Source organism: Elephas maximus, chromosome 14 (genome assembly GCF_024166365.1).
Source record: "Elephas maximus indicus isolate mEleMax1 chromosome 14, mEleMax1 primary haplotype, whole genome shotgun sequence".
NCBI classification, from domain to species: Eukaryota; Metazoa; Chordata; class Mammalia; order Proboscidea; family Elephantidae; genus Elephas; species Elephas maximus.
In genome coordinates this window covers 36,777,267-37,930,699 of record NC_064832.1, presented here as the reverse complement: position 1 = coordinate 37,930,699, position 1,153,433 = coordinate 36,777,267, and the positions used below count along the sequence as shown (strand labels likewise).

General features: G+C 40.2%; 4 protein-coding genes across 22 annotated transcripts; 2 read left to right on the top strand and 2 right to left on the bottom strand.

Annotated features, from left to right (window-relative positions):
* The first annotated feature begins 20,533 nt into the window (after nt 1–20,533).
* Nucleotides 20,534–112,734, top strand: DNAJC15 (DnaJ heat shock protein family (Hsp40) member C15). Its single transcript, XM_049852956.1, has 6 exons — nt 20,534–20,684; nt 52,518–52,569; nt 54,811–54,884; nt 69,992–70,068; nt 75,953–76,023; nt 103,756–112,734. The coding sequence occupies exons 1-6, from the start codon at nt 20,580–20,582 to the stop codon at nt 103,824–103,826; spliced, it is 450 nt and encodes a 149-aa protein (XP_049708913.1). The 5' UTR covers nt 20,534–20,579; the 3' UTR covers nt 103,827–112,734.
* Nucleotides 112,735–239,460: 126,726 nt separating this feature from the next.
* ENOX1 (ecto-NOX disulfide-thiol exchanger 1) lies at nt 239,461–988,996 on the bottom strand. Of its 6 annotated transcripts, XM_049852937.1 has the most exons (18): nt 988,868–988,996; nt 986,106–986,304; nt 831,191–831,256; nt 594,294–594,437; nt 497,735–497,878; nt 496,754–496,891; nt 433,100–433,273; nt 431,651–431,857; nt 427,554–427,787; nt 416,152–416,364; nt 388,985–389,091; nt 384,626–384,743; nt 354,379–354,563; nt 321,505–321,612; nt 312,933–312,989; nt 278,090–278,192; nt 250,322–250,407; nt 239,461–240,294 (listed from the first exon to the last, which is right to left on the bottom strand). In XM_049852937.1, the coding sequence occupies exons 5-18, from the start codon at nt 497,745–497,747 to the stop codon at nt 240,163–240,165; spliced, it is 1,875 nt and encodes a 624-aa protein (XP_049708894.1). In that variant the 5' UTR covers nt 497,748–497,878; nt 594,294–594,437; nt 831,191–831,256; nt 986,106–986,304; nt 988,868–988,996; the 3' UTR covers nt 239,461–240,162. The 6 variants fall into 6 exon arrangements, with proteins under 6 accessions (XP_049708894.1, XP_049708895.1, XP_049708896.1 ...); XM_049852938.1 differs by lacking the exon at nt 986,106–986,304; XM_049852939.1 differs by lacking the exons at nt 831,191–831,256; nt 986,106–986,304; nt 988,868–988,996 and adding an exon at nt 720,110–721,131.
* Nucleotides 988,997–1,001,419: 12,423 nt separating this feature from the next.
* On the bottom strand, nt 1,001,420–1,133,405 carry CCDC122 (coiled-coil domain containing 122). 12 transcript variants are annotated; one of them, XR_007513048.1, is made up of 7 exons: nt 1,116,914–1,118,078; nt 1,116,302–1,116,402; nt 1,105,910–1,106,308; nt 1,105,013–1,105,129; nt 1,007,944–1,008,212; nt 1,004,245–1,004,330; nt 1,001,420–1,002,157 (listed from the first exon to the last, which is right to left on the bottom strand). XR_007513048.1 is itself a non-coding variant. In XM_049852946.1 (6 exons), the coding sequence occupies exons 2-6, from the start codon at nt 1,116,957–1,116,959 to the stop codon at nt 1,069,396–1,069,398; spliced, it is 870 nt and encodes a 289-aa protein (XP_049708903.1). In that variant the 5' UTR covers nt 1,116,960–1,117,008; nt 1,133,323–1,133,405; the 3' UTR covers nt 1,068,980–1,069,395. The 12 variants fall into 12 exon arrangements, 10 of the variants coding, with proteins under 10 accessions (XP_049708909.1, XP_049708910.1, XP_049708908.1 ...); XR_007513047.1 differs by lacking the exon at nt 1,001,420–1,002,157 and having other exon boundaries at nt 1,002,857–1,004,330; XM_049852946.1 differs by lacking the exons at nt 1,001,420–1,002,157; nt 1,004,245–1,004,330; nt 1,007,944–1,008,212 and adding exons at nt 1,068,980–1,069,602; nt 1,133,323–1,133,405 and having other exon boundaries at nt 1,116,914–1,117,008.
* LACC1 (laccase domain containing 1) lies at nt 1,133,374–1,147,562 on the top strand. Of its 3 annotated transcripts, none has more exons than XM_049852943.1 (7): nt 1,133,374–1,133,674; nt 1,135,070–1,135,685; nt 1,138,911–1,139,089; nt 1,140,083–1,140,248; nt 1,141,405–1,141,630; nt 1,142,694–1,142,854; nt 1,144,585–1,147,562. In XM_049852943.1, exons 2-6 carry the CDS (start codon nt 1,135,124–1,135,126, stop codon nt 1,142,851–1,142,853), a joined length of 1,293 nt encoding a protein of 430 aa, XP_049708900.1. In that variant the 5' UTR covers nt 1,133,374–1,133,674; nt 1,135,070–1,135,123; the 3' UTR covers nt 1,142,854; nt 1,144,585–1,147,562. The 3 variants fall into 3 exon arrangements, with proteins under 3 accessions (XP_049708900.1, XP_049708901.1, XP_049708899.1); XM_049852944.1 differs by having other exon boundaries at nt 1,133,374–1,133,679; XM_049852942.1 differs by having other exon boundaries at nt 1,133,374–1,133,747.
* The last annotated feature ends 5,871 nt before the right edge of the window (nt 1,147,563–1,153,433 follow it).

The window sequence follows — 1,153,433 nt, the reverse complement described above, 5'->3', positions numbered from 1 at the left end:
ATCAGTAGGTGGAAAATATGGCCTTGGTGATAGAAATGATACCAGAGATCACATAGAATTTTGCAAGACCAATGACTTCCTCACTGCAAATACCTTTTTTCAACAATATAAACAGCGACTACACACATGGATCTCACTGGATGGAATACACAGTAATCAAATCAACTACGTCTGTGGAAAGAGATAATGGAGACACTCTGTATCATCAGAACAAGGCCGGGGCTGACTGTGGAACACACCACCAACTGCTTGTATGTAAGTTCAAGTTGAAACTGAAGAAAATTAAAACAGGTCCACTAGAGCCAAAATACAATCTTGAGTATATTCTACCTGAGTTTAGAGACCATCTCAAGAATAGATTTGACACGTTGAACACTAATGACTGAAGACCAGACGAGTTGTGGGATGACATCAAGGGCATCATATTTGAAGAAAGAAAAAGATCATTAAAAAGACAGGAAAGAAAGAAAAAACAAAATACATGTCAGATGTGACTCTGAAACTTGCTTTGAACATACAACAGCTAAAGCAGAAGGAAGCAATGATGAAGTAAACAAGCTGAACAGATTTCAAAGGATGGATCAAGAAGACAAAGTATTACAATGGAACTTGCAAAGACCTGGTGTAAGAAAACCAAAAGGGGGGAACATGCTTGGCATTTCTCCAACTGGAAGAACTGAAGAAAAAATTCAAGCCTTGAGTTGTAATATTGAGGAATCCTGTGGGTAAAATATTGAACCGCGCAGGAAGAATCAAAAGATGTCACTATACCAAAAATAATTGATTCACATTCAGTCATTTCAGGAGGTACCATATGATCAAGAACTGATGGTACTGAAGGAAGAAGTCCAAGCTGCGCTGAAGACATTGGCAAAAAACAAGGCTCCAGGAATTGACAGAATACCAATTGAGACATTACAACAAATGAATACAATGCTGGAAGCACTCACTGATCTGTGCCAAGAAATTTGGACGACAGCTACTTGGCCAACCAACTGGAAAAAGATCCATATTTGTGCCCATTACAAAAAAATGTGATTCAACAGAATGTGGAAATTATTGAACAATGTCATTAATATCACAGGCAAGTAAAATTTTGCTGAAGATCATTCAAAAGCAGTTGCAGCAGTACATCAACAGGGAACTGCCAGAAATTCAAGCTGCATTCAGAAGAGCATGTGGAAGGAGGGATATCACTGCTGATGTCAGATGGATCTTGGCTGAAAGCAGAGAATACCAGAAAGATGTTTACCTGTGTTTTATTGACTACACAATGGCATTCGATTGTGTAGATCATAACAGATTATGGATAACACTGAGAAGAATGGGAATTCTAGAACACTTAATTGGGCTCATGACGAACCTGTACGTACACCAAGAGGCGGTCGTTTGAACAGAACGAGGGGATACTACATGGTTTAAGAAATCAAAGAAGTATCGCAGTGGACAAATGTGCAGCAAAAGACCTCTTTAAAGTGTGAAAAAATCAAAGATGTCATTTGGAGGAATAAAGCGCACCTGACCCAAGCCATAGTTATTTTCAGTTGCCTCATATGCATGCGAAAGCTGCACGATGAATAAGGAAGATCAAAGATGAATCGATGACTTTGAATTATGGTGTTAGAGAATAATATTGAATATACCATGGACTGCCAGATGGACAAACAAATCTGTCTTGAAAGAAGTACAGCCAGAGTGCTCCTTTAGAAGCAAGGATGGCAAGACTTTGTCTCCAATACTTTGGACAAATGATCAGGAGGGATCAGTCGCTGGAGAAGGACATCATGCTTGGTAAAGTAAAGGGTCAGGTAAAAAGAGGAAAACCTTAAACAAGATGGATTGACACAGTGGCTGCAACAATGGGCTCAAGTATAGCAACGACCGTGAGGATGGCGCAGGATCAGGCAGTGTGTTCTGTTGTACGTAGGGTTGCTATGAGTCATAACCGGCTCAACGGCACCTCACAACAACGAGGTTTTTTTGTTTGTTTGTTTTGGTCATAAAGGTTCTCAATGGAAAACTTACTTGTTGAAAATTCTAAAAAGTTATGCTTCCTTAAATATGATTCTTCAGCAGAAAATTAGGTTAATTCAATAGACTTAGGACAGTGCTTTTTTTCTCTAACAAACATGAGTAAAACTCATCTAATACTTGACATTTCCTAATTTTAAGTGCATATGCATTGTGACAATTTCATATTTAGAAATTCTTCAACTTTCTACCATTTAATTATGGAATGCTACAATTGTAAGTCACTTGACATTCGTGCAAGAAACATTTATTGAATAGTCGCCATTTACCATTCACCATGTTAGCCCCTGGAGCTACAGTGGGGAGCAGACAGAACCTTGAACCTTGTTATTCTGGTGCCATGTTTAAGATCTTTTAAGCTTCTCATTTTAGACATGAGGAAAGAAAAGCTTAGAGAAGTCAAGTGATTTACCAGCATTGTGTAACACATTAGTGGCAGAACCAGAACTTGAGTTTAGGTCTTCTGAGTTCAAGCCTAGATTTTCACTTTTTGGCAGATGATTATGGCAAGATAAATTTTTTGACAAAATTCAGAATTTGAAATATTTTTCATTTATTAAAATATTGTCAATGAGCAGCTGTGTATTATTTTCCCAAACCAGAACTGTTATGTCAGCGTTTCTAAATCTATCAGAATCAACATCAATAAACACCTTAACACTCTGATGTTCCTCTCTATAATTACAGGATCAAATGATCTCAACAATGACAGTGCTTTATATAACTTGTTAAAATTTAGGGAATAGCAACAGTGCTAAATTTAGATTAAAATGCCTTTTCTTTAACAGTGTTAAAATAGTGATTTTTCTTATGTTGTAGTACAAAAAAATTCTGTTTAAGAATGGAAAGCTTCACATTTTTCCCTGTTTTCCTGATGGCAATGTTACCGTCGCTTGGGAAATGAAGGATGCAGAAATGCCTTGAATACTATTTCCTGTTCTCTAGTTTTTTTTTTTTTTTTTAGTAGGTAGCTGAGTTTTCTTGTTTGTAAATTGAAATCTGAGGAGCAGGTAGCAGGCCCCAACTCTGGGTTCTAACATTTACACATAGCTGTCACAAGATCCCTGCTGGCTGAGGAGACAAAGGAATTTCCCTAACTCTGGGGAAATGTCTGAAGTCTCTGTTGGTGGCACTGACAGGGAGATCCCCTGAAGGGTTTCTCTAGCTGCAGTTACCTTCCCCATGAATCAAGCAGAGAGACTCTTAGGGCACTGCCCCTCTTTCTACCTAACACTGTGCCGTTTCCACAAATGCCCCTCTTAAGGAGCCCCTACAACTCCTAATTGTTCTGATGGAGACCCCGACACACTCTCTGATAACCAAAAGGTTGGAGGTTCAAGTGCACCCAGAGGCACCTCTGAAGAAAGGCCTAGCCCTCTACTTATGAAACACCAGTCATTGAAAAACCTATGGAGCACAGTTCTACTCTGACACACACGAGGTTTCCATAAGTCAGAATCGACTCAATGGCAACTGCTTAATTGTTCTGATGTTTTAATTCTAAGCCAACTCTTGTGAGCATTTGCGGTCTTTTGTAAGTATCACCAGGTATGCAAGAGAAGACGTGTGGAGGAGAAAAAGTCATGGTGGACAAAGGCAGAGAACCTGAACTTGAGACCTGGCAGAGCCATTTAAGAGTTTTGTCACCTGAAGCAGTCACTAAAACTCTCTGAGCATTGGTTTCTTCATTTATAAGATGGAAATATTAATCATCATAACACCACCATTTGTGAGGGTCAAATGAGATAACACGTGTAAAGGTGGTTCATAAATTGCACCTTGATGCAGTATACATGGAAGTTATTATTTCTGAGCTGCCAATGCAAGAGCATTATATATGTTTTCTAATAATACTTAAATTTGTCCTCATAGAGTTCTTAACTTCGGACCCAGCGGCTCTTGGCTTTCAATTGCTGAAACATTACAGAGCTTTATCCTTAGTGTGTATTATCTCAAAATCCCTTTCAGAATAGAAATAAAGCAGTATTTATAGTTTTACCTAGTTTAAATGCCTGGCACAGAAGAAGTACAGTCTCCAGGGAAGCTGACTCTGTTGGCTTAACTGGAAAGCACTGAGTATTCTATCAACATTGTGTGACACTGTTATATACTTAATATCTTCTGGAAGCTGACAAGAGTTCTATTTCTATGGATAAATCCTAGGGCTCTCTGACTTGACTTGACATGAAGAAGGACACATATGAGGAATTCCCATAGCCTCTAAATGCTTCCTGGATTGTGATTTGGGGTTGGGATTCCTCACAGACACATTAAGTTAGAGTTCAAGGTTCTTCTGAATAGTCCTCAGCACCCACCAAGTATATGGCTCCTCATTTCTTCTCCAGGCAGCTTCTCCTTGAGATTCCAATAAAGCAATCCCTGACAAAGGGAAGGTGATGAAAATGGTTGAGATGATGAAGCTACATACGGACTGAAGGAAATGAGTGATTCCTTTGTTACCTACCAAGGGTTTGCTTCTCAAGCTTCAGGCTTTGTCAGATAGACCTGTGTTTACACATTGGCTCCACTACTTATGCCTGAGTGACTTTGGGCAAATTACTGAACATCTCAAGGGCCTCTAGTTTCTTCAACTATAAAATAGGAAAAATAATCATAGGAACTACTGAATAGTATTATTGTACACACAGATATGTGTTGTTGTTAGGTGCCACCGAGTCAGTTCCAACTCATAGCAGCTCTACGTACAACAGAACAAAACACTGCCCAGTCCTGCCCCATCCTCATGATCGTTGCTACGCTTGAGCCCATTGTTGCAGCCACTATGTACATCCATCTTGTCGAGGGTCTTCCTCTTTTTCACTGACCCTCCACTTTACCGAGCATGATGTCCTTCTCCAAGGACTAGTGCCTCATGATAATATGTCCAAAGTATGTGAGACAAAGTCTCATCATTCTTGCTCCTAAGGAGGATTAAATATGTACAACACGTTTAATATCATGCATTAAACGTTTTTGTTGTTGTTGACTGCTGTACTGCTGTGTCAGCCCTGACTCATGGTAACCCCACGCACGACATAACTCAACATTGCCTGGCCCTGCACCAGCCCCATGATTGGTTGCAAATTGTGATCCATAGGTTTTTTTATCGGCTGCTTTTTGGAAGTATATGGCCAGAACTTTCTTCCTAGCCTAAGTCTGCAAGCTACACTGAAACCTGTTCAGCATTCCTGGTGGCTGCGCACGAGGTGCATTGGCCAGGAATCAAACCCCTGTCTCCTACACAGAAGGGGAGAATTCTACCATTGTACCACCAGTGCCTCAAGCATCAAACATAGTATACTCAAATAAATGTTGTGATCATTATTATTTAAACTCTCATAAAACTCTGCAGCCAAGGTTGAGAACCTCCATTCTAGGTGAAGAACATTCTGGTTAATAAGTCATCATTATCAGCACCTTTAGAAGTAGCTGTTTGATTTTTGTTCAGAAAGACACTAAAGGGAAGTTACTAAACTGTGACAGAATGACAGCTCGGAAGGCTGAAAAATAGCCAAAAGATAGCGAAAAGTCTTGAAAATACATTTGAAAATGCTTTCAAGTGGGTCATTTCTCAGAACAGTAGGCTAAGACCACAAGAATATGCCCAGGCAGAACTACAGTTTGGATGTGTTTGTGCTTTGTAATAGAGTAGGTATTACAGGGCGTAGCAGAAGATTCATAAGCTGGTCTGTTAGGGAAAGAGAATGACATATGTACACAGAGCGTACTAAAACACAGGCTACGGCGCAGAATTTAATATCTGACACTTTTTCAGAAGAATCTGGAAAATGTAAGGACATAAAAACTGTGTACCGATGTAAGAATTTCTTACTGTTTAGACAGTGCTTTCGGAATTCCTTCCAAGCACACTTCCTGTGTGTCTGCTTGTCAGGGCATAGCCCTATTTTGATCCAATGCAGGTGACCCTGAAAAGGTCACCCTGTTCTTATGGCTGGAGGGCAGGAACATCACATCTCTGAGATGGATTTTGTGGCGCAGTATTATGAAAAACGTAAGTATTTTGAAGAGCAAACCCATGTCACCCTAGTCCCTCTTGGTCTCAATAAATTGACACAACTGTAATGGAGGGAGAGCGAATGAAATGCTAGAGGAGTATGGCTTGTACTATACCAGCAGGCTCACGTTAGGTTAAGACAATCCAGATGACTTTGTCTCACTGACTTTGTAGGTTCACACTGAATCTAAACACAAAAACAAAGCTGAGTCCCAAACAAATACACAAGGTTTTATATATCCTTGATGTGTTTGTCTGCAAGGTTTTTTTTCTGAAGCAAAAGGCCTTGGATCATCATGCTTTTGTTCCCTTAGGGTGGATTTAATCCAAGAAAAATGTGCTTCTGGGTTACAGAATGCTAAGGTTGAGTTTTAAACCCACCAGGAAAATAAATGGAGCAATCAAATGGATCCTGGTATAAATTGTCATAGATGCATTCATTCTTGGGTACCATCAACAATCTGTGCTTCAAACCAGATGTTTAATTCTGGCCAGAATGCTGCACTGTTCTAAAGAGCTGACACTGGTGTTTTAGGAATTTTAATCCAGAAAGTTCCATATATTGTCTCTTTTTCTTCAAAACTACAAGGCCTTGAGCAAATTACTTGACTTCTCTGAACCTCAGATTCTGCCTCTATCAAACCTCTCCTATCCATTTGCTTTCACTTATTCTTAGGGCCGTGTGTGATCATTCCACGTGGGGAATTAGGCAATGCTTTTGATAGTTATTATTGAATAAGTTAATAATTGTGTACTCAATAATCTGGATCTACAAATGGCATTATTGCATAGGTTAGCGAGAGAGTGACATTTTTATACATAATGAAAATGTTCTCTGTAGAAAAGTTTATAGGTTAAAGAGAAATTTTACATTATTATCTCATTTATCTTGCTAGAAACTGTGAAGAATAGAATGTTTTTTCTCAATTTAAAGATGAAATAATTATTTCAGGATAATTTCAGAATTTATCCAAGGTAAAAAGACAATATCTATACCTGTATCAATATCTATGTGTATATAATTTTTTTTATATATATGTATATATACATTCACTTTTCACTTTCAGCAAGCAAGCTTGTGTAATCTGCATATCACAAGTTGTTAATGAGTCTTCCTCCAATGCTGATGCCCCGTTCTTCTTCATCCAGTTCAGCTTCTCAGATTATTTGCTCAGCATGCAGGTCGAATAAGTACGATAAAAGGATACAACCCTGACACACACCTTTCCTGATTTTAAACCATGCACTATTCCCTTGCTCTATTTAAATGACTGCCTCTTGGCCTATGTACAGGTTCCTCCTGAGCACAATTAAGTGTTCTGGAATTCCCATTCTTCCCAATGTTATCCATACTTTGCTATGATCCACGCAGTTGAGTGTCTTTGCATAGTCAATAAAACACAGGTAAATATCTTTCTGGTATTCTCTGCTTTCAGCCAAGATCCACTGACATCAGCAAGGATATCCATTGTTCCTTGTCCTCTTCTGAATCAGGGTTGAATTTCTGGCAGTTTCCTAGCAATGTACTGCTGCAATCACTTTCGAATGTCAGTTTGTTGTACTGTTGTGGCTTGCATGTTGCTGTGATACTGGAAGTTTTTCCACGGGTATTTTAAATATCAGCAGGGTCACTCTTGGATGACAGTTTTCAGTGGAGCTTCCAGACTAAGACAGACTAGGAAGAAGGACCTGACAGTCTACATCTGAAAAAATTGGCCGGTGAAAACTTTATGAATAGCATTGGAACATTTTCTGATATAGTGCCACAAGATAAGCCCCTCAGGTTGGAAGGCACTCTAAATATGACTTGGGAAGAGTTGCCTCCTCGAAGTAGAGTTGACTTTAGCGATGTGGATGGAGTCAAGTTTCAAGACCTTCATTTGCTAATGTGGTACGACTCCAAATGAGAAGAAACAGCTGCAAACATCCATTAATAATAGGAACATGGAATGTACGAAGTATGACTCTAAGAAAATTGGAAGTTGTCAAAAATGAAATGGAATGCATCCAGATCGATATCCTAGACATTAGTGAACTGAAATGCATTGGTCCATATGGTCATATGGTCTACTGTGCCAGGAATGACAAATTGAAGAGGAATAGCTTAGCGTTCATCATCAAAAAGAACATTTCAAGACCTGAAATACAATACTGTCAGTGAAAGGATAATATCCATATGCTACAAGGAAGACTAGTTAATATGACTATTATTTAAATTTATGCACCAAAGATGAGGAAATTGAAAATTTTTACCAACTGCCACATTCTGAAATTGATCAAACATGCAACTGAGATACATTGATAATTACTGGTGACTGGAAGGCAAAAGTTGGAAACGAAGGATTGATAGTTGGAAAATATGGCCTTGGTGATAGAAATGACACTGGAGATCACAAGATAGAATTCTGTAAGACCAAAGACTTTTTCACTGCAAATATCTTTTTTTCAACAACATAAACACACATGGACCTCACTGGATGGAAAACACAGGAACCAAATCAACTACATCTGTGGAAAGAGACAATGGAAAAGCTCAATAGATAGTGTAGTAGGCTGAGTTATAAAGGTGCCCTCCCCAAGATTCTTGTCTCCTGGTTATTTAATCACTAATGTCGGTACTGCTGTGAAGGGATATTGCAGATGTAATTAAAGTTCTAACTCAGTCAACCTTAATCTAAGCAAGGCCCAGTCAGGTGAGTCCTTTAAAAGCAGAGAGTTTTCTCCATTTGGGAGCAGAAGGGGAAGCCAGAGAGATTTGAAGCACAAGAATTTGACCAGCCATTGCTGGCTTGAAGAAGGAGGGGGTGCATAACTGGCAGGGAATGCAGGCAGCCTCTGGAAGATCAGAGAAGCCTCTGGCTGGCAGCCAGAAAGAAAATGGTGACCTCAGTCCAACACCCACAAGGATTGGACTGCCCGTGGTAGCAGCTGTGCCGGCCAAGTTACCACTGGCTTCAGGTTCCTCCAAAGGATTTGTATTTAAGTTCTTTTTTTCTTAACCATCATTTTAGAGGCTCATTCTTCTCTCTCAATAAATGGTGGGTAGGTACCACTTCCTACTTTAACAACGTTATTGCTGTTGTCAATATGACAGTGGTTTCCTGAGTACCACTGTCCACACCATTGTATTAGACATTCTGATGCCATTCTGGATGAGGAGTAAGATGCCTGCTTTCAAACCACCTTTTTATGATGTACTAAGTATGGAAGGAAACCCTGGTGGCATAGTGGTTAAGTGCTATGGCTGCTAACCAAAAGGTCAGCAGTTCGAATCTGCCAGGCGCTCCTTGGAAACTCTATGGGGCAGTTCTGCTCTGTCCTATAGGGTCGCTATGAGTCGGAATCAACTCGACGGCAGTGGGTTTGGTTTTGGGTTTGGTTAAGTATGGAAGGAGGAGCCTGGGTGGCACAAGCAGTTTGTGATAGGCTGCTAACCTAAAGGTTGGCTGTTTGAACCCACTCAGCGACTCCCTGGGGAACCGCTTCTGTACAGATTACAGCCAAGAAAACCCTATGGAGCTGTTCTACTCTAACACATGGAGTCGCCTTGAGTCTAGAGCCAACTCAAGAGCAGTTATCAACAAGAAGTATGGAAGAATTACAACCTAAATAGATAACTATTATTTTGCCTGACACTCTTCTTTAGAATCTGATAGATCCTTTCATCCACTTTTGAGATTTCTTTACAAACAGCCCATATGTCTATTATGAGCTTATCTTTCACACATTTTTTTTTTTTTTTTTCTCCTTTTGGGACAGAGAGAGAAAAGGCAAGGGCTGGATTTGGGAAGATGCAAAACAGAATAAATTTTAATTATAAAAAAACAGGTAATACACAGAACTTGTTTTGCTATCTAATAAAAAAAAGACCTTCCCTCTCAACGATAAATTTGGCTGAGAGACAAGGACAAAATAATTACATATTCACCTCAGTCTTTCAATAAAAGCAGAAAGAGCTTTCCATTTCAAATTTGTTTTGTTTTGTACCACATGTGGGTTAATTAGATAAAACCATGTCATGTGCCAGATTCAATCAGCCTGAAAATAATCAGAAAACTGGGTTTGGCATTGTTTATGCTGCTTTGGCTCTGATAGACAAAAGCATAAAATGTAAATTGGCTCTAGAATGTAACATGTGTGTACCGGTGCCAGCTTCTCTTTCATGGGATTATCTCTAGCTGGCGCCTGAGCAGCAGCTGCCACTCTGGGTGACCATTAGACAAACCTACGTGATGCATTGACCCATTTCCCACGATCAGACAGTGGACACCTCCATGAAGAGCTCTTATTTTTACTGCCTTTGACATAGGCCACAGCTAGCTTGCCAACAATTGGCAGCGAGTCAGCTGAAAATACATGTGGAAGTTAAAACATGAAAACACATTTTCATTTAGCTTTTCCCTTAGTGACTTCCTTTAGGTTTGTCTTGTTTTTTAATCTCCTGCAAGATTTGAAATAAAATCCAGAAACCACTCATCAGTTGTATTTCCTCACTGCAGGTAGTTCAGTGAAATATCATTAAAGGGGAACAAGTTAGAGCATTTCACTGTCTTCCTTCTTTAAGATGGTGTTAACAATTGAATTGTCTCCCCTAAAAAGAAATATGGAATTCCTAACCCCTGTACCTGTAAATAGGACCCTGTTTGGAAATTGGAGTTTTCTCTTGTTATGTTCATGAGGTCATACTCTGGTATGGTGGTAGAGTGAGCCCTAAACTTAATCCCTTCTGAGTAGTGTCTTTTAAAAAGTGCAGAACATAGGCACACACGGGGAGACAGACGCCATGTGAGAACCTGTCTAGCCTCCCTGGCAGACACCAGGACCTCAGAGAAAGGCTCACAGAAGAAATTGGCATAGTTGAGGCACTGATTTGGACATTTAAATAAATTTCTGTTCTTTAAAACCACTGACTTTGTGGTATTTTTTATTATGGCAGCATTAGGGAGCTAAGACATATAGAGTTCCAAGGGATGAACATTTTAGCAAATACTCAAGCAATCATAGACAAATAGTCATTTTAAAAACCTTATCATTGATGACAAAATCCCAGTTTTCCCTTCTCTTTGTGCTATCTAAATTGACATCAGTACATAGGGGAGTAAGATTACACATTGCTTTCCTTAGACTTTCTTTAAGAATATTAATAACCAAGACTGTGGGATGGGTGGTGGGCACTACCGTTGCCAGGTTTAAACCCCAGGTTCTGCTCGGTGCAACTTGTCTCAGCCAATAAAAGAGAGACTGAGGTGGGGGAGTAGAAAGGCACCTTTATTTTGTTGTACAAAGAAAGGAGCAGTCGAGGCTGCTACCACCAAGACTGGTCAGCAAGTGTGAGGGGGAAGATTACTTTTAAGGGGTTTACAAGTAGGAAGTTCATACACGTTACATCAGCAACATTCTTCATCATACTGTGCAGGTACGTAAAACTTTATGCGTCGCGTGTTCAGAAGATGGTGGTTAAACTCCATTCAGAGGCGAGGCAGGGAAATTACTACATATGAGGTATTTAATTAGCTAAAAGGTTATCCTGAGTGTCAACGTGACACCTAAACCAGTTTCTGCCAGTTTCCTCTAGTTTGGGGCAGCAGTTAAGGAGAGAGGAACCAGTATTTTAATGTAAAGCTACAGGACAGATGGGCCAAGCAAAGGATCCAGTATTTTAATGCAAAGTTATGGGGTCTCCCAAGCAAGCTGCTCTAGGCAGTGGAATTTTCTACAGCCTGGGGACCTCTGTCTTCACTATGAAAAAAACTCCTCTTGTTCAGGTCACCAGTGATCACCCAGGTGCCAAATGCAATGGGCACATTTTAGTCCTTATCTTACCTGATTTATCTGTGAGCACCTGGCATTCCTCACTATTTCATCCTGTATAAAACTTCCTTTGTTTCCATGGCTCCACTCCCTCCTGGTTCTCCTTCTATCTAGCTAGCTTCTTATTTGAAGTTTCCTTCCCACCCCTTCCACCCCTGCCTACCCCCACCGTCACAGGGTCTAATCCTTACTCCCTTTCTTTTTCCCAGCTCAGTAGTTACCAATGGCAGAAATCTAAGAATCACCTGGGATTCTTTGTTTTCCTTATCCCTGCTATCGGATTAATCCCAAGTCTTCTTGATGCTATCTCTTTACCATCTAGTTCACCCCCTGGATCAGTTAGAACACTTCAGTTGCAAGTACAGAAAATCTAAATAAATCCTGGCTTAAAAATAAGGTTACTGGTTTCCTCAAGTCAATGGCATGAAAAAAGGCAGGGGAAGGGGTTTTTCTTGATTAAATGGGACTAATGAGACATGGGAGATCTGGTGGTGCAGTGGTTAAGTGGTACAGTTGCTAACCAAAAGGTTGGCAGTTTGAATCCACCAAGCCACTCCTTGGAAACCCTATGGGACAGTTCTACTCTATCCTTTAGGGTTGCTATGGGTTGGAATGGACTCGACAGCAACAGGTTTGGTTCAATGGGTTTAATGAGACATAACCATCAACAGCTATGTGTGGACTTCGTATTTTGATAAATAAACCATCTATTAAAAAGTTTTGTAAAATCAGGGAAATTTAAATATGAATTATTAGATAACACAGATGTTATTGATAGTTTTAGTTAGGTGTCACAATGGGGTGGATATGTTAGAAAATACCCATATTTACCAAGGATGCATACATACTGAAATATTTAGGGTGAAATGACATGATGTCTGGATTTGCTTCAAAATACTTTAATAAAAAAAGGAAATAGATGACGCAATTGGGCAGAATCTTAACAATTGTTTAATCTCGGTTTTGGGGATGTGAGAGTTCATTATACTATTTCTAATTTTTAAAATGTTTACATTTTTAAATACAAAATTAAAGAAAAAATTAGAAGGACTTCAAGTGAAGTTCCATGTAGTGGTTAAACAGTATCATCGAGGATCCAGTTTTTTGTTTTTTTTTTAAATCTTTTTGGGGCTTTCAGTGGCTGCTGCTTCTAATGGTAGGGGGTTATGTGTCCCAATTAGCTGCAACAGTCTCGTTACACCCATTTGATGGCGCTATCTTCCATTCTCAAATGTGACTTGGTTTTGGATGATAAATTAAATGATCATTCAACCCACTGCTGTCAAATGACTGTCAAACACAATAAGGCTGTCATGTTTCTTTGTTTATATTCACTAAAGAGAGAAGATGCTTTCCCAGAAAAAAAAAAAAAAAAAGCACCCAGCAAACCTTTCCTCTAATCCCAAAGCCCTGGAAAGGTAACGAGCTCATCAGTGAAACAAACACCATGGCCACAGTGATGAGATGTATTGGATGGTTTAGGTCAGTCAAGGCCCAATCTGGGAGTAGGAACCTGTTGGGATGGGCTACGAACTACTGAACGTGGGGAGGCGACCAGTAAAGGTCCACTATATATCTCCTAGGAGGCCTTATGGCACAACAGTTAAGTTCTCAGCTCCTAATCAAAAAGTTAGCGGTTCAAACCCACCCAGAAGCTCCACCTGGAAAACCTGTGGCAGTCTTACTCCATCACATGAGGTCACTATGAGTCAAAATCGAAATGAGACATGACGAGACCTAACAACAACATATATCTCCTGAGGTCCCTGGGTGGTGTAAACAGTTTATACTCAGATACTAGCTAGAAGGATGGTGGTTTGAACCCATCCAATAGCACCGGTGAAGAAAGGTCTAATGACCTGCTTCCATAAAGATTATAGCCTAGAAAATCCTTTGGAGCTTAATTCTACTGTGTAACACATAGGGTCACCATGAGTCAAAATCAACTCCACTGCAATGGGTTTGACTTTTGCTCATACATCACCTTACCATCCCCCCTGCCATTGCCCTAGTTTAGGCCTCAACCTCTCTATTCCAACTATTGCAAGAACCTTCTTGCTGGTCTCCCCTACTCAGTCTTAGCCCATCAATCCCAACTGTTATCAGCATGATCTTCTTAGCATGCACATCTGATCATGTCAGTACTACATTCAACATTTTTTTTATATCTTGCTTGCACCTATAAGATATAGTGTAAATGCCTTTTTATATAATGCTATTCAATATCTGAAATTTGTCTATCTACCTTTATCCATTTTCATCCTCTTCTTTATGCTTTAAGCTTTAGCAAAACCAAATTCCTTGTAGTACTGTTCATAGGCAATGCTTTCCCATATCTTGTTTCCCCAAGCCTGCCTCATTCTTATCAACCCAGCAAATTTGTCTTCATCTTCCTTATGTTCAGCATGAGTGACAGCTTCTTTGACTCCTTCCCACAGGCATTTCAGACCCCTTCTCCTTGGTGCCCACTGCATTTTGTTACAGAGTAGAGCCCTCTTTTATGATCAGACCAGGATAGTGGTTGATGAGTTAATTGAAAACCAACTAAATCTGGGAATCATAACAATAGCTATCTATACTTAAAATGTTTTTCTAATATCACATGTAAATTAGCATTTCTTAACCTTTCTTTAATTTTTACCCTTCCAAGGAAATTTTTTAGACTTCCCCCTCTAAATACATCCCCCACCCCATGTAAATTTAATACCAAAGTTTGAATTTTAATCAATATATACTGTATATTTATGTACTCTGTGACTCTGTCCACCACCCATCTGTCAGTTTGTCACACTGTGGTGGTTTGTGTGTTACCGTGATGCTGGAAGCTATGCCACTGGGATTTCAAATACCAGAAAGGGAACCCATGGTGGACAAATTTCAGCAGAGCTTCTAGACCAAGAAAGACTAAGAAGAAAGGCCTGAAGATCTACTTCTGAAAATCATCCAGTGAACACCTTATGGATCACAACAGAATATCGCCCAATGCAGTGCTGGAAGATGAGCCCTCTAGGTTGGAAGGTGTTCAAAATGCACAGTGGCCACAACAGTGGACTTGAGCATACCAATGATTGTAGAGATGGTGCAGGATCGGTTAAATGTTTTACTTCATTGTGCACGGGGTCAAAGGCAACTATCAACAAAGCAACGTGAACCTGTGGGCCAAGGCCCTTTATTTGCACGTGGGTCCTCTGATTCAGTTCTGCCTTGTATTCCATACTGATAATCCACCCTCTGTGGTTTCTAATTTAGGTTTATTTAAAATGAAGGGAAGGAGCTCTGGTGGCACAGTGGTTAAGTGCTCTCCGCTGCTAACTAAAAGATCAGCAGGTTCAAACTCACCCAGCAGCTCTACAGGAGAAAAGACCAGGCGATCTGCACCCATAAAGAAACTCTGTGGGGCACTTCTGCTCTGTCCTATAGGGTTGCTGTGAGTTGGAATGAACAGGACGGCACACAACAACAACAAAATGAAGAGGGGATGAGACATTTTTAAAGTAAACTGAGTGTAGACTCACATTCTATTTTTGTGATATTCTTCCCTTGCCCACATTAGATAGATTAAACCCCTCCCCCTCCCCACACACACACTTGGAGTTTATCACTGTGCCACCAGGGCTCCATTTTATCACTAAGGAATGTTTAATCAAATTTTATAATTTCAAAGGCAAAACAACCACTTAGGGATCAAACACAACTGCTCAGGAGGAAGCAGTGGAAACAAGAAGGAAATATACAGGGAAACAAATAGATGAAAGAGGCGAGGTAAATAAACAGTAACTAACACTTCTTCGATAAAACTTACCACTTACCAAGAACTGTTCTAAGAGTTTTACATATATCGGCTCACTTAATCTTCTCAGAGCTATTATTACTCCCACTTTACTGATGAGGAAACTGAGGCACAAGAAATTTTTAAAACACTTTTACTGACATTTCTAAGATGTATTACCAACATCTGACTTTCGTTCACAAAATCTATTGTGCATAATGTAATCTGTCTTTGAAGTAGTATAAAAAACCCCCAAACCAAAAAGCCCTAAAACTCATAGTTTCATATCTATACAATGAAACCTGTGAGAGCCAGAACCTCATTGGGACTGCCTTGTTCTTCCCAATTCCACGAGTTTTCCACCTTTGGCAGGGTGCAGTCTTACCACTTTTCTGTCACTCTCTATTAGCAGAAAATATTTGAGTTTCCATTCTCTGACAAGTTTCTGCCTTACCCAGGTTCTGGCTTTCACAGTTTTTACTGTATCAATGCCTATCTGTATTAGCTTTTTATTCCTGCCATAAAAAATTACCACAAACTTAGTGCTTTAAACAGCACCCTTTATCAGCTCACAGTTCTGTAGGTCAGAATTCCAAGGGACTCAGCAGGGTTCCATGCTCAGGGTATGACAAGAGTGAAATCAAGGTATAGGCTGGACTGGGCTCTTATCTGGAGGCTCTGGGAAAAAAAACACTTCCAAACTCATTTAGGTTGTAGGCAGAATTTAGTTCCTTGTGGGTGCAGGACTGAGGTCACCATTTTCTTCCTGGCTGCCAGCGAGAGGCTACTCTGAGCTTCTAGAAAAAAAACCCCCAAAAAAGGGTTTTTTTGAGGCTGCCTGAATTCCCTGCCAGGCATGTATGTGGCTCCTCCTTCAAGCCAGCAATGGCTGGTCAAATCCTTGTGTTTCAAATCTCTCTGGCTTCCCCTTCTGCTCCCAGCTGGAGAAAACTCTCTGCTTTTAAAGGACTCACCTGATTGGGCCATGCTTAGATTAAGGTCGACTGAATTAGAATCTTAATTACATCTGCAAAATTCCTTCAGGGCAGTATTGACATCAGTGTTTGACTGAATAACCAGGAGACAGGAATCTTGGGGAGGATATCTTTAGAATTCAGCCTGCTACCCCATTGAGGTCTAGTTGATTCCGACTCATAGTTACCCCATAGGACAGAGTAGAGCTACCCCATAGAGTTTCCGAGGAGTGGCTGGTGGATTTGAACTGCTGACCTTTTAGTTAACAGCTGAGCTCTTAACCACCGCCATTAGCCTACTACACTATTTACTAAATGGATCAACAGATAACTACATGGCTAGTTAGATATAGAAATAGATATGCAGGTCGTCCTTGACTTGTGACATGTTGGAGTTACAACGAACTACACGTAAAACCACCCGTTTTTTATGATTTGTGTATTTTTTTATGTATTAAAATATATTTGTAAGTTGCTATGTTTCCAACCTCCAGAGACAAAGATCGGATTTATAGATACTGATAATAAAAGGCTGTAATAATGAAAACTAAAAATAAAATGAGGTGATTGACTTATGTTACTACCAAACTTTCCACCAAACCTCCACCAAACTTTGTCTGATGATCCCAGTTAACAGTGGCCACTCCCTCCCATATATACCAACAACACTGGTCATACTTCTTTTCAAAAGTGCATTGCACACATTGCTTCCATATCTTTTTTTTTTATATGATTCTTACAACTTCCCTGAGTTAGGATGCTGGGTGGAAGTTACTCCCCTTTTTTACAGATAAGGAGACGTTTGGAGGAGCTAATGGAAGTGCTCGAGGACAAAGCCTAAGAAATTGTGGAGCATACATCAGAGCTCAGATCTCTTCCATCCTCCTCGTCCTTATGCTGCTTACATTCATGTGGTGTGTGCATGTGCTCACTTTCTGGTATATATTATTACCACTCTATGTCAGTGTTACCTTCCCTACCAGGCTGTAAATTCCTCCAGGCCCTAACCCCTTAAAACAAAAAAAACAAAAACAAAAACAAAAAAACAAACAAACAAAAAAACCCATTGCCATAGAGTTGATTCTGACTCATAGCAACCCTATAGGACGGAGTAGAAATGCCCCATAGAGTTTCCAAGGAGAGCCTGGTGGATTCGAACTGCCAACCTTTTCGTTAGCAGCCAGCTGTAGCTCTTAACCATTATGCCACCAGGGTTTCCCTAACCCGTTAGGCATGTTAAAAATATGAACTAAAAGGATCTAATAGAGGTGGCACAAACAGACATACGCACATCTATGCTCATGGCAGAGCTATTCTCAAGAGCAAAAAGATGGAAACAACCCAACTGTCCACTAAAGGATGAATGGATAAGTAAAATGTGGTACGTACATACAATGGAATACTACTCAGCTATAAAGAAGAATGAGATCCTGAAACACCTGGAGGACATTATGTTGAGCAAAATACATTAATCAGACAGAAAAACAAATATTGTATGTTCTTACTTTTATGACATTACATTAATAGGTAAACATACAGAAACTAATGCTCATTAGTGATGTGGGGGTGAGGAGAAGTACTCCATAGGTGGTAGTCACTTTCTGTTTATAGAAATGGGATAAGTGGCAATGAATATGGGTAAAGTTTGCACAGCATGACTGATGTAACTGATGTCAATAAGCTGTACACAGGGAAAAGGGATAAATGGGCAAATGCCAGGTTGTGTATGGTTTTGCAGCAATAATAACAAAAAACGGGGGCTACAGATATTAATACTAATTACACATAACCAGTCAGCTCATGGGATTAGCTCTCTTGGTTTGGGGGCTTAGGGCCATGGTCTAGTGGGACAATCCAGTCAATTGGCATAGTATAGTTCTTAAAATACACGTTTTTCCTCCCAATATGACGAGTAGTGTTTGTGGTCTTAAAAGCTTACTGGCAGCCCTCTAAAATACAACTATTGGTCTTTATTCATCTGGAATAAAAAAGAAAGAAGAAAATTCAAGAATCAGAGAAGGAACCAGAACATAGGACTAATTGTCTGCATGAGCCACTGCCTCCTCCACTCTGAGACCAGAAGAATTAGATGGTGCCTGGCTACCACTACTGAACATTCTGATCAGGAGCACAAAAGTGTGGGATAGAACTTCAGATTCTTAAAGAATCCAGACTTACTGGATCTGTTGAGGCTGGAGGAGTCCTCGAGACTATGGCCCTGAGTTGCTCTTCAAACCTTGAATTGAAACTATCTCCAGTCACCCTAAAACTACATAACAGTTTAGCCCAAAAAGTAAAGATTGTCACCCTTGAGCACTGTGTTACTTAGAAAAAAAAACTATATAAGACCAAAGAGCCAACAGTTACTTTAAACATAGATGAGGAGGTTAAGGGGCAGGGAGATTAAGCAAAGGGAAGTGAAACAACTAGAACAGAAATAACAAGAATGTTGACACAACGTGAAGAATTTAGCCAATGTCACTGATCGTTATTATATCTAGAAACTATGGAATGGGAGTGGGTTTTGCTGTGTATATTTACACCAAAAATGAAATTAAATATTAAAAAATATGAGCTAAATGAATAAATTAGTGGACACTAAAATTTTTAAATTCAGAAATAGGAAAAATAATCACAGATTTTCCTTTTATTGTAAGCTGCTTTCCCAATGGGTATAAAGGGCAAAAGAGCTGTAGAGTTCGTACAGGTGTTAGAAAACACAAAATGGGCTTCATTTGTTGGTTAAGTTTTGCTTCAAAGCCTTGTCTTATCAAAAAAAAAAAAAAAGTGGCACTTTATATATCCGAGTCAGTACAAAACCATTTGTGGGGAGTGAGATTTACTTACTTGCTTGCAAGTTTGTTCTTTGTAATTTCATCTTAAATATAGCCCTGGTGGCACAGTGCTTAAGAGTTCAGGCTACTAACCAAAAGGCTGGCAGTTCTAATTCACCAGCTGCTGGGTTTCCACTGTGTCCTATATATAGGGTTGCTATGAGTCACAATCAACCGGACCACAGCTGGTTACAGCCATTCATATGGGGTGGGGAAGTACTAAGCAAATTGCCTTGTCCATTGCTCTCATGCGGTGAGAGCAAAGCAACTGTCTCATCTATATCTCTCCTGGTTTGGGAGAATTTCTGCATTAAACAGAAGTGTGTACCGTAGTTGGGGATGGGAAGAAAGCCTGGAAGGGTCAAGAACCCTCAGGGACTGCAGCTGGATTCTCTGAGCTTCTCCTGGTTGGGGATTTTGAGATTTAGAGATGTGAGATTAAGTTCTCCACTGCTAACCCAAAGGTTGGCAATTTGAACCCACCCAGGCGATCTGCTCCCATAAAGATTACAGCCCAGAAAACTCTATGGGGCAGTTCTACTCTGTCACATGGGGTTGCTATGAGTCCGAATGGACTGGATGGTACACAACATCAACAGGGGAAACCTTGGGAGGGGACCAGGGCCCACCACACCTACTCCGGGGGCCTGGACTGGCTTTGGACCTGCTAATCTGAAACAAAAACAAGAAAATTCTACATGTCCTAGCAGCCTGGGATCTGACCCTTGGTTTTAATGGCACAAGCTGTCCAGAGCAGAGGTGGGAACAGAACCCCCCCGAGCTTCCCCTGCACAGTGGGTGCCCAAACCAAAACTCCTTGCAGTGGAGTGGATTCCGACTCACAGCGGCCCTGTAGGACGGAGGAGAACCGACCCATAGACTTTCTAAGGCTGTCATCTTCACGGCAGCAGATTGTCACATTTTCCTCTCGCTGAGCGGTTGATAGGTTCAAACAACCGACCCTTTGTTTAGCAGTGAGCGCCTTAATGACTGCATCACAAGGGCTCCTCTACAGCGGGTCCAACGCCTACAGTGGGTGCAACACCCGCTACCGCCGTGAGATGAACGCGCCCTAACTAGTTTGTCCCTGAGGCCACCTCGTAGGCGGCGTCGCGGCGCTGAGCGTCTCCCTGGGCCGCTTTGCCATGGCCGCCCGTGGTGGCGTCCTCCCCGCCGGCGAGGGACTGCGCTATGCCGAGTACTCGCCGCCCTCCGCCAGACAGCCAGACGCCGACGTCGACCGGGGACTGGTGAGTCCTGCCGGCGGCCCCCGCCGCTTCTGGCCCCGCAAGGCCGGAACACGCTGCCTAACAGTCCGCCCGCCCAGCGGTGCCTCTCGGAGCCCCCGCCCAGTGCCTTTCTCACCCCAAGTCCCCCTGCGGTCCTCCAACCTTTGTCCTCCCTCGTTCTTTCAGTGTCTTTGCCTCGTCACTGACTCGTGTGCTCGACGTTGACTTAATAGGTGTGGCACATACAGCAGGTCAGAGCGTCCCTGCTCCCCTCAAGGAGCTTTCAGTCTTTCCGGGGAGACAGACGAGAAAACAGGCAATTGCACATACAGATGATGAGTGCTATGATGGATTCTCTAATCACATAGGAAGGGACCCCAGACCAGGCTTTGGTGGGTGTGCTGGGTTGGGGGTGGCTTATTGGGGAAGCGGTGGTTGAACTAAGACCTGAAGAATTGAGCGGGGAAGTTAACTCTGTGAATAGCAAAAAAGTGTTTCAGGCACCGTAGTACTATCTACAAGGTCACAGGTCAAAGAAACATGGCCCAGTGGGAGATTGCAAGTGGTTTATGCGGGTTGAAACGTAGAGCTGGGAAAAGGAAATGTCCAGTAGACATTTTCAGTAGTCACATTAAGAAAAAAAAGGAACAGGTAGAATTAATTCTAATGATGCATTTGCTTTAACCCAGTATATCCACCGTAATGCCAGTTCAATTTGTAATCAATATTAAAAAATATTAACGAGAGATTTTACCTTTTTTTAATTCTTTGAAATCGATGTGTATTTTGCACTTAAAGCACATCTCAGTTTCACTTAAAGCACACACTCATTTCAAGTGCTCAGTTACATGTGGCTAGTGGCTACCGTACTGATCAGCACACTTCTGAAAGGTAAACAGGGACAAGATCTGAAGTTTTTTGTAAACCGCCTGCAGGAGCTGGGATATCCTGAGGGCAGTGGCACCATTTTGATAAGATTTGGGCAGAAGCGTGACAGATTGGGCGCTCACGCCATACGTAAGTGGAGAAAGTCTGGAAAGAGATGGCTGTTTTGTCCCTGTTTCACTCCACATTCCATGCTACTCCAGCCCACAGTGATAGCCAGCCTTTAAATGCACAGCATTTATTTCCCATACCATTTGTTTATTAATCATACACTATCTTGTGACAGCTTTTGTCATGACCTGTCATTTTTCCAGCTTTGTTCTATGTTTTCTAAGAGCCAAAAACCAAACCCGTTGCCATCGAGTCAATTCCAACTCATAGTGACCCTATAGGACAGAGTAGAACTGCCCCATAGAGTTTCCATGGAGCACCTGGTGGATTCCAACTGCTGACCTTTTGGTTATCAGCTGCGGCTCTTAACCACTGCACCACCAGGGTTTCCTTTCTAAGAGCAGAGACTGGATATTTACTTCTCGTAAACAATTTGCCTGATAGTACTCAATTCTCATCAGTTGGTTGGCTGATAAGTATTTCTGCAGCAATCAGCTTACCTGAGAAGGTTTCAGAAAGCAGTTGAGCTTTTATTCTACAAACATATCTTGAATGCCAGGCACCATCCTAGAACTTTGTGATACATAAGTGAGCAAAATAGATAAAAGTTTGAAGTAGAAAACTCTTTGAGCTCTTACTGTGTCTGATTCATTCCTTACCAAAACCTTGTGAAGAAGCTCCGTCTCAATCCTCACTTAAGAAATGAGGAAACTGAGATTTGGAAAGTGGTAAGAAAGTTGTCCGCGATCATTCCCCTAATACGTGGCAGGCTAGGATTTCAGATCCTACACTCTTTGTACTATGCCTTGCTGACTCCTCAGAAATAAGATTTTTTAGAATAAGGTATTCGTTCTGTGATGTAGATAGAATAGAGATTAGTTCTGTAAAGTGGGATCTCCTTATAGAAAGTTGTAAAAATCTCAGTATCAGGTTGATTTACAAGTACGAGGCAGCTCTGTAGCATTTGAAGATAGAAGTAATATTAGTAATTTTTACATCTGTAGGTATTTTTTTACTTAAAAGAGGGTACATATAGAACCCAAGGTACTAGTTTAGAGGCATCTTGAATAATCAGGCACGTAAAGGCTAAAGTGTAGGTTAATGGTTCTCAACCCTGTGCAACCCTGCCCCCCATTTTTTTTGTTGTGCTTTAAGTGAAAGTTTACAATCCAAGTCAGTTTGTCATACAAAAACTTACACGCATATTGTTATGTGACCCTAGTTGCTCTCCCTGCAATGTGACAGCACACTTCTTCTCTCCACCCTGTATTTACCATGTCCATTCAACCAGCTCCTGTCCCCCTCTGCCTTCTCATCTCGCCTCCAGACAGGAGCTGCCCCATAGTTGCATGTGTCTACTTGAGCTAAGAAACACACTCCTCACCAGTATCATTTTATGTCTTATAGTCCAGTCTAGTCTTTGTCTGAAGAGTTGGCTTCCAGAGTGGTTTTAGTTTTGGGCTAACACAGTGTCTGGTGGCTGTGACCTCTGGGGTCCCTCCAGTCTCAGTCAGACCATTAAGTCTGGTGTTTTTGCTAGAATTTGAGGTCTGCATCTCACTTTTCTCCTGCTCCATCAGGGATTCTCTGTTGTGTTCCCTGTCAGGGCAGTCATTGGTGGTAGCCAGGCACCATCTAGTTCTTCCTGTCTCGGGCTGGTGGAGTCTCAGGTTTATGTGGCCCTTTCTTTCTCTCAGGCTCATATTTTCCTTGTATCTTTGGTGTTCTTCATTCTCCTTTGCTCCAGGTGGGTTGAGACCAATTGATGCATCTTAGATGGCTGCTTGCTAGCTTTTAAGACCTCAGGTGTCACTCACCAAAGTGGGATGCAGGACGTTTTCTTAATACACTTTGTTATGCCAGTTGGCAGAGATGTCCCCTGAAACTATGGTCCCCAGACCTCTGCTCCTACTGCTCTGTACCTTGAAGTGTTTGGTTATATTCAGGAAACTTCTTAGCTTTTGGTTTAGTCCATTTGTGCTGATTTCCCCTGTATTGTCCTTCCCTTCAACTAAAATAATTCTTGTCTATTATCTAATTAGTGAATAACCATCTCCCTCCCTCCCTTCCTACCCTCCTAACTATCAAAGAATGTTTTCTTCTGTGTTTAAACCTTTTCTTGAGTTCTTATAATAGTGGTCTCATACAATATTTGTCCTTTTGCAACTAATTTCACTCAGCATAATGCCTTCCAGATTCCTCCATGTTATGAAATGTTTCATGGATTCATCATTGTTCTTTCTTGTTGTGTAGTATTATGTTGTGTGAATATACCATAATTTGTTTACCAATTCGTCTGTTGAAGGGCACCTTGGTTGTTTCCATCTTTTTGCTATTGTAAACAGTGCTGCAGTGAACATCGGTGTGCATATATCTATTTGTATGAAGGCTGTTATTTCTCTAGGATATATTCCAAAGAGTGGGATTGCTGGATTGTGTGATAGTTTTATTTCTAGCTTTCTAAAGAAGCACCAAATCGATTTCCAAAGTGGTTGTACCATTTTACATTCCCACCAGCAGTGTGTGAGTGTTGCAGTCTCTCCACAGCCTCTCCAACATTTATTATTTTGTGTTTTTTGGATTAATGCCTGCCTTGTTGGAGTGAAATGGAATCTCATTGTAGTTTTGATTTGCATTTCTGTAATGGCTAATGATGGTGAGCATTTCCTTATGTATCTGTTAGCTGCCTGAATGTCTTCTTTGGTGCAGTGTCTGTTCATATCCTTTGCCCATTTTTTAATTGGGTTACTTGTCTTTTTGTTGTTGAGGTTTTGCAGTATCTTACAGATTGTAGAGATTAGACACTGACTGGATTTGTCATAGCCAAAATTTTTTTCCCAGTCTGTAGGTTGTCTTTTTACTCTTTTGGTCAAGTCCTTGGACGAGCATAAGTGTTTGATTTTTAGGAGCTCCCAGTTATCTAGTTTCTCTTCTGGTGTTTGTGCATTGTTAGTAATGTTTTGTGTACTGTTTATGCCATGTAGTAGGACCCCTAATCTTGTCCCTATTTTTTCTTCTATGATCTTTATCATTTTAGATTTTATATTTAGGTCTCTGATCCATTTTGAGTTAGTTTTTGTGCCAGTGCCCCCATTTTTAAGCAAATATTTTGTAATGTTGCGTGTATTATCCTGAAATGAGATTCATAGGCAATATAATCTATCCGTAAGTATAATTAAAAAAAAAAAAAGTGTAATGCTCTAATTGTAACATAGGTGAGATATTTTATTAGAAAACGTATCTGCTGCTTAAATATGTAAATGCTCAGACACGACTGCATTAGAAGGCATAATGAAGCAATCATTTGCTGGCATATTTGCACCAATACAGAGAATCACTGTGAATGTAACAGCTGCAAATGCAGACTGATTTCAGGTGTATTATATTGGTAATTCAAGGCATTGTCATCAACAAAGTGATTTTTTCAAAATGGTGAACGATTTTCAGTAAAGTTCTAAAACAAAGTAGAATCTGCTCTCAATTTACATGGTTAGTTGCACTTCTGGAAAATTCGGTCTATACTAAAACAGTTTAAAAGGATGTATTTTATATATAATAAGCTCTAGACTACGATAACCATAAACGGATTTTTACCTACCTAATATCCACCCAGGGAGCCCTGGTGGGGCAGTGGTTCAGTGCTAGGCTGCTAACTGAAAGGTCAGGTTAAAGGGCTCGGCTGCTAACCGAAAGGTCAGCGGTTGAAATTCACTAGCTGATCTGCAGGAGAAAAATATGGCAGCCTGCTTCCGTAAAGATTTGTAGCCTTGGAAACCCTATGGGGCAGTTCTGCTGTGTCCTGTGGGATCACTATGAGTCAGAATTGATTTGATGGCAACGGGTTTTATGACGCCAATGGGCAGTATCCACTCAAATCTTTGAAAGTCTTCAGGAATGCAGACAGTCTTTGCAGGATTGTCCCGTACGTTTTAGGACTAGTAGGATCGGTAGTCCCCATCTACCAAAAAAGCTGCCCTCCCTCCCCTCCAAACTATTGTGACAACCAAAAAGGTCCTCACAAATTTCTAAATGTTTAAGGGCCCGTTCTGCTTTTGCTGGGAATCATTGGTTCAGGCAGTGACCAATGCTGAGGTAGAAAGTAGAGCTGATGATAACTTCGGGGAACCTGGAAGTACTGAAAGTGATGGGAAGCTGACAAAGAGTAAATGTTAGGAAAGGAAAAAATGGCATAGGTTTGGGACACATTTGGTAATCATAGTGAAAATAGTAGAAAATAAAATGTGTTGAGTTGAAAAAATATTTTTCATAACATTTTTGAATAAGATGGAATTTAAGATTCATGAAATGTGTATTTACAGCTGTACGTATATGTTAAATGATTCTCTTCTTGTCAGATAAACGTCCCTTTAGAGACTAAAAATTATCCTTTACTAGTCTGCTAAACAAATTAGAAAGATGAAGATAAAGTACTGGTAGTACTTTAAATAAAATAGCATTTTACAATTAACTGTTTAATAATCAGAGGTCATGTTCAAACTTTGCTTTAGCAAAACTGGTTTTCGTGGAAAAGTAGAAAAATACCCTTGAAGTTAGGATGAGAACGATATCAAGTTTTAAAAGTTTGAGCAAAACTTAATTTGTATCAAGTGTTAGCCTTTTTGTTTCCAGTACTTTTCTGAAAAGCGTAACTCTTAGTGCTATTAGTATACTGTAGTGTATTAAAAAAAAAAAATACCCACCACCCAACCAACCCGTTGTCGTCAAATTGATTCCAACTCATAGCTACCCTATAGGACAAAGTAGAGTTGCCCCGTAGGGTTTCCAAAGAGCGGCTGGTGGATTCAAACTGCCAGCATTTTGGTTAGCAGCCAAATACTTAACCACTGGACTAAACAAACCTAGTATGTGAAAGCTAAAACCTATCAAAAATGTAAAGTAGTAAGCCTTCCAAAACCAACCCAAACCGAGTGCCATTGAGTCGATTCCGACTCATAGCGACCCTATAGGACAGAGTAGAACTGCCCCATAGAGTTTCCAAGGAGTGCCTGGTGGATTTGAACTGCTGACCTTTTGGTTAGCAGCCATAGCACTTAACCACTATGCCGCCAGCATTTCTAGCAAGCCTTCATTCATTACCAAAAAATAAGAGATTATTTCTACTACTTTTAAACTGCAATTTGATTTTAAACATGTTTTGACATACCCTGAAGCTTTCCTGGGCAATCACATGGATTATGTATTATATATCTACATTTTTGTCTAATCCTTTCCTTGCTATTGTATGTATCATAATAGGGGGCTAAAATGTAAGCTCCATGGGCAGGGATTTTGTTTGTTCTCTGATACGTATTTCCAACATTTATAATGGTACCTTATATGTGGTAAGCATTCCAGTAATAAATTGTTGAGCAAATAAATATTGTCCCGGAAATGGAAAGGATTGAGAAGAACTATTATCTCTGTGAATGGAGTCAATGAGAATTTCCAGTTGTCTGCTAATGAGTCCTACAAATAAAACCGCAACATTCAGCTTATCTAAAATCTAGCTCATTGTATTCTCGCCCCAAACTGCTGATTTTCGTCTTGTTTTCCTTGTCTGGAATAATGCCACCATGAACTACACTTTCTCCTTTATTTCCAACATTAAGTCAATCAATCACTTATCCTGGTCCCTGTAATTTCTTTCCCTCTCTCCCTTCTCACTGCTATTCTCTTCGACTTTATCATCTCTTTCCTGGCCTATTGTAATAGCCTTTTAAATTTTTTGTTATTTTTTTGTGTGGTCAGTATATATATAACAAAACTTTAATCATTTCAGCATTTTTTTTTACATGAACAATTTAGTGACATTAATTATGTTCGTCTTGTGCAAACATCACTACTATCTGTTTCCAGATTTTTCTGTCACCCTTAACAGAAATTCTGTGCCCCCTAAATAATGACTCCCTCTTCCCCCTCTCTTTCCACCCGTGGTAAACACTAATAAACTTTGGTTTCTATACATTTGTCTATTCTAGATATTTCTTATAAGTGGGATCATTCCATGTTTGTCCTTTTGTGATTGATTTATTTCTTTCAACATAATGTATTCCAGTTTTATCCTTGATAATGGCGTAGTATGTATCAAGACTTCGTTTCATTTTATTGCTGGATAACCTTGTATGTATGTATGTAATAGCTTTTTAATAGGTCTGTGCTTTTGGTACTTTACCCTTTCCAAATTTCACAGTTGTTTTCTTACAATGCAGACCTAATAATGGTACCATCCCTTTTTATAAATTTACTACGTTCCAAACTTTAGTCAGGGTGGCATACAGGGCTCTTTGTGAACTGCCTTCCCAGCCACATTTTCCACCCCTGCACTGTACTATTCCCTGTGCTGTAGTTACATTGGCTTTCTCATATTCCCCTCATGAAATTTCATACTTCTGTGGCTTTACTATAGTTTTCTCGTCCGTATGAAATTCCCTGCCTTCTGTGCCTGGCAGACTTCTCAGCTTGCTCATGTGAAGTTTTCCCTGACCCTGGATCACCTTCCCTGGCAGAATAAAGTTGTTTCATCCTATTTATTCCCTTACAAAGTTGTACAAGTTTTTATTATAGTATTTATTAAAATATGTGAAAATTATTTTTCCAAAGAACAAAGAAAAATGAAGAAACTCTGAGAATGATGTGGGATATAATCAAAAGCAAAAATTTGCAAGTAATTGGAGTTCCAGAACAGGGGGAGAAAACAGAAAACACAGAGAGGATCATTGAAGAATTGCTGACAGAAAACTTCCCTAATATCCTGAATGATGAAAAGCTGACCATACAAGAAGCTCAACAAACCCCATATAGTATAGACCCCAAAAGAAAATTACCAAGGCACATCATAATCACACTCACTAAAACCAAAGACAGAGAAAGAATCCCCAGAGCAGCTTGAGACAAACAAAAAGTCACATACAGAGGAGAAACAATAAGACTAAGCTCTGATTACTCGGCAGAAACCATGCAGGCAAGAAGGCAATGGGATGATGTATATAAAAAATTGAAGGAAAAAAAATTGCCAGCCAAGAATAATATGTCCTGCAGAACGTTTCTTCAAATGTGATGGTGAAATTAGGACATTTCCAGATAAACAGAAATTAAGGGAATATGTAAAAACCAACCAGAGTTTCAAGAAGTATTAAAGGGAGTCCTTTGGTTTGAGATCAGACAACAGCCTGAATCTGGGACACAAGATCATACCAGCCAGATACCAACCTAGAAAATGAACTCTTAAGGACTGTTCAAAACCAAAGGATTTACACCATGTAAATGACAGCAACGTCAGAACAATAAAAGAGGGAATAAATCGTGTAAGTATAGAACTTTCTAATGGAGAGGAAGGCAAGGCGATGTCAAGTAATAATAGACTGGTACAAACCTAGGAAGATAAGAGTAAATTTTAAGGTAACCATAAAGAAAGTTAACAAACCTCATGAAAATAAAGAAGAAAAACACAGTCTCAGTAAAACAAAAGGAAAAAAAAAAAAAGAATCCACAAACAAAAGGAATTCAGCACAAGAAAATAAGAGAAGCAAAGAAAACATTAGCACCCCTCCAAAAAAAGCACTACAAAATGACAGCAAAAAACATATCTATCAGTAATTTACACTGAACATAAATGCCTAAATGAACCCATAAAGAGACAGAGAGTGACCAAATGGATGAAAAAAAAAACAGGATCCATCAATATGCTGTCTACAAGAGACACACCTTAGAAACAGACGTAAATTTATTAAAAACCAAGGGATGGAAAAAAATACGCGAACAGCTACCAAAAAAGAGCAGGAGTGGCAATGCTAATCTCAGATAAAAGACTTTAAAACAAAATCCACCATAAAAGACAAAGAAGGGCACTATATAATGATTAAAGGGACTATCCATCATGAAGACTCAACCACAATAAACATCTGTGCACCCAGTGACAGGGCTCCAAAATACATAAACTCTAACATCACTGAAAAGAGAAATTGACAGTTCCACAATATAGTAGGAGACTTAACGTATTACTCTCAGTAAAAGACAGAACATCTAGAAAGAAACTCAACAAAAATATAGATCTAAAGGCCACAGTTAGCCAACTTGAACTCATAGACATGTATACAATACTCGATCCAACAGCTGCAAAGTACACATTTTTTTCCAACACACATGAATGTTCTCTGGAATAGACCACATATTAGGCCACAGAGCAACCCTCAACAAAATCCGAAACGGTGAGATAATACAAAGTATCTTCTCTGACCACAATGCCATCAAACTAGAAATTAACAACAGGAAGAGCAAGGAAAAAAAATCAATTACATAGAAGCTCAGTACTGAAGTCACTCCTGAGGTTCACCCTTTAGCCAAAGATTAGACAGGCCCATGAAACAAAACGAGATGAAAGGGGCACACCAGGCCTGGGACAGGAACTAGAAGGCAGGAGGGGACAGGAAAGCTGGTTAATAGGGAACCCAAGGTCAAGAAGGGAGAGTGTTGACATGTTGTGGGGTTGTTAACCAGTGTCATAAAACAATATGTTTACTAACTGTTTAATGAGAAGCTAGTTAGTTCTGTAAACCTTCATCTAAAAAAAAAGAGAAAAGAAAATTATTTTTTCCCTGTTTGTGTAAGCACCTAGGCTGTGAACTCCTCAGGGGCAGGGACCTTATTATGTTTTTGTGATCAGCATGTTAATTGGTACATTGTAATCATGTAATTGTTGATCATTGTTATTAAATGAACAGCTATTACTATTCTAATACTGATATACATACTTTTTCTGTAGTGTTTCCCTTGTATGTTAGCCTCTCGGGGGAACAGGGGTCTGTGCCTGTCTTGCTCGCTACTCTTTCCCCTTAACTTAACATACTTGGCATATTGGCAGATGCTTGTATGTTTAGGTGGTAATGCTAAGTAAAGATTTGCTGAATGAGCGAATAGTCTCTGTCTTCCCTTTCTCCATCACAAATACAACCCCTGTTTTTGAGAGGGAAGAATAATTTTTTTCCTTCTTAATTTTCTTTTGGTCCAACTATCTTCAACTCAAATGTTGTAGTCTCAAGACAGAAGTTTTAGCATTTTATAACACTTCCAGGCAATTTATATTTATCTAGAAGGTAATTTACTGCTTATGGTGTTTTGAAGAATAAAATACCTTAGGGACTTTATAAAGAATTCCGATACCTTTTTTTTTTTCCCAGCAGTAGTAGCTATAATGGAGTGAGCTGTTTTCCAGTTGTTTGAAATTCTTTGATTCATGATAGTGGAAAGCATTTAAAATATTTTTTTTCTCTGTTTCTTTCTTTTTTTTTTTTTTCTGGTGGATATTTGAAACTTAGGTTATGGTAAGAGATACCTGACTTTTGGCTCACTTGTTCATTTCCTGGCATTATTTCAATAATGTTTTTTCTCCTTTTTAAAATATATTTTATAACTAAAATTATATTGTTTATAGTCAGGGATGAAATTTTAAGGATATTCATTCTCTGTACTTCCAACATAGTAGCAGGCACGTGGTCGCTATTCAGTAAATATTTGTCAAATAACTAATGAATGGAACAACTGGATGGGACAAGAATAGAGAAATGTTAGAGACTGATGAACTCACAGCCTTAAGGAATGAATAGGAGTCAAATAAACAAGACTATCCCTCTGACTTTTTTAGCGGTGAAGAGAGGTCTAAATAAAAGCATCTAATAAAGGTTTTGTGTATTCAGACTATACATAATACTCTGATGTCTTCCGGTGTACTTTTCGAAGTTTTGGTCATTTTCCTGCTTATCCATGCCTCCAGTAACACAGGCAGTCTCCAACGTAGACATCACCTGTTGTTAAAGCTTATTAATTCAAAGCAATTTAATAGATTTCTTTTTGGAAACACAGTATATGGAAGCTATATTTTGGGGTATGAATAAATCTGGATTGTCCCCCAAGGACAGAGATCAGCAAACTTTTTCTGTAAATATTTTAGGCTTTAAAGGCCATTTGGTCCCTGTCACAACTACTGAACTCTGCTGTTAGAGCAGAAGCAGCATAGGCAGCGAATACATGCGGCTGTGTTTCAGTAAAACTGCATTTACAGAAACAGTGGAGGGGCACGTTTAGCCTGTGCGTCACAGTTTGCGGGCCCCTGCTCCAGGAGGCAAGTTGGGTCAAATCTAAATAATCAATTCATGACATACTCATATTAAGTGTTTTCATTTATTTGTTTAGTCAGCCATTGATTTAACACATATTTATAGAGCCAACTTTATTAGGTAAGGTCCTGGGGTGAGGTGCTGTAGCGGATACAAAAATGAATCAGACGTGAATTTTGTCCTCAAGGAACTTGTTCAGCCCCTTAGATTGGGAACTTCCCATCAGGAATTGTGTCTGGTTCACTTTGATAACCACCTCTAGGGTCTACCACAGCAGAAACAGATTGTAGATACTTCATAAAATTTTTTTTTAATGGATAAGTGGATGAAGAACTAGAGTACAAGCTATAGGTGTCACAGGTATATGGATAAAGTGCATGAGTTTAAAGGAACTATGCATTTTTTCTAGTTTGGAAAATTGGAGAAAACTTTGCAGAAAAGTGAGTGAGAAGGGGAAAATATATGGAAAAATTAAAAAGATGAAAAAATGTTAGGGTGAAAAATTCAGAAGACAGGAAGGTAACACAAATGAGTGAGGGGCCTGGATAAATGCATAGTTTGTCTGAGGGATGATGATTTATAGCAAAATGGAGAAAACACTTTGAATTGCTCAAGGGCGGCAGTTATTACTTACCTTTGTAGATAATTGGAATAAACCAGTATTACCAGATACTTGATTTTTCAAGAGAAGCCAGAAAGAGAAAAACAAGTTTTCCTAAATTGTATCAAGAAAAAAAAAAAAAAAAAAAAATATATATATATATATAAAGAAAATTGGGGTAAAATTATGGGTTGTCCTGAATGCCAGGTTAAGGAGTATGGACCATATTCTGTAGGCAGTTGAGGTTTTGTAAGAACTGTGTAGTCAGTGGCGGGCTTCAGGAAGATGAAGCCTAGAGCAGTGTTTAAGAAGAGTAGAGGATAAGGACAGAGGAGGGCAAGGCCAGTTAAGATTGCATTACAGAGGGCAGTACCGTGGGAGTATAGAGGAGGTGATGGCAGCAGTAATAGTGACTGCGGGTAAAATGTTTTGTGTCAGGCGTTATGCTAATGCCTTAAATACATGCACTTATTTTGTCTGTATAATAATCCTGTGAGATATAGATACTACTTTAACCCCCACTTATAGATTAATAAATTGAGGGCTAAAGCAATGAAAAAAACTGCCCAAAGGCACTCAGTTGGTGAGGGTGTGAATCCCAGAGATACTCTTTCTTGTCTCTGTGCCTTTATTCAAAATGTCCTCTTTCTTTACCCCTCTTTCCTGTTCAGTCTTTCTAACTGTATCAGTCAAGATCTAAATTATATAAATTTATATAAATAAAAGACGAATTGTATAAAACAAAATTTAATGGAGTGAATTGGTTACATAGATAATGGTGTTGTTGAGAAGCCAAACAGGGAGTAGTGAGGCAATGGAGAGGTTAGGAACACCAGCAGACCACTACCACTCCTAGGGCTGGAGGGCCAAAGGAAAGAATTGGTGTTTTCAAAACCACTCCATATTAACCAGAACCACGAGGGCCTGTTCAGTGGGTTGCTGGAGCTGTCGGGGGACATCTGCTGCTACGGAAGGCAGATAGGAAAGAAGAGGAGTACGCTGGTCTCTCCCTCTTTCCAATCTCCCAACCTCCCACCATGGCATCCCATTGGTCAGACTAAACTTGGAACTAGCTAATACAGGAGCCTACAGGACGTAGCCCATGTTCCAACAGAGCAGAGAAGGGAAGTGGATTTGGTGAATGCGGACAGACCTGGGACCAACACACTAACTGCTATTTTCAGCTGGAGGATGATTTGAATTCCACTGATACTGAGAAATTTGAAAGCAGAGGTTCATAAAAACTGTTAAAAAACACTATTGTAAATGGCAGGTATTCCCTTATCCAATACAAGTCTATTTAGCCTATCAAACCAAACCAAACCAAACAAACGAGTTGCCATCCGTTGAATCCAACTCATAGCAACCCCATGTGTGTCACAGTAGAACTGTACTCTATACGGTTTTCAGTGACTGATTTTTCAGAAGTAGATTGCCAGACTCTTCTTCTGAGGTGCCTTTGGGTGGACTTGAACCTCCAACCTTTCGGTTAACAGCTGAGACTCTTTATACTACTCAGGGACTCCACGTAGCCAACAGTGACAAGGAAATAATAGTATTTCATGGAACTTTGTTTTCACTGTCTAAATATTACTCCAGTGCTATCAGGGATTAAATAAACATTTTTAGCTTTTCTGAGAATCTAATCACCAGGTATAACATTTTTTTTTCTTTTATATATGCTTCATTTTTTAGGATAGATTTACAGGAAAATTGAGAACATAGTACACAGAACTCCCATGTGCCCAAACCCAGCTTCCCCTATTATTGACCTTTTGTATCAGTATGGAACATACAATTAATGCTCATATGTTATTAGTAAAGTTCATACTTTACTTACACTGCCTCTCGTATTTAGATATGAGACACTGATGAAGTCCAGCCCCAAAGAAATGATTTATAGTCTTCATTTTGTGATAATTCTTAGGGTCTTCAGATGCTTCGAGATTTGTTTAAACGTTCTTAAACTCCAAAGCACAGTTAATTTTATTTCACCTTAACTCAGAAAGGAAGGAAATAATACTGTGTAATGAAATTTAAGCTCTAAGTATTACCACTCTAAAAATATAAGAGATTGCTGCCTTGTGGTAAGGGAGTACAGATGCTTGGCAAAGCATGGCAGGTAAGGTGCACATCAGATGTAAGCAAAAACAAGTAAGGGCTTCTTGCCAGGGGCTTCAAAGTTAATATAGGAAAAGCTTGTTTGTAGGCATACACTGTAGGGAGGAACCTTGCTAGAGACAAAACAATCAATTTTATGATCAGGCTGCAAAATTAAGTACAAAGAAAAAAGGGGAGATACCAAAGATCAGTGCAATTGTTTTTATTGAAGAGTGCTAGGAAGAATTTGTTTCTAAACTTTATTTAAAAGGAGACAGGCCAGAGGTTCTGAAGTTTATTAAACTCTTCTGACCTGGTGGGATCTTCCTAGGATTTTTGTTTTTTTAATAACCTTTATTGTTTTTCCCTGACTTTTTAAAGAAATAATTCCATAATATTGTATAGTAGTTATAATAGCTATTATTTCTTGGATATGTAATTACATATCAAATACTAGGTCATACATATGAATTTCCTAGTTTACAAAAATTCATACCAAGGAAGTAGGTTTAGTTATTATCCTCATTTTGCAGATGAGAAAACATTATTATGTAACTTAAGTAACTTGTCCGGAGTCATGGAGCTGCCAAGTAAGACAGTTAAAATACAAACCATATTTTTTTGGTTCCGAAGTCCATGATCCTAAGACTTTTTTTTAGTGGTAACAGGTAGGTATCTATATATAAGAATATATAACTACTGTTAATGTTTTGGTTTATTTAATTCTTTTTTTTCTTTCTGTGTTTATGCTGTACAATTCTATTTTATAACCTGCTGTTATTCTCCACATAAAATACGGTCTCTACATTTCTCAGTAATATATTGTTGATCCATATTATTGGATATTCTATAATTTAATTGTTCCCCTATTATTGGGCATTCAAATTGTTTCCTTTTTTATATTATAGATAATGCAGTGATGAATATTCTTATATATAAATTTTTATGTACTTCTTATGATAAATTTTTTGAATTATAGTTACCAAGCCTAAGAATATGACCATATTTAAGGCTGTTTATACCTATTTTGAAATTACCTTTGAGACAGATTGTACCAATTTGAATTCCCAGTGTCAGTTCATGAGATTACCCATTTCATCACCCCTTTGGCAACCTGTAAGGCTTTTGCATTTTTGAGTAAATTGTTAAAAACATCTATTCTGGAGGTGTGACAGATTGCTACACAATCATAGCCGTATCAAACTGGCATGTTTTTACTAAATGTAGGATTTTTGAAAATACAACTTCTTAGGGGAGGAGGAGGGGAGATTCAATTTTCTCAAATAGAGAATTATAAGGAGTGAGGATACCCAAGGGCCAGTGCTAAAATATACTTTGACAATATAATTAATTAAATGACACTTCTCTATTAGGGACAGGGACATGTCATCTTCACACGAAGGATGGTGAAATAGAAGAGTGGGGTCATATTAGAGTCATTGAGGATAGTGGGGATAGGACTCAGGGACCCCAGTCCCCTTACTCAGAGCCTGCAGCTTCAGTGGAGGGTGAGCTTATTTTGAGAAAGTGTAATGGTACAGATATAGGGTAGGGGCCAGCTCGGAAGAAAAATGTGTAAGGGTAGGCAGAAGTTTCTTATAGCTGGACTAGAGTTGAATGCCCACTGAAATCATCTTTCAGCCTCTCACCTTTAGGTCCTTCTCCTCGCCATTGACTTAGTAAATTTGAATAAACATTGAAAGGTATACTGTGAGAGCTCGAACTTGATGGGACTGCCTTGTTTTTCCGGGTCTTGCAAAATTTTTCGCCTTTGACAGGGTGAAGTATTAACACTATTCTGTTGCTCTCTATTAGTGGAAAATATTTGTGTTTTCCTTCTCTGACAGATGTCTGCCTTATACAGGTTCTGGATTTTGCAGGTTTTATTGTACAGTGTGGTTAAGTGCTTGACTACTGACTGAAAGGTTGGTGGTTCGAATCCACTTAGTGACTCCATGGGAAAAAGATGTGGCAGTCTGCTCCCGTAAAGATTACAGCCTTGGAAACCCTTTGGGGGAGTTGTACTCTGTCCTGTAGGGTCACTATGAGTCATACTGGACTCGATAGCAACTGTACAATAGAGCTAGCGTCTCAAAATGAAAGCTGAGTGAAAGTTTTTTTTTATTTTTTAAGTTTAATTACTATATTATAATTTTACACACTTAGAGTTTTATAGTTAATTCATCCTTCTTTCTAAGTAATATGCCTGAATAAATGGCTAACACATACCTAATCAGCAAAATCTATATACTAGATTATTCTCAGCAAACTGGCTATTTCATTATAATTGTATAAAGCCGCGGATCTTAACTCCGGTATCCCTACACATTGTTAACACAAGAAAGGTGTGGGGCTATAGCCATGTGTCTTTACATGTAGTCTTGATCAGATTTTATCTATACTGTGGCTCTGTTAATCTGACTGTTAAAATCTGGGCCTTAAAATGTGTCTTGGTTATCTTGTGGTACTACAACAGAAATAACCACAAGTGGATGGCTTTAACAAAGAGTTTATTCTCTCACAGTTCAGGACGCTAGAAGTTCGAATCCAGGGTGCCCGCTCCAGGGGAAGGCTTCCTTTCTCCATCAGCTCTGGGGGAAGGTCCTCTTCATCAATCTTCCCCTGGTCTAGGAGTTTCTCAGTGCAGGGACCCCAGGCCCAAAGGACGCACCCCCCTCTTGGTTCTTCATTCTTGGTGGTAGGAGGTCCCTTTATCTCTGCTGGATTCTTTCTTTTATATCTCAAAAGAGCTTGACTCAAAATACAAGCTAATCTTGCAGATTGGGTCCTACCTCATTAACATAACTGACACTAATCCTGCCTCATTAACATCATAGAGGTAGGATTTACAACACATAGGAAAATCACATCAGATGACAAAATGGTGGACAGTTACACAATACTGGGAATCATGACTTAGCCAAGTTGACACGTATTTTTGGGAGGACACAATTCAACCAATAACAGAATGGAACTGTCAGACATGTCAGCATTTGAAAATCACTGGCAAGTAGTATTAATGTACACTTATTCCTCCAAGAAATATTTCTGGCTAACAATTTAATAAATCTAAAAGGGATTAAAAAAAAACATTGCCATCAAGTCAATTCCGACTCATAGTGACCCTGCAGAACAGAGTAGAACTACCCCATAGGGTTTCCAAGGAGTGCCTGGTGGGTTTGAACTGCCGAGCTTTTGGTTAGCAGCCAAACTCTTAACTACTAAGTCACCAGGGTTTAGATAAATGTATGGAGAAATAAAATACTAAAAGCCAACTTAGATGTTTTGGAGAACATACAGGTTTGTTTTGAGGTTGAGCATCTGTTCGTAATAATCTTGGTAAGGGCATCCAACTGACCTATGTCTCTACCCCTAGCACAGTGTAGTAGGCACTCAGATAAAATGTTTGAGTGTTGGATTAAGTAGTGAATAATGAATGAGGCAAAGGATATGTCTGAAGTCACTATTTTGTGGTCCTGAAACACAGCAGGTGTCATTGGGTTGAAGAATTTAAACCTGATTTGGGAAACTTCTGATGAACCTAGGGCTTCCAAGTGCTCTCTGAGGCATTTAGGACTAGGTTGATATTGGGCAAGCCTTTCTGGCAGCCACATTTATTCACATTTTAGGTTAACAAGTGCAAGGAAAGCTTCTTGTGTTATTTGGAGAAAGTGGAGATGAGGTTCACTTTAGTGGGTCACTGAGTAAATGCAAAAGAGTGCTTAAAAGCTTATTAAGAAATCATTATGTATCGCAAGGATTTAAATTTGAGGTGTTTGTTAATTATACAGTGGAACAGAGAAGTACAGGGCTTTGTTTCTTATCATGTTTGGTTTTTGGTTCTGTTATTGTTTGGTTTTTTGCTTTTTTGTTTTGTTTTGCCTGCGTTTTCAGAGAAATTAAGTGACTTAAAAACAGTGAATAGAATTGTAAACTTTACCTCTCCTTTTTACTGTACTTAATGTAAGGTTTTCATGGGAATTAGGCTTTTGAGAGAAGCTCAAATATATTTGCTTTAGCAATGGAACAATAATTGTAAAGGCTACGGATATTAATGTGGATTGGCCCAATTTAGATGCAAAAGTCTTCAAAGTTCATAGCTGGCTTGAAGATTTCAGGGTAGGATAATTGTAAAAATTGTCATCCTAATATCATTTTCTTCTGTTTGCTAGTTTATTGAATATAAATTCCCCTTTGCATATTTTGAGCTGCAGGTGTAATACCTCTCTTCCCATGTCCCACTGATTCGGCCGCAGTCTCTCTTTTTCCCTCTCTTTTCTCTCTTCCACTGCTGTTGTTCAAAGGGATTTCATTGTAGAAATTGAACCAAATAATAAGGCACCAGAACAGAGTTCAGCAGAAAGTGGTTTGCTTGTGATTGACCCATGAGAATTGAGTCACTACAAGATCACAGAGACGACTTTGAGACACCAGGCTCATTCTTCTTTTCCACTAGTAGATGAGACCTCTTCGTTCCTCCCCCGCCAACCCCTCAGCATTCTGGATTCACGTATAATGAGAGATTATGATTTTGTAATGATGCTATTTAGTGTGTGCATAAGAATTTTTTTCAGCCAGGCTTAGCAGTCTCTGTAGTAACTATCCCACCATTTTGAAACCAATCTCAATGATTTCCTTGAGAATTGCTGTCTGTTGGTTTCTGCAGTGCTGATTATGCATATGACTAGAAATTTTTAAGTCCAAAATATTCACGCATTTTGTGTGGTCAAGGGGAATGGCAGAGGAAACTATGCTTTTTGGCATTTTTGACAATTACAATCCAAAGTTGTCATGAATTTAAAAAATTTAAATAACATTGGCCAGTATCCCGTAAGTATTGATTTAGGAAATAATATAGGAGTCATTATTCCCTGTCCTTGAGCATAGAGAATGTAACCCAGCTGGAGCTGGGTTCACAAGGACTCACAAGGACACATCGACTGGGCCCTGAGGTATAAAGACAATAAACCAAAAAAAACCCACTGCCGTCGAGTCGATTCTGACTCATAGCAACCCTATATGACAGAGTAGAACTGCCCCGTAGTTTCCAAGGAGCACCTGGTGGATTCGAACTGCTGACCATTTGCTTAGCAGCCGTAGCACTAAACCACTACGCCACCAGGGTTTCCATAAAGACGATAACTAAAATAATCTTGGAAAATATCTTTTAGGGAACCTTTCACATAAGCCAGAACACAAGACTTTCCACTCTTATCTTTTTTCTATTAACATTTAGTGAATAGAAATTTGTTGGACCAATGAAGACCCTCCTGTCGTTACTGAAACCTGTACCAGTGATTGTTGAGAGGGACAATTCGAAATGTAGGATCACAGTTTCTAGCCAATCTGTGAAAAGGTGAAGCTTTCAGTGGTTTTGCCCGTTCTGTAGTGTTAACATATACTAATAACTCTGTAATGTTCTTTGGACTTGGGCAGACATGGCTCTAGCAACATGCTTATCCACTTCCCACTTTTGTCTTTTATAATATATGCCAAATAAAACTTTCTTTTTGCTTTGCTAAACTTTGTAATGTGTTCTACCCTACAACCGTATGTAATGTGCATATATATGTCTTTGTTTCCCACAGTGACCATGATGCGATTGCTAAAAACTTAATTTCCAAATTTGGCGTGAGTAGAATAGCTTAGGTTTTCTGTTTTCCTTATACAGACTGCTGTTTCCAAACACCAGTCTGGACCAGTTGTAAAAGAATGTGTTGGTAGAATTTCTAAGTGATTTGTAACTGATTTAATGTTGGTCTACATATGTTCACTTATTTATAGAGAGACTAGCTTGTTCAAGTAGAAGCGTGTGCTAGCTAATTTTGTGTAGCAGATACGTCTATGTTTACATCTATATATCTCTTCAAGAATTTATTTGGATCTCCTGCAGGCCTTTTGTAGAAAATGCTCACTATTTTTCTAAACCAGATAAATGTAAATCTTCAAAGAAAATGTTTCAGAACTAAAACTTACCCAAGGCAGCCTTGTGGATATTTTGTTAAAAAGGCAAAAACACACCCATACCCCTGTCGTTTGACCTCCACATTTGCCGTCTGCTGTCTTCTAAATGGAAACCCTGGTGGCATAGTGGTTAAGTGCTATGGCTGCTAACCAAGAGGTTGGCAGTTCAAATCCGCCAGGCACTCCTTGGAAACTCTATGGGGCAGTTCTACTCTGTCCTGTAGGGTCACTATGAGTCAGAATCGACTCGACGGCAGTGGGTTTGGTTTCGGTTTGGTCTCCTAAATGTATATGACAACTATGGCAGTTTTAGCCTAGGCCAGACTACAGGTTATAAACATGCCTTTCTTTTTAAATCGCATCTCCTGATTTGTTTTCAGCACATATTATAATTTTCCTGATCAAGTCCGAGAAGTACTAGCAACATTTCTCTGGTGTCTCTAAAACTCACGGCGTACTGTGATGTCTGTCTAGTCGCATGAGCAGTTTTAGACATTTCACCTGGTTGTCGTCTAGCTGGTAGGTAGTGACCGTGCTTCTGCCTCTAACATTGTGCCTCATTCACCATGTTGCTTTTAAATTGTCTTTTCAGTGTTATTTTTGTTGTTCTGTTATTGGCAATTTAGTTTTAAAGCATCATTGTTTAAAAAGTGTTCAAAATAAAAATGGAAGTACATCTTCATGCTTGCCACTAGATCAAATATGGTGTTGCATATATAAAAGAAACAAAAGTAGATAGTCTTAGCACGAGGATATGATACTGAAGTTTAAGTAAATGTGAAATAGCAGAGTGATAAAGCATATGTGATGAAGTTTTCTACAGTAATAAAATGGAAAAGATGGTGCTGAAATTCTCTGGTATTTACACAATTGTGCTAAACAAACCTTGGGCAATTTAAAAGCCCAAGTATGTTTTAGATTTTATTTTACTTTTAAAAATTAAGGTCAAATAAAGGTAGGGTCGAGAGTTCTGTGTGAACTGCTTGCTCAGACTTGAGATTGATTTTCCCACTCTCGTACTTCCTGTTTTCCACATTTGGAATTACCAGCTGCTTTTTGCTGCTTTTTTTTGAGTCAGTTCCAACTCATCGCGATCCCGTGTGTGTCAGAGTAGAACTGTGCTCCGTAGGGTTGTCCTTGGCTGATTTTTCAGAAGTAGTTCTCCAGTCCTTTCTTCAGAGGTGCCTCTGGATGGACCCTAAGCTCCAACCTTCCAGTGAGCAGCTCAGTGCATTCATCGTTGCACCACCCAAGGACTCCGCATTTGGCGTTAGTTTGTTTTCTTAGTGTGAATCATTTCAATTTTGTCAGGGGTGGAAGGAAGAGCCTTTGTTTTAGAGCTCTCTACATTTGTGTCTGAAAAGAAATACCAAGGAGTTTTAGTGAATAAAAAAATAACATCAGGTAATGCCAAAACCCACTGCGGTCGAGTCAATTCTGGCTCATAGTGACGCTGTAGGACAGAGTAGAACTGCCCATAGGGTTTTCAAGAAGCGCCTGGTGGATTCGAACTGCTGACCTTTTGGTTAGCAGCCCTAGTCTTAACCACTACACCACCAGGGTTTCTGATATTAGGTAATAGGTAAGTATTTTTTTCTAGGAAACAAATCTTATTCTGGACCAATTGAGGTTGTAATTGAGTTGTTACTTAATTGTTTATAGATGTAACAGTCTTAGTATTTCCATTTGGAATTTTATTGGTGGGAATTTTATCTTTATGTCAGAGTATAAATGGTTGTTCAGGATACTTGATATTTTTTTCAAATTTCAAGTTGATTTTAACTCACCAATAAAATATTTTTATTTCCTTATTAATTGCTTATGCTCAGAAAATATAAACTGATTTTAAGATCAAATGAATTAAAATACAATTAAAGAAGTAAATAAGATACAACCCCCTTCCAATAAGGAATTTTAATTCCAATAGAGAAATGGGTTTTTGATTATACTTTGTCCTCTCAGTATGTATAATTAAGAGTTGATTGCATAGTTTTTGGTCACTTATTGAGCATCTTTATTGGCTCCAGTGATCTACCTATTTGGTTTAGTTTTTGTTGTTTTTAAGGTTTGCTAGGCCTTGTGTGTGTGTGTGTGTGTGTCTTTTAAATAAAGTTAGTGTTTAGAAATCGAGGTTTATTCTGGCATCAATATTGTTGAATGAATAAAAATTGAAATATATATGGCAGGTCTTTTGGTGTGATCTAAGATCTCAAAGGTGAATGAGACACCCTCCTTGGTCTTTTTTCATAAGAGTTCATATGATGTTGGAGCTTGTGAACTGAAGGGTTTCAGGGAAACCCATGAATCCCCGCAAATGATGTGCAAAAAGTTTATAGTGTACATATATTTGTGTTTTTCTTAGGAGATGGTCCATAGATTTCATCACATTTTTAAAAGTCTTTTGATACCCAGAAGAGGCTAAAGGGGACAGAACACATCTAACCATAATTTACTAATAAGGATAAAAATGAAGATCTTTGGAAGTTCGAAGTAAGAGGAGATTAGCATAGAATAACCATTGGGGGCCCATCATGTTCACAATCTTACATAGGACCCATTTGATACAGGCCTGTCTAGGGCTAGGACGTCACGAGTCAGAATCAACCTCACGGCAACTGGTATATGTCTAGGTCTGTCAGTTTGTTGTACTGTGGTGGGTTGCATGGTGCTGTGATGCTGGAAGCTATGCCACCAGTATTTCTAATACTAGCAGGGTCACCCATGGTAGGTTTCAGTAAAGCTTCTAGACTAAGACATACTGGGAAGAATGGCCTGGTGATCTACTTGCAAAAATTAGCCAATGAAAGCCTTATGGATCAAACTATAGCCTGGCTCAGAATTGTTTAGCATATTTTTAGGGAGGGGCAAATACTGGACCTAGGCCTTGTCATTGTGGCTGCTGACATCTTGTTGGTTTATAACTATTTACTAAATATTAAAAGAGAAAGAGTGGCTTTTATGCCCTGTTTATGTGAATGTCTCCCTAAAAGATTTTTTTTCTTCCCTCGGATTGTCTTAGCTATTGTCTTTATACCTCAGGGACAAGCTGATGTGTCTTTATGAGTCTTTGTGAGTCCAGCTCCAACTGGGCAGAGAATAATGGCTCCAATAAAAAAATATCATCTCCTAAATCATTCTTTTCTTTTGATCTGTGATTGGAGATATTAATACCTAGACTTAGTCAAGCCCTTAGATGGTGGCCGTGGCAGGCTCTTTAAACTCACGGTGCTGGTTTTTTCTACTGGATACCATCTGGTTCTGGACCATGTAGTTCTTCACCAGGATCTTAAGTAAGAGGAACGTTCCCATCAGTGGCATTGCCAAAGTGAGTAGACTCAATGTGCATTAACACTTTAGCCTGAGTTTTTTTTAAGTATGTAAGACAATAGAAGATAAATTTTATTATGCCTAATCCTACCAGGATACAGACTAAGAATATTATGATCCCTTGCAGTAGTGTTCTAGCCCCATGTACTTATTGCTGATGGTAACCAACCAGATAAATCTGGTGTTTGTAAGGGTATTACAGTGTGTAACCAAGCAGCTTGCTGTTTAATTCTGTGTGTATCTTCTACTTCTCCTGTGTTATTTATCAAATTGCAATAAGAGGTATTTGCTACAGCACAGACTATACTTTCTTGGGCTAATAAAAAATCTAAGGATATTTTGTTATCTCATGTCACCTTGGCTAATGAAGTCAGAGATTACTGTTACGGTTTTATAACTCTAGCAACTTCATGTGCTATTTGCCCCACAGTGATTGACTAATTTCTTAAAGATTTCTCCAATTTAGCTATACCATAACTAGGAATTAAAGCTATCAAACATACCCTGAGTGTTGGACCAATGGGTTTCTTTTTGACTCTCGTTTTATGGTGTGTGGAACAGTTTAACATTACCTTTTCAATATTTGGGAATCCCTGGTGGCATAGTGGTTATGTGCTATGGCTGCCAACCAAAAGGTTGGCAGTTCAAATCCACCAGGTGCTCCTTGGAAACCCTAGGGGGCAGTTCTACCCTGTCCCATACGGTCACTATGAGTCAGAATTGACTCGACAGCAGCAGGTTTGGTTTTTGTTTTCTTTTGTTTCAATATTTGCTAGCAATCATTACTGTGAATATATAAAAGTAATCTTAAAATTCTCAAAGTATGTTGCCTTATGCATTCACCAGGAGTCTATACAAGAGATTGGCCATGTAAACTCACTGTCAGTTGGAAAGGGCTAGAGGAAACAGAAGGTATAGAAAAATTCATGTGTGACAACTAGATTTTCATTAGAGAATACATGATTAACAAGATAATACAGGATGAAACTCGCCTGTGGGAGGTCTTCAGTTTACTGTTTAAAACATACTAAGTGTTCTTCTTGAGGGCAAGCTGCCCCTCCTTGGTCTACCTATTAACAGTTATGGGTTACTTTCTCAGAAGCAGAAGTGTTACAAAACTGTATAAGAGAAGAACTTACAATTCAAGAATCACAATATCTAAACCCATTAGTTAAATAACTTAGGAGAAAGGAAAATGGTTTCTTATATCCCGAAAGTAGGGCCTTAAAACATCAGTAGTATTCCCACATAAAAACCATAGTATTCCTTTACTCAGTTTTATGTAGGCAGTTTCTGTTGCACATGACCCTGGATCAGCCACAGTCTGTGAACCCATCAGCTTCTACATAAGAGTTTTGGAAATTGATTCAGCCTAGTCACAGTTCTTTTCATAAGTCTAATATAGTCCATATTTTGGGCAAACGTTTTCAGCAAATCCGTGAAGTAGAAACTTATCTGCAGATGACAAAGCTTAATATGGCCATGATTAATTTATAAAAATAATACTTTTATAGTGAAAGACCTGATAGAAATTAATTACAAGCATAATGTAAAGGTCAAATAAAATCAATTAAAAAAAACTTTAGTTAAAAAATTACTAAATATGACCATTAATCATATTTTAAAGACCTTCAGATAAATAATACCTAATAATCTTGAGGCATAACACCATATAGTGAGGATATACCAAGAGTATACCAAGATTATCAAGTCTCTGAATACTGAAGAGTAGGAAAAAAAAAACGTTCATGGGTAAATGATGTGAATTCCCCAAACCATTGGCTTTGATAAAGCTGTGACCAAGGTAGCAATGAAGAAATAATAATAAAACTGTGACATAATATTATGTGTGTGCTGTCTAATATTAGGCAAAAACACAAGAGGAAATACTTACACATTTTAACCCAAAAAGAATCAGGTGTTTCTCTTGAGTTTGACAGTACGTTCCATGTAGTTTATTAAACTTTTTCACACTTATCCTTTATAAAAGTTTTTTGTGGCTTTCCATGAAGTTTCAAAGTTATCAGAAGTTTGTTATAGGTCACTATGAAGTGAAACAATACTTAAAAACCTTAGTTTATTTATTTATTTCTAAAGCCACTACCTGGCTTGGTCTTCCACTCAGGAATCTTATTTTAATGAGAGAGGCCAAACCTGCCTTCAAGGCAGATTACACAAAGAATAAATTAACCCTTCAACTCACAAATCAAATTTTGTTATTTTAACAGTGAGAAACCCAGTTATTTGTTTTGTGTGCTATTTGACATTAAAGCTCTTAAAAATCTCATAAATTAAACTTTAGCCAGACAGATAAAATTTTTGACCATATAAAAGTATTTTTTAAACCTCTTAAAAATTTTATTTGTTGCGTATCTCTTATAGCGAATCCCTTTAAAATGGCAAAAATGAACAGACTTATTAGCAAACTTAAATATATATACTTCCTCTTGTGGCATAAAAAGCCAAAGTATATGAACTTAAGTTATGACAGGTATCTATTAATTTAATATCTGTAAGTTACCTAAAAGTTCTTAGAAATTATTTTAAGCCTGTATACTATAAAACATAATTGTAGTTGAAATAAAGCCTGTTTAAATATTCTAATTTCATTTTCTGGCTAGGTTTGGAAACAGTTTCCCAGGGCATTTCAGGTGTGTCTCATTGTCATTTCTTTTTTTGGGGGGGGAGCTTTTTAAAGTTCCCCTACGATAGGGAGAACTTGTTTACGGTTGCTGTATGATTGGAATTCACTCAGTTTCTGATGGCTTTTGTAGTAAGCCTCCTGGAGCCATATGACCTTGGAGACTAGGGACCAGGGAGGCCTGATGATGCCCCAACCTCCCTATTTTTGACTCCTGGTGGAAGACAAGGATAGGCTGTTCTGATTCATTTACATATTGTTAAATTGATCTAGGCATTTTGAAAGGCTTTTTTATCTGCCCAGTAAATACCAAAGCTCTTTAGCAATTTTGTAAATGAATCCATCAATTCTTGGCTAAGGAGACTGGGGGCTCGGGGGAGGAGGTGTCTGATCTTGCCATGCCCTCATTCTCTTGACTCATGGAGGACAAGATTGGGTCCTCACAATTCATTTACATATGTTTAAGTTGGCCTAGGTATTTTGAAAGGCTGTTTACCCAGTAAATACCAAAGCCTTTAGCCATTTTGTAAATAAATCATCAATTCTTGGCTATCCCTTTTTTTTTACCCCTAGGCTTGTCCTATGTCTCCTTTTACCCACTCTGAAACTACCAGTTTTAAGACAAAATTATACTTTATCCCTAAATAAAACACATTTTTCTTATATCATCTAGCTTAAGTTACTAAGAAAGGTTTTGCTTTTAAGATTGACTTAAATTTTTTCAGCGTAGCTACTAAAAATCTAAATCATAAGACAGTTTTTCAGGGATGAGGAGTGAATTGAGGTTCTAAGACAGCCTTACAAAAAACAGCAATTCTCGGCCATAGCCTCCAGCCTGATACAAGACAGAAACTTAGACATAATGCCCTTGACCAGAAGCAAGCTCTCAGAACAAAAAGAGACAGAAAGACCACATAAACTCACAGAACAATGCTACACAAAACAAAGATATGGGGATTCTAGTTTCTTAAAGTATATATAAATATGAACCCCAAACCAGTGTCTTGGTAGCGGGAGGGAAATGCAGGCTCATTTATCAAAGATGTGAAGCTCTAAGGTTCAAGGTTTTAGTTTCTTTCTTTTTGACCTTGATTCATTCTGCAGGCTAGAGACCTAGTCTCCTATTTTAGATCTTAAATATACTAGTTCTTCCAATAGGAAAGTACTTTAATGTAGCTACTGATGATTTTAATTTTTTTTAATTAATTTTTATTAAGCTTCAAGTGAACATTTACCATTCCAATCAGTCTGTCACATGTAAGTTTACATACATCTTACTCCCTTCTCCCACTTGCTCTCCTCCTATTGAGTCAGCCCTTTCAGTCTCTCGTTTCGTGCCAATTTTGCCGTCTTCTCTCTTTCTCTATCTTCCCATCCCCCCTCCAGTCAAGAGTTGCCAACACACTCTCCACTGTCCACCTGATTTAATTAGCTCACTCTTCATCAGCATCTCTCTCCCCCTGCCGCTGACCAGTCCTTTTCATGCCTGATGAATTGTCTTCGGGGATGGTTCCTGTCCTGTGCCATCAGAAGGTCTGGGGAGCATTGTCTCCGGGATTCCTCTAGTCGCAGTCATACCATTAAGTATGGTCTTTTTATGAGAATTTGGGGTCTGTATTCCATTGGTCTCCTGCTCCCTCAGGAGTTGTCTGTTGTGCTCCCTGACAGGGCAGACATCGATTGTGGCCGGGCACCAACTAGTTCTTCTGGTCTCAGGATAATGTAGGTCTCTGGTTCATGTGGCCCTTTCTGTCTCTTGGGTTCTTAGTTGTCGTGTGACCTTGGTGTTCTTCCTTTGCCTTTGCTCCAGGTGGGTTGAGACCAATTGATGTATCTTAGATGGCCGCTTGTTGGCATTTAGGACCCCAGACGCCACATTTCAAAGTGGGATGCAGAATGTTTTCATAATAGAATTGTTTTGCCCCTTGACTTAGAAGTCCCCTCAAACCATGTTCCCCAGACCCCAGACCCTGCTCCGCTGACATTTGAAGCTTTCATTTTATCCCGGAAACCTCTTTGCTTTTAGTCCAGTCCAATTAGACTGACCTTCCTTGTATTGAGTGTTGTCTTTCCCTTCATGATTTTAATTTTAACATTGTGATTCTTCATTGAGAAACTGTATCATAAAACAAGTACAGAGCTGCGACTTCTCCCTGAGAATTTGGCAAAACAGAGCGCTATTTTCCAGGTTTTCTCTGAGCCAAAAAAAAGAAACCTAATGAATGCTGTGGGGTGTGTACAGTGTTTCGCTTAGACCAGTGTATACCTTCGTTGCGCCAAGAGTTTCCTTGCAGGTGGCAGGCAGCCTAGTGCCCTAGCCTGTCTCATGACTACATTACCCTGTCATGGCAGTCTTTAATACTCATGATAGGTGCTGGCAACCACCCTAATGGCTTTTACTGGTTGACTCATGCCCGAATTTTTGTGGCTTATAGTACCAGGGTGGCGTAGCAGTTAAGTGCTACAGCCACTAACCAAGAGGTTGGCAGTTCAAATCCTCCAGGTGCTCCTTGGAAACTCTATAGGGCAGTTCTACTCAGCCCTATAGGGTCACTATGAGTCAGAATTGACTCGACGGCAGTGGGTTTGGTTTTTGGTTTTATAGTGGCTCATAGTTCTTTGAAAATAGAATTACCTCTTTAATGTTTCAAATGCCCAAATCCGGACCTAAACTGCAGTTCACCAGGATTACTAGATATCACTTTTAAACAATCAAGCAAAAATATAAGAAATATTCTCCTTAATCAAACAACTGGTTTTACCAAACAAAACTTAAGAAAACTTGAGAAAAAGAACAAAAAGAATAAGCAAAGGCTTGTCTTCCAAGAGCATTCACCCCAGTGGTGTCGAAGGGACAGGAGTGCAAATGCTCTGGTCCAGAAGTCAGGACCTTTCTTTTTACTGGCTTCTGCTCTGCAGCCCAGGTCTTCTCGAGGCCGACTGGCTTCATGGTTTTAGAAACCCTGCAACAACTACACCATTAATTCTTGTAGGGTGGAAACACCACTAAGTTTAGTAAAGTAGACAGAAAGGTCTTATTTGGCATATATTTAAAGAGGCAAAAGTAGGAATGGGACAAGCGTGCTGCCAGAGCCATGTCTGTCCAAGTCTCTGTTCCCAGTTCTTGAGGATGCATCTTAGCGGGCCACATTCCGGGATCCCTTGAACATTCCCCATTCCCTGGATATACACACTTAGCCACACAACCTAATCCGGTGCACCACCTTAACAGGTACCTGAGTCTTTTATGCCCTCATCAGTCAGTTCCTCCCAGTTCTTGGGACTCTTCTAAGGTGGTACTTAGGCACTTACCAAACAATCCAGGCGTCTTTTGTGTCTCCCACAGAGCCATCATTTGGGTCCCAGGGGGATCAGCTTTCAGAGCTGCTTCAAGGTCTCCAAGAGAAATCTCTTGGTGGCACACCAGACATTGGGGCCGGTCTTTTCTGATCCACCTCAGGAATACAGCAGATGGTTCTTGGCTGGGTCGCCAGAAATTTTACTGGGTGAAAACCCAGGTTCTTGTTCGGCATGACTCATATCCGCCAGTAAATGAGATACCAAGGTGAGAGACAGGAAGGGCACCTTTATTTAGTTGTACAAGGAAAAGGAGTCAGTCAGAGCTGCTGCTGCCAAGACTGCTTCTCAAAAGCAGATAGGCAAGTTACTTTTAAAGGGGGTTTTACAAGTAAAAAGTTCATACAAATTACCTCAGCAACATTCTTAATCATACTACACAGGCACAATGGGGTTTACATAAAAGCAGAATTCAAATGTGAAGCTGGGGGGAAGGAAGCCAGCCAGAGAAAATAGGATTTTTAATACAGTACTGTTGGGGCTGCCTCATTTCTTGTGAGGCACTTGTGGGTGGACTTGAACCTCTGACCTTTCAGTTAGATATCAAATGTATTAACCATTTGCACCACCCAGGGTCTCCTGAAACGTCCTTAAAGTGAACCAAGACTGTTGTTGCTAGATTTATCTAGTCGATTCTGACTCATGGCGATCCCATGTGTGCAGGATAAAACCATTCCATAAGGTTTTCAAGGCTATGACCTTTCAGGATCAGATCACCTGGGCTGTCTTCCGAGGTGCTTCGGAGTGGGTTTGAGCCACCAACCTTTTGGCTAGTCATCTCGCGCTTAACCTTTTGCGCCACCCAGGGATCAATTAAGGTTAAAGTTGTAACTTAGAAAGCTCAAAATATATAGCATCAGGGAGGTTCTAGAAAATGGCAAAAATCTATGTACCTGAACAAAGCGTCTTTAAATTACCACTTACCTCTCCTCTGTCCTGAAATAATTAAGGCTGCCAGCCTGAAGGAAACCTTGAACACTATTTGCTTCTCCAGGTGGCTAGCTTTAGGCTTTCCCTCCTCTGCCAAGAAGTGAATCTTGAATTACTGAAGTGTCCTAGTGTCATTGCCTGGGGAAGAGGTGTGTTTTAGACCTGAAATAGGGAAGGAGAAGCCTAGATAAACACTCTCTAAGAGATCTGTAAGGTTAAACCAGTTGCTGTTTAGTAAATTCCAATCACAGCAACCCCATGTGTGTCAGAGTAGAACTGTAGTCCATAAGGTTTTTTTTTTCAGTGAATGATTTTTCAGAAGTAGGCCACCAGGCCTTTCTTCTGAGGCACCTGGGTAGACTCAAACCTCCAACCTTTTGGTTGGCAGCTAAGCATATTAACCATTGGCATCACCCAGGGACTCCAAGAGAGAGTTACTGGATATTAAAGTTAGAGCATCTTCATGCAGCTGCCCCTTCTGACCTGATGTTTCTCATCATAGAGCTACACCTTGAAGGTTTGGGGCTTTAATTTCCGAAGACTGGGAGCATATTCTCGTTCAGAACTTGAAGACTGACAGCTGAAGGTTTTTTAGTTTAGCATTCCTTGAGTCTCAACCTCTATCTTATGATGTCTGCACCAATGGGAAATGAATCCATTTTGTTTCCTAGGAGAGATTAGTCTAGCTCTTTTTAAATTTATGCTGGCTCTTACGGGTTTACCTCTCTCACCACTAATCAATCAGACAAAAACATTTCCGTGGTAACTCTCAATTCTGTATCCTTCAGAATTAGTTTTGACTGCAAGTGACTGAAAACCAAAAATAATATTGGCTTAGGAAGATACATTTGTTTTTATCTCGTGTAAATAGAGGCAGCTTCATGATCATTGGGTGCCTTTTATCTCATTGTTCCTCCTTCTTTACCCAAGACGACTGTTCCAGGTATAATTTCTGCATTCCAGCCAGCTGACAGGAGGAATGGAAAAGAAGTGCACCCCCACCCTACCTTTAAGGGCTTTTCAGAAGTTGTCCATACCACTCTGCTCACTTTCTGTAAGCCAGCACTAGTTGATGTTAACCATACCACATCTCAGGGAGGGTTGGAAATGCATGTCTGGCTAAAAATATAAATTCTGAATACTATAGTAGAAAATGAGAACAGGGATTAGGACACAACTGTTGGTATGTTCCACATAAACCTTTTTCTGTTATGACTTAAATATTTTCCTGTGATGTTTAAGAAAAACGCAGAATAATATGAAGTATATAGCCAATTTTAAATGATTTTATCAGGATGATAAATTCTTGGCTCTTTAAAAAAAATTTACATTGGTCTTGAAGGGTAGAAATAAACTAGCTTTTAAATTATATATCATTTTTACTAATTTTTGGAAATTTGACTTCTTAAACATGAATGTGAGGTTTTATTAAATTTTTAACTATGGAAAATGCCATTGAGCATAAAAAATACGGAGGAGGAAATATGTGCCTTTTATCTTTACAGAAGATAAAAATATTAAATCCTCAAATTATGAATAGTCTATAGAAAACATTTTAGCAGCAGGTAATATAAAAGCTCTTAGTTGAATGAATTCAAATATATGGAAATTAAATGAAAATCTAGAATTATCTTAGTTCACTAAAAATTAGCTGATACAGTGAGCAACAGATATAATACCTTCAACCTTGCAGATTTTTTGAAGTTCTATTCTTCACAGCAGAGCTTGAAGAAAATGTAGTATTTAACATACTTATTATTAAAAGTGATTTACCTTTAAAACTCAGTGTGTAATGCTGTGAGTGATAGTCATTTTTTCCTCCACAGGCAAGAAGTTTGATAGCTGTAGGACTGGGTGTTGCAGCCTTTGCGTTTGCAGGTGAGATAAATAAAGAATATATATCAATAAATGTTGCAGGAGAAATATTTCTAAGTAGCTTTCATAGTAATCCATGAGCAGTCCCTTATTTGCTAAGGTTTTTGGTTTTAAGATATTATAAAAAAAAAAAAAAAGATATTATACATTCCCATTTTTTCTACCATTTATAGTCACTGAGCATTTGTCAATATAGCAAAATCTAGATAAATTTTGTAGTGAAGAAAATGAATGATGCAAAAAGTGAGGAAAACTAGCTCCAATAATCGTTAATTTTTTTTTTTTAGTTTGAGTTACAGTATACTGTTAAAAAAAATCTTTAATATGAAACAATATAAGTGATATGGGACTTATTCTCCCATATTTACTTTTTCTTGCAGATATGTTTACACATCTTCTGTCATTTCTTTCTGATGAGCGTAGCAGTTCCCTGTACTGTATATATTACTTCATCTTTTAACATATTTGTGTAATTTCTTCGATAAACCCAGAATTTCTTTCACTGCGTAATTTACCTTTTTAGAAAGCATAGTTTAAAGATTAAAAGGAAAACTGCTATATATTTCAGTCATTAACTTAACGTTTTAAATTATATAGCTATTCCCTAGTTAAATGTTTATCTGAGAGCATCTCCCTATTAAAGGTTTATTTTCTTACTTTGACGTTTGTGTTTCTAAGTTCCATGGATTTGACCTTGTCAGTTGGATCTTCTTTTTAGGTGAAGCTACATTCCATTATGGTTGTATGGACTTTAGTAAGATCCAGTAGGAAAATGGGACATAAAGAGTTTTTTAGTTTGTTTTGTTTCCTATGATATTTAATTTCACAAAATTTTCATTTTAAAGAACTTTAACAGTAAGAACGTCAAAGTAAAGAAGGTCAGTGGTTCAAATTTCCTTGATTTCTCTGCCATCAGGATATTGTGTCTCATTAAAAAACTATAGTTAACTAATTCCCAAAGATTCATGACAAGAATGTCATTTCTAGAAAGGAATTCTAACAAGCTTGTCCATAAATATAAGACAATTTTTGTTTTAATTATTATAGCAGAGTAGGCATAGTTACTAGAAATTCATATTAAGATTTTCATTTTAAATTAGAGAATGCTGTACTTTTTCCAAGGTTGTCATTCTAAAATGAGTATAACTGGTCTGTGTACACTGTATAGATCATACTGTTGGCACATTCATATTACAAAGTAGAATATTTACAGGCAGATTTCTTCCAGAGCCAAAGACGATTGAATACTAGTGTTTAGGAGAAAGTACGCCTAGACTGGTTGGACCTAGGCCTTCCGGTCTATGGCTAAATTAAGCTTAAAGATGTCACTTCTTCAAGCATTTCACTGCTTTTTTCCACTGGGACAAGAGGTCACTTAACTGCCTCTTTTTGATTTTGAAAAAATTTGAGATAATTGAAAAGGTACATGTTATACTGTTGTGAAATCAAATGAAAGATTACATCTGTATGATAAGAGATTTGGAAAGTGAGGGTTTCACCTTTATTTAACTTTACTTAGTGTCTCCTGGATTTCAAGAGCTTTTTTCTTCATCCTTAGGTTGGTTACTTCACATTTTCCTATTTCTAGCATCCTGTTTTGGTATCGATTCGTAGTTGTCAGGAATCAGGGGTGTTGTAATTCTTAGCATGGCTAAGAAAGGAAAGCACTAAAATAAAATAAGTTTTTAGATAGAGTAGTCATCCTCAGTGGAAAAATTGGTAATTGGGATCTTTAGTAAATATTTCCTATGTAACTGAATTTTTACTTTAAAAGTAACCCCATTAAATTTCTTCTATATTGTGCAGATGATGAGCAGTATTGGTCTTCTCTATGTATATCAAAGTGATTACCAGCTTAAAAGCAATGTTAATTAATTATTTTAGACTCATAAGCATCTTTATAAAGGGATTTTATCAATAGTTGTGAAGAACGTACTAGAATGTTAACTTTTGTGATATAAAACATTGAATGTCAGATACTACATAAATGCTGAAAATTTCTAATTGATCATGAACTAGAACTTGATAAATGTAATAGCTATGATAATGGTGTTAAAATGAAATCCTTTCCTACATTCACTAAATTAGAAATTTAAAAAATATGTCCTGGTAAATTAAAAAAATATTTATTGAAATAACATGTGTAAATTAAACTATTAATAAATACCGTGGTAATCACCTTAGGGGTATTGATTTGAATTTGATTATAGAAAATGTGTTTGCTTTTTTCCTTTTACTGTTTAGGTCGCTGTGCATTTCAGATCTGGAAACCTCTAGAACAAGTAATCACAGAAACTGCAAAGAAGATTTCAAATCCTGTAAGTTAAAGGTGGCTTTAGTGGGAAGCTTATTTTTATTTTTTTATATGGTGTATTTGACAGTAACTCAAGAAAATGTCTTGGGTTTTCTAACCCTCTTTGTTTATAGAAGTTTACTTCCTTCTAGGCTTCGAAGCCAGAAACCCTGGTGGAGTAGTGGTTAAGTGCTACGGCTGCTAACCAAAGGGACAGCAGTTCGAATCCGCCAGGTGCTCCTTGGAAACTCTACTCTGGCCTATAGGGTCGCTATGAGTCGGAATCGACTCGATAGCACTGGGTTTCATTTTGTTTTTTGGTAGGGCTTCGAACCATAATTTTTTCCATTCCAGTTATTGTTCCGGTTCACCAAAATTTTAAGAATTTGGTTCTGTGAAGTTTTGCTTCATCAACCATGACTAAACCAATTTGAACCTGTTTTTTACTCTGATCTAAAATTTATATTCTGCAAATGGATAACCTGGAGCAACTTCATCTGAAGAAATATGGCTAACAAATTTGTTCCTTATATTGCAAATAATACTGCATTTTTATATTAACTCAAATTATGTTCATTCCATGATTTTGTAATTAGTTTTAAAAGTAGCATATTAAACTGTTTCTTTCTACACGTTCATTAATAGTTAAATCTAAAGTGACAGTGATGTTCAGTTTTAATCACCGTCTCAGAAAAATTCAGTACAAAGAAAAACACGATATAAAATATATTTTGTTTTAAGTTCTATTTTTTAAATATACTAAAATTAACTGCAGCACTGAGTCACTTTAAAAAGAGTATTGTGAAAAAAAAATTCCTAATATACTGTATAAATATTAAATCGAAGATATGAAATACTTTTTTAATAGGAAATCTTCAACTTAATACTATAAAATACTCTGAAAACAAAACTAATTTTGATGTAGGTGACATTTTAGTACTAACACTGGATTGTTGTTATTGTTGTTAGGTGCCGTTGAGTCAGTTCTGAACTGCCCCACAGGGCTTCCAAGGAGCAGCTGGTGGATTTGAACTGCCAACCTTTTGGTTATTAACACTTAATAGTCATGCAAAATTGATAAGAATTTATTAATGAAATAGTAGAAATACAAAGTATGCTATCATACCTAATAACATCAATAAATAAAACCAGAGTACAATATTTCATACTTTAATATTCATCCCAGTTCTAAGCTGAAGAATTGCCAAACATTACTTAAAGTAAACATTTTATTACAAATATAGATTTAATTCATACACAATTTTACAGTTCATTTAGAAAACTGATCATTGCAATAAAGCATAATTACACCTAATTAAAAGAACATCATCTAATATTTTTTCATTTAAGCTAGCCCTGCTGTCTCACAAGATGAATTTCAAACCTGAGAAAGCTCTCTCAACACTGATCTGAGAAGCTAGTGCACTCAAGACTACCATAGCAGTTTCATATAACTGGGGATATTGTGAATGGTTTTCTTCCCAAAACTCAAGAATAGTTTTTTTCTCCCAACTCTTTGTACACCATCAAAGCTTGTTTATACAGAGTCAATATTAACAGTACAGCCGTTTGATCTCAATTTAACTTTTTTTCCATTTTGAGAGATAATTCCATCTCATCAACATCATCATTTGAAACGAGTGTTTTCTGAATTGCTGTCCTTTGTTACACTCTCAGTATTGCCCCTTTTCAGATTTTCTATCATTTCCCAAATGCTTTTTTAATGTAATAATGGCCTTCACTTTACGTTCAGAATTAATTAGAATTTGATAATGAGGATCTAGATAAACTGCTCCTAATACGCTATCATTTTCAATATTAACTTTACCCCTAACATTAAGTTTTTCAGTCAGTGTATTTCCAGAGGTATTATTAAGAGTTCTTAATTTTAGCTTAGTGTCCACCCACATACCAAAAACATCACTGATGATTAATTGCTCACATTGCAATCTTACTGTAACTTTTTTTAAAGGTTTTTAAGTTTCCAAAATTAATTTGACATATGCCTATTTGTCGTTAGAAAAGTCATATTTCATATTATTGCCAGCTAATACATCACAGAGATTTTTGGGTCCTATTAAGGCTTCTAATATGATGTTTTTTACGGGTTCATCTTGTTGGACAATCCAATACAGTTTTCCTTAAATTATTTTCCTAAAATTTGGTAGATAGTATCAGAATACGAAGTATTCGAACGTGTTCACAACACTCTCTTAGAATCTCTTTCAATTCAGCATCCTTTATTTCATCTTTAATAACAAATTGTAGTGTGCATGCCTCACACTTGGTACCAGTCTTTTTTTAAGGAACTTTGTTGCTTTCATCACACTTTGCGATGGTTAATGTCTGCAAGTCAGAGTGCAGTAAGAGCCTTCAAAACTGTCATTTTGCCCTGACATTTGCCATTGGGTTTCACTATCATTTCTGAGCAAATCAACAAATTTAATTGTATTAGAGCCATTTTGTGTGGTTACTAAATAAATATTGTGCTTCTTTAAAATTTGATAGACTTTTTTTTTTTTTTTATGTACAGACCTGTGTGTCTTTCTTTTAGTTCTTTCATTCCCGCCATGTCAACAGATGTATCTTACCATCTTGTGCAAACAGAATGTTAATTCCTAGAACTGACCAATTCAATCTACTGGCAACATCCACTTTTAAAGAGAATATTTGTTTTTCTAGACTACTACTAATTTTGGTGCTAAGTTTTAAGAACAAGTGAAGTATCATTTCCCTCATACTCCCTTAGTCTATTGAAAAATTTTGAACAATTGAACCTATAATTGAATTTAAAATTTTATGGAATACTGCATATTTAACTAACTCAAATGAACAACCATTAACAGTAACTAATTTAACACATGCATCAACAATTGTTTGTTTATCTAACTCCACCTTAAGGCATTCTGGAACAGCGAACTCGTCTAATGTCTTTTGTTGCTTATTCAGGACACTTTTGACACTTTCTTCAATCTTCTTTGTCTTCTTGCTTTGCACTGCATTGTATTCATCCATATGGTGATACTTCAGGTGCCTGTCTAAATTTCTTACGTGATCTCCAACCATATATGTGTTGCACATTTTACATGTGCTTTTATTTTCAACCTTTTCATACTTGCAAAATTCCCAACATCGAATTGCTTTGGTTTGTCCCATACTAGAATTCAAGGGATAAGAAATAATATTAACAATAGGGCATGTTTTATAGTCACTGTATTACATTAGAGTAAAAGTAAGTCTTAGACTTTGATAACATAAAGAGAATAGAATGCATAAATACATTTATAGCAATGAATTAGAGCCAGTACGTATTAAAATGTTTCTAGCCATGTATCATCAGTATATTAGAGAAACTGGAATAACTTCAGTTTTACTTTCTCAGGGTTTGCTGATTTTTCCATTCAAAGTTCCACTTTACAACATTCCTGTACATTTATCCAGCACCTTTTGAAGAAAAATTTCACTTTATAATGATGCCATCAAGTTGCTTTCAGTGAAATAATGGTATATCACAATTGAAACATTAATTTTCTTCCTGCTAGTTGCTGATGCTTGTTAACATTTTGATTTGTGAGATAAATATAAAATTTAAACATATAAGTACAAACAATTAGTAAGTGCGCTGTGCTGATTTTTTCACAGCAACATGTAAAATTGGCATAGCGGTGCTTATGAAAATACCTCATGGAGGAATGACACAGTTGGCAAACAAATGTAGAAGGCGCGTGTTATTTCTGTAAAGATACAGTACATTTAAATCAAGATTGAATATAAGAATGGACTCACCAAAAAATTATATGCTATTTTCTATTTCTTGAATTTAAATATCACACTTAAAAAATGTGACTAATGTAAGTTTAAAATGTTTATACTCACCTGACAAATTCCCGTTCATATGAAACTGTTGAGAACTAGATGCAGTAACAACCAGCTCTTCCAGATTCCTGACTGCAAGGGTTCTCAGTCTTGGAACGGTTCTCACGCCTGTGGCAGGCGCAGCTCACGTTATTGTGAGAGAGGCCAGGCAGTGAGCAGACACAGTGAGCTCCGACTGGCCTGTGAATCGTCTCATGAAACAGCAGTCATCGCCTCTAGTTGTGGCTGTGCAGCCTCACTTGCTGAAGCAATGAACTAGGCTCCTAGCGGCCCTGTGCCGGAGAAGCTTTCAGCCTACATGGGTACCAAATGCAAAATCAGACATAAATGGTCCAGTGATCTTGCTTACTACTTAAAAATTATCACTGAACTGAAAATAGCAGAGCAAAAAAAAACAATGGTTTTCGATTTCAGTTCCGGTTCAGAAAAACATGTTTTTTATTCAGATTTCAGTTTCACTCTGGTGAAAATTTCAGGTTTTTTTTCGATTTTGGTTTTCCATTTTGTTCCGGTTCAAAGCCCTGCTTCCTTCATTATATCATCATGGATTTTGTCTAATTTATTGATTTAGTTTCTTTTAAGTTTTTTGATCATGTTATTTTTATATCTAACCATATTCCTGGGTTTAACATCTAATTATTATACTCCTTTTAGTAGCATTACATCCAATTTGAGGTAGCTTATTTTCCCTTTTTAAATATAATGTTTGCAAAAGCTAATTTCATTCATTTATTCAATAAACATTTAGTGAGGGTTCACCATGTAATAAACCCTGTGCCCAGAACTGGGGATAGATGGTGAGCAAAACAGACATGGTCCCTGCGCTGATGGAATTCACCCAAGAGTTTATTTCATCTTGAAATTTGAAACTTGTCTCCGTGTACCCCCATCTCAAATATAGTTTCACGACAGGATTCCAACCATGAAAACCCTGTAGTGCTTACACCTTCATCTGCCAGCATTATAGCTAGGGCTAATGAGCTGAATGTAAGTAAAGAATGAATGATAGCAGGTATTTAAAAAGTTATAGTATGGTGAGCTGTGGTTTGTGACCACTGAAGACAATACAAAGAAAATTTACCAAAGCAATGCAGCATGAACATGGACTTCTAGGAACTAGAAGCAGATTTGCTTGCAACAATTTGTGATTGAATGGCTCATTTTAGCAAAGACGTTACAGGCTTGTGCGGTTTAGTTAGCCATGCACAATGACAGTTCTTTCAAAGCATGACATACTGACAAATAATTAAACCTAGGTTCAAAAAAATGCCAGTGATTTTGCATGCCTGTGATTAGAGGGAGCATATGTTTATTTTTGCTTTCCTATTTGTATTTTATTTGCTAAAATATTGATAGATATCAGCATTCATTCAGTAAATATTCATTGAGCACCTAGGACATGCCAGTCACTATTGTCGGCAGTGGAATATAGTCATGGACAAGACAAAGACATTGCCCTCTAGGAGCTTACGTTTTACTGGAGACAGACAATAAACAAAGATATGTAATATCTAGAAGTGTTGAGTACGTTCAAGAAACTAAACCGGGGTACGAAGTTAAAGAATAATGGCAGAGAAGGATCTCCATATTAGGTGGGTCAGAGAAGGCCTCTCTGCAGAGAGGGGGGAGCAGACCACCTAAGCATCTGAAGGGAGACCTTTCCAGGCAGTGGTAACACTGACTACAAAGACCCGGAGGTAGAAGTGAGCTTAGCATGTTCAAGGAACAGCAAGAGGAACTCCAGTGGAGTGTGTGAAGGGAATAGTGATAGCTTGGGGTCAGATCAGATAGAGCCTAATGGGCTGTGATAAAAACTTCAAATTTTACTCTCAGTGTGATGGGAATCCTTTGGAAGATTTTGAGCAGGGAGGCAATGTGATTGACATTTTAGATTATAACTGCTTGCTGTATAGAGTACAACTAGAGTGAACCAGAGTAGAAGCTGTGACACCAGTTAACAGAGTATTGAGATAGTCTATGTAGTAGATGCTGATGGCTTGAAATAGAGTAATTATGGTGGAAATTGTGAACTGGTTCTTTAAATCAGTGTTATTTATGTCTTTCCATAGTTTATAAATAATAAATAGGCACTGTGATTGTCACTAAATCACTGTTGCTCAAAAGAGAATGTTCAACACTCAGGCACCAGCAGGCTCTCCATTTTTTAAAAAACTTGATTTACTGCTAAGTCTTGGCATCTTTTTTGTTTTTAAATCTCACTTTTCTTTTTCTCGTACCGTTTTTGTTTTGCTAGAATACTGGCTAGGGTAATTTTTCATATGCAGTGCATGGATGGTAAATGTTTTAAGTTCTTCTGTGTTAAATTACTTATTTTGCTCTTGCTATTAATTAATCATTAGCTGCTGATGCCTTGAAATCTGGGGGACCCCAGTAGTGGAGGTGTACAAAAGTCTCTGCTGAGACCAAGAATTTCAATGCCTGTGTTGCTGCACACTCACAGCTGTATTTTCTGGTGTTACTATTATTCTTATTTCTCAGTAGGCAACCTGTTGTTTTTAGTTTTCTTTTCTTTTTTTTAGATCCCTGGAAGATTTTATGCTCTTTTTCTTTCTATTATCCATGTTCTGAAATTTCACAAGAACTCTTAGTGAGCCCTATTCGAAAATTGTCTTTTTAGTTTTGTAAGCCTTACAGTTTTTCTATAATTATTTTTTCCCTCCATTAGCTCTCGTCTCTGCATCTGGGACTTACATTAGAGAGACATTGGACTTCTGAGTCTGTCCTCTATGTCTCTTGACATTTTGTTGCTTACTTTCCATCTCCTTACTCTACATTCTACACTATTTCCACAGTTTATTTTTCAGATCATCTGGTTAGCCTTTAGCAATGGCCATTTTACTCTTCAGTCCATGTACTGAATTTTTTGCATCAGTAATTTTTTAATTCCTAAGAAGTCTTGTTTCTTTTTCATAACAACTTGTTCTTTTATGGACACAATATCCTTTTAAATATCTCTATAAGGCACTAATGAAAATTTTTTAGGTTCTCTTCTGCTTTCTCTCTTCCCTTCAACACCAATTGTTATTTGTTCATCTTGTTTCTTTTGGTTTTTTTTCCATGATACTGAGTTTTTCAAGTGTCTGATCATCCTTGGTTGTTGGTTTATACTTATAAGAACTAAGTTGATTAATATAAGTAATGCCCTTGGTTTTCCTCACCAGGTGGGTAGGCTTGCTTCAACAATTTATTTGAATGGAAGAGTTGACAGTGGGCCTCAAATACGTAGGTAAATTATGTCAATAGGCATGTCTTCCAAAGCAAGAAGCCTAGAAGCAGGCTTGGACCTCTGAAGTTTGGAAAAGGTTGAATACTATGTATATTCTACTCTTTGTCATTGTCACCCCTTTCCTCCTACATCTGCCCTTCTGGGTTCTAAAATGGGATCTGCTGGTACTCCCCTTTGCTTCTCTTGGGTTCCAACACCCACAATAAGATGCATCCTCAGGCATATGACTTTCTTAGCCTGAGAGCAGAAGTGGCAGATGCCTCACCCTTTATGCTCCGTATTAGTGGAGTAGGGCTGATCTGTCACAGCTGTTTTGGTTTAATTAATTACCTCATATTACTTTTTGAATTTGTTGACTCTGAATTTAGTGTTTTCTTCTTGGTTCCCTCGCAAGGTCTTCTTCTTTCATCCGATGTTTGGGACTGCTGTGATTTTTCTGTGAATCCACTCGTACCTGTCTTCAGTCTTCCAGGATTTCTTTAAACTATCTCCTCTGCTACATGTCCCATTTCTTGTTATCTAGGCCTATTGTGGATTTTTCTTGTTTAGAATATCTTTTTTCTCATTTCAAAAGCACTTTGGAAAGCAAAAGACCTTTGTTATTCAGTGTGCTGTTTGAACCAGTATTCTTTTGCTTGTTAATGCATTAATGTATAGTATTGACTCTACTGGAAATCCTGGTGGTATAGTGGTTAAGTGCTACAGCTGCTAACCAAGAGGTCAGCAGTTTAAATCCCCCAGGCTCTCCTTGGAAACTCTGTGGGGGCAGTTCTACTCTGTCCTATAGGGTCGCTATGAGTCGGTATCAACTTGACGGCAGTGGGTTTGGTTTGTTTTGTTTTTTTAATTGACTCTACTAATGTTTAATTACCCTTATTTTTTTCTTTCTATCTTGTGGAAAAAAATGAGTCATTCTTCTTCGCTTGAAGCTCTTGTCTGTTTGTAAATTTGTCCTTTTATCTGAGTATAATTTTTAAAAGTTGGACTCCCAATTGTTTTATAGTCAAGTGGAATTCATGGAAATAACACTAATTGAGAAAAACATCTTTCTGTGGCTCTATAAATGAAACAGGCTATTATGAATAATAAAAGTTTCAGAATGATATAATCCTTCTCTGCTTGTGTAAAAATAGCATGGGGGCAGCGTCTGACCTCCTCTAACTTCACGAGGAGGGAGGAGAATCAAGATCAACAGCTCAAGCTTGACTCCAGTGAGGCAGAGATCAGACATGCCTCCAACCTTTTTACCAGTTCTGACACCAACCATCCCTCCCATGGCACTCGTCTACTTCTCTTTTGGGATCGTAGTTTGTTGCAATGGCCACACTCACAGGCAATACTCACGATTATGGAGTTTATTAGGGAAGTAACAGGTTATAATTCAGGTGCAGGAATGCTCAGGATACAGTTCTTAGATCAGGACAGCCTCTCCTCAGCTGTGCCTGCAGGCACGCCTCTTTCTGACCCTCAGCCCCTTAGCCTCTTCACCCCATGGCTAGGGCTCTGCACTCTTTGAACAAGTGTTACAAAACTCTTTTAGCTCTGCAGATAAGTGCCCAGAGGCACCCCATTCTACCAGTGAGACTTGTGCCTGAAGGCACTCAGCTTTCTTGCTCCCTGGGCCAGGAAACCCCACTATAGCCATCTGTCACTAGTCTCCTGGGTTCCTGCCATCTCATGCCACCGTCTCTCACTGTCTTCTGTGTTACAGCTCCTTTGTCTCCTGGATCTAAGAAGTTCTCAGCTCAGGGATCCCAGGTCCAAAGGATGCACTCCACTCCTGGCTCTTCTTTGATGGTAGTGTTGAGATCCTCACTTCCTGCCTCAGGGGTGACAGATTTTAAGCCTAGCAGGATGGCAGAATTGATCAGTTCTATTATAAGGGTTCCATATACCTTATTTGCATGGCCTCACCCCCACAAGGCTGCCATGCACCTTATTTACATTATCAGCAAGCTAGCCAATCCCTTTGATGGGCCATAAGCACCTCATTTGCATAGTCCTATCCTGTCATTTGGTGGGAGTTACAAAGACTATGGCTAGGATGGCCATATTAAGTAATTTACTGCATTGTAGTTGTCTGGAAGACTTCCATGTTTCAAGCTATTGACTTGGGTTATTTCATGGCACTATAGCCATTAAGGAGGCCCGGTGGTACAGTGGTTAAAGCAATGAACTGCTAACTGAAAGGTTGGTGGTTCGAAACCTCCAGTGGCTTCTAGGAGAAAGTTGTAGCAATCTGCTTCTGTAGAGATTTACAACCATGGAAACCCTATGGGGTCACTATGAGTTGGAATTGACTCAAAGGCAGTGGGTTTGCTCTGGGTATAGGGTTGCTATGAGTCAGAATTGACTTGACGACAATGGGTTTTTATAGCAGTTAAAGGATCCCTGGTGATGCAGTGATTTAAACACTTGGCTACTAACCAAAAGGTTGTCAGTTTGAATCTACCACCTGCTCCATGGGAGAAAGATGTGACAGTCTGCTTCTGTAAAGATTTATAGCCTTGGAAACCTTATGGGGCAATTCTGTTCTGTCCTTAGTGTCACTGTGAGTTGGAATCAACTCGACAGCAACGTGTTTGATTTTGGTTTATAGTAGTTAATGCTAATTTTAGGAGGAAAATAATTTTGGATTCTGTGCTGTAGGGTCACTGTGGGTTGCTATGAGTTGGAACCGACTTGACGGCAACAGGTTTGGTTTTTTATTGGTTGTGCTTTATACATACTTTATGAATAGAATAATACAGAATAATGTGTAAGGTCCAGGGTGTGTTTCAAATAGAGTATCATGAAAAGTAACATGAAACTAGCGGAATCCTACTTTTTCTGTTCTTGGAAATCTTATGAGAAAAAAAATATAACTTATCTACTGCATGTATTTATGATAGAGTTGTTCCTTAGAGTAATCTCATTGTCTTGGTTCTAAACATTTTCTTTGACCCCTCCCCCCTCCACAGTGTTGGCCAGAAATGGTCTGCTTTGCCTTATGTATGTATTTATTAATATAAGACAACATTGCTATATTATTTGCAAAGCCTATGAGTTGGAACCAACTTGATGGCATACAACAAAATGAAACAAAGTTACACTTTATTTTTTTATTTAATTTTTTTCAGAAGGAGGGCATAGAATTATAGTTTTGTGCTTGCTCATGACACAAATACTCATTTAAACAGAATAACAGATTAAAATGCTGTGATACAGACAATTTTGTTCTACTTAATGTTGTTGTTTTTGTTAGGTGCCGTTGAGTTGGTTCCAACTCATAGCAACCCCATGTGCAACAGAATGAAACTGCCAGGTTCTACACCATCCTCACAAATTGTTGTTAGGTTTGAACTCATTGTTGTACTCACTGTGTCAATCCATCTCATTGAGGGTCTTCCTCTTTTTCGCTACCTTCTATTTTACCAAGCATGATGTCCTTCTGCAGGGACTGATCCCTCCTGATAACATGTCCAAAGTATGTGAGACCAAGTCTTTCTGTCCTCACTTCCAGGGAGCAGTCTGGCTATATTTCTTCCAAGATAAACTTGTTCATTCTCCTGGCAATCCATGCTGTATATTCATATTCTTTGCCAACACCGTAATTCAAAGGCGTCAGTTCATCTTTGGTCTTCCTAATACACTCTCCAGCTTTCAGGTGCATATGAGGCGACTGAAAATATCATGGCTTAGGTCAGGCAGGCCTTAGCCCTCAAAGTGACATCTTTGCTTTTTTAACACTTTAAAGAGGTCTTTTACAGCAGATTTGTCCATTGCAACATTGCATTTGATTTTTTGACTGCTGCTTCCATGGGCGTTGATTATGGATCCACGTAAAATGAAATCCTTGACAATGTCTATCTTTTCACTGTTTATCATGGAGTTGTTTATTGGTCCAGTTGTAAGGATTTTTGTTTTCTTTATGTTGAGGTGTAATCCATACTGAAGGCTACAGTCTTTGATATTTATCAGTAAATACCTCAAGTCCTTTTCACTTTCAGCAAGCAAAGTTGTGTTATCTGCATATCGCAGGTATTAACGAGTCTCACAGCAATCCTGATGCCATGTTCCTCTTTGTATAGTCCAGCTCCTTGGATTATTTGCTGAGTGTACAGACAATAAGTATGGTGAAAGGCTACAACCCTGACACACACCTTTCTTGATTTTAATCTGTGTAGTATCCCCTTGCTCTGTTCGAATGACTGCCTCTTGGTCTACGTACAGGTTCCACATGAGGACAATTAAGTGGTCTGGAATTCCCATTCTTTGCAATGTTACCTGTAATTTGTTATGATCCACACTGTCAAATGCCTTTGCATAGTCAATAAAATACAGGTGGTTGAGTAGTTAAGTACAATGAGCAATTTTATTATTTTCCCTTTTTCTGTTTTCCCATTTATAGCCCCCAAGTATTAATTACATTTCTGTCCTCAAAAAATATATACTTCTTTCAGGACAGTTGTGATGACTGCATATGTACAAATTGACTTACTTATAAGTAGGTCAATATTTTAGGGTATGAGCCTTTTTCAGATACTAGATTTTAAGTAGGCTTTTTTTTGAGGTTCCTTTTCCACCTGGGAAAACTGAAAGTAAAATAAAATTGCTCAGATACAATACTTGTTTTTCAAGTTAATGAGCTTTGTGACTGTAGCTGGAATGACAGTTCATGAAACATAATCAATTTACCTTGTTTATTATGCTGAAAGGTCAAAATTTGGGAGCTTCATAAGATAAACAAAGACCCATAGAAGTGTTTTATTTTCTGAAGAAAGAATCACTCTATGCATTTATCTCAATATGAGTTAAAAACAAAAAGCAACACAGCAAATGTGCTTCTGTAAAAATGAGTACACCTGATTAAGTCAGTGATGCTTCTATTTTGCCAGGACAGTCAACTAACCATGTTTCATTTGGGGAGGAAGGTAGGCATCTGGCAAAAATTCTGTCTTCTGAGAGAAACCTTAAAACCAGCTGCTCTTTTCTTTGTTAAATCCTTTGTTGAGTGTCCCACTCATTTCCCAATGTGTTTATCTATGTGCATATTAAGAAAGATATAAAATATGTCCAAGTTAAAACATTTACTTAAACAACTTTAGTCACAAATTTCGGGTAGAGGTGTTGCTTTTTGTGTGTGTGTTTTGATTTCTCACTAGGTTGTCAATAACTGAAACCTGGAATAGTACATCCTGTTCCTCAGTACGGGTCCACATTAACAGATTGCCATGTATATAGGGAAGGACAGAATTTGACCTGTGTCACTTGAAAAGTACCTGGCACCTAGTAGGTGCTGAAAGGTTGCTGAATGATTTAATTGCCAGAGAATTATTACAAGTAGAAATTTATGACAAGCTGTTTAGAGAGAACCACATATGTAAATAATCAGATATGGCTCTCTGAGACTTGTTTTTTAAGCCCTGGTAATTTTCTTGGTTTCTTCTATTTATTCCTTCTTTTTTTTTTTTTTTTTTTTAAATAATTACACAATGTATTCATCGTTGAAAATTTAGGAAGTAAAAATAAGCATAAAGAAGAAAACAGATCAGTCATAAGCCCACCACCCAAAAATGACATTTTGGTGTGTATACTTTCAGGTTTTACCTTATGCACATACAATTTTTCCTTCCAAAAACGTTGGTTCATTTTTTAGAAACATGTACGCATGTAATCGTAGAGGAATTATTTTCCCTTCTAAAAATTGAGTTCGAACATCGGTATTTCTCCTGAAAAAAGGTTGTCTTTACTTGCCGTCTCCCATTTCCCTCTCTCTGTTAACTCTTGAACCCACTCTAGTCACACTCTGATTCTGACCTCACTGCTGTTGTCAACCCCAAAAACAACCCAGTGCCGTCGAGTCGATTCTGACTCACCTATCAAAGTCATTGTTAATTCCATTTTGCTGAATTCAGAGGTCTGTTCTCAAGTCACATTTCACACATGACCTAGCAGAAGCATTTGCATTCACTTTTTATTTCTTCCCTTTTGGCTCTGGTTTTCCTCCACCTCACTACCAGGCATTCTCAGTCTCCTTTACTACTGATTCCTCATCAGTGCTATGCCACTGAACTTTGCAATAAGGAATCCTAGTGGTCCAGTGTTAAGTGCTCCGCTGCTAACCGAAAGGTTAGGACTCCACAAGGGAAAGATGTGTCTGTCTTCTTTCTTGAAACCCTGTGGGGCAGTTCTACTCTGTCCTGTAGGGTCACTATGAGTCGGAATCGACTTGGTGGCAGTGGGTTTGGTTTGGGTTTAAACCTGGCAATTCTCTAGGGCTCAGTCCTTGGCTTCTTATCTACATTCACTCCATAGGCATTCTCATTTAGTCTCATGGCTGTAAATATTATCTGAACCCTGGTAGAGTAGTGGTTAAGAGTTCAGCTGCTAACCAAAAGGTCAGCAGTTCGAATCCACCAGGCACTCCTTGGGAACCCTATGGGGTAGTTCTGCTCTGTCCTGTAGGGTCACTATGAGTCAGAATTGACTCGATGGCAAGGAACTTGGGTTTTTTTTTTTGGATACGCTGATGATTCATTAATGTTACATCCAGGTCAGACTTTTTCTCCTCATAGATATTTAATAGACATTTCAAACTCAGTATGTCCAAAACCAGTCTCCTGATATCTGTTACCCACAAGAAACAAACAACTGCTTCTTCCCTACTCAGTTAATGACAGGTTGGCAGTTTAGGTCAGAAACCTCGAAGTCGTTTGCACAGCTTGGGTTCTCCAGAACGCAGACCTAGACAAAGTTTAGTGAGCTGTAGGTTTATTAAGGAGTGCTTTTAGATCAACAGCTCTGGAAAGGAAAAGGAAAGGTTGGTGGAGGGAGAAGTGAGGCTGTAATGCAGCCTTGTCAAAGGCCTCAGCCAACCCCATGAAGAGCTCTCAAGTTAGGATGGCTTATTGTGTTGGTCCTGAGTTGGGGCAAGGAGCCTCATGATTAAATGGCATCACCTAGGAAGTGAGTATAGATAAGGCCAAAGACTGAACACTAGAGAACCACAATGTTTATACCATCATGTCAACCTGTCATAAATTTGGGCTGCCAGGGAAGAGGGCATGGCCTTGACTTTCTTCAGCCAAGGTAGTGCCCAAACATCTGCTTACTGAGAGGTCTCTGCCAGCAGCAGTCCCATGTCTGGGGAATAAGTCCTTTACGCCTGAAGGGGAATCTGGGCAACACATAACAGTGTCCACTACATTATTCTTAACTTCTCTCTTTTGTCATATTCCTGTATTCAATCCATCAAGCAAATGTTAGCACTGCTTTCAAAATATATTCAGAATCTGACTACTTATCACCACTTTCTTTGCTACCATTATCTCTTGCCCAGATCTCTATAATGTCCTCCTAACAGATCTCCTGCTTCCACCCTTGCACCCTTCTTTGTGTTTTCCACACGGTACATAGAGTAATCCTATCAAAACAAAGTCACATTATACCCCAGTTCTCTGGCTTCTCTTCTCACTGAGGATGAAACCCCAAATCTTTCCATGGCTTACAAAGCCTAACACAGCCTAGCCCCTGTCACCCTCTAATGCGCTCTCCTCCTTGCTCATGCCTCTCCAGCCACATTTCCTCACCTGCCTGTCTGCTGTCTTGACTTCCTCCCCACTTTGCCAACTCCTCTCCTTCTTTTCTCTGTCAGCCAGTCTAATAGGTAGATAGAAGTTAGCCGTGTCAACATTAAATAACTTGGTCAAGGTTATGCAGTGAGAAAATTACTGCAGAGCTTGGAAAAACTAGAAGCATTTTGCTTCTAGTGATCTCTTTTGTTCCTTGAGTTATATCTCAGTGTAGAAAAATTAATGTATTTTGAAATAAAAAAAATAATGTTTTTAAAGTGTTCATCTCAGTCATAATTTCTTGAAAAGAATCATTGTTTTGTGCTTTTTTCCTCCCACGATTTCAAGTTGACTTCTGGTAAAATGCATTACTCTTGTGCAGCTATGTGATGGGACTGAGGTCATGGCACCTCATGCATGGAACTAATTATTTCTTGATCTTTCTCTCTTGTACAGAGCCTTTCATCCTACTATAAAGGAGGATTTGAACAGAAAATGAGTAGGAGAGAAGCCAGTCTTATTTTAGGTGTAAGGTAGGTGTGTTGTGTGAGTAGTATTTTTGTTCTGTGGCCAAGCTGGTCCTGAGAAGGAGAAAATGGAATGGTAAGATTATCCTTATATTTAAGATAAGGCGTAGGAGGGAAAGGAGGAAATACCAAGTGTTTACAGTTTAAAACCTCAAATCTAAGTAAGAGAGTACTCCACTTGCCTGAAAAAAATTAGGCAAACTTGTGATGTATCTTTTATTCCTTGACAAGGAGCCGTTATGTTTGAATACTGAAGTTTCAAGTTAGTCAATCAAAATACTCCTTTCTGGACTCATTTTAGTAATATATGTATCGTCTTTTCAGTTATAAGACCTGTTTGACACTTCTTTTCTGGTTCCACAGTTTGACATCTAGCATGTTTTACTGCACTTGTTTCACTTCGTATCCGTTTATCGTCTAACTTTGGATGGTATGGGAGAAAGTTAATAAATGACCTTGTGTGATTGTTGTGTGCTATTATTTAACACTTAACGTTGAGAGTATTTCCCCTACCAGCAGCTATATTCATTTGTTTCCCTGACCTTCCCTTAGAGACTACTTCTAATTTTTGTGAGGGTTGGTGATAGCGTGTTGTTGGTAACAAAGCTTCAGGTGATTTAATCGACACAATTCAGTGGAATAGACCATAAAGTCCTATATTTACATCATTTTTTTTTAAGTCTCTTGTAGTTCAGGAGGTTTTTCTAAGCCAAAGCACTTATTATTTCTTCTTCTTTTTATTATTATTATTTTACTGTGTTTTTGGTGAAAGTGTACACAGGAAATTAGGTTCTCATTTAACAATTTCTATACATATTGTTCAGTAACATTGGTTACATCTGTCACAACATATCAGCATTCTTGTTGTTTCCAGTTTGGTTGTTCTGTTTCCACTAACCCAGCTCCCCTGTCCTCCCTAGCCTTCTCATCTTTGGTCTAGGGTAAATGTTAACTATTTCGTTTCATCTAGACGATTATTTGGAGGAGCAGAGTACTCACGGGTGATATTATTTATTCTGTGGGCCAATCTATCATTTAAAGCACTTATTATTTCTGATGACCTAGGGAGAAAAAGCAAAAAAGTTGGGGAGGAGGCTCAGTTTAGTTTGCTCTATCTTTCTAAGGAGAGATGAGCTCTCCTTTTATTGGAGAAGAGAAAACAGAGAATGATTTGAAGCAGAGGAACCACATTAGGGAGTTAGGTTGCTAACTGTTCCTGGCTTAATATTATTCAGAATGAATTCTTTTCCTTGAACTTTCATTGAACTCCAGTAACATCCCATTCATTTTCTTTAAATGTGAATATGAAACACATTATAAAACCAAATGCAGATGTTTTTGAATATATCATTTAATATCACCCAAGCCACTCCGGTTGTTAGGAGAGAGAATTAGGAGTTGACTGTATTTTTGAGTTCTTTTAAAATATGCAGTTATAAAGTCTGATCCTGTTGAACTAGAGGCTGTACAAGATTCACAGGGAAAATAGGTGAATTCAGATGTTAAGACAGACTCTCACATCAAGTGGATCTGAGTACAGATACCACTTTTACCACCTGAGTGTGACCTGAGTTTCATCATTTGTGAAATACAAATAATATTTGTTTCTGCTCTGTAGGGTTCTTGTGAAAATTAAATTATATAATGCTTATGAAATTCTTAAACCAACACATTGTACTTAGTAACTGCTTAATAGATGTCAGCTTAGTAAAGCAGATCCTTACCCCGATTCTGTTGCTCAGGCACTGTATGATCTTGGTCAAGTTTTTTTTAGCTTTCCTACACTTCAGTTTCTTTGATTTTAAACTGGGATTAATAATACCTGCTTTGTTGGAATAACGTAGGAATGACATGATACCTTTTTATAAAAGTGTCTACCAAGTAACCAGGACCCCTGGTGGCACAGCAATTAAGAGCTTGGCTGCTAACCAAAAGGACAGCAGTTCAAATCCATCAGCTGCTCCTTGTAAACCCTATAGGGCAGCTCTGCTGTGTCCTACAGGTTTGCTATGAATCGGGTGTCGACCCAGCGGCAATGGTTATGGGTTTTACCAAGTAACAGGGGCTAAATAAATGTTGTTCTGCTTTCTTGCCATGTCTCATGAAAACAGATGACAAATATTTGCCACTAAAGCTTTAAACAGAAAGGTAAAACTTAAATGTTTTCCTTTAGCCCTTTTGCTAGTCAGGCAGTGTTGATTATGATAAGGCATTTTAAGATGTAACTATTTCATTGCTATGGTTCCATTTTCTGTGATGACTTAATGTAAACTACAAGACTGGGACAAGTAGATAAAAGCAAAATGGAACTGACTCTGCCCTATTAAAGAAAAATACTGTGTACTGTTCTTAAATGCGATATGTAAGAATGATTCTATACATTCTTATGCATTGCATTTAATGGCGATTGTTTGCTAAGATGCGTGTTTGAGTCTTTGCTTTATGATTTTCCTTCCAAGAGGATAGTTTTATGAACTATAATTCTTGTCTATAACAGAAAACCTAAAATATTTTATTCAGCTGTCCGGGAGAAATATTATTATACCTGGTATTTTCTAAGTGATGCATATTAGTGATTTTCAGACTTTCTAAAAACTTTTGTGAAACTCTGTATTTAAACAAAATGTTATTCAAAAGGCCCGTAGTAAAAATGTGGAACCAAAACAGCTGTGTGCCAAGAGGTTGGGGGACACCACTCAGTTCCACACGCCTGCTTCCTCACTCCTAACTAAATGTACCCTACGGAGCACAGCTTGAAACCCCTGCTTTAGGAACCATAACACTTAAAGTTACATTTTCAATTTCATGGTGAAACTGTATATGGTGGAGGTATATCACAGCTACATTTAATCTTTACATGAAGCTTAGAACTAGGATTCTCCTATCTTGTCTAATCTTTACAATAAACAAATCTATTAAAATGTATTCAGGTCATAGAGACCTAATAGAGCAATAACAAAAAAGGAATAAAACCCCCACTCATCACCAAAGCTTACCACTAGGAGCCTGAAGGTGATTATCTTAAAGGCAAAATGTCTTGAATGCCCATACTTATGTATACGAACCTTCCTTGTGTCTCTTACTTGTTCAGTGTTTGGCCAACTTCAGTGTACATAATGCTTAATGGAGTTTTATGTACAAAACCATGTGTGCTGTTTTTTATGGCAATGTAAATGATTTTCAGGGATCATTTCGACTGAAGTTAATTTTCAGATTTTGCTTTGTTTGCTGAATTGGAACTTAATATCCAATATAAGATGCAACTCTGCTGAATATCCTCCATCCCCCAAAGATCTTGTACAACAGGAAACTTGAATTTTTCTACACTCGTGTCTTCATTGTCTAGTAGGCCACATTTGATTAGCTTTATGAAGTAAGATTTTTAAAGCCCCTGGTTGGGTTTTTTTTTTTTTTAACTTTAAAATGTTTTGCAATACAATAATCCTTTAATAATCCTTTATAGTCTTAGTGTTTACTAATATAGAGTCTTTGTTCTTTCAAGGAGTTGACCTTTCATAGCCACTTTTTTGGGAAGGCTGTATAAAATGCAAAAAAAAAAACCCAAACCAAACCCACTGCTGTTGAGTTGATTCCAACTCACAGTGACCCTATAGGACAGAGTAGAACTGCCCCCATAGAGTTTCCAAAGATCAGCAGCCTGGTGGATTTGAACCACCTACCTTTTGGTTAGCAGCCATATCTCTTAACCACTATGCCACCAGGGTTTCCCGTATAAAATGCATTAGGTATCTATTGCATATACAATGCTGGATACTATTTTAAGATACAAATCATGGCTTCTTCCCCCTAAGTGACTTAGAATCTGCCCAAGGAGACATGTCAACATACAGAACCACTAGAAAAAGTAACTGATAAAGGAAAGAAGTGCTACAGAGCACCAAAAAAAAGGAAAGATAAGTGTAGTTTAGCCACAGGAAATTCAATCGTATTGGAATTTTTCTAAGTAATATGTTGTGCTCTTTATTTCTTAATAGGCAGTTAATATAGTACCCTTAGCCCTGGTACAGAGTTTCATGGTTACTTCCTCAGATTTCAGTAGTCTTTCTAATCAGTCTTTGTGATCTCTTCTAAGAGATACCTACAAGAGACAGTAAGTTTGAAATGATCCTCCAAAGACTACTTAGTCAAAGGGGATACTCTTAAGTCCTTATATTTAGAGGGTAAAAAAAAAACCCGTATTCATTTTATTCATGGAAATATTTTATGTGCCTGTTCAGCATTTGATAGTACATGTTAACATGCTTGGTAATCTCTTGTTTACAGATTGGAAGTAACAAGTAATTAGCAAGGAACTGCTAGAGACTGGAATACTGGCAGAATCAAGGATTGTCAACTGATAGAGAAGAACTTAAAATGGAGAGCCATTCCAGGGACATTTAGTAAAAGAGCAGGAAACCTCTGCAGACCTTGAGAGTGTCTATGCACTTAAATAGTATCCTTAATGATCCTTTTGAGTCATTGAAGAAATGTTAAAATCAATTCATACTCCATTTTTTAAAAGTATGAAATATGCAATACATTTTCATAAAAATGCATTGTATTTATAATAATTATATGCTAAGACACTCGAATCCTTTAATTTATATTATCTAATTTATCCTTAAAGTAATCCTGAAGGGTAGGTTTTATTATGTCCATTCTACATACAAGAAAATTAGAACTCAGAGAGTTTAAGTGGGACAAAGTTTCCTACCTAATGAGTGGTAGAATCAGGATTTTGAACCCAAATCTGAATATACACTAAAAATACATTCTTTTAGCTACTACAGTATATGGTTTGACTCTTGGAAATTAAATTATTTGGAGCCTCACACAACCACCATTTACCGTGAGTCAGCTATTGTTATCTCTGGTAAGACCTAGAACAGCCAAGTAATTTATAGAAGAGCTATTAGTAGCAATATTAGTGTTTTGTTCTTGTTAGTGTTGTTAATTTTTTTCCCCCCTTATCTAGAAAATGTACTCATGAGAAACATTTCCAATAGTGGATAAATAAGGTTTTACCAAAATAATTTTAGGATTCTTTAACTTTCTCCTTCGATTTTTGTTTAGAGCATAAGCTATTGAAACAGCCAGGCTATTCCAGCAGGTTTCCCACAAAGCTAAATTAATTATGAGATGAGGGATTTTGAGATCTTGTGTTGAAAGATCATACTAATAAAAGCTGACTGTTACTGTGCACTTGCTGTATGCCAGGCACTGCTCAAGCACTTTGTAGGCATTAGTTCATTTAATCCTTACAACAGCTGCACAAGGAGTATGTTGTTAGCCCCATTTTGCAGTGAGGAAACTGACTCAAAAAGAGGTAAAATAATTAGAGCAAGGTTAACCAAAACCAGAAACCCAAACTCATTGCCAAAGAGTCGATTCCAACTCATAGAGACCCTATAGGACAGGGTAAAACTGCCCCATGGGGTTTCCAAGGCTGTAATCTTTACGGAAGCAGGCTACCAGATCTTTCTCCCGCTGAGCGGCTGGTGGGTGTGAACCACTGACCTTTCAAAACCAGGCAGCCTAGCTCTGGAGTCCAGATACCTATCTGCTATGCTATATATACTGCCTTCCCCCCAAATAACTGAAAGCATAAGTTTCTATAGTCTGCAGAGTGTGACTTACCTATTCTATATATTGTGCTTTATTTTCTTTTTTAAATTGATTGAGAATAAGAACTAGCATTACAGAGGTCTGAACGAAAAGAAAAATACACGCAGCATTGAATCAGTGATTTATTTTTTCTGAAAAGCTGTAATTTCATATGTGTCCACAAGATGGTGAAATTTTCATTAGTTTTTAATTTCTTGAAACTCAAAACTGTTAATTTATAATCTGCATTTGGCACTATTTATTGTAAGCACTTTTATTTTTACAGCCCATCTGCTGACAAGGCCAAGATTAGAACAGCCCACAGGAGAATCATGATTTTGAACCACCCAGACAAAGGTGGGTGGAATTCCTATTTCTCATACTGTGTGGACCAGAATATGCTCTGAATTCCTTTCAGTTTACTTAAACTCATCATAAATGATATGTAGTGGAGATAGAAGGTTATGTGCCTCAAGTATTGTGATTTTTCTTCATGAATAAATGAGCCTTTCGATTGGAATTCAGTGACCCAAGAAGTGGTAGATTTGTATTATCAGTTTTTGAGGACTTAGTTGCTGGTCTTTTTATAAATAAGTACCTGAACTCTGAGGTTCCTAGCATTTTGCCTGAGTAAGAGAAAACATGAGTTGTGGACTCTGTATAAACCGATTTGGGCATCATGAATTATATCTGTTTAACCTTAAACATAAAAGCACAGCCTTAGAAGATATGTTCTAAATCTCTGAATGTAATATATCATAGATGATTCTGAATTTTATAATTCTGTTCTGGAAGGCTCTGAGACTGAGCCATTTGTTTTTAACTGGCCAGGTTTTTAATGTAAATTCATCTTACAGAAAGACAATTATAACTTTAACTACATTACAGCTGCTTGAGAGAGAAAGCCCATATGTTCCTTACTGTTTCTGCTTTAAATAACAGATGGTGGAAAGTTGCATTGTATTTCAGAAGTCAGAGTGGGGAAGGGGAGTAAAGGGTTTCCTGGGTTCTTATTTATGGGCTTTCAGTTTTCCAATTATCTTTGAAAAGAATTAAAAACAAATTTCGATTCCTACCCATCTACACTGACACCAAAATAAGCCATTCTTTTTTTCAGTACTTACTATAAAAATTCTTCTCACTAAACATCATCTCCCTTGGTTTTTGCACTTGCTGTTCTTTAGTATGAATAAACTCTGAAAAGAGGTCTCGCTTCAAATTTCTAAACAGCTTCAACAGTCACTGACAGAACCACTCAGCTAATTTATTTTGTGTTGTAGGCTTTCAGAGTAATTGACTTAAAAAGAAAGGTGCTTCCTTTAAACCCTGTGTGTGCGAAACAGCCTCTTTCCCTTCTGGGTCAAGTGTATGCCCTGCTCTGATGGATTGCAGCAGGATCAAGCACTCGTGTCTTTCAGATGACTGACAAGTTGTTGACTATGCCTGCTAGCAGGAAGGAAGACTCAAGAGGATATGTATTTTTAGAAACCCTTTTTAGTAATATAAAAATGTTTGTGTATCTTATGACCTGGTAATATTTACATAATTACATGATTTATTCTGATACAGTGTATTTATCAGGGCTAGGCTTGTTGACTACGTATAAGCCAACCGGTACCCTCCTGTCTGGCCGTATTTGGGTAGCAGGGTGTGAGGGAATGGACCTGGGAGTTGGAAGCCAGCGTTTTTCTCTGGCTTCTGCCTTCCAGCTAGAGTGTGGCCATGAGCGTTCCCTTAACCTCTCCAGTTTTATCCCTTAACCTCTCAGTTTTTTCATTTACAGAATAAAGGGCATTATTTCTAAAGTCCTTTTTGGTTACATGATTTAATGTAGAATCTTTGTTATGTGCCTATTCAGAAGAATCTCTGTTTTTATTCAGATCACATTTTTAATTTAAGAAAGATGCTCTTAATCTTTTTGGATTATTGAAACTTCTAAGAATGTGGTACAGACTGTGGACACTTTCTCCGTATGATTGCTTATTCACCCACGATTTTAAAAAATTTGCAGTTTCAGAGAGTTCATAGACTTTCTGAAACCCACCCGTAGACTCATAGTTAAGAGCCCCTGCTCTAGTGGGAGCCTAGTGAATTAAGGACTGTTGTAACTAATGGAGGAAAGAATTATTGTATGATGGAGTTGGGAGACGATAGCTCATAAATCTGGAAATTGTCTCCTGAGAAGGACGATTTTATTTTTAAATGAGAAGATACTAGATTTGTAACAGAAATGCTCATTGTCCTTAGAGAGAGAAAGGTAGGGTATTTGTGGACGTAGAGAATGGAGAGCTCTTAATTTTGCCTCCTCTTTTAATTCTTCACCATATTTGCTTTCTCCAGGTCAACATTGGATGTTCCCAAGTGATGGCAAAAATTTAAATCTTATACTCATTGCTTCCGAAATTCATGAGTATGTTCTTCCATCCTTTTCCTGTTGGTTTTGCTACCAGCTGGTAGAATAAATTTCGAACTTTATATGTGCGATCAGCTATAATTTGTTCAACATTTCATTATCAACTTGTTCAAAGAAAGTGGTATCAGAAAACTAGGTGTGGGAAATGGCTGAAAATAATTTTTTGTAACTAATATTAAATGAGCATTCAGATGTGTTCGGATAAAAAGTAAAAATTGCTCTTTCAGTTTAGTGAGATGAAAGGTTAATGAAGTAAACATATCTCAGGTCCTTGATCTCATGCTTTCGGACTAGTATCTTTTAGATTGCTGCCTTTCTCAAATGGCTGCAGAATGAGGTTAGGCGTTATGAAATCAATAGTTTGATATTAATGCCCAGTGAGTATAGAAGGGAGGACAAACCAGGTAAATCTAAAACACTGTGGAGCCTCAGAGATTTCCTACAGGTTATCTAATCCAGCACTACTCAAAGTGCAGTTTGTCAGTACCAGCCCATGGTCTGCCACCAGCGTGCAACTAGTTAAAAGCAGAAATGGAACAGAAGTATTTAGAAACCTTTAAGTTACTGTGATGTCAAAAGGTGTGATACTCCAGTATTTTGTAAAAGTATTGACCCACCACAGGTTGGAAATTAAAAATAGTGCTTTGCCACTATGGTTTGAGAAGCACTCATTCTATCAGTGCTTATCCCTAAACCTAAAGGACTCTTTGTGCCCCATCATGTGGAAAAATGGCTTTTTAGCTCTCCTTAAAGATTTTTTGTGAGGCATTGGTGGTTCACTGACAGAATTCTCACCTCCCATGCAGGAGACCCGGGTTCTAGTCCTGGCCAAGGTACCTCATGCACAGCCAGCACTCATGCGTCAGCAGAGGTTTGCATGTTGCTATGATGCTGAATAGGTTTCAGCGGAGCTGCCAGACTAAGACTAGGAAAAAAGGCGTGGCAATCTACTTCTGAAAATCAGCCAACGAAAACCCTATGGATGACAACATTCCGATCCACCAACAATCGTGGAGATGGTTCAGGACCAGGCCACCATGAGTTGTGGGTCAACTAGAGGCGGCTAACAAAACACCAAAGATGTCCAGTGATGGAGAGCTTCCTGCTTTGCACTGTCAGTCAGCTCTAGCTGCTTAGAAAGTTCTTCCTTACATTCCACTGACATTTGTCCGCCTTTCAATTTATGCCCCCTCAGTAAACATACAGTACTTGCAGTCTCTTTTAATAGTATTTAAAATGAAATTATATTAAATATTGGGATTAAAAACAAGTCAAAGTAATTATACTGTTGAATGAATTTTCTCTAATTACTCTCACTGTAGAAGATGCTAAATTTGACATAAAGCCTTGGTAGTAATATATATGCCTGTTCATATCCTTTGCCCATTTTTTAATTGGGTTATTTATCTTTTGGTTGTTGAGGTATTGAAATATTCTATAGATTTTTAGAGATTAGACTTGTCAGATTTTTCAAAGCCAAATTTTTTTTCTCAGTCTGTAGGTTCTCTTTCTACTCTTTTGGTGAAGTCTTCTGATGAGTATAAGTGTTTAATTTTCAGGAGCACCCAGTTATCTGGTTTCTTTTCTGGTGTTTGTGCATTATTAGTTATGGTTTATATTGCATTTATGCCATGTTTAGGCCCCCTAGTGTTGTCCCGAATTTTACTTCCACAGTCTTTATCATTTTAGGTTTTATATTTAGGTCTTTGATGCATTTCGAGTTAGATTTTGTGTATGGTGTGAGGTATGGGTCCTGTTTCATTTTTTTTGCAGATGGACATACAGATTTGCCAGCACCTTTTGTTAAAGAGATGGTCATTTCTCCATTTAATGGACTTTGATCCTTTGTCAAAGATTAGCTGACCATAGGTGGATAGATTGACGTCTGGATTCTCGATTCTGTTCCATTGGTCAATGTGTTTGTCCTTGTACCAGTACCAGGCTGTTTTGACCATCGAGGCTGTATAGTAGGTTCTGAGATCAGGTAGTATGAGGCCTCCTTTTTTATTTTTTTTCCCATAATGCATTGCTCATCTGAGGCCTCTTTCCATATAAAGTTGGTGATTAGTTTTTCCATCTTATTAAAAAATGCTGCTGGTATTTGAATTGTAATTGCATTATATTTGTAGATCACTTTGGGTAGGAAGAATTTGGTATGTATTTTGAGGTGAAACCCAGTCATGTGTCAAGTCCCATTTCCAAGCCCTTCTTTTTCAACTGGATCCTAGCCCTTTGAGTCTCCAATTTTTATGAATCCAGCCTGTGAGACTGCCAGAAGCCCTACCATTAGCAGCAGCCTTTTCCCTTGGTCTTTTACCCATACCTTCAATCTCTTGCCCATACCAAAATCAGCAAAAACCTTACGAGAAAGGGCAGTTGCAGAATATCATCTCACCTGTCTGGTTTTCTTCCTGTTGTGGATTAATTGTGGCCTCCAAAAACATATATTGAAGTCTAATCCCTGTACCTGTGAATGTGACCTTTTTAGGAGAAATAGAGTTTTTCTTTTATTATTAAGTCAAATGAGATCATATTGGAGTGAGGTGGATCCTAATTCAAATCCCTGCTGAGTGGTGTCTTATGAAATGGGAAAACAGACATAGAGATAGGGCACACATGGGGAAGACACTGTATGAGGATACCCGTACGAGCTAAGGAATGCCAAGAAATGCCCAGGGCTACCAGACGCTGTAGGAGATACAGAAGCGTCTTCCCCTAGAGAGGAGAAAGCATGGTCATGCCAATGCCCTTAATTTGGATTTCCAGCCTCCAGAAGTGTGGGAAAATAAATTTCTGTTTTTTAAAGCCACTCAATTTGTGATATTTTGTTATTGCAGCCCTAGGCAATTAAGACATTCCCCTTCCAGGATCTTGGACCTTCAAGTTCTGGTTTCTCAGCAGTTTCATGATAACTTAAAACAGATGTTGTTTCGTTGTTGTTAATTTGTTTTTAATTTTGTCTGGCTTTGCTGGTTGTTTTAAGTGTGAGCACTGATCTCCAACAAGCTACTCCATCATAACTAGAAGTAGAAATGGGAAGGGTTACTTTTGATGCAATATGACAGATTAATTCACTGATCATTTAGGAGGCTGATAACGGTAATCTAAGTGAGAAAAAATGGTGACCTAGTCCAGGTTGGAAGTAGTGAAAAGGGAGACAAGAAAGTGAATTTAAGATATATTTTGGAGACAAAATCAATAGTTCTTACAAATTGATTTCATATGGGAAAAGAAAGAAATCAAGGACTTATCCCAGTCAAAGAATTAGGTGGATAATGGAGCAAGTTACTGAGACGGATATGATTTGGAGGAAGGAGGTGGATTGTGAACAGGTTTGGGAGAAAAATTAAGAGCACCTTCTTAACATATTAAACTTTGAAGTATTAATCTTGAAGTACCCAGGACATAATCAAATATGAAGATAGGAAATTGGATAAATGAATCTAGAGCTCATAGGAGTTAACTGGACTTAGTAATTTGAGAGCCATCAAGTTAAGATAGTGATGAAAGCATCTGAAGAGGCTGTGGAGTGAGAAAGTATAGATAGAAATAAGGAGGAGAAAAATCCCAGGGTCCAGTGCTAAGGAACTCAAATATTTATAGATCTAGTTAAAAAAAGTTGCTGGCGAGTTGATTCTGACTCATGGCAGCAACCCAGTGTGTGTCAGAGTAGAACTGTGCTCCACAGGGTTTTCAATGGCTGGTTTTTTGGAAGTAGATCACCAGGATTTTCATTTGAGGTGCCTCTGGGTGGACTTGAATCTCTAACCTTTTGGTTAGCAGCCAAGTGCGTTAACTGTTTACGCTACCCACGGATTACATAGTTCAAGTTCGAGAAGAAAAAATCAAAGGAGACAAGCAGGAAAATAAAGAGAGAATAGTGTATAGAAGCTAAGACAGGAATATATTTAAAGAAACCAAATGATAACTTTGCTGAAAGCTGCTGTGAGAACTATTAAGATGAGAACAGAGAGGAGGTTCCATAGAATTTTGGAAGACTTTGATGACCTTTAGAAACAGTTTTAACGGGTAGTGGGTTGAGGAGTGAAAGGAATTATGAGGAAATAGAGTTAGCTTATACAGACAACTTTTTTGAGATGTTTTGTGATGAAGACTAGAAAAGAAATAGAAAAGTAGCTGGAATAAGGGGATGTGGTATCTAGAGAGTGTTGTTTTTGTTTTCTTTTCACTTTTTTTACTTTCTTAATATGGGAATTGTTGAGCAGGTTATGTGTCAGTGGAAATGATTAACTGGAGAGATTGATAATTTAGATGTCCATTTCCTCACCATTTGTCTTCTGGGTGGCCTTGTCACTGCTTTGACCAATAGTATGTAGCAGAAGTGACATTGCGTCAGCTCTGTGCCTAGGCCTCAAGAGGCCTTTCAGCTTCTGGTCTTACCCTCTTAGAACCCTGAGACCACCATGTGAAGAAGACTGGGCTAGCATCCCGGAGGATGAAAGAGGAAGTGGAGAAAGAGACAGCCATCTCACTTGAGGTCCCAGTGAGACTATCCTGGGCCGCCCAGCCCTATCTGACCTGACCCAGATCAGAAGAATCACCCAGCCAATCCACAGAATAGTGAGAAGTTAAAAATTGTTACTGTTTTAAGTCACTAAGTTTTGGGGTGGTTTGTTATGCAGCAAAGGCTGGTATAGAAAATATTCCATGATGATAAGTGCTTTAAAAAAAACTAAAGCAGAGTAGGGTGTATAGAGATTGACAGCTGGAGGTGGGGACGGTTGCATTTTTACATACAGCGATCTTAGAAACCCACTGTAAGGAGATAATATTTGAGCAGAGACCTAAAGGAGTGAGTCAGGGAAAAGCCTGAGGAAGGAGTATTTTGGGCAGAAGGAAAACTAAGTGAGTGCGTGGGCCCTGAAATGAGAACACGTTTGTGTGCTTCTGGAATTTTAAGGAGCACAGTGAGGAAGAGGAGGGTGGTGGGAAATGTGATTGAGAGGAAGCCTGAGGCCAAGTGATGGAGTAACTTGTAAACTATTATAAGAACTTAGGGTTTTATTTTTAAGTGTTACAGGAATGATATTACCTGATTTACAGTATTAGGAAGACTACATTGGTAGCAATGGAGAAAATTGGGTGTCGAGGGTGGAAGCAAGGAAGTTAGAAAAAATAGTAGTAGTTTGAGAGAGAATGAGAATTGATTTGGACTTGGGTTTTTGTAGTGAAGAAGATAAAGAGTAGTCTAACTCAGGATGTATTTTGAAGGTAAAGCTAACGTGGCTGATGGATTGGGGGTAAGAAAATAGAAAGATGATTGCTAGGTTTTTGGCCAAAGCAATGGTTGAAAGAACACAAGAAACGTTGGCATAGTGAGAAACGTAGAGGGGATCTCTGCAACATCACGTAGTCTAAATGCAGCATGTGTATGTGAAGCTCCTCTTTCATACCTTCAGGAGGACAGTATTATCGTCCCTGAGAAAAAACCACAAGTAGTGAAGCTTTGGCCTGTGTAAGGAAGACTAGTTTTAGAGTTGGAGCCCTCTTAATTCGCCTTTACAAGAGGTCAGTCAACTAATAATTATTGAGTACCTACTGAGAACCGAGAGAGAGCCCTGGTGGCACAGTGGTTAAGTGCTCGGCTGCTAACCGAAAGGCTAGTGGTTTGAACTCACTATTGGCTCTCCAGGAGAAAGATGTGGCAGTCTGTTTCTGTAAAGATTTACAACCTTGGAAACCCTATGGGGCAGTTCTACTCTGTCTACCGGGTCACTGTGAGTCAGAATCGACTCAGTGTCAACAGCTTTGGTTTTTTACTAGCTGACTCAGGAGCTTTGGTGGTGTAGTGGTTAAGAGCTAAGGCTGCTAACCAAAAGGTTGGCAGTTCGAATCCACGAGCCACTTCTTGGAAACCCTATGGGGCAGTTCTATTCTGCCCTGAAGGGTTACTATAAGTCGGGATCGACTTGATGGCAGTGGGTTTAGTTTTTTGGACTGAGAGCCAGGCTGTGTTCTAGGCACTAGGGCTATGGTAACAGAAAAAGCGATGTTCAGACAGAAGCAGTGAAAGTGATTTGAGACTAAAAATTGCTGGAAGACAAGTTGGTAGTGATGTCATAGGAGATACTCATTTATTGGGTAAAGGGTAGAATCCTTTAGGATGTTTTCAACTTTAGGTTGTTGTGATTCTCTAATGATCTGATAAACTAAGACTACAGTAAAAGTATTCTTTAGGTCCTCAATAATCTGACCCCACATGGGATTTTAATATATTTCTTTTAAGGCAGATGGGTGGCATGTTAAGAACCCTTCAAATCAGCAGGTGACAGTCATTCTTACTTTTGTCTTACATATTTGGGATGTGGACATCGATAAGCTGTAATGAGAGTTAAGGAATATAAAAACAGCTGTGATAAGATCTGTCAAACAATACTATCAGAAACACCCAAGGATAAAAAAGGAGCTTGTTCTTCTTACTCCCCAGGTTGGTGTGCTAATTATTAAACTCACATTAATAAAGTATGGTTAACTTTGAACAATCACTAATTGCAAAATATTTGCACAATTTCTCTTGTGCTGGTCAGGACCTTTTATCCAGACATTTTGAGGAAAAGTTTCATTTATTTTTAAAGCACCCACTCATAATACACTTGTTTACCTGTTTTCTTTATCTCTGGAATGGTTTTGCTCCTATGAAGCTCATTCTCGATGCAGGGAAATAATAAAATAGTGACTAATCACTGTTCCACCTCCTCATACTAGGCATGTGTCTTGAGTCCCATCTGTGTACTCAGAGCTGTGTTGAGAACACAGAGGTCTAAGACATGGTTGCTCTCGAAAGGATTTATTATCTAATGATTGTATATAGCCTTTCAGAGATAAATCACCAAGGATTGGCTTCAGTCTTCTCAATAATGAAGGGGACCTGGGAAAAAATTAGGGGCTTGAAGAAAGGAGAAAAGGCTTGCAACAACCATATGTTTAATATGGTAGGAATTTAATAAACAAAAAATCCTATAAACAAAATTGACAGGCGGTGTGGTATGGTGGTAAGAATGCAGGCTCTGGAGCCAGGCCTCCTCGGGATCCTGGCTCCACCCCATAGTAACTTTGTGGCTGACGTTTGGGCAAGCCTATCAGTTTTGTTTAAACTTTTTCTTTGATTCAGCTTCTTTATGTAATAAAAATAAGAATTGAGCTATTATAAGGAGTGGTTGGAAGAATCAAATGAAATAGTATATTAGAACAATGCTCAGTAACTATCCTGACCATCAGGATCATAATCATAGGTTTGCTGAGCCCCGGTGGTTTTGGGACAGCATGAATTTGTAGTGTCATTAGACTGTATGGAGGTCATTGGGATATATCTTCAGTATTAGTTTTTCAATATACTTAAAAATTGAAAAATATATTCATAACAGTATACAAATTACAAGTATGGAACTAATAAATTGTCATAAAGTGAACCCATTCATCCAGCCAGCGCCCAGATTAAGAAACAGAATGAATCCACCACCCCAAAAGCTCTCCTCATATACCGTTCCAGTCACTACCTCAACCCCAGAAGTAACTACCGTCCTGACTTCTATCACCATAGATTAGTTTTGCCTGTTTTTGAACTTTTTATAAATGGAATCATATAATGTATATATAATTTCTGTATTTGTCTTCTTTCACTTATCATTATCTGTGAGATTTCATTCGTGTAACACTGAATTCTGTAGTATTCATTCATTCATCTTTATCACTGTACAGTATTCTGTAGTACGAATGTACTACCGTTTCTCCATTTTTTCTGTCGAGTTGTCTGTCTTTTTCTTACTGACTTTGGGAACACCAGATATTCTGATATTCTGGCTGTGTGTCCTTTGTATTGCAGACATCATCCATCACTCTCTGGTTTGCTTTTGCATATTCTTAATGGTGTCTGTTCATGAAGAGAAATTTTTAATTTTCATAAAAGAGCCCTTGTGGTGTAGTGGTTAAGTGCTCGGCTCTAACCCAAAGGTTAGCAGTTTGAACCCACCTCCTTCTGCAGGAGAAAGAGGTGGCAACCTGCTCCTGTAAAAATTACAGCCTTGGAAACCCCAGGGAGCTGTTGTTGTTGTTGTTCTGCTATCAGGTTGCTTTGAGTCAGAGTCTACTCGACGGCAGTGGTTTCGGTGGGTTTGGTACAGGCAAACTTATCGGATTTTTCCTTTATACTTAGCGCTTTTTATGTTCTTTTTAAGAAGTCTTTGCCTGTATTTGAGGTCATGAAAATCTCAAGTTCATGAAGATAATTTCTAGAACCTTTATTATTTTATACAATTATCTATAATAATCCGAAATTGACTTTTGCATATGGCATGAGATGGGGTAAAGTTTCCTTTTATAAATTAGGTAGGTAGGTAGATAATAGATACATAAACAGGTAGATATCCAACTGGTTCAGCACTGTTTATTGAAAAGGTAAGCCTGTCCCTTGTTGTTGTTAGTTGCTGTCAGTCGATTCCAACTCATGGCAACCTCATGTGTTACAGAGTAGAACTGCTCCATAGGGTTTCTTGGCTGTAATCTTAATGGAAGCAGATTGCCAGACCTTTTCTTCAGTGGTACCGCTGGGTGGGTTTGAACCACCAACCTTCAGGTTAGCAGTCAAGCACAAATTGTTGGCACAACATCCTGTGCCTATAGTGTTACTCTTGTCATAAATCAAGAAACCAGATATTTATGGGAATGTTTCTGGATTCTCTCTCTTATTGGTCAGTTCTTTATGTTTGTACCAATACCACACTGTTTTGATTTGTGTAGCTTTATAACATGTCTTTATTTCTGGTAGTCCTTCTAACTTTTTTATTATTTAAGACTTCTGGCTATTTTTTACCCTTTGCATTTTCATATAAATCTTGTTCATTTGAATGTGCATGTGCACACACACACACACACATTCACAACCAAACCTCCTGGGGTTCTGATTGGGATTGCTATGAATCTATATACCTATTTGGGCTGAATTGACATCTTTATGTTATTGAATTTTTCAATCCATGAACAAGACATGTCCTTCCATTTATTAGGTCCTTTTTAATTTAGTTCAATAAGGTTTTACATGTTTTGTGATCTTTTACATGTTTTTGTTAAATTTATTCCTAGTATTTTTTAAATGCTTTTATAAATTGTGTTTAAAAGTTTTTTATTTCATAATTATTTATTGTTAATACATAGAATATTGATTTTTGTGTAATGATCTTGTATCCAGCAACTTGTTAAATTCATTTAGTAATTCTAAGATTCTGTCTTCAGAGCCTTTCGAATTTTCTACATACTCAGTGATATGATTTATGAAAAATTAGTTTCTTTCTTTGCCTTCCAGTCTTTGTATCTTTTTTATTTGGGAGGGGAAAACCAACAAAAAAACCCAGTGCCGTTGAGTCGATTCCAACTCATTTGGGGCAGGATGGGGAGGCTAATTACAATGACTGGAGCTTCAAATATGATGTTAAATATGAGTGATGGTAGTAGTAATCTTTTTGGTTGTTGTTACTGATTTCAGAGTCACAGGTACCAACATTTTACTACTAAATTATGATGTTCGATGTACTGTATTTTTACACAAATAATGCACATCTTCTACATTTGTTTGCCAACCATACCCTTCCCCCACAAGGTATTTTCATATAGCAGTGCTTATGAAATTTTTTTTTACACATTGCTGTAAAAAAAAAAAAAGCATAGTATGCTTATGAAAATTCCTCCGGGGTAGGGTGCAGTGGTAAAACAAATGTAGAAGTTGCGTGTTAATTGCATTAAAATAGAGTATTTTTTGAAAACTTCTATTTACATCGAAGGTTCTTTGTATCCTTATTTTACTAAGCATTTGATTATGAATGTGTGTTAAGTTTTCTGTGATGTTGAGATGATTATCTTTCTCTTTTATTAATGTGAAGTACATTAATTAAATATTAAAGCTAAGCTTTCATTTCTGAAATAAACCTAATTTAGTCATGATGTTTACCCTGATATTATAAGTTAATATTTTGCTTGTTTTTGTTCTTATTTTCATGAGAGATATGGGGACCTGTAGTTTTCCTTTCTTATGATATATTTGTCAGGCTTTGTTATCAGTGTTATGCTGCCCTCATAAAAAGAGTTGGGATATGTTCCCTTTTTTTCTGTTTTCTGGAATACTTTCTGTAAGATTGGTGTTATTTTTTCTGTAAGAATTTGGATGAATTCACTGGCCAGGATTTTCCTTTGTGGGAAGGTTTTTACTTATAAATTCAATTTCACAAATAAATGTAAGACTCTTGATTTTCCATTTCTTCTTGTGTCAGTTTTGATAATTTTTCTAGGAATTTCTGTATTTAGTCTAAATTTTACATGCCTTGGCATAAAGTGTATTAGTTTTGTTTTTTTTTTTAAGAAAAGTAACCTTGCACTTTGTTGATTCTCTCTATTGGATGCTTGCTTATGGTTTCATTAATATCTCTTCTTATATTTATGGTTTCTTTCTACTTTTTTTGTTTAATTTCCTTCTCTTTTTTCTAACACCTTGGGATGAATATTGAGATCATTGATTTTCTGCCCTTTTTTTCCATATATACGTTTACTGAGATAAATTTATATTTCTGACTTTAAATGTGTCATATTGTCATTACCATTTAGTTTGAAGTTTTTTCTAATTTCTTTTGTGATATTTTCATTGATGCATGAGTTATTTAGAAGTGTATTGGTTGATTTCCAAACAATTGGGATCCTCTAGATGTGTTTGTTGTTGATTTCTAGTTTAATTCCACTACAGTCAGATAACACTCTATATCAATACTTCTCAAACTACCTGTGGTAGACTTTTGTAAAATACAGTAGAAATTAATTTACTAGAAAAAAAAGAAATTAAAAAACATAGAGCATCCATGCTCCAATTGTTTATTATTAGACTCTACAAACTTAACATTACTCTATCAAACTACTATAATATTTTCCAAATACTTTTTCTTAATCTGTATCATCTAGTTGTTGTCCAGTAACAGTTGTAAACCAGCACTGGCCCATGGACCACACCTGAAGTCGCATTGCTCACTGTGATTTTAACATTTGAAGTTTATTCAGACTTGCTTGTGGCCAGTTTTGGTAAATGTTCTGTGTGTACTTTGAAGAAGGTATATTGGGAAGTTGTTGGGTGGAATGTCTTATATATGACAATTAGATCAAATCTGTTAATCACGTTTGTCAACTTTTCGATGTTCTTACTGTTTCTTCTTGCCTAATTGTGGATTACTGAGAGAGGTATATTAAAATCTCCCACAATGATTGCGAGTTTGTCTATTTTTCCTTTTAGTTTTGTCAATTTTTACTTTATATATTTTGAGGCTATAAAAATTATTATTTTTTAATAGGTATATTAAAATCAACAATTTCTTTGTTTACCAGTGGATTGACACTTTTAACATAAAATTTCTATCTCTAGTATTGCATTTTACCTGAAAGTGTACTTCATTTGATAATTCATATAGCAATGCCAGCTTTATTTTTCATTAGTATTTGTATAATATGTATTTTCTATTCTATTTAAGTAATCCTCTTATAACCAAAATACAGCTTACCTATTATATTACACACAATAAAATACACCTATTTTAATAGCACAGTTCACTGAACTTTGACAGTCATGTAACCACTAACATAATTAGGACAGAACATTTCCATCAGCTCAAAAATTCCTTGGTGCCCCTTCCCAGTCATTGCCAATCCCTGCCCCCAATTTGGGAGCCCTGGTGGTGTAGTATAAACCCTGATGGCATAGTGATTAATAGTTTAGCTGCTAACCAAAAGGTCGGCAGTTCAAATCCACCAGACGCTCCTTGGAAACCCTGTGGGTCAGTTCTGCTGTGTCCTGTAGGATCGCTATGACAGCAATGGGTTTGGGTTTTTTTTTTTTGGTTTTGTGATGTAGTGGTTAAGAGCTTGGCTGCTAACCAAAGGGTGGGCAATTTGAATCCATCAGCTGCTCCTTGGACACCCTATGGGGCAGTTCTACTCTGTCCTATGGGGTTGCTCTGAGTCAGAACCAACTCGACAGCACCTAATAACAACAGCAACACCCCCAAGTTGAGCAATCACCATTCTACTTTCTGTCACTATAGACTAGATATGCCTTTTCTAGAGACTCATAGAAAGGATTGTGTAGTGTTATGGATTGAATTATGTCTCCCAAAAATGTGTTATAAATCCTAACCTCTATGCCTGTGGTTATGATCCCATTTGTGAATGGATTGTCTTTGTTATGTTAATGAGGCAAGATCAGTGTAGGGTGTATCTCGAGTCAGTCTCTTTTGAGATGTAAAAGAGATTAAACAAGAAAGCAGGCAAGTGGAGATGGGGAAAGACAGATGCCAAACCATATAAAGATCACCCAGAAGCAGAAGCTCAGAAGAGAAAAGGATCTTCCTCCAGAGCTGACAGAGAGAGAAAGCCTTCCCCCAGAGCTGATATCCTCAATTCAGACTTACAGCCTCCTAAACTGTGGGAAAATAGATTTCTACTTGTTAAAGCCACCCACTCGTGGTATTTCTGTTATAGCTGCACTAGATAACTAAGACATACAATATATCATGTATATACTATTTTGTGTCTTGTGGGCCCTGGTGGCACAGTGGTTAAAGGGCTTGGGTGCTAACCAAAAGGTCAGCAATTCAAATCCACCAGCCACTCCTTAGAAAGCCTAAGGGGCAGTTCTGCTCTGTCCTATAGGGTAGCTATGAATCAGAGTCAACTCGATAGCAACAGGTTATTTTCTGTCTGGCTTCTTCCACTGAGCATATTTTTTAAGTTCATGCTGATGTATGTGTTGGTAAATGTTCTTTTTTTATTGCTGAGTATTATTATTCTCCTCTATAGGTACAGCACAATTTGTTTCTATGTTCACCTGTCAAACATTTGGGCTGTTTCTAGTTTGGGACTATTATGAGTAAAGCTGCCGTGAACATTCACTTTGAAGCCACTGTGTGAACATATGTTTTCATTTCTCTTGGATAAATACCTATGAATAGAATTGCTGGGTCATATGGTAAATGGATGTTTAAACTCTTAAGAAACTGTCAAACTTTTTTCCAAAGTGTCTGTACCATCTTGCATTTCCACCAGCAACATACGATAGATCCTACTGCCCCACATCCTCACTAACACTTTCTATTCTGGCCCTTGTAAATTTAGCCATTCATGTGGGTATATAGTAGGATTTCATTCTTTTTTTAATTTTCATTTTCCTAATGACACAAGCTATTGAGCATCTTTCGTATGAGTATTGATCATTCATATGTCTTCCTTTGTGAGATGTCTGTTCCAATAGTTTGGACATTTTTTTTATTGGTTGTTTATCTTTTCATTATTGAATTGTGGAAATTTGTTACATATTATATAGGCAAGTCTTTTGACAAATATGTGTTATGAATATTTTCTCCCATTCTGTGACTTAAATATATTGTGAACCTCACAAAACATGGTTAACCTTTTGCTTTAAACAATTATCTTCTAAAAGATTTCTTAATGAGGAATAAATGCTTTATGTTTACCTACATATTTCCCATTCTGGTGCTTTTGCTTCCTTAGTGCAGACCCAAGCTTCCATCTGGTATCATTTTTCTTCAGCCCGAAGAACTTCCTTTAACATTTCTTGTAGTGAAGGAAGATCTAATTTTGATAAATTCTTTAAGTTTTTATCCTTAATCTTCATTTCTGAAGGATATCTTCTCTGTATATGGAATTCTAGGTAGGCAAGGTTTTTTTCTTTCAGTACTTTAAAGATACATTTCATTGCTTTCTGTCTTGCCATTTTTATCTTTGTTTCTCTATATAAAAAGTTTTTCTAATTGCCAGTTAGCATTTCTTTTTAATCACTAGTTTTTAGCAGTTTTTTGGACATATATTTTGGTGTGTGTATTTATCTTGTTTGTGATCTGATGAGCTTCTTGGAGCTCTGGCTTTATATTTTCATCAAATTGAAAAATTATTTAGCCATTATTTCTTTAAAAAATTTTGTGTTCCTGCCCCAATTTGAATTAAACTGTTTGATATGTTGCTTCATTTGTCTGGTAATTTTTATTGGCTTCTGGACATAATTGAACACAATTTTGTTGTATTATTTAAAGAACACTGGATTTTGTTCTCACAGTCCGTGAAGTTACTTGTAGATGAGCCTGATCCTTTTCAGACTTGTTTTTAATCTTCATTAGCGTGGGTCTACAGTAGCATCTGTTCTTGAACTTTGGAACCTTTTTCTGCAACTAAGATGAGCTCCTCTTGGGATTCTGTTGAATGCCTGAGTTTTTCAAAACTACGTTTCATACTTTCAATGTTGGGAACCTGAACAAAGTTGGGAACTTTTTTTTTTTTTCCACATGTGGCTGTCCAGTTGTTCTAGCATCATTTGTAGAAAAAAACTGTTCTTTTTCCATTGAATTGCCTTAGATCAGTTGACTGTGTTTACGTGCATCTGTTTCTGGGCCCTGGTCACTTTGAGTTGAAATTGACCCAGTGGCAATGGGTTTGTTTTTTTTTTAATTCTGTTCCATTGATCTGTTTGTCAATTCTTTTACCAAACCACACTGTCTCGACTACTGTAGCTTTATAGTAAGTATTGAAGTCAGATACTGTCAGTCCTCTGACTTTGTTCTTCTTCAATATTGTGTTGGCTAATATGGGCTTTTTGTCTTTCTGTGGTGGCATAGTGGTTAAGAGTTATGGCGGCTAACCTGAAGATCGGCCATTCAAATCCACCAGCTGCTCCTTGGAAACCCTGTTGGGACAGTTCTACTCTGTCCTGTAGGGTCACTGTGAGTCAGAATTGACTCGACGGCAGTGGGTTTAGTTTTTTGGTTTACATAAACTCTTGAATTAGTTTGTCGATATCCAGAAATTTAACTTTCGGGGATTTTGATATAGATTAAGTTGGGAAAACATGACATCTTAACAATATTGTGTCTTCCTTTCTATGAACTGGACTATCTCTCCATTTATTTTGATGGTTGATTTATTTCATCAGAGGTTCATAATTTTCCTCATATATACATACTTGATTAGATTTATAATTGTTTTGTTTTAGTGCTAATGTAAATAGTATTGTGGGGTTTTTTTATTGTATTTTTTTTAACATACTTTATGTTTTAGAGCAGTTTTAGGTGTACAGAAAATTACACAGAAAAGATGATTTCCACATACCAGTCTCCCCCAGCACACAGTTTCTTACGTTATTATCATCTTGTATTAGTGTGGTACATTTGTTGTAAGTGATGAACCAATATCAACACATTAATTACAGGCCATAGTTTACATTAGGATTCACTCTTTGCGTTGTAGGGTTCTGTGGGTTTTGACAAATGCATAATGTCATGTATCCACCATTACAGTATTGTGAAGAATAGTTTCACTGTCCTTAAAATGTTCTGTGCTTCAACTTTTCATCCATCCCCTCCTCCTCCTGAACCCCTGGCAAAGACTGATCCTTTTTAATGTTTCTATAGTTTCATCTCTTCCAAATGTCATACAGTTGGAATCATTCAGTGTGTGACTTTTTCAGACTGTCTGCTATCACTTAGCAATATGCACTTGGGATTTCTCCTGTCTTTTTTGTAGCTTGATGGCTCAATTATTTTATCAAATTCTATTTGTTCATTGGTGGTACACAGGAAAGCAATTGACTTTTGTGTTCTGCAGCCTGGCTGTAATTGCGCATTAGTTCCAGGAGATTTTTTGTTGATTCTTTTGGATTTTTAACATAGATGATCATATCACCTGGGAAAAAAGACAATTTTATTTTTTCCTTCCCAATATGTATACCTCATCATATCCTTTTCTTGTTGCGTTAGCTAGAACTTCTAGTACGATGTTGAATAGGTCTCACAGGGGAGACCTTGCCTTGTTCCAAATCATACGGGGAATACATCTAGTTTTTTGCTAGTAAATGTTAACGATAGGTTTTTTTGTAGGTATTCTTTATCAAGTTGAGAAAGTTTCACTCTGTTCCTAGTTTTCTGAAAATTTTTATCATGAATTGGTTGGATTTTGTCAAATGCTTTTTCTGCATATATTAATATGATCTTATTATTTTTGTTTTTTAGCCTGTTGATGTAATGGATTACATTAATTGATTTTGTAATATTCAACCAGCCCTGCAAACCTGCAATAAATCTCACTTGGTCTTGGTGTATAATTCTTTTTATACATTGTTGGATTCAATTTACTAATATTTTGTTGAGAATTTTTGCGTCTATGTTCATGATAGGTATTGGTCTGTAGTTTTCCTTTCTTGTAATGTCTTTATTTGATTTTGGTATTATGGTAATGTTGGCCTACAATGAATTAGGAGCTGTCCTCTTGAATCTATTTTTGTGGAAGATTGTAGAGGGTGGGTATCATTTCTTTCTTAAATTTTGGTAGAATTTTCCAGTGAAGTCATCTGGGCCTGGTGTTTTCTGTTTTGAAATGTTATTATTGATTCAGTTTCTTAAATGCATATAGGTCTATCCAGATGATCTGTTTCTCCTTGTGTGAGTTTTCGTAGATTTTGTCTTTCAAAGATAGTATATTGTATCTTTAAAGAATTGGGTCTATTTCATCTAAGTTATCAAATTTGTGGGCATAACATTCCCTTATTATTCATTTGATGTCTATGGGATCAGTAGTGATGGCCCCTCTTTCATTTCTAATATTAATTTGTATCTTTTCTCTGTCCCTCTCTTTTTTTTTGTTAACCTGACTAGGGCTTTATCAATTTTATTGATCTTTTCAAAGAACCAGCGTTTGGTTTCATGGATTCTTTTTTTAATTGATTTCTTATTTTCAGTTTGATTGGTTTCTGCTCTACTTTTTAATATTTTTTTTCTTCTGCCTACTTTAGATTTCATTTGCTTTTCCTTTTCTAGTTTCCTAAAGTGTAAGCTTAGATTATTAATTTTAGGTATTTTTTATTTTCTAATATATACATCGAATGCTATCACTTCCCCTCTAAGTAGGATGTTTTACTGCATCTTACCAATTTGGATAAGTTGTACTTTCATTTAGTTCAAAATATTTTTTAATTCCTCTTGAGACTTATGTTTTGACCCATGTGTTATTTAGAAAAATGTTGTTTAATCTCCAGATATTTTGGAATTTTCCAGATATCTTTCTGCTATTGATTTTCAGTTTAATTGAAGAGTAGCCTGAGCGCATTCATTTAAATTTGTTAGAGTTTATTTTAAGGCCCAGAATGTGGTCTATTTTGGTGAGTGTTCCATGTGAGCTTGAGAAAACTATGTATTCTGCTGGCATTGGATTAAGTTTTCTATAAGTGCCCATTAGATTCAGTTGATTGATGGTGCTGTTCAATTCCACTATGTCTTTGCTAGTTTTCTGCCTGTTAGATTTGTCAATTACCGATAGATGGGTGGTGTTGAAGTCTCCAAATATAATAGTGAATTTGTTTATTTTTCTTTGCAGTTCTATCAGATTTGCCTCACATATTTTGATGCTCTGCTGTTAGGTACATACACTGAATATGAATACGTCTTCTTGGAGAATTGACCCCTTTATCCCTGATAATTTTCCTTGCTCTGAAGTTAGCTTTGTCTGAAATTAATATAGCTACTTCAACTTTATTGTGGTTAGTGTTAGCATGACTTATCTTTCTCCATTTCCTTTACTTTTAGTCTATATGTGTGTTTATATTTAAAGTGGGATCCTTATAGATACATATAGTTTTGTTTTGTTTTTTAATCCAGTTCGACATTTTCTGTCTTTCATTGGTATATTTAGACTACTCATGCTTAAAGTGATTCCTAATATAGTTGGCTTAATGGCTACCATATCTATAATGTTTTCTCTTTACTACTGTTGTTCTTTCTTTTTCTTTTTTCTACCTTCTGGTTTTAGCTGAACGTTTTATGTAATTCCATTTTCTCTTCTCTGTTAGCATATCATTTATGCTTCCTTTTTATATTTTTATTTGTTGCTCTAGAGTTTGCATTATACATTTACAACCAATTTGATTCCATTTTCAAATAACCATACACCACTTTAGAAGGTACCTTATAATAGAGTATTCCCAATTCCTCCCTCCTATGCCTTATAATATAGCCCTTATACTATAGTTCAGCTGCCAACCAAAAGGTCAGCAGTTTGAATCCAACAGCTGCTCTTTGAAATCCCTATGGGGAAGTTCTACTTTGTCCTATAGGGTTGCTATGAGTTGGCATCGACTAGATGGCAACAGGTTTGGTTTGGGGGTTTTTTATCCCTTTTAACATTTCTGTCATTCATTTCCCTTATCCATATACTATAATCCCTTGATATATTGTTGCTACAGTTATTTTGAACAAACTGTTATCTGTTAGATACATTAAGAAAAAAAAATTTTTTATCTTCATTTATTCGTTCTCTAACACCCTTACTTCATGTAGATTCAAATTTCTGGCCTATATGATTTTCCTTTTCTTTAAAGAACTTCTTTTAATGTTTCTTGAAGTTAGTTCTACTGAAAACAAATTCCCTCAATTTTTGTTTGTCTAAGGATATCTGAGACAAATAATATTGTATATATCATACACTGCAAGATGAATAAACAAATCTGCCTTGGAAGAAGTACAGCCAGAATGCTCCGTAGAAGACGAGGATGGTGAGACTTTGCCTGACATACTTTGGATATGTTATCGGGAAGGATCAGTGCCTGGAGAAGGACATCAAGCTTGATAAAGTAGAGAGTGAAAAAGAGGAAGACCCTCAATGAGATGGATCAACACAGTGGCTGCAATAATGGGCTCAGACATAGCAGCGATTGAGGATGGTGCAGGAACGGGCAGTGTTTCGTTCTGTTGTACATAGGGTTGCTATGAGTCAGAACTGACTTGACACCTAACAACAACAAGAAAAGAATCTGTATTTCTCCTTCACTTTTGAATAATCAAAAGCTGGATACAGAATTTTAGGCTAGTAGTTTTTTTTTTTTTCTTTCAACATGTGAGATATTTTACTCCACTTTCTTCTTGCTTGCATGTTTTCTGAAGAGAATCTGTAATGTAATTCTTATCTTGTTCATCTATAGATAAGATGTTTTTTTCTTCTGGCTTCTTTCAAGATTTTCTCTGTCTTTGATTTTCTGCAGTTTAAATACAGTATGCCTAGGTGTAGATTTTTTGGGTATTTATCCTGTTTGATGTTCTCAGAGTTTCCCAGGTCTCTGCTATTGGTGTCTGCTATTAATTTTGGACATTTAAAGCCATTATTCCTTCAAATATTTCTTCTGGTCCTTTCTCTCTCTCTTCTTTTCTAGTATTCTCGTTTCATATATATCTTTTGTAATTATCCCACAGTTCTTCAATATTCTGTTCTGGTTTTTTTTATGTTGTTGTTGCCCTTCCATTCTCCATGCGTTTCAATTTGGGACATTTCTATTGCCATATCTTCTAAATCACTGATTTTTTTTTTCCTTCTTGGGGTTGTCATTTGCCATCAAGTTGATTCTGACTCATAGTGACCCTAAAGACACAGTATAACTGCCCTATATGGTTTTCTTAGCTGTAATCTTTTTGTTGTTGTTGTTGAGAATATACATAGCAAAACATACACCAATTCAACAGTTTCTACACATACAATTCAGTGACACTGATCACATTCTTTGAGTTGTGCAACTATTCTCACGCTCTTTTTCTGAGTTGTTCCTCCCCCATTAACATAAGCTCACTGTCCCCTAAGGTTCCTACCTAATCATTCCAGTTGCTGTTGTCACTTTGATCCCATAGAGTTCTTAAAAGAACATAATGCTAAAGACAGACCTTTTTTTTACTAATTAAGCTAAACTGTTGTTCAGTTTTAAGATGATTTCACAGGACATTTTTGGTTTAAGGTTTAAAGATTATCTCAGGGCAATAGTTCCAGGGGTTCATCCACCCTCCATAGCTGCAGAAAGTCTAGAGTCTGTGAAAACTTGAAATTCTGTTCTGCATTCCCTCTTTTGAGCAGAATTCTTCTATGGAAATCTTTGATCAAAGTGTTCAGTAATGGTAGTCAGGCACGATCCAGTTCTCCTGGTCTCATGGCAAAGGAGGCAGTTGTTCATGGAGACAATTAGCCACACATTCCATATCCTCTTCCTATTCCTGACTCTCCTTCCTTTGTTGTTCCAGATGAATAGAGACCAATCGTTGTGCCTTGGATGGCCACTTGGAAGCTTGTAAGACCCCACACACTATGCAGTGCACTAGGAGGTAGAACAGAGCAGTAGACATTAGGCCAGTTAACTGGCATGTTCCATGAAACCATGACCCTAAACCTCCAGACCAAGGAATGAAATCTCATGAGGCTTTTGGTTGTACATAAGCAGCCTTGTAGCTACTCTTTTTTTTTTTTTTTTTGCGTTGGTGTAAATACTTCTATCACACAACTTTTGCCAAGCACTTAACTGCTGCACCACCAAACCCCCAAAAAAGCCAAACCTGTTGCTGCCGAGTCAATTCTGACTTGTAGCACCATCAGGGCCCCTTTACTGATGAGCCCATCGAAGCCATTCTTCATTACTGTTACAGCGTTTTTGATTTCTAACCTTTTCTTCTGATTATTTCTTAGGGTTTCTATCTGCTTACATTACCCATCTGTTCTTGTGTGTTTTCCACTTTTCCCATTTAGAGCCCTTAGCATATTAATCAGAGTTACGTGACAGAGATTTGGGAATTAACCAAAATTTCTGATCTGGTGATTCCAAAATCTCTGTCATATCTGAGTCTTGTTCTGATGTTTCTTTTGACTCTTCAGGCATATCAGGTAAAAGGATCTGAGGTAAATCATTCTTTAGTGCGTGGCTGGGAGTATAGGGTCGCTATGAGTCAGAATCGACTCGACTGCACTGGGTTTGGTTTTTCTTGTTTTTTAGGAGTTACACTGTGTTTACTGCTTGCTGTAGCTGGAGGTATCAAAAGCTAAAATTCCCTTATTTTCCTTATTTTTGTCTACTTTGTTAGCTTTGGTAAAGTGTAAGGGAAAGGGAAACATTCTGTAATCTTAGAATTAGGTCTCAGTCTAGTGAGCCTGCCCCCTGGGCTGTGACCTTCACAAATACTTAACTTTTCTCCCCCTTTATGCAAGATAGGAAGACTAGAGGGGGCTGGAATTGGGTATTTCTCATTTCTCTTACCCCAGGTTGTGTAAGCTCTGGTAAAACAGTTTATCTTGAGAGCAAAGCTCTGTTAAGAACAGAATGCTCTGCACATATATCAGAACGGTTACTTTTCCCTTCTTCCTGTTAGAAGTGGGAGGGATTTTTCTATACTCCTCAACCTGGGAACTTGATGAGGCTCCTAGGTTCAATAATTTAATACTCATGAAAGTTATGCCCCCCACCACTGGGTTCCCAGGACATTTTCTCTTTCCTACCAGTTTCAGGCTCCAGTGGGCTTCTGCTCCTAGTGAGTTTTGATTCTCTGTATTTGCCTATCTCTCAACTTTTTGGGGTATGACCTCAATTCTCTGATAATTCTAAGAAGCCTCACTGATTTTCAACTTGTTCAGTTTTTTTCTTGGTGTGAGGACAAAAGCGACAACTTCCAGGCTGTTTATAGGTTGAGTCAGAAACTGGAATTCTCGTTTTTCTTTTAGTGTAGTCTTCTGGAGAGGAATTTTCTGTTTTGTTTTCATTTTTAAAGGGTGTATTCACTGGATATAGAATTCCAGGTTGGTAATCATTTTTTCAGCCCTTTGAAAATGTTATTTCATTGTTTTTTTTGCTTCCAATCCTTCCTGTTGAGAAGTCAGCTGACAGTTACATTGTTTCTCCTTGGAAGCTAGTGTATCTGGCTGTTTTAAAATTATCTTTGTCTTTAGTTTTCTTTTTTTTTCTATTTATTAGTATTATTTACTGTGCTTTAGATGAAGGTTTACAGAGCAAATTAGTTTCTTATTAAAGAATTAATCCACGTTTTGTGACATTGGTTGCCAACCCCATGGTATGTCAACACTCCCCTTTTGTCTTTAGTTTTCTGTACTTCTTCTGTGGTGTGCCTAAGCATATTTGTCTTTGTCTTTATACTGCTTGGATTATGTAATTCTTCTTGATACTATGAATTGATGTTTTTCATCAGTTTTGTGAAATTCTCCGCCACCACTTCCTCAAATACTGCTTTTGTCCAAGTTTACCATCCCTCTCTTTTGTGGCCATCAATTACACATACATTAGACTTTTTGTCCATATCCTATATATTATACTCTTTTCAGTATTTTATCTACTTGTTTCTTGCCATGTTTCAGTTTTTATATCTTCTATTGAGTTGTTTTCCATTCTTGAACCCTTTCTTCAGTAGTGTCTAATGTACTGTTCAACTTATCTATTGATTTTTTAGTATTACGCATTATATTTATTTCTAGAACTTCAGTTTGATTGTTTAATAGCTTCTAGTTCTTAGATATTAAAGGTGTTTTAAAGTTTGTGATTGACAGCTCCAATATTCCCAATATCAGCTTTTTTATGTTATTTTTGCTGTTGGTCTTATCTTTTGCTCAGCCTGATAATCTTCTTTGTATTGAATACCAAATGTGGGAAAAAAAAATTAATAGGCTCTTCATCAAAGAAGATTCAGCCCTGAACACCAATTTTTTTCTCTCCTACCTCTGAGCCATAGTTTGCTGCTTCTTGACATAGGGCCTGTGCTATGTGAGAATCAGTAAATTCTTTGAGTGGGAAAGTAGTGGAGAACATTGGGCTCATTTTAACACATTTTTTTTATCTATAGGATCTTGGCCGCCAAGACTTGGCTGACTTAGTAGACCTCCATTGCTTTCACACTTATATCCTTGTATTTAATTCAGCTGCTCTATTTGGTGTCGTGGGAGGGTTGGTCTGAAATATATTAGGTCACGACAGCCAGAAACAGAAGAGCTCCAGTGATATTTAATAGAAGTGCAAAGAGATGTCAAGGGTGAGAGTGAGTGTTCTAGTGGAATGGAATCCAGGTGATTTGCCCAAGACAATTCAGAGGTATTGACAAGTTCAAGAGCATGTTGCTTCCATTAAACATAGTATTAAAAAAAAAAAAAAAAAACTGTTGCCGTCAAGTCGGTTCTGACTCATAATGACCCTCTAAGACAGAGTAGAACTGCCCCATAGGGTTTCCAAGGAGATGTTGGTGGGTTCAAACCACCAGCATTTCAGTTAGCAGCTGAGCTCTTAGCAACTGTGCCACCAGGGCTCCAAACATAGTATATGAGTCCTATGTTGTTTTATCAATCAAGACTCAGTGCCAGAAACTAGATATTTGAAACAGGAGAATATTTGATACAGGGTTAAAAAAAAAAAAGGGGGGGCTTGCAAATTGCTGGCAGGCCTGAAGGAGTAAGTTCTAGACTTGGCTGATCTGTCAGTGGAGCTACTGCCTCATAGATGCCACTGAAATTGTACCAGAAGCGCAGAGCTGATTCCACCATCTCACTACAGTCTTGCTTGCTAGCAGCAGTAACAAAGAAGCCTAGCCTTTCTCTCACTTCATCCTTCTAAATTCCGTAAGATTTCCTGTAATTGATGGAACCTACCTGTGGAATCAAACACTACTTGAAGGGAATATAGGAATTGTCGTTTTTGGCTTAGGAACTTTTCCAAATATTTTTCAAATGTGAGTAGAATGGAAATCATAAGAGCCAATTCACAGTTTACATCATACTCATATGGTACCCTGGCGGCGCAGTGGTTAAGTGCTCAGCTGCTAACCAAAATGCTGGTGGTTCGAACCCACCATCCTCTCTGTGGAAGAAAGATGTGGCAGTCTGCTTCCGAAAAGATTACAGCCTTGGAAACCCTACAGGGCAGTTCTTCCCTGTCCTGTAGGGTCACTGTGAATAGGAATCTACTCGACAGCAATGGGTTTTTTGGTTTTATCATACCCATAAATTTAAAATCCAGTCCAATCTAACTTAAAGAGGATGAATGGTAGAGAATTATTCTTAACAAACTAATATTTTTTCTCTAACATTTCCCTTAATAAATACAATGTTTAATAAGACTTTCTATCTTCTGTGTCTTTGATTTTTTTTCCAGTTGCTAAATGAGTATATTATGACCTGTGACTTAAATATCCATGTTTATCAATCAATTAATGGTTATGCTTGGGTTTAATTAATATTTTAATATTTGTTGGGGACATATAAAATGCCTGGCATTACCTTGGTAACTCTAAAAATTTAATGAGCAGTTTACCTTGATGGATATTACCTAATTCCAAGATCATTTTTAGAGGTAATCATGAAATCAACATATTTCATAACTAAGTGCAAACGTAAGCGTTTCATCAACTTTATTTGTAATTCTTATCATGTATTCAGGGATACTTTATGACATACTCCATGGGTGTTTACAGTAATTCAGATCTTGATAAGAAAATGTCAGTGGTATCATCAAGAGCAAAAAGCTAACTATGGCTTTCTGCAGCATTGCCCTTTCTACTGCACTGTGTTGATCTGGCTTTCTGCTTTCCTTTTCTCCATAGGTAATATGATATCAATAAAGGGCTTAAATAAAATCAGGATAATTTATCTAATACTCCCCAGGTGCCTTTTGGTGTGTTGTAAGCTACTGAGACCTTGTGATGTTTTCACTGCTATGTGATGATTTGCATTCAAGGGAAAATAAAAAATAAAAACAAACACAGAGAGACTGGAGAACTATAATGTGATTGTTAGCCCAAGCATTAAGCAATGACAGTATTCAGGACCAAAAGTTAGAATCCATATGATGTTTAAATAGCTTTAATGTGACAGTTTGGGGCTAGTATTTTTGTATGTCAAATAGGCTTTGTTTGTGGTTTACAATGATTCTGCATGTGAAATTCGCCTCAGTTTTCTTCTTACTGTTTGCATTAGAAAGAATTCATTACAAAGAAAAGAAGTGAATTTTATTTCAGACCAAAAAAAACCCCATTGTTGTCAAGTTGACTCCAACTCATAGTGACCCTGTAGGACAGAGTAGAACTGCCCCATAGGGTTTCCAAGGAGTGGCTGGTGGATTCGAACTGCTGTCCTATTTGGTTAGCAGCTGAGCTCTTAACCACTGCACCACCAGGGTTCTACAAGACTATGCTCTGTAAATATTATAATAGGATCATTTCAGAGAACAGAGGGCACTTCCTTTAATATTATTTTTATTACCCCTCAATTATTAGTTTATTCATCTGTATTAATAAACATGCTTGTTAGAAACTGGATATTACATAGTTGCCTTTCTTAACAGGTGTTTTATTTTTGTCCAGACGTAAGGTTTGAGAAGACTCTGAAAGTTGGCCTGGATTGATGATTCCTTTACAAAGATACCCTCCTTCACAGATGAATGAACGTTCATCCCCCTTTTTTAAAAAGTCTTAGGAAAAGAGATTTTATAACCAGCCACTGAATTTCAGAAAATTCTCTAGTCAGATGTTTGAATGGTGAATGTGTGACCAGTGAAATGTTTGAATTTTTTTTTTCCCAAAATATTCCTGATGATAACTTTCTTTCAGTATTTTCTTCAGAAATGTTCTTTGATCATTGGAAGTCTGCAGTGCTTCACTAAGCAAGTTTAACTTATGCTGTTTTGATTTCCAGTCAGCTTGTCATTTGTCAGAGGATGAATGGGTGGAAAAATATCAGAGAATTATAGTTAAGAGTGTTTTTCTGTATTTGAGATTTTAAAACTTGTCAATAATGAGGTGTCTTTTAATCCATTTACTTTTTCTTTTTCCTCTCAGGTGGATCACCTTACTTAGCAACCAAAATAAATGAAGCAAAAGACTTGCTAGAATCAAGCACCAAACATTAATTGATGCTCAAGAACAACTATGAAGGAAAAATAAGAGGGGAACTTAAAAAAAAAAGTCCTGCAAATTATACCACAGCCTTCATAATCTTCATACGTAGATCACAATCATTTCTTCCACTGTTAAGCTATTTGACAATAAAAGATCAATAGTCATACTTTTCATTATATCTTTGAAGACCAAACCAAAACCCACTGCCATCGCATTGACCTCAAACCATATCAACAGGACACAGTAGAACTGCACCATAGGGCTTCCAAGAAGGGGCTAGTGGATTTGAACTGCTGGCCTTTTGGTTAGCAGCCGTACGCGTAACCAGTGCGCCATCTTTAAAGAAACCCCTTGAAATTCTATAAGTGATCTTTTTTCCTTATTTTCTTCCTTTCACAGTGATATTTATACATTTTAAGATTTTTGTTGTTAGCCCTAAATTTCCTTCCAAAACACACATAAGAGTACAAAAAGTATGAACAGCAGAAGTGCAGTTGGGTTTTGTGTGCAACATTTTCTTACCATTTATATTTACACTCTCATATATGTCTCTTGTTTCCTCAGAGGAATTGGGATTCTGCCTATATGAGGTTCTTTAAATGTTTTGAGACCAACATTAGCTGCCACCTTACAGGGAAATCATCTGAAACTTACTGGGATTTGTTAGTCAGCGGTTAGGACTTGTTAAAGAACCCTGTTCGCTCTGACACCCTATAGCTGAAGCACGAGAACATGAGGACCTACTAAAATGATTAAAGATTTAGTAAACAAGCCCTATGAGGAAAGGCGGAAAAGAGCTGGGAGAAGTCTGAGGGGTTTGCAATTAATTATAACCTGCCAGTACTGTATATTCAAGTATTTATTCTACAGATACGTATTGAGCACCTAAGATATATCAGGCACTGTAGCGGGTCCTCTGAGAGTTGCAGTCATGGACCAGGCATGGATCCTGACCCACAGGACTTACATTTAGAGGAAAGATAAATCACAGAACTAATGGCTGCTATCACAGAGGTACAGGTGATATGCTAAGGAAGTTGCAAAGAAGAAAGAATATTTTGAGCTAGTGCATCAGGGAAGTCTTCGTGGAATAAGCGGCATAGAGCTGGGCTTTAAAACAATTAATATGACATGCTGTACAACTGGTAAGTCAGTGTTATGTCCTGAGATCAGAAGCAGCAGAAACAGGTCTATCTAATTAATATGATTGGAGTGCAGTGTTTCTCAAAAGCAAGAGATGGACAGATGACCTCAAAGGGCCAGCCTGGGATTTACACTGCAGTAAATTAATTTCTCAAAGCAGCCCCTGGTCATCATCACTTGACAATTCCAAAAGTGAGAAAACGGATTCAGATACAGAGTACCAGCATCATCCCCCAGTATTCCTTTAGGAATCCTGGGTTCATTCAGTCAAAATGACCTACTGTATTTCATTTACCTTCGAAAACATTTTTAAATATTCTGTATGTTTCTTCCAACTTATGGCATCCAGTAGTTCAGGCCTTCTCTGCCATGGCATGGCTGAAGCGGTGGGCCGGATGCGTCTTTGTTGTGGGGGCTCTCTGTGCGTTGCAGGATAATGAGCAGCATCCCTGGCCTCTACCCCCACCCCGACTTGTGACAAGCTGGGAAGCAAAAACTGTCTCCCAGACGTTGCCAACTGTCCTCTTGAGGGGCAAAATCGTCCCCAGTTGAGAACCACTACTGTAAAGATTCAATTAACATTTGTTTTCTTTTGGTATATAAAACAATGGTCTGATTTAAAATTGATCAAATCTTGGCGTCAATAAAATATGAGTCTTGCTTTAAAACACCCATGTATGTCCCAAGTTCTCCTGCTTCAGTATTTTTCATTTTTTGTTGGCTTTCATCCCTCTACCTAGAATGCCCTCTTAACCCTCAGATCTCCACATGTCCAAAGGCAAGGCATACTTCAAGGCCAAGCTAACATGTGTCGCTCCTTTTCTAGTGCTTCCAGCAAAAGTAATATGAATTGTCAGCTCTTTGAAGGCAGGGAGCAGTGTCTCCTTCACTGATAAATTGGCACCCAATAAATATCTGTTAATGAATAAACTCCCATAGCATTTTACTCCTCACATACGGTACTCATAACTTGGTACCTTGTGAAACAACTGTTTATGTACATGCCTTATTTCTCCTACTAAAGTGCAGGAACCTGCAGAGCAAGGATCTTTCATTTATTTCACCTTGGTATGGTGCACTCGTACATAGTAGACATCAAGCTGTAGGTGCTAAGAAAATGCTTTTTTTGGAGTACTATGCTTCAAAAAATGTTAAGGCTAATTTGGAAAGTTGGGCCACCCCAAAACACCTTTTAATTGACATAATCTATATTGTATTTGTGAGAACTTGAGTCAGCATTAGCTTAGAATTTCCTTCTTAGAAATAGACTTCATTCCTGTTTTCTTGCTAAGCCTCAGAGTCAGAGAGATCTGGTTTGGAGTATTTTCCTCCTAGTTCCATGATCTTGGGCAGTTACTTAATCTGTAAGTCTACAATTGCCTTGTCCATGTTGTTGTTGTTGTTAGTTGCTGCTGAGTTTGTTCTCACTCATAAGGACCCTGTGTACAATGGAATGAGACGCTGCCCAGTCCTGCGCCATCCTCACAATCACTGCTATGCTTGAGCCCACAGAGGCTCACCTTCCAGCACCATATCAAACGGTCTTCCACTGCTATTCATAAGGTTTTTACTGACCAATTTTTTCAGAAGTAAACTGCTAGGTCCTTCTTCCTAGTCTCTCTCAGTCTGGAAGCTCTGCTGAAACCTCTCCACCATGGGTGACCCTGCTGGTGCATCACAGCAACATATAAGCCACCAGAGTTCGACAAAGTGACAGGTGGTGGGCTTTGTCTATAAAACAAGGAAAATAATGATCTAAGGCTTGCTGTGAGGAATAAGGATGTGTAAAGCACTGAGGCACACAGGAAATGATTAAAAAAATATAACTATTACTTTCACTGCCTCAATTAATTTTAAGTCTTTTAGGATACTTTGAATTTGGGTTTGAAGTATTTCCAGTAATCATTTATTTTGCTTTCGAGTCTTCAATTTGGGCAGAAGTGGTAGGGAAGATGTGTATTCTGTGCAGCATCAGCTGGGACCACCTCACTGGCGTTGATTCTTCTTTGGTCCTCCTTATTCACTGTCCAGCTTTCACATGCATATGAGGCAACTGAAAACACCATGCCTCGGGTCAAGCACACCTTAGTCCTCAAAGTGGCATCTTTGCTTTTTAACACTTTAAAGAGGTCTTTTCCAGCAGATTTGCCCAATACAACGTGTCTTTTGATTTCTTGACTGCTGCTTCCATGGGCGTTGATTGTGAATCCAAGTAAAATGAAATCCTTGACAACTTCAGTCTTTTCTCTGTTTATCACGATGTTGCTTATCAGTCCAGTTGTGAGGATTTTTGTTTTTTTTAAGTTAAGGTGTAATCCATACTGAAGGCTGTAGTCTTTGATCATCATTAGTAAGTGCTTCAAGTCCTCTTCACTTTCAGCAAGCAGGTTGTTAATGAGTTTTCCTCCAATCCTGATGCCCCGTTCTTCAAATAGCCCACCTCAGATTATTTGCTCAGCATACAGATTGAATAAACATGTGAAAGGATACAAACCTGACGCATACCTTCCTTGACTTTAAACCATGCAGTATCCCCTTGTTCTATTCGAACGACTGCCTCTTGATCTGTGTACAAGTTCCTCATGAGCACAATTAAGTGTTCTGGAATTCCCATTTTTCCCAATGTTATCCATAATTTATTATGATCCACACAGTCAAATGCCTTTGCATAGTCAATAAAGCACAGGTAAACATCTTTCTGGTTTTTTCTCCCTTCAGCCAGGATCCATCTGACATCAGCAATGATATCCATGGTCTCTTCTGAATCCGGCTTAAACTTCTGGTAATTCCCTGTTGATGTATCCCTACAACCGCTTTTGAATGATCTTCAGCAAAATTATACTTGCATATGATATTAATGATATTTTTTGGTAAATTTGCATTATCTCTCCAGCTGCCTTTGAAATCTCCTGTTTAGCTCTTTCACATCATCATTTCTTCCATTCACTTTAGCAACTCGACATTCAGAAGCAACTTTCAGAGTCCCTTCTGGTATCCGTTTTGGTCTTTTCTTTCTTTCCTCTCTTTTTAATGACCTTTTGCTTTCTTCATGTATGATGTCCTTGATGTCATTCCACAACTTGTCTGGTCTTTGGTCGTTAGTGCTCAATGTGTCAAATCTATTCCTGAGATGGTCTCTACATTCAGGTGGATACACTCAAGGTCGTACTTTGGCTCTCGTGGACTCATTCTAATTTTCTTCAGTTTCACCTTGAACTTGCATATGAGCAATTGATAGTCTGTTCCACAGTCAGCCCTTGGCCCTGTTCTAATGATAAAATATATATATAGTCTTTAACAAAGATAACTTTTTGGGAGGTAGGGGTGGTGATCCTTTTGAGTGAGCAAATGGTAAGAGTTGTATTACTGGGCCACTTGTGATCACCCAGCAGGGTTATCGGAAATAAAGTATTTTATCCATGTGCAGAAATCCTTTGGTTGTTGTGGGGAAGCTTCCACAAAGAAAAGAGCTTTTAATGACTTCTACATCTGGCAATTAAGGTAATTCAATGACATTTGTAGAAGATTAATCCTCCAGGCCCTTAATGTCAGAAATCCGAAGCTTCTCCAACTCAGCCAACTGCGTGTGCACCATAGACGCTCCAGTAAGAAGTTAAATATATAAATGGGCCAGCTCATTTTGCACAGTGGGAACCATGCGGTCCACCGTCACTCTCCACCTCGCCCAGCAGTCATCTCACAGAGAAGGGCCTTTGGCTACAAGGAGCATCAGATGGGAGTGAGTAAATGTGTCAGCATCATCCCTCCTTTCTAATGGAAAAGCAACCCAAGAGCATGTCCTATTACCACTAGATCAGTATCCTCTAATTGTCACAAACATTCCATAAATTATAAGCCCAAATTTTATTTAGGTGGAGTTATAAACATTAAGAAAGTAGAATTTTGTTAGTGTAATTTGTTAGCTAGAAAAGCAACGAAGGTTCTCTGGACTTATTTTTATAGGTGGAATCTAAATGATCTGGATTGTTGCCCACCAGCAAAATTGCATGGTAGACAAAGAAAATGTTCCTTTTAATGATTTTTATGAGCTATTTTTTTTTAAGTAGCTATTGTTCCCAGCTGAGTGCTCTTTTCCTTTTTTTATTGTTGCTGAGCAAAAGAATTTATAAAAAGCTTACTTTTTTATTAAAAACCCTGCTCAATTGAAATGCAAGTTCATTAGGTACTGTTCATTTCTCTTCCTGCCATAATAACCCTTTCCCCCTCTGCTTCATTCAACAGTGCCTGGCCAGCAGCACTGGTCAACATTTTAAGTCTGAGCAGACTATTATGTAGACACAAATATGCAATCTCCAGCATCAAGAGGGAGTTTCATTTCATATGGGCAGAATATGATCACTCAGGCTAGATTTTGGCCATAAATCTCAAATTAGTACCTGAACTTGGAAGGAGAAAATTAAATCAGCAGTGACAAACTTAGATTTTGACGAGATGAAAATCACGTTGCAATACTGGTTCAAGATTGACATCTACTAAGTTATAGTGCTAAAAACCAGGAAATTGATAACAGTTCATTTTTATAAATCCACTAATATTTGAAGAATAATATCTACTGTTTGTTGAGCACCTTATCCCAAGCATTTTACCTACATTATCCCTTTTAATTTTCATAGCAACCCTAAGAGATAGGTACTATTATTATCTCTATTTTACAGATGGGGAAAAAAAAGGCTCACAGTTCAGGAGCCTCTCCAAGATTACATAGCTAATAAGTGGTGGGACTAGGATCCAAATGCAATTGGGTTTGACTCTGAAGCACATGTTCTTTCCTTTTCCATTATATTGCACTAATTCTAAATATGTGGGAATCATTGTAGAATGACGGGGGCTTGCATGAGTCTTGGGTCATCCTTTGGTTGCTGTGAACTTGGCTTACACGTGTAAAAATAGGTTTATAGAGAGCCAGTATCCCTGGGAGCCTGTGATCTTGATCCACTGCACATAGCAAAGGTCTAGCTTGTAAAATTTAGGAGTATGGGTTTTTCTGACTCAGAGTGGGGACGAAAAACGCTTTGATGAGATTTTATTTGAAACTTTTATGGGCAAGAGCTTTCAAGAACATCCAGAGTGAAGTTCAGAAGACAACTCAAGAGGATGAAGCAGCAGAGTCTTGGGAGAGAAATAAAGAAATAGCTCAATATATTAAAGATAAGAGCAAGAAGGCTGAGTTTGTTGGGAGGGACAGAGAGGCAATGAAAAAAAAGGGGGGGGGGTTAAAAAAGGAGGCAACCAAAACAAGAAGAAATAACTTGTAGCATTTCAAAAGGAACTGCAGCGCTTTAGTAGAATTTTTGAGAATTGTTTCTCACTGTTTATTCCCAATGGTGGACTGGATTATTTGTCCCTGACCATAAATTCCAAAATCTTATTTGCAGTGGTTGTGTATGTGAATTTTAGAATCTGAGGTGCTGGCATGTCTGAATTAGGTGACTTCAGACCTAAAATTAAAAACTCCATTCTGAATTAAACTTTAGGTTTTCATTTCTACTCTTCTAAGAAAGCATTCAACTTTTTATCAAACTTTTATAGCTTGAAAAACAAAAATGCCATGCTTGTTAAGAATATTTATGCAGCTGGCTTCAGAGGAGATGCTTTACTGATAACCTTAAATGAAGTTAGAACCTATAAATAACTTTATAGCCAGGATAAGTATATATCAAGCCTTACCCCATTCTGTCTCCCAAATTAATTTTCACTTTTCGGGATTTTTCCACTGCAATCTGTTAGTTTTTGTAAATTGGTAACTACATAGAATCTAAAGTTTGTTAAAACAAGGAGACAGATTGCAGCTGTAAAAGTCCTGACTCAGTAACATAAAGAGTGCAGAGATTAGGGCTTTAACTTATGTAAATAAACTTGCTATCCTAACTCTGAATTCCAGGGCCCTATCTCACTTCCCCTTGGAGCACTGGTGGCTCAGTGGTTGAGAGCCTTGGCTGCTAACCAAAGGGTCAGCAGTTCAAATCCACCAGCCACTCTTTGGAAACCCTATGGGGCAGTTCTGCTCTGTCTTATAGGGTCACTATGAGTCAGAACCCACTCAACTGGCAATGAGTTTGGTTTTTGGGTTATCTCACTTCCCCGTAGATGGATGGGCAATGTTTACATTTCAAAAGACTTTAGATTTAGAGCTGATTTAATCTTTACATTTCAAACACCCCAATTAAGCTTGACTCAGCTTGCAAACCATCACTAAAACCCCACACCAAGAATGTTTATACATTTCCCTTTAGATATATTGCCTTAGTCAGATTGTATCAAGAATAAGAGATTTGTGTTAGGCTAGAAATTGGTGTTAAGAAAGTTTATAGTTTAACCACCCCTTGTAAATTTTCCATCCTTCTCCTAAAATTGCTTTGATGTGAACTTGTTTGCATTTGTTTACTCTGCCTGTTAAATACCCCACTATTCTGTCTGTAAAGCAGAACACATACTCAAGCCTGTTTGAATACCACATGTCCTTTACCTTGGAATGAAATTATTCCTTCAATAAAATTTTTGTTTTTATTTCTATCGGAGCGTTGGTCCAGTGTTTCCACTAGGACAGTGGTCCAGCAGAAAACAGTAGAAACTTAGCTGTCAATATAAGAATGTGTCTGAGTATCACTTAACTCTCTATGCATTAAGCAGCTCTAATCTAATGGTAAGGACATTCCATATGCCTATATGTCACAGGATGATTTGCTTTTCCTTTTTAAGAATGCATTACCCAGGTTGGGGGAGTTAATATAGAGTACTCTTGACACTGGAACAGATTGAGGCTTATCTGGGCAAATTTTGCCTTCCCACCTCTGATAGTGTCTATTCCACTCAGCTCCTCCTGCTGATGTATCTTGTATTCCAACTCCTGAAAATAAATGTCAAACAGCAAGTTTAAAGAGAGGGCATGTCTATTTAAACTGAAAACAAACACTGATTTGCCACTTAAGTGTGAAACTGTCAATATTCAGGGGTTTTAGCAGGGGTTCAGGTGAGGGGGACTGACTGGAGAAGGTTTCTAACTACTCATGAGTTGGTTACTCCTAGTGGACTTGTGAGTTCTTTGAACATTAAAAAGACAAAAACCAAACCCAGTGCCATTGAGTTGATTCTGACTCATAGCAACCCTATAGGACAGAGTAGAACTGCCCCATAGAGTTTCCAAACAGTGCCTGGTGGATTTGAACTGCCAACCCTTTTGTTAGCAGGCATAGCACTTAACCACTGCGCCACCGGGGCTTCCCTTTGTGTGTGTGTGTGTGTGCTTTGAACATTAGATACACTTAAATGTAAAAAGGAAAGGGCATTCCAAAGCCAACTCAGTGATCTTTGTATTTATCTGCTCTTTGGGATTATTGGTGCCTTTTCTCTTTGCTTCTATGAGTGTGAATTATCAAGAGTTGGTTTTAGAAATGTTTACGTTTTGGCTTCCCTGCCTCTGGAGTAGCATTAAAATTATCTAATAATGTTTTTCCTCTGGTGGTGGGATGTGAGATGATGTTTGCATAGTCAGTCTCTCTGTGGCTGTCCTGGAATACTGTATAGTGCAATGTTGCTGAAAGAGCAGCATGTATACACACAGCCATGTGACCTTCCCTAATTAACCCCACCCAGATCTAATGTATGCATTATTCCTCTACTCAGTACTTATGTATTCCGTTTTCATTAAATTCCGTTCCATTTTATCCTCACTGCATACTATGTACTCGGGCTTTTCTCCTCTTGTAAACAGATTATTTTTGGAAAAAAAAAAATCCAATTGTGAAAATACGGATATACCAAAAATAAACTAAATAAAAACTGTTCTGTTTGTATTGCTTTAAAGATAGTAAAGAATAAACTGTAAGATGCTTTTATCTATCTAGTTTTCCCAATACAGGTAAAATGTGATTTGCCAAAATTGAATTTACACTCAATTTTTTGGTTGTATGACTCTTGAAGAAAAGATGCTTACCTTCTGTGTACATAACTTCATTTACATTGTGAGCCCTCCTATAGGCATTGTTTTTATTTCTTTATACACCCTCTAGTTCTTTGTGAACGATCAGCCAAGTTGTCCCTCAGGACACATTATGGATTAGTTCACTTCTAAAGGAAACGACTGGAAACCGAAATCATAGGCAGGTGAATCTTCTCAGAGAGAAGCCATTAATGAATGGATTTTCACCTTTCTTATGCCAAAATAAGCAAGGGGAAAAAATAGAAATCAGTCTAACAATACCTTAAAACGGATTTTTTGTATTTATCTTATAATGCAAATATTAAAGAAAAGTGCCTGGTTCCTTGGTTTGTTTATTTCTTGCCTCAGGTATTTTCATATCCATTTTTGTCCTGCAGCACTTGTGACTGCATAAGAATGGTAGACACAGGCCTTGGTGATAGAAATGCTGACACAACTAAACTGTCACCCCAGAATGGATTATTGAATATGTTTGCACAAATGCCTGAGTCTCAGTGTAAGTGGAGAATAAGGCCACTGTTGAGTTTTCAACTTCTAACAGAAGAGTACAGATAGAGGGCACCCTTTCATTGTCCTCCCCAATTGTCCTGCACTCAATCACACATACACACATGCACACACACGCACACTGCCCCATGAGAGAATCGTATCATCGTAATCTTCTCTTCAAGGCCAGTTAGGCATTCCGTGGGTTCAGTGCACGTTGCAGTCTCTTAACTGGCCTGGGAGCATCTCATGCTGACATGAGGCACCACTGTGTGATCTATTTTCAAATCAGTAGAAGGAGGACTGGCAGTGTTGGGCTAACATAACATAAGGGGTCTGTCTGTCTAGCATAAAATGGGAGTTTGGATTCTGTTTTGTCAGGGGAGGAACATGTTTTACACAGCAGTCTGGTGAATTAAGAACAATATACAGAATTGCACAGCGGATGCATTATATTTGACTGTTGATGGAATTTCTGTATGGAACATTAATTTTCTGTACAGACATAATTGAGTACATATTACCATGATATGAAAACTGTAAGAATACATATGGTTTGTGGGATGTTAAATTTTAAGAAATTTAACGAAGGGGAAAATCAGAGAAAACCCGAAAAGAGATGCAACTGATGGAATTATTCATTTGAATATTTTGCTCAAAATATACCCGAAGTGGCCACCCGTACATACACTCTATGTAGAAATCCAAAAACACGTCTTAATCATCTAGTGCTGCTACAACAGAAATACCACAAGTGGATGGTTTTAACAAAGAAAAATTTATTTCCTCATGGTAAAGCAGGCTTGTCCAAATTCAGGGTGTCAGCTCCAGGGGAAGGCTTTCTCTCTCTGTTGGCTCTGGAGGAAGGTCCTTCTCATCAATCTTCCCCTGGGGTAGGAGCTTCTCTGTGGAGGAACCCTGGGTCCAAAGGTAGCACTCTGCTCCTGGCACTGCTTTCTTGGTGATATGAGGTCCCCCTGTCTCTCTGCTCACTTCTCTCTTTTATATCTTAAAAGAGATTGACTCAAGACACAATCCAGTCTTGTAGATTGACTCCCACCTCATTAACATAACTGCCACCTATCCCACCTCATTAACATCATAGAAGTAGGATTTACAACACATGGGAAAAATCACATCAGATGACAAAATGGTGGACAAACACACAATATTAAGAATCATAGCCTCGCCAAATTGATACACATTTTTCGGGGACACAATTCAATCCATGACAACACGTATATGAGTTTAATGTTACTATCTTCCTTTTGGGATCAATTTTTTTAGTAGAGTAAGAATGCCCAAACGACCATTCCTGGGGTCTGGTGTATGGCTCAGTAATGCTATCAGTTTGTTGAAGCTCTTACCCTTGAACTCTGAATCAAGTCTCTGGTGTCAGCAGGTCTGAAGGCCTTTTGTATTTAATAATGTCAAGGGAGTCGTGTTTTTCCTCAAAGCCTGGCTGACAGCTACTCCTGGGGAAAGGCTGCACAATCTGGCAGACAGATCTGTCAAATGTCGAAACTGACCAGAAATATCTAAAGCCATGAACACCTAGTTAGTGGAGGTCAACAGCCGGGCAGGCAGTAATTGTTTAGTGCCGCATTCACTAGCGTTAGTGGGAATTAACATGGTATAAAATAGCTTTAGGGGACAAATTGATCGGCCAAGAGGTTTAAAGATTTTTAGTGTTCAGGTTACTGACAAGGATCCCGAGTTTCTAGATTAAATGATGAGATGCATGGCAGCTGATTCCTGGCTTTCTTTTAGGGGTTTATGTGCCCCTCTCATCCCCCAACAGCTAGCATTTCTTGTTCTCAAGGCTGCATGACCTAAGACTGAGCTCTGATCTTTGCTGGAGTTACAAATTCAGGATGGCTGTGAAAGTGTTTCTTCTCCTAAAGAGCCTCTTTGCCTTTGTCCTCTCCTTCTCCTGACCTTTTTTCGCTTTTGGATGAGGTGGATCTGCCATCAGCCTGCTAGACACCCATTGCACTGGGGCCCGGGGGTGTGATTCCAGCTGGGTCAGCCCTCCACGTGCTCTGGGTCCACAATGCAGCTTCCCAGTCTGCCTGCCCTTGCTCTCTTCTCCTGGAATACCACCCAGCCAGCTGCCCACAGGTACGCAGTATGCTCTTGGCTACTAACCAAAAGGTTGGCAGTTTAAATCCACTCAGAGGCTCCTGGGAAGAAAAGCCTGGCGATCTGCTTCCATAGATTACAGCCCGTGGGGCAGTTCCACTCTGTGATAGATGGGTTTGCCATGAGTCGAAATCAACTAGATGGCAACAGATTTGTTTGTGTCTGGTATACCTGCCCACAGAGTTGGTGAGATGAGTAAAAATGGAATTGGAAGTAATGAGGAGAAATGTCAGTTTTTCAAGGTGTTATTCATATTTTTTTCCCGAGGCATAGTAATATTGATTTTTCAGCCAAGAACCATTCTGTATTTCCATGGAATCACTGGAGGGCTGAACCCTTCTCTTTTGTAAATAGGTTAGGTACCTCACCCACAGCCTAACAGCACAGAATTAAAAGTTGGTATTTTTTATCTCCAGTTCCAGGCTTGAATCTTCCACCTCCATTTTGCAGGTGGCTGAGAAATCTTCTGTTTGTTTTAATCTGTGTTAGATAATAACACTGCATTATTTTAAGTTTTTATCTCAGTTTTGGATACAATTATGTCACCAAAAATATGTTCATCAATTTGGCTAGGCCATGATCCCCACTATTTTGTGATAGTCCACCATTTTGTCATCTGATGTGATTTTCCTAGGTGTTATAAATCCTACTTCTATGATGTTAATGAGGTGGGACAGGTGGCAGTTATGTTAATGAGGTGGGAGTCAATCTACAAGACTGGATTGTGTCTTGAGTCAATCTCTTTTGAGATATAAAAGAGAGATGTGAGCAGAGAGACAGGGGGACCTCATACCACCAAGAGAGCAGTGACTGGAGCAGAGTGCTACCTTTGGACCCAGGGTTCCTCCACAGAGAAGCTCCTAGCCCAGGGGAATACTGATGAGAAGGACCTTCCTCCAGAGCCAACAGAGAAAGCCTTCACCTGGAGCTGAAACCCTGAATTTGGACTTCTAGCCTACTTTACCATAAGGAAGTAAATTTTTCTTTGTTAAAGTCATCCACTTATGGTATTTCTTTTATAGCAGCACTAGATGACTAAGACATGTGTCTTCACATTTCTACATAGGGTGTATGTAGGGAATGGCCACTTCAGGTACATTCTGAGCAAAATATTCAAATGAATAATTCCATCAGTTGCATCTCTTCTCAGGTTTTCTCTGATTTTCTCCTTCATTAAATAGCCAACGCCGAGCACACACTCCACTGTGCATAGAATGCCCTATACAGGCTCCCTGTTGCAAACCTACTGCACTAATGGATCTAAAACATTCTTTTGTAACCCAGCCAGTCAGGTGACTGACTATACCTTGAAGCCAATTAGTAATTTTCACAGAGCCAGGTGCAAAGCTGCCAGGTAACATCCGTAAGTGACCTACATTGTCTGATGGAATCTACATATGTTCAGCTCTCTATGAAGATGTTTTCCACTTGACACAGAGCTATCTTTGTTCTTGCTCTCCACCCACTCCATTAAGCAGACACACCTAAGCATGCTGACAATCTGATCTGCTTTCCAAGGAGGATGGTGCCTACTATTTCTCTTTGTGGTGCTAATATTTATGTGAGTGTTTATGATGATGCCTTTTGGGAAACTATGGGGTTTTTTGGGTATCCAAAAGTGCTTTTGGGTGGAAGGAGAAGGGGGGCAACGAATCTTTGTGTTATTATCAAGGCATTTTCCAATAATACTGCATTTCTAACCTAAATTATCCAATAAAGTTTATTTGAAGATTTTGCGGGGTTTTTTTTTTTTTTTAATATATTTAAGGAATGCAATTTTTCTCAAAGAAAGAAGACACCTGAGTTTCTGGATCCCTGAGGACTGAAGACTTGGGCTGTAATATCCTAGTGCTACAGCTATGTGGCTCCAGGCAGGATGCAGCCTTCTCTGGGCCATGGGGATTGGACGTGCTCTAATGGGCATACAGCCTGTAGAAGTAGTGCACGCCTCAAGAGTCAGACCTCAGTTTAAATCCCTGACCCACTTTCTATTAGCAGAGTGATCTTGTGGAAATTTTCTAACCTCTCTTTTGGTTTTCTGATCCAAAAAAACAAAAAAAAGGGCATAATAATACCGACCTCAGAGGGTTGTTTGAAGAGGTTAGTGCTCCTTAGAAGTGAGGCTGGTGAGACTTGTCTTGCTTACTTTGGACACATCATCAGGAAAGATCAATTGCTAGAAAAGGATGTAATTGGTAAAACAGAAGGTCAGAGAAAAGGGAAGCCCTCAGTGAGGTGGACTGACGTGATGGCCAGAACAATGGACTTAAACACACCAACGATCATGATGATGGCACAGGGCTGGGCAACTTTTTTTTCCATTATACATGAGGTTGCCGTAAGTTGGAGCCAAGAAGATGGCAACTAACAACAACAATTTCATAGACGTGAATGCACACTGTAGCTTTTCCAAAAATTTCCTTATTACTATCTTTTTGGCTTTACTTTTTTTTTTTTAATTCAATTATTATACAACTATTACAACAATAAATAGATTTCATTTTTAATGAATGAACAACAGATTACCAATAAGTCTAACATCAACTGTTTTCTTTTTTCTGGGGCCCCTTCCAGTGCATCTCCATAAAGACCTTTAGGAATCTGTCTTACAGAAAATGCCCGTGGACAAATATGCATACCTCTAGCTCGGCAATACATTTACAATGAAATTTGAACATTTTTACTACAATAAATAACTGTCTATTGGCACTTGTGCCTGAACAAGAATATTTGTTTAGGGGAGAGTGCTGACACATTGCAGGGATTGGGAGCCAATGTCACAAAAAAAATTTGTATATAAATTTTTGAGTGAGAAACTAATTTGCACTGTAACCTTTCATCTAAAGCACAATAATAATAAAAAAAAATTTTTTGATTAAAGCTGAAAACTTTATCCAAGAGCACTTAGAGAAAAAAAAAAAGTCCTTTGATCAGGCTTATGGCAAAACAAGGTGTAATAATATTAAGAGCTGTCAATGATTGAGGGCCTGAATTTTGTGCCCAACACTCTTACACGTTATCTATTTAATTCTTACTGGGTTGCTGTTATTTTTATGCCCATTTCACCCACGAAGAGGGGGCTCAAGAGGCTACATGCTTTTTGTAGAAGCACACAGTCAGGATGGTATAGATTTGTATCTGCTCTCCGGTCATCTAACCGACAGTCTGTCTTCTCCTTCCTTTGCTGCCTCCGAGGGAGGAGCCCCAGGCTAGCACAAAACTTTCTCTCTTGAAATTCCTAGCCTACAAGCTTGAAAAGTTCGCTCATGGTGTACAGTGGACGCTGGGTAATTTATTAAGTCTCCTCGGGATAGTCATTTATTCCCCTATGATCACAATCCAAGGACCTCCCTGCCTTTCTGGACATCTGTCACCTGTCATGTTACATTTCGGAAGCCAGAGGAGGCACTCAGTGAAACGAATAGGAGGCACTTTTCTGACAAATAGATCGGAAGCTGGAGATGGAGCTGGAGCTGGAAAAGATCCTGCAGATCTTCAAGCCTCCTTTAGGCAGGGCCTGATAGATTTCTAGATCAGTGACATTTTTAAGCACTTGATTACAGCAAAGAGGTTAAACGCTGTGAGTTAAAAGAGAAAAAGTCAGGTCTGGGGGTTAGAGAGAATGTGGCCAATTTTATGTCACCTCCATGGGGAAGCAGCAGGAGTTTAAGAACTCATGTGGGTTCAAATTCTGGCTCATATACTTACTTGCTATGTGACTTTGGACAAGTGACTTAAACTTTATGAGCCTCAGTTCGTTATCTGTGAAATGGGGATAATATCACCCACTTCACAGGACTTTGCATGTAAAACATCAAACACAGTGCCTGGTGCCTAGATGGCGCTCCACTCCTGCATGGGTAATTGATTTTCTTTCTCTAAACCAGTGGGTATGTACTTTGGCTGTTCCTTAGAATCAGCTAAGGAATGCCCAGTCAGCAACCAGATCATTAACATCAGACTTCTGGGGTGGGACCCAGACAAGAGTATTTTTTTTTTCTTTCCATTTTTTTATTGTGGTGAAAATATGCACAACAAAACATTTGCCAATTCAACAATTTTTACATGTCTAATTCAATGACATTGATTACAGCCTTCATGTTATGCAACCATTCTTGCTATCCTTTTTCCAATTCATTCTACCACCATTAACATAAACTCCATGTCCCCTAAGCAAAAACTCCCCATTTCTCCCTACTCTCTCCCCTGGTAACAACTGATAATCTTTGGTTTCTATATATTTGCTTATTTCATATAAGTGAGATTATACAGTATTTGTCCTTTTGTGACTTACTTATTTCGTTGAACATGATGTTTTCAAGGCTCTTCCATGTTGTGGCGTAGATCAGGACTTCATTTCTTTTTACAGCTGAGTAGTATTCCATTGTGTGTATGCATCACATTTTGTTTCTCTACTCATCTGTTGATAATCATTTGTGCTGTTTCTACCTTCTGGCTATCATGTAAAGTGCTGCAATGAACACTGGTGTACAGGCTTCTGTTTGTAGTCCTGTCTTTGCTTCTTCTGGGTATATACCTATGATAGGGATTCCTGGGTCATGTGGTTGTTCTATGTTGTTCAACCTTTTGAGGAGCCACTAAGCTGTTTTCCGTGATGGCTGTACCATTTAACAACAGTATTTTTTAAAGCTCTTCAGGTGGTTCCAGTGTTCAGCAAAGGCTGAGCATCCCTGGACTCAGCGCAGGCTGAGTCTCTCCTCACACACACAGATAGGAGTGTTTGCACAGCTGTGTGGGAGTCCGGCTCTGCAACACAGCAGGGTTTGGGTCTCGGGGCAGTGTCAGAGGGGATCAGCTCTCCACAGGGCCAAAGTTAGGGTCATCACCCTGGGACCTCTTCTTCCCCTGCGCAATTTTCATCCAAGTGAAAACAGCTTTAAATGGTAAGGGGCAGTGAGTTTACGATAATGGTGGTGGAATAATTTGGAAAAGGATAGCGAGAATGGTAGCAAAACTTGAATAATATAACTAATATCACTGAATTGTATACGTACCAATCGTCAAAATGGTGTATCTTTGGCTGTGTATACTTTTCACAAAAATTGGAAAAAAAAAAAATTTTTTTAAATAGTATTGGAGAACAGCCTGGAGAGGAAAAGTCTCCTCGGGTGGTACAAACAGTTTTTGCTCAACTACTAACATAAAGGTTGGCAGTTCAAACCCACCCAACAGCTCCATGGGGAAAAGGCCTGGTGATCCTGCTTGAAGATTACAGCCAAGAAAGCCCCAGGGAGCAGTTCTACTCTGTAACACATGGAGTCACCATGAGTCAGAATTGACTAGAAGGCAAGAGGTTTGGGTTTTGGGTTTGCTGGAGAGGAGGCATGTCCAAAGCAGGCAGCTTAAGGAGAATATAGCAAAGGGAGATGTTGAGGGCAAGCCTATATCGGCAGGTCCTCACCACAAAGGCACTCTAATTTTCAGTACAAAATGCTCACGCTAGCTTCTCTTTCTCCCGCCAGGAGCTGAGTATCGACAGACTCATCACTTTGAATACCAAACTCGTTGCCATCGAGTCGATTCCAACTCACAGCAACCCTATAGGACAGAGTAGAACTGCCCCATATGGCTTCCCAGGAACATGTGGTGGATTTGAACTGCTGACCCTTTTGGTTAGCAGCCGTAGCTCTTAACCACTATGCCACCAGAGTTTCCATTCACTTTGAATAGGATTCCCCAAATCATTAATGGGAGATGCAATGTGATCCAAGAGCAAGCAGCATCAGTATCTGCCAGGAAGCCGGTCAGAAATGCAGAATCTCAGGCCCCACCCCAGACCTACTGAATCAGACTCTCTGGGGGTGGGACCTAGGAATGTGCATTTTAACAAGCTTCTCAAGTGATTCATATGCTCATTAACGATTGAGAAGCAGTGCTATAGTGAAAACAGAACACACTTCAGGGGCAAAAAAGCTTCTGAGTTTCAACCCTGGCTCTATTACTTCCTAACTGTGTGATCTTTGGAAATGACTTAACTTCTCTCAAATTTTGTTCCTTGTGTGTAAATTGAGGATTAAAATATTTACCTTAATACTGAACCTCCAAGAGAATTGCAGATGGAATTCAGTGGGTCTACGGACTTGGATAGGGAAAAGAGTCCCTTTTTACTTTCACTAATCTCTGGCAGAAATTTAGCATTTTCTTCAGTCATTAATTTAAGCAACAAAGCACAGTAGTATTAGCAATCTGTGATTCTGTCACCAAAAGAAATCACAGATATATTCATATCACATTACAGTTGTTACAGATATCTCTAAATATCATTTATATTTACCTACTTAAAAGAAAAAAAAATAAGGCCACACATCCATGGTCAACTGATTTTTGACAAGAGTGCTAAGTCCATTCAATGGGGAAAGAAGAGTCTCTTCATAAGTGGTACTGGGAAAATTGGATTTCCACATGCAGAAAAATGAAACAGGATCCATGCCTCACACCATAGACAAAAACAAATCCAAAATGGATTAAGGACCTAAATGTGTAAACTAAAACCATCAAATTCTTAGAAGAAAAAGCAAGGGCAACACTGTCAGGCCTAGCTTTTAACAATGGATTATCTAATATAACAACTAAAGCACAAACAGCAAAAGACAAAATAAATAAATTGGGTCTCATAAATATCAAAAACTTCTGTTCATCAAAAGTCCTTGCCAAAAAAAGTGAAAAGACAAGCTACGGACTGGGAGAATATCTTTGGAAACCATATATCCAAGAAGACTCAAATAACCAAAATATATATGGAACTTCAACAACTTAACAACAAAAAGACAAAGAATCCAATCATAAAATGGGCAAAGGACTTGAATACACATTTCACCAAAGACGATGTTTGAATGGCCACCAAACACATGAAAAGATGTTCAAAATCATTAGCCATCAGAGAGATGCCTTTTTACTCCCACTAGGATAGCCAATAAACAACAACAACAACAACAAAAACAGAAATAACAAATGTTGGCTAGGATGTGGGGAAATTGGGACCCTTAGTGCTGGTAGGAATGGAAAATGGTACAGCCGTTGTGGAAAACAGAGTGGTGGTTCCTCAAAAAACTATAAATAGAACTACCATATGACCTAGCAATTCTACGCCTAGGTATAAACCCAAAAGACTTGAAAGCAGAAACTGAGAGACTTGTACACCAATGTTCACTGCAGCACTATTCACAATAGCTGAAAGACGGAAACCTAAATGCCCACCAACAGATAGGTGGATAAACAAAATGTGGTACATACATACAATGGAATACTAAGCCAGTAGGAGAAATGAAGTCTTGATACATGCTACAATATGGATGGAGTTGGAAGACAATATGCTAAGTGAAATAAGTCAATCACGAAAGGACAAATATTGTATGACCTCACTTATATAACCAAACCAAACCTGTTACCATCAAGTAGATTCTGACTCATAACAGCCCTATAAGACAGAGTAGGACTGCCCTATAGGGTTTCCAAAGTTGGTGAATTCGAACAGCCAAGCCAAGCTCTTAACCACTGAACCACCAGGGCTCACATTAATATAAAAAGACAAGAAAAGGCAAAGGTTTTGTAATCTGCTGTGATTTTTCAATGTGTTGTAATCCTACCTCTACGATGTTAATGAGGCAGGATTAGAGGCAGTTATGTTAATGAAGCAGGACTCATCTACAAGATTAGTTTATGTCTTAAGTTAATCTCTTTTTAGATATATAAGAGAGAACCAAGCAGAGAGACAGGGAGACTTCATACCACCAAGAAACAAGAGCCAGGAGAATAGGGTGTCCTTTGGACTCGGAGTCCCTGTCCTGAGAAGCTCCTAGACCAGGGCAAGATTGATGACAAGGACCCTCCCCCAGAGCCGACAAGGACCCTCCCCCAGAGCCAACAAGGAGAGAAGGCGTTCCCCTGCAGCTGGCACCCTGAGTTTGGACTTCTAGCCTCCTAGACCATGAGAGAATAAATTTCTCTTTGTTAAATCATCCACTTGTGGTATTTCTGTTATAGCAGCACTAGATAACTAAGACATATATTTACGACGACGACAAAAAAAGTAAAAAGTAGCTACTGAGGCTGCTTATGTACAACCAGAAACCTCATGGGATTTGGTTCCTTGGTTTGGAGGTTTAGGGTCATGGTTTCATGGGACATCCCAGTTAACTGGCCTAGTGAACATGTTTAGTGCTTCTGTTCTACCTCCTAGTTCAATGCATAGTGCCTGGGGTCTTAAAAGCTTGCAAGAACCATTGGTCTCTATTCATATGGAACAACAGAGGAAGAAGGAGAGTCAGGAATAGGAGGAAGATATGGAATGTATGGCTAACTGCCTCCATGAACAACTGCCTACTTTGCCGTGAGACCAGAAGAACTGAATGGTGTGTGGCTACCATTACTGAATATTTTGATCAAAGATTTCATAGATGAATCCTGATCAAAAGAGGGAAAATCCAAAACAGAATTCCAAATTATCATGGACTCCAGACTTCTTGGAGTCATAAAGGTTGGAAGAACTCCTGAAACTATTGCCCTGAAATAATCTTTAAATCTTAAACCAAAAATACCCCCTGAAGTTTTCTTAAAACCAAACAATAGTTTAACTGAACTAGTAAAAAATGTCTGCCTTGAGCAGTATGCTCTTTTACGAACTATCTATATGGGATCAAAGTGACAACAGCAACAGGGAAGATGAGATAGGAACCTTAGGAGGCAGTGAATTTACATTAATGAGGGAAGAACAACTCAGAAAAGGAGGGTGAGAATGCTTATACAACTAGAAGAATGTAATCAATGTCATTAAATGGTACATGTAGAAACTGTTGAATCGTATGTTTTATTGTGTACATTCCCAACAAAAACAACAAAATAAAATTATTTAAAAAAAATTTAGGAGCCTGGTGGTGCAATAGTTAAGTGCTCGGCTGCTAACTGAAAGGTCAGTGGTTTGAATCCACCAGCCTTGGGAGGAAGATCTGGTGATCTGTCTCAGTAAAGATTAAAGCCTAGGAAGCTCAATGGGGCAGTTCTACTCTGTCATATAGGTTGCTGTGAGTCAGAATCGGCTCCAGAGCATCCAACAACAACTTCAAAATTGTGGTAATTTTTAGACTTGCTGCTAAATTTGATATTTAATGAATTAATAATGAAGCACACATATTACTATACAAGTGATTTGTTTTTATTTTATGAAAACTATATTTTTTTTATATTTTAAACTAATTGATTTCCTTTATAGTTCTTTTTTTTATTGTATACATTGAGCAAATCTGCTGCAAAAGACCTCTTCTAAAGTGTTAAAAAGCAAAGATGTCACTTTGAGGACTAGAGTGCACCTGACCCAAGCCATGGGATTTTCAGTTGCCTCATTTGCATGCAAAAGCTAGACAGTGAACAAAGAGGATCAAAGTAGAATTGATGGCTTTGAATTATGGTATTGGCGAAGAACAGTGAATATACCATGGACTGCCAGAAGAATGAACAAATGTCTTGGAAGAAGTACAGCCAGAATGCTCTTTGGAATCCAGGATGGCAAATCTTTGTCACACATACTTTGGACATGTTATCAGAAGGGACCAGTCCCTGGAGGACATCATGCTTGGTAAAGTAGAGGGTCAGCAAAAAAGGAAAGACCCTTCAATGAGATGGTTTGACACAGTGGCTGCAACAATGGGCTCAAACATAGCAACAATTATGAGGATGGTTTCGTTCTGTTGTACATATAGGGTTGCTATGAGACAGAACCAACTCAATGGCACCTAACAACAACAATATGGCCTTGTGACACAAAAAGTTTAAGAAATCTCTTGTTATGGATTGAATTGTGTCCCTGCAAAATATGTGTTGTAAATCCTAACCGCGATACCTGTGGTTATAATCCCCCTTGGGAATGGGTTTTCTTTATTATGTTAATGAGGCAGTATTAGTGTAGGGTGTGTCTTAAGTCAACCTTTTTTGATATATAAAAAGAGCACATTGAGCAAGCAACCAAGCAGAGATGGGGGAAGACAGATGCCATGCCACATGAAATCTCCAAGGAACCAAGAAATAGGAGCTGAAAGGAGACAAAAACCTTCCCCCAGAGCCAAGAGAGACAGAACATCTTCCCCGAGAGCTGGCGCCCTGAATTCAGACTTCTAGCCTCCCAAAATGTGAGAAAATAAATTTCTGTTTATTAAAGCCTCCCACTTGTGGTATTTCTGTTATACCAGCACTAGGTAACTAAGACAGCCCTCCGGCTTACAATTGTGACGATTAAATGACAGAATCCAATGTACCTAACATGCAGCAGACATGAACGACGGTGCCCTGATCATCCTCCTCAGTATCCTCATGCCTTGCCTTGTCCTAAACAGAGACCAAGGACCCTCTAGTCCTTTCTGGACACGCATCTGAATGCACACTGTGTCTAGTCAACTTTCCCTGCAGGCATTTTTTTAATAATCCCAGCTTTATTGAATGAGTTGTCTTTTATTGCGTGCTTGTTCTGTGCCAGAGAGTTGAAGTAAGTTGTCCAGAACCACACAGCCAGCAAATGGGAAAGCTAACGTTCAGCCTCCTAGTCTAGGTCCTTCCACGACGCTAGACGTACTTCTGAGAGGGCTCAAGAAACCCAGATGTAGACAGACTGAGAGCTCCTGCATCGTTCTGGTTTGAGAACATGACAGAGGTGATGGGAGCTGAATCAGTGTACTACGACCTTAGTTCTTCTACATTCATTAAGCATTTAAGCGCTTACTATGATCCTGGCTACAGCCACTGAATGGTACAAACAGTTAAGTGCTAGGCTGCTACCCGAAAGGTTGGAGGTTCAAGTCCACTCAGAGGTGCCTCATAAGAGAAGCCTGGCAATCTACTGAAAAATCAACCGTTGCAAATCCTACGGAGTACAGTTCTACTCTGACACACATGAGGTCACCATGGGTCAGGGTCAACTCTACAGCAACTGTTTTTTGTTTGTTTGTATTTATTGGTTTTTTATGGCTCTGGCCCTGTGCTCGTCACCGAGAATACCTAGCTACGTAGGTCAGAAGCCCTGTCTCTAAGGAGACATCGTGTATCCTGGAAGCTGGGACAGGAGGTAGAGACACAACAAGGCTACTCCGTACACTTGTGTGCAATATGAAGTCCACCTGGCCTCATGTACTTTTGATTATGCTCCTCCGTGGTACACTTTTTTTTTTAATTGTACTTTAGATGAAGGTTTACAGAGCAAATTAGTTTTTCATTAAACAATTAATACTCATATTGTTTTGTGACATTGGTTGCCAACCCCCTGACATGTCAACACTCTCCTCTTCTTGACCTTCAGTTCCCCGTTACCGTCTTTCCTGTCCCCTCCTGCCTTCTTGTCCTTGCCCCTGGGCTGGTGTGCCCATTTAGTCTCATTTTGTTTTATGGGCCTGTCTAATCTTTGGTTGAAGAGTGAACCTCAGGAGTGACTTCAGCACTGAGATAAAAGGGTGTCCAGGGCCACACTCGCAGGGTTTCCTTTTGCCAGACTCTGTCAGGCCAGTAAGTCTGGTCATTTCTGGTGAGTTGGAATTTTGTTCTACATTTTTCTCCAGCTCTGTGGGGACCCTCTACTGTGATCCCTGCCACAGCAGTCAGTGGTGGCAGCCGGGAACCATCTAGTTATACTGACCTCAGTCTGGTGGAGGCGTTGTAGTTGTGGTACCTTAGTCCTTTGGACTAATCCTTCCCTTGTGCATTTGGTTTTCTTCATTCCCCCTTGCTCAGACGGGGTGGGGCCAGTGGAGTATCTCACATGGCCACTCACAATGTGTGCATTTCTTTTTGTTCGATTATGTCCCCTATTACAAGGCTCCTGGCCTAGAGCTCTGGGTCCTGAGGGATTTTTGTTTCATTATGGACACCCTGAAAGGTGATGTATCTAGGCTAAGGTAACCAGTACTACTTCCTTGGGCACAGACCATTTGGGGTAGCACTAGGGCGCCTGGGTTGGGAGGGAAAGAATAACATTTATGTGTGCTTACTGAGTGCCATGCTGGTCCAATTCCTGGCCAGTGCGTCTCAAGAGCGGACACTGAGACAGACAGAGCATCAGGCTGGCTGAGCATCAGACTGGCTCAATACTCCTAATCTAAGCCTCACACAAGCTACACCGCCCCTCCCCTCCTATGGGTTGTTAAAATGTATTCCCCTCTGAGTAAATAACCTTTTCTTACATTTTGTCAGCAGCAGGTAAATGGCAACTTCCTCAGGGTTGTTTTTCGGGTTCCCTGCCCAGTGCGGAGCTTGCCAGCATTCCAGAGTGAGTCCTGTTCGACGCCGGCAGCCTGCGTGACAGACTCCACCTTCCCTCCGACAGCCCTTGGGTAGGTGGAGGGGGGTTCCATCTTGAGTTCTGGGTTCGTGCGCATCTGATTTCCATAATCCCTCCCCTTCTCTTGGAAATCCCCACCCACTTCATGAATAAAGATAATACCCCCCACCCCCACCCTAAAACCTTTATAAGGCCTGGGAGCTCCTTTGTTCAGAGAGACTGGAGGCTCCCAGACCCAACCCAGTGCCATCGAGTCGATTCCCTAGTATAGGCATAAGCCCCCTCCGTCTTTCCCACAGGAGCCACTGCCTTTTCTCTCTGCCGCTAATAAAGATAAAGCTTTGTTCCTGTGGAACTTCTGAGCCTCTCCTGGTCATGCTTGGTCTGGAGAAGGCAAGGACCTAGGCAGAACTTAGTTTTGAACTGGGAAGTCTTAACCTGCCACAACACTACCCGCCTGTCAGTGGAGACTTGCAGGCTGATATGATGCTGAACAGGCTTCAGTGAAACTTCCAGAATAAAACAAACTGGAAAGAAAGGCCTGGCGATCTACTTCCAAAAATCAGCCGGTGAAAACCCTATGGAATAGTGGTGGTCCAATCCCCAGCCGATCATGGGGATGGCACAGGACAGGGTAGAGTTTTGTTCTGTTGTGCGTCGGGTTGCCATGAGTCAGGGCTGACTGGACAGCAGCTAACAACAACTGAGTGCCAAGTACTCTGAATTTTACATGCCATTTTAACATCTAATTTTTAGTACATATCAAGGTAAATGGGTTCACACCAATTTCACAGACAAGAAAACCGAGTTGTGGAGAGGTTAAGTGACTCACCTAAGATCATTCAGCTAATAAGAAGGATCAGAGTTGGCATCCAACCCTGGGTCTGTCTGCCTGACACCCAAGGCCAGGTTGTTTAAATCACAGTATGTCACCTCAAACAGAAGACACCAGCCCAGGAAAGAGGAGCCCCAGCTCTCAGAGCCCTGGTGAACCCCCCACCTTACCAGTGGGCCCCACTGCCACACTGCCACCTCCCCATAAAGCCCATCAGAATGATGATCAAATCGTCAGATATCTAGCTGGCACAAACGGTTAAGCACTTGGCTACTAACCAAAAGGTCAGTGGTTTGAATCCACCCACAGGCACCTTTCAAAAAAGTCCTGCTGATCTACTCCCCAAAAACCACAGCCTTTGAAAGCCCTGTGAAGCACAGTTCTACTCTGATACACATGGGGTCACCATGAATTGGAATCGGCTCAACAGCATCTTTTTTTTTTTTCCTTCAGTCTCAGTCGCAGTAGGGACTTTGAAACATTCCACCTTCACTCTTGCCCAGAAGAGCCTTGGTCTCACACAGGGTTTTCAGGCCTCAGACTTGTAGACCATCAAGTGCCACTTGACCCCGTCTGTATCTCACGTCACTGTGACCTGGCCATTTTGCTCAGCTGATGAGAATATCATATGGGCTTGAATCAATAGCTTTTCTGCCACCCAAGAGATTGCACCTATTGCTTTCTTCCTTATCTGTGTGGTCTTTCATTCTATCAGACAGGGAAATTAAATTGGCCTGGCACCATTTACTCTCCAGAAAGCTACTTTGGCTGTTAAATCCACCAAAGAGGGTGGGTTTGTTTGGTGCATCTCTGCCTGTGAGTGAGCAGGCCTTTTCAGAGCTGCCCACGGTAAACTGGAAGCCTGCTCCTCGGAGCCAGGTCCACCTGTCGAGGGGCCCCGAGCCAAATGTGCAGATGGAATCTAAGTGGGGACAACGAAGCCTCTTAATTTAACCCCCGAGTCCTCTCCAGCTCTGCTCCGGGAACGCTGGAAATAGGAAAAGTGCAGGAAAACATCCAGGAGGCTCGTGTGCTAAAAACTCACCTCCAGGATGCAGAAGCGACTGTTTTGAGACAGAGCTGAAAATCAAAATTAAATATTAGCTTTGCTCACATTGCCCGGAAGGTCCTTCCTTGCCTGTTCTCTGCGTGAATGAACGTCTCCCTCCTCATCCCCTGGAGATCACCTCCTCTCCGGAGCGTTCCTCAGAACAGCCCTCCGGGACCTCCCCAAACCAAACTCACTGGTGCCATCTTTGTGCCTCCTAGGCACTTTGAATCTCCTGGCATAGTTATGGTCTGAAGTGATTATGTATTTTTATTTTGTCTTGCTGCAGTAAAGAGTTAAGGTGGATACAAACATACAATTAAAATTTGAAATATACCACCTACTTCAAAGCAGGTGACAAAGAGAAATAAGGGCTAGAAAGGTGAGAAAAAACAAAGAATGATGTTTGTGAGTAAAATACATAGAGTCTTCTGGAGCTCCAGGGTTGTGCAAATGGTTAACACACTTGGCTGCTAGCTAAAAGACTGGAGGTTCCCATTCACCCAGAAGTGCCTCAGAAGAAAAGGCTGGTGATCTGCTGAAAAATCAACCATTGAAAACCCTGTGGGACACGGTTCTACACTGATGCCCATGGGGTCACCATAAGTCAGGGTCAACTCGATGGCAACTGGTTTCTCTGGAGTCTTCTACCTGGGCTTTTGGTGGTCATGGCTTGGGCTCTAATTTTCTAGCAGCCATCCCAAAACCATGCCACTCGGGTCCTTGATTCATGCTGTTTATGGTGGGTAAGGAGAAGCTCAGCATTTCCAGTAACTGAGGCCTAAGAGGAACTTTTCTCACGGTGTAATGAGGACTCTGGAGGGGTCATGAACAATGTCCTCAACGACACACATAGAGAGAACATAATCTGTTCCATGGGGCGGTGTCACACAGTATCCTTTAATGTCCATCTCACCAAAGGGCACTTCAGGGAAAGCAGTTCTATAGGGTGAATGAGACAACAGGATTTGCCTGTACAGTTTTCTGTTGTTGTTCATTAGCTGCTGTTGAATCGGCCCCAACTCATGATGACTCCATGCACCACAGAACAAAATGCTGCAGAGTCTTGTGCCAAACCCTTGATAAGTTGCAGATCATACCATTGTGATGCATAGGGTTTTCTTTGACTGATACTTGGAATTAGATTGCCAGGCCTTTCTTCCTAGTCTGTCTTAGTTTGGACACTCCACAGAAACCTTTTCAGCATCGTAGCAACATTCAAGCCTCCACTGACAGATGGGTGGTGACTGTGAATGAGGTGCCTTGGCTGGGAATTGAACCAGGTATCCCACATGGAAGGTGAGAGCTGTACCACTGAACCACCAATGCCTCCCATAGTTTTGTATTAAACTGGATCAATTCAAGAACAGACTTTCTTGAATCTAGAGGAACTGCAAATCTTGCTCGTTTCCATGGAGATGTGGGTAAATGTGTGGTAATTGTGAATGAATATTCATTCTTTTCATCACTGAGCATCTGAACCAACTTCCTATGTTTGTGGAATCCCCAAACCTAAGATAGATCCTGCCTCCCACTGTAGAAGCTGAAAGTGGCAGCTACTTGCTTGACCAACCTCCTTTGCTGGGAGCAGGTGGACAGATATCATAGGGACCACCAACCAGACCTACAACCCCAGAGTTATGATGATGACAAAGGTGCTGGAGGATGGCCACCCCCACCTTCAGTTCTAAGTTCTATTTATTTATTATTTATTTATGGTAATTATACAGGGTCTTGGAGCCCTGGTAGTGCAGTGGTTAAGAGCTATGGCTGCTAACGAAAAGGTCAGCAGTTCAAATCCACCAGCCACTCTTTGGAAACCCTAAGGGGCAGTTCTACTCTGTTCTATAGGGTTGCTATGAGTCAGAACCAACTCCACGGCAGTTGGTCATCATTACCCATTTCCATCACCTTTAACAGATGCTCAGTGTCCTCTAAGCAATGACTCTCCCTTCCCCCTGCCTCCTGCCAAGAAACGCCTTTCTAGGGCAGCACTGGTGGCCACACTGACCAGTGGCATCCAGTGGCCAGTGCTAGCAGTGTCACTACTTTAAACTAGGTGGCCTCGCACTCAACTCTGGCCACTGTTCTGGCTGCTAAAGCCCTGAGCCTGGTTCTTCTGCCCTCCTGGTGATTCCATGCTCCTCTCAATATCCTTGTAATGAATTCATTTTCTGCTTAAATCAGCCTCAGTTGGTTTCGGTTTCTTGCAAGAAGGAACCTGCCTGGTGCATGCAGCTGTTCTTCTCCACCCACCCACCACCTCCCACCCACATGCAGAGCATAAGGAAAGTCAAGCTGATGTGAAAATCGAGGTTGCTTAAGGACATAGCCAGGTCTGTAAGTAAGAGTCCTTAAGACGGCATGATTAGAAAATCTTCTAGGCCCTGCAGCACAGGCCCAATGCTGACACAAGTGGAATCCCAAAGCCTAGTATTGCGCTGACCAATGTGGTAACCAGTAGCCACATGTGGCTGTTTAAATTTAAGTTAATTAAAACTAAATACAATGAAAAATTCATTTCCCCAGTTGCAGTAGCCACATTTCAAGTGCTCAATAGCCACAGAACCTAGTGGCTACAATGCTGGATATCACTGATATGATATGAAATACTTCCGTCACTGCAGAAAGTTCCATTGGATAACACTGGTCTAGAACCTCGAAATTCCAGGCTGAAATCATTGTCTTGTGTAACACTATAAGGTGTTTCCAGCAGCCAACAAATGAGTCCCTGGGTTGTACAAACAGTTAACTTCTGAACTACTAACAGAAAGGTTGGCAGTTTGAACCTACCCAAAGGTGCCTTGGAAGAAAGGCATGGGGATCTACTTCTCCAAAACCAGCCATTAAAATCCCTATGGAGCACAGTTCCACTCTGACACACATGGGGTGGCCAAGAGTAGGAGTCAACTCCATGGTCACAGGTTTGGTTTTATTGGAGTTTTATGCCCCTTCATCCTGGCGTGTGTCTGCTGGGACCACTAACCACTGGGTGTACCTGTGAGAAACGCAAAGGCAAGGACGGCCAGGTTACCCTCCTGCATCTTCTTCTTGTTTGTATCCTGTGTACTGCTTTTTTTGCCTTTAAAAAAGTAACCAGAAAAACCAGTATAGCTTGGGGCCTGGGGGAAGTCTCTGGGTCCTGGCAGCTCAAGTCCCTCTGCCCACAGAGCCATGTCCCTGTGCCAAGTCTCCATTTTGTGCTACCAGCAGGACGCTGACAACCCTCTCAGGCTTTTTTATGCTTCTTGGTTTAGGTCATAAGGACTTGGAGTGATTATTTTTTTTTTTTGTCCAATTCCAGGTCTGTCATCTTTGCAAATGATTTTGCACATTACAGCAAAATCCTCTCAAAACAGGAACACTCTCACAAAGCACTATTGCAAGAAACCAAAAGCGACCTACAAGTGGGAAAACATACCATTCTCATGGATAGGAAGACTTAACATTGTGAAAATGTCAGCTCTACCCAAAGTGATATGCAGAAATAATGCGATCCCCATCCAAATACCAACAACATTCTTTAATGAGATGGAAAATCACCTATTTCATATTGAAAGGAAGGGGGCCCCAGATAAATAAAGCATTATTGAAGAAAAAGAACAATGTAGGAGGCCCCACACTACCTGATCTCCGAACCTACTATACAGCCATGGTAGTCAAAACAGGTACAACAACAGACACATAGATCAGTGCAACAGAATTGAAAACCCAGATGTAAATCCATCCACTTATGTATGATCAGCTGGGAAATCCTGGTGGTGTAGTGGTTGAGAGCTATGGCTGCTAACCAAAACTCAGCAGTTCAAATCCACCAGGCGCTCCTTGGAAACTTTGTGGGGTAGTTCTACTCTGTCCTTTAGGGTCACTGTAACTTGGAATCAACTAGATGGCAAGAGCTTTTTTTTTTTTTTTTTTTATGGTCGGCTGATCTTTGAGAAAGGATCAAAGTCTGTTGGTGGAACAGGATGGGGCCTACACATCAGAAAATGGATTCTCTTTCTCTACACTTGAGATAAAGATTTATTTCCCTCTTTTTAGCCCTTTCTCCTAAAGAGAAATAGTGTATGCGGGGTCCTGCCTGTAAAAACTTTAGTGGAAGAAATCATGTCGCAATGCTTGCTTGCAAAACAAACGTTCAAACACCATATGCAAATGACATAACTTTGCTTGAAACGTTTACTGACGAAGATCAAAGACAGCAGCCTTTAGTGCGGATTATACTTCAACATCATAAAAAAAATCCTCACAAGTGGACCAATAAACAACATCATGATAAATGGAGAAAAGATTGAAGTTGCCAAGGATTTCATTTTACTTGAATCCACAATCAACACTCATGGAAGCAGCAGTCGAGAAATCAAAAGATGCATTGCATTGGGCAAATCTGCTGCAAAGGACCTCTTTAAAGTGTTAGAAAGCAAAGATGTCATCTTGAGGACTAAGGTGCGCGTGACCCAAACCATGGTATTTTCAGTTGCCTCGTATACATGCAAAAGCCAGACAACAAATAAGGAAGACCGAAGAAGAATTGATGCCTTTGAATTATGGTGTTAGCAAAGAATATTGAATATACAATGGACTGTCAGAAGGACGAACAAATCTGTCTTAGAAGAAGTACAGCCGGAATACTTCTTAGAAGCAAGGATGACAGTACTTTGTCTCATGTACTTTGGAGGGACCAGTCCCTGGAGAAGTGCATCATGTCTGGTAAAGTAGAGGGTCAGTGAAAGAGAAGAAGACCCTCAACAAGATGGATTGACACAGTGGCTACAACAAAGGGCTCAAGCAATGATTGTAAGCAGGACCGGCTAGTGTTTCTTTGTCTTCTATGTAGGGTCGCTATGAGTGGCACGGACTTGATGGCACCTAACAACAACAGCAACTGTTAACATGAGTAGGACAACTGACAATAAATTATTTCAATTAAAGTATTGCACTTTATTTTACCCCTTTCATATCTTTTTTTTTTTTTTTATCTCACTCTTCATTTCTCAGAATAACCCTTCTATCAGAGAGGTGGTATTATCGTCATCTCTGTTAAAAATGAGAACTAAGGTTCAGAAAGATGAAATGACTTGCCTGCTGCCACAGAGCAAGCTTAATTGCACGAGGAACCAGAATACTCATCCTCTCTAGAGGATGAGGAGTCCCTAGGTGGTGCAGAGGTAACATACACAGCTGCTAACTGAATACTTGGTGATTCAAGTCTACCCAGAGGTTCCTTAGAAGAAAGGTCTGGCAATCTACTTCCAAAACATCAGCCACTGAAAACCCTTTGGAGCACAGTTCTACTCGAACCACACTGGGTCGCCATGAGCTGGGGTTGCCATGAGTCAGGGTCAACTCGACAGCAGTTGGTTTTTTCTAGACCATGAGTTTCCCTTGTTCCCCTCCAGGCCCCTGGCAGCGCTAGGACTCTATCATCCCCACCAGAAATCCCAAAGTTACCAGAGATAGTCCATGTGGCTTTGCAGTGCAGGTGTCCTTTATAAATCAGCATACCCAGACTGTGTGCGCATATGCTCACACTCACACACAGTCTCCAGGCTAAACAGCCATTCAGAGATCTAATCACGTTCTCAGTCTTAGTCCAAAGCAATGCATCTCGTGGCAAAGAAGCAAAAGCTAAGGCAGAAACCCTGGTGACAGAAGGAACTCTCTGAGGGTTCGCTGGAATAAATCACTCAAATACTTGGGTTTCTACAAAAGCAGCAAAACGTAATTCCTGGTATGACAGTGGGATAAACAAAATGTAATCTACAGCGTTGTCCTAGCTCATCCACATTTTATCTTCATTTTCCATGTAAGCAATTGAAAAGAAATTGCAGAGACCTTCCGGAGCATTTTCTTATTTGGATCCGATTTTAACCAGAACATGGAATATTTCCTACTGAAGACAAGTGCATTGTTGCTGTAAACGCAGACGAACTTCAAGGTGAAGTAACTCCCCTGTATAATCCCGAATGCAAATGTTAAAGCTACTCAACAATTTTCCCCTTGCAGCTGCCCATTTTATCTCTTGCAAAACTAGTAATGATACAAGCAGTTGATTATGGTTTACAATAGCAATAAACCTCTCAGAATTGGTTGTTTCCAAAATAAATAGCCATTCTGTTAAATGTTAAATAACAAGTCATAAGCTGCTGAAAACAACCAATTTCTTGTGGATTATTGCCTGAATAAATTTCAGCAGGAACCGCAGATCATTAAGCTGTGAAAGGCACAGATCAAGACCACTGAAATCTTGAAGAAATCAGTCTTTAGTCAATCGACTAATCCATGAAAAGGAACTCTCACTTTACAAACCAAATCACACTACATATTTCAACCTATTCTTTGGGCTCTTCCTTTGTTGGTCATGGTTTAGCTCCGTTTTTGCCAAAATATTCTCATCCTTTGTTAGAGATTAAAGAAAACCTAGCATGGTGGTTAAGGTCCTGGGTGGCGCAAATGGTTCGTGCTCTACTACTAACCTAAAGGTTGGCGGTTCAAATCCACCCAGCAGTGCTGGGGAAGAAAGGCCTGGTGATCTGCTTCTGTGAAGATTACAGCCAAGAAAACCTTATAGAGCTCAATTCTACTCTGTAACACGTGGGGTCGCCATGAGTTGGAATCGACTCGACTGCAACTAGTTTGGTTTTTCTTTCCCTTTTTCGGTTTAGCTTGGTGGTTAAGCCACCCCCTTCTAAAACCATGCAGTTTCACTCAGCTGCATCATATAAGCACCGCATTTAAAGTCTACAGTATTTCAATTGATAAAACACAGACCTGTCCACCAAGTTAAACATTTGAGTCAAAGCTCAGTGGCAAATGTATCCAAACGGCAGCTCTAAATAGAGGCTGTTCTTGCACAAGGAGCCAGCTTCATCGGGGTGATTGACAGGAGATTCCTCACCATAGCAACCAGGGTTATCTCTCTAGAATAACAGCATTAACCTCCTTCATAACCAGTTTTTCATCCTTCAGTCTAAAAGGCAGTTGCAAGCATCCTGTCTGATCCTTTATTTTTGTTTTTGAATGAACATTTAGTGCTCATATAAAAATAGGACAAGATGCAGGAAAACCAAATTAACTTCGAATTCCTCCTGAAAAAAAGCATTACAATGGATCTTGTCGGCAGAACAGTTAAAGGGCAGGAATGGTCCTTGTCTCTTATGAGCACAAGACGATGGCAGAGACATTTCTACTCACCCACTGCCTCTGAAATAGCCTACTGCATTGATTTGCTTTGTGCTGGCATGGGGGGAGGGGGAGGAATTTTTTTCAGAATTTATTTCTGTCTCATTCTTTGACCACACGCGCGCACACACAACACACACACGCACGCACACACACACCCCTTAGCTGAAGTCAGGTGCAAAGCAAGGAATGGTATTATTGGAAAAAATATGCATATTCAATTACATTTCTGAAAGAAATTGCTAAGTGGGTCCCAAACCACCTCCTCTGTCTTACATCTAGTGTCCTGTGGCAGAGTAGACACTAGTGTCTGGAAATGTCACTGAGGCATCTCACCACTCCCTCGCAGAGATGCAGTGCTAATGCTCTGAGCCTGACACCCAACATCACTCTCTGAAAGCGACAAGAGTGACACTGCAGCCGAAGAACGGGGACTGTGACCGTGAAAGACAGACTGCAAGTCAGGACAGACCTGGCTGGTTCAGGCTCTCCCTGTCTCTTATCCAATCTCGGATCATTTCCCACTGGAGCAACTTAATTGCAACGGCTACCTCAAAGGCTGAGCGATCTTTTTTGAGGCTTCTGTGTCATTCAAGGTGAACAGTCTTGAGACTGAAGGCCTGAGTTGTAGCCTTGGGAAACTTCAGTCCACTGCTGAGGAAAGAGACTGGAGGCAAAGAAAAAAGGTGCCACCTGGGACAAAGCAAGAAGAATCTGGGGATATGATCTTTAAAAAGAGCAAAATGATGTGTGGACAAGGAGCCCTGGTGGTGCAATGGTTAAGCACTTGGCTGCTGGCCCAAAGGTTGGCGGTTCGAACCTACCCAGCAGCTACGCAGGAGAAAGACCTGGTGATCTGCTCCCGCAAAGATTACAGTTTAGAAAACCCTATAGGGCAGTTCTACTCTGTCATACAGGGTTGCTATGAGTCGGAATTGACTTGATGGCACACAACAATGTGTGATCTGAAAGGGAGAAGGTAATGATCCAGCAGAACAGGTCCCGGGGAATCTCTGACGTGATAGAGTTTAAGCAAAGAGACTAATCATGACAAAAAGTATGACAAATAGATTACTGTGAAGCAATTTTGTACTAAGTCTGGAACGAGGAAAAACTCTGAGACCCCATCGTTGGACACAAACACTGTCTGCCTCCTCAGGTTCCCTGATAGCCACCTTGTTTCCAGAGGCGCTGCCTACCTTGCCCACCCCCCACCAAAAGCGTTGTTACCAAGCTCTGGAGCTACCTAGAATCCAGGTCAAAGCCCCAAGCCTGAGTGACCCTACAGCCCCACACGCCAAGCATATTTACTCCAGGTTATCCCTCCACTCCAGGATTTGGATAAAATTCCCCAACTAAGACAGGGAGCAAAGGCCCTGAGATTGTAGGGTGCCTATTTGAGAAAATAGCGAAGAGACTGGTGTGGTTAGAGGAGAAGAAAGTTAAAAAAAAAAAAAAAGACTATACTATCAGGGAGGTAACATGGGTTTGAGTGCGGAACCTAGACACTTATTAAGACAAGGAACAGAGGGGCCCCCAAATCTGCAAAGTAAAAAGAAATAGTCCAGGGCGCAGAAACAAAGTCATTCCCCAGAACAATGGGGCAGGGTATCTAAAAATAGCCCGCAAACTTCTTTAAAAGTGCCTTTCAGAAGCAGCTGGAAAAAAACAGGCCCAGGGACACTCACTGAACATCCACCTGTGACCGCTGTGTGACCTTCCACCGGGGCAGTGAGGGGCTACAGCCCCAGGTGGGTAATCAAACCCAGGGAGCGAGAGACTGCGCAGGCGCGACATCCCATAATAAGTCCTGCTAGGAATCCCAGAGGCCTCCAGGGCAGGAGCCATTTTGGAAAGCTGCTGTGCAGGCACCTTTGTTAACATATCCCTGCCTGTGTCTATGAATAAACATGAACCTTTTCCCGCCCAAGAGCTTTTAAAAACTTGGGCCAGTCTTTTGTTCTGGGAGATGAGGGTAAGCATTGCTTTTAGGCCCTCCCTGTCTGCGCTTGCAAGCCTCTTCAATAAAGCTTTGCTGGTATGGAAAACTACTTGACTTACCTGCTCATTCTTGACCAGTGGGAGGCAAGAACCTTATTCCAGTAACACAACCAGGAGCGTGGGATTTCTGGGCAGCTCTTGAGGGACCAGATGACACCCAGAAGACTAGGGTGTTGACTTCTCGGGTGGTGATCCCTGACTCAGGTACTGGAGATGGAGAGTCCCTTCTCTCTCCACTCTGAGGTACGATTTCTCCTTGCAATTCTGCAGACATTTCACGTGCTGAGTGAACACACCACAGAGCAGCCTGGGTCTCCTGGCTTGCTCACCAAGAAGCTTGTCCAGGGCACATCATTGCCTAACACTGCTTCTCATCTCTCCATGCTTTTCTTCCCCTTCCCCTCCTCATCCTCATCTCTCTAAGGTTCTGCCTCCCAGATAAAGTCATCATTGTTGTTACTGTCATCAAGTCAGCCCTGACTCATGGCGACCCCATATACAACAGAACAAAATGTTGCCTGGTCCTGAGCCATCTTCACCATCAGGTCATTGCTATGCTTGAGTCCATGATTGTGGCCACTCTGTATTTTCAGTGCCTTCCAACCTAGGGTGCTCATCTTCTAGCACTATATTGGACAATATTCTGTTGTGATTCATAGAGTTTTCATAGACTGAATTTTGAAAGTAGCTTGCTAGGTCTTTCTTCCTAGTCTGTCTTAGTCTGGAAGGTCCACTGAAACCTGTCCACCATGGGTGACTCTGGTATTTGAAATACTAGTGGCATAGCCTCCAGCATCACAGCAACATGCAAGACACCACAATAGGACAAACTGACAGACAGGTGGTGGCCCAAATAAAGTGGCAGCAATTTAATCCTTTACTCTGGATTTGTATAGAGGATTGGGGTTAAGAAAACTACATGAGCCACACTCAGGGCTTCTCCCTGCTTCTCACCGTGGCAATGTTCTCTAAACAGTGTTTTCAGGCAAAGGAATGGGTAGTGAAAGGCAGGGCCCTTCCTTTGAAGTGGTCCAAAGACTCTCCCCTTCTTTTGCTAAGTGATCCCTGACTTTACAGCCCCATCTTGAAGTTGCGTGTTTCCTGAAAGCTGAGGTTTGAGGAAGGGTTCTTTAATTGCCTTTAAAAAGCGGTGTGGTGGGCCTTTATCCCCTAATCAACAAAGGGCTTGAACAGGTAGAAAATTAAGTCTCCTTGTATCTAGGATATTTGCAACTAGTTTCTCCAAAAACAGGAAAGAAACTTCTTTTAATAGTAAAAACAAACACAAAGTCATTACCAGGACAATAGCAACAACAGCCCATGCTATCAGATTGAGGAGACCTAATACCTACTGTGGGGGCATTGGTGATTCAGAGGTAGAAGTCTCACCCTCCATGGGGGAGGCCTGGGTTTGATTCCCAGTCAATGCACCTCATGCACAGCCATCACCCAGCTGTCAGTGGATACCTCCATGTTGTTCTGGTGGTGAACAGGTTTCAGAGGAGCTTCCAGACTAAGACAGACTAGGAAGAAAGGTCTGGCCATCTACTTCTGAAAATTAGCCAATGAAAACCCTATGGATCACAAACGCTCAATCTGCAACTGATCATGGAGCTGGTGCAGGACTGGGCAGCGTCTTTTTTTCCGTTGTACACAGAGTAACCACGAGTTAACTGCAGCTGACAATTATAACAGCCACGCTACCATGAAAACTCACAGAGCCAGCCTTGCCTTCCCTGGCTGAGAAGAAGGCAAGCTGGTGCATTTTCCTTCCCCTCTCAACGCCTTCCTCACGAACCCTTGCTGAACGCTCTACCTTGTGTTAATATTTCATTATTTGTCGGTGTGTTGCTTTATTCATACGTCTCCACCAGCCACCTTCTGATCTCTCTGTCTGTGTGGAGTCTGTGCCTGGTTGATTGCAGCGACTGCTAATGAAGCTAGAGTCAGGGTTCCATCCCCAGGGGGGCCAGTTAACCTCACTGTGCTCCATCTAGCGCCTGAGGCTCCGCCCCACCCGCTCCAGCTGTAACTGCGTGGGTGCCACTGGCTGAAGGGCGCCCTGTGGGGAAGAGGGTAGAAGGTTCAATGTCAGTTTCCACCTCTACTGGAGAAATAGCAACAGCCAGCAGTGAGTTCTTTCTCTGCAAAGGGCAATACTGCTTTTTTCCATAATTACCTATTTTATCCAAGGTTAAGTGCTCCTATTAACCTAAAGGCTGGCGATTCGCACCCAGCCTGCACTTCCTTGGGAGAAAGACCTGGAGATCTGCCCTTTTAAACCCTGGGATGTAGTTGGACTGTCACATGAGCTTGCTGGGTTGGAACTGGCTTGAAGGCACTTAACCACCACACCACCTATTTAATCCTCTCTGAGGTGTGTGTTAAGGATTAAATTGTGTCCCTCCAAAATATGTGCTGGAATTCTAACCCCTTTGCCTGGGAACAGAGTTTCCTTTGTCATGTTAGTGAGGCCATATCAGTGTAGGCTGTGTCCTAATCGCTTTTGTGATATAAAAAGAGCAGAGTAGGCATTTTTTTTAGGCATAGGGACAACCAAGCAGTCACAGTTGTCACATCAGGGGAAGGCAGACACTATAAAGAGACAACGGAGGCACCTGTACCTACAAGCTCCAAGAATTGCTGACAACTCGAAGCTGAAATAGGAGCCCTGGTGGCACAATGGTTAAGTGCTCAGCTGCAAATGGCAAGTCTGCAGTTCAAACCTGCCAGCCGTTCTTCGAGAGAAAAGACCTGGTGATCTGCTCCCATAAAAATTAACAGCCTAGAAAACCCTATGGGGAAGTTCTACTCTGTCACATGGGGCCACTGTGAGTAGGAATTGACTTGATGACACCTAAGAACAACAGAAGCTGAGATAGCCAAGAAGGGACCTCGCCCCAGAGCCACACTCTGAATTTGGACTTCTAGGCTTCTGAACTGTGAGGAAATAAATTTCTGCCCTTTATTTCTTTTATACAGCACTAACAAAGACAGTGTGTTTTAAATTTTTTTTCCTTTCAATCAATCAATAAGTATTTACCAAGCACCTGTTGTATGCAAAGTATGTTGGGAAATGCAAAGAGGGATACATCACATTCTTGTCTGTCAATTCCCTCACACATACGTTCCTCATTCCCCAGAACACATGGTCTCCTGGGGAGACAGATATGTGAACATCAGAATATCAGTTGATAGAGTTACTAATTTTTGTATAAAGTTTCGCAAAAATATGCAAGAAAAAAATCGTTTATTTGCTGAACAAATATTTATCAAGTGCCTGTTGCCCTGGTGGCACAGTGGTTAAGTGAGTTCAAATCTACCAGTTGCTCTTTGGAAACCCGACAAGGCAGTTCTACTCTGTCCTATGGGGTCACTATGGGTCAGAATCAACTCGACAGCAACAAGTTTGTTTTTTTTTTTGTATTATATCTTGTCCCTGGGTGGTGCAAATGGTTAATGTGATCAGCTGCTAACTGAAAGGTTGGTGGTTCAGGTAGAAGAAAGGCCTGGCAATCTATGTCCAAAAACCCTACGGAGTGGGATTCTACTCTGACACACACGAGGTGTCCATGAGTCAAGGTTGACTCCGTGACAGCTGGTAACAGCATTAACACATTCGTCTCACTTCCACTGAACCCAGCATTGCCAGGCTGCAGGTGTGACTGGGGAGACAAAGTGCCCAGGTACTGGGGTGACATGAAAAGAGTGGTGTGAACATCTGCTGGCTGCCCCCACCCCACACCCTACCCCATCCACATACAGTCCTGGGAGTCATAGATGATCCCATGGTGGGAGCCCACACAATGACTGCGATCACATTGTCCCCCAGCCAGGCCGGTGGGGGCTCAGAGCAGATACAGAAAAGAGAACAACTGTGTCATGTCTTGTACTGTAGCACTGTAGACATCAGTTCACACCTGCCACGGAAACGCACAATTGACCCGAAACGCACAATTGTCCAGCAATGCAATCCAAGGGCAAGTGAGGGATGGAGGAAGCAAACTTGCCCTGGGTTCTAAGCAGGAAAGGGGCTAATGGGGGGCACCGGGAACAGGTAATTACAGAACACGTGGAGGTTGTTGTCGTTGGTGATGCCACTGAATCAGCTCTTACTCATAGTGACGTTATGTGTAACACAACAAAACATTGCCCGGTCTTGTGCCATCCACACGATAGTAGGTATGTTTGAGCCCTTTGTTGTAGCCACTGTGTCAATCCATCTTGCTGAAGGTCTTCCTCTTTTTTGCTAACTCTCTACTGTGCCAAGCATGATATCCTTCTCCAAAGACTGGTCCCTCCTGATAACATGTCCAAAGTAAGCAAGACAAGATCTTGCCACCCTTGCTTCTAAGAAGCATTCTGGCTGTACTTCCCCAAGGACAGGTTTGCTCATTCTTCTTGGAGGAGGAGGTCAGATTTGAGCACAGGTGGAATTTGGGCTTGTGAAAAGGAGCAGGGGTCTTGTTAGTGTGAGGAACAGTAGGAATTCTGGGACATGTTCAGGGCCACGAAGTGGACTGTCTAGACTAGAATGGAGTATCATGTCGGGAAAGAGTAGGAAAAGGGCTGGCAAACACTGGGGCAGGAAGTCCTGGGAGGCCAGGCAGAGAAGTTTGGGCTTTTCCTGAGGGCAGCCTTCTGCTTTGAATGGCAAGGTTGTAGCAGGTGGAACCATGTCTGTTTCCTTTATGTATGTTGTGGATTGAATTGTGTGTCCCCCAAGTATGTGTTGAATTCCTGGCCCTTGTACTTGTCGATGTGACCCTATTTGGAAAGAGAATCAATAGACAGTCCAGAAGCACAAGGTGGGCTGGAAGACAAGCTGCTACCTGGAGCCAGTATTGATCCTGCGAGCAGGCTGTCAGTACACCCAGCAGGCAGCTGAAGCAGGATGCTGTCGGCAGCCTTGCCTTTCATGGGGACGACTTCTCAGATTTTCCTCAAAGCCAGAGGGCTCAGAGGGAAGGCCTCTCACTAACGTACTTTCCTTTCACTAACGTCAGGCCTTGGGGAGCTGCATGACATTCTTTTTTTAATGCAAAGTTTTGGGGAAAAAGGACCACATTACTGTTATCTCCTTTGAGTCTCTCTCTTAAATGTGGTCCCTTACTCAGTTCAAGAACTGAAGCACAAAATATAAAAAATAGTAAAAGTTGTTTTATATTGAAAGTCCAAAATAGTAGAGAACACATTGTATACATTATGGTAGAAGACTCAGGTGGTATAAACAGTTAATGCGCCCAGTTGCTAACTGAAAGGTTAGTAGTTCAAGTCTACCCAGAGGTGGAAGAAAGGCCTGGCAATCTGTCTTTGAAAAATCAGCCATTGAAATTGCCCTTGATTGCTCATCAAAAAATTCAAGTCTACCCAGACTTGCCTCAGAAGAAAGGCCTGATGGCTGCTTCTGAAAAATCAGCCACTGGAAACCGAAAGAGCATAGTTTTACTCTGACACACATGGGGGTGCCATGAGTCCGGGCCAGCTCAGTGACAACTGGTGTGGTAGTGGGTACACCGATGGAGTCTCAGGAGAAGGAAGAAGCCAATGACGGAGGCTGAGAGATGACAGACCGGCTTGGGCCCTACATTCTCACAAAAGCTTCTTAGAAAAATCACCCTGTATATGTGCTTTTTTTTTTTCTTTTTTTATTTAAGGTTTGCTTTTATTTATTTATTTATTATTGTGCTTTAGGTGAAAGTTTAAAGCTCAAGTTAATTTCTCATACAAAAATTTATACACATATTGTTGTATGACATTAGTTGTGATCTCTATAATGTGACCCCCTTTCCACCCAGGGTTTCTTTTTTGGTTCCTTTGGGATTCCCCCCACCCCCTGCTCTATTTTTTTTTGTGTGTGTGTTTTAAGCGAAAGTTTACAGTTCAAGTTAGTTTCTCCTTGTACACACATTGTTATGTGACCCTAGTTGCTCTCCCTATAATGTGACAGCACACTTCTCCTTTCCTCCCTGGGTTTTCTGTGTCCATTCAGCCAGCTCCTGTCCTCTCTGCCTTCTCATCTTGCCTTCAGACAGGAGCTGCCCTTTTAATCGCCTGTATCCACTTGAGCTAAGAAGCTCACACTTCACAAGTGTCACTTTATGTCTTACAGTCCAGTCTAATCTTTGTCGGAAGAGTTGGCTTTGGGAATGGTTTTAGTTTTGGGCTAACAGAGGGCCCGGAGGCCATGTCTTCTGGGGTCTCTCCAGTCACGGTCAGATCTTTAAGTCTGGTCTTTCTACTAGAATTTGAGTTCTGCAGCCCACTTTTCCCCCGCTCTGTCAAGGAGTTTCTGTTGTGTTCCCTGTCATAGCAGTTGTTGGTGGTAGCCAGGCACCATCTAGTTCTTACGGTCTCAGGCTGATGGAGTCTCTGGTTTATGTGGCCCTTTCTGTCTTTTGGGCTCATATTTTCCTTGTATCTTTGGTGTTCTTCATTCTTCTTTGCTCCGGGTGGGTTGGGACCAATTGATGGCTGTCTGCTAGTTTTTAAGACCCCAGATGCCATTCACCAAAGTGGGAAGCAGAACATTTTCTTAATAAACTTTGTTATGCCAATTGACCTAGATATCCCCTGAAACTGTGGTCCCTAGGCCCCTGCCCCTGCTATTCTGTCCCTCAATGTGTTTGGTTGTGTTCAGAAAACTTCTTAGCTTTTTAGTTTAGTCTAGTTGTGTTGACTTTCCCCATATTGTGTGTTGTCCTTTCCTTCACCTAAGATAATTCTTGTCTGCTATGTAGTTAGTGAATACTCCCTCCCTTCCCTTGTAACCATCAAAGAATGTTTTCTTCTGTGTTTAAACGTTTTCTTGAGTTCTTGCAATAGTGGTCTTACACAATATTTGTCTTTTTGTGACTGACTAATTTCATTCGGCCTAATGCCTTCCAGATTCATCCATATTATGTTTCATGAATTCATCATTGTTTTTTATCATTTTGTGGTATTCCATTGTGTGAATATACCATAATTTCTTTATCCATTTGTCCATTGATGGACATTTATGTTGTTTCCATGTTTTTGCTATTGTGAAAGGTGCTGCGATGAACATGAGTGTGCATGTATTTATTCGTGTGAAGGCTCTTATTTTTCTAGGATATATTCCAAGGAGTGAGATTGGAGCCTATGGTAGTTCTATTTTTAGCTTTTTAAGGAAACACCAAATCTATTTCCAAAGCGGTTGTACCATTTTACATTCCCACCAGCAGTGTATAGATGTTCCAGTCTCTCCAACATTTATTATTTTGTGTTTTTTGGATTAATGCCAGCCTTGCTGGAGTGAGATGGAATCTCATTGTAGTTTTGATTTGGATTTCTCTAATGGCTAATGATCTTGAGCATTTCCTAATGTATCTGTTAGTCGCCTGAATGTCTTCATTGGTGAGGTGCCTGTTCATATCCTTTGCCCATTTTTTAATTGGGTTATTTGTGGTTTTTGTTGTCTAGGTTTTGCAGTATCTTGTAGATTTTAGAGATTTGATGCTGATCAGATTTGTCGTAGCCAAAATTTTTTTTCCCAGTTCGTAGGTTGTCTATTTACTCTTTTGGTGAAATCTTTGGATGAGCATGTTTGATTTTTAGGAGCTCCCAGTTATCTAGTTTCTCTTCTGGTACTTATGCATTGTTGGTAATGTTTGTATTCTGTTTATGCCATGTATTAGGGCTTCTAGCAATGTCCATGTTTTTTCTTCCATGATCTTTATTGTTTTGGATTTTATGTCTTTGATCCATTTTGAGTTAGTTTTTATGCATGGTGTGAGGTATGGGTCTTGTTTCATTTTTTTTTGCAGACAGACATCCGTTTGTGCCAGCACCATTTGTTAAAGAGACTGTCTTTTCTCCAGTTATGGACCTTGGGCCTTTGTCAAATATCAGTTGCTCATAAGTAGATGAATTTACGTCTGGAATCTAAATTCTGTTCCATTTTTCTATGTGTCTGTTGTTGTACCAGTACCAGGCTGTTTTGACTACTCTGGCAGTATAATAGGCTCTAAAATCAGGTAGAGTGAAGCCTCTCACTTTGTTCTTCTTCTTCAGTAATGCTTTACTTATCTGGGGCCTCTTCCCTTTCCATATGAAGTTTGTGATTTGTTTCTCCATCTCATTAAAAAATGCCATTGGAATTTGGATTGGGATTGCATTGTATCTATAGATCGATTTGGGTAGAATAGACATTTTCACAATGATGAGTCTTCCTATCCATGAGCAAGGTATGTTTTTCTACTTATGTAGGTCTCTTTTGGTTTTTTGCAGTAGCGTCTTGTAGCTTTCTTTGTATAGGTCTTTTATATCTCTGGTTCAATTTATTCCTAAGTATTTTATATTCTTGAGGGCTATTGTAAATGCTATTGATTGGTGATTTCCTCTTGGATGTTCTCTTTGTTGATGTAGAGGAATCCAACTGCTTTTTGTATTTTATCTTGTATCTCAATACTTTGCTGAAATCTTCTGTTAGTTCCAGTAGTTTTCTTGCGGATTCTTTAGGGTTTTCTGTGTATAAGATCATAAGCCAAAAAAAAAAAAAACCAAACCCAGTACCGTTGAGTTGATTCTGACTAATAGTGACCCTATAGGACAGAGTAGAACTGTCCCATAGAGTTTCCAAGGAGCACCTGGCGGATTCAAATTGCCGACCCTTTGGTTAGCAGCTGTAGCACTTAACCACTACGCCACCAGGGTTTCCCGTATAAGATCATATCATCTGCAAATAGAGATACTTTTATTTCTTCCTTACGAATTTGGATGCCCATTCATTTCTTTTTCCGGTCTAATTGCTCTGGCTAGGACCTCTAGCACAAGGTTGAATAAGGGTGGTGATAAAGGGCATCCTTGTCTGGTTCCCGTTCTCGAGGGGAATGCTTTCAGACTCGCTCCATTTAGAATGATGTTGGCTGCACCTTGGAAACTCTATGGGGCAATTCTACTCTGTCCTATAGGGTCGCTATGAGTCAGAATTGACTCGACGGCACTGGGACTGGGTTGGGTTGGCTTTGTATAAATGCCCTTTATTACTTTGAGGAAGTTTCCTTCTATTCCTATTTTGCTGAGAGTTTTTATCATGAATGGGTATTGGACTTTGTCAAATGCCTTTTCTACATCAATTGATAAGATCATGTGGTTTTTGTCTTATGTGATTTTTACATTGATTGTTTTTCTAATGTTAAGCCATCCCTGCATACCTGGTATGAATCCCACTTGATCATGGTGATTTTTTTTTTTTTAATATTTTGTTGAATTCTATTGGCTAGAATTTTGTTGAGGATTTTTGTGTCTATGTTCTTGAGGGATGTTGGTCTGTAATTTTCTTTTTCGTGGTGTCTTTACCTGGCTTCATAGAATGAGTTTGGGAGTATACCATCCTTTTCTGTGCTCTGAAATACCTTTAGTAGCAGTGGTGTTAATGCTTCTCCAAAAGTTTGGTAGAATTCTCCAGTGAAGCCATTAGGGCCAGGGCTTTTTTTTCCGTTGGGAGTTTTTTGATTACCTTTTCAATCTCTTCTTTTGTTATAGGTTTATTTAGTTGTTCTACATCTGTTTGTGTTAGTTTAGGTAAGTAGTATATTTCTAGAAATTTGTCCATTTCCTCTAGGTTTTCAAATTTGTTGGAGTACAATTTTTCATAGTATTCTGTTATGATTCTTTTAATTTCAGTTGGGTCTGTTGTGATATCGTCCATCTCATTTCTTATTCAGGTGATTTGCTTCCTCTCTCCTGTTTTTCTTTTGACAGTTTGGCCAATGGTTTATCAATTTTGTTAACCTTTTCAAAGAATGAGCTTTTGGTCTTGTTAACTCTTTCAATTGTTTTTCTGTTCTCTATTTCATTTACTTCTGCTCTAATTTTTATTATTTGCTTTCTTCTGGTGCCTGAGGGTTTCTTTTGTTGTTCTCTTTCTATGTGTTCAAGTTGTAGGGATAATTTTTGATTTTGGCCCTTTCTTCTTTTTGGATGTGTGCGTTTATTGCTATAAATTGACCTCTGAGCACTGCTTTAGCCTTGTCCTAAAGGTTCTGATAGGACGTGTTTTCATTCTCATTTGATTCTATGAATTTCTTTATTCTGTCCTTAATTTCTTTTATAATCCAATTGTTTTTGAGCAAAGTGTTGCTCAGTTTCCAAATGTTTGATTTTTTTCCCTGTTTTTTCTGTTACTGATTTCTAGATTTGTGACTTTATGGTCAGAGAAGATGCTTTGTAATAATTCGATGCTTTGGATTCTGTTAAGGCTTGCTTAACGGCCTAATATGTGGTCTGTTCTGGAGGGTGTTCCATGTGTGTTGGAAAAGAAAGCATAGTTGGCTGCTGTTGGGTAGAGCGTTCTGCATATGTCTATGAGGTCAAGTTGGTTGACTGTGACATTTAGATCTTCTGTGTCTTTACTGAGCTTTTTTCTAGATGTTCTGTCCTTCACCAAAAGTGGTATGTTGAAGTCTCCTACTATTATTGTGGAGCTGTCTCTGTCTCTTTTCAATGCTGTTAGAGTTTGTTTTATGTATTTTGGAGCCCTGTTGTTGGGTGTGTAAATATTTATTATGGTTATGTCTCCTTGGTTTATTGACCTTTAATCATTATATAGTGTCCTTCTTTATCCTTTGTGGTGGATTTAACTTTAAAGTCTATTTTATCAGAAATTAATATTGCCACTCCTGCTCTTTTTTGATTGTTCTTTGCTTGATATATATATATATATATATATTTTTTTTCCATCCTTTGAGTTTTAGTTTATTTGTGTCTTTAAGTCTAAGGTTTGTCTTTTGTAGGCAGCATTTTTTTTTTTTATATAGACTGATCGTGTTTTTTAATCCATTCTGCCACTCTCTGTCTCTTTATTGGTTCATTTAGTCCATTTACATTCAGCATAATTATTGAAAAGTGTGAGTTCAGTGCTGTCATTTTGATGTCTTTTTTTGTGTGTTGTTGACAGTTACTTTGTTCCACTTAATGTTCTGTGCTGAGCTGTTTTTCTTTATGTATTTTCTTTTCATCTTTTTCATTGTTGTTGATTTTGTATTTGCTGAAGTCTTTATGTTTTTCTTGTTTTTTTATTTTGATGTGTAGCATCGTTAGTTTCCTTTGTGGTTACCTTAATATTTATCCCTATTTTTCTAGTTTAAACCAATCTTTTATTTCTTTATATTGTCTCGACTTCCTCTCCATATGAAAGATCTATGACTTCATTTTTTTTTAGTCCTTCTTTTTTGTTTTAAGGTCATTTTTTACATATTGATGTTTCTGTTTCCCTATTTTCAGTGTTTTAGTTTTGATTTATTTTTTCTACCTTGGGTTTCTTGTGTTCATTCAATCATTTCTGTCCCTTCCTGCATTCTCATCCTGCCTCCGGACAGGAGCTGCTCATTTGGTCTTGTGTATCTGCTTGATACTCTTCACTAGTATTATTTTATGTTTTATAGTCCAGTCTAATTTTTGTCGGAAGAGTAGGCTTTGAGAATGGGTTTAGTTCTTTGTTAACAGAGCATCTGGGGGCCATGATTCTGGGGGTTCTTCCAATCTCAGTGAGACCATTAAGTCTGGTCTTTTTATGGGAATTTGAGTTCTGCTCCACCCTTTTCTCCCACTCCATCAGGGACTCTCTGTTGAATTCTCTGTCAGGGAGGTCTTTGATGGTAGCCAGGCACCATCTAGTTCTTCTAGTCTCAGGCTGATGGAGTCTCTGGTTTATGTGGCCCTTTAGTCTCTTGGGCTAATATTTTCCTTGTGTCTTTAAAAAAAAACGGGTGTCATTTATTTTCCTTTGCTCCAAGTGGATTGGGACCAATTGATGTATTTTAGATGGCCGCTTGCTAGTTTTTAAGACCCCAGACAGCACTCACCAAGCTGCGATGCAGAACAAAAAATCACCCTACTTTTAAGAAAAAATAAGAAGAGCACCAAAAAACCAAACCAGTTTCTGTTGAGTCAACCCCAACTCATGGCAACACTATGTGTGTCAGAGTAGATCTCTGGTCCATAGGATTTCCCATGGATGAGTTTTCAGAAGCAGATCACCAGGCCTTTCTTCTGAGGCACCTCTGGGTAGACAAACTTTTCACTGGGCAATTGAGCACTTAACCATTTGCACCACCCAGGGACTCCAAAGAAGAGCACACGTCCCCACATATCTCCTTCGAGGAAGTAGGTAGGCAACGTTTCCCATGATTCTGCTTCCAGGAGGAAACATGCGGATAGAGGGAAATATGTGACTCTTTTCCTCCTCTGGGCCTTTAAGGATGAATAGTCTGTGAGTTAATGGTTGATGCCGGGGGCAGACATTGGTTGAGATCACTGGATGACTTCTGAGCATACCTACCCAAACCCCAAACTCTTTGGAAGTCTGTAACAGCATTTAAGCAGTTTCGATTTTTGTGTTCTCCTGCAGGTTTGAGACTGTTTCAGGGGTTTTATGACTAACGGTGATTGCCCTGTCATATTAATTCATCTCACACAGGCTGTTTTTCTTACAGGTCCTATCCGGGGCAAAGATGACTGAGACAGAAACCTGTGCTTGTTCTTGCCGACAGGGTTACATTTGGGCTGTGTTTCCTCTGCACAAGAAGAAAGCCTGAACCGCACTGTACTACTGCCTGGAGGGCACGTCACGAGCTGAGTTTGCCTCTTTCCTGTTCATCCTTTTATTGTTTTTGTTACCTTACCTATTTCAGTGATGTCAGGATTTTTTAAGACTCCACCTTGGGGGCTGCTCGAGAAATGGCCTGTGTTAGCACTGGTGATGCCTTGATGGTTTTATGCATATAAATAAGCCTGGCTGTTTATTGATCCCATGGAATGAGAAACCAAATGGAAGATGCTGGCTGTGAGAAATATAACCCTGGACCAGCTGAAGTCATTTGTCTGCCTTCCCTGTCGAAGGAAGCGTATTTAAAATTCCTCACCTGGGAGGAATTTCTTGGAAAGAATATTTCATGCAAATGAATATACTTCTTGGACTTGAATTGCAATTTGGATTAGAAGAAATAAGCTCGTTATGTCTGGACATGCATTTTGTTAGAGGCCATTTTGAGAACAAAGGCAAGGGATTCTTTTTAAATTTTTTTTTATTGTGGTAAAAATATTTGTAACAAACTATTTGCCAATTCAGCAATTTTTATGTGTACAATCCAGTGACATTGATTACATTCATCATGTTGTGCAACCATTGCCCACTGTCTTTTTCCAAATTATCAAGGAATTCTTGAATAGCTTATGTGTTCTCTAAATCTTGGAGTCGATTTTTTGAATGTATTTTACTTCACATCCCATATGAGAGGTTTGAAGTGTGGACTGCTGGTAAAGTAGAGTAGAACGTTGCCGTTGAGTCTATTCTGACTTATAGCGACCCTATAAGACAGAGTAGAACTACCCCATAGGGTTTCCAAGGAGCAGCTGGTGGATTCAAACTGCCGACCTTTGGTTAACCACTTTGGACTACTGATACTATTGATTTAATGCTGTATGTTGCTAGAGAGGAGGCCCCAGCAAAGTTTGGAATTTTAAAATAAAGTGTAAAAATATGCTAGAAGGAAATGCAGAACAGCTCTCAATTCCCGTCTTGAGAGCCTTATGGATAGTTACTGGAAGACAAAAAAAAGACCCAAAATTAAAGTCAGCAATTTACATTTTGTACACATTTTAAATTTGGGAGAAGGTTAAATACTCTTCCTGAGGTTTTGTTCTGTTGTTTAAACTAGACTGGGTCTGTGGAATACATCCTCTAAGGAATGCTGAAGAAGCTTTGAACCAAGATTTTCAGTTTCTACTATTAGAGTTTTTGGGGGCACCAAATGTGCCAAAACTTTCTTTCTTTCTCACAACCTGCTGCTTCTAATGGCCTGAGTGTAGAAGGCAGCCACTGAGAGAGCAGCGTTTGAGGGCCTTGCTACAGAACGGCTTTTGGCACCTCCTCTGCTACGGACCCTGTGGGTACTTGGCTATGTGTCTGTCATAGTCATGTCCTTTGCCAAAGATGGATGAGGGAGCGTGACTGCAGAAACCGTAGAAATTAAAAAAATATTATCAACAGAGAGTTTTTGAGAAATTGCCATTCATTAACTGACCCAGAGAGGCAAGGCTGTTTTTAATCTCCAGGCACACACTCGGCACACCAGCTGCAGGAAGTCAGGACTGGCTGGCCTTGCTCTCCTAATGCATCCCATCCATATCAATGACAGTCTGCCCTAAAACCAGCTATCAGCAACTCTTTGATTTCTACCCGAGAGGAGAGTGGATTAGAGCCATCCTTCGAACATGCTGGAGTCCCTGGGTGGGGTAAAAGGTTAACATGCTTGGCTGGTAACCAAAAGAATGGAGGTTCCAGTCCACCCAGGGGTACCTTGGAACAAAGCGCTGGTGATCTACCTCCAAAATGATCAGCCACTGAAAACCCTATGGAGCACGGCTCTACTCTATAACACATGAGGTCACCATGAGTCAGAATCATCTTGTAGGCAACTGTTTTTTTTTAACATGCTAATGTGCATATAAATCACCTAAGGGTCTTGTAAAATCCAGATCTCGTAAAAATGCAGATTTGGGTTCAGTAGGTTTGGGGTGGGGCCTGAGATCCTTTTCTAACAAGCTTCCCCGTGATACCCATGCTGCAGGTCCAGGATCTGCCTTCTCCCCCAATCCTGGGAATAGAAAACCCTCCCTCTTTCTGGTGTCAGTAAGGACTGAGCCGAGTGCCTCCTTCAGGATCTAACTGAGCTTTGGCTACAAGGCTTTGCAACACAAGGGAAGAGACCAAGGAGCTGCATGAAACGCCCTTGGGGAGGAGTAGAGTTTTCTGAGCTAGACTGGAAAGGGAGCTATATGGGAGAAATCGGGTATTGGCCAGAGAGAGGAAGGAAGACCCAGAAGGAAGGTCTCTGTGGGAAGCCCCCTATACCACCACATTTCAAAGACTCAATTCTGTGAGTCCTTGTTGCTATGATACAACTCAGTGGTTAGATGAAATACAATTAGGACTTCTATATCTCCCTCATGGTATTGCTACTTTGAGATTTCACTCCACCCTTCAATAAAGAACTTTTCCTGCTCCATCATCACCCTCTGTCTGATATACCATGGCAGGTATAACCAGCTTAATCAGCAAGTTGGACACAATGCGGTACCCACAGGAAGCCACTTTAGTTTCTCTTACCACTGTCTTTCAATGCCATTCTTCCCTGTTCTTGGATAGTATCTAAAGCAGAGCACATAGCGTTTCTGGTTACTTCCAGGTAATAATGCACATTCTCATTTTCAGATAGCGAACACTACAAAACCGTCTAATATCAAAACTACAATCTTTCACTCTATTGAAAGTGTCTCTCCTCCCTCTAGCTCAGGCTAGACTCGGGCTCAGAAATCTGTAGGGAAGGAAGATATAACCAGTTCCTTCACTCTGCTCCTTCCATCCTCTCCCCCTCCCTACCTGCCCCAGGTTCAGGCTGGACATGGAGTGGGGAAAACAGCAGTAAAGGGGTGTGTCTTAGTCTGGGTTCTCTAGAGGAACAAAACCAGTGAAACGTTTATAGATAGATAGAGATTTACTTCAACGAAATGGCTGACACAATTGTGAGGGCTGGCAAGTCCCAACTCCGGGAATCAGATGACAGGCTGATGACTTCCGCTGGCTCACGTGGTTGTATGGGCTGACGAACCCAAAATCTGCAGGTCAGGCTGACAGGCCAGAGGTCTCTGCTGGCTTACGGGGCTGTGGGGGTTGGCAAATCCACAATCTACAGGTCAGGCTGCAGGCTGAGGGTCCCTACTGGCTTACATCCCAGGAACTCAGCTCAGATGCTAAGATTGCAGGTTCGGAAAGAGAGCGAGCTTTGCCAGAACATTCGTTTATATCATGGATGCAGGCCACACCCCCAAGGCAACTCCTCTTCCACCTGATTGGCTGGCTGCTCATATCAGATCACAAAATGGAAGGTGATACATAGCGCCTGCCAAACTACTGAGAATTATAGCCTAGGCAAGTTGACACACAACATTCACCATCACAGGGTGAGAAGATCTTCTCCAGAGCTGTTGAAATCCGGCATTAGGGCCCTCTGTGGGCTAGAGTTCTAGCTTAGCTGTCTGCTAGTTCCCTGAGGTAAAGTCAACAAGTGCATGTACTAAGAAATGACTACAGCACGGTTCTGGATGCTATGGGAAATAAAAACAATCAAAATAATTCTCATAGGTAACTCTTCAGAGTTTGCAAAGTGATTTTTTCATTCTTACCTCGTAAGTTGCCCTCCCTCAGGAAAGTTCTACAGCTCCAAGCCTGAAAGCAGGTCCAGCCTGGAAGATGAGTACACAGTTCTCTAGTTCACATATGGAACCTCGCTGCCCTGCAGTCACCTGGCCAAGAAGTCTGCTCAGGACAGACTCACTCACACCTTTTTGCTCAAAAGATACGGACAACTGGGCAGCTGTTGGAAATGACACTTACTAACACTACTAAATGGAGCCCTGGTGGTGCAGTGGTTAAGAGCTCAGCTGCTAACCAAAAGGTCAGCAGTTCAAATCCACCAGCCACTCCTTGGAAACCCTATGGGGCAGTTCTGCTCTGCCCTATAGGGTTGCTAGGAGTTGGAACTGACTCTATGGCACCTAACAACAACAACGACACTACTAAGCAACTGAAACTATTAAAAATGTCAAGCGTTCTTGGTAAGAACTGGTTGGATAATATCTAAAAAGTGCATCCTAGGGCTCAGAAGAAGTCCCTGGGTGCTGCAAATGGGTAAGTGCAAAACTACTAACTGAAAGGTTGGCAGTTTAAACCCACCCAGAGGCACCTAGGAAGACAGGCCTGGCAATCTACTTCCAAAAGTTCGTAGCCTTGAAAACCCTGTGGAGCAGAAGGGGGAAAATGCGGAACAGAATTTCAAATGCTCATGGACTCCAGACTTCCTGGAGCCATAAAGGTTGGTGAACCCTTGAAAACTATTGTCCTGAAGTAATAAAAAATATCCCCTGAAGGCTTCTTAAAACCAAACTACAGTTTAGCTTAACTAGTAAAAAATATCTGTCTTGAGTATTACGCTCTTTTAAGAACTACCTACATGGGATCAAACTGACAACAGCGACTAGAAAGGTTAGATAGGAACCATAAGGGGCAGTGAGTTTGTGGTAATAGGAGAGGAACAACTCAGAAAAGGCGGGTGAGAATGGTTGTACAACTTAACGAATGTGATCTTGCCACTGTATCATACATGTAGAAATTGTTGAATTGGTGGATGTTTTGCTATGTATGTTCTTGACAACAAAATAAATAAAATTTTAAAAATTAAAAAAAAAAAAAAAAACCTATGGAGCAGTTCTACTCTGCATGGGGTTGCCATGTGTCAGAACTGCCCTGATGGCAACTAATAACAACAACACCTGGGCTCAGAATAAGACACCATGGGGAGAAGAAAGAAGGAAATAGAGAAGAGGGGTCCATGCTCCCCAGTGCTTGGGTGTCAAAGGCCCTGGCTGTTTCTTGTAGGGCTGGCCTGACGTTCATGGGATGGACACCTGACTGGGACCCTGTGGCATGGTTGCTTCCTGACCAGGTGTGCAGTGTGGATTATGTCCTTGCCTTCGGTCCGCGCACAGAGTAAGAATGAAACCTTCATGCCGTGCTTTCGTTCACGTGGGGGCACCACGTTTTGAAAATCCCTCTCACAGCCCTTGTTGCAGAATTGCTATTGCGTTTAATCATGAGCACATGTGATCTCTCTGCACCTTGGAAGCTTTTAAGGTTCCCTAGAGCCCACTGCCTCACACGGAACACAACGCCTGCCAGTAAATGTTGGCTGAATGAACAAATTTTAGGGCTTTAGATTTTAATGATGCATTAAATACAAACAAAATATAAGAATTAACAAGGGAAAAATGCCTGCCTGGATTGGTCTGCTTGTGTTTTATTCAGAACAACATCACATAATTCCATTTAGGATTTGCATAAATGAACGATCGTGCCATAATTTGAAACCCAATTCAGTTGGCTTCCCTCTCCCGCATGAATGAAACAAAACAAAAATCTTCACCTCGTCTGTATGGTAAAGAGGATCGTTACCTTGACGAAGTCACGGGCCCTGGTCTTTAAAAGCCTCACAGCCTCTCAGCATCTTTGCTGGTTTCTCACTGGAGCTGAAATGGCTGCCGTGGGACCCAGCCTGCTAGTGAGATTTACATTATTTGAGATTTAAAGCAAACACTATTTCAAAACGAGCAGTAACTTCAACAATTGACTGAAGTTAATGCCCCAAGACGGAATCTCAGGTCATCAATTTAACCTACCTGGTTCTTAATCGCTGGGAAATAACTGGCATCTGGATGAAGGCTGTACATCTCAGGGGCCACAACAGAGGGTCCCAGTGCCTTGGAAAAGATTTGTGATGTTAATCTCTTTGGGCCTTTATTTCTTCATGCATTCCTTTCTGAATAGCAATTTAGCAGATACTCAATTGAGAAGAACAATTGTGTGTGTGTGTGTGTGTGCATGTGTGTATGTGTGTGTATGCATGCACGTGTGTGTGCACATGTGCACACATGTTCCTGCCTGAACCAGGACAACCAGAGGTAAAGAACTGGGGCAGATTCCTCTTGCAAACATGTAAAGGAGGATGTGGACAGACTATAAGGGTTACAAGAGAAAGAAAATCCTGATTAATTATCGAATTCCAATTCCTTCAATAATTTTGTCTCTCTTTTCACGATCCGTTATTTTTCATACTTTAAGATTCTGGTGCCATTTGGTGTATCATTTCCTTATTTAAATGAGATAAGCTGTGGCACTTGGGGTACTTTTATTTTTTCCAAAAAAAAAAAAAAGAAACCTGTGAAAGCCAAAACCTGTGTAAGGTGGAAACTTGTCAGAGAAGGAAAGCTCAAACATTTTCCACTAATAGACAGCGATAGAAAAGCGGTAAGACTGCACTCTGTCAAAGGTGAGACCCAGAAAAACAAGGCAGTCCCATCAAGTCCAGCTCTCACAAGTTTACACAGCACATTAGGCTCCCATTTAACAATTTCTACACAAATTATGCAGTAATACCGGTTACATTTTTCACACTGTGTCATCATTCTCATTCATTGTGTTCCAGTTGTACCATTTCCAGTACTCTAGGAAAAAAAAAAAAATTTTTTTTTTTTTTTTTAGTTCCCCTGCCCCCTTACTGGGGAACTTTTTTGCTCCTAATAGACCCCAGGCCTTTCAACATCATTTTTTTAATCCAAGAGCACATTTTATTCAATCCAGCTTTAATTCAGTCCAATAAATATGGGGTGATTTCATGCCCCATGTGAGGCCCAGTGTTTGACAGTTGACTACAAAGTTGAGGAAGATACGGCACCAGCTAGCAAGGAGCTTACACCTGGGGAAAGAACAGGTGCATTAGGTGCAGCAGGACCCCTGCATTTCCTGTCCTTAGGGTGAGGTTTGCCCATCCTCAGAGGGCAAGCAAGAGGTTAAGTCATGCTGCCTCCCAAATGTAGGGTCTTTTCTAATATGTCCTGAGTCACAAGTCTCTTGTTCACAGCAGATTCAACAGGTGGTCTCAGAAGTAATCCACCCAAAAGGTTGGGCCAAGGCCACCCTGTGTTTCAACCCCTCCAAACCCAGTGCTTCAGACTACAGTGTAGATGCACAGAATTGTTTAAGTTAAATTCATTGGTTTCAAGGTTTTATTGGGTTTTAACCAATCCAGGGGTGGATGTAAGTTGCCACTTTGAGGGAACAAAAGGGTGGGATCTACTTTATTGTGGGTGCAGCCAGTGCTCAGTGACGTGAGTACAGGGCTCCTGGGCAACTCTAGAGAGGAAGATCAGGGTGCATCTGGGCCAGAAGTTACCTTCATACTCACTCCTAAGAACTGAAGCTACATGGCTCCCAGCAAAGAGCCTAGCTGACTTCCCTGTTGAATCACAGATGGAGGATCAGGAACCAAGAGGGCAGAGACCTGGCTGGACCCTTAATAGCAGGCTTGCCTGGTTAATGATAGAGCCAGGAGCCTGGAAACATGGGGGACCCATTACGCATCACATCGGGGTGGATGTGGGCCAAGAAAGCAAGGGAGAGACTAGGCTGGTTCCCCACTTTTAAGGCCAAGTGACCCCACCTTCTGGTATGTGATCCTGGGAATTCCTGCCTACCTGTATGTATCCAAACCAAAAGCATTGCTGTGGAGCTGATTCTGACTCATACCAACCCTACAGGACAGAGTAGACCTGCCCCACAGGGTTTCCGAGAAGCAGCCGGTGGATTCCAACTGCTGATCTTTCAGTCAGCAGCCTGAGCTCTTAACTACTGTGCCACTAGGGCCCCCTAGGCACATCAGTCAGGCCAATTACCCCTCTTCCTTTGGGAAAGGGAGGAGAGGGAGAGAAAGGGGACCAAAATTTCATTCCAAAATGCCTTTCAGATCCTGGGGTGGAAATCCCCTCTTCTTGGTGAAAATGTGTGTGTGTACGCTGGGTAGGGAGACATCTAGGAACGCCCCTGGCATACAGGCAAGACAAACAACCACCAGACAAATCACCCGAGAGTATTTTCCAGCATGTAGGGAGAATCAGAGGAGTCCTTGGTTAGTGCAAACAATAATCATAGTCAACTTCTAACAAAAAAGGTTGGAGGTTTGAGTTCACCCAGAGGCACCTCAGAAGAAAGGCTTGGTGACCTACTTCTGAAAAATCAGCCATTGAAAACCCTATGGAGTGCAGTTCTACTCTAACACCCGTGGGGAAGCCATGAGTCAGAATCGACTCAATGGCAACTGGTAGGAAGGATCAGAGACGAAATTCTAGGTAGCAACCCCTTCCGCACTCCCACTAGACTTGGACCTGCATAAGGAAGTTGTCCCCACAGATGCTTCCCCTGTCCTGGATTTGAATTTCTTTCCTCTGGTCATCCTCCTTGCAGCTACCTTCTCACATTTCTCTGTGCAGGGACCCCACGCCCACTCTGGGAAAATGCCATGCCTCTCCAAGGGTTTCTTGAGGGTCGTGTAACCTGAGCTTCGGGGGCAAGTACAATGAGGTTTCTGCTCAGCCATCACAGCTGCTGGACAGGGGTGGGCTGAGGGCTCCTGACGTGGCAGGCGCATCACCTTACTGGTCATCGATGAAGTAGCTCACCTAGCAAGACAAGCACAGATTGTCCTCAGAGACAGCACAGACAATCCTACACGGAGAAGCAGGTGTTTTCCTAACGTGCCTGCTGTCGACCTTGCCTCTTAGGAACAGGAGACCCTTCATTGCTGAGCCGAGAAGCATTTGATTCTCCTTTGCCCCTCCTGGGCCCAGCTGGCTGAGGAGGCCGCCAGGAGATGCTCCTGTTGATGCAGAGGGAGGCATGATCCCAGGACCGGGGCCCTGCTTCTGGCCAAATTGTTTTGATCTGGGTCTTTCACTGATCAAAGCAGGCAGGAAGGAGACCCATTAACTCACCCCACCACAGACCTGTAGAAAAATGAGCTTATTCATGGGAGAGAAGGATAAGGGCCCCATGGGAAGTACACAGAAGCTTTTGAAGGGTTTAGAAGACTGAGAAGCTGGAACCTAGGCAGGCAGCAGAGGGTGAGGCCTGGAGGCCCATCTTGAGGTACTGGGGCAGGAGGCCCAGGCAGAGAGCACCGCGGGAGCAGGGGCCTGCAGGGAACACAGCAAACGCAGCGCAGGTTTGGGAAAAACAAGGCCAGGGACCAGCAGAATGCAAAGGACTGAAGCCAGGAGAGACGGCGCTGAGTTGTGGAAGCTGTCTGTAGGAAATGGGCCAACCAAAGCAGCACTTTCAACAGATAAATCCCGTAATGTCATGTAGGAGGGATCAGAGGATAGAACGACAGGGAGAAGGGGACAAGGTAGGACGATGCTGCTGCTGCTGCTCCTGATGATAGCAATAGTTTCAGGGGCTCATCCAGCCCCCATGGCTCTAGAAAGCCTGGCTTCTCTTACAATCCTTTACGCAGAACCCACAGGGGTGTCTAACTAACATAAAGAGTTTAAGGCAGGCAGCCTCAGGGCCCAGCCCTTCTAAGAGACACCTGCGCTGACTTTTCGCCTCCTACACCAAGCAAAATAAGCTGCCCTTACTTTTGAAATTGTCCTTGACGAGATAACCACAGAATGGGCCATAGATGGCCTCAGCCTGCCTCAGTCATCACAGATGTAACATGATCATTTGTGCATGTCCGTATTAACCTCCTAGGAACCTCTGGGTGGCACAAACTGTTAAGTGCCTGACTACTAACCACAAGGTTACAGGTTCGAATCCACCCAGAGGTGCCTCTACTTCCAAAAAACATCAGCCATTCAAAACCCTATGGAGCACAATTCTACTCTGACACACGTGGAGTCGCCGTGAGTCAGAATTGACTCCACGGCAACTGGTTTGGTTTTTATATTCGTTTCCTAGGGTTGCTACAACAAATTACCACACACGGGCGGCTTCGACCACCAATTTATTCTCTCATAATTCTGGAGGCCTGAAGTCGGAAATCCGCATCACTGGGCTGAAAGTAAGGTGTCGGTAGGGCTGCGCTCCCTCCGGAGGCTCTAGGGAAAGATCCATTCCTTGCCTCTTCCAGCTTCTAGTGGTTGCCAGCCATCCTTGGCTTGCGGTGCCATCACTTCAATCTTCAAGGCCAGCGTCTTCAGTTCCCTCTGTGCTCGGTCTTCACATGGGCTTCTCTGTGTGTCTGTATCAAATCTCCCTCTGCCCCCTTTTGTAACAACACTTGTAATAGCATTTAGGGCCCAACCGGATAATCCAAGACCTCTAGATTCTCAACATAATCACATCCGCAAACACCTTCTCTCCACAGAAGGTGACATTCACGGGTTCCAGGGATTAGGACCTGAGATCTTTGGGGACCACTCTGTAGCCTACTTTAATGTCTCTCTCCCTCCACTTGCTCCATGGAGGAAAACTGCTGTACCCCAAGTGCCTAGTACTGTGCCTGGCACATAGAAAATACTCAACTGTCATTTACTGAATGAGTAAATAAATGAATATAGTCAAGCATGTTTTATTTGAAAAGTTTTTTCATTATATGTTCATAATTTAATAACAATACGCCATACTGTTCTAACTTCTATAACAATAAAATAGCTTTGCTATGACAGTTATCTTACATAAATGAAAACACGATTTAATGAAATGGTACTTTATGAGCTTTAGGCAAAGCAAACGTTTGAATTATCTTGTTTAAATTAAATGGCTCTTTTGTGTTCAATAGTAAGCATCACTAAGTGTGTCTATCTTACTAATACAGTGGCATCATTACATTCTAAATTATACAATTTAATTATACATAACTTGAATTTTCAGCTGAAATATTGTTGAGGTACAAGCATGACCTTTTAATATACTCATTTGTGTTTTTTTTTCAAACGACATGTGCTCAAAAAAATGAACACAGTCTTAAGTTTTCAATTGGTTAAATAAATCCTTGAGAAATGGACAAGCCCAGCTCTAACCCTCGCTTTGCCACTTACTTGCTATGTGAACTAGTTGAGCACTAAAAGATTCGCTCTACCAAATGGGGCTCTTGAGAAGAGTCAGGTGAGATCAGATAAGCACCTACCATGTGCACCTTGGCTGTCAGTCAGCAGTAGCTACCTGTTCCATTTTCCCTTCACACAAATATGCTGGGGGGCGGGGGCAGATATTCTACTTTAAAAACCAAAACCATTGCTGTTGAGTTCACTCCGACTCACAGCTACTCTATAGGACAAAGTGGAACTGTCCTAATAGGGTTTCCAGGGAGCTGATGGTGAATTCGAACTGTGACCCTTTGGTCAATAGCTAAGCTCTTAACCACTGCACCACCAGGGCTCCATATTCTATTTAGATCTGGTAAATAACTTCTCACACCCATACATACCATACATAAACACACTGCCCTAAAATATACAAGCAGGATAACACAAAGTGCTAACCTTCCAGCATGAGCTCTGTTCACTGCCTTTTCCATCACACTGTGCCCTGAGAAATTGGCCCCAGCTGTGTTCTGGATTGTGTTGCCTCTGCCAAAGCAATGGTTGTTGTTAGCTCATGCCTACGCCTGGTGACCCCAAGTAAAACACTGCCTGGTCCTCCGCCATCTTCACAATCGTTGGTATGCTTGAGTGTATTGTGGTGGCACTGTACTTTGCCTTCCAACCTACAGGCTCATCTTCTGGCACTATATTGGACAATATTCTGAGCTGTGATCCACTGAGTTTCCATTAGCTAATTTGGAAGTAGATCACCAGGCTCTTCCTTCTTTTTTAAATTTTATTGCTTTAGGTGAAAGTGTACAGTGCAAATTGGTTTTTCATTCAAAAACTTTATACACAAATTGTTTTGTGACATTGGTTGCAATCCCCAGAGTGTGGCAGAGCTCTCCCCCTTTCCCTTACTACCCTAGGTTCTCAGTGTCCATTCGTCTAGGTTTCCTGTTGCTTCCTGCCTCCTTCTTTGCTTTTGAGCAGGTGTTGCCCATTTGGTCTTGTATACTCCATTGAACTAAGAAGAACGTTCCTCACGTGTGTTATTGCTTGTTTTATAGGCCTGTCTAATCTTTGGCTGAGAAGTGGAATTTTGGGAGTGGCTTCAGTTCTGAGTTAGCAGGGTGTCCAGGCTTTTCTTTCTAGTCTGTTTTATTCTGGAAACTCCATTGAGATCTGTTCACTGTGAGTGACCCTGCTGGTATTTGAAATACCAGTGATGTAGTTTCTGGCACCATAACAACACACAAGCCGTACAAACTGACAGATGGGTGGTGGGACACAGCCATTAAGACGGAGGAAGAGAAGGAGTTAAGTTGAAACTTTCCTCAGAAAGGACGTCCTCCTTGAGCATTGGGTGGTTATGAAAGAGCCTCATACCACAGTTCAAGCCAGAGGGGCTGCAAAAGGGAAGGACGAGGCTGTTACCAGAACTGCCCAAGGTACAGGTTGAGAGAGAAGGGGGCTGAAGGATGGTGGCAACCAAGTTTTCTTCAAAACAAAATGGGCTAAGTATGGGGTAAGATTTTTGGAACATGAAAAAAGGGGCCAGCTTACCCATCTGACTGAGCAGACGGTGGTGCCAGGAGTCACAGAGTGTATGTCTCAGCAAAGTGGAGGGTTTCTTCCTTTTTTCCTGCAGTTTCTCTTATTTTGACTCCCTTTTTATTTCACAGAATCTGAGATTTGGGGGAATCCCTGGGTGGTGCAAATGGTTAAGTGTTCAGCTGCTAACTGAAAGGTTGGAAGCCCAAGTCTACCCAGAGGCACCTCGGAAGAAAGGCCTGGCAATCTACTTCCCAAAAATTGGCCATCGAAACCCTGTGGCACACAGTTCTATTCTGACCCACATGGGGTCACCATAAGTCAGATGGTGAATGGAAAATTTATTTCATAGAGTCGGAGATGTGGAGGAGTCCTTAGAGATAATGTGGCTCAACCTCCTTGTGCATGTAGGAATCTGCTTTACAACATTCCCAACAGATGGCCATCCTTTGTGCTGTTGCCTTTGGTTCTACTTTATTTTCTTTAGTAATCAGTTTTTATAGACCACTGTTAAGAGTTTATTGTTCACGTCCCCATGATAATGGCTCTCTATCTTAACTGTCTTTATGTGTGTGTCCCATATCAGATTAGGCCCTGGGACTTTCTGCTCTCTGGTGGCTGCCAAATGTTAGCAGGGGCAGAAAAGACTTCTTGACTTCTCAGTCAAGACTCCTGGAGGGATTCAGCGCCAGGGAATGTGGAGGGAAGGGTAGGAATGATTGAAAAGAGATCCACTAGCTTGACAAAGGTCTTTCTGATCTCTAGCATTTTCTTTAATAACACGAATAGAGAATTTTCTGCTTATAAAAGTAACCCAGGTTCAAAGAAGAATTTTAGGAACACACACACACACACTCATACACAAAGCACAAGAAATTACCGATAATTCTACTACAGAGATTAAATACATAATAAGTATTTGGGAATCCTGGAATTGTACTAGGTCCCTGGGTGGCGCAAACGGTTAACCGTCAGCTACTAACGGAAGGGTTGGTAGTTCGAACCCGCCCAGCAGTCTGCAGAAGAAAGACCTGGTGATCTGCTTCAGAAAGATTACAGCCAAGAAAGCTCTGTGGGACAATTCTACTCTGTAACACAGGAGGTCACCATCAGTCGGGGTCAACTTGACAGCAACGGGTTTGGCTTTTACGGTTTTGGGGTTGTACTGTTCATTCGGTTTTACATTGTGAGCATTTTCTATGTTATTATGCATTCTTCAGGGGGTCCATAGTGGTTAAAGCGCTAGGCTGCTAACTGAAAAGTCGATGGTTCAAACCCACCAGCCACTCTGCAGGACAAAGATATGGCAGCCTGCTTCCGTAAAGATTACAGTCTCAGAAATCCTATGGGGCAGTTCTCTGTCCTACAGTGTCGCCATGAGTTGGAACTGACTCAACGGTAAAGGGTTGGGATGTGTCTTCCACAGTGTAATTCTTAATTATGAGTAATACTCTATTGTATAGATGTGGAATTATTTACTTACCCAGCCCCTTACCTCTTGCTTCCTTATGCTGGTCAGGAAAGCTGCCTCTGGCATAAATGCTTCTTAATCTGCCTTGACTTTCATCCAGACACATAAATGCTTGTCCCAGTGCATTTGGATGGGATGATACAATTACATTGTGTTTCCTGGGAGCAATCACAGTGGTGCTGCCGAGTCCATCTTTGGGCTTTGTGAAGATGATGTGTTAATTACACTCTGTCAAGCCACACACTGCTATTCCCCAAGCCTCTCTTGGTAAGCACGTTCAGTTGTGTTTCATGCTGCAAGTGAGAGTAAGTCTAAATGGTCCCTTTAAATCCGCTGCCAACTTTGGCTGTATTGCCTTGCCATATTCAGGGCCCAGGTGATGGTAGGGCCAGCAGTCTCAGCCTGTGTTGGACCAGAATGGGCTGCAGCAGCCTCACTCCCAGCCTCATAGTCCCTGAGAGCCGGCCCAGGCCAAATGGTGGTACCAGGCAGGCAGTGCTTCTCACACACCTTCACGTCCATCCCCATCTGGCTCTCTGCTGCCCCTAATTCAAACTGGGCATTATGCTGCCCTGTTTTTGCTGCTGAGAAGTGGCAGCTGGGAGCTTGGCCACCAGAGCCTGAAAGCAGAAGGCAAATACTTGGAATGGAATCCCAGGGGCACCTCCATGACCTGATGCTCTGGCTTTGGGAAGGACATAAAGAGTCAGGACTTCTACAGTAACATAATCTTGGTGTAATCTAGAGCTGACTGCCTTTCTGCCCCGGAAGGGTACATACACCCCAACACTTTAAAAGAAGTGCTGGACCTATAAGACTGCACCTGCTGGTTTGAGCTCAGAGTTCCCATATCTCTAACTCATTGGGTTCCAACTTCATGGTGTCCAAGAGGTCAAACGTGGCTCCTGGGCTCTGACCCTTCTTGATTTTAATCATCTCCACTGCCTCTTTACCTAGATCCACATCCTGGATCTTGTCATCCTCTTACCTCATCTTGTTTTTCTCCGCACCCTCTGCTAAATAACACTGCTGATTTCACTAAGGGTCCTCAGTACTAGACTATGAGTTTTGTGTAAAAGAATGTCCTTCTTCTCTCCTTTGTGGATGCACTTTGTTACTTATACCTTAAACAGTACTGTTTGTGCCCATATCTCATAATGGCATTGGCAATGGTGAGGTTACTGGGTGGCTTTGGATGTAGTGGACACAGACAAGCCGCAGCCAGAGCAGGAAAGGAAGACAAGGGAAGACACCATGTGTAGTTGGCTATGGTAGCTATTGATTTTGGTTGCCCACTCTCTTTCTCCTAGCAACAGACTTTGTCTCCTAGCTGCAGAAATGGACCCCAGACACAGGCCTAGCAAATTCTGTTGTTAGCTGCTGTCAAGCCAACTCTGACTCATGATGACCTTACGTACAAGAGAACAAACATTGCCCGGTCCTACATCATCCTCATGATTGCTGACAAGTTTGAGTCCATCGTTACAGTTATTATGCCAATCCATCTCACTGAAGGTCTTCCACACCTCCCTTGACGCTCTTTTTCACCAAACATGGTGTCCTCTTTCAGCAATTGATCCCTTCTTATGACATGCCCAAAGCAAGAGAGTCAGACAATGCCCTGTTGTGGTCCATAAAGTTCTCATTGGCTAATTTTTGGAAGTAGATCAACAGTCCTTTTTTTCTAGTCTGTCTTTGTTGGAAGATATGATGAAACTGTCCATCATGGGTGACCCTGCTGGTATTTGAAATACCAGTGGTATAGCTCCCAGCATCACTGCAACACACAAGTCACCACGGTATAGCAAACTGACAGACGGGTGGTAAAGTTAATCACAGTGCCCCATTTTCCCAGACACAATGCTTAGTCCAGGGATGGGCATGAGACCACACAGAGCTAATCAGAATCTCTTCCTGTGATTGATTCACAGATGGTGGGAGTGAGGTCTTTCTTGCCATTGGGTTTGCTAAGCAAAGGCTGCTGGCAGTCATGTTCTCTGCCAAGTGGAAGAGAAGAGAAAGTGAAGCCAGAACATGAAGAAGAGCAATGACAAGCAGAAATGAGAGACAGAAAGAGAAGAGGCATTATGGGGCACCGAGCCCTGGCTTCAGTTCTGGAGGCTCTGGTCCCCTCCACTGGTACTTCAGTTACGTGACAGTCCTTAGCATCTTTCACAGCAATGGAAGTCCATCATTGTCTCGTCTTGCTTATGCTGGTTTGTGATGATGGGCTTGTGACACACATGGCCAAAAGGGCCCTGCCTAATAATGCACTTTCTGATGCTAGCAGATGCCAGTTTGAATTGTGAGTACAGATGAGACATCCCTCTAGGCACTCCCAGAAATAACTTGAGGACGCTTTGAGGAGGACCAGTTTTCTGCAAACAAACAGAATGAGGCCTCCTGCCATAAAAATTCAGATTATAAAAGGGAAGTGTGCCCTCGTTTTATAATCATAGGCTGGTGAAGCCAGGAATACGTAGGCTAAGTTGTTGTTGTTGTGTGCCACTGATGCTATCTCGACTCACAGAGACCCCTTGTGACAGAGTAGAACTGCCCCATAGGGTTTCCTGGGCTGTAATCTTTGCGGAAGCAGATTGCTGGGTCTTTTCTCCTGAGGAGCCTCTGGTGTGTTCAAACACCAACCTTTCGGTTAGCAGCAGAGTGCTTAACCATTGTACCACCAGGGCTCCTTACGTGGGATATACCCGCACAAAATTCCAGCAAATCTCTTACCCAAGTGGCTCCTGTGGACCCCTATGCCCTGCAGCCCCAACCCATCAAACATCTCAGAGGCATGAGATCACACAGACTCTAGCCAATACATCCTCCACCTCACCCATCACTCTTCTCTACAGAGAGAAGGTTCTGAGAGACAAAGGTGAGGTTTTAGCAGTCAGATGAATGTAGGGGTTGAGGGGGAAGAAGAAATTGAGGGTAATATCAAGTCTTAAGTTTGGGGAAGCAGGTGTTTGGTGATGTCATTAACCTTGATAAAAATCTATTAAGGGGAGAGCAGGTATGGGGAAGAGATAATGCCAACATGGTGAGTTAGAAGGGAAGTGTCAGAAGAGAAGTGGGAAGAGAGAGAGAGGAAGGAAAAATGAGAGATTGGAGACAAGGAGGCAAAGGGACCAGAGAGTCTTAGAGAAGCTCGGGGGGGCCGCTGTCATCCACAGCTGATGATAGGTCACATGCGAGGGATACAGACAGGTCTCTGGGTCCACTGGAGAGATAAATATGCTCAGCAGGGTGACTATTTTAGTTTCCTAGTGCTGTTGTAACAGAAATTCCACAAGTACTTAGCTTTAAATAACAGAAATTTATTTTCTCACATTTCTGGAAGCTAAAGGTCCAAATCAGGGTCTTGGCTGTGTTGGTTCCTTCCATATAGGTAGTCCTGGGCACTCCTTGATTCCTTGGCTTGTAGATGACCCTCACATGGTCTTATGGACTAAACTGTGTCCCTCCAAAATACGTGTTGTAAATCCTAACCACAGAATGTGGAAATTATCACACAATATCAGTAATATCACGTGCAAGTAAAATTTTGCTGAAGATAATTCAAGAACGGTTGCAACAGTACATCTAAGGGAACTGCCAGAAATTCAAGTGGATTCAGAACAGGAGTTGGAATGAGGGATATCATTACTGATGCGAGATCAATCTCGACTGAAAGTAGAGAGCACCAGAAAGATGTTTAAAAAAAAAAAAAAAAACAAATCCGCCATCAAGTTTATTCCATCTCATAGCAACCCTATAGGACAGAGTAGAATTGCCCCCATAGGGTTTCCAAGATTCCATAGGAACCCAAGGTAGATTCAAACCACTGAGGGTTTGGTTAGCAGCTTAGCTCCTAACTACTGCACCACTAGGGCTCCGGAAAGAAGGTTACCTGTGCTTTATCGACGATCCAAAGGCGTTTGACAGTGTGGATCATAACAAATTATGGATAATATCATGAAGAATAGGAATTCCAGAACACTTAATTGTGCTCATGCAGAACCCATACATAGGCCAAGAGGCAGTTATTCGAGCAAAAAAAGGGAACACGGCATGGTTTAAAATCAGGAAAGGTGTGCGTCAGGGTTGTATCTTTTCACCATACTTATTAAATCTGTATGCTGAGCAAATAATCCAAGAAATTGGACTATATGAGGAAGAATGCAGCGTCAGGACTGATGAAAGACTCATTAACAACCTGTGATATGCAGATGACATGGTCTTCTTGCTGAAAGCGAAGAAAACTTGAAGCACTTACTAATGAAGATCAAAGCCCACAGCCTTCAGTATGGATTACATCTCAATACAAAGAAAACAAAAATCCTTACAACTGGACCAGTGAGCAACATCATGACAAACAGAGAAAATATCAAAGTTGTCAAGGATTTTGTTTTACTTGGATCCACAAGCATTGTCCATGGAAACAGCAGTCAAGAAATCAAACATATTGCGTTGGTCAAATCTGCTCAAAAGACCTCTTTCAAGTGTTAAAAACCAAAGATGTCACTTCGAGGACTAAGGTGCACCTGACCCAAACCATGGGATTTTCAGTCACCTCATACACATGCAAAAACTGGACAATAAATAAGGAAGACCAAAGGACTGATGCACGCGAATTGTCATGTTGCTGAAGGGTACTGAATATATTAGAGACTGCCAGAAAAATGAACAAATTTGTCTTGGAAGAATTCAGGGCTTCCAGCCAGTTCGTTCTGGTTCAAACCCCTGCTGAGAATTTGCACATCCACCCTGCCCCCAAAACAAAAACAAAAAACTAAACCCATTGCCCTCAGGTCGATTCCTACTCATAGTGACCCTATAGGACAGAGTAGAACTGTCCCATAGAGTTTCCAAGATATATTAAATCAGAATCTACAGTTTAACAAGATCCCCAGATGAATCTTAACGTATAATAAATTTTGAGAACCACAGCTCTATACTAATGATTCTCATAATTGGTCCCTAACCAACAGCATTAGCATCACCTGGGAACTTGTTAGAAATGCAAATTTTCAGCAAGAGTTCAAACCGGAACGAACCAATTGGATGCCCTGGAAGAAGTACAGTCTGAGTGCACATTAGAAGAGAGGATGGTAAGACTTCATCTCACGTACCTTGGACGGTTATTAGGAGGGACCAGTCCCTAGAGAAGGACATCATGCTTGGTAAAGTAGATGGTCAGCAAAAAAGAGGAAGACCTCAACAAGACTGGCTAACACAGTTGCTGCAACAATGGGCTGAAGCATAACAATGATTGTGAGGATGGCACAGGACAGGGCAGTGTTTCATTCTGTTGTACATAGGGTTTCTATGAGTCAGAACCAACTTGAGGGCACCTAAAAACAACAACATACCTGTGGTTATAATCCCATTTGAGAATGAGTTTCTTGTTATGTTAATGAGGCAGAATTAGCATAGGTTGTGTCTTAAGTCAATCTCCTTTGAGATATAAAAAAGGACATTAAGCAAGGAAACAATGAAGCAAGCAAAGATAGGCAAGATAGAAGCCACACCACACGATCACCAAGGAGACAAGATGTAGCAGCTGAAAAGGACCTACCCCAAGAGTCGACAGTTAGAGGAATCCTACCCCCACAGCCAGCGCCCTGAATTCAGACTTCTAGCCTCGTAACGGTGAGGAAATAAATTTATGTTTGTTAAAGCCACCCACTTGTGGTATTTCTATTACAGCAGCACTAGATGACTAAGACACATGGTGTCTGTCTTCCCCTGTGTGTGTGCAGGTCTCTGTGTCTAACCTACTTTTTTTAAACTCAGAGGTGATTAGATTTAGAACCCACCCTACTTGGGTTTGACCTAATTAACTTAACAAAGAAAGCTCTATTTCCAAACAGGAGTACCTCCGTAGGTATGAGGGTTAGGATTCCAATACATATTTTGGGGGGTGAGGGGGAGGGGCACAATTTAATCTGTAAAAGTGACCAACTGTCCCAGTTTGCCCATGCCTGGGACATTCAGTGCTAAAACTGGAACAATACCAGAAAGCCAGGACATCGGGCCATCTTGCCTCAGCACCAGCAGTTACTTTAGAACTGAGGGGTGGGGAGAAGGCAGAGCTGAGGCTGAATGGGCTGGAGGGGTGAGCAGGAGTTAAAAAATGCTTGTTTTTTTCTTAATTTTATTGTGCTTTAGGTAAAAGTTTACAGCTAAAGCTAGTTTCTCAATCAAAAATTTATACACATATTGTTTTGTGACATTGTTTGCAATTCCCAGTATGTAACAGCACCCTGGGGTCCCTGTGACCATTCATCCATTTCTTGTCATTCCTGCCTTCTCATCTTGCTTTTGAGCAGAAGCTGGCCATTTGGTCTCCTCCTATATTTGCTTGAACAAAGAAGCACGCGTGTTATTGTTTGTTTTATAGGCCTGTCTAATCTTTGTTTGAAAAGTGGACTTCAGGAGTGCTTTCAGTTCTGGCTTAGAGTGTCTGCGGGCCATGTTTTTCAGGGCTTCCTCCAGTTTCTGTCAGACAAGTAAGTCTGGTCTTTTTTTGTGAATTTGAATTTTGTTCTACATTTTTCTCCTGCTCTGTCTAGGACTCTCTGTTGTGATCTCTGTCAGAATGCTCAGTGGTGGTAGACGGGCATCATCTACTTCTTCTGGGCTCAGGCATGTGGAGGATCTGTTTCATGTGGTCCTTTAGCTCTTTGAGATAATATTTTCCTCGTGTCTTAAGACCAATAGATGTATCTTAGATGGCTGCCCCCAAGCTTTTAATACCCCAGATGCTACTTAACAAAGTAGGTTGTAGAACATTTTCTTTATGAACTATGTTATGCCAATTAATCTAGATGTCCCCTGAGAGTATGGTCACCAGCCTTCAGGCCCAGCAACTGGATCCCTCAAGGTGTTTGATGGTGTCTAGGAAACTTCTATGACCTTGCCTTTGTCAAGTTGTACTGATTTCCCCTATATTGTGTGTCATCTTTCCCTTCACCAAACTTGACACTTGTCTACTATCTAGTTAGTGATTTCTTCTAGTTTTTAAAATTTGTTCAAGTACACTTTTTTTTTTTATAGTATTCTGTTATGATCGTTTTTATTTCAGTTGGATCTGTTGTGATATCACCCAGTTCATTTCTTATTCAGGTTTTTTACTTCCTGTCCTGTTTTTGTCAGTTTGGCCAAAGTTTTATTGATTTTGTTGATCTTTTCAAAGAGATAACTTTTGGTCTTGTTGATTCTTTCTGTTGTTTTTCTGTTCTCTATTTTATTTGTTTCTGCTCCAATCTCTATTATTTCCTTTCTTCTGGTGCCTGAGGTCTTCTTTTGCTGCTACGTGTTCAAGTTTAGGGTTAAAGTTTTGATTTTGGCCCTTTCTTTTTGATGTGTGTGTTTATTGTCATAAATTGATCTCTAAGTATTGCTTTTGCTGTGTCTCGAAGGTGTTGGTAAGATGTGTTTTCATTCTAATTTGATTCTATGTTTTTTAATTTCATCCTTGATTTCTTCTATTACCTGGTAGTTTTTAAGCAAGGTATTGTTCAGTTTCCATGTATTTGATTTTTTTTTCCTTGCTATTTCTGTTATTGATTTCTACTTTTATGGCATTATAATCAGAGAAGATCCTTTGTATTGTTTCAATGATTTGGATTTTGTTAAGACTTGTTTTGTGGTTTAAAATATGGTCTATTCTGGAGAATGTTCCATGTGCATTGGAAAAGAACGTATACTTTGTTGCTGTTGGGTGAAGTGTTCTGTATATGTCTATGAGGTTGAGTTGGTTGATTGTGGCATTTAGATCTTCTGTATCTTTTTTGAGTTTCTCGCTAGATGTTCTGTCCTACACCAAAAGTGGTGTGCTGTAGTCTCCTACTATTATTCTGGAATAGTTTATTTCTCTTTTCAATGCTGTTAGAATTTGTTTTCTGTATTTAGGAGCCCTATCATTGGGTGCGTATGTATTTATTATGGTTATGTCTTCCTGGTGATTGATCTTTAATCATTATATAGTGCCCTTCCTATTTTTATGGTGGATTTTTCTTTAAAGTCTATTTTATCAGAGATTAGTATTGCTACGCCTGCACTTTTTTGGTTATTGTTTGCTTGATATATTTTTATCCAACCTTTGAACTTTAGTTTGTCTATGTGCTTGTGTCTAAGGTGTGTCTCTTGTAGAAAGCATACAGATGGATCACATTTTTTAAAATCTATTCTGCTACCTTCTGTTTCTTTACTGGTGCATTTATATTCAGTGTAATTATTGATAAGTATGAGGTTACTGCTGTCATTTTGTTGCATTTATGTGTGTGGGGGGGGGTTGATGGTTTCTTTGTTCCACGTAATTTTCTGCGCTGAGATCTTTTTGTTTATGAACTTTCTTTTCATTATTGTTGATTTTGTGTTTACTGAGGATGACTTTCTTCTTTTTCATTCTGATGGGTAGGTTTGTTAGTTTCCTTTGAGATTACCTTGACATTTACCTTTATTTTCCTAAGTTGAAACCAGTCTTTTATCTCTTGATATTGCCTTGACTATCTCTCCACATGGAAGTTCTATAACTACACTATTTATTCCATCTTTTTTGTTTTGATGTTGTTGTTGTTTACATATTGACATCGCTGGTTCCCTATTTACACTCTTTTAGCTTTGTTTTATTTTTGAGAATTCCCTATCTGGGTTGGTATCTGGTTGATCTGTCCTGTGTCCTAGTCATGAATTGTTGTCTGATATTGTTGGTTCTCTAACCAGAGGACTCCCTTTAATATTTCTTGTAAATTTGGTCTGGTTTACATATTCACTTAATTTCTGCTTATCTGGAGATGTCCTAATTTTGCCATCGTATTTTTCTGGATGTATAATTATTGGCAGTTTTTTACTTCAAGACTTGATATATGTCATTCCATTGCCTTCTTGGTTTCTGATGAGTTATCAGAGCTTTGTGTTACTGGTTCTCCTTTGTAGGTGGCTTTTTGTTTTTTTGTTTTTCCCTATCCGTTCTCAGGATTCTTTCTTTGTCTTTGGTTTTTGCTAAGTTTGATTATGATTTGTCTTAGTAACTCTCTTTTGGGGTCTATCCTGTATGGGGTTTGTTGTGCTTCTTGGATGGATATCTTCTCTGTTTCATGATACCAGGGAAGGTTTCTGCCAGCAAACCTGTAACAATTCTCTCTGCATTTTCCATTGTCTGCTCTGGTTCTGGAACTCTGATCACACGTAACTTTTTCCCCTTGATAGTGTCCCACATAATTCTTAGGCTTTCTTCATTTTTTAAAAAAATTTTTCCTCAAACAAATTGCTGTCAAGGGATTTGTCTTCAGTCTCACTAATTCTGTCTTCCATTGTCTCAATTCTGCTCCTATGTCCTTGTATTGAGTTGTTTAATTCTGAAATTTTGTTGTTACTTTTTTGGCCCACCTCCTTAAGAAATGGTTTGACTGTTAAGCCTGTGGTGTGATTGTGGCTCTGCTGTGGTTGTGGTGTGTTTCTTTTGACAATTCCACTACACTGAGAATTTTCTTGGTTAGGACGTGGACTTGGGTTTTCAGACCAAAGTAAATTCTTTGTGTAAAGTCAGCATGATGCTTAGCAGCCTGACACCACAGAACAACCAAATTATTGGAGATTAAAGTGTCCCTCAAATGCAATGAATATCACTCTGACCCTTCTTGTCTGGCAGAACACTTGGGGGCACACTATTTAAATGGACCCAATTTTGAAAGTTCACCTATCTCTATGTGATCTCTATCTTGCTCGGCCTTCAGAGTGCCTATCTTCAAAGCATTCAGTTCTAGGCAAAAGCTTTGATTTTTCCTTAAAAAGAAATTCTCAGGATGTCTGGCTTCACGTATGATTTCATTATTCTTGGTTGCTGCTCCTCTTTCCACTTTTGATCTGTAGTTTATGGAATATGTGCACAAGGAGGCTCTCTTTTCCATAAACTGATTTCTTTACCCTCTCAGTCCAGAATAACTTCCCATTTATTCCTCTGATAAAGTGTTGATGCTGTGAGCCAGCATAGGTTAAATCTATCATTTTGCAAACATAGCACTAGACTCTTATCCTGCCTAGATCAGCAACCAGATCACTGTCAGTGCCCCCTCAATGGTTTGCTGATGATGAACGGCAAAGGGACCTGTGGACTTTTCCATGGCCATCAAACCTGGAGAGAGAATCTCTTCTGAGAACAATTCACAAAGTCTATCAGCAGTTTCTCAAGTTTATTATTAGCTTGACGAGTAGCCCTAATAGTGCAGTGGTTAAAGCAATTGGCTGCTAATCAAAAGGTTGGCAGTTCAAATCCACCGGCTGCTGTGCAGGTGAAAGATGTGGCAGTCTGCTTCAGAAAAGATTACAGCCTTGGAAACCACATGGGGCGGGTCTTCTCTGTTCTGTAAGGTCACTATGAGCCAGAATCAACTTGGCCGCAACAGGTTTGGTTTGGTTTTAATTAAGGTAGTTAAGCAAATAATCTCAGCCTGACCCTGGACACCCTTTCAGCTCAGTAATGAAGTCATTCCTGAGGTTCAAATTTCAGCCAAAGATTGGATAGGCCTATAAAACAAAACAAGACTAAAGGGGCAAACCAGCCCAGGGGCAAAGATTAGAAGGCAGGAGGGGACAGAAAAGCTGGTAATAGGGAACCCAAAGTTGAGAAGGGAGAGTGTTGACATGTCGTGGAGTTGTTACCCAATGTCACAAAACAATATGTGTACTAACTCTTTAATGAGAAACTAGTTTGTTCTGTAAACCTTCATCTAAAGTACAAAAAAAAAAAGAGATCACGAAGCAGATCAGGCAAAACTCAGAACAAGCCAAGGAGCACACAGACAAAGCCATAGAGGAACTTAAGAAGATTAGAGAAGGAAAAAATAATAATCTCAGCCTTACCTCACTAATACCAAAACCAGTTGCCATCAAGTTGGCTTCAACTCATGGTGACTCGGTTTGTATCAGAGTAGGACTGTACCCCCTAGGGTTTCCAGTGGGTGATTATCGGAAGTAGATCACCAGGCTTTTCTTTCGAGGCACCTCTGGGTGGACTCGAACTTCCAAACTTTTGGTTAACAACCAAGAACTTTAGCCAATTACACCACCCAGGAACATTTTGAAAAGATGCCCCCCCCCAAAAAAGCCACTTAATTAAAATGCTTTAAAGGCTTCCTGTCTTTCTGTGGATGAAGACTAGTATCGTTAACCTGACTTCTAGGGACCCTGCCTCTCTCTCCAATTTTGTCTCGTCCTAGGCTCCCCTTCCCCTTCTGCTCTCAGCCCTACTCACTGTCTCTTAATTCCTCAGATGTGACACTCTCCCTTCTGCTACTTCCTCTAAGTTGAATGTTCTTCACTCTCCCATCACCTGGTTGTCTCCTACTCATCCCTCTCTTGTCATCTCAATCATCATGTTCTTGGTGAAGCTTTTCCTGACCAACCCTATGTTCCAGCCACCTACTCTCTTCCCAGGCTAGGTTACAGTCCTTTATTAGCCTTCAAAGGACTGCTACCAAGTCAACATAGGCTGGTATGTGACCATAGCAAGAACCAACAAATTCTCAGAGATAGATGAATGAGCATCCACTGAGCTTAAGATATTCACCTTCTAGGGCTCAATACAAAAATAACACACTCACTTTTAGGAACTCACAAGTGTAAGTGTTGTTGTTGTTGTTGTTAGGTACTGTTGAGTTGGTTCCGACTCATAGCGACCCTATGAACCACAGAACGAAACACTGGTCCTGCTCCATCCTTACAACCGCTGTTATGCTTGAGCCCATTGTTGCAGCCATTGGGTTAATCCACCTCGTTGAGGGTCTTCCTCTTTTCTGCTGACCCTGTACTTTACCAAACATGATGTCCTTCTCCAGGGACTGATCTTTCCTGACAGCATGTCCAAAGTATATAAGATGCAGTCTTGCCACCCTTGCTTCTAAAGAGCATTCTGGTTGTATTTCTTCCAAGACAGATTTGTTCTTGGTCATTGGCAGTCCATGGTATATTCAATATTCTTCGCCAACACCCAAATTCAAAGGCGCCAAATCTTCTTTGGTCTTTCTTATTCACTGTCCAGCTTTCACATGCATATGACGTGATTGAAAATACCATGGCTTGGATCAGGCGCACCTTAGCCTTCAAGGTGACATCTTTGCTTTTCAACACTTTAAAGAGGCCCTTTGCAGCAGATTTACCCAATGCAATGCGTCTTTTGATTTCTTGACTGCTGCTTCCATGGCTGTTGATTGTGGATCCAAGTAAAATGAAATCCTTGACAGCTTCAATCTTTTCTCTGTTTATCATGATATTGCTTATTGGTCCGGTTGTGAGGATTTTTGTTTTCTTTATGTTGAGGTGCAATCCATACTGAAGGCTGTGGTCTTTGATCTTTGTCAGCAACTGCTTCAAGTCCTCTTCACTTTGAGCAAGCAAGATTGTGTCATCTGCATAACGCAAGTTGTTAATGAGTCTTCCTCCAATCCTGATGCTTCGTTCTTCTTCATATAGTCCAGCTTGCCGGGTTATTTGCTCAGCATACAGATTGAATAGGTATGGTGAAAGGATACAACCCTGATGCACACCTTTCCTGACTTTAAACCACTCAGTATCCCCTTGTCCCATTCAAACAAATGCCTCTATTAAGAGCTCTAGAATTCCCATTCTTCCCAATGTTATCCATAATTTTTCAAGAACCGCACGGTCGAATGCTTTTGTATAGTCAATAAAACACAGTTAAACATCCTTCTGGTATTCTCTGCTTTCAGCCAGGATCTATCTGACATCAGCAATGATATCCATGGTTCCATGTCCTCTTCTGAATCTGGTCTGAATTTCTGGCAGTTCCTTGTTGATATACTGATGCAGCGGCTTTTGAATGATCTTCAGCAAAATTTTCCTTGCGTGTGATATTAATAATATTGTTTAATAATTTTCGCATTTGGTTGGATCACCTTTCTTGGGAATAGCCATAAATATGGATCCCTTCCAGTTGGTTGGCCAGGTAGCTGTCTTCCAAATTTCTTGGCATAGACAAGTGAGCACTTCTGGTGCTTCATCCGTTTGTTGAAACACCTCAATTGATATTCCATCAATTCCTGGAACCTTGTTTTTCACCAATACCTTCAGTGCAGCTTGGGCTTCTTCTCTCTCAGTACCATCGGTTCCTGATCATATGCTACCTCTTGAAATGGTTGAACGCTGACTAATTCTTTTTGGTATAATGACTCTGTGTATTCCTTCCAACTTCTTTTGATGCTTCCTGCATCATTTAATATTTTCCCCATAGATTCCTTCACTATTGCAACTTGAGGCTTGAATTTTTTCTTCAGTTCTTTCAGCTTGAGAAACTCTGAGTGTGTTCTTTCTTTTGGTTTTCTATCGCCAACTCTTTGCACATGTCATTATAATACTTAGGCTTCTCGAGCTGCCCTTTGAAATCTTCAGTTCTTTTACTTTATCATTTCTTCCTTTTCCTTTAGCTGCTCAACGTTCAAAAACAAGTTTCAGAGTCTCCTCTGACACCCATCGTGGCCTTTTCTTTCTTTCTTTCCTCTCTTTTCAATGACCTCTTGCTTTCTTCATGTATGATATCCTTGATGTCATTCCACAACTCATCTGTTCTTCAGTCATTAGTGTTCAATGTGTCAAATCTATTCTTGAGATGGTCTCTAAATTCAGGTGGGATGTACTCAAAGCTGTGTTTTGGCTCTCGTGGACTTGCTCTGATTTTCTTCAGTTTCAACTTGAACTTGCATATCATCAGTTGATGATCTGTTCCACAGTCTGCCCCTGGCTTTATTCTGACTGTTGATATTGAGCTTTTCCATTGTCTCTTTCCATAGATGCAGTCGATTTGACTCCTGTGTATTCCATCTGGTTAGGTCCACGTGTTTATGTTGGTTAAAAAAAGGTATTTTTAATAAAGAAGTCGTTGGTCTTGCAAAATTCTTTTGTTCGATCTCTAGCACCATTTCTATCACCTAGGCCATATTTTCCAACTACCAATCCCTCTTCTTTGTCTCCAACTTTCACATTCCAATCACCAGGAATTGTCAATGTCTGTCAGTTTGCCGTACTGTGGGGGCTTGTGTATTGCTGTGATGCTGGAAACTATTCCACCGGTATTCAGTTACCAGCAGGGTCACCCAAGGAGGACAGGTTTCAGCTGAGCTTCCAGACTAAGACAGACTAGGAAGAAGGATCCAGCAGTCTACTTCTGAAAAGCATTAGCCAGTGAAAACCTTATGAATAGCAGCAGAACATTGTCTGATATAGTGCTGGAAGATAAGCCCCCCAGGATGGAAGGCACTCAAAAGATGACTGGGGAAGAGCTGCCTCCTCAAAGTAGAGTCGACCTTAATGACGTGGATGGAGTAAAGCTTTCGGGACCTTCATTTGCTGATGTGGCATGACTCAAAATGGGAAGAAACAGCTGCAAACATCCATTAATAATCGGAACCTGAAACATATGAAGTATGAATCTAGGAAAATTGGAAATCATCAAAAATGAAATGGAATGCATAAACATCGATATCCTAGGCATTAGTGAGCTGAAATGGACTGGTACTGGCCATTTTGAATCAGACAATCATATAGTCTACTATGCTGGGAATGACAACTTGAAGAGGAATGGTGTTGCATTCATTGTGAAAAAGAACATTTCAAGATCTATCCTGAAGTACCACACTGTCAGTGATAGGATAATATCCATAGGCCTACAAGGAAAACCAGTTGATACAACTATTATGCAAATTTACCAACCACTAAGGCCAAGATGAAGAAACTCAAGATTTTTATCAGCTTCTGCAGTCTGAAATTGATAGACCATGCTGTCAAGATGCACTGATAATTACAAATGTATGTATGCACCTCTTTTATGGCTCCAAGGTCGCTGAGTGGTACAAATGGTTTGTACTGACTACTAAGTAAAGAGTCAGAGTTGACTCTACGGCAATGGGTTTGGTTTTTTTTTTTGGGGTACTAACCTAAAAGTTGGTGGTTCAAACTCTCCCAGAGGTGTCATCGGGGCGGGGGGGGGGGGGTGGTGGTGGAAAAAAAAAGATCAGGCCATCTGCTTTCATAAAGATTACAGCCAAGAAAACCCTATGGAGCACGGTTTTATTCTGTAACACGTAAGGTTTCCATGATTTGGAATCAACTTGATGGCAATAGGTTTTTTTTTTTTTTTTTTTTTATGGCTCTCTATACTCTTTGTAAGGAGCACTGGTGGTGCAGTGGTTAAGTGCTCAGCTGCTAACTAAAAGGTTAGTGGCTCAAATCCACCAACCAAATATGTGGCAGCCTGCTTCTGTAAAGCTCTACTCTGTTCCATAGGGTCACTCTGAGTTAGAATCTACTCGACAGCAACAGGTTATACTTTGTGTAACACAATTATTTATATCCATGTCTTATCTGTATTTCTAGATTGTAAGCTCCTTGAGACAGGCAGCTGTTGCGGCTATTTCACCTTCGAGTCTCTCACAATGCCTAATTGTTCACTTACAGATAACAGATGCTCAATAAAGTTTATTGAATCTATACATGATTAATGTTCAAATGGCCATAGAAAGCTTTTTCTTTTTTTATGTATTTGTGAGAAACAAGAATGTTCATCCCCTCCCAACAAAAATATTGTTAGGAATCTTCATTTCCAAAGGCTTTGTTAATGTAATTGAAAAGCAAAGAAGGTTATATAAATATGTATAAGTCTGTGATGTTTTTGATCCCATAAAGAGTCAATGCTAATGAATTCAATTTAATCAAGTTCAGCAAATATTGTGCTCCTATGATGCCCAAGACTCATAGTGTGTCCAGAGAAAGTCTCATTTCAATGGGACAATTGGGATAAAATATCTAAACACATTTGAGCTCCCACATGTGACCTCAGCAGTCAGAAAGCAATTCTCCTGTTTTTGGACTGTAGCCATTTATTTATTCATTCATTCAACAGAACTTTATTGGACACCCATTAGATACGGTCATGACAGCTCTGGATTAGATATTTTGGAAGGAAGGACTGCCTATTTGGAATTAAAAGTTCAGTAGATTAGGCACTTTACAGAGAGCAAGAGACATGGGGTCAATTTCCCAGCCCTGGGCACAGTGGTTAAGAGCTCACCTGCTAACCAAAAGGCCATCAGTTCGAATACACCAGCTATGCCTTGAAAACCCTATGGGGCAGTTCTGCTTTGTCCTATAGGGTTGCTATGAATTAGAATTGACTCAACGACAAGGGGTTTGGTTTTTGGTGCTCTGTCACTAAGGCAAAATGAGCACAACAAGTCACCCCATGGCTCTTGAACTTAGTTTGTTATCTGTAAAATGAGGGTATTAAGCTGAATGATTTCTATCTTAGTTATCTAGTCCTGCTATAACAGCAATGTGGGTGGCTTTAACAAACAAATTTATTTTCTCACGGTTAGGAGCTGTCTTAGTTATTTAGCGCTGCTATAACAGAAATAGCACAAGTGAGCGGCTTTAAAAGACAGAAATTTAGCTTCTTGTAGTTTAGGAGGCCAGAAGTCTGAATTCAGGGCGTCACCTCTAGGGGAAGGCTTTCTCTCTCTATCAGCTCTGGTGGAAGGTCCTTGTTCCTTGGTTCCCTGGTGATCTTCACGTGATGTGGCATCTATCTGCCACTATCTCTGCTTGCTTCTCTATGCCTAATTTGCTCTTTTTATATCTCAAAGGTGATTGGCCAAAAACACAGCCTCCACTGATATGACCTCTAAACATAGCAAAGAAAACCCATTCCCAAATGGAGTTATAACCACATGCATATGGGTTAGGATTTATAACACATATTTTTTTTTTGGGGGGGGGTGGGCACAGTTCAATCCATAGCAATGTCTAAGTAATATTAGGAATTAGAAAATTATTGTGCTAGTGGCTCTCGCCAGTCTGTAGAGCCACTTGGCAAGAGGGTATAATGACACTTTAAATCTATACGGTCCTGTCCCTTCTCATGGTGGGGGAATACAGGAGCAAAGTTAGGCTAACCGTTTAAAGGATGAATTTGCGGGGGTTGGTATTTTTTAGTGATGCAATGGTTTTTCACTAATGGAATGGATGTTGAATCATTGGAGGTTTTTTATTATTTGAAGAAAATGAGGTGCCAATTGCAAGTGGGTTGTATTGGTCCCATGTTCTATGAAGTACATCACAAATGCAGTACATATAGGTCCCATGGCCTAGGAAGTCCATCACACTTCCTGGTTACTCATAAGCCATAAAATATCTTATTTAACGTTTCAAAAATACACACGGAATATTAAATAAGAATATTGCGACACATAATCGTTATCAGTTTGCGTTTGAGTGAAAGTTTAGAAAACATGGGGTGACATGTAAAGGCACTTTGTACTTTGTGCACATTGCTGTTCAAGTTTCCTTCTTCTAAGGGCTGCTTTCTCTGCATCACTTCTGCTTGTCTTGGTCAGGAGATGCTCTCCAGCATTGCTAAACTGGACATCGTTTCACATCCCGCTGGCTCCAGGCTTTCTCCTGGCAACATAAGAGGGTCTTCCTCTGCTTTTGCTTTCTTGGGCTACAGCAAGCTGTCTCATGAGAGCAATCCTGAAGGACAGTAGGTCACATTTGCCTCTCTTGTTACATTTCCACGTTACAAAACTGTTTATAATGGCCATGTCAGTAAGGAAATACAGCAATCGATGTCATCATTTGCTAGATTGTCTTCTGATTGCATACCTTTCATGCATCTGGTCAAAGCTGTTCACTCCTCCCCTAACTGCACTATATTGTTTGACTGCATTCGTATACTGAGGAGGAGCCGTCTTTGTTCTTCCTTTTGACAGTAGTGATGTCCTCTGGATTGTGGAACATGGACGAAACTGTCACAGGTTTATTGCCGACACACATCCCTTCATAAGAAACTTAGATTTCCTTCACTGTAAATTATCTTTACTCCTCAGCATTTCTGGCAGTCCCTTTTAAGTTGGCCGCACTGTGCTCACAGCAAGCAGTTCCTGTCATGCATGGTTTTCATCAATCAGTAGGAGGTTAAAGAATTGTTGAAGGCAATGAGCCTATCGGAATGACTGTATGAATTACATAGTCCAATCACAACAGTCTTACTGAGGGAGAGCAATGAATCATCGTCCATGACTTTTTTCCCAAAATATATTTCAAAGTTACTTACAAAGCCCATCTTTGAGTCCATGTACTAATCTACTGGTAATGGCCCTCGAATGGCACCTTGCTTTCCTCAACTGCCGTGGTACCTGATGGCATAACATCTCCTTTAGACATCTATTGAGAGCATTGATAACAGGGCACAGTTTGTGAAGCTGGTTGTAGCCAGGTTGTCCTTTGGTCAAGTCTGTTGAATTGTCATTGCAATGCATGTTCTGGGTTAGTTTCTTGAGTCATGCTTTAGTCATCAATCTTGGAATGGGAGTACTAACAAAGGGCGGGTCACTGGACCAATACAGTTCAGTCTCAGCAAGATGCATACACTCATCATTACATGCACAACAATGAATGTCTTCATGTCCTCTACAGTTGTAGGGTTCCAGTCTTTACACTTCTCCTGGTTGCATGCAGATTCATTAGTTACTTTAAGATTTCCAACATCTCTTCTGTAAAGACAGACAAGAAATAATCAACTTTAGTTTCTTCATGTGTCAATTCCTCATGAACTTTGGGATCTTGCTCAAGAGAGTTCATTATCCATTCAAAAAAGGAGACATCTTTGCCCTTCAGTTTCTTCTTGTTGATCCCTTTCTCCTGCGTTGTTGGCTGACTCATCATCTTCTGATACTATTTCACTATTTTGTGATGACATCAACAACAAACTTTAGATTTCCCTAGGAGGGATAGTCTCCTCTGAGGTCCCTTATTCACAGTCCATCTCAGGGTCTTCCCCACTGTCCGCTTTTGTCAGCATCATCCTCAGAATCATTAGCATTGCTTGACAGAGAAAACAATTGCTCTAGAATTTCTTCAGGCATGACTGTACGCCCGTAATAAGCCATTTCTGAAAAAGAGGAGTGGGTTAGGAAAGAATGATAACAGGGCCAGCAAAAAAAAAAAAAAAAAAAAAAAACCTTCCCTGGTGGCAAATGAAAGTGGAAACAAATATCTTAGGCTGGGTTTTCCAGAAAAGCAAAACCAGTGAAACATATACGTAAAGAAAGAGATTTACCTCAAGGAAATGGCTCATGAGCTTGTGGAGGCTGGCAAGTCCCAAATCCTTGGGTCAGGCATCAGGATGGAGGCTTCTCTTGACTCATGGGGTTGCAGGATCTGAGGAGCCCACAATCAACAGGACAGATGATAGGCTGTTGGCACAAGTCCCAAGAACTGAGGTCACATGACGATAGCCCAATAAAGAAGCTGGAGAGAGTGAACCTTGCTGAAACAGCTATTTATATACTAGAGGAAGGCCAAGCCCCCAAGGTAACTCCCCTTTCAACTGTTTGGCAGCTCATAGCAGACCTCATCATGGAGGTGATTGTATCATAACAGATGTCATTAGGAAGGCAAGCACTTTATTGAAAAAAAGTCATCAGGGAGGTGACTAATGCAAGCAGGCCACATCAGTCCCATGTTCCATGAAGCACATCACACATGTGATACATATCAGCCCCACGGCCCAGGTAGTGCATCACAAACTGTTTTCACCCAAAATATAACTCACTTATTTGAATATTTCCACATGCCAGTAACTGTACCTTCCCAGTAACACAAAGTAAATAGTAAACATATTTGCAAGCATTATCCCGCTGTACGGAAGCCAAAAGACACAGAATTTTCACATAATCACTCCTCTGAGAAGCATCCCCTCATACAAATGGCTCTCAACACTCGAATGTGGCGCAGACCAACTTCTTTGTCTTTAGGCAGTTATACCAGTATCCACTGTGATGGCAGAACATGCTAAAGTGGCTCTAATGCTTGTCAATAAACTTCCAGGGCAGGAAAATGTTAACAGAGCCCATGAAAGGGCAGCAGGTCCTCTCCCAATACCAGGGGCCGAGTCTTGCTGCTGTGCTCTGGTTACCTCCATCACTTAAAGCCTGGAAAAACACCCCGAGATCTATCATCCTTTTGGCTCTAATGTGTACAACTGGATATTATATTAGCATTTTTAATTGAACGGTGATTTGGGTTTTGACAACATGCAAGTGGAGAAATATTTCTTGACTACTGATTATGAAACTTTTTATAAATAAAGCTTTGTAATGTTATTTTAATTTCTTCTCTAATGTTTTATATGATATATATGAAAATATATTTAATTTAAAAATGTTTTGGTTGGATGTAAATAGATAACTGTTATGGATTGAATTGAATCCCCAAAAATGTATGGCAATGGAAGGTCTGCTCAATTGGACTGGACCAAAAGCAAAGAAGTTTCCGGGATAAAACGAATGCTTCAAAGGTCAGCGGAGCAAGGGCGGGGGTTTGGGAACCATGGTTTAAGGGGACTTCTAAGTCAATTGGCAAAATAATTCTATTATGAAAACATTCTGCATCCCACTTTGAAATGTGGCATCTGGGGTCTTAAAGGCTAACAAGCGGCCATCTAAGATGCATCAATTGGTCTCAACCCACCTGGAGCAAAGGATAATGAAGAACACCAAGGTCACACGACAACTAAGAGCCCAAGAGACAGAAAGGGCCACATGAACCAGAGACCTACATCATCCTGAGACCAGAAGAATTAGTTGGTGCCCGGCCACAATCGATGACTGCCCTGACAGGGAGCACAATAGAGAACCCCTGAGGGAGCAGGAGATCAGTGGGATGCAGACCCCAAATTCTCATAAAAAGACCATACTTAATGGTCTGACTGAGACTAGAGGAATCCCGGCGGTCATGGTCCCCAAACCTTCTGTTGGCACAGGACAGGAACCATCCCCGAAGACAACTCATCAGACATGAAAGGGACTGGACAGTGGGTAGGAGAGAGATGCTGATGAAGAGTGAGCTAATGATATCAGGTGGACACTTGAGACTGTGTTGGCATCTCCTGTCTGGAGGGGGGATGGGAGGATAGAGAGAGTTGGAAGCTGGCAAAATTGTCATGAAAGGAGAGACTGGAAGGGCTGACTCTTTAGGGGGAAAGCAAGTGGGAGTATGGAGTAAGATGTATATAAACTTATATGTGACAGACTGACTTGATTTGTAAACGTTCACTTGAAGCTCAATAAAAGTTAATAAAAAAAATTGGATACCAAAAAAAAAAAAATGTATGTCAATTTGGCTAGGCAATGATTCCCAGTATTATGTGATTGTCCACCATTTTGTCATCTGATGTGATTTTTCTATGTATTGTAACTCCTACCTCTAGGATGTTAATAAGGCAGGAGTAGAGGCAGTTATGTTAATGATTCAGGACTGTCTAAAAGATTAGGTTATATCTTGAGCTAATCTCTTTTGAGATATAAAAGCAGAGAGACTGGGGGACCTCCTACCACCAAGCAAGAAGAGCCAGGAGGGGCGTGCATCCTTTGGACTCAAGGTGCCTGCGCTGAGAAACCCCTAGTCCAGGAGAAGATTGAGGACAAGGACCTTCCTCCAGAGCCGACAGGGAGAGAAAGCCTTCCCCTAGAGCTGACACCATGAATTTGGACTTCTAGCCTACTAGACTGTGAGAGAATAAACCTCTGTCTGTTGAAACCATTCACTTGTGGTATTTCTCTTATAGCAGCACTAGATAACTAAGACAATTGAAATTAACTAGACACTGTGGCTGCTTGAGAGAGATCTGAGATTGGATCAGTTAGCATGCGCTCAGTTACAGGTAAGCGCAAACCCAATCAGCAATGACTGAAATCATAAGGACATTTGTTGTTTCTCCAACAAGATGTCTGAGGAAGAGTGGTTCCAGGGGTCAGGGCCTGGATTAGTATCTCTGCCATCTTCTTGCTTTCTCATAGTCATAAGGTGGCTTCTATAGCTCCAGATATCAAATTCTCATGTGACTGTAACCATAGAAAGGAAGCAAAATGCTAGCTAGGGCAGCAGAAGAGATCTCTCCCTGTGTACCTCCCTCCTTTGATTAGAAAAAAAAAAAAAAAGTCCTTCTCCTTCCTAGAAGTCTCTCCAACAGACTTCCCCTTTGTCTGAGTAGCAAAGGAGGTTGACAAAGCAAATATCTGTTATTGTAGTTTTAAACCTCTCCTGTGGAAAGAATAGAAGGGCTGAGCAGATTGAGCATGTCTGTGGATGGCCTACCAAAAGGGTCTACCAGGGTCCATTGCTTTGGCCATGTACCATCTGTAGACATTGTTCCTCCTCATATGCCTTGTAGGTGGAACACTCTCACCCATTGTCTGAGGGAGAACAACACTGTTCTTATTTACTCAACAAGAAGTCTGGACATAGGTAGTTCAAGGCATTTCCATATATCAAGGCAGCAGGTTGTCATCTCGTCCAGATTTGGGCCTTCTTCTCATGGTCCCAAAATAGCTGCCACAGCTCCAGGCAGTATATCCTCACCTAACCATGTCCAAAGGCAGAAAAGAAGGTCACATAAGAGTGTTTTTCTTATGTGCCTCCCTCCTTCCCAGGGGCCCCCAACAGAGTTCTGTGAATACCACCTTCAGTTGCAAAGGAGGCTTGGAAAATGAGCTTCTAGCATTTTCATTTTTTATAGTGGGAGGAGGGCGAGGAAGAAGGGGATTTGGAGCATAGCCAGACAGCAGTGTTTGCCATGGGATCATGCCTATTGATCTTAGTCCTTCAATCTCCCACTTGGAAATATATAAGCCATCTGTTTTCCCTTCCTGCCGAGTAGTAGGTTATGAATAATTTATGCTGTCAGAGCCCAGAGAGTCCTTAAAACAAACTACTGTCAATCCAAGGCCCTCAATTCATTAAATCCGTATTAGTTTCTATTGCTCATTTGATGGCATCTGATTGTTCCCTAGGATGGGAAGTACTGGTAGGATAGAAGAAACGGAGATTACTTCAAATCTATCCTAACCTACCCCCTACCCCCAGTGATGAATAATCATGAGACCCCAGGTACTCCAGTCATTCCTGGGTAACCAGTGAGCTGAGGGTACAAGCACAGGGCAAGGGATATATTAATTTCCTAGGGCTGCCATAATAAATTATCACCACGTGGTTGGCTAAAGACATCAGAAATTTATTGTCTCATAGTTCTGGAAGCTGGGAGTCTCAAATCAGGGTTTCAACAGGGCTATACTTTCTCTGAAGGCTCTAGGGGAAGATCCTTTCTTGTCTCATGGAAAGTTTCCCTCATTTTCGCTGACCCTCTACCAAACTCATGCCCTTTTCTAGTGATTGGTGTTTCTTGCCGACATGTCCAAAGTAAGTGAGCTGAAGACTCACCATCCTGTGAATCTGTGGTGATGACTCAAAGAATCATTGCAAGTAAAGCATTTAAGAGCAGTGCCAAGCACAGTGTTACCACTAGCTCTGCCCCATGAGAAGGAAAGATCCCCTGGTAGAATTTACGTTTCTTCTTGTAACTGCTGGCTCTGAATTTCCACTGCAGCTAAAAGGGTCCAGTTCCAGGGACTATCTTGTCACTTCATGCTCTCCGATTCTTTCTGCATGCAAACCACACTCAGTGCCATCTTGATTCTTCCACTCCTCCACATACCTCCAACCTACAAAACTGGGTGTGCAGAAGGCTTCCTGAAGTTTTCGGGCAATGAGAGGAATTTTTAACACAGTGCTACACAGTTTAGGGGGCTCTGGGTGGCACAAACAGTCAAGTGCTTAACTACTAGCTAGAACGCACCCAGAGGTGCCTCGAAAGAAAGGTCTGGTGATCTGCTTTCGAAAGGTCGCAGCCTTGAAAACCCTACAGAGCAGTTCTACTTTGCACACATGGAGTCGCCATGAATTAGAATCAACTTGATGGCAACTGACAACAAAAACAACAAAACACAATTTAGATTTAAATATGATTCCCAGTTCTTAAAAGTCTTTAGGACCCTACGGTCCCCAGCTACTTGTCCCCCCTGCCCCCCCCTTTCCTGATTGTCTCTTTCCCTACCTGTCACCTTTCCTCCAGGGCACCACTGGGTGGGTTTGAACCGCCCAGTGGTTAGTAGTGGGGTGTAAACCATCTGCACCACCCAGGGACCTGCCTTTGTTTTTTCTCTGTCTCTTTAGAGTTAGATACTTGGGGTTTTACCTTTTGTGCCTAAAATTCTTAGTATTTTCTTAAGCAAAGATAGTTCTGTCCTAAGAGGAATTTAAGTTGCAGTTTTTCCAAATAACAAAACATCCACTTCTGTGTATGTTAAAGATGACAGCTAATTGTGATGATAAAACACAGGGAACAGATAGTCTGACAAGCAAGCTTATGGGCCATTTAAATGGGAACTAATAATAAAACGACAACTAACGACTATCATTAGCATGGGTTTGACAGTTTACAAAGCACTTTCAAATTCCTTATTGTCTCATTTGAAAGAATTTCCTTTTTTTTTGTTTGGGCCTGGACCAAAATCCAAACCAAAGCCATTGCCATTGAGTCCATTCCGACTCATAGCGACCTTACAGGACAGAGTAGAACTGCTCCATAGGGTTTCCAAGGAGCGGCTAGTGGATTTGAACTGCTAACGTTTTTGTTAGCAGCTGTAGCATATAGCTAGAGCTTTGTACCGGAGAAGAGGGCAGTGGTGGTGCAGTGGTGGCTCAGTGGTAGAATTCTTGCCTCCCATGTAGGAGACCTGGGTTTGATTCCTGGCCAATGTACTTCATGTGCAGCCACCATCCCTCTATCACCGGAGGCTTGCATGTTGCCACGATACTGAGTAGGTTTCAGCGGAGCTCCCAAACTAAGACAGACAAAGAGGAGAGACCTGGTAATTTATTTTCAAAAATCTGCCAGTGAAAACCCTGTGGATCACAATGATCCCATCTGCAACTGATCATGAGGATGGCACAGGACTGGGCAGCATTTCGTTCTGTTGTGCATGAGGTCACCAGGAGTTGGGGGCTGACTGGATGGTAGATAACAACAAAGCCAGAGAAGACACACACATACACACGTGTGTGCACAGCTCTCTGCTTTGGGAGGCTCTGCAATGCTTATGTAAAGCTCCATGAGGGGCAAGCCCTCAGATCAATCTATAGAGAAAGTCATTGGTACAGTACCTATTGATCCCAAGCTCTGGGCTTGAAAACCCTAACACAATGGGCCACCAGAACAAGACATGGCCTTGTTCTCAGTGGATATTGGGTTTCTAAAAATGCAGACAAAGGAAAGATGGATTCATCTTCCTTGGGGATTACTGGGTCCTTTCTCAGTATGTCTGGAAGAGGGGTCCTGATGAATCACACTCCACATCCATGGTTCAAGCAGCAGAAATCTGAAACTTGAACCAAGATTTAAGTACTTCCATGCACACAGCCTTTCATCTTTAAGGACCAATTCACAGTGTACGTTTTATACATCTTTATAGGATCATGTAGTCATTCCTGGATCATTGTTTCTTAGCCAGTGGAGGGTGGAGTGACACATAAGTGACTGTGTTCGACGGAGAGCCTGGTTTGACACATATTCACATATTTCATTGGGGGAGACCGTAAACATCTTCCACACACGTGTCTGGATAGCTGTGTGATGCTTCATTTTGGAAAGCAGCAATAACAACTTCGTCATTAAGCAACAGAGAGGCTAATGTGTCAGTTGGCCTAGTGGAGAAAACAAACAAGGATTATCTTGTCAAGTCATAAAGTGGATTGTGCTTTTGCTCCAGTCCCTGGCTTCTGGGTTCCACAGTTCAAGGACTTGATAATAACCTGTGGTTGGAACTTATGGTTTCTACCACCTCAGTTATTTCACCAGCATCCTGTCTGCCATGACTGTGAGGGGCAATATGTTTCTGCTAGAAGCCCATGGCTTGGTACAGTCATAGCCTGGGTCTTTTCACAGTGTTCCTGAATCGCTGCTGAAATGGAGCACTGTGACCTGGTCAGGCATGTCCCTAAGGCTCTTTGCCACCTGTCATAGCTTTTAACACACTGCATTGTAATTGTCCAATCACTTCTTGGTCTCTGTTGCTAGATCAAAAACTGTGAAGACAAGGACTGTGTCCTGTTTATCTCCATATATCCAGCATCTGGAGTCACTAGGGGTGTAAATGATTAAGCACTCAGCTGCTAACCAAAAGGTTGATGGTCGAGTCCACCCAGAGGTTTTTCTGAAGAAAGGCGTGGTGATCTAATTCCATAAAATCAACCATTGAAAACTCCATGGAGCACGGCTCTACTCTGACACACATGGGGTTGCCATGAGTCAGAGTTGATGCAAGGATGACTTTTTTTTTTTTTAATTCAGCATTTAACACAATGTCCAGACTATGGTAACTGATCAATAGGTTTGTTGACTGAATGAATGAATGACCCTGTCATTCAAAATGAGTTTTTTTAACAGAATGATTACTCTCTAATTTCCTCTGATTACTTTATGTCTCTTGCATTGCATGTAGGTAATGAATATAGAGAACATTTACACATTATTTACTTACTTTCTGCCTCAGTAGACATGGCAATGAATAATTCCATCATAAAATGAAATAACAGTTCAAAGTAAAGTACAATGGGTTGGAAGCATGGGAGAGGGGATGCCTACACTTGTCCTGAGGTCAGACTTGATGGGGGGTATGAGCATCTTCAGCTGGCAGTGGGTCTCAGCCCCTTTCCAGGAGGAGTTTGAAAGGTAGGTGGCAGTGCTTATCAATATTAGGGAAAACTGGTGACACTTCATAGGTGGGGCTCAAGGTTGCTAAACATCCTGTAACATGACAGTCAATCTCCTATGATGAAGAATTTTCTGCCCAAAATGCCACTGATACCCGTCATGGATTGAATTGTGTCCTCCCAAAATATCTGTCAAGTTGGCTAGGTCATGATTCCCTTGTATGATTGTGTGGTTGTCTACCACTTTATCTTCTGACTTGATTTCCCTACATGTTGTAAATCCTATCACAATGATGTAATAAGATGGATTACTGGCAATTATACTGATGAAGTTTACGAGATTAGGTAGTGTCTTGGCCAATCTCTTCTGAGATACAAAAGAGAGAAGTGAACAGAGAGACATGGGGACCTCATACCACCAAGAAAGTAGTGCCAGGAACAGAGCATGTCCTTTGGACCGGAGATTCCTGCACAGAGATGCTCCCAGACCAAGAGAAGACTGATGATGAGGACCCTCCTCCAGAGCTGACAGAGAGAAAAGATCTTCCCCTGGAGCCAGTGCCCTGAATTCGGACTTCTAACTTACTGGACTATGAAAGAATAAACTTCTCTTTGTTAAAGCTGTCCACTTGTGGTATTTCTGTTACAGCAGCACTAGATGACTAAGACAATGCCCAAAATAAAAGTGACCTTTTATATTGTAAATCTGTTTAATTTCTGGATATGATGTTTCTTCCCTTCCTCCACCTCCTTTATCCTTCAATTCTTCCCTTCATTCCTTCATCCCTTCCTTCCTCCCTCCTTCCTTCCTGCCTTCCCCATTCCTTTCTCCCTTTCCTTCCCTCTCCCTCTTCTTTCTCCCTCCTTCCTCCCTTCCTCCCTTCCTCCCTTCCTCCCTTCCTCCCTTCCTCCCTTCCTCCCTTCCTCCCTTCCTCCCTTCCTCCCTTCCTCCCTTCCTCCCTTCCTTCCTTTCCTTCCTCCCTTCCTCCCTCCCTCCCTCCCTTCCTTCCTTCCTTCCTGTCTTCTTTTATTTCTTTTCTCCTTCCTCCCTTAGAATATTTATTGAGCTTCTACTGGTGGGAAAGCATGGTGAGGGTTATGAAGATGAATCAGACAGACTTTGCCTCAGGGATCATCACAGTCACGCAGGGGAAGATATGACATGTGCTTAAACAATGATAGAACAGAGCAGAAAGTAATAAGTGGAAGGGAAGTAAAGGCAAAGTATTACAGAGGCTCAGAGGAGGGAGAGAGGTATCTGATGTTTTCAATGAAATGCTTCTTTTAACTCAATACTTGATCATGTTTTATAGAGCTTGCTCGGCTGCTAATCAAAAGGTTGGTGGTTCGAACTCACCCAGCAGCTCCATGGGAGAAAAACCTGGCAATCTGCTCACATAAAGATTACAGCTGAGAAAGCCCTATTGAGCAGTTCTGCCCTGTCACCTGGGGTCACCATGAGTTGGAATCGATTCCATGGCACCCAACAACAGTTTACAAAGGCCTCTAATACATACAAGTAGTCCTGATTTACATATCCCAGTTATGATGAGCGGCCTTATGACTGTCTGGGTTTTTTTTTTTTTTTTTTTTTTTTGTACCTCTTATCTTTATTAATATGTACTACTTACAATGTTGCAGCACATAATTTGCTGATGTCATAATATCTATAAGTTTATATGTTATGTTTTCAACCCCCAAAGACAAATAAAGATCAAATTTATAAAGATACTGATAGTACTGATAATAAAAGGCAATAATAATGAAAACTTTTAAAAAATGAGGTATTCGGCTTATGTTAGAACACTTGACGGTGTCCTCAGAACCACTTGATGGTGTCGGCAGAAGGGAACCTTGTCATAAGTTGGGAGTTACTGTAGAGTACAACCTGTGAAAGCGGAATCTGTGTACAGCAGAAACCCGCCAGAGAAGGAAAACTCAAATATTTCCCAGTAAAACGAGCAAGAGAACAGTGATAAGACTGTACCCTGTCAAAAGCGGAAAGCTTTTGAGACCCAGAAAAACGAGGCAGTCCTGTCAAATTTCAGCTCTCACAGGTTTCACCGTATATGGATTCTGGTTTATATTAATCCTCATGATAATCCTATAAAGGCATTATTTTTGTTCTTGGATTTAGTCCTTTCAGCTTCTCACTTCCTTCGGTGTGGCCAGCAGGCCAGCCCTGCAGCTGTGCCCTCCCCTCTTAGCTGGTTTGGCCAATGGGGAGCCTCGGGAGATTGTGGCTTCTCCAATAAGCAGCAAGTTGCTGCTACTCCTGTGGGGCTCCACCTCCCACCAGATAGGCAGCTGTGCCCAGGCTCCAAAGCTCAGCCCCCTACCCTTTCTTTTCCAGCTGAAGGTCCCCTCTTCCTACCGTCCCCTTCCACTTACTCCATCATCTGGGTAAGTAACCCTTTGCAATAAATTCCCTCAGTCGTAAGTACTTGAAGGGAATTTTGTTTTCCTAATTAGTCCCTAATTAGTAGGAAAGCCTTATTAGGAACATTTAAGAGACAAGGAGAGAGTTCGGTGACTTTCCCAAGGTCAACAGGGATAATAGGCAGAACCCGGGTCCATTCATCTCCTGACTCCAAATCCAGGCCTTTATCTACTACCTCGTGCTGCTTCCATGGAGACAACAGCAATGAAGAGTAATATAAAGACCTTTCCAAGATTATATGAAAGCCATAGCAGATTGTTGTGTTTCTTCCTGCATGCTTTTAAGTTTGAAAGGGCTTTAAGCTTGTGTGATGTGGCTTTTGTTTTGATTTGTTCTGGGAAAAAGTTAATATGTTAGCTAGATTAGGGAAATGCCACCTAAGAGCCTTTGGATAGTAGCCTGACATTTGACAAAGTCTCTCATGACTTCTGGTGGAACAATGTATGCCAGTATGGTCACGTGGGTTAGTAAATGACAGGTGTAAGATAACAAGCAGTTCTCATGGTACTTCATGCTGTAATGTCTCAAAATATTGTTATGGTTATCTCAGCTTAGAAAGAGGAAGAGTCAAAGTCATATTGAAAATGTGTTGGGTTTAGAAATGTTTCTATAAGCATATGAATCCGAGATAAATATATACAGGTACTACACCCTGCCTGCAAGAATGTTTTAATTCCTAAATGTCACTAAATTACTAAATGTTAGCGAGTAATCGCAAGGATCCCTGGTGGTACAGTGGTTAAGCATTAGGCTGCTAACCAGAAGATTGGATGTTAAAACCCACCAGCCACTCCATGGGAGAAAGATGTGGCAGTCTGCTTCCCTAAAGATCACAGACTTGGAAACCTTATGGGGCAGTTCTACTCTGTCCTATAGTGTCGCTGTGAGTCGGAATCAACTCAATGGCTACAATCACTAAGTCAGTTGAGTTAATAATAATAATGAATAATAATATTATAATTATATAATATTTATTTATATTAATAATAATATTTATAATAATAATAATAATGAAGGCTTTATGAGGGTGAACCTGTTTTGAAGTAAGGGCCTTGGGAACACAGGCCAGTGAGGAGGTGGTCCTGGGGAAGTAGATAGGAGGTGCCTCTGTAAGAAGGCTGAGCTGGGGGAGTGGGGAGGTGGGGGAGGGATGCGGCTTTCTCACATGGCACCTAGACTTGACTCTTATTTCTCCTATAAAACAAGTAAATAAAAATGGGAGCCCAGAAGCCTCAAGTCACAGCCCAGGAATGGTCACTTACCATTATACCGGTCACCAGCCAAAGCTATTCTGCCTTGACAGCAGGGGTAGGGGTAGGGGGAATAGGAGGAAGGGCGATTGGTGGTGCTGGTTCCTTCTGTGTGCAACAGAGAAAATGTCCCAGGAAAGTCATAAATCAACGCTGGACTGAGACAAGATGAGAATTAAACTTCTGTTGTGTTACGTTGCTCAGATGTGAGGGTTTATTACCGCAGTATAGCCTAATTTCTGTACAAAGACTTTGGAAGGAGATTGTGATGGTTAACTTTATGTGTCATCTTTGCTAGTCCATGGTTTCCCGTTGTTTGGTCAAACACTAGTTTAGTTGCTGTTATAGAGTAGTTACATGTGGTTAAATCAGTTGGCGTTAAGTACAGCAGATTACCTTCCTAATGTAATATAATATAAAATGTAATGTATCAATTGAATGCCTTAAGAGTATAAAGGGCATTCCCCTAGGGTGTAGACTGCCTCCAGACGTAAATGGATATTTTGACAGAACTATGACCTCATTCTTCCCATTGCCTGACTACAGATCTTGGGATGCAGGCCTGTAGGGGGTCTCAAGCCTGTCATCTGACCTACAGATTTTGGACTTGCCAGCCCACTTTAAAGTGTTAAAAAAGCAAGATATCAATTTGAGTATTTGCAATTAGCACATATGCATGGGAAAGCTGGACAATGAATACGGAAGATCGAAGAAGAATTGATGCCTTCGAATTATGGTGCTGGCAAAGAATATTGAATATACCATGGACTTCCAGAAGAACAAATGAATCTGTCTTGGAGGATGTACAGCCAGAGTGCTCCTCAGAAGTGAGGATGGTGAGATTTTATCTCACTTACTTTGGGCATGTTATCAGGAGGGACCAGTCCCTGGAGAAGGACATCATGCTTGGAAAAGCAGAGGGTCAGTGAAAGAGAAGACACTCGATGAGAGGGATTGACACCATGGCTGAGTTCAAGCATATCAATGATTATGAGGATGGCTCAAACATAGCAATGATTGTGAGGATGGTACATGCCTGGGCAGTGTTTGGTTCTGTTGTACATAGGGTTGCTATGAGTCGGATCTGACTGGACACGTATAACAACAACAGCCCACTACAACTGTATAACCAACTCTTTAAAATAAACCTCTTCCTCTGCTTTCTCTCTCTATCATCCTAATCTATCTTTCTTTTTTCAAAGTGAGATATATATCTTACTAGTTCTGTTTCTCTAGAGGACCCTAAGACAAGCACTAATCAATGAACTGCTGCTAGTTACCTAGAAAAATGTGTACAGTGGTGTAGGACGAGGCCCTACTCTCTGTTAATGACCCGTATATGTATAGTGTGGATCCACATATCTTTAAATAGTTTTTCTCTGTCAACTAATGAGGCTGAGCATCTTCTCAGATGTTTACTAGTCATTTGGATATGCGTTGGTAGGAAGTGTCTGTTAATATTCTTTGGCCGTTTAATCAATTTTTTGATTTTTTTCAAATTCTTTTTACCATCTGATTATGAGCTTCTTGTAGGTTACATGTGTTGTGGATGTCTTCTCTCACTTTGTGTTTTGCCTTTTCACTCTCTCGATGGTGTCTTTTGACAAATATAAGTTTCTAATTTTAAAATATTCCTATTTATCAATTTTTGCATGCTTAGTACTTTTGTGTACTGTTTAAGAATATCTGTCTACCCCAAAATCATGTAGATGTCCTCCCGTGTTCTGGAAATTTTATCACGTTATCTTTAGCATTCGGATATATAGCCCACAAGGAATTCATTTTTGTGTGTGTGGTGTGAGTAGGAGTCAGGTTTTATTATTTTCTATGTGTATCCTACCACCCTTGCCCCATTTGTTGGAAAGCCCGGCCTTTCCCCAGGTACTGTAGTGTCACCTTTGTCATAAATCAAGTGTCCTTACAGATGCAGGTCTATCTCTGGACTCTCTATCCTACTCCATTGGTTTGTTTTTCTAGCTTAGCTCCAATACCACTCTCTTTTAATTTTAAAATACATTTTGATATCCAGGAGAGTAGTATGCTAATATTTTTGCTCTTCAATATTATATTGATTTTTGTTCTTTTATTTCCATATAAATTTTAGAATCACCTTGTAAATTTCCACAATAACAACTGCAAAAAACCTAAAGGGAGTTTGTTTTGGATTGCATTGAATTAGTAAATAAAATTAGATAAATTGACATCTTGGTAATATTGAGTCTCCAATATGTATATATGTTATATCCCTCAATTTGTTTAAGTATTCTTTAATTTATTGCAGTAGTATCTTATAGTTTTCTATGTAGAGGTCTTACATATCTTTTTAAAAAGATTTTTCAAACATATTTGATGTTTTTGGATGTTATAGCAAATGGATTCCATTTTAAAATTTTATTTTCAAATCATTTTTGCTGGTATAAAGAAATGCGATTAATTGGTATATATTTACCATGGATCTAGTGGCCTTATAAAATCTTATAAATACAAATGTTAGTTATTTATACAAATACCAGTTTATAGGAGTTTTATAGTTGGTCACTTTGGACATTGTACGTATATAATCATGCATTCTGAAGAGCAAGGGTGAAGAGATAGAAAGAAGTAAAAACGTTGTTCTGTTTTTTTCCGTCTTCAATCCTTATATATTTATTTCTCTTTCTGGCCTTATTGTAGTGGCTAGGACCTCTAAAAAAAAACTCGAGTACGATATAAATATAAGTTGGTGATAGTAGGCATCCTTGATTTATTCCAAATCAGAGGATAAAAGCTTTTAACATTTACCATGAACTGTGATGATTTGTACACATTTTGATAGCTACTTTTTAATGAAGGATATTTTATTTTTGTTAAGATTCTTTTTTTTTTGGTCAGAGGATATTTAATTTCTATATTTGATGAGATGATTACATTTTTTCTTTTAGTCCCTTAATGTAGTAAAATAAATTTTTAAAAATATTAAATGAAACTTTTATTTTTATATTAAAATATTTAATATATTTTATATTTATATTAAAACCAAGTCGATCATTTTTATATTTTGCTAAATGTGATTTGGTAAAAATTTGTGTAGGATTTTGTATCTATGTAAATGAGAGAGCTGGACCTTTAATTTTCTTTATTTTTATATTCCTGGTAGAGTCTGGTTTCAGTGTTATGCTGTTTTCATAAAATAAAGAAGTATTTCTTCTTTTAACACGCTACAGAAGAATTGTTAGTCGGGCAGGCTCTTTTTCTTTTTTAAGATCTCCTAGACTGTTTGGGACTGCTTGTAAAGGCATATAAATTTGAAAATTGCTTTTCAATTTCTGAAAAGAAGGCTGTTGGAATTTTGATTACTATTGTGTTTATCTATAAGTTGCTTTGGGTAGTATTGATATCTTAAAAGTATTAAGTCTTCAATCCATTAACATGAATGTCTTTTCATTTATTTAGGTCTTTAACTTATTTCAGCAATCTTTTATAGTTTTCGGTATACAAATCTCTCACCTTCCTGATTAAATTTATTCCTAGGTATTTTATTCTTTTAGTTGCTATTATAAATGGATTTGTTTTCTTAATTTCCTTTTTGGTTTGCTTATTGCTGGTGTACAGAAACTCAACTGATTTTTGTGTGTTGACTTTGTACCTTGCAACTTTGCCGAATTAATTTATTATTCTAGGAGCTGATTTGCTTTAGCTACTCGAATTTCAAAAGCAAATGTCAGCAAACAGAAGAAATGACAAAGTAAAAGCAGAAGACTTCAAAGGGCAGCTCCAGAAGACAAAGTAAAGTGTTATGATGACATGTGCAAAGACCTGGAGTTAGAAAGCCAAGAGGGAAGAACACACTTGGTATTTCTCAAGCTGAAAGAACTGAAGAAAAAATGCAATCTTTGAGTTGCAATATTGAAGGATTCTCTGGGAAAATATTGAATGACACTGGAAGCATCAAAAGAAGATGGAAGAAATACACAGAGTCACTATACCAAAAAGAATTAGTTGACATGCAACCATTTCAGGAGGTAGCATATGATCAGAAACAGATGGTACTGAAAAAAGAAGTCCAAGCTGCACTGAAGGCATTGGAGAAAAATAAGGCCTCTGGAATTGACAGAATACCAATTGAGATGTTTCAACAAACAGATACAGCACTGGAAGTGCTCACCCATTTATGCCAAGAAATTTGGAAGACAACTACCTGGCCAACTGACTGGAAAAGATCCATATATATGCCTATTCCAAAGAAAGGTGACCCAACTGAATGCTGAAATTATCAAACAATATCATTAATATCACAGACAAGTAAAATTTTGCTGAAGATTTTTCAAAAGCAGCTGTAGCAGTACATCAACAGGGAACTGCCAGAAATTCAGGCCAGATTTAGAAGAGGACATGGAACGAAGGATATCACTGCTGATGTCAGATGGATCCTGGCTGAAAGCAGAGAATACCAGAAAGATGTTTACCTGTGTTTTATTGACTATGCAAAGGCATTTGACTGTGTGGATCATAACAAATTATGGAAGACATTGCAAAGAATGAGAATTCCAGAACACTGAATTGTGCTCATGAGGAATCTATACATAGATCAAGAGGCAGTTGTTCAAACAGAACAAGGGGATGTTTCGTGGTATAAAGTCAGGAAAGGTGTGTGTCAGGGTTGTATCCTTTCACCATACTTATTCAATTTGTATGCCAAGAAAATAACCTGGGAAGCTGGACTATATGAAGAAGAACAGGGCACAAGAATTGGAGGAAGAATCATTAAGAACCTGCATTATGCAAATGACACACCCTTGCTTGCTGAAAGTGAAGAGGACATGGAGTACTTACTGATGAAGATCAAAGACCACAGCCTTCAGTATGGATTACAACTCAATATACAGAAAACAGAAATCCCCACAACTAGACCAGTAAGCAACATCATGATAAATGGAGAAAAAAGATTGAAGCTGTCAAGGATTTTATTTTACTTGGATCCACAATCAACACCCATGGAAGCAGCAGTCAAGAAATCAAAAGCTGCATTGCACTGGGCAAATCTACTGCAAAAGACCACTTTAAAGTGTTAAAAAGCAAAGATGTCACCTTGAAGATTAAGGTGTGCCTAACCCAAGCCATGATGTTTTCAGTTGCCTCATATGCATGCAAAAGCTGGACAATGAGTAAGGAAGACCAAAGAATTGGCGCCTTTGAATTATGCTGTTGGTGAAGAATATTGAACATACCACAGACTGCCAAAAGAACAATTACAGCCAGAGTGCTCCTTAGAAGCAAGGATGGCGAGACTATGTCTCATGTTTTTTGGTATCAGGGTAATACTGGACTCATAGAATGAGTTAGAAGGTGGGGCAGTCTGCTTCCATAAAGATTATGGCCTTGAAAACCCCATGGGGGCAGCTCTACTCTGTCCTATAGGGTTGCCATGAGTCGGAATTGACTTGATGGCAATAGGTTTTTTTTTTTAATAATTTTTATTGTGCTTTAAGTGAAAGTTTACTAATCAACTCAGTCTATCACACAAAAACCCATATATACCTTGCTACACACTCCCAGTTACTCTCCCCTAATGAGACAGCCCACTCTCTCCCTCCACTCTCTCTTTTTGTGTCCATTTCGCCAGCTTCTAACCCCCTCCACCCTCTCATCTCCCCTCCAGGCAGGAGATGCCAACATAGTCTCAAGTGTCCATCTGATCCAAGAAGCTCACTCCTCACCAGCATCCCTCTCCAACACATTGTCCAGTCCAATCCATGTCTGAAGAGTTGGCTTTGGGAATGGTTCCTGTCCTGGGCCAACAGAAGGTCTGGGGGCCATGACCACCAGGGTCCTTCCAGTCTCAGTCAGACCATTAAGTCTGGTCTTATGAGAATTTGGGGTCTGCATCCCACTGCTCTCTTGCTCCCTCAGGGGTTCTCTTTTGTATTCCCTGTCAGGGCAGTCATCGGTTGTAGCCGGGTACCATCTAGTTCTTCTGGTCTCAGGATGATGTAGTTCTGGTTCATGTGGCCCTTTCTGTCTCTTGGGCTTGTAATCGCCTTGTGTCCTTGGTGTTCTTCATTCTTCTTTGATCCAGGTGGGTTGAGACCAATTGATGCATCTTAGATGGCTGCTTTCTAGCATTTAAGACCCCAGATGCCACTCTTCAAAGTGGGATCCAGAATGTTTTCTTAATAGATTTTATTATGCCAATTGACTTAGATGTCCCCTGAAACCATGGTCCCCAGACCCCTTCCCCTGCTACACTGGCCTTCGGATTTTTTCTTTTAACCAATAAAAGGAAGGATTTATTTGTCATATTGCTATTTTGTGTATGTTGGTGTGTGTCTGATACCTTCCTTGTTCCTCATTTCCTCCATTTTTTAGGTATTTTATTTGTGGTTATCATGAGTATTATGTTTAACATCTTGTTGTTGCTATGTGCCATCGAGTTGATTCTGATTCATAGCAGCAACTCTGTGTATAACAGGATGAAACTCTGCATGGGCCTGCACCATCCTCACAATTGTTATGCATAAGCCCATTGTTCCAGCCACTGTGTCAATCCATGTCATTGAGGCTCTTCTTCTTTTTCACTGACCCTCTACTTTACCAAGTATAATGTCCTTCTCCAGGGACTGATCCCTCCTGACAACAAGTCCAAAGCATGTGAGACATAGTCTCACCATCCTTGCTTCTAAGGAGCATTCTGGTTGTACTTCTTCCAAAACAGATTTTTTTGTTTTTTTGGCAGTCTGTGGCATATTCAATATTCTTCTCCAACACCACAATTCAAAGACGTCAGTTCTTTTTTGGTCTTCCTTATTCAACGTCCAGCTTTCACATGCATGGGAGGCGATTGAAAACACCATGGTTTGGGTCAGGCACACCTTAGTCTTTAAGGTGACATCTTTGCTTTTCAACACTTTAAACAGGTCTTTTACAGCAGATTTGCCCAATGCAATGCGTCTTTTGATTTCTCAACTGCTGCTTCCATGGGTGTTGATTGTGGATCCAAGTAAAATGAAATCCTTGACAGCTTCAATCATTTTTCTCCATTTATCATGATGTTGCTTATTGGTCCAGTTGTGAGGATTTTTGTTTTCTTTATGTTGAGGTGTAATCCATACTGAAGGCTGTGGTTTTTGATCTTCGTTAGTAAGTGCTTCAAGTCCTGTTCATTTTCAGCAAGCAAGGTTGTGTCATCTGCATAACATAAGTCATTAATGAGTCTTAACTTTATAGTAAAAACATTTTAAATGGATACCAACTTAATGTCAGTAACTTACAAAACCTCTATTCCTATTCCTCTTTCCCCTTTCCCATTTATGTTGCTGTTATCACTATTACATCTTTATACATCATGTGCCCTGTAACATAAATTTATTTTATGCATTTGCCATTATGAAGCATGAAGGACATAACTAGAATTATCAGCCAAAAACACCATAAAACTACCTTATATTTGCCATGAAATTACCTTTACTGGAAGTCTTTTCTCCTATGGACAGCTTCAAGTTACCATCTGGCATCTTTTCCTTTCCAGCTGAAGGACTATAAACTAAGTGTTCAATTATCAGGGAAAAAATTAAAGTATGATACATTTATAATATAGAATAATATGTGGCAATTCAAAAAATCATGTTTTAAAAAACCAATGTGAGACAAGAAAAGAGATGTCAGAGGAAAGTAGAGTATTACACATACCATGTAGTATGATTCCAGTTTGTTAAAAAAGATACATGTGCTGAGATAAAATGCTAGAAAGATATGTAACAATTTTAATGTATTTAACTCTGGATGGTGAGATTAAGATTTTTTAAAAATTTTTCCTCTTTTTAAATTTTTGTGCTTCTGAACATTTTTTATATCAAGTATGTACTAATTTTATAATCAAGAAAAAAGTTACTGGCTTCCGGCCAACATGGCACCATAGACAGAAGCACCACACTGTCCCTCCACAGCAAAGACCCGAAAAACTAAATAAAACAGAGACAAATGTCATTCCTGGAACCTGAAGTGCCAAATGGAGAGACAGAGAGCTCAGGCAAACACCAAATGGAATAAGAAACTAACAGAGGACGGAGAGAGAGGAGAGGTATGTGCGGAGGGCCCCATCAGCTAATGCAGCATGGCTCTGCCATCTTGGACTCCAGTCAGGGATCAACAGACAGGGAGCACAGGAAAGCAGCTTCGTGGAACTCCCAGCAGGAGACAGAGCACCCGGTAACCAGCAATACATGCTTTCTCACCCCCCTTCCTCTCCATGCTGCTTTACCTCTGAGCTTCCTGGCTGGCTGCAGTGGCTCTGCTGGCCGGAAGTGCAGCATCCATGCCACTTGGATTCGCTGCACCCACGTCAGAGATCAGCAGACAGGGAGTATGGGAAAGCAGCTTCTTGAAGTTCCCAGCAGGAGACACAGCACCCAGTAACAAGTGATATACGCTTTCCTAGTCCCCCATCTTTTCCCCTTGGTCGCCTTTGGCCTTCCTCCGCTTCCTGCTAGCTGCAGTCTCTTGGCCAGAAGGCAACTGCTTTGGCCTCTGGCTGCTTGGATTCACCCTGCCCACAATGGCTGGGCCCCTGAGCTGGTATTGGTTCTTCCATCTCTTCTGGTTTCTTCTGTGCCTCCTACCACCTCCCCCTCCTTTCTCTGGAACACATGGATCCATGTGCCATCCTTGCTTCTTCTTGAAAGGTTGTGAAGCCAGCGCGACTGGAGAACCACGCCCCTGGCCTGTGACACCACACACGTGGGATCCCTGGGGCTTTTTTTTGTTTTGCTTGTTTGTTTTCTTTTTCTTTTGGCAGCTTGGGACCCCCTTCTAGCTGGACTGCACCGCATGGCTTAGGAGCCACTCCCCGAATCTGCACAGCCTCATAGGTGGGATCCCTGGGGGCATCTCTTTTTTCTTCTTTCTTTTGTCTCTTTTTCCCTTTCTCTCTGTCTTCATTTCTCAGTTCTCATCTCTCTACACTTATCTTCTTTTCCTGTCTCCTGAATACCTGGTACTGTGTGACATCTATACTCCCTCTAGCCAGACTATACTGGGCAGCCAGGGAGCCAGCTCCCCGGTCTTAGCAGCCCCACCAGTGGGACTATGGGGCTCCGGGGGGCTTTTCTGTTCTTTTCTACTTTTCCAAATTTTTATCTAGTTATTTTTTTTCTTCCTTTTCCCCTTTCTCTATTTCATGGTTTCTCATCTCTCCACTCCAACAGCAAGCTCCCTCAGCACTCTTTTTTTCTCTTTCTTTGTTTGCTTGTTTGTTTTTGGCTCCTGTTTTTCTCTCCTCTGTCTCTTCTTTCCCATACACCTATTTGCTCCACACATCACAACCTCCCCGCTCTTTCCTGTGTACCTGTACCATGCACTGAACATCACACCTCTGAGCAGCACAGACACTGACTACTGGAACCTGCCCAGCACTGATTCCTTGCCTGCCCTGTCTGCCCTAGTACGTGCCATAAACAACCCACCCCAGCCCTTTCCCTTCAGCTGGACCTCCTCTGCTGCACCGTAGCTTAATGACTGGACTTGCCCCTTGGATAAGGAGATGGAAAGTGTTGAGCAAACAGCAGATGAGCAAACAACAAAGAATGCAGAGCCCGCCTGCTGAGACATAACCAAATAAAAAAGCAGGACGAAACAAACAAATCTACAATCAACAAACAAAGAAAATAACTACTGAATGTCCTGAAGAGAGCAAACAATATCAAAACATATTAAAAAAACAGGACAGGATGGGTCCAGTAGGTGTCCAAAATAAAATACCAGATGACTTTCCAGTAGAAGAAAAGGCACCAGAACTACCCGACAGGGAATTCAGATCTCTAATATTCAGAGCAATCCAACAGCTGAAGCAAAAAACAGACAAAAATGAGGAAAAAATAGACAAATTTTTGGAAAAGGCAGACAAACTCATGGAAAAAAAAATACAGACAAAAAATGGAACAATTCAGGAAAGTAATACAGGAACAAAATGCCAAAATAAATTCACAACTAAAAATCATACAAAAACAACAACTAGAAATCCAAAAGATAAACAACAAGATTTCAGAAATGGATAGTGTCATCAAAGGGCTGAGGAGCAGGTTTGAAACGATGGAAGACAGAATCAGTGAAATCGAAGACAAATGCCGCTTGGCTACAACTCTGAGGAAAAATCAGAAAAAAGAATGAAGAAAAATGAAGAAACCCTGAGAATTATGTGGGATACAATCAAAAGCAAAAACTTCCGAGTGATAGGAATTTCAGAACGGGGGAGAAAATGGAAAACACAAAGAGAATCATTGAAGAATTGCTGACAGAAAACTTCCCTAATATCAAGAAAGATGAAAAGCTGACCATCCAAGAAGCTCAACAAACCCCATATAGGATAGACCCCAAAAGAAAAACACCAGTGCATATCATAATCACATTCACAAAAACCAAAGACAAAGAAAAAATCCTGCCAGCAGCTCAAGAAAAACAAAGTCACATACAGAGGGGAAACAATAAGACTAAGCTCTGATTATTCAGCAGAGGCCACGCAGGTAAGAAGGCAATGGGATGACATATATAAAACCTTGGAAGAAAAAAATTGCCAACCAAGAATAATATATCTTGCAAAACCTTTGTTCAAATACGATGGTGAAATTAGGTCATTTCCAGATAAACAAATTAAGGGAATATGTAAAAACCAAACCAATCTTACAAGAATTATTAAAGGGAGTCCTTCAGCCCGAGAACGAACAACGTAAGACCACAACCTGAATCTAGGACACGAAATTGTACCAACTAGATACCAACCTGGGAAATGAACTCTAAAGGAGTATCTAAAACTAAAACACTTGCAATAGGGAACCAGAGAGGTTAATCTGTAAATGACAACAATGTGAGAACAATAAAAGAGGGAATAAACGGGGCAGATATACAACTTTCTAATGGAGAAGAAGACAAGGCGATACCAAGTAATAACAGACTAGATCAAACCTAAGAAGATAAGGGCTAATTTCAAGGTAACCACAAAGAAAGTTAACAAACCTGCTTATCAAAATAAAGAAGAAAAACAAAGTCTCAATAAAAACAAAATCTACAAAAACAAAAGAAATGAAAAAGAAATCCACAAACAAAAGGAACTCAGCACAAGGGAGTAACAGGAACAAAGAAAACATTAGATGAATTTGTGAAGCAGCTCATAACATGGATGCATCTGGAATACATTATGCTAAGTGAAATAAGTCAATCACAGAAGGACAAATACCGTATGAGACCATGTAAAAACTCATGAAAAGGTCTACATAAAAAAAGAAACAATATTTGATGGTTATGAGGGAGGGGGTAGGGTAAGGATGGAAAAACACTTTATAGACAAAAGAAAATGTTGTACATTCTACTTCGGTGAGTAGTGTCTGGGGTCTTAAAAGCCTGTGAGTGGCTATCTAGGATACTCCACTGGTCTCACCCCTTCGGGAGCAAGGAAGAATAAAGAAAGCTAAAGACACAAGGGAAAGATTAGTCCAAAGGACTGATGGACCACATCTACCACAGCCTCCACCAGACTAAGTCCATTACAACTAGATGGTGCCCGACTACCACCACTGGCTGTTCTGACAGGGATCACAACAGAGGATCCTGGACAGAGCTGGAGAAAAACGTAGAACAAAATTCTAACTCAAAAAGAAAGACCAGACTTGCTGGCCTGACAGAGGCTAGAGAAACCCTGAGAGTATGGCCCCTGGACACTCCTTCAGCTCAGTAATGAAGTCACTCCTGAGGTTCACCCTTCAGGCAAAGATTGAACAGGTCCATGGAACAAAACAAGACTAAAGGGGTGCAGCAGCCCTGGGGCAGGGGCTGGAAGCCAGGAGGGAACAGGACAGCTGGTAATAGGGAACTCAGGGTTGAGAAGGGAGAGCGTTGACATGTTGTGGGGTTGTTAACCAATGTCATACAACAATGGGTGTACTAACTGTTTGGTGAGAAACTAGTTTGTTCTGTAAACCTTCATCTAAAGTTCAATTAAAAATAAAATAAAATAAATAAAAAGAAAAAAGTTACCAAGAAAGTCAAGCTCATCGGTAATCCAATGGGTCATTTAGGCCATTCCTTTTAACACAGAGTCTTTAGTAAGCTAAAGACTCGTTATGTTTTTAGAGATTCATTTCGTGTATTTCCCATGAAGAGGGTGAAATGAAGACACTTGCAGGAGGTTGCTGGGAGATGACATTGAGTACCTTCATGATGTTCAGCAAGCAATCCGCTCCAATCTCTAGTTTTCTTTTCATAGTTGGCAAAAATTTCTGCCTTTGCAGACTTGTTGTCTTCTGAGTCTAATAGATGGAATCAATACTTCTTTATTTACACAACTGCAACAAATTTACAAAAAAAAAAAAAAAAGGTCTTTTCCCTAGTGAAAGGTATGTATCCGATTGGATTTTATTAACTTAAAATTTTGGATGCGGATAAAATGAATTGTTTTGTTTTAAAGGCATCCGGCTAGTACTAGGAGAATTTTCCTCATGAACTTTCTAATTGGTTTTCACAAAAGCCAGTTTATTCCCCCGTTCTTTATAGTCTTTATAGAGCAGGTCATTTATACAGGGATATTATCTTCAGAGAGGGCGGCTGAAGTGAGGAATTGCATTACATCTCCGTACGGAATGTTTCATTTCACATTCTTGCATTCATCTTTAACTGGTTTCTCATATCTGACCTCCTGTTGTCTTTGAAATGCCAAGGAACTAATCTTCCTCCCTTGCGCCACTCCAACACACCATGTCCTTCCCCAGCTGACTTTCAGAAAACTGGCAACCTTCTTTTGTTTATTGTTTCAGAAATGGATGGTTTGGGAACTGTCCAAAGTTTTTCATTGCTTATTTTGGCTAATAATTTTCCTAATGTGCCAAGTACCCTGAATTCTGCCCCAATTCAGTGAAATGGTGCATTTGCATGTTTCACCTCTGACCTGCAAGAGTACGGCCTTATTGGTACAGCTAGGGGGTGTGCTACCCTCAACTGTCGCCCAAAAGCATATTTCAATTTTATTTGAAAGTTTTTTTATGTGTATTCCCCCAAAACACCTTAGCTGGAAATCAAATTTTATTTTAGAGCTTTATACAGACGAATGTCTCTTTCTTGCTTCCTGTACACCAATAAAATTGTGTATTTCATTTTAACCTCAATCTGCCTGTGTTTAAAATATAAAACTGAGGTTAAGGGCTTTCACTGCTAGCAACCCTACCTGGACATCTCAATTTCTTTTATTAGCCCTGCAGCTCAACCCTGCCATACAGGCCAGCCTATCCTGTTAATCCTTACTTGCAAAAATATCAGAATCATTTATGAGCTAAAGTTTGTTTTAGCATTTTAATTTTCACAGCCTTTACAGTGTTATTTCAGTCTGCTTGGTTGCTGGTGCTCATACTGGTTCCTGCTGGTCCTGCCCCAGAGGCCTGAAGGGGTTTTCTAGGCCTGACTGCAAAGGCAGGGTGTCTCTGGTGTGGAATGGGTGTGGGGGGACCCCCCTACCTGTGTTCCCTCTGGGCCAGGAGGAGAGTCTTGGGCTTCAAGTTTAAGACTGGCCACTGCAGAACCTGGATTTCTCTTGCTAACTCCTCCACCTGCCTCTATATCTCTTGGGGGAAAAGGAGGATATTAGGTCCATGGGAAAGGAGAGCGCCTCCCCTAGATGCTGTGTCTTGAAGGGCTCCTCATTGATCCCCCTTGATGGTGGTGTCAGCTCACCCGATGTTGTCTGATGGACTCTCTTCTGATGGGGAAGAAGAAACCTACCTGGGTGGCCTTCTGTAGCCAAGTTGGGAGTCTTGGGTTTGGATGACCTTCCTCTGTTGGGTTAGGGTTGCAAGATGCCCCTCCACTGTGTTGTTCCGCTGGTTCGAGGGTCCCAAACTAGCTTGCCTTCTTCTTGCAGCCTTTCAGAGTTCTCCGGCTGTTTCTTGCACCATTTCTAGGGTCCATAGTTGTGCTTTGGAAATTCCTGTGTGGTGGAAATGGCTAATGAATGGTGGTTCCAGTCCATCCAGAGGCACCTTGGAAGAAAGGCCTGGCAATCTACTTCCAAAGAGTTAGTCACTGAAAATCCTATGGAGCACAGTTATATACTCCAACACTCATGGGGTCACCTTTAGTCAGCATTCACTTGTGGCAACTAACAACAGCAAACCACACTCAAAGGGGAGAGGAGTATCCACATGCAAGGATCATTGCGGGTCATTCTGAGATTTCTCCTTGACAAACCCCTTCCACTGCATATCACAGGATGGGAGAATATTCCTGGCATCAGAAGTGATGCCTGATAGAGGACCAGGCTACCTGTTGTACCTGGGAGACAGTCTCCCAGTTAATGTTATGGATTGAATTGTGTCCCCCCGAAAAAGTGTGTCAACTTGGCTAGACTACGATTCCCAGTATTGTGTGATTGTCCACCATTTTGTCATCTGATGTGATTTTCTTATGTGTTGTAAATCCTACCTCTATGACGTTAATGAGGCAGGATTATAGGCAGTTATGTTAATGGGCAGGACTCAACCTATAAGATTAGGTTGTATCTTGAGTCAATCTCTTTTGAGATATGAAAGAGAGAAGCTAGCAGAGAGGAGAGGGACCTCATGCCACCAAGAAAGAAAGCTAGGACAGAGCACATCATTTGGACCTGGTGTTCCTGTGCTGAGATGTTCCTAGATCAGGGGAAAATTGATGACAAGGACATTCCCCCAGAGCTGACAGAGAGAGAAAGCCTTGCTCTGGAGCTGGTGCCCTGAATTCAGACTTCTAGCCTCCTAAACTGTGAGGGAATATATCTCTCTTTGTTAAAGCCGTCCACTGTTGGTATTTCTGTTATAGCAGCACTAGATAATCAAGACAGTTATTTAGTGCTGCTGTAACAGAAATACCACAAGTGGATGCCTTCAAAGAACAGAAAGTTATTTTCTCACCATTTAGGAGTCTAGAAGTCTGAATTCAGGGCATTGGCTCTTGTGGAAGAACCTTATTGCTTTCAGCTTCTGTCGCCCCAGTTATTTGGTGATCTTGTTGTGGCATCTATCTTCCCCTGTTTGTGCTCCCTTGTCTCTGTGCCTACGCTGCCCCTTAGAACTCAGAAGTGATTCAGTGTAGGACACACCCTGCACTGGTATAGTCTCATTAACAAAAGAGAGAAACCTGTTCGTGAATGGAATTGCATCCACAGGTATAGAGCTGGGAAGCTGGAGAATGGGCTACGGGAGCTTTATTAAGTCCTATGGTTTGAAACATGGAAGTTAATTATGTGTCAGTCTGCTTCCGCAAAGATTTACAGCCTTGCAAACCCTAGGGGGCAGTTATATACTCTGTCCTGTAGGGTTGCTGTGAGTTGGAATCAAGTCAACAACAGTGGGTTTGGTCTGGTATGAGTAGGAATCGAATTGAATGCACCCAACAACAACAATAAATTCCTTGAATACCAACAATCATGATGATGGTACAGGACAAGGCAACGCTTCCTTCTAGTATACATAAAGTCACTATGAGTCAGAGGTGACTTAATGGCATCTAACAAGAACAACACATTTCTTGAGCATAGGGATGAAATTTTCCTTGCTCACTGTTTGTTGTCTCTGCTTCTGGAATGTCCAAAACATCTTTTGGGAGGACACAATTCACCCCAAAACAGAGACCAATAGTAGGATGGGTGAGGACCACTCTGCCCTGAGGAATTCTGGAGAGAAATGCCATACTCTGGAGTGGTCGTACCCTTTGCGCCTGGTAGGCCAGTGGCACTAGCAGGAATCGACTTGTTTGTGGGCGCATGAGGGCTACCCCATAGAAACTTCCAGAAAGACTGGAGAGGGCAAAGTGAAGAATTTCCAGTGGGCTGTTGATTCTGAAGCAGGAGATGGAGGCCGCAGACTACAGAAATACGAGTTTAAGTTGTTACTGTTCAGGTAGATATGTTTGTTTGCACAGGATTGTGGTAAGAGCTCTGGAAATTTCCCCCCGGTCAGGGCAGATGGTAGTAACTCAATCCGATGAGGCCCTAAAGGTCTGAGGTATGACCTTTCTATGGCCTTCTTCTTTCAGTTTCAAGATCATAAACCTGGTAAGTAGCTAAGCCAGAATTCAACCACAGGCTGTCCAGCTCAGAAGCTTGTGGAAGTGTGTGGCACACTCACTGTGAGTTGTCACTCCCCGGACCATTACTGCCTGACCACACAGCTCCTTTCTGCTGAGACACGGGCTGCTGCAGGGTCACCAACACTCTGCTCCCAGCCACACTGCCAATTAAACAGTCTTGAAATGAAATCTAGGGCAGGATTCTTTTCTCATCCCTGGACCACACTATCCCTCCAATCCCAACCATCCCAGAAACAGAAAGATTTCTGCCTCCTTTTTACTCTAGCTGCAAAATTGCCCATTGTAAATCGTAGAGGGGCACCTTGGCTCCCTCTCTTGTGTGCTTTTAGTTGAATCTGATTTGGGGAAGGAAAGTGAATTGAAATCTTTTATACCTTTTCTAGGGCTATTACTCAAACCTACATGAATTCTGGGATTCTCCTACTCTAGCATTCTCTTTTCCTAAGCGTTTCACTGATTTAAATGAATGGGAAAGGTATTAAAAGGATTAAATAGCAGGAATGTAGGCCCAAAGAGAACATACTAAAGCTAGTTGTGCTATTTAACCTTCTTAGAAGGAACTGATGATGTTAACATTGAGAGGTTATGCTCTTTTCTCACAGAGAACAGGGCAGCTTTAGGTGAGCTGTCAGGAACCTCAAGCTAATGGAAGTTACTGGAAGCTCTGTAATCCATTGCTAAGAGAGGCAGAGGGCAAAGGGATTCTTGAATGATGCTGCAGCTTTGTTTGGACTGGGAAGCTGGAGGAGGGGTTACTGGAGCCCTTCTTTAGTCCTGTGGATTGAAACGTGGAGTTTTCCGTTTTTTTATTTAATGTTCATGTCTATAGGATGGATCCATGAGCCTCTGAATAGTACAAATGGTTAAGAACTCAGTTACTAACCAAAAAAATTGGCTATTTCAGCCCACCCAGAGATGCCTCAGAAGAAAGACCTGGTGATCTGCTTCCAAAAGGTTACTGCCTTGAAAAACCTATGGGGCAGTGCTACTCTGCAAACATGGGGTCACCATGAGTCAGAATCGACTTGATGGCAAGGGGAAGGATGGGTCTAAGATGTAACCAGCTCACATGCTAGAGATCAGGTATTTCTTTCCAGGTATTTACAGGTTAGACAAATGATATATACAGAAAACTATGACTCAACCTAAAAAACAGTAAAGAACCATTACCTTTAAGTTGGCCTTGCAGTGGCCCATGATCTTACGAGTGCCTACTCTGCCACTGCTTTTCAGGATCTGAGTGGAAGCCACACCGGCCTCAGGCTTTCAGTTCTCAAGACACCTGTGTTGATTTAAACTGAATATAACGTATTCAAGTTAAGGTAGTTAATTACCTGGACTGGCCTCCCCATGACAACCAAGCATTGACTGGCCATGGAAAAAAAAGTCTCAAGTATCTGTCCTGGCCCTTTACCCTTTTTTGGAGTTTCCTTTCCTTCCCCTGTACTTCTTCCTCTTTCCCCTTTTCTTCTCTTCCTTTCTTTCTACCTCCTTCCCTCTGTGTCTCCATCTTAGTTTATAGGGTTTTTTTTTTTTTTTTTTTCCCTCTGTGACTCTTTTATCCTTTCTTTTCCTGTTTCTCTCTTCTCTTCCTCTCTTCTCTGTGCCATGTAAGGTGTATAGGTTATTAACTGCACAAGGGAATCTCTGGGCAGTGCAAAAGGTTAACACATTCAGCTGCTAACCAAAAGGTTGGAGGTTCCAGTCCACCCAGAGGCTCCTCAGATGAAAGTCCTTGTCATCTACCTCTGAAAAATCAGTCATTGAAAATCTTAAGGAGCACAGTCCTAGTCTGACACACATGGGGTCACCACAAGTCAAAATTGACTTGACAGTAACTAACCGTAGTAGCAACTGCATAAGAACAACTTGCTAAGAGGAGGAAGGAGGGCAGAACCCCAGCTGATGCTCTGCTCACTGTGGTGGGAGCTCTGGCATGGGGGATTGTCTGAATAGAGGGGGCACCTTTCCCTAACTTACATAAAAGCATTTTTTGGGGGCTAAAAATAAATAAATAAATAAAAAATTTTGCCCTGCGTCCCTCCCTTGCTCCTTTACTCCTTCCTTCCCTCCCTCCTTTTCTTCCCTAAGATCTCCCGGCGGGGAAGCAGTCACTTTGTATTTTGCTCTTGACTCAGGCTTCCTCTGAACCTCAAGAATCTGCCTCCTCTGCTCTCCGTCTCCCACCTGCTCGTCAAACGTGTGCAGGTTGGAATTGCATTTGAAGCAGAAATATACATCAGAAAAGTGCTTCTGCAATGCTCTGCTGCTTTCATCTTTTATCTGCTGGTCCTTTGTTTTTGTTGAGGCTCTTTTGAGTAGAAGATAACCTTTCAATCCTTTGCCTTAGATTTTTAATTCTAATTTTTTCTTCTTGGTTGTCTGTATAACTAAACCCTCCTAAGCTCTTGTTGAGCCACTGGTAATGAAAGTGGTATTTATTTAACGGTGGTGTTTGTTCTGTAATCTTTGACTGGAAATGTTGAGAATGGATGCCCTTCCTTCTGCAAGCTGCCTGACAACCAGAGAACTGTGAACTTAAGTTCAATTTGTGAGAATATGCTTGAGATTGAGGCCCATTTCTAATTTTCCTTTGCATCTGTAGTGCATATCACATTATTGTAGAGCTATCACACAATAAGGAGCCCTGGTGGTACAGTGGCTAAGAGCTACGGCTGCCAACCAAAGGTTGGCAGTTCGAATCCACCAGCCGCTCCTTGGAAACCCAAGGGGCAGTTCTACTCTGTCCTATAGAGTTGCTATGAGTTGGAATCAACAGCAACAGGTTTAGTTTGCTTTTTTATAATAATGAGTTATAATAACACCCATTGCTGCCAAGTCAATTCCAACTCTTAGTGACCGTGTAGGACAGGGTAGAACTGCCCCGTCGGGCTACCAAGGTTGTAATCCTTCTGGAGCAGACTCTACATCCTTCTCCTGCAGAGTGGCTGGTGAGTTTGAACCGCTGACCTTTCAGTTAGCAGCCGAGTGCTCAATCACTGCACCACCAGGGCTCCTTATCACATACTAAGCATTCGTAAAGACTGTTGAGTGCCTGAATGAAGGAGTGAGTGAATAAATCCTCCTCTACTCGCAGCTGCCTAGGAGACGCTCACCTGAGTGCTGGACGCAGCCATTCCAAATCTGTGTCAAGTCTACTCATGTAACCACTTGCCATCACGTCTGTTCCAACTCCTGGTGACCCCATGTGTGTCAGAGTAGAACTGCACTCCATAGGGTTTTCACGACTGATTTTTTGATAGTAGATCTTCAGGCTTTTCTTCTGAGGTGCCTCCGGGTGAATTCAAACCTCTAAACTTTCGGTTAGCTGCCAAGCGCATTAACTGTACCACCCAGGGACTCTGACCCTCACATAACAGCTGGCGATACCTGTGTTAGGCTCTTAAGAAGTGGAAGAAACAGGAACGTGCAAAGGTTAACTCAGCTGAAAAAATAAGGTAGATAGAGGAAGTAAGGGAGGTTGGAGGCCAACTCAGTAGCTCATGGAAGGGCACTCGGGTCAGGAGAGCAGGAGAGATTGTTCTCTGATCTGCTGCTCTACTGCTGTGGTGACACAGTGGTTTTCCACCCTGTACTGCTGGATGGACTGGCTTCTTGCTGTCTTTCAACCCCACAGCTTCTGCTGTTGTCTGGTCTCAGAGTCAGCTTCTGGAGCTCTCCTTTCTGATGGCTCTCTCTGTAGGTCCCACAGTTTAGCTTTCCAAGAGAGGCTTTGACAGGGCTGTCAGCCATACCCCACCAGAGGCCCCACGGTGGGTCAGAGCCCTTGGGCCAGGGTGCATCCGGTACCCAAACCAAAAATCAAACCTGTTGCCATCAAGTCTATTCCAACTCGTAGCAAGCCCCGGAGTAGAACTGCCCCATAAAGTTTCCAAGGGGCGCCTGTGGATTTGAGCTGCCGACCTTTTGGTTAGCAGCCATAGCTCTTAACCACTACACCACCAGAGTTTCCATCGAGTACAGTGCCCTGAATATGGCGAGCCCCTCACACAGGGAATGTGGGAGCAGACATTTGGGGCTTCCCAGAAGTGGTCAGGGTGCATGGCGGCAGAATCGCCGCTGTCTCTTGAGTGTCTAACCTGAATGCTTTTTAAGATTAAAGTCATAACTTGGTGACTCATTTAGTGTTCTTTGTCTCGGGGGATAATTTTATATCAAACCAGTTGCCATTGAGCTGCTTTTGATTCATGGTGACCCCATGTGTTGCACAGTGGACTGTGCTGCATAGGGATTTCAAGGCTGTTACATTTTTGGACAGAAACCCTGCTGGCGTAGTGGTTAAGTGCTACGGCTGCTCACCAAAAGATCAGCAGTTCGAATCTGCCAGGCGCTCCTTGGAAACTCTATGGGGCAGTTCTACTCTGCCCTATAGGGTCACTATGAGTCAGAATCGACTCAACAGCAGTGGGTTTGGTTTTGGTTTACATTTTGGAAGCAGATCGCCAGCCCTTTCTTCCAAGGCAGCTCTAGGTGGGTTCAAACCATCAACCTGCCTTTTGGTTAGCAGTTGAGTGCTTAGTCATTTGTGCCACCCACGAGCTCCATTTTTATGATTTAAGACAAATAAGACAAAAACAGCCCATTGTCGTCGGGTTGATTCCAACTCCTGGCAACCCCATGTGTTACAGAGTAGAACTGCTCCATAGGGTTTTCTTGGGTGTAATCTTTATGGAGGTAGTTTTCCAGGCCTTTCTTCCACAGAGCTGCTGGGTGGGTTTGAACCACCAACTTTTAGGTTAGCAGTCAGTTGCAAACCAACATACAAATCCGGTGGGGTTGTCGGTACGAGAACATTGGAGCCTGTTGACCAGTAGAGGGAGCACCTCCAACTCTGTCAGCCACTGGCAACTCACAGGGCATAGATCCCAGCTCTCCTTGGTTCACAGCTGTTTTTACTGTACTGTGTGCTGTCTCATGTCACTGATGCACAAGGCTGACAAAAGGTGCTAGGGGAAAACCTGCTGCCGTGGAGTCAATTCCAACTTATAGTGACCCTATAGTACAGAGTAGAACTGCCCCATAGTGTTTCCAAGGAGCAGGTGGTGGATTCGATTTGCTGGCCTTTCGATTAGCAGCCGAGCTCTTAACCACTACACCACCAGGGCTCCAAAGGTGCTAGAGGTGCCTCAAAAGTGCCAAGGAAGAGTGTCACCCCGAAGTGAGCTAGGGAAGTTTGAGTCATCCTCAAGAAAATGGTTGAAAGATCAAATTAGGCCACAAAGGAATGGCAGAAATCCTTAGACCTTATGACAGAAGACTGTCATACAACTCACCGCAGCCTGGGAGGACAGACCAAGGATTGTATGTAGCTGGAAGAAATGAGGGGTGAAGCTTGCCAAATTTCAGGGGATTTGATGGGAACAATCGCCATCTCTGTAAGGACTCCACTGTATTTTTATGTAAATAACGTACCCGTTCTACATTTTTTTCCGTTTTTGCCAATGGTGCCCTCCACCTGCTAGGTAATAATTTTTTTTTTTTACAGCAACATGTAAAAAAATTAGCATAGCATATGAAAATACCTGGGGGGTGGGGGTAAGGGCATGGTTGGCAAAAAAACATAAAACGGTCGAATTATTTGCATAAAAATTCAGTATGTACCGATGACTATAAGGTAAGGCACTGATTCAGCTGGTACTGTCATTTGGGGGCATGCATTCTCACCACCCTCCATGCGATCACCAAGAAATGAACAGAAGACATTAACCAGGAGCAGAGCCCCAATCTTGCCCTAATCCTCACACATCTGGTGCTCGCTGGCATTTTCTCTGCCAGCTGGAGGGAGGACTGGGCTTGAAGCTGTTCTCTTGTTCCAGATGAGCATGGCCAGACATGCAGATACTGTTTCCCCTTTGGGGACTTGGCATCCAGCCCAAGCCTCCTGCCTGGGATATGGGGTGGGGGTAGGGTGGAGGGAGACTGCCCAGGTCATTGTCCTTGTCCCTCTCCATCTCGCCCTCTAAGCTGCAGACTCAGGCGCTGGTGCCATCAATCTAGCACATTTCATAAACAGTAAATTCATTTTAAAAACCTGCTGCTGAGCAGCCATCTGTCTCCATTTTTGTCAATCTGCTATGATAACAATGCTTCTGTACTGTGGGGTCGTCTCTCAACAAAGACTCTGTGATCCGAAGGCGAGCATGTTAAACTCGGAGACAAGAGCTATGGGCCGACTGACAGCATTTCCACCCACCGGCCTTTCATCACTGGAGCCCAGAATTTAAATCTTGCTTTTGACCCAAGGTGATGATATTGATGGTGTCTACGTTGTGCTGTGCTTGATTTATTGTCTTTAAGATTACAGTATTCCGACATGCTGACTTATTTACTTATTAGGTAGGAAGAAGCAGACACGTATTAGCATCTGAGTATTGCTGGTGGATAAACTGAGGCACAGCGGAGCTAAGCGCCCCAGGTCAGATATCAAAGGAGGAGAACTGGGAATGTGTTTTTAAGCTATGGTCTCTCTCCTAATCCCCCGAGCCGTACCCCTTTATGTATGCCTTGTACCAGTTAAGCATTTCACAAAATCACTTCACATGGACGGTTTGCTCTCTGGAGGCCAGCCTCAGCATAGCAAAGAGAATTGGAATCAGCTCCGAGCTGAGTTGTAAGGAGAAGCCGACACCTGGATTCCAAGCCAGTTTTTAATACATAACATCCTTCCATGTATTCTTTTTGCACACACAGGACCTCTTGCCACTAGTCATTTTTATTAGGAAGAAAGCCTATTAAACAAAACCAGAAAAACCTCAACAACATAAAACCTACGAAACCAAGCCAAGGATGCAGGCAGCACCAGGAGGGATTGTCGGCAGTGGAACTACCCTCCTGCAAATGAAGCTTGTTAAACTTATGCTCAATCCTGACGAGCTCGCCTCTAGATGGAATGATTTACAAGAGCGCAAAGCATATTTTCCTGTGCTTACCACCTACTGATAGAGAGCTGCCAGTGGTGACCTTATGTACAACAGAGTGGAACGCTGCCTGGTCCTGCGTCATCTTCATGATTGCCAGTGTGCTTGAATCCATTGTTGTGGCCGCTATGCCAATCCATCTCACCAAGGGTCTCCCTCGCCCTCGTTGGCCCCCTACTTCACCAAACGTTGAAGTCCTCATCCAGAGATCGACCCCTCCTGATGACATGTGCAAAGCAAGTGAGTCAGACAATGTTCTGTTATTACCTGTAAGGTTTTCATATCCCTTTATCAGAAGTAGTTTGCCAACCCTTTCTTCCTTATCACCCATGAATACCCTTAAAAGCAATTTTGGATGATAGAGGAAGGGGACGTATTTTCATAGTTCTTCAGGGTCCCATTATTTTGAGGCGGTGATACACCTTATCTGTTAACACAGAGATTTATCTAAAGCAAGTCAGATCTAATCTGCAAACCAGGAGTCAGGAAGGAAGTCATTCTGTTGTGATCACTCCTAGAGCTTCCTGAGTTATTACTCCCCTCCACCTTCCTTTGAGGAAAGTGTTTGGCTCCACACATTCCCTCTAGTCTCTGGGTTAATCCTCTTTGTGACTTTCCCCAGGCTTTGTCCTTGTTTTTGATACCTTGAGCACAACACCTGCTTCCTGCTGGAACTGAAGGAGCCAACTTCCCTACAATCAATTGGTGGATGCCAAGAATAATACTCTAGTTCTTTGGTGTATTAATTTCCTAGGATTAGTGTAACAAAGTACCCCAAAGTGGGTGGCTTAAAACAAGAGAAATTTATTCTCTCACAGGTCTGGAGGCCCGAAGTCTGAAATCAAGGTGTCTGCAGAGCCAGTACCTTCTGGAGGCTCTGAGGGAGAATCTGTTCCATGCCTGTCCCCTAGCTTCTCCTGGATGCTGGCAACCCCTGGAATTTCTTGGCTCATAGGTGCATCACCCCAATCTGCCTTCATCTTCACAGTACCTTCTCCCCTCTGTGTTTCATCTCCCTTCTCTTCTCAGGACACTTCTCACTGGCTTTAGGGCCCACCCTAATCCAGGATGATCTCACCTTGAGATCCTTAACTTAATTACATCTGCAAAGACCCTTTTTCCAAACAAGGTCACATTCATAGGTAGACATACCTTTTAGGGGCTACCATTCAGTTCACTGGACTTGGTTAATATCAAACTCCCTTATCCCTTTTTCTTCAAAGGACTTGCAGGTCATTAAAGCATTCTGGAGCTCTCTCAGCTCTGCCTCTGCCTGTGTGACCTTGGGCAAGTTGCCAGCATCTCTATGCCTGACTTTCAACTGTTAAATAGGAATAAAAAGAGTACCTGTTCCTAGGTTGTTATGAGGATTAAATGAGGATGTGCCTACCACTCAGCACACACTGTGTGTTTATTACATTAAATTATCATTGCAGTCTATTGACTAGGCATATAAAGATGTTTTATGTGTGTAACAGGTGAGGAGGGTTGGGGGAAATGTGGATGTACTTTGTGGTGTTTCTGAATTATTGTTTTTAGTTAATCTGAAGCAACATGGTTGGTGTGGTGGTGAAGAAAAGAGCGTGTGCATTGGAGCTAGGTAAACCTGCCTTTGGATTCTGGTTCTCTCATCTACTAGCTTTATGCTTTGAAATTCAGAACTTTTTAACACTTATAGTCTAGTCTGGCCCTATATGGGTGGAGGTCATAGGAAATGGGCTTAGATGGGTCCACAAAGAGAACTAACCCTGAAGAGGGAAGCAATTGGGGGATGCAGGCTTTGGTGTGCCACCCAGGTTGCCCACCACTGGGAAGCAAATCTTCTGAATGGGACCCCATGTCATGCCACTGAAATATGCCCTGTTATTGCTACCAGAATTTCCCCAAATTGCTCAAGAATGATGGCTTTAAAAACTTGAGAATGGGTTCTCCACTGGAAGTCAAATGAGGAGCTGTAAAACCTGATGAGCAGAACAGCAAAAGGAATTGGGGTGGAAGGCAAGTGGACAAGAAAGAAAAAACAAAGGCTGCTGAGTGGGAGTTTTAAATGTGAACTGCTGTTGACAGGCCCCAACTGGGCACAGGGACAGGGGCTTGGAGGAAAGCTGGCACCCCAGGGATGTTACTTGGTGGTGGGGGTGGGGGTCAGTTATTAACAAAAATATTGGTACTATTTTTTCTCACACTCCAGACCAGTAATTCTTGGCCAAGGGCAATTTTGGCCCCCAGGGGACATTTTATAATGTTTGGGGTGATTTTTTGATTGTCACAATTGGGGTGGCTGGAGGAAGGAGGGCTGTTGTCACCTAGTGGGAATCTAACCCAGTAACCTAGTGCCTTCAGGTCAATTCCGACTCATAGCGACCCTATAGGACAGAGTAGAACTGCCCCATAGAGTTTCCAGGGAACGCCTGGTGGATTCGAACTGCCAACCCTTTGGTTAGCAGTGGTAGCACTCAACCAGTACACCACCAGGGTTTCCAGTGGGGATCTAGTTCTGTTAAACATCGCACAATGCACAGAATAGCTCCAACAGGAATAATTGTCTATCCCAAAATATCAGTAGTGCCAAGGTGAGAAACCCTGCTCCAGAATCCTCTCTGCCCTAAAGACCAGTGTCACCGGAAACAATTCTAGTGCGTACACTGCTTTTTGTAAGAGAACGGAAGTCTCAAATGTATTTTGGATGTTTCCTCCAACACAAAGAACTGCATTGAATGCCTGGTGGGGTGCTGTGGGTGCTGTCTCATCCATACCAGATATTAGATCATTGTCGTGGGCAAATTCCCTCTTTAGATGATCGGGTTGAAAATGATTTTGAGATAAGTTCACCTCATTGCCTCAGCATGATGATGATAATGGAAAGTCAAGACGGAGTCCATCAGAGCACAAAATGGCTTTCCTGGAAAATAAAGCAACTTTGACTCTGCTTTTCAGTTGGCGTATTTTCTTTGATGTGGCCTCCTATTTCTTCGCGTTTCATCTCCGCGGTTAGAGTATAAGCTCAGAGTGGCCAAGGGCTGTGGGCTCTCCTTTTCTTGGGCTGCCCACTACTCCTAACAAAGTGCAGGCCCGTGAGAAAGAAATGTTTAAGAAAAGTCGCCATCTTAGCACAGTCCAACAGGCTGACAACCTGAAAAAAATCAGGACAGGAAGCAGAAACGGTCCTTGATGATGAGTGTTCTAAAATTAGAGTCTACGGTGCAGGTATTGTACTTCCTCAGAATACTAATACACCCTCCCTGGGATACATCATCGAGATTTCGCTGGAAAATTAGAAAGGGCAAGGGAACAGTTTCAGGCTAGAGGTGTATTCTGAATATCTTAAGTGATTGAAACAAATTTAAAAATGAATTTGTTATGTTTAGCACCAGCTTTATGACAAGGCAGAAAGTTTTTGGTCATTTTTACTGTAGCAGGCGGGGGAAGCCTCAGAGGATACCTGTGTCTGTAAGAGCTGTCTACCAAAAGATTTTCCACATTCTTCAATCTGCAAACATAGAGAACGTCGCTCCCAATCTACGCTGTTTAAGAGAGGCTGTGATCTGCTCAAGAGCGCTTCAGCAGTACCTGTGGAGTTGGCTCCGACTCATGGCAACCCCGTGTGTGTCAGAGTACCACTGTACTTTATAGGGTTTTCAAATGGCTGGTATTTTGGGAGTAGCTCTCCAGGCCATTCTTCCAAGGAGCCTCTGAGTGGACTTGAACCTCCAACTTTCTGTTAGCAGCTAAATGCATTAAATGTTTGTACCACCTAGGGGCTCCCAAGAGCACTTAGTCAACGGTAAAACAAAAAAACAAAAAACCCAGTGCTGTCGAGTCGATTCCAACTCACAGCGACCCTATGGGACAGAGCAGAACTGCCCCATAGAGTTTCCAAGGAGCGCCTGGTCAATGGTAAAGCCAGAAATAAAGCTGCTTTTTCAACTACCAGAATATCACCCTGTGCTAATTTTCCAGCCAGTTCCATAGAGTTTGACGTTCCACCCTGGACAGCTAGCAACGTGAAAGACTTATAGGTGTATGGAATTAAGTAGGTCTGGGTGTGCATCCCAAGATTGTGATTCCTTTCTGTGGGGCTTGCTTAACTTTCTGACTCTCAGTTTTCTCATCTGGGAGTAGAGAATATAGTAACTGTTAGCTGTTTGGAAACCCTGGTGGCATAGTGGTTAAGAGCTATGGCTGCTAACGAAAAGGTTGGCAGCTTGAATCCAGCAGGCACTCATCGGAAATCCTACAGAGCAGTTCTACTCTGTCCTTTAGGGTCACTGTGAGTTGCATTCGACTCGAGGTCAACGGGTTTGTTTGTTTTCGGTTAGAAGTATATTTATCTGAGCCAAGAAATCTTCTGTCATGAATTGAATTGTGTCCCCCCAAAATATGTGTTGAAATTCTAGCCTCTATTATGAGCCCTGGTGGTACAGTGGTTAAGAGCTTGGCTGCTAACCAAAAGGTCAGCAGTTTGAATCCACCAGTCACTCCTTGGAAACCCTATGGGACAGTTCTACTCTGTACTATAGGGTTGCTGTGATTCGGAATTGACTCAATGGCAGTGAGTTTTTTCCAGGTAGGGTGGGTCCTAAACCTTCTGAGTTATAAAAAGAGCAGAATAGATACAGAGACACACAGGGAAAAGACAGATGGTGGAGATGCATCTACAAGCTTGAGAACACCAAGGAATGGCAGCTACGAGAAACTGAAATAGACAAGGAAGGACCTTCCCTTAGAGCCAAGCTCTGAATTCAGACTTCTAGCCTCCTCCTGAGCTATGAGAAAATAAATTTCTGTTCTTTAAAGCCTCCCACTTGTGGCATTTTTTGATACAGTAGCACTAGGACACTAAGGCAAGTTCCTTATTGTAATGCAAATATTACAAGGAGTTTTCATAACTTAGACTAGTATTTCTCAGACTGTGCTTCAGGGGTCATTTGTTCTGCAAGATGTATTAATACGTTCTCTGTGAAAAAGTGTTTCATAGTTAAGGCAGTGTAGTTAAACAAACATAAACAAATATAGGAATTCTGAGCATTTAGTTATTGAATTTATATGGTGAGTCACCAAGAGGATTTAAGAAGTAGCAGTTCACAAATTTGTATGACCACAGGACGCTTTTTCAGTAGAACATCAGACAACATCTTGAGATATTAGTTTCCATGGAAAACAGCTTGGGAATTATTGTAGGTCGATTGCACTGATGGCCCCACCCCTTGTTTCTGGGCTTAGCCATGTGACCTAGTTTGGCCAATCAGTGGTTCACAGGTGTGATACAAGCAGAGGCTCGAAATGTTCTTACACCTTGCATCTTGCTCTCGTCCTCCTTCATGGTAACATGAGAACATGCTAGGGCTAACCTGCTGGAAGGATGAGAGGGGCATGTGGGGGACAGTGGAATTGTCACAGCTGAGGTACTTAAGACTAGCTAGCCTCAAGGCAACAATCAGTCAACTGCCAGCTACCTCCCAAACATGCAAGTGAGCGCAACCAAAATCAGGAGAGCTTCCCGTCTTAATTCACAAACCTGCATATGTTAAATAAATGATTGTTGTTTTAAGCCACTGGATTTTGGGTGGTCTGTTAAGCAGCAATATGTGTAGCAATAGAAAACTGATACTGAAATTAGAATGGAAATGGGTAGAGAAGTGGAATGTCTGAGCTGTGGTCGCAATTATTCATTTGCTTCCCACATGTAAAATATACTTACCCCTCCAAAAACTCTGAAAGTTCTCATCACAACAAAAACCTCGAGGTCCAGTATCTCAAGATGTGTGTCTGGTCTGAATGTGGCTCCTTGGATGCAATTCATTTGGACTGAAGACTTATGAGTAAAAAAGACAAGACAGTTTCCATCCAAACCTAATATACTAAGAAAGAATAGGATAATTGTAGTAGATAATCACATTTAAAAAGAGGAAGGATGGACAGCACATAAAAGTTCATAGAAATTCTGAGATCTAGCTCTGCAAATGTTGCCAGGACCTCATAGTCCAGAGGAGGGGAATGTTCCTTGATTAGGCCCCAGATCAGCAACTTTGAAGCGACTCTCTAGCCCATTGTTCTTTATGACCCTTTACTCCACTCTCTGAAATGCCTTTATTTTTTCAACCTCCCTTGGCCACCTCTGTGTCCTTTGAGCAACTTTCCAGCCTTCTTTCTGCTTATAGAATTTGAGGACTCAGAGGTCACTTGATATTTTGGATAGTCTCAGTTTTCTTTAGTATAAACTGGTGAGCCTTTTGTCAATATAGCACCCTCAAAATTTTTGCAAGTTTCTTATAAATATGATGAGACAAAAACAATACCCCAACCCTTTTAGAGCTAGGTCTTTCCCTAGACCTAATCATTATTTTTGGACAATTCAGGTTGCTGTGGGTCAATGCTGTTGAGATTCTCAATATCCCTTTTGTCTAGTTTAGAAGGTCTGCCATGTTCTGCCTTATTTCATTCAGAGGTCTTAATAAAAGGTATTAAAGCTAAGTCTCAGATTGGATCCTTGCCCTAGGCTGTACCTTACTTTGATAATCTTTTGCTGGCTGGAAAGACTAGAGATGAGAAATAATTTTATTTTCCAACCAAGAAGTCCTGGTCCCTTTATAAAAAACCAAAAAGCCAAACCAGTTGCCGTCAGGTTGATTCTGACTTGTGGCTACACCATACGTGCAGGGTAGAGCTGTACTCCGTAGTGTTTTCAAGGCTATGACCTTTGGAGGCAGATCACCTGGCCTTTCTTCTGAGGGGCCTCTGGTTGAGATCTAATTGCCAACCCTTGTGAGTAGTTGAGCGCTTAACCGTTTGCACCACCAGGTATTCTGCTCCCTTTATAAACCCTCAAAACCAAACTTAACTGCCATTGAGTCGATTCCAACTCATAGCAACCCTATAGGACAGAGTAGAACTGCCCTATAGGGTTTCCGAGGCTGTAAATCTTTACGAAAGCAGACTGACACATCTTCTATGCAGCAAGCGGTGGGCTCAAATGGCCAACCTTTTGATTAGCAGCCAAGCACTTAACTGCTGTGCCATCAGCGCTCTTTTTGGTCCCTTTATAGTCCCCATATATTTGCTTGGAGCCCTGGTGGTGCAGTGGTTAAGAGCCTGGCTGCTAACCCAAAGGTTAGCAGTTCAAATCCACCAGCCACTCCTTAGAAACCCTATGGAGAAGTTCTACTCTGTCCTATAGAGTCACTATGAGTCAGAATCTACTCAATGGCAAAGGGTATTTGTTTAGGAACTGGTCATTTATTTCTTTAACCCTTCTATATCTTGTAGAACTTCATCACTATACAGCTTGTAAGAGCAACTGACACTATCGGCATTCTGCCTGGAGTGTTGTTGCTCAAATCTGAAAGTTTATTAAGTACATTTCCTATCTTCTGAATTACCGCAGGTGACAGTTTTACCAAGTATTTTTGCCACTACATAACCTATGCTGCCATTTTCCCAGCCTCTATAGCAGTTTCCTGATCACTTTCCCAGCCTCTGCCCACTGCCTGCCCAATGCCACATTTTAAAAATTTTTGTTATAATAGTACCCTACTTCTAAATGAAAATTTCTGTGTCAGTTATCTATTACCCCAAATAATGCTGCATAACAAGCCACACCAAAACTTATTGGCTTAAAACAGCCATTTATTTAGCTCATAGTTTTTCAGATCAACAATTGAGGCTGAGTTGTGTTCTTTTGGGGGATCAGCTAGCTGTTGGCTGATCTTGGATGACCTTGGCTGGGGCCACTCAGGTCAGCCACATGTGTCATCCATCCTCCAGTTGGCTAGTCCAACTGTTGTCACAGGGGCATCAGAGTGCAAGAGTGTGAAGACCCAATTGTGCAAGAGGGCAAGCAGAAACGTGCTTGTATTTTCAAGCTTCTGCTTATCTTTCATTGGCTAAAGCAGGGTAAACAATTGAGTCCGGAGCTGGAGTGGGACAAAGTTACAGGGCAAGAGGTGTGGATATAGATAGGCCATTATCTGGGGCTGTTAATAATATCCATCTTCCTTTGGAACTGCTTCCACAGAAATAGAAGAATTACTGAGTCGGGACCCTGCCCCAGTGGCTCCCTGGATCACAGGTCTCTGATGCCCTCAAGGGGTAGCTATCTCAGTTCTTTGCCTTTCTTGACTCTTCCATAAATTTGTTTGAAATCCATTCATATTTCCTGAAAATATCATCTTTTCAAGTAAGTTTCATATGTTTATTACCTACAGGTTTGAGTGGCACCTTCTTTTATTTAGCCTAAGCCCTTGGCTGCTAACAGAAAGGTTTACAGTTAGAACCCACAAGCTGTTCGATGGGAGAAAGATATGGGAGTTCGTGTCCGTAAAGATTACAGCCTTGGAAACCCTGTAGGCAGTTCTACTCTGTCCTATAGGGTTGCTATGAGTTGGAACCTACTCGACAGCTACGGGTTTGGTTTTTTGAATGAGCTATAGGGTCGCTAGGAGTTGGAATCGACTCAACGGCACTGGGTATTTTTTTTTGGAGTGTCTTAGGCTGGGTTCTCTAGAGAAGCAAAACCAGTAAAGTGTGTAAATACATATAGAGAGAAATTTATATCAAGGAAATGGCTCACATGGTTGTAGAGGCTGGCATGTCCCAAGTCTGTGGGTCAGGGTAGTGGCTTCTCCTGATTCATGTAGCCACAGGGGCTAACAAACCCAAGATGGACAGGTCAGAGAGCAGGGCTCTTGCTAACAGGCTAGGAAGATCCACAAATCCCAAGAACAGCAGGCAAGACCGCAGGTAAGTTGCTAGCTCAAGTCCCAAGAACCGGAGGTAAGATAAACAGGAGCCAGCTGCAGGATCCAGAGTGAACAAAAGCCCACGAGCCTTGCCAGAATGTCTGTTTATACTTGTCCAAGGAAACTCTCTTTCAGCTGAATGGCTACTCAGCATATCCCATCATGGAGGTGATCACATTATATCAAATCTCATCATGGAAGTGATACCAACATCAAACAACTATTAAACCACTGAGAATCATGGCCCAGCCAAGTTCACACACAACCTAAACCATCACAATCTCATTGCTGTTCTTGTTGTTAGCTGTCATGGAGTCAGCCCCCAGCTCATGGCAACCCTATGCACGATGCGATTGAATCACTGTGATCCATAGGCTTTTCACTGGCTGCCTTTTTGGAAGTAGATCACAGGCCTTTCTTCCAAGTCTGTCTTTGTCTGGAAATTCTGCTGAAATCTGTTGAGCATCACAGCAACAAGCAAGCCTTCACTAACAGTTAAATTGTCTGGGATTGAACCCAGGTCTCCCACATGGAGAGTGAGAATTCTACCACTGAACTGCCACTGCCTCTAAAGATCCCACTGGGAAGATGAACAACTGATAGAAATAGAGGGAGGAGAGGGAAGAATCTGAGGGGGCCAAAAAGATTGCCAAAAGCAAAGGTGTTTGTGTTTCAGTGAAGCTGTGAATATGTGTAAATGGGGCTACCTGGGTGTACATTTGCATTGCGTGTTACAAGTGAAGTGTGTTTAAGTGACTTTTTATTGTGTGACTGTGTGATTATGTATCTGTATAGGTATGTATCACGGTATGTCTATATGCATGGTGGTGGTGGTATTCCTTCCCAGCTGATTTAAAAAAAAATACTAGTGCCCTCGACCTGATAAATCAATGAGCCAGCTAGATGAGTAACTCACAGGACAAAGCCCTGTGGGAAAAGAAGGAAATAAGAAACAGGGCAGTAAAAAGAGTTATAAAACAAGGCAGGAGCTGGGGGCTCTTTGCTCTCCTGCACCCCGCCCTATACTTCCAAGTTTGAGAAAATCCAAATGGCAGGGATGAGCATTTCTTCACGTCTCCCCACTCCGCCTGAGACCTGGGTGCTGGAGAAATATGGATAAAACATCCATGTTGCTTTTCTGTAACATAATGAGAAACAGAGAAGACAAAAGATAGCTTTTTACCCTTCAGTTTTCCTACCAAAATGTCCCACCCTTATTGGAGATAGCCAACCAGGGAGAAGATATCTAGCCCCTTCTCTTTCCCAAGAGTGGGTTGTTCTATTTCCTCTCAAATATTTTATACATAAGAAAACATACCAGGTTTGTCTTTGCCAAGACTCTTTTCCAAGAGATCTGGTATGAGTTAGGAACTTGACTGGTTATTCATCTGTTTCATGAATCCTTAAAATGTCATGGGGAGGCTGTGGGAATCGGGGGTTCTTCGAAGTCTGGGTTCTAGTTGCACGCTGTCCACAAGGCTGTTGGGACTGTGGGTGTGTGATAGATTTCCCCTTGTGCTGCATTAAAGCATTTGTTGTTCCAGGGAAGAATTAGTCAGCTGCTTTCCCTTGATATGCTAGTGGTGACCTCTGAGGGGAAATACTTCTCAGTTGGTAGGGGACGGTGAGGCCATGAGACTGAAAACTTTTACTTGAAGAGTTCTGTAATATTAAGACAACCTAGTGGGATCCAGTCACTGGATAAAATGACAAAATGACAGTGAGAAAGGTGTTCTTATTACCCCCATTTCAGAGATTTAGTCTCAAAGAGATGAATAGCATGCCCCAGATCACTCCACTGGGCTGATTCCAGAGCTGTGCAGGACTGTACTGCCTAGGAGGCAGTGGTAGGAGTCTCACCTTACACGCAGGAGACCCGGTTTCGATTCCTGGCTGATGCACCTCATGCACCTCAGCCACCACCCATCTGTCAGTGGAGGCTTGGGTGTTGCTATGATGTTCAAAAGGTTTCAGCAGAGATTCCAGACTAAGATGGACTAGGAAGAAAGGCCTAGCAATCTACTTCTGAAAATCAGCCAGTGAAAACCCTGTGGATCTCAACAGTTGGATCCAAAAGTGATCATGGGGATGGCAAAGAACTGGGCAGCAATAAGTTGCCTCATGCCTGGGGTCAAGTCAGGGGCTGACTCAAAGGCAGCTGGCAATAACATATTGCCTCTATGATCACATGATCTACTCCTTCCAGGACCAAAAGGCTGGAAGCTTCATTTATAAGCCCCCAGAGGTAGTGCAGTAGCAATACCAAATACTTGACTACAGGAGGCACAGTCAAGATTTAGATGCCCGTCCACTACTGACCACAGTGAACCAAAGGCTCTGTTCCCTTTATCTGCTCAAGAACAGATAATGAAGCCCATGCAAAATGCTACTCAGTCATTGTTCAGCCTTGTTGTTGTTAGGTGCCCTTGAGCTGATTCCGACTCATAGCAACCCTACATACAACGGAACGAAATACCGCCCAGTCTGGCACCATCCTCGCAATTATTGCTATGTTTGAGCCCATTGTTGCAGCCACTGTGTTAATCCATCTCCTTGGGGGCCTTTCTCTTTTCTGCTGACTCTCTACCTTACCAAGCATGATGTCTTTCTTCAGGGACTGGACCCTCCTGATAATATATCCAAAGTACAAGAGATGAAGTCATGTCATTCTCACTTCCAAGGGGCACACTAGCTACACTTCTCCTGAAACAGACTTATTTGTTTTTCTGGCAGTCCATGGTTTACTCAATATTCTCTGCCAACACCGTAATTCAAAGGCATTGATTCTTCAGTCTTATTGTTGTGCAGCTTTCACATGCATATGAGGCGATTGAAAATATCATGGCTTGGGTCAGGTACACCTTAGACCTCAAAGTGACATCTTTACTTTTTAACACGTTAAAGGTCTTTTGTAGCAGATTTGCCCAATGCAGTATGTCTTTTGATTTCTTGACTGCTACTTCCATTGGCATTGATTGTGGATCCAAGTGAAATGAAATCCTTGACAACTTCAATCTTTTTTCTGTTTATCGGGATGTTGCTTATTGGTCCAGTTGTGAGGATTTTTGTTTTCTTTAAATTAAAGTGTAATCCATACTGAAGGCTGTAGTCTTTGATCTTCATCAGTAAGTGCCTCAAGCCCTCTTCACTTTCGGCAAGCAAGGTTGTGTCATCTGCGTGTTGCCTATGAGTCTTCCTCCAATCCTGATTCTGCTTTTTTCTTCATATAATTCAGCTTCTTGGAATATTTGCTCAGTATACAAATTGAATAAGTATGGCAAAAGGATACAACCCTGACACACACCTTTCCTGATTTTAAACCACCCAGTGTCCCCTTGTTCTGTCTGAACGACTGCCTCTTGGTCTATGTACAGGTTCCTCATGAGCACAATTAAGTTTTCTAGAATTCCCATTCTTTGCAATGTTGTCCAAAATTTGTTATGATCCACACAGTCGAAATCCTTTGCATAGTCAATGAAACACAGGTAAACATATTTCACTCATCGGAATCGACTCGACGGCATTGGGTTTTGGGTTTTAAACATATTTCTGGTATTCTTGGCTTTCAGCCAAGATCTGTCTGACATCAGCAGTGATATCCCTCTTTCCACATGCTCTTCTGAATGTGGCTTCAATTTCTGGCAGTTCCCTGTTGATGTACCACTGCAACCGTTTTTGAATTATCTTCAGCAAAATTTTACTTGTGTATGATATTAATGATATTGTTCAGTAATTTCCACATTCAGCTGGATCACCTTTCTTTGGAATGGGCACAAATATAGATCTCTTCCAGTCAGTTGGCCAGATAGCTGTCTTCCAAATTTCTTGACATAAACGAGAGAGCACCTCCAGTGCTGCATCTGTTTTTTGACACATCTCAATTGGTATTCCGTCAGTTCCTGTAGCCTTATTTTTTGCAAATGCCTTCAATGCAGCTTGAACTTCTTTTCTTCAGTACCATCAGTTCTTGATCATATGCTACCTCCTGAAATGGTAGAACATCAACCAATTCCTTATCATACGGTGACTCTGTATTCCTTCCATTTTCTTTTGATGCTTCCTGTGTCATTCTATGTTTTACCCTGTAGAATCCTTCAAAATCGCAACTTGAGGCTTCAATTTTTTCTTTGATTCTTTCAGCTTGAGAAAAACCGAGCATCTTCTTCCCTTTTGGTTTTCTAACTCCAGGTCTTTGCACATTTCATTGTAATACATTACTTTGTCTTCTTGAGCTGCCCTTTGAAATATTCTGTTCAGCTCTTTTACTTCATCATTTCTTCCATTTGCTTTAGCTACCTGATGTTCAAGAGCAAGTTTCAGAGTCTCTTCTGACACCCATTTTTGTCTTTTTTTCCCTGTCTTTTAAATGACCTTTTGCTTTTTTCATTATGATGTTCTTGATGTCATCCCATTACTTGTCTGATTAGTGCTCAATGAGTCAAATCTATTCTGTGATGGTCTCCAAATTCAGGCAGTATATACTCAAGATTGTATTTTGGTTCTTGTGGACTTGTTTTAATTTTCTTCAGCTTCATCTTGAACTTGGTCTATTTCACAGTCAGCTCCTGGCCTTGTTCTGACTAATAATATTGAGCTTTTCCATCTTTTCTTTCCATAGATATTGTCAATTTGATTACTGTTTCTATCCAGTGAGGTCCATGTGTATTGTTGTAGTTCATGTTGTTGAAAAAGGTATTTGCAATGAATTAGTTACTGGTCTTGCAAAATTCTATCATGTGATCTCCAGCGTTGGTTCTATCACCAAGGCCATATTTTCCAACTACTGATCCATCTTGTTTCCAATTTTTACATTCCAATCACAAATAATTATCAATGCATCTTGATTGCATGTTTGATCAATTTCAGACTGCAGAAGGTGGTAAAAATCTTCAATTCCCATAAGCCACAACAGTATGAGTGAACTAACAGATGCAGGGTGGTTGCTCAGCCTTAGGAAGTGACAATTATCCTTACTACGAATTCATAGCACTTCATATTTGCAACTTGATTTAGTGTGATTGTAAGCCATAAAAATGATGTGTGATATTCTGATTTGTTGTAACAATCAATGTCTGTCTAATAAATAACTCATGGTGGTTTTTATATATTATCTCCACCTGAAGACAGTGTTTGACTTCCTAGCCCATACTTTATATTCTGTCTCAAAAATACTAGAAAAAAATTCTCACTTATCCATAAACATATTCAAAAGCAAAAGAGTTATTTATTGATGAGGGCCACAAATTGACCAATTTTTATCTCTTTCTTCTTAAAAGAAGAATGCTTTCCAAAATGAGATTGCTACCAGGTGTAGTGGATTACATAGCTCTAGCTAAGATATGAAAAGGAGATGAAATGGAATATTCTGGTTTCTGATTCTTCCTATCCTTATCTACACATAGCTCTTCTTAAATGAACTTGACAGCGCTGTGGGCTGATATTAAGATAGACTGCTTTAGTAAACAAGAAAAAGGGTTTCACTCCCCACAATAGCAAATGAGCTTCATAATAGAAATTTCTTTGTGCAAGAGAAGATATTACAATTTTCAACACACAATAAATATATTTGCTAGACCAAAAATAATGCATTTCATTATGTGCAATGCACTTTGTATTGTATATTAACCAATTTTTTGCTCTGTACAGAAAAGTACAATTTTCTACTGTAAAATGTCTGCAATTTATTTTTATGATTTTTTTTTCCCCATGAAGCAAGAACATTCCATTGCATAGTCCTGTACCAATAAATATACATTATGTAAGAGGTGAAGTGTGCAGTGCAAACATCTGAGCTTTATTGTTTGGGTATCTGTACTGCTCTGAGAGCAGGCAGGCAGAGTTAAAATTTTGGACCAGAGCACAGCTAATTTTATTAACACAACAAGCCTGTAATTACTAGATTTACCAGAGTCCTTTACTTTGATACTCTCAGCAACTATAATAGATGCTTATGTTGTCTAAAATAATACGATTGCATGTTCCGACTACAAATATAATTTTCCCTGACGACATTTCTGCTGGGTTAAAAAAAGCATAATTAATACTGTATTTAATCCTTGAATACTGCATACCTAGCTGACCATCACTCATAATGGCAGTTGCCCAGAGCCATATAGTTTCCTCACATTTGAATGTATTTGACCCTAATTATTGTTTGTTGGAAAGATACCAAATAAATAGAACAGGAGCTACAACAGAGAATCCAGGCTCTCCATTTCTGAGGGCTACCGTGGCAAGTGACTGCTCATCTGACTACCAGAGCTGCAAAAGTCTTTGCAGGTTAGGGAATTACAACTCTCTTCCTTATGTCAGTCTTACATGTGAACATATTTAGTTGACGATTTCTGGGGATGACACTTGTGTTATATTTATTTTATTCTTATATTTGTTGTTGTTGTTAGTTGGTGTTGAGTTGGCTCCCAACTCATGATGACCTCATGCAAAAAGCAACAAGTTGCTCCCAGTCCTGTGCCATCCCCATGTTTGGTTGTGGATTGGACATGGTGATCCACAGGGTTTTCATTGGCTGATTTTCAAAAATAGATTGCCAGGTCTTTCTTCCTAGTCCACCTTGGTCTGGAAGCTCTGCTGAAACCTGTTCAGCATCATGGAAACACACGTCTCCACTGACAGATGGGTGGTGGCTGTGCATGAGACACATTGGCCAAAAATCGAATCTGAGTCTCCCACATGGAAGGCAAGAGTTGTAGCATTGAACCATTATTGCCTGTCATTCCTTATATTAAGAAATATATTAGTGGCTTTATCTGTAAGGTCAGGGATAGGCTGAAAGCAGGGAAGGGGTTGTCTACGTTGCTTGGGTTGACTTATCTAAAGTATTATTTTTGAAGAAATCTGCCTTCAGCCTGCCTGGCCCTGTGTTAGGTGCTGTTCCTGGCCTATCTTATTTAATCATCACAACAACCCCATGAAACAGGCAGTAACATTGCATATTATAAATCTAAGGGAGCCCTGTGGTGCAACGGTGAAGTGCTCAGCTGCTAACCGAGAGGTGGGAGGTTCCAACCCACCAGCTGCTCTGCAGGAAAAAGACCTAGCAATCTGTTCCGATACAGATTACAGGCTTGGAAACCTTATGGGGCAGTTTTACTCTGTCATATAGGGTCTCTATGAGTCAGAATTGACTAGACGTCACACAACAACAACTACATTATAAATCTGGAACTGGCACCTCATTGTGGCTAAGTAACGGGCCGTCACCGAGCCGGTGAACGATGAGGCAGGGACTCCACTCCAACAGCCTCTCCTATCGTTTCCTATACAGTATCAGACATTTACAAACTCTTGAAATCCAGGAAAAGGGGGAAAAATCCACTTGAAAGCAGAAGAGAAAATTTGGAGGTGGTAGAAGTAGAGACCCAATATTCTTAGCCATCTAATATATAAACACATTCACTAGAACTTGTTGACTCTGAAGTGTTTACCCTTGGTGTACTACATACAAAAGCATAGTCTATTTAGGTACTAATGGCAGACTGTCTGAGTATACACATGAAACTTTTTAGCATGTGATATAAAGTGAGCCAAGTATAAGATTTTAGGAATCTGAAATCTCTTTATTTTCTCAGTTTATGAGACAAAACCATGGGTATTAATGCTTAGAGTTCTTCAGAATAAACTACCTTTTATTGAGTTCTCCAAACAAACACAGCAGTTATTTTTAGAAAGATATATATATACACATACACACATATATATATATAAAGATTCACAGTAAAACATCCCCAAATCCTCACCAAGGAGGAGGGACCCATTACATATTATATTTTGTTAGGTGGATATTTATTTAGTCAGTCTCATTTTTTACACCGTTACTACCAACTCTTTCTACTTCTGTTAATTCATTTTAACATTTTGGATGAAAATGACAGGTTAAGCCAGATGGAAACAAGCTTCCCTGTAGTCTCAAAGGTTGTTTCTGATTTGGTATTTAACAATAATAAAAATATTTAAGTATTTTCAAAGATAGACCGATGACTTTTCCTCGCCGCAATAGGTGAAAGATACCTAAGCCAGCAAGAAGATACAAGTGCTTCCAAGATCTTATAGCTGAGATACAGGAAGTGCTAGCCTGTGTTACTGGACCAAATGCCTGAGTATGTTCTCAATGAACAACTTTAGAAAGTTTCTGTCCAAGCTCTTCCTTCATGCATTTGGTTCATTTATTCAGCAAATATTTATTTAAAAGTCACGATACGTCAGGTTCTGAGGGAGTAGGGAAACAAATAAGAGGTGTCCTTACTAAGGAATTCCAGGACTAAAAGGGACAGCTACATACACAAATGGTGAAAGTACAGGGGGAGGGCCATAGCAGAAATATAATGAATAGTAGTGAGGGGCATTGGTGGTTACCTGGGATCGATTCCTGCCAGTGTACCCCATCAGTGGAGGTTTGAATTTTGCTATGATGCTGAACAGGTTTCAGCAGAGCTTCCAGGCTAAGACAGACTAGGAAGAAAGTCCTGGCAATTTACTTCTGCAAATCACTCAGTGAAAACCCTATAGGTCACAATGGTCCGATGCACAGCTGATAATGGTGATGGCCCAGGACCAAGCAGCATAGGGTCTCTGTGAGTTCGGGGCTGACTTGACAGCTAATGACAACAGCAAGAGCACAGGAGAAGGGGTTCTTGAGGGAATCAGGGTTTCATCGACAAGTTGATAATTGAGCTGGTTTTGAAGTTTGAGTGAAAATGGGGTTGCTTATTTTGTATTTTAATCATATGCTATACAAACTGCTTACATTTTCTGCCTTGGAATCTTGGATCTAAAAGGTATTTGCAGACTTTTCAAATATTTGGTAGTATTATTCCCTTGTGTATTTATAAGCAAACCAGTCCCTGGAGGGGAAAAAAAAATCTTGGTTTGTTCTCTGTCCTGTTTTCTAAATATTTATAAGCAAAACAACTTTCAGAAAGAATTCACAGTAGTCATGCTCCAGCCTGGCAAAGAGCTTGTAATCTAACTGGGAGATAAGGCAAGGACAGCAGGTGGAAGTGCCTTAGGAAACACCCAGCTTGGATGTCCTGGCTGTGTTGAGGCAGGAGACACAACCTGTTCTGAGCATGGAGAAAGGGCTCACAGAGAACGGGCTATTTGCGTTTTCTTCTTGAGGTTGTATAGAATTGGAGAGAAAGATATGAGCCAAGGCAGTGTCTTAATTACCTAGTGCTGCCGTAGCAGGATACCATTTAAGTGAGTGGTTTCAAAGAACTGAAATTTATTTTCTCACAGTGTAGGAGGCTAGAAGTCTGAATTCAGGACACAGACTCTAGGGAGAGGGTCTCTCTCTGTTGGCTCTGGGGCAAGATCTTTGTCTCTTTCAGCTTCTCAAGCGCCAGCGTTCCTCAGTTCCTTGGCCATCTTCATGTGGCATTCATCTACCCTCAATGCGTGCTCATTTGTCTCTGTGTCTAGTTTTCTCTTTATATCACTCAGAAGTGATTCTGTTTAGGACACACCATACACCAATATGGCCTCACTAACATAGAAAAGAAAACCCTATTCCCAAATGGAATTACATCCACAGGTATAGGGGTTAGAATTCCAAGACATATTTTGGGGGGACACAATTCAATCCATAACAGACAGCAAGGCAAAAAATATTAGTTGTGTTCAGGGAAGCAGTGAAAAAGCAAGCTAGAAAGGTTGGTTGGGGCCAGGTTCCGAGGATCTCCAAACCTTCTATGTTCCACTTACTCTCAGGATCCAAGAATCATAGTGATTTGATATCGGGTAGATTTGGAAGAGGTGTCCCTGGGCGGTGCAAATGGTTAATGTACTTGGCTGCTAACTGAAAGGAGGTGCCTCTGAAGAAAGACTTTGGGATCTACTTCCGAAAAATCAGCCACTGAAAATCCTATCGAGCATAGTTCTACCCCCGCCCCACACACGGGGTTCCCATGAGTTGGAGTGGACTTGATGGCAACTGGTAGATTTGAGAGAGAAAAGCTTAAAGACTCTCCACACCTCTCTCTCTAAAAAAAGCATGGTGGAGAAAACAGAAAAACAACTGCAGTTATATACGGGCACTGGATGGCTACTGGGCTCACAGATGGGGTGGGAATAGATGGAACTAGAAGCATGACATAGTGAAAAGAGGAACATATTTTTGAGTTGGTCAGCCTTAGGTTCAAATCTTAGATTCAAAATTTACTGACTGTGCAAACTCGGCCAAAGTATTCTGTGACACAAGGTGACAGTCTATCACCGTACAGGGGTATCACAAAGGCTACAGAGGATGGGGTGACAGACATCTGTAGACTCCAGATGGCCCTCACAGCCACCAATGTTAGTTCCTTTCCCCAGGTGATGCCTAAAGTCCCAGCTGAACTTGAGAATTTTTTTCTTTTGTCTAAAAATAATTCACTTCATTGAAGTCAAAATACATGATTAATACTAATTATCTAGTCAAGTAATAAAATTCACTTAAAAAAAAAAAAATCACAGCCAAAATGTGTTCTCCTAGTGCAGAAGCGTATCTCAGGGAATTGTCTCAAATATTTTTGGAAGCTGCATTAACATTTTAGTCTTCTGAATTGCCACCCAGGGTCCAAAACTGTGTGTTTAGGAAAAGGTGCTGTCCTGCCAGATCTCACATGAGATGCCTCCAATTCTTCTTCCTGATCGCACAACAGCTCTGTGTGAGTGCAGCGCTCTGAGCTAGGGTTTAATGCTGTACGGTGTAGCTGGGTGCTAAAATGGCTACCCGGTGATGCTGGAAAGTACGAATGCACATTTGAGGACATCTACTGTGATTTCCACTAGAAATATTCTAAGTTGGGGTGCCTTCCCTTGGGTGGCTTTTAGACTTTATGATTTGTCACTAGCCACTCTACTGAATTCTTTCTTCTAATTGTTTTTCAGGTGATCCTCTTAGTATCCTACTTGACACTAACATTACCCGCAAATGATGTGTGTTCTTCTTTCCAACTGCTCTATCTCTTGTGTCTCCTGACTTAGAGAGAAATTTTGTCAGCGTGAGAGTGGTAGTGGGCATCTATAGACGGCAATGGAAAGGCCTCTAGGGTTTTGTCATTTAATATGATATTAGCATTTAATTTGAATTCCATGGCACCCCTGCCACATTTTTCTTGTCATCTGGCTCCCATTATCCACACACTTTAGGAAAAAGGTCTCTTTTCCATTAAAATCTGAGCTCATTAGGGAGAGGGTCCTTTCTTATTTATCACATCAGCATCAAGCCTGAACATAACACAGAAGTAGATATTTATGGGAAATACAAATATCTTCATTTAGCGGGTCTTAAAAAAAAAAAAAAAATTTTTTTTTTTTTTTTTTTTAGTAAGAATAACCCAATGACAGGAATATCCACTATGAAATTAGGATACCTTTTTGGAATTTCAAAGAACATCCACTGTTCAGTTGTTTTCTTAAAAAATTATCAATTTACAATTAATATCTTGAATACTTGTCTTTTTCTGTGATTCTTCTGTAAGAAAGCAAGAAGGGGACACAATTTTAACCTACATTCTACTTGTAATTAAAAGGGAAAGCCCAAATTCTTTCTAAATTGTAGGTTCAAATGTGAATTCTTTAAGTCCTTTCCTAATTTGCATATTTTCCAGCAAACATGCAAATAAATAAATCCAGGAGTTAATAAATGAACGAATTGGCTACACCGTAACTACCCAAGAGGACACAAAAGAAAGGCGGCATTTATATTGGTTGTATTTGGATGCTAGGTCTGGGTAATTTTAAACAGTATCTTCTCTAATGTATAATCTTTCATCGTACTTTCTACTCCAGAATTTTTATATACTACTGTTTGAGATAAATTTGTCTCTTAATGTCAATCTCATGCATTTAATCATTTAAAAATGGTAGGATATGGGTGGGAATGAATAATGAGGAAAAGATCTTTCAAGAAAGGAGTAAAACAAAAAAATCAAAGAACAATTTGCAAATGTAATATGGTAGAAGTCATATTTATTGAAAAAAATTAATATCTTTGCTATAAAATTTGTAACAGGAGTATTTACTGAATGTTTATTTTGATGCATAAACTTGAATGTTCCATACCAAGTACAAGACAGTAGCACTAGCTTTTCCTTTATTTACATTTTATGAAAATTGTTATGCAGTCCATGTTAAAAGAACTTATGATGGAGAATTGTTACATTAGAAAAATAATATTCTTGATAAAGCATTCTCAAGGAGTCCAATCACATTTTCTGCCTCTTCAGTAAGGCAGAAGTCCCTGGAATGGCATATAACTTAATTTACAAAATACAATAACTGTTCAGACAGGTATTCAAGTTTCCTTTTGGTATGATTTTTTTTTCCCTAACTGTAAAATTACTTTTTTTTTTTTGTACTAAAACAGAAAGATAAACTTTCAGGAAAATGCCACTTAATGATTTCAGCTATACATTACATATACAACTCCGTAGCCTAGCAACAACCCTTTCTACACCATCATTCACTTTAAATATTTTGCTTGGTGAGCTATTTTCAAATGTAGCATCTTTGAAGGTTTTTGCCATCATTATGACTGTTTGGTTTTCATAGGAAACAGATCTGTCACAGTATGAAGCTTTGTTGAAGGAACTGGTACACGATTACATTTCCACTCACGAGACAACGCCACAGATGGAACTAGAGTCAAGCTTTAATGGCACCGCAAGGCTCCGCGCTGGACCGGCCCTCAGACTGCACAGCCCTGGCTGCTGTCTGACGGTTTCATTTCCAGAGGGTTTTTTTTTTTTTTGCTCTTCACAGTTAGGGAGTTTTAATTCCTTCAAAGGCACACAACTTCCACCTTTTTTCCAGCGTTGCTCCTACGCCTGTGAATTCCTGTTTAAACATGCGTGGCAGCCTCATCAGAAGCATTTCGATCTCGTTTGCAGATATCTGTTGGAAAGAAAGAGAAATTGCTTTTGGAAAAGGAAGTCATCTTGCCCACAGAAGGGAGGCCAGGGGTGGGTAAGGATATGCTTTCCCCGTGAGACAAACAACATTTAGTTTTCTACTTGGCTGCCAACTAATGTCCTTATAGAAGGAGCATGAGTTAAGCGCTGGGAGTGTCTCACCTGCCCCCTGAGCAGCTGGTGGGGTGGGGCGTGAGATGAGGGTGGGAAAAGTATATCGCCCATTGTAGGTAGGATGGCCAGCCTACCCTGGTGAGTTGAGGGCTCAGAGCAAATTCATCCCAGCTTCTGGAAAGCTACTGGTCCCCTCACCCTCAGCCATGAAGGGCAGCACTTTGATCTAACTCAGGAGGAGTTGAGGGATTTCTTGCTACCTAGCTTCTTTCTCCTGCAATAAAAGTCTTTACATCCAATCATAAAATCCATATTTATTTCTAATACAATTTTTTCCATTTCCCTGTTTTTCTTTATTGCATGAACTTTTACATCAGTAATTACTTAATTATAAATAAAGAACAAATCAACGACAATCGTGTTCTAACACAGCCTTTGCTCTTGTTTTCCTCCTAATCCACGTGTGTGCATGGGACTCATGGAGGAGGGTGGGGAGGATTCTGGGATTTGGGGTCTGACATGGCTGTTTAAATCCTGGATCTACTGTTGTTGAGAACTAAATGGCCCCTAGCAAGATAAGCAGTCTCTCTAAGCCTCAGCAAATGGGAATGACAACATTTAATAAGGATGTTGTGAAAATTACCGGTTTAGCAGATTTGGGCACACAGAAATACTCAATGAAGTGGAGCTATAATTATTTTTCGTGGTGTAACCACTGTGTACATTTCCTTTTACAGTCTACATTTTACATTCGACACTATTAAGATTCATTTTAAAAAGACACCAAATAGCCAGGAAGTCAAACCAAGTGTTCCTTTCATGTTCGCATGTAAAAGATTTCACGAGATATATTCAATATTCCCAGGTCTGTGAAGGACAAACTTTCATTGAGTAGGGGCAGTCCTGAAAGTTGAAAAAAAAAAAGTATTCTAAATTTTTTATGTGAATTATTTTGAAATCTAAATGCATTTTACCATAAGACAGTGTTAGAAGGATTACTAGATTCCCCAGTGAACCCGCAGAAGCCTATTTATCAGACGATTCAAAGTTCACCGTAAGGTCAAAAAGTTCATTTTCTTTCAAAGAGCATGTGGGAAGCCCTTGCAGCAGCTTCCTCATTTCATTCTTCATTCGCACAACAGTCCCAGGAGACACGCGGGGCAGATCGAACCTGATGGCGCTGCAGGAGGGTGCCTGTTTCACCAAAGGTGGAGGAGCGCTGGCGAGGAACTCGCCACCTGTGGGTTCTGAGAGCCCCCATGATTGTCCCTGCTGCGGGCAGAGAACCAGGGTGCAATGCTTGGTTTCTAAATACCAGACACCGGGGGCACTTTTTTAAATGAACAAAGATTCTTCAGCCTCTTCTCTGGAGATTCTGATTCAGCCTGTCTGGGGTACCCCAGGTAATTCTTATGATCCAGTGTATTTGGGTTAAGAAGAGGCATAAATCAGACTGGCTTGGATGCCTGGATTTTAATCTGGGCTAGGCTTCTTACTAGCTGTAGGGCCTTGGGTAGGTTACTTAGTATCTCTAATTCTCAGTTCCTTCATGTTTATAACAGAAATAATAACCTCTCACTGTAATAGTGGGGGGATTATATGTAAAATATAACACGGTACCTAGCACATAATGAGCTTTCTATATATATACAGACTCATTGCCATTGAGTTGACTCCGACTCATGGCGACCCCTTGTGTTACAGAGTAGAACTGCTCCATATGACTTCCTTGGCAGGTGCTCTGGGAAACTGTGTGGACCAGTTCTACTCTGTCCTGTAGGGTCGCTATGAGTCGGAATCGACACGAAGGCAGTGGGTTTGGTTAATCTTTACAGAAGCAGATTGCCAACGCTTTCTTTTGTGGCTTCACTTGGTAGGCTTGAACCGCCAACCTTTAGGTTAGTAGTCAAGCACAAACTGTGCCATCCAGGAACACAGACACACACACAGATGGTAATACGGATAGAAGATGACACTGTAGTATCAAATTTTTGTGCTAGGTGGGTCAAGCTCTGTGTTCATGAGCCAAAGGAGGTAAGTACAGAGTGGTACTTGGTTAAGTCAAGTTTTAACTCTGACTTGGTCCGGGAGGCAGTTTTTCTTAAGCTTTATGAGGCCAAGCTGACCCCTTAACCAGCCTTTTTTCCTCTGGAGGAGGCTCTGATGTGTCCCTGGGCCAGAAGACAGCAAACTAATCTAGGCCGGGCTCCAATCCCCAGGCAAATCAAGGGACACCCTGGGTGAGCTGTCCTTCCCCAGACCAAGTGGAGGCCACAGAGAAGGAGACGGCTATCAGCCAGCCCACCATATCCTTGTGTCCTATATAACTGTCACTGCCCTGGGAAATGTAGGGGAAGAGGCCTGTGCTATTAGTTAGGAAGGGAGAAAAGGCAGTGAAATAAATATCCGAAGTTGAGATGACGTCTTTGTAGGAGACCAGCTGGGGTCAGTCAGGAACCACATCTAGGAGCCCACAGGGGACAGTAAACATTCTCATGGCTCACAATTACTAAGAGACTTTCCCTGTCAGACTCTTTGGAAAACACTTCATTTAATTCTCGCAATAATTGCTTAAGATAGGGAATAGTTTATAAGGAGGGACCAGAAGCCCAGAGAGAGTAAGTCCCTGTGCAGGGTAACAGAGGCAGGCAGTGTGGAGCTGGGGTTCAGATCCAGGCAGTCTGGCCATGGCGCCATCGGGAAGGGGTGCCGACCTCCCTGGGTGGCAGAGGGTGGAGTGAGAAGCGGAAACCATCCTCCTAATCACAGCCTTTCTGCTCAGAGGTGGGTGCCACCAGAGGGGGGGAGGAGGAGGGGCATGGACAGGGGGCAGAGCTTTTCTGTGGTGAATAATGTTTTTACAATGATACCAACATTAACGTCAAAAAACCCTGAAAACTCCCAATTCAATAACTCGTACAAGTTCATATGCTAATGCGTGAACAATTCTTCGCAACAACAACCAAATCATTGTGAATCTTGGACAGCATGCGTTGAGGAGTAGCAACATCTTGTCCATGGTGTCTTTTTGACCTGAGCCTGGAAGAAGAAGGCTTATAGGAGGAGAGAAGGTAGCTACCCCTTACTGAGTCCTCTCCTGGGCCCAGGCACTAAGCAAGCAAAGCCAATTAAACAAGCAAACAAACCTCTGGACTCAAAAGATTTGAATTCCAGTCATGGGACAGCCATTAACCAGCTTCACTGTCTTGTGTAAGTTACTTAACCTCTCTGGGCCTGTTTTCTCATTTCAGGGCAAGGGAATTGGAAGGAGACTTATTGAACATTATGAGGACTTGGGTTCCAGTACTGGCCCCATGGTGTATTAGCATGGTCTTTGGGCAAGTCATTTTAACTTTATCTGTGTGGCAAAGATCTCAAAATGAGAGAACGTGATAAGTCTATTGTGTCCTTTAAAACACTAAACAAATGACAGCCAGCACTTAGTCACACTTGCTGTGTGCTGGGGACCATTCTGAATGTAGAGTAACTCACCTACTCCTCATGGCAACCAATAAAAACCCATTTTACAGATGGTGAAACTGAGGCACAGAGATGTTAAATTAGTCACCCAAAGTCACACAGGTAAAAAGTAGTAAAATTTAACATCCTTTGTTTGAATGGCCAATTGGTCATACCAGAGATTATGACAGCCAGAAATTGGTATCATGCAAATTAACATACCAGTTGGCTGCTGATTGGTAGTGATTCTAACGTAAAGATATAGACAGCATGAACAAAGATATGTCATAAGTACTGAATAGGCCACTTCAAAAGAAATCCTATCTAAAATATGCACTTAATAAGACTCTCAGCTAAATTCTGGAAAACTTCCTTAATGATATTTCTCTCTCATGCCAGAGAAAGGTCAAGGAGAAATTGCTTTCAGGTTATTTTGATGGCTTTTAAACCTTTGCCCACCCTGACAAAATAACCTTTATGACATCTTACACTTTGGGATTTTCAGCTTCAGATTGAAGAGAAAATTCAATCTGTCCCTCCTTTTCACCCTATGGTCAAGGAGTTTTTACTTTACAAATATCTTCATTTACTCTTAATTCTATTTCTTTTCTTCCTTATAAATCATTTGTCAGCTCTTGTAATTTTACCTTCAGAATATTCTTTACCAGTCATTTCTTGGTCTTGAGAACTGGAAGAGTCATGGAGTCATCATATAAGACAAAGCACCCAGGCCCTGCTGGCCCAGCTCAGAAAGAAATGTGTTCATTTATTCATCAGCATGCAGGGCCCCCTCCCATGAAACAATTCAGAATCACTTCCGGGGTCAGGGATTCTTCCCACGCTCCCATTCTGGGAAGGGCTGTAACTTGCCCAGCTGCTGAGTGGAGTCACTAGAATTTGGACCAGGGTTTCTGACACCAAAACCAGACCTACTTTCACAGCACTTGAGTTCCGTGTCTCAGGGATATTATGAGAGAACCAAATACCTGTGGCTAAGGGAATTCTGCATGGTATTACCATCCAGGGTAGAGGTAGGAGCTGTGTAACTATGGAATTTTTTTTCCGTACACCATGCATTTGGTGCTCTAGAAAGTGGTGGTGGTGGTGGGGTGTTGTCATAAACCCTCTTCCCTAGTTGGCCTCTGTTCTGGGAAATTAGCCTGTGTATTTTCCATTCTTGATGTTGTCTGTGGATGCCCCCAACCGTTTGGTTTAAACTTCTCAAAGGTCTAAAACTTACTCTTTTAGGAAGGATTGATTTGCTATAATAATAATTAAAAAAGGACAAAAATAGAGACAGATGGGAAGGAATAAATGGTTGGTGTCACCAGGGGTTTGTTAACATCACAGAGGAAATTTATGAGACCTGCTTGTTTTCTTTTCTGTTTTGCTGACCATGGTCCAAGCCCACTGCCCCGCCCCCACACCCTTGCCCAGCCTCTAATAAGCACAGGTACAAATTAACACAAGCGGATATAAATCAATTTTATTATGGTGATGTTTGGCTTGGTGTCCCATACCAGTCAGGCAGGGAAAGCCAGGTGAGGAGGTGCTGAGTTTGGCTTCGGCTGTGTCAAGGCTGGAAGGTCAGGGAAGGCAAGTACAAAACTGGATTTCCTTTCACAAGGTAAGATGACTTCTAGTCTACTATACATATCTGACTCTTCTGTTCATTCTTGGTATCTCTGGGCAGAGCACAGTGCCAGCACACAGATGCCTTACAAGAAACATTGCAGAGAGGAATACAGGATGTAGGTGGGGAGTGAGGGAGAGAAAGGGGTAGACAGGAAGGGAGGCAGGGATGAAGGGAGGGAAGAAGAAAAAGAAGGAAAGAAGATAAAGAGATGTAAGGATTAGGAGGAGACAAGGAAGAAACTGGAAGGAGGAGGAATAGAGAGGAAGGGAACGAAGGAAGGAGAAGAAAATGAGGAAGATAAAGGGAATGAAACAAAAAGAAAAGGAAGGAACTGGAAGGAAAACGAGGTGAAGGACTAGGAGAAAGAGAAGAAACAGGGCAATGTCAGGGAAAGCATCCCAGAAGGAGGCCACGAGAATAACCATGGACCTGTGGATACCTTATTGTTAATCAGAACTCTCTCATAGGCCTCACCTTTTTTCCAAATCCTATCTCACTAAATATCTGTAATGCCCAATTTAGCACTTTATCTGATTCTCAAGGGGTCTCAGGGATATTAATATTTATTATGCTATTGCCCCAGCTGGACTTGTACAGAGCAGATACAAGAATGCTCTGGCCAGTCTCTGCTTTTCCCTGGTGCCTGGGTCCCTGGAAACCGCATAAACTTCTACTGCTGTGGGCGAACAACTTCTTAAAAGTTCTCTATGTAGATAAATGGAGAGCATTGTTACCACCACTGTCATATGCTTTCCAGAGGTGCCATAATATCTAAAAACATATTCATTATAGCCTGTCTAAGCCACAGAAAACTCAATCCACTCATTCATTAACACATTCTGACAGATGGCTGTTAGAAGAATAGCAGAATATAATAGTATTAAAGACAATTCAGGTAGGCAATCTTACAAACACTACTCAGAATGTTTTACCCACCTTCACCCCCCAGCTATGGTCTGGGAAAGAGCTGGAGAATGGTGTGTAATTACGGCAGGGTTTGAACTGATGAGATGTTTTGAGTTTCTATTTATAGAGGCAGATTTTAGGTCAGAAATACAAATGGTGTGCCCTCTGCTGGGAAGTCCACACACGTCCCTGAGCACCCAAGCCCATCACCAAACTGTGGTCTCATGCCAAAAGGGCAGGTCTCTCAACACTGGTTTTTAGAACCAAATCTCTTGCTCTACTGGCATTGGGCAGAGGCTGCACGTATGTAGACAGGGCGGCCAAAGAGACTTGGAAAACTGGGTTTTAGTCTCCTAAAGCATGCATAATTTGGAGGAAAAGCAAAGGAAGCCCTCCTCTTTGCTAAATTAGAAAATATTTATCTGTTAGTGTTCAACTCAAACGTGACCTCTGTGCTGCTCAAGGCTGCTTAGGGCTAGCAGGAGAGAGGGTTTGAAGGGCTCTGGGGCTGATGTGGGGGATTCTATACATTAGTCAGGAACCATTTTCAAGATGGTATGGCTTATCCTGGAGCCCTGGTGGCACAGTGGTTAAGCACTTGGCTGGTAACCAAAAGGTTAGTGGTTTAAACCCACCAGCTGCACCTAGGGAGTAAGATGTGGCTGTCTGCTTCTGTAAAGATTACAGCCTTAGAAACCCTATGAGGCAGTTCTACTCTGTCCTATATGGTCACTATGAGTCAGAATCACTCAACGGCAGTGGGTTTTGGTGGTGGCTTATCTTAAAGAGTTCCCGTGCCCGTGTGTGGGGCGCCATTTTTGACTCAGCAGAAGAGGATTCAGGGAGCTATTTTTCGCCCTTCCCCTGTCCTCCTTCCCCTGAAAGAATATTTCTGAACTGTCATATGTTTCTGATACAAGAGAGCTAAGTGAATAAGAGAGGGTGGTTTAGAAGAGGCCAAGAAAAGTATGAAAATATCATTTCCAAAAGCAAGAATAATATTTAACTGGAAAATGGCCTATTATTGGGCTACAAGATTTTAGGGGTGCCATATGCAATTTACACACACAGCATAAATTAATTCCTGTCTCTTTTTCCATTCCTAGTCATGCTCATAGCCATATGTGGCCTTTGGGGAAATCCTCATAAAACAGCTACATTCATTACAGAGCTGGGGTTGAGCCTGCTCTCTTTGCTCTCGTTGGCGCTGGGCAGAATCTAAATGTTATTTTACAAAAATTGTGGTAATGGTGATGCTGTCCGATCTGTGCTATTCTAAGTGGAATATTTTTTTGTTTTTTTACCCATCCTACTGGAATCAGAAAGCCTCTGTGCTGTGGAAGCAGGGCAAAGTCCACTGCCTTAATGCAACATTAACCAAAACTCTGTGGGGGGCCCATGACCCACAGTTCACTCTGATTAACCAGAGGCAGGCGCCCCAGGCTGGCTGACTGCAGAGCCTCAGCATCAACAGGCTGTCTGTGGCTCCAGGATTATAAGCCTTCCGGCAGCTGATGGGGGACAAGGCCCTGGTGGATACTTAGAGGGCAAAACCCTCGTTACTTTGTTTTCCGCTGAGAGCCCTGAGGAGATGGGATTCCAGCATAAAGCAGTAATTTGCTGTCCAGATTAAAAAGTCTAAATATTCTCTCAGCCTCACGGGGATAGGAAAAATATATGGTCCAATCCCTGACACACACCAGTTTTAATTAGAACACTTTTCAGAATTATTTTTACTCCAGGTATGAGGAAAACTTGACAGCTGTACTGGGTATTTCATTCACGTGGAGACCCTCCGTATTTCCTCTGTGAGGGAATACTGCCTGCATCATCTTCTAACATAAAAGCACCACTCGGAGATGAGATGGAATCCCTCTTGACTGAATCCCTTCTGGAGAGACCTATCACCTTGCGGCTAGAGATGAGGTGTGTGAATTCTCTCTCCTCAGGGACTACCTAGACTACCTCCTAAGAGACTCCTCATCTGAGCAAGTAAGTGATGATACTCTGTCCTGAGGACAAGAATAGAGCAAGAACTTTCTCCCCACACAGATAAGTCAATACATCATTTAATAGGCGCCCATGGGGTGGGCGGGGGGGGGGGTGTTTTCTCTCTTTCTCTCACATACACACACTGACTCACATACATACACTCACACTCATATATACACACCCACACTGTCTCTTTCTCACACACACACACCCGTACACTCATACATACTCATACATACACACCCACCCACACCACACACATACCCACACACCACACACCCACACACCACCAAACCCCACATACACACACTCTCCATAGATGTGTGAGTCTTCAACCTACACTGACAAAACAGAGGAGAAGGAGTACAGGAATTCTAGAATAAATAACAAGTGGATTCTTTGGCCATTTCAGCTCATACTAAAAAACAACTGCTTCTCAACAAAGGCTTCCCACTTGGGGTTTCCAGAGAGGGGAGGAAAGAAATGTCAACAGTAAAAGGGGAGGATAATAGCAACAATAGGAATCATTTCTTTATGGCTTATTCTATGCCAGACACATTGGTTCAAGCAGTATTCCATTTAGTCCTCCAGGCAAAGGCAGCAGGGATACTAAGGAAGAATTATATTGGTGCAGGAGAGAAACAAAGACACCCTTCAAAGCTTCATTCCTTTAATCTGAGCTAACAGGAGCATTTTCTATTATCCCCCTATCCATGTGAGGGGGGCCACAGAGAAGACAATAATATGATCCTCAATTTCAAGAATCTCATAACTCCTTTCTCTCTGGTTGGTTTTCCCTACCACCAGCTGTGAGAGAATAAAAGGGCATGAATCTCTACAATTGAAAAACACTTTTTGTTCCAGATGATTTCTCTCGGAGGAGAAGTATCAGATCCAATTCAAAGGTCAAGCATTTCTGGGCTCTTGTATAGTAAGATTATTTGAATCAAAATAATAACATGGTATAGTAATTTAATCGATGCTAACCACTGAAAATTTAGGATGACTTTTCTGTGGGTATTCAGGGTCATCGCACTGCTGGCCATGGGTCTGGTTCCTATAAATTCCATGCACTCTGCTGTGCTCCGTGGAGGAGTTTCTTACTTATTTTCATCTTCCTTCTTCACAGAAAATGTAGCCAGCTCCTCTGTGACAGGCCTGGCTCCTCTCTTCTGCTCTGTGTCCACCCCCTTCCTGAGGCAATACTTGTCAATGACATCACTTTAATTCAATAAAAAAAAATAGGACCCCCTTATTGCTCACTCACACTTGGCAAATAAATTGAGCCCTTCTCTGTTGGCACATAAATACAGCAATGGACTAGGAACATAGCTAATCTGCAGATGAGAAAAACTGAGCCTCAGAGAAATGAGGAGAGATGCCCTGACTCTGGGTGTGACCCGTGAGGGGCACAGCCAAGGTTAACTGCACTTCACATTTTTTTCCATTTCGAGAGTGCTGCTGAAAAACAACCACTAATACAGTTTTCTTGAGAGTCATATCAGACCTTTAAGTTATCTGAGGTGGTTTTTCCCCTATTGTGTGAAGTCCTTCACATAGCCTCCTGTGAGAACGTGGTCTAACAATAATACTCCACTAGCCACCCTGACCTGATTTCTACCTTGTTTGGGGAGCTTCCAGGCCAACCTGCAATTTTAAATCCCTCATAAGCTTTTCAAAGTAATTTGGCATCTGCAGAAAATCACTGTCATTAGACAACTGCTTTTCTTTCTACAAAGACAAAAACAAGTGGAAAGAAGAGAACTATCTGCCAAAAACTGGGGACCTGATAACCCCCTCCCTATCACGTCCCTAATGCTGCTCACGCTGAGCCCACCTGCAGCCGGCAATCACAGCATGCTAAATTTCAGCAACCAAAGTCTGCAAGAGAAAAGTCATTTACCTTGGAGTCCAGCTGCTGCATGTACGACCACAGATATTCTATATTGGCTCCAAAAGGATGGACGTGAAGAAACGTCGATATGATGCCTGAATTAAAAAGACAAACGCTGGGGGTTATTTAGAGGCAAATCAGACTCTCAAATAATCATCTACCCTAACGGCTGTTTTGTCAGGCTGAGTTACAGTTCTGCTCTTTCTGACAGTGCTCAACAAACACTAGATAACAGTATATTCTGGCAAACACAACACTTTATCTCCTGGAATGATAGTAGTTAGCGAAACTAGACTCCAAGATAATACATAGGTGAATAAAGGTATTTCTAAACAAAGACTCCTGAAAGGATTTCAACTGCCAATTTTATGCTTGATTTACCAATACAAAATTGCAGTTATTGGAAGGATAAAATTATCTCTTTTCTTTTCCTCAGCGGACTTTGCAGTGTGGAAATGGCTCACACAGCTGTGTCAGAAATCACATTGCCTCAAATTTTCCTGATAATTGCAGTTGCTAATTATGAAAAGTGTTTAATCCATATTTCCCCTAACTGCCACTGAAGGAAGCACAAATCCTTCCTGGAGCATTGGCTCTCGGCCCCCAGATGTTGTTTAAGGGGTGCCAGCTCGCTCACGGTGTCTCTCTGCTGTAATTTACAAGATCATTTTAAAAGGTCTGAGAATGGATGGTGTGGCTGGCATCTGATGATAAATCATAATGCTTTTCCATCGTGGAAATCAACCATCAACACTATACTGACAAATGAGAAGCCGGGCACTGGTGTCAGGGCTGCAGTAAACAGCATTGCCTTCTGGCTCCTTTATCCAGAATCAAAGTAGTACCAGTATGGACACCGACTCCATGGACTGAGTGCTGCTGTATGTTAAGAAGCTACGTTCAGCCTGACATTTTTAGTTCTCTTTTAAAAACCAGTTTCAAGATGAATTAAATCAGCGGATAAGGCCTCACATTCCATTGACTCTGAGGTATGAGCTTCGATGCTTGAGAGCCAAGGGTCAGAGGGGAAGACCCACGCCTGAGAGGAAACCGTACCAGGGAGCATACCATTCTTGCATCAGGTCATCCCAGGAAGCACAGGGTGACTGTGGATTGATCTGCTACAGGGTTCGATGCCACCCCCCTCTCCTGGGTGTTGCTTGGGATGCTCTGAGACTAGTGTCAGTTTGAGCAAAATTCCCCAGTTCATCCTCAGGCCCAGGACAGAGAACCGAGGGGCCCAGGCAAGCGGCTATCAAAGGCTTGTCCTCACACAATTGCTTTATGAAGTTTTTATTGGTTTACAGTGAAACGAGGAAGACAGAAGCAATTTATTACGTTTCTCCATAAAGCCAAAATCTCGAGACTGACCTCTTTTCCCAGAGACATAAAGAACTACCATTTTATTCTGTGATTATGTCCTTTCTATTTGTTGTTGCTCCTGCTGAAATGTCCTTTCTTTTATGAAATGATGACGACAGTAGAAGGTAATGGTGGCAGTTTTAATATCTTGCAATAGCAAAATAGCCACATTTAATATACTAAATGGCACTGTGTTGTCCCTTTCTCCCCACCCCACCCTATAAAGACCTCTCTTGATTTATTTTTAATTTTATAGGCGTGGCAACAATTGCCCTGTGTATGAAATTCTTAAATATGGTGAGATGGCACTGTAAGTAATTCTCTTACTAATCAAAGTTAAAATAAATGTGCCTATGAGTGATTTAGTTAAAAATACACAAGAAGAGAAGTATGTAAGAAAGTGTCCCTTCATTTGCATTCCTGGAGTGGGAAAGGGGGGTAGAATGGAATCTAGCCAACAGAGAATTGCCTTCCTTAGGAGGGTAAGGGGGCTTTGCCTCGTGGCCCTGGAGCTGAGGACAAGTGGTATGATGCCCACCACTTTCCACAGAAAGCCACAAACAAAAGGCAGGCAGGTCCCTCACTGTGCCTACAAGGAGGTAGGCAGGGTAGGGGAGAAGGAATAGTCAACTTTGGCTCTGTGAGAAGGTGGTATTTCTAGTGAGAAGCGTTTTCATTTCCTCCCCGCCAGGGCTCTCACAGGGAGGGGAGGAGGTGCTCCAAGAAAATCACTCATAGCGACTGCAGGGGGTGCTGCAAGCAGGGGAGCCCAGCATTCCTTTCCTGGCTGGATGCCTGCAACAGACTTTGGGATCTGGGCCTGCATGTACCCGGGCACAGGGGAGAGACAGCAGGGCTGAGACAGAGCAGCAGTGATGGTAGAGGCTTGTGAGTTTCCTACTGGGCAAGAGGGCATCTCAGAAGGCAGATGGGTTTGAGCAAACCACCCCAGGGGCCCCAGCAGAGGGAGAAAAACAACACTTTTCCCATGAATATCCCAGTGGACTGAGACTCTTCAGCATTTCTCTGGTAACCTATTATCTACCCCATACACAACAGAACAAGATACAGCCTGTTTCTGCACCATCCCCATGATTGTTTGTTGTGCATTGTGATCCACAGGGTTTTCACTGGATGATTTTCAAAAGTAAATTGCTAGGTTTTTCTTCCTAGGAAACCCTGGTGGCATAGTGGTTAAGAGCTACGGCTGCTAACAAAAGGTCAGCAGTTCGAATCCACCAGGCGGTCCTTGGAAACCGCGTGGGGCAGTTCTACTCTGTTCTATAGGGTCACTATGAGTTGGAGTCGACTCGGTGGCAATGGGTTTTTGGTTTCTTCCTAGTCCATCTTAGTCTGGAAGCTCTGCTGAAGCCTGTTCAGCATCATACCAAGGATAATGCATGCCCATGGGAGCATGCTGTGAATTTAAATGTATTTAGTAGAATGAGTTGGAGGAGGATGCTGGAACAGGAAATTCAGGCGTACCAGAAATGGAAGGACCTGGGGGGCTGCCCCTGTGATGTTAGCATCTCTCTGTGCATATGTCCTTGCTCCCCCACTGCTGCTGTCCTTCCGCGCAGTCCTGGCTCTGGACCCCAGGGGACTTGGCCCTTAGTCTTTGCATGTTCTGGTTCAATACCAGGAACAAAGTACACACTCGCAATAAATGTGTACTGAACGAAATATTCTCTAGAACTGAGAATAGCCAGTAAATGTGTTTAAAATTTACAGATCAAAGGGATAAGCAAGAACCTTAAACATTTCTACCAGTACTAACAATGATGCTACAATACTCTTTCAAAAACCAGGGAACTTGGGGGCATTGTTCACTGGTGACTCCTGCTGCTATCCCATCCTGTGTGGATTCAGAGGAATCTGAGGGTTTGGGTCATGAAAAATTTTGCTGAAATTATTTTGTCCATAAAACTAAGGGGGGAAGTGCTCTTATCTACCCAGGGATGATTTCTGACACCTTTTGAAAATTAAATTAGAATCCTCACATAGATTCGAGTGTTTTTCCTTTTGAGGGTGTTCAGAACCATCTCAGTGGTAGCTGGTATTAACAGGCTGTGAACTCTTCTTTACAAAAGTTTAGCAGCTGCCACTAGATACAAGCTAGGGAGCTAACTAAAGGTTTCCCAAGCTTTTCCTATAGATGACAGCAGGGTATTCAGTGTTGGTAGAGGCGTAGCAGAAATGGGCAGCACTAGTCCTCATTCTTGCAGGTGCCCTGCCCTTCCTCCTGCCCACTCTCACCCTTCCCCTACACACCCCTGGCAGCAGCGCAGAAGCATCAGTCCCGCCACCTGAGAAAACAGAGCTTCTAGGCTCTGTTTTTGGATCAGATTCATTTTGGGGAAGCTTCTTACATAAACAAATAAGCCTCTTTGTAGCTACTTTAGAAGAACTGGAATATCCTCTGGGAATGGAAAAAGGATAGCTGCAACTCAAAATCTAATTAAAAGTGCTACACACACAGAAAATTGAGACTGTTTTATGGTCCTTTGAGAGGGACCTAAAGACTTCATAAAAGGAACATTAGTGATTGAAGGTGGAGAACTTAACCATAACTATACTGGTGGGTCTCCAAAGAAATTGATTCAATGACGGGTTTTGGCAGTTCCATGGAGAAGCAGAAGGTCTCCATGTATAAAACTGGGTTTTTTAAACACTGGAGAATACAACGGGGTATAGCTAATTTTAAAAAAGTAAAAGAAAATGGAGGTTGTCAGTATTATCGGGCTCTTTTTGCTCATCTCAGGGCCTTAAAAACTACTTTGGAATGATACACTAACCAGCTCTGTACAACCTGTGGCAGATCCCCTATAGGAAAGTCTATTTAAATAGGCTTAACGATTGTGAAGATGGCATAGGACCGGGCAGTGCTTCCTTCTTTTTTACATAGGGTTGCTATGAGTCTGAACCGACTCAACAATTCCTAACAACAACGAAAAACGCCATCTGAACTTTTCCCATCAAAATCATCTGGTTTATTCTCATTTTTGGACCTCACTAAAACCAAGGGGGACAGGATCTAAATTAACCAATAATGGTAGATTTTTTTACCGCTCCCTTTACTCTTCTTTGGTCAAATATTTACTCGGCACCGGTTAGGTACCAAAGTGCGAAGGATACGGAATTGTACAACAAAGACATGGTTCCTGCTCTCATGGAACTTATATTCTAGTTGAGTGACACAGATGATAAACAAAAAGTTAAGAATGACGGGGATATTTTTCAGATTGTGGCAAATGCAATGAAGAAAATAAGACAGGTAATAGGATAGAACGGAGAATACCCCTGAGCCTGGTGGGGTGCTACTTTATTTTGGTAAGTAAAATGAAGGTCTCTATGAAAATAAATTTCCCTGAGTGTCAGCTGAGAAATTGGCCACAGAAAGCCTGGGGGAAGATTATTCCACGGGCAGGCAACAGATAGTGCAAAGGCCCAGAAGTGGAAATTAGCTGGTGGAAACGAATATGGATGGCAAGTGCTACAACATGAGTTCAGAGGGAGGTGGGGGGGCACATCATGTAGGGCTCTGGATCTCAGAGTAAGGAGTTTGGATTACATTCCAAATGTAGTAGAATTCCAATACGGGGGTTCTAAGCAGGGGAGATGTCATAGTATAACATCTGAATCACATTTTTAAAATCTCAGTTTAGCTGCTGTGTGGAGAATAGACAAAGGGAAACCAGGAAGACCAGTTAGAAGCATATGCACAAGACCTGAAGTGGTAAACAGTGGTCTGGACCAGGATGATAACTGTGGACACCAAAGGCAGAGTTGATGGACTGCATGTAAGAGGCAAAGGCTAGGAAAGAATTAAGGAGGACTCCTTAGTTTTTGGCTTGAGCATTTTCTCATCTGAGGATACTGGGGAGGAACATGTTATCGCAAAGAAAAGGGTGGAATCAAGAGTTCTGTTTGTACCTTATTAAATCTGAGATGCCTGATACCATCTAAGTGGAGATATCAAATGGCCCTTGGAGAAAGTATAAATTTGGAAGTCAAGGGCAACAAGAAGGGATTTGAATCCAAACTACTCAATCAGATTATCTAGGTACAGAAGAAAAGAGGCCTCATGACTGAGCCCTGAAGAGCCCCCAAATTTAGAGGTCAAGCTAAGAAAAACTCAAAAGGAATCCGAGAGGGAGTGACCAATGGGAAAGAGTGGCATCATGACAGCCAAGGGAAGAAAGTATTTCCAGAAGGTGTGAGTGGTTAACCTGTAAAGTGTGGCTGACAGATGAGGGAGCTGAGGAACTAGCAATACGAAGTTCTCTGGTGGCAATGACAAGAACAGTTTCAGTCTGAAGGTGGAAGCCAGACTGGAGTGGGCTGAAGAGAGATGGGAGGAAAGGAAATGGAGACTGAGTTTAGACAGTGCTTTGGAGATGTTATGCTTTAGAAAAGGAGCAGGGAAATGGGCTATAGTTGAAAAAACTCAGGGGGTCAAGACAGGTTTTCCTTTTCTTTTGAAGGTATAGGATAATAGAATCCATGTTTATACATTGATGGGTATGATCTTCTACTTACATAGAAGCTCACTGTCTAAGGGATGATGCAGTTTTTACAATAGTCCTTAGAGATAATGTAGTATTGAGTTGAAAAAGACCATGTAATCAAACCTCCTCACTTTATACAATGTGAGGAATTAGGTCCATAGAGGATAAGTGACTTGCCCTCGATTACCCAGGGTATCAAATGTCTCAATCTATTAAAAACTCATGTGAGCTTCCCCTGTCATAGCTGCTTTAGAAATCATTAGGTGCTAGTTGGTTTGTCACATGGCTAATACATCCTACTTTCATCTTTTGTCCTATGAATTCCTATTTAGAAAATGATATTGGTTGTCTGATGAGAAAAAAATACTAATTTGTATATTCGGTTTGGTCTGTGCATTGCTCTGAGTTCAATGAGAAATGGAATTCTACTGGAATATGCTCCCTTTCCTCAGGCTGCCTGGAGTTTTCATTCCAAACTCTCTGCATCAAGAGATTTCACTTTCCCTACATCCACATGTGTTGATAGTCTCCCATGAAAGTTCAAAAAACCCTTTGGGGCTATAAGCTCACTCAGTGGGGTGAATGGGCACCCTGGGGAACTCCAGAAACCTCAACTATGAGAATGAAGCTGTATCTCTAGACACAGTCATATCTTACTGGGTACTGTCAGAGGCCTGACCATAAACCAGCCTGAAATATTCTTCTTCATGCTGCAGCCTATATGGAAGCTCCATTGATACTGAACTTCAGAGACAGCAGGGGGTATACTCTGTGAAATCTGGGTCTGTTACTAAACCACAAGAGGACAATTCTCTGTGGGAAGCTACAGAGTGATGAAACATTTATGGGAAGTGGAGGGAGGCAAGACTATGAGTGGGTGGTGGAAGACTCATCAAACACTTGTGGTCTGGGCTGATGGTTCTCAGTGCCTTGGGATTCTGAAAAGCTCTGAACAATTTTGTCCACTTATTTGGTGAGTATAATCCTTGATCTTGTATGTACAAGTGGTTATTATTATTATTTTTAATATCTAACTCTCTTTCTGTCTTATTTTTTCAACTATTGTGTGTTTTAGCCTTTTAATAAATTGTTCCTTCTAGTTGAAATACCTTCGACAATTCCCTTGTCTATCCAGAGAAACCCTATGCATCCTTTAGGACCCAGCTCAACTGTCCTTTCTTCTGACAAGGAAATCTGTAGCATAAATAGCTCCTTCTCTGAGTTTCTGATTTTAGTACAAAGCATATTTTATTGTAATTAATTGCTTTCTTTTTCACAAGTTTAGGGAAAAATTAGATTGACACAATAGCCACAACAATAGGCTGAAACATACCAACAGCCATGAAGATGGCACAGGACTGGGCAATGTTTCGTTCTGTTGTACATAAGGGTGCCATGAGTTGAGTCAAGTAGATGGCAGCTAACAACAATGGGGTACTTAAGGGACGAGATTATCTTAACATCATCAGATGACAGAGATCTTGGTATACAGCTAGCCAATATTTCTCAAAACATGGTCCCAAAAGTGCCTGCGTCAGTATCATCTGGGATGTTAGTTTTAAAATGAACCTAATCGGCCGGCATTAGTCCAAAAAACACAAAATAATAAATGTTGGAGATGTTGTGGAGAGACTGGAATACTTATACACTGCTGGTGGGAATGTAAAATGGTACAACCACTTTGGAAATAGATTTGGTGCTTCCTTAAAAAGCTACAAATAGAACTACCATATGGTCCAGCAATCCCACTCCTTGGAATACATCCTAGAGAAATAAGAGCCCTCACATGAATAAATATACACACACCCATGTTCATTGCAGCACTGTTTATAATAGCAAAAAGATGGAAGCAACCAAGGTGCCCATCAACGGGATAAACGGATAAACAAATTATGGTATATTCACACAATGGAATACTACGCAATGATAAAGAACAACGATGAATCCATGAAGCATCTCGTAACGTGGAAGAATCTGGAAGGCATTATTCTGAGTGAAAGTCATCTCAAAAGAACAAATATTGTATGAGACCACTATTATAAAAACTTAAGAAAAGGTTTAAACACAGAAGAAAACATTCTTTGATGGTTACGAGGGTGAAGAGGGAGGGAGAAGGGTATTCACTAATTAGAGAGTAGACAAGAATTATTTTAGGTGAAGGGAAGGACAGCAAATAATACAGGGGAACTCAGCACAACTGGACTAAACCAAAAGCAATTTTCTAAATACAACCAAACACTTCAAGGGACAGAGTAGTAGGGGTGGGGGTCTGGGGACCATGGTTTCAGGAGACATCTAGGTCAATTGGCACAACAACGTATATTAAGAAAACGTTCTGCATCCCACTTTGGTGAGTGGCGTCTGGGGTCTTAAAAGGTAGCAAGTGGCCATTTAAGATACATCAATTGGTCTCAACCCACCTGGAGTAAAAGAGAATGAAGAACACCAAAGACACAAGGAAAATATGGGCCCAAGAGACAGAAAGGGCCACATAAACCAGAGACTCCATCAGCCTGAGACTGGAAGAACTAGAAGGTGCCCAGTTACCACCAATGACTGCCCTGATGGGGCAGGAGAAAAGTGGGATGTAGACCTCAAATTCTATTAAAAAGACCAGACTTAATGGTCTGACTGAGACTGGAGGGACCCCAGAGGTCATGGCCCCCAAACTCCCTGTTAGCCCAAAACTAAAACCATTCTCGATGCTAATTCTTCAAAGATTAGATTGGACTATAAGACATAAAATGATACTGGTGAGGAGTGTGCTTCTTAGCTCAAGTAGACACATGAAACTGTGTGGGCAGCTCCTGTCTGGAGGAGAGATGAGAAGGCAGAGGGGGACAGCAGCTGATTGAATGAACATGGGAAATACAGGGTGGAGAGGAGTGTGCTGTCACATTGTAGGGAGAGCAACTAGGATCACATAACAATGTGTGTATATGTTTTTGTATGAGAAACTGACTTGAATTGTAAACTTTTACTTAAAGCACAATAGAAAAAAAAGGGCGGCGCGGTGTGGGGGAAATGAACAGAATTTCTGTTTGTGGAACCAAGGAGTCTGCCTTTTAAACAGGCTGCCCAGGTGATTCTTTCTCTGAAAGAAGGTTGATAATTCTTATAGTAGGCTCTTGACAAATGTTTGTTGATTTATTGATATGGACATTTTTGCCTTGGAAACAAGATTTAGGTCAATGATTCATTCTTTATGGTCAGTAGTTTTCAGAAAGGAATGCTCTCCCCAGATTACTTTCCTCAGGTGCAGCCTAAATATAGCCTCAGCTCTCTTCACTGAAAACACCAAGAAGTCGCCAGTCAACCTTCTTTACATGCATTTCTCTACATTCCATTGATCTTATTCCTAATATGCATGCATTTTTGGGAACATTCCAATTGAGAGATAGACTAGCTGTGTGCATGTGTGTGAGATGGTGACAGTGATGGACATGTAGTCAGGGGAGGGCTTAAAGTAACAACTCACATTGATTTGCAGAGATGTCAAGATGATACTGAAAGAAGTTTACTTGATCATTAAGAATTTAAGAACAACAGACATATAAAGAACACTCCTCCCAAAAGCAGCACAGTACACATCCTTCTCCAATGCACATCGATCACTGTCCAGAATAGACTATATTTTAGGCCACAGAGCAAGCATGAAAAAACACAAAAACATGGAAATAATAGGAAGCATCTTCGCAGATCACAACACTATAAAATTTGAAATCAATAACAGAGAGAACAAGAAAAAAATCAAATACATGGAAACTACATAACACCTTGCTTAAAAACCACTTGGTAACAAGAAATTAGAAACAAAATAAAAAATTCCTAAATCAAACAAGAATGAAAACACAACGTACCAAATCCTTTGGGACATAGCAAAAGCAGTGCTCAGAGGAGAATTTATAGCAATAAATGCACACATTGAAAAAAGAAGAAAGGGCCAAATCAATAGCTTAATTCTACAACTTGAACAAATAGAAAAAGAGCAGCAAAAAAAGCCATGGTAACCAGAAGAAAGGAAATAATAAAGATTAGAGCAAAAATAAATCAAATAGAAAAACAACAGAAAGAATCAATAAGACTAAAAGTTGGTCGTTTGAAAGGATCAATAAAAATGACAAACCACTGGTGAAACTGACAAAGGAAAAGAATGAGAAGATGCAAATAACCAAAATAAGAAATGAGATGGGTGACATTACAACAGAACCAACTGAGATAAAAAGATTATAACAGAATATTATGAAAAATTATACTCCAACAAATTTGAAAACCTAGAAGAAATGGAAAGATTTCTAGAAACACACTATCTACCTACACTAACACAAACTGAGGTAAAAAATTTGAACAGACCCATAACAAAAGAAGAAATTGAAGAGGTCTTAAAAAAAACTCTCCCTCCAAAAAAGTCACAGCCCAGACAGCTTCACTGGAGAATTCTACCAAACATTCAGGGAAGAGTTGACACCAGTTCTACTCAAACTGTTCCAGAACATAGAAAAGGAAGAAATACTCCCTATTTCATTCTATGAAGCCAGCATAACCCTGATACCAAAGCCAGGCAAAGACAACAGCTAAAAGAGAAAATTATGGGCCAACATCCCTCATGAATGTTGATGCAAAAATTCTCAACAAAATTGTAGCCAACAGAATTCAACAGTACATCAAAAAAATAATACATCATGACCAAGTGTGATTCATACCAGGGATATGAGAATGGTACAACATTAGAAAATCAAATAGCATAGTTCACCACATAAACAAAACAAAGGAAAAGAATCACATGATCATTTCAACAGATTCAAAGAAGGCATTTGACAAAATCCAACACCCTTTCCGGATAAAAACTCTCAGCAAAATTGGAACAGAAGGGAAATTCCTCAACATAATTAAGGGCATATATACAAAACCAACAGCCAACATTATTCTCAGTGGAGAAAGACTGAAATCATTCTCTTTGATAACTGGAACCAGACAAGAATGCCCTTTATCACCATCCTTATTTAATATTGTATTGGAAGCTCTAGCTAGAGCAATAAGTCAAGAAAGGGAAATAATGGGCATCCAAATTGGTAAGGAAGAAGTAAAACGATCCATGTTTGCAGATGACATGATCCTATACACAGAAAATCCCAGATTCCACAAGAAAGTTACTGCAACTAATAGAAGGCTTTAGCAATGTGGCAAGGTACAAGATCAACATACAAAAATCAGTTGGATTCCTCTACACTAACAAAGAGAACTTTGAAAAGGAAATCAGGAAAACATCAGCATTTACAATAGTCCCCACAAAAGATAAAATACTGAGGCGGGGCCAAGATGGCTGACTAGGTAGAAGCTACTGCGAATCCATCTTGCAACAAAGACTTGGAAAAACAAGTGAATTGATCACATACATGACAATCTATGAACCCTGACCATCAAACACAGAACTAAGGAGTTGACCTGAGTGACAGGGGAGCAAAAAGCCGTGCCCTGAAGCAGCGACCACTTCTGGAACTGGCGCCCCACACCACAGCCTTGAGCCCTCCTGGTTCCCTGGTGCCAGAGTGGTGGGGTAAGCACAGGACACAGCCCTATACCCTAATCCCCTGGAGTAACCTTCATACAGACTCAACCAGTGCAAGCAGGCTGCACGCTGACGTGGCTGACAAGAGAATGAGCAACCACGGGGAAGCAGCGACTGTTTTCGGAGCCTGAAGCCAGCGTCCCAGCCAGAAAACCTTGGCGCCGGGCTTTGGACTAAACGCAGAGGAGCTGAGCACGGTTTCCTGCGATGGCGCAAGCACGGGACACAGCCTTAGCCCTCTGAAGTAACCTCGGCGGAAACCCAGCCAGTGCATACAGGCTGCACAATGACACAGCTGACAGGAGAAGAAATCACCGGGAAGCAGCGACTGGTTTTGGTGCCTGGAGTGCGCCATCCCAGCCAGAAAACCTTGGTGCTGGCCTTTGGACTAGGAGTGGAGGAGCTGATCACGGCTTCCTGAGATGGTGCAAATACAGAAGTAGGCCTGACACTCAGGGGCAATCTCGACCGAGCTAGTGCACACAGGCTATACGCCCCTCTGGAATCTCAGATAAAACAGTCATCACCAAGCAAGATAAGTAACTTTGTCTATATTGCTGTGCACTACTCTCTCCTACCTATCTGAGCCCTCCCCTCTCTGCCCCAGGTGGCTTCATTAACATTGGAATTTCCTGGGCCAGGGAATGAAGTGCTCTGTGTTTTTTTTTTCTTTTTTCTTTTTCCTAATCCATTCTCCTGGCCTCAGAGAAGCAGTAATTAACAACCTGGGGGGGAAAATCCTTCCATGACTTCCCAAAACTGCAATAAAAATACAGAACCAACTCCAGCCAAGCATATGAGATCCACAGTCTTTGGCTTTCATCTCTACAGGGAACAAGGTGGCTATTATAATGCAAAGGCAATTCTGATAGAGATCTGACTGTAATTGTTTTAGCAGAGCAGTGGAAAGACGAGTTTTCAAGGTCTGATACCTCTCTACCTATTAAACAGAGCCCTCACTGATCCACTGCGGGAAACTGAGGGCTGAAGCTCCACCCAAACCACCTAGCCACCTGCTAAATGGGTCTGAGGATAGTGACGCCTACCAATCTTTAGAGGTACAAGCACTGGGTGCCTAAGGTACAGCTGCAGAGCCCACCCACCAAAGTGCTCTAGGAATAGAGACACACCTACCTCACTGGCACGTGGGGAAAGCTGTCAGCATCCAACCCTCCTTGGAGTGTGATCCCCTGCCGCTACTAGAATCTGGGGAACACAACTATCACCACTACTCCTCTAAGTTAATAGGTGACAGTCTACACCACACACTTGGTGACCCAAAATCAGATCACCTAAGCTGATTCTACTCAAGAATAGTGAATGGACTCTTAGGCTTATTTATGTGGTAACAGCTCAAACCAGCTGGTAATAGGACATAAGTGATTCAAAGGCTACAACAATCAAGACAGTGCAATCTAGTAGCCCATCTGGGTATACTGAAACAAAACAAAAGAAGAAGATAAGACTCAGTGAGCAAATATACAATAAATCACTATAATATCTTATAGATGGCTCGGAGACAGCAGTCAATATCAAATCACATAAAGAAGCAGACCATGCTTGCTTTTACAATTCCCCAATATAAGAATCAAAATCTTTCCCAAATGAAGATACAACCCTGGAATTGCCAGATGCAGAATACAAAAAACTAATATACAGAATGCTTCAAGACATCAGGGATGACCTCAGAAATGAAATAAGGCAATCTACAGAAAAAGCCAAGGAACACACTGATAAAGTAGTTGAAGAAATCAAAAAGATTATTCAAGAACATAGTGGAAAAATTAATAAGCTGCAAGAATCCATAGAAAGACACCATTCAGAAATCCAAAAGATTAACAGTAAAATTACAGAATTAGACAACTCGATAGGAAATCAGAGGAGCAGAATCGAGGAACTGGCATGCAGAATGGGGGAGTAGGAGGATAAGACAATTGACACCAATATAGTTGAAGAAAAATCAGATAAAAGAATTAAAAAAAATGAAGAAACCCTAAGAATCATGTGGGACTCTATCAAGAAGAATAACTTGCGTCTGATTGGAGTTCCAGAACAGGGTGGGATAACAGAAAATACAGAGAGAATATGTGAAGATCTGTTGGCAGAAAACTTCCCTGGCATCATGAAAGATGAAAGGATATGTATCCAAGATGCTCACTGAACCCCACACAAGATTGATCCAAAAAGAAAATCACAAAGGCATATTATCATCAAACTTGCCAAAACCAAAGATAAAGAGAAAATTTTAAAAGCAGCCAGGGATAAAAGAAAAGTCACCTACAAAGGAGAATCAATAAGAATAAGTTCAGACTATAAACCATGTGGCCAAGAAGGCAATGGGATGACATATATAGAGCACTGAAGGAGAAAAAATGCCAGCGAAGAATCATATATCCAGCAAAACTCTCTCTCAAATATGAAGGTGAAATTAAAACATTTACAGATAAACACAAGCTTAGAGAATTTGCAAAAACCAAGCTAAAGCTACAAGGATTACTAAAGGCAATTCTTTGGTCAGAAAATCAGTATCAGATACCAACACAATACAAGGTCACAGAACAGAACATCCTGATATCAACTCAAATAGGGAAATCACAAAAACAAAATAAGATTAATTTAAAAAAGAAAAAAAATGCTCAAAACAGGGAATCATTGAAGTCATTATGTAAAAGATTACAAGGCGATATAGGATGATACAAGTTAGGTTTTTACTTAGAAAAATAGAGGTAAATATTAAGGTAACCACAAAGAGGTCTAACAATTCCATACTTCAAAATAAAAACCAAGAAAAACATAATGACTCAGCAAAAATAAATTCAACTACTATAAAAATGAGGAACACACAATTTACAAAGAAAAACTTCTCAGCACAAAAAAGTAAGTAGAAAAATGAAATTGTCAGCAACACACACAAAAGGGCATCAACATGACAGCTCTAAACTCATATAATTACGCTGAATGTAAATGGACTAAATGCACCAATAAAGAGACAGAGAGTCTCAGACTGGATAAAAAAACACAATCCATTCATATGCTACCTACAAGAGACACACCTTAGACTTAGAGACACAAACTAAAACTCAAAGGACGGAAAAAATATATCAAGCAAACAACAATCAAAAAAGAGCAGGAGTGGCAATATTAATTTCTGACAAAATAGACTTTAAAGTTAAATCCACCAAAAGGATAAAGAAGGACACTACATAATGATTAAAAGAACAATTTACCAGAAAGATATAACCATAGTACATATTTAAGCACCCAATGATAGGGCTGCAAGATACAAAAAACAAACTTTAACAGAATTGAAAAGTGAGATAGACACCTCCACAATTATAGTAGGAGACTTCAACACACCACTTTCGGAGAAGGATAGGACTTCCAGGAAGAAGCTCAATAGAGACATGGAAGATCTAATTGCTACAATCAACCAACTTGACCTCACAGACTTATACAGAACACTCCACCCAACAGCTGCAAAGTATAATTTTTTTTTCTACCGCACATGGAACATTCTCTAGAATAGATCACATATTAGGTCATAAAGCAAACCTTCACAGAATCCAAAATGTTAAAATATTACAAAGCATCTTCTCAGACCAAAAGGCCATAAAAGTAGAAATCAATAACAGAAAAATCAGGGAAAAGAAATCAAATACTTGGAAACTGAACAATACCCTGCTCAAAAAAGACTGGGTTATGGAAGACATTAAGGAGGGAATAAAGAAATTCATAGAATGCAATGAGAATGAAAACACTTCCTATCAAAACCTCTGGGACACAGTAAAAGCAGTGCTCAGAGGTCAATTTATATTGATAAATGCACACATACATAAAGAAGAAAGGGCCCAAATCAGAGAACTGTCCCTACAACTTGAACAAATAGAAAGAGAACAACAAAAGAATCCATCAGGCATCAGAAGAAAACAAATAATAAAAATTAGAGCAGAATTAAGTGAATTAGAGAACAGAAAAACAATTGAAAGAATTAACAAAGCCAAAAGCTGGTTCTTTGAAAAAATTAACAAAACTGATAAACCATTGGCCAGACTGACTAAAGAAATACTGGAAAGGAAACAAATAACCCAAATAAGAAATGAGATGGGCCATATCACAACGGACCCAACTGAAATTAAAAGAATCATGTCAGATTACTATGAAAAATTATACTCTAATAAATTTGAAAACCTAGAAGAAATGAATGAATTCCTAGAAACACACTACCTACCTAAACTAACACAATCAGAAGTAGAACAACTAAATAGACCCATAACAAAAAAAGATTGAAAAGGTAATCAAAAAACTCCCAACAAAAAAAAAGCCCTGGCCCGGACAGCTTCATTGCAGAGTTCTACCAAACTTTCAGAGAAGAGTTAACACCACTACTACTAAAGGTATTTCAAAGCATAGAAAAGGATGGAATACTACCTAACTCATTCTATGAAGCCAGAATATTCCTGATACCAAAACCAGGTAAACCAGGTAAAACCAGGTAAAGACACCACAAAAAAAGGAAATTACAGAGCTATATGGTTTTTTTTTTTTTTTATCCCTCATGAACATAGATGTAAAAATCCTCAACAAAATCCTAGCCAACAGAATTCAACAACATATCAAAAAAATAATCCACTATAACCAAGTGGGATTTATACTAGGTATTTTTTTTTTTTTATGTAAGGTTGGTTCAATATTAGAAAAACAATTAAAACCACATGATCTTATCAATCAATGCAGAAAAGGCATTTGACAAAGTCCAACACCCGTTCATGATAAAAACTCTCAGTAAAATAGGAATAGAAGGAAAATTCCTCAACATAATAAAGGGCATTTATACAAAGCCAACAGCCAACATCTCCCTAAATGGAGAGAGCCTGAAAGCATTTCCCTTGAGAACGGGAACCAGACAAGGATGCCCTTTATCGTCGCTCTTATTCAACATTGTGCTGGAGGTCCTAGCCAGAGCATTAGGCTAGACAAAGAAATAAAGGGCATCCGGACTGGCAAGGAAGAAGTCAAATTGTCTCTATTTGCAGATGACATGATCTTATACACAGAAAACCCTAAGGAATCCTCCAGAAAACTACTGAAAGTAATAGAAGAGTTCGGTAGAGTTTCAGGTTACAAGATAAACATACAAAAATCACTTGGATTCCTCTATATCAACAAAAAGAACATCAAAGAGGAAATCACCAAATCAATACCATTCACAGTAGCCCCCAAGAAGATAAAACACTTAGGAATAAATCTTACCAAAGATGTAAAAGACCTATACAAAGAAAACTACAAAGTACTACTGCAAGAAACTAAAAGGAACCTACATAAGTGGAAAAACATACCTTGCTCATGGATAGAAGGACTTAACATAGTAAAAATGTCTATTCTACCAAAAGCCATCTATATATACAATGCACTTCTGATCCCAAATTCCAATGACATTTTTTAATGTGATGGAGAAACAAATCACCAACTTCATATGGAAGGGAAAGAAGCCCCGGATAAGTAAAGCATTATTGAAAAAGAAGAAGAAAGTGGGAGGGCTCACTCTACCTGATTTTAGAATCTATTATACAGCCACAGTAGTCAAAACAGCCTGGTACTGGTACAACAGGCGTATAGACCAATGGAACAGAATTGAAAACCCAGATATAAACCCATCCACACATGAGCAGCTTATACTTAACAAAGGCCCAATGTCAGTTAATTGGGCAAAAGATAGTTTTTTTAACAAATGGTCCTGCCATAACTGGATACCCATTTGCAAAAAAAAAACAAAAAAAAAGAAACAGGACCCATACCTCACACCATGCACAAAAACTAACTCCAAATGGATCAAAGGCCTAAACATAAAGACTAAAACGATAAAGATCATGGAAGAAAAAATAGGGACATTAGGAGCCCTAATACAAGGCATAAACAGAATACAAAACATTACTAAAAATAACAACGAGAAACCAGATACCTGGGAGTTCCTAAAAATCAAACACCTATGCTCATCTAAAGACTTCACCAAAAGATTAAAAAGACCACCTACAGATTGGGAAAAAATTTTCAGCTATGACATCTCCAACCAGCACCTGATCTCTAAAATCTATATGATTCTGTTAAAACTCAACCACAAAAAGACAAACAACCCAATCAAAAAGTGGGCAAAGGATATGAACATGCACTTCACTAAAGAAGATATTCAGGTGGCTAACAGATACATGAGGAAATGCTCTCAATCATTAGCCATTAGAGAAATGCAAATTAAAGCTATGATGAGATTCCACCTCACTCCAACAAGGCTGGCATTAATCCAAAAAACACAAAATAGTAAATGTTGGAGAGGCTGTGGAGAGAGTGGAACACTTAGACACTGCTGGTGGGGATGTAAAATGGTACAACCACTTTGGAAATTGATCTGGCATTTCCTTAAAAAGCTAGAAATAGAACTACCATACGATCCAGCAATCCTACTCCTTGGAATATATACTAGAGAAATAAGAGCCTTAACACGAACAGATATATGCACACCCATGTTTACTGCAGCACTGTTTACAATAGCAAAAAGATGGAAGCAACCAAGGTGTACAATGGATGAATGGATAAATAAATTATGGTATATTCACACAATGGAATACTATGCATCGATAAAGAACAATGATGAATCTGTGAAACATTTCATAACATGGAGGAACCTGGAAGGCATTAAGCTGAGTGGAATTAGTCAGATGCAAAAGAACAAATATTGTATAAGACCATTATTATAAGATCTTGAGAAATAGTTTAAACCGAGAACACATTCTTTTGTGGTTACGAGAGGGGAGAGGGAAGCAGAGTGGGAGAGGGTTATTTACTGATTAGATAGTGGATAAGAACTACTTTAGGTGAAGGGAAGGACAACACTCAATACAGGGGAGGTCAGCACAACTGGACTAAACCAAAAGCAAAGAAGTTTCCTGAATAAACTGAATGCTTTAAAGGTCAGCGGAGCAAGGGCGGTGGCTTGGGGACTATGGCTTCAGGGGACATCTAAGTCAATTGGCAAAATAAAAACTATTAATATTCCGCATCCCACTTTGAAGTGTGGCATCTGGGGTCTTAAACGCTAACAAGGGGCCATCAAAGATGCATCAATGAGTCTCAACCCACCTGGATCAAAGGAAAACGAAGGACACCAAGGACACAAGGTAATTATAAGCCCAAGAGACAGAAAGGACTACACGAACTAGAGACTACATCATCCTGAGACCAGAAGAACTAGATGGTGCCCGGCCACAACCGATGATTGCCTGGACAGGGAGCACAACAGGGAGCCCCTGAGGGAGCAGGAGAACAGTGGGATGCAGACCCCAAATTCTCATAAAAAGACCAGACTTAATGGTCTGACTAAGACTAGAAGCATCCCGGTGGTCATGGCCCCCAAACCTTCTACTGGCCCAGGACAGGAACCATTCCTGAAGCCAACTCATCAGACATGGATTGGACTGGACAATGGGTTGGAGAGAGATGCTGATGAGGAGTGAGCTACTTGCATCAGGTGGACACTTGAGACTATGTTGACATCTCCTGTCTGGAGGGGAGATGGGAGGGTAGAGGGGGTTAGAAACTGGCAAAATGGTCACGAAAGGAGATGCTGGAAGGAAGGAGCGGGCTGACTCATTAGGGGGAGAGTAAGCGGGAGTATGCACTAAGGTGTGTATAAGTTTGTATGTAAGAGACTGAGTTGATCTGTAAACTTTCACTTAGAGCACAATAAATATTATTTAAAAAAAAAAAAGAATTCTCATTTGCAAGGTGAAAACTATTGTTTTTGTCCCAGCCTTAAGTTTAACTAACACAAACATAACTTTAAGACACAGCCTCAACAGCGCCTGGAACCATGTATGTGAATATTCTGGATCGATTGAATAAAAATCATTCATTTTACTTCCCTAGCTTTGTTTCTATGCTAACCGAACAGTCTTCTGATTATATATTCTGACCAATGGAAGAGAATTGAGAATGCGGCTGTAAATCCATCCACCTACGGTCATCTGATCTTTGACAAGGGCCCAAATTCCACCAAATGGGAAAAAGAGTGTCTTTTTAACAAATGGTACTGGCAAAACTGGATGTCCATCAGCAAAAAAATGAAACAGAACTCATATCTCACACTATATACAAAAACTAATTCAAAACCGATCAAAGACCTAAATATAAAACCAAAAACTATAAATATCATAGAAGAAAAAAAATAGGATCAACACTAGAGGCCCTAATACATAGCATTAACAGGATACGAACCATAATGACAACACACAAACCCCAGAAGATAAGCTAGATAACAGGGATCTTCCAAAAATTAAACACTTACGCTCATCAAAAGGCTTCACCAAAAGAGTAAAAAGAGAACTTACAGACTGGGAAAAAATGTTTGGCTATGACAAATCTGACAAAGGTCTACTCTCTAAAATCTTCAGGAAAATCCAATACCTCTACAACAAAATGACAAATAATTCAATTAAAAAATGGGAAAAGGAAATGAACAGACACTTCACCAAAGACATTCAGCAGGCTAACAGACACATGTGGAAATGCTCAAGATCACTAGCCGTTACAGAAACACAAATCAAAACCACAATGAGATACCATTTCATAGTGGCATTACTGGCACGAATTAATAAAACAGAAAATAACAAATGTTAGAGAGACTGTGGGGAGATTGGAACACTTATGCACTGCTGATGGGAATGCAAAATGGTACAACCATTTTGGAAAATGGTATGGCACTTCCTTAGAAAGCTAGAAATAGAAATACCGCATGATCTAGCAATCCCATTCCTAGGAATATCCTAGAGAAATAAGAGCCACAGGAATAGACATATGCAAACCTATGTTCACTGCAGCGTTGTTCAAAAAAGCAAAAAGATGGAAACAATCTAGACGCCCATCAACAGATGAATGGATAAACAAACTGTGGTACATACACACAATAGAGTATTACACAACGATAAAAAACAATGATGAATCTGCGAAGCATCTCACAACATGGATGAATCTGGAAGGCATTATGCTGAGTGAAATAAGTCAGTCACAAAAGAACAAATATTGTATGAGACCACAACTGTAAGAACTCATAAAAAGTTTACACACAAAAAGAAACAATCTTTGATGGTTAGGAGGGAGGGAAGAGGTGGGGATGAAAAAATACTAAATAGATAATAGAAAAAAAGTGGTAAATTTGGTGAAGGGTAAAACAGTACACAATACTGGAGAAGCCACCCCAACTTGTACAAGACAAGGTCATGGAAGCTGCACAGGCACATCCAAACTCCCTGAGGGACCAAATTCCTAGGTTGAGGACTGTGTGGACCATGGTCTCAGGGAACATCTAGCTTAACTGGCATAACATAGTTCATAAAGAAAATGTTCTACATTCTACTTTGATGAGTAATGTCTGGGGTCTTAAAAGCTTCTGAGTGGCCATCTGAAAAACTTCACTGGCCTCACCCTGTCTGGAGAAATGGAGAATGAAGAAAAACAAAGACACAGGGGACAGATTAGTCCAAAGGACTAATTGACCACAACTACCACAACCTCCACCAGACTGAGTCCAGCACACCTAGATGGTGCCTTGCTACCACCACTGGACTGGCTCTGACAGGGATCACAATAAAGGGTCCCAGACCAAGCTGGAGAGAAATGCAGAACAAAGTTCTGACTCACAAAAAAAGACCAGACTTACTGGCCTGACAGAGACTGGAGAAATCCCAAGATTTTTTTATGGCCCCTGGACACCCTTTTAGCTCAGTAATGAAGTCACTCCTGAGGTTCACCTTTTAGCCAAAGATTAGGCCCCAAAGATTAGACAGGCCCATAAAACATAAAACAAAATGAGACTAAAGGGGCACAACAGCCCAGGGGCAAGGACTAGAAGGCAGGAGGGGACAGGAAAGCTGGTAATAGGGAACCCAAGGTCGAGAAGGGGGAGTGTTGACATGTCGTGGGGTTGGTAACCAACGTCACAGAACAATATATGTACTAATTGTTTAATGAGAAGCTAGTTTGTTCTGTAAACCTTCATCTAAAGTACAATTAAAAAAAATGGGCGAAGGACATGAACAGGCTCTTCACCAAAGAAGACATTCATGTGGCTAACAAACACATGGAGAGGTACTCAAAATCATTACTCATTAGAGAGATGCAAATCAAAACTACAATAAGATACCATCACACTCCAGCAATAATGGCACTGATCAAAAAAGCGGAAAACAACAAATGCTGACAAGGCTGTATAGAGATTGGAGGTCTTATACACTGCTGGTGGGAATGTAAAATTATACAACCACTATGGAAAATGGTATGGTGCTTCCTTAAGAAGCTAGAAATAGAGGCACCATATGATCCAGCGATCCAACTCTTAGGTATATATCCTAGAGAAATAAGAGCTGTGACATTAATAGACTCTCACCACATGTTCATTGCAGCATTATTCAATCGCAAAAAGATGGAAACAACCTAAGTGCCTATCAATGGATGAAGGGGTAAACAAATTGTGGTACATACACACTATGGAATACTACACAACAATAAAGAATAATGATGAATCTGCAAAACATCTCACAACATGGATGAATGTGGAAGACATTACACTGAGTGAAATAAGTCGGTCACAAAAAGACAAATATTGTATTAGACCGTTATTATAAAAAGTCAAGAAAAGGTTTGCACACAGAAACATTCTTTGATGGTTGCCATTAATGGGAAGGGGAGGGAAAATCACTAAGTAGATAGTAGATACGTGTCAATTTTGGTGAAGGGAAAGGCAATACACAACATGGGGGAATATCAGCAGCACAATGTGGCCAAGGCAAAGAAAGACACTGAGAGAAACACAAGAATAAAAGGCAACTACAATAAATAGTATAACATATACAATCCTGTAACAACAAACAATAATTTACAAGTGGTTACCCAGGTAGATATTTATGCTAAATAGGTGTGGGGGGTCATACAGGAATACACCCATGTGCATACCTAGGTGTGATTGTGGATATTTCTACATAACATATTTTATGTGCTGCACGTATATTCAGGAAACCCTGGTGGCGGAGTGGTTAAGTGCTACGGCTACTAATCAAAAGGTCAGCAGTTCAAATCCACCAGGTGCTCCTTGGAAACTCTATGGGGGGCAGTTCTACTCTGTCCTGTGGTGTTGGTATGAGTCGGAATCGACTCGACAGAAGTGAGTTTGGTTTTTTTTGGTTTGCATGTATATTCATAGAAATAATAGAGTACACAAGGGGCACAGTTATGGAAACTTCTTAGACATAATCGAACACCTCACAGGACCGAGTTACTGGACTTGAAGGCTAAGGACGATAGTGCCGGGGGACATACAGATCAATTGGCATAACACAGTTCATAAAGACAAAGTTCTACATCCTACTTTGGTGAGTAGGGTCTGGGATCTTAAAAGCTTGTGAATGGCCATCTAAGATACAACGATTTGTCTCTTCCAGTCTAGAGCAAAGGAGAGTGAAGAAAACCAAAGATTCAAGGAAGCAATTAGTCCAAAGGACTAATGGCCCACCTAAACCACAGCCTCCTCTAGCCTGAGACCAGAAGAGCTAGGTGATGCCCGGCTACCACTATCACAACCGCTCTCGCCAGGAACACAATAGAAGGACCTGGTTAGAGTGGGAGAAAAACATAGGACAAAATTCAAATTCATAAAAAAGACCAGACATACTGGTTTGATAGAGTCTGGAGGAACCCCTGAGACTACAGCCCTAAGATACCCTTCTAACTTGGAATGGAAGTCACTCCTGGAAATTACTTTTCAGCCAAGTAATCACAAAAAACAAAACCAAACCCAGTGCCGTCGAGTCGATTCCGACTCGTAACGACCCTATAGACAGAGTAGAACTGCCCCATAGAGTTTCCAAGGAGCGCCTGGCGGATTTGAACTGTCAACCCTTTGGTTAGCAGCTGTAGCACTTAACCACTACACCACCAGGGTTTCCAGCCAAATAAAATAAACAATAATACCTGTGAGGAATGTGCTCCTTAGAACGATCAACTATTTGAGACCAAAAGGGCAACATTTGTCCAAAAGCAAAGATGAGAATGGAGGAAGAGGCAGAGAAACTGGACGAATGGCAACAGGGAACACAGGGTAGAAATGGGGAGAGTGCTGACACATTGCGGAAATTGCAACCAATGTCAGGGAAACTAATTTGCTGTGTAAACTTTCACCTAAAGCATAATAAAATGTTCAAAGCAAACAAAAAACAAGTTTGAGAACAGTTCTTAGGGACCAGAGAGATTTTGAACAAGTGTGACTTTATATGTAGTCAAAGTTCTTGAGGCAGTTGCTGACTATTGCTGCATGGGATTTAAAATGATGAGTAGCATTGGTAAGGTGCCAATCATAGTTTCTGGGATTGGAAATCTATTGTGATAGCATTAAGAAAGCAAGAGAAGATGGAGTGATACAGACCCAGAATTATACCAGCAACATCTCAGAGTTATTAACCTATCACTAAAAATTTGAACCATTTTCCTTTATTAAAATACCCAGTGGTTTTCAGCCAAACACAGTTCCAGAGCTTTGGTTCTAAACAAAAAGTATTGCCTCATTATATCCTACATAACTTCACTGCATGCCAAATCCAACATGTGGGCCACATGTGAAATGAATTAGGAGTTCTGACATAGACACTGGGCATTGTCAAGCTGACCTAACATGTGTTTACTCTAGAGTTATGAGACATAAAATACTACCCTGCAATGCTTCATGGAAATCAAGTTCTTTTAGATTCTATTATATGTCAACCAATCTTCACAAGGATTGATTGCAAAATAAATAACCTAGAAATGACAATAATAAAGTACTTCCAGTTGAGTTGAAACCGAGCACCCAATCCCTGTTAATTGTCAAGAAGAAAATTTGGCAGAATGGTTGAACTCCCATTGATCCTGTGTGGTAGATACTCAACTTATATGCCTTGTAATAAAGACTCCAATTTTATAAATCATCATGAAAACGTCTGAAAAGAATCCATTCTTTTGCCCAGATAAATCAGTGTTGCAAAAAATCACAAATAACCAGGATTGTTCATTGTTTAGGACGTTCTAGTATCAGTTCTCCACAGATGGAATCCATTTGAATAGTTCATTTCTCTCTCCCCTTCCCTCTCAGGCAATCAAGATTTGCACCAACATTTATGTGCCCCAAGAAGGTGCTGGGACATTGGAATAAATTGACATATAGCATATACTGTGGACACCCAGATATGATGAAGATTTTGCCAATTAGAATTTCCAGGTTGAAGGAGATTTTTCTGCTGTGTTCCTGGCCTTCTAGACTGACTTAGAGCAGGCCCACTGTATCCTCTGGTTCAATTATTTCAAAGGCAGGTTTTAGGGTAATGTATCAGAAGTCCAGGGGACTCCCAGAATAATTCCACCTACAGGACCTCTTACTGTACAATTCAGAACAGGAGCGTCCGACACCTGCTTTCTCTCTGTAACCTGGTCCAGGGCAGTTTTGGAACAACATTCTGCCTCCACCACAGTTCACATCTAGATTTCAGAAACTGCAGGAGAGACCTTTACGATCCTAATATTCAGGTATGTACAAAGTATAAATGGCCGAACTCAATTAGCAGAGAGGTGCATTTCCAGGCAGGAATAGCTGCATCCTTTGGAAGGGTCCATTTTGCCAGTCTTGGAAACTCTTCTCCACCGTGGCATTCTTTGAGAAGATTATTCCCTCACTGACTACAAAAGAGTATCAGAACACAGGTACTATGGAGATGGATTTGGGCAGGAGGTCACACCTGTAGTAAAACTTTCATTAAGTTGTGTAAAATACGGAGAAAATAGAAGGGATAACAGAGAAGTGAAGGGAAAAACTAAACTCCTAGGTTTATTTTAATAGAAGACTTAAATCTCCAGTCCCCCATCTATCTAAACATTTTCATATATTCTTTCCAAATGACCGTCACCCCGTTTCTCTTACACAACCCTGAACTCCAAATGCTAATACAGCTAGACTGGTTCAAATGACCAACAGCGAGGGAGAAAGTTGGTTGTACCTACATTTTATTGAAGATCCTTCACTTACTAGAAATATTTTAGTATCTAATGTAATTAATGCCTTAGTATCTAATTTTAGTAGTAATACTTTTCTATCTAATACACATGGATTAGCTAATTTCATTATTTTTTCTAAGTCTGAAGACCTCAGCAGAAGTGACATGTTATAATTGTCACCCTTCTATCTGCTGTCATTAGCCTACAGTGTGTAAAACATATCATCTTTTAAATTTGGAGGTAGCTGATTAGAAATATATACATACCCACATAAAAAACCAAAAAATCCATTGCAGTTGGGTTGATTCCAACTCATAGCGACCCCACAGGACAGAGTAGAACTGCCCCATAGGGTTTCCAAGGAGCGGCTGGTGGATTCAAACTGCCGACCTTTTGGTTAGGAGCTATAGCTCTTAACCACAGCGCTGCATATATATACATACATACTTACATATATATATGTATATAACTTCATAGCTATTTAAGAAACATTCTAAATGAACTGTGTTTTTTCTAAGAAGAATGTAAAAGGAGATTCGATCTGCATTGGGAGGAAGGAAATAAAGAAACTGGAGAACCTCTCCCATTAAAAAAAAAAAACTTCAGGTGGCCTGCGTTACTCACGGTTAAAGAGGGAAAGTTTTCTGCAATCATTATGTGCTTGTTCATACCCTAAAAGCATTACGGGTGAAATCACACCTTTGTCGTACTGGGGGAAAGAAAAGCAGCTGTCAGAGTTTGATGCATTTTCCAGTAGAAGAAGAAACCAGATACCAACTACACATGGGTTCAGTGTGGGTTCCTGGAACTGACAGCACATCAGGACATCTTATGAGGCTTGTGCGTGGCATGTTATTACAGTTGTATATCATCAGAGAGAAGAAAATAATTGCCTTTCCTTAGGGCATCGCTGTGTTGATGTCATATTCAATAACCCTGTAGTTGAAAAATCTATATATGATGGATGGAGTTTGGACTATCTTTTGAATTTAATTCCTTCTGTGCCAGCTTCTAAAGGCCCTGGTGTACCTGTCATTTTGAGAGGAGAGCATGCAGTATTTAGAAAATGCAACCAGGTGCTCCTCCTGCTAGATAACTAACTCTGGAAAAACCATTTGTCTAACAGTTACGATGGCCTCATTCTTCACTCTTAACCATGCCACGGAGGAGCCGGTCTGAACTCGGAACCCCACACTGGGGGCAGTGCTCGGAGCAGCTGAAATCGATGCTGTGCGTCCAGAGTGATGTGTGGCTTCCCCTCTTCCAGGTTTGAGGGCTTCAGAGACGGAGACAGCAGCCTCTAAGGTGGGGTCGCAGGCACTTCAGCAACACAGCCTCACCAAGAACCTTCCCGTGAAGACAGTACAGTACTACTTTTGCATCCGCTGATGATGACTATAGAGAGAACATTTAGAGCTTTGGCTCTGATCCAGACCAAAAAGAAGCCAACCTAGATGCATTTTTAGGGGAACAGCAACTGCCTTCCTTCTTCTCTCTCTTTCCTTATGGCCAGTATGTTTTATCTGCTTTGGGTAATGGATCCAAATTTGGGCAGGGAAGTCTGGATTAGACTGTCATGCATTATATTAGCATTGTAACCCAGATGCCCCTATATCATCAGCATTAAGGTCTGACCTTGGGACTCACCTTAGAATTTGACTCCCTGCGTGGTGCAAACGGTTAAGCACTCAGCTGTTAGCCTGAAAGGTTCAAGGTTCAAGTCTACCTAGAGGCGCTTTGGAAAAAAGGCCTGGTGATCCATTTTAGGAAAACCAGCCATTGAAAATCCTGTAGAGCACAGCTCTACTCTAAAACACATGGGGTCAACATGAGTTGGAGTCAGCTCGATGGTCACTGGTTTACTGGTTTAAGGGGGTTAGAGATTAATCTCAGGTTCGATGCTGCTTTGGACATGGGGATGTATCCTGGTCTGGGACTTTATAACTGGACCCAACCTGGCCTCAGGCTGAAAGTGACATTTCCAGATTTTAAAATTTAGGTTTGTAATATGTAAGATGCAAATTAACCTGTCTTTTGAGCTCAGTTTTATGTCAGACAACCAACTAATACATAGTCAAAGAAGACCAGAACCTCATTAGTATTTACTTCACTAATTTGAAATATATGTAATAACCTGAACGAAGTCAATCTTGCCTCTGAGCAGAAGGTAAAGCCTTTTTAATTGTTAACAAGTTGGAGGTGAATTACTTAAATATTATTTAAGTAAATTACCTACAAATTATTTAAGAGAACAGATTAGGAAAACAATTTCCTTACCTATTAGCAGAGCTTCTTTCTCTGATTTTAAACCTTGGCTTCTTTTCTCAATATTGCTCTCTCGGTCTTGGTTGACCAGTGCAACCGTCAACACATTGATTTCCTATAAAGTTAAAAAACAAAAATCATATATGCGCTTATGTAGGTTCTGTGTATTTCCATAAAGCCTGCCAGGTCTCTTGAACTCACCCTATAAAGGAGGTCATCACTTCCATTTATAACAGAGGACTGACTCTTTTAAACAACTGATCTATTGGTCCAACAGAAGAAAAGTAATTCTAAAATTTAGGCTCCTAGCAACTACTCCCAGCAAGCTAAGTAATTCTCCGTACAAGTCACAAATTTGGCACACATTATCTTAGATTTTTGTCCATGTTTTGATTAAACTCTGCTAGCAAAAACCATATTTGACTGGAGCTAGCACTGCTTTAATATGTTTTATTTCAAATACGAATGGAGATTATTCTGGAAAAGCATACAGCTGACTGATGGTAATACTATCCTAGTAATTTGTGTGAGTGTATGAGGAGCAGGGCCTATTGGAAGGTGAGATGGAATTGGTGTTAGCAGGTATGGATGCTTATACACAACTGCAATAGGTAGATAAAGCCAAGATTGGGAAATTCTTTTCTTTCAGAAACTAAAAATGAAGAATTGTATAACAAGCCAGCGACACAGGAAACACTGAGGCTAGACTGTTTTTAGATCTTTCTGTGGTCTTCTTAAATTTAAAAACAGAGACAAAGATTTAATTCGTATCCTTCCAGACTTGATGTTGGGACTCAAATTGGACAATGATTTTAGTACAAAGTCAAATTTAATAATCAGAGACCTGCACACTAGAAAGAGTAAAGCCACAGAATCCTTGAGGATTCTGGAAGGCAGAAGCTCATCAAAGATGGGTCTGAAAGAATGATTAATATCATGAGCAAAGAGTTAAGGATGTTGTTTTCATCAGATGTTGGGAAATCTTCTGCGAGAATAAAGGATGGGGAGATCAGGCAAAGTGGACAAAAAATAATTGCGGAGGCAGGTGTTACTAGGGCTGGAACTAGTTATGGGATAGATGTTTAGGTAGTTTATACACAGTAGCAAAACTGGTCAGATATAAGAAATTTTGGGGCTCATGTTGAACATGTAAAGAGCACAAATCCCATCTGAAGGTATCTGAATAAAACTATGCACACAGTGAACGTCAATCAAAATAGATCTGTGGACTGAACTTGACCTATGGGTTGTTGTTGTTGTTAGTTGCCATTTAGTCAGCTCCTACTCATGGTGACTCCAGGTAAAACAGAATGAAACGTTGCCTAGTCTTATGCCATCTTCACGATCATTGGTATGCTCTAGTCTATGACCTGTGGGGTACTACTTAGTAAATCAGGGGAACTTAGAAACTTCTAGGAGAGAAGGCTCTTCCGACGAATTGTGGTTGAAATATTTGGAGAGCATGTTGGAAGCTCCTCTAAGGGTAAGAATTATCAGCTGAAGATTGAGTGATCAAGACTGAGAAAGAGGTGAAGACGGTAAGGTACTGAACTGAAGGAAGTACAGTTATCTGATGAGCGATCAGAGGGAAGATCCTGGTTCACCAGAGGGTATCAACTGGGGCCTGACGTTTATGATTAGAGTGTGGCCATGAGGACATGGGTCAGATGGAGTTGGAGCTAGCCCAATGGAAACACAATGCAGAACTTTAAAACAGAAAAAACTCAAAAGTTTGTGTACATAGGATTAGAACATTTTATAAAGAGTAATTACAAGGAAAGGACTAGGAATTCCTTCTGTGATGGAAGAGCATGTGGTATTTTCAGAGAGGGACGGTGTGTACTGTTCATCGTTCTGTGCTAGTAGGGTCAAGGAGCCTGTGGAGTTCTGCCAGTTGTGTTCTAAGGACAAATGGGCTCTGCAGGGACATGACACTGACCCTCCAAGGCTGGGCTGGTAAGATTGGGGAGCAGAGTACAGGCTGGGCCTCTATAAAGGCTTCCCAACAAACACAAGGGGTTTAGGAAGAAAGGGAATGGAAGAACATTAAGTAGGATGATGATTATATCACTTATTAAAAATATAAATAATGAACCCAAGAGATGAGTAGAAACAGAGTCTATAAGATAGGGTGATCTGTTCACTGCCTGGATGATAATTGAGGCCAAATGAAATTCCTCACAAGAGTTTAGGAGACAACAGGCCCAAATTAATTGCCAAGGCTGAGTGGTATCCTGGGGCCATAGTACAGTCGAGGATGGCAGGTTTAGTAAGGGAGATGGACCACAGAGGGCAGGCAGCATGTAAGGAGCCAGCACGGAATGGCAATGGAAGGGTATACAGAGACCATCCAAGAATGCTGTCAGGCATTTGTCCCCATGTCGATGGTTGAAGTCATAAAGAAAGGGGGACATTGACCAGGGCCCCAGTAACTGCTGCTGAATCAACGATGTCTACAAGAGTCAGATATTGCCTGTTGCTGTGATGATGTTTTAGGGTTAGGCAAATTAAGAATGGAAATAATAGAGTTTCTAAAACCACTTTTCTAAGGAAATATTTCTTGGGATTGAATATTGTAGCCTTTGCTCTGCTGACCACAAATGGTGTACTCTTACACGGTCATCAGCAGTGACTCTGGAATGAGACACACCTCTCTGAAAGGCTCCTACCACAACCCAGAAGTCCTGGGCTGGACAAAAACCTAAGGCTTGGCAGACACATCAGCCTCTAGATACTTCTGTGAGTTCTGTCCAGGTTGGAGATGGTGCTGCTTTCCTGACTTTTCTAGGACGGAGAAGAAGAACTATGCAGAAAAATGGTACAAGACTGGATGTAGCTTATCAAGCAAGCTCCAAGGAGTGCTTTCATATTATAACAAACAGACATAGGGAATCTCTAAGACAGGAAATATCATTTCCATGACAGTAAAAGGTATGTCCAAGTATACTAACTAAACACTTGGGTCTATAATATCATTTAGTGGAATGGACTAACTTGTGGCCTCTCGAAAGAGTTACCACTAAGTGCCTTGGAGTGTAAGTCTACCTTGGGCATGACATAATCTCTGCCTCTTGCTGGCAATGTCACAGTTGATGAGATGGGTACACTCTCATGTAATACAGTTGTTTCCAAAGACAAATAAAAATTATAGTTAATATGGATGTGTTTTAAGGGCTATAAGGCAGGATAGTAATTTCAGATAGTCACTTTATGTGCTATGCTTTACTCTTTGCCCACTACAACAAAAGGGGGAGTGTTTTACTTACTAATGAATCATGGGTTCCTTAGAAAATAAGGTTAACTAGAATTGGCTATATTCATAAAAGTGTTGTTCAACTGAATAAGAGAATTAAAATTATTGGTATTCTGCAAGTTTGGGGTAGTCTATAAATTATAAATTATTAATTAGATAAAAGCAATACCTGTCCTCTCTCCCCATGTTTTTTACTTAGTGTCTACAGTCTACATTATCATCCAGTGTTGGTTTAAAGAGCTCCATCATCAGACTGGCGAAAAGGAAAGGAACACACACAAGAGAACGTAGAATAATCACCCAAGCCAAATCTTTGTTGTAGTTAAGCTAAGCCTGTTTTTACCTTCAGCCACCCAATAAATATTTATACCACATACATATATTATGTGCCTAGGAATGTGAAGTTTTTAGGGATAGTGAGTCCAAAGTGGCAGGGATCAGAAAAAAATTCTTATAAAAGATCTATAAGAAAGCTTATAGGACAAGATGGAGCGGGAGAAGTAGGTAGATCATAGTAAGGAATATGGATTTTATTTGGAAGGCTTAACTTGTGAATAGTTTCAGTAAAGGAGTTATACAAACAAATCTACATCTTAAGATATTTGTTTGGAGGCAACTGAAACTTGAGGCAAGGACTCCAGGTAGGAGTCTTTTAGTTTATCTTTTGATGATGAGGGTCAAATCCAAGACAATGGTGTACAGAGTACAAACTTCAGAGATATTTAGGAGATGGAATTTAAAAAAATCTGGTGAACCAGTAGATGAGAAACATACTGAGGATGCCTTGGTGAAAAGGAAAATAGGGAAAGAAGCAAAGTATGGGATATGATGATGAATTCAGTTTTGGAAATGTTGAGCTTAAGGTTTCTCTGACATAATCTTGTCAAGACATCTGGAAGTAGGATGTACAGGTTATGAACTTAGAAGCAAGGCCCTGGCAGACTTATATGGTCCATTTATCAGGTTTGTGTTTGCAGCAAGCAATCCAGTGTCTCTTTTGGGACACAGGGAAGGCTTGCTTATTGCTTGATATAGAGAGATGGATTTCCCAGGCTCAGTGACTCTTTCCTATAACGCAACCCACTGCATGCGTAGGCTTCCACTTGGGCCCTCTGTGTTGTCCCCTGTGGGATCCAACACAAACATGATGCTTATGCTGCTTGCTGTCTTCTGAGTAATAAGGGCCCTTTGTCTCTGACCCAGGAGTCTTATATCTCCTGCTAACACTCATGAAACTGTAACAGATTAATTTATTAGATTGAAAGTAGGATAAAATCACATTCCAGATTCTTTTAACCTCTACTTAATGGAATTCACCAATCCCTGAGCTCTAAGTTTTCCCAAAACCTTATATAGTATTAGCAGTTTGCTCCACTTGGAGAGATTGTGCCTGACTGCAATAGTTTTCCCTTATGTAAGTAAGCAATAAAAATTCACCTTTGTGTCCTTTATTTCAGGTATTGAGTGATCTGATGATCAGACAGTTAAGGAGGTTCCACTAATATTATTTTGAGGACCCTTCTTTGGCAGCATTTCAGGGAACTCTCAGACCAACAAGTACACTTACTAGGCCCTTTCCGCCTAAATTCAACGTGTCCATCTGATTTGCTGCCATTATGTCAGCCTCAACAACAGTATGATCTCTGGCTGGTTTCACTGAACTCTTGTTGCTGAATTTATTTTGTTATCCTAGCATTTTTAAGGCTATTAGATCTAGGTCTTTGTATAAAGTAATTAGACCTCTGATTTCTAGGTACACAATTTGTAAATATTTTTGTTTAATCTGTTTTTTTTTCCTGCTGCTTGCTTTGCTTTTGCTCTTTTTCATCATTCATGTAGTCTTATCTCTCATTTTAACAAGACTTCACAGAAACATTAAGCCTACTCTGTTTTCTTGGCTTTCACGACACCATCCTGTGCTGGCTTTTCCTCTTCCTACTCTAACTGCTCCTTCTGTCTCCTTTGCCAGATTTTTTTTTTTTTCTACCTGGCCTTGAAATATTGACATTCTTCAAGCCTTGGACCCAGGCCCTCTTCTTGTATTTCTTTATGTCAGGGCTTGTCAAACTACTGCCCTGTGACTGAACCCATGAGGTAAGAATGAATTTTGTATTTCTAAATGGCTGAAAAATCAAAAGCATAATATTATGTGACATATGAGGGAAAAACAGTCTCACATGTTTTTGTTTCCAATTATTAGTCCTCAAGGTCACCTTGAATTGAATTGGAGACTTAACAGGCCTGTATCACCACTTATCCTCTGTGGAGCACTCCCTGCTTTGAGAAAATGCTTTAGCAGATCATTGTATTAAACAGGCTATATTTTTTTTTTTTATACAGACTAAAGTCCTTAACAGGAAGTGCTTATCGAGCAGAAAGACAAATCCATGGAAAAGTTCAAGGATTCTATTTAGATACACAAAATATAGGTTCAATTCCAAAAAAAAAATGGATGGTAATCAAGTTGTGAGGAGTCCCTAGGTGGTGCAAATGGTTAGTACACTTGGTTGCTAACTGAAAGGTTGGAGGTTCAAGTTTACCCAGAGCTGACTTGGAAGAAAGGCCTGGGGATCTACTTCCAAAAAAATCAGCCATTAAAACCCCATGGAGCACAGTTCTACTCTGATACACAGAGTCTTCATGAGCCTGAATCAACTCAATATCAACCTGTTTTTTTTTTTTAAGTCAAGTTGTCAGATTCATGTGGATAAGTCTGGTGCAGTCAAGGTGGCTGTGGGGTAGCACATGACAAAACCTCAAATGGATATTTGCTAAAACCCTCCATGGAAACAATTCATCGCAGAAAAAACAACTTGACCATGGTATCAAACACCCTTGTTGTTTTTGTAAGCTGCCATCGAGTCGACTCTGACCCATGCTGACCCCTGTGTGCAGAATAGAATTGCTCCACAGAGTTTTCAAGGCTGTGACCTTTCAGAAGCAGATGGCTGGGCTTGTCTTCTGAGGCACCTCTGAGTGGGTTTGAACCACCAACCTTTCGCTAGTAGTCGAGTGCTTAACCATTTGCGCCACCCAAAGACTCCTCAAACACCCTTAGAAAAACATTTTCAAGGATATCAGAGGAAATAGCCAGTTTATGCTTCATCTCTAACTCTGGAAAAAACAATTAAGGCTGGAACCAGGCTCTACAGAATATTTTCTGGATGGGTTAAAACATTTCTTTGTTAAAAAGCTATGATACAAATTCCGGAGCCTAAAAAAATATTAGATTTTATATTCTTTACCTAGGACACTCTAATTTATCTATTTAATATTTGAGGAAAACATTTTACTGGAACACTGAATCTTAAATTATGGAAGTCGTTGCCCCTTGCTTAATTAAAAATTGCATTGTTCTTATTACCCTCCAAAATCCCTGAAAAGTGGAAGGTATCTTATCAGAATAGGAAAGTTTCATCATTAGGAACATTGAACAGAGCTTCTCCAGAGGGCCTCTAAAAGCAGTTTGTCCATGGAAGTTGTCTGCTGACCCAAGGTCCTTGGAACAAGTTGATGACTGTACCATGTATACAGCTTTCTCCCCAGACCATAAGTACACGGTACTCCTAGGTGCCTGAAATCACTGATTGTCATTCTCTCCTTTGACTACTTCATCATATTGTTCCTATTTACAGTTTAAGGTTATATACTTCTGACTTAGCCTGTAATTTTCCCTTACTAAATATAATACTTGCTTAATTTCTAAGCTTTACTAGGGACAATCACTACTCTATTTCTATAGTTCTCCTAAGTTATTGTTATCACGACCAATTTAAACAACTTTTGAATATATTTTGTGGGATTAATAGTTAGACCAGTCTAAGTATATGTATTCCAAAAACCCTCAATTAACTATATTTTCTTAGAAAGAGTCCACAGGGATAAAACCTTTCCTGGAAAAAATAATAGTAGAACCAACTTCTGAGGATGGTAACTCCATCCACAGGAGTTTCGTAACTGGAGGTAGTCATCAAAAATTTATACCTAACTTTGGATGACAGAATAAGTAATACAGCCCTTACTCTGGGAACACAACAAACCTTTCTTAGCCTAAGTACATACAGAAAATAGGAAAGCCTTGGATTTTCTTTTCGTCAACAAGGGTAAATCTGCACCACTGTGAATACTTAAATGTGCACATGGACTACTAATACGAAATGGAATAACCTATGCTTAAACTAAAAGGAATGGCAATATGGCTAAATAGCCAGGAAATGTAGGGAGTTGTTTTGGACTTGTTTTCCTGGGCTACCTTGGGCAATGGATTCTAGTACCTTCTTATAATAGTTTGTTATACTGGTTTGTCTCACTGTTGTTGGATGTTTGTTGTCCAGAGTCTTAAATAGTTCTACATAGCCACTGCCCCTGTGGATGATTCAATAAATGATTCAAGGACCAAAAAAGACAAAATCATGCAGATCAAGTCTTGAATTAAAAATGAGCTTTCTGGAAAATAAAACCTCATCTTCACAGAAAATATCTGGACAAACCTTGACAGTATCTTTTGCAGCTTTGACTGAGGGAAGGCAAAAAGGGAGTGATTGCTTAGGATTGAAAAGTCAATGGATGGTGATGATGTGGAAGCAACCGAGAGCTTTCATAACGCGGGGTATGAGGTGGGAGAGACTTGAGCGTGTTTCTTTTACATTCTCAGTGAATGTGGCCCCAATGAGCAGGAGACCTCGGGAAAGCCTCTAACCTCATTCAGTAGAAAGGATGCTACTTTCTTTCTGAAAGGAGGCCAGGAGGTAAACAAGGATGGATATGGATTAGTATAGAAAGCACTGCGTAAGGGACATGAAGTTAAGGGTTTCTGGATGATAGTCTTCATTTTGTCTATGCAAAGTCACTTATGGAAACTAAAGAGGCTTAATAAACAAGTGTGGCTTTAGAAGTTTTGAAGAAATAAGAGGTAGGTAACAGGAAGAACATAGTAAGATTTCCAGAGAGGCAGTCCCACAGATTAGCGGACAGTAGAACCCATGAATTGGTGAGGGCAGCAATCCATAATCTGTATGATCTTCCTCCAGAATCATCCAGCAGTCTGGATGTAGGAGAAGAAATATTGCTCTAGGACTGGATGTGGTGGTGATGGTGAGTTAGGGGACATATTTTATCATACCTAACCTTCAAACGGAGTCCCTTGGTGGTACAAATGGGTAATGTGTTTGGCTGTTAGCCAAAAGGTTAGAGGTTTGAGTTCATCCAGAGGTACCTCAAAAGAAAGGCCTGATGATCTACTTCCAAAAAATCAGCCACTGAAAACTCTATGGAGCACAGTTCTACTCTGAAACACATGGGGTCACCATGAGTTAGAGTCTACTCGACAGCGATTGGTTTGGTTAACCTTCAAAGGGGCAAAGGTATGAGGAAATTGCAAACAATGCTAACTGAAAGAAAGTAATTGAAGTAAAAGACCATGAAGGAAGAAAGTGGAACAAGAGAGTGGCTTATTGATAAAAAGGACACAGACGAGTTGGGGACTGGTGGTTTCAACCATAGCAAAGAACTAGTTCTAGTAGGAATGAGAGCGGGGTAGCTGGAACTAGGGTTGGTGATAGGGGAATGTTTAGATTCAAAATTTGAGATCTAGAACACTTATGGGATAAGAATGTCTATAACGTAGCCATGAGATTCAGAAACTGAAGCAGAGTGGAGGTGAAAGACACGAGAGATGAGAAGGCTATAGGACAATTGACCAGCAGCCACAGGAATTGTGATTTCAAGGAAATGCAGAAGAATCTAAAATTCTGAAGACCATTTATCATGTGATCACATTAAAATCCTTTATCCTGATAGATCTAATGTGCCCTGAAAAAGGATGTGCCTGCTAGATGTTCTGGAAAAAATGTTTCAGATGCTCAGAGATCAGATTGCAAACTGGAAGTGGATAAGTATGGGCAAGGGTGGGAGGTGAATAAGGTTACTGAGGAAAAATTGCTAATGGTATACACAAAATATACAGCAGGAAGGAAACATTAGGATGGAAATCAAGAGCTTCCTCACAGTGAGATCTACTGGATTATGAAATAGTCTTCCAGGGAAATGGTGAAAACATCATTGACTTGTGACAGTAACAAGCACGCCACAGTAGAAAGTATACAACAGGTAACAAGGCGTCACTGGGAAGAGAATGAATAGGACTATCTAACAAACCTTTTCTTCATCTACCTTTTAAGTTCAATTTCTGTGATATTTAGAAGGAATCACTAGAGCGTTCGAGTAGAGGTAGGTTTTCAACAATTAGAAGATAGATCACAGAGATTTTTCAGATTTCTTAAAGTATTAGTTATTTGAAGTCAGAAATTTCCCCTCTAGAGTCTTCATCAATTAAAAAAAATTACCTTGAGAAATTACCAGAGAAGATGTGACATCAAGTCAATGTCTTCAGAAGCTTTCCAGTGACTCATAGGAAAAAGTCAGAAGTCACCACCTGGCATTTTGTGGTCAGTTCTACCAAAACAGCCTCTTCCTTTATATGCTATGTCCAGTTATGTTCTCAAAAAGCCTTCTTCTCCCTTTTCTTAGCCACTGGTTACATTTTTATGTACAGCAAGTTTAGAAAACTCTTTTTCAATAATTTACTGAGCTAGAATTGTGCTTTGTTTTTTGCTTTTGTTCCTCCCCAACCTCTAAGTACCAAGAATATGACTTCTCCTTTTATTACTGCTTTATTTCATTAGTCCTGTGGCCTTATCTTTAGTGATGTTGTCTTTTTATTGCAAAGTTCTTGAGTACAAGGTGTACACATCCACTGTGTCTACTACTCACTACCCAAAATCTCAGCTTTCTCATCAAGAAACTACCCTCTGAAAGATTTTCAGTGACCCTCTTCTTGCCAAATAGTATTTTCTTACTATGTGATACTTGACACCATTGATCAAATCCTCTTAAACCATCTACCTTACTTGCTTCTAATACACAAGAGGTTCTGGTCTTCTTCCTTGTAAATTTTGCTTTGTCATCATCAGCTTTTTCTTTCCTCTGCCTGCCCAGTGTACTGGAGAAGAAGGTTACTCTTGTTCTCTTCTTATATTCTAAGTTTGGTACTCGCCAAGGTTCAATCCCCGGTTTTTCTTCTTTATCCCTCTTTTTCAGAGTTTTTTAATTCTTCTGGGTTCAACTATCATCAAACTTGATTCTTTAAGCTTTTGCTCCTTATCATCCACTGACCACTGAGCTTATCTACTTGAATTTACCATTGTCCAATTCAAATTCAAAATGTATTTGATGGAAATTCAAAGTGATGGAAGAGACACTAGGTACTCAAGTTTTAACCTTGGCTCTTCCTCCAACAACTGGTTGACCTCGGGCAAGTTACTCAACATCTTCAAGTCTCAGATCACTAGTCTAAAAATGAGGAAGAAGACCAGGACCTCTTGTGTATTAGAAGCAAGTAAGGTAGATGGTTTAAAACGAGTTGATCAATGGTGTCAAGTAATGGTGTCATCTCTAAATAATGCTCCTTGGAGCCCCATCAGTTCTACAGAAGAACATAAGCTTCATTTAAATAAATGTTCTTACAACAACAACAACAACAAAAAAGGAGCTGAATCCAAATTCTTCCTGATATGGTGTGTCTAAAATTCTATACTTCTATGTCTAAAACCCAATTCACGTCACCTCTCAAACTGCATTCTCTTCTAACTTTTCTATTCCTATTAGTAGCACCATCAATCTTCCACTTGCAGGGGTTCGAAACCTTCATCTGATCTTTGATTCATTCTCTCTTATACCCTAAGTGCCTTTCTCACAATCATTGCTGTATTTGAGCCCATTGTTGGAGCCACTGTGCCAATGCATCCCCTTGAGGGTCTTCTTCTTTTTTGCTGACCCTCTACTTTACCAAACATGATGTCCTTTTTGAGAGGCCAGTCTCTCCTGATAACATGCCCAAAGTACATGAGACGCAGTCTCGCCATCCTTGCCTCTAAGGAGCATTCTGGCTGTACTTCTTTCAACACAGATTTGTTCATCCTTCTGGCAGTCCATGGTATATTCTTCACAAATGCCATAATTCAAATGTATCAACTCTTCTTCAGTCTTCCTTATTCCTCATCCAGCTTTCATGTGCATATGAAGTGATTGAAAATACCACAGCTTGGGTCAGGTGCACCTTAGTCTTCCAGGTGACATCTTTGCTTTTTAACACTTTAAAGAAGTTTTTTGCAGAGATTTGCCCAACATGATACATTGTTTGACTTCTTGACTGCTGCTTCCATGGCCATTGACTGTGGATCCAAGTAAAATGAAATCCGTGACAACTTCAATCTTTTCTCCATTTATCGTGATGTTGCTTAAAGGTCCAGTTATGAGGATTTTTGTATTCTTTATGTTGAGGTGTAATCCATACCTAAGGCTGTGGTCTTTGATCTTCATCAGTAAATGCCTCAAGGTATCTTTGCTTTCAGCAAGCAAGGCTGTGTCATCTGCATATTGCAGGTTGTTAATCCTGATGCCAAGTTCTTCTTCATACAGACCAGCTTTTCAGGTTATTTGCTCAGTATACAGATTGAATATGTATAACGAAAGGAAACAACCGTGTCGCACACCTTTCCTGATTCAAGTGCTTTTAAGGAAGGTCAGTGGTTTGAACCCACCAGCTGCTCAGTGGGTGAAAGACCTGCTGATCTGCTCCCATAAAGATTACAGTCTAGAAAATCCTACAGCATGGCTCTATTCTGTCCTGCAAGGTCACCATGAATCGGAACCGACTTGACGGCAATGAGTTTAGGTTTTTATAGGTCACTTTCAACTTGTCAATGTCTGTTTTAAATCTTCAGATGCTTTCCAAAAACCCATGGGAAAAAGTCAGACATAACTGCCAAAATCCTATCCCCATTATATGTATGTCCGTCCAGTGAGGTTCTTAGAAAGCCCTCTCCTCCCTTTTCCTCGCCATGTCTTATTTACATCTTCATGCACAGCACAAGTCTCACATCTCTCAGAGGCATTTACCCCAGGCCACTTATAAGTCTGTCTTACCTGGATGCATTTTCTATGCCATTTATGTGGCTATTGACCATTATACATTTGGATAGAACTCACTTTCACCTGTGTTTGTTTCCTCAACAAAGCCGCTGACTTCCTAGGGCAGTCACCATATCCAAGTAAGGGAGGTGGCATGGCTGAGCAGAAACTGTTCTAATTCTGTCACCACTATTTACTTACCAGATAACTTTAGATAGGGCTTCCCTTTAAGCCTTAACTTTCTCTTACGTAAAACATGGATAATACCCTATGGCCATCCCCCAGGGTTGCTGTGAGGCCCAAATGTCACATGTGAGAAAGTGTTTTTGAAAGCTATAAAGGTGTAGGGATATATTGTGTCATTATTACTATGTCATTACTCACTTTTATTACTCACAGGATTGACTGGATACAGAACAGGTGCTTAATACACACCTGGGGAGCAGAATCCACCCAAGAATTAGGTACAGGATCTTGATTGCAGTCACATTAAAATAGGTATGCAAAAATGGGAACCACAGTTGTGCTCAAACAGTGCATATTTTCTGTTTTCTAAATTTTCTATGGCCATGTGATTATATTGTTAGCCTTATAATTAAAAAAGGAATAAAAAGAAACCAAAGAAATACAGGTGTCATTTTAAAGGCCTTATGTAAGCACAGCCAATAGCTGAATACTTCATTAAATAACTCAGTAAGTCACCCTCTCCCCTCTGCCACACACCCTAAATGCGGAGACCACCACCGTGTGACTTCCCCGATGGCCCTCCAAGGACTGTCTACTAGAGCAAGGTGAGTGGAGTAGTTGACAAGACCTTCATGGCAAAGGTTCACCATGTCACCTCTCACTTTGCCAATACCAACCACAAGGCTCTCATTCCTTCTCTGCCCTCCTTGTTCCACGGCCTTTTTTTGCTGTTTGCTCCCAGGCCCTCATCTTAAACATCATCTTCATGAGCTCTGGGGACCCTCAGACCACAGTCCACACGCCAATCTGCTACTTCTTGTCCTTTATTCACATCCTTTCAAAGTACCAAAAGCAATCTACCAAATGATATGTCCTCTCCATTAACCTTCAAGATATGCCTCTTAAGATCAGAGCTGTGATTGGGGGAGAAAGAAGTATGGAAATACCTCTCATACTTTCCTTTTATGAGCCAGTGACTAGTACATAGCAGGTGCCCAATGGCTGATCAACGAAGGGATGACCTATAGGCCTGGTAGTGTGGAAAAAAATGATGGCTTTGGAAATAAGACTTCAGTTCTGACTGCCACTGACTTGCTGTATTCTCTTTTTTTCTATTTTCAAAAAGAGGGATTTGATGTAGGTGATCTCTACAGTGCCTTCCTGATCTAAAATTTTATGCTTTCTCTGTGTCCTTTTCCCTGACTTGAAATTTCCCTCCAGATAAAGGCAGTCAATTTGGTACAGATAATATGTATTTATCCTGGATTTTTGATGCCAATAAGAATTAGAGAGAAAAGAGAAAGCAGAGGGACAAAAACAGTAGAAAAGGGATGACAGGAACCAGTGGTGAGTAAGCTTCAGAAGTCCTCATGTTTCCAGGAAAATGGAGTGTCCACCAATCCCCCGAGAGTGAGCAGGATCTCAGGAATTTTCTGTGGGTGAGAGATACTGAGGCTTAACTAACCTAAGTTTGACACTGCCAGTCCCCAGGGTCACAGGCTTCCACCCACCTGTGCCCTCTCCCAGCAGCCTGTGGTGTTCAGGGCCTACACAAGGGAGGCCTCAGAGGCCCAAAAGGCTTCAGAGTCAGAGAGATAACTTGAAAGCAGACACGAAGGGCCCTGCCCTCAGGCAGGATGCGGCGATTCATCACAATGCAGCCACATTTTACACGCTGAGATGTTCCACCTCATTGGTGCTCAATTGCTGGACTTGGAGCACAGGCCTTATGTCTTGAGACAACTCCAAGAATGGAGTTTTCTAAGATTTCCAATTGCAAAGATTAAAACAGGTGAGGACTCGTTACAGGTCATTAAAAGGATCTTTTAAAGAAAGACAGGTGAAAACTCAGTGTGGTTTAGGTGCCAGAGATATCCATATACAGTATTTCTCCTAGTTGCCTCCTGTTTAGGGCATCTTATCTTAACAAATTAAGGAGCTCCGGTGGTGCCGTGGTTAAGCGCTTGGCTGCTAACCAGAAATTTGGAGGTTTGAACCCACCACTGCTCTGAGGGAGAAAGACGTGGCAGTCTACTTCCAAAAAGATTTACAGCCTAGGAAACCCTACGGGACAGTTCTGCTCTGCCCTTCTGGGTCACTATGAGTCAGAAACGACTTGACGGCAACATGTTTCGTGTTTAATTAACAAATATTTATATGGTATCGACAATGCGCACTTTGCAAATGTGAATTCATTTAATATTCACAACAACTCTAGGTCAGCACTTGTGCATACCCACATTACAGATGAGGAAAACAAAGTACAGAGAGACTAACGGCTTGCTTGAGGTCACACAACTAGTAAGAAGTAAACTTGAGATTTGAACCAATGCTGACTGGCTCCAGAGTCTTAACCACTATGGTAGGGTACCTCTCTTGAATGCCTTCCTGGTACCTTTTACCATCCCTGGTGATTGAAAAACGCTTGTGGAATGAATGTCCAGTGGCTGCGGAGCACTGGGACCGAATCCCATTCTGAGGGATGCCGACAGACCCAGCTCATTCAGGAGCCAGCAGGTCCTCAGGCAGGCCTGACAGGCAGTGTTTCCCGCAAGCCATGGAAGCAAGCAGGGAGGCAAGGCAGGAAACAAGTGGGGAGGCAAGGGAGGAAGCCTCCTAGGCACCAGCCAAGATGTAGCTTCAGCAGAGACGGCCTGGTTGCCAGCTGCTGTTAGGTGGCTAAGTGTGACTTGCTGTAGCCGTGGTCTGCATAACAGGGAAGGATTTCTAAGGCAGAGTGCTGGGGTCAGTGCCAGTGAAGAACAAGATGGACACACATAAATCTCCGGGTTTGGCAGACGAGGGCATGTGACAGAGGAAAGCCACACTCCAGAAAGACCAAGTGTGGAGCATGAGTGGTGTGGGTTGAGAAGGCGAAGAGGAGGGGGCAGCGGGAGCCCAGCCAAACCCCCAAGTATGTGGGGGTAAAGTGGAACCACTGAGGTGATGGAGAAAGGGAGGGAAAGGGGTACAGTCATTCTGAAGGGAGAAGGGAGATTCTGTATGTGAAACAGAATCTTCACATACAGGAAAGACCTAAAAACATTAAACAAGTCTGGATGACGGGCAGAGTAATGATGCTAGAATTGGATATTGTGAAGAATTAGAAGTACTGGCTTATGAGGAAGACTTGTGCTTCAGAAATGTTGGATCTGAGGTATTGGAAAGGCAGCTGGAAGTAAGGGACACGAGCTGAGGGGAGAGTTTGGGTAGGGAGTGCCCCTTCCCAGCCTTCTCAGGATCCCTGCATGGTCCCAGAAGAAGTAGTAACAGTGGTTCCTTTCACCCTCCAAGTGTCCCTGTTTAGACTTAAAACTGTGGGATTCCACCCCCTCCCCTCCAAATCAGTTACTGTCGAATCCACTCCAACTCATGGTGACTCCGTGTGTGTCAAAGCAGAACTGTGCTCCATCTGGTTTTCAGCAGCTTATTTTTTTGGAAGTAGATCACCAGGCCTTCCTTCCGAGGTATCTCTGGGTGAACTCCAACTTCCAACCTTTCAACAGAAGCAGCTGAACACATCCACTGTTTACACCACCTGGGACTCCAATTACATGATCACTTTACCTATAATCATTTCTCTGCACAGCAACAATGTCCCACACACCCTGTACATAGTAAATGGGCAACCAGTATTTTTTGAAAGTATGAAGACCCTTAGTGATACTTGTCGAATTATGTTGAATGAATGTGTTACTATGTAGAGAGGATGAACTTCCAGGAAGAAACTGACTTGCAGTCATAAGGATTTAGTCAGTACTCTTGGCTTAGAGTAAATTACAAGAAGTCATTGAGGAATATGTACAGTATATGGTAAAGAAACAATACAAACAACGACAAAAAGCACAACAGTAATATAACAACTTTGAGTATTGTTATGGATTGAATTGTTACCCCCAAAATATGTGTTGTAAATCCTAACCTTTCTGCCTGTGGTCCTAATCCCATTTGGGAATGGGTTGTCTTTGTTACAATAATGAGGCAGGATTAGTGGAGGATATGTCTTGAGTCAATCATTCTGAGATATAAAAGATATTAAACAAGCAGAAATGGGGGGAGGTAGAAGCCAAGCATCATGGAGGAACTAGGGAACAAAAGCTAAGAGACAAGGACCTTCCCCCTGAGCCGACAGAGAGAAAAAGCCTTCCCCTAGAGCCGGAGCCCTGAATTCTGACTTCTAGCTTCCTAAACTGTGAGAAAATAAATTTCTGTTTGTTAAAGCCACCCACTTGTGGTATTCTGTCACAGCAGCGTCAGAGAGCAGCACTAGATAACTAAGACAGGTATTCTACATTACCTTGGTCTTCAGTGCGTTCGTTGTAGCATTGTTTTAAAGTAAAATACTGTATAGCTTAGACTAAAGAAGGTAAAGATTTAATTGTTAGTTTGTATCTATTATTATTTTATATTTTTTCAATATGTTCATAATTTAAATATTAACATATATTTTGGAGACCAAACTATCAGCCTTTCCTTTCTATAGAGAGGAGACATTTCTTCAGCTCACTTTAATTCTGAATAGTAAATTTTATCGGTTTTCTCATTACAAATATGTGTGTGAGAGTCTATATGTATGTGTATATTCACTGCAGAAAACTGAAAAAATTCAGATGAGCAAAAACAAAATAAAATTATTTGAAATTCTACTACCCAGACAGAAGCACTATTACCATTCAGACATTTACCTTTTATGTCTTATATATAACCCCCTCTCTCTATATACATACATACACACATATATATCATACAATAAATATGTCATGGGGATATATGTGTATATATATATTTGTCTTTGCCTTGTTCATAGCAGACTTTTAAAAATATATTTATTGTGGTGAAATATATATAACAAAATATTTGCCATTTGAACCATTTTTTTAGATGTACAATTCAGTGACATTAATTACGGAAGCCATGTGCAATATTTTTGTGGTTTACTTTCTTTGAAAAATAAGATTATGCCACATATACTTCTAATAGTAGAAGAGAGACTTTCTGATAGGAAAGGGTAATTTCAATTTCTTAAATGTTTCCCATTAAATACTGAGAGCATTGCTGCCGCCTGTATCATAACTTGGTTATGGCCATCACAGTTCAGCCACGCTTTAACTGTGGTCTCCAACTGGCAATTCAATGGCTTTCTTTGGCCTACTGCTGTGACAGCCATATTAAATAAAAATGATCTAAAAGAGAGAGAGAGAAAAAACCTTTTGTATTTCAATGATTCCATTCATTGTTTAAATGCTAGATTGTGGTATTTTATTTCTAGTTTTACCATATGCCACTGTAGACTTTACCAGATGAAAAACTACACAGGGTATCAAAAATAGCTGTGTTTTTCTCTTCAATATGTAAAAAATGCAACCCACACTGTTATATCTACCCAAGTCCATACCCCTCAGAGCTGAAAACATACTGACATGAAAAATCTCCTCAACCAGTAAAAATGGAGCAGCAAACAGAAGAAACTAAAGTGAAATACTTTTAAATGTATGTATGTGCATCCAAAACTAGTCTGTTTGATGTATCTTGTATGATGCTGACTCTATTGCTGGTGAAGATTAATTGCATTATGGTGCTCTTGGCATGTTATTTTCTCAGACCATTTCTCAGTATGACATTTCTTATTTTTCTCCACTACAAAGCACCCGCTATCATAATTTTCACCTGCTGAGTTTACGTTACTAATGATAATATAAAAATTTAAGAGTTTTTTTGACCTTTATAGTGGTAAATTAGGTCATGGGGAATAGATACAGTGCCATCTGATAAATGGGAAAGAGAGGCATTTGATTATAATTAAAATAAAATTTAATTTCACAGGTTTGCCTAGCACAGTGTGAGATCTTGCTAAACATTACATGGTCCTCCTAAGCCCATATAAACCCAAATCCAACTCTCTCTCCTCACTGCCTTTCTGTACAAGCCATACACGAGAAATAGCCCAAGAACTAAGTGCTCTGGATTGCTCATGTATGGTGCATGATGGATGTAGAATTTGAGGTCCTCTGAGGAATAAAAATAAATGAATAAATTACATGAAAACAGTGATGATGGAAATATTAAGAATGAGCCCTTATTGAATGTTTACTAGGTGCCAGGTTCTGGTACTGTCATTATCCTCATTTTACAGACGAAAAAACTAAGGCACAAATAAGGCAAGTAGCTTTCTTACGTTTACGAAGCTGGCTTCAGACTCCAGAGCCTGCAGTCTGCTGTGACTCTGTGCTACATCTCAGGGATCCACAACTCGTCCACTTTGTCCAAGTCCCTAATCCTACACTGAGCCTTTTCCCTTACTGAGAAGACAGAAGCCAACCTTCTGTGATTTACCTTTTCGGCTGTATGATATCTCCTCAATGGGCTATGTGCTCCTGGAGCACAGTGACTACGTGGTGACCCGTGTACACTCCCAACAGAGGGCACTGTGTCTGCAACGCTGTGCGACCCAGCTCATGGACTGGGGTGGACAGACTAGGAATGGCTTGTTGTCGGTCTACCTATCTCTTGTGTGCCCTCCAAAGTCATGTGATTCCTTATGAGCCAGAGTCTGGCAACAAATGTATTTATTCTTCTGGGGGGTTGAGAAGCAGCAAAGTTCAATATTTAGACTAAATAAGGTATCTGGACACCTCAGTTCGGTATTATTTGCTTGGAATTTATTGAGCCCCTACCACTCTTTCATTCACCAAGTATTTATTCTTCATCTACTATATGACAAAAAGTCCTGGTGGCGCAGTGGTTAAGCACTCAGCTGCTAACCGAAAGGTTGGTGGTCTGAATCCACTAGCCGCTCTGTGGAAGAAAGATGTGGCAGTCTGCTTCCATAAAGATAACAGCCTTGGAAACCCTATGGGAAAGTTATACTCTCTGTCCTTAGGGTTGCTATGAGTCGGAATCAACTCGAAGGCAAAGGGTGCTTGCTATATGACCGGCTTTGAGCTAGACAATGGGATTCGAAGATGAATAATAATGGATTCTGTCCTCAAAAACTTGAAGTTAACTGGAATGAAATGTGCTTATCTCCAAGATCAGGTCGCCTGCAGATAATACAGAGAAGGGAGTGTTTGCCTCTCTCAACTAACTGGGCCAAACTGATTCACAGAGCGCTCTGAGACTGTTGGAATTTCTACATCAATTCAACTATCAGTTGGTAAAGAGTATAAATGTATTACAAAGGTACCTCACCTGCACAGGTTCATTACTGTGTTAGGTCCTGTAAAGGATACAAATTCCCTGCCCTTAAGGAACTTACACTTGAGCTGGGGAGATAAACCAGTTGCATTTGTGTCAATTCCAACTCATGGCAACCCCATGTGTGTCAGAGTAGAACTATGCTCCATAGAGTTTTCAATGGCTGATTTTTTTTTTCAAAAGCTGATCACCAGGCCTTTCTTCCAAGGCATCTCTTGGTAGACTCAAACTTCCAACCCTTTGGTTAGCAGCCAAGCATGTTAACCATTTGCACCACCCAGGGACTCTGGATGGGGAGATTGTCCCATCGTAATTGGGTTGTTCAAAATACTTGTAAGGATGATAAATACTGTGGGAATTTAGAGAAGACGGTAATTGATTTGGGCTGGGTTACTTGAGTAAGATCCCAGTAAATGGGAATTAAGCTGGCCTTGAAAACAGGTGAGATTTGCATTGCTGGCAAAAATGATGGCATGATAGCTGAAAGACAGCTCAACTATCAATAAAAAATTTAATTATTTTCAATTTTTAATGACTGTGCCCCTAGCTGAACCAGACTTGTTGACTAAACCCATTTATTCAGGATACCAGGCCAACAGTTATTCCGTTCTTGCTGAGGGGAAGGATTTAAATATTATTATATAGAATATAAGGAACAATATATAAACTGAAAGTTGTGAGACATCTGTGTTATGCAAGTGTGCACGCCTGCACGTGTATGTACGCATGTATGCGTGTGTCGAGAGAGGGGCAGGGAATTACCCTTATACAGGTATCGGGCTTTATACAGATGGCACTTGCAGACCTTTCACACAGTTTCAAGCAATGTTTCTCAAAGTTGGCATGGAAAGAAATTGCCTGTGCAAATTGCATTCTGAAGTCTCATAAACATAAGTAGCTCATCAGCATACCCTGAACAGTCTGGAAATTGTCCAGACAAAGAAAGTCATTTGGTAATCTAATGGGGAAGCTGACATAAAAATAAAAAAGGACAGCGATGAAGTTCATCACAGCCACCACCTCGCTCCACTACAAGGGCAATCTCGGGACTGAAAGGCTGAGGCCTAGCGGATTTTCTTGGAAAAAAAGAAATTAAATGAACAGAAATCTGAAAAAAAAAAAAAACTATTAAGTGTTCTATGGCTGATGAGTTTTCTAGGGGAAGCTGCAGAGTTTTTGGAGAATGGCTGCTGTATACCTGGCCAGTCACTGCCTGCAAGTCTCTCAGTGGCTCTCCAGATGTTTATAAGCAGGCTGCTGCCAAAAGAGGGGGGCAGGCAGAGAACTCCCTGCTCCAACGTCTGCACAGCTAAGAACTGCAAGCTCATTTATTTCAGGAGAATCTCTGTCTTTCTAGAGAACACCTGACTTTAAAATATAACAAAGTATGTCAATGGCTCTTCCTCTGGGCAACGGTTTTCACTCCAAGTTCAGCTTCTGCTCTCCCTGAATTAGGAATACATGGAGGGTATCTCAGTCTCTTAGTACTGCTGTAACATAAATACCACAGGGGGGTGGCTTTAACGAACAGAAATTTATTCTCTCACAGTTTAGGAGTCCGAATTCAGGGTGCCGACTCCAGGGGAAGGCTTTCTCTGGGGGAAGGTCTTTGTCTCTTTTCAGTTTCTGTTCCTCAGTTCCTTGGCAATCTTCACGTGGTGTGCATCTCCCCCTGTGCTTCTCTCTCTATGCCTAATCCGCTCTTTTTATATCTCAAAGGCGGTTGGTTTAAGACATACCCTACACTGATACGGTCTCATTAACAAAGAAAGTCCTATTCCCAAATGGGATTGCATCCACAGATACAGGGATTTAGGATTTACAACACATGCTTTTTTTGGGGGCGCAACTCAATTCCTAACAGAGGGTATTCACACTGAGGTGCAATTTGTGAAGTCCTGAAATTTCACAAGATCCTAAGTTAGAATTAAGCCACAGGTGCGAGCTTTGCCACCTTCTTGGAGGTTTGATGGTAATGCCCAGTTACAGGAGGCTGCAAATGGGAGGGATGGCCACCTGGGCGAGCAGCTTGCATGGGTGTCTTTCTGGGCACAGTGGGGAGATCAGAAAGGAGGGAGGTGAAGCTGTGGTTGGTGGGAGTGAGCTTACAGCCAGGGATGAGTCTCACCCATTAGGCCCCTGAGAGGGAAGGGAGAGGATGGGGGAGAGGAGTCTTTAACAGGGTTGGGCAGAGTTTTGAAGCTGGCAGGATTAGGACACACTTCATTTTGCCGTAGGTACTCTACACATATTTATTTCCAAGTCCAACCTTTGTTGCTCCTGCAGGAAGCTCACCAATATTTTATATGCAGATCAACATCAGGACTCTAGCTTCAATCACAAGTGCCTTATTTTTGGATAAACTTTTCATTAAGGGTGTGTATTCACGCCAACCACACACACACCTCTGGTGAAGGTGGGTGTCACCACCAGAACTGGGCGTGGGGGCTGGCCATGTGAAGGTGAAGCCTGTTGTTCTGCTTCTGCCATGGTTGGTGGAGAAACGCTGATGGGCAGTAGGGACTGATGAAAGTTAGGAAAACCCTTCCTGTTACAGTCTTTCCCTCCCTTCTCTCCCTTTTTTTCTCCTCCCCACTTTTCCACCTACTTTTCTTCTTTGTATGTATTTCCTCAGAGAAATGCCACAGCTCAATAGAGTTATGCAGCAACATGATGGATGAGGTCTGGAAATGAACAAGCTATCCCAGGAAAGCCAGGAGGCGCTGAGCAGGGAATACACGAGCAAGACCAGAGCTCCAGATGGTGAGTCTACCCGGCCCTTGCCCAGGACTGGTTGGTTTATTTTAGTCCTCTTTCCTTCAGGCCTCTGGTGTGCTTAGGAGAAACTAAGAGATAGATTGCAGCTGTTGAGTAGATACTGACTTATGGTGACCTTATGTGCAACCAAACAAAACATTGCCTAGTCCTGTGTCATCCTCATAATTGCTGGCATGTTCAAGTCCATCCTTGCGGCTACTGTGCCAGTCCCTCTCACCAAAGGTCTCCCTCCCTGGCCCTCTACTTCACCAAATGTGAAGTCCTCTTCCAGAGATTGATCCCTCCTGACGATGTGTCCAAAGCAAGAAAATTGGACAGTGTTCTGTTGTGATCCAGAAGGTTTTCACTGGCTGATTTTCAGAAGGAGAACATCAGGCCTTTCCTCCCAGTTTGCCTTTGTCTGGAAGCTCCACTGAAACCTGTCTACCATGGGTGACCCTGCTGGTATTTGAAATACCAGTGGCATAGCTTCTAGGATTCCAGCAACACGCAATCTATCACAGTAGGACAAACTGACAGATGGGTGGTGCAGGAGAAATTAGGGGTGTGGACATCATTGCAGGACATTTGATATTTTTAATAATATAAACAAAAGTATAGAAGCTCAGTGGCTCCTGAGGAACATAAATTCTGCTCTTCTACATTATTTTATGAAGTACACACAATCCATTTGAATGCAAATACTCTTGGGTCTCTCCTGTTGAGGAGCTGAATCCTTTCCATGTGGGAGTATGCAAACATTATTAATGGCTGTTTATTTTGTCACTTGCCATGTGGGAGATGAAGTTTCACCTTTTTGAAGAAACTGTGGATCTCCTTGTATCCCCAAGTCCCAATCAAATGCAAAAACTTCCCCATCTTAAAAGTGTTTAAGTGGTGGATGAATTAACCAACATGTGTTAAATAACATTCATTGCATACTATCCATAAAATCAAAACAAATAATATTTAAAGTCTCATGGCAAGGACTAATGAAATATATCTGCAGCATGAAATATTAAGCAGTCACTAAAAATCACATTAAAAAAATTCTACTTAATGGCATAGGAAAATGCTCATGATTTAAAAGAAAAAATGTAGACTGTAAAACTGCCCATATTATATGCTAAAAGCCTGGTAGAAACACATATTTGTCCACATAGGCAAAGATAAAGGAAACACAAAGAACCAGAAACACTAATTTCTGAGTGGTGAGATTGCAGATGATTATTTTTGGCTTATATGTTTCTGTATTTTCCAAAATTTCTGCAAAAAGAAAATGGCACTTTTAAGATAAGAGTATTTGTGTGCATTTACATGTATGTGTATTGGGTCTATCAAAGTCACCAATATTCCGTTCTGAACCATTGCTTTTGCTTTGCCACCAGATAGGAGTATCACACTTAACCTTTCTGAAAGCATACATCAGTCTTCAAAATAGTTAACTTTCAGAGTTCGGACCACGGTTTCAGCTATATAGGTATCCATGTCCATGTCAGATGATTTCACACAGAGATGAAATTTATGTTTCCTTTGCTCGTTTTTCTCTAACCCAGTCTGGAGGAAGAAGGTATTTTACTTCTCTAAATCCAACATGTCCACTTTATTAAACAGGTACTAATCCTGTTGCATGCTCCCAAATCCACTCATGGCCAAACAAGTACTACCGGCTCCTGTCCTTACAAAAAGGACAAACTCTAGCCACATGCTCCAGTTGTGGAAACACAATGGTGTTAGCTTAGTAAAGAAATTTCTTTTGAGTATTTACTGGAAACAAGGTTTAAGAGCCCTAAACTTGGGGCAGGCAAGCTTCTGCCTACTTTTGGTGGCAAATTCCCAACCCTTCCTTGGAGTTCTGCACATGTCAGAATAGCAGTGTACACAGTAGGATCTCTTCCAGTCATCCCTCCTTTTCAAGGGCGCTGGGTTGGGACATGTGTGGGTTTTTTTTTTTTTTTTTTGGATGGATTATGGTTTGCCAGCAGATGGGAGAAAATGAGGTTAATTCACAGCAGAAAAATGGTAACCTCGCTAGAAGAAGGAAGTTGCACTGGGGGTTGCTGCTGTGTGCTGTTGAGTCGATTCCGACTCATAGTGACCCTATATGACAGAGTGGAACTACCCTGTAGGGTTTCCTAGGTTATTATCTTTACAGCAACAGATCATATGGAGCCACTGGTGGGTTTGAAGTGAGGTTTGAGCTGCCAACCTTTCAGTTACCATCCAAGCGTTTAACCATTGTGTACTGAGGGTTAGGAGGGGGGATGTACCGTTGTTGCTAGCTGCTGTTGACTCAGCTCTGACTTAAGGCAACCTGATGTGTATAACAGAACAAAATGTTGCTCGGTCCTGTGCCCTCGTCAGGATCATCGGTGTGTTTGAGTCTGCTGTTGTGGCTACCGTGTCAGTCCATCTCATTGAAGGTTTCCCTTGTTTTCGCTGACCCTCTGCTTTACTGAACGTGATGTTCTTTTCTAGTGAATGGTCTTTCCTGATGACGTATCTAAAGTGAATAAGAAGTCTTTCCTTCCTTGCTGCTAAGGAGCACTGTAGTTGTATTCCTTGTAAGAATGATTTGTTTGTTCTTCATAGAGGGTGTGAATGATGAATCAGAAGGAAAAAAGCAATAATGCTACAGGAAGCGTAACCTGAGGAGATGGCCAGGCTCTGGGTGCGAGTGTTTCAGATGTGAATAGGGTAGCATATTACAGGGTAGAAGAAATATTAGACCCATGAAAGCCATTCCCCCTGCCCCTACCACTTGTCAATATGGATTTCAAGCTTCTACAGAGCAAGGGCAACATCAGGCATCTACAGATGTGGGTTACTCTCTCCCTGAAGGGAAGATAAAATGGCCGCTACTTGCTTTCCAGGTGGGCTCTTCAAGGGTCTAAAAGTTCTCTATGTACCCACAAATCAGACCCGACACCCACCAGACTCCTCTCTCCACAGAGCCAATCCTTCTGATAAAGGTCTTGTTTCTGGAGAGTTCCTGGACACATGTAAATAAATGATCATGAACCCATTACTCTCCACTGTGATATTGACCAGAAGGCAGAGAGTGTGCCCGATGAAATGAAGAAAGGACAAGCACATTTTGAAAAGGGTAGCCCACACGGAGAGGGACTCAGCTCCATGTGGGGCAAGAATCACATCTGTATTCCCACCAATGGGTCTCCTGAACCCAGCATAACGCCTACTGTGCAGAAGGCTGGAGCGATAATAATACCTGACATACACTGATCATGTCAATAGTGCTAAGAAATGCTCACAACAACCCTTTGAGGTAGGTGCAAGTATTATCCTTGTTTTAGGGGTGAGACAAATGGAGGCAAAGCCGGGTTGAAACCAGGCCGTCTGGCTTCAGGGTCTGTTCTTAACCACTACACTCTGCTGCCTCCCTCAGGGGATGGCTGTTGATTTACTGAATAAAAAGGGGAGGGCAGGCTGTGTTAGAACACAAACTGAGGGCATGAGATGACAGGCCGTGAGGAGACAGCTGAAAGAACTGTGACATCTTTAGGCTGACACTCCAGCTCTGCTCTGCTTAGTCCTTGTTGGATCAGAGGCTTATTTTCCCTTTGATAGAGCCCACGGGAAAAAACGGAAGACCCTCAATGAGACGGATTGAACAGTGGCTGCAACAATGGGCTCAAACATAGCAAAGACTGTGAGGATGGCGTGGTTTTGTTCTGTTATACCTAGGGCTGACATGAGTCAGAGCCGCTGGATGGCATCTAATGACAACAAGATTAGGCAGCGAGTCCCTGGGTGGTGTAAATGGTTAACATGCTTGGGTGCTAACCAAAAGGATGAAGGTTTGACTCCATCAAGAGGCACCTTGGAAGAAAGGCCTGGTGACCTACTTCCGAAAAATCAGCAACTGACAACCTACGGAGTGCAGTCTACTTTGACACACATGAAGTTGCATCAGTTGGGGTCGACAGCAACTGGTTTTATAAGACCAGGTAGCAAGTCATGATGGGAGGAAAGAGCATGAATTTCCTCTAAGGGAAGACTTTGAGTATCTGATCCCATTTCCCTGCAGGTTTTTCCTCTTTCTCTCTCACCTTGTTTCATGTGCCAGTATGTGTTATCTTTCATGCTTAGCTTCCTAAAGGTTGAACATCCCTTTCTGAAACTAGGTAAAGAACTTAGCTCTTGCTGAGGTTCCCATACATACATCATTAAAATACATAGTTAACAATAGCTTTCTGCTAGGTTGTGCTAAACTTGAAGAATGTTCTTCTCCCAGTATCTCTTCTACACGCTCCTAACATCTTTACTCTGACAGATTTAAAGACAAGCCTGAAGATTTACTTTCTTATGGAGGCAATATGAAAAACCGGAAGTCTTTTTTCTTTTGTTTTTCTGCTTTATTGTTGGGTGGGAAGGTTGTTCTGTTTGACAGTGGTAACCTTCAGGATCACAAATTAAACCTCTTTACAGACTGCAGATGGTTTTGTTAACCCTAGCGTGTGAGCCTGAATTGTGCAAAGAGAGGGTGTGGGGTAGCAGCTTTCCTCTAAGAGAAACGAGGATGAGAGGAAAGATAATTCATGCAGACCTTTTAGCCAAAACCATTCCCTATACACTGCAGGCTTGAGCTGCCACTGTGTTTGACTTCACCGATTTGTTCATTTCTTCCATCCTTCCTGTTCACTCCACTTTCTTATCAAACTTACACACGTTCGGATCGGAGGAGGTGATACCTCTGGGAGAAAGGCCATCAAACAAGATGCACGATGAAAACAGGGCATCTCAACTTAAGACTTTGGTATATGTTACAGGTAATTACCAGGGGTTCAGGCGAGTTATTTGGCAGGTCTAGGGATCAGCAGACAGCTAAGCATCAGAGGTCAAAAGAAAATTCATAGCTTTGCTTTCAGGAAAGAAAATTGGGTCTGGAATAACTGATACCGCTAAAGGAACTGGGATGAAGGCTAGTACTAAACTTGGGTACACTTAAGAGGTTGGACTGCCCAACTGTCATTAATATACCAGTTCCAAGGTCAAAGAAAAATCTATTTAAGATAAGTAAGTGCAGTAGTCTCGGTGAGCAATGCCTTTGCAGCTGGCCTCGGTTTCTGGTCATAACGATTTTAAATTAGCCTTTGGAAAACTTCTCATGGGTATGAGCTTGCAGAAGATCTTGTGATACGTGGACAAACCGAAAACCAAATCACCTGCTGTTGAGTTGATTCCAACTCAAGGCGACCCCATGTGTGTCAGGGTAGAACTGCTCCATAGGGTTTTCAATGGCTGTGACCTTTTGGAAGCAGATCATCAGGTCTTTCTTCCAAGGGGCTTCTGGGTGGTTTTGAACTGCCAACCTTTAGGTTAGTAGCTGAGCAGTTAACAGTTTGTGCTACCCAGGGACTCCTGATACAGACATAAGGGTTATGCTTTTTAAGAATGTATCTGTTTTGGGATCTTAAGGATACAGTTACCCCTTGGTATCCATGGGGGATTGGTTCCAGGACCTTGCGGATACCAAAATCCATAGATACTCAAGTCCCTTATGTAAAATGGCATAGAATTTGCACATAACCTACACACATCCTCAACTATACTTTAAATCATCTCTAGATTACTTATAATACGTAGTACAATGTAAATGCTACGTAAATAGTTGTGAAATGCTATCCCTTTTAGGCTCTGAGGGATTGGTTTGACTACTTAACTGCTTTTCAGGAGCTATTTCCCCACAGAAACAGAGTACACACAACACAAGAAGCAAAGGAATGAGACGCCTGGCGAACAATGCTCGAATGATGAGTGCTGGAGAGAGACTGAGGATCTGAGAGATGGCGGAGGCTACAGCAGGGTATGCCCATGCATCACTTCGTTTGTGTGCATTTAGTATAGTGCTCGGTGTGGCAAAGTCAAGTTTTGCTTTTTGGAGCCTTTTTTTCAAATATTTTCAGTCTGAGGTTGGCTGAGTCCATGGATGTGGAATCCACGAATACAGATGCCAGACTGTACCAGAAAAGGTGTTGGTCAGATACTGCTGTAGCTCAATACAGTGTAAAACAATAAAAAAAGTCATAGTAACAGATGAAATCTAGGTGTGGCTAGTATCGCATCAACTAGGAGACTCTTGAGACGTAAGAAAGGAGCTAGTATACTGCAAGACTCGACATGCCTCACAGTGGAACCCTTCAGGACAGCTAACAGGTACCACCACGCAGAGGTACATCTGCTGCACTAACATTCCAAATGCCTAGCAATTCCAGAAGTCTGCAGCTCTATGCCAGCCTTCACGACACAGCTATGAATATACAGAATCCCCCAGCAACAAATAGGAGAGATGCAGACCAAAATTTATGGGCCTGTTAATTACAGCATTGTTTATAATAGTAAAAAAACGGGAAGTTTAGCACCTAACACATAGGAGAGTGGTTCAATTATTTCATACCTACATCATGCAGCCATTACGAATCGTGTCTGAGGAATATTTGGTGACAGAAAAAATACTTATTGTTTAAATGAGAAATCAAAAAGGTGCAAAACTGAAGACAATATGATAACATTTATTTATTCATTTTTTTATGGGCTTTTCCCTCTGGTCATGCACCCGTACCTGACCAGAAATAACTAACATAAAGTGTAAATAGTGGTATCTCAGAGTAATGAGATACTAGGTTATTTTTCTTTACCACCAGCAGCGCTGATCATGCAGTAGTTAAGTACTTGGCTGCTAACTGAAAAGTCAGGGGTTCAACCCAACAGCTGCTCCACTGGAGAAAGATGTAGCAGTCTACTTCTGTAAAGACTGTGTTATTGTTGTTGTTGTTAGGTGCTGTCAACTTAGGTTCCGACTCATAGAGACTCCATGCACAACAGAACGAAACGCTGCCCCGTCCTTTGCCATCCTCACAATCGTCACTATGTTTGAGCCCACTGTTGCAGCCACTGTGTCAGTCCATATCGTTGACGGTCTTCCTCTTTTTTGCTGACTTTCTACTTTACCCAGCATGATGTCTTCTCCAGAGACTGGCCCCTCCTGATAACATATCCAAAGTATGTGAGTAGGAAGTCTCACCATTTTCCCTTCTAAGGAGCATTCTGGCTGTACTTCTTCCAAGATAGATGTCATGGATTGAATCACGTCCCCCCAAAAAATGCACGTATCAGTTTGGCTAGGCCACGATTCCCGGTACTGTGTGATTTCCTAAATGTTGTAAATCCTACCTCTATGATGTTAATGAGGGAGGATGCGTGGCAGTTGTGTTAATAAGGCAGGACTCAATCTACAAGATTATATTGTGTCTTGAAGCAATGTCTTGAGATATAAAAGAAAGAAGCGATCAGAGAGGCAGGGGACCTTATACCGCCAAGAAAGCAGTGCCAGGAGCAGAGTGCCTCCTTTGGACCTGGGGTGCCTGTGCAGAGAAACTCCTAGCCTGTGGGAAGATTGATGAGAAGGCTGACAGAGAGAGAAAGGCTTCCCCTGGAGCTGACACCTGGAATTTGGACTTTTAGCCTACTTCACTATGGTATTTCTGTTATAGCAGCACTAGATAACTAAGACAACAGATTTATTTTTTCTTCTGGAAGTCCATATTCAACATTCTTTGCCAATACGGTAATTCAAATGCATCTATTCTTTTTTGGTCTTCCTTATTCATTGTCCAGCTTCCACATGCATATGGGGCAACTGAAAATACCATGGCTTGGGTCAGGCGCACCTTGGTTCTCAAAGTGATATCTTTGCTTTTTAACACTTTAAAAAGGCCTTTTGCAGCAGATTTGCCCAATGTAATATGTTGTTCGATTTCTTGACTGCTGCCTCCATGGGTGTTGATTGTGGATCCAAGTAAAATGAAATCCTTGACAACTTTAATTCCGTTTATCATGATGTTGGTTATTGGTCCAGCTATGAGAATTTTTGTTTCCCCTATGCTGAGGTGTAACTCATACTAAAGGCTGTAGTCTTTCATCTCCCTCAGTAAGTGCTTCAAGTCCTCTTCACTTTCAGCAAGCAAGGTTGTGTTATCTGCATATCACAGGCTGTTAATGAGCCTTCCTCCAATCCTGATGCTGTGTTCTTCTTCATAAAGTCCAGCTTCTCAGATTATTTGCTCAGCACACAGAATGAATAAGTATGGTGAAAGGATACAACCCTGGCACACACCTTTTCTGATTTTAAACCATCCCTGAAGATTACAGCCTTGGAAACCCTATGGGGGCAGTTCTACTCTGTCCTACAGGGTCACTACAGCAGCAGATAAGTAAATATGCTCTTTTCTGTAATTTTTGAGATTCATCCCAACTTTTTCTTTTTACTTGTATAATCAGATACATTGTTTTTAAAAAGCAATTGTCAGCCCTCACAAGAATACCCAGATAAGCCAACATCAATCCCCTGTATAATTATTATTATTAAATGGTAATATATAAAATTCCTATACTCACTTGTAAACAGTTATACTGAAAATAAATCCATACATCTCAGTCAATACCTCTGGGCCAGGGGCTTTAAACCTTGGGATCTATATTAAAATTCATCCTGCCCAAGTACTGCCTGCTGTATTAAACACTAGGGACGCATGCAGAGGGAATTAACGCTTATTGAGTATGTACTCTGGGTCAGATGCTCAGGTACATGGTTTCACTTAACAGACTGACAGACTGACAGATGAGGAGACAGAAGTTCTGAAAGGTCAAATGACTTGCCCTGGCACACAGTGAGGCAGGGATCAATATGGATTTCCAGCCCTGTCAGTCTGGTTTGGAAGCCTGGTCTCTTCTGACTACTACAGGGCTGTGTGGAAACTTCAGGTGAGACACAGACTTCATTTCAGACATTTAAAAATATCTTTGCAAAATATTTAGCTAGAGCTCCTGACAGGTGGCCAAAATAACTGATGGTTATTTCTTTTCTTTCACATAACCCTAGTGCTGGTACTAGGAAAATTCCCAGAAAAAGACTATACTGTAGACAGGAAAGAGAAGGACAAGTAAATAACCTACCTACTGGAAACCCTCTAAAAAAGCTGGCAGAGAGTGTAGTAACTAGCCTAGCCCTCTGCCCAGCGAGGGAAGTGGCCACCACCGGTGAAGGGCAAGCACTCCCAGGTTCTCTCATTCCACAGATATCTCCCCACCTCTGGTAAGGTGGTGATGCTCTTCACCTTTACTTGGCCTGAACCCCATCTCTTAACAGTCATTTCTTTGAGTTGATTGGAGAGGCCACATCATGGACTCTGGAGAGATACCTTTAAAAGCTAAAAGTGTTACTTGAGAAGGGACAAAGACCTCAGAGATTATTATCTCTTTGCACTGTTTCCATTTAATAACAAATGCCTTTCAGCATCCACTGCCTGTCTGTCAGCTTCTTGTACTATGGTGGCTTACATGTTTGCGTGATGCTGGGAGCTATGCCACTGGCATTTCAAATACCAGCAGGGTCACTTAAAGTAGCCAGGTTTCAGTGGAGCTTAGACGAAGACACACTAGCAAGAAAGGCCCAGTGATCTACTTCCAAAAACTAGCCAGTAAAAACCTTATGGATCATAATAGAACATTTGCTTTGGACATGTCATCAGGAGGGATCCATAGCTAGAGAAGGACATGATGTTTGGTGAAGCACAGGGCCAGTGAGGGCGAGGGAGTCCGTTGGTGAGATGGATTGGCACAATAGCTGCAACAATGGACTTGAATATGCTGGTGATTGTGAGAGTAATACAGGACCAGGTAACATTGTACATAAGCTTGTTATTGCTTAGAGTCCACTCAATGGCGCCTATGTATCTATCTACCTTTTAACATTTATGAAACAAGGGCCTATAAGCTAGACATTGTGCTAGGGTTCTCTATGTGCATTATGTAATTTATCCAATCAGCAGATAAGTTTATAATAGTAACATCTTAGTCAGAACCTCACAATAACGAAGTAGTTCTGCAGCTTTTGCTTCTCACAACAAGCCTTAAGGGAAAAAAGGTAAGTAATAACATCCCCACTTTACAGAAGAGGAAATTGAGGCACACTGACACTTCATCTCACTGGATCAGCCAGCAGCCTCCTAGGAAGGCACAGAGGGATTAACCTGAGGGGAAAGGAAAGGATTTGGCTCACAGATTGGTAGTAATGTGTCCCTGGAAGACAGGACTGGGGTGAAGTGTTTTAGGGTAAGAATGGGGATAATAAGGTAGTGGAGTGGAAAGACAAACTCTACTTATATCACAATACTGTCTATGGAGAACTTTGTACGAACAGCCCCAACCTTCGACTTTCTAAATCCTATCATTCTTTGAAACCAAACCCAAATCCCATAGATCCAGGAAGCCTTTCCTGACTACCTAGCACAAAGGAACCACACTAACATTATCTGAAAGTTTTCACAGAGATCCCTGGGTGGCACAAATGGTTTGTGCTCAACTATTAACCCAAAGGCCAGTGGTTCAAACCCACCCAGCGATGCTACAGAAGAAAGTCCTGGCATTCTGCTTCCAAAAAGATTACAGCCAAGAAAACCCTATGGATCAGTTCTACTCTGTATCACTTGGAGTCGCCATGAGTTGGAATCAACTCAACGGCAACGGGAGGATTTTAGTGCATTACAATAATATGATGAGTCTTTGAGGAAAGTGAAGCTCAGGGAGGTTAAGACACGGTTAATAAGTGGCAAAGTCCAGAGTTTAAACTGTATCACATTCCAGCTTCCTCAGCTTCCTCTACACTTATCACATCCTCTTACACATTGCCCATACATTCCTTTTTCCCTTAGCTTGGTCATAAATTCCCTGAGGGTAGACATCAAGTCTTATATTTTTTATATTCCACACCCTGCCACACACCCACAGAGCACTTGGCAGAGCACCATGTGCCTCATAGGTTCTCAATAAACAGCACATGTTAAATACCTGCTTGATAGGAACAGTAATTATGAAGAGGGTTTTCTTGTGCCCCGAATGTCAGGCTTTCTGCTGTATATAATTAAAACAAGGGTGAACATGAAATGTATAATTTCTCCTAGCTCTAGTTTAATCAGGCATTCATTACCATGTCTGATTCTGTGTTATGTGAAAAGAACTGCTTTGTAAGCATTTTCTATATGAGGGTAATCATATACATACAGATATCAGAGAGATTAAAAAAAAATACAGATAAACTAAAATCATCAAGCATGAAAAGAAACAATGATCTTCATGATATAATATTCCATCTGAGGTTAAAGAACTTCCCAGTGGAGGCTTGCTAGTTGCTATGATGCTAACCAGGCTTCAGCAGAGCTTCTAGACTAAGGTGGACTAGGAAGAAAGGCCGGGTGATCTACTTCTGAAAATCAGCCAATGAAAACCCTATGGATCACATGGTCCAACCCATGTCTACTTGTGGGGATGGCACAGGACTGGGCAGCATTTAGTTCCATTGTGCATGTGGTCACCACGAGTCAGGGGCCAACTCAACGGTAGCTAACAACAACCACCATTATATTCTACCAAGGGTCTATCTGGGTCAGAAAAAGAAGAGAGATATAGTGTCACAGCCTATTCTTGGGGAAAGAGATTTCTCTGAGACCCTTTTTCAGCATGTCAATCATTTCATCACCATCTTCACTGGCAGGAAAACATTATGTATATGTGTATGTGTATGTGTATGTGTATGTGTATGTGTATGTGTATGTGTATGTGTATGTGTATGTGTATGTGTATGTGTATGTGTATGTGTATGTGTATGTGTATGTGTATGTGTATGTGTATGTGTATGTGTATGTGTATGTGTATGTGTATGTGTATGTGTATGTATATAAAACCTGCAAAAGCTGGAAACTGTGTAAGGCAGAAACCTGTCAGAGAAGGAAAACTCAAATATTTTCCGCCAAAATGAGTGATAAAAACATGGTAAGACTGCACCCTGTCAAAGACAGAAAACTAGACAGACCCGGAAAAATGAGGCAGTCCCATCGAGTTCCAGCTCTCACAGGTTTCACTGTACAGCTTATCACTCTGTGAGATCTTGCTCCATTTGCCCTTCCAGGACATCATTCCTTTTCAGCTTTGGAAGTATCAAGGGCTCAAACAAAGTCCCTGAGATTAGAATTTTTGATTATAGGGATTGACTCGAGTACTTCTCAATTGACATTTGGTAACCTAAGCTAACAATACCCTGTTGCCTTTGAGTCAGTTCTGACTCATGGTGACTCCATGTGTGTCGGAGTAGAACTGTGCTCCACAGGGTTTTCAATGGCTGTAATCTTATGGAAGCAGATCACCAGGCCTTTCTTCCACAGCACTGCTAGGTGGATTCAAACCACCAACCTTTCTATTGGTAGGCATGTGCAAATCATTCGTGCCACCCAGGGACCTAAGCTAATGACAGCAGTGGTATATGCCATACTTTATTGCTAAACTATAAGCAATAATCTTAATAAGCCACTGAGAGGCAGGGCCTCTGATTTCCTTTATACTCTAAATAAAGCACCACTCCCCACGGGCATCTGACCAACATCAAATAAGAAAAGCAAATGCCAGGTCTGTGGTACCTACATTTGTGTCCTCGTGGCTGTGGCCATTGGTCTCAACCGATTCCTTGGTACCTTTGAGCTGCAAAGTTTAAGAAAAAAAAAAAAACACAGAAAAAGCAAATGAATAAGCAAGCATATCTATTAAGTGTATATCATCTTGTTAACTCTGATTTATCTGAGGTTGCACTTTATAAAACTTCCTACGAGGAAAACCAGATGGAGCATATCATTCTAACAGGTCTTTTTGAAACCAGTTTGAGACCAATATTTTATGAAGCTTGATGGCTGGCAAAAAATAAATGGATCCCGGTCATTATTTTTTAAATAATAAGATTAGAAAGCAGTTCTATAGGCATAAAAGGTATAAAATTGGCTCTTAAGAATAATAAATGATTTCATTTCCTCGTCATGTAATTTAAACTCTGCAGCGTTTGCAAGTTGCCACCAGCTAAATGGTGTTGTAGTAATGATCACTCATGAATGATGTGTTCTCGGCTGTTTCCTGTGCTGCAGTGCTACTGTACGTGTCTTCCGTTAGAACGGATCTGAATGACCGCCATTGTTTCCGGAGGCCAGTTGCTTCTTTTTGTAGAGAAGGCATTGGGAAGCCAGCTCCTTGGCCACCGAAGCATTAGAAGAAACACCGCTTCTCAAATGAGATTTTGAACAGTGAACATCAGGAAACACTACTCTGTCTCACAAGGCTTAAAAGTAAGCAGTTATCGGAAGATTCCAGAAAACCTTTCATTGGCATTTTATCCTAGCCCGACTCAAAACAGTTACTTGGAGACAGAGAGTGAGGGCAAAGAGCATGCAAGCCCTCCAGCTGCTTGCTGGTATTTCTCCCTGGCTTATGACATTTGGGAAGTGGCACCTCCTCAGTCATATTTTTTATGCCAAATATAAAGTACTCATGGCGGGAAATAAATACTTAAAGTTTGACAGAAAATAAATGCACATATACCATCAATATGTTTGATTTGGAACATTGGCTCTTTCTGGCTATCTGTGCATGTTAAAACAAAAGCTTCTTTAGCTTTTCAAGGGAACCTCTAACTCTCAGCAAGAAGGGCGCAGCTCCCCGTGCCAGGAGAGGGGCTTTGCCCAAGAAATGGTAACGTGAGGGGACTGAGTAGGGGCAGCTGTTTGTAAACCAAAGACGCCTCAGCTCATTTTCACATCACTCCCAACCCAAAAACTCGTTGCCAACGAGTCAATTCTGACTCACAGTGACCCTACAGGATATAGTAGAACTGCCCCATAGGGTTTCCAAGGCTTTACAGAAACAGACTGCCACATCTTTTTCCTGCAGAGCAGCTGGTGGGTTTGAATTGCCGACATTTAGGTTAGCAGCTGAGTGCTTAACCACTGTACCACCAGGGCTCCTTTTACATCATTCCACCCCACTGTTCTTCAGGACAACACACGTCACTGCTGTGTGCACACAGACCAGATGCAAGGGAGCTTGGGCACATGAGGAGTACATGAAATACAGAGTGCCGCAGAGTGGCGGGGACACCGTCTGTTATCACAGGGCACAAAAGGACTCAAAACCCTCTGGTTTTCTGCCTCAGGTTTTCCTATCTTAGGTGTTCCCATCTTCTCCCTCTTCATCAGCACCCTCTGCTCATCCCATAGGAGGCCCTATAACTTGTACTTCAGTGAGTCAGAGTGGGGTTAGCTCAGAAAGTTTTGTAATTTTTCAGCAGAGGTAAAGCCATGATTTAGTTAAAGCCTCTTCCACCTGACTGGTTCACTGCCATAAACATGTGTTACTCTCCTTCCTCCTTTTAAATAAACTCCGGTCTTCCCACTCTATGTTTCCCCTTATCTCTGCCCTCTCTTTCTCTGTCACTCACTTGCTCTCACACCACTGTCTACTGTCTTGTTTACCGTTCTGCTCTCTTCCTCAGAACTGCCGGAGCAAACCTGCCTCCTCCAGCCTGCCCTCTCCTTACAGCGAAAGCTCCAGGCCAGCCCCTGCTTTGCCCCTAACTGGCATGCTCCCTGTTCTCCTCTCCTCTGGCTGCTCTGGGGAGCCCAGACAGCTGCCCCTCTCCCCCAGATGTTGTTGTTGTTAGCTGCTGCCAAGTCAGCCTCTGACTCATGATGACCCCAACCACAACATGACCAGACCATTGTGATGAACAGGGTTTTCACTGGCTGATTTTCAGAAGCAGATCACCAGCCTTTCTTCCTAGTCTTAGTCTGGAAACTCCACTGAAACCTGTTCAGCATCATAGCAACATGCAAGCCTCTGTTGGCAGACGAGTGGTGGCTGCGCATGAGTTGCGTTGGCTGGGACTCAAACCTGAGTCTCCCACATTGGAAGCAAGAATTCCACCACTGAACCACCACTGGCCTTGTCCCCCAAATAGAGGGGATGAATATCTTAACTTATGATACCTGCATTTGTGAATCAGCTCCAGATGTAGGAAGCTACCACTATGTAAAGGAAATAAAAGGCAGGAGCTAGAGGGGCCTGAAGGGACTGAGAGAAGCAGCCATGTTATTAAAAGGGGAAGCTGGGAACATCGTGGAGGGCTTGAGGAATGGGCCTGTCCTCCCTGGAGCGGGTGGGCTGAATGATCATTGTTTAGTCAGGATTCCCATCAAGTGACAGTCGCTTTGAACAGCACGGGAGACCTCAAGGAGAAGGGTATAGTCTGCCTTAGTCTGGAAGCTCCACTGAAACCTGTGGCTGTGACTGTGTGGATAACAGCAAGACCCTCTGCCCGTGAAGTGATCACTTAGGCCAGTGGCCCCATGACTGTACAACTCAGGATCTCCAGGGGTGAGGCCGTTTGTTTAGGCTGCGTCTATGCAAGCAATCAAGAAGTGTTTATGTAAGTAGTTTTCCAGTTCAAGTAGCCATCCAGACAACTCCAACCCATGGCGATCTCACCTGTAGAACTGTGCTCCACAGGGTTTGCAACAGCTGATTTTTACCAGGCCTTTCTTCTGAGACACCTCTGGGTAGGCTCAAACTTCCAACCTTTTGGTTAGCAGCAAAGTGCATTAAGTGTTTGCATCACTCAGGGACTCCGCACAGGTAGTCGCTCTTCACAAATCCAAGGAGAGCCTCATAAGGCAACACTCATGGAGGGAAGAGGAGTGTTGTTAAACACATGTGTGTGGGTGGCTGACTGCAGGGGCATGGAAGGAACACACATGTTACATGCTCCCAGCTGCAAGGAGGAGCAGGTGACAGAGTCTGATGGTGGCGAGAGAACCCAAACGCACTTGGCGATCCCTTAGACTTACACCTTCTCAGTGCTTTTGCTTGAAAAGAACCATCCCATTTAAATTAGCACTGCAGTTTTAAAACTGCTTTCTTCTCAGAATGTTTCCTAGGTCTTTAATGATTTTAGTTGTTCTGAATCCTCTTCATGTTATCCTCTTTTTTTTTTAAGCAATGGAGAGTGGAGTGTGACGTTTCACCAACACCTGTGTGTGCACTTTGCTCTTTAAAAATGCATGCCATAAGAAGAAATCCATCAAAACTTTCTGCAAAGCTCAGAACCCATTTTTATGACTGGGGCTTGGAATTCAAATAATAATAAAGGATTTAGGTCATTTAGAGAAAAGAGAAATTCACCTCTCCCACCTCAGTTAAAGTTATCTAAAAGAAAAAATTCAGGGAGTGAGGGAGCATAAAACAAAAAAAATCTCGGAGATGTGTCTGTTTGATCATGAGCAAACTGAGACCACATCAGCTCTACTTTGTTGGGTGTCTTTTAAGGATATAAAGGAGGAGAGGACAGTGATTTTCCGTACCCTAGGTGATCAAGGAGCTATGGTGGCACAACAGTTAAATGCTTGACTGCTAACTGAAAGGTTGGTGGCTTGAATCCACCAGCAGCTCCATGGGAGAATGACTGGTGATCTGCTTCCCTCCAGATTACAGGCCAAAAAAACCCTATAACCACCACCCCCAGAAAAACAAAAAAAACCCAAACATGCTGCTGTTGAGTCAATTCCAACTCATAGTAAGTCTATATGGGGCAGTTCTATTCTGTCACATGGGGCTGCTGTGAGTTGGAATTGCATTGATGGCACCCAACAACAACAACAAGTTGTTGACGAGATGGTAGGTCATTGTGAATTTGAGTCAATTCGTCTGTCAGTTTGTCATACTGTGGTGGCTTGCATGTTCCTGTGATGCTGGAAGCTATGCCATTGGTATTTCAAATACAAGCAGGGTTACCCATGGTGGACAGGTTTCAGTGGGGCTTTCAGACTGACACAAACTAGGAAGAAGAACCTAGAGATCCACTTAAGAAAAAACTGTCCACTGAAAACCATAAAAATAGCAGCAAAACATTGTCTGATACTGTGCTGAAATATGAGCCCCTCAGGTTGGAAGGCACTCAAAATACAACTGGAAAGAGCTGCCTCCTCAAAGTAGAGTCAATGTAGATGGAGACAAGCTTTCAGGACTTTCATTTGCTGATGTGGCGTGACTTGAAATGAGAAGAAACAGCTGCAAACGTCCATTAATAATCAAAATGTGGAATGTATGAAGTATGAATCTAGAAATATTGGAAGCTGTCAAAAATGAAATGAAAAGCTTGAAGATCAATATCCTAGGTGTTAGTGACTGAAATGGACAGGTGTTGGTCATTCTGAATTGGACAACAATATGGTCTACTATGCTGGGAATGACAAACTGAAGGGGAATGGAATTGCATTCATCATCAAAAAGAACGTTTCAAGATCTATCCTGATGTATAAGGCTATCAGTGATAGGATAATATCCATAGTTCCACAAAGAAGACCAATTAATATGAATATTATTCAAATTTATACATCAATGACTAATGCCAAAGATGAAGAAACTGAAGATTTTTACCAACTTCTGGAGTCTGAAATTAATCAAACATGCAATCAAGATACATTGATAATTACTAGTGATTGAAATGTAAAAGCTTGCAACAGAGAAGAAGGATCAGTGGTTGGAAAACATGGCCTTGGTGTTAGAAACAATGCCAGAGATTGTATGTCAGAATTTTGCAAGACCAGTGACCTATTCATTGGAAATATCTTTTTTCAACAACGTAAACGGTAACTATATATGTGGACCTCACCAGATGGAATCAAAATCAACTACATCTGTGGAAAGAGATGATGGAGAAACTCAGTATCATCAGAACAAGGCCAAGGGCTGACTGCAGAACAAACCATTAATTACTCATACGCAAGTTGAAGTTGAAACTGAAGATAATTTTAAAAAGTTCACAAGAGCCAAAGTATGATCTTGAGTATATTCCACCTGAATTTAGAGACCATCTCAAGGACAGATGTGATGCACTGAACACTTATGATCAAAGACCAGATGAGTTCTGGAATGACATCAAGGACATCATACATGAAGAAAGCAAAAGGTCACTAAAAAGACAGAAGAGAAAGAAAAGAGCAAAATGGAAGTCAGAAGAGACTCAAACTTGCTCTTGAATGTAGAATAGTTAAAGTGAATGAAAGGAATGATGAAGTAAAAGAGCTAAACAAAAGATTTTAAAGATGGCTTGAGAAGACAAAGAAATGCATTATAATGAAATGTGCAAAGACCTGGAGTTAGAAAACCAAAAGGGAAGAACAGACCTGGTATTTCTCAAGCTGAAAGGACGGAAGAAAAAATTCAGGCCCTGAGTTGTAATACTGAACGGTTATATGGGCAAAAAACTAAATGATGTAGGAAGCATCAAAAGAAGACGGAAAGAATACAGAATCACTGTACCAAAAAGAATTGGTGAGCCTTCAACCATTTCAAGAGGTAGCATATGATCAAGAACTGATGGTACTGAAGAAAGAAGTCCAAGCTTCACTGAAGGCATTGGTGAAAAACAAGACTCCAGGAATTGACAGAATATCAATTGAGATGTTTCAACAAACAGATGCAGCACTGGCAGTGCTCACTTGTCTATGCCAAGACCATCCGACTGAAAGAGATTCATATATGTGCCCACTCCAAAGACAGGTGATCCAACAGAATGAGGCAGTTATTGAACAATATCATTATTATTAAATGCAAGTAAAATTTTGCTGAAGATAATTCAAAAATGGTTGCAGCAGTACACCAACAGCAGCGAATTGCCAGAAGTTTAAGCCGGATTCAGAAGAGAACAGGGAACAAGTGATATCATTGCTGATTCAGATGGATCTTGGCTGAAAGCAGAAAATACCAGAAAGATGTTTACCTGTGTTTTACTGACTATGCAAATGCATTCAACTGTGTGTGTCATAGTAAATTATGGATAACATTGTGAAGAATGGAAATTCCAGAACACTTAATTGTGCGCATTAGGAGTCTCTATATAGACCGAGAGGCAGTTGTTTGAACAGAACAAGGGGACACTGTGTGGTTTAAAATTTGGAAAGGTGTGTGCCAGGGTTGTATCCTTTCACCATACTTATTTAATCTGTATGCTGAGTAAATAATTGGAGAAGCTGGACTGTATGAAAAATATTGAGGCTACCAGGATTCGAAGACAACTCAGTAACAATCTGTGATGTGCAGATGACATAACCTTGCTTGCTGAAAGTGATGAAGACTTGAACCACTGACGAAGATCAAAGACTACAGCCTCCAATATGGATTACGTATCAACATAAAGAAAACAAAAATCCTCACAAATGGACCGATAAACAACATCATGATAAATGGAGAAAATGGTGAAGTTGTCAAGGATTTCCTTTCACTTAGATCCACAATCGATGCCCATGGAAGGAAACCAAATCAACAAACCAAACCAACAAACCAAACCCGCTGCCACTGAGTTAATTTGGACTCATAGCGACCTTATAGGACAGAGTAGAACTGCCCCACAGGGTTTCTAAGGCTGGTGGATTTGAACTGCCAGCCTTTTGGTTAGCAGCCAAGCTCTTAAGCACTGCATCATCAGGGCTCTCCCATGGAAGCAGCAGTCAAGAAATCAAACAATGTATTGCACTGGGCAAATCTGCTGCAAAAAAGACAAAAGCAAAGATGCCATTTTCAGGACTAAGGTGTGCCTGACCCAAGTCATGGTATTTTCAAATGCCTCATATGCATGTGAAAGCTGGACAATGAATACGAAGGACTGAAGAAGAACTGATGCCTTTGAATTATGGTGTTGGTGAAGAATATTGAATATACCACGGACTGACGGAAGAACAAACAAATCTTTCTTGGAAGAAGTACAGCAAGAATACTTCTTAGAATCAAGGACGGTGAGACTTTGTCTCATGTACTTTGGACAGGTTATCAGGAGGGACCACTCCCTGGAGAAGAACATCATGCTTGGTAAGGTAAAAGGCCAGGGAAAAAGAGGAAGACCCTCAATGAGATGGACTGACACAGTGGTTGCAACAATGGGCTCAAACACAGCAATGATTCTGACATGGCGCAGGACGGAGCAGTGTTTTGTTTTGTCATACATAGGGTCACTACGACAGCACCTAACAACATATTTTCAGCTCAGTCTAATTTACTCCACGTCACACAGACTCCGCTTCAGCGTGAGTTAGTGAATCTATATTTATCATATAAAGATAATGGTTAATTTTATAAAGCATTTTCCTTCAAAGTTGTACAAAGTTTATAAGATCCCTAATATCCTCACATCCCTCACAAATCATCAGCACTTAGAAATTTAGGGACGGGTATGTACGTAAACCTACATTTTCTTGACTTCAGACTTTTAAAAAATAAAACCTATGTGGTAAAGTGATTCACAGTTGACTTAGCCATGCTCTCTTTACTTCAGATTTTTTAAACTTCACTTTTTTGGTTATATTTGTATAAACTGCCTTTTTATAAACTATTTTGTGTGAGTAAAAAAATTCAAAATGACCTAAATTTGATTACCCCAAAGGGCTGGGGTTGCTATTTGTGACTTTTTCCCCTCCTAATTACCATTTTTTCATTACCCTTTACTCCACCCTTGGCTGCAAACAAAGGGCAGAGTCAGGAAAGCTCACGGCTCTCCTGGCTCCTGCCGCTGGGGCAGGGTTTAGAGTTTACCCTGCTGCCGAGTGATCCATCTTTCCTCGCCGTAAGACAACACCTTCAAATCCACTTATCAATGTCAGGCCACACTTTAGTATCAAAGCCAGAACGAAACGATCAGATTTACAAACCTCATGTAACAGTTTCGTTGCTTGCCATGGTTAGATAAGTGCCCTGATACCCAGCGAAGAGATTTTTTTAATGTCATCATGAATCAGTTGTTCTTCGTATGTCTGCAGGAGAACCGGGGGCTATGCTAAACACATTGTCCTCACTATTAGGCTTAAGGGGAAGCTGTCTGCTTACTTTGAAATATATCTGCATTGCCAACATTTTAAAACTTTATCAAAATTCATTTGTCTTCAGGAAGAAATGTTTGCACATTGCTGGCAGTTGGGATAGTCTAAACAGGGACAGGAGTGAACACAGAGAGGCCGGGAATGAGATCGTAAGTTCTACACACCAACGCTGCTAGGGGACTTGACAGGGTACAGGCTAATGATGCTGCAGATTGCCTTCAGTCATGTTCGCAGATGGGAAGCACGGGGGAGGTGTGCATCGGGGCATTTGAATTTATTCATAAATCAGAGCGGTTTCAGCCACTCACCTGTTCCTGGAGAACTTTAAGTAGTGCCTGTGTGTGGGACTGCTCTTCTTTTGCTTGCTCCAGTTCTGACTTTTTGTTGTTTAGCTCCTCCTGGATGGTCAGCAATTGCTGTGAAAATCAAAGGAGATTTAGGATAAGTAGGATCGGAGGCCAGATGACTGGAAAATGTCCAAAATATCCAGTCAAAATTATGAGAAGAGATTTACCTATCTTAAAGTTTAGTCCAGACTTCAATTGAAAAATATTTTTTTGTGTGTGTTTTCTCCCTCACTTAGCAGTGTAATGAGGTCCCTGGGTGGTGCAAACAGCTTGCACTTGACTACTAACCGAAAGGTTGGTGGTTCAAGCTCACCCGGCAGTGCCCTGGAAGAAAGAACTGGCTATCTGCTTCATAATGATCACGGTCAAGAAAACCCTCTGGAGCAGCTCTACTCTGTATCACACAGGGTCGCTATGAGCTGGAACTGACTCGAGGGCGATAGGGAAGATTTTCACATGTTTTTGCTCATTACTACATCATGATGAGTTTGGGAGGCAGGCTTTGGTGTCCATGTTACAAATGAGGAAAATGAAACTCAGGGAGATCAAGTAATGTCATGTTGACCCAATTAATAAGTTGCAATGTCCGGAGTTCAAACTACATTACGTCACAGCTGCCTCATCACGGGCATCGACTCAGTGGCAACGGGTTTGATTTAGCAGTTGAGTTTGCTTGGCAGTGTGGTGAGCACTGCAATTTATGACACATTAGGGAGCCGTTTGTGATACTGACGCGCAAAAGTTGTTAGAGCGTTTGTGAAGACACCAGTATGTTCCTTTGACCAAATGCATATTTGTAAAAAAAATATAGTGTTTGTATAAATATATAGTGTTAATAAACAACATATTGATGGATCAAGGAATTAAATAATACTTAAAAAAAAAAAACAAAACCCTTAACATGATGAGTCAGCTTGTCACAACTACTTCATTTTACACACGACAGTGAAGGACCTTTACAGTAGCTCCGTGAAGCTCCTCTACCAAGTGGCTGGGACCACAGGTGTTCCTTTTTCCTTTTTCTGTTATGACGGTGATGTTTTATTAGATCAGCAGGACTGAAGCCCAAACTGCAACCAGTGTATCGGCCGAGAAAATTACTGATATAAGCTGCCAAAACACTAAGCTATGGCCTACGCTGTTATTTTTAAGCCAGGCCACTGAAGGGATTTTTGTAAGCCTTGAGCCCTGCCCTATCGGCTGTAACTCATCTGGAGGCTTACCTTGTCTGCCAAATGCCCAGTGCTGCCCGCCACTAATTCATCTGGAGCATGGTTATTTGTTAATATACACACAGGCAGAGAATACATTCGCGAGCTTCCAAGCAGGCCCTGGGAACAGTTATGTTTATTCACATCTCGACAACAAACAATGGGTTTGTAGGGGCAGAAGTGCATTTCTTCCGCTCCTGGACATAGAAAATCCTGCACTAATGCGATGACAATGTTTGTGCATTCCTGCCACAAAGGTAGCTGTTTCCAACAGCAAGGCTGCTTCTTCCGGCCCTTAACGAGCTGCCTGGCCAGTTCTTAACCACCAAGCTCTGAATAAACACTGGAACTGGGTTGCTGATGCTTCAGTCTACCAATAAGGAGCACCGATGGTGCAGTGGTTAAGCACTTGGCTGCTAACTGAAAGGTTGGTGGTTCAAACCCAACAGCAGCTCCATGGGAGAAAAGACCTGGTGATCTGCTTCCATAAAACTTACAGCCTTGGAAACCCCATGGGGCAGTTCTACTATGTCCAATAGGTTTGCTATGAGTTGGAATCAACTTGAAGGCACAGAACAATAACAAAACTTACCTGTTGGAAGGATTAGGTTAAATTTTCAAAAGGGGTATAGGAAGTACTCAGAAAACCATACTGTCCTTTCCCTTTAGGCTTGCTTATTCTGACCCTAATCTGGTTGTTGCTGTTCTTATTTGTGCCTGACAAGTGAGTTGAGTTGGCTCCTGACTGATGGAGGCCCCATGCACAATGGGATCAGACCATTTTGATCCACTGGGGCTGATTTTTCAGTAGATTCCCAGGCTTTTCTTCCTAGTCTTCCTTAGTATATGGAAGCTCTGCTAAAACATGTTCAGCATCATATCGATGTGCAAATCTGGTACTGGGTATATATTTAAGAACCTACTTTGTCCCCCTGGCATAAACAGAGTTTTTCTTGCACTTTTCTAAAAAACTCAGTGCCTCCTATTTCACTACTTGCCATATCATAATTGTGTCTGAGGTAATACGCACAGCCCGTGTTGGCTCCTAGAAGAGATGTTCGGATTTAATTGTGCATCGATTGATTAAAGTACAGAAGCCAGGGAGTCTGTGTTGTGCTTTGGCACAAGGACAAGTTTCTAAAATGACTGTGTGCAAAGAATGGGGAATGACCCTGCTCCTTCATTCTTACTTAGGACTGGCCCAGAACAGTTCCAGAGGGATCTGGTGCCCTGCCTTAGGTGATGCAAAATGAATTTTTACCTCATCAGGCTATTTCAAACCCAATCTTTAAGTCTCTTTTTAAAACGAGCCAAATGAAGGATAGAAAATTGTCTTCAAACGTAGGTACCATTTTTACTCACTGCAGCGCTTGAGGTAGTAAAAATTAGAAACACCTGGTGCCCAAGAGAAGCGACCAACCAAAACCAGAGGAGGAGGGTGGTTAAACGAATGATGCAGCGTCTGCAGAGTGAATGGGACCCTCTGGAGCCATTCAAGACGGAGTTGCAGAAACGTCTTTGGACATAAGAGAAGGTCACAATACACCTTCAATGTTCAGTGAAAAAGAGGCTGAGGTTACAAAAGAGTATATCTAATTTTGCAACATATCCCCAGAGAAGGAACGGGATACTGTCTTTGGGTTAGTGGGTTTCTGCATGCCTTTCTGTTAGTTTTGCTTATAATTTTCTGGTATATTTGTAAGGACCATGCACTGCTTTAGTAATGAGAAAAAAAATTAAGCCCTTGTGATGCAATGGTTAAGCACTCGGCTGCTAACTGAAAAGTTGGCTGTTATTACCAACACTGAGAATAAATACGTGGGAAAGTGAGAACTCCATTGAAGGCTTCCATTTCATCCACACATTTACAGCTCTTCTTCATTCTGTTAACACACACACAATGTTCCCTTGACCTTACTTCCCATTTCAGTTTCCTTCCTATCTCACTGTTCCTTGGAATTACTTTTTAAACAAAATGTCTTCTCTCTCACCACCCTCCTGCCCCCATATTCTACTCCCTTCTCTCCTCACGCATAGACAATCATTTTAATGGTTTAATGCATTTTTATTTGGATATGTTTTTCCAAAATATATACTGTTGCCATATATTTTTATGTAAATGATATTGTGTCGTATTTCTTACTGTTATCTATGTTTTTACTAATCATTATGTTTTTAAGATCCATCCATATTGCTACGTATGTATTTAATCTATTGCTTCTGATGTCTGCATAATACTCTGTGGCGTGTGTCCACCTAATTTTACCTAATCCATTCTCCAAGAGCAGGCCACTTGGATTAGCTCTAATCCTCCCTGCCCTACACAAGGCAGCCATGGAGCCTGGTAGTGCATGTTCCTTATAGACATGGTGGAAAATTTTCCTGGGATGCATATCCAGTGGTGGGACTATGGAATTAGTGCCTAAGGAGTTAATTTCCCAAATCTTTCCTACAGAATGGTGTACCAGGTTACCCACCGACCAGTGGAAGAGAAGAGTTGCTCTGTCCCACATCCATACTAACCTTTGAACACTTCTGCACTTCTGTGCATCATATCTGTGATTTTAAGCATCATATCATATTCTTGCTAGTCACTGGGGTTTATTCCTACTTTTTGAAAGAACAGTCAAGGGCAATGGCTCTTAATTCTGGCTGCCCATTAGTATTATCTGGGGGAGCTTTTCAAGAATACTGATTCCTGGGCCCTACACAAGACTAACTCAATATCTAGGGACAGGACCCAGGTACCAATATATATTTTGTAAAACCTTCACAGGTAATTCTAATGTGTAATTGGGGATAAAAACCACCATGTCCTTTAATGCTTAATTAATCCTTAGTCTACTGCAATGTGACTTCAACCCCCAGTACTGCACTCACACTGTTCTCACTAAAGTCACCAAGGCTTTTCTAATTGCCAGCCAGTGTTCCAGTTTGGTGCCTGTCTGCTCACTATGTGCTCTCTCTAGGGCGTCCTCCTCATACCCACGGCATCAACTACACATCTCATGTGCTTTTGCTTCACACCCTGACTTCATAGCCCCACTTTGCTCCTTCTGCTCACTAAACCCTTAACTTACTGTTTTCACTACCCTCACAAACTCTCTGCCCAACCCCGTCTTCTCTCCATCCCATCCTCACTGTCAGCTAAGGCTACCATCTTCTCTCTCCTGGGTGTTGCCTATTCCACCTGTCATGCACCCCACATTCCTGACAGAGTTGACCACGTAAGTATGAAACACTCGCATGCTGAAAATATTCTATTCGTTTCCCAGCCCCTACAGTTTAAAATCCAAACACTGAACTCCTCATCTTTCCCCCAGACACATCAAGTTCTTTCATAACTGGATGCCAAGTTCACTACCCAGAATTCTGCCTGGAAGATTCCTACACATTCTTTAAGCCCCAATTCAAATGTTGCTCTTGGGACAATATCAACCCAGATGATGTCTTTGTGCAAAAAGGAAAGAGCTCCATCCTCCACTCAGACATAACCCTGCATCAGGGTGCATGCTTGGAGAGCAGAGTATGTGCTTAATTCCATTTCTACTCACTGCTCTGGCCAGGTGCCCTTACCCAGGGCAGAACCTGCACAACTATGTATAACTGGGTACTTCCTCAATGAGGATGTCTTCCAATCACTCAAGCAAAGGTAGTTCTTCTACCTTCCGTGTTCCCAAAGCACTTGATACAGTAGGAAGTACATGCGTTACAAAAGAGATCCGTTCCTAAGTCCGTCTGTAAGTCAAATTTGTAGGTAAGTCAGGGCAGGTACATACATTTCCTATTTGGCGTCAGTCAGTCAAATGTTGGTCTTACTAAATAGTATATATTTTACTTTTCTATGCATATAAAACAGTTGGAGACCCTGGTGGCGTAGTGGCTAAGTGCTACGGCTGTTAACCAAGAGGTTGGCAGTTTGAATCCGCCAGGTGCTCCTTGGAAACTCGACAGGGCAGTTCTACTCTGTCCTATAGGGTAGCTATGTGTTGGAATCAACTCGACGGCAGTGGGTTTCGTTTTTTGGTTTTTGGTAAAGAACAGTTAAAAAACACTACCAAACCATACAATGTTTCCATAAGCATCACAAAGTAGTGTGTGCAATCGTTATTATGAACTATTGTATTTAGCTCAAAATTTTAACATTAGGCTTCATCGCAGTCCATTCTTAAGTATGAGTAGCCCATAGGTTTGTAACCCGGGGACTGCCTATATATTACATTTTACATCCATCTGCCCAGTAGACTACATTGACCAATGGTAGAGTCAATGATTAGGTTATCTCCAACACAGACTAGGTGTAGAATGAATGCCTGATGGCTCCTCCACTTCTATGGGATTAAACCATGATCTAGAAAGAAAAAGATCTGAGGATCTATCACTGGGCAAGTTATTGTTCTAGGCATACGGATATATAAAATGTTCAAAGGAAAAGTGCACTTCCTTTAAGACATTTTGACTCATTACTCTCGCAGTTCCAGATATGCTCCTTAATCTAAAGAGGATTATTTCTTAAAAGACTAAGGCCAGGCAATCAATGAATTTAAAATTGTGTGATTTCTTCCCCACATCTCACAAAAAAAAAAAAAAAAAAGGAACAAAATTGCCACTTAAAAAAAAAAAAATCCAGTGCCGTCGAGTTGATTCCGACTCACAGCGACCCTGCAGGACACAGTAGAACTGCCCCATAGAGTTTCCAAGGAGCGCCTTGTGGATTCGAACTGCCGACCCTTTGGCTAGCAGCTGTAGCACTTAATCACTACACCACCAAGGTTAAAATCAAGATCCCTAGACTGTGTTCTGCATTCTATAAAAATAATGCTTTCTTTTGTTTATAAAATATAAACTCACAAATCTAATACTTATGGATTCAAAACAGTGGTGATTTGAAACTGCTGTTTTTCATTTGACTAGATGCTCTATAAAAACAATGAGCTAGTTCACAACTAGATAGTTTGAGACTTTCTGGTCCTTTTTCCCATGAAATTTATAAGACCGTATGATATTCTTTCTAGCTTGAATTTTTTAAGTAGCAAAGTGCCTCAATTACAGAAGTTCACGGGCAGCTAGGACTTAATCAGGAGAGTCTCTTGGCTGGATTGGCTGACGACAGCGTAATTTTAATTTAACATTTGAGAGTATGGCATTCAACAGATGCACTATTACATTTTTTTGGTGGTTACAATTGAATATGTTCCAATTAGACAATTATCCGTATGCCAATCAAGCGGAAATGCTCTGGCGGATACCAGGCAGGTAAATAAATGCCATACCTGACATATCTTGACATTTCCAGGCCATTGATTTAATAGGATCATTTGTAATGCTCTTTGGGGAGGCAGACTTTGGTGTGTAATGGGTCTTTCTCTCTGACAAATTCAAAGAGCATTACAAATGTTATTTGGAGCCCTGGAATAAGTGAGGCCACATTTCCATTTTTACAGATTGGAAAAGCACAGGCACACAGAGGTTAAGTCATGTATCCAAGGCCAGGCTGTCTGAGAGAGGCCAACCACTTGCACAACTCAATTTCCCTGCCTCCAACTGTGGTTTCTACCCAGACAACCACACTGCACTGTCAATTTGACATGGAAATCAGGACATGCCAAACTTAAAGTCCTCATAGCAATGGCTTCTACCTAGGCACTCAGCATTTTTACTTACGAGCCAGACTGTTAGAGACCTGTATGCTTCTGTGAGTGCTGTGGTGGATTTAACTTTTCTTTAAAAATGTAACCCCTTCCTTGTCTTTTTTCCTTACATTTTGTAATTTTGTGACCAGGGTGAACAACAGATTATATACTCTTAGGTTTCATGAAAAGTCAAGCACTATGGTGCAAAACTAAAACCAAACCTTTCGCCTCTGAATTGCTTCTGACTCATAGCGACCCTATAGGAGAGAGTAGAACTGCCCCTTAGAGTTTCCGAGGCTGTAATCTTTACAGAAGCAGACTGCCGCATCTTTCTCCCATGCAGCAGCTGGTGGGTTCAAACTTTCGGTTAGCTGCTGAGCACTTAACCATTGTACCACCAGGCCCCATATGAAATGCGCCAGCAACACCTAGTTGCAAGCTGACACTCTCAGAACTGTGGTAACTCAGGAGCCTCTGGCAGGGCTGGTGGCATCTGGGAAATGAAGGTGGCGGTTGGCACAAAATAAAGAGGACTCCTCAACAGAACACTGATTCTGTGTTTTCAGTGGTGGTGTTGGGGGGGGTGACTTTTCTATATTTAGGTTGGTGGCTGGTCAGGGGAATTCAGGCCATGGGCTAGGTATGTACTGATCATGACTGATACCCCCACAAACAAACACACACGTTTTCTCTTTTTCCTCCTCCCCCTCTCTTCAGGATTTCCCCAGTGCTTTGTTCTAGGTTCAGTTCTTTAAAACGAGCTGTTAATTTCCATCTGTTCATTCATTCATACTCTGATTTATAGCAGAGTATGATGGTGGAATAATACTTTTTTAACTGAGTCACAAGAGCAAATGCACTTTACATCGACGCCCCATGGGGTCAGATATGCCCAGACTGTTATGCATCCCTAAGGGCATGACGCCCAGGGACCTTCCGAGGAGAATTCTTCATGGTGAGTATAATGTGTCTGAATGGATCAGTCCCAGAGGTTGTGCTGTTTCAGTACCTGGTCTACATGGCAATGCACACCAGCATTCAGGTCGACTCGGTCTGTGCACCTTGGGTCCAACTTCATTTCTGATTTCTCTGAACATTCCAGCATGGAATCTGAACATCACCTGTGGCCACCTCTACCAGCCCCTCATCACCCTGTCCTGCTAGAGGTCCTGAGATGTGGTTGCACCCCCAAGTCCCCTCGCTTGCTACCCAAACACTCAGTTTACTGCTTCTTTTTTCCCCAGGGCTTTCCAGACCCTGCCGCTCCATCCTGTTCTGCTTCTCACTGACTTCAGAGCAGTTAGGCCTCAGGTCATGCTGCTGCCTTTGACCTGTGGCTGCTTCACATCTAACAGGCGAATCCTCAGCCACCCCCTCCACCCACCCCCAACTGTTAGGGAACGTTTGAGATGTAAAAAATGAAGTGCACAGCTAAAAAGTGGAAAAGCCTACTTGTCCATCAACAGATGAATGGATAAACAAAATGTGGTACAAATATGCAATGTACTGTTACTTAGCCATGAGAGAAGTGAAGTTCTGATATGTGCCACAACATGGATGAACCTTGAAAATATCATGCTGGGTGAAGTCAGTCCGTCACAAAGGACAAATACTGTATGATCCCACCTATATGAAATATCGGAGCCCTGGTGGTGCAGTGGTTAAGAGCTCAGCTGCTAATCAAAAGGTGGCAGTTCAAATTCACCAGTCGCTCCTTAGAAACTCTGTGGGGCAGTTCTACTTTGTCCTGTAAGTTGCTATGAGTTGGAGTCAACGGCAACGGGTATTTTTGTTTTTTTTTTAATGAAATATCTAGAACAGGTAAGCGTATAGAGATCAAAGTTTATTAGTGGTTACCAGGGGTAGGAAGGGGGGGACACAACGGCTAGGGGACACTGAGCTTCTGTTAGATGACGGAACATTCCGGGGATGCTTAATGGTGATGGCTGAACAATATGATGAACATATTTAATGTCACTGACCTGTACTTGTGAAAATGTGTTCAATTGGCAAATGTTTTGTTACACATATATTTACCACGTTAAAAAAAAAAAAAATCGGTGCACAGTATCACAACCTGAGGGTGAGGCTTTGCTGAAATGCAAACACATCTAACAGTATTCCCCTCAAAGGAGAGAAGCCCAGCTCAGGGGCAGGATAATCATTTACCTCCTGGTTCCTACAAACTGCACTTATCTCTTCAGGAAAAAAAAAAAAAAAAAGATGGAATTGAACTAGCTCGCATTTTCTTGCCTCGTGGAGTGGTAAGACTACTCGAGATCTGTTCTACTTTAAAATGTCATCTGCTTCCACTTGCAGATGAAACTGCACTTCAATTTATATCAAGGTGCGAGGGCGACCAAGCCTGTGGTCCAGTGTATCAATCGTGGAGCCTCCCTCTCTGCCTCCAGCAAGGTGACCCATGGGGAGAAACATCTATGGGTGAGAACTCTACCATTCAGATGACAGATAACAGCAACACTGGATCATAGAAATGAAATTGTGCTCGCAGCCTAATATCCTATTACACCAGGCTATACATATTTAATTCCTTGGGTCTTTCCTCATAAATCAATTCCTCCAGGCCCTTAATCTCGTCAATATCTTTTCTGATATTGAATTTTAAATGCCATTCTCATTGCTAGGCAGAAAGGCAATCTCTTCCTCGGATGGGATCAGGCTTCATTTACAGCCCAGAGATGCCTGGAGCAAGGGGCCATTCACTGACCCTGCTGTTAACGATCCTAAAGGCAGCCAGAGGCTGTCACCCAACGAGCAGACCCACTGGTCTCCTCTGTTAGAGGTCAAGGCCATGACCCTAGATCCTGCAAATCGGTACCCTGGGAGCCGGGGACAGCCAGGGAGGCTGGCTGAGAAAGCAGGCACTAGTGTTTTCAAGGGCCTGGCTATACAAGGCAGTGCCTGGGACATGAGCACATGCCGACTCCCCAGGTCAGTGCTCTCTGGCACAAAGTCCCTTCTCTGAAAGTGCCATTAGGGGTCTGAACAAAAGGATTGGCACGGGTGTGCATACATTCCAGAACGATCTCTCAGGTGTGGTGACGGGAGGGCACAGACTGTGCATTCTCCAAGGGGGGGCAGTGAGCAACCCCAGAGGGCAGGGGGTCAGAGCTGAATGCTTCATGTTCCCAGGGTTGGCCTATGATGCAGTGGGGCTTGCCTTGCTGTAGAACCCCAAAACAAAAACTAAACAAAAACCCAGTTGCTGTGGCATCACTTCTGACTCACTGTGGCCCTGTATGTGTCAGAGTAGAACTGTGCTCCACTGGGTTTTCAATGGCTGATTTTTTGGAAGTAGATTGCCGGGTCTTTCTTCCGAGGTGCCTCTGGATGGACTTGAACCTCCAGCCTTTCTTGCTATAGAGGAAAGGGAAATCCATGAATCCTTTCACCCATGCAAAATTTCCAGAGGGAAGCAGGAGTGATTTTTGTAGGACCTCAGGAGTGATGGAGAGGTTGAGGAACCATGGGAACCAGTGAGAGGCGGATGTGAGGGCCCAGGTCAGCAGGTGGTGGTGCACCAGGGGGAGGCTGTGGGAGCCATTGCCCCAGTGTAGGAAACAAACTTGTGCATCGCACAGAATTTAAAAACATTGGTAAAACCGAAGAAATGTCCAACTCCTTTTTATCATCACGATGCACTATCAATCCTAAATAAAATCAGTGATAAAATACTCCTCCCTGATAAGAATTTTTTGTTGATACAAATTCTAAACAATTGCTACCATTACTGTTAAGATTTAATAATATGTATGTAATCGCAAATGGTTAACTACTAACTGAAAGGTTGGTGGTTTGAACCCCCCCAGAGGCACCTTGTAAGAAAGCCCTGGCAATCTCCTTCCAAAAGGTCACAGCCTTGCAAACCCTATGGAGCACAGTTCTACTCTTCACACGTGGGGTCGCCACGAGTGGGAATCGATTCGATGGCAACTGGTTGGTTTAATAATCTTCAAATTAGTACACTTTCATAACTTACCCTTTAATAAAGGTATTGTACATGGAAGCTAATTTGGCAAAGTTGAAGATACAGTAAAACCTGTGAAAGTCAAAACGTGTGTGAGGCAGAAACCTGTCAGAGAAAGAAAACCCTAATATCTTCCACTAACAGAGAGGACAGAGAAGTGGTAAGACTGCACCCTGCCAAAGGCAGAAAACTTGTGAGATCCGGAAAAGCAACGCAGTCCTGTCGAGTTCCAGCTCTCACAGGTTTCACTGTACTGTATCTAGTTTGCCATTTATCTCCCTCCTTCACTGCGTGCACGCGCGCACACACACACACACACACACACGGGCTCAGCTACACATATTTGTTTTGATTCAGAATTACCTGAGCTTACTTCAGGAACGATTAGTGCCTCCGGCCCCTGTAGCACTACACATATTCCCACATTTATACAGTAGATTCAAAATAAACAACGATAGGACAGTTATTGCAAAGTCTGAGGACTAGAACTTGAGTTACTTCCATTCATCGGAAGGGACCACCTAGAGCTTTTATATTGAAATCAGTGAAACCGAGTGAGATCCGTGAATTGTATTATTATCTTTTTTTGGGGGGGGGAGTGCAAATGGTAGCTCATACATAAAATATTTCACTGAATTTTGAATATTTTAAAAACTGAAATACATTCTTCTTTTTAAATTGCTAATTGTTTGCTTAAAAACTAAAGAACCAATCAAGAAAGTGTTACATCAGTGGTACAATTAGTAGTTGCCTAAATTGTGCCTTTTCCAGACGTTCTGGTTTTATTCAAATTCAGTTTATTATTTATTAGACAGCTGTTTGCACAAAATATTACACTAATTAATCAAAGGAGCAAAAGTTAAACTGCCAGGTACACAAAAAGTGATTCAGCAGATGGTTGTGCTTTTTTCCTTGTTTCGTACTATAATATTTATTTATTTTTTTACTGGCATGAACGTATGTGAAGTTCAGCATAAGAAAAATTTCACGGTCTGCTTTTCTTTCCTGACCATTATTATTGTTCTTTTTTTTTTCATGATTATTACTGTTAAAAATCTTGTCATTCACAGGAGGCATACGTTTAAATATTGATCCGCTCTGGGTGCCCAATTACATAAGGCCACCACAGCGGCCCATCCAGCTCTGGAGAGGGAAATTATGACATTGGCCTGTTGGGTGGGGCAAGGGGCAGTTGTTTTATCCTGCCTGGTTTTTGCTTCCTTTACTTGAATATGATCCTGGGAGGGACTTGCATGAAAGGCCAATATCTTTTGGCATTCTTTTTTTTTTTTTTTTATAATCCATTAGCGTTAGTAGCCATAGTGCACGCTATCCTGATAAGCCAACGTCATATGGAAAGACATATACCCAGGGACTGGCCAAAAGGCAAAAAATAAGCCACATGTCAGCATTTCAAAGGTTAGCATGGTTAGCTCTACTATTGATTTGCTGTGTGACCTTGAGCAATTCACTTCAGTGCTCTGGGCTCTTCATTTCCCCAAGATTCCCACCTTCACAACTGTCTCATGAAGAATATGTAATTTGTAGAGCAACCCACCAGTTCATTTCTTGGAAACTGAACAGAGGAAAAGCAAATGGAAAACTGGTTTGGAGGACTTCAAAACCTGTTTTCTCTTCTTCAGATGATTTTTCTATAGTGTGATTTGTAGGGTCATCTCAGCCTCCCCTTTTTCATTTTCTTCACATGTTAAATAAAGATCACGATACTTAACTGTGGGATATTGTGAGACCAAAGAACATCCACTAAGTATGTGAGGTGCCTGGAATGGCAAAGGGTACCAAGTTAAATGAGAGTGCTATCATTATCCTCTTTGCAAAAATGGAGAGACTAAAACTCAGCAAGGTCAAGTGACTTTTAACTTACATGAGCTGGCAGCACTGGTGGATTAATACCCAGAGAGAAAGGTCTGTTGTTCAGCCCCGCCCTAGCCATGCTGGGCTGCTTTCCTTCAGCCTAGTTTTCAAAACACAGGGCCAGCCAACTTGAATTAACACCATTCATGCAATTTACAAGAGGTGTCAAATGCCTTGCAGAAGTAGGAATACGTAACAGTGATATCCTCTCCACTGCCTTTGCTGGCAATTTTGCTGCAAATCATAATCCAATTTGCTGGGATTTATTTATTCTTATCACTTTTTTGCAATTATATGAGGTGGCCATCACCCCAGCCCCTGGGCACATGTACAGCTGTTAGTGTAGAAATTTAAATATTAACATGCTTTCTAGCCAGGTTGGCCCATTTACTTCAATCAAACAAGGACCTGATTGAACAGCTGGGCCTTGCACTATACCCCAAAGGCCAGCAGAGATTTGTTCTTTCTTCGCATGGTTTATGACCTAATCATGATCAGAGCTTACAGCTAGAAAACCCTTTATGGGTGTCTTGTGGCCAAAATCCTGGGGCCACTTTTGGAGGAGGTTCTAGCAAAGTAATCTGGCCTTCATTCCGTTTATTCACTGCAGAGCTAAACCCCAGCTCCTATTAGCATTATTAACAATAGATATTACCACCATCGCTGACCTCTGTGCTTGCAGTTTTAGGAAAGCAGTTTCGATTTAATGGTTATGGAATAAAAACATGTGTTGGAGTCTTGAGAGCTTTCAGTTGAATACTACTGGTGAAAAAGTTGTAATGAGATAACATGTTTTGCAGATAACTGAAGAGAGAAAATATAGCTGAAAGTTTGATCTCTAAACCAGCTACAGATGTAGTTGGATGGATGGAAGCCCTTGTCTGTTATGGGCCTAGAAGATCCTCATCACCTATGCTACTTAACTCCTGATAACTGTAGAACTTTCGTGAAGCTAATCAAATGATTATAATTTTCCCAATTTTTCTTTGTTAATACAAGTTGACATTTTTATCATGACTGGGAAAATAATACATCTAGGGGCAGGAAGGAGTCCTTGGTTGGAGCAAATGGTTAAGCCCTCAGCTATTTACTGAAAGGTTAGTGGTTTGAATTCACCCAGAGTTGCCTTGGAAGGAAGGCTTGGATATCTCCTTCCCAAAAAACCACCACTGAAAACTCTATGGTTCACCACAAGTCAGAGTGAACTTGACGTCAACTGGCTTGGTTTAAGGGCAGGGAGAGGAAAGAAGAGTAAGCCCTGACCTCAGCACTATGAATCTTTAGGTGGCTCTGGAACAAGCTTCGGAAAGGAGTGGGTACCTTCATCTATCACAGAGGAACTGTGAGAGAGAGGAAGTCTGCTCCTTCCTTCGAAACTTTCCAACTTATCTGAATACATTTAGGCTGGTTTGGAACCTCACATTTTAGGACTTTCAGAGTAACTTGAACCTCCTGGAGAGCTCCAAGTTTCACCTGTCCCTATTCCAGGGCCAAACCCTGGGAAGATGATAGATGAAGGCCACAGCTGACAAAAGAAATTTTCCTGAGAGCCTTTTAACCGTCGACAGGGGGCCCCTGGGGCAGCTACTTTGTCACTGGACTAGCTCAGGCTTGTCCTGTCTTTGTACAGCAGACTCTCTTTAAGGAAAAATAACATCATCGACAACAACAACAGAAAACCTCCACAAATACTCCCATTGTTAAGTCAGTACCCACATAGTCTCAATATCTGGGGCTGAGATCTATCCAGTAAAATAAAACACAGTACCACCCATCTTGCACAGAAACCAAAAGGCACACAGAAAATTCCCATCTTAAACCAATCTCCGCTGCTTCGGAAACATGAAACACGGGAAGCGTTAAAGAAGTGAGCTGAATTTCTCAGATCTTTCAAATACATGGTGTCAGCATGGCCATGAATGCTAACAACGGGAAAGGCTCCTGAGATAGAAAACTAATAGAAATTAGAGCTGTGGCTTCACAATTTCACTATCGATCTACCCTGTGATGAAACTCTCCTCCAGCCTTAGCAATCCCCTCCACCTTAGATGTGTGACTGCACGCATTTCAACATCAGATGTTAGAAGTATACCTACATCCTTTTAATGACAATTTCAACCACAAGTTTTACTGAAATCAGCTGATAGCCCAGTTCCTAATATGATGGCACAGAAGACGCCATCATCCATGATATATGGTTCCTTAAATTTGCTTTCACACGCAAGTAAAATTTTGCTGAAGGTAATTCAGAAGCAGTTGCAGCAGTAGTATATCGACAGGGAACTGCCAGAAACTCAACCTGGATTCAGGAGTGGGTGTGGAACCAGGGATATCATTGCTGATGTCAGATGGACCCTGGCTGAAAGCAGAGGATACCAGAAAGATGTTTACCTGTGTTTTATTGACTATGCAAAGGCATTTAACTGTGTGGATCTTAATAAATTATGGATAACATCGCAAAGAATGGGAATTCCAGAATGCTTAACTGGGCTTATGAGGAACCTGTACATAAACCAAGAGGCAGCTGTTCAACAGAACAATGGGATAATGCATGATTTAAATTCAGGAAAGGTGTGCATCAGGGTTGTATCCTTTCACCATACTTATTCAATTTGTATGTTGAGCAAATAATCCGAAAAGCTGGGCTATATGAGGAAGATTGGGGCATCAGAATTGGAGAAATACTCATTAACAATCTGTGGATGATAAAACCTAGCTTGCTGAAAGTGATAAGGACTTGAAGCACTTACTAATGAAGTAAGTTCAAAGACCACAGCCTTCAGTATGGATTACACCTCAACATACAGAAAACAAAAATCCTCACGACTGGACCAATGAGCAACATCATGATAAACCGAGAAAATACTGAAGTTGTCAAGGATCTCATTTTACTTGAATTCATATTTAATGCCCATGGAAGCAGCAGTCAAGAAATCAAAGGACATAGTGCACTGGACAAATATGCTGCAAAAGACCCCTAAAGTGTTAAAAAGCAAAGATGCCACTTTGAAGACTAAGGTGCCCCGACCCAAGCCATGGTATTTTCAGTCACCTCATATGCATGTGAAAGGGGGACAATGAATAAAGAAGACTGAAGAAGAACTGATGCCTTTGTTGGTGAAAAATATTGAATATACTATGACTTATGGACTGCCAGAAGAATGAACAAATCTGTCTTAGAAGTACAGCCAGGATGCTCATTGGAAGTAAGGATAGAGAGCCTTGGTCTCATGTACTTTGGATATGTTATCAGGAGCGACCAGTACCTGGAGAAGGACATCATGCTTGGTGAAAGATAGAGAGGCTCAGGGAAAAAGAGGAATACCCTCAACGAGATGGATTGATACAATGCGTACAACAATGGGCTCAAACACAGAAATTACTGTAAGGAGGCACACAATCAGGCGGTGTTGCATTCTGTTGTACACAGGGTCGCTATGAGTCAAAACCAACTTGACGGCACCTAACGACAAGTCTGCTTTCTGGAAACAGGAAATAACACCAAGGTTGATGTTGATGACTTTTAATCTTTCAAAGAGAAAGAACAGGTGAAGCCACATTTTTAAAGTTTGCTCGTACTTGGTGCAGCAATCCGTTTTTACTTCTAGATGACAATTTTAACATGTAAATCACAATACAAATCAAGTGATATAAAACAGCTGCAGTCTAGTCCATGTGATTGTATCAGGGGAATTATAAACTCATTCCCATTGCCTTCTAGTTGATTTCGACTCACAGTAACCCTATATGACAGAGTAGAACTGCCCCCATAGTGTTTACAAGGAGCGCCTGGTGGATTTGAACTGCCGACCTTTTGGTTAGTAGCCAAATTTTTAACCACTGTGCCACCAGGGAGATTATAGTGGGATTAATCTGGGAGGATTAAAAAAATTTTACTTGCTTTGGCACTGACTTCACTGTGGATGACTGTTTTCAGGTTAAAAAGCTTTCTGCTATATTCTAAATTGTTAATTTTTTTTCCCCTTTGGTTGTTTGCTTTTAGTTTTAAATCCAGAATAGATGTCCCGTAACTATTGAAATGATTAGCTTATTCTCACTGAATGTGTTAATGGGTATATTACACTAACAAACTTTTCTAATGTTGAACCAACCTTGCATTCCTGGAATAAACCCCTCTGGGTAGTTTATAACTTTCCAGAATAATTTTTTTTTTTTTTTAAAGTCATAAATCTAAGTGAGACTGGTCTGTAATTTTCCTTTTTTTAAAAAGTTGACCTTGCCCTATTTCAGTACTGTGTATCTTACCCTTATAAATGAGTTAGGAAGCGTTTCCTCCTTTTCTATTTTTTTGAATGACTTTATAAAAGATTGGTATAATCTTCCTTGAATATTTATTGAGCTTGCCTGTAAAAACCATGCTGGGTCTGTTTGCTTTGATGTAAGATTTTAAACTACTAATTCATTTTTTTTTTTAATGAGACCATTTGAATTTTTAATTTTTTCCTTATTCAGTTTTGATAAGGTATTTTTTTTCCTATAGGAATTTGCCTATATACCACCTAAGTTTAAAAATTTGCCATAAAGTTATTCCTGATATTCTCATATTATCGCCTTAGTCTCTGTTGCATCTGTAGCTATAATTCATTTTCATTTTTAATATTTTTATTAGAATCTTTTTTTCATTATCAGTATTGCCAAAGATTTTCCATTTTATTAATCTTTTCAAAGAAACAATATTTGGCTTTGTTGATCCTTTCTACTGTATAGTTTGCTACTTCAGCAATATCTATCCTTATCTTTATTTCCCCTTCTTTGTGTTTACCCTGTTGTTCCTGTTTTAACAGGAGCTAGTTTTTTTAGATGCTTAGCTTGTTTTCAGTTTTCCCTAAGATAAACATTTAAAGTTTTGCTTTTCCTCTAAGTTGTTTTAGTTACAGAAGTCTTCTTGCTTAGTGCAAAGGTGTTGATATGCTGTATTTTAATTATTAATTCATTCTAAGAATTTTTAATTTATAATTGATTTCTTTTTGGACCCTTGGTTTTAGAAGTATGTTTTTAAATTCATAAATACACGGAATTTTTTTTTAGTTTTCCTTTTTGACACTGATCGCCAGTAATTGTGTTGTGATCAGAAAATGATACCAGTCCTTTGAAATTTGTTGAGATTTGCTTTAAGGCCATGTATGGAATTAATTTTTTTATTTGCTCCAGGTATACCTGAAAGGTAAAGTCTTCTGTACATGTCCTGTAGACCAAGCTTGTAGTGGCTGAGTTCCGTGCAGAGGCTTCATCAATTACAATCATCTTCTAGGGTCACCAAAAGAGTAGGGTAGGCATGTTCTTCTAAAGTCTCAATTCGCGACATGATCTTACTTTGAACATTAGCAAAAAGAACCAGAAAGAAATTTTGAACACCATACTGACTGGTTTGGGGGCTGCTCCCCTGCCCTTTCTAAGCCTTGCTTCCTTGATAGGTATGGTACGAATAAAAGTGTCATCACTGCCCAGGGCTCATTTAAGGCTCTTCAAGCATTTCATCCAAATCCACTGCTGTTGAATGGATTTCAACTCATGGTGACACCACAGGACAGAGCAGAACTGCCCCATAGGGTTTCCAAGGAGCGGCTGGGGAGTTTGAACTGCCGACCTTTTGGTTAACAGCCAAGCTCTTAACCACTGTCGCACCAGGGCTCTCTTAAAGCATTTGGAGGGTAGAAAAGTGCTGTTGGAATAGAAACATTTGCGAATACACAAACGCACCCAGCATAAATTAAAATACTATGGGCTGATTCCTGAAGCCGCAGTCATTCCTTCAGAGACCCTGGGCAACGCTGGTTGCACTAGATGAGGTCATTGCCAATAGTTTCCTTAGGATCCTTAATATCAGCTGGGAACATTCAGGACCTCTTATGGCAGAAGGACTTGGTCAATCCTCGCACTTCAGCAAAGTCTTCTGAGAATGCCAGTCCTACTCAGTCAATGAGATGAGAGTATTACATATTTGGGCATGAGCACATCAGGCAGCAGGGACTAGGAGTCAGGAAAATTGCTTTAGACTTTTCAGCCACTGAGAGCAAAATGTGCAGTGACCCAACAACTTGTTCTTTTCTTTAGTCAGATATTTATTGGATCTGAACTACTAAATTAGCCATAGAAGACTGGTCTTAAGTGCCCAAATTAATTTCCCTTCCATTTGATATCAGAAGAAAAAAGAAAACAACATTTATCTAGGATTTGGGGAAAAATCATAGTGCCTATGTCATTTTTCAGAAGGCTAGAAGATAGATATAAATACAAAGAAAAGATTCTCAGAACACAAACAAGTACGAGGAGGCAGAGTAAGCAGCTGACGCCCGGGAATCAAGAGCCGTGGACTGTGGGAGGTAGAACTGGGGTGGGGGCTGGTGGGCTTGGCTCAGGGACCTAACCTCTCTATCTGATTAAAACTGTGAAATAAATAGGCTGTTCCAGGTACTCACTAAAGTCCCTCCCAGCTTTAATATTCTATATTTTGCACTGCTCTTGCTCTAACAATAGTGGTAAAATGAGCCCACGTCCACTCCAAATTTTATACCTAAAGCAAAATTCTCATGATGTTCTCATTCTCCCTTGCCTTTTTACTGGCCACGTAGTTAAAGAGAAGCATGGGTTTCACATCAGAAATGGCCAGCAAATTGTGGACTCAAAACCAAGCAAGGCAATCACCAGCTGGGCAGGAAAGCAGAGTGAAAAGACCTGCCTAATCAAGCAGGACCCAGGCACCCATGAGGAAAGATTGAGCCTGGGAGTTCTCCTTAGGGATCTGGAAATTCTAGGAAATCAGTCTGAGCTCGTATTATAAGAGGAGGAGGGACAAAACTCTACACCATGAACCTTTTTTTAAATATCTTCTCCCCAAATGATAAATAGGAGGATTACGGGGGGCGGGGGAGGGAGTTATATTGTAAAGAGAATCTCAGCATGACGGCTGTTTCATGGACTCTACAGTCAGGCCATCACCAAACCCTTCCTGAAATAAATTGTGAGCAGCACTGAAGACGTACAAACCACCAGGAAAGAAAATATAAACTCAGAAGAAAACAAGACAAGATGTGCCAAAAATTAGTGACGGACAAAACTGTGAAGTACCTCTGTGTTTAAACAGTTAAAAAACATGCAATGCGCTGGATCAATAAATGATTTCAGATAAAATGTAGATTTTGGGGTGAAAATATACTGCAAATGACAGTCTTCATAGCTGCCAATGAAACCCACTCAGACTGAATAAATGACATCTAACTTTTTTTTTTTTTTTAACTTAAATTAGGAGCCCTGGTGGCACAGCGGTTGAAGCGATTGACTGCTAACTGAAAGGCTGGTGGTTCAAAACCACCAGGGGCTCTGTGAAAGAAAGATGTGGTAGTCTGCTTCCACAGAGTAGCGATTTACAGCCTTGGAAACCCTATGGGGTTGCTATGAGTGGGAACTGACCCAACGGCAGTGGGTAGCTTAAATTAAGGTGGTGGTAGGGCATGATCAAAGGAATGCAGCTGTGAGCTGGGGCAGAAAAATGAGTCAAGAAAACAAAACCCATTGCCATCGAGTTGACTCCGACTCATAGTAACCCTATAGGACAGAGTAGAACTGCCCCATAGGGTTTCCAAGGAGTGGCTAGTAGATTTGAACTGCCGACCTTTTGGTTAGCAGCCGTAGCCCTTAACCACTGTGCCACCAGGGATCCAAGAAAACAAAAGGAAGAAGAAAAAGGTGATAATAAAGTTTGAAAAGTCAATGTGCTGGTTATTCATTTATGCTGTTTTTGTTAGGTGTGGTTGAGTTGATTCGGGCTCATAGTGACCCCATGTGACAGAGCAGAACTGCCCCATGGGGTGGATTGGCAGGTCTTTCGCCCATGGATCCGGATCCGGATCTGCTGGGCAGGTTCAAACCAGGGCTTCAAACCTATTAGTTTGGGTTCCAACGCCTGCTGAGAATTTGCATTTCTAACAAGTTCCCAGGCGATGCTAATGCTGCTGGTTAAGGACCAATTCTGAGAACCACTAGAAGAGGGGTGGGAGGGATCCTCAAAATTTATTATACATAAGAATCACCTGGGGATCTTGTTAAAAATGTAGATTCTGATTCACTGTATCTGGGGTGGAAATGCAAATTTTCAGCAGGGGTTCAAACTGGAATGAACTGGTTCGAAGCCCTGGTTTCAAACCTCCAACCTTTGGGTTAGCAGCTGAGTGCTTAACCAGTTCATTTATAAATTATTCATTAAAAAGCACTATTTATAACACCCTTTCCTTGGAAACCTACCACCAAAGTTCTGATATGCTTTCTCCTTTTCTATCTTCCCCAGTACTTTCAGAAAATAAGGTTGTCGTGGCTATTTACTAAATGTGTGTGTGTGTGTGTGTGTGAGAGAGAGAGAGAGGGAGAGAGACAGGGAAGAATCAGAAAGGACCAGCACCTGACAGGTAATTACCAAACAGGAAGCTGCATCCACATAAGAACACCCTGATGCAGGAGCTTTTCACTGGTCAACTGAGTAAACTGGGGGGTCTTTGAAGAGGGGAGAACCAGACTGGGCAATAACTTTAACTTTCCCTTGATGACTATCAGGATGCTTTGTTAAACAGAGGAGAAAACAGAGTCTTTAACTAACCATCCAACATCTTGGAAAAGAATTCCCAATTCCACACTCTGGTTACAATTCCAGAAACTTTACCTGACTACGTTTGGCCACTCCATTAGTCAATATTTAAAAACGAGTAACCCTGTATGTTTATGTGCACACAGAAAAAAGACAGAAAGGATATATGTAAATGTTATCAGTAGTTCTATTTGGGTAGTGACACTCTAAGTGATTTATGTTTCCTTTTATATGCTGCTTCTAGGTCTCCAAGTTTCCTGAGCTGAGCATGCAGTATATTCTTTTTTAAGAAGGAAAAATAAAACGGAAATTTAAATGAAAACCTAGGCTCAGGAAAACTCCAACTCCCACCTATGCTTTGCTTCCTTCCTGTTTATTCTCTCACTCAGAGAGGATTGTTTTTCTCTGACTCATTCTTCCCCTTTCTTGGTTTCCTTGTTGTATTCCTTTGCCCCCACCCTATTTCTCCCTGCCGTCCTGTCCTTTCTGATGAGAAGGAAATTGGCCGGCCTTCCTAGTCCTGACTCTTCTCCTAAGCAGCTGCAAGTAGAAAGCCCACAGCCCAATTTGAGAGACAGCTAATTACATCAGTCTGGCCGCAGGCGTGACACCTGCTGTATGCGGGCAGCAATGTGTGCTGCCGGGTTCAGGGCTTCAGCGTGAGGGGAGCTGCTGCTTTGCACTGCCAGGCTATAAAGAAATGAAGTCAAGGCCAGACCACAAGGACTCATTTTAGCATCCATGGCTCTAGGCAGAGATGACAACGGTCCAACACAGAAGAAGGCCAGTTTGTCTGCAGGAAAAGTCTGTTTTGATTTACTGCATTTAAGGAAAAACCTGCTTCACTATAAATCTGGTCCTCATGGTGTGATGTCGCCTGTAAGGCAAGAGGCAATTTCCAAAAGAGGTGGTGAAGGGGAAAGGGGAAGGTCATTCAAAGCTCATCCAACGAGTGCCGCGCAGACTGCTGGGAAAAGCAGAGTTCCTTGCTCCCAGGAATGGCCGCAAGTCTATCTCAGGTTCTGTATTTCCCACCGCAGATGTCTGGGAGAGCAGCGAACAACAGAAGCCAAGCGATTTTAATGGTCTGCAGGTCAATCCCGTGTTCCTACCCCTGGCTCCTACATTGATTCGTCTGCTAGCCTCATTAGTTTTAGAAGGAATGATTGCTAATGACGGTGCATTTGATGATCACATTAATTAATGGCAGAGCAGGATAACTAAGGATGAGCTGAAGCCTCCCAGAGTTAAGTTTTATTAGGTTTCTCTTTCCCTTCCCAGAAGTGTGGAGATTTATTTTCACAGTTCAGATTTAATGAATAAAAGCCGCATGTATGCCTTTTTTTTTTTTTGCTAGCTTAACTCTGTGTTAATGCAAAGACCAAATTAGGGGCTATGACATGAGAGGCAGAAAACAGGCAACGTGATGTGCCGATCGTCTGTTTAGCAATCTGAAAGTGCGTGAAGCCGACAGCTTCTGATCTTATGATTGTCGCGGCTCTGAAGCACCACTTTCAGAGTGCACTTTAGAAAAGTTCTGAGATAATGGGGAAGACACAGGGGCTGCGGTCAGACAGACGTGGGTTGGAGTTCTCACTGTAACAGGTACATGCTGTGCCTTGGGCAAGTCGCTTGACATCTCTAGGTCTCAATCCCTTACCAGAAAAACTGGGATAGGAATGTGCTCCTGAATTGCTGGGAGGGTTAAATGAGACAAATAACATGAAGGCGCTTCCGTGAGCCCACTGTAGAGACTGGGCCTTCTGCTGTCAGAGACATGGGAACAGCAGCACAGGCCACACCAGAACCAGGGAATCTAGGTCTGCGTTGTCCAGACTGACTCTGTGAATCCAGAGTCTTCTCTTCAACTTCTACATCCCTTCATATTTCTGCCTGGAAAATGGCAATCACAGGTACTTCATAATGAATTATAATGTTAGTGACAGTTTGCATTTGTATTACAATTTTCCAAATGTGCTCACAGACATGATCTCATTCTAATAAACCCTTACTGAGGTCGGCAGGCCCTGTTCTCCAGAGGGAAGAACCCGAGGTTCAGACAGGCTGATCTCTGCAAGTTGTGCAGAAAACAGATGACCTCAGGCTGGAGCCACCTCTTCCTTCTAATAGTTCAGTGTTTTCATTTTATTGTGCAAAAGTTTGGCATGAATACAGCTTACCTTCTTCCTCATCTTATGGCCCTTGGCTAATGAAAATAGCAAGACACCCAGGGGCCTATTCTCTCTTAAAACTGCTCAAAAGCCAAGGGAGTTTTCCTCTCCGTTATCCCCTCATTTAGTCTTGTATCCCTAAGGCTTACTTTGGTCCAAAGTGCTTTGAAAACTCCCCAACTCCTTAACAGATGTCAGGTGTGATCATTTCAAACAGGTAGAACACTAGAATGTAAAGACCTGGGCCAGGAATTGGAGCAATGGCTTCTATTGCTGGTTCCAAATGTACCCAATAATCCCATAGTCTCACACTGAGGTGGGACATAGACCTGCCTTGTATGTGCCAAGGAATGCAACCTGCAAATATTGGAAAATGCACACGCAGCCAAGCAGGGGCTCTACAAATGACTTGAGCAGTCCAATGAGAGGTGTCCCTGAATTACTAATGAGGAGTATCATCACATGGGCTGCTATTCTAATGCACCACCCTGGGGGTAGTTTTCTGAAGAATGGGTAGAAAACGAAATTACAGTAAAACCTGTGAAAGCCGGAACCTGTGTACGACAACAACCTGTTAGAGAAAGAAAACTCAAATATTTTCCACTAATAGTGATAGGAAAGTAGTAAGACTGCACCCTGTCAAAGGCAGAAAACTTCTGAGACCCAGAACAAGAAGGCAGTCCCGCCAAGTTCGGGCTCTCACAGGTTTCACTGCACAAGCTGTGGGTCAGTGAAATGAAAAGAATGGGATGGGCTCAAAATTTGGCAGCTCTTGCAAACCTTTGTGTTCAGTCACTGAAGCTTTTTAAAGCCATATTATGTGAGAGATGCATGTGTTTTATAATTTTTCAGAACCTAGTAAATGCCAGTGTCTTTTAGTATGTATATCAGCCATGTCTGGAGCATTGTCTTTTGTTTAGAAAGAAACAAATCTCATCTGGGTAGTTGAAATGGAATCAGATAAACATGATGTTTGTCTCTCCAGCCGTACCTTGTAAAGACTCCAGCTTTTTACATGTGCATACGAGTGTGCCTTTAAACAAACACATATTTTCACCTTTTTTACACTCAAGGCTTTCCCACTTGTGCTTAAAAGTCTAAAAGATAGCCCCTTTCTCTACACTGTAATAATGTGATTTTCTTGCTCTACCTAGTGATGCCAAATTATTTTCTGCACTGCCGTGGAATGGTTTCTATATTAAAGCATTATGATAACATTGCTGAAAGTGTCATCCTGAATGAGGCAACATCAGATCCTCATGTTTATGGCATTTCTTCCAACTGAACATTTCTGAGGTTCATGAGCCCTTCACAGAAGGAAGATGCTTCTAATATACTGCAATTTACATTTCCAACTAATCAAACTGTAGTTTTTTCATATTGTACCTCTAGTTCATTCATCTAAATATTTCATGAAAGCTCTTATAATTTGTCATTGTGATAATGCTGAATTTCTTTTTTAACGGAGATTTCCTTTTTTCTTCTCTGCTTGTGCTATTTTCTTTTCCTTTTGACGGTAGAGGAAGGGCTGTTTGTTCTTTCCAGTGCATCTCCCATTATCTCTGAGCAGCCTTCTCGTCCTTCTGTCTGGGACAGCCTCTATTCTTCTGTTCTTTGCACATCCATCTGTCTGGTTTCACTTCCCTGCCTCCTCCTCTCTTCCAGGACAAGGAAACAGAAATACAGCAGAGAACAACTATTTCTCTCTTTATTCTATTATTTCAGCCTCTTCACGTCACCTTTTCCTGACTACCTGTCTCTTCTCTCTCTTCTAAAACCTTCTATCCTGCGCATTTGCCTCTTCTTCCTGAGGCAGCTGTCTTTACTCCAGAATCTGCTGCCTTGAGTTCCCATGCTCCTTCCTCTTAGGCATTCACTAAGATTTGCTTCCTGTTCATTCCTTTCCTATATGTTTCTAGAATAATTTGCAGTATTCTTCCCTTCTTCACCCTTCGCTCCCCTGGTCCCACGCTAACCAAGAATTCAAGGGCTGGATTAAAGTTAAGGGCCTCTGAAACAGGTTTCTGTTCAAGATGTCAGGTGCAGTACCTGCATTTTTTTCTTTCCTTTCTCCAGGGACTCAATTTAAATATCTGTCAATGAATAAACCTATAAGAGGAAAGAGAATAGGGAGGGAATTCCTAGTATATGAAAGATTCTGGAGTTGTGGGATCCCCAACCCTCCTGAAAATGAAGCCTGCCAGTCCATGAGGCCTGCGCTGGTACACCGAGCTCTTGTCAGCCGCTGCATGGGAGCAAGACTCAGCAGTGGACAAGACCTGGACCTACAGCTATGAGGAAATCCACACCAGCTTCCCAGAATGGAAATGGGAGATGCGCTGGGGAGAACCAACCCTCCAATCCTAAGTATAAACAGATTGCCAAGCATCATCACACACACAATGAAACCTACAGCACAAAAGAGACAGACTGAGAGAGAGAAACCAATCAACCAATCCTGGAATAAACAGAAATGATTCAAGGAACAAAAGAAAACTAACGAAATTGTAATTAGTATTCTCAAAGAGATCTGAAAAGATACTGCAACCATAAAATACGGATTCGACTACATGGAAAGATAATAGTGAGACAACAAAATAAGCTTTTGAGATAAAATTACTATTAAATAAAACTTCAGTAGAAAAGCCTTGTGAGAAAAGCCAGAAGATAAAGTTAAAACAGAAAATAAGAGAAAAACGATAAGTGGCATAGGGCACCAACCTAGTAAGTCCATTATCTGATCTACTATTTCCGAAAGAAAACATAGAAAAAATCAAAGTGAAAGTCCTGTTAACACTCGTGTTCTTTGTCTGCCATAGATTTCCCCAGTTTTCAGTCAGTGCTATCTTTAATGTCTATTCAGAGCAGTGGTCCTGCTGGGTTTTCACAACTTTCAAGTAAGAAGTTTTTGAGAAATTTGTTAAAAATTCTCTAAAATTTCCTTGAAAAGTTGTTTTTGCCTGTCTTTCTGTAGTATTTTATAATCACCAAAGCACCACTGTCACCACCACAGTTACCATCCCTACCACACAATCGCCACCACTACCACAGTCACCATCATACCACAGTCCCCTTCACCACCCCAGCTACCTTCACCATCACAGCCACCATCACTACCACAGTCACATCACCACCACAATTATCACCACTACAGCCATTATCATTACCACAGCCACCATCACCACCACAGCCACCACCGTCACAGCCACCACCGTCACAGCCACCTTCACCACCACAGTCACCTTCACCACCACTGTCACATCACCACAGCCACCACCGCCACAGTCAGCTTCACCACCACAGTCACATCACCACAGCCACCACCGCCACAGTCAGCTTCACCACCACAGTCACATCACCACCAGTCACCTTCACCACCACAGTCCCCTTCACCACCAGTCACCTTCACCACCACAGCCATTATCACCACCACAGTCACCATCACCACCAGTCACCTTCACCACCAGTCACCTTCACCACCACAGCCATTATCACCACCACAGTCACCATCACCACCAGTCACCTTCACCACCACAGTCACCTTCACCACCACAGCCATTATCACCACCACAGTCACCATCACCACCAGTCACCTTCACCACCACAGCTACCTTCATGACCAAAGCCACCTTCACCACCACAGTCACCATCACCACCACAGCCACCATCACCACCACAGACACCATCACCATCATAGTCACATCAGTACCACAATCATCACCACCACAGCCACCATCACCACCACAGCCACTATCACTACCACAGTAACCTTCACCACCACAGTCACCTTCACCACCAAAGCCACCTTCACCGCCACAGCTGCCTTCACCGCCACAGCTGCCTTCACCGCCACAGCCACTATCACTGCCACAGTCACCATCACCGCCACAGTCGCCATCACCACCATAGCCACCATTACTGCCAGTCGCCCTCACCACCACAGACACCATCACCATCATACTCACATCAGCACCACAATCATCACCACCACAGCCACTATCACCACCACAGTCACCTTCACCACCACAGTCACCTTCACCACCAAAGCCACCTTCACCGCCACGGCCACCTTCACCGCCACAGTCACCATCCCTACCACATAATCGCCAACATCACCACAGCTACCTTCACCATTTCCCATGGCACCACACCTGCTGCCCTTACTATTATCTTGACTTATACATATGTTAGACTCCAACAGATGTGAATCAGGGGGAGGAACTGAACCCAAGCTTTTTTTAAATCTCTAAAAAAAAAGTACTTACTAAGCAATTGAATAATTTAAACAAGATGACAAAAGACATGCTTACCTTACTTAAGTGATCGGATACACTCCCTGATGTGTTAATTTAAAAGCACATTCATGTCACTAAATTGGACACGTGAAAAACGTTAAATTAGCAAAAGTTGTGATATATATAGATTGATAGATTTACAACCCTAAAAATAACCATACATTCATTCATTAACATATATTCCAAAGACCAACTCTTGACCCATGTATGGTAAAACTAACAAAGGTTACTTCATATTTTAGGAAAGTAATAATGTTTCTCTGTGTTCTACAAAATTAGTTTAAATTAGTGAGATTTTACATTACTTATGCAGAAAATCACACATATGTTGTGCTTTGAAAATAAGGAGAAAAACACTTGTTACTTTGTTTCTAAAATGGTGCTGATCACAATAATTCTCTTTTTCCCTATTTAGTTCTGGTCTTCCCTTGCTGAAAGTTGTCAGGAGAGCTGACTAGCCCTGGTTCTTAAAAATGTCAAGCCAATAGTGTCTGGGAGCCACTGTTCTACACGGGCCAAAGGTCTACTGGCCTAGAGCAGTTGGTCTTCAGACTAGATTTGCTAGCACTATTTAAAGGCATTGGCTTAAAGTATTTATGAAGGAACCTTCTGACATAATCATCAGTCACACACAGTTTTATGATCAGCATGGTCAGTTATCTGAATATTTATTAGTCCTATCAGAATACAATTTACAGAAGGCTTGGAAAAACAGTCCTGATTTTTAAATTGGTTATTTTAAACTATGACATATTCAGCCATCCTCACAACTGAGAATTGGAAATGTTGTTGAAATTTCCATATGGATAAAGCCACAATGAGATACCGTTGCACTCCTATTAGAGTGACTACGAAAGGCAAAACAAGAGAAAACAAACTGACCGTACCAAGTGCCGACCCAGGAGGACACACAACACCTGGACTTGTCTACCTGTGCTGTGAAGAATGTAAAATGTACAGATACTTTGAAGAACAGTTTGGCAGTTTCTGACGCAATTAAAAACACCATATGACCCAGCAATCCTACTCCTAGGTATTTACTCAAGAGGCATGAAAAAAAAATTTTCTAAACACACAAAAACCTGTAAGCTATTGTTGATAGCAAGTTTATTTATAATCGTCCCAAACTGGAAAGAACCCAAATGTCCATTAACTGGTGATTAGGTGAACAGACTATGGTACTTCCTTACAATGGGCTACTACTCAGCATAAAAATAAATGAACTGCTGGTACATACAACAACATGGATGCATCTCAAAGTCCTTATGCTCAGTGAGAGAAGCCAGCCTCAGAAGGTTACGTGCCGGGTGATCCCATTTATACAATATTCAGGAAAGGTGAGAAAGTAAAAGGTGGAAAACAGATCAGTGGTTGCTGGGGGTGGGACTGACTAAAAAAGTGGCATGAGAGGGGACATTTTGAGGTGAGGGGGTTGTTTTATATATTGACTGCAGTAGTGGTTACGTACATAATTGTACACGTTTGTCAACATTCATAGAACTGGACACCAAAAAAGACTGCACACTACAGTCTGTAAATTTTACTTGAATAAAGCTAACAAAAAAATTCAGTGTGGTAGTGTGAAGATGAATGAGTTTAAGATCTGTATATTCTTTATGTGTGTACTTTGTGAAGATAGAAATGAAAGTCAACAATCTCGCTACCCCCTGTGGCAGAGAGGTTAACTTCACCGCCAGCTGAAGATCAGGTAAAGGCTAGCATGTTACCATGGATACAAGTTTTTATTCCCTTTTGTGTGCAACTTCTAATATTAACCTGGTGGCGTAACGGCACAGTGGTTAAAGCTCTTAGCTGCTAACTGGAAGGTTGGCGGTTGGAGCCCACCAGCCACTCCTTGGGAGAAGGACATGGCCATGGATACAAGCTTTTTATGTGAAACCTCTAGTATTAAATTGTGACTCACATGCAATGCAGGGATAAACTCAGAAATGTCTAGACAAAGTCACCCAAGGGTTTTCAATTTTAGAAACCCTGCCTGTAACATTTACTTCATGAACACATGTAGAACAGTGTGACATCAGTGAAGATATCCTGGAGGGATTAAAAGAAAAAGGGGTAGAAACTTTCTGGCTAAACTTGAAGGCAACTCTAAAAAGAGTTCACTAGTCTTTTTTTTAGTCCTAAGGCCATTAAAGCTTTTTATTTTCTTGTGTTAGTTACAGAAATAATTTCCCAAACCCAGATTGACTGCTAAAACGATGACATATGTAGTCCAACCTTGCCACCCCACCCCCGCCCCCCAAGGACCTTCACCTGAGACTGGTTTTTTGATTTGCGAAATGGACGGTGAGCAGACTGAAAGTAGATTTTTAAAATCAGGAGAATCCTTGGCGGCAGGACTCCAATTAAAAAAAAAAATATATATATATATATATATATTTTAGCAGGTTATTTATTTAAAATGATGTTAAGGTGAAAACATATGACTCTTAAAACACATAATTTTTAAAAGTATATTAAGGTAAATTTCCTACTGATAAGGATATTCTGAAAACGTATGGGAAGCTCAAAGAATGAATACTTCCTTTCAGAGGGACGTAACTCAGGTGGTGCTTTGTGCCCACCGTTCCTTTGTGGACCACCTGTAAGGCTACTCGACTTCACCTGGGCTGACAGTATCTCCTCTTGGGTGTACTTCTCCATGACTAACTCCTTACCTCCTCTGACTTCTTTCGGATTTGAACTTCAGCAGTATGAGAAGGTTTTATATACTCTTAGAACCAGTTGCCACCGAACTGATTCTGTCTCATAGTGACTCCATGGTGCAAACAGTTAATGTGTTCAACTGCTGACCGAAAGTTTGGAGGTTCAAGTCCACCCAGAAGTGTTCAGAACAAAGGCCTGGTGATCTCCTTCCCAAAAATCAGCCATCGAAAACCGTATGGAGCAGAGTCCTACTCTGACACCCACGGGGTTGCCATGAGTTGGAGTCAGCTGGATGGCAACTCTTTTTTATTCACCCTTAAAGCAATTAGGGTGATTTTTTTTTTTTTCTGAAGGAAAAAAGGGCTCATTGCAGGAGATATGACATAGTAGCTTATGGACCAGGTCTGCTATCATGGTCTTTGGGAAAATCAGAAGACTCTCTTTCTGACAAGGGTGCCGACAGATACCCAGTGTTGGGGCATATGAACAACCCCAGGGGCCTCACACACAAGCTGTCACAGCGGTTTCCAAGTGCAGGGACCTGAGCAATGACTGTAGTAGCATTCTCCTGGCTGGCTCTGTCCTCTGAATTGCACTCACATATCTAACACACGCTGTGAACATTGACTAGTTAAAGACTCAAAGCCCAGACTCAAAAATTGCTTTAAAATGACAGAAGATGTTTACTACATAATGTTTGTGGCATGGTCATTAACTTCTTCATATCCCAATCCATGATTTCTTTTATATTCCTCCTCCTTGATTGTTTTTCCTTTCTTGGCTAACGCTTCTGTGAGTTACCTCTAATCATTAAGATACTTTTGGAGGTGATTTGTGCTTAGAGAGCAGTCAAAGTGGATGGGGGAATTGACAAAACTCCCCTACTCACTACATACTTTAATTTCCCATCATCCTACCTGTATTTCCCTTGTCTAATAAAAGCAATCCTTTTTCAAAATATATTGGTTGGATTTGTGTACTCAGAGAGGAAACAAAAACAAAAGACCCATGTGTGATGATGACCATTTATGTCACGTTATTCTAACACCAAATGCCCAAAACACCTTAAAATGTTGTTTGCTGCCATCGAGTTGGCCCCCAATTCATGGCAACCCCATGCACAACAGAATGAAACACTGCCCAGTCCTGCACCATCCCTGTTTCGGTTGTCGGTTAAACTACTGTGATCCATAGGATTTTCACTGACTGATTTTAGGAAGTAGATTGCTTCCTAGTCCGTCTTAGTCTGGAAGCTCTGCTGAAACCTGTTCATCATCATAACTAAAAAACAAACCCATTGCCATCGAGTTGATTCCAACTCATAGCGACTCTATAGGGCAGAGTAGAACTGCCCTCATAGAGTTTCCAAGACTGTAAATCCTTATAGAAGCAGACTGCTACATCTTTCTCTTGCAGAGCAGGGTTGGCGGGTTTGAACCACTGACCTTTTGGTTAGTAGCCAAGCCCTTAACCACTGCACCACCAGGACTTCTGTTCAGCATCATAGCAACATGGACTCCTCCACCGAAAGCTGAGCAGTGGCTGCACGTGAGATGCATCGGCCGGAAACTGAACCTAGGTCTCCTGTACCGAAGGCAGGAATTCTCCCGCTGCCCTCACACCTGAAGAATATCACGTATCAACCGATGACTTCAGATATAAATCCAGCTACGAATCTCTGATGCTCCTCCCCCATTGCCAGTGCTCAGGTTTCCCGTCCTTGGTCCCCCATGTCCCACATTTCTTCCTCCGTCAGAGCCCACAGCTTTTCTCCTTTCCAAAAATTGCCATAAACACACATCTTTAAATTCAGTGTGCTAGGATGACGTCTGGCCCTTTGACGAAGCACAACTATTGATCTGCTCCTAAGCGGTCTACCTCCAAAGACTCTGGGGCTTCATTCAGTACGTCAAGAAACATTTCTTAAATACGTAGTGTGTTCATAAAAGCACACTAGATCCTAAGTATAATTTGGAAAAAGATGAAGCAATAGAGTTTACATTTACAATGTCTTTGAAAACAAATACACAAACTTGCACACATCGGTAAAATCAGCCAGCATGCTTGTAGTCTAAAAGTTCCAAGATTTCAAACACCAGCATCATGATTGGCAAGAACTTTCTGACCATTTGCCACGAAGCTGAGCTTTACACACAACTGTTCAATCTCCTAAATTCCGTTTCCTTTATTTCCTACCTCAAGTGGGTATTTCTTCAACTTATTTCTGTAGCTTGGCTTTTCTCTAGTTTATATCCTTCCACAAACAGTCGTTGCCATATTTTCTCTCCTATCAACTTAACTTTGTGATTTTCACTTCTCCTCCTCCACCCTTCCCAGCCAATGGCTGCCATCTCCCTTCACACACACTCCCTGTCTGTGAAACCTTAGCTCGGTACCTGCTGCATGCCTTGCATGGTTTGCTGCAGGAACTGTAGCTGCTGGTCCTTGGTGACGTTTTCTTCCGTTCGAAAAAGCTGTTCTTTTTCTTGTTTCAGCAGCTCCACCTCGTTCCGGTAGGCATCCAGCTGCCAACGGAGACTGTCGTTCTCCTCTTTAAGGGCGTAGGCCTGGGCAGCTAAGGCTGAAGGACAGACAGAGCGGTTCAAGTAAGTTACCTGCTTGCACACAAAGGGGCTAAGATTGAGAGAGCCTTCTGTGCGGCTGGTTTAGTGGTTAAGAGCTCAGCTGTTAACCAAAAGGCTGGAAGTTGGAATCCACCAGATGTTCCTTGGAAACCCTGTGGGGCAGTTCTACTCTTTCTTATAGGGTCACTATGATTCAGAATGGACTCAACAGCAATAGGTTTTTTTTTTTTTTGTCTTTGGGAAAAAAATCTCTGGTTGTTGCAAACAGTTAACACGTTTGGCTGCTAACTGAAAGGTTGGTGGTTCGAGTCCATCCAAGGGCTCCTTGGAAGACAGGCCTGGCTATCTACTTCTGAAATATTGGCCACTGAAAACCCTATGCAGCACAATTCTACTGATACAAATGGGGTTGCCATGAGCTGGAATTGACTGGATGGCAACTGGTGTGGGAAAAGGAGTCTCTCACCCAACTTCTTATTGTTGGTAACACCTCAGAAACAAAGCCAAAGTGCATTACTTTAGGGATGTTTATTTTGCAGTCGGTGGGCATCATTTCTTTTGGAATTCGTATCTATTTTTTGTCCTAACTTATCTATGCATGTTTCTTGAGGGCACAAGGATTGATTCCTTCTAAATTCTTGCTCCTGACCTCTCCCCCAAGCCTAGCACCTCATCAGAAATCGATACATGTTGCTAGGTGACAATGACATGCAAAATCACAGGCAACAGTCCCATCTAGCACATTACCATTCTTGCCCTTTCTACAGGATTGCTCAGCTCCTTGGGGTACTGCTTTCTTTCCAATAATCAGCAATTCCACAGGGGGAGGCAGGCTGCAGCATCCCAGGGGACGGAGGCACTCATACACACACCATTCCTCCTGCCCGCTGCTGGGACCAGCTGCACAGATTGTTTTCTCTAACTCCTCATCAGAATGGTAACCTACTTTCATATGTTTCACCAAGAGATTAAAGCTCTTTTTCCCTCCAAGGCTGACTGGTTACTCTAATACTCCTTCCTGAGACCTAAAATGCTCTCTGCCTGGATTCAGAGGTCACCCGCACCTCCATCTTACTTATTGAGAAGCCGAGACACCTCGGGGGCTTATGCAGCCTCAAGGCTTCAGAACCAGCTGAAACTGAGTAAGAAAGGAGCGGGTGGCAAAAAGCCAGAGCGAGGGTGGAGACTCATTCCTCTAGTTTCCAGCTTACTGCTTAGCGGTGGCCTCCAACAATAAGACCAGCTGGCTGAGCACTCACTGTGTAGCAGACACTGCACAGGACCTCTGTATGAACTAACTCAGTCTGCCCATCAAGCCCATGATGTAATTGCTATTCTCACCTCCATCCTTACAAACAAGGAACATGCCTATGTTCACAGGGTAAGTAGCACAAACCAAGCCAAGACACCAAACCCACTGCTGTTGAGTCGAATTCAACTCACAGTAACCCTATGTGTTACAGACTAGAACTGCTCCATAGGGTTTTCGTGGCTGTAATCTTTACGTAAGCAGATCACCAGGCCCTTCTCCTGTGGAGCCTCTGGGTGGGTTCGTACCGCCAGCCTACAGGTTAGTAGTCGAGCACAAACCATTTGTGCCACCCAGCTGGTCCTCAAACCCAGCTCTGGAGTCTTTGCTCTCAACCACTGCTTTATTGTGCGGCTACAGATACGTTTAATTCCCACCAGACGGTTCAAAACCATTCTCTCCCTTTCCTACCAATTTCCCATACTCTCTTCCCACTCTCACCAGGAAATTTATTCTCTACTTTTATAAGCAAGCAAAAAAATAAAAGGAAAAAAAAAAGTTCGTCATCTTAAACTTTTCAAAGACGTAACTTCTGGTACATAAGGGGCCTGGGCCTGGTGTGGTACCCATCAGACAGCTGGCTTTCAGCACACGCTGATTTCCGCACCCCAAGTCCCTGTGGCAGGGGCCAGGTCTAGGCCAGCCTCCTGGACGTTGCCACTGCCTGTTACAGTAAATGATGGTCGGTTTTCAGCGAGGTGCCCTGAGAGCTCACTGAGTTCTCTTCTCCAATATCAAACACCAAATGATGTTAATAACAGTCTTACAGTTGAGTGTTTTATGATGTTCCACTTTGCTAAATGATAATCTATGAATAGTACACACTAAAATATTAATCAAACAACATGCACTTAACCAGAAAATTCCCTACCACAAACCATTAGGGATCCATTAGTCAACAAGCATTTACTGCATACTTACTCTGTGCCCAGGCCTGTCTGGGCATCTTGGATCACAAAAAAGAGAAGACAAGAATACGTCTCTTCTCTCAGGAGCTTAAAATCAAATTATGATGGACACATTTGCAAGGAGACTAGCCTACTCAAAGGGATAAAGAACAGCATGATGTCTAACATATAATAAGCACTCAATAGATGTTGGTTAGATGAGTAAATACAGGAGAAATTTAGTGTCAAGTACATGGCAAGGGCACGCATCCTCTAGGAGTACAGAAAAGAGAAAGAAAAATGCAGGCTCAGATAATCAAACAAGGCTTTGAAGGATGAATAGGAATCTCCATCAGGGGCAAGGGCATAAACAAAAGCCCAGAGATGCGAACTGATGACAGAACAGTTTTGGGGCAGGAAGGAGAAGCCCGACCCGAAAGGCAAGTGTCCGATGATGAGAGAGTGCGGAGGCTGTGGAGTCGGGCTGAAGAGTTGGGCTCAATGGGGCGGCCAACTGAGAACCACTGAAGGTTCTTGGGCAGCGGAAGGACATGATAAAATTGGCGATTTAGGAAGATTAGTTGGGCAATGGCGCATGGAATGAACTGGAGGCAGAAGAGAATGAATAAAGGCAATTTTATTTGGTGTATATGCGTGTGCAAAACCAAGAAGCTGCCAATTTTATAGTTCTCAAGGACTTACTCATAAAATCAGAAATGACTTCAGGTAGACCTGTAGACCTGGGAGCGTGAACTACTGCTTTTACTAGTTTGCCGCCCAGCTTCAGGTCTTGGCCACACCTTGAGGATAGATCAGCTCCTCACAGCTCAGTTTACCAAGCCATAAGGAAATGGTTCTGAGGCATCATTTGAGAGAGGGATGTTGTAATAGGGCAAAATTACGGAAAATGCAAATGATGGAAAAAGTGTTGGCACTACACTAGCACGTCAGTACATTTAGTAGCATTCAAAGACACTTAAGTCATTTCCTTAGGAAGCTCTATTTGGCCCTTTTTCAATTCAGAGTGGCATTTTTATTATCATAACTGATAGCAGGTGTTTGCGAAGAAATCGATTAGTATGCAGGGATGGAAATTACATTTTCCAAATGAATTGCATAGTCTGCAAGATATGCTGAAATCTGTGTAGCAAAACGTAAGCCGCCATAAAGCATGTGCCAGCAACATTACTTAAATAAATTATCCAAGCACAAATACACACAGGCAAGTCCACCCTCCATTATTTGGGGGTGCTCTTACAAGCGTATGGAATTGTACTACTGACAGTTCTTACTCTTGGCGCAGCCGAGTGACCACTGTGCCTGCCAAGCAGGGTACAATGCTGTTTGCATTGCTGGAGCAGGAATGTGCTGTAGCAGACAAAAAAACAACAGCTGTAACTGCCCCCCCCCAAATTAATACCATAGCCAATCCCATCAACATTTTTATAATTGGGGCAGATAACTGATTCACATTCCCGATTAAATGATTTCAAGCTTGATATTTACAAAAAATTTTTTTGGTTACTTATGTGGCAGCAGAGTGGTTATCTTCTAAACGGTGAGAAATTGTGTATTGACTCCACTTAATTTCAGGCCACCTGTTTGTAAACAGTATTCAGCAGCACCCTGCAGCCCTGGGTCTACCCCATAGGCAAGGCTTCCTGGGAGAGGCTGGATTAGGTTTCTTGGACCAAAGCTCTAAAAGAAACAACATCCTGATAACTGCTGACTTAATATAACGTCTCAGGGTATTACAAATTCGGGAAATTGAAAGGTCAACTATTGGTTTCTCCCTTTCCCCCCTTAGTTTTTTCGTGGATGTTGTATTAAATGAAACTGTTTTGGAAAACGTGAAATCGAGCTTGCATGATAAAATTTACCCTTGAAAGACTGCACGACAAATCCACTATTCAAACAAGTATAAAGATTAAACCACAGCATATATTTGTTCGTGAGAATCCCCGAGGAGAGTGCTGTGCTCCAATAAATAGAATATTTAGCTACGAGCCACCACATGTGGATAACCAATTAAAAAAAAAAAGAAGAATATAATATACTTTAAGCATAAGCTATACTGAACACAATTAAATGTTTCTTTTGTAATTTTAAAGACAATTCTGAATCTAGCTGGTGCCTCTGGATTATCATTAATTAATTCACCAATCAACTGTTTATTGAGAAACCACATGGAAGGGGTTATGGAATACCTGAGAAGGCCACTGCATGCCATATACTTGCTCGGTACCTTGGAAAAATTCTGGTTACTAGAATTTTCTGATTGGATCAAACATGAAATAACAACATTGAAAAAACTGTTCTAAAAGAGATTAAATTGCTTTAAAAAAATTAGCACTAGACTACTAAAACTACCAAAAATGATAGTAGTGTATGAAAATTGATCCAAAGATTAAATTGCACTGTGGAAGGCAAGGTTTAAAGCTATTAGAGCACCTTGACCAAACTCCACATAAACCATTATTCTTTACATTAATTATGGTCAAAGTGACCTCCTACCCTGTCTCTTGTATTACTTACTGTGTTTCCATGGGAACAGATAATGATGTGCTTAACTTCTTTAAGTAAATAATCTGAGGAAAGCCTTGAAATCTCCCTCTTACCAGCCTGAGCCAGCCTCAGAAAAATAATTAGCACTATATGAAAAAATGTAAGTTATTTTGGGTTATGTCCCAGAAAGCTGACAGCATGTTAATATCTTTTTTATGCTCAGGCAAGATGTAACCAAATAATAAAACACTTTAACATATTGTTTCTAACAATATCCGGATTTCTCAAGAACTGCTGGTCTTTGGGGAGCTCTGTGTTTAACATTCTGTCTTCACCTTGCCAGATGTCCCCCTGGAAGGCGGAGACGATGGTGCTGACCATTGTAGGATGATTGTACATTTTCCTCCCCCACACAAATGAAGTCTTCTTCAAGGATTTCCTCTCCAGCTGCCCAGACAGATAGCTGTGCTGATAGGTTCAGGACAGAAGATGAAGGACTGGGCTTGAGGCTTGCGAGACATGGCCACAATACCTGTGTGCTTTCACCAGCTCCCTCCTCCTCCATAACTGTGTCTTCCCAGCCCCTGTGAGACCCGAGCACTTGGAGACTCTCCCCAGGTTCCGTCTGCCTCCCTGCATTCAAAATCTTCTTACTGCCTGTCTGGGGTCTCCAGTGGCCATGGCGCCTATTCTGTGACAGAGACACCAGCTGTGTACCAAAACTCATGCTTCCCTTTTTGCACAGTGTGGCGCTGTTTCTGGGAGTTGACTGTGCTTGGGCTGTCTGTGACCGTGGCTGCTATTGTGTGCATCGATTCCGGCTCATGTCAACCTCTGAGCAGAAGTTCCACATAGCATTTTCTTGGCTGTAATCTCTATGGAAGCGGACTGCCAGGTCTTTCTCCCCCAGAGCTGCTGAATGGGTTCGAACCATCAACCTTTTGGTTATCAGCTGAGTGCTTAACCGTTACAGCACCAGGGTTTCTTTGTCTTGTGACTGGTTCTCACCACTGGATGTGTGCCTTCTGCCCAATCTCGCACTCTCTGCTGCTGGACACAGGGAACTCTGTGTCACAAGATTGGAACAAGCCTGGGTCTCAGATTTATCAGGTGGAGGAAGGCTGCCCATGGACCAAGAATGTCTGCCTTGGACTGTTGAACGCCAGAGAAATAAACTTTTATTGTTGTTGTTATTAAGCCAGTGAAAATTTGGGGTTTATTTGTATAGCATCTGGTTTTACTTTAACCCAGAGTTTGCCAAACTGGCCTACATCAGAATCTCCTGTCAGAACACATGCTCCTGGGCCCTGTCTTCGGAGCTGCCAGTGCAGTATGTCTCAGGTGGGCCTGAGAATTTGCATTCTTACAAGTTCCCAGGTGCTGCTGGTGCCGGAACCCCATTTTGAGAACCACTGCACGTTCTATCATGTGGCTGTGAACTGAGGTGCTTGCTGGGATGAACACTTCTGAAGGAACCATGTGCTTGGCTTTTCATACTGTTTCATACCTTGGCCTTCTCTTGTGTGACCCTCAGCCCCATACTCTGCATCTGTGGAGGCAGTCCTGTCCCATCCCCGGACCCGTGCCCTAACCCCATGCCCTGAGCACCTCTTTTTGGGGTTAGAGGGACATTTGGGCAAAAGGTACAGTTGTTACACTTTTTTCTGTCTCCAAATAATGGTAGCAGCAGCAGCATCAGTAGACTACCAAGAAACAAAAACCCTGTTGCCGTTGCATCAATTCTGACGCATAGTGACCCTATAGGACAGAGTAGGACTGCCCCATAGGGTTTCCAAGGAGCACCTGGTGGATCTGACCTGCCAACCTTTTGGTTAGCAGCGGTAGCACTTAACCGCCAGGGTTTCCTTAGTGGAATAGTAATATCTAATCATTTTTGAGCATTATTATGTGCCAGGAGAAGTCCATGGGTGAGGCAAACACTACTAACCGAAAGATCGGTGGTTTGAACCTACCCAGAAGTGCCTCAGGAGAAAGGCCTGACAATCTGCTTTTGAAAGGTCACAGCCATGAAAACTCTGGGGCAGTTCTACTCTGAACACACGAGGTCGCTGTGAGTCAGAATCAACTTGATGGCAACTGGTTTGGTATGTGCCAGGCACTGTGCTAAGCATATTATATACTCAATCTCTTTTTAGCCTCACAAAAACATGATATAATAAATACATACTGTGCAGTGAATTACTTAATATGATCCTTCTAGCCATAGTCTTTGTGACTCCCACAAAATGATTGGGTGGGATTATGCAAATAAGATGTGTGTGTTATAAATCCTAGCCTCTATGCCTGTGGTTATGGTCCCATTCGGGAGTGAGTTGCATGTTATGTTAAGTCAGGATTAGGGTGGATGTATCTTAGTAGAGGGTGTGGCTCAAGTCACCACTCCTAGTACCCTTATTCAAATCATACCCTTACTTGAGTCACACATTTTTATCTTACAAGAGATAAAGGAGAGAAAAGCAAGCAAGAGGACAGACTACCACTAAGAAGAGCTAGGAGTGGCGCTTTGGACCTGGGATCTCTGTGCTGAGAACCTCTTAGAACTAGGAGACAGAGAGCAGCAGTGCCAGAGATGGTGCAAGACAGCGAGAAGTGGCAGCAAGCACAGCAGAGAAACCGGCAGCAGCAGAACCAGGAGACCAGCTGGAGAAGGTGCAGTGGGCTTCCTGGCCACAGAGTTGGGGGCTACAGTGAGCATGCCGACCCACGGAGAGCTTAGGGCCTTTTGGCAGGAGGCTTCCTGGCAGAGTGGAGTGCCTCCAGGCACTTGTCGGTGGAGCCAGGCTCGCAGAATCACAGAGTGAGAAAGCTGAGTGCCTTTGGATCGAAGCTTATCGGCAGAGTGGGTGCCCCGGGCACTTAGTGGTGGAGCTAAAGAGATCTGTAATACTTGCAGGAGCAGGGCAGAGGCTGGCCCAAGGGGCCAACAGCCTCTGTTTTTTTTTTTTTTTACTTCCTGTGGCATAGTGGTTAAGAGCTATGGCTGCTAACCAAAAGATCGGTAATTCTAATCCACTGGGTGCTCCTTGGAAACTCTACGGGGGCAGTTCTACTCCGTCCTATAGTATAGAGTTGGAATCGACTTGAAGGCAACGGGTTTACTTCTCTAATGGAAACCCTGGTGATGTAGTTAACCGCTACAGCTGCTAACCAAAAGAGAGGCAGTTTGATTCCACCAGGCACTCCTTGGAAACCCTATGGGGCAGCTCTATGAGTTGAAATCAACCCAGCAGCAATGGGTTTGGTTTGATTTTACTTCCCTAATAAACACCATAATCGTGAATGTTGTCTGTGAGTTCTGTGTGGCCGTTGCAACGAGCTGTCGAACTGAGCAGAGTAGAAAGTGCTGTAGGTGGGATGGCTAGTGTCATAATTGCTAAAAAGGAGGTATGCCTGACCTCCTATAGGAATCAGCCTTGGGCTGATGATGCTGATATTCTCTCTCCCCCAGGTGAAGTTAGACGAGGAGGGCTGACGCTGCTGCCACACCATTTTTATGATACGCTTATTATTTTACAGCTGCGGGGCCTGAGTTTCAGAGAGGTGGGGGTTGGATGGCTGGTTCAAGGGTCCAGGGTTTACACTCAGGAAGTATGACTCCAGAACCTACACCCTCCATGCATAGCCATCAGGGTGGCCTTTGGTCCCGGCAAGCGCTGCAGCTAGAGAGAGCATTCAACCAGGGGCACTACTGGAGGGGCCGGTTTGCTGACGGAGAGAATGCATTCCATTTCTGGCTGTGTCTGGGTAGTGTTCTGCCAGAGAGAGGCTCTGCTATGGCAGAGAGAGGAAGACCCTATTTAAAAACAAAATGAAACAACAGTATATATCACTGGAGGAGAAACTTAGGAATGATCCACACAGAAATTAAGCTCACTCTCTGGAAGTCGTGAGGCCTGAGTCTGTGATGCTCTGGAAACCGCTTAGGGATCCTTCTTTATGCCCTGAGTCTCTCTCCTCTGCAACACTGATACCCACCAATCGCTGAGCTTGCGAGCTCCAGGGTGGTTCATATGGCTCCGGTAAGAGATTTGTGCTCAAAGACGCATGCTGACTTCTGGGACCCCTGAAGGACCAAAGTTTGACTGTCTACCCCACCCATCTGAACTCGCTGACCTTTTGCTTCCGTAAGTGTCCTGGGCCTTCAGTTAGAGGAAAGGTGGCAGAAACTCCTCCCACAGAGCTCTGTCCCCAGGTCTCCTCTGAAGGGGCTGATGACAGCCAGGGACAGGAGGACCCCCACCCTCCCAGGACCAAATGAAGGCTCTGTCGCTGCCAATGCTACCACAGCCAGCCGGGGAGCAAGGAAGCCTCGAGGGATGTTTGCCTGCTGGCCAGTCTCCCACCAGACAGCCTCTTATGACACCAACAAAGTACAATCGATCTGTTTTTCAGTAATGCCCGTATCACCCCTGAAGCGGCAATCTTCTTCAAATTGCTCGTGGAAATTCCTTCGGATACATTTTCGCAGGACATTATTATTACAGCTTCGCATTGACAGCATTTTATATTTGCAGCGTGTATCATAGTCTGCACATTAACCCTTATCAGTGAGCGCTAAACAGAAGCACAATGCAGTTTGTTTCCATCTGTGTGTGAGGCCAGTGGAATAAGGGTAACTCAGAGAGTGCAGGTGAGCTGGATCCTGTTAGTATCATGTGAGGCTTGTATGGGAGTCTGAAGGCTCAACCGGCAGCAGGTTACTTTGGAAGAAGTGTCCTCTGCATCCCCCTCCACACAGCTGTTCCTCACAAAGTGGTCTGCACCAGGGCCAGGGGCTGTGAGCTTATTGTCCTGATTCCTCCCCCAGCCGCCCCCATTTTCCTCACAGGGAAATTAGTCAAGGAAAGCTGCATGCTTGCTTCTTCCAAGAGCAGGCTGAGCCTGCCGTTTAAAATGTTGTTGGCAGATGACACGTCAGGTGAGGAATGCTTTGAGACGCCTCAGGGCAACACTGAATCCGGCAAACATTAGCTGCGTACCCACTCTCGGCAGAGCTGAGGTGGAGGTGGGCGTGGGGTCTCAGCCCCTGCTGGCCCTCAGGCCCTCCCAGCCCAGCAGCCCACAGATATGGAAGCTGACGGCAGATTAGGGATGCCCCGGGTTGTGGCAGGAAGAGGCAGTGACAGATGGATTCTGGCTGGGCAATCTGAGCCTAGGGGTGGGCTCTCTCCTGGAGAAAGAATGGCTTGGCCTGGCCTTGAAGTAGGCTTATGCTCTTGATAAACTGAAGGGGTGCAGGAGTGGGACTGCCACATACAGGAAAGCTTTAACAAAGGACGGCTTCCAGAAGAAGAAGGTGCCAAGGCTGATAGGACAAGATCAATGGTAGGAAAAGGAGAGAAGGCTGGATTCTTACATGGCCCCAAAATCCCAGACAGGAGGCAGGTTAAAAGGGAGGCGTTTTTTCCTCTACTCTCCTTTCTCTTTTGATTAGACTTGTTTTCTTTCTCATGTTCAATCCCTATTTCTAAGGTACAAGACTACCTTTTTTCTATCCTCTGGTGGCTTTAACGAATCTTTCTTAGGCTAGTCAGACTTAGGACAAGACAGATCACGCAATGAAACTGGTTTTCAAGAGTAGTAACCCCACCCTGGGGCATGGTGCCCACCCTCACAGATAGAGCTCCTTCCTGGGGTAGAGAGGAAACCCTGGTGGCATAGTGGTTAAGACCTATGGCTGCTAACCAAAAGGTCAGCAGTCCGAATCTACCAGGCACTCCTTGGAAACTCTATGGGGGCAGTTCTATTCTGTTCTATAAGGCTACTATGAGTCGGAATTGGCTTGACGTCAACGCATTTGATTTTTTTTTTTTTCTGGGGTAGAGAACCCCGCTTTGGGTTCTGCTTAGTGTGACTTTTCCCTACCAAGTAGCTGGTCTTGTCCAAAGAGAGTTTTGAACAGCACCCCAGTCCCCACAACAAATTACTCCTCCGATTTCCTCATCTGCCTGCCATGTAAGAGCAGTCAGTCTTTCTCCTCTCAACTTGCAAATTTCCTTCCCTTTAATCAGATGGCCACTTCTTTCTAATTTTCTTCAGGAAATCTTCCCCTCAAGAAGTGATGATTTTCTCCTTTACTACCTGTCTTAGTTATCTAGTGCTGCTATAACAGAAATACCACAAGTGGATGGCTTTAACAAAGATAAATTTATTCTCTCACGGTCTAGGAGGCTGAAGTCCAGATTCAGGGTGCCAGCTCCTGGTGAAGGCTTTCTCTCTCTCTGTTCTGGGGGAAGGTCCTTTGCATCTTCCCCTGGTCTAAGAGCTTCTCAGTGCAGGGACCCGGGATCCAAAGGACATGCTGTGCTCCTGGCACTTCTTGGTGTTATGAGGTCTCCGTCTCTCTGCTCACTTCTCTCTTTTATATCTCAAAAGAGATTGACTCAAGATACAACTTAATCTTGTAGATTGAGTCCTGCCACATTAACATAACTGCCTGTAATCCTACCTCATTAACATCATAGAGTTAAGATTGAGATTTACAACACAGAGGACAGTCACATCAGATGACAAAATGGTGGACCATCACACAATACTGGGAATCATGGCCTAGCCAAGTGGACATACATTTTGGGGGGACACAATTCAATCCATGACACTATCCCTCTTTACTACTACTCCTACTACAACACACACACACACACACACACACCGAACAGGTAGTTTCTCTCACATAAAACACATCCACACTATGAAATGTGAAATGAAGGCCAGCCCAAATCGAGCGTATGCTCTCAAAAAGCAATTGACTTTTTCACAAAACTTCCATTTAGTAACACCAAATACTAGCGGTAACAAAGAGGACTTGATAGAAAAGCCTTTTTCTTTTCTCAATTATTTGCACCGTATGTAACCCCTGACAATCCAGTCCACTTTTAGGCTTGGTGGAAAACGATGGGCTTGGGCTGCCTGTGAAGTCTCCTTCTTCCCGCCATCCTTGACACCAATGCTGATATTGACTTGCGAACACTCATCTGTGCCTGGGATTAGGATAAACCGAATTCCTGTCCTGATCAAGGTAGGATAACCCTGGTATGAAGAACTGCTGGTATCCTGAGGCCAATATTCCCCAGACAGCCTGCTCAGCACCACCTTGGAGTCTGTGAAATGAGAATTCTTAGACCCAAACCAGGCGCTCTGTGTCTGCATTTCTGGTATGGGGCTGGGGATGTGCATTTTAGTAAGTTTCTGGGGTGATTCTAATGCATGCTGAAGTTTAGAACCACTTCCTCAGCCACTAGGGACCAAAGCCCCGTTCCCTACTGCTTTCTTCACAACTTTCTTCCCAGTCTTGTATTTTTCATTATTTTCTTGACACCTGCTTTCTTTCACCCTCTTCTAATAGCTTCTCTGTTGGTGAAATAACCTTCTCCTCTTCAGCTTTTACCACTTAACCCAGCCTTCTTGGCTTCTCTGCTTTCTGCCTTGTCTTTTCACACTTCCTTAATTTATCTGCTGGCTTCTCTCTGGACGCTGCTTATGGCCTCTCCTGTGATGGCACTGTGACCGAATGCTTTCCTAAATCCTCCAGACAGTGTCTCCAAAACACATTCTTCTGATGTACTACATATTGTGTATCGCTCTTCTTTGCACCTGTATTTCTGGAGAAAGGTTCTTGGCAGCAGGTTTGTGCCCTGTACCCAGGAGAGGCCAGGCTGGACCTCTGTGCTCTGTGGGAACTAACCATACTTGACCAAGGGCCTGTGGACCAGCCTCTTCACTGTAGGATGGGAGGCCCCTCCTCTGTGCAAGCTTTCTGCAGACCAGCCTACATCCCCTGAACCTTCTTTGCTGGGCAAATGCCCAGGCACTACTGCTTCCTATCTCACCACTGATGGATAAGAAAACCATCCCTGGCTATTCTTCTAGAGCCAGAGGAGAGCAGAGACTATGTCCCTGCTTCTCATCACATTTGTCTGCATCAGCCTCCCCTCATCTTCCCTCCCACCCCCAAGCCTTTTTTCCCAATTAACCAAAACCAAAGGCTGCTCCAAATGCCCCTGACACAGACCCGAGGAGGGAACTCTCTACCTGTCTGGCATGCTGTACTTACACTAATAAGCAACCTCCCTCTCATTTCCCCTTTCTTTGCTCCTTACTATGGCCCATCTCAGTCACTTGCTTTCCACTAAACATTTTAATTTTTCACTCCATTTTTATTTCTTCTTATTCTATTTTATTACTTTACCTCAGCCTTCCCCCGCCCCCCCCAAAATCCTTTGTGCATCAGAATTACCTGGGGAGTGTTTTAGTAAAACAGTTGTCCAGGCATTAACCCCCAGGTGTTGGGGTTTGTAGGAAGCTCACCAGGTAAATGAGAACCACTCATTTATACCCCCTGTTTCTGCTCACCAGTATCGACTATCCATGTTTCTACAGTACTTGATATTTGTGAACTGCCACAGAATCCCTTCACTGGAACGTCTCTCAACCACATCAAGGATACTCTCTTAGAATAAGCTTTAACATTACCGCTGAGAAAGCTGAGGCTTGGAGACGGGATAGCTAACCTGAAAACGAAATGAAGACACCTCACCTGCTACCTGACCTCACCTGGCATCTGATCTCATCTAGTTCAAAGTTATTTCTTCCCTCTTTTCCGTGACCCTAAGCCCTCTCTTCTAGGGACATTGATTCTCACTCTTAGAGGCTATTTCCTCAGAGACTTCCTAATAATTTGGCCACCCAAATGACTTTCTCTTCTAATGAGAGCACCCAGGCGAGCTTGGAAGTCCTCAGGCGGGCCCAGAAAGTGAGAAGGAAAACTTATTTTCACAACTCTTGATTTTTTGTCCATTCGGATGACTCCAGCCACGTTCTTCAAATGGAAGTATCTTCTCATGACTCCTTTTCATCCCCAGAGCTTGAGCGCTACAAAATCCTGCTTGGGCAAACTCAGCATTCGTCTTCTCTGAGTCCTTGGGCAGGAAGAAGTGCCTGCGTTTTAAAAACTGTCTGGGTGGCTAAATTACAGCAACTTTTCCCCGGGACAGAGTTGTTCAGATATTAAAACCCTCTCTACTGAGCACGATAACCTTTCTCACACCTCCACAAAAAGCAGTTTTTGCTGTGCTCATTAACATGATTTGTTTTGAGTTTCTGATGAGTATAATTTTTCAGGTAGCAATGTTTTATTCTTACTAGCAACTGCTTAGAAAGCCTGTGAAGTGTTGAAGCACCAGTTAAGCACTATTAATCAAAGGCTAAATGCTTTTAAACATCTCTATCTCTTTTTCTAATTGAAAAATAGAGCTGTTTGGGTAAGTTTATGAGGTGACCTTGACTGAATTAAAGAGGTCTGGGATGGTGCAGGCTTCAAACCCATATTTGATGATTTTTAAAAAATGACTTCACTCTAATTAAGCAAGAATTAGCATGAAATATTTGTTTCTGAAAGGTTAAAAGAATTCCTCTGAGAAAGCAGCTCTCTTGTTGTAGAACATAAGAAAGCACTGTGGATAGTTTTCTAGAAAACGCTTTAACATGGCACTGATGAGCTGGCATCAATGATAACATCTTTAGGAGCCTAAATGTTATACCGTGGTGCAAAAAGTCCAATTCACATTTTAATTTCTATTTTAAAAGCCCAAGGACCTAATGACTCTCACTTAATAAAAAATTCAAGATATATTTTCCATATTTGATAATTTCAACCAAGTTCTAGGAGAAAGTTACAAATGTTACCTTACTTTTATCTTTTCTTTCTCCTTCCTCTTAGATTCCCTCTTCACCTCACCGTAGTCTTGCAATGTTGAATGATCTGAACCAACAGCTCATTCTTCCTTCTCTTTAGAGGAACATACAGCCTCCCTGGTATAAAGTTATAAAAGCCACAATCCACCAGTGGAGTGGGGAAGCGCTGGACACTTGTGGTGGTTTGGGGACTACTGCGTGTTCCTGGGGTGAGGAGGAACAGTCCTGACAGGAATACCACACACACTCTGCATCCCTCATTTCTGCTCTTGTCAGCCCAAAGGGGGCAGTAATAGTTCAGTGGTAGAATTTTCACCTTCCACACAGGAGAGCTGGGTTCAATTCCTAGCTCTGCACCTCAAGCACAGCCACCACCGTTCTGTCAGTTGGAGACCTGCATGTTACTGTGGTGATGAAAAGGTTTCAGTGGAGCTTCTGGACTAAGACAGCCTAGGAAGAAAGGCCTGACGATTTACTTAAAAAAAAAAAAAAGAAAAAACAGCCAGCGAAAACCTGATGGATCACAACAGTCTGATACCTTTGTGCATGGGGTTACCGTAAGTTAGGGGCTGACCCGAAGGCAGGAAACCACCACCACCACCACTTCAGAGTGCCGTGTAGACAAGGATAAGGATAAGGAGTCAGAGGGATCTAAGAGAAAGAAAATGGACTTTGAATCTGATAGCCTTGGCTAGTCCTAGCATAGCCACTTAACCAGCTAGGAGACCTTGGGCAAGTTACTAAACCTCCAGGGTCTGAAATCTCAGGGTCCTCATGTGAAAAGCGTGGTCAATACTGTGAAGATTAACAACAGGTAGTATTTTTGTCTAGAATGAAGTGCAAAAATATCCCCCAAAAGATCAAAAATTAGCTCTTCCTAGTTTTAATTTTCTATTCATTCATTTAACAAATTCTTGTCCACCTACTATGCACAAAGCAATACGCTGGGCATTGTGGGGACATTCACGGAGGAATAAGCATATGGGGTGGAAGGTCTTCCATCTCAGCATGTTCTCACCTTTATTTGCTTAAAAAATCCATCTAAACAAAAAACCTCTAAGGCTAAGATATACTTCAGATCAATGGGTTTACAGAATTTGTTCTCATATACTCTCTGTTCCTGTGGTTCTTAATGATAGTGGTTGTTGTTGTTGCTGTCAGTTCCTGCCAAGTACACTTCAACTCATGGTTACCTTAACCCAATAGCAACCTTATGTATAACAAAATGAATTACTGTCTGGTCCTGTGCCATCTTCATGATCATTGTTGCTATGTTTGAGTCCACTGTTCGGGCTACTGTGTCAATCCATGTTATTGAGGGTTTCACTTGTTTTCCTGACCCTCTACTTGACCATACATGATGTCCTTTTCTAGCAATTGGTCTTTCCTGAAGACGTTTCCAAAATAGGCAAGATGAAGTCTCACCATCCTCACTTCTAAGGAGCATTATGGTTGTATTTCAGTTAACACAGATTTGTTCTTTCTTCCGGCAGTCCACAGTATATTCAATATTCTTCACCAATGCTGCAGTTCGAATGCATCAATTCTTCTGTCTTCTTTCTTCATTGCCCAGCTTTCACATGCACATGAGGTGATCGAAAAGACCATGGTTAGGGTCAGGTGTACCTTAGTCATCAAGTGACAAAATGTTAGAATTTACCTGACAGTTTTTAGCTGTGACTTCTGAGAGCATAGAGATTGGAAACTGCATGAACTCTTGATCCAATGGTACTCCAGGAAAATGTCTCCTCCATGATATGCTACTATGGTATTTCAGAATTGATAAACAAGCTGTCAGATCGAAGACTGAGTATCATTTAGACTTATAAGACTTTGCTAATTTTTGTTCCTTAGTCTTATACTGTAAAACAAAGGGTATCATAGTTCCATGAACATTACAGAAATTCACTGATTGTGGTTTTAGTTTTATTACTACTTTACGACATTGTTTAAGAAAATTCACAGAGGCAAAGAGCTAAGGATGGAGAAATGAATGGCTTTAGTATGTTCGGATTATATACACTATACTAGAAAAGTCTAGTATAGCAGGTGGAGACATTTCATAAATCGGTAAATCATTAAAAGAATACCTCATTCTGCCTCCAAAAGATTTGCCAAATATATGTAGTAGCTTAAGTTGTACCTGAAAACTTGTAATTAAAAAAAAAATACCAAGTATAAACTTTGGTATTTATTCAACTTATTATTATCCAGAGTGCTAAAATTCATTTTTCTCATTAATTTAGAAAATTGGACAGGGAGGGAGGACATATTACTTCCAAGATTTCTTCCAGATCAAAACTTCCCTGAGTCTGTGAATCTCCACGAGCTTGGTATTATTGCAGAGGCTCTCCCTCAGACTTTTATTTTTAAGGAATATTGAGAGGTACGTTTCATAAAGAATAGCCTCGAGGACAGGGAAACAGGGAGAGGTGCTTCAGTAAGTCCTGAAATTGGATGGAGAGTCAATAAAAGCTATGTTGAGGTAGGCCCTCCCCAGCCCTGGGGGTGCAGAGGAAACGTGGCATGAGCTGGGCAGTCGAAGGGCTGATACTGTAGCCTGGATGATTCCAGATCAACCATCAAGTGCACGCCTGTGTTTTAAGGAGTATCTTTATTTTTTTTCTTTACCTCTTTGGAAAGTTAAGAAATGAAAAACTGGGGTGTGCAGTTTCCTAAAGAAAATGCGTGGCATGGCCTTCACCTCTTCAAAGTGCTTCTTCTTGCCTAGAGCTGTAGAGCAAAATAGAACCTCTGTTTTGAGAAATCAGTATCGGTCAACTAGAAAAGGGATTGCACCAATTTCCTGAATATTCTTTAAAGGTGGTATTTCTGTTGGAATAGGCTTCAAAACACTTTGCCGAGTGTACTGCCTATGTGCCTGTGCTGAAGCAAATCTTTTTCATGCTGGAAAGACTGTCTAAGCCCCACACCCCACACGCCAGTTTGTCTGCATTAACTTTGTAAGGTAATGAATGTCTCTAGTCCACTATTGCCTCCAAACACCATCATGGCGCCATGGGCAAGGCAGGAATTCAAAATCATTGGTTACATAATTTGGTTAAAACACCCAGTGCCGTCAAGTTGATTCTGGCTCATGAGACCCTATAGGGCAGAGTAAAACTGCCCCATAGGGTTTCCAAGTAGCTGCTGGTGAATTCCAACTGCTGACCTTTTGGTTTGCAGCTGAGCTCTCAGCCAATGCACCACCAGGGCTCGCTGACTCTTAAAATGCCACTTAAGGCATTTCGAGATATGCTGGAGCCTTTTCCCTGTAAAATGTGGTGATGCCATAGGAAGGCCACTAGCTGGGGAAGAAGGAAACCCGTATCGAGTTCTAGCCTTTCCAGTTACTGTCTATGCCACATTGGCCAAACCACATAACTTTACAACATGGGACAGCATTTTCCTATTTGTGAAAAAAGGGAGGAAGTGTACAAGATGATTTGTAAAGTTTCTTCTATAACTAAAGAGACTCATCACCAATCCGCCTGAGGACGAGAACTCACCAATTCTGCCTGATTAAGAACTTGAATTTTTTTCTTGAATCCTTTATTCAGTAGTCATGCAAATTAACAGCCCTTAGGATAGGAAATTATAAGACAATGTGGTCTGAAGATATAAGCATATTATGCTAAATTAAGTGAGGAATTTTGCTAATTTAAAGTAAAAAAAGACACTAGTTGCTATTCATTACCACTTTTAACTTGCCCAAAATGAGTGAAAATAGCCAGGTGGTATCCCTCAAGCTACATGAATTTTAAAATTATATACCCTGGAAATTGAAGTTTATAGCAATAAAAAAAATGATTATCACAGGCTCTCCCATATCTAACTGGTTTAGACTCTCTTCTCTTTCGCTTGGTCAAATGTCCAGAGAGGGACTAAGCGCTCAGCAAATCTTCTCTCCAGTTCAAGACACAATGTGTGAAGCCTTCTGGGAAGTGGCTACAGAAGGGAAATGTTACCTGAGACTCCTCATCATGCAGGGAGTCCCTGTGTCGTGCAAATGGTTAACATGCTCAGCTGCTCACTGAAAGTTTGGAGGTTCAAGTCCACCCAGAGGCACCTCAGAAGAAAGGCCTAGCAATCTAATTCTGAAAAACCCTATGGAACACAGCTCTGTGACACACATGGGGCCTCCAAGAGTCAGAGTCTACTTGATGGCAACTCTTTTGTTTTTTTTTTATCACTAGCAGAGAAAGTGGGGGGCAGAAGTTGGAAAACAGAGTCTGTAATTGGAATGCTGCAGACAGGGTGCTGCAGGTTCTTTCATGAGCCTCCCGTAACTTCTAGAGCTGTGGTGTCTCAGAGCTTTGCTTTTCACTTGGACCATGTTGGGTCATTTTCGCTTGAAGCAGGTGGTATTCCTCAAGCTAGGTAATTTTAAAATTAATATTTACTGTTTTAGTTACTGAAATAATAAATGTACATATTGTGGACCTTTTTGAAATGCACAAAGAAAACTAAAATCACCTGTAATCACACCATCTAAAGGTAATTACTCTGAATATTTTGATCTATGTCCTTACAGGTTTTTCCCTAATATGTACATCGTGAATACAATACCTAAACAATGAAAACACAATTAGAGTTATCTGTACATACTGATTTGTAACTGCTTTTATCACTTAGTGATATATTTTGAACCGTCTCTCATGCCATAATAATAGTGTCCTATTTTTTAAGACATGATTTTCTGTAAAGGCTGCTCATGGGTATGCCATTAATTAACTAACATTTATGGGTATTTGGGGCCCTGGTGGCACAGTGGTTAAGAGCTTAGCTGCTAACCAAAGGGGTGGCAGTTCAAATCTACCTGGAGCTCCTTGGAAACCCTATGGGACAGTTCTACTCTGTCCTATTGGGTCACTCTGACTTGGAATTAACTCCATGGCAATGGTTTGGTTTTGGTTTTATTTGTGTTAGACATGTAGGGGTTTCTAAAGTAATTTTGATAACAGGACCTTTAAGTAGTTGCTTCAAGCAAAAATGACCCAACATGGTCCAAGTGAAAAGCAAAGCTCTGAGACACCACAGCTCTAGAAGTTACGGGAGGCTCATGAAAGAACCTGCAGCACCCTGTTTGCAGCATTCCAGTTACAGACTCTGTTTTCCAACTTCTGCCCCCCACTTTCTCTGCTAGTGATAAAAAAGAAACAAAAGAGTTGCCATCAAGTAGACTCTGACTCTTGGAGGCCCCATGTGTGTCACAGAGCTGTGTTCCATAGGGTTTTTCAGAATTAGATTGCTAGGCCTTTCTTCTGAGGTGCCTCTGGGTGGACTTGAACCTCCAAACTTTCAGTGAGCAGCTGAGCGTGTTAACCATTTGCACGACACAGGGACTCCCTGCATGATGAGGAGTCTCAGGTAACATTTCCCTTCTGTAGCCACTTCCCAGAAGGCTTCACACATTGTGTCTTGAACTGGGGAGAAGATTAACTGAGCGCTTAGTCCCTCTCTGGACATTCGACCAAGCGAAAGAGAAGAGAGTCTAAACCAGTTAGATATGGGAGAGCCTGCGATAATAATTTTTTTTATTGCTATAAACTTCAATTTCCAGGGCTTCTAAGTATCATCTACTGGCAAGTAGAATTTTTGAGAAAGGGAAGGAAGCAATTGCTTATTTTGTTAGTTGTGTGGTCCTTAGCTGTGTGGTTAACTGGAATTCTATGAGATGTCCCCTTGTCCTCACTTTCTGTATTCACATGGTAGACCTAGCATCTTCGGGTATTTGATTAATGAAGTTCATGGGCAGCAGAGTTAGGGGTCAAAGCATAATAGCTTTATGTCACCAACTGTGTTTTGAAGAACCATGCAGTATGAAAGCAGAGGGGTATTAGGACAGTGACGTTAATAAACAGTATATCATACTGCTAAGAAGTTGGTAACAGCGTATGTTTTAATGTGGTCTGGTATTGATTTTTTGGGCCAGTGTCCCACTTTAACAGTGTTATAGTCACACTTCGAGATTTTAGATGGAGAAGTATAGAAGAAAATCAATAGAGACTATCTTTGTGCTACTAACAGGCCTATGTATCTGCAGCTTCTCTGCCACGCTCACATTTAAAGGACCTAAAAGATGCTCTTGGAAGTGCTCGTCCAGTTATCAGGCTTAATAACCTCAGGTATCTACTCTGACCACCTCAAAGATTACACCCTTAACTCCCAAAGGGTCACTCAAAAGAGCCCATGATTTAGAACGGGAAATCGACTCGATGGCAGTGGGTTTGGTTTTTTTGGTTTACACACTCATTTGGAAACCCTGGTGGCATAGTGGTTAAGAGCTACAGCTGCTAACCAAAACGTCAGCAGTTTGAATCCACGAAGTGCTCCCTGGAAACCCTATGGGGCAGTTCTACTCTGTCCTATAGGGTCACCACGAGTTGGAATCAACTCATTGGCAACAGGTTTGGTTATTTTGGTTTAAACACTCATTTGCTCTATATTTCCTATTTAATTAACATATCAAAACGAAGCTTTTTAGAAAAAGTTTAATTTTTATACAAGGAGGTCTGTCTGAAAACAGTCATATAGAGTGATAGTTAATAAGCTTTTGAAAATACATACAATGATGGTTATATAGTTAAGCTGTGCAGAAGAAAAATATTAGAAACCAAAACACTTTTGTAGTGTTATAACTAACACAGTTTTATTTTCTTCTTTCTTGATTATTCTGCATCATCAGATTTTCTAAAATTACCAGGCATTATTTTTATATGAGGGTCAAAGTTTTATTATTAAAATGTTATATGCTTAAATTTTTTTTTTTTTAATCTGGTATGAGTGTTTTTCTTCAAGAAACTCCTAGAATCACAGGTGAGCACTTGACAAAATACTTCACTGTTGAAAAGGATAATCCCCTTTCCATAATCATAAATTCATACTCGATGCTTTCAGACTAAAAGGGAAAATTGGGAATACACGCTACTAAAGAATTCTTTCCTACATTTAGGAAAGAAAAAAAAAAAAAAGTTTACAAACTTACCCAGACTCTGTCATCTAAACTCCCTCAAAAATATTCTTGTTTTTTCCAGAAATTGTGGAAACCACACTTAAATCCCAACAACACTGTGTTAATTTTGCTGAAGCGCAAGCTGAAAACATATTTTAACATCCTGTCAGAATGAGAGACTAAGAGTGTCGATAAAATGACACTAAAATAAATGTAAATTTAGATTGCTGTTACAAGTGGCTGCCTGGCTCTGGGAAGATGTTAGGTTGCTATAGTATTTTCCATAGCAACTTTGCATCTTATTACATAAATAATCCCTCGGTGTCCTTAAAGCCTGCTAAGTAAACAGGATTAAGTCTGTTCTCCTATATAATGATCTTGCCTCAAACCTTATCAGAATGAAATGCCCCCAAAACATAATAAACTGTAATCTAGATAATGGGTGCTGCTTGCTGGCCGTTTATCTAAACCCTTCCCAGGTCAAGGTCTCTGCTGTTCTCCCTTCCCGGAGATCAGCTGTTAACTTCCTCACTTTTCCCCTTTGCCTGCAAATTGCTGCACCAGGGTCAAGAGGCTCATATTAGTAGGCAAGAGGCCAGGGCTAAATTTTGTAGGAGTTCGTTCTGTAGAAAGGAGCCCTGGTAGAACAGTGAGTGCAGGGCTCCTAACCGAAAGGTTGGTGGTTCAAACCCACCAGTGGCATCACAGGAGAAAGATGTGGCAGTCTGCTTCCATAAAGATTTTCAGCCTCTGAAACCCGATGGGGCAGTTCTACTCTGTCCTATAGGGTCTCTATGAGTTAGAATCGACTCAAAGGCAATGGCGGTTTGCTCTGTAGGTGCTGCTGAAAGAAACATGCTGGACCATCACACAGGTAACCAAAGAACTCACCCAACTCCAAAGCAAGTAGTGGCCAGGTTTGGGTTGTTTAAGAAACTCAGCTGGAGCTCACCTGGGTTTCACGGTGCTGGAGCTGCAACACGTTGAAAAGCGAAAGTACTGGGGAAAATCCTTGGTCTCCTGGACACAATGCAGTTTCAGCAGCACAAATTACTTTTCCGTGAAACAGGTGACTATGGCAAGTTTGAGGATATGTGAGATAGATGCCAGGAATCATGGCATTGTTAGGTGTTACATAAGAATAGAATTATAAGGGGGCTCAGCTTAAAGACCATTTAGGCTAGAAATGTGAATCTACAGAACAGATCGACACAGACTGCTTGGGCAGAAGGAGTGCCTCCATTAAAAAGGAATCCTTTACTACCCAATCAATTTAATAGCATCTGTCTTCTGGCATCTCAGAGGTAAAGCAGTTTACAAAAAGAATTTCTACACTTTTCAGAAACATATCCACTATAAAAAGAGAATTGGAACTGAAGACTCTATCCAAAATAAACATTTATTTGAATTCCTTTAGCAATATTAACACGATTAAAAAAAAAAAAAAAAGGGAACAAGAAGAGCTGTGTTTCCTTGCAAATGAAGGTCTATTTCCAGAGTTTAGGAGTGGGCCATAAATTCCTATCTCCATTACCATGAAGCCGGAAGAAATGGATGGTGGCTGGCTACTATTACTGGATGTTTTGAACAAGGACCCAACAGATGGATCCTGATCAAAAGGAGAAAAGGCATGGAACAGAACTTCAGACTCATATGGAAACCAGACTTACTGATCCACCGAGACTGAGGGAAACCCCAAATTTAATACCCAGAAATAATCTTTAAACCTTGAATCAAAACTATCCCATGAAGCTGTCGTTAAACAGTTTAGCCCAATTAATTAAAAAGGTTGCCTAAGCATAGTGATTAACCACTAAGCAAGGTATGCGCGAGCTTACTGTGTTTACTTACTAATCTGTAATGCAGAATTTCACATCGGTTTCACCACATCAAAGGTGAAATTGTGCACTACAGATTAGTAAGTAAGCACAAGCAAGCCCATGCATACCTTGCTTATTGGGTAATCCATCCTGATGGTGACAAAATGTGATGTAACCAATGTCACTGAACTATTCATGTAGAAATTGTGAATGGATGTTTGGTTATGTATGTTGCCACGCAGAATAAATATTAAAAAAGAGAGAGAGTTTAGGTGTGGAGCAGGCTACTCAGCCCACCTGGGGAGATTTCTCTCTTCATCTTTAAGCCATATTCGTTTTATTTGATCACATTTCCTCGTTTGGCACTTGAGTTCCCAAAATGTTCTGTTGTGTTTGAAAATGAAAAGCTCATCTTTAGTTTGGTACTCACCAATGGGAGGACACACACCACTGCTGTTTCTCTTTCAGGAGATGATGTCCTAGGCTACCATTACACATGAAAACAGCAGTGTACGAACGAACAGCTTCTCCTTCCTTGCTTGGATTCACCCCTGACGCTCCTGCCTTTGGGGTCTCTGGTGCGGGAGCCAGTCCCTGACATGTGGCTTCACACAAGCCATCTTACTTTCAATGACTGAATGGGCTCATCCCTCCGCCTAGTTCTAGTGAGTTCCAGAGTAAGCCTCTTAGGTCACACTCAGTGTTTCCTAAAAGGAAACCTCTACCAGCTGTGAGTGACACGCCCCCCCCTCCCCCCGCCTCAGCTGTGACCCCTCCTTCTTTACCTGCCCAGGCCAGGGGCAGAGGTGGCAGGGAGCCTCTTCCTAGGTTTGGGCCTGATGTAATCTTCCTGTTGGACAGGCATCTTTTAGATTTTTCAAAAGCACTACCATGTAGGAGTAAACTAAGAAAGAGGAAGGCAGTCTTGGTGTTCAAAGAGATCAAGGGGATAGGCAGATAGCCTTCTTATTAATTTTTTAACCTTCAGCCTCCAGTTATATGTAAAACTATTCAGACACACTGAACACTGCTAACTCCAACTGAACTTAATTATGAGTTCCCTAATTTGATTCAGTTGGATGAAAGATTTGAAAAGTCCTTGTTGGACTTCCTATGAAAATAACAAATTAAAAAAATATCTGCACCTCTGTTGTGGTGAGTTCCCACAGAAAACCAAAAATCCAGAAAACATTCTTCATAATGAAAAGTGTTAGGTCCTACAAAGAGCTCAGGGTTTAAAGGAAGTGTAATTAAAATTTAAGAACATGTGCTGTTTATTATGCCAGGTTTAAGGGTCATCTATTAATCAAGGGACATTTTTAGCTTCGCTCGTATAAAATTTGTGTTTGACATATATAAAAAAAATATATATACTCACCAAATATTGGCTGAATATACAAACTGGGTAGTGATATTCATTTTGGTTTACACTGAATTTAATTTACTGGCTTTAGAACACATTTGGTATTAGGCACTGTATTTTAATTAACTTTAAATACTTATTTCTTCTCTTTAAAAAGTCTCACCCTCAAGGGCAGGATGTGACTGTACCCAACCCTCTCTCTGTCACCTAAGTTCACAGTACCTTGGACATAAGAAGTTGCTTAATAAATGCTTGCTGATAATGAGGGTGATGCTGGGTCACAACTCTCTGGTCCGTGGCCTACTTGGCATGTGACAATGAATTCTGTATGTATAAAGTTCTGAACGTATTAGAGAAATGAATCATATTTCTTTAAGCATCCTTCTTAACACTTGCCATTTACATTTAAATTGAACTAAAGCAAATATTTTCAGGGTTACCATCTTCTTATCTATTTAAAGGACAAAGGCATCAAAACCAGAAATGCCAGGAGGAGGAGAATATGCAATTCAAGTCAACATTTATTGAGCACTTACTTGGTGAAAAGCCCAGGACCAGGTGGAGAATGAATAAGAAAACAAGCATAGCTAACTAACATTTACTGACAGCTTGTTATGTGCTCAAGGTAAGTGCTTTCTATGTATATTTTAATTCTCACAATGCTAAAATGAATAGACTTCTATCAGGGGAGGCCTTACAGTCTAAAATAGTCATCCTCTTTCCTTTCCTCCTTGTGTGTATCCTTATGTCCCACTCCACCCCCAATCTGGGGAAAGGAGAGAGAGAGGAGGCGAAGGATGGAAAGAGAGAGACAGAGGGAGAGAGAGAAAAGGAAAGGAGCTCAAAAATGGATCTGGCTTTTAAAGTTTGGCTTGATTACAGTAGGAGGCACACTATGCAATAATAAATCTGAATTTTTATCAAAAATTATCTTCACACGATGCCCGGGACAGGATGCCAAATTTTCTTGAATGAATGCTGCACAACAAACCTGTCTTGATTTTTTACATTATTAACTAAATTCATTTGCATTTTTATCAGCATCTTAGTTTTCCTCCAGCAAACTCCTTTTCCCTTTTAAGATCCAACTGATTAGGAATAATGGACTACCAGCCCAGAATTATGTTGCAGTTATAGAAGTATTGAGGAACTCTAGTCAAAGACACATTGTAAATTACTCTATGTGGTATGGAGCGCTGGTGGCGCCGTGGTTAAAGGCTATGGCAACCTATGGCTGCTAACCAAAAGGTCAACAGTTTGAATCCACCAGCCGCTCCTTGGAAACCCTGTGGGGCAGTTCTGCTCTGTCTTATTGGGTCACTATGAGTTGGAATCAACTCAATGGCAATAGGGTGGTTTGGTTTACATGTGGTGCGAAGCAAAAGTGTAATTATATATTCTTCGTTAACTAAATAAGCAAAGATATATTGAAAATACTTCTTTTTCTAAAAAAATTAAACCCAAGGTATCATAAAAGTTCTTATATAATAAATTGTGTACTTCCTAGAAACCAAACAAAGTCAGTTCTCTCCATTTCCCCCAAGAAATAGAACCCACGCAGGTTAGAGAAAACTCTTAACACAGGTTTTTGTTCTGGTAACCAGCAGCTGCCTGTGAGGCACCTCCAATTTATGGCCACCCCACGTGTATCAGAGTAGAACCGTGCTCCACAGGGTTTTCAATGGCTGATTTTTCTGAAGTAGATCACCGGGCCTTTCTTCCAAGGTGCCTCTGGGTATACTCAAACCTCCAGCCTTTCAGTTAGCAGCCAAGGGTGTTAACCATTTGTACTATCAGGGGCTCCTCAGTTCTAGTAACCCACTTTGTGGAGTCAATTCTGACTCATAGTGACCCTACAGGACAGAGTAGAACTGCCCCACGGGGTTTCTAAGGAGCGCCTGGTGGATTCGAACTGCCGACCTTTTTTGGTTAACAGCCGTAGCACTTAACCACTACACCACCAGGGTTTCCTCAGTTCTAGTAGGTAAACAAAATGCAAGTCCAGCAGTGGTGGACTGAAGCCCAAGCACACTGCGGGGAGACAGGCAGGAGGCTCCATGGAGGATCTTCTTTTCTGGAAACTCCAAGAACATGTCAGCTACTGTCCAGGTCTGCTCAGCCTCTAACTAAAATGTTGGAGCTTCGAGTCCACCCAGAGGTACCTCGGAAGAAAGGCCCTGTGATCTGATTCTGAAAAAAATCAGCCACCGAAAATCCCCTGGAGCACAGTTCTACTCTTGAGGTCGCCATGATTTGGAGTTGACTCCAAGGCGACTGGTTACCTAGGTCTGGGGCAAAATCTCACCATTTTAGCAGAAAGAAAAAGGGTAAGGGATTCTTTAAAAGGCAGAAAATTTACTTCCATTTCAGCTTTTGGCAATTTCCCTGTCAGTGAATTAGATTGCTACATTTTGAGAGGCCTGTCAGGCAGTGACTGACAGATGCAAATTTGTACCTAGAGATGAGTGATGTGTCACCTAACTAGATCCCACTGAAAGGTGTGTTTCCCTCAGGCGGCCCTCTGCAGTCCCTTCCTTCAAGCAGCAGCTAGGAGAGACTTGTCTGTGGCTTGGTCAAAAGACCAGACGGGAATTCTTTCTGTCAGGTTGCCCTCCTGGAATATATAAGGTTGAAAGAAAAACAATTGCCTGCATTTTGGCGGGATCTTCAGGACCCAGTAGAATAAAAAAGGCTGCTTTCTTTCCCTTCCCTCTAATCAGTCCTGTGTTTTCTTTATAAACCCTGGTCCACCTCATTTTACAAAGCACAAAAAGACTTGGAACTCCTTGGGGTCTGGCATTTGAACTCCGGCTCTTTCATCTCTCCCCTCGGCACGCAAGATAGAACGTGCACAGCACTTTGTTCATTAATTCTGCTGACCAAGTAACAAGACTGGCAAAAGTTACCAAAAGTTCATGTCCTACCTCATGCTTCTCGCAGATGCCTGGGGAATAAACCAAGAGGCTTATTAGGAAGAGAGCTTGTTATAGACTGAATTGTGTCCCCCCCAAAATATATGTTGGAATCCTAACCCTGATGCCTATGGATGTGATGTTATGCTAATGAGGCCATATCAGTGTAGGGTGGGTCCCAAACCTAATGACTTTTGAGCAGATTAGACACAGAAAGAAGCAAGCACAAGATAGATGCTGCATGGAGATCGTCATGGAACTGAAGTATGCTGGGTTAACAGAGCTGAGGCAAGGACCTTCCCCCAGAGTGCATACAGAAAAAGAACTTTCCCCTAAAGCCAGTGCCCTGACAACTGAATTCTGACAACTAACCTCCTAAACTATGAGAAAATAAATTTCTGTTCATTAAAGCCACCCACCTGTGGTATTTCTGTTACAGTAGCACTAAGAGACTGAGACAGGGCTTTTCAGTTGAACTTCCAGAGAGGGCCTGTGGTCCCTGCCGGGGGAGAGGCCCTGGTCATTTCTATGAATGCTTCCATGACCAGGGTCAGCACCAACTCTGCATGTATATGCTTGCTGCACAGCTTATAAAACTCCACACTCAACATGCTGTGCACAGTCATCATTATTCTGGTCCTATCCTAAGCAGGCTATGAAATTATACACATTTCTTACTTGGGAAACTGACAGGTTGTTTAAAAAGAAGCATCACAGGCACACAAAGCAAAAAAGCTACAGGTTCAAATCAGAATTTCTGACTGACTTAATTTTTTTTTTTCTATACCTACCTTATAAGGATGTTAAGAATCCACATTTCATGTAAACTTCTCCCTCATCTAGAAACTTCAAAAAATGATGAAAACTTTTTTTGAGAAAAAATACTTTATTTATCTGAAGATCTTACTGAATATAAGTAAATCACACTAATAAGCCAAAAACCAAACTAGTTTCTTCAAGTCTATTCTAACTCATGACAATCCCATGTGTGTCAAAGTAGAACTAGCCACAGGATCTTCATGGCTGTGACCATTCAGAAGGAGATCACCAGGCCTTTCCTCCAAGGCACCTCTGGGAGGGTTTCAACCTCCAAACTTGGTTAGCAGCTGAGCGCTTCACTGTTTATACCACCCAGGGACTCTGTAAAACCACACTAACATTCGCTCCTTTTTTAAAATATCTGAGGGTTAATAGAACAAATAGAAAAGCTGTGATGAAGCTGACCTCCTCAAGTAAACAAATCCACGTCTCCTTAAGAAGAGACATACATTGATGCATGAATGCCAGGTTCATTTTTCAGACAAAGGACATCTGGCTTCAGAAAACAGTGGCCTAGATTCCATCTCATTCTAAGCTTCCCTAAGAATGAAATGAATGCCATTTGAGGATGCAAGGGCTAAGGCAGTGGTTCGCAAATTTTGGCTTACGCCACGATCCCTTATAGGATTTAAATCACAGATCGTTGGCTCTCACTCCCACCCTCATTCCCAGAGCTTCTGATTCAGTAGATGTAGGGCAGGGCCCCAAAATTTATATTTCTATCAGGTTCCCGGGTGATGCCGATGTTGCTGACTGGGGAACACACTTTGAGAAACACAGCTTTCTGTATGTGCCCGGATGCAGAAGCTTTTCCTTGTGGTCATCATTTAGGCCTTCTGGCATTCTCTTCTAAAGCCTTGGAAAATGGAACATCCTGACCACTTTGGAATCTTGCTTTTTGCTTCTACAAACATATTAGCACAGACCCTGTATCCCTAGTCATCTGCATCTTTGTTACAAAGCCTGAGCCAGGTGCGCGTTTTATTCACTGGCCCATATGGGGAGACACATCCAATCTACGTCATCCTTCTGGATTTCTTTTTTAGAAATGTTGGCAACTGTGGTACCATCCTGGTCCTTCAGATAGTACCCTTCTCAGACAAGTAGTTTTCCTAGACATCTCCTATTTCTGAGGGAGCAGTTTCCCTGGTCTGCTTTTACATTACCAAGGAAGGGAGGGACTCACTTAGAGGAGAGAGTTTTAAAACAGCATCTCAGATTGGGCAGAGCACATAAAGCAAGGTTCTCTCTAAGCTTTTTTCCTTTTTACTTCTCAAAGGGTGACGTCCCTCGCTTAGTACCAAATAAGGGCACCCCTTTTAGTACAGATTAGGTGAACTAAAGTTTATTGGAAAAAAGTCTAATTCTCCAGCATATCGGCTCAGAGGCTGGAAAGCTTCTTTGGGGATTAAATGATTCCTTTTTAAGGAGTACACTGACTGAAACCAAATTCCATTTGCATTTCAGCATCAGCTGTGGCTGCCATACCCTGGAAATAGATTTTTATGGTGACAGCAAATATCCCTGAAAAAGGTATAATGGCTCCAGGTCTACATAGGCATGCAAAAAAGGAACAACTGGAGCAACTGAAATCCCTATGTTCCCGAGAAGGAGTTTAAAGTTCCATTAATAAAAGGCAGAGCCACTCAAAGATGCAAGTTTAGTATAACTCAAATAAAAGTGAGTTATAGGGCCATTTCCTGATATTTATCCCCAGCTAAGATTTGGAAGATGATTATGTACCTCCTGGGTAGGAGGCTGTTACCCGCATTACCTGATTCATCGACTCTCATTTTTTTAGTCGGGCTGTCACAGTTCTCATCATCCGACATCTCCATTTCTTCCTCACGACGGATGCCCATGAGCTGCTCGCTTTGAGCGTTCCGAAGCTCCTGAAATTGGAGGATACACTTGTGTCAGAGCCACAGACACATGTCAACATGCCTTTTCCAATGGTCTTTTGGTGTATTACGACTCATATATTGACATTTAGAATCTGGTGCTTCTACCTGCCAAACACTGCCCTACCTAATCCAGGACGAAGTCTGTGTGCCGTGGGGTAGTGGAAAGATCAATGGGTTTGGTGCCAGACTTGTGATAAATCCCTGCTCTACCAGTGACGAGCTGAGGGCTCTCGAGCAACTATTGAATCTCTCTGACATCTCAATTTCCGTCTTTGTATAAAGGGGATTTCTATCTGGGTGACTTCAAGGATTACACAGAAATGCCTATCATCATGGCTGGTACCTAGTAGGGACTCATGGTCTAGTGGTAAAGAACATGAGCAATGAAACTTAAAAGGCCTGGTCTACCACAGACCCTCTGGGTAATATTTGTTAAGTTTCTTCATTTCTTTTAGCTTCACGTTGCTCATCTACAATACTGTCATAATAACGGCTTTGAGGATTGAATGAGTTCATGCATGTAAAATGGTATCATACCAAACACTTGGTTTGCTAAGGTGATAATGTTGACGATTTTATTCTTCACTCAGGGTGCACCTATATGTGTATATGTGCCTGTGTGACTACATACACATAAACACATCACATAAACCATTCAGATATCAAAATTGTAGAATTGTGAAAGATGTTGAGGAACAGAATACAAGCAGAAGCTTTTTTTTTTTTTTCGGTGTTTTGCATTATTTCACAGGGTTTTCTGTTTTTGTTGTTGTGGTGTTCGTTTTGGCATCGCTTTTGAACCCATGGATCTTGGGATCGTACGTGCCTTTCTCCACTTGCTGGAGAGTGGCTGCAGTTATGCCATTTAATCTTATTGAGCCTTTCTCTACTCTGTCACAATGGGGATGATAATAATATGAGGCTGTTTAAATGCAATAGTGTGTGTGCAAATGCATTGTAAATAGTAAAGAACTACCAAATGGATTTTTTACTACTGTGGCCAAAATCAGGATATTTATAATACTGTATGTTAAATATTTTGTATCAATCTGTATATTATGTATTTTGTGGCTGCATATTCATTTTGTTCTCTTACATGTCAGATAACTGTCTTCAAAAAATTTACGACAGGGAAAGGGCTGCATTATTTTCTTTTTGTTCCCCCTTCAAACTGAAGTCTAAATAGAAGCCAAATAGTTAAAAATAATTTCATTTTTTAAAATAAACAAACTCAAGAGTAACAATGGAAACCCTGGTGGAATACTGGTTAAGTGCTACGGCTGCTAACCAAAAGATCAACAGTTCGAATTCACCAGGCACTTCTTGGAAACTCTATGGGGCAGTTCTACTCTGTCCTATAGGGTCACTATGAGTCGAAATCGACTCGACAGCAACGGGTTTGGTTTGTATGAGTAACAATAAAACTAAGTCATAATACTTAATGTATTAATGGAATGGCTTCAGACACAGTTACAGTGCCCATTTATTTGATGGGTGTGCATGTATTAGTCCGTTACAGGCTCTTTCAGCTCCCTCCTTTCCTTAGTTCACAGACTTTAAATCGCAGCATGATGGAATGGAGATTATTTACTGCTAATGGTATTTGCACGGACAGCTCTGTACCCTGGGAACCACCACAGCAGAAAGACAGGGAAGGGGAGCTAAAAAAGCAAGGTCCCCAGAATGGGGCACACATGACAGGACAGCATTAAGAGGCCACTGCGATGATGGGCAAAAAAGGGCAAAAAAAAAAAAAAAAAAAGTTGCCATCAAGTTGATTCTTGTTCATGACAACCCCATGTATGTCAGAGTAGAACTCTACTCCAAAGGTTTTCCAAGGTTGATTTTTCAGAAGATCATCAGGCCTTTCATCTGAGGCACCTCTGAGTGGGCTCAAATTGCCAACCTGTCAGTTAGTAGCCGAGTGCTTAACCGTTTGTACCACCCAGGGGCTTCTAGGGACAATGGGCATGAATGAAAGCGCAATTGGACCACGCCACCCAGAAGAAAGAGAGGTGCCGATTCCGTCTTTAACACCACCAGGTCTTGAAGACAGATGTTACATGTGATTAGTGTGGAAATTTCTAGGTTGTGGACAGCTAATTTCTCTATTGAGCCCAGTTCCCAAAGAGGAGGCTTGAAAATACTCGAAACAGGAAAAAAGTCAGGTGGAAAGAATAAATGAGGCTGAAAGGGCCTGTTGTTTAGTCCCTACTATTAATGACAAACTGTCATACAGTAGCTGTTCTTGTGGGGAAGGGTGGCAGAAAGGAAAAAAATGGAGGAAAAAAAAAAGCTGAGGGTGTTTCCACAGGGTCCTCTGGTTCAGCAGTAAACCACTAGTACGTTCTAATAAATCTGTAAAGGTGTCGTAGATAATTACCAGATGCCATACATGGGAACGTGGGAAAATCAAGCCAACTATCGAGCTCATATGCCACTGAGAAATCATCCACAATGTTAAATTACCAACTGGTATTTAATCAATTATGGGACATGTAGGAAAGAAAGTCAAAGGTAATTCATAGTTCTGCTTCCTAATGTATACCAAAGGAGATGGTGGTGGCTGCAGACAGGCACAGAGCCTCCTCCCGGGAACATATTTCAGGACTGCACACCTTCCACACGCCTGCCACAGCCACCTCTACCTCCCAACACTGAGCCCAGCACGCGGGCTTCCTTGGAACACACGGGAAGCCTGAGCATGTCCTGCTCAGCCAGGAGAGGACGGCATGGGAAGTGGAGTCAGACGTGGCAGCAGTATGATTTTTAGATCAATGTTAATACTTGCTGACACTCACATACTAATGACGGCGTTTTTATGCCCAGGTTTATTCAGCAGTATGCCTCCTGCCTTTTTCCTAGCATTTCTTTTAATCACGTTTGGCTTTTATGTGAAAGAAAAAAAAAAAATCAACAGTCATTCCCAGAGAGATCGTTCGCAAATCTGCATGGGGGAGACATCAGGTCAGCGCCCTTCATCTTTCTGGCCCCTGAAAAATTAAGGAAAAAAACTCCCACCTTCTCTTTTTTCAGCATCCTGCTCTGAGGAGCAGGACTCTATCAGTCACCAACCACCTTTTGAGGTATTTGTGAACAAAATAAAAAATGTCCTTCTTAACAATAAATTGCACTAGCATTTTAAGTGTCCCATTATTGTGAAGTCAGTCAGTATTCACCATAATAACAGTGATAATAAAGAATTCATTTGGTATTCATGTGAATGTTACTTCTAGTGCCATTGGTATTCAATGGTAATTCAGCATTAGTTAATGGGCACTTAAAATGCTACCCAAATGATGGATATCGCATACTTTGTGGTTTCTCAAACTCTATCTGAAACACTTCTTTTGCAAGTGTGCACCAAAATCATTAAATACATACACCTTACCTTCTATATATTTGGGATTTTGAAAGAGAGGAGTGTCATTTAGAGAACTTTAATATTAACATGCTGGAGATGGAGAGGCATCCACATGAAAAACATTCTCTTATTAAAAAAATAATAAAGCGAACAAAGATTTATACTTACTTTCAAATTACAGGTTCAAAGCGTATACTACACTGTGGAATTAACAGTAACAGCTGGACGACCATGACTAATGATGCATTCTGGTCCTTCTGGGTGCCAAGGAAGGTCGAGCTCTGGACTTATTCCTTGGGGGACAGATACTCACACATCACACATGCATTTGAGGCTAGTCTGCACGTCCAGTCCCCTTGGGAAATTTATTCTGGGGAGAGGTGTGAGATAACCCGATGGCTAGCAAAAGAGATTAGGGACTAGAACATTGATTATGATGAAAAAACGGGGATGGAAAGGCATACTTGCCATTTATAGCCCAGAGAGCAAACCATCATCATCACCTAGAACACTGAAAACAAAACCTGTATTTATTTCAAAACGAGTACTCTATTTTCAATTACACTTTCATTCACAATGATTTATTAAGCAAAGCATCTCGCTTTATTTCTGACATCTTCACTGTGACTGGGAACGATTATTTTCTCCCTTGGCAGGGGAGAAAAGCACTTTATGCTTTAAGTGTTAAGTCAGCCGCTGTTCCAGATAAAGGGCAAATCGGAGCTGGATTTGGAGCTGATAATGGCAGGGCACAACGGCTGGGGGGACTGCCTGCTATAACAAAACCCTAATAGCTGCAGCCACACTATTCTCTGCCAATCCAGCTCCGTGACGGTGGTTAAAAAGTAATAATAAAATCACCAACCTCAGAATGCTTTCGCCAAATGTCTATGTTCTTGCGCTGAGCTTTCGAGAAATGGTCCCAAGCTTTTTGTCTGGTAGAAGCGTTGAAAACGGCCACAATCTGCTCAACTTTGGTGAACAAGGAAGTCAAACAAGACAAGTAATTTATGTTGTGATCACTATAGGGAAGCAAAGCAAAGACACTAGGAGTCTATGGATGATGTCACGATAGAAACAACATCATCAATATCCATCCAATTCGTGCCTTCCGTACTTACATTTTAGCAATGCTGGGGATGTCTCCCTTCAAGTCTGCCTCCATAACTTTAGGGTAAAACAAACTCTACGTATGATTGGGGAAGATCGCAGGCAGCTGCTTCCAAGCATTCTTTAGCTCTTATTTAAAAATATGATTTGGTTTATCTACATATCTAGATCTATAAACATATAGGCTCTGGTGCTGGCATACAGATAGAGATATATAGAAAAATAACGCTTGGGTTGGGGGCTTAGAAGTGAATCCAGGGTAGAAGGGCTTAATTAGAAAGAGACAAACATACATCTTTTTCTCTTTTAGTCTCCATCTCAGGAGCTCAAGTGCAGCCCTCTGGAGACATTACCATGTCCAAGTTTCAAGCTGAGACAATGGAATAGTTGTGTCATGTCTCCCCTCAATCTCAAGGGCCATTTTTATTTCTCGACTCCTTTTTCTCCCCCTGTTGTGCCCACCGCAGTCAGCCCTCTAGCCTTCTGGCAGGGAATAGGAGTCATCACCTCCACTTCAGGACAAAGGCTTGCCAAGGCTACGCAAGCAGCAGCTCTGGTGTACAGATCTCATTTCAGTACAGTATGGTGCCCTCCACAGTTCGCTGTGACCATATGCCATTCTGTTACTCCATTATCACTTTCATAAGGCTCCCCTCCCTCTGGCTCCAAAGCCACTTAAAGTTCTAACTCTACTCTCCCCTTGACTTCATTTAGTACTTCTGTGGCTTCCAGGCATGGTACTACTGGAATGACAAATGTTGAGGGGCTGTTAACAAAAATACATAGAGAATGGAATGGGCTCTTAGTAGTGGGTGTTAGGGGTAGGGCCAGCCATCTGCAGACTCAATCTTGCTTTAACAGTTATTGATCTAGCAATGATGAGATTAAGGAAATTATAGCACTGAATTAAGCATATAATTAAACCCGAACTTCTAAATATTTAGTTAGGAAGGCACAGTTAAAGTAAGTTTTTCATGGATGCTACGACCCTATCTAACACTGATTTTTAGTGATTCCCAAGGCTCTATTACAAAAAAGGACGTAGAAGCTCTTCCAGCTCTTCTGGTGTGCAAAGAATGTCAATGAGTAACAGAATAATCCCCACGGAAGAACAATGCTTGTTGCCACAATTTAAAAAATTAGCACGCAAAACAATCAAACAAGGGTATGATGGAGCAGAGTAAAAAAGCTGATTCCATTCACTTACGACATTGTCTGTCTTACGATGGTAAGCAACTACTTCTCAGTCTATGAGTAAATATCACAGGGGCTTTTATGTTGACTGTTTTTCACCTCAAGAGAATCTCAACTCTAAGTCTCCTTAGTTAACAAACCGTATTATCATGTAGCATGATCAACTGGCTATGCTCAATTTTAAAGGATTTGTCATCAACTTGGCTCACACTCTCCTTGAGCTCATGGGACTGCTGGATATACTTCTCCTCAGCATTCCTGACCTCACCTAGAGGAAGTGACACTGCCAGCCTGGTCACCCTGGGCTACCCTAAGTGCTGACCATCATTTGACCATCAACCGGCGTGCTCTGCTTAGCTACACCGCAGTCTAGCTGGACCAAGAATGCAAAGGTGGACAGTGGCGGGATTCACTGTGAGTGGAGATCACCTGGCAGGGCAGGTGATCCTGTGATTTTAACAGGTTTTACAGATGCAGCAGCAGGGCTTGCTGGTTTGCATCATTTAGAAGTGAGCTAGCTCCATAGTAAGAACTGTGGTGTGCTGGCACCAGGGCTGAGAGGAAGGTACAAGAAGTGCTAGGCTGAGTGTTTGGATGATCTGTTAGTAAAGGGCTGCACTAAAGATAAAATTATATGTGGTACTATGTATGGTGGCCCCTACGTGTCTGTCAGTTTGTCGTACTATGGGGGCCTGCATGTTGCTGTGATGCTGGAAGCTACGCCACTGGTATTCAGATACCAGCAGGGTCTCCCATGGAGGACAGGTTTCAGCTGAGCTTCCAGACTAAGACAGGCTAGGAAGAAGGACCCGGGAGTCTACTTCTGAAAAGCATTAGCCAGTGAAAACCTTATGAATAGCAGCAGAACACTGTCTGATATACTGCTGGAAGAGGAGCCCCCCAGGTTGGAAGACACTCAAAAGATGACCGGGAAAGAGCTGCCTCCTCAAAGTAGAGTCAACCTTAATGACGTGGATGGAATAAAACTTTCAGGACCTTCGTTTGCTGATGTAGAATGACTAAAAATGAGAAAAAACAGCCACAAACATCCATTAATAATCAGAAACTGGAATGTACGAAGTATGAATCTAGAAAAATTAGAAATCGTCAAAAATGAAATGGAACATATAACCATCAATATCCTAGGCGTTAGTGAGCTGAAATGGACTGCTATTGGCCATTTTGAATCAGACAATCATATAGTCTACTATGCTGGGAATGACAACTTGAAGAGGAATGGTGTTGCATTCATCGTCAAAAAGAACATTTCAAGATCTATCCTGAAGTACAACGCTGTCAGTGATAGGATAATATCCACACACCTACAAGGAAGACCAGTTAATACGACTATTATTCAAATTTATGCACCAACCACTAGGGCCAAAGATGAAGAAACAGAAGATTTTTATCAGCTGCTGCAGTCTGAAATTGATCGAACATGCAATCAAGATGCATTGATAATTACTGGCGATTGGAATGTGAAAGATGGAAACAAAGAAGAAGGATCAGTAGCTGGAAAATATGGCCTTGGTGATAGAAACAATGTCAGAGATCAAATGATAGAATTTTACAAGACCAACGACTTGTTCATTGCAAATACCTTCTTTCACCAACATAAACGGCAACCTCACCAGATGTAACACACAGAAATCAAATTGACTACATCTGTGGAAAGAGACGACAGAAAAGTTCAATATCATCAGTCAGAACAAGGCCAGGGGCCGGATGTGGAACAGACCATCAATTGCTAATATGCAAGTTCAAGCTGAAACTGAAGAAAATCAGAGCAAGTCCACGAGAGCCAAAATATGGCCTTGAGTATATCCCACCTGAATTTAGAGACCATCTGAAGAATAGATTTGACGCATTGAACACTAGTGACCGAAGACCAGATGAGTTGTGGAATGACATCAAGGACATCATACATGAAGAAAGCAAAAGGTCATTGAAAAGACAGGAAAGAAAGAAAAGATCAAGATGGATGTCAGGGGAGACTCTGAACCTTGCTCTTGAATGTCAAGCAGCTAAAGCAAGAGGAAGAATTGATGAAGTAAAAGAACTGAACAGAAGATTTCAAAGGGCGTCTTGAGAAGTCAAAGTATTATAATGACACGTGCAAAGGGTTGGAGATGGAAAACCAAAAGAGAAGAACATGCTCGGCGTTTCTCAAGCTGAAAGAACTGAAGAAAAAATTCAAGCCTCGAGTTGTTATGGTGAAGGGTTCTCTGGGGAAAATATTAAACAACGCACGAAGCATCAAAAGAAGATGGAAGGAATACACAGAGTCATTACACCAAAAAGAATTAGTCGCTGTTCAACCATTTCAGGAGGTAACACGTGATCAGGAACTGATGGTACTGAAGGAAGAAGTCCAAGCTGCTCTGAAGGCATTGGTGAAAAACAAGGCTCCAGGAATTGATGGAATATCAATTGAGATGTTTCAACAAATGGATGCAGCGCTGGAGGTGCTCACTCGTCTATGCCAAGAAATATGGAAGACAGCTTCCTGGCCAACTGACTGGAAGAGATCCATATGTATGCCTATTCCCAAGAAAGGTGATCCAACCGAATGTGGAAATTATAGAACAATATCATTAATATCACATGCAAGCAAAATTTTGCTGAAGATCATTCAAAAGCGGCTGCAGCAGTATATCGACAGGGAACTGGCAGAAATTCAGGCCGGTTTCAGAAGAGGATATGGAACCAGGGATACCATTGCTGATGTCAGATGGATCCTGGCTGAAAGCAGAGAATACCAGAAGGATGTTTACCTGTGTTTTATTGACTACGCAAAGGCATTCGACTGTGTGGATCATAACAAATTATGGATAACATTGAGAAGAATGGTAATTCCAGAACGCTTAATTGTGCTCATGAAGAACCTTTACATAGATCAAGAGGCAGCCGTTTGGAGAGAACAAGGGGGTACTGATTGGTTTAAAGTCAGGAAAGGTGTGCGTCAGGGTTGTATTCTTTCACCATACCTATTCAATCTGTATGCTGAGCAAATAATCCAGGAAGCTGGACTATATGAAGAATGGGGCATCAGGATTGGAGGAAGACTCATTAACAACCTGCATTATGCAGATGACACAACCTTGCTTCCTGAAAGTGAAAATGACTTGAAGCACTTACTGATGAAGATCAAAGACCACAGCCTTCAGTATGGTTTACACCTCAACATAAAGAAAACAAAAATCCTCACAACTGGACCAATGAACAACATCATGATAAACGGAGAAAAGGTTGAAGTTGTCAAGGATTTCATTTTACTTGGATCCACAATCAACAGCCACGGAAGCAGAAGTCAAGAAATCAAAAGATGCATTGCATTGGGCAAATCTGCTGCAAAGGACCTCTTCAAAGTGTTGAAGAGCAAAGATGTCACCTTGAAGACTAAGGTGCACCTGACCCAAGCCATGGTATTTTCAATCGCATCATATGCATATGAAAGCTGGACAATGAATAAGGAAGACTGAAGAAGAAATGCCCCCTTTGAATTGTGGGGTGTTGGTGAAGAATATTGAATATACCATGGGCTGCCAAAAGAACAAACAAATCTGTCTTAGGAGAAGTACAACCAGAATGCTCCTTAGAAGCAAGGATGGCAAGACTGCGTGCTACATACTTTGGACGTGTTGTCAGGAAGGATCAGTCCCTGGAGAAGGACATCATGCTTGGCAGAGTACAGGGTCAGTGGAAAAGAGGAAGACCCTCAATGAGGTGGGTTGACACAGTGGCTGCAACAGTGAGCTCAAGCATAACAACAATTGCGAGGATGGCTCAGGACTGGGCAGCGTTTTGTTCTGTTGTGCATAGGGTTGCTATGAGTTGTAATCGACTCGGCGGCACCTAAGAACAACATGTATGGTGGGGGGAGACGTTAAAATACACATGGAGGAACACAGAGGACACACAGAATAAGGACCCAATGACTTAATACTGTAAAGGTCCAACGGTGAAAGAGATCGTCTAATAAATACTTCAACCAACCAAAACCCATTGCCATGAAGTGAATTCTGACTCATGGTGACCCCATCTGTTTCAGAACAGAACTGCTCCATTTGGTTTTTGATGGCTATAATCTTATGGAAGCAGGTCACCAGGACTTTTTTCTGGGTGGATTCAAACCTTCAACCTTTTAGTTAGGAGCCATGTACAGATGGTTTGTGCCATTCGGGGACCTAATATATATACTTAAGTCAGATGCTATTGCAGATATTCCTTGTTTGCAGTTAAGCGTCTCAGTCATTTAGAACATGATATTACACACCCCACGGCATAAGTTCAATTAATTCATTCATTTTTTCATCCATTCACCGAACATTTGGGACCCTACCAAGTGCCAGGCAGTTGGCTGGTTGCTAAAAATACATGATTAAGACATAGTCTCTGACCTTGATGAGATCATAGTCTCTAAGGAGAAGGAAAGGCAAGCAGATATTACTCTATGCAAGAGAGGTATGAAGAACAGCTATGAGGACACACAGAAGAGAGCAACTCAGCTGTATACACCCACAAAAAAGGCAACATATTAGCAAGATTTTCTGTGGTAAACACACTCCCTGGTGGTGCAGTGGTTAAGAGACTGGTTGCTAACCAAAGGGTTAGAAGTTCTAATCCAACAGCCGCTCCTTGGAAACCCTATAGGGCAGTTCTACTCTGTCTTATGAGTTCACTATGAGTTGGAATCAACTTGACGGCAATGGATTTTTTTTTTTTTGTTTCTGTGGTAAATCAATACTTGCTCGGCAGAGAAGGTAGGGGCAGGGTGTTGAAAGGCTGGCATGGAGTTGTGAAAGGACTTGTGTGAATGTAGCTGGTGGGCACAGGGGCTGATGTTAGTTGACAGTAAATGAAGCGGGATCATATGTACTAAGCCAGAATTGTGAACTTTATATTGTAGGCCAGAGGAGGCATAACTGGATAGGATTTGTTTGGGAGAAAACATGAAGGCTTGAATGAAGGCAGAGGATCTGGATTGAAGGAGCAGAGCAAGGAGCCCTTTGACAGGGAAAGCTGATAGGACATGGTGGTGACTGATTTGTTTTGTGGCAGGAGGGTGAAGGGAGACCAGGATGACTCAGCTTGGGAAGTACATCATAGACGAAGAGAACGAATGAAGGCGGAGGTCTGAGAAGGAAGATCAAGAATTTGCTTTTGGACACGCTGTATGAAGGCCACCCAGGTGGAGCTGAAATATAGATTTGGGGGGTTCAGAAAGAAATCACAGGTCAAAGAGATATGTCTCAGATTTTCTGGGCCATTCTTGACATCATGTAATTTTACTCTTTTCTACAGGGTAATTAATTAAAAGAAAAACCAAACTTGATTTAATTTCATACTTCTTTCCTTATAAGATTTTACACTTTTTCACATATTCACAACTCACAAAATAAAACAAAAACAACAAAACTAATTCAGCTTAAAACCCAGAATTCAGCTTAGGTTTGAATAATACTCTCCCAGTCTTTTATGGTCCAGTCTACCTCTCTCATTTCCAGATAGACTTTCCCTAAATCAGCCATTTGTCTTGCAAATGAAAGTTCTTGAGCACATAAAACGACTCTGAAAGAGAATTTAGGTCAGCAGGAATTCATCATCATTAAGGAAAAACCACCTCAAAGACTATGCCCTAATGAATGTGATTCAAAGGTAGCATATTTTCAAAATCATAAATCAGGATGACCGTGAGAGTGAATGTCACAGTGAAAGACCACACAGCATTCATTGTCTACAGCAGGGAACACTGAAGAGAAGGTCCTTGAACTTGACTACCATGCACTACTTCTCCTGTATAATCTGTTCTAAGCACAATAAAACCACAATAAGTGAAACCCATAAAAACCCATTGCCTTTGAGTTGATTCCCAGCTCATAGTGACCCTATGGGATAGAGTAGAACTGCCCCCCATAGGGTTTCCAAGTCTATCTTTTTTTTTTTTTTTTAGTTTTATTGTGTTTTAGGTGTAAGTTTACAGTACAAATCAGTTTTCCATTCAAAAATTTATACACAAACTGTTTTGTGACATCAGCTGCAATCCCTGCGATGTGTCAGCACTCTCCCTCTTTCCCTTTCCCCCCAGGGTTTCCCGTGTCCATTTGTCCAGTTTCCTGTCCCCTCCTGTCTTTGCTTTTGGGCAGGTGTTGGCCATTTGGTCTCATATACTTGATTGAACTAAGAAGCAAGGTCCTCACGTGTGCCAAGGCTGGAAACCTTCACAGAAGCAGACTGCTGCATCTTTCTCCTGCTGAGCAGCTTGTAGCTTTGAACTACCTACTTCTTGGTTAGCAGCCAAGCACTTAACTACTGTGCCACCAGGGCTCCTTCCACAATAAGCCACAACCTATTCGAGTAGATTCTGACTCATAGTGACCCTTGAGAACAGAGTAGGACTGCCCCACAGCATTTCCAAGGAGTACCTGCTGGATTTGAACTGCCAACCCTTTGGTTAGCAGCCGATCTCTTAACCACTGTGCCACTGACCCACTGCCACTGAGTCGATTCTGACTCACAGCGACCTTATAGGTCAGAGTAGAACTGCCCCACAGAGTTTCCAGGGAGCGTCTGGTGGATTCGAACTGCTGACCCTTTGGTTAGCAGCTATAGCACTTAACTGCTACACCACCTGGGTTTCTACTGTGCCACTAGGGAACCACAAATTCTTTAAAACTCTTTCAATCTCTACTAATCAGAGAAAAGAGATAAACGACAAATAAGGTGGTATCAGCCCTTGTCTAGAAAAAGTAGCTTAGAGGGGTGCTGCTGCAGGCAGGTCAGATGGAGACCAACTCCCACCTACCTTCGCCACCCCTGGTGGTCTGCAGAGAGGTGGCTGCAGGCCCCACGTAAGCCATATCACTTTAAAAGAATAAATTCTGTAATTGCTACTTATTTATTCAAGAAAACATGCCTAAAAGTTTTGGAAGTATTATCGACAGAAAGTGCTTCCAAATAGAAAACTTAAATTTACTCCTTGCCTTACAAATCCTTCCCTCCAAATCCTGTTTTAAGTGTTTTGCCTAAATTAGGTTGAGGATCATGAAAAAATTAAAAGCGATCAACTTTTCAAAGTTATGCTTGAATGATAGTCTTGGGTGTTATAACGGAGCCCTTAGTATATCCAGCGGAGTCCCTGGGTGATGCCAACGGTTAATATGCTCAGTTCCTGATAGAAAGGTTGGTGGTTTGAACCCACCTAAAGGCGTCTTTGAAGAAAGGCCTGGCAATCTACTTCTGAAAAATCAGCCATTGAAAACCCTATGGAGTACAGTTCTACTCTGACACACACAGGTAGCCATGATCCAGTAGAAGGCACTGTATTTTAGTAGAGCCATAATGGAAGGATATATAGAACCTTCATGAAATTGATAATCACTCTTTACAGATGCAAACCACAACTAGTTATTTATTGGCTTAAGTATATATACAGCTATGCAGATACATACATCCCCCCCACACACATTTAAATATAAACACATACATATTTGTAAGTATATAACCTCCAAAATTTTCCCCAAATCCATAAGAGTAAGTAATTTAACAGTTTTTTTTTTTTTTCACTTTCCCCACTCCCATATATCTGGTATCTGCTGAGTTCAGAACACACTTCTTACTTGAAAGGACCTTTATAAATTTTCTTGAGAAGTACTTTGTCTTCAGTCTTCTCAGGGGAGGAAAGCTCCAACCAGGATCTCATTCACCCGGAAATAAACCACACTGAACAAGCTCCCTAGAAAAGAGCAGGGCACTGAGGGCAAAGTGGCAAATTTCAGAGCTGAATGAGGCACCTGGATTTTGAACTCTGGATAGGAAGAAATTTGAAGTATTGTACTGTAAAGTTCCCCATTGCTGTTGAGTAGAACTGCCCAATACAGAGTGTTTCCAAGGCCTTAATCTTTATAGAAGCAGACTGCCACATCTTTCTCCATTGGAGCAGCTGGTGGGTTCGAACTGCTGACTTTTAGATCAGGAGTCAAGCACTTAACCACTGAGGTACCAAGGCTGCTTAGGTAAAGGTTAAAATCAAAACCAAACCCATTGCCACAGAGTCGATTCCAACTCATAGCGACGCTATAGGACAGAGTAGAACTGCCCCACAGAGTTTCCAAGGAGCACCTGGTGGATTTGAACTGCCAGCCTTTTGGTTAGCAGCCATAGCACTTAACCACTAAGCCACCAGGGTTAGGCTCCTCTGAAAAAACACAAACATAGCCCTTTTCCCTTCCATTCCTCCTGACTGCTTTCTTTCTCATAGTCCCTGTACCTCCTGCATCCCTTGTTGTAGCAGCTAAATAGCTGGGAAAGAGCCTTAAATCCATTTAGTGTCCCAAATATCTGCAGAAACTGATTAAGTACTTATAGGCAGTAGGCTTGCCTACATAAAACACCTCAAACAAATCTTCCTAGTTTAATTTTTTCTTTTTAATGCTATTTGGGCTCGATAGACGCCTAACTCTGCAGGGCTGAGAGGAAAATTTTTCCTTTAAGGGATAACCTTTTTCCAAATCCTCTACGGATAGCTCCTAAGAGATTCTCAAAGGCATGTTACATGAACAAATGGGATAAATTGATCTCCAGACCCCAGCTTGTTATTGCCGTTTTTAAACACCAAAAGCTAGGGTTGGGGTCTTTCATCAGGGAAAAAGACAAAAGAAAGTATAGGACTTTAGCTGTAGTGCTGAAGTTGATGAGCCTCGGCCTCAGACTGAAGAATTTTAACAGAGGAAGGCAGGAAGTGATTCTGGCTCTCAGGACACCCAGAGGAGCAAGAGAGGGTCAGAGGGATGAGGGAGGAGCACTATGTGCTGGACACCACGTAATGGAAAGCCTCTGTAACAGATTCCCAGACAGACATCTCTGCGCTCTGGTTCCAGTCCTGAGCACAGCGGAGCCGCCAGCCAGTCTGGTGGGAAGCCCAGTAAACAGGGAATTAATGCAGTCAGACCTGTATATTAGGAGGCATGGGCCGGAACTTGAAGGTGAGGAGGAAAAAGGGCATGCTGGGGTTTCTGCTCAAGACGGGTAAAATGAACATCATGTGATAGTGTGAATTCATTTCAGCCCTGTTAAAAAGAGATCAAAATGCTAACATCTGACATTGTATTTCTGAACTTTCTGGGCAAATGAGGGGAGACATTTGGTTCATTTAAGGTATGTGATAGGGATAGAAATAAAGGAAAATATGCTGATCAAATTACAAAATAATAATAAAAAAAAGAAATACGATGTTTTTAGCAATTTTAAGCAAGGAGAAATGGCTAAATTGCTCAAACAAATGGAAAGATATTAGGCAGCCAGTGACTTTTTAAAATTAGTATAACTCCCAAAACATTTCAGGGAACTATGTTGTTCCTGTTAGCTGCCTTCGAGTTAGCCTGACTCATGGCGACACCATGCACAACAGAACGAGATAGTGTTCAGCCCTGCGCCATCTCTATGATCAGTTGTGAATCGGACTGTTGTGATTTTCAGAAGTAGATCACTAGGCCTTTCTTCCTAGTCTGTCTTGGTCTGGAAGGTCTACTGAAACCTAGTCAGTATGATAGCAACACTCAAGACCCCAATGACAATCAGGTGGTGGCTGTACACGAGGTGCACTGGCTGGGAACCAAACCCACGTCTCCTTCGTGGAAAGTGAGAATTCCATCACTGAGCCAGCACTGCCCTCTCAGGGACCTGTAGATCCTCTTACTAATGAATAGACTCAAATACTTTGAGAAGTAACAAAACAAAGTATTGCATTGGACAAATCTGCTGCAAAAGACCTCTTTAAAGTGTTAAAAAACAAAGATGTCACTTTGAAGGCTATGGTGCGCCTGACCAGAGCCATGCTGTTTTCAATTGCCTCATACGCATGCAAAAGCTGGACGTGAATAAGGAAGACCAAAGAAGAATTGATGCCTTTGAATTATGGTGTTGGTGAAGAATATTGAATATACCACAGACTGCCAGAAGAATGAATCAATCTTGTCTTGGAAGAAGTACTGCCAGAATGCTCCTTAGAAGTGAGAATGGTGAGACTTGGTCTCACGGACTCTGAACATGTTATCAGGAAGGGTCAGTTCCTGGAGAAGGACATCATGCTTGTTTAAGTAGGAGGTCATCGAAAAAGAGGAAGACCCTCAACATGGTGGATTGACATAGTGGCTGCAACAATGGGTTCAAACATAACAATGATTGTGAGGATTGTGCAGGTCCTGGCACAGTTTCATTTTGTTGTACTATGAGTCGGAACCAACTCAGTGACCCCTAACAACAGTAACAACAACAAAAAAACAAAAACCCATGGGAATATTATGATTTTAATGGCTCCTTACAATATATAGGAAACCCTCATGGTGCACCGGTTAAGAGCTACGGCTGCTAACCAAAAGGTTGGCAGTTCAAATCAACCAGGTGCTCCTTGGAAACTCTATGGGGCAGTTCTACTCTGTCCTATAGGGTTGCTATAAGTCGGAATTGACTCGACAGCAAAGGTTTTTTTTTTCTGGTTTTACAATATAGAGCATTTATTAGGTTTTTTCAATCTAGAAAAGCAAGAAGAAAGTAAAAACACCAATAAATTCCCCTGCCTAGATTACTCCTATTGACCAAATAAAAGCAATATGTATACATAACAAAAAAATGAAATGAAAATAAAAGTCTATTTTCCTATCCTGACCCCTCTCCACCCAGTTTCTCTCTCTAAAGGTAACCACTGCTAACAGATCCTAGCATATCCACCCAGAGAAAAAGTGATATATATATATATATATATACAGCACATGTCATGTATAGCTTTCTCTGTGTAGCCTTATTTTACTGACACAAGAGTGCTAATATTATATACGCTGTTCTGTATCTTGCTCTCTTTCACTTAACACATCTTTGAAATCTATTCATAATTACATTATTTATAAGGCTGGAATAATATCCTCAGACATATCTCCTGACATTCTTCTATAAATATCTTTATAAGAAATTCTGAGCAATAGAAAGTATACATGAAAGAGTACCCAAATGTTTAATTCTCAGAGGTGCTGTCAAATTGCGCTCCAAAAAGAATAATATCAACTTTATGCCCACCAAGTTTTTTTTAAGCATTTTAATTTTTGCCATTCCTGAATGATGAGAAAAGGCATAAATGACATGATAACCAATGTGCTGTAATAGTACTGTCTACATTTGAAGCTGCCATTACAAATAAAAAGGTTCACAAATACATCTAAATGTGCCCTTTTATCTGTAGTTGACTTGTTGCTAAGGGCAGTACCTCCAGCAGGAATAGGACAGGCCTGGTTTCTGGGTATCTTTTCTCCTCTCTAACTCTGATTTATTGGGGGTCTCTACTACCTGTATTAATGGTGCTATGAAAACCATAACAGTCATACACCGTTTCTAATTATTTAGCACTTTGTTGTGTCACGCACTCTGCTTGATGAATTAAAACCATGGTTTTCAAAGTGTGGTTCCTGGACCAGCAGCATCAGCATCCCTTGGAATTAGAAATGCAAATACCTGGACCCCAGACCTACTGAATCAGAAACTCTGGGGCTGGGATCCAGCAATCTGTGTTTTAACTAGCCCTCCAGGTGATTCTGAAGTACCCTCAAGTTTGAGAACCACTAATTTATTTCATTTAACTTTTCCAACAACCTTCTCAGGTAGGTGCTATTATTATGCCTATTTCACTGATGAAGAAGCTGAGATTCACAGAGAGGTTTAATTACTTGTCCAAGCTCATATGCTTAGCAAGCAGTAAAGTTGGGAATAGAAATTAGGTCTGCCCAAGTTCGAATCATGTATTTATACTCATTATACTTTGAGCCAGTCTTTGGGCACAGTGGCTACAATGTTCCAGATACACTAGTCACAGGTATTACACAGTCACTATAATGTCCCAGATATTACACTAGTCACTAGTAAATGATTTCAGAAAGAGCCTTCCAGATGAGGACAGCCTTATAAATAATGTAAATATGAATAGATTTCAAAGATCTAAAAATGCAGCTTGGTCCTGAGCTAACCGTCGTTCCATGGAGAGACGGCCACACAAACAGGTGAATCACTACATGAGGCACCAAGGCAGCCCTGGAGAAGAACACATATATATTTGGCCAGAGGAGGCAGGAAAGGCTTAGTCAACCCTGGGCTGAAACTTAAAGGTAAACTGAATTTTCCAACAAACAGGCTGAACATCTGAGATGGTGATGCAGACAGAAGGGTGCGTTTACTGAGAAATCTGAACCACAGTGAAGACGAAGCAAAGTGTCTGGAAAATGGGCCCCTGTTTCTGGTTACGGGTCTACCACTCAAACTCTCTTCCATCAGTCTAAAACTCATTCTGTCTTATTTTGTTTTTCACTGTTGTTGAGTGATGGGCTTCAGCAGAGGAATCTCAGGAGAGAGGGCTGAAGGAATGTTCTCAGGGCTCAAATAAACAAGGGTTTGGGGCTGTCTGTGAGAGGGAGGGAGAGTGGCTGCGTGAGCTGGAGAAAGACTTTATCTCTGAATACCAAGGCAAAAGGGGGATGGGCTAGACAAAGCTAAATATCTTTTTCAGCTCTGTGGTCCTACAGAACTGGGGTGGGTAAGTTTTTCTGTAAAGAGGCAGACTGTAAATATTTTTGGCCTTGCAGGTCATACAACTGTTCTGTGCTTGTAGTGAGAAAATAGCCATAAAACCCACTGCCATCAAGTCAATTCCGTCTCATAGTGACCCTATAGGACAGAGAAGAACTGCCCCTTAGAGTCTCCAAGGAGCGCCTGGCGGATTCAAACTGCCAACCTTTTGGTTAGCAGTCGTAGCACCCAACCACTACACCAGCAGGGTTTCCAAAGTAGCCATAGAATATGTAAATGATAGACACAGCGGTGTTGCAATAAAACTTTATTTACAAAAGCGGGCTCAGAGTCTGCCAATCCTGTAATTCAGGAGCAATTGCCCTCAAGATGATTTCCTCCTCATGGCAACCTCCTGTGTGTCAGAGTAGAACTGCACCCTGTAGGGTTTGCAGTGGCTGATTTTTTCAGAAGTAGATTGCCAGGACTTCCTTCCAAGGCACCTCTGGGTGGGCTTGAAGCTCCAACTTTTCAGTTAGTAGCCGAGTGCACTAACTGTTTGCACCACTCAGGGCCTCCAGAAGGTGCCATCTATCTAAGCAATTTGTCACCATAAATAGAAATCCTCTCACTTTGCCTGTGGCTATTCTTCCCTGATTCTCCCAGGGTGAGGTTCTCTCTTGTTTGAATGTGAAGGCGAAGTATACACTTGATTCATTCACAGAGTCAATAACACATCATCTCTGCTGTAAAGTAACTTTACCATAGATGCTTCAGTTTTCCTCAAATCCAGTTGGAAACTGTCCTTTAACGAAGTTTTGTGAGGGGGGACATTTCCCTGGGCTTTTTCCAGTGTAACTCAGAGAGATGCCTTCCTATAGACTCTCCTACATTCCCCCAAAAACTCACTGCTGTTGAGTCTATTCTGACTTATAGCAACTCTGTGGGACAGAATGGAACTGCCCCACCAGGGCTCCTTTTCCATCCATCCACACCTCTCTCTCATTTTGGCAGTGAGATCTTTCCCAGTTCCTAGCAACAGGCTCATATCAAAATAGCAGGGTTTTTTATCTTTAACTTGCAAATTTTATGTCTCTTTTGAATTCCTATGTCTCACTCAACATCTACTGTGGTAAATCTTGACGTCTAGCCTTCTATGTATTCTTTATTGTTCTGGAGTGTAAGACTTTTAATTTCTTTCTCACATTTTGCTGTCAATAAAAAAATCTTTAAAATGCTAACATCATAGTGGTATTTTTGGCTTGGTGTACATATTTTCGGCAAGTCTGAAAGAAGGATACCAAACAAGGCTCTGCCCAGTTCTGGCAGGCTTCCCACGTCCTCTACTCTCTGCTTTGGTATCCTGTGAAATAAAAAATTCTGTGTGCAGCCTTGATTTGGATGTTTCTGTATAATGTATTTTCTCTAGACATTTGTTCTCTGAGACCGAAGAAGTTTTTTTTTTTAATGGAAATAATGTTTCTAGCATTTAAAACATTGGCAAATATAGCCATCTAAGTATGATTTTGAGTAGAAATAGAAAACCTGTTAAATTGCTAACACAGTTATGGGGACTCCCCCCCCCCCCACCCCATGGATGAACTATAGCAATGACAACCACAGACATGGGAATAAACATTTTAACATTTCATAAAACTCTTTCTTGACAGCTGGGGACATGGGAAGCAAATTTTCCTCGGAGGAGATAAAAAATGTTTAGCTGAGATGTTCCTAAGAAGTAAATAATTTCAGAAAGAGCCTTCCAGATGAAAGAAATGTGGATGAGGACACCAATCTGCCTAAAAGGGGGGCCCCTGTGCACCGAGATCAGAGACCCCCTCACATTTCACTTTGGCACTGAGCACAGGACCTGGCACTATTTAATAGGCACCCAATAAATATCTGCGGAATGAATTTAATCATTCATTCAAACACCTGAGGCTTTTACGATTTTAGTCAAAAAGACAGATGAGGACGTGACAGAGGAGCACTGTCAGTGCGTCGCGCAGCTGCTCTGACCGTAATTCTGACCAATCTTCAGCACCTGCAGGGCACCAGGCGTGCACTCTCAGGGGTGAAATATGGCTTAAAATTCTCAGCGCAGCCCAGTAGACACAGCCTCCATGGCACAGCCACTATGTGACATTTACATGGTGGAGTACGACCCTCTATGATCAGCTTAGAAGCTTTGGGTACCATGGCTAGGTCCCAGCAGATATTTGATGTGTTTCAACAAGGGGTTTATCTGGCCAAACCCTCTAACTATAGAGAGGCGAAAGCTCAGACTCAAGGCAGTTAAACGACGTTCCCCAAAGTCACACGGCTAATTAATGGTCAAGCTGGGATTGGAACCAGCATCTCTTCACGTCTAATCACAAAGTCTCTCTACCATTTGCTATTTTCAAGACCTGAAGATGCGGCTGATGCCACTGCCCATTGTAAGTGCGTAAAGCAAAGTTGCATAAGAGTTTCAACCTTTTCAATCTCCAGGTTGAAATAATATCAGTGACAGCACTGTAATACTGCTACTGTAAAATTCTCAACTAGAGTGTATTCTGTGTGTTCTACTTTAAGGAGAAAGGCATATTAGAGCAAAGTCAATGGAGATCATGGCTTACTCAAAAAAGCAATTTTTAGAATATGTTCTGCAGTTATTAGGTTACAGCCCAATTTCCACCACCACCCTCATTCCATGTATGATATCTGGTCAACAACCAATATTTGTACTGGGGTCTTCTATGTGTTTATCAGAACTATGCCAGGCCTGGGAGTGGTGCGGTAGGTGGGAAAAGAGAACAGGAAATGGGCTCTGTCTTCATTTAGCTTAATATCTTGCTGATGTATGTAAAATAGAGAATAATTAGATGTTCAAACAATAGTATTAACATGTGTCGAAGAGTTAAGAGAAAGGCAGATGGTTGTAACAGATAGAAGAGGTTTCACAGAAGAAGTGTGATAGAAGTGGGGCTTCAATCCTGTCGCAGGGAGGAGGGGAAATATCTCAGCCAAGGGCAGCAGCATAAGCAAATGCTTTGAGTGAGAAAGCGGGTAGTGCTAGTGGCAAATGCTTCATTTTCTAACCAGACTGTTGTTGTTAGGTGCTGTCAAGTTGGTTCTGACTCATAGCAACCCTATGTACAACAGAACAAAACACTGCCCGGTCCTGTGCCAGACTCACAATCATTGTTATGCTTGAGCCCCTCATTTCAGCCACTGTGTCAGCTCATCCTGTTGAGGGTCTTCCTCTTTTTTGCTGATCCTTTCCTGTACGAAGCATGATATCCTTCTCCAGAGACTGGTCCCTCCAGATAACATGTTCAAAGTATATGAGACCAAGTCTTGCCATTCTTGCTTCCAAGGAGCATTCTGGCTGTACTTCTTTCAAGGCAGGTTTGTTTGTTCTTCTGCCCAGCGCCATATTCTTGAACAACACTATAAATTCAAAGGCATCAATTCTTCTTTTGTCCTCCTTATTCACTGGCCAGCTTTCACATGCATATGAGGTGGTTGACAATATCATGGCTTGGGTCAGGCACACCTTAGTCCTCAAAGTGACATATTTGCTTTTTAATACCTTAAAGAGGTCTTTTGCAGTGGATTTGCCCAATACAATACGTCATCTGATTTCCTGACTACTGTTAACATGGACGTGGATTGTGGAACCAAGTGGGTCCAAGTAAAATGAAGTCCTTGACAATTTCAGTATTTTCCCCGTTTATCATGATGTTGTTCACTGGTTGAACTGTGAGGGTTTTTGTTTTGTTTATGTGAGGTGTAATCCATACTGCAGGCTGCAGTTTTTGACCTTCATCAGTAAGTGCTTCAAGTCATCTTCACTTTCAGGAAGCAAAGTTGTGTCATCTTCATAATTCAGGTTGTTAATGAGTCTTCCTTCAATCCTGATGCTGCATTCTTCTTCCTATAGTCCAGCTTCTCAGGTTATTTGCTCAGCATACAGACTGAGTACCTATGGCGAAAGGACACAACCCTAATGCACACATTTTTTTTTACTTTAACCACGTGGAATCCTTTTGTTCTGTTTGAATGACTGCCTTTTGGTCTATGTACAGGTTCTACCTGAGCATAATTAAATGCTCTGGAATTCTCAATTTTGTAACATTGTGCATAATTTGTTATGATTCACACAGTTGAATGCCTTTGCAAAGTCAGTAAAACACAGGTAAACATCTTTCTGGTATTCTCTGCTTTCAGCCAGGATCCATCTGACATCAGCAATGATTCCTCATTTCACATCCTCTTCAGAAAAAAGAAAAAAAAAAAATTCTTTTTCTTTTTTCTGAACCCGGCTTGAATTTCTGGCGGTTCCCTGTTGATGTGCTGCTGCAACCACTTTTGAATGATTTTCAGCATAATTTTACTTGTGTGTGATACTAATGATATTATACAATAATTTCTGCATTCTGTTGGATCACTTTTCTTTGGAATGGGCACAAATATGGATCTCTCCCAGTCGGTTGGCCAGGCGACTGCCCGCCAAATTTCTTGGCATAGACAAGTGAGCACCTCCAATGCTGCTTTCATTTGTTGAAACATCTCAATTTATATTCAGTCAATTCCTAGAGCCTTGCTTTTCATCAATGCCTTCAGTGCAGCTTGGACTTCTTCCTTCAGTACCATCAGTTCTTGATCATATGATACATCCTTAAATGGTTAAATGTTGACCAATTCTTTTTGGTACAGTGACTCTGTATTCCTTTAATCTTCTTTTGATGCTTCCTGCGCATTCAATAACCCGACAGAAGTATTCATATTCATTTTGATACCAGCACACTCCTTCAACTTCCACCTTTAGTAATACTGTATTTTTACACAAATAATGTGCACCTTCTACATTTGTTTGTCAACCACTCCCTCTCCCATGAGATATTTTCCTAAGTGCTGCTATGCCAAGTTTTTTTTTAACATGTGCTGAGGGAGCAGTTGGCAAATGAATACAGAAGGCATACATTATTTGTGTAAAAATATGGTATACAGTTACAATATCTTCCTCTGATCATATTCATTTATCATTAAAAATCTCACACGGTGATAGAAAGTAAACTGTAGTGGGAGCCAAGTGTGTTGGGTTCTTAGTTGTTTTAGTTGCTGTCAAGTTAATTCTGACTCATGGTGACCTCATGTGTGCAGAGTAGAACTGTGCTCCATAGAGTTTTCAATGGTTTTCATATTTTGAAGGCGGATCACCAGGCCTGTCTTCTGAGGTATCTCTGGATGGCTTCAAACCACCAACCTTTCAGCTAATATTTGAGCACTTAACACTCTGCGCCATCCAGGGACTCCTTTCTTGGGTGGTAATCTACCCATAAAGTGCTAAATGACTATGGTCTTTCACCTCCACTCGCTGAGCCGGTTCCCTCCTAGGTAAAATGAGAGGGTTTGAAGCAATGGGTCTCTCATGTCCCTTCCGCAAGGGGTCTCTTACATCCCTTCTAGCTCTGACATTCTATAGTTTCTGCTTTGTTTCATTCATGCTCATTATATTTATGGCATGTATTTTTAAATCAATATTCATAAACCCTTCTCCGTTGCCTTCTATTTTCCAGTTTGCCTTTTCCTCACTTAGTTCCCTTCTCTCTCACCAGGAAGCAGAATGGGAAAGTACCAAAGTGGTAATATCATGGAGTGTTTAAATTGTCATCTGATCTGTGTGTGCTGTAAGGAGGCATGCACCACTGATCATCCTGGCATGCATATTAATAATTGAGTTCTGTGGTACATGCTTCCTGAACTTTATAAATAGCTCCTGTCTGAGCTTGGAAATGACAAACTTTGCTCATGGCTGAAAAACTGAAAGTGGGCAGGCCTATGGAAATTCCTATAATTTTTTTTTTTTTTTTTAAAGCAAAGAAGATCAAAGCCCAGAGACCTCTGAGCTGGAAAACCTTGGGAAGTTTCTGCAATATGGATAGATCAAGAAATGACATAAAGAAGGGACAAGGATGACATAGGAATGAGATAATTCTTCTTTGCTGAGAAATTCTTCTATATCTGACAAATGAGGACTCTTCAGCTGGCCTGGAAAGGAAGAGAGAGCCCCAAGTGCCACGCTACAATGACTGCACATCCACAGTCAGAAGTAGAAAACCACCCAGATATGAGTGAACAGATGCTAGACTCCCAAACCCTTGGCTGGGTTTAGTTACTGCTCCTTGACAACTTAAGCTGAGGCTTAGATGAAAACAATGCCTATTTGATTATATTTAATACCTGGTTGTAGGGTGAAATCAGAGATAGGAAAAAAGGTTGGTATATTTCAACAAATGTTGGCAGAAATGAACACCATCAAAGCTAGAAGATAAATGCTGGACTTTGATGTAGACCTTGCAATAAATAATGACTTTTTCTCCATGGTATTACTAATGGTTCTTGATTTTTCCTTTGAGCCAATATGAAAGCAAGGACAACTATGACAAGCAAGACAAGGAGATAGTTTTAGCCAATCCAGTTTAATGGGCTGACACCTGATGTTTCTCCTTTCCTGTTCAAACAACTGGCTGTCTCCAGCAAAGGTCTGCAAATTATGCCTGAACTTCCCTGTAAGTCGTTAAGAGTCCTCCCTTCAGGACACCAGGCCTGCCCCACTCCCTAAGATCTGCTAGTTGTAAAAAGCCCTCCTTCTGAACTGCCTTAGAATGACTCCCAGACGCTGTCGGGTCCTGGGTGCTATGGAAAGCTGTGGAGATCTGCATCGATGCTGTGGGGGTCTTTCACGTGGGAGGGGACACACTGGGCCACTGCGAAATAACCAGGAAAATTCCAACCATCCAGGAGAAAGAAAGCCGAGATGACTTCCTGAATTTTACTGCTTAACAATCCTAGTTTCATCTTCCATGAGAAAGACAGAAGGTTATCCCTGTAGCCTTTGCCAGGAATATCAATGCAGATAAATGACTGTGTGACTGGTTCTGCTTTTGGGAACGCAGTGAGTACGTCAGTAACTGCAGACTTCAGCTGTTACTGTTTTAGAAGCAGCCCTACAGCACCTATTCCAAAATCACAGTTACTGGCTGGGGGAAACAGAAATGTGGTTGAGGCAGGCAAACATATCTCCAACAGAGGGAGGAAACTCATGACAGGAAACAAGATATATTTCAAATTTAAAAGAGGGCGAAATATGCACATACCTACCAACTGCTATGTTTCACTGCTATTTATAAGGTTTTCACTGGCTAATGCTTTTCAGAAGTAGACTGCCGGGTCCTTCTTCCTAGTCTGTCTTAGCCTGGAAGCTCAGCTGAAATCTGTCCTCCGTGGGTGACCCTGCTGGTATCTGAATTCCAGTGGCATAGCTCCCAGCATCACAGCAATACGCAATTGTAGAACAATATCACTAATATCACACCCAAACAAAATTCTGCTGAAGATCATTCAAAAACGGCTGCAGCAGTATATTGACAGGGAACTGCCAGAAATTCAGGCCGGTTTCAGGAGAGGACATGGAACCAGGAATATCATTGCTGATGTCAGATGGATCCTGGCTGAAAGCAGAGAATACCAGAAGGATGTTTACCTGTGTTTTATTGACTATGCAAAGGCTCTGACTGCGTGGATCATAACAAATTATGGATAACATTGTGAAGAATGGGAATTCCAGAACACTTAATTGTGCTCATGAGGAACCTCTACATAGATCAAGAGGCAGTTGTTTGGACAGAACAAGGGGATACTGATTGGTTTAAAGTCAGGAACGGTGTGCGTCAGGGTTGTATCCTTTCACCATACCTATTTAATCTGTGTGCTGAGCAAATAATCCAGGAAGCTGGACTATATGAAGAAGAATGGGGCATCAGGATTGGAGGAAGACTCATTAACAACCTGCGTTATGCAGATGACACAACCTTGCTTGCTAAAAGTGAAGAGGACTTGAAGCACTTACTAATGAAGATCAAAGACCACAGCCTTCAGTATGGATGGCATCTAAACATAAAGAAAACAAAAATCCTCGTAACTGGACCAATAAGCAACATCATGATAAATGGAGAAAAGATTGAAGTTGTCAAGGATTTCATTTTACTTGGATCCACAATCAACAGCCATGGAAGCAGAAGTCAAGAAATCAAACAACGCATTGCATTGCATAAATCTGCTCCAAAGGATCTCTTTAAAGTGTTGAAAAGCAAAGATATCACCTTGAAGACTAAGGTGTGCCTGACCCAAGCCATGGTATTTTCAATTGCATCATATGTGTGTGAAAGCTGGACAGTGAATAAGGAAGACCGAAGAAGAATTGACGCCTTTGAATTGTGACGTGGGCAAAGAATGTTAAATATACTATGGACTGTCAAAAGAACGAACAAATCTGTCTTGGAAGATATGCAACCATAACGCTCCTTAGAAGCAAGGATGGTGAGACTGCATCTTACATACTTTGGACATGTTGCCAGGAGGGATCAGTTCCTGGAGAAGGACATCATGTTTGTCAAAGTACAGGGTCAATGGAAAAGAGGAAGACCCTCAATGAGGTGGATTGACACAGTGGCTACAACAATGAGCTCAAGCATAACAATGATTGTAAGGATGGCTCAGGACTGGGCAGTGTTTCATTCTGTTGTGCATAGGGTTGCTATGAGTTAGAACTGACTGGACGGCACCTAACAACAACAGCCAACTGCCAGGTTACTGCTAATATTTTCACTGTGAATGTAAGGATCTAGGGAATAGTGAATAGTCATCTTTGTAAAAGCACATAGGAGAGAAAGAAAAACCCTGAGGTTGCTCAGTGCGATACACAATCTTCCCATTCTATCTCAAAGGCTTAATTCTAACTCAGACTCACATTGACAGTATCTCCTGTCTTCAAGTCGTCAAGAAGCATCTTGGCTACGACAGACTCATGCTGAGCCCCTCAGAGCCCCATGACTGGCAGGAGTGCCCCTTGACCAGCACCTGTGGGGCTGTCAGGATGAGCTGGGATTTTCACAATCTCTGTTGATATCTGCAGGCTATTGACATACTTCCCAGAATCAAATTACAGTAATAGGTAGATGGGAAATATACAGGTTGTCTTGTCTGTGGCAACTGGGGATAAGTCAACATGAACACTTCTGTCGACTCTTTCACTCCGACTCTCCTAATGCCCCTTAGCCTGATAAGGTGTAGCCATTTCTAATAAAAAGCATAGCTAGTGAGCTCTTTCTTTGCTTTGTTTGATTACAAAGGCAAGCTGAAACCCCATCGCCCATGGACAGTGCTAACACCAAGGCCAAACTACTCTGTGAGGTCCCTGGGATTCTCTGAGCTCACTATTTCAGGCTTCCTTCCTGCCTGCCTTCCTGTTTAATCTCATTCATTCACTCACTCATCCACCAAATATTTGTTGCTTATTTCTACATTCCAGGTGCTGGATATATGTTGATGACTAAAGAGAAAAAAAAAGTGCCCCTTTATTTGCAATGCTTAGTATGGTAATAAAAAATAGATGAATCATTAAGTAACTACACTTTTGATAAGTGATATGAAGAATGTTATAAGGTGCAGTGATAGCAAACCTGTTAGGAGAGGATGGATCAGGAAGGTCTTTCTGAAGGGTGGCTTTTCAGCCAAGACCTAAAGGATGAAAAGGATTCAAGCATTCAAAGAATATGAGAAAGAGTATTCCAGGCAGAGGGATCAGATCGTGTGAAGACCCAGAGGTGGGAGATAGCTTTGGTGGGCTCAGCAAGGAGGAGGTCAATGGAGATGAAGCATAGTGAGTAAAGGGAAAACCGAGGCTGAAGAGGCAGGCACAGAGAGCTTTATAAACTGGGGCATCACCAGTGACCAGCTGCTGTTGAGTTCACTCTGACTCACGTGTCAGAGTAGAGCTATGCTCCCTAGGGCTTTCAATGGCTGATTTTTTAGAAGTAGATCACCAGGCCTCCTTCTGAGGTGCCTCTGGGTCGACTTGAACCTCCAACCTTTTGGTTAGCAGCCAAGTGCTTTAACCATTTGTACTACCCAGGGACTCCAACTGGGACATGGAGAGGGAATATTAATTTATGCGAAATGAGAAGCTACCCAAGGGATTTAAGTTGTGGAGGCATGATCAGATTTATATTTGTATAAGATTAATCTGCACAATATGTCAAAAATAGATTGAACTGGAAAAAAAGTGAAAGGGGAAGGACTATGTATGGCAAAGACTGCAAAATGCCTCCCAGGAGCCATTCTCCCTTCTTCTTATTATGAGAATTCCAATTTTATTCTAGGGAGCAATGGGCTCAATCAAAAAATTATATTTCCTAGTTTCCTTGCAGCTAGGCATGGCCAACTGCAATGATTTTGCCCAATGAGACATAAATGGAAGTCTTTTGGGGATTTGGGATTTGCTGTAAAGGTACAAACCCATCCTCTCCTTCTTAGTTATTCTTGCCTGGAAAAAAAAGATGCAATGGCAGGAGCAGCAGTATCCATTTAGACAACTATCTAGGAAAAGCTAATAGCATCCTACAGGCCTTGGCTCTGATACCTATATCTGGATTTTACAGTGTACGAAAAAGAAAAGCTCAGTTTTTAAAAAGGTATTGTTTGGTAGAGTTTTCTGTTACTCACTGATGGACAAAGTGTCTAATTGACAAACCTAACTGCTATAGTAGTTCAGAAGGTCTAGACTTGAGAGTGGTGACGTTTAAAATGAAGAAAAGTGGGTCAAACAGGGGATGCGCTTTTGCAGGTAGAAACAACAGGACTTCCTGATGGTCCAGACGTGAGGTTTGGTGGTGGGGGATGGAGGGTATAAAAATTACTCACATGATTTTGGACTGATAATTTATTAAAATACAGAAGGAAAAACCAGAAGAGAAATAGGTTTGAAGCAAGAATTCAATTTTTGGCACGTTAAGGTTGAGTTACTTAAGAGGTCCTTTTTTTTTTTTTTTTATTGTGGTAGTCTCCGCTTTTGTGATTTTCATAAGGGATCACCTTCCAATATTCCTGGTCCTATTCTACCCCTTAATTCACTCTTTCTCTGGGGTGGGGGTGGGGGGAGTTAGCCCAGGTCCTTCTCTTCTGCTCCTGGAGCCAACCTGCCAACCAACAGCACTCATTCTGGTCTGCTCTTCCTCGTGGGAAGTGGCACAGATTCAAGACCCACAGGAGGAGGCCCCTGGACTTAAGTGCTGCCTGTGGCTAGATTCTTCAAGTTTAACCCTGAGAGTCAGCATTAGAAAGGCCATTATTGTTGCACACCTAAAGCTCATGTTCCAGCTTTTATCAGTAATAAAAAGTTGATATTTTAATCCCCACATGCTAGTCTTTTTTGTCTCTCTCTCAGTGGTTTTAAACCTCGGTTCACTCACACCTGATAAGGTCAGGTAGGTACTTTGCGATCTTCTAGCCACATCATAAAGGCCTTGCTTTAATAGGTGGCTCTTTTATTAGACATTGCAAAAACAAAACAAAACAAACAAAAAAATACCTAAATTTCCCCCGATTCTAACCCATTGCTACCCTTCTATCTTCATTTTAGGAGTCAACAGTTGAGTCTTCTGAGCCAGGTGGGACTCTAAACTGCCTAAGAATGAGAATTTATTTAGAATTGATGTCAGTAAGCAAAAGGTAAAGATACAGTAATCATCCTACTGTTCAGGGGTATGGCTTCTTGCCATAATTTTGCAGAAATTGTATTTTTAGGATTGTTTTGTCTTGCCCTCTCTCCTTTCTACCTACCAATCCATTCTTACCTTCCTTCTACCCACTAATCTGTTCTTTTCTTCCCTCCTTTAAAAGGTGGTATCAATATTAGTTTTATCCCATTCCTGGTAGTGGAGTGGTTAAGCACTTGGCCGCTAACTGGAAGGTTCATGGTTTGAACTCACCAGCTGAGAAAGATCTGGTGATCTGCTTCCATAAAGATTACAGTCTAGGAAACCTATGGGGCAGTTCTACTCTTCCATATAGGGTCACTATGAATCAGAGTCGACCAGAGACAACAACAACAACATCCCATTCCTAGGAACCCTAACTTTAGAATGGCTAGACACACAGAGTTGGATAAAGCATTGTTCCTCCTGGCTGGTGAGTCTGTGTAAGAAGGCCTGATATTGGTCTATATGGGATAGAGCAGCTCTGGTTTCCTACTTCTATTCCTTTTCTATAAAGACAGGTTTCCAGACTGACTTCATCCTGGATATTTGGTCACTTATCAAAGTTTGTAAATTTCCTGTATGATACACTCAGCTGCTGCGAAAACTGTCTTTTGGCAATAAAGTCATATAAAGTACTTTTGCATTTAAGATCTGGTCTGTTCCCCCTTTTTTATCCCATTCTAACAGCCACATTATCCCTTATAATTTACACTGATTAAAAAGGGTGATGGACATTTTGGCACACTGTCTCACTGAAAATAACACTCATCCTCAGGCTGATTACATGGGTCACATATGTCACCATTCCATGTGGGACTGCACGTGGCACGGATTGGAGCTTGTCATTGTCTCAGTGTTGTTCAGTGGGTACATTATACCACTGTGACACTAAGTACAGACACAGAACTAGTGCCTGTTTAAAAAAAAAAATCAGACGCCCTTTTTTTGAATAGAGCCCTGGGGTAATTACCCTGACTATTGTTCTAAGAGAAAGCCCCATTTACATCCCTTCATCAATTTAGGATCTTGACATGAAAAATCACCAGCATTAAGTAGTTAGGCAATTTGCTTTCCAAATGAAGAAAGGACAAAAAAAAAAAAAAAAGGCAGACAAAACATCTACTGCCGAGTTTTTTCTGTTTCTAGCTAACATGTTAAAGCTCACCTCAAATAAAGGATCCAGAGGAGGAAGAGTTTTCTGATGGCCTGCCCCTTCTTCCTAAACAGAGCTCCCTACTGTCAGCACTAGGAGGACACGGTCTGCGGGACGGCCACCCCACAGGTATGCCATGAACTGTGGGTCCCTCAATGCAGGCATGTCTGGCTGCTCTGCCCTGGTGACCAGCCCTGGTGTTCTGAGGACAAGCTACAGAAACGTTGCTCACCTTGAGAAGTAAGCTCTCAGGGCAGGGTCCAAGTTCCTCCAAGGTGCCACAGAACGTGAGATAGGTTATGAGGTTTGCCATTCAATATGGAGTAAAATGGGAAGTTATGGAACTACTTACCCCCAAATGAAAAAAATAAGGTGAATTAAAAAAAAAAAAAAAGGAACAGGCAAAATCACAACAAAAGAGATGGCCCACGAAGTTTTACTTACATTGGGTGAGGATCCCGGTTAAGGCGTTTTTAAAAGTCTCCTTGGCCTCCTCCATCTCTTGCTCATGGGTGGCTTTTTCGTTCATCAGCCTGCGGACGTGGCTGTTGGCCGACTGCACCATGGAGTAGAATTGGTTGGCGGAACGCCGATTCACTTCCCCTCGTTCAATCCAAGAAAGCAGCACTGTGATAGCCTCAGAAAACTTGCTATCATCTGGAAGTGGAAAACCCCAAGGTACAGATCATGCCAAGGCAAGAAAGACACTTCGCCCTGGTTCCTTTCAAAAGAGAGAGTGTGGTGCATCCTAATAGATACAGTTTAAAAAGGTGACAAATTAGCTTCCCCGAGACTAGCCACTCTATCGCTTACCTTCTCTTTTCTCCTCTAATTCCATGGTACCATTGAACCAACCACGAAGCATATGGTGGTTCACCCTTCTCATCTACCAACTCACTGAGCTTCATTTTGGAAGGTTTGCTCTGGTTATTCTTAGTAATAACCTGCAGCCTCATTCTTCGACTACCAAACCCTATTTTCTCTTCATTAAGATTAATGTGAGAAAATGTTACTAATCTATCCGCCCTCTATTTCGTTTCCTTATTCCTTTATCAGAAATATTATACAGCGATACTATTTTTCTGATTTATAGAATCAGCCAAGTTAGTGTTAAAATGTAGACAACAGATTAAATTACCTTAAAACTGCTTGTACTATAAGATATTGTTCCCAAGGTGGATAGTAGAAGTCAGTCAATTCTTGCTTGACTGTAGTTCAAAACTGATTTTATTTTAGGCTTAATATATTTGATCAGGCTGAAAAATAGGATATTTCCTTGTTTTCAACAAAAAAGGACATGTTCCCTGGAGTGGTCAGTGTTTGCTTTGTAAGGCTATTAGACAACCCATTTGTGCCTGGGTTGAAGTATGTGTGTGTGCCGCAGGCTGGGCTGGGGTAGGATGGAGGGATGGCGGTGGAGAAGGAGATTTCACCTGTAAATAAGTGACAAAGGCTATTTCAAAGAAAATCAGCAGACTTGCCTGTGTGAGCATGGCTACCAGAACAGACCCGTACTGTACACCTTGGAAGTAGAGAAAAACCAAGTTTGAAGGTGATTAATTAGCATGGTAAATTGTATTTCAGTTATTACATTAATTGATCCTACTGCTTGAGACTCATTGCATAGTTTCTAGGCAAACCTGGAGGGAGAAAGAAACCTTTCATTTGTATTTTTCTACCCCTTGGAAAAGTGATTTAAGACGAGTAGCCTACATTTTTAAAGTAAACTATGTAGACTCTGCAGTCTAAAACTGAGGAGCAAAATGAGTCTGGAAGATTTAGGTTCCTACTCATTCATTCGACAGATATTGAGTGTCTACTATGTGCCAGACACTGTCCCCTCCAATGGGGGGAACACCACAAAACAGTCATCCTTATATGCTTTTTATATAAACATACATGTGTATATATACCTATGTGTGTATATACACACTACACACACACATACACACACAAGTATGTATTTTACATATATACACCCAGATAAACAGAGTATTATTCTTGCTTGGTTAAGGGATTTTATTTTACTCATGGTATATTTTCTAATCAACTACTTGTTAGTATTTTACACATTACACAAAACCTCCCACTTGCAGAGTGCTTCGTCAATTTTATAAAGTGTTGTACAAATACCTTTTCTCCCAGAGGTCTCCCCCCCGGCTCAGGGCACAACTTCCTCGGGGTGGCTTGCTGCTTGCCCAGGAGGTGTGTGTGCTAAGTGAAGGCAGCACTTGGCCTGGCTGAATGCGGGTGGAGTGCGCGCCACTGTCTCCAGGATAGGAAGCAGCTATTATAGGTGTGCTCTTGCTCAGCCACGATTCCAGGCCCCCCTCCCACTGGACTGCTGGATCAAAGCCTTCCTCTGTGCAAACGTGCCCTCTCTCCCCTCACTCTAATCAGGGCAGATCACTAGCTCAGAAATGCCCACAGAACACCCTGCAAATGAAAGACTCAAGCCTCCTTAAAAATCTCAACTCATGGGCTTATCACGCACTAGTTCAGCATCATAGCTGGCTCGTACAATTTTGTTAACTCCGGAATTCCAGTCGAAGTTCAACCCTCAGTGAACTCCAACTGTAGTGGTTTCTTATCTCGTTTCATGGACCAAAGTGGCTCGTATAAGATAAAATCCATCAGGCAACTTAACGTTACGTTCAGTCCATGGAGAGGCTCATAATTTAGCATTATGTTTGTGAGAGGCTCACTGCGACCGTCACAGTCAGAATAAATTTTGCCTCCCTCACACTCACTATCTCTCTCCCCTTCAATATAAGTTAGGAGAATGGACACCTAAACAGGCAGCGGAAATAAACCTAACACTTAAAAGAAATCTCTTTTTTGCCTCTTAAAAAAATAACAGCAACAAAAAACAGAGCACTGACTTTGTGTGCCATTTTTCCCCTTTGCCGTGATGTTCATCTCTACAAAACACAGGAAAGAAAAATCCCCAGTGTTTTATCAAGCTTACAGGGAGAAGAAAGACACCGCTCATCTTTCTTTACGTTGCACATTGGTAAGTTTTTCATTCTCTTGCTTGTGGTCACTCAGTCCATAAATACACTCATTTACTGTCAGGAAGAATACACATACATTTTAAAAATGTATATTCACTCAGGAGTCCCTGGGTGGTGCAAATGGTTAACTTGCTTCTGGCTCACCTAAAGGTTAGAGGTTCAAGGTGCTGCAGAAGAAAGGCCTGGAGATCTGCTCCTGAAAGAGCAACCACTGAAACCCTATGGTGCACAGCTCTACTCTGACACACGCGGGTTTGCCATGAGTTGAAGTCGGCTCCATGGCAACTGGTTTTAAATTTGCTCAAATGATCTGAAAACCAAATTTTACCGGTCTCCACCCCTAGACCCAGAGCACAAGTTCACTGGCAGAGTATTTAGCGAATTGACAGTTTTCAGAAAGAGGACACAATGTCTTTAGGATTAAGCAATTGAAAACACACAATTTAAAAAGTAATTAGACAAGAGATTTTCCAGCATTTTAACCTGTACTAGTACTGAATTCGCTAGATTAAAAGAAGGACATAGTTTTGAAACTCCCAATCGCATCTTAATTTCTGAACTTTCTGAAACTGGCAGGCCTATGTATGATTGATGGACTGACATTCCAATTAAATTAAAAAAACATTAGTTAAGGCAGGCTCGGCAACTCTAGTCAGTACTTGTTGCCATGTTAAGAAGTGACTTCAATTAATATTCATTAAGACTAAGCAGTACCTCTCTCTGGATGGCTACCTGCGCATACTGGGAGTGGTCATTTTCAACACCCAACTGAAATTGAAATTCAATTTCATATTCAGTGGAAAGATCACTCAGAAAACAGGAAACAATATAAACTAATTTAAACAGGGTTTAGACTGCAGCATTATTAGAGCTATTCGTGTGGAAAGAAATTAACACTGCTCATAAAAATCACATCAAAGATGCACTTATAAAAAATCCAAGCATTTTCTATGCACACATTCTGGCATAACTCTGAACATGGGGGCCATTTAGGGTGCAGTGTGCAGCTGTGCTTTTCCACATTAAGGGCTGGTGGACTCAGCATCCTGCAGAGCGAATATGGACCATTTGCTCATTAAAAAAGTGTCCAATGTTTTCTAAACGGGGTCCTCCCGACAGCACGCCTGGTTACTGTAATTGTCGGTGAGCTGGCTTCCTTGCTGTCCTCTGTTCCTCAGTCATACTCCTCTTTGTCTATACCACAGCCAGGCCTCCCTGCTTTTGCATAAACTGTGTGCTTAACCCTAAATGCTCTCACACTTAGTCCACCTGGGTGAGTGTTACTCTTCCTTCAAGATTCAGCTAAGGGTCCTTTCCTGGAGGAAGCTTTTCCACAACCTCAGGCTGAATTAGGTGTCCCTTGCTATGTTTCTGTAACTCTCCACACAGACTGCCATTCCAGTATTCATCACTTCTCCAGTAATGGCTGCTTTACAGATCTGTCTCCAGGTGTTGAAGACCTAACAGGAAAACCAAATTTTCAGAACACACTTCAATCTTTTGCTTACTCTTTTGAGTTTTTCCCTTTGTAGTTTATCTATATTTTATTATACCTCTAATAGATTTGCAGTGATTAGTTCTGGAAAGCCACAAATTCGATGGTTAAAAGTTGGGAAACATCACAACTGGTAATGAACATTTTAATTCTTTGTTAAAGAGTGTTGTCACATACGCCATTGTCTACCAGAGATAAATGTTCTCCTGGCACTTAAGTCCTTTTATCCTTCAGGCCTCTGAGGTCATTACCTTTGGCAATGAAAGTTAAAAGTGATTAAGATATCACCCAAAAGGCAGAGCCTTCTGCAATCAGGCAGTAACTAATTTATCAAATAACTCCAAAATACTTTTGAAAGCATGTTTAATTCTGGGAAGGTAATGTCACTGTTAGGGTTCTGAGGAACCAATGCTATTACAATGGTTAGGACATCCCTAAATTCATGCCCATTCACTTTGTTTCTGGTTACTTTACTTTGTCAACATTCCTCTCTTTCTTTCCTCCATCTTTATTAACCACCTGTCACGTTACAAAACAAAACAAAACAAAACAAAAAACTGCATATAGAATTAATCTTTGCTATTCAAAGACCACAGGTCCCTGGGTGGTGGACAGTGTGTGCTGGACTGCTAACCTATGGTTGGCAGTTCAAACCCACCCTTTGGTGCCTTAGAAGACCTGGTTATCTGCTTCCATAAAGATTTCAGCCAAGAAAACCTATGAACCTCGGCTCTCCTCTGTAATATGTGGGGTCACCATGAGTCAAAACTGACTCGATGGCAACAAGGATTCAAAGACCACAAGCACGAGCATCATTTGGGAGCTTGTTAAAAATGCAGACTCAGCCTTATCAGCTCTCCTGACTCAGAATCTGCATTTTAACTCCAGGTGATTTATATGTAGGTTAAAGTTTGAGATGCAATGGAATAAACAGCTTGATAAAAACTGGGTAAACTGGTTAGGAGCTAATCTAAGAGATGAAAAAAAACCTGAAGTAGAAAGTAGCAGCTGAGATAGTGGAGAATATGGAAAAGATCTGATGTGACTCTTATGAACTCTGTGAATTCCTGACCCTAACCTCCCCACGCCCAATGCAATAAGAATTGTTTAAAAGTTAGTTAAAAAAAAAAGTCAAAGACTTGGAAAGGGGCACAGAGATTAAAGCAGACCATTTTAAAGTCAGACTGCTCTCTGGCCAGGGACCCTCACGGGCCTTATGTGATTCTACAGGGTCGCTATGATTTGGAATCGACTCGACAGCACTGGGTTTGGTTTTGGTTTTTTGGTGATGCGTAATAGTTAAGCACTAGGCTGCTAATCTAAAGGTTAGTGGCTCAAACCACCCAGGGGCTCTGTGGGAGAAAGACCTGACTATGTGTTTCCATAAAGACTACAGCCAAGAAAATCTTATGGGACAGTCACATGGGGTTGCTATAAGTTGGAATCCACTCGAAAGCCCCTAACAACTCAACATAGGTGTATGTACCTTTGCTTGGCTTTGACTGGGCTATTTTACTCTGTGGGAACAGAACTTAAATCATGGAAAACAAATAACAGTGCAAATAATTTTTCTCCACAGAAATGCAAACGACTTTTGTCTAGTAAAAACCCGTAACCCGTTGCCGTTGAGTCGATTCTGACTCATAGTGACCCTATAGGACAGAGCAGAACTGTTCCATAGTGTTTCCAAGGAGCACATGGCAGATTCGAACTGCTGACCCTTTGGTTAGCAGCCATAGCACTTAACCACTACGTCACCTTTGTCTAGTAAAAAACAAAACCAAACCTGTTGCCGTCAAGTCAATTCTGACTCATAGTGACCCTTTGTGTAGTAGAGAACATAAATTACTACAAGGCAAATTTCCCTTTGAACAAGTTTTAACATCTTACTGGTTCCTTTGTTAATTAAAGAATTAAGTAAAATATCTGGCACACGTTCATTTTGTTTGCATGACAGTCATAGTGTCCTTGACCAACCACTGGACTGCAAGCTCCTCAGTGGCACAGGCCATGTTGCAGTCTTACCTGAGACCCCAGAGCAGAACACAGAGCCCAGGACTCAGTGGGTGGGCACACGATGAACTTCAATCAAATTGACACGTAGATAATGATGAGGAAAAGGAACCAAATGGCTAAGCTCCTGCTTTGTGTACAGAGAGAAATCTGGCCCTGAACTTCAGAACTATAAAAAAAAGTTGCCTTCAGATTGATTCTGACTCAGCAACCCTTTAGGACAGCCAGTCCCCCAGCACTGAATATGACAAATTAGCAGACTATAGCACCTTTGGAGCCCTGGTGGCATAATGGTTAAGAGCTCAGCTGCTAACCAAAACATCGACAGTTCAAATCCACCAGCCACTCCTTGGAAACCCTATGGGGTAGTTCTACTCTATCATACGGGGTCGCTAGGAGTCGGAACCAACTCAATGGCAATGAGTTTAGTTTCTGGGTAGCACCCTTCCTTATGACTGGGTCTATAAAAGAACAACAGGAGAGGAGAGTCCATGTTTGAAGCAAATGTCTATAGAATGAGAAAAAAAACGAGACATTCTACATACAATGCTTTTTCCCCACAGAAATAGGGATACACACCCACACGCCCCACACAGTTCCCTGCCTATTTAATACCTGTAAAAAACAAGAAAATTAAGGGGGCAATATGAAAATGCACTGATTACGTATTCCCACTTCAAGGTCAAACAGAGCGTGTATAAATAAAATAGCCGATCTTGCTCGGTCAACAACGCCTAACGAAGTGGTTCTCAAACAGACTCCTGTGCTTTGTATTCCCTATGCCCTAAGAAGGAAGCCTTGCTTCTAGTTAATGGGAACTTTCACTTGGCTCATAGCATTATCGATTTTTACTTTCATGGCATCATAAATATTGACAACCACCTCAGCAAAATGCCGGTGGCGCCAGTTCCTCCCTGCTGGCAGGCTAACACTGGGCCATAAAAAAATACTGTATGCAAATCCGAGGCAAGTCCTCGGGAAATGAGGAATGTTGATCCCATGAGGACTGAACTCCTGAGGGTGCACTGGGGAATCCCAAGGATGCTGCTTGGAAAGCTTTGTCAGAACTCCACCTGATGCCGAGCAAAACTAACTTCCTTTCCTCAGATAATGAAAGATTATGTGCAGCTTTCCAAAGGGGAAAAAGAGGACACAAAAACTTCTCAATGCTCTTGCCAAGAAAAACCCCCAGTGAATTAGTACATAATCCTTCGTCACCGTCTAATCAATCTCTTCCTTTCACAGTCCAAACAGAGGGATCCTCCAGGGGTGGATGGCCCGTGCTAGACACACCAAAATTCATTATCTCATCTGCCTGGTGCCACTGTTGCCAATAAAGTGTAATTATGGTGTTATTGAGCTCCTTCCCTCTTTCCCAAAGCCAGGCTATAAACTCTGGATCTTCAGCAGTGTCTTCCCAGTCAGTCTTCATTAAGCTGAATTGTCTCAGAACAACGTCTATTTAATCAGCAGGGTGCTGGCTAATTTTCTTTTTTAGAATTTGTATTAGCAGAACAGACACTGGGTGACTCCATGCCTCGGATGCCACACAACTAAAACTCAAGGCTTCCTCTGGCCTCAGGTGGCCAAGCGGCCACTGGATGGGGTTCTTGGCCCCTGGAGATGCTTGACTGGTTGGGTACGTCTCCTGTAATGCACACTGCCGTTCCCACTGTGGGGAGTGCTTTGTAATTGCCTCTATCACTCAAGATGTAAATGCCGAGAGGCAGGGGCCTATCTCTCCCCAGCGCCTAGCACCATGCAGGTATGTGGTTAAGAGTTCAACTCTGTGCTTGTTGAGTGACTGGAGTGATGGCTGAGCACCCATCACTTCTCTGAACTTCTGGCCATGCCTGGTAGCACTACTGGCCAGACATGTAATGTAAGTACTCACAGAACCAAATAGCTGAGGAAGAGAGAAAAGGCATTGATTTACTGAGTACCTACTGTGTGCACTGTTTCAGCACTGGGCAGGGCATGGAGCAGCTGGTGGATTACCATAAAGCCTTTTATAGATTTTGCTGGATAAAGCTGATCTTCCAATAGAAAACTGGTTTAAGAATAAACAGGTACAACATAAAATGAGAAAAAATGTCTATAATAAACCTAAGGCAGCCAGATTTCTCAGGGGAGGGGAAAAAAAATCAAATCTAATTAGGTATTTTCGGAATGCATTTCCATTTCCTTTCTGACACAGGCTTCCTCACCTCTAGGTCTTGACTACGTTTTATACCTCCACATCAGTGACATCTTCAAGGAAGCAGTTTCTGTGGCTCCTCCTGTCTGGCTTTGCAGTGTTATAAGGAGCACGGAGAGGATTTCCTCTCTGTGAGGCAGCCAATTTCTTAAGCAATTAAATGCTGTTTATATTGCAAACTCTGTGCTTGGGTTGACATTGTCAAGCTTGATATTACCTGACTCCTGCCTAAGATGTATCCCCAGCTAGTTCATTCTACTGTGACTGCCATCTATTAAAATTTCCAATCTGTTCTCTCCTCAAGGGATCACACAGTACTTGGCAAAGGAGCTGCTTCTGAATCCTGCAAATTATACGCATCTATATAAATACATATTTTTGAAATGGCAAGGCTTGCAAATTGCTTCACTAAATTGACATCCCAATCTGCTGTCCTCAAAGGGGAGAGGCAAGTGCCGTGTACTTCTTACGTGCATACCGCTTCCGTGCTGGCTTCTTAAAATAACATACACAGATGCCAAACTGTCGTGAAATTCCTCCACGAGGTCACGGAACTGGGATGCTGGATTTTGTCACTCCTGGGCATGGACATGGCTGATTTCCGTTTTGGCTATGTGGACCAGAAGCTGATACCATACAGTGCACCAGATATAAGAAACAACTACTTGCTCTGATCAACATGCAGGTTGAGAACTTGGATGTTTCTCCTTCAGGCTACTCCTTACAGTCTCCAGGCTGAATGGAAAAGTGAGATGGTGTCTGTACGTACATTGTCTGTATTTTTTATTTAAGCGATAATCACAACCTATGTATTTATACTTATAAGAAATCGCTTCTCAGAAGCAGCCCAGGTTAAAATGCAGCCATTTCAGTTGGCATTTGGGCCTGGTTAGAGGCTTCCAAGGAATCCCTGGGTGGCCCAAATGGCTAAGCATTGGGCTACTAGCAGAAAGGTTGGCAGTTCGAGCCCACCCAGAGGTGCCTCAGAAGAAAGGACTGGTGATCTGCTTCTGAAATGTCACAGCCTTGAAAACCCTATGGAGCAGTTCTACTCTGCACTCATGTGGTCACCATGAGTCAGCGCCAACAGTAGGGGTTTCTAAGCTCCCAAACAGAGGAGATGACGTGAAGCACAGGTCTTTTTTTTTTTTTTAAGGCATGGAATGTCAACTTCTTATCTTCCTAAAATAAGTTTTGGGCAGCTTTTCATACATTTTTGGTCCTGAAAGCATGCAATCCACATTACATGTTGCTAGCAATGTCGGCTAAGACATTTGAAGGATCAGTCACATTTCTCCTCTCACCAGAAATCTTTAATGATTTCTCCGCTGCTTGTGGAAGAAAACAAACGCAGTGGCAGCCGTTGGGGCTCCGCCATCTGGCTCCAGCCTGCTTTTCCAGCTCCACCTTGCTCTATACACTTCCACACAGCTCGCGTGTCTGCAGAGCAGACGGTTTGCCTTTCTCCACCTGTGCCGGACACTTGCCAGCTTCCAGGTCTCTATTCTTAGGGCTCCAGCCTCTGACTAGAACGCTCCCTTATATGCCTGAAAAAATCCCGTGTGTCCTGAAAAGTTAAAATTCTGCCTTCTCCGTGAGGCCCTTCTTAACACCCTCGTCAACATTACTTGCCCTTGGGTTCCCAGAGTATGTTGCTCATACCTGGGTTGACAATCACATCATTCGGCTTTGTGCTGCAGTGAATTGTTTATTTGCAGACATCTACGTGTGGTCAGCAATCATGACAGGGGCTTTCCCTATCTTCCCTCATTTAATCCTCACAGTGACCAACAACCTGAGGGGAATCTGACCATCATCTGCCTGTAAAATGTGCAAATTTTGCTCAGGTTACACTACTTCAGGCCCTTGTGGCACAGTGGTTAAGCACTCGACTACTAACTGAGAGGTTGGTGGTTCGAGCCCACCAGCCACTCATGGGAGGAAGATGTGGCAGTCTAATTCCGTAAAGATCACAGCCTTGGAAACCCTACAGGCAGTTCTACACTGTCCTACAGGGTCTCTATGAGTCGAAATCAGCTGGATAGCAATGGGTTTTATACCACTTCAGTCAATAATAGTACTGAATTCATAATACTTTGTTCTAACTTCAAAATCTGGCCTCTCCCTCTTCATCACTGTAATTCACGGGGGCAGGTACTAAATCCTACACAGGTCTCTCTATCTTCCACAACACCAAACATGGAAATGGGGTTCAGTGAACATCTGAAGGAATGAAATATGGTCTCTTCTATTGTTAAGTATCTCGTGGGTGTTAGAAGTGTCTCTGTAACTCCATCTCTGAAGACAGGAATCCCAGCCTACGTTTCTCTTCTATACTCCACATATCCTAGCATAACATTAAAAACCAAGAAACCAAACCTGTTGCCATCAAGTCGGTTCTGACTCATAGCAACTCAGAGTAGAACTGCCCCATAGAGTTTCCAAGGAGTGCCTAGTGGATTTGAACTGCTGACCTTTTGGTTAGCAGCTGTAGCACTTAACCACTACGCCACCAGGGTTTCCAGCATAACATTAGCTATGTTATATTAGGCTTTGCAAAGAGTCTGGCGTAGCTAGAAACTCTTTATAGAGCTCTTAAGTCCCCAAGTGGTGCAAATGGTTAAAGTGCTCAGCTACTAACTGAAAGGTCGGAAGTTTGAGTCCACCCAGAGGCACCTCAGAAGAAAGCTCTGGCAATTTACTCATAAAAAATCATCCTTTGAAAACCCCACAACGTACAGTTCTACTCTGACACACGAGGTCACTGTGAGTCCGTGTCAACTCAGTGGCAACCAGCTGACTGAAGAACACTAGGAAGTGCCGTTCCCAGGAGGAGGCCTGCCTGGCCCACTAAACACCAGGCCAGAAGACAGCAGCCGGCTTTTGGGTGAGTTCCACCAATTCTCTCCCACTCCCACTCACTTGATGAGTTATGTTGAGTGGCAGTGCTCATTTGTGGAGAACACAGGGTGACAAGTGTCCATTTCCTTAGGTTTCCGCTGCTTCTAGGGGACCCAGCTCACATGACAACCACACCGGGCTCCGGTGTGTGGGGACAACCACATTTCTCCTTTAGCAAGTCACAGACGATCCCGGGGCAGAAACGCCAGCACGAGCGACCTCATACCTTTCAGCTTTTCGGCCAGCAGGGCGGCCTCGTGCTCTGAGTAGTGCATGATGGCTGGCGGGGAGGGCGGCCGCAGCCGGTCCTCCTCCAGCTTGCGCCGGTGCCGCTCCTCCCGGGCGCGCATCCGCTGCTTGCATTCCCACTCGTAGAAGTCGTCCCTGGCCTGGGCAAAGTCCACATGGAGGCGACCGGAATCCTTCTTGTCTGTGCTAGATCCCAATCGCATCCGGTAACCTGAAACCAGTAGAAAGCCTTGTCAGATGACTGTAGATTCTGACAGCGCATCTGGGTCCTGGCCCTTAAGGCGCACCTAGGTGAGCTCTCATTTCTTTGCCCTCATGTCAGACGACAGGCATCCTTCCTTACCACAGGTTATCCTTCTCCCCAGAGACTCTAAAGCACTCCTAGCAGATGTCACGGAGTCCACCCTGACTCATGGCGACCCCATGTGTGTCAGAGTAGAACTGTGCTCCGTAGGGTTTACAATGGCCTATTTTTAGGGAGCAGATTGCCAGGACTTTCTTCTGAGGTGTCTCTGGGTAGAATCGCATCTCCAGCCTTCCAGTAAGTAGCCAAGTGGGTTAACCATTTGCACCACCAAGGGACTCCTGAAGTGCTGTCAAGGTAAACCTATTATAGATTTGGAATAAACACTCCTTGGGGAGGTGTCTCAGAGGGCTACCTACCCATCTTCCAAACCACTGTAAACAACAGAGGATGATCTCAAGGACTAGGGCACTTATCAAAATTCCTTCTTCCCTCTAAGCAAATTTGGCACATAACCTTTTTTTCTCTCTACCCTTTTATGACATTGATTTTAAACTTTCAATCGACTGTAACTCTTTATCATAAGGTCCCTTAAATTCTTTTTAAAAAGAGGTAGAACAGTAGTAAATGAAGAATACCCATGCTATTCAAAAATATCTACAAAGTGAATTCTACGACACCTCGCTCACAGGCAGTGTTTCATTCAGCTAGAAAGTGCTGCTGCTCAATTCTCACTCAGCAGCTGCAAAAGCCACAATTACAAAGGCAACTTTGCAATGCTGTTTTATTTCCATGCCTCCTCTGGGGCACACAAGAGAATATTTTACCTTCAATCAGGAGGCCTCACCACTGCCTGCCTTACAACCCTGTTGTAGGTCATCTGGCAGACGGCTCCACACAAATTGTCCGTGTAACTTTGAAAGCCACAGAAGTCCCGCACAGGACCCAGAGCTAGAGGGAAATAGGCTAGGGGTCTTTGGGGGATTGACTGTGAGCTATCCAACTTGTAAAGATAATAAGCAGAAACGTGATCTTAGAAATCAACACAAACAGGACTGGAACAAGCCAGCCAAACTTCAAATGAAGATGAGCTGGCTTTGAGGTTGCTCTCTTCAAGCTTGGGGTGCTTAGACTTTAAAAACATAAATTCAGGTCCCAGCAGGAACCAGGCTGTCAGGGTCTGTGAGAAAAGATGGCAAAACGAACAGTTCTGCCGTGTAGGAGCTTCGCAAATCAGATACAGCTGTAGAATTCTAGGCCGCACGGCGCTTTGGGTTAAAACTCTGCTGAAAATCCCTGGAAAGGCTGGCTTCTCCCTACGAAGGCAGTTGACACCTTTGAAAAGTTACAAAAAAGATATGAATCTCACATCTGATTCCTGCTATCCACTGAACCCGTCCCATTCCTAAGGTCTCAGCTGTGTTATCTAAAAAAACGGGAAGTCCTAACAAAATCTATCGACAGCACAAACATCCAGTCACAGATGAGCAGAATTCATGCTAAAGCAAGATCGTCTTGGTTGTGAGCCATGGAGACTCAGCAAGTCAGCAGGCCACGGGGGTCTGTGCAGAACAGCTGGGCCAGCAACACTCCCTTGCTCACGTCCAGGGGCTCACATTTCAAACATTTCTGGTTCCAAGGCACCCTTCTCTTTCACCAAAACATCATCATTAAGGCCTTAAAAGAGACCCTGATGAGGATGAATCTAAAATTAGCCTGGCCTTCAAATGTGAAAGCGGTCCTAAAATTAGACAGGCCTTACAGATGGGCTTGGGCTTGCAGCAACTCAGGCGCAGGAGGGGCAGCCTTCCTTCCTGCCTGCCTCCCAATTAATCAGCCTTTCAGAGCGGCCCAGGACAGATGCTGTCAGCCTCCGGAGGGTGGCCGAAGCTGAGCTGGGAGACCCTTCTGTGCCTGGACAGGGAGGCTGAGGCCAGGCCTTCACTGTTGTCTTTTCCTGAGCAAGGGGGCAAACCAAGAAGCAACCAAGAATGCTACTGGGAACAGCAGGACCAGGGTCAGGGCTGTGAAAAATACAACATCAAGGCATCAATAAAGGAGTACCTTCCACATGTCTAAATGTGGGACTGTGCATCTTTGGCAATGTCTTATAGGGTTTTCTGCCTGTGTCTAAACGTTGTGTTAAGTTCATGTTGAAGAGTGCCTTTCATCTACTCTAACCCTCTCATTATTCATTTCATTAGGTAAAATAATAGCTTTAGTGGCAGATCCCTGATTATAGCCCAGGCCCCAGAGCAGGGCTACTGAGAAATGAGAATCAGTTAGTCTCTTTTTATCATCAGCAGGATATCTGTGTTAAAGCAACCAGTTGCTGAATGGCTCCTATTTTGCAGGTGCCCTGCTAAGCACTTATCACACACACACCCATTGCCGTGAAGTCAATTCTGACTCATAGTGACCCTATAGGACAGGGTAGAACTGCCCCATAGAGTTTCCAAGGAGCACCTGGTGGATGCGAACTGCTGAACTTTTGGTTAGCAGCCATAGCTCTTAACCACTATGCCACTAGACTTTCTCTATTCATTATTTCACTTATTCTTCACAATAACCCATGAAGTAGGTACTGTTACAATCTATTTTGCAGATCAGAAAACAGAGGCTCTAAGAGAGGTTACATGTCTTGTGCAAGGCATAGGAAGTCAGGAGTCACGCCACCCAAAAGCACCCCCATTTTTTAACAGACTGCTTGGATGCGACAGTTCAGGAATAAATAAAAGTAAGACATGGCGTTTGTGTCTTGTAAAATGTTCTTGCTCTATGCTTTGTTTTCCATCTCCATTTTGGAATGTCTTCAGATTTTTTCCCCCCCTCCCACTCTGTAAGGCCTTGTTGGAGGGAGAGTTTTAAAGTTCTCCAGATCATTATCCAGCCCAGGAAAGTCTCTGAGGTGTTGGGATACCCTCAAGGCTTCTAGAACTTGCAACAGAATTTCAAGGCAATAGAGCCTGACTGCAGAGACTAAGTAAAACCTGCCACTGGCATTCAGATGTGCTTTGTGTTTCTTTACCTATTGTTTTCCCACCTTCCCCCATTAGCTTTGCCTCAGGAATAGGAGGCTAATGAGCAGAGAGTGACAGAACTGAAAAATGTAGATGGAGTATGTGGGGGAAAGGCTGTGAGCTGAATCTAAAAATACATGCTTCTAAAGCCCCAAGTCAATACCAGTCCTGTAATTCTTAGATTTGGCAAAGGTCTTGTGGACAGACTCCATACACTTTCTCCAATACCCACAGAGTGGGAGGCAGCATTCGTCCTAATTTTAACATTTGTAAAACACTCCTATAAAAATTGGCACCAAAGAAGCCAGGATCATGGGGTGGGCTTAACCAAGCTTAAGCACAATCAAATGGACATTGCTATTAGGCCTTACCCTTGCCCTAAGGTCCACAGACGACTTTCTGTAAGGAACTGATCTTGCTTTGGTACCCTGGTGTCTAAAAGCGAATCCACTTCTGAAAAATTGAAATTATTCTGATGGAATGCTTTATTCCCCCAGAGGATTACATCTAATAATAATAATGGTCCTCAGTACTCATAATATTGCTTTTCATCTAATAAGCACTTGAGAATATTAATTAGAAACTAGATGGAACTCCTAAGGACTGGAGGATGGAAAATTGTCCTGTGGTAAGTTAAATTCACAGACTTAACAGAGAGTGTCTGACAGCCAAGGAAAAGTGCAGAATGCCTCCTTTTCTAGCCTCTAACTCTGAGGACTTTATTGTGCTTTAAAGGCAAAAGGGAATAAGCTCATATTAACATCACAAAATATAACATGCTTAGAAAATCCCTTAAGTAATGCAAAGTACCAGAAAGGTAAATGGCTTTATCAACCATGAATTCCTCCGCAAAGCGAATGTGACAAAAATTCTTCTTGCTTTTCCGAATCGCTGTGATATCACCGCACTGCTCAAAGACTTCTTGTATAATTTCCTCAGTAGCATTTTCTGGCAATCCTCCGACAAACACAGTCTTGCACCCAGGAGGTCGTTCTCGTGTGGAAGGAGGTGGAAGATCTAAGAATCACAACAAAACAGAGGGTTTCATCTTTTATTTATTTGCTCTTTCTTTTTTTTTCTTTCTGGTTCACCCTGCGAAAGGAAAGTTTGCAGGGTAACTTTCCTAGATTACGTAAGGATACGTTTATACCCCAAGTTACATGTATCTCTGGCTGTCTCCTTTTTAAGTTCCTCGCGCCTCCTTCCCCCCACCTTTACTTTTGGTGTTCATTTCTACACAGAGTGGCTGCGCTTGTCCGGGAACAAAGATAAAGCAAACGTTAGCATAATCTCATTTTTCCTTCATAATATAGAAGCTCAGCAAATGGCGGGGGGGTGGGGGTAGAAAAAACTTCACAAAGCACAAAACATGATGAAATGACAACATGATGAAAAACCCTGGCTTGTTATCTGCTTTGTCGTGTAGCCAGAGAGTGGGGCGGCGAGGCAGAACACGAAGTGTCACCTCAGAGCAAGCACAGTACTTAGCTGGCTGTAAAACACTGTGCCTGAAAAAAAAACAAAAAAACAAAAAACACCTTTTTTAATTCACATTTTAATGAGCAAACTATTAACTTTTAGGAAGATTGTATAAAAAGATAAACTGTGTACTGTCACAACCTTTTACCTAGTTTATATGTAGATTACTGAAGCAATCTCCTGGCAAGTCCACTTAAAATGGGCAATGCTGATTAATGCGAATAAAAAACTAAAAAATCCCTAGCTGTTTAAGCCCATAAACTTGGTATACAAGGCTAAATTAAAAAAAAAAAAAGACTGGCCCATTTACCTCATCCAACATACATTTCCTTCAACCAGATGCAATTTGGTCCAGAAGCTCTGATATGCAGGCTCCCCCAACCCAAATTGCTAACAGCTAAATTAATTCAATTTTCCATCTAGCAAAACACATTTCAGAGTTTTTCTCCCACATTGGTGAAGATGAATAGATGTATTCATATATTTCACACTGTGTTCGGCAGCAAATGCTGGCCTTTAATGGGTGAAAAGATTCTTAGTGGTAGATGTATATCCCCAATCACATGTGCCGGCTTCACTGTGTCGATTCAGCTCCTGGATGGACACACGGACAGATCCCCACGTATCTGTTCTAATCTAGAGATGAAAGCCTTCTGCAGAATGATGTCCACACTGTCTATCTACATAGGAAAGCTCTGAAAATAAACGCAATGCGATTAAAAAAGAAAAAAAGAAGGCATTTAAAATGATGAATGAATACTTCTCACAGGTGTCACTTACTTGGATTTTGAGGGAAAAGGGTACAGCTTTTGCAGTGGATTATTTCTTTGACGACAGCCACTTCTGCTGGTGGCGGGGGTGGGACCAGCCCCAGGCCTGGTATCATTGGGTTAATGGGGGTGATTCCAGTCATCACGTTCAGGCTTGGATCAAAGCCGGGCACACAGATTGAGTCTGGAAAAGGACACAAGATAACATCTTGGCTGCAGGATCTTAGACCAATTTTTGTTGTTCTTTTTGCTATTTTCCTGTAAAGATTATTTAACTTTCTGCTTTCTATTTTTCAGAAATTTCTCTTGGCATAAGATGTAACATTACAGAAAGCTATTCCAGAAGGGTAAAGGGAAAATAAAAGATTAGCCTAAAACTGCCCAGAAAGGAAATCATATTACTTAAAATATTAACATGGCAAATACAACACAGCACATTAAAGTGTAAAACCATGCACCATGAAGCTGTGCTATTATGGCGAAAGCAGTTTTCTGTTTCTTAACATCGGTGTGTTTACATTGCCTTATGACCCAGAATGCGGGAAGAATATCATTTAACATTGAAGTGCCCTGTGAATCTAATTGTCAACCTCATTTTATCAAAAGAGCCTTCTTACCAAGTGACCTAGATCTGGGAGAGCTCAATTTGTATGTGCATACTTTATAATGAAGCATTCTGGTCCCATCTAACCTGCTTCTCCCAGGGTGAGGAAAATAAAACAAAGAGTGATTATAATTACCACGGCTGGGTTAGATACTTGCAGCCATAAAGTTAGCTCTGTACGTTTCTGAATTCTACTGGATAATCGTACTTTCTTCCTATAATTCCATCAACAAAGAATTGGGCCACCCTTCTGAAATATTTATGCCCTGTATAATCACTGGGTTTTTTGGGTTTATATAAACACAACTCAAAAAAAGCAAGGAGTGAAAAAGGATGGCTTTTCCAGTGTATACACTGAGTTGTTTTGCTGGTGTGATAACGAAGCAAGTAATTTCATAGGTGATATACAGGGTTTTTCTTTCCTGGCAGTTGTTGATTTCTGTAAGTAAGACCTTTTTAAAAGCTGTTGTTGTTTGGTGCTGTCAAATCGATTTCGACTCACAGCAACCCCATGTGACAGAGCAGAACTGCCCCATAGGGTTTTCTTGGCTGTAATCTTTCTGGGAGCAGATTGTCACGTCTTTCTCCCACACAGCTGCTGGGTGGGTTCGAATCGCCAGCCTTTAAGGTAGTAGTAGAGCTCTTAATCACTGTGCTACCAGGGCTGTTAAAATACTGTACTGAGTTCCTAAGAGTAGCTGCACTGAGTTCCTAACAGTAGCTACTTGGGTTTTTCTCTTTAAAGAAAACAGATCCTCTCACTGGTGTGTGATAATGTTCCCAGGAGGACAAACAGTAGCACAGATGTCACAAGGAGTAGCCATGGTGACCCTCCACTAATCCCCGAGAGTGAAGCTTCCTTCTTTTCTTATACTTTCCTATTCTTTTCTCCTTCCTCATCCGAGGTCTTCTCCATTCTTCCTTTATCCTCTGCCCTCTTTTTTTGGATTCTGATCTACAGGCTGTGCCTTATGCCTGTGCATGGCCTCACTCACTGCTTACCTGTGTGGAAAGGTCGGATAGACCCAGAGACAGAAGGAATAAGAACTAACTCCAGAGGATACAGAAAGCACAGTAAAATGTTTCCTTTCTGAGGACAGGTGTATCGCATTCCTCCAGCTAGAAGAGATATTCTAACTCTTCTTCTGGGTTGAGCAGAATAAGCAGTGTGTTCCTGATCTGGGTCCCCAAATGGACTGTTGTCCCATTTATTAGAAAATTCATTTAATTTGATCACGTGTCAGAGTTTATTACTACCTTCAGTAAAATGAGCTTTTATTTTATTTAAAAAAAAAAAAAAAAGACAAGCAAAAAAAACCCCATAAATGTAAATATTAAATGAGCATTCTCTTTCAAAGCAGTCACTATGGCAATCTAGGCACTTAGTCTATAAATACGGTGCTCAGTTTCTTCATTTATAAAATGGGATCATTTGACTAGATTATCTCTTGGGGCACCAGCATTCCAGGACTCCTGGATTCCTTGCTGATATTGCTTAAAACAATCACTCAGAACAAAGTGGCATACAAAAGACATGGAAGTTTGGAAATGACAGTGACTTGACTCAAACTCTGGTTATTCACTTAATCTTTATGAAGTTTCATAGATGTTATTCTCATTCTATGCATCAAAAAAAAAATTAGAGTTTAAAATAGTTAAGTAAACCCTAGAAACAGAAAGGGCCACATAAACCAGAGACTCCATCGGCCTGAGACTGGAAGAACTAGATGGTGCCTGGCTACCACTGATCACTGAAGGAACAGAACAGAGAACACAACAGAGAATCCCTGATGGAGCAAGAACAGTGGGATGTAGATCTCAAATTCTTGTAAAAAGACCAGGCTTAATGGTCTGACTGAGACTGGAGGGACTCTGACAGTCGTGGTCCCTGGACCCTTTGTCAGCACAAGATTGGAACCATTCCTGAAGCCAACTCTCCAGACAGGGATTGGAGTGGATTATAAGATAATGATACTGGTGAGAACCAAGCTTCCTGGCTCAAGTAGACACATGAGACTATGTGGGCAACTCCTGTCTGGTGGTGATATGAGAAGGCTGACGGGGACAGGAGCTGGGTGAATGGACATGGGAAATACAGGGTGGAGAGGAGGAATGTGCTGTCTCATCAAGGGGAGAGCAGCTAGGAGTACATAGTAAGGTGTGTATAACTTTTTGTATGCGAGGCTGACTTGATTTGTAAACTTTCACCTAAAGCACAATAAATTTTTAAAAAGTTATGTACAATTGCCAACATCACAGCGCTAACAAGTGCCAGACCAGAATTAGAATTAGAACGCAGGCTCTGGTCCATAATAGACACATCTCTTCTGACTATTCCAACGTTTCTACCTAGAAGGACGCAACTTGATCGTTCACCTTGTACATGACACTACTTCTAAAAATTTATTCCACCCTTAAAAAATATAAAATCAAGATTTGTCCTCCTGTTCCAGATGCCCATTCTGAAGGAGTTCCAGGATGGAATAGCTTTCAATATTGTCATCAGTGAAATAGCACACTGGCTTCCAAGGGGAATATACTGGAAATACAAGTATTGGCCAGTGGGGTTACTGGCAAGCTTGAGTTTTCATTTAATCTCATTCTGTACATAGGATTGATTCGTCTGTTTCTTTTCTGGCCTGGGTCTCACTATTGTTTGCCAGCTCAGGATGATTTCAGGCTGAAATAGCTCAGGACTGCAAGCCCTGAAATGAGAGCACAGTGCATTACAATAAGCAGATGTTTCCCGCAAATGAGATGAGAGGTTGGCGCTGACGTTCTCTTGTTTAGCTGTAACAGACTTTTCTTTTTTCTCTCGGAAGGGCAAATAAATAAATAAATACATCTTCAGAAATGGGGACAAAAGACCCTGCTCTTGAGCAAAACAGTTTGATATACAACAAGAGTTACTCGCCTGTTTCTGAGACATCGGTGTGGAGAATCTGGGGTTTAATAAATCTGCATGGTGAGTGCGGTAGCTGGAGACGGGCTTAGGAAGGAATTAACACTTAAATTATGCTGGACCTCAAAGGACCTAAGATTCTGTATTTGAGAGGGGGAAGTAGGGAAGGATTAGGTTTTTTTTTTTTTGTTTGTTTGTTTTTGGTAATATATAAAAACCCATTGCTTTTTAACAATACATGAACAGTTGGAAATTGTTTTCTGAGCCAGCACAGGAACCTCTTACGTACTAACTCATTAAAGCAAACGCACAAACTTTGAGAGTCTGAGAACGACGATGGCACAGAAAAGCAAAGGTGAGAAGAGAACGTGAGGGAACTCTCGCGGTCTACTCTTTGCCTTCCTCAGAAGAGCTGCCCTTGTGAACTTCAGAGATAATGAGTCACAATTCCACTCAGGGAAAAGGGAAGAAAGCTCAAATTGTAGCAAGAAAAGAATCCAATTAAATATATACTAGAACTTTCTTTTAGAAACTGCTCTTAAACCCGGAGAAAGCCCATTGTCATCAAGTTGATTCCGACTCACAGTGACCCTAGAGGACTAAGTAGAACTGCCCCATAGGGTTTCCAAGGAGGAGCTGGTGGATTCAAACTGCTGACATGTTGGTTAGCGGCCATAGCTCACTGTAGCTTTTAACCATTGCACCACCAGGGCGCCACACTCGGGAAAGGGTTACTTATTTCATTTCTGACTCCTCTCAGCATCACCAGCTCCCACCGCATTAGCTGGCAAGGGCCAGCACTCAGTAGATGTTTCTTTTCTGTTGTCTCTCCACAAACGAGCAAGACAAGAATCCTGTCTACTGATTCATGCTGTTGCTGTTAGGTGCTGTCGAGTTGATTTGGACTCACAGTGACCCCGCGCGACACGGCAGAACTGCCCCATGGGGTTTCCTAGGCTGGAATCTCTACGGAAGCAGACTACCACGTCTTTCTTCTGTGGAGGCACCGGGGGGGTTCAAGCTGCCAACCTTTCAGTTACCAGCTGAGTGCTTAACTGTTGTGCCACCAGGGCTCCTTATTGATTCACAGTACAGCGCTTTATCAATTAATGAGCATTTTCCAGAGAGGAAGTTGGGGTTTTGTGCTTAGGATTTCAGAGGTACGGCAGCTGAATTCATTCATTCATTCACATACTATTTACTGGGCATGCACCATTACCAGGATCTAGAGTTACAGAGGTAACTGTCATCAGTTCCCCCTTGGGAAGATCTCAGGGCTTGAGAAGAGCATTAAGGATGGTCACCCAACTCAGCAAAGAGTTGAGAAACAGGAGCTCAAAGGACAAAAGAGGAGTCCAGGAAGGGGCCCTTACCAGTGCCTATAGCACGGTGTGCATGTGACAGTGTAGCCTGGGTGTACTGAGGCAGGCCAGGTCAGAAGGGACCTTGCAAGTCAGGCTCCACATTTCTGACTTTATTCTGCCTGTAGTGGTAGCCCCTGAAGGTCAGCTGTGTGTACCCAGCCAGGCCATCCCTCCTGCTCCTGGTCTGCTGCTCCTTTTCTGACCATTCAGTCAATGTCTCAGTAAAGAGTTTCACATTTAAGGTTAGAACGTGATCCCATTTGAAAGGAAGACAATAGGGGCCTATTTCTAAGCAGGGCTGGACATAACTCGGCTAGCTGTGGGCACGGAAGCTGGCCTCGGCCTGACGGGACAGGGATAAGTTGTCAATGCCAGGAGCAAGTCCAGCCCAGAAGGCTGAACACACTGTTCCAAAAGAATAGTAAGAGAAAAGGGATGGTAATCAGGTCAAATGGTAGCACTGCTGGTCTAGTCCTGGGCCAAGAGTGTCCTGACAGAGTGGGTAAGCACACAGATTGTTAGCAGCAGACAAAACACAAGTCCAGGCAGTTTGCATTCAACTACTAACCTGAAGGTTGGCGGTTCAAATCCACCCAGCGGCACCATAGAAGAATGGCCTGACAATCTGTTCCTATAAAGATTCCAGAAACCAAAACCAAACTCACTGTCATTGAGTCAATTCCGACTCATAGCAACCCCATGAGGTTTCCAAGGCTGTAAATCTCTACAGAAACCAGCTGCTACATCTTTCTCCAGCAGAGCCTCTGGTGGTTTCGAATTATGGACCACCACCTATGCACCACCACCATGAAAACTCTACTGAGCAGTTCTATTCTGTAACACATGGGGTTGCCATGAATTGGAATGTACTCCACTGCAATGTCTTTTTTTTTTTAAGGCAGGCTAGAAGCAGGGACTATCCACAGCTCACAGGGCCCTCGATACCCTGGTTTGGGGTTCAGACTCCAGTACACGGTTGGGGTTGGGGTGACTGAGCTTGGCAACAACAAGGTGAAGTCATAGATCTAGAAACACTAGACAAGTACTTAAGCTGCGGCTCAGGCCAAAGAAGCAAGGCAGGAATTCAGATACTAGACCTGCGGCCGGGGGTTCCAGGAAGGAGACAGAGACCCCAGTTAACAGACATGGGTACAGGTCAGAGCCTGGCCAGCAGCAAGCATGGCTGCAGGCTGAAGGCAGAGCTCAAGGGCCCCCTTCCCCCTGCCCAAGGCCTGGAGGAAATCTCAAGACCAGGCAGATGCTGAGCCTGTGGGGGCCAATCCCAGGAAGTCTGCAGGGCTGAGTGATGGCCTGGAGTGGCTCTGAGCACCTTCCATAGCTGCTCGCCTTTCTCCAGAGAAGCCACATGACACAGGAGGACAATCTGTCCACCAGAAGTTTAGGCTGGGGAGACTGTTCCTCGGATTATTCTCAGAATGGTCTCCAGTTAGAATTGACACGCCAGTTCAGGAACAACAGAAGTCACGCTTTTTCATTCCATGTGCTCCTTTTCTTGAAAAGTCTAAAAACTCATTTTGTGATCAGCTAAAGAGAATTGGATTTTAGAAAGGTGATCTTGAAGTCAAAGGATCTGGGAACAGCTAGGTGACCCTAAGGCTTCAATGTCTTCACCAGGTGAATGTGAATGTGAATACTAGACACACTACCTTGACAAACTGGGAGTGTCAGATAAGACAATCTGTGTGAGAGTGGTACATCAAAGGGTTGAGAGTCCAGCCTGGTTGGGGTTCAGGCTCCAGTACCTAGTCTGCAATCCTAGGTCTCCCATGTGCTGGCTGTCTGACCACAAAAATTTAATCAATCTTTCTAAGCTGAATTTATCATACCTGTAAAATGGGGGTAATATTATTTGCCCTTTAAAGTTTGTGAGAATTAAGATTAAAAAAAAAAAAATAGTGTCCAGAACATAGTAAGTATTCAATGAATGATAGCAATTATATACAACATTAGTAAATAAATACTTATACGAATAATACATATTTACATAACATTATATACATAAGGGAGTCCCTGGGTAGTGTAAACAGTTAATGCATTCAGTTGCTAACTGAAAAGTTGGAGGTTCGAGTCCACCCGGAGGCACCTTGGAAGGAAGGCCTGATGACTTATTTCTGAAAAATCAGCATTGAAAACCCTATGGAGCACCATTCTACTCTGACACACAGGGGGTTGCCATGAGTTGTAACTGACTTGACGGCAACTGGTGTTCTGGTATAACACATATTTATATAACATTATATATATATGTTATTAATATTTATATACATAAAGATTAAGACAATGGCATTAAAATGTTTCACTTGACAAAATATTAGTGCTTATGAGGTGCTGGGAATTCTGGTAGGTACTTTTCATGCAAAGATATTATAAGATTTGGGTCTTCCCTTCATGGAGGTGACAGTCTAGTGGCAGAAACGAAACAGGAAATGACAGTAGAGACATCTGCTGTGAGACATTTAGGTAGGGGTGTGAGGGGAACAAAGAAGGCAGGCATCTAAACCAGTCTGGGATGAAGGACAGTGTTGGAGATGGAATCCTGGAGGGAGTGACATCTGACCTGAGTCTTAAAAAGAATGACTTCTGTCTATCCAGTGGACATGCAAAAAATATTTCTAAATGTTCTCTTAGGAAAAATGTACAAAACCAATCCCTTGGAGGCAGAATTGCTCTTAGGTTTTTACCTTTGTAAAACAAAACAAAAGAAAACACTGAAAATAGCTATGTATTTGCTGAGAACAAATCAACCACATAGTAGATTATAAGTTAACATAATAGTGTACTTTATAAGATAAGTGAGTGCCTACAGGCAGAATCTTTAAGAAAGCAAAATTGAAAATGGTTTTGTGATCTTTCCAAAGACATCCAAAGGCAGAGAGGTATGTTTTCCATTTAAACCCAAGATGTATTTCCAGAGTGAGCTCCTGGAGCCCTGCTGTTCGCATTTTATAAACAAAGACCTCATTCTATCAATAAAACCCTCAGCCTCTTTGACTGGGAAGTAATGCTGGCAGCACGCAGGAATGCAGCCGTCAACAGTTATTTTAAGGACTGTTGACTTGGGTGAGGAGATTTGTGTTCATGTTTGAAAATATGACAGGGCACGAAGTGAAAAGAATTTCAAAACTTCTGACCAAAACTGGCGCAGAGGAGAAGTAACTGCTAAAAGAAGTCTGTCAGCTCTTTCCAGAAACCTGTGCATGCAGCATGCACTCAGAAACCAAATATGTTTTGAGTAAGCAGGAGGTAAAAGTCTATCAAAGGTTTTATGAAATGGACTCCTATCGGGGGTCAGGTGATTTGAATTCGATGCCAGAGAAGTTTCTGTGCGGAGGCCTGGTCTGTTATGCTCAAAGTAAGTCGCTAGATGTTTCTTGGTCCTACTGATATGCACACTTCAGATGCAATGGGCCTCACAGCTGAGGCATAAAAACCATGCTGGCACATGCCCATCAATCTTGGAGGGGGCTCATGATGACCAAGAAGCAAAGGACACTGGACCTTAGCAAAGATTGTAAATTTCAAAGCTGAAAGAAACTTGGGTATTACCCTAGGCCCACCCTCTTGATTTATAGATGAGAAAGTTGAGGTCCAAAGAGGTTAAGTGGCTTGTCCAAAGTTACAGAGCTAGTAAAGCATGGAGCTGAAACCAGAATCAAGAGTCCTGCTGCTTCATCACTGTACATTTGAATTCTCCAACATCTTTCCACCTTCATTTGGACACCTCTAGTGCCAGTATGGTTAACGTGCTTGGCTGCTAACCAAAAGATTGGAGGTTCAAGTCCACCTAGAGTTGACCTACTTCTGAAAAATCAGCCCCTGAAAACCCTAAGGAGCACAGTTTTACTCTGACACACGCAGGGTTGCCACAAGTCGGAGTCAACGTAACAGCAACCGGTTTAATAAAACAACACTACCTCGCAAGATAGTCCATTCCATTTTCTAACAGCTTTTGAGTTAAATCCACCGTCCTTATTCTGCATTCCTGGACTATTATAACAGGTCTCTTTCCCACCATTACTCGTAGAACCCATGAAGAAAGCTTACAGGTATACCTGAGTCTTCTCTTGTGTAGACTTAGCACTCTTCTTCCTTTAGTCGTCCACAGAAGAGTGCCTTTCTTGAAATATGCACCTTTTCTGAGTTACCCCAGACATAGCCAGGGTGAAGCTGACCAACTGGTTAGCAGTGATCTTTACCTTTCTTAATTCTGAACTCTATATTTTGTACAAAGGTCCCTGGGTGGTACAGTTTGTGTTCAACTACTAACCTAAAGGACAGTGATTCAAACCCACCCAACAGAGCTGTAGAAAAAAGGCCTGGCCATCTGCTTCTGTAAAGATTACAGCCAAGAAAACCCTACGGGACAGTTCTATTCTGTAATACATGGAGTCGCCATGGGTTGGAAATCAACTCAACGGCAATGGATTTTTTTCATTTTCTTGTACTAACCTGTATATTATGATTAATAGACAATGGTAACACTTTTGAATGTTTGCTTTGTGCCACGCTGGAGCCCAATGCGGAACATCACCTCAGCACATGAGTCTTTTTGGCAGTCACATCACTCAGGTGACACACATTGAATGACCTCATTCAACTAAACACATATGTCTTGTCACTGCAGGATGCCATTATACAACTTTGCAGCTGACATTTTGAAACTAAATAAAAGATTCCACATTTTCCCTTGCATTTTCAAAAATCTGTCTTCCTAGGTTCTCCACCTCTCTTGAATTTTCCCTCCCTGGCCCTCAACATCTATAAAACAGCTAGACAACTCTTCCTTAAAGTTGCTGCTCCTTCTAATTTACCAGAAAATTTTTCCTTGTGGCTCAGACTCAACCACAGAAGGAGAGAAAAGGCCCTCATGTTGCCACTTTTGAGAGGTGAACCTGTTTGCTGCTTTGAGCTAAAGGGAACTTCTCCAGGAGATGCCTATAGGGTGTTTGGGGCTTGGGGTTGCTACACGGGTCATATCCTCATCCATTTTCTCCATCTGGCCAGACGGTTAGTTCTTTGCTCCCAACAAAACATTCCTGTTCTTTTCTCTCTTTGACTTTACTCAAACATTTTCCTGGTCTCTGAATTTTAACATAAGTTTATAGAAATACATTTGATTCTCATTATTTGCGACAGTTACCATATGTTCTGGAAAGTCACTGTGGAGACTGAACTAGCAAATACTGAACCCCTGCTATTAAGGGATGGATGTTTAGGGTTAGCTTCCTATGAGACTCTGGTCACACTTTTGTCAGCTAATCAATTCATAACCTTATTTTTTGTGTGTTTCTGTTTAAAGACGTATTATTTAATATGTATTATTGATTCATTAACATTGAACCCATGGTCAACAGCAGTATAACTCACGCCTGAATGAAGCTTATCTAACATTCGTATTTTCTCTGAAAGACACGTCACAGCCTTCTTGTGCTTAGGAATACCAGACAGCACTTCAGCACTCTGCTGTGATTTTAAGCAGAGAAATCACCTACAAAAATCACAGAAGTGCAAAAAAGTGTAACACTGAGTAGATCATGAAAAGGACATGGTATGAGAGCTGAAACAAGAGGGCAGAGTGTTGCCTTGCTCAACCTCAGCTAGGACCAGGCGCATCGGAAGACTCAAATGTTTTGCTGCTTTGTACATGTCTGTGGTTGTAAATACATTACAGATATTGATTTTGGGGTTACAAATAAATTTTTTCTGAGTAGGTGAATTTGCTAATGTGGAATCTGCGAATAACGAGGATCAACTCAATCTTCTCAGGCAAATCCATTTAGACTCCTTCCCCCAGACAGGTTTATCTCTTTTGAATCATTTGTTGTTGATCTCTAGTTCTGAGGGCCACTATCAAATCTCTGGGGTGCATAGGGGTTACTTTTAACTCTCTGTGTTAAGAGGTCATGTGTCTTAGTTATCAAGTGCTGCTATAACAGAAATACCACAGTAGATGGCTTTAACAGAAATTTACTCTCTCACAATTTAGGATGCGAGAAGTCTGAATTCAGGGCACCAGCTCCGGGGGTAGGCCTTCTCTCTCTGTTGGCTCTGGGGAAAGGTCCTTGTCATCTATCTTCTCCTGGTCTAGGTGCTTCTGAGAGCCCGGGTCCAAAGGACACTCTCTGCTCCTGGCTCTCCTTTCTTGGTGGTAGGAGGTCCCTCTCCTTTGTGCTCACTTCTCTGTCCTTTTATCTCTTAGAAGATAAAAGGTGATACAGGCTACACGCCAGGGAAAATGCCCTTACATCAGGTCAGGGCTGTGACCTGAGTAAGGGTGTTGCATCCCACCCTAATCCTCTTTAATACAACCTAATCTTGCCTCATTAACCACAGGCAGAGATTAGGATTTACAACACATAGGAAAATTACATCAGATTACAAAATGGAGGACAACCACACAACACTGGGAATCATGGCCGAGACGAGGCGACACATATTTGGGGGGACAAAATTCAATCCATGACATCATGTTTTCTAAGTTCTCCCCTTCTCCATGGGCTACTGGTGCCCTCTCACTTGCTTCAACATCGCATCTGAATGTAGTCTACAGCAACCCATTCGCACTTCCTGAGCATCCTTCCTATACCACTTCTATCAAACACTCTTCAACATATGAAATAACTTCAAGACCTACCTATTTCTTTTAGTGGTACAGCCTGTGCCCCTCAGCTCCTGGCTGCAAACTTCTGAGTCACCCGCTTCCCTAGGTAATCACATCCAGTCATTTGTCAAACCTTTCAGAACGGACCTACCTTTGAGAAGTTTTCTATAATTCTTCCCTGCCCTCCTTGCTATTTAGGCTCTCCTTAGGTCTTGTCTGCAGTACTACAAAAGCCTCTTTGTGCCCCAAGAAACTGTAGTGTCTCTATCTTCCTCCTCCTTGCTCTCTCCTTCATCCCTCCCTCCTCTCTACACTCCTCAGCTGAGCCCCTCCCTCAAGCCCTTCTCACATCCTTGGACCTAGGATCAGCCAATGATGCCCACGGGAAACCCACGAGAATAAGTCCTAATTGGGGCCTCTAAATTACTTCTTTCAAACTTCTTTTCACAGCCCTATCTCATCTCATTAGGTGATGATTAATTTTCTCTCTGTACAATGCTATGTGACTTTATGCAGCAGGACTGTTACATAATGATAGGAGGGGCGGGGGGGAAGGTCTGAATAGGCTCTTGGTATTCTCTGCTTTGTCCAAACTGACAAGCTTATGGCGGTGGGAACAAGGTAAAAAGCTGTGGGATCTTGAGAAATTTTCTTAAATATCCAGTCAAGCCTAGAATAAGCACTAATTAATTTTCACGTATCTATTTTTCTAAGGAGGTAGGGATACTCCAGGTATATGTTGAAAGACTAAATAACTGACCAAGTTTTTTTTTTTTTCATGATAGTATAACAATAAATATATGATAAAATAATTTGAACATGTTTCTTTCTGTTGTTCAGTGTCTCCCTGCACTATCATTGTTCCCCTTCTTTGCAATCAGGGCAAGAGCCTGGCATCATATATAGAAAAAAGGACAGTGGAGTTTGTGACTGTGACAGCGGGGTGGTATATCACAGCATGCAAATGTCTTCATTGGGCTCTTTCATTTGCAACCTGTGTCTCTGAGGCAATATGCAGAGGCTCACCTTTTGATTTTATTTATCAACCATGGCTTCAGTTTACAAAGGCATCTGAATGATAGGCAACATCTCATAAATTTAAATCAGAGCAAAGGAAAACTTATTCAATATTTAGTTTCAAAGGAAACATTCACAACATATTACCTTAAACAATTTATGTAGGTTTCAATTTAAACTTACTGTTTGAAAAGGTTGAAGTAACACAGAATTGGTCTCTTTAAATAAGATCAGTACATAGCAATGAACTTGGAGAGAAAATAGAGCCTGTTTTAAAAGTAAACACGTCAGGAGTGCTCCCATAGGAAACTTCAAATTATGTTTTATTCAGTGCTTTCAATCGATTCATTCCGTTTTGAACCCCTGCTGAGAATCTGCCTTTCCACCCCAGATGTACTGAATCAGAATCTACATTGTAACAAGACCCTCAGGTGATTCTTACATATTATGGTTTTATTACATAGGGTTTTATTTTAAAGTCACAGACTAGTCCGATATTAATTTAATTTTTCTACTAGAACATGTAGGCAAGAAAACCCGACTGACTTAATCATCACCTTACCTGTAGTGTCCAACATAGTCATTGGCACACAGTATCATATTTGACAAATATCTGTTAAATGAAGGAATGAAATTTACAAAGTGAATTTACAGAGTCCACACTACAGGGACAAAGTAATATTTGGTGGTTTATTCCATAATGTCATTGTATTGATTCATATAACATTCTATGCAAATGTATCAGAGTTTTTCATATTTACATTAATTGACCAATGCGGCCTATGAGGCTTTGTATTATTACTACTACATGATGATTGTTACACACTTTTTACAGATAATTAGACCAAGAGGCACAAGGAGTGAGAGTGTGCTCAAGATCTCAGATTTAACTGACAGAACTGGTCTCTGATGCTTGTAAGTAAAGCGTTTGAAGGCAGGGCTCATCTTCAACCTAGCATAGCTCGTAGTACAAGAACAGAGACTCCACCTTAAAGGAATTAGGAAGAGGGGAAGAACGATAAGTATAAAACCCACTGCTGTCGAGTCAGTCCTGACCCATAGCACCCCTATGAGACAGAGAGCTGCCCCATAGTTTCCAAGGAGCGCCTTGTGGATTCAAATTGCCGACCTTTCATGGTTAGCAGCCCCAGCCCTTAACCACTATGCCACCAGAGTTTCCCAAGGGTAAGTACAGTATCATGTAAATCCAACTTAATTTCATGTCACAGGAGAAAACTATAATCTAAAAGCAACATAAGGAAAACGTAACTCAATAAAAAAAACAAGTTTATAAAATCTTCACTCATTTATTGTAAATTTCAAATAGGGAGCATAAGCCAGATCCAATAAACATCTTTAATTCTATATTATGGCCAATTAAAGGAAAAATAAGCATGGAGAAAATAAAGGCACTATAAATTACATACAGGAGTCCCTGGGTGGTACAGAAAATGTACTTGGCTGTTAATAAAAGGTTACAGGTTCGAGTCCACCCACAGGTGCCTTGGAAGAAAGGCTTGGAGATCTACTTAAAAAAAAAAAATCAGCCATTTTAAACCCTGTGGAGCACAGTTCTACCCGGACATACATGGGATCACCCTGAGTTGGAGCTGACTCAATGGCAACTGATTTTATAGATTATGGATAGAAATGAGGAACTAGGGAGAAGAAACAGAATTGAAAAAAGAGTTGAAGATGGAAAAAAAAAAGAAAAATCATAAGGAAAGGCAGTAAGAGACAGCTGGAGAGAGAGTCTGACTCCTAGGTTCCAACGCAGCCACCCCACCTGTCTGAGCAGGCTCTCTACACAGGTTTTTAATCTGCAAAAGGAGGATTAAAAATAATACCCTGAGAGAGTTGTGAGGATTACATGAGCTAAAATATGTAAAGTCCTTAAAAGAGTGCCTGGTGTGTAGTAAGCACTCGATGCATATCAGCTATCATTTTTGATGACGAATATATCCCTGTGTGTTTATGTATATGTGTGTGTGTATTACATACTATACATGACACCACACTGCCTTAGGACCCTTCCTTTAAAAAAGAGGCATGTTTCACTTCTCTGTTACTTTTTAAGCTAGTTCATTATTATCTACCTTAATTTTAAGAAGTAATTCTTTGGGTGGAAATCAGGTGGGTCTTCTAGGGAAAAAACCGAGGTGGCAGTGTCTTATAGCTTCCACATCAAAGAAACTTCTCCATGAGTTTATTATTAGGAAAAAAAAAAAAAAAAACCTCCCCCTCTGAGGAGCCAGGATGTTTTTCTGTGCCTGGAAATGAGAACTGCAGAATTCAGAGCTGTTTCCTCTCTGCTTTTTTTTTGCCAGGAAGATTAGGTGTTATACCCAATCAACACCAACCACACTCATTCTTGTGTTTGGCATGTCTGCTTTCTCCTTAAAGTATTTCCCTTTGTAATCCCATTTTATTACTGTTAAAAATAATGTCTTTTTATTAAGCCTCCTTACACACACACACACACACACAAACATCTTTTTAAAAAATTAAAATTGAAACTACTATGCAGCCACGGTAGTCAAAACAGCCTGGTACTGATACAAGGACACATAAACCAATGGAACAGACTCGAGAATCTGGATGTAAATCCACCCACATATGGTCAGCTGATCTTTGACAAAAGAGCAAGGTCCATTAAATGAGGGAAAAGACGGTCTTTTTAACAAATGGTGCTGGCAAAACTGGATGTCCACCTGTAAAAAAAAAAAAAAAACAGAACCCATACCTCACATCATACACAAAAACTACCCCAAAATGGCTTTAAAGATGTAAATATGAAACCTAAAATGACAAAGATCATGGAAGAAAAAACAGGAAGCCCTAATACATGGCATAAATAGAATACAACCCATAACTAACAAGGCACAAATACCATAAGATAAACGAGGTAACTGGCAGCTCCTAAAAATCAAACACCCTCATCAAAAGACGTTACCGAAAGAGTAAAAAGAGAACGTACAGAATGGGAAACAATTTTGGCTATGACGTATCTGACAACAGTCTAATCTCTAAAATCTATAGAATACTTCAATACCTCAATAACAAAAAGACAAATAATTCAATTAAAAAACGGGCAAAGGATATGAACAGACACTATACCAAAGAAGACATTCTTGCGGCCAACAGACACGTGAGGAAATGATCTCAATCAGCAGCCATTAGAGAAATGCAAATCAAAACCACAAGGAGATAGCATCCCACTCTATCCTCCTCCTCTGACATTACTGGCATGAATTAAAAAAAAAAAAAAAAACAGAAAATAACAAATGATGGAGAGGTTGTGGGGAGACTGGCACTCTCATGCACTGCTGGTGGGAATGTAAAATGGCACAACCATTATGGAAAATGATACGGCACCTCCTTAAAAAGCTAGAAACAGAAATACAATATGGTCCAGCTACCCGACTCCTAGGAATATGTTGTTGTGTTGTTGCTAGGTGCCCTTGAGTCTGTTCCGACTCATAGCGACCCTACGCACAACAGAACGAAACACTGCCTGGTCCTGCGCCATCCTTACAATTGTTGTTATGCTTGAGCTCATTGTTGCAGCCACTTTGTCAATCCACCTTGTTGAGGGGCTTCCTCTTTTCCGCTGACCCTGTACTCTGCCAAGCATGATGTCCTTCTCCAGGGACTCATCCCTCCTGACAACATGTCCAAAGTACGTAAGACGCAGTCTCACCATCCTTGCCTCTAAGGAGCATTCTTGCCACACTTCTTCCAAGACAGATTTGTTCGTTCTTTTGGCAGTCCATGGTATATTCAATATTCTTCGCCAACACCACAGTTCAAAGGCGTCAACTCTTCTTTGGTCTTCCTTATTCATTGTCCAGCTTTCACATGCATATGATGTAATTGAAAATACCAAGGCTTGGGTCAGGTGCACCTTAGTCTCCAGGGTGACATCTTAGCTCTTCAACACTTTGAAGAGGTCCTTTGCAGCATATTTACCCAATGCAATGCGTCTTTTGATTTCTTGACTGCTGCTTCCATGGCTGTTGATTGTGGATCCAAATAAAATCAAATCCTTGACAACTTCAATCTTTTCTCCATTTATCATGATGTTGCTCACTGGTCCAGTTGTGAGGATTTTTGTTTTCTTTATGTTGAGATACAATCCATACTGAAGGCTATGGTCTTTGATCTTCATTAGTAAGTGCTTCAAGTCCTCTTCACTTTCAGCAAGCAAGGCTGTGTCAGCTGCATAACACAGTTTGTTAATGAGTCTTCCTCCAATCCTGATGCCCCATTCTTCTTCATAGAGTCCAGCTTCTCGGATTATTTGTTCAGCATACAGATTAAACAGGTACGGTGAAAGAATACAACCCTGCTGCACACCTTTCCTGACTTTAAACCAATCAGTATCCCCTTGTTCTGTCCGAACAACTGCGTCTTATCTATGTAAAGGTTCCTCATGAGCACAATTAAGTGTTCTGGAATTACCATTCTTCGCTGTGTTATCCATAGTTTCTTATGATCCACACAGTCCAATGCCTTTGCATAGTCAATAAAACACAGGTAAACATCCTTCTGGTATTCTCTGCTTTCAGCCAGGATCCATCTGACATCAGCAATGATATCCCTGGTTCCACATCCTCTTCTGAAACCAGCCTGAATTTCTGGCAGTTCCCTGTCGATATACTGCTGCAGCCGCTTTTGAATGATCTTCAGCAAAATTTTGCTTGTGTGTGATATTAATGATATTGTTCTATAATTTCCACATTCGGTTGGATCACCTTTCTTGGGAATAGGCATAAATATGGAACTCTTCCAGTCAGTTGGCCAGGAAACTGTCTTCCATATTTCTTGGCATAGACGAGTGAGCACCTCCAGCACTGCATTTGTTTGTTGAAACCTCTCAATTGATACTGCATCAATTCCTGGAGGCTTGTTTTTCACCAATGCCTTCAGAGCAGCTTGTACTTCTTCCTTCAGTACCATCGGTTCCTGATCATATGCCACCTCTTGAAATGGCTGAATATCGACTAATTCTTTTTGGTATAAGGACTCTGGGTATTCCTTCCATCTTCTTTTGATGCTTCCTGCATCATTTAATATTTTCCCCATGGAATCCTTCACTATTGCAACTCAAGTCTTGAATTTTTTCTTCAGTTCTTTCAGCTTGAGAAATGCCGAGTATGTTCTTCTCTTTCGGTTTTCCATCTCCAGCTCTTTGCACGTCATTATAATACTTTACTTTGTCTTCTCGCGCTGCCCTTTGAAATCTTCTGTTCAGTTCTTTTACTTCATCAATTTTTCCTTTTGCTTCAGCTGCTCGACACACGAGAGCAAGTTTCAGAGTCTCCTCTGACATCCATCTTGGTCTTTTCTTTCTTTCCTGTCTTTTCAGTGACCTCTTGCTTTCTTCATGGATGATGTCCTTGATGTCATTCCATAACTCATCTGGTCTTCGGTCACTAGTGTTCAATGCGTCAAATCTATTCTTGAGATGGTCTCTAAATTCAGGTGGGATATACTCAAGATCATATTTTGGCTCTCGTGGACTTGCTCTGATTTTCTTCAGTTTCAGCTTGAACTTGCATAGGAGCAATTGATGGTCTGTTCCACAGTCGGCCCCTGGCCTTGTTCTGACTGATGATATTGAGCTTTTCCACCGTCTCTTTCCACAGATGTAGTCAATTTGATTTCCGTGTGTTCCATCTGGTGAGGTCCATGTGTACAGTTGCCATGTATGTTGGTGAAATAAGGTATTTGCAATGACGAAGTCGTTGGTCTTGCAAAATTCTATCATTCGATCTCCGGCATTGTTTCTATCACCAAGGCCATATTTGCTAACTACTGATCCTTCTTCTTTGTTTCCATCTTTCACATTCCAATTACCAGTAATTATCAATGCATCTCGATTGCACGTTTGATCAATTTCAGACTGCAGCAGCTGATAAAAATCTTCTATTTCTTCATCTTTCCCCTAGTGGTTGGTGTGTAAATTTGAATAATAGTCGTATTAATTGGTCTTCCTTGTAGGTGTACGGATATTACCCTATCACTGACAGCGTTGTACTTCAGGATAGATCTTGAAATGTTCTTTTTGACGATGAATGCAACACCATTCCTCTTCAAGTTGTCATTCCCAGTATAGTAGACTATATGACTGTCTGATTCAAAATGGCCAATACCAGTCCATTTCAGCTCACTAATGCCTAGGATATCGATGTTTATGCATTCCATTTCATTTTTGACGATTTCCAATTTTCCTAGATTCATATTTCATACATTCCAGGTTCCGATTATTAACAGATGTTTGCAGTTGTTTCTTCTCATTTTGAGTCATGCCACATCAGCAAATGAAGGTCCTGAAAGCTTTACTCCATCCACGTCATCAAGGTCAACTCTACTTTGAGGAGGCAGCTCTTCACCAGTCATCTTTTGAGTGCCTTCCAACCTTAGTGGCTCATCTGTCGGCACTATATCACACAATATTCTGCTGCTATCCATGAGGTTTTCACTGGCTAATGCTTTTCAGAAGTAGACTGCTGGGTCCTTCTTCCTAGTCTGTCTTAGTCTGGAAGCTCAGCTGAAACCTGTCCTCCATGGGTGACCCTGCTGGTATCTGAATACCGGTGGCATAGCTTCCAGCATCACAGCAACACACAAGCCCCACAATAGGACAAACTGACAGACACAGGGGGGCCTAGGAATATATTCTAGAGAAATAAGACTCATTACATGAAGACATATACACATCCATGTTCCCTGCAGCATTATTCACAACAGCAAAAAGCTGGAAACAACCTAAATGCAGATCAAGAGATGAATGGATAAACAAATTATGGCACATACACACAACGGAATACTAAGCAATGATAAAGAACAATGATGAATCTGGAAAACGTCTCACAACATAGATGAATCTGGAGGGCATTATGTTGAACGATGTAAGTCAATTACAAAAGGACAAATACTGTATGAGACCACTACTATAAAAACTCAAGAAAAGGCTCATACACAGAAAGAAAAAATCTTTGATGGTTACAGGGAGAAAGGGGGGAGGGGGGAAATCACTAACTAGATAGTAGACAAGTGCTAGCTTTGGTGAAGGGAAAGACAACACACACTACAGGGGAAATCAGCATAACTTGACCAACCAAGGACATAGAAACTTCCTAGACTCATCCAAACACCTTGAGGGATTGAGTTATTAGAGCTGAGGGCTGGGGACCATGGTCTCCAGGGACATCTAGCTCAACTGGCATAATACAGTTCATAAAGAAAATGTTCTACATCCTACTTTGGTGAGTTGTGTCTGGGGTCTTAAAAGCTTATGAGCGGCCATCTAGAATACATTTATTGGTCCCATTACATTTGGAGCAAAGGAGAATGAAGAAAACCAAAAACAAAAGGAAAATATTAATCCAAAGGGCTAAGGGACCACATGAACCACAGCCTCCACTGGCCTGAGCCCAGAACTAGATGGTGCCTGGCTACCACTACTGGCTACTCTGACAGGGATAACAATAGAGGGTCCCAGATAGAGCAGGAGAAAAATGTAGGAAAAAATTCACATTTATAAAAAAAGACCAGACTTAGTGGTCTGACAGAGACTGGAGGAACCCCCAACACTATGGTCCCTGGACACCTTGCTAACTCAGAACTAAAGCCACTCCCAAAGTCTACCTTTCAGCCAAAGATTAGACAGGAGTATAAAACAAACAATAACATATGTGAGGAACATGTTTCTTAGTTCAGTCAGGTAGAGAAACTACTTAAACTTGTGCTGTAAACTTTCACCTAAAATACAATAAAATAAATAAATTAAAATTGATCAACATCAGACTTTAAATGTACTTTGTTAGGTCTCAGATCTGGCCCAGGTATAATTATTTACATACTGATATGCATCTTAATTGAGAAAGCACCAGTGCCAACCATACTCCCTGATAGCCTGTCATTTCTGGCAACGTCCTGAGCAATTCCTGTGGCTAAATTTTCAGAGAAGTAAACTGAGGTGAAATAATTTAACTGCCATTTAAAACTAATATGGCCTTTTGGGCAGAGTGCAATGTACTTTGAGGAGCATTTTTTTTTTCTTTTTGAATCACACTTTAAATGAAGGATTACAGAACAAACTAGCTTCTCATTAAAGTTACTACACGTATTGTTTTATGACATTGGTTAACAACCCCATGACATGTCAACCCTCTCCCTTCTCGGCCTTGCATTCCCTGTTACCAGTTTTCCTGTGCCCTCCTGCTTTCTAGTCCTTGTCCCTGGGCTGGTGTGCCCATTTAGTCTTGTTTTGTTTTATGGGCCTGTCTAATCTTTAGCTGAAGAGTGAACCTCGGGAGCAACTTCATCACTGAGCTAAAAGGATGCCAGGGGGCCATACTCTCAGGGTTTCTGCAGTCTCTGTCAGACCACTAAGTCTGGTCTTTTTTTGTGAGTTAGAATTTTGTTCTACATTTTTTTTCCAGCTGTGTCTAGGACCCTCTATTGTGATCCCTGTCAGAGCAGTCAGTGGTGGTAGCTGGGCACCATCTAGTTTTACCGACTCAGCGTGGTGGAGGCCGTGGTAGATGTGGTCCATTAGTCTTTTGGACTAATCTCTCCCTTGTACCTTTAGTTTTCTTCATTCTCCCTTGCTCCTGAAGGGGTGAGACCAGTGGAGTATCTTACATGGCCGCTCACTGATGCTACTGACCAAAGTAGAATGTAGAACATTTTGTTTATAAACTATGTTATGCCAATGGAGCTAAATGTTCCCCAAGACCATGGTTGAGCAGCATGTTTTTATGAGTTGTTTTGACAGTGCTTTCCTCTACAATGTCAATCCCTCAACATTGAAAACTCAGAGAATGAATTTCCTGCATAAAAAACATACTCCAAACATCTCCCTCGCCCTACTCTGTGAGTTCAATGTTAAAAGCAAAGACTATCACTGAGATTTTCATTTGGAATTATTTTCTGTCTGGCTGTACATTTCAAAGAATGCTTTTGTTCTTCATTCGGGGTTTTACATCTCATTCTTATTTCCAGAGGCACCTAATTTTGAGCTGCTACTAGGCCTTTATGCAAGACTGTATTTTCAAAATCTTTTTTCAGTCATTTAATAAGCTAGTCCTCATTACATCTCTCCAAGATGTTTTTCCCTTTTGCAGATGAATGAGGAAGTTGAGGTTCTGCAAGCCTGCAGACATTTCCCTACAGCTTCACTGGGGTGGGTGGAGAAGCTGACTGTGGTTGACCCTGTCCTGGAGGCAGTGACGGTTTAGTGCCTGAAGTCTCCAGGTGGGCACACGGCGGAGGGAGAGAACCAGATGCCGCCATATCTGGGGCTCAGTTCCATGTCCACCTCAGGTTCCTCCCCTCAGATGTAAGGCTAAAACCTGCTCTGCCTGCTTCACATTGTAGCGTGGATGCCAAATTATATAATGGGTATTTATGCACCAGCAATTTGCAAATGAGAAATCAATATACAAATGTAAATTATACTTAGAATTTTTTTTCTATTGCAATGGCCTCTGGGACTTCATAACAGTGCTAAGTGCCTGTCTTGTGCAGAAAGAGAACTCATTATTCAATGCATTCTTGTGCTTTAAAGAGTACACAGAAGCATGACACGGGAGGGAGGGAAGAAGGAAGAGAGAATATGAATGAATGAATGCGTGTATTGTATACCCTTGCTTCCTCCACCATAACCCACAGTTCTCAGCAGAACTATGCCATTCTCCATGCTAGGCCATCCTTTAAATTCTAAAGCTGGAAAACCTGAGGAACAGAAGGGCATATTGCCCTAGGTCCCTCTGAGATGTTTGTTCATTTTTACATTTATCAAGCATCTGCAAGGTGCTAGGCACTGTGATAGATGTTGGGAACACAGAGATGAGTGGTGATCCCTGGCCAAAGGCTCCTGGCCCACTGCGATGCCACACTGGAGCACTAGGAAGTGAGCATTAGGAAGTGGAAGCATAAATGGGAGGCATACACAGTAACTAGGCCATCTTCCCGAGAAGAGCCTGACCACACTTTGAATCACAAGTGGTCTTCTTCATTAAAAACACCTATCAAGCTGATCCACTGTGTACTTTGGAAATACATGCCCCAGTCAGAGAGCGGCTGCCCCCAAGGCACAAGGCACGTTTTCAGTATAGACCATTTTCACTGCATTTATCAAATGCCTTTACTGCAGGCAGAGTATCATTAGGCAGTTTATTGTTGGAAACCCTGGTGGTGTACTGGTTAAGTGCTATGGCTGCTAACCAAAGGGTCAGAGGTTCAAATCCACCAGACGCTCCTTGGAAACTCCATGAGACAGTTCTACTCTGACCTATAGGGATGCTATGAGTCGGAATTGACTCGATGGCAACGGGTTCGGTTTTGTTTTGTTTTTTTCACTTCTTAACAATGAGGTGTTCTTGGTCAGGAGGCCTCCTCTAGGCTGAGTTTACATCCCAGCTGCCCATGGTGTGGAGGACTGGGGCAATGAAGTACAGATTTGTCAGAGAGAAAGAGTATATGGGGCCAGCTACTCTATATCTGCTTGTGGCAAAATGAACCAGGCATTTGCCAGAAAAGCCAGAACAGAAATAGAAATAGAAATGTTAGCTTGGGCATTCATGTCCTTATTCAAACTTTTTTTTTTTCTACTGTAAAAAAACCAGGTCTTCATATATTTAAAAAAAAATACATTTGGTCATTCAGTTAAAAGAATTAGAAAATCATATACAGGTATTTAACTTCCTTCCAGTCACAAAGTAATGGGTCATGGGGACATAAGGGATGTGAATAATTTCAATACGAGGTGTTTGTTAAACAAACAAAGTTAAACTAAACCAGAATAAACTAGAGTGATCTAGTACCTGTGTATCTTGGGATTTATCCTGGGGCTTTTTCTAGTCAATATCTTTACTGCTGTCTTGAACAAAGGGCACTAGAATATACTCATTAAATACTCACTGTCACCAGCCAGCACTTGTGGTTAAGGCACGCCTTAGGTGCCAGGAACACAAAGAGCCTGAAGACAAGTGTTTGAGGTTCAGGCTTCGGGAGTGACAGACACTGTCAGAGAAAATAAGACTGACAAATAAAAAAGCGCCTTAATTTATTGAAAAGGCTGGCAGTCACCCAGAGTTAAATGACTGATACGTTCACAGTGGATTATGGAAAGGAAAGTCATACGTGTAAGCAGTAAATCCTAATCCCCAAGGACAATGTTAGAGAAAGCAAGTGCTACAAAGTGTACCTCAAACTGTCCCCTTTGCCACCATCAGTCAAGAGGCTGTGCCAGGCCAGCTCTGAGTTTTATGACCTTAAAAAGCAGAGAGGTATGAGTTGGGAGGAGCCAGGTAAGAGAGACCTGCCATGTTCTCCTAGACAAATTCTAGGCCCCTCATAACCTTGTCTCATCTCTCCACACCCAGCTGGTCACGGCCCCCTTTGGACTTCTCCTGTGGACGTAGGCATCAGCACCCTCCTGGACTGCCTTCACACCAGCCATAGTAAGAGGTTTTCTCAGCTGTGATGACTGCTGCCCAATTTCTCTCTCCTTTTCTATCTCCCAGTTCTGATCATTTCAGGATCCCTTTTTTCTCTTGAGGGAATTTCAGTGAGCAATAACTTCTTGTAAATAGAACACCACGGTTGGTCTGGGGACTCCAGATGGATTAAGGAGGAAGGTAGAGAAACAGGAAGGGCACTAATTTTTACTGATTATTGTAGTTACCAGGCAATTTGCTAAGTACTTTCACATATTTTATCCTATGTAATCTTCACTGAAATAGTGCACAGGAAATTAAGGAACATAAAAATTTAAGTCAAGTGGTCAGCTAGAAATGGCAGTGTTGGAATTTAATCCCAGGTCAGTTTTACTGCAAAGGAATACTGGTCTCACCAGGGCTGTCAGTGACAAAACTCTGAATTAGATGGACTACAAGGTTTGATTCCAGGTGAACTGACTTGACGGCAAGGGGGGTAGGGTTTAACTGGTACGTAGGACTGACCTTTTGTTGGTAAGTAATCATAAGACTTTGCCGTTGAGTCAATTTGGACTCATAACAACCCTTTAAGACAGAGTAGAACTGCCCCATAGGGTTTCCAAGAAGCAGCTGGTGGATTTCAATTGCTGACCTTTGAGTCAGCAGCCGTAGCTTTTAACCACTGTACCACCAGGGCTCCAAGAAACCATAAGGCCTGTAAATAAGATGTGGCTACAGCGACTAAGCTCCTCTAACTTCACAAGTGGAAGGAAAATCAAGACCAACAGCCCAAGGCTGATTCCTATGAGCAGAGATCAGACATGCCTCCTCTCTTCGCCCTCTTTACCAATTCTGACACCAACTGTCCCTCGCATGGGACTCTACTTCTCTTCTGAGTTCAACAATTCATTCCAGTGACCACACAGAGCTCAAAGACCACACTCACAACTATGAGGTTTATTAGGGAAGTGATAGGTTACAATTCAGGCTCAGGAACACTCAGGATACAGTTCTTCCATCAGGACAGCCTCTTCCCAGCTGTGCTCTCAGGCATGCTTCTCCCTGGCCATAGGTCTCTGCCCAAAGGCACTCAGCTTTCTCTCTTTGTGGTCTGGGACGCCCACCAAGCTGTCTCCTGCTGCTGGTCTCTCCTCCCACTGCTTCCCGCTGTCTTCAGGGTTAGAGGTCACTCTTTGTCTCCTGGGTCCAGGAGCTTCTCAGTGCAGGGATCCTGGGTCCAAAGAATATGCTAGCTCCTGGCTGTTCTTCCTTGGTGGTGGTGGAATCTTCTCTTTCCCGCTTCTGTGGTGGCTTATTTCAAGCCCAGCAGAATGGCAAAATGAACCAATCCCTTGGTGGGCCACAATTACCATATCTGCACAGTCCTGCCCAATCGCTTGGGTGGAAGTTATAAGACCATGGCTAGAAAGGGCACACAAAAGTGATCCATCACTCTGCAAGCTCTTAACCACTGTGCCTTACAATTCAGGTTCAGGAGCGCTCATGAAACAGTTCTTCAGTCAGGACAGCCTTTTCTCTGCTGTGCACACAGGCATGCCTCTCTCTGGCCCGTTGGCTTCTTCCCTGCTCAGGCCAAGTGTTACAAAGGTGTTATTAACTCTGCTGGTAAGTCCCTTGAGGCAACCCTTGGCCTGAAGGCGCTCAGCAAATTTAGCTCCACCAAGCGCGTGGAGGCATCCTACTCTTCCAGCAAGCCTCCTTTTCAAAGGCACTCAGCTTTCTGGCTCCATGGGCGGGGAAGCCCACTGCACTATCTCCTCTCACAGTTTCTCTGCCACCATTTCTCCTGGTTATCTTCAGTGTTACAGCTCGCTCTCTTAGTTTCCTGGTTCTAGGAGCTTCTCAGTGCAGGATCCTGGGTCCAAAGGATACACACCATTCTTGGCTGTTCTTCCTTGGTGGTGGTGAGATCTTCTCCCTGGTCTGGAATTGGCTCTATTAAGCCTATTGGGATTGCAAAACTGACCAATCCCCTTGGTGGGCCATAATTACCTTATTTGCACAGTCCCACTCAATTACTTGGGTGGGAGTTATAAGACCATGGAGAGAAAGGCCACACAAAAGCAATCCATTGCACCACAGGCCATAACATTGTTTTAGGCCTGTTCTGTTTGGTCAGTGCCCATGAGCTATCAGTTCTTAAATATTTTGCGCATCACTGTTGTCCTTATCAAAATGAAACCCGTGGGAAATAATAAATGTTTGAGTTCTACTTATGGCAAAGAGAGAGTAACGGGGATTGGATTTACTCTCCTGCCTGAAACAACTAAAAAGCCAGATAAAATATATGAAACATGGTTTTTAGATATTGGACATCAGGAAGTACAAAAAAATGATTCTTGAGAGAATGAAAACAAAGTGAGCCAAATGATCACCCCAGCTTACTGCCATAAGAGAGTTTTCAGTCTGCAGCACTGAGAGGAGGAATCCCACTGGAATCTGGCAGTCTCCTTGAAAAGACACAGAACTGGCAGTCTGGGGAGATCAGGGCAGCTAGAGTTTGAAAGACAGAGTATCAAAAAGGAGAGAATTGCTGAGAGAGAGAAGGGAGATGGGAGAGAGAATGGGGAGAGGGAGAGCATGTGAGCTCAGTGATCTAAAGAGGGTCCACCTTGAGTCTTCAGCTGCGAACTGGTCAATATATTTGTGTAAAGGCTGGAAAAAGAACCAACCAAAAGGATTAGAATGAGCAATCTTTAAAGCTCATCAAGAAATGATAAGAGTTTGTATCTCCATCAGCTACAGTAAAAACACCTCATAATCCATGAGGTGCTGTGTAGGGACTACTCAGAACAGTATTGCCTCAGGAGTAGGGCAAAATTAGCCCTAGACTAAACTTATAACAAACTTAAAAGCAAGCTTCTAAAGGCTCAGACTGTTTCTAACCAACTTAAATGTGTTCCAGATCAAATTTCAAGAATATTTATAGGAATGCAAAAATATCTAGCACCTAAAACTAGCAAGCTAAAATCACAATGTCTGGAAACCAATGAAAAATTACCAGTTATGGTAGATTATCATGTTAGTTTACATGATAAAGGAGAATTAAGGCTTCTTTTAGGAGTTAAAATAGGTTAGAATAAGATAGAATAAGGTGGTTAATCAGCTGTCTTTAAAGTAGAGAGATTATCCTAGGTTATCTGAGTTGGCCCAGTGTAGTCACAAGGGCCCTTAAAAGTAGGAAAAAAAAAAAAAAAGTGGAAGAAGGCAAGAGAGAGAAGGTCAAGTGAATGGATGTGAGAAGGACTCAACCAGCCATTGCAAGCTTTGAAGATGGAAGGGGGCCATGAGCCAAGGGATGTGGGCAGACTTTAGGAACTGGAAAAGGCAAAGAAATGGATTCTTCCCTAGATCCACCAGAAAGAAATGAAGCCCAGGTGACAACCTGATAAGACCCACATCAGACTTCTGACCTATAGGACCAGAAGGTAATAAATCCGTAAGGTTTTAAGTGACTAAGTTTGTGGTAATATTTTACAGCAGCAATAGGAAACTAATACACCAAACATACAAAAAAGTAGGAAAATATGACTCAAAATGAGGAAAAAAATGATCAATAGAAACAGAAATAGAAATGACACAGATAGAATTAGTAGATAAGGATATTTAAAAAGCTACAACTGTTTATCATGTGTTCAAGAATGTATAAGAAAGGTTGAACATGTTAAATATAGACATGGCTGATTTTAAAAAGACTCAAATTGAACTTCCAGATTTGAAAACTATAATGTATAGGATGAAAAATACACTATCTGAAATTAAGAGCAGATTAGACATTGAAGAGGAAAAAATGAGTGAACCTGAAGACACAGCAATAGAAGCTATTCAAAGTAAAACAAAGAATAAAGAGACCAAACAAAAAAATGAACAGCTGTGGAACAACTTCAAGCAGCCGAATATAAGCGTAATTGGAATTCCTAGAATTGGAGGTGGGCCAGAAAACTATTTGAAGAAATAACGCCTAAATATGACCCAAATTTGATAAAGACTATAAACTCATAGATCCAAGAAGCTCAGTGAACCTAAGGCACAAAAAACACTAATGAAATTATACCAAGGCACATCATAATTCAGTTATTTAAAACCACTGATAAAGGGAAACTCTTAAAAGCAGAGAGAGGAATAAGATCTTATATACAGAGAGACAAAAGTAAGAATGAGATATTTTTTATTGTATATTACATTAACATCTTTAAAGCACTGAAAGAAAAAAATCTGTCAACCTAGAATTCTATACTCAGTGAAAATCTCTTTCAAAAATGAAAACAACATAAAGACTTTTTCAGACAATAAACTGAAATAATCCATCATCATCAGATCTACACTACAAGAAATGTTGAAGTTCTTTAGGCAGAGGAAAATGATGAGATATAAACCTTGATCTACAGAAAGGAAAAAATATTGGAAATGGTAAATACGTGGGTAAATATGAAAAAAAATTTTTTTTTCTTATTTTAAACTCTGAAAGATAATCAATTTAAAACAAGCAAAAATACTAACAGAGTGTTTTGGGTTTATAAAATACCTACATGAAAAGTAAAAAGTATGCCAGTAAAAGCACATAGGGCAAGAGAATGAAATAAAAGTGCACTGTTGTATGGCTCTTATACTAATCGTGAAGTGGTAAGTCAACAAAGGAGATAACACTGGAATCCTAAAAGATACTCAATCCCAAAGAAGGTAGTAACATAGGGGAAAGATAACAAAGAAAAGACACATAACTGATAATCACATTACATATAAATGGTCTAAATACTCCCAATTAAGAGGTAGAGATTTTCATTTTAGATATAGTACCTAAAATAAAATGGTAAAAATAAAAGGATCAAAAAATACATACCAGGCCAAAATTAATCAAAAGAATACTGTGGGGACTATATTAATATCACAAAAAGTAGATTTTAAAGCAAAAAAAAAAAAAATTTACCATGGATAAAAAGAATCATTTCAGAATGTCAAAGGAGTTGCTCAGTTCATCAAGAGGCCATAACATTTACGCACTTATTGACAGTGCTGCAAAATACATAAAGTAAAAACTGATAGGACTAAAAATTGAAGAAGATAAATTCACAACAGTCAGAAATTTCAACAACCCTCACTCAATAATTGTTAGAACAAGCAGACAGAAAATTATTATGGATGTAGAAAACTTGAAAAACACTATCAAACCAATTTGACCTAATCAACATTTATAGAATACTTCACCCAATAGTAGCAGAAAACACATTCTTTTCAATGCTCATTTGCCAAAATGACCATATTCCCGGCATAAAACAAAACTCAATATATAAAATTTCAAAGGTACAAATCAGACAAAGTATGTTCTTTGACCGCAGTGGAATTAAACCGGTAATCAGTGACAGAAAGATATCTGGAAAACCTCCAAAATTTGGGCTAATAACATATTTCTAAAGAACGTATAGGTCAAAGAACAAATCAAATGGGAAATTAAAAATGATCAAACTAAAAGAAAATGAAAACACAACATATCAAAATTTGTAGGATGCAACTAAAAAAAGCATTACTTAAAAACAAAAAACTCTGTTTTTGTCAGGTAAATTCTGACTCATAGTGACCCTGCAGAACACAGTAGAACTGCCCCATAGGGTTTCCAAGGAGCAGCTGATGGATTTCAACTGGTGACCTTTTGGTTAGCAACCACAGCTCTTAACTACTGCGCCACCGGGACGTTACTTAGAGGGAAATTTATAACACTAAATATGTATATTAAAAAAGGTCTCCAATCAACGGTCTAGGCTTTCAACTTCAGAAACTACAAAAGCAAGCTAAGCCCAATATAAGCAGAAAAGGGATATAATAAAAAGCAAAAATCAGTGAAATAGAAAACAGAAAAACAGTAGTGAAAAATCAATAAAACCAAACCCGTTGCTAATAAATCAATTCTGACTCATAGCGATCCTATAGGACAGAGCAGAACTGCCCCATAGGGTTTCAAAGGAGCAGCTGGTGGATTCAAACTACCGAGCTTTTGGTTAGCAGCCAAATGGTTAACCACTGCACCACCAGGGCTCCCAACGAAACCAAAGGCTAGTTCTTTGTGAAGATTAACAAAATTGATAAACCTTCAGAAAAAGACAAAACATTAGGCATGAGAGATGTCACATAACTAAAGATTCTGCAGATATTACAAGTATAAATAAAGGATTATTATGAACAAACTTATGGCAATAAATTTGACAACTTGAATGGAACAGATATGTTGAAGGCACTACCAAAGTTTACTAAAGGAGAAAGAAAAAATCAGGATAAGTCTATACTAAAGAAATTGCGTTTGTAGTCAAAATCATCCCCACAAGAAACTCCAGGCCCAGATGATGTCACCAGGGTATCCTACCCCAGTAGGAATTAAACATTAAGAAGAGATAGTAGTAATTCTATACAAACTCCTCGAGAAAACTGAAGAGAAGGGGATACTTCCCAATTTATTCCATAAAGTCAGCATTTCCCTGATACCAAAATCAGCAGACATTTGAAGAAAATTATGGAACAATACCCTCATAAATTTGATGCAAAATTCTTAACAAAATCTTAGTAAATTGAATCCAGAGATCTATAAAAGGATAATCTTGACCAAATGTGGTTGATTAACATTAGAAATATCAATCAATATAATTCACTAAATTAACAGGAATAAAAAAAACATAATCCTATCAAAAAATGCAGAAACAGCAATTGACAAATTCCAACGTCCATTACCGTGAGCAAACTGAAAACTGAAGGGAATTTCCTTAACGTAAAGGGGATATACTTAAAACCTACAGGTATCATCATACTTAATACTATATTCCTCATAAGATCAGAAACAAGGCAAGCATGTGACTGTTATTACTTCTGTCAGCCACTGACAAACATGACACATACATGAATTTCACAATAATTAAACTGAGTGAAGGAAGCCAGAAATCGAGTACATTTTATATTACTCCATTTACACAAAATTCTAGAAAATGCAAGATAGTTTATAGAGGCAGATAGCAGCTCAGTGGTTGCCTGGGGACAGGAGGGTTGAGTGGATGGGAGGAAGAGATTACAAAGAACAAGGAAAACTTTTGGGAGTGATGGATATGCTCATTATTTCGATGGTGGTGATGGTTTCACAAGTGTACACCTATGTCAAAACATTAAACTGTACAATTTAAGTATGTGCAGTTTATTGTATGTCAATTATATCTCAATAAAGCTATATAACAAACCCTTGAGGTCATCTGTAAAAATGTAAGATTGTCACAGTGGAGCAGGTTGAATTCAGCCAAAGCCTTGGTCTGAGCCTGGGGAATGCCTTATAGGAAGACATGGTGGTCTTCCCCTGACATCAACTTAAAAACATCAGGTGTGGATATGTAAAGCTTCCTAGTTTCCTAAAAGAGATAATAAATAATAGACCCCACTTTAAACAAATACTGTCTGCTATTATGCCAATTCTACACTCCTAGAAGTCAACAGGAAGCCCTGGTAGGGTAGTAGTTAAGTGCTATGGCTGCTAACTAAAAGGTTGCAAGTTCGAATCCACCTGGTGCTCCTTGGAAACCCTGTGGGGCAGTTCTACTCTGTCTTATAGGGTTGCTGTGAGTCGGAATCAACTCGATGGCAATGGATTTAGACGTCAACAAGATGCATATGAGGGGGTATAGATGTTCTGGAGAAAATCTGGCCCTGTAACATGGCTGAGCCCTCAAGAGGTTGTGAAAATTATAGATGATTTGGTGGCGTCAGGCTAACTCTCACTCTCAACTCAATCCAAAAGGAAAAAATGCCTCCAAGTAACATAAAAATTTGCAGGGCTTTAGATGTCACTGTACATCTGAATTTATTCCACAGAAATTCTTCTCCCAAGTTGTTAAATTTCAAGACTTCTCCTTAGAGCCATGAGCAGAATAAGAAAAACAGATGGCTCAACCTCACAGTAATAATGATTCAAAGCAAGCAAACCTTAAGCTGTTTGTATTTCAGATTAAAATAGAATCAAGGAGAAAAACATCGCCATCCCCAGTGCTAAAATGAATATTAAGACAAATCTAGTTCAGATATTTTTAATAGTGCAATACAATTATTTTAGCTTTGTGATCCTTGAGAAATTCCATACATCCTTCTATTGCTTCCCTTAGAATCTGGTATTTTAAATACATTCTACATGCTCAATAAATAAGGTCTATTTATTTACTCAAAGGCAACAGACCCCATGGTACTAGCAACAAAGGCTTCCCTGTGGGCTCCTGCTGCTGCTGTTTATAGGGCTGCAATTACAGAAAAAAGTTCCCGGCAAAACAAGAAACGACACCATTACCATCAACAGGGATTCTTCTGACACTGTGGAGATTCTTTATTGAAATAAGTACAAAGCCAGTCTTTTGTTAGCAGAATACATGGGTTCGTTCAGTGATGGCTTTGCTCCTTCTGGACATTGCCCTGTGGGTGACTGACACTCAGCTCTGAGCATCCTTCTTCTCTCCTTTCCTGCAAGTGTTTTCCCACCTTTCTTTGATAAGTGTCCCAGAACGAGCGAGGTACCACGACAAGGAGACAGCACCGTGTGGTGCAGGTGGCAGATGGGCTGTGGAGCTAGACAGCCTGTGCCACTTACCGCCAGCTGGGCTCAGATTACTCACCCTCTCTGTGCCATAGTATGCTTATTTGTAAAATGAGGTAGCACCTGCCTCGTGGGGTGAGGGTTAGTGCTTAGAGAACAATATCTGGCACACAGTACAATAAATGTAAGCAATTATTAACAGCTTTGCTGACAGCAGCATTTGTGGAAAACGGACAACGGCAGCACCTTGAAGCTGCCTCTTCATGGCAAGCACAGTGAGAGTATGAAAGAGAAGTACTTCCTCTCATCATGCGGCAAAATCTTCTGGGAAACAAAACCAGAAAAACAAGCCTATCAAATCCTAATAACTATAATGTTGTAGTTGTTAGCTGCAGTTCAGTTGGTCCCCAACTTACGGGGACGCCATGCACCACAGGACAAAACACTGCCGGGTCCCACGCCTTCCCCATGATGGGTTGTGGGTCAGACTGTTGTGATCCACAGGGTTTTCACTGGCTGCTTATCAAAAGTAGATCGTCAGGCCTTTCTTTCTAGTCCATCTTAGTCCAGAAGCTCCACTGAAACCTGTTCAACATCATAGCAACAAATAAGCCCCCACTGACAGGCCAGTGGTGGTTACACAGGACAGACCACTGGCTGAAAATCAAACCTGAGTGTCCTGCATGGAAGAGGAGAATCCTACAACTGAACCACTGCTGCACTCTAAAGAGTTACCGACGAGTTGACTCTGACTCACAGTGACCTCATCTGTGTCAGAACAGAACTCTCCTCCACAGGGTTTTTAATAACTGATTTTTCAGAAGTAGATCCTAGGCCTTTCTTCCAAGGTGTCTCTGGGTGAACTCCACTCCAACCTTATAGTTAGCAGCTGAACATATTAACCATCTCACCACCCAGGGTTAGCAGCTCCCACCCGCTACTGAGTGAATACCTTCTGCACATGTTGCAGTGTACAAAGGGCTTCGTAAATATTATCTTATTATTTCCCACAACAACCTCATGAAGTAGACGATATAACTCCCAGTTTCCAGACAAGGAAACTGAGGCTGAGAGAAGTGAAATAATGCCTGAGCTCACAGGGCTGGTCAGAGTATTTCTGGACAGACCCATCTGGCTCTCAGCCCATGGTTTTCCGACTCCGCCACGTGGCTTCCCAATCCAAAAGGTATTCTGAGTAAAGGCATTCAGGAAGAAAACAAATCTGTTAGGTGGCAGAGTTTGAAATAGCGCGGAGTTTTGAAACCATTAACAGATGGGCAGTTTTAAGCCCTGCTGGGTAAAACACAGTCTCCTTGACACATCTGCATGCCAAGACAGCAATCATCATTGCTGGGTCATCTCTGTGTGGCCGTGTAATATACCTGAAATAATAATCAATGTTTTCCCTTGGCTCCTACTCCAAACCATAACTCATACTGGGCTGTTCAGTGCCCACTCCCTCAGGGAAGGATATTATGCAGAAACCATGAAGCAATGTGTAGCCCTGTATATCCCGGCATCACAGGGTCGGAAAAGGCCTTTAGCATCAAGATCTAGAGTAAGGCTTCCCTGCTCCCCAAATGAGAGGGGAAAATTCTCTGATAGTGCTCAAATGGGTGCAGTTTTCTGTATGTTTATAATATTTCATCATTAAAAATTACAAAGTAATTATTTATAAGCAGAAGAAAATTGTTATAATTTCAATGAGTTCATAACTACCAGAAAAAAGTCTCAAGATTAATTTTGAAAGAAAACTTATAATGGCTAAGTTTTATATTGTCACGTTTCTATAAAAACGTAACTGAAGTTAAATTCAAACCTCAAACTACTAAAAATATTTGCAACTATATAATATGATATATGTTGTTGTCAGCTGCTATTGAGTCAGCCCCTGACTCATGGTGACCCCGTGCACAATGGAATGAAACCCTGCCTGGTTCTGAGCCATCCTCATAATCGGTTGTGATTGGACCGTTGTGATCCATAGGGTTTTCACTGGCTGACTTTCTGAAGTAGATTGCCAGGTCTTTCTTGCTAGTCCATCTTAGTCTGAAAGTTCTGCTGAAATCTGTTCAGCATCACACAAGCCTCTAGTGACAGATGGGTGGTGGCTATACATGAGGTGCATTGTCTGGGAATCAAACCCTGGTCTCCTGCACAGAAAGCAAGAGTTCTACTACTGAACCACTACAGCCTCCTACACGACATATAAAGGGTATATGATAAAAAAAAGCGTCAAAATCTACAATGTACAAAATGAGAATGTTTCAATAGATAATGAGCAAAACAAATAAATAAGTAAACATAAGCAAATGGAATTCACGAGGGAAGAAATAGATACAGTCAATTAAGGATTTAAAAAAGGTTCAGATAAAATAAAGGCAAAATACTTTTTACCATCTTGTTAACAAAGATTTAAAGTCATATCCATTTTAGCAAGGATTTAGGGAATGATTAATAATATGTATGTGTGTCCAAACAATATTTACTGACATGAGAAAAGTTCTGTTTTTTTCCCTCTGGTTAAAAAAAAAAAAAAAAGTGGTAACTCTATAATTGAAATGGACTCAATTTTTTACTGTTAAAAGCATCTGCTTATACATTTGTAGAAAAAAAAAAATGACTATAGGAAATACATCAAGATCCCAGTAGTGGTTATTTCTGAACCACCAAATTACAACAATTTTTTTTCTTTTTTTCTTTATACTGCTATATATTCAAAACTTTTATACTAAAAATATACTATTTGAGCTTTCTTCCATACATTCCAAGTTCCTTCTTTTTTAAAAACTCTATCTATGACAGGAAATAAAGAGACAGGCTTCACGTTACACATTCTTCCATATTATTACTGCGACACACAGATGATGCAAATAGTTTCTTTCTAACAATGTAGGTGTTGTTGTCCCAAGAGGATTACTTAAAATTGGGTGGGTAGGCCTATTGGAAAGTTTAACTTCATATAAAGTAATTTGTAGAACAAGAAGATGACTTTGGCATGGGTAGATATGAATGAAGAGAATTCAAATTACAATGCCATATTTTTTTCCAAGCTGCTCTCCATTCAGTATATCTGAAACTGAGGGAGTTTACTGAAATAACATGCACCAAAGAATAATAATAGTAACCCCCATTTTTTACTACTCATTACTGACTTCATATAAAATTTTTTGCTTTTTGTTTGGACAATTAAAAAATCATAAATGAAGTTACTTTTAGGTATTAAAATTGAAGTGGTACAAGAACATGGCATCAAACTTCAAACTACTAAACATGTTTGGAAAATTAACTTTAGTAAACAGAAATTCTCCTTAGCTGTTTTAAAAAAATTTTTTATAACTAATTTTTAACACAGTTTAGTTTATTATTTGCAGTAGCCTTTGACCAAAAGCTTTTAAATTGTATGAGGAATTAGAGTTCAAATATTAAAACTTGATGACATTAGCTATAGATAGAAATGGCTCATGAAACTCCATAAAAAAAAAAAAGTTTTAAAAAATGAACCCCAATAAGTTTAGAAAAGGGAGAAGAAAATCATAAGAAAAGTTTTAGATTTCTTTGAAGTTAATGCTGCATTAATGACACAGTAGCCGCCAACAATGGGCTCAAACATAACAACGATTGTGAGGATGGCACAGGACCAGACAGTGCTTTGTTCTGTTGTACATAGGGTCGCTATGGTATGTTGTTCTTGTTAGGTGTCAAGTTGGTTCCGACTCATAATGACCCTATGTACAACAGAATGAAACACTGCCCAGTCCTGTACCATCCTCACAATCATTGTTATGCTTGAGCCCGTTGTTGCAGCCACTGTGTCAATTCATCCATATATATGTTTTTCCCCAGCAAGTATTAATAAGTGTCTTCTACATGCCAGGCATTGTTCTAGGAACTAGGGACATAATTTTGAGTAAGATAGGCTTGCTCTATATTCTCTCGAAGCTTACCTCCTAGCAGGAATTAATAGAAAATAAGAAAGAAAGAAATTATTCTTAGTGCTAAGTGACATTAGAGGGATGTAAAGGCTTACCTGGGGATAGGAGAGGAGAAAGGAAGCTACTTGGTTGGTCAAGAGAGGCCTCTCTGGACATGTGACTTATGAGCTGAGATTTGAATAACAAGGCACAAGTAGGAAGTGCGTAGATCTGCGTAGGAAGTGCAGAGAAGAGATTCTAGGCAGAGAGACTAGATAGTACAAAGGCCCTCAGGCAGAACACACATGGTATACTCCAGAACTAAAAGGAGGCCAACATGGATGGAGCCTAGTGGGCAAGGAGTACAGTGAAGACATGTGAGATTTCACAGTCAGCAGGGCCAGATCATGACTTTTGAATAATGCTTCCCAGAGCTTCCTCACCCCCATTATTCAACCAAATAATCACTATCTTTTATGCCTGTTGACCTTCTGCTTAAAGGATCATTCTTAAGTGCTGGAGGTTAAAAAGGAACATTTAGGAAGCTCTGAATGCAGTCTTAATTCTATCTGAGCGCTAGAGGAATTTTGTTTATGTCTGTGCATGTGTGGGTTCTTGGGTGGTGCAAATGGTTTATACTCCTCAACTAACCAAAAGTTGGCAGTTTGAGCCCACCCAGCTGTACCACAGAAGAAAGGCCCAGTGATCTGCTTCCATAAAGGTTGCAGCCAAGAAAACCCTCTGAATGGTTCTACTCTGTAACACATGGGGTGGCCATGAATGAGAATCGACTCAATGGCAACTGGTTTGGTATTTTTTTTGTGTGTATATGTGCATACACACATACACACGTTTACACACACATACAAAATTTTTTTTTATGTAAATAAACATACATACACACACACACACACACACACAGATGCTTTTAAGCATCTTGTAAGGATTCTTATCAGAGAATGAGTGGCTTAACCCAAGTCAATAATGGGTTAGACAGGGTAAAATAGGACATTAATAATTTGCAAGTACTTTAGGCTAGGGAGGCAAAGCTAGCCATGGGGGGGTGGAAACTTTTCCCCAGCTGGAAAAGCTGAGTATGTCAATGAAACCAGAGATTTCTAATAAAACACACATGAATGACATGAACAGGTATATTCTGAAAATAGCAGAGTTGGAAAATGCTAATATTGGAGACACAGTCAATAATGGCGTCTGCCAGAATGAAGTGGGTTGGTCTCACTGAGGAGACACGATGGAAGTAAAGAAATCCAACCCACTATGTGAAAATGCTTAAGAATTTCATTCGAAGAGAAACTAATCTTGCTCACTGGAATAAACCAGAAGACTAAACAGGAAAAGGCCATTAAGCTAAGGCATTTTTTTTTTAATCTAAATAGCAAATCAGAATGAATGATATGAAAACAACATCTGAAAGCAAAAGTAGAATAAGAAATTCAGGTTGCTTGTTCAGAGCTCTAGAAATGACATGTGAGGGGAGAGTACACTGTTTCTTTACTCCATTACCCTTTGGAGTAAAATCTGTTTGGCAAGGGGTTCAGTTCATGGGTCACCAATTATATTAACTATGTAGCTACATGTGCCTAGCATGGTGCTAGGGGCTGTGACAGAAAAGTGTCTTTACTCACAAAGAGTGAAACCTATGGAAGAGAAAGGCATGAGGATAACGCACCTGGCATGGGGAATGCATTAGAAGGCTAGTCTCTGGGCGTGCAAATGGCTAAGTGCTCGTTTGCTAACTAAAAGATCAGAAGTTCAAGTCCACCCAGAGGCACTTCAGAAGAAAGGTCTGTTCATCTACTTGAGACATTGGCCACTGAAAACGCTACGGGGCACAGTTCTACTGTGACACACATGGGGCTGCCATGAGTCAGAATCAACTCCATGGCAACTGGATTAAATAATAGTATTGACTGATTTGATTTGGGTCAGATGCTATGGTCAAAGTAGTAATTGCTTTGGGGTGAGTAGGAAGGGCATCATGGAAGTTGGCCAAAGTGACCAGGGAAAGCTGCTTAGATGAAGTGGGACCTGAGGCTGTCCTTGGAGGAGCAGGTGGCATTTAGCTAGGTGGAGAAGCAGGAGAAGGTGTTTCTCAATCAAATAGCTGAGCAAGAGCAGTTCAATCTGATCCAACCATGAGTCTGGAAATATTGCCTAATTATTACCTGGCAGGTGAAAGAAAGAACAGAAAACAAACCACTGGTGTCACTGCCAGGCTTCCATCTGGTCACTGTACCATTAGGAGGCTTTTAAATGACAGCTCCTGTGCAAATTAAATGAAGACAGCAACTTTTGCTTACTAAATATAGCAAAAATATGTTTAAATCACATTCAGAGTTAGCAAAAATGTTTTTAAAAAATCCAGGCATCTCTCATGAAAGTGTAAATAGTAAAACCCTTTTGAAAGTAATTTTGTGATATCTCAAGAATAGAAGAAATGATCATATCATCTGTTGACCTGGAAACTGGTCTTAAGGAAATATTCCAAATGTAAAACAAAAGATCAAAGATACTAACTGCAGAATTATTTATACTGTTTGAAAACTGAAAACAGCTCAAAGACTACCAACAGTATAGTCAAAGAAATAGAAATAGATGTGAGAAATCATTTTTAACCTGAGTTAGTAAAGGTTAAATGATTTTAAATATCTGCTAGTGGTGTGAGTGTAAAATGGGTTCAACTTTTGTAGAGGACAACTGGGCCATATCAAAATTTAAAATACGCATTCCCTCTGTTCTAGAAACCTAGAGTAGGAAAATGATTGGATAGTTACAATACCGAAAGTATGTAAAGGGCTCTACTTGTTCCAAGGCATCCTCTGCCCTTTTTCTAAAATTACATTCGTACATGATATATTTGATCTTTGGAAGACATGATAGTGAGAGAGAATAATAATAGGCCCATTTTCTAATGAGAAATCTGATGGTCAAAGAGGTTAGTCCTCTACTCAAACTATCAGAGCATAAAAAAGGAAGGGATACTTCCAAATTCATTCTATGAAGCCCAGCATAACCCTGATATCCAAATCAGGCAAAGACACCTATATATATATATATATATATATATATATATATATATATATATATATATATAAAATACACAGAATATTTCTTATGAATATAAATGCAAAAATTCTCAACAAAATTCTAGCCAATAGAATTCAGCATCATACATATTAAAAAAAAAAATTCCAAGTAGGATTCATACCAGGTATGCAAGGATGGTTCAACATTAGAAAATCAATCAATATAATCCACCCCATAAATAGAACAAAAGATTCAAATGACCATCTCGATCAATGCAGAAAAGACATTGGATAAAGTCCAACACCCATTCCTGATAAAAAGTTCTCAATAAAATAGGAATAGAAGGGAAATTCTTCAAAATAATAAAGGGTATCACAGCAATGGGATACAAAACCAACAGCCAACATTATTCTCAATGGAGAGAGGCTGAAAACATTCCCCCCTGGGAACAGGAACAAGACATGGATGCCCTTTAACATGACTTCTATTCAACATTGTGCTGGAAGTTGTAGCTACAGCAATAAGGCAAGAAAAAGAAATAAAGGGCATCCAAATTGGTAGGGAAGAAATAAAACTATTCCTATTCACAGATAATATACTATATACATAGAGAACTCAAAAGACTCCACAAGAAAACTACTGGAACTAATAGAAAGATTCAGAAGAGTAGCAGGATACAAGAAAAACATACAAAAATCAGTTGGATTCCTGTACACCAATAAAGAGAACTATGAAAAGGAAATCAGGAAAGTAATACCATTTATAATAAAAAAATTTATAATAGCCCCTAAAAAATAAAATACTTAGGAATAAATATGACCAGGGATGTAAAAGACCTATACAAAGAAAACTACAAAACACTACTTCAAGAAACCAAGAGACCTACATAAATGGAAAAACATATGATGCTCATGGATAGGTAGAGTTAACATTGTGAAAATGTCAATTCTACCCAAATCAATCTACAAATACAATGCAATCCTGATCCAAATACCAAAAGCGTTCTTTAAAGAGATGGAAAAACTAATCATTATATGGAAAGGAAAAGAGGCCCCAGAGAAGTAAAGCATTATTGAAGGAGAAAAACAAAGTATGAGGCCTCACACTGCCTGCCCTCAGAACCCAGTATACAGCTACAGCAGTCAAAACAGCCTGGTACTAGTAAAATGACAGACATATTCACCAATGGAACAGAATCAAGGATCCAGATGTAAATTCATCCACTTACAGTCTTCTGATCTTTGACAAAAGCCCAAAGCCAATTAAACGGGGAAAAGATAATCTTTTTAACAAATGATGCTGGATAAACTTGATATCCACCTATAAAAAAAAATGAAACAGGACCCATACCTCATACCATACATAAAAACTAACTCAAAACAGATCAAAGACCTAAATATAAAACAAAAACTAATAAAGACTATGAAAGAAAAAATAGGGTCAAGACTACGGACCCTAATACACAGCATAAATAGGTTACAAACTATCACTAACAATACACAAACACCAGAAGATAAGCTAGATATGATGGTTAAGGGTGTGTGTCAACTTGGCTGGGCTATGAGTCTTAGTGGTTTGGCAGTCGTGAAGTAGTTTGGCAGGTGTATGATGCTGTGATCACTTTCATGATATGATATGATACAGTGTGATTATCTCCATGATGGGATCTCTGTGAGTTGTCCATCAGTTGAAAGGAAATTTCCTTGGGTATGTGGTCTGCATCAAATACAAGTGGACATCCTGGCAAGGCTTGTGGGCCTTTGTTCACTCTGGCTCCTGCAGCTGGCTCCTGTTCATCTGACCTCCTGTTCTTGGTTCTTGAACTAACAGCTTACCTTCGGTCTTGCCTGTCAATCTTCGGATTTGTCAATCTTCACAGCCTGTGAGCAACAGCCCTGCTCTCTGACCTGCCAATCTTGGGTTCACTAGTCCCTGCGGCTGTGTAAATCAGGGGAGGCATCTACTCTGACCTATAGACTTGGGATATTCCAGTCTCTACAACCATGTGAGCCATTTCCTTGATATAAATCTCTCTCTAGATATATTTATATGCTTTACTGGTTTTGCTTCTCTAGAGAACCTAGCCTAAGACACTTATGCTCATCAAAAGACCTCACCAGAAAGAGAACCTACAGACTTGGAAAAAATTTTTGTCTATCGCATATCCAACAAAGGTCTAATCTCTAAAATCTATAGGAAAATCCAACACCTCTACAGCAAAAAACAAAAAAACAAAAACAAATAATCCAATTACAATGAACAGATACTTCACCAAAGAAGACATTCAGCCCGCTAACAGACACATGAGGAAATGCTTGCGATCACTAGCCGTTAAAGAAATGCAAATCAAAACTACCATGAGATAACATCTCACCCCAACATTACTGGCAGACATGCACACACAAAAACCAAAAAATAACAAATGTTGGAGAGGCTGTAGGGAGACTGGAACTTTTATGCACTAGTGGTGGGAATGCAAAATGGTACAACCATTTTGGAAAATGATATGGTGCTTCCTTAAAAAGCTAGAAATAGAAATACCATATGCTCCAGCAATCCCACTCTTAGGAATATATCCTAGAGAAATAAGAACGCTTACAGGAATAGACATATGCACATCCATGTGCATTGCAGCATTATTCACGATGACAAAAAAATGTAAATGACCTAAGAGCCCATCAACAGATGAATGGATAAACAAACTATGGTACATACATCCAATGGAATACTACGCAATGATAAAGAACAATGATGAATCTGGTAAACATCTCACAACATGAATGAATCTGGAGGGCGTTTTGCTGAGTGCAATAAGTCAATCACAATAGGACAAATACTGTATGAGTCCACTATTACAAAAACTCGTGAAATGGTTTACACACAGAAAGAAACAATCTTTGATGGTTGTGAGAGAGGGGAGGGGTTGGGTAGGAAAAATACTAAATAGACAATAGATAAGTGGTAACTTTGGTGAAGGGTAAAACAGTACACAATACTGGGGAAGCCAGTACAACTTAACCAAGGCAAAGTCATAGAAGCTTCATAAACACATCCAAACTCCAACATGGATCAAGCTACTGCGCTGAGGGCTGGGGACCGTGTTCTTGGGGGACATCTAGCTCAACTGGTATAACATAGTTTATAAGGAAAATGTTCTACATTCTATTTTGGTAAGGAGCGTCTAAGGTCTTTAAAGCTTGTGAGCAGCCATCTAAAATACATCTACTGGTCTCATCCTGTCTGGAGCAAGGGAGAATGAAGAAAACCAAAGATACAAGGGAAAGATTAGTCCAAAGGACTAATGGACCACAACTACCACAGCCTCCACTAGACTGAGCCCAGCACAGCTAGATGGTGCCTAGCTACTGCCACTGACTGCTCTTGCCTGGTCATAATAGAGGGTCCTGGACAGAGCTGGAAAAAAACGTAGACAAAATTCTAATTCACAAAAAAAGACCAGACTTACTGATCTGACAGAGACTGTAGAAACCCCAGGAGTATGGCCCCAAGACATCCTTTTAACTCAATATGAAGTCTCTCCTGATGTTCACCCTTCAGCCAAAGACTAGACAGGCCAATAAAACAAACAATAATACATGTAGCTCAACAATGTACACGAAACTAAATGGGCACACCAGCTGAGGGTCAAGGATGAGAAAACAAGAGGAAACAGGAAAGTTACAAAGATATGACATCGAGGTATAAAACGAGCTTGAGACATGTAAGCTTACTCTTTAGAAGGAGAGAGTACTCAAAGGGAAAAGTGGGATGACTGTACCAGATGGTTGTTTCCAATTAGTAATCTCGATGGACACATATCATCATTGTTCTATTATTTATCAAAGAAAATGTCTATAAAAATTCACTAACTAGATAACAGCTTTGGCAAGTATAAGACTGTGTCAGCCAGTAATGTATTTCATTTTGTGTTTTAAAATTCTCCCTTGTGGTGGCTCATTATTCGACCCTAGGTTAAGAATTTCTCTCTGCCTCCGTTTCACTATCTGTAACAGAGACTAAAAAGCTTTGCCCAAAATCAGAGGGTTTGGGACTCTCTTTCTTAAAGACTTCACTTCTTACCTCACCCCCTCTGTCCTACATCAAATACTTCTTCCTGTCTCAGGGAACCATTTCCTAAAGTGCAGTGTCACAGTCTAGTTTGTTCTAATTCTCTCTACATCCCACATCTCCCTCAAGCTCCTCCCAAGTTATCTGCCCTGCTTCCAGACAAACATCTCCCAAGAGTTACCTATATAAGCTGTTTCTACTTCTCATCTCCATTATTCTTTTATTTTCTTTTTGGTTGTTGCTTTTTGTTTTAGAAAGGGGTTAAAGCCACACTCATCTCTTACCTGGACTTTATTGATTCCCTTGCCTCCATTCTGACAACCGTCCCCCGCCCCACCCACAATTCCATTCTCTTTTAACAAATTGAATCACGGAATCCCTCTAAAAAATTAATTAATGAACTACTGAAAAAATTACAGACACAAACTTCAACCAATCTTGGAATTAAGTCCAAACTATTTCCCAGGACCTACAGGGCACCAAACCACCTCTCTGAACTCTTCTCATCAGTGTCTACTGCATTCACGAACTGGCCCTCTGGGATCTCCTCAAGCAAGTCGAGCTCCTTCAGCCTTTAGGGCCCTCTCGTGCACTCTTCCCTCCACCACTTCCAGAGATGGCTCCTTCTTATCCTGCAGGACCTTCAGCTTAAACTTTGCCTGCAGAGAGAGGTCCTTCCTGATTACATGAAGAATCAGGGAAGGTTCTCCCCTTTACGCTCTGTAATTGCAGCATCTTATTTCCTTCAGGGTACTTATTATGATTTGTAAAGATACACTGATTAATTCATTTACTTGTTTGCCATCTGTCTCCACCATCAGAGTAGGAGCACCATGACGGCAGAAAGAACTTTTTTAGTTTCTCACAGTGGAAGGTGTCAACCTATATGGAAGGAAGATAGGGAGGGAGGAATATTGTAAAGTAGAAATTTGGGTTTTTTGGTTATTATGGACTCCTTAAAATTGAGGGAAATATAATATTAATGGAAAAACCCTTTTTTCTTCGAAAATAAAATTTTAGTTTCACTATTTTCTGCATGCTTTGGCTTTATTTTCCACATACACACTTAAAAAATCATAATGTTTTCCTTAAAAGCTACTAATTTCATTACAAATTTGTGTTTTCATTTAAAATGTAAAATGAATGACTCTCCTGAGAAGTATCTTAAAGAAACACCTTCTCTGCGTTCTTGTCTATCCTCAAACATAAGGACGTGGTACGCGGCTGCTCGAGTGCCATGGAGTCCCTGTCTCGACCACAAGTAGGTGCCAAGGGGTTTGAGGCAAAACCAGGTACAGCTCTGCAAGTATTTATGACATACTACATTTTGGTCATTGCGAATGATTCATATCAAAAATGTAAACCACAAATAAAAAGAATGTGAAGCAGTATATATATTTTTTGTCCTTTTGTTTTCTTGGCTGTAAGCTTATTTATATTTTTTATTTTTATTGTGTTTTAAGCAAAATTTTACAAATCAAGTCAGTCTCTCATACAAAAATTTATATACACCTTGCTATGTACTCCTAGTTGCTCTTCCCCTAATGATACAGCACACTCCTTCTCTCCACCCTGTATTCCCTGTGTCCATTCAGTCAGCTTCTGTCCCCCTCTGCCTTCGCATCTCCTCTCCGGACAAGAGCTCCCACATAGTCTCATGTGTCTACTTGAGCCAAGAAGCTCACTCCTTACCAGTATCATTTTCTGTCTTATAGTCCAGTCCAATCCCTGTCTGAAGAGTTGGCTTTGGGAATGGTTCCAGTCTTGGGCTAAAAGAAGGTCTGGGGACCATGACCACCAGGGTGAAGCAGTGTATATTTTTGAGTTGTTGCTGAAAGAGCATTCATTTTTAGTCAAAACCCAATAATATTTCACTCCTTTGACATGCACTTGGCTGCAAGTATAGGTAATTGGCTCCAAGAAACTTATGCATTCTTAGAGCTACCTAGCATGGGTACCCAGGCCTAAAATTTGATAAAAGATATTCATAAGCCTTTAAGGAAGGTACTTTTTAATTTCTTGTTTTCAAATTGGGGAAAAAGAGGCATGTGGTTTGCACCATTCTAATAAAAAGAGAGTACATGAGAGGGGCAAGAAATCACTGGCAAAAGATTCTTTAACACACACACATGTACTGAATACTAATACATGACATGCAATGTGCTGGGAGGAATAAGGGTCACAAAGACCCATAAAACATACTTTTTTCCCTTAAAAGGCTTATCATTGAACAGAAGATATAGACTGGATGGGTGGGTGGATGGATGGATGGATGGATGGATGGATGGATGGATGGATGGATGGATGGATGGATGGATGGATGGATGGATGGATGGATGGATGGATGGGTGGGTGGGTGAAAGGAAGGAAGGAAGGGAAGGAGTGAGGGAGAGAGAAAGGGAGGGAGGGAGGGAGGCAGGCAGGCAGGCAGGCTGTTTGGATGGATGGACGGACGGACGGATAGAAAGATATAGCAAAGAGAGGGTGAATGGCTGAGCATGGTATCCCAGAGGTAAGAAAGCGACAAGTGTTAAAAATGAACCAGGGAAGAGTTAAGGAGACTCCAATTATAAACGTGAAGAAATGAACATGGTTCATTAATTGCTTTAATGTACAAAAATTTCTCATAGTGAGTGACTGGAAAATGTAGCCTCATTTTGATTGGGTCTTTTTTACGAAGCTAAAGTTAGCATTTAGTTGTTCCTTTATGACTAGTCAATTTCACTCAATGAAAAATACAGTGGCACCCCCACGAAGAGACCAGGCAAGAGTGCCTGGGGTATTTCTCCAAAACCCATCAAAAATAGAGAGAACAGCCAAGGTATATTCTTCTGTAGAACTTAGGTGGACCTTCTTCAAACCCCTGTTTCCTTGAACCATAAATTGAAAGGGTTGAACGATATTAGGGTTGGCAGAAAGATTTCTTCAAGTATATACTGGTGCTGGCTGTTTAGAGGTGCTATGCTGAGATGTGAGGACACATCCTAGCTCACTAAGAAGGAAGACAGATTAGCAATGTCTGTCATGAGCATGGGAATGGGATAAAACACAGTTGCTACCTGTGGAGCAGATCACTAAGGTTTAAATGAAAACTACTAAAGTACTAAATACCAGTGTAAGATCCAAAAAAAAAAAAAAAAAAAACCCAAACTCATTGCTATCAAGTCAATTGTAACTTACAGATATCCTACAGGACACAGTAGAACTGCCCCATAGGGTTTCCAAGGCTGTAATCTTTACAGAAGCAGACTGCCACATCTTTCTCCCAGGGAGTGGCTGGTGGGTTTGAACCACTGACCTTTCGGTTAGCAGCTGAGCACTTAACCACTGTGCAACCAGTATAAGTAAGATATTACTATCTAAAGTCCCTTCTTGCACCCAAATCATATGATTTTTACTAACACTGAGTTGGTGCTATCCTCTTCCCAAAGAATTGACACCCTATTACAATAAATTCTTAATTATCCATATTTCAGATGCTTTTACCGAAAATCTTGCTTTCAGGTTCTCATTAACATGATCAGAACAAGCATGGCCCCATTTACTGTTTCTTCCTAAGTGTGGAGCCCAGCAGGAGGCTGTCTGAAACAGAACACTTGGTTTACTCATTCAAAGAGGGAGCCCATCACATAGAGATGGTGCAAAGAGACGGCACAGATGCTGCATTGGCCCGAGAACAGCAAGAGCTCTGAGAAGGGAAGTAGGTGAGAAAATGTGCATTTCTGGTTCTTCCTACTCATATTTTCACAGTTCCTAATTTTCTTTAAAGAACTTTAAGTTCAGAAATCAGACATAGCCATAATGAAAAGCAATTACAAACAAAAGCAAAACAAGGCCACTTATTTAGGATTGTAGATGGTCTGTACCTAATTGGGGCCCCGGGGTACTGCAAATCGCTAAGCGTTGGGCTACTAACCAAAAGGTTGGCAGTTACAACCCACCCAGAGGTACCTCAGAAGAAAGCCCTAGTGATCTGCTTCCGAAAGGTCACAGCCACGAATACCCTACGGAACACAATTCTACTCTGCAACACACGGGGTAACCATGTGTTGGGGTTGACTCAATAACAACCTTTTTTTTTTTTCTCCTAGTATCTAAACTACTACTTATCTTCACTTTTGTCCCTGGTTACTGGTTTCTCAGCAACTGCCACTGCTCTATCAAGGCCCTGAAACTGGCAGGAACATATCCTTCATTCTCTTGCAACTTGTTTCTTCAAAGCCTGGAATGATGAAAGCTCCTTCTGAGGATTTTCCCAGGTCACTCACATGGCTGTATGTGGTTAACTCTGCAGGTGCCCTCTGGATCCATTAAGGAACCAATACACAAATAAACAAAAACCACATCACCACCAAAAAGATGACCTTAGTTATAGAGATACCTACAGAGATACCCTCCCTGTGGTTCCTGCTAAAGGGCCTGTTAAGAGTTACTATCTCACTTTATTTCCTTACTTCTTATAATCAAGGTATTTAGCCAGATGCTAGTCACTTTAGCATTCTGCATATTAACACCTATGTTCTTGAATGTTAGGGTTTTTCTCAGACATCAGAGAATTTCAGAACTTTAAGGAAGCCTAGACACCCTACTTTGGTGGGGGGCCATAGTAAGAGCCTTGGAATCGGTGACACTTCACCACGGTCACTTAGCTCCACGTGACAGGGCGGAGCTGACAGAGCACCAAGTCCCCAGGCCCTCGGCCCTCTGCTTTTCCCATGCAGTTCTGTTTTTTTCTGCTGCTTGCTGCCTTCCTCCCCTTGCCCCTGCAGAACCTCCTGGCTGCCCTTCTCCTGGCCAAGTCCCAGCAAGGATGACACAGAAAATCCAGAAGAGGATGAAATCATCGTTTCCTTCTATTATTTTTTCTAAATTGCCTTTCTCCTACCCATGACTAGGCAGTATTTTCTCACAGCTGGGGATGAACAAATTCAAAAAGATGTTCGCAAATACACGGTTTCCAAGAGAGAGGCCACTAAGTCCTGAAAATATAAAATGAGCATTTTTGAGTGATTGTACAGCTTATCAAAATGTCTCTGGTTAGACCCTCATCAGCAATGATTCACTCTGGGCCCGGGGTCCCCTGTGGAGATTCTAGTTGCCTCACATTAGGGGGTTGAGGCCAATTTCTCCTGCTGAGCTGGAATACATGGCTAGGATGCATTAACTGATGGAGGGCACAAGGGTCCTATTTAGTGAAAAAAAAAAAATTTTTTTTTCAGTGAAGTGAAGAATATTTCTTTAAAGATACCCTTGTGGTTGGAAAGACTTAGTCAAACTTGAAGGCTACAGTGTTTCTCCTTCCTCCATCCCTTTGCTTTGTAGCCATAAACTTTGGGAAGTAAAGTCTAAAGGTCAAAACTCTATCTTCTAGGATAGCAAGGAGACGTCTGTGACGAGGAGGAAAATAGAGTTTATTACAGTTCAAGGATGTGTGTCTTGATGCCCAAGACATCTTTTTTCAAGATAAAAACTGATTAAATTGGATTGTATACATAGCGCTTGAGCACAGTAGATCCTCAACGCCTGCTTTTTGAATCTGCATCTGCCGTTACCTTTTATGAACTTTTCTGTATTGCTGTTTTTATAAAAAAAAATTCAGCTGTAACCATTACTGAATGTTTTGATCAATGACTCTATAGAAGAATCCTGATCAAAAGGGGGAAAATGCAGAAGAGAATTTCTAATTCTTATGAAATCCAGACTTTCTGGAGATGCAGAGGCTGTATGAACCCCTGAAACTACTTCCCTGAGATAATCTTTAAACCTTAAACCAAAAACTATCCCCTGAAGTGTTCTTTTAACCAAACAACAGTTTACCTTAATTAGTAAAGAATGTTTTTCTTAAGCATTGCTCTTTTAAAGAACTCTCTATATGGGATCAAATTGACAATAGCAACTCAAAAGAGTAGATAGGACGCTTAAGGGGCAGTGAGTTTATGTTAATGGTGGAAGAGCAATTTGGAAAAGCAGGGTGACAATGATTGCACAACTTGAAGACTGTAATCAATGTCATTGAATTGTACATGTAGAAACAGTTGACTGGGTGTATGTTCTGCTGTGTATATTTTCAACAACAATAAATAATTTTTTTTTTTTAATTTAGTTGTAAAACTTCATTGTAGTTAAAGACCACAGAAAGGTAGCATTGGAGAAGCTTCCCTACCCATTTCCAAGCCAAACCAGGTAATTTTTGTTCCTTCTACCCTCAGCCCAGGGCTTAAGTCCTTCAAGGAGTTGTGTTTCTCTAATTTTAGTTGCAGTTTCCAAGGCCTCGTTTTTTCAGAAGGTCTGAGATAAGCCCAGGAATCTACAGTTTTTATAAGCTCTCTAGTTGATCCAGGTGACCTGTGGAAATTACTGTGAGTAAGACAGTCGTAGAGCTATGGTTTATGGGGTACACAGGGCACAGTGGGTTGCCCCCTCATGTTATGGGCACATGGCTTATAGAGAAGAGTGTGACTGCTCCTAGAACAGGAGAAGCGTCAGGACAAGGGGACAAATTCTCACAGTGGCCAAGCTGTATTCTCTCACTTCCTTAAAGTAGGATGTCATCCACAGGTCACTCATCTCCCTTCCTTAAACTGCTCTTAAATAAAAGTAGAGGAAACAACTGTTTGGATTCTTACAAATATAAAGTTCCATATTTTATATTACTGATTGTGGGGTTCGGTTTTTTTGATTGTGGAAACTGCAACAGTTCTTTAATGTTGATGGTATTACCTCCCTCTTTATAGTCAAACTCAGAGAAGTTAAATGACTTGCCTAAGGTTACACAGCTAAGAGAAGGAGTCTGGATTCAAACCCAAGACCCTCAGGTTCTAGAGTCGCTATCTGCTTCTTTAGAGACCAGTAAACCAGTTGCCGTGGAGTCGATTCTGACTCACGGCAACCCCTGTGTATCAGAGTGGACTTGTGCTCCACAGTGTTTTCAGTGGCTCATTTTTTGGAAGTAGATCACCAGGTCTTTCTTCCGAGGCACCTCTGGGTCGACTCCAATCTTCAATTTTCCTCTTGGCTAGCAACTGTCCACAGACTCCTTGCAGAGGCAGTCCCTTAATTTCTAAGATTTTTTTTTTTTTTTAGCTAGGGAAAAATTCTGGATTCAAACCCAAGACCCTCAGCCACTATTATGTCTGTAAGAGATAGTTCTCAATTTCCAAGGGAAAAAAAATTTTTTTCTTCTGTAAATACCAAGGAAAGAGTCCCTATCTATAGATGTTGTCAGCTAATGCACTCTCTCCTTTACACCTTCTTACCCTTCCAACTTCCTGCTTACCTCCACCAGCTGTTCCATCCAAGGAGCCCTGCACTTGCTCCCTGTCCATAAGTCCCTGCCTGTTTTCACTGCCGCCAACCCCAACCTGGAGGATTGTGTGGTCCACTTTCTTGTAAATGCTCATATACATCTTTGTGCTCCGGTCCTTTCTCAGCCACCTGGTGAAAAGAAACCTGGATAAAGCCACTCTCCATCTCTGCACCTGCAAGAAGGGAAGATGCACCCTGCTGGCGAAAAGCCTGCAAGGCTCTCAACAGTGTTCAGCACTCTCACTGAACTTCTCTAGGCGGCTTCCTCTCTCCCCAAGGGCTACCTTCAATGGGTTTTCCCTCCTCCTCAAACTTTTTATTCCTTATCCACCCACTTAACCTCATCAGATGACCTTGGCTACTTTTCTGAGAAAACAGAACGCACCAGCCAGGAATTCCCTTCATATATGGTGGTGCAGTGGTTAAGCATTCAGCTACCAACCAAAAGGTCAGCAGTTTGAATCCACCAGCTGCTTCTTGGAAACCCTATGGGACATTTCTACTCTGTCCTACAGGGTTGCTATGAGTTGGAATGGGCTCAACGGCAATGCATTTTTTTTGTTTGTTTATGTTACAAAATAGACAATCCCACCTGCTCTGAGTTCTGTACTCCGAGTATATTGAGTACTTAAGTTGATCTGAATCCATCTTACCCATGTTAATTACTAAAAAGCTCAAAGTTTGTTTTTTTCTTTGGAAGAGCTTTCTCTACTTATTTTTAGGCTGAAAGGTACATCTTTGTCATATATTTATCATTTTTTGGCTAAGTCATGAACATGAGGACATGACCACCATGGTCTTATTTATAGCAGTCTGTTATATATTACCAACCTTTTCCCAGTTAAAATTTAGTACGAATTCTAGGTAACTGTATTCCAAGTCCTAAGCCCTTAAGGCTTCAAGGCTTCATGGAAATCTCTAGATTTCAATCATAATAAAGGATATGTGTAAAAAATAAATAATTGCAGTATTTTTAATTTCAACATTAAAAAGTCTCTATTACTACCCTGAATCGTATTATTTCCACCTAAGGCATTTTTTAAAATATAAATATAGGATTGGCCTGAGGCAAAAAATGTAAAGTAGGGAGGTTTTGCTTTGGTCGTTTTCCCCCAAATCCTGATGCAGTAGAAGCACAATAGTTAGACGGACTTGGATTTCAGTTCTAGCACTGCCTCCTTCTACCTGGGTAATCTTCAGTAAGGTAACTAACATCACCCAGATTCAGTTCCCTCATCTATGAAATGGGGTTAATAATATTTAACTAACAGAGCATTGAATGAAGAAAGATATTTAGCGTATTGGACATATATTAAACCAAAAACCAAACCGATGGCTGTCAAGTCGATTCTGACTCATAGTGGCCCTACAGGACAGGGCAGAATTGCCCCATAGGGTTTCTAAGGAGTGGCTGGGATTCAAACTGTTGACCTTTTGGTTAGTAGCCGAGCTCTTAACCATTGTGCCACGAGGGCTCTGGATACACATCAGGTGCTCAATAATTGATAGATTTTATTTTTGCCCTTTTCAGAAGAACAAATCAGTCTTAGAAGAAATACAACCAGAATGCTCCTTGGAAGCAAGAAGAACAAAACGTCAGCTCACTTACTGTGGACACATCATCAGGAAAGACCAATCGCTAGAAAAGATATTCAGTAAAGAAGAGGGTCAGCGAAAACAGGGAAAACCTGCAATGAGATGGATTGAACGATAGCCTCAACAATGGCCTCAAACATACCAGACGGCATTTTGTTCTATTATACATAAGGTCACCATGAGTTAGAGCTGCCTTGATGGCAACTAACAAGAACATGGTAACGAGAGACATGAAAAATACATTTAAGAAAAGGAGAAAGAAGATGTAATCTAGAAAGACAATGCTCAACTGTAAGGAAACAAAAATCAAAGACATCAAGTAAGGGGGCTGATGGTTGTGGTTACCCTTAGTCCCTAACCATGATTAAAGGCATAAAAGCGATACTTTAGAATAGTCTGAGGACCAGGTATAAAAGTGACTTTTCCAAATATTACACATCTTTATATAATTATTTATATAAATGAACCAAAGAATATATTCATTCAACTATATAGTTACTGAGTTCCCATCTCTGTGTTTGCTGTAGAGGAAATACAAAGATGAATTAGATATGGTTCTTGCCCACAGAAATTTACAACTCAGCACAGTCTATTAGATATATGATAACCAAATTATAAAAGTACATAATGTGATATACTTACAACTCAAGAACACAGTATGCCACATAGAGTAAATAATAAAACTGTGGAATAATAAAAGGAAATAAAAGGAAGTCACTATGCAATTATTTCATATTTACATATAAAAGGCTTTGACAATAACCCAGAACAAAAATCCAATATACAGTAATATGTGTACATACACACTCACAACAGGATAGGAACACTCAAACTAATTTTCATATGGGAATTTAACTGTTCAGCTTTTCTTCCTATTGCCTGCTGCATTAGAATGATTCAGTCCACTCTAGGGGGATGGTACAATTCTCCAATGTGGAATGCAAATATTTCCCCTCATCTCACAGAGCTATTAAAGAGTGAAGCTTCTCTACTCCACAGGGGAAAACAAAAGGAAACCAAAAAAATCAGGGAATATGTGTGTGTGATATGCACACGCACACGTTATAGATCTTAAAAACAAAAAACCAAACCCATTGCCATCGAGTTGATTCCGACCCATAGCGACCCTACAGGACAGAGTTAGAATTGCACCATACGGTTTCCATGGAGCACCTGGTGGATTGGAAATGCTGATCTTTTCGTTAGCAGCCTAGCTCTTAACTACTACACCACCAGGGTTTTCTCATAGACCTTTAGGTAATATGTATATATTTAACGTATCTATACATTTTTTTTTTTTTTTACATATGTAGGAAGCCCTGGTGGCGTACTGGTTAAGTGCTACAGCTGCTAACCAAGAGGTCAGCAGTTCAAATCCTCCAGGTGCTCCTTGGAAACTCTATGGGGCAGTTCTACTCTGTCCTATAGGGTAGCTATGAGTCGGAATCGACTCGACGGCAGTGGGTTTGATTTTTTTGGGTTTATAGGGTTGCTATGAGTTAGAATTGACTCGATGGCAATGGGTTTGGTTTAACTTTATAGATATGTAAATATATATATAATTATTTTAAAATATTTTCTTTAATTTTAGTCTAGCATGTAAGAAACTAAAATAATTCAAAAGGCTAGTGACTAGTACATATACCAGGGTATGACAGCCCAAATAAAGACTAAGCTAACCACGAGGTGGAAAATAGTATAAAATTTCAAATTTATTTGTTGTGGCATACACAGAAAGAAAAAAATTACACATTGATAATTCTGAAGAAGTCAATCTAATATGAAGCAAATAAATTTATGTTCTTTGTTCCATGGAAAAGAAAAACAACTATATTTCTTATGTTATGTAAGCATTTGACAAGGAATTTCATTTTATAACATCTTTAGCCAACAAGGATGTAGGCTGTTGTCATTTGCGTAGTTATCTGAGGATAAGCCTTGATTGGTTTTACGTGATGTCAATTGCCTTCTATAGTACATGGTACAGGCAGAAGCAAATATTTTTGGAAACAATTTTCTACAAATTCTCTGATTTGCAGACATGCTGTAGGCACACACACATCAGGATCACAGCACTAGAATGAAAGCCCCAAGAGGAGGGGTGTGCCCCCAGCACCTAGAGCAATGGCTGGCTCATAGCAGGTATTCAGTATCCTAGTCTTACATGAATACATCCAGTCCATCTGCTTGACACCATCTCCACTACTGTCTCTGTACTTCCAGCCTCCATCACCTCCTTTTGGACCTTCAGCAGCCTTCTAAAAGTACATCAGTCTCCTCTCTGGCCATTCTTCAATCCAGTCCCTATTCAACTGAGGTTTTTCTTTTTTAAAAACTTAAGTCAGAGGTCACTTCCCTGCTTAAAAGCCTTCAATACCTTGTATTTCAAAAAAAAAAAAAATCAGCAGTCTTTACTTTGGAAGGCATGATCTGGCCCCAGCCAACCTTTCCCAACTCATCTTCAGCACCAACCAGCCAATGCCACCCCATCCCAACCACCACCTCTGCCCACATATACTGGCCTTTAACTTCTTCAAAGAGCTAAGCTCCTCTCACTACAGACGTTGGCCAAGCCATTTTCTGTCTCAGAATTCTCCCATCTTTCCAAATTCTTCTCTTCTTCCTGCTCTTTCCCTCTGTTACTTGGCCAATTCTGATCCATCTTTCATGCCTTACCCCAACTATTACTTCTTTGGAGGAGGAGCCTTTTCTGAACCACCCCTCAGTACAAGTCAGGGTCCCCACCCCACTTAGGCAACACCCCACAATTGTAATTAAATAATTCTTCCTAAAATTATTTGGACAAGCTCTGGTTCTTTAGAAATACGCATGCTCCATAAAAGCATCGGCTGTCTGTTGTGGGAATCACTGTTTCTCCATGCCTTGTAGAAGGTGTTGTGAACTTTAAATCATCAGTAATAATGTGGTGAATGAATAAATATACCAATGTACTGCCCTGACATCCTGGGGAGAAAAAGGTAAAGAACGGTGCAAAGTGTAAAAGGACTGTCAGAAGTCCATGAAATCAGGTACATAAACTGTGAAACGTAAGTCAAGGGCCTATTTGTTTTCTGACACTTGATAATGAGAAATCTTTTGGTGAGATGGAAAACAAAAACAAGGAGAACCACCAGCACCATCTTTTAGAGAGACTGGCCACTATACACCAAGCTATCTGCATCCCCTTAGTCACGCCTGTGTCAGACAGTGTCACCACTGATATCTGAAGTGACTGAAGAAAGGCAGGTTGCTGGTTTTGAGTATTATTTTTCTTTTAAAAATGAATGTATCGGATGGCTTATCAGCAGGCAGTTCTCAGTGTCTCTGTAAACTGATGAGTGGGTTCAGGCACCCATACCCATCCTACATCTTTAGGCTACGACCACTTCTCTCATTTCAAACCTTGGAACCCAGTAGTGGGCAGAAATCTACTGGGTCAAAGAGGAGAAAGACATGAAGGAGAGATTCGGAGACATAACTGGAGGCCAGGCTGACATCTTTGTGAGTGGCTGAGGAACTGGTCCTAATTTCATGGCAGAAGGGTGGCGGTTCAGAAACGTCCCTGGGGCGCCAATGACCATTCTTGTGCTGATGCCTGCCAAAGCCACCTCTTCATCCAGGCTTCTTCCCTGAGCTCCCTGACTACTTACCACATGTTTACCTTTGACAGGTTCTTCAAGGTCAACACATCCAAAAGGAAACCCACCATCTTTCCACACCCCCTCCTGCCCTTATTGTCCAGTCTCCTCATTTTCAAAACTAGAAATCCAGGAGTCATTGTTGGCCCTTCCATCTCCTAACATTCTACAAGGCATCAGTCACCAAATCCTGCTGTTTCTACAACTAAAAGTCCCATGAGTCCCTTCACTTTTCTCCATCTCCACTGCTGTGATTTTCATTATCACCATTATTATCTCTCATCTGGGTAACTACTGCAGATTCCATCTGCTCTCTTGTGTTCAACCTTTCTACACACCAACAGGTTCTCTACAAAAAAAAAAAAAAATTTTTTTTTTTATTGCTCTGTAAAAAACACTGTAGTTATACTACCCTCCTGCTTGAACATCCTTCAACAACACCCTATAGCACCTTTATCTACTAGTAGCGTACCACTTAACATGTTAATTTGTATTTACTTATTTACTCTTTGTTTCTCCCACTAGATGCTAAAACATGAGGGTAAGGTCTATGTCTTGTACTCCCAGTATTCAGCACACCATCTATTCAATAAATCCCTGTCAAAAGAGGGATGCTTGAGGAGATGAAAGAATTTGACAAATGCGCCTTCGTACTTGTGCTTATTAAACAGGGTAACGGTGTTCCTGGGACGATTCAACAACCCAAGAAGGAAACTAGAAAAGAATATTCTGAGGACTCAGACAAGAATTAAAAGAGTTTAGGCAACAGTGAATGGAGAAGGTAATGAAGAGGACACAGAGGAGGCTACAAGCCATCTAAGCCTTTACATGAGTTATAAAGCTAAGCAGTTCTCATGGTGGCAGGAAACAAAGGCGGCAGCGGTGGTGAATCCAGAGCTTCTAAAGAAGAACTAGCAAGGCATAAGTCAAGGCACAATTAAGAGGGCTGACAGAAACCAGGCCAAACCTATTGCCATCGAGTTGATTCCAACACATGGCAACCCCAAGTGTTTCAGAGTAGAACTGTGCTCCATAGGGTTTTATGGAGATTAGAAAACCAAAAAACCAAACCTGTTGTCATCAAGTCGATTTTGACTCATGGTGACCCTATAGGACAGAATAGAACTGCCCCATAGGGTGTCCAAGGAGTCGCTGGTGGCTTCAAACTCTGACCTTTTACTTCTTAATTTACTTTTAATAATGGCTGTAATTTTACAGAAGTAGCTTGCCAGGCCTTTCCTCTGCAACACTGCTAGGTGTGTTTAAACTGCCACCTTTTAAATGTGAAGAAGTCTTTTATTGGCTCCAAGTTAACCACTAATAAGGGACGTGGTACTATCTCGTATACAGCTCTTATGTAGCTAATAGAGAGGTGTGATGGCTTTTTGGAATATGTATCTAATATATGACAAATGCCACGCTAAGAAACTTGGGGTAGAAGTTATACGTCAACTTAAAGTCAATAGCTAAGGAAAGGACTGACGACATTAGGAGAGAAATTTGGAAAAGAACAAGGTATAATCTCATGGCCAGAAAATATCCAGGAAGCATTACCAGTTCCCATGCTGGCCTGGGCAGGAAACTTAAAACCTGTGGTCTCAGCTGCTGCTTTTCACCTCTCTTTCCAGTAGGTGATTATAACTTTGGAAAAGAAACCAGGGTGTAAAGAAAGAGAGCAGCTGGTCACCTGGATGGTGTCAAAGCTCAGGATCTGATATTCTGGATTTTGGCTTACGACACCCCAAGTAGAGGCTCCTGGAAGGGACAATGTGTATTGTAGAAAATGGCAAGGAAGGTTTCAGGCAACAACTGACCACCGGGGCATTAATTTGAAACGAGATTAGGGAGTGACACTCGACAAAACTCTAGATCACATGGAGGATTTCATATATAGCACAGAAAGATGGACTGCAGTGGAGAAAGATCTTCACAATGGAGAGGAAAAATTGGGTTTGGATGGTTATATTTTAGCATTTCATGAGATGCTATTATTTTTTTTTAATTGTACTTTAGATGAAGGTTTACAGAACAAACTGTTTCTCATTAAACAGTTAGTACACATACTATTTTATAACATTGGTTAACAACCCCACCGCATGTCAATAATCTCCCTTCTCATCCTTGGATTCCCTATTGCCACCTGTCCTTTCCATTCCTGCCTTCTAGTCCTTGCTCTGGGCTGGTGTGCCCCTTTAGTCTCATTTTGTTTTATGGGCCTGTCTAATCTTTGGCTGAAAGGTGAACCTCCGAAGTGACTTCATTACTGAGCTAAAAGGGTGTCCAGGGGCCATACTCTCAGGGTTTCTTCAGTCTCTGTCAGGCCAGTAAGTCTGGTCTTTTTTTGTGAGTTAGAATTCTGTTCACATTTTTCTCCAGCTCTGTACAGGACCCTCTATTGTGATCCCTGTCAGAGCTGTTGGTGGTGGTAGCTGGGTACCATCTAGCTGTACTGGTGGAGGCTGTGGTAGTTGTGGTCCGTTAGTCCTTTGGACTAATCTTTCCCTTGTATCTTTAGTTTTCTTCATTCTCCCTTGCTCCTGAAGGGGTGAGACCAGTGGAGTATCCTAGATGGCCCCTCACAGGCTTTTAAGACCCCATATGCTACTTACTGAGTATTTTTTTAATGGTTAAATTAAGTTTGGGGACTCTATATCCTAGATCTTACTCTTCAAAACTTCTCACTGCTCATTAGCATAATAAAGGCTTTGAGAAAACCAACTACAAAGAGAGCAGCTTAACTGTGTGTAACCCAGAGTTTGCCATAATTGTTAGGCCACTTCAATCCTTATATAAAATCTACACTACCTAACAACAACTGTGAGCCACTAGCGTTGCAATGGACCAGTTTGGAAAACCTGACTTAGGCCAATACACAAAGGATTGATAGTAAAAACAATAATTAAAAAAAGAAAAAAATCCACAAAGTTAAAAGAAAATATGGGGAATAAGATAAATATAAAACTATAGTATATGGAAGTAAACAGTATCTTGTAGATAAACCAGACTTTGGAAGATGGGATTTGGGGCTTGGGTATAACAATGGAATTGTATATTTTAGATAAAAGAAATAAATTGAATGTAATGATCTTAAGTGGCACTTTATACGAAGAAGGTAAACATGGAAATTCATGAGAGTGGGAATGGAATCACAGTGGACACCACTTGGGTGAAGAGAAAAGGGAGAAAAATAGAAGAGGTCTTATGATGGGTGTACATACCTACTATGACAGTAGTAAGTGATTTTATTTCCAGGGAAATTCTTTTGATAAAATTGGAGAACATGAAAAATGTGTCTTGCTTTGCTGATAATTTTAATCTCTCAATAAACTGAAGAAGCAGTGAGGAATGAGATCCAGTGTCAGTTTAATTTTAACAAATACGGGAAGAGTGGCTGGTCACTTAGAACTATCAGAAACTTTGGAAGAAAGCCAAGCGCTCATAAAATCCAGCCTCTCCATAATCCTGTCGGAGATGTTTTAGAGAAGATTTCTTGGAAGGAAGGTTACATTAAATAATCTCCAAGTCCCTTTTGGAACATTGAAGACTGCCTCTAACAATCTACATCCATACAGAAAGAATCAGAGAGGGGGGCTGTACAACAACTGAGAGAGGAGCAGCCTACTATGGCTAGGATGAAAAGAAACAACACATCAGGAACCGTAAAAATAGCATAAGATACTTCATGTAAGCATACTATAAAGCTATGAAAACTGAAACAATGTGGTGCTGGAAAAGAAATAGATGAGTAGTACAGAACAGATAACCTAGAAATTAATTTAATTTCTGATATAAGAAGAGAGTGAATCAATGGAGACGTGGAAAATCAGAAATATATAACTTCTAGAGTAGAAAAAATCTTTCTGTACTTAGAAGCATGATAAAGAACTCATAAAGGAAAAATTAAACATAAAATTTTTTTAAATTAAAAATAAAGAACAAACACTGAGGGAAAAACAGACTAGATAAATATTTTTGGGAAATATGAATTCCCAGGATTAAAGTGCTTAATGAATGGTGGCCAAAGATAAATGTATAAGAAAATAACCAAGAACTCAATTTGATAAATGGATATAGTATGAGAATAATCTATTTATAAAAGAGGAAATATGAGTAGAAAATGAAGGTGAAAAGGGGAAAAATTAAACAAAGCTAGTGATAAATTAGCTTGAAGTAAAATAAGATGCCATCTGTCATGGATTGAAAATATGTCCCCCCAAAAATGTGTGTATCAATTTGACTGGGCCATGATTCCCAGTATTGTGTGGTTGTCCTACAGTTTATGATTGTAATTTTGTGTTACAGAGGATTAGGGTGGGATTATAATACCCTTACTAGGTCACATCCGCAATCCAATGTAAAGGGAGTTTCCCTGGGGTGTGGTCTGCACCAACTTTCATCTTATAAGAGATAAAAGGAAAGGGAAGCAAGCAGAGAGTTGGGGACCTCATACCACCAAGAAAGCAGTGCCAGGAGCAGAGTGCATCCTTTGGGCCTAGGGTCCCTGCACAGACAAGCTCTTTGGGGGAAGACTAAGGAGAGGGCCGACAGAGACAGAAAGACTTCCCTGGAGCTGATGTCCTGAATTTGGACTTTTAGCCGACTTTACTATGAGAAAATAAACTTCTCTTTGTTAAGTCCATCCACTTGTGGTATTTCTGTTATAGCAGCACTAGATAACTAAGACACCATCTTTGCCTATCAAATTAGTAAATCTTAAATATATATGTATATTTTGGAAATTGACTGCTCAATATTTAATAAGAATTTTTAAAATGTTCCTTTCTTTTGATCTACCAAGTCTACATCTAAATTCTATCCAAAGCAAATAATTTTAATGCTGAAAACTTTTTGCATAAAATATTCACTGTAATAATATTTAGAGAGAGAAAGAAAGGAAGGAACAAAAGCTAATATTTAATGAATGCTTACTATGTATAGGCACTACGCAAACCATTTTATGTAAGTTATGCTTAAATCCTACAGCAGTCCCATGGAATAGATACTATCACTGTTTTACAGAAAAAAGAAAATGCTCAAAGAGATTAAATTCTCCAAAAATGAAAAAATGGCAAGAGCCTAAATGTAAAGAGGAGAATGTTTACGCAAACAAGAACTGATTTATTTGATAGATTACGGAACATTTTTTTGTATAAAATGTAAACACAATTTAGGATAAGATGTTAACGCAAACGCATAAACTAAAATTTTATATTTAATATGATTAAAAATATCTTAATAGAAAAAAAGACTGGAAGAAAATACACAAACACACAAAACAAAACAGAATCTGGCCCTGAAACAGCGTCAATGAATGCAGTCGGCCGACAGCCTTGTGAACAATGCAACCAAGTTGCCGTTGGGTCGACTTCTACTTATGTGGGCCCCATGTGTATCAGAGTAGAACCGCGCTCCGTGGGACTTTCAATGACTAATTTTCTTGGAAACAGATCACCAGGCCTTTCTTCTGAGGCATCTCTTGGTAGGCCTGAACCTCCAAATTTTTAGTTAGCAGGCGAGTGTGTTAACCGCACCACGCAGGGACTCCTGAGAGCAAAGCAAAGGACAGTCATATAGGCAGTCCGGGGATGATGAAGGAAAGTCCAGCAAGGCCCCGAAAGGCTCAAAACCAGTTCAAGCAGTTTGGCTAATGCAGGAGATAGAGAATGTAATTCAGGACAGGTATGGTAAATCTTCTATAACAAGTAGGGCTGTAATTCTTTTCATGGTAAGTTGCAGGAAAAATCATAAATTGGTCATGGTTAAGCTGTCAGAAGACTCAAAATCCTAAGAAAAAATAATGAATTGTTGAGGTTGGTGGCTGACTCTGGGAGTCACACAGTGTTTTTTGAGAGAAGGCGGAGGTGGAAACGAGGAGTAAAGTAATTTCGGCTCTGTGAATATTTCAATTAGGCAGCTAGGAAAATTTGGGTGGAAAAATACAAATCTTTACTCTCAAGTTGTTAGAAGGAAGTATTTATCTAGATTAGCTTTAGGGAAAAGGGGTTTGGAGAACACATGTTCCAATCATTGAAAATGACATTTTTGTATGCACATGTGTGCACGTGCACACACAAACACACATATACATATCCTGTAGCAGACTAATCTCCAACTGTATAAATTTTATAGCATTCGGAGAACTTTATAAATATCCTAGGTATGGTGTTTTATAACTTACTCTTTCTTTTTTTTTCTTTCAGTCTTTACTTTTTCTGTCTCCCACTCTCCTTTCCTCCTCGTGTTTTTTCTTGTTTTATTGAAAAAAGAAACCATATTGTGTGTATGCATATCTACATATATACACACATAAATATACACATATGTACATACACACAGATACATGTATGCATACACAAACGTTCCTAGAGCCAGTTTGTAATTTTTCATCTGTGGCTACTACTGACAAATAAAATAAAATAAAAAAGGGCACCCAAAGGTTTGGTTAACTCTCCCAGAGTACACAGGTCTGCAGGTATGGCGCTCAGGAACTCTCCAGAGGCAACTGGTTTTTCCTTATGCGCGCCATCGACTCTCAGTTCACTTGACCATCACAAGTAAATTGCTCTTCTTTCATTGTAACAGTATCAACCTTCTACCTCTCCAAAGACACTGCAAATTCCGAGCGGTCAGGGCCATGCCTGTTCTGTTTACCACTGGAGCCCCTACACCAATTCAGAACCTCAATGGATATTTGCTGAAAGCATGAATAAATGAGTGAGTGAATATGCAAATTCTATTTATCTCTCCAGACATAGCTCAGTTTGCACCCCCCGATAACATCCTCCCTCAGAGCCCCACTGATTGATCCTTCTGGAAATTATTACTAGTCTGCACCATTACTTAACACCTGATTCTACACATTGGTTTTACACTAATTGTTTTCTGTTGCAGATGTTCTCTTCCAGGACACTTACACATGTGTCTATTTATTCTGTTTCCGAAAGTACATGTCACGGGGCACGTGGAAAATTCTCAACTGTGAAATATTTAACTTTCCCTTTGTGAAATTTCTAAACATTTCCCCTACCTAACATTGAATTATAATTTCAAATTGTGGTGGAAAGAAAACGTTGCATTTAGTGTTACTGGCTCTGGGTTTCTAGCTCTGCCGCTTTGATCCTGGAAGAGTTACCGGGCCTCTGTTTCCCTACTTGTAAAACTGGAACAATAACAAGAGCAACAAAAATAATAAATATCTACTAATCTCAAAGGAAGGCTGTGGAATCAAATAGGATAATGTACGTGACAGAGTGTTCCAAATTGGAAAGCCAACGTTGGCCATTCTACTTACCACTTAAAAAAAATGCAATTGATGTTGCAAAGCTACAGAAGACAGACAGTGCACATAGCAGTAACAGTAAGGGTAGATTCTTCTGAGAACAGCTACGAGGCAGAAGACAAAGGTGAGGAGGAAAAGTATCCCAAGCATAGTCTGCCAAACATGCCCCAGTCATAAATCGAAGGCCATGCTCAACACTCGGTGCGTAAAGAGATTACTGGGCACCTGTCACCCACGCCCCCTGGCACTGCTGCAAGCTTCTTCAAACCCAGGAGACAGATAGCTTACCAGACACGAGCTGCTGTCCAGGCAACCCCACGGGAACCATGCCCAAGTTATTCATGGCTGTGGCCCAGGCTGTGGAATCTGTCACGGACATGTTGAGCTGGGTCGTGTCTATGGCTATACTCCCCAAACCATCGGCTGCTGTGGGAGAAACAAGTTATAACTTAGTGTCAATAGGCAAGGGTGTTTGTTTTAAAGGAAATTGCGTTTTCAGGGATGTGAGGCTTCATTTAGCACACCCAAAAACCACACAAAAATAAAGCACTAGACTCTACACCAATGTTTTCTCCAGACATAAGCATAAAGAGGTTCTGAACACATTCTGGGAGGAAAGTTAATGACATGTACTTTATATTTTACAAGCAAGCCATTAAGGAGGCACCCGTGGAAAAAAATAAAATGGAAGAATTATTTCCTTCTCCTGGTGAAATGGCATTAGTTAAGTTACAAGGTTGAGAGGCAAAGCAGGAATACTCTTCTTGATAAAACAAGTCAGCTAGCTTTCAGGACTAAAAATAAATAAATTCTTTGTCAAGTGTGTTTCTGGAGCAGGCATGTCTTCTAACTATCTGATAGACTTTCAAGAAAAAAAAACTAAAAAAAAAAAAAAATTTGTCTAGTAGTGACACCAGTCCTGACAGGATTTACTATGTGTTACCTTGTGACATTTTCCCTCCTTTACAAACTTTTAAAAATCATTTCATTAGGAAAACACAAGTGTCTATCTAAAGTGAAATTTCCAAAATATTTCTTATAAGCACTAACTCCCATCAAAACATAAGCAAATAAGTAATTAAAAAAAAAAAAAAAAACAAGTAATAGAGCTGAAAACAGCAAAATGTGTCAAATTTGACTTAATGCCCTCTGATTTTCACTAGCCTGATTGTCATTAAGGGCCGCAGGTGCCACGTTCATGGCTGGGCACATATTCCACGGTAGACTCAAAATGCTTTGTTGTGCCCTGGACCGGCCACTGGTGCTCACCTGCAGCCATCATCTGAGGAAGCGCCTGGGGACACTGGGTGATGCTCTTGAGTCCACCCGCATCTACTACTGGATCAGGAGCATCCTGAGAAGCAGGGGCTCTGGGATGGCTGAGAGCAGGCTCCCCACGGGGATCATCTGGTTCTGCAAAAGGGGAAAGCAGTATGGTAAGAAACCATGGTAGTGACCTGACAGAGCCTGCAGGCGATAAGCTGTTGTCAATTTAAAACACACACACATGTACACAAAACCCAAACAAAACTCAACTAAAATGCCAACAAAGAACAACTTCCAGCCATGGGCAGGGAAGGGAGGCTGCTTTCCCATCTGTGCACCGTCCTGTGGCTCAGTTTCTGGCTGTGAGATGAGAGGGTCAAGACACCTAGACCAGCGCTGGCTGAATAGACAGCTCTATCTGTGAGTGTGGCAAATGCCTTGCCTCCCTCCGACTGAAGAGGCTTCACAAACGGGGTCTTATCAGCCCTGGCACAGACTCTTCTACACACTATGCTCAGGGAGAGGGCAGACTCAGAACTGAATGGGATTTTTTTAAGTTAAAAAACTAATTGATGTTGTTATTTTGAAAGATGGTCGTCTGTGAAATGTATTCAGAGAGGGAAAAAAATTGAACTGAGGAAGAAAAAAAGCAAGCACCCATTCCTCCAGAGGCTGGTAAAGGAGAGCACCCAATTACAATAGTCAGAAAAGGCAAAAAGGAAAGAATGCAGTGCTGTCCACAAAAGAGCTAGAGGATGTTAGGGAAGCGAAGGACAAACATTTGTTTTTCTGACTGTCTGGGAAGATAAATGCTAATTGTTCACAAAGAGCTTTGGTCTGCATCTCCCCTAGAATTGCACAGCATATATACATGCATGCATGTATTTAACCTTTTAAAAGCACTTTTCTAATAAAAATAACAAAAAATTAAAATTACAAAGGGGTCTCTACGTCACAACATGTACAAAATTCTATGCCTTCTCTCCACCCTTCAAAATGCAGAAACACATAACATTCATATATACATATTTTAAATGCACTTTCAACAGTTCAAAACTGGAAGACAAAATAGATCACTTAAATGGCTTACCTGACAAGTTGGAATTTAAAGCACAATCAACATAAAAACGGAGTAAAGAATACTTATTTTTCATTTAGGTATACATTTAGAAATTTTTCTAAAGCACACTTCTGCTAAGTGGTCATGGTTATTTTAGAATTAGAAGTCACCTGTTCGTCAGCATATCTAATGTAAAGGCTTTTATGGTATGTAAATTTTAGTTATTTTATTCTTAGATGCAAGAAGCAATACATTTGAGTGCTGTATTATCAAAAATAATTTATTGCCAGTTGAGTAGACATTTAATTCAAATGGAAGCTCGGGCTTCATCATCTCCAGTGGAGGTGAATAACCAGCCAATTGTTTCTATGGTCTCAACAAATCCCTAGCCCTCAAGTGGAGCAGCCTGTGAGGTAGTGGGGAGTTTTCTTCCCATTAGGCTGTCAGGAAGACGAAGCGTGTTCATCACTCAGCAGTGAATGATTTCAACTTTGGGAGCAAACTGTACTTAGAACAAATATTTTATAACTTGCAATTAAACTCTATTACCCAATGAATTCAGAACTTGCTTTTATATTGTGCGCATCAAGTATCTTTGGCAATGGATACCATCAAAGGGGTTCCTGCCAGGTAAAATAAATTCAGTAACATAGGAAGTATGTAGCTAACCTAAATGCCTGCCCTTTGGCTATCCATGCACCAGCAAGATTTCTATGATGAAACCTCAAAGCTCCTTCCTCTCTCCACCACCCAGCCAGCCCAGAGCACTGAGGCAAAGGGTCAGGCTATGATTTGTTTACTCCTTGGCGCAAATGGCCCTGGCTTTTCATATCATCGCAAGGTCACTATTTGTCTTACTTATCTTCAAAAACAAAGTGTAGCTGGCTAGCTTCCTTCCAGCTCAGGCTCTCCCCAGATGGACATTAATCACAACTTTTTTCTGCCCAATGAGTCTGCAGTTCTGGAATGCTAATATCAGTCTTTTTTTTTTTTTTTTAATATCAGAGCACATCCCTTTACTTGTAGGTTTTATGATTGAGCCTGACCAGTCATGATCTCATATTTTCCCTTGCTCTTTTACTGCTACAGTGTTTTAGGGGCAGGTTAGTTTTCCTCGGCTCTGCAGATGTCTGTTTGGATGGTGGTTTCCACCTTAGTGATTACAGTCTTCAAAGCGGACATCAAGTGTTCTGGAGGCCCACAGTTTCTCTCTACACTTTTCAGGTCTATGTTAACAAAGTGGCTACTGATGCATTCAAAAAAAGTATTGTTACAACGTCAAGATGTGGTTTGTGTGACAGTTAATTTTATGTGTCCTCTTGGCTAGGCAATGGTGCCCAGTTGTTTGATTAAACGCTAGCTCAGATGTTTCAGTAAAGGTATTTTGCAGGTGTGATTGAAATTTACAATCAGTTCACTTTAAGAAAGGGAACTGTTCTCCATAATGTGGCAATAATGTGGGTCTCATCCAATCAGTTGAAGGTCTTAAGAACAAAAGCTGACATTTCTTGGAGAAGAGGGGATTCTGTCTCAGGACTGCAACATACATCCTGCCGGAGTTTCGAGCCTGCTGGAATGCCTTACAGATTTCAGACTTGTCAGCTCTCACAACTGAGTGAGCCAATTTCTTAAAATCAAACCATTTCTCTCTCTCTCTTTCTCTATAAATATACATACACACACACACACACACACACATAGGACCCCTGGTGGTGCAGTGGTTAAAGTGATCAACTGCACTCTAGATACAGATTTCGGTATCTACAGTGGTTCTAGAGGATTTGAATCTTAAGGATGAATTTTCTGAATTGGTTCTGGGGTTACCAAAATTGGTTTTCTAATCTGGTTAGATTTGAAGGTACTCATAACTCTGTGGAGCCCTGGTGGCACAGCAGTTAAGAGCTATGGCTGCTAATCAAAAGGTTGGCAGTTCGAATCCACCAGTTGCTCCTCAGAAACCTTATGGGGCAGTTCTACTCTGTTCTATAGGGTTGCTCTGAGCTGGAGTCATCTCGAGGGCAATGAGTTTTGGGTTTAGTAACCCTATATCCAGAAGTAAAAGGAGCACTAACAGTCCATGGCATGGTGTGGCAACAGAGATAGGCAAAATACCACCATTAGCACTCCTAACCAACCTCATGGCAGCTGGGTGATATAAGCGGTTAAGTGCTCAAATACTAGCCGAAAGGTTGGCAGTTCAAACCTACCCAGAGGCAACTTGGAAGACAAAGCTGGTGATCTGTTTCCCAAAGGGCACAGCCTGAAAACCCTATGGAGCAGTTCTACTCTGCAAATATGTGGTTACCATGTGTTGGAATCAACCTGATGGCAACTAACAACAACAATCGACCTTCTAAGAGGCAAGGTTCTGTCGGACCGATCAGTACAATGACATTGACTGGTTGCTAACTGAAGGGGACAAAGAAGGGAAAGCAAAGGATGAGCTTGGCTTCAAATTCTCAGCTCAAGTACCAAATAAATGACCTTAATGTTTTTATATCTGCCCTAAAAGAAAGTCTGATCTTCTGCAGCCACGCAGCTGAGATCGCTGAAAACCGCTCATAGCCTCATCCTACGAGTGGCTGAACTACAACAGAAATGTAATTCCCAACCTTGCAGGGTTGAATCATGGGTGGAATTGTGTCCCCCAAAAATACGTGTATCAATTTGGCTGGGCCGTGATTCCTAGTATTGTGTGACTGTCCACCATTTTGTCCTGATGTGATTTTCCTATGTGTTGTAAATCCTACCTCTATGATGCTAATGAGGCAGGACTCAATTGACAAGATTGGATTGCGTCTTGAGCCAATCTCCTTTGAGATATAAAAGAGAGAAGCAAGCAGATAGGCAGGGGCCATGTACCACCAAGAAAGCAGCACCAGGAGCAGAGCGCATCCTTCAGACATGGGGTCCCTACACCTGAGAAGCTCCTAGACCAGGGGAAGATTGATGACAAGGACCTTCCCCCAGAGCTGACAGAGAGAAAATAGCCTTCCCCTGGAGCTGACACCCTAAATCTGGACATCTAGGCTACTAGACTGTGTGAGAATAAGCTTGTTTGTTAAAAGGCATCCATTTGTGGTATTTCTCTTACAGCAGCCCTAGATTACTAAGATACAGGGTATCTGCTGTTAAAAGATGGAGAAGGAGTGGGATCCTGAAAATTGGGATGGGGACATAAGGGCAAGTCCTGATGAAGCTGGGGTCATTTAACCTCTAAATTCTGCTGAGTCCTTTTTATCAGTAGAAGTAGTCCTTCCACCCCTGTCTGAGGAAGTTAACCTGCTTTGTCTGAAGAACCCAAAATGTCCTCCCCATAAGGTAGTTATCTTTCAAGAGACTGCTGGTTTTCCTCAGGACTTATCTCCAATATCCATCTTTGCTTCTAGACCTATAACTAGACTCAGGTCCCAGCAGATCTCAAAAGCTGAGGTACAGAGTGTGACCCATGAGGGGATAAGTTACACTCTAAAGGAGCTAGATTTTTTTTTTCCAATTTATACAAATAGAAATCAAGAGATGATGGATGTGAATGAATATTAAGTGTAGGGATAACTGTAGAAGGAGCATAAAGTTGGATCAGTCTGAATTTATTGATATGAGTTCACTGAGCAGAAATTTTGGATTTGATGTTGTAGCTTGAGGGGCTAGAATGGACTCTAACAGTTTGTTTGTTTGGTTGATCAAAACACAGACCAAAAGGTGGCCTACAGTAAGTGGAAATTAAATAACAGAATTGCCTTGTTATACTGTAGAGGAAGATATTCAAAGGCTTAGGGAAATGGTAATATTAGAGGGATTTATCATATAACACCTGGGGGAAGGGCTAGTACATTTTCAGATGTGTGTAAGATTTCTTTTATCGTGTTAGAAGGAAATATGACTTTCTTATTGCCTTTATTTGGAGATTAACTGTGGTTTAAGGAGATGTGTTTGGGTGCCCAGTTGACAAGGGGTGGACTGTGATGATTAATTACATGTGCCAACTTGGCTAGGCTATGGTGCCCACTTGTTTGGTCAAACACTGGTCTAGAAGTTGTTGTAAAGGTATTTTGTAGATGTGATTAACATTTACAGTCAATTCACTTTAAGTGAAGAAAAGGCCTTATGAGTAAAAACTGAGGTTTCCATGAGAAGAAGAAATTCTACAACTGCAACATAGAAATCTCGCCTGTGTTTCCTGCCTGACAGTCAGCCCTGCGGATTTCAGACTCAAGACTATAACATCAGTCTTACCTAAGTTTCTAGCCTTCTGGCCTGCCCTACAGATTTGAGACTTGCTAGCACTCACAGCTGCATCAGCCAATTCCTTAAAATAAATTGATCTCTCTTTCTGCCTTTCTCTTTGCTTTTCGTTGGTTCTGTTTCTCTGAAGAATCCTCACTGATATAGTCTGTAATTATGGGACTCTGTGACACTCTACATATTATATATTTCCAGTCTCCAATCCAATGGTTTTAATGCCATACAACTTCACATGGCCACCACATAGCTAGAATGTAATTCTAAAATAAGTTCTGTCACATCTTGGGCAGATCTGGACATCCTGAACACATCCAGTAGTCTCAAGGATGGCATGATATTCTTTATAAAATTTAATTTGATCACTTGGCTTAGAACAAAGATGATAATTTTAATTAACTACTACCTAATAATTTATGAATAGTTGCAAGGGGTATTTTTGTACTGTATTCACATCTTCCGTTCCTATTGACTACTTGCCTCTTTAAATGATTCAAGACCATAATACCTAATTAATCATTCCGAATCAATTTCCCTGCCTTGGTTTTCTTATTTCTAAACTATAGAAAACATTGATATCCTTACTGATGTTTGTTTACACACAGACATGTGGGAAGTTAAAAAATTAAAGCTAATAAAGCACTCTGAATATAGTAGGTGCTAATTATTATTATTTTATTTGGAAGTGTAGTGTTTCCATTAAGGTACCCTGGGATCTTTGTGTTCTGGTGGATAATTATGTAATTAATTCTAAAACAGTTAGTAACACTTGAGATTTCTAAAAGTAAGTGTTGCCCTAGTTTTTTGTACAACACTTAAACTGTAGCAGGATATTTCTTCATTTTCCCCAATGAAATAATACTGGATATATTATAGCAAAACAAGATAATTTAAAAGATACATGAATTTTTCTCTCCAGGTTTTTTCAGCCTATGCAGCCCCAAAACTTTCAAGAGATTCCTGACCAATAGTGAAATTGGCAATTCCTATTTATAGCCTTTGGAATCCCTGGGTGGTGCAGTTAACATGCTCAGCTGATAACTGAAAGGTTGAAGGTTCAAGTCCACCCAAAGATGCCTTGGAAGTAAAGCCTGGTGATCTGCTTCCAAAAAACCAGCCACTGAAAACCTCACGGAGCACAGTGCTACTCTGACACACATGGAGGTGCCATGAGTCCAAATTGACTCAGCAGTATTTGTTTTTGTTTTAACAGCTTTTATTGAAGTATGTTGCTATTGTTGTGTTTCATCAAGTTGGTTTTGACCCATAGAGACAGAACAGAACTGCCCCATAGGCTTTTCTAGGCTGTAATCTTTAGAGAAGCAGATTGCTCCATCTTTCTCCCTTGGAGCAGCTAGATGGTTTGAACTGCTGACTTTTTGGTTAGCAGCCAAGGGCTTAATCACTGCACCACCAAGACTCCTTAAAAAAAAAAAGAAGTATAATTACCACAAAACAATTAGATACACAGAATGACAAGGGTAATAGTATAGCCTTGGGTAGGGTAAATTGAAATTTAACCCTGTTCTTTGTTAAGACATAATTCAAGTATAAAAATGCATACTGAATATTAAAACTGTTCAATAAGATATATTTATATACAGTTTTTCATTGGGCTACATCAGTAGGGCAAATAGTTTCTGCAACTCACCCAACCTATGAAAACACTATTTGGCCTAAAAACATGACACAAGCTGTTTCACACTTAATATCACAGCCCTTCTAAGCCCGGCCAACTTTACAGGTCCCAAAGACACATACACACTATGAATCATAAAACCCACCTGTAACTGTCCCCAAGACAGATTTCTGTTAAAAGGGGGTAGAGATGAATTAGATATTGAAAATCCTTTTCATTGGGGCAGGGGGAGAATTTTTATTTGATGTAAGTCCTTAGGTTCATACCTATTTCAATATCAGAATAATTATAGTGAGAAAACAATTTACTTAGGTCTTGTAAAGAGTTGATACCACAGGAAATTTGCTTCATATGACATCAGATTTCATATTTAAGCACTTGGCTGTTAACAGAAAGGTCAGTGGTTCGAACCTACCCAGCAGCTCCACCGGAGAAAGAACTGGCGATCTGCTTTGGTAAATATTACAGAAACCCTATGGGGCAGTTCTACTCTGTCACATGGGGTTGCTATGAGTTGGAAATCAACTCGAAGGCACTTAATAATAACATCTTTGAATACCCTGCAGCTATACTGATACCTGGAATGGGCCAGGTGCTCAATGTTTTCATCAAATAAATTCATGCACGGGAGGAAGGAATGAAGGAAAGTAAAAGGGAAGGAGGAAAGGGAAAAATCAAGGAAGAAGGAAGGAATAAAGGAACAAAGTCCAATTCCAGGGTTCAATCCTAAAGCTTGGAAGTTGAAAGCTAAAGCACACAAAGGGGGAAAGTGCTCTTGGAAACTAGAACACAAATGAATCTGAAGTATCACAGGAAGGCAATTAAAAAAAAAATCTGTCAGATCTTTCAAGATAAGCCTTTGGTGCGCTTAAGAAGTCATCCCCCAAGATTTAAGATTCCACACCTCCCTGGCAACCAGTCAAGGGTCACAAGCAGGTTACAGTGATGTGCTCCTTTTGTGAGGCTTTTTGCAGCTGTTTCTTGAATGAGCTGAAATCTATAAATAACTGCATCTCCAGATCCATCCGGCACTGCATCAGCATAACAAAGGCATATATGTACAGTACCAAAGAAGTGAAATCACTGCAAGAAAGAAAAGTTTCAACCTGGCATGCACCAGAGAAGATAAAAAGCAGACCTTGGCCATTTCTCAAATACAAAATGCCATCACGGGTCTGTGATTACATCCTCGATTACTCCACTTTGTCTAGCAGCGGGTTTTCAACTACAAATCATCTTCCTTGCATCTTAGGGAGGGGAATGGTTACTGAATGGATGATAAGGTTCTATCCAATAACATCTGAGTCTGCAAAGAACTCAACATTAAAGAGAGAGAGAGAGATGACCAGAAGGTCTCTCTCTGAATCCATGCAATCAAACAAAATGACAAAATCTGCCACAGAGACAACTCAATCAGCATGGGCAAGATAGAAGATAAAGTCAATTATCTTCTGACACAAAGAAAAACACTATTCGGCATCACATACAGAAGTTTAGAGAAATGGCAGAGTTTAAAAAAAAATTCAAGAAACCTTTGTTTTGAGGAGAAAAAAAAAATTTAGATTTCTAAATTGAACAAAATAGGAAAAGCACGAGCCTGTGACCTTAGGGATGAAGCATCTCGCTTTCCATTAAAGACAGAAAAGAAAATAGGACTGGATGCTACTATGATAACATGTATTTGCAAAGTTTTTGTATAGACAAGTTCTAAAATATATTTAGACTACTTCAGATTTTCTGAGAAGGGCAATATTATGAAATACATAATGATTATGAAATATGTAACACCTCAACTCATTCCCTTCATTAATGGAAATCAACCAACTGCATACTTATACAATATGTTACCGGAAGTTGTTGTTTTCTACCTTCTAAAACATGGAAACCATGGTGGTGTAGTGGTTAAGAGCTATGGTTGCTAACCAAAAGGTCGGCAGTTTGAATGCACCAGGTGCTCCTTGGGAATCCTACGGGGGGCAGTTGAACTCTGTCCTGTAGGGTCGATATGAGTCAGAATTGACTCGACGGCAATTTTTTTTTTTTGTTTAATGGCTCAACTCATTCCCCTCATTAATGGAAATCAACCAACTGCACACTCACACAATATGTTGTCAGAGGTTGTTGTTTCCTATCTTCCAAAATATACCAACCATAGAAAAAGTTATCATTGCTGGATTCCACTGGTAAGTGAGTTATCAAAGGAAGCAATCTCACCAGTAAAGATTAGCCTTGATCCATTAAAACTACAGGAGTCTCACTTTAAGGAAAGCTTTTCTAAGCCCCTGGCATTCAGGACAAACATACCCAGGTTCACAGAGCATCCAGGGTGGAAGAACTGGATGAAACCTGAGAGTTCATCAATTCCAACTTCTCCTAGGTACAGAAGTACCCAAGATATATCTGAAAGCAACCGACTAGACTGTCTGAAACAGGTGTGGCTGCCCACGGTCTGAAAGCCTAAACCTGGCAATGCCTCCCTTCAGTGGGGGCCTTACCTGAAAACGAAAAGGTCCGCAGGCAATCCTCCTTCTGCAGTGAAGTGTGGACTCGGGAGAGTGCCTCTCCTATTCCCAGTATAGAGATACTGGGGTTTAGTTAACTACCATCTGAGTGAGTCACAAATTTGTGAGAGCAAATAAGGACATATCAGATAATTCTTGCCTCGCTTCAACAGGCAAGTTTTCTGTGTTTGCACTCTCTCTGTTAACATTCACACTGGAAAAGTTCTATGAGTAAACAGAATGATGAAATGAAATAAAAGCTTGACCTGAAGTGGCAGAGCTATGCAAAGCTGAGAAAGAGTACCACAGCGGGCAGAGGAGGCAGGCTTTTTGAGAAAGGGCATTGTTGTTGTTTTAAGGGCCATCCCCAGGTGATTCTGACTTATAGCAGCGGCCCCACGTGACAGGGTGTAACTGCCCCATAGGATGCCCTAGGCTGTAATCTTTAGGGGAGCAGATCACCAGGTCTTTCTCCCACAGAGTGGCTGGGTGGGTTTGAACTGCCAACCTTTCTTTAGTAGCCAAGCACTTCATAATGTCCCCAGAGCTCCTTGAAAATAGAGGGATTGTTGTTGTGGTGTGCCATTGAGTCAATTCCCACTCAGAGTGACCTTATATGATAGAGTAGGACTGCCCCATAGGGTTTCCAAGGCTTTAATCTTTACAGGACCAGATTGCCAAGTCTTGTTCTTCCACGGAGCCACTGGTGGGTTCAAGCCATCGACCTTTTGGTTAGCAACTAAGCACTAAATGAGTGTGCCACCAGGGCTCCTTGAGAAAGAGCCTCCTAAATAAAGACTAGTTTGAGTTCCAGCTTCAAAGACAGAGTTGCTGAGAGAGGCAAATTCTATGAACCACGGCCACAGCCACAAATCAAAGAACAATTTTTTGTATGCATGTACAGTGAAGCCAGGCATATTGGTCACACACTGGCCTTTCTGTCTGCACTTATACACAGAAAGCAGTTTCTGTAAACATTATTATCTTCTTATATAAAGGAAAGCAGACAATATATGCTCCTACAATGGGTGCTGTGTTATACTCAGTGTTTTCATTAGGTGCTCATTTTACACCTTGACCCAAGCATGGAAAACATATTAAGCTACAAAGTGGAATATTTTAATTGTAGTGGGTAAATAACTCAACCATAACTGGCTGCAACCTCTGGTAAATGAGTTCTTTATATTCCAGAATGCCCTGGTTAGAGCTCTTTAATCTATGGAAATCAACCTGCAATAAAACTCAGATCAGACTACACCAGCCTGGACCAGTTGCACATCCTGTTGAACGTTTCTCCTTAGTAGGGTCACAAAGAACATGTTAGTTACTTTTTAAACTAATACACTTTTAATGATGCCATTGAAACATGATGAATAAAGCATTAGCCCTGCAGGCATGATTGCCCCGGGACTTACAGACTTAGCATGACACACTCTCACCTCTGATTTGTGGCCCTGGGCCAGGAACCATGCTTGCTTTCTCCAAGGGACCACCCACAGCGAGACCTTCTTCACACTCTGTAAGCAGTGGGCAAGGAGAGCAGGTGCCTCCGGGTCCCCTGGAGTGGCCCGTTTTATTCCTAATGTGAGAAGACCTAGAAGACTTGGTGGGCTAGGGAAGGGAGGGTTACTAAGGTTCAAGAGCCTGATGAAAATGCATGGTGTAGCAGGACATTCAGTTGGAAAGTTCTAGACTAGAAGGAGGCATTCTGAGAAAACAGTTCAAACCTTTGGTGCTACTGGCTGGGTACAGCAAGATTCAAATGGTGGTGCTGAGTGGCAAAGACCTCATACCTGAGACTCAGAGTGGGAGGGACACTATGAAGTGGTTTTAGCTTCCAGGGACATATGTGATTTAGAACTTAATAGAAAGGAAGATTATCCTGGTTTTTTCTTGGTGGAGGCCTTTATGTTCTTGCTGCGTGTGGAGGTCAGGGATCTTGAGAGGTAAGGACTGGGTGCAGATAGTGATCTCAGTGATGCCCTTGTCACCCAGAGAGCTGCCATGGAGGGCCCTCTCCCCCAAAGGGGGAAGGGAATAAATGCTGATGAGAAGGCTCTGGCACTAACAACAAGGTGGAAGGTCACTGCAAAACACTGGCTGCTGCTACAGCTACTATTCCTTCTCCACTCCCCTTCTTGGTCACAGATTTCCATAAAAAGCTGTACAGATTCTGCCTTCCACTCCTACCCCTCCCCCACCCAATCGTGGTCATTCTCCCTGTCAATAGGAAAAGATAGTTGCCTCTTAACGGTACTCTTACAGAAATCCTTCCTTATGAGGGCCTGGTAACTGGAGTACTTGCCTCCTTGAATTGAATCTCTTTATTTACTATAATCTTTTGGATCAAAAGACCCATCTGCCTCTGGGAACCACCGGTTGCCATCAAGTAGATTCTAACTCATGGCAAGCCCATACGGGTCAGAGCAGAACTGTGCTCCATAATAGTTTTCAGTGGCTGATTTTTGAAAGTAGGTTGCCAGGCCTTCCTTCTGAAGTGCCCCTGGGTAGACTCAAATCTCCAACCTTTTGGTTAGTAGACAAACGTGTTAACTATTTGTGCAACCCAGGGACCCACTTGCCTCGAGGAAAGTAGCCTATTTTTCTAAGGTATGGCTGGGTTACCAATTAGGTACGTGAAGCACAGAGGTTTACAGTAACGTTGGAGACCTGAAAACGCCTTGTGTCAACATTTAGTGAAAAGCACATTACCGAAAACAAACAATTATTTAATTAAATATCTATAAATTTTGTATTCTGGCAGCTTCATTAATTATCAAATTTATTATTCATATAAATGTCATTATAGTTGCAAATCACTTGTAAGTGGGCTTTCTCACTTCGCAAAGATTTCTGAGTCTGCACAATTATGGGGAAATCATAACCAGTTTTAAATTATGGGAATAATTTGTAGGCAAATAATCTCAAAAGCAAATTATACAAGTCCTCTCAAAAATTCTTAGAAACAAACTACATTTAACATCAGATGTGAATGCATTTCGTATGCTTGATGGGATGTGGGCTAAGGCCTTTAAAAGTAAAGCTGCCTGGAGCCTACCTAGGTATTAAATGGCTGTGTTCGGAGGCACCGTCTCTTTCTTGCCTGCCTACTATGCGTAAGAAACACAAAGTTGTACTTCCCTCTCAGATTCACCAAACTCAGTTCAGGGTCAAATGCCGTTCCCAGTTATTTATTCGCAGATTACTTTAAGTATATCAAGGGAAGGCAGGGGAATGAGCAAAAACTGACCTTAAAGAACACAGATATGAGAGAAAAACATCTGGCCCATGGTATTAAATGCAATTTCATGTTGACTTAGAGTAATCGTATTTATTTACGGTGTTATTATTTATAAAAAAAGGAATCACGCTGAATGTGCTTTGTGGGAATTACAGTATATTGCTATTGCTACCATGGTTTCTTATTTTCACAGCTAGATGGCTTAAACCCAACCTAAACAAATATTTTAAAAGAATTCCCACTAGCATTATCAATTTTTTTTCTTTTCTAGTCTTAATGAAACAGATCTTCTGTTCTCCAAGTCCTCCAATATTCTTATTCTTGAACAATTCTAAATTTTATGGCTTATTATGAGATAATGTTCACTGTAAAATAATGACTAAGAAAATAACCAGCAACTAGTGGTGGTTAAACTGTGCAGTATATAAAGTGATGGCATTTGCCAACTATGGTGGCTGTCAAGTCCGAACACACACCATCCCATGACTATTATGGCTGGTAGGGTAATGATTTTATTACTTGCACAATGAAGTAGACATGTTCATGTACTCATCCAACATATTGACTCGATACCATCTGTACAACACAAAGAGTTGTGAAAATAAGGTAGATGTAATGGTAAGGCAGATAAACAACCAAAAAGAAAACACAGCATTATTTCTAGACTTCCCACAGCACAATCTCCTAACACCAAATTCTTACTTTAACAGGGGTCACCATCTTCATTGTATTACACTCCTTAAACTCCCACTACCATTCCTAGCTATCAGCTCCTTCAATTCCTTCATCTTTCTTTCTAGTGGTATAATTTACATGGAAATGCAGTGACCCAGGTCTCTTCGATCTGGGAACAAGTACCAGTTCACGTTAAGCAGAAGAGAACTAACACTTTCACAAGGAAATGCTTATTTTAAAAGAATACCAAAGTAATATGTACTTGTAATGAGTTCTAACAAAGCTAAACTCTGTAAAGTAAAACGGAAATACCTTTTCCTCATCTCTTCCCCACAGCCAACCACACTCTCCAGAGGCACCACCAACTAGGAAAATAGCTTATTATATAACAGTCCCCGTGGTAAACAGCTAACATCCTTGATGTCATGAAAAATCCACAACAACCTCTGAAACAGATGCTCTTAGCAACTTTTTACAAAAGAAAAGAATGAAGGTTCAGAATGTTAAGGCTTTGGGTCATTTATCCAAAGTCACAAAACTAAGGAATGATATAGCCCAGGATTCCATTTGTCTTACCCTGACCTCTGCTTTTATAGATTTGGGCAACTCGTTTTTTCTAACAAAGAACTGGAGTATGCATTCCCCCTGGGTTTGGCTGGCTCCAACGGACAGAGGAAGTCTGGGGTAAAGTGTTAGTTCCATCCCCTGGAAATTAATTCACTAAACAAATCTTTATTAAATGTTTACTGTATGCAGGTCACTGTGCTCTATGCCAGGAATAAAATGGCGAGGAAGACAGAGCTTGTCCTCCAGGAATCCGGAACACAGTGGAAGAAATGAGCAAATTAAAAAGCATTAGCAGAATTAAGCTTTCCGAAGTATGGCATACTAGGTGCTCTTAAGAGCCTGCCTACTATAAGGGGGAAAAAAAAATCCAACAGCCATATTCTGGATAAAACTACTTATAAATATATTGCTAAATTTGCAGGAATGAAGAAAACTCTAAGAAACCCCCGGCCCTCCCTAAAAAATGGGGGGAAAAAAAAGTAGGCTGACAAATGATAGAAACACCCAAATGCCCATGAACAGATGAACAGATCAACAAAATGTGGCATATCCACACACTGGAATATTACTCAGCCATAAAGAGAAATGAAGTCCTGATACATGCTACAACACGGATGAACCTTGAAAACACTATGCTGAGTAATATTAGCAATCACAAAAAGATAAATATTGTACGATTTCACTAATAGGAAACACTCAGAATAGGCAAATGTATGGAGATGAGAGTTGGACCGTGGTTGGGGGCAGGTGGGGAGACAGAGGAGAATCTTTCTTCAGTTAGCACTGAATTTTTGTTCGTGGGGATGGGAGATACGGCAATGGATGTTGGTGAGGGTTGCGCAACAATTGACGCAATTGGTTTCACTGCATTGTACAAGTGAAAAATGTTCAATTGGCAAATGTAGTGTTTCCTAATTTTTTACAATAAAAAAAAAAAAGTAGGCTGAAGCCAAAAGGAGGAGCAGTGAGCAGTAAGTAAACATGAAGACTGAGTTGCTGAGGGGGAACATGCCAGTATCAGCCTGTCATCCAGGGACTGAGCCTGCTGCGTCAGGGCCTGGAAGCTTTGCTGTATCTTTGCATGGTCGTTACCCCAGTCGGCCACCTTGAACCCTCCACCTGTACTGTGCCGTACCTGTTGCCTCCCAGTCGATTCTGACTCACAGCGACCCTATACTTCAGTCCTAAAAGGCAGCGAAGGAAAGAATCTGGGGAAGTCAGCAGAAGTCACTGCTGGAAAAATCCCAGGATCCATGCTTTATCGAGAAGCACATTTTTCTTAAATTAGAGCAAGAATATTGTGCGTTTAGAGAAAAAAGAGAGAGAATGAATGCAGAAGGTATCTACCTAGAGCTGATCTGTAGCCTAAGGGTTTTCAGAAGATAGGTTTTATCAGCAAGTCTCACAGAAGCCCTGCTGCTCTTGTTGGCTGCTGTGGGGTCAGTCCCCGACTCATGGCAACCCTAGGCACAATGGAATCAGGCTATTGTAATCCAGAGTTTTCACTGTTTTTTTTTTTTTGAAGTAGATCTCCAGGCCTTTCTTCCTAGTCTGTCTTAGTCTGGAAGCTCTGCGGAAACCTTTTCAGCATCACAGAAACATACAAGCCTCTATTGACAGACAGGCGGTGGCTGTGCGTGAAGTACATCGGCCAGGAATCGAACCGGGGTCTCTCTGAGGGAGGCAAGAATTCTACCACTGAACCACCACTGCTCCCTAAATTGGGCCTAAACCCCTAGCCATTGAGTTGATTCTGACTCATAGCAACTCTATAGGACAGAGTAGAGGCCACTCATAGGGCTTCCAAGGAGCGGCTGGTGGATTCGAACTGCCAACTTTCTGGTTAGCAGCTGAGCTCTTAACCACTGTGCCACCAGGGCCTAGCTTTATCCAGATACATATATTGAGGGTAAATCCAGAGCTGAGCTGAGAGCTAAACGTAATGAAGGTATAAACATCAGCACCATCAAGGACTACCCAGAAAAATTGTTATCCCTGTATAGACAGCTCCTATTTGCAATCCTGAATTCACTAATAGCCTCACCATAGTTCTACCTGATGAAATGTAACAGCGAGAGAGAAGAATGGTACGAGGGAAAGGCAGGTTAGGGCCACATACGTGGAAGGGAAGGCTGGGAGATAAACTTACTTTTCTTTACCTCACCCTCTTTCTGCCCAAATCCCTTTCCCATGCTACTTCTTTTACATGTACTTCCTAATACCTTATCTCAAACACTGGCTGGTAGCTACCAGGCAGGGATCCGGAGCTGAGTTCTCCTTCCTTCCTGCCACCCATAACAAGAGCTACAGAAACTAGGAAGGGGAAGGACTGAGGAGCCGGGAAAAGCCAGGAGCTGAATACGCCAGAAATTCCAACTTCTAACTCCCATTCCAAGGGATTGCTGACATATGGGAAGTGCTAGAAGCTTGAGGGTCTACTTCAGTTATTGTGTGATGAACACTTAAGTCAGTACCCCACCGTGTGCTTATCAGAATCACTACCCATTGCGGCAATGACATTTTCATTCCTAGTAAAGATAAACCTACACCCTGGGGCTCAACTGGTGACTTCCCTCTTCCTGCCTGTCCTATGAAAATGTGCACAGTGGGTTGGCAGCAGATTTGGATCTCATGCTGCCTGTCACAGGCTCCCCGTGGGCCAGTTTCCTGAGCGGTTCCACTTTATGCTTTCAGTCCTCATCTCACAAGTCATTTGAGGGGCTAACACATAACATGTTTTTGAGGAGCTGAGAAAAATGAAACATTACTGGAAAAACTATCAGGCACTTTGATAGTCAAAACCCAGCCACCTTTAGATACCCAAAAAAAACACAAAAAAACAAAAAAAACAAACCCACTGCTGTTGAGTCGATTCCAACTCATAGTGACCCTATAGGACAGGGGAGAGCTGCCCGATAGAGTTTCCAAGGAGCGCCTGGCGGATTCAAACTGCCTACCTCTTGGTTAGCAGCCGTAGCACTTAACCACTATGCCACCAGGGTTTCTCCCTTGATAGGCCCTCATAAATAAATTCTTGCAATTACAACGTCAGCAAAAACCACTAAGAACAACTTCATGAGCATATCTTCACACTAACTATTCCCTCCTGAACATTACATATCCTGGTTTTTTCTATCAGTGTTTTGGTTTGATTCATTGTTGATGATATGCATGAGAAGAGAATAGTAAAGTAGGGGGTTTGAGCATGCATGTGTGTGTGTGCGTGCGCATGAATGTACATGTGTGGGGGTGGCGGGGGCAGGAGTCTGGCAGTAGCATCACTGTTTTAGTCTGTAAGTTCCTGTGGTCCAGGAGTTCAAAGAGCAGGTAAGGCTTGTGGTGTAATATGGTGTCTCAAGTGAGCACACTAAATTCAAAGTGATAGCCAGCAATGGCAAGGACCTTTTGGAGATGTAATCTGCCATTAGATCACGCACTTGGGAATCAAGGATATGAGTAGACCATGTTAGAAAGGGCAGCAAATTAAAGAGAAAATGTGAGTTGATACTGAAAATGTGATGCAGAATAAAACAGAGGTTATAGTTGTATCCTTCCAATCAGAGTTGTATTGAGCTCAGATTGCTTCTAAATTTGCAAAGCTCCTCGCTGAGCTAAATTGCAAAGATAAGTTTGGATGAGGAGAAAAGGGAATTTCTGAAATATATTGAGTGTAATGCAATGGTTGTAAGCTTTTGCATGAATTCAGAAAAGTCTAAGACATTTCCTCCAACCTATGTGGTCGCAGTTTTGTCACATGCAGTTATATATTCTTCTTTTATGCAACCCACTATTTTCTTGTATTTGCATATTCTTGATCCAAAATCAACTAAAGTATATAAAGTATAAGCAACAGGGGCTCAACATGGAGGCTAACCAATCCGAAGAATTTAATTGTACACTGCTGTTTGTCTTGTTCATTGCAGCAAACAACACGTAAAATATTAACAACGGAAGGCATTAGGACCAGGACAGAGAAGAAGTTAAGTCCAACAGCCTAATCTGCACTTGGCCCCCATTACAAAAAACTACGTAAAGTAAAGAAAGCAAAAACCACCCAGCTACTAGTTACTAGCACATTTCAAGCTTGCTGGGAGGAAGAAGGTAACAGCAATAACAAGATGTAGAGACTAACAAAGGAATGTTTGCCTCTGTCCATTGGTTGTTTTTCTGTGGTATCAATTCTATTGTGACTCCTAGTGGCCCTATATCGCAGAGTAGAACTGTCCCATAGGGTTTTCTAGGCTATAATTTTTACAAAAGCAGATTGCCAGGTCTTTTCTTCTACAAAGTCACTGGTGAGTCTGAACCGCCTAATTTTCCGTTAGCAGTGGAGCACTTAACCACTGCACCACCAGGGCTGCTCTTACCTACATATAAACCAAAGCAACCTTTTGCTATCGAGTCAATTCTGACTCATAGCAACTCTATGGGGCAGGGTAGAACTGCCCCATAGGGTTTCCAAGGAGCTGCTGGTGGCTCCAAACTGACCACCTTTTGGTTAGCAGCCAAATGCTTAACCGCTGCACCCCCAGGGCCCCTACCTACATACACTGGTTCTAAATTGGGAAACTGCAGCATATTTGGTCAAAAGGTCTTCCTATTTATACTGATAATTTCTTCTTCTTTTTCTCCGTTCTTCAGAGGACACCTTTTGTATGTGAGTGTTTTAACATTCTGATCAGAATCGGCAGTGGGAAAAGAGCTGAGCTGAGGAAATCATGGAGACTCCAGTACTTATGTGGCACATTCACAAACCCTATGAATTTTTAATGAAGGAACAATGTCCACAATTAGATTTGAAATGAGGTTTTTCTTGTGGGTGCTCTTATAGTAAGTGGAGTGTGAGAGGTTTTTACTTTATATTCAGTAAACGATACCAAGTGCAGAGAACAGCACAATTTAATAGAAAATAAAAGCAAATCATTGATTGTTCATATGTCTTTTTTTCCCCAGATTTTCAGAAGTGCACCAGTTTTTTAAATTGTATTTTATTTTATTTAGACTCCACATATATGCCAAGGAACTCAAGGGTATAGAACGTCGCTTTCAAATAGTCACGACCTAAAGCTGTCATTACATGTTGTACTGAGAAATTTTTACTTGTTCTCTTTGTTTTAACTGAACCAAACTTCCAAAGAGAACTTTGGAGAGAAAGATATTAAGTTTCTCCATTTGCAAAGTAAGCAATCTCAAATGAACATTAAAAAAAAAATTTAATAGCATAGAAACTATAGAAAACAGAATTGAGTAATGCCATTAATTGGCATTTTGAGGCTAAAGCTTAACTCTTGTCTTTATATGGCTTCAGACAAACTGACCACCTGTCTGTCAGTTTGTCATTCTGTGGTAGCTTGAGTATTACTATGATGCTAGAATTGATGCACCAACCAGTGTTTTAAATACCAGTAGGGTCACCCATAGTGAACAGGTTTCAGTGTAGCTTCCAGACTAAGACAGACTAGGGAGAAAGGCCTGGCAATCTACTTAGCCGGTGAAAATCCTATGGATCACAACAGAATATTGTCCAACGTAGGGCTGGAAGATGACCCCCTTGGTTGGAAGGTGCTCAAAATACAGCTGCCACAACAATGGACTCAAGTATACCAACATTTGTGAAGATGGTGTCAGATCAGGCAATTTTTTGTTTTGTTGTTTATGGGATTGCCATGAGTCAGAGCCAACTCAATGACAGCTAATAATAATAATAACAATGGCATTAGTTTCCAGAATCAGAAGCTTACATAAATTGCTTCCCATTAATCTTAGACGGCCTCCGAAGTCCTACAGAATATGGCTCCAGGTTCCTTTTACAACCTCATTTCCTAGAGCTTCACCTTTTTACTGAGTTCCAACAGCACAGGAGGGCTGCTCTTCCTTGAGCTTGCCCAGCATGATCATTTCTCAATGACTTTGCACTTGTGGGCCCTCCACACCCCTGCACGACCACTAGGCCCCTCACCCTACTGCCTTCTCAGCTCAAATGTCACCTCTGCAGAGAAGCCTTCCCTGGCCTTTGCCTAAAACAGCAACATCTGTTAACTTCTGTCTTCTACCCAGTCTTACTTTTCTCTGAAGGATTTCTCAGATTCCGATGTTATATCACATAATTATTTCTTTGATAAACTGGTCTTCCATAAGGCAGGCTTTTTATTTTTCTGCTTTTCCCTGCTTAATCACCAGCAGCCGAAACAGTGCCCAGTGCACAGCAGGCACCAAAAAAACCCAAACTGAGTCAGTTGCCGTGGAGCCGATTTTAGCTCACAGCAGCCCCACGTGTGTCAGAGTAAAATTGTTCTCTGCAGGGTTTTCCACGGCTGTGGTCTGCTGGAAGTGGATCGCTAACACTTTTTTCGGAGGCATTTCTGGGTGGATTCAAACCACCAACCTTTCTGTTAGTAGCCGAGCACTTAACTGCTTGCACACTCGGGGATTCCATGTAACAGGCACATCTCCCCCCAAATTTATTGCATGCATTTTATGACTATGTGCGTATGTGTATAAACACATATACATATATACACACAAATTTGTTAAATGAATAAACAAGCGAAGTTCACCATATCTTCAAGGAAAATGAATACTACTGCCACAAGCCATGGTTTCTCTGGGGTCACAAAAAATAAAATGACTGTGATATTTTAAAGATATGTATGCAATTCAGCCCCCTCTCAGCCCTGTGGTTATTATTGTTGCCTTCTACTTTGATCTTAAAACTTTTTTTGGATCCAGACACCATTAACTCAAGGGAGCAGCCGTGTCTTTTTCTTTTTGTGAGATACAAATCATTGACCCTATATACCAAACACCAATAAATTGTCAATAAACACATACAAATATACGTATTTATTGATTTTTTTTAAGTATAAGGAAATGATAAATTCTACCCATAATTTCCTAAACTAAAGCTAGTTCTAAAGTAGTGAGGACACATTCCCATGACTGAAGCACTCAATGAGTTGTTTCAACACATTAGAACGCAGCTGTTCTCTATTCATTCCAAGGAAGTGTAGAAGTTCACGTTGTTCCATGGCCCACTGGCCAAATGCCTCAATGCTCTCTGCCGGAACACATGTCAGGCAAGCCTAACCCCAGGCCTGATAGAGGAGTGGCAGACAGAAACTGATCCCTGCAAATTGACCTTCGATTTACCCTCCCACTAAGCCCAGGGAAATGTGTTGGGTGGTTACCTCTTACTTGCACCTGCTAAGGAAGAAACCTGAGGCTGGAATCTTCATCACAGTAGAGACAGGCTAGAAAGACAGAAAGATGCCCACAAGAATGTCAGAGGGAGCTTCTAGAATGAATTAGAGGGAGCCTCAACCCGGTCAGACGCTAACATCAGCAAAAGAGTCTTCACTGGGATTTAAAAGCCAAGGAGGCTTCGCCTCGCTAAGGGGGAAGCTGCTACTGGGCCTCCCATTCTAAGCAGCTTTCTTCAAGCAGTTAGGGTTATGCCTCTTTTACTTACAGTACAGAGACTGGTCCAATCACCGTCACCCTGGTGACAACCACATACCCTCTAACAGAAATATCTGACTCTGCTTAAGATATTAGTAACAAGAGAATAATTTTTTGGAAGACTTCAGAATGGTCTTAAAACTATGCTCATGTGCTTTCAAAATACGCTTTTCAAATAAGTGCAAGGGCTGAGAATTTGCATTAAAGGAGATAGGAGTTGCTCCCTCTAGCCCATCAGCTCTCCTCTCTGCACATGGGTGCCTGCTGCCACTCCCACACCTGTGCTCACAGTTGTTCCCTTGCTGAGGACTGCCCTTCTTCTCTTCTCTGTGCAGCCGTCTTTTTCGGCTCATATCACACCCACCTTCTCCAAGAAACCTTATAAGATCAATTCTTTATGACTGCTTCCTCCTCCAAACATCAGAGTTCCCCAAGGGTGGTATGTCAGGGAATTTAACATGATACATGAAACCATTATTTTAATTCTTAGTAGTTATGTTTATGCCAAGCTATGTGAAACTGATATTTTTGTAGATTAAAAAATGATCAAATACTGGCAGTTTCATATAGTTTAACCTAATATGTGTCAAGAAAAAATGTATCAAAGAAAACTATTTATGATTTTGCTGATATTATTGCTTAGGATGAGGCTAAAATGTTTACTTTATTAAACATAAATATGTAAATGTTCATTTATACATAAATAAGTAAATGGCAAAAACTGTTTAGATGTTATGGCAAAAATTGTTTGTCTACTATCAATTGTAAAATTGCATTTTGACATCCAGTGATCTATACGCCCTTCTGATATTTAATGTCCCATTTTTTTGTCGTTACTTTTTTTTTTTTTATATATCTAGGTATTTGTGTTTTCTCTCCAACTAGCTTCTCAGACGTTTAGAGGTAGGGGCTGATTTGAAATTACAACCTCTTAGCAGAGTACTAAGGAGCTCTAGTGGCTCAAGGTTAAATGCTTGGTTGCTAACCAAAAGGTTGACGGCTCAAACTCAACCAGTGGCTCTGGAGACGAAGAGACCTGGCAATCCGCTCCTGTAAAGATCACAGCCTAGAAAACCCTATAGGACATTCTGCTCTTTCCTATAGGGTCCCTGTGTGTTAGAATCTATTTGATGGCATACAACAACAGCATAGCTCTATGCACACAGCAGACTCATGATACGGATCTGTCTGGCCACTTGCAATGATGATAGCTCACCAGGAAATACCATTTGTTTTCCTTCTTGTTCATTCTAAAGCTGGGAACTGATGGTCCATGCAATGTAGTAGGCTGTTCTGGCCAGGAAGTCCAAGACCTAGAGCAATTTAAAACTTGAGACGCTTACATAGCATTGCATATTGGAAACTCACCTCACCCTAGGAAATGTTAAGAGGTGCTGTGTGACTTGCTGGACAGAACATGGGTTGACCATCTGGAGTCATTCTATTTAGCAGCATAATGTGCACAGACCTCATTCACTTCCCAACCCTAACTGAAAATGCCACCCAGAGGCAGAGAGGAGAGACTGTGGAAACCAGCTCGTCCTGTGATATCCTCTTGACACCTGTCCTCTCTGCCCAGCGACCAACCACTACAACCACCATCAGGTTCTGAATACCAGCCTTTAAAAAATGAACCCGGGTCTTCTAAAACGTATGTGGGCAATTACGACTCACGTGCTCCAAAAACTAATGCTATTCATCCAACCTACATTTTTCCTTCCTCTTTTAAAAACATACAGGATATTTATATGCAGGAAGTATTCTGAAAGCATTTGCAACTTATGCTTTTTAATAAAGTGATTAAGAAAAAATTCTGTCTAGTAATCAGTCTTTATTTCCATTCATAGGATGATGTGTCTCCAAAATATGTAGGTCCGTCACTATAGGTTGAAACCAATTAACATTTAGGAAAAAACAACTTGTAGAAATATGTGATTAAGGAAGAAGAGAGAAGTTATTTTCATCTAAGGTGTCAGAGAAGCACCAGAGAGAAATACAAGCTAGCTCTTGAAGGATTAAAAAAAAAAAGATCTCAATGGGAAGAGAGAGAGGGAAGGTAAGTAGCTCAAGTAAAGAACCAACAGCAAACCCAAGTGTGTGAAACTGGGAGCACCTGAGGGTACTGAAAGGCCAGAGCTGCCTGTTTCTTCACTACATTTGGGTGACGTTATTCAGATTATATTGGTCTCCATATCTATATAATTCAATGGTAGTTATTATTGCCTAAAATATCACTTTAATGAAAATGTTAAGGGATTTAAATTCATGCTTCCTCTGTCAAATATTAAGAAGGCCTGGTGGTACAGTGGTTAAGCACTCAGCTGCTAACCAAAAGGTCAGTGGTTTGAACCCACCAGCTGTTCCACGCGAGAAAGATGTGGCGGTCTGCTTCTGTAAAGATTTATAGCCTTGGAAACCCAATGGGCAGTTCCACCCTGTCCTAGAGAATAGCTACTAAATAAAAAAAAAAACTAGTAGGAATTAAATCACTGGCACCTAGCAACAACAATATAACACAAGCCAAAATATGTTCCTACATGAAGATGCTAGTTTATCAAGTAGGAAACTGAAGTGAGGAAGGGTATATGCATCAGTCAATCTAAAAGACAGGTTGAAAAGATTAGGAAAGTCTTGGCAACATACACATGCATTTACTCACCAACTCCTGAACTAGTAAAACTAGGGCTTACTGCTGAAAGCATAAAAGAGATCACTTTAGTAGAAAGAAAATAAAGCACATTTTTACAACATAGAAGGCAATCTCAGAATTCATTAACCAAAGAGACCAAAACACACAAAATATCACCTGTTGTAGGAGAGCTTTAAAAAAAGACTCAGGGAGAGCAGATTTACAATTGTTTACTTAAACTAGGTTACGGGTGGCAAGAGTCTGCTCACAACTTCTGATGACAAGAAAGAATGGTCTAACAGTCTTAGTACTGACCAGCTATAAAAAAAAGTCATTAACAATAGGAAAATGACAGGACTCTGAGAAGAAAGTGACTACATCATCCTAAAGTTCAGAGTAGGGAGGATGGAGAACATTAATTCTAATCAGATCTACATTAAATTAGGAAAACAGTTTAAAAGTTCCAAGAAAAGATAAGTATGATAATGAGATACAGATATCAGCTCTAATAAGTGTATGTCAAGAGACATTCTGAGAAACGAAATTTGATTATACAGTTGTATAATCATGATCCTAGTGAAAGAAAAGGTGGATGCAACTATAGAAATCATTATATCTTTACAAGGACGTCTCTGATCAATTTTGATTCCGAAAGGACAAGTGTAATACATGGAAACAGGGACACAAAAGTAAAGACAACCACAGAAGTGTGTAAAGAATTCTTAGAAGAATGCTGGAGATGCCTAAATCCAGAAGGACTGGGATAAATATTTTGGAAAAAATGTCCAAGGCAATGCATGAATACTAAAAAATATTTGAAGAGGAGAAACAAGGAAAAATGGCACCATTTTTGATTAACAATAAACAACAAAGATGCTACCAACCAAACCAAACCCAGCGCCATCGAGTTGATTCTGACTCATAGTGGCCCTATGGAAACCCTGGTGGTGTAATGCTTAAGTGCTACGGCTGCCATCCAAAGGGCTGGCAGTTCGAATCCGCCAGGCGCTCCTTGGAAACTCTATGGGGCAGTTCTACTCTGTCCTGTAGGGTCGCTATGAGTCGGAATCTACTCGACGGCACTGGGTTGGGTTAGTGGCCCTATATAGAACTGCTCAATTTCTATTTTGTGAGTCTCATTCTGCAAGAAAAATAATCTATAAATTAGGAATGGTAGAATAAACAATGCAAACACAGAATTTCAGTTCTGCTCAAGGTGGTGGTAGGAGTGGGGGTGGGGAGAATTACAGTTAGCATCAAATATTCTCAGGAAATTCAAGTAATGAAACCTTACTTGCTTTGCAACAGGGGAAAGATAAAAGGATGATAGTGATCTTCACATATCAGAAGTAAATATAGAAGAGGCATTAGACCAGTTAAGTAATACGCCAAAGAATGGAATTAGGAACAATGGGGAGGGTGGCGTGGTGGTTAAGAGCTCAGCTGCTAACCAAAAGGTCGGCAGTTTGAATCCACCAGGCACTTCTTGGAAACCCTATGGGGCAGTGCTACCCTGTCCTATAAGGTCACTGTGAGTTGGAATCACTTGATGGCAATGGGGAGGGATTACAGCAAATAGATTTCAGGTTCATTCATTCTCTTTTTAAATATTCAGTGAATATTTAATCAGCTTCTACTGTGCTTAGCACCATTTTATGTTCTAGGCAAACAAATGTAACATAGTTCTTGCTCTCAAGAAACTCACACCAAAGACAGGAGGCCCAGATAGATAGGTCAGTATGTAAGCAGGTGTGTAGATAGATGAATGAATTAATTAAAGCACAAGCTAATATAAAAGAACACAGGGGAAGAACCAGCTAACTCTACCAATGGGCGTGATCTTCAGGTTTTCTTGGAGGATGGATGTTGTTGTTATTAAAAGGGGATAAAAAGGTGTTTCAGGCATCAATAACCCTGCAAGCAAAGGCGCTTAGCTGTGAAAAGTGGAATGCCTGGAACAGAAAGTGAGTAGTTTTGTTTGCCTGGAGCTTAACGGCCAAATGGTGAAATGGTGGGGAATGATGTTGAAAATACAGGCAGGGGACATCCTGAGCTTTATTTCCACAGGCAATGGGGCTCTAATAGAGTATTTTAAATTGGGAGTGACATGGCAAAATTTGTGATTTATTAAGGTAATTCTTACCGCCAAGAGGAGGCTACGCTCCACAGAGAGAGGCTTGAGGATAACTTATATGGGGGCAACTGCTGTAGACCAGGAAAGACATGAAAAGGACCCCAGATGAGGTAGTGGAGATGGAGAGAGGGACTAGGTTTGAGAGATACTTTGAGTTAAAGCAGATAGGACTTGGTGAGTGACTGGGTGGTGGAGGTGAGACGGAGTCAGTGTGCTGGGAGAAGAAGTTAATATTCAGAAACTATTCCCAGGTTTCTGGCTCAGGGGACTTGGTGGATGAAAACAGGATTTTCAAGACAGAAGAACAGTTAACGGATTAGTCTAGTTCAGAAGCAGGAAGATGTGCACTTTCTACAGAGCAATCAAATGCTTCAGTAGTTACTGAATTTACACAATATTTAAGGGCATGTCTATTCCCTAACCACAGAGCTAGCAACTGGCATGCCAAAAAACAAAAAACCAAACCCGCTGCCTTCGAGTTGATTCTGACTCAAAATGACCCCAAAGGACAGAGCAGAATTGCCCCATAGGGTTTCCAAGGAGCACGTGGAAATGTGAACTGCCGACCTTGTGGTTCACAGCTGCAGCTCTTAACCACTCTGCCTCCGGAGTTTCCATGCAGTGGCACTGTCATTGATTGCATTGTGTCCCACCAAAATATGTGTCAACTTGGTTAGGCCATGATTCCCAGTATTGTGTGGTTGTCCTCCATTTTGTGATTATAATTTATGTTAAAGAGGATTAGGGTGGGATTGATTGCATTGGTCCCACCAAAATAAGTGTCAACTTGTTTAGGCCATGATTCCCAGTATTGTGTGGTTGTCCTCCATTTTGTGATTATAATTTTATGTTAAAGAGGACTAGTGTGGGATTGTACCACTACCCTTACCCGGTCACATCCCTGATCCAATGTAAAGGGAGCTTCCTTGGGATGTGGCCTGTACCACCTTTTATCTCTCAAGAGATAAAAAGGCAAGGGAACCAAGCAGAGAAGGAGGACCTCATATCACCAAGAAAGCAGTGCCAGGAGCAGAGCACATCCTTTGGACCTGGGGTCCCTATGCAGAGAAGCTCCTAGTCTGTGTGAAGACTGATGAGAAGGCTGACAGGGAAAGCTTTCCCCTAGAACTGATGCTCTAAATTTGAACTTTTAACCTACTTTACTGTAAGAAAATAAACTTCTCTTTGTTAAAGCTATCCATTTATGGTACTTCTGTTATAGCAGCACTAGATAACTAAGACAGGTACATAGTGGTTCTCAAACATGGATGGGCATCAGATTCACCTGGGGAGGTCCTTGCAGGACATGTGCCTGGTCCCCACCCCAGGAGATTTCGATTCAGTGGATCTGATGGGGGGCCCAGAATTTTTTCTTTTTTTAGATTTAGGTGAAATTTACATAATATAAAATTAATCATTTTAAAGTGTACAAGTCAGTGTCACTTAGTACCTTCACAGTGTTGTACGACCATGGTCACTATCTAGTTATGGTACATTTTTATTACGCTGTAAGCAGTCACTCTCTATCGCACCTCCCCCCAATCCCTGGCAACCACTATCTGCTTTCTGTCTCTACAGATTTGCTATTCTGGGTATTTCACATAAATGGAATCATACAATATGTGGCCTTTTGTGTATGGCTTCTTTCACTTAGCAGAATGCTTTCAAGCTTCATACACGTTGTAGCACGTATCTGAACGTCATTCCCAGGAATCTTAAGATAGCTACAAATGAGATTCTAATGTTCATCAAAATCTGACAGCCACTGTAGTACACGGTCAACAAACATGGTTGATTCACTAATTAAAAGGAGGGAAAGTTTTCTGAAGCTTCTGAGGAAGCTGGTTGGTCTTCTATACTCAACAATGTTGCATTGGGTGGGAAGTTTGCACAGATGGCCTTTCGGATCCTTGCGGTCTTCAGGGTTCATGAATGTCATGACATAATGGTGTTGTTCCTCCCTTCCACTTGCAGACAGAGCACTGGGTGACCATCTGCTGGCCTGATGTAGCCCTTCCAGCACATCTTACATCACTGGTGACTATCCTCTCTTACAGCAACCTGCTCTTCAGCTGCATAATATTTTCTGAAATGATAAGTACATATTTTTCTCTGTTTACTCTTCTCCCAATGCCCATCTCTCCTACTAGCCTGAAGTTCCACATAGGCAGGCTTTCTGTTTCTTTTGTTCCCTATTGTGTCTCCAGCACCCAGCAAACCACTGGCATTCAATGAGTAAGTGAGAGAGGAAAAGGAATTTTTTAAATGAAAACCTTAAGTCCACATTGCATCATTTTTGATATGCCTACAGAGCTGTCCATGAATACATTACAGTCCCAGAAAATGGTTTCAGAAACATACAGCTACAGACAAGATGTTCTTAGAGATTTTTTTTTTAAAACCTCAAGGAAACACTTTAGCTTCAAGAACTTTGATGTTACATAGGGACAGCTCCCTACCTGAAATATCAAATTAAAAATAGGGAATACATATCTAAAACACTGAAATGGGCACAGGTGTTTAACCTGAGAAATGTAACCGAAACCCTGTTTTTGTTCCTAATCTAGGTCTAAGATGCCTTAGCCTTGACGGTCACCACAACGAATCTGAAGCTTTCATATTGTTTACGGCCTCTTGGTCAAGTCCAACAATTAGGTCCAAAACAAATAAATGAATGAAAGGATGAATTAATGAGTGCATATTAACAGAAAATTAAAGATGAACAAACAGGTGACTAACTTGAAGACCCAGAAAAAAAAAAAACCCTCTGTATTAATTACGCTTATCAATGTGACTCTATATGTTTGAACAGTTAAACATTTGCTGAGAGTGCTTACTACAATATTTAACTCACTACTGACATTGTTGACACTTTACTGCCCTAAGGCTGAATGTGAATTTTTTTATACAACTATCAAAATGAGAATTCTTCTTTACCTAAAATTTGCCAACCACTTACTGCATTCCACCACTACCACACACACTATCTCATCTAATTCTCACAAAACTGTGTTTCACAGCTCAAGAGACTGAAAATCAGAGTAGCTTCAGATGGATTCTCCAAACTGGTATGCTGTAAAAAGTGTCAATTATAATAAAAATCACTGAGGGCCATTTACATAGTATCATTTCAATCCAGTTAAAAATGTATATTTAAAAAGCATATTTTTATTAAAATATTACATATAAACCTCAACCATCAGAATGAGAGAATACTACACTGATTAATGACATAATTTGGTTAACTAAGAAGAGAATAATATTGTCTCAATTATGTTATAAAAAACATAGTGAAGCCAGTCTTAAGACACTGACATGATATGACATGCTCTGATCTCATGTGCTGAGAAGGACCCATCACTTCTGTGGTCTTCTTGGCAAAGGTGCACAACCTCAGTGTGATCACGAGAGAACATCAGACAAATGCACATCAAGGGCATTTCACAAAATAACCAGCCCGGGTTCTTTAAAAAACGTCCACGTCATGAAAGACCAAAGAAGGCTGAGGAACTGTCCTGTTGATTTTGATATTTCCGATGCTTTCATTTTCTGAATATCAGTAGTCATTACACAGAACTGGATGTATCAATGTAGGTTTAAAAAGTTGGAATAATTCCATATGGAATCCAGGGTATCAGCTAAAAGATGTTCTCTAAAAAAATTTTATAACACAAACTTGTTTTTACATTATTTGCAATTTTCCCCTAAAAGTTATGTTCAGAAAAGGATTGTCTATTAACTAGACACTCCAGTTAACTAATGGAGAATTACTTTACACTAAGCTAAATTTAAGAAGCCCTGGTGCCCAGTGGGTTTGGCTTTTTTTTGGGTGCCCAATAGTTAAACATTTGATAGCTAATCAAAAGCAGAGTGGTTTGAACCCACCAGTGGCTCTACGGGAGAAAAGACCTGGCGATTCTCTTCCTTAAAGATTACAGACTGGGAAACCCTATGGGGGCAGCTCTCTGTCCTACAAGGTTGCTATGGTTGGAGTTGACTAGGCACATGACAACAAAGCTATATTTACATATACAGTTTCTTACAAGGGCTGTATGCTTTTACAAATCAGTATCTGTATGCTCTTCTAAATCAGTGTCTCCTTTCAGAGTTTTAGAATTATAACGGTCGCCACAATTGTCTAAACATGAAAGGTGGCACACAGGGTAAGTAAAACAAAGGGAGAGGGGAGAAGAGAAGCAAGGGAACATGACTGCCTCAAAATCTAGCGATGAACCTGGGAATACTACTTAGATGCTCCATGCTAGAAGCATGCAGCTTGTTTCTAAATAGGTTTTAATTTTTAATCCAGTGCTATAGGTCAGATGCAGCTATACCACCTGGAGGCCCTGTCTCAGAACCTACCTGCCCAAGGTAACACTGCTGGTCTGATACTAATGGTCACCTTTGGATAAATGCAATTCTCAGTCAGCCAGCTCTGCAGGTTCTGATCCCAAAGACCAGTACCGAAAGTTGAATGTGAGGTAGGGTTTTCCCCTCAGAGACCTTTAGGAGTGAGAAAAAGCACAGCCAAACTGAGAAAAAAACAAAACTTTTTAAAGTAGAGGTAGGATGGGGGGATATTTATGTTTGAAATTCTCATAAAGATCAGTTTTACTATTTAATTAAAACTGGGTGCCATGACTGTTGGTCCAAAAGTGATGCTTATGATACAAATGCTCAGACACCCAAAAGGCCCCCTGGGAAATTAAGCAGGGAGCAATGCCCTTGTGGCGTAGGGGTTAAGAGCTTGGCTGCTAACCAAAAGGTCGGCAGTTGGAATCCAGAAGGTACTCCTTGGAAACCCTATGGGCCAGTTCTACTCTGTCCTACAGGGTCGCTGTGAGCTGGAATCTTCCAGGCAATGGTTTGGTGTGGTTTTGGTAGCGGGGAGCGAGCATGTGGGAGGAGGGAGAGCAGAGGCTCAGCAGAAGAGAGGACATTGGAGCCAGGCCTTCAGGGACAAATAGGATCACACCAGGCAGAGCAGAGGAAAAACCAGCAGGGAGAAGCAAAACAACCCATACATGCCAATTTTTTAAAATTAGATTTTTATAAGTGTTTTCCTTCAAAAAGGTTTAAGTTGCAATGTCTAATATGAAACAAAAATTACTAACACAGTGGTATTTTTCTGAGTAGTCTGCCTTTCTTCCAAGCATCCTAGATATTCAGGGAGTAAATTTATTAAGAAGACAAAACTGCAAAAAACGGGATTGATTCAAAGTAGTTACAGAGTGGTTAACAGCAGTTAGCAGAACATAGTATAAGGAGCTCTGGTGGTGAAGTGGTTAAAGTGCTCAGCTGCTCATTGACTGGTTGGCAGTTCAAACCCACCAGTCACTCTGAGGGAGAAAGATGTGGGTCAGCTTCTGTAATTAAGATTTACAGGCTTGGAAACCCTACGGGGCAGTTCTACTCTGTCCTAGGGGGTGGCTAGGCGCTGTAATCGACTCAACAGCATTGGGTTTGGGTTTTTGGTATGCATGAAGAATGGAACAGAACAGGGCTCCGAGAGCTTCCACTCGTGGAAAACAAGCAAAGATGAGCCGAGTCTGACTGCCCCAAGTTCTTCACAGACCTCTGACTAGTTGGGTATTGGTGCAGGCGGGTCCCAGCTGTCCACGAAAATGAGAACATGTTTTAAAAGCTGCATTTGAATTTTAAAGCACTCAACATTTCTAGTATTGTTTACTGAAAAAGGTCAACACACGAGTGTTTTATTTACGTGCCTCAAAACCTCAGTCTAAAAGCACCAGGCTTTCCACTTGGCATGTGCTGAAAATGTGTTAAATGTAGAGTTCCAGAGCCACGAATATTATTTTTCAACTCAGTGAATCCATTACGAAAGGACCTCTGCTCTGCCCTCCACCAGCAGATAGGAGACCAGGCTGCTGTGGCTGTGGACCCTGAATGCAGAGGGCATGCTAAAGGCCTGAGCCACTCCCCACAAACTATCAACAACGATGACCCCAAATCCACAGCATTCCCATCTCTCTCTCATTCCTTTCTGGCCAATGTGGGGAAAAGGAAAATGTGGCAATATAGAAATAAAAATTATAAAATTCAATCCCAAGCACAAAACACCCAGTTCTTTTGACAATAAGTATTCTGCTCAGATTTCCGCCTGGTGTTCCTTTCCATATTCCGACTTTGTATACGCATTCACATCTTCTCAAGAATCAAGAGTATAATATACTTCAAATAAGATTTGTGTTAAAATCATTAAATGCCCATATGAGTAATTTTTTAATTAATGGAACCAGAAATAATACATAATACATACCAATTCACTTTAGAAAGCCAAAAATATTTGTGTAAATGAGAAATCTTCCTAGGAGTAAGTCCAGTGTTTTAAACATGTTATGGAAAAGCACGTTTAATACCAGGAGAATTTTGATGGGAATACAAGATCACACTAGGAAAAATACTACGTTATAACAGGCAAATTCCCTGATAAATCTAGAGAGTATTCATTTTATACAAATATTTTACAAGTGGAAGAGTGTTCTTTTTAAACTGCTCCTTTAGTACATTTTAATTTGGATCTTAAGCTACAGAAGCTTAAGCTACACACAACTTTTCCAATAAGCATCTTTTGCATAAAGTAAATTTGTGACAAAACTTTCTGCCCTCTCTGGATGTGGGAACCAATAAGTATCCCTATATGCAAGATGCATTAGTAGTGCAGTGGTTAAGTGCTCAGCTGCTAACCAACAGGTCAGTGTTTTGAACCTACCAGCTGCTCCACGAGAGAAAGATGTGGCCGTCTGCTTCTGTAAAGATTACAGCCTTGGACATCTTATGGGACAGTCCTATAGGGTCGTTATGAGTCAGGATCAACCAGATGGCAATGGGTTTTGGTTTTTTATCCCCATATGCATGGTGATATATCCCTCATTTTATATAACACTTTCAGCTTAAATAAAAATATTAAAAATTTAAGTCTTCCAGAACTTTCTTCAGGAAATTTCATAAGACTATGACTTGTAATTTATACTTTTGCTTGATACATGTGCCAAAAGCTCAGAACACTCATATTAACAGGCTCAGCACTGACATAATTGGATTCAATCCCATAAATATGTATCCCAGTGCTTACTGTCCACTCTGCTCTGCACAGGTGATTTGAGACAAATTGTGCACAGTCCAGTATCCCTGCCTTCCAGAAGCCCAGACACACAGGGCTGGCAAGACGGACACACAGATAACTGGCTTTCATATACTAGGAACAGTCCTTGGGTGGTGCAAACCATTAAGTGCTTAACTACTAAACAAAAGGTTGGTGGTTCAAGTCCACCCAGAGGCACCTTGGAAGATTGGCCTGGTGATCTATTTCCAAAAGATCACAGCATTGAAAGTCCTATGGAGCACAGTTCTACTCTGACACACATGGGGTCGCCATGAGTTGGAGTCAACTCAATAGCAACTGTTTTTTGTTTTTTTAGTGTACTCAGATAAATGCTCTACTCCGGCGGTAAAAACAAAGTGCTGTGGCAGCAGTGAGTGAAGATTCTGGAAGAGCATACAGGGGTAGGGAAAGCAGAGGCTCAGCAGAGGAGATGACATCGGAGCTGGGCCTTAAGGGATGAGTAGGATCACAGCAGGTAGAGCAGAGATAAAACCAGCAGGGAAAAACAAAACAGTCCATACATGACAATTTTTTTAAATCAGACTTTTAGAAGTGTTGTTCTTCAAAAAAGTTTAAGTTGCCATGTCTAACATGAAACAAAAATTACAAAAAATTTTTTTTTTCTGACTAGTCTGCCTTTCTTCCAAGCACCCTGGATGTTTAGGAGTAAATTTAGTAAGAAGACAACTTAAAGTGCCTTGGTCAACACAGAGAAAGTGAGAATGCTTTAATAACTGGAATAAAAGTTAGAATTAGTACTTGGGACTGTGAACGAGAAGTATACTGCAATAATCATCCCTTTTCAGTCTGCTTAAAACACAAGTTCCAACAACCTTTTTAAGAAAGAGGGTCTGTTAAGAAAAAGTCTGCCAAGTGCTGCCTAGTACAGGGCCTGCAGGATTTCGCTCTGTGCTGGAATGTGTTAGCCAGAAAGGAGGCGGCGAAGAGAGTCCGATCACTTTCCTTCCATAGTGTAATCACACTGCGGTGCTGAGTGGGGATGAAGTCTGGGCTGTAGACCTCATTCTGTGTGAACTGCAGGTTTTCCGTGATGTTGTTCCCCACAGAGGGAAAAGCAAGGTCTCCCGGTGGATCTGGAGAAGGAATGGAGTTGTGGGTAGTCTGTCATCTGCAGCTGGGTTCTAGGCAGGGGATGGGGGGTATGACAGTGCTTCTAAGCCCCTAAGGATTCTACTGCTTAAGTATTGTTGTTGTTAGCTGCCTTCAAGTCAGCCCCCAACTCATGGAGACCCCATGTACAACAGGAGTGGGTGGTTGTGATCTACAGGGCTTTCACTGGGCTGATTTTAGGAAGCAGATCACTAGATGGTTGGTAAATGGCTGGAGACACCAAGAAGAGGGTCAGATTTTGATCCGACCATAGTGCCTAAAAGCTAACTAAACAAGAGTTAAAAATCTAAGGAAAATTTAAGTTAGCTAAAATCTAATTATAATAGATATTTTGCTTATTAACATTTTATAAAACATTTTGTAAGATGGAGTTAATTCATGCATATTGGTATATTTATACCTTTTATAAAGGTGAGTGTGTGTGTGTGTTGTGACAGAGAGAAAGAGATACAGCGACAGAGTGAGAGTGAAGTAAAAATATGAACAAATCAGCTGTCTGGATTGTGTTCATGACCTGTTCACTTTTCTTTGAGTCAAACTGTATAGTCTATCTAGTAAGACATGCCTTGGAGACTTAACCCTTTTAGTATTCTGACTATAAAGGAAGATAGTATCTGAGAGATAAGCATTTGGCTCTTGAGACCCACGTGCACCTCCATGGCCAGGTGTGCAGATGGCCAGGCATGGCGCGGGGACTGCCCTGTGCTCAGGAGACTTGGGCTGGTCACAGTTTCCTCAGGTAAAAACAGAAAGCAAGGGTTTCAAGAGTACAATATTATGGTCTAGACAAAATGTTACCATCTTTCTGAGTTTCATGTATTTACTTATTTTAGAGCCAGTGTAATAACAATATCCCATCTAGTGTCAAAATGGGGAATATGGTCCAGGGGCGCAGAGTGAGGAATGGCTCCCAGGGGTCTCACAGCCTGGGGACTCGAGTTGTCAGCATAAATGCTGCCCAGATGGGTTTTTGTTACATCCCACTGACCCAATTTGGTGGCATAGGGCATTTTTTATAAAAAAAAAAAGTTTTGTTTTTTTTTTTATAAGGCTGAGCTTTATAAAACTAGCACAATGGAGGCTTATAAATGTTACACAGAATGATTTTTCCTATTATTTTTACTGGCTCCTATCACCACAAACACAAAGGAACCCAGGGCAACCAGTGGGCAGTTTCTTCCTGACAGAAGATAAGGAGAGTCTGGGTGTATTGCCGCAGTTGAGCAAAATTCTGCCATCTTAATGAGATTGTCCTAGACATGACACCCATTTTCGTTTCTTTCTTTACTCCATTTACCTAACCTGAATCCAAATTCTACCACAAGGAAAATGTCTTCAGTTGGGTCAACAGCTAACCACATACTCCTGGAATGTCCTGGGTTCCATACCACTCCATCCCACTTCTTACTCAATGCTATATCACCAGAAAAGAGGCCGCGGGAGGGAACAATCATAAATATTGCGACAAAGCTGATATTATTGAAAGAAACCAGCATCATCTTCCACATGGGTTTGACTGTCCTGCTGCATGGTTTTTATTTTTCATTAAGTGCCAGGGCAATTTAATTTTTAGATTGCCCTATAAAACCTCGTTTTGGAACCTGTCTCCCTCCCAGAACACGGGTCAGCTTGATGAATATTTGTGGAGTGTCTACTACATGCCAGACACTGTCTTAATGGTGTCTGGGCTGAGAGAACATAATGAGCCCCAACACAGAAATTCTAATCTTGCCGCCAGTCCTGTTCAGAGCTGTTGACCTAGATTATCAGGAGCACATTTTACTTGTTGTGGCTCGAGTTCTCAGTGGCAGGGATTTTTCTGTTTCTTATTCTTAAACCTGAGTCTCTTGATGGTTCAACCCATCCCAGGAGCTCCTCATCTTTTAGAATGTGTGGATGTTGACTGGGTGGTTAGCCAGCTCTAGGAACTTAACTGCTTATCGGCCGGTTTTGATCTAGTAATTGCCTAAGCATCCATGACACCCATCACTAGTCTGCTTCTGTCCTCACCTTCCAGTCAATTACTTGGAATTCTATGGAAAGCCCCATGCAGATTCTGCCCTATTCCAAGTCCTGGCCTTGGCTCACCAGTTTAACCTGCCTCTACTGTGATCCACATTCCAAAATCAGCCTAGGTCTCACCTGTGTCCAAGCTGATCTGAATCTCTTTACCCCACTGCCCCATGCTCTTGCTCCACAGTCTCCCATGCCCACTCCAAAGGGTAATGTGGCCTTTGATCAAGCTTAGAATGATGGTTTCTGCTCAGTCCCACTGCTCTAATCTTAATCTCAGTCTACTTCTGGCAGCTCCTGACAATTTCAAGCAGAACTATTAACTGGTAACCAGTAACTGAGGGAGGGTGAACAGAAAACTAGCAAATGAGATTTGCTTTAGAGGACCACTAGAATTGATAGGTTTGTGATAAAAATATCAAAGAAATAAAATATTGAAACTATTTATTCAACATCTAGAATAGTGCCTGGTACGTGATTGAAGCTCAAAAAAATTGTTGGATGGTAGAAATACCTCTATTAAATAGAAAATTGCAAATGGTCAGAGGCATGAATGGATATTGTAAGCTCCTTCAGGTCAGAGGGTCTATCTGGTTTATATCTCTATCCCTGGGGCCCAGTACAGTGCCTGGCCTATAGTAAGGTGGAGAAATGTTTGTTTAATTGAGATGACTTTGCTGAATATGTCAAATGGTATTTTTGGAGAGTATCTAATTTCCCAGGAGTGTGGATGAGGCAGGGCATCCTAGGCAGGGCATCCAGACAAAATGACTGGATTGGTTGGACTTCTAAATCTACATGCTACAGTGATCCTTGAGGCACTAGAGTGTGTGGGTCTATCCCATGGGTTTGGACCACACAGGAGAGAAGCAGGAATTCTGAAGGATATCTAGGACTGACCTGCATCCTACCCACCCAAACTCCCTTTATCCACCCTCTGCTGGGATCCTTTGGACCTTCAAACTTGACCCAGATGGAGGAAAGCCTTTTGGACAGCTAGCTACTCATAAGCAAAACCAGGAATCTGGGTTTGGCCAAGCCTCTCAGGTACCTGAAACACACAGGAGCACAGAACAACCAGCTGTAGACCCTCTACTGGAGCCCATCATTGCTGCCATAACAGCGGGCTGGCATTGGTCTAAGATTGCTCATAGTGGATGGTGTAAGGCTAATGATTTATAATATTTACTTTATTTTTTTTAGTTGAAGCTTTCAAACATGTCAAGAACACTACAGTTAGGTGAGTCTAGGGTGCATAATTTTCAAAGTACATTAAAATGTGTTAATGTTCCTTTCACCCAAAATATAAATTGTCTGCCTTTAGTATGCTCACAGCCATCAATGCTTTTAACTGAGCAGAAAAACATACAGAGATTTAGAAAGATTTAGTCCTAACTATGGTTCCTGATGCCATCTTCAGACATAAATTTCCACAATGGATGTTTCCATTAAGACAGTAATATTCATTAAAAGGTAAACCATAAATGTATAGCCACTTGAAACATTATTGAACAAAATAACATACTGTAGCTGGTGCACTGCATTTTAGCACTGCTTTGATTTTTATCAGCATTTGTCAATTAATCAACGTGAACCTCGTAAAACATGTTGGCTTATTAGTGGGAACAGGCACTTGCTTGCAGACTTTAAAGGAATGGTCGTTTAATAATTTGCTAATTGTGTTAAAGGCAGATTTAAACTAAAAAAAAAAAAAAGGGTAAACTCTTATTACCATTGTGCCTCAGTCAGATTTTTTTTTTAATAAAAGCTTAACCGTGCTAACTTTACATATGGTTAATGGTCTCGCTTCTTTTTACTAAACAGCAGAAAACTGTTAAGATAGAAAGAAATTAATCTAGCTTTGAGTTTTTACTTCAGGGGCCTTTTTGGTTTTCACCTTTGCCATTTCAAAGACTTACTACTAGTCTTGAGGCTATGGTTATAAACAAATCAACTATATTCTCATGGTTTAAAAAAAAAGGAAAAAGAAACAGGAAATGGAGCCACAACAAAATGCAAAACTAAAGCTCCGTTTTTTTGTTTTTTTTGGCCTCAACTCATCCCTCATTTAGCTAGATGAGATGTCACTGTCTACTTCTGACTGCTGGTTCATTTCAAGTTCAGTAAGTGAGAAAGCCACCGAGTCAAGCCCTCTCCCTAGGCAATGTACACATACATCAGCACACTCACTGTCTCTCCTGGCAACCAAGGAGGCACTTTAACAAAGAGCAGCACACCACCACCAAGTGTTCTGCAGTCATCCAAAGGACTCCACTAAGTTGGAAATCAATAACATACCTCTGAGAGCAATTTCTAGGCTGGGGTCTGCAGGGCTGAATCGAGAAATCCGCACCATCTTAGAAGTGTGAGTTAAGCTTCAGATGCAACGGCACACCTTAAGGTGTTTATAACTGTTAAGAATTTTGCACGAGCTGACAGAAGCATTTGTTGAGTGGAGATGGGTCTTGCCAAATCCAGCCTAGGCAGACTGCTTGGCTGCAGAGCTCCTTTTGTATGAGTTATGAGGCCCAGGTTGCTTTCTGCCTGCTCAAACTGGCTTAGCAATCCATTCCATTTCATTCTGTTCTCAGTTCTAAGTAAGTCATTATTTCGGGCACATTTCCCTAAGCAGATGCAAACACTCTTTTCCATTGTGAGACTCCCTTGGGCAAATCAGGCTTCTTGGAAAAGGGTCAAGGAGCAATCAAACAAAATACCCACTGAGAAACAGGCATGTGGCTTCAGGGGGTGTTGTCATTCATTCAGGTGACAAGTCAAATTTTAGACCGTGCTTGGGCTTTTTTTTTTTGGGCAGTATTGCTGTTAAGACAGGGCCAGCTATGGGCAGCAAAATCCTGGTACCTGCAGCCACATTTTCTTTTTAGCATCATAACAAATGGTTTTTTTTTCTTTATGGAGACAAAATTGATGGTCATAAAACAATTATGCAAGGTTTCCTTTCCTAACAATTCTAATCAAAAGCTGTTATCAAGTTTGAAATTTTTAACAGGGTTGTAGTAAAAGCTTTTTTTTTTTTTTTTTTCAGGGAGCCCTGGTGGTGCAGTGGTTAAGAGCTTGGCTACTAAGTGAAAGGTCGATGGTTCGAACCCACTATCCACTCTATGGGAGAAAGATGTGCCAGCCTGCTTCCATAAAGATTGAAAACCCAGAAAAACCCAGTACCAGATTACAGCCTTGGAAACCCTATGGGACAGTTCTTCTCTGTCCTATAGGGTCACTAGTAACTAGAATCAACTTGATGGCAATGGATTTGATTTTTAGGGAAACAGTCACTATATAATTAATATATGTTGTTCTCAGTATCTTATCTAATAGCATGGAATATGTCTGAAATAGATATTTCTCATTGTATTTTTTTTCTTAGAGTCTTAAGAAGAAAGACCCTTTCATGTTCTTTTAATATTTGCTTTTATTGACCTCAGGTTCAGTTAGCCTACTTCCATAGATAAAGATGCTTTTTGAAACAGAAGAGACAGGAGGTAAATGCAAATGTGAGAAGAGAACCCACTTGGTAACACAATTGTTGCTCCCTAGAAGGAGTTACTTCTACCTAAAACATATAGACCATATTAAGAAGCCATAGGGAAGAATGAATAGATGTGGATAGCAGGTTTTCATTTGTTTCCTTGACATCTCAGAATGCTGTAAATATGTTTGTGTGTTTCAGTTCAAATGGCTCTATTATCTTGGAGGTCTTAATCATTTGTAATAGCAGTTTCTGAAGTGTTCCAAGCTTGTGCTTAAGGAAAACCACTGGCATTTAACATAGCTAAGCAGATTTATAACCTTTGCATGGTTATCCTTGATCATCTTTATTTAAAAGTAAGTCTAGGCTGATGAGGTGGCTTAGCTTCCTCCGCCTGTTAGTCCTGTTCCACTGGAACTTGCGCCTCTGCTGGACACCCTCGCACTTCTCCAAAAGAGCCTAAAATTGGCAGGGGGTGGGAGTGGAGGGGAGTGGCAGGTGGAGTTCAACTAAGAAGAAAGAAAGATGGCAGCCAGCCTGAAATACAGCTGTGAGGCGCGTGAAATGGAGCTTCCCCAGCTTTAGTGGACGTAACAATCACCTGGGTATTTATTAAATCACAGATTCTGATTCATTAGATGTGAGGTGGGGCCTGAGGTTTGCATTTCTAATAAACTCCCTGGTGTTGTTGGAATCATTCTTTGAATAGTTAAAAACACAAATATCACTCAGTGTCCTCTCTCTGGTCATCTTCTGCAGGGAGAGGAGAAGGACCTAACCATTACTGAGCCCTGCCTTGAACCAGACACTGCTAGGCACACAACACACATACATCATCTTGTTGTGTCTCAACACCCTCTATGCTCATAGGGATAATTATCCCAATTTTATAGGTAAAGGAATTGCGACTCAGAGAGGTGAAGTAACGTACCCATGGTCACTTAGCTAAAAATGAAAGGTATAAATGTATCTGACCTCAAAACCCACTTTCTCCACCACAGCATTAGGTAGATGGCAGTGCTCTGGTGGGAAATAAAATGTTTCTGCTAGTAAATGCTTCATAAAATCATAAAATATAAAGTCCTTGGACTTAAACAGTAGCCCATTTACAATCTGACTCCTGGAAAAAAGAGAAATTCAGAAAGGTGAGTATCTCAAGACCAAAAATAAATGGTGTTCATTAAATAACAGATTTAAAAAAAATTGTGCTTTAAATGGTTTGTAGAGTAAATTAGCTTCTCATTAAAAAATTAATATACATATTGATTTATGACATTAGTTGCCAATTCCATGACATGTCAATATTCTCCCCTTCTTGACCTTGGGCTCCCCATTGCCAGCTTTCCTGTCTAACAGATATTTTATTGTAGCCATTTGTGAAACACTGTAAATGGAATTTCTTATTAGTTTTTTTTTTTTTAGTTTAAAAAAATGATACACGCTGATAAAGATATACAGCATAAAAAGGTAGTCTTCCTCCCACGTGCCCACAGTCCCCTAGTTCTACAGGTCAGAGATAACTACTGTTAGATTTGTGCAATGAATGCATCGTTCCTTTGTGCAGAATTGTTCTATGCAAATAATAAACTTCTTAATACAAATTAATTCATTCAGTCATTCTAAGGCACAATTAAAAAAAACAGACAATATCCCTGCCTCATGTACCTTACGCTTCAGTATATGAGAGAGATTATAAACAATAAAATACATATTATGTCAGATAGGATAAATGCTCAGAGAAAAAGGAGAGGGGGATGTTTGCACTTGTAAATACATCGATTATGGAAAATAGTAAAAACATTGAGTAAAGACTTGAAGAACGTCATACTAGTCCATACTTGCTTTTTCCTTCAGCAATATATGTTAAATACCTCTCCATATCAGAACTTATAGATTGACTTTATTCTTTTTAATGGCTGCAGAGTACTATGTTGTTTGCATGTACCATAACATTGATGGATATTTTTTAATTTCCATAAATGGAATGTTTCAGATTAATCCTATTGGAGTTTCTTAGATGATAATTTGAGTTCTTATAAAGAGATCTGGGGTTTGTCGTATAAAGCCTGGGTAAACAGAGACTTAGGTGTGAGAAGCTACGGGTCCAAGTCCTCTCTATGCCCCTCCCTCCCTTGGTGACCTGGTCATATCATGGAATATGGATGAGCTGAGATCACTGAGTACCTCATGGTCTGGCCTTTCCTGCCTCGTTGTAGGCTATGCCCTGAGGTGTATGTGCTATAGTATACCAGGCAAAGGGCGATATGCCGGGGCTTCTGCCACTGTAGATTAAGGAGGCAACCTGCTTGCAACATGTTCCTCAGTCCCAGGCCACCTGTAACCAATCGAGAGCCAAATAAAAACATTAACCTACAAGTTGACAATCTCCCCACATTCCCCATGAAGGAACCATAAGCAAGAATTTTAGGGAGCAGTTTACCCTCTGGGCTCTGCACATGATCTTCCTCTTTAGAAGTAAAACACATAAGTTTTCTAAAAACAAAAGCAAACATCTCTTACTTTCCTGTAATACTTATGTGGCTACAGATGTTGAGCAGTGGGCTATATGGCTGAACAGATTTCACATTTAATAAGAGATTGATCTATTCGTTTAATTAATATCTGTTAGGCAGGACCTGGGATATGTCACTCTCTGGCAGGCACTGTAGTTGGAATGGATACCAATGCAACATGGTTCCTGCCCTCATTGCCTTCTAGGATCTTAAGAAAGACAAGTCAGGCAAAAAAGCAACTGTGACTCAAGGCAGTATGTGGTACGTGGTGCCAAGAGCAATGGAAATTAAAAGGAAGAGAAACTCTGTGATCTAGGCCATGGGATCTGAGTTGAGATGGAAACAGGTAGGGAAGTGTTGAGTGGTACAAGACATTGGGAAGGAGTGTGCATGTGTGTGTTGGCGATACGTGTGAAAGGAGTATGAGCAATAATTGCACTATAAGCAGAGGCCTGGGTGATGGAAAATCCAGGGGTTGTAAAGGAACATTAGTAGTCCAGTGTAGCTTAAACACAGATGTGGGGAATGCATGCAGATGATGAGAAATGTTGGTTGGAGCATGACTGGCAGAGGGACTGAGTCCCCTACTTTATTATTTGGTATGAGATAAATATTAAGAAATGCACCAACAACTTCTGTTTTTTTTTTCCTTGTTCATACTGATTTTATAACATCTATCTGCTGATTTTGTGATTCCAGTGATTTTAAAAAAGTCAGCTGAATATTTATCAAAGTAATACATGTCCATAGTTTAAAAAAGCAAATAGTATTATAAGGCTTGTTATAGCCAAAAAGAGCAATCCTCTATCCCGCCTCGCCCCACCACTCCTTCCTGCTCCTCCGAGGAAATAACTTTTAACTTTTATTCTGATGCTTGCTTCCATGTTTTTAAATAGTGTTTTCATATTGACATTTCTTAATTTTTGATTTTTAAAGATTATCTAATGCCTTACTAAAGATCCCTGAGTGGCACGATTTGCACTCAGCTGGTAACTGAAATGTTGGCAGTTCAAGCCCACCCACGCCAGAAGAAAAGGCCTGGCAATCTGCTTCCATAAAGATTACAGCCAAGAAAACCCTATGTAGCACAGTCATACTCTGTAACGCATGGGGTTGCTATGAATTGGTATCAACTGGACAGCAGAGGACAACAACAACACAATGTGTTATATTATGCAAAATGAAATAAACTTGGCACTCTTACACCATGACCACTCACCAACAAACTTTCTTCCCCCAACTTCCTAGTAGGAAAATAGCCACTTGGAATTAAGTCAATGTTTTGTGTTTATATTATTATGACCATGTAATATTGCTTACGACTGAGCCAAATAGTATCAGAGTACACTTCCTATCTTGTTCAACATTTTGCTTTTCCTGGTGTTGTCTTTCTTATTTTTTTGGTTTGTTTTTGGCTTACTTTTTTTCTTTTATATTTATGACTAATTGTTCCTGAACCATCCAAAGGAGCTACAAAACCTCTATTAGAACAATTTTTTTTATATATGGTGAACCCAATCAATTATTCATTCCGTTTTCCCTTTTAGAGCCTCCCATCCAGACCGTCTGGTCTAGTGGTTTTCCAGGCCAGCTGCCCGCCTGTTGTCCTAGGCCTTCTTTTTAACACTACTTGTGAAATCCCTGTGCCTCTCTCCTGTATTGGGTCCGCTGTTTCCTGGATCCCACGGTTTCTTCCTTCTTGGTTTACATCTTCATTTTTGTAGAGCACATCTCTAGAAATTTCCTGAGAAAAGGTATATGGGAGGTAAATTTGTTGAGACCTTGTGTGTCTGAACATGTCTTAATTCTATTCTCACACGTGTTTCCTAGTTAAATGTGTAACTGCATTCTAAGTGAAATGTACTTTCCCTCAGAATTTTAAAGGCTGTGCTTCATTGTCTTCTAGATTCCAGTGTTGCAGTAGAGAAGTCTGATGCCATTGGTATTCCTGGTCTTTTATATGTGACCTGTTTTATGTCTCTGGAAGTTTTTAGAATCTTCTTTTTAATCCCTGGTGTTCTAAAATTTATAGTAAAGAACCTTAATGAGGATCTTTTCTTATTCATTATTCTGAGCACTTTCTAGCCCTTTTAAATCTGGAAACTCTAGTTGTTCAGTTTTGAAATTTTTTCTTGTATTATTTCTTTGCTACTTGTCTCTCCATCATTTTTCTGTTTTTCTTTTTGGAACTCCTACAGTAAAATGCTGTACTTCCACAGGCTGATCTACTAAATAAATTTCTTACTCCCCGCCCCCCCCCCCCCACCACTGTCCTTCTTTGCCTGTTTATTTAATTTCTGGAAAGCTCACTTGACCTTATCTGTATGACTGAATAATTTGTTTAATTTCCGAAATCTCTTTCTTATTTACTGATTGTTCCTTTCTTTAAGCATGTTATTTTTATTTTATAGATATAGTATTTTATCTAATCTCCCTGAAGTATTATAGTTTTAAAAAAGAAACTTTTCTTCAGCTTCTTGATTTATCTCTATTTTCTCTGATCCCCCACCCCCCGCCAGCTACCTACTTCTCCATCCTTTCCTCTCTTTCTTTTTCTCTCTCCATTTTAATACCATCTTAGGGCTGGGTTCTTTAGAGAAGCAAATCCAGTGAAGTGTGTATTAATTAATATATACATACACACATAGACATACATATATACATATACATATATATATATATATATATATATATATATACACAAAGAGATTTATTTCAAGGAAATGGCTTACACGGTTGTAGAGGCTGGCAAGTCCATGGCTCAGGTGCCAAGGTGGGGCTTCTCCTGACTTACATAGCTGATGGGGCTGAAAAAAGCCAAGACTGGCAGGTCTGATGACAGGCTACTAGCCCACAGGCTGTGAAGGCTGACAAATCCCAAGATCAGCAGGTAAGTTGCTAGCTCAAGTCCCAAGAAGTAGAGGTCAGGTGAGGGCTGGCTGGATGCAGGATCCAGAGTGAAAGCCTTGCTGGAACATCCATTTATATACTGGTGGTAGGCCACACCCCCAAGGAAACTCCCTTTCAACTGACTGGCTGCTCATAGCAGATCTCATCATGGAGTTGATTACATCAGTACGTAATTGTCAAATCACATCATTATATAACTGCCAAACTACATCAGAACTGCCAAACCTCTGAGAATCATGGCCTAGCCGAGATAACACACAACCTTAACCATCATAGATATTTACATTTGATTCTACATTATAACACAAAACCAAACCCGTTGCTGTTCAGTAGATTGTGACTCATAGTGACCCTATAGGACAGAATAGAAGTGCTCCATAGAGTTTCCAAGGAGTGCCTGGTAGATTCGAACTGCTGATCTTTTGGTTAGCAGCCATAGCTCTTAACCACTATGCCACAAGGGTTTCAATTCTACATTATATTTTGGAAGATATTCTCAAATATCTGATGACCCTCTACTATTAATTTATATTTAAGAGTGGATCCTTGAAAAGACTAATTTGAATCTCAGAGTGGGGACAGAGTGTGCCTATTCCTGGCGGACATCACTGCAGGGTAATGGGGTGGACTGCGGGAAATCTAGTCACATCTGTGGGGGACCCAAATGCAAATATGTATAGACCATTTCTTTAGGCCATTCAGTTTCTCAAGATAAGGATCTTTTAAATTCTTGCTTAAGGAATCTCTGCTGTAGGTGTTGGGAAATAGTTCAGAAGGGTCTCACCCGTTCCCTTTGTTGAGTTCCACTTAATTCCTCTGCTTTCATCTCCCTTCTTTGGGCCTAGTTTCTCTGAGTCCAGAGATATTCAGTCTAAGACTATTCCTGGTACTTCAAGCAGGGATTAGGAATTAGTACTGGCAGTGAAAGGTACAGAGGGGAACAGGGCCTAACTACTCCATATACTACGTTTGTACCTTACCCGTTGCTATAGAGTGGATTCCAACTCATAGTGGCCCTATAGTTTAGAGGAGAACTGCTCCATAGGGTTTCCAAGGTTGTAATCTCTAAGGGAACAGATTGCCACATCTGTTTGAACCACTGACCTTTCAGTTAGCAGCCCAGCACTTCAATTACTGCGCCACCAGCGCTCCTTATAATATATTCTACTAACTGCTATTAACTACTTGGTAACTACTTCCCATCAATCCCCTTTTTCCAGTTTCACCCCACCATCCCTCCCATCCCTCCGAAGCCTCCCCAGGGTCCTGTGGAATAACCTGAATAAATTGGAGCCTTCCCTTAAGTATACCTCAGCTATTCCTCCTCACTCAGTGTGCCAGCGTCCAAAACGTGCTGACACCTCTCATTCAGCAGCATCTCCTCCTCTTGTCTGTTCTCTCATTCTCTCTGACTCTGTCTCTTCTCTAGCTCTCATTCTTGTTCTCACTCACTCTTTCTATACTTTAAGTGTTTTGATTCTTGCTGTAATTTCAGCGAGAATTCTGGAAGAAGCAAATACAAATGCATGTGTTCAATCTGTCATAACCAGATGTTCACAGTCTTATACTTTTATTTTGTAGTCACATGAAATATTTCTGTACTTTAGTCTAGTTTGTTTATCCATAGAACTTTAGGTGTTACCCAAACTCAAATACTAACAACCTAAGAACTACTTTCAGGGGAAATAGTGTCAAAAGCATTTTATTTCTCTGTTATTTTTTAGGGAGTAAACCAAGCAAAGTAAGCTGACCTCCTTCCATAAATTTATTTTCATAGCATCTCACTCTTATCTAGATTCCAGAAGTTTGGGCCAATAATCAATTTGTGGCAGATGCCTCATCAATTTCTTGAAAGGAAAGAGAGAGAAGAAAGCAAGGAAAGGAGGAAAGAAGGGAGGGGGGAAAGGAAGGAAAGAGAAAGAACCAAAAAAAAAGTTCAAGAAAATGATTAAAAAAAAAAAAAGATTGGCCCAAATAAATAGCCACACTAAGAAAAGCTATGTTAGGTTACTAAATAAGAAAAGAAATTACAGAAAGTCATCTGAATTTAAGATAACTCTTAAATTAATGATACGAAGAAGGTCGTTACGCATTTTATATCACTGAATGTTAACTGTGACTTTCCATTCATTCATTAAATATGTATCCAAAAATGCATATAAAAAGCACCATATCCAGCAAAAACCTATCTATATGGGAAATTTTAGTAATTACATGCCCAGACTACCTTCTAATTAAATACTCACTCTATTGTTGCCCTGAAAGGTACCTACTGTTGGCATGGATATATGGATGAATGAATGTATATATACATATATCCCCCACCCTGGCGCCCAAACAAATTTAATTCAGCTTGCCTAAAGAAATTTAAGTCAGATTATCTTTTATACATTATTTGAATATATTTTTACTTTTCTGAGTATATTTATGACAAATTTGTCTATCTGAATTCATATAATTCTCTCTATACTGGGCTATACTCAGTTATAGGCCAATAACTTTAAAAAAAATTATATCAACAGCAATGCTTCTGCTGTAGCCGTGATCATATTTTTGAGCTTAAAAAGATGGCATACTTGGTAATCAGATTGACCTTGTTTTAATTCCCAGCTCTCCCCAGTAGGAAAATGGACATAATGCTATCTATTTTGCAGGTTATTGTGAGGACTGAATAACATAATGCATATAAAGAACTTAGCAAGAACTTAGCATATTGTAGGTACCCAATAAATAAAAGCTATTAAAATCAGAACATGGGAATAGATTGAAACCTTTAAATTCTTTAAATGTACATATTTTCCACATGAGTGGTTTTTCATTTTCCTATTTAGGTAGCACATTACTGGTAAACTGGTCAACCACAAGCAATGTGTTAGCCACTGAGGAGTGATGGGGAAGACTCTTAAAAGGCAATTAGGGAAAATAATATTAAAGTTGGGGAAAAAGGGAAGCTCTGGGGGAAAAAAAGTGGGGAAAGTATTTGACTCTGGGTCAGTTTCTTAACCTTTTTGGGACTCAGTTTAACTGCAAAGTTAGGAAGTTGTATTAAGTCCCTCCAGATGTCCATGATAAAAAACTTCTGTGGTCAAATAACTTTAAAACATGCTTCTCATTTCCTGCCTTCCCTCTCCCCCAATTCTAGAAGATTCACACTACATATTAGTATATTCAAGGCACCTGTTCAATTTCACAAACTTGACAACTTGTATATTAAAAATTTACTTGACTACAGATTCTCCCCCCACCACCGCAAGTAATACTTATTACCATACCTGGGAATGAGTTGACCTGCAACCTCACATCCTGGCATCTGTATATACTTCTCTGAAGCTTAAAACTTCAGCTAAACGTTCCGATTAAGGAAAAAGGGAAAACATACAGGTGGCAATTCTTATTTATTGATGCTTGTTCCTACAGCAGCATACAACTTCTAGAGTGTAAGAAAAATCTATCACAATTTCAGTGAAACTAGACATTTCTAAGTATAGTTTAATATCTCATCTCTATGTGGTACCATCATAATCTTGGATAGTTGATCACCAAACCACTGGCTGAATAGTTGATTTGCTTTGGTTATGAAGATAGGCCGATTACTGGGGTACATCTGGCCATTTTGGCAATCAATGAATGAAATGAATCAACCATGTAGTGATCAGACTGACTGCTCCATGATCAACATGACCTGAACAGACAATAACTGTGGGTGAAGCTAATCCTTAGGCCGTAGGACTGTACCAGAATACAACTCAAATGGGCATTCATGATGGACATTTCCCAATGCTATAAGTATAAATTAAACGGAATTATTTTTAAGTTAGTAAAATACTTTCCTTTTTTTTTTCCTCTCAAGCAACAGATTTTAACTTTCATATACAAGGAAGAGATTGTCCTAAATGTTCCTGGAAACAAAAGCATGTGTTGCAGGAAAAAGGCCAAAGATCCTACCAGGAAAAGATCTAGGAGCCAGATGTCAGCTCTGTCGGTAACTTCACATGTTGTTGTTAGTTGCTGCTGAGTCAATTCCGACTCATGATGACCCCATGTGTACACAGTAGAACTGCTCCATAGGGTTTTTTTTTTTTTTTTAATAATATTTTATTGTGTTTTCAATGAAAGTTTACAGAATAAATTAAGTTCCCATCTAACAATTACTACACAAATTGTTCAGAGACCCTGGTTACATTTTTCACAATGTGTTGATGTTCTCATTAATTCCATTCTGGATGTTTTGCTTCCAATTAATCTAGTTGCCCTGTCCCCTTACCCTTTCATCTTTGCTTTAGATTAACTGTTGACCATTTGGTATCATAGAGATGATTTTTTAAAGGTGTACAGTACTTGCTGGCAATATTCTTTATTTTATAAGCCAATCTGTTATTTAGTTAAAAGGTGCCCTCAGACGCCAGTTTCATTTCAAGATCTATGGAGTATCTCAAGGCGATCATCTCGGGAGTGGAGTCCTCTAATCTCCATCAGTCCAATAAGCCTGGACTTTTTAAGAATTTGAGTTCCATTCCACATGTTTCTCCCCTTCTATCAGGATCCACCCATTGTGGCCCTGATCTAAATGGTCATTAGCGGTAGCTGGGTACCATCTAATTCTTCTGGTCTCAGAGTAGATGAGGCTGTGGTTCCTGTAGACTGTCTTCAGACTAGTTTCTTCTCTGAGTCTTTAGTTTCTGTCTTTCTCTTTTGCTTCAGATGAGACCCTCCATAGGGTTTTCAATAGCTTATTCTTTGGAAGCAGATGACCAGGCCTTTCTTCTGAGGTGGACTCAAACCTCCAATCTTTTGGTTAGCAGCCAAGTGCATTAACTGTTTGGACCATCTAGGGTAATGCAAAGTATATCTAGGGATGCACGCAGCTCTAGAGGAGGCTAATTGCTCAGCAAGGGAATATAATTAGCCCACTTTTTGATGAGAACAGGAGTTCAAACTGGTTCTTTCTGGTTCAACACCCCCGAATTTGCATTTCCACCCCAGATATACTTAATCAGGATCTACAGTTTAACAAGATCCCAAGTGATTTTCATACATAATAAATTTTGAGACCCACTGCTCTACTAGTGGTTCTCAGAATTGGTCCCTAACCAGCAGCATTAGCATCACCCGAGAACTTGTTAGAAAAGCAAATTATCAGCAGGGGTTCAAAGAGAATAAATTGGGTCAAAGCCCTGGGTGAGAAGCACTCATGACACCGAAAAGCAGAATTAGGCAGGCAGGCGAAAGCAGTTGGTTCATCATAAACACAAAGACAAGCCTGGACAGCAATGCAGAGAACAAGCCACTGAAGAGTAACTGTACAAGTCCCTGCCCTCTCTCTGCTGGGCCCGCTGAGGAGGCCTAGTGCCTCAGACACCAAGACAAATGCTGCATAGATTATTGCCAAATGCTTGATTTTCCTACTCAATCTTATCTTATGATTATTTAATGTTGAAGAAATAGATTCAGAACAAAATCATGTAGAAGGTATGTGTTATATGTAATGTTACGTGATTATCAATCATCAATTTTCAATTAGTTTTATAATACCACGGCCTTTTCCCCCCTGGATTTTAGAATTAAAACGCCTCTTTCCCTTGATCTTTGCTTCCTAGTTAATTTTCCTATTTATTTCAATATCTGGTCTTCATGAAAGATATTAATGAAATGCCAAAGAATGTTCTGGGTATGTTTCAACTCAGGAAGTCAGTTGGCAAAATTAACATTTAGAAGTAGGCACCACTGGTTATTTCACACATTATTAACTTATATTACAATTCAAATAAGATTACAGCTGGCAAAAAAAAAAAAAACTCTTCTGTAAAGTGATCTCAAACATAATAGGCTTAATCAGAGATAAATTAAATTAGGCAGCCATGCATACTATAGCATATTAATTCTGAGTAGTTATTAAATACATTTTCTGTTATCAGTGGTGTGAAAAGCATTATACGCAAACAAATTCTTCAAGAGGGTAGCAAATAAAGTTTATGTTTGGGATGTTATGTGCCCAACATCTTCCCATGCCTTCTTATAAATGTTAAATAATCATTTCTGCTAATAATGGCACTGGGTTAAGCCCTCATAAATGAGTCAACTTCACTCCCAAGCAATTAGTCAAAATAACAGCAAACTAAACTGCCACTGTGGTTTTGGATTTTTCCAAAGAGACCTTTTCTATGGCAATGTATAAAAGAAGGCATTAGTGAGTCATAGCTGGAGAAAAACTGTCTAAAATAGAAGGTAGTGAATACTCACTATGGTAAAAACGGACGCATTGCATCCTCTGTTTTGGGTGACCTATGTTGCCTTAAAAATAAAAAGTAAAAAAAAAAATTATATTTTATTTTTAATGTTGCCTTAGATTGCTCAAAGAATGAAATTACTGAGGATGAGGGCTACTTTGCAAACAAGATCCTATCCTTCTTTCTTTCCTTAAAGGGTGGTAATCTAAGCTAGTAAGCTAGCACTCAGATTCCACATGCTGGCAAACGTGCTTTTGTGAAAGAAGATAAAAAGTTACATCTAAGAATCGACTCGAGGGCACTGGGTATATACACACACACAGCTGCATACAAACACACATATAAAATGTATATTACCTTCTATGGTGCATTTTTACAATATTGTCTTATTATTTCATTAATCAACTAAACCAAAACCAAGCCCATTGCTGTCAAGTCGATTCTGAGTTATAGCGACCCTATAAGACAGAGTAGAACTGCCCCATAGAGCTTCCAAGAAGTGCCTGGTGGATTCAAACTGCCGACCTTTTGGTTAGCGGCTGTAGCACTTAACCACTAAGCCACCAGGGTTTCCCATTAATCAACTAGGCCCTTTAATTTCTGTATCCAGAAGCATTGCAAGTAACTAGACATGACCTCCAAGTCTCAGAAACATGTTTGACATTCTTTGTGCCTTGCACGTTTGGAACTCAATGTAAGGTGACAAGAACATTAAGCTGCCCAGTGAGCAAAATGTGAAACTAATCACTATCTGTTCTCAGCCGTGGGTATAATAACTGGCAAATTAAAGTGCCCAAGAATAACTGGGCCTCCTGCATCAGAAAGCATCACCTTGGAATGGCTAATGAAGACAAATGTACGCAACTAGCTTTATTGACAACACCTTCAAACACTGACAGACAGGAAAAAACATTACAGTATCTACTTCATTTACTGTAAAGTCATACCATGTAGAATTTTTATTCTTTAAAGGGAGAAAAAAGAAAAGAAAAAAAAGCCCTCAATATCTTGTATATGCATAATGGTTGAATTACAACTATTATTACTGGAAACCCAATGCTTTTCTTCTTAAGCTGGCAAACTTTGATCAACTTGCTTATTAAAATATTGAATTTGTAGCTTTATTACAACTAGGATCAAATACATTTAAAGTCTACAAAAAAGGGAATACTTTAGTTTTAATAAACTTGCTACTATTCACTCATTCATCCAGTTCATTCATTCCACACTTGCTGAATACCTACTACGTGCCAGCATTGAGCTTGATATCTGGCAGAGAAAAATGAACGGCATCTTCTTAAGGAGCTTGCCAACAATTGAAGGGAAAAAGCATGCAAACGGATAACTATGATGGACTATGTGTCACTGTAGAAAGATTTTCTGAGTGCCTCCTCCCTTTTTGAGACTTCAAGAACAGAAGACTCTCGAGTTGAATTCTAAGACAATTTCCGAAGAGGTTTTGAGGCTGAACAAGCTTGAGAATGGTCTTCCAAGTTAAAAGAATAGCATGTGAGAAATCAACAGAAAAGGTCATGGTCTGCTTGAGGGAAAGAAACTGCCTTCAGAATATATGAAGGAAATACATACAGGAGGCAAGAGGTCAACTGAAGATGAAGATGAAAGGCTAGGCAAGGGTGAGAACATGAAGGGCTCTAGATAACATGTCAAGGAGTCTGGATTTAATTCCGTAGGACAGCGGTTTCAAAAATATTTGCCAGAGAGCCTCAGGGTCCTGGGGAAAGGAAGCACCAGAATAGAGGCAGGGAAAGGAGTAAGGGAGAGGCCAGGTGGTCGGGACTCTGGACTCTGCAACCTCACTTCAACCACAGTGGCTTTGCTAACCATCTGTTTTATGTATTGAGCCTTCTTTTTAAATAACTATTTTGGAATAATTTTAGATTTACAGAACGGTTGGAAAGATAATACAGAGAGTTTCCACGTACCCACACCCAGTTTCCTCTATTGCTAACATCTTACATTACCATGATACACTGGTCACAGCTAAGAAACCAACCTTGGCGCATTACTGTTAAACTAAACTCCAGGCTTTATTCTTACTTCACCGTTTTTCCACCCACGTCCTTTTCCTATTCCACGATCCAATCCAGGATACCATATTGCATTTAGTCATCACAGATGTCATGTTTCCTTAGCCTCTTCTGGTCTGTGACCATTTCCCATTTCTCAGTCTTTCCTTATTTCCCAAGACCAAGACCATATTAGCCAAGTATTAGAATGTCCCTCAACTTGGGTTTGTCTCACAGAGGTAATGTGGATATGCCCCTTTCATCCTATCAAATTGTATCACATCAAGGGGCACACGATATCAACATGACTTATCACTGGTGATATTAACCTTGATCGCGTGGTTAAAGCACTGTTTGCCGAGTTTTGCCGCTGTAAAGTTACTGTTTTTCCTCTTTACATACCCTCTTCTTTGAAAGTCAGTCACTGAAATTCAGCCCACACTGAAGAGGAAGGATAAGCTTCAGCTCCTGGAGAGGGGGGGTGTCTACCTACTTACATTAATTGAAATTCGTCTATAGGAAAGACTTGTTCCTCCATTCCACTTATTTATTTACTTAAAAATATATCCGTACAGACTCACTGATATCTCCTTTGTACTTGAGGTTGCAATCCAACACAATGTAATTTCGTTCTTCAAATAGTTTCAGCTTTGGCCATTGAGAGGTTGTTCCAGTTGGCTTCCAAGACACACCCTCATCTTTTCCTTTCTGGGGGACACTTTACTGCTTTGGAGCCCTGTTGATACAGTAGTTAAGAGCTAAAACTGCTCACCAAAAGTTTGGCAGTTCGAATCCACCAGCTGCTCCTTGGAAACCCTGTGAAGCAGTTCTACTCTGTCCTATAGGATCACTATGAGTCAGGAGCAACTAAATGGCAGTGGATTTTTTTTTTTTTCAGAGAAATCACAGTCTCACCATCCACCAACCATTCACTTATTTTTTAACCCCAGTATTTGAACCCTCTTTTGAAGATAAATTTCTGTTAATTTAAAATAATAACAGAAAAAAGTCTTAAAAACCAACACTGTAAGAGAAGGCCATTAAATTGTTTAATGAAGAAAAGTGACAGGATCAGTTTACATTTTTTTTTAAGTTTTTAATCCAGTCAGTCTCTCACACAGAAACTATTATATACACCTTGCTACATACTCCCAATTGCTCTCCCCCTAATGAGACAGCCCACTCCCTCCCTCCACTCTCTCTTTTGATGTCCGTTTTGTCAGCTTCTAACCCCCTCCACCCTCTCATCTCCTCTCCAGGGAGGAGATGCCAACATAGTCTCAAGCGTCCACCTGATCCAAGAAGCTCGCTCCTCACCAGCATCCCTCTCCAAACCATTGTCCAGTCCAATCCATGCCTGAAGAGTTGGCTTCGGAAATGGTTCCTGTCCTGGGCCAACAGAAGGTCTGGGGGCCGTGACCATCGGGGTCCTTCTAGTCTCAGTCAGACCATTAAGTCTGGTCTTTTTACGAGAATTTGGGGTCTGCATCCCACTGCTCTCCTGCTCCCTCAGGGGTTTTCTGTTGTGTTCCTTGTCAGGGCAGTCATTGGTTGTAGCCAGAGACCATCTAGCTCTTCTGGTCTCAGGCTGATGTAGTCTCTGGTTTATGTGGCCCTTTCTGTCTCTTGGGCTCGTAATTACCTTGTGCCCTTGGTGTTCTTCATTCTCCTTTGATCTAGGTGGGTTGAGACTCATTGATGCATCTTAGATGGCCGCTTGCTAGCTTTTAAGACCCCAGAGGCCACTCTCCAAAGTGGGATGCAGAATGTTTTCTTAATTGATTTTATTATGCCAATTGACTCAGATGTCCCCTGAAGCCATGGTCCCCAAACCCCCGCCCCTGCTATGCTGGCCTTTGAAGCACTCAGTTTATTCAGGAAACTTCTTCGCTTTTGGTTTAGTCCAGCTGTGCTGTCCTCGCCTGTATTCTGTGTTGCCTTTCCCGTCACCTAAAGTAATTCTTATCTACTATCTAGTGAATACCCCTCTCCCACCCTTCCTACCCCCCCATAACCATCAAAGAATATTTTCCTCTCTGTTTGAACTATTTCTCGAGTTTATATAATAGTGGTCTTATGCAATATTAGTCCTTTTGCAACTAATTTTTTTTTTAATTTCACTTAGCATAATGCCTTCCAGATTCCTCCATGACAGGAAATGTTTCACAGATTAATCAATGTTCTTTATCGATGCATAGTATTCCATTGTGTGAATATACCATAATTTATTTATCCATTCTTTGATGGGCACCTTGCTTGCTTCCATCTTTTTGCTATTGGAAACGGTGCTGCAATGAACATGGGTGTGCATATATCTGTTCATGAAAAGGCTCTTATTTCTCTAGGATATATTCCAAGGAGTGGGATTGCTGGATGGTATGGTAGTTCTATTTCTAGCTTTTTAAGGAAGCACCAAATTGATTTCCAAAGTGGTTGTGCCATTTTACATTCCCACCAACAGTGTATAAGCATTCCAATTTCTCCAGAGCCTTTCCAACACTTACTGTTTTGTGTTTCTTGGATTCATAACAGTCTTGTTGGAGTGAGATGAAATCTCATTGTAGTTTTGATTTGCATTTCTCTAATGTCTAATGATTATGAACATTTCCTCATGTACTGCTAGCTACCTGAATGTCTTCTTTAGTGAAGAGTCTATTCATATCTTTTGCCCATTTTTGAATTGGATTATGTCTTTTTGTAGTTGAGTTTTTGCAGTATCATATAGATTTTCGAGATCAGGCGCTGATTGGAAATGTCATAGCTAAAAACTTTTTCCCAGTCTGTAGGTAATCTTTTCACTCGTTTGATGAAGTCCCTGGATGAGCATAAACCCAGATAGGTGTTTGATTTTTAGGAGCTTCCAGTTACCTACTTTTTCTTCTGCATCATTAGTAATGTTTTCTATACTGCTTATGCCATGTATTAGGGCTCCTAACATTATCCTTATTTTTTCTTCCATGATCTTTATCGTTTTAGATTTTATATTTAGGTCTTTGATCCATTATCAGCCCATTTTCGTGCAAGGAGTGAGGTATCAGTCTTGTTTCATTTTTTTGCAGATGGATATCCAGTTCTGCCAGCACCATTTGTTAAAAAGACTGTCTTTTCCCCACTCAACAGTTTTGGGGCCTTTGTCAAATACCAACTGTTCATATGTGGATGGATTTATGTCTGGATTCTCAATTCTGTTCCATTGGTCTATGTATCTGTTGTTGTACCAGTACCAGGCTGTTTTGACTACTGTGGCGGTATAATAGGTTCTAAAATCAGGTAGAGTAAGGCCTCCCACTTTGTTCTTCCTTTTCAGAAATGTTTTACTTATCCGGGGCCTCTTTCCCTTCCATATGAAGTTGGTGGTTTGTTTCTCCATCTCATTAAAGAACGTCGTTGGAATTTGGGTAGAACTGCATTAAATCTATAGATCTCTTTTGGTAAAACAGACATTTTTATAATGTTAAGTCTTCTGTGCATGAGTAAGGTATGTTTTTCCACTTAGGTAGGTCTCTTTTGGTTTCTTACAGAAGTGTTTTGCAGTTTTCTTTGTATAAGTCTTTTACATCTCTGGTAAGATTTACTCCTAAGTATTTTATCTTCTTGGGGGCTACTGTAAATGACATTAATTTGGTGATTTCCTCTTCCATGTTCTTTTTGTTGGTGTAGAGGAATCCAACTGATTTTTGTATGTTTATCTTGTATCCCGATACTCTGCTGAACTCTTCTATTAGTTTCAGTAGTTTTCTGGAGGATTCCTTAGGGTTTTCTACGTATAAGATCATGTCCTCTGTAAACAGAGATACTTTTACTTCTTTCTTGCCAATCTGGATGCCCTTTATTTCTTTATCTAGCCTAATTTCTCTGGCCAGGACTTTTTTTTTTTTTAGGACCTCTAGCACAATGTTGAATAAGAGCAGTGATAAAGGGCATCCTTGTCTGGTTTCCAATTTCAATGGGAATGCTTTCAGGCTCTCTCCATTTAGGATGATGTTGGCTATTGGCTTTGTATAAATGCCCTTTATTATATTGAGGAATTTTCCTTCTATTCTTATTTTGCCGAGAGTTTTTATCATGAATGGGTGTTGAACTTTGCCAAATGCGTTTTCTGCATCAATTGGTAAAATCATGTGATTCTTGTCTTTTGTTTTATTTATGTGATGGATTACATTAATTGTTTTTCTAATGTTGAACCATCTCTACATAACTGGTATGAATCCCACTTGGTTATGGTGAATTATTTTTTTTTGATATGCTGTTGAATTCTGTTGGCTAGAATTTTGTTGAGGATTTTTGCATCTAAGTTCATGAGGGATGTAGGTCTGTAATTTTCTTTTTCGGTGGTGTCTTTACCTGGTTTTGGTATCAGGGATATGGTGGCTTCATAGAATGAGTTTGAGTATGCTGTGAAATACCTTTAGTAGTAGTGGTGTTAACTCTTCTCTGAAAGTTTAGTAGAACTCTGCAGTGAAGCCATCCAGACCAGGGTTTTTTTTTGGTTGGGAGTTTTTTTATTATGTTTTCAATGTCTTCTTTTGTTATGGGTCTATTTAGTTGTTCTACCTCTGTTTGTGTTAGTTTAGGTAGGTAGTGTGTTCCTAGGAATTCATCCATTTCTTCTAGGTTTTCAAATTTGTTAGAGTACAATTTTTCATAGTAATCTGACATGATTCTTTTAATTTCAGTTGGGTCTGTTGCAATATTGCCCATCTCATTTCTTATTTGGGTTATTTGCTTCCTCTCCTGTTTTTCTTTTGTCGGTTTGGCCAATGGTTTATCAATTCTGTTGATTTTTTCAAAGAACCAGCTTTTGATCTTGCTAATTCTTTGAATTGTTTTCCTGTTTTCTATTTCATTTAGTTCTGCTCTAATTTTTATTATTTGTTTTCTTCTGGTGCCTGAGGGTTTCTTTTGTTGCTCTCTATTTGTTCAAGTTGTAGGGATAATTCTCTAACTTTGGCCCTTTCTTCTTTTTGTACGAGTGCATTTTTTGATATAAATTGACCTCTGAGCACTGCTTTAGCTCTGTCCCAAATGTTCTGATAGGAAGTGTTTTCATTATCATTGGATTCTCTGAATTTCTTTATTCCATCCTTAATGTCTTCTCTAATCCAGTTTTTTTAAAGCAGGGTATTGTTCAGTTTCCAAGTGTTTGATTTCTTTTCCCTGTTTTTTTCTGTTATTGATTTGCACTTTTATGGCCTTACGGTAAGAGAAGATGCTTTGTAATATTTCAAAGTTTTGGATTCTGCTAAGGCTTGCTTTATGACCTAATACATGGTCTATTCTACAGGATGTTCCATGTGCACTAGAAAAGAAAGTATACTCGGCTGCTGTTGGGTGGAGGGTTCTGTATATGTCTGTGAGGTCAAGTTGGTTGATTGTGGCATTTAGATCTTCCGTGTCTTTACTGAGCTGCTTTCTGGATGTCCTGTTCTTCACCGAAAGTGGTGTGTTGAAATCTCATACTATTACTGTGGAGCTGTCTATCTTACTTGTCGATGCTGAGTTTGTTTTATGTATCTTGCAGCCCCGTCGTTGGGTGCATAAATATTTAATATGGGTATATCTTCTTGGTGTATTGTCCCTTTAATCATTATATAGTGTCCTTCCTTATCCTTTCTGATGGATTTTACTTTAAAGTCTATTTTGTCAGAAATTAACATTGCCACTCCTGCTCTTTTTTGATTGTTGTTTGCTTGATATACTTTTTTTGATTCTTTGAGTTTTAGTTTGTTTGTGTCTCTAAGTCTAAGGTGTGTCTCTTGTAGGCAGCACATAGACGGATCTTGTTTTTTAATCCATTCTGCCACTCTCTGTCTCTTTATTGGTGCATTTAGTCCATTTACGTTCAGCGTAATTATGGATAGGTATGAATTTACTGCTATCATTTTGATGTCTTTTTTTGGGTGTTGTTGACAGTTTTTTTTTTCCCATTTAATTTTATGTGCTAAGTAGATTATCTTTACATATTGTCCTTTCCTCATTTGTTGTTGTTGATTTTGTTTCTGCTGAGTCTCTATTTTTTTCTTGCATTTTATTTTGATGAGTAGGATAGTTTGTCTCCTTTGTGGTTACCTTATTATTTAGCCCTATTTTTCTAAATTTAAACCTAACTTTTATTTCTTTGTATCACCATATCTTCCTCCTCATATGGAAGATCTATGGTTACATTTCTCAGTCCCTCTTTATGTTTTAATGTTGTCTTCTTTTATGTAATAACATTGCTGTTACACTGTTTTGAGCATTTTTCTAATCTTGCTTTTTTTTTTTTATTTTTTCCTGTCTGGGTTGACTTCTGATTGCTCAGCCCAGTGTTCTAGCCTTAGGCTGATACCTGATATTATTGATTTTCTAACCAAAGAACTTCCTTTAGTATTTCCTGTAGTTTTGGTTTGATTTTTATAAATTCCCTAAACTTCTGTTTATCTGAAAATGTCCTAATGTCACCTTCACATGTAAGAGACAGTTTTCCTGGATATATGATTCTTGGCTGGCAATTCTTTTCCTTCAATTTTTTAAATAAGTCATCCCGTTGCCTTCTTGCCTGCATGGTTTCTGCGGAGTAGTCTGAGCTTACTCTTATCGGCTCTCCTTTGTAGGTGACTTTTCGTTTATCCCTAGCTGCTCTTAAAATTGTCTCTTTATCTTTGGTTTTGGCAGGTTTGATTATAATATGTCTTGGTGACTTTCTTTTAACATTTACCTTATGTGGAGTTCGATGAGTATCTTGCATAGATATCTTCTCGTCTTTCATGGTATCAGGGAAGTTTTCTGCCAACAAATCTTCAACAATTTTCTCTGTATTTTCTGTTATCCCTCCCTGTTCTGGTACTCCAATCACTCGTAGGTTATTTCTCTTGATAGAGTCCCATATGATTCTTAAGGTTTCTTCATTTTTTAAAATTCTTTTACCTGATTTTTCTTCAACTATATTAGTGCCAAGTGCTTTATCTTCAAGTTCAAAAATTCTGGCTTTTACTTGCTTAATTCTGCTCCTCTGACTTTCTATTGAGTTGTCTACTTCTGTAATTTTATTGATAATCTTCTGAATTTCTGATTGCTGTCTATGGATTTTTCCTGCTTATTATTTTTTTCATCATGTTCCTGAATAATCTTTTTAATTTCTTCAATTGCTTTATCTGTGTGTTCTTTGGCTTGTTCTGCGTATTGCTTCATTTCCTTCTTGGTGTCTTGAAGGGTTCTGTATATTAATCTTTTGTATTCTGCCTCTGGTAATTCCAGTAATGCACTTTCATCTAGAAGATCCCTGGATTCTTTGTTTTGAGAGCTTATTGAGGTGATCATGGTCTGTTTCTTTATAAGATTTGATATTGACTGTTGTCTCCGAGCCGTCTATAAGTTATTGTATTAGTTTATTTTATGTTTGCTTACTGTGTCATAGCTTCTTGCTTTGTTTTGTTTTGATATGTTCAAATGGTTGCTTGAGTGAGCTAGCTTGATTATTTTTTGCCTCTGGAGCCCTGACATCCTGTCTCCAGATGGCTAGAGCTGTCATCCAGTATATCGTTCTAGGAGTCCATTCACTTTTCTTGTATGAATTCAGCTCAGGTGTCCAGGTAGCTGATCATCAAATGTGTGATACAGGCTCTGTCCTACAGTCTTAGAGGGGCGGGGGTAATTGGTGTAGCTACCGGTATCTGGTTGCAGTAGGGGGTCACACTCTGAACGAGGCAGGGGGCTGAGAATCGTTCCCCACTTGTCTCTGAGGAAAGCGTGGCCCTGATCCCTTGAGCATAAAGGTAGGTGGGCTCTGCAGACAGAACATGGGCACCCAATGTTTTTGGTTGTAAGGACTGAGAGGTACCAGTTATCCTTGGACCCCTGGCACGGGTGGCTGGGTGACCTGAGTGGAGCTACCAGTCCTTAGGCCCCTGATGTGGGTAGGTGAGGACCCTGTTTAATAGGCAAAGCAATGTCAAACATCAAACATCCAACTCTCTGCCACACAGCTGAAACATTTGGAGTCTGCCAACAAGGGCCTACTTTCCTGAAATAGGCCCACACAGGTCCATGCAGAGGGGAAAGGTACTCAAAGTTCACAGACCGTTATGCCTGGACAGGAGTTGCTTCTGTCCTGGGCCCCCTCAGTTAGTGGAGCTGGCAAATTATCTTTTCTCCCAATTGGAATTTTTTTCTTTCTCCAAGGCTGGGAGGATGGCTCTAGGCGCTTAACAGGGCCTATCTCAGGCCCAGGGAATTTAGCCTCTGAAGCTGGCTTGGGGGTAGCGGGGGCGTGGTAAAATATATGTAAGTACTTAGGTTTTGGTGAGAGCACCATTCTTCTCTGGTTCCAAAAGTGTGAGTAGGCTGTGTGGCTTGCTGCTTCTCCCTGAGGAAACTGCGGCCAAACGCTAGTACCAGCCTGCTGCCGCCGCTCCAGGAATGGTGCCTGAGGGCTCCCCTCGATTCAGGTCCAGTAACTCCTCTCCACTTCTGAACCGTTTCTTCCTCCCCCTGCCCCTCTGTTCGTTTTCTATGCTTGCCTTTGATGCTCAGGGCTCCTAGCTTGTCATAAATATACTCGTTTTACTTGCTTTTTTTGGTCTTTGTTGTGAAGAGGGCTTGCTGGAAACATCTGTCTATTCTGCCATCTTGGTTCTGCCTCCTTAGTTTACATTTTTAGAAACGGTATTCTGAGACTGAGGAAGGGATGGATCGAAGGGGGCTGGGACTCAAAGTAGGGATAAATGTTACAAAGGATGCCTTGATAGCCCGTACAGGATATTAGGGACCTAAAATAAGATAGCAGCTGTGGAAATATAAAAAAGGGATAGATTTCAGAGGTATTTTAGAAGATGAATGCACAGAATTTAAGCAACTGGATGTGAAAAGTGAGAGGGGAGTTGGAGGTGAATATGGATTAAGTAATAAACAGTGGTGCTTTTATCTGAGTTAGAAAATGCACTGAGGAGAAAGGGTCAGGGAGCAAAATAATTGAGTCTGTGATATTTCAAATGGAATATCCACACGGACATGCCTCAAAAATACTTGAAATGGTTTCTGAATTTCTGGACATTTATCTAAGCTGGAGAAGTGAATTTTGGGGTCTTAAGCTCAAAGGAGAAGACTGAAACCTTTGGACTGGATGAGAAGGTCAGGAATGTGTGAAAAATAAATAGAGGATCATGGGTGAGAGACTAAACAACACTAACATGGGGAGATATACCATGAATTCTAATGCAAAATACATACTGTGAAAAAGAGCTTTGAATTAGGTACCATTTAGTGCTATGTAAGTATAATAGCATTATTTTTATATATTATCATCACCATAATTGATCTGTTTTCACCAAACTATTGCATATTTCTCCTGTGTGTAGCCCCAGCAAAACCCAGTGCCGTCGAGTCAATTCCGACTCATAGCGACCCTATAGGACAGAGTAGAATTGCCCCATAGAGTTTCCAAGGAAGACAATAATTCCCATCATCCCTTGCATGTAAGTGAAACCATGTGACTAGTTCTTGACAAAGGAATGTTTGTGGAAGTAATGCTTGCCACTTGTAGCCCTAGTTCCTAAAAGCTCCTGTGGGATCTTCTACTCTGTCTTTTCCATTGATATCAGGTATCAGTATCAGGTATAAGATCCAGTGTAAGACTCTGACGCCTTAGAGGATGCAGAGCCATTAGATGAATGTAGCCTGGATCACCAAGCCACCTCTTGGAGGACAGTCACCTAGGCCATCTGTATCATATCACCAGGAAAATCTACACTGGAATTTGTGTGAGTAAGAAATAAAGTCTTATTGCATTTACCGTCTAAAATTTGGTGTTAAGTATTTCACTTATTCGACTAACACAGCTTTCATTGAAAGTATTAAGAAAACATATAAAAAATCTATTTATTTTAACTTATTTATTTTGCAGAGCCCCGGTGGCATAGTGGTTAAGTGTTTGGCTGCTAACCAAAGGTTGGCAGTTTGAATCCTCTAGGCACTCCTTGGAAACCCTGTCAGGTAGTATAATTTCAGACTTAGAGAAAAGTTGAAAAGAATAGCACAGAAAACTCCTATATAGCCTTCATTCAAATTCACCCTAAAATATCTTTTCTGAATCGCTTGAGTAAGTTACAGACATGGTATAAGATATAGATGTTATTTCATCTTTTTGCAAATTGCTTAGCACTTGTATCAGCACTATTTATTAAAGTCTTTCTTTGCCCTAGTCTTCTGAGAAGCCAATTTTATGATATACCAAATTTCCATATGTATTTGGATCTATTTCTGGATTTTTCATTCTATTCCTCGTCTGTTCATATGCTAGTACCACACTGTTTCTGTTACAGAGGTTTTATCGTATGTTTTAATGACTGGTAGACCTATTCCACCCTCATGCCCCATGGCTATCCTTTTTCAGTGTTTTGCTGGCTCTTCTTGCATGTTTGTTTACCCTTATGAACTTTAGTATCAGCTTGCCTAGAGCCATTTGAAAACCTTGCTCATATTCTTATTTGGATGTATTAAATTTTTAAATTAATTTAGAGAATACAGATATTTTTATGATGCTGAATGATCCTATCCAAGACCAAGGAAAACCTTACCATTTATTCAACTCTACTTTTGTGTCTTTTGGAGTGTTTTAAAATTTTCCACATAAAGGTTTTATATATTACTCATTGTTTATTCCTAAATATTTTATCCGTTTCATTGTTATTGTAAATGGAATATTTCTTTAACATATCTTTTGACTAGTTTATATAAAGCTCCTAGTTTCTGAATGTTAATTTTATATCCTGTTGCCTATTGATTTTTTTTTAAGTATCTGAATTATTTTTATCATTGATTCTCTATGGTTTTCCAGGTATACTGCCATATTTGCAAAAACAGATAATTTTATTTCTTTTTCTCCCAATACGGTGAAACCTGTAAGAGCTGGAACTCAATAGGACTGCCTTGTTTTTCTGGGTCTTGCCAGTTTTTCACCTTTGACAGGGTGCAATCTTACCAGTTTTCTATTGTTCCTTTCAGTGGAAAATATTTCAATTTTCTTTCTCTGAAAGATATCCACCTTAAACAGGTTCTGGCTTTCACAAGTTTTAGTGTATTTATGCTCTAATTAACTTCACTTGTGTAACGGCATTGGCTAATATCAAATACATATACAATGCTGAATAGTAGTAAAACAGTGGGCATCCTTATTGCATTCCTGATCTTAGTCAAAATGTCTCTAGTGTTTCTCCAATGTGTAAGATTCAGATTTTAGAACTAAGGCATATATATTATCGTACACAAACATATATTATACCTATGCATATATACACATTACCATATAAATAAAATAATGCAAATACTTCCATACTGCAAAAATACTATGAATTCTCAGTTAGCATTTATGGAGATAATCAGGATTTTTTTCATTAGATCTATTTGTATGATAAATTATATTAATAGATTTCCTAATACTGAACCAAACTAGTATTCTTAGAGTAAATATTATGCTGCAAGAGCATAGGAGATACTATGTTGTTGATTTTGTTTTTGCTTTTTTAACATGAAGTTTGTGTGCTGTCTTCTGGTTATGCTGAGGGTATATTTTTGATATAACTATTTTTTTTCTTGTATTCTGTTTTTTTCTTTTTTAATATGGAACCCTGGTGGCACAGTGGTTAAGAGCTCAGGCTATTAACCAAAAGGTCAGTGGTTCAAATCCAACAGCCACTCCTTGGACACCCTATGGGGCAGTTCTGCTCTGTCGTATTCTGTTTTGTCCTTTTTTAATACATGAGGAGTAATTTGGATTTAGATAGCTACTATTATCCTGGGCTACCAGATGTCTATACTTATTGTTAAATAGCTTTAGCAGGCTTTGTATCACTAAGTTCAAATAGAACAATAGTGCTTATTACTTTATCTGGGCCAGCCATAGGGTGAAAGTCAGCAGGCCTGGTACTATATAAAACAGGAGACTTCATGTCAAAAATCTTGGTTGCAGGTCCACTCTAACAGATCTTCATGGGAAAGGCTTTGGGGCTAATGAGACCTGTACTCTAATCAAGACTCAGGCAATTACTGGCTGTGTTACCAGGGTCTCAGATTTCTGATCTTTTCAATAGGGCCCACAGGTTTGCCCTAATATTAAAGTAAAATAATAACTATATTAAGCTCCCCTCCCAAACCTCTAAGCACCAGTATACTCATTACATAGGTCTGTAAAAATTACATAACTGTATAAACAAACAAACAAAAACCCAAACTAGTTGCCACTGATTTGATACGGACTCATGGTGCCCCTGTGGGGTCGCCATGATATAACTTTACACATCTAACTAAATATAAAGTATCTTTAGGGTTAGGTCTTCTTGCATTGATAACTTGGTCTTATTATACATAAGGGATAAATTACTCATTATAGCTCATCTCTGAAAAAAATTCTTACTAATTTCAGCCTTTTTCCATCAGGGTTGGGGACCCCCATTCCTCAGCCTCTGGCAACCCCTAATTTATTTTCCATTTCTACAGATTTGCCTATTCTGGGCATTTCATATGACTTATCAATATATGGTCTTTTGTACCTGGCTTTCACTTCGTAATATGTTTTCACATATTACATATGCATGTATCGGCATTTAATTCCTTTTTTGGCTGAATGGCATTTCATTTTTTATGGATACATCGCTTTTTATTTATCATTTTATCAGTTAATTAGACATCTGCATTATTTCCACATTTTAGCTATTAGGAATAATGCTGCTATGAGCATTTATGTACAAGTTTTTGTGTGGATTATGATTTCTTTTTTTAATTAAAAAATTTTATTGTGGTAAAATACATATTACAAAAATTTGCCATTTTAACAATTTTTAAGCATACAATTGACATCAATCACATTCACAACATTGTGCAACCACTATTTCCAAAAGTTCTTCATCATCCCAAACAGAAATCAATACCCACTAAACAATAATGCCCCATTTGCCCTTCCTCCCACCCCTGGTAACCACTTAAAAACGTTTGTCTCTATGCATTTGCCAATTTAGATATTTCATATAAGTGCAATTATACTACATTTGTCCTTTTTTGTCTGACTTATTTCACTGAGCACATTGTCATGGTCCATGCACGTTGTAGCATGTATCATAACTTTAAGTTTACTTCAGTTATTTGGGGCTAAATTTCCTCATTTATAAAATATAAATGATTAAGTAATGCCAACTATGCAGGGCTGTTTTCAGGACTAAACATGCTAACACATAAAGAACAGTTGTTTCTGGTGTGGATGAGCACTGAGGAGATATTTTAGCTACAATTTTTAGTGAGCATGGAATTCCTGTGGCCATAAAGCCATAAACATAAAAATTTCTCAGAAGCAATCAGAAGAGTACAATGTTTGTACGCTTTGTTAACATAATCGTTGTTTGTTTTATAGATAAAATCAGATTCACTGGGATTTTCCTTTTTTTTTTTCCTACGTGTAGATGTCATTTATTAGGACTCCTAATGAATGAACTAGTAGAAAGGAAATATTGTATTTTTCAAAAACCCATAAAGTGTTATTTTTAGAAATGGTATTTCCTTGACTTTCATCCCAGGAAAATGCTAACACACTGCATGGAGCATGCTGCCCCAGAAAGGAAAGCCTGCCAGATGCCACAGCAATAAATAGACTAGGGCCTTGGAGACAAAACATAAAATGAGAACATGGAGAATTATAGCTCGGATACCCTTCCCATCTGGCATTTAGCCCACTGACATTATGATTTTGGAAATTCACCTTTGTAGACCACCTTTAATTAATGTTCTTATTTACTTGTTTAGCAAACATTTAAATCACAGTTTATTATGTGCAAAGTTCTAAGCATGCCCTCCACGGCCTTTAATATTCAAAGTTAGCCACCTAAAGCTAGGTAAGGTAATTTATGGGGCGGGGGGGGATGTCTAGCTTCAGTATGACAAGGGGTTAATACTACTTAGGGCCTGCCACTTTGTTTCGCAATATTCATTTGAAAAACACAATTCTGGTGCTTTTAATCAATAAATTAAGCGATAGCACATTTTCACAAAAGACAGGAATTCTCAGGCAGAAAAAACAGGTAGTGAAGTTTCTTAGGTAGATTATGTCTCTCTTTGCTAAGAAGTGCATAAGTGAAAACCCGTTTTTATAAAGGATGTTTTCTATGGGGGTTATCAGTATTATTGCTTTTATAAATAGATATTTCCAGTGCAAGTGGGATTTCTTAACATGATATCTTTTACTTTCAATTAGTAATATTTCTGATAAGAAAACTGAGCTCCAGAATGCTGAAAATTAATTGTTTTATTCTATTATGACTGCTATCCTTTAGGTTCTCAAATACATGTACTTGTGACAATTCTAAGAAACTGTGATTAATTTTTACCCTGGATTTTAAAACAAACAAAAAATTCTTTTAAATTAAAAGTACATTCCATTCCCTTAGCTCATCTTTATTTCAGGATTATACGTTCTCTGCTAAAATTGAGGATGGAATTTCTAATAGTGGTGGCATTGTTTAGCAAATAGCTAGCTGCCTTTGTGTGTGAAGAACATCGAAAGAATGGGATGGCCCCAGAAATGTTATCTGGAAAACTTTAGCCTATAGTATTTATTCAAATGTTGTCCATATTTTCAGAAAAAGAAAAATTTTTTTTTGAAAAATGTTTTCCTCATAAAAATATGTAGCGCCCTTCTGTCTATTTAAGAAAGGAACCCTGACCCCTACTTCCAACACACAGAGAAACCCAGGCAATTGATAGAATCAAATGATAAAATCAAAGAACAACTTGGCTGCATGTCACATTCTGGGAAAAAAACCCTGGTCAGCAGCCACCCCGCCTTACCCTTATCTTCCCTCCTGCACATCCCTCCCGCTGTAGGGGTGCCGGGACGCTGGTACCTGTGACCTCTTTCACTGAGTGGAGACAAGCTGTGAGTCAGATGCCCCGTACTTCAATATCTTACTAGTCTTCCCCTTGAATCAAACTTTACTGTGAAGAGGAGATAAAATGTTATATGTAAATAAAAATACACAGTCACTTGGAAATCATCTTTCTGAGTTATACCACCAGTACACTTGTAATCTGAAAGCTCCTTTCAATCTAAACAGTAATAAATTCGTCAGAGAAGTTGATTAGGAAGACTTATCTTCAAATTAAGTTTACCGCTGACTTTGGGAGAATCTACTGTTTTTGTTTCTTGTTGCTGTTAGGTGCTGCTGAGTCGCTTCTGACTCATAGTGACTCTAAATACAATAGAACCAAATACTGCCTGGCCCTGTGCCACCCTCACAATCACTGCTGTGTTTGAACCCAATGTTGCAGTCACTGTGTCAATCGATCTTGTTGAGCATCTTCCTCTTTTCCAGTGACCCTCTACTTTACCAAGCATGATGTCCTTCCCCAGGGACTCAGTCCCTCCTTATAACGTGTCCGAAGTACATGAGACAAAGTCTTGCCATCCTCACTTCTAAGGAGCATTCTGGTGGTACTTCTTCCAAGACAGATTTGTTCATTCTTCTGGCAGTCCATGGTATATTCAATATTCTTCATCAACACCATAATTCAAAGACATCAATTCTTCTTCAGTCTTCCCCCTTTACTGTTCAACTTTGACATGCATATAAAGAGACTGAAAATACCACGGCTTGAGTCAGTCCTCAAAGTGATGTCTTTGCTTTTCAACACTTTAAAGAAGTCTTTTGCAGCAGGTTTGCACAATGTAATACATCTTTGATTTTCTGACTGCTGCATCCATGTGCATTGATTATGAATCCAAGTAAAATGAAATCCTTGACAACTTCAATATTTTCTCCATTTATCATGATGTTGATATTGCTTATTGGTCCCGTTGCAAGGATTTTTGCTTTCTTTATGTTGTGGTGTAATCGTTACTGAGGGCAGTATTTGATCTTCATTAGGAATTGTGTCAAGTCCTCTTCACTTTCAACAAGCAAGTTTGTGCCATCTGCATAATAGAGGTTGTTAATAAGTATTCTTCCAATCCTGATGCTGCATTCTTCTTCATATAGTCCAGTTTCTCAGATTATTTATTTGCTCAGCATATTGAACAGACTAGATTAAGTACGGTGAAAGAATACAATCCTGATGCACACTCTCCCTGATTTTAAACCACACAGTATCCCCTTGTTCTATTCAAAAGATTGTCTCTTGGTCTATGTACTGGTTCCTTATGAAGACAACTAAGTTCTGGAATTCCCATTCTTAGCAATGTTATCCCTAGTTTGTTATGATCCACAGTCAAATGCCTTTGCATAGTCAATGAAACATAGGTAAACATCATTCTGGCATTCTCTGCTTTCGTCAAGATCCATCTGACATCAGCAATGATATCCCTCCTTCTACATCCTCCTCTGAATCTGGCTGATATTTCTGGCAGTTCCTTGTCAATGTACTATTACAACCATTTTTGAATGACCTTCAGCAAAATTTAGCTCATGTGTGATATTAATGATATCGTTTGATAATTCCTACATTCGTTTGAGTCACTTTCTTTGGAAAGGGCATAAACATGGATCTCTTCCAGTCAGTTGGCCACATAGCTGTGTTCCAGATTTCTTGGCATAAACGAATGAGCGCCTCCAGTGCTGCATCCATATGTTTTTCACAAATGCCTTCAGTACAGCTTGGACTTCTTTCTTCAATACTGTCGGTTCTTGATCACATGCTGCCTCCAGAAATGACTGAATGTCAACCAATTCTTTCTGATACAGTGACTTTGTGTATTCCTTCCATTTTCTTTTGTTGCTTCCTTTGTGGTTCAGTATTTTGTCCGTAGAACACTTCAGTATTGAAATTCAAGACTTGAATTTTTTTCTTCAGTTCTTTCAGCATGAGAAATGCAGAGAATGTTCCTCCCTTTTGGTTTTCTCACTCCAGGTCTTTGCATATCTCATAATAATACTTTACTTTGTCTTCTTGAGCCTCCCTTTGAAATCTTCTGTTCAGCTCTTTTACTTCAACTTTTCTCCCATTCACTTTAGCTACTCTACATTCAAGAGCAAGTTTCAGAGTCTCTGACATCCAGTTTGGTCTTTTCTTTCTTTCCTGTCTTTTTAATGACCTTTGCTTTCTTCATGTATGACGTCCTTGATGTCATTCCACAACTTGTCTGGTCTTCGGTCATTAGTGTAAAATACTTCAAATCTATTCTCGAGATGGTCTCTAAATTTAGGTGGGATATACTCAAGGTTGTACTTTGGGTCTCATGGACGTGTTCTAATTTTCTTCAGCTTCAAGATGAACTGGCATATGAGCAATTGATGATCCGTTCTGGACTCTGCCCCTGGCCTTGTTCTGAATGATGATATTGATCTTCTCCAACATCTCTTTCCACAGATGTAGTTGTTTTGATTCCTGTGTATTCCATCCAGCAAGGTACACGTGTACATTCACCATTTATGTTGTTGAAAAAAGGTATTTGCAATGAATAAGTTGTTGGTCTTGAAAATTCTATCATGCAATCTCTGGTGTTGTTTTTATCATCAAGGCCATATCTTCCCACTACTGATCCTTCTTCTTTGTTTCTAACTTTTGCATTCCAATCAGCAGCAATTATCAACACATCTTGATTACATGTTTGATTAATTTCAGGCTGCAGAAATTGGTAAAAATCTTCAATTTCTTCATCTTTGGCATTAGTGGGTTGGTGTACAAATTGGAATAACAGTCATAGTAACTGGTCTTCCTTGTAGGCATATGAATATTATCCTATCACTGATAGCATTAGATTTCAGGAGAGATTTCGAAATGTTCTTTTTGAAGATGAACATGACACCACTCCTCTTCCATTTGTCATTCTCAGTATAGTGGACTATTTGATTGTCTGATTCAAAATGGCCAATACCAGTCCATTTCAGCTCACTAATGCCTACAATATTGATCTTTATGCATTCCATTTCATTTTTGATGACTGCTAAATTTCTGAGATTCATACTTCATATATTCCATGTTCTAATTATTAATGGATGATTGCAGCTGTTTCTTCTTATTTTGAGTTGTGCCACCTCAGCAAAAGAAGGTCCTGAGAGCTTGATTCCATTCATGTCATTAAGGTTGACCCTACTTTTAGGAAGCAGCTCTTCCCCAGTCATATTTGAGTGACTTCCAACCTGAGGGACTCATCTCTGGCACAATATCAAACAATGTTGCACTGCAATTCATAAGGTTTTCACTGTCCAATTTTTTCAGAAGTAGACCGCCAGGTTCTTCTTCCTAGTCTGTCTTAGCCTCAAAGCTCTGCTGAAACCCATGCCCCATGGGTGACCCTGCTGGTATTTGAAATACCGGTGGCATAGCTTCCAGCATCACAGCAACACACAAACTACCACAGTATGAAAAAGTCACTTAGGATGATAAAAGGTGAAACTTACATAATTCCTTACAGTATGGATCATATTAGAGTAAAAACATTAGGGGGAAATTAGGGATTCATGAAGCAAGCTAGGGAGAGTTGTTTTGTTTGTTTCTTGCTATTGAGGTTTTTATTAACCACAAGATTATACTACATTGCTGCATTTACTTGAAAGGGTACAACTGCCTTTAAAATCAAACCTCACAGAATTCCAACAACTGTGTCCTTCCTAAATTAATATAAGGAAATTAATTCCTTATATTAATTCTGTCTCTTTAAAAGCATCTTTGAGATTCTCTGTCCTTAATTATTTATGTCTATGTCTCAAGTATTAACGGCACACTTGAAATTTAAGATTATTCTTATGTCTCAAGTATTAACAGCCCACTTGAAATTTAAGATTTTTCTAAGTTCCGAACACTTATCAGCTTTGTTTTTTGCCTAGACCTGTTAAGCTGATTTTGTCTTCCTGAGCATTTTTAGGACTAATGCAGTGTTTACCTTTAAACTTTGCATAGCTGTCTCTGTACTAAAGAATCCAAATCCAGGTTTCAACTAATTCAAAACAAAGTTGTTGATCCTCTAATCTGAACTAAGAACCACATTTTTTTTCCACTCTTCTCTATTCCTTTTCAGATTTAAACAGACATTATCTGAAACATTATTTGAAATCTTATAATCCAGTATTGTGACCAACCTTTCTCTTGTCAAGTCACTAGCAGCCCCTTCTTTCCTTCATCTTTCCCTCCCTCATTCCCTACTTCCTTCCTTCTTTTTTTTTTTCTTTAATTCATATGGACCCTAGTATAAAAGAAAGGAGGAAAATGTAGAAGAATGGCAGCAGACCTATTTCTAATTACATTTCCTCATATTCCTCTTCAGGTTGGTCTTCTTGGCTGGTATCAGAACCCAGCTTCACTCAAGCTCCTACGAGAATGAACCTACAGAGAGCAAAGGAGAGGAAGGCAAGGAAGACTGTAGACCTGGTGATGACTGTGCTAAGCCCTGATGCAACAACTAACTTGCAGGCAGACAGATGGACAGAGCAGCTATTTGATGTATGTTTCTAAAATAAAGGCCACCAGGGATAAATAGTGCACACATTGTTGGACTTTCATCACAATTAGCAAGCATTCCAAATGAGAACCCAAGGTTATCACCAGGTCTATTATTTGGATGCATATTGATAAATATAATAAATTTACTTCTAAGAAAACAGCACTGATAATCTTAATACTGGGAATATCAGTATTACCCCAGAATGAATTCTACTTAAAAACACATGTGAGCTCAGACTGTAGAGCATTTCCCTGCTGATTCTACAGGTACACGAGAGCTAAAGAGTCTGGTGATGCCCAGTGGAGGAGCTACAGGGAATGTGTCAGAATGTATGACAGAAACTCTATTTTCTGAGGACTTAAATTCACAGAAGTCTACCAAAAACTAAACTTGGCACAAATCTTAGCTTAGTAGAACTCAATCAAATACAACAGAAATAAAGATTAAGGAGGAAAAAACTCTATGAACTTGACTTTCAGAAAAGGCCAGAACATTGCTTGCAAGAGAGACCAAAGGAAACTCTGAATACTTGGTTAACCTTTCTACATAGAAAATTACATTTGGTAAGTGTAAGATCATTTATAGCCTAATAATTTCCCATAACTTGAAGGGAATAAATAATTAAAAAGAGTAAGAACTGAATGCAGGAGAGGCTCTGACAGTTCTAGAAATAATTGCTTTCGCTCTTTAATTTTTTGAAATTGCCTTTTTTTAAATGGTGTCAACTGAACTGACTCATATACTGACTGTATAGGCAAAAATTTACAGTCATGAGCCTCATAATGTCCTTTTGGGCGATGTCCAACTGCATACATGTCCATGGTCCCCATAAGGTTGTAACAGAGTTCAGGAATCATGATCAGAGAATGTGGACGTAACTGGACATAGGAAACATAACAGCTATCTGCATGCATATAAAACACTTAAGAAATACTTCTAACCTGCTCAATGTTTTCATGAGTGTCACAAAGTTGTACGTGCGTTTACTATTAAAAACCATAGTGTCCAAATCACATAAAGTCCTATTTCAAAGAATGTATCATGGACGTTAAGTGACTCCTGACTGTAATCAAACGGTGGGGTGGTAGGGGGAACACTTAAATCTCTTAGAATAGCAAAAGAATAATAGAAATTGAGAACAGTCTAAAATCTAAGATAGATAGCTCTTAAAATTTTAAGGGATTGGTCTTTAGGGTCCTAACTAAGTTGGGAGCCATAAATGGAGGCTTTAATTATAAAGCCTCTTGGAAACTGATGCTTTCGGTTAACTCTGCTCTTTCTCTTCAGACCTGTGTTTTCAATCGCAGGAGGTCTAAGTGTTGAAGTTAAGTGTTCTGTTAGGTGAAAAATGATTACTAACAACTCAAAGATACCTCTGAGTCATGTAACCTTTACAAATATGTATTACTTTACCTGTTCAATCATTCAACAAAGACATATTTTATATGTATTAGGCAAAACTTAAGGAGCCCTGGTGATGCAATGGTTAAGCATTTAGCTGCCAACTGAAAAGTCAGTGGTCTGAACCCACCTGCAGCTCTGTGGAAGAAAAGACCTGGCAATCTGCTCGCATAAAGGTTATAGCCTAGGGAACCCTATAGGGTGGTTCTACTCTGTCCTATAGGATCTCTATGAGTTGGAATCGACTCAACAGCACACAACAACAACAGGCAAAATGCTTGACAACACCACCCTAAAATCTATCAAAACCACAAACATACATTCAAGAATTTTTGATATCTTCCATTTTTGTCATGGTACCAGATTCTACACCAACATTTAACATAAGAAACATCTTGAACTCTTTAGCATTGTGCCAGTTTTTTTTTTTTTTTAAAGAATCAGGCACATTTTTCTAATGCTACATGAAACCGAGAAACAAAAAAAATTTTTTTTTGCTTGCTCTAGTGGTAGAAAAAAGGCCTTTAAAACCAGGCAACCTCTGTGAAAATGGAGTGTAAAATAATGGGCAAATGAACTTCAAAAAGCTTTCTCATGCACACCAACTGAACCTCAGAAGCTAAGAGTTAAAAGTAAGTCCTTCCTTCTTTCTTCCTCTCTTGTCCACCTTTGCTCTATTCCCTTTATCTTTTTTCCCTTTTTAGACACAATCATAGTCAACTGCGATGAAACTGGTAAGGCCACATTAGAAACTGCTCCTAGGAAAAATAGGTAAAAAAAGGACAGAGACAGAGTCAAAGTAAAAACAAAACAAAACACCAGAAAACTTCTATGATGACAAGAAGGAAATAAAGGGTTTTACATCAGAATTTAAAGAATATTCCCTAAGTGCCTATTCTAAGGCAAGTAGAACATAACTGTACCACATAGTAAACCCTTAAGTCAACTGAGGAAGACGACACAGGAGAGGTAGGTAGTTGTCCAGAAAGGCAAAAGGCTGTTAGATGTTCTGTTATGAGAAGGTCAACATATTTACTTGTGGAAGATTATACAACAATTAACTAACAGGAATAAGATCTCAGTATATTAAGAGAGATAACGCTAAAAAAAAATTATGTTGAGGAAAAACAAGTTGCAAAGGCATATATTTAGTATGATCCCACCTATGTAAACTTAAAAATAAGATTACATACATACACACATACTTAAATTAATTGTGTGTGTGTGTGCATGTGTCATGGATGGTATAATATTCAACAACCTTATCACAGTGGTATTACCTCTGGGGAAGGTTGGTATATATATTTTTTAACAGTATTGTATTGTGTTCTTTGTGAACATTTACACAATGAATTAGGTTCCCATTTAACAACTACTACACATATTTTTGAGAGACATTGGTTACATTTTTCACAATGTTTTAACATTTGCATTAATTCCCTTCTAGATGTTCTGTTTCCAGTAATCGGATTTCCCCATCTGCTAACTCTTTCATCTTTGCTTTAGAGCAATTGTTGACCCTTTGGTCTCCTATAAATGATTTTGGCTGGTATATTTTTTGAACTTCAGAAAATAGAGATCTGAGGTTGGAGACAACAAGGCACCCTATACAAAAGCACCATGCCATCCCTCTAACAAAGACCCGAAAAACTAAGTAAAACAGATACAAACGTCAATCTTGGGACGCTAAGCATGAAATGAAGAGATAAAAAACTAGGTCAAACACTGAATGGAAGAAGAAACTGACGGAAAACAGAGAACCAGGAGAGTTATGGACTGGAAGGCCTGCTACCAAATAACATGGCACAGAATGGCCGTTTTGAAGCATAGCCAGCAATGACCCTGGACAGGGAGTATGAGAAGGCAACGTCGCAGAGCTCCCAACAGGAGACAGTGCACCCGGTAACAAGAGAAACACATTTTTCCACCCCTCACCCTTCTAGTGAGTAGCAGCAAAAACCACCCAAGCCCGGAAGCCCCCACCACAGGCGTCCACAATACAAGCCCTGCCCTGCTACTAGGCCTGGCCTTCCCCCTCATGCCACACATCTTTTTTTTTTTTCTTTTTTCTTTTCTTTCTCTCTCACACCTAGCCCCAAATGTCACCTCCCCTCCCCTTCTACTGGCTGCGGGTCTGCCTGTCCCCACTGCACTTTTTCTTTTTTCTTCTTTCTCTTTCTTCCTTTTCTTTCTCCCTCTTACCTAGCCCCATATACCACCTCCTCCCAGTTTAGGCCTCCACTGCAAAACCATGGCTAAAGAGAGGCCAGCCCACCACTGCCTCAGGCTACCTCACCTCCACCTGCCGACCCCACCACACTACCATTTTTTTTTTCTTTTTTAATTTCTCTCTCCCTGAACATCACCTCCTGTTCTTTCCACAGGCCCCCTAATGTGCCTTGCTGCCAATTGCTGGCCTCACTGTGATGGCATTTTATTTTTTTCTCTTTCTTCCTTTTCTTTCTCCCCTCCACATATCCCATACGCCACACCTACCTTCTTCCCACCAGCTAGAGAGCCATTGGCCAGTCTCTGCCCTGGGCTTACCCTGCCCCCACCCAATGACTCCACAGTGCCATTTTCTTTTATTTCTCCCTCCCACCCAACCCCATATGCTATCTACTCCCTTCCTGCCTGCTCCCACCATGCCGATGTGGATGGAGTGCCACAAGTGTACCATCCCGCCGTTGCCCTGAGTCCACCCTGCCTCCACCTGCTGGCCCACAGTGAACAGCCATATATATATATATATTTTTTTTTTCCTTTCTTTTCTTTTTCTCTCCCACCTAGCCCCATATACCACATCCCACTACTTCCTCCTAGAACTCAGACCCACCCCACCCACACTCATTGGCTACCACTGCTCCATCCACCTTTTTTTCATTTCTTGCTTTCTCCTTTCTCCATACCACTTAGCTCTGTACACCACCTCCCCCATTTCTGCTGGTCCCCACAGTGCCACTGCGACTACAGTGTCCCCAGCACTTAAGACCACCACCACACTAGATCACCAGTTTTCTTTCCCTCCCACCACTTGACTAGCTGCTGAACAGAGGGAAACGAGCCTGTACCACTCCCAGTCCAACATCACTGCTCACCTGATGAGGGGCTGTGAATGCTCCCACACCACTGGACCAACATCAGGAGGCAGACATCGCTCACCCAGTCCGCCCTTAGACACCTCACCAAACCAGTGGACAGAGAAGTGGGCTCACCATGTATGGTATGCTTCTTTCCTGCCCAACCAGACAAGGTGGTGAGAGCTATCATGCCCACAGATGAGCAAGCAGCAACGCATGCCCAGCCTGCTCACCCTGACATATCAAAACAAAACAAAAAAACAGGATGAAATAAATGAACATACAATCAATAAATAAAGAAAATAATACCGTAATGTCTCAGAGACAGCAGATAATATCAAAACATAAAAAAAAGCAGAACAAGATGGCTTCAGCAAATGACCACAATAGAGAAATCAGATAACCTTCTCACACAAGAAAAGGCAGTAGAACTACCTGATATGGAATTCAAAGAAATAATATTTAGGGCTCTCCAAGTGATTAGAAAAGCTTTCAAGGAAAACACAAACAAAACTAAGAAAAAAATAGACAAAATCATGGATGATACAGAGAAAACCAACAAAAAAAACATACCTAAAATCAAAACATAGCTAAAATCAAGGAAAACACACACAACACAATAGAATTCGGGAAAATAACACAAGAACAAAAAGTTAAAATAAATAAACAGTAACTACAAATCAAAGAGATAAACAACAAAATTTCAGACATAGACAACTCAATAGGAGGTTTTATGAGCAAATTTGAAACAATGGAAGACAATCAGAGAGACTGAAGGCAAATCCATGGATGTCACTTTGTTTCAGGAAAAATCAGAGAAAACAATGAAAAAAAAAATGAAGAAAACCTAAGAATTATGTGGGACACAATTAAGAACAAAAATCTCTGTACGACTGGAGTTCCAGAACAGGGAGAGAAAGTGGAAAACACAGATTGTTGAAGATTTATTGGTACAAACTTCTCAAATATCATGAAAGATGAAAACTTGACCATCCAAGAAGCTTAATAAATTCCATACAGAATAGACACCAAAAGAAAGTCACCAAGACATATCATAATCACACTTGCCAAAACCAAAGACAAAGAAAGAATCCTGACAGCAAATCAAAAAAATGAAAAGTTACACGCAAAACGGGAACAGTAAGACTAAGCTCTGATTACTAGGCAGAAACTTTACAGGCAAGAAGGCAATGGGATGACATATGTGACACCTTGAAAGAAAGAATTGCCAACAAAGGATAACATATCTTGGAAAAATCTCTCTCAAATACAATGGCAAAATTAAGATAGTTCCAGATAAACAGAAATTAAGGGACTACGTAAAAACCAAACAAAACTTGCAAGACATATTAAAGACAGTCCTTTGGTTAGAGAGTCAACAACATCAGACAACAACCTGAGTCGAGGGCACAGGACAGCATTAGCCAGAAAGCAGCCTTGGTTTAAAAAAAAAAAAAAAAAACTTAATAATAAGATGAAGCTAAAAGACTTAAAAGAAGGAAACAGAGATGTCAACTTGTAAATGATGACAACATCAAAATAATAAAATGGGGTAAAAACAGTTAGGTACAGAACCTTCAAATGGAAAAGAAGTCAAAACAATATCAAGGAATAAAAGACTGGTTCAAACTTAGGATTTTAAGGGTAAATTTCAAGGTAACCACAAAGAAAATTAACAAATCTACTCATCAAAATTAAAAAGAAAACCATGAAGACTCAGTAAATATTAATTCTATAATAATGAATAGAAAATAAAATCCACAAACAAAAGGAACTCAGTGCAGGAAAGTGAAAGGAACAAAGAAAGCGTCAGCACCACACACACACACACACACACAAAAGAGCATGACACTATGACAGCAATAAACTCCTATCTATCGATAATCACACTGAAGGTAAACGGCTTAACTACACACTGTCAAGAGACAGAGTGTGGCAGAACGGATAAAAAAACACGACCTATCATATGCCATCTACAAGAGACACACCTTAGACACAAAGCCATAAAAACACTAAAAGTCAAAGGATAGAAGAAAAAAAAATCAAGCAAGCAATAACCAAAAAAAGATACTTTAAGACAAAATCCATCATAAAAGACAAGGAAGGACACCATATAATAATTAAAAGGACAATTCACCAAGAAGACATAAACTTAATAAAGATCTACACACCCAATGACAGGGTTTCACAATACCTGAAACAAACTCTAACAGCACTGAAAAGAGACACAGACAGTTTCACAATAATAGTAGGAGACTTCAACACATCATTCTTGGTAAAGGACAAAACATCTAGAAAGAAACTCAACAAAGATACAGAAGATCTGAAGGCTAAAATCAACCAACTTGACAACATAGACATATACAGAACACACTCCACTGAACGGTAGCAAAGTATACATTCTTTTCTAACAAACAAGGAACAATTCTCCAAAATAAATCACATTTTAGGCCACAAAGCAACCCTCAATAAAATCCAAAACAACAAAATAATACAAAGCATTTTTTCCAATCATGACACCATAAAAGCAGAAAACAATAAGAGGAAGAACAAGGGAAAAAAATAAATACATGGAAACTGAATAATGTTTTGTTTACAAACAACTGGGTAATGGAAGAAATCAAAGAAGCAATAAAAAGAATTCCTAGAATCAAATGAGAAAAACATATCATATGAAAACCTTTGGGACACAGCAAAGGCAGAGCCTAAATCAAAGCATTATCCCTACAACTGAACAAATAAAGAAGAGCAAAAGAAGCCCACAGGCACCAAAAGGAAGGAAATAATAAAAGATTAGAGCAGGAGTGAATAAAATAGAGAAAAGAAAAACAATACAAAGAATCAACAAGACTAAATGCTGGTTCTTTGAAAACATTAACAAAATTGACAAACCATTGGCCAAACTGACAAAAACAAAAACAAAAACAGGACAGAAAGGAAATAAGCCAAATTAGAAATAAGATGGGGACATTACAAAAAATGCAGATGAAATAAAAAGGATCATAACCAAATACTATGAAAAATGGTACTGCAACAAATTTGAAAATCTAGAAGAAATAGATAAATTTCTAGAAATACATTACACCTACCTAAACAAACACACACACTGAGACAGAAAATCTGAACACACCCATAACAAGAAAAGAGACTGAAGAGATAATTAAGAAAAAAAAAAAAAAACTCCCAACAACAACAAAAATCCCTGGCCCAGAAGGCTTCACTGGAGAATTCTACCAATCATTCAAAGAAAAGCTCACGCTAGTACTACTTAAAATATTTCAGCGCATAGAAAAGAAATACTCACGAATTCATTCTATCGTATCAGCATAACCCCCATACCAAAACCAGGCAAAGACACCACGAAATAAGAAAATTACAGACCAATCTCTCTCATGAATACAGACGTAAAAATTCTCAACAAAATTCTAGCCAATAGAATTCAGCATCATATAAAAAACATAATGTACCATGACCAAGTGGGGTTCATACCAGATATACAAGGATGGTTCAACATTAGAAAATCAATCAAAGTAATCCACCACTTAAATAGGACAAGAGAAAAGAATCACAGGATAATCTTTAACTGACACAGAAAAGGCATTTGATAAAGTCCAACACCCATTCCCAACAAAAACTCTCAAAAAAAATAGGAATAGAAGGGAAAATCCTCAAAGTAATAAAGGTCATTTTTTTTTTTTTTTTAATTGACGGCACTGGGTATACAAAACCCTGGAAACCCTGGTGGCATAGTGGTTAAGAGCTACAGCTGCTAACCAAGAGGTTGGCAGTTCAAATCCACCAGGCGCTCCTTGGAACCTCTACTGAGCAGTTCTACCCTATCCTATAGGGTTGCTATGAGTCGGAATCAACTTGATTGCAGTGGATTTGGTTTTTTGCTTTTATACAAAACCAACAGCCAACATTGTTCTTTTTTTTTTTTTTTTAATTTTTATTGTGCTTTAATTGAAAGTTTACAAATCAAGTCAGTCTCCCACACAAAAACTTATATACACCTTGCTACATACTCCCAATTGCTCTCCCCCAATAAGACGGCCTGCTCCCTCCCTCTACTCTCTCTTTTCGTGTCCATTTCACCAGCTTCAAACCCCCTCTACCCTCTCATCTCCTCTCCAGACAGGAGAAGCCAACATAGTCTCAAGTGTCCACCTGATCCAAGAAGCTCACTCCTTACCAGCATTCTTCTCCAAACCATTGTCCAGTCTAATCCCTGTCTGAAGAGTTGGCTTTGGGAATGGTTCCTGTCCCAGGCCAACAGAAGGTCTCGGGGCTATGACCACTGGGGTCTTTCTAGTCTCAGTCAGGCCATTAAGTTTGGTCTTTTATGAGAATTTGAGGTCTGCATCCCACTGCTCTCCTGCTCCCTCAGGGGTTTTCTGTTGTGTTCCCTGTCAGGGCAGTCATCGGTTGTAGCTGGGCACCATCTAGCTCTTCTGGTCTCAGGATGATGTAGTCTCTGGTTTATGTGGCCCTTTCTGTCTTTTGGGCTTGTAATTACCTTGTGTCCTTGGTGTTCTTCATTATCCTTTGACCCACGTGGGTTGAGACCAATTGATGCATCTTAGATGGCCACTTGCTAGCGTTTAAGACCCAGACGCTTCTCTCCACGGTGGGACGCAGAATGTTTTAATAGATTTTATTATGCCAATTGACTTAGATGTCCCCTGAAATCATGGCCCCCACACCCCTATGCTGGTCTTCGAAGCATTCAGTTTATTCAGGAAACTTTGCTTTTGGTTTAGTCCCGTTGTGCTGACCTTGCCTGTATTGTGTGTTGTCTTTCCTGTCACCAAAAGTAGTTCTTATCTACTATCTAATTAGTGAATACACCCTCTCCCACCCTTCCTCCCTCCCTCCCCCCTCTTGTAACCATCAAACAATATTTTTGTCTCTGTTTAAACTATTTCTTGAGTTCTTATAATAGTGGTCTTATACAATATTTGTCCTTTTGCAAGTGACTAATTTCACTCAGCATAATACCTTCCAGATTCCTCCATGTTAGGAAATGATTCACAGATTCATCACTGTTCTTTATCGATGCATATTATTCCATTGTGTGAATATACCATAATTTATTTATCCATTCATCTGTTGATAGGCACCTTAGTTGCTTCCATCTTTTTGCTATTGTAAACAGTGCTGCAATGAACATGGGTGTGCATATATCTGTTCGCGTAAAGGCTCTTTTTTCTCTAGGATATATTCCAAGGAGTGGGATTACTTGATCCTATGCTAGTTCTATTTCTAGCTTTTTAAGGAAGCGTAAATCGATTTCCAAAGTGGTTGTACCATTTGACATTCCCACCAGCAGTGGATAAGTGTTCCACTCTCTCCACAGCCTCTCCAACATTTATTATTTTGTTTTTCGATTAATGCTAGCATTGTTGGAGTGAGATGAAATCTCATTGTAGTTTTGATCTGCATTTCTCTAATGCCTAATGATCGTGAGCATTTCCTCATGTATCTCTTAGCTACCTGAATGTCTTCTTTAGTGAAGTGTCTATTCATATCTTTTGCCCATTTTTTAATTGGGTTATTTGTCTTTTTGCAGTTGAGTTTTTTCAGTATCGTGTAGATTTTAGAGATCAAGCGCTGATCGGAAGTGTCATAGCTAAAAACTTTTTCCAGTCTGTAGGTAGTCTTTTTACTCTTTTGGTGAAGTCTTTGGATGAGCATAGGTGTTTGATTTTTAGGAGCTCCCAATTACCTAGTTTTTCTTATGCATTGTTAGTAATGTTTTGAATACTGTTTATGCCATGTATTAAGGCTCCTAATGTTGTCCCTAGTTTTTCTTCCATGATCTTATCGTTTTAGATTTTATATTTAGGTCTTTGATCATTTTGAGTTAGTTTTTGCGCATGGAGTGAGGCATGGGTCTTGTTTCATTTTTTTTTGCAGATGGATATCCAGTTATGCCAACACCATTTGTTAAAGACTGTCTTTTCCCCATTTAAATGATTTGGGGCCTTTGTCAAATATGAACTGCTTATATGTAGATAGATTTATGTCTGGATTCTCAATTCTGTTCCATTGGTCTATGTATCTGTTGTTGTACCAGTATCAGGCTGTTTTGACTACTGTGGCGGTATAATAGGTTCTAAAATCAGGTAAAGTAAGGCCTCCCACTTTGTTCTTCTTTTTCAGTAATGCCTTACTTATCCGGGGCCTCTTTCCCTTCCATATGAAGTTGGTGATTTGTTCCTCCAGCTCATTAAAGAATGTCCTTGGTATTTGGATCAGAATTGCATTAAATGTATAGATCACTTTTGGTACAATAGACATTTTTATAATGTTAAGTCTTCCTATCCATGAGCAAGGTATATTTTTCCACTTATGTAAGTCCCTTTTGGTTTCTTACAGAAGTGTACTGTAGTTTTCTTTCTGTAAGTCTTTTACATCTCTGGTAAGATTTATTCCTAAGTCTTTTATCTTCTTGGGGGCTACTGTAAATGGCATTGATTTGGTGATTTCCTCTTCAATGTTCTTCTTGTTGGTATAAAGGAATCCAACTGATTTTTGTATGTTTATCTTGTATCCTGATACTCTGATGAACTCTTCTATTACTGTCAGTAGTTTTCTGGACGATTCCTTAGGGTTTTCTATGTATAAGATCATGTCATTTGCAAACAGAGATACTTTTACTTCTTCCTTGCCAATCTGGATGCCCTTTATTTCTTTGTCTAGCCTAATTGCTCTGGCTAGGACCTCCAGAACAATGTTGAATAAGAGTGGTGATAAAAGGCACCCTTGTCGGGTTCCCGATCTCAGTGGGAATGCTTTCAGGCTCTCTCCATTTAGGGTGATGTTGGCTGTTGGCTTTGTATAAATGTCCTTTATAATGTTGAGGAATTTTCCTTCCATTCCTATTTTGCTGACAGTTTTTATCATGAATGGGTGTTGAACTTTGCCAAATGCCTTTTCTGTATCAATTGATAAAATCATGTGATTCTTGTCTTTCGTTTTACTTATGTGGTGGATTACATTAATTGTTTTTCCAATGTTCAACCATCCCTGCATACCTGGTATGAATCCTACTTGGTCATGGTGAATTATCTTTTTGATGTGTTGTTGGATTCTATTGGCTAGAATTTTGTTGAGGATTTTTGCATCTATGTTCATGAGGGATATAGGTCTATGATTTTTTTTTTTTGTGGTGTCTTTACCTGGTTTGGGTATCAGGGATATGGTCGCTTCATAGAATGAGTTTGGTAGTATTCCGTCCTTTTCTTTGCTCTGAAATACCATTAGCAGCAGTGGTGTTAACTCTTCTCTGAATGTTTGGTAAAACTCTGCAGTGAAGGGGTCCAGACCAGGGCTTTTTTTTGGGGGGGGGGAGTTTGATAACTTTTTCAATGTCTTCTTTTGTTATGGGCCTCCTTAGTTGTTCTACCTCTGTTTGTGTTAGTTTAGGTAGGTAGTGTACTTCCAGGAATTCATCCATTTCTTGTAGGTTTTCAAATTTGTTTGAGTACAATTTTTCATAGTAATCCTATATAATTCTTTAAATTTCAGTTGGGTCTCTTGTAATATCGCCCATCTCATTTCTTATTTGGGTTATTTGCTTCCTCTCCTGTTTTTCTTTTGTCAGTTTGGCCAATGGTTTATCAATTCTGTTGATTTTTTCAGAGAACCAGCTTTTGGCCTTATTAATTCTTTCAACTGTTTTTCTGTTTCATTTAGTTTGGCTCTAATTTTTATTATTTGTTTTCTTCTGGTGCCTGAGGGTTTCTTTTGTTGCTCTCTTTCTATTTGTTCAAGCTGTAGGGATAAATTCTTTAATTTTGGCCCTTTCTTCTTTTTGTATGAGTGCATTTATTGATATAAATTGGCCTCTGAGCACCACTTTCGCTGTGTCCCAAAGGTTCTGATTGTAATTGTTTTCATTCTCTTTGGATTCTATGAATTTCTTTATTCCATCCTTAAAGTTTTCTATAATCCAGTCTTTTTTGAGCAGGGTATTGTTCAGTTTCCAAGTGTCTGATTTCTTTTCCCTGCTTTTCCTGTTATTGATTTCCACTTTTACAGCCTTATGGTCAGAGAAGGTGCTTTGTAATATTTCAATGTTTTGGATTCTGCTAAGGCTTGCTTTATGACCTAACACGTGGTCTACTCTACAGAATGTTCCATGTGCACTTGGAAAGAAAGTATACTTGGCTGCTGTTGGGTGGGGTGTTCTGTATATATCCATGAGGTCAAGTTGGCTGATTATGGCATTTAGATCTTCTGTGTTTTTATTGAGCTTCTTTCTGAATATCCTGTCCTTCACTGAAAGTGATGTGTTGAAGTCTCCTACTATTATTGTGGAGCTGTCTATCTCACTTTTCAATACTGATAGTTTGTTTTATGTATCTTGCAGCCCTGTCATTGGGTGCATAAATATTTAATATGGTTATATCTTCTTGGTGTAAAAAAAATGTATTGTCCCTTTAATCATTATATAGTGTCCTTCCTTATTCTTTCTGATGGATTTTACTTTAAAGTCTATTTTGTCAGAAATTAGTATTGCCACTCCTGCTCTTCTTTGATTGTTGTTTGCTTGATATATTTTTTTTCCATCCTCTGAGTTTTAGTTTGTCTGTAAGTCTAGGGTGTGTCTCTTGTAGGCAGCATATAGACGGATCTTGTTTTTTAATCCATTCTGCCACTCTCTGTCTCTTTATTGGTGCATTTAGTCCACTTACATTCAGGGTAATTATGGATAAGTATGAATTTAGTGCTATCATTTTGATGTCATTTTTTGTATGTTGTTGACAGTTTTTTTTCCCACTTAATTTTATGTGCTGAGTAGATTATCTTTATATATTGTCCTTTCCTCATATTTGTTGTTGTTGATTTTGTTTCTGCTGAGTCTCTATTTTTTTCTTGTACTTTATTTTGATGAGTGGGATAGTTTGTCTCCTTTGTGGTTACCTTATTATTTAGCCCTATTTTTCTAAATTTAAAGCTAACTTTTATTTCTTTGTATTGTCATATCTTCCTTTTCATATGGAAGGTCTATGATTATGTTTCTTAAAAAGCCTCTTTATTACTGTAGTCTTCTTTTATATAATAACATTGGTGTTACCCTGTTTGGGGCTTTTTTTTTTTTTTAATAATCTTGCTTTGTTTTTTTGGATTTCCCTTCCTGGGTTGACTTCTGGTTGCTTTGCCCAGTGTTCTCGTCTTGGATTGATATCTGATATTATTGATTTTCTAACCAAAAAACTCCCTTTAGTATTTCTTGTAGTTTTGGCTTGGTTTTTACAAATTCCCTAAACTTGTGTTTATCTGGAAATGTCTTAATATCACCTTCATATTTAAGAGACAGTTTTGCTGGATATATGATTCTTGGCAGGCAATTTTTTTCCTTCAATTTTTTAAATATGTCATCCCATTGTCTCTTTGCCTGCATGGTTTCTGCTGGGTAGTCCGAGCTTATTCTTATTGGCTCTGTTTTGTAGGTGACTTTTCGTTTATCCCTCGCTGCTCTTATAATTCTCTCTTTATCTTTGGTTTTGGCAAGTTTGATTAGGACTTGGCGACTTTCTTTTACCATCTACTGTATGTGGAGTTCGATGAGCATCTTGGATAGGTATCTTCTCATCTTTCACGATATCAGGGAAGTTTTCTGCCAACAAATCTTCAAGAATTCTCTCCGTATTTTCTGTTTTCCATCTGTGTTCTCTTGATGGAGTCCCACATGATTCTTAAGTTTTCTTCATTTTTTAAAATTCTTTTATCTGATTTTTCTGCAAATATATTAGTGCCAAGAGATTTATCTTCGAGTTCAGAAATTCTGGTTTTTACTTGCTCAATTCTTCTCCTCTGACTTTCTACAGAGTTGTGTAATTCTGTAATTTTATTGTTAATCTTCTGAATTTCTGATTGCTGTCTGTCTATGGATTTTTCCAGCTTATTAAATTTTCATTATGTTCCTGAATAATCTTTTTGATTTCTTCATTTGCTTTATCTGTGTGTTCCTTGGCTTGTTCTGCATGTCGCCTCATTTCCTTCCTGATGTCTTGAAGTGTTCTGTATATTAAATTTTTATATTCTGCATCTGGTAATTCCAGGAATGCACTTTCATCTAGAAGATCCCTCGATTCTTTGTTTTGAGAGCCTGTTGAGGTGATCATGGTCTGTTTCTTTATGTGACTTGATATTGACTCTTGTCTCCGAGGCATCTGTAAGTTATTGTATTAGTTTATGCTTGCTTACTGTGTTGTAGCTTCTTAGTTTGTTTTGTTTTGATATACCCAAATGGGTTGTTTGAGCGAGCTAGATTGATTATTTTTGCCTTTGGAGCTCTGATGTCCTGTCCCCAGATGGCTAGAGCTATTTTCAGGTATATCAGTCTAGGTGTCTATTCACTTTTCTTGTATGAATTCAGCTCAGGTTTCCAGGTAGCTGATCATCAAGTATGTGGTACAGGTTCTGTCCTACAGTCTTAGAGGGGCAGGGGTGATTGGCGTATATACCGGTATCTGATCGCAGCAGGGGGTCATGCTGTGAACAAGGCAGGGGCCTGAGAATCGACCCCCGAGTGTCTCTGAGGAAAGCATGTTCCCGTTCCCTAGAACATGCAGGTGGGTGGGTTCTGCAGATGGACCATGTGCACCAAAAGTTTTTGGTTGTAAGGACTGGGAGGTACCAGTTATCCTTGGACCCCTGTCACAGGTGGCTGGGCGACCTGAGTGGAGCTAGCTGTCCTTAGGTCCCTGATGTGGTAGGTGAGGACTTGTTTAACAGGCAAAGCAATGTCAAACATTAAACACTCACCTCTCAACTGCACAGCTGAAACAGTTGGAGTCTGCCAACAAGGGCCTATTCTCCCGAAATAGGCCCATGTAAGTCCATGCAGAAGGGAAAGGTGCTCAAAGGCCATGGAGCGTTTAAGCCTGGACAGGAGCTGCTTCTGTCCTGAGCTACCCCGGCTAATGGAGCTAGCTAATTATCTTTTCCCCCAGTTGCAAATTTTTTCCTTCCCAAAGGCCAGGATGGTGGCTGTAGGTGCTCAACGGTGCCTATCTCAGGCCCAGGGATTCATCCGCTGAAGCCAGCTTGGGGGTGGGGAGGCATGTTAAAATATATGCAAGGGCTTAGCTTTTGCCGAGAGTGCTGTTATTCTCTGGTTCCAGAGGTGTGAGTAGGCTGTGTGGCTGGCTGCTCCACCCTGAGGAAACTGCGGCCAAACGCTAGTAACAGCCCCCCGCTGCTGCTCCGGGATTGGTGCTGAGGGCTCCCCATGATTCAGGTCTGGTAACTCTTCTCTTCTGAACGGTCTCTTCCTCCCCCTCCCCTCACTTCACTTTCTAAGCTTGCCTTTGAAGCTCACGGCTCCCAGCTTGTTACAAATATACTCATTTCACTTTTTGGGGGGGGGGAGGTTTTGTTGTAAAGAGGGCTCGCAGGAAGTTTCTGTCTATTCCACCATCTTGGCTCCGCCTCCCACAACATCATTCTTAAGGGAGAGAGGCTGAAAGCATTCCCTCTGTGAACAGGAACAAGGGAAGGATGCCTTATATCACCACTAGTATTCAGCAACGTGCTGGAAGTTCTCGTTAGAGGAATAAGGCAAAAAAGAGAAAGAAATAATAAAAAAGTATCGAAATTGGTAATGAAGAAGTAATATTATCCCTATTTGCAGATGATCTGATCCTGTACATGGAGAACCCCAAGGATTCTACAAGAAAATTACTGGAAATTCACCAGAGTAGAAGGACACAAGATCAATATACAAAAATCAGCTGGATTCGTATACACCAACAAAGAGAACTTTGAAAAGGAAATGAGGAAAACTATACCATTTATAATAGCCTCTCAAAAGGTAAAATACTTAGGAATATATCTAACCAGGGACATAAAAGACCTACACAAAGCAAACTACAAAACACTATTGCAAGGAACCAAGTTAGACCTACATAAATGGGAAAACACGTCATGCTCATAAATAGGAAGACTCAACATTGTGAAAATGTCAATCTTACCCAACCCAATCTACGGATATAATGCAATCCTGATCCAAATACCAACAGCATTCCTTAACGAGATGAAGAAACTAATCATCAGCCTTATATGGAAAGGAAAGAGACCCTGGATAAGCAAAGCATTATTGAAGAAAAAGAACAAAGTAGGCAGCCTCACACTACCTAATCTCAGAACCTACTATACAGTCAAGGTAATCAAAACAGCCTGGTACTGGTACAATGACAGACACATAGATCAATGGAACAGAACTGAGAACCCAGACATAAATATATCCACCTATTGTTATCTGATCTTTGATGAAGGGCTGAAATCCATTAAACAGTGGGAAAGAGTCTTTTTTGACACATTGTGCTTACTAAACTGGATGTCCATCTGTAAAAATATAAACAGGACCCATACCTCACACCATACACAAAAGCTAAATCAAAATGCATCAAAGACCTAAATATAAAACATAAAACGAAAAAGATCATGGAATAAAAAATAGGGACAACACTAGCGGCCCTAATATACAACATAAATAGAATACAAATCATAACTAACAATGCACAAATGCCAGAAGATAAACTGGATAACTGGGAGCTACTAAAAATTAAACACTTATGCTCACCAGACTTCACCAAAAGTGTAAAAAAAAAAACCTACAGTCTGGGAAAAAAAAATTGGCTATGACATACCCCAAAATGGTCTAATATCTAAAATCTATAGAATACTTCAACACCTCAACAATAAAAAGAAAAATAACCCAATTAAAAAGTTCGCAAAGAATATCAACAGACATTTCACCAAAGAAGACATTCAGGCAGCTAACAGACACATGAAGAAATGCTTGAAATCATTAAGCATTAAAAAAAAAAAGCATTAGAGAAAGGCAAATCAAAACTACAATGAGATACTATCTTACCCCTGACATTACTGGCACTAATTAAAAAAAAAAAAAAAAACAGAAAATAACAAATGATGGAAAGGTTGCGGGGAAATTTGAATTCTTATGCACTGCTAGCAGGAATGTAAAATGGTACAACTACTATGGAAAATGATATGGCGCTTCCTTAAAAATGAAAATACCATACAATCCAGCAATCCCACTCCTAGGAATATTTCCTACAGAAATAGGCGATGTTACACTAGTAGACACATGCACACCCACGTTCATTGCAGCATTATTCACGATAGCAAAAAGATGCAAACAGCCTAAGTGCCCACCAACAGATGAATGGTTAAAGAAATTATGGTATATTCACACAGTGAAATACTATGCAAAGATAAAGAAGAATAATGAATCTGTGAAACACCTCAGAACATGGATGAATCTAGAGGGCATTATGCTGAGTGAAATAAGTCAATGACAAAAGCACAAATACTGTATGAGATCACTATTATAAAAACTCAAGAAAAGGTGTACATGCAGAGAAAAACAATCTGATGGTTAGAGGGAAGGGAGGAGTGGGGAGGAGAACTCACCAACTAGATAGTAGACAAGTGTTTCTTTGGTGAAGGGGAAGACAACACAAGATATATGGGTGGTCAGCATAAATTGACCAAGGCAAAGATATAGATGCTTCCTAGTTACATCCAAACACCTTGAGGGACCGAGTTACTGGGCTGTGGGCTGGGGAGCACGGTCTTGAAGGACACCTAGGTCAACTTGCATACCATAGTTCATAAAGAAAATGTTCTACATCCTACTTTGGTGAGTAGCATCTGGTGTCTTAAAAGCTTGTGCATGGCCATCTAGGATATATTTATTGCTCCCATTCCATCCAAAGTAAAGGAGAATGAAGAAAGCTAAAGACAAAGGAAAATGGAACCCTCAAGATTATGGCCCCTTGATACCCTACTAACTCAGAACTAAAGCCACTCATAAGGTCCACCTTTCAGCTAAAGATTAGACAGGCGTATAAAACAAACAATAACACACGTGAAGAATGTGTTTCTCAGCTCAATCAAGTAAAAGAAGTGAAATGGATTACACCCGCCTAACAGCAAAGAGAAGGCAGGAAGGACGGGAAAACTGGAAGAATGGACACTGGGAATGCAGGGTGGAAAGGAAAACAGAGCGAGTGGTGCCACATTGCAAGGGATTGCAAGGAAGGTCACTAAACAATTTGAGCGTAAGTTTTTGAAGGAGAAACTAATTTGCACTACAAACTTAAAGCACAATAAACTTAAAAAATATTAACAAACACAAATCATACAGCAAAAAATGATGGATTTGCCTAAATAAATAAGCATCTATAAAAATTAGAGAGATCTGAAGCAAAGATGGTTGTCAACATTTTAAAATCTGAGGGTGGATGCATAGGATTTATTATTTTCTGTATTTTTAAGCTATTTAATAATAAAAATTTAGGTATTTCTAAGATCTGTTGTTTAAGACGAAAGCTATAGAAATTTAGGCAATTAGAAGGAGCTGTTCCGGTAAGTCTAGTTTTCTTACTTCTGAGCTGGGGATACACAACCCACTCACTGCCGTCTAGTGGATTCCAACTCATAGTGACCCTATAGGACAGAGTAGAACTGCCCCATAGCGTTTCCAAAGAGCACCTAGTAGATTCAAACTGCCGACCTTTTGGTTAGCAGCCATCACACTTAACCACTATGCCACCAAGGTTTCCTGGGGATACACAAGGCTGATTATTTTTCATCTTCAGGAAGAGGAACAATGGAGAGAGAAAGCAGAAGAAAAAGACTGTCCTCGATATGATAAATCAGTGGCACTTTTGGCAAATGGGAATGTCATTTTCAGATAGAAGTGAATTATCCAAACATAATTATATTTAAAAGAGTATTTCAACTCATATTCTATTCATGTGGGTTACTCTTTTTCTTCCTTAAAGGGTGTGGATGTGGGATTGAAGAGATGTGGTTAATGGATGCTACATTTTCATTGCTTCTAAAAATGTACTATTACAGTCTGGTTTGGAATAACAATTTGCACACTTCAAGCGTTGATTAGCTATGCAACACCACAACTAGCTTTTTTTTTTAAATCCCTCACAAAGATTTCTTTTTCTTTCAAAATGACCATGGGGTGCTGGAGGAATCAAGAAGGAAGGGAATCCACAAATATTTTATTTAATTTTGGATCATATATAATTCTTAGAATGAATAGAAAGTGGCTAGAGAGTTCTTAACAAAGCATGGTAGAAAACAAGTTGGAAGCATTTCTCTGGGGAGGCAAGAGTCACTTGAGATATGCCGTTAAACATGAGGGGTGGAAACATATCACAGACACAAGTGGAATTGCGCAGAACGTATTTTTCTGAAAAAGCAGTTTCCATGCATAAGGGTTAGATATACGCCCATAATAAGAGGGCATATTGGTCTATAATTTTCAATATTATATCCTTGTATTTTTTATTATAGGCTATTTTTCAACTAGTATAAGAACGCGGTCTCATAAAGCTAATATTTATTCTTCCGTGTTCACAGAGCTAGCAGTGCATTTCAGGAAATGAGAAACTATGAGAACTCAAATATAACTTTTTGTCTTGTGCACAAAAGGAGACAGGACAGGAAAATCACCATGTTTTAAAAACCCGGCTCAGGAACTCAGTCAAAAGCTTTAAATAATTAAAAACACAAGATATCGAAAACCCTTTGATGATATTTTTCTCTCTCCATAAATGTGGCCTTTTTATAGATGAAAAATCTTATCATGTGGGATTCCTCATCTTACTAGAAAGCAAAGCAAAGGATCTTGTAGTCCAGTTCTTATTTTTAGCTCCTTGCTTACTGGACCCATCTGGGGTCACCAAACATTGGAACTGCCAATTTTCTTTTTTTTTTTTTTTACTTATTGTGTATATTTCGGGGAAGGTAAGGCAGATATTAAGTACAATCCAACTGTAACAATGAAGACTTTGCTACTTATAACTGTATCCTTTGGTGGTGAATTCTTTAAATTTTGTTATTAAGTAACCTCTTCACTAGGGAATTAAATAATTTCTTATGTTAAATCCAAAGAAAAAACAGTGAATGAGAATTTCTTTGTCCAAGGTAAGGTGATACTAGGATTATGGTACATGTCTCAAGAGACCAGAGCCTTAGCCAAGTTTTTGTGGGAGAAACTTACTGAAGCTCATTTGCTGCTAAGTCCTCTCCTTTTAATTTACAACTTTACTCGAGACCTTGGAAGGTTCAGGAGAAATAGAGGTGGTTTCTTTACTCTGCATGCATGAAAAATGAAGCGGGGAGCTGGCGGCAAGTTAGTGAGGGAGAAGACAGAAATGTTGACGGAGTATAGTGGGGTGGGTCAGGGAAGGCGTGTCAAGGCTGAAGGGAGAGAGAGGCTCGGCTGGAATCACGGACCCCTTGAGACGCCTCCAAATTGACCCTGGGATTTATGAGGAAGTCATGGCTTAGAGGAGAGAGGTGAAATTAGAGTAGCTGATGAAAAAAGAAGTAAAAAAAAATTCCTTCAGTACTTACCCTTTCCCCAGTTCTCCCTCAGATTTTCTACCCCTTCCTCCCTTGGTTCCTGACCTGCTGCCTTTGGACGTTAAGTGCACCATTTCCCCTGGGTCCATGCCCTGCTGCTCCCAACATCCCAGAGCTGCTCCCCTCTCTGGTGTTTTTCTGTCACTCTCACCACACTGTGTTGCGAAATAATCTTTCCATTACTCATGTTCTTGTAGCAAACAACAATGATCTGCTTTAAATATCAAAGCAAAAACTGTGGTTCTCCAACAGAGTATACATATGTGCAGGTCAGTATGTTTCTAGGCAGTTGAAGAATATATGCAAGCTCAGAGTAGAAGTATCAGAGAGTGGGAAGAGAATGGTACCCAGAATTAAAAGATGGGGGACCCAACTCTGCCAGTGTCAGCCCTCTTGACTTCTCAAAGTCAAAAGAGGAGTCTATAGTTCTCAATGTGGCCCTCCTCTGCAGGAGAATGTGAAAGGTTTGATTCTGGTTAACACAATGAGGGCTCAGGCTGGAGGGGCGCGACTGGCTGAGAATCAGGGCTACTAAACATTCTAAAATGCATGGGGCAGTCTCACATCACAAAGAACTGTCCCCCCTCAAAATGCCAATAGTGCTCTTATTGAGAAACACCAATGGTTAGAATCTTACACTTAAGTGGGATATAGAGAAATTAGGAGACTCACGAAAAGAATTGTGAAGATATATAACATTTTGGATTTTATAATTTTATAGGAGAAGTTCTTAAAAAATGGTTCTATCTCTTCCAAAGAGAAAAAGGATGGTTTAAGAGCTGAATCCTTGATGGTGCTGGGGTGCTCTGACCAATTCTCTCTCTCCACCAAAGAAAAAAAATTAACATTTAATATGAGGTCAGGAATTATGTAGGATTTCTTGACAACAAGGGTTTTAAGAAAAGAGAACCTATATTAGGTTAAAAAAAAAAAAAAACTGGATCCCTGGCTGTGAAGGTTTTAAAACAAATAATTCTTATTGGTTTCAGGCACATCAAGTGGGATCTTGCTTGTGGACTACCAGTTGTCATCAAGTTGATTCCAACTCACGGTGAACCCATGTGTGTCAGAGAACTGGGCTCCATACGGTTTTCAGTGGCTAATATTTCAGAAGCAGATTACCAGGTCTTTCTTCTGAGGTACCTCTGGGTACACTTGAACCTCCAACCTTTTGATTAGCAGCAGATAGCATTAACCATTTGTACCATGCAGGGACTCCTTCTTGTAGACTTTGTTGTTGTTGTTAGTTGTCATCAAGTCAATTTTGACTCATGGAGACCCCATATATGCAGAACTGTGCTCCATAGGGCTTTCATGGCTGCGACCTTTCAGAAGCAGATCACCAAGCCTGTCTCCTGAAGTGCCTCTGGGTGGGATCGAATAGCCAACCTTTCAGCTAGTAGTAGTCCAGCGCTTAAATGTTTGCCCCACCCAGGGACTCCCATTTGTAGATTAGCGAGGACCATTTAGGTAGCTTGTCATGGCCTTTCCCACCCTTCTGTTTCTACAGATATGTTAGGTTCAATATACGATGATATCCTACCAAACGGACAGCCTGGAGGATGGAGGCATAACTTCGCATCCACTCCCTCCCGCAGTAAGTGCCCCCATACCCCACACTTAAAGTGAGTTAATCGTGAGGCCCAGCAATGAAGGGTGCACAGGGAAAACTGGAGCCTAGCCCAGTACTACAGCAAAATCTACTTTGATTTCTCAGTAGAAATAAAAGAAAGAAAAAAACAACCACAGTAAAGGGCTATTAAGGGCGGAAACATTTGTCACTGTGGACAGAATAAAAAGTCCTACCAAATGAAGTAAATAGCTGTGGAGAAAGACATGTCATTCTGGGGAAAGGACTGTGTTCCTTCTCCGTAGCTCTTCATTTAGTTTTCTTCCCCTCAATGTAACAAGCCTTAGCCTATACTCTGCCCCTTTCTTCTTTTAGGAAAGATGCTTGGACTGAATTTAGCCTTCGCTTAGGTCTTTGTAGGGAAGTACTTTCAGAATAAAAGTCTTTTGCTTGGTACTACATCTCAAAGCAAAACATGTACTTCCAAAATAAGATGCTTGCGTTCCTAGCAATCTTTTTCCTTGAGCAAGCAACAAATGTTTTAATGATTTTTCCAGCTGTTAATATGCACACATAAAAAGTGGTTTTATCATTATAAATAATAGGGAGAGTACCCCTTAGTAGAACGAAATGAAAACATTCTGGCCACTGAGACTTTATAATTTAAAAAATGTCAAAATGATAAAACTAGCCGATATTCACAAATGCAGTTTTGATTTTCAGTGATTCAAAATATAATGTACCCACATGGTCTTAATTAATTGAAAATAATTAACAAAATATGATAAATGTAGACATTCGATATAAATTTATTGAATCTGTTGAGTTAGAATTTAAAACAAAATTTGTTTTAAGACAATGTGGGAGATACTGTGTCTTTAATATCCTTGTAACATCCCTCAGGGTATTCAATGATAAGTATGTGAAGTATGAGAAGTGGCACATCAAATTACACCTACCGACCAATAAAATCAAAGAATTAAACTGAACTCTGTGTACAATCGGCTTCCAGAGATCTTACTGCAATATAGTAGGACTACTATCCACTTAAAAAAAATCCCTGAAATTACTATCTTCAATAAGAGAAATAGAAAAATTAACACAAACCTTAAAATCACCAGCAGTTCAGAAGACAAATGTATTCTCTGGGGACTTGACTGAAACAACACGTTCACAAGAGTCTTTTAAATGGAATCAGTTCACAAAGGAAAGCCCAAGGAAGACAGTGTGGCTCTGACATGCCAAATGCTCCTGGAAGCAAGAGGAAAAAAAGTACACGGTTAGGAAAAGTCCAAAATACCATTATTTGCAGTCACAACCATTGTGGTCAGAGAGTACTATATTGGCACCTACTGTCTAGGGTCGCTATAAGTCGGAATCGACTCGACGGCAGTGGGTTGGTGGGTGGTTATCATTGTTGTTGTGTACTGTGGAGTCGATTCTGACTCATAGCAATCCGGTGTGACAGAGTAGAACTGCCCTATAGGGTTTTCTTGGCTGTAATTTTTATGGAAGCAGATCGCCAGGTCTTTCTCTCATGGAGCCACTGGGTAGGTTGGAATGACCAACGTTTTGGTTAGCAGTCAGGCACTTAACCATTGCACCACCAGGACTCCTTAGCATTATGTTATTTTCTATTAATTTTTACTGACAATCTTCTTAGCCATAAATGGCATGGTGATACATTCACTTTTCAGCACTATATTTATACATTTCTAAAGGTCTGGAGTATTTTATGACTAAGCACACTTCTTAGTTCTGTCCCCCTGATCTAACCAGGCTGGGATTGAAGAACTGTTGACAGAACATGAGCACATAGACAACACTTTATTTACTGAGTACCTACAGGGGTGAGGCACTACGAAAGGGGCTTTGCACACATGGACTCTTTAATCTCAACAGCAGCCCTGCAAGTGGATAGCACTGGCTCCATCTGACAGATGAGTTAAAGCATGTATTTTTGAGGTCAGACTTAGAATCTGGGTCTATCAAAGCCCAAAGACCCCAGAGCTGGCTCTTCTCCTCATTTCATGCTGTGCGCTACATGATTAAAAAAAAAAAAAAAAAAAATTTATATTAAGAAAACATTCTGCATTCCACTTTGGTGAGTGGCATCTGGGGTCTTAAACACAAGCAAGTGGCCATCTAAGATGCCTCAATTGGTCTCAACCCACTTGGAGCAAAGGAGAATGAAGAACACCAAAAACAAGGTAATTATGAGCCCAAGAGACAGAAAGGGCCACATACACCAGAGACTACATCAGCCTGAGACCAGAAGAACTAGATGGTGCCTGGCTACAACTGATGACTGCCTTGACAGGGAAAGCAACATAGAACCCCTGAGGGAGCAGGAGAGCAGTGGGACACAGACCTCAAATTCTTGTAAAAAGACCAGACTTAACGGTCTGACTGAGACTAGAAGGACTCTAGAGGTCATGGTCCCCAGATCTTCTGTTAGCCCATGACTGGAACCATTCCCAAAGCCAACTCTTCAGAGGATTGGACTGGACTACTATAAGAAAATGATATTGGTGAGGAGTGAGCTTCTTGGCTCAAGTAGACCCATGAGACCGTGTGGGCAGCTCCTGTCTGGAGGGGAGATAAGAAGTCAAGGGGAACAGAAGCTGGCTGAATGGACACGGGAATACAGGGTGGAGAAAAGGAGTGCGCTGTCTCATTAGGGGGAGAGCAACTAGGAGTATGTAAAAAAAAATAGCAAGGTGTATATACATTTTTGTATGAGAGACTGAATGGATTTGTAAACTTTCACTTAAAGCACAATAAAAATTTTTAAAAATTAAAAAAAAAGATCTCATCACAAACGAAATTGATAAGAAAACGGATAATGCCACAATGATAGCAAATTAATTTAAGTATTCCTAAATTAAGAAATTTCCTTTTCCTAATTTGGCCTGGTGGCACAATGGTTCAGTGCTCAACTGCTAACCAAAAGATTGGTGGTTTGAACCCACCCATCTTCTCTGTAGGAGAAAAGACCTGGTGATCTGCTCCCATATAGACTACAGCCCGGTAAACCCTGGGGCAGTTCTACTCTGTTATATGGCGTTCCTGTGCTTTAGAATTGACCTGACGGCACCTAATAACAACAACAACTATTTGCTATATTTTTATACCAAATGTCTTACTAAGTCTGATCCCATAGAAACGCAGGCACGTAGCTTTCAGCAGTGTACTTTTCCTCTTATCTTTCTTCCTTATGCAAAGAGAGCAGCCCTATTGAGAACCACGTAGGTCTATGGGCTGAGTACAGCAAGGAGAACAAAGGAAACTTTTTGCCTTCCTGTGGCCCCATAACACACATGACCCACGGTTCCTTTGTTGTCACAGTAAGAGTGGACACTAGGTTTTCCTGATGCAATTAGGAACACAACCCACGTCTTCTGAGGATATCACTTGAGTATCTCCTCATGGCTGTTGTTGCTGCCGAGTAGGTTCTGACATGACAACCCTATGTATAACAGAATGAAACGGTGCCTGGTCCTGTGCCATCTTCATGATCAGTGGTAATTGGACCATATTCGTTGTGATTCCTAAGGTTTTCATTGGCTGGTTTCTAGAAGTAGATCACCAGGTCTCTCTTCCTAGACTGGAAGCTCTGCTGAAACCTGTCCACCATGGATGGCCCTGCTGGTATTTGAAATACTGGTGGCATAGCTTCTAGCATCACAGCAACACACAAACTACAACAGTATGACAAACTGACAGACAGGTGGTCGTCCTCATGGCCACATCCGTCTTAATGGCTAAAGGTAACTGAGCAAGGCTCACAGGGCTCCATTGGGATTTCCATTCTCCTTTTTAGTCAAATACCTACACACTTCCAATGTTTCTAGTGCCAACACAGAGAGCTGCAGAGCTTACCCTCCACCAGGTGTTTCAATACCCGCTCTTACACAGTGTGTTACGGTCACTGCACACCAAGTAAACACTCCAAAATTTCCCTCAAAGTGCCAGTTTTTAATGCCTTAGAGTTTCATCTGCATTTTGGAACCTTCCCTCTTATCTATACTATACTTGGGAAGCTCCTCAGAAAGGCCAGAAAATGATGGAGACAGCAAAGTCACTGACAACTTTCTGAAATTTTTTTTTTTTTTTTGGCAACAGATGTTGAAGTCATGAATAAAGAAATAGAGGAAATGATCGATAACATCTTCAAGGTTCTGCAGGCCTGAAGCTGGGATTTCTACATGGGGGAATAGAAAGAACAGAGCAAACAGAGCTGGTTTATCTTTGCATGAAAGAAGGAAGAAGAACTCAACAAAGAATGGGGGGGTGGGGGGGGCGGGGAAATATTTGGACCATGAAATCTAACCTAAATGACAGAAATAAAAAATAAATCCTCTTCTTAAAACTTCACATACTAGCATCTGTTTTTTATCACAACACTTAAAGACAAAGTTCTACATTACATGCATAAACTAGCAGGCCCCATTTCCCATAAAATTCCCATGGCAACTTTTAAGCATTCATTCAGCCAGTACTTATTAGTGTCAATCAATAAGCCAGAAAATTCCAGCAATATGGAAATAAGCGATACTGTCTTTTTCTCAAGCATCTTACTGTCCTGTATAACCAAAACCCATTGCCGTTAAGTCGATTCCAACTCATAGTGACCCCACATGACAGAGTAGAACTGTTCCATAGGGTTTCCAAGGCTGTAATCCTCACAGAAGCAGACTGTCACATCTTTCTCCCTCGTTGCGCCTGGTGGGTTCAAACCACTGACTTTTTGGTTAGCAGCTGAGCACTTTAACCACTGTGCCACCAGGGCTCCTGTAGGGTAATACAGCTAGATGTCAGAAAGGAGAGGGAACCTATAAGTGTTTGATGGAATGGGATCTGGAATCAGACTGCCTGAGGGTGTTCCTGCTTCGTCACTTACTAGCTGTCTGTCTTTAGGCAAGGTACTCAACCTCTTCGGCCCCAGCTTCCTCATCTGCAAAATGCAGTAAAAAATCCATTTCCCACACAGGTTTTTGTGAGAATTAAGGAAAATAATCCATATAAAGCTCTTGGCATGGTGAGAGACACATAGTAAGAACTCATCAAGTGTTAGAAAGTAGTAGTAGTGTTGCCAATTGATAGCATGAGTGACGTAAGGGATTAAAAGTGCTCTGAAGCTCCACCGGAATTGGAGGTCCTACCTGTTGGGATGAGGGAAATCAAAAAGGCTTCAGTGAGGAAGTTAGTGTTGAAGATCTGCCATAACTGAACAAACACAAATGATTGAAATAGAAACCCTCCGATGATAACTGACAAGTTAGAAAGTGAGCCACTTTAGGGGGAAAAAAATAAACCCATAAGATTAGGCATTGTTTTCCAGGATTTGGTGTGAAAGTACACAGATAACCGCCATAAGGACACACTCAGGAAATGACACAAAGAAGAAAATCTATGTATTGCTGTTAAGAACCACACAGTATCCCACTGAACTCTGCTCTATACAACTGTAATACAAAATGACACCAGGGCTTTGATGGGACTTGGCAAGCTCTAGACACACCATTTTTAAACTTAGCCTCAAATTTAAATCATAGGGTTTGTGACTCAAATCTCCCATGTGACCTTTACAGGGCATTGTTCAAGAAAACATGCCTGTCACTGTGGAGAGAAACCATACGCCCTTTTATTCTGGAAAGTGTAATGAAAAGATGTACAGTATTCTTACAAGCACAGAGCCACAAAATGACTGTGGCTGTGGTTCTCCAGAAACAATGAAAACAAAGACCCTATTTGATTTCGTATCCTCCGTTTAGAAATGTTGTCTTATCACGTTAATAAACATCCTGATTTCCCTCAAATTCTGGGCTTTATTTAATTCAAACAGAAGCTTGGCAAGAATCTCACCATTTATGGATTTAAAATACAGTCCCTCCGAATACATTCCTTTTTCAAGGGCTCACTGAGCCAGGCTACTTTGTCCTTGCCAAACCCATAGGATATTGCATTAAAGAGCTCAAAACACACCGTGTCTTGGATTCTCCCACCCTCTCCTGCCTCCTAGCTCTCGAGGCTGTGCTGAAGGACAGTGAACCAACAAAAGATCTGGTGTCATCTTTCACTTCTCACCCTCCCTTATCCCTTCTACTGAACCATGAAAGCCTATCACATATATGCCGGTCTTTCTGGCTTATTCCTTTACTGAATTCCAAACCATTCTAGCATCACATAAAGGAACAAAGCTTAGAAGATAACACCTCATGCAGCAACGATGAACTTTAGTTCCTCCTATTGGCCGTGCTCTTGCTCAGTCTTGGGACTTTGCACTTACTGTTCTGCATGTTTGGAAAAGGCCCTTGCCTTCTCCCTCTTTACCTGGCTAACTTAAAGCAATTTCTTCCATTTCAAAAACAAGACAAAACATTGTGTTGAGTCGATTTCAGCTCATGACAACCCCATGTGTTACATTGCATAACAGCTCCACAGGGCTTTCTTGGCTATAATCTTTATGGAAGCAGACTGCCAGGCATTTTCTTTCTTGGTGCCATTGGGTGGGTTTCAACCACACTAGAATTCACACCTTTATGTAACCCCTCCTCAGAGTATGGTCTAGATCTAGTGTCTTCTAATGAATACCAGTTGACATTTAGTTGACTCTGACTCATAGCAACCCCATATCCATCAAAATAGAACTGGGCTCCATAAGGTTTTCAATGGTTGATTTTTCAGAAGTAGATAGCCAGGCCTTTCTTCCAAGACACCTCAGGTGGACCCAAACTTCTAAATTTTCTGTTAGCAGCTGAGTGTGTTAACCATTTGTACCACACAAGGACTCCTCTAATGAATAAAATGTGGCAAAACTGATGTCAAGTGACATTTCTCTTCCCTTTTCTATGAAGTCAGCCGTCGTGTTGTGAACTGTCCTATGGAGAGGTCCATTTGGCAAGGATCAAAAGGAAGTTTCCAGTCAATAGCCAGGAAACTGAGGCCCTAAGTCCAACACGCTGTGAGGAAGTTAATCCTGCCAACGCCACTGAGTGAGGTCAGAAATAGGTCCTGCCCCAGCTGAGATGACTATGGCCCTACCCAACACCTCAGCTGAAGCTTTGTGAGAGACACTGAGCTGGAAGACACAGCTAAGCCATGCCCAGACTCCTGACTCGTAGAAATTGTGAGATAAGAAATGAGTGTTGTTTATAACCATTCAGAATAATTTGTAATGTAGCAAATACATAACTAATATAAGATTCCTCCCCCTCCAGAACATTTATCCCACTAAGTTATAATTACGTTTTAAATTCCTCTCTCACCTGTTGAGTTAAAAGCTCTGTCAGGACAGGGACCATGTCCATCATGCTTGCAACAAAATTTACAGCTCCCACCACTGGGCCCAGCATATGACAGGTTCTCAGCTTCTCAATATATATTTGCCAAATGAGCAAGTGAGTAAGCGATAAAGCCTCAGCAGCAGTGTCTGCACGTAACCAAGAACAATGGAACGATCACCACGCTAACTTCTTATTGTCTATAATTACAGGTATGGCGTAGTGGTTAAGAGCTCAGTTGCTAACTGAAAGGTCAGCAGTTCGAATCCACCAGCTGCTCCTTGGAAACCCTATGAGGCAGGTCTACCCTGTCCTATAAGGTTGCTATGAGTCGGAATCGACTCAATGGAAACGAGTTTGCTTTTTTTTTGGTTTAAGAAAGGTACAAATAAACCTGAAAATTGTAAGATGATACACACACCCCTTCACAATGGTAAGTAGAAATGAGGCAAACTGTGACACTTGTGGTGGCTGGGGTGGAGATTTTCATGGGTATGGAGAATAAGACTAGAGCATGAATTCCAGAACAATAAATGTGAAATTTTGTAGATGGCTTAGCACAATTAGAAGTGTTTTTGTATTAGATGGTTTTTGATTAGGAATATGTTTCTGGAAGATGAATGTTATACCAGTGTTTAGAATAAAAAAGTAGGAGTTATTGCTAAGTGGGGGAATTAGAGAGACAGCAGTGGAACCAGAAAGGAAGGGCAGGGTAGGAGAAAAATACAGAGAAGTAGAAGAAATTAGTGTTCAGCTAAATGGAATTGATGATGAGAGAGAAGAAATAGTCAAAGACTATGAGAATATTTTGAGCCTGGGCCTGAGGAAACTGTAAGAACACTGACAGGATGTAGAAATTCAAGACAGGGAACTGTTATCTGTCTGCATGCTTAGGGAGTAGAGAGAGACAGTGACTTAACTTTGAGTTATATTGACTTTGAAAAATGACGCATCCCTTCCTATGTTTATAAATACTGAAAAACAGAAGCTTGATAAATCTTTTTCCTAAAGATCAGTAGAGACTATCAAGGACTATGTCTTTAAGTTTTTTTTTTTTTTTTTTAAACTGGGCTATAATTTTCATAAAGTCAAATGCACAGATCTTAAGTGAATATAGTTTGATGAGCTTCATCAAATGTACACTTCAAAGTAACCTACACACTAACCCTACACACTACTCAAGGTAAACAACAGTTCCACGACTCCAGAAAGTTCCTTTACAGCTCATCCTTCCCCTCAGTGGAGTTTTGATTCCTATCACCATAGATGGTTTTGCTTGTACTTGAACTTCATACACATAGAATAGTATAGTACGTATTCTTTTATATCTGACTTCTGTTGCTCAACATAATGATTATGATTTATTCATGCTGTCAAATACATTAGTCCATTCAGGAGTATTATTCCATTGTATAATTGAGTAGTATTACACTGTGTGAGATTTTAATTATATTAATATATCATAATTTATTATCCATTCTTCTGTTGATAGATGTTGTAAACATCCTTGTACAAGGCTTTTTGTGTATATATGCTTTCATTTTTCTTGGGTAAATACCTGGTTTTGAAATCGCTGGGTGATGGGGAAGGTGTGTGTTTAATTGCATAAGAAACCATCAATTCTCTAAAAATGGTTGTAACATCTTATACACTAACCAGCACTCTCTGAGACAGTTCCAGTATCTCCACATCCTCATCAATACTTGGTGTTGTCAGTCCTTTTTAGCCATTCTAGTGGGTGTGAAGTGGTTCTCAATGTGCATTTTCCTGATGACTGATGATGTCACTATTAGATTTACAAATAATTATTGGATATTCTTATATCTTTTTTGTTAAATTTCTGTTCAAATAATTTGCCTATGGGGTATTAATTATTTGTCCTTTTTCACTGAGCCCTAGAGGTTCTTTATGTATTCTGGATTCAATTCCTTTGCCATACATATACTAATAATATAATACTAGTGCCATCGAATAGGTGTTACAAATTATTTTCCCTGATCTGTGACTTGCTTATTTTAACAATGTCTTTTAATTGAAGAAGTTTTTCATTTTGATGAAGTCCAATTTGCCATTTTTTCCTATAAGGTTAATGCTTTTGATATCCTAAGAAACAGCTGCCTTCTTTCTAAGACATCCTTACACATTTTATTCAATAAACTTCATAATTTTTGCTTTTAGGTAAAGAACTACGATACCTCTAATTTTTGTGTATGGTGTGAGGCAGGGATTGAGGTCCATTTTTCTTCAATACAGTTAATGAGTTGTTACAGCATCATTTGTTGATGAGCCTTTCCTTTCCCCACTAAATTGCCACCTTTGCTGAAAATCAATTGACTGAAGAAGGCCACATCTATTTCCTCACAGTCTATCCTAATTCATTGATCTATCTGTCTAACCTTATACAATATTATATTTTCTTAATTATTGGTACTTTTTGTATTAACTCTTGAAATCAAGGAATGTGAGTCCCACAACAGTGTCATACATTTTTTCAAAACTGTTGTGGCTTTCCAAGGTTTTTGTATTTCCATATAAATTTCAGAACTGACTTGTTAATTTCCACCAAAAACAAAACAAAACAAAAAAAACTACCATTTGGGGACTGCGTTCAATCTATATGTTATTTTGGGAAGAACTGACACCTTAACAATAATGAGTCTTCCATTTTATGAGCACAGTATATCTCTCCATTTGTTTAGGTCTTCTTTAATTTTTCTTAGATATGTTTTTTTAACTTTTAGTGTACAGACCTTGCACTTTTTTCTATAAATATATTCTTAAGTAACTTATAGTTTTGATACTATTTAAGTGGCATTTGTATATATATGTGTGTGTGTGTGTATATATATATATAAATTGTGCTTTAGGTGGAATTTAACAGAGCAACTTATTTTCTCATTAAACAATTAATACACGAATTGCTTTGTGACATTGGTTGCCAACTCCAGGATGTGTCAACACTCTCCCCTTCTCAACCTGAGGACCCTCATTTCCATTCATCCAGTTTTCCTGTCCCTTCCTACCTTCTTGTCTTTGCTTTTGGACTGGTGTACCCATTTAGTCTAGTACACATGGTTGAACTACTTGTGTTACTGTTTGTTTTATAGTCCTTTCTCATCTTTGGCTGAAGGGTGAACTTCAGAAGTGACTTCGGTACTGAGTTAAAAGGGTGTCCGGGGGCCATACTCTCAGGGTTTCTCTAGTCTCTGTCAGACTAGTAAGTGTGGTCTTTTTTTGATTAGTTTGAACTTTGTTCTACATTTTCCTCCAGCTCTGTCTAGGACCCTCTGTTGTGGTCCCTGTCAGAGCAGTCTGCAGTGGTAGCTGGGCACCATCTAGTTGTTCTGGACTCAGTCTTGTGGAAGCATGTGGTAGTTGTACCCATTAATCCTTTGGACTGATATTTTCCTTGTTTCTTTGGTTTTCTTCATTCTCCTTTGCTCCAGATGGGGTGGGACCAGCAGATGTACCTTAGATGGCTGCTCACAAGCTTATAAGACCCCAGGCGCTACTCATCAAAGTAGGATGTAGAACATCTTTTTTACAAACTATGTTATGCTAATTGAGCTACATGTCCCCAGAGATCATGGTCCCCAGCCCTCAGCCTAGTAACTTGGTCCCTCAGGGAATTTGGATGTGTCTATGAAGCTCCTGGAGCCCTGGTGGCACAGTGGTTAAGAGCTCAGCTGCTAACCAAAAGGTTGGCAGTTCAAATCTACCATCTACCAGCTGCTGCTTGGAAACCCTATGGAGCAGTTCTACTCTGTCCTACAGGGCTGCTATGAATAGGAATCGACTCAACGGCAACACGTTTGGTTTTTTTGGAGGGGGTTTACGAAGTTTCCATGACTTTACTTTGGTCAAGTTGTGCTGACCTCCCCAGTATTATGTACTGTAAGTGGTATTGTTTTCAATTTCATTTTCCATTTTCCAATTGTTTCTTGGTGCGTAGAAATATAATTGATATTTTGTATTCGCTTTGTACCTTATAACCTTGCTGAATTAGTTTTTTGCTAAACTCATATAGAGCTTTGGATACCTTAAATTTGTCTATGCACATGATCATGTCATCTGTGAACAAAGAAAGTTTTATTGCTTCTTCCTTTCCAGTCTATGCTTTTTAGTTCTTTTCCTAGCCTTATAGTTTTGGCTAGGACTCTGGCACAATGTTGAACAGGCTTGGTGAAAGTGACAACCATGTCTAGTTCTTTACTAGGAGGAAAGCATCCATTGCTTCAACATTGTTAGTGGTAGGTTTTTCATAGATGCCCTTTATCAGATTAAGGAATATCTCTTTTGTTGCTCGTCTTGTTCGGAGCTTTCATCTTGATTAAGTGTTGTATTTTGCCAAATGTTGTTTCTGTATCTATGGCGAAAACCAAAAAACCAAACCCCTTGTCATCGAGTCGATTCCAACTCATAGTAACCCTATGGGACAGAGTAGAACTGCCCCATAAAGTTTCCAAGGAGCGCCTAGTGGATTAGAACTGCCAACCTTTTGGTTAGCAGCCGTAGCACTTGACCACTATACCACCAAGGTTTCTGTATCTATTGAGAGGACCACATAATTACCCTGTAATCTATCAAAGTGTATTGATTTTTTTTTTTTTAATGTTAAAGCATACTGGCATTCCTGGAATAAACTCAATTTGGCTGTGATATATCATCCTTTTTAGGTACGATTGCATTCTTTTTTCCTAATTGCTTGTTCCTAAGTTTTGTGTTGGTAACCATAAGGCGTAATGATGTACGATTTTTTAATAACGTCTTTATCAGGGTTTGGTATCAGGGTTCTGCAAGCCTCAGAAAGTGACGTGGGAAGTGCTCCCTCTTCCTCTATTTTTTGTATCTGGTTAAGAGTTAGTATTATTTCTTCCTTAAATGTTTGAAAGAATTCAGACCAAAATCACCTGAGTCTGGAGTTTTCTTTCTGGGATGGCTTTTAATTATGAATTCATTTCATTTAACAAATACAGAGCTATTCACATTTTTTGATTCCTCTTGTATTAGTGTTAGTAAGTTACATCTTACTAAACAAGAAATTTGTCTATTTCATCGATGATGACTTTATCTTTTAGTGCTTCACACATCTTATAGTAACAAAATCTCTGCACTTCTGTTTTTTCCTCTCCACTTCACTTGACTAAACCATATACATATCTTCGGAACTCATTTCCTTCGTATTCAGCTCGATGTTATTCATTCTCTTCTATTAGCTTCTCCAGCCCTTGCTGATTTAATACTGTACTGCCTTATATATATTTTTAAGTTATCTTTCATTAGTTTCTTTTTATCTCTGAAAATAGATTACAGGATTTTTGAGGGCAGAAGCTATGTTGTATACTTCACTGTTCTCCATAGCACTGAGTATAGTCCTTTTAGCATTCAATATATATTTATGAAATTCTTGACTTGTTCACTATGTCACTTAGCTCAAACATCTATTGAAGATGAGCCTGAAGCATCTAATAGCATCAAAAAGCAAAGAAGCGTTAACAACAATGACGATAATAAAAAGAAAGGTGGGCATGTCAAAAGGACACAAAAACCAACTTGAGTGTTCAATGACCAAAGCTGGAACAGTTTCAGAAACAAAATAATGATTGTTGTTATGGATTGAACTGTGCACCCCCAAAATATGTGTTGGAATTCTAACCCATGTACTTGTGGATGTAATCCCATTTGGAAATAGGGTTTTCTAATGTTAATGAGGTCATACCACTATAGTGTGTGTCTTAAACCTAATCACTTTTGAGATATAAGAACAGATTAGACAGAGACAAGTGAGTACAAATGGAAGAAAGATAGATGCCTTGTGGAGATGGCCAAGGAACCAAGGAACACCAAGAAACACCGGGGTTAGAGAAGCTGAGAGAAGGATTTCCCTGCAGACCTGATAGAGAGAGAGACTTCCCCTAGAGCCAGTGCCCTGAGTTCAGACTTCTAGCCTCTTAAAATGTGAGAAAATAGAGAGGCGGAGCCAAGATGGCAGACTAGGCAGACGCTACCTCGGATCCCTCTTACAACAAAGACACGGAAAAACAAGTGAATCGATCACATACATAACAATCTACGAACCCTGAACAACAAACACAGATTTAGAGACAGAAAACGAACTAATACGGGGAAGCAGCGATTGTTTCCAGAGCCTAGAGCCAGCGCACCAGTCAGGTACGGCACGAGCACAGAGAGTTGCTCCACCCCCATGAACTAACCCCGGGAGGGGGACCAGCCGGTTCCGTGGGCGGCGTGGGACGCAGCCGGTAGGAGAAGTCCCCGGGAGGCAGTGACTGCTCTCAGAGCAGGAAGAGCAGTGTCCCAGCCGGGCAACCGTCCCGCCGGGATTTGGACTGGACGCAGGTACGGCATAAACATGGAGAACTGCTCCACCCCCCTGAACTAACCCTGGGAAGGGGCCCAGCCGGGTCGCGCGGGCGGCGTGGGACGCAGCCGATAGGAGAAGTCCCTTGGGGGGCAGCGACTGGTATTGGAGCGGGGAGATCAGCGTCCCAGCCGGGACACTCGGTCACGGCACAAGCACAGGGAGCTGCTCCACCCATCTGAACTAACCCCGGGAGGCGGCCCAACTGGTTCACGGGAGCGGCAGGGCCACGCGGCTGGAGGGACGAGAAGTCCCCGGAGGCAGCGACTGATTTTGGAGTCGAGAGGGCACCGTCCCAGTAGGGGAGCCTTGACGCTGGGCATGCGGCTGGAAGCGGAGGATCTCACCGTGACTCCAGCGGGCCAGAACCCCCAGGGGCAATCTCCACAGAGCCAGCACACATAGGCGACGCGCCCGCGGGAATCTCAGATATAATAGTCATTCCAAGCAAGACAAGCAACTCTGGCTATATTCTGAGGTGCTACTCTCCTATCTCTCTGTTCCCTCCCCCACCCTCCCCAGGCGGCTTCATTAACATCCGAATAGCCTGAGCCAGAGGGAGAACTCTGATAGGGATCTGACTGCATTTTTTTTTAGCGGATTTTCTGGAAAAACTAGTTTCCCAGTGATGGCTCGGAGACAACAATCCATATCAAACCACTTAAAGAAGCAGACCATGACAGCTTCTCCAACCCCCTAAACAAAAGAATCAAAATCTTTCCCAAATGAAGATACAATCCTGGAATTATCAGATACAGAATATAAAAAACTAATTTACAGAATGCTTAAAGATATCACAAATGAAATTAGGATAACTGCAGAAAAAGCCAAGGAACACACTGATAAAACTGTTGAAGAACTCAAAAAGATTATTCAAGAACATAGAGGAAAAATTAATAAGTTGCAAGAATCCATAGAGAGACAACATGTAGAAATCCAAAAGATTAACAATAAAATTACAGAATTAGACAATGCAATAGGAAGTCAGAGGAGCAGACTCGAGCAACTAGAATGCAGACTGGGACATCTGGAGGACCAGGGAATCAATACCAACATAGCTGAAAAAAATCAGATAAAAGAATTAAAAAAAATGAAGAAACCCTAAGAATTATGTGGGACTCTATCAAGAAGGATAAGCTGCGGGTGATTGGAGTCCCAGAACAGGGAGGGATAACAGAAAATACAGAGAGAATAGTTGAAGAACTCCTGACACAAAACTTCCCTGACATCATGAAAGACGAAAGGATATCTATCCAAGATGCTCATCGAACCCCATTTAAGATTGATCCAAAAAGAAAAACACCAAGACATATTATCATCAAACTCACCAAAACCAAAGATAAACAGAAAATTTTAAAAGCAGCCAGGGAGAAAACAAAGGTTTCCTTCAAGGGAGAATCAATAAGAATAAGTTCAGACTACTCAGCAGAAACCATGCAGGCAAGAAGGGAATGGGACAACATATACAGAACACTGAAGGAGAAAAACTGCCAGCCAAGGATCATATATCCAGCAAAACTCTCTCTGAAATATGAAGGCGAAATTAAGATATTTACAGACAAACACAAGTTTAGAGAATTTGCAAAAACCAAACCAAAGCTACAAGAAATACTAAAGGATATTGTTTGGTCAGAGAACCAATAATATCAGATATCAGCACAACACAAGGTCACAAAACAGAACGTCCTGATATCAACTCAAATAGGGAAATCACAAAAATAAACAAATTAAGATTAATTAAAAAAAAATACACATAACAGGGGATCATGGAAGTCAATAGGTAAAAGATCACAATAATCAAAAAGAGGGACTAAATACAGGAGGCACTGAACTGCCATATGGAGAGTGATACAAGGCGATATAGAACAATACAAGTTAGGTTTTTACTTAGAAAAATAGGGGTAAATAATAAGGTAACCACAAAAAGGTATAACAACTCTATAACTCAAGATAAAAGCCAAGAAAAACATAACGACTCAACTATCATAAAGTCAAACACTATGAAAATGAGGATCTCACAATTTACTAAGAAAAACGCCTCAGCACAAAAAAGTATGTGGAAAAATGAAATTGTCAACAACACACATAAAAAGGCATCAAAATGACAGCACTAAAAACTTATTTATCTATAATTACCCCGAATGTAAATGGACTAAATGTACCAATAAAGAGACAGAGAGTCACAGACTGGATAAAGAAACACGATCCATCTATATGCTGCCTACAAGAGACACACCTTAGACTTAGAGACACAAACAAACTAAAACTCAAAGGATGGAAAAAAGTATATCAAGCAAACAATAAGCAAAAAAGAAGAGGAGTAGCAATATTAATTTCTGACAAAATAGACTTTAGACTTAAATCCACCACAAAGGATAAAGAAGGACACTATATAATGATAAAAGGGACAATTGATCAGGAAGACATAACCATATTAAATATTTATGCACCCAATGACAGGGCTGCAAGATACATAAATCAAATTTTAACAGAATTGAAAAGTGAGATAGATACCTCCACAATTATAGTAGGAGACTTCAACACACCACTTTGGGAGAAGGACAGGACATCCAGTAAGAAGCTCAATAGAGACACGGAAGATCTAATTACAACAATCAATCAACTTGACCTCATTGACTTATACAGAACTCTCCACCCAACTGCTGCAAAGTATACTTTTTTTTCTAGCGCACATGGAACATTCTCTAGAATAGACCACATATTAGGTCATAAAGCAAACCTTTGCAGAGTCCAAAACATCGACATATTACAAAGCATCTTCTCAGACCACAAGGCAATAAAACTAGAGATCAATAACAGAAAAACTAGGGAAAAGAAATCAAATACTTAGAAAATGAACAATACCCTCCTGAAAAAAGACTGGGTTATAGAAGACATCAAGGAGGGAATAAGGAAATTCTTAGAAAGCAACAAGAATGAAAATACTTCCTATCAAAACCTCTGGGACACAGCAAAAGCAGTGCTCAGAGGCCAATTTATATCGATAAATGCACACATACAAAAAGAAGAAAGAGCCAAAATCAGAGAACTGTCCCTACAACTTGAACAAATAGAAAGTGAGCAACAAAAGAACCCATCAGGCACCAGAAGAAAACAAATAATAAAAATTAGAGCTGAACTAAATGAATTAGAAAATAGAAAAACAATTGAAAGAATTAACAAAGCCAAAAGCTGGTTCTTTGAAAAAATTAACAAAATTGATAAACCATTGGCTAGACTGACTAAAGAAATACAGGAAAGGAAACAAATAACCCGAATAAGAAACGAGAAGGACCACATCACAACAGAACCAAATGAAATTAAAAGAATCATTTCAGATTATTACGAAAAATTGTACTCTAACAAATTTGAAAACCTAGAAGAAATGGATGAATTCCTGGAAAAACACTACCTACCTAAACTAACACATTCAGAAGTAGAACAACTAAATAGACCCATAACAAAAAAAGAGATTGAAATGGTAATCAAAAAACTCCCAACAAAAAAAAGCCCTGGCCCGGACGGCTTCACTGCAGAGTTCTACCAAACTTTCAGAGAAGAGTTAACACCACTACTTCTGAAGGTATTCCAAAGCATAGAAAATGACGGAATACTACCCAACTCATTCTATGAAGCCACCATCTCCCTGATACCAAAACCAGGTAAAGACATTACAAAAAAAGAAAATTATAGACCTATATCCCTCATGAACATTGATGCAAAAATCCTCAACAAAATTCTAGCCAATAGAATCCAACAACACATCAAAAAAATAATTCACCCTGATCAAGTGGGATTTATACCAGGTATGCAAGGCTGGTTTAATATCAGAAAAACCATTAATGTAATCCATCACATAAATAAAACAAAAGACAAAAACCACATGATCTTATCAATTGATGCAGAAAAGGCATTTGACAAAGTCCAACACCCATTCATGATAAAAACTCTTACCAAAATAGGAATTGAAGGAAAATTCCTCAACATAATAAAGGGCATCTATGCAAAGCCAACAGCCAATATCACCCTAAATGGAGAGAACCTGAAAGCATTTCCCTTGAGAACGGGAACCAGACAAGGATGCCCTTTATCACCACTCTTATTGAGCATTGTGCTGGAAGTCCTAGCCAGGGCAATTAGGGTAGACAAAGAAATAAAAGGTATCCGGATTGGCAAGGAAGAAGTAAAGTTATCACTATTTGCAGATGACATGATTATATACACAGAAAACCCTAAGGAATCCTCCAGAAAACTACTGAAACTAACAGAAGAGTTTGGCAGAGTCTCAGGTTATAAAATAAACATACAAAAATCACTTGGATTCCTCTACATCAACAAAAAGAACACCGAAGAGGAAATAACCAAATCAATACCATTCACAGTAGTCCCCAAGAAGATAAGATACTTAGGAATAAATCTTACCAAAGATGTAAAAGACCTATACAAAGAAAACTACAAAGCTCTACTACAAGAAATTCAAAAGGACATACTTAAGTGGAAAAACATACCTTGCTCATGGATAGGAAGACTTAACATAGTAAAAATGTCTATTCTACCAAAAGCCATCTATACATTTAACACACTTCTGATCCAAATTCCAATGTCATATTTTAAGGGGATAGAGAAACAAATCACCAATTTCATATGGAAGGAAAAGAAGCCCCGGATAAGCAAAGCACTACTGAAAAAGAAGAAGAAAGTGGGAGGCCTCACTTTACCTGACTTCAGAACCTATTACACAGCCACAGTAGTCAAAACAGCCTGGTACTGGTACAACAACAGGCACATAGACCAATGGAACAGAATTGAGAACCCAGGCATAGATCCATCCACGTATGAGCAGCTGATATTTGACAAAGGCCCAGTGTCAATTAATTGGGGAAAAGATAGCCTTTTTAACAAATGGTGCTGGCATAACTGGATATCCATTTGCAAAAAAATGAAACAGGACCCATACCTCACACCATGCACAAAAACTAACTCCAAGTGGATCAAAGACCTAAACATAAAGACTAAAACGATAAAGATCATGGAAGAAAAAATTGGGAGAACCCTAGGAGCCCTAATACAAGACATAAACAGAATACAAAACATTACCAAAAATGATGAAGAGAAACCCGATAACTGGGAGCTCCTAAAAATCAAACACCTATGCTCATCGAAAGACTTCTCCAAAAGAGTAAAAAGACCACCTACAGATTGGGAAAGAATTTTCAGCTATGACATCTCCGACCAGCACCTGATCTCTAAAATCTACATGATTCTGTCAAAACTCAACCACAAAAAGACAAACAACCCGATCAAGAAGTGGGCAAAGGATATGAACACACATTTCACTAAGGAAGATATTCAGGCAGCCAACAGATACATGAGAAAATGCTCTCGATCATTAGCCATTTTGAAATGCAAATTAAAACTACGATGAGATTCCATCTCACACCAGCAAGGCTGGCATTAATCCAAAAAACACAAAATAATAAATGTTGGAGAGGCTGTGGGGAGATTGGAACTCTTATACACTGCTGGTGGGAATGTAAAATGGTACAACCACTTTGGAAATCTATCTGGCATTTTCTTAAAAAGTTAGAAATAGAACTACTATACAACCCAGAAATCCCGCTCCTCAGAATATACCCTAAAGAAATAAGAGCCTTTACACGAACAGATATATGCACACCCATGTTTATTGCAGCACTGTTTACAATAGCAAAAAGTTGGAAGCAACCAAGGTGTCCATCAACGGATGAATGGGTAAATAAATTATGGTATATTCACACAATGGAATACTACGCATCGATAAAGAACAGTGAGGAATCTGTGAAACATTTCATAACATGGAGGAACCTGGAAGGCATTATGCTGAGTGGAATTAGTCAGAGGCAAAAGGACAAATATTGTATAAGGCCACTATTATAAGATCTTGAGAAATAGTATAAACTGAGAAGAACACATTCTTTCGTGGTGACGAGGCAGGGAGGGAGGGAGGGAGGGTGGGAGAGGGTAATTTACTGATTAGTTAGTAGATAAGAACTACTTTAGGTGAAAATGAAGGGAAGGACAATACTCAGTACAGGGAAGGTCAGCTCAACTGGACTGGACCAAAAGCAAAGAAGTTTCCGGGATAAACTGAATGCTTCAAAGGTCAGCGGAGCAAGGGCGGGAGTTTGGGGACTATGGCTTAAGGGGACTTCTAAGTCAATTGGCAAAATAAATTCTATTACAAAAACATTCTACATCCGACTTTGAAGTGTGGCGTCTGGGGCCTTAAATGCTAACAAGCGGCCATCTAAGACGCATCAGTTGGTCTCAACCCACCTGGATCAAAGGAGAATGAAGAACACCAAGGTCACACGATAACGATGAGCCCAAGAGATAGAAAGGGCCACATGATCTAGAGACTTACATTATCCTGAGACCAGAAGAACTAGATGGTGCCCAGCCACAACCGATGACTGCCCGGACAGGGAGCACAACAGAGAGCCCCTGAGGGAGTAGGAGAACAGTGGGATGCAGATCCCAAATTCTCATAAAAAGACCAGACTTAATGGTCTGACTAAGACTAGAAGCATCCTGGCGGTCGTGGCCCCCAAACTTTCTGTTGGCCCAGGACAGGAACCATTCCTGAAGCCAAGTCAGCAGACATGGATTGGACTGGACAATGGATTGTAGAGAGATGCTGATGAGTGAGCTACTTGCATCAGGTGGACACTTGAGACAACGTTGACGTCTCCTGTCTGGAGGGGAGATGGGAGGGTAGAGGGGGTTAGAAACTGGCAAAACGGTCATGAAAGGAGATATTGGAAGGAGGGAGTTGGCTGACTCATTACGGGGAGAGTAAATGGGGGTATGGAGTAAGGTGTATATAGGCTTATGTGTGATGGACTGAATTGATTTGTAAGCTTTCACTTAAAGCACAAGAAAAATTATTTAAAAAGAAGAAATGGAATATATATGATATCAGTCTTAATAATGTAAAGTTAAAAGCATAAATGAGAGAAACTAAAAGGTATTAAAGGATAATATTTTCATCTTACAAAGTGAGAGGCCTTTGGTAACTCTTAGTCATCTAGTGCTGCTATAACAGAAATACCACAAGTGGATGGCTTTAATAAAGAGGCATTTATTTCTTCACAGTAAAGTAGGCTAAATATATTAGGAGTGGGTGTATTAGCTGGTGGTACAAGTAAGCTATATGCTTATCTACCACAGTCAGAAGTCAACAGATAATATGTAGAGCTGATAAAATGGTGATTATATATATATATATATATATGTATATATATATATACACCCACACACGGTATTTCATACACAAACACACACACATCTTGATCCAGCTAATATTAGAAATATATATTGAGAGCTATAGAAGCATGAACAAAAGTATAACCACAGAAACAGTTAAAAGAATTAAACACTTTTCTCTGGGTGATAAGACTGGGGGAGTAATCCAAGACTATAGCTTTTCATTATAAGCCTCCTGTATTTTGCAATTTTAAAACCAGTGACATGCATTCTATCGATAAAAAATAAATGTGAAATATTTACTAACATTTAAAAAAAATTCCTCTGGAAAGCATCCAACTAGACTAATACTTTACCATAGTGCTTCCCTCAGCATTTAAATAAGGTCTTGTTGGTACTTAAGAAATTAAAATACTACAAATGTAAGTCTCAAAATAGAAATGCCTTCTACAAATTCTACCTGTGGTAGACGATATCACAGAAACGTTTTAGAAGACATGACAGCATATAGCCTACTTCAGGGATATCGGGTATTCAAGAAATTAGAAACTGTACTTAAAATATTTGTTAAAAATGTATTAGGTGAGTAAATATCTGTCTTCAAGGACTCTCCATGGCGGTACCTAACGCATTCATCGAGAGAGACACACTGGCCTTCTTAGCTCACTGAGCCAGCAACGGAAGACTGCTGAAATTGGAGCCACACTGAAATATCCCCAAACCAGAACCAAATCTGTTGCCGTAGGGCAGATTCCGACTGACAGAGATCCTAGAGGACAGAGAAGAACTGCCCCATAAGGTTTCCAAGAAATACCTCCAGTAGGTCATCTATTCAGTTTGTGACTTCCAGTGAGTAAAATGACAGATGGAAGTGCTTTGTGAATTCTAAAACATTAGTCATTGTTGTTATTATTCTACAATATTATTCCATCAGAATCAGGGTGTGGAATCTACATACCGAAGTCTGATTTCTAAGGCACAATACCTCCAGTATCAAAGATGACACAACTGCAATAAACATGATTTAGGTCTCTGGGTGGTGGCAAACGGATAAATGCTAGGCTACTAACAAAAAGGCTGGCAGTCCGAACCCACCCAGAGGCACCTCGAAAGAAGGACCTGGCGATCTGCTTCTGTAAGGTCATAGCCATAAAAACCCTATGGAAAACAGTTCTACCCTGACACAAATGGGGTCGCCATGAGTCGGAATCAACTTGACAGCGACTGGCTTTGTTTTGTTCTTAGGCATAATAGGACACCACAGAATTTCTGTCACTTAAAATTTGGGATATTCCCAAGGTAGCATGAATTTGAATTTTCTGTATATAATGACCACTCTGTGATATACATTTGGAAAAACTGAAAATGAAGATTGAGAAACCTTAAAAAAAGACAAACATCAAAATAAGAGCAGTTGTAGAGTCTGGGCATGGTATTCTCATTCGTCTTCAAATTTTCTTTCGCTCTGTGTTTAAACATTTCAAATGAAGACTTTTTCCAATGTCATTTGATATAGGCAAACATCTTAAATTCACCAGCAGACTAAGTGGTCCTCATCTTGCAGGAGCTTTGAAAATGAATGCTGGCTTGCTTTTCCTAAAGGAAAAAAATATATATATATATGAGCTTTCCTGTTTTTTTTTTTTTTTCCCCTTTCCTGAAGGAGAATTTTCCAGCAGCTGGCAAATTTCCAGACGTAAGTCCTCAGGGTTGGATAGGTCTTGTAATAATGACTCCTTTTTAGTAAAATTTAGGGCTCAGAGAGTTTCACAAGTGGTAAGTGACTTCAGATCTCTGTCAGAAATCATTATGGAAAGAGTTTATCTGTCTATCCGTGTATATATGTACCTGTGTCTACATATATAGGTGTATATACATATATATACATATCTATATAACACACATATATATAGACAGGTGTATGCTGTTGTTGTCGTGTGCCTCAAGTCGATTCTGACTCATAGCGACCCTACAGGACAGAGGGAATCTGCCCCATAGAGTTTCCAAGGAATACCTGGTGGATCTGAACTGCTGACCTTTTGGTTAGCAGCTGTAGCTGTTAACCACTACAGCACCATGGTTTCCATATATAAACACACACACACTATATATACATATGTATATATACACACACATATTCATACATATACATACACATATATTTATGGAAGACGGAGGGTCACCAAATGCTTTTGAAGTAGAACAAATGAAGAGTATATAATCTGTAAATAGGCTCACTTTGCTGTGGATGAAATCAGAGCATAAACGACCTGCACGTCATGCCAGGGGACATTTCACAGGCTTCTGGGATTGCTAAACGACAAGATTTTGCTGTCCCGCCAGCCTGTGTGCCTGTTTCTGATGTATTTTCTGTTATTGCAAAAATGTGTATAACACATTTGCCAATTCAGTGTTTTTCAGTGGGATCAATTACATCACTCCTGTTGTACAGCCATCACCAATATCTGTGCTAAATGCATTTTTAGATGCACATTTAGTGATGGCTGATATGAACATTACCATTACCAGATGTTACAGATTGAACCGGGTCCTCCAAAAACGTAATGGAATCCTGGCCCCTATACTGTGGATGTACTCCCATTTGGAAACAGGGTTTTCTTTGTTGTGTTAATGAGGCCATATAGGTATAGTGTATATCTTAATCTTAATCATTTTTGAGATATAAAAGACAGATTAGGCACAGAAGCAAGCAAGTACAAATGGAAGAAGGAAAAATAGATGCCACGTGGAGACTGCCAAGGAACCAAGGAATGCGGGGGCTGGAGAACCTGAAACAAGTATTTTCCCCCATAGCAGACAGGGAGAACTTGTCCCTAGAGCCAATGCCCTGAATTTGAATTTCTGGCCTCCTCAACTGTGAGAAAATAAATTTCTGTTCTTTAAAGCCACAAACTTATGGTATTTCTGTTACAGCTGCACTAGGTAACTAAGACATCATGTAATCCTATTAAGTTCCACGAGAGCAAGGATGCTATCTCTTTTACAACTGTATCCCAGCATTTGTAAGAGTATATCTGATAAACAATAGGTACTCTAAAATTTTAAATGAATAATGGCCTCATAATTTTAAAGAGCAAAGGAACAAATACAGATGAAAGTGCTCCATAAATTCTAAAACACTCTAAGATATTAGTCATTGCTCTTATTATTGCACATGATTTGATGCCTGTTCCAACCAGTTCCTGAGGACCCTGTCAAAGCAATTCCATGTATTTTGAATCATAATACAAAAATAGCTGCCATCAAGTTGACGCCGACTTATGTACAACAGAATAAAATGCTGCCAATTCCGCATAATCTTCATGATTGCTGGCATGTTCGAGTCCATCGTTATGGCTACACTTCCGATCCAACCCGCCAAGGGTCTCTCTCACCCTCTCTGGTCCTCTACTTCATCAAACATGATGTTATCCTCCAGTGATTGATTTCTCCCGATGAAGTGTCCAAAGCAAGCAAATTAGATAATGTTCTGTTGTGATTCATATGCTTTTCATTGGCTGATTTCAAAAGCAGATTGCCAGGCCTTTCTTCCTTGTCTGTCTGGAAGTGCTGCTGAAACCTACCATGGTGACTCCGCTGGCATTTGAAATACCCATGGCATAGCTTACAGAATCACACAAGCCACCACAGTACAACAAACTTACAAACAGGTGGTGGAAATCCTAATACTGGACAATAATTAATCTCACCTACAGCTGAGAGGCAGAATAGTACAGTTTTTTAGAGTATAAATGCTGGAGCCAGACTGCCCAGGTTCAAGTCCTACCTTTATCACTGACTTACTGGACGTATGACAGTGAAGAAGTCATAAGTAACCTGTCTCTGCTCAGTTTCCTCATCTGTAAATTGTACCTAACTTGCAGGGCTATTGTGAAGATTAAATGGTTTTCTATGTGTAACCTGGAAACCCTGGTGGTGCAGTGGTTAAGTGCTAAGGCTGCTAACCAAAAAGGTCGGCAGTTCAAATCCACCAGGCACTCCTTGGAAACTCTATGGGACAGTTCTACTCTGTCCTATAGGGTTGCTTTGAGTCGGAATCGACTCCACGGCAATGGGTTTGGTTTTGGCTTTTTATACGTAACTTACTGGAAACAAGGCCTGGCACACATTAAACCCTAAGTACTGCTACTACTCCTCTTATTACTACGAGGATGCAGAAAAAAATATAAGAATTAGCCATGTCCATACTGTGCTTTTCCCACTAACGCCATGCTAGTTTAAGACTACAGTTCATATTCCAAATTTCTCTGAAGTTTCAACTTGATGCACTAGTCTACATATTTAATTCCTTAAAGAGCCCAGTGGAGCTATAGCTCAATAGGCTATGTGTTTTGGATAAAGTAAGGATAAAAGCTGAGGCATTTAATCACAGAGGCAGCCTCAGAGTTTCCATCCATCCTTTGCCTGTTTTTCAAAGCACATCGCTAAATGTCTTTTTTTCTTTCGTGAAGACCTTTCAAAGTTAGTTGGACACGACAGGCTTTTTAAAACATAAAGCAATTTTAATTTTCATTGAGATTCATTTTAGGAAAATGTTCAGTGTTGGTAAACTAACATTTTCAAATAGTAATTTCACTCAGAATTGATTAGTTTATCGATTATTGTATACATCATAGAGTCTGTGCTGTTATATTTATATTGACTCTTTGTTGCATCAGAATTGAAATCCATTCAGTGTAAACCTGTCAGATTGATCTGAATTTCTCTGGAAGTTTGAACAGGAAAAACCTAAAACAGAGCACCACACCACTTCTGAACCACGTCCCATGTGCTATGAAGAAGGCATTTCAGTGAAAACTACTAAATTAGGTCAAGGAGGTTCTCCTGGGAAAAAGTAGTTTGCTAAAGAAATGCTGAAATTCCCAAAATAAAACATAAAGCAATATGTCATTTCACTAATTCTTTGCTCCTTTACGGTGCTTTTGGAGATGTTAGCCCACTGGTCTGCAACATGCCACCTCCTGGCAGGAAGAAACTGTCACCAGCACTAGCTGCTTCAAACTGCACTAACCTTCCCGGTTCACTCTAAGGGATCCAAGAAGAGAGCACCAGAAATTTCCTTCCCATAGGTGATTAAGCATATATCCAGTGTAAGGCTTAGAAGTGTGTGTGTGTCTGCTTGTCTACAAACTTTTATCAGATCAGGTTAGGCTTTTCTATTGTTAGTAGGTCTGTGAATGGTTATTAAGATTTAAACCATTTCAAGTAGTCTACACAAAAGTCCTCTAAAAGTCACAGAGCCCAGGAAGCTGGTTCTAACCTGCTTTTTCTGAGAGTAACACACACTGTTGGAGGCTCTCATACCATTTTGCGTATTTTCATCCCAAAACGCAAACCTATTCCATCCTGAGAACAAAAGCTGGCAAGAAGAGCTTAAGTGATGAGTTAACAAAATGCAATAAAAAAGCAACATACTGACATGGAAATGTCATGTGAGCTGCTGAATGGCACACAGCTCCAAAGTTTACCATACTATTTTGAAACCCTTTGCCAATGATCATATAATTGCCTGAAAGGCTTGCCAGCATTATCCTACAGCTCTCTAACATACTACACAATAGAGAAAGCCATTTACCAAAAATTTAAATGTTAAAAATATATTTTTAGAGAGCTTCCAAAATCTTTTTTTTTTTTTTTCCATTCTGGACCAAGGAAATAACTGTGACATTACCTACGTCATTTTTTACTTCATATTTTACTTGCTATCACTTGCCTTTTTGCAGGGCAGCTGAATAAGTCCACCAACTTATATTTATGGAGAACACAAGAAGTACTAATAGCTTGGCTCAAATTGCTATTAGTAAGATCCTGACTCATAAGGTCAGCATCTGTCCTTTTTATGAGCACTGTATTTTTATATTTTCCTCCCTTCCTTCCTCCCACCCACCCACCCATCCGTCTATCCACTCATCCAATCATATATGCAGCCATCCATTCATCTATCCATTTTTCCACAAAGTATTAGTTAAGTCCCTAAGATGCGCCAAGCACTGGGCTGAATGCCAGATGTATAATGCTGAACAAGATAGACTTGCTGACACCATGGAGTTTATAGCCTAGCTGGGAAGACTCACAGTTAAAGAAGGAGTAATAATCAATTTGTGCTAAGTGCTAGGACAAAGAAAGAAAGCATGCTAGAGAGGAGTAGAGACAACAGGTCATAAAGGCGCCTAAAAGAAATAACATTTATCAAGAGGCCTTAAGAATAAGTAGTAGTTAGTCAGAAAAAGACTGATGGGAGTTCAGGGCCAGAGGGAACAATATAATTAAATGTCCTGGGGGATGAAACATTCAAAAATTCAAAGAAGGAATGCCTGGTATGTATAGAAAAGGAGAAGAGGTGTAAGAACTTAGACTAGACAGACAGATGGGCACAGGCTGGGACTGTTGTTTTCTAAGATTCATCCTCTGTCCTTGATCCCTCTCTTATGATCATATATAGTTTTGATAAATACTGGACAGGTAACTCTAACAATATACCCGAAAGCAGTAATGAACAATATCAGTATTATACTATATAACACTAACACAGACCTCACCTTGTAATCCAATAAATTCTTTATAACTATCCATCTACTCCACCAGGAAATTCTGGATGGCTTTTAACTCATTCATCACCATTGGCATAAATGGTATGCCAGCCACTCTTTAAGCCTCTGGACTTCGTTGGCAGTATGTTATTCTAGTTCTGATGCATTTAGCGTCAAGGTGGGTCCCTTTTGAAATGCATGAAGCTCAGCCTACCAGAGTTGGAGCCCCAGTGTTGTGTAGGTTGAGCCTTCTATTAGGTGATGCTTCCTGGATGTGTTCTGTCAACTTTTGCCTTTTTTTTCTTATTTCTGTAAGATAAGGCTTGTAAGCATGATTATGGCTCTCCTGTGTGATAGGGAGTGCTGATGGGCTTGTTTTTGTTTTTCTGCATTGTACTTGGAAAACCAGAGGTTCCCTTTGTATCCTAATGGAAAGGCGCCCACAATAAATAATCTACCTACTTCTCAATGGTATACTATCATGCCACAGAGTGGTGGCGCCACAGTGCCACTAGCCTCATTAAAAAACCAGATCATATTTCTGAAAATCCATATCACCAACCAAAAATTTAAACACATTCAATTAGTAAACATGCATTCCAATACTAAAAACACATGCCATCAAAACAAGGAGAAGAAAATGTAGCTACGAAGTTAAAATGATGTTGTTGTTGTTACTAGGTGCCATCAAGTCAGTGGCAACTCATAGCAACCCCTATGTACAACAGAACGAAACACTGCCCTGCCATATTTGAGCTCATTGTTGCAGCCACCGTAGCAATCCATCTCCTCCAGGGTCTGCCTCTTTTTCCTTGACCCCCTAATTTACCAAGTATGATGTCCTTCTCCGGGGACTGGTCTCTCCTGATAACACATCCAAAGTACATGAGACAAAGTCTTGCCAACCTGTCTTCTAAGAAGCATTCTGGCTGTACTTCTTCCAAGACAGATTAATTCATTCTTCTGGCAGTTCATGGAATAGTCAGTATTCTTTGCCAACACTGTAATTCAAAGGCATCAGTTCTTTGGTCTTCCTTATTCATTGTCCAGCTTTCGCATGCACGTGAAAAAAAAAAATGAGGTGACTGAAAATAAAAACCATGGCTTAAGTCAGGCACATCTTACTCCTCAAGGGGGCATCTTTGCTTTTTTTTTAAACACTTGAAAGAGGTCTTTTGTAGCAGATCTGCCCAATAAAATACATCCTTTGATTTCTTGATTCCTGTTTCCATGGGTATTGGTTGTGGATCCAAGTGAAATGATAGGTCAAATACTATGCATCTGCATTTGCCATTTACATTTCCTTTATGGGACTTAATTATAATGAGGAAAAATAACACAAGAGTAACAAATACCTTTAAAGTCAATAAATAAAAGGAAAAATGACCAAAAAAATCCTTTACTTTTAATTATCACATAGTTTGAAAAACTGTAATATAGTTTTACAAAGAAGTAAGGATCTCAAAACTACAATTGTTCATTAGTTTATTATAAAAACAATAAAATGGTTTCATAGAAAACACAGAAATCTTTATGAAATTCATATATTACAGCAATGCTTGTTTACACTCAGACATATGTTTACTCCCATTAGTATGGGCACCTATTTCTCTTTTAACAGGCAGTTACCAGAACAGTAGTAACTTGCTTTTATCCTTGTGGGTTAAGTGGAACAATAACATCTATTCACCTTCACCTCTAGAGACAAAGGCAATTTTGGATTTCAGCTTTTTTTTTTTACTTGTTGGATTCTGTTAAAATTAAAATAGAATATATTTCTATTCAAACCAGTTTTATATATCCTAAATTTCCAATGGAGAGTTTTCTTCATTTTTAATCCTAAATATTTTGCTCCATCACAGTAAGTCCCTATGGATAGCTGCTAAGTTTATAAACCAGAAGCAACTGTATTGTGGGGAAAAATCAATTAACTATTTCTATCTAACACAAATATATTTTTATCCTAATAAATGATAAGTTGTCTCTCCTACCCTTTATTATATTCTAAATCCACTCCTGGCTTCTTTTCTCCCTTTGGCATGTGAAATTGTAGCTGTAACCAAACTCATCGGTTGAGATGGAAGTGTTAACTTAAACAGCTGGGACGCAGCAATGCACAGCTGCTCAGCCAACCCTCAAGTGTCCTCTCCCCACCCAAATTCTCAGTTCTGGCTCCATCTAACCCACTCAGCCTGTTCTAATTAACCCTTTCACACTCCGCCGCCTATAATGATATGGCAAAACCTACTGGTGGCCTGAGTCTGGCTGAATCTGTAGAGCTTCCTTACAATGGGAACTGTCTAATAATAGAACCATTTGCCTTATAAAGTTGTGAACTGCTATTACCAATGTCTGTTGACCACTCAGACATCGGCTCAATAGTCGGTCAAGATGTCTTGGAAGAGATAGCTGGTTTCTGTGGAAAAATGCTTCCAGAGCTCTAGCTTCAGCTCCTCCTTTCCTAAAATAACCTTGTCACCAGGGCTGAAGCGACCTGTCTGCCAGAGTAAGGCTCCTAATTACCAATAATGAGAGCACTTAACAAGGGCCAGTTCACTGGTGCTTTCAGATATACATCTCATTTGCTCTTCACAGCAGTGAAGCGATATTATTCCCACATGAAGAAATGATGTCCAAGCATTAATTGACTTGTCCAAGGTTACACACCCCGTAAGTGGCAGAGCTGGCACCAAAACACAGGTTTAAGGGCAAAAGCTCAGGGAGTGTCTCAAGGAACTTCTGGGACCATCTGCAATGGAATCACAGAGGGTGGTATTTTAAAATACATATTCCTGGATCCCAGACAGAATTAGATTTCATGCGGGTGGGGCCCAGAATCTGCATGCTAATAAGTTCCATGGGTAATTCTCACTCATACTAGCATCTGAGAACCGCTACCCTAAGAGTTTTCTTCTATTGCTAAACTTTGGAGACTTAGCCAGCTTTTCATTACAAACATTTCTGGGATGTTTTTATTCATTGTTTGAGTGCCTCTTATGAACAATCTACTGCCCTGACCCTCCCTGTCTCACATTTTTTATGTAACAAATACTTGCATAGTATTCACCATATGCTGCCAACATCCAACCAGCTGCTGTTGAGTCAACCCCAACTCGTGGCAGTCCCACGTGTATCAGAGTGGAGCCATGTTCCAAAGGGCTCTCAATGGCTGATTTTTCAGAAGTATACCACCGTGCCTTTCTTCTGAGGCACCTCTGGGGGACTTGAACCTCCATCTTTTTGGTTAGCAGCCAAGCACATTAACGGTTTGCATCACCTATAGACTCATACTACATACGGATTGTTGTGTGCCATCAAGTCAGATCTGACTGTCATGGATTGAATTGTGCCCTCCCAAAATATCTGTCAATTTGGGCTAGGTCATGATTTCCAGTACTGTATGACTGTCTATGATTTTGTCATCTGATTTCCCTATGTGTTGTAAATCCTATCACTATGATGTTAATGAGATGGATTAACGGCAGTTATATTGATGAGACCTACAAAATTAGATAGTGTTTTAAGCCTATCTCTTTTGAGATATAAAAGAGAGAAGTGAGCAGAGAGACACACGGACCACATACCACCAAGAAAGTAGTGCCAGAAGCACAGCTTGTCCTCTGGACCCAGAGTTCCTGCGTGGAGAAGGTCCTAGTTCAGGGCAAGATTGACGACAAGGACCTTCCTCCAGAGCCAACAGAGAAAGCCTTCCGCTGGAGCTGATGCCCTGAATTTGGACTTCTAGCCTACCAGACTGTGAGAGAGTAAACTTCTGTTTGTTAAAGCCATCCACGTGCGGTATTTCTGTTATAGCAGCACTGGATGACTATAGTGACACACAGTGATCCTATAGGACAGAACAGAACTGCCCGTAGGGTTTCCCAGGAGTGGTTGGTGGATTCAAACTGCTGACCTTTTGACTAGCAGCCCAGCTCTTAACCACTGCGCCACCAGGGCTCCCCTACTATATGCTAGATGCTGTTAAGGGATTAAATTTTACCTCAATCTTATGCGTTAGATAATATTATTATAATACCAGTCTTGTAGATGAGAGAACTTGAGCACAGGGAGGGAAAGGAACTTACCTCAAATCAAACACAAGATAAGATCTAAGCTGTCTGGCTCTAGAGTCCATGTGTTAACCACTATACTACTGGGCTAGACATGCAACTTCAAACACGTAACTACAATTGCGTAAGAACTGCTGGGAGAGCTCTGCTCACAGCACCTTGGATTCGAGCTTTATATAATAGCTTAGGGCTCCTCAAAGATATGCTCCTCCTATTCCATACCACCTGTGCCTTCACGTGCTTTGTTAACATGCCCTGTATGTCCCCACTGGAGGGTGAGTCAGATGCCTTCCTCTTTGCCCCAGCATCTCATTCACTCTGGGTTATTCCCCATGTACTCCCAGCTTCCACAGGAGACTGGACAGCCCCTGAGGGTGGACATCGAGTCTCATTTATTTTCATCCCAGTTGTCTATCCGTAAGCAGGGGCTCCACAGATGCTGGTGAGATAAATGAATAGTTGAATATACAGTAAGAAATGGTTATTCACTTCTTAAAAGAATTTACCAGAGGTTTCTAAACCCCTATGTTAATTTACGTATCATTAATTTTCTGACAGAAAGCCTGCAGGGCAGAAAGTTAAAGGCACTGCCAACTGAAGATCAATTCAAATTTCAGATAAAAGCACCTCAAAAATTATAATGTGAATCAGTGGGAAATCTTCTACGGCATCTATGAATATGTGAATGAAACACAGGTTTCCAGGGACGTTCTTGTTACATAGAGGGAGGTGTACGCATTAGAGCGCGTTGGCTTCAGTGCTGTAAATGTGTAAGCAGATGGGGGAAGTGAAGCTTGGCTTGCGAATTCAGTCTTTTCCTCTCCACTTTCCAGCTGGCAGAAGCAAGAAATTCTGAGAGCTCTGCTCTCTGGCTACCAGAGGATCAAGTTTCCCTGCTCTGCAATGTCCACTGAAGGCATCTGGGGAAAACAAAATTCTTCTGTACCAGAGGAACTCAGGGAAAAAGGAGGAAAGAACAAAGCAGCAGTACTTTGGCTCTAGGCTCCCACTTCTAGAAAAGTATAGTTGGGGTTTCATCTACCTGGTTCTCTCCTGGGCCTAGTAAATCAAACAGAATAGTTGCAAGATGTCCTACATTCTTAGTATAAGGATTTCTTACATAGCTAGAAAGGCACCCAGTTGTAATGGAATTCTTCAAACAAACAAAGCAGCCCCAAACACAGAATATTAGCTTCTCTTTTTTTTTTTATCTTATGTGACTCGCTAAATTCTTGGGAATGTGTGCCTGTTAAACAGACTCACTGGCATTTTTCTCCCTTTAAAAAAGATTTGGAGTTTTCCCTAACATCAAAGGAACTATATCAAAGAAATACAAAATGGAATTTGTGATTAGTAGAAACAGGCTGTATTAATATTTCCTTCTAACAAATACCGTAAGATGAAAACAGGCTAAAGCCTTTATGCTAATCCAGTGATAGAGAGCTCAGATTACCACACAAATCAATAACGCGGACTACGCTGTAACCAGTGCCCTCGAGTCGGTTCTGACTTATACCGGACCTCATGGTTATATTTTACAGTGGAAAATATGTCTGGCTGGGAGCTGAGGGCTAAGTGCCCTCTGCTTATATGTTCATGGTCACAGGTTTGATCAACTCTAGTGTGGATCATTTATCTTTGCTATGTCCAATGGTCAAAGAATACACTATCACTTCTTTTCAAAATGGACCCAGTGGGACAATGAGTCAGGGAGCATTGATGCATGATCAAAGAAAAAGCATCCTCCAAACAAGACCAACCTACATGGTGCGTTCCTCACCAAAAAGAACTCATCGCCTACATTTATACGTTTTCCTCTCTTTTGAATTCCTCTTTTTGTCTCTTTTCATTCGACTTCATTCTCAGAAATGTGCTGTAAGGAACTATCCAAGACATTTAGAGCATTCAACATTATCAGGTTCCTTCTGTAGGTTTCAGGACCCTGGTGGTGCAGTGGTTAAGAGCTCAGCTGCTATTCAAAAGGTCAGCAGTTCAAATCCACCAGGCGCTCCTTGGAAACCTTATGGGGCAGTTCTACTCTGTTCTGTAGTATCACTGTGAGTCAGAATCAACTTAATGGCAATGTTTTTTGGTTTTTTTGTCTGTAGGTCTCCTCTCCCACAACCTCACTACCAATGTCTCCCATACATGTAAACATCTATTTGCAAACAGGCACAAAAACAGATGCAGCCAGCTCTGGCAGACCAGTGAAGCCTCTCTATTCTTCTCAGTATTCCAACAGCACTTTGCATCAACAATGGATTCTTAGATATGACACTGTAAGCATGAGCAACAAAAGGCAAAATAGATAAATGGGACCACGTCAAAATTAAAAGCTTTTGCTCATCAAAGGACTTTATCAACGAAGTGAAAACCTATAGACTGGGAGAATTTTTGCAAAACATAGATCAGATAAGGTCTTAATACCTAGAATATTAAAAAGCAGTTGTATCGGTACATGGACAGGAAACTGCCAGAAGTTAAATTCAGAAGAGGATGTGGAACAAGCTATGTCACTGTTGATGTCAGAATACCAGAAAGATGTTTATCGGTGTTTTATTGACTATGCAAAGGCATTCGACTGTGTGGATCATAACAAATTAAAGATAACAGTGTGAGGAATGGGATTTCCAGAACACTTAATTATGCTCATAAGAAACCTGTACTTAGACCAAGAGGCAGTCATTGAACAGAACAAGGGGATATTGTGTGGTTTAAAGTCAGGAACAGTGTGCATCAGGGTTGTATCCTTCTACCATACCTATTCAATCTGTATGCTGATCATATAATCTGAGAACCTGGACTCTATGAAGAAGAACATGGCATCAGGATTGGAGGAAGACTCATTAATAACCTTTCAATGGAAAGGCAGGGACAAAATGGCTCTGTGTCAGGAACCACAGTCATCATGACAGCAGGCTCATCCTTGCTGAACACCATGCATGGGCCATCATACTTTAAAAACTATCCTTTCATAAACTCTGTCCTCCTCTTTAGACACCAGAATAAAACCATTTACTAAACAAGGATAGATAAATAAATGGCCAACTTTTGTGGTATATTTGTATTGGATAAAAAAGTGACCTGGTAAATTCAGTTTTGTTAAAACCATCTCAGATGAGCTCCAAATGGCCAGCTTCTTTAGCAACATCTCAAAAGATAAGCAATTAAAATCCTCCCAGGATAATCACAGGCCATATTTAAAGGCAGAGTGCACAACTATATACATGCAGAGCTCCACGCCTCTGCAAAGTTAATCTCCAACCACACTTAACCAACAAACCCAAGAGCCCCAGTCTTTAGAGATTTAGTTTGAAAGATCTAATATACAAATTCTAGACTACACTACTTTTCATAGACACATTGTAAGATGGGAGTAAACTGCCATGAACTTTAATCAAAGTTAAGCCAAAGTGATTTTCTCCCAATGCAGAAACTTACACTTTTTTTTCTTTATTATCTGCAGAGGGTTTTGGCATCATCAGTGTAAATCCAATAGGATAGTTTTTGTACTTAAAAAAAAAAACAAAACAAAACTGTGATATTACTTCATAGAGTTGAAATACAGAGACTGCACCTACTAAATTACCCCATAGACAGAACACAGGGTCATTCCCTTTACCCTCTCACGTACCAGTGAATGAAGGGAGGGAAGCCAAGACTTACTAGCTACCTAATTTAGTTTTCACAACCCTGTGAGGTAGGTTTTATTATCTTCAGTTTAACAGAAGATGAAAGTAAGGCTAGAAAACATTAAGTACATTATGAAAGAAACAAATCAATAAACTCCAATGTTTTGCTGACATGCCAATAGAATAATAAAACACTCAGTACTCAAGGGATATGCTCAAATTTAGAACAAGGAGATAGCCACCCTGAGAAGATGTATTTGGGTACAACCTGATGTGATGATGCATATTGTGCAGGGTATTACAGGACATTAGAGAGAAGCAGTCAGGACTGTCCAACAATGATGCCGGAGCTTCATCCCAGGTTGCCTAGTGAGGACTGACCTGGGCCCAGGCACTTCTGCTTGAATCAGGAGGGGCTGTGCCCAAATTCTCCTCCCCATAGAACCAGTGGCTACCTTCATTCCCAGAGGAGGGGTGCAATGTCTCCCCTATAGCTTGCACACAAGCCAAGTTCTTTGGTGCCCAACTAGTTCCTCTGAGCCCTACAAGGTCACTCTCATGTCCTTCTCCTAAAAAGGACAACAGGGACTTCTGGCCAACACGGCGCTACAGATGGAAGCACCATGCCATCCCTCCACAGCAAAGACCCAAAAAACTAAGTAAAAGAGAGACAAATGTCAACCCTAGAATCTGAAGTGTCAAATGAAGAGATAAAGAACTCAGACAAACACTGAATGAAATAAACTGACAGAACAGAGAGCGAGGACAGACATGCAGTGGTCCCCTATCAGCTAACGCAGCACAGATTCGCCATCTTGGGCTCTGTCGGAAATCAGTGGACAGGGAGTACAGGAAAGCAGCTTCACGGAGCTCCCAGCAGGAGACAGAACACCTGGTAACCAGAGATATACGCTTTCCCAACCCACATCCTTCTCCTTCCTGTTTGACCTCCCCCACCTCATAGTTGGCTGCAGTTGCTCAGCCAGCTGTGATGCACAGGGTCCGTGCCACTTGGATTCTTCCCGACCACATCAGAGATCGGAAGACAGGAGTACAGGAAAGCAGCTTCAAGAAGCTCCCAGCAGGAGACAGAGCACCCAGTAACCAGCAATATATGCTTTCCCACTCCCCATTTTTCTCCTCCCTGCTGCTCGGCCTCTTCTGTTTCCTGCCGGCTACAATGTCTTGGCCAGGAGACACTGGTTTCAGGCCCTTGCTGCTTGGATTCATACCGTCCACACTGGCCAGTTCCCAGAGTGCCATTTGTTTGTTGCTGGTATTGCTTTTTTCCACTTCTTTTGGTTTCTTCTGTGCCTCTCACCACCTTCCCCTCCTTTCTCTCAAACACTTGGCTCCATGTGCCATCTTTGCTTCTTCTTGAAAGGCTGTGAAGCACTGCTTGACTGGGGAACTTTTTTTCTGGCCCATGCCACCATATTGATGGGATCATAGGGGCTTTTGTTTTGTTCTGTTCTGTTTTGTTTGATTGTTTTCTTTTTCTTTTCATGGCTAGAGAGCCCCTTCTAGCCAGGCTGTACTGTATGGCTTAGGAGCAACTTCTCCAGTCTGTGCAGTCACATCAGAGGGATCCCTGGGGGCATTTTTTTTTTTTTCCTATTTGTCTTTCTTCATTTCCCAGTTTCTTGTCTCTCTATACTTACCTTTTTTTCCTGTCTCTTGAATATGTGGCACTGTGTCATATCTCTGCCACTTCTAACAGGCTGTACTGCATGGCCTGGGAGCCGCTTCCCCAGTCTTCACAGCAGCATAGGTGGGATCCCTGGAGGTTTTCTTTTCTTTTTTTCCTTAATATTTATTTATTTATCCCTTTTTCTTTCTTTTTTCTCACTTTTTGTTTTTCTCCATGTCTGGTTTCTCACCTCTCCGCTCCAATGGTAACCTCCCTTAGAACTTCTTTTTTTTGGCTCTTATTTCTCTCTCCTGTCTGTCCTCTTCTCAAACCCATCTTAGCTCCACATATCACAAACTCCACCCTCCTTCTTCCCTACCTGCACAGTGCATTGAACATCATGCTCCCAAGCAGCAGAGGCACAGCCTGCCAGAACCTACCCTGCACTGATTCCCAGCTTGCCAAATTAGCCCTAGTATGTGCCACAAACAACCCATTCCAGCCCCTCCCCTTCAGCTGGACATGCCCTGCTGCACCATAGCTCAGCAACTGGGCCTACCCTTTGGGCAAAGAGGTGAAATGTATCATGCCCACAGATAAGCATACAGCAGAGAACACACAGCCCACCTGCTCAGACATAAGCAAATAAAACAAAAAAGCAGCATAAAACTAACAAATCAACATTCAATAAATGAAGAAAATAACTACTGAATGTCCTGAAGACAGCAGACAATAATATCAAGACATATAAAAAAACAGGACAGGATGGTTCCAGTAGGTGTCCAAAATATAACACAGTATGACTTTCCAGTAGAAGAAAAAGCACTAGAATTACCTGATAGGGAATTCAAATCTCTAATATTCAGAGCTATCCAAGAGTTGAAGCAAAAAGCAGACAAAAATGATGAAAAAATAGATAAAGTCATGGAAAAGGTAGACAAATTCATGGAAAATACAGACCAAAAAATGGGAGAATACAGGAAAATAATACTGGAACAAAATGCCAAAATAAATTCACAACTAGAAATCATATAAAAGCGATTAGAAATCCAAAACATTAACACATGATTTCAGAAATGGACAGTGTTATAAAAGGGTTGAGGACCAGGTTTGAAATGATGGAAAACAGGATCACTGAAATTGATGAGAAACACTTGGATACAACTCTGATTGAGGAAAAATCAGAAAAAAGAATGAAGAAAAATAAAGAAACTCAGAATTATTTGGGATACAAACAAAAGCAAAAATTTGCAAGTGATAGGAGTGAGAAAACAGAAAACACAGAGAGGATCATTGAAGAATTCCTGAAAGGAAACTTCCCTAATATCACAAAAGATGAAAAGCTGAACATCCAAGAATTTCAATGAATTACATATAGGACAGACCCCAAAAGAAAATAATCAAGGCATATGATAATCACACTCACTAAAACCAAACAAAAAGTAAGAATCCTCAGAGCAGCTCGAGAAAAATGAAAAGTCACATACAGAGAAGAAACAATAAGACTAAGCTCTGATTATTAGGCTGAAACCAATCAGGCAAGAAGGCAATGGGATGACATATATTAAGCCTTGAAAGAAAAAATTGCCAACCAAGAATAATATATCCTGCAAAACTTTCATTCAAATATGATGGTGAAATTAGGACATTTCCAGATAAACAAATTAAGGGAATATGTAAAAACCAAACCAACCTGACAAGAATTATTAAAGGGAGTCCTTTGGTCTGAAAACAAATATCAGACCACAGCCTGAATCTAGGATGTATGACTGTACCAGCCAGGTACCAACGTAGGAAATGAACTCTCGAGGACTATCCAAAACCAAAAGAATTGCAAAAGGGAACAAGAAAGGTTAATCTGTAAATGACAACAACATCAGAACGATAAAAGAGGGAATAAACAGTGTAGCTATAGAACTTTCAAATGGAGAAGAATGTAAGGCGATACCAAGTAATAATAGACTGTTTCAAACCTAGGAAGATAAGGGTAAATTTCAAAGTAACCACAAAGAAAGTTAACAAACCTACTCATCAAAATGAAGAAGAAAAAAATAAAGTCTGAGTAAAAACAAAATCTACAAAAACAAAAGAAATGAAAAAAAAAATCCACAAACAAAAGGAACTCAGCACAGTAGAGTAAGAGGAAAAAAGAAAACGTCAACACCACAAAAAAAAAAAAAAGGCAGTATAAAATGATAGCAATAACCTCACCAAAAACAAAAACCAAACCCGTTGCCGCCAAGTCGATTTTGACTCATAGTAACCCTATAGGACAGGGTAGAACTGTCCCATATGGTTTCCAAGGAGCGCCTGGTAGATTCGAACTGCCGACCTTTTGGTTAGCAGTTATAGCTCTTAACCACTATGCTACCAGGGTTTCCAATAAACTCACCCCTATCAATAATTACACTGAATGTAAATGGCCTATATGCACCCATAGACACAGAGTGACAGAATGGATTTAAAAAAAAAAAAACAAAAAACAGGATCCATCAATATGCTGTCTACAAGAAACACACCTTAAAAACAAAGACATAAAATTTATTAAAAATCAAAGGATGGAAAAAAATATATCAAGGAAACAGCTGCCAAAAAAGAGCAGAAGTGGCAATACTAATCTCAGATAAAACAGACTTTAAAACAAAATCCACCATAAAAGACAAAGAAGGGCACTATATAATGATTAAAGGGATGATCCACCATGAAGACATAACAATAATAAACATCTATGTATCCAATGACAGGGCTCCAAAATACATAAACTCTAACAGCACTGAAAAGAGAAACTGACAGTCCCACAACAATAGTAGGAGAATTCAACACACCACTCTTGGTAAAGGACAGAACATCCAGAAAGGAACTCAGCAAAGATGCAGACGAGCTCAAGGGCACAATCAGCCAACTTGACCTCACAGACATATGTACAACACTTCACCCAACAGCTACAAAGTAGACATTCTTTTCTAACACACATGGAACGTACTCTAGAAAAGACCACAACTTGGGCCACAGAGCAACCCTCAACAAAATCCAAAACACTGAGATAATACAAAGTATGTTCTCTGACCACAACACCATCAAGTTAGAAATTAACAACAGGAAGAGTAAGGAAAAAAAAAAAAAATCAATTACATGGAAACTGAATAATACCTTGCTTAAAAACCACTGGGCAATAGAAGAAATCAGAGACAGAATCAAAAATTTCCTAGAGTAAAACAAGAATGAAAATACATCATATCAAAACCTTTGAAACACAGCAAAGGCAGTCCTCAGAGGTCAATTTATAGCAACAGACGCACACATCAAAAAAGAATAAAGGGACAAAATCAAAACATTGGCTACACAAATCAAACAAATAGAATAGCAAAAAAAAAAAAGCCCACAGCCACCAAAAGGAAATAATAAAGTCAGAGCAGAAATAAATGAAATAGAGAATAGGAAAACAATAGAATCAACAAAACCAAAAGTTGGTTCTTTGAAAGGACTAACAAAATTGACAAACCACTGGCCAAACTGACAAAAGAAAAATAGGAAAGGATGCAAATAACCCAAATAAGAAATGAAATAGGGGACATTATGACAAACTCAACTGAAATAAAAAGAATCATAACAGAGTATGATGAAAACCTATACTCCAACAAATTTGAAAACCTAGAGAAAATAGACAAATTTCTAGAGACACATTATCTATCCAAACTAACACAAAATGATGCTGAAAATCTGAACAGACCCATAACAAGAGAAGAGACTGAAAAGGCATTTAAAAAAAAAAAAAAAATCCCTACAAAAAAAAAGCCCTGGCCCAGATGAATTCTGTCTTAGTCATCTAGTGTTCCTGTAACAGAAATACCACAAGTAGATGGCTTTAACACAGAGAAATTTATTTCTTCCCAGTAAAGTAGGCTAGAAGTCCAAATTCAGAGTGTCAGCTCCAGGGGAAGGCTTTCTCTGTCAGCCTTCTGATCAATCTTCCTCCAGGCTAGGAGCTTCTTTTCGCAGAAATCCCAGGTCCAAAGGACACACTCTGCTCCTGCCACTCCTTTCTTGGTGGTATGAGGTTCCCCTGTCTCTCTGCTCACTTCTTTGTTTTGTATCTCAAGAGATTGCCTCAATACACAATCCAATCTTGTAGGCGGAGTCCTGCCTCACTAACACAACTGCCACCCATCCTGCCTCATGAACAGCATAGAGGCAGGATTTACAATATGCAGGGAAGTCACACAATACCGGGAATCACGGCCCAGCCCAACTGATACACATATTTTTGGGGCCACATAATTCAATCCATGACAGCTTCACTGGAGAATCCTACCAAACATTCAGAGAAGAGCTGACGCCAGTACTACTCAAATTATTTCAGAACATAGAAAAGGAAGCAATACTTACAAATTCATTCAATGAAGCCAGCATAACTCTGATACCAATACGAGGGCAAAGAAACCACAAAAAAGAAAATTACAGACCAATATCTCTCATGAATATAGATGTAAAAATTCTCAACAAAATTCTAGCCTATAGACTTCAGCATCATATAAAAAAATTAATACAACACAACAAGTAGGGTTCACACCAGGTATGCAAGGATGATTAACATTAGAAAATCCATCAATGTAATCCACCAAATAAATAAAAGGAAAGAAAAGAATCACAGGATCATCTTAGCTGACTCAAAAAAGGGATTTAACAAAGTCCAACACCCATTCCTGATAAAAACTCTCAATAAAATAGGTATAGAAGGGAAATTTCTCAACATAATAAAGGGCATCTCTTCAAAACCAATGGCCAAACATCATTCTTTACAGAGAGAGGTTAAAAACATTCCCCTTGAGAATAGGAACAAGACAAGGATGCCCTTTATCACCACTTCTATTTAACACTGTGCTGCAAGTCCTTGCTAGAGCAATAAGGCAAGAAAAAGAAATAAAGGGCATCCAAATTGGTAATGAAGAAGTTAAACTGTCCCTATTTGTGGATGATATATATCACCTGTTGCCGTCGAGTTGATTCTGACTCATAGCAATCCTATGGGACAGAGTAGAACTTCCCTGTAGGGTTCCCAAGGAGCACATGGTAGATTCAAACTACTAACCTTTGTTGTTAGCAGCTGAACTCTTAAACCACTATACCACCAAGGTTTCTAATATTATACATAGAAAACCCAAAAGACTTCTCGAGAAAACTACTGGAACTCATAGAAAGGTTTAGCAGATTAGCAAATACAAGATAAACGTACAAAAATCAGTTGGATTTCTATATACCAATAAAGAGAATGTTGAAAAGGAAATCAGGAAAATACCACCATTTATAATAACCCCTAAAAAAATAAAATACTTAGGAATAAATCTAACCAAGGATGTAAAAGACCTATACAAAGAAAACTACAAAACGTTACTGTGAGAAACCAAAGGAGATCTACAGAAATGGAAAAACATACTATGCTCATGGATAGGTAGACTCAACATTGTGAAAATGAAAATTCTACCCAAAGCAATTTACAAACACAATGTAATCCTTATCCAAATACCAACAACATTCTTTAAAGAGACTGTAAAACTAATCATTAACTTTATATGGAAAGGGAAGAAGCCCAGGATAAGTAGAGCACTATTTAAGAAAAAGAATAAAGTAGGAGGACTCGCACTATCTGACCTCAGATACTCCACTGGTCTTGACCCTTCGGGAACAAGGGATAATGAAGGAAACCAAACATACAAGGGAAAGATTAGTCCAAAGGACTAATGGACCACATCTACCACGGCCTCCAACAGGCTGAGTCCAGTATAACTAGATGGTGTCCAGCTACCACCACAGACTGCTCTGACAGGGATCACAATAGAGGGTCCTGGACAGAGCTGGAGAAAAATGTAGAACAAAATTCTAACTAACAAGAAGACTAGACTTATTAGCCTGACAGAGACTGAACAAACCCCAAGAGTACGGCCCCTGGACACCCTTTTAGCTCAGTAATGAAGTTACTCCCAAGGTTCACCCTTCAGCCAAAGATTAGACAGGCCCATAAAACAAAATGAATCTAAAGGGGCACATCAGTCCAGGGGCAAGGACGAGAAGGGAGGAGAGGACAGGAAGGTGGTAATAGGGAAACCAAGGTCCAGAAGGGAGAGTGTTGACATGTCGTGCAGTTGTTAACCAATGTTATAAAACAATATGTATACTAACTCTACTGACTGTTTAAGGAGAAACTAGTTTGTTCTGTAAACCTTCATCTAAAGTAAAATAAAAACTAATAATAAAAGACAACCTAGGGAAAAAAAAAAAAAAAAAGATAACAGGGAGCAGAAAAAGCCTGAGCAGTCTTCGTGAATATTGTTAAGAGAAGGAGGGACTGAGTACACCTCTGACCCTTCTGCCCTGAAGTTCCAGCCTGCACCAAGAGACACTTTGCCTTAAAAGGTGTTGCTTGGAGTTAACATGAAGAGACGTGTGGGTGTAAAGGCATACTAAACATATACAATTCCCAGCACTGCACTTGCGCTGTATTTTAAGGATTTATTTGTAAGCCGATCTCTTCTTCTAGACTAAGAGCTCAGCTCCCTGAGGTCTAGGACTGTGTCCTCCTCCAGGCCTAGCACAGAGTTCAGTAGATAATACGTGCTTACTGTGTGCATGGTAAATACACAAGAAAATAAATGTAGCTTAGCCAAGAGTTGCCCCACATGAAAATTAAAGCTGACATGATATTCAAGCATTTATAAGATACCATGGAGACTGATTTGAATAGAATCATAAATAGAATCAAATCCTAAATATCTGACAATTTTACTTGTGGTTAAGAGTATTTGAGCACCATTGTGGATATTAAGGTGGGTCCATTTTCTGGTAAGTCAGAGGTCAATGCCCATCGGCATACATGTCCCGTTACATCTAATTCTTGAAGTATGAAGAAAAATTCTACTTAAAAAAAGGGTCATTTGAAAAAAATGAGTCTTGCATTAACTAGATTCAGATAATTCAATACTGCTACCACTAAACCACAAAGATCTAGATTACTAGGGAACAGCAATTGCTTTGAATTAAACACCACCCTGGGTAAGCTAGCATTGGCTTAATGAGTTTTGTGTACTGGGCTTAATAAAAAATTGTATTAGTTGTTCCATACAAATATGGTACCGCTGATGAATTACTCATAATGAAGGAAAAATAACCTCTAATCCATTTTAATAATTCCCTTATATAGAAATTTATGCTTAAGCACACAGGATTCTAGGTGATGAAACAAGCCCAAAGAAATGATTTGACAAAGTCGCATAGCTAATTAATGATGGAGAGAAGGTTAGAATCTAGGTCTCACCACTCCTTGTCTAGTATGCTTTCCACCACATCTGTGGCTCTCAAACAGAGCTCTGCAGAGCAACCTCGGCACCAAGAACAGGAGATGGGAAGGCTTGGAGGGGGCAGTTCCACCGTTTGTATCATGCTGTCTTTTCATGTAGACCCCAACTGGTCACCAGATTTGTGGATTTCATGCCATTAAAAAACTACTATGTACACTTATCATCATGTTACATAAGAAAGGATGTCTTAATACTAAAACAATGTGGAAGGATGGAATCTCAGAATTCGTAGAGCTTTATAAAACAAAACTCTGTCCCACAATTTTCTCATTCCTCTATGGATCACAGAAAATGCAATATGAAAAGTTGCTGCTTCGTAGGCATGCATTTGGGAGCCAATGGTTTTGTGGAAAGAACACAGAATTTGATTCTCAACCACATCACAGTGGCACTGCATCTACAGGTTGAATCATTTTGATCTCTAAGTCTGTTTCTTATCCATAAATGCCAATAATAATAATTCTTCATCCACCCACTGCAAGGGCTGCTCCTTTTGTTTGGCAATCCTCAAACGATGGCTTCAGGACTACCTGCATCAGAATCATGTGAGATGCTTACCAAAAACCCAAGTTCCTTGACTCTACCCAGGATGCAGTTCTCTGAAAATGGAGTCTAGTTCTCGGAGTCCAGGTTAGCAGGTAGAAACTCGGGTTTGTCATTTTTACATCATGATTTACAATATCTGTGCTAAACATAAGGACCCCTGGTGGTGCAGTGGTTAAGTACTCAGCTGCTAAACCAAAGGTCAGCAGTTCAAGCCTACCACCCACTCCACAGGAGAAAGATGTGGTAATCTGCTTCCACAAAGATTTCAACTTTGGAAATCCCATGGGGCAGTTCTACTTCATCCTACAGAGTAGAACCATGAGTTGGAATTCACTTGAGTTGGAAATGACTCCATGGAGTGGGTTTGGTTTTGGCTCTAAACATAACAGTGGCTAATGGTTAAGGTATCAGCTCCAGTTGCTGTCGAGTCAGCTCTGATTCATAGAGAACCCACGTGTGTCAGAGAACCGTGCTACCAAGGATTCTCAACGGTTGATTTTCTGGAAGTAGACTGCTTTCTTCTGAGGTGCCTCTGGGTGAACTTGAGCCTGCAACCTTTTAATTAGCAGTTGAGCACATAAACTTTTTGCACGATCCAGGGACAGTGGTAAAATTACAAGCATAAAAATCCTTCAGAAAGCTTCAAGATGTATAAAAGTAAAAGAGGAGAAGAAGGAAAAGGAGGACAAAAACAAGGACTAGAATAGAGGGGACATTGGAGGAAGGCAAATTATTCTCACAGTCTCTGTTTTCTCATCTGACAAAGACTGTATACTAGATCAGTACTTTTTAACCTCCATTTTTTGCAGCTAAGCTTTTTTCAAACAAAATTTTCAAGAAAGCAAAACATTTCTACAAATGCAGAGCTGCTCTGGTAGAGGTGGCTGAGAGCCCTGTCTCCCCGCCTTCCAGACAGCCTGTGAGGCAACCTTGTGTCAGAAAATAATCTAACTACCTTATCTGGTGCCAGAGAAGGTAAGCCTAACCATTAACTATCAACCAATATCATGGGTTTGACTATAATCAGTATAGAACATGTAGCCACTCAATCACTGGATTCTCCTTCTTGATCAAGTGATTCACATGCAGGAAATCTTAACTAACATGGCACATCCCAATCAACAATAAAATATGACCCTTAAAAGTTTTTAAAATTCATTACTGTTCTTCACTTAATACAGGGGTTCTAACCAAGCATTTTTCCTTGTTCCTTTCTTCACAGTAGACATACTCCATGGCTACAGTCATACTCCATGGCTACAGTCATAGTACAAGTTTCAGGAAATGGTTTAGCCACACAACTGCCTTTATCCTTCATACCCATTTAGTTAATCCCAAGCTTCCTTCTAACTCATTGTTATGATAAGAACACCGAAAAACCCAGCTGGAATCAGATCCAAGTTCTTACCCTACTGTCTTCACTGAGACATTTCAAACTCATTAGCTCCCTAGCTCCTTCCACTGCCAAGCATATTTGCCAGTACTCTATTTGAATCACCAGGCTCCAACCTCTTGTTCCCTGTCCGGAGCAAATATTCCTCTCTGGGTCACCATCTTGGTAGACAACAGATTCCACCACTCACCTAGGTACTGAGGTCAAATACTTGGAGTCATTCTTGACATGTTTAGTACTTCTCTCACATCCCTATCCAATTCCTGAGTCCTGTCAAAACATGTATGAAACAGAGCCACTCTTCGCCATCTCTACTATGCCTACCGTGGTCCACGCATCATCCCTGCCTGGTTCTCTCCCCCATCTCCTGTCACCTTCCCTCTGCTCAGCTCACTCTGCTTCAGCCACCTGGCCTCTACGCTATCCACAGATGCATCAAGTACCGTCCAGTTTCTAGGCCATTACACATGCTGATTCCTCTGCCTGGAATGCCCTTTCCCCAGATTATTTGCATGGATATATCCCTGTCTTGGTTATTTAGAGCTGCTACAACAGAAATACCACAAGTGGATGGCTTTAACAAACTGAAATTTATTTTCTCACAGGTTAGAAGGCTAGAAGTCTGAACCCAGAGCATTGGCTTGTGGAGAAGGTTTTCTCTCTCTGTTGGCTCTGGAGGAAGGTCCTTGCCTCTTCAGCATCTGCTTCCTGGTTCCTTGGAGATCTCCGTGTGTCTTGGCATCTATCTTATCCCATCTCTCCTCTGCTTGCTTATTTAATCTCTTTTAGATCTCAAAGGAGATTGACTCAAGATATACTCTATACTAATCCTGCCTCATTAACATAATAAAGACAACCCATACCCAAATGGGATTATAACTACAGGCACAGAGGTTAGGATTTACAACATATGTTTTGGGGGAACATAACTCAATCCATAACAATCTCTCTTTTCATTCAGGTTTTTGTTCAAATGTCACTTCAAAGAGAAGTCTTCTCTGGCCACCCTATATTACAATAGTGCTCCATTACTTTATCTTTGCTCCACATTATTATTATTATTTTTTTTATTACATCACCATCTGAAGTTCAATTATATATGCATTAGTTTATGTGTTTATTACCTGGTTCCACTGTCATTAGTTGCTTAGCTCCACAAGATGTGAACAGGGACTTTTTGTTTTTTGACCTAGCATTCCCAGTGTGTAGAAAAATACATGGCTCTTCGAAGGTGTTCAATAAATATTTTAAATAAACATATAAATAAATAAAACTCCTAAAATTCTACTTTGTCCTTAAAGTTCTCATTTCATTAACTATCCTTTTAAGTATAACGTTAATAACATATATTTTTATCCCTCAAATTGGTTGATGTCCTTACTCTGTCCATAACGGTTTTTATTTATTGTGGATGGTGTACTCCCAGAGAAGAGAGATGGCGTCCATTGATTTGATGCCTGCAATAAGTTGGAAACAATGTTTTATGCAGGTTTGATGTCTAAAGGTTTTCAGGGTGATTATGAAACATTGTAGGGTTCTATTTGGTATCACTTTTTTTTTTTTTCTCAATAGTAGAAGTACAACTGTTAATTAAAAGCACATAATGTTGCCTTTTATGAATAAAATGTCCTCATTCACTAGAACATAATACCTACAGCATTAGTGGAGAATTAACTAGCTTTATTAAAGATCTGGAGACTAGTCACTTTTTCATCATCCTTTAATTAAAACTTTTGCTTCTTGTACTTAGAAGCCTTTGTTTCTTACCCATTATTTTCATTCTTTATGCTGGCCTTGAAAAATCAGGATGACAAATAGTAAAAGCACTAAAGTTTCTAAATGAGCTTTTCACGCTGTAATAACAGGCAGAGTTTTCTCAACATTGAAAAAAAAATAAGATTTTAATGTTCTTTGCACTATGAGGCCGAGAAAAAGAAAAGCAGTGTTTTGTAGAACATTTGGGTTTAAAATTTCTTTTATATTCTAAAATGAATTTATGTTAATACACAATTTCTCTCTACCTTCCTACTTACACTAAGTGAAGGATACTACAGTTCAACGGTGCCAGTAGAAAGCCCTAAGGTGGAAACCCATCTAGCTACGGTAGAGCCTACCTTACTTTCCTCTTAACTTGGAAGTTATCTGCTCTGACACAAATGGAATGGCTGGCATTTCCAACCCACCCAGCGCCTCCATTGGAGAAAAGCCTTGGCGATCTGCTTGAGTAAAGATTACAGCCTAGGAAATCCTATAGGGCAGTTCTACTCTGTCAGGTAGAGTTGCTATTAGTTGAAATCTACTTGACAGCACCCAACAAGACCTAATCTCCCCTCATTCTCAACTCCCTCCCCTTCCCAAAGACCCAAACATAGGGCATTTAGCATAGTCCTTGACACATAATAAAACTTACTGCCCTTGAGTAAGTTTCAACACACAGTGACCCTATGGGACAGAGCAGAACCACCCCACAGGGTTTCCAAGGAGCAGCTGGTGAATTCGAACTGCTGACTTTTTGGTTGGCAGCTGAAGCTCTCAAACACTGTACCACTAGGGCTCAGGAAAAGTTAGTTAAGTAAATTAACAATTTAAATAATATTATCTAGGATTTACTGGGCATTTCATGCCAGGCCTTGTTCTATGTGCTTCATGTTCACAATGTCACAACAACTCTCGTTTAACAGGTGAAGAAGCTGAGTCCTAACTAGGTTAAGTGCCCTGTTCAAGATCACAAGTTAGTAAGAAGCAAAGGCAGGACTGAACCCAGGCTTACTTTATGACTACTCTACAATTCTACATTCCATATTTTTCCCCATAAATTCCCAGGTTGTAGACTTTCTTTCCTCTAAAAATTCTACTATATGCTACTTCTGGAAAGAAGAAATTACTTGATATTTTTTGATATTGATTTGGGGCCTATTTTTTAAACCCTTTTATACTACAGTTTATTATGTAGCTTTTTTTTTTTTTTTAATTTCAGCACACGGAGCCCTGGTGGTGCGATAGTTAAGTGCTTGGCTGCTAACTGAAAGGCAAGCATTCGAACCTACCAGATGTTCTGTGGAAGAAAGACCTGGTGACTTGCTTCTGTAAAGATTACAGCCTAGGAAACCCTGCGGGGCCATTATACTCTGTCACATGGGTTGTTGTGAGTCAGAATCAACTCAATGCCACCCAATAACAACATTAGTAGGTTTAAGCCCAACTGAAAAGAAATCCAGAAATAACTTAGTTTTTAGTTTCAACCTCTTGCCACTGGTTTAGCCTGATGGATCTTAAAATAAGGATACACTGATGTCACATATGTGATAAAGAATGTGAATGATGGAAAGGCATAAAAAAGCCAGCTTACTTTATATACCAATTATTATTTGTATGATTAAAATATAAAGATACCTGAATTTATCTTTCCTGTTTTTGCTGTTTAAGTCTCATTAAAGCTATGTTTCTGCTTTCTTCTAAATGTTGTTTTCCATATTTCAAACATCTAATTAAGTAAACACAATGCAAAATGAGATGATATACTCTGTGAAAAACCATAAAATTATAGAGTAGATAGACTTCCATTATAATCCAATTTTCACTCTGTCATAATTTTCCAAAAAGGGTTTCCTTTGAGGTTGAAACTCTCTCAGCTTGATTCCAGCTCAAAACTGAATGTTTTGATTCACTTAAATTTGGAGAAAATTTAACTCAACCTTTTCTCTGTCGATTGTATTTGTGTGTCTGCCTATAAAAATAAAAAAAAAAAAAAAAATAGTGCCATCGAGTCATTTCCGACTCTTGGCGACCACGATCAGGCTTAATGACTTTTTTGTTGATGTTGCCTCTGCCAGACTTGATGGCCTGCTCTGCTTCTGAATTCTTGGGCACATAAAACAATTACTTAAAAAATGTAAACGGAATAACATGAAAGTGGATGGCTGCAGAGATGATGCTGACAGGAGGCTTCTCTGCCCAACCCCATAGCCTTGCCCTTTGCATGATGTACCTCCTTACACTCATCCTTTATATACATAGGACTATTGTCTCAGTATAGGGACCTAAAAGTAGAACTGTTGGATCCAATGGAATATGAATTGTAAATATATGTATATACACTATCACATTACCTTCCAAAAAGGTAGCACTAAATTACCATCATCTCACCAAAAGTATATATGAGAGTGCCTATTCCCCATATCCACTGACACTAATCTTATAAATCTTTACATTTTTTTTATCAATCTAGTAGATAAGAATTTCTTCACTGTTACTTTAGTATGAAATTCCTTACTTATTATGAGTTTGAGCATTTTATTGCCCATTTTTTATTGCCTTCCACATTTTGTCCTGTCTTGAATATTTTCTATTTTGCTGTGGTAAATCTACAAGTTATTCTTTCACAGAAAGTTTTTAAAGTCTTAAAAAAAAATTTTTTAATCATTATGCTTGAGAGTTCTAGGTTCAAAATACGTTTCCCTGATAATTTTAACGTTTTTTTGTTTTACTGTATTCTAGAATCCACGGTGGCCAAAAAGAAGTCTGCTAACATAATGTTCTTTCCTTTATAAATAGCTTTTCTTTCCCCCTCCTTGGAAGCAGTCAGAATTTTTCTCTTTATCCCAAGAGTGTCGAAATTTCATCAAAATGCACCAAGGTGTGATCTGTTTTTCATTTACTGTGCTGGGAAATTTGTTGGCCCATTTAATCTGAAAACATATGTCTATCTTCAACTTCGAGAAATTATCTTTTCTTATTTCTCTGATCATTTCTTTGATAATTTTTTTTTTATCTATTTCCTCTAGTCACTTCTCCTAGAACTCCTCGTCAATAAATGTTTGTCCTCTTAGATGGATTTTTTCATGCATCAACTTTTCTCTCTTATTTTCATTCCTCTGAATCATTGCTTTGTATTTTAGAAGAGAGCCTTAACTTCCAAAATCACCGATTTGGCATTCAGACGTATTCATTCTATTATTCAGCCACTTCACCTTTTTTTTTTTTTTAATTTAGGAAATTACAAGTTTACTTTCCATTATCTCTTCTCCTCTGACTCTAACATTTCCATTTTCTTATTTTTAAGTCTGAGCAGTATAATGGTCTATTACACTTGAAATACATTTTCATGAGGGTAGCATATGCAAAACATGACTTCCAACTTGTGTGTGCTCTCACACAGCATTTGAGTTTAGGCTGCTTTATGCAGAAATGTAGACCATTGCTTAACATTACCTAAAGAATTACAACAATAACAGTGGCTAAAATATGCTGAAAATCTCCTGTGTGTTCTAAATAATTTCCATGTTGTTATGGATTAAACAATGTCCTACAAAAATATACGAAGTCTACCTCCTTTACTGTGAATGTGGTCCTGTTTGGGGGTAGGGTTTTTCTTTGGTCATGTTAATGAGGTCATACAGGAGCCAGGTAGGTTCTAAACCTAATCTCTTCTGACTGGTATCTTATAAAGTGGCGTACACACAGAGACAGACACACATAGAGGGAAGACAGTGCCACAGAAGGACACATCTACAAGCAGCCTAGGATAGCTAGAAACTACTAGGAACTGAAAGAGACAAAGAAGGACCTTCCCCTAGAGCCCTCAGTTGAGAAAGTCCAGTCATGCTGACACCCTGAATTCAGACTCCTAGCCTCCAAAACCATGAGACAATAAATTCTTGTTCTTTAAATAACACCCACTTGTGGTATTTTTTTGTTATGGTAGCACTGGGTAATGAAGGTGCATGTATCAGCACATTTAGTCCTCACAGAAATCCTGTTGGATCCATTTTACAGATAAAGAAATTGACAGAGAAGAAGTAAAATAGCTTTTCCAAATGGTGCTACTAGAAGTGAAGGACTCATGCTCAAACTCAGTCTCCAGCTTCTGCTTAAGTTAAAAAGCCAATATGTTGCCTATTTTTTGCAAAATTATTGAAACAGCAAACAAACAATGAATGCAGCTGTTACACTGAGCTGTCCAACGTGCAGTAGTCTGAGTTTTCAAGCCAAGAACATCCCTGTCTTGGGGATCTCTCTGAATCAGTGACCAAAGTTAAGATGACTCTATGTATACGCAACTTTTTAACATTCGTCTAATATATCATGTGGCAGGAGAGGCGAGGATATCACGGAGCACACAAACAGTGGTGTCACTAGGGGGGAAAAGGGGGTGCAGCCCCCACCAGGTGACACTGTCAGAGGCAGTGACACCAAAATGACTGTGTATAAAATGTAGTGTTTCAGCAGAAAGTTATTATTTTTCATAAAAACATCTCTGTAGTTAGTTATAACAATTAAAATTTTCATAAGCCCAGCTTCCATGTATCAATACACCTACAAGGTTAAAACTCTATGCTAGCTTACTTTTTGAATCTTCTAAAGCACTCCCATCGAAGCTGTCATTATTACCCAATTACAGTGACACTTCGAATCATGTGGTATCTTCATGCACCACATGCACTCACTGTTTTCATTGCTGCCGGAGTTTTTATAGTTGCTGATTTTGTCAAATACCCTAGTGTTTTAGCCATAATTTTGTGGTAATTAGAATGGGGGGGGTGACATCACGAGTCACCACACTTGTGACACCAACCCTAGTGAAGCCACTGCACACAAGAAGTATCTAAAGAAAGCGTCCTGTGTTCATGGTATTTCAGACATTACCTATCATCTTTCATAAATCATCTGACTCTACAGAGGTAACAAGCTTGACATGGATATTGTTAAGAAGTGAAGTATATAATGTGAGTAGACATGAGGTTTGGGGATTTACTTTGTGATAGAATAAAACTTCTCCCAAAAAACCAAAGCTGTACAAAGGAAAAGTGCTGCTATTCAGTTATTTCCTACTTATCAATTCTGATAGGAACCCACCTGGGATGACCCAGCAGAGTCCACCTGTGGTAAAATCTTTCCTCTACAGCTCATCATACAACCGAAGTCGATGAGTGCCAATTACATGGCTCAGAAAATGATGTCCCAGAAAGCCAACAAGGAGAAATCTTATATCCAGACACTAATGGAATGCCAGAATCTAAAAATAGTTACCTTCACACTTTAGCCCTAAATTGTGAGTGAAATAAACCAGGTTGAGAATGATTAAAACGTAGAAGAGTGTAGCTGTAGTGACAAGGGCATTAAATAAAACTGTACCTAAACTGAAAGAACCTCTGGCTATTTTTAAGTCTTTAAGAACAAACCGGAATTTGCTAAATTGTTAAAATCAAATTAGCATTATTAAAGATCCAAAATTGTTAGAGTATTGGTGGGATGATTACATTTCTTTAAACTCAGTTAATGAAAAATCATTGTTATTTCCTTTTAGGAAGAAATTGCATTAACTAATATCGCTGGGTCTCTTTTAGATTTACCAGTTCATCTCAATATGAGCCACTAATAAGAGTGCTAATATTTTACATATAATTAGAATGAAAGTTTCTTGGCCATATAAAATCTAGAAAAGTTCTTATGAAATAATAGGTGGAAAAACAAATTGTACTACTCAGAAAAACACTATTCAACATGTAAATGCAGAGAAATAAAAGCTGAAAGAAATAAGCGGAAGTAAAAACAGTATTATTAGGGCAAGGGGAATATAGGGGATTTTTAAAAATATTCCTTACATTTTCAAAATCTTTAATTCCTAACATGTTAAGGACTAAATAAATAATAATTTTGTTCTGTTAGAAATATCTTCGGTTGGAAATGTAACGAAATAAGAGAAGATAAAGTGATCTGTAATTATTCTAATAAGATAACATTAACATTTTTAAATATAATCTTGCTGTTTTTCTATGCTTATTATATACATTTTTATTTAAAAAATGGGACAGTTCTGTCCCTTTATCACTATTCAACAAACTGTGAATGTTTTTCCCACAATTTAAAATGTTCCATAATGGTGGTTCTCCAAGTATGGTACATAGACCCCTAGGTGTCCTTGAGATCCTTTCTTGGGGTCTGTGAAGTCAAATCTGTTTTCATTATAGTACCAGGGCATTACAGACCTTTATCATCACTGTCCAGACATGTGCTCTGATGGGACAAAAGCAATGGTGGGTAAAACTGACATCATCTTAAAGGGATCAAGGCAGTGGCACCAAACTGTACTGGATGTCATCTTAAAGGAATCGAGGCAGTGGCACCAAACTGTACCGGATGTCATCTTAAAGGGATCGAGGCAGTGGCACCAAACTGTACCGGATGTCATATTAAAGGGATCGAGGCAGTGGCACCAAACTGTACCGGATGTCATCTTAAAGGGATCGAGGCAGTGGCACCAAACTGTACTGGATGTCATCTTAAAGGGATCGAGGCAGTGGCACCAAACTGTACTGGATGTCATCTTAAAGGGATCGAGGCAGTGGCACCAAACTGTACTAGCGCTCACTGTATTCTCCAACTCCAGCACCCAGGGAAAAAAGCACGCCGGTTTCATCTCAGAATGCCCTTCATGAAGCAATAAAATCATTCATTTTATTAAATCTCAACCACTGACTACCTTTTTTCCCCCTAAATACTCTGTGTGATGAAATAGGAAGCATACATAAAACATGCTGCTGAACGCTAATGTACAAGGGTTGTCTGGAGGAAAAGCATCCAGGTGATTGCTAGGATTTTGAGCTGAACTCAGGCAACATCATTTTACTTCATTTTTTTTATGCTAATGCAAAATGGGATATTTTATAGACGTTTCGTTGCAAATAAACAACAACAACAAAAAACAGTATTTGTTGAACGTGATAAAATCTGAGACTTTTCTTATCAGATCATTAGTGATACAGACCTTTTATACTGTAAACAAAATGTGTCAGTGTTTGGAAGATGTTATAAAATCACACACGGGCAAAAGGCTAATTCAAAGCACAAGACAAACCAATGAATTTTAATGAAACAGAGTACCAAAAATTTACTAACATGGTTTCATATGCCCAGTGCACTAATTAATCTTCAAGAAACGAGCACCTGTTGAGTTTTGGTGCATTATCAAATAACAACATCCACAATTATCTGTAAAGGCTATGAAAACATTCTTCCCTTTCACAGGTCCTCACATAGCTTCATGATGCTGGATTTTCTTTATATCCTTCAACTGAAATGTATAGCAATAGGTTAAATACTGAAGGAAGTAAAAGAATCCAGATGTCCTCTACTAATCCAGTCAATTAAGATATTAAAGAGATTTACAAAAATGTAAAACACTCCTCTTCTATGATTTTTTGTTTTGAAAAAGTTAATTTTTCAAAAAATATGCTATTTATATTAACATGTAGTAGTTTTGTTATTATCGTTTCTGTTTTAATTTCTAATTGAGTAAAGTTGATAGCTACAAACCATATAGTTCTTTGGGGTCCTCAATAATTTCAAGAGTATAAAGAGGTCCTGAAACCAATAAATTTGGCAAATGCTATTTTATAACATGAAAGCATAGTGATTTTTTATAGACATGCCTTGTTTTTTTTTTTTTTTTAACCTCAGAATATATATACATATTTTTAGAACAACGGCTAGTGCATAAATCCTAAAAGGCCCCATAAAAGGTCTGCACCCAGTGAGTAATGACCTGGTTTCGGAGATGTAGCTACTGCTCATGGTATCCGTATCCTATTCACAGCAGTAGGGCAGATTGAAGAAAAGGACCAAAAGCTAGAATCCCCTCAACTATATACCCCTGGGAAAACCTGGTGGTACAGTGGTTAAGTGCTATGGCTGCCAATCAAAGGGTCAGCAGTTTGAATCCGCCAGGCACTCCTTGGAAACTCTATGGGGCAGTTCTACCCTGTCCTATAGGGTCGCTATGAGTCAGAATCAACTCGACAGCACCGGGTTTTGTTTAGTTTCGTTTTATATACCCCTGTATTCATCTTCCTGGTTAGCTTTTTTCCCTCCTCAATATTTTGTCTAATTTTTCTAGACTTTCCACAAAAATGTTGAAAGAAAGTTGAAATGCAAACTAATTTTTGAAAGTCAAATGATATCCTCCTTTAGCTCACATTAAGTTTCTATTAAAGTTTTCTTTATTTCTCATTGGTGCTCAATCAGATTGAGTCCTAAGCACCTTAGTTTTATTACTCTGCTTCCCTCTCCAAAGTCACCACCTGTCAGTCAGATCACTGGTGGCACACAAGACACATAAGGAACTAGATGTATTACTTAAATCAGCCCTTTTTATAAGGTTAACATATTTGTAGTAATAAGAACTCATGACCCAGTTTATCTGTTTTGTAAATCTGAATTTTCTTAAATCAGGACTTACCTACACACTGTTTCCTCACTTTTCGACATGATTAGGTTCCGAAGACCTGGTCATTATGGGAAATCGGTGTTATGCGAAAATGGAGGATGATCATATCAGACCACAAAATGGAAGGTGACTACATCATTACATAACTGCCAAATTATATCATTCTATAACTGTTAAACCACTAAGAATCATGGACCAGCCAACTTGATACATAACCTTAACCATCAAAGCCAGCGTTACTCTCATGTCGCACCTCAGCATTCACTATTACCAGAGGTACATCATAATGTGCAAAATAGTCGGATAGTAGATTTTTTACTATTGTAAATGTGAAATGTTGGATAACAAGATAGCCAATAAGTTGGAGGAAAAGGTGGACTAATTAATTAAATGTTTCTCTGTATTAACCTAGAATAAAAGAACCAAAGTCTGCCCAGAGTCCCAAAGCATACAAATTCCATAAAATGCTATTCTCTAATGCATTAATATTACTTTTTAACAAATTAAATATATACAGAGTTGGCCTCATTAAACTCAAGTGGTCTCTGGGGGAACTATCTAAGTAACTTCAAATCAGATTATACTCCCTAAAATGTATTCTGAAGTACTTAGGAAATTTTATTGTTAGAGAGGCACATGAACATCCATTTTAAAGCAGTCTGGGACATCCACACCAGAATGCTGAAGAGAGTAGAACTTAACGACAATATGGCTGTGTCAGGTTCTAAAAATGTATACATTGATACTGTAGAACCTGTACTTTAGTGTGAAATGAGTATAAGAATACCAATGATTCTTAAATGCAAAAGTTGACGTTTACTCTCTAAATACCCACACTGGTTCATTCTATCTTAAATCTTATAACACCCTCCTGATCCAACATACCTCTTCCATTTTATGAGTGAACCAAAATTGGATTTTGGGTCCTCGGCAAAGATTCTCAAGAAAACGTAATAGCACAGTATGCAGCAATTCACTTGGGTCCTCTTCCTGATTCCTCTGGGCCCAAGATGACAGTGTCTGGACCACGGGCCACATGTGTTCCCAGGACTAGGCCCAGCGTTGCCTAGGCCTGAATTAATGAAACTCTTTCCACTACTATAACACCCCTCATCCATGACCCTATCTCTAAAATGCTTGCCCTTTCCCTTTCCCAGAATAGGAAAGTGATTTCCTGGACCACACAGTTTCTGGGGTAATATTGCCGCCTCCTTTCACTTCTATAATGGATGCAAAAACCAGGAAAAAAAAAAAAACAACTGCTCCCTTCCCTATCCCTTAACACCCAGAGGGAGAAGACAGCAATAGCTTCACAGATTGAACACGGTAAGTGTACCTAAGTTAGGTCTTCTAGGGCTTGCTGAAGGTAAACCGTTTGGTTTCTTTCCAAGTATAATACCCCCACTGCTGCGTGTCCTTGAATAGATTCCAAATCAAAGTGACACTATTGACAGAGCAGAACTGCCTCATAGGGTTTCCTAGGCTGTAATTTGTATGGGAACAGATTTCCAGGTCTTTTCTCCAGCAGAGCCACTGGTAGGTTTGAACCTCTGACCTTTCGGTTAGCAGACAAGTGCTTAACCATTGTGCCACCAGGGCTCCTTTCATACTATCCCGATTACCCTAATTAGAATTGGTGCTCCTGACAGGCAGATGCCTAAGGTGGCTTACTCAGTCCAATGCGTCTCAGAGAGGGGTAATTTTGCCCCTCGGGGTCAATGGGCAATTGCTGGAGGCAGGGAGTTTGCTCCTGTAATCTAGTGGGTTGAGGCCATGGATGCTACTAAATATCATACAAATGCACCAGACAGTCTCTGTAACAAAGTCCTATCTGACCCCCAAAAAATCAATAGGTTGAGAAACCCCATTCCAGTCTAATGCAAAACACACAGCTTCCAGGTCCGTAGATATAAATGGAAACCCTGCTTGCATTATTCAGTAGTTCATTAGACAATCCTGTACTATTTTCAGTATCAGAGACATCTGAGCCACGGCTCTGACATTTAGCAGCTGTGTGACCTTGGGCAAGGAGCTAAGATCTCCATGCCTCATCTCTGAACGGAGAAAATAATGCCTCCACACAATTGGCGTAAAGATTATAGCCATGGATTGAATTGTGTCCCCCAAAAATATATGTATTGATTTGGCTAGGCCATGATTCCAAGTACTGTGTGAATTGTCTACCATTTTGTAATCTGATGTGATTTTCCTATGTGTTGTAAATTCTATCTCTATGATGTAACTAGATGGGATTAGTGGCAGTTATATTAATGAGGCAGGACTAAATCTACAGGATTAGATTGTGTCTTAAACCAATCTCTTTTGAGACATAAAAGAGAGAAGTGAACAGAGAGACAAGGGGACCTCAAACCACATAGAGAGCAGCGCTGGGGGCAGAGCGCATCCTTTGGACACAGGGTTCCTGTGCAGAGAGGCTCCTAAACCAGGGGAAAATTGATGATAAGATACTTCTTCCAGAGCTGACAGAGGAGAAAGCCTTCCCCAGGAGCTGATGCCCCAAATTTGGACTTCTAGCCTACGAAGGCTATGAAAGAATAAACTTCTCTCTGTTAAAGCCATTCACTTGTGGTATTTCTGTTATAGCAGTACTAGATGACCAAGACAATTATACTTCTTGTTGTTGTGTGCGTTGAGTCGATTCTGATCCAGTGGGACCTTAGAGGACAAAGGAGAACTGCCCATAGGATCTTCTAGTCTTTAATCTTTATGGGATCAGATTGCTACATCTTTTTCCCACAGAGTGGCTGGTGGGTTCGAGCTGCCAACTTTTGTTAGCAGACAAACATTTAACCACTAAGCCACCAGGGCTCCTTTTAAGACTATACTAGATAATAGATAAAACATGCTTAGTGAATATTTAATAAATGTTACCTGCTGCTATCATCATCATCATTAAAAAGTTAATAACTATTAAGTTACTGGCACTGTGCCAGGACTTGAAAATAAAAGAATGAATAAAGACTTAGAACCTATCACCACAGAGCTCACAGACACACACACCCAGCTCGGCAAAAATACAACCAGAAGACCTATCCCAGAAATCCTAACAAATTGTCCCAAAGCAAGCAGTGCACCCCGGTCTAAGAGATGCCCTTATTCTTGCTGTGACTAGCCAGTGAGATGAGTCTCTTCATGCTTCGCCAGCAGTACAGAAAGCAATGTGGGTCCTAATTATGTCTTCTCAGAGTCTCCCTCCCTGCTGCCTCCCTCAACAATCATAAATCCAAACCCTGCCTCCCCGACTCCCTTCAAAACCCTGGATTCTCTGGATTGAGACCTCAGCCATTTCCGGCAAAGCACAACAAAGGGAAAATAGTATGGGAATTGAATGACTTCCACGGGCCTCAAAAAGAGGGCAGACCTGAAATATCACCATTTGCAAGATGAAGGGGTCAAAGTTTCAGTCCATGAGGAGCATGTGGTCAGCAAGTACCATCAGCATGTGTCAGCGAGCAGCTTTTAATTTAGCAGAACTAAGTATCTTTTTTTTTTTTTTTAAGTATCTTTCAGGAGGCCTGGTGGCGCAGTGTTTAAGCATTTGGCTACTAACTGAATGTTTGGCGACTTGAACCCACCAGCGGCTGCACAGGAGAGAAGACCTTGCAATCTGCTTCCATAAAGATTACAGCTTTGGAAACCCTGTGGAGCAGATCTACTCTGTCCTACAGGGTCACCAGGAGTCAGAATCAACTTGACAGCAATGGATTTGGGTTTTTAAAGCTCCTTCAAGGAAAAAGTTGCCTGAGTTAAAAAAAAAATTCTCCGTAATTTGTTTTCTTTATTGTACCAAGTGACTTTTACTTACCCCTCTTATATCACCTTATACAGCTCCACTCCTCGCTTTGTGCAGGAAAGTTATAATTTGCACATACACATTATAATTTGTAACTGTAAGAATGGCTGCGATGTCACATTCCCTAGAATAATGACCTGTAGCACAAACAAACCAGGTGGGAAGGAAGGTATGTGCCTTAGGAGAATATCCTTTAAGCTCTGCAGTTCAGAAATGAGGTTCTACCTTGTGCTGTTTTACATATTCAGCAGCAGGAAAAAAATGACTTGAAAGGTAAAAGCCCCATTTAGATGCTGTATATTTTTTGTTGATTTGGATTAAACCCAAATGGTTATTTTGAAGTTAATGTGGAAACACTGAGGGAAAATGAATCATGTGTTAATTGCCATAATGCTGCATCATTTACTTAAACTAGAAATGATTGGTGAATCTGGTTTGGTTGTACTTCCTAAACAAGCCAATTAGTACACAGATTAACCTCGGCAATCACTCTCTAGCCGATTGCCTTCCATAATTTTTTCATAAAACCTGTTTGTACTCATGTTTCTTAATGAAACAGGTAACTAGCCTTGCATTTCAGGAATTTGGTACTCTTGCACAGAAAAGTTTACAGTATCTGCTTTGCAGAAATTTATAGTCGACTTACCTGCAGAGTACCAAAAAAACCCATGTTTTGCTGAAATCTTTCAAATCATAGGACGGTACAAGATAATTAGTATTTAGGCTATTTAGAAATTTAGAGAGCACAGAGTTTCACTTTAAAAAAAAAAAAAAAAAGGCCACCATGGTTTCTCAACTCTATAAACACTTCTTCAAGAAAAATACATATTCAGAACCAGAATGACAGAAGGAGGCAGAGAAGTATCATGAGAGCCCTCCTCCTTCAAAATTTATCATCACCTTCCATAGTATCTGCTCTATCATTCTGGTCACTCACAACTTCAGATTTCCAGAAAGGAACACTTTTAAGGTCTAATTGTAAAAACTGCCAAGCTTTTCATTCTTTTGTTGGGGCCATCCTAATAGTACCACATTTTTATGTAAATAATATCTGTTATACTTTTTTTTCAACTAGGCCCTCCCCCAATGAAGTATTTCTGTAAGTGTGCTACACTAATTTTCTTATCCAACAACCATCTCATTGTCGTCAAGTCAAATCCTACTCCCAGAGACCTCACAGGACAGAGCAGAACTGCCCCATAGGGTTTCCAGTGAGAGGCTGGGGGAGTCAAACTGCCAGCCTCTTGTTTAGCAGCCAAATGCTTAACCACTGCACCACCAGGGCTCTCATTTTCTTACAGCAACATGTAAAAAAAAAAATAGCATAGTGCACTTAGGAAAAGCACGTAACATACACTGTTATTTGGGTAAAAATACAGTACTATTAGGACAGCCCCAACAAAAGAGTAAAAAGATTGGCAGTTTGTACAATTAGACTTACATGTCTCCCATTTCTGAGTTTAAGTTCTATCTGCCCTCACAGTCAGGCATATCTAGTATGTCTGGTGGACTGTGGGGTGGCTTCCTTTTGGATCAATTTACACAATGGATCAAGGAGCCTCCCAGGACAGAAACAGAAGGGAAGAGAATGATAAGTAAACATTATGATTCTCGCATAAATGACAATCGTGTCAGAAAAAAGATGTGATGCTGAGAACACCACAACATCTACTCTTTGAATATTGAAAGACCAAGCCCCAGTGGACACACAGGAATCCTAGGCAGAGAAATTACAATAAAAGTAGAGCCAAAAGATAAGAATGGCTTATCTGAAATCTCAGTGGGGCACTAGAAAAGCAAGTCATTAATAGCATCAGTCCAGTAGCTTCAGTCTAAAGGAGATAATAGTCCTGGGCTGCAGCTAAGTGGCCTGGATGCAAGGCTCTGCCACCCTTAGATGGGCAAAAGCAGGAGTAGCAACAATGCCCAGTTACTGATGACACAGGGGCTACGTGTGGAGTCAAAGCAACCGGAAACCTTTCCCAGGGTGGAAAAGGAATAAACTCCTTGTGGTTAGCAGTAATCAATACTGGCCCATAGAATACATGTGGCACTCACTGAAGACTCCAGAGCTATTTGGGAGGAATCTGAGAGGGCTAGCTGGAGCCAAAGAAATGTTGTTTTGTATCTGTTATAGTGATTTGTTTTTATTCCCAGGACAAAGTGGATAAGGAAATACGCAAAACATGCAGAAGCATATTTTTACGCAAATAACACGCACATTATATGTTTTTTGCCAACTGCTCAACCCCCTTGCATTGTTATTTACATGGAGGCGTTACTTGCAGAAAAATATGGTAATAATAATGACTGCAATAATAGCTACTTTATTTTCTATGTCGTTCTCGGCATAGTTTCTGTGAAATAGGTCAAGTATATTAAAACACTATACTAGAAATTAATAAACCCTAGACTTAAAAGACCCCGTGAGACACAATATCCACGAGGATTGAACCAAGTGGAGAAAATTTTTGGAAATCAGTGTTTGCCATACCTTCTCATGATGATAAACCACAGACATGGATGTAAGGAAATCTTCCTGGCTTATTATTAACTGGAACTAAGAAGTAGAAATACCATCTCATTTACCCGAAGTCTAAGGGATATGTCTATCACCTGCTGTCAGTTTGTCCTATTGTGGCGGCTTGCATGTTGCTATGAAGGTGGAAGCTATGCCACCAGTATTTCAAATAGCAGCAGAGTCACCCATGGTAGATGGGTTTCAGCGGAGCTTCCAGACTAAGACTGGGAAGAAAGGCCTGGCAATTTACTTCTAAAATTAGCCACCGAAAACCTTATGGATCCCAACAGAATGCTACCCAACTCGCTTGCTTTGGACATGTCACTGGGGGATCACATTATGTTTGGTGAAGTAGAAGGTCAATGAGGGTAAGGGAGACCCTCTGTGAGACAGAATGGCACAATAGCTACACCCACGGACTCAGATACACTGGAAATCATCAGGATGATTCAGGACTGGTCAAGCTTGTTTTATTCTTTTGTACATAAGGTCGCCATGAGTTGATGCTGACTCGCAGGCAACTAACAGCAACATCAAAGAGATATGTGAGGCACATCCAGCACCTGCTCAGTTCCAAGGGCAGGGTCCTTCTGGCCACAATTAACTTCCAGGAGACAGAGCTTTCACATATCCCTGGAAGCATAAAATATGCCACAGTGTACTCAGCCTCTGTTCTCCAATCAGACAATAATTTTGACTCTCAGTGAACTTATATTTCCTGAGCTCTGCATCCAGCCTTTCTGGACCTATGACAGTCACTCATACTCTCGGGAAGGTGAGCAGCTCAAAGTCAAGTGGCGTAGCACCAATTTGAATGAGGCCAGGATGCCCCAACAGTGTGCTTTAGGAGCATTTGAGGTATGAGTCAGAATCCACTCAACGGCAGCGGGTGGTGTGGGTGAGATGCACATGTATATACTATCCTATAGTCTTTTTGATGGATGCCTTGATCAGATTAGGGAAACTTCCTTTTATCCTTCCTATATACTAAGAATCCCCCACATGTCTGTCAGTTTGTCGTACTGTGGGGGCTTGTGTGTTGCTATGATCCTGGAAGCTATGCCACCGGTATTCAGATACCAGCAAGGTCACCCATGGAAGACAAGTTTCAGCTGAGCTTCCAGACTAAGACAGACTAGGAAGAAGGACCTGGCAGTCTACTTCTGAAAAGCAATAGTCAGTGAAAACCTTATAAATAGCAGCGGAACACTGTCTGATATAGTGCTGGAAGATGAGCCCCCAAGGTTGAAAGGCACTCAAAAGATGACTGGGGAAGAGTTGCCTCCTCAAAGCAGAGTCAACCTTAATGATGTGAATGGAGTAAAGCTTTTGGGACCTTCATTTGCTGATGTGAAGACACAGCTGCAAACATCCATTAAAAATCAGAACCTGGAATGTACGAAGTATGAATCTAGGAAAACTGGGAATCGTCAAAAATGAAATGGAACGCATAAACATCGATATCCTAGGCATTAGTGAGCTGAAATGGACTGGTATTCGTCATTTTCAATTGGACAATCATAGTCTACTATGCTGGGAATGACAACTTGAAGAGGAATGGTGTTGCATTCATCGTGAAAAAGAACGTTTCAAGATCTATCTTGAAGTACAACACTGTCAGTGATAGGATAATATCCATATGCCTCTAAGGAAGACCAGTTAATATGACTATTATTCAAATTTACACACCAACCACTAGGGCCAAAGATGAAGAAATAGAAGATTTTTATCACCTGCTACAGTCTGAAATTGATCGAACATGCAATCAAGATGCATTGATAATTACTGGCGACTGGAATGCAAAAGTTGTAAACAAAGGAGAAGTATCAGTAGTTAGAAAATATTGCCTTGGCGATTGAAAAAATGCTGGAGATCAAATGATAGAATTTTGCAAGACCAACGACTTCTTCATTGCAAATACCTTCTTTCACCAACATAAATGCACAGGGACCTCGCCAGATGGAACACATAGAAATCAAATTGACTATATCTGTGGAAAGAGGCAATCGAAAAGCTCAATATCATCAGTCAGAACAAGGCCAGGAGCTAACTGTGGAAGAGACCATCAATTGCTCATATGCAAGTTCAAGCTGAAACTGAAGAAAATCAGAGCAAGTCCACAAGAGCCAAAATATCACCTTGAGTTTATCCCACCTGAATTTAGAGACCATCTGAGAGCAAGTCCACGAGAGCCAAAATATCACCTTGAGTACATCCCACCTGAATTTAGAGACCATCTCAAGAATAGATTTGACGCATTGAACACTAGTGACCAAAGACCAGACGAGTTTTGGAATGACATCAAGGACATCATCCATGAAGAAAGCAAGAGGTCACTGAAAAGACAGGGAAAGAAAGAAAAGACCAAGATGCATGTCAGAGGAGACTCTGAAACTTGCTCTTGAGCATCAAGCAGCTAAAGCAAAAGGAAGAACTGATGAAGTAAAAGAACTGAACAGAAGATTTCAAAGGGCCTCTCGAGAAGACAAAGTAAAGTATTATAATGACATGTGCAAAGAGCTGGAGATGGAAAACCAAAAGGGAAGAACACGCTTGGCGTTTCTCAAGCTGAAAGAACTGAAGAAAAAATTCAAGCCTCGAGTTGCAATAGTGAAGGATTCCATGGGGGAAAATATTAAATGATGCAGGAAGCATCAAAAGAAGATGGAAGGAATACACAGAGTCATTATACCAAAAAGAATCAGTCGATATTCAACCATTTCAAGAGGTGGCATGTGATCAGGAACCAATGGTACTGAAGGAAGAAGTCCAAGCTGCTCTGAAGGCATTGGTGAAAAACAAGGCTCCAGGAATTGATGGAATATCAACTGAGAGGTTTCAACAAACAGATGCAGCACTGGAGGTGCTCACTCGTCTATGCCAAGAAATATGGAAGGCAGCTTCCTGGCCAACTGACTGGAAGAGATCCATATTTATGCCTATTCCCAAGAAAGGTGATCCAACTGAATGTGGAAATTATAGAACAATATCGTTAATATCACATGCAAGCAAAATTTTGCTGAAGATCATTCAAAAACAGCTGCAGCAGTATATCAACGGGGAACTGCCAGAAATTCAGGCCGGTTTCAGAAGAGGACATGGAACCAGGGATATCATTGCTGATGTCAGATGGATCCTAGCTGAAAGCAGAGATACCAGAAGGATGTTTACCTGTGTTTTATTGACTATACAAAGGCATTTGACTGTGTGAATAATAAGAAACTATGGATAACACTGCGAAGAATGGCAATTCCAGAACACTTAATTGTGCTCATGAGGAACCTTTACATGGATTAAGAGGCAGTTGTTCAGACAGAACAAGGGGATACTGATTGGTTTAAAGTCAGGAAAGGTGTGCGTCAGGGTTGTGTTCTTTCACCATACCTATTTAATCTGTATGCTGAACAAATAATATGAGAAGTTGGACTATATGAAGAAGAACGGGGCATCAGGATTGGAGGAAGACTCATTAACAACCTGCGTTATGCAGATGACACAACCTTGCTTGCTGAAAGTGAAGAGGACTTGAAGCACTTACTAATAAAGATCAAAGACCACAGCCTTCAGTATGGCTTACACCTCAACATAAAGAAAACAAAAATCCTCACAACTGGACCAGTGAGCAACATCATGATAAACGGAGAAAAGATTGAAGTTGTCGAGGATTTCATTTTACTTGGATCCACAATCAATAGCTATGGAAGCAGCAGTCTAGAAATCAAAAGACGCATTGCATCGGGCAAATCTGCTGCAAAGGACCTCTTCAAAGTGTTGAAGAGGAAAGATGTCACCTTGAAAACTAAGGCACGCCTGACCCAAGCCATGGTATTGTCAATCACATCATATGCCTGTGAAAGCTGGACAATGAATAAGGAAGACCGAAGAAGAGTTTACGCCTTTGAATTCTGGTGTTGGTGAAGGATATTGAATATACCATGGACTGCCAAGACAACAAACAAATCTGTCTTGGAAGAAGTGCAGCCAGAATGCTCCTTAGAGGCAAGGATGGCGAGACTGCATCTTATATACTTTGGACATGTTGTCAGGAGGGATGAGTCCCTGGAGAAGGACATCATGCTTGGCAGAGTACAGGGTCAGCGGAAAAGAGGAAGACCCTCAACGAGGTGGATTGATGCAGTGGCTGCGACAATGAGCTCAAGCATAATGATTGTAAGGATGGCGCAGGACCAGGCAGTGTTTCATTCTGTTGCGCATAGGGTCGCTAGGAGTCGGAGCCAATTCGATGGCACCTAAGAACAACATACTAAGGATTATCATCATGGATGAATGTAAGATTTTAATACTTTATTTGCATAAGAGGTAATCATATGATTTTTCTCCTTTATAGGATTAATGTGGAAAATTGCACTAAACCAATCTTGCATCCCTGGTTTAAAGTCAATTTGCTCATGTATTAACTTTTTTATTAAGTGCTGAACTAAATAAGTGCAAAAATCTCTTCAAAAAATTAGCAAATTGCTGACATCCTCTTAAGATATTTTCAGAGTCTGCACCTATGACAATAGCCCCTTCTTTCATTCTTAACAGCTGGTTATCATTTTAATTTCTTTTGCTTTATTGAGCTTCCTAATTTGAATCAACTTTTCAAAGAACAAACTTGATTTTGATGATGTACTGTACTATACACTTTCTTTTTCCTGTTCTTTATCTCTTTCTTCCTCCTCTTAGTTTATTTTTCTCTTATTTTTCTAATGTTTTGAGGTGGGTACTCAGTTTCTTCATTTTTAGCCTTTCTTTCCTAACATATGCATTTAAGGCTATAGGTTTTCCTCAAAGGTGGCTCTAGATGCATTTTATATATTTTGATACATCAAATTTTCATTAATATTCATGTTGAAATGTTTTCTAATTTCCTTTTCCTTCTTTAAGCCATTATTTATTTAGAATTACATTTCTTAATTGTTAAGTATGGCGATATTCAAGATTTTGCTGTTCCTTCAAGAGTACTGTCACTGATTTGCAATTTAATGAATTGTGGTCAAGCTTTTAATTCATTGGTAGATGTAAATTCTTTAAAAAGTTTCTGAGGCTTCATTTATGGCCCAGTACCTCATCAAACTTTTTATGTTACATGTATATTGAAAAAGAAAATGATTTTCTGCATTTGTTGGATGCAAGGTACTTTATTAACCCATATATAAAGTTTGTCATATTGCTCAAACCTTCTAAGTGCTTTTCTTTATTATTATTATGGTGCTTAGGTGAAAGATTACAGAGCAACTCTGTTTCCCATTCAATAATTTATACACAAATTGTTTCGTTACACTGGTTGCAATTCCTGCGATGTATCACCACTCTCCCCATTACTACCCTGAGTTCTCCATTTTCATTTGTCCAGTTTTCCTGTCCCTTCCTGCCTTCTCATTTTTGCTTTTGGGTAGGTGTTACCCTTTCTGTTGCATACAGATGATTAAGAGGAGCACTTTCCTTATGGGTGTTATTGTTTATTTTGTGGGCATATTATTTGGCTGAAAGGTGATGTTCAGGAGTGGCACCAGTTCCAAGCTAGGAGGGAATCTAATGGCTAAAATCTCAGAGGTTCTTCCATTTTCTATCAGGCCAGTAAGTCTGTTTTTTTTCCTGATGAATCTGAATTGTGTTCTACATTTTTTCCCCACTCTAACCTGGACCATTTATTGTGATCCCAGTCAGAGCAGTCAGTAGTGGTAGCTGGGCAACATCTAGTGCTTCTGGTCTCACGTTAGTAGAGATTTAGCTCCTGTGATCCATTAGTCCTTTGGACTAATTGCTTCCTTGAGTCTCTGGTTTTCTTCATTCTCCTTTGTTCCAGAGACCAACAGTTGTATCTTAGATGGCTACTTATAAGCTTTTAAGACCCCCGACGCTACTCACCAAGGTAGAATATAGAATGTTGTCTTTATGGACTATGTTATGCCAACTGATCTAGAGGTACCCTGAGACAATGGCCCCCAGCCCTCAAGCCAAGTAACTCGGTGCCGTGACGTGTTTGGCTATGTCTAAAAAGATTCCATGGCTGTGTTCCTGTGCATTCTATTTTACATATGAATATACATGTATCAAATACAAGTACGTATGTAGAAATATCCACAGCCAAACCTAAATATTCATACATGTATATGCTCATACACCCTCTCATATCTACTCAAAATACATATCTACCTATGTATTCATTTATAAATTGTTTGCTATTACTCTTGTAGCACGGTTGTATATGCTGTAGTATTTACTATTGTTGCCTTTTATTCTTACGCACCTCTCGGTATCTTCCGCCATATTGTGCATTGCCTTTCCCTTCACCAACGTTAACATGTATCTACTACCAAGTTAGTGATTTTCTTCCTCCCCCTCCTACCCCTGGTAACCATCAAATGACGTTTCTGCGTGTAAAGCTTTCCTTGACTTTTTATGGTAGTGGTCTGATACAGTATTTGTCCTTTTGTGATTGACTTATTTCACTCAGCATAATGCCCTCCAGATTCATCCATTGTAAAATGTTTTGTGGACTCATCATTATTCTTTATTGTTGCACAGAATTCAATTGTTTGTACCACAGTTTATCCATTCATCTAAGTGCTTATTAACTTCCTGATTGTTCTACCAATTACTAAAAGAGATATTTCACAATTTATTACTATCTTTCTGGATTTTTCTATTTTTCCTTAGTTCTGACAGTTTTTGACTTAGGTCATAAGTGACTAAAGCTTTGTGATTATTATAACTTCCAGGTGAATTAAAGCTTTTATCATCATAAAAATTCTATTTGCACCTTGTAATGTTCTTGCTTTAAAGTCTTAAATATAGCTACATCACCTTTTTTTTTTTTTTAATATGTGGAGGTAGCATTGAAGGTAGCATTGATATTTGCATTATATATGTCTTTCATTTTTTTAGTTTCAACCTTTCTATCTCCTTACATTTTAGATATATCTTTGAAAGTAGATTAAGCTGGGCCTTATCCAGTCTGATAATCTTTGGTCTTTAACTGGAACATTATGTCTACTTACAATTAATACACAGGCTAACGTATCTGTATTTAAATCTACCATTTTACCATCTACTTTTTTTTTTTATTTCACCTCTACTATGTTCCATTCTCTCGCCTTCTTTTGGATTACATCATATTATTCCAATATTTTCTCTGCTAATTTGGAAATCATTCGCTCTTATCATTCATTTAGTGGTTCTCTAGAGATTACAACATACATCTTGACTTATCCAAGTCTAATATTAAATGATACTATTACCCCATTCCTAGACTTTCAAAATTTTAGAATATTTTAATGCCATCCCCCGTTTCTGACTGAATTGTAATCCTATGTATATTTTATATACTATGAGGCATACTGTTTTACATGATTGGTATTTAGATTTACTTACATATCTGCCATCTTTTAAAATTGCCCTTCATTCCTTCCTGCATGTCTAACCCTCCACCTGAAAAGATTTTTGTTCTGCTTAAAGAACAACCTTTAGCCTTTCCATTACTGTGCATCCACTGTGTTAAATTCTCTCCTTTTTATAGTATGAAGTTATCTTTAATATAGTTCAATCCTTGAAAAATATTTTTTGATGTGTATAGAATTCTAGGTCAGTAATTATTTTCTTTTGGGACATGTAAATTATTAACAGTTTTTATTCTATCTTTCATTATTTCTACTGAGAGGTTAGATAGTGATCTTATTGTTGACCCTTGGAAGGTATTCTACCTTTTTCCTCTTGATGCTCTTGAAAATTGATCATTGTGTTTGGTTCCAACTATTATATGTCTAGGTAAAGGTTTTGTTTTCTTTTTACGCCTGGGATCTACATCGCTACTGTTGTTGCTCTAGCTAAAGCCTCCAGTGTTTCTTTAATCTGTAAATTGTAAAACTTAATCTGTAAATCATTAAGTGCTTAAAATCATCATTATCTCATCAGATATTGCTTGAGTCCCATTCTCTCTCCTTTGTTTCCTTTTAGGATGCTATTAAATGCATGTTAAACCTTCAAACCGTATCGTCTATGTTTCTTGACTTTCCTTGTTTTTTTCCCCCATTCTTCTATTTGTCTCTAGTTTATTTTGAATTTTTTTTTTCTAGTCTATCTTACAGTCTGTTAAATCTCTTTTCATTTGTAAGAGATTTGCTATTAAATCCATCAAGAGTTCTTAATTCTGGTTACTATTTTTAAATTCTAGAAAGTCTTTTTGGTTCCTTTTCAAATATGTGATGTCCTTTTTTGGAGCCCTGGTGGTGCAGTGGTTAAATGCTACAGCTGCTAACCAAAAGGTCAGCAGTTTGAATTCACCGGTTGCTCCTTGGAAATCCTATGGGGCAGTTCTACTCTGTTCCATAGGGTCGCTTGCTGAGTCAGCATCAATGGCAACAGGCATGTCCTTTTAAAAAAATTTTCAATTCCCCTTGTCTTTTATCTCCTAGAACACAGGAAGCATAGCTGTTTTAAAGTCTGTATCTAATAATCCCATAATTTGAGTCATATGTGTATCTGTTCCTGTTATCTATTTCTGATTTTCATCATGTTATCATGTCTACTTATGTGCCTGGTTATCTTTGATTTTATACCATTACTCTTATTGTATTAAAAAATTTCATTTGCAAAAATAATTTAAATGTAGGATGATGTTTGTCTTAGTCATCTAGTGCTGCCATAACAGAAATACCACAAGTGAATGGCTTAACAAAGAGAAATTTATTTCCTCACAGTAAAGTAGGCTAAAAGTTCAAATTCAAGGCGTCAGCTCCAGGGGAAGGCTTTCTCTCTGTTGGCTCTGGAATAAGGTCCTTGTCCTCAAACCTCCCACGGTTGAGGAGTTTCTCAGGCACAGGGACCCCAAGTCCAAAGGGTACACTCTGCTCCTGGTGCTACTTTCTTTGTGGTATGAGGTCCCCAACTCTCTGCTTGATTCCATTTTGTTTTATGTCTTGAGAGATAAAAGGTAGTGCAGGCCACACTCCAGGGAAACGCCCTCTACCTTGGATCAGGAAAGTGGCCTCAGTGTTAAAATCCCACGCTAATCCTCTCAACATAAAATTACAATCACAAAATGGAGGACAACCACACAATACTGGGAACCATGGCCTAACCAAGTTGATACACACATTTTTGGGGGACATAATTCAATCCATGACAATGTTATCTTCCTCCAAAAGGATTTTTATTAATTTTGGCCAGGCATCTGAATGTACTAGCAACCAAACCCTTTGTCAACAAGTTGATTCCAGCTCATGGAGACCCTATGTGCTTCAGAGTAGAACTGCACTCCACAGGGTCTTCTTGGTAGTAATCTTATAGAGCAGATTGCCAGGCCTTTCATCCACTCCACTACTGGGTGGGTCTGAACTACCAATCTTTCAGTTAGTAGCTGAAAGAAAACCATTTGCACCATCCGGTAACATACTAGCAACCTAGGATCTTCTTAATCAAATTCCAAGGACTGAGGCTCTTCTAGGACATCCGCATGACTTGAATACGACCTTCTGTTGTGGAACAATTGTTTCATCTCTGCTTGACACTTTTTCCTAGGATACGGCCTTTTTGTGGAACTTGGACTTAAATTTTTCTTCCTTCTAGCCCTGTAAAACTTTCAAAAAATACACTTAGCCTTGCTTCTACCTTTCCTGGATTAGTAAATACTCTCAAGGCAAAAGAAACCTCAAATGCTGGATATCTGTATTCTCCTAAAACTTGGCTCCTTAATTCTAAGGGAAGGAGCACTGGACTGAGATCAGATGAACAGATAGGAATCAAAGCTCCATATTTTTTGTCATGTTACTTTGAGAAAGTTCTACAGATTTTCTGAATACTCGTATCAACTTCAAACATAGGTCTTAAGAGAATTAAGTAAAATTTAAATTAGATTTGTACAAGTGCTTTGAAAAATGCAATGTCCTAAGTCTAACTTTCGATGACTAAATATGCTTCCATTAAAGATTTTCCAAAAAGCTGTGATGTAAGCTCTTGAATATAGTCACAGAAGATTTTAAAAAATAGTTCACATAACGTGATATCAAGGATGGTGTCCATGATTATGGCTCAAACAACATGTTGATGGCAAGTGTTTTCAGCGAATTAATATTCACAATAAAGTCTAACACTTAGAGACCATTTATCAAATGCACTGTTAATTTTGAAAGGAAAATATTTTTAAAAGAAACAAAGCTCAATACATCTGGCATAGAACAGATCATTAATAAATACATACTGAATGAATAAATATAGTGGGACGAGATCGACAGTGGAATGAGGATTCGATTCGTGAAGTAAACAATAAATTATTTGTTGAGCACCTACTAAGTGCTTGGTTAATGAGATATTATCCAAGAATAAAGATTGAAGGGAAGAAGAAAGCCTTCCAAGTGAGGGGGACATATGTAGGAGGGCTCTGAGAAGGAAAGGAGTGAACTGAAGGAATGGAAAGGAGGCTGGTACTGTTAAAAGGGAGAACAGTGAGATGGGCACGAGCTAGCTCACGCAGAGCTTTGGGGATTGTCAGTTTTACTAGAAATGCATTGCGGTTGTTAAGCAAAGCAGTGACATGGTCTGATTCATGTTTTTAATAGTTGACTCAGACATCTTTAGAAAAAAATTAATTAGAGAAGGCAAGAATGAGAGTGGAGTGGAAAATAAGGTAGCCACTGCAGTCTTCTAAAGACGCCTCTTCCCTTCAAAACTCCCTGGATAAAACAGATGCTGTCAAGTCAATTCCAACTCATGGGGTATAGAGTGGGACTGCGTCCACAGGGTTTTCAGTGACTGATTTTTCAGAAGTAGATCACCAGGCCTTTCTTCTGAGGTGCTTCTGGGTAGGTTCAAACCACTAGCCTTTCAGTTAGCACCGAAACACTTAACTGTACCACTCAGGGACTTCGCTCTGTCCCTCCCCACAATTCACTCAAAAATGTGATGCCTTTGACTAGAGAAATGGAAGCAGATGGATTCAAGGTGTATCTGAGGGTTGAATCAATAGTATGCACTAAAGGAAACCAAAGACTCAGGGAAGAAAGCAGTCTACAGGACTAACAGTGTACACAAACCACGTCCTCATCTACCTTGAGACCTGAAGAACTAGATGGTGCCCGGCTACCACTACCAACCATTCTGATCAGGGTCACAAGGGATGGATACTCACAGAATGGGATAAAAACATGGAACAGAACTCAAATTCTTAAAAAATAAGTTCAGACTTACAGGACCACTTGAGACTAGGGGAATCCTAGAGACTATCACCCTGAGACACGCTTTAAACCTTAAACCAAAATTATCCCTTGAGGTCACTTGTTAGCTAAATAACATACTGGACCACAAAGAATATCAGCTGTGAGTAATGAACTTCTTTAAACAAACAAAAAAAAAATCAACCATAGGAGACCAAGTGGTCAAAAATTACTCTAAAGCAAAGATGAGAAGGTAAAAGGGCAGGGAAACTAGAGTACTGAAAATGGTACAACCAAAACGGAATGAGAAAAATGACACATTGTGAAAAATGTAACCAATATCACTAACAATTTGTATATAAATTGTAAAATAGGAACCGAATTTGTTGTGTAAACTCTCACCTAAATGCAATAAGAGCCCTGGCAGTGCAGTGGTTAAGCACTCAGCTGCTAACCAAAAGGTTGGTGGTTTGAACTCTCCTTGGGAGAAAGATGTGGCAGTCTGCTTCCGTAAAGATTTACAGCCTTGGAAACCCTATGGGGTCATTCTAATCTGTCCTACAGGGTCACTACGAGCCAGAATCAACAGCAATGGGTACAGTTTGGTTTTTAAACACATGTATTAAACAATAAAATTTATTTTTTAAAAAAGGATGTACTAATGGGTCACAGAGAGAGAGGGTGATATCAAGGATGCTGTCCATGATTGTGGCTCAAGCAACATCCTGATGGCAAATGTTTTTAGCCGATTAATATTTATGATTAAGTCTAATACTTAGAGACCATTTATCAAATGTACTGCTAATTTTAAAAGGAAAATAAAGAGAAATCACTTCCTTCTAAGAGCAAAATCATTATAAAATAGTTTAAGTTCAATATTTCTTATTTCCTTTATTTAATAAATCAAACATGGCAAGCTTATAAAAATCTCTCGTAGTTTCACAAACTCCAATTTTTAATTTTTTTCTCTGATAAAATTGATTTCAAATAAAACCGAATAGTATATTACATACTACAGTATTCTTCTCACAAAAGACACTACAAGGGTCAGTTTGGAACTCTCAGAGGATCAGAACAAGTTGACAGTACCTTGGACAAAATTAAAACATGAAAGTTATGTTCTATTGCCTTTTCACAAGGAAATAAAATGGAATAGGCAATTGTGGCGAAAGACAATTTCGTTTTTTTCCCTGACAGAAACTCCAATATGGCTATTTTCAAAGGAAACATTTCTATAATAAAATACATCATGTTTGTAATTGAAATGATAACCTTCGATTCATTTATTTGGTCTGCATTTCATTTAAATTAAAAAGCTTCTAAACTAAAAAGTTTCTAATGGTATCGTGAGACTGCGAGTAACTGAAAGTTTCTCCTCTCCAGCTATAAAAGTTAATGTCAGAGAGCAAGCAAATTAAAGAATGTGATTTAAACATTAGAGAAGTTTCACTCATTGCAGGGGAAGGACTGGAAGTTCCCTCTGTTATCACAATCTCTAGAACACCAATAGCAAATGATACACCTCCCTCGTGCAAAAATGATGTCCTATAGATGCCAGAACTCAAAAACTCAGCGCTATCTGGTTGATTCCGACTCTTAGTGACCCTATAGAACAGAGTAGAACAGCCCCATAAAGTTTCTAAGGAGCGCCTAGTGGATTCAAACTGCCGACCTTTTGGCTAGCAACCACAGCACTTAACCACTACGCCATCAGGGTTTCCATAGATGCCTGAGGCCCCTGAAATTTAAAACATGGGCAGGGGAGGAGGAGAGGGAGGAGGGCACCTGTGTTGTACCCAAGAATGCGGAATGGGAAGGGGAGGTGAAGGGTGTTTGTGCTTCTATTGTTTGATGTTTCTTCAGAGGTAGAGAGAGTAACGGAGAAGAGCAAAATCGGTGGATTAGATACAGCCCTGTTTTTCGAGCATATTGTGGTGAGCCACTAGTGAGCAGATTATGACCAGAATTTCCTTTAAATAACTAGAATAGAAAATATCAGATTATATTGCACATAATAAATGTAATATTTCCTGAAACTTTTCCCATATATATGTGTGTGTGTTTCCATATATATATACATACACACACACAAATTTATGACTGTGCTGTGTGGGTATGTGCACGGAAGTGTGCATTTATTTGTAAATATAACGCTTTTCTTACTGCAGTTTGTAGTAAACAATGAAAGTCACTGAGCTATATAGTATTTAAGGTTCACTGACCTTTCCCCCCACAGGAAAGGACTGTTGGGTTAAAGACCAGATATTCATGTATTACTTGTGTTTCGTACCTTCAGAACAAGACCCTGACTTTGCTCTTTATTTGTTTCCATTAATGGAACAGAAAAAAACCTTGCTTCCAACTTTTCAGCAATTATCTCTTACTCATCTCCTGTGTTATACAATGGTTCTCTCAAGTAGTTCTCAGATCCCTTGGCCACACTAGAGTACTAAGCTTTGAAATGTTATGAAGATCACCTTTCTCCCTTATTTACTTTCTTTTTTTTTTTGGTAGATGGTCTTAAAAACTGGAATATGAGGTAGCTTTGTTTTTTAAAAAAATCTAACCCTGGTGGCTTAGTGGTTAAGAGTTCGGCTGCTAACCAAAAGGTGTTCAGTTCAGATCCACCAGGTGCTCCTGTGGGGCAGTTCTACTCTGTCCTATAGGGTCACTATGAGTCGGAATCGACTCAATGGCAACATTATATTTTTTAATCTAAATTATTCTTCAACTAAAAAACAAAACAAAGCATAATACATGATGAATCAGAATCACTTACTTGCTGTATGAACTTAAAAGTTATTCATTCTCTCTGAACCTCTGTTTCCTCAGCTATAAATTACAGATAATAATATCACCTTAACCAGACTGTTATAAGGAGTGGAGATTGTTCATGTGAAGTGCCTCACAGAGGTTAGGCATTCAAGGAACGACGATTTTAAATTATAATAAAATGAGAACCCAAGTGCACACTGGTTTCTCACCTTCCTTGTACAAAACCAAGCCTCTTGCATTTCACCTTCATGAAAGGCACATTTCATCTCTTTTCATCCCCCAAGTACCAGCACAGGGCCTGACACACAACAGTTGTTTGATATGAACTGACAGAACTAAATTAAGGAAAGGTGCTCTTGTTTTTTCTTGATAGGAGAGTATACTTACTGCCAAAATAATTATGTAAACCAATTTTATGCCAGTATTTGTTCCTTAATTCTCTGATTTGGTTCTGTGATCACAAGAGCAAACACTCACTTCCCACATGATCCAACTACAAAGGAAACCGAGTCAAGCTTCATCAGTGTAAGCTTCATTCTACCTGGCAGGAATTTAACGTGTCTCTCTGCTCGGGGAAGAGGTTAGTAACTGAAAGCACCTGCTGGTCAAGACAAGCCGAACAAACGCTGAGGCTGAGGAGAGAGTGATATTTTTGCTCATCTTCCAAAGGAAGGAACAAATTGATAAGAGAGAACAGTCGTTTTACTCTGAAACCAGCCTAAGGCAAACTGTATTCCCTTTAAAAACTTCTCCTCTCCTGCTCTCATCTAGACATATGCTCGGCCATCTAAATCCTTAACTTCTAGGTGACAAAGGTACGTCTCTGAGCAATTCCTGTTTGGAGCTTGCTGGTGGCCCTACTCTCCTTTGTGGCCACAGAGCTGCATCCGCGGGAGGAGGAGAGCTTAACGTTCAATGACGTGTCTTTGCCGTCTGAAAGGAATTTCAGACACCATTAAGGTAAAATATTTCTGCCTCCAAATTAAAGCAGAGCATGTGTGTTTCTGTAAATTGGTTGTCATCCTTAAATGACCCCTAGGTGTTCGAAGGAAACCCTGGTGGCGTAGTGGTTGAAGTGCTATGGCAGCTAACCAAAGGGTCGGCAGTTCAAATCCACCAGGCACTCCTTGGAAACTCTATGGGGCAGTTCTACTCTGTCCTACAGGGTCACTATGAGTCCGAATCGACTCGACAGCACTGGGTTTGGTTTGGTTTTTGGGTTTAGGTGTTTGGCGCCACCAAGTTCTTCCATCCTTTTTATTGTTTTCAAAGTAATGATGAAAACACAATTCCTACCCAACTAGCCCCTCCAGCTGACCCTAGGGTGGCATTTGCTGCCTACTGTGCCATTAAACTACCTCACAAAAATAATGTTTTTGTCAGGTTTCTTTATTTCCCCTCTTATACATGTAAGAGACCCCAAGGGTGGAGGAGATGTTAGGATGGGAAAGATAAACTAGGATCCTGTGTGTGGCTTTGGGGAGAGTACTGGACTGTGTGGGCCCAAAGGCTCAGCCCCAGCTCCCACAGCTGCCCCACAGCCTCACCTGACTGGGAGAGGTGACCTGGGAATGGGGAGATTTCCTCAAGCCTGCTTCTCTTCCTGCTTTTCTCACAGGTGACAGGAAAACACATTTCACAGAACAAAGCCAAAGGTCACAGATGGAGAAATGGCAAGAAGCTTTCAGGGGTTTGTTTCTGATTTCTGCAAATTAACGTCCATGCTGTCTAACAGTGTGTGTTCCCTGGGACTGAGGGAAGATCAATTGTTTTGTACGTTAGAGGGAATTTTCAGAGGCAGATGTCTCCCTCAAGCCAGTAATATGAGTCTAATTGCTAGCATCCATTGTCCTCTCTCCTCTTCCACCCCATAAAACCAGCCCCCTTATCTAAGGGGCCTCAGACGGGTGTGGGTGGGTTAGGGGCCCTATTTTAATGGCTTAAAGTTTTCCCTATAAGGTACAACTATCTGTTTACATTTGGGGCATATCTAATAATAGATCAGTGGTCTAATAGGTCTAGAAAGTTCAAATGTTTGGTGTAATTGAGCCCCATATTGTACCAGATGATACTTAAGTGCTGGGAATATAGTGGCGAATAAGGTCCCTGCCCCCATGGAACACATATTCCAGTAGAAAGGGACAGAAAATGGACAAGTTAGAACATAATTTCAAATAGTGATAAGCGCTCTGAAGATGATGCTGTTGTTGTGCAGTGTTAGGTGCTGTTGAGTTAGTTCTGACCCATAGTGACCTCATGTACAGCAGAAGGAAACATCCTGTGCCATCCTCACAACTGTTGCCACGTTTGAGCCCTCTGTTGCACCCACTGTGTGAATCCATCTCTTTGAAGGTCTTCTTTTTCACTGAGCATCTACCTTACCAAGTATAATGTCCTTCTCCAGGGACTGGTCCCTCGGATAACATGTCCAAAGTAGGCAAGACAAAGTCTCTCACCATTCTGGCTTTTAAGGAGCATTCTGGCTGCACTTCCAGGACAGATGTGTTCATTCTTCTGGCAGTCCATAGTATATTCAACATTCTCCGCTAACATCATAATTCAAATGCATCAATTCTTCTTTGGTCTTCCTTATTCAAGATGAAATCTGTTAACTGGCTAAAGAGTGACAGGATATGGAGTGGAGGTGATTTTAGGCAGGGCTTAAAGAAGGGTTCTCTGAGGAGCTGGCACTCAAACTGAAAGCTGAATAACCAGAAGGAGCTGCCAAACCGTGGTTCTGGTCAAAAGCATCCCAGGTAGGAGATGCAAATGCCCTGTGGTGGGGGATAACTCAGCTCCTGTGCCCAGAGTCTGGTAAAAAATAGGCAAGTGAGATGAGAGGAGGTCACAGGTCAGGAGCAGGGCCAGATCCCCCAGGGGCTTGTCGGTGGTGGGAAGGAGACCCCATGTCACTTTAATTGCAAAGGGAAACCACAGAAGGGAACTTAAAATAATTATTCCCTGCCTCCTCACCTCGTGTCTTCAACTCACCATCTTCAAGGGACTAATACCCCTCTAGGCCTCTGTAGATTTCGACACCACAAAGCTATGTTCCTACTGCTCCCAATTTCTGCTCTTCCATTGTGGTTCAATCCAAACTGAAATTTTATGACAAACCATGTCCCAATACCTATCACAGAAAAAAAAGACCCCTCACCTACCGCCTCACTTCTCACTTACCATTCTCATATTTCGCAATGACCTGAGCAGAAAGAACCAGGAGCCAGAAAATGGTCACAATACAAATTAATCTAAATTATCCTTCTCACTACATCCCTGTGGTTGACTTGCTAAGTTGCATAGTCAGATCAGACTCCCTGGAAGTGACTGCTCCTGCCAAACAACTGGTAATGCAGGCAGGGCTCAACTGCTCTGCTTCCCATATGGCCTGTCAACACCTCCCTTTGGACCAATCAGGACTGTTGATTCAAAAATGCGTGCAAGCTCATTGTTTGTTAAGCTGGCCCAGCCAACCATTAAATCACAGGAGAGCCGGCCTGGCCCATTCTCTTGCCTCTGAACTGGATGACAGTTAACATCTCTGAGAACCCCACCCCAGGTCCCCAGACTAATTGGGGAATAAACCTGAATTTTGTTTCCATGAGAAAAGACTTTCCCAACACATTACAGTTAACATTCTTAAGCCTAAGTCTGCTTTGGTTTCCTCAAATGAAAACAAACCGCTGACCAAAATAGGGAAATGAAACAGTTTCAAACAGCCAGGAACCCTGTAGAAGGACTCATTAACATAATAATTACTGCCACATACATGACCAGAACCATGTGTAAGGAAAGCAAACATTTTTTAAAAATTCATAAACGAGGTGTAAAGATAAAAGATATCTTTGACTGAAAAAGGTAACTGGCAAGGGCATCAAAAGAGAAAGACCTGAAAGTATGCTTTTTAAATAATCACCAGATAAGAAAAATCTAGGTGCGATTTTGGTTTGTTTTATTCTTATAGGTCTAAAGGGAATACTTTCATTTTGAAAAACTGGTGAGTAAACAACTCAGAAAATTTTTACTATTCAAAATGACCGGTCTGAGTTAACAAGAGATGATCAGACATTATACAACCGTGTTCTGCTTAAATACATCTGCGTATCTTCAGATGGCGTATAAAACCTACAGCCAGACCTAACGAGAGATGACCCCCTCAGAAGCTCCTCTGGCAAGGGGGAATTTCTGATCCTAAAGAGCTATCATTGTGAACCACAGGAGGCAGGGAGGGATGTGTGATATCCCAGGTGCATCAGACAAGGCAGGGCTGGTGTGCAGGCTTGACTTCCCACTGCCAGGGGCATCGCTGTCCAGAAAGTGAAGTCCTCCCCAAGAGGGCGGCACACAGTATATAAAAAAAAGCAGAATAAATTTTTATGTGAAATTAATCACTTTCTATGTTTACAATTTGGCTTAAGGCTTATTCTTTTTCTTTTGAGCCTATTTGGTATAAAATTCTGTTCTAAAATAAGATAAGAATTTTAGAACTGAGCTGAAATTTCTATTTCAACACATTAGAAAGGGGAAAGAAGTTTCCCTTTCAGAGGAATAATACTTACTTTTAAATTGCCACATTTTCGAAGTCAAAAATGACACAATTTCTTAAAAGCAAAACAAGTTCTAAAAAAAATCACTTTATTAGAACTGCTTTGGTTACAAGTGACAGAAACCCAATTCACGGTGCTTGGAGCATAAAAAGGGGAATTCATTGATACACTTAACTGAAAAAATCCAAAGAATAATGGCTTCAGAGTGGCTAGATGTAGAACTTTTTCCATCGCTCCACTCTGTTCCCCTCTGTGTTGGCTCCATTTCTCTTTAATTTTTTTTTTTGGGGGGGGGGTTAACTATATATATAACAAAACATTTGCAATTTCAGCATTTTTTACATATACATGATTCAATGACAATTATATTTATCATGTTGTACAACCATCACCCGTTTCCAAATTTTCCTATTGCCCTTAACAGAAGCTCAGTGTCCCCTAAGCACTGAGTCCTCCTTTCCCCCTCCCTCCTATCCCTGGTAGCTACTAATAAACTTTGGTCTCTACACATTTGTCTATTCAAGATATTTCATATAAACGAGATCATACAATATTTGTCCTTTGTGACTAACTTATTTCATACATCATGATGTTTTCAAGGTTTACCTACATTGTAGCATGTATCATGGCTCATTTTTTTTTTCTTTTTTTAATTTTATTGGGCTTTAAGTGAAAGTTTACAAATCAAGTCAGTCTCTCATATGAAAATTTATATACACCTTGCTATATACTTCTAGTTGCTCTCCCCCTAATGAGACAGCACACTCCTTCTCTCTACCCTCTATTTCCATGTCCATTCAGCCAGCTTCTGTCCTCTTCTGCCTTCTCATCTTCCCCCCACCCCAGACAGGACCTGCCCACATAGTCTTATGTGTCTACTTGAGCCAAGAAGCTCACTCCTCACCAGTATCATTTTCTGTCCTATAGTCCAGTCCAATCCCTGTCTGAAGAGTCAGTTCTGGGAATGGTTCCTGTCTTGGGCTAACAGAAGGTCTGGGGACCATGACCTCCGGGGTCCTTCTAGTCTCAGTCAGACCATAAAGTCTGGTCTCTTTTTACAAGAATTTGATGTCTGCATCCCACTGCTCTCCTGCTCCCTCAGGGGTTCTCTGTTGTGTTCCCTGTCAGGGCAGTCGTCAGTTGTAGCCAGGTGCCGTCTAGTTCTTCCGGTCTCAGGCTGATGTAGTCTCTGATTTATGTGGCCCTTTCTGTCTCTTGGGCTCATCATTACCTTGTGCCTTTGGTGTTCTTCATTCTCCTTTGCTCCAGGTGGGTTGAGACCAACTGAGGCATCTTAGATGGACGCTTGCTAGTTTTTAAGACCCCACACGTCACGGATCATTTTCAAAGCAAGCTACCACCAGCTGGAGGCAAAATGGCCACCAGAAGCTCCAGGTCTATGGTCTATCAGAGAGTTTTTGGTCGGATAGAGGGACTAACAAATCCTGATGAATTATTTTAAAATACTTCAGCAGTTAATGTTTCACTGCTAAAGCAACAAACTCAGTTAAAAAAAAAATTCTTCTTTTAGTTCAACAAAAGTCTTAGTCCTGCCTTGGCTCCCATGATGCCATGCCTGTGGTCTGGAGGGAGAGGGAGAAATACCCTGATAGGCCATTTGTGGTGGGGTTATCTAACAGCTGGGGGATGACATCAGCCCCACTTGAATTCCATGGGCTAAGAAGAGACACGATTCCTAAGGGAAAACCTGAGGTACTGTTACCAGAACAGGAGCACATGCTAACAAGCAAGACCAAAAAGAAGTCTATTAATGTCCATGCTGGGCCCTCCATTTACCTATTTCCTCGGTCTTCATCAAAGGCCTGTCAAAGCTGAGTTCAGATAGCGCTTCATGCACCAACACCCCCAGACTCTTACCCCTGAGGTTTAGGGGCCCTTTCTGGTCCACCCACAGTCTCCTGTGCTTCCTGCTTGCTATTGCTGAATTTACTACACTTTTTCAAAACTCTGTTTTATGAGTTTGTCCTAAGTCTTTCAAACTCCTCAAAGGCATTTTATCCTTGTCACCTAGAACAATCCTTGGCACAAAATAGAGTCCACGCATATTTATAGAATTAGACTGTTGCTGTTGACAAAGACAGCTCTGCTGTCTCTAGGTGTATCGATCAGTCCACAGTAACATCAGTCACACTGAATTTATTCTGAAGTAACAACGACACAGTCTTTAGCAAAGTCGACTTCTAATGTCTCTATCTTATGAATGGAAATTTGAAAATTCATTAACTGAGAAATGCATTTTTACTTAACCACTAAAACCCAAACCCAAACAAGAATAGGAAAACATTAACTGCTAAAGCATTTAAAAATAATTCCAACCCAAAAACCCTTATAGAATAACTTTTATTCATCTCTACCCCCCCCCAAAAAAAAAAAACCTTAGGACCATTTAAATGTTCAGTTCACATTCTGACTTAACAAAAACAGTAGTTTTGTGTTCCACTGTGATCAAAGATATTTCTGTAAAAATAGCCTATGGAATGGCAATGCATGATTTTTTAAATGATATCTTTAACAATGCTTCAGTTTACCATTACTTAAAATACACTAACTGCATAAGTAGGTTCTAGAGAATACTCCTTGACCTCATGCAGATGTATATATGCTCTGATCCTAATTCCTGTATGTCTCTTTCTCAGTATCAGTTAAAAATGAGGACTATCCTACAATAACCTGCTCCAGCATCCCAGGTTTCAGAGCCGTCTGTCCACTTCAAGTTGGAACTCTCATTATCAAGCCCTTAAAGCTGTACTGAATCCCACATTCAGGACCTACAGATTCAAGAGACACTGGTACCAAGGCAGTAGGACTAAGGAAAAGGAAAACCAATATTAACTGTGCAAGGCATGGTGTAGGGTGTCACACACAAGTGGGGTCCCACTAAATGCAGTGTCACTCAATATGGCGTCTTTCTCTCATACTCCTCATTGACAATCTGGTCCCAGGCTGTATGGACAACAGGCTGTGCAGGACTTCCTAAGAGATGGCAGAGCAGGCAGAGAACCACGTTTGCAGGCATTTCGAGAGTATGTTTGCCTATACTTGGCTCTCCTGGGTGGAGAAAATTGTTTGTGCTCAACTACTAACACAAAGGTTTGTAGTCTGAACCCACCAAGCAGCACTGGGAAATAAAGGTCTAGCAATCTGCTTCCCTAAAGATTAAAACCAAGAAAAACCCTATAGCAGTTCTACTCTGACACACATGGGGTCACCAAGAGTTGGAATGGACTTGACGTCAACAGGTTTGGGTTTTTGCCTATACATCTTTTTAATCTTGCACTTTGTTTCAGATGAGGGCATCTAGTACCTGCTTGAGATAAGGTGTGACTTCACTGCTCAGGGTCTTGATCAACCACCACATAAATTCTGAGTTGTGTATCACTGGAGTAATGTGCTCAAAAAAACACAATAATTCCCCCCCTCATTACAAAGATTCTAATTGCTATACAAGTACATAGCAAAGGAGCTGCACTTTGTATTGGGTTAAAGAGAGAATTGTCTCAGTCCAACGAAATTTTTGAGCTATCATAACAGTAATTTAAATCATCAGTTTATGCTATTCATATCACAAAATATGTCTCTAAATCGTTTAAGGATTTACACCATACACAACTCATTTTCAGAGAGTAAAATCTTGGTGATTGTGTTCTGTCCCAGTAACATCCTTCAAATATAATAACCCAAGAGACATTTTTTTTCCTTTAATTTCTGATACTTCTTTATAAGACACACACACCCCTAAAGGTAATTTTACTTGGCCTTTTAAAATAAAATCAAAATTGCAGATGTTAACTCCTCCAGAAGTGTTTTCTCCAATCCTCCTTCAAGCATAACACACCCAAAACAGAACATAGCTGACATTTGTCCACAGCCAGGCCTCAACATAGAGCAATTAATCAAGTCTGGGGGATTATTCATCTCCTAAAAATTACATGCATATTTCTGCTTCAGGAAACTACTGTACTGACCTTTTAAAGCTACAAAGCTTATTTGTAAACCAAAAACATTTTTTATCTTAAAAGGTATGTTACAATTTAGCCAAATTTGATACATATTTAATAAGCTGCAATTTTTTTTTAATAGTTGACAGTAGCATTAATAATATGATGAAACTGCAAACCAAAAGAATATTTGGTATCTTAATATCAATTTAAATTGACCTAATATCACGATGGAGTCCCTGGATGGTACAAATGGTAACCAGACTCAGCTGCTAACTGTATGGTTGGCAGTTTGAGTCCACCCAGAGGCACCTCAAAAGAAAGGTCTGGCAATCTACTTCTAAAAAAATCAGCCATTGAATACACTATGAAGCACAGCTCTACTCTGATACAGAACGGGTCGACAGGAGTTGGAATCAACTCGACAGCAGCTGGTTAATGTCAGGACAGCACGATTGTCCACAGAGCTCTTCTAGTCCCGTGTGGGCCTCCTTACAGAACACTATTCCTACTCTTGGATGACACTAGCTCAGCCAGCATAGGAGAGGATGGGCCCAACATGACTAAGGCATGAGCAGCAGCTCAAACAAGATAAGAATGCTCTGACTTAAAGTATATTCAGTAAGTTTAGTGCGTTCAGACTTTCTCCATCAGTACTTCCATTTTCCCCACTTGCTTCTTCCACTTAGAAAACATTTATTTAATAGAGTCAGTCTTCATTTTAGCCTTTCTATATTTTAATGTCCTGTAGGGCTGCCCTGGTCCATACCTGATGCACTGGTGGCTGAGTCTTCTCTAACTCTGCCAGGAAGGAAGCAGGGACCTTTAGCCCTGCCACTCTGCAAGATTTCTGATCTCTTGCCAACAGGGCTCTGACACAGAAAAGCAAATACTGAAAAATAAAATGCTGAAGTATTTACTGACAGCCTCTACCACACTGTGGGAGACGTTCTCTGATGTCCTGAAAGGGGCATGCCAGCAAGGCCACATGCGAAATGATTTTTTAAATTCCTAAAAGCCACAGAAAAGGGCTTACTTCTGCTCCAGGAGGTAAACAGCATAGCATAAAATATGTATTAACCTAGAGGCTTTTTAACTAAAAAGTGCAGCTTCCTGCCTTATTCTCAGAGCCCTACTCCTTCCCTTTTTATTCCATATCTCATTCCTTCCCTTTTTCTTTCTTTTATACTTTCTTTCCCTCTCAGGGTCGGAAGAAACCTCGAAGGTTAAATAATTCAACTCTGCTGGCAGACTTTCTCATCCCTTATTTTTCTTTGCCTCTCCATGTCCTAGCTTGATTCCCCTCATCTTTGTCCCTGTTCTTCCTCCTTACAGTCACTCAGAAATTGCTGCTACGTACAGGGACGCAGGGGCAGTGGTGGTTCAGGGGTAGAACTCTTACTTTTCATGCGGAAGACCAGGGTTTGCTTCTCGGCTAATCACCTCACGCGCAGCCACCGCCTATCCGCCAGTGGAGGCCTTCATGTTGCTGTGATGCTGAACAAGTTTCAGTGGAGCTTCTAGACCAAGACAGGCTGAGAGGAAAGGCTTGGTGATCTACTTCTGAAAATAAGCCATCGAAATCCCTATGGACCACAATGGTCTGAACTGCAACTGCTCACGGGGATGGCCTAGGACAAGGTAGCACTTGGTTCCTTTGGACATGGGGTTGCCCTGAGTCAGAACCAACTGGATGGCAGTTCACGACACCACCACAGAATAGGCACAAGCGGATCACGGCCACTCCTGGACATGAATGATGGAACCAAGCCTGACATAAAAGATCTTGCCTATGCCATAGGCAAACCTACCCAAAAGGATCTACTTGACCTCAAAATCCTTCAGCTTAAGGGAATAGTATTATATTGAGCCTCATTGGTCATGGATACCTTATTATGAATTCGTTTATTCATATTACTTTTTCCGAGTTGAGCCAGCCATAGTAAGACAACAAAATGGGAGTCTGCAGTAACATTCTGGAGGACAAGGTACATTTGGAGCGACAGTTATTTTGAGTGTGTGTGAGAGGTCTTAAGGCAAAATGGGAAACTCTGGGCAGTCAGAGGCAACCTGAGGGCACTGCACACCTTAAAGTTAGGTGAGAGGAATGGGGAAGGCACAGGAAAGTGGGAGATGGCAACAAAATTGAACATAAATATTACTATGTAGTTTAGGATTAGGCATCTATAGTCCCAACACCTATGCGCTGAACTCAGGAAACCTCCACTGAGTAGTCTATAAAGAAGCCATAGGACAAGTTAACACTGAATGCAGGACTACCACCATTCCTCAATTAATTAAACAAACAAACAAAAAAGATGCTATCTCTTAAAACAGACTGGGCAGATACTTGGCTGCCCTGGTGACGAGGCCAGAGGAGGGAGTTCACACTTCAATGGTTTTTAAGTTACTTGCCACTTCCTAAAAACTGACTCACTTAAATATACCTGCTTCCTCCCTTTTTGATGTCATTTGTCTAATTCAGTCTTGCTTTGGTTTCACAGATTGTTAGTTCCTGCATATAATGGCAAGTATAGGCATTAAAGGAGGGACAGGATAATGAACAAGCAAAAGGGATGGCATGAATCAAGCACGCAGTGATGCTTACTTAGGGCAGGTATACGGAACTACTGCCTTTCCCGTTCTAGGCCTAGAAAGCTGTGAAAGTGCACAAAATATTTCTCCAAGTCCACTAATGCTACTTGGAGAAATATAATTACATGTGGGTCCGCCCTTATATACTGCTAGTGGGAATTCAAAATGGGACAGCAGCTGTTGAAAATACTTTGGCATTTTCTCAAAAAGTTAAACACAGAATTACCATATGACCCAGCTCTTCCACTCCAAGGTATATACTGAAGACATAAAAGCTGCGATGCAAACAGGCACACGTATACCAACGTTTACTACAGCATTATTCACGATAGCCAAATACTGTATATCATTTATATGACATAACAAGAACAGGCAAGTGTACAGAGATGAAAGTTTATTAGTGGTCTCAAGTTACCAGGGGTGGACAGGAGGGGATAAAGAGGAATCATTGTTTGGAATGCAGACAGTTTCTGTTTATGGGAACTACGGCAATGATTATGGGAGATGGTTGGGCAACATGATTAGAACAATTGATATTACTAAATTTTACACCTGGAAAATGTTAAATTGGTTAAGTGCTGTGTTATATATGGAGCCCTGGTGATACAGTGGGTAAGAGCTCAGCTGCTAACTGATAGGTTAGCTGTTCAAATCTACCAGCTGCTCCTTGGAAACCCTATGGCGAAGTTCTACTCTGTCCTATACGGTCATTATGAGTTGGAATCAGCTTGATGGCAACGAATTTGGTTTTATTGTTTTTCGGTGTTATATTTGCAACATTAAAAAAAGTGGAAAAAAAAAGACTTATATAAGGGTTGTGAATAATGAGACATTCCTTGTTATCTCTAAAGATATCCTTTGTAAACAAGGGGTAGAATTTTTTCAACCCTACAAAATGGATATAGGATAGTAAAGTTCAGTATACATGAGGATCCAGCTACCCATCTAATCTGAAGGAACAACACAGTGGAAAATAACGTCATTAGCTCTAGTCTGGACTACAATCTTATTTCTGCCATATATTTATCTTTACACGAACCCTTCGCTTATTCTTATGCACTTATAAATGATAAAAACAAGCTCTGTCCCTATGTTGTTGTTCTCAGTTGCTGTTGAATTCATTCCAACTCATGGCAACCCTACGTACAACAGAAGGAAACACTACCGGGTCCTGCACCACCCTCACAATTGCCAATATACTTTAGCCCATTGTTGCAGCCACTCACCTAGTTGTGGGCCGTCCTCTCTTTCACTGATGTGCCACTTTACCAAGCATGATGTCCTTCCCCATGGACTGGTCCCTCCTAAGAATGCGTCCAAAGTATGTGAGATGAAGTCTCGCCATCCTCACTGCTAAGGAGCATTTTGGCTGTACTTCTTCCAAGACAGACCTGTATGTTTTTCCAGCAGTAGATGGTATAGTCAATATTTTTCACCAACACCATAATTCAAATGTATAAATACTTCTTTGGTCTTCCTTATTCAGCATCCGACTTTCATATCCAGATGAGGAAACTGAAAATATCACGGTCTGGATCAGGGCCACCTTAGTCTTCAAAGTGACATCTTTGCTTTTTAACACTTTAAAAGAGGTCTTTTGCAGCAGATTTGCCCAATGCAATATGTAGTTTATTTCTTGACTGCTACATGGAGATAGACTGTGGATCCAAGTAAAATGAAGTCCTCGACAACTTCAATATTTTCTCCATTTATCATGATGTTATTGGTCCAGTTGTGAGGACTTTCGTTTTCTTTATGTTGAGGTGTAAACCATACTGAAGGCTGTGGTCTTTGATCTTCATCAGTAAGTCCTTCAAGTCCTCTTCACTTTCAGCAAGCAAGGTTGTGTCATCTGCATATCACAGGTTGTTAATGAGTCTTCCTCTAATCCTAATGCCACATTCTTCTTCATATGGTCCAGCTTCTCAGATTACTGACTTAGCAGACTAAACAGACTGAATAAGTATGGTGAAAGGATACAGTCCTGACACACACCTTTCCTGATTTTAAACCACGAACACAAAGTACCATCTTGTTCTGTTTGAAGGATTGGCTCTTGGACTATGTACAAGTTCTGCATGAACACAATTAAGTGTACTGGAATTCCCATTCTTTGCAATGTTTTCCATCATTTGTTATGATCCACACAGTCAAATGCGTTTGCATAGTCAATAAAACACAAGTAAACATCTTTCTGGTATTCTCTGCTTTCAGCCAAGATCCACCTGACATCAGCAATGATGTCTCCGGATCCACGTCCTCTTCTGAATCTGGCTTGAATTTCTGGCAATTCCCTGTCAGTGAACAGCTGCAATAGTTTTTTTTTGTTTTTTGTTTTTTAATAATTTTTATTGTGCTTTAAGTGAAAGTTTACAAATCCAGTCAGTCTCTCACATTAAAACTTCTATACACCTTGCTACATACTCCCAGTTACTCTGCCCCTAATGAGAGAGCCCGCCTTCTCCCTCCACTCTCTCTTTTTGTGTCCATTTTGTCAGCTTCTAACCCCCTCCACCCTCTCATCTCCCCTCCAGGCAGGAGATGCCAAAATGGTCTCAAGAGTCCACTTGATCCAAGAAGCTCACTCCTCACCAGCATCCCTCTCCAACCCATTGTCCAGTCCAATCCGTGCCTGAAGAGTTGGCTTCGGGAATGGTTCCTGTCCTGGGCCAACAGAAGGTCTGGGGGCCATGACCACCAGGGTCCTTCCAGTCAGACCATTAAGTCTGGACTTTTTATGACCATTTGGGGTCTGCATCCCACTGCTCTCCTGCTCCCTCAGGGGTTCTCTCCTGTCAGGGCAGTCATTGGTTGTAGCCAGGCACCATCTAGTTCTTCTGGTCTCAGGATGATGTAGTCACTGGTTCATGTGGCCCCTTCTGTCTCTTGGGCTCGTGATTACCTTCTGTCCTTACTGTTCTTCATTCTCCTTTGATCCACATGGGTTGAGACCAGTTGATGCATCTTAGATGGGTGCTTGGTAGTGTTTAAAACCCCAGACGCCTCTTTCCACAGTGGGATGCAGAATGTTTTCTTAATAGATTTTATTATGCCAATTGACTTAGATGCCCCCTGAAATCATGGTCCCCAAACCTCTGCCCCTGACACACTGGCCTTTGAAGCATTCAGTTTATTCAGGAAACTTCTTTGCTTTTGGTTTAGTCCAGTTGTGCTGACCTCCCTTGTATTCTGTGTTGTCTTTCCCTTCACCTAAAGTAGTTCTTATCTACCAACTAATTAGTGAATACCCCTCTCCCACACACCCACCCTCCCTCCTCTCTTAACCACAAAAGAATGTTTTCTTCTCAGTTTAAACTATTTCTCAAGTTCTTATAATAGTGGTCTTATACAATATTTATCCTTTTGCAACTGACTAATTTCACTCAGCATAATGCCTTCCAGATTCCTCCTTGTTATGAAACGTTTCACAGATTCCTCACTGTTCTTTATCGATGTGTAGTATTCCATTGTGTGAATATACCATAATTTATTTATCCATTCATCCATTGATGGGCACCTTGGTTGCTTCCATCTTTTTGCTATTGTAAGCAGTGCTGCAGTGAACATGAGTGTGCATATATCTGTTCGTGTAAAGGCTCTTATTTCTCTAGGATGTATTCTGAGGAGTAGGATTGCTGGATCGTAAGGAAGCGCCAAATAGATTTCCGAAGCGGTTGTACCATTTGACATTCCCACCAGCAGTGTAGAAGTGTTCCAATCTCTCCACACCCTCTCCAACATTTATTATTTTGTGTGTTTTGGATTAATGCCAGCCTTGTTGGAGTAAGATGAAATCTCATTGTAGTTTTGATCTGCATTTCTCTAATGGCTAATGATCGTGAACATTTCCTCATGTATCTGTTAGCTACCTGAATGTCTTCTTTAGTGAAGTGTCTATTCATATCTTTTGCCCATTTTTTAATAGGGTTATTTGTCTTTTTGTAGTTGAGTTTTTGCAGTATCATGTAGATTTTAGAGATCAGATGCTGATCGGAAATGTCATAGCTAAGAGCTTTTTCCCAGTCTGTAGGTAGTCTTTTTACTCTTTTGGTGAAGTCTTTGGATGAGCATAGGTGTTTGATTTTTAGGAGCTCCCAGTTATCCACTTTTTCTTCTACGTTCTTTATAATGTTTTCTATACTGTTTATGCCATGTATTAGGGCTCCTAATGTTGTCCCTATTTTTTCTTCCATGATCTTTATCGTTTTAGATTTTATATTTAGGTCTTTGATCCATTTTGAGTTAGTTTTTGTGCATGGAGTGAGGTATGGGTCTTGTTTCATTTTTTTGCAGATAGATATCCAGTTATGCCAGCACCATTTGTTAAAAAGACTGTCTTTTCCCCATTTAACTGTTTTGGGGCCTTTGTCAAATATCAACTGCTCATATGTGGATGGATTTAGGTCTGGATTCTCAATTCTGTTCCATTGGTCTATGTATCTGTTGTTGTACCAGTACCAGGCTGTTTTGACTACTGTGGCAGTATAATAGTTTCTAAAATCAGGTAAGGAAACCCTGGTGGCGTAGTGGTTAAGTGCTACAGCTGCTAACCAAAGGGTTAGCAGTTCAAATCTGCCAGGCGCTCCTTGGAAACTCTGTCCTGTAGGGTTGCTATGAGTCGGAATCGACTTGACGGCACTAGGTTTTTTAGGCAAAATCAGGTAAAGTAAGGCCTCCCGCTTTGTTCTTCTTTTTCAGTAATGCCTTATTTATCCGGGGCATCTTTCCCTTCCATATGAAGTTGGTGATTTGTTTCTCCATTTCATTAAAGAATGTCGTTTGGATTTGGATCGGAATTGCATTAAATGTATAGATCGCTTTTGGTAGAATAGACATTTTGATAATGTTAAGTCATGAGCAAGGTACGTTTTTCCACTTATGTAACTCTCTTTTGGTTTCTTGCAGAAGTGTACTGTAGTTTTCTTTGTATAAGTCTTTAACATCTCTGGTAAGATTTATTCCTAAGTATTTTATCTTCTTGGGGGCTACTGTAAATGGCATTGATTTGGTGATTTCCTCTTCGATGTTCTTTTTGTTGGTGTAAAGGAATCCAACAATTTTTGTATGTTTTTCTTGTATCCCAATTGCAATAGTTTTTGAATTATCTCTGCAAAATTTTACTTGAGTGTGACATTAATCATACTGTTCAATAATTTTTTCATTGTCTTGGATCACCTTTCTTTGGAATGGGCACAAATATGGATCCTTTCCAGTTGATTGGCCAGGTAAGTGTCTTCCAAATTTCTCGGCACACACGAGTGAGCGCTTCCAGTGTTCATCTGTTTGTTAAAACATTTCCATTAATATTCCATCAATTCTTGGAGTCTTGTTTTTTGCCAGTGCCTTCAGTGCAGCTTGGACTTCTTCCTTCAATACCATCAGTTCTTGATCATACGCTACGTCCTGAAATGGCTGAATGTCGACCAATTCTTTTTGGTACAGTGACTCTGTGTATTCCTTCCATTTTCTTTTGATGCTTCCTGGGTGATTCAATATTTTGCTCATAGAACCAATCAATATCGCAAATCGATGTTTGAATTTTTTCTTCAGTTCTTTCAGCTTGAGAAATGCCAAATGTGTTCTTCACTTTTGGTTTTCTAACTCCAGGTCTTTGCACATTTCATTAGAATACTTTATTTTCTTGAGTTGCCCTTTGAAATCTTCTGTTGAGCTCTTTTACTTCAGCATTTCTTCCATTCGCTTTAGCTGTTCTACATTCAAGAGAAAGTTTCATAGTCTCATCTGACGTCCAGCTTTGTCTTTTCTTTCTTTCCCATCTTTTTAATGACCCTTGCTTTCTTCAAGTATGATGTACTTGATGTTATTCTGTAACTCACCTGGTCTTCAGTCATTAGCATTTAATGCATCAAATCTATTCTTGAGACAGTATCTAAATTCAGGTGGGATATACTCAAGGTTGTACTTTGGCTCTCGTTGACTTGTTTTAATTTTGTTCAGCTTCAGCTTGAGCTCACACATGAGCAACTGATGGTCTGTTCTGCAGATGACCCCTGGCTTTGTTCTAATTGATGATATTGGGCTTCTCCATCAACTCTTTCTACAGATGTAGTGAATTTGATTCCTGTATATTCCATTCCATGTTGCTGAAAATAGGTATTTGTAACGAGTCAGTCGTTGGTCTTGCAAAATTGTTATGTGATCTCCAGAATCATTTCTATCACCAAGGCCTTATCTTTTAACTACCAAAGCTCATTTCCAACCTTTGCTTTTCGATCACCAATAATTATCAGTGCATCTTGATTGCATGTTTGATCTACTTCAGACTGCAGAAGTTGATAAAAATCTTCAATTTCTTTATCTTTGGCATTAGTAGGTGCTGTGTAAACTTGAATAATACCTGCATTAACTGGTCTTCCTTGAATGCATACGGACATTACCCTATCACTGACAGTGTTGTACTTCAGGATAGATCTTGAAATATTCTTTTTGACAACGAATGTGATGCCATTCCTCTTCAATTTGTCATTCCTGGCATAGCAGACCATATAATTTTCTGATACCAGAATGGCCAAAAACAGTACATTCCAGCTCACTAACACCTAGGATATCAATCTTTATGCATTCCATTTCATTTTTTTTTTTTTTTTTTTTTTTTTATAATAACTTTTATTAAGCTTCAAGTGAACGTTTACAAATCCAATCAGTCTGTCACATATAAGTTTACATACATCTCACTCCCTACTCCCACTTACTCTCCCCGTCTTGAGTCAGCCCTTTCAGTCTCTCCTTTCTTGACAATTTTGCCGGCTTCCCTCTCTCTCTATCCTCCCATCCCCCCTCCAGACAAGAGTTGCCAACACAATCTCAAGTGTACACCTGATATAATTAGCTCACTCTTCATCAGCGTCTCTCTCCCACCCGCTGACCAGTCCCTTTCATGTCTGATGAGTTGTCTTCAGGGATGGTTCCTGTCCTGTGTCAACAGGAGGTCTGGAGAGCATGACCGCCGGGATTCCTCCAGTCTCAGTCAGACCATTAAGTTTGGTCTTCTTATGAGAATTTGGGGTCTGCATCCCACTGCTCTCCTGCTCCCTCAGGGGTCCTCTGCTGAGCTCCCTGTCAGGGCAGTCATCGATTGTGGCCGGGCACCAACTAGTTCTTCTGGTCTCAGGATGATGTAGGTCTCTGGTTCATGTGGCCCTTTCTGTCTCTTGGGCTCTTAGTTGTCATGTGGACTTGGTGTTCTTCATTTTCCTTTGCTCCAGGTGGGTTGAGACCAATTGCTGCATCTTAGATGGCTGCTTGTTAGCATTTAAGACCCCAGACGCCACATTTCAAAGTGGGATGCAGAATGATTTCATAATAGAATTATTTTGCCAATTGACTTAGAAGTCCCCGCAAACCATGTTCCCCAGACCCCCGCGCTTGCTCCGCTGACCTTTGAAGCATTCATTTTATCCCGGAAACTTCTTTGCTTTTGGTCCAGTCCAATTGAGCTGACCTTCCATGTATTGAGTGTTGTCTTTCCCTTCACCTAAAGCAGTTCTTATCTACTGATTAATCAATAAAAAACCCTCTCCCACCCTCCCTCCCTCCCCCCCTCGTAACCACAAAAGTATGTGTTCTTCTCAGGTTTACTATTTCTCAAGATCTTATAATAGTGGTCTTATACAGTATTTGTCCTTTTGCCTCTGACTCATTTCGCTCAGCATAATGCCTTCCAGGTTCCTCCATGTTATGAAATGTTTCAGAGATTCGTCACTGTTCTTTATCGATGCGTAGTATTCCATTGTGTGAATATACCACAATTTATTTACCCATTCATCCGTTGATGGACACCTTGGTTGCTTCCAACTTTTTGCTATTGTAAACAGAGCTGCAATAAACATGGGTGTGCATATATCTGTTTGTATGAAGGCTCTTGTATCTCTAGGGTATATTCCGAGGAGTGGGATTTCTGGGTTGTATGGTAGTTCTATTTCTAACTGTTTAAGATAACGCCAGATAGATTTCCAAAGTGGTTGTACCATTTTACATTCCCACCAGCAGTGTATGAGAGTTCCAATCTCTCCGCAGCCTCTCCAACATTTATTATTTTGTGTTTTTTGGATTAATGCCAGCCTTGCTGGTGTGAGATGGAATCTCATCGTAGTTTTAATTTGCATTTCTCTAATGGCTAATGATCGAGAGCATTTTCTCATGTATCTGTTGGCTGCCTGAATATCTTCTTTAGAGAAATGTGTGTTCATATCCTTTGCCCACTTCTTGATTGGGTTGTTTGTCTTTTTGTGGTTGAGTTTTGACAGAATCATGTAGATTTTAGAGATCAGGCGCTGGTCGGAGATGTCATAGCTGAAAATTCTTTCCCAATCTGTAGGTGGTCTTTTTACTCTTTTGGTGAAGTCTTTAGATGAGCATAGGTGTTTGATTTTTAGGAGCTCCCAGTTATCGGGTTTCTCTTCATCATTTTTGGTAATGTTTTGTATTCTGTTTATACCTTGTATTAGGGCTCCTAGGGTTGTCCCAATTTTTTCTTCCATGATCTTTATCGTTTTAGTCTTTATGTTTAGGTCTTTGATCCACTTGGAGTTAGTTTTTGTGCATGGTGTGAGGTATGGGTCCTGTTTCATTTTTTTACAAATGGATATCCAGTTATGCCAGCACCATTTGTTAAAAAGGCTGTCTTTTCCCCAGTTAATTGACACTGGTCCTTTGTCAAATATCAGCTGCTCATACGTGGATGGATCTATGTCTGGGTTCTCAATTCTGTTCCATTGGTCTATGTGTCTGTTGTTGTACCAGTACCAGGCTGTTTTGACTACTGTGGCTGTATAATAGGTTCTGAAGTCAGGTAAGGTGAGGCCTCCCACTTTCTTCTTCTTTTTCAGTAGTGCTTTGCTTATCCGGGGCTTTTTTCCCTTCCATATGAAATTGGTGATTTGTTTCTCTATCCCCTTAAAATATGACATTGGAATTTGGATCGGAAGTGCGTTAAATGTATAGATGGCTTTTGGTAGTATAGACATTTTTACTATGTTAAGTCTTCCTATCCATGAGCAAGGTATGTTTTTCCACTTAAGTATGTCCTTTTGAATTTCTTGTAGTAGAGCTTTGTAGTTTTCTTTGTATAGGTCTTTTACATCCTTGGTAAGATTTATTCCTAAGTATCTTATCTTCTTGGGGGCTACCGTGAATGGTATTGATTTGGTTATTTCCTCTTCGGTGTTCTTTTTGTTGATGTAGAGGAATCCAAGTGATTTTTGTATGTTTATTTTATAACCTGAGACTCTGCCAAACTCTTCTATTAGTTTCAGTAGTTTTCTGGAGGATTCCTTAGGGTTTTCTGTGTATATAATCATGTCATCTGCAAATAGTGATAACTTTACTTCTTCCTTGCCAATCCGGATACCTTTTATTTCTTTGTCTAGCCTGATTGCCCTGGCTAAGACTTCCAACACGATGTTGAATAAGAGCGGTGATAAAGGGCATCCTTGTCTGGTTCCCGTTCTCAAGGGAAATGCTTTCAGGTTCTCTCCATTTAGAGTGATATTGGCTGTTGGCTTTGTATAGATGCCCTTTATTATGTTGAGGAATTTTCCTTCAATTCCTATTTTGGTAAGAGTTTTTATCATAAATGGGTGTTGGACTTTGTCAAATGCCTTTTCTGCATCAATTGATAAGATCATGTGGTTTTTGTCTTTTGTTTTATTTATGTGATGGATTACATTAATGGTTTTTCTGATATTAAACCAGCCTTGCATACCTGGTATAAATCCCACTTGATCAGGGTGAATTATTTTTTTGATGTGTTGTTGGATTCTATTGGCTAGAATTTTGTTGAGGATTTTTGCATCAATGTTCATGAGGGATATAGGTCTATAATTTTCTTTTTTTGTAATGTCTTTACCTGGTTTTGGTATCAGGGAGATGGTGGCTTCATAGAATGAGTTGGGTAGTATTCCGTCATTTTCTATGCTTTGGAATACCTTTAGTAGTAGTGGTGTTAACTCTTCTCTGAAAATTTGGTAGAACTCTGCAGTGAAGCCGTCCGGGCCAGGACTTTTTTTTGTTGGGAGTTTTTTGATTACCGTTTCAATCTCTTTTTTTGTTATGGGTCTATTTAGTTGTTCTGCTTCTGAATGTGTTAGTTTAGGTAGGTAGTGTTTTTCAAGGAATTCATCCATTTCTTCTAGGTTTTCAAATTTGTTAGAGTACAATTTTTCATAATAATCTGAAATGATTCTTTTAATTTCATTTGGTTCTGTTGTGATGTGGTCCTTCTCATTTCTTATTCGGGTTATTTGTTTCCTTTCCTGTATTTCTTTAGTCAGTCTAGCCAATGGTTTATCAATTTTGTTAATTTTTTCAAAGAACCAGCTTTTGGCTTTGTTAATTCTTTCAATTGTTTTTCTGTTCTCTAATTCATTTAGTTCAGCTCTAATTTTTATTATTTGTTTTCTTCTGGTGCCTGATGGATTCTTTTGTTGCTCACTTTCTATTTGTTCAAGTTGTAGGGACAGTTCTCTGATTTTGGCTCTTTCTTCTTTTTGTATGTGTGCATTTATTGATATAAATTGACCTCTGAGCACTGCTTTTGCTGTGTCCCAGAGGTTTTGATAGGAAGTATTTTCATTCTCGTTGCTGTCTATGAATTTCCTTATTCCCTCCTTGATGTCTTCTATAACCCAGTCTTTTTTCAGGAGGGTATTGTTCATTTTCCAAGTATTTGATTTCTTTTCCCTCGTTCTTCTGTTATTGATCTCTAGTTTTATTGCCTTGTGGTCTGAGAAGATGCTTTGTAATATTTCGATGTTTTGGACTCTGCAAAGGTTTGTTTTATGACCTAATATGTGGTCTATTCTAGAGAATGTTCCATGTGCGCTAGAAAAAAAAGTATATTTTGCAGCAGTTGGGTGGAGAGTTCTGTATAAGTCAATGAGGTCAAGTTGGTTGATTGTTGTAATTAGATCTTCCGTGTCTCTGTTGAGCTTCTTACTGGATGTCCTGTCCTTCTCCGAAAGGGGTGTGTTGAAGTCTCCTACTATAATTGTGGAGGTATCTATCTCGCTTTTCAGTTCTGTTAAAATTTGATTTATATATCTTGCAGCCCTGTCATTGGGTGCGTAAATATTTAATATGGTTATGTCTTCCTGATCAATTGTCCCTTTTATCATTATATAGTGTCCTTCTTTATCCTTTGTGGTGGATTTAAGTCTAAAGTCTATTTTGTCAGAAATTAATATTGCTACTCCTCTTCTTTTTTGCTTATTGTTTGCTTGATATACTTTTTTCCATCCTTTGAGTTTTAGTTTGTTTGTGTCTCTAAGTCTAAGGTGTGTCTCTTGTAGGCAGCATATAGATGGATCGTGTTTCTTTATCCAGTCTGTGACTCTCTGTCTCTTTATTGGTGCATTTAGTCCATTTACATTCAGGGTAATTATAGATAAATAAGTTTTTAGTGCTGTCATTTTGATGCCTTTTTATGTGTGTTGTTGACAATTTCATTTTTCCACATACTTTTTTGTGCTGAGGCATTTTTCTTAGTAAATTGTGAGATCCTCACTTTCATAGTGTTTGACTTTATGTTAGTTGAGTCGTTACGTTTTTCTTGGTTTTTGTCTTGAGTTATAGAGTTGTTATACCTTTTTGTGGTTACCTCATTATATACCCCTATTTTTCTAAGTAAAAACCTAACTTGTATTGTTCTATATCGCCTTGTATCACTCTCCATATGGCAGTTCAATGCCTCCTGTATTTAGTCCCTCTTTTTGATTATTGTGATCTTTTACCTATTGACTTCCATGATTCCCTGTTATGTGTATTTTTTTTTAATTAATCTTAATTTGTTTGTTTTTGTGATTTCCCTATTTGAGTTGATATCAGGACGTTCTGTTTTGTGACCTTGTGTTATGCTGATATCTGATATTATTGGTTCCCTGACCAAACAATATCCTTTAGTATTTCTTGTAGCTTTGGTTTGGTTTTTGCAAATTCTCTAAACTTGTGTTTGTCTGTAAATATCTTAATTTCGCCTTCATATTTCAGAGAGAGTTTTGCTGGATATATGATCCTTGGTTGGCAGTTCTTCTCCTTCAGTGTTCTGTATATGTCGTCCCATTCCCTTCTTGCCTGCATGGTTTCTGCTGAGTAGTCAGAACATATTCTTATTGATTCTCCCTTGAAGGAAACCTTTCTTTTCTCCCTGGCTGCTTTTAAAATTTTCTGTTTATCTTTGGTTTTGGTGAGTTTGATGATAATATGTCTTGGTGTTTTTCTTTTTGGATCAATCTTAAATGGGGTTCGATGAGCATCTTGGATAGATATCCTTTCGTCTTTCATGATGTCAGGGAAGTTTTCTGTCAGAAGTTCTTCAACTATTTTCTCTGTGTTTTCTGTCCCCCCTCCCTGTTCTGGGACTCCAATCACCCGCAGGTTATCCTTCTTGATAGAGTCCCACATAATTCTTAGGGTTTCTTCATTTTTTTTAATTCTTTTATCTGATTTTTTTTTCAGCTATGTTGGTGTTGATTCCCTGGTCCTCCAGATGTCCCAGTCTGCATTCTAATTGCTCGAGTCTGCTCCTCTGACTTCCTAGTGTGTTGTCTAATTCTGTAATTTTATTGTTAATCTTTTGGATTTCTACATGTTGTCTCTCTATGGATTCTTGCAACTTATTAATTTTTCCAGTATGTTCTTGAATAATCTTTTTGAGTTCTTCAACAGTTTTATCAGTGTGTTCCTTGGCTTTTTCTGCAGATATCCTAATTTCATTTGTGATATCATTAAGCATTCTGTAAATTAGTTTTTTATATTCTGTATCTGATAATTCCAAAATTGTATCTTCATTTGGGAAAGATTTTGATTCTTTTGTTTGGGGAGTTGGAGAAGCTGTCACGGTCTGCTTCTTTAAGTGGTTTGATATGGATTGTTGTCTCCGAGCCATCACTGGGAAACTAGTTTTTCCAGAAAATCCGCTAAAAAAAAAACTGCAGTCAGATCCCTATCAGAGTTCTCCCTCTGGCTCAGGCTATTCAGATGTTAATGAAGCCGCCTGGGGAGGGTGGGGGAGGGAACAGAGAGATAGGAGAGTAGCACTTCAGAATATAGCCAGAGTTGCTTGTCTTGCTTGGAAAGACTATTATATCTGAGATTCCCGCGGGCGCGTCGCCTATGTGTGCTGTCTGTGTGGAGATTGCCCCCGGGGGGTCTGGCCCGCTGGAGTCACGGTCAGATCCTCCGCTTCCAGCCCCACGCCCAGCGTCAAGGCTCCCCTACTGGGACGGTGCACTCTCGACTCCAAAATCAGTCGCTGCCTCCCGGGGACTTCTCGTCCCTCCAGCCGCGTGGCCGTGCCGTCCCCGTGAACCAGGTGGGCCCCCTCCCGGGGTTAGTTCAGATGGGTGGAGTAGCTCCCCGTGCTTGTGCCGCGACCGAGTGTCCCGGCTGGAACGCTGTTCTCCCCGCTCCAATACCAGTCGCTGCCTCCCGGGGACTTCTCCTACCGGCTGCGTCCCACGCCGCCCGCGCGACCCGGATGGTCACCTTCCCGGGGTTAGTTCAGGGGGTGGAGCAACTCTCCGTGTTTATGGCGTACCTGCGTGCAGTCCAAATCCCTGTGGGACGGTTCCCCGGCTCGGGTGCTGCTCTTTCTGCTCCAAGATCAGTCACTGCCTCCCGGGGACTTCTCCTAACGGCTGCGTCCCACGCCGCCCGTGGAACCGGCTAGTCCCCCTCCCGGGGTTAGTTCAGGGGGGTGGAGCAGGTCTCTGTGCTTGTGCCGTACCTGACTGGTATGCTGGCTCCAGGCTCTGGAAACAATCGCTGCTTCCCCGTATTAGTTCGTTCTCCGTCTCTAAATCTGTGTTTGTTGTTCAGGGTTCGTAGATTGTTATGTATGTGATCGATTCACTTGTTTTTCCGTGTCTTTGTTGTAAGAGGGATCCGAGGTAGCGTCTGCCTAGTCCGCCATCTTGGCTCCGCCTCTGGCTGTGCCTCCATTTCATTTTTGATGATTTTAAATTTTCCTAGATTCATACTTTGTACATTCCCTGTTCTGATTATTAATGGATGTTTGCAGCTGTTTCTTCCCATTTTGAGACATGCCACATCAGCAAATGAAGGTTCTGAAAGCTTGACTCCATCCACATCATTAAGGTTGGCCCTACTATGAGGAGGCAGCTCTTTCCCAGTAGTATTTTGAGTGCCTTCCAATCTGAGGGGCTCATCTTCTGGGGCCGTATCAGGCAATATTCTGCTGCTATTCCAAAGGTTTTCACTGGCCAATTTTTTTCATAAGTAGACAGCCAGGTCCTTCATCCTAGTCTGTCTTAGTCTAGAAGCTCTGCTGAAGCCTATCCACACTGGGTGATCCTGCTGGTAATCTGTAATATTGGTGGCATAGCTTCCAGCATCACAGTAACACGCAAACCACCGCAGTATGACAAACTGACAAATGCTATTTATTTCCATAGAGCTGTATAATTTCCACAGTCATTAGGCATTACCTCCTATGGTTTTTACAGTTTTTAGTATTTCTATCTTCTTGATAAGGCATATGATGTTCAAGGGACTGGTTGGCCAAGACAAGACACGAAGCGACTGGTAACACAGCCAGAATTCAAACCAGGTCCCAAGACTCCCAGCAGAACACACCTCAAGTTACCCAACAATGTTTTTTCTTATTTTCATAATTGAGTTAATTATACCTTGGACAATAATTTAGACTTCTAAGACACTTTGAAAATACAATGTGTTTTATATATAACAAAGTGATGCATGCATTTTCGTCAAGTCTTAAAAGCTCAAGTGCCAAATTATGCATTACCATCCATAGATATTCTAAAAGCTACTAAACTCTAAAACATGAGTCTGAAATAAACTTGGAACCCGCAAATACCCCCAAAGCCTTAATAAGTGAAAAGAAGCTGGAATTGTAGAGAAAAGTGGTGGAGGAAAAGTGCTGTTACTAAAGCACTACCTTAGCTGTGTTCTAATAATCACACAAAAGACAACTGCTGTCCGGAGTCTTTGTGTCCACAGCCATTTATGCTCTCAACTCTTCCTTTTTGCCTTGTACCTGACTTCCTTAATTTCACACTATTGTACAATACTTCTCTGCATTACGTAAAGTACTCTCTTTAGACATGTTGACTTCACTAATTAGTCTATAAATACTTGACTTTTAACCACTGCTTTGGTAAGCGAGATAATTGCCAAGGAGAGGCCAAAGCATTTTTGGTCAATCAGATGACAAGAAAGGGAATATGGTCTTTTAGCTGAGTAGAATGTAAAATATTCTGTGGCAAGGCAGAAGCTATTAGGGGGATCAATATTTCTCCTAGCGCCTTAATAAATCATTGTATCAAAGTCCTGACAGATGATGGAGAAAACCTCAATCTACCTATATGGAGGCTTCCAAGTTAGAAAATAAAATGCCATTTGAATTGTAAAGACTTAACTGGTGTACAAAGGAAACGGCAAGCTACAAGACCAGTCTTCGAATTCTGGATATGTTAAGAGTTCTGAATCATTAGTGAAGGAAGAAAAGCAGAAAGACAAAGAATACTGCTGGGCTGCACATTTATAATTTGCAACTGGTAAATATGTATGAATCTGCTCTACTGCACCCAGGGATGACGTATTGCTTTATAGAGATAGCACAGAGCAGAGAAATCAAAGTAGAGGAAGGTTCAAGCAGCTATAACCCATCTCCCCCCACATTTAATAGTTTTCATTCTTTCCCAACTCCCTTCTCCTTTGGGGATGGGTTCCTAAAATGAAAATTTCTTTGAGGTCAATAGACGTCCAACACATAGCAAAAAGCATCCCAGGGTGAGATCTAGCTGTATCACCAGGCATAAGCAATAGTGCTTTTTTCTAAACCTTTCCATTCACTTTGATGTTTCCAAAAAAGACAGGCAAGGAAGAATGTCTGCCTTGAGCATTGTGCTCTTTTAAGAACTATCTATATAAGATCAAATTAAGAACAGCTACTCGAAAGATTAGATAGGAAACTTAGCAGATGGTGAGTTTATGTTAATGCGGGAGGAACGACTAGAAAAGGAGGGTGAGAATGGTCACACAACTCAAAGAATGTAATCAGTGTCACTAAATAGTACATGTAGAAATTGTTGAGCTGATGTATGTCCTGCTGTGTATGTTTTCAGCAACAACATAAAAATAAAATTATAAAAAAAGTTACTATGCCCACTTTTCCAATTTATTTTAACTCTAGGACTAACCATTTTTCTTTTGTGATATGTAACAAAAGACAAAAGAAACATTCCGCAGAGATCAAAAGCAGAGAACCTTGGACTTCTCTTTAAGGACATGGCATTTCACGGCTTAGACAACAGTGAACAGAGACACTATATTGATTCTACAATTTCTACTTTGTACTTATGATACTTAATAAAAAAATAAATTTTTCTTAAAAGATCAAAAGGATTACTGTAGATTTCTCAAACCTCACAGTGAGTTAAAGCTGAGAACTAAGAGATCCAGTCACAAAACCAGTTTAGAAAGGTTGCAACAGCAACAAGAGCACCAATAAGACACCCCAACACCCTGAAATATTTATTCATGATTAACTCATTCTTTCTTTATTCCACTGATACTTATCAGGCCCTTCAATGTTATGCATAGGCTAGATGCTACACACATCAAAGAAAGTTCTCAGAAGGTTCATGTCCTTAAAGACTTTTTGACCATCCAAGTAGGTTTGTAAGACTCATACAATTAAAAAGTGAAATAACATTACAAGATTTAAGTTATAATACAAAATAACAATGCAGACTGTCAAAAGTCCACATATCTTTATGTACCAAAGAAGGGAGGCAGTGTGAGTTTAAGAAGAAATCTCTATTGGCTGTGTATCAGTGAAGGCATTAGAAGAAAGGGCAAAGGCCTAAGCTAGACAAGATATGAACTGGTGAAAAAGCACAGGACAGATTTTCTAATCATTAGAAAAAGCATGGAAGAGTAGGAGAAAACAAGCCAACAAATGTGAAGCAGCAGTTAGTTCAACGTTGTGGACCACTGGTGGGTAGGGTTAAAATGGTCCCACCCCAGCAGCCATGACAGAGTCCCTGGGTGGGGCAAATGGTTAATGCACTTCACTGCTAACCAGAAAGGTGGAGGTAGAAATGCCTCAGAAGAAAGGCCTGGAGCTCTACGTCTGAAAAATCATTGAAAACCAAATGGAGCACAGTTTTACGCCAACATGCATGGGGTCACCATTAGTCTGAGTCGACTCAATGGCATCTGGTTTACTGGTAACAACCAGGAAGAGCAGTGGCTAGACTGCATGAGCTTCAAGGAGGGTACATTTTTACAAATAAGAGCAGGAGTGGTGAGAAACAAGACAGGGAAATTCGTTGGTTAGGAGGACACAGCTGATGGAGCATACACTACTCACTAGAACTGACGTTATTCCACATTCTTACATATCTCCTGCCTTATGAGGCCCAGACAAATCTAGTCCCATGTCCCATTTTGGGAAATCACAACTTAAAGAGTTGGAGGGGGTCCCCTCCATGAGAGGTGCACCATGAGCCAACGCAACTTGGAAGGCTGCTTCTGTGGTGCATTCTGGGAGCTGGGAAACCAATGCAGTGCTGAGTTGTCAAGAAGGCGGCATGTACTAACTTGGGCACCTGCGGGGAGAAAACGAAATGTCTTGGCCAGCCAATGGGCTTCCTTGCCGCAGCTGCCCTTTTCACTCCCCACAAGCACCTTTCTGACTATTGTCAGTTTTTCAGCAGAAAGGTCATCAACTGCTGTGTTGATGACGGGGCTTGCTGGTTCGAAGAATTTTCTAATCTCTCGTTTGAACTATTCCTCTGGGTGTCCTTGCTCAAGTAGCAGTTAATTTGAAAATAATCATCTGGTTGCTCACTTCCTTGAGGCATAACAAGCCTGGGTAGGATACGGGGCTGGAGGAAGATCCCAGCACAGCTCTCTGAAGAAGCCAGAATGCTCACAGGATGCATCTGGGTTTGTGCTGGCATCAGGGAAAAGTCCAGCATTTCTAATGCCCACCACAGTGCACCAGTCACTGACTTGCCTTAGCTGCTCTGGCAGACTTTCCTTTACTTATTTTTGCCTCTGTGACAAGGAGAAACTTCTACCTTTCAACACTAAACAGATGGGACAATTAATGATTTTTCACTCTTTTTTTTTTTCTCGCTCCTCCAAGTAAAGGGCAAAGCGGATCATTAAAGCAAAATATAGATGGGAAAGCAACAAAAGATACAGGGATTAAAGAGTAGATTTTTATAAGAAAACTATTGGATTTGTTTTTAAATATTTACATGTAGCATATTTCTTTTACCAGCTGGCCAACAAAGTCTTTTGGGCTAAGGTGAATTTCTAATAAAAGTATTTCTTTTCTGCTACCTAATCCTCTAGGCACACTGTTTCCTTCAAACCAAAAAACCCATTGCTATCAAGTTGATTCCGACTCATAGCAACCCCATGTATGTTAGAGCATATCTGTGTGCTGTAGGGTTCTCTTGGCTATAATTTTTACAAAAGCAGATAGCCAGGCCTTTCTTCCATGGTACCACTGCCTGGGTTCAAACTCCCAGCCTTTAGACTAGAAGTTGAATGCAAACCATTTGCAACGCCCAAGGACAAAAGTAACAGGAGAAAACTGTTCTTTTTTTTTTTCTGCTTCGTTATTTCTTGCCTTTCTTTTCTGCAAACCATTTGGCTTCAGCAACAAAAAGGTGCCACAAATAGGGTAAAGGCATGTTGCCAGAGGTTTTGTCAGTTCGCTGCACTAGTCACTCAGCTAAACCTAGTAAGCTCTCGCACATCTGGCCTGCTGGCAAGTCTCAGTAGAATTCAGCTCTGTCTGTGTGAGGGGGGGGGTGAATATTTACAGCCAGCCACACCTCCTAGCCTATAGATTCTTCACATGTGCCAGGGACCCAGGTCATAGCAACAGCCCCTCCAAACACATAGCTCTACTTGGTATTTTTATTACTTTTTTTCCTTTTGTCATTTCAGTAGTCAATTCTATTCCTTAATTGGAAAATTTTTGTCCTTTAGCTCTCTGAAAACTGCACTGGAAGTATTCTGTGCTCAGTCTTACTTTCTGTACTACATGGAAAAGCATACAGAGCTCAGATTTAAAACTAAGTCCCTGGACCCCAAACCCTTTTTGCAGACTTGGACCTCGCTGTCGCTCAGGCAGTTTAGATAACTTCTAAGTAGGAGTATTTATTTACATACGCTTCATCTCTTATTATTGAAGTATATATAAATTATCCCAGGTCATCAATATCCAAAACTGTGAACAAGAGAACAAGGATCATAACTGCAGAGAATATGTGCATTCTCCAAAAGGCAATATAGTTAGAAAGGATGCACACAAAACAATGGTGGGTGACAGTCACAGAGGTTAGCAAAACGTATGGTGTTTGTAATTTATAACAACCAAACCCAGTGCCATCGAGTCGATTCTGACTCATAGCAACCCTATAGGACAGGGCAGAACTGCCCCATAGAATTTCCAAGGAGCGCCTGGCGGATTCAAATTGCCGACCCTTTGGTTAGCAGCCGTAGCACTTAACCACTATGCCACCAGGGTTTCCATTTATAACTAAGAAGATTTTAATTTCTAACAAATTATAACACATCAGAAACATGGACTACAAGGAAAAAAATATCTAATTTTCCTGGTTAGATAACTTTAAAAAATACTAACATATATTCCCTTTAGTAAATGAAGTGTTTTTTAAAAAAAACTAGGATTTTTCTTTCTGTTAAAAGTAATATACGATTAAAGTAAAAGTTTCAACTAGTTGAAAAGACTAAGCAATGAAATGTAGACTTCCCTCCCACCAGGGGCCACAGTCCCATTTTCAGTAGACAACAACCATAAAAAAATGCCTTGCATAGCCCATGCACACACAAAGCATACACATCTGCATATTTACACGTGTATGTTTGTACAGGCCTAGGACTACATGGAAACGTCTAATACTTTATTCAAGAGTGTTCACTCTACGCAGCACTGTTCCATCCCTCTTGCATAGACTGGCTCATTCTTTTTAATGCCTACATGGCACCCCATTAAACAGGTGTACTTTTAGATTACTTCCCAGTTTTTCACTATTACAAAAACAAACAAAAAAAATGCAACACACTTCCCTGAAGTTATAGTGATATACCTTATAGCTGGAACTAAGACTCTTCCAAAAAGTATTTCGCCAGTCTACACTTCTTGCAGGAAACCCTGGTGGCGTAGTAGTTAAGAGCTATGGCTGCCAACCAAAAGGTCAGCAGTTCAGATCCACCAGGTGCTCCTTGGAAACCTTATGGGGCAGTTCTACTCTGTCCTATAGGGTTGCTATGGGTTGGAATTGACTCGATGGCAATGGGTTTGGTTGGTTTTACACTCCTTGTAACAATGTGACAACTTCTCACTGTCACTGGAGACTACCGACTGTTTAAATTTTTTTCAATTCACAATTGAAATATACTGCCTTGTTTTAATTTTTTTCATCATTAATGATGCCGTATTTGTTGGCTATTGTATTTCTCTGTGAACTGCCTGTTCATATTCTTTACGTATTTTCTTCTATTGGGTTATTTTTTATTGATTGATGCATACGAGGCCCTTGTTTAGCAAGGAAATCAGGCCATCCTCTGTCATATGTATCAGAAATACTTTTCCTAAGTTTTCATTTGACTATTGACTTTGGGGGTGGGGAGGAGAGGGCTTCTTGAAAAAGATATTTTAAACAATATATCAATAACTTCAAAAAGGAAGGCCCAGGGACAATTATGATAGGCTCTGTTTGGGTATTATGCTTATCTTGTTTAACAAAGTCACCAAGACTAATTGGTGAAAACCCCTTCAACATTCACATAGTCATAAACCAAAAACTAAACCATTTGCCACCGAGTTGACTCTGCCTCATAGCAACCCTACAGGACAGAGTAGAACTGCCCCAGAGGGTTTCCAAGCAGCGGCTGGTGGATTCTAACTGCTGACCTTTTGGTTAGCAGCCGAGCTCTTAACCACTGCACCCCCTTCAAGGGTTTCACTGTCACTGTTAGCCTCCTGTCTTATTCTCTGGGAGTGCCTGCTCTTGTATCTAGAAGAAGTCACTCAAAAGGCAGTGAACAGTCTTTACCCTTTTATTTGTTCTTCTGCTTCCTAACCAACAATTCTGGAAAGCTTGCAGGAGAGATCAAAGTGTCTAGCCAAAAGATAGCACCTAGAGAATTATTACTAACAAAATAATTCAGTGAATTTCTAACATTCCTTTTGCATCTTCCCAGTAATCACCTCAGATCTGGTATTTTAGGGTTTTGCCTCCTACCCCTGGTCATAATCACTAATGTACATTCATTGAGGGTGTACTCTGTCCAGAGCACTGACTGTGTTTGTCACTGGTATACAAAGAATTATAAGTCATGGGCCCAGCCATTAAGGAGTCTGTCTATGCTTGTGCAGATGGGGGACAGAGCACAGGCTCTAAAGGTGGGCTGCAAGGTTCAACTTAGTGACTGCATCATTGACAGCCAGTTAGCCTCCCTATGCCTCATTTTCCTTATTGATAAGACGCGGATAGGCACTGTGTGTGAAAACTAATAAGAGGTGCTACATCTTAGAATTGGTGTGGGGTAAAAGGGGCTATTACATAGACCAGAATCTGGCGTGTGGTAAGTTTTTAATATATATGGTTGCTTAATATAATAATAGCAGCCCTGGTGGCATAGTGGTTAAGAGCTCAGGCTGCTAACCAAAAGGCCAGCAGTTCAAATCCACCAGCCACTCCTTGGAAGCCCTATGGGGCAGTTCTACTCTGTCCTATAGAGTCGCTAGGAGTCAGAATGAACTCGATGGCAACGGGCTTGGTTTGGTTTGTTTTTCATATGCACACGAAAGCTGGACGATGAAAAAGGAAGACCGAAGAAGAACTGGCACATTGGAATTGTGGTGTTGGTAAAAAAAAATAATGAATATACCATGGACTGCCAGGAGAATGAACCAATCAGTCTTGGAGGAAGTACAGCCAGAATGCTTATTTAGAAGTAATGGTGGTAAGACTTCATCTTGCTTACTCTGGACACGTCATCAGGAAGGACCAATCGCTGGAGAAGGACACCATTAATCATTAGAAAAGCACACCAAGTAGAGGGCAAGCGAAAAAGAGGAAGACCCTCAACAAGATGGACTGACACAGTGGCTGCCACAGTGAGCTCAAACATAGCAACAACTGTGAGGATGGTGCAGGGCCTGGCATCTTTGCATTCTGTTAGACACAGGTCACCATGAGTAAGAGGTGGCTCTACAGCACCTGACGAAAACAACAAGAACGACAACTTAGAGTGTGATGGAGTCCAATGAGCCTTGTAACAGTCAAGTGCTGCGTGACCACGGAAAACCAAAACAAACCTGTTGCCGTCAAGTTGATTCTGACCTGCCGCCCTGGGTTTCCAAGGAGCCGCTGGTAAATTCGAACTGCCGACCTTTTGGTTAGCAGCTGAGCTCTCAACCACTTTTCCACCAAAACACCAGAAAATGGAGCTCCAAAGGAGCAGTCAAGGAATCCCGGGAGGAGTATATGGGACTTGAGCAGGCTAAACTAAGCAAAGAGGAAGTGTGTATGCATTCCAGAAGCAGGGGAGAGCCTTTAAAAAACACTAAGTTACCTCAGGAACAAAGAGTAAACTAGTGTGAGTACAGCCAGAAGTTGCATTGGATAGAAGTAGGCGATTAGATTAAAGATAGAGATTGCCTAAGAGTCAACCTCTCAAGCTTTGTTTATTTAAATAAGAAAACATTTACTTATTCTTGGCTCTCAATTAATAAACAGACTCTGCTGTTATCAGAGAAGTCAAGATAATCCCTAATGTAAGAAGGAAAAATTGTGTTCCAGAAGTTTATCTCTAAGGCAAATATTTGAAAAGAGAAACACCTGTCCCACAGAAACCCTGCCATGGAGGATGGAGCAGTTCTTTGGCCAGTCGCTGACTATAAACGCTGCTACGGGTGGTCTGTAATACTACGTCAAACCCATTCACTCACCTGCTCATTCATTCAATAAACGTCTGACGAATACCAGTCTGCTGCTCTCCTGAGAGACAGGCAAGAGAGGTGAAGAAGGAGAAGCAAGGTCTCTGTTACCATGAGGCTCATATTTTAGTTGTGGGGGTGGAGAGGGGCGTGGCAGTGGTCACAGACAATAAAAATAAACAAGACAAATGAGATGACTTCCCACAGTGAAGAGCACTAGGGAAAAAAAAATAAAAATGGGTGATGTCCTGGGGTGAAGCCACTCTGAAGAAGTGACATTGGAAATGATATCAGAATAATGAGCCGGAAGATAAGTGGCAGGAGATTCCTGGCAGAGGGAACAGAAGGAGCGAAGACGCTAAGGCTGGAAAGAGCATGGTGTTTTCATGGAACAAAACAAACAGCAGCAAGGCTGCAGCCAAGGGAGTAAGGGGGACGGTGCCAGGGGAAGCACTTTCCAAGCAAAAAGTAATTGTGAATTCCAACTTTGGACATCAGATACACATCCCCCCATCCCCAACAGCTGCAGTTTGCAGTGACAGAAACCTGCCAGAGGTTTAACAGCTCCTGACACAAAAAGCACAAGGCTAGACACCCCAGAAGCTGCACGGCCTGGGGTCTCTCACAGATCCAGGACGAGCGCCTTGGCTCCAAAGAGCCTGATGGGAGGGACACGAAAGGCTTGGGTAAGTACAGTGTAACTATGGGCAGGTCGCAGCTCCAGTACTCAGGAAGATATACTCTGAGGTGTGTGTGTGGTGGGGGCTGAGGAGTTCAGCTGATGCTCAGAAGAATTTTAGCATAACCTGTTAAGGAAAATATTACTGCCTTTTGTTTCCTCATTTTACCTGAGAGTTTCCAAATTAGCACATTGGACAAATGCAATTTGGACCAGCAGAAAATCTGAGGGTGGGCTATGTTCAAACCAGGATCAGGGGAACTGCACAGTTGCTGGAATCACAAACCTTTCAAGATTTATGTAAGGAAAATATCCACGCCATCCTAGTTATTTTTCTTAGGTTCACTCTGAGAACTGAAACACAATGATGGATAAAAAAACGAATCTCACATATTATGGCAATTTTTAAAGAGATGTTTCTATTTTGCTAATGCTTATATTTTTCCCATTTGTTACTTACTTAGCATGAATTAATGTGCTCGTTTATATTTGACACCGAATCTCTTGATTCTTAAGATTATAAGACCAAATCTCTCTAGGAAGTTATACTGCCATAAGGGGTAAATCTCAACAAAGTTGGTCACAAACTCTAGGTATTTTAAACATTTCAGGTACAGTGATTTAGGGCAAATCATCAATACATAGGTCAAGGAAATTTATACTTATGATATAACATGAGGAAACTCTGGTGGTGTAGTGGTTAAGTGCTACAGCCGCTAACCAAGAGGTCAGCAGTTCAAATCCGCCAGGTGCTCCTTGGAAACTCTATGGGGCAGTTCTACTCTGTCCTATAGGGTCGCTATGAGTTGGAATCGACTCAACAGCAATGGGTTTGGTTTTTGGTTTATATAACATGAATACTACCAGTATTTCCAAGGAAGATGGACATCCAGGGTGAATAAGTGTATTTCATTTCTGGGTTCGGAATATGCAAACTGTTATTCTCAATATACGGTGTATCTTCTATTGAAATGTAAGTTTTTCTTTTTTTTAAGCCCATAACATTGGTTATTTTGGAGAATGAAGTATTTCCGTAAAGACAAAGAGCTAAGACTAGAAGCTAAATACCTGGAGTTATATGGACCAGTCTCATTTCAGAGGGGAATAACTATAAGACATTGTCCCTTAGAAGAGAAGGTACAGATTTTGAACAGTTTAACTTACTTCACTATATTTTATTCTAAATGAGACGGGTTTAAATGATCAAGTGTGTGAAAACGCTTTAAAAATTAGAAAGGACCGTACAAGGAAAGGCCATACTGGTTTTATTACTGGAGATGATTTATCATGGCAATTCTTATGGCTAAAGTCCTGAATAGTCTTAATTTTTTTCAGCGATCAGGTGCAGGCCATCTAAACTGAGAATGAACAGAACAATCTTTCCTCCCAAAAGTAAAGAGAGAGCGAACAAAAAACGGCATTCTATCCAAGGAATCAATTTGTTTATTCATAATACCAAATACCTCCATGCCAGTTCCTGATTGGTCTTTCTAAGAACTTTTTTAAACTCACCAGAACAGATGGATAAAAAATATATCTAAAACATGATAGCATAATTAGTGTGGCCTGGAAGCTCGGGGTAAAAGCCAAGTGACCAAATCCTCAACAGGAAGGTCAACATCAGGACACATTCAGCACACTCAACTCTAAACAGTTACCAATGGCATCCCTTTTAATACATCATCAGCATCACACGATTTTTCTCCACATTAACGGATTTTCTCTGTGTCATCACTCATTTTTAATCTTATTTTACCTCTATTATTTTTTTTGATTTTTTTATTGTGCTTTAAGCGAAAGTTTACAAATCAAGTCAGTCTGTCACATATAAGCTTATATACACCTTACTCCATACTCCCACTTACTCTCCCCCTAATGAGTCAGCCCGCTCCCTCCTTCCAGTCTCTCCTTTCGTGACAATTTTGCCAGTTTCTAACCCTCTCTACCCTCCTATCTCCCCTCCAGACAGGAAATGCCAACACAGTCTCAAGTGTCCTCCTGATACAAGTAGCTCACTCTTCATCAGCATCTCTCTCCAACCCATTGTCCAGTCCCTTCCATGTCTGATGAGCTGTCTTCAGGAATAGTTCCTGTCCTGGGCTAACAGAAGCTTTGAGGACCATGACCGCAAGGATTCCTCTAGTCTTAGTCAGACCATTAAGTCTGGTCTTTTTATGAGAATTTGGGGTCTGCATCCCACTGATCTCCTGCTCCCTCAGGGGTTCTCTGTTGTGCTCCCTGTCAGGGCAGTCATCGGTTGTGGCTGGGCACCATCTAGTTCTTCTGGTCTCAGGATGATGTAAGTCTCTGGTTCACATGGCCCTTTCTGTCTCTTGGGCTCATAGTTATTGTGTGACCTTGGTGTTCTTCATTCTCCTTTGATCCAGGTGGGTTGAGATCAATTGATGCATCTTAGATGGCCGCTTGTTAGCATTTAAGACCCCAGACGCCACATTTCAAAGTGGGATGCAGAATGTTTTCACAATAGAATTATTTTGCCAATTGACTTAGAAGTCCCCTTAAGCCATAGTCCCCAAACCCCCACCTTTGCTCCACTGACCTTCAAAGCATTCAGTTTATCCCGGAAACTTCTTTCCTTTTGGTCCAGTCCAGTTGAGCTGACCTTCTGTGTATTCAGTATTGTCCTTCCCTTCACCTAAAGTGGTTCTTATCTACTAACTAATCAGTAAATAACCCCCTCCCACCCTCCCTCCCTCCCCACCTCATAACCACAAAAGTATCTGTTCTTCTCAGTTTATACTATTTCTCAAGATCTTATAATAGTGGTCTTATACAATGTTTGTCCTTTTGCCTCTGACTAATTTCGCTCAGCATAATGCCTTCCACGTTCCTCCATGTTATGAAATGTTCACACATTCTTCACTGTTCTTTATTGATGCGTAGTATTCCATTGTGTGAATATACCACAATTTATTTATCCATTCATCCGTTGATGGACACCTTGGTTGCTTCCAGCTTTCTGCTACTGTAAACAGAGCTGCAATAAACATGGGTGTGCATATACCTGTTTGTGTGAAGGCTCTTATTTCTCTAGCGTATGTTCCGAGGAGAGGGATTTCTGGGTTGTATGGTAGTTCTATTTCTAACTGTTTAAGATAACGCCAGATAGATTGCCAAAGTGATTGTACCATTTTACATCCCCAACAGCAGTGTATAAGAGTTCCAATCTCTCTGCAGCCTCTCCAACATTTATTATTTTGTGTTTTTTGGATTAATGCCAGCCTTGTTGGAGTGAGATGGAATCTCATCGTAGTTTTAATTTGCATTTCTCTAATGGCTAATGATTGAGAGCATTTTCTCATGTATCTGTTAGCTGCCTGAATATCTTCTTCAGTGAAGTGCGTGTTCATATCCTTTGCCCACTTCTTGATTGGGTTGTTTGTCTTTTTGTGGTTGAGTTTTGACAGAATCATATAGATTTTAGAGATCAGGCGCTGGTCGGAGATGTCATAGCTGAAAATTCTTTCCCAGTCTGTAGGTGGTCTTTTTACTCTTTTGGTGAAGTCTTTAGATGGGCATAGGTGTTTGATTTTTAGGAGCTCCCAGTTATTTGTTTCTCTTCGTCATTTTTGGTAATGTTTTGTATTCTGTTTATGCCTTGTATTAGGGCTCCTAGGGTTGTCCCAATTTTTTCTTCCATGATCTTTATCGTTTTAGTCTTTATGTTTAGGTCTTTGATCCACTTGGAGTTAGTTTTTGTGCATGGTGTGAGGTATGGGTCCTGTTTCATTTTTTTGCAAATGGATATCCAGTTATGCCAGCACCATTTGTTAAAAAGACTATCTTTTCCCCAATTAATTGACACTGGGCTTTTGTCAAATATCAGCTGCTCATATGTGAATGGATTCATATCTGCGTTCTCAATTCTGTTCCACTGGTCTATGTGCCTGTTGTTGTACCAGTACCAGGCTGTTTTGACTACTGTGGCTGTATAGTATGTTCTAAAATCAGGTAGAGTGAGGCCTCCCACTTTTCTTCTTCTTTTTCAGTAATGCTTTACTTATCCAGGGCTTTTTTCCCTTCCATATGAAGTTGGTGATTTGTTTCTCCATCACATTAAAAAATGTCGTTGGAATTTGGATCGGAAGTGCATTGTATGTATAGATGGCTTTTGGTAGAATAGACATTTTTACTATGTTAAGTCTTCCTATCCAGGAGCAACGTATGTTTTTCCACTTATGTAGGTCCTTTTTAGTTTCCTGTAGTAGTACTTTGTAGTTTTCTTTGTATAGGTCTTTTCCATCTTTGGTAAGATTTATTCCTAAGTATTTTATCTTCTTGGGGGCTACTGTGAATGGTATTGATTTGGTGATTTCCTCTTCAATGTTCTTTTTGTTGATGTAGAGGAATCCAAGTGATTTTTGTATGTTTATTTTATAATCTGAGACTCTGCCAAACTCTTCTATTAGTTTCAGTAGTTTTCTGGAGGATTCCTTAGGGTTTTCTGTGTATAAGATCATGTCATCTGCAAATAGAGATAATTTTACTTCCTCCTTGCCGATCTGGATGCCCTTTATTTCTTTGTCTAGCCTAATTGCTCTGGCTAGGACCTCTAGCACAATGTTGAATAAGAGCGGTGATAAAGGGCATCCCTGTCTGGTTCCCGTTCTCAAGGGAAATGCTTTCAGGCTCTCTCCATTTAGGGTGATGTTGGCTGTTGGCTTTGTATAGATGCCCTTTATTATACTGAGGAATTTTCCTGCAATTCCTATTTTGCTGAGAGCTTTTATCATGAATGGGTGTTAGACTTTGTCAAATGCCTTTTCTGCATCAATTAATAAGATCAAGTGGTTTTTGTCTTTTGTTTTATTTATATGGTGGATTACCTTAATGGTTTTTCTAATATTAAACTTGCATACCTGGTATAAATCCCACTTGGTCGTGGTAGATTATTTTTTTGATATGTTGTTGAATTCTATTGGCTAGAATTTTGTTGAGGATTTTTGCATCTATGTTCATGAGGGGTATAGGTCTGTAATTTTCTTTTTTTGTAGTGTCTTTACCTGGTTTTGGTACCAGGGATATGGTGGCTTCATAGAATGAGTTAGGGAGTATTCCGTCATTTTCCATGCTTTGAAATACCTTTAGTAGTAGTGGTGTTAACTCTTCTCTGAAAGTTTGGTAGAACTCTGCAGTGAAGCCGTCCGGGCCAGGGCTTTTTTTTGTTGGGAGTTTTTTGATTACCTTTTCAATCTCTTTTTTTGTTATGGTCTTTAGTTGTTCTACTTCTGATTGTGTTAGTTTAGGTAGGTAGTGTTTTTCTAGGAATTCATCCATTTCTTCTAGGTCTGCAAATTTGTTAGAGTACAATTTTTCATAACAATCTGATATGATTCTTTTAATTTCAGTTGGATTTGTTGTGATATGGCCCATCTCGTTTCTTATTCGGGTTATTTGTTTCCTTTCCTGTGTTTCTTTAGTCAGCTTGGCCAATGGTTTATCAATTTTGTTATTTTTTTCAAAGAACCAGATTTGCCTTTGTTAATTTTTTCAATTGTTTTTCTGTTCTCTAATTCATTTAGTTCAGCTCTAATTTTTATTATTTGTTTTCTTCTGGTGCCTGATGGATTCTTTTGTTGCTCACTTTCTATTTGTTCAAGTTGTAGGGAGAGTTCTCTGATTTTGGCTCTTTCTTCTTTATGGATGTGTGCATTTATTGATATAAATTGACCTCTGAGCACTACTTTTGCTGTGTCCCAGAGGTTTTGATAGGAAGTGTTTTCATTCTTGTTGCATTCTATGAATTTCTTTATCTCCTCCTTAATGTCTTCTATAACCCAGTCTTTTTTCAGCAGGGTATTATTCAGTTTCTAAGTATTTGATTTCTTTTCCCTGATTTTTCTGTTACTGATTTCCACTTTTATGGCTTTGTGGTCTGAGATGATGCTTTGTAATATTTTGAGGTTTTGGATTCTGCAAAGGTTTGTTTTATGACCTAATATGTGGTCTATTCTAGAGAATGTTCCATGTGCAGTAGAAAAAAAAGTATACTTTGCAGCTGTTGGGTGGAGTGTTCTGTATAAGTCTATGAGGTCAAGTTGGTTGATTGTAGCAATTAGGTCTTCCGTGTCTCTATTGAGCTTCTTACTGGAAGTCGTGTCCTTCTCCAAAAGTGGTGTTTTGAAGTCTCCTACTATAATTGTGGAGGTGTCTATCTCACTTTTCAGTTCTGTTAAAGTTTGTTTTATGTATCTTGCAGCCCTGTCATTGGGTGCATAAATATTTAATATGGTTATATCTTCCTGGTCAATTGTCCCTTTAATCATTATGTAGCGTCCTTCTTTATCCTTTGTGGTGGATTTAACTTTAAAGTCTACTTTGTCAGAAATTAATATTGCTACTCCTGCTCTTTTTTGATTACTGTTTGCTTGATATATTTTTTCCATCCTTTGAGTTTTAGTTTGTTTGTGTCTCTAAGTCTAAGGTGTGTCACTTGTAGGCAGCATATAGACAGATCGTGTTTCTCTATCTAGTCTGAGACTCTCTGTCTCTTTATTGGTGCATTTAGTCCATTTACATTCAGTGTAATTATAGATAAGTATGTGTTTAGTGCTGTCATTTTGATGCCTTTATGTGTGGGTTGTTGACAATTTCATTTTTCCACTTACTTTTTTGTGCTGAGATGTTTTTCTTTGTAAATTGTGTGTTCCTCATTTTCATAGTAGTTGAGTTTATGTTTGCTGAGTCATTATGTTTTTCTTGGTTTTTATTTTGAGTTATGGAGTTGTTATACCTCTTTGTGGTTACCTTAATATTTACCCCTATTTTTCTAAGTAAAAACCTAACTTGTATCATCCTGTATCGCCTTGTTTCCCTCTGCATATGGCAGTTCTATGCCTCCTGTATTTAGTCCCTCTTTTTGATTATTGTGACCTTTTACATATTTACTTCAACGATTCCCTGTTTTGAGCATATTTTTCTTTTTAAAATTAATCTTAATTTGTTTTTGTGATTTCCCTATTTGAGATGATATCAGGATGCTCTGTTCTGTGACCTTGTGTTGTGCTGGTATCTGATATTATTGGTTTTCTGACCAAAAAATTTCCTTTAGTGTTTCTTGTAGCTTTGGTTTGGTTTTTGCAAATACTCTAAGCTTGTGTTTATCTGTAAATGTTTTAATTTCACCTTCATATTTGAGAGAGAGTTTTGCTGGATATATGATCCTTGGCTGGTGGTTTTTCTCCTTCAGTGCTCTATATATGTCATCCCATTGCCTTCTTGACTGCATGGTTTCTGCTGAGCAGCCTGAACTTATTCTTATTGATTCTCCCTTGTAGGAGACCTTTCTTTTATCCCTGGCTGCTTTTAAAATTTTCTCTTTATCTTTGGTTTTGGCAAGTTTGATGATAATATGTCTTGGTGATTTTCTTTTTGGATCAATCTTAAATGGGGTTCGATGAGCATCTTGGATAGATATCCTTTCGTCTTTCATGATGTCAGGGAAGTTTTCTGCCAAAAGATCTTCAACTATTCTCTCTGTATTTTCTGTTATCCCTCCCTGTTCTTGGACTCCAATCACACACAAGTTATTCTTCTTGATAGAGTCCCACATGATTCTTAGGGTTTCTTCATTTTTTTTAATTCTTTTATCTGATTTTTTTTCAGCTATATTGGTGTCAATTCTCTTGTCCTCCAGATCCCCCACTCTGCATTCCAATTGCTCAAGTCTGCTCCTCTGACTTCCTGTTGAGTTGCCTAAGTGTGTAATTTTACTGTTAATCTTTTGGATTTCTGAATGCTATCTCTCTATGGATTCTTGCAACTTATTAATTTTTCCACTATGTTCTTGAATAATCTTTTTGATTTCTTCAACTGCTTTATCAGTGTGTTCTTGGCTTTTTCTGTAGATTGCCTTATTTCATTTCTGAGGTCATCCCTGATGTCTTGAAGCATTCTGTAAATTAGTTTTTTATATTCTGCATCTGGCAATTCCAGGATTGTATCTTCATTTGGGAAAGATTTTGATTCTTTACTTTGGGGAGTTGTAGAAGCAATCATGGTCTGCTTCTTTATGTGGTTTGATATCGACTCCTGTCTCCGAGCAATCTCTAAGATATTGTAGTGATTTATTTTATATTTGCTGAGTTTTATCTTGTTTTGTTTTCTTTCAATATATGTAGATGGGCTACTAGACTGCACTGTCTTGATTGTTGTAGCCCTTGAATCACTTATGTCCTATTACCAGCTGGTTTGGGCTGTTACCAGATATATAAGCCTAAGAGTCCATTCACTATTCTTGAGTAGAATCTGATTTTGGGTCATTAAATGTGTGGAGCAGACTGTCACCTATCCATCTAGAGAAGTAGTGGTGATAGTTGTGTTCCCCAGATTGTAGTAAGAGCAGCAGGTCATACTCCGGTGGGGCGGGGAGCAGGATGCTGACAGGCTTCCCCCAAGTGCCAGTGAGGTAGGTGTGTCTCTATTCCTAAAGCACTTTGGTGGGTGGGCTCTGCAGCCGTACTTTAGGCCCCCAATGCAAGTATCTCTACAGATTGGTTGGTGTCACCCTCATTAGACCCCTAAGGCAAGAGGCTAGGTGGTCTGGGGGGAGCTTTAGCCCTCAGTTCCCTGTTGTGGGTCAGTGAGGGCTCTGTTGAATACGCAGAGATATCAGACCTGGGAAACTTGTCTTTCCAGTAATCCGCTAAAACAATTACAGTCAGATCCCTATCAGAATTGCCTTTGCATTATAATAGCCACCTTGTTCCCTGTAGGGATGAAAGCCCAAGACTGTGGATCACATATGCTTCGCTGGAGCTGGTTCTGTATTTTTAGTCCAATTAGGGAAGGATTTTTGGTCCCTGGGTTTTTTCTAGCTGCTTCTCTCAGGCCAGGAGAATGGGTTAGGAAAAGACCAAAAAAAAAGAAAAAGAAAAACTGCTGCACACTTCACTCTTTGGCTCAGGAAATTCCAATGTTAATGAAGCCTCCTGGGAAGGGGAGGGGAGAGATCAGATAGATAGGAGAGAGAAGCACCCAGGAATATAGACAAAGTTACTTATCTTAGTTGGGATGACTGTTTTATCTGAGATTCCCAAGGGGAGCACCGACTGCGTGTGTTGGCTGGGTTGAGATTGCCCCAGAGGGTCAGGCCCGCATCCCGTGCTTGTGCTGTCTCAGAAGCCGTGGTCAGTTCTTCCGCTCCCAGTCCAAAGCCCAGTGCCAAGGTTGGAACGCTGCACTCCCAGCTCCAAAACCAGTTGCTGTCTCCCGGTGACTTCTCCTCCTGTCAGCCGCGTCGCTGCGCTGCCTGTGTGCACTGGCTGGGCTTCCGCCGAGGTCACTTCTGGGGGTTAGGGCTGCGTCCCGTGTTTGCGCTGTCTCAGGATGCCGTGCTCAGCTCCCCTGCGCCCAGTCCAAAGCCTGGCGCCAAGGTTTCCTGACCGGGATGCTTGCTCCAGGCTCCGAAAGCAGTCATTGCTTCCCCGTGGTTATTCGTTCTGAGTCTCTGTCATTCAGGTCAACTCTTTAGATCTGTGTTTGATGGTCAGGGTTCGTAGATTGTCATGTATGTGACTGATTCACTTGTTTTTCCGAGTCTTTGTTGCAAGAGGGATCCGAGGTAGCTTCTACCTAGTCAGCCATCTTGGCCCCCAGCCCTCATTTTACCTCTATTATTTTTTAAAAATTAAATGTGATCTTCAAGCCAATGAGTTTTATCACCAGCCCTCTTATTTAACTTTTCTATAGTAGTTGTTTTGTTTTTGTTTTGTTCTGTGTTTTTAGCGGCCCTGATGGCACAGTGGTAGTATGTTTGGCTGCTAACCAAAAGGTCAGCAGTTGGAATCCACCAGCTGCTCCTTGGAAACCCTATGGGGCAGTTCTACTCTGTCCTATAGAGGTCACTATGAGTCAGAATCGTCTCAACGGCAATGGGTCTGGTTTTTTGGTTTATAGCAGTTTTAAATGTTTAATATATTTTAAAATGGATGAAATCTTAGCCAAAAAATAAACCGTGTTCCAAGAGGCGCTTTATTTAAAAAAAGACTAAAATTGCCTGAAATATTAACATAACTCCCAAAGTGAATTTTGTCCCTGTGTAGAGGAGGCCCAGTCATTGATTTCTTATCTTCACGTACTGATTAAAAGTGGGAGCAGGAGGATCACATCCATTTAAGATCTGCTGTGGTCGGGCCAAATGCTGACTCACAGCGACTCTACAGGACAGAGTAGAACTGCCCATAGGGTTTCCAAGGCTGTAATCTTTAGGAAAGCAGACTGCCACATCTTTTTGCCCGAGGAGCAGCTGGTGGGTTTGAACCTCTGATATTTTAGTTAGCAGCTGAGCACTTTAGCCACTGTGTCGCCAGGGCATTCAACATATTGCTAAAAAATAAACCAGTTGCCGGCGAGTTGATTCCGACTCATAGCAGCCAACCCTACAGGACAGAGTAGAAATGGCCCATAGGGTTTCCAAGGCTGTGATGTATATGGAAGCAGAGCGCCACATCTTTCTCCAGCAGAGCAGCTAGTGGATTCAAACTGCCGATCTTTCGATTAGCAGTCAAGTACATAACCACTGTACCGCCAGGGAAAGAAACTGAGGTAAAGAGAGATGAGAAGGGGTTAGTACTTAATCTACATGTCTACTTGCTCCCTTCCCATAGTCAGAGCTACAAAGAAGAGAAACAGAACTTGTAAAGTGGATTTGTAAATCCTGATAACTTGAGTCAGGGTATGATTATGTAACTTCGAACATCTCTGGGTTTCACAAGCCAGAGACTCAGAGCTTGCTTGATATTTACCGAATTGCATACAAGCCTTTTCCTGGTTTTTTTGTTTACGATAAATTTTATGGCAGGGTATTTCAATTTGCAAATTCTAGCCAGCTGTGCTCTCTAATGAGACTACAGCCTGTTCGGACATTTAAAAATGTTTATTTTGGGTCTCTAAAAACCACTGAAAATGCTCCCCTACTCTAAAAACGCTTGTCTGTTACACTTTCAAAACATAAGATGAAAAATCCCTAGGTGACAAATCTTTCTTTGGGATAGGCTGGGCACACTGGGAAGTACACCCAATGATTTCATGATGTCCACTATGGGTACAGGTCTGTTTTAGTCCCTGTCAGATCCCCAGGGCTAATAGCACATGTAGGTAATCAATTGGTATTTGCTGAAACAGTGTATACATTGCATGAGGTTTCATGGGTGACGCAAATGGTTAAATACTCGGCTGCTAACGGAAATGTTGGAGGTTCAACTATACCCAGAGATGCCTTGGAAGAAAGGCCTAGTGATCTACTTCTGAAAAACCAGCCATTAAACACCCTACGCAGCACAGTTCTACTGTGACACATATGGGGTCACACATGAATCAACTTGAAAACAACTGGTGGTGGTGGGAACCAAACCCATTGCCGCTGAGTCAATTCAGATTCCTAGCGACCCAACAGGACAGAGTGGAACTGCCCCACAGGGTTTCCAAGGAGCAGGTAGTAGATTTGAACTGCCAACCTTCTGGTTAGCAGCCATAGCTCTTAACCGCTGCGCCACCAGGGTTCCAGTGGTGGTGGTAGTTAAGTAATATGGCTAAGGTCTCTTTGGAAAAGAAGTTTTCAAAAAAATAGACAAGAGACAGTAAATAACTGCATGGCCTTAGACATAAACATATTCCTTCATTTATTTATCCACTCACATACCTTTCATCTGGAATACTTTAACAGCTCTGAAAGGGGTCTTCCTGCCTACAGCCCCACCTCTTTCCAAGCCACCCTGCTATTAAAACAACATTTCTATGTCAATACTGGATCATGTTTGCCCTTCCCATCCCTGGTTCTTTATTCTTTTTGGAATCTCCTATGTAGCATGCACGCGTGCGTGCACACACACACACAAACACGTATGTAGCATGCGGAAACCTTGGCGGCATAGTGGTTAAGTGCTACAGCTGCTAACCAAAAGGCTGGCATTTTGAATCCACCAGGTGCTCCTCAGAAACTCTATGGGGCAGTTCTATTCTGTCTTATACAGTCGCTATGAGTCAGAATCGATTCGAAGGCAATGGGTTTGGTTTTGGGGTTTTTATGTAGCATGCATGCTACACAAGACTTTGTACCTTCACACCTAAATTTTCCCAGGGAAAACTAAGGAGCCACAAAATTCTAGGAATTGCTTGGCTTAAAAAAGAAAACAGAGACTTTTAACCAAGCTCAGGACAGCAGAATATTGCTTTGCTATCTTGCCCCCTGGAAGCTCTAAGGCCCTTCCAACCTTCCATACGCCAATGAGGCAGTGAGGAGGGCTCCTAGGCTCTGAGGTCAGTGAAAGCAGTGATCGATCCGGGGGAGTCATCGCACTCCATGGCTTACTGACTAACAGGTTTTCATCTGATTCATTGCTTAGGGCCTTGGGGACCAGAGTGGAGAAAACATTTCTTTCCTTGCTGCTGTTGTAAAAAGAAGACTCCCTCAGCCTTGCTCTGAATTCTTCCACAGGAAATCTCTGCTCACCTGCCTTTTGGGACTCCTGGTCTCCAGCGGGTGCTCTCCAGAGAGAGAAGTAAGGTGTGCTCCATGCAGCCAATCAGTTGCTATATGCTGCATTGTGGCAACCAGGATTCACAAGGGCAAAGCAGATCCACTACAGCATTCAGCTACAGTCCCCCTGGATTCTATCTCTACTGTTAGAGGGATAATTATCTGGGTGTCCCTGAGGCTAGTTCTTGCAGTTTTCACATAAAAACCACCTCTTGCATAAGACATGAAATTTAAAATCATCCCTTCATAGATATCATTGAGTGACTCCATTACCTCTGGGACAGATATAAATTATGCATTCTTTGATTCTCTTTAAAATTTTAAAGGCACAAGGGGACAGAGAAGGATCTCATTGGTACTAGAATCATAAGGAATTCCAGAAAGAAACAATACCTTGCCTTATATTAACTGCTACTAGTGCTCCAAAAGCGCCCTGCCTGGCCAAGGAAATGGCGTAAAGTATGGAGAACTAACAGCAGGCTCACATGTTAATGACTGCTGCAGACAAAGGCTCATTGAATGTCACTGCTTCATGTCCCGATGTTGTTCATTTTTCTTATCTGAGTGACTTCTCCTTTCGCTGGACTGATGGACCCCTTTGAATTAGCATATTTCTGGGTGTCTGCAACCAAGGAGGCACTACAAAATGTCTGTCTTAGAATGCCACGCACCTTTATATTGATCCCTCCCCGCATCTGCACCCCTTCCTACTGAGAGAGCTCCTTGCTGGTACCATGGAAATGTTTTATGAATCCTCTGGAGCCAATTCTATTTTTACTTCTAGATGCCACTAGGGCTTGCTTTCATACATGTATTCGTATTTTAGAGAGGGCATGACATTTTCGTAATTAGCAGGAATGAAACGCAATGGCTGTCAGCGCAAGGATAAAGAAGTTTGTGCATTCTCCTGGCCGGCCGCTATGATGACCTATTTCACACCAGCATCTGGTCAGTGCTGATGAGCAGCTCCAGATGTGAGCTGGAAATGCAGCCCAGCAAATGTTACCAGACATCCACTACCGATGTTTTAGCCCATGGTCCACATTCAATACAAAGCTGATCGTATTTTTTCCCAGCATTAGTAGAACAAAGGAACACTCCTTAAAGATTCAAACCTCTGGTATATTGTTCACCTCAGAGGCCTGATAATTTCAGGACAAATAAAAGAACAGTATTCAAAGAAATCAGCCGTGAAACCGAAGTTAATTCAATTGCTTGGTCTTTACAGCTGCCAGTCAAAGTTGGAGGAGTTCCCTGATTAACGGGGAAAGTGAGACAAAGTTCAGGATCCTGCTTTAAAGGCTTTCCTGAGGCACAATGCATTGTGCAATATTAAATTTCTCAAGTTAAAAATCAGAGTTATTTTAAAACTATTGTTCCCCCAAAGAGGAAAGGAAATCACTGTTCAGATACTAAAATGTGTACCAGTGTTGCCGGAACATATGCCAGTTCTGTTCAAAATGCCTTTAGGCCCTTGACCTAATGAGGTTCATGACAGGGATGTGGAGGACTAGAACAGAAAACGAAACTCAGAAAGAAATTCGTTCATGGGCTGCCATATTTCTCCTGTCACTTAACCAATTTTCCTCCTCAAAATTACAACATGGACTGCAAATCTTCAAGGCTAATGCTGCACATGACAGAATAAGTGCTATTTAAAATATAAGAACACATGTGTCAGTCTGATAGAAGAAAAACAAGAGGCTGTACGAAGGACATTTCAGGTAGGTAAGGGTCTTAAAAGTTTATAAAGATGACGATCAGGAAACTGGACCACAAAACAGCCTTTTCCAACCAATTAACAAAAGCACCATATTGTCGCAGAGTTCTACAAATAAGACTCCTTTCAACCTGAGCGCTCGATAGCACGTTAAAAAAAAAAAAAAAAAAAACCATTGCTCTCAAGTTGATTCCAACTCCTTGTGACCTTATGGGATATAGTAGAACTCCCCCCTATGGTATCCAAGGAGTTCCTGGTGGATTCGAACTGCCGACCTTTGGGTTAGCAGCCAAACTCTTAACACTAAGCCGCCAGGGTTTCCCAATAGCATATACCAACTCTATTAACTTGACCTTCAATGTACAATATATTAACTTCTACTAAAATTAATGTTTTGCATTAAAATCAATGCTTAAAAGATATTACTGGAAACAATTTAATGTATGGGTCATGCATACTGTTCCCAAAGTTTTTAATCCTTGTAATTCTCTATGAAACAATATCATGAGAGGTAAGAACACTCAGAATTCTACAACTTCCACTGCTGGCTAAACCATACATTCTTGTTTTCAGCTTTAATCCCAGTCAGGACATCTGTGCTATTTAAACACCTGTCATGCTTGAATTACTAGTAAAGAGAAATCACTGGCTTCCAACAAATATACTTTATCATAGTAGGGGACTTTTGTTCATGAACTACCACATAGATACTTACAAGGATTCATGGTGGAGACGCAGGGTGTGGAGAATTGATGTTACTCAAGATTTCCCTGCAATGACTGGCATACAAGTTGAGATGTCACCAAGGTGAACTATGCCTACAAGTACTTAGGGCTCTGAACTATTGACTAGCCTATTGATGTGACAGAAAGAGAAACGCACTGGCTAAAGCTATATGTTGTATCTCCTTCCCTCGTGGAAGTTTCTGCAGTGAGGCCTGAAAACAGAGACAAAACTAAGAAGGTAAGTATGGTTAGGGAATAGGGTAGATAAACAGGATCCAAAACACTCAAGAGAAGCCTCTTTAGCCAGTTCAGAGACAGGCCAAGAGAGGTAAGGGGCCGCGGCAGAGGAAAGACCGCTTGTCTACAGAAATGGCATAGCAAGAAAGCGACCCATGTGTATTTTAGGAGTTTACTGGTTTGAAAGGTTTCTGCTAGTGTTCATCTAAGATTTGATTTAAAATTTGCTTTAAGCAGCTCTAAAGAGCATTTCAGATTAAACTCATGACAACCCCACGTGCTTCAGACTAGGACTGTGCTCCACAGGTTTCCAATGGCCCTGGTACTTCAGAAGTAGGTCACCAGCTCTTTCTTCCACAGAGCTGATGAGTGGATTCAAAGCACCCACCTTTCAGTTAGTGGCACAGAGAACACCGTTTCCACGAGTTCACATCTACCCGATGACAACAGGTTTCTTTTTGTTTGCTTTTGTTTCTAAGAGTAAAAAGAGAGAAAGAGGTAATATATGATTGTAAAAGCGTCCAATAAGAGGTGAGTCACCTGGTGCTTTAGTAGACCTCCTAAAAGGAGGCAGAGACTTGCAGGTGACTTTCTCAATTGATGGCTTAATGACAACTATTAGAAGTTTGGAAACCCTGGTGGCATAGTGGTTAGGTGCAATGGCTGCTAACCAAAAGGTTGGTGGTTCGAATCCACCAGCTGCTCCTTGGAAACTTTATGGGGCAGTTTTACTCTGTTTTATGAATCAGAATGCACTTGATGGCAACGGGTTTGGTTTTGTCTTTTGGTATTAGGGAGTTTAGGGGCCCTAGTTTGTTTTTTTTTTTCAGTGGTGCAGTGGTTAAGCGTTTGGCTGGTAACCAAAAAGTCGGCAGTTGGAATCCACCAGTAGCTCCTTGGAAGCCCTACAGGGCAGTTCTACTCTCTCTGATAGGGTTGCTATGAGTCGGAATCAACTCGATGCCAACGGGTTTGGTTTTGTTTTTGGTATTAGGGAGTTTGACCACAGCTGACATCTTGTATCTCTGAGTCTTCCATAGAAAATGAAGCAAACCCATCCAAACCCAGTGCCAGGGTTTCCATGAAGCAAACATTACCTGCTTAAGGTGAGAGTGACTAGGACAATTTTTTCAAGTTAGACTACTTTCATAAAACGAACGAGGTAGTTCTCAGGAGACGACAGAATTGCTGATTTCTTTACCCTCCACGCTCTGGCCCTAACAAACAAAATATATCGGCTACCTCCTCTCTGGACACAAGGTAAATAAATGACCTAAGGCCCTCTGGGGCTAGCCCAGTCATAATAGATACTGAAACATATACAAACATGTAGTCATTATCCAATAATCACCACAGGATTCAGACTCAGGGTACATGTCACTCCTTCAAGGCATCATCGAGATTTTTTAGTGGAGCTAGGGAGGTAGGCACAAGGATGGACCATTCAGGTTCTTATGGAAGAACGCCTCAGAATAAAACTGAAAAGCCTGATTGATATTCAGGCTGATTGAACCTAATTTACGGGTTCCCATGTTATACAATAACAGACCCTTCACAAGTAAAGAAATTTGAGAATCTTCCACTCTGACCTGATTATTTCACAGAGGTGAAGCACAGGGAGGTATCCCCAGGAAGGGTCACTGGCCTGAGCTAAGAACACTTGGTTCTGTCCACTTCTCCTGAGGTAAGTAAGGGGATGTTCTCAGATGGTCTTCCTCCTCTGCAAAACGGCAACAACAGTTGCTGCTACCCACCTTTTAAGACTAAAATAAGATTACAAATGGGAAAGCATCCTGAAAACCAAAAATCATTAAACAAACATGAACTATTATTCTGATTATATACAGTAAGGTGAGGGAGTTGGTTCATGATAGACTCTTTAGAGTTAAGAGGTTTCCAGTCCTGTCTGATATTAAATTGCTTCTTTAAAATCCTTACTGTCTTTAAGACGTAGTTTGTAAGCATTCCAAATGGCACAGTTTCTCAAATAGCCAATGCTTCTTTTCCAATTCGAAAAACATACACAAAAGCCCAATTTAAATAACAGATCTCAATTTTAACCATTGCTTTCTTTAAATTTTTTTTTCTTTTTTTCCTGACAAGGTATCACTGACTCAGAAAGACCCAAACTATTCTTCAACTGAGCTGTTCATCTCTATGTAAACAGAATAAAATATGTTTGATTTTTTATTCATTTTTTGATATTTAGTTTTATTTTGCCCATTGATTTCAAGGCCTCGGAAGCATGTTTGCTTTATTTCATCCCATCTAATTATATGAGTGAAATATTGTAAGATCTCACCAGCCAGCATTCAGTCCTCGTTTGTTGTTGCTGTTACTTGCTATTGAGTCAGCTCAGACTCGTGGTGACCCCATCTGTGCAGAACAGAACTGCTCCATAGGATTTTCAAAGCTGTGACCTTTTGGAAGCAGATTGCCAGGCCTGTCCTCAAAGGTGACTCTGAGTGGGCTCAAACTGCCAACCATTTGGCTAGTAGTCGAGTACTTAACCATTTGTGCCATCCAAGCTGCTCTTAAGTTGTACCTCTGACTTCTTGCTGACCCACCAATCCTTGAACTCTTCTCAATAGGATCACATTATAAGATTTTTAATACTATGGTTAGTAACTAAAAAAAACTAGTTACTGTTTATTATCCCAGAGACTGAAAACAATGGGACTAGTATTGTTGGTAGAAGGATAAGACACAGATTCCTCAGTAATTTAACAAATCCCAGTTGTGGTTATCCTCACCTGATAACATGCCTGCCTACCTGCGTGGTATTTCCAGGTTCCTTTTCTGTAAAGTCAACCAACAAAACCAATCAAAAAACCAAACCCATTGCCGTTGAGTTGATTCTGACTCATAGCGACCCTATACGACAGGGTGGAATTGCCCCATACGGTTTTCAAGGAGTGCCTGGTCTTTTGGTTAGCAGCCGTAGCTCTTAACCACTACACCACCAGGGTTTCCAACAAAGGTACATAAAAGTCTATGATGGTTATGAAGGATGAGGTTATACACCAAGATTATACCTAGGACATAACTGCCTGAGAAGAGGAGGATTTAAGAAAGCATATGCTAGGTAGATTTGTAAGATATAAGTTCCTAAAGACTGAAAATGTAATAATTTGCATTCTGTTCAAATATACTGACCTTCTAGTCTAATGGGAAACAAATGAGAGAAAATAATGGAAAAAAAAAATTTTATTCAATTAAAAAAAAAAAAAAACCCAGGGAGGAATGTTAAGAAAAAAGAAAATGAAATCTTAAGAGCAGCCAGAGTAATTGTCTAAGAAATGCAAATATGATCTTGATGCTTTCCCGCTTAGATTGGCCCAAAATTCTTAACATGGACTTTTGCCATAGGACAACCGAAGCTATCAAAGGGTTTTAAACTGGAAGGAGAGGGTAGTATGTAATTTCTCTTTCTGTTTTTTAAGACCCAACTCACTTGTCATTCAGATTTTTGCTTTCTCCAGGAAACCTTCCCACACCCAACAATGTAGTTAAGTTCCCGCAAGTATTATCTTTGCTGTCCAATACAGTGGCTACGGGCCACATGTGGCTACCGGGTACTTGAAATATAGCTACTCCAAACTGAGATGTGTTGTAAGTATGAAATACACACTGGATTTTGAACACTTAGTATAAAGAAAATAACGCAAGATAACGCTACTGATTTTTTATGACTGATTACACATTGGAAATATATTTTATACATTGGGTTAAATAAAATAATATTAAAATTAATTTCACCTATTTATTTCTTAGCCCTGGTGGTGTAGTGTCTAAGCACTTGGCTGCTAACCAAAAGGTGGGCAGTTTGAATCCACTAGGCACTCATTGGAAACCCTATGGGGCAGTTCTACTCTGTCCTATAGGGTTGCAATGAGTTGAAATCAATTCCATGGTAACTGATTTGGTTTTGGTATTTCTTTTAACTTTTATAATGTAGATTGTAGGAAGAATAACATCCTCAAAGATGTCCACAACTGAATCCACAGAGTCTGTAAATACGTTATGTCACATGGCAAGGGGGACTCAAGGTTGCAGATGGAATAGGTTGCCAATCAACTGACTTTGAAATGGGGAAATTATCCTAAATTGTCAGGGTGGGCGCAATGTAATAACCAAAAAACCAAACCCTGTGCCTTAGAGTCAATTCCAATTCATGGTGATCCCATGTGTAACAGAGTAGAACTGCTCTATAGAGTTTTCTTGCCTGTGATTTTTATAAAAGCAGATTACCAAGGCTTTCGACCATAGTGCCTCTAGGTGAGTTCATACCTTCAACATTTAGGTAACCAATCCAGTGCAAACTGTTTGCACCACACAAAGACCTTAATATAATAACAAGGCCTTAAATGCTGAAGATCAAATGTCAGAGTGATACAGCCTGAGTTGAGAAGCCACTGTTGGCTTCGAAGATAGAAGGGGACCAGAGGCCAAAATATGTGGACAGCCTCTGTTAGTTGGAAAAGGCAAGTAAATGAATTATATACCCTAGAGCCTCCAGAAAGAATGCAGCCCTGCCAACACCTTGATTTTGGCCCAGTGAGACCTGTCAGGCTTCTGACTCCATAACTGTAAGATAATAAATTAGTGTTATTTTAAGTCAGCACGTTTATGGTAACTTGTTACAGCAGCAATAGGAAACTAATACACGTGGCTGCCAGGAAATTTAAAATAACAAATGTGATCACATTACAGTTGTATTGGACAGCACTGGGTTAGATTATAATCTCTATGAGGCCAAAATCATGTCTGTTTTTCTCATTGCTCTATGCCCAGCACCCAACACGCTGCTTGGCACATGGTGGTCAGTCCCAAATAATGTGAGTGAATGAAGAACTTAGATAAATATAGTTCCTCTCCCCTCAGAAACTTGCAATCCATTCATTATTTCAATAAACATTTATTAAGAGCTGATTCTGAGCCAGGTATTGTGCAAGTCATGGGGGATATAAAAATAAACAAAAAAGATGGCATGATCCCTAATACCTGACCTCAGGGAGCTTAGTGGAGCTGAGAGATGTAGGAGTGTAAATAATTACGTGCCATAAAGCATTAGGGGCTTTATGCCAGATAGTCATATCAAGATCACAGTTGCTTATGAGGGAGGCCAATGAGGAGGTAGGGGTATGTATTGGTAAAGAAATGGGTGTCAGAAAAAGCTTCAAAAGATGAACTGACTGCTGCTTTAGCTAAATCTTCGAAGATGAGTAGGACTTTTTTTTTTTTTTTAACCATATAACTGTGGTATAATGAGTATTCCAGACAGAGGAAAAATAAAAGCTCGAGCATCTATAGCATTCCCAAATGACTTTCTAAACTCTTGGCATTCTCTATTAATTGACAATTATCTATTTCCATGTCTCTATTCTAAGTTATCACTTTGTAGAACAAAGCCTGAATCTTTGAATACACAGCTACTGTAATTATCTACAATCATAGAACCCATGGAGCAAAGAACTGTTTAAAATGGAAAACCATAGAGAAAGGGTAAAAAGGAAGTGGGAACCAAAGACTTAATTGATTCTATGGGTACTCCAATAAAATGTGCATGCAATGCATAATTAGAAGAGAAAGGCAAAGAAAAAAAACAAAACTGAATTTGCTAGGAGTTTATCTGACTACGCAGGACCGCCACTTGAAACCACATGGCTTCTGATACAACCAAGATGTGTAGACCTAATTTGTGCAGAAGACACAATTTGTGCAGAACAATAAGAGGGCATCAAAGTAACAGGATAGATAGTGAAGCTAGATAAGACCATTTGGCTTCTATTGTGGCTGGGACATGTTTAAATGCAACAGGGAACTATCAATAACATTTATCTCAACCAAGAGCTGATGCAAGATCAAATGAGTAATGGATTAAGTAAAAGTAATTTAAGGGTGAAAGGTTTGGCCTCTAGGAGGGCTTTAGTTTGTTTATGAAATTTTTGATACATTTGAAAACCTTTATTTCTAATGCTTAATAATAAGATACCAAATGTTCCGTTCTCAGTTCAAACGTAACTTCCTCAGAAAGGTCTTCCCCTAAAAAATCCCAATCACATCACCTTAGATACCTAGTACATATTTATTGAATGAATGAACAGGAAATTAATATATTAATACCTATTTAATTATTCATCCAACCTCTTCTCCCAAACCCAAAAAAAACCAAACCCAGTGCCATCAAGTCGATTCCGACTCATAGTGACCCTATAGGACAGGGTAGAACTGCCCCATAGAGTTTACAAGGAGCGCCTTGCGGATTCGAACGAACTGCTAACCCTTTGGTTAGCAGCCGTAGCACTTAACCACTATGCCACCAGGGTTCCCTCTTCTCCCAGTGATTTATAAAGCTATATAAATGGAAGGTATATTAATTAAAATAATATTGTCTGGACAGAAATTCTCGATCTTTCATGTTCTTGTTCTCATTTTTTATCGTTGTGTAGCCTTGGGTAAGCTACTTGATCTTTTCTAGGATTTGTTTTCCTCATCTGTAAAATCAAATTATTAACACTAGCTATTTCACAGGATTGTTTGCGAACTGAAAATGTATAATATAATGTCTGGCACCTGCTAAACACTTGCTAAATAAAAACTACATAGTGGGTTGAAGTCGGGGGGAAAATAGAGGTTTAACAAAAAGAAGGATGTTCTATCCTCAAAAAAGGACAGAAAGTTCCAACCAGAGGTGTTTAGGTAGAGACTGAATTATCCACTTGATGGAGATTCTACACAAGATTTATGCAAAAGAAAGCCATCTATATTAGGTAACTTTTAATATTACCCTTTCATATTTTCCAACCTAAGACTCTGTGGTCATGACTAATCCTGTAGACTGAGACTAGGCCATATGTAGCACAATTCCAAAATGCAAAAAAACCTAGAGCACTTCTGCTTCCAACTTTCAGCAGATGCATTTCTACTATTTTTTGCAAGGGAGCTGTTGCTTCTCTGTACATGGAGAAATTACTGTTGACTTCTTATGTAACCATCTCCTTGTGAGCAGACAAGGAATCAAGGGTGGTGACCACGGGAACCAGAATGCAGGTGTTCTTGGAGAGACAGACACCAAGAGCTATGCCAGCTTAGGAAGCCATGATAAAGTAAATGAAGGGTTAAGTCTAAAGGGGAAAAATTGTAAAGATCTTGAGGTCTGCAAATGCCTAGTGAGAAACTATTTTAATTCTTCTGGAAACCAAATTTCCAGGTTCAAGGAGTTGAGGTAACCCACCCAGGTCATTTGCCCTGGGGTATCCTTTGAAACATTGAGTCTTGGAGAAACTGGTTCCTGGGGGTCGCCTTTGAGTCAAACGATGGTCTAGATAAACTGTTAAGACCATTTTGCCTTAGGCATCGTTGTGCTCTTTTGAAGAATTCAAAAGAACCAGACTCCAAGGGTCAGACTGGGAGCTATGTTTAGAGTAAATCTGTAATTATTTTAATTGTCCTTCAAGACAATTGTATGAAAATCCTTTCTGACCACAAATTTATTTATCAGTTCTGTTCTGACCGTTTTTTCCATGGCAATGCGGATTAAGATTTGGTATGTTTTGAGGTTCTCTCATCTTCCAAACATTTTTGACTCTTAGTTGGGATGTTACCCCAATTTGCAAATCATATATTATAAACTTTAAGCAATTTCTTTTATTGGCTTAATATGATTTTCATTTTAATACTAGAAAATAACACTGTAGTCACAATGGAATAATATGCAACAATAAAGAATCATGATGAATCTGTGAAACACCTCACAACATGGGTGAATCTGGAGGGCATTACACAGAGTGAAATAAGTCAATCACAAAAGGTCGAACACTGTATGAGACCACTGTTATAAAAACTCACGAAAAAGTTTACACACAAAAAGAAACAATCTTTGATGGTTACAAAGGAGGGCAGGGGTAGGGGGGACACCAACTAGAAAATAGATAAGTGGTAACTTTTGGTGAAGGGTACAACAGTATACAATACTGGGGAAGTCAGCACAAACTTGACCAAGGCAGGTCACGGAAGCTTCACAGACACACCCCAACTCCCTGAGGGACCAAATTACTGGGCCGAGGGCTGTGGGGGCCATGGTCTCAGGGAACATTTAGCTCAATTGGCATTAACATAGTTTATAAAGAAAATGTTCTACATCCTGCTTTGGTGAGTAGGATCCGGGGTATTAAAAGCTTGTAAAGGGCCATCTAAGATATGTCTACTGGTCCCCACCACAACTGGAGCAATCGAAAATGAAGAAAACCAAAGACACAAGAGAAAGATTTGTCCAAAGGACTAATGGACCACGACTACCAAAGCCTCTACCAGGCTGAGTCCAGCACAACTAGATGGTACACAGCTACCACCACCAACTACTCTGACAGGGATCACAACAGAGGGTCCCGGACAGTGTGAGAGAAAAATGTACAACAAAATTCTAACTCACAAAAAAAGAACAGATGTACTGGTCTGACAGAGACTGGAGAAACCCTGAGAGTATGGCCCCTGGACACTTCTAACTCAGTAGTGAAGTCACTCCTGAGGTTCACCCTTCAGCCAAAGATCAGACAGGCCCATAAAAGAAGTGGAGACTAAATGGGCACACGAGCCCAGGGGCAAGGGCGAAAGGGTGGGAAAGGACAGGAAAGCTGGTAATGAGGAACTCCAGGTAGGGAAGGGGGAGTATTGACACACTGTGGGTTTGGCAACCAATGTCACAAAATAATATGTGTATTAATTGTTTAATGAGAAAGTAATTTGCTCTGTAAACCTTCATCTAAAGCACAATAAAACAATTAAAAAAAAAAAAAAAACCTGTAGCTATTGACTGTAAAGTGAGAATTTAAATTATCCAAGTTCAAAGACCATGCCTGACTGTGGCTATAGCAGTAGAAAACTGGGAATACGGTGACTTCTCCAAAAGAGGGTCTCCAGTAGGGAAAAGTTGCTTCTAGGGTTTTTTGAGGTGGCCACCAATATGACTAGCATAATGGGCTGGGGAGGGCAGTGGGGGCTATCTGTGCAGAGGTGTATTTGTATGCAAGCAGCTGGTAGTGAAGCCTTTTCCAAAGGAGAGGCAAAAATAAAACAAACAAAAAAAACTATCACCATCGAGTCCACTGACTCCTAGAAACCCTATGGGGCAGAGTAGAACCGTCCCATAGGGTTTCCAAGGCTGTAAATCTTTATAGAAGCCAAATGCCACATCTTTTTCCCACACAGTGGACTGGTGGGTTAGAACCTTGAACCTTTCAGTTAGCAGCTGAGCACTTAACCACTGTGCCACCAGGGCTCCTTCCCAAAGGAGGGGAGGCCTGAAAATCCAAATCTAGGACATCAGAAAGTAACCTGGGATGTTCTTGCCCTTGAGGTATACCAAATCCTCAATCTATTGCTGCACCAGAAAAGATCAATTAAATGGCATTTTGTGCTGATGTTTATGTTAAGTGACTTTTATCATATTCTAAATTCTCAAAAAATTAGCAATGTAAGTATGTGTTCAGTCAGCTTTGGTAACCAACAATGGATCTCTCCAGCACCAACAGTTAATGTTCTGCAGCATTCGCATACAAAGTGTTACTTCCTTCTCACCAGTGGTGGATTTGGAACAGGTTCACTGTGGGGTATTTTCAAGTCCTGACCAGAATAGCAGCACTGAGAACAGTTCCTGTAAGCTCAGGTGAACACCTAAAAATATACACTTATTCTCCTTTCTGAGGCAGTGAAAGTCGTTGTCAACCACCCCACAAAAGACTTTGAGATCAACGAGTGGTAGCCTCAGCTAAGCTGTTTCAAATCCACACATTTTGGGGGTTTCTTTCAAACTCTGATGAGCTAGCTAAAAAAGTTCCTTCAAATTGTCCTACTCCGTCTGTGCTGTTTACATGCAATTTTTGGTAAGCTCATTTTGAGTTCAAAGCACTTCAGCGTTTATTTTTATATGGAAGGTTCCACCCGCTCTTCAATGGAATTCTGATGGTTTTTGTACTATATGTACAGAAATGTAGTTGAGTCTTCAGGAATTTATTGAGAAGTTTTAAATTTACATGTATATGTATTATTTAGTAGGCCATATTTATCTTCAGGAAGTTGTCAACTTAATATAGATTGTGCTTTGGGAGATTAACTGTAGCAGGTGGTAATAAAAGGACTCTGTGTTAAAATATGATAGATGGATTGAAGATGGTTGTAAGAGTTAGTTTATTTGTATTCTTCATAGTCTCCTGTCCCCAAACATAGAGTACAATATGGGGGAAGGGTGTGACGCAAGCATTTTTATTACTGATTCCTAACGGCTCCTTTGGGCCCACTATTTTACTGATCTCATCTCATCACGGGGGCGGTGGGGGGGATAGATTTCTTTCAGGAAAAAATAACAATTATTTTTAAAAAGTCTTAAATTTCCTCACAATACATACATAAGTATCCTATGAATGAAACAGAAACTGAAAAGACACATCTTCCAGTCATCAGTGGTTCTTATTCACAAATGATACTGTCCACTGTTTTTGGTTGCCAGGGTAAACTGGAGGAATCTGCTACCTTTAACATGCAGGAGTCAGGGGTGCTAATCAGCCCACTAAACATCCTGTACAGGAAGAGCTCCCCAGCCTAAAATGGCAGTAGAGGAACACAAGACAAAACAAATAGAAACCCAAGAGCAGGTGGTTATTTATCTCTTTCAGTGCATGATAAATTAATTAGACCAAAAAAAAAAAAAGTAACAATACAGAAAATCTGAATAACAAGTAAAAGGGTAGATCTAGTTGATATATCTATGCCATGAGAACAGAGAAAATACCTCCTTTTCAAACACAGAACTTGACAATGTATTACGCGACAAACAAAAACATCAATAAATTCCTGAAAATAGGAAAGTATAGGAAATATTCTCTTACCACAATGCAATAAAACTGGAAATTATTAACAAAACTAGACAAACAAATATGCCCTATCTTCCCAGAGTATTTTAAGTCTCGCTTCTAATTTTTGAGTCAAAGATGGAAAAAGCCATGCAAAACATGTTCTTAATACCTAGAAAGCAACTATATGAAAAAATCCAAGAGGTAACTAAAATAGTGCTCAAAGGAAAATTCAGAGACTTAAATAGTTATATTAAAAAAGAATAAAAAAAAAATCTAAGCATCTAACATAAGAAGTTAGAGGGAATCAAAAAACTATAGAAAGCAGAAAAAGTGAATATACATGTTTTTTTTTATATATATATATAAATTAATTATGAGAAAGAATAAATTGAAATGCTGGTTTTTGAACTGTTAGCTAACCAAATCAGGAGGAGTTATAAAGAAGGCTAACACAATTATTAAAAAAAAAAAAGAGGCAAATAAATACCAACACAGAGGACAAAATCACAACAGACTTGTTTGCTCAACTCTGCAAGTAACTTATCTAGGAAATAAGGAAACCAAACTGCCTCCAGAAGGCAGAGGAGATATAACCAGACCTGTCGCCACACAGACAAAGGAGGCTGTTAGCGAGTTATCCCTCAGACTAGAAACACGCACACACACACCAGGCCTAGACGGTTTACAGCACAATGTGCCGAACCTTTAAAACAGTTAACTCTGATACCATTTAAACTCTTCCAGGAAATACAGGGGATAAATCAAGGAATGTTCCCAAACTCTTACAGCAGCTTTAATGTGTAAACCTGACAAAGACTGCACCAACAAAGAAAATTTTAGAGCAAATTAGGGGTTACCCTCTCATTCCATTAACCTCCCTGTATCTTAGGAATTGTTGTCATTGTCAGCTGCTGTTGAGCCAGCCTCAACTTTTGGCGACGGTACGTACGGTGGGATGGGGCCATTGGGAGGCACAGAGTTTCAGTAGCTGATTTTTCAGTAGATCTCCAGGCCTTGCTTCCTAGTCCATGTTAGTCTGGAAGCTCTGCTGAAATCTCTGCAGCATCTTAGCAACACGCAAGGCTCCACTGCCAAACAGGTGGTGGCTGCGCATCGGGTGCATTAGGCGGGAATCGAACCCGGGTCCCCAGTACGGTGGGCGAGGAGTTTACCACTGAACCACCAGTGCCCCCCATTTAGGAGCAGCAATGAAAAAAATCCTAAATTGAATATTAATAAGTATAATTCTAAAGCAATTAAAAGAATAATACACCATGACCAAATGGAATCTATTCCAGGAAAGCAAAAAACTTTAAAAAGATTTAAAAAACTTAAGAAAATCTGTCAATACCCAATGCCTTACTATGGCATTCAAAGCCTTTATAGTATGATACAGCTGTCCTGTCCACATTAACACCACTACTCTAATAATGGTCGAACTCTGTTATTCAATGTTCCACATACTTGTGCTGACATTTTTTACCCCTTGGCCTCTGCTAATTTTACATCTGTGTTTTTAATGCCGTTTCCCCAAACTTCTTCCCAATTCTAAAAATCCTATCCATTCATCAAAACTCAGTTTAAATATCAATTCATAAGAAGAGCTTCCTTGATTCTCTCCACAATCAGAAACCTCTCACCTTCAGATGAACAACCCAAACGCTCTTTGCCAGCACTCCTTACACTTAACCCTGTATTGCAGACGTTTGTGTAAAGGCACGACTGCTCTTATTAGACGAGCAACTTTGAAGGTAAGGGCCATATCTGTATTCCACCTACGCCAGGCGCAAAGCCTTAACCCCTTCGATGTGTTGGTGCACTAATGTACAAAAATCCAGATTATAAACGCAAAAGCAAGCCAAAGACTGGTGGCCTTTCCTTAAAACGTTACTGCCTGTGCATGGAATGAAAAGCCAGCATCTGAAAATCAGCAGGGCCGTGCCATGCCAGCCTCACTATCATCCCGCAGTTGGAATCATGGCAGCATGAAGTGAGCTCAGGCCCCAAGCTGAGCAACTCCAATTACCTTTAGCCAGCTCCTCTGCTGACAGTAACAGCTATTGCAGAAGCCAAAAAGCAGCCAGAACCATCAATTCTGGGCATGGAGGAGGACTAAGTAAAGGAGTCGGGATGGGACTGCTGGTTTCATTAGATTGTTGGTTTGAAAGCAAGTACTTCACACCACCCACGTACCACCCCACCTCCCTAACTGCACGACTCTTCCCCTTCGTATTTTCATTTTTCAGGAAAAGCCCAAATATTAACCTGTGTTCTAAAATTTCATTGAAAATGTATAAGCCTGTGTGAGACAATCATAATGTCGAGTTTCAAAATGTATGTGTAATTTGTCATGCACAGCAGGTCAACAGTCCCCATCAGAATTCCATCTGAAGGGTTGCTAAGAACAGAATATTAAACAGAGCAGACACTATGGGGTTTAATGTGAGAAACTGGCATTAGGTTAGAACAGTACAAAAAGGCCATATCCCAACCCTTGTTGATACACTTCTCAAGAACTGGATTTTAAGCATAAATCTGTTATTCTGAGTACTATTACAAAAGCAATGAAATGATGAATTTCTGGTTTATTCTGAATAGAAGAATTACAGTTTATTTTAAGGCTGTGTAAAATAAAGTTGATATACCTATCACTTTCCTAGTACTTTAATCTATTAGTTTTTATTCTCTACACCCAGTGCTGATCAGGCCCTCCTTTATAGTGTGTCCCCTGTGGGCATTTGAGCCACCCACTCTTGGTTTTCCCTTCTACTTCTCTGATGTACTCGCATTTTGCATCCCCCTTTCCTTCTCTGGAGACCCAGGGGCACAGTGGTTAAGAGCTCGGCTACTAACCAAAAGGTCAGCAGTTCAAATCCGCCAGCTGCTCCTTGGAAACCCTATGGGGCAGTTTTACTCTGTCCTACAGGGTCTCTAGGAGTCGGAATTGACTCAACGGCAACAGGTTTGGTTTTCTTTCTCCATTTGCCTTTTATATCCCAGGTGTCCTTAGGTCCCTATTCAGCCCTCACCTCATGTCGCCCACTGTCCTTTTCAGAGCTCCCACTCTCCATGGCTTCAAACAAATTACATTAAAATCTACGTCACCAAAATCTCTAACTCTAGGCCAGAATCATGTAGTCAAGTGTTCTCTAGTTTACTGTCAATCTCACATGCATAAAGAGAACTTGCTTTCTCCATCCCGATTCACTATGAGTCAGATTCAACTCAACAACAACAGGTTTGGGTTTTGAACAGTGACCCCCAAAGATTTCCAAGCACTAATGCCTGGAATCTCAACCCTGGGTCCCTAAACCCTGAGGAGGCTACCCTGATGAACCCAATGTAATCATAAGAGTTCTTTTAAGAAAGAGGCAAGAGGGTCAAAGTCTGAAAGAGGGATTTAAAGATACAATGTCGACGTTTTAAGATGAAGAAGGAATGGGCCACAAGCCAAGTAAAGCAGTCAGTCTCTTGAAGTTGGAAAAGGCAAGGAAATAGATTATCCCCTAGAGTTTTAAGATGATCACTTCTGATTTTAGCCCAGTAAAACCCATTTTAGATTTCTGACCTCCAGACTGTAAGATAACAAATTTGCGTTGTTTCAAGCAAGCCACTGAGTTTGTGGTAATTTGTTACAGCAGCATTAAAAAACTAATACACCAGCCGTTCCTTTTCTCCGTCTATGGTACCACCTTGAAGCACCCTTGATTTATTGATCATTTTCTAATACCACTCTGAAACATCCAATGACTCTCTAAGACCTATTGACTTTACCTCCTAAATTCTTCATGAGCCTCCCACCCCATCTGCTCTAATCTCCACAGGTACCCGCTAAAACAGACTTTCATCCTGTGACTCCTCACTAGTCTCCTTGCATCTACTCAGGCTACTCCCTTCCCCACCCCAATCTGTGCAAGTTCATCATTCTCCATAATGCCCCATACCCTTACCATTGCTGTCAAGTTGATTCTTACTCATAGCCACCCTACAGGACAGAGTAGAGCTGCCCCATAGAGTTTTTCCAAGGCTGTAATCTTTATAGGTGCAGACTGTCATATTTTTCTCTTGTGGGGTGGCTATTGGGTTTGAACTGCCAATCTTTCAGTTAGCAGCTGAGCATTTAACCATTGTGCCACCAGGGCTTCTCATATAGCCCTAGAAAATCTTTATAAGACAAAATCTGATGATATCTCTGTTGTTGTTGTTGTTGTTAGCTGCCACTGAGGTGGCCCCTGACTCATGGAGACCCCATGTACAATGAAACAAAATGCTGCCCTGGTCCTGTGCCCTCCCTATTGATCATCTGTGAATATAACTTTTGTGATCTATAGGATTTTCATTGGCTGATTTGCAGAAGTAGAAGACCATGCTTTTCTTTCTAGTATATCAGCCTGGAATTTCTGCTGAAAACTGTTCAGCATCATCGCAACACACAGGCTTTGGCTGACAGATGGGCCATGGCTGCACATGAGGCACATTGGCCAGGAATCAAAACCAGGACTCCTACATGGATGGAAAGAATTCCACCACTGAGCCATCCCTGCCCTGATAATCTCTAGCCAAATGAAAATTAAATGACTCACTCGTGACAACAGAGTGAGAATTAAGCTTCTTCACCTGCTACAAGGGCCTTCATGGTTTCATATCCACCTACCCATCCAATATTAATCTCGGTCCTCTATCCAACTCCGGCTTCCACCCAGCATTACATTTAAACTTGGTGTTTCACCATCGCTCTGTGCCTTGGTCTCTGTGCTTTCACCACTTGTATAACCAGCAGACTCCTACATATCTTTCAATACCGTGTTCTCTGATACCTTCACGCAAACGGTCAAGGTTGAGCTCCCTGAGGGCTGGGACCTCTCTCCACCTCTTTCTCCACAGTACCTAGCCCTGCCCTCAATCTAGACACTAGCCTTCCCTCCTCATGGCCTCTGGCATATACCTCCCCCACTATCCTCCTACTTTTGGCTCGTATTTGGCTTTGAATTTATTTTGAGAATTAAAAGCTGCTTCCTACACCAAAGACACAAGGAAAATATGAGCCTAAGAGAAAGAAAGGGCTACATATACCAGAGACTCTATCAACCTGAGACCAGAAGAACTAGATGGTGCCCAGCTACCACCAAGGACTGCCCTGACAGGGAACACAACAGAGAATCCCTGATGGAGCAGGAGAAAATTGGGATGCAGACCTCAAATTCTAGTAAAAAGACCAGACTTAATGGTCTGACTGAGCCTGGAGGGACCCAAGAGGTCATGGCCCCTGAACTCTCTGTTAGCCCAAAGCTAAACCATTCTGAAGCCAACTCTTCAGAAAAAGATTAAACTGGACTATGAGACATAAAATGATACTAGTGACGAGTGTGTTTCTTACCTCACTCACATAAGACTGTGTGGGCAGCTCCTGTCTGGAGGCGATATGAGAAGGCAGAGGGGGATAGGAGCTGGTTGAATGGACACAGGAGATACAGTGTGGAGAAAAGGAGTGTGTTATCACATTGTAAGGAGAACAACTAGGGTCGCATAACAATGTGTGTATTAGTTTTTGTGTAAGAGACTGACTTGAATTGTAAACTTTTACTTAAAGCACAATTAAAAAAAAAAAAGCTGCTTCCTGCCCAGTAAGACACCCTGCCCTGAAACATCTGTATTGTTGGTGAGTTGGCGTTACATTTGAGAAATGGTACAAGAAAAACCAGCCCTGGTATCATGGATACTACTTCTAATTTTAAGTCCACGTTAAAACATAGATTTAGGGACAAGGCACTTGTCAGTTCCAATTATGCTGTGGATGGAGACACACTCAAAGGTGCTTTAATGGCACCCCTTAGCTCTCCCTTCTCGGTTATAAAGAATTGCACTTACTTTCAGTTTTTGGCATAGGTTAGTTTTTGTACTTGCAAATCGTTTTCATTCCTTTTCTCTGGCCCATCTCCAATTTTCTAATATTGTGTTTAAAATACAGGGCCGGACATCATACTCTACCTAATATGGTCTTAACAATTTTGAACACAGTAAGTGGACTATTTCACGATTCTTGGGCGTTACATTGTGGTTAATAACACCCCACATCGTGCTTGCCTTCCTGAGAACAGCCCTACATTGCTCATATTCCTGAGTGACAGGGTGAGAATGACTTTCTACTTGCAGAATACTTACATGTCAATTCCATTTTTGATGATGGCTAGGGTAGTCTATCTGTATTTTTCTCCCTAGAATAATGAAAACCTCATGCTTTGGCAAGGGGCTGTCTAAGGCACTGACAGTATAGCTCATCTTGACTTGATGTAACACTCTATAATTGGAACCATTAGACGCAAATCAGAGCCTCACAAAAGTTCTCTAACAGTTTTCTTTATTTTAAACACATGTTACATATTTATACGGGTAACACTTTAAATCAAAGTAAAAATAAACACACTATTCTTCAACTATGAGTTGATGCAACGTCATGTTAGAAGCCATAAACACCAGAAATAATGATTTAGACAGACCGTGTAGAGATAGTTTTAGGGGTTACACTCTAATTCCATTAGCCTCTGGGTTTTTTCTGTTTGTTTAATTCTACAATGAGAAGGAGACAGTTGAGGGCAGAGAGAAATTTTAAAGTTATCTGCCTTTCTGACAAAGCAATGGAAATGGAGACCCAAATCATGCTTCGGAAGTGAACTGAGACAAGTTCAACAAATTGTTCCTTCTTTCTTTTTAGCTCTTTGAGGGCCGAGACTGTGCCTTGTTCGTCTCTGTACCCCAGGGTCTGACACAGAGCCAGCCACAGGGTAGATAAGAAAAGTCTGAATAAATTAAGAAATAAGTTCTGTTCCCAGCACTTTCAGTGTCTATCATTCTTCGGCTCACTGTGCGATTATTAGGGAAAATGGGTTTCCAAACCTCAGTAACATCTTTGAAGAATCGCCCCGCCTCTCAGACAGCACTTCCTGTGCCATTTAGACAACTGTAAATTAAAAACCCTCAAACCTGAAAGGCAAAAAAAAAAAAAAAAACAGATTTCTTCTCAAACTGCTCCCCAAAAAAGACTCAATCCAGATTAAAAGTTTCTATTGATTTATGTAAATTAGTGAATTTCACGTTCTCACACCGATTTGCAAAAGAATTAAAAAAGAATCTCAATATACTTTAAAAATATTAAATATTACCTCATTAAAATAATATTAAAATAAATGACTGGATTTGGGTTGGAAAGATCTGGATGACAGTTTCAGCTCCATCACTCACTCACTGTCAGATCTCAGAAAAATCACATTACCCTTCCAGGTCTCCATTACTCTTCTTTAATAAAGGCAATCAGTTACCACACTAATGCTTACACCCCGCCTTTTTTCCTCTGTGCTAAATATGGCTGAGAAATCCACAAAACACTTGGAGTTACTTTAAAGCATAAGAACAAAATGCAAGCTTGTAATGTGGAGCAGAACCATTTGTGGACCAGGCCTGGCACCCTCGATAGGGAAAGGCAGGTCGAAGCTTGCAGCTACAAGTCCTCCTAGGGCCCCATTCCCCATACCTCGTACAGACGTGGCTTGTGAGCCTCAGTTTTCCTATCAGCACATGAGGTTGGCTGTACCAGTTTCAAGGTTTTGATCTTACAGGTGAAATTTTGCTCAGAACCTCAATAAATAAATGATGATGCAGATGTTGAGGACACAGAGTTCTTCTCAGTCTAACCCTCAAGAGTCCTAGGCCCCAGGCCAGGCTCCACAGAACAAAAGATCTTTTAAACCAATGGACAAGATTTATATACAGTTGCTTCCAATATTAAAATGTCCCTGTTTCTTCACCACAGCGTGCTTGCCAAATGTGGGATGAGAGATGTCATGTTTTAATGGCAAAGAGCACCGGGGCTAGACTTGTACTTCCAAGCATTGGTAGACTAAACCTCCTGGAAAGCTCTTGTGTCACAAAACACCTAGAGGTTAGATAAATTACAGGAGTCCCTGGGTGATGCAAACGGTTAATGGTTAAGGCTTCTGGCTGGTAACTGAAAGCTTGGAGGTTTGACTCCACCAGAGGTGTCATGGAAGAAGGTCCTGGCAATCTACTTCTGAAAAACCAGACATTGAAAACCCTGTGGAGCACAGCTCTGTCCTGACACACATTGTGTCGCCATGAGTCGAAATTGTTATGTGTCAGGGTTGACTTCATGGCAACGGGTAGCATTTAAATACATTGCTGAGCTCTCCAGAAAACAAGGAAACCCTGGTGGCATACTGGTTAAGTGCTACGGCTGTTAACCAAAAAGTCAGCAGTTTGAATTCAGCAGGCGCTCCTAGGAAACTCTATGGGGCAGTTCCACTCTGTCCTATAGGGTCGTTATGAGTCAGAATCGACTCAACGGCAACAGTTTTTTTTTTTTTTTCTTTTAATGAAAGATAAAACCTACAAACTAAAACCAGAATGGTAAACAAACCCTCAAGCTGGGGCTTCTCTGAGGAAAAAAGACTGATCCAAGCACCCAGAGCGGTGGGCAATAATCAGAGAAAAAGCCACAGGTCTATGGAAAAGCAAGGCTGCTAAGCCTGAGACTCCTAAATTCAACTTGTACTGGTTTACAAATAGACACTCAAAGAATAATTTTAATGATAAATTTGAACTATGAGACACCATTTAATACCCAAGACAGAAATTTTAAAATTTGTTGTTTCCAAATGTCGACAAGAATGCAGAGCATTGATAATTGGTGAGAATTTAAATCTGTACAACCACTTGGGAAAATAATTTAGCATTATATTTAAAGATACATATATTCACTGACTAAATATTCCATCTTAATACATTCTCCCAGAGAAACACAAGCATCTGTGCATCAGAGACACATACAAGGAAGGTCTTAGCAGTCTTGGAATGGCAAAAAAAAAAAAAAAAAAAAAATCCAACTATGACCAACTCAAATAATGTCCATCAACAGAAAAATTAAAAAAAAAAAAATTGGAATACTCATTAAAATTTTTTTTTTATTCCATAGTAGTGAAAATTAATGAAGTATAGCTAGACAAAACAACATGGATAGGCAAAATAGAGTATGCTTCATCTATAAAAACATAGAAAACAATAGTTTAGAGATGCACGGCTGTACACTATAACTGTTAGAATATTATAACCCCGGAATATCAGTGTGGTAGGAAGAGGGAGAGAAGATTACAACTGGAGAAGGGTCAATAGCAGGTGAGGCGTTTGACTTACTGGAAATGTTCTACTTCTTAAGCTGGGTGGCAGATACATAGGTGTTTTACTATTCTTTACACCATAGATATATGCTATGTACTTTCTTTTATATGCATGAAATATTTCACCGAAATTTTAAAAGGACCACACAGTTAGCTAAAGATTAGTTGGCAGTCAAGAAATCAAATGACACATGCACTGGACAAATCTGCTGCAAAAGACCTCTTTCAAGTGTTAAAAAACAAAGATGTCACTTTAAGACTAAGGCGCACCTGAGCCAGGGCAGGGCATAGTGTTTTCAATAGTCTCATATGCATGCAAAAGCTGGACAATGAATAAGGAAGACCAAAAAAGAATTGACGCCTTTGAATTACGGTGCTGGCGAAGAATATTGAATATACATGGACTGCCTAAAGAGCGAACAAATCTGTCTTGGAAGAAGTACATCCAGAATGCTCCTAAGAAGCGAAGATGGTGAGACTTAGTGTCACAAACTTTGGACACGTTATCAGGAGGGATCAGTCCTTGGAGAAGGACATCATGCTTGGTAGAGAAGAGGGTCAGCGAAAAAGAGAGACCCTCAACGTGATGGACTGACACAGTGGCTACAACGATGGGTTCAAGCACAGCAACGATCACGAGGATGGTGCGGTGTTTCCTTCTGCTGTACACAGGGTTGCTGTGAGTTGGAACCAACTCCGTGGCACTAAACAATAACACAGTTAGGAGGGAGCAGCAAACCCTGGGCCAGGTTTGTCTTAAAGGCCTTAAAGGTCCATCTTACAGGTCCCATCCACAAACACTGCCAAAGGGTTATGAGATAATCATGGTTTTTGGCTAACAAATGTCTGAGGTAACTCTTCCCAGGGAACCTCTGAAGTGAAAAGATGAGCTGCGGCTCTGCCGCCCTCCCAAGAAGCCTGTGCCTCTGCGGACTTTCACCTCAGCCCCACCCCGCACAGCTCCACGCACAGCTCAGCAGGTGGAGGTGACTATAGGGCCAGCCTGCAGGCTGCTTCTAAAGGCTCCCCAAGCCTCTAGAATGCTAATTGCTCCTAATTATCACAATGTTCTGCATATATTTTTCACAGTGTTCAGTTGGCAAGTTTCTAATCATTCATCTTAGCTGGGAAAAAAAAAATGATTTGAACATCTTGTTGACTAGATGCAAAATGTAAAAGGAATCCAAGAAAACGTTCATGTAACTTTTCTTATAATTATGTTACAATTTAAATGTAAATGACTACTGGATTTAAGAATGTTGTTACTGTATGTTAGATAATCAATATGTTTTCTTGAAATATTAGGTCATTATAAACATAACTTTATATATTAGGACATATGCAATTATTTAAAATCTTGACCATCTGGAAAAGGTAAAAATGTGTTACTAAGTAACCTCCGGAAACATTCACACAGTTTTATTAATATATGATTTAAAATACCATTTCATCATTGTATGTTTTAATAATAACAAGTACATACAGAATGGAAAAAAAAACTCCAAGGGGGGGAAAAACTCATTAATTCCTAGGCCATTTTTTTTTGAAGCTAACAGTTTGATTTATTCTTATCAATAATAGAATATCAATGTATAGTAGTATACGATTTAAGTTATTCCTCAAAATTAGTCTGGTTAGATTGTTAATGTTTTTTTAATCAGTATGTAAAACTTAATTGGTATAGATTTTTCTACGCTGAAAATGCAATCTTAATGAAAGATATTATGGGAGGAAAGAAAAAAGGAAGAGCAAGGAAGGCAACAAATGAATTAAGACATTTGGGAAGACAGCCTACTGATTCAGCTTAACATAGTGCTTTAATACCTGCCAGATGGCTCACCTTCTCTGCAGAGGAAGTCCTGAAAGCCCTGTTGTTTATCACAAACTCTGCTAAAGCCAAGTCTGAATATGATAACTGAACAACTCTTCAGCATTCTGAAAATTATCTCAAGTAGAAGTTGTTTAGTGATTATTCCTCTGCCTTCTACCCATACCAAAAAAATCAGAAATTATGTCAAAATTTTACTTAACATCCCACACTTTTCAAGTTCTCAAAGTATCAGTAACTGTTATAATTAAATCCTCTGCAGCAATGTTTGGCTAATGTTTTACATATTAACAGAATAAATGCCAACTAATTCCCCAAACTGCTAGCATAATTGGACTAAAATACTTGCTAATAGGTATCTGATAAGCGAAGAGCAGCCTAGGGTCTGATAAAGACCCCTGCCGAGAGCGACTTCCTCATCTATTTACCACCCGTACATTTTGTGGACTGTTTCATCTGCAAGGAAGGGATTCTACGGTTTTGCCCAGGATGTATCCTCAGGCTTACATACTTCCAGGGAGAAGGACCGAAAAGATTCCATGGCCTTCCCTACTGATGGGATCAGAAATGAAGCTGTCCAGGGGTGACAGTGAGTGGAGAGAGAAGAAGCCTGAAGAAGAGACCTTATAGTGCCCACTTGGGAGGGGGACACACAGACGGTATCAGAGGGCCCTTCCAGGCCTCCGGATATACTGCAACTCCCTCAACTTTATTCTCTGTGTTACCCTTCCAGCAGTGAAGCCCTTAAAACAAAAATGTCTGCAAAGCTCATCTGGAAGGTGAAGGGAGTTAGGAAGGAGCTACAGAGAGTTTTCCCCATTCAGAGGAAACTGAGCAGGGTGGGCAGCTGCCCCTCTGAGGGCCCCTGTGGATTTGAAATTCTATTCCCATCCCCCACACACAGACACACACACCCCTTCGAAACAATTCATGGGCTTCTCTCAGGGAAAGGCCTTGGACTGTTTAAAACTTCATCATCATACCTCTCTCTTGCGGTGTTGTGAGGAGGCAGTAAATACTAGTTTTCTCAGCCCCTCCTCCTGCTATTATCAAGTCCGCTATCCCTGTTGCACAGAAGAAGAAACTGAGGGATTGGGTTGAGTAGCACATTGAAACTGGAAGTTCAGCCAGACAAATCCATTCGGGGTTTTGTACTGACGTCCAATGCTCCTGTCTTTGAGGCTTGGTGGCATTGCCACCCCATGTGAGTGATTCCCGCTTTCTGAACACCTTCAACGCCAGGCCCCATCTGTGCTTGGGTTGGGGAGGGGTGGAGAACTGCAAGGAGAGAGAGCAGAAGAAATTCCTCCAAGACACACAGAAGCACCCCTTTAAACAACTCTGCTCCCCTTGCAACCTGCAATACCCAGGAATGTGGTGCAATTCCTTGAATAAACGACTGGGATTGTCAGCAAGCGTGAATGACAGTGATGAAACTACAAACCGAGGTCAAGTACATCTCATGTGCACCGTTACCTAGCCCCGTGCCTGCCTAGTGTAGGTGGTAAATGGAGATGAGTCTCACACACACACAGTTCCACAGAATAACATCTTCGTATGAGAAGAGTGCTACTTGTATAAAACAATGAGTTTAAAAATTATAGCTAATGTAGCAACAGCTCCTACATTATCCTTTTATTTATTTAGTACTTCAGTTCAAAAGGCTAATTAGTGCTTTGTTTAAGCTACTGGAAGAGGCAGCTGAAGCTGACATGGGACCCACGGTGTATAATCTTTGGCTTATACAGTAGATGGCTAGCAGATACTCTGCTGCTTTCAATTTATAGTCTCACTGAATATTCACAATAGCCCTGGGAGGTAAGTATTATTATCTCCATTTTACAAGCTAAAAACAAAGGTTGGCAGAGTTTGAATAACTGTTCGTGGTCCCATTGTTAACTATGACAGAGCCAAGGTTCAAACCCAGGTCTAACTCCAAATCCTATGTTGTGTTATAGTTAGGTGCCATCGGTTCTAAGTCCTAACAACCCTGTGTACAACAGAAGGAAATACTGTAGTTATACCTATATTTATGGACAGATGGTGGGTGTGATGCTCATGGAGGTGCCTTGCTCTGATATCCCTTCAGCAGAATCTACTGCTGGGAGTAAACATTGACAGCTTTCAATTGCTGTATCTTTAAATCCACAGTGGATTTCACTCCTGAACCACAATTCCTTGGGGTTCCTCTCAGCTAATGTCTGAGCATGGCAGGGCACAAGAACGGAGACACTCCCACCAGCTCTAAAACTGTGCTGTCCAATTCAGTAGCCACCTACCACACGTGGCTATCGAGCACCTAGGTCGTGGCTAGTATGACTGAAGAACTGTATGTTTAATTTCATTTAATTTTACTTAATTTAAATTTAAGTAGTCATAAGTGGCTAGTTGCTACCATACTAGACAGCACAGACACAGGACATTTCTATCGTCGAAAGTTCTATTGAGCAGCATTACCCTAAAAAACACCTCAAGGAAATCATCATGCCGATCTCTGTGCAGATTGAGAATAAAGAGTTAAAAAACTTAGCTTAGAGGCACATCCCTTTGACAGAGTAGTCTCAGAGGAATCTGCTGTCACTTGAAGACCACCAGAGGTATGGAGCTCAGGTTGCTTCTCAGAGAGCATGGATCTTAGATGAGTCAGGCACCAGGCTTCCCTGGGCTGGACACTCAGCTGGGGGAAAGGAATGGGTGCCTCAGAAAGGAAAGGTGGTATACCAAATCCAGGCTGGGTCTATTTTCTGTAAAGAGCTAGGTGGACACGATTTTATGCAGCTACCGAGTGAGAAGAAGAGAAACTAGGAGACAACTGAGGTAAAAGGTCTGAGAAGAACAGAGCTTTACGGAGGAATGCCAGGTATGAGAGGATGTCTGCATCTTCCTCTTTGCTTTCTCTTATCCTCTTGATTATCTAACTCTCTGGTGACCTTATGAAAAAACTTATTCTCCTTTTTTTCTTTCTCCTTCCAGTCACCAGAAAAAAAATATAATTGCAATAAATGTTTTAACAAAAGAACAAACAGCAAGAGACAAAATAAATAAATGGGATCTCATAAAAATTAAAAAACTTTTGTTCATCAAAAGACTTTACAAAAAAAGTGAAAAGACAAGCTACCAACCAGGAGAATAACTTCGAAAACCATATATCGGACAAGAGTCTAATAACAAATACGTATATAAAACTTAGACAACATAACAACAAAAAGACAACCCAATCATAAAATGGGCAAAGGACTTGAATAGACATTTCACCAAAGAGGACATTCAAATGGCCACCCAACACACGAAAAGACGCTCAGCGTCATTAGCCATCAGAGAGATGCAAGTCAAAACCACAGTGAGATACCATTTCATTCCCACTACGATGTCTAAGATAAAAAAAAAAATAATAACAAATAAATGTTGGTGAGCATGTGGGGAAACTGGAACCCTTACCCACTGCTGGTAGGAATGCAAATTGGTATAGCCATTATGGAAAATAGTGTGGCGTTTCCTCAGAAAAACTAAAAATAGAACTACCATATGACCCACCGATTCCACTTCTAGGTATATGCCCAAAAGACTTCAAAGCAGAGACTGAAAAAGAGGCTTGTACACCAATTGTTCACTGCAGCACTATTTATAATAGTGAAAAGGCAGAAACAACCTAAAAGCTCATTGACAGATGAAAGGATAAACAAAATGTGGTACATACATATAATGGAATACTACTCAGCCAGCAGGAGAAATGAAGTCTTGATACATGCTACAGTATGGATGGAGCTTGAAGACATTAGGCTAAGAGAAATAAGACAATCAAAAAAGGACAAATATTGTATAACTTTGCTTATATAAAAAGATAAGAAAAGACAAACATATAGAGAAAGTTTATTAGTGGTTACCAGGGGCAGAAGGGAGTGGAAAGAAGAGGGCTAACAAGGATGGAAAAATTGCATTAAGGGTAAGGTTGCATAACTGATTACTGCAATTGCTGTCAATAATTTGTACACCTGTAATAAGTTGAATTATCCAAAGTCATACAATAGATCATATTTGCAAAAAAAAAAAAAAGAGTAGTTCCTGAGATTGCTTATATACAACCAAACACCCCAGGGGATCTGGTTCCTTGGTAGTGAGGTTTAGGGCCATGGTTTCATGGGACACCCGAGTTAACTAGCTTAATAACATGTTCAGTGCTTCTGTTCCACCTCCTAGTTCACTGCATAGTGCCTAGATTCTTAAAAGCTTGCAAGCAAGGGCGGAGCCAAGATGCCAGACTAGGCAGACCAGACGCTACCTCGGATCCCTCTTACAACAAAGACATGGAAAAACAAGTGAATCGATCACATACATAACAATCTACGAACCCTGAACAACAAACACAGATTTAGAGACGGAGAACGAACTAATACGGGGAAGCAGCGATTGTTTCCAGAGCCTGGAGCCAGCATACCAGTCAGGTACGGCACAAGCACAGACAGCTGCCCCACCCCCCTGAACGAACCCCAGGAGGGAGACCAGCCAGTTCCGCGGGCGGCGTGGGACGCAGCCGGTAGGAGAAGTCCCCGGGAGGCAATGACTGGTCTTGGAGCAGGAAGAGCAGCGTCCCAGCCGGGGAACCGTCTCGCCGGGATTTGGACTAGACGCAGGTACGGCATAAACACGGAGAGCTGCTCCACCCCCCTGAACTAACCCCGGGAAGGGGCCCAGCTGGGTCACGCGGGCGGCGTGGGACGCAGCAGATAGGAGAAGTCCCCGGGAGGCAGCGACTGATATTGGAGCAGGGAGAACAGCGTCCCAGCCGGGACACTCGGTCATGGCACAAGCACGAGGAGCTGCTCCACCCATCTGAACTAACCCCGGGAGGGGGCCCACCAGGTTCGCGGGGGCGGCACGGCCACGCGGCTGGAGGGACGAGAAGTCCCTGGGAGGCAGCGACTGATTTTGGAGTCGAGAGGGCACCGTCCCAGTAGGGGAGCCTTGACGCTGGGCGTGGGGCTGGAAGCGGAGGATCTGACCGTGACTCCAGCGGGCCAGACCCCCCGGGGGCAATCTCCACACAGCCAGCACACATAGGCGACACGCCCGCGGGAATCTCAGATATAATATTCATTCCAAGCAAGACAAGCAACTCTGGCTATATTCTGAGGTGCTACTCACCTATCTCTCTGTCCCCTCCCCCACCCTCCCCAGGCGGGCGGCTTCATTAACATCCGAATAGCCTGAGCCAGAGGGAGAACTCTGATAGGGATCTGACTGCATTTTTTTTTAGCGGATTTTCTGGAAAAACTAGTTTCCCAGTGATGGCTCGGAGACAACAATCCATATCAAACCACTTAAAGAAGCAGACCATGACAGCTTCTCCAACCCCCTAAACAAAAGAATCAAAATCTTTCCCAAATGAAGATACAATCCTGGAATTATCAGATACAGAATATAAAAAACTAATTTACAGAACGCTTAAAGATATCACAAATGAAATTAGGATAACTGCAGAAAAAGCCAAGGAACACACTGATAAAACTGTTGAAGAACTCAAAAAGATTATTCAAAAACATAGTGGAAAAATTAATAAGTTGCAAGAATCCATAGAGAGACAATATGTAGAAATCCAAAAGATTAACAATAAAATTACAGAATTAGACAACGCAATAGGAAGTCAGAGGAGCAGACTCGAGCAATTAGAATGCAGACTGGGACATCTGGAAGACCAGGGAATCAACACCAACATAGCTGAAAAAAAATCAGATAAAAGAATTTAAAAAAATGAAGAAACCCTAAGAATTATGTGGGACTCTATCAAGAAGGATAACCTGCGGATGATTGGAGTCCCAGAAGAGGGAAGGGGGACAGAAAACACAGAGAAAATAGTTGAAGAACTCCTGACAGAAAACTTCCCTGACATCATGAAAGACGAAAGGATATCTATCCAAGATGCTCATCGAAACCCATTTAAGATTGATCCAAAAAGAAAAACACCAAGACATATTATCATCAAACTCACCAAAACCAAAGATAAACAGAAAATTTTAAAAGCAGCCAGGGAGAAAAGAAAGGTTTCCTTCAAGGGAGAATCAATAAGAATAAGTTCAGACTACTCAGCAGAAACCATGCAGGCAAGAAGGGAATGGGACGACATATACAGAACACTGAAGGAGAAAAACTGCCAGCCAAGGATCATATATCCAGCAAAACTCTCTCTGAAATATGAAGGCGAAATTAAGATATTTACAGACAAACACAAGTTTAGAGAATTTGCAAAAATCAAACCAAAGCTACAAGAAATACTAAAGGATATTGTTTGGTCAGAGAACCAATAATATCAGATATCAGCACAACACAAGGTCACAAAACAGAACGTCCTGATATCAACTCAAATAGGGAAATCACAAAAACAAACAAATTAAGATTAATTAAAAAAAAATACACATAACAGGGAATCGTGGAAGTCAACAGGTAAAAGATCACAATAATCAAAAAGAGGGACTAAATACAGGAGGCACTGAACTGCCATATGGAGAGTGATGCAAGGCGATATAGAACAATACAAGTTAGGTTTTTACTTAGAAAAATAGGGGTAAATAATAAGGTAACCACAAAAAGGTATAACAACTCTATAACTCAAGATAAAAGCCAAGAAAAACGTAACGACTCAACTAACATAAAGTCAAACACTATGAAAATGAGGATCTCACAATTTACTAAGAAAAACGCCTCAGCACAAAAAAGTATGTGGAAAAATGAAATTGTCAACAACACACATAAAAAGGCATCAAAATGACAGCACTAAAAACTTATTTATCTATAATTACCCTGAATGTAAATGGACTAAATGCACCAATAAAGAGACAGAGAGTCACAGACTGGATAAAGAAACACGATCCATCTATATGCTGCCTACAAGAGACACACCTTAGACTTAGAGACACAAACAAACTAAAACTCAAAGGATGGAAAAAAGTATATCAAGCAAACAATAAGCAAAAAAGAAGAGGAGTAGCAATATTAATTTCTGACAAAATAGACTTTAGACTTGAATCCACCACAAAGGATAAAGAAGGACACTATATAATGATAAAAGGGACAATTGATCAGGAAGACACAACCATATTAAATACTTATGCACCCAATGACAGGGCTGCAAGATACATAAATCAAATTTTAACAGAATTGAAAAGTGAGATAGATACCTCCACAATTATAGTAGGAGACTTCAACACACCACTTTCGGAGAAGGACAGGACATCCAGTAAGAAGCTCAATAGAGACACGGAAGATCTAATTACAACAATCAACCAACTTGACCTCATTGACTTATACAGAACTCTCCACCCAACTGCTGCAAAGTATACTTTTTTTTCTAGCGCACATGGAACATTCTCTAGAATAGACCACATATTAGGTCATAAAACAAACCTTTGCAGAGTCCAAAACATCGACATATTACAAAGCATGTTCTCAGACCACAAGGCAATAAAACTAGAGATCAATAACAGAAAAACTAGGGAAAAGAAATCAAATACTTGGAAAATGAACAATACCCTCCTGAAAAAAAGACTGGGTTATAGAAGACATCAAGGAGGGAATAAGGAAATTCATAGAAAGCAACGAGAATGAAAATACTTCCTATCAAAACCTCTGGGACACAGCAAAAGCAGTGCTCAGAGGCCAATTTATATCGATAAATGCACACACCACATCACAACAGAACCAAATGAAATTAAAAGAATCATTTCAGATTATTATGAAAAATTGTACTCTAACAAATTTGAAAACCTAGAAGAAATGGATGAATTCCTGGAAAAACACTACCTACCTAAACTAACACATTCAGAAGTAGAACAACTAAATAGATCCATAACAAAAAAAGATTGAAATGGTAATCAAAAAACTCCCAACAAAAAAAAGCCCTGGCCCGGACGGCTTCACTGCAGAGTTCTACCAAACTTTCAGAGAAGAGTTAACACTACTGAAGGTATTCCAAAGCATAGAAAATGACGGAATACTACCCAACTCATTCTATGAAGCCACCATCTCCCTGATACCAAAACCAGGTAAAGACATTACAAAAAAAGAAAATTATAGACCTATATCCCTCATGAACATTGATGCAAAAATCCTCAACAAAATTCTAGCCAATAGAATCCAACAACACATCAAAAAAATAATTCACCCTGATCAAGTGGGATTTATACCAGGTATGCAAGGCTGGTTTAATATCAGAAAAACCATTAATGTAATCCACCACATAAATAAAACAAAAGACAAAAACCACATGATCTTATCAATTGATGCAGAAAAGGCATTTGACAAAGTCCAACACCCATTCATGATAAAAACTCTTACCAAAATAGGAATTGAAGGAAAATTCCTCAACATAATAAAGGGCATCTATGCAAAGCCAACAGCCAATATCACTCTAAATGGAGAGAACCTGAAAGCATTTCCCTTGAGAACGGGAACCAGACAAGGATGCCCTCTATCACCGCTCTTATTCAACATCGTGCTGGAAGTCCTAGCCAGGGCAATTAGGCTAGACAAAGAAATAAAAGGTATCCGGATTGGCAAGGAAGAAGTAAAGTTATCACTATTTGCAGATGACATGATTATATACACAGAAAACCCTAAGGAATCCTCCAGAAAACTACTGAAACTAATAGAAGAGTTTGGCAGAGTCTCAGGTTATAAAATAAACATACAAAAATCACTTGGATTCCTCTACATCAACAAAAAGAACACCGAAGAGGAAATCACCAAATCAATACCATTCACAGTAGCCCCCAAGAAGATAAGATACTTCGGAATAAATCTTACCAAGGATGTAAAAGACCTATACAAAGAAAACTACAAAGCTCTACTACAAGAAATTCAAAAGGACATACTTAAGTGGAAAAACATACCTTGCTCATGGATAGGAAGACTTAACATAGTAAAAATGTCTATTCTACCAAAAGCCATCTATACATTTAACGCACTTCCGATCCAAATTCCAATGTCATATTTTAAGGGGACAGAGAAACAAATCACCAATTTCATATGGAAGGGAAAGAAGCCCCGGATAAGCAAAGCACTACTGAAAAAGAAGAAGAAAGTGGGAGGCCTCACTTTACCTGACTTCAGAACCTATTACACAGCCACAGTAGTCAAAACAGCCTGGTACTGGTACAACAACAGGCACATAGACCAATGGAACAGAATTGAGAACCCAGACATAGATCCATCCACGTATGAGCAGCTGATATTTGACAAAGGCCCAGTGTCAATTAATTGGGGAAAAGATAGTCTTTTTAACAAATGGTGCTGGCATAACTGGATATCCATTTGCAAAAAAATGAAACAGGACCCATACCTCACACCATGCACAAAAACTAACTCCAAGTGGATCAAAGACCTAAACATAAAGACTAAAACGATAAAGATCATGGAAGAAAAAATTGGGACAACTCTACGAGCCCTAATACAAGGTATAAACAGAATACAAAATATTACCAAAAATGATGAAGAGAAACCCGATAACTGGGAGCTCCTAAAAATCAAACACCTATGCTCATCTAAAGACTTCTCCAAAAGAGTAAAAAGACCACTTACAGATTGGGAAAGAATTTTCAGCTATGACATCTCCTACCAGCGCCTGATCTCTAAAATCTACATGATTCTGTCAAAACTCAACCACAAAAAGACAAACAACCCAATCAAGAAGTGGGCAAAGGATATGAACACACATTTCACTAAAGAAGATATTCAGGCAGCCAACAGATACATGAGAAAATGCTCTCGATCATTAGCCATTAGAGAAATGCAAATTAAAACTACGATGAGATTTCATGTCACACCAGCAAGGCTGGCATTAATCCAAAAAACACAAAATAATAAATGTTGGAGAGGCTGCGGAGAGATTGGAACTCTCATACACTGCTGGTGGGAATGTAAAATGGTACAACCACTTTGGAAATCTATCTGGCGTTATCTTAAACAGTTAGAAATAGAACTACCATACAACCCAGAAATCCCACTCCTGGGAATATACCCTAGAGATACAAGAGCCTTCATACAAACAGATATATGCACACCCATGTTTATTGCAGCTCTGTTTACAATAGCAAAAAGTTGGAAGCAACCAAGGTGTCCATCAACGGATGAATGGGTAAAAAATTGTGGTATATTCACACAATGGAATACTACGCATCGATAAAGAACAGTGACGAGTCTCTGAAACATTTCATAACATGGAGGAACCTGGAAGGCACTATGCTGAGCAAAATTAGTCAGACGCAAAAGGACAAATATTGTATAAGACCACTATTATAAGATCTTGAGAAATAGTAAACCTGAGAAGAACACATACTTTTGTGGTTATGAGGCGGGGAGGGAGGGAGGGTGGGAGAGGGTTTTTTTTATTGATTAATCAGTAGATAAGAACTGCTTTAGGTGAAGGGAAAGACAACACTCAATACATGGAAGGTCAGCTCAATTGGACTGGACCAAAAGCAGAGAAGTTTCCGGGATAAAATGAATGCTTCAAAGGTCAGCGGAGCAAGCGCGGAGGTCTGGGGAACATGGTTTGCGGGGACTTCTAAGTCAATTGGCAAAATAATTCTATTATAAAATCATTCTGCATCCCACTTTGAAATGTGGCGTCTGGGGTCTTAAATGCTAACAAGCGGCCATCTAAGATGCATGAATTGGTCTCAACCCACCTGGAGCAAAGGAAAATGAAGAACACCAAGGTCACACGACAACTAAGAGCCCAAGAGACAGAAAGGGCCACATGAACCAGAGACCTACATCATCCTGAGACCAGAAGAACTAGCTGGTGCCTGGCCACAATCGATGACTGCCCTGACAGGGAGCACAGCAGAGGACCCCTGAGGGAGCAGGAGATCAGTGGGATACAGACCCCAAATTCTCATAAAAAGACCAAACTTAATGGTCTGACTGAGACTAGAGGAATCCCGGCGGCCATGCTCCCCAGACCTTCTGTTGGCACAGGACAGGAACCATCCCCGAAGACAACTCATCAGACATGAAAGGGACTGGTCAGCGGGTGGGAGAGAGACGCTGATGAAGAGTGAGCTAATTATATCAGGTGGACACTTGAGATTGTGTTGGCAACTCTTGTCTGGAGGGGGGATGGGAGGATATAGAGAGAGGGAAGCCGGCAAAATTGTCAAGAAAGGAGAGACTGAAAGGGCTGACTCAAGAGGGGGAGAACAAGTGGGAGTAGGGAGTGAGATGTATGTAAACTTATATGTGACAGACTGATTGGATTTGTAAACGTTCACTTGAAGCTTAATAAAAGTTATTATAAATAAATAAATAAATACAAAAAAAAAAAAAAAGCTTGCAAGCAGCCATCCAAGGCACACCAACTGGTCTCTATTCACCCGGAGCAACAGAGGAAGGAGGAGAGTCAGGAATAGAAGGAGGATATGGAATGTGTGGTTAATTGCCTCCATGAATAACTGCCTCCACTGCCATGAGACCAGAAGAATTGGATGGTGCCCAGTGACCATTACTGGATATTTTGATCAAAGATTCCATAGAGGAATCCTTATCAAAAAGGAGAAAATGCAGAATGTAATTTTAAATTCTCATGGACTTCAGAATTTCTGAAGCCATGGAGGGTGGATGGAGCTCTGAAACTACTACCCTGAGATAATCTTTAAACCTTAAATTAAAGCCATTCCTGAAGTCTTCTTAAAACTGAACAATAGTTTAGCTTAACTAGTAAAAAAAAAAAGGTCCGCCTTGAGCACTACTCTCTGTGGGATGGAATTGACAATGGCAACTTGAAAGATTAGATAGGAATCTTAGGAGACCATGAGTTTATGTTAATGAGGGAAGAACAACTCAGAAAAGGACGGTGAGAGTGGTTGTACAACTAAAGAATGCAATCAGTATCACTGAATTGTACAGGTAGAAACTGTTGAATTGGTTGGTGTGTTTTGCTGTGTATATTTTCTATAATGACAACAAAATAAATAAAATTAAAATAAATGCTTTATTTCTTTTATGTATTAAACTCTTATGTTTATTGTTCTTCAAACAGATTAATCGGACATTAGATTTTTTCTTTCTCAAAAAGAGTTAACTACTCCTTTAACATGTATTATGGCCCTCGGTTAACATTCTTTCATAAGGACAGAGGGTCAATGGCAAGGGGGGTTTACAATATACATTTCACTTGCATCAAAGGTATTTTCACAGAAAAAGAGTGGCTAACTTTAGATTTCCTGTGTAAAGTAAAAATAAAACACTTATAAACAATCAAAAACACTTATAAAATGTGTATACACAATTCTACTTACTAAGGAGACATAATCAAGGCAAAGGTCTTTTCATAAAACAATCAACTTTAGGAGATGTTTAAATATTAATGTCTGTTCTCTTCTTTATCAGCCATTAGCCTGAATTGATATTCAAGCCAGGATACAAGAAAACAAAGGATTCCTATCGACAGTTTTAAATTCTGTAGCTTCAATTACCAGTTAGGTTTTCATTAATGGGTTTTATAAATTGCTCTTCAAAATGTGTTGAATTATTATGTTCAACTGGGGGCACTTGAGTTTTCATATACAGTTTAAAAACGCACACTTCAGAAACACAGATGTTCTACCAAGTCCTCACATGCCTACTCCCAGCTAAACTCAACCTCCAAGCTTTAAGAAGATTTTCTAAACTGTTAAGTACTAAATAAATAAATGATAGTATACATTCACATCTGGTTCTCTCACAATTGAGGGCATGTTAATATAGACATTAAACATCTGGATGGGTAGGGGGAGAGGAGAAGGGAAGATCTATTTGGAAGCTTTTGGCTGCCATGACAACTGAAATGTGATGTCTCCCAAACATTTCTGTCTCTGCTCATTTACTTTTAACACCACCACAGCCCTTTCATTTGTATTCTAAAAGTGCTGAGTAGGTACCATTTTAAAACAACAATCATCACAGTAAGTAATACTGATATACAGAAAACAGGCTCCTACGGATGTTTCTCTTGCTTGTGGCCTACTTTAAAGCCAGTGGGCAGGACAAATCCTTTCTATTTGCAGTGATACAGTTAAATTATTTGGGATTTTTCTGGCTTTTAGACATGAAAGTCCTCTATTTCTGAATTACTCATGGAATAGCTCTTAATGAAAATGGCTCTCTCCATTATTTCTCCTTTGAAGTAGTCTCCTTTCCAAGAGTTCAAAATTTTATCAGTATTCTAAATAACATAAGCAGGGACAATAACAATTACAGTTTCCATGTATTAATGTTTCCTATATGACATTATGTGCAATGTACTTTATTTTTTTCCCAGTTCAGCTTTGTACAGGTGTACAACTTATGGACAGCAATTACAATAATTGGCTGTGCAACCCTACCCTTAATCATTGCGGTTTTTCCAGCACTGTTAACACCCCCCTTTCTGCCTCCCCTCTAACCTGGTAACCACTAATAAACTTTGGTCCCTATACATTTACCTTTCCTTGTCTTTTTTTTTTTTAAATGTAAGTGAGGTCATACAATATTTGTCTTTTTGTAATTGGCTTATTTCATTCAGCATAATATCTTCAAGTGTCATCCACATCATAGCATGGATCAAAATTTTGTTTTTTCTACTGGCTGAGTAGTATTCCATTGTGTGTATGTGCCACATTTCGTTTATCCATTCATCTGTTGATGGACATTTAAGTTGTTTCCATCTTCTGGCTATTGTGAATAGTGCTGCAACGAACCACTGGTGTACAAGTCTGTTTGAGTTTCTGCTTTCACGTCTTTTGGGAGTGGAATTGCTGGGTATGGTGGCTCTATTTTTAGTTTTTTGACGAACTGCCACACTGTTTCCCACAACAGCTGTGCCAGTTTGCATTCCCACCAACAACGGATAAGAGTTCCAAATTCTCCACAGCCTCAGCTGCAATGTACTTTAGATATACTATTTCATTTATTCTGCAAAACCACCTATAAAGTTGGTGTATCTCATTGTTAAGGAAAACTGAACTATGGAGAAAGGTACAACATTCACTCAACAAATATTTACTGAGTGCCTACCACGTGGTAGGTGCTTCTCTAGGCACAGGACTATAATGGTAAGCATTTTAGGATGTCTCTACTCCCACAGGCAAGACTAAGGCAAACAAACAGTAAGAGGGACAGAGGCAAGAACAAAATCTAAGACTGTTTGACTTTGAAAAAAAAAAATCAAAACCTCATCTGATTGAGGCTTAGAGTCATCTTTGATTCATCTCTTGCTATCACATCCTATATATCCAATTGTGTTGACTCCAGGACAAAATAAATCCAGAGTATGATCACTGCTATCCACTCTAATCCAACTCACAACCATCTCTCATCTTGACTATTGCATCACTTCATAAGTGATATCCCAGGTCCTGTTTTCAAGAAAACAGCCAAACAGGTCTTATTAAATGTAAGTCAACACTTGGATGAACAACCTGAAAAGGAAATTATGAAGACCTAAATAAATGGAAAAAGATCTTGTGTTCACGGACTGGAAGACTTAATGTTCTTAAAATGGCAACCATCCCTAAAATGATCTACAGGTTCAGCATAATCTCTATCAACATTCAAATGGCCTTTTTTGCAGAAATTGACAAACTGATCCTAAAATGCATATGGAAATTAAAGGAACCCGGAAGAGCCAAAAATATTTTCAAAAAGAAGAACAAAGTTGGAAGACTCACTTCCCAATTTCAAAACTTACTATGATCCTACAGGAGCAACAAAAGAAACAATAGATAAATTGGACTTTATCAAAATTAAAAACTTCTGTGCTTCAAAGGATAGTCCCAAGAAAGTGAAAAAACAACCTATAAAATGGGAGAAACTATGTGTAAATCATATATTTGATAAGTGTCTAGTATCCAGAATACATAAAGAACTTTTAAAACTCAATGGCAAAATGATAAACAACTCAAGTTTAAAAATGGGCAAAGGACTTTAACACAGACATTTCTCCAAAGAAGATACACAAATGCCCAACGAGTCCATTAAAAGATGTTCAACATTGTTAGTCATTAAGGAAATGCAAATCAAAATCACAACAACATACCACTTCTCATCCACTAGAATGGTTATAATAGTCAAAAAAAAAAAAAAAAAAACCTAGAAAATAACAAGTGTTGGCCAGAATTTTGAGGAAAAACTCATGTCCATCAGTTGATGAGTGGATAAAGAAAATGTGGTATATCTATGCAATGGAATATTATTCAACCATAAGGAAGAAAAAGTACTGATGCATCCTGCAACGTGGACGGACGGACCCTGAGTGTGCTGTGCTGAGTGAAGGAAGCCAGACACACAGGACTGCATATCGTATGATTCCAGCCATACGAATTATCTAGAATAGGCAAATCCATAGGTATGGAGGTTGACTGGTGGTTTCCAGGGGCTAGGGGGGAGGCAGGAATGGGAAAGGATTCCTGATGAGTACAGAGCTTTTGGGGGGTGATGAAAATGTTCTAGAATTAGAGATTGGTAATAGTTGCATCGTCTTGTGAATGTATTAAAAACCACAGAAATGTATGCTTTAAAATAACCTATTTTTTGGTGTGTGAATTATATCTCAACTTTATAAAACAGTACAGAGGTCCCATGTGCCTTTGCCCAGTCTCCCCTGATGTTAATATCCTATGTAACCGCAGTATGTTATCAAAACCAGGAAATTGACATTGGTGCAATCTACAGACTTATTCGAATTTCACCAGCTTCTACATGTACTTACGTGTGTGTGTATGTCTGTATAAGGAACCCTGGTGGCGCAGCGGTTAAGTGCTCAGCTGCTAACCGAAAGGTCAGCCGTCCAAAACCAACTGCCAATCCTTAGAAGAAAGATGTGGCAATCTGCTTCCATAAAGATTACAGCCTTGGAAACCCTATGGAGCAGTTCTACTCTGTCCTATAGGGCCACTATGAGTCAGAATCAACTGGACAGCAACTGGTGTTTTGGGTAATCGTGTATAGCCCTATGCAGTTTTATCACATGCTTAGATTCGTGTAACCACAATGCATCAAGGTACAGAACAGTTCCATCACACAATGGAATCACTCCTGGTACCCATTTATAGGATGTGGAACAAAGGACATTACTGTTGATGTCAGATGGATCCTTGCTGAACAGAAAGATATTTACCTGTGTTTTATTAACTGTACCTAGACCAAGAGCTCTACTCTGTTCTATAAGGTCGCTATGAGTTGGAATCAACTCGATGGCAATAGGAGAATGGGAGACCAAGAGCCTGTTGACCAAACAGAACAAGGGGATACTGTGTGGTTTAAAATCAGGAAAGGTATAGGTCAGGGTTGTATCCCTCCACCACATTTATTCAATCTGTATGCTGAGCAAATAATCCGAGAAGCTGGACTATCTGAAGAAGAACGTGGCATCAGGACTGAGAAAAACTCATTAACAACCTGCAGATGACACGCAAATACGCAGATGACACAATCTTGCTTGTTAAAAGCAAAGAGGACTTGAAGTCTGATGAATATCAAAGACTAAGGCCTTTGGAATGGATTACACCTCAACATAAAGAAAACAAAAATCCTCACAAGTGGACCAGTAAGCAACACCACGATAAACAGAAACGATTTAAGTTATCAAGGATTTTATTTTTACTTGGGTCCACAATCAACACCCATGGTAGCAATAGTCAAGAAATAAAACAACATATTGCATCGGGCAAATCTGCTACAAAAGGCCTCTTTAAGGTGTTAAAAAGCAAAGATGTCACTTCGAGGATCAAGGTGTGTCTGATCCAAGCCATGGTATTTTCAATCACCTCATACGCACGCGAAACTTAGACAATGAATAAAGAAGACAGAAGAAATGATGTATTTGAATTATGGTGTTGGCAAAGAATAATGAATATACCACAGACTGCCAGAAGAACGAACAAATTTGTCTTGGAACAAGTACAGCCAAAATGCTCCTTAGAAGCCAGGATGGTGAGACTTCATCTCATGTACTTGGGACACACTATCAGGAAGGACCGGTCCCTGGAGAAAGACATCATGCTTGAGAAAGTGGAGGGTTAGCAAAAAAGAGGAAGACCTTCAATGAGATGGATTGCCACAGTGGCTGCAACAATGGGCTCAAACAGAGCAATAATTGTGAGGATGGCGCAGTACCAGGCAGAGTTTCGTTCTGTAGTACATAGGATCGTTCTGAGCCGGAACCAACTCGAGAACACCTAACAACAACATCCCTTTACAGCCACACCTCGCCTGTCCCCAGCCCCTGGTAGCCAGTGATCCGTTCTCCATCTCTATACTTCTTGTCATTTCGAAATATGTAGATGTGGCTTTTTGGGATTGGCTTTCTTCACTCTGCACAGTGCCCTTGAGATTCGTCCATGTTATTCCATGTGTCCATGGTTAGTTCCTTTTGATGCAATAACATTGTTACTAAATGAAAATTAGAGGTACTTCTAATGGAACTCTGGTGTCTCCCTGAGGGTAAGTGGGTCCATGTCAGGTTACACTGGAAGAAAAAGCACTTTCGGTTTAGGAGTTGGAAAGTTACTTCCTCAAAGAGGCCTGCCCTGACCATCTATTCTGCAATAACCTTTTTGTTGGCTAGTCTCTTATTTTCTCCATAGAATTTATCTGTGCCTGATATGCATATACATATATATATATAATTTTTTTTTTTGGTAAATTTTACTTGTTTTATCACCCCCACTGGCACAGAGATGGGACCTGGTGGGCCGTGCTCACCTGCAAACCCCCTGCACCTAGCTGGGCCCTGGCCACCCAGTAGGAAGTCAGTCAGTATTTACAGTATGAGCATGCAGTAGATGCTGTCAGAACCTCCTCAAGCCCTCTGTCCTGGCCACTTCAGCGTACACTGGCTGCTCTGCAGACACCCAGAACTGACGTTTCTTTAATGAAGGATTATTTTCTGGCCTCCAGAACTCACATTGCCCCCCACACTACAGGCCCAAACTGATGAAGAATTGAGGGCCCCAAGAGCAGCCCTCATCCAGCAGCTGATGGAAGTTGGTGTATCAATACCCCAGCTCCCTCTTCCTGGGAGTGGAGTCACTCTGTGGGGTGCTCTACACTGGCCCCACAGTTCCTGGTAAGATTCACCTCCAGCTGCCCAGAGGGGTAACTATCTCAACTACAAGCTTTACTGGCTGCCTTCCCTCCCCTATCTCACACCTCTACTTTCCTAATGGTGTTTCCTTCGCTAAATAAATTAACCTCAAAAAAAAAAAAGTAAGTCAGATCATATCACTCTCCTGCTCCAAACCCTGCAAAGGCTCCCACCTCACAGGAAATAAAATCTTAAGTCCTCACAGTGGCCAGCAGGGCCCTACGCAGTGTGGCTCCATATCACAGCATCTCCTACCACTCATTTTGTTTCCTCTTCTCCAGCCAGACTGGCTTCACAGCTTTCTCTCAAACGTGCCTGGTACCCTCTCACCTCAAGGTCTTGCATTTGTGTTCCTTCTGCCTCGCACTCTCATCCATAGATAGCTTCATGACTTGTTTCTTCACTTCCTCCAGTCTTTATGCAGAGGTTACCATCTTAGAAAGGTCTTCCCTGATCACTGGATTTATGATTGCAACCTTCCTCTAACATTCTCTGTTCTCTCTTTCATGCTTTGTTATTCCCCACGGTATACAGCATCAATTGACATATGTTCTACCTATTTGTTTTGCTTACTGGCTGCCTCTCCCAGCTCTGACCAGCTCCAGAGAGCGGATTATCTCTTCCCAGCTTCCATTCAGTGATATCATGTGGGTAGCTTGAAATCGGTCATGGTGGAAGTATTTATACCATAAGATTGTAAATGCTCTAAATTAGTACTGTTTCCCCTGAGAGCTGAATTACTAGCATAGCACTCTCCCCCTAAGAATATATGGCCCTCCCCTACAAGAAAATACGCTTCATGAAGGCAGAGTTCTTGTCTATTTTTTTCACTACTTTTTCCCCAGGACCTACAGTGTTTGGCACATTGTAGGAGCTAGATAAATATTTGTTGAATGAATTAATTATTTTACTGAAACTCCCATACTTGAGATTTAAAGAGCACCAGAATGCCAAACCTCTATTTTCAGAACAACTATAAACATGTTCTTATGGTTTGGAAAACCTGACCATTTCCCTGGGCCTCCTCCATCCATTCATAACATGGGCCCCTCTCCACCCACAAGACTCAGGAGCAGAAGGTACAGACTTGCTCCCCGGAAACATTTCCGACAAAAGGCAAAGTGACAAATTGGGAAAAGCATCACAAAGCTGGTTTTTCACTTTTAGTGTAACTTGTTAAAACAAGTATTATACTATAGATACGGTGTGGTATGTATAAAATTGTAGGAAAACATATGAGCTCCTTTAAAACACACTGTTTAGAATGTGAAACCATTTTTAGGATTCAAGGTGCAGTTTAACAGATGCCCTGAAAGAAACAGCAATCTGACAAGGACTTGTTAAGGAAAAAAGGTTATTCTTTCATACACACTAAGGATAACTGTGGTGAGTAAAATGTTTCTATCAGAGAACATCCTGAACCTACGTAAAGGTGTTAATAGGGACTTAACCAGATTTAAATGAAAATAGTAGAAGTGGTCAGACTTCTGTCAGGAAGGTGGGAGAGTTTGTAACACAGAAAATAGAGTAGAGGGGTAAAAGGGTAAACATAAATACTGCTGATGTCAGTTTAGGAGTCCTGGTTGGGTAGCGGTTAAGATCTTGACTGCTAATCAAAATGTCAGCAGTTCAAATCCACTAGCTGGGCCTTGGAAACTGAAACTCTATGGGGCAGTTCTACTCTGTCCTACAGGGTTGCTATGAGTTAGAATCAACTCGATGGCAACAGACTTTACACATGTCAGATTGGAGTCCCTGGGTGGTGCGAATGTTAATGCACTCAGCAGCAGCTAACTGAAAATTTGGAGGTTTAAGTCCACCCAGAGGTACCTCAGAAGAAAGCTCTGGTGACCTACTTCTGAAAAGTCAGCCGCTGGAAACCCTACGGAGTACGTTTTTACTCTGACAAACAGGGGATCCCCAAGAGTTAGTCAACCCCCCGAGGCAACTGGCAGTGGGGTGGATGTCAATTTGCTTTCTCGCCTTTTCCCTTTCTTTCCATCCCATGTGAGACACATGTGCTTTCAGCAAGCACAAAACTGTCTTCTGCTGTCACTGAGGAATAGGTGGAGGCTGCAGCCTTCTCCTGCAGACGCCCTGCCAAGACTCCCGGGATGGCCCACGTTTTACTCCTTATTGTTGGGCCCCTTCTCCAACGTCAGTGCCAGCTTACCCACCTCCCTTCCATCATGTGAATTTCTACCACCCCTTCCAATCTCTGCCAGCTTCTCTGCCATTAACCATTCCCTTCCTTCTTCTCAAATTACCATGTGGCTGTCACAGAGCAGGCGGTCAATAACTGTTAGCCCTCCTTTGCTGTTCTTATCTGTTACCCGACATTCCCGCAGTGTCTGCATCTTTCATACAGTCAGGATAACCATTTACTGATACTGCTCCTTCTTATGGTCAGCAAACCAACAACTCACAATCAACCACTTTTTTAAAAAAACTTCTCTAGTTTGTGCATATTTGTAATTAAAGTTTTCTTTTTTCCCTTCACTCTTACATAAGACATTCATTATCCTGAACTACACCTTAAACAGAGGGAGTCCTGGTGGCACAGTTGTTAAGCACTCACCTGCTAACTGAAACGTTAGTGGTTCCAACCCAACCACTGCTCCAAGGAAGAAAGATGTGGCAGTCTGCTTCCATAAAGATTACAGCCTTGGAAACCCCATGGGGCAGTTCTATTCTGTCCTATAGGGCCACTATGAGTCAAAATCAACTTGATGGCAGTGGGGTTTGGTTTGGGTATACCTTAAATAACTCAGTTGAAAATTTATAGTTTGATAGCTTAGAAGTTCCTTATTATTTTCATAAATTTTCTCACCTAGTTGGAGCCCAAGTGTTCGGCTGCTAATCAAAAAGGTCAGCAGTTCGAATCTACCAGCCACTCCTTGGAAATCCTATGGGGCAGTTCTAATATGTCCTATAAGGTCTCTACGAGTTGGAATCGACTCAACAACAACAGAATTGGTTTTGGTTTAGTAGTTCTAGGAGTTTAGTAAATAGTCACTTTCACTTCATTTACATTTTTATAAGCAGTTTACATTTGAGTTGTAATGAGTAACTCTGGGTCTGAGTTACATTATTGCAGATACACAACTTGAGCTTTCTGAAAAGAGCCCGCCACTACTCACACTGCTTCCTCTCACCTAATAACAACAAATTTAGAGATAAGGTAAAAGTCTAAGATTCAAATCTGAAAGGCAGATAAAATACGACACACGTAGTACCTGGTTATCTTTCCCCCATTTAATTTCACACTTGCATTTGGGGAAAAAAAAAAGTTAGTTTCTTCTTTTTAACATAAACCAAGCCATAAAGTCCTTTTTATTTTAATCTTTTTATAGATTCTCAAAAAAAAGCTTACACACACATTATAATTTCACTGAAAAGTGATAAATATTACATAATAATTAATGTAAGGTATGTCAACAAAACATTAAAAATGACCATTATGTACCCAAGAAAATATTTAATCCACTGCACTCTTAGGGATTTCATTTATACAAGAACTTTTCCCATCTCTTGTTCATCAAGTATGAAACCCTTTGCTGTCGAGTCGATTCCAACTCGTAGCAAGCCTATGGGACAGAGTAGAACTGCCCCACAGGGTTTCCAAGGAGCAGCTGGTGGATCCAAACTGCTGACTTTTGGTCAGCAGCCGAGCTCTTAACCGCTGCAGTACCAGAGCTTCTCATCAAGTATAGAGCTAGATAAATTACAGCGTCTGGTCCTAAACATTAACGATAAAGTTATTTTCACATACACGACTTCCTATTAGTTGCTCAGTTTTGGAATTTTGCACCCTCTCACAAGTATATTAAAATCCTAGAGTTTCACTTTGACCATTTAAATTTATGTGGCAGATTTCCAAATGCTGAGAGCTGCAAAGTGCCTGTTCTTAGCACATGATAGCAACCATCTGCCCTGGCCCTCAGGACAGGATCAAGATATGCCTCCAATGTGATATTAGGACGTCAAAGCAACTCTTGGCATTTATGTTTGTTTTTTTTTTTGTGACATTTTGCAAGTATAAACTGGTTCTAGCCTTTCCAAACTGGGACCCACCTAATCGCATGCAGGGGAACACCTTTCTTTTGCTGTGTATTCAACTGTGCGTTCTTGTAGTTATTCTCTCTCTCACTCTCTTTCTCTCTCATAAACACACACACAAGCAACACACAACTAGACTGTGATTGAATCATGCTGGTACCCAAGAAAGGCTAGAAGTTTGGCACCCATTCAAGCCAGTACTTTAAAAATATTCATTCAACATTTATTAAGTGGGGTTGAGGAAAACTTATTTTCTATTAAAAAAAAGTGTGTATCTCTTCATATTCAGTTAACAGGGTTAGTTCATGGACTCAGTGAACATATCACTTTCACTTCAACATCTTTTATTTCACAATTTTTCAGTATCTTATTACTGGCCAGCATTACATACTCGTATTCACCAGGGCAGAGGTAACTCTCTCATATACAATTACAAAGTTACAAAATAGATTTGAAAGTTCTTTTTTGCTTTGCTTGTTTGTTTACTTGCATGTTGGCAAAACATTTCCCATTTTCCACGGTTGTTTTCATACTTCTTTTGTGATTTACCAAACCGGGAAAAGCCTTGGAAAACATACCAATGAGTTGTAAATTCAGATACTAAAAATAAATCACTCATTTCAAATAAACAGTTCTATACCAAGCATTACTCAGCATAGACGTTTTCTGACTGTGTGCTGTCAAATTCAGGTGAGTCTGAGCCCAGACAGTGGCAAGGCTCGCTGTCAAAGTGTACAAAATACTCCACACGGATTGTTGTCCATCTTCCCACCTCCACTTGAGGGGTGTGAAGTAAATTTTGTTTTTCCAATTCCCTAAGTGTTGCTGTGTGTGGAAACGTGAGTTAACAGGTGCCAAGTTTCCCATCTATACCAATGGGATTCCAGCAAAAAGTGCCAGGGAAGTTGCCATTCTTTAGCCCTGCTCTGCTCACCCAGACGTGCATCCACAGATCCATCTGGGAGGCATCAAGAATTATAATACTTAGAAGAATAATCCCTCAGTCTGAATGTTTAAATGTTAAATATACACTGACGGATCTGAAGCAAGGAACTCGCAAACATGACTCAGTCACAGCTGGTTCAACCCATCTGGAATGCAGCCATCGTTTGGGATTTATTTACAATGAGGGAAATCAAGTCACAACCCATGTAGTCTCAAAGAGTGCTTAGATTATGATGAAGGCCTATGATACTCCCTGAAGTACAGGTGACTCTCCAACCTTATTAGGACTATACATTTCTGACATTTTAAATATCTTAAGTCAGTGTTTTTAGCCACCTGGGAAAAATAATGTTGCAGCGTGTAATTTAGGCTATCTCAACAAAGCCAATTCAATTTTAAATCATCATTTCTAATGCATTCTAGCAATGCTTCTTTTGTAAAGCCACTTTACACAACAGTGCCAGCAACCACAGAATGTGGCTGAACAACCAATTACTTGTACAGTTAACAAAACAAGTAAACCTCTCCCAGCAGCTGGGAGCTTTGCCCAGAGGCCTGGGCTCGCCCCTGGCATGATACCTTGCTCTTCTTCAGGAGTTCCAGCAATGTGGCAGTGCTTTCCAGCCTGCTGATGCAACTGGCCTCATAAATACAGATTCCCTAAATGCTCCAAGATTCTGATATCACATTCAGGAAGACACTTATTTTTTTATTGTTTCCCTTTTTGCCAATTCTGCAGTTTCTTCAGCCATTCATACACAAGCAATCACTGTCAGTAATCATCTTCACATGCAAATGCTAGCACTGTTAAAGAGTTTTTGGCAATTTGTTCCGTGGAGTTAACAAGGGGTGACCATAGCAAAGGGAGCCAAAGGGGAACCATTTGAACATGCTCATCCTAGAAGCTGAGCTCTGGGAAACAGTGAGAGAGAAGAGACTAAAGTCCCTGGCAGGCTCATTATAAATAAACCAGTACCAGTTGCCTTCGAGGTAGATTCAAACTTACGGAGATCCCATGTGTGTCTGGGTAGAATTGAGTTTAATAAGGTTTTCAATGACTGATTTTTCAGCAGTAGATCACAGGCTTTTCTTCTGAGCCACCTCTGGGTGGCTCAAATTGCCAACCTTTTGACGAGCAGCCGGCAGAGCACGATAACCATTTGCACCACCCAGGGACTTCCATTTTAAATAATGTGGTGTGCATTTCAACTAGGGAGGGTAAACAGACTAGATCTCACAGTGGCAAACCCAGTTAACAGTAGAAGAAAATGTTAGTAATGAGAACACAGATGTACCGAGGATGAATTACGTTCATACTCCTGTGAGCCACTGGCTCCTGAGCACCATATATGAGACAGGGTTTTTCCTGGTGGTGTCAATGACTGAGAAAGATCCAGAAGGGAACTGGACTGTCATTGAAAAACAGTTCTAAACAAACATAAACAATGCCTCTGTTCGTGTCCTGTCACCAGCTATAAAGGGCAGAGATCTTTACTAAGGACTAGAAATAGAATTTTGGGTACTTTCCAAAAGAGTAAAGAGGAAGTAGACTTCATGGTTCCTGGAAGGGTTTTGCCCAAGAACTCCCTGTAACACAGATTTAAAAATTAATGCCCCTCCCCCCGGGGAACTTGTACAAAAAAATTAATCAAGTAACCAATTAATTTTTCATAAACTCCCCTCAGTATTTTTTGAAACTTTCATGGCATTATTCCCAAAAGAAATCAGGAGCACTATGATTGTGCTTTCCACTGTTGTTGTTGCTAGGTGCCCTCCATCATTTCCAACTCATAGCGACCCTATGTACAACAGAACAAAACACCGCCCAGTCCTACGCCATTCTCACAATTGTTGCTATGTTTCAGCCCATTGTTACAGCCACTGTGTGAATCCATCTCCTTGAGGGTCTCCCTCTTTTTCGCTGACCCTCTACCTTACCAAGCATGATGTCCTTCTCTAGACTCCTCCTGATAACATGTTCTAAGTACTTGAGATGAACTCTCGCCATCCTCACTTCCAACGAGCACTCTGGCTGTATTTCTTCCAAGACAGGCTTGTTTGTTCTTCTGGAAGTCCATGGTATATTCAATATTCTTCACCAACACCATAATTTAAAGGCATCTATTCTTCTTCAGTCTTCCTGATTCATTGTCCAGCTTTTGTATGCATATGAGGTAATTGGAAATACATGGCTTGGGTCAGATGTACCTTAATCCTCATAAGGCAGGCAGCCTCAGAGCCCAGCCCTTCTAAGAGACACCTGTTCTGGCTTATCCTCCTACACCCAGCAGAATAAGCTGCACGTGCTTCTGAAATTGTCCTTGACAAGACAACCACAGAACAGTCCATAAATGCCCTCAACCTGCCTCTGGGTAGAGACTTAACATCCTAATGAAAGAAAATCAACCTCTTCTTCCATCCTAGGGGATCAAGCCCTTGTCTAAAGAAAATGCATAGTCATCCCCAAGCTCTGAGCATGTGCGTGAAGGTCAATCCTGAATATTCATGATGAATTTACATTTCCTTGTATGCTCTCTATGAAAGCCCACCTCCCCAAGTTGCCTGTGAGCAGTCTTAGAGGCAGCAGCCCCAACTGTCCCTTTCCTTGTACATGAAAATAAAGGCGTCTTTCTGATCCGCCCCCTCGCCCTCTTGTTTTTTGGCTGCAACAAGTCATGCTGAGCAAAACCTGGGGTTCTTGCCTGGCAACACTCAAAGTGATCTCTTTGCTTTTCAACACTTTAAAGAGCCCTCTTGCATTAGATTTGTCCGATACAATATGTCATTTGATTTCTTGACTGCTGCTTCCATGGGTGTTGATTGTGGTGAGTGGCATCTGGTGTCTTAAAAGTTTATGAGTGGCATCTAAGATATATCTGTTTGTCCTGATCTGTCTGAAGCAAAGGAGAATGAAGAAAACCAAAGACACAAAATATTAGCCCAAAGGACTAAAGGATGACATGAACCAGACACTCCACCAGCCTGAGATCAGAAGAACTAGATGGTGCCTAGCTATCACCACCACCACCCTAACAGCGATCACAACAGGGCCCCTGACAGCATGGGAGAAAAATGTAGAGCGGAACTCAAATTCACAAAAAAACAAAAACAAAAAATACACAGAAACCCAGAGTTACTGGTCTGACAGAGACTGAAGGAACCCCTGAGACTATGGCCCCCGAACACTCTGCTAACTCAAAACTGAAACCACTCCTGAAGCCCACTTTCAAATATTATATAAGCCTATAAAACATAAATCATAAATAACACACGTGAAGAACGTGCTTCTTAGGCCAATCAAATATACGAGACCAAATGGTCAACTCCTGTCCAAAAGCAAGACGAGAGGGCAGGAAGGGACAGGAACTGGAGGAATGTGCATAGGGAACTCAAAGTGGGAAGGGAGGGTGTGCTGTCACATTGTGGGGATTGTAACCAATGTTATAAAACAGTATAAATTTTTGGATGAGAAATTAACTTGAGCTGTAAACTTTCACCTAAAGCACAATAAAAATTTTTAAAAATTACAAATTAAAATGAAGCTTTATATTTCTTAATATTTCTGATTAATAAGTGTTCTTAAAATATTTGAATGATAATAAAAATTCATAACAGTTGAAAGCAATTGAAAATTTATCTTAACAAATTTTATTGTTTGCTAATCTGCCTTCCTCAGAAGTTTATCATGTTAATTAATCACATATGAGTTCTTAGAAGTTCGTGATATTTATTACAGTTAAACATGGCTCAGTAGCTTAAGGGGTACAAAGTTTCTTTTGAGGATGATGAAAACATTCTAAACTCGGGTTATGAAAACGGTTGTACTAATCTTTGTTATTTACATGGTTTAACCCTTATTTAAGGAGCCCCCAATGGTGCAATGGGTAAGCACTCGGCTGCTAACTGAAAGGTAAGCAGTTCGAACCCACCAGCAGCTCTGCAGAAGAAAAGACCAGGTGATCTGTTTCTGTAAAGATTTATAGCCTATGAAACCCTATGAGGCAGTTCTACTCTTTTCTGTAGGGTCGCTATGAGTCGGAATTGATTTGACGGCACACAACAATAACAACCCTCACATGGTTTATTCTTCATATGGGTAAATCCACCTGTCTTTTTTCCTTTATGATTATATTACAGGCACCATGATTAAAAAACACTTTCCCCACTCCAAGATTACGAGAGTTTACTTATATTTTCTTCCAATATGTTTCTTTTCATTTTTTACATTTATATCTTTACTTCATTTGGAATTTATCTGAATGTAAAGAGTTAGGTGGTTGTATGACTGTGTTCACCCTCCTTCAATGGCTAGACAGTTTTACGGAACAGCCCATCTTTCCCCCAATTGTTTTGAAATGCTGGCTTTATCATATATTAAATTCCTCTCTATCTCAACTTTCCTTTTTTAAAAAAAAAAAACATGCTAATATACCCCTCGATTGGTAATACAGGTACAAAGTACAAAATTCAAGAGGTACAAAAGTGTATATGAGGATAAGTGAGTGCTCCCCCACTTCTGCCCACGGCCATGGAGTTTCCCCAGGTCAACCAGGGCTTTGACTCACATATCTACCATTCCAAAAGAACTCTATGCATACTAAAAATGTGCATGAACACTCTTATTTTTAATATAACAATCCATGCATACAGTTCTATAGTTTGCATTTTCATATCAATCAGTACATTTCTGTTGCCTCTTTCTTTGTAATGTCTGCACAGATTTCCATCGTATTAATTTATTCAACACAAGGACCCCTCTGAGGAGCTAAAAATTGTTTGTAATCTTTGGCTATTATAGCCAATACTGAAATGAATATCCATGTAGATACAGTTTTGTACATGTGTACAAATACTTAGCACAGACACTTAGAATAACATTTCAGAACAAAGGCTGTGTGCATTTTTAATTAAACCTTTTATTTTGAGATAATTATAAAGACTGAAGCAGTTGTAAAGAGAAATACTTAATCCCCCTATATTCTTTGCCCAGTTTTCCCCAGTAGCATCTTGTAAAACTACAGTACAACATCACAACTGGGATACCGGCATTGATATGAACAAGATACATAATATTTCCACAATGATACCTCATGTTGCCCTTTTATAACTACACTTATCTCTTACCCCCTCCCATCCTCTTCTTAATCTTTACATAAGCGGAATCAATAAGTATGTAACCTTTTGTGATTGGCTTTTTTTCACTCAACATAACACTCTAGAGATTCATCCAGTTGTAACATGTATCAATACTTCACTTCTCTTTACTGCTAAGTACTATCTGATGATATATATGTACCACAGTTTTTTTGTTTGTTTGTTTTTTTAACCAATCCCCCATGGAAGAACACGTGGGTTGCTTCCAGTTTGGAGTTATTAAAATAAAGATTCTATAAACATTTCTCCACAGGTTTTTGTGTGAACATAAATCCTCATTTCTCAGGGATAAATGCTCAGGAATGTAATTTTCTTAAAAAACTAAACATGCAAACTTGCATGTTTAGTTTTTTTTTTTTTTTAAGAAAAGGCCAAACTGTTTTCCAGAGTGTCTGTGCCATTTTGTGTTCCCACCAGCAAAATTCATGAGTGGCTCAATTAATTTTTGTGGAGACTGAGACTCAGGTTCCTTTTTTGCCTATGATGTCCAACTGCCCCAAAACCATTTACTGAAAAGACTACCTTGCCTCCATTGAATTGTTTTTGCTCCTCTGTCAAAAACCAGTTGTGCATATTTTTGGGGGTTATTGTTTGGGTCTTCTATTCTCTTCCATTGATCTATGTATCTATCCCTCCACCAATAGCACACAATCTTGATTACCACAGCTAGCTATATAAAAAAAAAAAAAAGCTATATAATAAGCTTTAAAAGCTGGTAAAATTATTCCTCTTTTTTTTTTTTTCAAAATTGCTTAAACTTTTCTAGTCCCTTTACCTTTCCATATTAATTTTAGAATAATCTTATTTACACCTACAAAAAAATCTTGCTGGGATTTTGATAGAATTTTAACAGGGAGTTGTTAAAAGCATTGTGTTAAACTTGTATATTAGCTTGGGGAGAGCTAGTATCTTTTCTATGTTGTCTTCCTCTCCACGAAAAATGTATGTCTCTCCATTTATTTATGTCTTCTTTCATATATTTCATCAGGATTGTGTATACAAATACTGAACATGGTTTGTCACATTTACACCTACGTGTTCTAATTTTTTAAGCAGTTGTAAATGGTATTATATTTTTAATGCAATATCTACATGTACATTGTTAGTATATAGGAATACAACCACATTCTGTGGTTGATTATTTTATGCTTGTATACTGGAAGCTCGATGGACTCAGGTTCTGGAATCTGTAGGTTTACATCTCTTACCAAATGTGGAAGTTTTCATCCATTACATCTTCAATACTTTTTCAACACTGCCCTCCTTCTCCTCTCTTTCTAGGACTTCAATGACTTGAATGTTAGATCTTTAGTTATAGCCTCACAGAACCCCTGAGAATTTGTTCAGCTTTTGTCAATCGATTTTTTGTCTAGTATTGTCAGATTGGGGAACAACATTGTCCTATCTTTCAGTCACAGATACTTTATCCCTCCAATTTGCTGTTGAGCCCATCTGCAGAGGTTTTTAATTTACTCCAGTTATTGTATTTTCACTTATAAAATTCCCATTTCATTCTTCTTTATGGCTTCTATTTCTATGCTGAGACTTTCTAATTCATTGTTAGGGCTTTCCATTTTTTCATTTGCTTCAAGAATATTTGTAATTGCTTTTTGAAGTATTTTTTATCATGGCTACTTTATAATCTGTCATTAATTCTAACATCTCTGCCAGTTCAGTGCTTGCATCTTTTGATTGTCTTTTTTTTCCCCCATTCAATTTGAGATCTTCCTGGTTCTTCATATAAACAGTAATTTTCAATTAAAATCTGGACATATTTGTATTGTGTTCTGAGACCTGAATACTATTTAAACCTTTTGTCTTAGCTGTCTTCCTCTGGCAATGGGAGAACATTGCCTCATTACTGCCATGTGGCAGTAGAAGTCTAGTTTTCCCACTCAAAATCCATTGATACCAGAGTGGAAGCTCCACATTACTGCAAAGCAGGGTTGCAGAGCCCCCAACGTGGTCCCCACAGACATTGTGGTGGGGTGGCCTCATTACTACTGGGAAATGTTGAAAATCCTGAGTCTTCACTAGGCCTCCTCTAAAACAACCCCAGCATGGAGGGAGAAGGGTACCTTGTTTTTTCCAGGTGAAGGTGGAAGTGGTCTTACCAAGTGGTCTCCAATGACAACCCAGCAGTGGGGCAGGGAGGACTCATTACTGGCCAGCAGGAATGAAAGGTTCTACTTGATCTTCTCTGGCACCATACCAACAGGGGGTGTTCAGGCACTTTGTTATAGCCTCTCAAGTGTGGATCTAGGCTTCCCACTTGGACTTTGATGGTGTGAGTGGGGTGAGGCCACAATTTTTTCTGTGTTGATTCATACAGTAGAGTAGTTATTGCCTAAAAGTGTTCTCTCTTGCTATACTGCCTCTTTCCTAGTTCTCTGTTAGAGACAGAAGGCTTCATTGGGGCTTTTTTGTTTGCATCATTGGTATTTCTTTGCTGGCTTCTTCAGCATCAAGTCTGGGGAATAAGAAGAATACCCAGGGAACAGATTACTGTGTTGTTTTTCTGGTCCTGGGGTCCCTAGTCTTATCCACCTTTCTGGTATGCATTCTTATCTACCTTTCAGAGTCTTCCTGTGTTTGTTTTATATATAACATCCAAGATTTTTAGCTGCACTTTATGGGAGAAATAGAAAAAATTGCATCTACTCCATTTTTCAAAAAGGATAAATCTGAATTTTTAATTTAGATAGTTATTACTTAATTGCCTTCCACGTTATTTTTGTTGTCAGGTACCGTTGAGTCAGCTCCGACTCATATCGACCCTATGCACAACAGAACGAAACACTGCCTGGTCCTGCATCATCCTCACAATCATTGTTATGCTTGAGCTCATTGTTGCTGCCACCGTGTCAATCCACCTCGTTGAGGGTCTTCCTCTTTTCTGCTGACCCTGTACTCTGCCAAGCATGATGTCCTTCTCCAGGGACTCATCCCTCCTGACAACATGTCCATAGTATGTAAGACGCAGTCTCGCCATCCTTGCCTCTAAGGAGCATTCTGGCTGTACTTCTTCTAAGACAGATTTGTTTGTTCTTTTGGCAGTCCATGGTATATTCAATATTCTTCACGAACACCACAATTCAAAGGCATCAGTTCTTCTTTGGTCTTACTCATTATCCAGCCTTCACATCCATACGACATGATTGAAAATACCATGACTTGGGTCAGGCACACCTTAGTCTTCAAGATGACATCTTTTCTCTTCAACACTTTAAAGAGTTCCTTTGCAGCAGATTTACCCAATGCAATGCGTCTTTTGATTTCTTGACTGCTGCTTCCATGGCTGTTGATTGTGGATCCAAGTAAAATGAAATCCTTGACAACTTCAATCTTTTCTCTGTTCATCATGATGTTGCTCATTGGTCCAGTTGTGAGGATTTTTGTTTTCTTTATGTTGAGGTGCAATCCATACTGAAGGCTGTGGTCTTTGATCTTCATTAGTAAGTGCTTCAAGTCCTCTTCACTTTCAACAAGCAAGGTTGTGTCATATGCCACCAAAAAATCAAACCCACTATCATCGAGTCAATTCTGACTCACAGCAACCCAACAGGACAGGGAAGAACTGCCCTAGAAGGTTTCTAAGGCTGTACGTTTTTACAGAAGCAGATATCTTTCTCCTGCAGAGCAGCTGGTGGGTTCAAACCACCAACCTTTTGGTTAGCAGCCAAGCACTTTAATCACTGTACCACCAGGTCATACCAATTTACACTTCCACCTCAGCTGCACCAATTACACTTCTGCAGAGTTGACCATGTTTAATGATACTCATTTTCACTGTCAGAAATAAGCACAACACAGAGTTCTGAGAAGGAAAAGTCTATCCCAATGCCTGGTGTCTTTTCCTTAATTTATTCTAAATCAAATTATATTTGACAAATATTCCATGAAGTTTGTGGTATTAGGACTATCCCTGGCTTCACTATTTCCCTTCATGTACGCTTCTTTTTATTTTACTTAGCATTTTAGAGGCTATTTGTTTGTGTTACGTGAATAGCTATTTTAAAAAAAAAAGCCTTAGTGGACAACTTTTATAAATAGTTGTTCTTCAGTGGCAGAAGTTAGCCAACATATGTGAGAAAATTAAGTGTGGGCAACAGCAGTTTTGTCAGATGAATAACCACGTCCACTTGCTTAGCCCTAGCACTTGATTATATCACATCTTTTTTGTCTCATAGTTCTTAAATGCTACTTTCAACACAGGTGTGAACAGAACATTCCAAGTAGAACAAGACAGCAATGAAGCTATGAAGCCCTATGATTTAAAACAGGAATACGACTAAAGCATCCTCCCTCAGTTAAAGCTTACTGCCATTAATTCACAGTCCCCAGGACATTTTCTGCTTGTTTTTTAATTCAAAGGTGGAAGATCCTGCTTTTCTCTAAAAGAAACATTATATGCATGAGGTAAAAGTATTAACTCCTTAAGGCCTTCAATATGTGTATAATTTACCAATTTCTGATAAAGTTATTTATGCAGAGTATTTTTTGGAAAAAAGAAGTGTATAAAAATATAACTCTACATACCATCCAGCTATAAACTACTGTACAAGTTTTGGAGCATCTCACTCTAGTAATTTTCCTATGCATGTATTTTTTTCTTCTTTTTATAAAATGGGCTCATACTATAAATACCATTTTGAACCCTCCCTTATTCACTGAAAATCATAATGTGTGTTCCCATTTTGTTCAACGGTCTTCAAAAACATGACTTTTTAATGGATGTAGTAATACTCTACCTTATGAATGTGCCATAATTTAAACATTCTTCTCTTTATGATATTTAAGTTTCTACATTTTTGCTGTTTTTAATAAAGCTGTAATGCACAGCCTGTAATATGAATCTGGCTGTATTTTTTCTTGGGATGGAAAGCTAGAACCTGGAGTAATGGATCACAGCTACTGGCAGCACAAAGCTCTCTCCCGGGGCAGGAAACACGGCTGTGCGTCAGGGCCAGATTCGTTCTTGGCCACACCATGGAGGGGAGGTTGCAGATCTGCCTCCCTTCGGCACGGCACTGCTGGTGTTCTCTTTACTTATCTCCTGCCCAGGGTATGGGGAGACAAGCCCAGGGCTCCTCCAGTTAGCTCAGAGATGTACTTGCCTGGAAACCAGATAAACTGAGTCACGTATGTGTGCTTCCTCTGGCTTGTGCTCTGCCTTTTCTCACCACTGGAGCAGCATAGAACAAAGTAAGAGTGTCAGTCGGCATTATTGATTGATTGCCTTCAAGTCAGAGTAGAAACGTGTTCCACAGGGTTTTCAGTGGCTGATTTTTCAGCAGCAGATCACCAGGCCTTTCTTTTGAGGTGCCTGTGGGTGGACTCAAACCACCAGCCTCTTGGTTAACAGCCAAGCACATTAACCCTTTGAGCCACCTGAGGACTGAGAAATATTTTTTTGCAGAAAATCCTGCTAATTTATTTCAGGACAAAACAATTTCCAGGGGTATAAATTATCTGAAGAAAAAGTGCTTTTAATAAGGTCCACAATATCTTGTAAGAAACACATTATCTATACATAAGTCATCTTTTATCTTTTTAGCTAAAATTTTGGCAACTAAATAAACAACTTCATCACAACATCTGGCTGGAGTACTGTATCTCTGACTACATTTTGCTGCCAAGAAGGTATCTGAAGCTGTTTTCTTTAATAGATCTTGTAAGTTATTTAGTTGTAAAAATGTACCTTCTCATATTATATTCTTCGAAACAAGGATGTTTTCTAGTGCAATCAAGACGGACAACAGCATCTTTACACAAAAGAAGTACTCCTCTGTCAGCTTACTTGGAAACACCCAGTTTCCATCAGCTGTTTACTCTTCTTGGAGCAGCCTAAGCAGGGGAGGCTTTACATTTTATTTATTCACGCCTTCTGCTCATTTTTCCATTGGGGTGTTAGTTGTTTTCTTTTTATGGTTTTGAGAAAATCTTTTAAGTATTGATATTAACCCTGTGTCTGTCATTTTTGTTGCAAATATTTTTCCCAGTTTTCGTTACCAACTGATTTTGTACGTGGTGAATTTTTGTTTGGTTATTTTTAGCCACTCAGAAATATTTAAATTTAATATATTAAAATATCTTTTACTTTAGCATTTATTCATTTATTTTCACAGTTCAGGACAACCCCAAAAGCTGTATTTTCTTCTCCTAGTTTTATTATGATTTTAAAATATTTTAATTGTCAAAATGATTTTAATATTTTAATATTATAGTTTTTATATTGTTTTATCTTAGAAATATTTTATTATAATTTTATCCAGTTTATTATGATTTTAAATAATCATCTTTGAAAAATTATTTGATTCTTCATTGATTTTAATGCCACTTTTATCATATACAAAATTATATACTTACAGCCCGTGTAGTTGTACCACTGGGTTGCCTGTTGATTCTCAGGCTATTTACTGGAGGCTTATCATACATTTAACAACTTGTAACACAAGTATTCTCCTTTTTCATCACCATTACTTTTTCTTTTCTTCAAAATTTTAACTAGCTCACCTATTTATTCTTCTCAATGAACATTAGAATCAATAATTTAGGTTTCACAACAGAAATTATCTTCAATTTTAAACATAAGATTTAAAGTTTCTGATTAGTAAAGGGATACACCAGTGAACATGTGAAAAGACATTCAACCTGACTACTAATCATAAAAACCACAAGCTATCCATCATCTAGTAAATAAGTAAAAAATTTAACATCGATAATGTTTAGTGTTGGTATAAATATGGGGAAATGGGCATTTTCATAGACCACTGATGAAAAAGGAAATAGGTAGCATTATTTTAGAGGAAATTTGGTAGTATCAATCAAAATCGAAAACATGCCTAGCATTTGACCCAAAAATTTCATTTCTAGGAAACTCTCCCATAGACATTCTTACACACGTACACAAACATACAAAGTAGCTCATTGTGGCACTGTTTGCAATAAACCCAAACTGGAATCCACTTACAAACCTACATAAATTATGGGGCATCCATACAATGGAATATTACACAGCTGTTAAAAAGAATGAAGCAGATTTATATGCAATAATATGAAAAAATGGCTAAGATATTACATAAAAAGGCAACATGACCAATACAATGCCCTTCACATTTTAAAATCAAAATGTCTGTGTGTGTGTGCACGCCTGTGCATGTGTGTAGAAAAATATCTAGGAGGACTGATACAAAAAGGGCAATGATATTTATTTCTGGGAAACAGACATTATAGATTAAAAAGAATATGCTCATACATCTTTTAAATAAAAAAAAAAATTTTTTTAAAGCAACGCCTACTTACTATTAACATCAGCTCTCCCTGGGTCCCCATCTTGGGTGTCTTTGTGTTCATTCAATCTTTAACTGGGAGAAAATTATCCGTACTTAGAGTTGGCCAGTGGATAATATGTGTGATTCTTCTGGCTGGCAGCACCTTTGCTGACATGGTGGTTTCTGAATCCCCTTCTGAGTTCTACCCTATTGCGCCAGTTCCTCTGCACACACTGGGTACTAAACTAGCATTCATTCTGAACCCCTCTAAGTGACTGAAATGAGACTTCTCCACCTCCCACCTCACCAAGCAAAGAGTACGAGAAAGACCACAATCCTCGCACCCAATTCCCTGTGGGCTCTCCCTGCCTCCGCCATCCATGTACACAGTTAGATGGCTATGTTGCAGTGGGGAAGGGACCTCACTTAGGATGTACTTTATTCTTCCTCTCCAGCAGCACTCTCCAAATAAGGACTGTAAGTTTCTGGCAGCTGTAGTCTATGAAGTTATATAAAAAGTTGGTGTACAGAAGATCTGGTTTGTCAAAAAGCAGTATCCACAGGAGAGAGCCACCCAGTTTTTCAGACTGGCACTGAAATCTACTGTTGGCCAAAAATTATTATTCTCACTTCAGTTCTATCAGCCTTGCAATCAGTAGAAATTCTTCCAGGAATCTTGCAAAATACCACTGGTATTACGTTCTTATCTCCTTGTGAGTCACCACTGTATTCAAGTGAATTTGGGAGAGACTGCACCAGGGACTACTGGCCAGATGACACTGCAAACATGTTCTTCTGTAATTAAAAGTAAAGTCTAAAACATAGTAATGCTGTTGGGGAAAAGACGCCACAACCACAAAAATGTACGTGGGTACACACAACCCTTAGAATACTCTTCTACACCATGGATTTAAGCTCCTAGCTCCTAGCTGCTGCTCACTAATCAAGCATGGTGGCTCTCCAGGGTATTAATTCTCCCAAGGACCAAAAACCCATTTATTGTGTGTGTGCAGGGAACAGGGACATGTTTCCATGGCACCTGCTCTGAAGATGAGGAACAAGGAGAGAAAGGAATGAAGGGTGGCATTAAGGGATAGAGAGAGGGGCTGAAGTCTGAGTGGAAATAAGGTAGACAGTGGGAATAAGTAGGAGATTAATACCTGTGAGGTGATAGAAGAAAATAGAGTCCAAGAAGGGATTTAGAGAAAACCTCTATATATTATCAGTACGAAATGGGAGCGCCACTGAAAAGGACAATCGACTTAATTTTTTCAGACTTAAAACTGGGATTTAGTACCACCAGAAAATAGTAGGTAAGCATGAAAGCAGAGAGAATTTATCACAGTTATCATTTCCACTGATAGGCATTTCTTTGTTCAAACAAAGACCCATTATAAAAAACAAAGCCACAATTATACTAACAGCTCGGCTTCTAGTGGTGTTCCCTGTAAAGAAACTTAGGAAAACATATAATATAAAAGGATGAATGTATGATGTTTCTTATTTATCTTGACAAAGATAAATGTGCTAGAAGCTTATCTTCTACTTTCTATTTTAAAAGTAGAAATCTAAGTTCAGCTCCTATTTTTCCTGCAATTTCCACATGTGAGAAGTGAGCGACAATGTTTGGAATTAATTACCCAGTACCAGGAAAAGGCAATGGATGTCAGGATGTTTTTGGGTCTTGTCAGTTTATCACAGTTCGGTAAGGCTGGAAAGGAGGGGCAGAACAGCACTGAACTTGCAATTAGAGCAGTATATATACTGGAGTTCCAGGGTGGCACAAACAATTAGCCCTTGACTGCTAACCAGAAAGGCCGGTGGTTCGAGTCCACCCAGAGGTGCCTCAGAAGCAAGTCCAGGCAATTTACTTCCAAAAAAAAAAAACCACAGCCATTGAAAACCCTATGGAGCACCGTTCTCCTCTGACACACATGGGGTCACAACGCGTCAGATGTGAATCTAGGGCAAATAGTCTGGTTGATTTTGGTGTCCTGGAGTGGGCAAAATATAAAGTGTACTCTGACCTCAATCCAAGGTCAAAAGAAAACAAGGGAATTCCACGACCCAGGGCAATATGCCCTAGTGGCACAGTGGTTAAGAGCTACAACTGCAAACCAAAAGGTCAGCAGTTCAAATCCACCAGCTGCTCCTCGGAAACCCTATGAGACAGTTCTGTTCTGTCATAAAGGGTCATTATGAGTCGGAATCAACTTGAAGGCAATTTTTTTTTTTTTTTTTTGCAGGGGGGCAATATACAGAAAGTGGGGTAGTGGTCCCTGGGAGTCTTTCTGCAATGGTCAATGGATGCTTATCTGTCAATGGCTTGGATTTCTAGAGTACCACAGCCCCAGCAGAGCCAGAAGTGTGACTGGCAGAGCTAGGAAGGACCTCATCCCTAGGAAGGAGATCAAATCTTGAACAGGAAGAGAGTTCTGAACTGGAGCCACTCAGTCTGCCTGAGGTTTGGAAACTCAAACACTGAAGCTTTGCTGTCGCCAGAAGGCACCAAGAAGGGTTACCACAGGACGGGCAGTGGTGATGATGGGTCACGAGCTTTGGGCACCATGCCAGGGTTGTGCAAGTAGTAGCAACACACAGAAGCATTTTGAAGGAGTTTTCTATTATTAGTAGTGGCATAATATCACATCCACTTTCAAATAACAGAATCTTCTGAAAGGTGAAATTGTTCATTTTAAAGTCTATGGTTAATGACGGTTTCGTGGAACCTTGGGAAGATGAATCTGGAAGAGCTGGCAGACCACCTAGCTTCTGCCAGGCTCTAGTGTAACTTGCTCTTTGACTTTGAGCATCACTGCTTGGTCTTCCAAGACCTCAGTTTTCTCACCCTAACAGTCTCTAAGGCTCTCTTTGAAAGCTCTTGAAGCCTGTGGATTTTTGTCATGGGGCTCTTATTACAAATATTTTCTTAGTAAAAATTATCCTGTATTTTGATGTTCCTAATTATTCAACAAGTCCAAAGGGAATAACTGCACTCCACACTGGATGTTCAGAATGTTCAAGCCTGAGCCTGCTTCACCTAGGCCTTCTGAAACGTAGACACAGCAACAAGCATACAAGGCCTTAGGTGGCAGAGATCCAAAAATCAGGAGGGAACAGTGCTCAGAGTGGGAAGGAGGGAGGTCAGTCATGGTAGAAATATTGGGACACAGTGGTCATTTAATAGGAAGCAAGCTGCAACTTAGAAAATACACCGAGTGAAGCAAAAAATCAATCAATCAAACAGATATTCAGTCAGGGTAAGTTACATGGTGCACTGGGGAGACCAGATCCATGAGTAAAAGACTTGGATCCTGTGAGACCTTGAGTAAGTCACAATCTTCAAGGCTCGGGTTCCTATCTGTAAAATAAGGAGGCAGGATACTTATGTGACAGTCAAGGAAAAATGGACTTTCGGCGCAATAAGACAAGTGAAGCAGAGACAGATACTACATGGACCTAATTTGAGGGAGAAAAGCTTTAGGTTTCTGATGGCGCTGCCTGGGACCACTGCCCAAGGGCTCAAAATATTGCACACAGGAATCTGTTTTTATTAACCTACTAAGTCCTTACAAAGTTCCTTTCCCTTTGGTTAGAAATGAGCAAAAGCAGGGTTAATCTCTTATGTCTTTTTCAAGTAGTGAAATACAATGTAAAGAGAACAATCTGCCACAGATGATACAGAAAGGTAAGGAGGATACTCAGAAAGACTGGCCCCCAAAGGAGTTAAAAAAAAAAAAAAACCAATGGCATGCCCCCACACCTTTGTCCCCTAAAGTGCCACAGATCACAAATATCCAGCAGAGGTCAGGCCTCTGTATGGTCCTTACTACCATATTTTTTCACAAATCACACATGGGTTATATGTTTTTTTGCCAACTATGCAACTCCCAGCGCGTGTTATTTTCATAAGCATGCTATGCCAATTATTTTTCACATGTTGCTGACTTCAGTTGACATTAAGAAGACATAATTAAACTATGAAATAAGCTGACTAGTTAAAGCAACCGACTGCTAACCAAAAGGTCAGCAGTTCAAAACCACCAGCGGCTCCATGGGAGAAAGATGTGGCAGTCTGCTTCCACAGAGATTCGGAGTCACTGATTCAGAATCAACAGAACAACAATTGGTTTGGTTTTTTTGGTTTAATATAACCAAATGGTTTCACTTAAGACAACCTGATAAGGTTTTCACATTCAACTGTTGAGCTAACGCACTAAACGCACTATAATTAGCAACTTAAATTAACAGAAACAAAGGCACAGTTTCAACAGTTTATTTTCTAACTACCGGGGGCCTACCAAACTCAATCCATGACTTTTCGGCCATGGCTTATACGTTTATCATACAATTATGACCAAGAGTAACATTTTTGGGCTCCTTTTCAACGGCACTGGTTTTTTTTTTTTTTATATATACACATAAGCAGGAGATTAAAGAAAATAAACAGGATGAAAGGAAATGAACAGAACGATATGGTTTACCTGTAATATGGGAAGACAGGTGAATGAGGCCAAAATTCACTTCCAGAAATGTCACATGCCAGAGCTCTTTTACTTAATTTCATCTTTTCCATGCGTTACATATGTAGGTGCATTATTTATGTGGGTGTGTTCTTTGCAAAAAATCCGACAGTCTGATACTGAGGTAGCTGGAGGTGAATTCAGAGCATGTAAAGATTAAATTTTTCTGACCTCAGTGGGCAGGTGCCACCTGTGAATTCAAATCCTTAACAATAACACTCTGACAGTAGGTGTTATGGGTTGAATTGTGTCCCCTCAAAAGGTATGTTCAAGTCCTAACCATCAGTACCTGTGAATGTGACCTCTTTTGGAAATAATGTTTGCGGATGTAAAAACTAACATGAATCCCACTGCAGTGTTATCAGGTGCCAAGTCAGTTCTTAATCGTAGTGACCATATATACATCAGAACAAAACACTGCCCAATCCTGCTCCATCCTCTCAGGTGTTGCTGTGTTGAGCTCACTGTTGCAACCACTGTGTCAGTCCATCTCATTAAGGGTCTTCTTTTTCACCGACCCTCTACTTTAGCAAGCATGATGTCCTTCTCCAGGGACTGGTCCCTCCTGATAACACAGGAAAAGGGTAGGCCTAATCCAACATGACTGGTGTCCTCGTGAAAAGAAGAGTCAAAGAAACAGAGACACAGAGGGAAGACGATTCTGTAAAGACGGAAGCAGAGACTGCAGTGCTGCTGCCCCAAGTCAAGGAACAGCTGAGGCTGCTAGAAGCTCAAAAGACGAAAAAGGAGCCTTACCCCGCTGCCCTGCGCCAGAGCTCTAGAAAAAGAACAGACCTGCCAACACCCTGAATTTTGGACTCTAACCTCCAATGCTGTGAGAGAACACATTTCTGTAATTTTAAGCCACCCGGTTTGTGGTACTTTGTTATGGCAGCAGCCCTAGGAGACCCATACGGTAGCTCACTGAGAAACGCTCACTGATCACCTCTACCTTATCTCCAGAGATTTTCAAATGGCTCTCATCTCCTGTTTCTCCCCTCTTTTCTGACTCATAGCGACCCTATAGGACAGAGCAGAACTGCCCCATAGGGCTTCCAAGCAGCAGCTGGTGGATTTGAACCGCCGACCTTCTGGTTAACAGCCGAGCTCTTAATCACTGTGCCACTAGGGCCCCAACTATTTACCGTATAATAAGTCTCTAATGATACCTTAACAAAGAATCTGGAAAGGGCAGCTACATTTCACCTTTGTCCTGCTAGGGTTTCACAAGATTGGCAACAGGCATCTAGTTTGAAACCTGTCATTATAAAACCATACTCATCTAGCAAAGGAAAAAACCCAAATCGTAATTCTCTGCTTGGAGTCATCAGAGAAAGCAAAAACAATAGCAGGGAAAAGGGTCAAAGAGCAACTCTTTAGCTTATGAAATCATAGCCTGTTTTGTGAAATTTGTAAAATCGTAGCCTGCATAGTTCAAATCATCTTCCGAGGAGCCTAGAGGGACTTGGAGATTTTCATCACCACACTCTCATTCTACACAATAGGACTACATTTACTCATCTTTCTGGATAGCCAAGAAATAATGGTGCATCTTGTAAATACAGGTTGGTTACTTCAGGAAGGGGGGCTAGGAATTAATTTTAAACCTATCACATAGTTTCAAGTTATTTCCCCTGAGATTTCTCACCAGGCCACAGCACTGGAAGCCATAATTTCCATATTTATTGGAAACAGCATCTCAGCCAAACTGGTGCTGCATGTCTTCACAGTGAGACCTCACCCTGGGAAATAGAATTAACTTATACTATCATCATAAGCGGAGCCCTGGTGGAGCAGTGGTTAAGAGCTACAGCGGCTAACCAAAAAGATCAGCAGTTCGAATCCACCAGCCACTCCTTGGGAACCCCATGGGGCAGTTCTTCTCTGTCCTGTAGGGTTGCTATGAGACAAAATTGACTGGACAGCAACGGGTTTTACCATCACAGGTGTCCAGGGTCTTTTTCAGGAAATTGTTATTTGGCCCCCTAATTCAGAGTACGTTTCCTTAAATGCACTGCATCTTAGCAAACACTGTAATATAAGAAACTGATTCCTAACTCAGTAAACCTCCTTGCCAGATAAATCAAAAAGTTTAAATCTGTGCAGCTAATATCCATTAAAAAAAAAACCTGTTGCTGTCGAGTCAATTCCAACTCATAGCGACCCTATAGAACAAAGCAGAGCTGCCCCATAGGGTTTTCAAGGAACAGCTGGTGGATTCAAATTGCTGACCTTCTGGTTAGCAGCGGAACTCTTAACCACTGCGCCACCAGGGCTCCTGCAGTGCATAGCAAATGATAATAGAACCAAATGGCTATTTTTTTTTTAAACCTATGTGTCCCTCAGCAGCATTGCTTCGCTGGTCTTTATCATTATGCATCTCATTCTACAAGGTTGTTTCACTACCTATGTATCTATGAAAACTGTGTGTATGTCTGTATATGTACGTGTGTATACAGGCTCATTTAAATCTAGACTATGATGAAACATTGATGATAAGGGATGCTGTATGTGGCGTGTGTAATATATCTGATTGTTGGATTTTAAAACCACTGCTGATGTCTGGCATTATATAATTATTTCATGCATGCTTCCAGCTCAGAATGGAGCTTCCTACAAATTTGGAGTTTACTTTTAGCTTTCCTTTGTTTTAGCAATATTAATTCCTCTTGAGAAATAGGCAGCAGAGTCAGCATGAACATTAATGTGTCCACCAAAAAAAAAAAAAACCCGACATACAAACTCTGTAGTAAGAGAAAAATTCTCAGAAATCAGGTGAAATTAGTTAATTGAGAACACACTGGTTATTGTCCAAAGCTACTAAGAACCCTATATGTCCTTAAGAAGTTTCTCATTGAAGTATGCGACTCAATTCACGTTTCTTAATTGAACTGAACTAGGAAATAAAGAGCATTGACTGGGACAGTCTGAGTTAGGGGCAAGCACTGGACCTTTGCGTTGATGGTCACAGCTCCCACAGCACACTCTACAGTGTCACTGGATAGATCAGGAGTCTGACCCTGCACGGTTTTTAAGTTTCATAAATACGTTTCACATCTGCAAGTGATTTATTTAGGATTTTTGAAACACTTTAACAATAAATGAACATCTTTATCTTTTTTTACTCTTGATGTTATTCCATAGAATATACTCCAAATAACTTGTTCTAACCATTAAACTAACAACAAATAGAGAGTAATTAGTCCATATTCTGACAGACTTGCAAAATTAATCTTAAAATAGTTCCCCAGAATTATTACATTAAAAGTGGAGTATAAACCCTCTAAGAAGAACATATTTTTAACTCCAAGTAGTTGAAATCATGTAATGAGTTTACGTCCTATTTTTTTTTTTTAAATTGCTTATTTCTAAGGAGAAAAATAATTTTAATTTTCAGGTTCCACATCATCTATCTCTGCTGCTATAGCTCCTTAATTCCAGGATGCACTCCCCACCCCAACCCCACATTTTAACATTTTTGAAATTAGGATGCATGTTACAATAATGTCTACATTAAATGTGGTTATGTTGTTTTTTCCTTCTAAAGCATTGTTATTGCATCTAGTACCATGATGTATTAGGCCTATGACAACATGCTGTTTTCTGCATGCCTACTATTTACCAGGTTCTGCAAGATAAGTGATGGCCCTCCATAGCACAGAAATCCCTAACAAGCAGTATGGCTTGTCATACTGAGGGTTGACTAGCCAAATACACATACCCAACCACATCTCTGCTTGCAAGAAGAAAAGGGGTAGCACCAGTGTCACTAAAAAAGAATGGAAAAGTGAAATACTTGCGTTCCCAGTACCCTCTGCAGCAAGCAGTGGTCAGGCAATTCTGTTCTGAGCTAGGAGAGAAAGGAAAAAGCAGGGGAGGAAGTAGACAGTAGGGGGGTGGTCCTGGGCAAGCTTGCAGTTCACTGATAATGAGGAAGCTTGGCTGGTGTTATTCCTTTGTCTCCCTTCTTCCTGTCATGCCTTTTGGAGATGATGATACCAAGATTCAGAGAGGTTAAACAGCATACCCCAAATCATAAAGTCAGTAATTGCCAACCCCAAAGGTTAAGTGTTTTCAATAAAAGTTAGATTGGGTTCAGGGGAGCAGGCCAATTCCTCAGGAGCCAATTTATTTAGAGTGCTAAAATATTACTTGAGTAATATGTGTCGATCAATGCAAATTTCTTCATGCAATCCTTTACATAACTAGAATAATGTAAATATAACACTCTGAAGTGGGAAAAGACCTCTCTGCTCCCCCACCCTTACGAGAAGCCAACCCAGCGTTAGCATTGCCTATCTGGGGTATTTCTGCTACCTGCACGCGCCATTACTGCCCGCTGTAATTCTGAACTCAAACAGGCATGGCTGGTGCGTTCTGCCTGAAGCAAGTAAGGTATTTTACGATCTAAGATTCAAATCTTTTAATACACCTCCCAATTCCTTGTTTTATGTAGAGTATACACACACACATAACCTGTATCAAAATCAGGAATAACAAAAACGAAGGAAAATCTTTCACTGTTTTTGCCCCCAGAACACTGATCCTGGCTTGGCCAGAGAAAGTGAATAAGTTAGCAAATTTGTTAACATATTGTACTGTTATTAAAACCATTTTCTCTTTGCTTCCATTAAACAGATGTTTAGCAAATATTTAAAGAATGTAGAGCTGACAGAATAGCAAGGTATGAGCCTGACCAGGAAACCCCATGCACCTGGACCAGCCTGCAGCAGAGCCAGAGCTCAGACCTCAGTCTTTCTATCACCAAAGCCTGGCTTGAGGACCTTCGAAATCTTGGTTCCAGAAAGGTAACCAGAGACAGCCCACATCTTGTAAGAAGCAAGAAATAAACCCAAGATCTAGGCCTCCAGTCCCCTAAAACTTTGTCCAAAGTTGTTGAGTACCTCCTCTGAATAAAGTGCTATTCTCACGACGCACATGAGAATAAACCATAGTTTTACCCTTGAGGCCATCCTTTCAGTCTCTATGACCAATTGTGTGATTCAAATCAATTCAACTGAAATCAGAGACACTATCAGTAACAGAAAGTTTTTTTAAAAAATAAGTCAGATGTGCCTTTTAAGACTTCGCAGATTAAAATAAGTTTTTCGGTTTGACAAAGTCCTAAACACAAATAATCAAGATAAAAATGACCAGCGGTCACAGTGATAACATTTATTGAGCACTTACTATGTATCACACACTACGCTGTTTTTCAGCTTTTAATCCACAACAAGATCATCTGATATTAAATTTTACAGATGAGTGAGCAAAAAAGCTTAGAGTCCTATTTTATTTACTAATAACTTACCCAAATTCATATATGCTAATAATCACTACATAGCTCAGCCTCCAACTTCAAAAGATTCTACCATCATCCTATGAATAGTTCTTTAAGAAGGAATACTAAACCACCCCTACACAGACACCCAGTTTTATCTGACCCTCTGTATGGGTTTGTTTGTTGGTACATCTCAAAATTTAATATCAGGCTGAAAGTTAAGAACTGGAAGCTGAGAAAACTACTACTCATACTGAATAGGCCATTTGTGATAACTAAATAAATCAATAAGGTTAAGACTAGTACGAGTTTAAACAAGAAAGTTTCTAACAGTAAAGCTTCAATTAATTGTGAATTGAACGAATTCTTTTCTTAAAAGACAGTGTTTTTATAAAGAGCAATTAAATTTAGCCTATGGGTGTCACTGACACTAAGGTCACTTCAACAAAAAAGATTTTTCAAAGTAATAGAAGCAGAACATAGGGCAAAAGTACCCAAGAGATGGCTACAACAGAATCAAAGACCAATTTGCCCCAATGTACAAGAAGAGGAAAGTATAGACCTCATTTCCCTGAGATTCCACTGGGATTGGATTTCTTTACTTAATTAACTACTCATCCATGATACTATCTAAAAAACGCTGATCCTGCAGCTTTGGGCAGATAACTTGCGGTAGCCTCAATGACTGTACTTATTGGAATATCCATTTTCCTGTCTAGTAGAGCCCGGAGTTTGAACTTCGTTCAGTTGAGCTGATACACTCTACTTCCTCATTTATGCTACAGCTGTGTTTGCGCTAAAGGCTGTGGAAGATTTGTGTCCACGATCATACTGAGTCCAAGAAAAAGGAAAACACAAGTAGAATTGGAAGAGAAAGACACACTCATTTTACTTTCAGAGTAAAGCAAAATTACAATTATGTAGGAAAAAAATGTTACCTGTAAAAATTAACTCAAACCATTTTTTCGTTATAAACAAAATTATCATAAACTGATTTACATGTTTATATGTGTCTTATCTCACCTCTGTGCAAGCTTCCCTATCATATTAAAGGTTCTTGAGGACAAGGATTAGATTCAAAACTTCATCTCTTATGCGGAATGCCAAATACTGAGGGTAGGTATGTAGCGAGTGAGTTTCCACTGTGTACTCTCAGGTTGTGAATAAGCTGAGGAGACATGCTAAGGATCACCACCAGTTCAATCACTATAAATCCAGCACAGCACCCTGCCCAGAGTGGGTACTTATTTACTATGAGTGCTAAGTAAATAAATTAATAAGGTTAAAAATAAGAAGAGTTTAAATAAGAAAAAAGAAATATTAGGAAACATACTGTCTCCTCATTTATTGACACAGTATCCAAAGATCAGGTTGTTATGCAATAATTGGCAGTATGCAAAAATGGAGGATGATCACATCAGAATACAAAATGGAGGATGACTACAGCATTACACAACTACCAAATTACATCAATACATAACAGTCTAATTACATCATTACATAACTGCCAAATCACATCACCACAAAACAAAAAGTAAAAATAAACCCATTGCCATTGGGTCAATTCTATCTCACAGCGACCCTATAGGACAGAGTAGAACTGCCCCATATGGTTTCCAAGGAGCAGCTAGAGGATTCAAACTGCCAGCCTCTTGGTTAGCAGCTGAACAGCTAACTACTGTGCCACCAGCACTCCTGCATCACCACAAAATTACGAAATTACATCATTACATAACTGCCAAACCACTGCGAATCATGGCCCAGCCAAGTTGACACTTAACCTTAACCATCACAGCCAGTGCTACTCTCACCTCATACCTGCCAGACATACACCATTACTGTGCAAAATAGTAGGCTAGTGATTTTTTACTACTGTCTTAAATGCAAAATGTCAGATAACAAGATAGTTGATAAGTGAGGAGTAGGTGTAATGTCAGCATTATCCAATTACCTCCATTAACGGCCAGTTCAGAATAGCTTTGATTTATCTTCCAAATTGTTTAGTTTGTTTCCCTCCTTTGGAATAGCTGCTATTTTTAAAGTTTAGGCATATGGTGACACTCAGCAAGAAGTAAATATTTAACCCAATCTTTACTAAGTAAAACTGTTAACATTTATGTATAATGTGAAGACACCCTGGGGAGATTTTAAGCACACATACACACATATATAAACTACTACTACCCATTACAGTCGAGTCGACTCTGACTCCTAACAACCCTATAGGACAGAGTGGAACTGCCCCATAGGGTTTCAAAGGAGTAACAGATGTATTTGAAGTGCCAACATTTTGGTTAGCAGCAGAACACTTAAACACTGTGCCACCAGGGCTCCATATACATGTATGTGTGTGTGTGTATAAAACACCAGTTGCCATTGAGTTGATTCTGACTCACAGTGACTCTATAGGACAGAGCAGAACTGCCCCATAGAGTTGACAAACACCTGGTGGATTTAAACTGCCAAGCTTTTGGTTAGCAGCTGCAGCACTTAACCACTAAGCCACCGGGGTTTCCATATATATGTATACATAAATACATATATATGTATACATACATATATACACACATATATACACATACACACACACATATATGCGTATATACACACATGGGGCCCTGGTGGTGCAGTGTTTATGCACTTGGCTGCTAACCAAAGTGTTAGCAGTTCAAATCCACCAGTTGCTCCTTGAATTCCCAACATTTGTGTGTGCGTGTGTGTGTGTGTGTGTGTATTCCATGTGAAAGCTGGACAATGAATAAGGAAGACCAAAAAAGAATTGACACCTTTGAATTGTGGTATTAACAAAGAATATCAAATATTCTATGGACTGTCAGAAGAATGAACAAATCTGTCTTGGAAGAAGTACAGCCAGAATGCTCCTTAGAAGCAAGGATGGTGTGACTATGTCTAATATACTTTGGACATTTTATCAGGAGGGATCAGTCCCTGGAAAAGGACATCATGCTTGGTAAAACAGAGGATCACAGAAAAAGAGGAAGATCCTCAGCAAGATGGGCTGACAAAGTGGCTGCAACACGGGCTCACGCATAGCAACAATTATGACGATGGTGCATGACTGGGCAGTGTTTTGTTGTATTGCGCGCAGGGTCACTATGAGTTGGAACCAACTCAATGGCACCTAACAACAACATATGTGTGTGTGTGTGTGTATATACACACACATGTATATGTTATAAATTAAAATACATATAATATGAAAATTTAAATATATATGGTATAAATTATATTATACAGCACAAATTATATACATATGGTATAAGTATAGTTATTATTTGTGGAATAAATAAATATTTGTAGATATACACATGGTATAAATAAATATATATATGGTATAAATATTTGTAAGGAGCCCTGGTGGTACAGTGGTTAGGCCCTCAGCTGCTAACCAAAAGGTTGATGGCTCAAACCTACCAGCCACTCCTTGGGAGAAAGATGTAGCCATCTGCTTCCATAAAGATTATAGCCTTGGAGACCCTATGGGCGCAGTTCTACTCGGGCCTATAGGGTATGAGTAGGAATTGACTCAACAGCACACAACAACATAAATATACAAGTTATGAATATATACATTTGGTATAAATATACATATTTGGAATCAATCTATATATATGGTATAAATATATATATATGATACACATATGGTATATACATATGATATAAATATATACACATATATATGTAGAGAGAGAGAATGAGTACAAATATATTCATGATATAAACCCATTGCCATCAATTCCAACTCACAGTGACCCTATAGGGCAAAGGAGAACTGCCCCAGAGTGTTTCCAAGGAGTGGCTTCTGGATTTGAACTACCAACCTTTTGCTTAGCAGCTGTGCTCTTAACCATTGTACCACCAGGGCTCCATTTATGGTATATACATACACACACACACACACACATATATATGTTATAACAACTGGCTTCTTCATATAGTGCTGTTTTCTACACGGTAGCAGCAAACAGACATTCACACTCTGGGAGAAGGCAGTCACCTTACCACTGGTCTTACAGCATCCCAACTCCTGGAACCCATCAACTTCCCTTCTTCCCCACTTCAGTCATGGCTGCCTTTATATTCAGAATATAGTATCTGCTTATTTTAAAGATTATAAAACATCACTTCTCATTCCACTCCCATTCCAAAGCTTTACAGTTGTTCGTCTAAAATCTCTCTCCTACTTTTCACTTGAGAGATTGATTAAACTGATAAAAATAGAATCCCAAATTGTCATTGTTCTTTTGGCCATCTTAATTAACCACAATTAGTTTTTAAATATTCAGTCCTGGTTTCCCATAAGCACTGAGCGCATCGCACACGAGGGCCCTCACTATATCTAAATACGAGTGCTCCCGGTAGAAAAGGAACAGCCTGTTCTTCCTTGTGGTCTTTCACAGTTTCAACCTTGACTAGTATGTGTGTGGCTGGTAAATAATTGAATTAATTTTATAGTGAGTGACATATTTTGGATTCTGCAAAGCATCTTTTTCTGGGAATTTCAGCCAACCCTGGCTTTTCCCTAGATAGCTCCGTGTACGCCTGCAATGATAAGTTGGAGCAGATTCTTAACTTTCCCATTAGCATCTAGCAATTTATGAGCTTTTGATATCCATGGGATGATTTTTAAAGGACGATTTTAATTCCCTGATGTACCCAGATAACTAGAAAAATAATAGACAGTTAATGAGTACTTTAGAGAAAGAATTTAACTAAGAATTTAAAGCTTCACCCAAGCTGAAAGTAATCAAAAAAACTTTGCAATGGTTCTAAACTGACGTCAATGATCCCTTTACATTACTAAAGGAATGTGTTAGATTTGGATAACATATTTCATTTAAGCCTCACAACTATCTTACCATGTACTGATCATTACACACAATTTATAGATGAAGAAATTGAGGCTCAGATATTTTAAGTAAATTGCAGAATTAGGAACTGGCAGAGCTGGAGTTTAATATAGATACAGCTGCATTGAAAGGCCACGCTACAGCATTGCACCAACCACCAAGCGGAATGCGGGTCCTTGAATTTCCTGACATTTACAGCACCGTGTGATTCCTGGTATCAAGTTTAAACCTAAACAGTACTGGAAGTTCAGTTATCTTATGGATTAGCCCATTCCCTTGGGTTCAGTTTATCACTGACGACACACTGAGTAGGTAGTAATAGGTCTACAATCTTTAAGTAAAACCATAAATAAAGATTGAACGAACTTGAGGAATTAGTTAATTGAAAATCAAATATAAAGAAACTTGTACCTCACATAATAATTTTCCCGTTAACAATTTGTCTCAAAAATTATCGTGAAAATCAAACAAATGTGTTTGCTTTTCCAAACAAAAACCTTTATGTGAGCTTCAACTGGTCCTATGCATCGTCAACGTAAAAATTCCTGCTTTCATTATTCTTGTAACCAAATTTAACCAATGAGATAATTAATCACATGCCCTTTGCACACTGTAAACAACTTTCATTAAAATACCATTTAATTACCAATTCATTGCAAGTCCATGGAAATTGACTGAGTATATAAGAAACAAGTCTGCTTAAGTCCCTGCCCCAAAATACCCAGTAGAACTCACTAAGTGAAGGGAATTAGAAATGGATTTTTTTTTTTCTCCAACAGAATTTAGACTATCAATTCACTGGTAAATTTACTATTTAGACACAAACAACTTTTTATAGGCCCTTATTAGAAATTTGGAAACCCTGGTGGTGTAGTGGTTAAGAGCTATGGCTGCTAACCAAAAAGGTCAGCAGTTCAAATCCACCAGGTGCTCCTTGGAAACACTATGGGGCATTTCTACTCTGTCTTATAGGGTCACTATGAGTTGGAATCAACTCAATGGCAACAGGTTTATTAGAAATTTAGCTAAGTATGTATTAATTTCCCTCGAAAGGCAATTCTCAGTGGCATTACTACATGTGCTATGACAGTCTTTGTTCCAGACCGTCTTTTCAAGGATATGTGTAAAGCTAACAGCCTGTGAGGACAGAGGTAGTGTCTGCCTCCAAGATCAAGGACAGATTTGTTCCCTGACCCGGATAATAAGGATAATGTCTTCCTGCAGCTAAAGGCTGGGCAAGTTTGCGAGCAATCCTTTATAAAACTGGGGGTTTCCCAAACTCTGCTTATACAGACTCCCTGTACACAGGATTCACCTGGGCCCGCTCTGCATCATCCCCATAGGAGCTGAGGTGCCCAGGGAACCCATGTGACTCTGAAACTCATGCTGCCTTCTGTGTCATGAAGGATAAAGTTCTTTGTGTTTGATTCAGGAGTCTCATGTCTTCTGCAAACCCATTTAAAACTTTGACAGGCTAACCTATTAGCTTACAGCAAGATAAAATCTCAGACCCTTCACAGTCCTTGACAGTTATATATCACTGATGACTGAAATAAGTGTTTTCAGATGCTTATTGGTGTGGTAAATTTTTGCACCTTTACCTGAAACCTAACCCTCACAGTTGTTTCTTCTGCTCACACAATTAGAGCAAAACTCACTGAAGAGCACCATTTTTATACGTGAAACTATTGGAATTCCATGGCCACCGTACAGTAACTAAAATGAGGGCAATGGAGATGCGTGGAGGAGGCTTCCCCTTCCGATGAACACCATCGTTTTATGGGAGTCATCATGACCATGGATCTGCACACCAAAGACAAGACAGCCTTCTCATGCCCCTGTGAATCACTGCTCTGAGTGATTACATGCTTTGATGGGCTGGCCTGTAAAGCCTGGCTATCAGTCAGTCTCTCTTACAGAAGTTAAGGGAAGAAAATTTCAAGTCTTACTCATGCTCTCCAGTTTACCCGCAGGGTGAAACTAACCAGACAGGTTTGTGGGGCAGTGAGGTGCCCACACTTGCTTTCCTTCCTCACTGTGTCAGTTAGGCATGTGGACAGCACTAGCCAGTATTTATAGAGCCATTCTCACTACTCGTTTGATCCTCTGCCATTCTGGAGATGAAGACAAACAGAATTTGTATTTGCTCTTCACAGAACTATGAACTGAGGTACTTGAGTTAGGCTCAGATGAGTCAACTGATAAAGTGGCCATGCAAACTCAGGCCTCTGACCTTTCCTCTGTACCACTCCACTCTTCCTCTTAACTAAACCGAGAAGCTCAAGAGATAGTGGAGCATGTTGTACAATACACCGTGTCTCCCACCCAGCCTCTCACGAGGAGTGCCTGCATGCTGTGTTGGTTCTGCTTCCTCCTGAGCACAGACAACATCTCCCACATCTCTGGGATTCCTGCAGCAGGTGGCTGTGCCTGACACACAGTGGGATCTGCTGTATGTTCTGGGCTTTCCTGAGGCAGGAACCATGGAGTCCAAATATCAACCTTCCATGCACACCTGCACAGAAACTGTGGCTCTGCTCCCCAGCACCCAACTCAGGACTCTCATAGGCTCCTCTTGGGCACTCTGTCATTGGCCCCATGAGTGGCAGAGTAGTACACTGGTTAGAGAGCAGAGTCTGGAGCCAGACTCCCTGGGATTTTGAATTCTTACTCAATCACTTATTATCATTTATGTTACCTTACATGGCCAAATGGACTTTGCAGATGTGATTAAGGTTAAGGACCCTGAGATAGAGAGATTATCCTGGATTACAAGGTGGGTCTAATATAATCACAAGGATAGTTAAAAGTAGAGAACTTTTCCTGGCTGCAGAGAACTAGACAGATGGCAACCTGAGAACCCAACCCACCAATGCTGGCTCTGAAGCTGGCAGAGGCCACAAGCCAAGGAAGCTAGAAAAGGCGAAGAAATGAATTTCCCCTAGAGCCTCCAGAATGGAATGCAGTCCTGCTAACCCCTTGATTTTAGCCCATCGAGACCCATATTGGACTTCTGCCCTCCAGTATAAGGTAAATCTGTGTTTAAGCCACTGAGTTAGTGGTAATTTGTTACACAGCAACAGAAAACTAATACATTTGGACTCTTCCACTCAGGAAACCACAACTCAGGATCTGGGCACTATGGGCAATAGGAAAGCACTTACTTACTCATTCATTCATTCACTGAGGCACTCAATTAATATCTATTGAGCACCCATCATAAGGCCAGGAGTCCCTGGGTGGTACAAAAGATTACTGCTCTCAGCAGCTAACCGACAGGTTGAAGGTTCCAGTCCACTTAGAAGCGCCTCAGAAAAAAAGGCCTGTTGATTTCCTTCTGAAAAATCAGCCACTGAATACCCTATGGAGCAGAGTTCTACTCTGAAACACACGGGGTTGCCATAAGTTGGAATCAATTCCATCTGCAACTGATCTACTGGGCCAGGCACTGTTCTGAGTGCTAGAAAAACAGCTATGAGCCAGAGAGTCATGGTTGTTTTCTGCTTGCAGGGAGCTTACATTCCAGGTGACAGGATAGTTAACACATCAACAAATAAATAAAATACTTTCAAACAGTGATTATGTAAAAGTGCTGCTAAGAGAATAAAACAGAATGGTGACATGGAGAGCAGAGGGGGGCGGTGGGGTAACCCACAATGCGTGGGTGTAAGGCTCTCAAGCAAATGACACTCGAGCTGAATCTGAAAGGTACAGGGAGGCAGCCAGGCCAAGATCCAAGTGAGCCAGGAGCTGCTAATCCATAGCTGACCTAGCCTTCTGACAGATGCTGTAAGAGATGAAACACCCACTCTGAAAAAACGAACATGAACTTCTCGCTCCAAGGGAAAGTGCACCGTGTGAATTGCTCCTCTCATTTTCCTGTCTTCACTCGTCACAACCATGACTTTCACGGCTTTATTTTTTAACATATGTTATGAAAAGCGTAAAGGCAGCATTATCCCCAAGTCCCTGGTTATCATTCTCTCTGAAAGCACTCCGTGTTCTCCTTATCTGAATATGGACGTGGTTAGATTCCCTGAGACTGCTAGATGGCTGTTACAGTGACGGATTCCCCTGGGGCTGGCTGCTGAGTGTATCAGTGACACTGGCTCCACCATCCAATCCACTGCTCAGGCGAAGACCTAGACGGAGGAGAGCCGGGGCCACCGCTGGCCACAGCTGGCTCCATTGCTCACTTAATTATGACAAATATATCCACGTATGCAGGTGGTGAATAGTACATAAAGTTCTCTCTCCTATCGTATCATGTAGAAATTATAGTCTTTGCTATCCAAAACATACATAGCCAAGACAGATCACTCAATCTGTTGTGTTTCATAGTATCTTATTCTAAGATCTATGGCAAAATAGTAAAAAAGAAAGAAAAAAAAAAGCTCCAATTTTGAAGAAGATTATCATGAAGCCAATAATTATTTCTCACAATTACTCCTTTCATGGATTTTTTTAATGAAGTTAAAACCAGAATGTTGAAGTAACCTGTCTTAACTGAGAATTCTCAGACATACATTAACAATCCCCCCCCCCCTTGCCAAACCCATTGCCGTTGAGTCGATTCCAACTCATTGCAACCCGGTAGGACAGGGTAGAACTGCCCCACAGGGTGTATTCAAACTGCTGACCTTTAGATTAACAGCCAAATGCTTAACCACTGTGCTACCAGGGCCCCATAAGCAACCCCAGGCCAGTGCAAATTATCTTTTACACTCTCCTAAGAGTTTGTTCCATATAGACCTTCCCAAGCAAGAAGGTGACTAAGCTGAGATACACAGAATGATTCCAGTTCCAAAGCTACTCTAGCCATTGCTGTTATCTTATATGTTCATATAATGACCCAAGAAAGAGACAATATCCAGTGAGGAGACTTTGTGTTGGGGGTAGGTGCAGAATTAAATTTTGAAGAGTAGTGATAATTCATTGACTCAGAATGGCGCTCAGGTTTTGGGGCCAGAATAACTGGATTTGATTTCCAGTTCCACCACATAATAACTATATGACTTTGAACGAGACACCTCTCCAACCAAGCATCAATTCTCCTTCCTTTATAAACTGAGGTCAGGAGTAATATCCATTCTGCCTGTTTCAGAGGGTTCTCAAAATCACACAATGAGATATACTTTGTAAACGATAAAGCACAAATGTATACCAAAAGTCCCCTGGCCTCCCTCCTCATGGTGATAAAAACATGCTGTGTTTAAGGTAATGGCCTAAATCCCAATTTTCTGAGCTCCACCCATTGATTAGCAATGCACTCTGCTTTTCCTGGGATTCAGCTCCTCAATCAGTCCTTCTAGGCTTTCCTGATTGGGATGCCTATCACACAAATAGACTGAAGCCCTATCGCTTTACAGTCTACCTTCCCTGTTCTCCTAAACTTTTCCTCTGCTCCACTGACTTTTGTCACTCTGCCACTCACAAGCTGAACCTACACTACTGACAAAGTTCTCGGCACTTCCTCTAGGCTACTAACCTCAAAGCCCAGACAGCAGGGAAGCCATTTCTGCCCTTGGGCCTTGCTCTTTCAAACAGGGTTGTCTTGATAGTGCCCTTCAGGCATCAACACCCAGGTTTTATAGGGGTCAGCAAATTTTACCTGTGAAGGGCCAGATAGTAAGTATTTTAGGCTTTGTAGGCCACAATGTCCCTGGGGTGGTATAAGTGATTAATGTTCTTGGCTGCTAATCAAAAAGTTGGAGATCAGAGTCTACCCAGTGGGACCTTGGAAGAACAGTCTGGAGATCTACTTCCGAAAAATCAGGCAATGAAAACCCTACATAGCACAGTTCTACTCTGACACATATGAGGTAGCCATGAATGGGCATCGATTTGGCAGCAACTGGTTTTAGGCCCCATAGCTCCCCGTTGCACGTTTGTCTTTGCTTAGTTTCTTACAGCCCTTTAAAAAATGTAAAAAACAATTCTTAGCCCTTGAGCCTTAGTAAAAGAGCCAGAGGTTATAGAGTTCATGGACCCCTGCATTATACCATAGTTCACTCTCCTCTCCTTTGGAAGGCGTGCACGTACCCATTTTTGTGGGGAAGGGTCTGTTGTTGGCAGGAGGAGTTGAAGGAAGTCCAGTGGGTCAGAGGAGGTACCTGGAACCACTGCTCTCTCAGATATCCAGACCCCGGCAGGTTTCTTCATCATGAATTTCTCTCAGGAACCCTGTCGCTTCCTTAGATCCTGCCCGCTTTGGGGAATCCAAAGCCATGAGAATATCCATAAACATTTGAACTCCAAAAATGAGCCTGAAGCAAGTTCTTGCACTCAGGGCCTCTGAGTCCATGTAAATCAAGTATGTGGCTGGCATCTACTTCCAGGTCCCTAAACATTCTATGACAGTTAGAAGCCCCTCTATCCACAGCACGTGGGATCTCTGTGGTTGGAGTCAGCTAATGACACAATCTAGCCCGATAAAACGCATCTCTGAGTGAGCCAGAATATTTTAAACATTCATTAGCCACTATGCTTACTTCCCACCACCCATTCATTTGTCATTTTGTCATATTCTGGTGGTTTGTAGGTTGCTGGGATGCTGGAAGCTTTGCCACCAGTATTTTAAATACCAGCAGGATAACCCATGGTGGACAGGATTCAGCAGAACTTCCAGACTGAGACAAACTAGAAAGAAATGTCTGAAGATCTACTTTTGGAAGATTAGCCAATGAAAACTTTATGGATCACAACAGAACACTTGCTTTGCCCACATCATCAGGGGGGATCAATTACTGGAGAAGGATATCATGTCTGATGAAGGAGAAGGCTAAGAAGGGTGATGGAGACCCTCAGTAAGAAAGACTGGCACAATAGCCACAACGATGGGCTCAAAGATGCCAGCAATTGTGAGGATGACACAGGGCACCAACATTTTATTCTGACCAACAGAGAAAATACTGAAGTTGTCAAAAGATTTCATTTTACTTGGATCCACAACGTCCATGGAAGCAGTAGTTAAGAAAGTAAACAACATATTGCATTAGGCAAATCTGCTGCAATAGACCCCTTTAAAGTATTAAAAAGATGTTATTTTGAGGACTAAGGTGACCTGACCCAAGCCCATGTGTCTTAAGTGCTGCTATAATGGAAATACCACAAACGGGTGGCTTTAACAAACAGAAATTTATTTTCTCACAGTTTAGGCAGCTAGAAGTCCGAATTCAGGGTGCCGGCTCTAGGGAAAGTCTCTCTCTCTGGGGGCTCTGGAGGAAGGTCCTTGTCTCTTCTAAGCTTCTGCTCTTGGATCATCTTCAAATGGCTTGGCATCTCTCTTCCCCCATCCCTACTTCACTGGCTTGCTTGTTTCATTTTTTTTTTTCCGTTGCTTTTTTATTATTGTTATTAACTTTTATTGAGCTTCAAGTGAACGTTTACAAATGAAGTCAAACTGTCACGTATAAGTTTATATACACCTTATTCCGTACTCCCACTTGGTCTCCCCCTAATGAGTCAGCCCTTCCAGTCTCTCCTTTCGTGACAATTTTGCCAGCTTCCAACTCTCCCTATCCTCCCATCCCCCCTTCAGACAGGAGATGCCAACACAGTCTCAAGTGTCCACCTGATACAAATAGCTCACTCTTCATCAGCATCTCTCTCCTACCCACTGTCCAGTCCCTTTCATGTCTGATGAGTTGTCTTCGGGAATGGTTCCTGTCCTGGGCCAACAGAAGGTTTGGGGACCATGAACGCCGGGATTCCTCTAGTCTCAGTCAGACCATTAAGTATGGTCTTTTTGTGAGAATTTGGGGTCTGCATCCCACTGATCTCCTGCTCCCTCAGGGGTTCTCTGTTATGCTCCCTGTCAGGGCAGTCATCGGTTGTGGCTGGGCACCAACTAGTTCTTCTGGTCTCAGGATGATGTAGGTCTCTGGTTCATGTGGCCCTTTCTGTCTCTTGGGGTCTTAGTTATCGTGTGACCTTGGTGTTCTTCATTCTCCTTTGATCCAGGTGGGTTGAGACCAATTGATGCATCTTAGACGGCCGCTTGTTAGCATTTAAGACCCCAGACGCCACATTTCAAAGTGGGATGCAGAATGTTTTCATAATAGAACTATTTTGCCAATTGACTTAGAAGTCCCCTTAAACCATGGTCCCCAAACCCCCGCCCTTGCTCTGCTGACCTTTGAAGCATTCAGTTTATCCCAGAAACTTCTTTGCTTTTGGTCCAGTCCAGTTGAGCTGACCTTCCATGTATTGAGTATTGTCCTTCCCTTCACCTAAAGCAGTTCTTATCTACTAACTAATCAGTAAAAAACCCTCTCCCACCCTCCCTCCCTCCCCCCCTCGTAACAACAAAAGTATGTGTTCTTCTCAGTTTATACTATTTCTCAAGATCTTATAATAGTGGTCTTATACAATGTTTGTCCTTTTGCCTCTGACTAATTTCACTCAGCATAATGCCTTCCAGGTTCCTCCATGTTATGAAATGTTTCACACATTCTTCACTGTTCTTTATTGATGCGTAGTATTCCATTGTGTGAATATACCACAATTTATTTATCCATTCATCCGTTGATGGACACCTTGGTTGCTTCCAGCTTTCTGCTATTGTAAACAGAGCTGCAATAAACATGGGTGTGCATATACCTGTTTGTGTGAAGGCTCTTATTTCTCTAGCGTATATTCTGAGGAGAGGGATTTCTGGGTTGTATGGTAGTTCTATTTCTAACTGTTTAAGATAACGCCAGATAGATTGCCAAAGTGATTGTACCATTTTACATTCCCAACAGCAGTGTATAAGAGTTCCAATCTCTCTGCAGCCTCTCCAACATTTATTATTTTGTGTTTTTTGGATTAATGCCAGCCTTGTTGGAGTGAGATGGAATCTCATCGTAGTTTTAATTTGCATTTCTCTAATGGCTAATGATTGAGAGCATTTTCTCATGTATCCGTTAGCTGCCTGAATATCTTCTTCAGTGAAGTGCGTGTTCATATCCTTTGCCCACTTCTTGATTGGGTTGTTTGTCTTTTTGTGGTTGAGTTTTGACAGAATCATATAGATTTTAGAGCTCAGGCGCTGGTTGGAGATGTCATAGCTGAAAATTCTTTCCCAGTCTGTAGGTGGTCTTTTTACTCTTTTGGTGAAGTCTTTAGATGGGCATAGGTGTTTGATTTTTAGGAGCTCCCAGTTATCTGGTTTCTCTTCGTCATTTTTGGTAATATTTTGTATTCTGTTTATGCCTTGTATTAGGGCTCCTAGGGTTGTCCCAATTTTTTCTGCCATGATCTTTATCGTTTTAGTCTTTATGTTTAGGTCTTTGATCCACTTGGAGTTAGTTTTTGTGCATGGTGTAAGGTATGGGTCCTGTTTCATTTTTTTGCAAATGGATATCCAGTTATGCCAGCACCATTTGTTAAAAAGACTATCTTTTCCCCAATTAACTGACACTGGGCCTTTGTCAAATATCAGCTGCTCATATGTGGATGGATTTATATCTGGGTTCTCAATTCTGTTCCACTGGTCTATGTGTCTGTTGTTGTACCAGTACCAGGCTGTTTTGACTACTGTGGCTGTATGATAGGTTCTGAAATCAGGTAGAGTGAGGCCTCCCACTTTCTTCTTCTTTTTCAGTAATGCTTTGCTTATCCGAGGCTTCTTTCCCTTCCATATGAAGTTGGTGATTTGTTTCTCCAATACATTAAAAAATGACATTGGAATTTGGATCGGAAGTGCACTGTATGTATAGATGGCTTTTGGTAGAGTAGACATTTCTACTATGTTAAGTCTTCCTATCCATGAGCAAGGTATGTTTTTCCACTTAAGTATGTCCTTTTTAGTTTCCTGTAGTAGTACTTTGTAGTTTTCTTTGTATAGGTCTTTTACATCTTTGGTAAGATTTACTCCTAAGTATTTTATCTTCTTGGGGGCTACTGTGAATGGTATTGATTTGGTGATTTCCTCTTTGATGTTGTTTTTGTTGATGTAGAGGAATCCAACTGATTTTTGTATGTTTATCTTACAACCGGAGACTCTGCCAAACTCTTCTATTAGTTTCAGTAGTTTTCTGGAGGATTCCTTAGGGTTTTCTGTGTATAAGATCATGTCATCTGCAAATAGAGATAATTTTACTTCCTCCTTGCCAATCCGGATGCCCTTTATTTCTTTGTCTAGCCTAATTGCTCTGGCTAGGACCTCTAGCACAATGTTGAATAAGAGCAGTGATAAAGGGCATCCTTGTCTGGTTCCCGTTCTCCAGGGAAATGCTTTCAGGCTCTCTCCATTTAGAGCGATGTTGGCTGTTGGCTTTGCATAGATGCCCTTTATTATGTTGAGGAATTTTCCTTGAATTCCTATTTTGGTGAGAGTTTTTATCATAAATGGGTGTTGGACTTTGCCAAATGCCTTTTCTGCATCAGTTGATAAGATCATGTGGTTTTTGTCTTTTGTTTTATTTATATGGTGGATTACATTAATGGTTTTTCTAATATTAAACCAGCCTTGCATACCTGGTATAAATCCCACTTGGTCATGGTGGATTAATTTTTTGATATGTTGTTGAATTCTATTGGCTAGAATTTTGTTGAGGATTTTCGCATCTATGTTCATGAGAGATATAGGTCTGTAATTTTCTTTTTTTGTGATGTCTTTACTTGGTGTTGGTATCAGGGAAATGGTGGCTTCATAGAATGAGTTAGGTAGTATTCTGTCATTTTCTATGCTTTGAAATACCTTTAGTAGTAGTGGTGTTAACTCTTCTCTGAAAGTCTGGTACAACTCTACAGTGAAGCTGTCCGGGCCAGGGCTTTTTTTTTGTTGGGAGGTTTTTGATTACCTTTTCAATCTCTTTTTTTGTTATGGATCTGTTTAGTTGTTCTACTTCTGATTGTGCTAGTTTAGGTAGGTAGTGTTTTTCCAGGAATTCATCCATTTCTTCTAGGTTTGCAAATTTGTTAGAGTACAATTTTTCGTAATAATCTGATATGATTCTTTTAATTTCAGTTGGGTCTGTTGAGATGGGGCCCATCTCGTTTCTTATTCAGGTTATTTGTTTCCTTTCCTGTATTTCTTTAGTCAGTCTGGCCAATGGTTTATCAATTTTGTTCATTTTTTCGAAGAACCAGCTTTTGGCTTTGTTAATTCTTTCAATTGTTTTTCTGTTCTCTAATTCATTTAGTTCAGCTCTAATTTTTATTATTTGTTTTCTTCGGGTGCCTGATGGATTCTTTTGTTGCTCACTTTCTATTTGTTCAAGTTGTCGGGACAGTTCTCTGATTTTGGCTCTTTCTTCTTTTTGTATGTGTGCATTTATCGATATAAATTGGCCTCTGAGCCTGCTTTTGCTGTGTCCCAGAGGTTTTGATAGGAAGTATTTTCATTCTCGTTGCTTTCTATGGATTTCCTTATTCCCTCCTTAATGTCTTCCATAACCCAGTCTTTTTTCAGGAGGGTATTGTTCAGTTTCCAAGTATTTGATTTCTTTTCCCTAATTTTTCTGTTATCGATTTCCACTTTTATGGCCTTGTGGTCTGAGAAGATGCTTTGTAATATTTCGATGTTTTGGATTCTGCAAAGGTTTGTTTTATGACCTAATATGCGGTCTATTCTAGGGAATGTTCCATGTGCACTAGAAAAAAAAGTACTTTGTAGCAGTTGGGTGGAGAGTTCTGTATAAGTCAATGAGGTCAAGTTGGTTGACTGTTGTAATTAGGTCTTCTGTGTCTCTATTGAGCTTCTTACTGGATGTCCTGTCCTTCTCCGAAAGTGGTCTGTTGAAGTCTCCTACTATAATTGTGGAGGTGTCTATCTCACTTTTCAGTTCTGTTAATATTTGATTTATGTATCTTGCAGCCCTGTCACTGGGTGCATAAATATTTAATATGGTTATATCTTCCTGGTCAATTGTCCCTTTTATCATTATGTAGTGTCCTTCTTTATCCTTTGTGGTGGATTTAAGTTTAAAGTCTATTTTGTCAGAAATTAATATTGCTACTCCTCTTCTTTTTTGCTTATTGTTTGCTTGATATATTTTTTTCCATCCTTTGAGTTTTAGTTTGTTTGTGTCTCTAAGTCTGAGGTGTGTCTCTTGTAGGCAGCATATAGACGGATCGTGTTTCTTTATCCAGTCTGAGACTCTCTGTCTCTTTATTGGTGCATTTAGTCCATTTACATTCAGCGTAATTATAGATATGTGTTTAGTGTTGTCATTTTGATGCCTTTTTATGTGTGTTGTTGACAATTTAATTTTTCCACTTATTTTTTTGTGCTGAGACGTTTTTCTTTGTAAATTGTGTGTTCCTCATTTTCATAGTACTTGACTTTATGTTTGCTGAGTCATTACGTTTTTCTTGGTTTTTATTTTGAGTTATGGAGTTGTTATACCTCTTTGTGGTTTCCTTAATATTTACCCCTATTTTTCTAAGTAAAAACCTAACTTGTATTGTCCTATATCGCCTAGTATCCCTCTCCATATGGCAGTTCTATGCCACCTGTATTTAGTCCCTCTTTTTGATTATTGTGATCTTTTACATATTGACTTCAATGATTCCCTGTTTTGAGCATTTTTTTTTTTTAATTAATCTTAATTTGTTTTTGTGATTTCCCTATTTGGGTTGATATCAGGATGTTCTGTTCTGTGACCTTGTGTTGTGCTGGTATCTGATATTATTGGTTTTCTGACCAATTTCCTTTAGTATTTCTTGTAGCTTTGGTTTGGTTTTTGCAAATTCTCTAAGCTTGTGGTTATCTGTAAATATCTTAATTTTGCCTTCATATTTGAGAGAGAGTTTTGCTGGATATATGATCCTTGGCTGGCAGTTTTTCTCCTTCAGTGCTCTGTATATGTCATCCCATTGCCTTCTTGACTGCATGGTTTCTGCTGAGTAGTCTGAACTTATTCTTATTGATTCTTCCTTGTAGGAGACCTTTCTTTTATCCCTGGCTGCTATTATAATTTTCTCTTTATCTTTGGTTTTGGCAAGTTTGATGATAATATGTCTTGGTGTTTTTCTTTTTGGATTAATCTCAAATGGGGTTCGATGAGCATCTTGGCTAGATATCCTTTCGTCTTTCATGATGTCAGGGAAGTTTTCTGTCAGCAGATCTTCAACTATTCTCTCTGTGTTTTCTGTCCTCCCTCCCTGTTCTGGGACTCCAGTCACACGCAAGTTATCCTTCTTGATAGAGTCCCACATGATTCTTAGGGTTTCTTCATTTTTTTTTTAATTCTTTTATCTGATTTTTTTTCAGCTATGTTGGTGTTCATTCCCTGGTCATCCAGATTTCCCACTCTGCATTCTAATTGCTCAAATCTGCTCCTCTGACTTCCTACTGCGTTGTCTAATTCTGTAATTTTATTGTTAATCTTTTGGATTTCTGAATGCTGTCTCTCTATGGATTCTTGCAACTTATTAATTTTTCCACTATGTTCTTGAATAATCTTTTTGAGTTCTTCACCTGTTTTATCAGTGTGTTCCTTGGCTTCTTCTGCAGATTGCCTTATTTCATTTATGAGGTCATCCCTGATGTCTTGAAGCATTGTGTAAATTAGTTTTTTATATTCTGTATCTGATAATTCCAGGATTGTATCTTCATTTGGGAAAGATTTTGATTCTTTTGTTTGGGGGGTTGTAGAAGCTGTCATGGTCTGCTTCTTTATGTGGTTTGATATCGACTGCTGTCTCTGAGCCATCACTAAGATATTGTAGTGATTTATTCTATATTTGCTCACTGAGTCTTATCTTGTTTTGTTTTCTTTCAATATACGTGGATGGGCTACTAGATTGTGCTGTCTTGATTGTTGTAGCCCTTGACTTACTTATGACCTATTACCAGCTGGTTTGGGCTGTTACCAGATATATATGCCTGAGTCCATTCACTATTCTTGAGTAGAATCTGATTTTGGGTCATCAAGTGTGTGATGCACCCTATCACCTATCCACCTTGAGAAGTAGTGGTGATAGTTGTGTGCACCAGATTCTAGTAGCAGCTGGGGTTCACACTCCGGGGAGGGGGGGCAGGATGCTGACAGGCTTCCCCCAAGTGTCAGTGAGGTAGGTGTGTCTCTATTCCTAAAGCACCTTGGTGGGTGGGCTCTGCAGCTGTACCTTGGGCCCCCAATGCAAGTACCTCTACAGATTGGTAGGTGTCACCCTCCTTAGACCCCTAAGGCAGGAGGCTAGGTGGTCTGGGGGGAGCTTCAGCCCTCAGTTCCCTGTTGTGGGTCAGTGAGGGCTCTGTTGAATACGCAGAGATATCAGACCTGGGAAACTTGTCTTTCCAGTAAATCTGCTAAAAAAAAAAAAAATGCAGTCAGATCCCTATCAGAAATGCCTTTGCATTATAATAGCCACCTTATTCCCTGTACGGATGAAAGCCCGTGACTGTGGATCACATATGCTTGGCTGGAGCTGGTTCTGTATTTTTAGTCCAATTAGGGAAGGATTTTTGGTCCCTGGGTTTTTTGTGGTTGCTTCTCCCAGGCCGGAAGAATGGGTTAGGAAAAAAAAAAAAAGAAGAAGAAGGGGAAAAGAAAAACCGCGGAGCAGTTCTCCCTCTAGCTCAGGAAATTCCAATGTTAATGAAGCCACCTGGGAAAGGGAGGGGAAGGTTCAGAAAAACAGGAGAGAGTAGCACCCTGGAATATAGACAAAGTTCCTTATCTTGCTTGGGATGACTATTTTATCTGAGATTCCCGAGGGACGTGTCGCCTATGTGTGCTGGCTGGGTAGAGATTGCCCCCGAGGGTCAGGCCCGCAGAAGCTGCGGTCAGTTCCTCCGCTGCCAATCCAAAGCCCAGAGTCAAGGTTCCCTGCCTGGGACGCTGCACTCCCAGCTCCAAAACCAGTCGCTGCCTCCCGGGGACTTCTCCTCCCACTAGCCGCATCGCCGCACTGCCCACGCTGACCAGCTGGGCCCCCTCCCGAAGTCAGTTCAGGGGTGTAGGGCTGTGCCCCGTGTTTGTACCTTCACAGGATGTCCTGATCAGCTCCACCGCGCCCAGTCCAAAGCCCTGCGCCAAGGTTCCCTGGCTGGGACGCTGCACTCCCGGCTCCAAAACCAGTCGCTGCCTCCCAGGGACTTCTCCTCCCGCCAGCTGCGTCGCCGGGCCGCCCAAGCTGACCAGCTGGGCCCCCTCCCGAGGTCAGTTCAGGGGGTAGGGTTGCACCCCGTGTTTGCGCCGTCACAGGATGTTGTGCTCAGCTTCCCTGTGCCCCATCCTAAGCCCGACGCCAAGGTTACCTGACTGGGACGCTGGCTCCAGGCTCCAAAAACAGTCTCTGCTTCCCCGTAGTTGTTCGTTCTCTGTCTCTGTCACTCAGGTCAACTCTTTAAATCTGTGTTTGTTGGTCAGGGTTCGTAGATTGTCATGTATGTGATCAATTTACTTGTTTTTCCGAGTCTTTGTTGCCAGAGGGATCCGAGGTAGCGTCTACCTAGTCAGCCATCTTGGCCCCCCCGTTTCATTTTTATATCTCAAAAGAGATTGACTCAAGATACACCCTACACCAATACCACCTCATTAACATAACAAAGACAAACCATTCCCAAATAGGATTATAACCACAGGCAAAGAGGTTAGGATTTAAAACGTGTATTTTTAGGGGACACAATTCAACCTATAACATCATGGTATTTTCAATCATCTCATGCATTCAAAAGCTGACAATGAATAAGGAAGACTGAAGAAGAATTGATGCCTTTGAATTATGGTCTTGGCAAGGATATTGACCATACCATGGACTGCCAGAAGAATGAACAAATCTGTCTTGGAAGAAGTACAACTCGAAGGTTCCTTAGAAGCTAGATGGCAAGACTTCATCTCATATACTTTGTACATGTTATCAGGAGGGACCAGGCCCTGCAGAAGGACATCATACTTGATGGAGTGTTTCGTTCTGTCGTACAAAGGGTTGCCATGATTTGGAACCAACTCAATGGCACCTAATGACAACAACATCATTACCAGCAGATCTAATTACCTAGCACTTATACCAAATTCATCAAACACGGTCATATAACTGAAAACCAAAAGGAGATTCTTCCACCATTTATGGTTTCTAAAGGAGAGGGAATAGAGTTGGTCTTCCTATTGTGTTCCCCTCCTAACAGAAGACTTCAATATGATTTTTCTTTATTTGCATATATATGCCAGAAGTCAAAGCCTCTAGAAACCTATAGGGAGCCTAGCTGCACATTGGTTAATGATGCCCTCATGGCCCACAAATGAATTAGAAACAGTATCCCTTCCAGATAGCTGAAGGTGCTTTCTGTGTGTTTGTGGTGGTGGTGGTGTTGGGGTAATAATGGAGGATGTGAGTCACTTCTAGTCCTGGCAGATCCAGCTCTGCCGAAAGACACTTTGTTAATTAGCAGAGCCAGGATGGATTCTTGTCCAGACACATGCTCTTTGCTAGGCTGCAAAAAACACACAGACCCTGTCTTAGGTTTGGAGGCAGTGTGCACAGACTACATGAATTTAGTCCATTTTGTACACCTACGAGAAAACAATGCTGACATATAATACTTATGGCGATAAAGGTGGTGGTGGTGGTGGTGGTAGTGGTGACGGTGGTGCCAACGACAGCTTATCAGCTAGACAGCCTATTTTGAGAAAGGGAAGAAGATAATGTAGAGGCAGGCATACAGGGTAAAGTGGTCTACAGTGTTGATAAAGTGTAGGGGGAGGGTGACTAACAGGCATGAAAGAAGTGCAGTTCAGAGAGAAGAATGTGAAAAAATTATTTTAAATAGTATGCCAGAGCAGACTGCTGAAGTTGAGGAAGAATGTCTGCTTGCTGCAGAGGACACCGAATCCCCGGAGGTCTCAAGTGAAAGACGACTTCACTTCAATAGTGGAAGGAAGGTTTGGGCAGCCTTGTTTGGAGCTGATTGAAGAGGTAAACAGCTGAGAAGCCAGGAGGCCAGTGATAAGGTTTCAATCGTCCAGAGAGGAAAGCACAGTACCTGGGGGTGGCCTAGAGATGTGAGGGAAAAGAAAATCCAAAGCTGCTTGGGGTCTGCTGGGCAGAACCCAGTGACAGATTGGAAGGGGAAGAGAAAAGGTCAAGGCAGAGTCAAGGATGACTGGAGTTCCCTGCCTGGGGACAGGACTGATGGTGATGTTTCAGTTGCCACGACGACAGACCTAAATGGCAGCCAGAGAGGCTACAGAGTCCCTCTCTGGGATTCCCCCACCCTTGCTTCTCTGCACACAGAGCTGATCTTCTTCCCCTTCCAAGTACAATATGCTGCTCTATTACTCGAGGTGTGTTTATCACTGAAATGACTCACCCCCCATCGTACCAGAATGCTGTAGGTTGCAATCATGCTTCAACAACACATATTTTTCAGCATTGTTCACGGAGGCAAATACAAACATCTGCACCACCTAATCCAAACCCATTCATATGAAAGATAAATAAAAATATTCTAACCTTTAGCATTATGCACAATTTTTAATACACAGACAAATTACAGCAGGGATCTGCCTTTCCAGTAGAGAATGTACTATTTTTCTTTGGAAACTAAAGATACCATGAATAAATTTTTTTTTAAATATATTTCTTTAAAGTATTAATTTTTTAAGCGCCCAAAATCACTACAAACCAGGGAAAGTACCGATTTATAAATTATGTTCTAGGCTATAGTATACATTGTGAATTTGCATGCATATTAAATGCAAATAACCAGAAAAGCTCAACATTAAGGTTTAAAATTTATATGTGCAAAAGACAATAAATTCTAGCATTCAAATTCTTCCCAGAAAATATTAACTCCCCACATCCCACGTGAGCGTCACATAGTCAGCTGAGCAGTCTCCTTGCAGAGCTTGAGAAGTTAGTATCTTAGTTCGATCAAAACTTGAATTATCCATGCCAATCCCACTCACCAGGCGAAGCAACAGGACCACTTGGTACTGTACAGATGTGGGGTGCTGATGGTACCCAGATTTTCAACCAGATTATTTTACTAATAATTTGACCAAAAAACGAAAACAGTCACCACTGAATCACTAAGGAAATCCTTACTCCACTGTACAGACTCCAACATTGAGGAAACAGGGCAAAATACAGCTGATTCTGCTCTTTCACTGAAGGAAAAATAAGAGATTTAAAGGGGTTTCCAACTTCCACCTAACAAGGCGCTCAACAGTATTTTAATCCATTCTACTAGGTAGGCGGGGCTGTTTGATTTTGACTGAAACGTAGAAAATATTTATTAAATATATTAAATCCCTTTATTTAATAACTTATCATTTTGGAGTCCAGGATTTACTTGAAAGCTGTCTTTCCTTCCTGATATGCATTTAAAGCATGTTCATAGTCAACTCTAAGAAGAATAAGAGTTAATTGTACTGTTAAAAAAGAGGAGGGACTGATGAAAAGATCTCTGGTAGCTGAACATCTGCTCAGTCATACCTATTCTTGGATGTGGTCTTGCTGTGAATTCACTTAGAAAGTGAATTCTCTGTGCCTGCTAAGTCTTAGGGAATGGAACTGCCCCTTTGCTTATGGCCAAAAAGCACAAATCATGCTGGCAGCTCTAATGAAGCAAATATCCATTTAAAGTGTAGATCAAACAATTTTATGGGCTGAATATGACACTGACCACTCCTTCTCTGGCTCCTCTGCCTTGGCCTTTTCCCGAAGCAGCTCACAGTATTTGCTTTCCAGCCTCCATTCTTGGCCCTCTTCGCTCTGTGACATGGAGTGTTTATCCACACACCGGGATCCAATTACTGTGTGCACACAGATGATTCCCAGATCTACACTTCCTTCTGCAACCTCTAGCTCTTAGCACACTCCTTCATTTATTGCTGTCTGTAGGATCTTCTGGGAGAGGGTCCTGTAAAGGGGAGAGACGGTAGCATTTCCAAGAGAGAACTGATCACTTTCCTTAACAAATTTCTGTCTCTTGCAAGCTGCTCCTTTTCTACTGAAGATTCATAACTGGGAAGAGAACTGACCCATTCCATAAGACATTTGGACAATCCTTTGGATTCCCTGCCTTTTTTGGACTGGTGGGCTTGGAAGGCGTTCTCCAAGGCAGCAAGCCAGCCTCGACCTAAAGTTATCTGTAGCTTCTCTTCATCTTCTATCTTTCCTATCAATCCTGTCACCAAGTCCAACCCCTTCTCCTTCTTCCTTCTTTAGCTGAAGTCCTTCTCATCATGCATCTGCATTCTTCCTTCTCTCTGAGCTATTTTATAACCCACAGCAAGAATCATTTCCCCCAAGTGTCATTCTGATCACGTCGCTTGTTGCCAAACATTCCAAATGTTTCTTCTTAAATTAAATTTCAACCCCGGATCTCAAGTCTACCAGCTGACTTCCTTCTTCTCCCTGATTGCCTTCCTTTCTCACTGTCTCCCAGCTCCCTTTCTCTGCTCCTGCCTACTGCACCCTCTGCTCTCCAGATGGTTGGACAAAGCCATCTCTCACCACTTCTCCCCAAGTGTGTTCTGCTTTCATTCTAATCTCTACTCAGGACAGTCGCCCTTAAGACCAAAAAAAAAAAAAAAGACATCTGTTCATTTTTCACTGGAAAATTTCAAGAGCTGGTAGGTTTGCTTTGATGTCATCTCTTAAATAACTGACTCCTCCTGGTTTTCAACCACCCCTGACTGAGATCATGAGGTTTGGGTTCATGTCCTCAGCTTCACATCCCAGAAATCCTGGGGCAAAAAAGTATTATTACCTGATTAATCACTATCTTGACTTCATGTCAAAGCACTCTTATTTTGATCTTTTCTCAAAAAGAAGTCTCAAATTAGAAACCTCCCCAAAGTTTAAACTTCCCCCTTGGCTAATTCTCTTAAGACATGTAACCCTATCTAAACAAGCATTATTATGCAGCATATCAGAATACATTTCCTATTGTGATTTATGCACATTATATAGACATATATTTATGGATATATTTTTGAAAAACTTTAAAAAATATTTAATAGTAATTCAGTGGGTAAATGAATACTCTGCTCCTTCAGGAACGGCGAGGAGCCATTCTAGTACTTTTTGAAAACCTTTGTTAAGTGTAGCCAGTAATATGGGATGAAAGAATGCTAATGTTTTTCAGTCATGACTGGCAAAAATATAAATTTTTTAAAAATTAAGACTTTAAAGTTCACCTGCATTAAGCTCTTGCTAATGCAAGCAGGAACTATTTCCCAGGATTGTGAAGTGGCTTAACATCAAGACATGTCACAACCTTCATCCAAATTATTCAGAGCATACCATCGATTATTCTGAACCTCTCAGAAGATGAAACAGGGAAAGGCAATGAAAGTGAAGAACAAAAGGAAAAATGAAGCATACAGACCTCAGGCTAAAAGTACGAAATCCTTGAGAGGTTGTTAAGGACATATTTGAAGCCTGGAAAATGAGAACAAATCAGCAGGCCCATTAGCTGAACAGCAAATTAAGGAGCCACTGTTCCCTGTTTCAGCCTTGACTACAGAGGGCACCAAGTGGCCATGCTCTCCACCCTCTGCAGAATGAGAGTTCTCTGCCACGTATTCTCAAGTGCCTTTCTTCCTTTCTAGATAATTTAGTGAAAGAGTGACTGTCAAGTCCCCACCTCTTCCTAAAACATCACTGCTGACTTTCCTAGGAGTATGCTAAAGGGGCAGCAGGAAAATAATCAATTGAAGATTCAAAACGCAAGCTATATTTCAAATTAATTTCAACTTCTCTTTTTCTATTTATTAACAAATAGCATTTGCTGTATTGAAGATTTATTGTACTCTTCTTAATCCTTGAGACAAAATGGTAACTCACAAACAGAACAGCCTCTGAATTTAAGAAGTAGACCAGATCCCACAATTATATACATGGTTACCATCTCATCTCATGAAGAGAGAGTTGAGATCAGCTCTCTCCAGTGCCTGGACAAGGCAAAAAGTCTAGAAGACCTGATGTGACCACATGAGAGGTAACTAAAAAAAGAAAAAAAAAAGTCTATATTTACACCAATTTACTCATAACACAGTTTCAACTGTTGAACAGTTCCAGGCTCAGAGGTAACTGCTTTCAACTTTTTAAGTGATTACTTTGGAGTTTGCTTCAACATCTGGAAATCAGAGCTTCCAAACTGGTAGATCTTGGCACACTGCTGTGCTATGAATTGACTCCAGGTATGTTGTGAGGTATGGCTCACCAGCAGCCTTAGACAAACCAGGTGGGGCCTGAGAGAGCTGAGGCATCCAGCCATCAGTTTCCTGCAGACCATGGTACTCACTGCTCCACCAAAAGGCATTCAGCATTTCCCTGGATGCCCGCTACAGCACGTGCTAGAGAAAACACCACTGCCCTTGGTGGAAAAGCATCCTATGGAGTTGCTAGGAAAGCTTGCATTACAGGTACCTACAGTGCAGCTGGCTGAAGGTGGGGATCTAGAAACTTGAGGGCGGGGTTCCTGGTGGGCAAGGCTACAAATGGCAACCGACCAAATCTGGTTTTTATGGGTATCGGATACTTCTGCCCATTTGGTGGCTAATATGACTTTTTTAGTGGCATCCAAGCTAGCTAAGGGTAACTGCTCTAACAATGAACACACATTTTACAAATTAAGGTTTCATCATATTTTTAATTACTCTGTAGGAAGAAAAGTCAATTGGATCTGAAATCCATTGGAATTATTGTAATATCGAATTTATTTAGCAAAGAAACCAGGTAGCTAATGAATTTGTTAAATATAATTTTAACTGCTATAAATTTGGAATGGTAGTAAAAGGTTTTTTTTTTTTTTTTTTTTTCAGTAAAAGGGCTGGAGCTTTGTTTTGTTTTGTTTAATCACTCCTGTGCAGTGTCTCATTGATAGTGGATAACAATAATTTGAAGTAAGAGTTACTCAAATCTTGATCAAGAATTGTGTTGAAACTATAATTAATAATGCACAAATACCAGAACATAAAGTAGATAACTAGGAGCTCCTAAAAATTAAACACTTATACTCAACAAAAGACTTCAATAAAAGAGTAAAAAGAGAACCAACAGACTGAGAAAAAATGTTTGGCTACCACATATCCAACAAAGGTATTATCTCTAAAATCTATAGAATATTTCAATACCTCAACAACAAAAAGACAAATAATCCAATTAAAAAATGGGCAAAGGATATGAACAGACACTTCACCAAAGAAGACATTCAGGCAGCTAACAGACACATGGGAAATGCTTGTGATCATCAGCCATGAGAGAAATGCAAATCAAAACTACAATGAGATACCATCTCATCACAATATAACTGGCACAAATCAAAAAAAAAAAAAAAGAACAAATGTTGGAGAGGTTGTGGGGAGGCTGGAACTCTCATGCACTGCTAGTGGGAATGTAAAATGGTGCAACCACTATGGAAAATGATATGGTGCCTCCTTAAAAAGATAGAAATGGAAATATCATACTATCCAGCAATCTCACTCCTAGGAATATATCCTAGAGAAATAACAGCTGTCACATGAATACATGTATGCACACCCATGTTCACTGCAGCATTATTGACAATAGTAAAATGGTGGAAACAACCTAAGCACCCATCAGCAGATGAATGGATAAACAAACTATGGTACATACACACAATGGAATACTATGCAACAATAAAGAACAATGATGAATCTGTGAAACATCTCACAACATGGATGAATCTGAAAAGCATTATGCTGAGTGAAATAAATCAATCACAAAAGGACAAATATTTTATGAGACCACTGTTATAAAAACTCAAGAAAAGGTTTAAAAACCTAAAAAAACCAAAGGTTTACACATAGAAAAAAAAAAGTCTTTGATAGTTACAAGGGAGTGCAGGGGTGGAGAGGTAAAATTACTACATAGTAGTCAAGCGTTAACTGTGGTGAAGGGAAAGACAACACACAATATAGGGGAAGTCAGCATAACTTGACCAAGGCAAAGTCACAGAAGCTTCCTAGACACATCCAAACACCTTGAAGGACCAGGATACTGGGGCCGAGGGCTGAGGACCATGGTCTCGGGGGACATCTAGGCCCATCAGCATAACATAGTTCATAAAGAAAATGTTCTACACCCTATTCTGGTGAGTAGCATTTGGGGTTTTAAAAGCTTTCAAGTGGCCATCTGAAAGACCAAAATATTCATCCCATCACATTCAGGGCAAAGGAGAAGGAAGAAAACCAAAGACATAAGGAAAATATTAGTCCAAAGGACTGATGGACCCCATGAACCACAGCCTCCACCAGCCAGAGCCCAGAAGAACTAGATGGTGCCTGGGTACCACCAGTGACAGCTCTAACAGGGATCACAAGGCAGGATTCCAAACAGAGTGATAGAAAAATGTAGAACAAAACTCAAATTCCCAAAAAAAGATCAGATTTAACTAGTCTGACAGAAACTGGAGGAATCCCAGAGACTATGGTCCCTGGAAACCCTGTGAATTCAGAACTGAAGCCACTTCTGAAGTCTACCCTTCAAAGATTAAACAGGACTATGTAACAAAAATAACACATGCAAGGATCCTGCTTCTCAGCTCAATGAAGTATACAAGACGAAACGGGCACCACCTGCCCAGAAGCAAAGACAAGAAAGCAAGAAGGACAGGAAACTTGGACTAATGGACATGGGGAACTTGGGGTAGAAAGGAAAAGGGGGAGAGTGCTGACACATTGTGAGAATTGCAATCAATGTCAAAAAGCAATGTGTATAAATTCCCGAATAAGAAACTAATTTGCAATGTAAACTATCACTTAAAACACAATAAAATTAAAATTTTGTTTGTTTGTTTGTTTAGCCATTTCAGGAATATAAGCTAATATAAAAATAAATTATGTTCACGAATGCAAGCGCAGGTTTCTCATTTAAAGATCTGAAAAGCTTTTATTTGGAAATTTTGTATCTATTCAGTCTTCTCCAAATATTCTCCAGCTTGCCACATTATTTAGTATAAGTGACTATGTGTGCCATAATGAGGGAGAAATTCAGAAGCAGTGATTTAAATAATATGCTTATATTATAATAATGTTATATTACTACTTCTTGGTTTTTCAATTTTACATATTGTCTATTAACCTCCTAATGAGGAAGGTGAGGATTTAGTTGTCTTTCATACACAGGTGCATACTCCATGCTCCAATCCTCTCAAAATCATATGGTAATGTCAGCTGCATCAAATATCTGTTTACATCATTATGGCTACTGAAACACTATTGATAGCTGAATCATTTAATGTATGGTTACACTTTCTTTTCTGCACTTTTATTTTCCCTGGAGTTAATACCTGTTACATTTTATCTTTAGTTTTCTATGTACTTACCATTTTAGTTTTCTATGTACTTACCATAAGGTTATTTACCCCTATAGTCTCCCCAGATTTGTATATCTCTTCTCAGTACAAACACATTAGGTGTTTTATAAATTTTATTATCTTGAAGAAGTCTCTGCTGGACCCTCTACCACTCCAGTTTCAATGGTTGACCAACGCTCCTTGGTGTATAGCTCGAGATCTCGTCTCACCAGCATCTCAGCGACTCCTCAGCTGGCTCCTGTGTTGGTCCTGTCTCTGAGATCTCAGGTCTTTTTATTAGTAAGCCCCGTGATTTACTGGAGTACATTTTAGTGTTCTAAGGTTTCAGAATGCTGTTGTGGTATTTCCTTTTAATCTGGAAACTTCTACCTTTGGTTGTGGGATTACTGAATTGTCCCTTTGAAGGTTTTTCATCTGACATTTTCTATATTCTCTCATCTGGAATTACTATTTTTAGACATTGGACCTTCTGGGCCAATCCTATGAATGTCTTTTCTATTATCTTTTCCTTTCTTTCTTTTCTTCTTTTTTCTACTTTCTAGGAAATTACCCTAGCCCTTATAAATTCTGTTCTTATTTCATGGTTGCAATATTATGCCTCCCTAATGATTTTTTTTTTTTTTAAAGATTTCTTCTTTATACAAAGGCTCAGTTTCATCGAAATTTTTTTCTGTTTCCACGTTCTAGTCTCTGTCTCTCATAAGAGAGGCTTTTCTCAAATGTCTGACAGTCCTTGGCTGTTTGACCATACTTAAGGGTGGGGTACTACAGAGCTGATGAGGAGGTTTGGGGGCTTCCTGATATGGAATTTATTTTAGGGTTGTTGTTCTTCTTGGCCTCTTTTCCTGCAGAAGCCTTGATGTCAGTATCCTCTGGTCTTTTTATGTCAGATCACTAAGGAGTTCTTTGGAGTTTCCTACAGTAAGATATCCTGGCTGCTCGCAGGCTAAGGTGCAGGAGAAGAAGGTGGCTATGGTTCTCAGGATTTGGCAATCAACAGAAATCCCTCTGATTTCAAGACTATAAGATGGATTTCAAATTTTTTATTGGCTTCCAATCCAGAAATCTCCTGTTTCATCATTTCTATAGAAAAAAGAGTCTCGTCTATCTGTCAGAGTGAAGAGAAGCAGTCACTGGCCTGTATAAAGTAGGGGCCGATCAACCCATATGCCTCTTTTAACCTCACGTCACCGTTATTTCTAGCGGTTCTTGCTGCTGAAAATTCCTGAGTTTTTGCAGGATTCCTCTGTGTAAGTTGGGTTGCTTTTTCCTTTTCTCCTCTGTTAAAATTCAATTTTTCTCAGGCCTGCTAAGTAAGTTACCGTGCGTCCATCTGCATCTCAGCTTACAAAAGGCTGTGGCTATTGCCTCATTTCCTTGTTCTTGTAGGTCTGTGTCTTAAAAAAAAATCTCTTAAGTGTTACAGTAATTTGAGATCTGGAGAGGGCCAAGAGCAAATATATGGATTTGAGTGGCCATCTTTAACCCAAAACCTCTCAGTCACTCTTCATCCTTACACACTGACTCACTTCTCTCACCGTTAATTAAGACAAGTCCCAATGTTTTGAGAGGAACAGGGAGTAGGAAAAATAGGAATTTGAGGATTTAGGTGAAACTATTTTTCATAATTTCATGCTCTGATAAACCAGTATATCTCATTGTTTTAACAATGTGTTGGACACTGTGAGAAATGAAAACATGTCCTTGCTTCTAAAAAGCCTCTTTAAAAAAAAAATCTCAAAATGGTTAACTGTTACACAGGTTCTTGAATTGATAGCATAAAAGGGGATTTCAGAGGGGAAAATCAGCAGGCAATAACTTAATACAAGATCAGAAGAAAGGGACTTATAAGCAGAGGTAAACTCAATGGAGAAAAAAGGGCTCAAACTCAATTTTGAAAAATACATGTTACAGACATTTCTTCTGCAGAGTCTGCATAATGTGAACTACATATAAAGTGATCAATTGATTGGGGAGGGCTGCTATCATTTAAAAATATGCACTTCTACTTACAACACAGCTGCTTAAAGTGTCTTTATACTCAGTTTCTCTAACAGTAGGAGCCCTGGTGGCACAGTGGTTAAGCGCTCAGCCACTAAGTGAAAGGTCAGAAGTTCTAGCCACTTTGCAGGAGAAAGATGTGGCAGTCTGCTTCTGTAACGATTCAAACCAAAACCAAACCCATTGCCATCGAGTTGTTTCTGACTCATAGTGACCCTATAGGACAGGGTAGAACTGCCCCATAGAGTTTCCAAGGGGAACCTGGTGGATTCGAACTGCTGACCTTTTGGTCTTAACCACTGCAGTTCCAGGGTTTCCTCCATAAAGATTATAGCCTTGGAAACCTTATGGGGCAGTTTTATTCTGTCCTATTGAGTCACTACAAGTCAGAATTGACTCCAGGGCAATGGGTTTAGTTTTTGGTTTATCTCACAATAGAGGGTCATAAAAACGCAAAAATGATTTTAAAAAACATTTAGCTACAATCTTGTGGAAAGAGACATGGTAAAATTTTTGTTTAGGGATGTTCTTGTTTTGAAGTTACACTCTTACAGAGATTGGAAACACCATTATTGTCGAAATAACGAGGTAAAATAACTTTGTTCCTGTGAGCCTGAAATGCTTTAGTCCCTCATACAATTACCCTGCTGAAATAATTATCTTTATAACACAGTATTTGATCGTGCACAGTTTTAAGGAAATGTAACTACTGCCTGAAGGAAACAAACTCTAACTGGATGGACAGAGACATGACAGGAAGGATTCCAAGAAGAGCATTGTACATGTTCAAAAATGGGATGAAGCAATGAAGAGGCTTTCAGTAGGGGATAAATGGGAGTTAAACACAGATGGGTAGGAGGTGATGTCAGAATGCAGGAGTTCCCCAAAGCCAGGTTATGGAGAATGAACTCTAAAGTACTATGAGACTTTATCTTTGTAGACAAAGAAGAGACACTAAAGGTTTCTGAATAGGCAGAAATGTCATCAATACGGTGTTTCAGGAAATTTAATCTTTGATGGCTGCATAGACTAAAAGTCTATATAATCCAAAGATCCAAGGTCCTGTGAAGCTGGGCTGGATAGCCTAGCAGCAGAAAAGGAAGAGAAGTTGCTTCAAAAAGAGAATCAAGGAGGGCGGAGCCAAGATGGCGGACTAGGCAGACGCTACCTCGGATCCCTCTTACAACAAAGACACGGAAAAACAAGTGAATCGATCACATACATAACAATCTACGAACCCTGAACAACAACGACACGGAAAAACAAGTGAATCGATCACATACATAACAATCTACGAACCCTGAACAACAAAAACAGATTTAGAGACGGAGAACGAACTAATACGGGGAAGCAGCGATTGTTTCCAGAGCCTGGAGCCAGCGTACCAGTCAGGTACGGCACAAGCAAAGAGACCTGCTCCACCCCCCTGAACTAACCCCGGGAGGGGGACCAGCTGGTTCCACGGGCGGCGTGGGACGCAGCCGGTAGGAGAAGTCCCCGGGAGGCAGTGACTGATCTTGGAGCAGAAAGAGCAGCATCCGAGCCGGGGAACCGTCCCGCAGGGATTAGGACTGCACGCAGATTTTCTGGAAAAACTAGTTTCCCAGTGATGGCTCGGAGACAACAATCCATATCAAACCACTTAAAGAAGCAGACCGGGACAGCTTCTCCAACCCCCCAAACAAAAGAATCAAAATCTTTCCCAAATGAAGATACAATTTTGGAATTATCAGATACAGAATATAAAAAACTAATTTACAGAATGCTTAATGATATCACAAATGAAATTAGGATATCTGCAGAAAAAGCCAAGGAACACACTGATAAAACTGTTGAAGAACTCAAAAAGATTATTCAAGAACATACTGGAAAAATTAATAAGTTGCAAGAATCCATAGAGAGACAACATGTAGAAATCCAAAAGATTAACAATAAAATAACAGAATTAGACAACGTAATAGGAAGTCAGAGGAGCAGACTCGAGCAATTAGAATGCAGACTGGGACATCTGGAGGACCAGGGAATTAACACCAACATAGCTGAAAAAAAATCAGATAAAAGAATTAAAAAAAATGAAGAAACCCTAAGAATTATGTGGGACTCTATCAAGAAGGATAACCTGCGGGTGATTGGAGTCCCAGAACAGGGAGGAGGGACAGAAAACACAGAGAAAATAGTTGAAGAACTTCTGACAGAAAACTTCCCTGACATCATGAAAGACGAAAGGATATCTATCCAAGATGCTCATCGAACCCCATTTAAGATTGATCCAAAAAGAAAAACACCAAGACATATTATCATCAAACTCACCAAAACCAAAGATAAACAGAAAATTTTAAAAGCAGCCAGGGAGAAAAGAAAGGTTTCCTTCAAGGGAGAATCAATAAGAATATGTTCTGACTACTCAGCAGAAACCATGCAGGCAAGAAGGGAATGGGACGACATATACAGAACACTGAAGGAGAAAAACTGCCAGCCAAGGATCATATATCCAGCAAAACTCTCTCTGAAATATGAAGGCGAAATTAAGATATTTACAGACAAACACAAGTTTAGAGAATTTGCAAAAACCAAACCAAAGCTACAAGAAATACTAAAGGATATTGTTTGGTCAGAGAACCAATAATATCAGATATCAGCACAACACAAGGTCACAAAACAGAACGTCCTGTTATCAACTCAAATAGGGAAATCACAAAAACAAACAAATTAAGATTAATTAAAAAAAAAAATACACATAACAGGGAATCATGGAAGTCAATAGGTAAAAGATCACAATAATCAAAAAGAGGGACTAAATACAGGAGGCATTGAACTGCCATATGGAGAGTGATACAAGGCGATATAGAACAATACAAGTTAGGTTTTTACTTAGAAAAATAGGGGTATATAATGAGGTAACCACAAAAAGGTATAACAACTCTATAACTCAAGACAAAAACCAAGAAAAACGTAACGACTCAACTAACATAAAGTCAAACACTATGAAAATGAGGATCTCACAATTTACTAAGAAAAACGCCTCAGCACAAAAAAGTATGTGGAAAAATGAAATTGTCAACAACACACATAAAAAGGCATCAAAATGACAGCACTAAAAACTTACTTATCTATAATTACCCTGAATGTAAATGGACTAAATGCACCAATAAAGAGACAGAGAGTCACAGACTGGATAAAGAAACACGATCCATCTATATGCTGCCTACAAGAGACACACCTTAGACTTAGAGACTCAAATAAACTAAAACTCAAAGGATGGAAAAAAGTATATCAAGCAAACAATAAGCAAAAAAGAAGAGGAGTAGCAATATTAATTTCTGACAAAATAGACTTTAGACTTAAATCCACCACAAAGGATAAAGAAGGACACTATATAATGATAAAAGGGACAATTGATCAGGAAGACATAACCATATTAAATATTTACGCACCCAATGACAGGGCTGCAAGATACATAAATCAAATTTTAACAGAACTGAAAAGCGAGATAGATACCTCCACAATTATAGTAGGAGACTTCAACACACCACTTTCGGAGAAGGACAGGACATCCAGCAAGAAGCTCAACAGAGACACGGAAGATCTAATTACAACAATCAACCAACTTGACCTCATTGACTTATACAGAACTCTCCACCCAACTGCTGCAAAATATACTTTTTTTTCCAGCGCACATGGAACATTCTCTAGAATAGACCACATATTAGGACATAAAACAAACCTTTGCAGAGTCCAAAACATCGAAATATTACAAAGCATCTTCTCAGATCACAAGGCAATAAAACTAGAGATCAATAACAGAAAAACGAGGGAAAAGAAATCAAATACTTGGAAAATGAACAATACCCTCCTGAAAAAAGACTGGGTTATAGAAGACATCAAGGAGGGAATAAGGAAATTCATAGAAAGCAACGAGAATGAAAATACTTCCTATCAAAACCTCTGGGACACAGCAAAAGCAGTGCTCAGAGGCCAATTTATATCAATAAATGCACACATACAAAAAGAAGAAAGAGCCAAAATCAGAGAACTGTCCCTACAACTTGAACAAATAGAAAGTGAGCAACAAAAGAATCCATCAGGCACCAGAAGAAAACAAATAATAAAAATTAGAGCTGAACTAAATGAATTAGAGAACAGAAAAACAATTGAAAGAATTAACAAAGCCAAAAGCTGGTTCTTTGAAAAAATTAACAAAATTGATAAACCATTGGCTAGACTGACTAAAGAAATACAGGAAAGGAAACAAATAACCCGAATAAGAAATGAGAAGGACCACATCACAACAGAACCAAATGAAATTAAAAGAATCATTTCAGATTATTATGAAAAATTGTACTCTAACAAATTTGAAAACCTAGAAGAAATGGATGAATTCCTGGAAAAACACTACCTACCTAAACTAACACATTCAGAAGTAGAACAACTAAATAGACCCATAACAAAAAAAGAGATTGAAACGGTAATCAAAAAACTCCCAACAAAAAAAAGTCCCGGCCCGGACGGCTTCACTGCAGAGTTCTACCAAATTTTCAGAGAAGAGTTAACACCACTACTACTAAAGGTATTCCAAAGCATAGAAAATGACGGAATACTACCCAACTCATTCTATGAAGCCACCATCTCCCTGATACCAAAACCAGGTAAAGACATTACAAAAAAAGAAAATTATAGACCTATATCCCTAATGAACATTGATGCAAAAATCCTCAACAAAATTCTAGCCAATAGAATCCAACAACACATCAAAAAAATAATTCACCCTGATCAAATGGGATTTATACCAGGTATGCAAGGCTGGTTTAATATCAGAAAAACCATTAATGTAATCCATCACATAAATAAAACAAAAGACAAAAACCACATGATCTTATCAATTGATGCAGAAAAGGCATTTGACAAAGTCCAACACCCATTCATGATAAAAACTCTTACCAAAATAGGAATTGAAGGAAAATTCCTCAACATAATAAAGGGCATCTATGCAAAGCCAACAGCCAATGTCACTCTAAATGGAGAGAACCTGAAAGCATTTCCCTTGAGAACGGGAACCAGACAAGGATGCCCTTTATCACCGCTCTTATTCAACATCGTGTTGGAAGTCTTAGCCAGGGCAATCAGGCTAGACAAAGAAATAAAAGGTATCCGGATTGGCAAGGAAGAAGTAAAGTTATCACTATTTGCAGATGACATGATTATATACACAGAAAACCCTAAGGAATCCTCCAGAAAACTACTGAAACTAATAGAAGAGTTTGGCAGAGTCTCAGGTTATAAAATAAACATACAAAAATCACTTGGATTCCTCTACATCAACAAAAAGAACACCGAAGAGGAAATAACCAAATCAATACCATTCACAATAGCCCCCAAGAAGATAAGATACTTAGGAATAAATCTTACCAAGGATGTAAAAGACCTATACAAAGAAAACTACAAAGCTCTACTACAAGAAATTCAAAAGGACATACTTAAGTGGAAAAACATACCTTGCTCATGGATAGGAAGACTTAACATAGTAAAAATGTCTATTCTACCAAAAGCCATCTATACATTTAACGCACTTCCGATCCAAATTCCAATGTCATATTTTAAGGGGATAGAGAAACAAATCACCAATTTCATATGGAACGGAAAGAAGCCCCGGATAAGCAAAGCACTACTGAAAAAGAAGAAGAAAGTGGGAGGCCTCACCTTACCTGACTTCAGAAACTATTATACAGCCACAGTAGTCAAAACAGCCTGGTATTGGTACAACAACAGACACATAGACCAATGGAACAGAATTGAGAACCCAGACATAGATCCATCCACGTATGAGCAGCTGATATTTGACAAAGGACCAGTGTCAATTAACTGGGGAAAAGATAGCCTTTTTAACAAATGGTGCTGGCATAACTGGATATCCATTTGCAAAAAAATGAAACAGGACCCATACCTCACACCATGCACAAAAACTAACTCCAAGTGGATCAAAGACCTAAACATAAAGACTAAAACGATAAAGATCATGGAAGAAAAAATTGGGACAACCCTAGGAGCCCTAATACAAGGTATAAACAGAATACAAAACATTACTAAAAATGACGAAGAGAAACCCGATAACTGGGAGCTCCTAAAAATCAAACACCTATGCTCATCTAAAGACTTCACCAAAAGAGTAAAAAGACCACCTACAGATTGGGAAAGAATTTTCAGCTATGACATCTCTGACCAGCGCCTGATCTCTAAAATCTACATGATTCTGTCAAAACTCAACCACAAAAAGACAAACAACCCAATCAAGAAGTGGGCAAAGGATATGAACACACATTTCACTAAAGAGGATATTCAGGCAGCCAACAGATACATGAGAAAATGCTCTCGATCATTAGCCATTAGAGAAATGCAAATTAAAACTACGATGAGATTCCATCTCACACCAGCAAGGCTGGCATTAATCCAAAAAACACAAAATAATAAATGTTGGAGAGGCTGCGGAGAGATTGGAACTCTCATACACTGCTGGTGGGAATGTAAAATGGTACAACCACTTTGGAAATCTATCTGGCGTTATCTTAAACAGTTAGAAATAGAACTACCATACAACCCAGAAATCCCACTCCTAGGAATATACCCTAGAGATACAAGAGCCTTCATACAAACAGATATATGCACACCCATGTTTATTGCAGCTCTGTTTACAATAGCAAAAAGTTGGAAGCAACCAAGGTGTCCATCAACGGATGAATGGGTAAATAAATTGTGGTATATTCACACAATGGAATACTACGCATCGATAAAGAACAGTGACGAATCTCTGAAACATTTCATAACATGGAGGAACCTGGAAGGCATTATGCTGAGCGAAATTAGTCAGAGGCAAAAGGACAAATATTGTATAAGACCACTATTATAAGATCTTGAGAAATAGTAAACCTGAGAAGAACACATACTTTTGTGGTTACGAGGGGGGGAGGGAGGGAGGGTGGGAGAGGGTTTTTTATTGATTAATCAGTAGATAAGAACTGCTTTAGGTGAAGGGAAAGACAACACTCAATACATGGAAGGTCAGCTCAATTGGACTGGACCAAAAGCAAAGAAGTTTCCGGGATAAAATGAATGCTTCAAAGGTCAGCGGAGCAAGCGCGGGGGTCTGGGGAACATGGTTTGCGGGGACTTCTAAGTCAATTGGCAAAATAATTCTATTATGAAATCATTCTGCATCCCACTTCGAAATGTGGCGTCTGGGGTCTTAAATGCTAACAAGCAGCCATCTAAGATGCAGCAATTGGTCTCAACCCACCTGGAGCAAAGGAAAATGAAGAACACCAAGCCCACATGACAACTAAGAGCCCAAGAGACAGAAAGGGCCACATGAACCAGAGACCTACATCATCCTGAGACCAGAAGAACTAGCTGGTGCCCGGCCACAATCAATGACTGCCCTGACAGGGAGCTCAGCAGAGGACCCCTGAGGGAGCAGGAGATCAGTGGGATGCAGACCCCAAATTCTCATAACAAGACCAAACTTAATGGTCTGACTGAGACTGGAGGAATCCCGGCGGCCATGCTCCCCAGACCTTCAGCTGACACAGGACAGGAACCATCCCCGAAGACAACTCTTCAGAAATGAAAGGGACTGGTCAGCGGGTGGGAGAGAGAAGCTGATGAAGAGTGAGCTAATTATATCAGGTGGACACTTGAGATTGTGTTGGCAACTCTTGTCTGGAGGGGGGATGGGAGGATAGAGAGAGAGGGAAGCCGGCAAAATTGTCAAGAAAGGAGAGACTGAAAGGGCTGACTCAAGACGGGGAGAGTAAGTGGGAGTAGGGAGTGAGATGTATGTAAACTTATATGTGACAGACTGATTGGATTTGTAAACGTTCACTTGAAGCTTAATAAAAGTTATTATAAAAAAAAAAAAAAAAAAGAGAATCAATGAAATTGAGTAATCCACATTTACAGGTTTTTTGGGGGCTTAGGTACAGGCAGTCAAGTCAGAGGGATGTGGCTAGATTAGTACTGATAAAAGGACTTACACTGCCAGTTGTTTTTAAATAAAGTCCATGGATCCTTTGGGTTCTTCCACTCAAGAAACATTTACTGAGTCTCTACTATGCACAAGGCATACAGTCATTTCTTATCATTTGTCTCATTATCTTATAAGCTAAATGTAAAAAACCCCAGTTAATTGATTTCACAGACTGATTGATGTTCTTCTGTAAGACTAACAGATTGATTTTTTTATAGACAGTAATGCTCACTCCTCCATTATGTCCTTCTCCTTTTGTGCATAGCCCAATCGACTTTAGGGCCAACTCAATACAAAGAGCAGAAGAAAGGCATTAAAAGAACAAGGTCCGTTAGTCCCAATATTGCCTCAATTACTTTAATTCCATTTTTCCTGTTCATATTACTTCTCTAATCAATATCTTCCTTCAGTTATTCATGTTTACCCTTCTAAAAAATCTCAGCTAATAGGATTATGGTCTTTTGAGCTCAGTGGCAACTGAGTCTCATAAATATATTTCTGAAGTCATGACTGTCTCCAGATCTGCAACTGAGAAGCCTTAAATTGAATCATGTTTTCCAGAGGCCAGCTCACATACACAGCAGAGCATCTTACTGCAATATAGGTGCCTTTACTTCTCATGCCATTTGTTACTCACTGACAAGAACAATCACGTGTGGCCTAATGGCTTTCTAAGTTTTTTCTTCCCTCTCTAAATCTTAGGGTAGTTTAACTGATTTTCAAACTGGGCCTCTTTTCTGTATATATTCCTGCCTTTTTTTAATGCAATCCCTCCCGCTTCACCGGCAATTTTTCTGCCCCGCAAGTTTCATCTGGACATGACATCACCACTGGCTCATCCACATGACGGTTAATCAATACCCCAGTTTCACCTCTGTAACTGCTTTACAAATTAACATAACTATGTTTCCCTCCATTCTTTTAAGAAACTTTAGCGCAGTATCTACTCTATGCAAAAGTCCCACTTTCCGCACAAACAGGACATGTAACAGTTACATAGCCCTTGCCTTCAACGTGTGTGCAGTCCTTCTTGGGATGTTATTTAAAAAAAAAAAAACCTTGTGATATAAAGAAGCATGTGAAAATTGTGATGTGAAGGGTGCACTGAAAGCTCTACTGGTGTTCAGAAGGGGTAAAATTACTCAGGAGTACAGAAAACAATTGATAGAGAATGTATTTGAGTGAGGTCTTAAAGGATGGGAGGATTTTTAAAATGGGAGCTAGGAGGGAATGGTAACAAACTGCGTGCAAGAACAAATCCACCTGAGCAAAAGATTTATACAGAGTGAATAAAAGACAGAAAAGGCTGAGATCTTTGAGAGCCATGTAAGGAATGTCCAGCTTGCCTTTGGTAGCAGGGAGACCATTGCAAGGGCCAGGAAGGAGAGCAGGACATAGCCCGTCCTGAAAACAGTCATCCTCATTGCAGGTTGTAGATGCACTGAAGACAACTGCAATTTTGCAGACATGAGAAAGGAAGGCTCAGAAATATGTAGAAAGATCTTCAAGATTTGCGTCTTGCCTTCCTGTAGAGCCTCATCTAGTCTCACCTTCCCTTTCTTGCTTTATGTTCCAGCAAAGCCCAAACAACATGGGATATACAAACATACTATGCTCCCTATAGTCATTGCCAATCCCACTCCATCTCCTTTGGAATGGTCTCTCTCCTCCCCACTGCTCCATCTGGCAATTTTCTACACCTTCTTCCAATCTCCACTCAAATACTATCTCTATAAAGCATTCCTTGACTCCTAACAAGGAGACTTATATAGTAAGTACATATAATACATAGCTCCATCGCAGCCGTAATTTTTGCATGATCGTCTCCCCCCTAAATGGTAATATCCTTAATGTCATCGTCAGAGCAATTGCTGGCACATGTGAGGACAATACATGAATGAATGAATGATGGATGGATCGATCATATGAACAAACAAAAGAAAAGAGAAGCCTGAAAAAGGATGGCTGTTGATAAAATAGAAAAAAGAAGTAAAAATGTGAAAGAACTGTAGAAGCCTGACAGAGCTTGTGATAACTAAATGTAGGAGAAGCAAGGATTGAGGAGCTTCTAAGTTCTCTTCCAGTAACCCACTGCTTTTCTTCGTTGCTTTTACATTATCTACTTACAAGTATTGAACATAAACTCGTGGATTTAAAAGAAACAAAGATGTAACCATCACAGAGATACAGGCAGGATAAGAACCCAGGGTTGAGAAAGTAAACAGTAACATTCATATTTTAACTTATTTATGTACAAGCATTTTCTGAGAAAGTTTAATAGAATCTTAATTCAACATATAACTTCTATACATGAAGTATTTCCCATAATATCATAAAACTTCCAGAGATCTAAAAAAACTACCATGTTAATTATTAATTAAAAAGACATAAAAGTCACTTCCCCTTTTTTAAAAATTAGAACTTAACAATGAATACATTATTACCAATTCCACCAAAGTCTTACATCAGAGTTTTCAGAAATCTAAGATTAGTGAAATTGGAGAATGCAAAATGGGAGTGAAGCAAAGACTAAGCAATGATATATTAGTTTTTATTATTCAAGGCACTTAAGGTTTTATTTCTGTGCTATTTTCTCTTTAATAATAGAGAATTATTAGGTACACAAAAAATAACCAAGTTATTAAAACAAGATTTATTAGGATGTTATAATTGTAGCGGTGTGTACTTTAGAGTAGTTAACAAGGTATTTAAGGACACTTTAATTACCAGGATGTAATTGTTCACCCAGCTCCAAGATTGAGAAAAGAACTCTACATGTAATCGTCAATGACCGAAACAAATGGATTGGCAGCCATTTTAATGAAGTGCTACAGACATTTCATAAACCAAACAAGGAGAGCAGACGTGGAAAATCACAGAAGGCCTCTAAGCGAGGGTAGTAAGCTCTTGAATAAAACAGAAAAGCAGGCAGCGGAGGCACCAGGATGAAGTTATACATCCACATATGGCGTGTGGTGAAACAGTGCCGGCACGCATCACACGCTCCATAAATACCCGCCATTTGATTTACCAGTTTTCTTAGGACTAATGTCAGTGTGAAAAATACGAATGTGGATTTTTATTTTCTGCTGCCTGTCACCATCTTCTAAGTCCAGTGTTGTGTATGCTGATGTTACCACTTGGCCGGGGGACACCAGGCAGCCTTAGCCTCAAGAGCAAGGAAGCAAGTGGTGGGGTCGGGAAGTCTGTAAGGAAACGGTTCCAGCACGTCTGCAGTACAGCCTTCCGGCAGGTGAGCTGGCCCACACCATCAGTCTCCAGGCCTCAGCCTGACTGCTTACTGCTTACGGCAGAGGCACTCAGCACCAGACCAGAGGCTTAAATGCATTCACAGAGACCGAAGGAAATCTGCCCCTGGTCTTTGACTTCTCTCAGCAGGAGACTTCCTCTGGTATTAAAAGGTCACTCTTTCCCAGAAATTACAGCAGATTTGGCCAGAAAGCACTACTCTAACAGGAAATAATGGTTTTTCCAAATAAACTTCTCTATTAAAGAACCGATCATTTAAGTACTACCTCGAGGCCAGTAGCCTCTATTTTATCAATACCCAAATCTAAACATTCAAAAGATTAACATCTAATAATTTCAGGCTCAGAAGGCAGAGAAGGGAAAAGACACGACTAGAGCAGGTCTCTTCAGGGTAGCATTTATAGAGTATAGCTAGGGAGCAAAGCTTTAAATGCAATAAGTACAAAGCGATACAGCTGGGAAGAAAGAATAGCCTAGCTAAGTATTATCTAAATGGTACCGAATTAGTTGGAAAGCTATCTTGATGGGCTGATGGAGGCGGCATATAAATTGGCAGTTCAGCATACGAAGCCAGTAGAGAAGGCAGAACAGCGCACACAGAGCACCATATTTTATAACCCCTCACCCACCATTACTTTCAAAGGAAAAATTATATCACATTTACGATGTTGTTTAACTTGGACTATCCTGCATGTAAGAGTTCCCTGAACACAAGGGTCAGCGTAATACCTGCCCACTTCTGGTCACTGCACTTTGCTCTTTCAAATTATATTTGCCCATGGCCATCATGTCTTTACCATTCATTTATTCAACAAATATTAAGCAGCAGGTACTGTGCTGGATTCTCTACTGTTGATTCTTAATTCAAGGAAAATTAAGTCTTTCACCCTTAGATAAGAATCCTTGGCTGGTGTAAACAGTTAATGCACTCACCTGCTAATTGAAAGGTTAGAGGCTCGAGTCCACCCAGAAGTGCCTCAAAATAAAGGTCGGGCAATCTATTTCCAAAAAATCAGCCATTGAAACCCCTGTGGTGCACAGTCCTACTCTGATGCACATGGGGTCACCACAAGTCAAAACTGTTTGAAGGCAATTGGTTGACTGGTTACCCTTAGATAAGACCACAAATGCAGCAAGCCCAATGACAAACTCAAAGCTGCCACAATCAACAAAACTCCTAACCTGAGTCTGTCTAGGGAGATGCTTTGGCTCAGTCAGTGGGGCCAGGTTCAGTCTCTGGACCACTGATCACCACCATGTATTTCAGTCTAATAAAGGCAATCAAAGGAAAAGATGGTTTATATATCCTAAGGAAAGGCTGATCCAATGGGGATTGTTTAATCCTCTAAAAAGATGATCAGAAGGAAACAGAAGCAATAAAGGTTAATGGAAAATTAATCCTGGTGACCTGTTTGGGCAAGCAAAAGTTGTGGGACATACATTTATTTAAAAAAGAAAATGCAAAGAGAATTTAGAGGAGAAACTTCAGACAAGGGGACAGAGACAAAACTTCAGTTAGAAGAATCTTCAGCATTCACATATTCACATAAATGTAGAAAAGATCAAAGCCTTTGATAAGGTAGCAAAGGTGACCCATAGTCACAATACTATGTTAACCATGTAGAAGTTGGAAAGAGGTTTCAGGTGACCAGTTCCGTTCCTTGCCAGTTGTTTACAGAGTTCCCCTTATACAAAGGTACTTTGTAGGTGCTCCCCAAACATGTTAATTCATTGGCTGACATCCTTTACCAGAAGCCCTTAGAATCCCCCGGCATAACTCACACAGATGATGACGTCACTACAATCAAGCTGCATCACTTCTCAAACAATGACAACCTGCCTTTATTTCTGCTTGTCATTCGCGAGGCACACACCATCCCTTTACCTGAGTAAGGTGAGCTTGCTCTCCTCCACGTGTTCAAAAGATGATGTCGTGCTGGCTGCAAAGGACCTGTAAAATAAAGGCCATCCTATTAAACTTTTTTTTTATTAGAAAAAAAATGCAAACATCAAATTCAGAGAGCTACTTGAACATAGGTAAGCAGATGCAAGGTCTTGCTTGAAAAGTCTGAACAGAATACTGTCCTTTCTGTTTCTAGCCATTCCCATTGGCTGCCCTTGGAGAAGGTCTCTGCACAGTGCTAACCTAGTAACAATCAATAAATGTGAAGGTCATACCATAAACACTGCCCTTGCACTGTCAATCTTTCAAAGAATATTTCGGCTTCAAAAGCAGTCTGTGTTGCTACAGAAGCTACACCAGGGCCAGTGCTACGGCCAAAAAAAAAAAAAACCCACTGCCATCGAGTCACTTCTGACTCATAGCTAAACTGCCCCATAGTGTTTCCAATGCTGTAAATCATCACAGAAGCAGACTGCCACATCCTTCTCCCGTGGAGCAGCTGGTGGGTTGAAACCGCCTATGCTTCAGTTAGCAGCCAAGTGCTTAACCACTGTGCAACCAGGGCTCCTTAGTGCTAGGTCTTAAAAAAAAAACCAAAAAACAAAGAACCAAATCTGTTGCCTTCAAGTTGATCCCAATCTATAAACATCCTAGGACAGAGCTGAACTGCCCCAGAGGGTTTCCAAAGAAAGGCTGGTGGATTCAAACTGCTGACCTTTTGGTTAGCAGCTAAGCTCTTAATCACTGTGCCACCAGTGCCCCTCCGAAATCTGAGAAAGCCTGAGTAAATAAAGCTGTATATGAATTAAGGTCAGTACAACCTACAGTATCATTCAAAAGCAGTTTGAGGGCTAATCACTATTGGGTATACTATCTTTTTCTTACAAATTTCCAAGTTGGAGTAAGAGATACTTATAGGTTTCTTCTCAGCAAATGCATTGCTCGGCAAACTATACAGTACACCTAGATATTGTCATAGAATAAATATCAACTTTATTTTCTAGAAGGCCTTTTAAAGCCTTTTTACTCGAAGTGTGGCCCATGGACCGGCAGCATCGACCTCACTGAGGAGCCTAAGAGGCTGAGGCCGAGGTGCACAGTCCAGCTCCGCTGAAACAGAATCTGCAGCTTAACGAGATTCGTGCACACATTCACGGCAGAAGAGCAGGGTTCTAACGCCCTTCACTCCTTAGGCCTGTATCACAAAAAATAATAGGTTGCCTGAAACTTCAGGGCCACTCCCTGGTATCCGTGAGGTAACAATTATTATGGCTGCATGAATCTGATGACAAATATCCTAAAAGCTCTCCCAAAACCTCTTACAGTTGGCTAAATCAACAGAACATGTCAACTAACCCCAAACTGATATCTAAAAGCATGGCGATTTCATAAGCATTTTGTTTTACGTTCAAAAGACCAGCATCAGAGGCCATCCATTATTCATTACTGGTTATAACTGACCACCAATTAGCTGCTCAATAATAACCAATATAGGGCCAAGAGCCCAAAGTCTAGAGGAAGGAAAGACAAATACAACATAGAAAGCACCTAAACCAGACCTGGATTACCTGGAAGGCTTCGTGACCTGAGCTTTGCAAAAAAAAGAAGAGGAAAGATCTTTCAGGAAGGAGCCCACATAGAGACACAATTACTATGGCACTGTTTTAGGAAAATTAACCAGATCAGCAGTGAAAGAGCCACTTGGAAAAAATTTTCATTTGCAATTTTATTCAGTTTTTTCCAACTGCTTTGAATATTTGTATGCACAAGGTATAAATGTGGCAGCCCCCAGGAATGTCTTTTTCCCTTTCAATTCTCCAACCTATAGACAAGGGGAATGGCAAACATCAGATGCAAGAAGCTCTGACTCAGAAGTTGGCTGAACGTTGCAAGGGGTCTGGGATGACAGGACTGTGCCTCCACATTTGCTATTCAGTCACACGGTGTCAATGAAACCGCAAACAGCAATACGGGGACGACAAAGAGCATCGCATTAAGGTGAATACAAAAGTCAGGAAACCGTCTGCAGCAAGGGACACTGGCTATTTGGATACAGGTGCACTTCTGGGAGCAACTGAGGGCTCTCAGTGGGACCAGAGTGTGCACTCCCCTCTTACTGCCTGGCTCTTCTTCCTGTATTTAAATCATTCTCATCCTTCTTCCCTTCCCCCTCACGTACTCTTGTGCTATCTCTGACGCACTTTCCTCCCATCTCTAACTCATCTCTCTTCTTTCCCCCTTCAATCCACCTGCTTTTTCTTTTGGGAAAAGGGGATAAGGGAGAGAAGTAAGGACAACAAAACATCTTTCTACTTTTTTTACTTGATCTCTTTTCCTTTTTCTTCATTAAATCTCCGTATTTCAATTCTCCTCTCCTATGCTCTTTCCTTCCCTAGAGTCAAATCTCTGTTATCAGAACACAGCCAGTCCTCCCAAGCACAGAGCTTAGAAATGATAGGAAAATCGCTGGAATCCTCTTCTGTTCCAGCTGTTCTCAGAGTCCCCTAACCCACTGCCAGGTCAACAGTTGAGAAGGAAACAAAATGCTTTAAAAAATGTAGTAACCCAGCATTTTCTTAGCAATTTTTCAAATGTAGAGCAATTCTGGAATATTCAGTAGCTTGCTGAAAGGGTACAAAAACATAAAGTATACTAGGTAAAAGGCTTTCGTTCTATCCCTCATTTTCCCTGAGTGCATTCCCTCCAACCCACCAGGAATCCAACCCTTTCATTAGTCGTATCCCTCTTTGTGCAACGACCAAAAACCCTTCTGGAATGACTGAAATGTGCCTCATTACCAGTATAGGCCAGATGAATGACAGAGGCAGGAGTTAACCCAGGGCTTCCTGACAAAGACACAATGCAGCACACACAAAGGCTCATTTAATGCCTCACCAGGAAGCCTTACAAGTTACAGCTTAATAAATATATGAAGATTTTTGTAATATAGAAAATGTCTGGTACCACTTCCCACATGAAATACACCTATGGAGAACTCTACAGAATATGCAGTGATAGAGCAATCTCACATATATTCTTTTAACCGCAGGAAAGCAGTTTGGTTTTCTCTAGATATTTCACTGCTTTATTTCCAACCTCTGTGAGCTGTCAGCAAAACTCTGTAGGCATATCTGGTTTGCCCATCCTTTTGACCCCGCCTCTAGATAGCGTCTGGCATATGGAATATGTTCTCAAGATGTTTGGGACTTAATAAGTCAAATTATCAACTGAACAACCAATATAAGCCTAAGACACAACGGAAAGAAGTGTCTGTTAGAAAATACTATCACACACTGAAGCACTTCAAAAATTTTCCCTAGGCTTTTAGCATTGTCACCTAATCGTAAGGTCAGTGTAGGGTCTTGGATGCAACTCACCTATCTAAGACTTAGAATAGGAAGAGGGATTTTATTAAGCATGGTTGCTGATTTCTTTTTTTTTTTTTTTTTAGCATGAACAACTGACATTCTAATAGCAAATGAGAAAATAGAAAAACTCTAAAAAGCAGACAAAAGTTCTCAAAAAAATACAGTAGCCAACAATAAATTAGTCAGCCCCTCATTTTGTTCTCATACCACTTGGTACACATCTTATTATCACTGATGGTCTCATCACATCATTATACCTCTTCAATGGTTTCTGAGTCATTCTAGCGAACGAACACCAAACCACAAACCACTAAGGTTTCCCAGACAAGCCCAGGGAATTCCAGAATGGACACACCCTACAAAACTGGAAAAAGACTGAACTCCTATGTCAGATAAAGGGAAGAGGAAACCTGACTCACTGAGCCATGACTAGATAGAACCCTGCGTAGTGGTCATAAGGATCTCCATCTCTCTGGATTTACCACAAAATCCAGGACCTTGCTGAGCAAGTCCCCCAAACAGGGACTGCAAATCATTCCATGTCAATCAACCAAGAGTATACTGACTTAGAAGAAGTACAACCAGAATGCTCCTTAGAAGCAAGGATGGTGAGACTGTGTCTTACAAACTTTGGACATGTTGTCAGGAGGGATCAGTCCCTGGAGAAGGACATCATGCTTGGCAGAGTGCAGGGTCAGCAGAAAAGAGGAAGACCCTCAACAAGGTAGACTGACACAGTGGCTGCAACAATGAGCTCAAGCATAACAACGATTGTAATGATGGCTCAGGACCAGGAAGTGTTTTGTTCTGTTGTGCATAGGGTCGCTATGAGTCAGGACCGACTCGACGGCACCTAACAACAACAATATCATACTGGGAGAGCTGACCCAGCCAGCCGTGATAATTTGTTACATTTTATTCTAGATCTCTTAATAATAAATATATATTTCATTACGTATATTCAACAATGTTCCAGAAACTGAAATTCACTTTCTTCATGATCAACAACTCTAAGAGGTTCTTTTTTAAGTCCCATGAATGTCACTTGACTATGATTGCCAGTCTCTGGAAAAGAACTCTCCCGAAACCTATCAGCAGGTCTAAACGTTGCACTCTATCATGTATAGGGAGCCTCCTGTGTTAACTTTCAGCTTCAGACTTGAACCAGTTTTAGCAAATGCCCAGCACACACATTTGACCCTTAAAGAAAAATCTTTAATGGCTCCTGGACACATGTCTTTTAATGTAGACCTGACCCAAAATAAAAGTTTCTAAATGACCTGTGAATGCAAAAGAAAAAAAAAAAAACTATATTAAAACAATTCCTAGATATTACTTATATTACTACATCTGTATTTGAGATCTAGATTTGTTACTATTCAACAAACAGGTCTTTCTTAAAGAGTTGAAGACACGACTGCATTTTTTAACCTTTTTTCACCCTAAATTTTTATTTCGATGTTTCCAGCAATATGATTTTCTAGATCTGGAAAGAAAGTAGTTGTACTTGCCATTTGCACTGACTACCTAATGTGCTACAGCCATGTTTTTGCACTGGGACAATGAGGATGGCAGAGAGTAGAGAAAAAAGTCTGTGACCTCCCAAGCCTGTTCCGAGTGTTGTTTCCCCCTAGGATTCACACGACAGTTTCTCCAGATCAATTCTCTGTTCAGTTTCATCAGTGCCTCAACATCTCTTGATTCCTTCTATTCCACTTCAATAAGCTACTGCTTCTGCAAAGGATAAAAAAAAAAAAAAAAAATTCCTTCCAGGACATTTGTGTTCCCGTGTGTATGTGTGTATTCATTTCTCAATTCAATTCTCATATGGTTTCCAAATTAAAGCTCAGGAACAAATAGCATGTGCCAAACAAGACCTACAGAATGAAAATACATGGATGGAGTACTTCCTGCCACCACTTCCACCACATACCTTAAAGATATAACCCAGACGAACTCACTGTGCAGGTGACCTGGTTCAATTCCAAGCCAGTGCATCTTGTGTGCAGCCAACATGTGTCTGTCAGTGGAGGCTTATGTGTTGCTGTGATGCTAAAAAGGTTTCAGTGGATCTTCCAGACTAAGACAGACTAGGTAGAAAGGCCTTGCCTCTCTGAAAAATCAGCCCATGAAAACCCTACGGATTACCATGGTCCAGTCTGCAACCGATCATGAAGCTGGTGCAGGACTGGGCAGCATTTTCTTCCATTGTGCATGGGTCACCTTGAGTAAAGAGCAAACTCAATGGCAGCTAACGTCAAGATCCAATCACACCCTCCATTCAACAAGATCTTCCTGACCAACAAGACCGGGTAAATGCCTTTGTAAGGGATCACCACATATTTTCATAGTTTACAAGGATAAAGCAATTACAGCTTCAGTCATTCATGAATAAATCCTCTTTAACATTTTAATGAGAACATTAAACTCAGTTTCACTTGGCCTGGCCTCTCTAGAAAATCTGTTAGCCTTAGAGAAAGTTTGTTTTAAATCCAATAATGAATTTGCAGGCCTCTCTGTGCCCCACAGGGCATGACTGGGCCACAAACACTGGCTGCATTATTTCTCTCCTGAACTAGCCTATATTTTTTTAAAGAACTATAGCTTGGTAAATGAGAGAAGAAAATACTTTCTTCTCTGCAATATTTGTGTGCTTGCGTGTGCTCACCCATTTTATATCTGACTTGTCTCCTAATTTGTTTTTTATGTTATACACAATTTTGAGTACAATGTATGACAATAAATGTTAAATGATACTTTCCTGCCATTTGCTGTTAATCATTTTCTACTGCCTCTGTTCTCTCTTGCAATGTGACTGATTCTCACCAAGGCTACCAGCATAGCTTCAGAAGTCAAAGGTGAACAATAAATAACTCCTAGACTTAACATGAATTTCTATCTCTTCCTCTGAAGAAAACCTAGAGCAGAGTGAATGAAAGAGTTTATGACCTTCAGGACCAAGTAGGAGTGAAAAGTTTGTAAGAATTAATATGCAGGCCATTTGTATATTCAACATTTCAAGCATTTACTGAGCACCTACTCTGCAACCTGCTGAAGAAAGATGGGGCAGTCTGCTTCCATAAAGATTCACAGTCTTAGAAACCCAATGAGGCACTCCTACTCTGCCCTATAAGGTGCTATGAGTCAGAACAGACTCAAAAGCAATGGGTTTTTGGTACTCTGCAACAGGAACTGTTCAAGGTACTGGGATAGAGCCAGAAATAAGACACGTAAATCCCTACTCCAAAAGAGTTTACATTCTAGTGGGAGACATGAGAGGTAAAGCAGCAAGAATAAATGCTATAAAGAAAATACAACAGAGTGATGTGATAAGAGAGGCTAGTTTAACCAGAGTGGACAGAAAAAGCCAGGCAGAACAAAAAGGTACAGTACAATCCCCAAGGTAAGAAAGAGCATGGTGTATGTTGAAGAACTGAAAGAAGTCCAGCTGGGCTAGAGCACACTGACAAGGCAGGGAGTGGAATGGCATCAAGAAAAGCCAGGTTGGTCATGGACAGAAGCTTGACTATCGTTCTAAAAGCAACGGGAATCTGTTGAACAGTTTAAAGCAGGACTTGTCATAATGTGTTTTATTTACGTTGTTGTAACATCACTCTGACAATGGTGCAGGGAATGGGTTGTAGGGAGGTAATGAGCAGAGGCTGATGATGGTGTCTGGCCTACAGTGATTGCAGTAGGGCAGTAGAAGTGGATGGATTCTAAAGATGCTTTAAAATAAGGGATAACAGAATTGGCGATGGATGAACTGGATGTGGAAGATGATAGAAAAGCAAGAATTAAAGAAGTTTTGAATAGGATGAGGTACCATTTACTGAGATGGGGAAGACCCTTCTAGAAGAACTACCTATGAAGACCATGCGAAGTCCCATCTGGCTGACCTACGGATGTTGTGATGATTAAGTTTTATGTTAACCTGGCTGGGTCATCACTCTCAGTGACCTGGCATTTACATAATGATGTAGTTTGGCAGTGATGTAATGATATAATTTGGTAGCTATGTAATGATGTAGTCGTGTTCCATGACGAGATCTGATGTGGTCAGTTAGTTGTAAAGGTAGTTTCCTCATGGTTACAGCCTGCGTTAAATATATATATATGTGTGTGTGTGTGTATATGCATATACATATATACACATACACACATATACACACATATATGTATGTATATACACACATATGTATGTACGTACGTATATACACGCACATGTATGTATGTATATACACACATACATGTATGTGTGTGTATACACACACACACGTTCTGGCAAAGCTCACTTGCTTGCTCTGGAACCTGCATCCAGCTCATTATCTGACCTCTGGTTCTTGGGACTTGAGCCAGCTGCCTGCCCTATTGCCTGCCAGTCTTGGGACTTGTCAGCCACTGCAGCCTGTAAACAGCCACCTGCCGTCTTACCTGCCAATCTTGGGATTTATCGGCCTCCACAACCTGTGAGCTAATGGTCTGCAGTCTGATCTACTGATCTTGGCTTTGTCAGCCCCTGCAGCTACATGAGTCAGGAAAAGTCTTCTTTGCACGACCCATTTCCTTGAGATAAATCTCTCTCTCTCTTCCCATCTCCCTCTCTCCTTCTACCCCTCCCCCTCCCCCTGCTCCACCCTCTCTCTATATATGTACAGGCTTCACTGGTTTTGCATCTCTAGAGAACCCAGCCTAAAACAGTTATGGTGGAGTGCTCAAGTTCAACAAAAGGACTCAAGTTCTTTTAGTTTTCCTCAATCTCTGCCTCGATGTGAACAGCAATTATAAACACACACACACACGTTTACACATATACATATACAGATACACACACACATATATATACATGTAACGTGTATTTTTGTTGTTAGGTGCTGTTGAGTTGGTTCTGACTCACAGCTACTCTGTGTACAACAAAAAGAAACACTGCCTGGTCCTGCGCCATCTTCACAAACATTGCTATGTTTGAGCCCACTGCTGCAGCCAATGTGTCAATCCATCTTGTTGAGGGTCTCCTTCTTTTTTGCTGACCCTCTACTTTACCAAGCATGATGTCCTTCTCCAGGGACTAGTCCCTCCTGATAACATATCCAAAGTACATGAAACAAAGTCTCGCCATTCTTGCTTCTAAGGAGCATTCCAGCTGTACTTCTAAGAAAGATTTGTTCATCTTCCTGGCAGACCATGATATACACAATAATCTCCACCAACACCATAATTCAAAGGCATTGATTCTTCTTCATTCTTCTTTTCGTTGTCCAGCTTTTGCATGCATATGAGGTGACTGAAAACCACGGTTTGTATCACGCACACCCCAGTCCTTAATGTGACATTTTTGCTTTTTAACACTTTAAAGTGATCTTTTGCAGCAAATTTGCCCAATGCAATGTATCATTGGATTTTTCTGACTGCAGCTTCCATGGGCATTGACTGTGGATCCAAGTAAAGTAAAATCCTTGACAACTTCAATCTTTTTCTCTGTTTATCATGATGTTGCTTATTGGTCCAGTTTTGAGGATTTTTGCTTTCTTTATGTTAAGCACAATGCATACTGAAGGCTGTAGTCTGATCTTCATCAGAAAGTGCTTCAAGTCCTCTTTGCTTTCAGCAAGCAAGGCTGTGTCATCTGCATATTGCAGATTATTAAAGAGTCTTCTTCCAATCCTGATGTCACATTTTTTTTTCATATACTGTAGCTTCTCGGATTATTTGCTCAGCATACAGATTGAGTAAGTACGGTAAAAGGATACAACCCTGATGCATACCTTTCCTGACTTTAAACCACTCAGTATCCCCTTATTCTGTTCGAACTACTGCCTCTTGGTCTACGTACAAGTTCCACATAAGCACAATTAAGTGTTCTGAAATTCCCATTCTTTGCAATGTTATCCATAATTTGTTATGATCCATGCAGTTAAATACCAATGTGTGTGTGTACATATATATGTAAACATATACATACGTATACCAAAAACCAAACCCATTTCCATCAAGTTGATTTCAACTCATCGCGACCCTATAGGACAGAGCAGAAGTGCTCCACCGGGTTTCCAAGGAGTGGCTGGTAGATTCAAACTGCCAACCTTCCAGTTTGCAGCTGTAGCTCTTAACCACTGCACCACCAGGGCTCCATATATATGCACATATGTGTGTATGTGTATATATATATATATATACACACACACACACAAATATATATATTTTAATATACAAACAAAAAAAAAAACAAAACCCACTGCTGTCAAGTTGATTCCAATTCACAGGGACCGTACAGTACAGGGTAGAACTGCCCCATAGATTTTCCAAGGAGTACCTGGTGGATTCGAACTGCCAACCTTTTGGTTACCAGCAGTAGCACTTAGCCACTATGCCACCAGGGTTTCCGTTTTAATATATAGTCTATGATAGAGAAAAAATTGAAGCTGCAATGATTGCATTCTACTTGGATCAACAATCAATGTCCATGCCAGCAAAAGTCAAGAAATCAAATAATGAATTATATTGGGAAAATGTGCTACAAGAGACCTCTTTAAAGTTTTAAAAAGCAAAGATGTCACTTAGATGAGCAAGGCACACCTGACCCAAGCCAGGGTCTTTTCAATCACTTCACATGCATGTGAAAGCTGGACGATAAGAAAGAAGACAGAAGAACTGGTGCATCTGAATTGCAGCATGGGTGAAGAATATTGAACACATCATGTACGGCCAGAAGAATGAACAAATCAACTCTCAGAAGAAATAAAACCAGGAGACGGAGCCAACAAGATGCCCTATGCAGATGCATCATGGTGCACCTCTGCAGCAAAGACCCAAAAATCTAAGTAAAACATTCAAATGTCAATCATGGAACACAAATTGTCAAATGAAGGGATAAAGAAATACATCAAACATTAAATGGAAGAAGAAACTAAGGAAAACAGAGAACGAAGAGAGCAATGGAGTAGCAGTTACTTGCCAACTAACAAAACAGTATCACCATCTTGGAACACGGCCAGCAACGACCCCAGACAGGGAGTATGGGAAGGCAACTTCACAGAGTTCCCGACAGGAGACAGAACACCCAGTAACCAGAGAAACATACTTTCCCACCTTTTATCATTCTGCCCCTTATGCCATCCCCAACCCTTCCTGATGTGCTAGAGAGCTACCAACCTGCTGCCAGCCTGGGTCCACCCCAACACCATCCACTGGCTCCTGCTGTGCCCTAACACATGGAATAACTTCAATACAAACCATAATGAACAATTCAGAAACACCAGAAGATAAAGTCGATAACCGGGAGCTCCTAAAAATTAAACACTGTGCTCATCAAAAGACTTCACCAAACAGTAAAAAGAGAAACTACAAACTGGAAAAACAAATTTTAGCTACAACATATCTGACAAGGGTCTAGTCTTTAAAATCTATAGAATACTTCAACACCTCAATAACAAAAGGCAAATACTCCAATTAAAAAATGGGCAAAGGATATGAACAGATACTTCACCAAAGAAGACATTTAGGCGGCTAACAGACACATGAGGAAACGTTTGTGATCACTAGCCATTAGAGAAACACAAATCAAACTACAATGAGTTACCGTCCCACCCCAACATTACTGGCACTAATTAAAAATAAACTAATTAATTTAAAAAAACAGAAAATAATAAATGTTGGAGAAGTTTTGGGGAACTGGAACTCTTATGCACTGCTGATGGGAATGTAAAATGGTACAACCAGTATGGAAAACAATATGATGCCTCCTAAAAAGCTAGAAATAGAAATACCATATGATCCAGCAATCCCACTCCCAAGAATATATTCTAGAGAATACACATATGCACGCCTATGTTCACTGCAGCATTATTCACAATAGTAAAAAGATAGAACAACTTTAGTGCCCGTAAACAGATGAATGGATAAAAAAAATTATGGTGCACGAACACACAATGAAACATTATGCAACAATAAAGAACAATGATGAATCTGCGAAACATCTCAAAACGTGGATGAATCTGGAGGGCATTATGCTGAACGAAATAAGTCAATCACAAAAGGACAAACATTTTATGAGACCACTATTAAAAATTTCAAGAAAATGTTTACATACAGATAAAAACTATCTGTGATGGTTACAAGGAAGGGGAGTTAGTGGGAAGGGAAATGACTAACTTGAAAATAGACAAACGTTAACTTTGGTGAAGAGAAAGACAACACACAGTATAAGGGAAATCAGTACAACTTGATCAAGGCAAAATCATAGAAGCTTCCTAGACACATCCAAACACCTTGAGGGACCCAGTTGCTGGGGCTAAAGGATGGGGACCGTGGTCTCTGGGGACATCTAGGTCAACTGGCATAACACAGTTTATAAAGAAAATGTTCTACATCCTATATTGGTGAGTAGTATCTGGGGTCTTAAAAGTTTGCGAACGGCCATCTAAAATACATCTATTTGTCCCAAAGGAGAATGAAGAAAATCATCAATCCAAAGACTAATGGAACACATGGAACCACAGCCTTCATCAGTCTGAGCCCAGGAGAACTAGATGGTGCCCTGCTACCACCACCAACCGCCTTGACAGGGCTCACAAGAGACAGTTCTGGACAGAGCAGGAGAAAAATGTAGGACAAGATTCAAATTCACACAAAAAGACCAGACCTACTGGTCTGACAGAGACTAAAGGAATCCTCAAGACTATGGCCCCAGACACCCTGCAAATTCAGAACAGAAGGCACTCCCAAAATCCACCCTTCAGCCAAAGATTAGACAAGCCTGTAAAACAAATAATAACACACTTGAGGAACGTGCTTCTTAGCTCAATCAAGTATACAAGACCAAATGGTTAACACCTGCCTAGAATCAAAGGCAAGAAGGCAGGAAGGTACGGGAAACCTGGAAGAATGAACCCGGGGAGCCCCAGGTGGAAAGACAAAGGGGTAGAGTGCTGACACATTGCAGGGATTGCAACCAATGCCACAAAACAATTCGTGTGTAAATTTTTGCAGGAGAAACTAATTTGCATTGTAAACTTTCACCTGAAATGTAACAAAATTTTTTAAAAAAGAAAAGAAATAAAATCTAATAGATACTAAAAAGAGAAAGAAAACCAGAATGTCCCTTAGGAGCAAGCATGGTGAGAATGGTGCTTGCTTTGGACATGTCATCAGGTGAGACCAATTGCTAAAAAAGACATCATATTTGGTAAAGCAGAGGGTCAGTGAAAATGAGGGAAGACACAACAGGCACAGCAATGGGCTCAAACATACCAAAGATCACATAGATGGCTTGGGTGCAAGGAATTACTTAATACGGCTGTTCTAGCCATGGTTTTTCTGACTCACACAAAATGACTGAGAAGGAATATGCAAATAAGGTATACAGAACCTGGGATGGTTGGGATGACGTATCAACTTGGCTAGGCCATGATTCCCAGTATTGTATGGTTGTCTTCAATTTTATGTGTTATAAATCCTAACCTTGACATGTTTACGAGGCAGGATTGGTGATAGATGTATCTTGCAGGAGGGCATGACTCACGTCCCACCTGTACTCAAGTTACACCCTTCTCTGGGGTGCGGCTTGCATCCAAGGTATATATGTGGGTGCCCTGGCGGGGCTCTCTCTTTCTGCATCTGGATTGATGCCACATCCGCTTTGTGACCCTCTAACCTTTGGTTCTTGGGACTTGAGCCAGCAGCCTGCCGTTGACTTGCTGACTCTGGGATTCCCCAGCCTCTGCAGTCCTGTGGGCCAGCACCTTATTGTCTGATGTAATTTGCTAGTTTCAGCAGCCTGGTGAGCCAGCAGGCTGTGGTCTGACCTGCCGGTTTGGGTTCGTCAGCCCCTGCAGCCACGTGGGTTGGGAAAAGCCTACGCCTGACCCACATTTGGGACTTGCCAGCCTCGACAACCATGTGCACCATTTCCTTGACACGGTTCATGAGTTCTGTGAGACGCTGCAGGGAATTACAGAATCCAAAGACAGGAGGGAGAGCGCTAAGGTGAGGGAGAGCTGATGTTAGAGATGATGGAGTGGTACAGCAATATGGAAAAGTTGGACTTCTGGGACATCTTTAACCTACACTTCATAGGAACCAGCTTTGTGCTGATCCTTATAAAAGAAATTATTCATTTAATGGCACAGCACCAGGCAATGTTTTGTTCTTTTATATAAGAGGTGGCCATGAGTCAGAGCCTGCTCAACTGCCACTAACAACAACAACATAGTCCATGCAAACTTAACGTCATTTCGACAGTCCCTCAAGGACTGTTGTTGTTGTTGTTGTTGTTACCATTAACTTGTGAGAAAGCTGAGGACAAACGAGGTAAAGCGTCTCACTGATCACCACACAGCACGTTTTTCCGGCAGAGTTGAAAGAAGGAGGCAGGTTTCCTTTCAGGAGATCATGCCACACGTCACGCACCTCTGCACGCCACCCACGATGTGCGGGCAGCCCTGCAGCCTGTTCTCAACGTGAGCACATGCATCTGGGGATGAGGTGAGGATGCGAGTGCGGCTGCCACCTTTCCTTTGTCACTTTCCTCTGGCTCATCCTGCCATAGATGCTACTTAAATAACCTATAAAATAGTGGCTGCCAAAACTAAAAAAGCAGTAATACTAACACGTACCTTATATAGAGAGCAAATCTAATACTAAAGTATGTGACATGTTTTTAAAAAGACTTTTTATTACAAACACGTCCTCTAATGTACAGCTATTCAGAAGCCCACTTCTGGGTGTTACACAAACAGAGATTCCTACTAAACACAAGAAACAAGTATGGCTGTGATTCGTCAGCGTAAAAGCGCCTCCTTAGATGCCCTCATCTGGAATTCCTCACCTATCCTTTAGGCTTCTCCAAAAATACCAAAAGCACTGAACAAATTTTAGGAAAAAGGAAAATACTACAGCCAAAGACTTGACAGTTTTGGTCTTTGTAACATTATTTTAAAGGAGTAAAATTCAACTAGATAAAACTACCACTAAAATAATTCGGATCACGTTTAAGGAAGACAAACATTTGGGGCAGGACCGAGAAGCCTTAGACCTGCTATCTGGTCAGCACAGTACCTGTGCGGGTTTTAAAAACAGGCCTTCATTTTTCATCTGCCGGGCTCTCCCTCAGAAGCTGCTACTCCCACCTCACAACATTATAGTCTGAAAGAGAAACAGCGAGGGGGTGTCCGCCTCTGTGTTTGTCCCTGTGAGTCATACATCCTCTATTCCTACTGAATGTGGGTTGTTTTGTTTCTTGTTGATTTGCAGACCTCCTCTCCATTGCTTTTTTCTAATAATATTTTTCTAAAGAACTCCTACCTTGCAAGCACAGCCTCTGGAATGGAAAAACAGATGATCACACACACTCACAGGGAGAGGTGCCTGCCCTAAGAGGACTGAGAACACCTGAAGACAAGGGTGCAGGGAAAGGACTTGGAGATGCTTGGTCAGTGGCATCCTGTCCTCCAAACTCGAGACTTAGAAAATCACTTTTCAGGGCTGAAATTGTGGCAGCTGTGTAAGTTAAGACGGGAGTGCCTCTTACGGTCATTACCACCCATTTCCTTACCAAATCCTCTCCTGACAATACATAAGTGACATGCTCTCAGTGTAGCTCAAAAAGTACAGTTGACACTTGCTCTGCCATTAGATAAATAGTCAGGAAGGTCACCCTCTGAAGCTGCCCATATTCTCCAAGCCTCAGGGCCTCACCATAGTTCCATCCAGTCCTCATCTCCCTAGCCAATCTGCCCTAAAGAAACTTTTTACTGATTGGAGACATCATTTCCCTACTCTGTCTTCTCATAGCATGAAAATTGTCTTCAGTAGTGTGATGACTGAGAATTGCAAAGAGAGTTCAGGAAGGACATGTAGGGAAAGGGAAGGCAAACTGGACTCCCTGGATGGTACAAATGGTTAAGGTACTTGGCTGCTACTTAAAAGATTGGTGATTTGAGTCCACCCAGAGGTGCCCCAGAAGAAAGCCCTGGCAATCTGCTTCTGAACAATCAGCCACGGAAAATCCTATGGAGCACAGTTCTACTATGACACACATGGGGTCACCATGAGTCAAAACTGACTCAATGACAACTAGTGGTAGTAGTGGAAGGCAAACAGGGAATAGTGGATAGGTGATCATATCAGAGAGCCTGCTCCTAGGAAGAACATACGTCAGAGACCAAGATGGACTGAGGGTGGAAGGCCTGTAGTGCACACGGGAGCATACAAGTGGGAGCAACCCAAAGGAAGCAGTGGATCAGAAGCAAGGAAGGCATTCACGATGGTGTGCCTTTGACACCACTAGCAGACGTCTTAGTAGCAACTCCAGATGCAGGAAGTAGTAGGCTACAGGATGCCAGTGGTACTTATCACTGCAAATGGTTAGTAACTGTTGCTGTTTGTTGTTAGATGCCAACTCAGAGTGACCCTATGTACAACAGAAACACTGCCTGGTCCTGTACCATCCTCACAATCCTTCCTATGCTTGAGCCCATTGTTGCAGTCACTCTGTCAGTCGATCTCATTGAGGGTCTTCCTCTTTTTCCCTGACCCCCTACTTTACCAAGCATGATATCCTTCTCCTGATAACATGTCCAAAGTATGTGAGATGCAGTCTCGCCATCCTTGCTTCTAAGGAGCATTCTGGTTGTACTTCTTCCAAGACAAATTTATACATTTTTGGGGGCAGTCCTATGATATATTCAATATTCTTCACCAACGCCACAATTTAAAGGCATCAATTCTTCTCTGGTCTTCCTTATACACTGTCCAGCATTTGCATGCATATGAGGCAATTGAAAACACCATGGCTTGGGTCAGGCACACCACGGCTTGGGTCAGGCACACCTTAGTCTTCAAGGTGACATCTTTGCTTTTTAATACTTTAAAGAGGTCCTTTGCAGCAGATTTGCCCAATGCAACACATCTTTTGATTTCCTGACTGCTGCTTCCATGGATCCAAGTAAAATGAAATCCTTGACAACTTCAATCTTTTCTCCATTTATCATGATGTTGCTTACTGGTCCAGTTGTAGGATTCTTGTTTTTTTTATGTTGAGATGGTATCCATACTGAAGGCTGTGGTCTTTGATCTTCATCAGTAAGCGCTTCAAGTCCTCTTCACTTTCAGCAAGCAAGGTTGTGTCATCTGCGTAACGCAGGTTGTTAATGAGTCTTCCTCCAATCCTGATGCCCCATTCATCCTCATATAGTCCAGCTTCTCGGATTATTTGCTCAGGATACAGATTGAATGAGTAACTGAGTAAGTGAGTAACTGAGTAGTCAAAAATTAGGCAAATGCTGACATTCCTTCCTTTATACTCAGAAACAACCTCTCTCTACAGCTATACTTCTTTCCTTCACAGTTTTGAACCCAAAGTCAAGTGCCCTATTAACCTCATACAGCACATGATATCATGACCTGCCAACTATTAGGTAATGATACCATAAAAATCTGTATACATTTAAGCACTGTAACTGTCTTTACCAAGCATTTTTTCACATCTATTGTGTCATTTAATTCTCACAATAACTATGTGATACAAGCATTATCAAACCCAGGCTCAGATAGGTTTAGCACCTTGCAAAATGCCACCACTAGTCAAAGAACCTGCATTCAAACCCGGATCTTCTGACTTGCGATCCTGTGCCCTTCCAACACCCTGTTAGTCCATTTCTTGTTCTCTTGCCCCATATGCTATAAATTTCACTAATTCAGACCTCATTCATTCAGAATGGGTGAGGCAATAAAATATGATTATTTGATACCCCTGGAAGGTGCTAGAATAAATGACCTGTGTGCAGTATCGATATAGAAGACTGGATGGAGAAGCTCCCACCCTGTGGGTAGGGAAAAAAGAAAGTCTGCCTTTGTTGAGTCACCAGGGCCAACACCAATATGCAATTGAAAATGGAATTGCTAACTAAAATGAATTAGTAGTTCATATGGCTAATCAATGTTTTAAAAAATTAAAAAAAAAAATCCCCCAAGTATGAAAGGTATGATCTTAAAGTAATGGTACTGAATCTATAAGCTACAATAAAAAAAACCACATTCATATGGTTGTGTCAGATTTCTTTATTATTTATTATATTATGCTATAGTCCAAATTTTTCTGTTTATGCAGATCTGCTTGTTTGTATAGTTAGACATAAAGTTGGCTGTCAAATATTTTTTGGATGGATGGGTGGATGGATGCATAAATGATGGATGCCTATGCCTGCACAACTATTCTCTAGGTCAGTTTGACTGTTAAATGCCCCCTGGCATGAGATGCAGGGGACCAAGCCTGGACTTTGGAATCACATAGACGCAGACCGAAATCCTGCTATTTGTCAGCTACATCATCTTGGCCAAATTACAGCACCCCTTTGTTCCTTTGTTCTAAATTTCCTCATCAGCAAAAAGAGGCCAACACTGAGTACCACACAGCACTGGTGAAAGGATCACATGAAGAAACAGACAGGGCACATCACCTAGGCTGCAGAAGCTGCTGTAGCCTGTGTATCTTCGTCTGCCTCGATCCCACATTTAGCATGACTCCTTAAATAACATCAGCCTTCAGTATACAAAACCTTGGTGTTAACTGCGAAATGCCAAGTTTACTTACAATGAAGGTCAATTTCCCCTCTACTAACATCAAATTCATGGTCTAGAAATAAGTTGGTATGTACAGCCTATGTATAATAAATTTTGATGGCTTCAAGTAAATTTCCCAGACAGCTGAATCTCACTTTTTTATGCACCAGTACTCCTTATATTTGAAATCTTTCTGAAACATATTAGATACTTAACCACTTTATTAAAACGAGCAGGTTGAAACAGCTCTTAAGCTTTTCTTGACTCTGGAATATCAACATGAATCCAAACTGAGCACTGGAATGATGAGTGATCATCCTTTGAGGTCTTCTTAAGTCAGTAGATTTGCTTACACTGAAAGTTCACAGATTTCTGTGCCTTGATCATTACTTTCATTCCTTCTTGTGGTCAGAAGTTCATGTGCTAAAAGGCCTGAGACACTGGTGAACAAACATGCCGAAGTCCATGTCATTTTCAAAGAGCTTCCCAGGAATAACTTCAGGTTTTTCTCACCTGCTGCCTCATGACACAAGATGGCTAGGAACTAGAAGCAGGGCCCCACAACTTCCCTGTGGGCTCCTCTCTCCGTAACACCTTGCATATACTCAACAAAGATATACAAAATGAATGGCGTGAACAGTATACGGCTTTTGTAATTACTGTTTTCTACTCAGGGATTTTTTTTTTTTCTTTTTAATAATCTATGGTTAGGCCCTTACTCGTTAGGGCGGCCCCTCTTCATCTGTAAAATGAGGAGACTGGGTTAACTTAATATCCTTTCCATCGATAACCTTCTGTGATTCTATACATCTGGGAACATAGTATGTTCCAGATGATAGAGCTGGAAATCTGGCCCACAGGTAAGTGAGGTATTAGAGGACATAATGAATAAGCAATGCATTCCTCACACTCTAATGAGGACATCCTGTCAAGAAGGGTATTAGCCCTGTACCCTGGCAACAAATATAAAAAAGTTAGCTCTCTTATTTCTTTCTCTCACTCCTACTATGATATGTAAGAGAAGAAATACTGACCTTGAAGTGTAAACATATTGATTTTTTATCCTGTGTCAAATATTCATAAATAGAAAAAAAACTACTGCATCTCAACACCAGTTAAGTGTGTTCAGACAAATAGAACTTTAAGAAATTTTTTTTTTTCCCTAACCATGAAATTCAAGGCTTTTATTGATCCTGGGTTCCCAGCTATTTATTCAAACACCACTTGGTTCATATATTAGCTTCTCAGCTGCATTTGTTTGAATAATACTACAGTTTCACTCTTAGCACAAAAATTCAATTCAGCTTCCATGAACTACAATTTAACTTTATTGAAATGGAGGCATCTAAGTTAAAATAGTTCATGAGTTCACAAAGAAAGGGAAGTAGATGTTTTCAACCAAAAAGTAAACTATTTGACAGCAAACACGCTTAGGGTGATAAAGTGAGTACAGCTTCTCCCCTGGATGGCTGAGGCAAGGGAAGCCACGGCAGCTTTGTTTTCCAGGTAGGATATCCATTGCCGAGGAAGTCGGTTCAGACTCATAGCAACCCTATAGGACACAGCAGTACTGCTGCATAGGGTTTCCGAGGAGCGGCTGGTGGATTCGAATCATGGATCTTTAGGTTAGCAGCTGAGCACTTAACCACTGTACCACCAGGGCTCCTCCCAGGTAGGATCCAACCAAAACCACTGCTGTCAGGTTGATTCTAACTCATAGTGACCCTACAGGACAGAGTAAAACTGCCCCATAAGGTTTCCAAGGAGCAGCTGGTGGATTTGAACTGCCAACCTTTTGGTTAGCAGCTATACCACTTAACCACTGAGCACCAGGCCTCTCCAGGTAGGATACAAATATATAAAAAAAAAAAAAACAACCCGTTGCCATCGAGTTGATTCCGACTCATAGCAACCCTATAGGACAGAGGAGAACTGCCCCATAGAGCTTCCAAGAAGCACCTCGTGGATTTGAACTGCCAATCCTTTGGTTAGCAGCCACAGCACTTAACCATTACACCACCAGGGTTTCCCCAGGTAGGATAGTGCTCCCTTAATTCAATTCTATGTGAATTTGACACATACTTTCCTCAAGCGCTATACCAAATTCTAAAGGGGATACAAAAATGAATAAAATATATCATCTCTGCCTTGGGGGAGATGCAGCAAGGCGGAGCAGATAAAAGCAGCGGCATTGTCTAGGGTTAGCTGTAACTTGGGCAGTTACTTCACCTTTCTGATTCAGGTTTATTACCTGCATAAAGGTGATGATAATGGTACCTACCACATAGTGTTGTTATGAAGACTAAGTAAGTTATAATTCATAAAGCATTAACAACAGCTCCTGGCACACTGTGAGCACTCGAGGTTAGCATCCTCATCACGATTATCATCATTATGAACATATAATCCAGAAGTGTAAAAAAATCATTTTTTTTATTTAGAAAAATTAAATCTATCATTAAAAAACCAGTTGCCAACTTTAATGACTTTAATGAAAGTCAACTCTGACTCATGACGACCCCATGTGTGACAGAGAACTGTGCTCCATAGGGTTTTCAATGGCTGATTTTTTGAAAGGAGATTGCCAGGCCTATCTTCCAAGGTGCCTCTGGGTGGATGAACCTCCAACCTTTCGGTTAGCAGCCAAGAGCATAAACCACTTGCACTACCAGGAAATTAAAGGACAAAAAGCAAGTGGAAAATTATTTGTCCCACAAATTTCATCACTGTACTTGCATCTTCCTGACAAATCTTAACTACACCTATTCCTCAGAGAGAGAGAAAGATGGTGATAAGTGGGGGTGTGGAAATAGATGTAAAGAAGCATGAGAAAGAGCAGAGAAAAGGAGAAAAAGAAGGAGCAAAGAGAAGGATCATTTTTATCTGAACCCATCTGAAAGTCAGGAATTGAAGTGAAGATGGAGAGAGAAGCCAACATTTGTGGCAACCTTGCCCTGATTCTTTTCTATTCCTCCCCAGAAAATCATTCCTTAAGCATTGAGTCACTATACTTCTCTTTTCCTAACCATTGCTGTTCTTTTCTTTCCACTGCTTACATTTTTGTCTTATAGAATATTATATACAGGAAGCCTTAGCAATAGCCTAATGCAATTCCCTCGTTTTATACATGACAAAAACTAAGGGCCTGGGAGGCAAAGTCATTTGCCCTGGGCTGTACAGTTCCAAAAAGGCACAAACAAAACTAAAGCTGGACTCCTTGAGACCCAGGTCTGTGCTGTCTCCCTTAAAAAAAAAAAAAAAAAAGTCTCCCTTAGGTCAACAAAATGAGCTCATCTGCCCAGACAGATTCGGATGGTCCTTAACCCATTTGGCAGGTATGTACATCTTTCTATTGGGAAGAAAATCTTGAGAAATATTTTTAAATGAATGAGCAAGAATCTCACTGCTTTTAATTCAATAAACATGTTTTATTATTAACTTCATTGCCCACTGAGCCTGAAATTAGGTTTTTCTATGCTTGGCCAGGTGCTGACTAACCAACAACATAAAGACCAGATTGCCATTAAGCAAATACTCCCACTTGGGCCATATCATACAAACGCAAACAAGAAGCACTTAATGAAAACAAAGTTTGTGCCCATTATTGCTGTCACTCATCTGGCCTGTATTTATGAGAAGGAGATATCAAAGATTACAAAATAAGGTTCTCCTCATATAAAGACTTCACATTGTTTATCTTCCTAAAGGAGGAACAAGTTTCTTGCCATAGCTCCCCACACCATTTCCGGGGCATCAGCAAAAGGTGACCTAGCTACTGTGTTCAACAAGCTTTCATGTCTGCCTTCTGACTGTCCTCGGATGCTTTGCCCAAACCAGGTCTCTGCCCACCTAAACGTTCATCCTTTCTTACTTCCAGCCTTCAACACCATGGTGGAAAACCACGGCTCTGGAATTAGACTTCCTGCTTACTAATTGTGTGAGACCATATTTGCTGAGGTCATTTTCATATCAGCAAATTGATATGCAAGCTCACTATCTCATGTTTTCTCTTGAATCATGAGTCTGTATCTAATGCTTCTTACTGGCTCATTAGAACAAAGGCTTTTTTTTTTTTTTAAACACAGATTAGTAGCCTGTAAGATCCCCTTAAATCCTTTTAATAATATATTCAAAGATAGACACTATAGTATGTTTTTGTTGTTGTTATATCGCAGATCCTTCAGTATAAAACCTGCATCCCTCACTAAAACAAATATTTTGAAACAGAAAAGACCCCTGGTTTTCTTACACTTTCTCCCTTTGCTGTTCCAAAGCATCAGTGCAGCATCTTCTCTCTCATTTGCTTCTGTCTGTAGGATTAAAAAGGTATGAGTGCACTGTGATTAAGGGGAAGAGACTGGCAATCTTCTCACACTTTTTCAGACTAGAGGAACATCTGAATCTGGGCCGCTAAAAATAACCCAGTTCTGTTGTCTAGGTAACTATTTATAGACTAGACAGGCATAACGCTGGTTTATTAGAATCAGGCTTGATATTATTTACATGGTTCTATACTTCACTATACTTTTTATGTTTTTTTTTTTTTTTTTTGGTTTATACTTCACTACTACTATGTTTCGTTGTTTCCTTTCTCTACTTTTCTTTCACAGAGGATACAGGCTTGCCACCATGGGTGGCAGCGCTTGTGGTTGCCATTCTCTCTCGTAAGAAATTTAATACTAGGAAAACTGAACCCAACATTATAAGAACAACTGTAAAAAATCAGACACCCAAAGCTCAGGACGAGTTGAGCCAAGATTTGAAAGTTTCTAAGGAAGAAAAGAAGGTTGCTGCGTCCTCCTACTTTGCATGCCAGCTAGCAGTGGCAGCTCAGTCTCTCCAGATGCCTCTCGAAAAAAGAAATGCCACCAATGTAACAGGAGCTGAGATCCTAGGGGAGCCAATTAGATTTAAGCCGCTTTCAAAATTCTCTTTAAAAGAAAAAAAAAAGGAATTAGAAAAAACTTGGCACTTACAATGACATTTTACATGTTTTGCTTAGGGCCCACGGAATACTGCTCACAAAATAGCTAGTTGTCATGCTTATACAATAAACCTTGGTTTTTTAATATAACAGAATATAATCATCAGCTACTAAAACAAACTTGGTGTCTGAGGAAGAATGTGCCACATCAAATCTAATACATACCTCATCCTTCATGTTTGGAATTGTAGCCAAAACATGACAAATTAGGCCAAGGTCAATGACAGATGGCTCTGCAGAGAGACTCTCCTGCTGGAGCTAAAGCTCCTATGGCTGGCTTATGTATACTTCTTTGAGGATCCTGCAATAGTCTAGCAAATCTTGATAGGGGAAACCCTAAGAGGCAAGATGATTTTTCAGACACCTCCCACCACTCACGCTCCTCAATGGCCTTTTGACAACCTATGGTGGGGCAGGCTGGCAAGATGGGACTTGGGGTTGGGAAGAAAAGAGGACCTCTCCTCAGTTACAGAAGCAGGTCTGGGTTTCAGCTCAAGGTAGGACCAGAAAACCTAGTATCCCCTGACTTTTAGCTCTTTCCAGAACTCGCTACATTAATACAATGACCATTCGTAAATTAGGTACAACCTTTCTTAATTAGATTCACAGCAGACATATCAAAGACAACAGAATCAGGCGAAAAAAAAGATGGTGAAATTTTAAAATGTATCAACTTCAGTTGGGTTTCCAGGATGGTATTCCTTCATGCCAGGATGAGGTTGCAGAGATCCATCTCCAAAGGTGTTTTTGTCCAAGAAACCAGGCTCTACCTCTCAGACCCCCATTCACTCCTTCACCTTCTCTTTAACATGATATCAAAGCAATTGGGCTCAAGAAGTCCAACAAAGAGGTAAAAGGAAGCCTTCAGTCTTGAAAAACATTCCAGAGTTACTGGGCAAGAGCACGATTTTGTTCTACCACACAGTTGAATGCTTTGTGATATCATCTCAATCCTCTCCACTTGGTTGGCCGGAATTCAAGAAGTCCTGGGTGGTGTACAGAGTTAAGCACTCTACTACTAACTGGTTAGAACCAGGGCTTCCAATCAGTTAGCGCCAGTTCAAGGCCCTGCTGAGAATCTGCATTTGTAACAAGTTCCCAAGCTGTGCTAATACTATTGGTTAGGGACCAATTCTGAGAACCACTAGTAGAGCTGTGGTTCTCAAATTTATTATACATAAGAATCACCTGGGGATCTTGTTAAAACATAGATTCTGATTCAGTATATCTGAGGTGGAAATGCAAATTCTCGCCAAGGGTTCAAGCTGGAACAAACACATTTGAAGCCTTGCTTTGAACCCACCCAAGGGCACCCTCGAAGACAGGCTAGGCAATCTGCTTCCAAAAGGTCACAACCTTGAACCCTCTACTCTGCACATATGGGATGTCACCATGAGTCAGAATAAATTTGACAGAAACCAACAACAACAACAGCAGGAATTCAAGTGTACAAACAGGTACTAGATGCCCACTCTGTGTCATCCAATGAAACAGACATTACAGTGAACACAAAGGGAAGGGAATTCATATTCTGCCTCTACGGAGATTACTAAGCTAGTGAAGACATACGTATCAGAGCCGGAAGCAATCCACCTGTCAAATCTGTTATTTTTCAAGGCCTACCTTACTCCACAAGGTTGTCCTGGTGTCCTAACTAGAGAGATAACCCCTCCCTCACCTGAGATACTAGATTCCTTTCTATCTCGTATGATGGCAACAGGTTTGGTTTTTTGGTTTGGCGTGATAGCCACTAAGGTGCCCTGGTGGAGCAGTGGTTAAAGTACTTAACTGCTAACCGAAAGGTCAGCGGTTTGAAACCACCAGCAGCTCCACAAGGGAAAGATGTGGCAGTCTGCCACCGTTGAGATATACGGCCTTGGAAACCCTAGGCAGTCGCTATGATTCAGAATTGACTCCACGGCAGTGGGTTGGTTTCTGGATGATAGCCATTTATGTAACTAACTGCTCCTGCTGTGAGCAATGATACTTTAACAAATTGAAAGAGCATGCATGTCAGTAAATATCAAGTTCTTGACTGTGTGGTAGAGATAAGTATCTCAGTTATTGAGAAAGCAAGGCTGTCAGGAAGGACTTCACCCACGTGTACTTGATAGGACGCCAGAAGTGAATTGTCAAAGGGAAGGAAGAAGAGCATATCTAACTTAAGAAGATGAAAAAAAAGTCTGAAGTTCTAGAATGTCTCCTAATGCTGATATTTCAAGTGCAGTAGGTTCTGATGGCCTTCTGAGTGGCCATGAAGGGTGACCTAAAGTCCTTTTAAAGATAGCATCATGAATGCCAGGATAATGCCTCTAAGCCACACCGGTGACAGAAGTGACTAGGGGATAATAATATCTTTGTTTTTGAGATCTTAGAAGTCCTCTGAGGACCATCAACCTACAGAAAACAGGTAATCTTCATAAGCAATATAATTCCCATGTTTTCATTTACCACACTGAATGATATGACCTCTTTGGAGAGAGAAGATTAAGAGCTAAATTAAGCCACTGCTCCTCTGTGCACAACAGCTACAGCCAATCACAGACAGTGACTAGCTATGTCTTTTTATGGATCTTTTGGAACAATATTCTCCCTAGATAATTACAAAATGGGAATGTGCATACTGTACTCAGCTGAACCAACAAATTTCATGGTGATAGCTAAATAATATCAATATCTGAGTTTTGCAATGGCTTGCAAAGAAACAGTGTTTAGACTCTGTCTCCTCAGAGCTAATAGTTTTTAGAAATGACTATTCTTTCAGCATTTACTTTCTTTTTGGTTCCATTATATACGCCATGCTACTCTTCCCCAATTTCCCAGGAACCCCAGGGTCATTCTCTATGGTGTTTGATTTCAATACAACTTGATGCCAAAGAGCCCGCCTCAGCTTTCCAGTTCGCTCGGATGACACTTTCCCACACTGGGTCTCTTCATATTTCCCTACAATATCAAATCTAGTCGATCTGCATTTTCTATACAAAGTTTCACCTCCCACTAATTGCAATGCGCCTCTTGCATAAAAAAAAAAAGCATAGTTTCCTTCTATTCCCCTGGGTAGGTCACTGCCAGGGAGGCAGAGGAGAGGAGCTTTTTGATGCTAATGAGGCCTCTGAGCAGAACTCATAGTTAATGGTAAGGAGCTGAGTATGGTATTTCCCTGGGGAGCCCAGGTGAGCATAACTGTAAAGGCACAGCTGAGAGACACCTTGCTGTTAGCCTAAAGCAGGTATTTCAACACCTCAGCAGTAACCTGTTAATGACTTACGTAATGAAGAAATGAGTCAGTATACATGGCAATTCAGGCTTTCTAAAAGAAAGGGGGGAAAAAAGAAATGGGAAGACAGAGAAGCATTAAATGATGACAAATTTGTTAAAGATGCCAGTGGTGCTATGAAGCCCTGGTGGCGCAGTGGTTGAGAGCCTGGTTGCTAACCAAAAGGTTGGCAGGTGGCTAACCAAAAGGTCAGCAGTTCAAATCTACCAGCTGCTCCCTGAAAACGCTACAGGCCAGTTCTACTCTGTCCTACACGACTTGACAGCATTGGGTTTAGACCAGACCAGACCCAGTGCAGTCAAGTCGACTCCAACTTATAGCGAATACGACAGAGTAGAACTGCCCCATAGAGTTCCCAAGGAGTGCCCGGTGGATTTGAACTGGTTAGCAGCCGTAGCACTTAACCACTACGCCACCAGGGTTTCCAGTATTGGGTTAGTGGTGCTATAAAAGGGCTACTGAAATATGGGCATCTGAATCTTTCTGCTGTTTTCATTTTCCTGAACTTTCAGATGACAGTGAGCTCAACTTTGAGGTCAGCTAGTGTTGCCTTCTGGCAGTCTGCGGAATGAGAGTGTGATGCCTGCTGAGAGGCATGACCATTACTTACCAGACTAGCCCTCCTCAGAAATCTCAGAAACTTGCCTCAGCCTTTTGGAAGACCCAAAAAAGAAAGAAATTACTACGTGGTTTTGAACACTCAGAACTCTCCCACTATAAATGAAGCCCTGGCCAACATACATCAGCCAAATCATCAAAAGTTATATATGAGTCCTCAGGATGATATCTCAGGAGGCTCCTGGCATGGTCATGGTTGAAGTGGCAAAGGAAAAGTAACCTTTTAAGCAGAGAAGAAACAATGAGCAAAGCTTAGATTTTTGAGCTTAATTAAAAAATACAACCGTTTGGAGCTCTTAGGATGTGTTGCTGCTGTTAGCTGCCATTTCGTCAGCCCTCGACTCATGGCAACCCCATGCACAATGGAATGAAACACTGCCTGGTCCTGCACCATTTCCAAAATTGGTTGCAGATCAGGCCATTGTGATCCACAGGGTTTTTACTGGCTGATTTTTGGAAACAGATCACCAGGCCTTTCTTCCTAGTCCATCTTAGTATGGAATCTCCACTGAACCTGTTCAGCATCACAGCCACACACAAGCCTCCACTGACAGATGGGTGGTGGCTGTGCCTGAGGTGCACTGGCTAGGAATCGAACCCAGGTCTCCCACATGGAAGATGAATTCTACCACTGAACCTCCAATACCCTGCTCTTAGGCTGTACCAGGACTTTATTTGTATTATTGCATTTAATCCTGACACCAACTTTTTAAGGTGGATGGTAGTATGATTATCTTCATTTTTAAAATGAGGAGACTGCAGCTTAGAAAGCTTAAGTAATTCATCCAAGTCTCCACAATTAGTAAGTGGCAAAGATGGGATTTGAATCAATTAATTGACTTATCAGTAGTCAGTGAGATATTCTATTAATATCAGCCTATTTTCAAGAAATTTGGGTGGGCAAAGGAAAAGGTAAGCAGGACAAATAAGAGCTCCTCAAAAGAAAAAAAAAAATGCAGCTAAGACACAGAGAATAAGGAGAAAGAATATGACAAAAAAGGAATTTCGTCCACCACACTGTCAGTTCATTTCTGTGTTATCTGGCTTAATGAGGCAACAGGAGATACGAACATTAAACTGTATGAAGGTCTGCATACAAAGACTGAGGTTTGTTCTTAGCCAAGTGAGCCTGCTGTTAAACAATTTCCCGTACAGACTCAGACCTCACCCACAGGGTATCATGCTTATTCCAGTATGATTTGTCCCCATTTGGCTATTTCCAGTGGTCAACGCCCAGGAGCTGAGTTTTCCTACTGTGTCTCTGAGGGGAGGTCAGAGAGGAATGGTGACATCATGGGAACAATGTTTGGTGTTGTCTCCTGTGACTCAAACAAATATATCAAAGAAATGTTGCTACTGCTAGTTCCACAGCAATGCATGAATTATTTCATCTTTCAAGCAAATGCATGTGGAAAACAGCATACTATATTCATTCCAGCCCAAAAGAAAAGTAGGAAAGGCAGCAATGAGAAACTACTCAGGAAAAACTGAACCACAGGAGTGATTAACTTTACCCATTTCCTCCACTTCTCACACACACACACACACACAAAATGCATACACGTTTCCATTTTCATCTTGCCAGAAACACGTAAACACAGAATTTGCTTCCTCCTCCGTGTTCTCATACCAGTTTGGACATCTTGCTAAATTACAGTGCTTACTATATTGTCCATGCTATACTCAATGTTCTTCGCCAACACCACAATTCAAAGGTATCAGTTCTCCTTTATTCATCGTGCAGCTTTCACACGCATATGAGGCAATGGAAAAACCATGGCTTGGGTCAAGCACACCTTAGTCTTCAAGGTGACATCTTTGCTTTCCAACACTTTAAAGAGCTCCTTTACGGCAGATTTGCCCAATGCAATGCATCTTTTGATTTCTTGACTGCTGCTTCCACGGCTGTTGATTGTGGATACAAGTAAAATGAAATCCTTGACAACCTCAATCTTTTCTCCATTTATCATGATGTTGCTTATCGGTCCAGTTGTGAGGATTTTTGTTTTATGTTGAGGTGTAATCCATACTGAAGGCTGTAGTGTTTGATCTTCATCAATAAGTACTTCAAGTCCTCTTCATTTCCAGCAAGCAAGGTTGTATCATCTGCATAATGCAGGTTATTAATGAGTCTTCCTTCAATCCTGTTGCCCTGTTCTTCTTCATATAGTCCAGCTTCTCCGATTCTGTGCTCAGCATAGATTGGATACGTATAGTGAAGGGATACAACCCTGATACACACCTTTCCTGACTTTAAACCAGGCAGTATCCCCTGTTCTCTTTGAACAACTGCCTCTTGATCTATGTACAGGTTCCTCATAAGCACAATTAAGTGTCTGGAATTCCCATTCTTTGCAATGTTATCCATAATTTGTTACAATCCACACAGTCAAATGCCTTTGCACAGGCAATAAAACACAGGTAAACATCTTTCTGGTATTCTCTGCTTTCAGCCAGGATCCATCTGACATCAGCAACAGTATGTCTCATTTCATATCCTCCTCTGAATCCAGCTTGAATTTCTGGCAGTTCCCTGTTAATGCACTACTACAGCTGTTTTTGAATGATCTTCAGAAAAACTTTATTTGCATATGATATTAATGGTACTGTTCAATAATTTCCACATTTGGATGGATCACTTTTCTTGGCAATAGGCATAAATATGGATCTCTTCCAATCAGCTGGCAAGGCAGCCATCTTCCAAATTTCTTGGCATGGATGAGTGAGTACTTTCAGTGCTGCATCCATTTGTTGAAACATCTCAATTGGTATTTCATCAAGTCCTGAGGCCTTATTTTTCACCAACGCCTTCAGTGCATCTTAGACTTCTTCCTTCAGTATCATCGGTTCCTGATCTTATGTTTGAACACTGAACAATTCTTTTGGTACAGTGACTCTGTGTATTCCTTCCCTCTTCTTTTGATGTGTCCTGTGTCATTTAATATTTTCCCAGTAGAATCCTCCAAAATTCCAACTGGAGGACTGAATTTCTTCTTCAGTTCTTTCAGCTTGAGAAATGCCAAGAGTGTTCTTCCCTTTTAGTTTTCTATCTCCGGGTCTTTGCACATGTCATTATAATTACTTTGTCTTCTCGAACTGCCCTTTGAAATCTTCCATTCAGCTCTTTTACTTCATCATTTCTTCCTTTTGCTTTAGCTACTTGATGATCAAGAGCAAGTTTCAGAGTCTCTTCTGACATCCATTTCGGTCTTTTCTTTCTTTCCTGTCTTTTAAATGACCTCTTGATTCATTCATATATGATGACTGCCAAAAGAATGAACAAATCTGTCTCGGAAGAGATAGAACCAGAATTCTCCTTGGAAGCAAGGATGGCATGACTACGTCTCACATACTTTCGACATGTTATCAGGAGAGATCAGTCCCTGGAGAATGACATCATGCCTGGCAAAGTAGAGGGGCAGTGAAAACAAGGAAGATCCTCAACAAGATGGATTGACACAGTGGCTGCAACAATGGGCTCAAGCATAACAACAACTGGAAGGATGGCACTGGACCAGGCAGTATTTCATACTCTTGTACATAGGGTCACTATGAGTTGGAACCAACTGAACAGCACCTAACAACAATTATATTGTCCTGCAATTAGGTTTTAGGTGCCTGCCCCCCATGAATTTAAGAGCTCCTTTTCCCCTGAATATTTGTATTCCAAGCATCAGGTATCATGCTTAACAGATATTTGTTAAACAAACAAATGAAAGGTTGAATGGAGGAATGAATAAACGGCAACTTGCTCAAGGGCTCTAACTAGGGCAAAAAGAAATGTTCTTTTTCCTCTACATTCTTTATGCCTGAAGATGGTTGACAGGCACTGTCAGACTTAGAATGGGGATGGATTATATCTGTTTTGTAATATTCGATGTCTAGGATATCTTGGCACTTAATGAATGACTATTTTGTGTGGGGATGTATGTGCATGTATCTCACAATTTCCTCTGCTCCTGTATTCTATAGCATTCATCTTTACCCCATTCATATCCACCAAGCTCGGCTAGGGTATGACTCACTCCCTTACTCACTTATTTTTGTCAGGCTTAATTAATTCAGTTAGAATCCTTACTTTATACAAAGCCATTTTCCTTCTTATTGTTTGTTCCTGAGGGGGAGAGAGGGAAGCAAACATGACTTGATACCATCTCACAGCGCGGTACACAACCTGCCCACCATGTTCCATTTATGATGGATGCTGGGTATTCAGCAGTACTCAGTGCAGACAAAGCCTCTCCCCTTGCAGAATTTACAGTAAGTGGGAGGAAGAGATATAAACAATAAGGCCCATAAAGTATAATAACTGTAATGACAGAGGAAGCACACAGCAAGGACACGAAATCCAATCTGGAGCTCAGGAAAGGCCTCGGTGATAATTAATTTTATGTGTCAACATGGCTGGGCTATGGCGCCCAGCTGTCTGGTCAAACACTAGTCTAGTTGCTGTTATGAAGCAGTTACATGTGAATAAATCAGTTGGCCTTAGGTAAAGCAATTACCCTCCATGATGTGGGAGGGCCCCATCCAATCAGCTGAAGGCCTTAAGAGTAAAAACGGAGGTTTCCCTAGGGTGTGTTCAGCCTCCAGACTGAAAACAGGCATATTGCCAGAACTCCCTCACTCTTCATTCTTCCCATTACCTGACCTATGGATTTAGGGACACAAGACTGCAGGAATCTCTAGCATGTCACCTGACCTGCAGATTTTGGACTTGGCAGCACCTCCTGCCACAGTTGTGTGAGTCAATTCTGTAAAAATCAATCTCTCTCTCTTACTTAAGGATGTATGTGTGTATATAATATATATATACAAAACATATATATTTTACTGCTTCTATTTAAACATAAAACACACATATTTTACTGGTTCTTTTTCTCTAGGGAACTAAAACAGTCTCCTAAACAAATACATTTTAAGGGTCCTTTGACTTGAGAGAGAAGTGAGATTTACCCTTTTCTCAAAAGAGGAATGTAGGAAAGGGGAGGAGCAGACCAAAAAGCAAGAAAGAACACAGCATTGTACAAGCAAAACATTAAGTTAAGAGTGGCTGGAATTTAAGTGAGAAGACAGTCTCAGGCCTCCTCTATTTTACCCTAAGGCCAATGGGAAGCCTTTGAAGGATTTTAATCAAGGCAGTGATATTTGGATCTGAGTTTCAGGAGAGAGACCTAGGTTATAAGTCAAGATGTTTAGATTTGGAAATTTTATTAGGGTAGACTCGGCTTTAATAATAAAAAAAAATAGTTGCTGTTGAGTCGATTCTAACTCATGGCAACCCCGTGAGTTGCAGAGTAGAACTGCACTCCATAGGTTTTTCAAGGCTATGACCTTTAAGAAGAAGATCACCAGGCCTTTATTCCCAGGCACCAATGGATGGGTTAGAACCGCTGATCTTTTGGTTAGTAGTTGTTCGCTTAACCATTTGTATCACCCTGGGACTCCTGTAATAATAAATGAACCCCTCCAAATTTCCCTTTTAACAAGGTTACTTTGGCTGCCATATAGAGAATGGATTACAAGAGAATGAGACTAGATGCATTGAAACCACTTAGGATGCTATTTCAGTAGTCCAGATGAGGAGGTAATGGTGACAGTGGAAATGGAAAGAAGTAGATGGATTCAAGAGATATTAAGAAAATAGAATTAACAGGCATCAGTAATTGATTAGATCAGGGGTCACTACACTTTTTCTGTAAAGGACCAGATGATAAACATTTAGGCTTTGCCAGCCATATGGTTTCTGTCACAATTATTTCCACTGATGCAATGAGTAAGTGGTCATAGACAATATATAAATGAAGGAGCCAGGTTGTGTTCCAATAAAAATTCTTATATAATTTTAATTAAAAATTTTTTTTAATTTAAATAAAGTTTCATAAAATTTAAATTTTACTAGAACAGGCCAGCAGGCCAAATTTGGCCCTGCAGCTGACATTTTCTGACCCCTGGACTACTTGGAGGATATGGCAGTAAAAGCAGTCAAAGATGGCTTCCAAGTATTTGGCCTGGGCATCTAGTTGGTCAAGGGTACTATTTTCAGAGACAAGGACTACTGGGAAAGGAGCAGGGTTGGGGGCAGGGAGGTAGTCATCAGTTTTGGATAAGCTTAGTTGAAGATACCAGAGAGACACCATCCAAAAGATGTCTAAGAAGCAGTTACATATTTGAATCTAAGTTTGCAGAGACAGATCTGGCTCTGGGCACAGATACACAGATTTGAGAGTTAGTATTCATTAAGATAGGATAAACTATAATAAGAAACCACCAAAATTCAGTGGCTTAAGTAATAAGTTTAATTCATTTCTCACACAGTGATGCAAGGAACTTGGATGGGGGTGTGGTGGAGGCAGTCATTCTGGGAGCACTTTCTGAAGAAACTTTCATTCAACTCAGCTGAAAGAAGGAAAGTTCACAGAGGAACACCTGTAGCAGGTTTTTATGGGCCCGGCCTGGAAAAGGCACAGATCACATCCGTCCAGATTCCACTGGAGAGATCTCACTTACATGGCCATACCTAAACATAAGAAGCCAGTTGTTGCTGAGTCAATTCTCAGGGCAACCCCATGTATGTCAGAGTAGAACTGGGCTCCATACGGTTTTCAATGGCTGACTTTTCCGAAGTAGCCCACCAAACCTTTCTTCAGGTGCATCTCTGGGTGGACTTGAACCTCCAACCTTTTCAAATCACAGCGAGTACCTTAACCTTTTACACCACCCAGGGACTCTTCCTACCTTCAGGAAAGCCTGGAAAATGCAGTCTAGCTGTGTGCTGAGAAGAAAGGTAGAGGGGATTTCGGTGAACGGATGCCAACTTCCACCACCAGGGTCAAAAGCACATATGCAGGCCAGGAAGGCATGGAAATGAACAAAAGTGAGTCAGGCAACTATGAATGAAGAGGGAGGCCAAGTTCTGAGCTCTGAGGAGCACCAATGTTAGCGGATGAATTGAGGAGGAAGTGGATGTAGCAAAGTAAAAGAATGAAAAAAATAAAACTAGAAGACTGTTTTAGGTACTTAATGAATATATGCAGAAGTGCACACAAATTTAGGTATTAAGTATTGAGCCCATCTCTGACAAGTTGTGACTTACCTGCTACCTCTGATATTTATATGAAAAATGAGCCAAAGAGCATTTAAGAGAAAATGGCTAGATCAGCACCTCAAAAAAGCCAGACTTTTCGTTCCCACGCAGATGAACTGCTTTAGGGCTATGTACTGCAATATTCACCTTTTCCATTCACCTTTGTGTCCATAAATCAGCCTACAGAGGTAAAATGTACTTTCCGTATCAAAAATTTAATGTGATTTTATACACACATGAAGATATTAATATAAATAGGAGTATATACCCGTCTAGCTATGTACACACGCTCACCACTAACAGGCTTGATTACCACAATGCATTTCTTTCTCACTTCCATTTCCATATGCTCTGCTTTGCCCTTTCCTCCACTCCCACCCCATCCCCAATTCCCAGTTTGCATTTCTGTTCTTGGTGCCCAGTGGGAAGACCAAGGAAAATAAGCTGAAGTCTACTCTGACCACATTTTAAGCATTGCTCCATTATTACAAAATAGAACAATGTGTAGACTGAATAAAACATCCAGGTGAGCACCCCTGTGCCCCCTTCCTAGCTCTTCCTTCCAGGAGGGCTTAGCTAGAAAACAGAAGAACGTGAGCTCGTGCTGGCATGTTACCAAGCAGCAGAGCTGCTTCTATCAATCTGCCTTCTTTGTTTAGAATTTAAGGTCCCTCGGAGGGAAGGGGATTCTGAGGGTTCTGTATCTGAAACGCTCTTTTTGGCAGAAGAACATCTAGTCTTGCTTATAAAAAATAAAAAATGACAAGAACACTTTATATATACATACACACACATATATTCACATACATATACACACACACACATACATATATACACACCTATCTGCCCAGGAGGTACACAGATAGTAAACTAAACAAAATTAGCGGCCTCTTCTACTTGCCCAGCATAAATTATTGGTGTACTCAAGCTGACCAAGTGACTATAAGTCTGATCTCAAACATTGTGGTGTTCAATAAATATAAATTGAGGATGATGACAATACTACCCATATTTCCTTACTTAATGACACACGGTTGGCAGTTCAGTGGCACAAATCATATGCATTTTATACTTCCTTACTTCTCTTCACACTGTAACTCATGTAAGGTACAAACCTAACTACTGGAAATGCTTCCCAATTAAAATTCATTATTTCTTTGCTTTGAGAGTTAACAGCCACCCTATACAGGCGAAGTACAACTTTGCAAGCAGCATTTCTGTGATGAGATTTTCTGCCAGCTCCAACAAGTCTTTCTTATTGCTACTTTTATAGGGCCATCATTATTCAAAGTCTGCTAGCTTCAAATATCATCTGTACAGCACATCTAGAAATTTAGCTACTGGTGCAGATAATGTATGAAACTGAGAAAACGCAACTTGTTTCCCACTGGATAGGTTAAATACGTAGTTTTAAAAGAAAAACAGATTTCTAGAATCTCTTAGCTAGTTTAAGGGGGAATTGTGGGAGACGAGTAAGAGTTTGCTAACATGATGTGTACGGAGCCTCTGAAAAGACAGAGGCATTTGGTCAAAAGAATATGTAAATGAAAAATTCACAATTTGAACACTACATCATGCCTTCAGATGGCAACTGGGCTGGAGGCACTGCCTATCAATTTTGTTCACTTAGGTCCCTGTCATTCTCCTAAAGCCATAGAAATACCACAAGTGGATGGCTCTAACAAACAGAAATTTATTCTCTCACAGTTTAGGCAGCTAGAAGTCTGAATTAAGGGCACCTGCTCTAGGGCTCTGGGGGAAGGTCCTTGTCTCCTTTCAGCATCTGTGGGCCCAGCATTCCTTGGAGATCTCCATGTGTCTTGGCGTAACAGGTTATAATTCAGGACCTAAAATGACTCAGGATATAGTTCTTTGGTCAGAACATCTTTTTATTATTATTTCAATTGTGCTTTAGATGAAAGTTTACAGAGCAAATTAGTTTCTCATTAAATAACACATATTGTTTTGTGACACTGGTTGCCAACCCTATGACATGTCAAGACTCTCCCCTTCTCGACCTTGGGTTCCCCATTCCATTTGTCCAGCTTTCCTGTCCCGTTTTGCCTTTTTGTCCTTGCCCCTGGGCTGCTGTGCCCATTTAGTCTCATTTTGTTATATGGGCCTGTCTAATTGTTGGCTGAAGGCTGAACGTTAGGAGTGACTTCAGTACTGAGTTAAAAGGGTATCTAGGGGGCCATACTCTCAGGGTTTCTTCCATCTCTGTCAGACCACTAAGTCTGGTCTTTTTTGGTGATTTAGATTTTTTTTCTACATTTATCTCCAGCTCTATCCCTGTTGGAGCAGTTGGTGGTGGTAGCCTGGCACCACCTAATTGTGCTAGACACAGTCTGGTGGAGTCTGTGGTAGTCGTGGTCCATTAGTCCTTTGGACTAAGATTTCCCTGTGTCTTTGGTTTTCTTCATTCTCCCTTGCTCCAGATGGCCTGAGACCAGTGGAGTATCTTAGAAGGCCACTCACAAGCTTTTGAGACCCCAGATGCTACTCACCGAAGTAGGATGTAGAACATTTTCTTTATAAACTATGATATGCCAATTGAGCTAGATGTCCCCTGAGACCATGGTCCCCAGTCTTCAGCCCAGTAATTCAACAGGACAGCTTTTTAGCCATGCCCAGGGGCAGGCCTCTCTCTTGGCCCTTGGTCCCTCAGTCTCTGCCCTGCTCAGGCAAGTGTTACAAAGCTCCTCAGCTCCACCAATAAACACCCAGGGGCACCCCACTCCACCAGTAAACCTCGGCTCGAGGGTGCTCAGTTCTCTAGCTCCACCAACAGGTGCCTAGAGCCACCCCATTCCTGCCCGATTCAACACATATTTTGGGGGGACACACAATTCAATCCATGCCATTCCACCCTTTGGCCCCCCTCAAAATTCACGTCCTTGCCACATGTGGAAAACATTCATCCCATCATGTCATCCCGAAAGTCTAACTTCCAAGTCCAAATTCCATCCTGGGGCAAAATTCCTCTGTTCTCTAACACCACCTGTGTAATGGTCCTGCACTCCAACCTCTGAATTCTGGGTGGAGGTCCCCTGGTCCTTGGCTTCAGCTCTACCTTTCAGACCCACTGGAACAGCAACTCTCCTCCCTTGGCTGTGGGCAGCCCCATTCTTCTAGTCCATCTGAGTGATGATCCCACCCCCTTGGCCCCAGCAGGCCCTATCCTTCTGCCCATTAAGCATGACAGCCTTGCCTCCTCAGCTCTGGGCAGCAGCCCTGGCCCCATCCCCTTGGCAAACCTTAACGGCAGCCCCATAGTTTGAAACCGAGTTGGTGGAGATCTGACTCTTTGAAACCTTGGAGGCCATGGCTCCACCCTTTGACACCTCAGAGACCATGGCCATTCCCTTTGAGACCAAGGCAGCTCTGCTTCCTATGCTCCTTGTTACTTCAGCTTTTGCTTCCTGGTTTCTTGGCCTCTCAGACCTCTTGGGCTGGCCTAGTCTCTGGCCTACTCAGGCAAGTGTTACAAAATTCTTTAACTCTAGCAATAACTGCCCAGAGATACCCCACTCATCCAAAAAGCCTCTCACCTGAAGGGTCAGTGGGTCGGTTAGCTCCCGTGGCATCTCACACTGGTGTCCTGGTTCTGCTGCCATTTCTCTACCACCGTTTCTCGCCATCTTGAGTTGTCTCCAGTGTAACAGCTCTCCTCGCTTTCTTCTGAGCCCTCACCAGAATTGCCCTTGATATCCACAATTCCACCAACAGCCTCTTCAAGGCAATCTAGGCTTTCGCTATTAGGCACTTTAAAACTCTTCTAGCCTCTACCCATTATCCAGTTCCAAAACCAGTTCCACATTTTAGGTAAGAAAAAGAAAAAATATGAAACACAAATTAGAGGGTATCACACCTCTGCTGAAATGACTTTGACGATATGCATCATCTGAAAGTAACTCTGAGTTTCCTACACGGCAGCGAGAGTCCTCCAAAAATCAGACACTTGACCATGTTGACAATCTCATTTCTCATGACTTCTGCCTCATATTTTACAACACACACACTCTGCTTACTCTCACCTCTGAGGCTGTGTTGACACCAAAGGCCTCTTCTGAGAATGTACTCCTCTTAATTCCTTCAGTGGAGAAAAGAGTCAAGCGCAGTTCTACTCTGACACACATAGAGTCGCATGAGTCAGAGTCAATTCAATGGCAGTTGTCTTTCTGTTTTGTCTTGACCCTCACTTGGCTCACTCCTACTATATCTCCAGGGCTCATTCACCTCCTGGAAGCCTTTGGACTCTTTCTCAGTATTCTCCACACACTCTTTACCTAACTCTATTAGTTAAAGCTAATTCTGCCATATGATAATATATTTTTATATCCCTGAGTTAACAGCATGGTAACAGATCCAGGGAACAGAATAAAGGATACAAAATTAGATCCAAAGACCCAAGGGAACTTTATGTACGACAAAAGTGGAAAAGCCACATATTTTGAAATAATGATGCTAGAATAATGAGTTAAATGAACAGGTAGAAAAAATAATTTTGAGTCCTTACCAAATTCCTTCCCTAAAATTAATTCCAGATGAATTAAATATTTAAATATTAAAAAAAAAGGACTAAAAATTTAAGAGATTATTTCTATAATTCAGAGTTGTTGAAAGTATGAGAAAATGGGCATGGTTCCATAATGCTGATAACAGGACAAACTGTTAAAAATTTCTGGGAAATAGTTTAGCAGCAGGTATCAAAAATAATAACCTAGAATTTCCACTTCTATAAATTTATCCTAGGGAACACCTAACACCCAACAACAGGAAGCTATTTAATAAATTATAAATTAAAAAAATAAATAAATTATAGCAGCTCTTTATTATGCACCCATCAAAATTAATGATATATGCACACATATTTACATGGAAGGCTATGCATAATATGTTACAAAAAAACTGGGATAAAAACAATGTATAACATAATCTTATTTTTAAATGTGCCCATATGCATAGGGAAAAAAATTTGGAAAAATATTTTTAAAAAATTTACATCATCATCTCTGAGAGATGGGAATATGGAATTTTTCCCCTTTTTTCATACCTTTTTGCATTATCTGTTTTTTTTTTTTTTTTACAAGGAGAGTGTATACTCTACTTTTACAAGTAAAAATAATTACCAACAGCGTAACTATTTATACCATTTGGTATAAATGGTATAAATAGAAAAAAATGGACAAAATAGAGAAAGAAGACAAAAACAATCAAATGTATGGATTGAGAGCAAGATCTGATGTCTAAAAGAGCTGCCATCTTCACTAAATTACACGAACCACAAACAAGGAAACCTCGGAGCCGCAGCCAAGATGGCAGAGTAGATAGTCGCTTCCTGTGGTACCTCTTACAACAAAGACCCAAAAAAACAAGTGAATTGATTATATCTGACAATCTAGGAGCCCTGAACATCAAAGGCAAAGTTGAGGAATCAGACCGAGTGGCAGGGAGGGAGAGGTTCAGACTCAGCAAGCAGTTGCCAGACCCAACCCAGTAGAAACCGGCAACCTGTAGGCCAGGATCAGTTGGAGCCAGCAGGGAGACAAGCAGTGGCATTCAGGCCACGTTTTCCACATCAGGAGAAACTGAGTGGTGGAGAGTCTACCAACACCTCTAGAATCAGCTAAAAGCAGCATTCAATTGGCATAAGATGCATACATAAGTCTAACGTACCGTGCAGATTTAAAAAACATCCGTTTGGGGAAAAAACTCTCTCCCAATTACCTGACCCCTCCTCCCTGCTCTGCACCAGGCCCTGAGCCAGCTTCAGCAATAGTCACGTTTCCTGGGCCAGAAGTAAGACCTGTTGTACAACCTGAGCCATTCTCCTGGCCTTAGAAAGGGAACAAATTAACAACCAGGAGAAAAATAATCTGCTGGCTCCCATAAGCCAGGAACTCAAGGGAGAAACAGCTCCTTTGCCTAGGCACAGGTATAAGAGGTCCATAGACTTTGAATGCCTTTCATTCCTGCACAGACATGTATAGGACTCTTTGACCAGCTTAGGCCCTTATTAGTACAGTATAACAGGGTATATACCTAAAGTTTAACATCAGCTATTTCAGCTATATGGTGGAGAGGCAGATTCATGACGTTTGATACTGCTTTGCCTATTAAGCAGGTCCTCACCTACCCACATCAGAGGCCTGAGGACTAGTGGCTCCACCCATACCACCTAGCCACCCATGACAGGGGTCCAAGAAAAAGTGGTGCCTCCCAGTCCTTACACCCAAAAGCATTTGGTGCCCAGAGTCCAGCTACAAAACCCACCCACCTACACACTACAGGTAAACAGGACACACTTTCCTCACAGACACTCAGGGGCAGTTGTCAGCCCCCTGCCTTGCTCAGCATGTGACCCTCTATTGCACCAGATACCTGCGCCTACACCAATCACTCCTGCTCATCTAAGACTGCAGGTGAGAGCCTGCACCACACACTTGGTGACCAACTACCTGAACACCTGAGCTAAATCCATACAAAAACAAACAAACAAAAAAAAAAACAGATTCCTGGGCTTACATACCTAGTAACAGCTCTGATCACCTGATGACAGGATGTTAGAGCTTCGAAGTCACCAATAATCAGACTAGCTCACTCGAGGAGCCTATTTGGACGTAACAAAACAAGAAGATAGGATCAGTAAACAAACATAAAATAAATAAATATAACTTATTCATGGATCAGGAAACCCTGGTGGCATAGTGGTTAAGTGCTACGGCTGTTAACCAAAGGGTCGGCAGTTCAAATCTACCAGGCACTCCTTGGAAACTCTATGGGGCAGTTCTACTCTGTCCTACAGGGTCACTATAAGTTGGAATCAACTTGACGGCACTGGTTTTTGGTTTTGGTATTCATGGCTCAAAGACAACAGTCAGTATCAAAGCATATAAAGAGGCAGCCATGATGGCTTTAGCAAGCTCCCAAAACAAAGAATCGAGAAATCTTCCAGATGAAGAGAACTCCCTGGAATTACTGGAGGCAGAATACAGAAGATTAATATACAGAACACTTCAAGAGATCAGGACGGAGATTAGGCAAAATGCAGAATAAGCTAAGGACCACAGAGAAAAAGCATGACAGGAATTTAAGAAGATTAGGGAAGGGCATGGCGACAAATTTAATAAAAAAAAAAAATTTTAATAGGCTGCAAGAATCCAGGAGAGAGAGCAAACAGAAATCCAGAAAATTAACAATAAAATTTCAGAATTAGACAACTCAATAGAAAGTCACAGAAGCAGAATTGAGGAAAGCAAAATCAGAATTAGTGAGATTGAAGACAAAGCACTTGACAACAACATGTTTAAGGAAAAATCAGATAAAAAGAATGTTAAAAAATAAAGAAACCCTAAGAATTATGTGGCACTCTATCAAGAGGAATAACCTACAAGTGACTAGAGTACCAGAAGGGGGTTGGGGTGGGGGTGGGGGAGAATCACAGAAAATACAGACAGAATTGTTGAAGATTTCTTGGTAGAAAACTTCCCTGATATCATGAAAGATGAGAAGATATCTATCTAAGATGCTCACTGAACTCCACATAAGGTACATCTTAAAAGAAAGTCACCAAGACATATTATAATCAAACTTGCCAAAACCAAAGATAAAAAGAATTTTAAGAGCAGCTAGAGTAGTCTGTGGTTAGTCTTATTGACTCTCCTTTTTCATGTGACTTTTCGATAGAGATAAACGAAAAGTCACATGAAAAAGGAGAGTCAATAAGACTAACCACAGACTACTCAGCAGAAACCATGCAGGCAAGAAGGCAATGGAATGACATATATAAAGCCTTGAATGAAAAAAATTGCCAACCAAGAATTATATATCAAGCAAAACTGCCCCCCAAATATGACAGCAAAATTAGGACATTTCCAGATAAACAGAACTTAAGAGAATTTGAAAAAACAAACCAAAATTACAAGAAATACTACAGGGAATCTTCCTGTTAGAAAACCAATAACTGATAACAATCCAAGACAAGAACACAGGACAGAACAACCAGATATCAACCCAGATAGAGAAATCACAAAAATAAAGCTAAAATGCTCAAAAGAAGGAAACAGAGATATCATTATATAAAAGATGACAACATTAAAATAGAAAGGAGGGACTAAAAAAAACCTACTCATACATCTTTCACATGGAGAGGAAGTCAAGATGATATAAAGAAATAAAAGATTGGTTTAAACTTAGAAAAACAGGGATAAATATCAAGGTAACCACAAAGGAAAATAACAATCCTACACATCAAAATAAAAAACAAAAAACATACTCAGCAAATACAAAATCAACAACAAAGAAAAACAGGAAAAGAAAACATATTTAAAAAAAAACACAACAGCACAGAAAATTAAGTGGAACAAAGAAACTGTCAACAACACACAAAAAAATCAAAATGACAAAATGACACTAAACTCATACTTATCAATAATTACCACTAAATGGACTAAATGCAGCAATAGAGAGAGAGTGTGGCAGAATGGGTTAAAAAAACACAATCCATCTATATGTTGCCTACAAGAGACACATCTTAGACTTAAAGACACAAACTAAAACTCAAAGGATGGAAAAAATATATTGAGCAAACAACAATCAAAAAAGAGCAACAGTGGCAATATTAATTTCTGACAAAACAGGCTTTAAAGTAAAATCCACCACGAAGGATAAGGAAGGATACTATATAATGATTAAAGGGTCAATACACCAGGAGGACACAACTATAATAAATATATAAGCACCCAAAGACACAGCTCCAAAATAAATAAAACAAAGTTTAACACACCACTTTCAGCAAAGGATAGAACATCCAGAAAGAAGCTAAATAAAGACACAGAAGATCTAAATTCCACAGTTAACCAACTTGACCTCACAGACTTATACAGAACACTCCACCCAACGGCAGCCAAGTATATTTTCTTTTCCAATGCACATGGAACATTTTCCAGAATAGACCACATATTAGGCCATAAAGCAAGCCTTGACAGAATTCAAAACATCAAAATGTTACAAAGTATCTTTTCTGATCATAAAGCCATAAAAGCAGAAATGAGTAACAGAAAAAGCAAGAAAAAAAAATCAAACATAATGGAAACTGAACAACACCTTGCTCAAAAACTACTGAGTTATAAAAGAAATTAAGGATGGAATAAACAAATTCATAAAATCAAATGAGAATGAAAACATATCCTACAAGAACCTTTGGGGCACACCTAAAGCAGCACTCAGAGGTCAATTTATAGCAATATATATACACACCCAAAAAGAAAAAAGGGCCAAAATCAAAGAATTATCCCTACAACTCAAATAGAAAGAGAGCAGCAAAAGAAGCCCTCAGGCACCAGAAAAAAGGAAATAAAAATTAGAGTAAAATTAATTTTTTTTTTTTTTTAGAGAATAGAAAAACAACTGAAAGAGTCAACAAGACCAAAAGCTGGTACTTTGAAAAGATCAACAAAATCAATAAATCATTGGTCAAACTGACAAAACGAAAACAGGTGAGGAAACAAATAACCTGAGTAAGAAATGAGATAGGCAATATCACAACAGACCCAAATGAAATTAAAAGAATCATAACAGAATGCTATGAAAAACTGTACTCTAACAAATTTGAAAACCTAGAGGAAATGGACAAATTTCTAGAAACATACTACCTATCTAAACTAACACAAACAGAGGTAGAACAACTAAATAAACCTGCAACAAAAGAGATTGAAAAGGTAATTTAAAAACTTCCCCCCCCCAAAAAAAATGCCCTGGCCCTGAAGGCTTCACTGGAGAATTCTACCAACCTTTCAGAGAAGAGTTAACACAGCTACTACTAAAGGTACTTCAGAGCATAGAAAAGGGAGGAATACTCCCAAACTCATTCTATGAAGCCAGCATAACTCTGACCCCAAAAGTAGGTAAAGACACCACAAAAAAGAAAATTACAAACCAATATCCCTCATGAACTTAGATGCAAAAACCCTCAGCAAAATTCTAGCCAATAGAATTCAACAACATATCAAAATAATAACCTACCATGACCAAGTGGGATTCATACCAGGTATGCAGAGATGGTTTAGCATTACAAAAACAATCAATGTAATCTATCACATAAATAAAATAAAAGACAAGAACCACATGATCTTATCAATTGATGATAAAGCATTTGACAAAGTCCAACACCCATTCATGATTAAAAAAAAAAAAAAAACTCTCAGCAAAATAGAAGGGAACATAAAACCCACTGCTGTCGAGTCGATTCCAACTCATAGCGACCCTAGAGGACACAGTAGAACTGCTCCATAGGGTTTCAAAGGATCGCCTGGTGGATTTGAACTGCCGACCTTTCGGTTAGCAGCCACAGCTCTTAATAACTATGCCACCAGGGTTTCCAGAAGGGAACATAATAAAGGACATTCACCCAAAGCCAACAGCCAACATCATCCTAAATGAAGACAATCTAAAAGCATTCCCCTTGAGAAGAATGCCCTTTATCACCACTCTTATTCAACATTGTGCTGGAGGTCCTAGCCAGAGCAATTAGGCTAGAAAAAGAAATAAAGGGCATTCAGATTGGTAAGGAAGAAGCAAAAGTATCTCTATTTGTAGATGATATGATACTATACGCAAAAAACCTAAAGAATCCACAAGAAAACTACTGGAACTAAGTACTAAGACAGGGAGCAAAGGCCCTGAGATCAGAGGGTGCCTGTCTGAAAAACAGCGAAGAGATTAGTGTGGTTAGAAGAGAAGCAAGTAAAAGAGAAATAGGCAGGGTATCTAAAGATAGCCTGCAAACTTCTTTAAAAGTGCCTCTCAGAAGCAGTTGGAGAAGACCAGGCCCAGGGACATGCACAGAACATCCACCTGTGACTGCTGTGTGACCTTCCACCAAGGGCAGTGAGGGGCCACAGCCGAGGAATCGAACCCGTGGAGCGGGAGACTGCGCAGGCGCAACACCCCATAATAAGTCCTGCTACTAATCCCAGAGGCCTCCAGGACAGGAGCCATCTTCGAAAGCTGCTGCCTGTGCACCTTAGTTAACATATCCCCGCCTGTGCCTATGAATAAACATGAATCTTTTCCTGCCCAAGAACTTTTAAAACTCGGGCCTGTCTTTTGTTCTGTGAGATGAGGGTATGCGTTGCTCTAGGCCCTCCCCATCTCCACTTGCAAGCCTCTTCGATAAAGCTTTGCTCATGTGGAAAACTATGTGCTTTACCTGCTCATTCTTGACCAGTGATAGGCAAGAACCTTATTCTGGTAACAGTACCAGGATATAACATAAACATACAAAAATCAGTTGGATTTCTCTACACCAACAAAGAGAACATCCAAGAGAAAATCACCAAATCAATGCTATTTACAATATCCCCAAGGAGATAAAATACTCAGTAATAAATCTAACCAGAGACGTAAAAGATCTAGACAAAGAAAACTACAAGACCCTGCAAGAAACCACCAGAGACCTACATAAGTGGAAAAATATACCTTGCTCATGAATTTTTTTTTTTTCCATGAATAGGAAGACTCAACAATATGATCTATAGATACAATGCAATCCTGATCCAAATTCCAATGGCATTTTTTAATGAGATGGAGAAACAAATCATCAACTTCATAAGAAAAGGGAAGAAGCCCAGCATAAGTAAAGCATTACCAAAAAAGAATAACAAAGTAGGAGGCCTCACACCACCTGATTTGAGAACATATTATACTGCGACCTTAGCCAAAACGCCTGGTACTGGTATAACAACAGATACAGAGACCAACAGAACAGCACTGAGAATCCAGACGTAAATTCATCCACTTACGCGCAGCTAATACATGACAAAGGCACAAAGTCTGTTAACTGGGGAAAAGACAGTCTCTTTAACAAACAGCGCCTGCATAACTGGATATGCATCTGCAAAAAAATGAAATGAGACCCATATCTCACACCATGCACAAAAACTAACTCAAAATGGATCAAAGACCTAAATATAAAATCTAAAATGATAAAGATCATGGAAGAAAAAATAGGGACAACATTAGGAGCCCTAGTACATGGCATAAATAGTATACGAAACATTACTAACAATGAACAAACACCAGCAGAGAAACCAGATACATGGGAGCTCCTAAAAATCAAACACCTATGCTCATCCAAAGAGCTCAGCAAAATAAAAAGACAACCTACAGACTGGGAAAAAAATTGTGGCTGCAACAAATCCGATCAGCATCTAATCTCTAAAATCTACAAGATATTGCAAAATCTCAATAACAAAAAGACAAATAACCCAATTAAAAAATGTACAGAGGATATGAACAGGCACTTCACCAAAGAAAACATTCAGGTGGCTAACACATACATGAAGAAATGCTCACGATCATTAAAAAATTAGCCATTAAAAAAAAAAAATTTTTTTTTTAATGGCTAATGCCATTAGAGAAATGCAAATCAAAACTACAATGAGATTCCATCTCACCCCAACAAGGCTGGCATTAATTAAACACACACACACACAAAAAAAATAATAAATGTTGGAGAGGTTATGGAGAGACTGGAGTACTTATACACTGCTGATGGGAATATAAAATGGTACAGCCACTTTGGAAATGAATTTGGTGCTTCCTTAAAAAGCTAGAAATAGAACTACCATACATTCAGCAGTCCCACTCCTTGGAATATATCCTAGAGAAATAAGAGCCCTCACACAAAAGATACATGCATGCCCATGTTCACTGCAGCACTGTTTACAAAAGCAAAAAGGTGGAAACAACCTAGGTGCCCATCAATGGATGAATGGACAAATTATGGTATATTTTAACAACGGAATACTACACAATGACAAAGAATAACAATGAATCCGTGAAATATCTCATAACATGGAGGAATCTGAAAGGCATTACGCTGAGTAAAATTAGTCGCAAAAGGACAAATATTGTATGAGACCACTATTATAAGAACTCAAGAAAAGGTTTAAACACAGAAGAAAACATTCTTTGATGGTTACGAAGGTGGGAAGGCAGGGAGAGGGGTATTCACTAACTAGATAGTGGAGAAGAATTATTTTAGGTGAACACACAATACAGGGGAAGTCAACACAACTGGACTAAACCAAAAGCTAAGAAGTTTCCTTAATACAACTTAACAGTTCAAGGGACAGACTAGCAGGGGAGGGGTCTGGGGACCATGGTTTCAGGGGACATCTAGGTCAACTGGCATAACAAAGTTTATTAAGAAAATATTCTGCATCTCACTTTGGAGAGTGGCATCCGGGGTCTTAAAAGATAGCAAGAGGCCACCTAAGGTGTATCAATTGGTCCCAACCTACCTGGAGCAAAAGAGAAAGAAGAACACCAAAGACAAAAAGAAAATATGAGCCCAAGAGACAGAAAGGGCCACATAAGTCAGAGACTCCATCAGCCTGAGACCGGAAGAATTAGATGGTGCCCAGCTACCGCTAATGTCTGCCCTGACAGGGAACACAACAGAGAATTCCTGATGGAGCAGGTGACAAGTGGGGTGCAGAACTCAAATTCTAGTAAAAAGACCAGACTTAATGGCCTGACTGAGACTGGAAGAACCCCAGAGGACGTGGCCCCTGGAATCTTTGTTCACCCAATAGTAAAACCATTCCCAAAGCCAACTCTTCAGACAATGATTAGATAGACTATAAGACAGAAAATGATACTGGTGAGGAGTGTGCTTCTTAGGTCAAGTAGACACATAAGACAAAGTGGGCAGCTCCTGTCTGGAGGTAAGATAAGAAGGCAGGGGAGGATAGGAGCTGGTTGAATGGACAGAGAAAATACAGGGTCAAGAGGAGGAGTGTGCTGTCACATTACAGGGAGAGGAACTAGGGGTCACATAGCAATGTGTGTGTAAGTTTTTATATGAAAAACTGACTTGAATTGTAAACTTTCACTTAAAAAAAAAAACTTTCACTTTAAGTACAATAAAAAAAAAATGCCAATAAAAAAAAAGGGGGAAATATACCCCCCAAAAAAACCCAAAGAAAATTCACACATTAAGTCCATCCTCTCCAGGTTTGCCAAACCCAATTAACAAAATACCACTGGACCATCTAAACTCTTGCCTGGACTTTTAACACTACAAATTTACTTTTCTCAGTCTTTCTCATACACAAGACAGTCAGCAGCTATTCTCATTCTAATGAGCCAAGAACAAGGATGAACTGTCTCCTATTCTGACTGACAATTTTTATAACAGAAGAGTGAGGGCTATATTTCTTCCTCCTTTCTTCTAACAACTTCAGTTAGAAGAATGTTAGGAGATCCTTCAGCTCTAAGGATAAATACATGAATAAGTTACAGGAAACGTACAGACATGTTGCAAGTCTACGCGTAACATGTTCCCATTTCTTCTTAACATCTATGCTGTGCTAATAGTTCTCACAAAAACAGATGTGTGTCAGATGATGGTTAGAAAATGTCAACTAACTAAGCTTTAAATTCTACAGATTTTATTACCCTATATATCAGTTTAAGTCAATTATTTTAAAATAGGGCTTATCACTCTTGGGGAGTAGGGGGAAGCTATGACTTAGTGACTGGTCTTTCAGAGAACAAAAGAAGTAAAAATTATTTAGAGTGACCTTTTAATGTTTACCTTACAGCTGCTAATCAGATATAAACTGTCACTCCATGGATATGCATAATCAACTTTATTCCTCTGCTAATTGAGAAATAGAGCTGTTAATGTCAGGAAACATTTGAAAAATGTACCAAGCTTGATCAATGGAGCAAGTTCTTTTTAAAAGTCAGTGTTTCCATATGGTAAAATCACGGAAATTAGGCTTAGGAGGGGAAAAAAAAAAAAAAACCTAATTTGTTATCAAGCTAGTCTGTGCTGGAACAAAATTGGTCCTAACAGCCACAAACCGGGCTTTTGACTATTTATGTTCAAAAATAACTCTCTCAGATCTTATGAAAAATCACTCCAGCACTTTACTGCAAAGTCCCTTTCCTGCTGACTTCAAGCTTTCCTACCTGGCAGTGGCTTAGCAGTCACTTTGCAAGGACACTCTTGTTTATCTACTGAACTTAGTTCACATAAGTCAGTCCTTCCCTTCCTTTAAAGAGCCTGTTGATTTTCTTCGGCGCTCCCTTTAAAAAAGACCACGATAAGGTCTTACCTCAATTGTGAAAAAGGGTTACCTTCTGGAAAAGTACACTGAGTGACATTTCAACATTGCTGCCATCCTTATAATACCAGATATGGTAGAAATGTGTATGGTTTCAACTTATTGTTTATTTCAGAGAAATGTGGTTGACAATGTAGAACTCTACCCTGATCTGGAAAGCAGTGGCTAACCTCAAAGGACTGCTGTTCTGCCCTGTCATGTCCAAGATAAGACCTATCATCACCCTTCAACATGACTTCCTTCTTTTTTGAATCCCTAAGCTTTCCCCTCTTCTTATTAACATCCTTATTAATGAATGGTCTCCCTATCTCAATACCAGTTATCCTTGAATCAATTCTGACTCATGGGGGCCCCACGTGTGTCAGAGCAGAACTGTGCCTCTGTATGGTTTTCAATGGCTGACATTTCAGAAGTAGATCACCTTTCCAACCCTTTCACATGGTGCATTGAAGGAATTTACTAAAGACACCCCTTAGCATAAACCTCAGCCATTCTCCTCTCATGACAATGATCCTCAAGCACCCTGTTTCTAAGGAGAAGAGAAAACACCAGGACAGAGTGAGAAGGGCACAGCAGTAACAGCACACACATCTACAGCACCCTTCACGGCACAGAAAGGTAGGCAATGCGTGAAACATCATTCTGAGTTAGCCCATGTTTCAAACGAACCAGGCCCTGGAAAGTGAGACGTTTCACAAAAGCATATGGGGTGTATGCTCTTCTGGGGTGGGGTGTATGCTCTTCTGGGGTGGGGTGTATGCCTTCTGCGAAGGCAACATGATTAGTGGGATAAGCATATGTTTGTAGTAATGGTTCCATAATCCATCCCCACCACACACTGCAGAGTCCTAATTAGGGTTACTTAGTTTTTTTTAATCTCTAGGAGCACCGATGTCCTCATCTGTAAATTGAAGAAAATTGTACAATATCTACAGCATAAGATTACCAAGATAATTATATGAGATACAGATATAAAACCTAAAGGTAAAGTGACAGTCCCATGGTTATTGATCAATAAATGTTAGATCTTTTCCCTCCAGGGTAGTGAGCCATTTAGCAATAAATAAAAACAATTAGCAGGAATTAGCAAAATGCGGTCCCTGACTACCAGCCATTGATCATCGGGTCCTATTATGTGACTAAAATTTCTCTTTTAAGAGATGCCAATAATAGCCTTCTAATCAATAAATTTAAGGAGCGTGGGTGACTCAGTGGTTAAGCTCTTGGCTACTAACCAAAAGACTGGCAGTTCAAACCCACCAGCTACTCTGCAGCAGAAAGATGTGGCAATCATCTTCCATAAAGATTCTAACCAAAACCAAATCCACTGCTGACGAGTCTATTCCGACTCACAGTGACTCTCTAAGACAGAGTAGAACTGCCCTATAGGGTTTCCAAAGCTATAATCTTTCCAGAAGCAGACTGCCACATCTTTCTCTTGGGAAGCAGCTGGGGGGTTCAAAACACTGACCTTTCAGTTAGCAGCTGAGCGCTTAAATACTGCATAACCAAGCCTCCTTCCATAAAGATTACAGCTTGGAAACCCTATGGCTTTTGCTCTACTCTGGATCCTGCTTTCGGCTCGTCATCATTTAAACTCCAGTTCTTGGGACGTGAGCCAACAGCCTGCCATCTTACCTGCCAATCTTGAATTCTTCAGCCTCTGCATCTATATGAATTAGGAGAGGCCTCCAGCCTGATGCCTGACCCACAGACTTGGGACTTTGCAGCCTCTACACTCATATACATACATGCTTCACTGGTTTTGGTTCTCTAGAGAACTCAGCCTAAGATAGTCGCTATGGGTCATCAAAATCGACTCAATGGCAACGGATTTTAATCAATAACTTTAATGGTCTTTTCCCATTAATGGTCTGCTCTTCTCTGCAGCATTTGGCACTGTTGGTTATCCCATGCTTCTTAAAAGTCTCTCCTATTGCCCTGAGATAATCTTTAAACGTTGAACCAAAAATATTCCCTGAAGCCATTTTTTTTTAAATCCTCACCTATATAGTCAGTTTTCTAAAAATATTGAGTTTTTGCTGAAAGTTTACACACAAATTAGGTTTGCATTTAACAATTTCTATACATACTGATCAGTGACAGTGGTTACATTTTCCACAGTGCATCAACATTCTCATTACTTCCGTTTTGGTTGCTGCATTTCCATTATTCTTGCTTCCCAGCCTCCCCTGAGCTTCCCCTCTTTGTTTTAGGGTAAATATTGACTGTTTAGTCTCAAATACATGATATATATATATACACACACACACACACACACACACATATATATATGAACCCTGGTGGCACAGTGGTTAAGAGTCATGGCTGCTAATCAAAAGGTTGGCAGTTCAAATCCACCAGCCACTCCTTGGAAACCTTATGGGGAGTTCTACTCTGTCCTATAGGGTCGCGCTATGAGTTGGAATCAACTCGATGGCAATGGGTTTAGTTTGGTTTCATATATATATACATATATACATACATACATACACACACACACACACACACAAGGAGCACAGTACACATGGGTGATATTGTTTATTTTATAAGACAATCCATTATTTAGTTGAAAGGTAACCTCTAGGAGTAGTTTCAGTTCAAAGTTTAAAGGGTATCTCAGAGCAACAGTCTCATGGGTTCCCCAGGTTTCTGCCTGTCCAGTAAATCAGGCCTTTTTTTTTTTAAGATTTTGAGTTTTGTTCTACAATTTTCTCCTGTTCTGTCTAGGACCATCTATTGTGGTCCCAGTCAGAAAGGTCAGTAGTGGTAGCTGGGTGTTGTCTAGTTCTTCTGGTCTCTGGATAGATGAGGCCATAGTTCATGTAGGCAATTGGTCCTGTAGACCGGTTTCTTCTTCAAGTCTTTGGTTTCCATCTTTCTCTTTTGCTCCAGACGAGTAGATGCCAATAAGATGGCCACTCGCAAGCTTTTAAGATCCCACATGCTACTTGCCAAACTAGGATGTAGAACATAAACTTTATGAACTATGTTATGCCAATTGACCGAGATGTCCCATAAGACTACAGCCCCAAGCCTTCAAACCCAGTAAACCAATCCTGCAAAATGTTTGGTTATGTCTGGGAGGTATCTGTGACTGTCCCCCTATTCATACGTATGTATGAATATATGTGCAATGCTCATAAACATGTGTATAGCTATGCCTACAAACACATCTATATATGCTCATGTATATACACACATAGACCTTCTTGTACATATATGTGCATACATGTCTAAGTATATAACTGCTCACATATATTTTGTGGTTATTGCTGTTGTTGCCAAATTATATTTGTCATAGCATCTATCATGGATTGAATTGTGTCCCCCCAAAAAATCTGTCAACTTGGCTAGGTCATGATTCCCTTGTATGATTGCATGATTGTCTACCATTTTATCATCCAATGTGATTTCCCTATGTGTTGTAAATCCCATCATAACGATATAATAAGATGGATTAGTGGCAGTTATATTGATGGGGTCTATAAGATAATGTCTTAAGCCAAACTCTTTTGAGATATAAAAGAGAGAAGCAAGCAGGGAGACATAGGAACCTCATACCACCAAGAAAGCAGCGCCAGGAGCAGAGCACATCCTTTGGAACTGAGGTTCCTGCCCTGAGATGCTCCCAGACCAAGGGAAGGCTTATGACAAGGACATTCCTCCAGAGCCGACAGAGAGAGAAAGCCTTCCTGGGAGCTGGCGCCCTGAATTTGGACTTCTAGTCTACTGGACTGTGATGGAATAAACTTCTCTTTGTTAAAGCCATCCACTTGAGGTATTTCTGTTATTGCAGCACTACATGACTAGGATCTACCAATAATGTCCCTTATTCTTGTGTATTTCTTAGTGTCATCCTTCACCTTGGTTATGTTGTGCTCACTTTACCAACACTCAGTGTTGCCATTCCCATCACCCCAAAATAATACCCTGAAATCTTCTTAAAACCAAACAATAATTTAACTGAACTAGTAAAAAAGGTCTGCCTTGAGTATTATGCTCTTTTAAGAAGTATCTGTATGGGATCAAACTGACAACAGCAACTTGAAAGATTAGATAGGAACCTTAGGGGTTAGTGAGTTTATAGCAATGGGGAGGAAGAACTTAGAAAAGGAGTGTGAGAATGGCTGCACAACTCAAAAGAATATAATTAGTACCACTAAATTGTACTTGAAAACTGTTGAACTGGTGTATATGTTTTGCTACGTATGTTCTCAACAACATCGAAAAAATAAATTTAAAAAAATCTCTCCTTTTTTAGCATCAGTGACAAGACACCACCTTGTATCTCCTTCCACTTCTCTGACCACTCCATTGTCCGCAGACTCATGCAACCTCACTGCCACTTCTCTCTCCCACGCCCAAAGCAGGCATAGTAAAGCAAGCACAAAACTCCTGTCCTCTCTGCAAGACATGCTCCTACACTTTGAGCAATGCAGTGCTCCAAGCAGCCACTGTTAATCAATATCAGTTGACAGACCTGACAAAATTCTGTCTGTCTTGCCTACAGACTGCCCCCAAAGCCTGTAACTCCCTCCTGGTTATAAACTACTCAGGCAGTAAGCAGAGAAGGTAGGAGTGCAGGCCCCAGGGCCACTCGGCCTGGGGTCTAACACTGGCTCTACTACTAAGTAAGTACATGACCTTGGGCTTCTTATGTAACTATTCGGTGCATTGGTTTCCTCATCTGTAAAATGAAGACAAGACTTTTTTAAGGGTTAAATGTGATAACACACATGAAGCGCTTAAAGCAGTCTCTTCCACATAAGAAACAAAGTATAAATGCTAGATTTAATCATCACCATTTATTACTAACATACCAGTTCCTGTAGAGTTGATTTTGACACATGGAGGCCCCATGTGTGTCCAGAATAGAACTGTACTCCATGAAGTTTTCTATGTCTGATGTTTTGGAGGTAGATTGCCAGGCCTTTCTTCCAAGGTGCCTCTGGGTGGACTCACATCTTCAACCTTTCAGTTTACAGCTGAACATGTTAACTGTTTGCACCACCCTGGGATTCCTGCAGTACCATAAAAGCCCTGAACGGTAAGCAGGGGAATTCAGATATTTCATGGTTGACAGCTGTCTGTTGGCCCACTGTTGCCTCATTTATTGGTGAGGAAACGGCAGAAGGTTTGGAAGAAGATTGGTTCACTGAGTTGGAACAAAATTGCCAAGTTTCCTTTGCTATCACTGTTACTCCAAGTGTCTCCACCTATCTAAGATCCTCTTAACATCAGGTAGAAATCTACAATGCTCAACAGTACATTAAGCTAATAATCCTGTAGATTCTGCCTTATTTGATGACTTCTTGGGACATTTCTGCCTTCTTCCCCAAAAGACAAAACTGCCTTAAATGCCAGAACCAGAGACAGAGGGCCCCACCTGGGTTCAAGAAGACATATTCAAATCCTTTCTCCTTTTAATTTTTAATCCTTTGTTTTTTTTTTTTTTCAGGTAACAGTTTTATTGAAATAGAATTCACATATTCCATAAAACCTACCCTTTGAAAGTAGACAGTGCAGTGGTTTTCAGTATATTCACAGACTTAAGCAGCCATCACCACTGTCTAATCCCAGTATGCTTTCATCACCCTAAAAAGAAAACTCAAATTCATTTTTAAGTTTTATCCATGTTGTAGCATGTATCAGTACTTCATTTCTTTTTATAGCTGAATAACATTCTATTGTATGGATATACCATATTTCATATATCCATTCATCAGTTCCTTTCCACTTTTTAGCTATTATGAACAATGATGCTATGAACATGCAGTTACAGGTTTTTGTGTGAACATTTATTTTCAATTCTCTTGGTTATATATACCTAGGAGCGGAACTGCTGGGTCATATGGTAACTCTACATTTAACATTTTGAGGAACTGCCAAACTGTTTTTCAGAGTGGTTGCTCCATTTTCTTTGCTTTTTAAATTCTTTTGGCTCCTTCTGCATCTTCTTTCTGGTTGTTTCAGCTGGGAAAATAACTGGGATGGCTGTAAAGACATTTTCTAAAGAATGTGCAACTTTTAAGCAGTCAACGCAAACACACCCAGGTGGTTTAAGAGAGTTTTACAGTCACAGGAAGTGGTGCTGCAGGACACACAGACCAGATACCACACAGGCAGAGAAAAGACCCGAGGAGCTGCTCTGATAAAGATTACAGCCTAGGAAACCCTACAGGCCAGTTCTACTCTGTCTTATAGGGTCGCTATCCATTGGATCGACTTGACAGCACACAACAACAACATATATGTAACAAAAAATTCGCCACTTTCACACTTTTCACATGTACAATTCAGTGACACTATCACATTCACCGTGTTGTGCTGCCCTCACTACCATCCAGTTCCAAATTTTTCTATCACCCTCAACAGAAACTCAGTGGCACCCTAAGCTTTTGAAAATTTAAAAAATAACAATTTTTCACAAGAGAAAACTCACAAAAATGAAGAATTGTTTTTCCCCCTCCTATCTTATTATCTTATTGAGGCAAAAAGTAGAACAAAACAGAGATCATCTTAACACCAAGATCAAAAATAGAAATTTTCAATCAACACTGCACTTTTCACAAAATTATAACAGGCTGAAAACTGCCAGCAGCACACGTCAAGTCTTTTGCACACTTCACTGAAGATATATTTATTCACAACAAAATGTCTCCCGACGATCCTATTCTAGCAGGATCGTGAGTCATATATGCTGAGAAACTTTCCTCACAGTTTTAACCATTTGGGGAAAAAAATGCATCGCTTCCAGCCAGTACAATAATAGTAAAGAGGTTTTTGAGAAAAACAATTTCACAGTTTAAAAAGCAAGAATCACTTTGGCACCTTGAGGCCTCGCATCCAACATTTCAGATACAGAAGCCAGGAGCTCCTCCCTGTTCATTACTGTCTTATAACTTAGGAAGCAATCACATAATGACTCGTTCCAGAACCTGTATGCACACTGGGACAAATCCCACAACCCCTGTAAAGGATAAAACATCCCAGTGGGTAATAAGTCAGCATGCTTGCTCAGCCTTCTGTGCAGCACCTCATGGAAGAGTCATTGTTCTTAGTTCCCGCCTAGTCAACTTCGACTCATGGCCACACCATGCACAACAGAACAAACTAATCCCAAGTCCTGTGAAGCCTTCGTGATCACTGAAATGCTGAAGTCAAATTCTGCAGCCACAGAGCACTGAGTGCCTTCCAGCCTGAGGGGCTCATCTTCCAGCACTGTATCAGACAGTGTTCCGTTGCGATGTGTGGGCTTTTCATTGGCTGATTTTTGGAAGTAGATCACCAGGCCTTTCTTCCTAGTCTGTCTTAGTCTGGAAGCTCTGCTGAAACCCGTCTATCACGGGTGATCCTGCTGGCATTTGAAATACTGATGGCATTGCTTCCAGCGTCATAGCAACATGCAAGCCACCATAGTAGGAGGAACTGGCAGACGAGATGGAAGAGCTTGGTGTCCCCTAATATCACATGGGGGTATCAGTTTAGTAATGACTTGAGGGAAGGATGCCACCTGTGAAATGATTGAAATGCTAAACAAATCACTTCATGTTTACACACAATGGTTTCTTGTTTAGCTCCTGATCTGGGGCTCTACAGAGGAACCATGAAGCCCTGGTGGCACAGTGGTTAAGCTTTTGGCTGCTAACCAAAAGGCTGACAGCTGGAATTCACCAGCCGCTCCTTGGAAACCCTATGGGGCAGTTCTACTCTGTCCTATGGGGTCCCTTTGAGTCCAATCAACTCCACAGCAACAGGTTCAGGTTAGAAGAACCAACCACAGCCTATTCCAGAGAAAAGTAGGAGAGAGAATTGTTTTCTCTCTGGCAGATAAGTGCCCCAGGGAAATTTCCCTTACAAAAGCAATTGATAGAGGGAGATATTCACCAAGAGCTTTCTTAAAGTTACCCCTTTTCTGAATACTAAAGAACTATTTCAGATTTTTTGAGTGAGCTGAAAACCAGTTTCAAAAGATAAGATATTAAACCATTTCTATAGGGAATAAGAACACTGGAGATTATTTACTTTGCTATAATTACTCTGGCACTCTGGGAGATTAGCTTTCAAATGCTACTAGGTTTGCATACACAGAATTCAATAATGAAGAAAAATTAGTTCATGTTTTGAATATTCAGAGCTTGAAGTATGTATTACTGCTAAAAAGTGAATACTAGTTAATACCTGTGCAGAAAAGAATAATGAGCAAAACCATTAATTGCTCCTCATCTGCAGCTATTTCCCCCAAAATGATCATTTGTTTTTAAAAACCACTTTGATTCTTATTAGAGCCAATAGTAAATGAAAATGTATTTGTACATTTACTAATGAGTATGAATTTGATAAGTCTTAGATTTTAAGCAGGAAGTAAGGCAGTCAGCAATCTCATCTAGTAAGGCAGAAATTACAGCTAGTTTTTGAGACATAAATAATCTTTAGGAAGAGAAAAAAAATTAGGAAGAGATACATGGACTAAAAAGCAGTTCATTATTTACCGGGATATTTTCTTAGGCTTTCAAGTTATGTGTGTTGTGACTTTAGCTAGGGCAGAATTTATTATGAAAAGGCTCTCACAGCATGTCCAGCTTTCTAAGGTCTAGTCCATCCTCCTATTTATTATCTCTTAGGATACAGGGAACTTAGATTAAGTGGCAGTGTTTGTAGTCGTTTTTTAAAACTTTTTATTTTGAAATAATTATCAAATAACCACTACGACACCAGGGCTCCAGCAATTCATAGGAAGTTGCAAAAATCATACACAGAGTCATCTGTACCCTTTACCTAACTTCTCCCAATGGCAGCATCTTAGGTAACACCAGTATAACATAAAATTCACCTAACCGCCATCACAATCAAAATACAAAACTATTCCATCCCATCAAGAAACTTCCTTATGCTACTCTCCCATCCTTTTCTGATCCTATGGCTTTCATTAATTTGTTCTCCATCTCCATAATTCTGTCATTTGGAAAATTTTAGAAACCATACACCATACGAAAATGAAAATCTGTACAACATGATAAATGGCGAAGAAACTGAAGTTGTCAAGGATTTCATTCTTCTTGAATCAACAATCGATGCCCATGGAAGTAGAAGTCAAGAAATCAAATGACATATTGCATTAGACAAAACTGCTGCAAAAGCCCTCTTAAAGATCTTAAAAAGCAAAAATATCACTTGGATGACTAAGGTGCGCCTGACCCAAGCCATTGTCTTCTCAAACACCTCATATGCATGCGAAATCTGAACAAGACTGAATAAGAACCGATGCATCTGAATTATGGTGAGGGCAAACTATATTGAACACACCATGGACTGCCAGAAGAATGAACAAATTTGTCTCAGAAAAAGTACAGCCAGAATGCTCCTGAGAAGTGAGGATGGCAACACTTCGTCTCACTTACTTTGGGGACATGTTATCAGGAGGGACCAACACCTGGGAAAGAACATCAGGCTTGGTAAAGCAGAGAATCAGCAAAAAAGAGGGAGACCCTCAACAAGATGGACTGACAAAACGGTTACAATGGGCTCAAATATAGCAAGAATTGTGAGGACGATGCAGGACCAGGCAACATTTTGTTCTCTTACACACAGCCTCACTTGATGGCACCTAGCAACAACACAGCAATATACTACATAAACTTTTGTGATTGGCTTTTTTCACTCAACAAAATGCCCTTTAGAGCCATCAAAGTTATTGCATGTATCATTAGTTTGTATCCTTTTCAATGGTCTAAAATACTGCTTACCAGTTTTATCATCATACAGACTGACGGGATACGAGGTATAATGTTGGAGTTTTAAAGGATTGATAAGTAAACTCTTAAATTCTAAAACAAATAAAGAGCCAAATCAAGCAAGCAGATAAGGGATAAAAATAGCATTTTGCTTTTCAATCTGGAGTCCCCGGGTGGTGCCAAGAGTTAATGCATTCAGCTGCTAACCAAATGGTTGGAGGTTCAAATCCACACAGAAGTGCCTCAGAAGATAGGCCTGGTGATCTACTTCCAAAAACCAGTCATTGAAAACCCTATGAAGGACAGTTCTACTCTGACATACATGGGGTCACCATGAGTAGAACAGCTGGCTGTTCCATCTGGTTGGTGACTATGCTTTATATTTGCTGCCAAAAGTGTTGGCTAATACTCTACTGCAAGCATAAACTTATCCACTGGCATAGCTAGAACTGCAGGCAGGAAGATGTGAAAATTCAGCACATGCTGAGTTCTAAACTCACATCTCACTATGAAGAGAGTTAAGTGAGGAGGCATAGAGAAAAGGTTAGTGTTTGTCCCATATACTTCCTTCCTTGGGAGCTATGTACAAATTCTCTTCTATAGAAATGCAAGGAGTATGAATAAGTGTTCCATCTAAAAATCTAGCTTTTTTTTTAAAATCCCATTTCCTTTATTTGTTTTTTATTTACTCCATTCACTTTTGGGTAACCAGAAATGTAGCTATCTCCCCTCAGTGGAGATCACTGCTTATCAGGACCATACATCCAGCCAGCTTCAAGCTGTATTCTTTTAGGCTTCTCTGGAAATGCAGACATCTATCTCCCTTTCTATTGTCAGAAGTCCCAATGATGAATCTATTTGTACCTTGGTTCTGTAGAATATTTCAACAATATTTCTTGGTAGTAGATTTTTACTTAGTAGCAAAAAGCGCATCGCAAAATATACAGTAAACAGGTGATATGCTGGGGGTTAAGGAAACTTATCCTAAATTCCAACTGAAGACTATTAACTGTTTTAATATACACTCAAAAAGGAATCTCTGACTATAAAAAGTACACTTTTTTTTTTATCAGTTCTATGTCAGCTTCTCAGTTTTACATTTTAAAAATGACCCTGTGTCTAATGGAATATGTTTAATTAAGAAACAACATTATATAGATTTATGGCAAAACAGTAAGCTAGAATCAACTCTTGCATCCCTTACAAATGCTCAACCCCAAAGAAAATATCCTCGATAAGAAAAAAAAAAAAAGGCAGGGCAGAGGGAGATCCAAGAAAAAAGAAATCCATAAAAGGGATATATAAAACCTACAACCTGCATATAAGTACTTGGATGATCATTTAAATTGTGCATATTGAGGGCCACACTCCAGTGAGCACAAGAGAAAACTAACTAATGGAAGAGCTGAAAGAACCAAGCACAGATTTCAGCAGTTACCATCTCAGGGAATCTGAATTTGCTGTGCAAATCCTTACAAGTTAGCTGGGACTTAAGATACATCTTGAACTGCAGTGGGCAACTGTGCTGCAGTGACACTGCAGAAGGGTCACAATTTAGAAGGAAATATTTTGTTGTAAGACTATTGCCCTTAGAAGTAAGGGCAAAGCCAATGTGAACGTACCCTACCCTAACAAAGGCTAATACCAAGCCTCCCCAGGTTTAAGGTGATCTACAGTAATATAATTGCCTGTTACAACTAAATAGTGTAGTATTCAGAGGAAAGTAACATAATGCTAAGTATCTATAACATATCCACAGTATCAGGATGCAATAAAAATTCACTAAATATGAAAAGAAATAACAAAATCTAACATATACTCAGGAGAAAACCCAGGTAACAGAAATAGCCCTGATGTGAGAATTACCAAAGAATTTAAGATATAATAAAGATGTTACAGAGTCTACAATTAAATTTGGACCAAAAAGATCACTAAATGGGGAGCTTCAGGAAAAATATAGAAACTGTAAAAAAGGATAACATGGAAATTCTAAACTGAAAAATATAGTATCTGAAATTTAAAAAAATCAATGGGTGGGATTAACAGCAGATGAACCACAAGACTGGATCAGCGAAGCTGAAGGGAGATCAACAGAAATCATCCAAACTGAAGCACATATACAAACAAATAAGTACATTAGATTTTTAATGTAATAGAGTCTCAATAAATGCAAGTACTTTGCAAGAGGTCTAACATGCTTGTAATTAAAACCCTGGAGGATAAGAGGAACTGACTGGAACAAACAAAAAACTTTAAAAATTGGCTAAAAATTTTATAAATGTTATCAAAAACAACCACCAAAAATTCAGAATAAATAAAAATAAAACCATGCCCAGGAAAATCATAGTCAAACTGCTAAAAAGATAAAGAAAAAAAAAAAGTTTATATAAATGTTGACTGTTTTTTATCTCTTTTTTTCATACATATATATATATATATATATATATATATATATATATATATATATATATATATATATATATATATATATATACAGACATATGTATTTATACATCAAGTGCTTAACCACTGGGCCACGAGATCTCTTATGAGAGATCTGGTTGCATAGTGGTTACACATTTGACTGCTAGCCAAAAGGTCGGCAGTCTGCTTCCATAAAGATTACAGCCTTGGAAACCCTAAAGGGCTGTTCTACACTCCTACAGGATCACTATGAGTCAGAATCAACTCACTAGCTGGGGATATAGATACATACATGCGCACAGAATAAGAAGAATGACAGCTAACCTATAATCAGAAACAATGAAGGCTAGGAGACAATGGATTACCTTTTAACTGTTGAAGTATTAACCCACAACTCTATATCTGGCCAAAATAAATTTCAAAAATGAAGGCAAAATGAAGACATGTTCAGATAAACACAAGCCATTGCCATCAAGTCCATGTTACAAGAAATGCTAAAGGAAATTTTTAAGGCTGAAAAGGGATGATACCCAATGGATATTGGGATCTATAGGAAAGTATAAAGGGAAAATGGAAATGATAAATATATGGGTAAAAACAGAACACTACCTCTTTTCTTCAATTTTTATTGAGTTGACTAATGCAAAATCAATAGTAAAATACTGTGAGACTTATTACATTATGTATGTAGAATAAAAATATAAGACCTAAATTAATAAAACAAAGGAAAGGAAGGATGAAAACAGAAGTGCGTTATTGCACATTCTTCCATCATATGCAAAGTTGTATACATCAATTCAAGGTAGTTTTAACAACATAAGGCTACATATTGTAGTCTCCAGAAACCATTTTTTTAGCAACCATTAAAAAATGATATAAGAGATATAGGTAAAAGATCAAATAGAGGATTGTTATGAACTGAATTGTGTCCCCCCAAAACATAAATTGAAGTCCTAATTCCTAGTACCTGTGAACATGACTTTGTTTGTAAATACAGTCTTTGAAGATGTTAGCAACTAAGGTAGCATGAGGTCATAACAAAATAGGGTGGATCCTAATCCAATCCGAGTGCCGAACTTTTATAAAAGAGAAGAACACAGAGAGACACACAGAGGAAAGGCAGACAGCTATCTGACAGTAGAGTTGAGCTGCAGCAACAAGCCAAGGAACACCTGGGGCTACCAGAAGCTTGGAGAGACAAGAAAGGGTCTTCCCCTAGAGTCCTGGGAGAGAACGTGGTCCTACCAACACCGACAATTTGGACTACAGGTCTCCAGAACTGTCAAACAATAAATTCAGGTTCTTATAATGTTCCCCATTTGTGGTACTTTGTTTTGGCAGCCCTAGGAGGCTAATACACGGATACAAGATAGAATACTAAAAATATTCAACTAATCCAAAGAAGACAAGAATGGACAAAGAAACATAAAACAGAAAGAACAATAGAAATCAAATAGCAAGATTTCACACTTAAACACAAATAATTCAATAATCACATTAAATTACTCAGAATAACCACTCCAATTGCAAGGCAGAGCTTGGAGCGCTCTATAAAAAAAGATGGGCTTTACATACAAAGACACAGACAAGTTGAGAGAAAAAGAATGGAAAAATATACATCATGTTTATACCACACAGAAGAATGCTAGTTGGCTATATTAATACCAAATGAAGTAGACTTCTAGCCAATGGATGCTACCAGAGAAAATGAGTGTTATTTCAAAATGATACAGGGGCATTGCTATAGATAGATCATTTCATTAATAAAGCAAAACAGTTCAAAATATGTATGCACCTTAAAAGAATATACAGGAAAAGAGGGAAAGGTGATCAACATATTTGATAAGAACATGTAACAAAGTTCTTAAACCTGATACGAACGATGCAAGAAAATTTCACTTACCAACATATATTCAAATATTCTAAAGCAAACCATAGCCAATCAAATCCAACAAAGTATTAAAATAATAATATAACAATAATAACACATCACAGAGTTTATCCTGATAATTCAAGGATGTCTCAGTATGAGAAAATCTATTGACATAATCCAGTCTATTAACAGATTTTTTTTAATCACATGGTTATTTCAATAAATGCACAAACAGCATTTGAAAAGGTTTTAAAACAACTCATGTTAAAAATTCTCAGACTAATAAGAATGAAGGTAACAAGATAAGGCCAAAGTCTAGAGCAAGCACCATAATTAACTGAAACGGTTTAGACACATGGTGCTACCTGCCATCACTGTGGTGGCTTGTATGTTGCTATGATACTGGAAGTTATGTAACTGGTATTTCAAATACCAGCAGGGTGAACCATGATGGACAGGTTTCAGTGGCGCTTCCAGATTAAGGAAGAAAGGCCTGGTGATCTATTTCCAAAAATTAGCCAATGCATCTCTTGTCTGGAGGGGACATGGGAGGGTAGAGGGGGTTAGAAACTGGCAAAATGGTTACGAAAGGAGAGGCTGGAAGGAGGGATCAGAATGACTCATTAGGGGGAGAGTAAGTGGGAGTATGTAGTAAGGTGTATATAAGTTTATATGTGAGAGACTGACTTGATTTGTAAACTTTCACTTAAAGCACAAGAAAATTAAAAAAAAAAAAAAATTGGCCAATGAAAACCTTATGGATCACAACAGAATACTGTCCGCAACAGTGCTGGAAGACGAGACCCCTAGGTTGGAAGCACTCCACAAGAGCCACAATCATGGACTCAAACATAGCAACAATCATGAAGATGGCGCAGGACCGAGTAACGTTCGTTCTGTTGTACACGGGGTCACCAAGAATCAGGGTCAACTCGATAGCAAGTAACAGTAACAACAATGACTGAAAGAGGAAAGAAAAAACTGACAGGAAAATTAACAAAATTAATAGATAAATAGAAAATGTGGCCATCAACAACAAAATAAACAGAATCAATAGATTCAAAATAGAAAGAAATTTGAGCAAGGGGATTGGATTCAAGATCAGCTTAGAAAAATCCGTAATGCTGTCTACAAGAGCAATAACCAACCAGAAAATAACATTCACAATAAAGCAAATATCTTGAAATTAACTTAAATAAGAATACACAAGACCTCTGTGGAGAAACTTTAAAACTATGTTAAGATCTGATATCATGAAAACTATGAATGAAAGGAGAAATAGTCTGTGCACAGGAAAAAAAAAAAAACTGTCAGCCTTTGATTTATTTTTTCTAGCCCTGGTGGTGAAGTGGTTAAGAGTTCAGGCTGCTAACCAAAAGGTCGGCAGTTTAAATCCATCAGCTGCTCCTTGGGAATGCTATGGGGCAGTTCTACCTTGTCTTATAGGGTTGCTATGCATCAGAATCAACTGGAAGGCACACAACAACCGCCACTACCCCATTCCAGCTCGCCACAGGATGAGGGTGGCGGATGGGGAGCGACTTATCCCGTGAAGGCTCAGGGCCTAATTCCAAGCTGTTCTTCATATAAAACAACTAACATTTAAGTTCCCCCTGGCCACCCTCCCTGAAGGTCTGGAGTTAGCCACCTTTCTGGACACAAAGCAACCAGTGAGAGCCAAAACTCAAAGGGACTGCCTTGTTTTTCTGGGTCTCAAAAGTTTTCTCCCTTTGACAGGGTACAGTCTTACCACTTTTCCATCATTCCATCATTCCATTTTAGTGGAAAATATTTTAGTTTTCCTTCTCTGACAGGTTTCCGCCTTAGACAGGCTCCCACTTTCCCAGGTTTTGCTATATTGGTTTCTATAAAGATTCCTAAGCTTCTGCGTATTAGAAGTCAGATGTCCCACAGCAATGATAACTGTCGTGTTCTATATTTCCCACTGAGTTAATACCTCTCCACACCCAGCCACAGGTACACACAGAAGCACACACTCATTCACGCACACATGCACACGTATGTACTGGCACTCGTGTTCAGGGCTCAGATGTGGGCTTCAATTTCTGTGATTCTGTCTTGCTCTAGCCTGCCTCTCTGCCTGGGAGCTGAAGCTGAGCCTGAACCTCAACGCAGTAACTGGGCACAGACAGCTCCCCTGAGTCCTCACTGACCCAGTGGTCATGACACAGTGGCTGGGGAGCTGGGGCATAAGGAGAAGATCCCAGGGAACAGGAGTGGCAACTGGAAATGCACCAACAGACAAGGCACCCAATTGAACCCCCACCTCAACAGAAGAAATCCAAAGTAGAAACCACCAGAGAGCCCAAATGCAGCTTAACGAGTGCACCGAGTACAGACAGCCTCCGAGTGTGCACTGAAGCAGCCAGCGCCCTGAGAGGACTGGCCAGAATCCTGAAAGGGCTTGCCACACTCTTTGACCACAGGGCCCACCACCTCATGGACCATCCTACCTCCCAACTCCTGCCCTGCTCAGATGAATGAGTCTCTTGTCTCAGGCCACTGGAGAAAGTGTCAGAGTTTACATCCTATCTCCCAGACATGATAAAGACAACTTTTCTAAACCCTAAATAATCTATAGCATGTTCACCTAATCCTCTCTTCAAGCACATGTTTGAAACAAATTCAAGATTTATATCTCCAACTGTAATCATTCTAAAAGCAAGACAGAGAATTAATAGTGTTTCATTTTGGGGGGAAATTGTCTAAAGTTAATATAAATTACTTACATTATTATTGGAAAATCACATATATAAATCTGATGTTTCTCTGAGGACTGTGTTTGCAGATTTATGGGTCCTATGCAATATAAATGAGAATAAGGAAGCAGCCATCTTATGCAATTATTCTCATGCCACACAGAGCCAATGTTCTATAATCCCCCTGCATTCTCCTTGCTCAGGCCACCCTAGATTCCTGCTACTCCTTGAGCCTATCAGGTCTATACTTCTATGTCTCCAGGCCTTAGCTCGAGATTTCCCTCAGACAGCAGCACTTTCAATGTCTCTTTTTATCAACTTTCTCCCTCAACTGCTACTCAAGTGTCGCCTTCTCCTGAGACCTTCCCCAGTTTTCTGACATGCCCAAACCCTTCGAGCTGACTCAGTTACAGCTAAGCTTCCATTTGCCTTGCATTAGATTTATCTGTTTCTCCGCTAGGCAGGACTGGCTTTATAATAACACAACCTGTGCAGTCACACAGAACCCCACTCTCAGAAGGGCCCCATGCTCAGTGTGATGTTTAATGTTACATGTAACTTGGTAGGCTAAGATTCTCAGAGGTTTGGCAGACACTGGACTGGCAGACAGTAGACTGGTTGCTCTTCCATAATGTAATATAATGTAATTACATTCCATGATGTAATCTGAAGCGATCAATCACTTGAAAGGGGTATTTCTGTTACTTCCAAGTATTTTTGTGAGGTGCCATTGACTTGCTCCCACTCATAGTGACCTTATGTATAGCAAAACAAAAAGATACCCAGTCCTGTGCCATCTTATGCTGAAAATGATGACACTGAAGGAAAGGGAAAAGCCAGGGCAACCCACAGTTCCTTTTCCTTTCAGTCATTCCTTATTCATCTGTAGACTAAAGATAGAGAATGTTGATAGAATGTGTGCACACCAAAAAGTGAAATCAAAACAGCTAAGTTCACTTTAGGCAGTGTTTCCACTATTCTGATAAGAACAAAATACATTAGAATTGTGCAATTTTGATGATTCTACATACAAGTTTAATGCCCTTACATTTACATTTAAGGATGGCATTGCACAATATAAGGATAAATGGTAAAGTTCATGCTAATAATTTAAAACTTTAATTATCCTTTATTTAGGATGACATTAAATAGCAAATAAAAATCACCATGAGTTGAGAGAGAAATCACAGAACAAACTAAAAAAACTTTATATGTTACTACTTTTAAAGGTACGTTTTCCCTTTTGAACAAGGGGCCTCGCATTTTCATTTGGCACTGGGCCCTGAACTGATCTCCTAGAGAGCTCAGACTCTGTCTTATTTATGGCTGTGTGACTGCAGCCCCGAGGCTAATACTTCGTGTTCATTCAGTACGCAGTAAACACTTGTTAAATACATAATGTGGTAGAAATAGTAATCAACAAAAATTTATAAGGTCCCAAATGAAGAAGACAGTAATCCCACTCTTCTCTGTGCTAGGCAAACCATACCTGGGATACTATGCTCCAACCCTCGTTCCATATTTGAGAAGGGATGTACAGACGAATTCACCAAAAGGTACTAGGTTCAAATTATTTCTGGCAACTTAGCTACATAACCAAACAGAAGATAATTAACCTTTGTGAGCCTCAGTTTTTTTTTTTTTCCTTTCACAAAACAGAGGTAACATGGTGTTAAAAAAAAGGTAACGTATATAGAAAGCATTTTGCAAATTTAATGCTTTATACAAATGCTAGTTGTTATTACTAACTAGAAGGTTGTCTATAAGAGATTGACCAGAATGGTGGGCTGCCATAAAACCAGGTCCTTAGGAAGCAGAGAAGACCTAAGAGGAGTACAGCAGCCTCCTTCTAACAGTGGAATGTCACAGAGAAAGTAGAATAAAGTTTAATTGTGATCTGTAAGAGCAGAGTAGGGCCTACTGGGAAGAAATTTTCAAGAAGGGAGAAAACCAACATAAGAATTTTCTAAGATGCCATCGTGGCCCTGCCTAGGAACTTAGAAAGTCCCCTGACCCTTGAGAAAGCAGAGGAGTGGTTGACAAGGTTCTAAGAAACAAGGAACATCAGGTAAGGCTGGACATAAAATAATGACCATAATGATGATGGAAGATATTGTTCCTCGGTGCATCCTAAATGCCAAACACTATGAGAGGCACTTTAGGTATCTTATTAAATCATAACACAAACCCATGAGCTATGTAATATTTCTCTTATTATTACTCAAAGGCTAAAGAAGGAAGGTTAGGTAATGCATCCAGGCTCACAAAACTAATATGTTCATGAAACCAGCCACTTTCCACCAAATTCTATTCACACTCCAAGATTCAGAAATATTGGACACTTGCCCAAATCCTAAAGGAAATAAAAATGATACAAATCCCATTTCCAAATGTAAAAGAATCTCCATATTGCACCCTCAGCCTATTTCAGTTTCATACAATCATGACACTATTCACCTGAATCATTATGAAGAAACCTAAAAGATGTGCTAAACCTGTTAATTAATTGTTGTTGTTAGTTGCCCTCCAGTCAGGTTTGACTCATGGTGACCACAGATACAACAGAATGAAATGTCCAGTCCTGCACCATCCTCACAGTCGCTGGTATATTCCAATCCATTGTTGCGGTCACTGTGTTTTGAGTGTCTTCCAATCTAAGGAGCTCATCTTCTAGCACTGTATCAGACAATAATATTCTCTTGTAATCCATAGGGTTTTCACTGGCTAATTCTTAGAAGTAGATTGCCAGGGCTTTCTTCCTAGTCTGTCTTATTCTGGAAGCTTCATTGAAACCTGCCTATCATGGGTGACACTGATAGTGTTTGAAATATCGATGGCATACCTTCCAGCATCACAGCAACACACGAGCCACCACAGAGGGGAATTACATCACTATAAAGCAGAGCTTTTAAAATATATATATATTCAAGGAGTCAAAAGGTTTTATTGACACAGGTGCTGAGTTTCCAGCCTGCCCCAAATGGCTCCCTCTCCCTGAAGAAACATTCAGGTTCTAGAAATCTCTCTCTCTGCAGAAGATCCCTGCCTTGGCAGAGCAAATGAGAGCCTGAGTCTGCCAAACAGCAGCTTTGTCCCATTTTAGGGTAGGTTTTATAGTTTTTTTTTTACTCAAAAATCTTGAATATCAAAGGAAGCCATATTTGGGCACTTGGTAGTTTACCAAAACCAAAAAAACCAAACTCGGTGCTGTCGAGTCAATTCAGACTCATAGCAACCCTATATGGCAGAGTAGAGCTGCCCCACAGCATTTTCAAGGAGCGGCTGATGGATTTGAACTGCCGACCTTTTAGTTAGCAGCCTAGCTCTTAACCACTATGGCACCAGGGCTCCTTTGGTAGTATAAAAAAAAAATAGCAGGTGTGAAATTACCTCTCGGTGGGACACAGTTCACTCTTCATAGCTTGTCTCCTACCACTCAAGCCAAGAACATGATAGAAAACAAGGTCTACAAAAGCAAAGCTAGGACACTCATTTAAGCTCTTTTATTATCAAAAAACTAACCAGGAGTCTTGGAAGTGCTCTGGATTCTACCTGTTTGGATTGTTTTGAAAATGACATCACCACAAATTTCAACTGCAAATTAAGACTTGGAAGGCAGCCGGCTCTATCTGCTATTCCTAAAAGCACTTCAAACTCTTAATCTTCTTATATTCATTTCAAGTAAGTAACAAAGCACTTTGTGAGTACAAATGCATTTTAACACACTTTTGCAAAAGGAAAAGGCAAGACAAAGTGAGAGTCAGTGAAGACACTCAAAATTAGAAGTGAGTAAAGGTATAAATGGGATCCAAGACCCTTTCTGCCCAGGAGTAGCTGTCCTCCAAACTTGTGACAGTATCTGAAGCATCTATACCAATGCCTGAAAATATATATACAGAAAGAAAGAAATGGACCAAACCCTCGAGCTACAAGTACAAAAAAAGAAAATTAAACTCCTGAATGTTTCATTAAGATAAAAATGTCCAAATATAAGCTTTGTTTCTGAAACCAGTTATTCTGGGCTATCTGATCAGTGGTACAACCCCTTATCTTTTCACATCACTTGAGTAGTTTTTATATTTGAAACCACATTATATATTGCACTCTAATACCTATCTGCTTCAAACACAGTACAAAAATACCTATACAGCATAAATCACACATGACATCACATTAGGTCTTTTAAATAATGTTGTGAACACCAGGAAAAGATTCTGGGGGTTCATTTTTCACGTTCTTTTTGTGACTGCCCAAATGGAAGTGCCGGCTTTGCCTTTGTTTCACCAGTTACTTTCAGTTAAATAAATCAGAAGTATACTAAGAACTTCCCCTGCATGAGGGGCAGCACTGGCTTCTGCATGAGTGGGAGTGGTGCATCTCTCCTCCCCAGTAGCTCATGTGCCAAGTTACATGTATGCACTCTACCCCTTCCGTGTCTCACGCCTTACTTCTTCTGTCCACCATCTGGCATTTCTATTCCACCAATGCCTCCAACGTGCGGACGGAAAGGACCAGGGAGGGAATTCCCATAGCAGAGCACTATCATACCCTATTGTTTGTATAAGGATTATTTTATTCATTTTCTTTGATCTCCACTGCCTAGCACAATAGCAAACAAGAACAACAAAAGATCAGTTGTTATTGAGTCGATTCTGACTCATGGCAGCCCCATGTGCGTCACAGTAGAACTGTGCTCCACAGGGTTTCAATGGCAGATTTTTTTCAGACGCAAACCACCAGGCCTTTCTTCCAAGGTGCCTCTGGGTGGAATCTGGCCATCAAATTTCAGTTGGCAGCCAAGCTTGTTAACAGTTTGCACTGTCTGGGGACTAGACAGCACAAGAGTAGAAACCCAATAAACATCAAATGAATAAAGGTTAAACCAAAACTCATCAGGTTTACTTTTGTATTATAACCCTTGTAATAAGTTTTGGAGGAAATCGACCGATAAATAAACTTAAAGGTTCTGGATTTTTCCAGTAATTCCCCCCTACTCAAAATCCACCTCTAATGGTGGAAAATCCAGACCTAACTGAGCTCACAGAGTCAGTCACTGTGTCTGTCTCTTTCTCTCTTCTCCCACTTCCTTTCTTCTTTTTTGCCTCTCCTCCCCCTCCCCCACTGTCTCTCACACACCACTCCTACTGACTCCTGTATAAGAAGTACACTTTTATATTAGCTTAGTCACCACTGCCCTGCTTCACCTTCCAAGTATAAAGCATATGTAACTTCAAGAGGAAAAACACCTGACTGTTACTCCCATCATGGAAGTGCAGACCCAGTGGGAAAGGGGAGAGAGAGAGCACCGCCACCACAACTGAACACCCGGCTACTTGGCATGGCAAAGCTAAGGTCATGTTCTCTTGCATACTGAGAATCCAAATATCATTATGGCTTACGAACAGTTTCCTTGGATCCATCCCCTAAGACCTGGTCACATGGAAGTTTCATTCACTGAGAAGGCTCTCCCATGCCCGCTACATGGGTATCTTTCCCACATGGAGTGCCAGGGGCATTTACACATCCCCAGGTCTACCATAAATTTTTCCAGGGGCATCATTCCCAGATCATTTAATACATCCTTTCTCACATCTACTGATTCTACTTCTGCTAATCCTAATATATCATTATCTCAGAATAACTTGTTCCCTATATTGTTCTCACAATAATAGCAGATTATATAATTAAGTGGCTTAATTGTAATGTTTGCCATTTATGCCCTTTTCCACGAACATCTCTTGGAAAATTAGGAAGCTGCATCATAAATAGTCTGCTTTGGGTGCTGTAGGTATAATCAGATGTGGGCTCTGTGCTGTCAACCCCCCCCGCCTTCTTACTCCTTGCATCTGCCATTAGGGTGCTATGGACTACACAGGATGTATGTTCTACCTTCCTTGGTTATTAAGTTGTAATTCCAGAGCATTTGACTTTGTCAAGAAAGGGTAAGCTGAGATTTTTCCAAATGGTATTTAGAAAGAGGTGCTTTATTTGTTCTCCTTTTATCAGTCTCCTTTCCCACTGATAATGCAACCATCGGCCAGTTACCCTGGCGCTGAAGTGATACTCTAAAGGACTCTGATTCCCTGAAGTGCCTAAAAATGAAGGAATAAGATAACAAGCCTTTTATACTACTGCCAACCTAATGAATACGAACTTCAGGGCTCACCAAGTAAGTAGTAAGGTTATTCTCTCTGTGTGAGGTGACCCAGAGGACACAAAAGAGCTAACACATTATCAGCCTAGGTCATGCTCTTCTCCCTGAGACCCGGGCAGGAATTGAGCAACAAGAATTTTACAAATAAGAGCATATCTTCTGTTTCCTGAGTCAAATATATCATCCACAAGAAATTTCTACAAGAGAAATGGCTGCTTCTCTCTGCTGTCATTGTTTCTAAAGTCACCTCTGCTCCTGCCCAGCTATGAGGCCACATTCAGCTGTCACTTAAAGATGCTTTGATGTTCTTAACTATTTCTGTAATCAGACATGGTCCAAGGAGCACATTATAACAATACTATTTTTTTTTTAGCAATCCACATATTTATACAACAAAATAATGAATCAAAGTATGGTCATGTAGTTGAAAAAAATGTAAACTCACAGAAAGGTACGCACCAAAGGACAGAGAAAGCCTTAAGGTTTTCAACTCTGATCTTTTTATGCACTTTTTCATGTTTCAACTTCAAATCATTCAGTCACCATTCTATCAAATGAACTGTTGGGGAACAGCTCAGTCACCCAAATGCATACAGGTTTTAAACGATCAAGAGCAAGCGAATAGGACTTGATGGGGCAAGTAGAAATTTCCCTTTGATCAGAATTCAGCCCTAAACATGCTTTTGTTTTTAGGCAGAAGTGTTTGAACTTTCGCCTCATAGCCAAAGGCTTGCACCAAAGAACACCCTGAACTTCTCCGTGTTAACTTTCTCCCTGCGCAAGTGTCAGTACTGACATTCCAGATCTTTCCCGGAACAGTGTGCACCACCTCAGACTCCAGAGCAAAGACCAATTTCCCCAAAATCATTTTAATGGTCTCAGTTACTTCCTTTTTTATGATTATCCTGTGGCTAATTCCTCATCGTACGGGTTATGCCAGATGGGAATAAAAGAGTAACACTTTCCTCCAGACCCAGCAATAATAAGTAATTCTCATTCCTTTAAACCCTCAGTTGAAGTTTTCTTTGCAAGGACACCCCAAGCTGTATTACTCCTCACTCTCAGCAGACAATATAGACATAGATTAACAGTAATTAAATCCATGTTCTTTTCTACTTGGCTGGCGGACAACATAACTAGCTCACCATTAAAAAGTTGCTATGTAAAGTCTGGAGTCCCTGGGTAGTGCAAACAGTTAATGCACTCGACTGCTAACCCAAAAGGGGGAGGTTCGAGTCCCCCCATAGATGCCTCAGAAGAAAGGCATGACAATCTGCTTCTAAAAAAATCGGCCACTTGAAGGTCCTATGGAGCACAGATCTACTCTGTTACACATGGGGTCGCCATGAGTTGGAGCTGACTCGATGGCAAATGCTTATGGAATTTTTGTTCCAGGCATGGGTCCTCTGAGACCAGTGAGTTCACCCCCAACAGAACAGGAATGGCAAAGGATGGTGTGAAAGTCTATGAGTGGCTGTTATGGAGGTAGAAGGGAAAGAGAAAAGGCCAGACAGAAGTGTGAAGAAGGGGGTGATGTGAATGAAATCCTAGGTTGGATAGCCAAGTAAAAGCCAGGGGCAGGTTTCCATTTTCTATTCCCTCTCCCACCCCATTCCTCTCTACTGTACCTCTAATTAAATGTATGAAGCTATATGAAAAACATTATAAGCTCTGAGTTTTTTTTTTTATGACCTTGGCTGCTAACAACATTGCCATTAATATTATGGATTTGTTTATTGATTCTTTGATTCTAAAGAAATTACAAATTTTTTAAAAGGTTAGCTGTAGATTCAAAATAATCATATTAGCATATCTGGTATGAATACTAATATTGCAAATCCACAACCAGAAATCATTTTAAATTTAAAAATAAAAGCTCCCCTAACACTTTATTTTCTACGATGGAAAACGTGCAATAGTTGAATGTACGAAAGGCCATGGTACCAGCTGCCAGAATGTAAGGCCCCTTGGGCTTTTCATAAATCCAATTTCCCCTCATTTCATTCCTTTTTTTTTTTTTTCCTTTTCACATTCCTTTCTTTTTCTATGAGAGAAGGGTGTAGGGACAGGGATATAGTGAGGACAGGACAGGTGATCTATAAACCAAACCGAGTCAGAGGATATACTTTTTTCCAGGACTGTCCTCAGATGAAAGAGAAAAGTGAAAACCTCAAATTCATAAATTTTAATTCAATCCTCTTGCTTAATGTGGAATTAAAGACAATCCCAACAAAATAGCAGCATGTGTCAATTTAAAGGACTTGAAGGGAAAAAACACATTTTGTTTCTTTCCATGCCTGTTTTTCAGGCTCGTCTAGAATGCAAGAATTCACGGACTGCTGATATGTATTCTGACTCTACCGTAACATTCATCTCTCGGGCATTTAATATGTTCTCCTCTCGGTGAACATCCAGAGGGCTTGGCGAAATAGATCATTATTTCCCAAAATGTCTACTGAGACCAAGAGCTCTCTGGGATAGTGATAACTTCTGAGTAAAATATGAATCTAATAAATTCATTTGGGAATTATTGGATTAAAAAACAAAACCTGAACAAATATGTTTATAGCAGAACTTCTTGAGGACTATGAGATGCACTGTGAATTTCTAGGAGGAGAGTAGGTGAATAGCATTTCCCAAGACTTATCCAATTACTTTCTCCGTGAGGGGTTACATGTCATAGAACTAATGTCCTATAAAACACAAGCTGCAGAAAATGGATTACATATTTGGAATCTAATAATGCATATTCATGTAATATGCTTATCTAAATTATATTAAATGACAATTAGATGGATGTAGGGTATAATCAAGAGTCTGAGAGACTGGGAAGGGTAGGCAGGGAAAATGTTTCTGCCCTCTCTTGCCCATTTATGCTCCTAACGTGTTCCTGACACAGTTACCTTCCATCTCAAACCTAAGCCTCTCCCTCAACTTAATTCATTTGATCATGAATAATCATCACTATATATGATCAACTGATTTCTGACAAAGGTGCCAAATCTGTTACATGGAGAATGAATAGTCCTTCAATAAATGGTGTTGGGACAACTGGGTCTCCACATGCAAAAGAAATTGGATTCATACCTCATACCATAACTGGATATGCATCAGTGACTTAAATATTAAGAACTGAAACCATAAAAGTCTTAGAGGAATACATAGGGGTAAAGCTTCAAGATCTTGTTTTTAACAATGGATTCTTAGATATGGCACCAAAAGCACAAACAACAAGACAGATAAATTGAACTTCATAGAAAGTAAAAACTTTTGTGACATCAAAGGTTTTTTTTAAGAAAATAAAGAAACAACCTATCGGGTTGCTATGAGTCGAAATCGACTTGATGGCTGTGGGTTTGGTTTTTTTTTTTTTTTTTTTTTAATGGAATGAGAGAAAATATTTCATAACAATATATCAAATAAGGGTTTAAGATACTGAATAAAGAACTCCTACAACTCAACAACAAAAAAGACAAATAACCCAATTTAAAAATGCGCAAAGAAATTGAATAGACATTTCTTCAAAGAAGATATGCAAAATGGCCAATAAGCACATGAGAAGATGCTCAACATCCTTAGTCATCAGGAAAATGCAAATCAAAACCACAATGAGATATCACTTCACTCCCAGTAGGATGGCTAGTATTAAAAAAAAAAAAATAGTGTTGGCAAAACTAGATATCCATTTGCAGAAAAATGAAACAGGACCCATACCTCACACCATATATAAAAACTAACTCACAATGGATCAAAGACCTAAATGTAGAACCTAAAATTATAAAGATCATGGAAGAAAAAATAGAGACAACACTAGGAGCCCTAATACATATGACATAAACGGAATACCAAACATAGCTTAAAAAGCAAAACAGTAAAAGATAAATTCGATAATTGGCATCTCCTAAATACTAAACACTTATGCTCATCAAAAGACTTCGCCAAGAGTAAAAAGAGAATCTACAGGCTGGGAAAAAATTTTTGACTACAAAATATCCTACAAGGGCCTACTCTCTAAAATTTACAGAAAACTTCAACACCTCAATAACAAAAAAAACAAACAATCCAATTAAAAAATGGGCAAAGAGCATGAACAGACACTTCACCAAAGAAGACATTCAGGTAGCTAACACATGAAAAGATGCTTGTGATCATTAGCAACTAGAGAAACACAGATCAAAATTACAATGAGATACCATCTCACCTCAGCAATAAGGCACTGATCAAAAAACAGAGAACAACAAACGCTGATGAAGCTGTAGGGAGACTGGAACTCTCTTATACGTCGCTGGTAGGACTGCAAAATGATACAACCACTATGGAAAGCAGTATGGTGCTTCCCTAAAAAGCTAGAAATAGAAATACCACATGATCCACCAATCCCACTCTTAGGTATATATCCTAGAGAAATAAGAGCTGTGACGCAAAAAAACATATGTACACCCATATTCATCGTAGCATTATTCATAACAGCTAAAAGATGGAAACAACCTTAGTGTCCATCAATGGATGAATGGATAAACAAACCGTGGGACATACATACAATGGAATACTATGCAACGATAAAGGCTAATGATGAATCCACAAAACACCTCACAATATGGATGAATCTGGAGGACATGCTGAGTGAAATAAGTCAATCACAAAAGGACAAATATTGTATGAGACCACTATTACAAAAGGTCAAGAATATGTTTACACACAGAAAGAAACATCCTTTGATGGTTATAGTGGGAGGAGGGAGAGACAAGAGAAGCATTAACTAGATAGTAAAAAAAACTAGTAGACAAGAGTTAATTGTGGTAAAGAGAAAGGCAATACACAATATGGGGGAAGTCAGCAGAACGTGACCAAGGCAAAGGAAGACACTGAGAAGTAATTAACAATAAAGGACAACTATGGTAAAAGTTGTAATATATACAATCCTGCAAAAGCAGTAATAAATACTACAAGGTAATAAACTGCTTAGACATGGGGGCTGAACCACTGGACTTGAAGGCTAAGGACACAGTCTCTGGGGACATATAGGTCAATAGGCAAACACAGTTCATAAAGATAATGTTCTGTATCCTAGTCTGGGGAGTAGCATCTGAGGTCTTAAAAGCTTGCAAGCAACCATTTAAGAAAAGCATCTACTGGTCTCTTCCTGTCTAGAGCAGAGGAGAACAAAGAAAAATGAAGACTCAAGGAAGCAATCAGTCCAAAGGATGAACGGCCCACATGAACCACAGCCTCCTCCAACCTGAGACCAGAAGAAACAGTGCCCAGCTACCACTACTGACCCTTCTGATGAAGACCAAAATAGAAGGCCCCAGGTAGAATGAGTAAAAACTCTATAACAAAATTCAAAGTAAAAAGAAAAAAACACCAGACATACTGGTCTGAAAGAGACTAGAGGAACCCCCAAGACTACTGCCCTAAGGCAACCTTCTAACTTGAAACTGAAGCCACTCCCAGAGGCTACCTTTTAGCCAAATAATAGACTGGACTATAAGAAAACGGTAACACCTGGGAAGAATGTGCTCCTTAGAACAATTAACTATAGGAAACCAAAAGGGCAACATTTTCCTAAAACCAAACATAAGAAGAAAAGGGGAAGCAGGCAAACCAAATGAATGGAAAGAGTGAAACCAGAGAGGAAATGGGAAGAGTGCTGACACATTGGGAGGATTGTGGCCAGTGTTACAGAACTATTTATGTACGAACTATTGATTGGAAAATTAATTTGCTATGTAAACTTTCACCTAACGTACAATAAAATTATTTAAAAAAAAGAAGAAGGAAAGAAAGAAAAATAACAAGTGCTGGTGAGGATGGAAAGAAATTGGAATCCTCAACCATTGCTGGCGGAAATGTAAAACGGCATAGCCGTAATAGAAAGCACTGGTAGTTCCTCAAAAAATTAAACATAGCATTACCATATAACCAAATAATTCCACTCCTGGGTAGCTACCCAGAAGACTTGAAAGCAGGGACTCAAAGAGATACTTGTCCACTAACGTTCACTGTAGCATTATTCGAAACAACCCAAGTGTCCATCAACAGATGAATGGAAAAACAAAATGTGGTATACAGCGTGGTATAAATTGGAGTATTACCCAGCCATAAAGTGAAAGGAAGTTGTGATACGTGCTATGACGTGGACGAACCTTGAAAACATTATGCTGAGTGAAATAAGTCAGATACAAAAGGCCAAATATTGTATGATCCCATATACATAAAATATCTAGAATAGGCAAATGTATAGAGGCAAAAGTTTATCACTGGTTACCAGGGACTGGGGAGAATAAAAATGGAGTTACTGCTTAAAGAGTACTGAGTTTTGGGGTGATGAAAAATATCTGGAAAAAGACAGTGACGATGGTTATACAATATGGTGAATGTAATTAATGCCATTGAATTGTACAATTAAAAATGGTTGAAATGGCAAACTTTTGTTACATATATTTTATCACAATAAAATTAAAAAAAAAGAACAATCTCAAAGCCAATGACTTAGTCCAGTCCCACTGTTTTACAGATAAGAAAACTCAATCCAAAGAAAGTATCTGCTTTGCTTGAAGTCACTCAGTGAGAAAGTGGCAGAACATGAAAAAGGATATCCAATATTCCACAAAATCCACCTGAAATTGTATTTACTCAATGTACTCTGAATATAATTATACATATCAAGACAAAGTAGAAAAATCTAATCAAGTATTTATTTAGCTTGGATTAGAACACCACTCTTCTGATTAAATTATAGTAAAACCTATTAATTCCTACTCTGCAAATTTGACATTTGGGATAACTCAGCTAGTCGTAGGTAAACATCTCCCTTTGCATTATTTATGAAGCAGGCACATGTTTAATGTAAACATGATTAGCATGGAAAACAATTCATATATGACAGACCAAAAAAAAAAGAGATTTTCGAGTATCATAACAGTGACCCACCGAAAACTCTAGTTTTTAACCTAATTTTTATCTATTCATCAAAACACTTTTGTAACATTTTGTTTAGTTCGTTTATATATTGAAATATGATAAACTGTCACTAAAATTTTTGGGGAAGGGCAGTCTTAAGTTAACACAGATTCTCTGCTGTTTCTTCCACCTCTCAGAAGCCAACGTTTTGATCAAAGTGGAATCAAGTTGAAAAAGTCCATATATGTTAATATAGAGGTGGCCACAAAAGGCTGCAAATAAATCACAACGCAGCACCCTGAACACAAAAATGTCTATCGGGTTAAAGGAGAGGGTAAGCCTTTACTTCACTGAGGGAAAGAAGGTGAGCTTTGTAAACCAAACTCAGGAAACGTCAAAAGAATCCTTTTTCCACAGCAACCGGTTTGGTTGTTTTTGTGCACTGGATAACTTCTGCTAATGCTCTCCAGAGCATCTTGCCCACTCTGTATAGGGGATCCTCACCATCTTCTCAGAGGGGAACCCCTCCACCCTCTGGGATCTCTTCCACTCTGACAATTTTATCTACCACCCATGTGCTGTTGTTAGCTGTCTTCCAGTCTGCCCCTGACTCACGGCGAACCCATGAACAACAGAACGAGAAACACTGTCCCCCAGTTGTAAGCTAGACCCATGATCACCTGCGGATCAGACCTTGTGATCTATAGGGTTTTCAATGGCTGATCAGGAGTAGATCTCTAGGCCTTTCTTCCTAATCCATCTTAGTCTGGAAGCTCCCTTGGAACCTGTTCAACATTATAGCAACACACAAGCCTCCAGTGACAGACAGGTGATAGCTGTGCACGAGGTGCATTGGTCAGGAATCAAACCTGGATCACCAGCACGGAAGGTGAGAATTCTACCACTGAACTACCAATGCCCCCGCCCATGTGATAATGACTCCTGAATCCCTTACCCTAGTTGGCTACCTTAAATACTTCTGCAGTGAAGCAGCAAAGAAAAGAAGGGAAGGATAGGCAGGAGAGGAAGATGGCGTCTCCAGGGCTGGCCTTGCCCCAGAGATACTGCTATATATTCCAAAGCATACCAAACTAAGCATGTCCCCATCTTCACCATAAACCTGATCTGCTTTTGCTCTCAATCTCAGTTTTTATCACAAACAATCCACCACATACCCAAGCAAGGAATCTGGTTTTCATCCTAGACTCCTTCATTGCCATCAGAACCTACATCCAATTAATCTCCCACGTCTGCTGATTTTACCAACAAGATTCTAATTTTTCTTCTTCTCTGCCTGGATAACTCAAAAAAATATCCTAACTGGTCTGAACTACCACTGGCTTTACTCCACTCTCAAACACATCCTCTCTTCAAGAACTCACAGGGATCTTTATACAACACAAAACTGATCCATCACACCCTTGCTTAAAACCCCGCAGAAACACCACGGAACCTACAAAACAAGCCCAAGCTCCTTAACACAGTTTCCAATCTGGCTTCTGCCAGTGGCACGGCCTCACACTGTCATGGTCTGGGAAGTACCTATGGTTCCTGCAGTGCCTACGCAGAGTCTCACCTCAGTGTTTTTGCTCATGCTGTCCCCTCCTCCTCCCCTTCCTTTAGCAGTACTCAGAGTTCAGACATCACCTCCTCCAGGAAGCTTTTCCTGACTCCTGGTATAGTCTAGCTATCCATTCTCAGTATTCCTACAATACCCTGTAATCTACCACTGCCTTTTTTTTTTTTTGTACTTTAGATGAAGGTTTACAGAGCAAACAAGTTTCTCATTAAACAATTAATACACATATTGTTTTGTGATATCGGTTGCCAGCCCCACAACATGTCAACACTCTCCCTTTCCCAACCTTGGGTTCCCCATTCCCAGCTTTCCTGTCTCCTCCTGCCTTCTAGTCCTTGCCCAGGGCTGGTGTGCTCATTTAGTCTCGTTTTGTTTTATGGGCTTGTCTAATGTTTGGCTGAAGGGTGAACCTCAGTATTGACTTCATTACTAAGCTATAAGGGTGTCCGTAGGCTGCTTTTTAACATTGACTCTTAACACTCTGTTTATGGTGTGTCTCATTCTTGAGGGCCACCACCCATCTCTCAGTTTGTTTTACTATGATGACTTGTTTGTTGCTGTAATGCTGGAAGCTATGTCACTGGTATTTCAAATACCGGCAGGGTCACGCATGCTAGACAGGTCTCAGCAGAGCTTCCAGACTAAGACACTAGGAAGAAAGGGCTGGAGAGCTACTTCTGAAAAACCAGCCAACGAAAAACCTATGGATAACAATAGAACAGTATTCAATATAGTGTTGGAAGATGAGCATCCTAGGTTGGAAAGCACTCAAAATACACAGTGGCCACAATAATGGACTTGAGGGTACCAATGATCATGAAGATGGTGCAGGACTGGGCAACATTTTATTCTATTGTACCTGGATTGGCCACGAGTTGGAGCCAGTTTGATGGCAACTAACAACACAACAATACCCTTGAGGGCAGAGGCAATGTCTTACTCATCTGTGTATGCCCAGCTCCTAGCACAGTGCCTGGTTCACAGGGATACCCAGTAAACATCTACCGAATGAATAAGCCAAGAGACCAGTTACGATGGGCACAGACACCACCGTCTCTCTGAGTTCCTTCCCACTCCCCAAAACCCATGCCAAGTTCTAGGTAATGGCTTTGGATAATCACATCAGTTTGCCATACACTAGTGGTTAGTCTAATTTAATCTTAACTAATTTGACTGGCCTTCCCAAGACAGTTTTAATCAATGAGGTTTTTCTGTTGAGGTATTTCAGATAGAGTGGTTTCTGGCCTCAGTTATTCTGATATGTGCCTCAGTCCTCTGTCACTTTTCATGGAGCCTTTTACAGTAAGTAATAGTGTTTACAATTTTTTTTAAGTTCCTGTTGAAGATATTTTAAGCAGAATATTAAAGCCACCTGTTTTCAATCACAACTCCCATCCTCAGCCAAACCTTTTTAAGCTTGGTCTCTGTCCTGTTTTTTTCTTTCTTTGGAAATAATTTGAGAAAAAAAATCGCTTAGCCATTCTGGAGTAAGAGGAGATGGAAAATGATCAAAACATACTCTACATCGAAGGTGTAACTGCTTTTGGCTCAGAATAACCAACACAATTCAAAAACGCATTCAAACGACATTTCAATTTAGTATTTAGCTTTAGTCTTATGAAATCACTGTCTAGCCAGCTTAATGAAAAATCAAATATTTTTCAAGTTTAAAAGGACTAAAGCTATCACTTCTGAGTAACTGCAGTCAGCATAATATTTCAGCAGAACACCATGATTATTATAATATATAATAATAATAAACATTTCTGCCATCGGGGTCCTTAGCACAACAGAGGAAAGACAGGCGCTTGCCCCATGGCTTGTAATCTAAATTAAATAAGCAATACGAGTTACGTAAGTTTCACAGGTAAGAGTTAATTAACGTTTTATCCCAAGCAGAGAAGAAAAAGGGAAAGAAAATTAAAATCAATATTAATAGCATCAGAATTCAACTTCAAACCTTAGATGAGTCATCTGTAATGTGAATACAAGTTAAGAGGCTTTGAACATCACCAAGCCTGGCCTAATAGCCCCTTGCTCTTGCACCTACACAGCATATTTGTGGGGCCTGATTCTTGCGCAGCCCCACACAGCCTGGGCACACCTGCCCGGAGACACAGAATAGACAAGACGAACTCCAGGGATCTGCTCCTGATTTATGACTCTAATTTTTAACTAGCTTTTTCTCATTTCTCACTCCTTGTGACTAAACATCCAATGTTTGTGTATCTTATCTACCTGTCTATCCATTCATCCATCCAACATTGTGTTTGTTCATAAGTACATACCTTATGACCAAAGACAACTCCAAATTAACATATACACAATTTAAACCTCTAGAATGCACTTCAAGTCTCATAAAATCAGTTTTGTTTTCTACTAAGTCATTGAAAAAATGTACCAAATAAAGATGAATGCCCAATCAGCCCCCCACTATTGTTAAAAAAAAAAAATTAACATGAACCAGCTTCTGACTGCTGAACATTGAATAACCAATACTAAAAACATTGCCTCTAAGAAAAAAAGACAATGTACTATTAGGTGAAAGAATACTCAAATAAATTCTCCTTAAATCTTGCTCCACAATTTTCTTAAATGAGAATCCCCACAGGAATTAACACTGTAGATTCAAAAAAGTCCAGAGGACAGAGCATGGCTTCAGACATCATTGCCTATGGGTGTTCTGGTGTACCAAAGGCTTAGTGGCCCTTGGGTATCACTGGATTCTCTCTGGCCTTGCGGTCCTATCCTGGGAATGCAGGGAGAAGCAAGTTCTCCACCTGCCCGTCGCACTGTTCTGGATGTGGAAAAGCCAAGGCCCAGGCTGGCACCGTGACAGCTCACATCACTGATACACATTACACCTAATGCACAGGGACACACACACAGTAAAAGACAGGCCAGACTTAATTGCCTGGGTCAGTTGCAAGCAACATCTCGCTATTAATTCATTCCTTCCTGAAACCGTCACTCCATAGCTGCTGAAGGGTATACCTTCATACCTGGATGACTAGACCTACAACCACAAAAAGGGTATATACGGTGGTGGTAGAGGCAAAAATAAAAGAATTTCATACACTGTAAATAATTTATACCATCCACACAGGGGAACAATAACAACTACAAAAAAAAAAAAAAAAAGGTACATAAAATACCTTCTGTAGAAAGAGAAAAGCAGAAGACCAGGTAGCAACTGCTGTATGGAAGGAACGGTAGCTGTGCTATTGAAAAACACCATCAGCTCGGTTATTTTCCACACGAAGAACTGAGAGATAATAACCTCTATGCACAAACGAATCTTGGGCTTTACAAACATGTCAGAAGCATCAAAAGGTATTAGAGTAAGCCACATCCAACTTGGTGATTTATCCTTTACTTGGTCTGAACGCTCCAAAAAGAACCAGAGACCCAGTTTTTCAACGCATACCAAAAGCAATGTCTTTTAAAAAGCTTTCCCATCTTACCTTGTACCAGTGACTTGTTTTCCAGAGCTTCAGGGTCATCTCTTTCATTCTTTTACCTTCCAGGAGACTGCATGAAAATTTAATCTTAAGAGTGGACTGAGGTAGACACTGTAGAACCCTCTGTAACCTATCCCAATGGCTAAGTGCCTCCAACATCAGAAATGCCTAACTATAACTAAAAAAGAAATGAAAAGGTGTCCTTGCATCCACCACCTTCAAACCTGAAAGTTACCTTTGGAAACCACTGAGGTCACACTGCCTTCCTTTCCTAAGGGAATCCTGCTAGAGGAGGAAATGAGGCAAGCCCATAGGGGCCAGCAAGCAACTTTTGACCCTTGTCATCAGCTTTTCAGAACACCCAGAACTGAAGAACCTTTAGTAACCTGATGTTTTCACATCTGCATGTATGAGCACAAGATGTGACAACTTTATATCATTTAATGAAATCACAGGAGGCACCGTTAGCAACTGAGAAAACTGATTGTTCCTGTTGAAGACTCTATACTGAAATGTGATATAAAGGAGATTGCAGTTTTCTCCATTTGCAACAAAGATGAATGGGATATGTTCACTGGAATAGAGGAAAGTTCTGGAAGATGTAGAATCAGAAAAGTTATTGTTAGCTAGTTACATTTACAGAGATCTCATAATATAATTTTATAGACGAAAAATGCTCAAGACACATCTATAGGCCACTATTGTCAGTCCAGGTCTCCAGCCTGCTATCTTCCTGCTTCTCTATCTCCAAAAAGGGGTAATAATATGTATTGACACCAATGCCTTCAAAGACTCCAGCTAAAATCAATTTTGTTTTAGAAGGAAAAAAAAACCTATCATTTTAAAGCCTAAAAAGAACATATCCCTATGCTATAAAATTTTAATCAAAATACTCAATGTTTAAATGTATCAGAAAGCTTGACATTTAAGATAACAAACTAGTAGCTGGGCCTTTAAAGACCGCAATTACAGCTTGGCTTTTCTGAGCAGACATAAAACAATCCTCTCTGCTGTACATAACAAAATAATAATGTAATCAATAAAACACATTATTTAGCAAACTGAAACAAACAATAAAATTTATTACCACTTGCTTTAAAAAATATAACTATGTGTGGAATCAGGGAGTATGAAAGGAAAAGGTCAACTTGGAGCAAAATGAAATGTGAAAGATGAAAGGCCATGAAGAAAACATAACTCAAAACCTTCAGGTTGGAAAGACAGTTAACACACATATGTCTAATCACACCTGAAGGTCGTTCAAGGTTATGGTCTAAAGCAATGCAGGCTTTCCATTTAGTGCTGCCCACAGTATAGACAACAACGGGAAGAATCGCTGCTTCCTCAGACTTCCCGTAAAAGTGCAACCTTAGAGAACGTAAAGTGAGCAGTAGAGAATGATCGTCAAAACCCATTTTCAGGACTAACTCCTTCCATCTCCCCTCTTATATTGATTTTTTTTTTTAACTCACTTTGCACTCTCTCAGACAGCTTGCTTGCAGGGAACATCATCTAATGTACCTTATTGATTCAGCAGTACACATTTACATTTGTGTAGAAACTTTTGCTACAGTGCATTTAGTGAACTTTTAATTATTAATGTAGGCTACAAAACCTGAAATGCTTTATTGTAAATTTTTTTTTTCCAAATTATGGCAAGAAAATTATCAAAAAATTTCAGCAAATGAACTATGGTAGTTTGCTTCTTCACTCTAAAAAGGCGAGTCAGTGGGCTACGTTTCTGTCAGTAAGAATTTTTTTTTCTAAAGTTAGAATAATAAGCCTGGACAATTCATTGGATGAAAATGTTTTAAATTTTCTTTCTGGAAATATTACTACTGACATGCCCTTAATTTGACCCTGAGAATGGCAAGCAAGTACTCCATTTCAGTGTTGTCGTAATCAGATTACATAGAGCCACATCAGGTGGGCAAACTTTCAGGTAAAATTGCCACAAAGCTAAGATCCTGTTCCAGTGGCTGCGGACAAAGTGTGAAGTGGTATGCATTGTCTGGTGAGTTACTTTATCTCACTTCAGCTGGTTCTTAATATCCCTCTCTAATGGTCTTCAGCATGGCCCTCTAGTCCTAGGGAAAGGCTCATTCTCACCCAGATACTTTGTACTGGATTAACTATGAAAGTTAAGGGGACTGTCTTAGTTTCCTAGTGCTGCTGTAACAGAAATAACACATATGGGTGGCTTGAAAGAACAGAAATTTATCTTCTTACAGTTTAGTAAGCTACATGTCTGAATTCAGAGCTCTGGCTCTGACAGAATATCCTTGCCTCCTTCAACTTCTGCTCCCCATCAGTGTACAACAGAATGAAACACTGCCAGGTACGGCACCATCCTCACAATCACTGCTATGTTTGAGCCCATTGTTGCAGCCACTGTGTCAATCCATCTCACTGAGGGTCTTCCTCTTTTTTTGCTGGCCTTCTATTTTATCTAGCATGATGCCCTTCTCCATGGATTGGTCCCTCGTAATAACATGTCCAAAGTACTTGAGACGAAGTCTCACCATCTTTGCTTCTAATGAGCATTCCGGCTTCTTCCAAGACAGATTTGTTCATTCTTCTGGTAGTCCATGGTATATTCAATATTCGTTGCCAACACCATAATTTAAAGGCATCAATTCCTTTTCTGACTTCCTTATTCACCGCTCAGATTTTGCATGCACATGAGATGACTGAAAATATTATGGCTTGGATCAAGCAGACCTTAGTCTTTAAAGTGACATCTTTGCTTTTTAACACTTTAAAGAGTCTTTTGCAGCAGATTTGCCCAATGCAATAAGTCATTTGATTTCTTGACTGTTACTCCCATGGGTGTTCATTATGGATCCAAGTAAAATGAAATCCTAGGCAACTTCAATCCTTTCTCCATTTATCATGATGTTCCTTATTAGTCCAGTTGTGAAGGTTTTCTGTTTTCATTATGTTGAGGTATTATAATCCATGCTGAATGCTGTAATCATAGAATATTTCTAATGAAACCCAACTTCACGCTTAGATTTTTAGGGAATAGTGACCAGCAAATATTTTCCTATTTCATCTTATACTTTCCAATACCAAGGTAATAATGTATGAAATAAAATTAAGTATAACCTTTTATAGGTACTTCCAGGACTGTGGATCAAATTTGGAATAATAATTTAAATTTTTATTACAATACACCCATGTTCTTTAGGTTATCACAGTCCTGGTCAACAGCAGAAAGATCTGCCACACCTGCCCTGAATGCTTCCAGATATGGATAGAGGGACTGCATATCTTGGAGCATTTCTGGTAAATACCACACAGCCTGGACACCAGACAAGTGACTAAAGCTATCTCCTCAAGAAAACATTGGTCCAGATCTCCAGAAATTCTCTGTATTGCTTGGCAGTGGCAATGCCTGAACAGTCTGATGGTTTGTACGTTCATCCAAGTCTCACTGGTCTCTTGAGTCTGTGGAATGCTCCTTGCATTTGGTTAACAAGGTTACTAAAGTATTCCAAACAGAAGGATCCCTTCCTCAGAACTAATCTCATTGTCCAAGGGCCCTACCTGTTTGCACAAGTTATATATATTACCAAGAGAGTATGTTCAACATATTTCCATACCGTGAGTGACAACTAAGATAATATATTCAACAAGGGACATGCCTAACCCTCTAGGACAGACCACTTGATTAAAGGTCTGGTATCCACATGTCATCAAACAAGTCATAATTTGGGAATATCATGAATATACCTTGACTTTTACTATTTAAAATTCATGTATAACTAATTTGCCAATCACACTGAACACACAGTGGAACCTTACACAGCAAACAAACCTGATGACATGGGACCTAATTCTTATTCTGTTCCACAGCTCATGCAGTTGGTCAGAGTTCTGCCTCACTTGAATCAATTGATAGGAAAATTGGGATGATGATTTTAAACCACTTTTCTCTTCCACCTAAAGAATTCCTACTTTAACTCAGACCTAACTTCATCCGCATAATTAGCATTCTTTAAACAGGAAAAATCTTACATATTATAATGAAAATGAATACTAAAATGTTACTAGTAAGATGGTATTTTTCAAATATGGTTATAAAGCATTAGAACTGCCATATTTTCTATTTTACAATGTGAATACCTTCAAAAAGCCCCTTAAACTCAGAGAGTTCATGGTAGATAATATAATCTAGTTCTACTCCACACTTCAGGGTTTTTATCAATTGGAATCAACTCAAGGGCACACAAGACGACAACAACAGAGAAAAAGTATTTCATAAATTAGACAACAGCACATTAAATGTAAGAGTCTTTTATCAGTTTTCAACATGACATGTAATACAATCAAGCATGCAGTGAAACGATCGAATAATTTAAAGAAAAGCTCTCTGACATAGAGAAAAAAAATCTTACATGGAAAATGAAACAGGATCCATGCCTCACACCATACACAAAAACAAATTTGACATGGATTAAGGACCTTAATGTGCACACTAAAACCATAAAATTCAAGGCAGGGCCAAGATGGCAGTATAGTCAGATGCTTCCAGTGATCCCTCTTCACAATTGGGGGAAAGATAATCTGTCAGCTCCACTAACCTAGGAAGCTCAGGAAAGAAATGGCTCCTGTCCAGGAATAAATGGTCCATGGACTTTGAATAACTTTCCCTCCTGCATGGACCTATGTGGCCCTTGTTGGCAAACTGCAACCATGTCAGCTGTGTGGTGGAGAGGTGGGTGCTTGATATTTGACACTGCTATGCCTATTAAACACAGTCCTCGCCTATCCACATCAGGGGCATAATGACTGGCGGCTCCACGTATGTCACTCAGCCACCCGCAAAAGGGGTCCAAGAATAACTGGTACCCCCAGTCCATACAACCAAAAGCATTGGGTATCCATGGTCCATCTGCAGAACCCACCCACCTATTCACTCTTTGGAACAGGGATGCACTTTCCTCACAGACACTCAGGGGATGGTTGTCAGCCACCTGCATTGTTGAGAGTGTGACCCGCTGGTGAAAACAGATACTGGTACCTACGCCAATCACCCCTGCCCCTCTAAGACTGTAGGACAGAGCCTGTACCACACACTTGATGACCAACTACCTGGAAACCTGAGATGAATCCATACAAGAAAAGTGATTGGACTCCTAGGCTCATATACCTGATAACACCTCTAGCCATCTGGTGACACGACGTTAGAGCTTCAAAGGCAAAAATAATCAAGCTAGCTCACTCAAGCAACTGATATGGGCATATCAAAACAAAACAAAGCAAGAAGCTAGAATACAGTAAGCAAACAAAACAATCTAGTATAATAACTGACAGATGGCTTGGAGACAATAGTCAATATCAAATCACATAAAGAAGCAGACCATGATTGTTTCATCAAGCTCTCAAAACAAAGAATCAAGGGATCTCCTGGAAGAAGGTGCCTTCCTGGAATTACCAGATGCACAATACAAAAAATTAATACACAGAACTCTTCAAGACATCAGGAAGGAGATAAGGCAAAATGCAGAACAAGCCAAGGAACACACAGATAAAGCAGCTGAAGAAATTAAAAAGGTTATTCAAGAACATAATGAAAAATTTAATAAGATGCAAGAATCCACAGAGAGATAGCAATCAGAAATTCAGAAGATTAACAATAAAATGACAGACAAGTCAACAGAAAGTTAGAGGAACAGAGTTGTGGAAGTGGAAGACAGAATTAGTAACACTGAAGTTAAAACACTTGGCACCAATATATTTGAAGAGAAATCAGATAAAATAATTAAAAAAAAAAAAGGAAGAAAACCTAAGAATCATGTGGGACTCTATCAAGAGAAATAACCTATGAGTGATTGGAGTACCAGAACAGAGAGGGACAACAGAAACTACAGAGAGAACTATTGAAGATTTGTTGGCAGAAAACTTCCCTGATATAGTGAAAGATGAGAAGATATCTACCCAAGATGATTATGGAACTCCACATAACATAGATCTTAAAAGAAAGTCACCAAGATATATGATAATCAAACTTGCCAAGAACAAAGATAAAGCGAGAATTTTAAGAGTGGCTAGGGATAAACGAAAAGTCACCTATAAAGAAGAGTCAATAAGAATAAGCTCGGACTACTCAGCAGAAATCCTGCAGGCAAGAATTTTCAGTGAAAATTCTTCCTTTCAGTGAAGGACAGAACATCCAGAAAGAAGCTCAATAAAGACACAGAAGATCTAAATGCCACAATCAACCAATTTGACCTCATAGACATATACAGAACGCTTTACCCAACAGCAGCCAAGTACACTTTCTTTTCTAGTGCACATGGATCATTCTCTAAAATAGGCCACATATTAGGTCATAAAACAAGCCTTGGCAGAATCCAAAAAGCACTGAAGGAAAAAAATTGCCAGCCAAGAATCATATATCCAGCAAAACTGTCTCTCAAATATGAAGGCGAGCTTAGGACGTTTCCAGATAAACAGAAGTTTACGGAATTCGTAATAACCAAACCAAAACTACAAGAAATACTAAAGGGAGCTCTCTGGTTAGAAAAGTAATAATATCGGATATCAACCCAAGACTAGAACACATGACAGAGCAACCAGACGTCAGCACAGACAGAGAAATCACAAAAATGAAACAAGACAAAAAAAACACTCAAAACAGGGAAATAGCAATGTCATTATGTAAAAGAAAACAACATTGGAAAAAAAAAAGAGGGACTAAGAAATGTAGTCATGTATCTTTCACATAGAGGGGAATACAAGGCAATACAAAGAACTAAAAGTTAGGTTTAAACTTAGAAAAATAGGGGCAAATATTAAGGTAACCACAAAAAAGACACTAAAAATCCTGCTCATCAAAACAAAATACAAGAAAAAAATAGGGACTCAGCAGAAATAAAATCAACAATAATGAATAAAAGGAAAAGACAACATATAAACTACTCAGTACAAAAAATTAAGCGGGAAAAAGAAACTGTCAACAACACACAAAAAAAGACATCAAAATGACAGCACTAAACTCACAAAATAAAACATATAAATATTTACCGATCCATAATTACGCTGAATGTAAATGGACTAAATGCACCAATAAACAAAGAATGGCAGAATGGATAAAACAACACGATCCGTCTATATGCTGCCTACAAGAGACACACCTTAAACTTAGAAACACGAACAAACTAAAACTCAAAAGATGGAAAAAATATATCAAGCAAACAATCAAAAAAGAGCATGAGTGGCAATATGAATTTCTCACAACATAGATTTTAAGGTTAAATCTACCACAAAGGATAAGGAAGGACACTATATAATGATTAAAGGGACAATATATATATATTAAATATTTATGCACCAATGACAGGGCTGCAAGATACATAAAACAATCTCTGACAGCAAAAAAAGTGAGATGGACAGCTTCACAATTACAGCAGGAGACTTCAACACACCACTTTCAGTGAAGGACAGAACATCCAGAAAGAAGCTCAATAAAGACACAGAAGATCTAAATGCCACAGTCACCAACTTGACCTCATAGACATATACGGAACACTTTACCCAACAGCAGCCAAGTACACTTTCTTTTCTGGTGCACATGGATCATTCTCGAAAATAGACCACATATTAGGTCATAAAACAAGCCTTAGCAGAATCTAAAATATCGAAATATTACAAAACATCTTCTCTGACCAGAAGGCCAAAAAGGAGAAATCAATAACGGAAAAAGTAGGAACAAGAAATCAAACGCTTGGAAACTGAACAATACCCTGCTCAAAAAAGACTGCGTTACAGAAGACATTAAGGATGGAATGAAGAAATTCACAGAATCCAGTGAGAATGAAAGCACTTCCTATCAGAACCTTTGGGACACAGCAAAAGCAGCGCTCAGAGGTCAATTTATAACAAAAAATGCAAACATACAAAAAGAAGAAAGGGCCAAAATTAAAAAATTATCCCTAGAACTTGAACAAATAGAAAGAGAGCAACAAAAGAAACCCTCAGGCACCAGGAGAAGGCAAATAATAAAAATTAGATCAGAATTAAATGAAATAGAGAACAGAAAAACAACTGAAAGAGTTAACGAGACCAAAAGCTGGTTCTTTGAAAAAATCAACAAAATCGATAAACCATTGGCCAAACAGGAAAAGAAGCAAATAACCCAAATAAGAAATGAGATGGGCGATACCACAACAGACCGAACTGAAATTAAAAGGATAGTATCAGATTAATATGAAAAATTGTACTCTAACAAATTTGAAGACCTAGAAGAAATTGATGAATTTCTAGAAACATACTACCTACCTAAACTAACACAAACAGAGGTAGGACAACTAAATAGACCCATAACAAAAGAAGAGATTGAAAAGGTTAATTTAAAAACTCCCAACAAAAAAAAACTCCTGGCACAGACGGCTTCACTGCAGAATTCTATCAAACTTTCAGAAAAAAGTTAACACCACTACTAACTAAAGGTATTTCAGGGCATAGAAAAGGACGGAATACTCCCAAACTCATTCTATGAAGCCAGCGTATCGCTTATACCAAAACCAGGTAAAGACACCACAAAAAAAAAGAAAATTATAGACCTATATCCCTCATGAACTTAGATGCAAAAATCCTCAACAAAATTCTAGCAAATACAATTCAACAACATACCAAAAAAATAACTCACCATGACGAAGTGGGATCATACCAGGTATGCAGAGATGGTTCAACATTAGAAAAACAATTGATGTAATCCATCATATAAACAAAAGACAAGAACCACGTGATCTTATCAATTGACACAGAAAAGGCATCTGATAAAATTCAATACCAATTCTTGATAAAAAACTCTCCGCAAAATAGGAATAGAAGGAAAAATCCTCAACATAATAAAGGGCATTTATACAAAGCCAACGGCCAACATCATCCTAAATGGAGAGAGTCTGAAAGCATTCCCCTTGAGGTCGGGAGCCAGACAAGGGCGCCCTTTATCACCACTCTTATTCAACATTATGCTGGAGGTCCTAGCCAGAGAAATTAGGCTAGATAAAGAAATAAAGGGCATCCAGATTGGCAAGGTATCTCTATTTGCAGATGACATAATCTTATACACAGAAAACCTTAAAGAATGCTCAAGAAAACTAATAAAAGAGTTCAGCAGAGTATCAGGATACAAGATAAACATACAAAAATCAGCTGGATTCCTCTACACTAACAAAAAGAACATCTAAGAGGAAATCACCAAATCAATACCATTTACAGTAGCCCCCAAGAAGATAAAATACTTAGGAATAATCTTACCAGAGATGTAAAAGACCTATACAAAGAAAACTACAAGACACTACTGCAAGAAACCAGAAGAGACCTACATAAGTGGAAAAATTTACCTTGCTCATGGATAGGAAGATTTAGCATTGTAAAAATAGTTATTCTACCAAAAGCGATCTATAGATACAATGTAAGTAAGTTCGATCCAAATTCCAATGACATTTTTTAATGAGATGGAGAAACAAATCACCAAATTCATATGAAAGGGAAAGAGGCACCAGATAAGTAAAGCATTACTGAAAAAGAACAAAGTGGGAGGCCTCATTCTACCTGATTTTAGAACCTATTATACCACCACAGTAGTCAAAACAGCTTTGTACTGGTACAACAACAGATATAGAGACCAATGGAACAGAATTGAGAATCCAGCCATAAATCCATGCACATATGAGCAGCGGATACTTGACAGAGGCCCAAGGTCAGTTAAATGGGGAAAAGACAGTCTCTCAACAAATGGTGCTGGCATAACTGGATAACCATCTGCAAAAAAATGAAACAACACCCATTATCTCACACCATGCACAACAACTAACTCAAAATGGATCTGAGACCTAAATATAAAATCTAAAACCATAAAGATGATGGGAGAAAAAATAGAGACAATGCTAGGAGCCCTCATACATGGCATAAACAGTATATAAAACATTACTACCCATGCACAAACACCAGAAGAGAAGCTAGGTACTGGGAGCTCCTAAAAATCAAACACTTATACTCATCCAAAGACTTCACCAAAAGAATAAAAAGATTACCTACAGACTGGGAAAAAGTTTTTAGCTATGACATTTCCGATCAGCACCTGATCTCTAAAATCTACATGATACTGCAAAAACTCAACTACAAAAAGACAAACAGCTCAATTAAAAAATGGGCAAAGGATATGAACAGACAGTTCACTAAAGTAGACACTCAGGTAGCTAACAGATACATGAGGAAATACTCATGATCACTAGCCATTAGAGAAATGTAAATCAAAACTACAATGAGGTTCCATCTCACTCCAACAAGGCATGCATTAATCCAAAAAACACAAAATAAATGTTGGAGAGGCTGTGGAGAGACTGGAACATTTATACACTGCTGGTGGGAATATCAAATGGTACAACCACTTTGGAAATCGATTTGGCACTTCCTTAAAAAGCTAGAACTAGAACTACTACGGGATCCAACAATCCCACTCCTTGGAACATATTAGAGAAATAAGAGCCTTTACACGAACAGATATATGCACACCCATGTTCACTGCAGCACTGCTTACAACAGCAAAAACATGGAAGCAACCAAGTTGCCCAACAACAGATGAACAGATAAATTATGGTACATTCACACAATGGGATACTACACATCAATAAAGAAAGACGAATCTGTGAAACATTTCATAACATGGAGGAATCTGGAAGGCATTATGCTGAATGAAATCAGTTAGCTGCAAAATGAATAAATATTGTATGAGACCACTATTATAAGAACTCGAGAAATAGTTTTTTAAACAGAGAATATTCTTTGATGGTTACGAGAGGAGGAAGGGAGGGAAGGAGGGAGAGGGGTATTCACTAATTAGATAGTAGACAAGAACTATTTTCGGTGAAGGGAAAGACAACACATGATACAGGAGAGGTCAGCACAACAGGACTAGACAAAAAGCAAAGAAGTTTCCTGAATAAACTGAAGGCTTCAAAGGTTAGCATAGCAGGGGCAAGGGTTTGGGGACCATGGTTTCAGGGGACATCTAAGTCAACTGGCATAATAAAATCTATTAAGAAAACATTCTGCATCCCACTTTGGAGAGTGGCATCTGGGTTCTTAAACACTAGCACGTGGCCATCTAAGATGCATCAATTGGTCTCAACCCACCTGGAGCAAAGGAGAAGAACATCAAAGACACAAGGTAATTATGAGCCCAAGAGCCAGAAAGAGCCGTATAAACCAGAGACTACATCAACCTGAGACCAGAACTAGATGGTGCCCAGCTACAAGGGGTGACTGCCCTGACAGGGAACACAACAGAGAACCCCTGAGGGAGCAAGAGAGCAGTGGGATGCAGACCTCAAATTCTCGTAAAAAGACGAGACTTAATGGTCTGACTGAGACTAGAAGGACCCTGGAGGTCATGGTCTCCAGACCTTCTGTTAACCTAAGACAGGAACCATTCCTAAAGCCAACTCTTCAGACAGGGGTTGGACTGGATTATGGGATACAAAATGACACTGGTAAGGAGTGAGCTTCTTCCATCAAGTAGACACATAAGACTATCTGGGCAGCTCCAATCTGAATGGGAGATAAGAGGGCAGAAGGGGTCAGAAGCTGGCCGAATGGACACTAAAATAAAGAGCTGAAAGGAGTGTATATAGCAAGATGTATACAAATATATGCATAAAAGGAGTGTGTTTTTATATAAAAAAATATAAAAGGAGTGTATATATCAAGATGTATATAAATTTTTGTATGAGACTGACTTTATTCGTAAACTTTCACTTAAAGCACAATAAAAATTAAAAAAACAAAAATCCTTAAAGAACAAGCAGGGACAATGCTGTACGGCCTAGCTTTCAACAATGGATTATCTAATATAAAAACAAAAAAACAAACAGCAAAAGACAACATAAATAAATGCAACCTCATAAAAATTAAAAACTTTTGTTCATTAAAAGACTAGGCTTTACAAGAAAAAGGTAAAAGATAAGCTACCAACTAGGAGAATATCTCCAGAAACCATGTATCTGTTAAGAATCTAATAAACAAAATATACATAAAACTTGGTCAACTTAACAAAAAGACAAATAACCCAATCATAAAATGGGCAACAGACTTGAATAGACATTTCATTAAAGAGGACATTCAAATGGCCACCAGGCTCATGAAAAGATGCTCAGTGTCATTAGCCAGCAGAGAGATGCAAATCAAAACCAGTCAGATACCATTTCACTTCCACTAAAATCCTAAGGAAAAAGAAAACAGAATATAACATATGTTGGTGAGGATGTGGAGAAATTGGAACCCTCATCCACTGCTGGTGGGAATACAAAATGGTACAGTCATTGTGGAAAACAGTGTGGTGGTTGCTCAAAAAACTAAAAATACAACTAGCATATGACCCAGCTTATTCCCCTGCTAGGTATATAGCCAACAGACTTGAAAGCAGAGACTCACAAAGAGATGTGTACACAAATGTTCATTACAGCACTATTCACAACAGCCAAAAGGTGTGAACAAGCTAAATACCCTTCAACAGATAATGGATAAACAAAACATGGTACATACATACAATGGGATACTACTCAGCCAGTAGGAGAAATGAAGTCTTGATACATGGTACAGTATGGAAGGAGCTTGAACACATTATGTTGAGCAAAATAAGCCAATCACAAAAGGACAAATAATATATGACCTCACTTACATAAAAAGATAAGAAAAAGCAAACTTATACAGACCAAAGTTTATTAGTGGTTTCTAGGGGTGGAAAATGTGGATAAATAGGTTAATGACGATGGAAAAATCACATTAAAGGTAGGGTGGCACAGCTAATTATTGTAACTGCTGTCAATAAGCTGTGCAAGTGTAAAAATTGAACTGGCAAAAGTTGTGTGATAGATACATTTACAACAATAACAACAAAAGGAGTAGCTGTTGAGGCTGCTTATGTTACAACCAAACACCTCATGGGATATGGTTCCTTGGTTTGGATGTTTAGGGTTACGGTTTCATGGGACATCACAGTTAATTGGTCTGAGAACACGTTCAGCACTTCTGTTTTACCTCCTAGTTCATTGCATAGTGCCTGGGGTCTTGCAGGTGGCCATCCAAGACACAACAATTGGTCTCTATCCACCTACAGCAACAGGAAGAAGGACAGTCAAAAACAGGAAGACCTGGAATGTGTGGCTAATTGCCTCCATAAACAACTGCCACTTCTACCATGAGACCAGAATAACTTGATGATGCCCGACTACCATTATTAAATACTTTATCCAAAGATTCCATAGAATCCTGATTAAAAGGTGGGAAATGCAGAACAGAATTTCAAATTCTCATAGACTCTAAACTTTCTTGGGCCATGGAGGGTGGATGAACCCCTGAAACTATTGCCTGAGATAATCTTTAAACCCTAAGCCAAAAATATCCTGAGGCTACCTTAAAATCAAACAATAGGTCTGCCTTGAGCAATATGCTCTTTCAAGAATTATCTATATGGGATCAAATTGACAAGGACAACAAAAAAGATTAGATAAGAACCTTAGGGGCAGTGAGTTTATGTTATTAAGGGAGGAACAACTTAGAAAGGGAGGGTGAGAATGGTTCCACAACTTGAAGAATGTAATCAGTCACTAAATTGTACACGTAGAAGCTGTTGAATTGGTGTACATTTTGCTGTGTATATTCCCAACATAAAAATAAAATTAAAATATATCTATATCTTACACTGAAAACATTATTCCATGATTAACAGCCTTTCCCTCATACTATATATAAAATTACAACAGAATTGGTTCTTATGTTATCAATGAAAAGGATTAATTGGTAAAGATATTAACTCTATTTAAATGGCCCACCTCTTATCCACATTTAAAAAGAAACAATGTTTTCATTTACTGCTTTTCAAAAAGAAGTTTCTTCCAAACATAATCCTTTAATTGCCTATCACTACAGATGTTGTGAAAAAGATATATAATACAAGTTAATGTCCAACAGGCAGAAACAAGGTGGCAATAATCCTCAGGTTTGTTCAGTTCCCTTTCATGATACCCGACTACGATAAGCAGATGTTGATGATTTTTCACCTCAAAAAGTCTGAAACCATCTCATCTATTCCCACTAGTTTCACTAAGGAGAAACTGAATTCTTAAGAATGCCCAAAATTCACCCTAATTAAAACTATAAAGGAAGTGACTGTCTTTAAGTCTGCCCATTTCTGCTTTGGAAGTTCTTCCATCCTATTTCCTCTCTAAACCTTTTCTCAACTATCACACAGGAGGCTCACCCTTCAAGTTCATGGCTTACAGGATTGCCTCTTTATAGGCAGTGCCCACCATTCTAAACTTTGACTCAAAAAAAAAAAATCTATCTCCCATTTCTTCTGTCTCCTATTGTTTCCTAGGCTTCAACTAGAAAAATAGATTAATTGATTCCAGTTGCTCAATGACCATCTTATACTGATTCATTCATTTAACAAATACCCACTGAGTACTTTCTATGTATATTTCAGCACTCTTCTAGATGCTGGAATAGAGTGGTGAACAATACCAGACCAATATTCTTGCCCACACAGGAGGCTGAAATACTGAATTAATAATTCTGTGTGTGTGTGTAATACTAAACGGTTCTCAGAAAATGGAAAAAAAAAATAGAGAAGAGCTGCTGTGGTGGAGCTTCATTTTAAATAAGATGGTTAGATAAAGTGACAGGTGGATAAAAACCTGAAGAAGGTAAGGGAGTATGTCATATATATGGGGGATATGGCTATATATGGGGGAAGTGATCCAGGCAGATGGAACAGCAGTCACATGCCACAAGTCAGAAGTACGTCTATTTGTGAGGAACAGATATGAGGCCAATGTGTCTACACCAGGGTAACGAGGCAAAGTGTAGCAGGTATTCAAGTCAGGGAGATACCAGTCACCATTGTAAGACTTTGTGTTTACTCTGAATGAGAAGAGAAGCCATTGGAGGGTTTTGAGCAAAGGAGTAACATCACCTAATTTACTTTTTTAAAGAACATCTTTATTGACATATAATTTACATATGATCCAATTCACTCATTTAAAGTGTACATTTCAATGGTTTGTGCAGCCAGCACCACACTCAACAGGAAACTTCCTTTACTCCAAAATGAAACCTGTACCCATTAGCAGTCACTCCCACCCCCAGCACTAGGAAGCCACTATTCTACTGTCTGTCTCTATAGAGTTACCTATTATAGGTATTTCATATAAATGGAATGGTGACTTATCTAACTTAGCAGCACATGTACAAGGTCCATCTTTCTTGTACCACGTATCAGTACTTCATCTTATTGTAGAATAGTATTCCATTGTATGTACAGAATACATTTTGTTTATCCTCTCATCAGTTAATGAATACTGGTGGCATTTCCCCTTCTTAGCTATTATGAATAATGACGCTATGAACATGTGTGTACAGGTATTCGTGTGCATGTATGTTTTCATTTCTATCAGGAAAGAAATTCCTAGGAGTGGAATTGCTGGTACATATGGTAACTCTATGTTTAACATTTTCAGAAATGACTAAACTGTTTTCCAAAGTAGCTGTACCTTTTGCATTCCCACCAGTAGAGTTTCAATTTCTCCATACCCTCACCAACACTTGCTATTACACATATCTTTCATTAAAACTATCATAATGGACACTGATGCAAAAATTTGAGAGCAGTGAATGGAGATGACTGAAAATAACATGATGAACACATTTAATGTCACTAAACTGTACATGTAATAATTGCTGAAATGAAAACTTTTGGTTGGCTATATATTTACAAAAAAAAATAATAATAGAAAAGCCATTATAGTGGGTGTGAAGTGGCCACTCACTGTGATTTTAATTTGCATTTCCCAGAATGCTAACAGAAGACCAAAGAAGAATTGATGACTCTGAATTACGGTGCTGGCAAAGAATACTGAATATACTATGGACTGTCAGAAGGACGACCAAATCTGTCTTGGCAGAAGAACAGTCAGAATGCTCATTAGAAGCAAGGATGGCAAATGTCATCTCACGTACTTTGGACATGTCATCAGGAGGGACCAATCCCTGGAGAAAGACATCATGCTTAGTAGAGGGTCAACGAATAAATGGGAAACCCTCAACGAGATGGACTGACATGGTGCTGCAAAACAACAGGCTCAGGCAGAACAATGATTGTGAGGATGGCACAGGAACAGGCAGTGTTTTGTTCTGTTGTACACGGGGTTGCTATGAGTCAGAACCAACTCAATGGCACCTAACAACAACAAATGCTAGCAACACTGTGCACCTTTTTGTGTGCTTGTACAGTCTCTATTTGGAGCCCTGGTGGCACAGTGGTTAAGAGCTCAGCTGCTAACCAAAAGGTCAGCAGTTCAAATCCACCAGCTGCTCCTGGGAAGCCCTACGGGGCAGCCCTACTCTGTACTACAGGTCGCTATGAATGGGAATCAACAGCAATGGGGTTTTAAGAGCCGGAATCAACTCAACGGCAATGGGTTTTGTTTCGTATTGATCATCTGCATAATCTTCTTTGGAGAAATGTCTATTTATATTCTTTGATCATTCTATAATCCGGTTGTCTTTTTATTGTTGAATTACAGGAGTTCTTTATATAAGCTGGATACAACCCCCTTATCAGATATATGATTTGCAAATATTTTCTCCCATTTTGTCGGTTGCCTTTTCACTTACTTTATGGCATCCTTTCACCATCACTATAATTCAAATACATCAATTCTTCTTCAGGATTCCTTATTCATTGTCCAGCTTTCGCATGCATATGAGACATTTGAAAATACCATGGCTTGGGTCAGGTGCACCTTAGTCCTCAAGGGGACATCTTTGCTTTTTGAATACTAAATACACCATGGACCGCCAGAAGAATGAACAAATCTGTTTTGGAAGAAGTACAGCCAGAATTCTCCTTAGAAGCAAGGATTGCAAGACTTCACCTCATATACTTTGGACATGTTTACCAGAAGCAACCAGTCCCTGGAGAGGGACATCCTTCTAGGTAGAGGGTCAGCAAAAAAGAGGAAGCCTCTCAATGAGACAGACTGACACAGTGGCTCTAACAATTAGCTCAATTATAGCAACGACTGTGAGGATGGTACAGGACCAGACAGTATTTCGTTCTGTTGTACCCAGGGTCACTAAGAGTTGGAGTCAATTCAACAGCACCCAGCAACAATACAATATGGTGTTGTTTAAAGCACAAAATTTTTAATTTTGATGACATTCCAATTTATCTATTTTCTCTTTTATCACTTGTGCTTTTGATTTCATATCTAAGAAGCCATTGCCTAATCCAAAGTCATGAAGATTTGTACCTATGTTTTCTTCTAAGAGTTTTATAGTTTTACCTCTTACATTTGGGTCTTTGATCCATTGTGTGTTAATTTTTGCACACAGTGTGAGTGGTGTCCAACTTCATTCTTTTACATGTGGATGTCCCATTGTTCCAGCATCATTTGTTGGGGGGGAACCTATTCTTTCACCATTGAATTGTCCTGGCACCCTTGTCAAACTAACTTACATTTCAACAGGATTCCTCTAGCTGGTGTATTGAAAATAGGCCAAATGGGCAAGACTAGAAGAAGACAGACCCATTAGGAGGCTGTAATAACAAACCAGGTGAGAAATGATGGTGGCTGCACCAAGAGGGTAACAGTGCAAGTGGCAAGAAGTGGTCACATCCTGGATATGTTTTGAAAGTTGAGCTGAGAGAATCTGCTTAGAGATTGGATGTGGGTGTGTGAGACAGAGACAACTAAAAAATACTCCAGTATTTTTTATTTTAAAGTCAGATAGACTGTAGTTTTGGTTTGGGAGGGACTGATATGATCACCCTGATTGCTATATTAAAAATAGACACTAGGGAGGAAAGAAAGGAAATTAAGAAACCAGTGAGAAAGCTACTGTTAGAATCCCTCATTGAAAATGTATTTAAATTTTCATTAGTAACTTCAGAGACATGATGACCAACCCTGAACAAATAATTAGTTGTGAAAACTACAAATTTCACCACAGGTGAATGGAGAAGATATTCCAGGGTGGGTTGATTTTTAGCCACCTCTCAAACCGCACAAATCTGTGACATTTTTTACTGGAAGACAAGAGAAACACTTTCAAGCAGCTTTTGTGGTACGCATTCTAATAGGTCCAGCCCAGGGGGTTCTCAGGCATAAATCCTCAAGTTCTATTAAAGCCTCTCGAGAAGACGGTCAAGACACAATTCAAACATCTCATATCACTGCACTGGATAAAAGCCACCACTGCTCCAGTGTCCCTTGAAGAGACTTAATCTTCCTCCCCTGGCCTCAAGGGAGGCTCTGGTGCAGATAAAGTAAGATAAGTACTACAACATGCAGGGAGGAAACTGGGAGCATTAAAACAGGCTCTTCCTGCATTTAAAAAAAAAAAAAAAGGAGATATTCTTCCGAATTTAGCAGCTTTCTATTGCCTTCTACCCTAGAGGAGATTTCTGTTTCAGTGAAAATCTACTGAGTCCACAGGGCACAAGGAATGGTGCTTGCTAGTGTGCTTTGCAGTAAAGCAGGAGACTTCGAGGCTTCTCTGAAGACACGTTCTGAGCAACCATCAACTGGGTCTGAAAATCTCTTATGCAAACAGACAAAAAGAGTTCAGCTCAAGACCCTGGTAATGTCCTTCAAGTCATTTTTTTTCAGTGAACCAGCAGCTAATGAAAAAGCTGTGCCTCAGAGCACTGGAGAGATTCAGAAATAGAGAGGCTAGGATACCACATCAAGGACTTCCAAGGCATGCTAGGAAGATCTAAATCTATCCCCAGGCCTAGAGACACAACAAGACCAAATAGAATATTGGGACAGGCAATTAAATGTGTAGAGGAACAGAAGATATGTGATGAACCACTATAAGAAAGGATGTTAAAACGAACAACCCAAATGTAAACAGGAAGACTATTTGCTTCAATTAAGTCTAAGCTACAGGAGTATGAACTTTAATATTTCCTCAGTGTACAGTTGTGCTAGTGCTTTCACTATTATTAAAGCATGTTTATACAGGGTTTGGCTTTTCATCTATTATGGAAAAATTACATCTTGCCAACAGCACTACAGAGGCCTAAACACAGTAAATCCTCCACTGACCTTGAACCCCAGCTAAAGCAAACAGTCACTCTCCTTGGTGCTGAACTGCCTAAATAATGCACTGTATAAATGGCTGTGAATATAAACTACATCTTCAGTGCATCTTAGCACTTATGGATTACCAACAGGGTACAAGGTTTTCTGGAAGGCAGTGATTGTAGAGGCATTGCAACATGGAGTAAATTCTTAGGGAGATAACCGTGAGGGTGTTCAGTGGCGAATGACAATCATTTATTTACTGGGCTTTTTTTTTTAACAGCATGCTGGAAACCTAGCCCCACGGAATAGGTGGCAGGGCAGCAGCAGCCTCTGGTCAAAAGGTTTCAAAAGAGCAGGAGGAGAAGAAGCTGCTGCTTAACAGAAGATACACAAGGGGAGAGGTAACTGCAATAGAAAGTTCAAAGTGGTGAAACATCACAAGACAGATAACAAAAAGAAGAAGAGAGGGTAGGTAGAAAATGACAAAAATGTCAAACAACACCAGCATAATGGCAAAATGACTGAAAAAATACATCGGAATGGCTAATCCATAAAAATATAAAATGGTAAATATACTATAACTGAAATCACAGATGTAAAGGGTGACGACTGAAAGGGAATGGGAGAGAGAGAAGTCAAAACCAGTGGATGAAGGTGGTAGAACTGTGGGAATATCAGTTTTCTTTGAAATTTCCTTTAATTCTATTATAAAAAATACATACCCAGCATGCACACACATACACAATGTATTTTAAAGGCAGCTACAGTATATGTGAATGTTCACTGCAACTGTTTGTGATGGTAAAAAGACAGAGGAAAAAACTCAAATGCCCACCTATTAAATAAACTGACAAATCCATAAACAACCTCCTATACCACGTTAAGGGAGCCCTGTGGCACAGTGGTTAAAGCACTCGGCTGCTAACCAAAAGGTTGGTGGTTTGAACCTGCCAACTGTTAGGAAACTCTATGGGGCAGCTCTACGCTGTCCTACAGGGTTGCTATGAGTTGGAATCAACTTGATGACAATGGGTTTGGCCTGGACACCACTTTAAAAACCAAGGTATAGCTATTTGAATTAACATGAAGATGTGTCTATGAGATGAGGCCAGGAGAAATTTTTAACAGCAAGCTGCAAAATAAAAAAAAAAAAAAAAAAATTTTTTTAACAATACACCTGGTATAATCACAAAAAAAAAAATTTTTTTACATGAAAATAAGTAATGACATTAATACATGTTGGTGTTTACATAGAAAACAAAGAGTTTGGAGCAACAGACACTAAAAGGAAGGGAAATTATCTGATGAGAGACTTTCACTTTCTACTTGAATGTATTTCTGTAATGTTTGAATTTTGTACAACCTTGTATTACCTGTGTCATTGGAAAAAAGACTTCTTAAATGTATAAATTTAACTAAAATTAAGATAAACTACTGGTATATAGAAACAAAAGGAGCCCTGTGGCACAGTGGTTAAAGAGCTCAGCTGCTAACCGAAAGGTCAGCAGTTCGAACCCACCAGCTATTCTACAGGAGAAAGATGTGGCAGTCTGCTTCCATAAAGATTACAGCCTTGGAAACCCTATGGGGCAGTTCTACTCTGTCCTATAGGGTTGATATGAGTTGGAATTGACTTGACAGCAATGGAATGGGTATATGGAAACAAAGCAGCCGTGGCGGCAGAATGGTTAAGCGATTGGCTGCTAACTGAAAGTTCTGCAGTACAAATGCACAAGCTGCTCTGCAGGAGAAAGATGTGGCAGTTTGCTCCCGTAAAGAGTCACAGCCTTAGAAACTCTATGGGGTAGTTCTACTCTGTCCTACAGAGTCGCTGTGAGTCAGAATAGACTCATATAGAAACAAGCATTTCAGAAGTTTATCTCAGTGGAGTGTTAAACTCTAAGAGATGCCTTGAAGGGCAGGATATAGTTAGGCAGGTATATAATCTGAAGAGTCCCTGGGTGGGACAAACAGTTAAGGGCTCCACTACTAGCACTTGGCTGCTGAAACCCAGCCAGAGGCATTTTGGAAGAAGAGACTGATGATCTGCTTCCAAAAGGTCACAGCCAAGGAAAGTGGCCTAGATAGTAACTAACAACAGAACTGAGGGAATGAAAAGAAGTAGTCAAGCTTAGCTCCAACCTGAACAGTCGTTAACCAATCACGCTAAGTTGAGGGGTAGTAGGATGGACAGAATCATCTGAAATTTAAGGTAAAACCAGTTGCCGCTGAGGCAACTCTGACACACAGCAACCCGTGTGTCAAAGTAGAACTGTACTCCACAGGGTTTTGAATGGCTGATTTTTCAGAAAATCAGACTGCCAGGTCTTTCTTCCAAGGCACCTCTGGGTGAACTCGAACTTCCAACCTTTCAGCTAGCAGCCAAGCACATTAACCATTTGCACCACCCAGGGACTCTGAACAGAAAGGTAGAAGAAGATATTTCCAGTGGACAAAGCTATCACTGTTCGTCCACAGAGTTCCGAGAAAAGGTGACGGGGAACTGCTGAAATGCAGAAGTAGGAGGCAAAAAACGGAAAAGTGAAGTCAAGGATTAATGGGTAACAGTAAATAAGATAGGGCAAAAGAAAAACGGGAAGAGAGTAAACAGAATTTATAGGAAGGAGAGGACTTATAAATATGGCCGATTTACCAAAGCACAAGCAATCTGGCACTAGAAGCATTAACCTGAAATCCATCTTCTTGCTTCCAAAAAGCAATCTGAACTTCAAAATATAGTCTGTCTGCCCTTAACCAGGTCAGCAAATTTCAGTTGAAAATCACCATTCCTATAGATCATGTTAGCCTGTGTCATCATGTCTCAGATATTCTTGGGAATCGGGGAAGTTACTCTTTTCAGTTATTGGGCCCTCCCTTCCAATTTAGTAGGCCAGGTAAGCTAACAAGAGGAAGTGATATCCCTCAGGATAAAAAGTCGAAAGATCTATAGGGTTGCTATGAGTCAGAATCGACTCAACAGTAATGGGTTAGAACTAAAAACAGCAAGAATACACATTCATTTTTAAAAAGTGTTTATGAATATTCACCAACATAGATCCCATACTTGGCTATAAAAAGTAGAAAGGTTAGCTCTATCACTCAGTTGCACATCACGGCCTCTGCATGCTTTAGGTTCCAATTCTGAGAATGGATCTTACGTGAAAGAATTGTTATGAGATTCAAACGACAGAAAAATAATAGCTCAGTGCCTGGGATGAACAAATGAACCAACATGGAATTGTACTATACAGTACTATTACCATTTGCACAAAAAGAAGGTTTGGGAAAGGTCAAGCAACTTCCTATAAACATCAAAGTTCCCCATTTAATGCTCCAACTGCTGTTATTGTCCCTCCTAAGTAAGCTCCTTGTGTGTCTATAATCACAAACCCAACTTTGAAAGTGTATTTCTGTGTTTTTTGCCCTCTCCTTAGAACCATAAGCTCTGGGATGGTGCCGGCTGTGTGTTCGTAACTTTGTGAGCAGGTAAACAACACACTGACACTCTAAAGCCAAGCACGGAAGAAAGTATTTCTAAGCTTTCCTCAGTCTCAGAGGGAACCTTCACATGCTAATCCCTATCTGATAAAATGGAGAATATCCCAGATCCTTTGGCAATGTTGACGCCAAAAAGTTCACCTTTTCTGTCTTGGGAACCCAGATGTGAACGAACAATCAAATTGGATACCTTTCACTTGAAGCACATTTTAAGCAGTATCTTCTGGACTTAGATCTACTAAGAGGTCCATTGATAGACTCCATGGAGGTACTTAAACTCAGATGGTAAAAATTAGATCTTTATTTTCCCCAATGTTAAACTGAAATTTAACATTTGCTTCAATTACAAATTCAGGCAACAAACCATATTAGTATTAGCAGTACGTGGGATGTTGTCACTAACAGAAATCACAGGTCTTTCCATATCCCATTGCAATTGTTGCTGACATCTCAATACATCATCTGGGTTCATCACCACTTTGAAATTACAGTGGTCATTACACTCACTGTTGTATCTAATATAATGTGTTAATAAAGAAGCACATATATTACTACAGTACAAATTTATTTTATTAATAATTTGGTAATGATTTTGATATAATTGGTCCCTTGTCATCCCATGTGTTTTATTTCATGTCTTTATATACTTTACGCTGAGAAGCGGTCCAGAGACTCCAACAGACGGCCAAAGATGTCCATGGCACTAAAAAGGTTAGGAGCCTCTGCTCCAAACTACACAGCCCAACAATTTAAAGCATTATGTAGGTAGCAATTCTATTGCTTGCAACTCTTTTAAATGTAAACATGAAAACATCAGTTGATCTACAACCCTTCTGATATGTAGGAAGTACAAACATTAACTAAGAAGTTCAAAATTAATGACATCACTTACATAATAGAGCAGTAGAAGCATGGACCAAGGAGCCCTGGTGGTATGAACGGTTAAGGGATTGGCTGCAAACTGAAAGGCTGACTGTTCAAACCTACCTAGCCTCGCCCCCTGGGAGAAAAACCTGGCAATCTGCTTCCATAAAGATTACAGTGAATAAAACTCTATGGAGCAGTTCTGTTCTGTCACATTGGGTCAGTATGAGTCAAAATTGACTAGACAGCACATAACAACAAGAAGCATGAAAGAGACAATTTGAGTTCTATTTATTATCTCATTAGCACAGTGTTAAAAACAACATAAGCACTGAGAGTCCAGGACTTGGCTTTAAATCCCATCTTGAATTTACTATCTCTTGCCTTGGGCAAGTCAGTAAATGTCTCTAAGCCTCAGTTTTCTCATCTACAAAATGTGAATGATAATGCCTTCCTCAAGGCATTAAGAGTACTAAATAATACATACAAAGTACTTAGCACAGTACCTGACATAGTAAGTACTCAATAAATTATAGCAATATTACTACATTCTTTTAGTTATTAATGCCATTTAAATCTTATATTGAGAGTGTTTAAGACAACAACTTTTAAAAAATTCTCTAATTAAGAGACAATATAGCATACTGCTTCAGAATATAGACTCTAAAAACTGAGTGCCTGGGTTTGGAATGGAAACCCTGGTGGTGTAGCAGTTAAGTGCTACAGCTGCTAACCAAAAGGCTGGGAGTTTGAATCCACCAGGCGTGCCCTGTAAACTCTACGGGGCAGTTCTACTCTGTCCTACAGGCTCACTATGAGTTGGAATTGACTCAATGGCAATGGGTTTGGTTTTTGGTTTTAGGTTTGGATTTTCCTCTAACACTTACAAGCTGTGTGACCTGGGTAAATTACCTAACTTGTCTGGGCTTCAGTTCCCACACCTGCAAAACGGTGAAATAACAGAATCTACTTTTTTTTTACCCTATTACCCTATAGGGTTATTATGAGGGTCAAATTAGTAACTATACGTAAAGCACTTTAAAAAGTGCCTGGTACATGATAAACACTTTGTAATTATCAGCTACTATGAGTCAGAATGGAAACTCTGGTGGTGTAGAGGTTAAGCGCTAAGGCTGCTACCCAAAGGGTCGGCAGTTCGGATCCGCCAGGCTCTCCTTGGAAATCCTATGGGGCAGTTCTACTCTGTCCTATAGGGTCGCTATGAGTCTGAATCTGCTCGACAGCACTGGGTGGGGCTTTATGAGTCAGAATCAATGGCAACTCAACAGCAATGAGTTTTTATTATTATTGGGAGTTCCCTGTGTGCTACAAATAGTTAAACTGGGTATGGCAGTTTGAACCCAGCCAGCGACACTTCAGAAGAAAGGCCTCGCAATCTACTTTTGAAAGGCCACAGCCATAAAAACCCCACAGAGTACAGTCTACTCCGCAGCACGGGGAGTTGCCATGAGTCAGAATCAACTCAAAGCAACAGGTTTGTGGTTTTGCTGTTGTTTTGAATTATTGTTATTGTTGCTGTTATAATTATTATTGTCATTATCACCATCAGTAGTTATTATGTAACAGTTCCTCACCACATTACACAGAGTTTTCTTCCTACTCTAAGCTGAATTTTAGTGAAGATTTATTATAAATATAATGGAAGCAGCCCCATTTGTGTGAAAGTATTTACGTAAACATATTTTGGTGTTAATGAGGGCAAGGCATTAGGCAAATTCAGCTACAATTATTTGCAAGGAGGGACTAAAAAAGACCCCACTTCCTGGGCCTTTGTAACCAAGTAAGAGGCTATGAAGGAAAGAGTCTCTATAGTTTGAAATGCTTTGTATGGCAACAGAGCTGTGCCATATAGGAAAAACCTAACTTTGCTCTTGTAACTTGAAGCAGGTGCCACAGGGGGTCCTCTGTGGTGCAGGCCAGAGCTCACCTTGGAGAAAGGAGCCATGGAAATACTGGGCTTAGCGACAACAGCGAGGGCCATGTCAGCATCACGGGAGCAGAGATGCACCTGTTTCCCAGCAGGGGACTGCCTGGCTCCTCACCTGGCAATTAGTAGGGTTTGACTTAATTTAAAACCTACACAAACCACTGATCTCTGAGAATGTGACTGACATTATTTTCTGAACAGAGAGTAACACTAGAAACAATAATAATGATAATAATAAGTATTTACATTCGTTCCTCTTCATCTTTCATGGTAGCTGAGTAATTAGTGGCTCAACAACTAGTACTCACAGTAAAGCTATGCAGCAAGTTTCATCATCATTGTTTTACACACCTCACAAGCTTTAATAATTCAGGTACTGCTGTCAATTTGATCCCACATAGATAGACTGTGAAAGAGCAGCATGCTCAAGGCAGACATTCTTCAGTGGTTAAGCTAAACTATTGTTCGGCTTTAAGAAGACTTCAGGGGATATTTTGGGTTCAAGGTCTAAAGTTTGTCTCAGGGCAATAGCTTCAGAAGTGGGGGAGCAACAACTCAGAAAAGGGCGGTGAGAATGGTTGCACAACTAAAAGAACGTAGTCAATGTCACTGAACCGTACCTGTAGAAACTGCTGAATTGGTATATGTTTTGCTGTGAATATCCTCAACAACAACAACAAAATAAAACTTTTTTTAAAAAAAGAATTTAGGGTACTTTAGTGACTATGACAGTTTACCCTCCTAGCATGTAAGATAATGAATATTAAAATCAGATTATGAAACATACCCCAGTAATTCCAAAAAAATCAGCGCTCATCACCATCCCCAGTAAAAAAAAATGCCCAGTACTCACCAAAAATCAAATACCGAATCTGAGCTCTAACAAGAGTAGAAGGTTACTGAACCACTAGTGCTAAACAAAAGTAAAAAGCGGTCTAGGTTTGCCCCAGATGCGCATAGAGGTGTCCCTCGGATATTTAGTCTTGCAACATACACAGCTAAAAGTACATTCCCAGGAGGGAGAAAAAACAAAAAGCTTCTCTTCCTACAAGGAAAATAAAATTCTGCATATTCTGGCTTTAGTGACTGAAGACTACCAGGTAGTGGAAATATTTACAGTGGAATTGAAGCAGACATGATAATTCGAGGGCTTCGTTCTTCAATGCCCTATCAGTGCCTTACTCACGCCAGTACTATTATTTCCAGTGACCCATAACGGTGTCAGAAGCATGTCGTTCCAGCTGATGGATTAATGGTGCCCTTGAGATGCTGCTTTAACCACTCCAAGAGGCCTTCCAAAGAGGTGGGTCTGGTCTTCAGTGTGTGGGCTACCTGAGCCCAACAGCTCTGACACACCATCCAATCTCCAGTCTGCCGAGCTGGTTCTCAGCCCCACTCTGATGTGGCTCTGCAGCAGAGCACTTTTGGGATTTATATAAAGGCACGATCTCTAATCTGGTACCTTTTGTTAAAGGAGTCCAAAGGTTGACGAATGTGGCCTCTACATGGACAGGATGGGGGGAAGAGCACAGAAGAGAAATCCAGGAATGCACGCATCCATGCACTTGGAGTTTGGGGCCAAACATTGCATGTGATAGAATTTCTTTCTGGCCCATTTAAAGTATTTTCACAGGAGGTGTTCTATCAAACCTTTACCAATGGAAATACCTTTTGTTACTTAACTGATAGTCCTAAATACACTTAATCAGCATAGTCAAGCACACCTCTTCTGTGAAACTCCCAAAAAGAGCTATCATTCAAACTTTGCACCAGGATTATACCCCTATTTGGAATAAAGCTATTATGTACATTTTTAGTTTTACATTTTAGTTTGATTTTTTTTTAATTGTACTTTAGATGACGGTTCACAGAAAAAACTAGTTTCTCATCAAACAGAACACACATTTTTCTATGACACTGGTTAACAGCCTCACAACAAGTCAACACTGTCCCTTCTCAACCTTGGGGTCCCTATTACCAGCTTTCCTGTTCCCTCCTGCCCTCCAGTCCCTACTCCAGGGCTGGTACACCCCTTTAGTCTTGTTTGGTTCCATGGGCCTGTTCAATCTTTGGCTGAAGGGTGAGCCTCAGGAGTGACCTCATTATTGAGATGAAAGGGTTTCTGGGGGCCATACTCTCAGGGTTTCTCCAGTCTCTGTCAGGCCAGCAAGTCTGGTCTTTCTTTTTGAGTTAGAATTTTGTTCTGCATTTTTCCACAGCTCTGTCCAGGGCCCTCTATCGTGATCCCTGTCAAAGCAGTCACTGGTGGTAGCCAGGCACCATCTAGTTGTACTAGACTCAGTCTGATGGAGGCCATGGTATATGTGGTCAATGGGTCCTTTGGACTAATCTTTCCCTTGTATCTTTAGTTTTCTTCATTCTTCCTTGCTCCCAAAGGAGAGCAGTAGAGAATCCTAGACGGCCGCTCACAGGCTTTTAAGACCCCAGACACTACTCACCAAAGTAGAATGTAGAACATAACATATTCTTTATAAATTATGATATGCCAACTGAGCTAGATATTCCCTGAGATCGTGGTCCCCAGAGCCCTCAGCCCAACAATTCGGTCCCTAAGGGAGTCTGGATATGTCTATGGAGCTACCATGACCTTGTCTCGTACAGGTTGTGCTGGTTTCCACAGCATTGTGCACTGTTTTACCCTTCACCAAAGTTCCCACTTATCTATTGCCTATTAAGTGTTTCTCCATCCCCACCTCTCCCCTCCCTCGTAACTGTCAAAGATTGCTTTGTTTTTTTTCTTTTGTACGTAAACATTTTCATGAGTATTTACGGTAGTTGTCTCATACAATATCTGTCCTTTTGTGATTGACTTATTTAACTGAGTGTAATGTCCTCCAGATTCATCCATGTTATGAGATGCTTCACACATTCATCCTTGTTCTTTATCATTGCATAATACTCCATTGTGTATATGTACCAGTTTGTTTATCCATTTATCTGTTGATGGGCATCTAGGTTGTTTCCATCTTTTTGCTATTGTGAACAATGCTGCAATGAACATGGGTGTGCATATGTCTATTCATGTGACAACTCTTAGTTCTCTAGGACATATTCCTAGGAGTGGGATTGCTGGACCAAATAGTAATTCTATTTCTAGCTTCCTGAGGAAGCACCATATCAATTTCTAAAATGGTTGTATCATTTTTCATTCCTACCAGCAGTTCCTGAGAGTTCCGATCTCCCGCAGCCTCTCGAACATTTGTTATTTCCTGTATTATAGACTGGTGCCAGTAAGCTGGAGTGAGATGGTACCCCATTGTGGTTTTGATTTGAATTTCTCTAATGGCTAGAGATCTTGAGCATTTCCTCACGTGTCTGTTGGCTGTCTGAATGCCTTCTTCGGTGAAGTGTCTGTTCTTTTCCTTTGCCCATTTTTTAGTTGGATTATTTGCGTTTTTGTTGAAGAGGTGTTGGATTTTCTTGTAGATTTTAGGGATTAGACCTCTGTCTGATTTGTAATACCGCCAAATTTTTTCCCAGTCTCTAGGTTCTCTTTTAACTGTTTTGGTGAAGTCTTTTGATGAGCTTAAGTGTTTAATCTTTAGAAGATCCCAGTTATCTAGGTTATCCTCTGGAGCTTATATGTTGTTGGTTGTGGTTTGTATCCTGTTAATGCTGCATATTAGGGCCTCTAGCCTTGACCCTATTTTTTCTTCTATTAATCTCATGGTTTTTGTCTTTATATTTAGGTCTTTGATCCATTTTGAGTTTGTTTTTTTATATGGTATGTGGTATGGGTCCTGTTTCATTTTTTTGCAGATGGACATCCAGTTTTGCCAGCACCATTTGTTAAAAAGACCATCTTTAGCCCATTTGGTAGACACCAGACTCTTGTCAAAGATTGGGTGATGATAGGTAGATGGATTTACATGTGGGTTCTCAGTTCTGTTCCATTGGTCAATGTATATGTCGTTGTACCAGTACCAGGCTATTTTGACTACCTTAGCTGTATAGTGGGGTCTGAGGTCAGGTAGTGTGAGTCCTCCTCCTTTGTTCTTCTTCTTCAACAATGCTTTACTTATCCAGGGCTTCTTCCCTTTCCATATAGTTAATAAGTTTTTCCATCTTTTTAAAGAATATTGTTGGTATTTGGATCAGAATTGCATTGTATTTGTAAATCGCTTTGGGTAGAATTGTCATTTTCACAATGTTGAGTCTACCTACCCGTGAGCATGGTATGTTTTTCCACTTATGTAGATCTCTCTAGGTTTATTGCAGGAGTGTTTTGTAGTTTTCTTTGTATAGGTCTTTTACTTTCCTGATTAGATTTATTCCCAAGTATTTTATTTTTTTATGGGCTATTATAAATGGTACCATTTTCCTGATTTGCTTTTCATCATTCCCTTTATTGGTGTATAGGAATCTAACTGAATTTTCTATGCTTACCTTGTATCCTGTTACTGCACTGAATCTTTCTACTAGTTCCAGTAGTTTTCTTGTGGAGTCTTTTGTGTTTTCTATCTTTAGTATCATATCATCTGCAGAGAGGGAGAGTTTAGCTTCTTCATACCAATTTGGATGCCCTTTGTTTCTTGCCTTATTGCTCTAGCTAGGACTTCTAACACAACATTAAATAGGAGTAGTGATAAAGGGGAGCCTTGCCTTTTTCGTGTTCTCAGGGGGAATGTTTTCAGCCTCTCTCTGTTAAGAATGATTTTGGCCGTTGGTTTTACATATATGCCCTTTATTATGTTGAATAATTTTCCTTCTATACCTATTTTATTGTTTTTATCAGAAATGAGTGTTGGACTTTGTCGAATGCCTTTTCTGCACAGACCAGATGATCATATGATTCTTTTTATTTATGTGCTGGATTACGTTCATTAATTTTCTAATGTTGAACCATCCTTGCATACCTGGTACGAATCCTACTTGGTTGTGGTGTATTATTTTTTTGATATGCTCCTGAATTCTATTGGTTAGAATTTTGTTGAGAATTTGTGCATCTACACTCATGAGAGATATTGGTCTGTAATTTTCTTTATTTGTGCTCTCTTTGCCTAGTTTTGATATCAGGGTTATACTGGCTTCATTGAATGAATTCGGAAGTATTGCTTCCTTTTCTATGTTCTGAAATAGTTTGAGCAGTACTGGTGTAAGCTCCTCTCTGAATGTTTGGTAGAATTCTCCAGTAAAGCCACCTGGGCCAAGACTTTTTTCTGCTGAAGTTTTTTCATGACCTTTTCAATCTCTTCTATTGGTATGAGTCTGTTCAGATTTTCAACATCATTTTGTGTTAGTGTCGGTAGGTAGTGTGTTTCCACAAATTTGTCCATTTCCCTAGGTTTTCAAATTTGTTGGAGTATATTTTTTTTGTAATATTCTGTTATGATCCTTTTTATTTCATTTGGGTCTGTTGTAATGTTCCCCATTTCATTTCTCATTTGGGTTATTTCCATCCTCTCTTGTTTTTCTTTTTTCAATTTGGCCAGTGGTTTGTTGACTTTGTTGATCTTTTCAAAGAACCAACTTTTGGTTTTGTTGATCCTTTCTATTGTTTTCCTATTCTCTATTTCATTTATTCCTGCTCTGATCTTTATTATTTCCTTTCTTCTGGTGACTGTGGGCTTCTTCTGCTGTTCTCTGTTTGTTCAAGTTGTATGGCTAATGTTTTGATTTTGTCCCTTTTTTCTTTTTGGATGTGTGCATCTAGTGCTATAAATTGACCTCTAAGGACTGCCTTTGCTGTGTCCCAAAGGTTTTGGTATGATAGGTTTTCATTCTTGTTTGATTCTAGAAATTTTTTTATTCCATCTCTGATTTCTTCTATTACTGAGTGGTTTTTAAGCAGGGTATTATTTGGTTTCCATGTAACTGATTTTTTTTTCCTTCCTCTTCCTGTTGTTAACTTCTACTTTCATGGCATTGTGGTCAGAGAATACACTTTTATTATCTCAATGTTTTGGATTTTGCTGAGGGTTGCTCTGTGGCCTAAGATGTGGTCTATCCTGAGAAGATTCCATGTGCATTGGAAAAGAATGTACACTTTGCAGCTGTTGGGTAGAGTGTTCTATATATGTCTATGAGGTCAAATTGGCTGATTGTGCTCTTTAGCTCTTCTGTATCTTTGTTCCTTTCTAGATGTTCTGGCCTTTACTGATAGTGGTGTGTTGAAGTTTCCTACTATTATTGTGGAACTGTCAATTTCTCTTCAGTGCTGTTAGAGTTTGTTTTATGTATTTTGGAGCACTGCCATTGGGTGAGCAGATGTTTATTATGGTTAAGTCTTCATGATGGATTGTCCCTTTAATCATTGTATAGTGCCTGTCTTTATTTTTTACGGTGGATTTTGTTTTAAAGTTTATTTTACCTGCGATTAGTATTGCCACTCCTACTCCTTTTTGGTAGTTATTTGCTTGATGTATTTTTTTCCATCCTTTGATTTTCAATAAATTTACGCCTTTGTTTCTAAGGTGGGTCTGTTGTAGACAGCATTATTGATGGATCCTGTTTTTTTATCCATTCTGTCACTCTGTCTCTGTATGGGTGAATTTAGGCCATTTACATTCAGTGTAATTATTGAGAGGTGTGAGTTTATTGCTGTCATTTTGTAGTTTTTTTTTTTTTTTTCTTTTGGTGGTGCTAACGTTTTCTTTGTTCCTCTCACTCTCCTGTGCTGAGTTCCTTTTGTTTGTGGATTTCTTTTTCATTTCTTTTGTTTTTATTGAGGTTTTATGTTTTTCTTCTTTATTTTGATGAGTAGGTTTCTCAACTTCTTTGTGGTTACCTTGAAATTTACCTTTTTCTTCCTAGGTTTGAACCAGTCTATTATTACTGGGTGTCACCTTGCCTTCCTCACCATTAACAAGTTCTATACCTACACTGTTTATTCCCTCCTTTATTGTTCTGACATTGTTCTCATTTACAGATTAACCTCTCTGGTTCCCTGTTGCAATTCTTTTTGTTTTGCATAGTCCCTGAGAGTTCCATTTCCTACGCTGGTATCTGGCTGGTACAATCCTGTGTCCTAGATACAGGCTGTGGTCTGATGTTGTTCATTGTCAGACCCAAGGACTCCCTTTAATAATTTTCATACATTTGGTTTGGAATTTACATATTCCCTTTATTTCTGTTTATCCGGAAATGTCCTAATTTCACCGTCATATTTAATCAAACGTTTTGCAGGGTGTGTTATTTGTGGTTGGCAATGTTTTTGTTTCAAGGTTTTATATATATTATTCCATTGCCTTCTTGTCTGCATTGTTTCTGCCGAATAATCAGAGCTTAGTCTTATTGTTTCTCCCCTGTATGTAACATTTTGTTTTTCTCAAGATGCTCTCAGGATTTTTTTCTTTGTCTTTGGTGTTAACAAGTGTGATTATGATATGCCTTGGTGTTTTTCTTTTGGTGTCTATCCTATATGGGGTTCACTGCGCTTCTTGGATGGTCATCATTCATAGTATTAAGGAAGTTTTCTGTCAGCAATTCTTTAATGATCCTCTCTGTGTTTTCCATTTTCTCTCCCTGTTCTGGAATTCTGATCACTTGCAAATTTTTGCTTTTGATTATATCCCACATAACTCTCAGGGTTTCCTCATTTTTCTTCATTCTTTTTTCTGACTTTGCCTCAAATAGAGTTGTATCCAAGTGCCTGTCTTCAATTTCACTGATCCTGTCTTCCATCATTTCAAACCTGCTCCTCAGTCCTTCTATGACACTGTCCATTTCTGAAATCTTGTTGTTTATCTTTTGGATGTATAATTGCTGTTTTTGTATGATTTCTAGTTATGAAATTATTTTGGCATTTTGTTCCTATATTATTTTTCTAAATTCTTCCCGGTTTTTTTGCCTGTATTTTCCATGAATTTGTCTGCCTTTTCCATAAATTTGTCTATTTTTTCCTCATTTTTGTCTGCTTTTTGCCTCAACTCTTGGATTGCTCTGAATTTCCCGTCAGGTACTTCTAGGACCTTTTCTTCTACTGGAAAGCCATCTGGTGTTTTATTTTGGTTGTCTACTGGAACCATCCTCTCCTGTTGTTGTTTTTTTTTTTTAATATGTTTTGATATTGTCTGCTGTCTTCAGGACATTCCGTAGTTATGTCTCCATTTCTTGATTGTAGATTTGTCTGTTTCATCCTGCTTTTTTGTTTTATGTCTGAGCAGGTGGGCTGTGCATTCTTTGCTGTTTGTCCATCTGTAGTTTCGAGACTTTTCACCTCCTTGTCCAATGGGCAGGGTCAGTCACTCTGCTATGCAGCAGCAGGGCAGGTCCAGCTGAAGGGGACAGTCTGGGATGGTTTGTTCATGGCAATTACTAGGCCAGGAATCAGTGCCGGGCAGTAGGCTGTGCCTGTGCTGCTCGGAGATGTAATATTCAGCTCATGGTGCAGGTAGGCAGGAAAGAGGGGGGAAGTTGTGATGTATGGACCTAGTATGGGTATGGGAAAGAGGAGAGAGAAACAGAAGCCAAAAACAAACAAAGGAAAACAAAAGAGTGCAAAGAGGGCTTGCATTGGAGTGGAGAGATGAGAACCCAAGAAATGGAGAGAAGCAAAAAAGAAAAAGGGAAAAAAGAAAAAAATAATAACTAGATAAAAATGTGGAAAAGAAGACAAGCCCCCAGGAGTCCCACCAGTGCGGCTGTGAAGATCAGGGAAGTCTCTCAGGTTGTGCAGTATAGCCTGGCTAAAGGGGGTATAGATGTCACACAGCACCATGTATTCAGGAGACAGGAAAAGAAAGTAAGTACAGAGAGACAAGAACTGAGAAATGAAGAAAAATAAAAGAAAAAGAGAAAAGAAATGCCCCCAGGGATCCCACCTATGTGGCTGCACAGATTAGAGGAGTGGCTCCTAGGCCACGCAATGCAGCCCAGCTAGAAGGGGCTCCCAAGTGCGAAAAGAGGAAGAAAACAAACGAACAAAGCAAAACAAACGAAACAAGCGGAAAAAAAAAAAAAAAAAGCCCCAGGGATCCCACCAGCGTGGTGTCACAGGCCAGGGGAGTAGATCCCCAGTCAAGTGGAGCTTCATAGCCTTTTAAGAAGAAGCAAAGATGGCACACATAGCCAGGTGTTGAGAGAAAGGAGGGGGAGGTGGTGGGAAGCATGGAAGAAACGAAAAGAGATGGAAAGAAACAACACCAGCTCAGGGATCTGCCCAATATGGATGGAGCAAATCCAGGCAGCCCAGGGCGGAAGCAGTTGCCTCCTGGCCAGGAGACTGCAGCTGGTGGGGAGCAGAGGAAGCTGAAGAGGGAGGGGAAGAAGGGTGGGGTTTAGGAAAGCGTACCAGGTGCTCTGTCTCCTGCTGGGAACTTCATGAAGTTGCTTTCCTGTACTCCCTGTCCACCAATCTGCAAAGTGGGTGGGGCAAATCCAAGCAGCACGGACGCTGTACTTCCTGGCCAGCCAAGACACTAGAGCCAACCAGGAAGCTCGGAGGTAGAGCGGCGGGGAGAGGATGGGGGGTGGGAGAGCATGTATTGCTGGTTACCAGGAACTCTGTCTCCTGCTGGGGGCTCCATTAAGCTGCTTTCCCATGCTCCCTGTCAGCTGATCTCTGACAGGTGTCCAAGGTAGTGAATCCATGCTGTGTTAGCTGATAAGCTGATATCTCTCCTCGCTCTCAGTCCTCTGTCAGTTCCACCTGGTGTTTGGCTGAGTTCTTTATGTCTTCGTTTGACACTTCGAGTTCCAGGAATAACATTTCTCTCTGTTTTACTTAGTTTTTCAGGTCTTTGCTGTGGAGGGATGGCATGGTGCTTCTGTCGGTGGTTTTTTAGTATGTTTTTGTCTTGGTCATGTTCTCTTTTTATTCCCCACATGCCATCTGGTCAATCACAGGACTCTAAATCTTTATCTCCTGAGATTGAAGGCAGTACTTCCCACTGCTTACTGGATTCACCAGGTTTAAGTACCTCAAATCCAGGGAACTGAAAATTGAATTAATCTTCTCTTTCGGGAACCTACTCCACCACTTGCAGTCTGAATAACGGGGATGACAAATCAAACATCTTTCCCTCACTCTCCTCATCAGACCCATGGTGAAGTCTGTCACTTCTCTGCTCTACAAAGGTGTCAGTTCTGCCTCATCTTTCCATCCTGACCCATAATACCTTTCACCTGGCCCGCCTTACTCCTCACCCAGGCTAATGTAACACTTACTTTAACCTTGGAAGATTTTCCATTTGACCTTCATTCTAGTGTGAAAATAATCTTCTTCAAACATCAATACACACATTCTCACACTAGTTGCCATTGAATCAACTCCAAATCATGGTTATTTAATGTGTGTCAGAGTAGAACTGCACATAGGGTTGTCAATGCCTGATTTTTTGGAAGCGGATCACCAGGACTTTATTCCAAGGCACCTCTGGATGGACTCAAATCGCCAATCTTTTGGTTAGGAGCTGAGTGTGTTATCCATTTGCACCACTCAGGGACTTGTAAACATGAGTAAGGTCTGTTCATAAGGCTTTCTGCTTCCCAGATTAAATACCTTCAGTGTCTTCCCTATGCCGATAAGTTAAAATCCTAATATTTGAGGATGACAAGACCTCTATAGTCTAGCTCCTGCCTACTTCTCTAGCTTCATTTACCTCCACTGCCACCAGGACCCTACACTCCTCATGAGTCCCCCAAATTTTTGCTATGTTCCTTCACACCTCTCAGTCCTTACTAGCACTGTCTTTGAAATGTTTCCGTAACCAAAACGCTGGAATGTTTTGTCTTTGTAGTAGCTCCAACAAATGCTTATTCATCTTTCCAGTGCAGCTAAGGTCACCTCCCCTATAAAGCCTTTATCAACAATTCCCTCCCTGGGAAAGATTTACCCACTCTTTCCTTTGTGCCCACAAAACCCCCTGTTATCACTCCTGCTCTGCTAGCTGCCACAGCAATTTATTGCACTCTGGTTGTTTAATAGCTTTATTGACGTATAATTCATATACAATAAATGGCACATTTTAAAGTGTAAGTCTTAACATATGTATATACCTGTGAAACCACCACCACAATCAAAATAATGAACATATCCATTGCCTCCAAAAGCTTCTTATACCTTTTTGTCATCCCTCCCTTCCTCCCTGGTCTTTTCTAGTCCCAGTCAACCACTAATCTGCTTTCTAACATTACAGATTAGCATTTTTGAATGAATAGAGTTTTACATATATGGAATCACACAGTATATATTCTTTCCTTTTGTTTTGTTTTTTCCTTGCTTCTTTCACTCAGCATAATACATTGAGATTCATCCATGTTGTGTGAATCAACAGTTCATTACTTTATATTGCTGAGTTGTTTCAGATTGGATATGCTACAGTGAGTTTAGCCACTCACCTGCTGATGGGCATCTGGGTTGTTTCAAGTATTTGGATATTACACAGAACACTGTTATGAGCATTCATGCACAAGTCTTTGTATGGATACATGCTCTCCTCTGTCTTAGATAAATACCTAGGAGTGGGAAAGACTGAATGATATAATAGGTACATGGTTAACATCTTAAGAAATTCTCAAACTATTTTGCAAAGTGTCTGTACCATTTTATATTCCCACTTTATACTTCCACTAACAGTGTACGAGAGTTCTATTTTCTCCATATCCCTGCCAACATTTGGTATAGTAAATTGTTTTAATTTTAGCCATTCTAATCTGTATGTCATGTTATCTCATTGAGGTTTTAATTTGCATTTCCCTAATGATTAATGATGTTGAGCATCTTTTCCTGTGCTTATTTGCCACCCATATTTCTTCTTTGGTGAATTATCTGTTCAAATTGTTTGCTCATTTTTTTAGTGGGCTGTTTGTTTTCTTGTATGTGTTTAAAGTAATTGATGTATTTTGAGTGCAAGTCCTTTACCACATATATGATTTGAAAATATTTTCTCCAGCCTGTAATTTGTTTTTTCATTTTCTTTACAAGGTCTTTCGAAGTTTTTATAAGTTTGATGAAGTCCAATTTATCAATTTGTTCTTTTATGTACTATGCTTTTGGTATCATATCTAAGAAATATTTGCCCAAGCCAAGGTCAGAAATATTTTCTCCTAGAAATTTCATAGTTTTAGGTTTTATATTTAAGTCTAGGGTCCACTTTAATTTTTGTATATGGTATGAGATATGGATCAACATTCTTTTTTTTTTTTTTTTTTGCATAGGAATATCTAACTGTTCCAACATCATTTGTTGAAAAACTATCCTTTCTTCACTGAACTGCTTTTGCACTTTTGTCTAAAATCAGTTGTCTATGTGTGTGGGTCTATTTCTGGCTCTCTTGTTCTACTGATCTGTTTTCTACTGGGATACTAGTACCACTCTCTTTTGATGACTATATTTACGAGGTCAAATTTTGGTTGTCCAATTTTGTTCTTCTCTTTCAAAGTTGTTTTGGCTATTCCAGGCCCTTTTCATTTCTATATAAATTTTAGAATCAGCTGATCAGCTTCAAAAACCAATGGCATTTTGATTACAATTACACTGAATCCACAGACCAATTTGAGGAAAAAATGACATTGTAACAATATTGAGACTTCCAACCATGTAGAAGTTTTATCTCTCCTTTTATTTGGATCCTTTTTAATTTCACCCAGCGATATTTTATAGTTTTCGGTGTACAGGTTTTGCACTTCTCTGGTCAGATTTTTCATTAAGTATTTCATATTATGGTGTTATTGTAAATGGTACTGTTTTTTCTTATTTCGATTTCTCCAAGGTCCCCAGTTTCTCTCCCAACACCTTTGCTGAGAGACTAGGAACTGTATAAAGTTGTTAACTGTTTCCACAGACAATATAGTTAAAAACTTATTTCTAGGAATGAGTGGATATGGGTAACTGCAGCTTTGAACACAAGGACTACAAAGGAATGACCCAGATGGGAAGCTTTGGTCTTGACCAAAGGCAGACCAGAGAACACCGGAATTAAGATAGAAGACATCTCAATGCCCGAGGGGAACAAAGAAAGTTGATCACAGCTACGCACAGGAAAAGGTTCTGTGGAGACATTTAGAACTGCTGAGGGAAAGAAGAGAAGTAAAGACATTCCTGTTTCTACGTCTGTTTGAATAAGTCTTTGAGTCCATCAGCCAAATGATTTGGGAAAGATCCTAAGATTTAATGTAAATAGTCTTTCTTAAAACAGTTTCCAAAATGTGAAACAGCATAATCTCTCATCACGTAAGAGGAACTCGGGACCAGTATCAGCACTGCCTCACCTCTCCCTTGGTCTTCATTCATTTAGGCTGATCCCTACTGCTCTTTGGTTTCTCCTTCTTCTTATAACCAGATTCCCCAACAGGAATCCAGTCCCTACATTTCAGAACTGAGACTTAAGCTGGGATATTTCCTCTATGTATTTACTTGAATTTTGAGTGATTAGTCTCAGGTTCTCACTCTACATTCTACCTGTTAATTTATGCTGACTGTCAGTATGACTAATCTGCTTATGTTCTTGTGGACCCTATATCAATAGACAGGATACTTGTAAACAATGCAGCATATCCTGTTTCCTGCACTGAGTCTCCACAATAGAAGGCTCAGAGGTCACATGTCTCTCCATCCCTCACATCACCAGAACGCTATCTATCTGCTGGGGAGAGAAAAGAAAGGATGTCATTGTTACAAACCCCAGGACACAAACCACTTCTCTATACCATGTTGTGCAGAAAACCTCAAAGCACGTTCCTAATTGAAAGGCTTTTTGGTTGAACATGTACGTTTGCAGTCACATCCATATCTCCAGATGACCATCACTGTCAGCAGCATTATCTTTGAGAATGAATGACACGACGGATGAAGGGCAGAAAGAGAGAGACACCGGGGAAAGCACACTGAATTAATATCAAAGAATGAAATCTGGTCCAAATTCCCTGAACCTGCCTTCCATCTCTCTATGCTGACATACAAGTCATTCAGGAGGCCTTTGTCACTACCTTTAATCAAGGCCTCGTGTACCTGTGAAGTTCTAAGGTATACAGGCAGTCCCCCAGGTTATGAACGAGATTCGTTCCTTACTCTGCCTTTAAGTTGAATTTGTAGGTCAAAAGAGACGCATTAGGTTCTTACTTAGCCTGACTTTAGTGCAAGAAAAGGCTCAAAGACTTTTCGGTGATTTAAAAGCTGCAGGTGCAGCAAGTGAAGGTGACTGTGATGAAGAATTTGTTCTGAGTAGGGGCTGTTTCAAGCCCTTCAAAGTGAAGGCAAATTCACAGAACATTAAGAGACAAGTAGGAGTTGTTGGTAATCAGCCATTCCTAACTGGGAACCGCCTGTATTCTTTCTCTTCTCTCTGTCGTTATAAATCATTACCTATGGGCCCTAAATTTTCTTTCACATAAAAAAATATTTTATTTTTATTATGATAATAATACATTTTTACAGCATAAAATTAGAAAACACAATTAAGCATAAATAAGAAAACTGCAATGATCATTAAGCCTACCACTCTGAGATGACCGCGGCTAATATTTGGTATGTTCTCCCAGACTTTTCTGTTACAACCTTTTCAACAAAAATAAAAGTATTCTGTAATTTGTTCTGTAAGTTATCAAACAGGTAAAATGGAAAGAAGACCTGTTGATTACTTTTTGGTGAGCTCTTTAGCAAAATAAAACATCACAGAGAAGTGTTAGACCTTCTACCAAAAGCCTTATAATTATGGTGTGAGAACTGAATTACCTACCACAGTTTATTACTAAAATAAGAGCTAGTAAATAGAGAAATTGTTTACTTAGTAGAAAACTGTACACAGAAGACTGTCATCCAGCCAAACAGGGAACAGTCCAGTCCACAGACAAAGCTCTAAACAGCCTAAAGATACATGTTGCTGACACACAAGCAAGGAAGGGAAATGGACAAGAGTTGAGGCCATGTTGTTGAGATGAAGAAAAAATGGCTAATAAACGAGGTCTGGAAAAAAGATGTGGATGGGGTGGGAGATACAACTCACCACTTGCCATTTTTATGTATATCTCTGTCTCCTACTGGGCTGGAAGTCCTCAGCAGGTACTTATTCCTCTTTTTACCCCCAGTGCCTGGCACTCTGTAAGAATCTGCCGAATTCAAGGGCTATCCCAGAAGCAGTTTAGCGGAAAGCAGATGGGCAGAAACTAGCCTAGGTAACACTTTACATGACACAAAAGATGAACAATAACCTTCTCTAATTATAAATGTCCCTTCCTGATATAGGCAGAAGTCATCCTGCATATGTTAAAGGTAAATACTCTTGAATTAGCCAGATAATATTAGGGCTCCAGGCACCCTTAACCCAATTTCTTAAGACATCCACACACACACAATTGATTTTCCAACTTCCACTAAGACACACTTGTTTCCAAGGTCTATGTGTATTAGAAAGTAGAACAATGGGTTGAAGATAATAGTACTAGACACTATTATCAAATGATTCTGTTGTGCAGCTTGGATTGGAAACCTTTGATTTCGATTTTAACAATTGTATTTTTACTTTGCAAGGTAGCAGCTTTTCTGTTACTGGAGTTTAAAAAAAAAAAAGGCGAGATGGTTCCTTATTAGGTATTGCAGGCCTGTTTAACCATGGGATAAGGGGTATTATATTATATTATATTATATTATATTATATTATATTATATTATATTATATTATATTATATTATATTATATTATATTATATTATATTATATTATATTATATTATATTATATTATATTATATTATATATTATATAGCAGATAGCAAAAATGGCCTCAATTCTCTGTTCCTCCCTGTAGTCACGTCCTTTGCAATTTGACTTTGCAACTTATCCCAGAAGTAGAGTCTATTTCCCTACCCCGAGTCTGGTCTAGCCTTGTGACTTGCTTTGACTAACTAAATACAGGAGAAAGTGACCCACACTAGGTTTCAAGAGCCCCTGTAGCTCCTGCCTTCTTATTCTCAGAACGCTGCCCAGCCACCAAGTTATCCTGCTGTGCTGGAAGACACAGTGGCTCAGTGACCCTTGCCCCCGCTCCATTCCCCCAGCCCCAGCTGGAAGCCAACCAATCACCAGACACATGAGTGAGATCACTCTAAACCAGCCAGCCCCAAGCCTCCCTGCCACATAACCACAGATGTATGGTCAATCCCAGCCAGGATCTGAGCAACCTGACAGTAGTAGATCAGTAGAACCATCAGCTGGCTCATAAGCCTCAGAGCAATAACAAATGCTTGTTGTTTTAAGTTACGAGCATAATATGCCAAAAGACATCTGATTAAAAACATCCTTCATGAGTCACAGAATCTTAGAGTTAAATTAGAATTTACCTCCATTTAACTTATCCAAGAGTCCCAGGGTGGTGCGAACAGTTAGCATGCTCTGCTGCCAACAAAAGTTCTGAGGTTCAAGTCTATGCAAATTAACCTTGGAAGAAAAGGCCTGGTGATCTACTTCCAAAAATTAGCCAATGAATATTCTGAAACACTTGGGGTCACCATGAGTCAGAGCCAACTCAGTGCAACTAAGTTAACTTACCCAACCCCTTATTCCATGGTTAAACAGGCCTGCAATACCTAATAAGGAACCATCTCGCCTTTTTTTTTTTTAAACTCCAGTGACAGAAAAGCTGCTACCTTGCAAAGTAAAAAAACAACTGTTAAAATCTAAATCAAAGGCTTCCAATCCAAGCTGCACAACAGAATCATCTGATAAGTGTTTTTAACAGATGCTTTCAGTATAAAAGAAAACCATCCTTACGTTATACAAAAACCTACACTGCTGAGAGTGCCAGGTATAAGAGAGTCCCCTCACCTTTCTTCACCACCAGCTGGACTAGTCATCTTTGGAAAAACACCTTGAAATTACTTCAGATAAATGTAGCAACCTTCAGAGCATTTTTCATATGGAGAGAAAAACCACAGTATTCTATTGTATTTTTATCTACACTTTCACAGAAATATTAGCATGTTACAAATATCAATGTCCCACCCATTGTCTTTAGATGTCTTCTGGCTTTCCTGCATCAGACTGGCTGGTTTTCAGAAGAATTTTTTTCTGTGAAGATTCCCCTCTACTTGAATAAAACTGGAATTATTGGTGCAAGTAGAAGGATACTGTTTAAGGTGCATGGTTGTATCTGTAATGGATACAACTGCTGAGATATGTCTACAGGGATAGCTCAGTGTTGGCAAAAGTTTGAAGAATTCACCTGCCAACATCTCCATTAAGTGAGAAACATAAAGCGGCTCGGGGGCAATCTGAACTTCATTTCCTATTCGGTCTCTCACATAGCATGCCTCTCTGCTCCCAATCTGGGATAAACGTAGGCTACACATGCAGCATCCCACTGCCTCCATGTGCACCTCCCTTCCCACCTGTCCTTTACCTTGGCACTGTCAACAGCCTACTCAGAGAAAGGGAAGAAGGTGTGCAGATTGGGGAGCTATTATTTATGCTACAGGACAGCCAAGTCTCAGTTTTCTGAGATGACTGGGGGTGGGCAAATTAAGCTTTATTTTAACAAAGAGATATGAGTTTCTTCCTCATCAACTGTCTCACCTGTTTCATTAACCATGAAATAAAATTTAAATATAACTCCCTAAGACTATGATTATGTTTTATGTGGTAATACTAATAAGCATTGAACTAGCCAAAACACTAGAAAGAAAAGTAGATTCCAGCCAAACAAAAGACAAGCCCATAAAATAAACAACAACACCTGAGAGGAACATGCTCCTTAGAATAAGCAATTGTAAGAGATTAAAAGGGTTATATTTGCCCAAAAGCAAAGATGACAAGGCTGGAAGGGATACAAAATCAGGATGAAGGGATACAAAATCAGGATGAAGGGATACACAATCAGGATGAAGGGATACACAATCAGGATGAAAGGAAATGGGAAACCCAAGGTGGAAATGGGGAGAGTGCTGACAGATGTGGGATATGAAGTCACGGATATGAACACTTTAAGTACAAACTATCAAATGAGAATCTAAACTGCTGTATAAACTCACCTAACACATAACTAATAAAAAAAAAGCAGAAGAAGAAGAAAGAAAGGCAGAAGGGCAGAGCTGGCCACAACTTGGGTCTCTTCTCTCCAGCAGCAGTAAGCCAGGGTATCTATTTTCGCCAGGTGGAAGTCTATAATCTGGGACAAGCACTTACTTGGAAACCTATGATCCTGAACAGGCACTGTGGATAGCCAATTGTGGGAAATGGGCAAGATGCTGACTCTCTTACTATTTACAATGCAAAATAAGACAACACTTAGACTAACTAAAATCAGAAGATATTTTAAGGGGAAAAAAAAAGGTGTCACAATATACATTTATTTTGATTTATGGAAATTTATATCTTCATTAATGTTATTTAAGGAAAGTGTCTAACTGACTCAGATAATTCTCACTTGTTCGTACTAGTGGAACTGATACCATGAATAGTCTCAAATGGCAGAGTGTGTGGTTTAACTCTGACTTTTAAATCCAATCTGTCTATTACTGATATATCAATACATGAACATTTTTCAGATTGAACAGAATTCATCATTTCAAAAGTGTTGAGAATCGAAGAAAGTCATTTTGTCTACCCCCTCCTCATTTTGCACCCAGAGAATCTTAAGCTTAAAATGTTTAAGAAACTTGCACAGTTGTTAAATGGAAGATTTAGGCCTTAACCTAACTATTCCAACTGGCATCATGAAGTAGAGCTCTGAGAACGACATTCAAAAGAAGCCTGAAGACCAATGAGCTTCTCAGCCAGTTTCTTCCCTCCCCAACTCCACCTTCAGTTCATCCCTCAAGCCTTATTCATGACTCGAAATACCAGTTACAAACATCTACTTATAGGTAAAGACTCGATTGATTCCAAACCACAACTGAATAGGACTTAACATCTGTCTCCATGGCTGTTGATTTGTATTTTCCTTGAGGAAGTAGTAATTCCGATTTAAAGAAAACTTTATTGGAAATTTTGCTAGCACAGAACAAACTAAAGGAGCCCTGGTGGAGCAATGGTTAAGTGCTCAGCTGTCAGCCAAAAAGTTCGCAGTTTGAACCCACCCCGCAGCTCTGTAAGACGAAAGACCTGGTGATCTATATTCTGTAAAAATTAAGCCTAGAAAATCCTATGGAGCAGCTCTATTCTACCCCATCACATGGGGTCACTATGAGTGAAAAGTCAACTCGGTGGCACTTAACAACAACAAAAGAACATATGAGTTTTTGTAAGGCAATAATGCAAGGGAGATAACATGACCACTTAAATATAAAACCTGACACTACCTAAAAATAGAGTTACATGTTATCACCGATACACATGACTCACAGAGAATTTGTAACCTAAACATATGAGAATTTATCTTGTTCCTGAAGAATTCCAAAGGAGATTCCACAGCTTTTCACAACATTCCCTGGTAGCACATTTCAATGTTTTTCTCTCTCACCTCATAAAACATTTATTTAAAATCTGCCTGATGCAGCTTAACGGGCATAGTGTTTATTCTAATTTTGCCAAAATGAGGTCGGTGAAGATAAAAACAGGGAATAGAGTGCCTTCCAAATGTCAGCCCAGATCCAAATCAAACCAAACCCACCGCCATCTAATTGAGTCCATTCCAATTCATAGGGACCCTTAGGATGGAGTAGAACTGCCCCATTGGGTTTTCAAGATTGTAAATCTTTACAGAAGCAGACTGCCACTTCTTTCTCCTGCAGAGCAGCTACTGGGTTTGAACCACCTACCTTTCAGTTAGCAGCCAAGCACTTTTCACCCCAGGCAGCTGGAGGAAAAAAAATCCCAAAAACAACCTCTCCCAAAACCCAGCGCCCAACTCCGGCATATCGCTGAAAACATTTTCAAACATAAAAAACTAAAATGATTGGGAGAGTTACAGAAATCCTTAAGATGTTTGTGAAAGGAAATGCCACTTAAACAGAGGACCTTATGTTCCACAATGAAACATCCTAATAAACCCAGCAGAGAAATGAGCCCACTTGTAACAGCACAACCAGGAGCCAGGATAACTACGATAGAAACACTTTATTTCAAATCATGAAAAGAGTTACACTTGATCTCCTTGTTAGCAGGGGCTGTGCAGACAGCAACATTTACTGTGAAATGCAGGGGCAGATAACAGCTGATTTGAAAAGGGATTGTGTAAATCTAGTTAAAGAGCAACTTTAGAAGATTATTTTCAATTACTGAGATAACATCATGGCTCTCAGAAAAGAAAAAATGGAAAGGTTTGTTCTTTACACCACATACAGTGTACAAAATCTAACAAAACTGACTGCTTTCAAGCAGTAAGATCAGCCAACAGCCAACATGCTTTACCTCCACTTTACCCCCTTCACGTCATTTTTCAATTATTTCTAACACTTTCTCAGTTCTGTGAAAAAAAAAAAAAAAAGGAATTTTCAAACCAAGAGAAACAGCTTAAGATCACCAATTCCCTCAGAATAATTGCAAAGCTTTTAGATTTCCAAGTGCCAAGTATACATACACTGAGAGGCCAATAACTTAGGACTAGGTACTGCAGTAACAGCACACCTGTGGGAAGGTGATGAAACAGCACTGGCTTCACCTGCCAGAACACATACCTGAGAACACCTGGGCCTCGGCCCTGCCCACTTCGTCCTAACGTATCCAGGGGCGCCCATACTCACACACATACACTGACCAAAATATACGTTACAACTCTAGCTAAATGGGATAACCTTGCCAAATGAAATCTCTAGTCATACTCTTCAACACAGCTTGTGTAAAACAAGCAAACAAAAAAAAAAAAAACCAAACTAGTTACTTCTGAGTCAATTCTGACTCATGGTGACCTCATGAGTGTCACAGAGGAACTGTGCTCCATAGGTTTTCAATGGCTGATTTTTTTTTTTTAATTGTGGTTTAGATGATGGTTTACAGAACAAATTATTTTCTCATTAAACAATTAAAACACATATTGTTTTGTGACATTGGTTGTCAACCCCATGATATGTCAACATTCCCCCTTCTCCACCTTGGGTTCCCCATTACCAATGTTCCTGTTCCCTCCTGCCTTCTTGTCCTTGCTCCTGGGCTGGTGTGCCCATTTAGTCTCATTTTGTTTTATGGGCCTGTGTGAACCTCAGAAGTAATTTCAGTACAGAGTTAAAAGGGCGTCCATGGGCCATACTCTTGGGGTTTCTCTAGTCTCTGTCAGACCAGTAAGTTTGGTCTTTTGTGTGTGTGTGTGAGTTAGAATTTTGTTCTACATTTATCTCCAGCTTTGTCTGAGACACCCTATTGTGATCCCTGTCAGGGCAGTCAGTGGTGGCAGCCAGGCACCATCTAGCTGTGCTGGACTCAGTCTGGTGGAGACTGTGGTAGTTATGGTCCATTAGTCCTTTGGACTAATCCTTCCCTTGTGTCTTAGTCATCTGGTGCTGCTGTAACAGAAGTACCACAAGTGGATGGCTTTAACAAAGAGAAGTTTATTTTCTCACAGTTGAGTAGGCTAAACATTCAAATTTAGGGTGTCAGCTCCAGGGGAAGGCTTTTTCTCTCTGTCGGCTCTGGAGGAAGGTCCTTGTCCTCAATCTTTCCATGGTCAAGGAGCTTCTCAGGTGCAGGAATCCCAGGTCCAAAGGATGCGCTCTGCTCCTGGTGTTGCTTTCTTGGTGGTATGAGGTCCCCGACGCTCTACTTGCTTCCCCTTCCTTTTATCTCTTGAGAGAGATAAAAGGCGGTGCAGGCCCTACCCCAGAGAAATTCCCTTTACATTGGATCAGTGAGGTGACCTGAGTAAGGGCGGTGTTACAATCCCAGCCTAATCCTCTTTACATAAAGTTACAATCATAAAATGGCCTAACCAAGTTGATACACAGTTTTTTAGGGGGACATAATTCAATCGATGACATCTTGTGTCTTTGGTTTTCTTCATTCTCCCCTGCTCCAGATGGAGTGGAACCAGTTAAGTATCTTAGCTGACCACTCATAAGCTTTTAAAGACCCCGGTCACTACTCACCAAAGTAGGATGCAGAACATTTTCTTTATAAACCATGTTATGCCAAATAAGCTAGATGTCCCCTGAGACCATGGTCTCCAGCCCTCAGCCCAGTAATTCGGTCCCTCAGGGAACTGGGATGTGTGTACGAACTTCCATGACCTTCAATGGCTGATTTTTCAGAAGCAGATCACCAGGACTTTCTTCCGAGGCACCTCTAGATGGACTCAAACCTCCAACCCTTCAAATAGCAGCCAAATGTTTAACCATTGGCACCACTCTAGGACTCCATGGTTTGTATAACCAAAACAAAAACCAAACCTGTTGCCATTGAGTTGATCCTGACTCACAGTGAACCTACAGGACAGGGTAGCACTGCCCCATAGAGTTTCCAAGGAGTGCCTGGTAGATTCCAACTGCCAACCTTTTGGTTAGCAGCCGTAGCACATAACCACTATGCCACCAGGGTTTCCATGGTTTATATAGAGGGTGATAATGATGTATTTAAAACTAACAAAAAAAACAAACAAAAAACAACTAACAACAAAGAACCTAGTAAAGGAAGAAGCACTGGACTAGAAAGCAGAAAACCCTGTGCCATCTCAGCTCTGTCATCTGCAAGTTTTGTGGCCTTTCCAAGCTTCATCTCCCCATGCTCTCTGCATGTTCTCGGTGCACCAGCCACTTACTACTATCTGCAGACATATCACGTTCTCATGTGCCTCTGTGTCTCTGCTTTGAAGCCTAGCTTAATTCTCATCTTCTCTATGAACAGGACTTCAATTCCCTTGTCAGAAATGATCATGCCTCACTTGGCATTTCTCCAACACTTTGTGATTATCTGCATCATAATGAATATCACACAGGGTTAGTTACAATCCGCATTCTATGCATATCCTCTGGTAGACTATGTGCTTCTCAAGGCCAGAGAGGATTTCATCTTTGTATATTCAGAGCTGTCATATCATTAGGATGTACTCAGTCGATATTTTTAAATATATAATGAAGGAATGAACTACAAACAGACTTCGCCAAATTTTAATTTCACTGCCTTTAAAACAGAGATGATAATCATTGCTAGGTTCACTCAGAAGTCACAATGATCAAAAGATGAGATGAAGACCCGGATAAGTAAAGCATTACTGAAGAAGAACAGAGTGAGAGGCCTCATTTAGAACCTATGATACGACCACAGTAGTCAAAACAGCCTGGTATTGGTATAATAACAGACACATAGACCAAAAGAACAGAATTGAGAATTCAGATATAAATTCATCCACCTATGAGCAGCAAATACTTGACAAAGGCCCAAAGTCCATTAAATGAGGGAAAAGACAGTATCTTTAACAAATAGTGCTGGCTTAAGTGGATATTCATCCACAAAAAAATGAAACAGGACCCATACCTCACACCATATGCAAAAACCAACTCAAAATGAATCAAAGACCTAAATATAAAATCTAAAATGATAAAGATCACAGAAGAAAAAATAAGGACAATGCTAAGGGTCCTAATACATGGCATTAATAGTATACAAACCATAACTTACAATGTACCAACACCAGAAGAGAAATTAGATAACTGGGAGCTCCTAAAAATCAAACACTTATGCTCATCAAAAGACTTCACCAAAAGAGCAAAAAGAGAACCTACATACTGTGAAAAAATTTTTGGCTACGACATATCCGATAAGGCTCCAATTTCTAAAATCTATAAGACACTGCAACACCTCAACAACAAAAAAATGAATAATCCAGTTAAAAAATGGGCAAAGGTATGAACAGACACTTCATCAAAGAAGACATTCAGGTGGCTAACAGATACATGAGGAAATGCTCACAATCATTAGCCATTAGAAAAATGCAGATCGAAACTACAACGATACCATCTCACCCCCAACAATGCTGGCACTAATCCAAAAAAACACAAAAGAACAAATGTTGGAGAGGTTGCGGGGAGACTGGAACTCTTATGCACTGCTGGTGGGAATGTAAAATGGTACAAACACTTTGGAAAATGATATGGCACTTCCTTAAAAAGCTAGAAATAGAAATATACGATCCAGCAATCCCATTCCTAGGAATATACCCTAGAGAAATGAGAGCTCTTACACGAACAGACATATGCACACCCATGTTCACTGCAGCATTATTCACAACAGCAAAAAGATGGAAACAACATAAATGTCCATCAGCAGATGAATGGATAAACAAATTACGGTACATACACACAATGGAATACTACGCAATGATAAAGAACAATGATGAATCTACAAAACATCTCACAACATGGATCAGTCTGAAGGGCATTACACTGATTGAAATAAGTCAGTCACAAAAAGACAAATGTTGTATAAGATCACTATTATAAGCACTCAAGAACAGATTTACACACAGAAAAAAGTATTCTTTGATGGTTATGAGGGTGGGGAGGGAGGGGAAGAGGAAATCACTAACTAGATAGTAAACAAGAGTCAATTTCAGTGAAGGGAAGGACAATACACAATACAGGGGAAGTCAGCACAACTGGACCAAGGCAAAAGCACAGAATTTTCCTAGACATATCCAGACACTTTGAGGGACACAGTAGCTGGGGCTGGGGCCTGGGGACCACAGTCTCAGGGGACATCTAGGTCAACTGGCATAACATAGTTTATAAAGAAAATGTTCTATATCCCACTTTAGTGAGTAGCGTCTGGGGTCTAAAAAGCTTGTGAGCGGCCATTTAAGATTTATCTATTGGTCCCATCCCACCCAGAGAAAAGGAGAAGAAAATCAAGGACACAAGGAAAATATTAGCCCAAAGGACTAAAGGACCAAATGAACTCTACCAGCCTGAGACCAGAAGAACTAGATGGTGCCTAGCTACCACCAAATGACTGCCTTGACAGAAACATAACAGTGTGGCCCAGCCAGAGCAAGATAAAAATGTAGAACAGAATTCAAATTCACATAAATAGACTAGACTTAATGGTCTGACAGAGACTGAGGGAATTTGCGAAGCAATGTCCCCTCGATGCTCTGTTAACCCAGAAGTGGAACTATTCCCAAAGTCCACTTTTCAGATAAAGAATAGGCAGGCCTATAAAACGAAAAATAATGCACTTGAGGAACATGCTTCTTAGTTCAATCAAATATACAAGATCCAATGGGCAGTTCCTGTCCAAAAGCAGGATGAGAAGGCGGAAGGGACAGGAACTGTACAAATGGACATAGGGAACTGGGGCGGAAAAGGGTAGAGTGTTGTCACATTGTGGGAATTGCAACCAATGTAAAAAAACAGTACATGGATAAATTTTTTAACGAGGAATTAACTTGAGCTGTAAACTTTCATCCTGAGTACAATAAAAAATTAAATTAAAAAAAGATGAGATGATCCTTTACATATCATTAAGTACTGTATGTTTGTAATTAATGATCATACAGACTCAGTCATTCAAATAGAACAAGGGGACGCTGCATTGTTTCAAATCAGGAAAGGTGTGCATCAGGGTTGTATTCTTTCACTATACTTATTCAATCTGTATGCTAAACCAATAATCTGAGAACCAGCACCAAATGAGGAAGAATGTACCATCAGGATTGGAGAAAGATTCATTAACAATCTGAGATATGCAGATGACACAACCTTGCTTGCTCAAAGTGAAGAGGACTTGACACACTGATGAAGATCAAAGACCATAGCCTTCAGTATGGATTAGACCTCAACATAAAGAAAACAAAAATTCTCACAACTGGACTAGTAAGCAACATCATGATAAATGGAGAAAAGACTGAAGTTGTCAAGGATTTCATTTTACTTGACTCCACAATCAACACCCATGGAAGCAGTAGTCAAGAAATTAAATGACCTATTACACTGGGCAAATGTGCTGCAAAAAGACCCCTTTAACGTGCCAAAAAGCAAAGATGTCACCTTAAGGACTAAGGTGTACCTTACCCAAGCCATGGTATTCTCAATAGCCTCATATGCATGTGAAAACTGGACAGTGAATAAGGAAGACAAAGAAGAACTGATGCATTTGAATTATGGTGTTGGCAAAGAATACTGACTATACCATGGAGCACCAGAAGAATGAACAAATCTCTCTCGGAAGAAGTACAGCCCGAACGCTCCTTAGAAGAGAAGACAGTGATGTTTCATCTCACGTACTTTGGACATGTTATCAGGAGGGACTGGTCTCTGGAGAAAGACATCATGCTTGGTAAAGTAAAGGGTCAGCGAAAAAGAGGAAGACCCTCGAGGAGATGGAATGACACAGCAGCTACACCAACGGGCTCAAACATAGCAATGACCGTGAAGACGGTGCAGGACCGGGCAGTGGTTTGTTCTGTTGCACGTGGGGTCGCTATGAGCTGGAACCTACTCGATGGCACCTAACAACAGCAATGATTATAATAAAGATGGTAATGTTAAAAAATGTCATAATGCACAAATATAGTATCATGGCTTAGTATACAGTACAAAAGTTATCAATTCCCATATATACCACATGCCTACACTCATTTTAGTTTCAATGTTTTTCTCAGAAAGAAAATGTAAGAATTTAGCAACAGGTAAATTCCCATCCAAAAAGTGTGCTTACGGCACTAGAACTAAATATCTAAAAACAGGAGAATCATTAAAGTCACTTTACACGTGCTTCTCTTCCCATTAATTAGACAAATGTTTCTGCTTGGATGTATGTCTACACACAGAGTCCACTCAGTGGCATAAACTGGACACCGCATATTCCACTCCCATGTTGCAATCTCAAAACATTATTAAGGCAAAACTGCATTTCTCTGGAAGAGCAAGTCCAGGAGGCATGAAAGAGTTGAGGCATCTCTTTGAAGAGAAAAAGATAACTGAGGGATTTGGAAGGGGAGCAATGGCACCGATAATGATCTCATATTTCAAGTGTAGGTATCTGAAGATTATATGTTAAACATTTCTCTTCAAACACCTCTTCTTTCTAGCCAAAATGCACTCTTATCGCAGATCGAGAATTTTCTCATTTGATCAAGACCACTGCTGTGGCAATTAAAAAAAAAAAATGGCAATAACAAAGCTTAAAGCAGTTTCATGTGCTTGAGGAAGCATAGTATCCAGGCCATGCCTTCAAGCCAAAGCACCAGAACCCTCTCTGACCTGAGACCAATGGGGCAGTCTCATGGCTGTAGCTCCATTGTAGTGAGATTAGCGTTTGTACACTAAAGTCAAAAACCTACCAGCTCACAACTGTTCCCTTATTTATATTTCGTGATTATTTTAAGGTGACAACTCTAAAATTATGTTGAAGTCCCAATGTTCCCATTGCTCAGAAGAGCTAAACAGAACTAGTTTCTAAACTTGTAGACACAGCTGAGTTCAAGATACAGCCTGTAAGAGTTAACTAATCTCATCATTGGATGGAGGATGGGAAGATGGGAACTGAGCGCTCTCCCTAAAAGGATGAAAAGGATGTCCCAGCTGCAAGCTATCATAAGCTAGTTGGCCCATCATCTGCCCGGCTGTAGCTGTATCCAAGTCTCAGCTCACCCAAAGAGATTCACACTCTCGTGGTGCCAAAATGAATGTCTCTCTTAAAAAAAAAAAGAAGGAAAAAAAACCCAATTGAAAATAACTCTCTAATCTGCACCCTTTCAATAGAACTGAAGTGCACTTCACCAGCACAGAGCACTGGCATCTTGAATTAACAGAGAACTATTTTTAACACATGAAGGATAAGATATGAAATTAGTTTCACGGGGAATGAGAACCTCGGAGATTATCTACGTTGCCTTAATTACTTTGACTCACCATTAATTTAGCTTTCCTAGGGTACTAAATATTTCATGCTAAGATTTTGAGACTAAAGAGACATGAGCACCAGTGTGGAGCACTGGAAGTTTGTCAGCAGCAGCATCTTCAGCCCTGAAACACATATGCCCCGTTGGGTATCAAGGGCCATTCACGGGTGCTGTGCTCCATGACTTTTCAGTTACTGTTTCTGTGTTTTTAACCCTGGGACTAGAAGCCCTGCCCTGAAGTATGCAGGGAGCCAAACTTTATTCCACTTCTGTTTTACTCTTCGGCCAATAACATTACCAGTGCTCACAGCTACTCCTAGCAACTGCCAAATAGGACAGGAGGCCATTGCCTCTAGCGAAGGAAAGAAAAGTTTAGGCTGCACATTTAAAGAAAGTTTCTAATGAACAGCGCAATTGTGCAAGAGTCAATTCCCAATAAAGGTGACCAAGGAGATAACTGTAGAGGTACTCTGTAGCGGGCTCATTAGTGCATCAGTGGGAAAGAATGCACTCAGCTCTCACCAAAGCACTTACAGTGAGCAGGGTCTGCCATATACAGCTGGGCCCTTGCCAAAGCCCTGTACTCTCCCCTATGGCTCTTAATCAGTTGTCCATTGGCAGATGCCACAAACACGGGCAGTGCGTAGCAGCTGGCAGGAACCCGAGGGGAGCAATACACTTGCTGCCAGATGCCATAAGAGACTCACTAGGACCACTCAATCTGTCAGAGCCCTCTAGCTTCACGTGGCATTTGACAATTACAGAGGGGGAGGAGACAGAGAAACTAAGGGAGCTGGAGCCCTTTAACTGCCAATACTTTCCTTCACTAAGTACTCTACACCCTAACAGTCTCTTTTTCGGTACAAATGAATTTTTAGTTTGATAAATTACGGTTTTATTTATAAGTTGCCCTTTTTTTTCTCTTCTTGATTAGGATATTGTCTGGCTCGATTGATCCATATCCATCTAGCATTCTGAACCCAAATAAGCAGAGCAGCCAAGTTCAGACATCTCCAAAATGCCACCACTTCTCTACTCTGTAATAAAATTTTCCGTCAGGGAAATGGGTTTCTATGACAAACATTTCTAATCTAACAATAATTATTTATAATTCTTCAGCATATTTATAGCTTTAAGGCATGCTATATCACTGCATCATTTTTAAACCATTTTTTTATTGTGGTGAATATATCTGCAATATTTGCAGTTTCAACAAGCTTCACGTGTACAGTTCAGTGACATTAAATATGTTCTTCAACCATCACCAATAACCATTCCTGAATTTCACCATCAGCCCTAATGGAAGCTCAGTGTCCCCTAAGTGTTTTCCTTTCCCCCATCCTATATTATTTTTTTTATATTATTTTATCTTGTCTAACTTTATCATTTGGCACCTTTCCATATATCTATCTTGTTCATGAAAACTCCCAACTTTCAGAGTCATTTCCCACAGGTAAGGTTGTTTCCTTTGTCATCATTTCTCCAAATTCCTTGTTTTCTGACTAGATTACACACCCCATTTGGTCCATTTACAATTTTGGTGATGTTTACCCTTAACAATTCTCAGGTCAATCTCTTCAATGCCATCTCTCCATTTCAGTATTAGATACTGTAGTCCTTCTTTTGTATCATCCGTTAAAACAAAGCAAGTTGCTATTAATAATTTCTATTCTGGAGAAGCAGCAGCATCCTGAAGCACACAATGGAAGAAAAAGTTCAAAATTCTTGGTTCTTCTACTTACCAGGTATGACAGTGACCAAATTAAACTCTCTGAGCTTTGTTTTCCTCTTATTATCAACATTAAAAAAGGTGTCATGATGATTAAATAGGGTAGCATAGGCAATCATGCCTGGAAATGCTCAAAAGATACAGTTAATTGATACTCTTAGGTCTTCTTCTAGGTTTTCATTCAAATGTTCTTCTCATCTGCGTTAATAAAAACTAACCCAGCAAATAGCATCTCCCTGTCACTGGATCTTTGAAAGCATGTCATCTTAATGAGCTTCTCCACTCACTTCTCAGAAAGATGACCAAGCTACACAAGGTCTTGTTGTTGTTGTTAGGTGCTATTGAGTCAGTTCCGACTCATAGCGACCCTATGCACAACAGAACGAAACACTGCCCAGTCCTGAGCCATCCTGACAATCGTTGTTATGCTTGAGCTCACTGTTGCAGCCACTGTGTCAATCCACCTCGTTGAGAGTCTTCCTCTTTTCCACTGACCCTGTACTCTGCCAAGCATGATGTCCTTCTCCAGGGACTCATCCCTCCTGACAACATGCCCAAAGTATCTAAGACGCAGTCTCGCCATCCTTGCCTCTAAGGAGCATTCTGGTTGTACTTCTTCCAAGACAGATTTGTTCGTTCCTTTAGCAGTCCACGGTATATTCAATATTCTTCGCCAACACAACACAATTCAAAGGCGTCAATTCTTCTTCGGTCCTCCTTATTCCCTGTCCAGCTTTCACATGCATATGATGTGATTGAAAATACTATGGCTTGGGTCAGGCGCGCGTTAGTGTTCAAGGTGACATCTTTGCTCTTCAACACTTTAAAGAGGTCCTTTACAGCAGATTTACCCAATGCAGTGCATCTTTTGATTTCTTGACTGCTGCTTCCATGGCTGTTGACTGTGGATCCGAGAAAAATGAAATCCTTGACAACTTCAATCTTTTCTCCATTTATCATGATGTTGCTCATTGGTCCAGTTGTGAGGATTTTTGTTCTCTTTAGTTGAGGTGAAATCCATACAGAAGGCTGTGGTCTTTGATCTTCATTAATAAGTGCTTCAAGTCCTCTTCACTTTCAGCAAGCAAGGTTGTGTCACCTGCATAACGCAGGTTGTTAATGAGTCTTCCTCCAATCCTGATGCCCTGTTCTTCTTCATATAGTCCAGCTTCTTGGATTATTTGCTTAGCATACAGATTGAATAGGTACGCTGAAAGAATACAACCCTGACGCACACCTTTCCTGACTTTAAACCAATCAGTATCCCCTTGTTCTGTCCAAACAACTGCCTCTTGATCTATGTAAAGGTTCCTCATGAGCACGATTAAGTGTTCTGGAATTCCCATTCTTTGCAATGTTATCCACATCGCCAATTTCTAAGTTAATTTTTTTTCCACCAAATTCAACTACACGCAGTTCCAAAATACTGCACTAAAGTGCACAGGGTGAATCCATGACTGACTATCTGCTCCCAGCACTTTCAATTATGCCTCACTGGTCTGTATATCAAGGAGCCCTGGTGGTGCACTGGTTAAGTGCCCAGCTGCCAGTAAAAAGATTGTCAGTTTGAACCCACTAGCTGCTGCTTGGGAGAAAGATTTGGCAGTCTGCTTCCATAAAGGTTACAGTTTTAGAAACCCTATAGGGCTATAGGGTTACTGTGAGTCGGAATCAAATCAAAGGCAATGGGTTTTTGGTTTTGGTCTGTATATCACACACTAGACTGCTGAGGTGGCCAGTAGCAGAATGATTGTAGGGCATATGCCAATGACGAGATACAGGTGGGCAGCTGGAGCTCCTACTCTGGACCATCATCCAACATGCACTAGGTTTGCAGCTTATAGGTGTTTTTTGCCTTCCTAGTGAAACAGTTTTTACACCACAGAAGTCTGGATTAACCCCTAATATTGTCACTTCATATTTCTCTTGCTTAGAGAAACTGTGTCACCTGAAATTCTGCTTTAACTCTTAAGTCTCTACTTACAGATTCAGAGGCTAAAAAAAAAAAAGCTCACAACTGACAGTTGAGGGATGTCAATGTATAAATGCCAAAAGCATGCTTTTATGGCTTAGATGATTTATGATTATTAAAATGTAAGATGAGGCATGCCTTGTGTTATGGATTGAATTATGTTCCTCAAAATAGGTGCTGTAATCCCAGCCTCTATACCTGTAACTACAATTCTGTTTGGGACTAGTCTTTGTTATGTTAATGAGACAGAATTAGTGTAGGTGTATCTTGAGTCAATCTCTTTTGAGATGTAAGAGATTAAACAAACAAGCTGAGAGAGAAGGGGTGAGACAGATGCCAAGACACATGGAGATCTCCAAGGGACCAAGAAGCAAAAGCCGAAGAGAGGAGGACCTTCCTCCAGAGCTGACAGAAAGACAAAGCCTTGCCCTAGAGCTGGCACCCTGAATTCAGACTCCTACCCTCCTAAACTGTGAAAAAATACATTTGTTTGTTAAAGCCATCCATTTATGGTATTCTGTTATCGCAGCACTAGATACCTGACACTTTGTGATCCAGCAATCCTTCTGAGAATTTACCCAAATAAGATCATGAAACAATTGCAAAATGGAGCATGTACAAGCAGGCTTAAAGCAGCAATGACTTGTAGAATGAAACACTGGAAACAAATGTCTGTCAGTAAGCCTAGAGTAAACCATGCTACTCTACTCTGACGCCATGAGCTGCATCTTCAGCAGCCATTATCCCTTCTCCTTTTCTAATAGAATGCTGAGTTTGGACAAGATTAGCATAAACTTCCACCTAAACCTAAAGCAATCAGAAAATGGCATTTCCCTGGTCATATAACCTAAGATAGGCCAAGTAGAAGGAACCCTAGGACTTTAGTTTGGTGGTTAAGAGAATGGAAGCTCTCTTACTCTCAACAGGAAAACGGGCCCCTATAGCTGCCACCATTTTACTACCATGAGAAGCATGAAAAAGAATAGGAAAATTATAAAAAAAAATAAATTCTAAATCCTGATTAAATTGTGCCTAAAGCCCCATCCACTGGATTTTTCATTATATTCTTATAATTTAAGCTAGTTTGTCCTGAGATTTGTGTTACTTACAATGGAAAGCATTCAATGAAAATATTCAGTCATTAAAAAGATGTACTTATTGACACGGAAAGATGGCTGCCACATGTTCTTAGAAAAAAAATAACAGATTACAGAATAGTACATACAACAAGATCCCATATTTTTAGAATTTTATGTGTATATGGTGTGTATGTGAGCATACGTATTAGAGAGAGAGAGACACCTGGAAGAATTTCCGTCTCCTTTTTGTATTCTTCTGTATTATTTGCTCTCATATAACAACATGGATTTTTGTGGGAGAAAAATAAAGCTTTAAAAAAGGAAAAGCTGGCTATTTACTGATTCCGTGTTTAGTATAAAATAAAATGGACAGCTTTGCCTCATGTCTCTTTCCAAACTTAAGTGTTCCAGGGGAAAAAAAAAATCAAAGGAAGTAGCCAGGCGCTCAAAATATTATTTCATTATAAAATTCCATGATGAAGCAATGAAACCACTTTAAGACCCAGATTTATACATGCTGGAAAAGCACCACAACCAGAGGTACAGGAGTGGAAATAACATTAATCAACATGAGACGTCCTCTTCCAGAAGCTGAGCATTTCATGTTCCTAAAAGGAAGTAGAATCATCATGGGGGAAGGGCAGCAGATTCAGACAGAGCAATGACACAGCTGCATCCAGGAAGATCACCCGCCTTTGAGGCCACTCAAAGGCTAAAAGGGATGGCTGATTTGGGCACTATTAATGTGGGGGTAGATTCCTGAGTAGCTCAGATAGTTTGAACTCGACTACTAAGCTGAAGGTTTGGCAGTTCAAACCCACCTAGGAGCACTACAGAAGAAAAGACCTAGTGATCTGCTTCTGTAAAAATTATGGCCAAGAAAATCCTATGGAGCAGTTCTACTCTGCAACTCAGGGGGTCCCATGAGTAGGAATCGACTTGATGGCAACAGATTTTTTATTTTGGTTTTGGGGATAGAGATTTAAAAAACCCGGAGAGAGATAGGGGATTTAATCCCTGACTACTGATGGATATTCACATCCCTTTCACAGACTAAATCCCTAAGAACCTGGCCCTTCCCTCAGCAATGGGACCTTATTCCACTCACTTCATGCTCTCCAGAGGTAACTGTTTCAAGCAAACTAGAGGACTAGATGGCCTGGGTGGCCCCTTTCAGTTCTAAAATTATAATTAATTTGAACACATTACATTAATTGTTGTTGGGGGAATTATTTGAGAGATTTCCAAACACCACTGGGAGTGTTCCAGATTCAGGCGAAGAGGTAAATCGAGGTAAGAAACACCTACCAAAGCAAACGAGAAAATAGAAGTTAATGACAAAATCTTGATTTGTTTATTGGTGATTCTTACTATAACTTGCTGGATCTTCCAACGAAAATATCTAAAAAAATCCTGCTTCTAAAATCTGTTAATTGGTGCATACATCATTTGAAACTAATAGGAATCTTGTACAATAGGTCATAAGTTACTACACTGTACTTACATTGGAGCCCTGGTTAAGAGCTTGGCTGCAAACCAAAAGGTCAACAGTTCAAATCCACCAGCCACTCCTTGGAAACCCTATGGGGCAGTTCTGCTCTGTCCTATAGCGTCACTATGATTTGGAATTGACTAGATGACAACAGGTTTTTATGTGCACTTAAAGATCCCTGCTGGCATGGTGGTTAAGTATTCCACTGCTAACCGAAACGTCAGTGGTTCAAACCTACCAGCTGCTCCACAGGAGAAAGATATGACAGTCTCCTTCTCTAAAGATTTACAGCCTTAGAAACACTATGGGGCAGTTCTACTCTGTCCTATAGGGTCACTATGAGTCAAAACTGACTTGATGGCAGTGGGTTTGGTACTTCTGTCACCATTTAATTCTGGGACAGCCACAGTACTGCAAGAAAGGAAATTATCAAAAATAAACACCACCCATCAAATTATTTATGTTACATATTTGGCTTTGGGATAAGGTTAAAGGTCCCTACTCTAAAAAGCATCCTTCCCACGCAAAATTACAAGCATGCACTAGGGTTATCCATTTGTCTATTCTTTGTCAGGTTCTAATTCACTTCCACTTCGACATACTGTTGGTGGCCTTTGATGTGACAGGGCATCCGAACAGGAAAGACACAACAATCAGTGGTTCTCAAACCTCAGTTCCGGTAAGAATTCCTCAGGGATCCCCTCCAGCCTTTCTGCATCACTGCTTTGAGGTGGGCTCACACAGCTACGCTTTCAACAAACAGGTGAATCTGATTAGGATACTGTCTTAGTCATCTAGTGCTGCTGTAACAGAAATACCACAAGTGCATGGCTTTAAAAAGGAGAAATTGATTCTTTCACAGTCTAGTACCTCTAAGTCCAAACTCAGGGCACCAGCTCCAGGGGAAGGCTTTCTCTCTGTCAGCTCTGGAGGAAGGTCCTTGTCATCAATCTTCCCCTGGACAAGGAGCTTCTCAGGCACAGACACCCTGGGTCCGAAGGACACGCTCTGCTCCCAGTGTTGCTTTCTTGGTGGTATGAGGTCCCCTTGTCTCTCTGCTCGCTTTTATATCACAAAAGAGATTGGCTTAAGACACTATCTAATCTTGTAGATATTATCAATATAACCACCGCTAATTCATGTCATTAACGTCACAGCGATAGGATTTACGACACACAGGGAAATCACATCAGCTGACAAAATGGTAGACAATCATACAATAATGGGAATCATGGCCTAACCAAGTTGACACATATTTTGGGAGGACAGAATTCAATTCATGACAGGTATGGATCATCCTTTGGGAAACAATGATATAATTACAAGATGAATTAATCACTTATAGATCATCCAACTTGATTACGTACCTCTATCTTGGATCAGTCCACGCTTCTCCATCTAAATAGCCACTACCCTTGAAAAGCCACCACCACCATCTCTCCTCACACTTGACAATAACTTCCACACTGGTTCTCTTGCTTTCAGTTTTGCCCCTCTCCAATCCCTTCTCCAGACACTGGTCAGAGACATATGTACAAATCAGACCACATCACTCCCCTTAAAACCCTTACTAGTTCCCCATTTCTCTCAGCATAAAACCCAAAATTTTCAGCTTGGCCAACATTGTTGTCAGTTGGTGTCGAGTCAGCTCCGACTCATGGCAACTCCATGTACAACAGAATGAAATGTTGTCCAGTTCTGTGCTACCTTCCTGATGATTGGTATGTTGGGCCTATCTTCCAGTACTATATCAGACAATATTCTATTGTGATCCACAGGGTTTTCATTGGCTCATTTTTGGAAGGAGACTACCAGGCTTTTCTTCCTAGTCTGTCTCAGCCTGGAAGATTTACTTAAACCCACCTACCATGGGTGATCCTGCTAGTATTTGAAATACCTGTGGCATAGCTTCCAACACCACAGCAACATGCAAGCCAACACACTATGACAAGCTGACAGACAAGTGGAGGTCTGGCATAATCAAGCCCTAACCTACATCTCAGCACCCTCATTTCAAGCCAGTTCCATCCTCACTCTCTAAGCTCCAGCCACACTGGCCATCTTTCAGTTACTCCAAAAGCCAAGCTCTTTCTCACGTCTGGGGTTCACACATTGGCCTCCCCATCTGGATAACCACAATCACCATTTAGGTCTTAATTTATAAATTACTCTCCCATACAAGCCTTCCCTGACCATTCTACTGTCATTATATCCTTCAGAGAAACCTGTTCTATTCTAAGTATTTACCATGAGTTTCAATTATACAGTCATTTTTGTGTTTATTTATTGTCTTTTCCAGGACACTGTGACTCCCAGGACAGGACAGATGATGACGCTCCTCGCTACCGTATTCCCAGCCCCCAGTGTGGGTCTGGCACTGTAAACACCTGTTCACTGGCACAGTGACTACCTATCACGCTTTCCTTGAAAAACCTTAAGTCTCAAATACAAAATAAGTATCAAGCAAGTTTGCATTATGTGAGATTTAAAATACAGACATCACGATATACGCACTACAGGACGGAACCTTGAAAACATGTTGAGCAAAGGAAGTCAGCTGCAAAAGAATACTGTATGATCTTGTTTATATGAAATAAGCAAATATACAGAAACCAAAGATTATAAGTGGCTATCAGGGGTGAGAGGGAAGGGGTAAGAGGCAGTTTTTTGCTTAGGGGGCACAGAGTTTATGTTAATGGAGGCGGATGATTTGGAAAAGGAGGGTGAGAGTGGTTGCACAACTTGGAGAATATAATCGATGTCAATGAACTGTACATGTAGAAATCGTTGAGATTATGTATGTTTTGTTATGTACATTTTCACCACAAAAAATATATAGATGTCACCATTATTCTTTTAATATGTAGATGAGAAAAATCAGTAACTGCTTAGGGTCAATCAACACAATATAGAGCACATCAATGAATGCAGAGAAAACAACTTCTATACCTTCCACAGCACCTATGTTGCGTTTCTTGACAGAATCAAGTTCCTAGTGCCTGCGAAAGTTCCATTTAAAAATTCTCTCCTCATGCCACTGCACATTACTGAGTAATAAGGAAAGAAAAGGAGGCTACAGCAGAGAATGATGCAAGTGAAATGGATGAAAGACTAGACTTTGGAAAGTTACCACACAAACTGTTGGAGGCTCTCACATAGGCACGGCTCTCTTGAAGGAAGGCGTACAGAGTACTACCAGGCGAAAAATACCCTGAATTCAGTCAGTTCTAAGAGATGACGGGAAAGAGGAGAACTCACAAAAGGAGAAGGCATAATCAGTGCTTTGTTACCAAACTGTTCTTTAGTGATTACAGGTGTGCAAGTGATTTATTTTTTCCAATCCTGTGAAAATTTGTCCATGAGAGTGAAGTGTGTCTTAATTACTTGTCTTCCAAGCTTATGCCTTTTTTTTTTTTTTTTGGTGGGGGGGTCTTTTTTTATTGTACTTTAGATGAAGGTTTACAGAACTAGTTTCTCATTAAACAGTACACATACTGTTTTATGACATTGGTTAACAACCCCACGACATGTCAACACTCCCCCTTCTCGACCTTGGTTTTCCTATTACCAGCTTTTCTGTCCCCTCCTTCTAGTCTTTGCCCCTGGGCTGCTGTGCCCCTTTAGTCTCATTCTGTTTTATAGGCCTGTCTAATCTTTGGCTGAAGAGTGAACCTCGGGAGTGACTTCATTACTGAGCTAAAAGGATATGTGGGGCCATACTCTCAAGGTTTCTCCAGTCTCTGTCAGGCCAGTAAGTCTGATGCTTATGCCCATTTAGAACAAGCTTTTCTTTTTCCACTGTCAGCTCACTAGGAGCGGTCTAATCCACAATGCTCCCACCCAGCACTCATGACATCTGATGCTTACAGAGAGCACAGGCAAGTGGGGGGCCTTGCAGGCAGGTTCAAAAAGATCCATCTGTTCATAACTGTGTGCACCAGTCCCCAGCCCATCACCACTGCAAGGGCCAGAGACTATCAGGACCTGAACACATTTACTTCCCGTGCCATGGACAACGCTTTGAATTTTTCCAGGCCCCAGGTGTATACACCTGGTGGTGATTTGCATGGCTGTTAATTTTAAGACTATCTCCATATGTGCTACAATACCTAAATTTACTGCTCTTGGCATCTAAGGAGGGAGCACCAATAATTGGGTGGTTCATGTGTCCTTTTTAACTTCTTTGTCAGAGACAGTTCTAAAACCTGTTCCTTGTTAGAGCTCCAGCTCCTAGCTGAAGGGAAAAATTTTCTCTGAGGGCCAGAGTGCCCAAAGCAGCCAACTATGGGGCCAATATGGTAGCAACCAAGAAGACTCCTCTCCAAAAGGGGAAGGTGCCTGAGCAGTCACAACACAGCCCCATCCCCATCCCTAAGGATATCAAGTTGCTCTTTTCTGCCCCCTTTTTCAAGGCAGTATGTGTGGCCACCATGGTGGCCCCCAGCTTTGTTTCCTCTGACATGCCCTCTTAATTGGCTTTATACTTGAAGATGCTACTTCAGTCCTGTTTTCTTCTTTCTACAGGTTTCTCTGATTGGTATAATGAGGGTGGAGTGGTCAAGGAAGTCTTGGATGGGAGAGTAATATATAAATAAAGACCTGAAGGGTGATTGGAGTTGCCCAGGTTGTGGGTCCCATGGTTGAAGCCCAGATTTGAGAAGAAGCTTGGCTTTCAGAATAACTGAAAGATGGTCAAAGCATTCTTATTGATGTTCTTTACCATTGTTTTTGTTACAGAATCAAATGTATTCCTACCGGAGATGAAGTGAAGGAGTCTGATAGTACACATGAAAGAATCCATAGGCACGAAAGTGAAGTGCCAGCAAAACCAAACTCTATGTAGCAGAGGTATGACCTGTAATCTGAAGGATATTCAGAAGTGAGTCATGAGACCAAAATATTAATACAGACACATGTAGATGAGGTCAGTAAGGACTACTGGCAGAAAATAAGTTAGAAAATGAAGGGTTCAAGGACAGAACAGCAAATACATTGGGAGGGGATGCTAAAATGCCAAATTATTTGACAAAGGTAAATTCATGCTCAGGAAACCAGAGAAAAGTAGGGGATGAACAGTCAGTAAAGGAAGGATAATAACTGGTCGAAGCAGCGAGATTATAAATGTGGGTTTTACCCCACGTGGGGCTAGTAATATTTTTGCAGTGGAAGAAGCCAGAATGTCAGAAGAGGAAGGCCTCATCAGAATTAAACCATTCCATGCTTTGAGTGTAGAGCCCTGGTGGTGCAGTCATTAAGAGCTCAGTGGCTAACCAAAAGGTCAGCAGTTCAAATCCACCAGCTGCTCCATGGAAACCCTTTGGGGCAGTTCCACTCTGTCCTATAGGGTCACTACCAGTCAGAATAGACTCAATGGCAACAGGTTTGGGTTGGTTTGGTTATGCTCTGAGTCATGGGGGAATGTCTAACTAGGCAAAGAGAAACCACTTCTCCAGGGGGGAAACTTGGTACAGAGAATTGGCTTCTTGGGTGATGGAGGAGAAGGGAACCTAACAAAGGATAGTGAGGTGATCTAGAAATTAGCAAGAGCAGGGAGCTGACACCTCCCCTCAGCTGGAGAGACAACAGCAGAAAGTGGTGTTGTTGGAGTCCAGGTCCAAGGTCACTTGAGACAACTAGAACCAGAGAAGACTGCTGAGCGGGAGCAGTGCACCCCCTCTGCCAGGTGGGGTGGTCTGAAGCTGAGAGGAAACAGAAAAACTACCCTGGCTTTGCCCTCCTCCCTCCAGTCTCCAAAAAAAAAAAAAAAAACTTTTTTTTTTTTTTTCTCCAGTCTCCCAGCAGTGCCTCCCATGGGCTAAACATAGGAACGCAGCTGATTCAGAAATCTGGGAAAGCAGCCTGCAGGGTGAGCCCACTTAATGCAGAGCAGAAGAGGGGAAGGGCAAGGAAACCTGCCACCCAGCACAAAAGGGATAGACAGAAATGCTGGAACAAGGAAGCAGAGCTAGAGTGAGCTGTAACCAGCAAGCTTCTTTTACAACAGACACACCCTCAAAAGGTTTGCTTATTACCATACAGTAGCCACAAAGGCGTGAATAGAGTGGAAGCTGTACCTTGTAGAATAGCCCACTGCCCTTCCTGCCACAGTCAGCTGGCCCCTGATGTTGCTCTGCACAATCCTGGAGTGGGAAGGGGATTTGGGAACATACTACCCTTTTCTCAGTTACAATTAAACAAACAGGTGATTTTTTTTCCCCCAAATTTCTAGAACGAAGAAGGCTCTTTTAAGAAGACAAAAAAAATATTTGTGTAATACCTAAATTAATAAGTCTTTTCTCTTTCTGCTGTGTTTTACCTACAGTGTCTAACGCTTCTTTCATACTTACATGCTCAGATATTTTACTGCCACAACTCTTTGTTCTTCTCATTAAGCAAGGCTCAGTAAGCTCTTTGCTGACCCATTCTACAACCTCTCATAATTCCATCTTCTTTGGCATTGACTCAATGCTACTTTTGCAGAAACATGATGGTGCCAGGTTGTTCCCGTTTGATTATTCAGCCTTTGCTTTTCTGACTACAGAGGGAGCTGGAATATTAGTATTTGTATATGGGGCAATGAGAAGGCTGCCTGATCTTATTTCATATTATCTAACAAACTTTACCCTGCTCATTTCATAATTAAGCATCTAGTTCAAAATGGCTCTCTCATGGATTTTTTCTTCCTCCCACCCTCTGTGCCCTTTGATCTCCTTTGGAGGCTGGTGGCCTAAGAAGGGCAAGAGAAACTGTACTAAAAAGCCTGGCATTCATTCTGACAGAACAAAAGAAAGGAGCCAGCCCCACCCCCTGCTACCACTCATTCACTTAGCTAAAATACAGGCCATTAGAGCAGCAGGGAAAACAATAGATGTAAGTGCATAAGAGTCCTGCTAGGGCTTCCAGACGCTGAAAACCCCACTGCCTGAAGGCGGATGAAAATCACCTCTTGGCAAGAGTAAAAAAAAAATCACTATTCATCATGAAATGGACACGCATCACAGACATTGCTCCAAAGCTCCTTCTTACAAGTCCACAAATCCTTCCTGTAAAATATAACTTTGTCTCTCTAATGATCTACTAGTGAATTATTTATATTCTCATCTTTCCTTCTTCTTTTTTTTTTTTCTTCTTTTATTTATGCCCAGAATTGTACTACTTAACCGTATAAAGCCTGACTAAGATTACAGGCAAGGCCGACAATTCCCAGCCCTCTAAGGGCGCCAAGCCTAATGGGCAGAACAGAGCTGTGGTGCAGGGTAGGGGACTGAAAGCTCTAGATTAGGGGTGGCAGTGATTTAAGTGATCATACACCACAGACCTCTATGTCACGCTGGCTTTTCCAGACAACTTTCCCTAAAACTCGGTCTTGAACCCATCGCCATGGCTACTACCTTGGTTTACATGCTCATCGTTGCTTGCCTGCGCAGTGCCATTTGTAGCTAGTCTCCGTGCCCCTCAACTCTCCCTCCCATCAATCCATTCCCTACACACCTCCTAGAGTGATGTTTCTAAGCTGCCAATCTGAAGTACCAAATCCTTTAGTAGCTCCTTATCACCTAAGGCCTGGGGGCTGGGCCTCCCAAACGCAACTCATTATAAAAAATAGGTGGTGGGGGACAGGTTTGCATTAAAAAAAAAAAAATTCTTCAATATCTTATGTTGAGTTCCCCAGAAACAGATTTAAGGTCAGGTTATCCATTTGGGGGAAACCCTGGTGGCGTAGTGGTTAAATCCTACGGCTGCTAACCAAAGGGTTGGCAGTTTGAGTCCACCAGGCGCTCCTTGGAAACTCTATGGGGCAGTTCTACTCTGTCCCATAGGGTCGCTATGAGTTGGAATCGACTCGATGGCACTGTGTTTGGTTTTTTGGTATCCACTTGGGATGGAATTCCAGGAAGGGCAGGTAGAGGAGTAGAGAATGGAAGACAGCAAGGAGACACAGCCATAAAGTACAGGTTATCTAGCAGATTGCCACTGTGAGCAACTGAGGCTCATTTCCACCGGGCACCTCTGGGACACCGTAGAAGATACATCGGAGTTACCAGGTTGAGGATCCTAGGGTATTACTAGCTCCCTTATTACTATATCCGTTATTACTAACTCCCTAAATTAGCTCTTTTCTGTCCTGGGCTCAGAAGCCCTGGTAGCACAGCGGTTAAGTGCTCGGCTGCTAACCCAGAGGTCAGTGGTTCGATTTCACCAGCCGTCTCCTTCCATAAAGATTATAGCCTTGGAAACCCTATGGGGCAGTTCTACCCTGTCCTACAGGGTCCCTACGAGTGAGAATTGACTTGACGGCAATGGTTTTTTCTGGCTGTCATGGGCTGAGGCCATCAACTGCCCTACCAACCTACCCCGTGTGTGGAAGAGAAAGCCCTCAGGTGAAGAAGAGCAGATGCTTTCAGTGGGCTCTGCAGGCAAGTAGCGGAATAAGTGTTCAGGGCAAATGAGCAGGAAACTGACCTTGCCAGTCCCACCAAGCCACTTTCCTGAAGATTTTGATTCAGTGGGCCTGGGGGAGGGAACACAAAACCCACTGCCACTGAAGGGATTCCAACTCAAGGAGCAGTTGGTGGATTCCAACTGAGACCTTTTGGTTAGCAGCTGAATGCTTAACCCCAGGACTCCCTGGGGGAGGCGGAGGAGCCTGTGAATCCATACCTTGACAAGCACCTTGCAGGATTCCTGTGAAAATGCAGTTCCGTGTCTTTGGAGGGCCTTACTAGGTCTCCCTGGTCTACCTCCTGCTCTATTCTTCAGACCTACAAAATTCGGTACCTGGCATCTAGAAGCAGGCTTTGGGCTCTACCTCTTAATCGGACATTGCTCTCAGAGGTTCTCAAGGTGCTTCTTGCAAATGAGGCCAAAGTAGAGGCTCTGGCCACCTGCAGTCATTAAGGTCCTCATCCGGCTTTTCTCCCTCTGCTGAGGATGTTAACTACAGCACCCTGGCCACATTCCAGTCTGGATAATTACAGTGGGGGTAGCAAACATCACCCTCCAGCTCCAACTAAATAAAGTATTCATTCGGACTTACTGCCACAACCTTTGTTATGTGGCTGTGGGCTATTAAAGAGCTATTCTATACTGGGATGGCTGTATTTGTGAAAAATCAATACCCCTGGTATAACTTTCTACACTGGCAAGAAGTATATTCTGAAATACCACCGCCTAAGCTAGCTATTTTGGCTTTTTTTTTATTCAGTGCCAGAAACAATTAGAAAACCAAAGTAATTTTTTTTTTATTTTTACTTTCTATTTTACTTCTAACTTTACTTTTCTATTTCATTTACCACACAGATAAAAATGAAAAAAAATGGCAACATTACACAAAGAAGGGAGGAGGGTGCACTCATTCTACAAAATCTGCGTGCTAGGCTCTGAGGTAGGTACTGGGGTGTTCTTGGTGCCATGGGTTAGTATGTCGTCAGCATCAGTGTGAAAATTTTCCAAAGGGGTAATTCCACTTAATTCTTCCTAAGCTACTGCATTTCTGAAAATCTGAATACGCTGTCTTTATTTTTAAAAACTACTATACATAGGTCTCCCGTCCTTAAAATAACAAACTACAAGATTTTACACTTTACGTGGGTGATAGGGGAGTATAGAAGTATATGTGTGTCTAAAAATGAGAAAATGTTTTCCTGGCTAGTCTGGAGGGTAGAATATGGGATGTTGCATACATATTATATATATATATATATCTGCTTGTTTTGGGCAATCATCATATTTGTGTGGGTAAGAGTTTACAGGTTACAATAGCAAAAGCTGACATAGGGAAATTGAAAACATAAATATCTCTTGTTTAAAGCTTCTCTTACTGTATAAAAAAACTCAAATCAAGTCCCTCAGTGTTCTATCACGAAGACAGAAAAAAAAAATGAAAAAAATAAAAGCACCGTGCATGTGTTTGCACATACACACATATTGCCTTACAGATGAAAACAGGAGACAGAAGTCAGGTGTATTTCAGGATCCCAGTGGATTAACTACATGAACTACAGAATATTATTTAACAGCACACTATGCAAAAATGGATTAAAGTACAGAAAATATTAAAAAAAAAAAAAAAAGAACAAACCTTGAAATTCAAATTAATCCTAGAGGATCCAAAACAGTATTTGTGCTGGACAAACTGTAACCAGACTGTGGAAAATGGGTTTAAAAAAAAAAATTCAGTGAAGTTCACTTGAAATCTGCCAAATTATTATTCCACTTGAAACTCTTTCTAGCTAGAACAAGATAATAGCAGACTTCTAAAACTAGGTTAAACGTGCTGTAAATCAATTTATTCCCCCCGACAAATCCATGAAAGTCCACACTTTTCTGGTGAAACTGGTTCTTTTAAGGCACTTAATACTGTCATGGCATTGTTTCTCCGACCTGTCCCCTCCAAATTTTTCTGCTTAAAGTGTTTTATTAAAGTTAAATGACTATCTTTGGCATAAATAATAAACAATGGAATACAGATTCTTTCAAATAGCAGAAGGAATCTCAAAACGTTATCACACACGCAATCCATTTTCTAAGTTTAGGAGAAATGCTTAATAATGCAAATCTGATCCAGGTTTGTAAACCACACAATAATGCATCCATTATCATTTTAGAGCTAAGGAACACTATGCACTATAACCACTTGTCAGAGGTGATGACTCATCCTCCGGTAACAGCCATCCGGTAACACTTTTGGCAAGACAGCTTTGATAAGAGAATGAAACCCATATTATGCAGTGACACAGTCTGTCCCACAGTCACGACACCTAGAGCATGTCTATTCACATTGCATGATGGCAGACTGGAATGAATGATTAATCTGTTATAATGTTTCAACTCTTGCAGGTATACAAGCTGACCAACACAATCTTCAACCTCATCCCTGTTAAAATCTGCATACAGAGTAATAGAGCCTCAACAACTGGCCAAGCTGTAAACAATTAACCAGTGGAAGGGACTGGCTTTTACAGTTCAGGAGAGGAGGAGGGAGTAACACGACCTTCAGAAATTGAAAGCAGAATATCATGTGTCTTAGACCATAATCTAGCCTAGTGTCAATACTGAATTTTATCCCAAATATTACTGTAATTTTCTAAGTATCCTTATTTGGATAAAATTCTTGGAGACAAATGTTAAGTAAATAAAGAACAAAGAATTTGATAGCAATTCACGGGAAAAAATGGTCAAGTGTGACCCAAGGGCACACACACCAGAGAGTGGTTCTCTCACCAGAGTCCAGTCACATCACCTCACTGGGCCTCAATGTCTCTTAAAATTAGAGATTTAGCCCAGAGTATCAATCTACGAGTTTCACCTAGCAGTAAAAACCCTGCCATCTAATTAGGTATCACAGGGAATCAAGTTTTCTGTAAAATCCTAAGAGCACCTGACTGCAGCATAAAATTTGCTTACAACGTTTAATGACTATAAAGGAGGAATTGAGAAGGGTCCGATCAATCCTCCCAATCTTGTATTTTTTAGTTTATACTAGGCTTAAGGTCGCTATGAGTGAGAATCGACTCGAGGGCAACCGGTTTGGTTTTGGTTTTAGGCTTAAGAGTGTAATTGAAATTAGGTATTTCATTTCACCCCACAATAGCAACATAATTCTTCCTATAATAAAAGTGTTGAAATATTTTTTTTTAAAGCATTCAAAAAAAGAAAAGGCTTCACCTTACTCAGATGAAACTTAGTACATCTGTCTCGTTTGGAGGTTGCAATGTGAGTATCAGGATGTGGAAGCAGCTGTCACTGCTTTGTTTTTCATTCACATTAGGTGGTTGCCAGGCAACAAAATACTATTGTCTGTTTCCATGATCTATTGGCCAATTCTTCTGGTGATAATGCTATCTTCAGTTTAAAACAGGGCCACCTTTTGGACAAAAGAAGTGAGAAAAAACACTAAGCATAACAATAACACATATATGAATACACTAACTGTACCCCAAAAGTATGGGTGTAAGTATATAACTGTGTGGATATGCATACACATGTTTTGCATATATGCATGTATGTATGTGTGATTATTTTACCTCCCCATCTAAAACCTGCCAAAACTAGGTGAATCGAGCCATGAACTAGAAACATGAAAACATAAGAAATATTTTCTCAACAATAGCAATCATTTCCAACTTGTCAGATGTATCAAATCTTGTCCCGTGAATACAAAGACCTCCAGTCAGAAAAGCAGTTCTATGTGTATAAAAATAATACACGGAAAGCCTTTGCCGTCTACTTTAGAATCCTCTAACATTTAATCCCCTGTTTTATTTGATATCAAGTGCTGCCATTGTGTACACAGGTAATAATTCAAATGGGAAAATTCTGTTGCTGCTTACATCCAAGAATCTTAAAATTTATTTCATTGTAAAAAAATAACTGAATAGTTCTTCTTGGAATAGCCTCATGTGATTCCCCACTTTGTTTTGATACGGCTCCCCAGGGAATAACAGTCATGCTATGTTACTCTTGCATATTTCACTAGCTCACAAATAAAATAACCCACAGTGTACTCAATATAAAGTTGTCAACATTAACTTGCATCAGTTGCTGTTTGTTTTGCACTGACAAGGCTTCTAAAGAATTACAATATTCTTGGATGTACAGACACAACATCAAAACAGCCTGAAGGAATTAAAGCTTGAAAATGCTAAAGGCAATCAGGCTTTGAAATGAAGAGAAATCAGTATCATTTATGCATACATACATATTTCTGCAAAGCCCCTAAATAATGCCAGAACAATCTCTGAATTTTATGCAAGGCTCATCCTTCTTCTCTCAAAATATTTCAGACGCACTTTAACTTAACTATTTAGTGCATCCCTCTAGAGGGGCGTTTGAAAATCTGCATCACGTGGAAATCTATATATTACAAGAAACTAGAACAAGCAATATCCATTATATATGGGATAGATATTATTATAAAGTTTCCTACCAAAAGGGAAACGCTAGCAAACAAAAGCACAGTGGGTTAATAGTGAACTAAATACTAGCCAAAACTACCACTTCTCTGGACAGAGCGGATCGCACCCACCTCTCTCAGGAGCGCCCACCAAGGTTTCTTCTCTACATCTCACCCCACAACAGATCCAGTTCCTTCTCCCTCTGTTTCTCAAGCTTACGCACCTGTGTCTCCCCTTCTCCAAGAATCAATTTCCTTCCGACTTCTCCACCCTCTCCAGGTCCTTTAAGGGCCTTTCATTACTTCCGCCAAACTACCACACTCATAGCTGCAGCCCGGCTTGCCTCGACCTCCCCCATACGCACTTGTTTCCCGCATTCTTCCAGACCTGCTTGAAATATAGCAACCGCCAAACAAATAAAATATTAATACTACCTAGGGTTACACGCCTTTTTTTTTTAAATGTTACAGCAAAGATAGAGAAAAGGAGAAAAGCACAAGTATGCTCGAAAGAAAGGTGACCGCGTGGCTATACACAGTGGTACGCGAAGATCCTACTCAGCCCAGCTTCCCCACCTGTCGACCCCACTTCCCCCATGTGCGCGCTGCGGGACGACAACCACAACACTCCAGAACCACCCCCCGCCAGAAAGGGGGCGGGGTTACGGCTTCACCCAATCAGGACCCGCAAGCCCCGGGTGTCCAACCTATGGGGTAGCTGTGGCCGTGCAGGGGGAGGACGTGGGGTGGTCGGGGAGGGGCCTTGTCCGTGGGAGGCGCGCACGTGTTGAGTCCGGAGAGGCGGGGAGGCGGAGGGAGTCCAGCTGCCGAGGCGCGGGTTCTGCACCCTGGCAGTTGCCGGGTCCAGCTGCCCAATGCCTTTTTTGCCTTGGGCTTGTCTGGGCAGAGCGCGCTCCCGCCAAGGAACACCCAGCCAAGGTGTCCGAGTTCGCCGTGAGGGGGAGCAGCTACAAATAACAACAATAGTACCTAGCGCAGACGAGACGGGTAGGAAAGTTTCCCGGCCGCGCGGAGTGGGTCTGCCAAAACCCGGAGGAAAAGGGATGCAGGGCGGAAGGGGAAAACCGGGAAGGGGGGAGGGCAGCGGGAGGGCTGCGCCAGCAGGACAGGGTCCCAGGTGCAGCGCAGGGGGTGACTGGCAGTCGGGGGTGCGCTGTCCAAGGTGCACGATAGGTGGGTGGAGCGCGGCGGGCGCGGAGCCTGGAGTCCAGACCGGCTGGCGGGCGGCAGGGAGAGCGGGGAACAGCTGTCTGGGGCGCCGGGCACCCCCGGGCTCGTAAAAGTGAAAGGGGTTGATCTGGGGTAACGCGGGGAACAGCCCAAGGGGTTACACCTAAGCCCCCACGCTTCCACACACCCCTCCCAGCCACCCCACCTCTAGCTCCACTCCCCTCCCCCCTCACCCACTCCACTCCAGAGCCTCGGTCCGGGTGCCGAGGCAGGGGCGGGACCAGGGAACCCCGGCTCCGTGCCCGGACGCCCCAGGGATGCTGCGGGCCCCGGACCGGCTTACCTGGGGCCGCGGTACCGGGAGCGGTGGCAGCCCGCCGCGCGGAGCCCGGCGCCGGGCGCGGTGCGGTTCCTCCTCGCCTCGGCGTCCTCCTCCTTCTCCGCTTCTTCTAGACTCCGTCCGGAGTCCGGAGCTGTGAGACGGTGCCGCGCTGCAGCAGCCGTTCCCTACCGCCCTTCTCTGCTGCCGCCGCTGCCGCAGACAGAGGACGCCCCGTGGCGGCTAGAAGCCTGTGTGAGTAGCGGCGCCCGGGAGACTGGGATCTGCTAAAGCGGCGCTGGAGACTCCGGGGCTCGGAGCGCGCGGGCGTGCGCACGCGCGCCTGCGAGTGTGTGAGTGTGTGTGCGCGCGCGCGCGCGCGCCCACGGAGGTGGGGAGTCGCGAGGGGAGGGAGAGAGAGGCCGAGGGATGCTCGTAGGGACCGGGGCAAAATTCTTCGCCTCCGGAAATCCGTAAACCCGGGAAGGAGGACCGAACGTGTGTATCCTCTGGCGGAGTTGCCCTCGAGGCGGCGGCGGCGAAGGGTTAAGAAGCGCAGCGCGCGCGGGCTTTGGAGTGGAGCCGAGCCGAGCTGAGCCGAGCGGCGCGCGGCCACCGATGCAGCAGAGGCGGCGCCCGCAGCCTACGGCCGCGTCGCCCGCTCTGGGAAAGGGCCGAGGTCGCTCACTCTGGTCACCGCTGCTGCTCTCCGGACTTCTCCGCTAGGCGCCGGGTTATTGAGACCAGGATTGCACCGTTGCTACGGCGACCTTGGAGGCACCCGGTCGGCAGGGCGGGCCGAACCGGGACCGGGCACACATGGCCGACTCCAGGCGGGAGCGGGCGGGTTCGAGGGCTGCAGGCGTGGGGTGGGCGGTGGAGCTGGGCCGAGCGCACACCACCCGCTCGCCTGGGCGGAGGATGCCGGGTGGGGAGCCGCGGCCGCGGTTAGCGTGCACGTCCCGTATGGGATGAGGAGCTCACCACTCCGAGTTGAAATCGTGCCTTTTTTCCTCTTCGGAGACCACCTCTGACCAAAGTTATCCAGTTTCCAGGTAAAACTGCTGGCCTCCTCTTTGTTTAGATTCAGCTAGCCGCAGGCATTCCAGGAAGGAACCAGTGTGGCCTGCCTGGCACAGCCCTTGGCCGGTTAAACCCCTACTCCTTCGTTCGTCCAAGCCACAGCCAGCACCTGGAATACAAATTTTATAGTACATTTACATGCCCTCCCTCCTAAGATTTACTGTCTTAGCAAGATTTTATTTTAAATTCTCAGTGGAATTTTATTCAGCCAAGAATTTTTTCAAGAGGGTCATAAGGGCTGGGTGATACTCGGAACACCCTTCCAGGCAGGAATCTTCCTGGCAGGGACTGTGTTTTGAGTACTCTTGCATGCCCTCCAGTATTTAGCACTGTACCGTGTCCATCGTGTGTTTTCTATAAATGTTGACTGACTGACATTGTTTCCTAGCTTCACATATCCCGGAGGCAGAGACTTAGAAGCTGGGAAAACCATCACCGCACCACTAGGCTTGCTTGATTTTAACTTTAGCCATTTCCCTATATGAGGCTATTTTCCTCTCTGGCTGCTGGAGTCTGTGTCCCAGTGCAAAGAAAGAAAAGAGAGGGTACTGACCGATTGGGCAAGCCTACCCAAAGGTGTACGGGAAGAGCAATCTGCATGCAACCCAGTAGGATACTCTGGTGTGAGAAAGAATAAAGCCCACTTTATTTCGATCTTGAGGGAATTCAAACTCAAAACGTGAGTCAGTTCATTGGCAGCTTATGTCCCTTCTAGAATAGAAGGGCAGGAAAAGAGTATTAAGACAAATGCGTATTTCTAATAGCTTGGCAGGTACAAGCTTTACTTTTGTAAAGAGCAGTACTAGATGGACACTCATCAGTACATGCAGGGTAGCATCAAACCCATCAGGCTTCGGTATTTCTACAGTCATCCTCTTAGAAGCGAAAGTCCTCAATTTTACATTCCATGCTAAATTTCAATTCCTTTGAACTTAGGCTCTTCTGTGAGCTGCTTCTCTCTCCACTCATACCACAGCTGTGAAATAAAACTGAAATAAAGTGTAAATTAAAATGGATTTATTTGGGTGCTGCAGTGTGTTCTCTGGTGGCAGTCCCTTTAAATGATTTCTCTTCTGTCACTCAATATGCAATCTTCTTAGAAGCCATTTCTTGTGATATTGGAATTCCTGTGCTTTTTTGTTTTGTTGAAAGCTTAGATATCTAAGATTTTTTACTTGAAAGGATGCTCTAGAACTTGGAAGAGGAGCAGAAAGATTCTGAGACCCACAATAAACTCTTGACAGTCAACCTTTATAATGGATATAAGTCAAAATATTCCAAGATAATTTTTGAAGATTTGTTTCCCTTAGAAAGTTGCCTTTAGGATTTCAATGGCTTTCCAAATGCTTGTCTTCATTGTTTGGAAGGAAAGGCTGTAACTTCTCCAATGATCACCAAGGGGGGCAGTGTTGTCTTTGTAAGACTGTGGGTTTGTGGCAATCTTAATTTACTTTAATACGTTGTTTTAGCTGTCATTGAGTCGGCCCCTAACTCATGGTGACCCCATGCACAACTGAACGAAACGCTTCCGAGTCCTGCCCCATGATCAATTGCCAATCAGACCACTGTGATCCATAGCATTTTCATTCCCTGATTTTCAGTAGATTGCCAGGTCTTTCTTCCTAGTCTTAGACAGCTCCACTGAAACCTTTCCAGCATCATAGCAACAGGCAAGCCTCCACTGACAGACAAGTGGTGGCTGCCTGTGAGGTGCATTGGCCAGGAATTGAACCTGGGTCTCCCAGATGGAAGGTGAGAATTCTGTCAAGGAACCACCACTGCCCCCATTATTTTAATATCTCTAAAGATAAAACAGTAGAAAGAATCATCATCTTGTTACTGTAAACAGAAACATGAGATATATAGTGTTTCAGACCCCCTTAAAGAGAAAAGTTTAGAGGAGCAACTAGTATTAAAATGCTATCGTTCTCTGAGTTATGTAAATGCTAAACAATAATACAATGTACAATTAAATGATTTACCTTTGTGTGTCACCATCAGTTGGACTGAGAGTCAATACTGTAATTATAAAAGTTCTGTTTTTCTTCCTAAAAAGGGAATGCTCTTTAATGTAACTGCCTTTTTCCATTTGCAGCAGTGCAATAAACTAGTTAAACATTAATGTCCTTAAAAACACAGGACAGTGCAGGGCTGAGGTGTGTGGAGAAACACTTTAAACAGATTTGATCACAACTAACTATTCTGTCTAAAAAAACAAAAGCTTGCTACCTCTGAAGACTGACAAATGTAGGCTAAGAGAGGTACCATGAATTCCAAAGTCAGCTCCTTATGCTGGGAGCAGATTGCCCCAAATTCTTTAGTGGTTGTGAGCATGCATAAGGATACGGGTAATTTCTCCCATAATTAGGTCCCAGATGACTTAGTCCATTAGAGTTTTCAATGATAAAAAACACCTTGACCTGCACCTAGAAACAATGCCAACTTGTACAGTGGAACGGGGAAGAAAGGAGCAATCTCAAGTAATCCTGTTTTTGCTTTTATTTTATTTTATTTTATTTTATTGTACATCGACTTATTCCATAAGGCCAATATTTCGTAGGGCAACTTAATCCTGGGCGATGAAGCATCTTTAGGAAAGTCAAAAATCAAACGGAAAAAGCTCATAGTTTATTCTCAGCAAAAGTAAACAGGTTTTCTTACTCATCACTGCTGACATTTGGGAGGCAGGTAGATTCCAGATGTTCTTAATATTTAATGGGGTTATGGATTTCCTGGAAGCTGGAGAAAGTTATGGATTCTCTCCCCAGGACACTGAACCTATGAACATACAAAATTTTGAATACAATTTCAGGGACTTAAGGGAACCTTCTCTGAAATCAGGCTAAGAATCCCTGTATAACAGAGATCTTTTGCAGATTGACGTTATATGGCTAAAGGAAAATGAATTGGTAGATTTGGTAATATCTTCACTTCCATCTTGAAGCTAATTATTTGATTGTCAACAACAAGAAAAGGCATAAAAAAATCAGTAAACTAAACAAGTATTTATTGAGCACCTACTTCATAATGAGTTCTGTTCTTCACTCTGTGGTTGCTGCCAGTAAAGTCTAAACATGACCTGTCTCTGTATTTCAGGACCCTACAATCTAGTTATCGTTATTATTGAGAACAAAGTGGACATAAGCCCTGTTGCCGTCGAGTCAATTCTGACTCATAGTGACCCTATAGGACAGAGTAGAACTCCCCCATAGAGTTTCCAAGGAGCGCCTGGTGGATTCGAACTGCCGACCCTTTGGTTAGCAGCTGTAGCACTTAGCCACTACGCCACCAGGGTTTCCATAGGCATAATTAATCACTTGATCTGGTGCAACAAACATCAGTTTGAATAAACGCTATGACTTAACGTAGCTATTTGTAAAATAAACCATTCAGTTGATAACTGATTATTAATGGTTATTAATATGCATATGTTTTCATATTCATATTCCTTAGAAGCAGTCCTTTAGAGCAGTACGTAATATATAATGGAAAAAGCTGTATATTACTGTAGTCTGGATTTCAGTTTGGGGATAAGAAGAACATTTCTGACAGACAAGAATGAGTCATGTTGGCAAGGGCAGCTACAGAATACTTGTCCCTGGAGCTCCCTGGCAGAGTAGATTATACTAGAATACTCTAGAACTTATTTCCCACTGTATCGGATAATTGGTAAGACCCCTCCCCCCATTTATTTTGAAAAGCCTATACTTAGATCCAGCAGTCTATTGTTGGGTAATTTTAACAATATTTTATTATTATTATTCTTAAAATTTATTTTTGCCTTCTCAGTTTTTCACTTATCAACACAGAATTATTTTTGGTTAATATAACTTTAAAAATACAGCTCTCACATTTAATTCATAACAAAATTTATAAAAGCAGAAAAACAATAACCCAAGGAAACAAGAAGTTTTCAGTGGTTATATGCAGGGTTACCAAGAACTGCCCTCCCATTGATAGGTGACACTGACTTAACACCAGTCACGTAATTGCTGTCCAGCCAGCGCTGACTCATGGCAACCCCATGTGTGTCAGAGTAGAACTGTGCTCCATAGCATTTTCAATGCCTGACTTTTCAGGAGTAGATCGCCAGGCCTCTCTTCCAAGGTGCCTCTGAGTAGACTCAAACCTCCGACCTTTCAGTTAGCAGTCAAGCGTGTTAACTGTTTACACCCCTCAGGAAATCCTGTGACTTTAGAGCTGTTGAAACCCCAGCCCACCTTGTATTGAACATTTTACACAACCTGCCTCCCCAAGGGCCTCAGAGGCTGCATGTAAGGAAACCAGAACCGTCAGTCACATCTTTGGCGTTTTCCAGATGCAGTCTTAGTGTAGTATGAAATTAGCACGGGGCACAGGGCACTGAGTCACAACACCTGAGTTCAAATCCCATCCCTGCCAACAAACTTACTGTGCAATCTTGGGCACTTCTGAGCTTCAGTTGTTACACCTTGGAAATGTGGAGACTAGCACCATTGGTTTGTTACAGAATTTAAATAAAGTAACATGTGAAAGGGTCCCGCACTTTGTAGGAGCTCAGTAAATCTTGGATACAAATAAAGTGGGTGGCAGAAAAGTAAGACACCTACACAAATGGGAAGCTCCTGTCAAAATTCTGGAAACCTTTCTTAGATTATAATTTAAAGAACATTGAAATGAGCTGATGATTTCTGGGAGTCCCCTCCAAGGGTATTTTAGGAAAACCACAGACAACCCAAAGTTGGCAGTAACTGACACATGCAGGAAATTGTGCACTCCGTAATTCTAGAGGTGCCGTTGTTCTATAAATTCTGCTGCTGTGGCAAAACCCAAGCCTTTGTGCTCGTTTGTTTTTAATTAGTCTCTGTTTTTTCTGTCACACAGACTCTGTTTTCCAATTGGGCTTCACCCTGCTAATTTGGCTATGCGAGCATTCATTTTACAGACAAATACCAACAGTAAAATTTTCTTTCTTTTAAATAAAAATAGTTCACTGCTTCTCCCCTTAATTGTAAAGGTAGTGTGTATGCTCACTGAAGGGGAAAAAAAAAAGGCAATACAGAAATGTGTAACAAAGAAACAAAAAAACTGCAGTAAGATCACCTCTCAGGGACCAACCACTGTTAACTATTTTGGTACATAACCTTCCAGACATTTTCTTTGTATGTATTTATTCTTTTAAAATGTCATTGGAGTCAAACTTCAGCCATTTAAATGCTAGCATTTTAGCACAAAACACTTCACACACTTTCACAAAATGGTTCAAATTGTTATTTTTTTCTCTACTACCCCTTCTTTCCAGGGTGGGCATTTTGCTCGGAAAACCCTTCAAAACAAGATTTGTGCCGGCTATCCTTGCAACATTTCTTTTTTACTTCCCCATTTTCACCACTTCTAACAATGAGTATGTTTTGTTGGCCCTTTAAAAACTTAATCTCACCTTGGTGATGACGTGTTTTGGAGCCACGCCTCCTGCTCCTTGGCCTCTGGACATTCTGTGGATGCTTTGAATTGCTTAACCTCCACCCCAAGACAAGGTCCTGCTCTAACCTTGGACCTGGTACTGCATTCTCTGATGAAGCAGAAAAGAGTCTTGATTTCAATAACTAACCAGAGTGACCACCTACTGGTTCTGCAGACGGTTGGCCCAGAGGTAGTGACCTTTTTGACTTAGTGATTTATATCAGTGGCTGTTGGGAGGTTTGTTTTATTTTGCTTTAAAGAAAACCCCATAAACTATCCTTAACAATTAATGCAAATCCTGACTATAATTTCAATGGAATTTCCTACTTTTGCAATCAAATGTGTTCACTATTTTAGCCAGGAGGCTATCATTGTTCATGAAAAATATAGCAATGCCTATAATTTTGCCAATTTGCTACTTGTATAGACGGTTACAGGCTCCCAAGATAAAACAACCCCAACCGAGCCTATCCCACCTTACAAATCTAAGAAACCAGGGCCTTCTAATGTCACTCTTAAAATTAAACTAAAAACTTCGCGGACAAACAGAAGAGATGGAAAGGAGAAAGGAAGGAGAGAAGGAAGAGAGGAGGGAAAGGAGTGGAAAAAGAAGAAAACGAGGTGGGATTAATTATCTTAGAAGATACACTCTACATTGTGGATTATGAAATGTTTCAGTTAGCACTCATGTGTAACTCATGTAAGAAAACAAAATAAAACGTGAGGTTAACTAAAATCTCAGACATCTCATATATATAGTATAACAACATGCATTAAAAGGTTTTGGTGAATACTAAATTACAAAAGATGAGTCTAAGAATTGGTAGTATGTGTCTATTGCTAATCAGTGGTGAGAGCCATGGTATTTCAGCAACAAGAAAGGTGGACCCTGGCTGCAGAGGATCACTGATTTTGACTTCTGTGCCAGATGATACAAGTTTATTTCTTAGGTCCAGCTTGGGCTGAGAAGTGGTCTTGGGTGGAAGAAGTACAAAAGTCTTTACTGAGAGATGCCAATTTTATGGCATTGAAAGGTGAGGTGGGGGCAGAAACAAAATCTACAATTGCCAGTCCTTTCTCCTGCAGAGCTGCTGGGTAGGTTCGAACCGCCAACCTTTCGGTTAACAGCAAAGCGCTTAACTGTTTGCAGCACCAGGACTCCTTACAGGCAGTATAGACAGTATAACTTAAACTTAACCCAGTGCCATCGAGTCGATTCCGACTCATAGCGACCCTATAGGACAGAGTAGAACTGCCCCATAGAGTTTCCAAGGAGCGCCTGGAGGATTTGAACTGCAACCTCTTGGTTAGCAGCTGTAGCATTTAACAGTATGGAAGAATACAAACAATATGGGATTCATCATCGGACTCAGCTGGGTTGGAATCGTGGCTGTATCACTCCCTGAGTGATCTTAGGTAAGTTTCTTACACTCTCTAAGCCTCAGTTTCCTCACTTGAAAATAAGGATAATTTAATATAAATGTTTTAGAATTTTTTTGGTGCAGATTAAATGAGATAATTCTGGCGTTTCCTTCCTCCCTAATGTCGACACAGCCCTAGGGATTTTGGGGCATTTGTGGAGGTATACTCCTCGTCCACCAATAAGTTCTTTTAGTTCATAAGTTTGCTTTCTCTACATTTCTTCGAGATTAGCTATGTCTTCTGGTTTCTGTCAGTGTGATGGGTTCTAAATTCTTTTCTGCTCAAAAGAGAACTCCAGTGCACAGACTTCGGAACATTTATTTTGACTGCAAATAGTCTCGTTTTGATTACATCCCATGTATAGGCTGCATTAGGGATAAATAAAGTATGATTAGAATTTGGCTTTTCAGATACATTGATACCTGAAAAAGAATAGCCCAGCAGGGAAGGTACAAATCGGATTCTCCTCCTTCCTGCTCAACTCCTCACGCACTTATCATACCATATACTTACCCTCATAAATCGGTCTCCTGTAATTTCAGCTAATATGAATCAATTCCTCTGGATTTGACCACCCCTCAAGTTTTTGAAAACGTAGGGCTGTGAACCAAGCCCCAGACCATGATGGTCTCATCAAGAGGCTGTACCTTGGGTGACCTAGCCTGAGGCAGTCAGTTAAAAATCACAAATTTTCAGAAATAAATGAACTCAAAATGATTTTCTGTCTTTAAGACATTCCATTTCACATGCAGAAATTTAGTCTCTGTATTTCTTAATCTGTGGCACAAGGGATTTGATCAAAGTAGAAAGAAGAATTCCCTGACAATGAAAGTGATTGTATCTGAAATGAGCTATAGAAGGTGGTGAAGTTGTCTTCTCAGAAGCTCTGTATAAATAGGTCTAAATAAAAGTATTCACGTACACTACTTCTCAAGCCAGAAACTGATGGTCAACCAAGTGTCCTTCTAGCCAGATGATTCTCAGATGCCATAGAATAGAAAATTCAGGCTATGAGATTACTTTTGATACATTTTGATAGTTTTATTCCATGCAAATTTTCTTACTTACCTAGAGCTGTCATAACAGAAATATCACAAGTGGGTGGCTTTAAAGAACAGAAATTCATTTCCTCACAGTTCGGGAGGCTAGATGTTCAAGTTCAGGACATGACTCAGGGGGGTTGGGAAGATACTCACTTGTCTGCTAAGCCTCTGGTAGCTACTGGCAACCCTTATGTTCTTGGGCTTGTACACACATCTATCTTCACTTATCTGTATTACTCTTCCTGCCTGTGTGTCTCTGTGTTGTTCTACTTTTTATAAGTCAGTAGTGATTAGGTTTAGGATCCACCCCACAGTGTTATGGCCTTATTAACATAACAAAAGAAAAAACCTTATTTCCAGACATGGTCAAACCCATTGCTAATGAGTCAACGTCAACTTATAGCAACCGTAGGACAGAGTATAACTGCCCCATAGGGTTTCCAAGACTGTAAATCTTTACAGAAGCAGGCTGCCCCATCTTTCTCCTGTGGAGCAGCTGGTGGGTTCAAACCACCAACCTTTCAGTTAGCAGCCAAGCACTTTAACCACTGCACCACCAGGGCTCCTTTATCTACGGGTATAGGAGTTAGGTTTTCAGCATATATTTTGGAGGAACAAATTCAATCCATAACACAATTATAGAAGGGAAAAATGAAAAGAAAAGGAAATTAGCATTTAGCAGCTGTTTTAGTGAAGCAATTTGTATTATAAATTGCTAGAACAAAAACACTAGTTCAGGAGATAAACAATTTTAGGGTATGTTAAAGATCTTATGTACGTGATAAAAGAGAGAGAAAAAATAAACAATTTAGCTGGAAAATGCTAGGATACCTCAAGAGTCATTGTTGCGGTTGTCTTTTTTACCCTAACTTTAGGAAAGGCACCATGTTCTGGGACTGGAAGCATCTATTAGAATTTCAAGGAAATTATTATACTTTTGTTAACAACTGTGTATGATTGTATGAACGTGTGTACGTTTTACTCATCTAGCCTTGTCATACAACGAAGAAGTCATTCATTGCAAAGAAGTCTTCATTGCAAATACCTTCTTTCATCAACATAAACGGTGACTATACACATGGACCTCGCCAGATGGAACACAAAGAAATCAAATTGACTATATCTGTGGAAAGAGATGATCAAAAAGCTCAATATCATCAGTCATAACAAGGCCAGGGGCCGACTGTGGAACAGACCATCAATTACTCCTATGCAAGTTCAAGCTGAAACTAAAGAAAATCAGAGCAAGTCCACGAGAGCCAAAGTATGACCTTGAGTATATCCCACCTGAATTTAGAGACCATCTGAAGAATAGATTTGATGCATTGAACACTAGTGACCAAAGACCAGACGAGTTTTGGAATGACATCAAGGACATCATCCATGAAGAAAGCAAGAGGTCACTGAAAAGACAGGAAAGAAATAAAAGACCAAGATGCATGTCAGAGGAGACTCTGAAACTTGCTCTTGAGCGTCGAGCAGCTAAAGCAAAAGGAAGAACTGATGAAGTAAGAGAACTGAACAGAAGATTTCAAAGGGCCTCTCGAGAAGGCAAAGTAAAGTATTGTAATGACATGTGCAAAGAGCTGGAGATGGAAAACCAAAAGGGAAGAACAGGCTTGGCGTTTCTCAAGCTGAAAGAACTGAAGAAAAAATTCAAGCCTCGAGTTGCAATAGTGAAGGGTTCCATGGGGAAAATATTAAACGATGCAGGAAGCATCAAAAGAAGATGTAAGGAATACACAGAGTCATTATACCAAAAAGAATCAGTCGATATTCAACCATTTCAAGAGGTGGCATATGATCAGGAACTGATGGTACTGAAGGAAGAAGTCCAAGCTGCTCTGAAGGCATTGGTAAAAAGGCTCCAGGAAGTGATGGAATATCAATTGAGATGTTTCAACAAACAGATGCAGCGCTGGAGGTGCTCACCGGTCTATGCCAAGAAATATGAAAGACAGATTCCTGGTCAGCTGACTGGAAGAGATCCATATTTATGCCTATTCCCAAGAAAGGTGATCCAACCGAATGTGGAAATTATAGAACAATATCATTAATATCACACACAAGCAAAATTCTGCTGAAGATCATTCAAAAACGGCTGCAGCAGTATATCGACAGGGAACTGACAGAAATTCAGGCTGGATTCAGAAGAGGATGTGGAACCAGGGATATCATTGTTGATGTCAGATGGATCCTGGCTGAAAGCAGAGAATACCAGAAGGATGTTTACCCGTGTTTTATTGACTATGCAAAGGCATTCGACTGTGTGGATCATAACAAACTCTGGATAACATTGCGAAGACTGGGAATTCCAGAACACTTAATTGTGCTCATGAGGAACCTTTACATAGATCAAGAGGCAGTTGCTTGGACAGAACAAGGGGATACTGATTGCTTTAAAGTCAGGAAAGGTGTGCATCAGGGTTGGATTCTTTCACCATACCTATTTAATCTGTATGCTGAGCAAATAATACGAGAAGCTGGACTATATGAAGAAGAACAGGGCATCAGGATTGGAGGAAGACCCATTAACAACCTGCGTTATGCAGATGACACAACCTTGCTTGCTGAAAGTGAAGAGGACTTGAAGCGCTTACTAATGAAGATCAAAGACCACAGCCTTCAGTATGGATTACACCTCAACATAAAACAAAAATCCTCACAACTGGACCAATGAGCAACATCATGATAAATGGAGAAAAGATTGAAGTTGTCAAGGATTCCATTTTACTTGGATCCACAATCAACTGCCATGGAAGCAGCAGTCAGGAAATCAAAAGATGCATTGCATTGGGTAAATCTGCTGCAAAGGATCTCTTCAAAGTGTTGAAGAGCAAAGATGTCACCCTGAAGACTAAGGTGCACCTGACCCAAGCCTTGGTATTTTCAATCACATCATATGCATGTAAAGCTGGACAATGAATAAGGAAGACCAAAGAAGAGTTGACGCCTTTGAATTGTGTTGTTGGTGAAGAATATTGAATATAACGTGGACTGCCAAAAGAACGAACAAATCTGTCTTGGAAGAAGTGCAGCCAGAATGCTTCTTAGAGGCAAGGATGGTGAGACTGCTTCTTACATACTTTGGACATGTCGTCAGGAGGGATGATTCCCTGGAGAAGGACATCATGCTTGGCAGAGTACAGGGTCAGCGGAAAAGAGGAAGACCCTCAATGAGGTGGATTGACACAGTGCCTGCAACAATGAGCTCAAGAATACCAACGATTTTAAGGATGGCACATGACTGGGCAGTGTTTCATTCTGTTGTGCATAGGGTCGCTATGAGTTGGAGCCGACTCGACGGCATCTAACAACAACGATAACAGCTTTGTCATTAATGCAGCTAACTACAGCCCTATTTAATTCTTCAATTTGAAATGTCAATTATGGCTTTGTCTTTGGCTTTTGTTTCACTAAATCTATGTTTCATTCTCTTCAGATTTCACATTAGGTGGTAATGAAATAAAAAATCATGTTGGATGATAATGAAATAAGAGCTTTAAACTTTTTAGGAAATCTTACATTGAGGCTGTCTTTTGAACATCCTAACAATGCTATCGAAGAAATATGTACTATACATGAGAGTACAAGAATATATGTAGTACAGTCCATTAATAAACTCTCGTGGTGACAGTCCTTAAGGAGGACACCCATTTCATAAAATCTTTCTAGTGACTACATCACTCTGGAAAGCAATGTAGTTCACTTGTGAATTCTAGAACCGGAATAAGATGACGGCTAGTCTTCCAAATTCAATGCATGCTTTAAACTTGCTTTTTAACTTACTTTCCAAAATCTTTTCTTTTCCAAGTCCATTATTGTAGTGCTGTATTTTAGAATATTGATTTATTATATAAAGTGAAGATGAAAAACACACAGCTCTTACAGTCAGAAGACCTAGGTTCAAGTCACTGGTCTCCCACCTAATATCTTATTCAAAAACCAGTTGCCATGGAGTTGATTCCAACTCTTGATGACTCCATGTGTGTCAGAGTAGATAGAACTGTGCTCCATAGAGTTTGCAATGGCTGATTGGAAGTAGTTTGCCAGTCCTTTCTTCTGAGGCACTTCTGGGTAGACTTGAACCTCCAACCTTTGGGTTAGCAGCTAAGCACATTAACTGCACCACCCAGGGACTCCAAAGCATATAATAAAGCGTTCAATAGATTTCATCTGACTCAGCTGCCCTGTATGTTACTTTATCCCCTTCTACTCAATTTCTTTCTTTTCGGTCCTCATACCTTTCTTTTCTTCTTGCCTCCAGGTGTTATTTTGTGTCATGTAGCTTATCATCTTCCACAATAAGCAAATATTCTAAAAACTGTGAAAAATGCCTATTACACTTCCATCTACAACACACATTGGCCTTTCATAAACACATTAATGATCATCACACAATATCATCTATCTTGAATGTTTTCTCAACTCTTTATCATGCCAGTCTGCCTAGTTTAAAACCATAGGGCAGGAACTCTGTCTCATTCTATTTGTAAGTCAGAGATGGAGCACTGTTGTTCAATCAATGCCAAGAAGCAACAGTATCCCTGTGAGGTGAATAGGTGGAAATTATTATTTCTGTCTATAGCAAGGTGAAAGTAAAATGGGTACTTTGCAATGTTCAAAGCTTCCTCATATTGATTACCTCATTTGTACATCACATCAACACTGTACGAGAGCCAGACAGGGCAGTTTTACTGTCCTCCTTGTACAGATGACACAAGTGAGACTAAGAGTTTAAATGCCTTGTTCAAGGTCCCACAGCAAGTCATTGGCACAGCTAGAGTGGAGTCCAATCTGCAGGATCTCTAGCTTCAGAGCAATCGCTGTGATGAGTCTGGGAACGTGTGTGCTTTGTCAAGAAACACATATATTTAGTTATCTTTGTATCTTCAGTGGCACATAAAACCAACTCTGGCCCACACTAAGTGCTTAGTAAACAGGTGTAAAACTAACTAATATGGAATGTAATTTAATGTAATATATAAGTTCATAATTTATTGTAAAGGTGCATTGTATTATATTTTATACATATAATATATTCTAGATTAAAGTATAAATGTGTGTAATTATTACCATATAATATAGTTAATATATTGTATGATGTGATATACCAAACCAAACCTGTTGCTGTTGAGTCGATTCCGACTCATAGCGACCCTATAGTTTATGATTGATTAGTATTATGGGGATTAAATCAGTAGGACTCAAGAACTAACTACTGAATTCACGGCAAGGTCTATATTTTGCCAATTTCCTGTTTTGTTTTGTGAAATTTGTGATGCCAATTTTCACTACTACTTCCTAGTCGTATCTTCCTCACAATAAGTTGCTACTTCTGTTCAGTAACTCAGGTAAATAGGCCACTTCTCGAGTAGACCTAATGATAGGTTGCATAATAGAATAAACTGAAGATCCTAAAGACATTTAACTTTTCATTTCATTAAAAACATGTGTGATGTTTACTGCTAAAAACTTCTGAATTGTCCAGAAACCCTTGAAGCCAGATGCTGATACCGGGATATACATGGCTTACAATTCAGAGGCTGCCATTAATGTCCTGTGTTCATGCCCGATGGCATATGAGAGCTCTGAGACGTGTGTGTGTTCTATATTGAGCTTTGAAGAGTGTTCAGCACGGAAACTGGACTGTGCAACAAGAAAGCTGGAGATCAGTAAAGAGTAACGCACAGAGAGGTGTACGAGTGGCTCTGTGTTTCTTAATGGCTACTTCCTTGGATGGCACGGTTTGCACTTGACTACTAACCAATGGAACCCTGGTGGCACAGTGGTTAAGAGCTATGGCTGCTAACCAAAAGTTCAGCAGTTCAAATCCACCAGCTGCTCCTTGGAAATTCTATGGGGCAGTTCTACTCTGCTCTATAGGGTCGCCATGAGTCAATGAGTTTTTTGGTTTGCTGACCAAAAGGTAAGCAGTTTGAATCTACCCAGTGGCACTCTGGAAGAAAGGCCTGGCTAACTGCTTCCATAAAGATTACAGCTAAGAAAAGCCTGTGGAATGCATTTCTACTCTGTAAAATATAGGGTCGCCATGAGTTTGAATCTACTCAATGGCAACAGGTTTGGGTTTTATTTTTTACTTTCTTAGACATGGGAACAGTCTATGCCAGACTGAATTGGGCTGAGGGAGCTCCTCACATATTAGTTAGTGGCGAGGAGCATCCTATGATCCCCGATGATGTTGGAATCAAATGACAGTCCAGTTTCATACGTGCACTCGGTTAAGGACCAAAGCAATATTCCTTTTATGTACGCTACCGTTTTGCAGATGCATTTTAGCCTTTTAGTAACATCTGGGCAGTTTCAAAGGGTTCATCAAGGAAGTTGGTGGTTGAACTTACTAACAAGCCTGATTTCTCAGACTCAAAATCAATTCCCAAGACTACCAACCTTTTCTCAGCCACGCAGCCTCTCTTACACACATATATTGTTGTATTACAGCTAACCTCACAGTCTCAGTTCAGCTTTTCAATATCCTGAAAGAATGATAAACAAAATATCAATCAGACTATTTCTGTTGGAAAAAGAACTTATTTAAGATAAACCTTATGATAATATATTTTAATAACATTTAGAGTAGTTATAGAATTTACAACCCTGTATTCATTAATGCATCTAATATAAGCATGAGGTAGTTCAATTATCCACTTAATAAAACCACCTGAGATTTTCAGTGGTTTTCCAACCTTTCATGTCAAGCAGAGGCCTGAGGGGTATGCAGAGGAAATGAGGGGAAATGGGCCCCAACTTTCTACTCCATGGCCTTTAGTTTCTTTTATTTTATTTTGCTGAATCTTTAATTTTCATATACCAATTAGCCACGTATTAAATAACATCTCTGAACAGAGAAAAGAACTTTTAGGTACAGGTAGTCTCCGACTTACGATTTACAACAGGGGTCTGTCCTGATGACTCATAAGCTGGTTCTGACGTAAGTGGAATACCTCTTTTATTTTTTAGTTTTAATTATGATTGCCTTTTATTATCAGTATCTTTATAAGTTCAATCTTTATTTGTCTTAGGGTTGGAAACATCACACATAAATTTCTTCAAGTGATCATCTGGGAATGAAAAACCAAACCAAACCAAACCTGTTGCCATGGAGTAGATTTCAACTCATAGCGACCCTAAAGGACAGAGTAGAACCGCCCCATAGGGTTTCCAAGTAGGATTCTAACTGTTGACCTTTTGGTTAGCAGCCATAGCCCTTAACCGCTACACCATCAGTGTTTCCATTCTGAGAATGATAATATCAGCAAATCACTCGCTACAACATTGTATGTAGTACATATTACTAAGGTAAGATGTACTAAAAAAAAAAACAAAAACAAAAAGTGCGGTTCCTCCATAATGCGAGTATGTCCTAAGTCAAAGACTACCTGTATTAAATATATACCTACATATTCAATATATAAATATTAAATACCTTTTGATTACATATATATACGTATATATATACGGTGGCATAGTGGTTAAGTGCTATGGATGCTAACCAAAGGATTGGCAGTTCGAATCCACCAGGTGCTCCTTGGAAACTCTACTGGGTAGTTCTACTCTGTCCTATAGGGTCGCTATGAGTTGGAATCGACTCAACGGCACTGGGTTTTGGGTTTGGTTACTGTGGATTAAGAAAATACATGGATATATATATATGCTGTGAATCAAGAAAACTGAAACTCAGACATTCCTATTTAAAGTAAAATTAAAAAAAAAAAGTCTTTAAACAACATTACTCAGGGGGGTGGGCTTCATTTTTATTAATGTTATGTTTTTGTTGTTGTTAGGTGCCACCAAGTCGATTTCGATGCATAGTGACCCCGTGACAGAGTAGAATCGTCCAACAGGGATTTCCAGGCTGTAATCCTTACGTGAGCAGATTGCCAGGCCTTTTCTCCAGCAGAGCCACTGGGTGCGTTGGAAACACCAACCTTTCAGTTAGTAGCTGAGCACTTAACTGTTGTGCCAAATAGGAGAGAACAAGTTCAGAAGCAATGTAATGCTTGCCCTTTGGTGTTCTGTTAATTATACAGGTATGTGTCAGTTTGTAATGTTTCATACACTGTTATTTTCATTAAAATTTAAATGCACTAATAGGGGCTTTTTAAAAATGGTCGTGTCATTATTTCTCTTAAAATAACCTTGTAAAAATAACTATCCACAGGTGCATTTTTGGCGTTGTAAATCCAGATTTCCGTACATGAAGCTGTTTAAGGAAGGGCTCACCTGTGTGCTGAGTTAATTTTCAATCAAGTATTGAGCATCTGCTACATCCCAGGCATTGTGATAAAATGCACCGATCACCCCCTGCAGGGCATGTATTATTATCCTCATTTTTATAGATGACAAAGCTCTACTTCAGAAAGGTTAAGTAAGTTCCCAAGGTAAGAAAACTAATAAATGCTGAAATCTGTCCAGGAATCCAGATCTGTCTTTCTCCAAGGCCTATGCTCTTTTCAGTATATCATGTGGCCTCTCAAAATTTAAAACCATGCAAGATTTATACAGACATATGTACTTGCATACACACATCCATCCACACAGGCGGAGTGGAATTCTTTCCTTTTTAAAAATAGTCTTGGCATCCAAAAAACAATTGCGTCAGAAGGACAGGAGTATCAGTAGCGAACTTCTGACATTTTGGTATATACCTGCCTTAGTTTTAACCTTTACATAATCTTAATTAGCATTGGGCCAACCTTGATGAACCATTTTTGCTCTTAGTAAATATGATTTTTGAAGGAGATAGTTTCTCTTTTTTTTTTTTTTGCACCTCTAAGCTATTGTGTCAGCATGTATAAAAATGAATAGCAGGCTTAATAAGCCATTTATTTCTATAATGAGAGAAACTCTTATTATTCACAAGGAATAGACTGCATTTGGGGATACTGTAATAGATGGTAGAAATAACAATTGAAATTCTGCATACATTAGACCCACAGCATGTTGCAGGCCAATTAAAATTGACAACCAACTGGAGCAAACATACATGGATAAATATAGAAAGTCCAAGTTGTTGTTAGGGAAATATGTTTTTTTCCTTTTTTCCTTTACTACTTGGTATTTTTCTTCCTTCTGGATATTCCAGTTCATTTTGTTAATCTTTTTCTGCCTGGCTTCTGAATTTTAATCAAATTGAATGCCAGCAGATATAAAATTTTAATTCATAGTAGAATACCTTGGCAGTTTGATATATTTAGTGCCCTGATGTTGGGAAACTATCACTGACTAGAAATACTAGCTTTAGTAGACAATATATAATTTTCATAATTTTAAACCAAGATGAGAAAAATAGATACTGTGCTAAACATTTAAGCCATGTGTTTGCCTCTCTGTGTTAAATTGGTATTGGCAGCTGAGTAGAAGATTACAGGGTACAGCCGCTTTAACCTTGAATAGTAAATGATGCTTGCTGAATCACCCCCATGTGCCTCTACGGCCCAGGAAGCTTAAAAATATAGGTTTGATGCTAATGATGAGAAAACACAGTGGGTTAGCATCACTTAGCTTGGGGGAGAGTTAGGACTAAATATAGGGCTAATGGAGATGCTATAATTTATTTGTCTGGAGTTCTTTAAGAATGTTTGTGTAAGGCATGTCTGACTATAGAAGGTTGAGTTTGATAGAACTACACACCAGTAAACCAGTTGTGTATAGTAGAGTCATCTCCTACTCGTGGCGACCCCATGTGTGTCAGAGTAGAACTGTGCTCCATAGGGTTTCCAATGGCTGATTTTTCTGAAGTAGATAGACAGGCCCTTCTTGTGAGGCGCCTCCGAGTGGATTCGAACCTCCAAACTTCTGATTATTAGCGGAACATGTTAGCTGTGTACATCACCCAAGGAGTCCATGCAAACAGCTGGTAATCACTTACTGAGTACCTGCTATATATTTCGCATTACACTGGATGCTACGTATTATCTATTTTAATTTTTGTAAGAACCCTATTGAGTAGGCACTGTTATCACAATTACATACATAAGAAAATTGATGCTCAGATAAGTTAATTACCATACCAAAGGTCATATGATTAGACCCAGAGCTGAAACTCTGAAGCCCATACTTGCGCCCCTTCTGATTTCAGTGGCTTACCTACAGGTATTATACATTAGTTCTTTCTTACGTCAAAAGACACCATGAAGTAGTTATTCACAAACGTATTCCTTCCATTGTCGTCTAGTCAATTCCAACTCACAGGACCCTATAGGATGGGTAGAACTCCCCCACAGGGTTTCCAAGGTTGTGATTATTAAGGAAGCAGACTGCCACATCTTTCTTCTCTGGAGCGGCTGGTGGGTTTGAACCATCGACCTTTCGGTTCGCGTTTGAGCGCTTTAATCACTGCGCCGTAAGGACTCCTCCTAAAGGTATTAGAATGGTTGAAGAAATGATGTTAGAGGACAGCTAGGTATAATTCCAGTACAAAGATAGTGTAATTTAAACACAAGTGCCATTCTGTCCTGAAACTGATTTTTAACTTACACTTTTTTTGAAAGAGATGGCTTCTGTGTATGGGGGTTGAGGGAAGGAGAAGGGGAAATGCAATCATTTGAATTACAGTGTTGGCAAAGCATATTGAATATATCATGGACTGCCAGAAGAACGAACAGATCTGTCTTGGAAGAAGTACAGCCAGAATGCTCATTAGAAATGAGAATGGTGAGACCTCATCTCAGGCACTTTGGACATGTTATCAGCAGGGGCCATTTCCTAGAGAAGGACATCATGCTTGGTAAAGCAGAGGGTCAGCAAAAAAGAGGAAGACCCTCAGAGAGATGGATTGACACAGTGACTGCAATAATGGGCACAAGCATAATAACAATTGTGAGATGGAGCAGGACTGGGCAGTGTTTCGTTCTGTTGTGCATGGGGTCGCTATGAGGGAAACTCACTAACTCAAGGGCACCTAACAACAAGAACAAAGAAAAGAATCAAGTAAAATACTTTCTATTCTCAGACAGGATTAATGATCCTTAAGTACTTCTCTATTTAATAAATAGTGCCAGAGACATTCAGCGTGGGTTCCAGGAAAGGACATAATGATTAGGCTTCTTGTAAGAAATGCTTTTTTAAAACGGAGGCTGGATTTATACTATTCTTTTTTTTTTTTTTTTAAAGAACAAACAGGTTTAGGGGTAAGGGCAATGTTTCTTTGCTGAACTGACCTGTAAAAGGTAGCAAACAGTGCCATCTACTGGGCTTTATTGTTCTCTTTGTTATAGGTCTTGCAGATGATCATAACTGTCTTGTGTATATTGAATACATAAATAAGACATTCATTTCCTGTCAGGAATATTTCAAGCTATTTAAAAATTATTGAGTGGCTATGTTTTTTTTAATGAGTGCATTCTAAGCCTTGTTATTATTGGTATTAAAAGTATTCAATAAAAACAAAATAATTGCCTTCAAAGAAATCTATCTTGATGTTAAACATAAAAATCTTTCTAGAAAGAAAGTTAAATTACCCTACATGGAAGTACCCCCAAATTGAAAGAAACCTCCCCAGGTGTGTGGAATAAACCATCTCCTCTGCTGAACTGAGAGCTTTCCTTTCTAACCTCAGCCTGATCCACCGCAGAGGCTAAACTGTTTCCTGTTTACAAAGAAGAGGAAGAAAAGAGAAGCCTTATTCCTAGTGAGGTAGCCATGGCCTACACAGAATGTGCAAATGCTCATTCTATGCTCCCAACATGGTGGAAAAGAAAGTGCCATGTGTTGTCTCCAACTCTCTCCGGGAAGACTCATTGCGCTGGGTCACCCAGCTTTTTTCTACCAACCTATACTCAGTTGTGCACCAGGTGGTTCCTGATCCCCCTTCTGAAACACCCTAGCACAGTATTCCTCAAATTGGGATCCTCAGATTACCAGCACGAGTATCACCTGGGGAGCTTGTTACAGCTACAGGCTCCTGGCCTGAACCCAAGCCATGCTGTTTCACCAGCTTCTGGTCTGACGCCCAGGAGTCCACGTGTCACAGGTTATCCTCCAGAATGTTGAAGTTTGACAACCACTACTCTAGAACTCTGGGATTCTTTCCTCGTGGCCTCCGTGGTGCCTAAGATCAGACCGGGTGCGCCCACGATGATCATTTGTGGCTTTTCCTGTGAGGACTGTTCTAGAGCGTTGGGACCACCTGTGGCGCTTAAAAAACTGTAGATTCCTGGGTTCCATTCTAGTGATTATGATTCATTTGGTAGCTCTCCAGGCCACACCAAAGTACAGCCTGTCTTGGCAAGCTGCTACCCTAGGGAAACTCGAGGACCACCCCTACAAAGACAGTTCTCAGGGAAGCTGGGAAGCAGACAGCATGTCCTGACTGTCTCCCACTGCCTTTTGAGTACCCCCTCCTTCCTCTTGACACGCTGCCTCTCCATGTGGGCCCCACCTCTCCCTTTTACTCCCCATTCCCTGTTTCCTTCCATTTATCCCCTTCTTGATGAGGCTTGTTGATGGCAACAAATCTCTTCCCAGAACATGAGCTTTTAATGAGCTTAGGGTGCCCACAGGATAAAAAAAATACTATTTTGTTATGTATTGTAATATCAGTGAACCATTTAATCTATATCCACCTATGTTCCCAGACTTGGTGCACACCTCCCTCCATTAGATAAAACATCAATTGCTTTGACCTGGTAAAGACATCCAGGTTGTCACGGTGAAGGGCGTATGTGGCTGGACAAGAAAGCTTTGTGAACAGTGTGGCAGTTTGGAAAGATGTTTGGCTATCCAGCCTTCTGTGGAAGTTCATTTGTGTGGGGTGGGTTTTTGGTATCTGGTCACCCATCCTGGTGATGTTGGTACACGCCACAAAAGCAGTAAAGCCTCCTGAGCTTATGCAGCCAGACCTGTCTACGACTTCACTGCCTGACAGCAATGACTCCAGGAAGAGACACCCCCAGGAGCAAGAACACCCTCCTTTCTACATAACTACAGCAAATTCAGCAGTCAAAAACCCAGCTCTGGTCCAAGCCCTCCATGTAGCCTTCCTAGGCCAGCTCTGTGCAGAGAGATCTCTTCTTCCTCTAAAACCACAGCCCTTACAGCCTGACCCACTGCATGACAACTAGTATCAGAGTATTTTGAAGTAGGTTTTTAGTTGTGTTAAAGAAGAAGAATGTAAATAAGGTTGATGTGAAAGTAAAAATTTAGAATGATACGTAACATGAGTATCCTGACTTATTTTAGCATTGTCTTTCCAACTCATTGGAAATCAGCTCATTGAAGGCTAGGACCATGTCTTATGTTTCTTTATATCTTCCATAGCAGATACAGAGCAAGTACTGAAATAAATGCTGGCTCATTTGATATAATTTTTTTTCTCCCATCCCTTTTCTCAGGAATACAACATAAGTAGCAGTTTATTGGAGTGCTCAAAATCTCCTTTAATGCAGGATTTATTGAGTATGCTGCAGGTTGGCAATTACAAAGTCAAAGAGTAGGGTATGCCTTAGGTTAAAAGAAGCCCTAGACATCATTGTTTCATCATTCAGTCCCAGCCCTTCCCAGACTAAGTCTTTCTTTAGTTGGTGATCTCAGAAGTCTACCTCTCTTGCTGAATTCTGTCAGGCTCTCACTGGTTCTCCATGCCTTTTCCCTTTATACAGACTGCACCTTAGGCAGGCCCATTCGTTTCTGAACGTAATTTCTGTCCTGTTCCCAAGAGTCTTCGATAGCCTGGGACACATCCTCATCTAAATTCACTGCCGGTGTCTTTTTTCCAATGGATCTCAATTCTAGATGCAGACTGGAAATATCTGGAAGACCTTGTAAAATGCTGATGCCCAGGCTTCCTAAGCAAATCTGATTTCATTACTTTCAATAGGGGCAAGGTGTCAGTGTTTTTTAAAGCCTCTCAGACAATTCTAAGGTGCGGAATTGACAACACAGTACTTTTCTGTTTTGTATTGGGCTCACCTGTTGTTGTCATTGTTAGGTACCGTCAAGTTTCTGACTCATAGGGACCCCGTGTGGCAGAGTAGAACTGCCCCATAGAGTTTTCTAGGCCATCATCTTTATGGGAGCAGGTTGCCAGGTCTTTTCTCCCATGAAGCCACTGAGTGAGTTCAAACCACCACATTTTGAGTTAGCGGTTGAGGGCTTAACCATTGCACTACCAGGGATCACTTAGCATATCCTATTTTTCCTTTCTCCTCAAATTTAGGTCAAAATCCCTGGGTTAAGATTTAACTATGAAAAACTAATATATGCAGGTATAGATATTTAAAAAAATAAGCAGTGACATGGTCTAAAATAAATCCAAATATAATTATACAAATACAATAAAAAACAAACTCATTGCCGTCAAGTTGATTCTGACTCACAGCAACCCTATAGGACAAAGTAGAACTGCCCCATAGGGTTTCCAAGGAGTGGCTGCTAGATTTGAACTGCAGACCTTTTGGTTAGCAGCCAAACACTTAACTATTTTGCCACCAGGGCTCCAGAAATACAATAGAGAGGTGTTATACTCTGCCCTACTTCCATTACCTGAAAGAGATAAACTAGAATCCTCAGATTTTAGAGATTTCAAGGCTAGGGATTCCCCAAATCATTTTAAGGACTGCTTAGTTATTATATGCACTATTATTAATTGGTATGAAACTGAAAGCTCTGCTTGTACAAGACCTCGAGAATCTTCACCGATGTTTCTCTCTCTAAACGTTTTTTGAAACTTTAATGCTGGAGAAACTAAGGAATCAAGAGATGTGACTTGCTTTGAGGACAGGATTGCCTTGAAAAGAATTTAACAAAATGAAAACCACTTGCCATTCAGTCAGTTCTAACGGATATAGATCCCACGTGTGTCAGAATAGAACTGTGCTCCATACGGTTTTCAATGGCTGACATTTTTGGAAGTAGAGCACCAGGCCTTTCTTCTCAGGTGCCTCTGTGTGGACTTGAACTTCCAACCTTTAGGTTAGCAGTTGAGTGTGTTACCTTTTGCACCATTTAGACACAGGACTACCACTCAAATGTGCTGCCCAGTATATTGCCAGTAATTCTCTCTAACTGGCTTTAACTGCCCACTCAGTACACGATTTCCAGGATTTTAGATGTTAATTACTGTTGAGCACAATAGCATGGGACATTTCTCAGCCCATCACTGTGTTCTGCATAGCACATCAGGTGTCTGGGGGCTGTGGAAATGGCTAATAAATGTATGTGTGTAATAGGTTTAGCTAAAATAAAATCATTCACATCAGGACACAATGCCCTCCTCCATCCATTCAAAATTGTTTATTTATCGGGTCCCTAAAATTTCTGTCAGTAATCAATGGAAATGATGATGGCATGTACATCTATTTTATCAGGAAAAATTAGCTAATCTGAAATACGTAATTAGTTTATGAAATGTGTGTTTTTTTTTTTCTTCCTTTGAGCCCATTCAAAGAATGAGAGTTTTCATCTGCCAATTTCTCTGAATAGACATTTATGGGTGTAAAGGGAACTTTGAGGACCATCGTAAAAGATCCTGTAACCAGTTGAGGAAGGCGCCTTAGCAGAGTAGTAGTGATCTGAAATTGCTCTGAAACCATGTCGTCTTCCTAAAAACATATTCTGGGCTGTTTGTTTAAATTTCTATAAACGTTAATAGATTTGCTTGGATTTGGATTTTGTTACCTTTCTAAAGATTTATAGAGATGTAATTGAAAAAGCAAAAAAATTGACAAGTCAGAAAGCTACAGTGAGAGGTAAAATACCCAGATGTGTGATTCTTGAGAGACCCCCAACCATGTTGTCTTCTTTGTAATTTGCAGACCCATTATGTAGGTTCATTTTCTTTGTTCTCTTTTTCCCCATAATTAAACATGTCAAATTTGACTTAGCAGCATTTAATAGCTCTGAAAAGATGAAGTAGAACCCAGTGACACAGTAGGATCACATACTTTTAAGTATGAAATTTTGTTCTTTTAGAACTGTTATTAATGTTGAGGAAATACCCAGGTAACAGGTTTTGTTTTTTGTTTTTTTTTCCCCCTAACACAGAGTAAAGTGCTTTCCTGCAAACTATCTCGCAAATTAACAGAGCGGATCAATGGAATAGGAAATTGTCAAAATATGACGGATGGTCCCCTGCTGCCAAGCAAGGACGAGGTAAAATCTAGAAAGCAGATGGGGAACAGAAGCCAACTTTCTGACAATTAGCAATTGGCAATGACTTGAGAATTTCAACCTACTGATCAATTGACAGAAGAGAAGAGGGTAAGGGCAAGAGTGAGGAGAGGAGGGGAAGAAATCTTTCTCCGTATTGCATTAGAAACCAGAGGTACTCTCTTGTGGATATCATAACTGGTAAGAGCGTAAATCATCTCTTTAGCCTCCTGTGGTATAATGACAATTGACTGATCATCCTCTACAACTATTCCAAGGAAGTTCATTGTTATAGGCAAAAATTTATTTGCCTACATTTATAGATGATTAAGGCCATATGTTGCATAATTCTAGGGGACAACATCCACATAGGTGACTTGCTTTTTTTAGCAGACATGACACTCAAACCACAAACTTAACTATGCAAGAAATACCCATTTATTTTCCGTAATTTAATTTATGTCTCTGGGCTTCCCATTATTACTGCTTAGAGGAAAATTTCACCTCTGCCTTTCTTGGAAGTCGCCTCCCTCCCCCTGCAAATGTGTCATTATGCTGGAATTTTGCACCACTAAGCGGATGCCAGAGAGAAGCCAGATCTGAGCCGTCTGCCTATTGAAGGGAAAGAGTCCCAGCAGAAAGACTGGATGCACCACCAATAAAAGTTTGCTAGCATGTAATATTAATGATATTGTTTGATAATTTCTGCATCCTGTGGGATCACCTTTCCTTGGAATGGGCACGAATATAAATCTCTTCCAGTCAGTTGGCCAGGTATGGCAGAAGGTGTCTTCCAAATTTCTTGGCATAGATGAGTGAGTGCTTCCTGTGTTGCATCCATTTGTTGAAACATCTCAATTGGTATTCTGTCAATTCCCCAGGAGCCTTGTTTTTTGCTAATGCCTTTAGTGCAGCTTGACCTTCTTTCTTTAGTACCAGCAGTCCTTGATCATATGCTACTAATACCAGTCCATTTCAGCTCACTAATACCTACAAAGTCAATCTTCAAGCGTTCCATTTCGTTGTTCACAACTTCCATTTTTGTAATTCATATTTTATAATTGTACGTTCTGATTACTAATGGATGTTTGCAGCTATTACTTCTCATTGAGTCATGCCACATCAGCAAATGAAGATCCCGAAAGCTCTACTCCATCCACGTCATTGAGGTCGACTTCACTTTGAGGAGACAGCTCTTCCTCAGTTGTATTTTGAGTACCTTCCAACCTGAGGGGCTCATCTTACAGCACTATATCAGACAATGTTCTATTGCTATCCAAAAAGTTTTCATTTGCTAATTTCATAAGTAGGTTTCCAGGCCTTTATTCCTAGTCCTGGAAGCTCCATTGAAACCTATCCACCATGGGTGATCCTGCTGGTATTTGAAATACTGGTAGCACATAGCAACACTCAAGACACCACAGTACAACAAACTGACAGATGGGTGGTGGATCAGTAAGGCTGGGAAGGGGAGGTACTATACTACCTTACTTTCTGTACCAGCTGGCTATCTGCTTGAATATAGAAAAAGATGGAAAATTAGGTGAGGAAAAAAAAATATGTATAAGAAGTTATCCAGTTCTATCCATGCTCATTCCTAATAAACCTTAGTAATTATTGATTGGATTAAAATTTTAAAAATTACATCATTCAGTGATTGGATTTTGCTATTGAATGCAGTAGATAAACCAACCTAAAGTAATTACAGCATATTTTATACATTAATGTGCTTGCTTCTTCTCCTATGCTGTCTTCGGACTTGTAAGGACATGTGGACTTGTATGGACTTTGTAAGAGAGGCAGCAGAGTGTGGTGGTTGAGGATACCTAGATCCAAATCCTGGCTGAGACATTACTAGCTATGTTACCATGCTCCATAACCCTTCTGTACCTCAGTTTCCCCATATATGAAACGGGAATGGTGATAATAACAGTATCTTCCTTGTAGGGAGGTTATGAGGCTAGAGTTAATGTGAACATAGAGTTAATGTTTATAAAACACCTAGACAAGTGTATAAGACATAAAAACAAATAAATAAACCAAAGCTAGTTGCAGTCTAGCCAGTTCTGACTCATGGTGACCCCATGTGTATTAGAATAGAACTGTACACCATAGGGTTTTCAATGGCTGACTTTTCGCAAGTAGATCGCCTGGCTTCGGCTTCTTCCAAGGCACCCCTGGGTGAACTCAACCCTCCAACCTTTCATTTAGCAGCTGAGCGTGTTAAACCGTTTGTACCACCCAGGGACTCCATGAAACATATTAAGTGCAAAAGAAGTGTTTGCTGATGATAATTTGCATGTTCTCTTACATTCTAGAATCGACAAGGGGCAATAAATTTACTACACAGGTAGCATTTTTTAGCTAGACAAAGTCTTCCTTGAGCTCCCCAGACTCAATTCTCTCTCTCTTGTTCCCTGTATTGCTTCTTCAGAGGACTTAACCAAATTTACAAATGAATAATTAAACTTGTAGTTACTTATGTAACACCTGCCCTCGCTGTTCCATTGTAAGCTCAGTAACTGCAGGAACCACGTTTATCTTTCACTTTGGGTCCCAGGAGCTTGCACAGAGTGGCTTCTCCATAGGCATTTTTGTTAAATAAATAAATGACTCTGTCTACATGCTCATTACGGAAAGAGGTGTGGGCCAGGGAAAGGCCAAGTAGGCAGCTGAGGCCAGACTACCCCAGCTAGCTGCTTTGTGTGAAGAGTTGGGCATTAGGAGGGGTGAGCAGACCTGAACTAAGTGGACTCCTGAGACCCCTCACCACTCACTCAACTGTCTAGGGACTTTCCAACTCAGGGTCAGGCTGGGGTCATAGCTGGCCTGCTGTAGATGTTGGGGTTACAGATTATAGACTGTAGCATATATTCTGATGGGCAAACATCACTGTCAAAATAAAAATTGCATGGAGGCGGAGCCAAGATGGCGGACTAGGCAGACGCTACCTCGGATCCCTCTTACAACAAAGACACGGAAAAACAAGTGAATCGATCACATACATAACAATCTACGAACCCTGAACAACAAACACAGATTTAGAGACGGAGAACGAACTAATACGGGGAAGCAGCGATTGTTTCCAGAGCCTGGAGCCAGCGTACCAGTCAGGTACGGCACAAGCACAGAGACCTGCTCCACCCCCCTGAACTAACCCCGGCAGGGGGACTAGCCGGTTCCACGGGCGGCGTGGGACGCAGCCGTTAGGAGAAGTCCCCGGGAGGCAGTGACTGATCTTGGAGCAGAAAGAGCAGCATCCGAGCCGGGGAACCGTCCCACAGGGATTTGGACTGCACGCAGGCGGCTTCATTAACATCTGAATAGCCTGAGCCAGAGGGAGAACTCTGATAGGGATCTGACTGCAGTTTTTTTTTAGCGGATTTTCTGGAAAAACTAGTTTCCCAGTGATGGCTCGGAGACAACAATCCATATCAAACCACTTAAAGAAGCAGACCGTGACAGCTTCTCCAACTCCCCAAACAAAAGAATCAAAATCTTTCCCAAATGAAGATACAATTTTGGAATTATCAGATACAGAATATAAAAAACTAATTTACAGAATGCTTAATGATATCACAAATGAAATTAGGATATCTGCAGAAAAAGCCAAGGAACACACTGATAAAACTGTTGAAGAACTCAAAAAGATTATTCAAGAACATACTGGAAAAATTAATAAGTTGCAAGAATCCATAGAGAGACAACATGTAGAAATCCAAAAGATTAACAATAAAATAACAGAATTAGACAACACACTAGGAAGTCAGAGGAGCAGACTCGAGCAATTAGAATGCAGACTGGGACATCTGGAGGACCAGGGAATCAACACCAACATAGCTGAAAAAAAATCAGATAAAAGAATTAAAAAAAATGAAGAAACCCTAAGAATTATGTGGGACTCTATCAAGAAGGATAACCTGCGGGTGATTGGAGTCCCAGAACAGGGAGGGGGGACAGAAAACACAGAGAAAATAGTTGAAGAACTTCTGACAGAAAACTTCCCTGACATCATGAAAGACGAAAGGATATCTATCCAAGATGCTCATCGAACCCCATTTAAGATTGATCCAAAAAGAAAAACACCAAGACATATTATCATCAAACTCACCAAAACCAAAGATAAACAGAAAATTTTAAAAGCAGCCAGGGAGAAAAGAAAGGTTTCCTTCAAGGGAGAATCAATAAGAATATGTTCTGACTACTCAGCAGAAACCATGCAGGCAAGAAGGGAATGGGACGACATATACAGAACACTGAAGGAGAAAAACTGCCAACCAAGGATCATATATCCAGCAAAACTCTCTCTGAAATATGAAGGCGAAATTAAGATATTTACAGACAAACACAAGTTTAGAGAATTTGCAAAAACCAAACCAAAGCTACAAGAAATACTAAAGGATATTGTTTGGTCAGAGAACCAATAATATCAGATATCAGCACAACACAAGGTCACAAAACAGAACGTCCTGATATCAACTCAAATAGGGAAATCACAAAAACAAACAAATTAAGATTAATTAAAAAAAAAATACACATAACAGGGAATCATGGAAGTCAATAGGTAAAAGATCACAATAATCAAAAAGAGGGACTAAATACAGGAGGCATTGAACTGCCATATGGAGAGTGATACAAGGCGATATAGAACAATACAAGTTAGGTTTTTACTTAGAAAAATAGGGGTATATAATGAGGTAACCACAAAAAGGTATAACAACTCTATAACTCAAGACAAAAACCAAGAAAAACGTAATGACTCAACTAACATAAAGTCAAACACTATGAAAGTGAGGATCTCACAATTTACTAAGAAAAACGCCTCAGCACAAAAAAGTATGTGGAAAAATGAAATTGTCAACAACACACATAAAAAGGCATCAAAATGACAGCACTAAAAACTTATTTATCTATAATTACCCTGAATGTAAATGGACTAAATGCACCCATAAAGAGACAGAGAGTCACAGACTGGATAAAGAAACACGATCCATCTATATGCTGCCTACAAGAGACACACCTTAGACTTAGAGACACAAACAAACTAAAACTCAAAGGATGGAAAAAAGTATATCAAGCAAACAATAAGCAAAAAAGAAGAGGAGTAGCAATATTAATTTCTGACAAAATAGACTTTAGACTTAAATCCACCACAAAGGATAAAGAAGGACACTATATAATGATAAAAGGGACAATTGATCAGGAAGACATAACCATATTAAATATTTACGCACCCAATGACAGGGCTGCAAGATATATAAATCAAATTTTAACAGAACTGAAAAGCGAGATAGATACCTCCACAATTATAGTAGGAGACTTCAACACACCCCTTTCGGAGAAGGACAGGACATCCAGTAAGAAGCTCAACAGAGACACGGAAGATCTAATTACAACAATCAACCAACTTGACCTCATTGACTTATACAGAACTCTCCACCCAACTGCTGCAAAATATACTTTTTTTTCTAGCGCACATGGAACATTCTCTAGAATAGACCACATATTAGGTCATAAAACAAACCTTTGCAGAGTCCAAAACATCGAAATATTACAAAGCATCTTCTCAGACCACAAGGCAATAAAACTAGAGATCAATAACAGAAGAACGAGGGAAAAGAAATCAAATACTTGGAAAATGAACAATACCCTCCTGAAAAAAGACTGGGTTATAGAAGACATCAAGGAGGGAATAAGGAAATTCATAGAAAGCAACGAGAATGAAAATACTTCCTATCAAAACCTCTGGGACACAGCAAAAGCAGTGCTCAGAGGTCAATTTATATCAATAAATGCACACATACAAAAAGAAGAAAGAGCCAAAATCAGAGAACTGTCCCTACAACTTGAGCAAATAGAAAGTGAGCAACAAAAGAATCCATCAGGCACCAGAAGAAAACAAATAATAAAAATTAGAGCTGAACTAAATGAATTAGAGAACAGAAAAACAATTGAAAGAATTAACAAAGCCAAAAGCTGGTTCTTTGAAAAAATTAACAAAATTGATAAACCATTGGCTAGACTGACTAAAGAAATACAGGAAAGGAAACAAATAACCCGAATAAGAAATGAGAAGGACCACATCACAACAGAACCAAATGAAATTAAAAGAATTATTTCAGATTATTATGAAAAATTGTACTCTAACAAATTTGAAAACCTAGAAGAAATGGATGAATTCCTTGAAAAACACTACCTACCTAAACTAACACATTCAGAAGCAGAACAACTAAATAGACCCATAACAAAAAAAGAGATTGAAACGGTAATCAAAAAACTCCCAACAAAAAAAAGTCCTGGCCCGGACGGCTTCACTGCAGAGTTCTACCAAATTTTCAGAGAAGAGTTAACACCACTACTACTAAAGGTATTCCAAAGCATAGAAAATGACGGAATACTACCCAACTCATTCTATGAAGCCACCATCTCCCTGATACCAAAACCAGGTAAAGACATTACAAAAAAAGAAAATTATAGACCTATATCCCTCATGAACATTGATGCAAAAATCCTCAACAAAATTCTAGCCAATAGAATCCAACAACACATCAAAAAAATAATTCACCCTGATCAAGTGGGATTTATACCAGGTATGCAAGGCTGGTTTAATATCAGAAAAACCATTAATGTAATCCATCACATAAATAAAACAAAAGACAAAAACCACATGATCTTATCAATTGATGCAGAAAAGGCATTTGACAAAGTCCAACACCCATTTATGATAAAAACTCTTACCAAAATAGGAATTGAAGGAAAATTCCTCAACATAATAAAGGGCATCTATGCAAAGCCAACGGCCAATATCACTCTAAATGGAGAGAACCTGAAAGCATTTCCCTTGAGAACGGGAACCAGACAAGGATGCCCTTTATCACCGCTCTTATTCAACATCGTGTTGGAAGTCTTAGCCAGGGCAATCAGGCTAGACAAAGAAATAAAAGGTATCCGGATTGGCAAGGAAGAAGTAAAGTTATCACTATTTGCAGATGACATGATTATATACACAGAAAACCCTAAGGAATCCTCCAGAAAACTACTGAAACTAATAGAAGAGTTTGGCAGAGTCTCAGGTTATAAAATAAACATACAAAAATCACTTGGATTCCTCTACATCAACAAAAAGAACACCGAAGAGGAAATAACCAAATCAATACCATTCACAGTAGCCCCCAAGAAGATAAGATACTTAGGAATAAATCTTACCAAGGATGTAAAAGACCTATACAAAGAAAACTACAAAGCTCTACTACAAGAAATTCAAAAGGACATACTTAAGTGGAAAAACATACCTTGCTCATGGATAGGAAGACTTAACATAGTAAAAATGTCTATTCTACCAAAAGCCATCTATACATTTAACGCACTTCCGATCCAAATTCCAATGTCATATTTTAAGGGGATAGAGAAACAAATCACCAATTTCATATGGAAGGGAAAGAAGCCCCGGATAAGCAAAGCACTACTGAAAAAGAAGAAGAAAGTGGGAGGCCTCACCTTACCTGACTTCAGAACCTATTATACAGCCACAGTAGTCAAAACAGCCTGGTATTGGTACAACAACAGACACATAGACCAATGGAACAGAATTGAGAACCCAGACATAGATCCATCCACGTATGAGCAGCTGATATTTGACAAAGGACCAGTGTCAATTAACTGGGGAAAAGACAGCCTTTTTAACAAATGGTGCTGGCATAACTGGATATCCATTTGCAAAAAAATGAAACAGGACCCATACCTCACACCATGCACAAAAACTAACTCCAAGTGGATCAAAGACCTAAACATAAAGACTAAAACGATAAAGATCATGGAAGAAAAAATTGGGACAACCCTAGGAGCCCTAATACAAGGTATAAACAGAATACAAAACATTACCAAAAATGATGAAGAGAAACCCGATAACTGGGAGCTCCTAAAAATCAAACACCTATGCTCATCTAAAGACTTCACCAAAAGAGTAAAAAGACCACCTACAGATTGGGAAAGAATTTTCAGCTATGACATCTCCGACCAGCGCCTGATCTCTAAAATCTACATGATTCTGTCAAAACTCAACCACAAAAAGACAAACAACCCAATCAAGAAGTGGGCAAAGGATATGAACACACATTTCTCTAAAGAAGATATTCAGGCAGCCAACAGATACATGAGAAAATGCTCTCGATCATTAGCCATTAGAGAAATGCAAATTAAAACTACGATGAGATTCCATCTCACACCAGCAAGGCTGGCATTAATCCAAAAAACACAAAATAATAAATGTTGGAGAGGCTGCGGAGAGATTGGAACTCTCATACACTGCTGGTGGGAATGTAAAATGGTACAACCACTTTGGAAATCTATCTGGCGTTATCTTAAACAGTTAGAAATAGAACTACCATACAACCCAGAAATCCCACTCCTCGGAATATACCCTAGAGATACAAGAGCCTTCATACAAACAGATATATGCACACCCATGTTTATTGCAGCTCTGTTTACAATAGCAAAAAGTTGGAAGCAACCAAGGTGTCCATCAACGGATGAATGGGTAAATAAATTGTGGTATATTCACACAATGGAATACTACGCATCGATAAAGAACAGTGACGAATCTCTGAAACATTTCATAACGTGGAGGAACCTGGAAGGCATTATGCTGAGCGAAATGAGTCAGAGGCAAAAGGACAAATATTGTATAAGACCACTATTATAAGATCTTGAGAAATAGTAAACCTGAGAAGAACACATACTTTTGTGGTTACGAGGGGGGGAGGGAGGGAGGGTGGGAGAGGGTTTTTTTATTGATTAATCAGTAGATAAGAACTGCTTTAGGTGAAGGGAAAGACAACACTCAATACATGGAAGGTCAGCTCAATTGGACTGGACCAAAAGCAAAGAAGTTTCCGGGATAAAATGAATGCTTCAAAGCTCAGCGGAGCAAGCGCGGGGGTCTGGGGAACATGGTTTGCGGGGACTTCTAAGTCAATTGGCAAAATAATTCTATTATGAAATCATTCTGCATCCCAATTTGAAATGTGGCGTCTGGGGTCTTAAATGCTAACAAGCAGCCATCTAAGATGCAGCAATTGGTCTCAACCCACCTGGAGCAAAGGAAAATGAAGAACACCAAGCCCACATGACAACTAAGAGCCCAAGAGACAGAAAGGGCCACATGAACCAGAGACCTACATCATCCTGAGACCAGAAGAACTAGTTGGTGCCCGGCCACAATCGATGACTGCCCTGACAGGGAGCTCAGCAGAGGACCCCTGAGGGAGCAGGAGAGCAGTGGGATGCAGACCCCAAATTCTCATAAGAAGACCAAACTTAATGGTCTGACTGAGACTGGAGGAATCCCGGCGGTCATGCTCTCCAGACCTTCTGTTGACACAGGACAGGAACCATCCCTGAAGACAACTCATCAGACATGAAAGGGACTGGTCAGCGGGTGGGAGAGAGACGCTGATGAAGAGTGAGCTAATTATATCAGGTGTACACTTGAGATTGTGTTGGCAACTCTTGTCTGGAGGGGGGATGGGAGGATAGAGAGAGAGGGAAGCCGGCAAAATTGTCAAGAAAGGAGAGACTGAAAGGGCTGACTCAAGACGGGGAGAGTAAGTGGGAGTAGGGAGTGAGATGTATGTAAACTTATATGTGACAGACTGATTGGATTTGTAAACGTTCACTTGAAGCTTAATAAAAGTTATTATAAAAAAATAAATAAAAAAAAATAAAAATTGCCAGGCTATTTATTTTACTTTCAAGAGGAATACTATAATGGCATCAACCCATTAGCTGCTTTTAGAACTATAAACACTAAAAACATCTGAGCTCAGGTTTTGGCTTTAAGAGAGAAATCTAAAAAATTTAAATTGCTACTTCTTCTTATTTATTGAATATATTGTACGAATTATAAAAGGAAAAAAAGTATAGGCCCCTTAAATGCCTGCAGCTTGCTCCAAACTTAGTAGCTTCCAGTTTAACTCAGATTAATAGTTTGGTCTGTTGAGGCTTGCTTGGGGGAGGGGGACTTACTTGAATGATTATACAGAACACTGATACTTCCAGATTTCATGTTCTGAAAGGCATTATGATGAGACTATTATAAAATAGTCACAGGATGTTACAGTCTGTGGTTAAAAAAGCATGCTAGAGTTATAATTGCACACCCAAATAATGCTGCAAGTGGCAGATGAACCAGTGGTGTAGACTCTCAGACATTTGTTTCCCTCCTTTCTCTCCACCGAGGGTTGGCTGCTAACCAAGAGGTCGGCAGTTCGAATCCACCAGGCGCTCCTTGGAAACTCTATGGGGCAGTTCTACTCTGTCCTATGGGGTTGCTATGAGTCAGAATCGACTCGACGGCAGTGGATTTGGTTTGGGTTTGGGTTTGGTTTCTTTCTCCACCACACAGCCTGCCCCACCCCCACCCAGCCTCTTGTTGTGTTGTTGTTGTTAGGTGCCATCGAGTTGATTTTGGACTCATAGTGACCCCATGTGACAGAGTAGAAGTGCCCTATAGAGTGTTCTAGGCTGTAATCTTTATGGGAGCAAATCACCAGGCCTTTTCTTTTGTGAAATGAATGGTAGGTTCGAACCAGCAACCTTTCGTTTAGCAGCCAAAGCTTAATCATTGCCACCCGGTCTCCTTACCAGCCTCTGAATCTACGTGTATCTCCTACTCAAACATTCTCTTTTATTCCTTCCCTGTGACAGTCAGAGTGCTGAGTACTGTGGTGTCTCCTGATTCCAGGTTTCCACACACAGTGACTGGGGTTTGAAATATCTAGCCCTTTCTTTCCCTTTCCATCCAAATCCTGCCCATCATCCCATCAAAGATAGCCCATGCTTTCCATTCTTCTGAAAATGTGTGAAACATATTGGTACTTCATTATCCTCACCCTTTCATTGCTGCTAACCTGTGTCATGTCTTACTGGCACAGCTGTATAAGATAAAGGAGAGAAACAGCTATATCTTGCACATTATATTATACTGCAGAGATACGCAGTTAGTAGATACACAATCACTGAATAAATGATCCAGAGCCTGACAAATTGGAACACCTAATTAAATCAAGTGGTATTTTAGTGTGGTGCCCTAGCAAATGCCTGCCAATTCTTAGGTGTTCAATAAATATTAGCACTCCACTTGTAACCTGAGATGTTGAATTTAGTTATAGAATAAACCAATAAACCAACAAACCAACACCTACTCTCCAGGGACATTCAGAGTTCAGCCTTATCTTTAAAACTTCTATGTTTACAGCTGAACTACCATATGTAGAGAATAGCTATTCAAAATGATGTCGTTGTTAGTTACCACAGAGTCTACTCCAACTCATGGCGACCCCACGTACAACAGAATGAGATGTTGCCTGAGCTTGTGCCATCTTCACAATCATTGGTATTTTGAGTGCCTTCTAACCTCAGGTGCTCATCTTCCAACACTGTATCAGACAATATTCTGTTGTGAACCACAGAGTTTTTATTGACTAATTTTTGGAAATAGATTGCCTGGCCTTTTTTCCTAGTCTTAGTCTGTAAGCTGTACTGAAACCTGTCTACTGTGGGTAATCCTGGTGGTGGATTCAAACTAATAACTCTGAGGTAAAAGTCCTTCACTGATAAATAAGAAAAGTTAAAATGTATTTGGTGTTTTGACTTTGTTTAATTCAATTTCCATCTCATCGTCAGCTGTGCCTCATGATCATGAACATCAGAACATTTCTGGACAAATATAGCAAAACTGAGCTCGAGGGGATCAGCATGGTACTCTAATCTGGATTGTTAGATCATTAATACCAATCTCTCTTTTTTATACCTTTATCACTGTTCATACCATTCCATTCTCCTCAAACACTCTAGCTCCACACAGTCATCCTCAGCTGTTGTCCTCACCCTCTAATTAAACAAGAACTCCTTCTAGTTCCCTCCTCCTCACCTTAACTGATCTCTTTCCTTTAGCCTTTGTCTTTTTTTATCCTGCCTCAGAAGTACCCTTTCTTTCCAAGGCTACTCCTTCCATCTCTGCCCTGGTCCTGGACACTCCTGGCCTTCTAGGATCATGAATTATTGTTCCACTCTCTTGTGTCTTTGACGTTGCCCTTTTCAGGAGCTTTACAAGCATGGTCAGATTCTCCAGACCCTCCCTGGAAAATCCTTCTCTGGATTTCTGGCCTTTCCTTCACTATCTCATTTCTCTAAAGTGCAGCCTACATATGTACTCTCCATTTATCCACTTTTTAGGTTTGATGCATAGCATTCCTCCAGTCCTCACACCCGAGGCCACAAATTTCAGTCCTAAAAGGTTAGCTTGCACTTCGATTCAGGACAAATGCAGTCACAAGGAAGCAACTATCACCCTTTAGAGTCACAGTTTTGAGTCTCTGTGTCAAGTGCTCCAACTGGAACTAGATTCTGACTATGTCACTGCTACTACAACGTACTGATGCCAACCACCTACTGTTGACCCTTGAAGATGTGTTCTATCATTACTCTCCTTTCTCCTCTTGGACAAACAGAGTAAGGTGTCAACTTTATGACTGATAAAGCTGATTGGGCAACATGTCCTTAGATATTTGGCCAAATAGCCTTGTTGAATCAAATTTTCCCTTACAAGAGCAGCCCAGTTTGCGCCCTCTCTGCACTAGGTCTGTAGGCTGGCTGATGAGAAAAAGAGATAGGAACTAAACCTCTTCCAAATGTATAAAATGATAGTCCTTCATCTACTGGTAGAGGAGAAAGATTGACAATGTTCCTTCTGGGAGCAGATTGGACATTCTCTTCCCTTTATGGAAACATGAGACACAGGGAATAAATGTTATCTGCTATCCATCTCTGCCTCCCTGCTGTGACTTCTGATTACTGCTCGGTCCCAGAAAGCCTGTCCAATCTTGGCTATCACTAATGCAGGCCATACCAGCCCTGATTTTGCCATAATACACTCACTTCTTAATCCCACACACTGTGGTTTCTGCCTCAAAAATCAACCATGAGACCTTAGTCACCCAATCTTGTGACAATGTCTCAGTCCTCATTTTCTCTGACATCTCAGTTCTAAAATTTGATTACTTCCCATTTGATTGTGGAAAAAGAGTCCAAGATCATAGAGTCATGCACTATGCTTTTTCACACCAAGTTTCTTGTAGGAATACCATTGTTTCTAATCAAAAGAGTTGTCCCTTAACTCCTGAGTTGCTCCACTATAGTCTTTTCTAAAAATCAGTGTTCATGTAAAAATGGCTTTCTACTGATGTCATAGAGAGATGAGAACATTGAGGTAAAAATAGATGTGAGCCTGGGTTTGAATTCCGATTCTGACACCTAACTAGTTATGTAACTTTAACTAATTTCTCAAAAAAAAAACAAAATCAAACCCAGTGCCATCGAGTTGACTCTGACTCATAGCGACCCTAGTGAACAGAATACAGCTGCCCCGTAGAGTTTCCAAGGAGCGCCTGGCGGATTCAAACTGCCGACCCTTTGGTTAGCAGCCATAGCACTTAACCACTATGCCACCAGCACATTCATATTTAATTAATAAAATGAGGGTTTCATAAAATAATTAATATTAACTTTATTTACAGTGGCTAACATATATTTGAACAGTGGTTTTTTTTGGGTTAACGTATATTGAAAGAGGAGCCCTGGTGGTGCAGTGGTTAAAGCACTCGGTTGCTAACTGAAAGGTGGGTGATTTGAACCCACCAGCCACTCTGTGGGAGAAAGATGTGGCAGTCTGCTTCCGTAAAGATTACAGCCTTGGAAACCCTGCAGGGCAGTTCTATTCTGTCCTAAGGGTCACTATGAGTCAGAATCGACTTGATGGCTGTGGGTTTGGTTTTGTTTTGTTTTTAACATATATTGAATGCTTAGTGCAAATCACTAAGGGCTTTATATGCATTATTCTATTTAACCGTATAACAACTCCACGAACTAAATCCTATTGTCATTTCCATTTTGCAGACTTAAAAATTGAGACTTAATGTCTGTAAGAAACTTGTCCAAAGTTGCACAACTAAGAAGTGACAGAATTTAGAATCAACCTACTTAAACATGTATTAGAACTCAAGTTCATATAGCTCCACAGATGAAGCTCTTACAACTGTGCTCTGCTCCTTCCCCTATATTTGGTGTATGCAAAGACCTCCTATGTGCCTTGTACACATTATGAAGTCATTAGACAGCAGCTGTCATCATCCTCATTGTCATCATCATCAGCATTCCTGTTACACACAAGATGACTATGACTTTCTAACTAGGCCAGCAGTTCTTTTGCAATGTTTTTCAACTTGTTTTATTATCATGAATTTGCTTAAAGGGGTCAATCTCTCTTTTTCTCTGAACACTTTATAGTAGAGCTGAATAGAATCATTATTACAGAAACTTACATGCTGCTGTTCAAGTACTAGAAGAAAACATAAACATATTCTGTCATAACTTGAGTATGGGGAGAACTTTCCTAACTATGGCACAAAATACAGATGCAATAAGGAAAAGTACTGATAATTTAACTACATAAAAACCAAAACAACTTCTGCATGGCAGAAATGAGTACCATAAGCAAGAGTAAAAAGACAAATGAAAAACTAGAGAAAAGATTTACTACTTGTATAATAAAAGATTATTATTGCTTATACATACAGCACCTCTAAAAATTGAGAAGAAAAACCAGTCAGCCCATTATGAAAATGTATAAAAGATATAAACAGACCATTCACAGAAAAAGGAATGCTTAATGGACTTTAAAAATGAAAGATGCTCAGCCTCAGTTATAAAAGATACATATATGTGCATATATTCTTATCTATCATAAGGGCAAAATTTAAAAGATTGACAATGTACTCTGATGGCAAGATTTTCCTTTCAGAGAAGCAAGCAGTCTTACGTCTTGTTGGTGGGAATACAAAATGATATAATACCTATGGAGGGGAATTCGGTAATATCTAGCAAAATTATGCATGCACATATCCTTTCAACCAGCAGTTCCACGTCTAGGAGTCTGTTCCAAAGATACACTGGCAAAAATAGAAAACAACATTTCACAAGGGGGTATTCATTGCAGTACTATTTGTAATAACAAAATATTAGAATGCTGTTTAGAATTTAATAAGCTTTTAGCTATGGTACATCCCCCCCACGTGTCTGTCAGTTTGTCGTACTGTGGGGGCTTGTGTGTTGCTGTGATGCTGGAAGCTATGCCACTGGTATTCAGATACCAGCAGGGTCACCCATGGAGGACAGGTTTCAGCTGAGCTTCCAGACCAAGACAGACTAGGAAGAAGGATCCGGCAGTCTACTTCTGAAAAGCATTAGCCAGTGAAAACCTTATGAATAGCAGCAGAAGAACATTGTCTGATATAGTGCTGGAAGATGAGCCCCCCAGGTTGGAAGGCACTCAAAAGACAACTGGGGAAGAGCTGCCTCCTCAAAGTAGAGTCGACCTTAATGATGTGGATGGAGTAAAGCTTCCAGGACCTTCATTTGCTGATGTGGCACGACTCAAAATGAGAAGAAACAGCTGCAAACATCCATTAATAATTGGAACCTGGAATGTATGAACCATGAATCTAGGAAAATTGGAAATCATCAGAAATGAAATGGAACGCATAAACATCAATATCCTAGGCATTAGTGAACTGAAATGGACTGGTATTGGCCATTTTGAGTCTACCATGCTGGGAATGACAACTTGAAGAGGAATGGTATTGCATTCATTGTCAAAAAGAATGTTTCAAAATCTATCCTGAAGTACAACGCTGTCACTGATAGGATAATATCCATACGCCTACAAGGAAGACCAGTTAATACGACTATTATTCAAATTTACGCACCAACCACTAGAGCCAAAGATGAATAAATAGAAGATTTTTATCAGCTGCTACAGCCTGAAATTGATCGAATATGCAATCAAGGTGCATTGATAATTATTGGTGATTGGAATGCGAAAGTTGGAAACAAAGAAGAGGTATCACTAGTTGGAAAATATAGCCTTGGTGATAGAAACAATGTCAGAGATCAAATGATAGAATTTTTCAAGACCAACGACTTCTTCATTGCAAATGCCTTCTTTCACCAACATAAACGGCAACTATACACATGGACCTCGCCAGATGGAACATACAGAAATCAAATTGACTACATCTGTGGAAAGAGACGATTGAAAAGCTCAATATCATCAGTCAGAACAAGGCCAGGGGCCGACTGTGGAAAAGACCATCAATTGCTCCTATGCAAGTTCAACCTGAAACTGAAGAAAATCAGAGCAAGTCCACGAGAGCCAAAATATGACCTTGAGTATATCCCACCTGAATTTAGAGACCATTTCAAGAATAGATTTGACGAATTGAACACTAGTGACCAAAGACCAGACAAGTTGTGGAATGACATCAAGGACACCATCCATGAAGAAAGCAAGAGGTCACTGAAAAGACAGGAAAGAAAGAAAAGACCAAGATGGATGTCAGAGGAGACTCTGAAACTTGCTCTTGAGCATCGAGCAGCTAAAGCAAAAGGAAGAATTCATGAAGTAAAAGAACTAAACAGAAGACCTCAAATGGTCTCTCGAGAAGACAAAGTATTATAATGACATGTGCAAAGAGCTGGAGATGGAAAACCAAAAGGGAAGAACAGGCTTGGCATTTCTCAAGCTGAAAGAGCTGAAGAAAAAATTCAAGCCTCGAGTTGCAATAGTGAAGGATTCCATGGGGAAAATATTAAATGATGCAGAAAGCATCAAAAGAAGATGGAAGGAATACACAGAGTCATTATACCAAAAAGAATTAGTCGATATTTAACCATTTCAAGAGGTGGGTACTGAAGGAAGAAGTCCAAGCTGCTCTGAAGGCATTGGCAAAAAACAAGGCTCCAGGAAGTGATGGAATATCGATTGAGATGTTTCAACAAACAGATGCAGCGCTGGAGGTGCTCACTCGTCTATGCCAAGAAATATGGAAGACAGCTTCCTGGCCAACTGACTGGAAGAGATCCATATTTATGCCTATTCCCAAGAAAGGTGATCCAACCGAATGTGGAAATAATAGAACAATATCGTTAACATCACACGCAAGCAAAATTTTGCTGAAGATCATTCAAAAATGGCTGCAGCAGTATATTGACAGGGAACTGCCAGAAATTCAGGCTGGTTTCAGAAGAGGATGTGGGACCAGGGTTATCATTGCTGATGTCAGATGGATCCTGGCTGAAAGCAGAGAATACCAGAAGGATGTTTACCCGTGTTTTATTGACTATGCAAAGGCATTCGACTGTGTGAATCATAACAAACTCTGGATAACATTGCGAAGACTGGGAATTCCAGAACACTTAATTGTGCTCATGAGGAACCTTTACATAGATCAAGAGGCAGTTGTTCGGACAGAACAAGGGGATACTGATTGCTTTAAAGTCAGGAAAGGTGTGTGTCAGGGTTGTATTCTTTCACCATACCTATTTAATCTGTATGCTGAGCAAATAATACGAGAAGCTGGACTATATGAAGAAGAACAGGGCATCAGGATTTGAGGAAGACCCATTAACAACGTGCGTTACGCAGATGACACAACCTTGCTTGCTGAAAGTGATGAGGACTTGAAACACTTACTGATGAAGATCAAAGACCACAGCCGTCAGAATGGATTGCACCTCAACATAAAGAAACAAAAATCCTCACAGCTGGACCAATGAGCAACATCATGATAAATGGAGAAAAGATTGAAGTTGTCAAGGATTTCATTTTACTTGGATCCACAATCAACTGCCATGGAAGCAGCAGTCAAGAAATCAAAAGACGCATTGCATTGGGCAAATCTGCTGCAAAGGACTTCTTCAAAGTGTTGAAGAGCAAAGATGTCACCTTGAAGACTAAGGTGCGTCTGACCCAAGCCATGGTATTTTCAATCTCATCATATGCATGTGAAAGCTGGACAATGAATAAGGAGGACCGAAGATTTGACGCCTTTGAATTGTGGTGTTGGCGAAGAATATTGAATATACCATGGACTGCCAAAAGAACGAACAAATCTGTCTTGGAAGAAGTGCAGCCAGAATGCTCCTTAGAGACAAGGATGGCGAGACTGCGTCTTACATACTTTGGACAGGTTGTCAGGAGGGATGAGTCCCTGGAGAAGAACATCATGCTTGGCAGAGTACAGGGTCAGCGGAAAAGAGGAAGACCCTCAACGAGGTGGATTGACACGGTGGCTGCAACAATGAGCTCAAGCATAACAACGATTGTGAGGATGGTGCAGGACCGTGCAGTGTTTCGTTCTGTTGTGCCTAGGGTCGCTATGAGTCGGAGCCGATTCAACGGCACCTAACAAAAACAACAACATGGTACATCCATTACAATAGGAAACTATGTAGTTTTTTTTTTTTTTTTAATGAGGAATGCCTCTATGTATTGCTATGGAGAGATCACCAGGATATGTTAGTTTAAAAAAAAAAAAAAGGTTCAAAAGAGTATATAATGTTCAACTTTTTTGTCTAAGGAAGAGAGAGACACATTTTTCATCTTTAATAAAAAATTATAGTGGTACTATAATGGTGGATACATGACCATGTGCATTTGTCAAAACACATAGAACTGTACAACACAAAGAGTGAACCCCAATGTAAACACAGACTTTAGTTAGTAATATCTATATTGGCTCAACGATTGTAAGAAATGTGCCACGCTAATGCAAGATGTTAATAATGTGAGAAACTTTGCGTTGGGGGGTGGGTATGAAAAGTTTCTCCAAAATTTTATACACCTAAAACTGCTTTAAAAATAAAGTATATTTAAAGAAATGATAGAAGGATAAATTAAAAACTAATAAAAATTTTTAGGAGGAAGAAAACAGGGAAAGCAAGAATGGAACATAGACCTTTCTAAATGTACCTTATATTAGAGTTTTGAATTTAGAATCATGCAAATATTTAACATAATTAACAAACAAAATGAAATCAAGGTAAAAAATGCAATTGCAGTGGTTAATAGCTATGGCTACTAACCAAAAGTTTGGCAGTTCAAATCCCCTAGCCGCTCATGGAAACCCTATGGGGCACTTCTCCTCTGTCCTATAGGGTCGCTATGAGTCAGAATTGATTCAATGACAATGGTTTTTTGTTTTTTTTTTTATTAAGTTGATGGCATAACCACAAAGAATAACTATTTTTAAGGCATTTTAAAATAAGTATTTTGTCTGTTCATTGCTAGTGGAATATCCTAAGTACAAAAGGAACCACAAAATACTTAAATTGTCTTATTTTTAATAATAACATTGTCATTGTTTTAGCATAAAAGGAAAAACACAACTATAAAATTGAAGGCGTTAAGTAAAACTCTGTGATCTTTGAGTTGAAAATACAGTACAAACTTACAATTTTTTTATTTGTCAAAAAATATTCATATCTTATACCTTGATCCACTGAAAATCCCTAGAGACAATGACAACCCAGTTTCAATGAACACCGTGAGTGCCCAGATTGTAGTCTCTAAATCCCATTTCCTAATAAAGAAACAAGAGCCCTTTGGTAAAATACAGATTTCAGGTCTGAAACAGGAAACGTAGAAGATAAATCTGGGACAACTTGTCAGTAGTGAAAGCAGGGAAGCTTTGAAAAACTTCTATGATTATGCCAAAAGAATAGAAGCCAACTTGAAGAAGCCACCATTTGTCAAAGATGTGGCAATTTGGAGATCAAAAACAAAAACTGTCCTGCCTTTCTTGTGTAAACCATGTTTCAGGGTAACCAAAGATTTGGTTAAGAACAATTCTTTATACAGGAATCGCAGCAAAAAAAAAACAGTTTTCTCATCTTTAAAATGGGAATTTTGTTTTTTAAGTTCATAGTGTTACCATGGCTCAAAACAAAGGCTCAATACTTTGGCTTTTATAATTACTTTTTTTGATGACTACAGTTTCCCTTTTGAAGATGTTATAGAGAGAACACACATGCTGTTAAAAATATGTTTTAAATATGTATTTCCCTACTTAGAACAATGGTTTGATTTCACCTTAAAATATTCACCATCCTAAGCCAAATTTTATTTTCAAATATCACATTTCATATGTGATTCAATAAGATCCAGGGTGGGCCAGTAAAAGAAAATGTTTAAATGACAGGAAATAATGGTTCCATCGGTTGGCAAAGAGTTTAACACTTTGTACACCAACATAATCTCTCAGGTGTAGGCACTGAGTCCAAAATGAGTAAACAACACGATATGACTACCATAAAAGCAAGGAGCCCTGGTGGCAATGTTTAAGCACTCAACTGCTAACAAAAAGGTCTGTGGTTCAAACCCACCAGCCATTCTGCAGGAGAAAAATGTGGCAGTCTGCTCTCATAAAGATTATAGCCTAGAAAACCCTATGAGGCAGTTCTACTCTGTCCTGTAGGGTCACTATGAGTTGAAATCACTATATCACACAACAACAATGACCATGAAAACTCTCGTAAAATTACTGTTGTTAGGTACCATTGAGTCACTTTTGACTTATAGCGACCCCACATACAACAGAATGAAACACCGCCCGGTCCTGTGCCATCCTCACAATCGTTGTTATGCTTAAGCCCGTTGTTGCAGCCACTGTGTCAAGCCATCTCATTGAGGGCATTTTCTCTTTTTTGCTGACCCTTTACTTTACCAAGCGTGATGCCCTTTCTCAGGGACTGATCTCTCCTGACAACATGTCCAAAGTATGTAAGATGTAGTCTCACCATCCGTCATGGATTAAATTGTGTCCCGCCAAAATATGTGTCAACTTGGTTAGGCCATGCTTCCCAGTATTGTGTGGTTGTCCTCCATTTTGTGATTGTAACTTTATGTTAAAGAGGATTAGAGTGGGATTGTAACACCATTACTAAGGTCACGTCCCTGATCCAATGTAAAGAGAGTTTCCCTGGGGTGTGGCCTGCACCACCCTCTTATCTTACAAGAGATAAAAGGCAAGTGAAGCAAACAGAGAGTTGGGGGACCTCATACTACCAAGAAAGCAGTGCTGGGAGCAGAGTGTGTCCTTTGGACCTGGGGTTCGTATGCAGAGAAGCTCCAAGCCCAGGGAAGACTGATGACAAGGACCTTCTTCCAGAGCCAACAGAGAGAGAAAGCCTCCCGCTGGAGCCAACGCCCTGAATTTGGACTTCTAGCCTACTAGGCTGTAAGAAAATAAATTTCTCCTTGTTAAAGCCATCCACGTGTAGCATTTCTGTTATAGCAGCACTAGATGACTAAGAAACCATTCTTGCTTCTAAGGAGCATTCTGGCTGTACTTCTTCCAAGACAGATTTGTTCATTCTTTTGGCAGTCCATGGTATATTCAATATTCTTTGCCAACACCACAATTCAAAGGCGTCAATTCTTCTTCGATCTTCCTTATTCATCGTCCAGCTTTCACATGTATGGAGCCGATTGAAAACGTCATGGCTTGGGTCAGGCATACCTTAGTCTTCAAGGTGACATCTTTGCTTTTCAACACTTTAAAGAGGTCTTTTGCAGTAGATTTGCCCAATGTAGTGTGTCTTTTGATTTCCTTGACTCTGCTTCCATGGGTGTTGATTGTGGATCCAAGTAAAATGAAATCCTTGACTACTTCAGTCTTTTCTCCATTTATCATGTTGTTGCTTATTGATCCACTTGTGAGGATTTTTGTTTTCTTTATGTCAAAGTGTAATCCATACTGAAGGCTGTGGCCTTTGATCTTCATCAGTAAGTGCTTCAAGTCCTCTTCACTTTTCAGCAAGCAAGGTTGTGTCATCTGCATGACACAGATTGTTAATGAGTCTTCCTCCAATCCTTATGCCCCTTCTTCTTCATATAATCCAGCTTCTCAGATTATTTGCTCAGTGTACAGATTGAATAGGTATAGTGATAGGATACAACCCTGACACACACCTTTCCTGACTTTAAACCACGCAGTATCCCCTTAGTCTGTTTGGACAGCTGCCTCTTGCTCTATGTTCAGGTTCCTTATGAGCACAATTGTTCTGAAATTCCCATTCTTCACAATGTTATCCATAAATTGTTATGATCCACACAGTTGAATGCCTTTGCATAGTCAATAAAACACAGGTAAACATGCCTCTGGTATCCTCTGCTCTCAGCCAGGATCCCTCTGACATCAGCAATGATATCCCTGGTTCCGCATCCTCTTCAGAATACGGCTTGAATTTCTAACAGATCTCTGTCGATACATTACTGTAGCTAATTTTGAAGGATCTTCAGCAAAATTTTACTTGTGTGTGATATTAACGATATTGTACAATAATTTCCACATTCAGTGGTATCACCTTTCTTGTGTCTTTCGTACTGTGGTGCTTGCATGTTGCTGTGATGCTGGAAGCTATACAACCAGTATTCAAATACCATCAGGGTCACCTATGGCGGACAGGTTTTAGCTGAGCTTACAGACTAAAACAGACCAGGAAGAAGGACCCGGCAGTCTACTTCTGAAAAGATTTAGCCAGTGAAAACCTTATGAATAGCAGTGGAACATTGCAAAGTTAGGTTGCATTAGTAGAAAACTGGGTTCCCAGCAAAGGCTGAAATAGGCCTCTTGTACAAGCAGCTGATCAGACTGTACCTTAATTATCATTTTCTGTTCTGGTTAATACACTTTCAGAGGACAATGTCAAGGAAGAGTATATCCAAAGAGATATGACTAGGATTATGAAGGGGCTTGAACTTATATCACTAGAATAGTGATAGAAGAACTGGGAATATGCAGCCCAGAGGCAAGCGTTCTTGGGCTGGACGTGGGTTAAATATTCCCAGCTCTTTCCAACATAGTTCATAGTAACTTTCTTGTTGTTAGGTGCCATTGAGTCAATTTCAATTCATAGTGACCCATGTAACAGAGTAGAACAGCCCCATAGGGTTTTCTAGGCTGTTATCTTTATAGGAGAAGATTGCCAGGTTTTTCTCCCACAGAGCCACTGGGTAGATTCGAACTATCAACCTTTCAGTTAGCAATGAAGCACTTAACCATTACACCTTCAGTGCTCCTTAGTCACTTAGATAATAATGATAATAATTACAATATGTTATTTATAATAATTTGTAATCTACTTTTTCTTCTTAATTTATGCAATGAATTCATACTATTGATAATGCTCATATTAATAAACTCTTTTTTCCATTATTTAATAAGGTATATTTGGCCTTTCATTTTTTATTCACTCTACTGTCAGGCCCATCGTATCAGATAGTGTTTCATTTTTAATTCAAATTCAAAGGATGCATACAATTTCAGAGACTTTGGTATTCTTAAACTTGCTTGCCTAAATCATGAAGTATTAGTAATTACAATAGTTAATATCACAGAACACAAATATTCCCTTTGGTATGTGGGTTATTAAACCACGTTACTATGGTTATTTGTTTATTGGCTACTTATTGGTGTTTTTCATTTCACTGTGTACATTGTTTCTAAATTTCTCTGGTTAAAGCAGCCATAATTATACTAAAATGTACCTGAAAATTAAAGCATCTGGGAAACATCCTAATGAAAGCTCCAAATTCCCTTTGTACAGAAAATGAGCACTCTCTAAGTCCTAATAAGCATGTTAAGGCTATCTCTACTGCCAAAACTCTGAAAAGTACTCAGTCCTCTGTGCCGTCAGCTGATGGAACACCATAATTCTAAGGGAAAAAAGTAAAGAATATTCAAAAGTAATTAAAAGGGAGGCAACTTGCAGTGGAACAAAGAATAATATAATAGACATAGAAATCTGGTTTTATGAAAATGATTTTGCTACAGGTGTAATTAGGAGAGATGTTCAGCGGGTCATTGGGAAAATTATACTAGAATGACAATTGTAAACTCCATAATCATGCATAACCATATAGAAACAATAAAAACAAAGTGAAACTGCCCCAAATCATCCTAAACATGCATTAAATGTACCATACAATGGTCTATCCAGAAAACTGTTATGATTTCCATTTTTAATAAGGATTTTCCTTTTTATTCCCATACAATCCCTTCCATTTAGCTGAATTTTCATGAAATGTATTACAACATTCTTTTTTAAAGGATGGAAGATTTTACACGGTTTTTCAGTATGTAAAATTATTTTAAAACATGCTTAAATCAAAGTATTTATAGTAGAAAAAAACCCAAAGGATATTTCTTGTGGCTTGTTAAGTATGTTGATTTTCCGTGAAAAACCAGAACCAAACCTGTTGCTGTTAAGTCGATTCTAACTCATGGCGACCCCATAGGACAGAGTAAGTCTGCCCCATAGGGTTTTTGAGGAATGGCTGGTGGATTTGAACTACCAACCTTTTGGTTAGCAGCCAAGCTTTTTCAGTAGACTTACCTAAAAACATCCTTTAATTTTCTAGAAAAGCATTTTTTTGAAGCTTTGATCTTTACAAATATTCACACACTTTGGCTTAAAATCATTAAGAGTAGATTTTGGGAGTAGTCCTGGGACAAGTACTTTTTATGTACTTTTGCAAATTATCAATGAATTATCTGTTATTTGCTATCATCCTATGTCAATCACATGATTCCATGCCAGACTGTCCATAATGAAGTTCAATATTTAAAAGCTTAAAAATTATTTTAACCTATTTTAAACAAATTCTCTAAGTTGTAAGCCAATATGTACATTAATTCAGAAATTATAATTTAGATTTCTTAATACTTCTATGCTGTGGCATTACAGAGAAATTGAGACATGTTAAATGTCATTTGTCATTATAGTAGCAATGACAATTGAGCTGGATCCTAAAGGTTGAGCTGGAATTGACTCCCAGATGTAGAAGAAAGAAGTTTTAGGCAGAGGGAGTAACATGGGAAAACATTTGCTTACAGAAGTTAAAATTTCGGTTTGACTGGAGTATAGGGCTTATGTATTAAATAGAATGAGAAAAGATGAGGCTGGATTACCAGGTGGGACAGAGATTTTTGAAGTGTTTAGTTATGAAATGGATTATATGCCCACGGAAAGTTTTTTTTTTAGAAGATGAGTTAAATGTTCAGTTTTTACTTAAAGAAGATATTTCAAGAAATGATGTGAACAATAAGATTAGAGCTGGGAAAGACTAAAGATAGGAGTGTTGGGAGATATTGAGAACAAGAATGAAGACTGATTGATTATCTTATTCATTAATTCATTCAGCATATATCAGAGCACCTATTATATGCCAGATATATGCTGGTGAAGATGCAAAGGAGAATAAAATAGAAACTTCTAGTCTAATGAGTGGAGACAATCTTTTTTTTTTTTTTTGAACTACTTTTCTGCTTTGTTATTTTTTTATATTATTTTTTATTGTACTTTAGATGAAGGTTACAGAGCAAATTAGTTTCTCATTAAACAATTAATACACATATTGTTTTGTGACATTGGTTGCCAACCCCAGGGCATGTCAACAATCTCTCCTTCTTGACTTGGGTTCCCCATTACCAACTTTCCTGTCCCCTCCTGCCTTCTCGTCCTTGCCCCTGGGCTGGTGTGCCCATTTAGTCTCATTTTGTTTTATGGGTCTGTCTAATCTTTGGCTGAAGGGTGAACCTCAGGAGTGACTTCATTACTCAGATATAAGGGAGTCTGAGGGTCATACTCTCAGGGTTTTTCCAGTCCCTGTCAGACCAGTAAGGCTGGTCTTTTTGTGTGTGTGCGTATGTTAGAATTTTGTTCTGCATTTTTCTGCAGTTGTGTCCAGGACTCTCTACTGTTTTTTATTTATTTTTTATTTTTTTATTGTACTTTAGATGAAGGTTTACAGAACAAACTAGTTTCTCATTAAACGGTTAGTACACATATTGTTTTATAACACTGGTTAACAACCCCACAACATGTCAACACTCTCCTTTCTCAACCTTGGGTTCCCTATTACCAGCTTTCCTGTCTCCTCCTGCCTTCTAGTCCTTGCCCCTGGGCTGGTGTGCCCCTTTGGTCTTGTTTTGTTTTATGGGCCTGACCAATCTTTGGCTGAAGGGTGAACCTCAGGGTAGACTTCATTACTGAGCTGAAGGGGTGTCCAGGGGCCATACTCTCAGGATTTCTCCAGTCTCTGTCAGACCAGCAAGTCTGGTCTTTCTTTTTGAGTTAGAATTTTGTTCTACATTTTTCTCCAGCTGTGTCCGGGACCCTCTATTGTGATCCCTGTCAGAGCAGCCAGTGGTGGTAGTTGGGCACCATCTACTTGTACTGGACTCAGTCTGGTGGAGGCTGTGGTAGATGTGGTCCATTAGTTCCTTGGACTAATCTTTCCCTTGTATCTTTAGTTTTCTTCATCCTTCCTTGCTCCAGAAGGGTGAGACCACTGGAACATCATAGATGGCCACTCACTGGCTTTTAAGACCCCAGATGCTACTTACCAAAGTAGAATGTAGAACGTTTTCTTTATAAATTATGTTATGCTAATTGAACTAGATGATCCCCAAGACCATGGTCCCCATAGTCCTCAGCCCCACAGTTCAGTCCCTAAGGGAGTTTGGATGTGTCTATGGAGCTTCCATGCCCTTGCTGTGGACAAGTTGTACTAGTTTCTGCAGTATTGTGTACTATCTTATCCTTCACCAAAGTTATCACTTATCCCTTGTCTATTTAGTGTTTTTCCATGCCCACCACCCCCCACCCCTCGTAACCGTCAAAGATTCTTTTTGTGTGTAAATGTTTTCATGGGTTTTTACAGTAATGGTCCCATACATTATTTGTCCTTTTGTGATTGACTTATTTCACTCAGCATAATGCCCTCCAGATTCCTCAATGTTATGAGATGCTTCACAGATTCATCGTTTTTCTTTATCATTGTGTAATACTCCATTATGTGTAAGTACCACAGTTTGTTTAACCATTCATCTGTTGATGGGCATATAGGTTGTTTCCATCTTTTTTGCTATTATGAACAATGCTGCAATGAACATGGGTGTGCATGTGTCTACTCCTGTGACAACTCTTATTTCTCTAGGATATATGCCTAGGAGTGGGATTGCTGGATTATATGGTATTTCTATTTTTAGTTTTCTAAGGAAGGGCCATATCTTTTTCCAAAGTGGTTGCATCATTTTGCACTCCCACCAGCAGTCATAAGATTTCCCATCTCCCTGCGGCCTATCCAATCTTTGTTATTTTCTGTTTGTTTATTTCATGCTAGTAATGTCAGGGTGTGATAGTATCTCATTGTGGTTTTGATTTGCATTTCTCTAACAGCTAGTGATCGCAAGCATTTCCTCACATGTCTGTTAGTCACTTGAATATCTTCTTTGGTAAAGTGTCTGTTCAGATCTTTTGCCCATTTTTAAATTGGATTATTTGTCTTTTTGTTGTAGAGGTGTTGGATTTTCCTGTAGATTTTAGAAATTAGAGCTTCGCTGGATTTGTCATAGCCAAAATTTTTTCCCAGTCTGTACGTTCTTTTTACTCTTTTGGTGAAGTTCTTTGATGAGTGTTAAGTGTTTAATTTTTAGGAGATCCCAGTTATCTAGCTTATCTTCTGGTGTTTGTGAATTTTTAGTTGTGGTTTGTATCCTATTAATGCCATATATTAGGGCTTCTAATGTTGACCCTGTTCTTCTTCTATGGTCTTCATAGTTTTTGGTTTTATATTTAGGTCTTCGATCCAGTGTGAATTAGTTTTTGTGTATGGTGTGAGGTATGGGTCTTGTTTCTTTTTTTTGCAGATGTAAATCCAGTTTTGCCAATACCATTTGTTAAAAGCACTATCTTTTCCCCATTTGATGGACTTTGGAACTTGTTGAAGATCAGGTGACCATAGGTGGCTGGATTTACATCTGGGTTTTCAATTCTGTTCCGTTGGTCGATGTGTCTGTCATTGTACCAGTACCAGGCAGTTTTGACTACCATAGCTGTATAGTAGGTTCTGAGGTCAGGTAGTACAAGTCCTCCTACTTTATTCTTCTTCAACAGTGTTTTACTTATCCAGAGCCTCTTCCCTTTCCATGTAAGGTTAATGATTAGTTTTTCCATCTCTTTAAAGAATGCTGTAGACTATATGATTGTCTGATTCCAAATGGCCAATACCAGTCCGTTTCACCTCACTAATGCCTAGGATATTGATGTTTATGTGTTCCATTTTATTTTTGATTATTTCCAGTTTTCCTAGGTTCATACTTCGTAATTCCATGTTCCATGTTTGCAACTGTTTCTTCTCATTTTGAGTTGTGCCACATCAGTAAATGTAGGTCTTGAAAGCTTTACTCCACTGACGTCATTAAGGTCGACTCTACTTTGAGGAGGTAGCTCTTCCCCAATCATCTTTTGAGTGCCTTCCAACCTGGTGGGCTCATCTTCTGGCACTGTATCAGACAATGTTCTGCTGCTATTCATAAGGTTTTCAATGGCTTATTATTTTCAGAAGTAGACTGCCAGGTCCTTCTTCCTAGTCTGTCTTAGTCTGGAAGCTCAGCTGAAACCTGTCCTCATTGGGTGACCTTACTGGTGTCTGAATACTGGTGGCATACCTTCCAGCATCAAAGCAACACACAAGCCCCCAGAGTACAACAAATTGACATGAGTACTATGCTGGGAATGACAACTTGAAGAGGAATGGCATTGCATCCATCATCAAAAAGAACATTTCAAGATCTATCCTGAAGTACAACACTGTCAGTGATAGGATAATATCCATGCACCTACAAGGAAGACCAATAATACAACTATTATTCAAATTTATGCACTAACCACTAAGGCCAAAGATGCAGAAATTGAAGATTTTTATCAGCTTCTGCAGTCTGAAATTGATTGAACATGCAATCAGGATGCATTGATAATTACTGGTGATTGGAATGTGGAAGTTGGAAACAAGAAGAAGGATTGTAGTTGAAAAGATGGCGTTGGTGATAGAAACAATGCAGGAGATCAAATGATAGAATTTTGCAAGACCAGTGACTTCTTCATTGTAAATACCTTCTTTCACCGACATAAACAGCAACTATACATATATGGACCTCGCAAGACAGAATACACAGGAATCAAATCTACATCTGTGGAAAGAGATGATGGAAAACTCAGTATCATGAGTCAGGACAAGGCCAGGGTCCGACTGTGGAACAGATCATCAATTGCTCACATGCAAGTTCAAGTTGAAATTGAAGAAAATCAGAGCAAATCCATGAGAGCCAAAATACGACCTTCAGTATATCCCACCTGAATTTAGAGACCATCTCAAGAATAGATTTGACGCCTTGAACACTAATGACCAAAGACCAAACTGTGGAATGACCTCAATAACATCATACATGAAGAAAGCAAGAGGTCATTGAAAAGACAGGAAAGAAAGAAAAGATCAAGATGGATGTCAGAGGAGACTCTAAAGCTTGCTCTCAAATGTCGAGCAAATAAAGCAAATGGAAGAAGTAAAAGAACTGAACAGAAGATTTCAAACGGCAGCTCGAGAAGACAAAGTAAAGTATTATAATGACATGTGCAGACCTGGAGATAGAATGCCAAAAAGGAAAAACATGCTCGGCATTTCTCAAGCTGAAAGAACTGAAGAAAAAATTCAAGCCTCGAGTTGCAATAGTGAAGGATTCTATGGGGAAAATATTAAATGACCTAGGAAGCATCAAAAGAAGATGGAAGAGAACCCCTGAGGGAGCAGGAGAGCAGTAGGATGCAGACCCCAAATTCTCATAAGACCAGACGTAATGGTCTGACTGAGACTGGAAGGACCCCGGTGGTCATGGCCCCCAGACCTTCTGTTGGCCCAGGACAGGAACCATTCCCAAAGCCAACTCTTCAGACAGGGATTGGACTGGACAATGGGTTGGAGAGGGATGCTGGTGAGGAGTGACCTTCTTGGATCAGGTGGACACTTGAGACTATGTTGGCATCTCCTCCCTGAAGGGGAGATGAGGGGATAGAGGAGGTCAGAAACTGGCGAAATGGACATGAAAAGAGAAAAGAGAGAGAGGAGGGAGGGAGCGGGCTGTCTCATTAGCGGGAGAGCAATTGGGAGTATGTAGCAAGGTGTATATAAGTTTTTGTGTGAGAGACTGACATGATTTGTAAACTTTCACTTAAAGCACAATAAAAATTAAAAAAAAAAAAAGAATAATGTTGACTGTTGTTGTTGTACAGATGCCCTTTATTATGTTGAGGAATTTCCCTTCTAGAACTATTTTATTGAGAGTTTTTTTAAATCAGGAATGGGCGTTGAACTTTGTCCAGTGTCTTTTCTGCATTGATTGGGATGATCACTTGATTCTTTTATTTATGTGGTGGATTATGTTGATTGATATTCTAATGTTGAAACATCTTTGCACACCCGGTATGAATCCCACTTGATTGTGGCGTATTATATTTTTGATATGATGCTGAATTTTACTGGCTAGAATTATATTAAGAATATTTGCATCTATAAAATTTTTTTTTTTTATTATTCATGAGAGCTATCGGTCTGTAATTTTCTTTTTTTGTGGTTTCTTTGCCGGTTTTCGTGTCAGGGTTGTGCTGGGTTCATAGAATGAATTCAGAAATATCCCTCTCTTTTCTATGTTCTGAAATAGTTTGAGTAGTACTGGTGTAAGCTCTTCTCTGAATGGTTAGAATTCTCCAGTGAAGCCATCTGGGCCAGGAATTTTTGTTGGAAGTTATTATTATTACCTTTTCAATCTCTTCTCTTGTTATAGTTGTGTTCAGATTCTCAACTTTGGTTTGTGTTAGTTTGAGTAGGGAGTGTATCTAGAAATCCATCCATTTTGTCTAGGTTTTCACATTTGTTGGAGTATAGTTTTTCCTCATACTCTGTTATGATCCTTTTTATTTCAGTCGGGTCTGTTGTAATGTCCCCCATTTCATTTCTTATTTGGGTTATTTGCATCCTCTATTGTTTTTCTTTTGTCGGTTTGGTCAATGGTTTGTTCATTTTGTTTATCCTTTCAAAGAACCAACTTTTTGTTTTGATTCTTTCTATTGTTTTTCTATTCTCTATTTCATTTATTTCTGCTCTGATCTTTCTGATTTCCTTTCTTCTTTTGGCTATGGGCTTCTTTTGCTCTTCTCTTTCTATTTGTTTAAGTTGCATAGCTAATGTTTTGATTTCGTCCCTTTCTTCTTTTTTTAATGTGTGCATCTATGGCTATAAATTGGCCTCTGAGCATTGCCTTTCCTGTGTCCCAAAGGTTTTAGTATGATATGTTTTCATTCTCATTTGATTCTAGGAATTTTTTTATTCCATCTTTGATTTCTTCTATTACCCAGTGGTTTTTAAGCAGGGTGTTATTCAGTTTCCATGTAGTTGATTTTTTTTCCTTGCCCTTCCTGTTACTAATTTCTACTTTGATGGTGCTGTGGTCAGAGAAGATACTTTGTGTTATCTCAGTGTTTTGGATTTTGGTGGGGGTTGCTTTGTGGCCTAAGATGTGGTCTGTTCTGGAGAACGTTCCATGTGCATTGGAAAAGAATGTGTACTTTGCTGCTATTGGATGAAGTGTTCTATATATGTCTAAGAGGCCAGGTTGGTTGACTGTGGCCTTTAGATCTTCTGTATCTTTGTTGAGTTTCTTTCTAGATGTTATGTCTTTTACTGAGTGTGGTGTGTTGAAGTCTCCTACTATTACTGTGGAACTATCAGTATTTTCTTTCAGTGCTGTTAGAGATTGTTTTATGTATTTTGGAGCCCTGCCATTGGGTGCATAGATATTTATTATGGTTATGACTTCATGGTGGATTTTCCCTTTAATCATTATGTAATGCCCTTCTTTGTCTTTTATGGTGGATTTTGTTTTAAACTGTATTTTGTCTGAGATTAGTATTGCCACTCCAGCTCTTTTTTGATAGCTGTATTGCTTGATATATTTTTTTCCATCTTTTGATTTTTAACAAATTTATGTCTTTGTTTCTAAGATGTGTCTCTTGTAGACAGTATATTGATGGGTCCTGTTTTTTTTTTTTTTTTTAATCCATTCTGTCACTCTCTGTCTCTTTATGGGTGCATTTAATCCATTTATGTTAGTATGGTTATTGATATGTGTGCATTTATTCCTGTTATTTTGTTTTTTTTGTTTTTTTTTGTGGTGCTGATATTTTCTTTGTTCCTCTTACTCTTCTGTGCCTAATTCCTTTTGTTTGTGGATTGTTTTTCAATTCTTTCATTTTTGTAGATTTTTTGTCTACTGAGACTTTATGTTTTTCTTCATTTTGATGAGTAGGTTTGTTAACTTTCTTAGTGTTTACCTTGAAATTTAACCCTGTCTTCCTAGGTTTAAAGCAGTCTTTTATTACGTGATATCACCTTGACTTCCTCTCCATTTGAAAGTTCTATATGTATACCATTTATTCCCTCTTTTATTTTTCTGACATTTTTGTCATTTAGATTGACCTCTCTGATTCCCTGTTGTATATTTTTTAGTTTTGTTTTATCCTTGAGAGTTCATTACCTATGTTGATATCTGGCTGATGTTTTCGTATGTGCTAGATTCAGGTTGTTGTCTGATGTTGTTGGTTCTCTAACCAAAGAACTCCCTTTAATAATTCTTATAAGTTTGGTTTGTTTTTACATATTCCCTTAATGTCTATTTATCTGGAAATGTTCTAATTTTCCCGCCATATTGAGGGAGATTTTTGCAGAATATATTATTCTTGGCTTGCAGTTTTTTTCTTTCAAGATTTTATATGTGTAAAGCATGTATTCCTGGTTACCAGGTGTTCTGTCTGCTGTTGGGAGCTCCATGACGTTTCCTTCCCGTGTCCCATTTGTGTTCTTTGGTGGCTATAGTCCAAGATGGTGAAACTGGCCATGTTAGCTTTTAGGGGACCGCCACTCTGTAGCTCTCTTCATTCTCTGTTCTTTGTCAGTTTCTTATTCAATTTGGCGTTTGATTGATTTCTTTATTCCTTCATTTGTTACTTAGGGTTCCAGGATTGACATTTGTAGCTGTTTTATTTATTTTTTCTGGTCTTTGCTGCAGAGGGATGGCATGGTGCTTCTGTTTATAGTGTCATGTTGGCTGAGTGGAGACAATCTTGAAAATTTATGATTGCTCATCACCACTGCCATTTGTTGCCAAGTCGATCCTGACTCATGGCAACCCCATGTGGGTCAGATTAGAGCTGTTCTCTACAGAGTTTTCAATGGCTAATTTTTCAGAAGTAGATTGCCAGGCCTTTCTTCCTAGTGCCCCTGTATGGACTTGAACTTCCAATCTTCTGGTTCACAGCTGAGTGTGCACGTAACCATCTGCACCATAACTGCTCAATTGCACCTCAGATAACACCTCTTCTTTTCAATCTTTCCTCCCCTACTCTCTAATTGGAATTAATTGCTCCTTATTTTGTTTCCATAGAGTTCGGTTTATGCCTCTACTATAGAATGTTTTGCAATTGTAATTGAATATAATATATGTGTCTATATTTGTCTTGGTTATCTAGTGCTGCTATAACAGAAATACCACAAATGGATGGCTTTAACAAAGAGAAATTTATTTTCTCACAGTCAGGTAGGCTAAAAGTCCAAATTCAGGGCATCAGCTCCAGGGGAAGGCTTTCTCTGTTGGCTCTGGAGGAAGATCCTTGTCCTCAATCTTTCCCTGGTCAAGGAGCTTCTCAGGTGCAGGGACTCTGGGCCCAAAGGACATGCTCTGGTTTCTTGTTGGTATGAAGTTCCCAATTCTGATTGCTTCCCTTTCCTTTTTCCCTCTTGAGAGATAAAAGGTGGTGCAGGCCACAACCCAGAGAAACTCCCTTTACACTGGATCAGGAATGTGACCTGGGTAAGGGTGTTATAGCCCCACCCTAATCCTCTTTAACATAAAATTTATGATCACAAAATGGAGGACAACAACATAATACTGAAATCATGGCCCAGCCAAATTGATACACACATTTTTGAGGGGAAATAATTCAATCCATGACAATCTTGTTAACTCAACTGATCTCCAGGTTGGGAAGAATCATATCATAAATATTTTTGCAGTTATGTTAACACACAGAAGGCATAACATGAAAATTGTTCAGAGTCCTTTGCCATCCGTTCACTGTTTTTGGCTCCAACTTGTACCAGACATCTTTTTTGGGAGATATAACAAAATAAAAGTCAAGATTTAAGTTTTGCTCCTAAGTTTTACTGTGCCCCACTTCTATATTTGTATGACATTTTGCAGCAGTTTAAAATTACTTGTATTTCAACTAGAGGTTTTGAGGACAAGCAACATTAATGTTTATAACAGCTTTAAGGTTAAGTGCAAAAAAGGTTATGTTGATTTGAGCCTAGAAAAATCACTTCCACAAAATCAGTAATTGTCTTTGATAAATTATTGTTTTCATATTTTAAGTGTTGATACAATAAAAAATCATAAAGATATTATGTTACTGTTGGCAATAAAATGTTCTTATAGTTACTGTAAATTTCCTGAAACTGTGATGACAGACGATGACTGATATTTTACAATGTTCTGTTTTGTAGGTCTACATTCCTTTGTAACTTTCTGAATGTTAATTACTCTTGATCTTCACCAAACTGTTATTCTAGTGTTCTTGAGCTTTAGGTGGGATACTGAATGATTGTAAGGGAGAATTGCTGATTTTTTTTTTATTAACTTTTATTGAGCTTCAAGTGAACGTTTACAAATCAAGTCAGACTGTCACATATAAGTTTATAGACATCTTACTCCGTACTCCCACTTGCTCTCCCCCTAAAGAGTCAGCCCTTCCAGTCTCTCCTTTCGTGACAATTTTGCCAGCTTCCAACTCTCTCTATCCTCCCATCCCCCCTCCAGACAGGAGATGCCAACACAGTCTCAAGTGTCCACCTGATATAATTAGCTCACTCTTCATCAGCATCTCTCTCCTACCCACTGTCCAGTCCCTTTCATGTCTGATGAGTTGTCTTCGGGGATGGTTCCTGTCCTGTGCCAACAGAAGGTTTGGTGACCATGATTGCCAGGATTCCTCTAGTCTCAGTCAGACCATTAAGTATGGTCTTTTTATGAGAATTTGGGGTCTGCATCCCACTGATCTCCTGCTCCCTCAGGGGTTCTCTATTGTGCTCCCTGTCAGGGCAGTCATCGATTGTGGCCAGGCACCAACTAGTTCTTCTGGTCTCAGGATGATGTAGGTCTCTGGTTCATGTGGCCCTTTTTGTCTCTTGGGCTCTTAGTTGTCGTGTGACCTTGGTGTTCTTCATTCTTTGATCCAGCTGGGTTGAGACAAATTGATGCATCTTAGATGGCCGCTTGTTAGCATTGAAGACCCCAGACACCACATTTCAAAGTGGGATGCAGAATGTTTTCATAATAGAATTGTTTTGCCAATTGACTTAGAAGTCCCCTTAAACCATGGTCCCTAAACCCCCGCCCTTGCTCCGCTGACCTTTGAAGCATTTATTTTATCCCGGAAACTTCTTTGCTTTTGGTCCAGTCCAATTGAGCTGACCTTCCATGTATTGAGTGTTGTCCTTCCCTTCACCTAAAGCATCCTTCCCTTCACCTAAAGCAAGAATTGCTGATTTTAAAAGATGGAAAAAAGGGAAAAGAATGGATTGAGGGAACCAGGACTAATGTATGAAGCCATAGGATCTGTGGATGTGTACACATGACTTATTCCCATTCCAGGTCCTGTCTGTGTCATCTAGTTAGAATGTAATCAACCAAAATGATTTACCCAAATGTCATAATTTTTGTCTTATGACATTAGCCTTCAAACAAATCTGTCTAAAATCACAGGGCCTCAACACAGGAGGAAAATATTCTAAACTTTCAAATTGAGTTTTCAGAATCAAGATTTATTTATTAAGTTTATTGGATGTAATCCCATAGTAGCTCCTAAGGGCACCAACATCAAAAAAAAAAAAAAAAAAAGATTAATAATACAAAACAGTAATGTATTATTTTTGAAAGCTAATATTGTACTTTTATTGTCATAATAAATACATGCAATAAAGTTTGTGCCTTTTGGCTTGCTTTTTTATTTAAAGTAAATAAATCATGTCAAAATTACATCAAATGGGACACTAATTAGCTTTCAAAGATGGTAAGTTTCTTTATCATTATTATTATTTTTGCTGCTGGGAATAGAATTGATATGCGGTAAGGAAAAGAAAGTAATAACCATTTCTTGAAAATAAAGATTTCAACATACAATTGTTTTCACAAGGTGACTTTGGGATTCCCAGAAGCAGACTCTGAGAAGAGAATTCTTGATAAAGTTATTTATTATTAAGTCCTCCAAGAGAAATTGGTAAAAGAAATAAGACTGGGAATGGGAAGAAGCCAAGCAAGGCTGCAATATTAGGCTCTGCCCTTTTGAAGGTAGCAGATCACCTAAGAAATCCTTAGATGAGAGATACTGGAGGCAAAAGCACAACCAAATTGGGAGAAGAGTACCAGTAAGGATAACTTGTACTTTAGAATGCCATAAAGCCATAAAAATTGAGTTAAATACAATGGTTCGTAATAATGAATGTGAGCACTACTTTGAGAAGCTCATGAAAACTGCAGGGTTTGGGAGTGTTTCTTAAGTGTTTTATATACATGCTGTTATTTTTAGGTGCTGTTGAGTTGGTTCCGACTCATAGAAACCCTATGTACAACAGAATAAAACACTGCCCAGTCCTGCATCATCCTCAAAATTACTATTTTTCTTGAGCCCATTGTTGCAGCCACTGTGTCAATCCATCTCATTGATAGTCTTCCTCTTTTTTGCTTACCCTTTATTTTTTATTTTACCAAGCATGATGTCCTTCTCCAGGGACTGGTCCCTCCTGATAACATGTCCAAAGTATGTGAGACAAAGTCTCACCATCTGTCATGGATTGAATTATGTCCCCCAGAAATGTGTGTATCAACTTGATTAGGCCATGATTCCCAGTATTGTGTGGTTGTCCTCCATTTTGTGATAGTAATTTTATGTTACAGAGGATTAGGGCAGTATTGTAACACTCTTACCAGGTCACATCCCTGATCCAGTGTAAAGGGAGTTTCCCTGGGATGTGGCCTACACCACCTTTTATCTTTCAAGATAAAAGGAAAGGGAAGCAAACAGAGAGGGGGTACCTCATACCACCAAGAAAGAAGCACCAAAAGCAAAGTGTGTCCTTTATATCCAGGGTTCCTGTGCAGTGAAGCTCCTGGTCTAGGGGAAGATTGATGACAAAGACTTTCCTCCAGAGGTGACAGAGGGAAAAAGCCTTCCCCTGGAGCTGATGCCCTGAATTTGGGCTTCTAGCTTACTAGACTGTGAGAAAATAAATTTCTCTTTGTTAAAGCCATCCATTTGTGGTATTTCTGTTACAGCAGCACTAGATAACTAAACACCATCCTTGCTTCTAAGGAGCATTCTGGCTGTACTTCTAAGAGAGACCTGTTCATTCTTCTGGCAGTCTGTGGTATATTCAGTATTCTTCACCAATACCATAATTCAAAGGCATCAATTCTCCTTTGGTCTTTCCTATTCATTGTCCAGCTTTCCCATGCATATGAACCCATAAACCAAACCCGTTGCTGTCCAGTGGACTCTGACACATAGTAACTCTATGGGATAGAGTAAAACTGCCCCATAGGGTTTCCAAGGAGTGGTTGGTGGATTCAAACTGTGGACCTTTTGGTTAGCAGCCAAACGCTTAACCATTGGGCATACATATGAGGCCACTGAAAATACCATGGCTTGGGTCAGGAACACCTTAGTCCTCAGGATGATGCCTTTGCTTTTTAACACTTAAAAGAGGTCTTTTGCAGAAGTTTGCCCAATGCAACACTTTGTTTGATTTCTTAACTACTGCTTCTATGGGCATTGATTGTGGATTCAAGTAAAATGGAACCCTTGACAATTTCAGTCTTTTCTCCGTTTATCTTGATGTTGCTTATCGGTCTAGTTGTGAGAGTTTTTGTTTTCTTTATGTTGAAGTGTATCCATACTGAAGGCTGTAGTCTTTCATCTTCATCAAAAAGTGCTTCAAGTCCTCTTCACTTTCAGCAAGCAAGGCTATGTCATCTGCATACTGCAGTTTGTTAATGAGTGTTTCTCCAATCCTAATGCCTCCTCATTCTTCATATAGTCCAGTTTCTCGGATTATCTGCTCAGCATACAGATTGAATAAGTATGGTGAAAGGATACAACCCTGATGCACACTCTTCCTGGCTTTAAACCAGCCAATACCCCCTTGTTCTGGTCAAATGACTGCCTTTTGGTCTATGTATGGGTTCCTTATGGGTACAGTTAAGTGTTTTGGAATTCCCATTCTTTGCAATGTTATCCATATTTTGTTGTGATCCACACAGCTGAAAGCATTTACATAGTTAATAAAAAACAGGTAAACATCTTTCTGGTATGCTGTGCTTTCAGTCAAGATCCTTTTGACACCAGCAATGATATTCCTTGTTCCATGTCCCCTTCTGAATCTGACTTGAACTTCTGGCAGCTCCTTGTCGATATACTGCTGCAACAGCTTTTGAACAATCTTCAGCAGAATTTTACTTGTGTGTGATATTAATGATATTGTTTGATAATTTCCGCTTCTGTTGGATCACCTTTCTGGGAATGGACACAAATGTAAGTCTTTTCCAATTGGTTGGCCAGATAGCTGTCTTCCAAATTTATTGGCATAGACAAGTGAGCACTTCCAGTGCTTCATCTGTTTGTTGATACATCTCAATTGGTATTCCATCAATTCCTGGAGCCTTGTGTTTTGTCAATGCCTTCAGTGCAGCTTGGATTTCTTCCTTCAGTACCATTGGTACTTGATCATATGCCACCTCCTGAAATGGCTGAATGTCAACCGATGCTTTTTGATACAGTGACTCTGTGTATTCTTTCCAACTACTTTTCATGCTTCCTGTGTCGTTTAATATTTTCCCCATAGAATTCGTCAGTATTTCAACTTGAGGCTTGAATTTTTTCTTCAATTCTTTCAGCTCCAGAAATGCCAAGCATGTTCTTCCCTTTTGGTTTTTAACTCTAGGTCTTTGCACATTTCATTATAATACTTTACTTTGTCTTCTTGAGGCACCCTTTGAAATCTGTTCAGCTCATTCACTTCATTACTTCTTCCTTTCACTTTAGCTACTCAACATTTGACAGCAAGTTTCAGAGTTTCTTCTGACATCCGATTTTGTCTTTTCTTTCTTTCCTGTCTTTTTAATGACCTCTTGCTTTCTTCATGTATGATGTCCTCCCATAACTTGTCTGTTCTTCAGTCATTAGTGTTCAATGTGTCAAATCTAGTCTCGAGATGGTCTCTCTCTAAATTCAGGTGGGATATACTCAAGGTTGTATTTTGGCTCTTGTGGACTTGTTCTAATTTTCTTCAGCTTCAACTTTAACTTGCATATGACCAGTTGATGTTCTGTTCCAGTCAGCCCCTGGCCTTGTTCTAACTGATGATACTGAGCTTATCCATTGTCTTTTTCCACAGATATAGTTGATTTGATTCCTATGCATTCCATCTGGCTAGGTGCACGTGCGTATGCTGTTTATGTTGTTGAAAAAAGGTGTTTGTTTTGCAAAAAAAGGTATTTGCAAAGTTGTTGATCTTGCAAAATTCTATCACATAATCTCCAGGGTCTGTTCTTTCACCAAGGCCACATTTTCCAACTGCTACTCCTTCTTCTTTGTTTCCAACTTTCAGATTCCAATCAACAGTAATTATCAGTGAATCTTGATAGCATGTTTGATCAATTTCAGACTGCAGAAGTTGGTAAAATCTTCAATTTCTTCATCTTTGGCTTTAGTGGTTGGTTAGTAAATTTGAAGAACAGTCATATTAACTGGTCTTCCTTGTAAGCGTGTGGATATTATCCTACAACTGACAGCGTTGAACTTCAGGATAGATCTTGAAATGTTCTTTTATATACATATATAATCTCATCTTTTTTATTTACTTGAAACGCTTCACAAATACAATCTTTCTCAGGAACCTTTGTAGTAGATACCTCCAATTCTCTGCCCTGATCTTCTTAGATTTGTGTGTGTATGAGTGTGTGTGTGTGTGCGTGTACAGGAATTCACCAGGTTAAGACAAATATTTGACCAACTGACACTGAATAAGAACGATATGTACCTGTTACAACTTACCTACAAATTCGACTTGAAGACAGACTTAGGAACGGATCTCATTTGTAACCCGGGGAATGCCCGTACACAAAAAAGGTAAAAAGGATCCAAGAAGACCAGGGCAAAGAACTGGAGGTGTCTACTCAAAGGTTTCTGAGAAAGCTTATCTTTGTGAAGCATTTCAAATAAAGAAAAGACGATTCTCATGCATAAACCTGTTATAAATGAGATTATTTTTGATGTTTGGAATCTTACTTTAGGCCAGTGGATTAAACGTTAGAGTTACAAAAGAAAAAAGTCTGAAGATGATGCAACTGATAGCTGTGCAAAGATGAAAAAAGTACGATCTGAATGAGGAAATGAGATTTCTGATGTAAACAAAGCGAAGAAAAATTAGAGAATTACATTAATTATGAGGAAACTGTACTTGGGTAAATTATGCTGACAGATTGAGACTGAAAGTCTTAGAAGATGAATAATCTAAAATTTGAACAGTTAAGGTCTGTTGATTAGTGAAAGGTTAGAAACAGTACAGGCCTTTCTGAGAATTCAGTGTTTTATACAAGTGTGTTTGAACCAAAAATTAAAACAATATCAACATTATCAAATTGTACAGAAAAGTCAATTTTACATCTGAGGGACTGAAGTCTTGAAATAGGTCTCACTTTAAAGGATAAAAATGCTTGAGTGGCTGTATACAGTCTCTGTGGAGAAGGTGGATGAAGAGAGACTCCTGTGATCATTTCAGCCAAGCAGATGTTCTGACATCTGGCTGGATCACTGTGTATGAGTTAGTTAACAACTGGTCACTGAAGATGAAACAACTCATGCAAATTGCAAGCTTGCTGTTTTTGTGTGGGGTATTTTTTCTTACTTTATTTTTTATTGTGGAAAATGTACATGTAAAAGAACATTTACCATTCTAGCAATCTTCGCGTATACAGTTCAATGACATTAACTTATATTCATCATGTTGTTCAACCATCACCCTTAACGGAAACTCAGTATCCCCCAAGTGTTGAGTCATCCTTTCCCCCTCCCTTCAGCCCATCCCTGGTAACCACTAATAAATTTTGATCTCTATACACTTACTTATTCTAGATACTCCGTGTAAGTGGGATCATAACGATATTTCTCCTTTTCTGACTGACTTCTTTTCAGCATAATATTTTTAAAGGCTCATCCATGTCGTAGCATATATCAGAACTTCATTTCTCTTTATGGTTGAGCAATATTGCACTGTATGTATGTACCACATTTTGTTTACAGATTCATCTGTTGACAGGCATTTAGAGTGTTTCCACCTTTTGACTACTGTGAATAGTACTGCAATGAACGTCAGTACAAATATCTGTTTGCTTTCCTGATTTCAGTTCTCTTGGGTGGGTATGCAGTGTTTTTGTTTGTGTGTTTTTGCATGTCATGGTATCATGTACACAAAGCAGCGCTATGGATTCAAGGAGAAACAGTTTGGAAGGCACTTTGAGGAAGCTTCTCCACAACGAGCATGGTGATTACATACATCTGTTCTGTGTAAAATAATCTCAGGGGGGCAAGAAGTAACAGCAGAGGAGGTGGATGATGTGTCTTGGCTTAAATGCTTTGGGTTAAAAAAAACTGAAAATTTATCTTACACTGGCAGCGTATTCTCATTGCCTCCAAATTACCTCACAATCTGTGATTTGGCAATACTGGCAAATATCTGTCACTGAACTTCTTTATTCTAATTTTGGCATGATTTTATGCCAGAGAGCTTTTTGGGTAAGAAGTCTTTTAAAACTACTTATCATAGGAACTCTAGTTTTGCTTTTGGAATACATCATCTCATTAATTAAGAGGTTCAAGTCTCATTGCTTCATGTCTGTCTTCGCTAAATTATATAAACAGGAACTCTGTCATTACCTAATCATATGCTATTTTTATTTTTGTAAAGATCTAGATCTCACAGTTCTAATTTAAATGGAACATTACAGAAGAGAAAGAGTAATTTGGAGCACTCCATTCTTTGCTATATAGTGAATAAATCTTTCCTGCTATTAGTATCTGTTTCAATTTATTTTTCCTGGTTTTGGTCAGAGTTCAATAACATTCAGTAGCAAGTCTTACACGATAACTAATATGATATAGAAAACCCATTCGTTACGCTGCCAAATTTATCAGCAAATAAAAAAGCTAAAAACCCTCCCTTAGAAATACATTATAAATCCAAATAAACAAATACAGCATAGGTTATTTTTACAGGCATACAACTTTTAGTTTCTGATCATTAGCTTTAGTAATCATTATCTTAGCCGATAAAAAATAAAATATTTATGATATTGAAAATATAAGCAAGTAATAAATGAGCAACCAGTGAATGAAACACAATTTTTAGTTCCAAAACCACAAGTTTTTTTTTTTTTTTTTATAATAACTTTTATTAAGCTTCAAGTGAACGTTTACAAATCCAATCAGTCTGTCACATATAAGTTTACATACATCTCACTCCCTACTCCCACTTACTCTCCCCGTCTTGAGTCAGCCCTTTCAGTCTCTCCTTTCTTGACAATTTTGCCGGCTTCCCTCTCTCTCTATCCTCCCATCCCCCCTCCAGACAAGAGCTGCCAACACAATCTCAAGTGTACACCTGATATAATTAGCTCACTCTTCATCAGCGTCTCTCTCCCACCCGCTGACCAGTCCCTTTCATGTCTGATGAGTTGTCTTCGGGGATGGTTCCTGTCCTGTGTCAACAGAAGGTCTGGGGAGCATGGCCACCGGGATTCCTCCAGTCTCAGTCAGACCATTAAGTTTGGTCTTCTTATGAGAATTTGGGGTCTGCATCCCACTGCTCTCCTGCTCCCTCAGGGGTCCTCTGCTGAGCTCCCTGTCAGGGCAGTCATCGATTGTGGCCGGGCACCAACTAGTTCTTCTGGTCTCAGGATGATGTAGGTCTCTGGTTCATGTGGCCCTTTCTGTCTCTTGGGCTCTTAGTTGTCATGTGGGCTTGGTGTTCTTCATTTTCCTTTGCTCCAGGTGGGTTGAGACCAATTGCTGCATCTTAGATGGCTGCTTGTTAGCATTTAAGACCCCAGACGCCACATTTCAAAGTGGGATGCAGAATGATTTCATAATAGAATTATTTTGCCAATTGACTTAGAAGTCCCCGCAAACCATGTTCCCCAGACCCCCGCGCTTGCTCCGCTGAGCTTTGAAGCATTCATTTTATCCCGGAAACTTCTTTGCTTTTGGTCCAGTCCAATTGAGCTGACCTTCCATGTATTGAGTGTTGTCTTTCCCTTCACCTAAAGCAGTTCTTATCTACTGATTAATCAATAAAAAAACCCTCTCCCACCCTCCCTCCCTCCCCCCCTCGTAACCACAAAAGTATGTGTTCTTCTCAGGTTTACTATTTCTCAAGATCTTATAATAGTGGTCTTATACAGTATTTGTCCTTTTGCCTCTGACTCATTTCGCTCAGCATAATGCCTTCCAGGTTCCTCCATGTTATGAAATGTTTCAGAGATTCGTCACTGTTCTTTATCGATGCGTAGTATTCCATTGTGTGAATATACCACAATTTATTTACCCATTCATCCGTTGATGGACACCTTGGTTGCTTCCAACTTTTTGCTATTGTAAACAGAGCTGCAATAAACATGGGTGTGCATATATCTGTTTGTATGAAGGCTCTTGTATCTCTAGGGTATATTCCGAGGAGTGGGATTTCTGGGTTGTATGGTAGTTCTATTTCTAACTGTTTAAGATAACGCCAGATAGATTTCCAAAGTGGTTGTACCATTTTACATTCCCACCAGCAGTGTATGAGAGTTCCAATCTCTCCGCAGCCTCTCCAACATTTATTATTTTGTGTTTTTTGGATTAATGCCAGCCTTGCTGGTGTGAGATGGAATCTCATCGTAGTTTTAATTTGCATTTCTCTAATGGCTAATGATCGAGAGCATTTTCTCATGTATCTGTTGGCTGCCTGAATATCTTCTTTAGAGAAATGTGTGTTCATATCCTTTGCCCACTTCTTGATTGGGTTGTTTGTCTTTTTGTGGTTGAGTTTTGACAGAATCATGTAGATTTTAGAGATCAGGCGCTGGTCGGAGATGTCATAGCTGAAAATTCTTTCCCAATCTGTAGGTGGTCTTTTTACTCTTTTGGTGAAGTCTTTAGATGAGCATAGGTGTTTGATTTTTAGGAGCTCCCAGTTATCGGGTTTCTCTTCATCATTTTTGGTAATGTTTTGTATTCTGTTTATACCTTGTATTAGGGCTCCTAGGGTTGTCCCAATTTTTTCTTCCATGATCTTTATCGTTTTAGTCTTTATGTTTAGGTCTTTGATCCACTTGGAGTTAGTTTTTGTGCATGGTGTGAGGTATGGGTCCTGTTTCATTTTTTTGCAAATGGATATCCAGTTATGCCAGCACCATTTGTTAAAAAGGCTGTCTTTTCCCCAGTTAATTGACACTGGTCCTTTGTCAAATATCAGCTGCTCATACGTGGATGGATCTATGTCTGGGTTCTCAATTCTGTTCCATTGGTCTATGTGTCTGTTGTTGTACCAATACCAGGCTGTTTTGACTACTGTGGCTGTATAATAGGTTCTGAAGTCAGGTAAGGTGAGGCCTCCCACTTTCTTCTTCTTTTTCAGTAGTGCTTTGCTTATCCGGGGCTTTTTTCCCTTCCATATGAAATTGGTGATTTGTTTCTCTATCCCCTTAAAATATGACATTGGAATTTGGATCGGAAGTGCGTTAAATGTATAGATGGCTTTTGGTAGAATAGACATTTTTACTATGTTAAGTCTTCCTATCCATGAACAAGGTATGTTTTTCCACTGAAGTATGTCCTTTTGAATTTCTTGTAGTAGAGCTTTGTAGTTTTCTTTGTATAAGTCTTTTACATCCTTGGTAAGATTTATTCCTAAGTATCTTATCTTCTTGGGGGCTACCGTGAATGGTATTGATTTGGTTATTTCCTCTTCGGTGTTCTTTTTGTTGATGTAGAGGAATCCAAGTGATTTTTGTATGTTTATTTTATAACCTGAGACTCTGCCAAACTCTTCTATTAGTTTCAGTAGTTTTCTGGAGGATTCCTTAGGGTTTTCTGTGTATATAATCATGTCATCTGCAAATAGTGATAACTTTACTTCTTCCTTGCCAATCCGGATACCTTTTATTTCTTTGTCTAGCCTGATTGCCCTGGCTAAGACTTCCAACACGATGTTGAATAAGAGCGGTGATAAAGGGCATCCTTGTCTGGTTCCCGTTCTCAAGGGAAATGCTTTCAGGTTCTCTCCATTTAGAGTGATATTGGCTGTTGGCTTTGCATAGATGCCCTTTATTATGTTGAGGAATTTTCCTTCAATTCCTATTTTGGTAAGAGTTTTTATCATAAATGGGTGTTGGACTTTGTCAAATGCCTTTTCTGCATCAATTGATAAGATCATGTGGTTTTTGTCTTTTGTTTTATTTATGTGATGGATTACATTAATGGTTTTTCTGATATTAAACCAGCCTTGCATACCTGGTATAAATCCCACTTGATCAGGGTGAATTATTTTTTTGATGTGTTGTTGGATTCTATTGGCTAGAATTTTGTTGAGGATTTTTGCATCAATGTTCATGAGGGATATAGGTCTATAATTTTCTTTTTTTGTAATGTCTTTACCTGGTTTTGGTATCAGGGAGATGGTGGCTTCATAGAATGAGTTGGGTAGTATTCCGTCATTTTCTATGCTTTGGAATACCTTTAGTAGTAGTGGTGTTAACTCTTCTCTGAAAATTTGGTAGAACTCTGCAGTGAAGCCGTCCGGGCCAGGACTTTTTTTTGTTGGGAGTTTTTTGATTACCGTTTCAATCTCTTTTTTTGTTATGGGTCTATTTAGTTGTTCTGCTTCTGAATGTGTTAGTTTAGGTAGGTAGTGTTTTTCAAGGAATTCATCCATTTCTTCTAGGTTTTCAAATTTGTTAGAGTACAATTTTTCATAATAATCTGAAATGATTCTTTTAATTTCATTTGGTTCTGTTGTGATGTGGTCCTTCTCATTTCTTATTTGGGTTATTTGTTTCCTTTCCTGTATTTCTTTAGTCAGTCTAGCCAATGGTTTATCAATTTTGTTAATTTTTTCAAAGAACCAGCTTTTGGCTTTGTTAATTCTTTCAATTGTTTTTCTGTTCTCTAATTCATTTAGTTCAGCTCTAATTTTTATTATTTGTTTTCTTCTGGTGCCTGATGGATTCTTTTGTTGCTCACTTTCTATTTGTTCAAGTTGTAGGGACAGTTCTCTGATTTTGGCTCTTTCTTCTTTTTGTATGTGTGCATTTATTGATATAAATTGACCTCTGAGCACTGCTTTTGCTGTGTCCCAGAGGTTTTGATAGGAAGTATTTTCATTCTCGTTGCTGTCTATGAATTTCCTTATTCCCTCCTTGATGTCTTCTATAACCCAGTCTTTTTTCAGGAGGGTATTGTTCATTTTCCAAGTATTTGATTTCTTTTCCCTCGTTCTTCTGTTATTGATCTCTAGTTTTATTGCCTTGTGGTCTGAGAAGATGCTTTGTAATATTTCGATGTTTTGGACTCTGCAAAGGTTTGTTTTATGACCTAATATGTGGTCTATTCTAGAGAATGTTCCATGTGCGCTAGAAAAAAAAGTATATTTTGCAGCAGTTGGGTGGAGAGTTCTGTATAAGTCAATGAGGTCAAGTTGGTTGATTGTTGTAATTAGATCTTCCGTGTCTCTGTTGAGCTTCTTACTGGATGTCCTGTCCTTCTCCGAAAGGGGTGTGTTGAAGTCTCCTACTATAATTGTGGAGGTATCTATCTCGCTTTTCAGTTCTGTTAAAATTTGATTTATATATCTTGCAGCCCTGTCATTGGGTGCGTAAATATTTAATATGGTTATGTCTTCCTGATCAATTGTCCCTTTTATCATTATATAGTGTCCTTCTTTATCCTTTGTGGTGGATTTAAGTCTAAAGTCTATTTTGTCAGAAATTAATATTGCTACTCCTCTTCTTTTTTGCTTATTGTTTGCTTGATATACTTTTTTCCATCCTTTGAGTTTTAGTTTGTTTGTGTCTCTAAGTCTAAGGTGTGTCTCTTGTAGGCAGCATATAGATGGATCGTGTTTCTTTATCCAGTCTGTGACTCTCTGTCTCTTTATTGGTGCATTTAGTCCATTTACATTCAGGGTAATTATAGATAAATAAGTTTTTAGTGCTGTCATTTTGATGCCTTTTTATGTGTGTTGTTGACAATTTCATTTTTCCACATACTTTTTTGTGCTGAGGCGTTTTTCTTAGTAAATTGTGAGATCCTCACTTTCATAGTGTTTGACTTTATGTTAGTTGAGTCGTTACGTTTTTCTTGGTTTTTGTCTTGAGTTATAGAGTTGTTATACCTTTTTGTGGTTACCTCATTATATACCCCTATTTTTCTAAGTAAAAACCTAACTTGTATTGTTCTATATCGCCTTGTATCACTCTCCATATGGCAGTTCAATGCCTCCTGTATTTAGTCCCTCTTTTTGATTATTGTGATCTTTTACCTATTGACTTCCATGATTCCCTGTTATGTGTATTTTTTTTTAATTAATCTTAATTTGTTTGTTTTTGTGATTTCCCTATTTGAGTTGATATCAGGACGTTCTGTTTTGTGACCTTGTGTTGTGCTGATATCTGATATTATTGGTTCTCTGACCAAACAATATCCTTTAGTATTTCTTGTAGCTTTGGTTTGGTTTTTGCAAATTCTCTAAACTTGTGTTTGTCTGTAAATATCTTAATTTCGCCTTCATATTTCAGAGAGAGTTTTGCTGGATATATGATCCTTGGTTGGCAGTTCTTCTCCTTCAGTGTTCTGTATATGTCGTCCCATTCCCTTCTTGCCTGCATGGTTTCTGCTGAGTAGTCAGAACATATTCTTATTGATTCTCCCTTGAAGGAAACCTTTCTTTTCTCCCTGGCTGCTTTTAAAATTTTCTGTTTATCTTTGGTTTTGGTGAGTTTGATGATAATATGTCTTGGTGTTTTTCTTTTTGGATCAATCTTAAATGGGGTTCGATGAGCATCTTGGATAGATATCCTTTCGTCTTTCATGATGTCAGGGAAGTTTTCTGTCAGAAGTTCTTCAACTATTTTCTCTGTGTTTTCTGTCCCCCCTCCCTGTTCTGGGACTCCAATCACCCGCAGGTTATCCTTCTTGATAGAGTCCCACATAATTCTTAGGGTTTCTTCATTTTTTTTAATTCTTTTATCTGATTTTTTTTCAGCTATGTTGGTGTTGATTCCCTGGTCCTCCAGATGTCCCAGTCTGTATTCTAATTGCTCGAGTCTGCTCCTCTGACTTCCTAGTGTGTTGTCTAATTCTGTTATTTTATTGTTAATCTTTTGGATTTCTACATGTTGTCTCTCTATGGATTCTTGCAACTTATTAATTTTTCCAGTATGTTCTTGAATAATCTTTTTGAGTTCTTCAACAGTTTTATCAGTGTGTTCCTTGGCTTTTTCTGCAGATATCCTAATTTCATTTGTGATATCATTAAGCATTCTGTAAATTAGTTTTTTATATTCTGTATCTGATAATTCCAGGATTGTATCTTCATTTGGGAAAGATTTTGATTCTTTTGTTTGGGGAGTTGGAGAAGCTGTCACGGTCTGCTTCTTTAAGTGGTTTGATATGGATTGTTGTCTCCGAGCCATCACTGGGAAACTAGTTTTTCCAGAAAATCCGCTAAAAAAAAAACTGCAGTCAGATCCCTATCAGAGTTCTCCCTCTGGCTCAGGCTATTCAGATGTTAATGAAGCCGCCTGGGAAGGGTGGGGGAGGGAACAGAGAGATAGGAGAGTAGCACCTCAGAATATAGCCAGAGTTGCTTGTCTTGCTTGGAAAGACTATTATATCTGAGATTCCCGCGGGCGCGTCGCCTATGTGTGCTGTCTGTGTGGAGATTGCCCCCGGGGGGTCTGGCCCGCTGGAGTCACGGTCAGATCCTCCGCTTCCAGCCCCACGCCCAGCGTCAAGGCTCCCCTACTGGGACGGTGCACTCTCGACTCCAAAATCAGTCGCTGCCTCCCGGGGACTTCTCGTCCCTCCAGCCGCGTGGCCGTGCCGCCCCCGTGAACCAGGTGGGCCCCCTCCCGGGGTTAGTTCAGATGGGTGGAGTAGCTCCCCGTGCTTGTGCCGCGACCGAGTGTCCCGGCTGGAACGCTGTTCTCCCCGCTCCAATACCAGTCGCTGCCTCCCGGGGACTTCTCCTACCGGCTGCGTCCCACGCCGCCCGCGCGACCCGGATGGTCACCTTCCCGGGGTTAGTTCAGGGGGTGGAGCAACTCTCCGTGTTTATGGCGTACCTGCGTGCAGTCCAAATCCCTGTGGGACGGTTCCCCGGCTCGGGTGCTGCTCTTTCTGCTCCAAGATCAGTCACTGCCTCCCGGGGACTTCTCCTAACGGCTGCGTCCCACGCCGCCCGTGGAACCGGCTAGTCCCCCTCCCGGGGTTAGTTCAGGGGGGTGGAGCAGGTCTCTGTGCTCGTGCCGTACCTGACTGGTATGCTGGCTCCAGGCTCTGGAAACAATCGCTGCTTCCCCGTATTAGTTCGTTCTCCGTCTCTAAATCTGTGTTTGTTGTTCAGGGTTCGTAGATTGTTATGTATGTGATCGATTCACTTGTTTTTCCGTGTCTTTGTTGTAAGAGGGATCCGAGGTAGCGTCTGCCTAGTCCGCCATCTTATCCCTCCTGTCCACAAGTTTTTTTTTAATCAACTAATTCCCCTTCCCCCTAAAGATCTCAGAATCTCTGTAGTATTAACACACACACAAAAAAAACAAAAAACCAAACCTGTTGCCGCTGAAGGGATTCCGACTCATAGCAACCCTACAGGATAGAGTAAAACTGCCCCCTATGGTTTCCAAGAAGCTGCTGGTGGATTCGAACTGCCAACCTTTTGGTTAGCAGCCAAATGCTTAACCACTTTGCCTCCAGGGCTCCAGTATTAATATATATATAAAAAAAATTAATACAGGCCTTGATAATTTTCATGGATGAAACCATAAAGTCTATGTTCAATGTAAAATGATAGAGGCACTTAGATCTTTAACTGAAATCTCCTGGATGAATTGTAGAAGATGCCAAAGCAAGTTCATAAACACAATTTCATTTCCGTTAGCCAAGATGTTCTGCCAATACTGACCTTCACGTAGTGTAACTTACGTGTTTGAGTGCTGTTTTGTTTGTTTTTTAATCATTAACTTTAACCTTTTTGGTTAAATTCATTTCACGCTCTGTTTTATTCCATTATAATGGTAGATTAAATACAGAAATAAGTTATTACTTATTTATAGTAAAATTGAAGTTTACTTGCTTGGAGTTATTTTCTTGCAGTGCCATGTAGCTAACAGAACAAACACTTTGAATTTCAACTCTGCCCCTGACCAGCTGTGTGATGAGATCTTACGGTGTTACTTAACCTGGCTTAGCCTCTGTTTTCCCACCTGTAAATTAGGGACAATGATTTATACCATTATTTTGAGAATTAAATGAAATAATATATAAATTGCAAATAGGGCATAGCGTAGTTGCTCAGTAAGTTACTGTTATTAGTGTTATTTTATATTTGTACTGCTTTAGAAAATGGACACGGTTACTCAATTGACTGGAGAGAAATGGCCTAACAGATAACACGCAGATCATTTATATTGCTCAAGACGGCTGACTTTCCTGACTATAATGTCTGTAACCTGGTGATTTCCATGGTTATTAAAACATGGCTTAAAACCCCCATGGAAGGGCTGATGGGTTCAAACCCCTGACCTTTTGGTTAGCAGCCAACCACTTTAACCACTTTGCCACCAGGGGTCCTGAAAAGTGGGCAGCATTTTCTTTACAGGTAGTCCCCAACACAGGACATACTCAAGTTACGATGAACTGCACTTAAAACCGTCCTTTGTTTTTTGGGGGGACATCTTAGTGTTAGTAATATATACAACACACAATGTTGCAGACAGTAATTTGCTGATGTCATCATATCTGTAAATTTATATGTAATGTTTCCAACCCTCAAAGACAAATGAAGATCAGATTTATAAAGGTACGGATAATAAAAGACAATAATAATGAAAACTAAAAAAAAAAATGAGGTTTTGGACTTACATTAGAACCAACTTATGACAGTCATCGGAATGGAATCCTGTTTTAAGTCGGAGACTTACATTGTACATTGTTACACTATAACTTTTCCAGAGATTGCACATGTAGTAGGCAATATTTTGAGATATTAACTGTAGGTTTGCTTCTACCTCTGCCTTCTTGTACTAGTTATCTTTTCCTGATCATTTAGGTACTAACATCTACAAGGCCAAGATCAGGACAGATACCGTTGGGAATTAAGAAGTCATTCACCAGCTTTGAGTTTCACAGTGGACTTTTTTAAAACCCACAGTAGAAACACTATTCTTGAATTCATAGCTTTCCTTTGCGGAAAGCCGGGCATTTCGAGAGGTGAAAAATTTGCTGAGCTCCAAAGGGCCGAGGGCCTCGGAAGACTCAGTTTACAGCAGAAATCAGAGTGGGGAAGAACGCATGGACAGAATAACATTTTCTTGGCTCCAAAGAGATGAAATTTGGGCAGCATCCATAAAACGAGAATTTGAATTAGACGAGAAGATTGAACAAGGAAGACCTAGACTGCATAGACTGGTGATAACAACCGCAGATGCAGCAGGGACAGGAGATAGAAGGTGATGCTCAAGACCAGAAGAATTACACCTCTCCAGAGGCCAGTGGAGGTCAGAGAATGGCACTTGGACCAGAAGCCTTCCCTGGATAAGAAAGCAATGCAAGTCCCCAGGGAACTTAGATCACTTGTGAGGAGAAGAAAGGGAGGAGGAGGGGGAGAACTCTAAACTCAGTGGTTTTCAGAAGAGACTGAGTTTTAAACCAGAAACATGTGTGAGCCACTAAGCAGAAGAGCTCATATTCTAAGTTGGGTTCAATTACAGAGAATTTTTTTAAAAAAACTAATTTTATTTTCTAATTTTAGAATTTGTGACTGTTGAAGTATCATAGCCACTACCTCATTAGACTTAAGGGAAACCTTAGGTTTTAGTCTTTCTTTGTGAACCTGAAAATCTCCATCACCTAAAAGGGTTTTCAAGATCAGAATGAGCAAAGAAGAAAAACAAAAGTCTTCTCTTTCAAATAATTTTTTCAATTGTCACAGAATTTAAAATAGATACATGTATTATTATGGATATTTTAGAAGACTACGTTGAAAATTCCTTTCTCAAATGGGGTACTTTATCTTAAGTAGACTAAACCTATTTTTTTATGTTTTAATTTAAAAGTAAGCTTTTAAAAAACATAACTCAGTGTTAGTTACCATGTACAAATATTTTGAAAACCAGTTTCCTTATAAACTTTCAAAGTCGCAAAGTCTAAAGTTTTCTTTTTATAAACTGTAAATAAAATGATGAAGTATAGCTATAAGAAGAGTCTTTTCATATGGAAATAACATTAAAATATTTTTGTGCCATCAGCTCTTGATTCAGCCTTGTCTTCTGCTGAGCATGGTGGATACTCACCACAATCTGTAGTGTCATAGATTGAATTATATCCCCCCAGAAATGTGTGTATCAACTGGGTTAGGCCATGATTCCCAGTATTTTGTGGTTGTCCTCCATTTTGTTATTGCAATTTTATGTTGAGAGGATTAGGGTAGGATTGTACCATCACCCTTACTCAGGTCACCTCCCTGATCCAAGGTTAAGGGAGTTTCCCTGGGGTGTGGCCTGCACCATCTTTTCTCTCTCAAGTGGTAAAAAGAAAGAGAAACAAGCAGAGAGCTGGGGACCTCATGCTACCAAGAAAACAGCACCAGGACCAGAGCGAGTCCTTTGGATCCAGGGTCGCTATGCCTGAGAGGCTCTGGAAGATTGAGGACAAGGACCTTCTTCCAGAGCTGACAGAAGAGAAAGCCTTCCCCTGGAGCTAACGCCTTGAGTTTGGACTTTTTAGCCTACCTTACTGAGAGGAAATACATTTTTCTTTGTTAAAGCCATCCACTTACAGTATTTCTGTTACAGCAGCAGTAAATAACTAAGACAGTAGGTTTACCATTTTTATTTGTAGTTGTGTTTTTGAGTCATGGCCAAAGCTGACTGTATTATAGCATAAGCCATTTGAAATATTAGTCATTATAAGGCATATTAAGTCATAATAACGGAGCATCAGGATTGAAGAAAGACTCATTAACAACCTGTGCTATGCAGATGACACAACCCTGCTTGCTGAACATGAAGAGGACTTGAAGCACTTATTGATGAAGATCAAAGACCATAGCCTTCAGTATGGACTATGGCTCAACATAAAGAAAACAAAAATCCTCACAACTGGACCAATAAGCAACATCATGATCAATGGAGAAAAGACTGAAGTTGCCAAGGGTTTCATTTTACTTGGATCCACAATCAATACCCATGGAGGCAGCAGTCAAGAAATCAAATGATAAATTGCATTGGGCAAATCTGCTACAAAAGACCTCTTTAAAGTGTTAAAAAGCAAAGATGTTACCTTCAAGACTAAGGCGCACCTGACACAAGCCATGGTGTTTTCGATCGCCTGATATGCATGCAAAAGCTGGACCATTAATAAGGAAGATGGAAGGAGAACTGATGCCTTCGAATTGTTGAAGAATATTGAATATACCATGGACTGACAAAAGAACCAACAAATCTGTCTTAGAAGAAGTGCAGGCAGAAGGCTCCTTAGAAGCAAGGATGGTGAGACTATGTCTCACATACTTTGGATGTTATCAGGAGGGATCAGTCCCTGGAGAAGGATGTCATGCTTGGTAAAGTAGAGGGTCAACAAAAAAGAGGAAGACCCTCCATGAGATGGATTGACACAGTGGCTGCAGCAATGGGCTCGAACATAACAGGGATTGTGAGGATGGCGCAAGACCGGGCGATGTTCACTTCTGTTGTACATAGGGTCGCTATGAGTCAGAACAAACTCCATGGCACCTAACAAAAACAATGAGTCATAATAAGATAACATTAATGCTGAACATAATAAGATTTATTATCAGGTTTTAAGGTTGGCAGTTCAAATCCACCACCTGCTCCTTGGAAACCTTATAGGACAGTTCTTCTCTGTCTTACAGGGTATCTATGAGAGTCTGAAACAACTTGACTGCAATGAGTTTGGTTTGGTTTTATATTATTACTGAATCTCAGGTACATAGAAAGGTGGGGGCAAGATGGACTTGAGATACCTTTTTGGTGTTGTTGTTTTAAAATAATTAAACCCTAAAAGCAAATATTTAAAACTGTATCTTCAGTAAGTAATCTTTTTTTCCTCCTCAGCACTTGACTCAGTGTAAGAGAGCATTTTTATCTTAAAAGGGACAAGTTAAAATTTGATTGGTTGCCACGGCACATAGCATTTGCCTCACAATGAGAAAAAAAATATGTTAGTCTCTACTGGTCAATACTTTAGGAGCTTATATGTTTGCCTTCCATCACTGTCTGTCAGTTTGTTGTACTGTGGTGGTTGTGTGTTGCTATAATGCTGGAAGCTTTGCCACTGGATTTTAAATACCAGCAAGGACACCCATGGTGGACAGGTTTCAGCAGAGCTTTCACATTAAGACAAACTAGAAAGAAAGGTCTGGAAATCTACTTCTGAAAATTAGCAAATGAAAGCCGTATGGATTGCAACAGAATCTTGTCCAGTATAGTGCTGGAAGCTGAGCCCTGTAGGCCAGACGGCACTCCAGCTACACAGTGGCCACGACGAGGGACTTGAGCATGCACCAGTTGTGGGCACGGTGCAGGACTAGGCAAAGTTTCATTCCATTGTGCACGGGGTTGCCGTGAGTCAGAGCTGATTCAATGACAACTAACAACACCATATTTGTCTTATGCAATGTTATAATTTAATTTGGTCACAAAATAGGGATAAAGAATTTACAGATAAAAAAGTGAACAAAATATTTTGTGCACTGCATCACTCTAAAAATATGTTATCTAATAAAAAAAATTTATCTAATAACAAAGGAAAAAATGGTAACTACCTACTGGATAAAAAGGAAAACTGAGTAAAATATCTGAAGCATTGAACATATAATAACATTACTTTAAATGTCCATATTTATGGGCTAATGTGAAGACGGTGTAAAAGAACAAGTTCTAAAAAAAGTTTGAAATAGGCAACCCTTTTTTACATCTTAACAATTTAAATCATTGGAAATCCAAGCTTTTCTTCTAAGATTTTTTTTTTTTTATGGGGGGGACTGCAACATGGTTATAAACAGGCACTGATAAGTACAATACATCTTACACACTGAGAACATTCATAGTCTTCCACTATTTTCCAGTAAACCTTCCTATTATCTATCTACTACTATCAGTTGCAGGGTTGGAATACGCTCTAGTAAATGGATGACTATTCAGAAAAGGAGAAAATATATCTGTCATTAAGACAACCTCTGAGAGTGGATGCTGGTTGTTTAGAATCCAAAGGATTTTCTCAACACTGTGTCCCACAATTTGAGTTGGCACGGTCTGTGTGCCACGTTGCCCTATGACATTCTTGCATTCCAATGCGTTTTCTTAGCTCAGCTGCAGTTTTTTCCAGTTGTTGAATGTTCCATTGCCACTGCCTTCTATTTGACTGACACTTTTTCACCTGACAATGCAATCGCTTAAGAATTGCATCATATCTCTTATGCTGTACCTATTAAAAGAAGAGTACAAATCAACAGGGCTTGTGAAGGATAAATACCAAATGATCAGAAAGGATATTTTGACTACTCTAAAGACGAAAGCATTTGACTATAAATTATTCACTATAAATAATAAACAGTAATATAATAACTATTCAATACTTATTACATGTTATATACCATGCTGAGCTTTTTATATATAATTAAATTCTCAAAACACCTTGTATGTATTATTATTCCCATATTTGTATTAAGAAACTGAAGATCAAATGCCTAAGCAATTTGGCCAAAGTTTCACAGCTACCTAGGGGTGGTATTTGGGACCTGAAATCAGTGGGTTGCCTTCTACTTAACAAAGTAGTTTCAAGTTCAGGGGAATGGTTTCATTTCCTATATGCTGTGGTTTACTGAAATATAGATCTCAAGGATCTGAGGAGCTCATGTAGTCCATTTCCCTGCCATTCAGTAGATCAGTATTTATGCTGAGCCAGATGGTGTAGACTGGAAGGCAAAGACAACATAGTGGAAAGAGCAAGAGTTTTGGTGTCAGATCACAAGAACGTAAAAAAAGTAAAAATTCCCTAATATTAGTGTTCACTATACAAAGAACACTTTTTTTAGCAGCTTTACTGAAATATTCACATTTCATAAAATTCACTCTCTAAAGTGTACAATTCAATGGCTTTATTCTCAGAGTTGTACAACCACCAACACAATTTTAGAACATTTCTCATCATCCCAGAAAGAAACCCAGTAGCAGTCATTCTCTGTTACTGCCCCCCACCCCCAGCCCTAATCTACTTTCTACCTCTATAGATTTGCCTATTCTGAATATTTCATATAAATAGAATCATACAATACATGCTCTTTTGTGACTGGCTTCTTTCCCACATAGCTTGTTATCAAGGGGCATTCGTGTTGTAGCATGCATCAGTACTTCATTTTCTATGACTGAAAAATATTCCATTGTATGCATATACATTATATTTATCTAGTTCATCAGTTGATGGACATTTGGGTTGTTTCTACTTTTTGGTTATTAGGAATAATGCTACTATGAACATTTGTGTACAAGTTTTTGTGTGGACATACATTGTCACTTCTCATGTAGGCATACCTAGGATTGGAATTACTGGATCATATGATAATTCTATATTAAACTTTAGTTTGAGGAGCTATCAAATTATTTTCCAAAGTGGCTGCACCATTTTACGTTCCCATCGGCAATGTGTAAGAGTTTAAATTTCTTCACATCCTCAACAATACTTGTTATTATTGTCTTCTTAATCATAGCCATCCTAATGGATGTGAAGTAATGTCTCAGTGTGGTAGAACATTCACTCTTAAATGAGCTAACAGAATAATAGGGCTGGGAACTTACTCATTATTCCATCTATTTTAGGGAGTGCTTTAGCAAGTCAGTAAGGTGGTTTTAGGTCATTTCAAAGAAGTCTGAATTTGTCAAAACACCAATTCACCAAATTTATCAAAACGGAAGATTTGCCAAAAATAACTTTACAGGCTAAGAGAGTGTAGGGAGCCAAAACTCTGGGTTTCTGGGACTTGAAGACCTTGTTCCTGACCTGTCTCCCTTTCTCTGTATGCCTCAGCTTTCCTTCTTATTGGGGCCCAGGTTATACTGGATGGCAAATTTCCTCCCTTCCCCCAGCACAGGTTCCCTCCCCTTCCCAGCTCCTCCCTTAGCTCATTTTAGTTCATTTCAATTTCTTTATTATGCCTTTGGCAGTATGAGGAAGACGACGGACTGCTCAGAAAAATGTTCTTAAATGCATAAAATAAAGCATGTAGAATTGCAAAGGAAACCAGTTATACCGAAACGGTTTCTGCAGCAGGAGCAGCAGCAGGAGCACTGGGAACGACAAATCTAAGCACTCCGAATATTGTCATGAAAACAAAGTGCAGACTTGTCAACTAAAACTTCACAAAAATCGCTGTAAGCTTTATATATCTTTTGCAGTTTTCGTTAATTCTGCAAATTCGGATAATTCATTCAAATCAGTGAATGAGGCCTAAAATATTGATATGTTGGCAAAATTACTTTAAAAGGATTAGAAGTAAATTTAAAAGGATTAGAAATAATTTAGAAATAAATAAAACTTTCTTATACTAAATGATGAAGCTATTCAGAAGACAATTGAATACACTGAATATAGTCAAGAGGATATACATCCACCAACGTATATCCAGTGGATATACCCAATAAAAGATACTAATAAGGGGAATATAATCATGAAGATGGCAAGAACCAGGCAATTCAAGATATAGAGTAGTAGTATGCTAACTTTTTAAGAAACTGCCAAACGCCGTTTTATAATCTCACCAGCAATGCATGACATTTCCACTTGTTCTACACTCTTAACTACATTGGTTTTATCATTCGTTATAACCGTAGCCATTCTACTGGGTGTGAAACGGTATCTCATTGTGACTTGAATTTGCATTTCCCTGGTGATTAAGGATGTTGAGCATATTTTTATGTGCTTATTCTCAACCTTCTATCTTCTTTTGTAAAGTTTCTGTCCAAGTCTCTTACCCATTCAAAAAAATGGTTGTATGTATTTTATTATTGAGTTGCAGGGGTTCTTTTTTATTGTGGTAAATATGTATGTAACAAAATACTTGCCATAAAAATATTTGCAAAACATATATCTGACAAAGGAGTTGAATTCAGAATATACAAACTTCTTTATATATATATATATATATATATATAGAATGGGAATTCCAGAACACTTAATTGTGCTCATGAGGAACCTTTACACAGATCAAGAGGCAGTTATTCACACAGAACAAGGGGATACTGATTGGTTTAAAGTCAGGAAAGGTGTGCGTCAGGGTTGTATTCTTTCACCATACCTATTTAATCTGTATGCTGAACAAATAATAAGAGAAGCTGGACTATATGAAGAAGAACAGGGCATCAAGATTGGAGGAAGACTCATTAAAAACCCGCGTTATGCAGATGACACAACCTCGCTGAAAGTGAAGAGGACTTGAAGCACTTACTAACGAAGATCAAAGACCACACCTTCAGTATGGATTACACCTCAACATAAAGAAAACAAAAATCCTCACAACTGGACCAATAAGCAACATCATGATAAAGGGAGAAAAGATTGAAGTTGTCAAGGATTTCATTTTACTTGGATCCACAATCAACAGCCATGGAAGCAGCAGTCAAGAAATCAAAAGATGCATTGCATTGGGCAAATCTGCTGCAAAGGACCTCTTCAGAGTGTTGAAGAGCAAAGATGTCACCCAGAAGACTAAGGCGCGCCTGACCCAAGCCATGGTATTTTCAATCACATCATATGCATGTGAAAGTTGGACAATGAATAAGGAAGACAGAAGAAGAGTTGACACCTTTGAATTGTGGTGTTGGCGAAGAATATTGAATATACCATGGACTGCCAAAAGAACGAACAAATCTGTCTTGGAAGAAGCACAACCAGAATGCTCCCTAGAGACAAGGATGGCGAGACTGCGTCTTACAAACTTTGGACGTGTTGTCAGGAGGGATGAGTCCCTGGAGAAGGGCATCATGCTTGGCAGAGTACAGGGTCAGCGGAAAAGAGGAAGACCCTCAATGAGGTGGATTGACATGGTGGCTGCAACAATGAGCTCAAGCATAACAATGATTGTGAGGATGGTGCAGAATCGTGCAGTGTTTCGTTCTGTTGTGCCTAGGGTCGCTATGAGTCGGAACCGACTCGACGGCACCTAACAACAACATCAACATATATATATAAACTTCTTTATATGTTCTGGATACAAGTCCTTTGTCGTATATGTTTTGCAAATATTTTTACTCCTGCTGTGATTTTGTCTTTTCATTTTCTTAATGATATCTTTCGAAAGATAACAGTTTCAAAATTTGAAGTCGAATACATCAATTTTTTCCTTTATAGTTAGGACATTTTTTATCCTAAGAAACCTTTGCTTAACCTAACATTATGAACAGTCTCTCAATGGTTTCTTCTAGAAGCTTTGTAATTTTAACTTGTATATTTAAATTTACGATCCATTTCAAATAAAGTTTTGTGTATGTTGTGAAGTAGGATAGAGGTTAATTGTTTTCATACAGATATCCACTTGTTCCAGTACCACTGTTGATATGACTTTCCTTTTTTCATTGCGTTAGCTTGACACTTCTGTCAAATTGACAAAGTGTGATTGATTTCTGAACTCCATTCTGTCCCACTGAGCTATTTATTCTTTTATTGATGCCACAGTTTCTTGGTAAGTGTAGCCTTACAATAAATCCTAACATTACATAGGTAAGTTTACAGCTTTATTCTTCTTTGTCAAGATTGTTTTAGTTATACAAAATCCTTTGCATTTTCCTATGAATCTTAGGATCAGCTTGTCAATTTCCATAAGAAATACTAACTGGGATATTTATGGGATGGTGTTAAACCTATAGATCATTTTTGGGGGGGAGTTATCACTTTAAAAATGTTGAATTTTATAAACCATGATGTGATGGTTAAGGTTATGTCAACTTGGCTAGACCATGATTCTTAGTGGTTTGGCAGATATTATATAATCATCCTCCATTTTGTGATCTGATGTAAGCAGCCAATCAGTAGAAAGGGGAGTTTCTTTGGGCGTGTAGCCCTCATCCGATATACCGGATATTCTGGCAAAACTCACTCTCTCGATCTTGCATCCAATCCTGCATTTGCCTCATCATCCTCTGATCTCTAGTTCTTGGGACATGAGCCAGCAGCCTGCTGCCTAACCTGCAGATTTTAGGTCCGTCAGCCCATGTTACCATGGGAGTCAGGAGAAGCCTCCAGCCTACTACTGACCCATGGATTTGGGACTTGCCAACCTCCACAACTGTGTGAGCCATTTCCTTGAAATAAATCTCTCTATATACATTTATGTACACACTTCATTGCTTTTGCTCCTCTAGAGAACACAGTCCAAGACACATGAATGTGGTATATCTCTACTTTCAGTCATCTTTAATTTCTCAGCAATCTTTTTAATATAGAAGTTTATACATTTTTCCACAAAATTTATTAGTATTTTATTTTCTTTGGTGCTCATAGTTTTAGTTCAGTTCACCTCCCTTTTGTATATTAATAGTATATAGAAATCACAAAAATGCAACTGATTTTTGTATTCTGATCTTTAATCCTGTGACCTTATTAAATTCACTTACTAGTTCTATTAATCTTTTTATAGACTCTTTAGGATTTTCTATATAATCATGTTGTCTGTGAATAAATATCGATATTTACTTCTTTCTTTCCAATCTCTGTAACATATACACATATATGTGTATATATATACTTTTTTTTTTTTTTTTTTGCTTTATAGCACTGATTAAGACCTCCAATACAATGTTGCATAGATGAGATGAGATCAAACATCTTTGGCTGTTTCCAATTCTGGGGCAGAGCATTCAACATTTCAATAAATCTTATGTTGTTAGCTGTAAGGTTTTTGAGGAAGTTACCTTCTACTCTTAATTTACTGAGAATTGTTATTATGGATGGGTGTTTAATTTTGTCTAATGCTGTTTCTAAAACTGTTGATTATATATTTTTATCCCCTTAACTTTGTTAATGTGGTGAATTACAGTGTTTGATTTTTGAAAGTTGAACTAATCTTATATTCTTGGGACAAACCCCACTTCATCATAATGTATGAGCTTTTTTATACGTTGCTGAATTCAATTTGCAAACATTTTGTTAGGGACTTTGACATCTATGCCTATGAGGCAAATTGGTCTATAAATTATTTCCTGGTAAATTTTTTTAATCAATTTTTTCTCTTTTTTTTCTATCAAGGCTATGGTGACCTAAGATTGAAAAGAGTTCCCTCTTTCATTTTCCAAAAGAACTTTACAGGACTTGTATTATGTCTTCCTTAGATGTGGGACAGAATTCACCAGTAAAGCCATGTCAATTTGGAGTTTTCCTTAGGGCGAAGGTTTTAAATATGAATTCTACTTCATTGGTTCCTATCCTACACCGCTCATAAAGCTTAACGTGAAATTTATCATAGACCTAAACACAAATGCAATTTCTTCTTGTGTTAGATATGGTACGTGTGTTCTTCAAAGAATTTGTCCATTTCATCTAAGTCATAAAATCTGTTGAGTTTAAGTTATTCATAATAGGCCCTTATCATTCTATTATGTCTATAGACCCTAAATTGACATCCTCACTATTCAATCTCTTTTCTTGGTAGTATTGCTATGGTTTTATCAATTTTATTAATCTTGCTAACTTTTGGCTTTGTTCATTTTCTCTACCATTTTTACATTTATTGATTTCTTTTATTATCTTTTTTTATTATCCTTATTATTTTGTTTTTTTTTTTTCATTTACTTTTGTATGCATTTATTTGTATTTTTATAGTCTCTTATAGTGGAAGCTTAGATAATAGATTTTAAAACCTTTTTCTTCTCTAATGTAGGCATTTTATAAAGCTGTAAATTTCCTCTAAACATTGCTTTAGCTACACCCCACAATTTTTTATGGCTTTTTTTGTTGTTATTATCATTAAATTTCAAATATTTTCTAATTCTTATGATCTCTCCTTTGACTCATGGGTTATTTAGAATTGTAATGCCTCACTTCCAAATGTTCATGTATTTTCAAGCTGTATTATTGTTATTGATTTCTACTTAAATTCTGCTGCGATCAGATAATTTCAATTTCTTTGAAATTTACCTCCTAGTATACTGTCTACCCCACACGTCTGTCAGTTTGTCATACTGTGGTGGTTTGTGTGTTGCTGTGATGCTGGAAGCTATGCCACCGGTATTTCAAATACCAACAGGGTCACCCATGCTAGAGAGGTTTCAGCAGAGCTTCCAAACTAAAATAGACTAGAAGAAGGACCTGGTGGTCTACTTCTGAAAAGAATTAGCCAGTGAAAGCCTTCTGAATAGCAGCAGAACATTGTCTGATATAGTGCCGGAAGATGAACCCCTCAGGTGGGAAGGCACTCAAAAGACAACTGGAGAAGAGCTGCCTCCTCAAAGTAGAGTCAACCTTAATGATGTGGATGGAGTCAAGCTTTCCAGACCTTCATTTGCTGATGTGGCACAACTCAAAATGAGAAGAAACAGCTGCAAACATCCATTAATAATTGGAACATGGAATGTACCAAGTAAGAATCTAGGAAAATTGGAAATCAGCAAAAATGAAATAGAATGTATAAACATTGATATCCCACACATTAATAAGCTGAAATGGACTGGTATTGGCCATTTTTAATTGGACAATCATATGGTCTACTATGCCGGGAATAACAAATTGAAGAGGAGTGGCATTGCATTCATCGTCAAAAAGAATATGTCAAGATCTACCCTGAAGTACAACACTGTCATTGATAGGATAATGTCCAAATATACCTCCACGGAAGACCAGTTAGTACGGCTATTATTCAAATTTACACACCAACCACTAAGGTCAAAGATGAAGAAACTGAAAATTTTTACCAACTTCTGTGGTCTGAAATTGATCAGACATGAACCAAGATGCATCGATAATTACTAGTGATTGGAAAGTGAAACTTGGAAACAAAGAAGATTGCTAGTCAGAAAATAAGGCCTTGATGATAGAAACGATGCCTGAGATTACATGATAGAATTTTGCAAGACCAACGACTTCTTGATTGCAAATACCTTTTTTCAACAACATAAACGGCAACTCTATACACAGACCTCACCAGATGGAATACACGGGAATCAAATCGACTATATCTGTGGAAAGAAATGATGGAAAAGCTCAAGATCATCAGTCAGAAACAAGGCCAAGGGCCAACTTCAGAACAGACCACCAGTTGCTCATATGCAAGTTCAAGGTGAAGCTGAAGAAAATTAGATGCCTTTGAATTATGGTGTTGGCAAAGAATACTGAATATACCATGGATTGCCATCTCGGAGAGATCTGTCTTGGAAGAAGTACAGCCAGAATGTTCCTCAGAAGAGAGGATGGAAAGACTTCATCTCACATACTTTGGACATGTTATCAGGAGAGACCAGTCCTTAGAGAAGGATATCATGCATGATTAAGTAGAGGGTCAGCAAAAAAGAGGAAGACCTTCAAAGAGATGTATTGACACAGTAGCTGCAGCAATGGGCTCACAAATAACAATTGTGAGGACAGCGCAGGACCGGGCAGTGTTTCATTCTGTTGTACGTAGGGTCACTATGAGCTGGAACTGACTTGATGGCATCTAATAACAACATATTGTCTACCTTAGTGAATGTTCTATAACCACTGAAACTAAAGTGTAATCATTAGTTGTTAGGTCGAGTGTTCTATAAATGTTAATTAGGTTTAGTTAGCAGGCAAGTTGTTCAAATCTATATACTTAATGATTTTCTGTATTATTCTATTAATCACTCAAAAAAGGTGGATAAAACCACCAATATGATTGTGGATTTCTTTCTCTCTTTAGTTCTATCAGTTTCTGCTTACATATTTTGAAGCTCTGTTCTTAGGTACATACACATTTAGGGTTGTTAGTCCATCTTGCTGAATTGACTGACCCTCTGTAACATTAGTCCATATCTTTATCTGATATTAATATAGCCACAACAAGCTTTCTGACAAGTGATGTGTTCATAATTTATCTTTGCCTATCTTTTTACTATCAACCTATGTCTTTATATTTAAAGTGCATCTTTTGAGAAGAGGTTGTCCATGCAACTTTTTTTTTTAAATCAGTCTGATAATTTTTCCCTTTTAATTGCAGTGCTTAGTCTGTTTACCTTTAATGTAAATATCGATATGTTTGTTTATATCTACCATCTTAATATTTGCTTCCTATTATTCACTCTTGTTATTTTTCCTTTCTTTCTCCTTTCTGTCTTCTTTTGGGTTAACTATTTTTTATTGTTCTACAAACACACCTATTTGAATTTTTTTAAAGTAATTGCTTTAGGAATTTCAACATTTATCCTTAAGTTATCACAATCGATCCTGAATTAATATTATATGTGAGAGCCTTATAGCTAAATGCCATTGTTGAAATATATTTTACTTCTACATATGTTATAAAACCCAAAATATATTATCAGTTTTGTTTTAAGCTTGATTGACTTTAAAATAATTTAAGAAACTAAAAATACTAATTTATATACATATTTTTTTGATTCCTTCCTGGTATCATTTCCTCTCAGCTTTAAGAACTTTCTTTAGCATTTTTTTGTACTGCAAGTCTGCTGAAAACAAATTCCATCATATATTTCTTATCTGAAAATGTCTTTATTTCACCTTCATTTTCCACTGGATATAGAATTCTTACTCGATAAAAAAATTTTTTTTTCCTTTCAGCACTTTAATGATCCCTTTCAATTTTAGTTGGACTCCATTTTTTTTTTTTTAATTTCATTGTGCTTTAGATGAAATCTTACAGTGCTAATTAGTTTCTTGTTCAAAGTTTTATACACAAATTGTTTTGTGATGTTGGTTGCAATCCCTGCAATGCATCAGCACTCTCCCCTTTTCTCTTTACACCTGTGTTCCCGGTGTCCATTCATCCAGTTTTCCTGTCCCTTCCCGCCTTCGCGTCTTTGCTTTTGCACAGGTGTTGCCCATTTGGTCTTACATACTTAATGGAACTAAGAAGCATGCATGTCATGTGTGTTATTATTTGTTTTAAAGGCCCATCGAACCTTTGGCTGAAAGGTGGATTTTGGGACTGGCTTAAGTTTTTTGTTTTTTTTTTTTTTAGTTTTTTTTAAGTTCTAGGTTAGCAGGGTCTCCAGGGGCCATAGTCTTAGGGGTTCCTCCAGTCTTTTTTTTTTGTGAATTTGAGTTTTGTTCTACATTTTCTCCCACTCTGCCCTGGACCCTCTATTGTGATCCTTGTCAGAGCTGTCTTAGTATTGAGTTTTTAGGGGTCTTTATATGGTCAGGATATAAGTTGCCTCCATTCTTCTGATGAAAAAAAATCAATCATCATCCCTATCATTGTTCTTGTGTATTTAATGTGGCTTTTTCCCCTGACTTTTAAGATCTGTTTTCCTTACATTTGGTTTTCAGTAGCTTGACTATAATGTTCTTAAGTAATGTTTAGCTTTCTCTGTGTTTATCCTGCTTAAGGTTTGGTGAATGTCTTCAATCTGTGAGTTATCTTTTTTATCAAATTTGGAAAATTTTCAGCCAATATTTCTAACATTTCTTTCTCTTTTTTTCTCTCTATCTCTCCTTACCTCTGGAACTCCAACTTCACATATGCTAGATTGCTTAGATGGTCCCAGAGTTCATTAAGGCTCTATACGTATTTTCTCAGCTTTTTTTTTTTTTTTTCTCTTTCTCTGGAAGCTTGTTTAGATGACTTTTGATGACATCTTCAAGCTCAAGAGAGACTGTGCCTTCTTTTGTATCTACTCTTCTGCTAATTCCACCCAATATATTTTTTACTTCAACATTTTATACTTTTGGTTCTAAGATTTTCATTTTTTTCCCTTAGGTTTATCTATCATCCTTGTATCCACTTTTTTTTCCCCGTAGAATATTTAACATATTTATCATAGTTGTTAATCCTTGTCTAACAACTTCTAAGTCAGTTGTGGTTCTGTTTTTATTGTGTAATTATTTTCTTAGCTCTCAGTGATATTTTTCTGTTTCTTCACATGTCGAGTAATGTTTTATTATTAACTGAATACTGTGCATTTGTTGTAAATTATAGATTCTGTTATCTTCTTTTGAAGGGTGATGGATTTTCCAGCTGTCAGTTAAATTACAGGTGAATCATCTTGAACTTGGAAGACTTTGTTTTATATTTTGTTAGAGTGGGTCTATTTTAGTTTTGTCCTTAAATCTAGGGATTTGTACTTAGTCCCGTTTTGTTTTAGCTCTTAGTTCTGAATGTGGTCTTTACTCCTCAGGTGAGACCCTTCTGGGCTTTCAATGGAAACCCCTGATGGCTATGCCAAGCGCTTTTTACTGGTGGGACTGAAAAGCCAACCACCATCTCTCCTGTAGTGGCCAGAGTATAAAATCTCTGCTTAGCTCTTCAGTCTTCTAGCTCTTGCTTTCCCACTGCCCTCCTTGAAGTCTTACCCCCCAACCCCAACCCATGTTTGTGCAATCCAGGTTATAGCCAAAGATTTGAAAGGAGTTAATATGCAGATACAGGTTTCGAATAAGGCCTAATTTAATATTTACCCAATCAACTTCACAGGGAGGGGGCTAAGGACCCATAAAACAGTATAAAGTGTTCTCAAATGTAAGATTATCTTATTATTATTAGTTGTAGTGATGATCATTAAGAGAAAGCATTAATTAATAGAAAGCATATATTTTATCTCATGACTCAGTAATTCTACTTCTTGGTAAAAACGGATTGTGTACAATGATGTTCACTACAACATCACTTTTAATAGTGAAAAACTGGAAACAGTTAAAATGTCCATTGGTGTGGCATGGTGAAATAAATTAAGGTATAGTCACACTGTGGGATATTATGCAGTAGTTAAAAAGAATTAGGTATATCCATATGTACCAATATGAAAAATCTATGAGTCAGATGTTTCCATCATCTAAAGTAGTTGCAAAGTTATATGCATAATACATTTACGCAATCTTCGTCCACCCACAGGTATGTGTGCATGCGTGTGTGTATATGTGTGTGTGAGAAAAGACTTAAAGGATATCAACAAAACAGTGGTTATCATCAGTGGGAGGTAAGAATGAAAAAAGGGAGAGCAATGGGATGAGAGGTGGTGGTCAAAGGAACTATAGCCTCTAATATTTTAATTGTTTTCAAGAAGTATGTATTTATCCCTATAGGAATGAAAACCATTCCCTTTTTTAAGATTGGGAGAAAGAGAGCCCTACAGACCTAGATTCATATCCTATTCTGACACTTATCATTGTATGAATTTGTATAATTTATTTAAATTTTCTGAAATTCTGTTAACATGGGTTATTATGAGAATTTAGATGGGATATAGCCTGTGTAAAGCACTTGAAACATACCAGGCACTCAATAAATAATAGTAGAATTAATACTGAAAACCTTTCCTTGTACTTTCTATAACAAAATGATTTCTTACCATGCTATCCGAGTAATTCTTATCCTGCCTATAAGACACCTTTTTATACCTTTGCTTATCTTTTTCTTTTTCTTAAGACTGCCTCTCTAGTTGTATAATCAATTCTGTGACTGACCTCAACAAGCAAATGCATTTGTTAATTGTGTATCTGCAAGTTGTATTGTACCAAGTTAAACATGCTTTGTTCCTGATCCCAAATAGCTCTGAAAGCACTCAAAATTTTCCCTATGCTTTTAAATTTGGAGTTCAGGTTGTGGAAAATTTAGGTAACAGTAAGCCATCGATGAACTTCAAATTTCTTTGTACAATGTCTGTTGTTATACAATATTGCTTGCAATACTCACTACTTGCTAAAAACTTCTTAACTCCTCTAGTCTTTCTTGCCTGAAAACTCTTGGATTTGACAAACCATATTTTTTTTTCCCTTGAACTAGAAGTCACTGATTGTTCTGTAATGCTTTGTGTTTGAAGCTTTGCGTTTGTATGCTTTGCATTTTTCTTCCTCAATTTTTTGTCAATGACTTACAGCTTGTCTTTATTCTCCTCTCTTATCTTTAATTCCATTCTTCCAAAATATACATAAAAACATACAATAGACAGGTGAAAAAGACATTTTTGGATAAATACTTGGAAATGCTTCTCTCATTCAGAAATAGCCTAAATTATATTAAAATTTTTATTTGACAGAAAAGCATGTGAAATTCAAAAACCATTTTTATTTTTCTGAACCAAAAATGTAAAAAAGCAACATTAATATAAAAAAGGAAATATACATGTCACAAAATTTCTGAAAGCATTCAAGATTAGAATAAAGAATGATGTAGTACAGGCAAAAGATGACCATGAACTGCACCAAAGCATGGCTGAAGATATTCAGAAGGGGTAATAAGAAGGCTCAAAAGAACAAATAAGTAGTAAAAATCTGGTATTTGAATTTATCCTCTTTAAAAAATTGATTTTGATAAGGAAGTTACATCAATGATCAACTCGCATCAAGGGTTAAGTGCAATTGTTGAAAAAATGCAATGTTTTCAAGACAATGATGTGGCTGTATATGTCATTCGGTTTTATAATTTATTAAAGAGAATCCTTAATTTCTTAAATTTTCATTTTTTTCAACTATAATACTGTGATGGAATTGAGAACTACTTTATAGAAGTAATAGAACTAAAATAAAAATCACAAAAGAATCTAACAGAGGTATCATTATGAAATTTTAAAAATAGTTTATTAAATATCAGGGAAAGAATTTTTATGATTAAAACATTAAAAAATGGAAGTCTTAAGCTTAGTCACATTTCACGTAAATCTAAACATCAGGACCACTTATATCACCCTTCACCACTAAAATTACCCATTTATACTTCTGCCTCTAACAAAATGAGTAGATGTACTTTTTCCTATCCCTTCTAAGTACAAGGAAACCCTGGTGGTGTAGTGGTTAAGTGCTATGGCTGCTAACCAAGAGGTCAGCAGTTCAAATTCGCCAGGTGCTCCTTGGAAACTCTTTGGGGCAGTTCTACTCTGTCCTACAGGGTCGCTATGAGTTGGAATCGACTCGACGGCAGTGGGTTTGTTTTTTGTTTTTTTTCTAAGTACAACTAAAACCCATGGACAATATATATCATACAAATATAAAAATCTTCTGAAAGGTGGAGAGAAGACACACTGGCTAGGGATATTGGGACCTAAGGAACAACATGGTGGTGAGTTCCCTGTTGTGTTTTGCCTGGCCTCATAAATCCCAGACTGGATATTGGAGAAGCCAGCAACCTGGAAACACCAGTAAGTGAAGACACACACACACAGCAAAAAACAAACGAAGATCTGCTCTCACTAGCTAAAGGGCCAGAAAAGCAGCAGCCTAGAAATACAGAAAACTTTTAGGCAGTATTGCTCCACTCAAGTCAAACACCACAGACAAAACTGCGGCCCCACAACTACTCACACCAGCAAAGGCTGACCAGAGAGCCTAAACTTCCACCATTGCTAGACTATGATGAGATGCCTCAATCCCTCTACTGGGATGGTATCAAAGAAGGCTAAGTGGAAAGCCAGGACTTTTATCCTTACTGGGCAGTTATGAGCCCCACCTTGTGGTGTCAGTGAAGCCCATTTGGGAAGCCCGGACTTCCACCCCCATCCAGCGGTAATCAGGCATCTTTCCACCCTCCTTGCTGGAAGAATGTTAGAGGAGGCCTAGTGGAGAGTCAGGACTTTTATCACCACTGTGTAATAATAAGGCCATGCCCCACAGTATCAGTGGAGATCATGTGGGGTGCAGGATCATGAGGGGCACCTCCCACACCTAGCCAGATTGGTATCAGCAAGGGCCTAGTGGACAGTGGGAACTCCCACACCTCCCCAGCAGTAATAAGGAATGCTTCTTGCCTCTCTGGAAACCCTGGTAGCATGTGGTTAAGTGCTATGGCTCTTAACCAAGAGGCTGGCAGTTCGAATCCACCAAGTGCTCCTTGGAAACTCTACGGGGCAGTTCTACTCTGTCCTATAGGGTCACTATGAGTTGGAATTGACGCAACAGCAGTGTGTTTAGTTTGGTTTTGGTTTCTTCCCTCTCTGGCTGTCAATGCAGACTGAATGGGGGAACCTGGACTTCACACCACCTGGCAGTATGAAGTGAAAGTCTTAAAACATAATATACAAAATGTCCAGATTTCAACTGAAAAATCACTCATCATACCAAGAACCAGGAAGATCTCAGATGGAATGAGAAAAGACGACAGATATCAACACTAAGATAACATATATATTCGAATTATCTGATAATAATTTTAAAGTACAATCATAAAAATGCTTCAATGAACAATTACAAAGATGTATGAAACTAAATAAAAAATTTGAAAATCTCAGCAAAGGAATAGAATATATAAAGAACAATCAAATGGAAATTAAGAATGAAAAGATACAATAACCAAAATGAAAAAAGTCAATGGATGGGGTCAGTAGCAAAATGGAGGGGACAGATAAAAGAATCAGTAAACTGGAAGTACAAACACTGGAAATAATCCAATCTGAACAGTGCAGAGAAAATAGACTAAAAAAAGAAAATAAAGTCCCAGAGACCTGTTGGACTATAACAAAAGATCTAATATTTGTGTCATAGGAGCCTTGGAGAAGAGGGGAAAAGGGTGGAGTGGAAAAAATATTCAAATAAAAATTGGCTTAAAATTCCCCAAATTTGGCCTACAGAATCAAGAAGCTCAGAGAATTCCAAAGAGGATAATTTAAAGAAATCCATACCAAAATACATCATAGCAAAACTTCTGAAAACTGAAGACAGAGAAAATCTTGAAAGCAGCAAGAAACACCTTATCCACAGACGAAAAACAATTTGAATGACAGTGAATTTCTCAACAGAAATAATGGAGGCCAGAAAGAAGTAGCAGAAAATTTTCAGCTATGGAAAGAAATGTCAACTCAGGATTCTATAACCAGCAAAACTATTCTTCAGGAATGGAGGGGAAATCAAGGAAAAACAAAGAGTTTGTCACCAGAAGGTCTGCCCTAAAATAATGGGTTACAAAATTTCTAAACAGTAGAAGTAATAACAGAAGGGATCTTGGACTTTAAAAGAGAAAGAACACAGTAAGAGCAAAAATATGGATAAATACAATAGACTTTCCTTGTCCTCTAGATTTTCTAAACTACGTTTGACAGTTGAAGCAAAAATTATAACATTGTCTTATGTGGTTGTCATGGATTGAATTGTGCTCCCCCAAAACTATGTGTCAACTTGATTAAGCCATGATTCCTAGTATTACGTGGTTGTCCTCCATTTTGTGATTGTAATTTTATGTTGAGAGGATTAGGGTGGGATTGTAACACCACCCTTTCTCAGGTCACCTCCCTGATCCAAGGTAAACAGAGTTTCCCTGGGGTGTGGCCTGCACCACCTTTTATCTCTCAAGACATAAAAGGAAAGGGAAGCAAGCAGAGAGTTGGGGACCTCATACCACCAAGAAAGCAGCACCAGGAGCAGAGTGTGTCCTTTGGACATGGGGTCCTGCGCCTGAGAAGCTCTTCGACCAGAGAAGATTGAGGACAAGAACCTTCCTCTAGAGCCGACAGAGAGAAAAAGTCCTCCCCTGAAGCCAATGCCCTGAATTTGGACTTGTAACCTACTAGACTGTGAGAGAAGAAATTTCTCTTCGTTAAAGAGATACACTTGTGGTATTTCTGTAATAGCATCACTAGATAACTAAGACAGTAGTTATCAATAGATACAAAAAAATATTCAATACAATTATATTATAAACAGAGGAGGGTAAATGGTTGTAAAGGGATGTAAGGTTTCTAAACTGCACTCAAACTGGTAAAAGGATGGCACCAGTAGATTCTGCTAAATTATGTATATATAATGTAATATCTAAAGCAGTCACTAAAAAAATCTATACAGAGTGATACACTCAAATACACTGCAGATAAAACCGGATTCTGAAAAATGTTAAAATAACCCACACGAAAGCAGAAAAAAACAGAAATGAAATACAGAGAAAAAATAGCAAATAAACAAAATGGCAGATTTAAGCCTTAATGTATCAATAATTAATATAAATGGTCTAAGCACACCAATTAAAAGACAGAGATTGGCAGAGTGAATTAAAAACACACACACACAACATACATCATCCAACAAAACGGTTTCTACAAGAAACTCATTTCAAATATAAATGACATATGTAAGTTGAAAGTTAATGAATGAAAAAAAAAGGTTTACCATGCAAACATTACTCAAAAGAGAACAGAATTAGCTATGTTAGTATCAGATAAAGAAAATTATCAGAGCAAAGAAAATCACTAGGACAGAAAGGGATATTATATAATAATAAAGAAGTCACTTCACCAAAAAGAAATAACAATCTTAAATGTATACATAGCTGCCAAAAATGTGAAGCAGAAGCTGATAGAAATGAAAGAAATAGAAATCTACAATTACAGTTGGAGATTTCAATGCCCCTTCTCAGCAATTTATAGAACTGGAGAAAAAGCAGTGAGAATGTAGAAGATCTCAACACCATCAATCAACAGGATCTAATTGATATTTACAGCAAAAGAACACTAAACAAAACAACAGCAGGATATATATTCTAAGTGCTCATGAAACCCATACCACGATAGACTATATCCTGGGCTATAAAACAAGTCCCAAACCAAAACCCGAACTCAATGCTGTTGAGTTGATTCCGACTCATAACAACCCCATAGGGTTTCCAAGGCTGTAAATCTCTATGGCAGCAGACAGCCACATCTTTCTACTGTGGAGTTGCTGGTGGTTTTGAACAGCCAACCTTTTGGTTAGCTGTCAATCGCTTTACCCACTGCTCCACCAGGGCTCCTACACATTTAAGAGAATTTAAATAAAAAAGAAAATGTTCTCTGACCAACATGTAACCAAAGTAAATGATACCATTACTCTCCTCAAATCTGAGATTTAAAATTATAGTCATTCCGAACTTTTGCTTTTCTGACTCTATAGTATCCATTCCCTTACTTAGTTGTCTCAATATTTATTTCATAATTTGTTACCCATCTCTTACTCTCCACTCACACTGTATTACCTATCTGAAAGCCATATTTGCTTACCTCTCAATAATGGTAATAGAAGTTTTGGATATACTCAAATATAAGACAATTTGAGGACAAAGTTCTAATGGTCTTAAAGACATAAGACTTAATCCAAAAGTAAGGATAGATAAATAAAGGAGTCATAAGATAACAAGGAGCCCTACTGGCACAATGGTTAAGTGTCTTGGCTGCTAACAGAAGGGTTGGCGAGGGAGGTCCAGGAGTGGTGGGGTAGTTAGATGCTTCATAACGTCATTCTTACAACAAAGACCTGAGAGGTGAGTCAGACATGGATGAAAACTTTGGAACCTTGAGCATCAAAGGCAAGGCTGAAGAAATGGACCGAGTGTCAAGTGGAAGGAGAGACTGTATAAAAACAGCAGACACAGAATTGTGGATCTCCAGCTCCCTGCCAGCCAAGCCTAAGAGCATGGCCATCTTGAGACAAAGCATGCAGTGTTCCCAGCCAAAGCCTCCATCACCTGCCAAGCAGGAGTGACTCTGCACACACATCTAGAGCCAGGCAGGAATGCTCCCTACCATGCCCAAGTTATATGCACTCACGTCATCCACTGCACCTCCCCAAGACCCCCATGCCAGGAGCTCACAGACCTGTGGGGGTCCTCTCATTCCCCTCATCCATCCCTCTCACCCATCCCCCTGCCCCATATGCAATCGTGGTATGGTGGCACCCACCACTGCCCCGCCCCCTGGGCTGGGGACCCATGAATCAGCAGTGACTGCCCTTTCACTCACCCACTCACACCAAGGCTCCACAGAGCAGAGGCACCCACTACGCCACCTAGCCACCAGTGCTGAGGGCCCATGGACTGGTGGTGTCCACTTCTCTGTCTGGCTACTGGCACTGGGGGCCCAGGAACAGGTGGCACTCCCTCTTCTACCCAGCCAACTCTGCCAGGAACCTGAGGACTGGTAGTGCTTACTCCTACACCAAGCCACCCACAGGAGGGGCCCTCAGACTGGCAGCGCCCGCTGCTCTACCCAGCCACTGGTGCCAAGAGTCCATGAACAGAGATCTCCACTCCCATGCCCAGCCACCCATGCCAGGGGCCCACAGACTAGTGGTGCCTCTTACTTCCTCTAACCACCTGTGCCGGGGCCCAACAACCAGCAGCACACACTCCCCTGTCTATCCAGGACTGTTGGTGAGTTTCTGCACCACCCACCCAGTGGCCAATAATCTGGCACCTTCACCCCAACTATCTGGCAACACAACACCCAACCCAGTAAGAATGCTCCCTGCACTATGCCCAGGTGACCAGCTGGGCAGACTCATCACCTTACCAAGAAAGCCCACTATATCCTCAGTTGTCACACGAGACAAGCAAACGGAGACCCATGCTCACACACCCAGCTGATGCCCTGACCACCCAGAGACAGGTGGTGAGAGAGTTCCAGTGCAGCCAGTCTAGACCAGAGTGGCACATGTGCCATGCCTACTCGGATATATCAAAACAAAAAATCAGGATGCAGCAAACAAACATATAATAAATAAATAAATGTAACAATATCTTAATGCTTTGGAGACAACAAACAATATCAAATCATATGAAGAATCATGAAAAGATGGCTCCAGCAAGTGATCAAAATAAAGAACCAGAAGATCTTCTGGAGAAAGAAACGGCAATAGAAACTACCTGGTAAGGACTTCGAAAGGATTCTCTAAGAGATCAAGGAAAACATAAACAAAATCTAAGGAAAACACAGACAAAATCAGGGAAAACACAGACAAAAAAATAGAATAATTCAGGAAAAAAAAAAAAAAACAGCAATTAGAAACCATACAAAAATAGCAACTAGAAATCCAGAAGATTTATGGAAAAATTCCAGAAATAGAAAACTCAATAGAAGGACATAGGAGCAAAATTCAATCAATGAAAGACAGAATCTATGAAATAGAGGACAAATTCCTTGACACCAATTTGTTTGAGAAAAAAATGAGGAAAAAGAGTGAAGAAAAATGAAGAAAGCTTAAGAGTTATATGGGACACTATCAAGAGGAAAACATTACACGTGATTGGAATTCCAGAACAACAACAACAAAAAAACCAAACCCATTGCTGTGAAGTCAATTCCAGAGTAGAAGTGCCCCACAGGATTTCCAAGGAGCAGCTGGTGGATTTGAACTGCCAACCTTTTGGTTAGCAGCTGAGCTGTTAACCACCATGCCACCAGGGGGGAAAAAACACAGAATTTTTGAAGATTTTCTGGCAGACAACTTCCCTAATATCATGGAAAATGAGAAGATGTCCATCCAAGAAGCTCAATGAACCCCATACAGGATAGACCCCAAAAGAAAGTCACCCAGACATATTATAATCAAACTCTCCAAAACCAAAGACAAAGAAAGAACCCTGAGAGCAGCTCAGGAAAAACGAAGTCACCTACAAAGAGGAACCAATAAAACTAAGTTCTGATTACTCAGCAGAAACCATGCAGGCAAGAAGTCAATGTGATGACATACATAAAACATTGAAGGAAAAAAACTTCCAACCAAGAATTATATATCCAGCAAAATTGTCTCTCAAATATGATGGTGAAATAAGGACACTTTCAAATATATAGAAATCAAAGGAATTTGTGAAAAATGAACCAACCTTACAAGAAATATTAAAGGTAGTCCTTCAGACACAAAACCAACAACATTAGACAACAAATTAGGAGATAGGACAACATCAGCCAGATACCAACCCAGATAATGAAATCTCAAAAATAAAACAAAGCTAAAGAACTGAGAACAGGGAACCAGAGATGCCAATCTGTAAATGATGACAACATCAAAACAAAAAGAGGGAATAAATGGTATAGTTATAGAACTTCCACATGGAGAGGAAGTCAAGGCAATATCAAGAAATAAAAGACTATTTTAAAGTTAGGAAGATAAAGGTAAATTTCAAGGTAACCACAAAGAAAGTAACAAATCTATTCATCAAAATAAATAAGAAAAACATAAAGACTCAGTAAACACAAAATCAACAACAATGAAAGAAATGAAAAGGAAATCCCCAAACAAAAAGAACTCAGCACAGAATATTAAATGGAACAAGAAACCATCAACAACACACACACACACTCAAAGGCACAGCAAAATGAGAGCAGTAAACTTACACCTATCGATAACCACACTGAATGTAAATGGCTTAAGGGCATCAGTAAAGAGACAGAGGGTGGCAGAAAGGTTGGCGGCTCAAACCCACTCGCTGCTTCCACAGGAGAAAGACCTGGTGATCTATTTCCATAAAGATTACGGCCTAGAAAACCCTATGGGGCAGTTCTACTTTGTTGCTGGGGTAGCTGTGAGTCAAAATTTGACTTGATGGCACTTAACAACAACAACAGAAGATGATACTATTATGGCCAATGATCTCAGCCATCAATTGAAGGGGAAAACTTTATTTTACTTATAAGATCAACAACAGACAGACAGACAGAGCTAAAAACCAAATCCGCTGCTGTTGATTTGGATTCGTGACAACCCTATGCGTTAAAGGGTAGAACTGTTCTGTAGGATTTTCTTGGACGCAATCTTTATGGAAGCAGATCTCCAGGCCTTTCTCTTGCAGTGCTGCTGGGTGAGTTTGAACTGTCAATCTTTAGGTTAGTAAAGATGAGAATCAACTGTTTGTGTGACCCAGGTAGATAAAGGTGTTGTTGTTAGGTGTCATCAAGTTGGTTCCAACTGATAGCAACCCTATGTACAACAGAATGAGACAATGCCCAGTCCTGTGCCATCCTCATAATGGTTGCTGTGCTTCAGCCCACTGTTGCAGTCGCTGTGTCAATCCTCTTTTTCACTGACCCTCTACTTTATCAAGCATGATGTTCTTCTCCAAGGACTGATCCCTCTTGATAACATGTCCAAAGTATGTGAGATAAAGTCTCGCCATCCTCATTTCTAAGGAGCATTCTGGCTGTACTTCGTTCAAGACAAATTTGTTCATTCTTCTGACAGTCCATGCTATATTCAATATTCTTTGCCAACACCATAATTCAAAGGCATCAATTCTTCTTCAGTCTTCCTTATTTATTTTCCAGCTTTTCACATGCACATGAGGCGATTGAAAATGCCATGGCTTGGAGCAGGTGCACCCTAGTCCTTAAGGTGACATCTTTGTTTTTTAACACTTTAAAGAGGTTTTTTTGCAGCAGATTTGCCCATAGCAATGTGTCATTTGATTTCTGGACTGCTGCTTCCACGGGTGTTGATTGTAGATCCAAGTAAAATGAATTCCTTGACAACTTCAATCTTTTCTCAAAGGCTACAGCCTTCAGTATGGAATACACCTCAACATAAAGAAGACAAAAATCCTCACAACTGGACCAATAAGCAACACCATGATAAACGGAAAAAAGATAAACCAAACCAAACCCACTGCCATCAAGTCAATTCTGACTCATAGCGACCCTATAGGACAGAGTAGAACTGCCCCATAGAGTTTCCAAGGAGCGCCTGGTGGATTTGAACTGCTGACCTCTTGGTTAGCAGCCATAGCACTTAACCACTACACCAACAGGGTTTCCGAAAAAAGACAAAGATAGATAAAAATAAATAAAATGCACAGATGCCCAAGGGAATAACAAAAGAACACATTTAGCCAGAAGGTTCATAGGTGGTTTTTCTTACTGCCAGTAAAATGTGGAGATATCCCTTGACCATCATTAAAGAAAACTGAGTCAACCAGCCTCTGACCTCCCTCTTTCCTTTTTCTCTCTTTCACATGTGCGTGCGCGCGAGCACACACACACACACATACTGCAGTGGATTAATTACTTTTGTGTGTGGCCTTTCTAGCCGTGGTCTTGTAATTCCCACCCAGGTGACTGTGTAATAGGGTAATTGTGCCCTACTAAGGGGCCTGTTCAGTTTTGCCTTAAAAGACAGCCAATTCCAGAGCAAAGAGGAGAGCCCGCCACCACCAAAGAAGGAGAGACCCACAGCAGACACTGGCAAGATACCTGCAAAAGACGGTGCAGTGGGCTTCCTGGCCCATGAAGTGAGAAAGCTGAGTGCCTTTGGGTAGAGACTTAGGGCCACGGAGAAGTCTACGCATGACCCGTGAATTTGGGACTTGCCAGCCTCCAGGACCATGTGAACCATTTCCTTTATAAGGTTAGTAAGCTCTGTGAGATTTTGCAGGGAATAAGGGAACCCCAAAACGGGAGGGAGAATGCTGAAGGGAGAGGGAGTAGTTGATGTTAGAGATGATGGAGTGAGACAGCAGCTCAAAAAAGTTAGACATTTGGGACATCTCTCACCTCTACCTCATAGGAACCAGATTTGTCTGATCCTTATAAAATAAATTATTCATTTACACACACACACACACCCCTGAATGGAAAAATCCAAAAAAATATATCAGTGAGTGGTGTGCATAGAGAGATAATTATTATGAGTATTTTCCAAATCAATTGCTTTAAACATGCATTATTTATATAACAATAATCTGCCTGGGATGTTCTTCGAAATACATCCACTTGACTCGTTCTCTCACTTTCTTCAAGGCTTGACTCAAATTTCAGTTTGTCAATGAGGCCTATGCTTCCTGACCTCAGTCTCCTCCCACCCCTCCACCTGGGACATATATCCTGTCTCACATTGTCTTTCTTCTGTAAGATGTACTTGTCTTCTAATATTTACTTCTTATGTTGTCTCTCTCTTAATGCTAGAATGCAAATACCATAAGGGCATGAATCTTTGTTTATGATAATGATGTATCTCAAGTGCCAAGTCGAGTGTGTGGAACAAAGTAGGCCATTTGATGAGTATTAATTACACTGAATCAGGCAAAATGTATCTTAGAATGTGGTGAACATTTGAAGAAAATAAGCAGAGGAAATTACAGAAAATCTCGCCAGTATTTCCTAATTTAGAGAATGTTTGTATGCGTGAAAGTAGACCCATCAATTACAGCAAAACTTCGTATCTCAAATAAAAAGGCATTGTTTAAAAATTATACCATGAAATAATCTAGGCATATGTAAGACAATAAAGAATTTAATAACAAACATTGGTATTTTTCTATTATTGTAGAAACAAATTACCATAAACTAGTGACTTCACATAAACTTAATATCTTACACTTCTGTAGGTAAGATGTCCAGGCTACAATTAAGGGGGCTGCATGCTGTGTTCTTTCTGGAAACTATAGGGGAATCTTCTTCCTGCTCATTCAAGTTTTGGCAGAATTCAGTTCTATGCAGCTGTAGGGCTGAGGTCTTCATTTCTCATCTGGGGTCTACTCTTACTTCCTAGCAGTCTTTTTCTTGTCCTTGCACATAGCTCCTTATATCTCAGAACCGCAATAGGGCAGTGAATCCTTCTCATGCCTTCTCTCTCTTACTCTAGCAGAAAAAGGTTCTCTGATTTTAAAGACTCATGTGATTAAACTGGCCCACCTAAGCAACCCAGGATAACAGCCTCATCTCAAGACATCTGCAAAGCCCCTCCTGTAATGTAAGGTAACAGTCGCAAGTTTTGTAGATTACGGTGTGGCCATTTTTGCATGGGAATTATTCTACCTAGCACACATCATATGCCCAACACCCAAGCTTTAAGCCTAGAGTATTATAATGAAGTGGATACATCCTGTATATCCCTCACTTGCAAAAGTAGCTACTATACTAAATTTTGTGCTTACTAATCTCTTACATGTCTTCATAATTTCACTACATGCATATGTATTCCTAAGTAGTTTATGGTAGAAATAACAAGTTCCTTAAATTTATATAAATAGAATAATTCTGTCTGTATTCTTCTGATATTTATTTTGTATTTTTGCTCAACATTACATTTTTTAAATTTACCCATGTTGTTAAAAGTTGTCATTTATTTTCACTACTGGGTAGTATTCAATTTTACTCCAATTTACTCATTCATTATCCTGTCAACACACACTACGATTTTGATCTTATTTCATGCAGATAACACAATCTTCTATTAACACAGTTTCTGACAGATCAGCATGAGTTTACTTAAGGCATATACTAAGAGTAGAATTCACAGCTGCTTTATTCAGATAGCCAAAAAACTGATTACAACACAAACACAAATGTCCATCAAAAAGAGACTGGCTAAATCAACAGTAGTTCATTCATTCCAACAGAATACTACTCAGCAATAAAAAGAAAAAATTGGTCACATATATATCAACTTGAGTGAGTCTCGAAAACATACTGACACAAATGAGTAATGTTGTGTGATTTCCTATTTAAGAACAGACAAAACTAACCTATGGTGGTAAAATCCAGAATGGCAAACTCAATATGGAACAAAAACCCAAAAGTAAAAGCTAAAACTATAACTCCTGTTCGAAACCATATGGGTAAATCTTTATAATCTTAAGCTTGGCAAAGAATTCTGAGATATGACATCAAAAGCATGAGCAACAAAAAAGAGGTAAAGTGAACTTCATCAAATCAAATACTTTTGCGCTTCAAAGGTCACCATCAATAAAGTGAAAAGACAACCCAAAGAATGGAGAACATATATGCAAATAATATATCCTAAGGGATTTGTGTCCAGAATATATACAGAATTCTTACACTTCATTAATAAGACAAATAACCCCACTAAAAAGTGGGAAAAGGACCTGAGTAGATATTTGTACAAGTAACATATACAAATGGCTAAATAAGCACATGAAAAGATGATCAACATCATTAATCATTCAAAAAAAAAAAAGAGCCAACCTGTTGCCATCAAGTCTATGTGACTCACAGTGACCGTTAATCATTAGAGAAATTCAAATCAAAACCACAAAGGTATTTTACACCCATTGGGATGGCTAGTTCCATTTCATTTTTGATGATTTTAGGAAAATTGGAAATCGTCACAAATGAAATGGAACACATAAACACAGGTACCCTAGGCATTAGTGAGCTGAAATGGACTGGTATTGGCCATTTCGAATCAGACAATCACAGTCTAAGACAGCTTGAAGAGGAATGGTGTTGCGTTCATCGTCAAAAAGAACATTTCAAGATCTATGCTGAAGGACAATGCTGTCAGTGATAGGATAATATCCATATGCCTACAAGGAAGACCAGTTAATATGACTATTATTCAAATTTACGCACCAACCACTAAGGCCAAAGATGAAGAAATAGAAGATTTTTATCAGCTGCTTCAGTCTGAAATTGATAGAACATGCAATCAAGATGCATTGATAATTACTGGTGATGGGAACGTGAGCGCTGGACACAAAGAAGAAGGATCAGTAGTTGGAAAATATAGCTTTGGTGACAGAAACAATGCTGGAGATCAAATGATAGAATTTTGCAAGACCAATGACTTCTTCATTGCAAATAACTTCTTTCACCAACATAAATGGCGACTATACACATGGACCTTGCCAGATGGAACACACAGGAATCAAATTGACCACATCTGTGGAAAGAGATGATCGAAAAGCTTAATATCATCAGTCAGAACAAGGCAAGGGGCCAACTGTGGAACAGACCATCAATTGCTCATACGCAAGTTCAAGCTGAAACTGAAGAAAATCAGAGCAAGTTCACGAAAGCCAAGATATGACCTTGAATACATCCCACCTGAATTTAGAGACCGTCTCAAGAATAGATTTGATGCATTGAACACTAGTGACCGAAGACTGGACAAGTTGTGGAATGACATCAAGGACATCATACATGAAGAAAGCAAGAGGTCACTGAAAAGATAGGGAAGACAGAAAAGACCAAGATGGATGTCAGAGGAGACTCTGAAACTTGCTTATGAACATCAAGCTGCTAAAGCAAAAGGAAGAATTGATGAAGCAAAAGAACTGAACAGAAGATTTCAGAGGGCAGCTCAAGAAGACAAAGTATTATAATGACATGCAAAGAGCTGGAGATAGAAAACCAAAAGGGAAGAACACGCTCGGTGTTTCTCAAGCTGAAAGTACTGAAGAAAAAATTCAAGCCTCGAGTTGCAATACTGAAGGATTCTATGGGGAAAATACTAAACGACGCAGGAAGCATGAAAAGAAGATGGAAGGAATACACAGAGTCATCATACCAAAAAGAATTAGTCAACCATTTCAAGAGGGAGCATATGATCAGGAACCGATGGTACTGAAGGAAGAAGTCCAAGCTGCTCTGAAGGCACTGAAGAAAAACAAGGCTTCAGGAATTGATGGAATACCAACTGAGATGTTTCAACAAACGGACGCGGCCCTGGAGGTGCTCACTCGTCTATGCTAACATGGAAGACAGCTATCTGGCCAACTGACTGGAAGAGATCCATATTTATCCCTATTCCCAAGAAAGGTGATTTAACCGAATGTGGAAATTATAAAACATTATTAATACCACTCACAAGCAAAATTTTGCTGAAGATCATTCAAAAATGGCTGCAGCAGTGTATCAATAGGGAACTGCCAGAAATTCAGGCCGGTTTCGGAAGAGGACGTGGAACCAGGGATATCATTGCTGATGTTGGATGGATCCTGGTTGAAAGCAGAGAATATCAGAAAGATGTTTACCTGTGTTTTATTGACTGTGCAAAGGCATTCGACTGTGTGGATCGTAACAAATTATGGATAACATTGGGAAGAATGGGAATTCCAGAACACTTAATTGTGCTCATGAGGAAACTTTACATAGATCAAGAGGCAGTCGTTCACACAGAACAAGGGGATACTGATTGGTTTAAAGTCATGAAAGGTGTGCGTCAGGGTTGTATTCTTTCACCATACCTATTTAGTCTGTATGCTGAGCAAATAATAAGAGAAGCTGGACTATATGAAGAAGAACAGGGCATCGGGATTGGAGGAAGACTCATTTACAACCTGCGTTATGCAGATGACACAACTTTGCTTGCTGAAAGTGAAGAGGACTTGAAGCACTTACTAATGAAGATCAAAGAACACAGCCTTCAATATGGATTGCACTTTAACATAAAGAAAACAAAAATCCTCACAACTGGACCAATGAGCAACATCATGATAAATGGAGAAAAGATTGAAGTTGTCAAGGATTTCATTTTACTTGGATCCACAATCAACTGCCATGGAAGCAGCAGTCAAGAAATCAAATGACACATTGCACTGGGTAAATGTGCTGCAAAGGACCTCTTTAAAGTGCTGAAAAGCAAAGATGTCACCTTGAAGACTAGGGTGCGCCTGACCCAAGCCATGGTATTTTCAGTCGCATCATATGCACGTGAAAGCTGGACAATGAATAAGGAAGACCGAAGAAGAATTGACGCCTTTGAACTGGGGCAAAGAGTATTGAATATACCATGGCCTGCCAAAAGAACGAACAAATCTGTCTTAGAAGAAGTACAACCAGGATGCCCCTTAGAAGCAAGGATGGCGAGACTGGGTCTTATATATATACTTTGGACATGTTGTCAGGAGTGATCAGTCTCTGGAGAAGGACATCATGCTTCACAAAGTACAGGGTCAGCGGAAAAAAGGAAGACCCTCAACGAGGTAGATTGACACAGCGGCTGGAACAATGAGCTCAAGCATAACAACAATTGTAAGGATGGAGCAGTACTGGGCAGTGTTTTGTTCTTTTGTGCATAGGGTCACTATGAGTTGGAACCGACTCGATGGCACCTAACAACAACAGGATGGCTAGAATCAAAAAGTCAGATAATAACAAGTGTTGATGAAGGTGTGGAGAAATTGGAACCCTCATACACTGCTGGTGGGAATGTGCAGTCACCTTGGAAAACAGCCTGGCAGTTCCTCAAATGTTTAAACATGGAGTTATTACGTGATCAGAAATTCCACTCCTAGGTATATGCCTAAGAGAAATAAAAACATGTGTACACAAAAACTCATACATTAATGTACACCTAAGCATTATTCTTAATAACCAAAAGGTGGAAACAACCAAAATATCCATCAACAATATTTGGTATATCACACAATGGAATATTATTTGGCCATAAAAAGGTCTGAAGTACTGATACATGCTACAACATGAATGAACTTCTAAAACATTATGTTAAGTGAAATAAGCCAGTTAAAAAAAATCTACATATTAGTGTACATGATTCCATTCATATAAAAGTAAAGAATACAGAAATCTAAAGAGACAGAAAATATATTAGTGGTTGCTTAGGGTGGGGATGGACTTGGGGGCATAGAAGGATTATACTTAAAGGGTATGAGATTTCCTTTTGAGGTGATGAAAATGTCTACATTTGCCTGTGGTGATGGTTACACATATCTAGAAAATACTAAAACCATTCAAATGCAGACCTTAAAGGGTGAATTATATCTTAAAGCTGTTAAGAAAATCAGAATAATGGTTGCCTGAGGAAAGGGCACAAGAGAACATCTTGAGGGTGATAAGAAAGTTCCTTATCTTAATCTATATGACGGTAACACAGGTATATGTATGTAAGGATTAGTCAAAATTCATCAAGCTAAATCCTTAAAATTTGTGCAATTACTTTGATGACAATTATACCTCAATACAAGTATGTTAACATAAAAAAATTACTAGATAATGTAGAATTCTTTTCCAAAATGCTTTTATGAGTTTACACTTACACCAACAATGTGTTAGAATTCAGGTGTTCCACAGTTTACGGACAGTGATATAGATAATCTGGTGGGCTTTATTTGGGATCTCATTGTGGTTCTGAGACAGGGTTAACTGTGCTGGCGGAACAAAAGAGCTGCTAGAAGATTGCCATCTAGAAGTTGGGTCAACAGGAACCACACCCTATCAACATGAGATAAGGCTGAAACAACCTGTGAATTACTACCTCCTTCTTGGTGTTTTTCTAGTCCCTTCCTCCTTTACAGGCTCCCGCATGCATAGAAGAACAAAGTGTGACTGCTGTTTAACCTTCCTTAGCCCTCTGAAGATGGTGATGTAGTGCCAAAGATCAGTGCACTTGCGCTATACCCATAGTAAGTGATGCCAAGGGCTGCCGAGAGGAGTCCATCTTGAATATCAGCAGGTTCCCTCTTGGATTCCAGATGCCCGCACAACCTAATTAACATGCACCGCCATTCTAAGAAGTACTTGCCCCTTGAAAGAAGCCCACTAAATATTCATTGCTCTGTTGTCTCCACTGAACCCATATAAGCCCTAGCCTTGCTTCCCTTTTCGAGTCAGTCTTTTGGAGAGGCTTAGATTCCCACTGACTCCTTTTGTTTGACTCAAGCAAAATAAAGGACCCTTTGTGTCAGATTGGTGATTGGTAACTACTATTGTCATTGTTGTTAGGTGCTGTAGAGCCAATTCTGACTCATAGTGTCCCCACGTACAACAGAACAAAACACTACCTGGTCCTGAGCCATCTTCAACATCGTTGTTGCTGTTTGAACCCACTGTTGTAGACACTCTGTCAATCCATCTAGTTAAGGGTCTTCCTATTTATTGCTGACTCTACTTTACCAAGCATGATGTCCTCCAGGGACTGATCCCGCCTGATAACATGTCCAAAGTACTCGCCAACCTCGCTTCTAAGGAGCATTTTGGCTGTACTTCTTCTAAGACTACCCCGGTGGTGTAGTGGTTAAGTGCTACTGCTACTAACCAAGAGGTTGACAGTTCAAATCTGCCAGGCGCTCCTTGGAAACTCTGTGGGGCAGTTCTACTATGTCCTATAGGGTCCGACTATGAGTCGGAATAGACCCGATGGCAGTGGGTTTTTTTGGTTTCTTCTAAGACAGACTTGTTCATTCTTCTGACACTATTCTTCGCCAACACCATAATTCAAAGGCATCAATTCTTCAGTCTTCCTTATTCAATTTCCAGGTTTCACATGCATATGAGGCAATTGAATATACCAAGGCTTGGGTCAGTCACACCTTAGCCCTCAAAGGGATATCTTTGCTTTTTAACACGTTTAAGAGGTCTTTGCAAGCAGATTTGCCCAATGCAATGTGTCTTTTGATTTCTCAACTGCTGCTTTCACGGGTGTTGACTGTGGATCTAAGTAAAATGAAATTCTTGACAGCTTTAATCTTTTCTCCGTTTATCATGATGTTGCTTACTGGTCCAGTTGTGAGGATTTTTGTATTATGTTGAGGTGTAATCCATACTGAAGGCTGTAGTCTTTGATCTTCAGCAGTAAGTGCTTCAAATCCTCTTTGCTTTCAGCAAGCGAGGCTGTGTCATCTGCATATCACAGGTTGTTGACGAGTCTTCCTCCAATCATGATGCCCCATTCTTCTTCACATAGTCCAGCTTCTCAGATTATTTGCTCAGCATACAGATTGAATATGTTGAAAAGATACAACCCTAATGCACACCTTTCCTGACTCTAAACCACCCAGTATCCCCTTGTTCTGTCTGAAAAACTGCCTCTTGATCTGTGCACAGGTTCCTCATGAGCTCAGTGGAGTGTTCTGGAATTGCTCTTCTTCACAATGTTATCCATAATTTGTTGTGATCCACATGGTCAAATGTCTTTGCATAGTTAATAAAACACAGGTAAACATCTTTCTGGTATTCTCAGCTTTCAGCCAATGTCCATATTACATCAGCAATATCCCTTGTTCTACTTCTGAATCCAGCTCAAATTTCTGGCAGTCCCCTGTCGATGTACTGCTGCAACCATTTGTGAATTATTTTCAGCAAAATTTTACTTGTGTGTGATATTGATTATATTGTTAGATAATTTCCATATTCTGTTGGATTACATTTTTTTTGGAATGGGCACAAATACGGATCTCAAAGTCGGTTGGCCAGGCAGCTGTCTTCTAAATGTCTTGGCATAGCAGAGTAAGCACTTCCAGTGTTGCATCTGTTTGTTGAAACATCTCAGTTGGTATTCTGTCAATTCCAGGAGCCTTGTTTTTCCGCCAACGCCTTCAGCAGCTTGGACTTCTTCCCTCAGTTCCATGGGTTCTTGATCATATGCTACCTCCTGAATGGTTGAATGTGGACCGATTCTTTTTGGTATGGTGACTGTGTATTCCTTCCATCTTCTTTTGATGCTTCATTCATTGTTCAATATTTTGCCCATAGAATTATTCAATATTGCAACTTGCAGCTTGAATTTTTTCTTCAGTTCTTTGAGGTTGAGAAACACCAAGTATGTTCTTCCCTTTTGGTTTTCTAACTCCAGTTCTTTGTACATTTCATTATAATACTTTACCTTTTATTCTCTAGCTGCCCTTTGACATCTTCTATTCAGTTCTTTTACTTCATCATTTCTTCCATTCATTTTAGCTTCTCTATGTTCAGGAGCAAGTTTACTTGAAAGAGTTTTTATTTTATCATACTTCAGATGAAGGTTTACAGAACTAGCTTCTCATTAAACAGTATACATATTGTTTTAGGACACTGGTTAACAACCCTCCGACATGTTAACACTCTCTCTTCTCAACCTTGGGTTCCCTATTACTAGCTTTCCTGTCCCCTCCAGCCTTCTAGTCCTTGGCCCTGTGCTGGTGTGCCCCTTTAGTCTCATTTTGTTTTATGGCCTGTCTAATTTTTGGCTGAAGGGTGAACCTCAGGAATGACTTCACTACTGAGCTAAAAGGATGTCTGGTGGCCGTACCCTCAGGGTTTTTCCAGTCTGTCAGGCCAGTAAATCTGGTCTTTGTTTGTGAATTAGAATTTTGTTCTACGTTTTTCTCCAGCTCTGTTCTGGACCCTCTATTGTGATTCCTGTCAGTCAGTGGTGGTAGCCAGTCACCACCTAGTGGTACTGGACTCAGTTTGGTGGAGGGCATGGTAGTTGTGGTCTATTAGTCCTTTGGACTAATCTTTCCCTTGTATCTTTAGTTTTCTTCATTCTTCCTTGCTCCCAAAGGGGTGAGAACAGTGGAGTATCTTAGATGGACACTCACAGGCTTTTAAGACCCCAGATGCTATTCACCAAGTAGAATGTAGAATATTTTCTTTATAAACTATGTTATGCCAATTGAGCTAGATGTTCCCTGAGACCATCGTCCCCACAGCCCTTAGCCCAGCAATTTGGTCCTTCAGGGAGTTTCGATGTGTCTACAGAGCTCCCATGACTTTGCCTTGTACAAGTTGTGCTGGCTTCCCCGGTATTGCATACTGTGTTACCCTTCACCGAAGTCACCACTTATCTAATGTTTATTTAGTGGTTTTCCATCCCCACCCCCTCCTCCCTCGTAACCATCAAAGATTGTTTCTTTTTGTGTGTAAACCTTTTCATGAATTTTTATAGTAGTGGTCTCATACACTATTTCTCCTTTTGTGATTATTTCACTTAGCATGATGCCCTCCAGAGTTATCCATTTTGTGAGATGCTTTATAGATTCATCACTGTTCTTTATCGTTGCAGAGTACTCCACTGTATGCACCATAATTTGTTTACCCATTCGTCTGTTGATGGGTTGTTTCCATCTTTTTGCTACCGTGAACAATGCTGCAATGAACATGGGTATGCATATGTCTATTCGCGTGATGACTCTTATTACTCTAGGATATATTCCTAGGAGTGGGATTTCTATTTCTAGCTTTCTAAGGAAGTGCCATAATGTTTTCCAAAATGGTTGTATCATTTTGCAGTTCCACCTGCTGTGCGTAAGAGTTCTGATCTCCCTGCAGCTTCTCCCATGTTTGTTATTTTCTGTTTTTTGTTTTGTGCCAGTAATGCCAGGATAAGACGGTATCTCAATGTGGTTTTGATTTGCATTTCTCTAATAGCTAGTGATTGCAAGCATTGCCTCATGTGTCTGTTAGCAGCTTGAATGTCTTCTTTGATGAAGCATTTATTCATTTCCTTTGCCCATTTTTTAATTGGATTATTTTTCTTTTTGTTGTAAAAGTGTTGGATTTTCCTGTAGATTTTAGAGATTAGACCTTTGTCAGATTTGTAATAGCCAAAATTTCTTTCCCAGTCTGTAGGTTCTCTTTTTACTCTTTTGGTGAAGTCTTTTGATGAGCATACATATTTAATTTTTAGAAGATCCCAGCTATCTAGCTTAGCTTCTGGAGTTTTTGTGTTGTTGGTTATGGTTTGTATCCTGTTAATGCCATGTATTAGGGCCTCCAGCATTGATCCTATTTTTTCTTCTATGAACTTTATAGTTTTTGGCTTTATATTTAGGTCTTTGATCCATTTCAAATTAGTTTTTGTGTACGGTGTGAGGTATGGGTCCTGTTTCATTTTTTTGTAGATGGACATCCAGTTTTGCCAGCACCAGTTGTTAAAAAGCCTGTCTTTTCCACATTTGATGGACTTTGGGCCCTTGTCGAAGATCAGGTGACCATAGGTGGATGGATTTACATCTGGGTTCTCGATTCTGTTCCACTGGTCAGTGTATCAGTCATTGTAGTAGTACCAGGTTGCTTGGACTATTGTAGTTGTATAGTAGGTTCTGAAGTCAGGTAGTTTGAGTCTTCTTTATTTTCTTCTCCAATAGTGCTTTACTTATCTGGGGCTTCCTCCCTTTCCATTTAAAGTTAATGATTAGTTTTTCCATCTCTTTTAAAGAACATTGTTGGTATTTGGATCAGGATTGTATTGCATTTATAAACTGCATCAGGTAGAATTGTCATTTTCACAATGTTCAGTCTATGTAACCATGAGCATGGTATGTTTTTCCATTTATGTAGGTCTCTGGTTTTTTGCAGTAGTGCTTTGTAGTTTCTTTATATAGGTCTTTTATATGTCTGGTAAGATTTATTCCTAAGAATTTTATTTTTTTAGTAGCGATTATAAACGGTATTGTTTTCCTGATTTCTTTTTCATCATTCTCTTTATTGGTGTATAGGAATCCAACTGATTTTTGTATGTTTATCTTGTATCCTGCAACTCTGTTGAATCTTTCTATCAGTTGCAGTAGTTTTCTCGTGGAGATTTTTGGGTTTTCTATATATGGGTATGTATAGTATCATACCATCCACAATTAGGGACAGTTTTACTTCTTCCTTACCAATTTGGGTGCCCTTTTTCCTTGCCTTATTGCTCTAGGCAGGACTTAATAGGGATGGTCATAAAGGGCATCCTTGTCAAGAGCAAGTTTCAGAGTGTCCTGTGACTTTATTTTTCCATCTGGTTAATGTATTATTTTGTTTGTGCCAATTACATATGGGTTATTTCTGGATTGTCTTTTTCTGTTTCGTTATTTATTTTTTTTCCTATTTCTGTGCCACTTATACACTGTCTTACTAGTCATAGTTTTATAAATTTTGCTATCTAGAACAGCAAAAATTACTTGATTATATAAATAATACAAATTTATCAGCTGCTTTTTATTGTTGAATTATTCACAAGCAAGTTGAAAATATGTATCCCCTTATTTTCCAAATTAATGTCTTAAAAGTGAAAGGTACTTTTTATTTGCCCTTAACTGCACATTCTTTTCCATTTTTGTTCTCCATTCAAATAAGTCTGCCATTGGTACCACAACACTAAAAAACTCTCACTTTCAATTTTGCCTGTTTTTTTAACTTGACTCTTGATAACTGTAAATATGAAATCAGAGAAATTTAGAATACCAAATACTTCCATTGTCTTTTACTCTGTTTCAAGAATTTTCTGGTATTTATCTAGGAATGGTCATCCTTTTGGACTCTATACTCTCTGCCCTCTAGCCATTAATCAGGTACCAAGTTGCTGGTGGAATGAGGTCTGCATGAATTCTGGGCTAAGCTTAAATGGCAGTGAGGGCTTAGTTTGTTTGACTACATTCATATATTTGAATACCTTTGAATGAGGAACTTATTTCTATATCAGTGATTTGGACATATCTATTATTTTTTCGTCATTTAACGTTTTGAGAATAATAAACTATAGAAATATAAATATAGTATAAGTTTAAGAACTGGGCCCAAAAAACAGTGAAATCAAGATAATAAAAACTTACCTCTATTTCTTTTCTTAATTTTTCATGTGTCTTTTTTTCTTTCTCAAGAAAACAAGTTTTTTCAATGATGGATTCTTTTATGGTTATAATTTTGTCACTTAGCTTTGTAATGTCTTCCTGTATGGTTAAAAAAATGTAAAATAAAGAAGTCAAACAAAGAGTGGCCAATATAAATCCAAGATTTTCAGTGTTTCTATAATTTAAGAAAATTAGCCATCACATTTAATTTTGATAAATAGGATTATAATATTACTTATATTTTTAGGTATATGGAATAAAGAACTGTCATTCAAATAAACAAAGCTTAGATCTGAAAACTTAGAACTAAAATCCCAATGAAAGTAACACATAAAGAAAAGTGGTTGTCATGGTGGCAACTGCCCAGGAACACTGTAAAGGGTTTTTTTTTAATTCTCTAGCAAGAAATGAAAGATGTTTTAATTTGGTATCTCCCACTTTCTTCAAAGAATAGAAAGAGGAAAAGAAAGATGCTTAAGGTGCAATTATTAATTCATATTGTTTGCATAAAAGCATCAGGCATACTAAATTGATTTGAATTGGTCTGGATCCCATTAGCCTAGAAGCTACTACTTCAAAACTTTTGTGAGTCACACTTTCTGCAACAAATGGATTAATTGTTCTGTGTGATTTTGTTTGACTATATATTTTTATAAATCCAAAGGGGACTTGGAGATGTCTCCTTTAGGTATTTGCATATTTGGCAAGGTTGCTACATAATTCATGTACTTGTCCAAGATTTTAAAAATTTTGAAAATAGTTTCTGAATGTAGTTAGAGAAGCTATGAGTATTTTAGTAATTTAATGATAAATGTATCATCTAACAAATGTACTTGCAAAAACTGGTAATAAAAAAATTTGATAAATGATATTTCAAACCTGTACTTGCTTTATGCGGTTTCCTTCTGGATTTTGGAGATCTTGCATAAGTTCCTCTTTCATTGTCATTAGTTTTTTAATAAGATTTTGTTTTTCATGGAGTTCAGTCATCAATGACCATTTGCTTTCTGTCTCTTCCACACTATCTTTATGTGCCCTTATTTTTGCATAATATGCATTATGTCTTATCATGCACTCCTCAAAATCTTCTTGGGCTGCTTCTATGTCAAATTTAAGCTTTACATTTTCTGTATGTAAGGATTTGATCTGAGTTTCCAGGCTTCTACACTGAAGTTTGGTATTCTCTATGGCAGCATCTTGCTGATAAATTTGCCTTTCTGTTTCTTTAGTTTCTGCAGAGACAGATGCTATTTGTTTTTCAAGCTCATGAAGTTCATTCTGTAATATATATCAATATTATCATTATTAATTCATGATATTATTATGAAAGGAAAGTCATTGTTTTGGTCCATAATGCATGTAGGAAAAATTGCTTAACATAAAAAATGTATATTTATCAGATACAGGAAAATTGACGCATTATTGAAGGAAATATGCAATAAAGTAACAGAACTATCTTTTAATCTCAGGGGAAGCCCAGAGTTATATACTTCTTATTTTTTAATGTTCATCTAATTCTAAATATTAAAATTATATTATTTTGTCTTAACATTTTAAATATAAAAGATATTTTACAACCATTTTAACAATATATTTCTGAGCATCAGAAATACATATTGAAGAAAGTCAGTATGATATAAATGATAAAACCCTACGTTAAGAACAAAAGATCAAGGTTCTTGCTCTCTTACTGCCATTTACTGGTTAGAATGATCATCTATCACAAACTCAATCACCCTATTGAAACTTCACTTTCTTCATTTGTAAAATGAGTATAAAGTCCTCTACCTTGCCTCTCTGGGGCATTTGGACTGTTAAGCAGTGCTTCTTTATTAAAACCTGGTTTTCACACCATCACTCTTCTCTGGTTCTCCTCGGGTATCTCTGAGCATTCCTTCTCAATCTCAACGGTTTCTTCAAATATAGGTATTTCTCAGGGTTCAGTCCTCCATAAATACCTCTCCATTCTACATATATTCTTTGGGTAATTTCATCTATATTCACATCCTGAGCTACATACATTGGTGAATCCGGCTCCTGGTGAAAAACCTGTGTGTGCTCTTCCAGGCTGAATAAAGGTGATTACAAAGGCTCTACCTGGCAGGCCTTGGGGGGAAGCTGCCCCCCCAACCAGACTTGGTGCACAGCCAGTGCACGGCAGGCTCTGGAGGGAGTTGCTGTAAAGGAGTCAGCCACCCCCCCACCCGCCCCACCTGCCATCCCCCCAGCCATGTCCTTTTGCATATTTGCATTCCTAGCCCAGGCACCTCCATACAGAGACCTCGTTATTGGGGACCTTCAGCCCAGGCACCTCCATACAGAGACCTTGTTATTGGGGACCTTCAGCAGATGTCTGCCTCTGCTGAAGTCTCCTTATCGGGCAGAATTGTGTGGGGGGGAGGGGCGGGGGTGGAATCTTGAAGAAGCTTTTCCCAACACTGATTCCCAACTCAATTTTTCCACTACTAGCCCTTCTCTCTTGCCTTCCTTCTGGCCCCTGAGGTCCATAAAACCACAGGAGCCTTGTGTTCAGAGATCCCTTGGCAGTGAGATGGGTCCCCACATCTGTGCTGATCCATTTAACTCTTGCCCAGGTGTCATTCCTGGGGAACTATGGGGCGGGGGGGAGTGGCCCTTTCTTCAGGTTTAATCTTTTATATGATCGTAGTAAGTGATTAAACGCTTAACTAGTAGTTTCAATTTGGCTCAGTGTTTTAATTGGCTACTCTGACACCTAACAGCTCAGCTCCCTGACATAAATGCTGATAATTCACAGAAATATGTGGCTGTTGAGTTCTAGACCCAGATGCCACTGCACCTCTCAAATTGATCATGTCCCTGAAACTTGGTCCCCCTTGTATCAGTTATCTGTTGCCACAACCACCAAACCTCAGTGACATACATTGTTTATTGCTCGTATGACTGGGATGAGGTGGGGTTGGCAAGATGGTTCTGCTGATTTTGATTGTGTTTGTTCAAATGTCTGGGAGTTGGCCGGCTGCCAGATAATTTAGATTGGCTTCAGTTGGGCTGACTGGGGTGTCTTGGCTTTGCCTCCCCTGTATCTTAACCTCTAATGGGCCAGTTCAGCCATGTCCTTCTCAGGATGATGGCAGATGCGGAAGAGTGGGAGCCACATCTGCTAACATCCCAGCTAGTCACATGATCAAGCTCAGAGTCAAGGAGGAAGTATGCTCACTCACTGTGGGAGGGCATTGCAAAGATACATGGTAATAGATGTGCATACAGAGGGGGATGAAGAATTGAGACTAAAAATGCAAATTATAACACTCCTATATTCTCAAACTTGGCGAATGGTACCACCGTGAGAGCAATCCTTAATTCCTCCCTTCTCTTTATTATCTAGGGAGTCCTTGGGTGGAGCAAATGGTTACGTGCTAGACTACAAACTTAATGGCAGGTGGTTTGAACCCACCCAGAGGCACTCAGAGGTAAGGTTTGGCAATCTATATCCTAAAGGTCACAGCCTTGAAAGCCCTGTGGAGCAGTTCTACTCACACATGGGGTCACCATGAGTCAGGATCAACTATTCAGTAACTAACAACAACTTCATTATCTATTCCTAACTGTTCATCATATTTTATAGATCCTCTCACCAAAATAACTGCAATTCATCCTCCATTCCTCTTTTTTCTATCAAATACGGTCAACTTCTTTAAATAATTTCTGTATAATTTTGGGAGGGAGGCACTGTGCTAAGAAGGCAGATCCTGTCTACCCCTTTCCTGACAGAGACAAGAGGGGCCAGTACACTGACAAATGCAACGTGTTGATGAACCTCATTTTTATCTCAAGCTCTGATATTCCAAATGTCCAGTTGAAATTTCTATTTTGATGTCTAATAAACATCTCACCTATAGATGTTTGCAAAAGAACATTTAATTCACACACCAAATCTGTTCTTCCCCAGTCCTCTTGTTTTCAATAAGCTGTACCACTTTCCAAGTGGATGCTCAAAAACCTAGGAGTCATTGATTCCTCCCTTTCACGTACCTCCCATAATCTATTCAACAGCAAATCCTGACGGTTGGGCCTCCAAAATAAAATCCCAAATCTCCTTCTGACAGATCTTTGTAGCATGGATCCTCCAGTGGTTTCCCACTGCATTCATAAATTATTTAATGTGGCTTATCGTCGCTGTTAAGTGCTGCACAGTCACTTCCGACTCATAGTGACCCTCCGCACAACAGAACAAAGCCCTGCCTGGTTCAACCCATTCTCATAATCATTGCTATGTTTGGGCCCATCATTGCAGCCACTGTGTCTATCCATCTTGTTGAGGGTTTTCCTTTTTTTTGCTGACCCTCTACTTTATCAAGCATGATGTCCTTCTCTAGAGAGAATGTGGCTTACATGGCCATATATATTCCAAACAAAGAAACAAACAAAAAAAAAACCTGTTGCCATTGAGTCAATTCTGATTGTGATATGCTCTAGTACCTATCTATTTTGCCATCCTTCTCAGCTGGTTAAGGTGCTCAACTGCGAACTGAAAGGTTGGCGGTTCAAAACTACCAGTGACTCCTCGTGAGAATGATGTGGCAGTCTGTGTCCATAGAGATTTACAGCCTTGGAAACTCTGTGGGGTCACTATAAGTCAAAATCGACTTGATGGCAGTTTTTTTTTTTTTTTTTTTTCCTCTCAGCGTCTATGATTGTCCCTTCTTCCAGCCTCTCTTCTGTTTTTTTAAGTATGCTTAGTTCCTTCCCACCTAAAGGAATTTGAAATTGTTCCTTCTGCCTTAGAATCCTCCACCCTTAGTTATTACCTGTTGAGCCATGTCTTTCGTAATTCAGCTTTATTAATACTCCTCAGAAGAGTCTTCCTCTTTGTTATTTTACTCTTCAATATCACAATATAAATTAGCCACCCACCCTCCCGCCCCAGTTACTCTTTATTACTTTACCCTACTGTATTTTCTTGGTGACACATCCATTTCTGAAACTATCTTCTTTTTGTTTGAAATTTCTTTATTGCTTGCCTCTTGATTAGAAACTAAGCTCCCTAGGTGCAGAAACCTTATCTATCTTATTTACTACTATCTTCCCAGTGCTTAAATAGTGCCTAGCTTTAGTGGGTGGAGCACAAAACAGGTGCTCGATAAATATTAAATGAGTGAATGAATGATGCACATGGAATGGTCAGAAGACAGACACATACCCGGCCAGCTAGATCAGGCTATCAACCCTACTGATCAATACGGGGAGGGATGACATTCCCACTAATTTATTCAACATCCCTTCTCCTTCCTGGACTAACGTAATAGGCTATTAACTTTTCTCGCCAGATTTAGTCTTTTCCTCCTTCAATCCATGTCTACCCTTTCACTAGAATTATCTATCACATTATTAAGGTACCCCCCCCCCCAAAAAAAAAACCCATTGCTGCTGAGTCAATTCCGACAGCGACCCTATAGGTCAGAGTAGAACTGCCCCATAGGGTTTCCAAGGAATGACTGATGGATTTGAACTGCTGACTTGTTGGTTAGCAGACAAGTTCTTAACCATGGTGCCACCAGGGCTCCTAGTGACATACAGTTGATATAAACAAAATGCAAATATTTAAACTTTACAATTAGATAAGTTTTTATATACTTACATGCCCATGAGATCATCACAATTAAGATAATAAACATATTCACTACCCACAAAAGTTTCCTCTCCATGCTTTGTAATCTGTCCCTCTCTTCCCACCCCTCCGCTCCCAGACAACCACTGATGGGCTTTGTCATTATATGTTTGTATTTTTAATAATTTTATGTAAGCAGAAGCACACAATATGAGGGTAGATCAAGTATTGATACAAAATCACGGAAACCTTTATTAAACGAAAATATCAAACTGTGAAGGTGTTGTTTCTCGACATATCCTTTATCTAGGTCTATACACTTCTGTGTTTCCATCTCTCTAACCCTTCCTGGAAGAATTCTTTGATCTTTGATTTACACCACATCAAAAAGACAGTTTTGGCATCCTTGAAGGACTAAAATTGTGTTTCTTTTAAATGTTCTTTGAGTTTAGGGAAGAAAAAGAAGTCTGAAGGTGCAAGATTAGAGCTCTATGGTGGGTGGGGTAAGGTTTCCCAAAGAAATTCTCATACGACAGCCCTTGTAACCCTTGAAGAATGAGCAGGTGCATCGTCGTGATGTAAAAAAATTCCTCGGCACAACTTTCCTGGCCTTTTTCTCACCAATGCAGTTTTCTATTTTCCTAAAATTTCTTCATAATAAGCTCCGTGATCGTCCTGTGTCCTTTGAGAAAATCTGTCAAGATTACCCTTTTGGTATCCCAAAAAACAGTAGCCATAACTGAGAGGTGTTCCCTCTCTTGGCTTATCTTTGAGGTATTTCTGACCTTCCTTAAAATGTTTGATTCATCTAAAAACTGTTGTTTTATGTGGGGCAGCATTCCCATAAACTTGTTGCAAGATGTCCACTTGAGTTATGTTATAGGTTTGATATTAGCCCTGACCTCAAAATCTTTTTTTTCCCCCATGGCACAAAAAGTATCCTTTTTTTTTTTTTTTTTTTGAAGGCACCCTAACAAGATTAAGACAAGTGTATTACTGAGAGAACTTGTTGCAGCCATCCGCTGACTGCAGAGACATGTTTAAACATGTTTGTTTGGGATAAACCTGTGCATGTATGAACTGGAACCTTGTAGCAATACTTTTTGACTTACCCTCGTATATACTCTTTACCCTGGCTTCTTTCATTCAGCATGATTACTTTGAGATCCGTCATGTCGTTGTGTACATCAGCAAAACAAATCCAAACCCAACCTGTTGCCGTCAAGTTGATTCCAACTCACAGCGCCCCTACAGGACAGAGTAGAACTGCCTCAAAGGATTTCCAAGGAGCGGCTAGTGGATTCAAACTGCTGACCTTTTGGTTAGTAGCTGAGCGCTTAACCACTGTGCCACCAGGGCTCTGCACATCAATGGTTCTTCCTTTTTTATTGCTGAGTAGCATTCCATTGTATGGATATATGCAATTGGTTTACTTATTCAAATTCTAATTGATGAACATTTGGGTTGTTTTCAATTTTCCAGTGCAAGTGCACTTTTATTTCTCTTGGATAAATATCTAGGAGTGGAATGGAATGGCTGGGCCATACGGTAGGTATATGTTTAACTTTTAAAAAAACTAGAAAATTTGCCTAAGTGGTTACATCATTTTACATTTCAACTAGCAGGGTATGAGAGTTTCAATTGTTGCATATTCCCACTAACAGCTGGTTCAGTCAGTTTTTAAAAATTTACTCAGTGAGTGTACAATGGTTCCTCATTTCAATTTTAATTTCTCTTTTTTTTTTTTAAAGCCTAATAATACTGAGTATCTTTTCATGTGCTTTTTTGCCCTTAGTAATATCTTTTTTGATGAAATTACTATTCAAATCTCTCACATTTTTTAATTGGGTGTTTATCTTCCTAGGTTGTAAGACATCTTTATATAGTATAAATACAAGTATGTGTTTTCAAATATTTTCTCACAGTGACTTGCTTTTGCAATTTCGTAACAGTGTCTTTGAAATGCAATTAAAAAAAATTTTTTTTTATAAAGTCCATTTTTAAGTTTTTTAAAATTATTGTGTCCTACTTAAGAATTTTTTGCCAAACCCAAAGTCACTAAGCTTCTCTCCTAGAGCCTTTGTACTTTTACCTCTTACATTTTGAGTTAATGATCCAGTTTGAGTTAATTATGATCCATTGTAAGTTAATTTTTGTATGTGGTATGAGATGAAAATTAAGATTCATTTTTTTCCTCATGGCTATTCAATTGTTTCACCACTATTTTTTAAAAAGATTACCCATCCCCAATGAATTGCCTTGGCACCTCTTCGAAAATCAGTTGATATGTGAGTCTATTTCTGGACACTTTACTCTGTTTAATGGATCTATATGTCTATTTTTATGTCAATATCACACTGTCTTGATTACTGTACTCTATAATTGCACCCTGTCAAAGGCAGAAAACTTGCGAGACCTGGAAAAACAAGGCAGTCCTGTCGAATTCCAGGTCTCACAGATTTCACTGTAAATTAACAATACTGAGTCTTCTGATCCATGAACATAGTACATTTCTACATTTACTTAGGTCTTCTTTCTCTCAGAAATGTTTTACAGTTTTCAGCATAAAGGTTTTACAAGCCTTTTGCCAAATTTACCCCTAAGTGCCTAATATATTTTTATTTATTTTATTTCTTGGTGAAAACATACACAGCAAAGGATGTAACATTTCAACAAATTCTACATGTATAATTCAGGGACATTGTTTACATTCTTCAAGTTGTGTAACCATTCTCGCTAACCTTTTCCAAATTATTCCTGCGCCATTAATGTAAACTCACTGCCCCCCTCTTAGCTTCTCATCTAACCTTTCAAGATGCTGTTGTCAATTTGCTCCCACATAGGTAATCTTTGAAAGAGTACGATGTTCAAAGCAGACATACTTTACTACTTAAGTTAAGCTATGATTTAGTTCAAAGTAGACTTCAGAGAAAGTTTTGGTTTGAGGATTAAAGTTTAAAGATTATCTCAGGGCAACAATTTCAGGAGTTCATCTAGCCTCAATGGCTCCAGAAGATCTGGATTCCATTGAGAATTTGAAATTCTATTTTTTCTTTTCCCCCTTTTCATTAGAATTCTTCCTTAGAATCTTAGAGAAAACATTCAGTAATGGTAGCCGGGCACCATCCAGTTCTTCAGGTCTCATGCCATAGGAAGCAGATGTTCACAGTGGCAACATTTCCCCCTCTGATTCCTGACTCTCCTTCCTCTGATACTCCAGGTGAATGGAGGCCTATTGTTGTAACTTGGATGGCCACTTGCAAGCTTTTAAGACCCTGGGCACTAAATATTTTTGATACTACTATAAATGGTTTCTTCTAAAATTTTAATTTCTGATAGTTTCCTGCCAATATATAGAAACACAATTGATTTTTATATACTGATATTGTATCCTATGATCTTTCTAAATTCACTTATTAGTCCTAATAGGTTTTTGTAAATTCCTTAAGATTTTCTGAAGATGATCATGCTATCTGTGAATAAATGTAGTTTTACTTCATTCTGTTCAACCTGGGTTCCTTTTTATTTCTTTTTCTTACATGATTGTAGTGGCTTGAAACTCTAGTACTATCTTGAATAAAAGTAGTGAGAGCAGACATCCTTGCCTTGTTCCTTATCTTGGGTGGGAAGCATTTAGTCTTTCACTATTAAGTTGGTTATAAGATTTATTTAGATGCCATATTTTAAATTGAGAAAGTTCCCTTCAATTCTTGATTTGCTAAGAGTTTTTATAATGAATGGGTGTTGGATTTTGTCAAGTGTTTTTTATGCATTTTGAATTTTCTTTCTAAAACATAAATTTACTTGTTTGATCCCTTGCTTAAAACCCATCAAAGAGTCCCCTTCACCTTTAAAACAAGGCCAAGCTTCTTATCATGGTATACATCTCTCACCACTTTTCAACACATACCCTAAGTGACACTATCACAAAACTACTTACAGCTCTATGAAGATGCCAATGGTATTTCAGGCCTTTATAGTTTCTCAGGTTCTTTTTGTCTGGAATATCCTTCTCCTCACCCCTTAACTCTTATGTCTGTCCCAGATATACAATCACTCGTGAATTCCAGCTGTCCTTTAAAACTCAAAATGAAACATCACTGCCTTTGTGATCACTCCTTCTTCAGTGTTAAATCTGTGTTGTGTTTACGCCTCTGTCATTGATACTATTACTCTATAAGTAATTATTTACTTCTTAGTCTCCCTCCCCAGTAGCTGATAAGCAATGTAAGAATAAGAATAGTGACTAGCAAAATGCTTGGTAAAAAAGCAGGTCCTCAATATAAATGAAATAATGTCTGTGAAACTCTGAAATATGAGAACTTTTCTAGAAACTTTCTTTATAGAAATCTAGGCCATTATTATTTTTGTATTCTATTCTATTCTATAAATATATTCTTTCCTAGAAGTGACTAATGAAATGCAAATATTTATAAAAACATCCACAATACCATGGTAATATCATTTTCATCATATCTCTTGCACTGATATCTAAAACCAAAAACCAAACCCAGTGCCGTCGAGTCAATTCCGACTCATAGCAACCCTATAGGACAGAGCAGAACTGCCCCACAGAGTTTCCAAAGAGCACCTGGTGGATTCAAACTGCCGACCCTTTGGTTAGCAGCCATAGCATTTAACCACTACGCCACCAGGGTTTCCCTGATATCTAAAGCTGATGTAAAAAATCTGGCCCTATGCTGTCTACCAGGTTCCCAGCAAGGGTACCTTACATATATTTACAAGTATTAACTCATTTATACTTGTAAATATATGAAAGCCTTTTGGACAGGTCCTATTATTTCCATTTTACAAATGAGGAAACAAAGGGACAGACAAATTAAACTATGGAGTTAGAAGTAGCGAATTTGATCTCTGAAACTAAGCGGTTTGGCTCCAGAGCCCATTTTAATAGCATATATTTAATAACAACTTTACCAAGCACATGTAAAGATGCTGTTTTAATTTTGGTTTCTTCAACTATATTCAGAGTATACAAAAACCCATTGCCATCAAGTCGATTCTGACTCAGAGCAACCCTATAGGACAGAGTAGAACTGCCCTGTAGGGTTTCCAAGGCTATAAATCTTTTTGGAAGCAGATTGCCACATCTTTCTCCCCAGGGGTGGCTGGTGGGTTCAAACTGCTGACCTTTCAGTTAGCAGCCTGGTACCACCAGGGCTCCTTTCATAGACTATAGTTAGATGTACTTATGCTTCATGCAAAGGCCAAGTATAGCTCCTAGATTCCTATAGTGGAATTATGAGTATATTATGAGAAGTAAGGAATACAGAGGAAGGCTACCTGAAATGTTCACTGACAACTTGTGACTCAGACCATAACTTTAAAATCACTGACTTAAAAACTTAACTTTCCTTCAATTCAGCATTTTAGGAAAAAAACTATCAAATAAAAGTGGATTGGTGACTTTATTACGTACACATTAGGTTTTACATACATGTATTACAGTTACAATAACATTGCTGAATCTTTGTATATTGGGAACATAAAATGTTCCATGAAACTGGAATACTCACACAGACGTTACTTAGAGATAAGAGAGTAACTGAGAGAGTAAATATCAAACATATAAACTTAAAACTGCCTCCCATAATTAAGTATCCTTAATAACTTCCCTGGCACTAAGTTAATATCATTTAAAAGGCTATGACATAAGTTACCTGCAAATGGAACAGCACCTTTTTGTTTCTTTCTATTTCCGATGTTTGTGACTGCTGTTGCTTTGCGACTTGCTCTACAGCATCAGCTAATGAGGTTGTGTCTTGTTCAACCACAGCCAGACAAGAGGAAAGTACATAATAAAAGTCAAAATTAGACATTCTAAGAAAGTGACGCGCCTTCTCTCAAAATCATGAAGAATCTGATGCTCTTTTCTCATAAATAAAATAAATTTAGGATGTTCCCTTTCTGACTATAAACAAAACCAATATAAAAGGCAATAATGACAATTCAAAACCGTCTATTATAATGTTATACCTGTGTATTTTGATTGTCCTAATTTTTTTATCCAGGCCACTTACACATATCCTATAATTATAGTGCTGCCATAACCACTATATAGCAATTATAGTTGATGGATTTTCATTATAGGCTCATATTTTCAGGTTGTCATGCCTTTTCTAAACACCATATATGCTTCTTCCTGGACAAATTCAACAGCTTCCCTGTCTCTATTCTAATTTATTATCAATTTTAACGTAATTATCCTCTCATACTACTTTTTTTTGGTTGCTGATATTTTAATTATTTATTTCTTCAGATTGCTTTATTACCTTCTTTAGGCTCTCCTTGACTCTTCCTTTCTTCGTTGCCAGACATTCTTCTGTGTCTATAGTCTCCTCTCCTTTTTGGTTCACCTTCTTTACTCCTACAAAATAATTGACATCGATAATCTTTCATTTTTCTTTGTTGTTCCTGTCATGTAAACGTAACGTATTTATCTAAGATCTTACTGGGATAGCAATGGCATTTCATCACTACTGCCAAGAATTAAAATACAATGGTTACCTGTGAGATTTTTGGAAAAACGTATAAAAGTATTTGAATCTTGGTCCTGCTGCTTTTCAACTATTATGACCCTGAGCAAGTTTCTTAGCTTCTTGGATCCTCAATGTCCTCATCTGTAAAACCTCATGGGGCCGTTGTGATAATTAAAGCAATATATATAACATGCTTAGCGCAGTACCTGACATACAGTCATTAATTACTATGACTTAGTAGCAGCTGCCTCGAGTACTATGATGAAATAGATTCTGGCACTATGGCCAGGATCTGTAAGACACAGTACCGAGATTGGTTAGCAATTTCTGCCATGGGTGTGTTGTTGTTAGTTGCCATTGAGTCGATTCTGATGCATAGCGACCCCATGTGTGCAGAGTAGAACTGCTCCATAGGGTTTTCAAGGCTGTGAGCTTTTGGAAGCAGACCTCCAGGCCTGTACTCCAGGGCGCCTCTGGGTGAGTCTGAACTGCCGCCCTTTCTGCTTACTAAGTGCTTAACTGTTTGCATCACCTGGGGCTCTACCATGGGTACAGGATACAGGTAATACAGCACCCTCTGCCTAGTAACATCCTGGCCAGGATAAGAACCAAGCAAGTTTAAAATCATGTTTGGTCTCTTCTGTATCCAGGAGTAACTGATAAGATGAGGGGGAAATATTTTTCTCCCTTGAAGATTAAAATGAAGAGTTCTTTCCTCGACCAACATAGCAAATGAGGGGCAAACTGTCAAGAGCCAAGGGCCTTACCAGCTTTAGGAAAAAGGGTATCTGAATTCACCTGCCCATTCTTACACAGAGGAAAACGTACAACCTCCCATGATTAACAAAAGTAGCTCAATGTTATTAAGTAATTCTGAGGTTAAAAATTGTCATCTCCTGTTTAGCATTTACTCACATGGGTTTTTTTCTATATAGATGACTCATCCTTTAAAAAAACTTAGCTGATTTTTATAGAACTTGTGAATCTTTCCGAATCATACTAACGTCATGAACAACTTTATAAACGAGAAGAAGTGAAATATTATCGTAACAGCAAGGCACATGTAAGGAAGCCTGTATAAAGTCTGCAAATTCACAAAATACTTTTCTTAAAGATTGGTTAATTACAAAGTACTATGTTACTAGTTACATTTGTTTTCCAAAAATAAAATTTTAAAGGATTGAAATCTGATATGTAAGTAAAAAGGAAAGAAAAACAAAATAAAATTTCTTCCTATGTCAGGAGACCTCAAATCTATCTGGAAATATTTTTTTCAAACTAAAGAACTCCTGAGGCCTTTACTCAGCACATTTAAAGGGTGTCATAATCACCCCTGAAAACAGATGATTCCTTCCTGTATCTTCATGCCACTTCCTTCCTTCAAACCTCACTTCGAACTTATCTCCTTCATCAAGTCTTCCCTGATATTGGGCCTGTTCACTCTGTTCATGCTATTAATCTATGTCCTTTCTGTTTAATATACAGAGTTGTCCCAGAACAATTCAGATGCTCTCCAGGTCTTCTGTATAAGTTTCACGGTCACAGGCTTCATCCTTAATTCCACGGTTAAAAAAAACCTAGACTTCCTAAAATGCATGCCCTCTCCGGTTTTATTTTCAGCTAGTTCTCTCAGTGATTACAATAGCAAACACTTTTATACAGTGCTTACGTTCTGCCACACACTGTTCTGAGTGCTTTAGATAAAAAACAACAACAAAACCCCCAGATCAGGGACCATGGTTTCGAGAGACATCTAGTTCAATTGGCATAATATAGTTTACAAATAAAATGTTCTACATCCTACTTTGGTGAGTAGCGTCTGGGATCTTAAGAGCTTGTGAGCGGCCATCTAAAATACTCCATTGGTCCCACACTGTCTGGAGCAAGGGAGAATGAAGAAAATCAAAGATACAAGGGAAAGATTAAACGATTAATGGACCACAACTACCACAGACTCCACTGGGCTGAGTCCAGCATAACTAGATGGTGCCCGGCTACTACCACTGACTGCTCTGACAGGGAACACAATACACAGTCCTGGACAGACCTGGAGAAAAATGTAGAACAAAATTCTAACTCTCAAAAAAAGACCAGACTTACTGGTCTGGCACAGGCTAGAGAAACCCCAAGAGTAGGGCCCCCAAACATCCTTTTAACTCAGTCCTGAGGTTCACCCTTCAGCCAAAGATTAGACAGGCCCATAAAACAAAACGAGACTAAATAACATACCAGACTAGGGGCAGGGACTAGAAGGCAGGAGGGGACAGGAAAGCTGGGAATGGGGAACCCGAGGTTGAGAAGGGGAGAGTGTTGACACATTGTGGCGTTGGCAACCAATGTCACAAAACAATATGTGTATTGTTTAATAAGAAACTAATTTGCTCTGTAAAACTTCATCTAAAGTGCACACACACACACACCCCCAGATATTTATATAGCATTTATTCTGTGCCACGTGGTATTCTAAGAACTTTACAAATTTATTTACTCATAGCCTAGGAGATAGCTATTATAACCGAAATTTCCATTTTACAGAGAAGTCAAGTCAGGCACAGGGACGTCAAGAAATTACCCAAAGTCAGATAGGTAATAAGTGTCAGAGGTGAATTCAGAGCCTGGCTCCAAGGTTCATGCTCTTAACTACTATGCAATACTATAAGATTATAATCTTTTCAAGGAAAGAACTATGTCTTTATATACCACTCCCAGAATCTAACTACTTTTGATTTATTGTATTGCTAAAATAACATTTTTTATATCGACCCCTATTTTCCATTCTCCTACTATCCACATTACCTCTCAGAGGAACTATTTCCATGGATGAAGCTGCTCCAAAACCTACACAATTCCAGTAGCTTCAACAACACAGTTTACATGACTGGAGAGGAGACCCAGTGAATTCCTCGTGATCCTGGTAAGTCCCTTCCCTTCATCTTTTTGCTCTAGCTGAAATCCAAAGATACTGGTCCCCCTGTACCATCCTCAAGACACTAAGCATGGAGGTAAGTTTATTTTTCCTGATCCTCATTAGCACTGCCACATTGTTATCCTTTTCTTCTCCCTAAAGCTCCCTAGTTTCTTTGAAATTTATGTCCTCAGACTATCTAACAAGTACTCTTCCTTGCTGTTATCTACTGATCTCCAGAACTCCCCTCCTCACTCCTAGATTTCAGTATATGACTTGCTATGTATCTACTACTACTGCTGTTATATTTCTTTGGGAGGTCAACATCCGTACGCAGGACACTTTTAATTCTCTGTCCTCAAAGTTCCTTGATGTCTTCTCTCGTCTATCCACTCCAGCCACCCACTCTCATAACTATATCTTATAAACAACTGCAGATTCAAACTCTATTTTTCTAGCCCTTTCCTCCTAGTTGTTTGACTCTAAGCACTCCTTGACCGTACCAAGACTTCTCAGCCACTGACTTTTCTACATTTTCATGACCCTTAACCCCCCTCCTTACCTGGCTTAGATTCCTTTGCATTTACCTCAACTCCCTTACAACTATCTCCCTGGAAATATCCAAACCAGTTGCTTTTCTTACATTTGAGTAGCTGATTATGTCTGAAGAAAGACACACGTGCTGTAGTCTCACTTTATATTCAAGACCATTCATGTCAAATGGACCTTTGAAGTTAGGCCCTTAGGATTCCCCAATTTTCACAGATGATTATTTCACTCCTCCTCCTCTGTCCTCAAACCACCCAAATCTTTTCATCCTTCTCCTTTTAGTGAATAGCCTAGCTTCTTATTTAACTGAGAAAGTAGAGAAAAATTAGAGGGGATGGTAAATCACCCCATTTACCAGTCTTTCTGCATCTGAACCTCTATGTATTAGTCCATCACTTTCTTGCAATGATTAAAGTGTCCCTGTTCCTAGCTAAGGCTAATCACCTACTGTTGTACTTCTTTCTTCCCTATTCAAGGACATCGCTCCTTTAAATGTTTTCTAAAGAGAGTTTCCCGCTTTACTTGGTCAATCATACTATCCTCAACATCCCAGTACAAAATCAGTAACAACCACCACCACTACCACCACCCTCCCTTGACACGATAGCCCCCTTCAACTATGGACACATTTCTTTGCTCCTCTTTATAACCAAACTTCTTACTCTCTGCTACCTCCCTCTCATTATTTTTGAAACTACTACATCAATCTTTCACCATTCCATCCTTACAGCTCCATGTTGCCACATTTAATAAAACATTTCATTCTTACTACTCGATCTATCAGCATCATTCAGCATGTCTGACTGTGCGCTCCTTGAAACACCACACTTACTGGTTTCCTTTGTGGTTTCCTCCTATTTCTTATTTATAAATATTAGCTTGTTCCATGGCTCATTCCTCAGGCTCTTCTTTTTTCTATACTCACTCTCCAGGTGATATAATCCAGTTTCATGGTTTCAAAATTCACTTATAGGCTGGCGTCTCCCCGATTTCTCTCTCTTGAACTCTAGACTCATACCAAATTGCCTACCCAACATCTAGACTTGGATTTCTTTGGCTAATTCCATACTGTCTTGATCACTGTAGATTTCTATTAAGTCTTAAAGTCAGGTAGTCAGTCCACCAAGTCTATTCTTCATTAGTATTGTGTTGGCCGTTCTGGGATTTTTGCCTTTTCATATAAACTTTAGAATCAGTTTGTCCATATCCACAAAATGCTATACTGATTGGGGATGCATTGAAACAATAGATAAATTTGGGAAGAACTGACATCTTAATAATATTGAGTCATTCTATCTGTAAGCATAGAATATTCCTACATTTATTTAGATCATCTTTGATTTCTTTCATCAGTTTTGTAGTTTTCCTCATATAGCTCTTATATATTTTTTGTTAAATTTATACCCATTTCTTTCTTTTTTTTGTATATAAGTTGTGTTTTTGTTCTCAAATTCCAATTGTTCATTGCTGGTGTATAGAAAATTGACTTTTGTATATTAACCTTGTATCCTGCAACCTTGCTTTATTAGTTCCAGAAGAGCTTTCATAAATTCTTTGGGATTTTCTAGGCAGTCGTGCCATCTGTGAACAAAGACAGTTTTATTTCTTCCTTCTCAATCTGTATACATCTTATTTCCTTTTGTGTCTTATTGCATTACCTAAGACTTCCAGTATGCTGTTGAATAGTAGTAAGAGGGGACAATCCTTGCTTTGGTGCCAATCTTAGAGGGAAAGCATCTAGTTTCTCACCATTAAATAGACATAGTTGTAGGTTTTTTAATAAATGTTCTTTATGAAGTGAGGAAGTTCTCCTCTATACCAAGTTTGCTAAAAGTTTTTATCATGAATATCAGATTTTGTCAAATGCTTTCTCTGTATCTATTGATATGACAGCCTGTTGATATGATGGATTACATTAATTGCTTTTTTAATATTGAGCCAGCCTTATATACCTTATATACCTGTAATAAATACCGCTTGGTTGTGGTGATTGTGTCTTTCAAAAAGGAAAAATGTTTCGTTTCAGCTAAGTTATCAAATTTATGGGTGTAGGGTTGTTCTGAATATTCCTTTATTAGCCTTTTAATGTCCATGAGATCAGTAGTAATGGCTCCTCTTTCATTTCTAATAGCAGTAATTTGTGTCTTCTCTCTTTCTTGGTTAGCCTGGCTAGAGTTTTATCAATTTTATCTTTTCAAAGAACCAGCTTTTGGTTTCATTAATTCTCTCTATTAATTTCTTGTTTTTGATTTCATCGATTTCTCCTTTTTCTTCTGCTTACTTTATATCTAATTTGCTTTTCTTTTTCTAGCTTCCTAAAGTGGAGGGCTTAGATTGATTTTAGATCTTCCTTCTTCTCTACCAAATGCATTTTATGCTGTGAATTTCCCTTTAAGCACTGCTTTTGCTATATTCCACAAATTATAAGTTCTATTTTTATTTAATAAAAATATTTTTAAAGTTTTTTCTTGTGATTTCTTTGACCTATATGCTATTTAGAAGTATGTTGTTTAATCTTAAAATATTTTGTGATTTCCCATTTATCTTTCTGTTATTTGTAGTTTAATTCCATTGTCATCTGAGAGTATACTTTATATGATTTCTATTCTTTATAAATTCATTAAGGTGTGCCTATGGCCCAAAACATGGTCTATCTTGGTTAATATTCCATTCCTGCTCATGGCAAGAATGTGTACTCTGTACAATTAGACTTCTAATAGGCATTCCAATTTAATAGGTTCTAAACTGTATTCTTGATTGCTCTGTCCACTCCACCACCCCCACTAAATCTGTTCCTTCATAATTTTCTCCGTTTTAGTTTACTACGAGTTCATTTTTCCTTCTTTCAGATCCAAAACCTTAGTCATTAGCAGGGCAGTCTCTAGAAGGGTGTAGAGCCCAGGGCAATTCAACCAACTTGCCCAACATAATCATAAAGGAGAGTTTGCTGTTGATATTCACAGGCCCTTTGGAATATCATTAAGGACATCCCCCAAGTATGTGTCCCAGGGCTTTTGCCTTTTTTCTTTCACTTACATGCTGCATGCAATTTTTTCTGCCAAACCCCACTGGTTCTACCTTTAAATTATATTGGAATCCACTACTTCTTAGCACTCTCAAATGCTACCTTAGCAGAGAAACTTTCCCTTATAACCCTTTCTAAAACATGATCTCTCCTGCTTTGTCCTCCATTTCGTTATCCTGCCTCATTTTTCTTAATAGCTTTTATCACAACTAACATCTCATACATTTATTTCTTCTTCTATCTCCTTCTATTAGTGTAAGCTCTACAAGGGCAGAGACCTAGAACAGTGCCTGGCACATAACAGGTACCTAACTATAGTCTATCTTAACTCTAGTTCTCCCTTTCCTGCTGACACAATAATGCTCCTGAAGCACACTTCTGATCATGCCACCATCATAGCTAATGTTTCAAATCCATCTTAGATGGTACCACCTTTAAGAAATCTTTTTTTGGTCTTTCAGGTCAGATGTGATTTCTTCCTCTTTAGTACAATTGTTTCTATATCCGTATTATACCATGGCAGATACAGTATAGGTCCTAGAATCTGATAAAGCTAGTTCTGAATGCAGGTTGTGCCACTTACTACTTTGTTGTTGTTGTTGCCGTCGAGTCGAATTGAGTATTTCTAATCTGGGCCTCAGATTCCTCACCTATAAAGTGGGAATAATGGTAGTACCTTCCTCATTGGGGTTGTGAGGATTAAATAAAATAATACATGTAAAGCACTTAGTAGGTTCCTTTTACATAGTCAGTACTTAACAAATTTCTATTCTTCTTACATTATGTTTTTGAGGAAACTGTGGTGGCATAGTGGTTAAATGCTACAGCTGCTAACCAAAGGGTCGGCAGTTCAAATCTGCCAGGCGCTCCTTGGAAACTCTATGGGGCAGTTCTACTCTGTCCTGTAGGGTCGCTATGAGTCGGAATCAACTCGATGGCACTGGGTTTGGTTTTTGGTTTGGTATTACATTATTTTATACTTATCTGTCCCCTGTTAGACTATACACTCCAGGAAGGCAAATACCATGCTTATTCATTTTTGCATTCCCTAAAATATTTGCCAAAGTAACTGAAAGAATTAGGAAAATCAGATTTATACAATAAAAATTAAAGTAATGAGTACTTCTTAATCTCTGTTTCTGAAGCAACATAAACTGAAGAACTTTGGGGTGATATTTATTTAGAACAACTATTTGTGAAAGGATGTTGTTATTAGTCGCTATCAAGTCATCCCTTGACTCATAGTGACCCTATGTGTTATAGAGTAGAACTGCTCCATAGGGTTTTATTGGCTGTATGGAAGCAGTTTACTAGGCCTTTCTTCCATGAAGCCACAGGGTGGGTTCGAACCACCAATCTTTAGGTTAGCAGCTGACTGCAAACCACTTGTGCCACCCAAGCTCCTCATGAAAAGAAATCTGTTGTTAAATCAGGAAGCTTTTAGTTTTTTTCAAATCTCTATTATAGAATGGTGGCACACTGGTTAAGAACTCGGCTGCTAACCAAAAGGTCAGCAGTTCCAATCCACCAGCTGTTCCTTGGAAACCCTACAGAGCAGCTCTACTCTGGCCTATAGGGTCACTGTGAGCCAGAATCCACTCGATGGCAATGGGTTTTTTTTTTTTGGTTTTATTGTAGAATGGAGAAGAGATAAAAATAGAAACGAACTACTGCCATCTACTGATAACTGATTAGAAATGCATAAATCAATGAAACAGACTGCAGCAACTCAACAGTTTCAACACTCTTTCATTCAAAACATTATATATTGGTACATATTACATGCAAGATATTTTGGAGAATATAAAGATGAATGACCCTGATTGAAAAAAAAAAAAAACTTACAATACCTGAAGTATTTAACAGTAAATATCTCAAACATCACATATTACATAAAACACAATCATTTAGAAAAAATACTTCCAACTAAAAAAGTGGCTTTACAGAAAACAATGCAATAGAAATAGTATAAGAAACCATCATTCTGCTATATAAATGAGCCAACATTTATTGAGTGCTTACTATGTAACACCGCAGTTCTAAGTGTTTTACTGGATTATCTTTTTTCTCTCTCAGAGCAATCCTATAAGTAGAATTACCTATATTTTGTAGATAAGGAAACTGAGACTTGGGGAAATTAGGAAAGTTGTCCAACGTCACACAGCCAAGTAAGAGGGATGGGATTTGAAGCCAAGTAGGATTCAAACTAACATTTATTAGGCACTTAAGATGTACTTAAAAAAAAAAAAAAATTTTTTTTTTTTATTATGTATTAGGAAGCCCTGGTGGCGTAGAGGTTAAGTGCTATGGCTGCTAACCAAAGGGTTGGCAGTTCGAATCCGCCAGGCACTCCTTGGAAACTCTATGGACCAGTTCTACTCTGTCCTGTAGGGTCGCTATGAGTCGGAATCGACTTGACGGCAGTGGGTTTGGTTTGGTTTGGTAAGATGTACTAAGGTGCTGTGATAAGAATGTTTTGTACATTACCTTATTTGAATTAAAAAGGCAAGCCACTGTTCTAGGCCCTTAGGACAAGATTTTAAAAAGGCCATGGTTCCAGGTTTCAGAAACTCACCATCTGATACCCCTCTCCAAGTAGATGAACAGATTAAAGCAGGATTGTCAAACTTCACTGGGACTTTGAAAGCTTTTGGCTCAGAAGAATCAAAAGGAAGCAATTACATACATGCACTCATGTTACATAAAATATTTTTCATTCTGTGTGAAAAAAGCTGCTGTGTAGACCTGCCAGGCAGCAGAGTATAGTTACATTTGTAATTTTATGTTACCTCTCCTTTAGGGTAGACATTTTACTAGAAAATAGGAAAAGAAGAATTATGTGGTAATTTTCACATAAGTGTGAAATGGTTATTTCATAAATGGGAAAGGGAATTCAATATCCAAAACTGATGTTGGAGACTGGGGAGGCTAGAAAATTAACCTGGGGAAAGACAAGATGAGATAAAAGGGATTCCTGGAATCAAAGGAATTTTAAATTATAGCATGTATTCATCATAAGTATGATGGAATCAGATTTGGATGGTTCAATTCCAAGAAATAAAATAGAGAGGGATAATGGGGAAATGATTCTTATTCTAAGTGTGAATAAGAATAATGATATATGCTTCAGGTAAAACAGACTTTAGGTCTTTCAACCACATGTTTTTAAAAGAAGTTATAATGTCTTCAGAGTCATCCAAAAGTAATTAATTAAATTAGAGTCATTAAAAATTTATTATATGCCTATTATACGCCAGAAGCTGCTAAAACTAGGGGCTACTCCCTTTTCTGGCCAGGCACTGAGATTAAAGTTTCAGGGCGATGAGAACAGGAACCAGAGGGTTTACACTGTTTTTTAACTCCTATCCAAAACAATATAAGCAAGATTCACACATTACTCACACTGCTCCTGGCTTTCTACCAAAGACTGGATTTCCCTGCATGTGTGGACAGTACCACACTACCAAATTATCTCTTGTTTCTGCATGTAGACATGTAGGGATTGGTCTGCAGCCTAAATTCAGGCTTTAACCCTTTTGTTACCAAATTTTTATTAAAAAAAATTTTTTTTTGATGGTATGTATTTTCAGTATTAGAATGCATGCTTACTAACCGAATGTGTTTAAATTTTTGGTTGGCAGTATGGATTTTGAGAAATATGATCTGGCAATGCTATACACCAATGAGACTAGTGGCACTGTGGCACGACTGATCTGTGGCATGACAGCACGCCAATGGGAACTGTTGTTGTTAGGTGCCGTTGAGTCAGTTCTGACTCATAGCAATGCCTTTCCAAAAAAAAAAACCTACAGCACTCCCTATCACACAGGAAAGTCATAATTATGCTTGTAAGCCTTATCTCATGAAAGAGAGGAAAAACAGGTAAAAGTTTATAAAACTAACACATCCAGAAAGCATCACTTAATAGAATGCTCAAAGTACACAACAGTGAGGCTCCAACTCAGGTCTGCAGAGCTTCACACATTTCAAAAGGGATCTACCTTGACCCTAAACACATTAGAATGGGAAATGCCTTGCCAATGAGGTGCAGAGGCATAAAACATGGCTGGCAAATGAAAAAGGAATGACCAGATAACTGCTGCAAAAGGTGCCTACCTCTGGGATGGAAAATTAAAGGCCCTCGGTCAAATATAGTTATAACCCCCTTGTCTTATTTGGGATGTAACAGCAAGACTTTTTTCTGTTCTCTAAACACGCAAGCATAATTTCTAAACCAAGAAGAGCTTTTAACAAGGAACTTTGCAGATGTTATCTGTCTTTTTCTGGAAAGATCCATAAACCTTAGTGCAAACTGCTTAAAAGCAACTGTTCACAGTATTTTTAGCTTCCATTTGTTCTCATGAGAAGATTTACACGGTGATGTAACAGCCTAGTTTTCAACCACTCAACAACAAAAAGACAACCTAATTAAAAAATTGGCAAAGCACATGAACAAACATTTCACCAAAGAGGGCATCCAAGCAGCTAATAACCACATGAAAAGATATTTGTGATCACTAGCCATCAGAGAAATGCGTATCAAAGTTACAACGAGACACCCTATCACCCCTGCAAAAAATGGCACTGATCAAAAAACAGAAAACAAATGCTGGCAAGGTTGCGGGGAGACTGGAACCCTGTTCTACTGCTACAGGGACTGTAAATTGGTTTAACCACTATGGAAAATGGTATGATGTTTCCTAAAAAAACTAGAAATGGAAATACCCTATGATCCAGCAATCCCAAGCCTAGGTATATACACCCTGGAGAACTAAAACTACCGACACGAATAGATATATGCACACCTATGTTCATCGTAGCATTACTCACGATAGTAAAAAGGTGGACACAGCCTAACTGCCCATCAACAGATAAATGGATTAACAAACCGTGGTACATACACACAATGGAATACTATGTGGCCATAAAGAATACGACGAGTTCTCAAAATGTGCTATAATGTGAATGAACCTGGAGGACATTATGCTGAGTAATGTAGGTCAATCACAAAAAAATACTGTATGATCTCGCTAATAAAGAAAGATAAGAATAGGTATACTTATAGAAAGTGGCATTCTTTGGTGTGTACCAGGGATGGGAGAGAGATGGCGACAGAGAATCACTTTCTAGATAGTAGATGCTTGTTAGTTTTGGTGACGGGTAAGGCAATACTGAATAAGGGTGAAGTCAGCACAACGTGACCAAGGTAAAAGATGACATTAAGAAGTACACAGAATAAAGGATGGCTTTGGTAAAAGCCACAACATATACAATTTTGCAACAAAAGTAATCAGCACCAAAAAATGTGTGTGGCTACATAGGTAGCTATGTATGCCTATATACATATAGGTAAGCACACAAATGTGTGTGCATGTATAGGCGTACCTTAAGACAAAATTATATATGTTTGTATGTGCTACACATATATTCATATATAAAATAAAGCACATAGGGGCACACAGTTATGGATACTTTCTAGATATAACCAAATACGTTGCAGGACTGGGTTACTGGGTTTGGGGCTTAAGACCATCGTCTCAAGGGAGCAATTTGGTCAACTGGCATAATATAGATCATAAATATAACATTCTACATGGTGAGTAGTGTCTAGGGTCTTAGAAGCTTGCGAGCAGCTGTCTAAGATACAACCAAAGACTCAAAAAAGAAACTAGTCTACAGGACTAATAGTCTACACAAACTATGGTGTCACCTACCTTGAGACCAGAAGAACTAGATGGGGCCTGGCTACCACTACTGACCATTCCCACCAGGGACACAATAGATGGTCCCAGACAGAATGGGAAAAAAAGGAAGAGCAAAACTCAAATTCCTAAAAAAGGCCAGACTTACTGGACCAGTAGAGACTAGAGGAACCCCCAAGACTATCGCCCTGGGATCCCCTTTAAACTTGGAACTCAAACAACTCCTGGAGGTCACCTATCAGCCAGAAGACAGAGTGGCTCATAAAATAAGCATTACCCACGAGTACTATTCTCCTCAAAACAATCATCTAAATGAGACCTAACAGTCAACATTTAACCTAGGCCAAAGATGAAAAGGTAAAGGGGGACAAGGAAGCTAGATTAAGGGAAAAAGAACAACCTGAATGGAAATAATGAGAATGCTGACACATTGTGAAGTGTAACCAATGTTACTGAATAACATGTACAGAAACTGTTAAATAAGAACCTAATTTGCTATGTAAATTTTCTCCAAAATCACAATATTTAAAAAAAAAACCCTCTTAGGATTTCCTCAGTGGTTACCCTTAATGGCCACACATTATCTCTGCCCTCAAAATGCTTTCCTCTCTGGGAGAAATGGACACATAGTCAAAAAATTAAAATGTATAAGTACAGTAGAAGTTCCCTTAGTCAACTTCTATTTAACCTGTCATCAATTAATCTGAATTATTTTCTTTGTAAATCATAAGTAGCTAATGCCCATATCACGCTGAATGCTCAGGGCTAGTAAGCTATTCTCTAGTGAGCCTGTTTGCTTCTGCTCCTACCAGTTGGATTCTACAATCTTACAATGAGTTACGTGTTTGTTCCCAAACCTGTTTATGCCAGTTGTACTTGTTATTTTGCTTTCATAATATTTTAGGTAATATGTAAACCAACGAAATAGCTTGAAAATAGTTTGTTTCTTTAAAAATCATATTTCATATTCTGGAAAGACCCAATAAAGGTAAGTTGTGTGTGTGTGTAATACAATGCTAAGAGATTAAAAAGAGGAAATCTGCACTCAGATTCACAAGTGCCTTTAAGTTGCTTTCCTCTTAAAAAAATCAAATCTGGGGAAATCTTAGCTGATGGTATGGTTTATACAAAAGAGACAATGCAGAACTCTAATGAGCAGAACATGTGGAAAGAAAAGGCCTTGGCTTTTCTCAATCGATTGGCAAATGGGCATACAGTTATTTGTTATAGGGTAAAATAAAAATGTTTGAAAGGATATTGTTTCATGATTCTCTGGTTTAACCCACTTTTTTCTTTTTTAAATCAGCTTTATATAATTTATAAACCACAAAATTCATTCTTACGAAGTGTACAATTCAATGTTTAACTGACTTTTCCCAATTTTTCCATAAAAAAAGAAAAAAAAAATTTTTTCCAGTCTGGGTTCAGACTGCATCTATGAGAAGGCTTCTTCTCATATATGAAATGCTAAAGCAGCAGCAGGTATTATGCTGGTGGAGGAGAAGCTTTCAGATAAGGTTGTGTTTGAGTTTGAAGAGTCTTGAATAACAAGCAGCTGTTATTAAACTTAAACTGGCCAATTAAGAGAATGGTGCTCTAAGTAGAGGAACAGCACACGTAAAGGATAAAATGGTGTGACCCCTCTGCTGGCCGGCTGGCTTGAGAATAGGGCAGTGATTTTGTTCAAACCTAATTACGGATCTGAATCATCTGTAATGCTGTTTGTTACACAAAACAAAACAAAGTAAAACATGCCCTGGCAGGACTCCCAGAGTTTCTAATTCAATGTACATCTGGGGTGGGGCCTTGCATTTATTGTTTTAAAAAGTTCCACTAGTTGTTCTGTTGTGCTACCAGGATTGAAACCCCTTGAATGGGGTGAGTGGGGAAGGGTAGAAGAATACAGAAGATGAGGCTACATAGTTGTCTATGACTGGATCGTGAAAGGAAGTGCTATGTAAGTACAGTACGACAATAAAATTTCTCTTCCCTGACAGCTTCACTATTTAGAAAATTTTTTTTTCTTTTTTAGTTTTTGACCACCACTACTGTTGCACAAAAGAAAATGAATTTCCACCATCTGAAAAAACAGGATGTTTTAAACCTATTTTAAATTAAGACTTCCGTTTTACTTGAGGTCATATTTAATACAAAACAAACTCAGGACAGAGAATGTACTTTCTGCTCAGGAAGTTTACTATCTACCACTCAGAGTTAACAAACATCCAGCAAAAACAATGACAAGGCAAATACTGATGAAAACATCTGCCAGGAACACTGAAATGTGGGTTCCTATTCGAAACTCTGGTAGGGTAGTGGTTAACAGCTAGGGCTGCTAACCAAAGGGTCAGCAGTTTGAATCTACCAGATGCTCCTTGGAAACCCTATGGGGCAGTTCCACTCTGTCCTATAGGGTCACTATGAGTCCAAATCGACTCAACAGCAACAGGTTTATCTATTTATTTATTTATTTTGGTTTTTGGGTTCCTATTCACGGTTGGTGATCCCATTCTCTGGTCAACTGGAAGCACTTGCCTACCTTCAAGTGCTCTTCTAAATTGCTAAATTTCCGAGATTCTTTTTCTTCCAGGTAAAGCTTCTTCAGCATTTATCATCTGATAAATCTTTACCCAATAAAGATAAATGGATTCTCTCCTTCCATCATAACCAGTTGTCATGGATTGAATTGTGTTCCCCCAAAATATCTGTCAACTTAGTTGGGCCAGGAGTCCCAGTATTGTGTGACTGTCCACCATCTTATGTGATTTCCCTATGTGTTGTAAATCCTATCAGCATGATGAAATGAGATGAATTAGTGGCAACTGATGAAATACACAAGATTAGAAAGCGTCTTAAGCCAATCTCTTTGAGATATATAAGAGAAAAGCAAGCAGAGAGACAGGAGGACCTCATACCACCAAGAAAGCAGAGTGTGTCCCTTGGACCTGAGGTTCCTGTGCTGAAATGCTCCCAGACCAAGGGAAGACTGTTGACAAGGACCTTCCTCCAGAGCTGGCAGAGAGAGAACGCCTTCCCCTGGAGCTGGCACCCTGAATTTGGACTTCTAGCATACTGGACTGTGAGAGAATAAACTTCTCTTTGTTAAAGCCATCCACTTGTGGTATATCTGTTATATCAGCACTGGATGATTAAAACATCAGTTCACCAGGAAGCACCCTTTCTCCTACTCTTTGAAGACTGGATATCTTTTTCTTAACAACAGCTCGTGCCTTCCATATGGTAACTGCTCAATATTTTAAATAAATCCTTGTACTCTTTGAAGATCTAATTTTCCCCTTTATCACAATTTTAAGGGTTAAAAATTTCCTACTAAAAAAACCAAACCAAAAACCCATTGCCGTGGAGTGGCTTCCGAGTCATAGCGGCCCTATAGGACAGAGTAGAACTGCCCATAGGATTTCCAAGGAGCGGGTGGTGGATTCGAACTGCCGATCTTTTGGTTAGCAGCCAAGTTCTTAACCACTGCGCCACCAGGGTTCTAATTTCCTACTAGGAAATCTGTCAATCCAAGTGAAGAAGCAGTAAAGACTGCTGGTCCTGTCAACAAGAAAGGCAAAATGTGAAAAAAGGCGAACAAGGACCATCAACTTGTTCTTGGGAAAGTCAAAACAAACTATTAAACAAGTTCCCCCAAGGACGCCCTTTGCTGGCACTCTGGAGGGGACTAACTGCCAAATGCTAACGTGAGAAGCTTCGCAGGTCTGGGCTCTGGTGAGTAACCCAAAGTCCTGACCATGCGCTAGCTCAGCGAATCCTCCCAGAGCAACTGCAAGAGCGGACTTCCAGGGAGCTCCTGAAGGGGTTCCCGCTTGCGAAAGGGCGCCTGCGGCTGCGGTCCTGGACCGCAGAGGCGTTACCACCACGCCCGCCGCCCCGCGCCCCGCTCGGGTCCCGCCTTCTACTCCCCCTCGCGGCCCCGCCGTTCCCGCCCGCCGCCCCGCGCCCCCTCTCCCTCCCGGCCCCGCCTGTCAGCCTTCCCCGCTGCCTGCCCCCGACCCGCCTGGCTCCGGCCAGAGGGCCCTTCCGCGGCTCTGGTTCCTCTTCCTCTTCTCGCCTCGGTAGGGCCGCGGGCTCCAAGCTCGACGGGACGCCCTGACCCGGAACTGCTGAGCCGGCCGCCGACGGGCGGGCGATTGGCTCATCCCGGGATTCCCCTGTGCGCGGGCTCGGCGCTCGGCGTCCGCACGGTGCACGCGCGGCGGTCGCAGCTCAGCCTCCAGACCTCTGTGCCTCCCTGCAGCCCGCCGGCCGCACCCCTGCCCTCCGCTGCCTGCGGGAACCCGTACCTCGGCGGGCGTTCAGCAAGAAGCCCCGGCTGATGCCAGGCGGGGGTCCCGTCCGTCCGCGGTGAGGTGAGGTGAGGTGGTGTGAGGTGGGCGTCACCACCAGAGGACAGAGCTGCTGGGGCCCGGCTTATCGCTCCAGGTGACACGCGCGCAGCTTCCAGGTTTCATTCAGACTGAGGGCGATACCGGGGGTGGGGGAGACCCCAAATCTTAACGGACCTTGGGAAGTGCGAGAAGGCAAGGACAGGCGCAACAGCCTTGAGTGTGTGTCTCTCCGTTAAAAGTCTCACAAGAGGGCGATGAGTAGGCAATGGGGGTGCCAGGGCAGGTGGAGATTTGCATCCTGAAGCCCCACTGACCCGGGCACACGTATGAGGAGCAGGGGCCGGGCGACGACAGAGCAAAACGATGGGCAGAGCACAGACACATTTTCTTGGGATTTAAAAAGCAGAGGCAAGGGCGGAGGTCACCCCACCACCACCACCACCCCGCTTCTCTTAGCGTTTTGCAAACTGGAGAAATGAACTTCAGCGGGAGCCTTGTGGGAGAGGGGATGGAGGTTGGGAGTGGTGTCAGGGGGCAACTGCCGTTGGCAGAGGGAGGCCAGCAGCAAGGTGGAGGTGAGAAAATCTGCCTGGGGAGGATGTATAGGAAAGTACTTAGGAAGCAATCGCTTTTGTGAAATTGCCAAGCCTGGTTGTTGTTGGGTACCCTCCAGTCCATTCTGATGCACAGGGACCCCCACATGTTAGAGCAGGACTGCCCCATAGGGTTTTCTGAGTTGTAGTTTTATTGAAGCAGATTGTCAGGTCTTTGTCCCATGGAGCCCTTGGGTGGGTTCCAGCCGCCAACCTTTGGTTAGCAGCTGAGCGCTTAACCGTTTGCACTACCAGGAGTACCGTGTAAATCTAAAAAACCAAACCCATTGCTGTCTAGTCGATCTCGACTCACTGTATAAATCTTGAAGGGAAATTTATCAGTCTTTTCAGCTTTTATCTTTCTTTAAAAAATGTGATTTTCAGGTGCAGCTCCATTTAACCTGGTGAACTTAAGGCCCTGATATTTCATATGAAGGGATGTGACCTAACATGCCAATCATGTTAGGATTAATGACATATCACATGGGTTGACACCCTGTAATTAAAAGGAGGATTTCGTTTAAGTCAACAAGTAATAGTCTACTTGAAATTTGTTGTATATATGCATATGAATTGTTTTGCTGGAAAGATGTATAAAAACTTGCACAAGACAAATTAAGAGATTGCTTTCCATTGATTATCATGACTCTCTTTTGACAAATAGTAGGCTAGGTTTTCTGGGAGAAGTCCATCCTTAACATTTCACCGGTTACATTTTCAGATGAAAGCAAATTCTTTTTTATTTAGCCACAATTTTCTGCTATAACCATAGGAAGATTGGTACAATTTTGCGTCCTTATTTATGCTAATTATTCTTTAACAGGTGACTTATTTGGCGCAAAAGTCTTCTTTGAAGAACTTTCTACAATACTGAAGGATGGCAGAAGCAGTGTTGGTTGATCTGTTTGGTTTGAAATTAAACTCTCAGAAAAACTATCAGCAGACATTACTGAAAGCGTTGAATGCTGTCCGATACCACCATGCTGCCAGTGCCAAGTTCTTTTGCATAATGTGTTGCGGTAACATCAACAGCGAAAAGGATGACAAATGTGGTAATTGTGAACTAGAAACAAACAATGGGTTATCCTTTCTTTTGAGAGAATTTGAGACTTTTAGCAATTCCAGCATAGTTGCCACCCTGTATACCATTAAACAGAAAATTGATGAAAAAAACCTGAGCAGAATTAAGGTAATTGTACCTGTGTACAGGAAGACATTAATGAAGGCTTTTATTGATCAACTCTTCACTGATGTTTACAGTTTTGAGTTTGAAGATTTACAGATGACTTTGTGGGGAGGCCTCTGGAAACAGTCCGATGAAATAAACATGATTACAGCTCAAGAATTAGAAGAAATCCAGAATGAAATAAAAACATATTTGAGAAGTCTGCCCCCACTGAAAGGAGAATTAACCATTATCACATCTCCTTTGATTCCAGGTATATTAAACACTATCTGTTGTTTTTAATGTGTACGTGAAAAACCAGCCGTTCTTTAGAGGTTGTTCACCTCTTTTTTTCCTTCCTTCTTTTATTGACGGTTGTGGGTTTATGGGATTTTGCATTACTTGCACCATGATGTGTCAAGAGGTAGAGAATGGCCATCAGCACCGTCAAAGCCACACTGAATAAATAAATTAGCTTTATGTACATTCAGCTCTAAGACAAATCCTTCAGTCCCCCTTTAAAATTAGATTTATGAGCCTGAGCACCTTCTGTTTAGAAATTCTGCAACCTCAATTCATTGAAGTGATCATAAAAGAGTGAAATTTATTTATTTTTGCTTCTTAAGATTTTATTTATTTTATTGTGCGTTAGGTGGAAGTTTACAGAGCAAATTAGTTTCCCGTTTGATAGTTTGTACATAAAGTGTTCCATGACATTGGTTTCATTCCCCATAATGTGTCAGCACCCTTCCCATTTCCTAGGTTCCCCATTTCCGTTCACCCTGTTTTTCAACCCCTTTCTGCCTTCTCATCTTTACCTGTGGGCAAATGTTGCCCTTTTGATCTCACATCATTGGTTGTTCTAAGGAGCACATTACTTTCGGTGTTAGTGTGTATTTTATGGGCCTGTCTATGGTTTGACCGAAAGGTGGTCCTGGGAACGGCTTCAGTTCCAGTTCAGAAGGGTGTCTTAGGGCAGTAATATTGGGGGTTCCTCCAGTCTCTGTCGGACCGGTAAGTCTGGTCTTTTCTGCAAATTTGATTTTTTATTCTACAGTTTGTCTCCTGTTCTGTCTGGGACCCTCTGTGTGATCCCAGTCAGAGTGGCTGGTAGTGTTAGCCAGGCACTACTAGTTCTTCTGTTTTTGGAGTTGTATAGGCTGTGGTTCATGTGGTCCATTAGTCCTTTCGACTAATTGCTCTCTTGAGTCTTTGGTTTTCTTCACTCTCATTTGCTCTTAATGGTAAGAGACTGATAGCTGTATCTTAGATGGCCATTTGCAAGCTTTTAAGATCCCAGATGCTACTCACCAAAGCAGGATGCAGAACTTTGTCTTTATGAGCTATGTTGTGCCAATCGACGTAGATGTCCAGAGTCTATGATCTGTCACCTTTGAGCCTAGGAACTTTTTCCCATGAGGTGTTTAGTTATGTCCAAGAAGTCACCCTGACTGTGACCCCAGTGTGCTCTATTGTCTATAGTAGTACGTAAGCAGCACCTACAGTTATGTATGTAGAAATATCCATCATTAAACCTCTATCTGCAGGTGGGTGTGCTCCCTTACACCCTCCCACATCTTTTGGCATACCTATCTACCTGTGTATCCATTCACAAGTTGATACTATTGTCGCAGGATTGTCTACGCCATAGTAATTACCGTTGTTACTCTTTGTTCTTGTGGTCCTCTCAATGTCCTTCCATGCCTTGGTCACATTTTGCTGACTTCTCCCATATTGTGTATTGCCTTTCCCTTCACCAATATTACCATGCGTCTTCTATCTACTTGGTAATTTTCCCTCCCTTCCCCTCCCATCCCTGGTAATAACCATTAAAGAATTTTCTTTTTTTCTGTGTGCAAAACTTGTTCCTTTGTAATAGTGGTCCATACAATGTGTGTCCTTTTGTGGTAGGCTTATTTCACTCAACCTGATGTACTCCAAATTTATCCATGTTGTGATATGTTCCACAGATTCATCATTATTCTTTATTGTTACGTAGTATTCTGTTGTGTGTATGCATCACAGTTCCTTAATGCATTCATCTCTCGATGGGCACTTAGGCTGTTTCCAGCATTTTGCTATTGTGAATAATGTCACAATCAACATGGGTGCGCATATGTTGACTCATGTAATGGCTCTTACTTCTATAGGATATATACCTAGGAGTGGAATTACTGGGTCATGTGGTATTTCTATTTCTGCCTTTTTAAGGAAGTGCCGTACCGTTTTCCATAGTGGTTGTACCATTTTACATTCCTATCAGCAATCTCCCCGCAACCTCGCCAACATTTGTTATTTTCTGTTTCTTTGATTAGTGCCAGTACCATCAGGGTGAAATGGTATCTCATTGTAGTTTTGATTTGTATTTCTCTAATGGCTAATGATTGCAAGTATTTCTTTATGTGTTTGTTAGCTGCCTGAATGTCTTCTTTGGTGAAGTATCTACGCATATCCTTTGCCCATTTTTTAATTGGGTTGTCTTTTTCTTGTTGAGGTGTTGAAGCTTTCTATACATTTTAGAGATTAAACCCTTGTCAGGTATGTCATCATAGCCAAATTTTTTTTCGGGTCTGTAGGTTCTCATTTTACTCTTTTGGAGAAGTCTTTTGGTAAGCTTAAGTGTTTAGTTTTTAGGAGGTTCCGTTTGTCTAGTTTATCTTGTGCTATTTGTGCATTTTAGTTATGTTTGGTATTGTATTTATGCCATGGATTAGGGCCCCTAGCATTGTCCCTGGAAACCCTGGTGGCATAGTGGTTAAGAGCTACAGCTACTAACCAAAAGGTTGGCAGTTTGAATCCACCAGGCACTCCTTGGAAGCTCTATGGGGCAGTTCTACTCTATCCTGTAAGGTTGCTCTGAGTTGGAATCAACTGGACAGTAATGGGTTTTTTTTTTTTTTTTGGCATTGTCCCTATTTTTCTTCAATGATCTTTATAGTTTTAGGTTTTATCTTTTGGTCTTTGATCCATTTTAAGTTAGTTTTTGTGTATGGTGTGAGGTGTGGGTAAAAGTGAAATTTAAAATAATCAATCTTCTTACTTAAAATATATTTACTATGAGCTGTATGCTGTTGGGTGGAAATCCTGGTAGTGCAGTGGTTAAGTGCTATGGCTGCTAACTAAAAGGTCAGCATTTGAATCTACCAGGCGCTCCTTGGAAATTCTATGGGGCAGTTCTACTCTGTCCTGTAGGGTCGCTATGAGTCAGAATCGACTTGATGGCAATGGGTTTGGGTTTTTTTGGATATGCTGTTGAGCATACAAAGACAAATAGGACAGAAGATATTTTTTGATGAGCAATAATCCCATAAAGAACATAAAACAGAGTAGTATGTAATAATACTTTTAAGGTACAAAGTGCTGTAGAAATTAGAAACGATATAAGGAAGTGAAGATTAAAATGAGCAGGGTGTGTCTTATGGAGAGACTGGGTTTTATAATGCTTTACAATCCATTGTATGGCATTCTTTTTTAATCTTCACTACTTGTCTTCCAACAGATATTTTCATACATGGATTTACTACAAGAGCAGGTGGGATCTCTTACCTACCAACTCTCAGCTCATTAAATCTCTTCAGTAGTTCCAAACGGAGAGATCCCAAGCCAGTTGTTCAAGAAAATCTGCGTAGGTTAGCTAGTGCTGCAGGATTTAATGCAGAGAAATTTTACCGAATAAAGGTAAACTTTTGCTTCATATTGTGCAAGGTCTAAAGTACATTCTTGACTTGTCCAGTGACTACATGGACTTTAATCAAGCCGTTTAACTTTTGCGTCTGGTGTTTCTCTTAAAATTTTAGGATAATGTTTGTGTTATGTATATCTGAACACCACAGCCTAAATATCAGTTCCGTGGTATATATATTGCTCCTGGCGCTCCTCACTTCTAAAAATACAGTTAATTCTCAGGGAGTATGGTACCACTGCCCTTTTTCCTTTAGAAAGAAGGGGACTAAACGGTGATGGGAAAAGGCCATTATTTTCTTAACACTAAGAGAAACTAGTGTCACAATTGGTGAGATTGGAACAATGCTGTGTTGCTTTCAGAATTCTTATTTATCTGAATCTAGGAAAAAGTAGGAATGTTACTGATTTAATAATTAATTTAACTTCCTCCATTAAAGTAGTGCATCATAGAAAGTGCTACGAGTAGAGATAAACACATCTCCTGCAGGAGGTGTTGATGATGGACTTGACTGGATTTTTAAAATATTCAGAGATTATAATATCAAAAGTTTAAAAGCATTAAATGATAAGTAAATTTGATGTTTTACCATGTGTTGTTGTTGTATGCCGTTGAGTCTGTTCCGACTCAAAGCAATCCTATAGGACAGAGTAGAACTGCTCCATAGAGTTTTCTAGGCTGTAACCTTTACGGGAGCAGATCACTAGGTCTTTCCTCCCGTGAAGTTCCTGGTAGGTTCAAACCACCAACCTTTCAGTTAGCAGCCGAGCGGCTTTAACCGTTGTACCCAGGGCTCCTTCTGTACCGTATATAAAACCCACTGCCGTCGAGCCACTTAACCACTACCGTATATAAAAAGTGGTATATTTAGTGAAAGCTAGTAATCTTAAACTGGTTTCATTATTTTGTACTGAAATGAATACTGAAAAAGCTTATGGTATGATAAAGCCCACTTTCAAAATATTTTTATTATATGCCTTTGGTATTAGACCGATCATGCCAATGACGTCTGGATTATGGGAAGGAGGGAGCCTGAATCTTATGATGGAATAACCACAAATCAGAGAGGGGTCACAATAGCGGCTCTTGGTGCTGACTGTATACCAATGGTTTTTGCAGATCCTGTCAAAAAAGCATGTGGGGTTGCTCACGCTGGTAAGTATACTCAATCATTTAGAATCTTCTTAATTTTTATAGTATTGGAAAAATTGTACAGTAAAACTTGCAAAAGCCAGAACCTGTGTAAGGTAGACACTTTGACAGGTGCAGTCTAGTTGATCCAATTATCCTCCAAAGATAAGAGTGAAGAAGAATTTTTTAGATACTACATTGTTGGAGGTTCAGACCTATCTGGCGGCTCTGCAGAAGAAAGGCCTGGTTATCTGCTTCCATAAAGACTGTTGTTGTTTTTGTTGTCAATTGCCATCAAGTCGATTCGGACGCTAAGAAAACCCAGGGGAGCAACTCTACTGTCTAACACATGGGGTCACCATGAGTTGGAATCGACTTGACGACAATAGGTTTATATTATGTTAAGGTTATAGAATTTTGTTTTCTGGAAGTATTTTAAAATCGTATTTAGACTATGAGTGGATACGATTCTGTGTGAAATGAGGAATAACCTTTCTAATTCCCTTCTGCTTATAAATCCATGCCTGCTTTAGTTTTTAGACCGTAGATGAGAAAGTGATGTGTTTTTCTTTTGATCTAGCTAAATTAATGGAATGGGATGACTAAAAGTCAGGTTTGCCATATGGTGTTGTTGAAAGTTATTTTAAATTTGAATCTCAGTTCCTGGAAATAAAATGGGAATATTATTTGTTACTAAACCTATTCTTAGATTTCTGTCTTTGGTAACTGGATGAGAGCAAGAATAAAGAAAATGGTCTGATATTAGAAAAACCATGGGATCCATTGGAAAGGAAAGTTTGGCAAATGCGGAGGGGTGCGAAAAGGGACTGTTAATTGAAATAGAACAGGTTTATTTTATTATAAAAAGTGAGGGGGTGAGAGAGAAGGCTTAAGAGAGTATAAGCCCAGAGGAAACTTGAAGGATAAGATATTTCTAAAAGGAAGTGGAAGGGAACTCTCATTAAGTGTCTTTTCTTTACCAGATACTTTATACAGTGTATCTCATTTAAAAACCAGTACAAAAAAAAAAGTACTATAATAATTAATTTTGCGATGCATATAGTATTTTTGGGCTTTGAAAACATAAAGTAACGCTGTTCATTTTTAACTTAAATGTAAATTAAGGTGAAATTTTGTTGTGTTTTAACTTCCCTTTCATCTTTTTCTTCCTGTTTACTAGGTTGGAAAGGTACTTTGTTAGGTGTTGCAATGGCTACAGTGAATGCTATGATAGCAGAATATGGCTGTAGTTTGGAAGACATTATTGTCGTACTGGGCCCTTCAGTAGGACCTTGCTGTTTTACTCTTCCAAGGGAATCAGCAAAGGCATTTCATAACCTTGATCCTAAATGCGTACGACTGTTTGACTCGCCAGATCCCTATATTGACATTCGTAAAGCCACCAGGTACGTTTGATTTCTTTCTGGATCTGCAACTTTGGTTATTGCTTCTGAAGTCAAAGCCATTTCAGAAAACTATTCAGGAAAATTCAGGTGGTAGACATTTAAAAAGCTGATATACATATATTCACAAAAACTTACTTTCTATATGAAATCCATTGTCATTTCAGTTGACTATCTGGCATCTCTTATTGACTTAAGAGTGAAGGAAGAAACAGTTGGCATATAGTTTTATGAGGTCTTCTTTAACTTCACATGTAAATTTAGCATGTACTTTACTTCACAATCATTCCTCAGCTAAATTCTCCTAATTATAATAAACGATGAGGAAGCTAATGTTTTTTATATGATTCTTATTCTCTAACCAGAAGGATATATTTCTTAATAAAGATATTAGATAATATAAACACATATTTTCAAGGTGTATGTTTATGGTGTCTTGAATTTATGAAATTTTCCTGTGAATATCTGTTGAAAGAATACTTGTCATTTCTGCAAAGGAAAATTGCTGTCTAATTTGAATCATGCTTCTCTTCCATTCAGCCAAACCTTGCCCATATTCTGCCTCATTTAGTATATAAGTATAGAGAATTGAAATTGATTTTTAAATGTGACTTGTGGAGTGGAATAAGTATCACTAATTTGTAGTCATATTTCATATAAAGCATTTATGGCGAAACAAGTTTTCCTGTGCAAAATCCAGCTGATAGGTGGAAAGGAGATGGTAGGGCCGGATGACTAAAACTCATGTTGTGTCCGAATCCAATGAATCCCATCTACAAATACCTGGTAACTTTGAAAGTTTCCACTTGACTAAGTAACTGATTATAAAATTCTGTATCCAGGTCATGTCTGCTGGACAATATGGAAGGATGTCCAGTTCATGTATGACAAATGCTAATAAAATCTACCATTTCCTGGCTAGTCCGTGTAACTGAACAGCAATTTACATCGTTCCAAGCAGACTTTTCCCAGAACTCTTTCATACTGATATCTTTACTTTTTTCATACAGTTTTGGCTATTGGTAAAACAAACTCATGCTATCTTTTGAAACATTTTTATTCTTAGGGTACTTCTAGAACGGGGAGGAATTCTTCCACAGAATATTCAGGACCAGAACCAAGATCTCGACCTCTGTACATCCTGCTATCCCAACAAGTTTTTCTCCCATGTTCGAGATGGCCTTAGTTTTGGTACACAGATTGGCTTCATATCCGTTAGAGAATGAGGTACAGTTAGGTTCTCTCTCAATCCCTCTCTCTGTCTTTTAACCTTCCCCTCACCCTGTTTTTAAAAATAATTGGTTAGGGAATTTTAAGGGACTATGCTTTTTTTTTTATTCATGCTAACCTAGTAACCAATTAAATTTAGCTTTGCCCCTTTTTTTCCTGCAGGAGAAAAATTAAGTTTCTACTTTTTAGAGAAGCAATAGTGGTAGAAAATTTCATTTTCTGTGGCATACTCTATTCTAACAAGCTCCACTGCTTTTCCTGGTTAGGCCTAGATATGTTGGCAGCACAGAAATAAAGTATTCTTTAAAAATTCCTGTATGTATTCTCCTTATGTTTTTTATGTACTTGATATCTGTACATTTCCTAGTATAATGTGCCTATGTCTTTATTTTTTTTAATTTGATTTTTAAAGAGAAATCTCTGCATGGGGCAGATAAAGAACATTAATATTAACAATACTTGTATAATGCATAACAGTTGCAAAACTCTGTCATGTGCTATGAGGAAAAATGAGAAATAAGAACAGGGTGCTGAATCTAGAAATCAAGAGACAAGAATGAATGTCACTAATGGACTGTAAGGTGTGTGCAGGCAAGTCCCTAGGTGACTGTGGTCTGGAACTTTATCTGCAAGGTCAGTGGAGTTACTTAGATGCCCTTTAAGCCCTTGATTGTTTAGTTGAGCACTGTGAATTTGTTAGTAATCACTTGAAGAGAGACTGAAACATTGGTTTTTATCTTCTTCATATTTCTATCACTTAGACTTCTGCCAAGGGAAGAGGCAGGGTTCTAAGCCGTACAATATTCCAACCTATTGGTTCGCTTAAGTAATCTAACTTTTGGTTAATGTTCAACCAAGTAATTTTATACTCCTAAATGGAACTAGACTGACAGTTGTAAGAGAGTCAAAAGAGTAAGTACAACACTGAGAATAGGAATGGGAACCCCTCAACTACTCTAGACCAGAATCACGTGGGCTCTGTATAGTCTTTTGATAAAGGCATCATCACAGCATCTTCTTAATGCCAGTTTTAAAATTTTAATGACAACTTACTAATAACGGATAATTTTATGTATGGATATTGAGATTGATAAATAAAACATTTCATGACTGGTTTTTATGTGTGAAATTCTAAATTCTAGAATAATGAGAAATCCTCAAATACACAGGCTGGCTTGGTTTTCAACTAGATTGCCAACTGTCTGCAAGGGATGGGCCAGTTTTTTTCAGTAAAGGTTCATGTAGTAAATATTTTAGGCTTTGAGGCCCATACAGTCTCTGTGACAGCTACTCAATTCTAATGTTTTAGAGCAAAAACAGATGCCAACAATATAGAAATGAGTGAGTATGGCTGTATTCCAATAAAACTTTACAAAAAAAGCAGGTGAGGGGCCAGATTTGGCCCATAGGCTGTAATTTGCTGATACTTGGCGTACAGTCATAGAGCAAGAGTGAATGTAATTTCATTAAATTAGTATTTATTAGCGATGGCTTAGGTAGAGCTAGACAAAAATATTTCATGACAGTGATTTAGCACTGCCCCTTTGGCATATATCTAATTTTCCTTAAGGTTACTTTTAATTGACTGATTTAATATTATTTTTAGTCTTTACAATTGCTTTAACTCTTTAATATACAAAAAGACTTTAATAAAGTTTATGATCCTTACCTTGATATTCTAATAACACTAGTAAAGGTCTCATATTGGATTTCTTTGTATTTTATAGATACTTGGCTGGATTTTTGCATACATGTTCCCCGTCTCCCTTCCAAACCATCGGCAAGAGAGCATTTTAGCTGCCTAAGTTACCTAAAACCAAAAGGATTACAGTGGAGCATTCATCTTAGGGTATATTTTCACTGTTATTCAGAGGCAAATGATTTTCATTTGATTCTAACAAAACTGACCAAAAAATCAGTATGATATAGCTAATATGTTATATGGATGAGGATTATTGTTCTTAAAGTTTGCTCTCCCTATTTATTAATGAATCAGGAGTAGATCTATTCAGTTCAGTATTTACGGGTACCCTCTATTCGTCAGGCGTTGTGTTAAACATAAGTGAATCAAGATGAGTAAGACTTTGTCCCTTGAGTCTAATGCAGTGGAGGAGATATACACTTCTACAGCTTGAATTTTAATAGCAGTAGAAGAGTACAGAGAAGGAGGGCTTAATTCTGTCTGGAAGGCAGGATAGAGAAAGTATCACAGAGAAAATGATATTTTATATGGGCCCAAAAGATACACAGGCTTTTGACAAGTGTAGAACAACCATAACAGGTAAAGGGAACGCCACGAACTAGGGCATGAAACTGTGGAAGTGCAAAACGAGAGAAGGGTGTGGGCAGGAGTTAGGACTGGAAAGACAGGTTGGAAACAGATTAGTAAGGGTCTCAAATGCCATGTCTAAGAGTTTGGGGTTTATTTTCCAGGCAATGGGCAGGGATCAAAAGTAGAGGAGTGTTTTTATTTCTTTGGCATCATAGTTAACAGGGTGGATTCCAATTGTGAGAGACCAAAGCAGAGCAAGTAGTTAAGAGGCAGTCAGAATACTTCGGACAAGAAATAATGAAGCCTGAATGAAGGCAGTGGAAATTAAAACAGAGAAGAGAGTAGATGGATTAGAGAAACCTTTCATAGATAGTATCAATAGATCCTGTAACAGATAATGGAGCTGGAAGGTGAGGAAGCATGGAGAAGCCACTTTTACTTTTTCTCGTGGCTAACTACCAAGAAGAGCAAGAGGAGCCCTGATGGCACAGTGGTTAAGAGCTCAGGTTGCTGACTAGAAGGTCAGCAGTTCGAATCCACCAGCTGCTTCTTGAAAACCCTATGAGACGGTTCTATTCTGTCCTCTAGGGTCGATATGAGTTGGGATACACTTGACAGGAAGAGGTAACTACCAAGAGTGGCAACAAAAGCAGGGAAGAGGTTTGGGACAAGGGAGAAGGATAATGAGTTTGATTTTAGACAGATTGAAGTGATTTCAGGTGGAAATACTTGATCAGCAGTTAGAAATACAGATTTGGAACTTAGGAGGGAGCCTGGGATCAAGACCCAGATCTGGAAGTCCGCTGTGCAGAGATGATGCCTGAGTGTGTTGGAGCAGGCTGAGTCATCTGAGCAGAACGAGAGTGAGAAAGGAGGTCCCAAGGTGAAACTTCGTAGAGCATCTGCATTTCAAGAACAAGAAGTTGAACCAGTGAAAAAGATTAACCATAGAAAAATCCATCCATTGCCTGATTCCGACTTACAGCAACCCCGTAGGACAGAGTAGAACTGCCCTGTAGGGTTTCCAAAGAGCGGCTGGTAGATTTGAACTGCAGACCTTTTGGTTAGCAGACAAGCTCTTAACCACTGCTCCACCAGGGCTCTTAACCATAGAAGTAAGGGAAAAAGAGAATATTGTGGTGTTGAAGAAGCCAGACTAGGTGTGGGTGGTACTCAAAAAGAAATCTTCGGAGATAAATACAGTAAGCTCTGAGAAGACCCCAGCAGGTTTGTCATCATGAAGCTGCTCTAGGGGCAGTGGTGGCTGAGTCAGATTTCAGAGCTTTGAAGAATCAGCTTTTCTTTGACAGTGTTTGCTAGAGAAGATGAAGAGCGGCCGCTGTGCTTGAAGGAAGGGTGTTTTTGTGTGTGTAGCTTTGAGTATGTTTGTAGGCTGAAGAGAGAAGGTAAGCTTTTTTATTTGGGAAAAAAATCACTGGTATATATGGTATATATATATTTTAATACGAGTTAGTGCTAGAGTGAATCTTAAAAATATGTCCTATTTTATACATAAATTTCTTATATGTTATGCAGTAGAATTAATGACAATATTTGGTATTTACAAAGGACTTTCACATACGTTACTTCATTTTACCTTACCAAAGGAAAAAAAAAAGTCACTGTCGAGTAGACTCCGACTCATGGCAGCCCCATATGTGTCAGAGTAGGGTTTTCAGGGGCTGATTTTTCAGAAGTAGATAACCAGACCTTTCTTCCAAGGCACCATTAGATGGACTCGAACCTCCAAACTTTTGGTTAGCAGCCAAGTGCGTTAATGGTTTGCACTGCCCAGGGACTCCCATTTTGCCTTAACAACTACTTAAAGATAGGTAGGTCAAATGTTACCCCTTTTATTCAGATAAGAAGACTGAGCTTCACTGAGTTGGAGGTCAAAATGACATAATTAGTGGTGGAATAAGAGGTGAGCCCACATCTTGTGACTACAAATTTCATTTCAGATTTTACACTTAAAACTATCTAAACTTTGGTTTTCTACTTATTAACATAATTTATTCATACATTCAGTCAAAATTGCTTTGAGTTATTGGGATAGGTTTAAAAAAAACACAGTTGTAGCCCTTGAGATGTTTCATGTGCAGTGAAAACTGACAGTCCACAAACCAGCAGTTTCAGTTCCGATATGTGTGGTGAGGTTGCCACAACCTGATACCTTGTTTAGTTTAACCCTTTTATGCACCTGTAGCCTAGGGTGAAATTTAAATAAAAGACCTCATTTCTTTCAATTCAGGGACGGTGTTAAACACAAAGCATAAGATAGCAATTTCAAACTTGTGCGACATACTCTTTTATTTAAAAATGAAGATTAAAGAAATAATTTCAACCATTAAGGAAAGTTGATAATTTTCCAGTTCTTCCTTGTGCCTTAAGTTTGCGAATTTGCAGAGTATTAGCCATATTTTACATTCTGTTACAAAACATTCTAAAACCAAATAAAAATTATTTTCAACTACCTCTGACTTTGGATTCTCTGTGCCTAAGAATATAATGAAAAGTTGTCTCCTTGCTGTTTTAGTACTGAGTGAAAAGTACTTATTCAGTAACTCAGAAACAGAACTACTAGGCTATTAAAGACTTTCTATACCTTATTGTTTCTACAGGATCTCTGTCACTCTTGAACATTTGTATATATCCAGTGCTGTTGAGTCGATTCCGACTCATAGTGACCCTATAGGACAGAGTAGAACTGCCCCGTAGAGGTTCCAAGGAGTGCCTGGTGGATTTGAACTGCCAACCCTTTGGTTAGCAGCCGTAGCACTTAACCACTACGCCACCAGGGTTTCCCATTTGTATGTAGGTTTCTAGAACTTTTGGGATACAACAACAATAACGATTTTTTAGTAACTTAAGTTTTGTTTCACTTTATTTTTTTATGTAAGCACTGCTACTAACTGCACCCAGGAAATATTGGCTGCCATTTTGAGAGGAATTAATCTTGTAAATCAAGTGAGAGTTCATGGCATGGTTTTTTGGGAAGTACTGATTATCAAATTGGAGCCCTGGTGCCATAGTGGTTAAGAGCTCAGCTGCTAACCAAAAGGTGGCAGTTCAAATCCACCAGCCGCGCCTTGGAAACCCTCTAGGGCAGTTCTACTCTGTCCTATGGGGTTGCTATGAGTTGGAACTGACTCGATGGCACCTGACAACAACAGTTATCAAATTCAATTTTATTAGACCATTTATCTAATTGTAATCTTCTATTGTGAGAAATAGCATCCCAAAACAAACCAACCCATTGCCGTCAAGTCGAATTACCAGTGCTTTATAAAACAAACAGGAGAAGATGATGTCAACACTAGGAGTCAGTATTTTTATAAGTAGTTCTACTCTATTTCTTAGTATAAATTTGAACTAATCCTAATCTCTCTCTTTACCTGTACCAAAAAAAAAAAAAAAAAAGGACGCTTGGAGTTAATGAATGTATTGTTTCTACTTTAGGTGCGAAGTATTGTAGTTCAAGTAGGTGAAAGCATTTAGGAACTGTCATACCAACCTCAATCTCTCTCCTACAGAATCTCCAATAACTGCTTTTCTGTTAGTAGATTCTTTGAGAAAATTGAGATGCTCATTCTGTATCACATGACAAAAAACATAAATAATACCCCTGACTTCAAGAGCTGGAAGATAAGACAACAGTTATGTGTGAGTTACATCATTGTATCTCAGTGGGATTTGTTGTTATCACTTGATTGATCTAAAGTTATGTTCAGAATGTGTCCATCCTACTTTTTGTGTGAACTGTGAGAGACTATGGAAGCATAGGACCTTAAAGAAAGCACAGTTCAGTTACCTATGTGTATGTGTGTGTAGCTATGCGTGGATCACTGTGTGTGTGTTAAATGGCAAACAAGTGTGTATATGTTGAATATGATATATAACCACTTTGTCCTAACGTAAATTCACACCAAATGCACATATGGTCCCAGTAAAGAGTGGGGAGCATGGTCCGTGTGCTCAGTGCATGTGGTTATGGGAGCCTAGGTCTAAGGCTTAGGCGTTTGTGTTTTTAAACTTTATTTTAAGTCCCTGAGTGTTACAGATGATTTAACGTGCTTGCCTGCTGTCCTTACAGGGTCGCTGTGAGTTGGAATCAACTCGATGGCAATGGGTTGGGTTTGATTTTTTTTTGGTCTCCTAACTGAAAGGTTGGAGGTTCAAGTCCACCCAGAAGCACCTCAGAAGAAAGGCTTAGTGATCTATTTCCAAAAAAATCAACCGTTGAAAACCCCATGGAATGCAGTTCTACTCTGACACACATGGGGCTGCCGTGAGTGGGAGTTTGATTCGACAACAATGGTTTTTTTTTGTTTGTTTTTGTAATTTCAAGTATGAGGCAGCTGCTCTCAGTCACGATTGTTCTCACTGCTTAATAAAGGAGAAGACATCCGCCAGTGCTGCTTTTCTCCGGATGAACACATTTAATTTGGATTCATGGTGATCACATGTTAACTGTGGAGGCAAACTTCATACCCTCTGGAGATGCATTTTCTTTGCAGTGAAAAAAATGCTTACATCATTCCCTGTGTCCTTGTGCCAGGTGCCTCAGGTGGACCTTGTCTTTTCCGTATCCGGAGCAGACTTTTTGTGTTCTCTGCCTCAACTGCCACAGACATTCTGGTGATCATCTCTCATCCAGATCATTACGACAATGTTTTTTCTAATCTAATGTTTCTTTATTGAGTCTATTCTTATATTGCCATGATTGATCATTCCAAAATGCAAAATCTAGTTATATTACAACCTTCAAAATTATTTGATGGCTCTCCCACTGCCACCAAGATAAAGCCCCGCTTACTGCAGTTTAATAAGTGCTGTCATGATCATGCCCCAGCTTACCTCTTCAACTCCCACCACTCCCTGACTCACAGCATATGCTCCAGCTGCTCTATACTTCCTTCATTTTCTACAGCATACCATTGAGCAAGGTCAGACCACAGAGGTTGGTTTGTGTTCAGAGACTGAACAGAATTCAAAGCTGATTCAAAGTTACTTGGACTTTCTCCTACATCAGCAAACAAGCAGCACCAAGGATATATATAATATAAACATCTAAGTGAATGGATAAAGCATTCCACCTTCTCCCTAATTCTTCACAAAGATATGCCCAAAATTCCCTTGTCAATACAGTACACACACAGTGAGCAGTATGCAGGTCATACATAAAATCACTGTATCTTTTGTTCCATTAGGTACTGTCTTCGTTATCCAGTGTTGCTATAACAGAAATACCACAAGTGGATGACTTGAATAAAGAGAATTTGTTCTCTCACAGTCTAGAGGTCTAAATTCAGGGTGCTAGCTCCAGGGGAAGGCTTTCTCTCTCTGCTCTGGAGGAAGGTCCTTGTCATCAATATTCCCCAGTCGAAGAGCTTCTCAGCACAGGGACCCTGTGTCCAAAGGATGCACTATTCTCATGGCTCTTGGTTCTTTGTATGAGGTCCCCCTGTCTCTCTGCTCACTTCTCTCTTTTATATCCTAGAAGAGATTGCCTTAGATACAACGTAATCTCGTATATTGAGCCTGCCTCATGAACATAACTGTGCTAATCCCACCTTATTAACATCATAGGGGTAGGATTTACAACACATGGGAAAATCACATCATATGACAAAATGGTGGACAATCAAACAGTACTGGGAATTATGGCCACGTTAATATTCAAGAGCCTGCCTTCCATATGAGGAAAGTTTTGTTTTATCTACAAATATGAGCTTTTTATTTTCCTGTGTCATTGGGTCCATAGCATGTCTCACCATGATCTTCCATAGCCACGTTGTTTCTTGTCTACTGGCTTCGTACCTATTACTGGCTTGGTATGCACAGAAATTCTCAAGTTCTGAGTAACTCTTAACTATCCTTTAAGACTCAGATCAGGGGTTACTTCTTCCAGAATGCTTTCCTTGATTGTTCGCCTCAATAGCATCGTGTACCTCATTTTTTATCATCATTAGTGTACTGATTTTTAAATGTTGGTCTTAAAAAAAAAATTTTTTTTTTCTTATTTTCTGTTTACATGTCTACTACAAAATATAAGCTCTGTGTCTTACATATATCTGTATTTTGTACCTAGCATAGTTATTATCGGAGCCCTGGTGGCACAGTGGTTAAGCATTTGGCTGCTAACCAAAAGGTCAGCAGATATTATCACATTATAGTCATTTAATATTTCTAGAAAGAAGAAAATAAGGGAGGGAGGAAGGGAAAGAGGGAAAGGGATATTTTAATGATCAAATTTAAGGTCTAGAAGCATAAAGATAATAAACTATCAGAGTGTGTATATGTGTGTGTTGTCAGTTTTCACCACGTACTTTCATATCTCCAACGTTTAGTTGAATTTCTTTAAGTGATAATGATGTATCATTGTCTGTCTAGGGAAAGAATGTTTGTAATGGAGAAGATCTGTTTTAAGGCATTTGGCAAAGTCATTAGACTTTCCTGCTTCCAGCTTGTTTAGGAATTTAAACTTTAAAATACTGCTTTAGGATACATGAGTCCTATGGGAATCAAGTACGTTAAATGACTCCAATCAAGTATGTTAGAGACCAGTATTTATTTTGCAAGGCTATTTATTTCTTTCCACTCTTGCACTAATGTATTTTTAGAATTTATCAAATAGTATACAAACACCAGGGACCCTGTCCTCATGAAACTTATTCTAATGCCTTCAATGAAGTTGATATAAACCATTTAATCAAATCTCCATGGCAGTGATCCAGAGAGTGAAGACCAAGCAGGTAGGTCTTTCCCATAAAAATTCCAACTTTTCAGTAGCTCTGTTGATAGTTGGTAGTAAAGTAAGATGGATTTTTTTTTCTTTTTCTTTTTCTTTTTTAGAGCGTTTCTAGGGCAGTATTTCTGAACCTTTGGCTGCATAATAGCATCACCTGGGGAGCTTTAGAAAACCCAGGTGTCTAAGTCGCACACCCCAGACCTATCAAATCAGAATATGGAGACAGGAACAAGGATCAGTGCATTTGAAAGCTTTCCAGGTGATCGTAACGTAGTCGATTTTGAGGACCATTGCTCCATAATTGCAGCCCTGGTGGCACAGTGGTTAAGAGCTTGGCTTCTAATCAAAAGGTCGGCAGTTCGAATTCTCCAGCCGCTCTTTGGAAACCCTGTGGAGCGGTTCTACTCTGTCTTACACGGTCGCTATGAGTCGAAATTGACTCAATGACAACAGGTTTTTGGGTTTTGGATCCATAATCAGCTTCTCAAACATTGGTGTGTATCAGAACATAGGCAACTTGGTAAAACTGAAGAGACCTAGACCCTGTCCTACTTCAACAAGCCTGTGCCCCTGGATTTATTAACTCTGTAGGTAATTCTGATACACACAGAAGTTTAAAGAGCACTGCCCTAGGTCCTCACTACTCAGAAGTATAGTGTGGGGACCAGCAGATAGCCATCAGGAGGGAGCTCATTAAACATGCAGAATCTTGGGGCCCACTCCAGACATGTACTGAATCAGAATCTGAATGTTTATGAGGTGATACACAGGTGGCTCATGAGTTGGAGGTGATTTAAAGTTTGAGAAGCACCACTGTAGGTAGTATGCCAGACTGTATTTCTTTTAAGCATGAAGGTTCACTAAAGAGCTGGGCCCAGCAGGGTGCAAGCCGGAAGCAACTTTGTATTTCCCCCACTTGTTGGGTCTTCCCCTTCATCCCTGGGTGAGAGCTCAGAGAGATCCTGTACTTTTTCAGGTTACTGTCAGATATTAAAACAGTAAACTTTAGATTTTAACAAATCCAATCTGATCTGAGTTCAAAGCTTCCCCCCAAACACACGGAGAACCATTTATTATACCTCCTCAGCTCCTGTTTTGATGGTATACACTGTTCTCCCTGGCAAAGTCTTTTGGTCCCTTAGCCTACAAGAAACTTGGCATTTTTGTTCCATCAAATTCTGGATGTGCAGACAACTCCCAATACAGTCCATGGTCTTTTCTTTATCCCAGTCAGCTCCGGCCACTAAAAAAAAAAAAAAAAAAAAAGCCAGCCTCTTTTCTTTACACTTTAACAGACTCAGGCACAGGTGACGGTGCACTCAGCTCCTGAACTTGGGAACCACAGGTCAAGTTCAGTAAAACTTCTGAAATGATCTGCCTTAGTTCTCTGCCACTCCTGGCTCTGCTGGGGAAGGTGGGGGGGTGGGGGTGGGGGGGGTGAGAAGGGAACTCACAAGATTCCAGCAGTGCCTTTTAAGGAAATTCTCACATCTCCCCTCCTGAAGCCTTAATCTCTGCAGGTAGATGATGAGTTAGGGGTCCCAGGAGTTGTT

Bases quoted from the DNA above. Each gene is read 5' to 3' on its own strand.
- ENOX1 (XM_049852936.1), bottom strand. From the start codon at position 566,141: ATGTGCAGGAGGGAAGATAAGG. The intron at 497,879-566,119 runs GTAAGGCGGGGT...CCCCTTTTGCAG, and splicing joins GTGCAGGAGGGAAGATAAGG to AACCAGATGATCCCCGTGGG. The intron at 433,274-496,753 runs GTAAGCTATCTG...GTCCTTTTCCAG, and splicing joins TGGACAGCAGCTCGTGTCTG to ACTCAATCTGTGTGCCCGGC.
- DNAJC15 (XM_049852956.1), top strand. From the start codon at position 20,580: ATGGCCGCCCGTGGTGGCGTCCTCCCCGCCGGCGAGGGACTGCGCTAT. The intron at 70,069-75,952 runs GTAGGTGTGTTG...TTATTTTTACAG, and splicing joins AGTCTTATTTTAGGTGTAAG to CCCATCTGCTGACAAGGCCA. The intron at 76,024-103,755 runs GTGGGTGGAATT...TTTTCCTCTCAG, and splicing joins TTTGAACCACCCAGACAAAG to GTGGATCACCTTACTTAGCA.
- LACC1 (XM_049852943.1), top strand. From the start codon at position 1,135,124: ATGGCAGAAGCAGTGTTGGTTGATCTGTTTGGTTTGAAATTAAACTCT. The intron at 1,135,686-1,138,910 runs GTATATTAAACA...GTCTTCCAACAG, and splicing joins CACATCTCCTTTGATTCCAG to ATATTTTCATACATGGATTT. The intron at 1,139,090-1,140,082 runs GTAAACTTTTGC...CTTTGGTATTAG, and splicing joins AGAAATTTTACCGAATAAAG to ACCGATCATGCCAATGACGT.
- CCDC122 (XM_049852945.1), bottom strand. From the start codon at position 1,117,040: ATGAAAGATTATCGATGTCAATTATTTTGTAGGAGTAAAGAAGGTGAA. The intron at 1,106,309-1,116,301 runs GTAACTTATGTC...TATATATTACAG, and splicing joins AGGTGCTGTTCCATTTGCAG to AATGAACTTCATGAGCTTGA. The intron at 1,105,130-1,105,909 runs GTTTGAAATATC...TTAACCATACAG, and splicing joins ACCGCATAAAGCAAGTACAG to GAAGACATTACAAAGCTAAG.